Genomic DNA, 1153433 nt, shown 5'->3' on the forward strand with positions numbered 1-1153433 from the left:
AACATAACAATTAGATTTTAGAAATATGAGGTACGTTATTTTGCACAGCTATTTATTGACAAAGCTAAATCCATGCAATGATTGAAGAATAAGCTCTTAAATAAGGGGGCAAGAAAACCCCCTAACAGAGTTTTGCTCATCTGGAAGCATGGTCATTCTTTGATTATCTTGTATATCGCGCTTTGAGTAGCAGGAGAAACGCTATATAAACATAACAAAAACCACTCATTAGTGTGCAATTGTGCTATAATGAATAGTTTAAATCTCTTGTAGAAATACAAAGTCCTTGTAGTCCTTGTAGTCCTTGTAGTCCTTGTAGTCCTTGTTGAAATACAAAGTCCTTGTAGTACTTGTAGAAATACAGTCAAACCTCGGTTTGCGAGTAACCCAGTTTGCGAGTGTTTTGCAAGATGAGCAAAACATTCTCGCAAAACTCATCTCGCAAACTGAGTGTTGACTCGATTTGAGAGCACACACCCCCCCCCGATAACCGGCGTCGCTCCCCCCCTCCCCCCCCCCGCTCGAACAACTTAAACTTACACACACACACACACACCCCCGTCTGGCACTGGCACACAGCTCACAGGACGTGCCGGTGCCGCTAGAAGATCTTCCTGCTTCTGCCGGCCTTAAGCATGCATCTGCGCATGCTCAAGGACTTCTAATTCTCCCTCTCGATGAGATTCTCCCCTCCCATCGGAACCCCGGACAAAGCAGCCTGTTTAGAGTGCTGCCGGCCCTATGTTGCTTAGGGAGTTAAGTAGAGCTTGCAGCGGGGTTCCGATGGGAGGGTGGGAAGGTTGGGGATTCGACTTCGTGGTGGGGGTGGGTGAGGGTGCTGAGGGGGCAGTGCTTGCTCAAGGGTTCTGCTGCACAAGGGATGGGAGGGAGGGAAGGGAAGTTGGGCAAGGGTCCTGCTGCACGAGGGATGGGAGGGAAGGTAAGATAGAAGCTGGGCAAGGGTTCTGTTGCATAAGGGATGGGAGGGAGGGAAGGGAAGCTGGGAAAGGGTCCTGCTGCACGAGGGAGGGTAGGATAGAAGCTGGGCAAGGGTTCTGCTGCACGAGGGATGGGAGGAAGGGTAGGATAGAAGCTGGGCAAGGGTCCTGCTGCGTTAGGGAGGGGAGGAAAAATGCTTCACATGTGGGGGGAGAGAAAGGAAAGAGGAAGAATTGGGGTGAAGGAGAGGAAGGGAGAGATGATCATGTGCATACCCCGAAAATAAGACCTAGTGCCTTTTTTGGGCCTAAAATTAATATAAGACACTGTCTTATTTTCAGGGAAACACTGTATTGAGACATACATTGGGTAAACCATTGCTTGCCCTGGGATTGGTAGCATGGAATGTTGTTACTATTTGGATTTTTGCCAAGTACTTCTGACCTGGATTGGCCACTGTGGAAACAGGATACTGGGCTAGATGAACCATTTTCTGACCCAGTTTGGTTATTCTTATGTTCTTATATTGTCTTCCAAACACTGTAGTTAATGATATGAAAGACTGCCTTGACACACCAGGCTATTGGATATAGATAATTATGCAAAGCAAACATCAGTTTTGCTGAGTGGTGTTACTGAGAAGCTCGGACGCACCACAGACTTTACAAAAAAAAGGAAGTGGGCACTGCACAGCAAAGAGCATTTACGAATAATATCTTGACATTGCAGGACATGCTTTTTCTCTTCCTTTCTGAAACCTAGCTGCCTACAACAATGGTAAGGACAAAGGATTTAGTTATGATACTTATTTAATGAGCAGGATTGTGGGGGTAGGTTTCGGGTATGGTTTGAATGAGGAAATCAGTTGTAACAATTCTCTGGGAAATTTCCTTTCAGAAATATACAGCATAACCAGGGTGATTTTGTTGTCATTTCTCCACCATCTTACCATGGTGGAAAGACGGGTCTCTTCATCACACCTGCTTGAAGGGATTCTGGAAGTTTGTGGACTCCAGCTCAAACTAAATATAGGAAGCCCTATATTTGTAGTGTGTGAAATAAGCAGGAAGTCACTTTTAGTTTTTTAATTTCTAAGAAAAATAAATATCTGTTTGGTTTTATTTTCCTTCAGCAAATGCATGTCGTTACAAAAAATTTTTGGATATGACCTTAGCATTCCAAGCAAGATTAATGAATTCATGTTTGAATCTTCTTGTTTCTCCATTTCTTACTTACTATCAATTTTGAAAATATCTTAAAACCCACTTATTTAAACAATATAGTATACATTATTGATTTCCATATTATCATGTAGTTATAATGTACTTTTTATCTTTTTATCCATACTTAGTTTAGTTTATATTGTGTTTTCCTTATTCATTAGTTTTAATGCTTGTATTAGTTACTTATAATTTTATTATGTATGATGTTATTATTATACTAGTATTTTAGCCCGTTACATTAACGGGTGCTAGAATATATGTCTGTCTGTCTGTCTTTATTTCCGTCTCTCTCTCTCTCTGTCCTGCTGTCTTTCTTTTTGTCTGTCTCTGTCCCTGGCCCCCTTTGTCTGTCTGTCTTTCTGTGTCTCTCCTTGTCCCTGTATCTTTCTTATTTTCTTTCTGTCTCCCTTCCTCCCCCTGGTGGTAGAATATATGTCTGCCTTTCTTTCTGTTTCTCTCCATACCCCTGTCTTTTTCTTTCTGTCTCTGTTCCTCCTGCTGTCTTTCTTTCTGTCTCTTTCCCTCCCTGGCCCCCTTTGTCTGTCTGTCTTTCTGTCTCTCTCCCTGCCCCTGTCCCTGTTTCTTTCTTCCTCTCTCCTTCTCTGTCCAGCAGCCGCAGCATTCCCTCTCCCTCTATTTACCGCGAGAGAAGCCTGCACGGAACTAACAGCCCAAGCCCCCAGCAGTGTAACTTCCCGGCGGCTCCTCTCACGATCGCCGCCTTCTCCGACGCAGGAGCGTCTTTGAGAAGTTTTTAAAAACTTTGGCCCGTCTCCATGCTCGTCCGCGGCGGGCTACAGCTGCCACGGCCTGCAACCACCGACAGCCGCCGTGGCTGACATCCGCCTTGCCGTATTTTTTTTTTTAGTTGAAAGACGTGGCGGTGGCTCCTCTCATGATCCCCACCTGCGTCGAAAGTCCAACGCAGGCGGGGATCGTGAGAGTAGCCACCGCTGCGTCTTTCAAAGAACCGTAAGCCACGCATGCGCACTTCCTATGGGTCGCTACAGCTCACGGAAAACGGACCCACACGATGGGAGTGCGCATGCGCGGCCTAGCGTTTTATTATATTAGATTGTATGCCAAGTACCTACTGTGTAAACCGCTATGAACTGCTGGTTAGGCAGCATATACAAATAAATTATTATTATTATTATTAAAATTCCTATGTTGCAACTCTAGAGTATGAGTTTAAGGAGAAGAGACAGCACAGCATTTAGCTCCTGAGTAACTCAAAACTGCAAACTTGGAACGATGAGCAGTAAAGTCATTCTCTTACTAAATCAGGGGTTCTTAACCATTTGTTTTTGTCCCCATAACTTTTAAATCAATCAGTGAAACCTTTGCACCATCTTCCTAAACCACATGTCCATTAGTGATTACTGACAGCTACAAATGTCACTAAAATTACAGTTGTACACAGCTATACTACCAATAACTGTTCTAATAACTGCCTTCTGTCTGTCTAGAAAGTTTCAATAAATTGCCTTGCACTTCAAGACCCTTCTCTGCACCCCATCTGACCTTCTCCTGAACCCCTTGGTATGTGGGCACCACTAGTTAAGAACCCCTACACTGGAGCATATAGGAGCAGTTTTTTGTAGTTCTTCTTTTAATCACCTGATCTTTGAAATCGTCTAAAAGTAATCATCATAGAATTGTATTAAAGATCCATTTCTTGGAAAAAAAATTGAATTGCAGAATTTTTCTGTGGCTACATTTTTGAATCAGAGTAAGTACAATTTTGTTTTGTTCAGGCAGTTGTAATGAGTGACCTCAAGGGCTGCAAACAGGTCAAGTTTTCAGAATAACCATGGTGAATTTGTATGTACAAGATAGCCCTGCACACAGATCTATCTCACAGAAAGATTTTCATTAAGGATATTCTGAATACCTGACTCATTAGCACCCCTCGGGGACTAGAAACAAATTGTACTGGGTAATGCAACATGCTCAGAAGACAAAAGTTTTGTTCCATTGGAACAAATAAAATGATGTCCCTTAGAGTGAATGAGAAAAACACTGAAATCCTGCTGTAAGGATATTGGGGCTAATTTAAATACTGTAGAAAGAAACATATCTGATATCCTATTAAAATTGAAAAAGAGGGATCAAGATGGCGGCGAAGACGGACGCCTGAACGGGAGTAGCGCTCCGATTCGATAGTGAACAGCGCTGTATATTTTCTCTCCCCTAACGAAATGGGGAAAAGAAAAGGGATCTCTCGCCCTAACCCTCCGGCGCTTGGGACCCCACAGCGTCTGGTTCAAACTACGATAACGACTGCTTTTTCCCGTCCATCTGAAGGAACCCTTCCTACCTCGGGGGTGAGCCCGGATTCATCGGGGGAACTCGGCGCAGGAGCTGCACGGGCGATACTGAGCCCGGAGCAGAGGTCGGTCCCTCCCCAACCCGGAAGTACTCAGATGCAGGGAGACACAGGAGTTCAGCTGCCCGAAGAGGAAGGGCTGTGCTCCAGTGAAGGAGGGACACCAGCACGGGAGATTCAGGAGGAAGGTGCAGGTGGAATATATCAGCTATCTCCCAGCACTATGGAAGGAGAGGTGAGAGGTGCTCCGGGAGAGAATGCCATCTGTTTTGGGGAATTAAAAAGACCGCAGAAAATAGATATGGAGGCGCTCTGGCAGGCCATATCTATCATGGACGCCAACCTTAAGTTGAGTCTTTCTGTTATCAAATCTGACTATGGGACTATTTACTCCAAAGTAGAACAGCAAGGAGTGTCTCTGTCTGATTTAACTAAAAAATTGGAGGAACAAGAAGAAAATTTAAAGGAAATTAAAACTGTACAAATGGAAATGGTTAAAGAAAGATCATTTATTTCCCGTAAGTTGGAGAACTTTGAAAATTCTTTGAGGAAGAACAATTTAAGACTTTTGAATTTTCCTAAATGTCCCGTCATTTCACCTGTTGAGATGGCGAGAAAATATTTTCAAGAGGTTCTTTCCATTCCATTGGAAAATTTACCTCCAATTGTGAGGGCTTATTATCTGACCTTAAAGAAACCTCAAGGAGAATCTACAGCTGTTGAAGATCCGAAAGAAAATTTGGACATGAATTTGTCTTCATTTCTAGAAAGTTCCCTTGAGGTGGTAACTGACAGAACTACTTTGTTGCTGACATTGGCTTTGGAAAGTGATAGGGAATATATTCTTCGTTTGTATTTCCGACATATTAATGATAAGTTTTTGGGCTCTAATGTGAGAATTTTTCCAGATTTGGCTCAGAAAACCCAGAAGCGAAGGAAAGAATTCTTGGCCTTAAGGCCAAGAGTCCTAGCTCTTGGGGCTACTTTTTTGGTTAAATTTCCAGCAAAATGTTATATTACCTATCAGAGTAAGAATTTTCTTTTTTTTGAGCCCAAACAGCTTTTAGATTTTATTGGACCAAAAGAAAGGTTGGAATCTTAGTCCAATGATAAATGACCTACCATCTGGCTGTAGTTAGGGTTACCTAGGCCGTTACTTTAGTAAGAGTTATATTTCTAATTTTGAAAATTTCCTTTCTTGATCTCTAAAATTGTGGACTAAATATTAGTTAATGTTTCCATTACATCTGATTGTATAATTAGGTGATTTCTTTTTTGTTTGTTTTCTTGATTGTTTCCGATCTTTTTCAAGTTATGTATGCTTGATTAAATTTAAAAGGTTATAAATAAAAAAATTAAAAAAAAAAAATAAAATTGAAAAAGAATCATTATAGGGTGATATAATTTAGCATATTAATAAAATGTACAGTGCTTGGTGGGAGATGCCCAAGGACTTACATAGGCATGCTTAATCTCACTTCAGTAAGTATGTCTTATGCAGTTGGAGAATTTCTGGCATGCAATGAGCCACAGTGCAGATTCACTGATCCTCCTGATCCCTGCTCTGATGAAAGGTAGGCCTAAGAGAAGAACCTACCAATAAGAAGATTTCTAAGCGCAATGCTGTTTATCTTCCTCCTCGGTGTTGATTGGTTCACTGTGCTCCAGAAAGCCAATCAGACCTGAGGGATAGGAATTTTGAAGCCCTGTGCTTGGAAGTTTTCAAAGTCAAATTGAAAAACCATTTATTTCAGCTGGCATTTAATTTAGACCTTTTTTATATATATAAATCTTTATTAATTTTCAATTCGAGAACAGTGCTTTAAAATATACATACAATTAACGTTATAGACCTCACTTACAATCAATCAAAGAATACTACAAAATATTTCCCCCCTCCCACCCTAATTCAAGAACAAAAACAAAGTGCTTTAAATTATGCATACAATTAATATCATAAACAGAACTTGCATTCGATTAATGAATACTACAAAACATATTACCCCCCCTCCATGGATGTGCAAATCAAATAGGAAATAAAGGCATAATCCAACTAATCAGAGTTAATAAAATTTGTCATTGGACCCCATGTTAATTCTAATTTAGATCTTGATGGTGGAGCTTGACTAGTGTAGTAAGTGGTGATTTGGTTCTAGCCTGAAATTAAACAACCTAACTCTATTTTTAAAATTTTTGCTATGGATTTTATAAAAAGTTTCTCTTCTATCTTTCTCTTTCTTATTCTTTACTTTTCTACAACTCTATTCTGGAATTTTATGCAAATCGCTTTGTCAGAATTACCTGATGGTGGTATATCAAATTAGAAATAGTATTAACTGTAAGTTCTTTTTAAATGCACAGAAGGGGAAAGGAGGAGTTGAGAAAGAGAAAAAAATATGGAAGAAATTCCTTCTCCAAATCTTTATTAATGGTCCTGGACAATGCATTTTTTTATAGCAAAAAGGATGTCGGTACTCATGCTTCAGGAGTGGGGTGATCACTGAGGGACCCACCTTTTAGTAGCCAGATCCCTGCAACCAGCCACAGAATCCATGAAAATAGGGTTGCCAGATTTTCCAATCGGAAAACCTGGACCCCCCCTAGACCCGCCCCAAGGCCTGCCCAGGTCTGCCCGTCCCCAACCCCAGTTCTGCCCTGGCCCCGCCCCTGCTGCCTGCTCTTAGGTAGGGAGGAAGTTTGCGCATACATGGATGCCATGCGATGACATCACACACATGTGTGTGCATGATGTCATTGCGTGGCATTTACGCATGCGCAGATTTCCTCCCTGCCTGACACGATTTGAGAAGGCTTTTCAAAACCCAGGCAAAGTGCCGGATTTTGAAAAGTCATCCGGACCCCCGGACATATCCTCAAAAGGAAGACGTGTCCAGAGAAATCCGGACATCTGGTAACCCTACATGAAAAGGCGTGCAGAACCTGAGCACTTTTATTAATACTTGGGTCATGGGTCATTTTTTGTCAAGGAATTGAAAAGATACAGGTATTTGAGAATCCTCAAGAAAAGCCAGTGTGTGTGCCTTAGTCATTATCAATATGCATGTTTGTTTCTTCCTCCATCTCTGTTCATGTGAGTATGACTCCCTCTCCATTTGTTTGTACTATTCCTAATATTTATTATTTCTATAGCGCTGCCACTCCAGTCATGGTACATTAGGGTTACCAGATTTTTATCCGGAGAAACCCGGACACAAGGTCTTGCCCCATTCTGTCCCTAGCCACACCCTGCTCCACCTCCAGCCCTGCTCCATTCAGCCCCAATCCCCTGCCTATTCCGCCTCTAGCCCCACCCCCGCAAAGCCTCATCTTTGTTTTCTGACCTCCGGACCACGTCTGGAGGGTCTCCAAGCATGCACAGACATCATCTGTGCATGCTCAGAGGCCCTCCAGACACAGCCGTCAGGTCGGGGCTTTCCAAAACCCGGACAAACTACAGGGTTTTGGAAAGTCCATGTAAGCACCCAGACAGTTCTCTAAAAAGAGGACATGTCTGGGATTTCCCAGATGTCTGGTAACCCTATGGCACAAGGGCTTCTGCCCATCTGTGAAGCTGAAAGCTATGCTGTCGGTAGTTTCACTACCCACAGGGCCTCCCAAGGCAGACAGATTTCAGCAGAGTTGTCAGACCAACTACGTACCACCCATCTGGGCAGCAGCAGGTGGGCAGTGTTGGAGGCAAAGGATCATGTTTGATGCGACAATGGTGACAACATCGAATTTATACTACACAGAAGAAAGGCTTGTCAATCAACTTCTGTATTTTGCCATGAAAACTTTATATCATTATCAAGTTGCTAGGACTTGAGCACGAATCGATGGCACCTAACATAGCGCTACCAGACACACGCAGAGCTGTGCATTAAATGCGTAAGAGACGGTCCCTGCTCAAAAGAGCTTACAATCCAATTATGACAGACACACTGGACAAAAATGGTGAATCAAAATATCTGTCTCTCTCTCTCCACCTAGTTGTCTCTTCCTCCATCTCTGTTCATACGTGTGTGCCCATAGAAGTAAGTTCTGTGGGTGCTAGTGGGTACTGAGCATCCCCAATATTGAGCAAACTCCTTTATTGGATGGCACCCCAATCATTTTGAAATGTGTACGCTTGTCTCTCCCTCCATGTGTGTGTGCTACACCTCCATTGCCTCAGATACAAAATAAATACCCGTGTAATATGTAAGCAACTTTGATGGTAACCACAGAAGGGCGGTATATTGAAATCCTATCCCCTTTCCCTTTGCTTATGTGTTTGGCTGTGTTTATTTCCCTTGTTGTTGTGTTTATCTCCTTAGCTTTGTGGATGTGTTTCTGTCTGCCTCGGTCTTTTTATCTGCATGTGTATCTCTCCTTTTGTGTGTATGTCGACCTCTGACTGTGTACAATGTGTTTCCATGTCTGTCTCTAATTGCTACTCCGGCATAAAAATAGTTTCCCTTTGAAAATGTGGGAAGTGAAGTCCATGGGTACTAAAATATCTGTGGACTTTGTACCGTACCTTTTTTGCTGCTAATATCTAAAAATCCAGCCTATCACTGGAAGGGTGCAAGACCTGAAATATTAATGCGGAGCACTTAGGGCTAAATTCTATAAACGGTAGCTACATTTGGCATCGCTAGGTGCCCTGATCGTGGATGCCTAGCGATGCCTAACTAAAATCCATGCCCAATCCAAATTATGTTAATTAGCTTAATGTGAAAAGAAGTGAAAAGGGGTGAAAGAATAACTGATCACCACTAAGCTAAGTGACTTTCTTCCAATAACATTAGAGAGAAAAATTTACAAGTTTAAAAGATAAAATTGATAAAAATATACAAATACTTCCTTTAGAAGCTTTACATTTTATAAATTATACTTCAATAAAGATTGGACTCATGAAGAGTTTAGCAACCGGCAATAAAATGCCTGGATGCAGTCCGAAAGTCCATACAATCAAAAAATGAACACTGCCTAAGAGACTGAATATATTTAATATAATATGTTCTGCAGGTGAAGAAGTTATTTTTGGGGAGACATGGTACTACTACTTATTTCTATAATGCTGCTAGATCCAGCCCCATCCTGAGAAATTTGAGTTGTGGGTGTGGGACTGTTAACCTGGCTGAGAAGCCAAGCAGTTTTCTTATTGGTAACTATGGGTGCCTAAATGTGACAAGGGCATTCTGTAAGCTGTGGGGCTCATTTTCAAAAAAGATAGATGTCCAAAAGAAAGCACAAACTGGCACTTGGGCGTCTTACTAGTCAAAACATCCAAGTGGGCATTTTCAAAACTGACTTTCTGATGTCTAACGGGACTTCTTACCCGCTGTGCATCCAGAGCAGAAATGGGTGTGTTGGTAGGCATGCCATGGGTGGGTAATGGGTGAGCTTTGGGTGGGCTTAGCCTTGGACATCCTACAGCTATAATTGAACCATTCCCAGGACGTCCTAGACTGAACTTAGACATTTTCAACTAGGCCTGTTTGAGAAGCATCTAAGTGCCAAAAGGGTACCCAAACTGACCAAATGCCCACTGGAGGGATTAAGTAATGAGCCCCACACACTTCCGCAGTGGTAACTGACCCCCTACCACCCTCCAAAAATTTGAATGAAACAGTATATACCTGTCTGTAGAACAGTGGTTCCCAACCCTGTCCTGGAGGACCACCAGGCCAATCGGGTTTTCAGGCTAGCCCTAATGAATATGCATGCAGCAGATTTGCATGCCTGTCACTTCCATTATATGCAAATCTCTCTCATGCATATTCATTAGGGCTAGCCTGAAAACCCGAACGGCCTGGTGATCCTCCAGGGCAGGGTTGGGAACCACTGCTGTAGAAGAGCAGCATTTGGTATGGGAAAGCTTAGTAGAGCATCACACAAGTCCTCGAGAGCGGAGCCAGGTCAGGTTTTCAGGATATCCACAATGAATATGTATGAGATGGATTTGCACGCACTGCCTCCTTGAGATGCAAATCTATCTCATGCTTATTTATTGTGGATATCCTGAAAACCTGACCTGGCTCCGGCTCGTGAGGACTGGAATTGCCTACCACTGGTTTAGGAAGTTAATAAAAACTTATCTCTTTGACAAATTTCTCTGACCCCACTTCAACCTGATGTACTTCCAAAACACTTCCAGATAAACCTATCTAAAAGGGATAACATGGGCAGACTAGATAGACCATTTGGCCTTTATCTGCTGTCATGTTTCTATGTTTCTAACATTACAGTACTTTAAAAAAATTGTTTAAAAAGCATTGAAACATAGTTTTAAGATTTTTCAGAAGACCTGAAGCGAAATACAAGATCTTAGCCATTTTACTAACTGATCTGATACCTTTAACAGAGGGAAAGGAAAGTTTGTACAAATGAATGGTTCTACAACCTGAAAATCTTGAAAAATTTAAGGACAAAGGGGGGAAGGCCTGTGCAGCCGCTGCATGAAGATGATGTTACTGCGGCAGCAGCTTGGACAAATATGCGGCAGCGACCCGTTTTTAGCTCGCCTGTCTCGCTCCTTCTGAAAACGAGACATTTTGGCGTCCCAAAGCTGTGTGTGGAGACAACAGGACAGGTGAGCTAAAAACGGGACAGTCCCATTCAAAATGGGACTTATGCATGTCTCAACTAGATGCTTCTTCCTAGACTGTCTTTACCTGTGTTACACCCCTCTCCCTCCCAACTACCTATAAGAATGAGGCGGCAGTGGCATAGTGAGGGTGAGAGGCACCTGGGGCAGTGGCACCCCTCCCCTACCCTCTTCTCCATCCCCCACCTCCACATGCTCCTTCACCACCCCCTCCTGCTGCGCAACACTTCCCTTCCCCCGTACCTCTCTAACAACCCCCAACATGCTGTCTCGTCAGCATCGACTCTTCCTCAGATGTCACTTCCTAGGCACAGGTACAGGAAGTGACATCAGAGAAGAGCCAACACTGGCATGACAGCAGGTTGGGGGGTGCTGCTCACACCAGGAACGTTATTGTAAACCACATTGAATCCTAGTAGAAACTTGCGGTATAGAAAAAAATGTATGGTAATTCTCTTAGTTTCACTTGACCTCTCCACAGCATTTGATTTGTATTTATTTATTTACTGTATACCCTGCCTTTCCCAAGGTGGGTCACAATAGACTACATACACAAACAGAATCAAACAGCACAACAAATCGAATATGAATAAAACATAATAGAGATAATATAAAGCTTCCTAAAATTACAAGAGGCTACCAGCGCCTTGCATCAAAACACTATAAATCAAGTCCCATACTTCATTTTACAGAAGAGGTATTTCTTCAACGTTTTCTTAAAACTACTCAAACTTGTTTGCTGTCGTAAATATCCCGGAAGCTTATTCCACTTCCGAAGATCCACACACGAAAATATGCTAGCTCTAGACACAGCTAGCCGCAGCTGTTTCACTGTTGGAATATGTAGGTCATCTTGAGTCATCGAGCGCAACATGCACTGTGGTTCATATGGCAGAATGCTATTCATCAAATGTCTCAATGACTTATTGTGTACAGACTTATTTTCTGATCTCCAATCCATTGATTTTTCTGATATACGGTAGATCTTAAAGGGAAGGTATCCTATCTTAAAGAGCATTCCTCCACAGATACCATTCCCCCTCTTTTTCATAGTTTCTTAAGCCCTAAGCATTAAAGATTTTTTTCTATGCAATATTCTATTAATTCTTCTGATTTCACTTCAATCATGCTTTCTTGTATTATCTCATTGGCTCACTGTACCTAAACTAAATTCCAAATCCTTCAAAGATAATTGCCTATTGGAGCAGAGGCTCTCGTAAACCTACATTTACACCACTACTTTTCAACCTGCCAATATCTATTTTAGATGCCTTTTGCTATTTAGAAGTTTTGGTTGATTTTCTCCTTTGATGACAAACAGGTTTCAGGGTGCTTAAAATTAGGATTGTACTCCCTCCTTTGTCTCCATTTGATTAGTAAATTCTTAGACCTTTCTTCATTATACTTTGTGCAGACTTAGTTTTTAAAAAAAAAATCCTTAAAGGCATATTTACGAGGTGCTACCTAAAAGTTCAGGGAATTCAATTGTAAAAAAAAATTGCTTACTGAAACTCCTAGTTTCCACCATCTCCTTCAAAGTAGTCCCCTTAAGAATGTATACAGCGATCCCAGCGTTTTTCCCACGAGTCCATGCATCTATGGAAATCATCTTGGGTGAGAGCCTTGAGGACCTCCTGCGATTCTACCTGGATCTCTTCAATCTTGTTAAAATGGTGCCCTTTCAGTCATATTTTCATTTTGGGGAATAGGAAAAAAATCACAGGGGGAAAGGTCAGGCGAATAGGGAGGGTGCGTAATGACTATAATGTTTCTGGAAGTTAGGAACTGTCGAACAACAAGTGATGTGTGAGCGGGCGCATTGTCATGGTGGAACAACCAATTTTTGTTTTTCCACTTGTCTGGGCATTTGTGCTAAATGCTCTCGCTCAACCACTTCAAAACCTCACAGTATGACTGTCCTACTATCTCACAAACATTGTTGATAGTTTGCCTATGATCTGCAAGGATAGTCTCACAAACTTTTGCTATGTTTTCCGGTGTCGTACTTGTTGACGGTCGTCTGTAACAGTCATCGTCATGGACAGATGTTTGTCCATCCTTGAAGTATTGGCACCTGGCATTATCTCCAAAGGCTTCCTGGAGCATATAATGGGTTTCTGCAGCAGTTTATTTAAGTTTGAAACAAAATTTGATGCAGATTCTTTGCTCAGTAAAATCCATCATATTGAAATCCGCTGATTCACTAAAATTCAACCTTACAAAATTGCACAGAACAAAAACAACGCGACCACTCGGCTGCATGCCCGTTGGCACACCGATTCACAAAGCATATTGCTAGACACCTCTAGCAGCGGGAGGGCATACTATATCCAGTTCGCATGCGCTGTTCACATTCCCCAAACTTTTGGGTAGCACCTCGTATTTGTTAGAGCCTTGTGATTGAAGGTTAGCAGATGCTTCAGCCATCTTTGTCATACTAGAAACAAGAGAATGGTAGTCAAAAGTAACCTGTCTTTTATTGTATTGATGCATTTGTTATTTTATGTGTGTAAGAATTGTAACCCACTTAGTTTTATAAGCGGGATAGAACCTTTTATAATTAATAAATAAATACTACTTGTTACACATGTCTTATCCCTTGGTTGGACTATTGCAATATTATTTATTGTGCTACTCCATTGCATCAACTATGCTATTTACAAATCTTCAGAACTCTGCTGTACTCGGTTTAAAATTTTGAGTATTACACACAAAGCTCTTTCTTTAGATACACAAATTTTTCTTTCATCTCTGACAATTCTGTTCACATCATCGCGTTCACTTCACTGTATTGATGCTCATTGTTAGTCAGTTGGGTGCTAACAACCAACGATGTTAATTGGAGTTAATTGAAACTAATTTGGATTTACATGTTCATCTTTAAAAATGCTATTTTATAATGCTGTGCGACCAAAGGGGGAGATTTTGTATAGACGCCAGTCTCAGCAGCCGCCTAAGAAGTGGCTGAGAATCTTACACCGGCATCCTATACAGAATCGTGTCTACCCTAAGGGACAGACGCTAACCCCTCCTAACTGCCCCGATTCACTAACCTGCGCCCATGTCACAGGCACTGGATGCACTGGGAATGAGGCCTAAAACTCCGGTTGGCCCAGGTGCATAAGGTCCCTGCTAAGGGAGGGGCTTTAGGTATCTGAGTCAATCTAAGCCATAGGTCCCTCCCCAGTGCATCCCAGAATGCACCGGGAAGGGGAGGACCGCCATTTTGGAGTGACGGGTCTGCTGGCTGGAGGGTGTGAGCAAACCCTCTGGCCGGACTTTCAACTAAAAGGTATGGGGTGGCTAGGGGTAGAGTTAGGGGTGCAGGGTGGGGGACCTGCAGCCTTGAGGTTTCAGTTTCACAGAGTATCGGGGTTCAGAGAGGTACAAGCAGGAAGGAGTGGGCATCCCTCCTGCTAGTCTTCAAAATGCGGGGTGGGGTAGGAGGGAGTGGCCATTCCTCCTGCCAGGGGACTTCCTTGCCATGATCAACTCAGTGGCCACATCTATTTGAAATGTAGGCCAGCATTTAGAAAACGTGTGGCCCGATTGAATAGTTAGACCAGGGGTGTCCAACCTGCGGCCCCGTGAAGTATTTTGTGCAGCCCTGGTCAAAGGCAATGCAGTGTTTTCCTCTGCTGCCCCCGGGTGTTTACTGTCTTGCCGGCTCCCTCCTCTGTCTTGCAGCAGTGTTTGCAAGTTTGTGCGGCCCCAGAAACATTTTTTTCGGCCAATGCAGCCCAGAGAAGCCAAAAGGTTGGACCCCTAAGTTAGACAGTGGTAGGACTTCTACTGCCATCTACATTTGGGACGCTGTTTAGAGACTCTGCCCCAAAGTGTCTCGTGTGCCGAAAGTGTCTCATGCACAACCCAAAAGTGATATGGATGGGTCAGAGGTGTTCCAAATATGTAGGCACAGTGTTAAAAAAAAAAATGCCAGGGTTACACACCCAAAATATGCATTGGGATTTACACCAAGTTTTAGCTGGCATAAGTCTTTCTTTATGTCCAAAGTTGAGTGTGGGAAATCCACTCTAAACATAGGGACAACTATGGATGCCTAAGGCTACTTCCAGCGCTAACTACTCCCAAGCTGGCCTTAGGCATCCCTGTGCTCCTCCGTAGCTGTGAGACAGGTGCCTAAGAACTGCTGTTTAAAAAAAAAACATGTGTACCAATTAGTTCGTTAGATGGTGCTAGGACACCTACTGTCACCTAATTCAGGACACCATTTGGAGAATTTGGCCCATAGGCCAAAATTACCTAATAAAAAAATTGTTAGAAATACAAAATCTCTTATGTGGTTAGGCCCCACTGCCGACCATACAAGTATTTTTCACATCACTCCTACAGTATTTGTACCAATTATAAAGAACAATGCCATGCTCCCCATATCACCCTTCCCTCTTATTGCAGAAACGCACCATAATGATGTGTAGTCACTCCTAATATAGATGGATTATGGACAAATATGACTAGCTATCCCAGGGGTGGGCAACTCTGGTCTTCGAGGACCGGAATCCAATCAAGTTTTCAGGATTTCCCCAATGAATATGCATTGAAAGCCGTGCATGCAAATAGATCTCATGCATATTCATTGGGTAAATCCTGAAAACCCTACTGTATTCCATCCCTCAAGGACCAGAGTTGCCCACCCCTGAGCTATCCAGAAAGGCTCTGTATCAAAAGAAAGCCATTGTTGCCATGAGAAAAGGTATGCGTTTTGCTTAAGTACACATGAAAGAATAGAACAGTGGGTGGGTCAGTAGAGTGGGCAGACCTGATGGGCTATGGCGCTTATTTGCCGTCATCTTCTATGTTTCTATGTTACTTTGCTTATACTGTAGATATTTTATTACAAACAATAAATTCATGTACCATTCCGTGACAATGAAAGAGTCCTGGCAATCAAAGAAATATGGTATGCTGTTAGATATGCTTTGAGAATAGAGAAGGTACACTGAAAATGGTCTTGCACTGAAGTAAAGACTGTTTTACTGTATTCAGTAAATAAATGCAGTCATGCCCTTTCCCCAACATGGGTGTACTTTTAACATAGTAACATATTAACATAGTAGATGACAGCAGATAAAGACCCCGAATGGTCCATCCAGTCTGCCCAACCTGATTCAACCTAAACCCTTCAATTTTTTTCTTCTTAGCTATTTCTGGGCAAGAATCCAAAGCTTTACTTTTAGCTATGAGTACAGACCTGTACACAACCGATTCTCTTATCTATGTAGCTTCCAGGATTAATCAGTTTTAGACCTTTTGCATATTCTTTGCATGACCTCCTTATTTGTATATTTTATGGCTGCACAGGTTCCTCATTGTGTTCCACATACTCCGGCTACAGTATTTCATATAGTGTAGCTCTGAAGACTGGCATAATTAGACAAACTCCAGGTCTATTTGTCTTGGAAAAGGAACAGACAGGGAAAAATGCTTGAGAACCTGAATAAACTCATGTAAACCGTTCTGAGCTCTTCTGGAAGAACGGTATAGAAAATTGAATAAATAAACCAAATTTCAGTCTGATAGTAGTGTACAGTATTTACTAATGTTCAGCAATTTTCATATTCAGGTGAATAATAATAATAACAGTTTATTTATATACTGCAAAGCCATGAAGTTTTATGCGGTTTACATAATTTAAAATACATTTAAAGTACAATAAAAGCAAAAAAAAAAAAAAAGATTAGAGAGTAAAAAACCAATAGCTAAAAACCCTAAAAATCTAATAATTACATAGTATAAAATTTTACAAATTAACTACCTAAGTACTTCAAAAATAAATGTTTTTAGATGTTTTCTAAATTCCCCATAAATTTCAGTAAAAAGGAGCAGTTGATCTAAATCATAGCCAAACAACAACAAAAAAAATCCAACAGGTGTCTGCAGTATAGAAACAGCAAGCAAAAACAAAAAAAAATGCAGACAATATGTACAAGATGCAGGCTATTTTTATTTTACCCAATGTTAAATGCGGGTTGTATTAGTTACCGCATTTAACATTGGGTATAATAAACATAGCCTGCATCTTGTACATATTGTCTGCATTCTTTTTGTTTTTGCGATCTAAATCATAGCCCCATGCCTCTAAAGTGCATTCAGCATATAAGTTGCCAATGGTATTTATTTTTTATTGGACTAAATATATTTCTGACTAGCATTCAAGAGCTGCCCTGCATTGATTTTTTTTTTCCCCCAGGTCATATCAAAATGGACAGTTTAATCCAAAGGATGATGTTGCTCAAATACAGTACATAAGCAGCTTATTTCTACTCATTTTGCTATGATCTAGTGAAGGGATTGTAGCTCTGTAAAATAGAGTCAAAAATGTTTCATGAACAATTCATGTTGATCTTTATCGCTATTAGGGGCATTTTCAAAACAATAAGGCGTCCAAAAAAGGGCGTAAATCAGCACTTGGACATCCTAATTCATCAGAATGTCCAAGTGCCAATTTTCGAAACTGTTTTACTGGATGTCTTGAAAGTCTACCCATTGTGCATCCAGAACTACAGGGGGGCATGTTGGAGGCATGTTATGGGCAGGCTCAGACTTGAACATTTTGCAATAATAATCAAACCTTTTCTAAGACATCCTGTACGGAACTTAGATGTGAGCTAGACCTATTTAAAAAGAGTCTAAGTGCCAAAAAGTTACCCAAACGGACCAGATGACCACTGGAGGGATTAAGAAATGACTCCACACACATATACATACTTCTCCAGTGGTCATTGGCCCCTTCCACCCCTCAAAAATCTGAATGAATCAGTACATACTTGTCTCTAGAACAGCAGCACCTGGTATGGGAAATCCTAGTAGAGCATCACACAGGAGTCTTAAGTAGCCTGGTGAGTGGGCTAGTGAGTCATAGAGAAGAGAAGCCAGGCCCATAAGCCACTCTAACCACTAAATTTATGGTGGACAGTGTGAGCCCACCAAAACCACCAAAATCCTACTAAACTGTCACCTGCCACCTGTGGTAGACATGTGGGTATAGTAGGTTTTGGGGAAGTTTTGGAGGGCTTACCATACATTAGAAGGGGGGTTATGGTGAGATGTACTTCTGGTACCCTTTATATGAAGTTCACAGCAGTGCCTTCTAAGGTGCCCTACTGCTCTACTGGTATGGCCAGTCCATTACAATGCTGGCCCCTCCTATGTCCAAATTGTCTGCATTAGGATGTTTAGAACCTGGATGGATTTATGGTTGAAAATGGCAAATGAAGTTGGACATCCTAGGGGTTGGAAGTCCTGGTGGACAAGATGTCTAAGTAGATGATTAAAAAATAAAATAAAATTTGGACATCTTGTGATGATGCCTGTTTTCAAAATGGACATTTCTCTGTCTCCTACAAAGTAGATCTTAGATGTCCTATAAAAAAAATGGCCTTCCTTGCCTTAGCTCTGACCCCTTATCATCAAATATACTGTTTTCTTCACCTGTTATTCAACAGCCCACATCTCAAAAATTTCAGTGCATCCATTATAAGATCTACTGCTTCTAAGGCGCGAGGCGTGATCATTCTCCAGAGTTCAAGAGTGGAAGAATGCCCATAAAAACACCTCGGCCTGCCAAAGCACAACAGAGAGACAGTGTCATCAATATGGTGTCCACACCTTCCTCCCCATTGACTGTCATGCTTCAGGATGCAGTTGTGAAGGAGCTTACCAAAAATCTATCAACAGTGATAGATGATCGACTATCCAACCTGCAGGCTATGGTTGAAGACATCAGAGATAGCCTGGAGAGTCACGGTCAGCAGCTCCAAACTGTGGAACAATGGATTGCTCAGCACAAGGACAGGGTATCAAACATGGAAGTGCAGGTTCGGGCCCTGGAGACTTGCTGCATCAGGTTATATGCCTGGCTTTAAGACCAGGAGAACAGTTGTCACAGAAATAATCTATGCATTGTGGACCTGGCTAAATCAATTAAGGAAAAGGAATTATGATCGGTAGTGGAGAAGTGGATCCTGGAGGCTATAGGCCTCTTAGCAATTGGCACACATGTCTTGGCGGAATGTGTCCACAGGATAGGCCCCTCGACCTGTGATGGCCCGAATCTTAAATTTCGCTGATAAAACCCAATTGATGTCTTTAAATAGGAAAAAGGGTCATTTGGATTACCATGGCGCCAAGGTACTCCTATTTAATGATTATTCTACAGAGGTAGTGGCACATAGGCGAGCACTGGCAACATATTGCTCTGAACTGCAGAACGGGAAATTCGCTTTGTGGTACAGTTCCCTGAGATGGTGCAAATTTTGGCAGACACAGGACTAAAGGTATGTGATACTCTGGAGAATCTCAAACTCTATGTCCAAGGGTTGGCTTGATTGGCCTCATCAGCGTCTCTGACCACCATGGTCCTGTGGAAGCCTTTTGTTTTGCTTGGTCTGTGGTTTTTTGTTTTTTATATTGTTCCGTGGAGGCCTATACTCTTGGACTTGCTCTTTTGTCGGAAATATCTTGGCCTCCTTATGTCCAGCCAGATGGATTTTATATCTGGCAACAGATCAAAAAATAACCCTGACATCTCTGCAATCTCGTCAGAAACACCACTTCTCCATGTTCAACATAACAGTTTACATCACAAACACAAGGGAGGGGGGACAGGGGAGATATGATTCAGATGTTCAAATACTTGAAAGGTATTAACGTAGGACAAAATCTTTTCCAGAGAAAGTTAAATAGTAAAACCAGAGGGCATAATTTGAGGTTGAGAGGTGGTAGACTGAAGAGTAATGTTTGGAAATTCTTCTTTAATGGAGAGGGTGGTTGATGCCTGGAATACAAGGGAGGTGATGAAGAGGAAAATGGTGACAGAGTTCAAACAAACATGGGATAAACAGAGGATTTCTAATCGGAAAATAATGGGTATATATTGAAGGAACTAAGACCAGTACTGAGCAGACTTGCACAGTCTGTGTCCTGTATATGGCCTTTCAGTCGAGGATGGGCTGGGAAGGGCTTCAATGGCTGGGATGGTTTAGAACGGCAGGAGTGAGTTTTGACAGAGATTCCAGTAGATAGAACCTAAGCACCCTACCGGGCAGAGCTCCAAGTTTCTGGCCCAGAAATATCTAAGAAAAAGGACCATTTAAATTATTAATTTATAGAGCTTGTACGGTTGGGCAGACTGGATGGACCATTTGAGTCTTAATCTGCCATCATGAAAATATAAGAAGGAAAAAAGCCATTGCTATCATAAGCACTGTAGTAGTTGCAAGAAATCTTTTCAAGCAACTGCAAAGTTAAATTCACTTGAAATGTGTATTGTAGGCTAGAATCTTGTATATTTTTAGTAACTTATCAGTCCTTCAAGAGCTCTGCTGCTAGGCTGTGGTAAATGTTGCAAGCATTTGTCTACAGAAATGAAACAGAATTAAAGTTTATGATCAATATCTCATGACTAAAAAAACAGATGCAGAGGAAGAAACAGTACGGGAAGGGCTGTGTATCTACAGGAAATAAATAAGAAATGAAAGGGACTAAAAAAAACAAAGGGTGGTGATGCAATCATCATGCCTATAAAATGAAAGAGACAAAGACATATACCGGTACTGCATCTTTCTGAAAAAAAATCTTTTGGCATTTACTGAAACAACTTTTTTTTTTCCATTATTTGTTTAGGGGTAGTAGCATAGGGCAAAGTTCTAGAACATGGTACGGTTTAATATGAGATGGGTATAGAGAGGGCTCATTCAAAAGTAAAGGCTCTAGACTTTGGTGAGACCTCATTTAGAATATTGTGTACAATTCTGGAAGCCGCACCTTCAAAAAGATATAAAAAGGATGGAGTCGGTCCAAAGGAAGGCTACTAAAATATTATGTGGTCTTGATCATAAGGCGTATAAGGATTTCCATCTGTATACATTGGAGGAAAGGCGGGAGAGGGGAGATATGAGAGAGACGTTTAAATACCTACGTAATGTAAATGCGCATGAGTCGAGTCTTTCATTTGAAAGGAAGAAATAGAATGAGAGGGCTTAGGATGAAGTTAAGAGGCGATAGGCTCCAGAGTAATCTAAGGAAATACTTTTTTTTACAGAAAGGGTGGCAGATGTGTGGAACAGTCTCCTGGAAAAAGTGGTGGAGTCTCCTGGAAAAAGTGGTGGAGACAAGAGACTGTGTCTGAATTCAAGAATGTGCATGGGATAGGCACATGGGATCTTAAAGAGAAGAAAAGATAATGGATACTGCGGATGGGCAGACTAGATGGGCCATTTGGCCTTTATCTGTCATCATGTTTCTATGTTTCTAAACATAAAACAGAGGTCAGATTAAAACCCCCTTCCTTCACTTTTCTGCAATGAGTTGTAATTGCCTTCTCCTCTTATTCTCAATTTTCATTCTTGAATATGTGTTTTCATCGCACTTTGTAAGCCGCTGGTGGTGAAAGGTCATATATCAAGAAATAAAGAAACTTGAAACAAACAAATAGTAAGAGAGATATACAGTAAGTACTCACAGACATATATATTACACAATAATTATCATTTTGTAGGGTCCAACTTGAGTTCCAGTATAGGATTTATAGCTTAACTCTTTACACTTTTATGCATTTTTATTTGGTTAGTTGATATACATCAAATTGAAATAAACATTACTAGGGTAAAAAGGTTTGTAGTCAATGGCAAGTAAGGAGAGGAAGGCCGATAGAGTAGGGGAGTCGTGGTGTTGGGCAGTAGGAGGGAGATTACATGCTCCTGTATGTTAAATATTCCTCTGAGGAGGAGGAGCCCATGGACTAGAGCAATTGACTGGAGTCAATGACCAGGTATAGAGTGCACCCTATAATCTCAGGTCCCACATTTTGTATGGCAGCAAACACATCTGCCCTATGACTCCTTTCTTAGGCTTGTATTACATATCTTAGAGGGAAAGTGGGATTTAATACACTACCTTTCTGTGGTTACAATCAAAGTACTTTACTTACAGCAGTGGTCTCAAACTCGCAGCCCAGGGGCCACATGCGGCCTGCCAGGTACTATTTTGAGGCCCTCAGTATGTTTATCATAATCACAAAAGTAAAATAAAACGGTTCCTTGATCACATGTCTGTTTAGCCATAAATGATGACTTAGCCAAAAGGAAAGATTTTATAAACGATAAAATTGTCATTTCTTTAATAAGGAACAAACAAACCAAAACTGCAGATATGTACAACGATGTAGGCAAAATTTATTGTGACAACCAAAGTATATTAAAACCTTTTTACCAAACAAGGGACCCAACACGGTCCGTGTTTCGGACAACCTTCATCAGGGGTCCATGGTAGAAAAAAGGAAAAAACATATGTCACAAAAAATGTTGAAAAATACAATAGAAACAAACAGATGATGTGTCGCGCCGAGAATCACTAAACACCGTAAAAATCGCGCAACACATCATCTGTTTGTTTCTATTGTATTTTTCAACATTTTGTGTGACATATGTTTTTTCCTTTTTTCACCATGGAGCCCTGATGAAGGTTGTCCGAAACACGGACCGTGTTGGGTCCCTTGTTTGGTAAAAAGGTTTTAATATACTTTGGTTGTCACAATAAATTTTGCCTACATCGTTGTACATATCTGCAGTTTTGGTTTGTTTGTTCCTGGTTGGTTTTTTCACTGCAGACAAGGTTGGACCCCTCTTCCTTTTGGTTCTGTTGCTTCATTTCTTTAATAAGACATTAACTATTTTTTTCTGAGGCCCTCCAAGTACCTACAAATCCCAAATATGGCCCTGCAAAGGGTTTGAGTTTGAGACCACTGACTTACAGGTACTTATTTTGTACTTAGTGCAATGGAGGGTTAAGGGAAAAGGAGTGTGACTTGTATACTGCCTTTTTGTACTTATACAATCACACTCAAAGCAGTTTATATTCATGTATTTTAAGCATTTTCCCTATCTGTCCCTGTGGGCAATCTATCTAATATAACTGGGGCAGTGGAGGATTAACTGACTTGTCTAGGATCACAGGGAGCAGCATTGGGGTTTCAACCCCCAACCTCAGGGTACTGAGTCTGTAGCTCTAACCACTATTTATTTATTCAATTTTCTATACCATTCTCCCAAGGGAGCTCAGAACGGTTTACATGAATTTATTCAGGTACTCAAGCATTTTTCCCTGTCTGTCCTGGCGGGCTCACAATCTATCTAATGTACCTGGGGCAATGGGGGAATTAAGTGACTTGCCCAGGGTCACAAGGAGCAGCGTGGATTTGAACTCACAACCTCACGGTGCTGAGGCTGTAGCTTTAACCACTGCGCCACACTCTCCTCACAGGTAGGTTTATGAGACATTTGGATTTCCATGGACATGTCCTCCTTTTTGAAGACATGTCCTGGGGTCCGAATGGCTTTCCAAAACCCAGCACTTTGTCCAGGTGTTGAAAAGCTTCCTGTAAAAATCGGGTCAGGAGGGGGCATATCTGGATGTCCAGATATCATTACATAGTAGAAATAGCACTTAGTCTGTTTCATCTTGGAGCCTAACCTTTGGTGCCCTGTATAGGGCTCTTCAGCTTGGAAAAAATAGACATCTGAAGGGAGATATGATTGAAGTTTACAAAATCCTGAGTGGTGTAGAATGTGTACAAGAGAACTGATTCTTTTACTACAAAAATTACAAAGACTAAGAACATTAGAATAGCCTTACTGGGTCAGACCAATGGTCCATGAAGCCCAATAGCCCATTCTCACAGCGGCCAATCCATTTCCCTAGTACCTGGCCATAACCCAAGGAGTAGCAACATTCCATGTTACCGATCCAGTGCAAGCAGTGGCTAGGGGATATTCGACGAAATTACAGGGAAGTACTTTTTTGTGTGTGTGTTCAATCATTTTTATTGAAGTTTATATATGTCTGTCTGTCTTTATTTCTGTCTCTCTCTCTCTGTCCCGCTGTCTTTCTTTCTGTCTGTCTCTCTCTCCCTGGCCCCCTTTGACTGTCTGTCTTTCTGTGTCTCTTCCTGTCCCTGTGTCTTTCTTCTTTTCTTTCTGTCTCCCTTCCTCCCGCTGGTAGTAGAATATATGCCTGTCTTTCTTTCTGTTTCTCTCCCTACCCCTGTCTTTTTATTTCTGTCTCTCTTCCTCCCGCTGTCTTTCTTTCTATCTCTCTCCCTCCCTGGCCCCCATTGTCTATCTGTCTTTCTGTCTCTCTCCCTGCCCCTGTCCCTGTGTCTTTCTTCCTATCTCCTTCCCTACTTCCCTATCCAGCAGCCGCAGCATTCCCTCTCCCTCCATTTACCGCGAGAGGAGCCTGCACGGACCGAACAGCCCGAGCCCCGACCAGTGTAACTTCCCGGCGGCTCCTCTCACAATCGCCGCCTTCTCCGACGCAGGAGCGGCTCGTGAGAAGAGCCGCTGCAGCGTCTTTGAAGTTAAAAAGAAACTTCGGCCCGGCCTGTAGTTCAGGGGTTTCTCGGGCTGACCGCCACCCGCTGCTGGTGGCTCCATGCTCCGTGCTCACCCGCCGCGGCCTGCAGCACCAACAGCCGCCATGGCCTGCAGTCTCCGGCAGCCACCGCGGCCTGCAGCCGCCGACAGCCGCCGCGGCCTGCAGCCGCCGACAGCCGCCGCGGCCGACATCCGCCTCAGGGGAAGAGAGAAAGAGAGAGAGAGATTCGCGCGCATGCGTACTCCTACCTGCAGTGCCCTACAGCGCATGGAAAACGGGAGCACGCAGGTGGGAGTGCGCATGCGCGGCTTAGGGTTTTATTAGATTAGATTACCCCAATAAGCATAATTGAACTACGATTCTGGTTGCATTGGAGGCTCTGGGCGAGATTGGGGGTCTAGATCCATTTGGGCCACAAGCCCTCTAAGCTGAAGTGCTGCCTGTCACCCCAGATGACCCTGCTGTTGTTCCTGTGTGGAATCTCTGCAACAATGGGAAAGTGAAAAGCTGCACCAAAATCAGCATAGTTTTGTTTTCTTTTTTACACTTGGAGTAATTCCAGATTCAGTGAGTTTGCATGCAATTTGTATGCCAACTTTACATAGTGCAATGGTTTTATTGTGGATTTTTCTACACTAAAAGCTTTACTGCACTTGGGAGTAAGATTAGCATGAAGAAATTAAGAACCCGCTGTGCTAACGGAAGATACAGCTTATTTCATAAGAGCCAGGAAACACCCCTTTAAAAGTAGCAAAACACTTTCCACAGAGATATGAGTACGCACAATGCCAATTTTCTTCATTGCAAGGCCCAAGGGCCAGTGGCAGCCCCCATTGTCGGGGGGAGGGGTGTTTCTGCTACTTTATCTGGCTCAGTACAAAAAGAGGAAAGTGGATGGGGGAAAAGATCCGCATGTTTAAGGAACTAAACATTCCTTAATAGACAAAAGAAACTACATTTGTAAGATTACCAGGCATCCGGATTTCACCGGACATGCCCTCCTTTTCAGAACATGTTCGGGGATCCGGATGGCTTTTCAAAACTCGTCACTGTGTCCAGGTTTTGAAAAGCTTGGAACAAATCACTGTCGGGCAGGAGCGCATCAGCGCATGCGCTCCTACCCGACGAGAATAGGCAGCAGGGGGTGGGACTGAGGCATAACAGGGCGGGGTTGGGTGGAACGGGCCAGGCCTGGGGGGGGCAGGTCTAGGTTTACCAAATGGAAAATCTGGTAGCCCTGTGCATTTGAATACTCCCCAATTAAGTTTGAAGGTGAGCTGGTAGGGATGGATGCTATAGAAACACATTGGTCCGCAGTGTTGTGGCCTTGCATGGAAAAATGCTGGACAGCACTTTTTCAGCTCATTAGACTCCAAAGTGATCCCAACTTATAGACGACTGCACTATGCCCATAAGCGGACTTATCCCCATGAGCAAAAAGCTAGTGTCAGGGGCAAGTTTGGAGGTAGGCCAGCTGAGATACGTTCAGAGATTTTATTTGAAATCTATTATGGAGTCTTTATTCTCCATAATTTGCAAAAGATGCAGGTGAAAGAACCTCGTGGCACCAGACAGTCAGGGCCGGATTTAGATGAAAAGAGGCCCTAGGCTATTCCACTTATGAGGCCCTTTCACCTCCCATTTTTAAGTTTGTAAATTACATGAGATATAATAAAATACATCATTTCTGTGATATATATATCAATATGTTAAATGAAACATGTTGTTATTGGTACTAACCTTTATAAAAAATGTGATACGGATGATAAATAGAAAAAAGTCGAGAACACTTATTTGGACATTTATTCTCAGCACCATATATAGTACTTGTAACAATAACTAATCAAACATAACACACAACATTGCCCCTTCCTATGTCCATAGTGCCCCCAGTGCGTCCTTCCTCACCTCACCCCCCCTCCGATGCCCGCCTGCCTCCCATCCCCCTTCCATTGAACACTCCCCCCATGCCATCCTGCCTGCCTGCCTTCCATTAAACCACCCCACCCCCCCTCCGATGCCAGTCTGGGCCGCCCTGTCCTGATGGATCCATGTTTTGCTTCTCTCCCCGCGGGGCTGGGCTTTGCCCAGCTGTTTCCGGACTGATGTCTTTCCCTCCCCGATCCTCCTCCCAGAGCAAGAAAAGGAGAAGCCGAGTTGGCGCCCCATTGCGGCCGGAGCCGGTTCCGATCCCGAAGCGTAGAATTTCTCCTTATTTTCAGTTCAGTGTTTTAGTGTTCACTGTTTTTAGAATAGTGTAATTTTAATTTTGCTAACAATTTGAATGTAGGCCCCTCTTGATCTTGAGGCCCTAGGCTGAAGCCTAGTTAGCCTATAGGAAAATCCAGCCCTGCAGACAGTGCACCTATTTTTTAACCCTTTATCTGACACTGTCGCTCAGAAGCAACATGCGTCTTCTACGGCTCCTGTGGGAGGTCTGCATCTCCAAACGCCCGTTACGTGGCACCGTTGCTCTCGTTTAGGAGGAGCAGACGTCCGGACGGCTTTTCAAAACCCGGCAATTTGTCCAGGTTTTGAAAAGCTGTGTCGGCTAAGGAGGAAGTCTGCCGGGAAGCTCAGTCAATCTTTTGCTTTCAAGCTTGTAGAGATCTGGAATGAACTTCCCGACTCCATTAGGCTTTTAGATCAGCTGCAATTATTTTGTAAATTCCTGAAAACTTTGTTGTTCTCGCAATTATTAAATGGTTTAACTACAGTCTCAATGAAATGATAATATTATTGTTATTTTTCTTATGCTATTCTTATGTACTTTAGTTTTTAATTAGTTCTTCTTTCTCCTATGTTTTTTGCTAAATACTCTAGTCTTAATTATACGTGACCAAGTCGAGCTCCACTGGGAGATGACCCGGTATATAAACCAAAGATTGGATTAAATGCTCAGCCATTATGCGATGATGTCACGTGCATGCACGTGTGCACATGATGTCATCACATGGCGTCCGCACATGTGCAGACCTTCTTCCTGCCCGACAAGGTAGGCAGCAGGGGGGTTAGGGTGGGCTTAGGGCGGCGATGGACATAAATAAGGCAGGCCTGGGGGCGGGGCTAGGGGGGTCCAGATTTGTCAAAAGGAAAATCTGGCAACCCTACTCTCGTTCAACATCAAGTTACATAAAATAGCTGTTTTCACCATCTGCCAATTAAAGGGTAAAAGGGAAACACCACTGGCAACTACAGTAATCAGTCAATCACAAATTATTGTCCACAGGGCTTATTGGCACCCAAAAGTAGAATTCCTTTATAGAATGGACTCATTTTAAAGCAATCTTATTTTTACCACATGTATTTGAGAGTCATTTTTGCCCTTGCAATCAGTAGAAAAGTTGACTACAGCCATTGATTAAATGGCTCATGTATCACCAGTGTACCCAAGACTGCAACATTATCTTAACAGCAAGTAACTGTGTTTGAAGATGTTTGTGACAGTGCCGAATGGCTTTCTGGCCTGTTTCACGAAATATTCCTGCTAATCTTCACAAAAAGTATCAGAGTACAAACTGTTGAAAGGAGCTTTTCAGTCCAGCATTTTTTGTAAAACGGAATCAGATTTTCTGCAGTGCAGCTCACGCTGCCCTGTTGCACTTTAAAATTAATATCATCTGCTGTGTCTATTTTATTTATTTTTTGGGAAGAATGAGGTCCTTGGGACTCGGAATATAAGCAGGCCCTCCATTTCATGGGCTGTTGTGACATAAAAAAGGTAAGTGAGACTGAACTTTTCATTTGAAAAATGAGAGCCTTATAAGGGGGTATGAACCAATTCTTGCATTTTTTCTGGACATAGGACAAATAGTAGCATGGTTAAATTATCATAGAGGAGATTTATGCAAGACATTATTTACTGCCTTTTCATGAAGAGATTTGCCTAAGGTGGTTACAATACATTGTCCCAGCAGACTCTCAATTTAACAAGTTTCAAGTTTTTCAAGTTTTATTTATATTTGATTAATCGCTTAATTAAAATTGTTTCTAAGCGAATTACAATATATAAAAGTGACATAAAATTAAACATACTACTAAAATAAGAAATAACATATAAGATACTATAAAACTAGCAATTTATACAAAGAATACAATTTAAATAAAAATTAAAAAAAGAGGGAGGATTTACATAGCAAATGTATATAATGGGTTAATTAATTTATACAATGATGAAAAAAGATATTAACATAAAAAAAAAAAAATTTAGGAAAAGAAGCGTGGAAAAGAAGAAGAAAGGGAAAGAGGAAGAGCTCAAAAGTAATTTATAAGTTACCTGGAGTGCTAAATGACTTCCCAGAGACACAAGGAGCAGGTTGGGATCAAACTCACATCCTAAGGGTGCTGAGGCAGCAGCTTTAACCACTAGGCTGCCCCTCCATTCCTTAGGGGGCTATACTGTTAAGATGTGTTATTCTGCCACTAACTCATGCTTTTTTTTTTTTTTTTTAGCACAGATCCCATTTTATGCAATGAGACCTAGTTATTAATAATTGGAGTTAACGATAAAATAACCCATTTTAACTGTAGCCCTTACTGGTAATCCCCCTCCTCCCCCCCCCCCCAGGAGTAGCTCTCTAACTGTAAGGGTGTTAAACAAAAGGAGCAAGTTACTAAAGCAAGTGGTAGAATCTTTATTATTCAATGTTTCTATGAGCAAATTACATGGAATTCTGTCTGCCATGATTTAGTTTAGAGCAGGGCTAGGCCATTCCGGTCCTCGAGAGCCACAGGCAGGTCAGGTTTTCAGGATATCCACAATAAATAAATATTCATGAGATAGATTTGCATCTCAAGGAGGCAGTGCATGCAAATCCATCTTATATATATTCGCTGTGGAAAACCTGACCTGCCTGTGGCTCTCGAGGACCGGAATTGCCTAGCCCTGGTCTAGTACAGAGACACTACTAGGCTCCCTTATGGATACCGTCAGACAACACCTTAGCACAGGGAAAAAAATGCTTCTCATACAACTGGACTTAACTGCGGCATTCGACTTAGTGGATCACAACATCCTTCTACAGATCTTAGACGCAATAGGCATCTCAGATAAAGTATACTCTTGGTTTGAAGGATTCCTAAAACTCAGAACCTACAGTGTAAAATCAAACAAAGAAAAGTCAGAATCCTGGTCAAACCCCTGCGGCGTACCACAAGGATCTCCACTATCCCCCACCCTCTTCAATCTCTACACTGCTTCTCTAGGAACGCATCTGGACAATATGGGCATAACCACCTATAGTTATGCAGATGACATCACCATCCTCATCCCATACGATCATTCTAAACCTAACATGACAGACAAACTTCACCAAACACTTGAAACAGTCTCAACCTGGATGAAAAATCACAAACTTAAACTCAACCAAGACAAAACCAAATTCATCCTTCTCGAAAATGACAAGATCCAAACCACAACCAACTTAGACATAAACGCAATCAAATATCCCATCCAAACCACCATAAAACTACTTGGCATGACCATAGACAGATGCTGCACTATGCAACCGCAAATAAATAAAACAATTCAGAAATCATTCGCAATCATGAGAAATCTGAGACAAGTCCGAAAATTCTTTGAAAGAACACAATTCCAACTTATAGTACAATCCCTAATACTAGGGATACTGGACTACTGCAACATCCTATTCCTTCCTTGCTCTGCAACTACGATTAGACAACTCCAAACAATCCAAAATACAGCTTTAAGACTCATCTACTCATTAAAAAAACATGACCACATCACTGAAGCCTTCATCAACTCACATTGGCTTCCAATCCAAGAAAGAATCCAATTCAAATTCTACTGCATATTATTCAAAACCCTACACGGAGACAGTCCATCATACATGAATAATCGCCTCATCCAAGCACCCACTACAAGACAAAGAAAAACGCACGCCCCATTCATACCCCCCCCAATCAAGGAAGTAAAAAGAACAAAACTACACGACGGCCTCCTAGCCACCCAAGCCGCAAGACTGGACAACCAGATCTCCAACCTCTTGATGACCACCCCAGACTATAGGACGTTCAGAAAAGAAATAAAAACCAAACTTTTCAAGAAATTCCTGAAGCAGCAATAACATCACGACCGTTTAGTAACTCTAAAACTGACATTTGATCTACCCACTACTGCACTAATAATAACAAAAGAACTTCCACTATGACCACCTATTAACTCTTTGACAAACCACCTCACCCTCAACAACCTGCTAAATGTTTATAAGTCCTACAACTTACCTCTCTAGCTAATCATTGTAACTCTGTCTTTTTTAAACTAACCTTTTGTAATCCGCCTTGAACCGCAAGGTAATGGCGGAATAGAAATCCCGAATGTAATGTAATGTAATGTAATGTTTATTCGATACTTGATATACCGTCTATCACCTAGTACCTAGATGGTTTACAGTGCTAAAAGATATTAAAATTAAAACAAAATTTTAAAAAATATATAGATTCACTTCTCCCTCCAAATCCACGGTTTCAGTACCCGCGGATTCGGTTATTCGTGATTTAAAAAAACCAAAAACCCAAAAACATTGCTTCCCGGACCTTCCCTAGACCTTACCTGGTGGTCTAGTGGCGACGCGGGGCAGGATCGATCTTCCTACACTCCTGCCCTGTGCAGAGCCGACATCAAAATGGCTGCCGTGAGTTCCCATTGTAGTCTCAAGACTACGAGAACTTACGGCAGCCATTTTGATGACGGCTCTGCACAGGGCAGGAGCGTAGGAAGATCGATCCTGCCCCGCGTCGCCACTAGACCACCAAGTCAGGTCTAGGGAAGGTCTGGGAGGCAGGAGGGAGGCGGGGCTGGCCCTAAAAGTTATTCACATTTTTTAAATATTTGCGGGCCCTAACCCCCCGCAAATATTGAGAGGGAAGTATATATACAAGTTTAATGAAAAAGACATAACAAACAAAGACAAGCAGATTGAGGGGGAGGTGAGAGCAAAATATATCGAGATAAAAAGTAAATATAAAAGGGTGGTAAATGGGGAGGGGGAAAACCATAAGGGGGGATAGTGCTTCTTAAAAGTGGTTGGTATTCATGATTGTGAAAGGATTAAGGTTAGGGAAGTTGTCCATTCTTAGGTTAGAAATGTGTCTCTAAATAAGAAAGTTTTTAGTTTGGTCTTGAATTTGTCCACTGATTCTTCCAGTCGGATATCCAGCATTCCATAGAGTAGGGGCTCTGATGGAGAATATGCTATTACGCGTAGTATCGTCAAATAGCTCCCTAACAGATAGGATAGTTAACAAATTCTGACTGTTAGATCATAGTGCTCGAGGGGTTGCTGCTTAAAGCCCAGGACACTGCGTGAATGACCACCTAAGGGATGTAGTGAGGGGGAAGAAGCAACCCTGAAGGAGCTGTAGAGAAACCTTCTATAGTACCACGGGGCCTAACAACGGTTTTCTATTATGCCTATTCCCTTCAAGCTACAGGAGTACGTGACAATAATTCTACAGTCTTCCAATGCCCACTTAACCTACAGGTTGAGGCTCCTTAAGAGTTGAATCTCATTTACGCTCTGGGGCCTCCCTGAACTCCTTTAATAGTTCTGGATGTACGTGATTGACCCCATAGCTTTTCTCCACTTGCCTTGCTGCAATGAATACTGAAAACATACTCCACACACAGCTCTAATTTCTCCCCTCATGCTTAAAATCCACATTTCCTGCTTTCATTGGCATGCTGTGTCTCTTTTCTCAACAACTTAGCTGTCCTTTAGTTTGCTTTTTCATAGGCCATCCTCACTGCTTTCCTGATTCAGCTCTAATAGATTCTGTTTGGTTCCTTTTGGGGGGGGGGAATCCTTTTCTTTCTGCTCTTAATTTTTTTAACCACATCTTTAAACAATCGTGTTGCTTTCGATTCTTCTAAATTTAGAACTTTACTTTTAATTTATTTTAATGTCATGGCAAGAAAATCAATAAAATGAGAAAAACATTTTTCATAACTGTCCGACTGAGAAGATTCATAATAAATTGAAGAGATTGTAGAGTGGCCTGATAATGGTAGACTGGATTGTAAACGTATTGCCTGTAATATTTTTATGTTTGTGCATCTCATTATTCTAAATAGATGATACTGCTGCTATCTGGTGGCCACAACTGGTATTACAGCCTCACAGTTTTTCTGGAATTAGAGCTAGATTCTGTATATGGCGCTGAAAGTTTGGTAATCAAAAGAGAAACACGGATCACTTCAAACTATATCCAACCCACAAACTAACTCCGCAGGAAGCATCTCAGTCCCCCAAAGTAACCTGCTCAACTATGTAATCTCTTATGGAATTGCCAAGATAACCTCTTATGTAATCTGCTTTGAAACGCAAGGTAATGGCGGAATAAAAGTCACTAATGTAATAGGATTATTTTAAAAAATTTGCTTGGTGCGTTTCAGCAGCCTCCTGTCTGTGGGCCACCCGCCCGTGGTCCTTGGCCCGTTCGAGAGAGGAGCCGCGGCGGACGGGTGAGCAGGCAAGAGGGAAGATGCTGGCAGGTGTGGCTGTGCCCCCCCCCCCTCCGAATCAGCGGCAGCAGTGAGGTGGCACTCTGGCGGTGAGTGATGGCGAGAGGGGAGTTGGTCCGTGTTCTGGCCTGCCTTCGTGTTCGAAAATCGAATTCGGCACGGAAGCACACCTCACGGCGCCAGGAATCACGAAATTTCAAAAGCGCATGCGCGCTCTAGGGTTTTATTATTATAGATATATATATATGACATCCAAAATTTCTTATAGTCACTGCTCAAGTCACTAAGGAAAGGCGACGCACCAAATAGCAGCATTCCACTAGGCACTCCGAATTGAAAAGACCCATATCTGATGTCAGGAGATAGGCCGAGCAAGCACCCATACCTTAGCAAGATGAACGGCTATGCTTAGCCAGAGATGGGTTTTGGTGGCCTCACACTTTCCACCGCAAATGTAGTACACTTCTCCCTCGTCATTCGCGGGGGATACGGGCAGAGCCGGACCGCGAATGCTGAAAAACCGCGATTATCCGGCTCTGACCCACCCCCATCTCCCTGCCGCCTTCCCGGCCTTACCTGGTGGTCTAGAGGGTTTTCGGGGGAAGAAGCAATCTTCCTACGCTTCTGCCCCGTGCAGATCGCCATCAGGAAATGGCTGTAGGGAGTTCCCAACGTAGTCTCGAGAGACTACGGGAACTCCCAGCAGCCATTTCCTCATGGCGATCTGCACGGGGCAGGAGCGTAGGAAGATCGCTCCTGCCCCGAAAACCCTCTAGACCACCAGGTAAGGCCGGAAAGGCGGCAGGGAGGAAAAAAAGACTGTTTTTTAAATTTTCCCCCTCCCCAGAAAAAAATCGCGATTATATGAAACCGTGAGTGCAGGAACCACGAATGGGGAGGGGGAAGTGTAGTTAGAGTGTCTTATGGGCCTGGGTCCCCCTCTCTATGGCTTCCTAGGCTACTTAAAACACCTGTATGATGCCCTACTATGATTTCCCATACTGGGTGCTGCTGTTCTAGAGACAGGTATGTGCATTTCAGGAATAGATCCAAAACTCATGTAGAGAAAATGACCGTTTTTGAAAAAGCATTTTTGTCAACACAGACAAAACTAAATTCATCCTCCTTAAAAATGGCAAAGTCCCAACCATAACCAATCTAGAAATTAACACAATCAACTATCCCATTCAAACTACTAAGAATGACTATAGACCGATGCTGCACCATGCAACCGCAAATAAATAAAACAATACAGAAATCCTTCGCAGTGATGAGATACCTAAGACAAGTCAGGAAATTCTTCGAAAAACACAATTCCAGCTTATAGTATAATCCCTAATCCTAAATCTACTAGATTACTGCAACATCCTCTACCTCCCCTGCCCTGCTACAATGACTAAACAACTACAAACAATCCAAAATACAGCTCTGAGACTCATCTACTCATTGAGAAAACATGACCATATTACAGAAGCATACATCAACTCACATTGGCTACCAATCCAAGAAAGAATACTATTTAAATTCTACTATATGTTATTTAAAGCCTTAAACGGAGACAGCCCAACCTACCTGAACAACCGCCTCATCCAAACCACCTCAATCAGACGTAGAAACACACACACCCCATTCACACACCCCTCGATCAAAGAAGTAAAACAGAAAAAACTATATGATGGCCTCCTGGCCACTCAAGCAGGTAAACTAGATAACCAAATCTCCAATCTACTGATAACGACACCAGACTACAAGACGTTCAGAAAAGAAATAAAAACTATACTCTTCAAGAAATTCCTGAAACAGCCCTAACTTCAAACTTACAGTCCTTCCCCCCTCCCTCTTCCTGCCACACAGAAACTACATAACCTACTCTTTACCTCTCTAGAAAGGACAAATGTTCTTCCATTGTAACCCTCTGGTTTTTTATCTCTTTTGTAATCCGCCTTGAACCGCAAGGTAATGGCGGAATAGAAATCTCTAATGTAATATAATGTAATATCTTTTATTTTTGGAAATGACCATTTCTAGATGTTTTTGTGCTCAGTGCATCTTTTAGGACAATTTTTTTGGGGGGGAAAAAAACCACATTCAAAAGCAAAATACACACAAACAAGCCATTGGGACATACAAGTAACCAGCATTTTAGCAGAGTGGCCACAGAGACATTTCAATAGAGCACAGGGGCACTCTAGGGGGTACTGCAGTCAACATCACATTAAAACGTCCCAAAAGCACGTCACTATAACCCAGTGGTCTCAAACTCAAATCCTTTGCGGGGCCACATTTTGGATTTGTAGGTACTTGGAGGGCCGCAGAAAAAATAGTTAATGTCTTATTAAAGAAATGACAATTTTGCATGAGGTAAAACTCTTTATAGTTTATAAAACTTTCCTTTAACAGTTAAAAGGAAAGATATATAAACTATAAAGAGTTTTACCTCATGCAAAATTGTCATTTCTTTAATAAGACATTAACTATTTTTTCTGCGGCCCTCCAAGTACTCTATTTTTTTCTGCAGCACTCACATTTAAAGTTCAATATCTTTTCTTTCTCAAAACTGGCACATTTCAATCACTAAATTGAAAATAAAATCATTTTCCTACCTTTGTTTGGTAATTTCATCAGTCTCTGGTTGCACTTTATTCTTCTGACTGTGCATCTAATACTTCTTCCCTTCTTTCAGCCTCCTGTATGCTTCCTCTCCTCCAGACCTCATTCCCTCCCCCAACTTTTTCTTTCTTTCTCTATGTCTGTCTTTCTCTGATTCCGTGCCCCATTTTTTGCTTTGTTTCTGGTTCCCTGTCCCCCTCCTTCTTTCTTTCTTCCTTCCTTCCTCCGTGCCCCATTTTTTTGCTTTTTTTTCTGGCTCCCTGTCCCCACCCCACCTTCTTTTTTTCTTTCTTCCTTCTTCCTGCCCTCCCCCATGCCACCGCCGCCGCGGAATAGGCTGCCGCCGCTGCCACTATCGGGAACAGGCCGAGATCTCCCTGCTTCTCTTCTGCACGGGGCCGACCAACTCTCGCTGCCCGACGTCAATTCTAACATCGGAAAGGACGTTCCGGGCAGCCAGGCAGCGATTGGCTAGCCAGAATGTCCTCTCGACATCAGAATTGACGTCGGGCCGCGAGAGTTGGTCGGCCCCACAGGGAGATCAAAGAACACGATGCCGGCCTGATCCCCGATGGCAGAAATGAGAAGGGAAGGGAAGCAGATTGGGCACCACTTCTCTAGACGAGCCGCGAGCCGCACTCTAGGGAGAACAGTGGACCGCCCCCCCCCCCCCCCCTTGGTATGCCACTGGAGCAGCAGCGTGTCTGGCCGGCTCGTTCGTTCAAAGCTGCGGGTGGTGGCTCCTTGTGAGATCCGTGCCTGTGTCTGAAGCCTCTCTGATGTTGTGACACCAGAGAGGCTTCCGATGCATGAGTGGATAGCGCAAGGAGCCGCCAATCCGCGGCTTTGAACGAATGAGCCGGCTGTTGCTCCAAAAAGAAGAGAATGATCGCCTCCAGACCGCGGGCCACAAATAAAACCTGGAGAGCCACATGCGGCCCACGGGCCACGTGTTTGAGACCGCTGCTATAACCTGTTTACATTGCATGATGAGCCCTCCAAAACCTACTGTACCTACATAAAGATGACATCTGCAGACATAGAGGCTATTGTGGTCTACAGGTAGGAACAGTAAGTTTTGAGTGGGCTTTGGAGGACATACCATACAATATAAGCAGATTATGGTGAGCTGGGACATTTTAATGTGATGTTCACTGCAGTATTCCCTAGAGTGCCCCCCTGCTCTGCTCAGATGTGTCTGTGTGCCTATCTGAAGCTGTCATACAGGCTGGAATGTGCTGTTTCTTTCACATCTTTGGGTGGTGGGAGTAAAGGGGGGGTTATGCCTTAATCCCTCCAGTAGTTATCTAGTTAGTTTGGGCACCTTTTTTGTCCCTTATTCGTTTTTAAAAAAGATCTAGCGAGTGGGCGTCCCTCCTTCAGATTTCGGGGGTGGGTGTCATGGGGTCCTCTTTTGCAGCTGGCTCAGCTGATCATGGCAGGGGTATTTCCCCCCCCCCCCCAATCAGCTCAGCTTTCAGGATTCCCCTGATGAAAAGTAGGCCAGTTCAAGACAGAAAAATCTGCAGGCAAAGTCATGGCAACTGTCTTCTGGGATGATGAAGGACTTTTGCTTCTGGTGTTCATGTCGCACAAGACAACCATAACCAGGGAGAGTTTCACCAACGCAGTGATCGCTTTGCAGGAGTCAATCAAGCAAAAAAGATGAGGAAAACTCATACCAGGCATGCTGCTTCTTCACGACAATGCGCCGGTGCACATGTCACAACAATCATAGGCTGCCATCTGAGAATGTGGGTTTCAGCTGAACCATCCACCCTACAGTCCTGACCTGGCTCCCTCGGATTATTTCCTGTTCTGAGTTTTGAAGAAATCTCTCCTTGGACAGTGGTTTTCAAGTGATGAAGATGTCAAGAAAGCTGTGATATATCCTGGTCTGAAAGTCAAACAGAAGAATTCATTTCAAAGGGGTTGAAGTCATTGCAGGAAAAGTGGAAGAAGTGTATGGAGCTATCAGCTCGCCTTAGGCATCTCTTAGGCATTCTGGAGACGTCCTTATACAGGTGAATGGAGCTTTTATTTTTGGGCTAAAGAGGACTCCAGGTTGATATTAAGGTCAAAATATGTATAATAATGCATTACTTAAGCAAAGCACATGAAAATAAAACAAAAAATTTTTGATAACTCTCTTCTTTCCTCCTGAGATAGATAAATGATTGAACGCCCCTCATAGCTAAACTAACCTCATATAGGGGTCCTTTTACCAAGACACGCTAGCCGATTTAGCGCACGCTAAATACTAACACGTCCATTAAATTCTATGGATGCATTAGCATTTAGCACGCGCTAAATTGGCTAGCACGCCTTAGTAAAAGGACCCCATAATACCATCCTCACTATGCCCAGTTAGCAATCTGGATTTTCAGTGCTGTTATCAGGATCGTGGCTGGCACTGAATATCCAGATCTAACTTTGCTAGCATCAACCAGCATTTAAACAAATGCTCACTGCTACCAGCTAAATTTTGCCCCCTTAGATTTTAGTATATATTAGCAGTTTTGATGGCTTAAGTCTCTTCCTCTTTCTCTTCTTCATTTTGCCTGGGAATATAAAGGGGAAGTAAAATGCACTGTGAAAATATGCTGGTAAAGTAATATTCTGGGTGAAAGGAAGCAGTGTTCCTTTTGAGAAGCTGGATAACCCCAGTTGCACTTCTCTTTCTTCTCTGCTTGTCTAGAATAATCACATGAAACAGAGCAGGCTGGAGATTTCATAACTTACAGTGCAAACTTTCCCATGGCATTGCTGTTGCAAATCAAAATTCATGATCTTAACCATTTTTGTATAGTTCATATTGAATGTCACACAAAAGTTCTATTGGGCAGAAATTTTTAAGAGATCCACAACACAAACAAACCTGATATGCTGTAGAGCAGTGGTCTCAAACTCCCGCAAGGTACTATTTTGAGGCCCTTGGTATTATAAAGAATGATTATTTATGGAAAATGTCCGGCGGTTGCGTCCAGCGGTCGCTGTAACCTCTCGAAAGCACTTTCCTACATCTGTACGCGATTGTGAGGTGGAGTCCAATCGTGTGCAGATGCAGGAAAGCGCTTGCATGAAGTTACAGCAGTGAGGCGGGCAATGTTCCAGAATGTAAGGTAACCATTGGAGGCAGGGCAGCTCCAAGCAGGAACAGGAACACACGTGAGAGCTGAAGACGGTTGTGGACGTGACGGCCGGACACTTAAGGCACAAGTTTTCCATAAAGAATCATCATATATAATAAAACGCTAAGCGCGCATGCGCACTCCTACCTGCGTGTTCTGTGATCCGTATGTCCGTGGCAGGCAGGAGTGCGCATGCACGCTTACAACCACCCCACACTCGCGGAACCCAAGGTAATGTTGTGCACTCTGGCCAACTCACTGACACTCCACGCCCGAACTGGAGGGGGAGGGAAATACCGCTGCTGTTTCACATACCCGATTCACTTAATTCACTGGTCTTCCTTGAATGGTTAAGAGTGGCGGCGGCTCCTCTCACGAGCCCCCAGCGCTGCTTTCAGCTCCTGCTGCATGGGGCCCCCGCTGTTCAGTCTAGGAACCAGTTGGGCCGAGCCAGCCGACAGTACCGGCGGGAGATACAAACTGCAGAAAAAGGAGGCGGGACTGGCGGCCTCACGCACGGCACGCATAGACGGCGCGGGGACCCAGTAAGAGGAGGCCAGCATCAGCGACCCGACTACTGCTGGATAAGAGACCAGGCCTTCTCCACCTGAAGCCCTACGCCCGCTGCTCACACATGCCCCTAAACTCCCACGCAGCCGACCTTGGAATCGCACACAGGAGCCCCACCCCGATTGGCTCCTCTAGGCCGACAATGTACACGGGGCTAAGAAGGCCGGCCGAAGCACCAGATCCGACGCTGCAAAAACGGGGGATCCTCTGCTGCACCAGTAACCCTGCATGCCGCTCCGAGGACCAGCAAGCCAACATAGAGGAAAGCCCCGAGCACCACCCATGGCACCCGACGTTCATAACCGGCCCTGCGTACTACACAGGGAAGTGGAGGGGGAGAGAATTCTGCTGCAGCACAGGGAAGGGGGGGAGAGGGATAGGGGGCCAGGGAGCGAACTTGCTTTGCTTGGGGGGAGGGGTGTGCTTGGGGGCAGGGGAATTTGCTTTGGGGGGAGACAGATTTTAAGCAGTTTAAAGGTGGCCAAGAGGTGCTGTGACCTTATTTTGGGCTGTATAATATGTGAAATACTAAAAAAAAAAACCAATATTAGTCACCCATAAAAGAGTTTTAAAAAATGCAAATCACTAATAATAAAACCCTAAGCGCACATGCACACTCCTACCAGCTTGATCCGTGATCAAACAAAGACAGGCAGGCAGACAGGGGGCCACGGAGAGAGACAGAGAGGCAGCGCACAAGAACGAAAGACAGCGGGCAGGGAGAGAGACAGAAAGAAAGGCAGACAGGGGGCCAAAGAGAGAGAAAGACAGACAGACAAAGGGAGCCAGGGAGAGAGATAGAAAGAAAGAAAGATAGACAGCGGAAAGGAGACAGACAGAAAGAAAGGAAGAAAGACAGGGGCAGGGAGAGAAACAGAAAGAAAGAAAGACAAACAGACATATATTCTAGCACCCATTAATGTAACGGCTTAAACACCACTTCTTTATAATACTGAAGGCCTCAAAATAGTTGGTCCAAAATCTTGTCTCTTGCAGTTGATACTTTGATAGTTTTTCACTTTCTGCATGTTGCACTGCTTTCAGCTGTGTATATCTGAAATATCAGAAGCAGTTAAAGAAAGATTTATAAACTATAACAAGTTTTACCTCATGCAAAGTTGTCTATTTTTTCTGCGGCCCTCCAAGTACCTACAAATCCAAAATGTGGCCCTGTAAAGGGTCTGAGTTTGAGACCGTTGCTGTAGAGTAACACTGTAGCTTAGGTATGAATTTTTTTTTTTACATGCATTAAGGGCTCCTTTTACAAAGTGTGCTAGCGTTTTTAGTGCACGCACATGATTAGTGCACGCTATAGCGTGTGCTAGCCTAAAAACTACCGCCTGCTTAAAAGGAGGCAGTAGTGGCTAGCGTGTACAGCATTTTAGCGTGCGCTAAAACCGCTAGCCTTTGTAAAAGGAGCCCTAAGTCAATTTATTTAAGGCAAAAAAGTTCTAACAAGCATTTTAAAAATGTTTTTTTAATGACTGTGTAAAAAAATTCCAACAATTTGGGGGAAAGCCCAAATGAACTGATATAGGACCAAATATTTTTGTCCTTAGCACAGCCCTATTTTTTTTTTTTTTTTTACATTTATAAATTGTTCAATACATATACAAAAGAAAAAAAGAAACCTCAACAATTACAAGTAGGCTGCATTACTAATCGATACGAAGCTCAGATTAGGCTAAAATTGAGAGCAATATGTATCTAAAATACTCCAACCTTTAGTAAATGAAGATAAATAATTGCATTTTAGTGCTATCATTTCTTCAGATTTTCTGTAGGCAAATAGGGGCAAATTCTGTAAAGGACGTCTGAAAGTTAGGTGTCGTGTAGACGTCCAGTGGGGAAATGCTGAGCGTGATTCTATAATGCATAGACGTATTATAGAGAATCGTGCTCAGCGAGTCTAGATGCATCTAAATAGTTAGACGTCCTTTACAGAATCACCTTTTAGGCGTCACATAGACATCTTTATAAAGTCTATAACGTTATCGTGTTTTAGTATTATGACATCATTAGAATGGCGATTTTATGCTGGTTTTCATTAAAAGTGTAGGCAAGAAATACTGGCACCACTTTTTTAAAATTATTTCTCTTCTGTTACAGCGAGCAGTGGGGAATTTGAACCAACAATGTTAGGGTGCTAATACTAGAGTTCTAACCACTATGCCACATACTCAGCCATTAAACTATGTCAATTCTAAAACTAGGTCTTTTGGGCTTTAGTTGGGTGCAAGTTTGGTGGACACGCCTTAGGCATCTCTTCGGCATTCTGGAGGCATCCTTATATAGGTGAATGGAGCTTTTATTTTTGGGCTAAAGAGGACTCCAGGTTGATATTAAGGTCAAAATATATATAATAATGCATTACTTAAGCAAAGCACATGAAAATATATATATATAGTATACAGTATATTGCATACTAAACTACTATTTTGGGGGTAAAGAGGACTCCTATTTGATAATGATAGAAAAATATGTTTAATAATACATTATTCAAGCATTAAGGGAAAAATGCTTGAGTACCTGAATAATTTGTAATCCACATAGAATTGTAGGATATGCAGAATATAAATGATAAAGAAAGCTCTAAAACTGGCCCAACATCCATGCTCAATCATGCTTCAGTTTCAGCTGAAAATGCCTGATCCCCACCTCTACCACTGCTAAAATGAGTCCTCCTGGGCCACCAGACCAGTCATCCACCCTTCACCACCACCCAAAGGCTCTTCCTGAGCCTACCTTTAAATTTTCTGATGGTCTAGTGGCCTCTTCTGGGTAGAAATGATCCCCATGGGCAGGAGTTACAGGGGATTGCTTCTGCTCTTGCCGGTTCCAATCTCAAAATGGCTGATGGGACCTCCCACGGTAGTCTCACAAGACTACCACATGATGTCATGGGAGCCATTTTGACTAAGGAACTAAAAGAAACAGGAGCAACTAAGGGTTGCTCCTGCCTGGAAGAGGCCACTGGACCACCAGGGCATTTAAAGGTAGGCCTGAGGAGAGCCTCTAAGTAGTGGGAGGCCGATAGGGGTTATGGTAAGGTGGGCCTGGGAGGATCCACTTGGACCTGCTGACTGAGAAGGGTGGGGTGGGAGAATTCCTGTTAGAAAGTCCCAACAAGGATCAAAGTTTTGGCAACAAAAGTTGCCTTCTTCAGGAGATAATTAATAAGCCATCTTGGGCTCGAGCTCTTGAAATCTTGCCTCTTTTTCCATCGAGCCATCAGTATGTGCTGTGCAGCTGCATGTACACATCCTCTCTCTCCCTCGAAGGAAGAACATGTACTTGGAGGCACACATGGTCATGCAAAAAGAGAACTCTTTTCTGTAGCTTCCCTCTCCTTTTTTCTTTCAATGCCACCTTTAATCAGCACAGAAAGTTACAGCAGTATTCTTCATTAACTGTTTGGCCCCTTGGAAGATAGTCATTCCAACACCTTCATGATCCCAAAACACTGTGGGTATGGCCTTTCCTGCTGACTTTTGTGTCTTGAATTTCCTTAGCCTTGGAAAACCTGAGTGCCGCCATTGTATGGACTGTTTTGTCTCAGGATCATAGTGGTTTAACCATGTTTCATCAACAGTAACTAGTCGTTCCAAAACGTTGGCACCAGCTCATTGAAAATGTTGCAAAATCAACTTGGAAGTGTCTACTTGGCGTCGTTTCTCATCAGCATTCAAACATTTGAGCACCTACATGACTGATAGCTTCTGTACACCCAGCTGCTCATGGATTATACACCCAGCACATTCCTTGGATATTTGTGCCTCAGCAATTGTTTTAGCCGATATTCGCCAATCTGCCAAAATCAGGTCATGAACCTTGCTGCATCTTTGGTCTCGAAATCTCCATGCTGAAAATTTGCACACCACTTCTTCACTGTGGAGTGTGATGGGCATTTGTCACTCAGTGTTTGTATCATACATTCATGGATTTCGTTTGGAGTTTTCTTCTGCAGGAATAGGAACTTCATGACGGCTTGGAATTCCACACTTGAAAATTCCACACTTTTCATTGACATGGTTCAATCAATGATCTGAAACAAGGTCAAAATATAGCATTACAATTCTGCAAATTGGCACTTTGCAAAATAAAATAACACTCTTTTCAGCTATAGTGGCAAAATAATGCTCAGAATTTAGGAAGTTGGTTGGGCTGAGAACTTATCAGCACCCCCGCATAAGATGCTTGAGCAACCGAGCATGCGATGGAAGGACGTTTCAGATGGTAGGAATCAGCAGCAGATGAGACTTGTTGCCAAATTAAAGGCAGACACAAATGACATCATTTAACAGTAGTTCATTGAAATCCCAAAGCAGCTTCTGCAGTTTTTTAATTACTGAATTTTTAAGTTTTTACATACTGATACTGGCATTTTATAGATGCTGTTCCATCTTGCTGGCACAGCTTGTTTAAGGCTCGAGCTTTCAGAGAAGGACACAATGACACAGGTTGACCCCATGGACATGGGCTCTGTCCCCATCCCCGCAGGTTCTATCCCCATCCCTGCCCTATCTTCACACCATTCCCATTCCCATGGGTTCTATCCCTGTTCCTATCAAATGGACTCTGTCCCTGCCCCGCCCCCGAGGATAAACATGTGCACTGAGAGATTGGCAGGAATTAAGAATGCTTTTCTAGAATTGTGGTTGCATTAGAAAAAAAAGATAGCGAGTCCAGTCAATCAGAGGTAGCTCCCTTTTTGAACCAGTGGAAGCCTCCCTATTCCCCTTGCTTTATCTAGGTAATTGCTTAGTTGCCTAGGAAATATATTTGTAGCATATAGCCCCAAAAATCACAAAATCACTCTCCTAAAAATGATCCAAACTGCTTATGACTGTAGTGATATCTTCATAGATTGTCAAAAATATGCTCAGAGACATGAAGGCAAAAACAAGGGACGAACCCCAAGAATATCGCCTCACCACCCCATCATTGCATATAATTTAACACACATCAAAAATTCTTTCTTTGCTGCAAACGCAGTCAAACATAAGGATATGCTTATTTAAATGATCATAACAAAGAGACTTATCTTTATTGAGGGTTCTTTTATTTAAAAAAAATTATTTATTCATTTTCAAATTTACAATAAGTGTAACAATATATTCAAACAAATTAACAATAAATATAACACTTAATAATCATCAATGGTACAAATAATATGCTCTTATTTCCCACCCTTTCTTATCATATAATCAATACCTTATACAATATGTAACAATAAATTTACCCTCCCCTCCCCCCCTCACAATCAAACTTGTAAATTTAAGGGAAAAAATAAAATAAAATGTCATCTAATCGGTACAATACTTTGTAAATGGCTCCCACACATGGTTCTTATTTTATAGCACATACATTTTCCAAGCCATAACTAAAGACAAACTATTTGTAGAGAGCTTGCATGAACTGCGAAGTCTTTATGGTGTTATTTCATAGTTTCCCCATTCAGTTGTTTTGTTTTCTAGTTCCTTGTTTTTTATGGTCCTCTCAGATTAAACGTTTCATTGTTCCCCCAGTGGCAAGCTGCCACCGGGGCTTTCGGTCATACATATTTGCAGGATGCACTCTATTTTCTCATTATCAGTCCATTATCCTTTTGCTTAAAAAAAATCAATGCCACTGCAGTGTATAAGTCAGAAGCCCGAACAGACAGGCTTTCACTACAGGATTTTGAATTAAGAAAAATGAAAACAACCTTTCCCAGACTCTTCGTTTTGTCAGCAAAGTCGAAGGATGTGGGAAGCAAAGAAAAACCACCAGTGAAATGAAAACTCCCTATGGATCGAAAATGTGAGTAGAAAGCCATGTTATTAAAAAAAAAAAAAAAGACAGTGTTTTTTGCATGGTCATTGAGAGTAAAACTGGAAAGTATTTGCTAGTCTAGGCAAAATTACTTTTGTTAATTTCGGTTTGAAGATGTCATGGAAGAAATAAGTATAACAGGAGAAGGAGAGTTACCTAGTTGTTACTGTACTTAGCTTGATTGGGAATGTGTTATACAGTAGTGTTTGTAAGACTGCGGGTCATTTGCCAAGCATATGTTTTGGATTAAAGAGCCTTTAAAGCAGTTCCTGAAGGTTCTTCTCAATAAGGAGTCCTGCTATGGGCAACCAAAGGGGCACCTTACTTACGTACCAAGGAGATGATTTTCAAATCATCCACATTGGGACAAAGACCACATATCCTTTTTACTCGTAAGATCTGCGCCAGTTCTAAAAGCAAAAGTACCTTCACTTTGAAACTGACCAAGGGAGGAAAGTTTGCTTGCACCTGCTGTTGCTGCAGGCAGAATTTTGCAGGGAAAATACACGTAAAGATTTGAAAATGCTATCCACACACATTCTTTCTTTCCCCAACCTAAAGCCAGCCCCAGGAATGCCTCCTTTCACTACAGGTACAAGAGCACGTACATGCAGATTAATGCAGGCAAGGAGCTTTGCACTCACATAAAGTGCTTTGAAAATTGTGCTGAAGTAGACCCCGGCATAAGTAATTTGATTTTTTTTGTTTTCATCATTACAGAGAAGACAATATGACTTTGTACATAGACTAAAAACAGGGCAAACTCACAAAGATGTTTTATTTTCCTTTTTTATCAATCATACTGGATAAGAACATATGACTATGAGTTGCCATACCGGGTGAGATCAAAGGTCCATCTAGCCCAGTGTCCTTTTCCAACAGCCTTCAATCCAGGTCAGAAATACTTGGCGAGACCCCGAAAAGTAGAAAGATTCCATTCTGCTTAACCCCAGGGATAAGTAGTGACTTTGCCGGGTTTTGAAAAGCCGTCCGAATGCCCAGACATGCCCTCTAAAAAGAGGACGTCCAAGTAAATCTGAACATCTGGTGACCCTACCACCCAGTTGTTGGGTTTTTTTCCAAGATGGCGACTGGTTAGGCTGTGAGTTGTGGTACCTACTGCTTTTTTTGGGAGGAGGGGTTGTTGTTGTTTTGTATTTGTTTTATTTTCTGGGTTTTTTTTTAATCTTTTCTTTTTTTAACTCTCTAGGTTAATTATTCCTTTTAATTTTATCTGATTCGTTATTCATATTTAATCATTTTTTTTCCTTCTAACTAAAACTCCCTTGCTTGGCCATTAACGGCAGAATTATACCTCTGTCTGCCTGGTGCAGTGCGGTATTTTCTGCAGTAATTCTAAGAAAATTAGAATGTGCAGTGTGCGGTGTGCCAGGGGCTCTTCAGATTGCTGCCGCTTCCACCCTGCTGATGGACGCTCCTCGGCTGCACGGCTTTGGGCCATGTCCTTCATGTTGGGGTGAAGTCTGCTTCAGGCCTTCAGTCACCTTCGAGTCATTGCGGCCCCTGTCTGTCTGGGCCTGAATGGCAACAGCGAGGGATCAGTGCGAGGACAGGAGATCGCTGCTTTTCCCATATGCTAATCACAACATCTAACCCTGCACACATGGATGGGATCTGCTTCGGTGGCCCATTGGCCTGTCCCAGAGCCAGAGGATCAGGTACTGGAGTTGTGGCCAGACCTCAGGTCAGGAAATCATATGGTGCAACTGATATCAGAGAGGCTGTGGAGGAGAGAGCCCGCAGATGCTTGCGCTGCTCCCTTGTGGTCGGTGGATCTTCTATGGCAGGGGTGTCCAATGTCGGTCCTCGAGGGCCGCAATCCAGTCGGGTTTTCAGGATTTCCCCAATGAATATGCATTGAAAGCAGTGCATGCATATAGATCTCATGCATATTCATTGGGGAAATCCTGAAAACCCAACTGGATTGCGGCCCTCGAGGACCAACATTGGACACCCCTGTTCTATGGCCTGCCTCCTCCCTTCTACCTGCAGTCTTTGGCCGTTGGCCCCCTCCTGCAGTTGGGATCCTGAGATCGTTTTCGTGCAGTGATAGATTAACACTGAGGGATCATCTCGGTCATTGTATCCTGCTGTTGCCTTACATAGAACTGAGCCCAATTGGACTTCTATTTTACTTCAGTTTAATTTTCTCTTACATTTTGCTTTTCCTTCCCATTCCATTTTTTTCTTTCTTATATTGAGTTTTTAATATTATTGTCTTCTTTCTATTACATGTATATAGTTCCTACCATCACGTATAGACTGCTCAGCATAGATTGTGATCCTGTCTGGGACAGATAGGGAATATTTATGTGCCTTAATATTATAGTACGGTTTAATCTATCTTTAATGCTAACAATTTTCCTTGATGTATTCTTTTTTGTACATCACCTAGAATTGCAAGGAATTTGCGCGGTTTGAGTTCTGTCAGTACCCTGTGATGTATACCATCTAGTCCAGGTGATTTATCACTTTCTAACTTGTCAATTTCTGGTTCAGGTAGTTTCAAGTTTCAAGTTTATTAGCATTTGATGAATCGCTTATAAAAATATCTAAGCGATTTAAAGTTTAAAAGCCACTAGGTGGTGGTTTCACATACAATCTAGACAAATTAGACAAAAGACAAACAATATAAAGCAGTATAACAGTTGGAACAAAAGAAAGAAAAAAAACGGCCATTATAAATCCATTAATTTTAAGATAAATTAGGATAGGGACTGACATGAATGGGCAGGAAAGGAGGGAAAAGTTACAATATCTTTATCTGTTGAAATTTACATAAAAGGGAAAGCACAATAGGGGACAGAGAGAGTTGTTAAGTTTGATGGTCGTGATAAAACGTAAAAAATTTAAGTGTGTTATGTCACGTATCAAATGCATCTTGAAATAGAAAAGTTTTTAAAAAATTTTTAAACGATAATAGGTCTTTTTCATTTCTTATATAGTTTGGTAGGGAGTTCCATAATGTAGGGGCCATAATGGAAAATATGTCATTTCTTCTAGTGCCGATAATTTTTAGGGAGGGAATAGATAGTAAGTTTGAGAATGATGATCGTAGGGAACGTGCGGAGTTATATGGAATAATCATTTTTGAGATAAATTGCGGTTCATTGAAGGTCAATGTTTTATATACCAAAAGTATAATTTTGAAAGTAATACGGTGGGAAATGGGTAGCCAGTGTGATTTAATCAGTAATGGAGTGATGTGATCATATTTTTTCGCTTTATGGATTAACTTTATTGCAGTATTTTGGATAATCTGAAGTCATTTTTTTTCTTTCTGAGTTATGTTAATAAAGAGAGAATTACAATAATCAATTTTAGATATGATAAGAGAATGGACCAGAATGTTGATTGATTTGGAATCAAGGAAGGTGGAAATAGAACGAATAAGACGTAGTCTGTAAAAGCAAGATTTAACTACTTCACTAATATGATTGTGAAATGATAAGTCTACGTCAATTATTACTCCAAGAATTTTCAGTTTGGATACAGATTCTAGAGGGGTATTGTAAAGTAAAAAACATGGTTTTTGATTTTTGAATGTTCAATGCTAATTTGTTACAACTTAACCAGTTTTTTATTAGTTCTAGTTTTTCATTAATAGCTTTTATTTCTTCATCTTTTTCTGGGTCAAAGGGGTGTGTGAGTTGAATATCGTCTGCATAGGAGAAAGTTGTAAAGCCTAGTGATTGCGAAATGGTTAGAAGAGGTGATAAGAAAATGTTAAATAAGAGAGGTGATAGTATTGATCCTTGAGGCACCCCGTAGGTTGTGGAGTAATTTGAAGAATAGGTGTCATTGAACTTGACTCGGGAAGTACGGTCCGATAAAAAAGAAGTTAACCACTGTAAGACTTGACCGCCTATGCCTAATGATTGCATCCGATTTAATAAAAGTTTGTGATCAATTGTATCGAATACAGCTGATAAATCTAATGAGAAAAGGGCAACGGATTTGTGATGGTCAAGATAATAATGGATATTTGTTACAAGACCGATCATCGAGTATTCTGTGCTATGATGTTTTCGAAAACCCATTTGATTAGGGTGGAGGGCGTTCGAAGATTCAATAAAATCTGAGAGTTGCTCGAAGACTAGTTTTTCGGATAGTTTCATTAGAAAAGGTAGATTAGAGATAGGGCGGTAATTAGAAGTGTCGTCTTGACTAATTTTAAAATTTTTTATTATTGGTGTAACAATTGATGTTTTCCAAGGGATAGGAACAGTTGCAGAAAGAAAACTGTTTTGGATAAGCGAGAGAATAAAAGGACCGAGATAATGAAATAACTTTTTTAGATAAAATGGAGGGATAATTTCTAATGGAGAACCTTTTAAATTAATTGTTTTAAGATGTCTTTCTATTTCTCCTAAGGTTGGTGTTTTGAAGTTAATGCATTTAGCTGTTGGAATACTGTTGTTTGTGTCCTCCGATGCAAGTATAACTGGTGTATTACTGGCGAAGTTTTGTCTAATGGTAGCAATCTTTTGACAGAAATAGTCTGCTATTTCCTGTGCTGTTAGAATTGATTTATGATTAGAGGTTTTAGATTTTGTTTCTGAGTTGATGGATTTTAAAATTTTAAATAGGATCGAAGTATTTTTTGCTTTTTGAATTTTGTTGATATAATATGATTTTTTTGCCTGGGAAATTTTGCTTTTATAAAGAGAAGCATTGTCATTGAATTGTTGAAGATTAAATGGAGTTTTGGAGGAGCGCCATTTCCTTTCTGAGGCGCGAAGTTGTGTTTTTAATAATGATAAGTCTTTGGAGTACCAAGGGTTTTTTAGTTTGCGCATAGATATAGTTTTAGAGATTAAGGGTATTTTAGTGTTTATGATAGATTCAAGGGTTGAGTTCCAGAATTGAAGTTGTTCTTCTATGTTATTAAAATTAGGAAAGGTCGTGGAAGGGCTAAAAAACGGTGAGATGTCTGAAATTTCTAATTTAGAATAGTCTCTATATGAGATTTTTTTTAGCTTCAGAAAAAAGATTTGAAGGTAAAGATTCCGCAAAGTAGAAGTTAAGCGAGATTAGATTATGGTCAGACCATGGAACTGGGAGGATGTTTGGAACTGAGTGAGAAATAGTTTGAGATGTGGGTGTTAGAATCATGTCTAGAATATGTTGGGCTAGGTGAGTAGGTTCTTGAATCACTGTTTGCATATCTAATTCTTTAAGTAGGTTTAAAGTATCCGAGGTATTTGGATTATTAAGATTGTCAAAGTGAATATTGAAGTCTCCCAGTATAATTGGGCAGTGTGAAGTTGAACAGAAGTCGAAAAGCAAGTTATGGAAAGAAGTTAATTTTGAATGATCTATGGGGGGAGGGATATAAAGTAAAAGAAGATCGTTTTTTTGTTTTAAGTTGATTTTGATGTGAAGGAATTCAATTATGGAATTATTTATAGATTGGTCATGTAATTTAATTAGGTTTTTGAGAAAAATTATGGCTAGGCCTCCACCTTTACGGTTATGGCGGTGGTTCCATATGTAGTCGTAATTGGGGGGGCAACAAAAGGAAAGGTAAGCTTCCTCACCTTCCGAGAGCCAGGTTTCGGTGATACAAAGGATGTGTAGATTTTGCTGGAGAATAATATCTTTTAATAGATGATGTTTACTTTTAAGAGATCTTGAGTTAATTAGACCTAGTTTTAGGGTCGAAGAATAAGAGGTGGAAAGTGGTTGCATCGACAAGGATGTTTTTGATATTGAATCATTTGGTTGAAGGGTGGAGATGGGTATAGATAAAAATGTATTTAGTGAGTTTCTTGGGGATCTGTAAGAGGGAGGTCTATGACCTAACTGAACTGGGATATTCTTGTGAGTAGAAGCTATAGTTATGTCACTCCTAGTAAACATGATTTGGAAATGAACTAAAAAGATAAGAATGTAAAAAAGTAGGTAAATCAATCGTGTTATGTTAAACTTAAGTGACATTAAAAGAGTGGTGATAAAATGTATGGTAAGAACGCACTCAGGAGGCAAACGAAGGAGCGAACTAAGGAGCAGGTCCTGCTCCTTTTGCGCGCTCCTTCGGCATGCGCCGCAGAGAGTCCTGTTTTATAGGACATGCGCTGACCTGATTAGGGGAGGAGTCCGGCGGGCCGCCGCTTTGCGGCGGCAGAGGAGAGAAAAGCAAGTTGGCTAAAAAAAGTAAAAGCAGTACAAACAGTAAGTACAAATTAAAACAGGTAAAAAAACTTATTAAAACAATAAGACCAATAAGTAGTGAGCTTGGTGGCTAGGTGAGCAGAGGTACATATTCTTCCATAAAGATCGCTCTGAATTAACTCCCGTCATTAGTAGCAGTATAGAAGCTTCCAATAAACAATCTTTCTTTCTGTTTTGTTTTTTTTACCAGAAATTACATTGCCTCCCAATACAAGCCAGGGTATTATTCAAATTGGGATGTGTTTGTTATAAGATCATGTTTGATTTAGTTCCTTCTTAATTATATGCTCATCTTTCATTTTCTTTACCAACATGATCTTTGCAAAATATTACTAATTTTGTTTTTCCGTCTGTAAAGAAATGCAAGTATAAAAGATATGTAACCAATCTACTTTCCTACCAAGTGGCCAAATGGGAGTCTATAATTCGACCGTTAATTTCACTATCATTATCTTACACGCATTTTACAAAAAATGATTATTGTATGGTTTTAATTGATTGTAAATGTAACAGTTAATGTGCTGATTTTATCTTTTGTAAATCTCATATTACTGTGAGGTATTTACGATTCATAAATAAAGTTTTATATTATGTTTTTATGAAGTTCACAACAGTGCCCTCTAAGGTGCCCCACTACTGTATTGGGATGTCTATGTGGCCAGTCCATTACAATGCTGACCCTTCCCATGTCTAAATGGTGCCTATTTTGATGTTTCTAACTTGAACTTATTTTTGTCAAAAATGGTGAATAAAGTTAGATGTCCTGGCGGTCTAGATGTTTTGGCGTCCAAGAGGTCCAAGTAGGGGGATTTTTAAAAAAATATATTTGGACATCCCATTAGAAAATGGCTGTTTCTCTGCCTCCGACTTTGGATGTTTTGTGGGAAATGTCCAAAGTCGAACTTAGATGTCCTATTGAAAATGGTCCTCCATGTGACTTCATAAAATAGCACCCAAGTAGGCAGCTACTTGTCCTCTTAAATTGGTGCCTTATTACAAAATTATCTTTAGTCTGTCACTGTTTCAGGGCATACTCTCTAGATCAGGGGTGTCAAAGTCCCTCCTCGAGGGCCGCAATCCAGTCAGGTTTTCAGGATTTCCCTAATGAATATGCATGAGATCTATTAGCATACAATGAAAGCAGTGCATGCAAATAGATCTCATGCATATTCATTGGGGAAATCCTAAAAACCCGACTGGATTGCAGCCCTCAAGGAGGGACTTTGATACCCCTAGTCTAGATAATATTGCATCCCCAATGGTCATTACACTACGGAGCGCATAATCAAAATGGAAATACGTCTAAAAACCAGCATAAATCGGCACTTGGATGATCTGTAATACAAGTCGTCCAAGTGTCGATAAGCGAACCGGGTTTTAGACATATCTCAAAACGACTTAGGCCCTTTCAATGCTGCTGTACGCCCAGAGCTAAAAGGGGCATTTTAGAAGGAGTGGTGAGGATAGAATCTGGCGGGACGTGGGCCGGCCTAGACTTAACCAAAAGTGTAACAAGACTGCCTAGACGGAAATTGTGCGTATGTGACTTAGGCCATGTAAAGCCAGGTCTAAGTGCCCAGGTCTCCAAAGTGAGCAGATAACCACTGTAGACACAAAGTACAGACCCCCATACACTCCCCCAGTGATCATTGACCCCCCCCCCCACCTCCATTAAAAATGGAATAAAAAATTTACACATCTGCCTCCAGAACATCAGCAGCTGGCATAGGAAAGCCTAGTAGAGCACCACAGAGGTGGCTTAAGTAGTCTGGGGGGTGGACTAGTGACCCATAGAGAGGAGAACCCAGACCCATAAGCTACTCTAACCACTGCATTCATGGTGAAACATGTGCACCCCCCAAAAAACCCCAAACCCTGCTGTACTGCCATATAGATGCCACCTGCAGCCATAAGGGCTATTGGGGTTGTAAACAGGTGGTTCTAGTAGGTTTTGGGGGTATTTGAGGGGGCTCACCATGACTTATAAGGGAGTTGTGGTGAGATGTTTATGTGGCACCCATTTTGTGAAGTTCGCAGCAGTGCCCTGTAAGGTGCCCTTCTACTATGTTGCCATGTCTGGGTGTCTAGTCCATCACTTTGTTGGTCCCTCCCACATCCAAAAAGTCTTGTTTTAGGCGTTTTTGACTTGGACAATATTTTGGACGAGAATGCAGTATAAAGATAGACGACTTAGCGGTCTGTCCGATCAAACTGCTGGACATATAGACAATTTTTGGAAAAAAAAAATTTTTGACATATTTTTTGAGAATGGACTTTAGACACTGCCGACTCTGAGCGACTAGCAACTTATGCTCAAAACGGACTTAGACGTATCGTTTGATTATGCCTCTCCACGTTTCAATTTTTCCTACCCGATTTACCTGATGAAGCAAATACTGTATACTCTAAGGGCTCCTTTTACTAAGGTACGCTAGCAGTTTTAGCGCACGCTACACGCTAACTCCTCCATAGAGCTTGCGTTAGTATTTTTCATTTAGCGCATGGTTTGCATGCGATAATATTGTGCGCGCGCTAAAAACGCTAGCGCTCCATAATAAAAGGAGCCCTAAGTCTTTAATGAACCAGGGTAGTTATTTCCTACAATAAGTAATTAGAAAAGATATCAATTTTACATGAAGAAATTTTTGATTTTTTAAAATTGTTTCTTAGATGGCATACCTCTCCAAGTTTCCAAGTTTTATTAGTGCTTGATAAATCGCTTATTAAATACCTAAGCGATGTACAATTCAAGTAAAATAGAAATAGAAATACACTGACCTTTAAATTTAAAAAAAAAAAAAAAACAGACTGGGTTAACACACATGAAACAAGAGGGTAGAGGGGGAAAGTTACAATATATTTGTAGAAGAAAATATACGTTAAAGGGAAAAATAACTCAGGGAAGGGAAAAAAGCAAAATTATGGGATATTAAACCTAGCGTTAAAAAAAAAAAATTTGTAAATCTGAGAGTCATATGTTAAAAGCATCCTTGAAAAAATAGGTTTTTAAAGCTCTTTTAAAAGAAATGAGGTCCTTTATGTCTCTAATGTACTGAGGTATAGAGTTCCATAAGGTAGGGGCGATAATTGAAAACATGTCTAGCAGTATGATTTCAGTGAAAAAGAAATCTGTGGCTTTACCTCAGATTAATGAATGCCATAAAGACCTATTGTACAGAAATGGGTCTATCCACAGAAGCCACTCAGTCCATCAAATTTTTCATTAATCTGTTGAATGATGACCACATATTGCAACTTAACAAAGATGGATATTTTTATGGGTCTAGTGATCTACATTAGGCACTAACCAACAGATTGTCTTGATGATGTAGGTTGCCCAAATGTATTATAATACTTTATTTTCTGGTTGGTATTCTAAGCAAAAAGAGCAAACCAGCTACACTGATAGTCTTAAATATCCCAAGGGGTGTACAATCACAAGTGTTTCTTTAAAGCCCTATAAAAGCTTAATAGCAAACTGAGTGAAGGAACTTTTCTAGCTCTGTAGCATTTAGGAGGTAGTAATATTGTCTGTGGTCTTGAGAGCAAAGCTTCTACCAGAGAATCAGAGATTTCCAGGAACACACGACAGCAGGTACATCTGGTGGATGCAAAGCTACACTACATGCTGCCTTTTCTTTAGTAAGCACAGAAATGTGTGAATTGTCTTATACTTTTTTCAGTATTTTTCAAAACAAAAAGGAAGAACCTCTAGTACAAGCAAAAACTGAGCTCTATAACCAGTCAAAAAAAAAAACCAAAACCCCAAATCAATAAACAAGGAAATGTTTCAGTGTTTAATAAGATAGTTTAGCCACGGCACGACACAACAAAATTCACATCTAAAGCCACACAGGAAAGAGAATGTTACAATATCTACTCAACCAATCAGCAGTGTTGCTAGCCTCAAGCCAGGAAACCCTTTTAAGTACAGTATTGTGTGTATAAGCATTGCAAGACTTCTCCTTTCAGCATATCATTTTCTTTCTGCTTGTAGGATGGCAACATTAATGTGAAGTCTCTGATGGCAAAGTTTAACAATGGCAGCATCCCAATTGAGGAGGTTTCGGCTAACAACCGGCCCTTCAAACTACAGGGGAACTCAGCATCACAAGCAAGAACAGCTTTTCAGAAATTCAACCAACCTGTGGATACTACTCCTGCTCCAGGACCTAACGCGCTTCGTAATACTTTATCTCCTAAACCTGCTGTAGGAGCAAAATCTTTGCAAGAGGACAAGGTAGATAACGATCCAAAACTCCCATTCAGGAAACCTAACTCAGCGTTGCACAAGTATGGAGGTTCCATTCGTTCGGCTCAAACAGAACCAGATGGGAAAGCTAGATTCCCCAAATCTTCGGGTTTAAAGCCTACAGAGCAGCAAAAGGAAGACTCAAAGCCACCCTTTTCCAAATCACCTGTACACAAGTCGTTCCTCTCTTCTGTTGCCCAGGAGAATGAAATTAAGCCAGCAGGACCCAAGCCATCATTTCCTGCTGAACAACAGGAGAATGAAGTCAAATCTGAATTCCCAAGGCCATCTGAAGCTAGGGCAGCATTCCTTGCTGCCTCAAGGAAGTCCGATCCACAAACCTCATTCCCCACGAAACCCGGTCTTGAGCAGAAGCCTTCTGTAGCCACTCATGCTCTCAACAATGATGACAACTCCAGTAAAACCTCACCTGTGCCTAAGAGACCTGTGGTGCTACGTGCTACCAAACCAGCTATAAATTCACCAAAACCAACAATGGGAAACTTGGAAAATAACAATGGATCAGATTCTTCAGTGCAAGGTTTTCCTGCTGTAACTTTGAAACCAACCATTCAAAAACCAACCATTCAAAGTGTCCAGAGCCCATTTCTTAACCAGAACACTGAAGAGAACAATGATGTACCAAAACCAAGTGTTGCCAGGAATGTTTTCCAGAATAGAGAAAGTTCTGCTGCTGCTAGTTTTTCTACACCAAAATTTCAGAAACCAAATTTGACATCTCCAGGAGGAGGCTCACAGGAGAAAGAAGAGGGAAAGAAAGATTCTTTAATGCCAAAGCGCAAAACATTACCCCCTCTATCTACAATAGGTCCAGCACCTCAAAAATCTCCCAGACCACCTAATGTCGACCTGGAGAGATTTAAAAAAAATGCAATAGGAGACAGTAAGTCCTCTTTTTCACTTATTTCTTTCAGATAAATTTCTTCATACAGTCATGGTGGAAAATGAAATAATTTGAATTAGACATTGTTTTGGTAGATCTTGTGACTTTGAAAAGCATACACACAATTAATTTGATTAAGGCGTTTCATTTAGTTCTCTATATAAAAATATTTTCAGCTTTTTTTCCTTATCTGTAGGGCATATGTAGTATGATGAAGCAGTTTTGTGGGGATGCAGGGGCCAAGTGGCTATATATAGGAAGAAACTTGCTGAAGAATTTAGGCACCAAGAATGAGCATGAATGACCAAAATACTGGCATATATAGCACATATATATGATTGACATATGCGCATAAATGCCAATATTGTGGCTCCATGCAATTCTACAAAATGGCACCTAAATATGATAGCATATATTTTGAAGGTGGGAGTACGAATGAGTGGAATCTAGGCAGAGCATGGGCAAAGCACACAATTGCATATGCAAATTATAGAACACAATAACACAATAATGTAAATGCTTTTCTTCATAGTGGAGGCACAAGCATTTACATCAACTCTATAGCTGATGCAAGTTGTCATGCTTAAATTATAAACACACATTTTATCTACTATGCTAGCATTCTATAAAAGAAATTACTCACCTATGCTCCAGATGGGCGCCCTCTAGCCATGTAAATATAGATGCCCATTTATAGAATTGCTCTGATAATTTTAGTACCTTTGAGAGATGTCCAAAAAATGGTATAAAGAGGCATTTGGATGTCTTACTGTACAAGGCATCCAAATACTGTAGTCATTTTCAATACCGACTTTCTAAGGGCTAGAGGCACTAAACACGGTCACTAAGATTGTGGGAGTCACTGTTGGACGATTTTTGGGCTAATTGTGGAACAGCAATCAATGTTCCAAGTTTCCATGCATATGATTTCCACAGAGGCTCGCCATAATCCCTTCGGACCAGTCACTCTGAGAGCAACTTGGACACATGCCCAGAGCCAGTTTGGGGAAACTCGAACAGCTGAGTGGCAGGGGAAGCCCCAAAGCAGCCTCCTGCCACTAGGTGTTGGGAAGGGGCCTTAGGCGCCATTTTGAAGTGGCAGGCCTCAGGAGCAGAAGGGGCTGGGCATCCCTTCTGCTGTCACCTAATTTCCAGGTATGGAAGGGGGGTGTAGGGGGGTTCATGGGAGTCCAGGTGGCATCCGGTGGCAAGAGTAGGCATCCCTCCTGCCAATTTTTATTTTTAGAAAGGGGAGCAGAGAGGAGAGGAGTCAGTTCTGAGAGGCCTTGCGGGGGGTGTCAGTACAAGGGAGGGCATCCTGCTGATTTTGGCTGGTGCAGGGGAGATTATGGTGGCAGGAGGGAGTGGGCATCCCCTCCTGCCTCCATTCTGGTTCCAGGAAGGGGTCATCAGGGAGGCCCAGCATCGGGGGGGTGCCAGCATAGCATTTTCTGTATGGACCAGATATTGTGTGTGTGTTACACACATACAAAATCTGTGCCCAAAGAAAAAAATGAAGAAGAAACAGGGTTTTCTGGGTCGGTCCTATCAACCCGATTCTGGCATACAAAGTTAGGGCATCGATCGGATGCCTGGTTTTAATATTAATGACCTCATTTGCATACCAGAATCATAAGAACATAGGAATAGCCTTACTGGGTCAGACCAATAGTCCATCAATCGGAGAATGTAGGACCGCATGGAAAATCACGCAGTGAGCCGTTTAGAGCAGTGTCTCTCAAACATTTTTTAGCTCCAGGACACTAAACGGAGCATATGTTTTTCAAGGCACATTACAACTGAAATTATAAAATTGCAAAACCAACAAAAAATTAAATTTGAGAGTTATTTATTTAAAGTTCTTTAAGCTATATATACGTAATTGTAACAATGGTGAAATGAAAGTAGATAAAATAGAATTGCTAATCAATGCGATGGATGTGCTTGTTTTTGAGTGCAAATGAACTCAAAATGTGGCTTGATAGTCGACCAGCAGACACACATTTCATCATCCACCATCTGCAGTTGTTCTCTACTTTCTGTCAGAGCTGAAAATCCAAGTTTGCAAAGATAAGAAGATCCAAACAGTAGCAAACTGCTTTAGCGACAAATCGTTAGACGATCTGAGGCCATAGTGCATCTAGCCCTAGATGTCTTATAAACATAGAAACATGATGGGAGATAAAGGCCAAATGGCCCATCCAGTCTGCCTATCCACAACATCCACTATCTCCTCCTCTCCCTAAGAGTTCCCAAATGCATATCTCATGCAATCTTGAATTCAGATACAGTCTTCATCTTTACCACCTCACTTGGGAGACTATTCCACACATCCACCACCCATTCTATAAAGAAGTATTTTCTTAAATTATTCATGAGCCTATCACTTCTTAACTTCATCCTATGCCCTCTCTTTCTGAAGTTTTCTTTCATTTGAAAAAGACTCACCTCCTGTACATTAATGCCTTTCTCCCGTCTTTCCTCCAGAAAGTCTGTCCCCATATAATTTATGACAAAGGCCACTAATCAATTTTGTAGCAGCCCTCTGGACTGACTCCATCCTATTTATATCTTTTTGAAGGTGCAGTCTCCAAAATTGTACACAATATTCCAAATGGGGCCTCAACAGAGACTTATACAATAGCATGATCACCTCCCTTTGCCTACTGGTCATTCCTCTCCTTATTGCACCCAAGCATCTTCCTGGCTTTGACCATCACCTTTTCTACCTGTTTTGCCACCCTGAGATCATCAGACACAATCACCCCAAAGTCCCACTCTTCTTCCGTGCACAGAAGTACTTTGCCTCCTATACCATACCATTCTCCTGGATTTTTGCATGACCCTGCATTTTATAGCATTAAATCTTAATTGCCAGTTACCAGACCATTCTTCAAGCTTTGCCAAATCCACCCTATTGTTATCCACGCCCTCTGGAGAGTTTTCCCTGTTACATAGCTTGGTATCATCCACAAAAAGACAAACTTTGCCAGACAGTCCTTCCGCAATATCACTCACAAAAATGTTAAATAGAGCCGGCCCAAGGACAGATCCCTGCATCACTCCACTAACAATATCCTTATCCTCCGAACAAACTCCATTTTCCACTACCCATTGTCTCTTTCCACTTAACCAGCTTTTAATCCAGTCTGTCACTTTAGGGTCCATACCGCATGGCATTCAGTTTATTTATCAATCGCTTATGCAGCACCGTATCAAAAGCTCTGCTAAGGTCCAAGTCTTGCTAGGCTTTTGTCTGTAGTGCATCCAAAGTTCAAAGAGGCATGTTGGAAGCATGTTATGAGAGGTCTTAAGGTGTGGTTAGCACTTGGACATCTTGCAGCCATAATCAAATATTTCCTAAGGCATTCAGGATGCCTTTATAGATGTTCGAAGCTAGACCTGTTTTAAAAGCAAATAAGAGCCAAAAAGGTGCCCAAACTGACTAGACGACTATAGGAGGGATGGAGGCATGATCCCCCCATTCTCCCCCAGTGATCACTGATCCCTCCCACCCACCCCCCAAAGATCTATATGAAACAGTGCCCGTCTCTATAACAGCAGCACATGGTATAGGAAATCTTAATAGAGCAGCAAGCAGGTGTCTGGAATAGCCTGGTAGGCATAGTAGTGAAACTGCACTAAATAATAATAAGTTTGCTAATGATGAATCACAGAAAGGGGTAATCCGGTGTAGTGAACCATAGAGAGGAGGACCTAGATCCATATGCTATTCTAGCCATTACATTTATGGTAGAAAGTGTGAGCCGACCAAAATCTTACTGAATTGACATATAGGTGACACCTGCAGTCATAAGGACTATTGGGGTAGTAGACAGGTAGGTAAACAGGTTTTGGGAGAGTTTTGGAGCGCTCACCATGGATTATGGTGAGATGTATACCTGGCACCCTTTATGTGAAGCTCACAGCAGTGCCCTCTAAGGTGCCCCACTGCTCTGCTGGCATGTCTCTGTGGCCAGTCCATTAAAAATGTTGGCTCCTACTATATGCAAATGGATTTTTACATCTGGACGTCCTATTTTTAAAAAATTGCCAAAAAAGATAGATGTTTTGCTAGGCCAAAAAGTCTAGGAGGTCATTTTCAGGGAAAAAAAAAAAAAAAAAAAGTAGACGTCTTGCTAGCTCAAAATGTCTAACAGATCATTTTCGAACATAAAAAGATAGACATCTTGTGGTTTTGAAAACGGACATTTTCTCTACTGGATTTTTGGACATCTTTTCCAAATCGTCCAAACTCAGACTTAAAAGTCCTACTGAAAATGGCCCTCTGTCTCTTTAAGCAAGCTTCGATAGCTTTTGATTTTGTAGGCAGTATATAAGAAATTAAGTAGATAGACAAACTGATTGATTTAAAAAAATAAAGTTTGGATTGAAGTTACCCGAGTACAAAAAAATGTATAAATATAGCAATGATAGAAAAAAACAATTAGCAATTAGTGAGGGCATGCCTACTCTCCGCTTCCAAACCCATTTCCCCACTCTAAAAAATAAAACCTATTTTTTAGCATGTGGGTAGTATGTATTGATTCCAAAACTACCACGGGATGTCTGAGCGCGTCTTGTGGTAGGGCCTTTTTAATCTGCAGTAAGCACATGTTAGTGCTTATCACAGCTTAGTAAAAGGGCCTCAGGGATTGTCTGGAGGCTGAATTAGACCCAGATATTCCGTGTCAGCTTAACCCGGTAAATGGAACTGAATATCTTGGGACTTTAACAATTGTCAATTTATCAGGGTCTAAACAATATTTAGAGCTCCTTGTACGAAGGCACGTTAGCGGTTTAACGCACGTAATACCGTGCACTAAACCGCCGGAAGCGCTACCCGCTACTGCCTCCTCTTGAGCAGGCGGTAGTTTTTCGGCCAGCGCGTGATGAAAAGTCGCGTGCGTTAAACCCGCTAGCGCGGCTTTGTAAAAGGAGCCCTTAGTGGTGGTAGCCGGATTGGCATTAAGTGGAGTGCTGCGGCAGCCAGAACTGATATTGAATGGCGCTGGACTTCTGCTCACGACCTCCTGGGTACTATACAGTTCTATTTAAACATAGAAATATGATGGCAGATAAAGCAGACTGAATATTGCCACTATCCTCAAGGGGGATGCTGGTGTGGCAGCAATTCTCTGGCAATACCCGTGGTCTCCTCATCGCTGTTTCTAAGCCACGGTCTGCCTAAGTGGAAATAGGAAGTTGTGGCAGAGAGGGATGGACTGCGCTAACTCTCTTGCATTTTAAAAGGTGAGGGGTGCTTTGGACCAGGGTGGGGAAAAGGGAAGGACATCCTGGGAGCAGCTGATTTGAAAAGGAAGGGAGAGATGCTGGATAGGAGGACATTGGTAGGGAGGGAAGGAAGAGGGAAGGAGAGAGAAATGCTGTATAGGAGGGCAGTTGGGAAGAGAAAGGGAAAGAGGGTAGATTCAGGGATGGTGGGAAGGGAGAGATACTGGATGGAAGGGCATTTGGTGGGTGGTAAAATCAGAAGAAAGTGAGGTGAGAAATTGGGGGGCCCTCCTTAATTTCTGCCCTTTCTGCCAGGGCCCTTCCTAACATTAGCCCTGGATATGGTAACAGCAATGGCATACCTGCCATGGTGACCACCCAGGGTGGAGCACCCCCTCTTCTGTCCAGAGCAACTCCCTCCTTCAGGCAATGGGGGTAGGTGCTTGGAGCTTGCATGTAGCCGTCAGCTCGCTGGTGACCTGCCCTGGAACAGGAAATTTATGTTAGAGGGGGCAGGGGCCAAAGTTGCTCACAGCTGTACACATGGGACTGTGGTCCTGTGACCACTTCACCCCCCCCCCCTCCAACCCCAGTGCCTGAACCCAGGGCAGACCACTTCCTCCACCTTGCCCATGGTATGCTAGAGTGTAACACCGTTTAGCATAGCTGAGTTTAAAAAGGGTTTGTATAATTTCCTGGAGGAAAAATCCATGGTCTGCTATTGAGACAGACACGGAGGGAAGCCATTGCTTGCCCTGGAATTGGTAACATGGAATCTTGCTACTATTTGGGTTTCTGCAAGGTACTTATGACCTAGATTGGCCACTGTGGAAACAGGATATACCAGACTAGATGGACCATTGGTCTGACTCAATATGGCTATTCTTATATTCTTAGTATTAGGCATGTTCAGTTTTTCAGATTATGGAGCCTATTAACTAAGTTGCAATAATGCTGAAACACATGTTAAAACTGAATTCAATTTTTAACATGTTAAAATTGCATTATCTTGTCTTATTGGCAACATTTGTGTTGGTGTTGCTGATAAAAACCAAGTAGGTCCAACGTTGCAAAGCAGCTAATTGATATTAATATTAAAATGTAGCAATGCAGATCACATTAAATTTCACAGGCCACATTAATCCTTAGAGAGTCATTGGTTAATTAGATCCAGAGTGGTATCATTAGTATTCTTTGAACATTGGCAGACCCATGTTCTTGGAGATACTACAGGCTTCCCTCATCCGTGCAAATGTTATAGGGCACTAGTGTTGAGTGATGTGCCTCTCCCCTCACCCCACTGCAGAAGCCAGAAAAGAAGCTCTGGCATCTACTAGACCTGCAAAAATATTCACTTCCCCCCTCCCACCTGAGCACATCACAGCTTCTTGCCTAGGCAGAAGGCAGGGCTTTTTCTGAGGGGTTACTCAGGGGCACCTTTTCCACTGCTTCATAAGAACATAAGAAGTTGCCTCCACTGGGTCAGACCAGAGGTCCATCTCGCCCAGCGGTCCGCTCCCGCGGCGGCCCATCAGGTCCGAGACCTGTGGTTTCTGACCACTTCTATAACCTACCTCAGGTTCTGTCCGTACCCCTCAATCCCCTTATCCTCCAGGAACCTATCCAAACCTTCCTTGAACCCCTGTACCGTGTTCTGTCCTATCACATCCTCCGGAAGCGCGTTCCATGTGTCCACCACCCTCTGGGTAAAAAAGAACTTCCTAGCATTTGTTCTAAACCTGTCCCCTTTCAATTTCTCTGAGTGACCCCTAGTGCTTGTGGCTCCCCACAGTTTGAAGAATCTGTCCTTATTCACTTTCTCTATGCCCTTTAGGATTTTGAAGGTTTCTATCATGTCCCCTCTGAGTCTCCTCTTCTCCAGGGAGAACAGCCCCAGCATTTTTAACCTGTCAGCATATGAAAAATTTTCCATACCTCTTATCAGTTCAGTCGTCCTTCTCTGGACTCCCTCGAGTACCGCCATGTCCTTCTTGAGGTACGACGACCAGTACTGGACACAGTACTCCAGGTGTGGGCGCACCATTGCTCGATACAGCGGCATGATGACTTCCTTCGTCCTGGTTGTGATACTCTTTTTGATGATGCCCATAGTTCCCCAGTATTAATAAAAGAGCTCAGGTTCTGCATACTAGGTGCTGCCTTTTCCTCGATTCAGTGGCTGGTTGCAGGGGCCTTGGCAACTGTGGGGTAGGTCCGTCAGTGATCATCCCAGTCCTGAAAAATGTCTTATATTTGAGTACCGCATCTCTTTTTTTTTTTTTTTTTGCTAGAAAACATACACTGTTCTTGCTCCAAGAACCTGGTCCCTGTCCTCAAAATTTTACCCCACCCAAGAGAAAATATGAGTGCCCACTGTTTCTGCTGGAGCCCATGGGGGTCTGAATTTGGGAGGAGCAAAGCTAACTAGAGGGGGACAAGGGAGCCCTATATCAGCAAGCCAGGAAGGCAGAAGAGACTACTGCCCAATTCTTATGTAGCTGAGGGGATAGGGAAAGGGAAGACAGTATTTGGAGCAGAATGGAGGAACTTGTTCTTGCTACAGTAGACTCTTTATTAACTGGAACTCAAGCAACCAGCAAAAAACAACAAAGATGTACTGTAATACTTTAAATACAAATGAAAATAAAATCAATTTCTGGCAGAAATTTAAGTGTAAACTTGGCACGCCACACCTGAGTATGTCCACGTTTGCCTACCACATGTCTGGTAGTTTTGTCTGGAACAGTTTATGGTATGGCATAGCATGGGTTATAATATTTGTTAGGCCTATTTTTAATAGTAATTCTCAAGCAACTAGAAACTACATTTATCCGGCTTTTATCAATCCCCATGGGTGCCAGTTAACTGAGAGTCTACTGTATTTATTTTTTGCAGTGCTGTTTGGTGCTGGGGTGGGTCTTTTGGCGTCTTCAGTGGAGAGAGAGAGGTTGCACGGTACTCAAGTTAGTGCCCCTTTAAGATTCACAAGCTCAGGGCCAGGGCAGGGAATGTACATTGCCGCAGGCATGACAATGCATGTTCTTGGCACAAACACAGGATTCAGTAAACCACAGTATTTCCTGCAGGCTAACAAATCCCTTGGGAAATAACTTGCATCAAAATGGCACAGAAAGGCACTGTTTTACAGAGGGTTTAGTAAACAGGCCACTTGCTATATTTGATGTAGACATGAAATGGAAGGAACCATTTTGAAAATACAGCCCTTTGGGTCAGTTTCTTTTATATATCACATTTTTAGGTTTATTGAGAGCTTCTATACCGCTACTAATGATTGGGGAGTCAATTTAGAGCAGTTTACATGAACTTCTGTAAAGGTGTTACGCTACCTGAGCTTCAGTAGAGATGTTACCATACAGAGTTACAAAGAGTAATGTGGCAGAGTGAAATCCCCGATGGACAAGGCCAAGCAGCCTGTTTAGAGTGCTGCCGGCCTGACACTGCTTCAGTTGAAGGTAGGGCTCGCTCGCGGTCGGCAGGGACGGAAGGATGGAGGGTCTGCAGGGGTTCAGCTGTGCAGTGGGGGTGGGGGGCGGTTATGCTGCATGAGGGATGGGAGGGAGGGAAGGATAGAAGCTGGGCAAGGCTGCACGAGGGATGGGAGGGAGGGAGGAAAGATGCTGCATATGTGGGGGAGAGAAAGGAAAGAGGAAGAATTTTGGTGGAGAGGGAGAGATGATCATGTGCATACCCCGAAAATAAGACCTAGTGCCTTTTTTGGGCCCCAAATTAATATAGGACACTGTCTTATTTTCAGGGAAACATGGTACACATATAATACTAGGTATCATAGTTTAGTAGTTGTGTTGCATATCACCATTGATACATTCAGTCATCTGTGTCAGAATGAGTAATACAGGATGGCATCTAAACTGAAGAGAGAACAGAAACAGAGAGCATTTCTGAGGGGAAGGAAGGGGTTGTTAGTATGGATGGGAAAATTGAATACGTCATATGGTTGTCATGTCATCATTTTCAACATTTCTGGGAAAGAGGATGGGTAAGAACATAAGCATCGCCTCTGCCGAGTCAGACCATAGGTCCATCGTGCCCAGCAGTCCGCTCTTGCAGCGGCCCCCCCAGATCAGTGATCTGCAAATGATCCTCTTCTGAAGACATTTTGACCTGTATAGTACCCCCTCTATCTATATCCCTCAATCACCTTTTCCTTCAGGAACCTGTCCAACCCCTTCTTGAAACCCGAAATCGTACTCTGCTCCACCACCTCCTCTGGAAGTGCATTCCAGGCATCCACCATCCTCTGAGTGAAGAAGAACTTCCTAGCGTTTGTTCTGAATCTGTCTCCTTTCATTTTTCTTGAGTGCCCTCTTGTTCTTGTTTCCCCTGCCAGTCTGAAGAATCTGTCCCTCCCTACCCTCTCTATACCTTTTATGATCTTGTAAGTTTCTATCATGTCCCCTCTAAGTCTCTGTTGGTAAGAGATAATTACACCCCAGGGAATTACCCACACCAAAAATTTTACAAAATTATTCAGTATTTGCTGTGCTGCAGAAGAACTTCTTTCTCTGAGAACACAGCCTCCCTCAGCATCCCCCTCCCCAAAAAATAAAATCATTGTTACCTCATGCTTTCTCTCCCCTGACCCTCTCCCCCCCAAAAAACCATGTTGGCCCAGTGGCCCCTTGTAATTTCCTTACCACTCCCCCAATACTCTCCCTTCTCCCTCTCAACCCGTCCCCTGACACCCCCTAAAAAAATTCTGTGGTGGCCTGTAGCCCCCACCCTACCGACTAACTCCCCCCCAAAAATCTATGGTTCCTCAGTGGCTCCCTTGAATATATATATACCCCTCCCTCTTCAACAAAACCACCTCGGTGGCCTCCTTGCACCCCGTCCCCCCAAAAAATCTACAATGCCCAAGTGTCCATCCTCCCTGACTCCTTCAGACTTTCCATCCTCACCACCCTCCTCTAATGCAGAAACAATGCCTAATCATGCCTGCCTCTGACACCATCATCTTTGAAAATGGTGGCACTCAACCTTAGAATTCTACCCGGTACTGACCTTAGTTTCCAACTACTGGAGTTGCCATTGAAGCTCACTCCACCCTATCCAAATCATCTCATTTGTGAGATTCAGACCATGAAAGTTAGCCCATTCATAGCTTCTGTGTTCATCCCACGCTTTTTTGAACTCCATTACAGGTTTCCTCTCCACCACCTCCCATGGGAGGACATTCTAGGCATCCACCATCCTCTCCGTGAAAAAAAAAATTTCCTAACATTACTCCTAAGTCTACCACCCCTCAATCTCAATTTATGTCCTCTAGTTTTACCAATTTCTCTTCTCTGAAAAAGATTTGGTCATATATTAATACCTTTCAAATATTTAAATGTCTGTATTACAGTATATCACCCCTTTACCTCCTCTCCTCCAGAATGTAAATGTCAAGGTCTTCTAGTCTCTTCTTGTACTTCTTTTGGTGCAAACCCCCTACCATTTTTATTACTTTCCTTTACATTCCCACATAAACAAAACGCACCCAGCAAAGCATTCCACAAACATAGTATAGAACATGGTCCTGCCACATACATAGTATAGAACATGCAGAAGGATTTAACTCTGGAGGAGGTTTTTCTTTCATTTCTCAACCAGCAGGGAATTCCTAGCTGGGCAAAAGGAACCCTTAGATCAGGGGTGCCCAATAGGTTGATCGCGATCGACCGGTAGCTCTCCAAGGCAAAGTGAGTCGATTGCCCAGGACTCACTTTGCCTTGGCGATCTCTCGGGCCGATCAGTTTTCCTCTCCCCAACATCAATTCTGCCGTCGGAGAGGAAGTTCAGGCCAGCCAATCGCTGCCTGGCTGGGCGGAACTTCCTCTCCGACAGCAGAATTGACGTCAAGGAGAGGAATGCTGGTCGGCCCGAAGCAGGGAGAGCTTGGGGTGGCATTGGCGTCGGCTTTGGGGCCTGTTATCCATTGGTGGCAGTTTGAGTCCTGTTCCCCGATGGCAGCGGCAGTGGCAGTGGCTTGGGGAAGGGCAGGGAGAAAGAAAGAAAGGGGCGCAGGCAGGGAGACAGAAGGAAAGAAGAGAAACAGGAAAAAAAGAAAGGGGGCATGAAGAGAGAAAGAAAGAAAGGGCAGGGAGAGAGGAAGAAAAAGTTGGGGGAGGGAATGACGTTTGGAGGAGAGGAAGCATACAGGCTGAAAGAAAGATTGGATGCACAGTCAGAAGATGAAAGTGCAACCAGAGACTCATGAATTTACCAGACAAGGTAGGAAAAATGATTTTATTTTAAATTTAGTGATCAAAATGTGTCTGAATTTATATCTGCTGTCTATATTTTACAATATAGTCTCCTTTTACTAAACCGCAATAGCGTTTGTAGCATAGGGAGCCTATGAGCATCGCGAGAGCGTTGGGCATTCAGCGCAGCTCCCTGTGCTAAAAACTGCTATTGTGGTTTAGTAAAAAGGGAGGGGGGTATTTGTCTATTTTTGTATGGTTGTTACTGAGGTGACAGTGCATAGAGTCATCTGCTTTGACCTCTTTGAAAAACCCTGGAATAGGAATGATAATTAACATTTTCTATGCGTACAGTTTGCATTGTGTTTTTTTTTTTTATTTTATTGTTGGTAGATCATTTTGACTTGGTCATTTTAAAAGTAGCTCGCGAGTCAAAAAAGTGTGGGCACCCCTGCCTTAGATGATAGGTAAAGAAAGGAAAGCGGGTACAGAAAAAAAGAAAAATGGTATAAAATTTTAAGAACTAATTTGGTGTGTTTTATACATATTCTACCACTCATAAGTTAAAGTATATTTTTAAATTAATAAATGAGAAGAAATTCACTTGAAACCATGATTGAAAAGGGAATGTCTAGAAGAGGTGAAAGATGGTAGAGATGATGTAGAGTAGATATATAATAATGAATATCCCATAACTAGATTTTGCTGTGACAGTCTTTCACAGCTAAAATTCAGTTAATTAAAGCAAACTGCTTTATCAGTAGCCTCAGGTGTGTTCTGCTGTTTAGTAAGATTTTAATGGGTTTCCTAAAATTCATTACATTTTTCTCCCCTGGATTTTGGTACAAGCAGCATGCTTAAAAATGAAATTCGTTAAAATTTCTCAAAATGGTAGTGAAACGAACAGGATCCATTTCTTGGTCCCAAAATCGTCCTGCAAACATTTTATCATCTATTACAGACGTCCGGAGGCAATTCCCCTTAGAAAGAAAGATACCAGACAAAGTTCTAAAGGGATAGCCTGTTTTATTATTAGTCTGCATTCATTATATATCTTCAGTGGTATTAGCAGATGACGTAAGTACAGACCATATCTAGTGACAGGATACATAGGCTTCAAAGAAGTAATCAAAAAGGAGCAGGATATGTACTTCATTGTTTAAAGCTAAAAGGTGTAAAAAGCTTCCTTTATCTATCTCAACCGGTACATAGCAGTGGGGGGGTCGAGCCTTCATTGTCTGAGAGCTAACTTCGTTAACATAAATTAAATGACCTCTTCCCAAACCATTAAAAGAGTAAACAAAAACATTCTACATTTGATTACTTCCAGCATGGACAGAGACAGAAAACTTATCCATTAAAATGTGTCCTTTCATAGATAGAGACAGAAAACCTATCCTTTCCTTTCAAACCCCTTTTACATCATGAAAATGACGTCATAAATGCACAGCATGAGCGTGGAGGGAGACATGTCTCTTGAGGAGGGGTTTTAGGGGCTGTAATATGAGTCAAACAGCGCAGGAACAGTCTAAAATTACATAAGCAACAAGAGTGCAGATAATAATAAAGATTATAACAATAAGAAGGTCTTTCACCCACCCCTGCATCCAAATAAAATACAGATCCCAAGGATTAGATAAACCAGAATTACGTTTAAGTTCAGCAGAGAGGTCTTCTAATTTTTTTAATGGCCATAGTAACCTTACCCGTGGGACCTGCATTGTCAGGAATAAAGGTGCAACAGGATAAAGTATTTTTGACACCCAACAAAGCGTTGCTGATTATAATAAATGTAATTAATCCAATCAACATTCTTATTGATAATAATAAGGGACTCAAACCTAGCCTTAACCTGGTCTCGGGCCTTGAATTCATCTGGGACCCCTCTTGAGACCCTTATCTCATCTATGTATAGCTAAAGCGCACTGGCCTATCTACTGGCTGAGTAGTTTAACATGGAGCCGGAGGTCTCCACAGAGCCAGTAAATATCGCCTAAAGCAAAATCTAATGCGGCAACAGTGAAGCATACCTATAATTTCCAAAAAATAATACTAGGCTGTAGTTAAATTTCCAGTATGCCTCGGACAATAGTTTCTGATTAATACATTAACACATTTTAGCTAATCATGATTTAATCAGGACTACTTGAAACCATCTTCCTGCCCTCAGGGTCTATATGCATCCCCATGCCAGAGTCAGATTGATACAATTTCCCATAGGCCTTGAGTGACACCAGCTATGCCAACCAAAATGCTGAACGCCTGCAACAGCTATGCTGACATCTTCCATATTCTTTGAAATGAAAGCAAACTTGTAGTACCCTTAGCCAGCTTGCCTCGCTTATGCCTTGCCAATCTCTAACAATATATCATAGCTGTCCTCCAAGCTATGAAGATGAACAGTTCCCATTATGAGTTCAAACCTCTGTCTTAGGTTGCATAGGTCGTATCTATATCTTACCCGTCGTTGAGCGAATGAACGGTGCATAAGGGATGCAGGAAACTTTCTCAGGAGGCCCAGGCAAAAAGATACAAAGATGTCATAAGAGAGTATATAGGTATGGGATATGGGATAATATTATCTCTGACCCTGGTAATGGTAATGCAATAGGCCATGCAAAATTAAAACCAAATTAGAACCAAATTAGCAAGTGTCAGAGAAGATACTGGAAATTCATGTATAACTGCCTTAAAATTAGAAGGAACCTTGTGAGAAAAGAAATGTACACGTGTTTCACTCTACAGCAAAGGAGAATCATAGCAAAATTTGTAGAATAGTTAAGATAGGGTGAATTAAAACATTAAATACATGGTCTGCAGTGGGCAAATACTCAAAGAAAAGTTCCCAAACTTGAGACATGAGCATCTCGGAGCAAATTTTGTGCAATCTGTTCATTTTCAAAAGTGATAGTATGATTCACTTCTTTGGAGGTTTTCTTAAGTTGTTCAATAAAGTTCAGCAGCTTATGAAATGTCTCATTGCCCATACCAAGAGGTAGTAGATGTACAGCATATGAAATAAAGTCTGGAATTTCCATAAAATAGGTTAAATAGGTGGAATTGTACAGCAAAGCGTTCTTAGGAAAGTGGCTATATCCGATGAACAGGAAACATTGTGTAAAATTCTTTGCAGTCAGGGTACAGGAAGATGAATTACAGTCTCTTTAAACTGGTGAGATGCACGCTTGGGATGAAATGTACACAGGATCTGTGTTCACCCTTGAGATGAAATGATGTCTGTGCATACAGGGAGGGATTTGAAAAGAGTCCTGATATCATTCAGCAGCTGTACTTCAGTGTGATCCAAATAAGAGATAGAAAACGGGAGAGAAACCATGTTGCCTGTACTGAATGGAGAGAGAGAGAGACCAGGTTGCCTGTACTGAATGTGGCAACGTGACAATATTAATACATTTACTTGTTATAGTTATGGCAAAAGAGAGACAATATTCAAGTACTTAAGGTTCTTAATCAGACATTCCAAAAAGATATGTTTTTGTGTGCTGCATATAACTATTATGGCAATTCAGAGAGACCATAATTCTGTACTGAATGTATTTAAAAAATTATGTCAGAAATGTGTACTGAATGGTTCATATCTAGTGAGCACCATAGAATAAACATGTATAGATATAGAATAAAACCTTTTCTTAAAAATATAACCCCTAACTAAGCTACATTTAGCATATGCAAATTATAGGGAAAAAAGAACATTGCGCATTTGGGCTAGTAAAAAGTGGGAAAACAGCTAGCTCTAGAAATGGCCAATATTATGTATCCTGGGGTACCCCTCAAACCAAAACAAGTAGACAAAACACAGACCACATGGCACAGACAAAACACATAGCTCTAGGCTTCAAACTATTCTTCCATCGGTCAAGTGTTCAGAGCTGAACTTATCTCTGGAAATAAACACATTGTTATAGAAAAACAAAACAGAGATGAACAGATTGACAAATAATGCATAGCATAACCATCTCATATTTAGAAAAGCTAATGTCTCTTTGGATCGTCTTTATCTCTGCAGTGACAAAGAGGATCCCTGGAAAACACCAGAAATATCCTAGTGCCAAAACTGGGATTGGCATGCATATATCTGAACCGCTGCTAAGAAAAAGAAAAGAAAAACACATTTTAATTTTGCAACATCCTAATTTCAGCTAAAACAATAGGAAGGAATTTTTTTCCAAATCACAAATGTGCCAGCTGTGGCTTTCCAGATTTTATCTTTAATAGTCCTGTTCATGCGTTCGACAATACCGGAACTCTGTGGGTGATATGGGAGATGAAATTTCCACTCAATGCGGAGTGCGATAGCCAAATCTTTGCATACTCTGGCAGTGAAAGCAGGACCATTATCTGAGTTGATGTGTGTGGGACATCCCCACCTAGGGATGATTTCGCGAAGTAAAATGTTCACCATAGTCTGAGCAGTTTCATTTGTAGTGGGAAAAAACTTCAGGTTATCGGGAGAACATGTCAACAATAACAAGGGCAGCTGGTATACAGGGTTTCCCCTCTTTGCACCAAAGTCCGTCCGAAGGGCGGCTTTGGGCACCGGCCAGATGGGCATTGATTAAGCCAGTGACCAGGGTCTCCGCAATTAAAACATCCAGTACTTCTAGATGGATTATTACCATCTCAATCGGAGACAGGGGCCCGCCCCCCTACGAAACCCATGACCCCCTCTTCCGCGAGGAGCGGACAGGCGTGGTCCCCAGGTAGGTAGCTGGCCCTGATAATGCAGGATTTCCCGAGGCTTAGAGATCTCAAAGCGTAGGAGAGTGTTGTGTAGTGGTTAGTGCTACAGCCTAAGGAACCTGAGGCCTGGGGGTTCAAACCCCGCACTGCTCCTTTTTCCAATCTGAAATTATGCATGAGAACTAGTGGGCCATTCTGAAATCATTTGTAAATCGCTTAGCAAATTAAATTAAGCTATTCAATAAGTTAAAAATAAACTTGAACTTGAATCTCACAAATTTCCATTTTTTTTTTTTTTTTTTTTACTCTATCTGTAGAACTGATTCTGGCCCCTGTATTAATTAAAGTTAATTTATCCTGACCTTCTTTGATAGTATTAACATTGGGGAGGCCGCAAGTGCCAAAAATCAAAGGTGCCACATACCTCAAGCTGAATTCAGAGTCTGACTTCTTTCCCTTATCCTGCGTCTCCAAAAATGAGTCCACAGGAAAGTGATAGGAGTCCGGCAGGGCTGTGAAGGTTTGAGTGACCTTGGTATTTAGATACAGAAAGTCAGGACATCCCTATGCACTAACACTGTTTTTTTTTTCCTGGCTGTCAAATCACTTTTTACTCTTTCCAATTCTATCTGCATTGTATCTCGATCCTGTTGCAATGCATTATATAAAGGCATCAGTAAGAAAGAAAGATAATGCCTCCAAATTATTCAAAATACTGCCATTAAAATCATTTCAACTTAAAAGCTCAAAAATTTGATCATGTCACACCACTTTTGATTAACTCCCATTGGCTTCCCATAGATCATCGATTTACTTATAAAATAATGTTACTGATACATAAAACCATAGCTTCCGGTCTACCTGATTTCATCAACAGGTTATTAATCCCCCACAACCTCCATCGCACATTACGTTCTTATCAAAAACCTGTTATCCATTCCCTCTTTAAGACACATTGGCACCATGCATACTAATATCTTTTCTGTGATACCGTCTGGAACTCAGCACCAAACTATATAAGATAAAGCTCATCACTTGATAAATTTAAAACTAGCTTGAAGGCCTTTCTTTTTAAAGACGCATTTGAAGTATAATAGTCCTTTTAAGGACTGTAATGGGACTTTGCTCCTTGCTTTTCTTATTCATTTAATCTTTTCTACAAAGTGTTAGATTTTATTTTTTTTTTTGTTTCCTCCCTTTTGTTTTGATCCTTCTCTCTTTCTTTTTCATTATAATTAGTTTTGTTTTTTAAATATATGCCTTTCTGACTGTCTGTTTTAATAATTACACAAATGTATTTCTACCCTTTTTCATTTTGTTTCGGTAAGTTCCCCAAACAAACCTGAAACCTACTTACAGGGAGCTCTTCTACGTTTAAAAGTTTTAGAAACCATATTCATTCTGTCTACTGAATATACATTAACATTTTATAACATTTCCAATATTCTTTTATCATTCTTAAAAACTTATTTCAGACAATTTATCTATGTATCAAACAAGCTGCTGAAAAGTTCTCAGCCGGCCTACAAACAGTGCTGAAAACTAGTCAGCCTGCTTGTCACTACAACAAAGGAGAAGGAGGGGCTGCCCTCCCCCTCTTCCCGCCAAAGACTGCCACAGAATCAGAATCAGATCTCCGACTCCAACTCAACCACTTCACCCATACCACACATCCACAACCTGGTTCACTCACATTCAATTCATATTAAGCCCTACAGGGTTCACCACTTTCACCTACCCTATTCAACATTTACATATCCTCTCTAGGACACCCACTGCAAATACCAAACCTGATCTATTACATATATGCAGACGACATCTCCATCCTAATCCCAGTGAATAGCATAACAAATGAAACCTCAAAATACATTACTCATATAATGACCAAAATAGAACATTGGACAAGCAACTTCAAACTGAAACTTAACACAGAAAAAAACAAAAATCTTCCTTGCAAGCCCAACGGATAAAATTGCCAATTCAACACTACATATAAAAGACCATGATTACCCAATTACCAACACAATAAAAATATTGGGAGTCACATTGGGCACACACACCTCACTATGATTGAACACACGAATATAGTGGCAACAAAATGTTTCACGATGTTATGGAGATTAAAGACCATCAAAAAATACTTCGACCCACTATCGTTTAGATTACTAGTGCAGTCACTAGTGCTTTCTACCCTGGACTATTGTAATATCGTTTATTTGGGTATCATTCAGAACTCAGCTGTCCGCTTGATATATGGATTAAAAAAGAATGACCATGTCACCCCCACCACAAACCACTGCACTGGCTGTCAGTCGAGGCAAGAATATTATTCAAGTTCTCCTGCATATGTTTCAAGCTAGTTTGGGGACTAGCTCCTATGTATCTACAAACCCACTTTGCACTCCACAACCCAACAAGACAAACCAGAAACAGCTATCTTTTTTTTGCATACCCAAGCATAACCAATTGTAAATACAAAACCTTTCTGGACAGAACCTAAATGCTCCAAGCAGATAAACAACAACATTGGCTAGACAGTCACATTAATAAAGCCGAACTGACCTACAATGCCTTTAGAAAACTCATAAAAACTACCCTATTCGACAGATACATCACCTAAACAGAACCTCACCAAGTACTCTTTCTTTTCACAATGCTCTCTGAAATCCTAATTCTTGCTGTTTCTGAATCTCTAAACAAACTGTACATTGTAATTTTTTCCCTTTTTTCAGGAAAGCTGCGATTTTTCTTTACAGGTCAGCTCCGAAATTCTTAGCAAACATTATATTTTGTAATTTTGATTCCTAATGGTCTCTGTACTCTGTCCTAATAGTCTCTGTACTAATAATCTCTGTACTACATATTGTAAATTGCTGAATGTTCAGCTCTCTTAAATGTAAACCGCCTAGAAGTCGCAAGATTGTGGCGGTATAGAAGAATAAAGTTATTACCATTATTATTATTATTACTGAAGCGAACAAAGTCTCATCTGTCTAGGAGGTGGAGAATCCTAAGTGCCTTTATGACCCATTAGAAAACAATATCACAATGCAGGAATTTTTTCAATAACAAAAACAATATAACAATGCAGAAATTTTCGCTTACCTTACCTTATAAGCGAGGTACATTAATAATATACAATATAATCTTATACTCTATAAAATCTTATCTAAGCGATAGAAGAGAAAAGCGCATGCAAAGAATGGTACAGATGACAGAATGAGAAGACGTAAATCCACAATAGACTTTCCAAAAGTCTTCACTTAATTTCATTCTTCCCGAAAGAATGGCAGCTGCTTATTTTCGCGGCGGGAATTTACCGAAAACTCCACATTAATATTTGTCCTTGCCAAAAGAACAGTAACCGCGGCGGGTTTATCAAAAACCCTACAATAAATAAAGGGTTGGAACATGACTCCAATACCTGTGAGTATTAAAGAACAGAATTCAAAATTCAGAAATACTCACAAAATATTGGTAATGTCAAGTCCATCGCGGACGTAGTCCCCAAATTGAAACGAACAGGATCCATTTCTTGGTCCCAAAATCGTCCTGCAAACATTCTATCATCTATTACAGACGTCCGGAGGCAATTCCCCTTAGAAAGAAAGATACCAGACAGAGTTCTAAAGGGATAGCCTGTTTTATTATTAGTCTGCATTCATTATATATCTTCAGTGGTATTAGCAGATGACGTAAGTACAGACCATATCTAGTGACAGGATACATAGGCTTCAAAGAAGTAATCAAAAAGGAGCAGGATATGTACTTCATTGTTTAAAGCTAAAAGGTGTAAAAAGCTTCCTTTATCTATCTCAACTGGTACATAGCAGTGGGGGGGTCGAGCCTTCATTGTCTGAGAGCTAACTTCGTTAACATAAATTAAATGACCTCTTCCCAAACCATTAAGAGAGTAAACAAAAACATTCTACATTTGATTACTTCCAGCATGGACAGAGGCAGAAAACTTATCCATTAAAATGTGTCCTTTCATAGACAGAGACAGAAAACCTATCCTTTCCTTTCAGGTAGTGCAAAGACCTTTGTAAGGCTAACAGCAGTTGGTTCAATCGTTAGACAAACTAGGCAGTCACCTAGAGTGGCAACATCTGGGGGCAGCAGAGTAGATGTAGTCAAAGTAAGTTCTGACAGCCACACAAACTCAAAGAGTATCAGCATGCTCTTTATCGGCAAGGATGTTGGGCAGTTTTCAAATAGCATTTGGAAATAGCTGGGTCAATGGCATCTAGAAGTTGCCCTCATGTATACATGTACAATATATACTTAAATAAAAAGAATGATGTCTGTAAGATTGTTCCAGAAGGGATGGTATTGACATGAACTTAATTGATGTAGGCCAGGAACCTAAAAGTTAATCAAGGAGGTTATAAGGCTGAAGACAATGGCGTAGCGAGGGTGAGAGGTGCCCGGGGCGGAGACGCTCCTCTTCCGCCCTCATCACTGCCCCCTGCTCATTCCCCAATCCCCCTGCCACGCACGTGCGCCCCCTTCCCTTCACCGTATCTCATGTTGTTCACCGCCAAAAGTAACAACTTCAACGTGCTCCTCACAACCCCGGCGGCCCTCCCTCTGACATCACATCCTGTGCACGGCACCTGGAAGTGACATCAGCGGGAGAGCTGACGTGATCACCAGGAACACGTTGAAGTTGTTGCTCGCAGCGGTGAACAACTAGAGGTATGGGGAAGGAAGGGGCGTGCGTATGGCGAGGGGAGGAGTGGGAAGAGGCTGAGGGGAAAACAGGAGGAGGGGTGCCAGTGGCCCAACCAACATGGTGCCTGGGGTGGACTGCCCCACTCGCCCCCCCCCTTACTACTCCACTGGCTGAAGGTTTGCCTAGTTCTCCTTTACTAACAACATATCTTTCCCTTCCTGTTGTCCTCTATATGTTTGACTTAGACAATGAACTAGTATAATTAATGCTGTCCTAGTTAATTGTAATTCCTTTCTTATATTTAACAGATAGATTCTACACTGCCTTGCTCTACCGTGGCAGGTAAAAGTGGTATGGTAAATCCAAATTAAATAAATATTTAAACACTGCAGTCAACAATGGATTCAGATGCCAACCTTAAGGTTTAAATCAGCACCAGCTGATACCTGGATATTGGCACAGAATACCTGGGTATAGATCAGCTGCCACTACTGTCCTTACATACCTGGTTACCTAGGTACAAGCAGTGAACATCCGCAGTATCTGGATAACTACTGCTCCATTTTGACTCCAACCTCAAACTGCCACAGCACTATCCAGAGAGTCAAATGTAGGAGCCAACTCTGCTGAGCACATCCAATATTGAGCAAGTTCCTTCTTATGTCCAGGGAGGGCTAATATGAGGTATGCTTAGCAACTTCAATGTTGGCATCTATGGTCCAAGATAATTACATTGCATTACATTATCATTTCTATACCGCATAACCTTCCAGTTCTCTGCAGTTTACACTCAAAGAAGCTGGGCCATTCTCAGGAATTACAATACAACAATTATTTGATACAGATCATCGTTTATAAGAATGTGTTGAATAAGTACGTTTTCAGGAACTTTCTTAAATGTGTATAGGAAGCTGCACTAGCTATTAACTGAGTTAATTCTTTGCCTTTGACTGCTGCCTGAAAAGAGAATAATCTATTAAAGTACCTTTTGTATCGACAATCCTGGACAGAACGAAAGGCAAAGAATGTCGAAATTCATTGGGGGTGTTTTGAAGTGGCCAATACAAAATGTTCTATGAGATAATCAGGGGTTGAGGGCAAACAACACCTTGTAACAGTAATCCAAATTTGAAAAGGACCCTGGCCTCTACTGGCAACCAATGTAGCCTACAATAGAAAGGAGTGACATGGTCTGATTTTTTTCAAGTTAAAAATTAACCTTATTGCTGTATTCTGAATTACTACTTGAAACAAAAAATGGTAAAGGACCTCTTGAATGTAATACACAACACACAGTACTAGGTTCCTTGTGCAATTGGTTTTGAATATGTCACGAGGGAAAGACCTCAGAAGCCTGCACCAAACACAGAATATTCAATTCTTGCGATGGTTTAACTCAGCAGGACAGGTTCTCTATCATCGGTCACAAAACCCTCTACACACCGATTACCAACTTTAATTTCTGGTATATTTATCACTTTTTCTTTATAGAGCGCTCGGTGTGTAAAAATAAAATGCACTTATCTGATTAAAGAATAAGGCCCAATTCTTTAATCAGATAAGTGCATTTTATTTTTACACACCGAGCGCTCTATAAAGAAAAAGTGATAAATATACCAGAAATTAAAGTTGGTAATCGGTGTGTAGAGGGTTTTGTGACCGATGATAGAGAACCTGTCCTGCTGAGTTAAACCATCGCAAGAATTGAATATTCTGTGTTTGGTGCAGGCTTCTGAGGTCTTTCCCTCGTGACATATTCAAAACCAATTGCACAAGGAACCTAGTACTGTGTGTTGTGTATTCTGAATTAGTCACATTCTATAAAGATTTCTCTGAAAATCCAAGTATGGCCCCCATGAGTAGAAGCCTTCCTGGATAAGTGCTACTGAATATTTGGCCCATTTATTTTAAAGCCGCACGCTTTTAGAACTGCTAAAATCCTTCGCTTCAAAAGGGAGCTGAGCAATCGTGAGAACATTCTCCATTCAACATTCATTACCCAGCTTCTTTGCTGGTTTACTTTTCAGTAAAGTACCTTTCCCATTAGAATTTCTATAGCACTTCCTAGCAAAAAGAATACAGCCAACACCGGAAGAGACAAAACGCTGGGGGTTTCTTAAGTCTAATTAGACAGAAATTTGGTCAAAAAGAAATAGTAGCTAGCACTGCAAAAATGAAAATTTTGGGTGCTAAGCTAAGTTCTGCTAATGAACTTTGTGAATTTGAAAAGCTCCCTTAAAATGTACTGGAGCAGCTGCACTTTGCCTTTGCCCCACTGGCTCTCACTCCATCTATCAGTCCTGAACAATAACTGCAGCTGTGGCCATATCTGCTTTGTGGGAAGAACTAGCCACAGCTTTTTTTAGTAACATTCTGGCACTAGGAAAAGGGGGTATGGGCTAACACTGGGGCTGGTGATGGGAGATAAAAACCCAAATGAGAGAAATGAAGAAAAAAAAGGATGGACTATTTGAATAGCAGAGATATTCTGTGTTCTACTTAGCTGAGGGATTCTGTTAACATGTAGACTCTGTTTAGGAATCCATAGCAGGCCAATTTGTTCTCTTTTCCTAACAAGAGGTGTATTAATATTCTAGAATATTCACAATGCCAGCTTTCATAGATAATGTTGCTATAGTTTAAGTTTTTGGACTTGATGCAGGTATGGTACAGTAAGCTTCTAGGTATCCATTTGCTGGGCTTTGCATAACTTCAGAGTCTAGCAGTGAAATTAATTTGTGTTGCTTTTCTGATGCTCTGTACGCATTGTTGGAGAAATCCCATGAGACTACTACTACTATTAATTATTTCTATAGCGCTACCAGAGGTATGTAGTGCTTTACAGAGTCACAAAGAAGACAGTCCCTGCTCAAAAGAGCTTACAATCTAAACAGACAAGATAGATAAACAGGATGTCATGGATACAGTTAAGGGATGGGGGTGGGGTGTCCAATGGCAGGAGGGAGTGGGTATCCCTTCTGCTATTCTTTTTTTTGGTTCGTGGGGATGGTGGCTTAGGGGTGCCTGGCGCAGGGTGGGAGCATGGCACAGGGTGTTCTGTATGGCAGGAGGGAGTGGGCATCCCTCCTGCCTATATGTGGGGAAGGGGAGGGGATTAGTTCGGGGGAGTTGGTGACGCAGCGGGGCCAGGACCAGGTGGGGGCATGGCATAGGGGTATTCAGCTAGGCAGGAGGGAGAAGACATCCCTCCTGCCATTTTCACTGCCGAGGGCAGTGAACACATGTTGCCTTTGGCGGCCCAGGAACTATCTTAGGTGGGAAGCAGTAGCAGAGGGCCGCCAAAGGTGGAGTGTTCACTCACGCTGCCAGCTGCTTGAAGGATGAAAGAGCGGCTGCCTTACCAGATCCTGTGAAAGGGAGGAAAGCAGGGGGGTTGGGTTGTTGGGGGGAGGGGGGACAGTAGAGAAATGCTGGACTGAGGGGATGGAAAGGGAGAAAAGAAAGATGCCAGACCTCTGAGGCAGGGACAGGAAGGGGAGGACAGAAATGCCAGACTATGGTAGGCAATAGGAGGAGAGAAGAGGAGATACCAGATCACAAAAAGAGAGAAAACAGACAACAATGGTAGAAAAAATGATTTTATTTTCAACTTAATGATTGAAATATGTTGGTTTTGAGAATTTACATCTGCTGTCTATGCATTTGTTTCTGTTTCTTTGGTGTTGTACTACATGCATGCAGAGTCTGGCATTAAAGTTTTGTTTGTGAATATTAGAACTTTTAATTTGTATTCCTGTATTTGCTTAGGGTTGATCTGTGTTCTGCATGTGTGATCAAGGCCAGATATTCTGGTAGGAATGAATAACGAGAAACGTTATTGATGTCAAGGCCCAAAGTAGGAACATATTTGTCGGCTGTCCTTCATCCCTTTTGGACTCAAAATGGCCCTCACTTTATGGAAGCGGGGAGGAGAGAGGGGGCAGAGGCAGGCTTTTTTTTTTTTTTTTTTGCCAACTGCGGCGATAGCTCTGACGCTCATAGGATTTATATGAGCTTCAAAGCTGTTACGTTGTGGCCTGTGCTAAAAAAAAACGCACTATGATTTTGTAAAATAAAAAAGGGGGAGGGGTAGTTTGTGATTACCTATTCCATACTGGGTGTTTTCTGTGCTGTGTGTACGAAAGACATGGTTCTCTGTTAGCATCGACTGTGCAGGATCAATCTGTACTAGTCTGGCTTGTTTAGTTTTACAATGGGTGTATTGATGTTCTACTGCTCACTGCAGTATGTAAGATGCTTTTCCTAGGTACACTTTTGTTGTGCGATGAGTGGATTGTTACTAAAAATCAGGTTTTTCATACAGATGAGGGGGGGGTCAAAAAGTGATGGGCCCTGGGTGTCACATATGCTAGGTACGTCACTGGGACCTGTCCACCAACAGGTCTGCACCAGTCAGCTATTTCGGGTCGGTAGGAGCGATCGCGATTTTGAGTGGGATTTTAGGGCATCGATCAGTGAGCTAGTTTGCATGGGATTTTAATATTAATGGAGTGATTTGCATGGCTGGATTGGTGAATGAGTGATCACTCAGAGAAACACACAGCCAGCAGTTTTGGGCATTGGGTCGGGAAATCCTGGTCAAACCGGTTTAGTTGTCACAAATTAAAAGTTCTAATATCCACAAACAAAACTCTAATGCCAGACTCTGCATGCATGTAGTACAACACCAAAGAAACAGAAACAAATGCATAGACAGCAGATGTAAATTCTCAAAACCAACATATTTCAATCATTAAGTTGAAAATAAAATCATTTTTTCTACCATTGTTGTCTGTTAGACAATCGGTAAATTTAGTGCATCCCCTAGTATGTTTGAAAAGACATGGTAAAGTATGTCTTGCTAGGGTGACAGGGACTGTATGAGGGGGAGGTGTCTTTTGGAAGAATGTATCTTTTGGGACAAACAGACAGACAAGCCTCCCCAATATGAGGGTTCTATTGCTTAAACACAATGAAGGGCATTTTCGATAGGATGTCTAAGAAATCCAGTAGGGAAATGTCCATTTTCAAAACAGCCAGATGTCTTATCTTTTATTTTTGAAAATGACCTATGTAGATGTTTTGGTCCTTAGTACATCTATCCTTTTTAGCCATTTTTAAAAATAAAAACGTCCACATGAAAAACACACAAAACAAGTTTTGCAGACGTACCCAACTACCCCATCAGCTGATCCGGTTTCGAGGATTCCTGCCAGCTCAGGTGATAGGGATTCCCCCTGCTAGGATCAGCTGAACTGGCAGGGAGATTCCTCTCTCTCTCCCTCCCTCCCAAGCACAAATGTCCTCCAGTGCACCTCCAAACTAACCAAATAAAAAAATAGCTGCCGAGCCCTATATCCCTCCACACAACATTCCCACAATATTCCTGGACCCCCAATATCCCTGGACACCCCCAATATCCCTGGATACCCCAAAATCCCTCCCACATCCCTCAACATTCCTCGACCCCCCTGACATCCTTGGACCCCCCCCCCATCATCCCCCACATCCCCCAACATTCCTGGACCTCCCCCCTCCCGATTATGTGATCATGATTTTGAGTTAATCAGGATCTTAGGCCCCTCCCACTGCATCCCAGGATGCAGTGGGAGGGGAAGGCCCATCATTCTGAGCATGTGACCCTATAGGCAGGAGGGAGAGGGCTTCCCTCTTCCGATTTGTCATCTGAAGATATGGGGGTATTGGGGGATGTCAGGGGTCCAGGAATGTTGGGGGATGTGGGGGATGTTGGAGGGGTCTGGGGATGAGGGGGGATTTTGGGGGGATCGGGGATGGCAGGGAGAGGGTGTCCAGGAATGTTGAGGGATGTCAGGGATCCAGGGATGTTGGGCGATGTTGGGGGAGGGGTGTAGGGCTCAGCAGCTCTTTTTTTATTTGGTTAGTTTGGAGGTGTACTAGAGGGGATCAGTACCTGGGATGGAGGGAGGGTGAAAGGAATCTCCCTGCCAGTTTATTTGATTCTGGCAGGGGGAATCCCCATCAGCTGAGCTTCTCGTTTATATAACCCCACAGCTTTCACATCCCCCATCTTATTTTACCCTGTTCCCCAATCTCTCAGCTCCTCTGTTATGCAACTTTTCAAAACCTGGCATTTTGTCTGGGTTTTGAAAAGCTTCCGACAAATTGCCGTCGGGCAGGATGGCAAGCAGCCGGGTGGGACTGGGCCATAATGGAGGGAGGGGGGATGAGTGGAACTGGACGGGCCTGTGTGGCAGGTCTAGGGGGTCATGATTTTTCATTTGGAAAATCTGGTAACCCTAGACCTGTGACACAGGCCCGCCCAGTTCCACTTATCCCCCCTCCCCCCATTATGCCCCAGTCCCACCCGGCTGTATCCCAAGTGACACAGAGGGAGGAAGAGATAGCTCAATGTGAGGCATTCTACTTCTGCTCCTCTTACCAACGCATAGCCAGCCCTTCAACTTTGTGACTGATGTAGATTTGATTTGATGTATTAACATTTTTACAACCCATCGCATAACTATTGTATTAAAGCAGTTTACAATACAACATGACAAAAAATGTATTGTAAAATAAGCCCATCATTGAAACTCTAATAAGCCCACACACATTAAATTAAACAGACAAGCAATTCAAGGGCTTATTTCCAAAACTGGGCTTCTTATGAATAGTCATGACTGCCCACATTTTTGGCAAAAAAATGAGTTATAGTTTTGTATGGCAGTCTACCAGTGTAATTAATTGTTGAGATCAAAAGCGTGTTTGTCACTCACCTACAGCCAAGTTAAACTACCTCTTCTGGGAAATGAAAAATATTTGTTTAGATGAAAAATTAATTTTTCTCTGATGCAACTAAAATGGACTTAACAGGTTTTGGAAAATAAGCCGTTCAATTAATAAAATTATTTTTCCAAATTAAAAGTGAAATAAATCCCATCTGAAACATCACATTAAGATAGCTTAATTCATATAAATCCCACATCAATTAAAATGCTACACGAAGAGCCAGGTTTTTTATTTTTTCATATTCAATTTACTATACCGTTCTCCCAGGGGAGCTCAGAACAGTTTACATGAATTTATTCAGGTACTCATTTTTCCCCGTCTGTCCTGGGGTGCTCACAATCTATCTAATGTACCTGGGACAATGGGGGGATTAAGTGATGTGCTCAGGGTCACAAAGAGCAGCATGGATTTGAACCCACAACCTTGGGATAATGAGGCTGTAGCTTTAAGCACTGCCACAAGGTAGTTGCCAATACCACATGGATCAGAGGGCAGAGCATTGCATAGGAGTGGGCCTTCAGTATAGACCACCCTGCTTCTAAAAGTCAGCAATCATGGTCAATGCTGGCAGCTGAAGTCAAGGTTCCTGGGAATAGCACAAAGAGCATTCTTGACCAAATTATTTGATAGATAAGGAGCACCCACCTATAATGCCTTATGCACAGAGTTTAGCACAGAGTTTAAACTAAATCTGCCAATACAACTGTGCATGTGTAAGTAACATAGTAAATGACGGCAGACAAAGACTCAAATGGTCCATCCAGTCTGCCCAACCATATCTTCTATTTAAATTACTGATTTAATTTAAATTGTTCTTTTTCCTTGATATTTCTGGGCCAGAAACCCAGAGCTCTGCCCAATACTGTGCTTAGGTTCCATCTACTGAAGTCTCCATCAAAGCTCACTCCAGGCCATCTAAACCATCCCAGCTATCGAAGCCCTCCCCAGCCCATCCGAATGGCCATATAAGGGATACAGACCATACAAGTCTGCCCAGTACTGGCCTTAGTTCTTCAATATATACTATTATTTTCTGATTAGGGATCCTCTGTGTTCATCCCATACGTTTTTTTAACTCTGTCACCGTTTTCCTCTCCATCACTTCCCTTGGGAGTGCACTCCAGGCATCAACCACCCTTTCCATAAAGAAGAATTTCCTAACATTACTCTTGAGTCTACCAAATTTCTTCTCCCCACTGATTAACCTAATTGTCATATTTTGTATGGGTTGTATCCTTTTAAGACTATTTTTTGACAATCAGTGAATTACAATAGAAGAGGGAGCCTGTAACAGCCGCATGGACCACTATAAGACAAATTAGCAGGCATAAGTCTGGCAAAATCATTCAAAGATAATAAAACCAATAATATATCACAGCACCAGTTTGTGATGATAATAAATTCTTTTTACACTAAAGTCTTAGCCTCACAGTCTCATCACAATAGGACTAATCAACAATAGATTATCCTTGGAAATCCATTTGGGATCTGAGTAGGGTTAGCAAATTTTTGGGAACAAAAATCGGGCCCATGGCTCTGCACCAGGCCTGCCCCGTTTCCCCCGGCCCTGCCCACTCTGCCTGAGTCACACCCCATTCTGCCCCAGCCCCGCCCCTCAATCTGTTTGCTCATTGAGATGGCATCTGCACATGCACTGATGATGTCACCACGCTGCATCCACACATGCGTAGATGTTGTCCCAACATCGTTCGTTGCTAGAAGCTTTTCAAAACCCAAAGTACCAGGTTTTGAAAAGCCACCCTGACACCTGAACATATCCTCGAAAAGGAGGACATGTCCGGGGAAACCCGGACGTCTAGTAACCCTAGATCTGAGCATTTTGCTGTCCAATCTGAGTGAGAGCCCTCCAACTGCATTGCTGCCAGGGAGGGGGGGACAATACTGTGTTATCAATGACTAGAGACAGGCAGGTTCCCTGGAGTCCTGCAGATCTTGCCTGTCCCTCACTATTGAAAATGTGGTAGTGAAACAATGCCACCCACTGTCGGGACTGTAAATGGAGGACTCCTGCTCAGCTTAGAGCAGTGGTCTCAAACTAGTGGCCCGGGGGCTACATGTGGCCCGCCAGGTACTATTTTGAGGCCCTCGGTATGTTTATCATAATCACAAAAGTAAAATAAAACCAATTCTTGATCATATATCTCTTTAGCTATAAATTACAATATTATTGTTAAGACTTAGCCAAAAGGAAAAATTTATAAACTATAAAGAGTTTTACCTCATGTAAAATTGTCATTTCTTTAATAAGACATTAACTATTTTTTTCTGAGGCCCTCCAAGTACCTACAAATCCAAAATATGGCCCTGCAAAGGGTTTGAGTTTGAGACCACTGGCTTAGAGGGAACAGTGCTGCTGAGTTCTGATATTAAACAAGACTGTACTCATGTAGCCAGTCCTCAAGTACTGTTAAATTGAAGCATACCTTCAGCTCATCACCTTCCATAAAGAATAACAGTTGGACATCATCTGCAAATCTTCAGAGCCACAATTCTCCAGAACCTTTGCTAATGGCAAGAGATAGGGATCAAACAAAATAGGTTGTAAAGGGGAACTTTGGGGTACTCCCCTTTTAAAATGTTAAAAGTAAACATAGAAACATAGAAAGATGACGGCAGAAAAGGGCTATAGCCCATCAAGTCTGCCCACTCAACTGTCCCACCCCATTAAGTCAGAGTGCTGCTCGACCCACGTAGAGATCCCACGTGGATGTCCCATTTATTCTTAAAGTCGAGCACGCTAGTGGCCTTGATCACCTGCACCGGTAGTTTGTTCCAGTGATCCACCACCCTTTCTGTAAAGAAATACTTCCTGGTGTCACCACCAAATCTCCCTCCTTTGAGTTTGAGCGGGTGCCCCCTTGTGACTGAAGGTCCCTTAGGAAAGAATATGTCGTTTTCCACCACGACACGACCCGTGACGTACTTAAATGTCTCAATCATGTCACCCCTCTCCCTGCGCTCCTCTAGAGAGTAGAGCTGCAACTTGCCCAGTCTTTCCTCGTATGAGAGACCCTTAAGTCCGGAGACCATCCTAGTGGCCATTCGCTGGACTGACTCAACTCGAAGTACATTTTTACGGTAATGTGGCCTCCAGAATTGCACACAGTACTCCAGATGAGGTCTCACCATGGCTCTGTACAGTGGCATTATGACTTCAGGTTTACGGCTGACGAAGTTTCTATTGATACATCCCATCATCCGCCTTGCTTTGGATGAAGCCTTCTCTACCTATTTGGCAGCCTTCATGTCTGCACTGATGATTACTCCTAAGTCCCGTTCTTCTGAGGTCATAGCTAGTGTTTCTCCATTCAAGGTGTATGTTCTGCATGGATTTCTGCTGCCGAGATGCATCACCTTACACTTCTTTGCGTTGAAGCCCAGCTGCCATGTTGAGGACCAGTTTTCCAACTTGATCAGATCCTGCGCCATACCATACAATATACTTTCACCTACTATATTACACAGTTTGGCGGCGTCGGCAAACAGCGCTATTTTTCCCTGAAGCCCTCGGGTCAAGTCCCTTATGAATATGTTAAAAAGGGATGGTCCCAGGACTGAGCCCTGCGGCACTCCGCTAGTCACCTCTGATGTCTCAGAGAGGGTGCCATTGACCACCACTCTCTGAAGTCTTCCACTTAGCCAGTCGTTGACCCATGCAGTTAGTTTCTCACCTAACCCCATCGATTTCATCTTGTTTAATAGTCTACGGTGTGGGACACTGTCAAAAGCCTTACTGAAATCCAAGTATACCATGTCCAGAGACTCTCCCGAGTCTAGCTTTCCTGTCACCCAATCAAAGAAGCTGATGAGATTGGACTGGCATGACCTGCCCCTAGTGAATCCATGTTGACAGGGATCCCTCAGATTCCCCTCATCCAATATCGTGTCTAATTTCCCTTTAAGTAGAGTTTCCATGAGTTTACACACTATTGATGTGAGACTTACTGGTCTGTAATTCGCAGCCTCCACTCTGCAACCCTTTTTGTGCAGAGGAACAACATTGGCAGTTTTCCAGTCCAGGGGGACCCTCCCCGTACTTAGGGAGAGATTGAAGAGCATGGCTAACGGTTCCGCCAAAACATCGCATAGCTCTCTGAGCACTCTTGGGTGCAGATTGTCCGGTCCCATGGCTTTGTTCACCTTGAGTCTTGACAGTTCTCTGTAAACATCAGCTGGTGTGAACTCAAACTCCTGAAATGGGTCATCCATGCTTTGCTTTGCATCCAGCCGAGGCCCGTGCCCTGGTGCCTCGCAGGTAAAGACTGAACAGAAGTAATCATTCAGTAGTTTGGCTTTATCGGAGTCAGTTTCCACATAATTCCCGTCTGGCGTTCTAAGGCGTACTATCCCGTTTGTGTTCTTTTTCCTGTCGCTAACGTATCTGAAGAAGGATTTGTCCCCTTTCTTGATGTTCTTTGCTAGAGTTTCTTCCATACGAAGTTTGGCCTCCCTGACTGCTGTTTTGACCGCTGCAGACTTTGTCCTGTATTCAATGTTTGCTTCTTTTTCCCCCATGCGTTTGTATGATAGAAATGCGTTTGTATGATAGATAAGGAGTGATTCCAAAAGCCATCTTGTTTTCTCCCAGATAGATTGGAAGAAGACCTTATAGTGCAGTGGTTCCTAAACCTTTCCTAGGGAACCCCAGAGAGCTTTTTAGGATATCTGCAATGAATATTCATGAGTTCAATTTACATGCAATGCAGGCAGTGCATGCAAATCTAACTCATGAAAATTCATTGTGGATATCCTGAAAACATGACAGGCTGGGGTACCCCCAGGATAGTTTTGGGAGCCACTGCTATAACCTGTAACAGTATTAGTAATAATCATGCTGAACAGTGTTAAACGCAGCCATTAAATCTATGGGCATCATAACTATAGCCTTGGTCAACCCGAACCTGTATGTGTCCTAGTTAAGTTTGTCTGTTCTCTATTAATGATTTTGCAGCTGCAGATTTTGAGACTAGGGACTAGATTCACTAACCTGCCTGATCGTGACCGAACTGTGTCCGATCTGGGCAGGTCCGATGGATTCAGAAACCAGTAATATTCTAATGGGGGCAATTGGAGGAACGCCCTCATCCGTCAACACGGATCGCTAGTGTGCGATCTGATGCATGCGCAGACCATCTGCCTTCCCTGTAGATGGTCTACGCATGCGTTCTTGTTTGTTTGTGCTGTGGTTTTTTTTTTGGGGGGGGGGGGTTGGGAGGCGGAAGCTCGGCTAAAACTCACTGGCCCTGACTCTTTGCCGCCTTCCCTGCAGTGTGAGCCCGCGTGTTTAAAGCGGGGCTGCACTGCGTAGGAACACAGCACTTTCTAGTGATAAGTGCTCTTGCATTCATTTTTTTTGCCAGAAACATGTGGTGATGGAAATATTAGCATACATCCAGCAAATTTTTTTTTTAAAAGCCTTAAAAATATGCTGTACTCATCTAGGCATAGAACACGGAAACAGAAAAGTCCCACATTAAGACACGCTAAGCACAGATTTCAGTAGTAGAGACTATTATAAAGATCAAAATGACAGAACAGATACATAAATACAAGCATAAATAAATTCAAGCTGAATATCCACTAATTAAATTGCACCACCAAAATGATATTCATACATTTAACCAAAACCAGGGACTAATTAGATGTGGTTCCCTATAGAATATGGAGAAAAGACCTCAGTTTCTTCCAAGGATATTTGACACTTGTAAAAACTCTAAGGCCAGGATTCACTAACCTGCCAGATCGGGCCCGATTTGGGCCCGATCCTGGCAGGTCCGATCAATTCAGAACCCAAAAATATGCAGATAGGGGCGATCGGAGGAATGTCCCCATCTGCCTGCATGGATTGCGCATGCGCAGACCATAGGAGCAGCGATCTTTTATTTATTTTTTTTACTTTTTTGTACTTACGGCAGGTCTTCAGGGAGACTGAACCAAACGCTGCCACCGCCACTGACCCCAACCCGCGTGGCTCCCAGAAAGCTAGTCCCGCTCTTGCCAGCTGCTGCCCTCACTAATAATAAAAAGATAAATGGAGCCCGTGGTTTTAACCTGCTTAGAGCCCGCGGGTTAAAACTATGGGCTTGCACTGCGGGGAAGGGTGGGAGAGTCCAGGCAGGCAGGAAATCATGGCAGTTCGGGGCAGGCAGCAGTTTGGGCAGGCAGGAGAAGAGCATCGGAGAGACGAGCAGCAGGAGATAAGAAGCAGGGCAGCATTCGGGGCAAGCAGGCAGGAGAGATTGCAGGGCAGAGAGCAGGATTTCCAGTCAGAAAGACATTTTCGACTAGTCCCCAGCAGTCGCTTCTTCAGGTGATCGGCCAGCCCAGTCGGATCAGAAATTTGGTGTAGTGAATTGAGTCACATGCATGCATTTCACCTCATTTGCATGCACGGATTCAAAGCAGATCACAGGAGAGGTAAGTGAATCAGGCCGGATGGAAATTTGATAGTAAAGGGGTCGCAAACCGATCTGTACACGATCGGTTTGCTTTGTGAATCTAGTCCTATGATTGCTAAAAAGCTATCATAGGAAAAAACATCCTTGGTCTACAAAAACTCCATTTCAATACTTCAAATTCATCAGTCCATTTTTTAAAACTTAATAGTATTGATATAAATATATTTAAAGCATAGGAAACCAGAACTTATCTTTTAGAAACTCTCTTTCCACTAGTATCGGTAAAAAATCACAGCAGTTTTAGATTCATATTCTCCCAGTGTTGTTATAGCTGGAGCACACGGGAGAAGTAGTTTAAATACAGAATTCCTGAGAAGGCCCTGTTTCATATAGTTGCTGTATCAGGGGAAATTCATAAAGAAAAAAAGCTTCCTTGAAGACAATTTGTGAAGCGCTTCCTTGAAGATAATTTGTGAAGCGGTAGCTCTTTTTCGTTGTACCTATGTCCAGATCGTTTATAAAGATGTTGAAGAGCACAGATCCGAGCACTGAACCCTGCAGCACCCCACTGGTGATGCTCTTCCAGTCCTAGTATTGTCTATTTACCCTCACTCTCTGTTTCTTATGCTCCAGCCAGTTTTTAATACACGTGAGTATTTCACCCTCGATTCCATGGCTCGCAATTTTCCAAACTAGTCGTTCATGCGGAACCTTGTCAAATGCCTTCTGAAAGTCCAGAAATAGATTTAAAAGAAACCAGAGAAAATATTTCATCACTCACTGTGTAATTCATTGCTGAAGAATGTGGTGAAAGCGGTTAGCTTAACAGGGTTTAAAAAGGGTTTGGATAATGTCCTAAAAGAGAATTTCATAAGCTATTATTAAGATGGCATGGGGAAATCCATTGCTTATTTCCAGGAGAAGCAGCATAAAATCTGTTTCACTCCATGAGATCTTGCCAGGTAGGTTGGCCACTTTTGGAAACAGGATACTGAGCTTGATGGACCTTCAATCTGTCCTAGTATGGCAACTCTTATGTTCTTATGTTTGTAAAAAAGGCCCCTAAGTTCATTAGTGGATATTGCATCTCAATTCTAAGAGACTTTTGATACAATAATAATTATCCTAAAATTTTCATGCTTGCAAACCTGTATAATAAAGCTACCATCTAGTGTGCCAGGTGCTTGTGGGTCACATTTATTTATTCATTTGCTAAACCTCTTCTCTGATCCTTAGAACAAAAACCACGCAAAGCAGCATACAGAATCATTTTTTTTTAATGTTCAGAGTGGTGCATGGCTTAGATAACAGATATTTAGCAGACAGATAAATGGCTTGCATCTGCAAAAAACATAAGGTAGTATTCTTCGGAACTGCTGCAGTTTCTGGGCTAGATGTGGGTGAACAACACTAAAATCTAGCAACAACCACAAGCCAAACATCACAGGTTAGCTTCTGCACTCATAGTTTCATTTTGTACACATTTACAGCAGGCTCTCAGGAAATTACCATTTTTATTTTGTTCTACTGTAGCATAGGGGCTTTTACTGTGAGGAGCATTTATAATTTGCAAATCTGTAATGGGCAGAACTTGTCTATTTGTACACCCAATAGTTGTGTGTGTGTATATTTTAACACTCTCTAAGACCCAAGTCCCTGTATCACCTCAAACGTTTTCCAGTCAGTTTTATGTAACAGTTCTTGAAGGCTGACAAAACACGCTACCCATTCACAGGCTATTGACATTTTTCATAGCAAAGGCCCTGAAGTCCTGCTTTGAGGTGGTTAGTAGAGCAGTAGGCACAAATAGGATTATATAGTAACTTAGAAAATTATGGCAGATAAGGATGTGTGGGCTCTCCAGTCTGCTCAGTAAGGTGGTCAGGATTATAACTTCTGCTCTGTGCAGGATATTCTCTCTCCGCCATTCCTTTGTTTACGGTTGTAAAGGCCACTCTGGATGCACTGAAGTAGGTGACATGGTAATGTACAACAAAACGAAATCAAATTTAGGATAAAAGATATAAACATGCTGAATATCATAGCTAACCAGCTATGTTTTCACTGGCTCCATATATCCAGAAAATCCATGTCAGAGTCCACATATGGCCTGACACTGACATTCTGGGAATAATGTCAGTGGCAGTCAGCAAAACGATGATCACTGTCAGTTGAATATCAGGCCCTAAGCGCCAGTGATAGCTCATGTGAGGAAAGATGCCATAAAAAATTTTTTGGGGGGAGGGGGGAGTACCTTAGAGAATCAACTCTCTCAAGTATCTCCTCTGCTCTTGTGTCCTTCCAGAGTAACAGGAAAATCATTAGGAAAAGCTGCCAGCCAATTTTTTAGGACCTTGAACCATACTTCCATGGGAAATGTGAGTAAACTTACACACAAAAGAAATACAATTTTATTAAAATATAGCTACTATCGCCCTAATTCTATATATGACACTCAAAATTACACATGCAAATATGGGCACACACCCAATTTATGCCCACAATTTAATTGATAAATGAGTCAATTAGTGTTGATAATTGGGTGCTAGTAATCAATTATTGGCGCTAATTGGTATTAATTAAAATTTGTACACACATTTTTAGGCACAAGGTTCCGTGCATGAATTTTACACACTGACCTGAAATGGGCATGCGGCCTTGGGAGGGGCATGGGTGGATAAGGGGCGCTACTGGAATTTGCGTGCAGTTTTACTGAATAAGAAAGATCCGCACCTAATTTAGGTTTCAGTTGGTGTAAATCTTCTTGCCTATAATTGGGTGCAAATCCCAGTGCCAAACATTATTCTGTAAACAGCGCCCAACTCCAAGTGCCGTTTATAGAACAGTGCTTAGCACTAATTTTTATTGGCGGTCATATTTGGGGGCCATTTATAGATTTGGAAAGGGATTGGGACTTGTATACAGCCTTTTTTGTAGTTTCACAACCACACCAAAGTAGTTTACATACAGGTACAGTACTCCTCCGAAATTCACGGGGGTTCCGTTCCAGGAACCCCCCACGAATTTTGAAAAACTGCGAATACAGTTGATCAAAGGCAGGAGAGGGCAGCTGAGGCACCGGCGGGTGCTTGAATTGTACTTACGAAGCTGGGCACATTTTCGACCGCCTCTTCCTGGTACTAAAGTCATGGTTATACCAACCAGGAGCTGCTTTGATTTGCTAGATAGCATGTCAAAGCAGCTCCTGATTGGTGTAACCATGATTTTAGTACCAGGAAGAGGCGGTCGGAAAATACCGCAAATTACTGAGGCCACGATTTGCGAACTGTTTTCCTTACCTGTTTTTTTCTATCTTTAACATATATTGTAACTTTTACCCCTCCTTTTCCTTATGTATCATGTTTTGTATTTTTTCTGTCAATAATGTGTTCAGTCTTATTTAGTATATTATTCCCCTTTTTTATTGTAATTTTAATAACATGTACATCGCTTAGAATGTAGATTAAGCGATTAATCAAATTTTTAATAAACTTGAAACTTGAAACTATACTTCAAATATTGTCCCTTTCTGTCCCGGTGGGCTCACAATCTCTCTAATGTACCTGAGGCAGTGGAAGATTAAACGACTTGCCCAGGGTCACAGGGAGCAGCATAGGATTTGGGGGAGGTTTTTTGTTCAATAATTTTTATTGGTGTTTAAAGAAAAGTCATACATATGTAATCACAATACAATACAGTACAATTCAACATAGGTCATATGTATGAAAACAAAAACCCCACTAAACAAACAACATGAATATCAAATTAGCAGCATAGGATTTGAACACACAACCTCAGGGTACTGAGGCTGTAGCTCTAACCACTACGCCACACTAAGTACATCTAAGTACAAAGTGAAATGTCAGGCATATTTTGACTAGGTAACCCTGTAACTCTTAATAGTTTGGTTGCCTTCAGTGTATGAAAAGCTTATGAGCTACCAGAGAGCTTAGCTATTTATGTGGGAGGCAGAAGGAGAGTAAAATTGTAAGTGTTCATTTGGATACAGAAAGCACTTGTTTTGTCAAATTTCCTTTTCTTCTTTCTCTAGTGGCTATGCAGCCCATACTGTAATTCTAGCTGCATTTGAAGAGAACACTTTACAGTCAGGCCATTCAGTGCTGATTTCCTACCAGGTCACTTCTGATTGCTGACCAGGAAGCTATCTTGAACCCTCTTCCTTATGGAGAAAGTGGAGCACCTGCTGTTAGCATTGAACTATTGGTCAATTTTAGAAAATAACTAATGAGGATAGTCCTGCCTAAATTAGATTGTAAGCTCTTCCGAACATGGATTGTCTATTGTATGTTAAAATGTACAGCACTGCATACGCCTTTTCAGCGCTATAGAAATAATAAGTAGTAGTAGTAGATAGATAGATAGATAGATAAATGCCTTTGAAAATCACTCAATCCAAAGCTTTAGCATACGAGGTCCTCATTATACAACTCCTATTTGCTAATGGTATATGCACAAACCAGCACTTAAATGTTTATCCTGCATAGAAATTGAAGTCTCCATTTTACAAAGACGGGATATGCATGTGTCAAATGCAAGAGCATCTAAATGGCAAAGGGAGTGTCTTGGGTGGGACAAGGGCGTGGCACATTCATAGACATTTATTCCCCATTAAATAATCCATTTGGAAAACTTTCTTCAAACTTGAGTTATGTAAAAGCATAGTTAGGGGATTCGTCTGTAACCATTTAGGGCTCCAGTATTAATTAGACTCTCTTTTTTTAAGGAGATCTTACTTTTTTTTTCATTTCAGTTATTATGTTTCTGTATATTCTATGGGTAACTTCCTCCTTGAAGTGGGCTATATTCCTCAGATTCTTTTGGATCATATGTATGGATATTGTTGATATAATGGAGGTTAATTGTTTTATCTATTATGAAAATTAAAGAAGAGGAGGACTAACCCCCTAATTCAGTTAAATTGTGTACTAATAAATCATTTAGAATTTATACGTGTAAATTTAGGGGTGCATCAAAAAGGGGGCACAGGAATGGGCGGATCAGGGGTGTTCCTTTAAATTATGCACGTAATTATAGAATGTGGGTATCCATGCTTAACTTTAGGCGTGGGCACTGGTGCCACATTTTTGTCAGTGCAAATGGCCACACTTCAAGTTAAGCACAGTTCCCAGATGTAAGTGCTATTCTCCAGTAGCTAGAACCTGAGCAAACTACCGGGCAGGGCTCTAGGTTTCTGGGCTCTAGGCCCACAAATATCTAAGAAAAAGGCCCATTTAAATTAAATGATTTATTTATGGAGCATGTATAGTTGGGCACATTCAGGTCTTTATCTGCCATCATTTACTATGTTACTATGTAACTTTAAGAACAGCAATTTTTTGGGCACCATTTTTTTTAGGCCCCATCTATACAGTGGCATACTGGAGGAGGTTGATGCCCAGGAAGGTGGCACCTGGCATCGATGCGCCATGCGCACCCCTACTCTTCCCTGCTGATTGTACACCCACTCCACTCTTCCCCGCCACTTGGGCGCCCCCATCTACCTCTTGAAATGTTCACTGGCTTGAGCAGCATCTTCTACCTGCTGCTCGCGCTGGCCTCGGCTCCCTTCTGACGCCACATCCTAGTCCCACGTGAACAGCAAATGGAAAATGTTGCTTGCGCCGGCAAACATTTAAAGAGGTACATGGGGTAGAGAGGAGGAGAGGTGCCAGCGCCCCCCGCGAAGATGACACCCAGACCAGTCCGCCCCCTCCTTTACTACACCACTGTATATATATTTATTTATTTTTAGTATTTATTTCCCACTTATAACCTATGTGGTTTACATTTAGGTACTCAAAGCATTTTTCCCTGCCTGTCCCAGTGGGCTCACATTCTACCTAATGTACCTGGGGCAATGGGGGATTAAGTGACTTGCCCAGGGTCACAAGAAGCAGCATGGGATTTAAACCCACAGCCTCAGGGTAATAATAATAATAACTTTATTTTTGTATACCGCAATACCACAAAACAGTTCAGAGCGGTTTACAGGAGAAGAGAACTGTACATATGCAATGAAGGTACAGAGAATTAGTTATCAAGTGTATGGTATAAACCAGTGGCAATTACAAAATGATCCAATAGCTGTTGCAAGGGGGCTGCAGAAAGGGGAAAGGAAAAATAACCGGGGAAGAGGGGGAGGAAGGGGAGGGAGGGAGGCGAGGTTGAGATTAGTAGTTTGGTTGGGAGGGTGGGAGTTAGAGGAATTTATCAAAGAGGTATGATTTGAGAGATTTCCTGAAGGATAGATAAGTTGGGGCAAGAGAGATGAGGGTGGTCAAGCAGTGATTCCATTTGCCAGCTTGGAAAGAGAGGGTTTTGTCGAAGAATCTTTTGTAGATGCATCCTTTTGGAGAGGGGTAGGCAAACAGGTGGGCATTGCGTGTACGGTTAGAGCCTGGGAAGACGAAGTGGCGTGACAGGTATATCGGGGCTGAGCCAGTTAGGGTTTTGAAGCAGAGGCAGGCGAATTTGAAGATGACCCTTGCTTCAAACGGTAGCCAATGAAGTTTTCTGTAGAAAGGGCTAATATGTGAGGTTGTAGCTCTAACCACTGCACCACACACTTCCTTCTAAATTTGTATACCTAAAGGGTCATGGGTCATGGATTTGGTATTCTATCTTTTAGAATGAGTTCATTTATGATTTGGTAAACAGCTGCTATTGAGCATGCTCTCCTCTTAATCCCCCAGTAATGTTTGTCCTCCCCCCCCCCCCCCTTCCTACCAAATGCCGAACTGGCAAGAAAAACTGGTAAGGAAATAGTACTAGGATACTAACTGGTTATGTTTCTAAGGATGCAAAGAAAACCAGTTATGTTCCAACTTTGAATTCAGAGATATTTTTTTCTATGTTTATAAAGGTGTTTATGTTGATTGAAATCTTTATATGCCACATTATAGCCCAAAAGGATCAAAGCGGTTTACAACATAACTTAATCGAATTTATAAAGGAACTCCATTCAAAATAGGAAAGAGAAAGAAAGAAAATTAACATTTCTAATATATAATACCCTATTACAACTGAAATTAATAATTATTACAAATAAATAATATAAAATTATGTAAATACAGAGTAACACAAACATACAAATTGATGCAGCTGCAGTCCCATTTCTCTTGTATTTAAGGACAGGCTCCTCATCAGTAGTGCTAGAAAACTAGTGAAACATGAGCCCCACTGACCTGCACATCTCATTTTCTACTTCTATAATAGGGCTGTGCGTTAAAGTGCAATTTTTGTCTGCCTCCAGCTTTCAACAAACTCTTCTCAATCTAAAAACAGACCCAGTGGGATGGGAAACCTAGATCAGTATCCCTCATCTAATTTTACAAGATGAGGAAGCTGAGCCGACAGCAATTCTTTTGCAAAACCGTGTGCCCAAAATAGGAAGTAGGCTGTTTGCAGCAACAGCTCCAGTGCACGCTTCTTCACGGCTGCACCTCAAGCACTTCTGTGAAGTAAAGAAAGTGTGGACTGGAAAGCAAGCCGAACTCTCAAATTTTACCTTCATTCAACAATTTCAGATAGGCATAATAACGGCTTAAAATACATGATGAAGCCAGTATATTAGAAAAATAGATACAAAAATGAAGGCAGATAAAGACCATAATGCCTATCTAGCCTGCCTAACCATACCATCTACTTAGTGGCGTAGCGAAGGTAAGAGGTGCCTGGGGTGTCAGGTCAAAAGCGCGCCGGGACAAAGGCGCATGCAGACAATTGAGCACAGCGCAGAGGCGCGCGCCGCAAAAAATTACTGTTTTTAGGGCTCCGACGGGGGAGTGTGGGGGGGAACCCCCCCCACTTTACTTAATAGAGATTGTGCCGTGTTGTGGGGGGTTTGGGGGGTTGTAACCCCCCACATTTTACTGAAAACTTCACTTTTTCCCTGTTTTTAGGGAAAAAGTTAAGTTTACAGTAAAATGTGGAGGGTTACAACCTCCCAAACCCCCCACAACGCCGGCGCTATCTCTATTAAGTAAACTGGGGGGGCTCCCCAACAAAATCCCCCGTCGGAGCCCCTAAAAACTGTAATTTTCTTCGGCGCGCACCTCCGTCTTGCACTCAGTTGTCGGCGCGTGCCTTTGTCTTTCGCGGGGTTGTCTATGAACCGGTGCCTGGGGCGGTGGCGCCCCTCCCCCGCCCTCGTCTCCAACCCCCTCCTTCCCCAATCCCACCTGCCACACTAAACTAAACTAAAACTTTAGCTTTATATATCGGGTCATCAACCAGAGGAAGCTCGACTCGGTTAACAATAATTTTAAAATATATTGAAAGAAAACAGCAAAAATTACAAGAAACTTAATTTTCGAAGTTGTTTAGCGAATAAAAAAAAGTTTGTAAAGATTTACGGAAGAATAGAAAAGGGCTAGGGCTTCTCAAAGTTAAAGGGAGTTTGTTCCACAATTGTGAAAATTTTTAAAGCCAAAGAAAGGCTAAAGTTCTTGACTCCTTTAATTCCATTTCTAGATGGAAGAGAAAGTTTGAATTGTTGAGCGCCTCTAGCATGGGAAAATCTATAAATGTTCCATAGCAGAGGGAAAAGAGGAGTGAAAATACCATGTAAGATTTTGAAGGTAATGCATGCATATCTAAATTGAATCCTGAGAAACCGGGAGCCAATGAAAGCTCAACAGCAAAGGAGTCACATGGTCAAATTTGCTTTTTCCAAAAATCAGCTTCATAGCGGTACTCTGAATCAACTGTAATCTTTGGAAACAGGTCTTTGTAACACCAAGATAAATAGCATTACAATAATCTAGCCCCCTTCCTTTCCCCCGTACCTCCAGTTGAAGTTGTTGCTCACGGCGGTCAGCAATGTGCTCCTCATAACCCCATCGACTCTCTTGATGTCACTTCTTATGCGTGGCACCTAGAAGTGACGTCAACGGGAGAGCTGACGGGGTCACGAAGAGCACATTGTTGACTGCCGCAAGCAACAACTTCAACTGGAGGTATGGGGGAAGGGGGAGCACGCATGTGGAGGGGAGGAAAGGGAAGAGGCGGGGGAGGCGGAGAGAAGGAAGGGTGTCGGTGCCCCCACCAACATGGTGCCCTGGGTAGACCTCCCCCTCACCCTCCCTTACTACGCCACTGCAACTACTGTCCCCCTCCTCTTCCTTAGAGACCCAGCATACTTGTCCCAAGCTTTTCTGAATTCAAATACACTTTGGGGGACTTTCTATAAGAGGCGCATGAATGTAGGCACCTAAAATTGTACACCTAATTTAACTTGTAAATTGGCTTCAATTCTGAATTTTACACTCATGATTGAAAAAAATAAAAATTAATTTGGTGATGGGTACCTATCTTCTTAGGCGTGATTCTACAAAAGACAGGCACCCATCACATGGCGCCTAGCAGCACCTAATGCCAAAGTAGAAACGTTTAGGGGTGGAGAAGGACTTAGACACCACTAGGCGCAATTCTCTAAAGGACTTAGGCACCTATAATGTAGGCCTCTAAAAGCATGGCCTACATTATAGGTGCATAAGTCTTACGTTAGGCGCCAGTAGTTACGATTCTGTAATGGGCGCCTATATTATAGGTGCCTATCATTTTAGACACCATTTACAGAATTTCCCCTTTTTTGGACCATTCCAAGCATTCACCACCCTTTCCATGAAAAAGTATTTTCTGAATCTTGTATCCCCTTTCATCTTCATCCTCATCCTATGCTCCCTCCTTCCAGAGTTTCCCTTCAATTGAGACTCGCCTCATGTGCATTTATGCCACCTAAGTATTTAAATGTCTCTATCGTATCTCCCCTTTCCTACCTGTCCTCCAAAGTATACATATTGAGATCTTTAATTCTGTCTTCATATGCTTTATGACGAAGACCACCAACTATTTTAGACGTCGGAGAGAGCACCAATGCTGACAAAGGCTGCAACCTCAAGCCGGGGAAGTAAAAAAGGTATGGGGGAAGGCAAGGGGTACGCGTGCGCAGCAAGGAAAGGAGCGAGGGGGGGAATACCCTGCACCCCTCTTACTACGCCACTGATGCATCCTGCTGGAGTGAAACCTAGTCACATTGGACACCATTTCTAAGTTGAATAAACGTTGTTTGAATTACCTCTGGTTCTCCAAATTCTTGGTACTGTTCTCTTTAGGTTGTGATGCTTACATTATAGCACATTATAGGAGGGGGTGGGGGCGTGGTCTACCCTGGGCGTGGTCTTCCTAAGGGCGTGGCACCCTTCCTCCTCTTTGCCTTCCCCTCCCCCACTCCTCTCCTCTCCTTGCCTCACATGCGCACTCCTTGCCTTCCCCCCCATACCTTTTCTCATTTCCCCAGTACGAGGTTGCTGCCCGCGTCAGCATCAGCGCTCCCTCTAATGTCACTTCCGGGACCCACACCTCGGAAGTGATGTCAAAGGGTGAGCAGACACTGATGTGGGCATGCTGCTCATGCCAGAGAAGTTAAAAAGGTACGATGAAAGGTAAGGGAGCAGGCGCACAGCGGGGGCATAGAAGAGACTGAGGAAGGCGGAGGAGGGCTGCCACTGACCTGGCCACCACTCAACCTTACTATGCCACTGAGCAGAGTTGTCCAACATTGGTCCTGAAGGGCTGCAATCCAGTCAGGTTTTCAGGATTTCCGCAATGAATTTGCATGAGATCTATTTGCAGGCACTGCTTCCATTGTGTGCAAATAGATCTCATGCATATTCATTTGGGAAATCCTGACAACTTGACCTGATCTAGACACCCATGGCTCAGAGCATGCACAGGCTGGGAGATCAGTCTAAGGTAAGAAGATGAAAACTGCCCAAATATTACTGCCCCTTCATACATACTTATTTTCCCAGTATATCAAGTTTTTAATACTCAGAAACATAATAATAATAAACATACTGTTGATGTTTCCAATAGTTGGCATTCTGGGAAATTGGAAGAATCAAACCTACATGATTATGATAGACAGTCCTGATGAAATTAGGGAACTGAGCCACCTCATGGAAATGCCTTTTCGGTAGAGCAGCACTGAATGTAATCAAGCATGACATCCAGAAAACAGAAAAAGAACTACTGTAAGTGATGTCCTCCCATCCGCTGGAATTGGTGAGGGTGGCCTATAACTATGCATGTCATCACAGACCCGAGACAGACTCTTCGGCAAGCCCACCTCCTCCAAATTCTCCAATGAGAGACTCAGTGTATGAGGTAGACCTTAGCTGTTACAAGCAAAACACCATTTTCTTTCTAAGTTCAGGACGTCAGAGGAGGGGCAGGACTGCGGCAGAGAGAAGGCAGCTCGGAAGACCTGAAGGCAGCTTGCAAAGATCGCTAGCACTAGCAATCTTATCCAGGCTGCTGAAATTAGGTAAATTGATGCCGGGAGGCCATGGGGAACATGCAGGCCTTCCAGGGAGGGGGGTGCAGTCCTTCGGGAGGGGTTGTACAGGCCTTCAGGGGGATAGGTAGGCCTTGGGTGCCGGCCTTCAGGGGGGACAGGCAGACCTTCAGGGGGGACAGGCAGGCCTTCAGGGGTGGGGTGTAGGCCTTCAAGGGGGGATAGACCTTCAGGGGGGGACAAACATTCAGGGGAATGGGCCCTGGTGTAGAAGTACACGGAGGGAGGGAGGGAGCGAAGGAAGGGGGGATTCAAAGAGACATGCATATGCTGGACTTTGGGGGTAAAAAATAATGGGTCTAAAAATAGAGGAGAGGGAGAGAGATGATGGGTAATGGGATTTAGGGAGGGAAGGAACAGAAAGGGAGAGAAGTTGGACACAAGGGATGGTGTGGAGGGGGGATAGAGATACTGGATAGGAGGGTAGTTGGGAAAAGAAAGTGAGAGATGGTGGACCCTTGGGTGGTGGACCCTGGGATGGTGGGGAAGGAGGGAGAGATGCTGGATGAAAGGGTAGTTGAGAAAAGATGGATCTGTGGATGGAGATGAAAAAAAGGAAAGATACCAGACTTCTGGGGGAGGGAAGGGAAATGGAAGGGGAGGACAGAGATGGCAGATGGGTGGTTAACAAGAAGAAAGAAGGAGACCCTGGCAAGCAAATTATCAGAAGACAACCAGAGCCTGGGACCAACAAGATTTGAATAATGACCAGACAACAAACTAGAAAAACTCATTTTATTTTCTCTTTTGTGATTACAATATGTCAGATTTGAAAGGTGTATCCTGCCAGAGCTGGTGTTAGACCGCAAATGTGAGCTAGGATTTAACAGAAAGAGGAAAAGTCTTTTTTGCTTGTTTACACCACAGCGCCAGTGTGGTTAGGAGAAGGCAAAGGGGGCAAAATAAATCCTCCAGGATGTTTAAAAAAAAACAGGAAAATTGAATCATATTGAAAAATCGATTCAATAGGCTGAATCGAATCGAATCGAAATTTTTTTCCTGAATCGGGCAGCACTAGTGTGAGCCACCTATTTTATACAAAGTAACCCCCCAATTCTGTATATGGTGCATTTAAGTTATGCGCACAGTCTATTTGCACACACAATGAAATTGATTGGCCTAATTGGTATTGATAATTAACAATTAACACCTCATAACTGATGCTAATTGGCAATAATTAAAAGTTACGCACAAAATATGGAAAGCGCAATTCTATAAAAAAAAAGTATGTTCCAGTTCTAGTGTGTGAATTTGAAAAGGGAGCATGGTCATGGGAGGGACATAGGCAAATCATGGGCATTTGTTATAGCATACGCCTGATTCACACACAGCTTAGGCACAGACATTTAGGCTTGCTTTTAGCTGGCCTAAATGGGTGTGTCTAAAAGTTACGTAATGCCATGGTTACTTAGCATGATTCTATAAAATGTATGCATACCTTGGAGAATCGCATTAAGCGCCATTCTAGTCAGTGTCGATTTTATGGGCGCTATATATATAGAATCAGATCCTAAGCACTCATACACTAATCCGGTGCTAATCAGTGCACAGTAATGCCTGCATAATTAGCACAGAAATGTTCACTCTGACCCCCTAGACATCCCCCTCAGCCAAAACATAAAAACATTTTATAGTGCTTGGGTAGTGCATGCACCTTTTAAACTTACACAGGATGCCCCAGTGTGCCCCACAGTAAGCTCTTGTAATTTGCATTAAGCATGCATTAGTGCTTACCACAGCTTAATAAAAGGGCCCCTATGTCAAAAAAATACATGACTCAGGTATACACTTTATAATGAGGCAGGTTTTAAGTGGAGCCTCAAAATGGCCAGGTACTGCTGACCTCACTGAATTAGGTTGGCAATTGTCTGAGGCTCCCATTCAGTTAACCCCTACTTCTGTAAACTTAGGGATATCAGCCAGACTCTGTAGTTCTTTGAACAGCTTTATTTAATAACTTGAAGTAAAGAATAAACTCACACAGTTTGATGATTTCATGACAGTTCAAAGGTATGGAAAATTTGAGCTACAAAGAACGCCTCGGAAAACTAGGACTGTTCACCCTTGAAAAGAGAAGAATGCGAGGGGATATGATAGAGACTTTTAAAATATTAAAAGGGTTTGACAAAATAGACCAGGAGACAGCATTACTCACTTTTTCAGACGTGATACGGACAAGGGGTCATAGACTGAAACTGAGGGGCAGCAGGTCCAGGAAAAATGTCAGGAAGTTCTGTTTCACACAGAGAGTGGTGGACGCTTGGAATGCGCTCCCGGAGAAGGTTGTGACGGAGACTACCATTCTGGGTTTCAAGCGCAAGTTGGATGCACACCTTCTTGCAAATCACATCGAGGGATACGGGAAATCAGGGTCTCCAACATGGAGCACCTAGCTTGGCCTCCGCGTGTGCGGGTCGCTGGACTAGATAGACCTAGGGTCTGATCCAGTGAAGTCGCTTCTTATGTTCTTATGTTCTTAATCTACTAGCACGCTCTTTCCAAGGGGAAGCTGGGAGTGTGTCCACATACCTTGTGGGGAATAAACTGTGCTCCAGACTTAGTTACTGAACCTAAGCTGTATTAGGCTATCAGAAATAAAGGATGAAAATCTGGTGAGAGGACAATGTTAGTCCCAAGTTTCATTACAGCCATGTGGTCTTACAAAATAGTAACTGTTCTCTCCCAGACTGAAGAAGAAGGTGGGCTCCAGCAAACTGCAGTCACATCCTCTGCAAGTAGCTAAGTACTCTGGGAGATTGAGTCCATAAAGCACAATTTGTTTACACATCTTAGAATACTCTATACTTATCTTATACAAGAAACTGAGAAACTGCCCATATGAAATGGGGCAGATTTAATTTTGACTTCACTTATATATACACATTACTGCACCAACATTTTGGGTGATTTTTTTCATGGTTTTCTACATTTATTTTGCAGGTCTCAACAAAGGACTTCTAAACAAACAAACACCACCCCCTACACTGCACTCGACAGTGCTACCTCCACCTCCACCTCAAGGATCACATCCATCAGTGCAAACACCACTGCCTCCTCTTCCAGCTGTGCATTTACCTACACATCCACCAGTTCCGAGCCTGCCTCCTCGAAACATCAAACCGCCAAGTGAATCTATGTAAGTAAACTGGACTTATTGCTGAACTTGCGCTGGGTTTTACTAAACTGCAGAAGAGCTTCTTACCATAGGCCGGCAAGGAATTGAATGAGTGTTGGAGCATTTACTTTGCCAGCCCACAGTAAGAAGCTCTTCCACAGTTTAGTAAAAGGAGCCCTTTGGAAACTGCTGTCTTCAGCTCTCATAAAACTAACAAAACATCTTCTCATGCTACTCATTTTTCACAGCTTTTTTTCTCTGCTGCCACACCCTGAGGCTCATGGAATTATTTATAGGAAATAAAAGATTCTGCACAACAGGCAAAACACAGGAGTGGATTGAGCCAGAGGAGGAGGATAAGAGGATTGTAGCATAGTAGAAGAAAATAAAGATCGAAGCAAAAGGAAAGGAAACGAAGACAAAAAATTACCAGGACTTAAATTGCATATATACTAATGCAAGGAGCCTAAGGAACAAATTGGGGGAACTAGAAGTCATGGCCAAAAATGAGAACTTAGATATCATTGGGGTCTCCGAAACATGGTGTAATGAAGAAAACAAATGGACATAGTACTGCCGGGGTATAAACTCTATTGTGAGGACAGGTCAGGGCAGAAAGGAGGAGGAATAGCTCTATACATAAAAGAAAGCATACACTCGACCAGCAGCGACAACCAACAAATTGGAATCGCTAAGGGTTAAAATACTGGGAAGGAAAAGATCCGGGATAAAGATGGGCCTGTACTATCGTCCACCTGGGCAAAACAAAACTACCGATGAAGAAATGGAAGCCGAGATGAAATGGGAATGCAAAAACGGTAACACGAACATTATGGGAGACTTCAACTATCCCCGGATAGACTGGAGTCTTGGAAACTCAAAATGCGCTAGGGAGACCGGATTCCTGGATTGCTTCATGGATTAGCTTGTCAGAGAACCGACGAGAGGAAATGCCACTCTGGATCCAATCCTTAATGGGCTAAGAGGATCTGCAAAGGACGTAGAAGTAGTGGGACCATTGGGAAACAGCGATCATAACATGATCAAGTTCAAAGTTGAAGTAGGAATACCGAAGGGAAAGAAAACCACAGCGACAACGTTTAACTTCAAGAAAGGGAACTATGACGCAATGAGAGTAATGGTAAAGAAGAAACTCAGGAACGACACAAATAAATGGCAGACTGTAGAGCAAGCCTGGTCTCTATTCAAGGACACGGTGAGCGAGGTGCAAAATCGGTATATCCCCAGATTCAGGAAAGGGTGCAAAAAGAGTCGAACAAAAGACCCAGCGTGGATAGCTAAAGAAGTGAAGAAAGTGATGGGGGATAAGAAGAATTCATTCAAGAAATGGAAAAAGGGCAAAACCGAGGAGAACTGGAAAGAACACAGGAAGTATCAAAAAGAATGTCACCTCGTGGTTAGAAAAGCAAAAAGAGAATATGAAGAGAGGCTAGCCAGGGAAGCACGAAATTTCAAATTGTTCTTCAGATATGTTAAACGGAAGCAGCCGACTAGGGAGGAGGTGGGACCGCTGGATGACGGTGATAGGAAGGGGGTGATGAAGGAGGAGAAAGAAGAGGGCGGAAAGACTAAACATGTTTTTTTCGTCAGTATTTACAAAAGAAGACACATCCAACATACCGGAACCTGAACAAATCTTCAAAGGAGACCAAGCAGAAAAATTAACATCCATTGAAGGACGTACACAAGCAGATAAAAAAATTAAAAACTGACAAATCACCGGGCCCGGACGGAATCCACCCTAGGGTATTGAAAGAACTAAAGGAGGAAATAGCGGAACTACTACAGCAGGTTTGTAATCTATCTCTGAAAACAGGCGTGATCCCGGAGGATTGGAAGATAGCCAATGTTACGCCCATCTTTAAAAAGGGATCGAGAGGTGACCCGGGGAACTACAGACCGGTAAGTCTGATCTCGGTTCCAGGGAAAATGGCGGAAGCGCTGATAAAAGATAGCATTGAGCAGCATCTAGAGAGTCTTAAACTTATGAAAACAAGCCAACATGGCTTCTGCAAGGGAAGATCATGCCTGACGAACTTATTGCACTTCTTTGAAGGAATTAACAAACAGATGGACAAAGGGGACCCCATAGACATTGTATACTTAGAATTCCAAAAAGCCTTCGACAAGGTACCCCATGAACGCCTACTTCAGAAACTAAAGAACCATGGGGTGGAAGGAGACATACACAGATGGATCAGGAATTGGTTGGCAGGCAGGAAGCAGAGGGTATAAGTGAAGGGCCACTACTCGGACTGGAGGGAGGTCACGAGTGGTGTTCCGCAGGGGTCGGTGCTTGGACTGATGCTATTCAATGTATTTATAAATGATCTAGAAATGGAGACAAAGAGTGAAGTAATAAAATTTGCAGATGACACCAAACTATTTAATGGGGCTAGAACTAAAGAGGACTGTGAAGATTTACAAAGGGACTTGAACAGACTAGGGGAGTTGGCGACGAGATGGCAGATGAAGTTCAATGTAGAGAAATATAAAGTCATACACGTAGGAAACAGAAACCTGAGGTACAGCTACACGATGGGAGGGCTGTTATTGAGTGAGAGTTCCCAAGAAAGGCACTTGGGGGTAATAGTGGACATGACAATGAAGCCGTCAGCACAATGCGCAGCGGCTGCTAAGAAAGCGAATAGAATGCTAGGAATAATCAAGAAGGGTATTACAAGCAGAACGAAAGAAGTTATCCTGCCGTTGTATCGTGCGATGGTGCATCTGCATCTGGAGTACTGTGTCCAATATTGGTCGCCGTACCTAAAGAAGGATATGGCAATACTCGAGAGGGTTCAGAAGAGAGCGACACGTTTGATAAAAGGTATGGAAAACCTTTCATACGCACGCTGAAAGATTGGAGAGACTAGGGCTCTTTTTGCTGGAGAAGCGGAGACTTAGAGGGGATATGATAGAGACTTACAAGATCACGAAGGGCATAGAGAAAGTGGAGAGGGACAGATTCTTCAAACTTTCAACAACTACAAGAACGAGAGGGCATTCAGAAAAATTGAAAGGGGACAGATTCAGAACCAATGCTAGGAAGTTCTTCTTCACCCAACGGGTGGTGGACACCTAGAACGCGCTTCCAGAGGGAGTGATAGGACAAGGTACGGTATTGGAGTTCAAGAAGGGATTGGACAATTTTCTGAAGGAAAAGGGGATAGAAGGGGATAGAGGGCTACTACACAGGTCCTAGACCTGATGGGCCGCCGCATGAGCGGACTGCTGGGCATGATGGACCTCAGGTCTGAGCAAGCAGAGGCACTGCTTATGTTCTTATGTACATTACCCTCACCTCCTGCAGGCTGTCAGTCAGGAAGAGGGGAAGGAAAGGAGTAAGGAGAATTGTGTAGAATACAATACAATGCATCAACCTTAATATTTTCTATGTTTATATTTGTGGTATATCAATTAAATTGAACCAATAAGAAGATTATCAGGAAAGGAATGGAAAACAAACATGAAAATGTTATAATGCCCTTGTATTGCTCTATACTACGGCCGCAACTTGAATGCCATGTGCAGTTCTGATCACTGTATTTCAAAAAAGATATAGAGAAATTAGAAAAAGTTCAGAGAAGGGCAACGAAAATGATAAAAGGTTTAGGACAACTTCCTTATGAGGAAAGGCTAAATCAGCTAGGACTCTTCAGCTTGGAGAAGAGACGGCTCAGGGGTGATATGATAGAGGTCTATAAAATAATGAGTAGAGTGGAAAGGATAGATGTGAAATGCTTGTTCACATTTTCAAAAAATACTAGGACTAGGGACCATCGGTGCCTCTGTTTCTAATCATGTAAGACAGGATTTATATTCAATCATACAGATTCTAAAGGTCCTGGATGACATCTGATCACATAAATCACCCCCTTAGAATCACAAGTAGTAGAAACCAGAAGTCTTATTTCACTGTTATCCCATGGGTTCAAAAAAAGAAGTACACTCAGTCATAATTGGGCAAACATTGCACCAACCATTCTAGTCTATTGCTTTGAATAATGTGAATGGAGTGTTAGGTTGTTTTCTATAATATTGCTGCATTTTGCCTCTGTCTAGATTCTGTTTTCCTTCTGTGTTTCATCTGCCTCTATTTTGATTTTACTTCTCTTCAAAAAAATTAATAAAAAAAATTAAGAAGTTTTTCCCTAGTTTCTATAAAACCCACCAGTTCTTATATATATATATATATATATATATATATATATATATATATATATAACATTTCATCCTCATATTCCTTACATATCTTCCTTTCTTCATGCTTTGGGCTAGATTTACTAAAAGGTGCTACCACATTAGCACATCCTAGCATACATAAATGTTCTTTACTTACCACTTATTTTGTGTAATACCACCTATGTATGTTCTCTGGCATCATGGTTGTTGCAGGTTTCTGGGTCTGCTGTGTCTTGTCAGGTAGAACCAACGTTTCAACCATCTTGCTGTGGCTTTCTTCAGTGTATGCTGTGAGGTCTGCAGTTTGTCTTTATATAGTAGGTCCTCAAACCCGATTGGTTGGGGTTTGAGGTGAATGATGCAAGAATGTTTGTTGGTCACTAATTTGAAATTTGGTGGGAAAGCCATTGCCCTTCACCGCCTCATCCCCAGGCTCTTCTGGGTCCCCACCAGTTCTGGATACCACCAATCCCTCTGGGTGCCAGCCTCTTGGCTCCAGCTGATCCCTCAAATTCCTCTGCTAGTCGCCACCGGTCTCTCACACCAATTCATCAGTCTTTCTACCAGCCACCAGCCTCTGCTGGCTTGGGCTTGGGCTCTCTCCTGGCCCGATCTTTGTAGGGGGGGGTGGATTCTTTTTTTTTTTTTTTTAAATTTCTTTATTCATTTTAAAACTTTCAACAAGTAATTCATTATACAATCATATACATTATAATAATACTTATTAATCATACATTTACTGAAATCAAACTATAATTTTGCCCTCCCATCCTTCTTCCAATATAATCATATAATTTTATACATATAAAATCCTTAGGCCTTAGGCCAAAAGGGGACTTAGACGTGTTTTTTTTTTTAATATGCCCCTCCACATGTCTTCAACGAGTTCAAAATGCAGCAAATCCAGTTACTAAAGAACCTGTAGAACCATGACCCAGTCTCCCCAGCTCTGATGTCAGCCCACTGATTACCCATAACCAAGCGTTGCATTTTCAAGGGCCTAGTGCTAGCATACAAATCTTTCTATAACATGGTGCTCAGCTACTTCTCACACAAACTTCCACCCTACACCCCCTAGAAATACTCCCCCCAGGCCATGCCCTTCAGCTCCAAACTGCCTGAAAAAGATCTTACTCCCACTTCCTACCAAACCTTTGGAATAATCTACCTCCACACATCAGATCCCTACAGGGCCTTCTAAACTTCAGGAAAGCTATAAAAACCTACCTTTTTGCCTAACAATTCTGATAGACTGTACGTCATGGAAGCTAAGTGTTTCAGTCACAACTGTCATGTTTTCCAAACCCAGTTCAACTCCTAGGAACATTTGTGTTAGATTGTAAAACAAGATAGATTGTACTACCAGACAGATTTGTTCTATTGATCTTGTTCTATTGATCACTCTCTCCTCAAAAATGGATTTCCTGTCCTATTAACCCTCTTTCTTCCTCCCCTCTTAAAGTCAATCAATTTGTACCTTTGCTTAATCTTTGTAAACTGCATAGAACTTCACGGTATTGCGGTATATAAGCTGTTGTTATTATTATTATTATTATTATTTGCAGTCTGATGGTTGTGCACTCCTGAAAGGGAACCCTATGTACTATTACTGTAACCCTCTAAGTGTTAACTGTAATCCTATGTAATGTGATATTGTAATACTGCGACCGTCAACTTGTAACCCGTTCTGTGCTCTCTGGGGAGGACTGGATATAAATCGAAATAAATATAATGTTACGTTTATATCAGATTCTCTACTAATAATGCACATTAACATTGCTAGTACATTTTAGTAAATCTAGGGGCCCTTTTACTAAGCTGTGGTAAGCACAAACTCGTGGATAAAATCCACTACCATGAGATGCACTCAGGCGCCCCAAGATAGTTTTTAGATCATTGCACACTTCCCATTCATTTTTTAGCGCTGAGATGTGTTTGGGGGCGGAGAGTGTTTGGAGGCATGGCCAGCACTAATTGCACACTAATTGCACACTGTTAGCGCTGAGATGTGTTTGGGGGCGGAGAGTGTTTGGAGGCATGGCCAGCACTAATTGGGAGGAGAATGGGCGGAGAGTGTTTGGAGGCATGGCCAGCACTAATTGGGAGAAGAATGGGCGGATCATTGATGTTCCTAAAATTTATGCACACTGTTAGCGCTGAGATGTGTTTGGGGGCGGAGAGTGTTTGGAGGCATGGCCAGCACTAATTGGTTAGCGCAGCTTTATCATTTTGCACTAACCTCCAAATTCTGTATATGGCGCCTTAGGCTGTATGCGCAAATTGATGCATACAGCCAATTTGTGCACACAACTTAATTGTTTAACAAGCCTGATCGGCATTGATAATTGGAAATTAACACCCCCGTAATTGAAGCCAATTGGCACTAATTAGAAGTTATGCACACAGCTTGGTAGGTGCATTCTATGAAGTGCTGCATGTCAGTTCTAGTGTGTGGATCTGAAAAGGGGGTGTGGACAGGGGAGGAGAATGGGCGGATCATTGGTGTTCCTAAAATTTATGCGTACTGTTATAGAATATACCCGATGCATACGCAAGTTAGGTACAGGTATTTAGGTCTGGTAACCAGTGCAATTCACGTAGTGCAGGAGTTCGTCTGTCAAATCGTTTTAGCCTACAAATTAGTCTGGCTGCCATATTTTTTGCAAGAGCTGATTTCTCTACTGGTTTCTTTATGATGCCCTCATATACCCCACCCCACCTCTTTTATAAAACTACAGAATTGTTTTTTAGTGCAGGCTGGTGCGCTGAATGCTCTGAGCATTTAGCGCTCCAGCCTGCGCTAAAAACCACTTCTGTGATTTTGAAAAAAAAGGGGGGGGGGGATAGTGAATTGCAGTAGTCAATTAGAGGCAACAATATAGCTTGAATTCTTGTGCTACAGCTAATGTGGTCTAAAGATGCTTTAATACTTTGTAACTTATGAAAATCCATCCTAACAAGGAAATGTACCTGATTCATCATAATTATTCCCGAGTCTAGTATAACACCTAATACTTTGGATTTATGTTCAGTTTGGAGAGGACCTCATAATCACCAAACCAGATGATTTTTGCTTTTTGCTTATTTAGTTTAAGAAAATCACCTTTCAATGTTTCATTTCAATTTACAGGGCTCCAGATGGTGAAAATTATGACGACGTTGAATTTAATTCATCTCTGGAAGGTAATATAATTGTCATATTCAGTGAATGCCATTTATTATGAATTGCACTGATGAAACTAAAATTCAAATTGTTGACTAGAAGTGATCTGCTGTGAGTCTCTCCTGCTGAATCTAAATTTCAAGTAACATACAATGCAGCCTGCTGTAACCAAAATGGGGTTTTTTTGGGGGGTGGGGGGATTTTGCTCACTCCTTTTTAAATAATAGCTAGAGATGAGTTACATTCAGGTAATCTAGGTATTTCCAATCTAAATCTAATCTAATCTAATTCTTAGTCTTATATACCGAATCATCTCCTAAAAATAGGAGCTTGATTCGGTTTACATCATTATTATTATTATTTATGATTTATCAAATGACTAAGCATTGTTCAAAATGTGGCAATCTGTCTCATTTTCAGCCTGAAAATAACTGATCATGTTAGCCCTTATTATAAAAAATTACATTGGCTACCTGTGGAAGCCAGGATTATCTTTAAGTTTGCTTGTCTTTGTTTCAAAACTTTAGCAGGTTCAGCTCCAATCTATCTCTCCTATCATTTTGATTTTGCTGGTATTATCAGTCGCACACATAGTGCCCATCTGTTCTCCTTTCCATCTCTGAAGGGCTGTATCTATAAGAGGTTCCTAGATAAGACATTAGCATTTCAAGCAGGCAAATGGAATAAATGCCTAAGTGAGTTTATCTCAAATGCATTTTCTTACCAAACCTTTAGAAAAACAGTAAAAACTTATCTCTTTGACAAATTTGTATGATTCAATATTCTTGTCGATGTATCTTTGAATTGTTTTTCTGTAACATCGCTGTCTGTACGCAGTCTCTTTTTTGGGCAGCTAAAATTTAATGCTAAGAAATGCAAGCTGATGCATTTGGGCTGCAAAAAACAGAGGGAACGGTACAGTTTAGAGGGTGAAGAACTTATGTGCACGACGGAAAAGCGGGACTTGGGCGTGATTGTATGTGATGATCTTAAGGTGGTCAAACAGGTTGAAAAGGTGACAGCAAAATCTAGAAGGATGCTAGGTTGCATAGGGAGAGATGTGGCCAGTAGGAAAAAGGAAGTATTGATGCCCCTATATAAGACTCTGGTAAGACCTCATTTAGAATATTGTGTACAATTCTGGAGGCTACACCTTCATAAAGATATAAAAAGGATGGAGTCGGTCCAGAGGAAGGCTACTAAATTGGTGCGTGGTCTTTATGATAAGGCGTATGAGACAGGCTTAAAGATCTCAATCTGTATACTTTGGAGGAAAGGCAGGAGAGGAGAGATATGATAAAGTTGTTTAAATACCTACGTAATGTAAATGTGCATGAGTCAAGTCTCTTTCATTTGAAAGGAAACTCTGCAATGAGAGGGCATAGGATGAAATTAAGAGGTGATAGGCTCCGGAGTAATCTGAGGAAATACTATTTTACGGAAAGGGTGGTAGATGCGTGGAACAATCTCCCAGAAGAGGTGGTGGAAACAGAGACTGTGTCTGAATTCAAGAGGGCCTGGGATTGGCTCGTGGGATCTCTCGGATCTTATTTCAAATTTACTGCTTTTAGACTATTGGTTCAATCGTTATTACTACGTCTTCTCGATTACTGTAATATTATCTATCTGACCGTCACTAAGAAAGAATTAGCAAGACTTATACTAATACAGAATACAATAGTCAGAATGATTTATGGCCTGAGGAAATATGAACATGTCACTCCCTTGTACTGTGAATTGCATCGGTTGTCTATGGAAGCTCGGGTGTGGTTTAAGTTAGGCTGTTCCTGTTATAAGGCTGTTTATGGTATAGATCCTTTTTATCTGGTCAACAGATTTTCCTTGGCTTCATACAAACACAGTAGAAAAACTCATCCTTTGTTTAATTTTCCATCTGTCCAGGGTAGTAGGAGTAAGAAATTTCTTAATCATACTTTGGAATCTCAAGCAGCTCTTCATGACAAAGAATTTCGAACACTACTGCTCACAACCTGTTCTTACAGACATTTTAGAAGACAATTGAAGACCTACCTTTTTTCTAAGCACTTGACTGACTAACTAGCCATCTTATTTTATGTAATATGCTTACTTTTATAATCTTTTGTAAACCGCGTTGAACTTCTGGTTACGCAAGCACAATGTTATGTTATGTTATGTAAAGAGATAATGGTTACTGCGGATGGGCAGAATAGATGGGCCATTTGGCCTTTATCTGCCATCGTGTTTCTATGTTTCTTTTTCTATATTCATATACATTTTAAAACAGTATTTGTTGTGACCTCTAAAAACACACGTATAAAGATATACACAATAGATATTATACTTTATAGCTGCTATTCATATGTCAAGTTTCAAGTTCAAGTTTATTAAGATTTGTTATCTACGCAATATCATATATATCAATGCGTATAACAATTTGTTAAAAAAAAGGGGGAGGACAAGACAAGACATTGGATACAAATTATATACGTTCTGAAACAAACTGGTACAAAAGGCAAGAGGGATGAACTACAATCTTTAAAGAAAGAAAAGAAACATTTAGGGAAAAACACATGTGGTGGGAGCACATAAAAAAAAAAAAAGAATAATTTAGCAACCTGCTCGAAAGATTGATGGCGATCTACTCGTAAGATTGATAAAGGTCTAAAGGTTTAGTAATTGGTGAGTTTTGCTGTCTATGTTTTGAATGCGTCCTTATACAGAAAGCTTTTTAAGAAGCGCTTGAATTTTTCTAAGGAAGGTTCATTACGCAGATATAGTGGTAAATTGTTCCAAAGCTGTGGTGCTATGACCGAGAAAATGGTAGATCTCCTGGTCCCTATTATTTTTAAAGAAGGAATAGTTAATAAATGTTGTTGTGTTGATCTAAGTGCCCTAAGTGGAGAATATAGTTTCAAAAAACGATCCAGGATACCTTTATCCATATATCAACTGAATATGGCCGTTAAATGGATAAAGTCAAGCCTTACCCCTATGACAACTTCTCAAAGGGATAAATTGTGTCCAAGTATCAACTTATATAGATACAATTTATGAATTTAGGAGGTAATTCTATAAGATGGCACCTCTGTTTAGGTAATCTGAAGCCATGGGGTGACAGCCTATTCCGTAGTGGCATCTAGACACTCAGATGCTATTATAGAATGCCATTGTAACCAGGTATTTGGCAACCTAAAATCTTGGTGCATGCAGTTTATTTATTTAAAATATTTATAATCTGCTTAATGCCCAAAAAGCTCACAATAAACATGCATAATATCAAAAGACATCACATATCGTTCAATAATATAAAACATTAAAACAAAATTTAAAAAATTCGAACTAGCTTTCTCTTCAAGAATGAATTCCATCTCACAGAGTAAAATATGACCTTCTTACATCAACGGAAAGCTTGAGCAAAGAAATGTGTTTTTTAGCACTTTTCTGAACTTCAATACATCTCCACAAAATCTCAAAATTCCTGATATTTCATTCCATAAGACTGGGCCCACAATAGAAAAACAAGATTTCATTGTGTTAACATAACTCACTTCCTCCCTTTTACTCACATCTAATAGTGAGCAATTTTCAGACCTCAATGATCTTGTCAGCCTATACAATTCCAAACATTTTAACAAATAATCAGGTAAAGTGGCGTAAATCCCCTGCCAAACATATTTCAGAATACATCAGCAATAGGCCTCTGTCCAGTGTTCCCGCTAAGCTGCGCTGGGGTGCGCTGGCGCACAAAATATTACCTCGCAGCGCACAAGTTTCTCGTCACAGCGCACACAGTGTAGAGCACAGTTCTTCAACCGCCGGTCCGCAAACAAAATCTTGCCGGTCCGCGAAGGATTCGGTCCCCGCCACAACGAAAGGCCGGCGTCAGCTGACTTGCAACTTCCTGTTGCAGTCGCTGTGCCGGGACTCCTGCCTTCGCCGGGACTCCTGCCTTCCACCGCGTTTGCCTCCTGCCTTGTCTCCGCACCTCCAGACCAGCAGCGGCAGCTGTGTATGCTTTTAACTTCGGCACAGAGCTGCCCCTAATCAATAGTTTAGCGCGGTTTCATAAGGCAGCCTCGGGGCCTTTGCTAGGCCGGCCCACATCGCATCATCGAAGCGGGCCGGCTATCAAAGGCCCCAAGGCTGCCTCATGAAACCGCGCTAAACTATTGATTAGGGGCAGCTCTGTGCCGAAGTTAAAAGCATACACAGCTGCCGCTGCTGGTCTGAACTCTTGGGCCGCTGAAGGAGGGCAAAAAGCAGCTGTCCTGGAGGTTTCCCTTCCTCTCGCCTTTACAGGTTCCTTTTTTCCACCTTTTTTTTTTTCCTTCAAACGGCAACGGGCCCCAGCATCGACATCAATCAAGTAAGTTCCACTGTCAATCAAGCGGTTCTGCTCGGCCAAAGCTTCCCCTGTGACATGAGCCACCCTCAGGGGAAAGAAAGTGACCCACAAAGGTGAGGGGAAGGGGGGCAGATGATGGAAGTTGGGGGGGGGAGAGAGAGAGAGAGATAGAAGGGGCAGATGATGGAATGGAGGAGATGAGAGAGAGAGAGAAGGGGACAGATGATGGAAGTGAGAAGAAGGGAGAGAGAGCAGAAGGCAGATGGATGTCAGTTGAGAAGGGAGAGCAGATGCTGAATGGAAGTGGGGAAAGAACACATACTGGATGGAAGGAGGAGATAAATAAAGGGGGAAGAAAATAGTAAGATAATGGAGGGGTGAGGGAAAGGGGTGACTGACAAGCTGTGTGTAGACACAGTGAAAAGAGGGAAACGGGACTAAATAGTAAGAAAGAATTTAATTTAGATGGAGGCAGAAAATAGAGAAGGAAGACCAGAGAAGAAAAGGGAAGAGAGAGCAGAGAATGATCAGATCTGAGTGGAGGAAATGAGAAGAGAGATATGCTAAAAACCACAGGGGGGAGGGAAGGATAGAGATGCAGTTATTTTGAAGCTACACTGTTAAGTTAATATGCTGTTGGTAGAGTTGCAGTGGCATCCTAAACATATTTCTGGCAAGCCAACTGTATATGGTGACATTATTAGAAGATGACTGTGTGAAACTTTAGGGAACTTGGATGCCAATCAGTTTTTGGAAGCCAAAGGAAAACATACATTTTTTGTATGCTATACTGTATGTTTGGCTCGTTTCTACTTCAGTTTTGTTCTTGCCTTTTCGTTTTGTCTTCCTTCCACCATCTCTTATCTGCCTTCCTTATCATCCTTTTCAATGTGATTTGGCAGCTCCTGTCAATCATAGGCTGGCTGTGCAAGATTGCTAATTCTAGATGCCTGGGTGACCTAATGCCTGTGCATGTGATTTTCTGTTTTTGTGTTTAAAACATTTTGCTGAAAGCACAACAGTGCAAAAGAGTAAAACAGATTTTATGCTGTTTATTCTAGGAATAAGCAGTGGGCTTTCCTAAGTCCATCTTAATAATGTCATGCAGATTTTTTAAGGAAATTATCCAAATCTTTTTTTAATTACATGTTGAATGAAAAATATTTTCCCAGGTTTGTTTTAAATCTACTACTTAAAAGCTTTATTGCATGCCCCTTTACTCCTAGTATATATTTATTTTTATTTTTTATTTTTTAGTATATATATATTTATCTTTTGGCATGGCCCATCAGTTATAGCATTTGCTACATGATGGGCCATGCCAAAAGATAAATGTAGCATTTGCTACATGAATTGATTTTTTGTCACGTATGGTTAAGGGGCTGGAGGAGTTGCCGTACAGCGAAAGATTAGAGAAACTGGGCCTCTTCTCCCTTGAGCAGAGGAGATTGAGAGGGGACATGATAGAAACATTCAAGGTACTGAAGGGAATAGACTTAGTAGCTAAGGCAGGGAGAACGAGAGGGCACTCTCTAAAGTTGAAAGGGGATAGATTCCATACAAACGTAAGGAAGTTCTGTGGTAGAAAGCAACATATTTATTTGGCTCATAACTTGCTGGCGCCCGATATTTTTAGCTCACAGTGAAAAAAGTTTGCTCACAACACCCGCCCGCTTAGAGGGAACACTGGTTACCAGATGTCCGGGGGTCCGAACAGCTTTTTAAAACCAGGCACTTTCGGCTAGATTCACTATCCCCCGAGTCTGTCTCCGATCCATTCCCGATTGCATGCAGGCCGACAAATTCGCAAAAGGCTAGCATGCAAATGGGGACGATATCTGACATGCCGTCCACCCACAGCCAGGATCGCTAGAGAGCGATCCTGGAGCATGCGCAGACCCTGACAGTAGTGACAGGTGAAGCGGCCTCCTGTCACTGTTCTCGGGGCTTCTGCCGGCTTTTTTTATTTAATGTAGCCAGAGAGCCTGTCTCGACGGGCGAAAGCTAACACGGGGCTGGGAGCCCTAAATGCCCGGGGGTAGGCAAGTTAGGGGAATCGAATTAAGAAGGCAGAGCAGAGGTGAAGTTGGATCGCGTTTAGAGAGGAGCGCGATTGGTGGTTGCTAAGGGGCGTGGCTGGAGGAAGTTTCAAAAGCCGGGACCTTGGAGGACTTCTTTTTCTGAGTCCTCCAGGGCGGCTTTTTTGGCGGTTGTGGTGCGCAGGTGCTGGGACTTTGTCGGCGGTTGTGAGCTGTTTTCTGTACTTTTTTCGGCGGCGGTATGGAGCCCAGCGGTAGGCAGAGTGACAGCGCTGAAGGAGACGTCGCGGAGATTTCGCTGCTCGCTGGTGATTCCTTTTCGGAAGACGCGACGCAGCAGGTGGGTCGGGGCATAGGGGAGGAGAGAATTCGGCCCGTGCGCAGGTCTAAGACCGCCGCGTTGTCAGCTATGGCCATTGCAGGTCTCGGGGGGACTCGGGGGAGTGTTGGGTTAGCGGGTGTACCTGGGAACAAAGTGGGGCTTCAGGCTGTTGCGTCGAGTGGCCCGGGTGGGGCTGTTTCGGCCGGCCGCAGCTCGTCAGTGTCGTGTGTGGGCGGGGCTTCTGTAACGGCTTTTTTGCCTGGGGCTACTAGTGCGGCCCCTGTGGCGTTGGAAATGAGCGGGAGGGTGGCCGAGGATGCTGCTGCTGCTTCTTCGGCACACATAGGGAGTGAAGGGGGTTTGGGATCGCTCCGTGACGGGGTGGCTGCTCCTATGCATCGGGGTATGGGGGTTTTGGATTCCTGTGGGTCTCCTCATGTTTTTGGTGTAGGCAGGGGGATGGATTGTTTCAGCCAGGGGTCCGTTCCGGTTGGAGGTGCATCGACGTCTTGGGCAGGTGTTTTTCCTGGGAGTTGGGGTCCTGGTTGGGGTTCTCCGTCCTGGGGTCCAGGGTCTTCTGTTAGTGGAGTGGGACCTTCGGTATCACAGTGGGGGGGGAGCTCTGTTGGCCCTATGGCTATGGGAATTTTGCCAAGTTGTAGTTATGGTACTGGTTGGGGTGTCCCTTTGGGCATGGGTGGAAGTATTTTGCCTGGTCCTGCCTCCTTGTTTTCTTGGTCTCCACAGATGCCTGCATTTCTTCCTGGTGGTCGAGAGTCTGGTGTTTCGGATGTGGGAGCTGCGAGGGCACCTGAGCGGCCAGGAGGTTCCGGTTCGGAGCGCAGTTCGGCGTTCGGTGGTGAAGTAGCTGCTGGCGGAGGCGCTACGGGATCTTCTCATCTCTCGTCTTCCTTGCCAGGGGTTGCTGTTCGGGGCGTCTCGGCTTCTGGACCTGTTTCTTCTAGTGGGAATGCTGTCCGCGGCATATCATCTGGTGGAGTCGTGGATCAAGGATCTTCTTCACAGGGTAATGTGGCGCCTGCTCAGGTTGCTCTTGTGGGTAAAGCTCGCGGTAAAAAGAGTAAGCGTAGCCGGCGGCGGGGCGAGTCGTCTTCGTCGTCGTCAGCGTCTTCCTCGTCGTCTTCGTCTGTTTCCTCGTCCTCGTCTAAAGGGCAGGCAGGCAGGGTTGAGCCTTCGGCGGGTGGTGAGGTCGGGGGTTCTTCGGGAGGGGTGCGTGGGGTTCCGGCATTAGTGGCCTTGTCAGAGCTGTGGGAACGGGTGCCTCGTTCTTTGCGTCGTAAAATCCGACGGCGGTCCTGCGTGGATATTTTTCGTTTGATGGAGGGCAGGGCTCACAGACGGGGTACTAAAAAATCCAAAAAAGATCGGAAGGAGGTGAAACCTTTCCCTATAGCGCGGTCAATCCTTAATTGGGTGCGGGCTTTCTTGAGGCTGGCCAGCGTTTGGGGGCGAGCCAACCCGCAGGATTACGGTTTATTGCTGTCTTATGCAGATTCTATTTTAGATTCGTATCAGAGGTTTGGCGGTTGGGCCTGGTTAAATTATGACGAGGCTTTTCGTGACAAAATGGAGGAGAACAGGTTTATGTCTTGGGGTACCCAGGATGTGAATTTGTGGCTTACTCACATGGCGTCTAAGTCTCTGTCCCATCAGGTTAGTAAGGCGGCACCCGGCCCTGCAGGTGGCGGGCGGCCTTTTCGAGGGGGAGTCGGTGGAGGTTCCGCTGCTGGGTCCGACGTCTGTTGGAAATTTAATAAGTCCAGCTGCCCTTTCACCGACTGTAAATTTAGACATGCTTGCTCGGTCTGTGGTCAGGCGCATACAGCCCTCAAGTGCCCCAAGCGCAGTGGCGGTGTTGCAGGTGGGGCAGGGAAGTGAGTTTTCTGGTGAGTTGCCGACACCTGTACGAATTGAGGCAATGCATCCTTGGCTTCTGAGGTATAGGCCGCGGGAGGCGGCTGCCTTGTTGGAAGCGGGCTTTACTTCTGGTTTTGTTATACCTTTTCAGGGTTCTTTGGTTAGGGGGCGGGTTCAGAACGCTTCTTCGGTTTCACAGTTGCGGAACATAGTGCGAAACAAGTTATTGGGGGAATTGCGGTTGGGGCGTATTGCCGGTCCTTTTCGGGAGCCTCCTTTTCCACAGATGATTATTTCACCTTTGGCGGTGATTCCTAAAAAGGTTCCAGGGCAGTTTCGGCTCATTCATAACTTGTCTCGACCTTTGGGTCATTCTGTTAATGAGGGCATTCCGCGAGATATGTGTTCTGTCAGGTATGCATCCTTTGACTGTGCACTGCGCCTTATCGTGGAGGCGGGACGGGGCGCATTGTTGGCCAAAGTGGATATTGAATCGGCGTTTCGATTGTTGCCGATTCATCCTCAGTCCTTTCCGTTATTGGGTTTTCGATTTGAAGGTTTTTTCTTTTATGATCGTTGTTTGCCGATGGGATGTTCCATTTCGTGTGCGTATTTTGAAAAGTTCAGTTCGTTCTTGCATTGGGTCTTAGTGCAGAGAGCGGGGTTCGCTTCAGTGGTACATTACTTGGATGACTTCTTATTTGTTGGTGCCGGCGGCAGTATGGTGTGCGAGAGTTTAAAGAGGGTTTTTGAAGAAATGTCCGCCGAGTTTGGTGTTCCGTTAGCGGGGGTCAAGTCAGAGGGTCCTGTTACCTCTTTAGTGTTTTTGGGGATTGAGCTTGATACGGACGTCATGGTTACTCGTCTTCCGGAGCTGAAAGTGCGACAGTTGGTGGGGCTCATTGAGCGGGTGATAGGGGCTCCTAAATCGACTTTGCATACAGTGCAGTCCTTGTTGGGTTCCCTTAATTTCGCTTGTAGAGTGTTGCCTATGGGACGTGCTTTTTCGCGGAGACTCGCTGCGGCCACTTCGGGGGTGCGGGATCGTAGACATTTTGTGCGTCTTTCAGCGGGAGTACGAGCCGACCTTCGTATGTGGGCGCGTTTTTTACAGGATTTCAATGGGACGGTGCCTATGCAGGCACCTGCGGTGTCTAGCTTGGATCTGGAGTTGTTTTCTGATGCCGCAGGCGGTGTGGGTTTTGGTCTATATTGTCGCGGTGCCTGGTGTGCTGAAAGGTGGCCTGACGTCTGGGTCAGTTCGGGTATTACCAGAAATATTACATTATTGGAGTTGTTCCCCCTTGTTGTGGCTTGTGAGATGTGGGCGGATGTGTTGCGCAATAGGCAGGTGGTCTTTTGGTGCGATAATTTAGGAGTAGTGGCGGTAGTTAATAAGCAAGCGGCGCGTTGTCTGTCTGTAAATGCGTTGATGCGAGAGCTCGTTTTGCGGTGTTTGCGGTTGAATTTGTATATACGGGCGCGTCACGTTCCAGGTTTGCAGAATGGAATTGCTGATGCCTTGTCTCGTTTCAATTTCTTGCAGTTTCGCCAGTTGGCCCCGGATGCGCAGGAGGAAGGTTCGCAGATGCCAGCTCATTTATGGAACCTGGTCAGGAAGGAATCTGGGAACTGCTCCGCTTGTCCGTAGCGGATTCTACGTGGTCGCATTATTCTGTGGGCTTTCGATTGGTGGCGACCTTTTTGGCAGAGCGTGGTTGGTGCCCTGGTGATGTGGCCGAATCCTTGTTGGCGGATTTCGTGCTGTCGTCTTTTCGGGTGCATACCTCCCGGGGTGTGGTGCGTAGTCGATTAGCGGGATTCTCCTTCTTTTGCAGAGCTTTAGGTTGGGCTTGTCCGGTGTCTGGATTCTTGGTACAGCGATTGCTTAGAGCTATGGGGCGTGTTCGTCCTGCCCCTCGGGATACGCGGTTGCCTATCACTCATGAGTTACTCCTTCGGTTGTTGGCTGCGTTGGTAGAAGTGGCGAGTTCGCCTTACGAAGTCTGCTTGTTTCAGGCAGCTTTCGCCATCGCGTTTTTTGGGGCGTTGCGGGTGAGCGAGTTGTTGGTCGGTCCTTTGGCTCGCTTAGCGTCGCTTGGCTTGTTGATACAGCATGTTCGACTACAGCCTTCTTTGGTGCGATTGTTTATTGCGAGCTCAAAGACGGATCAGAGCGCTCGGGGGCACTGGGTAGTTTTACATTCAGTAGCAGCTTGTTGTTCCTGTCCGGTTACCCGGTTGCGAGAGTTTCTGGGGATGCGTCCGGTGGGGGGTTCCGCATTGTTTGTGCATGCGCAGGGTGCTCCGCTTACGCGTTATCAATTTCAGGCGGTTTTGCGCTTGGCTTTGGTTCGTTGTGGGGAGAACCCGGCTGCCTACGGGACGCATTCCTTTCGGATTGGAGCGGCTACGAGTGCGAGCATGGCGGGTATGTCAGGGGAGGGCATACAGAGGTTGGGGCGTTGGGCTTCTGATGCATTTCGGGGGTACATTCGTCGGGCGGGGTCTTCCAGGGAGTTAAATTCGGGGCGGGGAGCTTTGTGAGGTCCTGGGTGTGGCGTTATGGCTTTAACATGTTACCGCCCTATGTTGTTCTCCTTGGGTTGTCTTTGTTGTTGGTTAGTAGTTCTTGTTTGTCTTGCAGGTTCCTGTGGGCGTTCTTACTCCTTGTGGATCGTTGGTCACTCCTTTATACACTGGGCATCGGAGAGAGCAGCTATCCGTCCTGGTGGTCGCCATTTGGGACTGAGTCAGCAGGGACTGCGTGTATCTTGGTGGGGTCAACGTGGGATGCGATGGAGTCACTTGCTGCTGTTGCTTGAGCGCCTTCGTTCACGTCCTCGTCATCCTGATTTACTGTTGTTGCACCTTGGGGGGAACGATGTGGATGCATGTTCCGGAAAGGACTTAGTGAATATTATCAAGGATGACCTCAGGATTGTATTGGATTGGTTTCCTGGGGTTTTATTGATTTGGTCTGATATTGTGCCCCGACCTCGTTGTTTAGCGTCTCGGCGTTGGACCCGGGGGTTGTCCAAATTGAATAGACAAGTGGGTAAGTGGGTTGTTAGTCAAGGGGGACTGCAAATATTGCATGAGTGGGTGGATGTATCTTGTGCGGGTTTGTTTCACAAGGATGGGGTTCATTTGTCGGCGGTGGGGTGGGATCTTCTCCTCGATGATTTTGCGTCGGTTTGTGAGAGGGTCCTTGCCTTACGTTGACAGCCGCAGTTCACTTTATTGGGGGGGGGGGGGCCTGTATGTTTACAGTCCTGTGGCGGGTCTCCCGAGCTACTGGGTGCTGGGGCTCATCCGGCGATGAGCGGTGGGCCGGCGGGGAGCCGTGCCCGGGGGTCTACTGAATCAGTTAATGGGGCATGGGGTCATGCCACCCCTCAGACTCTTGCTGTTCATGGCGGGGTCGGGGGAAACTTGGTTGATGGTTACACCAGATAGCTCGGGAGGAGCTGCTGATTTGATAGATGAATGTTAATGATTTTGGATGTTAATTTATGCAAATTATTTCCGGTTTTGTTAATAAATTGAGCTGCGGCTATTTATACCAAATATATGTGTGGTCTATCAGTTATTTAGGGGAAAGGCGGGGTAGGGTGTTTGGGGGTAGTAGGAGCTATCCAGATCCCGCTGTTAATATATATATATATTTTTTTTTTAATCGGGCAGACAGTTTGCATGTATTACACATGCAAAATAACTGCTTGGTTAAAAAAAAATAAAAAAGCCCCCCCCCCCCCCGAAGTGCTTACTCCTTCCCCAAACCCCTAAAAAATGCCCCCTGTGCCAATGCACCCCCAGCGCTGATGCCCCACAAAAGGCAGGAGGGATGCCAACTTCCTCCTGCCATGAAACAACTGCACCCCCGACTGGCCCACATTGCCACCCCCCCCCCCGACCGGCCCACTGCACCCCCAACCAGCCCGACCCACTCCTTTTTGAGCCTGACCCAGCCCAGCCCAGCCCAACACCTCCCCTGTACCTAAAAGTTGGGAGCAGGAGGAACCACAAAATCCTCCTGCTTCTTCTCCTCCTGCATGATGCACTGTGAATGTGGGCCTTAGGCCCCGCTCTGGTGCATCATGGGAGGGGCCTGGGGCACCTGAGCTAATCAGGGACTTCCTTAGGGCTGAGCCTGTCAAAAAACCTGCAGACCTGTCAGTAACTAGGTAAGTTGGGGGAGGGTACATACTTATATCCTAGAGCAGTAAGAAACCACCCTGAGGAGGCAAGTCGCACTCACACTACCAAGTCTAAGGTAAGTACCAATAATTCAGGGAGAAATATCACTGATAATTTAGGAGCCACACTAGCTCGTAAAGGAATCTCTTCACAGATATGGAGGGCTATGTATGTTAATGCACACAGCTTGGGCAATAAAATTCTAGCATTAGAGACTGAGATAACAAACGCTGATCTTGACGTGATAGCGATATCCGAAACCTGGTTCACGGAATCGCATGGGTGGGATATGGTTATACCAGGGTACAACCTACTTCGTTGCGACCGAGAGGGTAAATTGGGAGGAGGAGTAGCGCTATACACTAAGGAAAGCATCAAAACCACCAGAATCACAGATGTTAGATACACCAGGGAATCCCTCTGGGTGAACCTGGCCAGAGGGAATGAAAAATGCCTATACCTTGGGGTGATATATAGACCTCCCAGGCAACAGGAGGACAAAGACATGGAATTAATCGAGGACATAGAGAACATCACACTGCGCGGGGACACAGTAATGCTAGGAGACTTCAACATGCCAGATGCAGATTGGAACACACTCTCCGCGACTACGGGTAGCAGCAAAAGAATATTAACCTCCATAAAGGGTGCACGTCTCAAGCAATTGGTATTGGAGCCCACCAGGGACCAGGCGTTACTAGACCTAGTTCTCACCAACGGAGATAGCGTCACGGAAGTCTCAGTAGGAGACACACTGGCCTCCAGCGACCATAATATGGTATGGCTCAACCTCAAGAAAGGTTTCCCTAAGACAAACACAGCAACAAGGGTTCTCAACTTTAGAGGCACAGACTTCAACCGCATGGGAGATTTTGTCCATCAGGAGCTACATAAACAAGCAATATCTGACAATGTGGAGGATATGTGGTCGTCTCTGAAGTCCATCCTACACGAAGCAACAGACCGATACATAAAGACAGTAAGTAAACGCAGGAGAAACAAAAGACCCCAATGGTTCAGTAAAGAAATTTCAGACCTAGTTAAACAGAAAAAAGACGCATTTATCACCTACAAACATTTAGGCAGAGATGGGGCGAAAGAGGACTATCTAGACAGATCTAAAGCTGTCAAAACAGCAGTCAGAGAAGCCAAACTCCGAATGGAGGAAGAGCTAGCACGGAAAATTAAGAAAGGGGATAAATCTTTCTTCAGCTATATTAGTGACAGGAAAAGAAACAAAGATGGGATAGTACGCCTGAAGCAATCGGACGGTAACTTTGCGGAATCAGATTCTGAGAAGGCAGAACTACTAAACAAATACTTCTGTTCAGTGTTCACCCGCGAAGCGCCGGGAGCTGGTCCACAGCTGCAGACGGGAGATAACCAGAAAGACCCGTTTCAAGATTTCGAATTTACGCCCAGTAGCGTCTATGACGAACTATCAAGACTCAAGGTAAACAAAGCCATGGGACCGGATAACCTACACCCCAGAATGCTCAGGGAGTTAAGGGAAGTCCTGGCAGAACCATTATCTGTTCTTTTCAATCTTTCCCTAAGCACAGGAAGGGTCCCCTTGGACTGGAAAACCGCCAACGTAATCCCACTCCACAAAAAGGGCTGCAGGACAGAGACAGCAAACTACAGACCAGTGAGTCTCACGTCTATAGTGTGTAAACTCATGGAAACACTGATCAAACAGAATCTTGACACAATCCTAGACGAAGAAAAACTGCGTGATCCACACCAACACGGGTTCACCCAGGGCAGATCCTGCCAATCTAATCTGATTAGCTTTTTTGACTGGGTTACTAGACAACTGGACGCCGGAGAGTCACTGGACGTGGTATATTTGGACTTCAGTAAAGCATTTGATAGCGTCCCTCATCGAAGATTACTGAACAAGCTGAAATCGATAGGATTAGGAGACACTCTAACTACATGGGTTGGGGATTGGCTGAGCGGTAGACTTCAGAAGGTGGTGGTGAACGGTACCCCATCCGAAGCATCGGACGTGATCAGTGGAGTGCCGCAGGGCTCGGTCCTGGGCCCGATTCTATTTAACTTATTCATAAGAGATATGACGCAAGGACTTAGAGGAAGGGTATCACTGTTCGCCGATGACACCAAACTTTGCAACATAGTAGGCAAAAGCTTATTACCTGATAATATGACACACGACCTACTGTTGCTGGAACAATGGTCAACTACTTGGCAGCTAGGCTTCAATGCTAAAAAATGCAAGATAATGCACCTGGGTAAGAGAAACCCGCGTAGAACTTATGTACTAAATGGTGAGACCTTGGTTAGGACCACGGCGGAACGCGACCTAGGGGTGATCATTAGTGAGGACATGAAGGTTGCCAATCAAGTGGAGAAGGCTTCCTCCAGGGCAAGACAAATGATGGGGTGTATCCGCAGAGGTTTCGTCAGCAGGAGACCTGAAGTTATGATGCCGTTGTACAGAGCCATGGTGAGGCCTCACTTGGAGTACTGTGTTCAGTTTTGGAGACCACACTACCGAAAGGACGTGCTGAGGATCGAGTCGGTTCAGCGAACGGCCACCAGGATGGTCTTGGGGCTCAAGGATCTCACGTATGAAGAAAGATTAAAAAAATTGCGGCTGTACTCACTTGAGGAAAGAAGAGAATGGGGAGATATGATTGAAACATATAAGTACATCATGGGACACATCAAGTCAAAAGATGATATCTTCTGGCTCATGGGACCCTCGACCACCAGAGGGCATCCGCTGAAAATCAGGGGAAGGAAGTTTCATGGCGACTCCAGGAAGTACTTCTTCACCGAAAGAGTAGTGGATCATTGGAACAGACTCCCACTCCAGGTGATAAAGGCCAGCAGCGTGACGGATTTTAAGAGAAAATGGGATACTCACGTGGGATCTTTAAGGGAATAAATTCAGGGGAGGGGATACTTGGAATGGGCAGACTTGGTGGGCTATAGCCCTTTTCTGCTGCTTTTTTCTATGTTTCTATGTTTCTAACTCAATTACTGACAGGTCTGCAGCAGTCGGGTTTGCCAATAGTAAAACTCATTTCAAAATAGCCAAGCAATTGTTAGTGAATCAATCACTTGGCTATTTTGCATGGGGTTTTACTAATTTGCATGGGAGGATTGGGATCGGATCGCTACAGGCGTCAGTGAATCGGGTTGGAGAGAAATCGGGTCGCAAAGGGCTTGCAAACTGATTGGTATAGATCGGTTTGCTTAGTGAATCTAGCCCTTTGTCCGTGTTTTGAAAAACCTCCTCTCAATCTCGTCGGGCAGGAGGCAATCCGCGCACGCGCAGATGCCACTGGATGACGTCACACGCACGTGCACATGCACACGATGTCTTCACATGGTATCCGCACATGTGCGGATTGCCTCCTGCCCGACCAAAGCAGGCAGTGGGGGCGGAGCTAGGGCAGGACTGGAGAGGAGATGGGCGGGTCTAGGGTGTTCAGATTTTACGATCATAAAATCTGGCAACCCTACTCTCAAGTTCCATCTCCCACTACATACAACTTCTCCCTCCCCAAATTAATCTCACTCTGCAGTTCCTTGCATTAAAGATTAACAGCCAAGCATTTAACCAATCATCTAGTATTTTTCTTTTTTTTTAACTTTGTTTAGTTTTTAATGCCAACAAAAAGTGCAATACATTTTACATACAAATAATAATAATCAAATAAGCACTTATAAACAATCAGAATCTATACAAAAGATAAAAATTCTCTCCCCCATCCATCATTACCATCAGGAATAATACCAAAACAAAAGATATACCCCCCTCCTGCTCCCCCCCCCCCCTCCCGGATGTGTGGGTGCAATACAATGGAAAATAAAGATAAAGGGCAACTATAACAAATCTACAAAAGACGTCAGTGGACCCCAAACCAATTTGAATATCTTATTATGCCCTAGCAAGTCATCTAGTATTTCTTTAATCATCTCTCTTTTATCCGCTCCCTCAGAGGTGTCTAGTCTGTTGCATATCTTTGTATTATCAACCAAAAGATACATTTCCTTGTAGCTCTTCAACAGTACTGCTAACAAAGATATTGAGCAGAACTAGCCCCAGGATCAATTGCTGAGGCACTCCATTGCTTGCCTGTCTTTCACCAAGAAAATTCCTTTTACCGCTGCCCTGTTTGCTGTCAGTCAACTGATTCCGAATCCAGTTCATTGCCATGGGACCTACCTCCAGGCTTTCAAGTTTACTCATGGGCCTTCTATGCAAGACAATGTCTTGAGGATTTGGGGGGTCAGTGTGTGTCTCCCTTCTCTGATACAACCTTATAATTTTCCAATATAAGGGCATTTTATAAAAGCATCACCATTTGGAGAAGCGGGCATTTCTATGACACAGGTCATCTTCCAGAAGATACTAAACCCCATCTATTCCTTGGTTTTTATATCTTCTGTGGAAACGGGGGCAGTTTCTCTAGATGCTGTATAGTGGAGGAGGCTCTTCTAAGTGAGGTTGATTCAGTCTTTTGAGGTTTTATTGCAGATAGCAGGAGAGAGCATAAACTCTAAGCTTCTCGATGGTCTGCCTTCGGGCTAGAGCACCACAGTTATTGCATGCAATTATTTAGTTTGATATAGAGCACTGTATAACTTGATTACCATTTAATTAATTCATATTTGTTATATATTCTAAGAAAGCTATATTTGAGCAGCAGTTTCTGAGATGGATGGATAAGGAGTAGGGGAAAAAGGATTTTAAGCAGAAACGATAGACCCAGACTACACCATCAGAGTGCAATCTGAAGATCCTTATTTAAAAAGCCAAGCAGTGAAACAATGAGCCAGATGTTTTCAAAAATTATACACAAATTTCAGATTTCTAGCTGTTTTGGTTTATGCTTTCTTATACAATACATAAATATATTGCTAAACAGCAAGTATCAAGCAGATGAAAGCAATGAAAGACTTTTTTTTTCAATATATAATTATCCAGAAAGAGAATTAAGCAATAATATTGAAGTTCCAAAAAGCTCAGTATCCTGTTTCCAACAGTGGCTAATCTAGGTCCCAAGTACCTAGCTAGATCCCAAGTAATAAAACAGATTTTATGCTGCTTGTCCTAAGAATAAACAGTGAATTTCCCCAAGCCATCTCAATTATGGCCTATGGACTTACCTTTTAGGAATTTATCCAAACCTTTTTTTTTTTTTTTAACCCTGCTAAGCTAACTGATTTCACCACAAAGAACGTATTAGTTGTAATAGTTCTAGTTAAAAAATGTACTTATCATACGGTTCATGCGAGTCATTGCTTCATTAATCTTAGGAGTCAATTGAATTGTATGCAATCTCAGGGCAACATTTCTACATATTTAGGCTTCAGGTCTCAGGACCAGCAGAAGTGGGTATCTGGGAGCATGGGACAGAGTAGTGCAGCCACCGGCATGCTAGATGTGCAGGGAACCAAGTAAGGGATCTAGGACTCAAGCAATCCATGATAATTAACCATTTTACCACCAACAGCTCATCTCTTTTTTGAACTTATAACTGTTCCTTGTAGGGAAATCAAAATGATGTGGGGATCTGTGCTAAAAACAGAATGAGGAACCTTAGAGAGTAGAGGAGTGGCAGCCTAGTGGTTACAGAAGCAGGCTATGAATCTGAGAGACAAAGGTTTGAATCTTACTGACACTCCTTGAGCCTTGAGGAAATCACTTAACCCTTCATTGCCATGGGTACAAACTTAGGCCGCATAAGGGTTTTTTTTTTATCGCCGGCTGCTGTGGTAAAAGCTTCAATGCTCATAGGAATTCTATGAGCGTCAGAGCTTTTACTGCTGCGGCCGGCTCTAAAAAAAAACCCCACCCCTAACGCGGCCTGATAAAAGGGGACCTTCGATTGTGAGCTCTCTGTGTTACCTGAATGTAACCTATCTTAAACTGCCACTTGAGCATTATGAGCTAAATTCTGCCAAATTATTTGGCAAAATGCCAAACACTATACAATATATCACATAAATACATAAGAATCTTGTTATTCATTGTCCTTTTTACAAAAGACCTATTTACTAACAATCCAATTCACATAAATCAATCATAATTTTGAGTCCACTAGGTTCTGCTCACAGTCCTAGGATTATCTGTCGATTGGTCATTTACTATATATTGATGTCCTGACAATTTCCATAGATTCTCTTCAGGTCTGTTCATGTTTCTCATCCTCCATCCTCTGTTCAAGACCCTGGTTTTTCTTTCCTGGATCTTCTTCTCTGCAACATCATTGTCTATTGCTCCTCCTCAATCTTTTCTCTCTATTTTCTTTTTTAATTGTTTCATGTCTTGCTCTCTTTCTCTTTTGTTTCTTCCTGTATCATTTTTCTCATTTGTTTCCTTTCCTTTCCTTCCTTTCTCATTTGTTTCCTTTCCTTCCATTCTTTTTTCTTCCTCTCTCTCCTCTGTGACCTCTCTCTTCTGCAACCTCTCTTTTCTTGTGCCATTTTTTTTCTTGCTTTCTGGCTTTCCTTGCTTCTTTCTTCTTTCTTGTTTCTTGCTTTGCTTCTTTGCTCTGTCTTTCTTTCTTCTATCCATTTTGCTCTCTCCCTACTTATCTTGGTTCCCTTGCCCTTCTCCTTTTGTTCCTTCCTCCTTACGGTTAAGTTAAAAATATCTTGACAATCATCAGAACAGAATAAGCAGAAAGTACTTCTCTCACATGTAATTGCTGCTATTTCTACAACCTAACACAGCTTAAAACAGCTAAAAGGTTATGGGAAATGCAAACAAAACTGCACAGGCAAAAGAAGCACTTCCTGCTTCTCTTCTTCTAGGGACATTGTGCTACACTGCCGGGGCTGCATTAGTGCTATTTTTAGAATGACCATTGGGTCCCTCATTCTAGTAGCCTGCCTGGAACAAGGGACTCATTCAAGCCCCCACAATAAGCCCGCAATACACCATTGTAAAGAGAGGTATAAACTGAAAAAAAACTGGTTTGAATGTGGGTACAAGAAGGGGTATAAGAATCTGGAAAAATAAATGAGAGCCCATAATTACTACAGCTGCATTAGCAATAAAATTAATAAATATTTCAACAGTAATGTTATTTAAAATATAATATGAATTATTTTATTAATAATAATAATATTAATAATAACTTTATTCTTGTATACCGCATTACCATGGAAGTTCTATGCGGTTAACAGAAGAAGAGACTGTACATTTACAGCGATGTTACAATTTCGTTAATATTAGATTTACATTTTGGATGATATATATTCGGTCAAGTTACCTTTACATTTTTGACAGTAACTATCCTGTGAAGTTATTTTGGCAGCTAGGTTATATGTTCAGAGCTGTTACAATTGCTATACAATTGCTATAGTTAGATACAGCAGTGTTAACTAAAAAAAAAAACCAAAACACCCTAATATGATCCTTTTCTGTATATTTACCTTAGGAAATCAAGCTCATGGAAGTCTGGATGAGGTAAGATTTTCTAGTTAAAGTCTGTTATTTTAGTCACACCTTAGCAATGTATTTCAGAGGCTCCTATTTAATAAACCACATTAGCCACCAGATTCTGTATAGGTTGCCCAAAGTTGTGCATGCAATTTTGGTCACAGATTGCTGATCTGTACTTCAACTAATTGACTAATTAGGTGATACTAGGGTTACCATATGGCTAGCGTTACCTGATTTTCCATCTGGTAAAAGAGGACACATGACCTTGCCCTGTTCCACCCTGGGACCGCCCTATTTTGCCCCTGGGTCTGCCCCATTCCTCCTCCAGCCCTGCCCCATTCACCCCCCCCCCCAAAAAAAAAAACAAAAAACCCCAGCCCCACACAAACTTCATCTCTTTGGGCCACTTTATTCAGACACTTTATTTTATTCAGGTTTTGAAAAACTGGTGAGATCGAGGTTACAATACTACTTTATTCTAAAGTTTAAAAAGTCATTTTTTCTACCTTTTGTCATTTCTACTTTAATCATCTCCTTCACTGTCTTTCCATCTAGCATCTGTCCTCCGTCTCCCTTCTATGCAGAATCTGCCCTCTCACTGCCCCTTCCATCCAGTGTCTGCCCTCTCCCCCTTCAATAAGGCATCTTCCCTATATGTCCCTTCCATAACTGTATACCCTGTGCCCCTTTTCTTCTTTGTACATGATATATTTCAGCTTTGCCCTCCTCTCTATTTTTCTCTCATTTTGCTTCCACCTCCTCCCCATGCTCTGGCATCTCACTCTTCTCCTTTCCTTCCTTCTTTCATACCCCACTCCACAGTCTGGCATCTGAATCTCCTTCCCTTCCCTCCCCCATACCCTGGCATCTCTCTCCTCTCTTCCCTTCCATCTCTCCTTTCCCCTCCATGCTCTGGTATTTCCCTTCATCCCTCCTTTCTTAATAGTCTGGCATCTATGTCTCTGTCCCTTCCCTCCACCCCATGCCCTGGTATGCCTTCTTCCCCCTCCATGGTCTGACATCTCCTTTCCTTCGTCATTTCGCTCCCTCCCTTCCTTCTCCATGGTCTGGCATCTGTTTCCTCTCCTCTCCCGTCCTGGTCTTCCTTCTCCCTCTCCTCAATTAGATGCAGCATTTCACTCCTCCCCCCCTTCCCTCCTTCTCTTTATCACCTCTCCAGTCAGCAGCGCAATGTTCAGAACTCGCTACTTTTGGCAGCATTGGGTCTTCCTCTCTGCTGAGTCCCACCTACTTCCTGTTTCTGCGAAGGCAGGACCCGGCAGAGAGAAAGGCCCAGTGCCAGCAGAGCAGTGAATCCTGAATGCAGCCGCTGCTGGAAGAAGTTCCCGGAGTTGGAAAATCATGCTGGTCTGCACTCAGGGCAGACCCCCCCCCCCCCCCTCCTTGGTACACCACTGGATTTAGGTACATAGTATAGAACACTTGAATCTGCAAGCCTAACTGACAGTAGTTGGGCATGAGCATTTATACAAGTATTTTGCTGACACAAGTGCTCATGCCCAAAGTTAGGCACAAAATCATGTACTAAACTGGTATTCTATCACAACAGTTCCATGCAGAACTGCCTTTATAGAATTCATGTGCAGCACATATCATCTCGGTGCCTAACTTTGTACAACCTTTACTGAATCTCCTCCTAGCTGTTTAACAAGAGAATTACTGTGGGCTGACAGCATATATCCAAGATACCAGAAAAACAAATATAATACAGTATGAAATCCATTTTAAAAAAAACCAAGTAGCGATGATAGGGCCCTATAGAATCTCAGAAGACAGACGAGAAACCATAACCCAAGAAATAAGGTAAATTTTGCAGATAGGGATGATTGAGATTCTAAAAATAACATTATTCCTCCATTGTTCTCGTCCTAAAGCAGAGTTTGGTTTTATATTTATTTCTGGAAGATATATAAAGTAATAACATTTGACACAAACCTCGTGTTATAAGTAGATTTGCTAATCTAAAGGCTGTGAAGAGTGCATTTGGAGAGCAATTCTACAACCAGGTGCATCCATTTAAATATTCCAAAGATGCATGATGGGAGCCTATTCTATGACAACACCTTGGCGCCCAGGTTTTGTTACACAATATAGGCATAACCTAGTATCAACATGTCTAACCAATATCTGGCATAACTATGGACATCTAAATGCAGCAGGGAGGCATACCTTACTATATTCTGTATGTTATACGCAGAGATGGGAGCTCCACCCAAGGCTTACTCATGCTCCACTGCATTTGTATACTATGCAAATTAGGCACACTATTATAGGATAGTGCTTAGCTATCCTGTTGGCACTTTTATGGGTAAGTGTACACTTATATGTTTAAGTATAGGTACGTTGCACATTTACCCCTATAAGGCATCTAGATTATAGAATTGCTCTATTTATGTCATCTCAAAAAATAACTAAAGGATCTGGCAAGCATCGTCAGGTATCAATTCCAAATAATAAATTGCCTTTTTATCCCAACTGGCTTTTTTTTAGTTCACCTTGTTGTTATGTGCCCTACATGGGGCCTCGTTCCTCCTTTCAAAGATATAGGACAGCTTCTTGAAAGTCCATATAGAATAGGTCAATATCTAGTTCGATCACATTCTAGTTTGTATTCTTGAACTGACCATCTAGTTAAAACAAACTCAGGAGTTCCTATCTACCTCTACATGAGCATCTTTTACAGCAAATTCTAAATGTTTCCTGTGAAAGGAGCTCTAATACCCATGGGTATTTATTGGGAAGAGGCCAGGTTAAACCCCAAACAGCAAAAGTAATTATGCAGTCATCATTTTTTGGTATATATATGTAACCCTAGTCTCATACAGTCTCGGTGTATCAGCTAGTTCTCTGGATCAGGTACCACCGACCAGGGCATACAAAAAAATATATATGTCTCTGAGCTGGGCGTAGGCCAGGGCCAGATTCACTCCAGTAGGCCAAAGGATAACTTTCCCCGGAGTTCAATCATTCCTCACTTAAACAAAATAATTCAAGCAGAGGCTGATGTGCAATTGATAATTTCAACTTTACTGGAATCTTGATTGGTTTGTCATAGATGAGCTGCATATGCATGCAAATCATCTATAAACTGATAATTTTGTATCTGCTGTATTTCTTTACAGCTGATGCACTGACTTTTGATTAGTTATTATCCTTGCAGTAAAGTTTGCATATCAACTGAATAAAGCAAAATGTCTGGAAACATTTCTTTATCCTACTGAGAGATCTTGAAGCCTAACAACATGGAGCTGAATGTGGTAAATGCACGCCACAGAGAGCTGGAGTGATGAAAAAGGCTAGTCCTCTATTGGTCCAGATCCACAGATGCCATATCTCAATTATCCAGATCTTAAATAAAGAAACAAAATCCTTTCTAGGCCTACTACTGCTGGTATCAATGGTTCATCCCAAATTAACGTGATCGTGTCGGCATCATTCCCCCCCCACCCCCCCAACGTGACTAAAGCTAAGGGTCTCTTCTATTAAACTGCACTAGCAGTTTCTAGCATGGGGAGCAGCGTGGGCCATTCAGCACATCTCTCTGCGCTAAAAACTGCTAGCGCAGTTTAATAGAAGAGGGGCAAGTCTTTTTAAGCTTTTTTGATACAAAGTTTCAAACAACTATGGCAACTGTGCGTGCGGTGAATGTTTAAGTATTTGTCTGCACTCTGAATGCACTTTAAAGCACTCTATATAAAAAAATATATATAATTATTTAAATAATAAGAAAAAAACAGAACTAGTGAAGAGACACGGTGGAAGACCACTCAAAACCCACTTGGTCCTATGAGTGTCACCTCTGAAGTTCCAAGATACTCATTTATATTTGATATTTCATGAAATCTATAATTGTATCTGCATAAGCTATATAGATTGCTATATTATAAATTGTAGCTTATCTGGAAGTGAAGTGAGAGATCTGTGCCTCAAGTGTCATCCCAAATTAAACCATTCAAGATTAACCAGTAATTAATTTGGTATAAAAGCAGTTGCTCACCCCTAACAGATATTTTTCATAGACCGCAGGATTGATAATGCACCCAAATGTATGACATCTGATAACATTAGGATGGAACTGCTCTCCCACAGCTCCGAACTTGCTTGGCTCTTCCCGTGTGCAGTGAGCATGAACTGTGCATGCACAGGAAGTGCCGGTGGCCGAAAAGCACAATGTGGACTTCCTCACTGCTGAGGCAGCACAGAAGAGGCTTGGGCAGTGAACCTGTTTAGCTAGCAGGGCTTGGGTGCACCTTAATACCAATTTAGAAGAGCATTAAAGCACACCTAATAGTAGTGCAAAGCCATTTTGGCGTGCCAAAACATAAGCATGACAGATTTTACCAGATCAATGGCAGACATATGCTGGTATGCCTAAATGTGCCTTGCAATGCATACATCTGATACTGTTCTTTAAAGTACATGCCTATTCTGTGCCCACTGTTACAACCCATTTGCTGCTAAGCTTACACACCAATTTTTGTAGAATAGTGCCTAGGACGTACACACGGAACTGCCAGTTTCTGAGGTTATTCACATGCATAAGTGTGCTTATTCTATAAATTAATGTGTATAATTGGTGTCTATAACTAGGTGCCCTATAGAGAATGACACTTTTAGACTTTAGTGCAGCCTGCATTGTCAACAGAGTTAGATCATAGAGAGAGACTGGCCATTACTTACTATTCTGAAGTTTTAAGATTTAATCCAATAATAATGCACGGCAAAAATATAAACAGAAGACTATGTAGCTGCAGATGGTGTTCACTGAGGCATTCTTTAATAATAATAACTTTATTCTTCTATGTAAACCGCCACAGTCAAAAGACTTCTAGGCAGTTTACATCGAAGAAGGCTGGACAATCAGCAAATTACAGAATGCAAGAAGTGGGGGTACAGCTTATTACATAAGAAATAGATAAAAGGACAGCATATTACACCGAGATTGACAGAGGGAAAATATAACTTAATAAGAGGGGAGGTTTCAGTCTAGAAGATGAATTTGTCAAATAGTACGGTTTTAATTGCTTTCCAGAATGTGCCGTAGGTCAGCCTGATTCCATTAATGTAATTTCCCAGCCAGGACTGCTGTTTACTTGCTTGGAACATGAAGGACCTGTCCAAAAAGGATTTGTATTTGCAGCCATTGTCACTGCAGTAGCTCTTATATGATGAGACTTCACTTTGGAGCTCAGCAGAGCATCTGCTTGTTCATAACAGAATTAGATACAAGAAGTCAGCCAGTTTGCTAAAATTCTGTTTCGTTATCAGTGCTGGGAACTGGAGGTTGCTTGCTAGGTTTTTCAGAAGAAGGAACCAGTTCTGTAGATGCCAGTAGGGTCCTATAAGAATGATCAGGGTCGGTGTTGGACAAGCTGGGACCCAGGAAATAAATTAAGGAGAGCCTCCACTAATGCCTCTCTGCTCTGCCCCCTCCCCCAATTTCCCCACCAAATGTCCTCCCATCTAGCATCTCTTCATAATTCCTTCCCTCCCTCCCTCCCGCCCCACCACCCGCAGGTCCACTAAATGCCTTCCCATCCAGCATCCCTCCCTTCATTTTAAAATCAGCTGCTCCATAGGGCTCCCATGGGCCAGAATGTCCTTCCCTTTTTCCTACCCAGTTCTGTAGTTCCTCTTACCTGTAAAAATGCAAGGAGGTCATTGGTGAAGCAGCGATTCTCTAACAGTGACTTGGCCTGCTCGGCACTGTTCCTCTGCCACGATCCACCCAAGCACAAATAGGAAGTTGTGTCTGAGGGGGGCAAACCACGGAAAAAGAACAGCACCGAGGAGGCCACAGGCAGTGCTAGAGAATCAGTGCCACGCCGGTGACCTCTAAGCATTTTTACTGGTGAGGGGAGCTTCAGAACTGGTTGGGGAGAAGGGAAGGACATCCCGGTCCATGGCCCTTCCCCCCCCCCCCCCCCCAGAGTTGTAGGGTCCAGGGCAGCAGCCCTGCTTGACCCTTCCCCACCTAATACTGGCCCTGAGAATGATGGTGCCTTAGCTTTACTGGAATGTTATGAGAGGAACTGGAAGGGAAACATAGAGGAATGACTGAGTCCATGAAATTGTCAGATCATCAAGAGCTAGGCAAGGGAGGTAAGAAGAATGAAACATTAGAGAGGAATTTTTGCATTTTTTTCACTGGGAAATAGGCCAGTCTGAGGCATTCTCTCTTGAAAGAGAGAACTCTGAAGAGTTGCATCCATGAACCATTTGTGAGACTGAAACACTTTGCTGAGTTTATCAGCTAACTGATTTTGTGGCCTAGACATGCATGAAAACTAAAATCTGTCTTTTATGTGCTCACTAAACCAGTTCCAGCCGGATTAGCGTACCTGTATTGTAGCGGCAGATTATCAAAATGGCGTACTGAGGTCTTTTCCAAGTTTTCTAGCAGTCTCAGATACTGCCATGCAAATGTAGTACGACGAGGTCATTAATATTAAAATGAACACTCCGAGCGCCGAGTGATTCTCTAACCTCGTTGTGCCACATTTGCGGTCAAAATTTACCAACAGGTCTGAGCTGAGTGCCTGAAGTCATAGGGTCAGTACACAGAGAAGTTGATAGCTTCGTAATGGCAGATTCTGAACTAGTCTGTGCTCTTTTTAGAGGACTGTCTGAGCACCCGGAGGGATTTCCAAAACCCTGCAGTTTGTCCGGGTTTGGAAGCCCCGAGCTCGGAGGCCGCGTCTGGAAGCTTTTGCGCATGCGAAGCCATCATCGTAATGACATCATATACATTCTGGGGGCAGAATGGGGCGGGGCCAAGCCCCTCCTTTTTTTTCAGAGAGGAAATCTGGCAACCCTAGTCTGTGCCAAAGTAGCTTACCTTCTATGCAAAAGAGTTCTTCTTGTGCGGTATCTGCAAATCAGCACTGACTGGCACTGCTATCTGGCTAGCCTCGATATTCAGACCACTAACCAGGTATCTAACTAGATTAAGTTTGTTATCCAGTTAGCTATCTAGTTAGTGGTCTGAATAACAGTCCTAACCACACCCACCCTTAAAACCTCTTACTCTTAACAACACTTTTACCTATCAAATGCTTTACCTATCAAATGCTATCTAAAACCCATAATTTCACCACATTCTTACCTCCTAAAGACCTCCACTTCCCTTTGGTAACTCTTTATCCAATGTTTATTACCTTAAAAAATTCTATGTCATCGCTTATTCTACTCCTTTTAATTTGTATGTAATTCCTGTTTTTTAGTTGGAATGTAATCCGCCTTGAACCGCAAGGTAATGGCGGAATAGAAATCACTAATGTAATGTAATGTAATGTAATGTAATAACATCCAGCTAAGGCTAAATGCCGCACATAGTTTACCCTGGCACTGTCCAAATGGTGCCAAAGCACTCCGAGGGAATAGTCATCGGCACTGTCTAGTTATTTTTGTTGAATTTAACACTAGCTGGTGATTATCCAGTTAGCACTTGCAAACCGGTTAAGTACTGGATGACAAAATTCTATGATAACCTGATAGGCTGTAAGGCTAGCAATGTTCTCTTTTAAGTTCAATCACAAAGCTGATCAGGAGAATGTGAGTATTTGTATTTACTTTCTCCTTCTGAGAAATAGCACTTGTCAGGACAAATACTTAAACTCAGAGCTTGGGGTCAAGACACTTGTGCCTTTTGTAAAATAAATAGAGATAGACCTGAAATGCTAAAAGTATGAAGCTGTCTGCAAGCCCCCAGTGAGTGACAGATCAGAGGTCTGCTGAGTTACGGCACAAAAACCCAGAAGAGAACAGGAAGTAGGAGCAAAAGGGAAGTCAAAAACAGAGAGGCTGGCTTCTTAGAATTTCAGTTACATTTTTATCTCATATATATTTCTATTTTTCATTTGTGATTAGTTATGTATTTGGTGAGAGTGTGCAAAAGAAAAAGCCAGTGGTTGGCTGCAGGACCTCACACATATGTGGCACACTCACACGCAGGTTGCAGGTAAAAGTCAAAACACTTTGGAGCTCATAATCGAAAGAGAAAAACGTCCAAAAACCGGCCTAAGTCGGCACTTGGACGAACATTTAGAACATAAGCAATGCCTCTGCTGGGTCAGGCCTGAGGTCCATCTTGCCCAGCAGTCTGCTCACGCGGCTGCCCAACAGGTCCAGGACCTGTGCAGTTAACCTCTATTTATACCCTTCTATTCCCTTTTCCAGCAGGAAATTGTCCAATCCTTTCTTAAATCCCAGTACCGTACTCTGCCTTATAACGTCCTCTGGAAGCGCATTCCAGGTGTCCACCACACGTTGGGTAAAGAAGAACTTCCTGGCATTTGTATTGAATCTGTCCCCTTTCAACTTTTCCGAATGCCCTCTTGTTCTTTTATTTTTTGAAAGTTTGAAGAATCTGTCCCTCTTTACTCTCTCTATGCCCCTCATGATCTTATAAGTCTCTATCATATCCCCTCTACGTCTCCTCTTCTCCAGGGAAAAGATACCCAGTTTCTCCAATCTTTCAGAATATGAAAGTTTTTCCATCCCTTTTATCAAACGTGTCGCTCTTCTCGGAACCCTCTTGAGTAACGCCATATCTTTCTTAAGGTACGGCGACCAAAACTGGACGCAGTATTCCAGGACGCACCATCGCCCGAAACAGTAGGATAACTTCTTTCGTCCTGGTTGTAATACCCTTCTTGATTATACCTAGCATTCTATTCGCTCTCTTAGCGGCCGCTGCGCACTGTGCCGTCGGCTTCATTGACGTGTCCACCATTACCCCCAAGTCCCTCTCTTGGGTACTCTCATTCAATAGCATCCCTCCCATCGTATAGTTGTACCTCAGGTTTCTGCTTCCCACATGCAATACTTTACATTTCTCAACATTGAACTTCATTTGCCATTTTGTCGCCCATTCCCCTAGTTTGTTCAAGTCTCTTTGCAATTCCTCATAGTCTCTTTAGTCCGAGCTCCCCTAAATAGTTTGGTGTTGTCTGCAAATTTTATTATCTCACACTTCATCCCTGTTTCTAGATCATTTATGAATATATTAAATAGCAGCGGCCCGAGCACCGAGCCCTGCGGAACACCACTCGTGACCCTCCTCCAGTCTGAGTAGTGGCCCTTCACCCCTACCCTCTGTTTCCTACCCGCCAACCAGTTTCTGATCCATCTGTGTACGTCTCCGTCCACCCCATGGTTTCCCAAATACATCCAAGTGCCGATAATAAAACTGGGTTTTGGACTTATTTCTAGATGACCTAGGTCTTCATAGTGCCGCTGAATGACCAAAGCTAAACAGGGCGTTTCAGGAGGAGTGTCGAGGCGGGAGTTGGGCAGGACGTGGGCTGGCTTAGACTTAGTCGTACAGCATGTATAACCGAAAGTTATACAGCCCATGATCGATGGAACTTGGACGTTGTGACTTAGACCATGTAAAACATGGTCTAAGTCACAAAAACTCACCTAAAGTCACCAGATAAGCACTGAAAACATATAAAACAGACCCCCACACACACTACCCCAGTGATCCCCGACCCCCCCCCCCCCCATTACAAATATTAATCACACCTTTAAAATTCAGCCTCCAGATCATCATCACCTGGCCACCTGGTTGTCCAGCACAGAGGCGGCTGAAGTCGTCTTGGGGATGGGTTAGGGACCCATAGAGAGGAGGACCCATGCCCATAAACTCCTGAAATCACTGCATTGATATTGAAACGTGCACTGCCCTATACACCCACAAAACCCTTTTTTACTGGCATATAAGAGGCTCCTGCAGCCATAAGGGCTATTGGGGCGGTAGATAAGTGGGTCTAGGAGATTCTGGAGGTGGTTTGGGGGTCTCACCATGATCTATAAGGGAGCTGTAGGGAGGAGAAGCCATGGCACCCTTTTTGTGAAGTTCACAGCAGTCCCCTGTAAGGTATCCCACTATTTAGGTGGCATATTTATGGTGCTGTCTTTCCCTGGAAGTTAATGTGATTGCGGGATGGTAGAATTGCTTTATAGGTCTTTAGTGATTTTTCTAATGTTTTCTATTACTTCACAATATAGTACTGGATTTTGGATTAGAATTTAGCTCTTGTCTTTTTCAATCGGGGCAGCAGAAAACCTAAGAACATAAAATATTTTCTTTATATGGGTCAAATAAACAAATATCTGTCCCCACACCTAAGCTCTTTAATTGCTGATGCTTTATTGAGCAAAATATTGGTAGGTCCCAAGAAACAAACAGGCAATCAGTCCACAATGGCCAGAATGTCAAAATATATAAAGCAGACTGGAGAAAAACATATGCAATCCCACAAAATCCAAACGTTTTATTTAAGGGACCTGACTTGGCCAAGTTTTCCCTGAAGGCTGCCTCAGGGGCTTGAAGTACTAAAAAACAAGACTATTTTAAATACCACATAAAACAAAGGTAAATAAACAATACTAAAAATATGCATAATAACAAAAAAATATTGCGTGTATCCATTAAACCATATACATATATACTGTATGTGCCATGCAACCAATAGCATGAATAGAAATGTTTGTAATAACTCATACATAATAATTATACATAATAGATGTCATTTTTTGATTCAAGGTATCAAAAGTTTTTAATGATCTTGCTGTTTTGATGCAGTTTAGCAGTTTTTAGATTTAGGGCTTCTTTTACTAAGCCACGTTAGGGCATTAACGCTCGGAATAGTGCGTGCTAAATTGCCGCACGTGCTAGATGCTAATACCAGCATTGAGCTGGCATTAGTTCTAGCCATGTAGCACGGGTTTAGCATGCGCTAAAATGCTGCGTGCGCTAAAAACGCTAACGCAGCTTAGTAAAAGGAGCCCTTCGTTACTATTACATCTAGTTTGCTCTCATTAATAAAGAGGTTTTTTTTTGGAAGATTCCTTTTTTAGAACATATTATGAAACCCTCAAAAAAGTGGAGGCTTTTTTTGTTCGGTCATGTGACTTAGAATGGATTTATAAGCACCTGTGTCCAACAGCTCTGTTGATCAGTAGCTACCGGAAGCTTATGAGGGACAGCATTTGTAATGTAATGTAATGTAATTTATTTCTTATATACCGCTACATCCGTTAGGTTCTAAGCGGTTTACAGAAAATATACATTAAGATTAGAAATAAGAAAGGTACTTGAAAAATTCCCTTACTGTCCCGAAGGCTCACAATCTAACTAAAGTACCTGGAGGGTAATAGAGAAGTGAAAAGTAGAGTTAGAGGAAAAATAAAAAATAAAATAAACATTTTAACAAGACAGCATTGATCTAAATACTTTGGAAGGTAGAAGAGAGGAGAGAAAGGAATAGAAGCAGAAGGGGGAGCCGTTGAACAGTAGAATTCTGGAGAAATTTAAATGATAGAAATAGAACAAAACAAAGACAAAAGGCAAAACAATAGATAAGATTAAAGATAAATCATAAGCTGGAAAGAAAAATAAAATAAAACTTTGTCTTCAATCCACGGTTTCAGCGTCAGTGATGAAGTGGAGCAAGTAAGTTTAGGAGGAGCGATTGACATTTCCAGAAAGAGCTTCTTCAGGGAAGAGACTTGGCAGACAGTCCCAGGATGCCTATGTCTCCTCCCCTGCGATGTTCTCCCATCCATGCATTCCCTCCCAGACACACTGCCCGTGCCCCAGCCGCTCCAAGGAGGCTGCCCCAGATGAGGCCCACGGTGAATGCAGGATTCTCTCCTCATTTCTTCCTTTTTTTAAACAAGCTTTGCTTTTCTATTAGATTCATTTTTAATTATATTGCTATTAAAATTAGTTTGTTCTTATTAGTAAAAAAAAAAAAAAAAATCTTGGAATACCTTTAAAAGGTGAAGAAAATTACTTTTTATGTGACTGTAGTCATGTGGCCTAGAATAGATTTATAAGCACTTATGCTTAACAGCTCTAATAATTTTGAGCATGAGGGGGAATGCAACAGTGAGTATAGCTACTGTCCTTTTATAAATAACTGTGTTGGATTCCAAACCAAGATAGCGATCTTACCTGATGCTGTATGAGCATCCTCCTTATACCTGGCATTCTATCGCTGTTATTTCTTTGCAATGCCGAAGCAGCAGGATAAGGCTACAGCTAGAGCCCCACAGCATTCAACACCCTCCGTGGTTCGTCCAAAGGATGTCATTACAAGAAGGACTGGAGGTGCAGAAGGGTCGGTGAGAGGCCTGCTGGAGTTACCAGGGCAGAGTGGAGACTCAGAACTCCTTGGGCTAGACATCACCATGAGCCCCAACCATACAGCCACAGGATTCCAGGTTGTCTGTGTCACTGCCAGGAAGTGTAGTAGATGCAGACTGAGGCCCAAGTTCAGCAACCATCAGCTTCAGAGCCCCTGAAGTTGGAGGACACTCTGAGGTCGTCTCTGTGCAAGTTTCACCTTTGGAAAGCAGCGAGGAGTGTTTCTGGGCGTGAAGTGGAAGAGTTATTGCCTATATCGATGCTACCTTTACACCTGCCAAATTTTCTAACTATTAAGCCATCTGAGGTAATCCTGAATAATTTATGGAGTTTAATTGCAAACCTTGGTAAGTTTTTGTGTCCTCAAATCCAGTCCTTGGACAATACAGTTAAAGTTTGTGAACAAACATTGAAGGATACTAAGGGGTCCTTTTATCAAGCTGCGGTAGGGGTTTAACGCGCGTAATACCGCGTGTTAAACCGCCTGCCGTGCTAGACGCTAATGCCTGCATCGAGCAGGTGTTAGTTTTTTAGCTGGCCCCGGGGGTTAGCGCGTGGTGAAATGTCCGACGCGCTAACCCCGCTAGCGCGGCTTGATAAAAGGAGCCCTAAGTTTGAAATTGATTCTCTAAATGTACGGGTTAATAAAGTTGAGAGTGGATTGATAGATATACTCAAAAGCGTTGGCGGAAGTTGTTACTGCTGAAACCAGGGATTACTTCAGATTAGGGTGTTTTTTTTAACTTGAGATATCCTTGCAAGTTTATAGTTTGCTATCAATCCTTGAAATATGTTTGACTACAGTTGACACTTATAATATGGAGAGAAATATATAAAAAATCCTGTGATAATGTGTTTAGACAATACCTTCTATGATCACAGTTGTATTTATAATTATAATTATATGTCGTGAAAGTCTCAGACCCAAAACCCGTGACTGGTGTTATCACCAAGATGGGGTTCATTTAGGGGACCATCATAGATTTTCACTGTCCCCTCAGCCATCCAACTAAAAATTATATAAATACCGAAATAAACAAACAAATTGAACTAAACTTATCTGTGAATAGGATGGTCTGATGTCGGTAATGAGCCTCAACGGTGATTGAATAATTCTAGTGCTTGTGATTTGTTAAAAACAATTGTTGTAATTCCTTCATGTTATATGCTTGTCCCAGGTACAAAAGGGACAAGCATATAACATGAAGGAATTACAACAATTGTTTTTAACAAATCACAAGCACTAGAATTATTCAATCACCGTTGAGGCTCATTACCGACATCAGACCATCCTATTCACAGATAAGTTTAGTTCAATTTGTTTGTTTATTTCGGTATTTATATAATTTTTAGTTGGATGGCTGAGGGGACAGTGAAAATCTATGATGGTCCCCTAAATGAACCCCATCTTGGTGATAACACCAGTCACGGGTTTTGGGTCTGAGACTTTCACGACATATAATTATAATTATAAATACAACTGTGATCATAGAAGGTATTGACTACAGTTGACTACATTTCTAGCCACTAAACGGATAGAGGAGATTAGAGCTCTTGTATAGCTGCACCCCAAGGAAGTTGGGTTATTTTCCATTTCTATATTTCCATTTTTATTGTTTATTCTCCACATTGAGGTTATCTTAAATCTAATTTGTGGACTTGAGTGATATCTCAAGTGATATTTTAGTTCTTTTTGTAATAATTATGACAGCTCTTTTTTCTGAGAATTTCTACTTTTCTGTACAAGTTAGTTGCTTGGTTAAATATTATAATACTATAAAAAACATTTTTAAATACCCAAACTATCCCTCCCTTTTATGAAGCCACGTTAGGCTTTTCTATTGCCAGCTCCAATGTTCATAGACTTTCTGTGAGCATCGGAGCTAATACCGCCACAGCCAGCGATAAAAAAGCCTAATGAACTTCATAAAAGGGGGCCTATGTTCCTTTTTTTAACAAAATTGTTGCCCTTAATTTGATAGACAAATGCTAGTCTATGATATTGTCTCATGATATTTTTTACTGCTACTTTTTAGTTTTGCCAGTTCTGGTGTAAGCTGTTTTATACACCAATCTGGGTATGTAAGATTTCAGCATGTTTTTATCCACATCACCCCACTTGGGCACAATATTTATCATTTGTATGAGTTTTAATGAAGAACACACTGTTACAAAAATAATGTTTGAGAATATTTATTCATATATGTGTTAGATATGCATGTGTTATAATATTTAATGACACCTATTATGTACGATTTATTATGTATTAGTTATTACAAACATTTTTATACATGCTGTTGGTTGCATGGCACATATATGAGTATAAGGTTTAATGGATGCATGCAATATTTTTTTATGTTTATTGTGCGTGTTTTTACTATTATTTATTTACCTTTGTTTTATGCAGTATTTATAATAGTCTTGTTTTATAGTACTTCAAGCCCCTGAGGCAGCCTTCGGGTGAAACTTGGCCAAGTCGAGCACGGTTTTCTAATCCCTCTGCTTCTGTTGCTCAGATAATATATTGGTAAGGCCATGGTTTTGGTGGCCCACCCCATTCTGCTGAATGCAAATTATATTCACCTACAGTAGGTATTTTTCTGTCCCTGGAGGACTTAAAATCAAAGTTTGAACCTGAGGCAATGAAGGGTTAAGTGACTTGTCCAAGACCTCAAGTAGCAGTTAGAATGCTGGCTTTCCTGGCTCATATTCTAAACATGTTTGATAACAGCGATAAACTAAAGGTCGACAGATCTGAAGCCTAATGGCCATTTGACAACTTCCAAAAAATTGATAGCTAAATCACATTATGGTTTTCAGTAACCACAAAATTTCTGTTATACACAGTGGTGTAGAGAGAGTGAATAACGGCTGCCCCCCCCCCCCACTCTTTCCTGACTACCCCTGCCCCAGTTGCGCTCCCCCCTTCCCTCCCCCTATGCCTCTTTAATTTTCCCGGCATGAGCAGCATCACAAACTTGCTGCCCTTGTCGTGTCGGCTGTCCCTGTGACGTCACTTCCTAGGTGTGGGACCCAGAAGTGATGTCAGAGAAAACTGACACCAACACGGGCAGCAAGTTCATGATGCTGTTCACACCAAGAAAATTAAAGAGGTAAGAGGGAAGGGGTGAGTGGCCGGGGGGGGTCAGAAAGGAACAGGGGGGTTGAAAGGAGGATGGGTGCCGTGCCGCCACCAAGACAGCGCTCAGGATGGACTACCTCCCCCTTACCATGCTACTGATTACACAGTGCTACTGAGCACCACTGTTCACATGGCCAATAGGAAAATGCTAGATAGTCAAAGGGATGGGATGGGACTTGATATACCACTTTTTCTGTGTAGTTACATAATCAAAGTGATTTACATATTTTAGACATGTACTTATTTTGTACCTGGGGCAATGAAGTGTGAAGTGACTTGCCCAGAGTCACCAGGAGCTACATTGGAATAGGACTCACAACCTCAAGGTGCTTGGTGAGGCAGCTGCTCTAATCACTCGGCCACTCCTCCACCTGCATTTATTTCCAGAATAGCTCAAATATTGTGCTATATGATATGTTATATTATTTTGGTGAATTATTGTGATTTATTTGGGTATATAATTAAGAACATAAGAATAGCCTTACTGGGTCAGACCAATGGTCCATCAAGCCCAGTAGCCCGTTCTCACAGTGGCTAATCCAGGCCCCTAGTACCTGGCCAAAACCCAAGGAGTAGCAATATTCCATGCTACTGATCCAGGGCAAACAGTGGCTTCCCCCATGTCTTTCTTGATAACAGACTATGGACTTTTCCTCCAAGAAATTGTCCAAATCTTTCATAAAACCAGCTACGCTATCCTCTCATATCACAACTTCTGCAATGCATTCCAGAGCTTAACTATTCTCTGAGTGAAAAAAAATTTCCTCCTATTGGTTTTAAAAGTATTTCCCTGTAACGTCATCGAGTGTCCCCTAGTCTTTGTAATTTTTGACGGAGTGAAAATTCAATCCACTTGTACCCATTCTACTCCACTCAGGATTTTGTAGACTTCAATCATATCTCCCCTCAGGCATCTCTTTTCCAAGCTGAAGAGTCCTACCCTTTATAGTCTTTCCTCATACGAAAGGAGTTCCATCCCCTTTATCATCTTGGTTGCTTTTCTTTGAATCTTTTCTAGTGCCGCTATATCTTTCTTGAGATAAGGAGACCAGAATTGAACACGATACTCCAGATGAGGTCACACCATGGAGCAATACAGAGGCATTATAACAATGTATTCAGTGTGCATATTTCCATCAGTTACAGAAGTACTAGGATTGGGAGCGGGGAGGCGACAACTGGTGAAATTACATCAGAAAAATAGAATGAAAGAGTCTTTCCCTGTTGTGTTTGAAAGTGCTCCCAATATCCTTTTACTGCTGATGAAGGTGTCACCCCCAGTCAAAGGATATATACTTGCCTCGTCATGTTCCACCCCATTTTAGCATCCCCAAACATCTGAGTCACAGAAACCTATGAATGTGCAACTTGGAACAGTTTGAAATGTATAATTAGAAGCAGTTAGCTTAGCCTGGCTGTGTGTTTTAACAAAAGCTCAAATAACGATGGGCCTGGTTTTTGTTTGTTCTTTTTGTGTTTGTCCAACCCAGTTCTAAGGGTCAAATGCTCTAAAATTACCATTAAAATCCTGTGAGTCACTGTGGTGCTGGTTAGAGTATGACACAAGGAAAAAATTTGTCTCCGTCCCAGTGAACTTTCTCTACGTCCTTGCTCCAACCTCACAAACTCTCTGATCCCATCCACAAAGGATGGAATAGTTATGATTTTATATTGAAATCATTTTATTATAAAAAGAAATAATAGTCTGTACATCTCCCCTCACAATATCCCTCTACTCTCAGGAAAACTACCGTATTTTCGCGGATATAACGCGCGCGTTATACGTGATTTTACGTACCGCGCATACCCCTCGCGCGTTATATGCCTGAGCGCGGTATACAAAAGTTTTTAAACATAGTTCCCACCCCGCCCGACGCCCGATTCACCCCCCCAGCAGGACCGCTCGCACCCCCACCCCGAACGACCGCTCGCACGCGCTCCCACCCGCACCCGCATCCACGATCGGAGCAAGAGGGAGCCCAAGCCCTCTTGCCCGGCCGACTCCCCGACGTCCGATACATCCCCCCCCCCGGCAGGACCACTCGCACCCTCACCCCGAAGGACCGCCGACTCCCCAACAATATCGGGCCAGGAGGGAGCCCAAACCCTCCTGGCCACGGCGACCCCCTAACCCCACCCCGCACTACATTACGGGCAGGAGGGATCCCAGGCCCTCCTGCCCTCGACCCAAACCCCCCTCCCTCCAACGACCGCCCCCCCCCCAAGAACCTCCGCCCGTCCCCCAGCCGACCCGCGACCCCCCTGGCCGACCCCCACGACACCCCCACCCGCCTTCCCCGTACCTTTGTGTACTTGGGCCAGAAGGGAGCCCAAACCCTCCTGGCCACGGCGACCCCCTAACCCCACCCCGCACTACATTACGGGCAGGAGGGATCCCAGGCCCTCCTGCCCTCGACGCAAACCCCCCTCCCCCCCAGCCGACCCGCGACCCCCCTGGCCGACCCCCACGACCCCCCCCACCCCCCTTCCCCGTACCCCCAGGTGGGACCTAAGGCTCCAGGGCCTATTCTGATTGGCCCACGCACCTTAGGCCCCACCAGTAGGCGGAGCTTTAGGACGGATGGGCCAATCCGGCCTCATTCCTTCGTTGGCTGCCTGCCGGACAGGCGGGTTTGGCTCCCGTCTGTCCGGCCCACTTCCAAAGGTACGGGGAAGGGGGGTGGGGGGGTCGTGGGGGTCGGCCAGGGGGGTCGCGGGTCGGCTGGGGGGGAGGGGGGTTTGCGTCGAGGGCAGGAGGGCCTGGGATCCCTCCTGCCCGTAATGTAGTGCGGGGTGGGGTTGGGGGGTCGCCGTGGCCAGGAGGGTTTGGGCTCCCTTCTGGCCCAACTACACAAAGGTACGGGGAAGGCGGGTGGGGGTGTCGTGGGGGTCGGCCAGGGGGGTCGCGGGTCGGCTGGGGGACGGGCGGAGGTTCTTGGGGGGGGCGGTCGTTGGGGGGAGGGGGTTTGCGTCGAGGGCAGGAGGGCCTGGGATCCCTCCTGCCCGTAATGTAGTGCGGGGTGGGGTTAGGGGGTCGCCGTGGCCAGGAGGGTTTGGGCTCCCTCCTGGCCCGATATTGTTGGGGAGTCGGCGGTCCTTCGGGGTGAGGGTGCGAGTGGTCCTGCCGGGGGGGGGGATGTATCGGACGTCGGGGGGGGCATCAGGCTTTCAGGATGGGGACAGACCTTCAAGGGGGGACAGGACTTCAAGGGAGGACAGTGCACGGAAGTCAGGGGGGGTGAACGGAGAGTCGGGACAGCGCACGGAAAGTCAGGGCGGGCGAAAGGAGAGTCGGGCAGCATGCGCGTTATATGCCTGAGCGCGGTATAGAAAAGTTTTTGTACATATCATCGTGATTTCTGCGCGCTATACCCCTGTGCGCGTTTTACAATGGTGCGCGTTATATCCGCGAAAATACGGTAAATGCTACATAGAAAATTCATCCTAACAGAATATCTCCGTCACACACAGAACACAAATACCATATACATAATAGCTGATCAAAAATGATAAACATAAACCAAAATCCCAAGAAGCCACATCTTCCATTTAGTACATCACCAAAGAAATAGAAAGATACATTTCCTCCTATACTGTTCAAAATATAAAGATCACACATGCTAGGGATGGTATTAGGCAAAGGAGTGAAATTAGGGCAACTGCCCCCTGGCTAGAGAAAGCAATGATCGTGGCAGGAGAGATGGCTCATCTCCCCTGCCGCGATCCACCCTCACCCCCCCCCCAGACAACATTGGGGCAAGAGGGAGCCCAAGCCCTCCTGCCCCGTGGCACCCCCGAACTCCCCGACACTATCAGGGCAGGAGGGAGCCCAAGTCCTCCTGCCCCGGGAACCCCCGAACTCCCCAACACTATCAGGGCAGGAGGGAGCCCAAGCCCTCCTGCCCTGGGCACCCCTGAACTCCCCAACAGGATCGGGGTAGGAGGGAGCCCAAGCCCTCCTGCCCCGCAATCCTCAACCCCCCCCGGGCCAAATCCATTGGGACCAGGAGGGAGCCCAAGCCCCCCTGTCCCGCAACCCCCTCTAACCCCCACCCCCCACTAAAATATGGGCCAATGTGTTTAAGGTCCCACCCACAGAAGTAGCCTAAGGCTCCTGGGCCTATTCTGGCTGGCCCAGGCACTTCAGGCCCCACCTGTGGGTGGGGTTTGAGCCGCCTGGGCCAATCCGGCCCCATTCCTACACTGGCTAGCCTGCCGGATGGGTGGGCTTGGCACCCATCCGTACGGCCAACATTTTTTGAGGTACGGTGAAGGGGGGTGGGAGTGGGGGAGTCACAGGTTAGCGGGGGGCCAATCGGGGGTTTGGGGGGGCGGTCGTTGGGGGGTTGCATCAAGGGCAGGAGGGCCTGGGATCCCTCCTGCCCATATTTTAGTGGGGGGTGGGGGTTAATGGGGGTCGCGGGCCAGGAGGACTTGGGCTCCCTCCTGGCCCCAATGGATTCGGCCTGGGGGGAGTTTGGGGATCGCAGGGCAGGAGGGCTTGGGCTCCCTCCTGCCCCGATCCTGTCGGGGAGTTTGGGGGTGCCCGGGGCAGGAGGGCTTGGGCTCCCTCCTACTCCGATCCTGTCGGGGAGTTCGGGGGTGCCCGGGGCAGGAGGTCTTGGGCTCCCTCCTGCCCCAATAGTGTTGGGGAGTACAGGGGTGCCCGGGGCAAGAGGGCTTGGGCTCCCTCCTACCCCGATAGTGTCGGGGAGGTCGTGGTGCCGCGGGGCAAGAGGGCAGACACCGGTTACAGAATCCAGCTTTTAGGCGAAGGACTGGCTCCTCCTTTGCCTAAAAGCCCTTGTTTTGGATGTTTGGGGCTTAGGTTTTTTTTCAGTTGATTATATGGTATAAGTTTAGACGTAGTGGTGGTTTGGGCGTTTAAATAGCTGAACGTAGAGGCAGGCCATTATTTTTAAAAACCTCCTTTTGGACGTTTTTTTTGATAATGGTCATTTTCCCTGCTTCTACTTTCAACGTTTAAGGCCTTAGGCCATAAGGAGATTTAGACATTTTTTTTATTATGCCCCTCCATGTATTTATTTCAAAATTAATAAAGAATTAATAAAAAAATTTTTAAAAAAGAACAGAATAGGAACAAAAAACAGATTCAATTTTTACATAAGGTCAATTGCTCAAAGAAATGCATCTACAAATAGTTGTGTTTTTATCATTTTCCTAAATGAGTTCCTGTCTCTACATTTTCGAATTTGACCAACAAGGCTATTCCACAACTTAACTCCTGCACATGTGAAAGTCATGGCATTTGTTTCCACACTTTTCGGATTAGTCTTCGTTTTCAGCAATGCTGAACTTTCGGAGCGCAATGATCTGAATGGTTGATACCCGGATATCAAACTCTTAAAAAATTCAGGGATCGTACCATATAAAAATTGATGACATAACATAATTGTTTTGTATTGAATGCTAAATACAACTGGCAGCCATTGCAGTTGTCGGAGATATGGAGTAATATGCTCATATCTTGATGTTCCAGTTATCAATCTAGTTGCGGCATTCTGAACCACCTGCAGTGCCCTGCACCTGGTCTTAGTTATTCCCAGGTACAAGACATTGCAGTAGTCTAGCCGTGGCAAAATCATTGCTTGTACACCAGCACAAAAGTCAGATGGTGGCAGCATTGGTTTTAAACGATATAATAAATGTATCTGTGCAAAACATACTTGCACTGTTTTTACCACTTGACAACCCATTGTAATTGTTGGCATATTCATTTTTGTGTGTTTTAGGAGCTTTTAATTTGATCCATATAATCCTGTAACCTTTATGTAATAAGTTATTATTAGTTTGTTGTTTCTTTATAGTCTGTGTGATCAAATTATATATTTTTGTCTCAGTTTTATTATTTATGTCAATTTTATAAGATAAAGTCCTTAACAAATCACTCCTATACAGTAAAAAAAAAAAAAAAAAATTACTCAATTGATGATGTCAATAATGATTCTTCAAGAGCTCATTCTTCTAACATACTCTTTTGTATTCACCGAAGTCCCTCAGATTACCACACTTGCATTATATGTTTGGCAAATCTTGTGTGGTGGTTCTCCTCACCGGAACTATTTAAATAGGTGTAATTAATTGTTTGTGTCAAAATTTCTTAAAGTGCCTGTGCTTATATCTAATAGATTTTTCTTTCAATTAATAAATATATATATATATATATATGAACTTAGCTTTTTTATTAATTTGATTGATTTTTGAACAATTGCTGCGACCCTGATGAAGAATGAAAAGCGTCTGTGGGGAATGAGACAGCAATTGTTCAAAAATCAATCAAATTAATCAAAAAGCTAAATTCATATATATATATATATTTATTCATTGAAAGAAAAATCTATTAGATATAAGTACAGGCACTTTAAGAAATTTTGACACAAACAATTAATTACATCGATTTAAATAGTTCCGGTGAAGAGAACCACCACACAAGATTTGCCAAACATATAGTGCAAGTGTGATAATCTGAGGGACTTCAGTGAATACAAAAGAATATGTTAGAAGAATGAGCTCTTGAAGAATCATTATTGATATTTATGTATTAGACATAGGTGCCAGAATTGTTCTTGATAGTCAATTGATGATGGGCATAAATATAAACAAATCATTTATCATGTGTTGTATTCTTGATATATTGCCTTTCAGAATCAAGTAAAGCAATTTACAATCCAAATGATATAACATTCTAGAATAAATATAATATCATCTAATAATTCCACAAAAGAAAAGTTGGGTCAGAAATCAAACAAAACCTAAATTGGCCAAACCTAAACTGGCCATATAAGGAAGCATGGCATCCTTTCATGCAATTCAACATATTCGCTCCCTCCTTGCTCTATTCTTGATAGCACACTTGTATCTCATAGATTGCCTACTCTCCTCTATGTAAGTCTCTCCTTTGTCTCCTTTGTCTCCTCTGGTTTTCTTTTTTAGTAGTTTTGTAAACCCCCACCTACATAACTTCCAAGTCCGTATATCCCCAACTGCCCCCTCCGCTCTGAAGCAGAGAGACGACTATACATCCCCCCCCCACCCAGGGCATATCTTTCCAGATGGAAACTGCACGCAACGCTCCTACAGCCACTTTCTTCCTCGACACTGGAACCAGCTACCTGCACAGATGAGATCATTGAACTCACTGATGGCTTTCCAAAGAACAGTGAAGACCTTCCTCATCAGCTGAAAATGACACTAGCAGAAAGACTCCTCTAAATATCCTTCCTTCTATGTGCGCCTTGTTTTGCAACCAGTCATGTCCTTAAATCTATTTGTGAATGTCCTATTGTAACCTGTTCTGATCTTCTGGGAGGACGGGATAAAAATTGAAATAAATAAATAAACTACCTAAAAGTCCATTTGGGTCATAGGTGGTATCTCAAATGTCTCAAATAAATTTTTTAAATCTCCTAGTTATAGTACCGCAAGGTTTTTGCTAGAGACACCATTTTGAGAGGCAGTGCCAGCAAGGGCAGAAGTGACTGAGGTACAGCTGGGAATGGCAATGGCCCTTTGGAGAGCTGGGCTCATGTGTTGGGGTAGGCCATATGATAAGAGGGTTGTGATCAGTTTAGAATTATAGAACTTATGTAGTAATTAGCTGCTTTGTATGCATTTGTATGTTTTGCATCTCATTACTATATAGACCACTGTATTACAATAATTTAAGTTGTATTCGTACCTTTTAATATGCATTAAGGAGCAAATAATGCAACTTAGAGCTCCAGCAGAACTTGATTTTGCTCTCCCACCCACCCAACCCAACTCCATCTCACACACACACATAGTTTTGTGTCTGGAAAGCTACCCCCTGGGTGGCTTAGAGTTACTTTAACACATGCTGGGATTTTGATACTGCATGGACCTAAAATTTGAGTTTCCTCCTGTGTAACTTCTATAGAAATGCTGCTTGAGTCAAACATAGCACAGCTTCTGAGAAATTAAGAAATCAGATTCTAAGAGAGTAACAACTTCTATTTTTTTGTTGTAGAATGAAGAGAGTGATCAAGAAATGTATGAAGACATCAGGTACATATTGTTCTTTACACTTTTTTTGTTTTATTTACATTATTTATTTAGATCATTTGATATACTGGTACTGTCCTTCTAAATAAAAAAACAGAGGGCTAGATGCACAAAACACAGTCGCTAACACCATGCAGGTCAGTGTGGGCTGATTTTTTGGCCGATTTTGAAACAACGACCGATGTTTGAATGCAAATGATTTGCGTGGAGGTTCGTCATAACCCTGTCTGATCAATCGCTGTGAAAGCGACTTTGACACATGCACAGAGACGGTTTAGGGAAGCCTTAATAGCTGAGCGGCAGGGGAAGCCCCAAAGCAGCCTCCTGCCACTCAGCTGTTCGGGGGCTTTTTTCTTTTTTTTTTTTTTAATGGCACAGATGTGTGTGTGTGTTACACACCCACAATATCTGCCCCATTAAAAAAATACAGTCGCCCCCCCTCCCTGAAGACAGTCCCCCCCGAAGACCCTCGGTACCAAAATAGAGGCAGGAGGAATGCCCGTTCCCTCCTGCCATCAAGACCCCCCCTCCCAAGCCAGCCAAACCACTCCTTCACACTTCAATAAAAATCGGCAGGAGGAATTCTGTCTCCCTCCTGCCACCGTGAAATCCCCTGCCAAACTGAACCCCCCAGAACCCCGTGAACCAATCCCTCCATTCCCTTCCCCACTTTACCAAACATCAGCAGGAGAGATGCCCACTCACTCCTGCCACCGGATGCCTTCCAACCCTCCCCCCCAGCCACACCCCAACACTCCCTGAATCTCCCCTATACCTCAAATATGGATGATAGCAGGAGGGATGCCCAATACCTCCTGCTTGCTGGTCCGCCACTCCAAAATAACGGGCCTTCCTCTTCCTGATGCATCCTGGGATGCATGGAGAGGGGCCTAAGGCCCTGATTGGTTCAGTCAAGCCAATCAGTGCTTTTGACTTTTCCCTCTGTATCCCAAGATACACAGGGAGGAGCCTAAGGCCCCAATTGGCTCAGATGCCTAAAACCCCTCCTCGTGCATCCTAGGATGCACCAGGAAGAGGACGGCCCACCATTTTGGAGTGGTGGGCCTGCGAGCAGGAGAGACTGGGCATCCCTCCTGCTGTCATCCAGATTTGAGGTACAGGGGAATTACAGGGGTTGTGGGGGGGTTATTCAGTGGGGTCTGGAGGGCATCCGGTGGCAGGAGGGAGCAGGCATCACTCCTGCCAATGTTTGGTAAAGTGGGGAAGGGGAGGAGAGGGGTCGGTTCAGGGGGCTTGAGGTGACAGGCATCCCTCCTGCTGATTTTTATTGAAGTGTCAGGTGCATTCCAAAAAGTTGGGTATAAAGTTATAGAATACTGGCTCAGTGCACCTAACTTGGGCACCAACACTGGCAGCGGGTTTCAGCAGGCATACGTCTGGCACCCAAAGTTAGGGAGTGGAAGTTGGCTTTATTCTTTTGTATTCACTGAAGTCCCTCAGATTACCACACAAAGGTTGATTTTTTTCAGTGCTGATTTTTTGAGCGCCATTTATAGAATTCCCCCTTTGCTGTCTATCTTTAGTTGCCAAGTTATAGAATTGCCTTTATAGGCTTTTAATATTGGAAATAGTAGTTTCTGATACTGCTAAATGTATGAAATTCCCAAAGTGGGATTGGAAACTCATCCCTGCTAGAATCAATTACATATAGCAAATAACTTTTTAAATAAAAGGCTAATTATAAAAACTAAAATGTAGAATATGCCAGCTGATAACCAACATATGGTCCGTTCAGTCTTCCCACTTTCGCCTCCTATTTAGTGTTATGACATTTTTTCGCTTATGCCGAGGTCTGACTAATTGGGCAGTTTCTAGCTTCCTTTCAACTTCCCTTTTTTTTGTAAAGAGGGACCATGTCTGCCAGTGTGCAATCCTTAAATAGACACTGATTTCAAAATCCCAACTTCCTATGGCGTTTTCAGTTTCTGACATCATGTTGGTGTGTCTCTTAATTTAATCTTATCTACCAGTCTTGTGGTAGATAAGCCACCATACAGGCATCATAAATCTAAAGGTCTTTCCTTCTGTGCATGCACCGCTTTGGAAAATTAAGCCTCCCCAAAACCTGGTGAACTACTGTGTTTCCCTGAAAATAAGACCTGCCCCCAAAATAAGCCCTAGTTGAAATGTTGGATTCGTAGACTAGCAGCGCTTCCCCCCCCCCTCCCCTCTGTGCACCCTCCCCCTGCCGACCCTTCCATCTCTACCTCCCCACGCCAACCGCAAGACCGACATACCATTACCTTCTTCCATACAGTAGCATCGCGGCAGCAATCTAAATGCTCTGCGTCATGCCTTCTTCCGCCAGGGCATTTTTCTGCCACATTACTGATGATGTCATCAGCAACACGGCACAGCAACGCTCCAGTGGTAGAAGGACCGAAGCAGTCCATTTAGATTGCTGCCTCAACGCTGCCATTTGGACGAAGGTAATGGTATGTCGGTCTCGCAGTCGGCATGGTGAGGGAGAGATGGAAGGGGAGGGAGAGCTGGAAAGTGAAGGAATGAGATCTGAATGAATGTAAATGATGGTTGTGGAGGTGGGCAAGAGTGGAAGATAGAAAATCTCTGGCTATTCAAGATGTGAATAGATGAAAACAGGACTGTAGGGTGAGAGAAAGGAAGAAAAACAATGATAAGGGGATAAGGTGTGGATTTCCCTATGTCTCTTTTTATACTTTAATAAAATAAGTTCAGTATAAAAATCATAACTAGTCAAGGCTTGTGCAGATGGGATCTGACAGTTTGCAGGGCAGGGATGGCGACTGAGCTCAAGGGGACGGGCAGGGATGGGGATTGAGCTTGCGGGAACGGGGCAGGGACGGGGATGAGCTCACGGGGACAGGGTGGGAACGGTGATACATTTTTCCCCTGTGTCATTCTCTAATTTCTATCTAAGATCCCCAAGAAAAGAGCAAGAAATAAGGAGAGAAAAAGAAGAAAAGAAACGGCAAGAGCTGGAGAAAAAAGAACAGAGAGAGAAAGAAAAAAAAGAGCAAGAAATACGAAAGCGATTCAAGGTAAGGAGTCTTTGTAATAAGATACAGTAGTATTGCTTTCCTATATTCTCCAATACTGTAAAACTTTATAAATCATAGGTGAGAAAGGATGATGTAGTGAGGGCGAGAGGCAGCCCTCCCCCACTCTCATCTCTGCCCCCCCACTCCTTCCCTGATCCCCCCTGCCGCACACGCATCCCCCTTCCCTTCCACCTCTAGTTGTTCACCACCGTAAGCAACAAGAACTTCAATGTACTCCTCGCGACCCCTTCGTCTCTCCCGCTGATATCACTTCCTATGCACGGCACCTGGAAGTGACATCAGTGGGAGAGATGACGCAGTCACGAGAAGCACGTTAAAGTTGTTGCTCATGGTGGTAAACAACTAGAGGGAAGGGGGAAGGGAAGAGGGGCATGTGCGTGGTGAGAGGAGGAATGGGAAGGGATGGAGAGGAGGAGGGGTGCCGGCGCCCTTACCAATATGGCACCCGGGGGGGGGGGGACTGTGCGCCCCCACTATGCCACTACTTGTGGTTAGAGCTATGAAATTGTGAATTCCAATCCTGTGACCTCACTGAATCTGAGCGACCTTAGGCAAGCCAGCTTACCTGCGTCTGTGTGGGCCACTCATCTAGACTAGTGGGTTTCACTAATTTATAGTTTGGGCGCCACTTTTGATTTAAATGAGCTGATAGTATTTAGGAGGGACCAGGGCCAGGCAGACTTCTATGGTCTGGTCACCTTTTGGGAAAGGTCTTTAACTACCAACATTTACTATGGCTCTCTTTTACAAAGGTGCGCTAAGCGTTTTAGTGCGTGTTTAGCGCGCGCTAAATCACCGCATGCGCTAACCGCTAACGTGTCCATAGAATAACATGCATACGTTAGCGTTTAGTGCGTGATTAACGTGCACTATTTATCGCATGCTAAAAAACATAGCACACCTTAGTAAAACTTGTCTTCTAATCTAGAAGTACATAGCAGGGGTAGTAATACATATGCTGCATGCATTCTGCTCCAAAGCTTTTCTTCTGACCCATTCTGCCTATGTAGAAGCAGAAAGTTACATCAGAGGGAGCAGGTTGGGTCAAAGAGAAAACTTCAGAGCAGGCTGCAGACAGCATATGTATCATTACTGCTGCCAAGGGCATCAAACTCTAATTATATTAATGTTCATCTCTTTTAAGGTTTGTTTTTATGTAAAGCTTTGCTAGCATTTTTTAGCTATGAGTTTTAAGACTTTATTGAATGTATATTTTATGATGTTTTAAGATTATGTATGGTGGTAAACAGTATAGAAAAATTTTAAATAAATAAATAAATATTAGTTCTAGATAGGGTTACCAGATTTTCCGGAAGGAAAATTCGGACCCATGGCCACACCCCCAGGCCCTCCCATTTCCGTCCTGTTCCACTCCCAAGCCCCACCCCCAGACAGGATTCACGCATGTGCAGACGGAACGCAGTGATGTCACGCGCGCATGCATGTCACATCACCGTGTTGCATCCACGCGTGTGCGGATGCCCCTTCCCGATGCGATTTTGATGGGAAGCTTTTTTCCAAAACAAAGCGCTGGGTTTTGAAAAGCTGTCCGGATCCCTGGACATGTCCTTGAAAAGGAGGACAGGTCCGTGGAAATCTGGACATCTGGTAACCCTAGTTCTAGATAACTAGAGTAAAACTACAGTTCTCCATATTCAAAGTTCCCTAAGCTCAACTGTCATACTGTCACATGACTGCCAACGAGGTATTTAGGAATTTCCTTCCTCTTCAGTTGGTAAAATAGAATCTCTGGTGTACTGAGCAGTGTAAGTGTGCATTTCCTCCATGGGATGTAATGGTACACCGTTGAAATGCACAATCCCGCTCCACCATTTGTGCGCAGGACAAATGTGTGCTGCCACTTCCGCTGGTTTGAGGCCTTTCCGTTTGCATTCTGAGTGGGAGGGGGAGCACCCCCACTACACTTAAAAGTCCTCACGCTCCCGTTGGGGGGAACCCCCCCCCCCGCCCCCAGTACATTGAAACTCCCGTTCTCCTTCCCGTTTTCGGTCTTCGGGAAGTTTTCAGTGTAGTGGGGGGTTCACACACACACACACCCCCAGCGGGAGTGCGAGGAGTTGTAAGTGAAGTGGGGGGGTTCCCCCCACACTCCTCCTCAGAGCGGAAAGGAGAAGGACTGAAAGCGGCGGAAGCGGCAGCGCACAGTTGTCCTGCATGCAAATGTCAGAGCGGTATTGTCGGCACGCCAATGTCAGCGAGCTTTTGATGGGTCACCGATCTAATCCTTCATTTTTTACTTGCATAAGGATTTATTCTTTACTGTTGCACCAGGGAGGGGCCTAAGGCCCATCATTGTAGACAGCGACATCAGAGTAGGATGGACTGAGCACCCGTCCTGCTCCCAATTTAAAAGGTACAGGATGGGGGAGGGAGGGAGTGGGGGGAGGGCATCCCTCCTGACATTTATTTCTGGGGGCGAGAGTAAGGTCCTTCATGGCAGGAGGGAGTAGGCATCCATCCTGCCATTGTGCAGGGGGGGTGTTCAATCATGATGGCAGAAGAGAGTGGGCATCCCTCCTGCCATTTGTTTTTGGTTCGGGGGGAGGGCAGCGTTTGTCTGGGGTTGTTGGGGAGGGCCGTCGACAGTGGTGTGGAATTTTTTTCTTTTTTTTTTATGGGGCAGATATTTTGCATGCAAAATATCTGTGCCATTGAAAAAAAAAGAAAAAAAAACCCAGGCAGACCTGTCGGTAACACAGTTACCTATTAATTATAGCAATAAAGGGTTAAAGGATATTTAACAACCACTCTATCTTACAATATTCGGCTTAATAAACACCATCCAATTTATAGTTCTAAGCTGAATATTGTAAGATAAAGTGGTTGTTAAATATCCTTTAACCCTTTATTGCTATAATTAATTGATATGTGGGTTGGATTTTGTTTAGAAAGATCCGGTTTTCTGTATGGTAACACAGTTATCAACAGGTCTACAGCAATCGGTTTTTGCGATCGCTAAAACCCGATGCAAAATTGACAAGCAATCTTAGTGCATCAATTGCTTGGCTATTTTGCATGGGGTTTTGGCTAATTTGCATGGCCAGATTGGAAAATGGGCGATTGAGGGGAAAAACACACAGTGGGCTGTTTTTGTGCATCGGGTCATCACAACAGGCTTAGCGACGATCGCTGACTGTAGTGCATCCCCCCAGTTAGACTCCTGCAGTGTAGGCCAGTAAAACGCTGGCCCACATTGCAGGCATCTACGTTTTTTCTTAGGCGTTGTTAGCCGTGATTCTACTAATGGCACCTAAGCGTGATTGACACTCGGTCGGTGTTCATTTTTGTAAATGCTGCTGATTTAGGCGCCATTTACAGAATCCGGCCCTAACAGTCCACATGCCAGGTTAGCTGTTACACACATCAGCATGCTAAATGGGAGAATGCATTAATTTCCATATTAAACAGCCAACAAAGTTTAGCAAACAGTCTCTTGCACTGAGTTTATTACAGTCTGGCATTCAGTGATAAATGAAAGTTGTAAAATGAGTAGCTGAGGAAAATCTGTGTTGTGGTGTTGAGCCCAAACTACAGAAGGCACAAAAATGAAAGCAGGCTGTTTGTCCTTGTGTCGATACACTGAGACAAAAAGGAGGTAATTCTGAGTAGATGCAATTATTCTAGACATTTATATATGCATGTGAGCACATATATACTTAAATAGCAATAATCTGGCTGTGTACTGTCCTTAAGTATGTATAGGGTTGCCAGATTGCCTCTTTGAAAAAAAGAGGCTGCCTGGCCCCACCCTGTTCCGCCCCCAATCCCGCCCCATTCCGCCTCCAGCTCCACTCCGTTCCTCCCCCAACCCCACCCCCCACCAACCTTCCAGAGCTCGAAGGTCTCATTTGGAAGCCTTCAAGCATGCATGGATATCGATGCAATGTCACAGGCATGCGCGCGTAGGTATGATGTCATCATGGTAATGGCTGTGCATGCGCAAAGGCTTCCAGATGTGGCGGTCCAAGCTCAGGATTTCCAAAACCCGGAAAAACTGCCGAGTTTTGGAAATCCCTCCAGGCGCCCGGACTCTCCTCTAAAGAGAGGACATGTCCGGGCCTTCCCTACCAGTGCCTAACTTAAGTTGAAAACTCCGTTTAAAATTGATTGAGTAAATGTTTTCCCTTTAATTATATATGTTGAAAGATGGGGGAGGGGGAGGGGGAGGGGGAGGGGTGGTTTTTGGTCTTTGTATAATTATAAGAAATGTTTAAAAAGAATTTAGTGTTGGCTTTTATGTGATTTTAAAAATTGTTATGGAATGGGGGGAGGGGGAGATAAGTTTTATGATGGATTATTGAAGAATATTAAGTGTTGTATTTAAATTAAAATGTTATGATTTGATGTCACACTTATTATAAGATTTAAAAATGAATAAAAATTGATTAAAAAAAAAATTGATAAAAAGTGTTTTTAAAAAAAAATTGTAGATGCCGGAATCACGCCTGCAGAGGCATTTTATGACACCTAATGCCACTGTAGGCATGACTAATGCCAGAAGGGGCATCATAAAGTGTCTCTGAAGGCGCGATTCACGTTAAAGATAGGCCTTGAAAACCCTCACCTACATTTCCGGCGCTTACCTTTCCCAAAGGTGCGAGTCTAAAAACATTGCCATCGCGTGATTGACATGCAATCGGCAACTATTTTTAAGGCAGTCGTCAACTGTATATAGAATACGGGCCTAAGTGTGTATCTCCCCAATCTAGCCATGAGCATTTATACCAGCTCTGTGGTCCTTTATACCAGCTGTGTTTGGTCCTTTTGCTCTATACCCGTTCTCCTACATAAAAGTTTTATCAAGGCCTTGATAAAACTTTTCAGTGAAACATGTTGGCAAAGTTATCCCTGAAAGGAAGGCCACACATAAGCTAAATAACTTTATTAAGAATAAAACACTAAGTTACATATTTATCTATTTAAGTAATTTTGATAATAAATATAGGATCCTGTGAAGAAACAACACTTAAAGCCTGGGACAATGAAACAATGAAGTCCGAGGTGATGTTTCTGAGATTCATATGAAGAAATCAATATAGGAGAACGGGTATGGAGCAAAAGGATATCACTCTATTGATTATGTTTTTGGTTTATTGGATGTTCTTACTATAAGTTTGAATTTAAAAACTCAGTTCTGAAGTAGAAATGCATTTAAAACATAAACCTATAAATACCCAGTTAACACTAGTATTTCTATAAAGGAAAGTAGGCACCTACTTTCCATTACAGAATAGGCTCCAAATAAATACCTAAATGCAGAATTACCCTAAACATTACAAATCTATCTATTGCTGTTTCATAAAACCAGAAACACATTTATAGGTATCTTTAAAAATGTTTATGTAGTTTCATCATCTAAATCTCCCTGAAAACTAACTAGATCTTCTGATAACTTCTCTTACTTGCTCCATGTAGTTGGTGGGCCCTATTGAAGTTGTTCATCAGGCAAGGGCCTGCGTAGACTACAAGGGTGGAAAAAATGAACTGAATGTGAAACAAGGAGACCAGATTGAAATCATTCGCATTACAGATAATCCTGAAGGAAAATGGTTGGGGAGAGTGAAAGACTCGTGTAAGACCTTTTTTCCTACCTTTTTAGATTTGTTGTTTGAATTTGAGTTCTATTTTACCTTTCAAAAATCATTGCAAAGCACTTTACAAATATAGCTCCCCCCCCCCCTCTTTTAACAAGCCATGTTAGGGGTTTTTTTTATCGCCAGCCGCTGCAGTAAAAGATCCAACGCTCACAGAAATTCTAATGCGTGAATCTGAAAAGGTGGCTTGGCCAATGGGCAGATTGTAAGCATTCCTAAAAGTTAGGAGCAGTGTTATAGGATATACCCGATGTGCACACAAGTTAAAGCGCAGGTATTTAGGCCTGGTTTTCCTTGGCCTAAATGTATGCACCTCAAAGTTATGTTGCGCACTGGCGCTTAGTGCAATTATATAAAAGGTACGCGCACCTTGTAAAATTGCACTAAGTACTGTTCCAGTCAGCACCAATTTTTTGATGCTGTATATATGTAGAATCGGACCCTATTGGTGAAATCCTAGAAATGGTGCCCAAATTTAGGTGCCGATAGTCTTTCTACTGGTGCCTAAGTTATTTAATAAGCACTGTTTAAAACAGCAAAAAACCACACCATTAAAGTGCCTGCCAGCACCTAAAACATACACACTGGAATTGCGCCTACATAGATGCTTTAGGCCGTCGAATGCCACTATGGGTGTGGCTAATGCCAGAAGTGGCATCAGGCAACCTAAAGTGCCTTTGTAGGCATGATTCATGACAAAAATAGGTGCCGGAAAGGTAGGCCCGGAAAACCCTGGCCCTACATTTCCGGCGCCTTTCACAGAGACACAGTTCTCTATAGGGCGCCGTCGCGTGATTGACAGGTGACCGGCGGCCGCTTTGTAGGTAGTCGCTGATATCGGCGCCCTTTAGAGAATTCGGGCCTATGTATGTACATGCAAATTTTTGATGCTATACAGTATATACGTAGAATCAGGCCCTATGCGTGTGCATGTAAACTCTGCCCATGGTTTTGCCCAGAATGGCACAGAAAATTGGGTGCCAAAAAAAATTGGTGCTGAATTGTATTCTTTAAATGTGCTCTGGGATGAGCACTCTTTATAGAATAGTGCACAGCTTTGAGATCACGCTCAACTTTGTGGTGCAAGGATTTACACCAAAGGAAGCCGGATGTAAATCCTGGCAAGCTAGTTTGCTATGAATCTGCATTATTATATAACATTGTGTGCTTCTTAAGGGAACACCCCTGACCTGCCCATTTCCCATCCTACTACCACTTATCACTTATATAGCACTGAAAGGCATACGCAGCGCTGTACATTTTGACATTTATAGACAGTCCCTGCTCAGAAGAGCTTACAATCTAACTTGGACAAACAGAACCAACATATAGGGGTGGGGATGCAGAACCCAAGGTGAAAGGAGTTAGTTGTTGAAAGCACTCTCAAAGAAGTGGGCTTTTAACTGGGCCTTGTACACTACCAGAGACAAAGCCCACCGTAGGGATTCGGGCAGCAAGCATTCGGCGCAGCAAGGCAGAAAGGAGTTGACAGTTGAAGAGAAGGGCACAGATTGGAGGAACTTACAAGCTGAACGGAGCTCACGGGGGGATCGTAGGGGGAGATAAGTAAAGAGAGATAGTGAGGGGCAGCTGAGTGAGTGCATTTGTAGGTCAGCAAGAAGAGTTTGAATTGTAGTCTGAAACGGATGGTAAGCCAATGAAGTGATTTTAGGAGAGGGGTAATGTGGGTACACTTCCCCCTCTGTATTCGCAAATTCCGTATCTACGGATTCGCTTATTCATGGTTTTAAACCAAAAAAATGCATTTTCATTTTTCAGGCTATTTTAAGCCCTGTAAGCCCCCCCCCCCTCCCCCTTAGGCCTTACCTGGTGATCTAGCAGGTTTTCGGTCCAGGAGCGATCTTCCCACGCTCCTGCCCCGTGCAGATCACTCACAGGAAATGGCTGCTCGAGCTCCCGTTGTCTCTTGAGACTACAACGGGAGCTCAAGGCAGCCATTTCCTGTGAGCAATCTGCATGGGGCAGGAGCGTGGGAAGATCGCTCCTGCCCCGAAAACCCGCTAGACCACCAGGTAAGGCTTAAGGGGGGGGCTTACAGTGTTTAAAATAGCTGGGGGGAAGCAGGGGTTAGGAGTAGAATCGGCCCAAATATTATTGCAGATTTTTAATATTCACGGGCCGGCTCTGCCCCTAACCACCCCGAATACGGAGGGGGATGTGTATAGCGGCTCTCCCGGAATATAAGTCGTGCAGCTGGATGAATTAGAGGGGAGCGAGATGGCTAAGTGGAAGGCCTGAGAGTAGGGAGTTGGAGTAATCTAAGCATGAGGTGATGTCTAACAAAGCTTCAAAATACATTTCAAGGCAGTTCTACCTATGGCAGCAAAATCAGCAATGTCCACGACCATTATGTGTGTGGTAATCAGTAGAGTCTGTCAGCAGAGCAATCTTCTGTCTGCTTTTAAGTGAAAAAATAGTTGATGACAAGGTTTCTGCTTTTACAGATGGCTATATTAAAACAACCCTGGTAGAGATTGACTATGATTCTCTGAGAGACAAAAAGTCTACATCAAAACAAGAAGAAAACGACCAAGAAGTTTATGATGATGTTGGTGAACAGGACAGTATCAACAGGTAAGTCAGATTTGTGCTGAAAATGTCCGGAGGCTGCAAATGAAAGTTTGACCAATTCAATCTCTAAAGGGTCTTTCTCCTAAAGGGTGCTAAGTTACTGCAAGTAGCATGCCTTAACAGCAAAAATTAAAATGTGCTACGTGCAAAGACTATGTGGTAATTTTTGCACTAAACAGTTAAAAAATACAGTCTAAAGATAAGTGCAACTTAAAATAATATTTAATATTGAAAATTGATGAATTATAAGAAGTACATTGTGTGCAGGGCTGATGACGAGATAAAGCTCAGAGCAACGAGAATAATCGAGCTCTGAGTTTCACTGCTGAAGCCTGAAAAGCATTAGAGATCTGAAGATGTAAGCAATCCTAGGTATGTTTTAAGGTGTATGATTGTAGACTTAGGATACAAAATATTGGTGCAGTTATTACCTGATAACTTAAAACTTAGGCACCTGTACTATAGGCCGGGGTTTTAAAGGCCTGCATTATAGGTGCCTAAGGGCTAGATTTACTAACCTGCCCGAATCGTTACAATCCATTTCCGATTCGGGCAGGTCCGACTGATTCACAAATCAGTCTTATTCAAATGGGGGTGATCGGAGGAACGCCCCCATTTGCGAGCAGGGATCACAAATGTGCGATCCCTGCTCATGCGCAGACCCTGACAGTAGTGACTGGAGAAGCAGCCTCCTGTCACTGCTGTCAGGGCTCTGCCCTGATCTCTCTTGCCTGCCCTGCTCTGCCCCGATCTTTCTTGCCTGCTCTCTGGACTCTCCTGATCTCTGCTGCCATTCCCCACAGTGCAAGCCCATGGTTTTAAAGCGGGCCTGCGCTGTGGGGAACAGCAGCAGAGAGCAGGAGAGTCCGGCGAGCAGGCAGGAGAGATCGGGACAGAGTAGGGCAAGCAGGAGAGCCTACACTAGCCCCACCCACCAGCTTGACCCACCAGCCCTGCCCAACCCCCCCAATCAAGCATGGCCGGCCTATCGGCTCCACCACCTCACCCACGACCGGCCCACCCCAGGTCAGCCCAGGCAGTCGGGCCTGGCCCACCTGCCCTGCGTACTTGTTAAACAGTTGGGAGCAGGAGGGGTGCCCGGAATCTCCTGCTCCTAGACCAATCTTCGGAAGCAGGAGGAAAGTCCTCCTGCTCCTGCTTTCCCAGCCACCGCTGCACAATAGCGGTCTTAGGCCCTACCCTGGCACATCATCTGATGCACGGGGAGGAGCCTAAGGCACTGATTGGCTGAGATGTCTTGGGCTCCTCCCTGGGAAAAGCCCGAGGCGCCTCAGCCAATCAGTGCCTTAGGCCCCTCCCCATGCTACAGATGATGCGCCAGGGCGGGGCCTAAGGCTGCTATTGTGCAGCAGCAGCTGGGGGAGTAGGAGCAGGAGGACTTTTCTCCTGCTCCCGAAGATTGGCCTAGGAGCAGGAGAGTCTGGGCACCCCTCCTGCTCCCAGCTGTTTTAAAGGTACGGAGAGGGAGATGGGTGCAGAGGATCGCTGGGGAGGTTAGTGAATACTGTAGTGCAGGAGGGAAATCTGGTCGCAAAGGTGTCACAAACCGATCAGTATACGATCGGTTTGCTTTGTGAATCTGGGCCTAATTAAGTTAGGTACCTAACTTTAAGCACCTCATAGAATTTCTCCCTTAGGGCCTCCTATTGAGGAGGTGCTAATTAAACCTGTGCTTACTGCAAAAGTGACAATTACTGCATGGTCAGAACAGTGTGATAACTGTAGTATGTAGTCCACACCTATTCTCTGCCCATGAATCACCTAGTTCCCACCCCCTAACCTAACATGCAATAAATATACGAGTTAGTACATGCACACCTCCATTCAACCATGGTAATAGTTGGTGCATCTTTGCAGAAATGGTTAACACACTCCAGTGGCGTAGCAAAACAGCCAATTTGGGGTGGGCCTGAGCTCAAAGTGGGTAGGCACAAAATTTTCTCTAAGCTTTCACACTCCCCCCACTCTCCAAAGGCAACCAGAACTCCCTTTTACCAAGCTTGGCAGACAGCAGAAACGTCCATGAGCCACCACTGCCAACACCCCACACACGCTTAGTTATTAGTGGTTCAAGCATGTTACCTGGTAGAAGAGAGTTCTGCCCACCTTTGGAAAAAGTCCTTATCTGGTGATGCTTGGGGACCCTCACTGGCTACATCAAGGGTCAGGGCCGGTCATAGACACGGTAGGGCCCAGGTTAGAAAATAAAAGAGGGGGCCCACTGGATCTCTTCTCCTCCCTGTCTCCACTCTGATCTCTTCACCTGCTATTACAATCACACTGACATATCCTCACCAAATACAGAACAAGGGATCCCAAATTAGAAATAAAAGTACATAGCCAAAAATTGAGTTGAGAATTCCAAGAAGTTAAACAGCATATACTGCAACAGTGGAGAAATGAAAAAGGAAATGCATTTCCTTTTCAAGTGAACACAATACAAAGACATCTGCTGTGTACATTTTAAAAAGCTAAAAAATACCTGGTGGTTACCTATTAATTAAATCAAATATAACTGGACAATATTCTGGGGGAAGAGAAAGCTATTCAGGAAGGATGGACTCCACCTCAGCATAGACGGAAAGAGGCTACTTGCAAGCAACATCAAGAGAGAAATTGAGAAGTTTTTAAACTAGGAAGAAGGGGAAAGCCGACAGTCGACCGAGAGTCGATAGTTCGGGAACCGGTATTCCAGGGGATACCGTGCAGGAAAATAGCGGGGAAGACTCACAGGATCATAGGCAAGACAGATCGACAGAATCCTGACAGATCGACAAGGACACAAGAGGGAAGGAAATGTAAGAAAGTAACAGGCCGCAAACTCAAGTGTATGTACACGAACGCAAGGAGCCTAAGGAATAAGATGGGGGAATTGGAAGCTATGGCACAAAAAGATAACCTTGACATCATCGGCATCACGGAAACATATTGGAACGAGGAAAACGTCTGGGACACTGTGCTACCGGGATACAAGCTATACCGCAGAGACAGAGTGGGTCAAAAAGGTGGGGGTATTGCCCTATACGTCAAAGAGGGAATTGAGTCTACTGGAGAGAACACGCCGGAAACGAAAAATAAGGTAAAGTCTGTATGGGTCAAAATTCCAGGAACGAATGGAACAGAAACGATGATCGGCATCTACTACCGACCCCCAGGGCAATCCAAAGAAATTAATGGAGAAATGACGGATGAGATTAAACGCAACTGCAAGGGAGGCAATGTAGTTATCATGGGTGACTTCAATTATCCGGGGATAGTCTGGAACCTAGGCATCTCCGGCTGCGGTAGGGAGACCATGTTCCTGGATGCTGTAGGCGATTGCTTCTTGGAACAACTTGTCAAGGAAAATACGAGAGGAAATGCGATTCTGGACTTAATTCTAAATGGACTACGAGGACCGGCGCAAGGAATAGAAGTAGAAGGGATGCTGGGAAGCAGTGATCACAATATGATCCGCTTCTACCTGGACATGGGGGCAAAACATCAATCCAGAATGAGGGCCACAGCACTGAACTTCCGAAAAGGGAATTACGAAAGGATGAGACTCATTGTGGGGAAAAAGATTAAGAAGAGGATAAGCACTGTAAAAATGCTAGAGCAAGCATGGTCCCTTTTTAAGGACACAGTCACTGAGGTGCAAAATCTATATATACCGCGTATCAACAAGGGATCTAAGAGGAAAAAGAACAAGGAACCTGTGTGGCTCACTGTAGAGGTGAAGGAAGCGATCAGGGAAAAGAAGATTTCGTGTAAGGAATGGAAAAGTCAGAAATGGCCGAAAACTGGAAAAAGCACAAACAGCATCAAAGCAGGTGCCATAAGGCGGTAAGAGGGGCCAAAAGAGACTACGAGGAAAAAATATTCAAGGAGGCAAAAAACCTCAAACCATTCTTTCGATATATCAAGGGTAAACGACCCGCGAAGGAAGCGGTGGGGCCATTGGATGACCATGGAATGAAGGGAGTGCTAAAGGAAGACAAAGCCATCGCCGACAAACTGAACACATTTTTTGCGTTTGTATTTACTGAAGAGGATATACACAACATACCGGAAGCCAATAGGCTTTATGCGGGAAACGAAGATGGGAAACTGACAGGATTGACGGTCACTCTAGAAGAGGTATGCATGCAGATTGATAGGCTTAAAAATGATAAATCGCTGGGACCAGATGGCATCCATCCAATGGTAATCAAGGAACTGAAAGGGGGCTATAGTTGAACTGCTTCAACTAATAGCCAGTCTATTGATCAAATTGGGAAAGATTCTGGAAGACTGGAAAGTGGCGAATGTTATACCGATCTTCAAGAAAGGGGAGATCCGGGAAACTACAGACTGGTGAGTCTGACCTCGGTACCCGGAAAGATGGTGAGGTGCTGATAAAAGACTGCATCATTGATCACCTTGACGGACAAAATATGATGAGGACTGGCCAGCATGGCTTCAGCAAGGGAAGATCTTGCTTGACGAACTTGCTGCACTTCTTTGAGGGAGTAAACAGGCAGATAGACAAGGATGACACGGTCAACATTGTATATTTGGATTTTCAGAAAGTGTTTGACAAGGTTCCTCATGAACGACTACTTCGGAAAATTGCAAGCCATGGAATCGAGGGTGAAATACTCACGTAGATTAAAAACTGGCTGGAGGGTAGGAAACAGAAAGTGGGAGTGAATGGACAATACTTGGACTGGAAAAACGTCACAAGTGGAGTGCCTCAGGGTTCAGTGCTTGGACCCATGCTCTTCAAGATATTTATAAATGACCTGGAAATTGGTACGACGAGTGAGGTGATTAAATTTGCAGATGATACGAAGTTATTCAGAATAGTGAAGACGCAGGGGGATTGCGAAGACCTGCAACGTGACATAAACACGCTCGAGAAATGGGCCACGTCATGGCAAATGAGGTTCAACATGAATAAGTGTAAGGTGATGCATGTCGGTAACAAAAATCTTATACACGCCTACAGGGTGTCTGGTGCGGTACTTGGAGAGGCCTCCCAGAAAAGAGACTTAGGAATACTGGTCGACAAGTTGATGAAGCCGTCCGTGCAATGTGCGGCGGCGGCGAAAAGAGCGAACAGAATGCTAGAAATGATTAAGAAGTGGATCACGAACAGATCATAGAAGGTTATCATGCCGTTGTACCGGGCCTTGGTACGCCCTCACCTGGAATATTGCATTCAGCACTGGTCGCCATACATGAAGAAGGAGACGGTATTACTCGAAAGGGTCCAGAGAAGAGCGACTAAAATGGTTAAGGGACTGGAGGAGTTGCCATACAGTGAGAGACTACTTAATTACCTAGCAGCTCATTTCAGAACACAGACCCGACAGAAAAATGTACTTATCTTGAGAAAATGCACTGGTTCTTTAAAGTGCTGTCTTGGAAAGTGCATTCATGCTGTAAACTGCTTTAATTCATTTTCAGCTTGTGTAGCTTAAAGTGCTTAGCTCCTGCTCTAAATAACCAAGGCCGCTGCTTATTACTTTCAGTCATCCAACGCGGCCTGCATTTCGCGGGATACAAAACATCCCCGCTGCGTCAGGGAAAAGCCTCCCTAGCAACGCTTCTCTGGGCTGTAAACATACTCCTGCCGGTTCTGAAATGAGCTGCTAGGTTATTAAGTAGTCAATTGATTGAGTTTAGTATGAATTAAAAGATTTAAATTAGATGAATTTTTATGTAGTTTTAAAAAAGAAGTAATGAATTAAAGAAATAAATTTTTAATTGAGTTTCAAGGTAGGGAGGATAGGTTCAAGCCAGTGATGTAAGCAGGAGTAAGGGAACAGATGTGTATGTCTCTGTGAGAAAATCCGGAATGGATGAAACTCCATGATCTGAGGCTTGTTCCCTTATATTTATAAAAACACCTTCATTGTCATTTTGGTTATTGGTGGTTTTTATATTTGATTTCATTTTAAAAAGCTAACATATTTCAGTTAATAAATAAAACTAAATTGTCTTTTTTTTGTACCATTGTCTGGACATTTTATTTTTTCATTATGCTGGTTCCAGTTTCTCTTTTCTGCTTTTCATACTCTCCACTAATTCTTCTTCAAGCGGCTGCTGTCCATTTGTCTTTTCTCCTCTCTCCTGTCTTGTTCCATTCCCTCACTACACCTGCCTCTAACATATTGGTCTTTCCTCTCTTTTTCTTTACTTCTCTGTTCACTCATTTTTATCTTTCTTATCCTTTTTCTATATGCTTTTCAGCTACCTATCAAATTCTGCCTCTTATTCTCACCTATTAGCTTTCCTATTTCCAATCTCACTCCTTTCCCAGCTTTCCATTCCCTTTCATATTTAACCTACTTTTACCCCTTGTAATCACTATCCTCTTATTCCTTGCACCCCCCTCCCCCTCTCCCAAGCCTTTGTCTCATGGTTCCACCATTCCCAGCATTTTCTCCCTCTACCCTTCTAAGTCAGCTTCTTCTTCCTCTTTCTCCCTGATAACCTGATAGCTCTCTGTTCCTTACACTCCATCCCTCAGCATATTTATGTCCCTTTTATTTTCCCTTCTGCCCCTTCCTCCATGGTCCAGCATTTCTCCTTCTCTCTTCACTCTCTTCCATTGTCCAGCATTTCTTCTACCTCTGGATCCAACATTTCTGTCTTTCTCCCCTCCCCCTCCCCCTTTTTCACATTTCATCTAGGTGCCCTGTTGTGAAATTATGTCAAAGAAAAGTAGTCATGGTAGGAATAAATTTTGCAGTGAGCTTTAGGCTTTCCACAATAATTTCATTTTTTTCTGTTTTTCCTCCAGCAGGACGGATGGTGGAAATGGAAGTGGAAGTGGAAGTGGAAGTAAGTCATATATTTGGTAAAATTCTGTGATACTCTGGAGTAGGGATCTTAGATTTCACTTTTTAAATTATTTTATGAAAGCAAAATGCTTTGATGTTCACAATGATTTGCCCAAGTAACTTCATCCTATGCCCTCTCCTTCCAGCGTTTTCCTTAATTTAATAAAGATCCATCTATTGTACATTAATGCCATGGAGATATTTAAACGTCTCTATCATATCCCCTCTCTCCCATCTTTTATACCCTGGACATAACTGAAACAGGTCTAAATAAAAATGTCCTTTTTAGAGTTGGATGTTTCTTCCCATTCAATTATCACTATTGGATGTCCTTATTTTGAGCCCTTCCTAGTCCTGTTCAAAACATGACTACAACACACACCCTTGCTATTTGAATAAACTGCAATGTAGGACATCCAGATTCTGCCATTCCAAAATTGTAATTTGGATGTTTTTTTGACAGATGGACCTTTTTGTTGTTGTTGTTGTTATTGTTATTTTGAGATGTTCTTGTGCTTTGAAAATGAGCCCTGTAGACCCCAATGTTTGTTAAATGCAAGCAAGAGCATCAGAAATCTCACTTTCCCCACCTTTTGCAAAACCAAGGAAGTGGTTTTTAGCGCAGGCCAGCACACTGCATGCTCTGCGTTGCTCCCGATGATCGTAGGAATTCTATGAGCGTCGGAAACAGCGTAGAGAATTCAGTATGCCAGCCTGCACCAAAACCCATTTTCGCTGTTTTGTAAAAGGGATAGGGGTTTACCTAAGGATACTTAGACCACAGGGGTGGGGGTAGTAAGGATACTTAGACCACAGCTCAATAACTAGCATCCTAAGTCTGAACATAAATATATCATACCACAAAAAAAAACCTTCACAAATATTTCTACAAATAAATTTATTTTTCAAAACTCAAAAAAATTCCAAAGTAAAAATCAAGAAATATGATATGTGAAGTTCTGTTATAGTTAGAATTTTGCCTTGGAATTACTTCACTCCCCTTTTGTTTAAGAGTGATGAATATATTTCAACTGTTATTTTTTTTTTTCGTAGCCTTTTTTCCACCTCCTCCAGGTGATGATGACATCTACGACGGCATTGAAGACAGCATTAGGTAGGCATGTACTACATTTAAGTTATTTTACTATTTCATAACCATCATTGGAAGTAGTAACATTTTATATATACAGATCTGCCTCTAAACATTTTATATTCTCTTTAAGAATTTTAGGGGTCCTTCTTTTATAAAGCCGCGGTAGCGGCTGTGCTGTGGTAATCGCTCCGACGTCCATAGGGATTTAATGGTCATCAGAGCATTTGCCACATGGCAGCCACTACCATGGTCTCAAAGCAGGTATGCAATAGTTTGAGAATAACATGGTTTTTACTGCTTTCTAAAAAGCAGCCCATTGTATACGTATTGGCTGCATGACTCATAATGCGCATTAATTCTTTAGCAAATGCTAATCAGATAACGCACCTAATTAAAAGGAATCTTTAATAAATATTATTTAAAAAATATGAGGAAGAGGGTGGAACTAAATCAATGAAGAAAGCCTTATAAGTCATTAGATTCAAGGAGTAAGACAAAAAGATTGACAATAAGAGGAACGCCAAGACATTGCAAATTCAGCTTCATCAGGATGTTTGGTATATGTACAGAAGTATGAGCATTGCATTTTGGATCCCTCAGCCACCTTCCCCCCACCCCCAAACCCAAAAAATGGCAGGAGGGATGCCCACTCCCTCCTGCTACTGTATACCCCACCCCCACCCCCTGAACCCAAAACAAATGGCACGAAGGATGCTCACTCCCTCCTGCCACAGGATGCTTCCCCCAAACCCAAAAAATGGCAGAAGGGATGCCCACTCCCTCCTGCCACTAGATGCACACACCCCCAAACCTCCCCCGTACCTTATAAAAATGTCAGAAGCAGTAAGCCTGCTCTTAGGCTCCTGCTTCTGTGTCCGCCCGTCTAAATGATGGGCCTTCCCCTCCTCGGTGCATCATGTGGTACACGGGGCGGGGCCAAAGGCCCTGATTGACTCAGATACCTAAGGCTCCTCCCAAGAGATGGGACCTTAGACATCTGAGTCAATCAGTATCCAGGATACTGAGGGAGGAAACTAAAGCCCTGATTGGTCAAACCAGTAGGCATGATTCTGTAAACAGCACCTAACTTTGATTGGCATGCCATTTTCCTAGGCTCCTACCAAGTTAGGCACTGTTAATAAAATCAGGTCCAAAATGCCTCTTTTATAGCCACAATGGAAATGGGCTTTGCACTGGGAAAGATCTGTATTAAGATGCGCTAAGCCCATTTACTTAGCACAGCTTAGTACAAAGACCCCTGAGATCCTAACATAAAGATCACATCCTTTGACTGATATAAATGTCAGGAGAAATGGCCACGGATGCAGTTTTTATTCAAATATTAGTTAGAATCACTGGCATATAAAATGCTTCCCTGGAAGCCAAGGAAAATAGTGAAACCAAATATTTAAAAAAAGTAAACATGGCAACCAAATGACCGCTAATTTGTTGAATCCTCTTTTTAGAATAGCTTTATTTCATGAACTATTGCCTAAGAATAGCAGTTGTGGAGGTAACATCATGTGATTTGGCAGCTCCTATCAAAGGAGGTTAATAAACAAGAGACTATAATTTCATGACAAATTTCATTGCCCAGTTCCATTACCTCTTAATAAGCAGATGCCTACAATGGATTTCACGTCTGGAGAATATCAGATTGAAAAGATGTTTCAAGTTTATTTAGACAGTATACATAAAGCTAAAAGCAATTTAAAACATTCTAAGTCTTTTCAGTCAAGGCATGACTTTGAATGCCAGGACCAAACTTGCACTTCCAATGGCAAGAGCACCACTGCTAGTGGCCTTGTATCCACTCTGGCCTAGATTCACTGAACTCACCAATCTGGATCGTTGTTAGTCGATTCGTGGCCGAGTTTTGCCGAGTGACCGATTCACCACAGATTCAGCATACAAATGATCTGATTGGACGCACACCCACAAACGATCTCATGGATCGCTGTAGAGCGATCAAGATGCATGTGCAGATTATCCTTGTTGGTTGTAGATGCCATTTGTGCATGCGCTTGCTCTTCACACAAGCGAGCTCAAAATAAAGGGAGACGGGTGGCTGCAGTTTACTTGTTGGCCTTATGAGTGGATATTTTAAAAGGAATCATTTCAATTTGTACAGCCAGATTATGGAACAGCACGCTTTGTGCAGCCAGATTATGGAACAAGAACACGTTTTGATTATGGAACAGAACACGCTTTAAACCCACAGGTTAAAACCACGGGCTCGCATTGCGCTTTTTACAGAATAAAAAGGGAGTTTGTATACATATGTACAGTTTTATTTTTTATTTTATTTTGATGGTTGTTTTGTAACCTTGATACTGGGATTTTAGGGCGGCAGAGAGCAGGAGAGTCAGCAAGGACAGTAAGCGACTGATCCTCAGCAGTCGCTTCATTTCGGATTGGCAAACCCAATCGGTGTTTCTTCTTCTGCTTAGTGAATCGATGGCTTCCTACTTATGCATGCCATTTCCCCTCATTTGCATGGGCGGATCGGATTGGGTGGGAGATTGATTGGGCAGACGGTTAGTGAATCGGGTCGGAAAACGATCGCAAACTGATCGGGACACGATCGGTGAGTTTAGTGAATCTAGCCCTCTCTTAGCAGCTGCTCTTTGATTTAAAACAATGATATCCTACTTAGCTGGCATTTCTCATACGACATTGTTGACTTTGGATTTCTCACCTTCCGGGTTGGTTAAACCCCTACTGAAACACTGTTATCAAGTAAATACTTGAGTACAAGGAAATATTATTGAACATTTAATGAGCCTCATCTATGCAGAAAGTCTTCTTTTATTGCTCTAGAGATATATTTTCAGTTCCGATACAAACCTTCATTTTGTTTCAACAAAATATAGTTGTTAAGGGAAAATAATCTTTGTGAGACATTTTCTACTTATACAATTGGATAATACCAATAATTATTTATAAAGCACTGTAAGATACAACGGGTATAATCACACTGAGAAATTTCAGGAGGATAATGTGTGCCTACTATGAGTGATTTTAACATGTCATCTAAACACACCAACATGACTCTTTTATTATGACAGCAGTCCTTTCTGAAATAAATGAGCATCTACGGCAGTGGTCTCAAACTCAAATCCTTTGCAGGGCCACATTTTGGTTTTGTAAGTACTTGGAGGGCCTCAGAAAAAATAGTTAATGTCTTATTAAAGAAATGAGTTAAAACTCTTTATAGTTTATAAATCTTTCCTTTTGGCTAAGTCTTAATAATAATAATATTATCATTTATAGCTAAAAAGACACATGATCAAGAAACTGTTTTATTTTACTTTTGTGATTATGGTAAACATACCGAGAGCCTCAAAATAGTACCTGGCGGGCCGCATGTGGCCCCCGGGCCGCAAGTTTGAGACCACTGATCTACGGTGACATCCTTATGAACAAGGATTCATTGTTAATACACACTAATGAATGAAAGGCATAAAATATCATCTTCACACCCTACCTGGTTACCCCAACTCAAAACAGGAATACCTGATCTTGTGGAGATCTCCAAGCCCTGCCAGCTGAAGGCTCCTCTGAAGGTGCCCAGAATGCCCTGCTTCCAAGTTTCAAAATACCGTAATTGGCCAGGTATTTCTGCACAACCAACATGCGCAAAAACTGTGGGGTGCTGATAGCTGCACATAAATGCTGCCACCAACTTCCAAGCTTAGAAACAGGGAGTTCTGGGCACCTTCAGAGAAGGTCTTCAACTTGTGGAGCTTTGGAAGTCCCTCCAGCTACCACAAGGGTACACCACTGCAGGGTGGTGGGTCTGCTTACCCAGGCTCACCTGTAGCTGTGAAAGATTGACTGGTCCATTATCTCTATTAAATTCTGGAAGATCAAACCAATCAGGTTTCAGTTGTGTGACCCATTCTATATTCTCATTATTCTATGCCTACTCCAAAGTTCTGTACAACAGGAGGAAGAGAAACCAAGCACGTGGGCCTGGGGGCTTTTCAAGATGATAACAGGAAAAGATGACAAAAAGAAAACTGTAGAGGACAAAAGAGTTCAGGAGGATGAGGAAGAAGATATTGCAGATTCCTTGTAAGATTCTGTCGTCAAACTAGAGCATATTCATGCTAATATGGCTTATATAAATCAGTACTAACAAATTAGCCCAATCAGCTAACATCATAACCATCATAACCAAACAATCTCCAGTTGAGCTCGGCAATAATCAAATGTATTTTTGCATTACTTCTTTTCAGCTCTGCTGCATTTTCTCCATAAATTTGCTTAACTAAAGTACTCCACAGTAACTCCTAATCATCTATCTTTCTGCTAAAAATTATTTTAGAGATTATGGGGCTCATAATCGAATGAGAAAAATGTCCAAAAACCGGCCTAAGTTGGCACTTGGACGAACATTTCTCAAAAACGTCCAAGCGCCAAAAATAAAAATGGGTTTTGGATGTATTTCTAAACGACCTAGGCCTTCATAGTGCCACTCAACGTCCAAAGATAAATGGGGCATTTTGGGAGGCATGTCGAGGGCGGGAGTTGGACGGGAAGTGGGCTGGCTTAGACTTAGTCGTACAGCATGTATAACCGAGCCCAGGATTGACGGAATTTGGACGTTGTGACTTAGACCATGTAAAACATGGCCTAAGTCACAAAAACCCACCTAAATTCACCTAAAGCCTAGTCGTTCAGCCCAGAGGCAGCTTAACATAGAAACATAGAAGATGATGGCAGAAAAGGGCTACAGCCCATCAAGTCTGCCCACTCTGCTTACCCACCCCCTGTCTATGCCCTAATGACCCAATTTCCTTATCTTGACTCTCGTAGGGATCCCACATGGGTATCCCATTTATTCTTAAAGTCTGGCACGCTATCTGCCTCGATCACCTGCACTGGAAGCTTGTTCCAATGATCAACCACTCTCTCTGTGAAGAAATACTTTCTGGCGTCGCCATGAAATTTTCCGCCCCTGAGTTTGAGCGGGTGCCCTCTTGTGGCCGAGGGTCCCTTGAGAAAGAAAATTTCATCTTCCACTTCGACACGTCCTGTGAGGTACTTAAATGTTTTGATCATGTCTCCCCTCTCCCTACATTCCTCGAGAGTGTAGAGCTGCAATTTGTTCAGTCTCTCTTCGTACGAGAGACCCTTGAGCCCCGAGATCATCCTGGTGGCCGTCCGCTGAACCGATTCAATTCTGCGCACATCTTTACTGTAATGTGGCCTCCAGAATTGCACACAGTACTCCAGATGAGGTCTCACCATGGCCCTGTACAACGGCATTATGACTTCAGGCTTTCGGCTGACGAAACTTCTATTGATACAACCCAATATCTGCCTTGCCTTTGATGAAGCCTTCTCCACTTGATTGGCAGTTTTCATGTCTGCACTGATGATTACTCCTAAATCTTGTTCTGCTGAAGTCCTAGTTAAAGTTTCTCCGTTCAAGAAGTACGTCCTGCATGGATTTCCGCTTCCGAGGTGCATGACCTTACATTTCTTAGCATTGAAGCCTAGCTGCCAGGTTGAGGACCAACTTTCCAATGTAAGCAGGTCCTGCGCCATATAATTCTGTAAACTGCATTCACTTACTATATTACATAGTTTGGCGTCATCATCGAATAGTGTTATTTTACCTTGAAGCCCTTGAGTCAGATCCCCTATGAATATGTTGAAAAGGAGTGGACCCAGGACCGAGCCCTGCGGCACTCCACTGGTCACCTCCAATGTTTTAGAGAGGGTACCATTAACCACCACCCTCTGAAGTCTGCCACTCAGCCAATCATTGACCCATGCAGTTAGTGTCTCTCCTAACCCCATCGATTCCATCTTGCTTAGCAGCCTGCAGTGTGGGACACTGTCAAAAGCTTTACTGAAGTCCAGGTACACGATGTCCAAAGACTCTCCCAAGTCCAACTTTCTTGTTACCCAGTCAAAGAAGCTGATGAGATTGGATTGGCAGGACCTACCCTTGATGAATCCATGCTGACTGGGATCTCGAAGATTCCCTTCATTCAAGATCGTGTCCAATTTGCTTTTAATTAGTGTTTCCATGAGTTTGCACACTATTGATGTGAGACTCACCGGTCTATAATTCACAGCCTCTGCCCTGCAACTCTTTTTATGCAGAGGAACGACATTGGCTAATTTCCAGTCCAGGGGAACTTTCCCCTTACTTAGGGAGAGATTGAATAGCTCAGCCAACGGTTTCGCCAGGACATCGCTCAATTCTCTGAGCACTCTTGGGTGCAAATTGTCTGGTCCATGGTTTTGTTCACCTTGAGTCTTGCCAGTTCACTGTAAACTTCACCTGGTGTGAACTCAAAATTCTGAAACGGGTCTTCTGTGCTTCAACTGCGGACCATGTCCCGGTGCCTCACAGGTGGAGACTGAGTAGAAGTATTCATTCAGTAGTTCGGCTTTATCGGAATCTGCTTCCACGTAACTTCCGTCCTGTCTTCTAAGGCGTACTATCCCGCCTGTGTTCCTTTTTCTGTCACTAATATACCTGAAGAAGGATTTGTTCCCCTTTTTAATGTTTTTTGCCAGAATTTCTTCCACTCGAAGTTTTGCCTCCCTAACTGCCATTTTGACCGCTGTAGACCTGGTCCTATATTCTACCTTTGCCTCTCTTTTCTCCGTGCGCTTATAGGAGAGAAACGCTTTTTTCTTCTCCTTAATGAGGTGCGAGATCTCCGCGGTGAACCATTGGGGTTTATTGTTTCTTTGTCGTTTATTTACTGATTTTATGAAGCGGCTAGTTGCTTCATTTATGGTTGATTTCAGTGTTAACCACTTAGCTTCTACATCATTGGTCTCCGCTTAGTCCTGCAGCGTCCGATGGACGAAATCTCCCATGCGTGCGAAGTCTGTGCCCCGGAAATTGAGTACCTTTGTTTTCGTGTTTGATCTAGGGAAGCCTTTCCTAAGGTTGAACCATACTACGTTGTGGTCGCTGGAGGCTAGCGTATCTCCTACTGAGACCTCTGAGACACTTTCCCCGTTGGTGAGTACCAGGTCGAGGATCGCCTGGGCCCTAGTGGGCTCCGTTACCATTTGTTTGAGACGTGCTCCCTTTATGGAGGTTAAGAGCCTCCTGCTACCGCTGGTTGTCGCTGAAAATGAGTTCCAGTCTGCATCAGGCATATTGAAGTCCCCTAGCAGTACAGCTTCTCCTCGTAGAGTGATATTATCTATGTCTTCAATTAATTCTGTGTCCTTGTCTTCCAGTTGTCTTGGGGGTCTGTATACCACACCTAGATACAGGCATTTTTCTCTGCCTCTTGCCAGGTTTACCCAGAGAGACTCCCCGGTATACTTAACATCTGTGATCCTGGTGGTTTTGATGTCCTCTTTAATGTATAGAGCTACCCCCCCCTCCTAACCTGCCCTCTCTGTCCTGATGAAGTAGATTGTAGCCCGGTATAACCATATCCCACCCATGTGAGTCCATGAACCAAGTTTCAGATATTGCCACCACATCTAGATCGGCATTCCTTATTTCAGCCTCCAATTCTAGAATTTTGTTACCTAAACTGTGTGCATTGACATACATGGCCCTCCATATCTTGTGTTTGCTAAGTCCCTGTGAGGCGTATCCTACCCGAGTCGGTGTGACTCCTAAAGAACTGTTTGCAATGTGGGTACTTACCTTGGACATGGAAGCGGAGTTTCGACTCACCTCATCAGGATAATTCTTTTCTGCACTAATATGTGAATGGGTACCCTCCCCCGACTTACCTAGTTTAAAGCCCTGTGAAGCAGGCGGGCTAGTCGGTGTCCGAAGACGTTCTTACCCCTACTGGTCAGATGGAGTCCGTCTGGTCCTTGAAGTCCTTGTAGCGCTTCCCCATGGTTTAGGAATCCGAAGTTCATATCCCGTCACCATCCCTGTAGCCACTCGTTCGTCCTCAGGATACGTTCATCTCTGGCTCTTCCCTTGCCTCTAACTGGGAGGATCGATTAGAAAACCACCTGCGCTCCTGTCCGCTTCAGCCTCTCACCAGTGATCCAAAGTCTCTGGTGATGGTCTCCGGTGTGTTCCTGGCAGTGTCGTTGGTTCCTGGCATCTTGGGGGTGGGTTAGGGACCCATAGAGGAGAGGACCCATGCCCATAAGCACCTGTAATCACTGCATTGATACTTAAACATGTGCACTCCCCTATACACCCCCAAAACCCTTTTTTACTGGCATATAAGTGGCTCCTGCAGCCATAAGGGCTATTGGGGTGGTAGATAAGTGGTAGATAAGTGGGTGGTAGATAAGGGGATTCTGGAGGTGGTTTGGGGGGTTTACCATGACCTATAACGGAGCTGTAGGGAGGAGAAGCCATGGCACCCTTTTTGTGAAGTTCACAGCAGTGCCCTGTAAGGTACCCCACTATTTATGTGGCATGTCTGTGTATTCAATCCATCACTTTGCAGACCCCTCTCACGTCCAACAGGGCTTGTTCTAGGCGTGTTGGACTTGTACAGAAAGTTGGATGGAAATGTGGTATAAAGATGGACGATTTAGCGGCTTGGATGATCAGATCGGCAGGACATATAATTTAGACGATTTTCGAAAGTAAAAAAAAGTTGGAGGACTCTTTTGAAAATGTGTCTTAGGCTCTTTTTAACTTTGGACGACTTGCGAGATGGACATAAACGGACTTAGACGTCCCTTTCGATTATGCCCCTCCACGCTACTAAATATCTATAAATGTGTAAAATAAGGAAAAGTTAGGGGGAGGGAGTTCACCAGAAAAAGAATTTTCCACAATTTATAGCACTGATATCTGCCTTTTAACTCAGAGTTTCTCAACTTCTTCAAGTCTAATAAATATCAACCAAGTACCCCCACCCAAGCTCCGCCATAGACCCACCCAGGCTCTACCCCAGACCACCCAAGCTCCATCCCTGACCCCACCCCCATAATAATAATACTAATTATAATGCAATTTATTCCATACATTTTTCATATATACACAATGTAATCTTATTACTACATAATGGTAACCACAAAATAAAAAAAAACCAACACAAAGCACATTGTACACAGAGAAAATGTTAATAATCCTTTATATTCTTTTTTTTCCAAAGAGGTCAAGGCAGATGACTTTAAAATATGCAATGTCACCTCAACTCTAGAAAAATAAACAAATATAGTACAAAATATAGACAGCAGATATAAATTCTCAAAACTGACACATATCATTCACTAAATTGAAAATAAAATCATTTTTCCTACCTTTGTTGTCTGGAGATTTCATGAGTCTCTGGTTGCACTTCCTTCTGACTGTGCATCCAATATTTCTTTCTTTCCGTCTCCTGCATGCTTTCTCTCCTCACTCTCTGGACCTCACTCCCTTCACCCAACCAACATTTCTCTCTGTCCCTTCATGAGTCCAGCTTTTCTTCCTCTCTCCTTCACCCCCATTGGCAATATGTCTCCCTCTCTCTCTCTCACTGTCCTTCTCTCATTCCCTCCTTTGCTGCAAAGGGAGTGGGGAAAGAGAGAGATCCAGGGTGCATCTCTCTTACTCCCTCTACTGCCACAACCAACATTTCTCTCTCTCTCATCCCCCGGATCATGTGAAATATTTTTCACCACTGCCCGCCAGCCCCATTCCCATTTCTCCTTCTATCACCCCTCTCCAGCACAATGTCCAATATTCCTTCCCCTTGCATCTCCTTCAATCTGTCCCTCTGTTCCCTCTCCACCACCATATCTAACATTTCTCCCTCCCACCCCATTTTTCTACCTTCTGTTATATCTATCCTCTTATCTGTTTCCTTGCCTCCCTCTCCTCCTCCTTAGGGTTCTACCATTCTCAGCATCTTCCTTCCTCCACCCTTAAAGCTCAGCATCTCCTCCCCACCCTCATAGCCTGATATCGCCTTATCTCTTCCCTGCTGCACTCTCCTATGACCCAGCATTTCTCCCACTCTCTTCCCTCACTCCCACTTCCAGGCATCTCTCCATCACTTCATTCTGCTCCTGGATCCAACATCTCCCTCTTTCTCCCCTTCCACCTCCTGTGTATCTCTCTCTCCCTCTCATCTACCCCATGCCCAACACCTCTCTCTCTCCCTTCCTTGTACCCTGTGTCAAATCACTCTATTCCCCTCTATGCACCATCTCTCCTTTCCTCTCCTCCATTATTTGCAGTTTCATCTTCTTCCCTCACCATGCATGTCTTCCTCTACTCCCCCATCTTTTCTTTTTCTCACCCTCCCCTCTCCTCCCTCAGTGCCACCAGATTTTCTACCTCTTACCTCCTCCTGTGCCATCAAATATCCTTCCTCTCCTTCCCTGTACTCCAAGACTTACTTCTTTGGGTCGCGATATTGACAGTGACTCTCACATGCTGCCTGCCACTAACCTGGAAGCCTCTCATCTACCGCGGAGAGATTTCTGAGTCATCAATAGGCAGCGTGTGGAAATTGCTGCCCATACCACAATGTGATTTGATGCTAAATCAGCCCCCTCCCCCATGAAACCATAACTTATGGGCCTCTGATCTACAGCAGTAGCGGTAAACAGGCTGCTTGACGGTCTGCCTGCCAGGGCTTCTCTCTTTCGTATCATCAGTGATGTCATCAGTGACGCAGGAGAGGGAAGGTCCCAGTGGGCAGGCCAGGAGCAGCCTGTTTACTGCTGTTGCTGTAGATCGGAGGCCCATAAGTTATGGTCTCACGGGGGATGGGGCTGATTTAGCATCAAATCACATTGTGGTATGGGCAGCAATTTCCACACGCTGCCTATTGCTGACTCAGAAAGAATGGATTTGAATTGATTCACCAAAGTGAATTGGTGAATCGATTCAAATGAATTGGGCAGCACTACTGTGTACCCCCAACAAGCATCTCACATACCCCTAAGGGTATGCGTACCACATGTTGAGCAACACTGCTCTAACTCACTTGAGGGTCTAATCAGAGAGCAGCTCCTAGATAGGAAAATAGTTTTCTCTGATTTTACACTACAGTGGGTCAGAGGAAAATTGCTAAATTGAATGATAACACATGGTAAGTAAAATACTTTCCTCTTTTTATCACCATTTTACTCCCTTTCATATAAGCCCCAGATGGAATGCCTGGGGCTAAGAGGACAGTCAAGAATTTCTTTTTGAGCTTACGTGTCAACATAGCAGCAATAACTATTATCCTCCTCTAGAATGTTAAGGGTCCCTTTTACTAAGCTGCGGTAAGTGCTAGCATGTGCTTACCACAGAACATGCTGAGGTGTCTTGTAAAATCCCAATGAGTGCATATAAACCACATGCCCAAAAAACCCTATATTTTTCTCAGAGGGGACAGGTCTAAGGCAAAGAGTGCGCGTGATAGCATGAATCATTTAGCGCAGTCACTTTACCACATAAGATTAGCACATGAGCCCATACCATCTATAAAATGTGTGTGTGTGGTGGGGGGGATAAGGGCTCATACACTAGTTGTTGTTAATGGGCATGCACTAACAACAAAATGCATTGGGGGCGGGAAGCCCCATCATTTGCAGCATACGGCCCTGTAGGCAGGAGGGAGTAAGCTTCCCTCCTGCCATTTGCTCTTCTGAAGGTACGGGGGGGGGGGGGTTCTGAGGATGTGGGAGTGGGGTGCAGGAATGTTGGGAGGATATCAGGGGGCAGAGATGTCAGGGGATGTCGGGGGAAATACGGGATGTCGAGGATGTCAGGGGGACTGCTCTGTGGCTCAGCCAGGGGGAATCCCCATCAGCTGAGCCATCAGGAATCCCTGAAACAGGCTCAGCTGATGGGAATTCCTTCTTCCGCGATCAGACAAGGTAGTTAGTGGGTACGTCTACAAAACTTGCTTTGTACGTTTTTCATGTGGACGTTTTTATTTTTGAAAATGGGCAAAAAAGGTAGACATCCTAAGGACCAAAACTTATACCTAGCTCATTTTCAAAAATAAAAGATAGATGTTTGGCAGCTTTGAAAATGGACATTTTTCCTGCTGGGTTTGTGGACGTTTTGCACAAAATGTCCAGCCTCAGACTTAGGCACACTTTTGATTATGCCCTTCCACGTATTCAATTCATAAATCCATTTTTGTTCTTGCTGCCTTAAATAATGCTGTCAATCTCCTCTTCTTATTGATTGCTCACATTACTCCAAGATCACACATTTTAAAGATGCAAATTCATGCTGTATTGTATGCAATGTCCAACTAGAGGTTCCTCTAGTCTCCCAGTATTCAGACATGACCAGTGTTCAACCAGATGAATTTTAAAAGACCTTGAAGTATGACTCACATATAACATAGGACAAGAGCACCAGATCACATAAATAACTCCCCTAGATGGGCAAGTTGTAAAAGTCCACAAATGTTACTACTTGCGTGTTTTAAGATGTTCAAACTCATGTAACTCCATGATGTGAGGACACTTCACACAGTGCCCGCACCTATAATGACCATTTACTGGTTTCTCCACCCGCAGTATATTAAGGCTAAGCACCCATTTATAAAATTGCCCTGATCATCTTTCATATGTCATTGTCTATGTCTCCGTGTTTTTATAAACCATTTAGGAATTAGTTTTAGTTAAAAATCTTCATAACATAACACTTATTATGAGATCTTGGACTCTGCTTGCTCTGTTAAGATTTTTATAATCCATAACCTTTTAAACTTTAATATTTACTAGAAGCTCTATGTACTCTTCAGTAAACTAACAATTAATACATATCATAATTTACAACTGATTTAATGATTGTTTATAACAGAACATAATTCATTCAGCTCATTAGCTTAACTAAAACAATAATTGACATTGCTTATAGACATGCATCTCATCTAACTTTCAAATATATATTCTTTTCAGCACTCATCTTTCGCATGCAGGTAAGTTGGCATCAACTAATAATATTGAAATTATTGCATACATCTTCATAGCATAATTTTTTACAACCACAATTAAACAAGTTTATATTGTATAAAGGCAATTCTAGAACATGGGCTCTTATAATTAAGCACCTAGAGAGCAGATGGTAGAAGCCTATGCTAAAAGGATACCAGACGCCTATTTTCTTGTACAGAATACTAACATAACCAGGTATAAACATGTGCATGCGCTTAGGCACGAGCACTTATACCAGTCATAGAGCTGATGTTGTTAGCACCTAAGTGCTGTAAATATCCATGCAGCTTTCAGTATTCTGTACATTATGCATGTAAGTTTGAGCAATGTCCAAGATTGGACCATGTGTGCATCCCCCTCCCCTTTGCAAAAAAATATTTCTGTGTAAGATAAGCAAGTATTTGTAAAATAACGCTTAGGCAGATTTGGGGCAGTTAGGCTTATATGTACATACACATATAGAAGTAAATCTCATTTCTCTGGAGACAAGCAGGGGATATGCAGCCACACTTGATGGTGAAGTCCTCTGACTGAGCATGTGTGTCGGTGCTCTCCCCCAGCTACAGTAAGCTTTTGGCTTACTGGGCATGTGCAGAGATTCCTGCCTTCCAAAGCTCCTCCCCTTGTCTGTCAGTTTTTTTCTTTCACCGGGCTCCTCACAGATCACAGCTCTCCCCTCTCCTTGCCTCTTCAGCTGCCCCCCCCCAAAAAAAAATAAAGGGAAACCTGACTCAAAGATCATTATTCATTTCATAGCTTAATAATAAAAAAGGATACTTCTGAAAGTGTCACCAAATTTTTCTGTCTATTCAGACTACGAAAAAAAAAAGAAAGAAAAAGAGAACGCTGATAAATTTTTTTCTAAACAACCAACTCCTTGCCGTTTTAACCTGGTGGTCACTAGGACCATGAAGACTCTTTTCTTTACGGATGGAAGGCGGCTTCTTCACAGTAGTGCTTCGCACCAACAGAGACAGGAAATCCCCGAGGCAGCAATCATTGCCACTTATTCCTCCCCCTCGGGGCCCAGGTTAGGTACCGCTGGGGGAAGAAAGCACACCAATGCCGCAGCCGTTAGAGAAAACAAGAATGGCACCCACGGCCAGCACTAAGGAAAAAGCAGCCAGTGCTAGAGGCATGTAAAATACCTCCGTCACCAGTTCCCATAAAGACAGTACGCGGCTCCCAGAAACAGTCCACGATTGCTGCATCTCCGATGGTAAAGTCAGAGAGGTCTCCCGTGGGCACTGCTCATGCTTCGCAGTCTTCTCCTGCCACAAAACAGGACTCTACAGGTAACTTTATGAATTCTTCTGAGTAACTTAGGTCAAAAAAGCCAGTTTCCCCAGCCCAACTTTCTGAGGACATGGTACCTCCTAAGTAGGGTTGACCCACTAGCTCCGCCCCCCAGACCCACTTAGTTATGCTCATCCCCACCCTAATCCCGTCCCCAAGCCTGCCCTATCCCCGCCCCCGCTGCCTGCTCTTGTCAGTCTGCGCATGTGCAGCCTCTACGTGATGACATCACACACACGCGTGACATCACACACACGTGTGCATACGCAGACTTCCTCCCTGCCCGACACAGCTTTTCAAAACCCGGACAAAGTGCCTCAAGAAGTTTTCTATGCCTCAGTTACTGCCAACATGTTCTACATAGGCACAAAATTTAATGCATACAGTACTTAATTTTCTCTCGCTTTTACAGAATTTTATGAGGGATAATGCTGCTTTATCACACCAAACTCCTTCCTCTCCTTCCACCTCAGTGGAAATTCAACAGTGCCCTGACTGTGTTAAGCAGTGTACTTCGCCTGTCATTCTGTGCCCAGAATCTTTTTCATATCCACCAGATATTGTTCACGAGCCTAATTAGCTTTAAAGGGGGGGAATCCAGAGGACGATGTGTGGAAACCAGCCGAGCGCTCACAGACGCTAGAGAGAGCCATATTTGGCATGGGTCTTTAAAAAGGTACAACGGGGTGGGGGTGGCGTGGTTTATTTAAAAAAGTATCTTCACTGCATAAGACGCACCGACATTTCCACCCACTTTTGAGTGGAAAAAAAGTGTGTCTTATGAAGTGAAAAATACGGTAAGTTAGGCATCTTAAGGTTGGACATCCTGACATCTAGGATGTCCAAGTAGACGATTTTTTGGGGGAAAATTGGTACAGTGGTTTTGAAAATGAGGGGGTTTCTCTGCCCCAACTTTTGACGCCTTGCAGGAAATGTCTAAAGTCGGATTTGGATGCACTATCAAAAATGGCCCTCTATGAGTTTGTCTCGGGCAGACTGGAAGGTCCGTACAGGTCTTTATCTGCCATCATCTACTATGGGCTCCTTTTACAAAGGTGAGCTAGCGGTTTTAGCACACGCTAAAATGCCACGTGCGCTAGCCGCCACCGCCTCCTTTTAAGCAGGTGGTAGTTTTTCGGCTAGTGCACGCTAATCTTGTGCATGCGCTAAAAACGCTAGCTCACCTTCGTAAAAGGAGCCCTATGTTATTATAAGTTGCATGTATATCATTGGTTCTTATGTGCACAAACACACACACACATCAGCTGTTTGGCTGGTAAAATTGCTGGCACACTGCTTACCACAATTTAGTAAACATGTCCTAAGTTTAGCCATCACTGAACAAATTATATCATCTTTATGTTCTACTTTTCTTTTAAATCTCTTATTCCAGATGCTGAGGAAGTTTATGATGATGTGGAAGATTTCCCTCCTCCACCCAAAAATATCAGGTAAATCTAAAGTAAAGTTAACTCCTGTTAAATTAGAGTGTACTACATAGCAAAAATCTCCTTCCAAATTTAGCAGCACAGTCCCTAGTGCTGCCCGATTCACGATTCGAATCGATTCACCAATTCGAATCAGGTGAATCGATTCAATTTAAAAAAAAATCGGCCTCCCAATTCAATGGCCGACCCTTCCCCCATGCCTTCCTAAAGCAGGAGTTGCAGCGCTGCCTCTTGCTGGCTGTCCGCTGCTGCTCCTGCTTGAGGGGGACGAGTCAGTCAGAAAGGCCTCCCCCAGCTTGCCTGCTCTTGCAGCCACTCAGCTTCCCCGCTCTTGCCTCCCCCAGCTTCCCCGCTCTTACCTCCTTACCGCTAATAGGGCAGCTTGAAGGCTCACTGGTGTTATAGCGATCCCTGCAGCTGCCCGTGGTCCTCAGCGGCACGTTCTTCCTGCTACATCCTGCCCCTGCTCTGACGTCAGGGGCAGGATCGCAGCAGAGAGAACCGCTGAGGACCACGGGCAGCTGCAGGGATCGCTATAACACCAGTGAGCCTGCAAGCTGCCCTATTAGCGGTATGGAGGTAAGAGCTGGGAAAGTGCAGGCTGCGGGGGGAGCAGGCATTCATTCGCAGCAGAGAGGAGGAAAAGAGTGCTTGCTGCGGGGGGGGGAGCAGGCCTTGGTGGGGGGAGTTGGCATTTGCGGCAGAGAGGAGGAAAAGAGTGCTTGCGGCGGGGGAAGCAGGTGTTCGAGGGGGGTTCCCACGAGGTCTTCGTGGTGGGGAGCAGACCTTCAGGGCAGGGAGGCAGGCCTGTGCAGAGGGAGAAGGAGGAAGGAGTAAGAGAGGGGAGGGAAGATGCCAGACCTGGTGTGAAGTGAAGGGAAGAAAGAGACCAAACCAAAAAGAGGGGAAGAAAGGAAAGGAGAGGTGCTGGACTAATGGGGAGAGAGGGAGAGAGAAATGCAAGACCACAAGAGGAAGGGTACAAGAGGGACAGAAACTGTTCCAAAGTAGGTGGGCAGGGTGCAGGATGGCAGGAGAGATAGTAGGAGAAAGCCTGTACCTGGGGAAGGGGATACAGGAGGTAAGGAAGAGAGAAAGAAGAAGCTGGATATGGGGAGAGATAAGATACTGGGCATGGAGGGAGCATAGGAGAGGAGAATAGGGACACAAGAGAGATGCTGGTTGAAAGAGTAGATGAGAAAAGGAGAGATGGTGAATCTGTGGATGGTGGGGTCCATCGCTGCAGCTGCGGGGGGATGGAAATGAAAAAAAAAGGAAAGATGCCAGACCTCCAGGGGAGGAAAGGGAAACAGAAGGGGAGGACAGAAATGGAAGATGGATGGTTAGCACGAAGAAAGAAGGAGAGCCTGATCAGAAGACAACCAGACCAACATGGGACCATCAAGATTTGAAAAATGACCAGACAACAAAAGGTAGGAAAAATAATTTTATTTTCTGTTTTGTGATTACAATATGTCAGATTTGAAATGTGTATCCTTCCAGAGCTGGTGTTGGACCGTAAACGTGAGCTAGGATTTAATAGAGAGAGGAAAAGTATTTTTTGTTTGTTTATTTTGTTTACACCACAGGACCAGTGTGGGTGGGAGAGGGCAAAGGGGGTGAAGAGGCTATAAAATAAACCCACCAGGATGTTTGGAAAAAAAACCAACCAATTGGGCAGGAAAATCAAATCGAATCGAAAAATCGATTCAATAGGCTGAATCGAATCGAAATTTTTTTTCCCTGAATCGGGCAGCACTAACAGTCCCAGACTGATTTTAACGGTGTTCAAATAATACAACCTTTTTTCATGTTTGTTTCCTCAAAATGCATTTCACTGGTTCAAAATAAAAAAACCTCTGGATATATACAAATAATATATAGGAATGTGATATCAATATAGACACAGACAGAATTGTACATATTTTGTTTACTGTTCACAATGTTATTAAACATAAGTGTACAAAGCTGATAAGCCACAGTTGTACCCCTTTTTATCTTTCTTAAGTCCTTTTTCTAGCTCGTATTTACTTTTCTTGACACGTATCATTTCAATGATATAAAATGAAGTGTGTCAAAAAAAGTTGTGGAATAACATAAGTTTCATGGCTCCATATCATTCTCTTTTTGGTTGAGCTGAGAACATTTCAGCAGCCTCTCATGTGTATGTATATATATTCCACATCTGCTTGTCCCCTTCACTGTCTATTAAGATATTGTAATGAATATAGTGTTAACATTATAAGTGGTATATTATTCTATTAGCCGTTCTGTTATTTAAATATTTTACTGTTATAATTGTTTATTGCCTATGTCCAGATTATACTAGCTGTAAATCACCTTGGGTGTGTTTCTTCAAAAAGATAGTAAGTAAATAAATTTTAAAAACTTAAGGGCTCCTTTTACTAAACAGCGCTAGAAGTTTTTAGCGTTGGCCGGCAAGGTAAATACTCCGACACTCATAGAATTCCTATGAGCGTTGGAGCATTTACCTCGCCGTCCCACACTAAAAACCTCTAGCACCATTTAGGGTTCCTTTTACTAAGCTGCGCTAGCGATTTTAGCGTGCACTTAGCACGCACTACAATGCCGCATACACTAGACGCTAACGCCTCCATTGAGCTGACATTAATTTTTCCATGTAGCATGGGGATTAGCGCATGCTAATCTGCAGCACGCACTAAAAACGCTAGCACAGCTTAGTAAAAGGAGTCCTTAGTAAAACCCAGCATAAAACATTAGTTAGATGTAATACGAAAACATCTGTGTATTTTACCCATTGCATTTCATATGTTTCAGACAATATTTAAATGATTCCATTTCTATTAATGGGCAATTCTATAACTGGGCACCTGCATTTACACAGCCCTTGTAAGCATAAATTTACAGATAACAAGCATTTTCACAGGTAAGAGTACTTAAGTGCTACAAAGTGAATAAGCACTATTCTGTAACAGAGTGCATAAAAATCATAGTGCGTAACACAAGGGGGTTACATAAGAACATAAGTACGAATAGCCATACTGGGTCATACTGATGGTCCATCTAACCCAGCATCCTGCTTCCACTTAGGAAGTAGTATATAATAATAAAATAAATAAATACGCATTAATGGCTTTGAAAATGTTCCTAAAAGGAAGGAAAAATCTCCACGAACAAACTAGGTAAACCAAAGAAGGAGTGGGGAAGGGACTAAACACATCAACCTTAAGGAACAAATACTATTTTATTATAAGCAAAAATGACATAAAATCATATCATATGTATAAAACCAAGCATTATAAAAAGTCCAAGTCTTGTCCACAAAATTCACAAGACTTGAACTTTTTATAAGGTGTGCTTTGAAAATGATCCTTACAATGCAGATTTTCCCCCTATTAGAAGTAATTGTATACATTTCAAAATTAACTGAAATAAAAGGACTAGAAAAGGGGATAGATAGTAAGACCAGCAAATTCAAGTTGACCTAGATTACCAGCTGCAGGTTTTTCTCAGCTGCAGTCCATAATGATCCCCTTTGCAGATCATGCAGATTGATACTGTCAAAGAATAGTGAGAAGAGCTCTGTGGCAGATTAGGGAGTTTCCATACCACAAAAACCAACTTCTCTGTAGATTATACGGCAAGGGTATTTTCCTGGCTTCAAACACCTGAGGCAAGATCAGTAACCTTTTAGAAATAACAAAAGGCTTTTAAACCTTTTTGGTTAAGATTTTGAAACTATTGCATGACATTTTCTTTTTTTTTTTTTTTTTTTTAAATCTTTATTCATTTTAAAAACTTTCAATAAGTGAAAACAGTATAAAAAACATTTTACACTTTAAACATCACTTAATATTTTTACAAGATTCAAACAGATCAATACCCCTTCCCCCACCCAACCCAACCATTATCATTAAAGTATCTATTAAATTGTCATAATTTATAAAAATGCACTATACATGTTATAACCATAATTAAGTATTTATAAACATTCAGAAACTGTTTATCAATCCCTAAAAATACCCTCCCTCCCTCCCAATATCCTCATGAAAGATAAAAATTAATTTAAAAACTATATTCCACCCTCCCTCCCGGATGTGCAATTAATATGTCAACAAAAATCAAAACTATAATAATTCTACAAAAGACATCAAGGGTCCCCATATTAATTTAAATTTTTTTTATATTACCTGACAAATCAGCATTCATTTTCTCATATTTATATATTAAATATAAATTTGCCCACCAGAATGCAAAGTTAAGACGGTCCCAATTTTTCCAGTTGTGTGTAATCAATTGTACAGTTGTACTTGTCATAATTAAGAAGAGTCATCTTTTATATTTGACTAAGGGATCTTTTACATGCAACACAGTACCACAAATCACTACTTCATAAGTCAAAGGGATCGCAGATTCTAAAATATTATTATGTCCCCAAATTGACTTCCAAAAAATCAGTATCTTAGGGCAATAAAACAGTAAATGATCCAATGTTCCTATGTCTAGATGACTGTGCCAGCATCTATTAGACCTAGAATTATCTAACTTGTTCAATCTAACTGGGGTCCAAAAAGAACAATGTAGCAAAAGAAAAAGAACAAGTTTGTTTCATAGATGCTGACACTATACACCCCATCCTCCAAAACCAAATATGTGGCCATCGAGATGCAGAAATATACTGCTTAATCTCAATGCTCCAAATGTCTCTAAGAGCGTTTTGGGGATTCTTAATCACAAGTTCAGATGTTAATTTATACCACCTGGCAGCTTGATGTCCTAGCATGTCTGTCTGACAACAGAGGAACTACAAGCTATAGTAATTTTTCAAATTACGCCAATCAGGGAACCCTTTCTGAATAGCCTGCTTCAGTTGCAACCATTTATAAAATTGAAATTTTGAAATACCAAAAGATTGTTGCAACCGTGAAAAATCAAGCAATTTACCATTTAAAATAACATCCTCTAATGTTCTTATACCTGCCTGCATCCACTCTTTCCAGGCAATTTTAGACCCGCTTATTTGTATCTTGGAGTTCAGCCATAGGGATTGACACAAAGACTGTTCTATAGGAATTTCAGTTAACTTATTGTATATCTCAGGGTCTTCCAAGTATCCAAAATAATATTATTATCCTTAGCATAACTAGGTAGCTTAATGTCCAATACATGAGGCAGAAGCATTGGGGACATAATTTTCCATTCCAAAATTAATCAATCTGGATAATGTTCCATGAAGTCAGGCAGGATCCAGTACATACCCTGACGCAGAATATAGGCCTGATGATACTTAAAGAAATTTGGAAAATTTACCCCCCCCCCTCCACAATTGGTTTTTGTAGAGATACTAAAGCAATTCTAGCAGTTTTGCCCATCCAAACAAAGTTGATAAGAATACTATTCAATTTCTTATAAAAAGACCCCTGAAAATAAATTGGTAACATTCCCATTTGGTAACAAACCACAGGCAAAATCATCATCTTAACTGTTTGTACTCTCCCCCACCAAGACAAATGTAGCGGGTTCCATTGCTCACACATTTCTGTAACCTTTAGCAATAAAAAATTTTCATTTACTTTCATTGTCTCTTCCAGTGTCTTATAAATCCATATACCTAAATATTTTATATCCTCTTCTTTCTAAAGAAAGGGGAACTGATCAAACAATCTTTTTTGACAATGTACATTAAGCGGAAGGATTTCTGATTTACTCCAATTTATTTTATATCCTGGAAAATTTTCCAAACCTTTCGATCAAGTCCAGTAAATGTGGAATAGTAGATTAAGGATTCCTCAAATGAAGCAAAATATCATCTGCATATGCAGAAACTTTGTATTCCCGACCAGCATAAGGAATACTTTGAATCTCCTCTGCTTGTTGAATAGCCAAAAGTAAGGGTTCCAGTACAATATCAAACAACAGAGGAGATAAGGGACATCCTCATCTAACTCCCTTCTCTAAACAAAAACTATCTGATAAAGTATTATTTATTTACAATCTGGCCGAAGGGCAGCTATACAAAGCTTTAATCATTTGAATAAATCCAGAACCCACCCCAAACCAATCCATTGCTTGGTACATAAAGGTCCATTCTACACAATCAAATGCCTTTTCTGCATCCAAAGATACAGAGAAGGCCGGATCTTCCATGGATTTTGTTAAGGTCAACATATGAAGAGCCAAATTAAATAATCAAATTAAATGTTGCAGTACATTTTTTATTCACTAACATAACCACCCCCGCTTTCTTTCCCACAGCAGGAGAATAAAAACAGTGTTTGACCCAACCTTCTTCTAGCTTTATAGATTCTATAGTGGACAAATGGGTCTCTTGAATATAATAAATATCTGCATTTTGTTTTTTAAGAAAATTAAGTGTTTTTCCCTTTTTATAAGGTCATATACATTCTTAAAATTTAGTTAAAAATTATTTAATAACTAAAAAAACATATTAATCATATTACATCCAGAGCCCTCCCTTCCCCAATCCCCCCCTTTCCCTCCCCCCTCCCATTTAAATAAAATGAATACTTGAAAGCACTCATTAAGACCAGCAATTAACAGCTCCCCCAGGCCAATACCTTTAACTTATATAAAAACACCAAAATTAAAAAATTATGAATTTATAAAGTTAAAACTAAGCCCAAATAATTCATTAATTCAATTGAAGATTAATTCAAATTAAGCTATTGAAATAAAATAAATAAGCCATTAAATATCTGATAACATCAAGAATCTTCTGAATCTTAAGTAAAACAAACTTAATGATATGCAAATTGTACAAACAATCCATTTGAAATAAAGTTACCCCAAATTCTGATAATAGTCTACTGTATCACATTCATGAAATCTGCAATTCTCCGTTATCTGTCCCAACCTATCCAACCTTCAATTTATATTTATCTATACCATCTCCTCATTTCTTCTCATATCTTTATCACACACACACCTTCTTCAAATAAAATTAAAATAAGATAACATAACAGCATTAGTCAATAACTTTAAAATGAAGAGAACCTTAACCTATTACATATATATATCTCAGCAGATTGAATAGTAAGAAGAATATAATTCCCCTATTTAAAATAAGAATAAATAAATAATATGCTCAGATACTAATTAATTATTTATCCATTTCTAATTAATCATTAATGATTAATTTTATATAATTTTAATAATATAATAATTAATATTAAATTAATCTTTTTAAATTATTTATAATTAATTATGTATTCTCTATTGTATAACTTAACATCTGATCATACTGAATGAACAGCTTCAATCCCTAACATGAAATTCCCTAAGACGTTTTTAGAGCGTGCTATCAGATCATAAAAGAAAATTATTTTAACATTAACATTACATAACTAGCACCATTTGATAAGTCCGCTGTAAGATGAAAAAAAGGAACTTTTAAACCGTCGTCTAAAGAAACCAATTTCTCTATTTTTCTTTTTCATTCAGCCATGCCATTTCTCATAGGAAATAAACACAAGTATGAAAAACAAGTATCTTCCGATAGATTCACACAGTTTAAAATCAGATTTAATAAATTTGTAATAATTGCTGCCAGTTCATGTGAAAGAAAATTACTTCACGAGTAGATTTGACAAAACTGTAGAATTGCATAACCGGCATATCTTCTTGAACCCGCACCTTGAACACTTCTTTCTTCCTTTTCCGTTCAAACAGTTCCGTTCAGTCAGCAGTGGCGTTCCTCACAGGAAGTAAAATGTAGGCGTGTCAAACAAGTATCATCGAATGACCATAAACCTGACCACTTTTCTAAGCCAATCACATTCAAATCAGACTGAAGGTAATCATTTTACACAATCGCAGAAGATTGTAATTAATCTCAATGGTATATTTTCCCCTGTTCCCAACCATCAGATGATGTTGTTGCCGGAAGTATAAACAGGATGAGACAAGAAAGAACTAACCAATCAGATGACAGTAGGTTGAAGTTTTAGAATTCACTCAGCTGTTAATTGATAAACTGTCAATTTTAACCCTTTCCTTTCCATGAGACTTTGTCTGGCAAATCTTCCATATACTATTGGCAATAAATTGTTTGATATTTAGAACAAAGAGATCCATATCCTGCAAACCACGATTTCTGGCATTCTATAATCAGTCAATTGTTAATTCATTTCCTTTAATCCTCCGTGCCTGGCTTCCTATTTATTCACTCAACATATTAAATCCATTTGAAGAATGTCAGGTTTAAAAGTCACTTTTAGTCTTTGTTGTAGCAATAAAACATTTCCTCAAGTTACTCATATATTCATACTAGAAGAAAATCCGTTCACCACCATTCTAAATTCATATTAAAATAAATAATCATCCTTTCCTTATGCCATTAGCACCACTTGCTGCGAGATATATTCCTTTAATTTATTTGGGTCATCAAATTGTGATGTTCTGTTTTGATATGTAACCGTATAACAGCGAGATAAAAAAGTCCATACTGAGCCCCTAGCTGCTTTAATTGGGGCCGTAGCTGCAAAAATTGTTTTCTTATGTTTGCGGTTTCATTAGCGAAATCAGGCACCAGTAAAATTTTTGTATCTTTATAATTTAAGTTTTTATTTTGCTTGGCAAATTGAAGAATTTCTTATGCTTGCTGGAACCTCAAAACGCAAAATATTAATGGCCTGGGGCCAGTAAAACCATTGGTCTGTTTTACTGGAATTCTATGGGCTCTTTCTACTTCAAACGGAAATTTAGAAGATAGAGGTATCAACTTAGGAATAAGCATTTCTATGAAAGCCACCTGATCTTTTCCTTCTGAATTCTCAGGGAGCCCTAAGAGCCTCACATTTCTTCTTCGTGCCCTGTTCTCCAAATTTTCCAGTTGGACCGACAAATCCAGCGTTATCTTATGTTTTTTTCTGACATTGAGATGCAGTTGATTCTGCCCTCTCCACTCGGTTTTCCAATTTATCTAATCTAGCGTTAGTTCCTTCAATCTTATTAGATAAATTTCGCCACTTCTTCTATTACTGTTGCTAGTTTCTCAGCATTTCCCTGCAATAGTTGTCTAATACATCGCAGTTCCTCCCTCATATCCAGCTTATCGGGAGAATCATTGGGCAGAGGAATCAGGGACAGAGTCAGCGGTTCTTGTTTGCTTCTCTTTGATTTACCTCCAGAAAACACTGTTTCCAGGTTAATTTGCATAGATGTCACCATAATAGTGATTTATGTTCAGTTTGAACAAAAAGTTTTAACTTTATCCTTCAGAAAATAATGAATTATTGCCCGGAGGGACGGAGCTGCTCAATTTCTCGTCCATCCACCAGCGCTCTCAAGCCACGCCCCCTGCATGACATTTTCTGAAGTGTCTTCATAGGAATTTTGGACTCTGATGTGATTGATTAATTGATTTGGGTTTATTTATAGGGATGAGCTATCATTTCAAATAAGCATCTAATCTGCCAGTAATAGTTTGCCCTCTTCTTAAACAGTCTGTCATTAACCCAACTCTTAGCCTTCTCATAAGATCTTCAGAAGTGCTCCTTATGGGTTTTGTTTGCCTTTTCCACAAGATATATGGCACTAACTTTGTCATAGAAACATGATGGCAGATAAAGGCCGTGGCCTATCCAGTCTGCCCATCTGCAGTATCCACTATCTCCTCCTCTCCCTAAGACAGTGATTCTTACCCTTTTTTGGAGTCACGGACCCCTTTAAGAACCTGATCAAAGCTATGGATCCCCTTCCCCAGTAATATTCACATAAACACAACTTTGCATGCAATGAATATAATGTACTTTATTTATCGAGATTTGATTGTCTCATACATATATGACATACACAAAGTATTATTAAACTTTAAAGTAAATAATCTAAAAAAAACACTAATTTTTAATGCAAAAATTAATGGCTACTCATTATAATTATGAAATACAATCTTCTTGTGCAAATTAAAATAGATGTACTACTACTACTACTACTACATCTACTCTCTTGTTATCTTGAGAAAAATCAATAGTATTGGGCTGTATAGTGATAATGAATGTTAATTTTTATCTGACCCTCACGAACCCCCTGAAACCCATCTATGGACTCCAAGTTAAGAACCCCTGCCCTAAGAGATCCCACATGCCTCTCCCATGATTTCTTTAATTCAGACACAGTCTTTAAGTCTCTACTACCTCTGCTAGGTGACTTTGCCATGCATCTAGCACCCTTTCTGTAAAAAAAAGTATTTCCTTAGATTACTCCTGAGTCTATCACCTCGTAACTTCATCCTATACCTTCTCATTCTGGAGCTTCATTTCACATGAAAGAGACGTGCCTCAGGCACATTTATGCCACATAGGAATTTAAATGTCTCTCTAGAACAATAATAATAATAACAATCTCTAAATCAATCACAAAAAATACAATGTTATTAGCCAAGTGGTGGAAATGCCCACTGAAAAACCATTTCATTAAAATGGAGAAAAAGCCTCAACTTAATTTTATATGCAGAAGGCAACCCAATGAGTTTGTGATTGATTTAAATGTCTCTATCATATCTCCCCTCTCCCACTTTTCCTCCAAAGTATATATATTGAAATCTTTAATTCTGTCCCCATACGCCTTATGACCACATACCTGCCTGCCTGCCTCGAACACGCCTGCCTTCCAGCCCCAACTCTCCCACCCTTCCCCGCACTGCAAGCCCATGGTTTTAACCCGATTTTCTTAGAAGAGAATCATTGAAGCGGCAGCTCGAGTATATAGTAATTTTCCCTGATGCAGCAATTAATCGCGAAACAGGGCCTGTCGGGAGTTCTATGAATTTTTCCTCCCGTGCATTTAAAGTGACACCGGCATTGGGAGAACAGTGTGGACTGCTCAGATTTGGATCACGCTTAGAGGACAGAGAACCGTTGAAGATAAGTTTTTTCCTACCTCTATGATTTCTTTAAAAGATTGATTTACTATATGAGACTTTGAATAACAATAATATAAGGAGTTTTTGTGGACCAAGGATGTTTTTCCTATTCAGCTGTATAGCTGAGCACAGCTAGCATAGAGTTTTTTCAGGTGAAAATTATCCCTGGAAGAAACTGAGGTCTTTTCTCCGTTTGTGGTAGGAAATTATCTCTATATACCTCTAAGGCAGTGAGTTTTTGTTGGAATATATTTGTGTGGTGAAGTAAAGTATTTTTGTATTCCACTTGTATTTATTATATTGTTTGTCAAATAATTGTGCTGTACATACTTATATATATGAAAAACGACTGAACATGATACAAAACATGTGATTAAAACATGAAGTTATGCATTGATTCTTATTGAGAAACATATTTAAACTGTTATGAATTTGAAAAATTGTTAAATATATTTTTTAAAAGTTTTGAAATATATAAAAAAAAGATAAGATGCCAACTACCGCCAATTTGACTTAAGATTTGCCTACCAGAAATAATAAATTAATTTAGCAATAAATGACAACTTCCATGACCTAATGTAAAAGCCAACTAAATAAGAGAAACATAAATATAGATATGTGTATTATTGTGTAAATTAAACACAAAATTATTCGTATGGTATAGAACAGGGGTAGGCAATTCCGATCCTCGAGAGCCAGAGTTAGGTCAGGTTTTCAGGATATCCACAATGAATATGTATGAGATGGATTTGCATGCACTGCCTCCTTGAGATGCAAATCTATCTCATGCATATTTATTGTGGACTAGCTGATGCCCCGGCGTTGCATGGGTATTTAATTATAGCAATAACACTGTAAATGGATTCAAATAAAGATACTTTATAGTGGTGAATGAAATTATTTTTTTACAGCTTAATAAAAAGTACAATATTCAAATTATAATGTGAAATATTTGACAAAATGAATACAATACAACTAACGCAAAACGTGATTATAAACAACATTTTTAGTTTCACCTCCTGGAGCAAGAACATATAAATTCTTGGGTGAACCCACCCTTGAGCAAGCAACATAGAGTTGTGGGCCGCGAGACCCCCAGAACATATCACCCCAGGTAGTGAGGGATCTGCATACCAAGTTTTGTTCAAATCGGTCAAGCCGTTTTTGAATTACTGTGAGAATGGCATCTTTTTACATTATTTCCATTGACATGAATGGGTGAAATCTGATTTTCTGTTTGTAGCTCCGCCCACGTGTGCAGGTGGGCCGTGAGACCCCCAGTACATATCACCCCAGGTAGTGAGGGATCTGCATACCAAGTTTCGTTCAAATCGGTCAAGCCGTTTTTGAATTACAGTGAGAATGGCAGCTTTTTACATTTTATCCATTGACATGAATGGGTGAAATTAGATTTTCTGTTTGTAGCTCCGCCCACGTGTGCAGGTGGGCCACGAGACCCCCAGAACATATCACCCCAGGTAGTGAGGGATCTGCATACCAAGTTTCGTTCAAATCGGTCAAGCCGTTTTTGAATTACTGTGAGAATGGCAGCTTTTTACATTTTTTCCATTGACATGAATGGGTGAAATCTGATTTTCTGTTTGTAGCTCCGCCCACGTGTGCAGGTGGGCCGCGAGACCCCCAGAACATTTCACCCCAGGTAGTGAGGGATCTGCATACCAAGTTTCGTTCAAATCGGTCAAGCCGTTTTTGAATTACTATGAGAATGGCAGCTTTTTACATTTTTTCCATTGACATGAATGGGTGAAATCTGATTTTCTGTTTGTAGCTCCGCCCACGTGTGCAGGTGGGCCGTGAGACCCCCAGAACATATCATCCCAGGTAGTGAGGGATCTGCATACCAAGTTTCGTTCAAATCGGTCAAGCCGTTTTTGAATTACTGTGAGAATGGCAGCTTTTTACATTTTTTCCATTGACATGAATGGGTGAAATCTGATTTTATGTTTGTAGCTCCGCCCACGTGTGCAGGTGGGCCGTGAGACCCCCAGAACATATCATCCCAGGTAGTGAGGGATCTGCATACCAAGTTTCGTTCAAATCAGTCAAGCCGTTTTTGTGTGATTGCGGCACATACACACACACATACACACATACATACCTCCGATTTTATATATATAGATATCCTGAAAACCTGACCTGGCTCCGGCTCTCGAGGACCAGAATTGCCTACCCCTGGTATAGAACATACACTGTCTGTAAATTATTGAATGTCCAGATGTTAATCAATTACCTCAAATAAACAAATATATATAGAAGAAACATACCTTAAGCTTTTCTTTAGAACCTATTAGACAGCCCTCTAATATCTTGAAATGCAGACAGATTACTGAATAAATCCTGGGAATTGTGAATCCAGAGATCGCTTTCACTGTGCTTTATGTACTGATTTCTAACAGCAATTAGCAAGCAGGTAAAATGCTCATTAGCTGCGTGCTGCAGCCTGGAGTAGCTTTTTGCATCAGCCTCCCTGTGAATCTTCATAAAAGCATGTACTAATGAATGAACAATAAATAAAAACTGCTATGTTATTTTGTGATACTTCCTAATATTTTCTTCTCATTTTAAGTGGGACTACAGAACTATACAATTATATTTATGTACGAGGGACCGCTGAAAAGTTCTCAGCCCGACCAACATTGTTGGGGTAGTCTCCAACAAGGGCTGTACACTTATTCTGGCGATTTTCCACTTTTTCATTCTGTATTTTTCCGACAGATTAAAAAAAGTAAAAAAACACTAGACTCAGGGGGTCTGGGCTGATCTAGGGCTATACACTTAGGGGGTCTTTTACTAAGGCACGCTAGCCGATTTAGCGTTCGCTAAATGCTAACACATCCATTATATTCTATGGATGCGTTAGCATTAGCGCATGCTAAATTGGCTAGCGTATCTTAGTAAAAGACCCCCTGAGTGTATAGCCCTAGATCAGGGATCTCAAAGTCCCTTCTTGAGGGCCGCAATCCAGTCGGGTTGTCAGGATTTCCCCAATGAATATGCATTGAAAGCAGTGCATGCACATAGATCTCGTGCATATTCATTGGGGAAATCCTGAAAACCCGACTGGATTGCGGCCCTCAAGGAGGGACTTTGAGACCCCTGCCCTAGATGGAGACTGCCCCAGTTTTGTTGGTTGGGCTGAGAATTTTTCAGCAACCCCTCATATGTATAAATGCTCATAACATGCAAGAAAAAAATTAGCCCTAGTTAAATTGGCCAGCAGGTGTCACCACTGTATAACAAATAACAGTGTTCTTATGTTAAGACAAATGCAAACTAGAGGTCTGCACGGGAACGGGGATCGCGGGGATCCCGCGGGTCCCGCGGGGATCCCGCGGGTTCCCCCCCTGGCCCACGGGACTCCCACGGGGACGCCCCCTGGCCCACGGGACTCCCACGGGGATGCCCCCCTGACCCACGGGACTCCCACGGGGACGCCCCCTTGCCCACGGGACTCCCACGGGGATGAAAACAACCTACCTAAATTCTGGCGATGCAAGCATGCAGCTTACAAGTCTGGCCGGCGTCGCGTCGGGAAATAGCCATGTTGAGCAGTGAGCTCAGCACGTACACAGATGAAAGCCTTGCTTGCTGATTGGTCCGGTGGCCCCGCCCCACCGTGCCGCCGGACCAATCAGCAAGCAAGGCTTTCATCTGTGTACGTGCTGAGCTCACTGCTCAGCATGGCTATTTCCCGACGCGGGCATTAGGCTGTTTTTTGTCATTTCGGGTGGGGGATGGCAGCGGCAGCAGCAGCCTGAAAAAGAAATCATCCTGGCCGGGTTCGGTGTCATGCTCCGGAGCTTCTACAGCCTTCCTATCTCCCTCTCCCTTCTACCTGCGGCTCTCTTCGGCAACTCAGCAGCAGCTTCTGACGTCGGGGCCTACCCTCTGCGAGTCCCGCTTGTTTCAACTTCCTTTTTCCACAAAGGTGGGACTCGTAGAGGGAAGGCCTCGATGTCGGCAGCTTGTCTTGATCACCGCTGCTGACGAGTTGCTGAAGAGAGCCGCGGAGCAGGGGGGTGTTGCCAGGTGCAGGTAGAAGGGAGAGGGCCAGATGCAGGACTCGTGGGTGAGGGAGGAGAAGAGAGAGGGGAGAGAAACAAAAGGAAATATTTCATACTGGGCTGGGCCGGAGTGGAGAGAGGGTGGAAAGATTCTGGCTACAGGGTGCATTAACAAAGGAAAAGGGGGGAAAGCTGAAAATGGAGATAGTGACACAAAGAAGAGAAAGGGTAAGCAGGACCTTCTGAATAAGGATAGAGATACAGAGGGGACATGAAGAGGAGGTGAAATAGAGACATAGAAGTAATGCTGAAAAAGTGTGTGTGTGTGGGGGGGGGGAGATAAAGACATTGAAAGGGCAAATGGTGAATATGGGGTAAAGACAAGGACAGAGACAAATGAAGATTCTGAAAAAGTGGTGAGATACGGATATAGGTGAGATGGACACAAAGAAGGGTGATGCTGGAAAATAGGTGGAATGGTAATTCTGACAGACACAGAAGGGAAATGCTGGATCAAGGAGAGATGGGGCTCAGGCTGGATGGAATGAGGAGAAATGCCTTGTTGGCCCGGAACTTCCTCTCCTACGTCAGAATTGACGTCAGGGAGCGGAATGCTGGTCAGCGCGACGCTTCTGCAGGGAAAGCTTGGGACGGCGGTGGCTTAGGGGCTATTCTCCGATGGCTGTGGCAGCAAACCGAGTGGCTTGGGGGAGGGCACGGAGAAAGAAAGAAAGGGGGCAGACAGAGAGACAGAAAGAAGGGGGAACAGGGAGACAGAAAGAAAAAGTTGGGGGAGAGAATGAGGTCTGGAGGAGAGGAAACATACAGGAGGCTGAAAGAAAGGAAGAAAGATTGGATGCACAGTCAGAAGAAGAAAGTGCAACCAGAGACTCATGAAATCACCAAACAGCAAAGGTAGGAAAAATGATTTTATTTTCAATTTAGTGATCAAAATGTGTCTGTTTTGAGAATTTATATCTGCTGTCTATATTTTGCACTATGGCTCCCTTTTACTAAACCGCAATATTGTTTTTTAGCGCAGGGAGCCTATGAGCATTGAGAGCAGCGCGAGGCATTCAGCGTAACTCCCTGTGCTAAAACCTACTATTGTGGTTTAGTAAAAAGGGAGGGGGTGTATTTGTCTATTTTTGTATTTTGTTACCGAGGTGACATTGCATAGAGTCATCTGCCTTGGGAAATGTATATGGCAGATATCTTTATTTTGTGTTCAAAAGAAAAGGAAATGCATTTCTGGTTTTATTTCTACAGTGTTGAAGTACTTGTTGGCCCTTGCTGTGACTGGTGGGGATCCCCAAGCACCGCCAGCAGAGGACCTCCTCTAGAGATGGTCAGAACTCCCCTCCACCAAGCGCAGCAGTCGCTGGCAGCATCCATGAGCCACTGAGGTGCCAGCATCTGTGACTCAGGGACGCTACTGCTGCCTGCCAAGCTTGGCAAAAGGGACCCCAGGCCAACTGCAAAGGAAGTCCTCAGCTGACAGTTTGTGGGTTCTCATCAGCTGAGTATTTATATTTTATATTTACATTAGAGGTTCTGGTAGAAACCCATTTACAAAGTATGTATTCTTCCCAATTAATATTTCCAAATTAATAGTCTCTTTGCTTATTTGTAAATGGGTCTCTACCAGAGCCTTTAATTCAGTAGCATAATTAAATAAAATAACTATTTCTGAAGTTTATAGGGAAGGATGGTGACGGAGGGGATTCCTCGCGGGGACGGGTGGGGACGGAGGGGATTCCTCGCGGGGACGGGTGGGGACGGAGGGGATTCCTCGCGGGGACGGGTGGGGACGGAGGGATTCCTCACGGGGACGGGTGGGGACGGAGGGATTCCTCACGGGGACGGGTGGGGATGGGTGGGATTTTGGCGGGGACGGGTGGGGACGGGTGGGATTTCTGTCCCCGCGCAACTCTCTAATGCAAACTTAAGTTTGTTGAAATGTCTTATAAACCCAAACTAGGTGGATGAAGCTACCTGTTTTAATTTTTATTTTTAATCTGGTACTGCAGTTTAGGTATAAACATGAAATCTTTTTCTCTTGGACGTGGAAAAGGAGAAGAGAAAGACGTTAAGAAGTTTAAAAAGATAGAAAAAGAAGAAAAAGATTTCAGGAAAAGGTTTAAGGTAAATCATTATCTCCAACCATATTGCGAAGCATAAAACAAGTCACAAATCCTTTCAAATCCTGTGCCCAGTCAGACATTGAGACTGCTGTTGGCATCACTAGGGGGGGCTGGCTTTCAATTCTTGTACCCAATCATATAATGGAAATTGCAGTGGGGGATGGTTTTCAACTGTCCAATCAGACATCAGGACTGCTACCAACATCACTGTGGAGGCTGGCTCAGCGAATATAGGGGAAGAAAGTTATTCGTGAAATTATGATATTCATGAGAGGGCTGTGCACTTAACCCCTGTGAATATGGAGTGAGCCCTGTAGTCCAAGGCCTCCTACCTTCCAAAAGATCCACTCTCTGTAAGCCCCCACCTCCTGAAGACTCCCTTAGACCCCCATGGGCCTACCTAAGTTGGTCCAAAAGAATGAGGTAGGAGTGATCCCTAGTTGCACCTTGTAGCTCTGTTTTCCAGATCTTGCCCATGAACCCTAGCAGTTGTCTCATAGTACTAATGCTAGGGTTCAAGATGCTATATATGGGCAAAAGGCTCCCTTCCCATATTAAAAATAAAAAATTGACACTGTGACAAAAGATATTGGGGGGTATTTTTAGCAAACGATTTTCTAGCACGTTTCATTGGAAATACGCTCATTAAAATTAACAAACATCTAAATCTGAGAATCTCGTACAGCTTGAGGGCCCTCTTGCCTTCTCCCACACCCCCACCCCCAACCTCAACACCCAATTGACTCTGGGTCTTTTTGGGGGTATAATAATATAGGCCTTTATTCATAACTACACAGTGAGGATAACACATCCAAGAATGTGCCCTGATTCTGACCACTAGGGTTTGCTATCGAGCAAAGACCAAAATATATTTATTTGGTTTTGTTTCAGAAATGCCATTAAAAAATTTGGAAATTACAAATATGCTAACCTATAAACAGTCATATTTTATTATCTTGCAATGCATTTATGTTCTTTCTTCCCACAGTATGATGGAGAAGTTAGAGTTCTTTATTCTGCTCAAGTTAACACATTGTTAACTGCAAAAAAATGGGGTGCAAAAGATTTACCACTGAAACCAGGAGAATCCCTCGAAGTCATACAAGATACAGATGATACTAAGGTGTTATGCAGGAATGATGAAGGAAAATGTAAGTACTGGTACAGAATATATTTATCTGCTATCTCTTTTTATGAGTAATGTGGAAGGAAATTCTATACACAAAAGAAGAAAAGAGGCTGTGGAATCTAATGATCTTGACAAGTCAAATAAAAATGAAATAAAATAATCTCCACTTCATGAATGACTGACGTATGATGTAATTCAGATCCAACACGGTCCGTGTTTCGGCTAGAAGCCTTCTTCAGGGGACCAGATCGGTATTCACTCAGTGGTATGAACGATATATAACAAATGTGGATAAAACCTTGTCCATGTTTGGCTTTGCTTCTCACGGACAAGGTTTTATCCACATTTTATCCATATATATCGTTCATACCATTGAGTGAATACTAACCTAGTCCCCTGAAGAAGGCTTCTAGCCAAAACACAGACCGTGTTGGGTCCGTATTATATTATACGTCAGTCATTCATGAAGTGAAGACTATTTTATTTCATTTTTATTTGACTTGTCAAGATCATTGGATTCCACAGCCTCTTTTCTTCTTTTGTGTTTGGACTTCCAATTTGTGACTGTGAAACATTTGGGCCTTTTTTTGTTTGTTCTTGAAGGAAATTCTATAACAGTGCACCTACTGAAGATGCTTTCTTTACAGATACAGTGCAAGTGGCTGAAAACCATGCATACATTTTAGATGTCAGCACTTAATACCAGCTCTGTGCCTAGTGATGTGCAAGAACAGGCTTGTCCAATCTTTTTCAATTGGAGGGCCACCTTTTTTATTTTATACCATTCAGAGGGTGTATTATGCCACATGTTTTGTCAAATAGTGTCATGTGTGTTGTCCCCTCCCCAGCTTTCACCCAGTCTTGCTCTCACTCATGTAACCTCACCACCACCACCACAAGCCTTCACCCAGTCTCTCTAGCTCATGTAACACCCCTTCTCCCAAGCCGTCACCCAGTTTCTTTTACCTCACTTGGCTTCAGATGCAGAAGAAACAGGATTCCTGCTTTATAACCACAACTTGACTCTCACAAGCTTGAGCCACATGGTGCCATAAGTTCAGCTTGGTCTCATGATTTCAAGTCTCGCAATACTTGAAACCAAGAGTTCAACCTGAACTTCTGTCACAGCGCAGCTTCTGCATTTCAAAACCAATTCATGGCGGGAAAGCAGAAGTCCCACTGTAAGCACCATAAGAACTGCCAAGCTTCCAAAGGCCAGAAAAAAGCACTTGTTGGGCCGGAATGTGCCTAAATTACTACTACCACTACTATCCATTCAGTCGTGTCCAACCCTTGGATACTCTGTAGGCCACTCCTCGCCATGCTTCCCTATTTTCCACGGCTTCTTTCAATTGCTTGATGTTCATTCCCGTGTCATTCTTGATGGTATCCAGTCCCTGCTTCCTTTTACCACTGATCATTCCGAGTAACACCTCCTTTCCTAGTGAACTCGCCCTCATCACATGTCCAAAATAGGTCAGTTTCTGGTCATCTTGCCTTCCAGGGACAACTCTGAGTTTATATGATCAAGAACACCTTTGTTTTTTAGAACAAAATGGTACAAACAGAAAAATAAGGAATATCAACAGGATAAATGTGTAAAACCAATGTCCAATGTCCATAGATAAGAGAGAAGAGAAAAAAGATTAGGAGACAGGCAAAAAACAAGAATAGCAATACATTAGGTGAACGACCATACAAGGTAAAACTAATAAAAACTTTTTGAACTTAAAAAAGAACACCTTTGTTGGTTATCTATAATTTACACATTTGTGCATTCTGCCCATGCACTACTAACCAACAAAATTAATGCCATTAAATCTTGGTACTTACTTTTACACTAGTCAATAGTCTGCAAAAAGTCTCTTATGTAAGTGTCCATTCTCATAGACAAACTGCCATTTACACGCCTACAGGCAGTTCCTATAAAAATTATCCCTATAAAGCACAGTACAAATAAAGCATATATTTATTTTCAGACAATTCAATCAACATTTGCAGCAAAATCATTATGGACCCTATTATTATTTAGATATTTTTTTAATTATTTCAACTTTGGGGACATATTGATGCATACAGTAAATCGATCTTCATTAGACTAACATGCATGCATCACACTAAGATATATAAACTAATCATTCCTTCCTTTGCTGGCAGCTTTCTGTCAACAAACCCTCCACACCTCTTCCCAGCTGAGCCCCAGTGGTGGGTGGGGTGGAGTTTGAGGTCAGCTATAAGCATTACAATAAACCTAACATACAGCTGACCATCACAAAGGAAGTTACTTTCCTCTCAAAGTTTTGTTCACCTGCAAAACATTGCTATGATGGCAATGTTCAGTACTTGCATTCCATATAGCCAGCTTTATATTATTATAGAAAAAAATTGAGAAACATACCATTTTATTGACATACAAATTTAACTGTACATGTGCTATGAATAGTACTATAGTTCTCTGTTAAGCATGAGAGAACACAACACCAAAGAAGGAAAGATATTACAGTACTAGTTAAATAGTAAATTAATAGGCTTATGCAAGTGCGACCTCACCTGGAGTATTGTGTCAATTCTGGTCTCCTTATCTCAAGAAAGATGTAGCGGCACTAGAAAAGGTTCAAAGAAGAATGACCAAGATGATAAAGGGGATAGAACTCCTCTCGTATGAGGAAAGACTAAAAAGGTTAAGGGAGATATGATTGAAGTCTACAAAATCCTGAGTGGAGTAGAACAGGTACAAGTGGATCGATTTTTCACTCCATCAAAAATTACAAAGACTAGGAGACACTCCACCATGTTTCCCCGAAAATAAACCCTAGCATGGTTTTCAGGGTAGGTCCCAATATAAGCCCTACCCCAAAAATAAGCCCTAATTGGATCAATCCCCGAAACCCTTCCTGAATGTCCCCAATACTCCCCAATTCGCCAGCAACAGCGCTTTCTCCCCGCTCTCATGAGCAGCATCTTTCCTCCCCTCTCATCCATCCCCTTGCACAGCATCTTTGCATTTCTCCTTCCCATCCCGCACATCAGAACCCCGCTGACCCTCCCACCATGAGGCCAATATACCTCCATTTCAAAAAGTGGTAGTGGCAGCCTTCCTCACTGGGGCCTTTTCTGTGTTGCCATGCCACTGATGACATCATCAGTGATGCGGCAGAAGGAAGGCCCCGGCGGGTAAAGCCATGCAGCAGCCTGTTCAGGTATATCGGCCTCATGGAGGGAGGGTCATCAGGGTTCTGCTGCATGGGGGTATGGGATGGAAAGATGCTGCGCAGGGGATGGGTTGGCGGGGTCATTGGGGTTCTGCTGCACGAGGGGAATGGCTTCGTATTATCTGTTCCCCAAAGAGCTCAAGACTTTTTTTTATTTCAGAAATGTTATGACATCTGAAATTCAGTTTGTTTAAGGATGATCTGTAATTTGTTTATTTGTTAACCATTTAAAGCTCTATTATATAGGGAAGATGTGGCATACAAGAACAATGTTTAGATTAGATTAGATCTAATGCAACATAATGAAATTGCTTTCGGGGTTCTGCTGCACAGGAGGATGGAAGGAGGGATAGAAAGTTGCTGCACAAGGGGATGGGTGAGAGATGATCATTGTATACACAAAAAAAAGACATCCCCAAAAATAAGACCTAGTACATTTTTTAGACCCAAAATTAATATGAGAGTGTCTTATTTGGGGGGAAAACATGGTATGTTTAAAACCAATATGAGGAAATATTTTTTCACTCTGAGAATAGTTGAGCTCTGGAACGCATTGCCAGAGGTTGTGGTATGAGTGGATAGCATAGCTGGTTTTAAGAAGGGTTTGGACAATTTCCTGGCGGAAAAGTCCATAATCTGTTATTGAGAGACATAGGGGAAGCCACTGCTTGCCCTGGATCGCTAGCATGGAATGTTGCTACTCCTTGGGTTTTGGCCAGGTGCTAGTGACCTGGATTGGCCACCGTGAGAATGGGCTACTGGGCATTATGGACCATTGGTCTAACCTAGTAAGGCTATTCTTATGTTCTTTCTAAATTTATTGCATGAGATACAAAGGCAATGTGATGCTAATTAGGACCACAGAAATGTTCCTAATGTAATGCTTACTGCAGCAACAGTAACTTTGTTACCACAGGAAATCACCACCCTCTCTGCTAACTGGCCCAGAGTGAAAGCACTGGTTAATGTGGGGAGAAAGATACCATGCAGCTACAGAGCTAGCCAGAGGAAACCTACATGCATTCAGCCTTCCCCTTTCTTCTCTATATCTCTCTCCAGAACACTCCATCCCCTTTGATTCTCCTTTTAACACCAATCATGATTTGCCTCTTTGGAAATGCATGTTATGAAATTAAAGAAAAACAACATCTGCCATCTCTCTCCTACAAACTCTGGCTAGAAAAAGACATTTTTTAGAGGGTAAAATGTGTGTGGTGGGTGGGGCAAGACATTTTTTAAATATGTTAGTGATAGGAGGGTATACAAAGGTAGCATTATGAGACTCAAAGGTGAAGGAGAGAAATATGTAGAAGCTGATGAAGATAAGGCTGAATTGCTTAACAAATAGTTCTGTTCTGTATTCACAACTGAAGCACCAGGAGCAGGACCACAGAAGACAAGCATAAATAGGTATATGGGGTGTGGTAGACCCTGAGTGATTTTCAGAGGATGGTGTTCATGAGAAGCTAACTAAACTAAAGGTGGACAAAGCAATGGAGCCAGATGGCTTTCATCCTAGGGTACTGAAGGAACTTAGGGAAGTTCTGGTGGCTCCACTGGTTGACTTTCTCAATGCTTCTCTAGAGTCAGGAGTGGGACTGGAGCAGGGAGGATGTGGTCCCTCTCCACTACAGGCTGTTAAGTCTAAATTAATGGAAACACTTTTAAAACAGAGAATAGTGAAGTTTCTGGAATCCAGTGGATTATAGGACCCGAGGCAACATGGATTCACTAGAAGCAGGAACAGTGGCATAGTAAGGAGGGGGAGGGGCAGACTGCCCCGGGTGCCATCTTGGTGGAGGCGCCAGCACCTCTCCTCCTATCCTCCCCCCTGCTCCTTTCCACTCCTCCCTGCCACATGCCTGCCTTCAATTCCCCCATCCCCACCATACCTCTAGTTCTTCGGGGCATGAGCAGCAGCTCTAACCTGCTCCTCACGCTGGCCTCAGCACTCCCCTTTGACGTCACTTCCAGGTCTCTCGACTAGGTAGTGATGTCAGAAGGAGAGCCGACGTTGGCGCAGGCAGCAAGTTAGAGATGTTGCTTATACTGGGGAAGCTAAAAATGGGGACCCCGCATAGGGGGGGGGGAGGCAGAGAAGAGGGTGATGGGGGCATCACCGCCCTGGGTGCCTCCCACCCTAGCTAAGCCACTGGTCAGGAACTAGTTGAGTGGAAAGTGACAGAGCGTAGTGGTCAATAGAGATTGCTCTGAGGAAAGGAACGTTACCAGTGGCCAAGGTAACACCAATTTTTTAAAAGGGTTTTAGAGGTGATCTGGGGAATGTGTTTGAATATCTATGGCCAGACAGTTTATGTGTGAATAATCACGAGATTTCTGTTAAAGAAGAAATTATTGGGTGTTAATTTGTATGCAAAATTCACAATGGGAGGGCAAGTGGCAAAGGTAGTGAAAGCAGCATATTTTGTATTGAGAATGTTATGCCAATTAAAATCTGTGTGGTCTGGATGGGATTTTCAACAGATATTGCAAAGTATGATAGCGTCAAAGTTGGACTGCTGCAATGCCCTGTACATGGGCATTACCAGTACTCAAATGTGGACATTGTATAGATAGTACAGAATTCTGCTGCATGAGTACTGATGGGGATGTTTACATTTGAGCACATTTCATCGGCCTTAAAAAGGCTTCATTGGTTACCAATGCAATTTCGTATAAGATACAAAGTAATTGTGTTGCTGCACCATTGGATATATGGAAAATTTTCTTTGGTACTATAGTATTGTTTTGCATTTGTATCAGCCAGGACGTTCATTGCAGTCTGAAAATGGAATGTAGTTGGATGTGAAAAGCCAAAATATGGTACATTATGCTAGTACAGCACAATCTACTTTTTCAGTGACTGGTCCAGACTTTACCAGGCCATATAAGAGCATGTAGTATTGTCATGATATTCAAGAAATTGTTAAAAACCTTTTCTTTGTGCAAGCAGTCTGCTGCAGTAAAGGGGTTAAACTCTGGTCAAGACAAAGTTTTTAATATACTAAGAGAAGAGTTAGTGACTGTTTTCATTGAATTATGTAGCCTGTTGAAGATTGTATTTGTATTGTTTTAATGTCATTGTGAATCCCCTAGTTATTAGGCGGGTAATAAATATTTGAAATAAATAATTAAAATAGACTGTGTTGGGCAAAATGATAGAGACTATTATAAAAAACAAAATGACAGAACATATATACAGTGGTGCCTCGCATAACGGACGCCTCGTACAGCGAACGCTGCGCATAACGAACTTTTTGTCTTGCTCCCTATAACGAACTTCGTTTCACACAACGAAGTCGCCCGAGGGGCCCGGGGGGGGGGCAGAACTACTCTCGCCGAAGCCGGGAACAGCAGCACCCTCCTGTCTGAATGCAGTGTTCCATCATCTCCCTCCACCTTACCTTAGATGCCGAGTTTTCCGGCTTTCTTTTTCGGCCAGCCACACACTTTCAAAGAGCAGCACATGCGCGCATGCTCTGTTGTTCAATCTTCTCCTCTGACGCAACCGGAAACCGGAAGTTGCAGGAGAAGAGAACATTGATCAACTTCAGCAGCTGCGCGTGCACAGCTTTTTGAAAGCGTGCGGCTGGGTGAAAAAGAAAGCTGGCAAACTCTGCATATAAGGTGAGGTGGAGGGAGGGAAATGTAGGGCTGCAGAACGAATTATTTTGTTTTACATGTATTCTTATGGGAAAACAGGGCTGCAGAACGAATTATTTTGTTTTACATGTATTCTTATGGGAAAACGCGTTTCACACAACGAACGTTTCACATAACAAACTTGCTCCTGGAACGGATTAAGTTTGTTGTGTGAGGCACCACTGTATTAGCTTGGATTAATGAGACAAAGACAACATGGATTTAGGCAAGGAAAATCTTGCCTCAATCTTCTATATTTCTTTGAAGGGGTGAATGAACATGTGGATAAAGGTGAGCCGGTTGATATTGTGTATTTGGATTTTCAAAACACATTTGAAAAATTACCTCATGAAAGACTTCTGAGGAAATTAGAAAGTCGTGAGATAGGAGGTAATGTCCTATTATGGATTAAGAACTGGTTGAAGGATAGAAAACAGAAAGCAAGTTTAAATGGTCAATATTCTCAATGGAGAAGGGTCAATAGTGGAGTTATAACAATCAAATAAATCAGATTTGGATGCTCTGCAGGAATAATCAAACTTTTAACAAACATCTAGGGCACCATTTAGATGTTTGGGACTAAACCTGTTTTAAAAATGAATAAGGGTTAAAAATGTGCCCGAACAACCAAATGACCACTGGAGGGATGAAGGGATGAAGGCATGGCTCCCCTTTACTCTCCTAGTGACCCCTCCCACCACCCAATGATGTGGGAAACCCTGGACATATCTTTTTTTTAGAGGACTGTCCAGCTGGGATTTTTAAAGTGGGGGAGTCTGTTCAGGTTTAGCTGACCCGCAAGCCCACCCAGTTTTACACGTCCAGAAAGACCCAAAGGGTCCATCCAGTCTGCTCAAACATACACTCTCTATAATTTAATGGTTTAATTTAAATTGTTCTTTTTCTTACATATTTGTGGACCAGAAACCCAGAGCTCTGCCCAGTACTGTGCATCTTCTGGAGTCTCCGTCAAAGCTCACTCCAGCTCATCTAAACCATCCCAGCCCATCCTCAACTGAATGGCCATATATGTGACACAGACCGTACAACTCTGCCCAGTACTGGCCTTAGTTCTTCAATATATATCATTATTTTCTAATAAGAGATCCTCTGGCCCGGATTCTGCAAAGTGTGTCCCGATTTTAGGCAGCTGTAGGCATCCTACAACTGTCTAATCAGCTAATCGGGATGCATGTTTTTTAAAAAATGCTCCCCAGGCAGGCCGCCTATATTGAAGGTGCCTCCGGGAGCCTAGGGAGGCACGCAAGACCGCCTAAGCTCGCCTAAGGGTCTTAGGCGAACCTAGGCGGCCCTACGCGTCTCCCTAGTAGAGGAAGAGACACAATATAGGCCAGCAAAATGCTGGCCTACATTGTAAGTAGACACAGCCACTAAACTTATCGCGGTAAGGGATCTCCCTACTGCAATAAGTATAGCGGCCACGGCCGCCTATCCGATTGCCAGCAGGAGGGTGCCTAACCCCTCCTGCCGGAACGCCGCCCCCCCCCCCCCCGACACAACCGATCGCTGGCAGAAGGGTGCCCAATCCCTCCTGCCGGAAGATGCTCCCCTGACACTACCGATCGCCAGCAGGAGGGTGCCCAATCCCTCCTGCCGGAAGATGCTCCCCCCAACACTACCGATTGCCGGCAGGAGGGTGCCCAATCCCTCCGCGCTAACACCCAATGATGACCACCCCTAACCTCCCCCCCAACTAACCTCCCCCCAAACTAACCTCTAATTGTTGGCCTGACGAACAGGTCTTGCTACCCTCCAGCCGGCAGGCCCGCCTCGTCGAAATGAGGCGGGCCCGCCCCTTTCTGACCCATCCCACAAAGCCTATGGCCTGATTGGCCCAGGCTCTAGAAGCCTGGACCAATCAGGCCTTAGGCATAGTGGGTCCACCCATCCCCACTAAGCCTAAGGCATCCACCACCCTCTCCGTAAAGAAGAATTTCCTTACATTGCTCTTGAGTCTCCCACAACTCAACCTCAGATTATGCCCTCTGGTTTTACCATTTTCCTTTCTCTGGAAAATATTTTGTTCTGTTAATACCTTTCAAGTATTTGAACATCTGAATCATATCGCCCCTGTCCCTCCTTTCCTCTAGGGTATACATATGTACGGCTTCCAGTCTCTTCTCATACATCTTTTGGTGCAAACCTCCTACCATTTTTGTCGCTCTTCTCTGGACTGCTTCAAGTCTTCATATGTCCTTTGCCAGATACGGTCTCCAAAACTGAACACAATACTCCAAGTGGGGCCTCACCAACGACCTGTAAAGGGGCATCAACACCTTCTTTCTTTTACTGGCTACCCCTCTTTCTATACAGCCTAGCATCCTTCTGACAACAGCCACTGCCTTGTCAGACTGTTTCTTTGCCTTTAGATCTTCGGACACTATCTTCCCAAGTTCCCTCTCCCCATATGTAATGTAATGTAATTTATTTCTTATATACCACTACATCCGTTAGGTTCTAAGCGGTTTGAAGAAAATATACATTAAGATTATAAATGAGAAGTAAGAAGGTACTTAAAAAATTCCCTTACTGTCACACTTACTTACACTTACTTACTTACACTCAGCCTCTCACCTCCCAGCACATACGGCTTCTTCCGATTTCTAATCCCCAAATGCATTACTCCTAAATTTCTGCACTTCAAAGTGGCTTTGCTTTAGTATTTTATAACAGCTTAAGTGTACCCATAAACTGTTATGGAATTGGGACTGTGCACCTCACCATTTCACCTACATCTTTATGCCATTTATAAAATTACCCCGTTAGTTTAAAGCTAAACTAAATTGATAGCGGTAGCTCTGATTGCTTTATGGTGTGCCCCAGAGTACTTGGCACGAATATTGAGACGATACATTCCAAACCAAAATTTACGATCAGAATTGACAATGAAGTTGATTGAGGAAAGAAACCAGGATGTACATTATTAAAAAAAAAAAAAAAAAAACCCCAGCAATGCTGCTGTATCTGTGCCATGGCCAAGACTTTGGAACTCAATGAGAGGCACATTGAGAAGGTGATGGGTCAAAAGCACGCGAGGACAAAGGCGCGCCGACAACCAAGTGCAGACAACTGAGCGCAGGGCTTAATCGCGATGAAGAAAACCCGTATTTTAAAGGGCTCTGACGGGGGTGTGGGGGGGAACCCCCCTACTCTACTTAATAGGGATCGCGCTGCCTCATGTTGCCATGTTGGGGGGGGGGTGTAACCCCCCCACATTATACTGGAAACTTAACTTTTTCCCTAAAAAACAGGGAAAAAGTTAAGTTTCCAGTATAATGAGGGGGGGGTTACAACCCCCCACACCCCCCACAACGCCAGCGCGATCTCTATTAAGTAAAGTGGAGGGGTTCCCCACCAACACCCCCCGTCAGAGCCCTTTAAAATACGGTTTTTCTTCGGCGCGATGAAGTCCTGCGCTCAGTTGTCCGCGCTCGGTTGTCGGCGCGCCTTTGTCCTCGAGCGCTTTAGACTTTGAACCCATTGAGAATATGTGTAAATTTCAAAACGTTTAAAAAATGACTAAAGATGTGCCTGTTTGTGAGAGCCTTCCCTTGATGGTTTTAAATTGATAGATGATGGAGTATTCCTATAGGTATTGACATCAGATGATGAATTTTATGACATGATCTTATTGTTGATCTTTGATAAATTTGTAGTCTGTTGTATTTATGTATGTAACCTTTGTTACCCGCTTAGGATTTAAGCGGGATAGAACTTTTTTAAATAAATCAATAAAACATATACAGTGCTTAATATCTGTAATAATTTAAACCCCCCCCCCCCTCTTTTATCAAGCTGTGCTAGAGGTTTTAACGTAGGCTGGCGAGGTAAGTGCTCTGACCTCATAGGAATTTTATGAGCGTCAGAGCATTTACCGCACCAGCTCATGCTAAAAACTTCCAGTGCAGCTTGATAAAAGGGTCCCTGAAACACTAGTGCTGGTGTTAAAAATTATTATGGTCACTACTGCTGCCTGAGGAACATGTTCTACCGCTTCTCACAGTAGCTACAAAATATTATGTTTTTCAGATATTACAATATAATAATGCCTTTATTATATTCTCCATACCAATTTCAAATCCTGTTTATTTTTATGTCAATTTATGGTACATAATTTTGCAAGCTGTGGAACTCATTCTACTCCATAAAAATATGTTTGAATGCTAATAAATTGTTTTAACATTTTACAGATGGCTATGTCTTAAGAAGCAACTTGATGGGGAAGTAAGTATAATCTTATGTAGAGAGAAAAGAAAAATAGTTCATGATTTTGTGGCCATCTTTATGTACACATAAACACAATTTTGCAAATGGAGGAAGGAGAAATTGCTTGCCTAGGAAGGAAGTAGGTGGAGGGATCAGTTTGCAAAGGGGCAAAGGGAAGAACAACAGCATTAGTAGATGAATACGCTTAGAGCAGTTCCAGTTTCTTTGATGGAACTTAGGGTTTGAGGCTGGTAGGATTAGGCATGAGAAGAAAGGGCTAGAGAGAAAGTGGTGGGGTCAGGCCCAGAAGCAGGAAGGGTGAGAACACAGTATTGGGAGGGAAAAGTACAGAATTCTGTGATGGAGGAAGGGAGGGGACAGAGGGAAGAAAGCTGAGAGGGGGATAGAGTAAAAGAGAGAGAGAGGTTTTGTATGTAAATGTGTCTGAGGGACAGTGTATTTTGTGAGAAAAAGTCTGTTGGTGAGGGAATGAAAACAGTCATGTCCGAGAAAACCCAGTCATGTCCTCTTTTTAGAGTACTGTCCGGTTGCCCAGAGGGATTTCCAAAACTTGGCAGTTTGTCCAGGTTTTGGAAGGCTTCAACTTGGGGCCACGTCTGGAGGGCCTCTGCACATGCGTGCATGAGCATGATGTCATCACATCGATGTCCATGCATGTACAGAAGCCCTCCAGATGCGGCCCCGAGCTTGGAGAAGGAGACGTGAGGTTCATATTCATATAGGAGTGGAGCTGGGGCGGTCCAGGTGTCAGCTTTCAAAAAATGTTTAACACATCATTTAAGCACCTGGGCTTTCAGCAGACAATTCACTCAAACTTATGGATGCTAAAATTTAAGCATCTATCTAAGGCCAAATTCTATAAATGACGTCCCTATTGTAGGCGGCCAACTACTGCCTAACTAACCATTTGGAATGCAAGTTGATTTTTTTTTTTTTAAAAAAACCTTCCGAGGCAGGCTGCCTATATTGTAGGCGCCTCTGGGAGCCTAGGGAGTCGCGTAACCCCGCTTAAGCTCGCTTAAGGCTATGTGTGGGCGTGCCTTGGCCCAGAAGTAGCTTTAGGAGGGCCTATGAGGCCGTACATGCCTCCCTAGGCCTGCGGTAGATGCGTACAATTTAGATCAGCAAAATGCTGGCCTACTTTGTAAGTAGACGCAGCCGCTGAGCTTATCGCAGGGGGGGATGCCCATGATGTTCGGGGGTTGGGGGGTTCCAACAGGAGGAACTGGGTATCCCTTCTGCCAGTGATGTATGGGGGGTGGGGTGGGGTGTGTGTTCTGGCAGGAGGGACTGGGCATCCTTCCTGCTGGTAGTCTTCGGGGGGGGGACAGGTTGCCGCTAAACTTATCACAGCAGGGAGATCCCTTACTGTGATAAGCTCAGCAGCAACCCAATTCTTAACCGGTGCCTGTGACATGGACGCCGGTTAGAGAATCAGGTTATTAGGCGGGGGACGTGATTCTTAAAAAACGTTTAAGTGGCTTCTGAGACTGGGCATCCTATACAGAATCCAGCCCCTGATGTAGGCCTGCAATTCATTTACCTAGGTTTAGGCACATAAGAGCCCTAATTACTGCATTTTTCCTATAGACTCAAAATGGAGGAAAACCTCTAGTTGATTCCATATTAACTCTTCCTTCTTAGTATCTCACATCCCGCCTAAACTAGGTGCTTACAATCTTTGAAAATTAATCTTTACAGCTTTAAAATTTGTTTTCAGTATAGAAACATACACAGTATTTTTTTGGCCTTCCCTGCTCCTCCATCTTTGATCTGCCCTTCCCAGGTGATATGATTGGGTAGCTCCATGAAGTCTATTCGCTAGGCTGGGGATACTAGCTTCAAGGAAACTTCTTGGAGCTGCTTGTTAGATTGCAGGTTCTGTCACAGTATTTATTAATTTAAAAATTTTATATACACTGCACATATGAGGAAACATTCAATACAGTGAAAAAGAAAATCCAATAAAATCCTAAAAGTTACATTCCATCAAACAAACAGTAATGACGTAAAGACAGCTGTATGTCTTCAAGGATGGCCCAGTCACTAGGTGAACTAATTGTTTGCTAAGGATGGCAGCAGTTTGGGAGTGCAGTATCGTAGTTCCTCCCTTTTCCCTTCCTTCTGATGCCACTGCCCTCCTTGAAGTGCTGAAGATACAAGAGGATTCAGCACGTGCACAGGTCCTTGAAGCATGGGTCCATGCTCAAGAACCATTGCATCCCACTCTACTCACTATCTGAAAAGAAGTCCTGCATCAGAAGGGGTAGACTGGGACACTGCAGCACTTGAGTACAGGCCTATGTTTCAAGGCCTAGCACAGTCACCAAATCCTTTGGCATCAGAAGGAAGGTAGCAGCAGCAGAGGCAGGCCTGGTAGGTGTAAGGAAAGAGGGGAGATGCTGGATATGGGAGAGAGAGGATGGAAAGGAGAGATACTGAACTGTGGGGGAAAGGAAAAGGTATATGTTTGAGGAAGTAAGAAGGGAAGAAGCTAGACTACAGGAGGTGGGGTTTAAGTGGGAAGTGCATGGCTGAAGGTTTGTCGAAGGCATTACAGGGATGGTTTAAGGGTATCTATGTTTCCATCCACCCCAGACCTGAGAATACCACCTCCAAGGTATAGCCATATCTAATTATTCCCTGAAGGTGATGAATTTATTATCAGATCCCCTGCATCAGTATACTGTAAGCTGATCCATAGGGCCAAGTCTATAATGCATTCTACTAAAATCTGTTTATTGTCATGTATTTGTGTTGACTAGCTTGTAATCTCTGTTGAATAGGGACTGATTTTCATGTATCTACTAGAGCTTTAAAAATTATAAGCAGTAGTACTTGCCATTCTGAAAATCTATACATTTATCTAATTCAGTTTTCTTTGAATTATATAGTAGACTTTTAATTAATTATACCAGATTGATAAATGAAGTACTTGGAAACAATCATAGACTCAGAAACATCTGCATTGATTTTTCTTTCACAGTTCCTTATGCAACTAGCTCCAACTCTTTTGTCCACTCTTAAGCGCAAGAATTTAATAATATACACCAATGAATTGCTAAATAAATGTTTCTCTTTTTTCTCCAATTACAGAGATGGAGATATTTATGATGATATTGGTGATGGTATGTAACACATTTTACACTACATTATAGCAGTCGATTAATTATAGTTAAGGTGCTTTAGGGTAAAACCAAGTATTTTCTCTAATTTTATTCTAAAATATAACCACAAATTTTATGATTTTTTTTCAGGATGCATCTACGATAATGACTAAATGTTCTTTGTGTGATTTACAAACAGCCTTAGTGAGTAGACAAGTTCAACTCGAAGTGCTTTAACTGGAACATTACCAAGATATAGTATGAACAGAAGATGAATGGATACACATTAATAAGCCACTAGCTTTTCAATTTTCTCTTTGTGTCAAGGAGAGTTGAGGAGGTAATTATGTCCACTGTATAAAATATTAATCTGTTTACCCATTCTTTGTTCTGATTCACATATAGTCATTGGTACCAAAGTGAGTGAGCCAAAAATCTATATACCACATAGGAACCAGCTCTGTGGATGCAGTAGGTGCTGAGAGCCCTAAATATTGAACAAGTTCCTTTACTATGTCCAGGGAGGGGCAATGTGTACTGTGTGTGGCACCTCAGTCATTTTGAAATGTTGGTGCCTTTGACCATGGTCATGAAAGGACAAGCTCACTAACCTGGCTGTGGAATTCTAAGTTCCATAGCTTCAGTGAGCAGCTATTTCTGTTCACACCTGGGACGGAAAGATCAGCACAGATTCTAATTGGTGATCTTCAATATCCAACAATCATAAGGGCTAAGAAGAATCTAACTGTGTTGTACGCCCTTCTAAGGGTGGAGAAAAGTCTCAAATGCTACCTCCCCAGCATTTCATTGGTTTATTGATGACTATGAGAAAAAGAAAGACATCATGGTTGAGTTCAGTTCTCATCGTTTACCCAGCCTAAGGTGATCCCTCTGCCTACGACCGTCAATGCCACTACCCTGAGAATTACTGTACATTTCAATATGTTGTAATGAGAAACTATGATCCTCCTTTATATGTATTGCATGATCTTCATGTGTAGCCATTAGATTTTTGTCAAATTTATTAAATATATATTAACACAACTTCTGTGGTTTTTTTCTCTTTAAACTTTACTGTAATCTATGAAGGAAGTACTGTGGTTGCTATGTTAGGATACATAAATATTAAAAGTCAACAAACCAAGTTGTAGATGAGACCATTTTTACAATTTTATTTATATCCAAGCATTTTGCAATTATGAGGAAGTTAGCATTCATTGCAAGCAGGCAAAAATATTATAAGTGAGGGAAAAAAGGATGAACAATTACTGTGACAATATTCAGTTCTTGTTAAGTTCACAACTACAAAAGATAAAGGGAGACCACAGAAAAGGTGAACACAAGTATAGCATCAAAACAATAAAAATAATACCTACTGCATACCTAAATGTTTGTTTTCTAATTCATTCTCCACGGATAGCTACCCGGTAGCTATCCGTGGAGAATGTATTTTTTCTTGTATTTCTACTGATTACTTGTATTTGAGCTTTTGGTATTTCTGTTGTTCCTGTTACCCTGTTGTACCCTTTCTAATAAAAATGATTACAAGTAAGTAAAACATTTGTTTTCTGTTCCATTGTATTTGTACCCTACCTTATGAAACCCAATGGTTCACCCAAAACAGATTACAACAAAAGTTAACAATACATTTCATAAGCCAAGCCAAAGTACCGTATTTTTCACTCCATAAGACACACCTGACCATTAGACGCACCCTAAATTCAGAGGAGGAAAACAAGAAAAAAACATTCTAAAACAAATTCTCCCTGTCAGGCTCTGCACCCAATCCTACACTCCTTGCCAGGCTCTGTACCCTATCCCACTGCCCTGTCCTGTAATCTGCCCCCCAGTACCTTTTTTAATCCCCCCTCTCTTTTTTATTGTACAACATTTTTTATTGGTTTCCAAAATAAATTACAAACAGGGCATAGCCCAAAACAGAAACAAGTCCCAAACAAAACTGGAACAATAATCAAGAATACCACAGCATAAATCCCCACCCCCTCCTAGAGCAGGGAGCAACCTCCAGTATGTATAACAATGAAACAAAAATTAAAAACAACTTTTTTTAACCACTGTCCCTTTTTAAAACACCCTTGTCCCATCACTTAGCGAAGATATAAATTTTTAACACCCACTCCCCCGGTCGGGCCTTTTAAAAACACACCCAGTGCCTTTTATAACCCTCATCCCTTTTTAAAACACCCCCCACCCAGTCCCGTCCCTCTTCAAATCTGCCCCATTGCCTTGTGGTCCAGCGGTGCATCGGCCAGCAGGCACGAGCCCTCCGCCCGGCTGCCTGGGCCCGTGCCACCTCTTCCATCCTGTTCTGCACCTCCTTAAGCCTCTCCCATTGCCTGGTGGTCCAACAGTGTCAGCGCTGCATGGGAGAGGCTTAAGGAGGTGCGGAACAGGACGAGAAGAGGTGGCGTGGGCATAGGCAGGCGGGCGGAGGGCTCGCACCTGCCAGCCGATGCACTGCTGGACCACCAGGCAATGGGGGAGATTTGAAGAGGGGGGGTGTTTTAAAAAGGGACGAGGGTTAAAAAAGGTACTGGGGTGTTTTTAAAAGGCCCAACCGGAGGGGGGTATTAAAGATTTATATCTTCGCTGCATAAGACGCATCAACATTTCCACCCACTTTTGGGTGGAAAAAAGTGCCTCTTATGGAGCGAAAAATATGGAAAGTCACTATTCAAACATCAGCAAAAGCATAGTTCTCATTAATGTCTGACATTAATCAAAGTCCTATTTTAATCCTGCACGTGGATTTTAATTATCTACTTTATCTGTCCTGCCAACTTAGGATACCTCAGCTAATTACATAGACAGAAGAGGCTAGGATTCCACATGTTCAATACTGGCATATAAAAAGTATATGTAAAGCTAGAATAGATACATTGCAGTCATCAACTATTTAAATTCCTCAGCATATAACAGTAAAGTTGTTTAAAGTAGAGATCAGCAAATTAAAAATCCTTCCTAATTCTCCTTTAGGCATAGTCTTTCTTACTAGATTTTATCATTCCTACACCTCCATCCTCCTTGGGGCACTGTCCCAAAAGGAATCTCCTATGTTAGTCTCTCATTCTCTTTCAACAGATAAGCTAGGCTCGCTGACCCTCTACTCAGAGTCCTGGCATGTTCCTTCTCCTGGAATGCAGCTTTTGGGTTCTGTGGGAAGGCTGCTCCATTGGTTAAGGCTTGATCATGTTTTCTGTTCCTCCTCTTTTTCCTCGTAGAACTAGGGGGTGGAAATCTGGATCCTCATTCCAGCTCCCTCCTTCCACAAATGCAGCAGCTCTGAAGTCCCTGATGCTTGTTTTTCTCATTCCATTCTGCAAATACTCTGGCTCACATAGCCAGAGACCTTCCCTCTTTGTAGCAGCTAGAACTTGGTGAGGTAGAAGCCAAGCTTCAGATATTTTCACATGTGGGTAATGTTATCCACGGAACCCAGCACAGACCGTCTAAAGTGAATTGTCACTTTAGGAATTTTAAAAGACTGCCTGTACCGCACATGCACAGGTGTCTTCCCACCCACTGCCAGCTCTCAGGACCATCAGTTCAGTAACAAAAGCTAAGAAACTGAGAAGGGGTCGTGGGCAAGTTGTGAGAATATCTGCCTGCCAGTCAAAGAAGCCGCTGAACGTTGAACAGGAATGCCAAAGCATGCTCCCGCTCATTGCCACTCAGGGGCAGAAGAAACCAGCCACGAAGACCGGGCTAACAGCGGAGCAGGAGCGAGGAAAGCTCGCTCTTGCCCGCTGCACCGCTTGGCCACCAGGCCAGAAGAGATAGGAGAACGGGGCTGGGTACAGAGTCTGACAGGGGGAGGGGGCTAGGTGCAGTGCATAAAAGGGGGGAGAGAAGGGGTCTAGGGGCAGTGCCTGAAGGAGGGGAAGGGTCTGGGTGCAGAGTCTGGCAGGAGGGGGTGGCGGGGTGCAGAGTCTGGCAGGAGAGGGGTGGCTGGGTGCAGAGTCTGGCAAGAGGAGGGGGTGGCTTGGTGCAGAGTCTGACGGGGTGGGGGTGGCTGGGTACAGAGTCTGGCAGAAGGAGGGGGTGGCTGGGTGCAGAGTCTGATGGGGGTGTGTGGCTGGGTGCAGAGCCTGACAGGGAGAGGCTAGGTGCAGGGGATAGGGAGTTGGGAAGGCAGGGAGGACAGATGCTCAGGGGGTTGGGAAGAAAGATACTGCACATTCAGGGAGAGGGTTGGGAAGGACAAATGCACGGGGAGGGGGAGTAGGAAAGGAGGAAAAGAGAGATGCTGCACAGGTGGAGAAGTGGAAAGGGAGAGAAAGAGATGCTGCCGTGGGGGAGGTAAAAGGAACAGAGAGTTGTTGGACATAGGTGTGTGGCATGAAATGGAAAGAGCAATGATGTATATGGGGAAAGGAAGAAAGAGGGAGAATTGTTGGACATGATAGTGGTGGAGAGGAGGGAGGAGAGATACCCAAAGAAGGGAGAGATGTCAGACCACTGGAATGGGAAAGAGAGAGAGAGAGATGCCAGACCACAGAATGGAAGAAAAAAAGGGTAGAGAGAGATGCCAGACCACATAAAGAAGAAGAGAGAGATGTTAGACTTCAGAAAGAGGGAGGGAAGGAGTGAGAGATGCCAGACCATGGAAGGAGAGAGATTCCAGACTATGGAAAGGAGAGGAGAAAGATGCCAGACCATATGAGGGGGAAGGGGGGAGACAGAGACGTTTGACCATGGGAGAGGGATGAGATGGTGCATAGGGATGGAAGGGAAGGTGAGACAGAGGGAGGAGATGGTGAACAGCAATGGGTGTGACAGGGAAGAGATAAGAAGAAATGCTTCTTATGGATATATGAGAGTAGGGGAGAAGAAGGAGGAGATGGTACACATGGATAGATGGGAAGGGAAGACATGGAAAAGTAGATTTTGAGAAGAAAGCAGAAAAATGGAAGAAAGTTAAATGTTAAAAGTTAATGCTAAAGATGGATCTAAAGAACAAAACACAAACGACCCTCCTCTCATCAATACTGGGCAAGTTTCTCAAATAATATCATATAACATTTAAAGGCTTTTAAATATTTAAATGTGCTCATAAGCTCTTCAGCAAGGTGCCACAGCAGCAGTACAACGTCGCTGGAAAGGTGCTTGAATTTTAATCATAACACATTGCATGGAGCAAGGATTCTTGCTTCTACTGGAGTGGCAAATGTTATGGCTCTACAAAAGCTGTTTAACAGTAGACCACTTATCTGAAAAGGTTAGTTCACGGCTCCAACACAGTCTGTGTTTCGCTACGCTACATCAGGAAGCCGGAAGGATAAGCTTTTTATATTGATTTTATTTGCAGTGTGCAGTGCCTGAGTCCTTTGGTCTACACACTTGATGTTGAAAAAAGATGTCTTTTTTCAAAATCAAGTGTGTAGACCAGTGGTCGGCAAATTGCGGCTCTTTAGCCACTTGAGTGTGGCTCACGGCTCAGTCAGAACTCGGCGGCGGCCTGTTCCCCAATGGCGGCAGTGGCAGCCTATAGGTACTTGTTCAGGAAACAAACAAAAACAAGGAATACACATTTCCCAGTCATATTGAGAGTAACTTTTATAAAGAGGAGCTTTATTTTAAGTCAACTTTATATAAATACAAATAGTTGCCTACGTGTGTTTATACTAGTGCAGGGAGGGAAGGAGAAAAAAAGAAAGGGGGGGACAGGGAGACAGAAAGAAAGAAGGGAGACAGACAGAAAGAAAGAAAGGGGGCACAAAGAGAGAGAAAGACATACAGAAAGGAAGAAAGGGGGCATGGAGAAAGAAAGAAAGAAAGAAATGGGACATGGAGAAAGAAAGAAATGGGGCACAGAGAGACAGAAATACAGACATACAGAAAGAAAGGGGGCATGGAGAGAGAAAGAAAGAAGGGGCAGGGTGAAAGAAAGAAAAAGTTGGGGGAGGGAATGAGGCCTGGAGGACAGGACGCATACAGGAGGGGAAGAAATATTGGATGCACAGTCAGAAGAAAGTGCAACCAGAGACTCATGAAATCACAAGACAACAAAGGTAGGAAAAATGATTTTATTTTCAATTTAGTGATCAAAATGTGTCCGTTTTGAGAATTCTATCTGCTGTCTATATTTTGTACTATGGCCCCCTTTTACTAAACTGCAATAGCGGTTTTTAGCGCAGGGAGCCTATGAGCATCAAGAGCAGCGCAGGGCATTCAGCGCAGCTCTCTGCGCTAAAAACCGTTATCACGGTTTAGTAAAAAGGGAGGGGGTATATTTGTCTATTTTTGTATAGTTGTTACTGAGGTGACATTGCATAAAGTCATCTGCCTTGACCTCTTTGAAAACCCGCGGAATATAAATGATAATTAACATTTTCTCTGCATACAGTGTGCTTTGTGTTTTTTAAAATTTAATTGTTGGTAGATCATTTTGACTTGGCCACGAAGGTAAGGGGGAGGGAGGGAGGGGAGCTGCTGAAAGACATCTAGTAATCCTTGCAGGCTTGACAGTGCAGGGAATTATTTTTGTAAAATCATGTTTTGTTATGTGACTGGCATTATTTAGACTTTAATTTCTATGAATGAATAGAATGGAAATGATATAAAATTGCTTGCTTGTTTTTATGTGCATGCACTGAAGGGAAGTGGAGAGAGAGTGGGCTGAGAATGCTGAAGGGAAATGGGGAAGAGAGAGTGGGGAGAATTTATAAATTGACAATTGTACAGAATATTGTTTCTTTTTATACTTTAATGTAATAAGTTCAGCATAAAACTATTCGAGGCTTGTGTGGATGGGATCAGATGGTTTGCGGGGATGGGGCAGGGATGGAGACAAATTTTTTCCCCATGTCATTCTCTAGGCTCTGCTACGAATCGATTTCGACTAAGTGCATGCGAGCGGGGTGTCATTCGGGTTGACGTAGCCATCGTAGCACAAGCAGACATGGGGTATGGCTCTCTAAAAAAAATCTTAATCGTTGTACTGCTGATTTTGTCTCTTTTGACTGAGTTTGCCTACCACTGGTGTAGACCATAGGACTCAGGCTCTGCACACTGCAAATCAGTCAGTACTTCACGTGGGAATCCAACCTGACAGAATATTTTCACTAATTCTGGGCAATTACTGTAGTAGAATTGCATTCACAGAACACAGTGAGAGTACCTCATCAAATATAAATAAGGAACCACAAATTAGAAATGTTAGACAAACAGAGAAAGGAAAACCACAAGAAGCTGGACTCTACATACTTACTATAAAAATAGATTCAAACATATTTCCTCTTGTGCTGAGCACAATAGAAAGACTTCCGAGATGCACATTTTAGTTCAGTCTGCTGGTCATCAGTTTCATGGCATGTCCTCTTGGTTTTATGTTCTTTGATAGATTAAACAATTGTTCCCTATTTTTTTTTATTTTATTATTATTATTCTTTATTTATATTTTGAACATATTATCAAGAATAAACTTCTTGTACAGAATATGATTGAGTCAGCATAATATAAAACAAATGAAGTAACAACTATATGACAAAATTACTATTTACTCATCAAAATTAAAGTCCCAAAATTGAGATCCAAGATGTTCCTGAGTGAGAAACTATTAAAAGAAAAAGAATAAATTCAAATTGCAATTAGGCGGTCAGATGAGAATGGACCAAGAGTAAATTTATACATTGTTCCCTATTTTAATTGTTCTATCTCACTCATGAATTGATAAACATCATATCCCTTCTCAATCATATTTTCTAGAAGCTGAAGAGACCTAATCTGTGTAGCCTCTCTTCACAAAGGAGGTGTCCTATCTTCCTTTTCATTTCTTGAACCTTTTCTAAATTGGCACCATGTATAAGTGGCTTGGGCTAAGTTTTTCCACTACAACTGTAACCTCTTTCCTGCCTACTTCCTCACTGCCTCTGAGTCTGAAAAAGCAATAATGGCACCAGTGGTGTACCTAGCATATGTGACACCCGGGGCCCATCATTTTTTGACACCCCCTCCCCATCTAAATGAAAAACATGATTTTTAGTAACAATCCATACCTCACACAGGAGTGTACCTAGGAAAAGGCAGCATCTTACATACTGCAGTGAGCAGTACAACATCAATACATCCATTGTAAAACTAAACAAGCCAGACTAGTACAGATCAATCCTACACAATCAATCCTAACAGAAAACCATGTCTTTCGAACACACAGAACACAGAAAACACCTTCACCTAGTATGGAATATGTCATCACAAACTAACACCTCCCCCTTTTACAAAACTGTAGTGTGGATTTTAGCTACAGTGGTAACAGCTCTGACGCTCATAGAATTCTGAGCATCAGAGCTGCTACCACCATGGCTGGTGCTAAAAAACGCTCCACAGTTTTGTAAAAGTGGGGGATAAAATAGAAATACATAGACAAAGGTTAAATTGAACCAGCAAGAAGCTGGACTCTGCATACAATGCAACATCACAGAAACAGTGACACATGTCTCCTAAAGCAATAAATAGATAGAAAATTTTTTTCTACCTTTGTCTTCTCTGGTTTCTGCTTTCCTCATCTTCTTGTTACTCTCATCCTTCCATCCATTGTCTGCCATCTCTCTGCCCCTATATGGCATCTTCTCTCTTTCTATGCCCCTTCCAGAAACTGTATGCCTCTCCCTTCCATCTCTCCTTTCACCCCCATTGGTCTGGAATCTCTCTCCTCTCCTTCCCTCTCCCATACCTCTCTTCTACAATCCCTTTCTTCCCTCATTTTCCTTTTCAATTTATTTTCTGCATCCATCTATATTACGTTCTTACTACCCTCTCATCAATTTCCTTTTTTACTGTCTACCTACAGCTCGCCACTTCTTTCCCTCACCCCCTCCAGTATTTCCCTAACTCAATCCTTTTCCCCCATCACATGCCCTCCTTTTATTTATCTCCTCCTTCCATCATGTGCCCTATTTCTCTACCCCTTCCATCTAGTACCTTCTCCTCTCTCTGTCCACTTCCATCTTCTGCTCCCCTCTTTCTCTCCTCCCATTTCCTTCCTGCATTTGCTCCCTTATCTCTCCCATCTGCACTTCCATCCAGCATAGGCTCCCCATCTACACTGCCCTTTCTCTCTCCATCCACCCCTCTTCAATCAGCATCTGCCCCCTTTCTTTCCCTCCAATCCAATTCCATCCAGTATCCTTCCCCCTTATGTCTCTCTCCCCTTTCCCTGTACATCAATTCCATCAGCAACACCCTTTCATTCCACCCTGCCCCCTTTCTCTCCCTGCACCACTCTTTCATTCCAGCAGTCCTGCTCCTTTCTCAAGAAGACTGTAGCTGCCGGCTGCTGGTCCACCTCACTCTGACATACTAGCTCTGGAGCAGAGTCGGCAGCCGCGTGCTGGAAGGTCCCGTGATGACTCCAGGCTTTGCTCCGGAAGAAGTAAGTTATGGCGGAGGGGGTTGGCCTGGCAGACGCAGGGAGTTGTGGCAAGGACCCTCGATGACTGCGTCTACCCACCCCCTCCGACATAACATACTTCTTCCGGAGCAAAGCCAGCAGACGAGTCATCGGGGGACCTTCCTGCACTTCAGCACAGCTGCCAACTCTGCTCTAGAGCAGTGTTTTTCAACCTTTTTACACCCGTGGACCAGAAGAAATAAAATAATTATTTTGTAGACCAGCAAACTACTAAGACTGCAATTAAAAAAACACATTTCCGCCCCGTCTCCGCAAGCTCAGTCCCCGCAAACCATCTGATCCCATCCGCATAAGTCTCAGTTATGATTTTATATTGAACATATTTTATTAAAGTATAAAAAGAAACAATATTCTGTACAATTGTCATTTTATAAATATAAATATACAGAGCAAGAACCAAGAAAACCCCTGTCTCCCCTCCCCTTCACATATATCCCCTCTACTATCAAGAAAACCGAACAAGCCAAATTATAATAGAATGCTACACAGAAATATCATGCTAACAGAATACTGCAGTCACACATGACAGGAATAGTGTTAGGGGAATGTCCCCTGGTCCGAGAAAGCCCTAAGCCAGCTGGAAGCTAAAGAAGCACTGCCTGGGCTTTGCAGTCCCCAGTTATGTCTCTAGCATGATACATATTTCAAATCTGATATATTCTAATGACAAAATAGAAATAAAATGATTTTTTTTTCTACCTTTTGTTGTGTCTGGTTTTTGCTTTTATCTTCTTTTCACTCTTTTCCTTCCAGCGTCTGCCCTGACTCTTCAATCCAGCATCTGCCCGTTCCATCCACTGTCTGCCCCATCCAGAAACTGTGTGGCTCCCCCTGCCATCTCTCCTCTAGACACCCCCCCTTTGGTCTGGCATCTATCATCTTCCCTCTGTTCCCTCATGGTCTGGCATCTTTCTCCTTTCATCTCTTTTTCCCTCCCCCCTGTGGTTTTTAGCATCTCTCTCTTCTCATTTCCTCTATTCAGATCTGATATCTCTGTCTCCTTCCCCTTCTCTGGCATCTCTCTCTCCTCTCTCTCTTCCCTTTCCTTCTCTGGTCTTTTCTTTATTTTCTGCGTCCGTCTAAATTAAATTCGTTCTTACTATGCAGTCCTCAAATTCCCTCTTTTCACTATGTCTACCCCTTTCCTTCACCCCTCCACTATCTCACTAACTCTAACTTCTCCCCCCATCCAGCATATGTCCTTTTTCTTTATTTCTCCTTCCATCCAGTATGTGTTCTCTTTCTCCACTTCCATTCAGCATTTGCTCTCCCTTCTCCCCACTTCCATCATCTGCCCCTTCTCTCTCTTTCCCCCCACTTCCATCATTTGCCCTCTTCTCTCTACCCCTTCTCTCCACTTCCATCATCTGCCCCATTTCTCTCTTTCCCCCACTTCCATCATCTGCCCCGTTTCTCTCTTTCCCCCACTTCCATCATCTGCCCTCTTCTCTCTCCCCACTTCCATCATCTGCCCCTTATCCCCACTTCCATCATCTGCCCCTTCTTTCTCTTCCCCCACTTCCATCATTTGCCCTCTTCTCTCTCTCCCTTCTCTCCACTTCCATCATCTGAACCCTTCTCTCTCTTTCCCCCCACTTCCATCATCTGCCCTCTTCTCTCTCCCCACTTCCATCATCTGTCCCCTTCTCTCAATCTTTCCATCCACCACAGGCCTATCTTTCTCCCTTCCTCACCTTTCCGATTTTGGGAACAAGATCGGCAAGGCCCCCCCCCCCTCCACAACGGCACTCAGCAGCATTGGTGCCCCCCCCCCCCCCCCCGCGACAGCACTCAAGTTCAGCCTCCTTCTCCTGGCATCAACAGAACTTCAGATCGGCAACAGGTGCTCAGTCAAAAGCTTCCCCTGACTCAGCTTCCTGTTTCCACCCAGGCAGTTCAGTCAGAGAGAAGCTTTTGACTGAGCACCTGTTGCCGATCTGAAGTTCTGTTGATGCCGGGAGAAGGAGGCCGAACTTGAGTGCTTTCGCAGGGGGGGGGGGGCGCCGATGCGCTGAGTGCCATCGCGGAGGGGTGGGTGCTGATGCCGCTGAGTGCCGTCGCCATTGCAACCCAGGAATTTTCCAGAACTGGCCGGCTGTGCACCCCCCTAAGGCCCCCCACCCACCCCCCTTGGTAACGCCACTGAATGGCACCAAAAACAACCAAAAAGATAAGCAGGACCATTGCCCTGTGCATGCTGCTGTTAGCTAGGCAATGTAGACCAGTAGAGATGTTACAAACACATGCAATCAAAGTCACTTAAAAAACCTACAAAACATACAGAAGTTTTTTTATGTTAACAGTACATTCCAAACATTTTTTTCTCAGATTACATTACATAAAATGCAAAGTGATATAATCTTTATATTTTGTTTTTAAATAAATTATGCCACAAACTTCTAACATTAGATCATTTTCAGTGTGTCTAGTTCAGCTGGACAGTATGAAGAATTCTGGAACATATTTGTATATCTACTCTCATATTGTCTAAATGTGAATGTATGCTGATCTAGAAACCAGTTGCCCAGATGCCTAAGCAAACAGGCTTGATCATATTTCTGAAGATCCAGAATTCCTAAACTGCCATATTTCCATGAACCATTCAAAGAGCAAAACAATGTCTTTGGTTTTCTACCTCCCCAACAGAAGAGTCTTAAATAGAGAAGCAATGTCTGTTTTAAATAGCCAAATAGGTTTGTCAAATAGACCAAAAGGTTGTCCATAAAGGCTGATTTCTTAAATTCCCGGGTACTGATGGTAACTCCCTGTATTTCTGGTAGACTCCTGAGGAAGATATATCATTGTGTCAAAACACTGACAGTGTCAAGTCTTTGCATATTATCAACTTTGCTATAAAAATTGACTTTTAACTTAGACTGGGTCCCTGTTTGGAGGTCATCTTTCAATCCTTTACTTTCTGTGAAACTTTAACATAAAACATAGTAACATAATAAACGATCCATCCAGTCTGCCCATAAGTTATACCCATTAAAAAAATACATGATTACATTAACTTGTCTCTTCTTTGATATTTCTGGGCCGTAGACTGTAAAGTCTGGTATTGTCCTACATTCCAAATGCTGAAGTTGACGTCAAAGCTCACTCCAGCCTATCTAACCATCCCATTGTTTGCAGGATATCTACTGTAAAGTCTGGCCAGTAACATCCTCATGGGGGAAGGATGGGCTGGGGAGGGCTTCAATGGCTGGGAGGGTGTAGATGGACTGGAGTGAGCTTTGATGGAGACTTCAGTAGTTGGAGCCTAAGAACAGTACCGGGCAGAGCTTTAGATTCTTGCCCAGAAATAGCTAAAGAGAAGAAGAAAAAAAAAATACCCAACAAACTTTTAGATTGAATCAGGTTGGGTAGACTAGAAGGACTAGATTATGGTCTTTATCTGCCATCATCTACTATGTTCCAAATTAGTGGAGTTCACATTGATGCCCATCCTACACCGAATCACCATATATTGAACACAGACCATGAAGGTCTGTCCAATACCGGTCTTAGTTCTTTAATTTATATCCTTCATTTTTTAATTAGAGATCCTTTATGTTTATCCCACGCTTTTTTTCTCTACCACTTCCCTCAGAAAGGCATTCCAGGCATCTACCATCCTCTCCCTGTAACCTCAAATTATGTCCTCTAGTTTTACTATTTTTTCTTCTCTGAAAAAGATTTGGTTCTATATTGTCTTTCAAGTATTTAAACATCTGTATCATATGTCACCTGTCCCTCCTCTCCTCCAGAGTATACATATTTAAGCATAACTTTGTTAAATATGCAAGGAAAAACATTTATGAAGGTGGACTGTGAAAAAGCAATCATTTCAAAAACTAATAAACAATCTACAGAGCCAGAACTCAGTTCCATTGTATGTTCCTCAATCGTTCATCCTGCATCTGAAAAAGAACTTTCTGATGATGTGCTCGTGGCAGGAGTTCCAAGCAGGAAACAGGCAGTACATGTCAGTTTTGGCCACACATTATTATTATTATATTCTTGTATACCGCCATACCCAATGAGTTCTAGGCGATTCACATCAATTAATTAGGATCTGATCTGCACACGGATTTACAACATTTTGTCGGGGTTACAAGCAACGAGGAAGGAAATGTTGGAACATTTTAGCAGAAATTTAACAGAGTTACAAGCAGCGACAAGTTGGATTGGCCGGTAAGAAGGAGGGAGAGAGAAACACAGGAGGGGAGAGGGAGGGGAGGAGAGTGGTGGGGGAGGGCGGGAGTTGGATTATTGCGGGGAGAGAGGGTTAAGGGTCCTGTTCGCAGAATAGGTATGTTTTGAGAAGTCTTCTAAAGTCGAGGTAGGTCGAGGCCTCCAGAATCATTTGGGCTAGCCAAGGGTTCAGCTTAGCAGCCTGGAAGGCATAGGTTTTGTCGAGGAATTTTTTGAGCTGACATAATTTTATGGAGGGGAAGGCGAACAGCTGAATTCTGCGGGATTTCTTATTGGTGCGAATCATAGCAAAGTGGGGAGAGAGGTATTTTGGTGCTAAACCAAATACTGTTTTGTAACAGAGGCAGGCGAACTTGAAAAGGACTCTGGATTCGAACGGTAGCCAATGTAGTTGGTGGTAGAAAGGAGTGATGTGTTCCCATTTGTTCAGGCCGAAAATAAGGCGGACGGCTGTGTTTTGAATCAATTTTAGTCTTCTGGTGGTTTTCTTCGTGGAGCTCAGGTAAATGATATTGCAATAATCCAGTATGCTAAGAATAGAGTATTGAACTAGTAGGCGGAATGCGGTGTCATCAAAGTATTTTTTTATGGTGCGAAGTTTCCAGAGCACCGAGAGACTTTTCTTGACAGTGAGATCGGTGTGTAAGTAGCATGAGACAAGCAGAATTCCTTGTCCGAGCTTGATATATATGTATCCACTTCATCGATCACTGAACTTGTTTCATTGGCTCCTGAATAAGTTTCCAAAAAAATTCTGCTACTACTACTTATTTCTATAGCGCTACTAGATGTACACAGTGCTGTACATTAAACATTCAAGAGACAGTCCCTGCTCAGTAGAGCTTACAATCTAATCAGACAGAGAAAAAGAACAAGTAGGGGCTTAGGGAGTTTCTCAGAGATGGAGTGATAACAGGCATGGAGTGGAATACAAGTGAGTAGGAGTAAGGAGTTAAAAGCAACCACGATGAAGTGGGCTTTTAGCCTAGATTTTAATACTGCCAGAGACAGAACTTGATATATATTGTATATCCACTTTGTCGATCACTGAAGTTGTTTCCTGGCTCTTGAATAAGTCTCCAAAAAATGCTACTACTACTACTTATCATTTCTATAGTGCTGCTAGATGTATGCAGCACTGTACATTAAACATTCAAGAGACAGTCTCTGCTCAGTTAGAGCTTGCACTCTAATCAGACAGAGAACAGGACAAGTAGGGGGTTAGGGAGTTTCTCAGAGGGAATGATAAAATAGGCATGGGTGGTTTACAAGCGAGTAGGAGTTAGGAGTTAACAGCAACCTCAAAAAAGTGATCTTTTAGCCTAGATTTTATTCACAAATAATTAGTATGGAGGTTTTTACAGGTACTGTCTTTGTAAAAAGTCTCTTTTTAATCTCCGTGCACTTAGCTTTTCTTCCAGCTTTAATTTCCATTCCTCCTTCTTTCTTGTAAATTTTCACTTGTTCTTCTTAAATTATGCTAAAATAAATAAAAGGAGAGAAAGTATCTCCCTATCAGTGGGTACATTCTCTGATATCTAAGAAACATTTCTAAAAATATGAAAAGCAAACAGAATAAATGGTTTACTACTCTGCTCCATTTTCCTATATTTGCTTCAGTGCAGCTAAATGGGTTAAATAAGAACTGCCTTTCTCTGTTTTGTAGTTGCCAAAAGTGAGGGAGGAGAGACAGATTTGTGATTAACATAGAGATACTCAGGGTTTGCACATGTTGTTTACGAAGACAGAAGATTTAGAACTATTGAAGCAGACAAGACGACAAGACATTTATTTTTTCATTTATTATTATTTATATAACCCCATCTTTATGTTCAAATCATTTTTATTGAGCCAAAACCACACAAGTACAGCAAATACTGAAGAACCAAACACGACTCAGTTTTTGACATTAGAAAGGATACAATCTGAAAAATCCCAAAATATATCTCTCCCCCCTCCATTCCCCCCACCTCCCGAGTCCCAAGTCCAGAAAAGTAAACCCACAGAAAGAAACTAAAATGCAATGGCAGCAGAACAATCAATATACAGGAAGTGTAGTCAACAATTCAAAATCCACCTCCGTGTTAAGGGAGTCATAGAATTCCAGTAAGGCTCCCAGGCCGCCTGGAAATGAGAGCCCTTGTGAGAGGACAAGTCTGTAATGTTTTGGCGTTCCCAAGCTAATAAATAAATCAACTGTGTTCGCCACAGAGTATAAGACAGTGCGTCCACGTCCAGCCACTTGATCAGGATACATTTCAACGCAATCAGAATAGACCATTTAAGAAAGGTACATGAACCCTTCTGCCTGGGATGATGTGACGGTATGGAACCAAAAGGTATCACTGGAGAACGCCGAATAGTTATTTTCCAAATATTTCCAATGAAAATAAAAATACCATCTCAAAAACCTGCAATAGTTGGGCAAGTCCAAAACATATGCCCCAAATGTGCATCTGGCTGACCACATTTAGGACAATCTGCTGTAGGGCGGAACCTGGAAAGGTAAGCTCTTCTACAAGAGATATACAGCCAGCCAGATGAAAACTCAATTTGTAATACAATTCCCAGAAATACATTTATTTTATGAAAGAAGGCAAACCTTTAATAGCTTGCAACATAATCTCATCTTGCAATACCACGTGAAGGTCATGAGACCAAAAGGTCTGCAATTTAACATGGTCAAATTAAAAGGTTTCATCCTTCAAATGTCTGAAGCAGACAAGATGACATAGACAAAGGTCTATTCATTTATTTTTTCATTTATTAGTATTTATATACCCCCCAACTTTATATACTGGTGACTTACAACAAACATACAGATATACAAATAAAATATGTTCCCTAAGATTGTCTAGAAAAAACTAAAGTTGGAAAAGCTGTGCGAATTGAAGTTTTTCCCATGAATTTGATTGTGCTTGATCAGAAAATAATTTTTAAAATATGTTTAAAGCCCATCCTGGAGTCACTCAAAACCACTGATTACATAAAGTTCTGTTTTTCTTTAAATGTGGTATTATTTTTGCTTAATGGAGCAACTTTCTTGGTATTATAGCTATAACTTTTATGTTTTCACACTCAGCAATGATACATTGATAAAATGACATTTTATGCAAAAAATCTAGCAGTATTTTATTATATCAACTCTCAATATCAGCACTATATGGAGTAAAATAATAGAAATTTAACATACAGTGGAACCTTGGTTTACAAGCATAATTTGTTCCAGAAGCATGCTCGTAAACCAAAGTGCTCGTATATCAAAGTGAGTTTCCCCATAGGAAGTAAGGGAAACTCGCTTGATTGGTTCCCCCCCCCCCCGAGGCCACTGGCGTGCTTCCATCCCCCCCCCTGAGAACCAGCATCACCCCCCCCCCCCACTCACAAAAGCTCCCCCCTTCCGTGAACTGGCATCACCTACCCGCCCAAACACAAGCCCTTACCCCGATTTGGCACCGGCACCCAGCATCAACCCTTAGGAAGTGCCGGTGCCTGAAGATCCTGCCTCTTGCTTGGGCTGGGCTGGGCCTTGAGCATCTGCGCATGCTCAAGGCCTTATGGCTCCCGCTCTCAGGGGGGGAGGGGGTGCTCGCAAATCGAGTCAACACTCAGTTTGCGAGGCACGATTTGCTCGTGTTTTGCTCATCTTGCAAAACACTCGCAAACCGCGTTACTCACAAACCGAGGTTTGACTGTACTTTGCTAATAGCTAGACACTGTAACCGGCACTAGAGCCTAGCCACGTGACTCCACAGTGTCCCTAGTGGTTACAGTTAGAAAAACTGCACCAGTGTGTGACCCAGTATGGAGTCACCTGCAGACACTGCATTAATAAGTAAAACAAGCAAAAACCCGAACCAATGCACATAGCTTCAGGTTCAGTTCTCCAAAAGAAAATTTAATTGTCAGAATGGCGAAAAACAAAGTAACTTTCAAAACAATACAAAAGAAAAACTCCTACAGGGAAAACTCTGGTAAAAGTTCAGGACTTTCTCCTCACCAAAGTCAATAATGTTCCTTGTGGCTTTTACTCTCCACAGTAGTGCTGCCCGATTCACAATTCGAATCAGTTTACCGATTCACTTCGGGTGAATCGATTCGAATCGGTTTAAAACAATAAAAAAAAACCCGGCTTCCCGATTCGCTTGATCCTCCCCCCTCACCCCCCAAAACAGGAGCGGCAGTTGGCGCATCTGCTTTAGAGGGCGAGGGGGGAGGGTCAGTCAGGAAGTGTTGCTGTCGACTTCCCCCCCCCGTCGTCCGGCTTCCGGCTTCCACCCCCTGGTCTTCCGCTTCCCCCCCCCTGGCCTCCCCGCACTGTTTACCTTCCAGGAACAGCCTGCAAACAAGATCGTTAGCACCGCGATCTTGTTTGCAGGCTGTTCCTGGAAGGTAAACAGTGCGGGGAGGCCAGGGGGGAAGACGGACCCCAGTGGGAGGCCAGGGGGAACACACAGGCCTTCCGGGGGGGAGTGAGCAGTCCTTCGGGGTGGGACAGGCAGGCAGGCCTTCAGGAGGGACAGGCAGGCAGGCCTTCAAAGGGGGGGACAGGTCTTCAAGGGGGGGGGACAGGCCTTTAGGGGGACAGGCAGGCCTTCAGGGGTGGGATAGGCCTTCAAGGGGGGGATCGGCCTTCAAGGGGGGGGAGGCAGGCCTTCAAGGGGGACAGTCAGACCTTCAGGGGTGGAATAGGCCTTCAAAGGGGGGAGGCAGGCCTTCAGGGGGTCAGGCAGGCCTTCAAGGGTGGGATGCAGACCTTTAAGGGGGGACAAGCCTTCAAGGGGGAAACAGGCCTTCAGGGATGGTGGCACAAGCCTTTAGGGGTGGAGTGCAGGCCTTCGGGGGGGGGACAGACCTTCAAGGGGGGACAGACCTTAAGGGGAGGGGGGCCCTGATATAGAAGTACATGGAGGGAGGGAAGGGGGTTCAAAGAGATGTGCATATGCCGGACTTTGGGGAGGAAGAAATGGGTCTGACAATAGAGGAGAGGGATAGAGATGATGGACAATGGGATTTAGGGAGGGAAGGAACAGAAAGGGAAAGAAGTTGGACGCAAGGGATGGTGTGGAGGGGGGGATAGAGATACTGGATAGGAGGGTAGTTGGGAAAAGAAAGGGAGAGATGGTGGACCCTGGGGTGGTGGGGAAGGAAGGAGAGATGCTGGATGAAAGGGTAGTTAAGAAAAGGTGGATCTGTGGAGGGAGACAAAAAAAGGAAAGATGCCAGACCTCCTGGGGAGAGAAGAGAAACGGAAGGGGAGGCCAGAGATGGAAGATTGTTAGCAGGGAGAAAGAAGAAAGAAGGAGACCCTGGTAAGCAAGTTATCAGAAGTCAACCAGAGCCTGAGACCAACAAAATTTGAATAATGACCAGACAACAAAAGGTAGAAAATCTAATTTTATTTTCTGTTTTGTAATTACAATATGTCAGATTTGAAATGTGTATCCTGCCAGAGCTGGTGTTAGACCGCAAACGTGAGCTAGGATTTAACAGAGAGAGGAAAAGTCTTTTTTGTTTGTTTATTTTGATTACACCACAGCACCAGTGTGGTTAGGAGAAGGCAAAGGGGGTGAAGAGGCTGTAAAATAAACCCACCAGGAAGTTTGAAAAAAACCAACAACACCCAATTGGAAAATCGATTCAATAGGCTGAATCGAATCGAATCAAAATTTTTTTTCCTGAATTGGGCAGCACTACTCCACAGAGCTTCTTATAACAAGTCTTCCAAAGCCTGCTCCTTAGCAGATTGCAAAAGATTTCAGTTCTCTGCTTTGCTGCACCAAACACTCAAACAGTTTTTAAATAGCAAAGCCTCCAGCATTTCTTTTAACACTGCTGGGAATAGGGAAGTGCCTCAAGTTTGCCTTCCACAAGCACACAACAGCTTTCAAAAAACCCGCCCAGTTGTTGGCAAACTTCTCCCCACAAAACACTCCCAGCTTCTTAAACAAAATGAGCAGAGAATCAAAACAGTGCAGTGCAAAAAAACTCACAGTCCAAACAGTCAATGTAACTGGCTGACTAAATCAAACACTCAACCCAAAATAGCAAACAAAAACAAAACTCACAGTTTGCTCAGGCTTTGAAAAGGGTTGCCAAGCCTACTTCCATCGTTGCACCTGCAATACACACACTGGCTTGTGTGGCTGCTAATGGTGGTGTGAATCCAGCCTCTTCCACACCCGGGTCTAATGCATTACCCTAGCTTGAGGCCGCACTGCTCTACCTGGGAAGAGGCCCATGACTTCCCTCTCACCTTCTTTCCCAAGAGCAAACTACTGGCCTTTCATGAGGAGGAGCCACGCCCTGCTCTAACTGAGCCTGCTCTCACCCTGGCTTCTCTCCGGTTCCCCGGTGGCCATTAAGGAAATCACATGGACCAAGGCAGGTATGGAGCCTGGCTGGTCACAACACATACACTTTGGTGTAGTCATCAACTAACAGCATTCCAAACACTCAAGCATTCAATGTCTTCTTGAGATAGTCAGGATAAAGCCTGTGATGCAAGGAGTTGAATAGCATTGCAAGCTTTATCCTATCTCATGAAGAGGTAAGGAGTGAAAGTGTGCACAATGTTTGGAGATGGGAGAAGGGGGAGAGATGGTGGCCCTTGGCAGGTAGAAGGGTACACCAGTTACCTAGGAATGGGGCCTATCAGCTGTCACAGCCTCCCACTTGCTATTGTACCCTTAAGCCACATGCTCTGCTATGCTGCCACTCAGGATAGATCCCGCCTCTAGCCCATGGAGGCCAACAGGCATGTGTAAGGTGACCATACGTCCCGTTTTCAACGGGACAGTCCTGTTATGGGACCGACCGTCCCGTTGTCCCGAACCACCGCTTCGAGACGCCGAAATGTCCCGTTTTCAGGGACAGCGTCCTGAAGCTGTGCGCGGGGACAACGGACCGGCAATCGCTTCCCCTCCTGCGTTAAAGCCTGCCTCCCTCCTTCCCTCCCTACAGCTCCAAAATGGTCAGGGGAGCCTGCCAGGTCTGAAATCACCCTCCCTATTATCAGGGCCAGCATTAGGGGATAGCAAGGGGGCCCTGCGATCCAGGCAGCTCACTTAGCTGCCATCAGCCCTACCTTCGGCTGTGCCGGTAATACTAAACTGTACGGTAAAACCAAAGAGAGAAGCCGCGGGACTTTCCCACTTGCCTGCATTGCTCGAAGTTCTGCCACTCTTGATCCCACCTCCCTCTGAAGTTACTTCCTGTTTTTGAGGGACGGATCGAGAGCGGCAGAACTTCGAGCAATGCAGGCAAGTGGGAAAGTCCCGCAGCTTCTCTCTTTGGTTTTACTGTGCAGTTTAGCATTACCGGCGCAGCCGAAGGCAGGGTTGATGGCAGCTAAGAATCGCCTCCAGTCTCGCAGCAGCACTAGAACACTTGCCTCTAAATTAAGCTAAGGGCTGATTCCCTGTGGATAAAGAGGGGAAGTACTGGAATGGGATGTGGAAAGATGGTGGGTTGGCTGGCTCAGGAAAGGGGAGAAAGCTGCTAAATCAGATAAGGAAGAAAAAAAGGAACACAGGAAGATGCTGGACATGAAGGTTGTAGGGTGAAGGAAAAAACCAGACATGAGGAGTAGGAAGGCAGGTGGGAGATGCTGGACACAAAAGGAGAGAGAAGGAAAGGGGAGAGGAACGAGAGATGTTAAGTCCATGGGAGGGAGGGAAAGGAAAGGAGATACCAGACCATGGAGGGGGAGGGAGAGATGCCAGAGCATGGGGGGAGAGAGAGGAAACAAATGCCAGACCAGAGGGAAAGGAAGGAGATAGATGCCAGGGCATGGGGGAGGGGAGGGAAGGAGATAGAGACGTCAGACCATAGGGTGGAGTGGGAAGGAAGTAAGGAAAGGAGAAGAGAGAGATTCCAAAGCATAGGGAGACAGAAAAATGGAGAGGGGGAAGCTGAAATGAATCATGTACAAAGGAGACAGTTTATAGAAGGAGCATAGAAAGAGGGAAGATACCATATGGAAGAGAGAGAGGGCGGGCACTGGATGGAGAGGGCAGAGAATGGAAGGGGCAAGACAGAGGGTGAACAGTAGATGGAAGGGGTATAGAGAGGGGGACAGACACTGAATGGAAGTGTGGAAGAGATAAGGGACAGATGCTGAATGGAAGTGTAAGGGAGAGGCGGGACAGACGCTGAATGGAAGTGTGGGGGAAAGGAGGGACAGATGAGGAATGGAAGTGTGGGGAGAGGAGGGACAGACACTGAATGGAAGTGTGGGGAGAGGAGGGACAGACACTGAATGGAAGTGTGAGGGAGAGGGGGCAGACTGAATGGAAGTAGGGGAGAGGGGGAGCAGACACTGGAAGGAAGTGGGGAGGAGAAAAAAAAAAGGGAACATGCTGGATTGAGGGAAGAGGATAGAGTTAGATACTGGAAGGGGTGAGGGAAAGAGGTGGCAAGCTATAGGTAGACACAATGAAAGAGGGAAATTGAGGACTGAATAGTAAGAAAGAATTAAAACATAGACAGAAAATAAATTGAGAAGGAAGAACAGGAGGAAGGGAGCAGAGAGAGAGATGCCTGAGCAGGGGGGAAGGGGAGGAGACAGATTCCAGACCTGGGAGGAGGAAAAGAGGAAGGAGACAGATACCAGATCTGAGAGGAGAAAAGGAGGAGAGAGATAAGCTAAAATCTGCTGGGAGGGAGGGAGGAAGGTGAGAAAGAGGCAGAGAAAGTGTGTGGGGGGGGATGTAAGCAGATTAGAAAGACTAGAGAGAGAAAGGCCTGGACCACATGGGAAAGACAGGAAGCAGATGCAGGACTATGGGAATTTCAGACAGAGGGGGAGAGACCCTGGGGAAGAACAGGGAGATTTAAGATCATAACAGAGGAGGGAGAGAGAAAGATACCTGGAACAAAGGTACAAATGAGAACTGACACTGGATCTGGGGAGGGTAAGAGGGAAAAGAGAGAGAAACCTGGACCCAAAGGGGATGGGGCTGGATTGTGAAAGAAATGTTGGATGCGAAAGAAAGAAATATTGGATGCACAGTCAGAAGGAAGTGCAACCAGAGACTCATGAAATCACCAGACAACAAAGGTAGGAAAAATTATTTTATTTTAAATTTAGTGATCAAAATGTGTCCGTTTTGAGAATGTATATCTGCTGTCTATATTTTGCACTATATTTGTCTGTTTTTCTATAGTTACTGAGGTGACATTGAATATTTTAAATTCATCTGCCTTGACATCTTTGAAAAAAATCCGAAACTCGTAAATGATAATTAACATTTTCTCTGCATAGTGTGCTTTGTGTTTTTTTTTTTTTAAATGTTATGTTTACCATTATGAATTAATAAGATATTGTGTGTACATGAAAAATGAATGGCAAAAATTGGGGGCGGGGCTAGTGCGGGTCTAAGGTGGGATTGGGGGAGGGTCTGAATATGAATAGATGTCCCGTTTTGATGAAAAAAATAAATGGTCATGTTAGGCATGTGTGATATGCCTGTACTTCTTGCACCAGCATCTCAATCTCTGGGTCAGAGAAGCTGTCCTGGCTGGGAACCTGGACCTGCCTTTTGGGGTCATCTCCAATGAAGCCTAAAAAGGGCATTTATCCTTTTCTGGATGTCTCAGCTATAAGTATTTGGACTTTCAGGAGAAGGACATCTCGGGTTTCAATTATAGGGAAAAATGTTTGAGTACCAAGCCATTCTGAGCTCCCCTGGGAGAACAGTGTAGAAAACTGAATAAGATTTTATATGTTCATTATTGTTTTTGTGTCTTAGTATATACCCCCAATGCAGCCAGAAGGCAAAACGTGGCCACCTCAGATTTTGTTTAACAAAGCGCAACTTTGTTTTCCACCTGTATAAATGTTTGCAGATCATCGCCTCTCCTGTGTGTATTTTGCTTGTTTATGAGGCAGTATAGCTTACTTTCCTTGAAAAAATGTCTTTGGCTTTACTGGCCCAGGGGCCACATGCGGCCTGCCAGGTACTATTTTGAGGCCCTCGGTATGTTTATCATAATCACAAAAGTAAAATAAAGGTTTATTGATCATATATCTCTTTAGCTATAAATTACAATATCATTATTAAGACTTAGCGAAAAGGAAAGATTTATAAACTATAAAGAGTTTTACCTCATGCAAAATTGTCATTTCTTTAATAAGACATTAACTATTTTTTCTGAGGCCCTCCAAGTACCTACAAATCCAAAATGTGGCCCTGCAAAGTCCCTTCTTCTACGAAACTGCGCTAGAATGCACTGCTCCCGATGCTCATAGAATTCCTATGAGTGTCAGGAGCAGCGCAGGTCATTCAGCGTGGCTCTCTGCGCTAGAAATTGTTAACGCAGTTTCGTAGAAGAGGGGGAATGGTCTTTGGATCTTAGCTCTGATTTCAAAGCTTTTTAATATCTTTTGAGGAGCGACCTTTAACCCCAGAAGCAACACTCACAGATTGTTCACACTTTTTCATTGAGAAAGGACAAGTGCTTCCTGAGCAGTGGTGTAGTAAGGGGGGAGGGGGGATGGGATGGAACACCCTGGGCACCATCTTCGTGGGGGGGGGGGGGGCACAAGTGCATCATTGGTTTTCCGAGGTATCAGACCTTTGCTGGAGGTATGCTGTGATATGAAAGGTACCATGAGCCATATATGGTGGTCCTGTCTTAAGGCCAAAGCTTACTGGTCTTACATTCATTTTCAAATCAAGTGGATTACTGGACTGACAATCCCCTCGGATCCCAGAATTTTTCTACTTAATAAACCTATTCCTGGCCTGTGTAAAAATCAGATCTTATTGATTCGGCAGTTGCTTCACATGATGCAGCAATACCAGGTACCAACACCCTGGGAACCATCCTCCCTCGCTATGGCACTGTGCCTGTGTATTTGAATGCTGCCTGAATTGTGAGTATTCTGGTTGATTTTTTTAAACTCTTTTTAAAGCAATGTTCATTGATTTTTGTACTGCATTAGTTAACAAGTGCTGTTTTAATTTGGACATTCAATTAATGGAGCATCGCTACCAAGGTTTCTGGAATGAGACTATGATGGCCGACTACTGCTGGATGTTCTGCTGTGACAATCCAGACACAACTCGTAAAAAGAAATCATACTCTAAGCATTTTTGAAGAAATACTGGTTGCTAAGTGACACAGTCCAATATAATTATGCTATGCTGTGTGCTTATTTAACTTTAGACTGAAGATACTGCAACATTTCTTTAAGTTGATGCTGCAATTCTTAAAACCCTATATGCTAAAACGCTATAAACTATCATTAGTCATAACTTTAAAAGTTTATGTGACTGAAAAAAAACTAATAATAGATCTGAAATCAGCGTGAAAAACTGATTTAGAAAAATGTGCTTTGTTGTCAGATGATTCTGAAAAAAAATTTTTGCTGCCTTGTTTTTAGAAATTGTAACCATTGAAAATCCCCCCCAAGAAAAAAAAAGCGAGAGACTCTGCCTACTAGCAGGAGCTAAATTACCAGAGAATCATTAAATATAGAAAATAAGCTATTAGAACAAGCCCTAAAGATCTCACTGTACTACACAATGCAAGTTACAAATCCCAGATTTTCTCCCATTTTTCCAGTTTGTATATCCAGAACAAGTGTTTTTTCCAGTTAGATATTGCTGGGATGCCTGACGACTTCCAAGCTATGGCCAATGTAAAATTAGCCGTGTGAAGCAACTGCCAAATCAATAAGATCTGATTTTTACACAGACCAGGAATAGGTTTATTAAGAAGAAAAATTCTGGGATTCCAGGGGATTGTCAGTCAAGTAATCCACTTGATTTGAAAATGAATGTAAGACCAGTAAGCTTTGGCCTTCAGACAGGACCACTATATATGGCTCATGGTACCTTTCATACCACAGCATACCTCCAGCAAAAGTCCGATACCTCAGAAAGCTAATGATGCAGTTGTTCTGACATCAGATACCACTGATACATCATTTTAAAATTATTCTCCTTAACATTACAAACAGAAATTTCCCAACTAACTTTTTCAATGATTTGATATGTTCTATGGAGCAAGAGGAAATGCAATTCTAGACTTAATTCTAAATGGACTGCGAGGACCGGCATAAGGTGTAGAAGTAGAAAGGACGCTGAGAAGCAGTGATCACAACATAATCCGCTTCGACCTGGACACAGGGGAGAAACATCGATCCAGAACAACGGCCACAGTGCTAAACTTCCGAAAAGGGAATTACAAAGGGATGAGACTAATGGTGGTGAAGAAGATTGAGAAGAGGATAAGCACTGTGAAAACACTAGAGCAAGCTTGATCCCTTTTTAAGGCACAAAATCTATATATACCGCGTATCATAAAAGGATCCAAGAGGAAAAAGAACAAAGAACCGGCGTGGCTCACTGTAGAGGTGAAGGAAGCGATCATAAACAAGAAAACTTAGTTTAAGGAATGGAAAAGGTCAAAAACGGACAAAAACTGGAATAAGCACAAACAACATCAACGCAGGTGCCATAAGGTGGTAAAAGGGGCCAAAAGAGACTACAATGAAAAAATAGCCAAGGAGGCAAAAAACTTCAAGCCGTTCTTTCAATATATTAAGGAGAAACGACCCGCGAAGGAAGTGGTGGGACTGTTGGATGACCATGGAATAAAGGGAGTGCTAAAGGAGGACAAAGAAATCACAGACAAACTGAACACATTTTTTGCGTCTGTATTTACCGAAGAGGTTATACACATCATACTGGAACCCATCAGACTATATGCTGGAAATGAACACGGGAAACTGACAGAGTTGATGGTCAATATAGAAGAGGTATGCAAGCAGATTGATAGGCTTAAGAGTGATAAATCCCCAGGACCGGATGGCATCCATCCGAGTTTCATCAAGGAACTGAAAGGGACTATAGCTAAACTGCTTCAACTGATAGCCAATCTGTCGATCAAATCAGGAAAGATTCCGGACGACTGGAAGGTGGCGAATGTTACGCCAATCTTCAAAAAAGGTTTGAGGGGAGATCCAGGAAACTACAGACCAGTAAATCTGACCTCAGTACATCATTGATCACCTTGATGGACAAGGTTTAATGAGGACCAGCCAGCACGGTTTCAGCAAAGGCAGATCTTGCCTGACAAACTTGCTGCACTTCTTCGAGGTAGTAAACAGGTGGATAGACAAGGGCGACCTGGTCGATATTGTATATCTGGATTTTCAGAAGGCGTTCGACAAGGTTCCACATGAACGGCTACTTTGTAAAATTGCAAGTCATGGAATCGAGGGTGAAATACTCACATGGATTAAAAACTGGCTGGAGCATAGGAAACAGAGAGTGGGGGTAAATGGACAATACTCTGACTGGAAGAGTGTCACCAGCAGGGTGCCGCAGGGCTCGGTGCTTGGACCCGTGCTCTTCAACATCTTTATAAACGATCTGGACATTGGTATGACAAGTGAGGCGATTAAATTTGCGGATGATACAAAGTTATTCAGAGTAGTGAGGATACAGGGGGATTGCGAAGATCTACAAAGTGACATAATAAAGCTCGAGAAATGGGCATCGACATGGCAAATAAGGTTCAACATGGATAAGTGCAAAGTGATGCATGTCTGTAACAAAAATCTCATGCACGAATACAGGATGTCCAGGGCGGTACTTGGAGAGATCTCCTAGGAAAGAGACTTGGGAGTTCTGAGCGACAAGTCGATGAAGCCGTCTGCACAATGTGCTGCGGCGGCAAAAAGGGCGAACAGAATGCTAGGAATGATAAAGAAGGGGATCACGAACAGATCAAAGAAGGTTATCATGCCGCTGTACCGGGCCATGGTGCACCCTCACCTGGAGTACTGCGTCTAGCACAGGTCACTGTATATGAAGGACACGGTACTGCTCGAAAGGGTCCAGAGAAGAGCAACTAAAATGGTTAAGGGGCTGGAGGAGTTGCCGTACAGTGAGAGATTGGAGAAACTGGGCCTCTTCTCACTTGAAAAGAGGAGACTGAGAGGAGACATGATCGAAACATACAAAATACTGAAGTGAATAGACTTAGTAGATAAAGACAGACTGTTCACACTCTCCAAGGTAGGGAGAACGAGAGGGCACTCTCTAAAGTTGAAAGGGGATAGATTCCATACAAACGTAAGGAAGTTCTTCTTTACCCAGAGAGTAGTGGAGAGCTGGAACGCTGTTCCAGAGTCTGTTGTAGGAGAAAACACCCTCCAGGGTTTCAAGACTAAGCTGGACAAGTTTCTGCTAAACTGGGACATCCGCAGATGAGACTGGACTCATTTAGAGCACTGGTCTTTGACCTGGGGACCACCGCGTGAGCGGACTGCCGGGCAGGATGGCCTACTGGTCTGACCCAGCAGCGGCAATTCTTATGTTCTTATTTGTGGATCCCTGCTATGAATCACATTTTCAATTAGAACATGTTTCGTTTAAGTTTCAGTTATTAAAGACACAGTTATGTTTGTACCCCTTGTTTTACTTTTTTTTAAACTTAAAAAAGCATGAACAGCAGACATCAGGTCAAGGTAGTTCTTCTCCTTGTTTGTTCTAGGCACTTTTTTAAAATTCCTTTACATATCAATCACTATTCTTTTGATTAGAATGGCCTGGAGGGATAAGTGCTGCTAATTTACTTATTTTTTTTTTTTTTTTACTTTAAAACCATGGAATTTATCTGGTAGGCACCAGTATGTTTCAGTCTTCCTCTTCCATCTGTTGCAAAAACATTCCAAAAACTCTGTAGGCTGATCACACTTGTGCAACTGTTTTGAATACCCACACACTGGATGACAAGGCTAGAGCTCAAGATCAGAGGGAAGGCAATCAGCTGTTGCAGAAAGCAGACAGTGTGCCTGGGTTGTTCAGATTTATGAAACTGTCATACTTGTTCCTACTTAGGGAACTGCAGCAGTGGTTTGCACTACTAGAGAAAGACACGGGGACTAATTTTTCCCCGTCTTCGTGGGAACTCATTTTCCCGTCCCATCCCCGCGCATTTTTTTCCTGCCCTTGCCCCATTCCTGCAAGCTCTGAAATCATCTGCACATGCCTCAAACACTTTAAAATCATAAGTGTTCGAGGCTTGTGCAGTTATGGTAGAGTTTACAGGAATGGGGCAGGGACAATGACATAACTCATGTCATTCACTAGTTTGCACTAATAGGGGTGAAATAAATAATTAACTGTTATAAAAAAAGACCCCAATCTCCTATGAATATATTCTTTTATCTATAGTTTCTCTAGGTGAATCGGATTTGCAAGTTTGCTTATTTTTCAGGTTGTTTTTTTTTGGTGGGGGGAGGGGAAGGGAGAGGAACAGTGGGTAATTGGAAATGCTGCAGTCCCCCATAGCAATTTTTTTTTATGGAAGATAAAATGTGAACAGTTGCAGAGAATTATGTGAGGAGACTTGTAGGATGAGTTTTGTTAACATTTCCTGAATAAAGAAACAGGCTACTTACAGGTGAAGTGCCCTTCCCCCCCTTCCCCCGAGAATGTCTCCGCTGCAGGGCAGGAGGTGGGAGATTCTGTGGGGAGTCACTGAGTGGGTATGTGGGTGGATAGAGATGAGTTGAAGGACTCTGACCTGATTGTGAGGGGAAAAGAGAAAATAAAATGGAGGTTAGACATAATCACCTGCCAGAGCCCACAGTACTAAGGGAGACTACTGGGTGTATTGTCAGCCTGTGGGGTGAGCGTTCGAGTGTTAACAGAGCAAACAGAAGACTGTTACAGCTTGGCAGAGAAGAAAGGGTGGTCCTGGGCTGAAGAGAGAAAGTGAGACCCAGAGTGGTAATTCAGGAGGACCCTTCACCCGAAGGTTGATATCAGGAAGGGACAGAGACTGTTAGTGTGGATATCCACCTCCGTGGGATAAACAAAAAGCGAGTGACTTCACCCTCAGCCTGGGGGTGCAACCCGGAGCAGCTCACCATGGGAATTAAAGAACTGGTTGAAGAGGCTGGGATACACAATGAATGCATGAAGGATTTGGCTGGATTATAACAGCTTTTATCAATTTCTGTATTTTGACCTCAAGATGTAAATAGTTACCAGATGGAATTTACAATCAGAGAATCAAGTAAAGTTTGAGTTATCAATTGCACCATTTCATTTGGGTGACAGACTGGTGGGAGTAATTCAACCCAGAAGATGCCATCCTCCAGCCTACCAGGATTTGTCCTGGCCCTGACCTTTGCCCAGTTTGAACTTTGACTTTCTTTTTGCTAGCCTTGGTCATGAGTGCCTGACCCAAAGAGTTAGCTGGTGCCCCAAGACTGAGTGTGAGATCAGAATTACATACAGAAATTGGAATTTAAATTAGAAACACCAAACAGCTAGGCATAAACTGAATGCCTGTAGCTTATAATCTCTCAGCAAATAGTATTTGGTTGCAGGAGGGCTAATGCACTATGCAAACGAAGCAGTAAACATAGAAAATGATAGCAATAAAGGCCACGTGGCCCCTTCCTCCACCTAAGAGATCCCATATGCCTGTCCCATGCTTTCTTGAATTCAAATACAGTCCTTGTATTGACTACCTTCCTGTATCCTCGCCGTCCGCTGTATTTGTGTGTCCCTGATGCTGAGACACTTGCCAAACAGCTGCTGCTCCCTGGAGAGAGGCATTGCCATTTCTCTTACTGAGAACTGTACATGAGAACAAGCTCAGAGAAACTAGAATTTACTGCCATGGAACCAGCTGAGAACACATCAGATAGCCTTCTCCCTGAATATTCACACACCATTGTATGCTTTAGCATAATCAAATCTTATAGCATTCGGTATTTGGACCCCTGAGGAAGGCATCCATAGCCGAAACATGGACCATGTTGGATCCGCACCACAATCCATTGATGTGTGTTTTACATTATCTGCACCATTTGGAGTATTTGTGAAGAACGATTACAATAAACCTTGACATCAAATACCTCACAACTACAGTTTTGTTTTTGGCTTTGGCCTTCCATGTATTGTCACCGTGCGTCACCAGGCTGGACCACACCCCAAAATGGAGGTAGCCGAAAGAGCCCAGAGCACACAAGCGGTTAATCAGTTCCCATTGGAGTGGTAGATCAAATGATGAAAACACCTGATTAATTCCAAACTTAAACAGCTTTATTTCTTCCAGGACTCAAATATTTCAACAGTTCAAAATAAACATTGCTGGAATTCTCTACTTCAAAACAACAAACAATAATTCAATGCCGTTGCCCAAAAGTTCACTTTGCAAACAGGCCTTTATAACTTCTCAGTGTTCAACTCATACTTCACAAGATTCAAAAGAAAACATGACTTAAAAATGCTTTTCAATATGGCCTCCCTTAGGCAAGTATTCTTGTAGTTCTGCTCCCCTGGACAACAAAATAAATGTCTCTCACACAGAACTACCATTTTCTGGCTCAAAACATTTCAAACATTTTCAAAATCAAATTCTCTGGCAGTGTCAGGCTGGATTTGCCTCTGAGCTTTTTTGACAGCAGAGCTCAGGGCAGAAAGGGACCTCATCCCATAGAGACCACTGGTTGTGGTCCCAATAGGGTCCACAATCCAGCAAAAGAAAAACCAATATTAAAAAACTCACTGCCAGGGCTGCGCAGCACTCCAGACACATTAAAGCCTTCAAACTTTTCAGTAAACTTTCACTTTAATGTTCCCTGAGGCAGCCAGCCCCTATCTCAGCAGCACCTTAACCAACAGTTCTAGCCTCTGGGCTTGCTTGTTCACAAACAAGGAAAAAAACCTCTCAGCAAAACTTCAGTTTCAATCCATTTCAGTTTCCATGATATAAAGGTCATTCCCAGAATCTCCCTCATAACAGCCCATGGCTTCTTCTGAGTCTAAACTCTCTCTATTCTCAGAAGTTTCATAAAGCTCATCATTTAGCATTTCAAAATCATTATGAGTAGATCTGTGTTTGGCTGAGGCAAGTTGCTTCTGGTTCTAGGAACTGGTCTGCTGGCCCTTATAAGCCTCCTGATAACAAGCTGCAGGTATGGCTTGTTTCTGGCTAAACTGGTGCCTAGAATGTTCCTGGTGTTGTTCTAAACTGGATCCCCCATGAATATTGTGAGTTGCCCCATAAACATTCCCCCTAGGAACAATATTCCCAGCACTATTGGTTCCACCTGCCTCTTGTTCCCCATTCCATAACCTAGGTGAAAACAAATGGGTATTTTGCTGCTCATGTCTAAACTTTCCCTGGCTGGTTCTGGGTTGAGGTGTAGGTAGTGTATTTTCATTTTGGGTCTGTATTTTCCCTTACCTAGCACTTGGCACAGGTGTTTTCCTACTACCCTTCTCAGTTATAAGGTCCACTCTGTGACAGTATCCACCACTCTTTCAGTGAAGTATTTATTTTAGATTACATTACTTGAGTCTATCTCCCATCAACTTCATTTTATGCTCTCTCTTTCCAGAGCTTCTTTTCAGTTGAAAGAGAGCTGCCTCCTGTGCATTTATGCCACAGAGATATTTAAAGAGTAAGACAGGCTGTAAAATAAAATAAGGAAGGTTTTAGAAACCTGGAGTAACTAAAATTTTTCTAATGAACAATTTGCTGAATCAGAAATTATTTCAACAAGGATTCATACTTTAACTGAAAATCACTTTACTTTTAGAGACTTCTATGGGATCAGTTAACACATTGCTGAACTGTGAGAATGACGAGATGTGGATGGGCATTTTTAAAAGAATGTCCAAGTCAGAATTGAGATGTCCTGCTCATAACACCCAATAAAAAGTTCCATTTCACAGCCATTTTTAAACAGAAAAAATGTAGGGATTTACTGTTCAAAAATTCTTGAGAAGGATGTTCTTGTACTGAAAAAGTCCAAAATGAAACATCCGAAATATGAATGTAAAAAAGCAGACACAAAAAAGTCTGTGGCCCACAGATGTCCCTTCAGAGCAGAGGGGCAGCCTAGTGATCAGTGCAATTGACTTCAAATAACAGGACCCAGGTAAAAACCCCACCTCAATTCCAAAAAATCTCTTATTACAGCATGTTTTTGCTGAAGGAAATGAAAACCAGCATAATCTTCGTGTATTCTTGCTAGGATTAAAGAATTCAAAGTGGGAAGAGAGGTAGGTTAGAGACAATCCAAATAAAACTTTTAAACAAATATAACCGAATTTGAACAGAATTCTAGTTTCGAATGGTAACCAATGAAGTTTTAAATAATAAGGACTTACGTGATCATGTTTTTTAAGGCCACAATCAGATGAACTGCAGTATTCTGTATTATTCTACTAAGGGTCTTTTTCAGTGGCGTACCTAGCATATGTGACACCCGGGACCCATCATTTTTGACACTCCCCCCCCATCTGTACAAAAAACATGATTTTTAGTAACAAGCCACACGTCACACATGAGTACCTAGGAAAAGGCAACATCTTACATACTGCAGTGAGCAATACAACATCAATACACCCATTGTAAAACTAAACAAGCCAGACTAGTACAGATCAATCCTACACCGTCAATACTAACAGAAAACCATGTCTTTCGAACACACAGAAAACACCTTCGCCTAGTATGGAAAATGTAATCACAAACTAACCCCTCCCTCTTTTACAAAACTGTAGTGTGGATTTTAGCCACGGTGGTAACAACTCTGACGCTCATAGAATTCTGAGCATCAGAGCTGCTACCACCACAGCTAGCGCTAAAAAACGCTCCACAGTTTTGTAAAAGGGGGGATATAATAGAAATACATAGACAAAGGTTAAATTGAACCAGTAAGATGCTGGACTCTGCATACAATGCAACACCACAGAAACAGTGACACATGTCTCCTAAAGCAATAAATAAATAGAAAATTTTTTTCTACCTTTGTCTTCTCTAGTTTCTGCTTTCCTCATCTTCTTGTTACTCTCATCCTTCCATCCACTGTCTGCCATCTCTCTGCCCCTATATGGCATCTTCTCTCCTTCTATGCCCCTTCCAGAAACTGTATGCCTCCCCCTTCCATCTCTCCTTTCACCCCCATTGGTCTGGCATCTCTCTCTTCTCTTTCCCTCTCCCACACCTGTCCTCTGCAATCCCTTTCCATTTTTTCCCTCATTTTCCTTTTCAATTTATTTTCTGCATCTGTCTAGATTACATTCTTACTACCCTCTCATCAATGTCCTTTTTTACTGTCTACCTAAAGCTTGCAACCTCTTTCCCTCACCCCTCCAGTGTTTCCCTAACTCAATCCTTTTCTCCCCATCATGTGCCCTCCTTTTATTTATCCCCTCCTTCCATCATGCACTTCCATCCAGCGTCTGCTCCCCTCTTTCTCTCCTCCCATTTCCTTTCTGCATTTGCTCCCTTATCTCTCCCATCTGCACTTCCATCCAGCATAGGCTCCCCACTACCATCCAATGTCTGCCATTTCTCTCTTCATCCACCCCTCTTCAATTAGCATCTGCCCCCTTTCTTTCCCTCCAATATCCTTCCCCCTTATGTCTCTCCCCTTTCTCTGTACATCAATTCCATCAGCACCACCCTTCCATATCACCCTGCCCCCTTTCTTTCCCTCCACCACTCTTCCATTCCAGTAATCCTGCTCCTTTCTATCCCTTCATGCAGCAAGGTCCCACGATGACTGTAGCTGCTGGCTGCCAGTCCACCCCACTCCGACGTACTTGTTCTGGAGCGGACTCGGCAGCCGCATGCTGGAATGTCCCGCGATGACTCGTCTGCTCCGGAAGAAGTAAGTTACGATGGAGGGGGTGGACCCGGCAGACGCAGGAAGTTGTGGCAATGACTTCGTCTGTGGGTCCACCCCCTCCGATGTAACTTACTTCTTCCGGAGCAGAGCCAGCAGACGAGTCATCGTGGGATCTTCCTGCACCTCAGCGCGGCTGCCGACTCTGCTGCAAAGAAAGTAAGTCAGAGGTAACGTGACCATTTATTTTTTTCCATCAAAAGGGGACATCTATTAATTGACTGTGTATCCTTTCTTTCATTTCTTTCTTTCTGCACTCAGGCCCAACAATTGTCCCTTTCTATTCCCTGCCTCCTTCCTTCCCATGTCCATAGTTCTCCCAGTGCCTCCTTCCTGTGTCCTTAGTGCCCCCAGTGCCTCCGTCCTGTGTCCTTAGTGCCCCCAGTGCCTCCTTCTCATGTCCTTAGTGCCCCTGTCCTGTGTCCTTAGTGCCTCCAGTGCCTCCTTCTCATGTCCTTAGTGCCCCTAGTGCCTCAGTCCTGTGTCTATAGTGCCCCCAGTGCCTCTGTTCTGTGTCCATAGTGCCCCCAGTGCCTCCTTCCTGTGTCCTTAGTGCCCCCAGTGTCTCCTTCTTATGTCCCCCCACTGCCTTCCAGATTTTGTCCACCCCAAAGCCAGCCTGCCTGCCTATCTACCTTTCTCCCTCCCTCCCTGCCGCGCTAAAGCCAGCCAGCTTGCCTGCCTACATCCTTCTCTCCCTGCCGCGGAAAAAAAAAAGCGCCTCTCTCCTTCCTTTCCCCCGGTCCGCGCCGCTTTAATCTTACCTACCCGTTGCTGCTGCTAATCGCTGCCGACAATACGTCTTCTTTCCGACGTCAGAATTGACATCGGAAAGAAGACGTATTGTCGGCGACAATTAGCAGCAGCAACGGGGAGGTAAGATTGCAGCGGCGTGGATCGGGGAAAGGAAGGAGAGAGGCACTTTTTTTTTTTCTGCGGCAGGGAGAGAAGGATATAGGCAGGCAATCTGGCTGGCTTTAGCGTGGCAGGGAGGGAGGGAGATAGGTAGGTAGGCTGGCTTTGGGGGTGGACAAAATCTGGAAGGCAGTGGGGGACATAAGAAGGAGACACTGGGGGCACTAAGGACACGGGAAGGAGGCACTGGGGGCACTATGGACACAGGACGGAGGCACTGGGGGCACTATGGACATGAGAAGGAGGCACTGGGGGCACTAAAGACAAAGGACGGGGGCACTGGGGGCACTAAGGACATAGAAAGGAGGCACTGGGGGCATAAGACGCACCTGACCATAAGACGCACCCTAGATTTAGAGGAGGAAAACAAGAAAAAAACCCATACTCCTTGTCAGCACCCTGTCTCCCCTCCCTGCCAGGCTCTGTACCTGTCCCCCCTCTGGTAGTCTAGTGGTAGGCAGGGGCAGGGCACAGGGCAGGCACACCTAGTGGCAGGCAGGCAGGCTGGCCCCATACCCCTCATGTACCCTAAATCATCCCCCCATATCCGCCCAGTACCTTAAATCATCCCACTACGTACCCCAGTACCTTTTTTAATCATACGCCCTGTACTTTTTAAAATCCCTCTTTCCCTCCCTAGATGGCTAACCTGGTATTTTAAACATCTCCCCACCCTCGGTACCTTTTAAAATCCCTCCCTCCCTCCCTCCCTAGATGGCTATCCTGGTATTTTAAACATCCACTCACCCCCTCACCCCCCCGGTACCTTGATGCAATCTTGGCGGTCCAGCGCTGCATCAGCAGCCTCCCCTGCTGGACCGCCGCCCAAGTCCCCATTTGCCGCGACAGTAATAGGCAGGTGTGAGCCCCGAGCGCGCCTGCCTGGTCTCGTGCCGCCCAAATGGTGTCAGCTCGGTCCAGCACTGCATCGGCAGGCTCCCCATCTGCGCCGGAAGTGAAAGCCAGACACAAGTCCTGAGCACGCCTGCCTGGTCCCGCGCCACCGCTCGAATGGTGCTGTCAACTCCCGCGAGTCTCGCGAGAACCAACAGCACCATTTGGGCGGCGGCACAGGACCAGGCAGGCGCGAGCCCCGAGCACGGACCGGGGGAAAGGAAGGGCAGGAGGACCTGGACCTGGCCAGCTGTGCACCACCCAAGCCATGCACCCAGGGCGGACCGCCCCCGGCCCTCCTCCTTGGTACACCACTGGTCTTTTTGTAAGAGCCTAGGTAAACAATATTACAGTAGTCCAATGTAGACAAGATTGATGACTGAACCAGAATCCTAAAAAAGTTTGAGCTAAATAATTTTTTGATGGTACGTAGCTTCCATAGGATTGAAAAGCATTTTTTAACTAAAAGGTTGGTATGAACATTAAGGGGTCCTTATATTAAGATTCCGTAGGGGTTTAACGCGCGGAATACCACGCGTTAAACCACCTGCCGTGCTAGTCACTAACGCCTCCATTGATGAGGCGTTAGTATTTTGGCTTGCTGCAGGGGTTAGCATGTGATGAAATGTCCGACACGCTAACCCCCGTAGCGCACCTTGAGAAAAGGAGCCCTAAATGATAACGAACGATCTAGTGTAGTTATGGAATAATTTTGATCATTCTTCATATACACACACAATATAATTTTATTGTTAAATGTATTTTATTGAGCTCAACAAAGGAAGGAACAGAAATACAACGTAAGACAGAACAAGCTCACAATATTATTATCAGAAAAACAACTCCCCCACACCAGCTCACCCCAACCCCAACCTCAAATCCCGAAAAGGGCCCCAATACCTGGTGCCCCAAAGGCGCAGATCAGTTACAAATAATAGGATATAATCCAACAGAGAAGACAAGCCATAAGAAAGACAAATACCAACCAATCCCTGCCCCCAGTACCCATCCCCCCAACCACCCTCCACCCCTGGTCCTCCTTCAAGTCTATCCCCAGATACCAAACAAAACGAGAGACATAAAGTTCCAGAGAAAGCAACAAGTGTAAGCAGCAACCCCTGGCAATAGAACAAGAAATCAACAGTTCAATAAGCGACTCCGAGCCCTCGGGGTCAAAGTGTTCCAAAAAGGCTCCCAGGTCCGTTGGAATGTGCGCCCAAGCAGGGAAGATAAGTCCTGAACGTCTCTGTGTTCCCACTGCAACAGGGTGATCAGTCGACATCGCCAAAGAGAATAATCTGGACTCTCCACCTCCAGCCATTTAAGCACGATGCACTTTAAGGCTATCGTTATAGCCCACCGGAGGAAAGCAGCAGTTCCCGGTCGACGAGGAGAAAAATGAAGAGGAACTCCAAATAATAGCAAAGGGGAACGTTGGATGCGTATCTGCCAGATCCGTTCCACAAAAGTAAAGATGGCTTCCCATCTTCAAGAAGGGAGCAAGGGGAGACCCGGGAAACTACAGGCCGGTGAGCCTGACCTCAGTCCCAGGAAAGATGATGGAGGCACTGATTAAAGACAGCATCTGTGAGCACATCAAAAAAAATGGGCAGCTAAAACCGAGTCAACATGGCTTCTGTAAAGGTAGGTCATGCCTCACAAACTTATTGTACTTCTTTGAGGGAGTGAACAGCCAGGTGGATAAAGGGGAATCTATAGACATCATTTACCTTGACTTCCAAAAAGCCTTCGACAAGGTGCCACACGAGAGACTGCTTAAAAAGATATGGAACCACGGGGTACAAGGGGAGGTCCACCGATGGATCAAAAACTGGCTGGCAAACAGGAAGCAGAGGGTTGGCGTAAAGGGCCACTACTCAGACTGGAAGGGGGTCACGAGCGGAGTTCCGCAAGGGTCGGTGCTGGGACCGCTCCTGTTCAATATCTACATAAACGACCTAGAGGCGGGAACCAAGTGTGAGGTCATTAAATTTGCAGATGACACCAAACTATACAGCAGGACTCAAACCAGGGAAGACTGCAAAGATCTCCAAAAGGATCTAACGCAGCTGGAAAAGTGGGCCGAAAAATGGAAGATGAGCTTCAACGTGGGGAAATGCAAGGTCATGCACGTGGGGAAAAAAAACCCGATGTTCACATACAAAATGGGGGGAACACCACTAGGGGTCAGTAACCTGGAGAGAGACCTGGGAGTGATGGTAGACGCAACACTGAAGGCATCGGCGCAATGCGCCACAGCCTCTAGGAAAGCAAACAAGTTTCAAGTTTCAAGTTTATTAAAATTTTTGATTAATCGCTTAATCTTGCTTCAAAGCGATGTACATACATAAAAGAAAATATTTAAATTACAATTTTAAAATTAAATTACAATTTTAAAATTAAAAATAAAACATTAATTAATATATATTTAACCATTAAAATAAAAAGAACTATATACGAACTAACAAACATGAGTAAAGAGGAAAAGGGGATGCAGCAGAGGAAACTATGCCAGTAGAAGACCGTGAAGCAGCGTGTTTACTGTGCATGGGACGCTGCTGGAGCTGCGAGGTTTGTCGGCCGTCTAGCGGCGGGAGGGTCGGCTGGGAGGGTCAATGGGGGTTTCTGGTGTTCCGGGTAGGGTCGGCAGAGGGGGGTGGGGAGTCACGGTGTGTTACCTGCCGCCGGTCCTTAGACGTGTGCATGCGTACTCTTACCTGCCACAGCCCGACAGATCAGGGATCAGGGAAACACGCAGTAAGAGTGCGCATGCGCGCTTAGCATTTTATTATATAGAAGATGAAAAATGAATGGAAGAAATTTGGGGTGAGATTGGGGGCAGGGCTAGGGCGGGTTTGGGGCAGGGCTAGGGTGGGATTGGGGCGGGACTGACAATTAATAGATGTCCCGTTTTAATGAAAAAAATAAATGATCACATTACTCATTCCAATCCTCCTCCAGCATGGCTACTTATCTTTTTAAATTTAACCTTTATAAAGGGAAAGGGAATGGGGACTTGTATACTGCCTTTTTGTGGCTTTGGCATTCAAAGCTGATATTCAAAGTGGTGGGCACTGGAGGATTAAGTGACTTGCCCAGGGTCACACGGATTAGCACTTGGGTTTGATCTCACAACCTCTGGGTGCAGAGGCAGCAGACGTTTATTTCCATGCATTATTTTACTGAAAGAGACTGAAGTGTTACTTTGCTTTTTTTTTTTCCTCAGTCTGTACTGGCAGTGAGATGGAAATTACAGTCCTTAATTAATCCCTAAATTTTGAGGCATATTTCTCCCTTTTCAATTCAGAAATCCTGCCCATTACATAAACACACTCATTACAGCAGTTCAGCACTAAACTGGGGATCTGAGATGAATGAAAGAGGAGGCTTTCACTATGTTTTCCACTTAATAACTCTTTGAGAGTCTGGTCTCTCATATGCTCTTAATTGGCATTTGGCACCATTGTAAATCTTGCTGATTTGGATGTTTTCCTCAGATCATCTGGTACACAGAAGCTCTTTCCAACTAGAGAGTGATGTGGGGACAAAGATACATCTCCGTTCCCTCAACATCCCCACAGTTAAATGTATTTTCTTCCCTGTCCCCTCACCGTCCCCGCATTTTTCATCCCTGCCTCCTCACTGTCCCTGCAGTCTTAATTTTCTTCCCCACATCTTCCCGCTCAAAGCAGAAAGATGATTTTATACAATTTTATGAACCTAAGGCATTTCAGACAAACATTTTAAGCCAGATTCTCACCAAATACAGAACAAGTGGTCACAAATTAGAAACAAAAATAAGTACACAAAAACTGAACTGGGAACCCCAAAAAGTTAAACTATGAGAAACACCGGAAAAAAACAGAAATGTATTTCCTTTTCTGTTGAACACAATATAAACCAATACAAACAAAAAAAAAACCCCTAGGAGAAACAAGTAGAGTCAGATAAAACAAGTGGGATGCAGGATTGAACACATCAACCCAACAGATGTGTTCATAAACAGGAACCAACAGATTTTATTCATAAAAACTCAATTCAAAATAAATACATATATAAATACATGGATATAGAGTCCTTTATCTTTGGTGACCTGACTCGATCCGTGTTTCAACCTCCAATCGGAAGCCTGCCTCAGGGGTATGGGAGTCAGTTTGAGAAAATGTGTACACATTGCATAAATATAAACCGAAATAACACGAATCAATACAGCTTCAATGTGAATATCAAAAATAACATAAATAGATACTTAAAACAACTAAAAGGTATCAAATAGACATGAATAAAACCAATATCAGTCAACTAGTAAAATGTAAATCATAAAACAGCATAAATACCATTAAATAATTAAAGCAATAAAAGAAAAAAAAAATCCATACATGAACAATAACTACTTCACTTTGGAAATTTGTCTTCATAAAAGAATAGTGTAGTATTATGTTTTCAAAATATTATGACAAAAATTCTATAAAATTTCTTAACCCTCATGGTTCACACCATCCTTGGTAGTGGAGGGGTTAACCATAACTTAATCAAGCACATGATAAAACCTGTGTCAGTGATGCGAGTGATGATGTCACAAGTGACTGACACTTGTGAAGGACAAGTTGTGTATCTGGTCTCTAGAGAGATGCAGTTGAGGCTAGTATCAATGAGGAGTAGGAGAGAAAATGATTGAACTTAGATATTCAGGGAGAGATAGAGAGTTTGCTTTGCCAGGCTTCTAATGAGAAACAGAATTGGAGTCAATACTGAGGTCTATTAATGAGATGTGTATATGTTCCTTAGAATATTGGGCCAATTTTATACCTGGGAATGACACGGGGGAAAATTTATCACCGTTTCCGCCCCGTTCCGTGAGCTCGTCCCTGTCCCTGCCCAGTTCCCGCGAGTTCAGTCCCCGACCCCTTCCCCCAAACTCGGTCCCCATCCCCACCATGCAAACTGTCATCCCATCTGCACAAGACTCGAATAGTTATGATTTTATACTGAACTTATTTTATTAAAGTATAAAAAGAGTATTCTGTACAATTGTCATTTTATAAACACAAATACTACAGAGCAAGGTCTCTCCTCCCTTTCACAAATATCCCCTCCACTATTGTGAAAAATGAACAAACCAAATTACTACAGAATGCTACACAGAAAAATCAAGCTAACAGAATACTTCAGTCACACATAGCAGGAATAGTGTTAGGGGAGAGCAACTAGGGCAACTGCCCCCTGGTCAGAGAGAGAGCCCTAAGCCAGCTGGAAGCTAAAGAAGCACAGCCTGGGCTTTGCGGCCCCAGTTATGTCTAATACCAGCTCTAGCAGGATACATATTTCAAATCTGAAATATTCTAATCACAAAATATAAAATACATTTATTTTTTTTCTACCTTTTGTTGTCTGGTAATTTTATTCTTCAAATCACATTGGTCTCAGGCTTTGGTTTTGGGTTTCTTCTGTCTTCATTGTGGCATGGCTGGCTCCTGAAGGTATGAAACGTGAGCGCTTAACCCCGCAATTGCCACAGCACTATTGCAGAAGTTGCAGAAGACAGTCCTGGGGACTCGCACATGCGCACTCCTGCCGGCCATGGACATACGGATCAGGGAACATGCAGGTAGGAGTGCGCAAGTGCGCTTAGCATTTTATTATATTAGATGCCCCTGTATTGCTCCATGGTGTGACCTCATCTGGAGTATTGCATTCAATTCTGGTCTCCTTATCTCAAGAAAGATACAGTGGTGCTAGAAAAGGTTCAAAGAAGAGCGACCATGATGGTAAAGGGGATGGAATTCCTATCGTATGAGGAAAGACTAAAAAGGTTAGGGCTCTTCAGCTTGGAAAAGAGACAGCTGAGGGGAGATATGATTGAAGTCTACAAAATCCTGAGTGGAGTAGAACGGATACAAGTGGATTGATTTTTTACTCTGTCAAAAATTACAAATACTAAGATGAAGTTATAGGAAAATACTTTTAAAACCAATAGGAAGAAATCTTCCTCCACTCAGAGAATAGTTAAGCTCTGGAATACATGGCCAGAAGTTGTGGTAAGAGCGGATAGCGTTAGCTGGTTTTAAGAAAGGTTTGGACAAATTCTTAGAGGAAAAGTCCATAGTCTCTTATTAAGAAAGATATGGGGGAAGCCACTGCTTGCCCTGGATTGGTAGCATGGAATATTGCTACTCCTTGGGTTTTGGCCAGGTACTAGGGACCTGGATTGGCCACCGTGAGAACAGCTAAGGCTACTGGGCTTGATGGACCATTGGTCTGACCCAGTAAGGCTATTCTTATGTTCTTATGAGGCTCCTATTGAAAAAGCTTCCTGCCTCATAGCTAAAAAAAGCTTTTCTGTATTCTTGCATTTGTCTTGTCACATTAAGATAAATTCACACTTTCCTTCAGTAAAATAGAACTTGGGAATTTTAAAAGTATAATCTCATCATCAAATTCAGATCCTCTTCAAAGACAAATTAATTAGATTGTGGGCCTGCTAGGACAGATAGAGAAAAGTACTTAGAGTACCTTAATGTAAACCACTTCAGATAGAAGCGATATATAAAAGAAATATACAAATACAAATGATGCCAACAATGTCAATGTTTCTGAATTCTCATTAACTGAGGTTTCAAGTATAGCTGATATATTGAGCTCTTCCATTCTTGCTTCTTGAATCATAGTCCCTGGAGAGTCTTCTGACTTATTTCTTGAGCGGAAAATTTAAGAACGTTAATCAAATACTTCTTAAGTGCATCAGTAAGAGAAATCCCCAGAGACCTTGTAAAGTTCAAAAAGTGAAGGTTTAAACTCCTGTTATAAACTTGCTCAATCTTCTTGTGAATTAGAATTTTGACTTTAATTATAGAAGATGAAGTATCTTGCAAAGTTTTTATATCTCTTCCTTCAGATATGAGATCTGCAGAATATTCCATTTTAGTTCCATCTAAATTTTTAGATAAATTATTAATCTTGCTCACAAGAAATATAATTTCTCTAGTGGATGTCATCACCATCACATTCAACTTCTGGAGAGCTAACCATATGCTCTCCAGTGTCACTGCCACGGGAAACTTACTGCCAGCCTTTTTTGCTGACTGCTCCCCTATCTTCCCAATCACTCCAATGGTGTTTGTTGCAAATTTGCCTCTAAGCTGGGCCTCCAGTCAAGTGAGTTCTGCTCTGCTATAGCAGCTAGGTCCAATGGGCATGGTGGTGGGTTGCACTCCGGAGGGGAGAGTGTAATGTCCAAACCTGAAGCCAAGCCTGAATGTCCAAACTGAAGGAGTCTCATTCCACCTAGGCAATTGTTGGGAAAACTCTGTAATCTTTCATTGGGGCCCTGGCTACACAGCTACAAAGGGGAAGAAGTTCTGGTATTCAGGAGAGCCACTTTAACTGCTTCTTTTTGTTTTGTATGCAGTATCTTAAATGAAGAAATAAGAATAGTAGCAAGAGGTAAGCACAGCTAACAGAGCCAGCTTCATGTTACCATCTTGCTACTCCCACCACTGGAACTGTCTAACTTATTATGTGTTGCTTTGACTAAGAATAAATTCAGAGATTTAAGTTCATGTTAATGCCTTTATTTTTTTCTTGATTTTGATCTTCTTGCCTCTAGGACCACTCCTCCTAAATATTATTGGGCTCTAAGGAACAGATGTATTGTTTCCAATGTAATCTAATTTTAACATATTGAAATGCTTTTCTGAGTTGCTTTTGCAAGTGTATACACTTGTAAATTTATTATAAAAATCAAATATATGTTTTAATAAAATGTAATATCTTACTGTCACTACGAGTATTTATTACCATATTTCCCTATATATAGGCCGCAGCCTATACATTGGTTTTGCAAACCGGTCTAGTGGGTGCAGTCTATACATCATCTCCCTTGCTGGTAAATACCTCGTGGTTGGCTGCCTTCTTCCTTCTTCCAATCACACTGTGCAGGGCAGCAGCAATGTTTGCGATCTCAAGCCTTGCCCCGTGCCCCTTCCTGATTGGCTGACGTCGCAAGAACTGAGGGCAGCCAAACAGGAAGGGGTGCAGGGCGAGGCTTGAGATTGCAGACATCGCTCCTGCCCTGCACAGTATGATTGGAAGAAGGAAGAAGGCAGCCGGCCAAGGGGTATTTACTGGTGAGGGAGATGATGTATAGGCCGCCCCATTGTATAGGCCAGGCCTGCACAACTCAAAAATGATCTGGGGCTGAAACGAAGTCGGAAAATGTAGCGAGGGCCACAGGTAGTGGCCACGGCTCTAGGCACCCTGAAGTGCGCGGATGTTGCTGTGATGACATCACGTGCATGTGTGACATCATCATGTTGACATCCACGCTTATGCAGAGGCCTTCCAGATGGGCCCTGAGATGCCAGTAGGGGGTGTCAGCAGAGAAGAGGGCAGGAGAGAAGAGGCACTGGCAGCAGCTGATTGCCTTCAGCAGTGTTTCTCAACTACTTCAAGCTAAGTACCCCAACCACAGACCTCCCAAGCTCCGACCTAAACCCACCCAAGCTCTGCCCCAGATCCTGCCCCCTTTACTAATTGTAATGTAATTTTTTCCTTTCATTTTTCATATACACACAATACACACTGCAAATATAAATTCTCAAAACTGACATATTTTGATCACTAAATTGAAAATAAAATCATTTTTCCTACCTTTGTTGTCTGGTGATTTAATTAGTTTCTGGTTGGACTTCCTTCTGACCGTGCATTCAACATTTCTTTCATAATCCAGCTCCATCCCTTTTATGTCCAGGTCTCTATCTCTTTTCCCTCTGCTTACCCTCCTCAGATCCAGTGTCAGGTCTCCCTCTCTCTATCTTTCTTGTGCTTACAACCCCCCCCCCCAGCATTTGTTCTCCTTTCTTTCAGGTCTTTCTCTGCTTCTCTCTCTCTCCTGCCTTCCTCCCTGGTCCAGAATCTTTCCACTTCTCTGCAGTCTCTTTCTCTCTCTTCCCTCTATACACCCCCAAGTCCAATATCTGCCCCCCTCTTCTGCCTCCCCTTTGTTTCAGGTTTCTCCCTATCTCTATCTTCCTTCTGCTAACATTTTGAGTCCTCCCATCTTTGATCCAGGTCTTTCTGCCTCTCTCACTCTCTGTCTTCCCCCTCCCCAGGGCCTGGCATCTCTCTCTCCTCAGTTAAGGGTGTTTCCCTTCTCTACCCCCTCTAGTCCAGCATCTGCATGTCTTCCCCCTTCCTTTTGGTTCAAATCTTTCCCACCCCCCTCAAAGTCCTTTTCTGTCCCCGCCCCCGGCGTCTCTGGCAATCCCCACCCTGCCAGGGCCCTTGTGACGGGTGGGGCCTTACCTCCACTGCTTCTCACACCCAGCGAGGTCATCTTCTGCGCTGTGACTGCTGCCGTGCCCGATACAGCTCTCACTCTGCGGCAGAGGGAACGTGTGCAGAGACTGATGGCAGCCTGCTAGGTTCACTCTGCAGGCTTCCGTAATTAGCTTGTTGGTCCTCAATAAGCAGTGGCGGCACATTTAAAGGTGAGACTAGGGGGGAAGAGCAGGAGTGTGGAGTGAGAGCCATATCGGGCCAGGCCACAGTGAGAGCTGTTTCGGGCCGTATGTGGCCCAGGGGCCGTATGTTGTGCAGGGTTGGTATAGGCCGATTTAAGTTTTAAAACTCTTAGATAAGCTGCGGCTAGTAACATGGGGCAGCTTATCTAAGAGTTTTAAAACTTAAATCAGTGTTTCCTGTGGCCTATACATCGGGGTGGCCTGGGGAAATACGTATACCAAATTATGGTAAGGAAAGATTGCTTCTTACCTCGTTAATCTTCTTTCTAGTAGATGTACACTCTATTCCTGAACAATTGGGTAGTCAACCTCTTCTTGTAGCGAGCTTCATTTGCAATATTTTGCTCCTCCTCCCATCCCTCTGGGCTGTCTTACAAATCCTCAGTTCATAACAAAACAGATAGTCAGCCCTGGAGAGGAAACAGAAAAAGGAGGGGTACGGGAACTCTTCCCGAGAAATATGTCTGTCCTGCTCATATCATTAAACATATAACAGATAAACAAACTTAACCATTTGTAATACATAACAAGGTGAAAAATAAACAAGTCACCAACTGGAGCACAACCTGCACTAACAGTGTGGGAGATCTGTATAGATTCTTCAACATGGTAGTCACGGTTGGCCAAAAAATAACAAGATGACCAAATTGATAGGCCTTATTGAAGCAGGAAGCAGGCGAATTTACAGCTGACAGGGCGGGCTTCAGGAATAGAGTGTATGGCTACTAGAAAGATTAACGAGGTAAGAACCTAATATCTCTGAAAGTACCCCCTAAACTCTTCTTGAGTAAACTGTAGTTTGAGAACAGCCTGCTTTGTACCACAATGAGTCAGAGGCAGCACATATACCACGCCGACCCATTTAAAAAGGCCATTGAAAACTATGACTCAGCAATGCCCTTCTCTCTTTTTCAGTATTTTTTTCTTAAAAGAAATATCAGCAGAAGCGGTGCGTTTGTGACCATCTGAGCTGCTTCTGAGAGGTTTTAAATCAACAGAGTGGTAAATGGTATGAGAAAGAACAAGAGTCGCAAAGCTTCAAAAGTGATTTTTTTTTAAATTGGCCCCTTCAAAACCTGCCCCTAACTGCATTAGTTCTCTCAAGATAGCCAGAGAGCAAGCTATGCTCCCTGTTATCTGTCATACACACAATAGCAGCATTGATAAAACAAAGGCAACTGCTTTAGACAAGTGTCCTATTCCAGCCTTACATTCCAGAGCACTACAGAAAATGGAAAATCATCAGATGCCTGTTTCACTCTACCTGAGCAAACCGTTTTGCTGAAAAGGAATCCTTCTCAAAAGGCTCTTCTAGTCCCAGCTGTGCACACTTCAGGGACAGACCACATAGCTGTGGATGGCCAGCTTTGTTCTTCTAAATCCCCACTCCAATGTGATGACACACACTAACCTCACAGGAAAATAGTAGAAGGAAAAGTCTACTCTCTTCTGGAGGCTGAGAAAAAACAGAAAACCACAGCAAGAAAACAACAAACAAATAGCAAAAAAAACAGGTGGAGAAAAAGACACACACTAAACTCAACCATTTGTTGAAACCAGTCTTCCAGCAAACAGAGACATGCAAAGTCTAGGTGCTCCCTCCCTACCCCCAGCCCGTACAGCCTCTCTTTTCCAGCGGTTACTAGTGCCGTGACCACCATCTTGGTGCTATGATTTTTCCTGAATCCCAATTGTGAAGAGGGGTCCTGCTCAATGCAAGTGGCTGACCCAGAAGCCTTCCCTCTGATGTGAAATGCAAACATGTCAGAGGGAAGGTTTCCAGGTCAGCCAGTGGCAGTGTGTAAGAGCCACTGCCAGTGGCCTGTACCTTTTGGGTAGATGGGTCTGAGCCCACACTGGGTGGGCCAGGCCCATCTAGGCCCATCCGTGGCTAAGCCCATGCCTGTGATAAGATGTTCTCTCCACCTCTTCTCTGAAGAGTGGAAAGTCCCCACTGAAGACCTTTTGTTCTTTCCCATGGAACTCAGAGGTTATCTGGCTTGTTAGTGACTAAAGGTTGCAGGTCCATGATTCCTTGCACCTTTCACAAGGACCTTGAAGGTTGTCTGGCTTGTTAGTGGCTAGGTTACCTTGCTCCTCAGTGGCTAGGAACTTGGAGGCCGTCTGGCTTGTTAGCTTCCCAGGCAAGGAGCTCATGATGCAACATCAGTCTCACTTAGATGAGCCATAAGCTGCTCTTGATAAGACAGATCGAAGCACATCATGCCTCTTCTGTGGTGGCGTCTTTTCTAAAACAAACTTTATATTTCTGGGCAAGTCCATTTGGAGTTCCTGAAGAAGAGGCACGCTGCCTCGAAACGGAGCTTTGTAGGACTCTGTCAACAAGTAACGTGCATAAAAAGGGGAAAAAACTCTAACCAGCCTGAAAGTTAAAACGGCTGCCGATTTGTGAAAACAAGCCAAGAAGTAACAGCAGCAGATGAGCATCTAAGATAAGTGCTTGATTCAGCACTCATTGATTGATTAATTCATTCATTTGCAGGAAACAGTGATACAGTGCACATATGAGGGCTGTTCAAAAAGTATCACCTTTATTCATTAAAAATACTTGTATTCAGATACAACAATCTTATACCAATCTTCTTCAAAGTAGTCCCCTTGGGCTTCCACACACTTCTTCCAACGGTTCTGCCACTGTCGGAAGCAGCGCTGGAACGCCTCTTTTGAGATTGCTCGCAACTGGTCCGTCGCATTCTGCGTGATGTCTTCTCTTGACTGAAATCTGGTCCCTTTCAGGGGCATTTTCAGCTTGGGGGAAAAAACAGAAGTCACACGGAGCCGTATCAGGAGAATAGGGAGCCTGAGGAATCACAGGTGTGTTGTATTTGGTCAGGAAATTCCATATCAAATGTGAAGAATGGTCAGGTGCATTATCATGATGAAGCTACCAATTGCCTGCTGCCCACAGGTCCGGCCATTTGCGTCTCACAGCGTTTCGAAGGCGACGCAGAACCTCTTGGTAGTACCCCTTGGTGAATCGACGATCCTGCATCACCAGAGTCCACTTGATCAATGACAATCTCATTTCTGGGTGTTGAGGGCTTACCAGAAAGTGCTTCACTCTCCACTGATGTGCGGCCATCTCTGAAGTGGTTGTACCACTCCTTTATCTGTGTGGTGCCCATTGCTTCATCCCCGAAGGCCTGTTGAATCTTACGGATCGTTTCCACTTGGGAATCCCAAGCTTTACACAAAATTTAATACAATAGCGTTGTTCAATCTTTTCTGTCATTTTGTCTAAAATGAAAATCGGATGGCGCTCACTTACACTTCCTCACTCATCGGTGGTCTGCCGGTGACTGACAGCTTCTGTAGGCAGGAAAAAATTCAAGCATGCACATTAGGGTCGCTTACATACGTGCACCAAACCACACCTCCCTAGCTTTATTTATTTACAAAAGAAAAATTAAGGTCTGACACTTTTTGAACAGCCCTCGTATTTAATTTATTCATGATTTGGGCACATTTGTATTTAATTGCACACAAGGTGTGTCCTATGATGGTGTGTGTCACAAAGCAAAAATAGTTCTGGGCGAAAGTCTTCATTATAAGCATAGAGATTCCATCTTTTAGGTGGTTGGCCAACTGCTTATGACTACAAACTGAGGACATGCCACACATTATTAATATTATCATTTTAAAAAATTTTGTGCACTGTTCCAAATGTTCGTTGCAGATGGTAATGAATATTGTTTGTAAACAGAAAGGAACTTTATGAGCAGCATTATTACTACAGTATCTAGTTCCTTTTTGGGGTTTTTTGATTGAGTGTTCATCTTTTGTTAAGACAAAGGCAGGCCACAGTTCCCTCTGCTTTAAAATATAACCTGTTAAATCAATGCAGGAGGTTTTAAACTCAGTAGTGAAGTTCAATTCAGGGGGGTTTGCCCCTACAGAACATAGATAGGAATATGAGTGGCTCTACCAGGACAGATCAAGGGTCATAAGAACATAAGAATTGCCATACTGGGGCAGACCGAAGGTCCATCAAGCCAACAGTGGCCAAACCAGGCCCCAAGTACCTCAGTGTCTCTCAAACTTTATTTAGCTCTAGCACACTATATGGAGCAAATGTTTTTCGCAACACACTAAATGGAATACATTTTTCGCGGCCCATTGTAATTGAAACTTGCAAAACCAACAAAAAAATTAAATTTGAAAGTTATTTATTTAAAGTTCTTTAAGCTATTTATGGATAAATTGTAACAACGATAAAACCATAGTAGAATTGCTAATTAATGTGATAGATGTGCTTATTTTTGAGTGCAAATTAACTCTAAACGCGGCTCGATAGTCAACAAGCAAACACACATTTCATCATCCACCATCTGCAGTCATTCCCTTTTTTTTCAGCTGCTGTAAGAAGGTAATTTAGATTCGCGGCTACAGGGCAGGGAGGATTGTCGGACCCGGGCTGTTATCGGTCGGTCGGGGAAGTGCCACAAAAGTAAGGGGACCTGGCCCCTGTGCTGCACCCGGGGCGGGGCGGGGCGGACCGCCCCCCTCCCTTGGTAGCCACTCGAACCGCGAGGCTACTCTCCTTCTCCTTACCTGCCCTGCCTGCAGCACAGAGCCAAACGGAAGTCTTCCCGACGTCAGCGCTGACGTCGGAGGGAGGGAGGGCTTTGTTTAAGCTTTGTTTAAGCCCTCCCTCCCCTCCAACGTCAGCGCTGACGTCGGGAAGACTTCCGTTCGGCTCTGTGCTGCAAGCAGAGAAGGTAGGGAGAAGAAGAGCCGCGCGACTGAGTACATGCAGCCCCGCAGGAGCCCCGCGACCCTCGGAGGCGTCCCCATGGGATCCCCGCGACCCTAGGGGGCGTCCCCACGGGATCCCCGTGACCCTAGGGGCGTCCCCACGGGATCCCCGTGACCCGAAGGGGGAACCCGCGGGATTCCCGTCGTCCCCGTTCCCGTGCAGCTCTCTACTCCGGGCCCATTTCCACCCCCCAGTTAGTCCACTCCACTCAACTGGTTCACACACTGAGTGGGTCTTTGGGTGTTGTTTTGGGATCTCTTCCAGTGGTTTATCTCCTTCTGGTCCAAGGAAGGAAACTTTGTTATCCTTAGCATTGACCTACAGAATATGTTTGTAACAGCGCTGCTTGTGTGGCATTAGGCTATGTGATCGAAAGAAAAAAACAGACCTTTGCACATTTTTGCACTATATGGTGGGTGTATGAGGAGATTCACATTTCCTGCACAGCTAAGTCCATGTGAAGTTACCTTGTGCTGTATTTGACATCTAGCAAGGTCTCTGTTTGAAAGGAAAGATCTAAACTTAAAAATGAAGTGGCCAGAAGTTATGGTAAAAGCAGATAGTGTAGCTGGTTTTAAGAAAGATTTGGACAAATTCCTGGAGGAAAAGTCCATAATCTGTTATTAAGACATGGGGAAGTGTCTGCTTGCCCTGGATTGGTAGCATGGAATGTTGCTACTCTTTGGGTTTTGACCAGGTATTAGTGTCCTGGATTGGCTACCATGAGAATGGGCTATTGGGCATGATGGACCATTGGTCTGACCCAGTTAGGCTATTCTTATGTTATGTTCTCATCTGTAGGGGCCTTTGTTTTCACTTCTTATTTTAATGTATTTTTTTTCTGGGAACTTATCAGTGTTTTTTATAATGGGAACAAAAATGGAAGAGAATTAATGTGTGTGGGATGAGGGGGTAACTAATTTCTTCAGCTAAATAATTCAATCCACTTCAAACAGACATAGGAGAACTCACGCACCATTCACACACCCTCCAACCAAAAACGTCAAAAGAAAAAAACTGTTTGACAACCTCCTAGCCATTCGAGCTGCAACACTCGACCCCCAACCCTACAACCAATTGACATCGACCACATACTGCAAAACCTTCAAAAAGAATTAAAAACCCTTCTATTCAAAAAACACATAAAACCGAACTAACACAATCAGAACTGTCCCAAGCATCACCTGCAACTACTCCATATGTACTTCTGATGTCATGACAATTCAGACATAATTTATGTTATGTTATCTTTGGAATATAAGAAAATTTTCACTGCCTGTTTCTATTCTGACCATTTATTCTGTTTCATGGTCATTACAAAAAATATTTTTTTACATAGGGGGGGGGGGTTGTCAAAAAATGATGGGCCCCGGGTGCCACATACCCTAGGTACGCCACTGCCTTTTTTAAACCCTGCTAAGCTAACTGATTCACTACATTCTCTGGCACCAAATTCCTCCTGGCCCAGCATCCTGTTTCCAATAGTGGCCAATTCATGTTAAAAGTCCCAAAAGTAGCACTTAACCCCAGGGATAAAGCAGGGTTTCCCCAGATCTATCTTAATAACAGTTTAAGGACTTTTCCTCCAAGAAATTGTCCAAACCTCTTTGGTTTCTCTTCTCTGTACTTTTATTTATTTATTGAGATTTATTAAATTGCCTTTCATGAAGAGATTCGCCCAAAGCAGTTTACAATACGTTGAATAGAAATCAGTTACCCCTAAGTATTTTCCTTATCTGTCCAGGAAGGCTCACAATCTAACTGTGATACCTGGGACAATGGCGGATTAAGGGGTCCTTTTATCAAGCTGTGCTAGCAGGGTTAGCGCGTCAGACATTTCATTACGCGCTAACCCCCGCGGCTCAATGCAGACGTTAACAGCTAGCGCGGCAGGCGGTTTAACGCGCAGTATTACATGCGTTAAACCCCTACCGCAGCTTGATAAAAGGATCCCTAAGTGATTTGCCCAGAGTCACAACATGCAGGCTGGGATCTTTAACCACTAGGCCACTTCCTTCCCTCCCTTCCTAGTTCCACTATACTTTTACATTTTGTTTAGACCTCTGCACTTGGCCACTGACAGTGGTGGGGAAGATCTGGTCCAGGGTAGTCTATGTAGGCAGTTTTATCTTTTTACAAATAATTCTAAGATTACCTCATAGTGAACATACTTAATGAACTACTAGACAACAAAAAGCAAACTAAGAAAGATACAGTGCAAGAAAAGTGCAATATTCATTTGACATGCAGAAATTTAAGGTATCCAGTTAATGATGTTTGTGGGGGAGGGAGGCAAGCAGAAGGGGTAAGATACCAATATCAAACAGGAAAGAGATCTCAGGGTGTCATATCTGATGGCTTTATGTTTGCAAAAACTGTGTGACAGGGAAGTGGTCACAGCCTGAGTGATTCAAGGGTGCATAAAGAGAAGTAAAACCTTTACAATAAAGGTGACAGAGTTAAGTTAGTTCAGAGAAGAGCTACTAAAATGATATGGAATTTGAATCAAAAGACCTAATAATAATAAGGCTCACAGTTGTGAAAATGAATAATTTAGAGAAGAAAAATGAAGGAAACAACAGAAATATTCTAATTTTTCAAAGTAAAAATCATGCATAAAGCATTTTCTTAAATATGTATGCATGTAATTTTGTAAACTGCATAGTTATTATGAAGTATATAAATTTTTAAATAAATAAATAAATCTAATCTAATCTAATCCTTAGGTTTGTATACCGCATCATCTCCACGTTCGTAGAGCTCGACACGGTTTACAGTAGGAGAAATAGGAAGGAACTACAACATAGGGTTAGAGGTAGAAGTGTGAAGAAAATTTAGAGGATTTGGGATGCCAAGATATAAGAGTTTCCTTAATTCCTAAGTTGGAGGGAGACTTACATTTTTTGAGAAAAGCCAGGTTTTCAGATGTTTGTGGAAAACTTGGAGAGAGCTCAAGTTCCGAAGAGGGGAGGTAAGGTTGTTCCAGAGCTCAATGATTTTGAAGTGGAGGGAGGTCCCTAGCTTTCCTGTGTGGGAAATACCTTTTAGCTAGGGGAAGAATAGTTTTAATTTGTGGGAGGATCTGGTGGTATTAGGGTTTGAGGAATTCCAAGAAAGAGGGATAAAGGGAGGGAGGATACCATATAGGATTTTGAAAGTTAAACAGGCGCATTTATAGTGGACCCTGGCGATTATCGGAAGCCAGTGGAGCTTGGCCAGGAGCGGGGAGACATGGTCAAATTTACTTTTAGCGAAGATGAGCTTGGCCGCGGCATTCTGAATCCGTTGGAGTCTGTGGAGGTTTTTCTTAGTTAGGCTTAAGTAGATAGAGTTGCAATAGTCCAATCTAGAGAGGATGATGGATTGGACAAGGAGGGTAAAATGTTTTTGATGGAAGCAGGATCTAACTTTCCTCAGCATGTGAAGGCTGAAAAGGCATTTTTTTTTACCAAGGATTGGAGGTGATCATTGAAAGACAATGTGGAATTAATAATGATGACCAAGACCTTGCTCGAGAACTCAAGCTGCAGAGAGGAGCCAGAGGGTAGTGGGATGGAGGTGGGTAGGTGATCTAGTTTTGGACCGAGCCAAAGAAGTCTTGTTTTGGACTCATTCAATTTCATTTGCACAGTGTGGGCCCAGGATTGTAGGTTCATTGTAGGATATGTTCTTAGACATGTCGGTGAGGTTCGAATCGGTCTCGAGGAGGACGAGGATGTCGTCTGCATAAGTGTAAATTGTAAATCAAACATATAATCTTAATATGATGAACAAAGTAGATGAACTATAGAATAACAAACAAGATTGACCCTTTAGTCCCACAGAAGAAGCAGAATGGCATTAGGAAATGCAGAATGGCATTAAGAAATGCAGAATGGCATTAGGAAATATTTCTTCATAGACAGCTAGGAAGCAGCCGGCACCCTGTGAGACATTCCTAAAAGGGGTGGGGGGGGGGGTGGTCTGCCCTGGGCATTGTCTTGGTGGGAATGCCGGCACCTCATTTTACTGGCACAAGTAGAATCATGAACTTGCTGCCTGCATTGTGTCAGCTCTCCCTCTGATGTCACTTCCTAGGAGCAAGACCCGGAAGTGATGTCACAGAGAGCCAACACTGATGCGGGCAGCAAGTTCATGATACTACTTGCGCCGGAAAAATTAAAGATGAGGGGAGGGAAGGGAAAAGGGTGCATGAGCATGGCAGGGGGGCAGAGAGGATGCTTCCACCTTCTTGCCCAGCACTGAAGTCAGACTTACCAGTCTGTAATTTCCTGGATCTCTCCTGGAAACCTTTTTAAAAATCAGCATAACATTGGCTACCTTCCAATCTTCAGGTACTACGGACAATTTTAGCAACAGTTAACAGATCACTAACAGCAGGTCAGCAATTTCATGTTCTTTTAGTACCCTGGGATGTATACCATCTGGTCCAGGTGATTTGTCCCTTTTTAACTTTTGGCTTAGTACATCTTCCAGATTCACTGAGATTTCTTTCAGTTCCTCCGCATCATCACCCTTGAAAAACATTTCCAGTTCAAGTAGATCTCTTACATCTTCTTCCATAAAGTCTGAAACAAAGAATTCATTCGGTCTCTCCGCTATGGCCTTATCCTCCCTGAACGCCTCTTTTGCTCCTTTATCATCCAATGGTCCCACAGATTCCCTCACAGGTTTTCTGCTACTGATGTACCTAAAAAATTATGAGTTTTTTGCCTCTTTTGCAAGTTTCTCTTCATATTCTTTCTTAGCTTTCTTTATCAATGCTTTGCATCTAACTTGCCAGTGCTTGTGTCTCTTATTTTCTTCATTCAGATCCTTTTTCCATTCTTTAAAGGATGTTTTTTTGGATCTAATAGCCTCTTTCATTTCACCTTTTAACCATACCAGCTCTTGTTTCCACCTTTGCCTAATACATCTAGGTCTGGGCTTCCACAATGGTATTTTTAAATAACAACTAAAAATAAGAGCCTTACTCTAAATGAGAGGTGTCAAAATAGAAACAGAAAGATGACGGCAGAAAAGGGCTATAGCCCATCAAGTCTGCCCACTCTACTGACCCACCCCATTAAGTCTGAGTACTAATGACCTAGTTCCTTAACTCGACCCTCGTAAGGATCCCACTAGGGCATCCCATTTATTCTTAAAGTCAAAAACCAGACCAGCTCTCTATTCTCCAGATACCTGAAGGGTCTCGGGCTAACTGAACCCCTTGTGCCAAGTGTTTGTTCGGGTGTTACAAACAGAGTGTTACATCAGTAAGTGGGAACTCATGTGAAAGATTTATCCGAGTTCACCAGGGTTCAACACCACCAAATGCACAAACGTGCTTGGCAGACATTACCCACTCATATAATTTTTAAACACTCTGTGGGCTAATCTAAAAATCTATAATTTGTAGTGCAAAATTTTTTTTAAACTGCTTTTTTATTTTTTCTCTTTAAGCTATAAATTAATGCAAAAATTGTTATCAATTGCCCAAAACCCTGGTGTCTATATAATGTGGAGAATTAAATTTAAATAGAATTCAAGTAAATAAATCAACAATTCAACAACGCTTTTAAATGACATTGGTGTAAAGCTCCTGAGAAGTATAAAACCTGGTGAATTTTAAACCCTTAGTAAAATGTCTGAAAAACAGGAACTTATCTACAAACTGCTGTTTTGTTTTTCATGCGGGGTGCCAGCTGATTGTCCTACAGAGCCCCATTCGTGTCCTTCATAAGGGGCAAATTCAGGGGCATCTCCCAAAGCAGTATGGATCAAAAGCTGGTTCTCCGCGGTGCAGTTGCCACACAAGTTCCAACTTACTGATGTAACACTTGGCACAAGGGGTTCAGTTAGCCCGAGACCCTTCAAGTGTCTGTAGAATAGAGAGCTGGTCTGGTTTTTGTAGTATTTTTAAATAACATCCATGCCTAGTTTACAGTCCTAACCTTTGCAACTGATCCTTTTAGCTTATTTTTAACCATTTTCCTCATTTTATTATAGTTGCCCTTTCCAAAATTAAATGCCTCTACGGTAGAATACAGTAGAATACCTGGCCTTAATCACATATGCAGAACACAGATAAACCCTATGCAAATACAGAGCTACAAATTAAAAGTCCTAATATACACAAACAGAACCCTTAGATGCCAGATTCTGCATGCATGCAGTACACCAAAGAAAGAGACAAATGCATTTTTCCTGAATAGTGCAAAATATAGATAACAGATGCAAATTCTCAAAACTGACATTTCAATCACTAAATTGAAAATAAAATCAATTTTCCTACCTTTGTTGTCAAGCGATTTCATTTTTCTAATCATCTTTTCCCAGTCTCTGCTTGCACTTCCTTCTACCTTCCACTCTCTTAACTTTGTGTCCAGGACCTTCTTATCCATTTGCTGTTTTTCACTCCTTCTTCACTTTCTGCCCTGCATCCATCTTCAGCAGTAACTTTTAATATTCAGTTTCTTCAATTGTTCTGCTTCCTTCTCAAATCTACCTAGTTTTTCATGTCTTTCCTTCACATCTATCCAAGTGCACTCTCTTCCCTCTCTCTGCCCTTCCCCTCCCCTCCATCCATGTGTACCATCTCCTCCTTCTTCTCATCTTTTCTTAAACAGCATTTTTTTTCCATCTCTTTTTCCTTCCCCACCCCTTCCATTCCTATGCACCATCTCTTCCCTCTCTATCCAACCCTGTGCATTTCCTCCCTCTCTCTCCCCCTCTGGTAGTCTGACATCTTTTTACTCTCCTTCCCCCAGTCTGGCATCTCTCTCTCCCCTACTTCTCTCCTCCCCCTTTCTGGTCTGACATCTTTCTGTCCTTCTCTTCTTCCTCTCACCAACCTTAGTCTGGAATCTCTCTCTCCTCCTTCCCTGGTCTGGCTTCTCTCTCTCCTTCCCTCCCCCATCTCTTTTCTTCCCTTTCTCCCTTCTTGTGGTCTGGCATCTCTCTCCTTCCCTTCCTTCTTCTTCCCTACCTTGGTCTGGAATCTCTCTCTCTCTCTTCATTCCCTTCCCTGGTCTGGCACCATTCTTCCTTTCACTCCCCCCACTCAGTAGAACATAAGAACATAAGAATTGCCATCTCTGGATCAGACCCTGGGTCCATCAAGTCCGGTGATCCGCACACGTGGAGACCCCACCAGGTGTACCCTGGCATAGTTTTAGTCCCCATATCACTGTATGCTTCTCAAGGGAGATGTGCATCTAATTTACCCTTACCCGTATCACTCTATGCCACTCTTAAGGAGCTGTGCATCTAGTTTACCCTTAAATCCTAGTAGTCCAATATTTCTCTCCTTCCCTTTCTCCCCTCTTGTGGTCTGGTATCTCCTCTTCTCTACTTCCCTTCCTTCCTCCTCCCTACTGAGGTGTGGCATCTCTGTCCTCCCCTGGAGGTCTGGCATCCTTTTTTTCCCCTCCCCATCCCCGCAGTCCAGCATCTCTCTTGTAACCCCCCTCCCTTCATTCCTCCCCTCCACAGGATCCAGTAGTTCCTCACCCTTCTCCTTCCTGGTAGCTGTTCTTGCACTCCTCAGACCACCGGCAGTGTGAGTGGAGTAAACACGCTGCCTTCGGCGGCCCAGAAGCATGCAGGGACAGGAAGCATTAGCAGAGGGAAAGCTTGTGGACCGTCAAAGGCAGCGTGTTTACCTTACATGCCAGAAGAGTCAAAGAGCAGCTGCCAAGAAAGAGAAACATTGGATCCCGGGAGGGGATGGGGGAGGGAATTGAACCTTGGACTGCAGTGTGGGTCACCCAGGTCTCCATGGCTGCCATTTGCTCACAGGTTTTGCAATGAAGACCACTGAAGTATGCCATCAAAACAAAAAGTGTTCCTTCTTCATGCTAAAAGCTATGAGCTATAGTAAGTGCCATTTTGAAAATAAGTGATAAAGTAGAAGCACTGAGTTCGCAATACCATACCATGGGGCATGTTTACTAAATCATGCTAAGTAGCTAGCATAGGTATTAGTGCACAGTAGCTATTAGCATGACCCCATGCTAATGGCCACCTCATCTTAAAACCAGCAAAAGTGGGGCATGGGCAGCTATCAGCACTGATAACTAGCAGACGGTGTTGCATGCTACCTGTCACAACTTATGATAATATGGCTGCTTAATACCACCATGCAACCCCAAGAGGTGGAATCAAGCATGGCTCATGATAGGCACCTTCTCGTATCCCACTCCTTTCCCCAACAGAAATACTTCACTCAATGCTGATAACCTAGCAAAAAACAAACAAACCAGAAAAGGTAAATGCTTAAATCAAAGTCCTGTCTTTGTAAATACAATGTCTATGAAGGAATGCATTCAGGCAACAGAATTTAAAGCAAACAAGGAACTGGTACACTATGCTAATGAAACTGCAAACAAAATCTGTTTAATAGACTTGGTATACCCAAACAAAATATCTCAGGCATGGCATGTCATTAAGGATCACTAGCTCAGTCACTCTCAGTAAAAGAATGCTCTAAATTGGTACATCTTATTGCTGTCGGTCCTTTATTTGTAAGCAAGAAAAGTTCAGCCTGATATGGCTCCATTTTCACACACCTACAAGTCTTCTGTATTTCACTTTTGGGTTTAAACTTAAACATTAGGAACCCCAAAATAGGAGGTCTTGCTGAAAGTCTCTACTTCCTTGTCTTACTCTGGATTGCTATCAGCATTTAATTTTGGCAATGGCTGAATGATTCAAAAGTGCTGTCAGAGATTCCATAATCCAGCTGAATCCCACGTCTGCACTGTTGGCTGCATGCCTTTAACAGCAGCTTCAGAACAGTTCTGGTGTAATACTATCTGCATTCAGAAAGGAACTTGGATCTTTATATGATAACATGCACTGCCCTTGTGTTTACATTTGTGAAAACTACCGTGTTCCTTATTTGAATGCACCAAGTAGAATTTTTTTTAAGCTTTTCCCATTTGCCTGTTAAAGCAGTACTAAATGATGTACCATAAATCTGGTCAATGGGGTTCTTCTAGCAAGATCCATACAGTAATTCATTTTTTCCATTATCATAGTACAGCTAATGATGTATGCAGACACAAGGTTTCAGCAAGTCTAACACTAGCCTGAGTAAGAGTATTATCATAGTGGACCAAACAATAAATGATAGAACAGAGAGTTTAGCATGAATATATTTTAGATGGCCCTCTGAGCATGCAGTGTTTCTTAAAAACAAGTTCTAATTCACTTATATTCTATAACTGGTGCCTTAACTTAGGTGCCCCACTGGCACCTAAAGTCCAAAGTGCCATTTAAAAATGAACTTAAATGAAAATTCAAAGTGCCTAATGGCGCCTAAAAAAATGGCATTGGAATCACACCTCCGGAGACGCCTAACACCACTGTAGGCCTGGCTAACGCTGGTTGTGGCATTAGGCGCCATAAAGCACCTATGTAGGCGTGATTCACGTCAAAGGGAGGCACTAGAAATGTAGGTCTTGAAAACCCTGGCCTACATTTCCTGTGCCTACCTTTGCCGGAGGTGCGATTCTCTAAATGGCACCATCGCATGATTGCCAAGTGATTGGTGGCCGCTTTTAAGACGGCCATCGACAATGGCACCGTTTAGAGAATCTAGACCTTAAGGGCTTATGCACTATCCCAGGAAAATGTTCATGGGTCAGTACATATTGCTACAAAATTTAGGTAGAAGATGCAAATGAATTATTGGTTCATTTAAGTCATTAGCTAAATTTTATGTGCAAATTTTCAGGTATTGCCACAGCCAGGTACTCTATACGTTCTGGGTAGCGGCAATACATGACTTTTAAAGGGGGGGAAATGCCCTTTATGCAGTGGTAATAAAGAATTAAAGGGCCCTCTGGCCTGATTTGGAGATATTCTTCTTCTGCTGGGACCTCAATACCCGGTAGGCTGGAACAGAACCAGTCCTCACCCCAACCCTGCTGTGGGGCTAAAATGTGCTCAAGATCCCCCTGCGGCCCTGCACTTTTAAAAATTCCATGTTTTCCCACTTCTCCCTCAATCCCATCCCTTGCATTATTCTGATACTCCCTGGTACCTCACCAGGGTTGTAGGAGTGGCGATTGGCAGTAGCCATTTCTACTTGCTCGTACCCTAGGAGTTACCTTCTTCAAAGTGGTGCTGCTGACTCCTAGCAGTAAACACATGTATTACTGATAAGAGTCAGGTTACCAAATAAGGAGCTTTAGAGACCAAGGAAAAGAATATTAATAGTGGAACATATACCAAGGAAAAAATAGATAACAGTAACCTCGGCGTTTAAAACTCTAGACATCCTCCTAGACAGAAAGATTTTATCAAAGTAGGACCTATTATCCGAATTGTTTATTATAACATAACATTTTATTTGTATACTGCAATACACTGTGAAATTCGATGTGGTTAACAGGAATTAAGTAGACCATACATGAGAGGTCAGGATACAAGTGCAAATTACATAGGATCATGACAAGGTCAGAGTGCTATTCTAGGTAGTTGATCAGTTGGTAAAACACAAGTCCTTCCAGTAGTTTCACAAAAGGATGGAGGTGATAGGTTGGTAGTTAGCAACAGAAAAAATTGGTTCCTTGTTGTTCTTGGTAATGGGTGTTATCATGATATGCCCTTTGTTCTCTGGGTATGTGCTGTTGTTAGGTATTGTCTAAGTCCAATTGAAAAGTAAGCCCTGAAAAGTTGGGGGAATGAGTCGAATGATTTCAGATGGGCAGGTGTCTAATGGGCATTGCCCCTCATGGACAAACAGGCAATCAAGTGAAAAAAAATTAGAAACAGAACCAGAAAAACAAAGCATATGGGGAAAATGTCTCCAAATATAGTGTACAGTTTCAGTCTCTCAAATTTATTGCTAACACTCACCTTAGTACTTGAATTATGCTAAACAGTGCTTCCTTATAGAGTTCAAAAGATGCAACATTGATAGGCAATTTATCCAGGTGTGCTTGGAAGTTTGTTTTGATCAAGCCTGTAGCACCGAAAATGATGGAAAATATTTTAGTATCTTTCTGCCACATTTGCTTGGTCTCTGACCACATTTCCTGATTCTTGAGGATATTCTCTCTCTCCATGTGATTCACAGAGTAATCACTTGGGACAGACATGCTGTACTTCAGGGTTTTTTCATTAACCATAGTACTGCTACCATGCAGACACAAGGTTTCAACAAGCCCAACACTAGCCTGTTTAAGAGTACTTTCAGTGATAACTCACTATCAACCTCCCTAATCCCTGACCAAGAATTCATGTATCACAGGAAAGAGATCTCTGAACAAGCCCTCAACAAACAAGCGCCAATCAAAAGCAGAAAAAGTCCAGCGACCATCAGAGAAAAAGGTTCAACTCAGAACTACTCACATTAAAAAGAACATGTTGACATGCCGAGAATACCACACATTAGAAAATATTAGGGCTGATTGAAATGTAATGACAATGTCTCTGATTTTCTTTCCAAGTAGTTGTAGCAATGCTGTGCTGGTTCTTGTGAGCTCATACATTGACATTTCTGAACTTGTAGTTGGATTGCTGTAGTCTTCATTGTTGGGTCATGACGACAGAAATAATTTTGTATGTTTCATCATGGCAAATAAGGAAGATGCGTCTGTGAGAGTACGTCAGAGGTGTGTGATTTTTGTGTTAAACTTGGAAAGAGCGGTAATGAAACTCTTGAAATGCTATGGCAAAAATATGGTGGTGAAACAATTAGTCATGCTGCGTATTATCACAGACATGTATTTTTCATCTGTCATGACGAAATGTACGAAGTTCTTCCTCTTGCTGTGACCCAACAATGAAGATTACGTTTAGAAAAATCGATGTATCATCGTCACAAGATCCAAGCATAAAAATCATGAGGAAGAGAAGCCACCAACCAGGAATATGTCATCAAATGAAATCTTTATTGGGTCTGGACTCAACACAGCCAGTGTTTCAGCACCTAAGTGCTGCCAATCCTGCTTTAGGGGGCGAGGGGGGAGGGTCAGTCACCAAATTGGGAGGCCAATTTTTTTTTGTTTTTAAATTGATTCGAATCGATTCACCCGAAGTGAATCAGTGAATCGATTTGAATCGTGAATCGGGCAGCACTAGAATCCAGAAATCATCAATCTATAATGCCAACTATAATAAACTTCTGGCTAAGAAGGAAACTATTCAAGAAATATGTTTGTCAATGATGTTTTAAAGAACATCCCACCAGTGAACTGGTGGAGATCACTTATTAAACACTCGAATTTAAGATTGCTGAAGATTCTTCTGCTGGCTTAGAAAGAATATTCTCATTTTTTGAACTCATTCATCCCAAATTGAGAAATATTTTGGGACCCAATAAAGCAGGAAAGCTTGTTTTCCTTTTTCAGATTAATGAACAAATGTTATTCTTTTCACTCTGATAAAGCCTTGCTCTGAACCTCTTATATCTTCATCTCTCAAAACATCTCACTTGGAAAGTACTCCTATCTTTCACATCTGCATGCTGAGTCAGTGAACTCCAGGCTGGGAGCATCAACTTAGATGCACATCATCTACTCGACCTCCCTGGGCAATTGAGTCCTTTGACACACCTAACCTCAGTCCAATCCGAACACTGCTTTCAAACTTCATTGAGGCATCGATCTTGGACATCATGATGTCGAGCATCTAAGTCAAGGATGCATCCATCTTCCTCTAGAGAGCACAGTTCTTCATTTCAACACTCTTCTTGATGCTCTTCTCGACGTTTCAAAGGGTTAGAAAGAGCTCAGTGTTATACATCCTTCACATTCAGCTGGAGACCATAGCCAATATTTAGCCGGAACCCGCATAAAACCTGGAAGCTAGCACAGACCAAATTAGTCACAGATATTTGATGCTGGAGCCCAGCTTTGATTATCTTGGGGTACCTTTATCTACAGCAGTGGTCTCAAACTCGTGGCCCGGGAGTCCGCCAGCTATTTTGAGGCCCTCGGTATGTTTATTATAATCACAAAAGTAAAATAAAACAGTTTCTTGATCATATGTCTCTTTAGCTATAAATTACAATATTATTATTAAGACAGCCAAAAGGAAAGATTTATAAACTATAAAGAGTTTTACCTCATGCAAAATTGTAATTTCTTTAATAAGATATTAACTAATTTTTCTGCTGCCCTCCAAGTACCTACAAATCTAAAATGTGGCCCTGCAAAGGGTTTGAGTTTGAGACCACTGATCTACAGTGATCAGAATTACAAAACACCTACCACCACAGGCTGAATACTGAACAGCTATGACTCAAATTCACTAGGGTTGCCACCTGATTCCAAGAGGAACTATTTCAGTCATGACTTTATTCCCTCTTATGCACAGACTTATATCTCTAGTTGTCCCACTGAGGGCTCCTTTTACTAAGCTGCGTTAGGGCTTTAACACGCAGAATAGTGCACGCTACAATGCCTTTCACGCTAGACGTTAACGCCAGCATTGAGCTGGCGTTAGTTCTAGCCGCACAGTGCAGGGTTAGCGCGCACTAATCTGCGTGCGCTAATAACGCTAGCACATCTTAGTAAAAGGAGCCCTGAGTTTCTCAAGTCATACATGCTTACATAATTCAATTATTGTAAATATGGTATATCATATATAATTAAAATCAACAACATAAAATTAGTGTTGGATTATATGAGATGGAATCAGGATGCAAACCCAGTAACACTTTTCATCCTTTATTCCAGTGTATCGCAAACTGTGTGCCTCCTGAGATTTCTGATGTGCTGTGACACACTGGTGAGGAGTAGAGTCGACCATGCCGGTTGCCTGCTTACAGGATGTGCCTCTTGTGGCGAGAGGAATGTCCTATAGGAAGTCAGCTGGCGCAGCTGACTCTTCTCCCCGCACCTCCCGGATCCCTGTAACGGCGGGGTTGTGGCCAGATGGGCCTCCGCGCTTGCACGGATGACGTTATGCATGCACGTGATGTCATCAAGTTGACTTTTGTGTGCCGCCGGCCGGAAAAGTTTGCGAGACACTGCTTTATTCACTAGTATCTCAAGGAGAGTTACTCATATACAGTAGGTACATGATGGAATAAACTTCCATTTACATTAAGCAACAGGCAAGGGTGGGGGATTTAAAAAACAAAACAACTATTGAAACCACATTTGTTTTGTTTCGTGAAATATGGAGAATGAGTCTGTATTTGTCTCCCAGACTCATGTTGTGGCTGGTTTCATTGGTGTGTTTAGCGTGGAACAGAATATGTAATAACTCAGGGCTCCTTTTACTAAGCTGTAAATGTCTCCATAGCGCTAGCGTTAGTTTTTCCACATAGTGCAGGGGTTAGCGCGCGCTAAAAACGCTACCACAGCTTAGTAAAAGGAGCCCTCAGTTCTGGCAGGATTTGATGGTTTGATTAGGTATTGTTAAATTTTTTTATATTTTTTTCAGCTGTTTGTAAATAATTCTATTGTGTATGTTGCTTTGCGCTCCGCCTTGATAAAGGCGGAATATAAACACACAAACATCTTTTTAATAATTGGCACTACAGCTCGTACGGAATCTACTAAAAACGCATTTGCTTAAGAATGAATGGAAACAAAACCGACAGGTATCTTACTTTTGTAAACTAGCCAGTGATATCCTTTGCGAGAACGCTGTATCTTCCCTATCAGTTAGGCAAACACACTACTTTACCTCTCACACGGCTACCACCAAAGTACCGTATGACATCACAGGAAATCAATTAAAACCTATCTCTTTGATAAATTTCTCTGATTCCCTGCCTGCCACTTGTATCTCTGATATGCCTCCGGATATGCCTGACTTCTCTCGACTTGCTAAGCTAATCTGAATGTCTTGTATGTAACATCGCTGTCTGTGTACAGTCTCTTCCTCTGTAAACCGCTCTGAACTGCGGTATACAAAAATAAAGTGATTATTATTATTACTACAGAGAGATCAATAGAGTCTAAGAGCTATCACCACACAGTCACTGAGAGCAAACCCCACCCCTTCTACGCACCCGCTTTGAGAAGAGGAGGAGGCCTTAGCAGTCCTCCCGAAGACCTTGCGTAGGCAAAATCTCGCGACGTCTGGTGAGGTTTCCGGTGTTGTGAATGTTCCCGTAAACATGGCGTCCGGCGTCCGCACCCGCTCGTTGAGGCACCTCAGGATACGCGGTAAGCATAAATGAAATTCGCTAATGTGCCCAGGGATGACCGTAGTGGAGCGGTGAAACAGGGAATGTGGGCGATGCCAGTTTATCCAGTGTCCGAAATGAGCTAGGTGACCGGGCGTCGCGGTCCCAAAACGCTCGAACTATGTATGTTATATATATATATTTACGTGTACTTGAGTGCGCGGGCGGACAGCCCCACTAACGACGTCTCTGTTTGTTTCTTCATGACAGGACGGAACGACAGCGGCGAGGAGAATGTGCCGCTCGATCTCACCAGAGGTACGGGGCGGGGGAGAGAGAAGGAGGGAGGGAGGTTGTGAGGGTGGGAAGAGGAGCCCAGCAGCTTGCGACCGCAGTGTTTAGCATTCACGAATTTCCTCCATCCCTTCAGACAGACCAGCAGAACCTGAGACCGGATTGTTACTCTGTCGGTTGAGGGAAGGAGGATTCGGTTCAATGTGTTTGCCTTTCTGCAGATGCTGCTGGTGTTGGTGATGTCCTGTTTTGCCTCTGGGCTGAGTGGCGCTGGTGTATGTTATTGCTGACATTTATATACAAGGTTGATTTCACGAGGCCTTCGTATTGGTTCAGGAGAATATTGTCTTCTTTTTCGTAAAGGGTGTTGATTTGGTAAACGGTACTGTAGTAGAAAGGAAATATTTATTTCATTCGTTTTGAAGCCTGTGCTGTCCAACTCCCGCCCCGTTGCCTCAGGTTTATTTACCTTAGTACAATATATCAATCAAGACTGGGATATACTAGTTCCGTTCAGCTAATGGAAACCGCGTTTATTTGGTGTATAACAAGGTATGCAGAAAAAGTTACTTTGTTCTCAGTGACTGTGCTGCCTTAGAAGTTATTGATCTCTGGAGGTGTAATTGGCTTTGATGTCAATGAACTGTTTGGATTATAATCGGTGTCCATTATTTAATGGAGAGAAACTCGCCAGAAATAGTATTTGTTGGTTGACTGTTTTGGACATTCAGATTATTTTGTGATGGTCAAAAGCTTAATTTTACATAAAGTGGTATTGGCAATCAATACAGAGCTTTCAATATCAGGGATATTGTATCCTTCCAGTGGTTCTTTTAATCAACTTTTTTTTGTGTGTTTTGTATCATTTGTAATCTGGACAACAATTTGGTTGATACTTGCAAATACTGCAGTTCCTTGTGATTGCTTCAGGTACAAAATAAGTACTTGTCTAAAATATATAAACTGCTTTGATTGTAACCACAATGAAAAAAGTGGTATATGAAGTCCCATCCCTTTACCCTTACTCTATTGCAATAATCTGAGCATAGCAACTATTTGAATTACTGTTCTTAGATCTGAAATTGGAAGATCAGAGAAGTTAAAAATGATCAGACAGAAATGAGCTAATTTTCATGATCTATAGCTCAGTCAATAATACTCATAACTCTTCTGAATGGAAAAAGAGAATGGAATTGAAATATCGGCTAGCAAGGAATTTATCAATGGCTTCTGAATTCTAGATCCTTGAACCCACATTTTAGTCTTTTGGGTTAATTTTAAGAAAATTAAAATCCTTTCTGTTCCTGATCCTGACAAAGCATTCATCCAAAGCTAAATGGCTTCATTCAATCCACTTTTTCTGCATACAATGTTATACATCAGATAAACTTGTTTCCAATAGTTGAACAGCATAAACTACTGTATCCTAATCATGATTTCCCCTCACAAATATGAAACAAAAGTAAATAAACCTCAGGCAACTGAGTGGGGGTGCTGGACAGCACAAGTGTAACCACAAGTAAACAGTATTTTCTTTCCATTATAGTGCCCCACCCTTTTAAAAAAAACATTGGGGTCCTTTTACTAAGATGTGCTAGCCGTTTTAATGTGCGCTAAATGCTAACGCATCCATTATATCCTACGGACACGTTCGCATATGTTAGCATTTAGCACACGCTAAGACGCACTAGCGTGCCTTAGTAAAAGGACCACATTGCTTGGACATCATTAGGATAAATATGGTGGAAAAGTCTAATGATTAATGTAATGGGTTGAGAACTGGGTTTAATTCCAGTGGAGCTTCTTACCTTCTATTGCCTTAGGTCCAAAACTTTGATTGTGAGCTCACTAGGAACAGAGGAAGAAGTACCTGTGAGCTCACTAGGAACAAAGAAAGTACCACAAAAAGGTGGTATGTCAAATCCAGGGCTGTGGAGTCGGTAGATAAATCCTTCAACTCCAAATCCAACTCCTCAGTTTCTGGTACCCACTACTCCGACTCCAGGTACCCAAAATTGTCTCCAACTCCTCGACTCCGACTCCACAGCCCTAACAGTTTCTGGTACCTACGACTCTGACTCCAGTACCCAAAATTTTCCAGTACCCGACTCCACAGCTCTGGTCAAATCCATGACCCTTTTACCTGCCTATCTAATTTCAGATCCTCCAGTAGCCTTCCCCCTCTCTCCTATCAGGGATGTTAAACGATCCTCCAGTAGCCTTCCCCCTCTCTCCTATCAGGGATGTTAAACAAGGGGAAAGCCGAGAGTCGATCTGACCTCGACACATCGGACCACAGTATCGAGCAAGGATACTGAAACAGGAAAGGAAGATAGTGGACTAGAGGCAAAATGGACACTTTATGGACATAAACCCAAGGATACAGTACAGGGACCTGAGAGGCAAGTAGAGCTAAAGAGCAAGACAGGGAGGACACAGTCGGAACCAGAGGGCTATCAAAGAAGCGGGCGGAGGACGGGATAGACACACCACAGGAGGCAGCCCGTGAGGAGACCAGCAGGAGCATCAAATCAAGAGTAGACCCAAAAGAAAAGGTAACTAACCGGGACTTAAATTGCCTATATACAAACGCTAGGAGCCTAAGGACTAAAATGGGGGAGCTAGAAGTTATAGCCAGAAATAAGGACCTAGACATAATAGGAATCACAGAGACATGGTGGTCAGAGGACAACAAATGGGATGTGGCCCTGCCAGGGTACAAACTCTACAAAAGGGACAGGGCGCACAAGAAGGGGGGAGGAATAGCACTGTATATAAAGGACTACATTCCTTCATCCAGATCAGAAACAACAATAAGGGCAGACAGTCTGGAGTCACTATGGGTTAAACTAACAGGAGGGGAAGGAGCTGACATCAAATTGGGACTTTACTATCGCCCACCAGGACAGCCAGAAGCAAACGACCTGGACCTGGAGGCCGAACTGAGGCAGGTGTGCAAAAGTGGAAGGGTGGTGGTTATGGGGGATTTCAACTATCCGGGAATAGATTGGGACATTGGGCACTCAAATTGCACAAGAGAAACTAAATTCATAGAGGTGATAAGAGACTGTTTCATGGAGCAGCTGGTCACAGAACCAACGCGAGGGGATGCCACTCTGGACCTAATCCTCAACGGGCTAGAAGGACCCGCAAAGGAAGTGGTGGTACTAGCACCGTTAGGGAACAGCGATCACAACATGATCCAGTACAAATTAAACATGGGAACATCAAAGGTGAAAAGAACCACAACGACAGCACTCAACTTCAGAAAAGGAAACTACAAAGACATGAGGAAAATGGTAGGAAAAAAGCTCAGCAATAACTCAAGGAAGATGAAGACCGTAAAGGAAGCCTGGACACTGCTCAAAGGCACAGTGCTCGAGGCACAAGACCTGTGCGTCCCAAGGTTCAGGAAAGGGTGCAAAAAAAATCGAATTAGAAACCCAGCATGGATAACAACTGCAGTTAATAAGGCGATAAGCGACAAGAAATCATCCTTCAAGAAATGGAAAATGGAACCAACAAAGGAGAACCAGGAAGAGCACAAAAGGCACCAGAAAGAATGCCATCGAGAGGTCAGGAAAGCAAAGAGAGAATATGAGGAAAGACTGGCAGGAGAAGCAAGAAACTTCAAACCCTTCTTCAGGTATGTGAAAGGGAAACAACCAGCCAGAGAGGAAGTTGGACCACTGGACGACGGAGACAGGAAAGGAGCGATAAAGGAGGAAAAAGAGATAGCTGACAGGTTAAACAAATTCTTCTCGTCAGTCTTCACCAGAGAGGACACATCCAATATCCCAGAACCCGAGGTGATTATAAACGGGGAACACGACGAAAAGCTGGTGCAACTAGAGGTAAGCAAAGAGGATGTCCTCAGACAGATAGATAGACTGAAAAGCGATAAATCACCAGGCCCGGATGGCATACACCCAAGGGTACTAAAAGAACTGAGAAACAAAATAGCAGAGACACTTCGCCAAATATGTAACCTCTCCCTAAAAACTGGGGAGATCCCAGAGGACTGGAAAATAGCAAATGTCACGCCCATCTTTAAGAAGGGATCAAGGGGTGACCCGGGAAACTACAGGCCTGTGAGCTTGACCTCGGTTCCGGGAAAGATGATGGAAGCAATGGTAAAGGACACAATCTGCGAACACATAAAAAAAATGGACAACTGAAGGCGAGTCAGCATGGCTTCTGCAAGGGAAGGTCGTGCCTCACAAACTTGCTGTACTTCTTCGAGGGAATAAACAGCCAGATGGATAAGGGGGAATCCATAGACATCATTTACCTTGACTTCCAAAAAGCCTTCGACAAGGTACCTCACGAACGGCTACTAAAAAAGCTGTGGAACCACGGGGTGCAAGGGGATATCTACCGATGGATCAAACACTGGTTAGCAGGCAGGAAACAGAGGGTTGGAGTAAAGGGCCAATACTCAGACTGGCAATGGGTCACGAGCGGAGTTCCACAGGGGTCGGTGCTGGGACCTCTATTGTTCAATATATTTATTGACGATCTGGAGACGGGGACAAAATGTGAGGTTATCAAATTTGCTGATGACACCAAACTATGCAGTAGGGTTAGGAACACGGAAGACTGTGAAAACCTGCAAAGGGACCTAACGAGACTGGAAGACTGGGCAAATAAGTGGCAAATGAGTTTTAACGTAGAGAAATGCAAAGTCATGCATGTAGGGAAAAAGAACCCGATGTTCAGCTACAAAATGGGGGGAACACGGCTAGGGGTGAGTAACCTTGAAAGGGATCTGGGGGTGATGGTTGACACATCACTGAAACCATCGGGGCAATGTGCGACAGCCTCAAAGAAAGCAAACAGAATGCTGGGCATCATCAAAAAGGGTATCATCATGCCGCTGTATCGCGCAATGGTGCGCCCGCACCTGGAGTACTGTGTTCAATACTGGTCGCCGTACCTCAAAAAGGACATGGCGGTACTCGAGGGAGTGCAGAGGAGGGCGACTAAACTGATAAAAGGTATGGAAAATTTCTCTTACGCTGACAGGTTAAAAACGTTGGGGCTGTTCTCTCTGGAGAAGAGGAGACTTAGAGGGGACATGATAGAAACCTTCAAAATCCTAAAGGGCATAGAGAAAGTGAATAAGAACAGATTCTTCAAACTGTGGGGAGCCACAAGCACTAGGGGTCACTCGGAGAAATTGAAAGGGGACAGGTTTAGAACAAATGCTAGGAAGTTCTTTTTTACCCAGAGGGTGGTGGACACATGGAACAAGCTTCCGGAGGAGGTGATAAGCCAGAACTTTGTACAGGGGTTCAAGGAAGGTTTGGATAGGTTCCTGGAGGATAAGGGGATAGAGGGGTACAGATAGAACTTGAGGTAGGTTATAGAAGTTGTCAGTAACCACTTCATAGGTTGCGGACCTGATGGGCCGCCGCGGGAGCGGACCGCTGGGCAGGATGGACCTCTGGTCTGACTCAGTGGAGGCAACTTCTTATGTTCTTAATCTAGGTGACATGCTTTCAGGCAAATAATTATAGCCCTTAAACTAGAGGTCTGCACGGGAACGGGGATTGCGGGAATCCCACGGGTCCCACGAGACCCCTCCCAGTCCCACAGGACTCCCACGGGGACCCCTCCAAGGCTGTTGGGACTCCCACGGGGATGGACCCGGGGTTCATATCCCGAGGCCTACCTAATTTCCGGTCCGGGTCCTGTGCCGAGCTGAGCTCCTGAGTCCTGACGAATCAGCAGCAACAGTCTCTGTCACGTAGGCAGTGATCTCAGCACGTGCTGAGCTCCATGCCTACGTGACAGACTGTTGCTGATTCGTGGGGAGGTGTCTCGTGCAGGCTAGAGCGGGCGGACAGAGTCCTCCCTCCCCCCCCCGGGACAAACCCGAAATGAGCTATCTTCGCTGGTCACACGCAGCGTTCAGGGCCCGGTTCTGCTGCATGAGCCGCAATCTGTGGCTCAGAGCTGAGCGGGGATCGGTGGACGTCGAGGGCTGCTGAGCCGAAGCTGCAAAAACCCAGCGAGGAGCTGCAACTCGCTAGGATCTTGGACTGCAGCAAGCGAGGATGAAAACTACTCTTCTGCTACCAGAACGATCCAGCTTTCTGAAGCCTCATGAGCTTGAATAGTCTGCTCTGTCTATCAAAACTTGCCAATTCTTTCCCTCACTCTGGCTCTCTTATTCCACTTCTTATTTCCTAGTCTGTCACTAATTCTATCATCTTTCTCTCCCATCATTGAGCATTTCCCCCTCTCTCTCTGCTCCCCTTCTATCCAGCATTTGTCCTTTCTCTCTCTTTTCTCTCCAGCATCTTCCCTCTCTTCCATTTCATCCAACATCTTCCCTCTCTCTCTCTTTTTCTCCTTTCCATCCAGCATCTGCCCATCTCTCTCCTGCTTCTGCCCAGCATCTTATCTGTCTCCTCTCTTTCTCCTTTCTGCCCCCTCTGTCACCCCATCCATCATCCACCCTTCTCTCTTCCCCTTCCATCCAGCATCTGCCCATCTTTCTTTTCCCCCTTTTAGCCCAGCATCTGCTTCATTTTTCTTTCACTCCCTTCTATTCGGTGTCTGCCCCATCTTTCTCTTTCCTCCTTTCCATCTGCATCCTCCCCCTCTCCTCCCTTCCATTCAATGTCTTCCTCCCCTCTTCTTTTCTTTACATCCATCATCTGTCTTTTTCTCTCTCCCAAGGCATTCCAGCTTGTCTGTTATCTTTCCCCTTTCATCCAGTGAGATACAGATGATAGGGAAGAGAAAGATGAGAGTGAGAAATGTGGTGGAAAGGGAACAGTGGGACAGATTGAAAGGGATGCAAGAGGGAGGAATGTTGGACATAGTGGTGAAGGGAATGGAGGGAGAGATGTGGCATGAAGTTGGAGAGGAGTGATAGAACAGAAGGAGAAATGTTGAGCATGGGGCTGGCGGGCAGGCATGATAGATGAGAAAGGGATAAATCCTGGACCATGGTAGGAGGAACCAATGGACAGCAACAGAAGAATTTACAGAAAATAGGAAAACAGAAAAAAGAAACTAGGACCAACTTCACGAAAAAATTAGTTTGCAGATAACAAAGGTAAAAAACAGAGTTTGACTAAAATATGTTAGCTTTGGGAAATGTATGTAGCAGATGTCTTTGTACTGTGTTCAAAATAAAGGAAATTCATTTCTGGTTTTATTTCTACAGTGTTGAAGTACTTGCTGACCCTTGCTGTGGCTGGTGGGGATCCCCAAGCACCGCCAGCAGAGGACCTCTAGCAGCAGCCTGCAGAGAAGATCGCTGGGGCTAGCGATCTCAGCAGGCTGCTGTAGGTCTTAGGAGTTGTTTCCTCTGCTGCGGTCCCGCCCATCCTCTAATGTCAGAGGCAGGATCGTGGCAGAGGAAACAGCTCCGAAGACCTATAGCAGCTTGCAGAGATTGCTAGCCCCAGCGATCTGCTCTGCAAGCTGCTGCTAGTAGGTAAATGGTGCGCGGGAGGCCAGGGGGAACACGCAGGCTTTCCATGGGGAGGAGGGGACGCAGGGTGCAGTCCTTTGGGGGTGGGTGGGGTGATACAGGCCTTTGGGGGTGGGGTGTAGGCCTTCCGGGGGGTGCAGGCCTTTGGGGGGTGGTACAGGCCTTCAGGGGTGGGATGCAGCCTTCGGGGGAGGTGCAGGTCTTCAGGGGTGGGATGCAGGGCTTCGGGGGATGTGTGTGCAGACCTTCAGGGGAGGGGGGCCCTGGTGTAGAAGTACACAGAGGGAGGGAGGGAAGGGGGTTCAAAGAGACATGCATATGCCGTATTTGTGGGGGGGAAGAAATATTGGGTTTAAAAACAGAGGAGAGGGAGAGAGATGGTGGACAATGGAATTTAGGGAGGGAAGGAACAGAAATGGAGAGAAATTGGATACAAGGGATGGTGTGGAGGGGGGAATAGAAATACTGGATAGGAGGGTAGTTGGGAAAAGAAAGGGAGCTATGGTGGACCCTGGGGTAGTGGGGAAGGAGGGAGAGATGCTGGATGAAAGGGTAGTTGAGAAAAGGTGGATCTGTGGATGGAGATGAAAAAAAAGGAAAGATGCCCAGACTAGGAGAGGAAAGGGAAACGGAAGGGGAGGACAGAGATAGAAGCTGGATGGTTAGCACGGAGAAAGAAGAAAGGAGACCCTGGCAAGCAAGTTATCAGAAGACAACCAGAGCTGGGGACAAACAAGATTTGAATAATGACCAGACAAAAGGTAGGAAAAATATTTCTTTTTTTTTCTGTTTTGTGATTACAGTATGCCAGATTTGAAATGTGTATCCTGCTATAGCTGGTGTAAGACCGAAAACGTGAGCTAGGATTTAACAGAGAGAGGAAATGTTTTTTGTGTTTGTTTATTTTGTTTACACCACAGTGCCAGTGTGGTTAGGAGAAGGCAAAGAGGGTTAAGAGGCTATAAAATTAACCTACCAGGATGTTTGAAAAAAAACAACACCACCCAATTGGGCAGGAAAATCAAATCGAAAAATCGATTCAATAGGCTGAATCGAATTGAAACTTTTTTTCCTGAATCAGGCAGCAATAGTATGCATAGTCAACTAGTGGAATCTGAAGTCGTTTTTCACTCACTCCTGAGTTTTCAGGAACACATCTCATTCTACATCTAGGATTTCTTCATTCTATCATCTCTATGCAGTACGAAGCCTTTTTGATTCATCATCCATGCAAACGTTTATTCATGCATTTGTTACTACCCACCTTGATTATTGCAATTTTGTGTTAGCTGCTATCATTAATTCTCAGTTTGAGTCACCTTCAAACACTGCTGGCCAGTTATTGTGCTCTGTGGAGAAATTGAACCATCACTCTTTTTGCTCCGTGCGCTACACTGGCTACTTGTGCCTTTTCATGTTAGATTAAAATACTTTGTTTAACTTCTAAGGCTTATCACATGGGTGTCCCTTCTTATTTATCTGATTTCGTGATTCCTTATGCCCCTACTGGTTGTTGCGTGCCAAGGATAGCCATCACCTACAGTGTTCTCCCCAGGGCCTTTCAGCCGGGCGCTCCGCCCAGCTAATTTAGATGAGCGCCCGGCTGTAATCTCGATCGCAATCCTGCTGCTGCTGCTGCCTTCTGCTCAACATTAAAACAAAAAACAACCTTCTCACCGGCTTGGAGATTTACCGGGCTGACTCGGCACAGCCTGAATCGCAGGAGCCTGACTTTTTTTTTTTAAGTTTTTAACACCAGCAAGCGACTTGAACCCATGCTCCGGGGCTCTAACATGCATGCCGCTTCTCTCCGAAACCGGAAGTCACGTCCTGAGGGAGGAAGAGAAGGGAAGTCGACATGCACACGCCCCGGAGCATGGGTTCGCTATAGGAGACAGGTCAGCTTACAACTTGCTCTTGCTTGCTTCGGGCTTTCTTCATTGCCGGATCCTGCCTATTTTCTGTTTCCGAAAGTAGGCAGGACCCGGCAACGAGAAAGGCCCGTAGCAAGCAAGAGCAGCGAGTTGTAAGCTTCCCTCCGTTGCTGACTTATGGAAGTTAGGTCAGCGATGGAAGGAATCTTACAACTTGCCTTAGTCCAGCCCTGCACAACATGCGGCCCAAAAAGGATCTCACTGCCGATATGGCTCTCACTCCGCTCTCCTTTGAAGATCAGCTCAGGAGGCAAGATTTAGCCCGAGATCAGACGAATATTAAAGGGCATTTGAAGGCATCTGAGCAGATTGAGGAGAACATGTCCTGCTTTTCCATGCCTAAAAATACCACCTTGTCTAATGTAATCTCTGATCAGATCCTTAAGAGTGATTCAACTATGTATGCTGGACAGTCTCCTCCAGTAAACAGAGCTTTAAAGCCTGCAACCATACAGAACCAGATGGTCAAAGGGCTCCGAAGTGTAGTATTGCCAAGGGATCTGTCTCACAAGTTTCTGACGCTAGCAGATGTAAGCACAGCACAAGAAATAGAGACTTGTGGCATTCTGTGTAGAAAGCTGATGCATAATGAATTTACTATTACCCATGTAATAGTGCCAAAGCAGTCTGCTGGACCAGACTACAGTACATTGATATGGAGAATGTGGAAGAATTATTCAGTGTTCAACATGATCTCCTCACAGAAGAAAGAAGGAGGGAAAGAGAGAAGCCTAGACCAAAGGGGAAAGACAGGAGGCAGATACTGGAGAGGGGGGGGGGTGAGAGAAGGGAAGGAGATAGAGATATCAGACCATGGGGTGGAGTGGGAAGGAAGGAAGGAAAGGAGAAGAGAGAGATGCCAGAGCATAGGGGTGGAGACAAAAAATGGAGAGGGGTTGAAGCTGAAATAAATCATGTACAAAGGAGAGAAAGGGCACAGGATATAGAGTTTATTGAAGGGACATAGAAAAAAGGAAGATACCACATGGAACAGAGAGAGGGCAGACACTGGATGGAAAAGGCAGAAAGGGTGGACAGTGGATGCAAGGGGCAGAGATAGGGTGGACAGTAGATGGAAGGGGTAGAGAGAGGGTAGAGGCTGGGTGGAAGGGGCAAAGAGAGAGGACAGATGTTGCTTGGAAGGGAGCGAGGACAAATGCTGAATAGAAAGAAGAGAGTGAAGAGAAGATGACTAAAGCAGAAACGACAAAAGGTAGAAAAAAAATATTTTTGTTGCTTTACGTAGAATCAAGTAGTATTGTAACTGTATTGATTAAAATTTATCAATAGGAAATGGAAATAAGGCAATTTTGGGAGGGAATAAACCCCTTTCCTCAGGTCAGGACAGGATACCATAACAGCTGTATACTGTACTGTCTTGAAAGATTTGGCCTCTGAAAGCTAATTGAAAAATGGATTAGTCCAATAAAATGGTATTTTCATATTTCTCATTATTTTATTTCTATTTGTTAATTTGTAAAGTGGTGACTTATGTAGAAGTTTTTTCAAATTTACATCTACTGTCTTTATATTTTGCACAGTATTAGGGGACATGTGTCACTGTTTCTGTGGTGTTGCATTGTATGCCGAGTCTGGTTTCTTGGTTCAGTTTAACTTTTGACTACATATTTCTATTTTTAGTTTGTGATTATTCCATATTGGGCGAGGGTGTATCTGTGTTCTGTGTATATGAAAGGGACATGGCTTTCTGTTAGCATCGACTACAGGATCAATTGACTGTGTAGGATCTGGTTTGTTTAGTTTTACAATGCGTGTGTTGGTGTTCTAGTGCTCACTGCAGTGTTTAAGATGCTGCCTTTTCCTAGATGCACCCTTATTGTGTGACTCATGGATTATTATTAAAAATATATATTTTTATATAGAGGAGGGGGTTGTTAAAAAAATGATTAGCACTGGCTGTCATATATACTAGGTACACCACTGGATTTAATGACTCTATTCTAACTTTACTGTTGACGTAGGTGTTGTCCCCCCCCAACACACAGACACACATTATAAAGAATTAAATTAAAGTTGTATTATCATCAAGTAGCTTTCAAATGACATTATAAGCAAATAAAAATAAAATATTTTTAATACATTGCTAATTATTACCTGCATCTTTACCTATACTGTTTTGCCCTAGCTCTTACTTTGCACTATAGCAAAATAAAAAAGAAGCAGATAAAGATCAATCACACAGGTGCCCTTCAAGGCTCAGTAACACCTCTACATAAATTATGTGGAAGAGGTCTGGAAGTGGGGATAGCATCTATTTCATATTCTCAGTGAGACCTCAGGAAGGAACCTAGTGATCAAAACATTATTAGAGGTGTTGTACAGCCATTTCTTGTATGACTGGATGAGCTATATTTATCTTTTTTTTTTAGTTGTTTAAATTCATGCAGAAATAAATGGTTAGATTGAACCTAATGACTTCATTAAAGCATTTCCCTTTTTTAAACCTCTATACTATTTGAGGGTGAATATCTAATTATTCTTCTAGAATTGGATACTTCTTAAATTTAATAAAAATATTCTGGCACAAGTGTCAAACCTTAAAAAAGGAAGTCATATCGAGCATTGGAAAATAATAATAATTAACTAATAAAAATAGTGTACATTTAATTTTCCTCACTACCAAATTTCCCGGCCCACCCCACCCGGCTACTTTTTCATGCCACCCGGCTGGAAAAAATTTCTGGGGAGAACACTGACCTAGTGATACAGTGGCAGTGCATATTTTGTTTTTTAAAGTTGATTCTTCACATAAAAAGCTTACTTTCTGCCAATGTTAACCTGTGGTTAATAAAGGGCATTATGAGTAACGTGACCATTTATTTTTTTAAATCAAAACGGGACATCTATTAATTATCAGTCCCGCCTGCCCCCAATTTCTTCCTTTCATTTCATCTACACATAATATCTTCTTCATAATGGTAACCATAAAATTAAAAAAAACACAAAGCACACTATATGCAGAGAAAATGTTAATTATCATTTATTTTTTGGGGGGTTTCAAAAATGTCAAGGCAGATGACTTTAAAATATGCAGTGTCACCTCAGTAACTATAGAAAAATAAACAAATATAATGTAAAATATAGACAGCAGATATAAATTCTCAAAACTCACATTTTGATCACTAAATTGAAAATAAAATCATTTTTCCTACCTTTGCTGTTTAGTTTGCGTTTCCTTTTGACTGTGCATCCTTTCTTTCATTTCTGCACTCAGGCACAATAATTGTCCGTTTCTGTCCTTCCCTCCTTCCTTCCTATGTCCTTAGTGCCCCCGGTGCCTCCTTCTCATGTCCTTAGTGCTGCTTCCTATGTCCTTAGTGCCCCCGGTGCCTCCTTCTCATGTCCTTAGTGCTGCTTCCTATGTCCTTAGTGCCCCTAGTGCCTCCTTCCCATGTCCTTAGTGCCCCTTCCTATGTCCTTAGTGCCCCCAGTGCCTCCTTCCTGTGTCCTTAGAGCGCCTTCCTATGTCCCCCTCACTGCCTTCCAGCCTTTGTTCCACCCCCTCCCCTGAAGCTATCCAGCCTTCCTCCCTGCCGTGCTAAAGCCAGCCAGCCTGCCTGCCTCTTTCATTCCAGCGCTGAAGCCTGCCCCCCCTGGACTGACCCCCACTGCTGCTGCCTACCGCCGCTTCAAACCCCCCCCCCCCCCGATCCGCTGCAGCCTGCTGCAACTAAAGCAAAGTAAGGTCCAGGTGCCGACCCACAAACCTTCCTGACGTCAATTCTGACATTGGAGAGGAAGTTGTGGGCCAGCCAGGCAGCGATTGGCTGACCCGGAACTTCCTCTTCGATGTCAGAATTGACGTTGGGAAGAAGGTTTGTGGACCAGTGCCTGGACCTTCTTTCTCTTTAGTTGCGGCTGGAGGTGGTCGGCAGCAGCGGCAGCGGTGGGGGGGGAGGGTATGTAGCAGCAGCAGCGGGGGCCAGTCCGAGAGGGGCAGGCTTTGGCTTTGGTGCTGGAGGGAGGGGAAGCGATCGCCTGTTCCGTTGTCCCCACGGACAGCTTCGGGACGCTGTTCCTGAAAACAGGACATTTTCGGTGTCCCGAAGTTGTGCGTGGGGACAACGGGACAGGGGATCTAAAAAGGGGACAGTCCCGTTCAGAGCGGGACGTATGGTCACCTTAATTATGAGTTAATTGGAGCTCTGCCTTTTTCTTCCTAGTTCCTCAGCTTTGGAGTTAATTGTAGGCAGCTTGCTCTTGCTTTGTTACTTGTGTGTTTATTTGCCTTTTTGCTTTTTTTGTGTGATTGTGATATCTTTACTATTATTTTTATGGCATTATTTTCTACCATTCATAATTGATTTTACTGTTAACCGCTTTGACTTGTTTTGCTTGAAAAAGAGGTGTATCAAGTTCCTGATAAACAATATTGATTCCATTGACTTGTGTAGGTGGGATAAAAACCAATAAACAATGCCTGCCAACTCCAATAGTATTAAGTCTGGTCAGTGTGTAATGAAGTTCCGTTTATTAATAGTTTGATAGTAGATACCAACTGGGTTTCTTTTTCTTAACTGAAACCTGGCTTTTTTATTGGGTCCAACTGTACAAATTTTCAGAATGATCCCTAATTTCAATGAAAACTTGGCACATAGATGTTCTGGTTTGAAAAACTAAGAATATAATAATAATAATAAAAAAATAGGAGACCAACTATCTAAATAAACTCTAGATTATTCAAGTTTAGAAGGACCTCGAGTAGGATTGAGTGTTTCGGGATCTCCAACGCATGTAACCCAGGAAGGAGAAATCACTATGGCTTCCGGGTCATCTCAACCAGATGAAGGGGACGTACTGGGAGCGAATGGAGCTGAACTCGGAAGAGGCACGAATCAGCGTGGGGAGCCACTAGCTGAACAAGATCTTTGCCAGTTACTGGAGTTTAAGCCACTTGCTAAACCGCCAGTGGTGACAATGGATTCTCTATGGTTTGCAATTGACAACCTCCAATCAGTATGTATAAACTTTATCGCACCTTTGTCTCAAATATCCAATAAATTAAAGAATTTAGACACTTTGGTACAGAACCACCAGGAGAAGATAGGAGAAATTCAACAGATTGCTCAAGAGTCTAAAAATACTATTAAACAGCAAGAACTGGATAAAGCTTTTCTCCTCTTGAAAATAGAAAATCTGGAGAATCAAAATAGGTCATTAAATTTGAGAATTTTTAATTTTCCGGTAGCTAAGTATAAATCTGCTAGAAAGACCTTTAGAGACTTTTTGTTAACTACTTTGAAAATTTTGGACACAAATATACCACCTATTCAAAAAGTTTATTTCTTAAATAAAACATTAAAAGAGACTAATACTGCTTCTAAGCAGGATTTATCAGCAATATTGGAGACATCTTGAGGTTGAAAATAGGAAGAGCTACAATGGTAGTTTCATTTGGTTTTCGTCAAGATAAAGAGTTAATTTTAAGATTGTATTATACCATGAAACAGGTGTCCTATGTTGGGTAAAAAAATCTATATATTTCCAGATGTCTCTAAGTGGACTCGAATAAGAAGGAAATAATTTCTTGTATATTGTGAAAAGGTTGTTTCTTTAGTGTAAGTGTTTTATTCTGTACCAAAATAGTAGATATGTTTTCTATGAGTCAGAACAGTTATGTTTTTTTCTTGAAGGGAAGGGGGTGTCTGCTGCATCCTAAGATATCCCATTGTTAATAGTCGGTATATATCAGTGCTCGAAGGTACCTACTTATTTCCTTGAAATATCTGAATAATTTATTTAATTTGTTAGATTTCACTCTTGTCTCTCTCTCCTTATATGAGAACTATAATATAACAGAGAATTGTTTCTTTTGATTTTTTTAAATTTAAAATCCAACTGTTTATCAGGATGTGATTATATATTATTGTTACTAGAGTTTCTATAAAGCATTATTGCTTGTATTATTAAAAATTAAATAAAAAAACCCCTCTAGATTAGTGGTTCCCAAACCTGTCCTGGGGTTTTCAGGATAGCCCTAATGAATATGCATGGAGCAGATTTGCATGCCTATCACTTCCATTCTATGCAAATCTCTCTCGTGCATATTCATTAGGGCTAGCCTGAAAACCCGACTGGCCTGGGGGTCCTCCAGGACAGGTTTGGGAACCACTGCTCTAGATTATTCAATAATAATTGTAACGAACACATAAGAAAAATCTCATCAATCAAGCCCTGCAAAATTTCAACCTCAAAAACATGAAATTCATGTAGTAAGAGGTGTTAAAGTAGAGGCCCTAAAATTTTTGTGCGTGTCGTACGAAACAAATGGGCAACTTCAAGGACCTTTACATAAAGTATTGGTAACATCAGCCTGAAATGTAATCTACATGTACAACTTTTTATACTTAATAAGCTTTTAGAGTTTCAAAAGTCTGGCTAAGTGCTCTTCTAATGCCTCAAAGCCAAAGTTGGCCAAAAACTCAATTCACTAATTTTTGGCTTCATCTTTGGGGTACCATAGATTTGTAACAAATTTAAATGGTTTCTTCTGGCTTGATACACCTGCTCAACTACTGATTGATAATCCATCTGTGAAAATTTCAAGGCCTGCTTTTGTTTATTTGCAAAGATATTGCAAGTCGAACAGAACAGCAAAAATATTAATAACAAATCTTACCCATTTTTTGAAGCCTTGTTATTTCAGTTTTAACACCAGCAATCACTTTGGTTCAAAAAGCATTGGATAGAGCAACTTTTTCTCTATCAGATATCAAATTTTCAGGAGGGTGTTTTTTGTATAGGGAAGAAATTTGCAATTGAATTCAGATAGTCTCAGCAGCGTAACTACCGTATTTTCACCCATATACCGCGCACCCGTGTAAAACGCGCACACGGGTATAGCGCGCGGGGAACACAAATTTATGTAAAAAAAATTTAATATAGCGCGCACACGCGTATACCGCGCATGCTAGAGAGCGAGACCAGAAGGCTTTGAGCATGCGCAAATGCTCAAAGCCTAGTCCAGCCCGGCGCAGGAAGAAGGAGGATCTCTCCCGCACCGCCCAGCCCAGCCCAGCCCAGCTCAGCCCATACCAAAGAGGGAGGATCTTCAGGCACTGGCACTGGCACGTCCTGTGCATTGATGCTGGTGCCGGTGCCCAATCGGGTAAGAGATGTTTTGCGGGGGAGGGGGGGGGTGACGCGAGCGGGGGTGGAGGATGCCGGTTCGCAGGGGGGATGCCGATCGGATTGAAAAAAAAAAAAGTTGTAAAACGCGCTCACACATATAACGCGCACGGTTTGTAAAATCGTGTATAACGTGCGCGTTATATGCGTGAAAATACGGTAACTGTTTAAAAGTATTAATTGTATGTCACTGGAGTGTTCTTCAACTATTCAAGTTGAACTATGAAAGAACTTTACACCACACACAATTTACTGTTTATTGTTTGTTTTAAACTTAATTGTGGCACAGGGCTAAAAATTGCCAGGCACTAAGAATGTTGGTTAGTAGTAAAGGAATTGTGTTAAAAATACTAAATATGCATTTTATAGTTATTAAAATATTGTCAAAACTTGTGTTGGTCCATGGTGGTTTAACCACTGCCAGTCTATTCAAACTGACAACATAACCCCATCGCCAAGAGGTCATGCCCGCCAGCCAGGTAAGTCCAGCCTCGGGTGGTTGGGTTCCCACAAACCTTAAGTGGGTCTCTTTATGGTCCCAAGCCATATTTACACTTTATAGCATAATGTTATGTTATGAATTTTATCTTCAATGAGTTGAATTGTTGATTCTGTAAATGTGTATTGTTCATCAGTTACTGTGCTTGGTGCAGGCAGAATTGCAAAAATGTGGTCTTCAGAAATCCAATAAGTGTCCTTCATAGGTGGCCAATGAAATGAGTGAATTGGTCCATGAGGATGCATAAAATTTATGAGTGTATCATGCTCTTCAATTGATGTCTCACAAATGTTTCCAACCCACTATTTGTTATCATAAACACATGCTATATATTGTCCAGGTTGAAGATTTTCTGTCTTTAGAGAAGCATTAACTGAAGAGTCATCCAGTGAACCAATAGTTGCAATGAATAATGAACAATCATTTGATTCTTGACTCATATGTATCTTATGTATCCCATCAAGGATAAACTGATGATTTTCACGAGTTCCAGCAATTGTAGAGGCAGTCCCAAATATTCTTTCTTGATTGAGTCTAACAGATTCAATTTCTTCTTTTGAAAAAAACAACTTATACAGGTCACTTGATGAAAGAATTTGGTTTTCTTTTGGCCGTTGCAAGCTTGCAGGTGCTGCTAACCTTTTAGCTGTTCCACCAATTCCATCGCAGGGTGACTTACCATGGCTTGTGCCAAAGAAATTCCACTCAGCATGAATACCAAAGTCAGAATAGTGATAGCAGAGATCAACAAAGTTTTTAAAGTTTTTGTATTGTGCAGCAGGGCCATCACTTAAATATCTTATGTACTTAACATTGGCAGAAAGTAAGCTTTTTATGTGAAGAATCAACTTTAAAAAACTAAAAACAAAATATGCACTGCGATTGTATCATGCCTTAAGCTGTCACTAATGATAAAAACACTCATGCTTTGAATTTCACTGTTAAGGTGAAAGTAGATAACAAAAGGGTGCAAAGTGGTTTGGCTGTTTTCCAAATGGAAACCCTGAACAGCATCTTGAACAACAAAGGAATAATTTTCTACAAAATCCATTAGAATAACAAGTTCATCAGGATTTAAATTTTCTTTGACTGTTTTCAAATAATGTGCTTGATGTTTTGAAATGTAATGATGTATTGAAAGATATGTAATCTTTTAAGCAAGCACAGTTGTAAAATCTTAGACTGCCATTTGTTTCACATCTAGAGCTGCATGATCTGTTTGGATCCACTGCTTGAATTCGATCATTTCTTCAGGATCAATATCCTTGTATTCAAGGCTTCAAGTGCACCTTTACCAGGGTACTAATCATACCTGTGGAACATACAATTTTTTGACTCCAAATTACAAACTGTTTTTTCTATTAAATCCTTATAGTCATCCTTGACTATGCTGCTTGCAAGCATCAGCTTAACATTCTAATGTGTAGAACACACACACAAACTGAGTGCATTCCAGATGAACCAACAGTGGCACACCATTTTGGTCTTAATTCACAGAATCTTGAGAAACTCAACTCTGGGCCATTTTTATTGCGATATTCAACATCTTGTTGCGATATTGGTACACCCTGTTGGTACATCTCTTTCAGATTGCTTAGCAGCATCCTCTTTTGCTTTTAAACTTTTCCCCCATCAACTCTGATTGAAATATAGTCCTTTTTCCCAGGACACAGCCTACTGTATTCATCTTCATAAAAGTTGGACACCTTTTTTGTCACATCATCTGAAAGTGATTTGCCTTTCTTTTTACTTGGCATTGCTAGTATGACACTTTCTATTTTAAGCTGTCTTGCTTGTCTAACCATTCTTGTTGAAATGCCGAATTCAGAAGAAGTTTTTTTTCAATAGACCAGCTCTTTGGAGCTAGTGTAAGGATTTGTAATTTTTCTGCACGACTTTACGTCAAGTTTAGTTTTGGGTCATTCCATGTCAAGTGGACCAGGAGCCCACGCTCGACTCCCTTGAAATTCAACCAAATTTTACAGGGGTGTTGTCTAGGGTCTCAAATGAAACTTTGTAAAATTTTTTGGATCTATCTCAATTTGGTCTGGAGCTAAGGGTGGTTGAACAAAAGCAATCGATCCACTCCCATGCCTCGTGTGACCTAAAATGCAAACTTTGCTTAAGCACTGCGGCAGAAGGAAACTACCTAGGAGTGTGAAATTTTGCACTTTGGTACAACACCTTAGGCCATGTTTCTGGGCCAAGTTTGAAATCTTTTGCGAACATGCTTCTATTTCTACAGTTCAGTAAAGTAGGCAAAAAAATTCATGAATGAAAATTTTTGGCAAAGTTTGACTCCATAGTGCTGCTGGTAGGTAAGTCAGCTGAAGGTACAACTTTACCAGCAGACACGTACCATGCTTCCAAAGCCACCATCTCCAGATGGATCTGTTTGGCTATCTCCTCTGCTTACATTGCGGACGATAAGAAGCCCTCACTTTCAGTGCAAGCTCACTCTATCAGAGGCATCTCTTCCTCTTGGGTTGAGTCCTATGGCGATCTAATTGGAGGAGATTTGCAGGACTGTTACAAGGTCCTTTTTGCATACATACTTTTATCAAGTTTTACAGGATCGATGTGGCAGCCAAGCAGGATGCTGCTTTTGGTACCTCTGTTTTGGTAGCAGGCTTATCAGTTCCACCCTGACTACTCTGTTACATCCCACTAGTCCAGGAATAGTGTGGGATTGTACAAGAACGAAGGATTAGGTTCATAGCTTTGCTAATCTTCTTTCTTATAAATCCACGCTCTATTCCTGGAACCCTCCCTATGCTTTGCTGATTTGCCGATTGTCTGCCTTTGCAAGTACTGGTAAGCTGGTTTCGGTTTTCTGACCAGCCTTTCTAAGAATACCATTAGAATGGGTTTAACACTTAGTTTGAGGGGTGGTCCCTAGTTTAGGCACCCCCTTCTGACAGTGCAGGCTGTGTCTCCTTATAGCACTGTTTTTTGTTGTTCTGGCTCCTAAAGTTTCCTGGCATGTTTCAATTGTTGTTGTTTGTTCTAAACTCCATGTTATGAGCAGATTAGACATATTTGTCGGGGAGTGTTCCTGTACCAAGTTTCCTAGTTAATTTACATTTTAAAATACCGATCATCATCATGTATCTGGCCGGTTTACAAGGCTAAAAATGTTAAAATAAATTTAAGAATGGGGGTAAAAAGAAATGGTTGAACATAAAATAGACAAATATGTTGACGTACACAAATTTGAGGGAGAGGGGGGAATGGAAAGTTTATAATTACATTGTTAAATAAAATAAAAATAAATGAGGGGAAGAGGGGGGAGGAAAAAACATCAGGAGAGGGGGGTCGCTTCTTAAAAGCGATTCTTTTTGTAGACTGAAGATGCGAAGGGGTATTGTCAGATGCTATGGTAAGCATTTTGAAATAAGAAAGTTTTTAGTTTAATTTTGAATTTATCAAGAGAGTTTTCTTGGTGAAAGTGAGATGGCATGGCATTCCAAAGGGTTGGTGCTGTAACAGAGAAATTAGTGTTTCTACTGTAATAAAATTCCTTGATTTGGGGGGGACAGTCAATAGGTTCTGGTCAGCTGATCTAAGGGTCCATGGAGATAAATTTATCAAGAAAAGCCGATGAACATGTATCTTTGATTTTAAAAGCAGGCAGTACCCCTCTTTTGCACCTTTGCCCTCTACAGATGTTCTTGGCTGCTTTGTCACCAACTGAATTCCTGGGGGGGCAGTCCTGAGGTAAGTGGGGAGGGACTCAAGACTCTGTGTATGAGGCTTCCTACAAGCTCTGGCGAGTATGGGAAAATAACCCACTAGTTCAGGAATTGAGTGTGGCTTCAAGAAAGAAGATTAATTATTTCTATAGTGCTACCAGACGCATGCAGCACTGCACAGAGTTACAAAGAGTAAGAAAACAGTCCCTGCTTGAAGGAGTTTACAATCTAAATAGGCAAGGCAGACAAACAGGATGTCATGGATACAGTTAAGGGAAATGGTTAATCAGCGGGCTGGGTTGGAGAGCAGAGGAGTAGGGTTAAGGATTGAAAGCTATATCAAAAAGGTGGGTTTTCAGTCTGCTTTTAAACAAGGGAAGGAACTTGACAGACAAACTCGGGTAATTTATTCCAGGCATAGGGGGCAGCTAGATGAAAGGAACAAAGTCTGGAATTGGCAGTGGAGGAGAAGGGTAACGCTAAGACCCTAACCTTTTGTTTCAATTCTGTCAGTACTCCAGGATGTATACCATCCGGTCCAGATGATTTGCTACTCTTCAGTTTGTCAAATTGCCCCTTTACATCTTCCACTGTTACAGAGATTTGTTTGTTTCTCTCATTCATGAACATTGTCTATACCATTTCTGTCACTGGTATCCCCCCCACATCTTCCTTGGTGAAGACTGAAGCAAAGAATTCATATCTCTCTGCTATGGCCTTGTCTTCCTTGAGTGCCCCTTTTACCCCTCGGTCATCTAGCGATCCAACTGTTTCTTTCACGGCTTCTTGCTTTTTAATATACCTAAAAAGTTTTTCTACCATATATGCTTGAATATAAGCCGACCCCAATATAAACCGAGGTAATCCTTTTCCCCCAAAAAAGGAGGAAAAAAGGTTGACTCGAATATAAACTGTGTGTGTGTTTAATATTCAAGTATCCTGCCGTGCCCGGCTCTGCACTTGGCTGCACCCCCTGCCCTGCCAGGTTCTACATCCGTCCCCCCTCCCTCTCTGCCCTTCCAGTCTCTGCATCCAGCTCCCCTCCCTCTCTGCTCTGCCAGGCTCTGCAACCAGCCCCCCTCCCTCTCTGCCCTGCCAGGCTCTGCACACTGTCTCCCCTCCCATCCTGCCTTTCCTGGCTCTGCAAACAGCCCCCTCCTCCCTCTCTGCCCTGCCAAGCTCTTAATACCGTGGTCGCACATGACAGGAATAGTGTTAGGGGAGTTCAACTAGGGCAACTACTCCCTGGTCAGAGAGAGCCCTAAGCCGGCTGGAAGCTGAAGAAGCACTGCCTGGGCTTTGCAGTCCCCAGTTATGTCTAACACCAGCTCTAGCAAGAGATATATTTCAAATCTGATATATTCTAATTACAAAATAGAAATAAAATTATTTTTTTCTACCTTTTTGTTGTCTGGTTTTTGCTTTCATCTTCTTTTCACTCTCTTCCTTCCAGCGTCTGCTCTCTCTGTTTCTTCAATCCAGCATCTGCCCCTTCTATCCACTGTCTGCCCTCTCCCCCTTCCATATGGTATCTGCCTTCTATCTAAGCCCCTCTCTCCTTTCAATCCAGCCTGTGCCCCCTCTCTCCTTTTTGCATGATTCATTCCAGGTTCACTGCTCTCTTCATTTTTATCTCTTCTACACCAGATCTAGCAACTTTGTCCCTCTCCTTATTTCTCTGCTGACCCCCCTATCCTGCATCAATCTCTCTACTTTCTCGTTCCTCTGTCTTTCCCCTTTCCCTCATCTGATCTCTTCATTCCATCCTGCCCCCTTCCCCTCCTCTAATCTCCCTGTCTGCTGTTTCTTTCCTTTTTTTCCTTCTCCCTTCCCTCCTCACCCTATCCAACAGTAACTCCCTTCCCTTCCCTCCCAGCAGCATCTCTCCTTCTCCCTCCCTCCAGGTCCAGTAGCAGCTCTCCCTTTATCTAGCAGCTTCCCAGCCTCCAACAGAGGCTTCCTCCCCTTCCCTCCGCTACCCTCCCAGCGAATCACTTAGACAGCCTTGGATCCTTTGATGGGTTGTGCCGCCTCTGAGGAAAGAGGAAGTTGCATCATCAGAGGCACCTATCCGAGGACCAGCAGTTGAAGAACACTGCTTTAATATACTATATAGCAGGGATCTCAAAGTCCCTTCTTGAGGGCTGCAATCCAGTCAGGTTTTCAGGATTTCCCCAATGAATATGCATTGAAAGCAGTGCATGCACATAGATCTCATTGGGGAAATCCTGAAAACCCGACTGGATTGCGGCCCTCAAGGAGGGACTTTAAAACCCCTGCTATATAGTCTATTTCCCAAAAAAACTTGAAACCATTATAGAACAAATCCAGAAATTCCTAATTCTGATAATCTATTTTGTAACAAAGTATGTTTACCTTGTCAAATGCTGCAGAGACATTAAATTGCAATAACAGTATTTATCCATTGTGAGGGAATCAGGTATTCTCCCTCACGAGTGATGTTATTCTGTCAATGGGCAGCAGAGGGTACTGGCCCATTAGTGGGTAAACTACAGGGAATAGGATGCACTGAGCTCTGTAACTTGGAGCTCAACCCTCATCCAGCAGGTGGCACTGAACTGCATTGACAGGCTACCCTGCTGAGTTATAGAGTGGGCCCCAGGCAGAGAGAGATTCATACCGTGTTTCCCCGAAAATAAGACAGTGACATATATTAATTATAGGCCCAAAAAATACACTAGGTCTTATTTTCAAGATATGTACATGATCATCTCTTCCTTCCTCTTCGTCACCCCAATTCTTCCTCTTTCCTTTCTCTCCCCCACATGTGCAGCATCTTTCCTTCCCTCCCATCCCTCGTGTAGCAGGACCATTGCCCAGCTTCTATCCTACCCTCCTTCCATCCCTCGTGCAGCAGAATCCTTGCTCAGTTTCCCTACCCTCCCTCCCATCCCTCATGCAGCAGGACCATTGCCCAGCTTCCCTTCCCTCCCATCCCTCATGCAGCAAGACCCTTGCCCAGCTTCCCTTCCCTTCCCTCCCTCCCATCCCTCGTGCAGCAGGACCCTTGAGAGAGCACCTGCAATGCAGTCGAATCCCTATCCTTCCCTCCCTCCAATCGGAACCCCGTTGCGAGCCCTACTTACCTCTGTAAGCAGCGTCGGGCCGGCAGAACTCTAAACAGGCTGCTTCAGCCTTGTCAGCCCGTGAACTCTGTCGCATTACTTTAAAGGAGCAGATTTCACAGGCCGGCAAGGCCGAAGCTGCCTGTTGAGGAGAGTGCTGCCGGCCTGATGCTGCTTACGGATGTAAGTAGGGCTCGCAGCGGAGTTCAGATGGGAGGGAGGAAAGGATAGGGTTTCGACTGTATTGCGGGTGCTCGGGGGAGGGGGTGCTCTCTCAAAGATTCTACTGCACAAGGGATGGGAGGGAGGGAAGGGAAACTGCTGGTGAATCCTGGGACTAGGGTTTATTTTTGGGGTAGAGATTATATTAAGACCTACCCCGAGAATCCTGCTAGGGCTTATTTTCGGGGTAGGTCTTACTTTTGGGGAAAAACAGTATACCCAGTCTGGAATTCATTCAGAGGTGTCCTCGTGGGTAGAGAGGTTCCCGTGGGAGAGAAGCCCCAGAGAGAGAGAGAGAGAGAGAGAGAGGTCAGGAAAGAAAGCTCCACAGAGACTAAGAGAGTCTGGCTAGATGAGAAGCCTGGTGTATGTAATGGAGGGTAACAGATTCTGACATCGGGGCAAGACTTGTGGGCCTGATTGCATGCCGCCAGCCTTTCTCTTCCTTTCCTGAGGCGGCGAGCAGCACCAGCAGCAGCTGGCGAGGGGCACTAGGAGCAGCAGCAGCAGAATGCCGGGGTGTGTGGGGGATCACAAGCAGCAGCAGAATGCCAGAGGGAGAGGTGTATTTGCTCCATAAGACACACCCTCTTTTTCACCTCCTTTTTGGAGCGAAAAATATGATATATTAGGAGCATCTTTAAAAATCATGCTTGGGCTTATTTTCGGGGTAACAGAGTATTGCTACTGCCACCATCTGTGTAAATGCTGCTGATCTATCTGCCTTTATAGCAGCCTCTACATTCTGCTTGCATGGATTATAGCAGAGTAAGAAGACTTTTTTGTTCTCTTCAACATGTTAGAGCCTGCTGGGACAGATAGGGCAAAAAAGAGTACCTGATTACTATCCAATGTATTGTAAACTGCTGTACCACAATACCCTCCAATAATTCAGTGAGTTTATTTTCCTCCAAATCCCTATTAAGAAAAACCCCTCCCTCCTCCTTCCCCTTCCCCCCCCCCCAAAATAAAATGACTGCCTTGGAACACACATAGGAATAGCAATCACAATACCTCTCCCCCCAGGCAACTTATATCTTTTCCTTCCCCAATCAAAACTTAAAAGTAATAAACTCATAATTAATTTAGCAGTATGAATTATTTCCTCGTTACCAACCCATATGATAATAAAACCTCTCCTTATCCATTTTAAGAAACTTTTCTAAAAGTCTTATCTAGTTCTCTTCATATTAAGTAAAATGTTAAATATCTCTTTACTAGTCATTAAATATCTTTATATAGATAAAATAAATTCATAAATAAATTCATAAAACATTTATTTTCCCATTAATTTCCTCTCGTCACCATTTCTATATCCTCCCACTCTCTTTTATACATACCTTGAATATTTTCCACCGAACACATCCATAAATTTTATAATTTAACTTTTATTAATGAATAATTAACTCAAGTATTATGTTCTAAGAACAAATTATCTTAAAAAATTAATGAGTCTTAAATTAGCATCCAATAAGTAATAAATATCATCTATATATTTACTGTCAATATAATCTTTTTTATATTAAAAATTAATAATTTTATCATATCAATCATCCTTAACATTTTTCCTAAAAAATCTGAAATTAATCACCTTTAAATGACAATTTTATATACTTTTCTTCTTTAATTTTCATCATTTTATCCTTTTTTCCTTCCCCTGAATTAATACCAAATACATCTAATATAAGTTGATCCTTATACATGTCTATGAAATTAAACCCCCCACATTACCTTTGATATTAACTCCATATTCTCAGTCCATCCATAAACATTAACTAATTTCAATAAAAACATGTCTGTGCACCATATGACAGACAAACCATAACATTTATATCCACATGACCCCAAAACAACTAATATTTCTGTATATATTAATTTCCTTCTCAATAAGTCCAATTCAAATCTTTGTAAAATCTTTTAAAATCATAAGAGAAAGAATTCTTCTCAAGCAATTACTTTTATATTTTCCAAGTTTAGAAGATATTTTCCTTTTCTATTTCTATCAGCTTGAATATAAGTTTTCTTAAGAGACTTTTCCAAGATTCACAGGCTGACAACATTTGAACTTCTTTTGAAAGAATTTTTGATTAAATCAAATTGTCAACGATCTTGAACTTCCTTTTATGTAATGACCATTTCAAAATGAAAAACGTTCTATCTTTCCATTTTACCATCTTAAAAGTCTTGATATAATTGCTTGAATTAAATATTTGTAAAAGTCAATAGTATTTATATTTTTCCAGCGTTCAGATTGTGAATATTTCCTTTTTTTTTTGTCCTCCTGTTAGATTATCAAAATCCATCCTTTCCATCAATTAATATATCCAGAAACTAAGAGATGTTATTATGTCAAGGTTATTAAAATTCATATCCATTTAAGTAGACATTGGCTCAGTATTTGACAAGAAATCTTTTAACTTTTCCGGATCTTCAAAATATAAAGTTTTATTACCACTTGTCACTCTCATTTTTGCTGGATAGTATAAGCCATAAGTGAGCCCTTTTTCTTTCATTTGTGGCCTTAACATAAAGAACTGCTTTCGCGTGTTCCCTGTATTCTTTGCGAAATCTGGCATGAACAAAAGCTTAGAACCCTTATAATTTAAGGCCAATTTTAGTATCTCTAAGGCCTGCTGGAAACATAGTAACCTAAAAATTAAAGGCCTTGGGCTCACTTGGCTTGCTGACCGTTTTATTGGAATCCTGTGAGCTCGTTCTATTTCTAGTGGATTTTTTAAAATTTAACTGTAATAATATCGGCAACAGATTTTCTAAAAATTGGATGGTTATCTCCTCCTTCCAATCCTTCAGCTAATCCAATAATTCTTACGTTCTTTCTCCTTCCCCTGTTCTCATAGTCTTCAAGTTATTTCTTCATTTCTTTAATAGTTTGACCTGTCCTTTTTACATTGCTTCGTATTGAGTTCCACCTGCTCCACTCTATTTTCCAACTGTGACATTCTTTGATTAGCGATTTACATTTGCCTGGTTAAATTCATCACTTCTTCTTTTACCTTAGTAATTTTGCTTGCGTTGTCCTTAAGCATTTGTTTAATGCTCAGTAGTTCCGCCATTACATCTCTCTTGTCTGACACGTCCGTATCTTCTGCTGGGAGAGGCACTTTCAACGGCGTCAACTGATCGTGTTTTACATGCTTCGCCGTCCCTCCTGCCGCAAAAGCCGTTTCTAACTTCGCTTGCCTCGTAGTAGCCATGTTAAACAAATTTTATTACAACTACGGGAAAGAAAAAGCAACAACATGCTTTTCAAATTTCCTGCCTGTTGCCCAGATTAGAGGAGCGCCGGGGTTACGCCTCCATCTTGTGTGCCACCAAGCCACGCCCCTCTGTGATAGCATTTTTAAGTAAAACTAGCCTTTAGGCCTGCATTCTACAATTCAAGGCTCAGAGACCAATGGCGCTTCCCCAAAATCTCTGAGGCGACCCCCCAGTGTGTTTCTACATTTTTTTTTTCTGCTTCTCTGCCTCTGTACCAAGGCTCAAGACAGAAAGGGGGAAGTGAATGGAACCATCATGATGGGGAAGGGTGGAGAGCCACATGCTTGAACAAGGCATTTCTCAATAGATAAGAGAACACATTTGGAATTGATCTCAAACTTGAGAATACCTCCCCCCCCAAATGAAATTTGAAGATAGGCTGGTTGGGACGGATGTCATTGAGACACATTACCGTGTTTCTCTGAAAATAAGACATTCTCCGAAAATAAGCCCTAGCATGATTTTCAGGGTAGGTCTTAATATAAGCCCTACCCCAAATATAAGCCATAGTCCCTGGATTTGCCGGCAGCAGCGCTTCCCTGCCGCCGCACCCATGCCCTGCCCTGCCTCTGCGCGGTGAGTGCGGGTGCTCAAGGGGTCTGCTGCACATGGGATGAGAGTGAGGGAAGGATGGAAGCTGGGCAAGGGTTCTGCTGGACAGGGGGATGGGAGGGAGGATAGAAAGATGCTGCAGAGGAAAGGCACAAGGGGGATGGGTGAGAGGGGAGGAAAGATGCTGCTTGGGTAAGAGAAAGGAAAGAATTGGGGTGAAGGAGAGGTAGGGAGAGATGATCGTGTACATGAAAAAAATAAGCCCTACCCCGAAAATAAGACCTAATGCATTTTTTGGGCCCAAAATTAACATAAGCCACTTTCTTATTTTCGGGAAACATGGTAGTTAGCAGTGTTGTAGCCCCACAAGGGAAGATAATTTGGCAGCTCTCCTTTAGCTCATTAGACTCCAAACTGGCTTTTGCTTAAAAATTGATGAAGACTGTACCGTATTTTCACGTAGATAACGCGCACCCGTGTAAAACGCGCACATGGGTATAGCGCGCGAAAAACACAAATTTATGTACAGAAATTTTTATATACCGCGCACACCCGTATACTGCGCATGCTGCCCGACTCTCCTCTGGAGACCCCGATTCTCTTTTCGCCCGCCCCGACTCTCCTTTCCCCCTTGAAGTCCTGTCCCTACCCTGAAAGCCTGATGCCCCCCCGACGACCGATTCACCCCCCCCCCCCGCAGGACCGCTCGCACCCCCACCCCGAAGGACCGCTCGCATGCACACGCACCCCCACCCTGAAGGACCGCTCGCACCCCCACCCCGAAGGAGCGCTCGCACTCCCACCCAAAGGACCGCTCGCACCCCCCCTCCCCCATGGAGAAGCTGTCTACCTTGTTTCCAGATGCCAGCGAGCCCAGCTGTTTCCTCTGCCGGCGGTCCCGCCCCTTCTCTGAGCCCTGCTGCGCTGCTTCCTCTTCAGGCGGTCCCACCCTTTCTCTGACGTCAGAGAAAGGGCGGGACCGCCTGAAGAGGAAGCAGCGCAGCACAGGGCTCTGAGAAGGGGCAGGACCGCCGGCAGAGGAAGCAGCTGGGCTGGCATCCAGAAACAAGGTAGACAGCTTCTCCATGGGGGAGGAGGGGATGCTGTGGGAGTGCGAGCGGTCCTTCGGGGTGGGAGTGCGAGCGCTCCTTCCGGGTGATGAATCGGGCGTCTGGGGGGGGGGAACTATATAAAAAAAATTTTGTACAACGCGCTCATGCGTATAACGCGCAAGGGTATGCGCGGTTTGTAAAAACCACGTATAACGCGCGCGTTATATGCGAGAAAATACGGTAAGCCCTCCAGGGACAGGGAAAATATAGCATTCTTGAGAGTAATTTGCCTTGAGCTACTATTGTAAAAGCATCAGATACTTTCCAATAAAAAAACAAGCAGAGTTTGTATACACTGAATTTGTCTTCACAAGTAGTCCCTATATACAACCCTGGGGAGTTAATTCTTTCAAGAGTGGGTAATGCCTCAGATTCAGTGAAGTTTTAGTTGAATTCTTCTCTCTACCATATCAGCTGCGTAACCTCTCTAGTGCAAATTCCCTTATTTATACTCTTCCAGTGCATAAAATAATGTATTTGGTTCTCATAGCTAGAAAGTGCGCCAGTGAAGTTTTAGTGTTTATATCACTTGCCTCTTGATTAAGGTTTCTGCCTCATTTGATGATAATTGGCAAGGAAAGAAATTTAACGAGCAGCATTACTGGTGTAGTTGTATTTTTCAAATGGAAGAATATTGTAAGTATATTTACAAAAACAATTCTTATTTTGCAGAACCTTCTGATAACTTAAGGGAAATTCTTCAAAATGTATCCAAGCTGCAAGGTGTTTCCAATATGAGAAAACTAGGCCATCTGAACAATTTTATTAAGGTAAGCATTACAGATATGTGTTGATGAGTATTTAGAAGACCCAGTGGCAAACAGTTTTTTAATTTGTTTTATCCCTGCAAACATATTTCAGGAAATAAAATGTGATCATGTAAGCTGTTAATCAGCAAGTCATGCCTTCATATATTCAAGAGATTTTATGGACTAAGGACCTTTTATTTCAATGAGCGTAATGTAAATACTTCTCAGATTCTAGCCTTGAGAATCAATATGGAAATATAACAGGGTGTAATAAAAAAGATTGAAAAAGAACACAAAAAGCACAGATGACCAGCTCTGGGGACAAATCATACTGAACATTTCCTCATGGGAAATAAATAAATACTATCTTTTAGTACATCAGAGTCAAAGTATGGATGAGAAAATGATTTATTATACTGCCTTTCTGGGTTACAATAAAAGTAGATGCTTATTTTGTACCTGGATCAATGAAGAGTTAAGTGACTTTCCCTGAGTCAAAGGAACTGTAGTGGGAATTGAACTCACTGAGGCAGCTGCTCTAACTAGTAGGCCACTCCTTTGTAGACAGCATACAAGAGACATGCCTGGCTTATCTAGTAAGACTCTAAACAGGGTTGCAGCCATGTTCTTGTACACAACCTAAGTGTATTCCAGGAGTCCATTTTCCTTCCAGACTGATACTCCCTGTTCTCTTCTTGGACTGAGCTTTTATGTTCCTTTTCCAGGGTCCATCCTTGCTTTTGGTCTTCCTAACTATGGCCTTGTTAAGGTGGGCTTGAAATTCTAGGTTGTGAACCTGCTTCTGCAGGGATCATCTCCTAGGAAGGGAAGTCCACATTCTTGTGCTCCCTTCCTGCCCTGTTATAAACCTCATAGTTTAAAGACTAGAGGTTACTGCATTATCTTGGTATTTAGTTTTTTTTGTTCTGGTTATCAATTTGAGAGGCTAATGATATATGACTAAACATGTGACCCAAAATCTGATTTAAGTTGGAGATCACTAAGGTTTTGATGTCTACATCAAACATTTGTTGGCTTCCTCATGGACTTGAATACCTATTTGGAATGGAGTCCTTTTTTATTAAGGTGGTGGAGTTAAGGCAATACCAGCCATCATAACCCATATAAGTTCTATACAGTCAGAGTAACATAGTAAATGACGGCAGATAAAGACCCAAATTGTCCATCCAGTCTGCCCAACCTGATTCAATCTAAAAATTGGTTGACTTTTTTTCTTTTTCTTAGCTATTTCTAGGCAAGAATCCAAACCTCTGCCCAGTACTGTTCTTAGGTTCCATGACGCCTATTAATGACTGATCATTTTGGAAGTGCCATTAAAACTGTATCACAGAGTGTTTGTACTACTGCAGCTCATGCTGAACTTGGTGTTGCACCAATTTTTACCATCTTATCTTTCTTTTCAGGACTAAATGTCGGAGAATTAAGTGTCTATGGCACATGTATTAAATACAAGCCCACTCACTCCCACTGTGCTCACACAGTCCCCCCGACTCTACCCCCCCTAGCAGGATTGATGCCCATTCCCTCCTGCCGTCACCCAACCCCCCTTTACAACTCCCCCATGCCCCCCACTGACCGCTCTGCCCCTCCCTACCTTATTCAGGAAGTCCGGTCTGAGGACGTCTACCCTCCAGCTGACAGGCCTGCCTCTTACAAAATGGCGGACCTTCTCCTTCCTGGTGCATCCTGGGATGTGCCAGGGAGGGGCCTAAGACTCTGATTGGCCCAGATTGCTTAAGGCCTCTCTTATGGGAGGGGCCTGGGGCCTTAGGTATGTGGGCCAATCGGAGCCTTAGGCCCTTTCCCAGATGTACCAGAGAGGGGCCTAAGGTTCTGATTGATCCAAATGCCTAAAGCCGCTCCCTTAGGAGCCTTTGTCCCCTCCCTGGCACATCCCAGGATGCATCGAGAAGGAGAAGGCCCGCCATTTTGTATGAGGCGGACCTGCCAGCCGGAGGGTAGGTGTTCCTCCGGCTGGACTTCCTTAATAAGATAAGGAGTGGTGGGGGGAGGTCTTTGGGGGCATGGGGAGAGTTGTGGTTGGGGGTTGGGTGAAAGTGGGACAGGGGTTAGAGTTGGGATTGTGCAAGCATGGCAGGAGAGAATGGGCATCTCTCGCTGTAGAAGATAGAGTTGGGGAATCATGCGAGTGCAGCAGGAGATTGTGGGCATCTCTCCTGCTGCAGGGGGGGTGTGTGTAGAGTGAGGGGATTGTGTGAGCGGGGCAGAAGTAAGTGGGCATCTCTCCTGCTGTGGAAGTGGGGGAGGTAGAGTTGGGGGATTGTGTGAGTGCAGCGGGAGAAAGTGGGCATCTCTTCCGCTTCCAGGGGTGGTTGTGCTAGCTCGGCGGGAGAGAGTGGGCATCTCTCCTGCCAATCTTTGATTTGTTTTTGTTTAATTTTAATTTGCGTGTGTGTGTTGGGGAGGTGGGGGGCTCCGAGCTGTCAAACCTTTCTTTCCTGAGCTGATCAGGCACTGATCAGAAAGTAAGACTACGACAGCATAGACCTGTCGGCAAATTTTGGATACAAATGTAGCACAACGAGGTTAGGGAATCACTCGATGATGATAGAAAATCACTCAGTGTGCTCATTTTAATATTAATAACCTCATTGTATTATATTTGTGTGGCAGTATCTGAGATTGCTAGAAAAAGCGGAAAAGACCACAGTAAGCCATTTTAATAATCTGCTGCTAAAATAGATTCATGTTAAAATCAACTTTAAGTTTTGAGAATCTGGCCCTAAGTCATTGCTTATTAACGTGACATGTCTAATTGAAGAACTAGAGTCCGTTGTCTTATTAGTTAGACAGAGTTGAGATAGTTTAAAAAAATATTTTAGAGACTTCCATTTTATAATACATTTCTTATACAATCCCACTCTATTCCTGGACAAGTTGGTAGTGAATCCCATCTCGCGAAATCTCTTGTAGTACGCTTCATTTACATATTTTGACCCTCCCTTCTTACCTCAGGACTACCCTCTGACTTCCAGATGTCTTCCTACAAGTGAGATAGTAGGAGCTAATTTTTTCTGCACGTGTTAGAGAAAAATCAAACTTTAGTATTTTCTTGGCTTTGCGTGTTCATGCTGCAGAGGTTCCCTGCAGGGACAGCTCTGGCTGCGAGAGATCACAGACTTTATTGGCAAAGTCTGCTTCCAGGGTTTGACTGCTATGCAGTTCTCCCACCTGGACAGCCTGCATTCACAGATCGGGGCTCAGGAACCGTTCTCTTGGGAGCATTGCTCATGCCATATTCGTCCGCTAGTGGGTTTGAGTACAAGCTGTGTGGTTCCATGCTGGTGTATCCAGGTTTGGGGCCAACTGCATTTCTCCACCCATTCGCATGTGCAGCGTTTCTGGGTGAGGTGGAGGTCTCCGGCCGGAGCGTTGGGCCTGAGAGACAGTCAGAAACAAGTTTAGTATGAAAAGAGACTGGAAGACCTAAATATGTATACTCTGGAAGAGAGGATGGACAAGGGAAAGGCTACCTAGGAGGGAGGGGGTTAGTGCAACCTAGGGGAGTTGGTGTGGGTGGGGAGGAGGGAGAGGGGGGGATGTTCAATGGAGTAGTTGTTTGGCCGAATCTGGGTTATAAGAACCCAAACCTGGACTCCGATTGTCTCGTTTAGTTATATCTGTTAGATATTATATTCTGTAATGGGAAAATGCTGTATCTACTTGCATTGTTCTTTCTATTCTATGTTATAGGGAGGAAGACTTAGGAGCAATGTTAGTAAATTCATCTTCACGGAGAGGGTGGTAGATGCCTGGAATGTCCTCCTGAGGGAAGTGGTGGAGAGGAAAACGGTGATGGAATTAAAAAAAAAAAAGTATGGGATAAAAATGGAGGATCTCTAATTAGAAAACAAAGGATGTAAATTAAAGAACTAAGGCTGGTATTGAACAGACTTGCACGGGCTGTGTCCCATATATGGTGATTCGGTGTAGGCTGGGGTGGGCATCAACATGAACACTAATATGGAACATGAGGATGTTGCTGTCCAGACTTTACGGTACATATCCTGCAAACAACGGGATGGTTGGATAGGCGAGAGTGAGCTTGGATAGCAGCTTCAGCATTTGGAACCTAGGACAATACCAGACTTTACAATCACACATTGGATTGTAAACATACCATGGCTTACTACATACAGAGTACTAAGCCACACAGGTATTCACCTCATTTGTTCATCTCGTTTGATCCTAACAGGTTGGGTCTATTTGTAACCAAACAAACTATTTCCACATAGTTAACGACATGCATTTCCTTTTGCTGGGCTGCAGCTTCAGAGTTGTGTTACAGCACACAAGGTCCGAGCTATGGCAGCATTGGTGGCTTTTTTGTGCTTCATTCACATTGAAGATATTTGCAAAGCAGCTACTTGGTCCTCAATTCACACATGTACATCTCGCTATTGTCTAGAATTCTATTCCAGAAGAGATGATCATTTTGGCCAAGCAATATTTCTTCGTAATGACCTGCTTTCCCACCATCCTGTTCAGTAAGCTAGGGAGCCTCACATGTGAGAATATGCTGCCTGCTTGTCCAAGGACAAAGCACAGTTACTTACCATAACAGATGTTTTCTGGAGACAGCAGGCAGATATTCTCACATTCCTTCCACCTCCCCTGGTTCACTTCTTGGCTTGCTTACGGAACTGAGGAACTGCGAACCAACATTGTGCGGGAAGGTACATGAGCAGTGCGGGCAGTCTCGAACCACTGTCTGTACCAGGCTCTGTGGATGACGTCACCCATATGTGAGAATATCTGCCTGCTATCCCCGGATAACACCTGTTATGATAAGTAACTGTACTTTCTGATGCATGCAGGGGTCTTGGTTCCTTTTGATGCATGTGCTCGCTATTTAAATTTGTGTGTTGAGCAGAACTGTTGTTTTGGAGAATTTTCCCTTTGATGTCTCTACTTCATGTTGACTGTTAGAGCTCTTGGTGCTTGGGTACTAGCTGAAAGTGGTGCTAAAGTACAGGAGAGTCACAGAAAAAATCTGGAGTGGATTCCTTCTGCATATGGCACACAGTCATTTGGGAAACAACCCACTTGTCTAGAACAGATATGGGCAACTCTGGTCCTCGAGGGCTGGAATCCAATCGGGTTTTCAGGATTTCCCCAATGAATATGCATTGAAAGCAGTGCATGCAAATAGATCTCATGCATATTTATTGGGGAAATCCTGAAAATCTGATTGGATTCCGGCCCTCGAGGACCGGAGTTGCCCATGTCTGGCCTAGAATGTCTCACCTATCTACTGGAAAAGATATCAAAGTAAGGACACAATCTCTTTTTATCACAACCTCTGGTACTAGTTATCTACCCAATGTTATTATTTAAAGTTTGTACTGTTTTGCCTCTATTTGAATGTATTTTAAACTGTTCATCGCTTAGAATTCGATTAAACGATCAATCAAGAAAAATATTAAACTTGAAACTAACGTGTTCCAGAGCTTAACTATTCTCTGAGTGAAAAAATATTTACTCCTATTGGTTTTATAAATATTTTCCTGTAACTTCGAGTGTCCCCTAGTCTTAATAATTTTTGACAGAGGAAAAAGTCAATCCACTTTCACCTGTGCTACTCCACTCAGGATTTTGTAGACTTCAATCATATCTCCCCTCAGCCATCTCTTTTCCATGCTGAAGAGCTGTAACCTTTTTAGTCTTTCCTCATACAAGAGAAATTCTACCCCATTTATCATCCTAGTCTCTCCCTCCCTCCCACCTTTCTTTCAAAGTATACATACCGTATTTTATCCCAGGACAAGCAGGCAGCCTATTCTCACATATGGGTGACGTCATCGACGGAGCCCGGATGCGGACGCCTCACAAGAGACTTGCTTGAAGAAACCAGAAGTTTTGAGTCGGCCGCACCGCGCATGCACGAGTGCCTTCCTGACCAGCTTAGGGCACGTCTCTTCAGTTTTCAGTTTTCTGCGGAGCCGAGAAGTCCGTCTTTGACTCTCTGCGTTTAACTTCGTTACTTTGTGCCTTCTCTAAACCGCGATTTGTATTTTTATTCTTCACGAATCGCTGTTCTTTTATTTCTTTTATTTTTAGTTTAAAAAAATAATAATTTTTTTTGTTCTTTCCGTCTGTTTACCAGGGCAGGCCGCACGGCCGCAGCCCAAAGACTTCGATCTTGCGGCGGCTATTTTTCTTCCTATGTCCCGGCCTGCTACGGGCTTTAAGAAGTGTAGCCAGTACCAATGTGATGTAAATACCTAAGTGATGTAAATGCGCATGAGTTGAATCTCTTTCATTTGAAAGGAAGCTCTGGAATGAGAGGGCATAGGATGAAGTTAAGTGATAGGCTCAGGAGTAATCTAAGGAAATACTTATTTTTACAAAAAGGGTGGTAGATGTGTGTGTCTCCCAGAAGAGGTGGTGAGGACAGAGACTGTGTTTGAATTCAAGAAATCCTGGGATAGGCACATGAGATCTCTTAGAGAGAGGAAGAGATAATGGTTACTGCAGATGGGCAGACTGGAAGGGCCATTTGGCCTTTATCTGCCATCGTGTTTCTGTGTGTAACAGATCCCAAAAAGATTAGATTTAAGAGCTCTTTGAAAAACCAAGTAAGAACTTAATTGCCTTATGTTAAGAGGTAAAAGATTCCAAACTTAAGCACACTATCATAGTAAATGACAGTAGATAAAGACCTGAATGGCCCATCCAGTCTGCTTATAAGTCACATGCATTACTATATATACTCGAATATAAACCGATCCGAAAATAAACCGAGGTAACCTTTTCTCCCCCTAAAAAGGAGGAAAAAAGGTTAACTCAAATATAAATTGGGGGAGGGGGGTTTAAATATTCAAATACCCTGCCTGACTCTGCACCCAGCCCCTCTTCCTTCCTGCCCTTCCAGGCTCTTCACCCTGTCCCCCCTTCTTCCTTCTCTGCCCTGTATCCTCTCCCTCCCGATGCCTTGCAGGTCTCCGCCGGGCCTCCCCGTAAGACCTGGTGGGCCAGTGGTGTGCCAAAACAGGAGGGATCTTTCCCACCTTCTGCTTTGGCTGACTCAAAAAACGTTTACCCCGTCTCACAAAGCTTGCCTGGGATCTTGGGCAGTCATTTTTTCACTACGGAGACTGCTGGGCAGGAGCATAAAGGGATTGTTTCTGCCCCATCTCACCGTCACGAGCCATCCCTTTATGCTCCTGCCTGGCAGTCTCTGTAGTGAAAAAATGACTACATGAGATCCCGGTCAAACTTTTTGGTGGGATCTCGCAGTAATTTTATTTTTTCACTAAGGAGACTGCCGGCAAGGGAGCCTAAAGGGATCGCTCCTACCCCTTCTCACCGCTGGACCACAAAGGACCTAAGGTAAACCTGCAGGGGGACTGGAAGGGGAGGGGTGGGCTAGTTGCACAAATTCGCCCGGAGGGAAGGATTGACGACAGCTCTGGCTCTCACGCACCACTGGACCACCAGGTCTGTCCTTAAGTTCTAACTGCTGGAGTTGCCATCAAAGCTCACTCTAGCCCAGTGGTCTCAAACTCAAACCCTTTGCGGGGCCACATTTTGGATTTGTAGGTACTTGGAAGGCCGCAGAAAAAATAGTTAATGTCTTATTAAAGAAATAACAATTTTGCATGAGGTAAAACTCTTTATAGTTTATAAAACTTTCCTTTAACAGTTAAAAGGAAAGATATATAAACTATAAAGAGTTTTACCTCATGCAAAATTGTTATTTCTTTAATAAGACATTAACTATTTTTTCTGCGGCCCTCCAAGTACTCTATTTTTTTCTGCAGCACTCACATTTAAAGTTCAATATCTTTTCTTTCTCAAAACTGGCACATTTCAATCACTAAATTGAAAATAAAATCATTTTCCTACCTTTGGTAATTTCATCAGTCTCTGGTTGCTCTTTATTCTTCTAACTGTGCATCCAATACTTCTTCCCTTCTTTCAGCCTTCTGTATGCTTCCTCTCCTCCAGACCTCATTCCCTCCCCCAACTTTTTCTTTCTTTCTCTGTCTGTCTTTCTCTGATTCCGTGCCCCAGTTTTTGCTTTGTTTCTGGCTCCCTGTCCCCACCCCACCTTCTTTCTTTCTTTCTTTCTTCCTTCCTTCCTGCCCTCCCCCATGCCACCGCCGCCACGGAATAGGCTGCTTCCGGGAACAGGCAGAGATCTCCCTGCTTCTCTTCTGCACCGGCCGACCAAGTCAATTCTAACGTCGGAAAGGACGTTCCGGGCAGCCAGGCAGCGATTGGCTAGCCAGAATGTCCTCTCGACTTCAGAATTGACGTTGGGCCGTGAGAGTTGGTCGGCCCCGCAGGGAAGAGAAGCAGGGAGATCAAAGAACACGGTGCCGGCCTGATCCCCGATGGCAGCAGTGAGAAGGGAAGGGAAGCAGGTTTGGCACCACTATTCTAGACGAGCCACACTCTAGGGAGAACAGTGGACCGCCTCACCTTGGTACGCCACTGGAGCAGCAGCGTGTCTGGCTGGCTCGTTCGTTCAAAGCTGCGGGTGGCGGCTTCTTGCGAGATCCGTGCCTGCGTCTGAAGCCTCTCTGATGTTGTGACATCAGAGAGGCTTCCGATGCAGGAGTGGATAGTGCAAGGAGCTGCCAACCCACGGCTTTGAACGAACGTGCCGGCTGCTGCTCCAAAAGGAAGAGAATTATGTCTCCAGACCGCGGGCCGCAAATAAAACCTGGAGAGCCACATGCGGCCCATGGGCCGCATGTTTGAGACCGCTGCTCTAGCCTATTCAAACCATCTAGTTCAGAGGTGTCCAACCTGCGGCCCGAGGGCCGCATGTGGCCCCGTGAAGTATTTTGTGTGGCCCAGGTCGAGAGCGATTCAGTGTTATCCTTTGCTGTCCCTGGGTGTTTACTGTCTTGCCGGCTCCCTCCTCTGTCTTGCTACAGTGTTTGTGTGGCCCCAGAAACATTTTTTTCGGCCAGTGCGGCCCAGGGAAGCCAAAAGGTTGGACACCCCTGATCTAGTCATTTGTGGGTTACAGACTATAAAAGTCTGCCCAGCATTTTCCTCATGTTTCAAATTACTGGAGTTTCCATTGAATCCCTCCCCAGCCTATCCTAAACCAAGCTGCCTATACAGGATACAGACCATATAAATCTGCCCAGTACCAGCCTTAGTTCTTCATTTTATACCATTCATTTTCTAATTAGAGATTCTCTGTGTTCATCCCAAAAGTATTTTCATCCTAAAAATGTTTTCAACAGAAGGAAAATTTAACTTAAGTCACCAAGCAATTTGTGACGAGGTATATTTTTTCAGAATGTGTAAACTATTGAACAAAACACCGAATATTGACTTACAAACCAAGCAGGCTATTTTGAGATGTTATCCAGTATCTAACTGGTAGCCAGTGTAATCTTCTCAACAGTGGAGAAGCTCTCGTATCTCTTAGTAAGTTTTGATGGAATTCTTGAGATATGCTGTACTGTATTTCATTGAGTCTAATTTTGATGTACCAAGAAGTGGACTGCTGAGATCACTTAGCATGTCAGTTAGCTTTCATTTGTTTATCTAAGCCAGGTATAGCAGATAGGCAAATGAAAGTTAATTGACACACTGTGTACTTCATTCACAAACTTTTTTCTTTCCTGTCTGAGGATGCAACTTTTATAGTGACATCTGACACAAAATTTTATTACATAGTTCAGTGTGTTCTTACATGAACAATGAACAGAATTGTAACTTATTTTCTTGCAGCTTCTATGTAATGTGACTCACAATGAAGAAAAATTTGGTTTTACATATGAAGGCATGATTATATGGTAAGTAAGCACTGATTATTGTGGTCTGCTATCTATCCTTTCCCCTATGATGTGCCCAAAAATTATATTTTATTTATTTAGATTTATTAACCACCTTTTTCTTGAAGAGATTATATTGACTAGTAATCAGGTACTCTTAAATATTTGCCCTATCTGTCCCCGCAGGCTCGCAATCTAATTGTGGTACCTGGGGCAGCGGAGTACTAAGTGACTTGCTCAGAGTCAGAAGGAACCAGGATTGAACTCACAGCCTCAGAGTACTGAGACAGCAACTCTAACCACTAGGCCACCTCCTACAATGATTGGAGATTCCTAAAAATAACTCTGAAAAATGAATGAAAGGAAGGAAATCTAAGTCAATAAAAACAATATTATAGATGAAATGCTCTGCTGCCATGAGTATCATTCTGCAAGTTGGGACTTAGGGTTAGATTCTCAAAACTAAAATCTGCCTTTAAAGTGCTCACTAAACTAGTTCCATCCAGTTTAGCGTGCATGTATTTTAGTGGGGGATTGTAAAAATAGCTTTCTGTGCTGAGTTTTCTAGCAGTCTCCAATGCTGCCATGTAAATGTAATACAATGACATCATTAATATTAAAATGAGCACGCCGAAAGATTCTCTGTAATCACGAGTGATTCCCTAACCTCGTTGTGCCCTATTTGCGGCCAAAACTTGCTGACAGGTCTGAGCTGTTGTTGCCTTACTTTCTGATCATTGCCTGAGTGCTGATTGATTCAGGCACTGACAGGAAAGTAAGGCTTGATGGCTCAGACCTGTCAGAAAATGTTGCCGCCGTCAAGCAACCCACTGACATCCCCCTCCCCGGCAGCAGGAGAGATGCCCACTCCCGCCGCCAAGCAACACCCCCCCCCTTGTTACTTCCCCCCTCGGTAGCAGTAGAGATGCCCACTCTCTCCTGCCGCCAAACAACCCCACCCCCTTATCTTGTTTACAATGGCTGGCTAGAGGAATGCCTATTCCCAGTGGCCATCAGGCCTGCCTTTTCAAAATGGTGAACCTTCCCTTCCCCGGTGCATCATGGGATGCGCCAGGGAGGGGCCTAAGGCTCTGACATAGGTTGCTTAGGCCTTAGGCATCTGGACCAATTGGAGCCTTAGGCCCTTCCCCGGATGCATCAGGGAGGGGCCTAATGCTCTGATTTGCCCAGATGCCTAAGGCCTAAGCAACCTAGGCCAGAGCTTTAGGCCCCTCCCTGGTGCATCTGGAGAGGGGCCTAAGGCCCCTCCCTTAGGGACACTTTAAGCAACATGGGCCATTCAGAGCCTTAGGCCCCTCCCTAGCACATCCCAGGATATGCCGGGGAGGAGAAGGCCCACCATTTTGAAGAGGCGGGCCTGCTGGCCGGAGGGATGTAGGCATCCCTCTGGCCAGCCATTGTAAACAAGTTAAGGGGGAGGGGGCGTAGGCATCATCAAAAGCACGGAGGGTTGTTGGGGGGGAGAGTGTTGCATGGCAGCGGGAGGGAGTGGACATCTCTCCCGCGGGGTTGTTGAGCGTTGCTTGGCGGCCGGGGGGGGAGTGGGTATCTCTGCTGCTGCCGGTGGGGAGGGGGGTTGCTTGACTTCAGTGGCAGGAAGGAGTGAGCATCTCTCCAGCTGACGGGAGGGAGGGAGTGGTTATTAGAGAATGTCACGGGAAAAAAAAAATTTGTGCTCGTCTCCGTCTCGTTCCTGCCAGCTCGGCCCCATCCCTGCAAACTGTCTGATCCCATCTGCACAAGACTCGAATAGTTATGATTTTATATTGAACTTATTTTATTAAAGTATAAAAGAAACAATATTTTGTACAATTTTCATTTTATAAACACAAATAATTCAGAGCAAGGATCAACAAAACCCATGTCCCCCCTCCCCATCACAAATATTCCCTTCACTATCCCAAATTTGTGCCCTTCCCATGTCCCAACGTGCTCCTACCCCCCTCCTTTCTCTCTTTGTCACACATTAATATCCACTCTCTCCTTACTTGTTCCCTTTAGTGCCACAGTCGCTCTCTTCAGGGCTGACCAGCTGGTCATGCCTCCCTCAGCCAAAGTCAACCCAGAAGGCTTCCCTCTGATGTCAGAGCTGACATCAGAGGGAAGCCTTCCATGCCAACCGGGATTCCAGTTCTCACTCAGTCCTCATTCCAGCTGGGCTGCTCCTTCCTGATTTCAGCTGTGTTTGTTTGCAGGGACGCACCACGGGCAGCGGCTCTTGCATTTTGCACGTGGCTGACCCAGAAATGATGGCTTCCAGGTCAGTCACGTGCAGCAAGCAAGAGCCACTGCCTGCGGTGCGTCCCTGAAATCAAGTACAGCTGAAAGCAGGAAGGAGCAGCCTAGCTGGAAGAACTATTGAGTGAGATAACTGGAATCCCCGGCTGACACGGAAGGCTTCCCTCCGAAGTCAGCTCTACATTGGAGGGAGGCCTTCCGAGTTGGCTTCAGCGGAGGAGAGCTTGCAGCAGGAGATCAGGAAAGAGGCCTGTTTAGAAATGGGATCCCTGGCGGTGAACGCATTAGGTGTGAAGGTGGGGGACTATTCGACCTGCAATAGGGAGGGAGGGGGGCTGCTAAACTCTGGGGGGATGCTGACCCGGAGGGGTGGGAGCGAGGCAGATCTTTACTATGGGGTTAAGGCCATTCACTGCTCCATGGGCAGTGAATGGACTTGTCCCCCGTATCCGCGGCAAGCAGTTGATTTTTTTCCCCCTGTTCTGGCAGGTTACCCATGGCTACCTGCGGGTAACAGTCACCGTATCATTCTCTAGTGGGCATCCTTCCTACTAATCTTTGATTTGTGGGGGTTTTTTTGTGCATTTATTCTGCGCATGTGCCAATCACTATCACCAGCGATGTGCACATACAAATTTTGCAAACTGACCACATTTGCATGCGTGTTTTTTTGTAGAATGACTTGCCTAAAATAACGGCTGCAACAGTGGCCCATCAATTTTTACTGCAAAGTTTTGAGAATCTAGCCCTTAGTTCAGATCACTAACAAAAAAGATTGGCAATGGTGAGAGAAGTAGAAGAGGAGGAAGACCTAGTTAATGTTTCATAATAAGGAGGCTTTTGTTTCCTTTGTCATCTTCTCTTCATATTTTTTGTATGTTTCAGGTATTATTGCAAATCATATTCCATCCTGAATGGCCTATTGCAGGGGTAGGCAATTCCGGTCCTCGAGAGCTGGAGCCAGTTCAGGTTTTCAGGATATCCACAATGAATTTGTATGAGATGGATTTTAATGCACTGCCTCCTTGAGATGCAAATCTATCTCGTGCATATTTATTGTAGATATCCTGAAAACCTGACCTGGCTCCGGCTCTCGAGGACCGGCATTGCCTACCCCTGGCCTATTGCATTGTTTTAATACAAATGAGAGAGTAATTTTTCAGGTTAGCACTAAATTCTATAGAATATCTCAGTTTTATTCAGTGATGTCATAGGATTTTCTGTTTTGGGGTGAAAATGGTATTTCCAGTGCAATAGATGAGACATTCTAGACAATAGGGGCTCATAATCAAAAGTTTAAAATGTCCTTGGACAAAGTCAGCACTTGGATGTCCTAATAGCAGGAACTTGAAAGTACTGATAAACAAAAACAACTTTCCTAGAGGGGAACTTAGACGCCGGCAGTTAGACCTGTTTGAGTTATGTCTAAGTTCCAGTTGAGTTGTGTCTTACTCCCCCTCTCCCACCATCCAAACAGCGGACCCCCCAACCCCCCCCCAAAAAAATAGGCTTCCCATCAGCTAATCAAGGCAGAAGGAATACACATCAGCTGAGTCAGTTTCGAGGGATTCTTGGCAGCTCAGCTGATGGGGATTCCCACTTCCAGGATAAGCTGAGCCACGGTGCCCTATACCATCCCTCTGATATCACGACATCCCCCTGATATCCTGTACCTCCCCTGATATGTCCACCCCCCCAACATCCCCTCCAACATTCTTGGGCACCCCCGTCATTGCAGCTGCTGTTTGCTTTTCCAAAGGTACAGGAGGGTTCCGGGGATGTGGGAGGTGGGTCCTAAGTATGTTGGGGGGATGTGGAGGGTATGGAGATGGGGAGGTGCAGGATATCAGGGGGATGTCAGGATGTGTGTGGGGGGATATCAGGGGGATGTCGGGATGTTTGGGATGTCATTGGCATATTGGGGATGTCAGGTGGCTATCAGGGAGAGGGGATGTAGGGCTCCGTGGCTCAACTGATACTAGCAGGGGGAATCCCCATCAGCTGAGCCACCAGGAAACCCACTGAAATTGGCTCAGCTGATGGGGATTCCTTCTGCCGTGATCAGCCAAGGTAGTTGGTAGGTACATCTGGGTCATTCCATGTCAAGTGATCAGATTCTTGGAAAGTGCCCTGCATGACCATCACGGATTTTGATGAAACTTCATATGCAGAGTCCACCATGTCTCAAACGAACTTTGGTAAAGTTTTAGTTTCGCCTGTGGAATATTTGTGGAGATATAGCCATTTGTTTGACCCCATACCACAATGTAATACAGTACGATAATGACATTCTGACAACTTTGAGACACAATATCTCCCGAGCTGTGTTTCCAAAAAAACTGAAACTTAGCTACCCTGCACAACTTTTTGAGCTCTGTTCATTGCTACCAATAACAATTTTTGCCGAGCACTGATTGAATGCCTGAATTACAGTAAACTTGGCCAAAAAAATTAGTGCTCCAAAAAAAGTCAAAGTTTGACATTACTTAGCTCCCACAATAATTGAGTAATAAATGCGAAATTTGGCGCATAATGTCTCAGTACAACGTTGTTTTCAAAAGTACAATTTCAACCTCCAAGCTCTTTCCATTAGTTTACAAATTAAGTGTAAAGTTGCTAATTTGTATAAAAAGGCCAAAAATAGGGTATTTTCAGCCTGCTTTTACAGAAAAATACCTTTTAGAAACTCTTTCAAATCAATCTCATTAGAAAGAGCATATTTCAAACCCCCTAGAAAAGTGGACTTCATTTTTCAACGCAGGTTAACAATGGCTGAAAAAGGGGGACAAAGTTGGAAGATGTTGCCATGGCAACAACCTCTATTTCAACATAGTTCTGTCATTTTTAAAGTTACAGTTTTGTATTGACGTAGTATTACTACTACTCTATTGCGTTGGTCCATGGTGACATTGCCACTACCAGTTCAAGAGTTTGAACTGGCAACCCCATCGCCATAGGGGTCACGCCCGATAGCTGTGCAATACCAGCCACGGGTGGGCCACTTCGTCCAGGTTCCCAAGCCTCGCATTTGGTTTCTTTGTCAAGATTCCAAAGCCTTTTGTTGGTATCTTTCTGGTTCCAAAGCTAATGATTAGGGTGTCTTATCCTAGGTTCCCAAGCCTAAATTGGGTATCTTATATGGTTCCCAAGCCGAAGTGAAGTCCACTTTGATTTTAACTGCCAGCAATCTTTATAACATTCTGTTAAATTTTTGAGCCACTTTCTTCAATGCAGTTTCTGGAAATTGATATTGGCAGCCGGATGATGTAACTGAAGGGGCACAAAGCATGCAGATGAGGTGTTGCTCTGGAACCCAACAAACGTCTTGCCTTTCTGGCCAATAAAACGAATGAGCTGGACCGTGAGAATGCATAAATTTTATCAATGCATCATTTTGTTCAATTGAGACTTCAACAACATTGCCTATCCACCATTGATTATCGTAATTACAGGCAATGTAGCAACCAGGAAAGATTTCGGACACTTTCAAATTTGGAATGGCAGTATCAGAAATTTTGGCAACAAAATTTATTGTGTCATTTGAAACTTTGCTGACACGAACCGAGTTTGAGTCGACTGGTACAAATTGGTGGTGCTCTCTGGTACCGGCTACTGTGCTGCTTTCATGCCATCTTTCTTCTTGAAACTTTTTGCTTTCTTCAATTTCTTCTTTTGGAACATAAATGTATTTAACTCCGTGTATATTTTGATCACAAAAGTTAAATAGATCCTTTGGCGTCAATATTTGATCCGTTGATGGTCTTTGGAGGCTAGCCCGGGCAGCCAGTCGTTTAGTTGTTCCACCAACTCCATCGCAGGGTGATTTTCCGTGGCTAGTTCCAAAAAAATTCCATTCAGCCTCAATGTTGAAATCATTTTTGTGATTGCACAAATTCACAAAGTTCTTGTAGTTTTTATATTGTGCAGCTGAGCCGTCACTGAAGTAGTATATTTTGGTAATGTTTGTTTGAGTTACCAAAAATTCGATCAACTTTTGAATAAACACGTGTACAGATATCGTATCATGTTGCATATGATCAGAAATAATGCAACAGTTTACAACTTGCAATGTGCCCACTTCATTGAGGTAATATGCAACAAAAGGATGTACCGTAGCTTGTGAATTTTCCCAGTGAAAGCCTTGGGCGGCATCCTGTACAACAAATGAGTAATTTTCAGCGAAATCCATCAAAACGATCATTTCCGTTTCTTTTAAGCCTGTCTTCAACATCTTCAAATATTCACTTTGATGTTTTGAAATGAAATGGTGGCTTGTCAATTTCCAAATCTTGCTTGCAAGTCTTTCAATAAAGTTGTCCATGGTTAGTACGCTTATTTCTAATGTTTCACGGTCAGCGTGAATCCATTGCTTAAATTCTATTGATTCTTCTGGATCTAAATCCTTGAATATTTCTTCCAGGTATGCTGTTAGTGCTTCTTCACCAGGGCAGTTTTGACATCGTTGTAGCATACAGTCCTTGACATTTAGGTAGCACACAGTTTTTTCCATAAGAACTTTGCAGTTCTCTTTGACATTGGCGCCTTGTAGCATGAGCTTTACATTTTGATGTATCGTGCAGACACACACGGAGTGTGCACCTGATGCACCAACGGTTACACACCACTTTGGCCTGAGCTCACAGAATTTGGAAAAACCAATTTCAGTTCCGTATTTGTTACAGTACGCCACGTACAGTTCTTTTAAATTACACAACAGCAGCCGCTTTTGCTTTTGTACTTTTAAACCATTGAGGCGGACTGAAATGCAATCTTTTTTGCCAGGACATATTCTGCTGAATTCATCGTCTTCGTAAAAATCTTGAACTCTATTTGCAATTTCTTTTGGAAGGGACTTGCCAATTTTTGCATCAGGTATAGAACAAATGCCTTTCTCTTTCTTTACTTTTTGGGCTGTTCTGACCATGCGCTCTGAAACGCCAAACTTCATTGCTGTTTCCTTTATTGACCAACTTTTTGGGGCCATCGTCAATAATTGAACTTTCATTGACCTGTTGGATATTGCAATTTTCGTTTTCATTTCTTCAATGAGGTCAGTGTAATCTTCACATAACTTGCATTCTACAGACTGACGAGACGGCCCAACTTCTTCAGCTGAAACTCCAGCAGCAGATATAATCTTCTTGGCTATCACATTCTGCACACGTTCAATTTTTCGTATCACATAGCCGGCTTTATCTCTACTAGCCAACCTTCAAATTTTCAATGGAGAGGTTCCTAAAGCAGTCAAGCTTTGATCAACTGCATCGGAGATGCTGATATCAAAATCGTCTGAAGATGAAGATGCTGCAGTAGCTTCACTCATTGAAACGTATTGGGCTTTGCACCTACTGCAAAGTTTCTGACCTGGCTTGATATTTATTTTTGCCACTTTTCTAAAATCATTAGACATGGCAAGATCGACTTTTAACAATCCACTTTGAACAATGTGATTTTTCTTTTCAAATGGATTACAACACGATGTTTGCTTTAATTCGTATTTGTCGAGATACTTTGCTTTGTGGTGGAGGCAGATTTGGTCTTTATCCATCAGTTCAACTTCAGAGCGCCGAGTGATAAGCAATTTTTCATCGGTTGACAAATTATGTAAAAAAATGAGCCCACATTTTTTAGAATAAAATGTGCCGTCATGACACTTTGACAACAATTTTTGCCCAATGGCAGTCTGGTCGTTTGGAGCATCAGAAACACTTCTGCAAATGATCTTCTCATGGATATAAATTTTGAACTCCTTCTGCAAATGATCATCTCATGCATCACAACGTATAATGTTTAAATATTGATTTTGGGTCTCCTGAAGCAGACCACGAAACGGGGCCACGTTGAGACCCGAGACCCCCATAACAAGTGTATCTTTATAAGATAAGTGCATCATCAAAAATCCAATGAGATTTATTATATTTCATATCTCAAAAATTTTTTGAACCTGGACTATGTTTAGAAATTACAAGATTTAAAATTAGCTTTTATTACCTTTACTAGTTCTCAGAGAGTGATTTTTTGAATCAATTATGCAATGACTGGACGGTAAACTCTTACCCCAAGAGAGGGTTGTCACTCTCTCTTCAGAGTTTCACTTTTCTGAGCATATTCTTTATAAATCCTTTCCACTCTCTGTGCACTAGTTTTCAGTACAGTCAGTTCTTATTTTGGCTACTGCAATGGCACAGTCTGGCAGAAAAGGATTATTATTAGTCGATTCGTTGGCATCCATTTTAAACTGAATTAATAATAATGTGGATCTGAAAAAGAAAACAAGTTGTAATTTGTGATCTGCATGCAACAAAATTATCACCTCAATTTCTAGTTAGGAATAATCATTAATTAAGAACACTATAATTGTACCCAAAGCTTGTGTAAAAATAAACAGGGAAAAACAGTGTGAAAAGTGACATAATTGTAAGTTGAAACGTAGGCCGTTGCCATGGTGACATCTCCCAACTTTGTTCCCCTTTTTCGGGCATTGTTAACCTGCGTTGAAAAATGAAGCCCACTTTTCTAGGGGGTTTGAAATATGCTCTTTCTAAAGAGACTGATTTGAAAGAGTTTCTAAAAGGTATTTTTCTGTAAAAGCAGGCTGAAAATACCCTATTTTGGGCCTTTTTACACAAATTAGCAACTTCACACTTAATTTGTAAACTAATGGAAAGAGCTTGGAGGTTGAAATTGTACTTTTGAAAACAACGTTGTACTGAGACATTATGCGCCAAATTTCGCATTTATTACTCAATTATTGTGGGAGCTAAGTAATGTCAAACTTTAACTTTTTTTGAAGCACTAATTTTTTTGGCCAAGTTTACTGTAATTCAGCCATTCACTCAGTGCTCGACAAAAATTATTATTGGTAGCACTGAATAGAGCTCCAAAAGTTGTGCAGGGTAGCTAAGTTTCAGTTTTTTTGGAAACATAGCTCGTGAGATATTGTGTCTCAAAGTTGTCAGAGATTATGCCCCTCTAGGGTTATTTCCCTTTAGCCGCATGCTGCAAAAGGAATCCACTCCGGATTTTTCACTCTGCCTCTATAGTATTTCACAGGGCTCTTTATCTCCCTCTACAGTTCTTTCCTTTTGCATTGCATGCATGCAGATGTGTGTGTTCTGCTCTCCCCATTTTATTTTTAATTTGATGTAATTTCGGCCCCTTTTCGGGAATGTACTTGGAGCAATTTTGAAGCTCTGCCTGCTTGAAAATTCACCGACTTCAGTCTGTAGCTTAGAGAGTTGCGCGGGGACAGAAATCCCACCCATCCCCGCCAGGATCCTCTCCGTCCCCACCCATCCCCGCAAGGAATTACCTCCATCCCCGCCCGTCCCCGCCATGATTCTCTCCGTCCCCACCCGTCCCCGCCAGGATCCTCTCCATCCCCGCCCGTCCCCATAAAAAGCAGCAGTTACTTCTGACAGGATCATCAATTCCACAGTTTCTTTTGTGTTTGCGCTGCTGTTTTCCTTGTGGAATCTCTTTGGTGGAACCCTTTTTTTGTTTTCTGTTCAGGTAATTAACTTATAAACCCCCTCTTTTACTAAAGCTGAAGTTTCCATTATATTATAAGGACGAACCCTGCTTCCAAAGCCTTCCATCCCCGTGGGAGTCCTGTGGGTTAGAGGGGGATTCTCGCGGGATTCCCGCGATCCCCGTTCCCGTGCAGACCTCTACTTTAGCTGACAGGCTGATTCCACTAGGTACCTGTTAGCCAGCCTGCATAGTTTTCTCTGGAGATCAGGGCTGTCCCTGATGTGGTCTCACTTACTGTTAATCAGGGGTTGCGCACAGGCTATTAGGCACCCTTAGGAGGCTCGGTACGGTCTTGCAGGTTGCCGGCTGCGTCGTCGTACCTCCGTCCATACAGGTTTGCATGGGTTGGTCTGAAGGGTGTAGGTTTAGTCGGACATAGAAGTTTGACTGGCAGCCCAAAGATCAGCTTTACTGAACCATTCCCAGCATTGTGGTAGTGAATTTTCACATCCATCTTCTGTGAGAGAACTGAAAGCAGGCTGCAGCACTGATCTGTCAGGTCACAGTGAGTAAGAAGTACACAGGCTGATACCCTGTGAGAGACATCGGGGAAGGTTTGAAAAGTGGGGTTTTGAGTGTTGCTGAAAGTTCCCTTGTGTTGCCCCTCCTGAAAAATCGATACTACTCGAAAGGGTCCAGAGAAGAGCGACTAAGATGGTTAAGAACATAAGAAATGCCTTCACCGAATCAGACCCTTGGTCCATCCAGTCCGGTGACCCGCACATGCGGAGGTCCAACTAGGTGCTTCATAATGAGACCTTGTTTACCTGTATCCCTCAATGTGATTTGCAAGGAGGTATGCATCCAACTTGCCCTTGAATCCTATAATGGAGGTCTCCGTCACAACCTCCTCCGGGAGAGCGTTCCAAGCGTCCACTACTCGCTGTGCGAAACAGAACTTCCTGACATTTGTTCTGGGCCTGTCGCCTCTCAATTTCAGTACATGACCTCTCGTCCGAGTCGCATTTGACAACGTGAATAACAATGCATCTTGCTGGATTTTATCTAGTCCTTTTAGTATTTTAAAAGTCTCTATCATATCTCCACGCATTCTTCTTTTCTCTAGAGTGAACAAGCTTAGTTTTCTGAGGCATTCTTTGTAGCTCAAATTTCCCATACCTTTTACTAGCTTTGTTGAAGCAGGTGACCAAACGCTCAGCTAGCCAGGTTGGGCAGTCTTCACGGTTTTCAGGGCTCGGCATGGCTACTAATTCCGTCTGCCAGTCTGCGGACCATGCACAGCCTCAGAAACATACAGTTTAGCCACCTTAGAGTGTCCTATGCCCTAGGAGCAGGATACCTTTTTAGAATTTTTGAAATTTTTGCACTCAGGACTTTGGATCAAGATGTTCTTCCACTTTGCAGTTCCAATTCGCCTACACGGCATCTCTCAGTAGTGTTACTCTTTTCGACATGTCCTAGATTCACCCTGACACTCTGCTTGCTCTGCCTGACCCTGATCTGGGGGATCCGGATGCAAATTAATTGCTTGCTGACCCCTTATTTACAGGTGCAGCAATTCCCGGGACGAGCCTGTACCTATTTGAGTCTGTGGCTTTGCCAAACTTTCTTTCTGAATTTTTCCAGGAGGTCCTTTGGTCACTTAGCCGGCTCTGTCCACTTCTTCTTCCTATCTTTGTAGTGTGTGCTTGCAGTTTGCTACCTTTCCCTGGCACCGTGTTCTGAATATTGCTAGAGTTATGTCATGCTGGTATTTTCTGGCACAGGAGTGCCAGCAACTTTTGGATCAGTCCAGGGTGGATTTTTTTGGTGACGCAGTTGACATATTACACCTTTCTCCCCAGTGTGGATAGTATAGTATTAGAAGATATGCAGCTGCTTTAGGCATTAAAACTGCTTCGATGAAGCTCAAAAGCACACTCTGGAGAGTGAGGCGGTGGTTATCGCTCCTCAACTTTTTTTGGAGGGACAGGTTATGTGCCGGATGCATTGTATGCCCTTATGCCAATTTGAAAAAGGTGTCGGAGTAATAATAATAATAATAATAATAACTTTTATTTGTATACCGCAATACCACAAGCAGTTCAGAGCAGTTTACAGAGGAAGAGACTGTACGTATACAGTAATGTTACAGAGAACATTGTCAAGTACATTGGTAACAAATTTCAATTACATTAATGAGCCAAAAGAGCCAAGGAGGTTAGGTATAACCGGAAATATGTCAGAGATACAGCAGATAATGCAGTGATATAGCAAGTTAGGAAGGAGTCGGAGAAATTTATCAGAGATAGGTTTTGACTGATTTCCTGAAGGATTGGTAGGAGGGTGCACTTGAAATGAGGGTGATTAGACAATTATTCCATTTGCCAGCTTGGAATGACAGTGTTCTATCAAGGCAAAGAGGAGCTGAGAGAGGGGAGAAAGAAGGAAGGAATCGGAGAAGCAGGGCAGGCAAGAATGAGGGGCAGAGGCGAGAGATAGCTCCGCCCACCCTTCTGACGTCAGCCAAGCACCGATCCGAAGCTCCCCCTTAAAAGGGGAGGAGCCAACGCACTCAGCCATTCGGCGCGCGTCGAAGGCGAGTCACTACACGAGTAGCAGGCAGAGAGAGAGAGAGGACACCAGCAGCAGGCAGAGAGAGAGAGGATACCAGCAGCAGGCAGAGAGAGAGAGAGGACACCAGCAGCAGGCAGAGAGAGAGAGAGGACACCAGCAGCAGGCAGAGAGAGAGAGAGGACACCAGCAGCAGGCAGAGAGAGAGAGAGGACACCAGCAGCAGGCAGAGAGAGAGAGAGGACACCAGCAGCAGGCAGAGAGAGAGAGAGGACACCAGCAGCAGGCAGAGAGAGAGAGAGGACACCAGCAGCAGGCAGAGAGAGAGAGAGGACACCAGCAGCAGGCAGAGAGAGAGAGAGGACACCAGCAGCAGGCAGAGAGAGAGAGAGGACACCAGCAGCAGGCAGAGAGAGAGAGGACACCAGCAGCAGGCAGAGAGAGAGAGAGAGGACACCAGCAGCAGGCAGAGAGAGAGAGAGAGGACACCAGCAGCAGGCAGAGAGAGAGAGAGAGGACACCAGCAGCAGGCAGAGAGAGAGGGGACACCAGCAGCAGGCAGAGAGAGAGAGAGGGGACACCAGCAGCAGGCAGAGAGAGAGAGAGGGGACACCAGCAGCAGGCAGAGAGAGAGAGAGGGGACACCAGCAGCAGGCAGAGAGAGAGAGAGAGAGAGAGGGGACACCAGCAGCAGGCAGAGAGAGAGAGAGAGGGGACACCAGCAGCAGGCAGAGAGAGAGAGAGAGAGAGAGGGGACACCAGCAGCAGGCAGAGAGAGAGAGAGAGAGAGAGGGGACACCAGCAGCAGGCAGAGAGAGAGAGAGGGGACACCAGCAGCAGGCAGAGAGAGAGAGAGAGGGGACACCAGCAGCAGGCAGAGAGAGAGAGAGAGAGAGAGAGGGGACACCAGCAGCAGGCAGAGAGAGAGAAAGAGAGAGGACACCAGCAGCAGGCAGAGAGAGAAAGAGAGAGGACACCAGCAGCAGGCAGAGAGAGAGAGAGAAAGAGAGAAGACACCAGCAGCAGGCAGAGAGAGAGAGAGAAAGAGAGAAGACACCAGCAGCAGGCAGAGAGAGAAAGAGAGAGGACACCAGCAGCAGGCAGAGAGAGAGAAAGAGAGAGGACACCAGCAGCAGGCAGAGAGAGAGGACACCAGCAGAAGACAGAGAGAGAGAGGACACAAAGCAGACACAGAGGGCACTTACATACGTAACATCAACAGGTCACACGTAAACTGTTAACTGTTATCTTAAAGTAGGAACGATAATGGAAGCAGAGGGAAACCAGAAGATGAGCTTTCCAGTGTTCTGCACAGACTGTCATATGTATGACTACCTCCCCTCGGGGAGACAGTCATATGTATGCGGTCGGTGTCAGGAGCTGAAAAGCTTGAAGAAGGAAGTTAAGCGACTAGAGGACAAGATAAAGGAGCTAGAAGGACTTTACACTATGGAGGACCCAATCAGCACAGCTGGAGACTTCATGAATGAGAGACACATTGAGGAGGAGGTCAGGGAACTTGAGAAATTCATTGAGAAAGCCTACAGGAGGAGGGTGGAAGAGAACGAACTCCAGATGGAAGATGAAATTACACTAACACCAACATGGAAGGGAGAACAAGAAGCAGATGACCTCAAAGAAGACGCCCACAGAGGAACACCGCACGAGGGGGAGAAAATGGCAAGTCGATGCCAAGAAGAAGAAGATAGCGTTCTCAGAGATCCTACCGGTACCGAGGGCAGATGTGAAAAGGCAGGAGGAACTACAATCAATAAATGCGTGGATGAGGAGATGGTGTGAGGAAGAAGGATTCCACTTCGTGAGGAACTGGACAATGTTCTGGATCAAGAGCAAGCTCTACAGGAGAGATGGACTGCACCTGAGTTTGGCGGGAACTAGACTTCTAGCAAACAACATCAGGAGAGGAATAGAACAGGCTTTAAACTAAGAAGAAGGGGAAAGCCGACAGTCGACCAAGTGCCGACGATTCGGAAGAAGGTATCCCGTGAAGATACTAAGGGGAAAAAAGGCTGGGAAGAAACAATGGGCAAATTACAGGAGTTGACTAACCCAGAAGAGGAGGTTAGTAGGATTGTAGCACAAGAGAAGAAGCTAAAGATGAAGCGCAGGGAAAGAAAACGAAGACAAGAAAACACCAGGATCTAAATTGCATATATACTAATGCAAGGAGCCTAAGAAACAAAATGGGGGAATTAGAAGCCATGGCCAATGCAGAGGACATAGACATCTTTGGAGTCTCTGAAACATGGTGGAATGAAGACAACAAATGGGATACAGCCTGCCGGGGTACAAGCTCTATCGCCAAGATAAGTCAGGACAGAAAGGAGGTGGAATAGCTTTAAACATAAAAGAAAGCATACAATCGACAAGAATGGACACAGCAGAGGCGATCAACAAGCTGGAATCGCTATGGGTTAAAATACCAGGAAGGAAAGGGCCTGAAATAAAGATGGGCCTATACTATCGTCCACCCGGGCAAACCGGAGATATCGATGAAGAAATGGAAGCCGAGATGAAGCGAGAATGCAAAAGTGGTAACACGGTTATTATGAGAGACTTCAACTACCCCGAGATGGACTGGAGTCTTGGAAGCTCAAAATGCGCTAGGGAGACAGAATTCCTGGAGGCTATACAAGATTGTTTCATGGAGCAGCTTGTTAGAGAACCAACGAGAGGAAATGCCATTCTGGATCTAATCCTAAATGGGTTAAGGGGACCTGCAAAGGAAGTGGAAGTAGTGGGACCGTTGGGAAACAGCGATCATAATATGATCAAGTTCAAGGTTGAAGTAGGAATACCAAAAGGAAAGAGAACCATAGCGACAACTTTCAACTTCAGGAAAGGAAACTGAGGAAATGGTAAGGAAGAAACTTAGGAACACTTCCAAGAAATGGAAAACAGTAGAACATGCCTGGTCTTTTTTCAAGGACACGATGAGTGAGGCGCAAAATTTGTATATCCCCAGATTCAGAAAGGGGCGCAAAAAGAGTCAACAAAAGACCCGGCGTGGATAACTAAAATAGTGAAGGAAGCGATAGGAAATAAGAAAAATTCATTCAAGAAATGGAAAAAGGACAAAACTGAGGGGAACTGGAAAGAGCACAGGAAGTATCAAAAAGAATGTCACCGTGTGGTTCAAAAATACAAAAGAGAGTATGAAGAGAGGCTAGCCAGGGAAACACGAAATTTCAAACCGTTCTTTAGATATGTTAAAGGGAAGCAGCCGGCTAGGGAGGAGGTGGGACAGCTGGACGATGGAGACAGGAAGGGAGTGGTGAAGGAGGAGAAAGAAGTAGCAGAAAGACTTAACGTGTTCTTTTCGTCTGTATTTACAAATGAAGACACATCCAACATACCAGAACCCGAGCAAATCTTCAATGGAGATCAAGCAGAAAAATTAACATCCATGGAAGTGTGCCTTGAAGACATACGCAGGCAGCTAGAAAAATTAAAAACTGACAAATCCCCGGGTCCGGACGGAATCCATCCAAGGGTTCTGAAGGAACCAAAGGAGGAGATAACGGAACTACTGCAGAAAATTTGCAATCTATCACTGAAATCAGGTGTGATCCCGGAGGATTGGAAGATAGCCAAAGTTACGCCCATCTTTAAAAAGGGATCAAGAGGTGACCCGGGAAACTACAGACCAGTGAGTCTGACCTCCATTCCAGGGAAAATGGTGGAAGCACTGATAAAAGACAACATTGATGAACATTTTGAAAGAAACAAACTTCTGATAACCAGCCAACATGGTTTCTGCAAGGGGAGATCGTGCCTAACGAACTTATTGCACTTCTTCGAAGGAATTAACAAATGGATGGACAGAGGAGACCCCATAGACATCATATATCTAGATTTCCAAAAAGCCTTTGATAAGGTGCCCCATGAACGCATACTCCGGAAACTGAAGAATCACGGGGTGGAAGGAGACGTACATAGATGGATCGGAAACTGGTTGGCGGGTAGGAAACAGAGAGTAGGAGTGAAGGGCCGCTACTCGGACTGGAGGAGGGTCACGAGTGGTGTCCCACAGGGCTCGGTGCTTGGGCCGCTGCTATTTAATATATTTATAAATGATCTAGAAACAGGGACGAAGTGTTGAGATAATAAAATTTGCGGATGACACAAAACTATTTAGTGGAGCTCGGACTAAAGAGGACTGCGAAGAATTGCAAAAGGACTTGAACAAACTAGGGGAATGGGCGACGAGATGGCAGATGAAGTTCAACGTTGAGAAATGTAAAGTACTACATGTGGGAAGCAGAAAACCGAGGTACATCTATACGATGGGAGGGATATTACTGAAGGAGAGTACCCAAGAAAGGGACTTGGGGGTAATGGTGGACAGGACAATGAAGCCGACGGCAAAGTGCGCAATGGCCGCAAAGAGAGCGAATAGAATGCTAGGTATAATCAAGAAGGGTATTACTACCAGAACGAAAGAAATTATCCTGCCGTTGTATCGGGCGATGGTGTGTCCGCATCTGGAGTACTGCATCCAATATTGGTCGCCGTACCTTAAGAAGGATATGGCGTTACTCAAGAGGGTTCAGAGGAAAGTGACACATCTGATAAAAGGTATGGAAAACCTTTCATATGCTGAGAGACTGGAGAAACTGGGACTCTTTTCCCTGGAGAAGAGGAGACTTAGAGGGGATATGATAGAGAATTACAAGATCATGAAGGGCATAGAGAGAGTAGAGAGGGACAGATTCTTCAAACTTTCGAAAAATAAGAGAACAAGAGGGCATTCGGAAAAGTTGAAAGGGGACAGATTCAAAACAAATGCTAGGAAGTTTTTCTTTACCCAACGTGTGGTGGACACCTGGAATGCACTTCCGGAAGGCGTAATAGGGCAGAGTACGGTACTGAGGTTCAAGAAAGGATTGGACAAATTCCTGCTGGAAAAAGGGATAGAGGGGTATAGATAGAGGATTACTGCACAGGTCCTGGACCTGTTGGGCTGCCGTGTGAGCGGACTGCTGGGCACGATGGACCTCAGGTCTGACCCAGTGGAGGCATTGCTTATGTTCTTATACACAGCCCTTCAAGGAGGGGAAGGCAAATAGATAGGCACTACGTCTGCGAGTGGTGCCTGGAAACACAAAGTGATGCGACAGGTAAATTGGGGATGAACCCGTTAAGGATTTGAAGCAAAGGCAGGCGAACTTGAAGAGGACCCTTGCCTCCATTGGCAACCAGTGAAGTTTTCTGTAGAACGGGCTTATATGATCTGACTCTTTGAGATCATAAATGAGACGGACGGCGATATTCTGGATGATTCTCAGACGTTTGATGGTTTTCTTGAAGGATCCCAAATATATGATATTGCAGTAATCCAAGGTGCTCAAGATTAGAGGCTGAACCAGCAATCGAAAGGAGGGGAAGTTGAAGTAGTGTTTGATGGTACGGAGTTTTCAGAAGGTGCAAAAGCATTTTTTAACCTGAGCATTGGTATGGTCTTCAAAAGTTAGGCATCGGTCCAGGATGACTCCAAGGATTTTAATGGTGGAATTGATTGGGTAAATTAGCCCGTTAAGGTTCAGAGAGGTATTTGTTAGTTTGTGGTTGGGACTTGTGAGGAAAAGCTTCGTTTTTTCTGGGTTTAATTTTAGTTTGAACTGTGTAGTCCATTGTTCTACCATAGTGAGAACAGAGGAGGTGAGTTGTTCAGTTTCTTGTGTCAGTGAGGTTATGGAGATGATAATTGTAATATCATCTGCATATATGTATGATTTCAAGTTTAAATCGGAAAGCATGTGTCTCAGTGATGCCATGTAGATGTTGAACAGAGAGGGGGAGAAAGGGGAGCCCTGAGGAACTCTGCAGGGGTTGCGCCAGGAATGGGAAAAGCTTCCATCTCTATGTACCTGGTAGGTGCGGTTTTTTTTAGGAAGCCTATGAACCAGGTTAGTACTTGTCCTGAGATGCCTATAGAGTCAAGTCATCTGATCAAAATGTCGTGGTCGACAAGGTCAAAGGCACTGCTTAAGTCAAACTGAAGTACCAGTGCGCTTTTTCCCCAGAGAAAACAGATGGAAGAGGTGGTCGGTTAAAGATGCTAAGACAGTTTCCGTACTGTAGTTTGTGCGAAATCCTGACTGGGAGTCGTGTAGAATGTTGAACTTCTCAAGGTATGTCATGAGGTCAAGATTAACTAGACCTTCTATTAGTTTGAGGAAGAGAGGTATGTTGGCGATGGGTCTGTAGTTGGCGGTCCAAGAGACTGGTTCTTTGGGGTTTTTGATGATTGGAGTCACCAGAATGTGCCCGAGTTCCAGCAGGAAGTAGCCAGTGGTCAGGCAAAGAGAGACCCAGTTGAAAAGTTCAGCTTTGAAAGAGAAGGGGGCTGTTTTCATGATAATCGGTGGACAGTTATCTAGCAGGCAGTTGGATTTAGCATATTTGGAATAGAGCTTGAGGAATCGGTTCCAGTCTGGGTTTTTGAAGTGGTTCCAGATTATGTCAGCACTTGAGCCTTCATTTGCTGGAGCAGGTAGATTGATTGATGGGTCTGTGCTTGTAGCTGTGAGAGACGTTTTCAAATTGTGAATTTTTGTGGCAAAGTAGTCAGCTAGGTTTGCCGCCGAGGGTGGGAGGTCTGAGTGGGAACGTTTATGTAGATCGATATCAAATAAAGAATTGACTATTCTGAAGAGTTCTTTGCTGTTCAATGAAGGAGAATTGATTGTTTTGGATTAATATTTGCAACACTTATCTTTAATCATTTTTGTACTCTATAACTTTTAGTCGCCAAGTGTATCTGTCATTATCTTTTCCTGATTTGCACCATATTCTTTCTAGTTTATGTACTTCTCGTTTTAATGCTATTAGGTCGGCATCATACCAGCTAGCTGATCATCGGTGTCTTTTCTTACGTACTTTCAATGATGCAATGTTGTTTAGAACCTGGTTGCTGAAGTTTTTCCATCCTGTAATGAAATTTGGGTCTAAGTCGGGGATGGCTATTAAGTTATAGTGTGACCAAAATTCTACTGGGTTTAGTTGTCCTCTTGCATAAATGAACCCAAACTGACTTACAATGCATTCCGAAAAGCAATAAAAACCACCCTATTCGACAAATTCATTGACTAAAATAGACCTCCCTTAAACTAAAACAAACCCCCCGTAAACGCTATTCAATCTCCCAGGAAGCTCCAATTTTCATGTATTCTTTACCCATGGAACTTAAATTAGTATGTACCTTGTTTATGTAACTTTTCTATTTTAGGCTCCTTATCATTCGCTGACTGTCCAGCCTTCTTACATGTGAACTGCCTAGAAGTCGCCTGACTATGGCGGTATAGAAAAATAAAGTTATTATTATTATTATTGTCCATATCGTTTTCTCTTTGTGATTGATCTTTGGTTGCCTTTTTGTTTGCATTTTGAGCCAGTGTAATTTAAAATTACATAGAAGGTGGTCTGACCAGGGGGTGTTGAGCCAGTGTAATTTAAAATTACATAGAAGGTGGTCTGACCATGGGGTGTTGGTCCAGACTTCATATTTAAGGCTTATATCGGAGGTCGTAGGGGTGTTGGAAAGAAATGTGATCAAGTCTAAATGGTGACCTTTTCTGTGGGTTTTTCTCGGAGGTGTTTTGGAAAAGCCTAGAGATGTGAGGAAGGAAAGTAGATCTGCAACGTTGGAATTCTCTTCCTGCTCGAGGTATAGATTGACATCACCGGCAAGAAGATTGTAGGCGCCGGCTACCGAGTTTGGGAGGAGGAATTCGTAGAGGTCTTCTTTTGCTAGGTTCCATTTGTTAGGGTGTGTGTAGAATACTGTAACGATCAGATTATCTATACAGTCTTCTTTGGATATTTTGCAGGTGAGAATTTCCAGGTCGTTGGTTAATTTAGAGTCAAGAGTTTGAAATTGGAAGTGATCTCGGAGGATTATTGCTACTCCATCTCTGCCCGCAGAATGCCCGCAGAATGCTTTGTTTCAGACAGTGGGCTGCTGTTTCCACTTCCAAGATTCCTTTGACTTGGCTGCCTTTTCAGGAGTAGTGATTATTTGACTAAGATCTGGACGATCTCATGGATTCTGGGCTGGACCATTTCCCTATGATTCTGCCTGAGAGCAGACCCTGACCTCCTGGGGTTCTGCTCGTTCTAATTTTGTGACTCCCAGTGCTTCTGACGTATATAAGCGCCATGTACAGATGTTTTCTCAGGGTTCCTAATCCTCTATAATAAAACCCTAAGTGCGCATGTGCACTTAGGACGGTGTGATCCCTGCCACCGTGGTCTCTGAGTCCGTGCCGAATTCCATTTTCAAACACGGAGGCAGGGAACACACCGGCGACTCCCCCCTCCAGTCCTCACTCACCAACCGCTGCTGCCACCACTGCTGAGGTTCACGGCTGGCTGTAGCAAACTCGCAGGCCGCTCTGCACCTCAGTAGCACGTTCCCTCTGACGCACGGGATCGCGTTGGAGGGAACGTGCTACTGACGTGCAGAGCAGCCTGCAAGGTTCGCTACAGCCAGCCGCGAACCTCAGCAGGCTGCTTTGAAGAGGAGGGCAGACATGAACGACCAGGAAGTCGGATGCTGGACAGGGGGGGGGAGGTAACAGGAAAGGAGGCCTATTGCTGGACAGGGGGAGCAAGGAAGAGTTGCTACTGGACAAGGGGGCAGATAACAGGAAGGGAGACCTGCTGATGGATAGGGGGGCAGGTAACAGGAAGGGAGGCCTACTGCTGGACATGGGGAGCAAGGAAGGGAGGCCTGCTGATGGATAGGGGGGCAGGTAACAGGAAGGGAGGCCTACTGCTGGACAGGGGGAGCAAGGAAGAGGTGCTTCTGGACAGGGGGGGAGGTAACAGGAAGGGAGGCCTACTGCTGTACAGGGGGAGTAGGGAAGAGGTGCTGCTAGACAGGGGGGGGAGGTAAAAGGAAGGGAGAAGGCCTACTGCTGGACAGGGGGAGCAGGGAAGAGGTGCTGCTGGACACGGGGGAGGTAAAAGGAAGGGAGAAGGGCTACTGCTGGACAGGGGGATCAGGGAAGAGGTGCTGCTGGACACGGGGGAGGTAAAAGGAAGGGAGAAGGGCTACTGCTGCACAGGGGGGAGCAGGCAAGGAAAGAGAGGGACAGACAGACAGAAAGCAGCCAAGGAGAGAGAGAGAGAGAGAAAGAAAGAAAGACAGACACACACACACATTATTCTAGCACCCGTTAATGTAACGGGCTTAAAGACTAGTTATGGTATAATGGCTACAGATGTTCCTAACCTCCCTACTCCAATTCTGTGTCCCCTGCTGAACAGGCACAATGGCATTGGGCCGACAGATGCCCCTCTGCAGATAGGGTGATGGCTCTCGGTGTTTCTTCCGGTGTGGTTGTGCATTGTGTCCTACCAGTTGCTCTTGAATATTATTTGGTCGGGTTACAAACTGGAATCTGTTTGGCCTCTGACAGATTGGTTCATGAACTCTCTTTCAGGCACCTAGACAATGCACTTGGAGTTCAAATCACCTTTCAGCACCTGCTGGATATTCAAGCTATAGAGCCAGTACTGTTTTACCTCTCGGGCTCAGGCAGATACTGAATTTACTTTATTGTGCCAAAGACAGGCTCAAGATTGGAGGCCTATTCTGGATCTTCAGCATGTGAATGTGGCTCTCAAGATTCCTCGATTCTGAATGGAGACCGTACGTTCAGTTATTGCAGCAGTGGTGTCAGGAGAGTTTCTTGCATTTTTGGATCTCAGAAGTATACTTGCATATTTCCATATTTCTGGCCCACTTCAGGTTCTTGTGGTCTCATATTCTGGAACAGCATTAACAGTTCTCAGCACTGCCCTTTGGGCTAATGACAGCGCCCCAGATCTTCACCAAGGTGGTGGTGGTGGTGGCTTAACTGCAGAAGATGGGTCTCCAGGTGCACCCTTACTTGGACAACTAGCTGTTCAGAGCTTCTTCATTAACCAAGGGATACCACATGGTGGAGCAGGTGCGCCAGGTACTGGAAGACCTGGGCTGGATTGTGAACTTCAGGAAAAGCCATCTGCCGCCCATGCAATCGCTGGAATACCTGGGAGTTTTTTTCAACATGGCAGTGGGCCGGGTCTGTCTACCAGAATCCTGCAGGTAGAAACTGTGCCCAGATTTCCTCCCTTCTGGAGCAGCCGGCTCTTTCGGCATGGGATTATCTTCAGGTTCTGGGATCAATGGTTGCCATACTGGTTGTGGTGCCTTGGGCGAGGGCGCACATGCGTCCTCTTCAACATGCTTTGCTCTCTTGCTGGGCTCCGCACAGAGGTGCATTTCAGACCCGTCTACCTTGGGACTCTGGAAGCCTGAGCAAGCGTTGACTGGTGTCTTCTCCCACAATTGCTCCGCTGGGGCATTCCGCCACACTTTGCTCCTGGATCGTGGTGAAGACAGATGCCAGCCTTTGGGGCTGGGGAGCACATTGCAAGCATTTTCCTGTTCAGGGGTGTTGGTCACTCTCTCAGCAAAAGTGATCATTCAACCAGTTGGAGCTCAGAGTCCATCGACTAGCTCTGAGATTACAGAAGACAATAGAGGGCTAAGATGTCCGGGTCTTCTCCGACAATGCGACGGCAGTAGCTTATGTCATTTGCCAGGGAGGAATCAAGAGTACTCCTTTGGCTCAGGAAGCCTGTCTTCTTTTTCTTTGGGCGGAGCATCATCTGCTAGCGCGTACGACAGCGCATGTGGTAGGAGTTGACAACATTTAAGAAGACTTCCTAAGCAAACAGACTCTGGATCCAGTTGAGTGGGTCCTGTTCCCCAGAGGCTTTCTAAGCGATAGTAGGGTGCTGAGGGGTGACCCCGCTTCGACTTCATGGTCAAGGCAAGAAGCAATAAAGAAGATTGCTTCTTCAGTTGAAGATCAGAACCTGGAACCAAGGGGCTTGACGCTCTGGTGCAGCTGTGGTCTCCGGAGATTCTCCTGTATGTTTTTCCTCTTTGGCTGATATATGGCTGAGTCATTCGGAGGATTGCAGTTCATCCGGGCCGTGGCATTCTGGTGGCTCCAGTTTGGCCATGCAGACTGTGGTATGCAGATCTAATGAGGCTCTGCAAGGGTCGCAACCTTCAGTTGAGTGCCTATCCGGACCGTCTCACACAGAGTCCAGTGTCTTTGGAGGATCTGGGTCACGTTGCTCTTATGGCATGGCTCTTGAGCGCACAGGCGTCTGAAATTTAAGAAGTCCTCTATGGTGTCAGTTTATGCTAAGATGTGAAGGCCTTCCAACATTGGTGTGCCCAGGACCAAGTGGACCCTTATTCAGCTCAGATCTTGCTGTTTCTTGCCTTTCTTCAGGCTGTTTTGGATAAAGGCCTCTCTGTGACTTCTCTCATGTCCGACCGCTGGTTAAACACCCTTTCCTGTCCTGGGCCTCTTTGTTAAATTTCTCTGACTGCATCCCACCTTGCTATATCACTGAATTACCAGCTGTATCCCTGACATATTTCCGGTTATAACTATCCTCTCTCGGCTTACTAATGTAATCGAACTTTGTTACCAATGTACTTGACAATATTTTCTGTAACATCGCTGTATATGTACAGTCTCTTCCTCTGTAAACCGCTCTGAACTACTTGTGGTATTGCGGTATACAAATAAAGTTGTTATTATTATTATTAACGGTTTTTTCTAGCCTTCCCAAGGCTCCTTTCCAGCCCCTTTGTGATGCTACCCTTTTGGACTTGATGCTCGAGACTGTTTTTCTGGTTGCCACTTCATCGGTACATTGTGCGTCGAACCTGCATGTTTTGTCCTGTAGGGACCCTTTCCTCTGTATTTCGGAGATGGGGGTTTCCCTTCAGAAGGTTCCTTCCTTCTTGCTGAAGGTAGTTTTGGCTTTCCACATCAACCAGGAAGTGTGTTTACCTGCCTTTCAGCTGACAGGCTCCAAATCACAGGGCTGCCTGTTGAAGAAGTTGGATGTATACCGAGTTGGAGGTCACCAAAGAGTTTCGTCTCTCTGACCATTTGTTTATGCTCACTCAATTCCATTAAGTGAAGCGTTCCTGCTTCCAAGGCCATGATTTCCAGATGGATCCCTAGGGCCATTTCGTCAGCTTACATTCTTGCTGTCTATTGTTTCCGTCAAGGTGCATTCTACCAGAAGAGTGACTGCTTCATCGGCTGAAGCTAGAGCTGTCTCCCCTGAGGAGATTTGCAGAGCGGCAACGTGGTTTTAAAATGTTTTGAGTTCTACCGAGTGGATGTGGCGGCAGGACAGGCCTCCGCCTTTGGGTCCTCAGTTTTAAGGGTCAATGCAGCAAGCCCTAGCTTTTTGGGGGGGACTGCTTTTATACGTCCCTATTATCTAAAATGTCTCACCTATTGCACTGGAAAGGGAGATTATGTACGTTCCCTGGCAAGCTCTCTTCCAGAAGATAGGTAAGACATTCCAGACACTCACTCTGTCTTTACTGTGCCTGCTTACAGTTTTCAGTCTGTTTATGCTTCTCCAAGCTGATTCTTGTATACCTATCAGCCCTTGAGGGCTGGGAAGAATTTGTATATATGTTTCACTTTATTGGGGAGTAGTTTCTGAGCTTTTTTTGAAGCCTGTGTTGGCAGTTAATAGTACTGTTTAGTTACTTTTGAGCAGAACCATTTTCTGTAAGACTGTTGCTACAGGTGCCTCTACTTCATGTGTATTGGGAGGCTCTCCGTGCTTGGGTACTAAATGTAGAGGGAGCTAAACAACCCAGTGAAGTACAACAGGCAGAATGAAAAATCCAGAGTGTATTCCTTCTGCAGCATTCAACTAAAAGGAAATAACCCTATTGTCTAGAACAGAGGTAGGTAATTCTGGTCCTTGAGAGCCACAGGCAGGTCAGGTTTTCGGGATATCCACAATGAATATGCATGAGATGGATTTGCATGCACTGCCTCCTTGAGATGCAAATCTATCTCATATATATACTGATTGTGGATATCCTGAAAACCTGACTTGCTTATGGCTCTCAAGGACCGGAATTGCCTACCCTTGGTCTAGAATGTCTCACTTATGTGCTGGAAAATAGCTTACCAGAGTAAGTACATAATCTCCTTAATTTTTCTCTGATCTTAGATGTGCAACTATTTTCTAAATTTAACTTTTAGGGATATCAACTTCTGAGACACTGTATTATGCTCTGTTAATGCTATGCTATTGCTTTCTTACTCCCTCTTACTCCCTTTTTGCAGTTAAAGATAATTTTAGACTGTAATGTAGGTTTCATAAATTTTAGCTGTGAACTAAGATCCTAGGGAACTGGGTTTGATTCTCACTGCAACTTCTTATGACCCTGGGCAAGTCACTTAACCCTCCATTGCCCCAGAAAAAACCACTTTAGATAGTGAGCCCACTATAGAAAGTGAAAGTATCTGCATATAAAATTAAATTCAGTAAATGGTGCCTAAAATTGGGCACCAAAAATAGTGTGCTGAACACTATTCTGTAAATGGTGCTTCAAGTTGGGCACTGTTTATAGAATTGTGCATAGGCCAGGATCTGCAGTCAGCTGTTGTAAATCTCCATACCTAAATTAAGCATGGATTCCCCAAATTCTATAATAGTGCTTTTTATCTTTAGTGAACGCCCTTGATCTGCCTGTTCCTCCCATATTCACCCCCCTTTTCAGTTGGATGTTAAGAATTTACACGTACATCTCAATAGAATAGTGTTTAGATGTGTGCATAAATCCAAATTGTTGCCAATTAATGCCAATAATCATATCTCAATTATTGGTGCTAAGAAGCGCATTAATTAAATCATACCCAAATTTGGGCACATAATTTTAAGCATCATTTATAGAATTCCCAATACTGTGCACCTGTAATTGCACTATAGAAATAGTAGTAGTAAAACATAGTACAAAACGAACAAAGGTATTGAATGCAAATTTTGACAGTTTATGCAGATCAGGAATTCAGAAATGATAAATATTGTGAAGTATTTTTCTATAATTTTGTAATATAAACCACAAAGTTAAATTCTGGTATACACAGGAGTCTGAGCTATAGCTGTTGATTCTCACTAATTGCAAATATGTAGAAGGGTGTCACTATAAAATCTTGAACTCCTCCCCTTCTGCGGTAGAGAACAGCTCCCTATTCAGTTTTTCTTTATGAAAGCAAACCCAGAAGGTGTGTTCTGATCTGCTCTGCTTCTTTTTGTTCTTTTTGGGTATATTTCCATCTTTTTTTTTTCTAGTTTCTTCGTGGCTTTGATGCTTGGAGGTTCCCTTTGTGGGTTTACTCTGCTTGGGAAAGGACTCGGTCCTGTGTGGGTGGACTGCTGCTCCCAGGCCAAGCTCATGGAGTAACTGTGGAGCTAGCCTGCTTTGTGTCCCTTCAGGAGCTTGGGATTCATTCCCCTGGGAGCTGCTTACCTGCTGATTTAATCAGGGGCTTGAGCTCAGGCTGTGGGACTCCTGAGTAACAACCCTATGGGTATCAGGGAGTCGGCTGCAAAGTTGCTTCCTCCATCGCTGTGTGAGAAATTTCAGGGGTGGGAATCGGTGGTCGAGGTCCATCTGACCGGCAGGCAGAAGATTTTTATTGATCGTCTAGTTCTGACATTATCTGAGGAAGAAATCCTTTCCCTGCAAGCAGGCTGCTACAAGCTGATGGGCACCAGAAATCACAGTGAGTACTCCCATTATTCCCTATGGGAAAATCAGGGGGGGGGGGTGAGGTTGGAAATTTTATTTTTAAGGGTTTCTGTGGTTAGGATTTGGTTCCCCTACCAAAACCCTAGAATCGCTATTTTTTATTTTTGAATTTAGCTCCAATGGCCCAATTTGGCACAGATTTCCTGAGGCAGCCATTTTGGATTTTTAGATTTTTTTTTTCTGCCTCAAAACCACTCATTTTGCTTAGAATTCATCTCTCATGGATGCCTCAGGCCATTCTAGTGCAGGATCATGCGTTTCTTTGTGCAAATGTACTGGTTGAGGAATGCAAACTAAATAACCCAACCCAAGTGGTTTAGCAAAACCAGTACTCATATATTCAGTAATAACCACTTAATATAGAAAATACACTCTGTATCAAACCGAGGCCTCAGATTCAGAGCATACGCGTAGTCCTATCATGGACTGAACGATCAGCGTATTCTCAGCTCCACACTCCAGTCATAGGCCCCACAATTTAACCTTATTTTTTAGGAAAATTTATCAAAAATGTAACACCAATATTATTATTCTTTTTTTCAAAAAAGTGTAGCACTAATACTATGGTAAAAAGTTCAAGCGTTTCCTAAGTGCATCCTAAAAATTCAATATAATCGGGTGAAATACAAAGCGTATTCATTATTTAGCAGGCAGATAAATCACTTATCTCAAGCGGTATTCATTGTAGCTTGAGTGTCCTTCTTCTGTTGCTATGTCTAAGCCTTAGCCTTCGCTTAACTGGGCTGACGCGGCCAGCGTTTCGTGGATATCAATTACGGTCCACTGCGTCAGGGCCACTAACCAAACGGCGTTAAGGCATCTACAACAAAATAGAGAAATCATTATTATAGCAAAGATACAATACTATACAGCACAACCAGATACTCACTGTGTGCTTTTTGAACTGCCAATTTTCTCGATCACTGGTAAAATGGCGACAGCGTTCGTTTTATACAGCTGACATCATACTTAATCACGTGTTCTCCTCACTCTACGTAATCACGCGTTAAAGGGACAGCCTACACAATATCTCAAAGCTACCTCGTGTATTAACAGATATAAAGAAAGACATGACCTTTAATAGAAATGTTGCCATTCTACATTTATATTAAGGCCTTCAGGTTCTAGAGTGCCTAGACGGTTTATCCAGCGCTGTTCGTGCTGGGCTAGATAACGTTTGAAGTCACCCCCTCTATTACTCTGGGTAACAATCTCAATTATGATCCCTTTTAATGAAAAAAAATCCATGGTTTTTTTCAATACAATGACGGGCTAGAGGGGCACCTGTTTTTTGGATTTTAATGTTACTCTTGTGTTCTGTCAGACGGGTGTTAAATTTTCTGGATGTATGCCCTACATACAGAAGATTACAGGGGCATTTTAAAATATAAACCACCCCTTGTGTCTTACAGTTGGAAACATGTCTTAGTTTATACAATTTCATATTTTTAGGGTTCATAAATACATCCGTATTCATCATTATAGTGCACATTTGACATCCTCCGCAGCTCATATGTCCCAAAAAAGCCCTTTCTGTATGTACATTGTGAACGCAAGGGTTAGAGGGGCAAAGAATTTCCTTAAGATTGCGCTTTCTCCGGTAAGCAATTCTTAGATGAAAATCTTGAAACACACCAGAAATTTTAAGAATATCCCATTGTCTTCTAAGTGAACGCACAGTCTGCTGACAGTTATTAGTATAAGTCAAAACACAGGTCACCACTCGTTCATCGATCTGCATAGATTTCCGATTTTTTGGAGTTATAAGATGTTCCCGATGGTTAAAGAGTGCCCTTTTATAAGCTGTGTTCACTATTTTTAGGGGGTACCCACGTTGTAAAAATCTCTTCTTCAGTATTCTAGCTTGCTGTTTGAAATCTTCTGTGGAGGAGCAAATTCTCCTGATCCTTAAAAATTGATAAAATGGGAGACTTTTCTTTAAGGTAGGGGGGTGAGCACTTGAAAAAAGAAGAGCAAAATTACACTCTACAGGTTTAAAATATACTTCAGTGTGAAAACCCCCCTCTTTTATTGTAACCTGAACATCTAAAAAAGAAATCACCTTATTGTGTACTGAATCAGCGAGGAAGAGGGAGCTGGCTCGAAGATAACGCCACATCAATTGCACCGTGGACCAGCAGTTGAAGAACACTGTTTTGGGCCTGATGCATGTGCTGGTCCTGTGGACCGGCACCGGTCGACGGACCAGTGGTTGAAGAACACTGGCCTAGGCAACCTTGGTTCTCCCTTCTACTTCAACTCAGCAGCAGGGAGTCACTACTTCTACCAGTTTTTCCCTCTCTGCATACACAGAATCAGGGGTCTCTACTTCATCCCAACATGCAGTCTCTACACCTGACAGCTTGGTACCTCTCAACCTAACTGCCACTCTACAGGACATTTTAGAGGCTTCTAGGAAGCCTATCACTAGACAATGCTACAACCAGAAATGTACTAGATTTTCTGCTTGGTGCACCATTCATCACAAGGAGCCTCAGTCTACCTCCTTGTCTTCATTTTTTAATTACTTGTTCCATTTGTCTCAATCAGGCCTCAAATCCACATCTATTCGAGTCCATCTCAGTGCAATTGCTGCTTTTCATCAGTCTATCGAAGGGAAACCCCTTTCTGCTCATCCAGTGGTTTCCATAAATATGAATGGTCTTTTCAATGTCAAACCACCTCTCAAACATCCTCCAGTGGTTTGGGATCTCAATGTTGTTCTTGCTCAATTGATGAAGCCTCCTTTTGAACCAATGGCTTTGGCTCATCTTAAATATCTCACTTGGAAAGTAGTTTTTCTCATTGCTCTTACGTCTGCTCGCAGGGTCAGCAAGCTACAAGCTTTAGTTGCAGACCCACCTTTCACAGTATTCCATCATGACAAGGTGATCCTCCGTACTCATCCTAAATTCTTACCTAAAGTGGTTTCAGAATTTCATCTCAATCAATCCATTGTACTTCCAGTGTTTTTTTTTTCCAAAGCCTCATTCTCTCTCTTTTTTGTAATCATTTTTTTTCTTTATCATTATTGAATTTTCAAAATAATCACAAGATAACCTTGTTCAAGAAAATCAGTTGTAAAAAAATACAAGTACAAATTAAATCAGTTCTCAAAGGAAACCAAATTAAACTTTCTTAGACCACAATCAATCCTTGGAGAATTCCTGGAAAATGTGAAGAGAAACAATAATTCTTACAATGACTTGATATAAAAAGAATAGGCTTAGCAGTAAGGTTCCCTGTACAACTTAATTAACACTAGCAGTAGACAACTTCTTCATATCAAGAAATGTGCGCAAGTGTTCAGGTAAAAAATAAGACATATTTAACTGCAAGATACTTAACTAAACATTTGCATGGGTAGGCTAAGAGAAAAGTTGCCCCCAGCGTCACTGTCTCAGTTCTCATTGCCAAGAAAAGTTTACGTCTCTTGTGTTTGTCTTGCGATGTCTGGGTATATCCAGACCCTTTTCCCCAGAAAAGGTGATTGAGAATTACATAAATATAGCCTCAGAAGTGAATTAGCGTCTTGCTCAAACACAAAAGAAACCAATAAAGTGGCTCGCTCTATGGAGTCTGTAAGTAATGATTCAAGAATATCTGTAAGATTTAGTTGCTCCACAGCTGGACCTTCAGGAGCGACTCCTAACTTTTTTTGTAGGAATATAATATATACGATTGACCAGAGAAATTAAGTCAACTGAGTATTTCAATACTTCAACAAGGTATTTTCTTAGCATTTCTATAGGTGACACTCCAATTGAATGAGGAAAGTTGAGAATTTGCACATTTAATCTTATAATTTTCCAATTGTTCTATTTTCTTATTCAAATTAATTTTATCTTTGATCAGTTCTGAAGATAGAGTTTGTAAATCAGTAACCTTAGTCTTAACCTGAGATACTTCCATATTAAATTGGTCTATAGTACCTTGTAGTTTCTCTCCCAAGGCATTAACAGTACTCACGAGTGCTGCTATTTCTTTAGAAGAGCTGGAAACTGTTGTGTTGATCTTCATGAGAGCCTTCCATATGCTCTCCAGTGACACTGCCTCAGATTTCTTTAGTTGGGGAGAAATCTCCGTCGTTTCTCCTGCTTCCAGCTGTTTCCGCGCGGCTACAGTCCTGCTCCCGGGGTCTCCCTCGAGAATATCAAGTTGGGAGTCACATCCGGGTTAGGCACTGGGAACGGCGGTGGAACTGACATCGGAGGGGAAAGAGAAACCTCCCAGTCTGAAGCCCCAGCCTCTCTTCCAGCCGGGGAACCGCCAGACTCTACCCCGATGAAAGGGGAACCTGTCCCGACAAACTCCAGCATGGAGCGCTGTGAGGGAGTGGAAGTTCTTGCCGCAGGAGGATCGGCTCGAACTTCTCCCTTCCTCTTTGAATGTGGCATACTTGGGACAGCTGAAGCAAAATTCACAAGCGCTCCTGCAGATCGAAATCGGAGATGCCAAGGGTAAGCTGCCGCCATCTTGGAATCCTGCCCCAAAGCCTCATTCTCATCCTGGAGAAACAGCTGTTCATATTCTGGACTGTAAGCGTGCTTTGACTTTCTACTTGCAAAGGACTAAGCCACACAGATCTGCACCTCAACTTTTTGTCTCATTTGATCCAAACAAGTTGGGACATCCAATTTTCAAGTGCACCATATCCAACTGGTTAGCTACTTGTATCTCTTTCTGCTATACTCGGGCTGGACTGCATCTACAGAGTCGAGTCACAGCCCATAAAGTCAGAGCCATGGCGGCATCAGTAGCTTTCCTTAGATCTACTCCTGTTGAGGAAATCTGTAAAGCTGCCACTTGGTCTTCGGTTCATAACTTCACCTCTCATTATTGTCTGGTTGCTTTTTCCATACGGGATGGCCATTTCGGCCAGGCATTGTTACAAAATTTATTCTCCTGAATTGGCAATACTCCCACCATCCCATTTTGGTTAGCTTGGAGGTCACCCGCATGTTGAGAATAGGCTGTCTGCTTGTCTTGGGATAAAGCACAGTTACTTACCGTAACAGGTGTTATCCAGGGACAGCAGGCAGCTATTCTCAAACACACCCAGCTCTCCTGGTTGGCTTCTCTGCTAGCTATCTGAACTGAGGAGACGCGCTCTGCGTCGGGTGGGAAGGCACTCGCGCATGCGTGGTGCAGCAGTCACGAACTTTCTAAAGTTCTTCAAGCAAGTCTGCTTGCGAAGCTGTCCGCATCTGGGCTCCGTGGATGACGTCACCCACATGTTGAGAATAGCTGCCTGCTGTCCTTGGATAACACCTGTTACGGTAAGTAACTGCTTTTTTGTCATTCCTGTTAATGTTTATTAACCTGGTTCAATTTAATTGTTGCGGTTTTGCATTTATTAACATGAGCAGATTAGACATATTGGTTGGGAAGTGTCCCCATACCCCTCTCTCTCTCTCTTGTTTTTGATCTCTTCAAATGTTCTTGGCTGCTTTACAATGTCAGGGGTGGGACCGCGACAGAGGGAACATGTTTCGGAGGTCAACGGCACACTGCTTGGTTTGCTCTGTAGGCTGCCATAATTAGCTCAGCGCGGAAGACGACCTTGATCACTGGGTGTGGGAAGCAGCTTGGAGGTAAGGCCCTGCCCATTGCGAAGGCCCCGGCGGGTCGCTTGATCTGGATAGCTGTAATTACCGGTAGATATAAAAAGGGGAATCTGGAGGACACTGAGGGGGAAGCCGAAGAAGACAGCCGGGCGCTCACCGACACTAGGGAGAGCCATATTGGGTGCGGGCATTTGAAAACATACGACGAAGTAGGGGTAGGGTATCTTCGCTGTTTTTCTGCATAAGATGCACTGATATTTCCACCCACTTTTGGGTGGAAAAAAAGTGCTTATGGAGCGAAAAATACGGTACTTAACTGAAAGTTTTCTTGGAACTTGTAGCTCTGTAGTAAGTAATAGTGATTCAGACAGTAATTTAGTTACTGGATCCAGTTTAGGATAGAGTAGCACATTTTTTTTTAAATTGAAATTTGCACTTTATTATCTAACTAACCTCCCCCTCCCTTTTACTAAACTGCAATAGCGGTTATTAGCACAAGGAGCCATGCTGAATGTTCTGTGCTGCTCCCCATGCTCATAGGAACTCTGAGTGTTGGGAGCAGTGCAGAGCATTGAACGCAGCTCCCTGTGGTAACCGCTATTGCGGTTTAGTAAAAGGGGAGGTGGGGGTGGTAAAATTTTAATCTTCTTTTAAGTATTTTAAAGCATTTATTGGGATAAAGTGCATAAATTATGTTATTGCATTTTTAGACTGAGTCATCTCTCTCACTCAGAAAATTAAGCATCTGATTCTACATATCACATTAATTCTAGCAAGGCTATCCTTGATATATTTCTAGTCAAGCATTGGTTATTTGTTTTTCTCTTAGCACCCCCCTCCTGTGAATAAAAGTATTCATCTAGGCCACTCGGCATACCGCAACTATACTACAATTAAAGTAAAGCTTCAATACTTTTATCAGAAGAGAGGGGGGCTATATTCGATAAGCCAGGTATAATACAGACTCCTGTATATATGTAACAGAATGAAAGATTAGATTCTTACCTCGATAATCTTGTTTCTGTTACTATTACTATACAAAGGAGTCCGAACAGCCTACCCTGCCCGGACTTTTGATTCATCTGATTTCTGCCTCGGACATTGCCAGTGTCTGTCTCGGGACCTCTTATACTATATCTAAGATTCAGCTGGGATTTCACTGCAGGAACAGGGGACTCACTTTTCCCTTTCCCTCTGGAGGGGAGGGTCTCTAGCCCCTACTAGTTGCACTTAGCAGGTTGGTTCCTAGTTACTCATGTGCATGATTTATTTATTTATTTTGATTTCTATCCCATCCTCCCAGTAGCTCAGAATGTTAAATTGTTTATTGATCATTGTTCTATTGCCTGAGTTTCAGACTAGAGCAGAATATGTTTGTTGCCGGGGAAGCTCCCTGTGCCCCTCCTTCTCTTTCAGTGGAGTTCGATTGCTTTGGTACCTACTGAAAAAGGAGCTGTTCTCCACTGCAGAAGAGGAGGAGTTCAGGATCGTAGAGACACCCTTCTACAGATATAGCGTGGGAATCAACAGCTATAGTACGAACTCCTGTATATATTAACAGGAACAAGATTATCGAGGTAAGAACATAATCTTTCATAATTGACCATAATAAAGATAGTGTATGTCAGACAGAGCTCATTTAGAAATACAAGGTCCAGTATGAAAAGACAATCTAAACAATAAACTAGGACATATGGTTTGCCTTCATTGTACTTTATAAGTCAATTTAATTTATTTTCTTGTTCAGTTTGCGATTAGCTTTATTAAATGAAGCAAAAGAGGTGCGAGCAGCAGGTCTTCGAGCTCTTCGATATCTTATGCGTGACTCCAGTATTCTGCAGAAGGTGCTAATGCTGAAAGTAGATTATTTAATAGCAAGGTAATTATCCTGAATTAACCATAAGATTTCATATTTCTAAGCATGGAAAAAGAAAATGATACATTTCAATGTGTGTATTTATTGTCTGAGGATAAGCAGGATGAGAACATTCTCACTAATGGGTGATGCCACTGACAGATCCTCAGTGTGGAGAAGACTGTGAAAGTAGCTATATATGCAAGTATGCATTTCCAACCCTCTGCCATTGCAGTGGGACCAGGTTAGTCTTTTGGCTATTTGTGGAGCAGTGAGGATATTTTTTCCTGTGTCCCAACCAAGCTCTTAACATACTTGTGTAGTGGGTTTTTTCTGTGGTTTTTCTGTTCCCATCGCTTTGTTCACCTTCAGTTTTTCAAGTTGCTCATAAACACCCTCCTCTGTGTACGGCGCAGAATCTACTCCATTTTCTCGTGTAACTTTGCTAGACAATCTCGGTCCTTCTCCAGGATTTTCTTCCGTGAACACAGAACAGAAGTATTTGTTAAGCACATTTGCTTTCTCCTCATCACTCTCCACATATTGGTTCCCAGCATCTTTTAGCCTAGCAATTCCATTTTACATCTTCCTCCTTTCACTAATATATCTGAAAAAATTTTTATCTCCCTTTTTTACATTTTTAGCCATTTGTTCTTCCGCCTGTGCCTTCGCCAAACGTATCTCTCTCTTGTCTTCTTTCAGTTTCACCCTGTAGTCCTTTCTGCTCTCCTCTTCTTGGTTTTTTTTATATTTCATGAACGCCAACTCTTTCGCCTTTATTTTCTCAGCCACTAGGTTGGAGAACCATATCGGCTTCCTTTTTCTCTTGTTTTTATTGATTTTCTTCACATAAAGGTCCGTAGCCATTTTTATCGCTCCTTTCAGCTTAGACCACTGTCTTTCCACTTCTCTTATGTCCTCCCATCCTAACAGCTCTTTCTTTCTTCAGGTACTTTCCCATTGCATTAAAGTTTGAAATCTAGGACTTTATCCTAGTATCTACTTTATCTAGTATAGTGCGGCCGTTCTCCACTTTAGCTGTTATATCAAACCAAACCGTTTGATGATTGCTACTTCCCAGGTGAGCACCCACTCGAACATTAGAGATACTCTCTCCATTTGTGAGGACCAGATCCAATTTCGCTTTTTCCCTTGTGGGTTCCGTCAACATTTGTCTGAGCAGAGCCTCTTGAAAGGCATCCACTATCTCCATACTTCTTTCCGATTCCGCAGACGGAACATTCCAGTCCGCATCCGACAGGTCGAAATCTCCCAACAGCAGAACCTCCTCTTTCCTTCCAAACTTTTGGATATCCACAATCAGATCCTTATCAATTTGCTACGATTGAGTCGGAGGTCTGTAGACTACACCCACGTAGATAGAAGTTCCATCTTCTCTTTTCAGAGCGATCCATATCGCTTCTTCCTCTCCCCAGGTCCCTTGCATTTCGGTCGCTTGGATATTGATTTTTACATAGAGAGCTACTCCTCCACCTTTATGACCATCTCTGTCCTTCCTAAAAAGATTATATCCCGGTATGTTTGCATCCCATCCATGTGATTCACTGAACTATGTCTTTGTGATAGCGACAATATCTAGATCTGCCTGTAACATCAGGGCTTGCAGATCATGAACTTTGTTGCTTAGACTGTGAGCATTTGTGGTCATCGCTTTCCAGCTATTTTTCAGCGATAATCTCCTTTTTTGTATGGATTTTTGTTTCGTTTCACTTTCCGTTGCAATACTAAGAAATGAGTTGCTGATATTGCTTATGTTGCAGTCTTTACTACTATCACATCTTTTCTTTTGCCGGAGGTGGTCTCTATAATTGTCCTTCGTACATACACCACCCCCACCTTCTAGTTTAAATGCCTAGAAAAATATTGTCTAAATTTCTCTGCAAGGTTTCTTTTTCCTGCTGTAGTAATATGTAGCCCATCAGTGCAATATAGCTTATCCCAGGACAAGGAGGCAGGTATTCTCACTAGTGGGTGACGTCATCCAACGGAGCCCCGATGCGGACATCTCACAAGCATACTTGCTTGTAGAAACTTTTAGAAGTTTCGAGTTGCCCACACCGCGCATGCACGAGTGCCTTCTCGCCCGATGCACCGGGCGTGTCTCCTCAGTTCTTTCTCTTCCGCGGAGCTGAGAAGTTTGCCTTTGAAACTCTCTGCGTGAAGTTCCTTTTTTGTGCCTTCTGTGCCCACGGGTTTGGGTTTTTTGTGCTCATTCCTGTTGGCTCACGTTACGTTTTGTTGTTTTATTTAAAAAAAAAAAAAAAAAAATTTCGTTCGACCGGGCAGGTCGCGTGGCCGTGGCTCCGCGACTTCGACCTTGCGGCGGAGCTTTTTCGGCCTATGTCCCGGCCTGTTACCGGTTTTAAAAAGTGTCTCAAGTGCTAGCGCGCGATTTCGTTGACGGACCCGCATCGACGCTGTCTTCAGTGTCTCAGGCCTCCACACCTTCCGAAATCGTGCCGGCCTTGCTCCATGTTCACAGCATGTGCGTTTAAGTGTCGCTGTATTTTGTGGGAGTCGCTGTTTGGCATGGAGGCATCCCCGCTACTGCCCTCTTCCCAGAGCTCCACGCCTTCGACTTCCGATTCTACATCTTCGGCCTCGACTCTGCTCAAGCCTGCCTCGTTCGTGCCGGCTTCGACCTCGACGCAGGCTGCGGTGCCTTCCGATGTCTCTTCAGGTCAAATAGCGCAGCCTCCTATCCTTCCAGTGGTGCTTAAGGTGCCCAAGGCCTCCAGATCCAAGCCCCCTGGCGACTGACTGACCGACGTCCGTGCAGGAGGTCCCATTTCTGATGTGGATCCCTTTTTGCCGGCGTCGTTTCATGCCTTGATGGAGAAGCGATTTGTTGAGCTCTTTACCAAAATTGGGCCGACGCTTCTCTCCCAGATCCAGCCTGGGCATGCGGAAGCCTCCCTGCGAGGTTGAGCCGCCTCCGGTGCCTCCTCGGCGCACACTCTCACTGCTGGGAGCAGAGTCTCGGCGAGTGTCTGGTCTGGCTTCGGGGCATGTCTCGCAAGGAGCAGAGTCTTTGCCCATGCCACCTTTTGGAGCCGATACCCTCGATTCATGGCTTGCTTGGTCTGGACCCTTCCTCGGCGATACCGGCCTCGAACCTTGGGGAGCGCCTCGGGGGGCCTCACCTCAGCCTCTGATGCTTCGATCCACGGCTTCCAGTCCCATCTACTCGATGGCTGCCTCGTCTGGGCGTCGCTCGCCTCGTCGCTCGAGGCCTGCTTCTCGACACAGCTCCGGTTGTCGATCGAGGCATTCATCGAGACACACCTCGCCTCGTCGGAAGCAACGAGTTTTCTCCTGAATACTCGCCCCCTCCTCCCATGCCGGAACTTGAAGACTGCGGGGGTTCGTTCTCTCCGTGCCGGTCCTCGGCATCGGCGGACCAGGCCGCCTCATCGTCTTCGAGCCTGCCTCGAGGCCCGGCTCTGGCGGACCAGTTGTCATTCTCGTCCTTCCTGAGGCAGATGGCGGTGGATCTGGATATCACCCTGGATTCGGGTTCCAAATTCTCGAAGGAGTATCTGGAGACGATGCATCTTCCTCAACCTCCTGCCGAGTCTCTGCGCTGCCTCTACACAAGCTTCTGGACCAGACTTTCATGAGGTGCTTCGAGACCCCGTACTCCATCCCGGCGGTTCCGGGGAAGTTGGATGCTCGTTGAAGCTTCTAAAAGTTTCTACAAGCAAGTATGCTTTTGAGATGTCCGTATCGGGGCTCTGTTGGATGACGTCACCCACTAGTGAGAATAGCTGCCTGCTGTCCCTGGATAACAACTGTTACGGTAAGTAACATTGCTTTCTTGTCCTTCCATGTATTTCCCCAGCCTCCTATGTACCTGAAGCCTTCTTGATGACACCAGGCTTTGATCCATCTATTAAAGTCCTCTGTGTTTTTCACTCTTTGCTCTCCCTTTCCATATGCAGGCAGTATTTCAGAAAAAGCTAAAGTCTTTACAAAAGGTTTCAAGCCCTCACCAAGCTCCCGAAAAGCTTTCTGTGCTGCAAGTGTGTAGTTGTTGGCCAGGTCATTTGTTCCCAGATGGATAACAACATCAGTGTTAAAATCCTTAGTTTCTTCCTTAATTATAGTCAGTATTTGCCTGGAATTCCTGGTAGCTGAGGATCCTGGAAGACATTTCACTATTGTGGTCTCCTCGCCCTGTGTTCCAAGGTTAATGCCCTGTGTTCCAAGGTTAATTCTCGCGGCCTTCTTCGAAGAGACCACAGCAACAGCAGCAGCGTCAAGCTAAGGCCCAGCCGCTGGCTCCGGCGAAGCCTGGGCCGTCTTTTTGACAATTCCGGTCTGAGCCTTCGGGTTCCCTTCCTCCTGGAGACTTCTCCTCTCCCCATCGGGGGCCGTCTCCATCATTTCTATACCCAGTGGGAAAGTCTTACCACCGACAGTTGGGTGCTTTCCATCATCCGTGAGGGGTACTCCCTTCACTTCAGTCACGTACCCCCAGACTTTCCTTCGAAAGAGTTTCCTTCTGCCCGGTCTCAGCTGCCTCTCCTTCTGCGGGAAGCTCGGGCCCTTCTTCTCCTTCGGGCGTTCGAGGAGGTTACTCCGGACCAGTGGAATACAGGATTTTATTCCCGGTACTTTCTGGTACCCAAGAAGATGGGGGATCTGCGTCCGATCCTGGATCTCCGTGCTCTGAACAAGTTTCTGGTCAGGGAACAGTTCAGAATGCTTACCCTTCCTACGTTGTACCTCCTCTTGGACGAGGGGGAATGACTTGCTCACTGGACCTCAAAGAGGCGTACACACATATTCCAATACACCCGGCCTCTCGTCGGTATCTGAGATTCCGGGTGGGGGATCTTCATCTCCAGTATTGTGTTCTTCCCTTCGGCCTGGCGGCCTCTCCAAGGGTTTTCACGAAATGTCTAGTGGTGGTAGCTGCGGCCCTGTGTCTCCGCGGCCTGCAGGTGTTTCCCTACCTCGACGACTGGTTGATCAAAGCGTCCTCTCGCCACAAAGTTCTGCGAGCGACAAATCAAACCATCTTGCTCCTTCAGAGTCTCAGCTTCGAGGTGAACTTCCCCAAGTCTCACCTCTGTCCGTCCCAGTCTCTAGAGTTCATTGGAGCAATCCTGGACACGGTCCATTTCCGCTCTTTCTTGCCTCGGCCTCATCAGGAGGCCCTTGTTCGTTTTATGCCGGAGGGTGGCCCATCTGTCCTCGGCCCCGGCTCGGCTCCTGATGGTCCTACTGGGTCACATGGCCTCCACGGTTCACGTGACTCCTTTGCCAGACTTCACCTCCGTATTCCTCAATGGATTCTGGCGTCCCAGTGGAACCAGGATCGAGATCCTGTCTCTCAACTCATTGTCGTGACTCCTTTGTTGAAGAAGTCTCTCCGTTGGTGGATGCCCTCTTCCAATCTTTCCAGAGGTTTTCTGTTTCATGCTCCTCCGCAGAAGGTCCTCATGACGGACTGAGCAAGGGACATCGACGCCTCTTTGAAAGCTTAGGTTTGAAAATAATAACACATGCAAAATGACACCAGCGCAAGGTTTTCAAAATTATAATTAAGATTTATTGAATTATTGTTTCTAATTTTCCATTATGATATCAAAAGAATTAAGCATAATTGCTTAACAGTTGCGCTAATGGGAGATCGTTATAGTTGCCAAATGCTGGCCTTCTCATAACGAGCTCATCTTAATACCTCCGGTCATTCTGTTATATACTTTTGGCTTATTGTGACATCATCAGTATAACAACCAATAAAATAACATGGGCGGTCTTAAAAGTTAGACAAGGAAAAATTCCTCCATGTTTCAAAGTTAGACAGTTTTAGAAAATTACTTTTGATTTCTGAATTAACATTATAACATTATAACATATTCAAGAGAATCTACAATTATTAACAGGGTGCTGAGAAGTTCTCAACCTCTCCCTAAATTACATTACATTACATTAGGGATTTCTATTCCGCCATTACCTTGCGGTTCAAGGCGGATTACAAAAGGTTAATTTAAAAAAACAGAGTTACAATGATTAGCTAGAGAGGTAAGTTGTAGATCTTATAAACATTTAGCGGGTTGTTGAGGGTGAGGTGGTTTGTAAAAGAGTTAATAGGTGGTCATAGTGGAGGTTCTTTTGTTATTATTAGTGCAGTAATGGGTAGATCAAATGTCAGTTTTAGAGTTACTAAGAGGTCGTGATGTTATTGCTGCTTCAGGAATTTCTTGAAAAGTGTGGTTTTTATTTCTTTTCTGAACGTCCTATAGTCTGGGGTGGTCATCAGAAGGTTGGAGATCTGGTTGTCCAGCCTTGCGGCTTGAGTGGCTAGGAGGCCGTCGTGTAGTTTTGTTCTTTTTACTTCCTTGATTGGGGGGGGGTATGAATGGGGAGTGCGTTTTTCTGTGTCTGGTAGTGGGTGCTTGGATGAGGCGATTGTTCAAGTATGATGGGCTGTCTCCGTGTAGGGTTTTAAATAATATGCAGTAGAATTTGAATTAGATTCTTTCTTGGATTGGAAGCCAATGTGAGTTGATGAAGGCTTCAGTGATGTGGTCATGTTTTTTCAATGAGTAGATGAGTCTCAAAGCTGTATTTTGGATTGTTTGGAGTTGTCTAATCGTAGTTGCAGGGCAAGGAAGGAAGAGGATGTTGCAGTAGTCCAATATACCTAGTATTGGGGATTGTACTATAAGTTGGAATTGTGTTCTTTCAAAGAATTTTCGGACTTGTCTCAGATTTCTCATGATTGCGAATGATTTCTGAATTATTTTATTTATTTGCGGTTGCATAGTGCAGCATCTGTCTATGGTCATGCCAAGTAGTTTTATGGTGGTTTGGATGGGATATTTGCTTGCGTATATATCTAAGTTGGTTGTGGTTTGGATCTTGTCATTTTCGAGAAGGATGAATTTGGTTTTGTCTTGGTTGAGTTTAAGTTTGTGATTTTTCATCCAGGTTGTGACTGTTTCAAGTGTTTGGTGAAGTTTGTCTGTCATGGTAGGTTTAGAATGATCGTATGGGATAAGGATGGTGATGTCATCAGCATAACTATAGGTGGTTATGCCCAGATTGTCCAGATGCGTTCCTAGAGAAGCAGTGTAGAGATTGAAGAGGGTAGGGGATAGTGGGGATCCTTGTGGTACGCCGCAGGGGTTTGACCAGGATTCTGACTTTTCTTTGTTTGATTTTACACTGTAGGTTCTGAGTTTTAGGAATCCTTCAAACCAAGAGTATACTTTATCTGAGATGCCTATTGCGTCTAAGATCTGTAGAAGGATGTTGTGATCCACTAAGTCGAATGCTGCAGTTAGGTCCAGTTGTATGAGAAGCATTTTTTTCCCTGTACTAAGGTGTTGTCTGACGGTATCCATAAGGGAGCCTAGTAGTGTCTCTGTACTGAAGTTTGTTCTGAAGCCTGATTGCATGGGGTGGAGTAGGTTGTGGTCATCTATGTAATTGGTGAGGAGTTTGGCTACTAGGCCTTCTATAATTTTGACATATAGCGGAATTGAGGCTATAGGTCTAAAGTTAGATGGGTGGTTTTGTGGTGCTTTTGGGTCTTTTTGGATTGGGGTGATGACGATTTTGCTGAGGTCAGCAGGGAATGTGCCTTCTGTGAGCGTGAATTGAATCCATTGTAGAATTATGGTGCGGAATTTTACACTAGAGGTGGTAAGGAGATATGAGGGGCAATGGTTGAGGTCACAGGAGGCATGGCTGTATTTTTTGTAGAATTTGTTGAATTCTGACCATTGTATGTTGGGGAATTGAGTCCAAATTCTGTCTGCTGCAGTTGCCTCTTTTCCTGAAGGGTGGATTGTGATTGGGTTTTGATGGGATGGGTTAAGGATGAGAGTGGCTCTGGTGTTGGTAATTTTGTTCTTGAAGTGTTCTGCTAAGAGGGTGGGTGATGGTGGAGGGGTGTTCGTGGTGGTTGTGTATGGTTTGGTGTCTGTTAATTCTTTCAGGATTTGGAATATTTTTTTGGAATCTTGGGTTTCCGTGCCTATGAGATTAGTATAGTAGCTTTTCCTCTTATCCCTTAGTAGATTTTTGTATTGTTTGTTGATTTTTTTCCAGTCGGTTTGACAGGTTCAAATTACATAGCCTTAGCCTGGAGGAGGAGGGGCTGGTCTCCCCCTCTCCTCTTAAGCTGACAGTCTCACACACAAAGAGCAGGAGTCTTTGACTTAATTACTCCCAGATGTTGCTTTAGGATTTCTTTAGGTTGCAAAGATATATAAATATGTTTTTTCAACACACATTCTTTTGTTTAATACAGTCACACAAATCACTCCAGGGGCCCCCATTCATTCATAACTCGGCCATTCATACTTAATGCATTTTATATCTTAGTTTAGGACACGTTATCTTCCTAGCCAGTCTACAGCACATGTGGTATTAATTAACACCACGATGCTGAGAACAAAGACCTGGATAAACTGACCACAAAATGGATTCCGTCCTCTGGTTTCTTTTATGATCTGGCACAACAGCAAAGTACATAAAAGAACACTATTCTTTCCCTTATATTCATCTTTAGTGTGTTTTTCTGGCCTTGGCTTCATATTTAGATTTTTATTCACCCTTTTGTTGTACGATTCTATTGGGCGTGTCCCTAACTGACACAGATGTTTGTATCTAACTAGAATTAACCAGAATCATACGAAAAACAGGCGCTTTTGTAGAAAAACTCCACAAAAATACTGCACTTATGTTCTAACATCCATTCCATTACCGTCCCATACACATCACCCCCTGCTGGCCACGAGCCACTACTCCTCAGGACTCGTCGGCCTATGCTTGGGGATCTCATCTGGACGGTCTTCGCACTCAGGGTCTTTGGTCTAGTGCCAACCGCCTTTGTCACATCAATCTGCTGGAACTTCGAGCGATTTTCCTCGCCCTGAAAGCTTTTTGTCACCTGCTTCGCGACTGAGTGGTGCTGGTCCGCACGGACAACCAGGTCGCCATGTATTAAATCAACAAACAAGGGGGCACGGGGTCCCTGTCCCTGTGCCAAGAGGCGATGAGGCTCTGGGATTGGACCATCCGCCGCAACATATTCCTTCGAGCGGTCTACATTGAGGGCCAGCACAATTGTCTGGCGGATAAGTTGAGTCATCTTCTGCAGCCTCACGAGTGGTCCATCCATTCCTTGACCCTGCGTCAGGTGTTTGCTCGTTGGGGGACTCCGGACGTTGATCTGTTCGCATCTCCCCTCAATCACAAGTTGCCCTGCTTCTGCTCCAGGGTTTACACCCCTCTCAGGCTCGAGGCAGATGCTTTTCTGCTGGATTGGACAAACCTGTTTCTGTATGCGTTTCCTTCATTCCCTCTGATTCTGAAGACTCTCGTCAAGCTCAAGCCAACGAGTGCCATGATGATTCTGATAGCTCCTTGGTGGCCCCGACAGCCGTGGTTAATCTAATCTAATCTAATCTAAATCTTGGGTTTATATACCGCATCATCTCCGCAGATGGAGCTCGACACGGTTTACATGGTTAGGGAAGGAACGGAAATCCAGTGGAATTAAATAAGTATGAGAGAAGAGAGGTTGGTGTGAGAGTGCCCGGAGCGGGACGGGGTTACGTTCTGGAGAAGAGCCAGGTCTTCAGATGCTTGCGGAATGGTAGAAGGGGGCTCAAATTGCGGAGAGGGGAGGGGAGACTGTTCCAGAGCTGAGTGATTCTGAAAGGGAGGGAAGAGCCAAGTTTACCAACAAGGGAGATGCCTTTTAAGGAGGGGTAGGATAGTTTTAATTTTTGAGTGGATCTAGTGGAGGTTGAATTTGAGGAATTCCAGGATAGAGGGATGAAAGGAGGAAGGATACCGTGGAGGATCTTGAAGGTTAGGCAGGCACATTTAAAGTAGACCCTGGAAATAACGGGAAGCCAGTGGAGTTTGGATAGGAGCGGTGTGACATGGTCAAATTTACTTTTTGAGAAGATAAGTTTGGCCGCGGTGTTCTGGATTAGTTGGAGTCTGTGGAGGCTTTTCTTTGTTAAGCTTAGGTAAATGGAATTGCAATAATCCAATCTGGAGAGGATAATGGATTGTACGAGGACGGCAAAGTGTTTTTGGTGGAAGCAGGATCTCACTTTCCTCAGCATGTGAAGGCTGCAAAAGCATTTTTTTATCAGGGAGTTGAGGTGGTCGTTGAAGGATAATGATGAATCTATGGTGATGCCCAGAACTTTGCTAGAGAATTCCAGCTGTAGAGAGGAGCCTGTGAGCAGTGGGATGGAAGTGGGTAATTGATCAAGTTTAGGGCCGAGCCAGAGTAGTTTAGTTTTGGACTCGTTCAATTTCATTTGTACAGTGTGAGCCCAGGATTGAAGTTTGGTTATGCAAGAAGAAATGTTAGCTACGAGATTGGTGAGGTTCGCGTCGGTCTCGATGAGGACCAGGATATCGTCGGCATAAGTGTAGAGTGTTTCTAGGGGGGATAGGTGGAGAAGATTCAGGGAGGACATATAAATGTTGAAGAGGATGGGAGATAGGGGGGAGCCTTGTGGGACTCCACAAGTCGGTTTCCATGGGGAGGAAGAGGAACCATGTTTGGTGACGGTGTAAGAGCGAGAGCGTAAGAAGTTCGAGAACCAGTCAAGGACTGTAGAACTAATGCCTATCTCGGAGAGTAGGAAGATTAGAATGTCATGGTGGACAACGTCAAAGGCAGCAGAGAGGTCGAATTGAAGGAGGACGGCAAATTTTTTGTGAGAGTGAAGTTGTTGGATCTTCGAGATTAGGGAGGCCAGGAGGGTTTCGGTACTGAAGTTGGGTCTGAAGCCGTATTGATAGGGTAGGAGGACAGAGAATCTTTCCAGGTAGGCTGAGAGTTGGGAGGAGACGATGGACTCTAGCAATTTGGTTAGGAGCGGAATGTTTGCTATTGGGCGATAATTGGATGGGGAGGAGGGGTCTAGGTCAGCTTTCTTCAGTAGGGGGGTCAGTGCAATGCATCCCATTTCAGGGGAGAAGAGGCCCGATGATAGGGCAGAATTTATGAGTATGGTGAGAGAAGAGATGGCCTGTGTGGGTATTTTCTCAAATAGATAGGATGGGAATGGATCCAAGGTGCAGTTACAGGATTTCAGTTTCAGGCAGAGTTTGAGGACCTGCGAATCGGATACTTGTTTAAAGGTAGACCAGGATCTGTTGACTGGGACGGGGGTGAGGACCTTTGTAGTAGGATCGGGGGAGGCGGGCACCAGAGGATTGTAGGAGACTACGGGAGGGAAGGAGCTTCTCAAGGCGGTGACCTTTTCATTGAAAAAGTTTGCTAGTAGGTCCACTGATGGGGAGGAGGGAAGTATGGAAGGGTTGGTGATGGGAGTTAAGGAGCGCCAGATATTGAACAGCATACTGTTCTGGTTTTTTGAACTGGAGATCTTGTCACCATAGAAATTTTTCCTAGCTCTTTTGAGTGTATTGTTGTAGAGTTTCTCCCTTCTATTGCAACTCAGTTCCAGGGAGCCTCGTCTTCTGTCTGTTTTTCCTTCTCTGCTTACGCAGAGTCGAGGTTCTCTTCTTCATCCCAACCTACATCCTCTGCACTTAACGGCTTGATTCCTCGAGACTTAATGCCCTTGTTCCAGTTCTCCCAGCCTGTGCTGGACGTCCTGGAGGCGTCTCGGAAGGAGTCCACTCGCCAATGTTATCATCAGAAGTGGACGCGCTTTTCTTCCTGGTGTGCTACTCGGCAGCAGGAGCCATGTTCTGCCTTCTTATCTGCTGTCCTGGATTATATGTTACACTTGTCTAGCGTTGGATTCAAGTCCTCTTCGGTTCGAGTCCACCTTAGTGCCATTGCTGCTTTTCACCAGCCGGTTGATGGGAAACCTATCTCTGTTCATCCTGTGGTTTCCCGCTTCATGAAAGGCCTTTTCCACGGTCTTCCGCCCCTTAAACCTCCTCCTGTGGTTTGGAATCTTAACGTGGTCCTTGCTCGCTTGATGAAACCCCCGTTCGAGCCGCTAGCGTGGGCTCACTTGAAGTATCTTACTTGGAAGGTCGTGTTTCTTATTGCTCTCACTTCTGCCCATTGGGTCAGTGAGCTTCCAGCCTTGGTGGCGGACCCACCTTTCACTGTCTTTCATCATGATAAGGTGGTTCTCCGTACACATCGTAAGTTCTTGCCTAAGGTTGTTTCTGAGTTTCACATCAACCAATCCATTGTTCTTCTTGTGTTTTTTCCAAAGCCCTATTATCACCCTGGAGAAGTGGCTCTGCATTCCCTTGACTGTAAGTGTGTGCTGACCTTCTACTTGAAGCGCACCGCTCCTCGTTGTTCTGCTCCCCATCTCCTTCGATCCTAATCACTTGAGTCGCTCTGTTGCTAAGTGGACCATTTCTAACTGGTTGGCTGCTTGTATCTCTCTCTGTTACGCTCAGGCTGGTCTCTCCCTGTCGGGTCGAGTCACAGGCCACAAGGTCAGAGCGATGGCGGCGTCTGTTGCTTTCCTCCGCTTGACTCTGATTGAGGAAATCTGTAAGGCTGCCATTTTTCTCGGTTCATACGTTTACCTCACACTACTGTCTGGATGCTTTCTCTAGGCATGACTGCCATTTTGGCCAGTCCATTTTGCAAAATCTGTTCTCCTAAATTGCCAACTCTCCCTCCATCCCATTCTGGTTAGCTTGGAGGTCTCCCTCATGTAGAGAATATGCTGCCTGCTTGTCCTGGGATAAAGCACAGTTACTTACCGTAACAGGTGTTATCCAGGGACAGCAGGCAGATATTCTTGCAACCCACCCACCTCCCCGTGGTTGGCTTCTTTGCTAGCTATCTGAACTGAGGCCACGCTGAGGAGACGCATGCCCTAGGTCGGGCGGAAGGGGCACTCGCGCATGCGCGGTCCAATCGCAAGCTTGAAGGTCTTCAAGCAAGTCTGCTTGCGAAAACGTCCGCTAGGGGGCTCCGTTGGTGATGTCACCCACATGTAGAGAATATCTGCCTGCTGTCCCTGGATAACACCTGTTACGGTAAGTAACTGTGCTTTATGCACCAATTTCTTCTTAGTTTGCATTCAAAAATCAGCAGAAAGTGCTTACTATCATACTATCCATCCAGATTATTGCAATCAATTTCCAAAAAGTTATTCTGGTAACCTCAACAGATCATAAATATATAAATCGGCAACTTCCTAATTTTTTGACAGTTTGATTACTTATCTGTTGTAAGCTTATAAATCAGCTGTTTGTTGAAAGGAATGCAGTATGTTGTAGAATGCTGTCGCGCTGTAACCGATGCTGTCGGCGTTTCACAGAGTTACAAAATCTTCCACTGTGGCAGTGTAATTCTTTGGCAGCTATTTACTGTTGCATTCCTCTGTAGGCTGAAAAAATAAAAAATAAATACGAGCACTATGGTTAACTCAATTTAGCAGTCTTGGTTCTTATTTCTCTTACTGCTGTTCCCGGTTCATCAGACCTCAGTTAAGAATGGCATCTGAAGGATTTTAAAATGGACTCTAGTCACATGATGTTATCTGATCATGGATCCATGTTACTGTACGTCCCAGATGGATATGAACAAGACTTTTCCTTCATCTTACTGGCTCTTGTGGAGTGCTCATTATCCGTTCTCACTGTCTTCTTTGCTGTTTGGTACCTGTGGCTTTGCGTCCTGTTGAACTTTTGGTGGCCAAAGGATATAAAAAGACTTGAAGCAGTCCAGAAGAAGGTGACAAAATTGATAAGGGGTTTGAACCAAAAGAAGTTTGAGAAGAGACTTGAAGACCTAAATATGTATGCTCCGAAGGAGAGGAATGTCAGGTTTGTTAGTGGCCCTCACAATGTATGGTTGGTGGGGTCACTTGAGAGGCGCCCTTACAAACGCCAGGTCCCAGGTTCAGTTCCCTCACTGAAGATTCACCAGGAAGTAGAATCAAAGAGGCACAGCCAGAGGTGATTGCATAAAGAATATATTATAGAAATAGTCTTACAGAAAAGTAGTATTCATAGGTATTACAACAATTAAGCATTACAATTAAGTAGAGAGCAAAGCAATTTCCCTGCCTTACAGAGTCCAGAAGGAAGCGTGAAGTTCCAGGGAAAGGCAGAGAGAGATAGCTTTTTGTGTGTTGCAGAGAGGAGGCTTTTATAGCTTGGAATCTTATTCTGAATATAGAAACTATTGTATGTCCCAGTATCTTTCTGTTTAGAATTTGTAAACTGTTTGAAACAATGGTTAATTTAATTGCTAAAGTGGGTGTGATACTTGCAGGCATGGTAGATGGGATTAGTCTCTGGCTTCTTTGTCCCATTCAAGCAGCCTATCTTCTTGATCTGTGCACCTGGACCCATTGTCCTAAGCACCCTCTTAATCAGACATTAACACCTTTTAGCTAGTCATGATTCAATCAGGGCTACTTAAAACATATCAATCAGGGCTACTTAAAACAGTCTCCATGCCCTCAGGGTCTATCTGCATTCACATGCCAGAGTCAGATTGATATAATTTCCCATAGGCCTTCGCTGACATAAGTAATGCCAACTGAAAATGCTGAATGTTAGCGATAGCTATGCTGACAAGGAGGGATGGGGGAGATATGATACAGACATTTAAATACTTGAAAGGTATTAATATAGAACCAAATCTATATTTCCAGAGAAGAGAACATGGTAAAACTAAAGGGCATAATTTGAGGTTGCAGGTAGGAAGACTCGGGAGCAATGTTAGTAAATTATTTTTCATAGAGAGGGTGGTAGATGACTAGAATGCCCTCCTGAGGGAAGTGGTGGAGAGGAAAACTGTGATGGAATTCAAAAAAGTGTGAGATATAAACATGAAGGATCTCTAATTAGAAAACAAAGCATGTAAATTAAAGAACTAAGGCGAATACTGGACAGACTTGCACGCTCTGTGTCCCATATGTGGTGATTTGGTGTGGAATGGGCTGGGTAGGGCATCAATGGGAACTCCACTAACTTGGAACATGAGGATGTTACTGGCCAGACTTATGGTAGATATCCTGCAAACAGGATGGTTGGAAAGGCTGGAGAGAGCTTGAAAGGCAAGTTCAGCATTTGGAACCTAGGACAGTACCAGGTGGACTTTACAGTCTATTTTCCAGAAATATTGAAGAAGAGTCAAGTTAATTTATCGTTAATTTTTAATGGATGTAACTAATGGGCAGACTGAATGGACCGTTCAGGTCTTTACCATCATTTACTATGTTACAATGTTGGATCTCCCATCTTCTCCATCTGCTTTTCATCCAGCATTGCTTTATTCCACCGTCTCACTTCGGATGTACCTTGTTTTTCAAACTCTCTTCCCTGTCAGGATCCTCCTTCTCCACCAACAGGCCCTAAGGCAGTGGTTCCCAGTTTGTGAATCAGGATCCCAAGTGGGATCACAGAAATAAAGCTGCTCCTCTCTCTTGATGTCCACTATGTCCTATGCCCAGTAGTAGCAGTTGCCATGTAGTTTGTGAATCGAACATTCACTGGTCCTGACGGGTAGTCTTGTGCTAATTATTGGGACTTACTACTACCACTGCTCCAGCTGCTGTCATACTTTGGAAACTTGGGGGCAAGATGATATGAATGAGAGGGGGTAAGAGAAGTGGGGAATGGGATCTTATATTTTGTTTTCATTATCACTTGTGGTCATTTGAATTTTTAAGTGTAAAACTGGGGTCACATTGGATAAAGGTTTGAGAAACACTTTCCTAAAGCATACTCTGATTTCTCCCTTGGCACTCCCTCCCCCCCCAATAATGAGGTCCCTGTCTTCCCTTTCAGATGAGAGAGTTGCAGAAATTTCACTCATCCATGCCCATCCTGACTGAAATCTAACCCATCCCCACAATTAATCTCCATCCTCACCTGCATCTGCTGGAGTTGATGCTATTATTTACTTGCTTATAGCCCTCTGTTTCCTGCCACCCCCAACAGCCTTCTGTAATTTTTGGGGGTGGAATCCACTATTCAACCAATGAGTATTCCAAACCTCAGTCTGGCGCTCCATCTGCCCCGCTCCTTATGTTCCAATCTTCATTTTGGCACTCTAGTTACAGTACCCCACTCAGTGCATTCAAACCTCATTCTGGAATCACCAGAGATTTGTCTATAGTCCTGCAGGAGTCCCATGACAACTTTTACCTTTCCTGTAGGAATCCTACAGCAACATTTTCTGTGCCCCTTGAGTTCCGTGTAATTCCCACAATCTTCATTCCCATGTAGCTCTATTTCAGAAACTTTCCCATGCAGTCCAGCTGCTTTTCTGGTGGTTTGACTCCTGCATGATTCTTACAGCAGGCTGGGACAGTATAACAGCCCTCTGACACAACTGTTCCTCCTCATAAACTCAGCAAAATTACCTGTGTGCCTTTTCACTGTACTGTTGGTTTCTATCAATGCTATTCTTTGATCTCTTCAACAACTTCAGCAGGAGCACGCAATAGACTGAGCTTGACATGTTTCTTGTTCCCACATTACCTGCCAGCCTTCCATAGGGGTCCAAGGTGGTTTCCTCTTGCCAGGCATTGTGACCTGCCACCTAGTTGTGTGGCTTTATGCAGTTGTACATGTATGTATGTTCTCTTCTTCATCCCAACCTACATAATTGTATAATTCTTTGGGTTTGTATCTTTGTTATGTACTCTTATTTCATTACCCTGCCTTTCCCTTTGTTTTTCTTTTCTGTTTTTTCTGTTAAGTTGTTAATTTTTTTTTTTTTTTTTTGCAAATAATTTTTATTAGCGAATGCAACACAGATTGTACAGAAATCCAACAGTACAAGGACACAAGGTCCAAAAATAGGGAAAATACAAAATCGAACAGGAAAATGAGCTGGCAATCACAGAAAAGAAAACTGGAACAGACTAGCTCTGTACCCTGCAGTCGCAATCTGCAAATTTTTTCAGATAAAGAGCATGAGCAACCCCTCCAGTCATACCACATATGCACAAACTCCAGACACTCCGTACAAACCACAACAAACACTCCACATATACACCCTCCCACGCACACCAACACACACCCCTCACATTGAACTGCACCGAAGGCCCCTAAGCAGGAAAAAAGAGAGAAAGAGAAAAAGAGAGAAGAAAGAGAAAAACTGGAATCAAGAGAGATCCAGCTGTGCCACAGAGTCCCCGGGACACAGCAACAAGGCCGCCTTCCAGAACCCCACATAACAGCGATGGTCAATCCTCCCCCCCGGGGAGTTCGGTGAATTTCAAAGTGGGCAACCTGGGCAATCCGATGTAGCCAATGAGTAAAGGAAGCCACCTGATCAGACACCCAATATTGCAAGAGGAATTTTTTCACTAAGAGGGGAGGGCTAAATAAAGAAATTTCTGCTGAGGAGTCGAAAAACCAGCCTCCTCCAATACTCTCTGGTTGCTCAATAAGAGCATGCCATAGTCACGTGGAATAGAACGGTGCACAATATGCTCCAAAAAAGGGAGAACCTGGAACCACAAATCAGTGGACGGACATTCCAAAAAATGATGGACCAGAGTCCCAGCAGATCGGCGACACCTAGTTCAGACAGCCCCTTCCCAGAGGCCCTTAAGAGCCCCGTGCTTCCTAGAGATATACGCCCTGTGTAATATCTTAAACTGCAACTCCTGGAGATCAGAGGAGCCTCCCATAGTTCTAATATGACCAAACAGTGCAAGGAACGCGCTCCGATCCCCCAGGAAGCCCAGCTCCCTCCGCCACACAGAGACCACTCCGTCAAGAGTACCCGCAGACAAGTTCACCCGCAGCATATGACCCCACGTAGAGAGTTTGTTCTGGGCTGATGGAACCAGAAAGAATAGTGCATCCAGAGGACCACAGAGCCAAGCAGCCCCCCATTTCTGAAGTTGCGTAGTATAATAGTGGCGGACCTGAAGATACACCCAAAAGTGGTTCGGGGGCAGATCCCACCTCTGCTGAATCTGGGCAAAGGGAGGAAATACACCCTCGCCACCCCCATCCCAAACATCTCTCAAGGTCCTACACCCCTGCTGCTCCCACACCTGGAGTTGGGAAGGGCCCATCCCCGGGACAAAAGCAAGATTACCACACAAAGGCAGGAGCGCCGACGCAGCAGGTGTTTTCTGTTGTTGTCGCCTCCACCACCTCCACACTAACCTAATCGGCTGGAGAAGACTCAGTGTCAAGGAACCCCCAGGAACCGCCGATGGCGGCAAATGTAAGAGAGCCAAGAAGGAGTGCGGCGCACACCAGGAAGAGAGCCAACCCCCAGGGGCATACCTATAATGCCCTGTCCAGCCCTCATGGATAAAGCGAAACAGAGCAGCTACGTTGTAATGTCGAACATCCGGAATATTCAAGCCCCCTTCGATCTATCCAGCATCAACTTAGTATAGCTAATGCAAGCCCTCTTGCGTCTCCAAATGAAAGTAGAAATAGTGGAGCGAAAAGTCCTCACATCCCGGGTGGAGAGCCACACAGGGAGAGTCTGTAATGGATACAGGATCTTTGGCAGGAGAACCATTTTGGTGAGAGCTACTCTACCCCACAAGCCCAACGGTAACTCCCGCCAGCGGTCACACTGAGCCACGATTTGCTCAAGAGGGCGACGAACATTATACTGATACATGGGGGACAAGTCAGGGGTCAGATACACTCCGAGATACCGCAACGGCCCATCAACAGGCGGTATAGAAAGAGCGGAGTGCCAGGCCTCATGAGTGGAATCCAAAGGTAACAGCTCGGACTTGGCACAATTAACCCGCAGACCTGAGAAGTTACCAAAAGTTTGAACCACCCCGAGTGCTCTCTCCAGATCGTCTATGGGATTATCAAGATATAGTAGGATTTCATCTGCGAAAAGATTTATCCGACTCTCCCTGTCTCCTATCCGAATTCCCCGAATGGAAGGATCGGTGCGCAGCTTTACCGCTAAAGGTTCGAGGGCTAGCACAAAGAGTAGAGGGGAAAGAGGACATCCCTGCCGGGTACCTCTGCCCAAAGGAAAAGGAGTAGTAAGACCCCTATTTACCAGCAAGCGCGCCTGCGGGTTAAGATATAAACTACGAATCCATTCAGGAAAGCGGCCGACCAATCCATATTGTTGCAGAATCCAGAATAAGTAGTGCCAGAAAATGCTGTCGAAGGCATTTTCCATGTCTAACCCACTATAGCCGATTTACTCCCTGTCCCCCGTCTCGAGTGTAATGCCATCAGGGCCCGAAAAAGATTCATAGAAGAGTACCGGCCCGGAATAAAGCCCACCTGATCTTCATGAATTAATAGAGGGAGGAAGGCATTCAGACGGCGGGCCAGTATCGCAGCCAGTAGTTTAACATCCTGATTAAGCAGAGAGATCGGGCGGTACGATCCCACCTGGGCAGGATCCTTCCCTGGTTTAGGGAGCAAGACCACATGGGCCATATTTCTCAGTCCCAAGCCCTGTCCCAAATGCAGCACATTATAAGCAGCCCCCAACGCCGGAGGAATCAAATCCACCACTATTTTATAGTATTCGGGCCCAAACCCATCAGGGCCTGGTGCTTTCGTGAGTTTCAAAGCTTTAATACCCGCCTGAATTTCCTCCGCCGTGACTGGTGTTTTCAGAAGATCAAGTTGGGCAGCGTTCACTTGAGGCAAAGCTAAATCCTGGAAAAACTCAGTTCGATCTTGTTCGGAGGACTCACGATGGGAATAAAGAGTCTCATAGAATTGCACAAATTGGGACTGAATGTCTTCCGCCCTGGTATAAAGACGACCCCACCATCTTTAATAGACAGAGAGACCAGTTGTTTTCGAGGAGGACGCACGAGGATAGAAACATAGAAACATAGAAAGATGACGGCAGAAAAGGGCCAAGGCCCATCAAGTCTGCCCACTCTATAGACCCTCCCCTTAAGATTAGCCAATGTTTTGCCCTGACCCACGTAGGGATCCCACATGGGCGTCCCATTTATTCTTAAAATCTGGCACGCTGCTGGCCTCGATTACCTGTACTGGAAGCTTGTTCCATTGATCAATCACTCGCTCCGTGAAGAAATACTTTCTGGTGTCGCCGTGAAATTTCCCGCCCTTGAGTTTGAGCGGGTGCCCCCTTGTGGTTGAGGGGCCTCTGAGAAGGAAAATGTTATCTTCCACTTCTATACGTCCGGTGACGTATTTAAACGTCTCAATCATGTCTCCCCTCTCCCTGCGTTCCTCGAGAGTGTAGAGCTGCAAATTGTTTAATCTTGCTTCGTACGAGAGACCTTTAAGCCCTGAGACCATTCTGGTGGCCATCCTTTGGACCGACTCGACCCTCTGCACGTCTTTGCGGTAATGTGGCTTCCAGAATTGCACACAGTATTCCAGATGAGGTCTCACCATGGTCCTGTACAATGGCATTATGATAGCAGGCTTTCTGCTGACGAAACTTCTACGGATGCAACCCAGCATCTGCCTTGCCCTTGAGGAAGCCTTCTCCACCTGATTGGCAGATTTCATGTCTGCACTAATGATTACTCCTAAATCTCGTTCCGCTGAAGTCCTGGTCAAGGTCTCCCCGTTCAAGGTATAAGTTCTGCACGGGTTTCTGCTACCTAGGTGCATGACCTTACACTTCCCAGCATTGAAGCCCAGCTGCCAGGTTGAGGACCAGCATTCCAATGTACACAGGTCCTGCGCCATACTATCTTGTAAATTGCTCTCGCTTACCATATTACATAGTTTGGCGTCGTCGGCGAATAATGTTACTTTACCTTGAAGCCCTTGAGTCAGATCTCCTATGAATATGTTGAAGAGGAGCGGACCCAAGACCGAGCCCTGCGGCACCCCACTGAAAGTACCGTTAACCATCACCCTCTGAAGTCTGCCACTCAGCCAATCATTGACCCATGCCATTAGAGTCTCTCCTAACCCCATCGATTTCATCTTGTTTAACAGTCTGCGGTGTGGGACGCTGTCAAAAGCTTTACTGAAGTCTAGGTATACTATGTCCAGTGAATCTCCTTCGTCCAGTCTTTTTGTTACCCAGTCAAAGAAGCTGATGTGGTTTGATTGGCAGGACCTACCCTTGGTGAATCCATGTTGATCGGGGTCCCTTAGATTCCCTTCGTCCATGACCGTGTCCAATTGGCATTTGATCAGTGTTTTCATGAGTTTGCATACTATCGATGTCAGACTCACCAGTCTGTAATTTGCAGCCTCTGTCCTGCAACCCTTTTTGTGCAGAGGAACAACGTTAGCTGTTTTCCAGTCCAATGGGACTGTCCCTGTACTCAGTGAGAGATTGAAGAGCACGGCTAACGGTTCTGCCAGGACATCACCTATCTCCCTGAGCACTCTGGGGTGCAGATTGTCCGGTCCCATGGCTTTGTCCACCTTGAGTTTTGTTAGCTCAAAGTAAACCTCGCTGGGTGTGAATTTAAAATTCCGAAACGGGTCTTTTGTGTTTGACTGTGGCTTCAATTGAGGGCCGGACCCTGGCGCCTCGCAGGTGAAGACCGAGCAGAAGTATTCATTCAGTAGTTCGGCCTTTTCGGGATCCGATTCTGCGTAATTCCCGTCCGTTTTTCTCAGGCGTACTATCCCGTCTGTGTTTTTTTTCCTGTCACTGATATACCGGAAGAAGGATTTGTCCCCTTTCTTAATGTTGTTTGCTAGAGTTTCTTCCACTTGAAGTTTGGCCTCCCTGACTGCCGTTTTGACCTCTGTGGACTTGATCCTGTGTAGCAGTTGATCTTCGCTTTTCCCCGTGCGTTTGAAGGAAGCAAATGCGTTTTTCTTCTCCCCTCCCCCCCCCCAGCGATGCAAGCGATAACGTTGGAAATAAATATCCCTATTGGCCCCGCTGAGTCAAAAGGACCTCCAACTGGGAACGGACATCCCACAGCCGAAGCTTATCCTCCACAGAAAGAGTAGCGACATGTCGCCGTCTCAGAGTCTGCAACTCCCCAGAAAGCTGTAAAAAGTCAGCATCCTGCCGCCGCTGTGCCCGAGACACATAGGCAATAATGTATCCCCAGAGTACTACCTTAGATGCTTCCCAAAATATCACCGGGTCAACATCAGGTCTGGCATTATGACGACAATACTCCTGCCAGTGTTCCCTGAGGTACCTATGGAACTCCAGATCCTTGTACAGATGGCTCGGGAACCGCCACCCCCGCCGCAGAGTATCATTCGTAAGCCGGACCGACAGAATGGAATGGTCCGATAAGGGAATGGTCCGATAAGGGAACATCCTCAATAGAAACATGCTCTACCTGCTGGAACAGCGAGGGTGACGCCAGAAAGTAATCCAGACGGGCATAAACATCATGAGGGTGGGAGTAGAAAGTGTAAGTGTGCTCAGTAGGATGCAGAATCCGCCACAGATCCAACAAATGCAACTGATCCATCAAAAAATTAACCCCCTTGACTCCATGGTCCCCTGGGCACACCCTCGCCGGTCTACAATCCCCCCCACTAGGAGTTGATAGTCAGAGGACTGAGCTACCTTGGCCAAGAGCCCAGAGAAAAATCGGTGACTATAGACATTAGGGGTGTAGAGATTACAAAACAGCCAATTCTGACCCCAAAGTTCCCCCAAAACTATCACATATCTTCCCTCTTTATCCGAGAGAGTTTTATGGATGTGTATTGGCAACTGTTTATGGAACAGGATTGCTACCCCCCTCTGTCTGGAATTAAAGGAGGAGGAACACACCTCCCTCACCCATTCCCTGCGCAACTTGGCATGCTCAGCACCAGAGAGGTGAGTCTCCTGTAAATAGGCAATATCGATGTGATTTCGCTTGAACCAATTTAACAATTTCTTTCTCTTCACGGGGGAATGAATACCATCTACATTATAAGTAGAGAAGCGGAGGTTAACCAGTATCAAAGGAAGTACGAGAGGACAAGACAGGAAACATGGAAAAAATGAAAAGAGAGAGCCCTCTCAGCTAAGACCCCCCCTTCGCCTCAAACAGGGCCCGGGCAAGATAACTGCAACCCCCCAGTCCTCCAACCCCACCTGGAAACGTGGGCCGCAAGAAAAGATAGAAAGGTGCAGGTCCAACACACAACTCCCCAACCCACCCCCGAAAGTGCAACCAGACATCCCACCAATCACCCCACACACACCCTCCAGACTCACCCCCAATCACACAGCCCCATCCCCCATCCCAAACCCAGAGAATGCTCCCCCAGGACTCCCCCCTAACTCCCACCAAACCCCCAAAAAACAGAACAAGAAAACATAATCCCATAAGGGAAATCAGAACTAAGAGGTCACGGATCTGGGCTACCCACGATCCGATGCTTGCTGTACATAACAAGCTCTAGTACGATATACCATGATACCACAGAGTGGAAAAAGTGGGAATAAGAAGCAGAGGAAAAAATAATGGTACAAATAAACAGTAGAAAACCCCCCACCCCCCCCTCTCTAGTGATACCAGCAAGAATACAACATGCAGTCTCCAGTCTAGAACAGGACCGGGCGGAGGCAGAGAAACTATGTCCACAGCAGGGCTACCTCGCACAGCCGCCACCCCTCCACAATAGAGGCTGAGACCATCACCAGCGGGGTCACCAGAAACCCATCCTCAAATACCAGGAAAATCCATGGCACTGGAGCAATGAGAAGAAGCAGGACCAGTCAGCATCAATCCTGAAAAACAGCCAGTCAGAGAGGAGCGCAGAAGATTAACTAGGGCAACAAGGCACACTCCCCCAGCTCCAAGCGGCAAGCCGTTGCTGATCTCAGGGAGCCGAGTCGCCACTGCCCTCCCCAGATGGACTGGTGGCATTGATGGTGTCCAGGAAACGCTGTGCCTCCCCCTTGGTAAGTAGAGTATGCACCTTGCCTTCTCTCCAGATCCGCAGACAGGCAGGGTAGACCAGAGCAAAGCGTACCCCCTTACGATGCAAAGAGGTGCAGATGGGTGCCATTTCCCGCCACTGAGAAGAAACACGTGCAGAGTAATCATTGAAGAGGAGCAGCTGCTTCCCCTCGTACAGCAGACTGCTGGCCGAGCGATAAGCTTTTAAAAGTTGTTCTTTCTCCCTCCAGTTCACATACCGTGCAATAGCTGCTCTAGGCCTAGGAGAGGACCCTGAGATGAGTCCCAGCCGGTGAGCCCTTTCACACACAAAGGTTGCCGCCGAGGTCTCCAGGTCAAGGTGTTCCGGCAGCTATGACTGAAAGAAGTGGTAAAGATCATCTGCAGTCTTCATCTCTGGGAGCCCCACAACCCTCAGATTATTGCGCCGTTGGCGGTTCTCCGTGTCATCTAGCTTTTCTTGGAGGGCTGCCACCTGAGTTTGCAGGCTATCTATCCGCCGCTGTTCTTGAAGGGCCTCATCCTCCCGGGCGGAGATATGTTCTACCTCCACCAGCCGCTGAGCCTGGGCCTCAAATTTTTCATGGATACCGTCCACCGCCGACTGCAATTTATTGAGGCGGTCCTCCAGGGCGGTTGTGACCAGTCGGGAGATCTCATGGGCTCACTCACCCAACTCCGGCGGTGCAGGTACAGGAGCCGACGCCATTTTGGGCTCCGGCATGCAGGATTTTCTCTTCAGAGATTTTGCTGCTTTAATGGGCATGCCGGGGCTCATCCGGCTCCGCAAACCACCGCCGAGTCTTCCAGCAGAGGTCGGACTGCACAGCCGGCTCAAAAAGATCCCGCGGGAGGGCAGTTTAGGGCGAAATGGCAGATATTGTGGAGATCGGAGCGCGGAGCCCAGCAGCACAAGACTGTTCACCTCAAGCGCATCACATGACCCCCCCTGTTAGTTGTTACATAAGAACATAAGAAACGCCTTCACCGGATCAGACCGAGGTCCATCTAGTCCGGTGATCCGCACACGCGGAGGCCCATTTAGGTGCTCCTTTTTGGAGACCCGGATTTCCCGTATCCCTCAATATGATCTGCAAGAAGGTGTGCATCCAACTTGCGTTTGAAACCCAGCACAGTATTTTCTGCCACCACCTCCTCCGGGAGAGCATTCCAAGCGCCCATCACTCTCTGTGTGAAACAGAACTTCCTGACATCTGTCCTGAACCTGCTGCCATTCAGTTTTAGGCTATGACGTTCCTTCCAGCGTCTGCCCTCTCTGTCTCTTCAATCCAGCATCTTCCCCTTCCATCCACTGTTAGTCCTCTCCTCCTTCCATATGGTATCTGTCTTCTTTCTATGCCCCTCTCCCCTTTTCATCCAGCTTGTACCTCTCTCTCCTTTTTACATGATTCATTCCAGCTTCATTGCTCTCTTCATTTTTATCTCTCCTACACCAGATCTATCATCGTTGTCCCTCTCTGCTTATTTTTCTACTGACCCCTTCCTATCATCAATTTCTCTACTTTCTCATGCCTGTGTCTCCCCTTCCCCTCCTCTAATCTGAGGAGGGGAAGGGGAGACACAGGCAAGCTGAACCCCTGGCTTGCCCAAATGATACTCGAGGCTCCCTCTTACCTTAGCTTCAGAAAACTTCTCAAAACGCACCTTTTCCGTGAACAGACCTTTTAATCCCCCTTGCCCCCTTTTTTCTCCCCTTTCCCTCTCTACCCCGCCCCTTCGGCTGTCCCTTCCCCCCCCTCCCGATTTCATCTCTCTCTCGCTATATCATATCTCACAACCCTCCTCCTGTATCACCGTTTAACCCGACCTAATCCCTTCAAAAAAGTTCCCCCCCCCACCTTCATTGCCTGTATCTTTATCAAAATTTTGTAAATCCGTGTGCTATCACGGACCTTAATTTAATGGATGTAAACCGCCTAGAACTTTACGGGTATGGCGGTATACAAGAATAAAATTATTATTATTATTATTATTATTATTAATCTCTCTGCCAGCTGTTTCCTTCCTTTTTTCATTCTCCCTTCCCTCCTCCTCCTGTCCAGCAGTAACTCTCTTCCCTTCCTCCCCTCCCAGCAGCATCTCTCCTTCTCCCTCTCCAGTAGCAGCTGTCCCTTTTTTCCCTTGCCCAGAAGCTTCCCAGACTCCTTTCCCTCCTCCCCTCCCAGCAGCATCTCTCCTTCTCCTTCCCTCTAGGTCCAGTAGCAGCTGTCCCTTTTTTTCCCTTGCCCAGCAGCTTCCCAGATTCATTTCCCTCCTCCCCTCCCAGCAGAATCACTCCTTCTCCCTCTCCAGTAGCAGCTGTCCCTTTTTTCCCTTGCCCAGCAGCTTCCCAGATTCATTTCCTTCCTCCCCTCCCAGAAACATCTTTCTTTCTCCCTCTCCAGTAACAGCTGTCCCTTTTTTTCCCTTGCCCAACAGCTTCCCAGATTCCTTTCCCTCCTCCCCTCCCAGCAGCATCTCTCCTTCTCCCTCTCCAGTAGCAGCTGTCCATTTTTTCCCTTGCCCAGCAGCTTCCCAGACTCCTTTCCCTCCTCCCCTCCCAGCAGCATCTCTCCTTCTCCCTCCAGTAGCAGCCCTTTTTTTCCCTTGCCCAGCAGCCTCCGACAGTGGCCTTCTCCCCTCCCAGCAGCCCCTCCCACCTCCCAGCGCAGCGACCCAGGAAGGCAGCCCCAGGTCCCCCGCTGGGTCGCGCCGCCTCCGAGGAAAGAGGAAGTTGCATCATCAGAGGCAGCCGCGACTCAGCAAAAGCCCCGAGGCTGCCCCCGTGAATCGCTGCGCTGGGAAGCAAAGGGGAGCCGCAGAGAGGGGAGAAAGCCACCGCCGGAGGCTCCCCAAGATCTCTCCGGCCCAGCGCAGACTAGAGAGTTGCACGGGGACAGAAATCCCACCCGTCCCCACCTGTCCCCGTGCGGAATCCCACCCATCTCCGTGAGGAATCCCTCCGTCCCCACCCGTCCCCGCGAGGAATCCCCTCCGTCCCCGGATGTTAATTTAATATGTTTTGTTCAGTGTCCATCTGTCTTATAACCCCTGTATTATCTGTAAATTGAATGATTTGTTCATCGCTTAGATATTTGAGTAAGCGATTAATCAAATACTTAATAAACTTGAAACTTATTTCTATAATTGGTCTTCTATGCTGAAAGTGTAGAATAATTTTAATGCATGTGAAGATTAGATGACTTACAAGGCATTTTTTGTGGGTACATGGTAGTTCTTGTACAATCCCCCTTTATTCTGGCACCAGTGGGTTATATATCTCTTACCACCAGGCTCTGTAGGAAGCCTCAGATGATTGAAGTCTTAACTCCTCCCTCTGACAGCATTCTCTGGAACATGCCCCTTGGACACCAGTCTCGTCTTCCTACAAGCCAGCCTGTAGGAGCTTATATTTTCTACTCGTGTTTCTTTTGGTAGTTTTCAGTATTTTCTTTCACAGCTTTGCCCTTGTGTTATGGATGTTCCCTGTGGGATTGTCCTTGTGGCAGGAGAGACTGTTGGAGAATGTCTGCTTCTGGGGGGTTCCCTGCTCTGCAGTAAGTTCCCTGGACAGCCTGCAAGTCAGATCGGGGCTCTGCCTGTGATTGAGTCAAGTACTCTCTCAATCCCTCTGCTTTCACAGGGAGGTTCAATGGCATTCACAGATGTGGCAAATCTGTCCGAGCTCTGCGATCAGGACCCGTTTGGATCCCTGGACCTGGCTGACGATCCCACAGTGCACAGGTTTTTTTTGGTTTTTTTTTCAAACCCGCTCGACTTGAGGACTTTATTATGGAATCTCTATAGGAATTAAAGCTGCAATTGGATCAGCCAGTCCAGGCGGAATGCTCTCTCATGAATGATCAGAGGCCACTCACTACCTCCTTTCTTGATAACCCCGATGTGGTCATATCCTGTCAGAGATCTGGGATAACCCAGAGAGTCCTTTGAAATGCGCTTGGGCCATGGTGAGACTTTATCCCATGGCGGTCAGTTTTACCAAGCACTTCCTTTTCCGAAGGTGGATTCAGCTGTGACTCAGGTCACCAAGCATACTTCCCTCCCTACTGACAGTGGGTGGTCCTGAAAGATATTCAAGACAGGCTTGTGGATTTCATCCTTAAACGTCTGTTTGATTCAGCTGTGGCTGGTGTTAAGGCGGTGACAGCCTCGTCCTTCGTTGATCGGGCACGCCAGAATTCTCGATGACCCTGAGATTGTGGTGCTGCGTGATTTGAATTTTCTCATCTCCTGGATGGCTGATATGGCTGATGCATTATATACAAATATAAAAGGCGGTAGTATAAAGATTTTTTAAGGCTAGATATCAGAAAACTTCAGTCCATACAGCCTCAATTATATAGTTCCTTTATTCTTTTGTCTTTTATCTTTTATGACCTCAGTAGTACAAACTGTGAGAAGATTTTCATTCACAGTATAGTATGTACTAAAATCTTCATCGGTCTATCTTATTTATTTACTTTATATATATTTTAATTTATTATTCAAATAAGTTAGAAAAGGTTACTCATCTCTTTATCAGAGCATAGCAGGGGTTCTTCACCGACATAGGCTATGTTTCGCCGCTAGGGCTTTATCAAGGTAATCCCCTGATAAAAAAGAGAGAGAGATAATATGTCATCGTTATTAGTCTAAAAAAGCTATTCAGCAGTTCTTATCAGCAGCTCCTAGGGGTATCGTTTCTAGCCCATATAAAGCAGTTGAAAAAAGTTTACAATTATATCTTAAAAATTGTTAAATACCTTTGTTATGCCGATTCCACACGTACTGCCATCATTGTAGTTTAGTTTAGGCAGAACAATATGGCCGCGGCGTTTTTTATGCAAAATAAAAACGTCATGATCTCATATACACGTACCCAATCAGCTTCCAGAATCAGCCCCGGGTCATTTAAACCAATGTCATCCATTCTACTTCTGCATTCAAACCATTAGGTTTAACAGTATTTAGAGTAAAGATCATTCGTTGTTCCTTGAAATTCAAACGTTCATTATAGTTCCCCCCTTCCCACCCTATATTAACATGATCGATAATTCTCCATTTAAGATCAGTGATTTTATGTTTCTGAATTTGCCAGTGTTGCACAAGAGGTGCTTCGAGGCTCCCGGTATTTATTTTAGATTTATGCTCAGTAAGTCTTATCATTATTTTCCGACTTGTCCTGCCTATATATACCAAGTCGCACGGACATTGAATCGCATAAATCACATGAGTACTAGTGCAGGAGGTATTCATCTTCGATTTAAAGGTTTTATTAGTACCAGGGTGAGTCCATTCCGGGCCTACTAGTGCCTGGGCACACCATTGGCATTGCCCACAGGTTTCCTGAGTAAACTGTTGGTCAATATCAGCAGTTTTATTTTTATCCTCAAATTTATAGAGGGATAAAAATTCCCCTATAGTTTGTCCTCTCTTATATGATACAGTAGGATATTCACCAAAACAAGAATGGAGCTGAGCAACTGACCAGTGTGTTTTAATAGTTTGAAAAAATCTACTGCTGAGGTCAGTAAAAGGAAGCACACATATCATAGTTTCATCTATATCTGTAGCTCTTTTTTCTTGAATCAAAAGAGATCGTTGGGCATACTTAGCACGGAGGTATGCTTTCTTAATAGATTTTTTAGGATAATGTTTTTCATAAAACCTCTGGGACATTATTTTAGCCTGTTTTGTAAATTCTTCATGGTCTGAACAGATCCGTCGAATCCTCAGGAACTGGCTCACAGGTATGTTAAATTTCAGAAAATATGGATGATAGCTTGTAAAATGTAAAAAGTTATTTCGTTCAACATCTTTTCTGTATAGAGTGGTTTAAATGACATTGGTTTAAATGACCCGGGGCTGATTCTGGAAGCTGATTGGGTACGTGTATATGAGATCATGACGTTTTTATTTTGCATAAAAAACGCCGCGGCCATATTGTTCTGCCTAAACTAAACTACAATGATGGCAGTACGTGTGGAATCGGCATAACAAAGGTATTTAACAATTTTTAAGATATAATTGTAAACTTTTTTCAACTGCTTTATATGGGCTAGAAACGATACCCCTAGGAGCTGCTGATAAGAACTGCTGAATAGCTTTTTTAGACTAATAACGATGACATATTATCTCTCTCTCTTTTTTATCAGGGGATTACCTTGATAAAGCCCTAGCGGCGAAACATAGCCTATGTCGGTGAAGAACCCCTGCTATGCTCTGATAAAGAGATGAGTAACCTTTTCTAACTTATTTGAATAATAAATTAAAATATATATAAAGTAAATAAATAAGATAGACCGATGAAGATTTTAGTACATACTATACTGTGAATGAAAATCTTCTCACAGTTTGTACTACTGATGCATTATATGACATATTGAAAGTTTTTGCCAAGCTGGGCGCTTATTTGGTTTCTGCCCGGAGGATGCTGTGGATCAGGCAGTTGTCTGGGGACTCCTCCTTTAAGGCCACCTTGAGCAGGTTTCCTGTTAAGGAATAGCTTCTGTTTGGCCAGGGTCTGGATGAACTTATGGTGGGTGTATAAGATCGCAAACCCAAGGTTTTGCTTGGGAACCTATCCCATCCTTCCATGAGTTTGGAGTGTTCTAATTTTCATCCACTTTGATGTCCTCACCAATACTCTTGGCCTCCCTCCTCAGGGCAGAGGTACCCTTCGTCTTCCAGGCCATATTTTTTGGGGGGTCTGATCATCGGAAATCCTCAAATAGATGTCCAGCAACTTCCCCTAAGAAACAGTTTTGATGCCAGAAGTCTGGCTCCTCTCCCATGCATCGTGGGACGGCTGTCAACCTTCCTGGTAGAATGGGAGACCATCATGTCTGACCGCTGGGTCTTGGAGGTACCCCACTACAGGCTCAAATTGGAGTTTCTCTGCCTTTTCTCTGAGTATTTTCTGGATTCCCCCGCAGGCTGCCCCGAGAAGGTGCTTCGGCACGGTCTACAGACTTTTAGATCTTGTGGCAATTGAGCCTGTGCCAGAGTGCGACTTGGGCTCAAGGAGATGCTCAATATACTTCATCGTTCCAAAGCAAGGCTCCGAAGATTGGAGACTGATCTCAAAGTGGCCAATGTGCCACAGAAGGAGATGGTGCATTCTATCATTGTTTTGTTGGTGCCTGGAGCAGTTTCTGGCCTCCCTGGACCTCACGGCGGCGTCTCTCCATATCCCCATCTTTCCGGTGCACAGGAAGTTTCTGTGGCTTCACGTCCTGGAGCAGCACTTTCAGTTTGCGGCTCTTCCCTTTGAATTGGCGACGGCACCCAGGACTTTCACCAAGGTGATGGTGGTGGTGGCAGTAGCTTATATCCACTCTCTGGGTGTCTTGGTCCATCCGTATCTGAATGACTGGCTGATCAGGGCTCTCTCTCTGGCCGAGGGGATCCAGGCGGGCCAGCAAGTGGTTCTCTTGCTGCAGTATCTAGACTGGGTGATCAACCTTCAGGGGAGTCATTTGGAGTCCACCTTTTGGAGTACCTGGGGGGCCGCTTTCATATGGGGCAGATCAAAGTTTTCCTCCCTGTGTCCCGTCAAGAGAAGATTCGGAAAGTCATTAGAGACCTGGCTACTCAAACCCTGTGGTCTGACAGCATCTCCAGGTCCTGGAGCTCATGGTGGCAATGATCGAAGTAGTTCCATGGGCTAGAGCCAGACTACATCCTCTGCAGGTGGCTCTGTTGTCCTGATTGAAACCGCAGCAGGACCCATTGCTTGCCCTCCTGACCTGGACGGTGGTGGCATGCAGCAGCATGGAGTGGTGGTTGCATCCCTTATTGCTGACCCAGGGGCCTTCCGCACTGAATTTTGGATTGGGTGACTCTTGTCAATGGATGCGAGTCTCTCTGTTCCGGTACAGGGCCGGTGGGCGCCCTCATAATGCAAGTGGTTGATCAGTCGTCTGGAACTGAGGGCAATTCACCTGGCCCTCCTGCATTTCCAGGGTCATCTCCGTCATCGAGCTGTCAGTGTTCTCTGACAATGCCTTGGTGGTGGCTTATGTCAATCATGAGCATGGAGGCCTAGTTCTTTCATTGGGTGGAGAGACATCTTGTAGCCATGTCCGCAGCTCACGTGGCAGGTGTGGGCAACGTTCACCCCAGAGAGTGATCTCTCTCCCAGAGAGCATTCAAGTGCATAGTGCACCGGTGGGGGGCTCCAGTGTTCGATTTCATGGCGATTGTGGCAGACAAGAAGGCCGATTGGTTTTACAGTCATCTTCGGGAGACTGGTTGTGGTGTCCTAGATCTGGTACAGCCCTGGCCCCGGGAGGGTCGTCTTTTCACCTTCCCTCCATGGCCCATGATAAGGCTTCTGTTGAGTTGAGTTTCATAGTTTATTAAAAATTTGATTAAACGCTTAACATAATATTCCAAGCATTGTACATTTGTAGGGCTGGTGATCCTGGTGGTCTCTGATTGGCTGAGGCAGCCGTGGTATGCTGACCTGGTTTGGCTTTGGCGTGGTTGAGAGCTGCGGTTGCCTTTTCACCCTCATTTCCTCTCGTAATGTTGATCACTCTGCAGGACCAAGACCACTTAGGTCTTACAGCATGGCTCTTGAGTGCGCGGCCTTGACAGCCTGGGGCTGTCTTTGAGCCTCTGCAGTGATTACTATGTTGTTTCACAGCAAACGGAAGTTCACAGTAGCGGCCTACACAAAAGCTTGGTGATGCTACCAAGCATGGTGCACCAGCCGACAGGAGGTTCCTTCTTCCCCTTCGGCTCCTTGGGTGCGGGAGTTTATGCAGCATGGCCTGAAAGAGGGCCTTGCAGTGGCTTCACTACGGGTTCAGATTGCAGGTCTGTGCTGCCTGGGCCCTTTCACCTTGAGCTTCATGGTGGTTCATCCGGACGTGGTTCATCTGAGGCCTCCTTTGCGCCTCCCTTTCCCACCATGGACTTTGAATCTGGTTATCTGCTCCATGGCTTGCCCATCTTATGAGCTTTTGGAGCAGGCATCCTTGATGAATCTCATTATTGAGATGGTTTTCCTTGTGGCTGTCACTTCGGCTTGGAGAGTTTCGGAGCTCCAGGCTCTTTCCTGCGTATTATGGATGCTGTGGTGCTCTTGCGTACGGTTCCTTCCTTTCTTCTGAAAGTGCTTTCTGTCTTCCATATGAATCAGGAACTCCGGTTTCCTGTGTTTGTTCCTTTTGATTTGAAGGCCCAGGACTGAGTGCTGCGGTCCCTGGATATGTGCAGGCTTTTGCTGCAGTATTTGCAGGTTGCTCCCGAGTTTCATCTCTCGGACCACCTGTTTGTCTTGGTGGGTCCTGCATGCAAGGGCAGGCTTGCTTCTAAGGCTACCATTTCGAGGTGGATTTGAGTGGCCATTTCTGCGGCTTATGTAGTGGCAGGAAAGAAACCCCCTCTAGGGGTGCGGGCTCACACAACCAAAGGGGTTGCCTCATCCTGGACTGATTCATCAGCAGTGTCGCCGGATGAGAGTTGTAGGACTGCTATGTGGTCCTCCCGGCACACAAGTTCTACAGGATTGATGTGGCTGTCAAACAGGATGCTGCTTTTGGTGCCTTGGTGTTGGCAGCAAGCTCATTAGTCCCACCCTGATGTTTTTGGGACTGCTCTGTTATGTTCCACTGGTCCCGGAATAAAGGGGAATTGTACAAGAATGAAAGATTAGGTTCTTGCCTTTTCTAATCTTCTTTCTTGTAAATCCTCCCTTTATTCTGGGAACCCGCCTATATCTGTCTGATTTCTCTGATTTCTTGCGTAGAGGTGCTGCAGGCTGGATTTAGGTTTCGGACCAGCTTATAAAAGTGCCATCTGACTGGCTCTTGCACTAAATTTGGGTGTGGGGGGGGGTCTCTAGTTCAAGCACCCCCTTCTGACAGTGCAGGCTCTCTCTCCCTATAGCAGTGTTTTGTCGTTCAGGTTTCTAATGTTTCATAACTTGTTTTCTCGTTTTTATTGTTGCTGTTTTGCATATGTTAATATGAGCAGAAGTTCCCTTTTCCCCTCTCTGTCTCTTGTTTATCTTCTATAGATGTTCCTGGCTGCTTTAAAACTGACTGGTGTCCAAGGAGCATGCTCTAGGGTATGCTGTCAGAGGGAGGAGTTAAGACTTCAATCTGATGCTTCCTACAGTGCCTGGCGACAAGGGATGCATAACCCATTGGTCCTAGAATAAAGGGAGGATTTACAAGAAAGAAGATCAGCAAAGGTAAGAACCTAATTTTTCATAGTGAAAGAGGTATGATGTAGAGCTGCTTTGCTGCATAGAATGTGGTTATTTTTTTCAATAAAATTTGATTACTACAAACCATAAAAACACATGCTATATAATACAGTATAATAATACATGTAATCCAAGGAAACAGTGAGCTCCAGGTAATTATGTAGTGCAAACAACCAGTGAGCACATGATGAACCAGTTGAAATTGGGCTATATCCCTCAACATGAAATTTAATATATCACATAAAGCTGAAGAAGACATTTTGTTGGACAGGTCAAAAAGTCCCAACCTAAACCCTGTTGAAATGCTGTAGCATTTGAAGCAAATTGTTCATGCAAAGAAGTTTTCCCATGTCAGCAGAGACAGTTCTGTATGGAAGAGTGGGTCAACATTTTTTAAAAGCATTTAGTTGGAAGTTTTTGCTGCTCAAAGAGGTGCTGCCAGTTAATGAAGGGTTCACATTTTTTTTACCCAAAGTTGCTTAATAATAATGTTGAATAAATAATATAAATAACTCCATTCTGCCAAAAAGGACACATCTTTTGTCTCTCTTCAGGTTTTATATTAAGATTTAATCATAATTTGCTTCTATTTTAGCATAGTTGGGGTCATGCAGATTTTTAAGTAAAAAATGGAGTAACATTGAATAAATGTTTGAGAAACACTTCTCTAAAGCATACTCTGACTTTCTCACACCTCCAACTTTACAAACCTTTATTTATTTTTTTTTAGTACAGTATATCTATATACAGTATAGCCACACTGATGTTACTTATACACACTAAATTCTAGAGCAGTTGTATATTGCTATGTTATTAATAATACTTGGTAAAAAAGTTATAACTCTTATTCCCTATGTTTGTCTCTGTTTTCGGGGTATTGTAATACAATCTGGATTTCACTACTATCTTAACAAGTGATGTGGAACATTTAATATGACTTAGTTATATTATCTGATTTTTTTTAAATGTTTTGTGTTCAGGTGCATTGACATACAGCAGAGTAATGAAGTAGAGAGGACGCAAGCTCTTCGATTGGTTAGAAAGGTATGGTGAGAATACATTTAAACTGTGAGTGTCCTGGTATAATGATTTTATGTTTGTTTGTTTTAGTGAAGTGTTTTACCAGAGATAGAACCTTAATTGCAACAGTCTAAAATATTTAAAGTTACGAGCAGTGCTCAAATTTTCTGTTTGAAACAAGCAAAAAAATCAGTTTGTCTTGTCATAAAGAACAGAAAACAGTGCTTCTGACCTGAATTATATGTTAATTAGGGGCAAATAGGGATGGAGGAGTAATAAACTCTGATCGATTTTCAGAAGGTTGTGTTTGTGAAGAGCTAGCTAAAATAAAGGTAGATAAAGCGATGGGGCCGGATGGTGTACATATGAGGGTGCTGAAGGAACTTAGGGAAGTTCTGGCAGCTCTGCTGACTGACCTTTTCAATGAGTCTCCAGAGTCGGGAGTGGTACCGGAGGACTGGAGAAGGGCAGATGTGGTCCCTATCCACAAAAGTGGAAGTAAGGAAGAAGTAGGGAATTACAAGCCGGTAAGTCTGACTTCTGTGGTAAGCAAATTAATGGAAACACTTTTAAAACAGAGAATGGTCAAGTTTCTGAAATTCTGTGAATTACAGGACCAGAGGCAACATGGATTCACTAGAGATAGGTCTTGTCAGACAAATCTGATCAATATCTTTGACTGGGTGACCAGAGAATTGGATAGAGATGTGCGCTAAATGTGGTGTATTTAGATTTTAGCAAAGCCTTTGACAGTGTTCCACATGGACGTCTAATAAATAAACTCTAATAAATAAACTGAGTGCCCTTGGGATGGGTCCCAAAGTGACGGGTTGGGTCAGGAACTGGTTGAGTGGAAGCAGTGGTGTACCTAGGGTATGTGGCACCCAGGGCCCATCATTTTTTGACACACCCCCCATGTAAAAAAATATTTTTGGTAATAACCATGAAACGGAATAAATGGTCAGAATAGAAACAGGCAGTGAAAATTTTCTTTTATTGGACCTCATATATGTAACCATTATTCCAAACAACTTAAATTATGTCTGAATTGTCATGACATTAGAAGTACATATGGAGTAGTTGCAGGTGATGGTTGGGAGATTTCTGATTGAGTTAGTTCGGTTTTATGTGTTTTTTGAATAGAAGAGTTTTTATTTCTTTTTTGAAGATTTTGTAGTCTGTGGATGAGGTCAATAGGTTGTAGAGTTGGGGGTCGAGTGTTGCAGCTCGAGGGGCTAGGAGGTTGTTGTACAGGTTTTTTTTTTCTTTTGACGTTTTTGGTTGGAAGGTTTGTGAATGGTGTGTGGGTTATCCTATATCTGATTGAGGTAGATTGAACTAGTCGATTGTTCCAATAGGCTGGGCTTCTCCGTTTATTGCTTTAAATAGTAGGCAGGAAAATTTGAAGTGTATTCTCGCTTGCATTAGGAGCCAATGTGAGTCGTGGTATGCCTCTGTGATGTGGTCAAATTTCTTCAGTGAGTAGACCAATCTTAGGGCTGTGTTTTGTATTGTTTGTAGTTGTTTTATCATGGTTGTGGAATCTTGACTGTTTTTCCTCCATTTTCTTTCTAGTTGTCTGCATTGTCTTTTTAGTAGGAGTAGTTCATTGCTCTGGGAGTTGGTAAGTATGAGAGAGAAAGATGAATGTAGGCAAACTTGTTGAAGACAAAAGACTTTTCACAGGGTACATGAGGAATAGGAATAATATTGGAAAGGTGGCAATTTGAACCAGTGGGGTAAGAGTTAGGATTGGGACCAATAGCCCAAGCAGAGGAGAACAAACAAGAGAGAGAGTATGGAGAACAGAATGGAGATGGCTGAATGAAAAGACCAGTAAAAGCCATCGTATTGTTTCAGATCAACTGTGAAAAACATTTTCTACTCTTTGGTATTTGCCAGCTACTTGTGATGCAGACTGCCCAAGGAACTTGGCTTGACATAGCATGGCTTATCTTAAGAACATGTGAGGAAAGTGGATACTGGGAGAGGTGAAAGAAAGAGGAAGATAGGTAAAAAAAAGGAGACATTAGAAGTTTGGGAACCTCTATTCTAGGGATCCTATACTGTTAGTATATCCATTTTTAATGGCTTGGCTTCTGAACACTAAAGAAAACTTATTTAGCTGAAGAAATTAGTTGCCCCCCCCCCCATTTTACACACATTAATTCTCTTCCATTTTTGCTCCCATTATAAAAAAAACACTGATAAGTTCCCAGAAAAAAAATACATTAAAATAAGAAGTGAAAACAAAGGCCCCTACAGATGAGAACATAACATAAGAATAGCCTAACTGGGTCAGACCAATGGTCCATCATACCCAGTAGCCCATTCTCATGGTAGCCAATCCAGGTCACTAATATCTGGTCAAAACCCAAAGAGTAGCAACATTCCATGCTACCGATCCAGGGCAAGCAGATGCTTCCCCCATGTCTTAATAAGACTATGGACTTTTCCTCCAGGAATTTGTCCAAACCTTTCTTGAAACCAGCAACGCTATCTGCTTTTACCATAGCTTCTGGCCACTTCATTTTTAAGCTTAGATCTTTCCTTCCAAACAGAGACCTTGCTAGATGTCAAATACAGAACAAGGTAACTTCACACGGACTTAGCTGTGCAGGAAATGCAAATCTCCTCATACACCCACCATATAGTGCAAAAATGTGCAAAGGTCTGGTTTTTTCTTTCGATCACTACATAGCCTAATGACACACAAGCAGCGCATATTCTGAAGGTCGATGCTAAGGTTAACAAAGTTTCCTTCCTTGGACCACAAGGAGATACTGACAAACCACTGGAAGAGATCCCAAAACAACTACCCAGGCACAACACCCAAAGATCCACTCAATGTTGTGAACCAGTTGAGTGGAGTGGACTAACTGGGGGGTGGAAATAGGCCCGGAGTTTGCTCAGCAGAATTTCCCAGACCACCTCTTCATCTCAACACATTGACACGCTGCCACCACCACCACCACTAGGAATACCTCACCGGGTAGGCCAGCAATGCTTATAAACTTTATAACGTTATAATCTCAGTCAATACTCTGGCATTGGTAAACCATTCATAATACCACAACTATATCTCTCAATGCAGCTCTCTCTTCTTAATAAATTGCTTTAGTCAAACTATCAGGGCTTTATACATGCCATTTGGTCACTACACAATTTTTTGTGTTTGCTTGGTTGCCAAAATTCTTCTCACTGGCTATGGCTTCTTCACTAGCACCTAATCAATATGTTTCACAATTTTTTAGCTTTTTTTAAGTGCTTCATTATATCTCAAACTTATTAAAGTGCTTAATGTCAATAACTTAACCGTTATAAAAACTGGTTAAAACTTATCTTATTATATTCTTTTTCTTGATGATCTTATCTCATCGGGAAAGGGACCTGTTTTGCTGACAGGCTGCTTCAAGAAAAGGTCCCCCCTTCACAACTTATTCTGCACCATCCCGATCCACATAGAAATTTTTTTGAATAAGCAAGCAAACACAAAAAATTGTGTGGTGACCAAATGGCATGTCTGAAGCCCTGATAGTTTGACTAAAGCAACTTATTAAGAAGAGAGAGCGGCATTGAGAGATATAGTTGTGGTATTATAAACTTTATAAAACACATTATTATATTTTCTTATAAAGCACATATTTTAACTGAACTCTCTGACATCCTCAGCCTTGCCATTTACAAAAACAGAAGGAAGAAAAGTTCCCATTTCCTGCTGTCTCATGTCCCCGGCCTATACAATATTTTTCTTCTGCAGACCCTTCAAAAGTCTGACCAGATCCTCGTTTCACTTACATTATAAAGTACTGAGGATGCCATCTCCCATTCCCAGATCCTAAAGTCTAAGACAGTAGCGCAAACTAATGCTGCCCGATTTAGGAAAAAAAAATTCAATTCGATTCGATTCAGCCTATTGAATTGGTTTTTCGATTCGATTTTCCTGCCCAATTGGGTGTTTGTTGTTTATTTTTTTTTTTCAAATATCCTGGTGGATTTATTTTATAGCTTTATCACCCCCTTTGGCTTCTCCTAACCACACTGACGCTGTGGTGTAAACAAAAAATGACTTTTCCTCTCTGTTAAATCCTAGCTCACGTTTGGGGTGTAACACCACCTCTGGCAAGATACACATTTCAAATCTGACATATTGTAATCACAAAACATAAAATAAAATTATTTTTTCTACCTTTTGTTGTCTGGTCAATATTCAAATCTTGTTGGTCCTAGGCTCTGATTGTCTTGCTTGCCAGGGTTTCCTTTTTTCTTCTTTCTCCGTGCTAACCATCCATCTGCCATCTCTGTCCTCCACTTCCGTTTCCCTTCCCTCCCCCGGAGGTCTGGCATCTTTCCTTTTTTTTCATCTCCATCCACAGATTCACTTTTTTTCAGCTACCCTTTCATCCAGCATCTCTCCCTCCTTCCCCACCATCCCAGGGTCCACCATCTCTCCCTTTCTCTTCCCAACTATCCTCCTATCCATTATCTCTATCCCCCCCTCCACACCATCCCTTGTGCCCAACTTCTCTCCCTGTCTGTTCCTTCCCTCCCTAAATCCTATTATCCACCATCTTTCTCCCACTCCTCTATTTTTAGACCCATTATTTCTTCCCCCCAAAGTCCGGCATAGGCACGTATCTTTGAACCCCCCTTCCCTCCCTTCCTCCGTGTACTTCTATACCAGGACCCCCTCCCCTGGAGCTTTGTCCCCCCGAAGGACTGAACCTCACCCTCCGAAGGTCTGTACCCGCCCTGAAGGCCTGCACCCCCCCAGAGGCCTGTACCTCCCCCCAAAGGTCTGTCCCCCCGAAGGCCTGCACCCCACCCCTGAAGGCCTACACCCCATCCCTGAAGGTTTGCACCCTCCCCGAAGGACTGCACCTCCCCCCCTGAAGGTCTGTCCCCCCTGAAGACCTGCATCCCTCCTGAAGACTGCACTTCCCGCCTCTGAAGGCCTGCATCCGCCCTGAAGGCCTGTACCTCCCCCAAAGGTCTGTCCCCCCAAAGGCCTACACCCCATTCCTGAAGGCCTGCACCCCCACCTGAAGGCCTGTCCTCCCTGAACCCCTGAAGGTCCCCCCCTCCGTAGGACTGCCATCCCCCTGAAGGACTGTTCCCCCCCCTCCCCTGGGAAGGCCTGTGTGTTCCCCTCTGGCTTCCTGCGCCTCCCTTTACCCGACTGCAGCAGAAAGCGCAGTCCTTGCAGGTTGCCATAGGCTTCTGGAGTTGTCCCTCTGCCGCGGTCCCGCCCCTTCTCTGACGTCAGAGGCAGGATGGTGGCAGACGGACGACAACTCCGGAGGCCTATGGCAACCTGTAAGGTTTGCTAAAGTACTCGTGATCCTTTCTGCAGGTTGCTTTCTGCTGCAGTCGGGTAAGCGAAGGTCGGGCCATGAGAAGGGAAGTTACCGGGCCATGACTCCAAGGCCGGGAGTACCCCCTTCATGGCTTTCACCCGGGGCGGACCGCCCCCCCTGCCCCCCCTTTGGTACACCACGGAGTGGAAGGCAACAGAGGGTAGTGATCAATGGAGATCGCTCTGAGGAAAGGGATGTTACCAGTGGCCTGTTCTTTTTAACACTTTTATAAACAACATTACTGAAGGGTTTTTGGGTAAGATTTGCATCCTTGTGGATGATACCAAAGTTTGCAATAGAGTAGACATGCCAGATGGTGTAAATAACATGAAGACCTGGCAAAGCTTGAAGAATGGTTTGAAATTTGGCAGCTAAAATTTAATGCCAAGACATACAAGATCATGCATTTGGGCTGCAAAAACCCAAGGGAATGGTACAGTATAGGGGGTGAAGGAATGTGCACTATAGAAGAGCGGGACTTGGGTGTGATTGTATGTAATGATCTTAAGGTTGCCAAACAGGTTGACAAGGTGACTTAAAAAGCTAGAAGGATGCTAGAGTGTATAGGTAGAGGTATGGCCAGTAGAAAAAAGAAGGTACTGATGACTCCGTAGATTCTAGTGAGACCTCATTTAGAATATTGTTTACAATTCTGGAGGCCGCACCTTCAAAAAGATATAAAAAGGATGGAGTCGGTTCAGAGGAAGGCTACTAAAATGGTGTGTGGTCTTCGTGATAAGGCGTATGGAGAAAAGGCGGGAGAGGGGAAATATGTTAGAGACATTTAAATACCTACATAATATAAATGTGCATAAGTCGAGTCTCTTTAATTAGAAAGGAAACTCTGCAATGTGAGGGCATAGGATGAAGTTAAGAGGTGATAGGCTCCGGCGTAGTCTGAGGAAATACTTTTTTATGGAAAGGGTGGTAGAAACAGATACAGTGTTTGAATTCAAGAGGGCCTGAGATAGGCACATGGGATCTCTTGGAGAGAGAAAGAGATAATGGTTGCTGCAGATGGGCAGACGAGATGGGCCATTTGGCCTTCATCTGCCATCATGTTTCTGTGAGAAAGGTTGAGTAACTATAAATGTCACTAGGGTAATATGATTTCTGTGTTAGCTTCAAAGGGTCTGTTTGTAGCAGTCCCATAAAATTCATGTCTATAGAGAGAGGAAAAGTCCAAGGTAACATTCTTTCAGAGAAGAGAGAAAAATTTTCTTCTGGGAGGACAGGAGCTTTAAGTTTGGGGATAAAAGCTAAGTTGAAGGTTCCCTTATATAGACAGTTTAGATCTTAAAAGAACAAACTTTACCTAGCTAGCCTCCATAGAATAAAAGCCTTTTATGGTTCTACAGTTTTTAAGCTTGAACTTTCTGCTAGAGAAAGTCTCTGGCAGACAGAATAGGGTCCGCCTTAGTTTTCATTATTAAAAAAAAGGCAAACTTTAGAACTAGTTGTTAATATAGTATACAACCCTTTCCAATATACTTCTCCCTCCGTATTCGCTGTGGTAGGGGATTAGCAGAACTGTGAATACAGAAAAAGCGCAAATAACTTTTTCATATGTTATTCACTGTTTTCTATTAAAAACCATCGTGAATATGGTGAAACTGCGAATAACATGATGGGAGACCTGGTCTGTTCCTGAAGGAGAGGCAATACACGGTGAAGAAACTGCTGGGAATCTGCGATTTTCTCTGTAAACGCTTGGAATCGGCGATTTCTCTGTGCAAGCTGATGTAATTTGGTGGGAGAAGCCAGCAAGCTAAAAACCGTGAATAATCAAAATCGCAAATGCTAAAACTGCGAATACGGAAGGAGAAGTGTAATTTTTAAAAGTAAAGTATTTTACTAGAAGTATAACCTTAATTATTACAGTCTAAAAGATTTAAAGTTAGGAGCATTGCTCAAACTTTCTGTTTAAAACAAACAAAAAGTCTGTTTCTTATACAATCCCACTCTATTCTTGGAATAGTGGGTTATGCATCCCATGTCTTGAGACACTGCTTGTAGGAAGCCTCATTAACATAATTATTTTGACTCTCCCCTCTTACCTCAGCACTTCCCACTGGACTTTAGTTGCTTTACAAGCGAGACTATAGGAGTTAGTATTTTCTGCTCATGTGTAAATTTTCTTTCTTTTACATGTTTTGTGTCTTCATTCTGCAGAAGTTCCCCGCAGGGACAGCTGGCTGTGGGAGATCACAGCCTTTGAGGTTAAGGTCTGTTTCCCAGGGGTTGGGTTGGCTAACTTGCTGTGCACTTCCTAGACAGCCTGCACCTTCAGATCGGGGCTCAGGAACTATTCCCCTGGGAGCTGGCTCACCCCAGGTTCATCTGCTAGTAGGTTCAAGCTCAGGCTGCTTGGCTCCATGGAGGTGTACCCAGGATTGAAGTTGACTGCATTCCTTTGCCAGGTTGCATCCATGGTGGTTTCTGTTGGTGGCGGAGGTTCCCGGCCATTAGTGTCGGGTCAGAGGAACAGTCAGAGTATCAGTCCAGTTTGCATGCTTGTTGAGACAGAGGACCTCCCTAAAAGCTGTTTCAGCATGGCACAGTGAATATAGGGCTGACAGCTTGTCACAACAATTTTGAGGGGGTCTTAAAATCAGTTTTTGGGCAGTTTGGGCGTTAGTCCTAGTCCCCCCTCTAAAATCCTAAAATTGATGCATTTTGGGGGTTCCTGTGCTTTTCCTGAGCTATTTTCCTTTGAAAATTGTACCTGCGGTGGCTATCTTGGATTTTCCCGATTTGAATTTAAAGTTATTGTTTGCCTCTAAAAGCTTCATTTTTGCAAGAAAACCACTTAGATGGACTCCTGAGGGCACAATACTTCATATTCATGCCTTGTTTGCGCTGGATGGCTCTATGGCATGCAGGCGTGTTCCATGTTTTCTGCGGAGCAGGAGGCGGCCATGGTTCTCTTGACCCTTTTAGGGGGGGGGCCTGATACTCACTCCAGCCGGGACCTGTCCAAAAAGTGAAGTTGGCCCCCAAGGACCATGTGCTTGTGGCTTTGGCGAAATGCAGCCGTGATTCAGTGTTGGAGGGGAAAATGTCCCTTAAGAGTGCTAAACTGAGATCCAAGGAGGCGGTGGATGAGGGGTTTCCTCTGGAATATGTTAATATGCTTTTCCAGGCTGTCATCATGTAACCGGGCCAAGTGGTAACACCTGTCACATATCCACCCCCCAGGTACCTTTATTCTCTTCTGGACATCAAGACAACAGGGTTACATGCACATACAGCTTACATTCCGTTAAAATCCCTGACCAGGTCGTTACAATCCTCCTGGTCATCCTTCAGGTCCTCCATCCTCCAGGTGTTCACTGAGTTTTCTCTACCCTTCATTGGCTCATCAGGTCTTTGGCAGCTTAGTACCGATGCAAGACTTGTAATACCTGGAGGTACGATTTGCCACAGGACAGAGCAAGGTGCTTCTACCCAGCTCGTGCCAGGAGAAGCTTCACTAACTGATCTGTGCTTTCCTAGAGTTTCCGGCTCTGACAGCCTGGCAATATTTGCAGTTGCTGGGGTCCATGGTGGCAACCATAGATGTGGTCCCCTGGGTGAGGGTCCATTTGCGTCCACTACAGGATGCACTTATCTCCCGTTGGAGTCCACAGAGGGATTTGTTGCATGCCCTGCTTCCCTGGACGACAGAGACTTGGAATAGTCTGGCCTGGTGGCTGCGTCCTTCATCTTTATTCCGGGGTCTTCCCATCTGGATCTCAGATTGAGTGATTCTGATGACAGATTCTAGCCTTTTTGGTTGGGGTGCTCTTTGCTCGGACAGCCCGGTCCAGAGCCAGTGGTTGATCAATTGCCTGGAACTTCGGGTGATTCGGCTGACCCTCCTGCACTTTGATTATCTTCTCCGGAACTGGATGGTGCAAGTCTTGAAAAATACCACAGTGGTGGCCTATGTCAATCGTCAGGGAGGCTCCAGGAGCTCATCTCTGCGCAAGGAAGCCCAGTTTCTCTTTCATTGAGTGGAAAACATCTCCGGTGTCACAACCTTCTGGGGGTAAGCCGGCTAAGAAGCCTTCCCATACCCTTTCTGGGACTCAGGTCTTCCCATACTCTTTCTGGGACTCAGGTTAAAAAGGCATTGAGCCAGCTCATGCCGACCTTGAAGAACTCTCTTAGGCGCACGGTCCCGATCTCGGTGAGTGCCTCGACATTAGCCTCCTCATCGCTGGGCCAGAGTGCGGCACCAGTGGTACCGGCTAAAAAGCAAACGGTACCAGTGCTTTCATTGAAGTAAAAAATTGACAGTTTGCTTCTGGAGGAATTGGGTGAGTATTTTCAAATGCTGGTACCGACCCAACTTATGCCCATGTCAACACCAGTTGCCTAAGCTGCATCGTCACCGGCTCTCCTGGTGACAGTTCAGTCTGAGCGAATGGCACCGTCTGCAACTCCCATTGATACTTCACCGGTGCGGAGACTATCGACACAGGAGTCGGCTGACCCCGTCCCTAGGCACAAGTCGTCTTCTACACAGACATCTGTAGAAGCGACTTCGGTGCGGTCTTTGAAGGCTACCATTACACATTGGATCAAAGAAACTATTACGTCTGCAAATCTTCTTCAGGAAAAAGCCTGTTCCGGAATTTCTCAAAGCTCATGCCACTCGGGGTCAGGTGGCGTCTTGGGCTGAGTCTTTGCTAGTGCCTCATGTGGACATTTGTAAGGCTACTGTTTGGTCTTCCTTGCATTCCTTTGTCAGACAATACCGTGTGGACATGCAGGCGCGTGTTGGGATGCAGTGTTCGGTGAGCCTGTTCTGGTGTCGGCCCTTTGAGGGTTCTACCCATGATGGGGACTGCTTTGGTGTGTCCCGCTTGTAAGATACCTATACCGATCTGGAGAGTTGCTAAAAAAGGAGAAATTAGGTTCTTACCTGCTAATTTACTTTATTTTATTTATTTATTTAGCATGTCCTCCCAGACTGGTATAGGACCCCACCCTGTCTATTGTCGTGTTGTTCTTGTGGCTGTTGTACCTGCAGTTTTAATTTTTTCTGTGGGTTCTAGTATTTTTCTAGGGCTGGGAAGAATTGAAGAACAGCAGCTGTGGCTCGGCTGGCATAGCTGGCGAACTGTTGGGACATTTTCCAACAGCATTTGGGTATATTGGTTGTTACTCCTGTTCAGAGTCTAGTTTCAAGTTCTTAGTTCTGCTTGGCTATTCAGAAGATTGATAGGAATAGGGAAAGGCACCTATTATGTACTATTCCACAGTTTTGTTTCAGTCTCCACCTGCTGGTCATGATGAGATGTATACCTGCTTGTAAGATACCTACCTATACCGGTCTGGAGAGGCTAAAAGAAAGTAAATTAGCAGGTAACCTAATTTCTCCTTTATAGTCAGTTTTTCTAATTAGAACAGGAGAACTCTTTATTACATATTCTTACTATATTTAAGATTCAAACACTAAATAAGCATATAATATAATCTTAAGGCTCTCTTTACTAGTTTAATATATTCCTAGTAGCTTAATAGGGAGATGCTGGAGGTCTACTCCCAATATTTCCTGATACCGAAAAAGACTGGAGCCTTCCGCCCAATTCTAGAACTTCATGCTCTCAACAAATACTTGGATAAAGAGAAATTTCATATGGTCTCTCTGGGAACCGTGCTCTGCCCCTATTGGAGAAAGACAATTGGCTTTGCCCTCTCCAACTTAAAGAAGTTTACAGTCACATATCCATACTACCTTCTCATAGGAAATATCTTCATTTTCAAGTTTGATCTCATTACTTTTAGCACAAACTCCTACCCTTCGGCCTAACATCAGCCTTGAGGGTTTCACGAAATGCTTTGTGGTGGAGGCTGCAGCCCTTTGCTTGTGGGGGTTTCACATCTTTTCCTATCTAGACAACTGTCTGATCAAGGCTTCATCATTGATACTAGCTCAGCATACCATCAAATCAACAATTCGTTTGCTGTAACTCCTAGGGTGTAGTGAACAACCAAAAATCACATCTTCTACCAGTCCAGACACTGGGAGTTTATAGGGGCTTTTTACCACAGCAATTCTGGCTGTCTCAGACCTTTTCTCTGATATCATAATTGACGGGGGTGGGGGGGGGGGAGACTTGTGAGCCAGCAGCATGCAATTGCTGCACTCCTGGGGCCCTTCCCTTCCCGGAATTGCGGCAGCAGCTGGGGATAATTAAATGGAGTGGGCGGGTAGCAGTGGCAGACCGGGGGGAGGAGGAATTGGTGGCGAGTCGGCTTGGGGACAGGCAGGCTTCAGCGCTGCTTTGAGGGAGGGAGGAAGAGCCTGGGACAAAGGCTGGAAGGAGGGAGGGAGGAAAGGGGCACTAACTTGGGACATAGGAAGGAGGGATGGAGGAAGGGGCACTGATTTGGGACATAGGAAGGAAGGCGGGAATAGAAAGGGACAATTGTTGGGCCTGTGTGTGTGAGAGATGGTGCACATGGGGAAAGGAAGAGGAAAATTGGGCATAGAGAGGAGTGAGGTAGAGATGCAGGGGGAATAGAAGGATGAGAAGGAGAAATGTTGGATATGGTGGTGTAGAGGGAACAGAGGGATAGATTGAAGGGGATGCAAGGGAGAGGAATGTTGGGCATAGTGATGGAGGGATAGATGTGGCATTGTGTTGGAGAGGAGTGATAGAAGGAGAAATGGACAGTGGTGAAAATTTATCTGGGGGATGAGAGGAAGAAAAGTTGGACTCATGGAGGGACAGAGAGAGATGTTGGTTGGGGAATGGAATGAGGTCTGAAGGAGATGAAACATGCAGGAGGCAGAAAGAAAGAAAGATGGGATGCACAGTCAGAAGGAAGTGCAACCAGAGACTCATGAGATCACCAGACAACAAAGGTAAGAAAATGATTTTATTTTCAATTTAGTGACCAAAATGTGTCAGTTTGGAGAATTTATATCTGCTGTCTATATTTTGCACTATTTTTGTCTAGTTTTCTATAGTTGTTACTGAGGTGACATTGCAGAACCAGAATATAAATGATGATTAACATTTTTTCTGCATACAGTGTGCTTTGGTTTTTTTTTAAAATTTTGTGGTTAGAGCATATGGTATCAGTCATAGCAGCATTTATAACCCACCTGTGGCCGCCATTCTCCTCTGGATGAGATCTGTAAGGCTGTTTACTCTTTGGATAAAGATTCCTGAAGTGAAAGTAAGTTTGGACAATTTGTCCTCTAAGATCTCAGAGGTTTAGAATCCAACTCCATCACTTCTAGGACACCAAATTGTTTTTGTTAAGGGGAATAAAGAGAGAGAGAATTCTCAAATAGCCCATTGCCACCAAAAACATGTTTTGATTTTGCCTGTTTGCATTTGCTTTTTTTTTTTTTTTTAGTTAGAAGAAACCTGTCACTAGGGATTTCCATTTTTGAGGGCTTATATTCTGTATGACCTCACACAAAGCTATTTCTTTTTGGCCTGTACGTTTGCATTTCATAAGAGCATAAGAATTGCCGCTGCTGGGTCAGACCAGTGGTCCATCATGCCCAGCAGTCCGCTCACGCGGCGGCCCTCTGGTCAAAGACCAGCACCCTAACTGAGACTAGCCCTACTAACGCACGTTCTTGTTCAGCAGGAACTTGTCTAATTTTGTCTTGAATCCCCTATAACAGCCTCTGGAAGAGCGTTCCAGCTTTCTACCACTCTCTGGGTGAAGAACTTCCTTACGTTTGTACGTAATCTATCCCCTTTCAACTTTAGAGAGTGCCCTCTTGTTCTCCCTCCCTGTCCTTATCTACTAAGTTTATCCCCTTCAGTACTTTGAATGTTTTGATCATGTCCCCTTTCAATCTTCTCTGTTTGAGGGAGAAGAGGCCCAGTTTCTCTAAACTTTCGCTGTATGGCAGCTCCTCTAGCCCCTTAACCATCTTAGTTACTCTTCTCTGGACCCTTTCGAGTAGTTCCGTGTCCTTCTTCATGTACGGCGACCAGTGCTGGACACAGTACTCCAGGTGAGGGTGCACCATGGCCCGGTACAGCGGCATGATAACCTTCTCTGATCTGTTCATGATCCCCTTCTTTATCATTCCTAGCATTCTGTTTGCTCTTTTTGCCGCTGCCGCACATTGCATGGATGGCTTCATCGACTTGTCAATCAGAACCACAAGCACTAGGAGTCACTCGGAGAAATTGAAAGGGGACAGGTTTAGGACAAATGCTAGGAAATTCTTTTTTACTCAGAGGGTGGTGGATACATGGAATGCGCTTCCAGAGGTTGTGATAGGCCAGAGCACAGTACAGGGGTTCAAGGAAGGTTTAGATAAGTTCCTAAAGGATAAAGGGATTGAGAGGTACAGATAGAAGCAGAGGTATGTTATAAAAAAATGGCCAGGAACCACTTCACAGGTCATGGACCTGATGGGCTGCCGCAGGAGCGGACCGCTGGGCAGGATGGACCTGTGGTCTGACCCAGTGGAGGCAACTTCTTATGTTCTAGAACTCCCAAGTCTCTCCAAGTACCACCCCGGAGAGCAAGATATATTAGTCCTCAAAAATTCCTCTTGCCTCTATAAGGAGTTGGCTTTTCCTTTTCCTTGTCATGATTATATAAAGAACAGAAATGACCCCCCTGTATGATGGTCCTGGGACTGGAATATCCTCATAATGCTCTACAGCTTGCAAAAATTGATCAAGCCTCAGTCTCCGCTAGATTACATCACCCACTTATGAAGATTGATATCCCCTTAATTAGGAAAACATTTGTTACAGGTAAGCAACTTTTGTTTTACTGAGAAGGCTTAACCTGTATATTTAAGTTTGTAGTAATGAAGGCAGTTAAAGCTTTTGTGGATTACATAAAAAGGGTTGTAGGAGCAGTGGAAATAGAGAAATCTCAGTAGGCATAGACAATCGGATGTGTTATGAGGTCCTTATATGCTAGTAGCTATAACCTTACTGTGATATTGAAAATAAAATCTTTTTTTTTTTTTTTTTCTTTTCCAGATGATCACTGTGAATGCTTCTGTATTCCCTAGCTCTATTGCCAACTCCTTAATAGCAGTGGGAAACGATGGCATCCAGGAAAGAGACAGGATGGTTCGAGCTTGCATTGCCATTATTTGTGAACTAGGTTAGAATGTTACCAAAGAATACAGCTACATATAGATAGATAGAGAGAAAAATAACAGCTGAAAAACTGTCAGCTTTATGCAGTCATATGAATATCTCAAAATGTTAATCATAAAGTGATGTGAAAACATTTTTGCCTCCCATCCTGATTCCTCATGTTTTTGCATATATCTCACTCCGCATGGTTTATGATCTTTAAATAAAATGTAATATTAGACAACGGAAACATGAGTATGCACACAACACACTTTTTAATTCTGGTACATTCCTTCCGGATTCTATACTCGAGGTGTTAAGTCCGTAGCTGTGAAACAGTGTTTGAAGAAATCCAACACTTTTCTAACCATGTTCTGCTCCTACTACTGAGAGAGAGAACGAGACAGAGCCACCTACAGTTTCAATTTCTGCAAGCGATCAATGCAGAAGTCTTTCTGATCTGCTCTGCTGCTTTTTCTTATTTTTTGCTATTTCAGGTTCGTTTTAGGTGGCTTTGGTGCCTTGTGACCCCTTGTGGTCTTTTGCCGGAGGAAAGGATCTGTGGAGCCAGACTGCTGGGTGCCATCCTGTTTGGGCTCGGGGTCCATTCCCCTGGGAGTTATCTTGCCTTCTGACCATGTCAGGAGTTAAGCGCATGTGGGTGTGTCCTGAGTAACTGCCCTCAGGGTATCAAGGCATAGGCTGCATTTCCTGCCCCTGATCGTGTGGAGAGGTTCTAAGGGGGTGGATGTCTCATTCGGGGTCCGCCCAACTGACAGTACGAAGATATTAGTCCTTTTGGAGCTTTTCTGAGGCAGATAAATCCTTTCCTTCATTCAACTCCAGTTAAAAGAGCTTACAGGCAAGGCACTTCAGTGACTGTGAGTACACCTCCATTATTTTCTATGGGACAATCAGGGGAGTGGTCTGTAAAAATTATTTTTACAGATTTCTGAGGATAAGGTTCAGGTCTTCCACTTCCCCAGACCCCAAATTGTTAATTTTTACTTTTGGAATTTCTCTTTTTGTCGTTTTTGGCATGAATTCACTGGCGGTGTCTATCTTGGATTTTTATCGATCTTCTTTTCAAAGCTTAAATTCTGCCTGAAAACCTCTCGATTTTGTTCAAAATTGCTAGGGATGGACCCCTCTGTCAGCTATGTATTTGGATTGCGCTGGAGAGCCAGCGTGGGTGCTTTGAGCTTCACTTCCTCTGGATCTTTGAGGGCTGAGGAGCTGGCATGGGTCTGGGATCCAGGTTGAAAACCCACCAAATGCCTGTTTTGGGCTGATGGCGTCAAGCACCTGTGCACCAAGTCGGGGGATTCCTTCCGAACAGCGCCAATGGCTCAGTGAGACCTGGCCGCCGCCCCAGGGTGGGCCCTTTCTCTGGAATTGATTTCAGCTCTTGTGGAGAGCATATTCAACCAACCCAGCTCTTTTGGTGCGGCAGGTGAGCCCATCTCCTGCGGAAAAGGCATTCTGCATTGCTGGATATCCCTTTGCAGGGCTTTATTCTGGTCATCACAGATTCGGATTGCCTTAGCTGGTACATGGATACTATGCCTGCTCTTTCTACTGGCACTGCCACCATCCTGGATGATGCAGATACTCTCAGCGGGTTAGTTCAGTGTGATAATCTCAGAGTCTGGATCTGGATGAGGATCCTTCCATCCGCAGGCTCTTCAAATCTGTTTCTGTTCACCATCTCATCACAGATGCCCTGAAAGAGCTCCATTTGGAATCTCATCCCTGTGCATCGCAGTGCTCGGTTATGAGCCGATATAATGCTCTGACCTCCTTTCTATTGCATCTGGGGTTCATGGGCCCGATTGCAGAGCAATGGGATAAGCTCGAAAGTTCTTTCTAGCTGTCTAAAGCTATGTCTCGGATTTGCCCGTGGCTTCTGAATTTCAACAGCTTTTGGAGTAGCCAAAAGTGGATTCTGCAATGTTGCAGGTTACCAAGCGTGTGGCCCTCCCTAGCGTTGGAAGTGTGAAGCTCAAAGACTTCCAGGATCACAGAGTGATCCTTATATTAAAAAAAAATAAAATTAAAAAAATTAAAGCCTTTTGATGTGGCTTCTTCAGATATCCAGGCTGCTGCGGCAGCCTCCTTTGCGGTACATACATATCACTCAAGATTGCGCCGAGCGCCCAATGCATATGTGACTGCCTGATGGGAGGTGTGGATTATGTAGTGGATGCCCTCTATGTTCTTATATGAGTTCTCAGTAATGTCTTGGCTTATGCAGTGTCAATGCACTGGACTCTTTGGATTTGTCATTGGGCAGGTTATTCTGTCCCTAAGGTAACTCTGCGTAGACTCCCCTTTGAGGGTCAGTGACCTTTTGATATAGGTCTGGATGCCAGTGTGGTAGATCCCTGTCCTTAATCTCTCCCTGAGAACCAGTCTCGGCATGCTTCGTCCTTCCTGCAGTTTTCGCCAGGGACCCTTGGACTCTTCGTCTCAAAGATATTCTCTGGGATACCATCTATTTCTGGACATCCATCCCAGAATGGTGCCTAGAAAGTCGCAATGACTCCAGAAATCTGGTGGCACTCCCTCAAATTGAGGGTCATCTCTCAAGTGGATGCTGGACACCATTTGGGAGGGGCACAAGATTTCTTTCACTTCCCTCCAAAACTGTTTCTGGATTCCACGTCAGGTCGACCGGAGAAGAAGTAAGGTTTGCGCTACCCTGCAGCATCTCTTGTTCATCTGACTGGTGGAGCCAGTCCCAGAGGAAGAATTGAGTTAGGCAGATACTTCTCCTACTTCATTGTGTCATAGAATGGATCAGAGGACTGGTGACCAATTCTGGATCTCAAGTCAGTCAGCTGCTTCTTATGCGTTCTGCAGTTTCAGATGGAAATTGTGCATACGGTCAAAGCTGCCGTTGTTCTGGGGGAATTCTTAGCGTCCTTGAATATTCTGATCTACCTGGATCATCACAGGTGTCTGTGTTTTCATGTTCTTCAGCAGCATTTCCAGTTCGCAATTCTGCCCTTGGGGCTGGCAACTGCTCCACACACCTTCACAAAAGTTATGGTAGTGATAGCGGTCTTCCTTCACAGGATGGGTGTACAGGTCCATCCTTATCTGGATGACTGACTGATTTGGGCTTCATCTTAACAGCAGTGCAAGTGAGCAGTGGAAACAGTAGTGTCTCAGCTGCAGCGCTTAGGCTGGATTGTCATCTTCAAGAAGAGTCAGCTGATGCTGTTGCAGACTTTGGGATGTTTTGGGGTTCACATTACAGAGACTTGTTTTTCTTCCCGAGCCCAGCAGACAGAAGCGTCAGAAGCAGATCTTGAATCTCCTGGTGCTCCCAGTTCTCACAGCCTGACATTTCCTGCAGGTTTTAGGTTCTATGGCATCCTTCCTGGAGACAGTGCATGGGGCTAGAGTGCATATGCACCTCTACAGGAGTCATCCCCTTCAGTTGCCACTCCCTTGGATGGAGCCAGCTTGCAGTAATCAGTGCAATTGGATCCAGGGGGAGGCTCTCTGGCAGGGAAGTCTTTTCTGATTAAGGAATGGACCACTATCATGACTGATACCAGCCGAAAGAGCTGGGGAGCTCAATGCGAAGATTGCTCCATTTGGGAACAGTGGACTCCATCTCAGAAGCGTTGGTCCATCAGTTGTCTGGAACTTCAAGCCATACATTTGGCATTTATGGCTCTATAGAGCACTCTGGAAGGAAATGCAGTGCATGTGTTTTCAGACAACGCCACGATGGTGGCTTATGTGAAACGCCTGAGGGATATAAGAAGCACTCCTTTGGGCCAGGAAGCTCGAATGCTGTTCCGCTTTGCAGAGGTGCATCTTCTGGTCTTTGCTGCAGCACACATGGCCAGGGGTGAAAACGTGCAAGTGGACTTCCTCAGTTGACAGGTCCTGGATCCGAGGAAATGGTCTCTATACCAAAGAGCATTCTGTCTCATAGTGCAGTGCTGGGGCGAGCTACAGATGGACTAGATGGCTTTGGTCAAGAACTCAAAGCCAGGTGTTTCTTAAGTTGAAGAACAGAACCAGGAAGCTTGGGCCTAGACACATTAGTTCAGCCCTGGCTAGCTCACAAGCTTTTTTATGTGCTTCCTCCGTGGCCTTTGGTGACCTTTGGTTGGTTGAGTCATCTTCAGGATAGCGTCAAATCCAGGATTGGTGATCCTAGTAGGTCCAGATGGGCCTTGTGGTGTACAAAGTTAAAAGATGATTTAAGGAAAGGAACTCCAAAACAGAGACAGAAACATAGAAGCATGATGGCAGACAAAGGCCAAATGGCCCATCCAGTCTGCCCATTTGCAGTAACCATTATCTCTTCCTCTCTCTAAGATATCCCATGTGCCTATCCTATGCTTTCTTGAATTAAGAACAGTCTCTGTGTCCATCACCTCTTCCAGGAGACTATTCCAAGCAACTAGCACTCTTTCTGTAAAAAGGTATTTCCTTAGATTACTCCTGAGCCTATCACCTCTTAATTTTATCCTATGCCCTCTCATTCCAGAGCTTCCTTTCAAATGAAAGTCTCAACTCATGTACATTTACACCATGTAGGTATTTAAACACCTCTATCATATCTCCCCTCTCCCTCCAAAGTATACATATTGAGATCTTTGTTTGTCCCCATATGCCTTATGACAGAGGTGTCCAACCTTTTGGCTTCCCTGGGCTGCATTGGTCGAAAATTTTTTTTCTGGAGTTGCACAAATACTAACACTAGCTGAGCAAAAAAAAAAGGTCAAGCAGATCCCAAATTTGCAATCACTAATATAGAAGATGTACATATCTAATAATAAACCTTCATTAAAGGGACACTGTGGAGAAGAACCGAAAAAAGCAGTAATACTTACCCTAACTGAATGATCCTCCACGTGCACCGCTGACAGTGAGAGCAGCCAGAGGCTTCCACATCCCCACTCTGATGGTTCTCTCATTCACTTCTGTTACAGCTATGGTGAGCCTCTTCAGAGGTGAGTCTCATCAGAGCGGGGATGCGCACGTGGAGGATCGTTCAGTCAAGGTAAATATTACTGTAATTTTGGGCCTCCCACTTTGAGCTTAGGCTCCCTAAAAATGAACATCTCCTCTGCTGTAGCTAGTAGGGATCCCCAAGCCTCACCAACTGATGGCCACCTCCTCCTCCTCTAACTTCCCAAGCTCTGCAGCTGGCAGCAATATTGCAGAGCTGCTGCTTTCCCTGTTCCCTGCCCCCCTCCACTTTGGCTTTCATGCATGCATGAAAGCAGTGGCAGCTTGAAGATATTGCCATTGGCTGCAAAGCTTGGAGATTTGGGTTGCCAGACTGGAGGAAGATGTCTTCAGTTGGCAGGGCTTCGGAATCCCCACTAGCTCAAGTATTTATAAATTGGACTCAGGCGGGGAGAAACTTTGATGCCCGTCCACTAATTTTGGGCTCCAGTCCCTCCCCCAATCAGCTGTATATGACTACGCCACTGAATATAAAAATCATTGTGATGCACATATCCCAAAGCTAACATATTCCAGTTAATAAATTCAAAATAAAACAATTTTTTCTACCTTGTCTGGATATTTTGTTTTTCCATCATCAGTCCCAGTTTCTCTTTCTGTTTTTGTCTATCTTCAACTAATTCTCTTGTCCATTTTTTTTCTCCTCTTCTCTCTTATTCCATTTCCTCCTTATGCCTGTCTCCAACGTATTGATTTTTCCCTTACAGCTTTCTTATTTTTTTATTTTCTTTTTTGCCTCTGTCCACTCAAATCTTGCCTTCTTTCTCACTCTTCTTCTTTTTAAATGTTCAGCTACCTCTCAGTTCTCTTCTCTCAGTCCCTAGCTCTCCCATTTCCCATCTCATTCCTTTCCCAGTCTCCTATTTCCTTCTATCTACTCCCCATTACCACATTTCTACCACTGTACTCACTGCTTTTTCACTCATCTTGTCATCTCCCTTTTGACCTCATCCACATGGCTCACCACTTTCAGAATCCCCCTTTCTCTCTCCACTGGTCAGGCTATAACTCCCTGTCCCTTTCTTTCCATCCCCTGCCTAGCATCTTCTTATCCCAGCTCTCTTCCCTCCTGCCCTCCCATGGGTCCATCTCTCCTCCTCTATCCCTATGGTCCAACATTTTGCTTCCCTCTCTTTTCTATTTTTCTTCTTCCCTCCTCCCCTTCATACTGCACAATGAAATGGAGGGAAAAAAAAAGAGATGCATCCCTCTGCCTTTCATCCACAGGCCTAACATTTCTCCCACTCTCCCTTCCATCCCCAGATCCAACTTCTCTCCCTTTCTCTTCCCAGCTGTCCCCATCCGATCTCTCCCCCTGCCTGCCTCCCTCCCTCCCCCAGGTCCACCATTTCTCCCTTTCTCTTCCCAACAGTTCTTCCTTCAAATATCCCTTTCCCTCTTCCTCCACACCACCCCATGTCCAACTTCTCTCCCTTCAGACCATTGCCCACCATCTCTCTCTCTGTCCTCTGAACACATTTTTTGCATCTGTATTTACCGAAGAAGATGTACACAGCATACCGGAACCCATCAGGCTATATGCTGGAAACGAAGACGGAAAGCTGATAGGATTGACGGTCAGTCTAGAGGAGGTATGTAGGCAGATTGATAGGCTTAAAAACGATAAATCCCCGGGACCGGTTGGCATCCATCCGAGGGTCATCAAAGAACTGAAAGGGACCATAGCTGAACTGCTTCAACTAATAGCTAATCTGTCAATCAAATCGGGGAAAGATTCCGGAAGACTGGAAGGTAGCAAATGTTACACCGATCTTCAAGAAAGGTTCGAGGGGAGATCCGGGGAACTACAGACTGGTGAGTCTGACCTCTGTACTGGGAAAGATGGTAGAGTCACTGATAAAGGACAGCATCATTGATCACCTTGACGGAAACGGGCTAATGAGGACCAGTCAGCACGGTTTTAGCAAAGGCAGATCGTGTTTGACAAACTTGCTGCACTTCTTTGAGGGAGTAAACAGACAGATAGACAAGGGCGATCCAATCGACATTGTATATCTGGATTTTCAGAAGTTCGACAAGGTTCTGCATGAACGACTACTTCGGAAAATTGCAAGCCATGGAATTGAGGGTGAAATATTCACGTGAATTAAAAACTGGCTGGAGCATAGGAAACAGAGAATGGGGGTAAATGGACAATAGTTGGACTGGAAGAGCGTCACCAGTGGGGTAACACAGGGCTCGGTGCTTGGACCCGTGCTCTTTAACATCTTTATAAATGATCTGGACATAGGTACGACGAGCGAGGTGATTAAATTTGCGGATGATACGAAGTTATTCAGAGTAGTAAAGATCTGCAACGTGACATAATCAAGCTCGAGGAATGGGCATCGACATGGCAGATGAGGTTCAACTTGGATAAGTGTAAAGTGATGCATGTCGGTAACAAAAATCTCATGCACGAATACAGGATGTCCGGGGCGGTACTTGGAGAGACCTCCCAGGAAAGGGACTTGGGAATTCTGATCGACAAGTCGATGAAGCCGTCCACATAATGTGCGGCGGCAGCAAAAAGGGCAAACAGAATGCTAGGAATGATAAAGAAGGGGATCATGAACAGATCAGAGAAGGTTATCATGCCGCTGTACCGGGCCATGGTACGCCCTCACCTGGAGTACTGCGCCCAGCACTGGTCGCCGTACCTGAAGAAGGACACGGTACTACTCGAAAGGGTCCAGAGAAGAGCAACTAAGATGGTTAAGGGGCTGGAGGAGCTGCCGTACAGTGAAAGATTAAAGAAACTGGGCCTCTTCTCTCTCGAACAGAGGAGATTGAGAGGGGACATGATCGAAACATTCAAGGTACTGAAGGAGATAGACTTAGTAGATAAGGACAGGTTGTTCACCCTCTCCAAGGTAGGGAGAACAAGAGGGCACTCTCTAAAGTTGAAAGGGGATAGATTCCGTACAAACGTAAGGAAGTTCTTCTTCACCCAGAGAGTGGTAGAAAGCTGGAACGCCCTTCCAGAGGCTGTTATAGGGGAAAACACCCTCCAAGGATTCAAGACAAAGTTGAACAAGAACGTGCGCTTGTAGGGCTAGTCTCAGTTAGGGTGCTGGTCTTAGACCAGAGGGCTGCCGCGTGAGCAGACTGCTGGGCATGATGGATCACTAGTCTGACTCAGCAGTGGCAATTCTTATGTTCTTATAAGCTCTCCTCCCACGCCCAATCTGGCACTTCTTTTAATACCCTCCCCCTCTGTACTTAAGCCCCCCCCCCAAAAAAAAAAACAGTCCAGGAGGCTTCCTCAGCCCAGCATGTCCTCCCCCCTTCTCTTCGCGCCCATGCATCTCTACCTCACTCCTCTCCCACCACCATGTCCAATAATTCTCTCTCTCTCTCCCTCCCTCCAGTTCTTTTCTTTCGTCATCTCCCCATGTGCACCATCTCTTTCCCTCTCTAAAACACCCAATTCTCCCTTTTCTATTCCTTCCCTCACCTCAGCATATCTTTCCCTCACTCTCTATGGCTCATGCTCCCCTCAGTCTTTCCCTTCATTCTGTGTCCTAAGTTCATGCCCCTCCCTCCTTCCTTCCATCATTTGTCCTAAGTTTGTGCTCCCTCCATCTCAAGTCCCAAAGCGCCCATCTTCCTCCCTCCCTTCTGTGCCTCCCTCCAATGATTACCTTCAGGCTGGCTCCCTCCTCACTGCTACAGTCATTTTTCTGCTCCAGGCCGCGGGCAGCGGCTCCTATGCACCTCCAATGGCTGATCTGGATGCTTTCTCACTGCTGTTGCGACGTCACAGGGAACACTTCCGGTACAACCGCAGGAGGCGCTTAGGAGCCGCTGCCTGTGGCTTTGAACAGAAAAACACTGCAGCAAGATGGAGGAGGGAGCCGGCCAGAAAGTAAACACCTGGGGGCAGCATGAAATGCCGCATCGCCCTTGAGTGGGGCCGCACGAAATGCCGCATCGCCCTTGAGGGGGACCGCACAAAATGCCTGGCGGGGCTGCATTCGGGTTGGACACCCCTGCCTTATGATGAAGACCAAGCACCATAGTAGCCTTATTCTAGACCAGTGGTCTCAAACTTGCGGCTATTTTGAGGCCCTCGGTATATTTATCATAAATCACAAAAGTAAAATAAAACAGTTTCTTGATCATATGTCTCTTTAGTTATAAATTACAATATTATTATTAAGACTTAGTCAAAAGGAAAGATTTATAAACTATAAAGAGTTTTACCTCATGCAAAATGGTCATTTCTTTAATAAGACATTAACTATTTTTTCTAAGGCCCTCCAAGTACCTACAAACAGGGCTGTGGAGACGGTAGATAAATCCTTAGATTCCGACTCCAACTCCTCAGTTTCTGGTACCCATGACTCTGACTCCAGGTACCAAAAATTGTCTCCAACTCTGACTCCACTGCTCTGGTAAGGCTGTGGAATCAGTAGATAAATCTTTTGATTCCAACTCCTCAGTTTCTCGTACCCACGACTCCTACTCCAACTCCAGGTACCCAAAATGTCTCCGACTCCACAGCCCTGCCTACAAATCCAAAATGTGACCCTGCAAAGGGTTTGAGCTTGAGACCACTGCTCTAGACAAACTCCATCCTCTTTACATCTTTTTGAAGGTGTGGTCTTTAGAATTGTACACAATATTCTAAATGAGGTCTCAACAATGTTATACTGGGGCCTCAATACCTCTTTTTCTACTGGCCATACCTCTTCCTATGCACCCTAGCATCCTTCTAGCTTTCATTGTCACCTTTTCAGCCTGTTTGGCCACCTTAAGATCATCACGTACAATCACACCCAAGTCCCGCTCTTCTGTCATGCACATAAGTTCTTCACCCCTTAAACTGTACTGTTCCTTCAGGTTTTTGCAGTCCAAATGCATGACCTTCCATTTCTTAGCATTAAGTTTAGCTGTCAAATTTCAGACCATTTTTTAAGCTTCGCTAGGTCCTCCTTCGTATTGTTCACCCCATCCAGGGTGTCTACTCTATTGCAGATTTTGGTATCATCCGCAAAGAGGCAAATCTTACCTGATATCCCTTCAGCAATATCACTTATAAACATGTTAAAAAGTAGAGGGGGAGAGGAGTGAACCTTGTGGATTTTGTAAGCAAGATTATGGCTCTTGAAAAATTTGTGGTGTGCAGGACTTGTGTTCAATCATGAGGATGTGCATGTTCTAGTAGTCTTCCCAACATATAGCTTGTTGCAGGGACATTGCAGAACATACACCACATAATTGGTGTTACAAGTAGTGTCGTATTTCAACTTTTATCACTTACTTTTGACCAGGTTCAGAAATTCCTGGACTTAATATAAAGTATCCAAGCACAAGTGACATAATTTCCACATTTGGAGTGACCAATTATTAAAAAATAAATCACTAGTTGCTGGCAACATTTCAGGACTTAAAAGCTTTTTTAAATTGCTGGAATTTGAAAAGACATTACGGTCACGTTGATCTTTAAACATCCCAATTGCGTCTGATAATATTGGTCAAAAATGATAGAACACAGGTTTCGATAGAAGTATTATCATCCTGTCTCTTTTATGATAAAAGAAGTTTACCCACATTTTCTATTTTGATACTAATAATATTCCCTGTTTATCAGCCAGCTTCTCCAATTATGCTTTGCCTCAGATGAGCTGCCACTTTAATTCTAGAAATATGTTCTCCCTTCTGCCTGAGAAAATGTGTTCGAGAGGATGCTACAGAGATTGTGTAGCGTTGAGATGAAAATGATCATGTTTTTGGTGGGATTTTAGAATGTACCGTATTTTTTGCTGCATAAGACACACCTGACCATAAGATGCACCCTAGATTTAGAGGAGAAAAACGAACCCCCCCCCCATTCTGAACCAAATTCTCCCTGCCAGTCTCTGTACCCAACCCCATACTCCTTGTCAGGCTCCGCCATCGCACCATTTTAAAACCAACCTCCCCCCTCCCCCGTGGCAACTTGTTGCAAATAACCTGATGGTCCAGCGTGATCTCTCCCTCACTATCTGTCTCCTCCTATTTCCCAGCCAGCGGCGCGGAGGTCAGGAGCAAAGCTTTCCGTGCTCCCGCTTTGGCCCGTGCTGCTTTCTTTATGGCTGTGCACAGTTCTCGCTGCCATTCAGAAAGCAGCGCGGCCAGCTTTGCTCCTGACCTTCGCGCTGCTGGATGGGAAATAGGAGGAGAAAGATAGCGAGGGAGAGATCACGCTGGACCATCAGGTTATTTGCAACAAGTTGCCGTGGGGGGGGGAGGGTTTGGATTTTAAAAAGGTGTGGTGGGCGTGCAGGGGGGTGTTTAACAAAGGTGCAGTGGGCGGGTGGGGTGTTTTAAAAAGGTGCAGGCGGCGGTGGGCATGCAGGGGGTGTTTAACAAAGGTGCAGCGTGCGTGTGGCAGCGCAGCGGGTGGGGTGTTTTAAAAAGGTGCGGCAGCGGGAGGAGTATTTTTAAACGGTATGGGGGGGTAAATGTTTTTGTAAGTTTGCTACATAAGACGCACCGAGATTTCCACTCAATTTTGGGCAGGAAAAATGTGCATCTTATGGAGCAAAAAATACGATGTGTTAAAAAAATGTTTGTTACTATAGTTGAAAACAGAATATGAATAAAATATACTTGAAATACTGATTTGATTTTTTTTTTTTCCCCCCTTTCTATTGAAATGGTTTGTTGAATGTTTTATTTCTGTTTCAGCACTTCATAATCCAGAGGTAGTAGCTCTTAGAGGTGGCTTCAGTACCATTTTGAAAAATGTGATCGATTGCCAATTAAGCCGAATAAATGAGGCCCTTATAACTACAATTTTGCACCTTCTTAACCATCCAAAGACCAGACAGTATGTGCGAGCTGATGTAGAATTAGAGGTAAGAGATTGCTTTTTGTTTCTTTTTAACTGATTTTGAAACATGGTGGAAAATTTATAACTATCTTATTTACCAGAATTTCAAAATATATAACAAGAAAACATACTTTAAAGATATTGTGATGCTTTCATTAAAGCTTAGTGCACACAAATTCCTTTAGTGGGTGTTAAATGCTAAGAAGCCCATAGATTATGGACTTCTTAGTATTTAGTGTGCACTAATTCCATTTGCACACGTGCTAAGCTTTAGTAAAAGGACCCCATTGTGACTGACTCGTGATCCTCAGGACACATCCTGTACTTGTTTGTACTAGTTGAAAATGAGGGCTAAAATATTTTCTGTAATGCAACATGGCATGAAAAACATTGAAGTAGGTTGGTACTGTTTGTCTCTCAAACTGTGTGCCGCGGCACAGTGGTGTGCCCTGAAGAGATTCTGAGTGTGCCACAAGAGATTCCTGAATTTTACATTATTTAAAAAAATTCCCTTCATAAGTATACACTAGAATAGATGACATGCACGCTGGATACACAAAAATCTGTCAATGTTATGAGCATCTATATGCATAAGGATACAACTGTCCAGATAAGCATCATTCTTTGACGTGATTGATCCTTGAAAACTAATGGCAAGTAATTTTATGGTTTTGCAATTTTATAATTTCAATTATAATGTGCCACAAAAAAACATTTGCTCCGTTTAGTGTGCCGGAGTTAAAAAAGTTTGAGAGACTTTCTCTATACCATTTGAAAGAGGGCAAATATCTAATTATTCACTTCTAGAATTGGATACTTCTTTTAAATCTAATAAAAATATTCTGGCATAACATAAGTGATTGACTCTAGTTAAAAGGTCCTTTAAATTAATGGAAGAAGTAACACTACATTATCTTATGTATAATATTCTTTTCTTATTTTCAAAGTAAGTTGCTCTCTTTGATATGTGAATTGCCTCTCCCTAATGAAGACTGTTAAGAGCCAGTGCATTGTTTAAATTTGGAATTGTATCCTATTATTTGTTTAAAAATTGTGGCAAAGTTTCTTTGAGATGTATATATATAAATGATATAATTAAAGAAAAAAGAATTCTGGCACAAATGTCAAACCTTAAAAAAGGAAGCCATATTGAGCATTAGAAAATAATTAATAACAATTAACTAGTAAAAATAGTACACATTTAATTTTCCACACCACCAAATTTCCCCGTCCCACCCGGCTTCTTTTTCATGTCACCCGGCTGGAAAGAATTTCTGGGGAGAACACTGAAATGACTTGTATTGCAAAGTCAGTATCAGATTAAGCCCCTAACAGTGATATCTAGAGAAGCCATGCTTTTAGATTTTTATGAAACAGAACGTATGTACAGTCAAACCTCGGTTTGCGAGTAACCCTGTTTGCGAGTGTTTTGCAAGATGAGCAAAACACTCAGCAAACTTTTGACTTGCAAACCGAGTGTTGACTCGATTTGCGAGCACCCCCCCCTGATAACCGGCATTGTTTCCCCCCCGCTCGCAAAGGCCCCCTCGCTCCAACCGGCACCCCCGCCAGTACAACTTAAATTTACCCACCTCCCCGTCTAGCACCGGCACGCAGGCACAGCTCGTATGCCTAGAAGATATTCCGGCTTCGGTTCCATAGACAAAGCGCGCCTTTGTCCCGGCGCGCTTTTGACCTGACACCTCCGGTTTCTGCCTGCCTGCCTTGAGCATGCATCTGCGCATGCTCAAGGACTTATAATTCTCCCTCTCGCCGAATTCTCGGCGAGAGGGAGAATAGAAGTCCTTGAGCATGCGCAGATGCATGCTCAAGGCAGGCAGGCAGAAGCCGGAGGTGTCAGGTCAAAAGCGCGCCGGGACAAAGGCGCGCTTTGTCTATGGAACCGAAGCCGGAAGATCTTCTAGGCACACGAGCTGTGCCTGCGTGCCGGTGCTGGTGCTAGACAGGGAGGTGGGTAAATTTAAGTTGTACTGGCGGGGGGCCGGTTCGCGTGGTGGGGGGGGGGTGCCGGTTTGAGCGAGGGGGCCTTTGCGAGCGGGGGGGAGCGATGCTGGTCATCGGGGGTGGGGGGTGGGAACGTATCACAGCGAGTTTCCATTATTTCCTATGGGGAAACTCGCTTTGATAAATGAGCATTTTGGATTACGAGCATGCTCCTGGAACGGATTATGCTCGTAATCCAAGGTACCACTGTATTAGTACTGTGGGTCTCTATTGGAAGTGAATTCCAAGCATTTGCAGTTTGATAAGTTAAATGATTTACAGTGGATCATCTTATATCATCTGTGAGCCAACAGTTTTTAGTTTATGCCTACAGTTTACATACATACTGTTCTAAGTATATGTTTCTTGGGGGATAAGCAGAGATAATATTCTCACAGATAGATGCATTCATTCACGGAACCCAGTACAGACGGATCACAAGTGTACTGCCAATTAAATTTTATGCCACTGCTGGTGCCTTCCTGCCTGACATCAGCTCATGGGACCTGCATAGCTTCATTTTCTGTAGAGATGATAAACTGTGCATTCATTCAGTGTTCTCAGTTTGTTAAATCTTGTCCATTTTTGCTGCCTTTCCTTTGGTTTTTTTTCTTCCAGTTTTTGTCATAATTTCTTGTTTTTATTCAGTTCCTCTTTTTTAGTAGAGCTTCCTTCATTTTTTTTTTTTACTTTCGGTGTTCAGGCCTTCAAGCCACTTTGAGCTCGCTCTTCCTACCGGGAGCATTGAGCTTTCTTGGGGTACAGTTTTACTCGAGCTGTCTGAGCCATTGAGCCCTTTGATTTTGAATCAGTTGTTTTCCTTTCCATGTCCAAGGCAGCTAGTGGCTTTAAGACAGTGTCTCGCAAACTTTCTTGAGCCACGACACACTAAAGGTAGTGACTGCGGCTCAAGGCACCTGGAAGTGTATGGACGTTGCTGTGATGACATCATGCGCACACATGCATGAAGGCCCTTCAGACGGGTCCTGAGACGGCAGTGGAGGGTGCCAGCAGGGAATAGGGCCAGAGAGAAGGAGAGGCGCTAGCACTGGCTGATTGGCTCTAGGATGTGCCTCTCACCGTGAGAGGCGCTTCCTCCTTTCTAGTGTGCTGCAGCATACAGTGTGCAATACACTGCTTTAAAAGGTGCTCTCATTGCAATAGGACTATCTCGGCCACTGGATCCACACAACTGGTGTGTTCAGTGTGTCAGTCCTGAGCATTAGGACATTGTGAGAGAGAAACAAGATGGCGACGAGAGCGGACGCCTGAGTAGGAGGCTCCCTCTCTTGCAGTCGGCAGGCGTTTGCTGAGCGATCTAGCAACTCTCTTACCTCGATATGGGGAAGAGGAAAGGAGCCCTTCGCAGCAATCCTCCAGCGGCGATAGCGGCACCGCGTCTGGTGCAAACTACAATCGAGGGAGCGTTAGCCCGCTCGAGCGAATCTTCGGGGGCTACTTCAGGGGTAAGCCCGAATACGTCGGGCTAACTCAGCCAGCACATTCGGGCGTTGTTGAGCCCGGAGCAGAGGCAGCCACCACCACAACCCGGAAGCAGTGCAGTGTCGGGAGTTCCTGAGGTAACGATGACCCCAGAGAAGGAGGACAGCCAGCTCCAATTCTACCGGGAGCTGAAGAAGCCAGAGAACAGCAGCAGCTTTCCCACCCTGTAGAGGAGGTGAGAGGAGCTTCGGGAGGAAGCAACATCAACTTTGGGGTGTTGGAGAAGCCTAAGTTAATAAATATGGAGGCTTTATGGCAGGCCATATCAGTTATGGACGCTAACCTCAAACTGTCCTTTTCCACTTTAAAAATTGATTATGGGACTATTCACTCTAAAGTGGAGCAACAGGGCTTGGTCCTTAAAGATTTAAGTGAGAAATTAGAAAAACAGGAGTCAAGAATATCCGAAATGAAAACTTTGGATTTGGAATTGGTAAAAGAAAGATAATTTACTGCCAGGAAAATGGAAAGTTTTGAGAACCAACTAAGGAAAAATAATCTGAGACTCCTAAATTTTCCTAAATGTCCCTTAATTTCACCAATGGAGATGGCAAGAAAATATTTTAAGGAAATTTTGCTAATTCCCACAGAAAGTTTGCCACCAATTGTTAGAGCTAATTATCTTCAAGTAAAGAAACCTGTAGAAGTTTCCACTCCTAATGAGATTCAAGGGACAAATAATGACAACATGAACTTAACGACGTTTCTGGAGAACTCTTTAGAGGTTATAACGGAAAGGAAAACCCTGTTAATAACTCTTGCTTTAGAAAGTGATAGAGAATATATACTACGCTTGTTTTTTCATCATATTAATTATCAATTTTTAGGTTCTAATGTTCGAATATTTCCTGATATGTCATTGAGATCTCAGAGGCGTAGGAAGGAATTCTTGGCACTACGGCCAAGAGTCCTAGCCTTGGGAGCAAATTTTATGTTGAAATTTCCTGTAAAATGTTTTGTTTCACATCAGAATAAGAATTACTTATTTTTTGAGCCTAAACAATTGATAGGATTTATAGAATCTAAAGAGCATGTAGTGCCTGTAACTGAAAATGAGTAACCTGCCATGAATGGCTGTAGCACCGCAGAAAAATGCCGCTTTCTAAGTTGGATAAGATTTGTCTTATTTCTTATTTTTATTTTTTCTTAAGTCTCTCTCCAAAAGTTGTGGACTAAATAATTTGAATTATTATTGAGTAACCAAAAACACTGTGTTAAGTGGATTTAGGGTTATAGATTTTTCTTATAATATTCTTTATCCCAGGACAAGCAGGCATGATATTCTCACATGTGGGTGACGTCATCTACGGAGCCCCGATGCGGAAGCATTTTCAAGCAAACTTGATTGAAGATTTAAGTTTGCTCTACTGCTCCACGCATGCGTGCCTTCCTGCTCCACTAGGGGGTGCATCCCCTCGTGGTCTCCAGTTCAAAATTTTCCGCGAGCCTAGAAGACGTGTTTTTCAGGCTCTGCCCCAACTGCCTTCTAGCACCGCGATTTTTTTCTTGTTTTTTCACGATCAAGTCGCTGTGCGCGAATTCCTTACCTTTTTACTTGATTCCTGCTTCGTTTTCAACGACCCGGAGGCTTCCGGGTCCGCGTGGCTAATCGAGCCGCGGCTACTTTCGATTTAATGTCCCGGCCTTTGACCGGCTTTAAAAAGTGCACCCGGTGCGAGCGGCTTCTTTCTCTCACAGACCCGCATCGCCGGTACATCCTTTGCCTGGGGGCGACTCATCCAACCGACTCCTGCCCCCAGTGCGCTATTTTCCAAAACCGGGCCCTCCGCCGTAGAAAAGCCCGCATGGCGGATCTCTTCACCCCGGACCAACTCTCCACCTCGGCCTCGAGGTCGGCCCTGGCCTCGGCCCCGGCCTTGACCTCGGCCCCGGAAACCTCGGCATCGCCTCGAGACTCGACCCCGAAGCCCTCGGGACAACAGAAAGCCTCGGCTCCGGGTAAGTCCCCTCTTCCCTCTTCAGGTTCTGTAACAGCGAAGAAGCCAGCCTCGGGGACAACGGCGACGCATGGCGGAAGCCCCATGCTTACAGCCCCGTCTAAACCCTCCAAGCCTTCGGGCCGTGCCTCCACCACACGGGAATACTCTGATACGAGGTCGCCCCCGGTGGAGCGCACCGAGGCAGGGGACATGCCTTCGATGCTGTCCGTGCCCGTCTTCCAGGACCTACTCCGAGCGATGATCACGTCGGAGCTGTCCGCTGCAATGGCCCAGTTTCAATCGGCCTCGACCTCGAATGTGCCAGACCAGCCTGAGCCTCACACCGAACAACCTCGAGGAAAGGTGCGCAATCCTCGCCGCATCCCATCCTCCTCGGACTCCTCGCCGAGACGCCCGAGACGTTCCCCCTCTGCAGACCGCCGACGGGCAAAACGTCGGGCTAGAACGACAGAAACCTCGAACCGCCGTACCTCCAAGAAGGCCCGAGGTTCACCAACCCTACGAGGCCGTTCTCCCACACCTCGTACAGGACCACTAAGGGTGGCTGAGTTATCACTCTCCAACCCACGCATCCTCCGAACTCCCCCTCGGACGCATTCTCCGAGGGAGTCCGGATCGAGATCACCAATCCGACATCGATCGGTACCCCTAATCCCGGCATCGTCCCCGAGGGGCTCCTCGAGACGCCGAAGATCGACAACCCCGGAACACACTCTCAGTGCTTCCCCAGCCTCGGAGCATGGATCAGAGCATGAACCTCGATACTCGAGGGAAGCCTCCTTATCCTTCTCCACCCGACGAAGGTCCCGTTCCCCGACCCCGCACGGGGCCCCGGGGACATCTCGTCCATCCTTCACTCGCTTTGTCCAAGACATGGGCCAAGCATTGGACTTAGACCTCCAGTCCGACTCCAGATACTCGAAGGAGTACCTGGCGGAGCTGGATATGCCATCATTGCCCAGAGAGTCCCTTCGCTTACCACCTAACCCGGTACTCCAACAGGCCTTCTTCAGGAACCTGGAGACCCCTTACATGGTCACGGCCGTACCCTCCAAAATGGAGGCCAAGTACCGCACAGTACCTTACCCCGGATTCGAGCAACCACAGCTCTCCCACCAATCGCTACTAGTGGAATCCTCCTTGAAAAAGGCTCACCCGTCCCGGGTCTCAGCAGCGGTCCCCCCAGGCCGAGAAGGCCGAACCCTGGACAAGTTCGGCAGGAGACTATACCAAAACGCAATGATGGCCTCTAGGGTGCAAAGCTACACTTTCACCTTCACTTCATACCTCAAACATCTCATTGGACTATTGAGAGCCTTTGAGACTGACCTACCGGCCTCCCGGCAGGGAACGTTCAGCCTGCTTCTAGAGTCCCTCTCCAACCTGCGCCTTCACCTATTCCACGCGGCCTACGATGACTTTGAACTCTCCTCCAGAGAAGCAGCCTTCGCTATCGCCTTGCGCCGATTAGCTTGGCTGCGCCTGGTCGACATGGACCCCAACTTACAGGACCGGTTGGCTAACCTCCCCTGCGTGGGAAAGGAATTGTTCGATGACACTATCGAGGCGGCGACAAAACGCCTCTCCGAACATGAACGCTCATTTGCCTCCCTTGTCCGGCAAAGCCCAAACCGCCAGCGCCCAGGCCATACAGGGCCCCTCCGCGCCGCTACCCACAAAAGTCCACCCCTGCTTTCTTGCGGCCCCCACCCAGACGTCCGCAAGCCCATCACAGGGCCATGCCCAAGTCTCAACCGCCCGCGACCACCAAACCATCCCCGTCCTTTTGACGGGACACGCGGAAGGGGGCGGGCCCCCTCCGCCATAGTCCCATCGGAGGTCGACTCAAAGCCTTTTACCCTCGCTGGGAACAACTCACATCGGACGCATGGGTCCTTGGCGTGATCTCATCAGGGTACTCTCTCAACTTTCGGGCCATTCCCCCGGACAATCCCCCAAGGAATTGCCCTCCCAACCGGACTCAGCTACCTCTACTCCTCTCCGAAGCTCGAGACCTGCTTCGCCTGAAAGCAGTGGAGAAGGTCCCCCCTGACCAACGGGGGAAGGGCTTCTACTCCCGTTACTTCCTGGTACCGAAAAAAACGGGAGACCTACGCCCAATACTAGACTTGAGACGCCTCAACAAATTCCTGGTACGGGAAAAGTTTCGGATGCTCTCACTACCAACACTCTACCCCTTGATCGACGAGGGCGACTGGCTCTGCTCCCTCGATCTCAAGGAGGCGTACACACATGTCCCAGTGCACCCCGCTCACCGCAAGTTTTTGCGTTTCCAAGTAGGGGACTGGCACCTACAATACCGAGTCCTCCCCTTCGGACTAGCATCATCACCTCGGGTCTTCACCAAGTGCCTCGTGGTGGTAGCAGCAACCTTGCGTTCCCAGGGCCTCCAGGTATTCCCCTACCTGGACGACTGGCTAATCAAAGCCCCGTCCAAGGAAGGGGTTATCTCAGCGACCCAACAGACTATTACCTACCTACAAAGTCTGGGGTTTGAAATAAACTTCCCAAAATCTCAACTACGCCCCTCGCAGTCCCTACAGTTCATCGGGGCCACGCTGGACACGGTTCGCCTCCGTTCCTTCCTCCCCCCTCCGCGCCTGGAGGCGTTAGTAAGTCTGAGCCGAAGGATCTCTCGGCTGACCTCAGTATCAGCTCGACAGATGATGACCCTTCTGGGCCACATGGCCTCCACCGTCCATGTCACACCATTCGCCCGCCTCCATCTGAGAATCCCTCAATGGACCCTGGCGTCCCAATGGCGTCAAGACCGGGACCCGATCGACCGCTCCGTGACAGTGACTCCTTCATTGCAACGATCGCTCCGCTGGTGGGCCGACTCTTCAAATCTTTCCAAAGGTTTGCTCTTCCTCACCCCACCCCACAGCAAGGTACTCACCACGGACTCGTCGGAGTACGCTTGGGGAGCCCATCTGGACGGCCTACGCACCCAAGGAATGTGGTCAGCACAAGACCGTCGCTGCCACATCAACGTGCTAGAACTTCGGGCCATCTACCTCGCAGCTGTAGCCTTCCAACATCTGCTCCGCGACCGAGTGGTTCTCATCCGAACCGACAACCAAGTAGCGATGTACTACGTAAACAAACAAGGGGGCACAGGGTCTTGGCCCCTTTGTCGGGAAGCCCTACGCCTCTGGAAATGGGCAATCTCCAACAACACCTTCCTTCGGGCGGTGTACATACAAGGAGAACAAAACTGCCTGGCGGACAGACTCAGCCGCCTCCTCCAGCCACACGAGTGGTCACTACACTCTCAGGCCCTACGAGGAGTGTTCGAACGGTGGGGGACGCCTCAAATAGACCTGTTCGCGTCCCCTCACAATCACAAGCTGCCTCTCTTCTGCTCCCGGATATACTCCCCGGACCGGCTCGAGGCCGACGCCTTCCTCCTCGACTGGGAGGGAAGGTTCCTGTACGCGTTCCCGCCGTTTCCTCTGATACTGCGGACGCTTGTCCACCTGAAAACAGTACAAGCCACCCTGATCCTGATTGCCCCCCGCTGGCCACGCCAGCCGTGGTTTTCCCTGCTACTTCAACTCAGTGTCAGAGATCCACTGCCTCTGCCTCTGTTTCCCTCTCTACTGTCACAGGGTCAGGGTTCACTGTTACATCCCAATCTTCAGTCTCTTCATCTGAATGCTTGGTTTCTCTCCCCATGACTGCTCTCCCCGTGTCTCAATCAGTCAAGGAGATATTGGAGGCCTCCAGAAAAACCTCGACGAGAACCTGCTACTCCCAAAAGTGGACCAGATTCTCAACCTCGTGCTCCTCCCACAGCCAGGACCCGGTGTCGGTCCCCGTGCCTCTGGTCCTTGACTATCTACTTCAACTATCTCATTCCGGCCTAAAGACCAACTCCATTCGAGTACACCTCAGTGCGATTGCGGCCTTTCATCAGCCCCTGGAAGGGAAAGCCCTCTCGCTCCATCCCTTAGTCACTCGCTTCATGAAGGGTCTGCTGAACGTCCACCCCCCTCTCAAACCTCCCCCGGTGGTTTGGGACCTTAACGTGGTTCTGGCTCAACTAATGAAACCTCCATTTGAGCCACTAGACAAATGCCATCCAAAATTCCTCACCTGGAAGGTAATCTTCTTACTCGCGCTCACGTCCGCACGGCGGGTTAGTGAGCTGCAAGCGCTGGTAGCGGACCCACCCTTCACGGTATTCCATCACGACAAGGTGGTACTCCGCACCCATCCAAAGTTCCTACCTAAAGTAGTGTCTGATTTCCATCTCAATCAGTCCATTGTCTTACCTGTGTTTTTCCCCAAGCCCCACTCTCACCCCGGAGAAGTGGCGCTCCACACTCTTGACTGCAAAAGAGCGTTGGCCTTTTACCTCCAACGCACTCAGCCACACCGGAAAGTCCCACAACTGTTTCTGTCCTTCGACCCAAACCGGTTAGGCCACCCAGTTTCCAAACGCACCTTGTCCAACTGGTTGGCCGATTGCATCTCCTTTTGCTACGCTCAGACTGGTCTCGCACTACACGGTCGAGTAACGGGACACAAAGTCCGAGCGATGGCAGCCTCCGTAGCGTTCCTCAGGTCCACACCTATTGAGGAAATCTGCAAGGCTGCCACATGGTCTTCGGTTCATACCTTCACCTCCCACTACTGTCTGGACTCCCTGTCCAGAAGCGATGGCCGGTTCGACCAATCGGTATTGCGAAATCTATTTGCTTAAATTGCCAACTTCCCTCCATCCCTCTTCAGTAAGCTTGGAGGTCACCCACATGTGAGAATATCATGCCTGCTTGTCCTGGGATAAAGCACAGTTACTTACCGTAACAGGTGTTATCCAGGGACAGCAGGCATATATTCTCACAACCCGCCCACCTCCCCGAGGTTGGCTTCTTGGCTAGTTAAGTGAACTGGAGACCACGAGGGGATGCACCCCCTAGTGGAGCAGGAAGGCACGCATGCGTGGAGCAGTAGAGCAAACTTAAATCTTCAATCAAGTTTGCTTGAAAATGCTTCCGCATCGGGGCTCCGTAGATGACGTCACCCACATGTGAGAATATATGCCTGCTGTCCCTGGATAACACCTGTTACGGTAAGTAAATGTGCTTTGTAGTCTGTGTACAAGTATGTTTATTGCTTGTTTGTATTAATAAAATTGAATAAATAAAAAAAAAAAAAAAAAAAAGGACATTGTGCCCCCTGCTCACACATTTAAAAGAGATTACTGAAAGTCCATAATCTTTAGTTTCAGAAGTACTTTAGTTCCGCATCTGCAACATCAAGCATGGATGGTGATTTGGAACCCAACACCCAGCTTACATCGACACCTTGCACCATCTGCATCCATGTCACATTGGGAACATTGTACATCTGAGTCAACACAGTGCAGAGATTCCACTTCTTTCTTGTCGACACCATGTGCTTATCTAATTAAAAAACAAACAGATGATATAAATTAAACCAAGATGATATAAAGATCCAAGGCCGGTATTGGACAAACTTATATCATTTGTGTCCCACTTGTGGTTATTCGGTGTAGGATGGACTGGGAAGGGCATAAGTGGGATCTCCACTAACTTGGAACATGATCCCACTAACTTGGAACATAAGGATGTTACTGGCCAGACTTTACAGTAGATATTCTGCAAACAATGGGATCGTTGGATAGGCTGGAGTGAACTTGGACGGTAACTTCAACAATTGGAACCTAGGACATTAACAGGTGGACTTTAGTCTGTGGCTCAGAAATATCAAAGAATAGACAAATTAACTTAATCATGCATTTCTAATGAGAATAAGTAATGGGCAGACTGGTGGACCATTCAGGTTTTTATCTACCATCATTTACTATGTTTCTATGTTAGTAGAGCTCTCACATAAGAAAGCTAAGAAGTATAAACATCTCTCCCTCTTGGCGACTTCTCAGGCATAATCATCTTCAACTCAAGCCAAGCACTGATGTGTGAATGACCACTTATCCAACTAGATGAGCCATTTGGCCTTTTATCGGCCATCATGTTTCTGTCAGAGAGAGAAAGAGATAATGGTTAATGTGGATGGGCAGACTAGATGGGTCATTTGGCCTTTATCTGCCATCATGTTTGTTTCTATGTTGGTGTCTCTGCAAAGTGGAGCCTTGACCTCAATAAACTTCTGCTCCATACTGTATACTCCCAATCATCTAGAGTTGGATGCCTTTCTGCTGGACTGGAGAAACAAATTCCTGTATATATTTCCTTCAATACTTGTCATTGAGCAAATTGTACTCAAACTTCACCAAGATTGGGGCACCATGATCCTTATCACACCACACTGGCCACATCAGCTATAGCTTTCTCTCCTCCTACAGCTCACTGTTTGGGAATCCATCAGACTTCAGCTGTTTCCAGTATTGCTCACACACACAACAAAGGTGCTCTCCTCCATCCCATTCTACGCTCATTAGCATTCACAGCATGGTATTTCTCTCTGAGCAAGTAAATGCCTTCACCCTGACCACTCTGTTATCAGCTTTCATGGTAGCATCCAGAAAATCCGCCACACAACTGTGTTACTGTCTCAAATGGATTCTCTTCATTGTCTGGTGTGACTTCCACCTTCACATTCTGGACCCCATCACTTGTCCACTTCTGTTTTGGATTACCTTCTTCACCTTTCCATATCTGGCCTAAAGTTTGGGTTCATTTTGTTGCCATCAGTGCATTTCATTCTCCATTAGAAAAGAAACCACTATCTGTACATCTCTTGGTTTCCAGATTCATGAAAGGACTTTACCTCAATGTTATTCTTTCTGCACTTATGAAGTCTCCCTTGGAGCCACTCTCAACTTGCTTACTCAAACATCTTATTTGGAAAGTCGTATTTCTCATAGCCCTTGCATCTGCATGCCAGCTTAGCGAACTCTAAGTACTTGTTTTGGAACCACCAAATTCAAGATTCTACCATGATAGAGTTGTTCTCCGGACTCATCCGGAATTCCTTTCAAAAGTCATCTCTGAAATTCATCTCAATCAGTTCATAGTTCTTCCTGTCTTTTTCTCACCCTGATGATGCAGCTCTTCATACCTTGTAAATGTGCTCTTGCATACTTCTTGGATCACATTAACTCTCATAGAACTTCCTCTCAACTCAATCTGTTTTATTACTTGGGATCTAGCTAGGTACTTGGGACCTAGGTTGGCTTGATGGACCTTTGGTCTATCCCAGTAAAGCAATTCTTATGTTTTTTGTGGCTTTTGACCCTAACAGACTTGGAGTTCCTGTTACAAAGGGAACCATCTCTATTTGTCTAGCGTAGTGTTTTCCAAGTCAATCCTGGAGTACCCCCTTGTCAGTCAGGTTTTCAGGATATTCACAATGAATATGCATAAACTTAATTTTTATGCACTTCCTCCATTATATGCAAATTTCTTTCATGCATATTCATTGTGGATATCCTAAAAATCTGACTGGCAATGGGGTACTCCAGGACCGACTTGAGAAACACTGGTCTAGCAGACTGCATCTCCCATGTTTATAGTTAGGCTGGGCTGATGCTTGAAGGCCATGTTACTGCTCATAATGTACGGACTATGAAGACTTCATAGCCCATTTTCATTCCACTCCTGTCATTGAGGACATCTGCAAATATGCCATTTGGTCCTCAATGCATACCTTCACTTCCCACTATTAGAGCAAAACTCCAGAAAAGACAGTTGGTTTATGCGAGCAGTTCTGTATAATAATTCTTTCTAAGCACCACATTTTTTTCCAGCCCTTTTCAGTTTTGCCATACTCATGTTTGTTCATTGTAACCCTCTTTCTAGAGCAGGGGTGCCCACACTTTTTGGGCTTGTGAGCTACTTTTAAAATGACCAAGTCAAAATGATCTACCAACAATAAAATTAAAAAAAAACACAACGCACACTGTACGCATAGAAAATGTACTATTCCAGGGTTTTTCAAAGAGGTCAAAGCAGATGACTCTATGCACTATCACCTCAGTAACAACCATACAAAAATAGACAAATATACCTCCCTCCCTTTATACTAAACTACGATAGCAGTTTTTAGAGCGCAGGGAACTGCGCTGAATGCCCAGCGCTGCTCTCGACGCTCATAGGCTTCCTGCGCTAAAAAACTCTATTGCGGTTTAGTAAAAGGGGACCTTAGTGTAAAATATATACAGCAGATATAAATTCAGACACATTTTGATCACTAAATTTAAAATAAAATCATTTTTCCTACCTTGTCTGGTGATTTCATGAGTCTCTGGTTGCACTTTCTTCTTCTGACTGTGCATCCAATTTTTCTTCCCTTCTTTTAGCCTGTATGCTTCCTCTCCTCCAGACCTCGTTATCTCCCCCAACTTTTCCTTCCTCTCTCCCTGCCCTTTCTTTCTCTCTGCCTCCCTTTCTTTTTTTTCTGTTTCTCTTCTTTCCTTCTGTCTCCCTGCCTGCCCTTTTTCTTTCTTTCTCCCTGCCCTCCCCCAAGCCACTGCCATCGGGGACCAGGACCCAAACCGCCACCAATAACAGGCCCGAAAGCCGACGCCGCCCCAAGCTCTCCCTGCTTTGGCTGACCAGCATTCCTTTCCCCGACGTCAATTCTGCCGTCGGGGAGAGGAAGGCTGATTGGCCCAAGATCGCGATCGACCTATTGGGGGGAAATGCCGGGTCCTGCCTTCGCGGAAACAGAAAGTAGGCAGGACCCGGCAGCAAGAAGAGCAAATGCTTCACTAACCTGTCTCCCGTCTTAGCCCATAGCGAACACTTGCTTCAGGGCTCTCAACATGTGCATGCCGGCTTCCCTTCTCCCCCTCCCCCACCGGACATATCTTCCGGTTTCGGAGGGAAGAGAAGGGAAGCCGGCACGCACACGTTAGAGCCACGGAGCATAAGTTCGCTACGGGCTGAAATCTCCAAGCCAGTTTTTTTTTTGTTTTTTTTTTATGTTCAGCAGCGGCGGCAGCAGCAGCAGATGACAGCTGGGCGGACCGCCCAGCTAAAAGGCCCTAGAGAGAACACTGGAGAGGAAGGCTGATTGGCCCGGTAGATCAGGACGGCAACACGAGTCTATCACGGAGCCCGGGATGGGCTCCGCGATCGACTCGCGTTGGCTTCCTGAGCTACTGGTCGATCGCGATCGACGTGTTGGGCACCCCTGTTCTAGAGTCATGATCCTGGCAGTGTGAGAGTTTCCTCTGTGAGAATGTTATATCTATTAGTCCTCGGAGAAAGCAAAGTTACTCACCTGTAGCAGGTGTTCTCTGAGGACAGCAGGTATATAATTCTCTCAGCCCGCCCATCTCCCCTAGTTGGCTTTGTAGCCTTGTTACTGAATAGAAGGTTCTGTGAGCTGATGTCGGGCAGAAAAGCACTGGTGTGTGTGTGTTACGGGTAGTGCCTTAAAATTTAAAGCAACATTACATTCAGTGTCTATCCGTACCAGATTCTGTGGATGACATAATCTGTGAGAATATATACCTCCTGTCCTCAGAGAGCACCTGCTACAAGTCAGTAACTTGGCTATATTTCTTAATTAATTTTTTTTTTCACCTATATATTCTTGCCAGAACAAAAGCACAGTTTTTACATATTTAATCTAATGCTTTTGGTCTAAAAGTTCTGAGTAAAAATGCGAATAGAAAATAGTTGAGTAGAAATTTATGCTTATATTTGATATTCTTTTATATATGTTTTCAATTGTATTAATTTCATGCTGAGTTTCCTTTCTGTACAAGTTTTATGCTTGATTATATTGAAAAAATTCAATAAATATTAAAGTTAAAAAAAAAAAGAAAATAGTTTAAAAAATATTCTTGTGAAATGAAATCCGCATTTTAATGACTTGTAATTGTTCATTTTTAAATAGTGCTGTAAAATTCTGTACTTTTTGGTTTGTATGGGGTGTTTTTGGTCACAGTAAAAGTGCAGACTGAATGGGTGTGTAGTCCTGCATTGGTGAAGTGGTATAATATTTAAACATCTCAAATATGGAAAATAAAAAAAAATAGTAAACCAAAATATAAAATGACGGACTTGGAAGAAGTTGAGATGGGATAAAATATATCTTGAAAAGCACACAACTACATATTTTTTTTTCTATTTAGCAAATTTTAGCACCATATACAGATTTCCACTACAGACACAATCCGGACACTGCTGAAGGGCAACTGAAGTAAGTTAGTTTTCCTGAAACTGAAGACCAAAATATAACTGTAGAATTATGCATTTTGAATGGGGGATGCTTTCTTAAAATTATTTTTGTGGGTAAAATCATAAAATTTGTACACATCAAAGAGCATGTTTAAATGTTTGTGTACTTTGAAGGAATTGTAATAGGGATGTGCAGTCAAAACATTTTCGCTTTGTGTCATTTCTGGGAATGTTTTAACTTTGGAGGGAGGGGGTTATTTTGTTATGCAGGCAATATCATTAAGTGTGTACTCTTTCGAAAGAGCATGCAGTATTGATGGCACATTAAAAAAAAAATAACATTTCATGTTTTTTCCTCCTTGTTTTTGTTTACCAATGGCATGCCTTGCTAGGAATAACTTATGTGCTTACTTGCTGCACAAGTTAGTTGGTCTGTTAACCCATATTGTTGCAAAGTCCACGGATGCTTTTTCACGTGGTCTTTGCATCAATTTAAAGTTAATGTAATGAAGAACAAGCAGGTGGAAGTGAGTATTTTCTGTGTGTGTTTTGTCCAATTTAAATATGAATATTTTTACACCCCCCTCCTCCCCCCCGGTAACAGTGTTTATCCCAGGATAAGCAAGCGGCATATTCTCATATGTGGGTAATGTCATCCACGGAGCCCCGGTTCGGACACTTCAAAAGTGCATCACCACTGTAAAATTTTTAGAAAGTTTGTGATAGCCCACACCGCGCATGTGTGAGTGCCTTCCTGCCCAACATAGGCGTGTGGCTCCTCAGTTCTTAGTTTTCTGCGGATCTAAGAAGTCATGTTTTTGAACGTTGTTCGATTTTTGCCTTTGCCTTCCTGCTCACACGTATTTTTTATGAATATTTTTAATACTCATATTTATCTGCGTATATTAAAAAATAAAATTAACAGTTGGGGTTATTTTTTCCTCACTGTTCTTCCCTTGTAGACTTTACCTGTTGAGGTGTCTCTTTTTTACCTCAGCCATTGAATTCAATTTGGCTGAGACAGTTTTTCCATCGATGTCCCAGCTGTTAACTGGTTTTAAAAAGTGTTGCAGGTGCCAATGACAGATTTTCATCACTGTCCCACGTAGTTGATGTTTACAGTGACTTGGCCCAGAACACCGTATCAAATTCTGTGCACAGTGTTCTACCCTGCAAAAACGTACAATTAAGAGTCTAAAGCACCAGCAAGAAAAGTTATTCGGCACCGATATGGACACCAAGACTACACTATGATGAGCCTCCTAAAGAACTCCTTCGATTCCCTTTACATGGTATACTCAAGGAGACACTTCATAAGAACTGGGAGACCCCTCTTACAATTAGTGTGGCTCCCATAAAATTGGACTCTCTTTACAAAATAATTTCTTCTGGTTTTGACAAACAGCAGCTCCAGCATTAGTCCGTGGTAGTAGAATCGATTTTGAAAAAATGTACTCAATCCAGAGTTTACGCCTCAGTGCCCCTGGGGCAAGAGGGGCACACTATAGACAAGTTTGGCCATCGCCTATACCAAAATACCATGTTGGCTAACAGTCATCAACTGCAATTTTTATATTTCTGCTATATCAAGCAGTTGGTTAAGAAATTGTCTTCTTTTGATAGATACATCCCTTCAAAGCAATTACAGGAATTTCATCACATTTCTCACGCCATTTCCCTGGCTTGGAAGTATATGGCGAGATCAGCTTATGATGCCTTCGATTTGTCTTCCAGAGTCTTGGATATTTCAGTGGCAATGAGACATCTAGCATGGCTCAGAGTCTCTGATATGGACATCAACCTCCAGGATATATTGGTTAACATTCCAAGTTTGGATGATGAGCTATTTGGTGACTCTATTGAAAATGCCATCCAAAAGCTTACTGATCATGAAAAACATTGGAATGACTTAGTGAAATCCAAGCCTAAGCCTTCAGCTTCCAAGCCTTTTAAGTCTTCCTATCAAAGGTGCTTTTCTCCTAAACCTGCTGCTACTGCTCAACCACAGCAGAAGAAATGGAAGTAGCAGCGTCTTCAAAAAGCTGAGGCAGCAGCTCTATAGAAGCCTACTCAGTCTTTTTGAAGTGCTTCTAGAGAGCATAGCCCGCTGTTCCTGTATCTCAGCCTCTCCCTCAACCCATTTGAAGGATGGTTTCAACTTTATTACCCTTGCTGGGAACTGGTTACCATAGACCTCTGTGTTCTAAAAGTCAGTCGAGAGGGATACTCTCTTCACTTTATCAATATCCCTCCAGATCATCCTCCAAGAGAATTGTCTTCTCGCCCTCAGCAGACGTCCCTTCTTCTTCAAGAGATAGAATTCTTTCTTCTGAATGCCATCTAGGAGGAACCGGGGTTTTACTCCCAGTATTTTCTTGCTCTGAAGAAGACAGGTCTTCGTCCAATTTTGGACCTCAGGAGTACCAACAAATTTCTAGTGAAGGAAAAGTTTCAGATGTTATATCCCTGGCAATTTGACATCCCCTCTTAGATTGCAATGACTGGCTATGCTTTCTGGATCTGAAAGAAGCCTACACTCACATTCCAGTGCATCTGGCCTCTAGGAAATTCCTCCGATTTCAAGTGACTCACCACCTTTATCAATACAATGTGGTACCCTCAATGGACTCTCACATCTCAGTGGTCTCAAGCACTTGACCAGTCACAGCAGTGGTGGAAGAAATCTTCCAATCTGTCCAGAGGATTTTTGTTCCATACTCCTCTTGATCAGAAAGTTCTGACCACGGACTCGTACACTTAAGCTTGGGGAGCTAATCTGGATGGTTTTAGTAGTTAGGTCACTGGTCTACCCAGGACAGTTTTTGTCATATAAATCTGTTGGCACTCAGAGCGATCTACAATGCTCTCGGAGCTTTTCAGCACATTGTGACCAACACTGTCCTTATCCGAACGGAGAATCAGGTTATGATATATTACATAAACAAACAAGGGGAGGCACAGGTTCTCTCCATCTTTGTCAGGAGGCCCAGAAGATTTGGAACTGGGTCATTGTTTGCAATATATTACTGAAAGCAATATACATTCAAGGTGAACAGAATTCGCTTACAGACAAACTCAGCAGATTTCTTCAACCACACAAGTGGACACTCAATTCTGCAGTTCTGTGTCCTATATTTTCTCAGCAGGGGACTCCTCAGATAGACTTGTTTGCATCCCCCCCATCACAGACTACCCATGTTTTGCTCCTGGCAGTACTCTCCTCACCGTCTGGAAGCAGATATTTTCTATTGGATTCACAAGCTTCTATATGCTTTTCTTCCAATCCCTCTTATTCTCGAAATGCTTGTCAAGCTCAAATGGGAATCAGCCACCATGATCCTTATAGCTCCTCGGTGGCCCAGACAACAATGGTTTTCCCTTCTACGTCAACTCAGTGTGAAGGAACCAACACCTCTTCAAATTTTCCCGTCTCTTCTCACGCAGAATCATGGATCTCTTCTGCACCCCAATCTTGCAACATTGCACCTGACAGCTTGGTATCTCTCAGTCTAATCTTGGGAGACTAATCTTGGGAGCATCCAGAAAACCGTCCACGCAGCAGTGTTACCTGCAGAAATGGACACGGTTTTCTACCTGGTGTGGTGTTCATCATTATGAGGCTACATTCACCTCTGTTGCTTCAGTATTGGACTATCTTCTACATTTATCCAATTCAAAACCACTTCAATTAGAGTTCAACTCTGTGCTATCAGTGCTTTCTATGGGAAACTGCTCATCTTCTTGTGTCCAGATTCATGAAATGACTTTTCAATGTCAAACCACCACTCAAACCATCTCCAGTAGTTTGAGATCTTAATGTGATCCTTACTGCTTTGATGAAGCCTCCTTTTGAACCATTGTCTGCGGCTTATCTCAAGTACCTTACTTGGAAAGTAGTCTTTCTTATCTCTTTTACTTCAGCTCGACGAGTCGGTGAACTTCAAGTACTGGTGGTGGATCCTCCTTTCACAGTGTTTCATCATGACAAGGTGGTGTTTCGCACCCATCCCAAGTTTTTTTTTTTCCAAAGATTGTCATTGAGCAGGGGGGTTGGGAGGGGGGGAGCTTGGCTGCCAAAAGGAATGGACGTGTGATCTGTTGCTCTCCCCTTCCTGCACTATTGAAAGCATTTAAAAGTTAAAATTTATATATACCCTTTCTTAAGATGATTTGTTATTTTAAAACTCGGGAGTATTATTATGGCAGCAAGAAAGCAGACAAAATTGGAGACTGCCTTTGCGTCCACTGGTGGAGGAGCAAAGAGACCCAAACAGGATCCTCCAACTGCATCAAAAGTGCCGCTACCACTAGAGTAGGGAGATACTAGTGATCCGGTCATGGTGGAGTTAAATAAAAAATAAAAAAAATTACAAGACTTGATTCAGGGGAACACAGAAAAGCTCACCTCAATTCAAATGTAGGTTTTCAACCTGTCACAGAAATTATCAATATTCTGCACTAGAAAGGATCAATTTGATCAGAGAGTGTCGGGAATCGAAGATAAATTGATTAAATATGCAGCAGACAGGAAAATAATTGCTCGTCTTGAATAGGACTTAGAAGATGCAAACAACTATAGCAGATGGAATAACATCTGACTGTTAGGTCTCCCAGAGAGAGTTTAGGGTATAAATATAATTCAGTTTCTAGAAAATTTCTTACACAAAAACTTTTATCGATTAAATTTACCTTCCCATTAGAGATAGAGAGGGCATATCGTGTTCGGCTCACAGATTAAGCAATCAGATAGGACCAAGACCGTTGATTGTTAAATTTTTACGATATCAGCAAACGCTACAAATCTTGACTTCAGCTAAGCAAATCAAATACCTTAAATGGCAGGAAAGTAAAATCTTGATTCTTCCTGACTTCGCAAAACATACTACAGCTGTTAGGAAAGAGTTTCTGCTCATGCGCCCGCAGCTCAGACAAATGGGAGCAAAATTTGGGCTGCTTTACCCTGCTATCATGCTATCAGTTAACAATAAAACAATCAACTATGAAGATCCCACGGCATTACAGGATTTTATTGCTAAACAGGATAAGCAAATGGTCCAATAAATGAGCCGGTTCGGAAGTGTACTCCTTGACTTTGTTAGCATTGCGAAGGCTGAATGAGATCAGCTGTTTGGTTTGTTTTAGTGCTGTTAAAATGTGAGAGCCCTCCTTTTGGGTGATTCTGTCGGGCAACAAAAACATAGTTTTTGTGTGATATGCGTACGACAAAATAAGATTGAGTGCTGCAATTGCCATTTCATTACTTCTTAACTGGCAGTTGGTCTTAGAATACATAGAAAGCTGAGTTTTTCTAACTGCCTCGGGCTTGATTCAGCGGGAGTGGACTTTGAACAATAGCAATGACGTATTTTATTTACGGTCTCCAGCGGATCCTGATTGGTGAAATTCACTCAGTTCCAGGATGAGCACAGCACATGGGTTTGACAGTTCTGCAGCATATAAATTCCAGGTTTCCTTGGGCAAGATTGAAAAGATGAATACGGAGTCGAGGAGGAAGTTCCAATAAGAAGATTAAAGCACAAAACATATGTATGAGTGCAAGTAGGAAAAGAAAAGAGGGAAAGTGGATTGTTGGGGGATTATGTTTGAAAGGTTATAAAATAAGAATGCTATAAAAATATACTGATATATACGGTACATATTTGGCTTTGTTCATAATAGTTGTATTTAATTAATGAGAGAGAGGAAAGAAGGAAAAATATTAATTCATCTTCAATCCTTCATTTTACTTGGTATTAGAATGGGGAGGGGGGACTATAGATATAAAGAAAAAAAATAAATATGAAATTGTTTGTGGGCTCCAATGGAATTTATAAAATATATTTCTTTAAATATATATTTTATGGAGGTTGTTCTCCTTTAGGTTTTAAAGATTTTAAAAGTCCAGTTTTGAATGGTAAAAGGCACATCAAAACAAAGGATGTTTTTAGCTATATTTATATGGTTAAGGAGATAATTGGGGAAAGACAGCAAGTAGGATAAGAACAAAACAAAAATCGGTATTCTCAGGTGGTGATAATATTGTTGTTTAATGCTGTAGGGGGAAAATATGCCTGACTATGATTGAGGATAATCCAGGTATCAGTCGATGTCTTTTGCTTTATTTGAGCTGATAATTTTTATTGAATGTTAAAACGTATATTATAATATACTAGCTTTATAGCCCGTTACATTAACGGGTGCTAGAATATATGTGTGTCTGTTTTTATTTTTCTCTCTCTATCTCCTTAGCCGCTTTTTCCTGTCCATTCTCCCTTATTTTTTACCTCCCCTGTGTCCACCACCACCCCTTCACTGCTCCCCTTATCCAGCAGCAGCCCTTCTCCCTTTGTTTTAACTCCCCCTGTCCATCAGCACCTCTTCCTGCTCCCCCTGTCCAGCAGTAAGCCTCCCTTCATTTTTCCCCCGTGTCCATCATCACCTCTTCCTGCTCCCTCTGTCCAGCAGTAGGCCTCCCTTCATTTCCCCCCTGTCCATCAGCACCTCTTTCTGCTCCCCCTATCCAACAATAGGCCTCCATTCCTTTTCCCCCCATCCATCATCACCTCTTCCTGCTCCCTCTGTCCAGCAGTAGGCCTCACTTCATTTCCCCCCCTGTCCATCAGCACCTCTTCCTGCTCCCCCTGTCCAGCAGTAGTCCTTCCTTCATTTCCCCCCTGTCCATCAGCACCTCTTCCTGCTCCCCCAGTCCAGCAGTAGGCCTCCCTTCATTTTTCCCCCCTGTCCATCAGCACCTCTTCCTGTTCCCCCTGTCAAGCAATAAGCCTCCCTTCATTTCCCCCCCCTGTCCATCATCACCTCTTCCTGCTCCCTCTGTCCAGCAATAGGCCTCCCTTCATTTCCCCACCCCCTGTCCATCAGCACCCCTTCCTGCTCCCCCTGTCCACGAGAGTTAGTACAGGGCCAGTGTCTGCCATTTTCCCCAGAGTCCTTGCGCCCCCCCCCTTCCCTTCCCACGGACCTGACTACCTACCCGGCGATTCAAGCAGCGTGTACAGCAGTCTTCACACGCTGCTTTGGGTCCTTCTACTGCCCTGATTTACTCTGGCACGTCCCTGATGACATCATCAGAGACGTGGCAGAGCAAATCAGGGAAGTAGAAGGGCCCGAAGCAGCGTGTGAAGACTGGTGCACACGCTGCTTGAATCGCCAAGGTAGTCGGGTCCGTGGGAAGGGGGTGAGCGGAAAAGGACACGGACTCCTGTGGTCTGTCGCGGAGGGTGGCCAGGCTCCATTTCAGCCGCAGGGAAGGCTCACTGCCCTAACTCCTTACCTGTCCGCAGCCCGGGCCAGGCCTCCCGCGCTTTCTCAGCGGCCCGGCTCACTCGGTTGTTTTTTTTTTGCTCCGCTTCCTGCATTCGCTGCTCTCAGTGACATAATAAGCGCGCATGCGCACTAGAGAGTTGCGCGGGGACAGAAATCCCACCCGTCCCCACCCGTCCCTGTGAGGAATCCCTCCGTCCCCACCCGTCCCCGCGAGGAATCCCTCCGTCCCCACCCGTCCCCGCGAGGAATCCCTCCGTCCCCACCCGTCCCCGCGAGGAATCCCTCCGTCCCCACCCGTCCCCGCGAGGAATCCCCTCCGTCCCCACCCGTCCCCGCAAGGAATCCCCTCCGTCACCACCCTTCCCTATAAACTTCAGAAATAGTTATTTTATTTAATTATGCTACTGAATTAAAGGCTCTGGTAGAGACCCATTTACAAATAAGCAAAGAGACTTTACTAATTTGGAAAAATTAATTGGGAAGAATACATACTTTGTAAATGGGTTTCTACCAGAACCTCTAATGTAAATATAAATACTCAGCTGATGAGAACCCACAAACTGTCAGCTGAGGACTTCCTTTGCAGTTGGCCGTGGGTCCCTTTTGCCAAGCTTGGCAGGCAGCAGTAGCGTCCCTGAGTCACAGATGCTGGCACCTCAGTGGCTCATGGATGCTGCCAGCGACTGCTGCGCTTGGTGGAGGGGAGTTCTGGCCATCTCTAGAGGAGGTCCTCTGCTGGCGGTGCTTGGGGATCCCCACCAGTCACAGCAAGGGTCAACAAGTACTTCAACACTGTAGAAATAAAACCAGAAATGCATTTCCTTTTCTTTTGAACACAATACAAAGACATCTGCCATATACATTTCCCAAAGCTAACATATTTTAGTCAATAAATTCCGTTTTTTACCTTTGTTGTCTGGAAACTTATTTTTCCATAAAGTTGGTCCCAGTTTCTTTTTTCCGCTTTCCCATCTTCTGTAAATTCTTCTGTTGCTGTCCATTGGTTCCCCCTACCATGGTCCAGCATTTATCTCTTTCTCATCTTTCGTGCCTGCCCACCAGCCCCACGCCCAACATTTCTCCTTCTATCACCCCTCTCCAGCATTATGCCACATCTCTCCCTCCATTCCCTTCACTACTGTCCAATATTCCTCCCTCTTACATCCCTTTCAATCTGCCCCATTGTTCCCTTGCCACATTTCTCACTCTCATCTTTTTCTTCCCTATCATATTCTGTACCTTCCTCCCTACTACCAAAAATTCTCCTCTTTCTTCCATTTGCCGTGTGTACACAACCATCTCTCTTTCCCGCTCATTGACACACCCACACCCAATTCTCCCTTTCTATTCCCTCCCCCACCTCAGCATCTCTTTCCCTCCTTTCCTCTCTCCCCAGTTCATGACTTCTGTGTCCAAAAATGCACTCCCTTCCACCACTTCTTTCGAGTCCAGATAACAGCAGGGGTTGGAGGCAGCCTGCAGCAAGCCATATGTAGCCGACCCAGAAGTCTTCCCCCGAAGTCAGAGCTGACATCAGAGGGAAGGCTTTGCATCAGTCTGGCGGCGGCTGAGGTGTCAGGTGGGAAGGGGTAGATACTGGATGTAGGAGGTGAGAGGAGACAGACTGTAGATAGAAATGGGGAGGGATCAGACACACTGGATGAAAGGGGAAAGATAAGACAAACTAGAATGCCTGGGGAGAGAGAAAAAGACAGATGATGGATGGAAAGAAAAGGAGAGGGGAGGAAGACATTGAATGGAAAGGAGGAGAGGGGGAGGATACAGATGAAAGGGAGGAAAGAGAAAGATGGAGCAGACACTGAATAGAAGGGGGGGAAAGAGAAATGAAGCAGATGCTGGGCTGAAAGGGGGGAAAGATGGGCAGTTGCTGGATGGAAGGGGGGGAGAAAGAAGGGTGGATGATGGATGGGATGACAGAGGGGGCAGAAAGGAGGAAGAGAGGAGACAGATCAGATGCTGGGCAGAAGCAGCAGACAGAGGGGCAGATGCTGGATGGAAAGAGGGGGAGGGGTAGATGCTGGATGGCAAGGGACCTCAGGTCAGCATCTGAATGGCCATGCAAGTCTGCATGGGTCCAAATGGTGCCACACACTGCTAGACCCCCTCACCCCCCAGTCTATTGTGCTTTCTAGAAGCCAGTATTGTGGTGCAGCCTGGTCCCTGCTAGGTTTTCTCCCCCTAGAATGGGACAGACTGTGCTTTTGCCGGCAGAGGCAGAGTGGTTAGCCTGCACGATATCGCAAACTAGCCCCCCTCCCCACCCCACCCCACAAATGTCCTCCACCCAGAACAGGATCGAATCTGGGTTCCCAGTAGCTGAGCAGTGAGCCTACCGAGGTATCCCCTACCGAGAATGGAATCAACTCTGCAGTAAGAAGACTTAAAGAAGACTTAGAGCCATAGAGCACGAGACTCCCACGGGGATGAAAACAGCCTACCTAAATTCTGGCGATGCAGGCATGCAGCTTACAAGTCCGGCGTCGCGGCAGGAAATAGCAATGCTGAGCACTGAGCTCAGCACGTACACAGATGAAAGCCTTGCTTGCTGATTGGTCCGGCGGCACGGCGGGGCGGGGCCGCCGGACCAATCAGCAAGCAAGGCTTTCATCTGTGTACGTGCTGAGCTCACTGCTCAGCATGGCTATTTCCTGCCGCGACGCCGGACTTGTAAGCTGCATGCCTGCATCGCCAAAATTTAGGTAGGCTGTTTTCATCCCCGTGGGAGTCCCGTGGGTCAGGGGGGCATCCCCGTGGGAGTCCCGTGGGCCAGGGGGCATCCCCGTGGGAGTCACGTGGGCCAGGGGGGGGAACCCGCGGGATTCCCGCGATCCCCGTTCCCGTGCAGACCTCTAATGCGCACTTGTCTTGCCACATCCCGACAGAAAAGGGACAGGGAACACGCGAGGCAAGTGCGCATGCGCGGCTAGCATTTTATTATTTAAGATTATATTTGTCTGCATTCAGGTCTGGCATTTATGTTAAGCATGTCCTTTCTGTCTTGTTTTTGGAATGTTTTGTTTATTGTTTTCTGCGTATATTAGGAGTATAATTCCAGGTGAAGTTCTGTGTTAGTCTTATAAGGCTATATGCTAAAGGTAGGCTATCAGTTGATGTTTTTATGTTAAAATTAAATGGTTAGTTTAGAGATTTTATAATATTTATCCTTATCTCCATATTGGATATTTGATGTCTTTTAAGATGGGGTGGTCTTTTATTTGTGGTTCAGATATATAAAATTATATTGTTCAAGGGTTATTTTTAAGAGATTCAGGTTTATAAAATGCTGTTTTCATAGTTTTTATTTCATATGGGTGTCTTTTGGGCATTGTGTATGATTGGGATATATCTAGGTAATTATAGTTTTTGGGTATAATGTGGGGCCTTAGGTTAAAAGAGCAGTGGTGAGAATTCATAAGGGTTGGCAAGTTTTGATTTCATTCATTACATACACTTGGTCAAGGGTAGAGTGAAGGAGAAAAGAAGGAACATAGAGAACAAAGAAAAGGAGGGAGAAGAAATTAAACTTAAATTACATTAGGGACTTCTATTCCGCCTATACCTTGCAGTTCAAGGCAGATTACAAAAGAGCTAACTGGACATTTCCAGTGAAGTTACAACAGTTTGGGTTTTTTTTTGGTTACAAGGGAGGAGAGGTACCTGGATTAATTCTGGAAGAACTTGCAAATTGGATATTAAATTGACTGTACGTTACTGTGTGATATAACAAATAGATTACAGTTAAAGTACAAATAAGATTACGTTACATTTCAGGGATCTGAATACTTGGTTGGTGTTTTGGGGAGGAAGAGATTATTTAAGTGGAGGTTTGGGGGTCGAATTTATCTAGGAGGAGGGGGAAGGGTTGGGTTAAGATATCTGGATAAATTTTTTGAAAAGTAGGGTTTTGATTTCTTTTCGAAAAGTTTTGAAGTCGCCCGTTGCCGTCAACAGGTTGGAGATGGAGTGGTTAAGTTTTGCTGCTTGCGTCGCCAGAAGGTTATAAACATCTTTTTGCACTGAGTGCCCTTGAGTAGAGGGTTGGCAAAAGGGTTCAGAGTTCTTTTTTGTCTTGAGATGAGGATCTGGTTTAGGCGGTTGTTTATATAGGTGGGGGTGGAGCCGTTTAATGCTTTGAATAATAGACAGTAGAATTTGAATTGAATTCATGCTTGCATAGGTAGCCAGTGAGAGTCTAGGAAGGCAGTTGTAATATGATCATATTTTCTCAGGGAGTAGATCAGTCTGAGGGCAGTGTTTTGTATAGTCTGAAGTTGTTTTATCATGTTGGCAGGACAAGGTAGATAGAGGGAATTGCAATAGTCCAGTAGACCTAAGACTAGGGATTGGACAATTAGCCTGAATTGTGCTTGGTCGAAGAATTTTCTTATTTTAAGTAGATTTCTCATAATTAAAAAAGCTTTCTGGGATGTTTTATTGATTTGGGACTGCATTGTGCAGCATCTGTCTATCGTTACTCCTAGGAGTTTGAGTTCGGGCTGTATTGAGTATTTGGTGTTTTTAATTTTCAGTTCTGTAATGGTGAGAGTTTTGGCCTTTTCGAACAGAAGGAATTTTGTTTTATCTGAGTTTAGTTTCAGTTTGTGGTCTACCATCCATTTTTCCATTGCATCTAGGGTTATTTCCAGTTTTGCTGTAGTGGTGGGCACTGATGGGTCGAAGGGGAGGAGTATGGTGATGTCGTCTGCGTAGCTGAAGGATGTAACATTTAAGTTATCTAAAGTGGCTCCACGGGAGGAAACAAAGAGGTTGAAGAGCGTAGGTGATAGAGGTGATCCTTGTGGAACTCCGCATGGGTTGGACCATGGTTCTGATTTGATATTATTGGACTTTACCCTGTAGGTTCTTGATTTGAGGAATCCTTGGAACCAATTGTAGACCTTGCCTGAGATCCCAATGGCGTCAAGTATCTGTAGCAGTATGGAGTGGTCGACCAGGTCAAATGCTGCGGAGAGATCAAGTTGGATTAGCATCATCTTTTTGCCTTTGCTAATTTGCTGTCGAGCTGTGTCTAGTAGTGTTACAAGTAGTGTTTCTGTGCTGTGGTTGGTTCGAAATCCTGATTGTGAGGGGTGAAGTAGGTAATGGTCTTCCAGGTAGTTGGTGAGGTATTGTGCAACTAGACCTTCTATTATTTTAACGTACAGTGGTGCCTCACACAACGAACTTAATCCGTTCCAGGAGCAAGTTTGTTATGTGAAACGTTCGTTGTGTGAAACGCGTTTTCCCATAAGAATACATGTAAAACAAAATAATTCGTTCTGCAGCCCTGTTGTCCCATAAGAATACCTGTAAAACAAAATAATTCGTTCTGCAGCCCTACATTTCCCTCCCTCCACCTCACCTCACATGCAGAGCCTGCCAGCCTTTTCCCTCACCCAGCCGCACGATCTGCAGGAGGCTAAGAACTTCGGGAACTGGGTCAGTTCCCACTGCAGCTCCATGTGACTCTAGGCAAATCACCTGACCCTCCAGTTGTCCTAGGTCAGTGGTCGGCAAACCGCGGCTCGCGAGCCGCATGTGGCTCTTTAGCCACTTGAGTGCAGCTCTGCACTTGCCTAGGGCCCGAAACTGTCAGAAGGGTCCCAGGGCTGGCGTAAGAGGGGGGAGCATAGATCTAAGGGGCCCTGCGATCCAAACTTCTTTATTAAACACCTAAATTTTCCTTTTCAGAGGGACCCCGACATGGCAGCTGTTCTCATAAACTGCCGGTAGCTGCCCCGAAGCTTTCCCTTTGCGGCGATCTGCCCTATCGGAAACGGGAAGTTGCAGCAGAGGGAAAACTTCGGGGCAGCCGCAGGCAGTTTGTGAGAATGGCTGCCATGTCGGGGTCCCTCTGAAAAGGAAAATTTTGGCTGGAGAGGGCAGTGATCTCTTGCCTTCCCTACTGCTCCTCCCCCGTACTGTCCAGCTTTCCCTCCCCTGCTGGCCAGAACTCCTCATCTTTCCCCCAAGAAATTCAACAGTTTTCCTTCCTCCCTCTTCGGCTGTACCAGCAGGTTAGTTTGTCTGCACAATATTCACTGCTGCTGTGCATCAGCGGGTCTGGCTCCCGGCACGATCTCAAAAAGCTGTGCACGCGCAGCTGCTGGAGTTGATCAATGTTCTCCTGTCCTGCAACTTCCGGTTTCCGGTTGCGTCAGAGGAGAAGATTGAACAACAGAGCATGCGCGCATGTGCTGCTCCCTGAAAGCGTGTGGCTGGCCGAAAAAGAAAGCCGGAAAACTCGGCATCCGAGGTAAGGTGAGGGTGCTGCTGTTCCCGGCTCACATTAGGAAGCGGCGAGAGTAGTTCCGCCCCCCCCCCGGGCCCCTCGGGCGACTTCGTTGTGTGAAACGAAGTTCGTTATAGGGAGCAAGACAAAAAGTTCGTTATGCGCAGCGTTCGCTGTGCGAGGCGTCCGTTATGCGAGGCACCACTGTATATTGGTATTGAAGCGATTGGTCTGTAGTTGGAGGGGTTATCTATTGGGCCTTTGTGGTCTTTCATAATTGGGGTGATTATGATCTCTCCAAGGTCTTGAGGGAATTGACCTTCTGTTAATGTAGTTTGAATCCATAGCATGAGGTTGGCTCTGAATGTGGTGGAGGAGTTTGATAACAGGTAGGTGGGGCAGTTATTTAGGTCGCAAGAAGCTTGGCTGTATTTTTTGTAGAGTCGATTCATATCCGACCAACTGTGATATCTCTAACCTTTTATTTATATTTATTTTCCAGATAAGGGTAGATATTATCATTTCAAGTCACTCATAATATAGGCCAATATTATCTATATTTATCCTAATTATTTATGTATTTCATGATTTAATAGTGAGAGGTTTCTCTGTATATTAGTCATCAATATTTTACTATAATATTGTTTACTAGTCTTATAGCCCGTTAAATTAACGGGTGCTAGAATATGTGTGTGTGTGTCTGTCTTTATTTTTTTTTCTCTGTCCTTAGCCGCTTTCTGTATTTCTATCTTTCTTTTTTTTCCTTGGCTGTCCACCACCACCCCTTGTCTGCTCCCCCTGTTCATTCTCCCTTCCTTTTACCTCCCCTGTGTCCTCCCACACCCCATCACTGCTCACCTTATCCAACAGCAGCCCTTCTCCCTTTATTTTACCTCACCCCTCTTCCTGCTCCCTCGTCCATCAGCACCTCTTCCTGCTCCCCCTGTCCAGCAATAGGCCTCCCTTCATCCCCCCCTGTCCATCAGCACCTCTTCCTGCTCCCCCTGTTCAGCAATATGCAGTTCAACACCAGAGAAAGAGAAAAAACACTATACACTTTGGAATATAAAAAGAAAGCAGTGCAAATTTACAGTAAAACTGCATTTTCTGTTAATAAAATTAAAAATAAAATTATTTTTTTCTACTTTTATTGTCTGGCCATTTTATTCATATTTATCCCAGTTTCTGCTCTCTTCTCTCAATTTTCTTACCAGGGTTTGCAGTCTATCTGGCTCTTCTCTCATTCCTGTCTTCACTTCCTCTCCTACATTCATCTCAGACTTTAACCTTATCTTTCAGTTTTCCTCTATTTATTTTTCTGCATCTCTATCTGCTTCTATTTCTCCAGTTGTTTGTTTTTTTGGGAGGTTTTTTTTTTGGGTTTTTTTTTTTTTTTTTGCTAACTCCTCCCTTCCAGCATCTTCTCTTTCTCTCTCTTCCCCCTTTATTTTCAGTCTTCTAACCAGTATCTTGTCTTGCTCCCTCCATCCAGCATATCCTCTCCCCTTTGAGTCGCGGGTCAGGCCTGAGATATGAGGCTGGAAGCCGATTCCTCCCGGAAGCAGTCTTGCATGTTGTTTGCCGGCCGCTGAAAGGAGGGGGGAGTGCCACCGCTGCTGCTCCTGTTCCTGTTCAAAGCGGTCTGCTTAGGTTCATGAGCGGCTGTTTTGAATCTCGCAGGCCGCTCTCCATATGGTAGCATGTTCCTTCTGACGCAATCGCGTCAGAGGGAACGTGCTTCATGTGGAGAGCGGCCTGCGAGGTTCGCTACAGCCGGCCGCGAACCTCATCAGGCCGCTTCAAACAGGAGCGGCAGCGGTTGGTGCGGGAGGGGGGAGTCATCGACTTGTTCCGCGCTGTGGAGGCGATCGTTGGCTGGCTGCGGTCCCGGCTTGGAGAGGGCATGGTGTGCTAGCAGGCGGCAGCCGCCGCTCTGCAGGTGGAGAGCAGAGAAGGGCGCGCAGTTGTCTTGCCTCGCGTGAGGCCAGACCGTAAGCCGCGCATGCGCACTTCCTATGGGTCACTACAGCTCACAGAAAACGGGCACATGCTTAGGAAGTGCGCATGTGCTGCTTACCGTTTTATTATATTAGATGGTGGGGATGGATATGAAAGGATACACCATAATAAATGAGGTTCTATGATTCCGGAACTTGGAGGCGAGGAGGATGGCAGTTTGAGTGCAGAGCTCCTCTCCCTGGACAATCTGCCTGCTTTTAATATCAGCAGCAGTGGGAGATCAATTGCTTTTACACCTAAGCAGCAACGGGACCAACCCACCAAAAACCCACAGTCCCGGTCCTGCAAAAATATGAGCTCCACCCTCCCTGCAGTTCGCTAGGAAAATCAACTGCTTTTACACCTAAGCAGCAGCAGGACCAGCCACCACTACCAAGAGCCCTTTGCCCCAATCCAGCCAGGCATGTGAGCTCCTCCCTCTGCAGTCCATTGGAGAGATCAATCTACCTGCTTTTAAATATCAGCAACAGTGGGAAATCAACTGCTTTTACACCTCAGCAGCAGCGGAACTATCCGCAACTACCAAGAGCACACAGACCCGATCCAGCCAAGAGTGTGAGCTCCACCTCCCCCTGCAGTCCACTAGGAAGATCAACTGTTTTTTACACCTAAGCAGCAACAGGACCAGCCACCACTACCGAGAGCCCTTTGCCCTGATCCAGCCAAACAAGTAAGCTCTTCCCCCAGCATTCCGTTGGAAAAATCAATATGCTTGCTTTTAAATATTATCAGAAGTAGGAGATCAACTGCTTTTACACCTAAGCAGCCTATAATAGGAGCCCTCACCCCGATCCAACCAGGCATGTGAGCTCCTCCCCCTATATCCCGTTTAAGAGATCAATCTACCTGCTTTAAATATCAGCAGCAGTAGAAAAACAACTGCTTTTACATACAAGCAGCAGCGAGACCTACCGCAACCACCAAGAGCCCACAGACCCGATCCTGCCAGGAGTGTGAACTCCTCCCCCTGCAGTCCATTGGAGAGATCAATCTGCCTGCTTTTAAATATCAGCAGCAGTGGAGATCAACTGCTTTTACACCTAAGCAGCAACGAGACCAGCCACAACCACCGAGAGCACACAGACCCGATCCTACCAAGAGTGTGAACTCTTCCCCCCATGCAATCCGCTAAGAAGATCGACTGTCGGCTCCGGGCGGCTTTCCCGCAGAGGAGAGAATCCTGCATTCACCGTGGGCCTCATCTGGGGCAGCCTCCTTGGAGCGGCTGGGGCACGGGCAGTGTGTCTGGGAGGGAATGCATGGATGGGAGAACATCGCAGGGGAGGAGACATAGGCATCCTGGGACTGTCTGCCAAGTCTCTTCCCTGAAGAAGCCCTTTCTGGAAACGTCAATCACTCCTCCTAAACTTACTTGCTCCACTTCATCACTGACGCTGAAACCGTGGATTGAAGACAAAGTTTTATTTTATTTTTCTTTCCAGCTTATGATTTATCTTTAATCTTATCTATTGTTTTGCCTTTTGTCTTTGTTTTGTTCTATTTCTATCATTTAAATTTCTCCAGAATTCTACTGTTCAACGGCTCCCCCTTCTGCTTCTATTCCTTTCTCTCCTCTCTTCTACCTTCCAAAGTATTTAGATCAATGCTGTCTTGTTAAAATGTTTATTTTATTTTTATTTTTCCTCTAACTCTACTTTTCACTTCTCTATTACCCTCCAGGTACTTTAGTTAGATTGTGAGCCTTCGGGACAGTAAGGGAATTTTTCAAGTACCTTTCTTATTTCTAATCTTAATGTATATTTTCTGTAAACCGCTTAGAACCTAACGGATGTAGCGGTATATAAGAAATAAATTACATTACATTACATTACGTTATTCTGCTAATCTCAAATATGTATTTCTTTACAATATATATGTACTGGCATGGTCTGATGAAATCTTTGAATGTTGTATAATCTTTTGTAAAAGGTTATATATGGTTTAAGATTTTTGTGATAATTGCTCGATGGAGGTTGGGTAGTCTGATTAAATATATCTATACTTTGAAGGGTTTTTTTAGATGATGATATTAAAAAGTATGTTGTATAATATGTAAGTTTAGTGCGGGGGGAGGGGTGGGGGATCATAGGTCTGCCTATATGTATCCAAGTTGACCTTGAGTAATGTCATTTGGTGGGGGAGGGGCAGGGTCAGGATACATAGATGTGCATGAAATAATTACTCTTCAAATATGGTAGAAAATAGAAATTGGACTTGATCTGGTAGTTTTTCTCTAATTAAAACAAAATGACTTCAAAAATATTTTCTTTAAATGTTAATGGTCTCAATCATCCTATAAAAAGGAAGAAAATACTCACTTTCATGAAACAGCAAAAAGCGGATGTATATTTTCTACAGGAGACACATTTATCAGCAGGAGAATCAATTAAATTGGAAAGAGGCTGGATCAAGCATTGTTTTTTCGCACCAGCGGTAGGGAATAAGGCTGGTGTGGTAATTTTGGTTAATAAAAAGTTCTCTGCCAGTTTTGATAATATTCATGCTGATCCATTGGGGAGGTGGGTATATGACACCATGACTCTAGGTAAGGATTTGTTGAAGCTTTTCAATCTTTATGCCCCAAATTCGAATCAGTTAGATTTCTTTAAAAAAATTCAGCAGATTATTCTTGCTCAGGCTTTTCCAAACTTGATTTTAGCGGGAGATTTCAATGCTGTAGTGGATCCTTATATAGACAAACAACCATTTACCTATATGAAATCTTTGGGAGTAGATGATTTAATGAACACTTGCGATTTAAAGGATATTTGGAGGATTCTTATTCCTACGGACAGGGAGTTTACTTGTTCACAAGTGCATAATTCTTTTTCACGCATAGATTATTTTTTAGTATCAAATCATAATTCCTCAGATTCTAGAAACTAAAATAGATCCTATTGTAATTACGGATCATGCGGGTATATGGATGAGTTTTCAAATTGATAAAGAATATTCTCAGGATCCTGTGTGGAGATTCAATAATTCATTACTTGCAGACACTAATTTTGTAGAAGAAATGGAAACAAAAATTTCGGAATTCTTCCAACTTAATTCATCTGAGGAGTTATCTTTCAAAATTATTTGGGATGCTTTTAAAGCAACTATACAAGGTCAAATTATAGCTTATTCATTTCATATGCGGAAGTCATTGATGGCTGATTTTTCTAAATTGGAAGGGATGATTTCAGTTTTTAAAAGAAAGTTGATCTCTCAATGGCGTCAAGTAACTTTGAAGGCTCTGATGGAAGCCAGATTCAAGTATAATGCCATTAGTAGTCAATTAGCAAGGAAGGATCTTTTCCTCCAGCAAGCAGTGTACTATGGAAACTCTAATAAGGTAGATAGAGTGCTCACAAATTACCTTAAGGCTAAAAAATGCAGGAAAAGATTACGGTGATTAGAGGTAAGGGGGGATTGTTTATACTAATCAATCGGAGATCTTATCCCAATTTCTTATGTATTATAAAAGACTCTACTCCTCTAAGATAGATTCTGAGAATATAGACAAACAGGACATAGCAGGAGAATTTTTGCAATCAGTTCTTGGACCAAAACTTCTGAATCGTATTTATAGAGTGTCTTGATGTACCCATATCTCTGCCTGAGCTCTAAACAGCATTAAAGTCCCTCAAAGTGGGATCAGCTCCAGGTAGTGACAAATTTACAGTGGATTTTCTTAAAATCTTCCAGAATACATTACTACCTCATCTTTTTCAATTGTATAGTGAACAAATGGGGAAAGGTCATATTATGGGAACAATGACAGGCGCTCACAATCATGCTCCCTAAACCAAATAAAGATCCTTTATTTGTAACTAATTATAGGCCGATCTCTTTAATAAATGTTGATGGTAAATTGCTAGTGAAAATGTTAGCACTGAGTCTAACAAAAGCTCTACCTTATATTGTTGGAATGCATCAAACAGGTTTTGTTACTGGGAGATACTCTAGTAATAACAGTAGGTTGGCGTTTCATATGCTAGATTTGGCAACATCTTTAGATGTTCCAACCTTCTCGGTATCACATGATGCGGAGAAGGCTTTTGATCAGGTCGTATGGTTCTTCATGTATAGGGCAATGGATTGATTTAGGATTGGTCCTCGATTTGTTCATATGGTTCAAACTCTTTACAGTCATCTTGCGGCTAGACTACATTAATAAGTATCATGGAACGATTTCCTCTAGAAAGGGGAGTTCTTCAGGGTTGTTCTCTATCTCCTCTGCTTTTTGATATAGTTTTGGAGCCTTTATTGTTAGCAATTCAACAAGCAGAGGAGATACAGGGTATTCCTTATGGTGGACGAACATATAAGGTTTCAGCATACGCAGATGATATTCTACTGCATCTAATTAATCCAGAATCTACAATTCCAGCTCTATTGGACTTGATTGACAATTTTGGTAAATTTTCTGGATATAAAATTAACTGAAATAAATCTGAGGTACTTCCTTTAAATGTTCATTGTATAAAAGGTTTATTCAATGCATTTCCATTTATATGGGGGGAAGATAGAATAAAATATTTGGGCATAATGATTAAACAAAAATTGGAAGAAACTATCTTGATTAATGAGAATTTGTTATTACTTAAGATCAAAGAAATGTGTGAAAGATGGAACCCATTATATCTATCCTGGTGGGGGAGAGTTCAAACAGTCAAAATGATGATTGCACCGGTAATTTGTTATTAAATGAGCATGATCCCAATTTATTTTAAAATATCCTTTTACAAAAAATAAATAGAATTCTTACAAGATTTATTTGGCCGGGAAATACCCCTAGAATATCCTTAGCATCATTGCAAAAACCTCAGAGCATGGGGGGGATTAATTTTCTGAATTTTTATAGGTACCATAAGGCATATCTCTTGTGTCAAGGTATGTATTGGATCCTCCTGGAACTGCTGGACAGTATGCCTGATTGGCTTGTTCTTGAGAAGCATCTGATGCTTCACCTTAAATACTTACTGAGTATTCGACTTCCAAGAATATATAAAAATAAGATTTTTCATACAACTTGGAAAACTTTGAAATTTCTAGACGCTTTATTACCTGTTCCTACGGTGTAAATAAAATCTCAATCTCTATGGTTAAGTTCAAAAATAATGGTGGGGAACTCTAAAATTTTATGGAAATAATGGGTGCAAGCAGAAATTCATTCATTAAATCATGTGATTGTTCAAGATAAGTTTGCCTCCTTGCTCCACTTGCAGCAATCGAACAATCTTTCAACGACCCAAGCTTTTAAAGTGTTGCAATTAAGGCAATCTATACAAAAGGGGATTCCAGAATGGCGTACTCTGGCAAGCCAAGGCAGCTTTCCTTTGCTGTGTTTTCAAGTAGATTTTCAGGGGCATCAAGCTTCTAATTGATATAAAATAATATCTGAATATATACACAAGAAACCTAAAACAAGACTATGATATTTGGAACACTGAAATACACCATAAGATCTCCATAGCACGATGGCCTAGAATATGGACTTAATTGCATAGGGTCTGCTGCTATGAGGCAACCTTGTATTTTCTATTATATAGAATTTTCTGGACCCCGGTGAGGTTGCAAAAATTAGACAGTTCTCGATCCAACAAATGTTGGCATTGTAACTTGGAGCTGGGTACTTTAGATCAGTGGTTCCCAACCCTGTCCTGGAGGAACACCAGGCCAATTGGGTTTTCAGGCTAGCCCTAATGAATATGCATGAAGCAAATTTGCATGCCTATCACTTCCATCATATGCAAATCTCTCTCATGCATATTCATTAGGGCTAGCCTGAAAACCCGATTGGCCTGGTGTTCCTCCAGGACAGGGTTGGGAATCACTGCTTTAGATCATATGCTGTTTCATTACCCATTGGTTCAAATTTTTGGAAAAAAATATATGGAGTAAAATTACTTTAATTCTAGGAGTCAATATACCTTTATCATATGGGACGGTTTTATTTGGTACGTCATTCCTGCCTGAAAATCTGCCTGATGACCAAAAAGATAGGCTTTTTCTTATAATGTCAGGGGTGGGGTTACAATTGATTATGAGCAATTGGAAGAATTGGGAATATTTAAATTTTTCTTTTTGATGGGAGACTCTTTGCCTATATTATAGATATGAAAGAATATTAGCAGAACAAAGAGGTGATTCCCTGAAATTCAAACGAATTTGGAGTCCAATAGACTCTTTCTTCAATAGCCATTAATTAAGATAATCTTTGAGTTAAAGATATATCAATTCCTAGTGAGTTTTTGCTTTTTATGCGCATCTAATGGGGGATACATGCATTCTGCTAAAAAGAGGGTATTCTTTTGAAATAAGTTCAATATAAGTTGTAATTGTGGGATATTGGTAATTGTCATATTTATTGCAAGTGTATAAATACAATCAATTAGCATTAATAATTTTGGTAAGAGGGGAGGGGGTAGTTTTATTGGTATTTCTGTATGGTACATAAGTGCTTTCCAAGAATGCTAAGTGATTAATAATCTGTTACACTTGTTGTAAGATGTTTTTTATACAACCAATAAAAAGTTAAAAATCAAAGATTGTCATTGAATTCCACCTTAATCAATCTATTGTTCAACCCACAGCCCGTGGAGATATTTTGTGCGGCCCAGCTGGGTTCTGCATATAAATTTGCATATCCCTCTCTTTTTTTTTCTTTCCCTACTGGGATAGCCAACTTTTCCATTCCCTGTGCACCATGACTTTACTAAACTTCTTTGCTAGTTTCGCTTTTTTCTAGCATATCTCTTGAGAAGTATTACTTCTCCTTTGCAATCCTTACACTGGCTCTTAATTTTTTCAAGACATACCAGAGTTCTTTCATAGACTTCAAGGGGAGCGTTTTTAACATGTGGCTTTGCCCCAGTCTGCCACTATTTCTTTCTACTTACTTTCTATTCATAGTAATAACTTTCTCTCCTTATGAGGATGGGTTTTTTTTTTTTCTGTTTTCCTATAAAACTATTCTATTCAATAGAAACCATGTTTTCATTTTACTTGGCAAAATTCTCTTTCACTACTTATCTGTGTCTACCTGAGACACAACTGGATTCAACTGCTCTTTTTAGTCTGGTCGTCCATATATGTACATTTACAAGTATCCATTTATTTTTTTCTTCTTGAATCTTTGACGTCTCCCTCGCCTATTCTTGGATTTCCCTGTCACTATGAGGTTGTCTGTTATTTTACAGCCTCCATACATATAGTTTTCCCTGACTTCTTCCTTTTTCCTCTTGTTGAGGAAAAGGCTCTTTTGATTAGTCTTTATTTTCCTTCCCTTGCCTCCACCTACTCATATCAGACAGTATACAGTGGTACCTTGGATTACGAGCATAATCCGTTCCAGGAGCATGCTCGTAATCCAAAATGCTCGTTTATCAAAGCGAGTTTCCCCATAGGAAATAATGGAAACTCGCTTTGATAGGTTCCCCCCCCCCGAGGCCAGCAGCGCTGCTCCCCCCTCACGAGTACCAGCATTGCTCCCCCCGAAGGCCTCCCCGCGAACCGGCACCCTCCCCCCTGCGATCCGGCACCCCCCGCCGCGACCTGTGGTCCCCCCAACCCACCCGAACCCTCTTCTTACTTTGGTGTAGCCTCTGCACCGGCACCAGCATGTCCTGTGCGTTGGTGCCGGTGCTCGAAGATCTGCCTCCTGTGCTGGGCCTTGAGCATGTGCGCATGCTCAAGGCCTGAGAGTTCACGTTCGATGTGAGAGTTCACGTTTGACGTGAACTCTCAGGCCTTGAGCATGCACACATGCTCAAGGCCCAGCAAAGGAGGCAGATCTTCGAGCACCGGCACCAATGCACAGGACATGCTGGTGCCGGTGCGGAGGCTACACCAAAGTAAGAAGAGGGTTTGGGTGGGTTGGGGGGGACCTCAGGTCGTGGCGGGGGGGGTGCCCAATGGCGGAGGGGGGGGTGTGCCGGATCGTGGGGGAGAGGGTGCTGGTTCGCAGGGGGGGGGGGGGCGCTTGCAAATTGAGGCGCGCTCTGTTTCCGAGGCGCCGATTTTGCGAATGTTTTGCTCGTCTTGCAAAACACTCGCAAACCGATGCACTCGTAAACCGAGGTACCACTGTATCTTATTTTCCTGTGAGGCAACAAGTGTTTGTTTCTTTGGAGGCCAACTCTCCCTCCATCCCATTCTGGTTAGCTAGGAGGTCACCCACATGTGAGAATATGCTGCCTGCTTGTCCTGGGATAAAGGACAGTTACTTACCGTATCAGATGTTATCCAGGGACCGCAGGCAGATATTCTCACAACTCATCCACCTCCCCTGGCTGGCTTCTTAGCTTGCTTAACGAACTGAGAAGCCGTGCGCCTATGTTGGGCGGGAAGGCACTTGCACATGTGCAGTTCGGGCTATCTCAAACTTCCTAAAAATTTTAAAGTGGCGATGCCCTTTTGAAGTGTCCATACTGGAGCTCTGTAGATAATGTACCTATATGTGAGAATATCTGCCTGCTGTACCTTGATAACAAGATGAATAATAGCTAAAATATTTCTGTTTTTCAGTTTCTTTCTGTAGTTGTTTTACAATAACTATAATTAAAGCTCTTTTTGTTGTGATAGCATTGTAACTTTTTTAGTATTTTAATAAATGCTCTTCATTAAATGACAGGGAGGACAGAGAAGCACGATTCCTAGCTAGCAAAATGGGAATAGTGGCAGCATTCCGATCATGGGCAGGTATGTTTTCATTCTTAAAAGCGGGTTTGACTTACAAGTGAATGAATCGGTGATAAACTTTTGTTTATTTTTTATCCTCTTTGGTTTTTTTGTGTTAAGATAAATTGAGGTCTGGTATAAAAAGCCAAAATTTATTCATAGGTAATGTTACTGTCAAAGTTGTACATCTGTGAAGAAACAGGTCAAATGCTTCGCTGAAGGAATAGGTGCATTATTGCTGATATCATGGTTTCAAGAGTTAGGAGGTACTGTATATGTAAAGGAGACTTTTGGAATGTGCTGTCATGTCCCCAAAATATCAGGTCCTGAGAGAAATCTCTTCCTCCATCCTTTGCACATCTTGTGACATTGTCCAGAGGCCTAGTTTCTGGTTTTCTATGTTTACATAACTTGACCATTTATTTTTTTCATCAAAATGGGACATCTATTAATTGTCAGTCCTGCCCCCAATCCTGCCCTAGCCCCACCCCCAATTTCCTCCATTCATTTTTCATGTACACATAATATCTTATTCATAATAATAACTATAAAATTAAAAAAACACTCTTTGCCTGTACCTTCTTGCAAGCTCCCCCAACGAGTTCTCTTATGTATCTCAAATTCCTGGTTCCAATACTTAGCTTATATCTTGTTTCAAACATATTTGGGAATATAATGATTGATTATACGTATGTGGAATGCACATCAGCAGTGATGCAAGCACTAAAACATTTCCAGGACCACTTTCCAAAACACAGAACCCAGGAAATCAGAGAAACACTACAGAATGGTCTTGAATATTGCCGCAGGGTACAGCACACTGATGGATCATGGGAAGGGAGCTGGGGTGTTTGCTTTACTTATGGAACATGGTTTGGACTGGAAGCTTTTGCCTGTATGGGGCATATCTACCGAGATGGGGAGGCATGTGAAGAAGTGGTAAAGGCATGTCAATTCATGTTGTCCAAGCAGATGAAGGATGGAGGATGGGGTGAGGACTTTGAATCCTGTGAGCAGAGGCAATATGTCCAGAGCAAAAAATCACAAATACATAACACTTGTTGGGCACTGCTGGGCCTCATGGCTGTCCGATTCTCTAATGTTCATGTGCTGGAAAGAGGAATTCAAGTTCTGATTGACAGGCAACTACCAAATGGAGACTGGCCTCAGGAAAATGTTTCTGGCGTTTTTAACAAGAGTTGTGCAATCAGCTATACTTCCTACCGAAATATCTTCCCTATCTGGGTGCTGGGACGTTTTTCCCATCTTCATCCTGGGAGCCCACTCGCTGGCAAGCTGAAGATCTGACATCGGTGATATGTGGAAATGCCTATAAGACGCTGGTCTTTCAAATTCAACCACCATTCCTCATATCAGACTATTGGACTCATAGATTGAACTATGAGTTTTCATTCCTTATGATTTATCTTTAATCTTATCTATTGTTTTGCCTTTTGTCTTTGTTTTGTTCTATTTCTATCATTTAAATTTCTCCAGAATTCTACTGTTCAACGGTTCCCCTTCTGCTTCTATTCCTTTCTCTTCTCTATTCTACCTTCCAAAGTATTTAGATCAATGCTGTCTTGTTAAAATGTTTATTTTATTTTTATTTTTCCTCTAACTCTACTTTTCACTTCTCTATTACCCTCCAGGTACTTTAGTTAGATTGTGAGCCTTCGGGACAGTAAGGGAATTTTTCAAGTACCTTTCTTATTTCTAATCTTAATGTATATTTTCTGTAAACCGCTTAGAACCTAACGGATGTAGCGGTATATAAGAAATAAATTACATTACAATTACATTACATTTATCTTGTTGTAAACATATGTCTCCTGCTGTTAACACTGCACTCTCTCTCGGCCCAACCCTCATTGTAAACCGCTTAGAACTTAGGGTATAGCAGTATATAAGAAATAAAATTATTATTATTATATGCAGAGAAAATGTTAATTGTCATTTATATTTGGGGGGTTTCAAAGATGTCAAGGCAGATGACTTTAAAATATGCAATGGCACCTCAGTATCTATAGAAAAATAGACAAATATAGTGCAAAATATAGACAACAGATATAAATTCTCAAAACAAACACATTTTGATTACTAAATTGAAAATAAAAAATCATTTTTCCTTCCTTTGCTGTCTGGTTATTTCCTGAGTCTGGTTGCGTTTCCTTCTGACTGTGCATCCTTTCTTTCTTTCTGCACTCAGGCCCAACAATTGTCCCTTTCTATTCCCTCCCTTCTTCCTTCCTATGTCCTTAGTGCCCCAGTGCCTCCTTCCTATGTCCTTAGTGCCCCCCAGTGCCTCCTTCCTATGTCCTTAGTGCCCCTTCCTATGTCCTTAGTGCCCCCCCAGTGCCACCTTCCTATGTCCTTAATGCCCCTTCCCATGTCCTTAGTGCCCCCCGTGCCTCCTTCCTATGTCCTTAGTGCCCCTTCCCATGTCCTGAGTGTCCCCAGTGCCTCCTTCCTATGTCCTTAGTGCCCCCAGATCCAGTCAGTTCTCCTTTGTACTTTTGTTCCAGGTTTCCCTCTCTCTCCCTCCTCTGTTATGATCTTGCCTCTCTCTGCTCTTCCTTAGGGTCTCTCCTCCTCTGTCTGCACCTCCCATAGTCCTGCATCTGACCTCCTGTCTTTCCCCTTTGGTCCAGGCTTTTCTCTCTCGAGTCTTTCTTCTGCTTACAACTCCCCCCCTTTTCTCTGCCTCTTTCTCTCCTTCCTTCCTCCCTCCTTCCTATGTCCCCTTCACTGCCTTCCAGTCTTTGTCCCACCCCCTCCCCCGAAGCCAGCCAGCCTGTCTTCCTCCCTCCCGCTCCTGAAGCCTGGTCTACCACCGATTCAACCCCCCACTCCCCGACCACCACCCGGTCTGCCACTGCTTGCCGCGCAGAAAAGGAAGGTCCTGGTGCCAGCCAATTGCTGCATAGCTGGTCCGGAACTTCCTCTCCAACGTCAGAATTGATGTCAGGAAGAAGGCTTGTGGGTCGTTGCCTACACCTTCCTTTTCTGGGCGGCAAGTAGTAGGGGGGGGTTGAATTGGCGCTGGAAGGAGGGAGGCTGGCTTTGATGCAGAAGGGAGGGAGGGGAAGCGATCACCTGTCCTGTTGTCCCCGGCGCACAGCTTCGAGATGCTGTCTCTGAAAACGGGACATTTTGCATCCCGAAGCTGTGTGTGGGGACAGGGGATCTAAAAACAGGACAGTCCGTTCAAAATGGGACGTATGGCCATCTTATGTATATACCCCAATGTCGCCAGACTGTCCAAAGAAAGTGGCAACAGCCCCAGGAATAAGATGAGAGAGAATGACAGAGCCAGGAATAGCCATTGCTTCCTGAGTCAAGGACTGTTAACACTAGCCAAAAGTGAATCCATTCAGCTTCCTTTGATCTCAAAAATTGCAGGTCTGCCCCGCTTTCATCTCGCATGCTTTGGGAACCATTGTTAAAGGAGGAGAGGAGATGCTTTCTGCTTTTGATGAACATTTGAGGTGTGCATCTGCAGTCACTTTTGGGCAGGTAACGAGGTTTGTTGATTTTTTTCATTGGTTCTACTGCAGCACAACGGACCAATCACAAATGACCTTAGGAACTCTGAGGTCATTTGTGATTGATCCATTGTGCCCCAGCTGAACCAATGAAAATTCACCAATCTCGAGACCAGTCCGACAGAAACACTGCAGCAGCAGGTAAAATTCCAGCACCTGCCACCACTCGCCCTATCAGAAAGTAGCCCTTGGCTTCTTGCTCCTCTGCACTGACATCACATGTGGAATCAGGTCAACAGGGACCCGTGAATTGTCCACTGCAAGATCCAGTGGAGAGGGCATATGACATCACTAGGCTAAAAAGGAGATTGCAGGTCGTGCAAGAAAAGCCTCCTATCACGGAAATAGGTTTTAACATTTTCAGGTATTTGTGTTACGAAAGCAGTATGACAATAACGTCAATCGCTCCTCCTAAACTTACTTGCTCCACTTCATCACTGACGCTGAAACCGTGGATTGAAGACAAAGTTTTATTTTATTTTTCTTTCCAGCTTATGATTTATCTTTAATCTTATCTATTGTTTTGCCTTTTTTCTTTGTTCTATTTCTATCATTTAAATTTCTCCAGAATTCTACTGTTCAACAGCTCCCCCTTCTGCTTCTATTCCTTTCTCTCCTCTCTTCTACCTTCCAAAGTATTTAGATCAATGCTGTCTTGTTAAAATGTTTATTTTATTTTTATTTTTCCTCTAACTCTACTTTTCACTTCTCTATTACCCTCCAGGTACTTTAGTTAGATTGTGAGCCTTCGGGACAGTAAGGGAATTTTTCAAGTACCTTTCTTATTTCTAATCTTAATGTATATTTTTTGTAAACCGCTTAGAACCTAACGGATGTAGCGGTATATAAGAAATAAATTACATTACATTACATTACAATTCTGAATATGTGCACTTTGGTGTAATCATATGCACTGTGATTTTTCCTGTGTGGACATCATTTCAACTTTTTCCCTCCTCCAGAACTCCCAGATCAGCTTGGAATATCCCTCAGGTCTTGCAGTTAGTCTGCCTCAGAGCATCCAACTGTCTGAATATTTAGGCCCTCTTTTATAAAGCTGCTTTAGGGTTTTTTGTTTTTGTTTTTAAATCACCCAGCCACTGCGGTAAAAGTTCCGATGCTTGTAGAATTCCTAGGAGCGTCGGAGCTTTTACCGCAGCACCTGTGATAAAAAATCAAAACAAAAACTCTCTTCCTCTCTATATGTATATATTTCATGTATTTTCCCCCAGAATAGGACACTCCTGCCGCGGACATTCGGGGGTGGAGTGGGGCGGGGCGGGGCTTTGGGGGTTCCTGCAGGAGGGACTGGACTGCCCTCCTGCTACTTGTCTTCATGGGGGGGGGGGATTTCCCTGCAGCGGCTGCTAAGCTGATCGCAGCAGGGAGATTCCCTTGCTGCGATCAGCTCAGCGGCACCTGATTCTCTAACCAGTTCTTGTGACACGGACACAGGTTAGAGAATCATGGTGGTTAGGCAGGCTTACAGACATGATTCTATATAGGACGCCCATGTGCAGTTCTCTAAAGCTACTTAGGCAGCTTCTGAGACTGGGCGTCCTATACAGAATCCGGCACGTTATGTCCAGAAGTTTGAAGAGCTTTTAATTTTGGGAAGGATTTTTACGTTAAGTGCTTGTTTTTATTGTGGTTTTCCTGATTGTTTTGTATTTGAGTTTTGGTTTTTTGTACACCATTATGGTCTATTTGGGATATGTGCAGTGTATAAATAAACAGTTTGTATTTGTATGGCAAATTAGAGGCGTTTCAAGCAGCAATTGTTTGGGCTACTTTGACACAAGTTGGGCTACTTTTTGCCATGAGTTGGGCTGGAAATTGTTTTTGCCATCTGGCAACCCTGCTCAGCATAGGGATCCCTTGAGGTTGGAAATCCTCACTCCCACAAATCAGTGTTTGAGCTTGTCCTATTGATGGAGATAGATTTTTATCCAGGTATCTCAAGTGCCCCAAAATAATTGAAGGATACCTTTCTGTTCTAGATCTTTCAGGATTTACTTTCCTGGGCACTTTAATTTTACTTCCGAATAACAAACTGATTTTGTCCTCTGAATAGCAGGAAGAATTATACATACTCAGATGTGCATCCTGCTCACAATAAATATTTCATATTTGTTGTAGAGAAATACTTCCCTCAAGTACTGTAGGCCTGACTTCTGGTTGATTCATTATAAAATGTCAAGACATCACAGCATTTTGTAGAATCTGTGGATTATGTATTTCCCCATTTGGGCAAAATGCTGCAGTAGCATACTGTATCTGCGAGTTTGGCAGCAGTCACACAGAATTCTACCCTGGTGTTGTAATCATTAGTGTTGCTATTTGCACCAATTTCAGTTGGTCCTTGAAATGTCAATTTAAATTTGGAAGGATTCAGTTCAACTTGACTGAGGGATATCTTGCTGTCTCCCCACCAAAACACACATGAAGTGGTCTCTGGGGCAAAAGTAATTCAGAGTCAGTAGACATTAGCTTGGTCCATGTACATTAGTGGATGAAGATTTGCATTCTCCATTGTATGCACATCTACCCCATGCTTATTAATTTTGGACATGCTGAAAACCAGATTGAATAGGTGTCTTCCATAGTTCATATCATTCCTATAGCACAGCAACATGTTAATTGTGCACAATAGACCTTTAAAATTCTAGTGGATTTGAAAAACTATTCAAAGACTGCAGGAGAGAATCAGTGTCAGTTTCTCAGTTCATCCTTAAAGATGTTCTAACTAGAGATATCTCTGAGCTGGCTTGAGGAGTTTCTTTGCCAGGGCTTCAAACCCAGAACCAACAGTTTCCTTGGATAGAAAGGTTGCACTTTTATCTGTGAGAGCTATGGATAGAACAGAACCCAACCATGCCCTGTTCCGAAGGAAACTGAAAACGCTACTCTTTGATAACTAATATCTAAATGATCTCCACATGTACCTTTGCTGAGTATGATTAGGTCCTTCCTCTCCTTTTCTTCTCCTCTCTCCCCCTTCCCTCCCTCTAGGCCCCTAGACACCCTTGTCCCACTACAGGTTGCCTTGAGCCTGTTTAGGTTTGTGCAACGCACAAATATTAGATTAGATTAGATATTTTGGAAATAGACATCCAGCCATCTTGTACCTGTCTATGTTGAGAAACTGTCAAGATATGGAACTATAAGTATGGATGTGTTTGGCATACCGTGTTACGATTTTATTGACTTTTAAAAGTGACTTTTCAATTTCTTATCCGGTGTTTGTTTACAACTTTTATTTGTACTGCTGTCAGTTCAAGTTGGACCCTCAAAGAAGTTTTTTTTTAGCTGAAACACAGGCCGTTGGGTCCACCCTACATGGGTCTACATTTTATATTGATTGTGGTCATTGTCTACTCATAATTTACGCTGTTTGCAATACATTGGATTTCAGCCCCCTTATTGGGATTTTATTATATGTATTAATAAATTCTTAATCTTTCACCAAAAACATCGAGTCCACAGTTTTTGATTTTTGTTTAAGATATGGGATTGTGCCATCTCTTGCAGCATGAATCTGAACCAAGTAATGCTATATTCATATAGGTGTAAAACCCTCAGGTGGGCTAGATTTGGGAGTAGAAAAGGAGAAGACATCTCTGCATGATAAATTCTGTTTTGGCTATGATGGTTATTTGCCAGCCTTTATCACCTGCATAAACACCTTTTACAGTAGTTGTAGTTATTTGGGTACTATTCAACAAGTGGTGGCCTAACATGATTGATTTAAGTCTACAGTATAATTATTGCATTGGAAAAATATTTGTTTTCTTTGTGATGGACAGTATTTTCTATGCTTTATTTCAGGTATTATCAGCTTATGCAAGCCTGGTAATTCTGGCATCCAGTCTCTTATTGGGGTACTTTGTATACCAAATATGGAAATAAGGGTATGTAAATAATTTTATAAACAAGTATAAAAACTGTTCTCCTATCAAGAGTATATAATGAGTGTGGTCTTCTATAAAACTTTTTATAGGCAATCTGAAATATAGTCAACACACTAGTTCACTTTTCCCAGAAAACTGCTAGATTTTTTTTATACATCCAAAAATATAGCATGTGTAGAAACTTGTTAGTGTGCAAAAATTTAGACATTTCTGGACAAATTCTGTTTCACCGAATCCCTGTTTGAACAGAAGCTGGCACACAGCTATTTTCTGATTGCAATGCACTCCAGTTAAGTTGAAGGCCTCATCCTTGGAGACTGATGTGGACATTGCTAATTGTAATGTTACTTTAAAAGCTCAAAGCAGCATCCACACCACATGCGTGGGAGTCTTGACTTTCGAATTCAGGGCTATTAATATTTTTTCATTCGCGTTGAGGATGTATCTGTAGAGGCTCCTCTCAACCTTGTTTTCTCTTTGTGAATTTTTCAGTGTGTCAGTAGCGGTACTTTTCTTTTGTTTTGGAGTACTTCTCTTGCTTTTTAGTAATTTGTCCAACTTTTTTCTTTTTTTTGCGGCTCACAAGGCCCTCTTAGACCTTGCTTTTTTTTTTTTTTAAGGCGAGTACCTCTTTTTACACCATAGCGTCATTTGATATAGTCATGATTATTTTACTTTCCATGTCATCCAAGATTCCCAGTGGCTTCAAATGCTGTGCTCGGTGCAATCAGATCATCCCCTTCAATGAATTCTTTGTTTCGGTCTTTACGGAAGAAGATTTAAGAGATCTACCTGAACCAGAAATGGTTTTCAAAGGTGATGATGCAGAGGAACTGAAAGAAATCTTGATGAATCTGGAAGATGTACTAAGCCAAATCAACAAGTTAAAAAGTGATAAATTGCCTGGGCCAGATGGTATACATCCCAGGATACTAAAAAAACCTCAAACATTAAATTGCTGACCTGCTGTTAGTGATCTGTAGTACCTGAAGATTGGAGGATGGCAATGTTACGCTGATTTTTTCTAAAGGGTTCCAGGGGAGATCCGAGAAATTACAGACCGGTAAGCCTGACTTCAGTGCCGGGCATAATGGTGGAAACAATTATGAAAAATAAAATTGTGGAATACGTAGGCAAACATGATTTAATGAGATAGTCAGCATGGGTTCAGCCGAGGGAGAGGTATGAATAAACGTGTGGATAAAGGTGAGCTGGTTGATGTAGCATATCTATATTTTTAGAATGCTTTTGACAAAGTTGCTCATGAGAGAGAGGCTCCTGAGAAAATTAAAGAGTCATGGGATAGGTAGCAAAGTTTAATTGTGGATTAGGAATTGGTTATTGGATAGAAAACAGAGGATAGGGTTAAATGGTCATTTTTCTCAGTGGAGGAGGTTAAACCACAGTTCTTCAACCGCCGGTCCGCGGACCGGTGCCGGTCCGCTGAAAATTCCTGCCGGTCCGCGCAGGACTGGCGAGATGAACGCTGTTAAATTTCCTGCCCTGGTGATGTTCGGGGAAATCTTCTGTTCCTCCCAGCCTCGGGCGATCAAGACAGGCTGCTGACGTCAGCCATTCCCTCCGAGTCTCGCCTATGCGGAAACAGGAAGTTGAAACAAAATAGGCGGGACTCAGAGAGGGAAGGTCCCGATGTCGGCAGCCTGTCTTGATCGCTGCCCCGACCGAGTCGCCGAAGAGGGCCGCGGGGAAGCTGCAATTAGAAGGGAGATGGTCAGCGTGTGCGGTGGGGGGCTGCGTGTGGATTGGGGCCATCAGCAGTGTCTGTGCTGAGATTCTGCCCACGTGCAGGATGCGGCGGATAGGGGCCTCCGGCTCGTCTTGGGCGGCAGGGCCTGCGGTGCAAAGCTGTTTTTGCCGGGGGGGGGGGAGGGTCGCGAATGTGCAGGGAGCCTTCAACAGTGGCTGTCTCCTCTCCTAGCAGCTCTGTACTTACCAGGGCAGTGATTCACTTTGGCAACTTCCCCTTCCTCAGAGGCAGCAACGACCCAAGGCTGCCTAAGGAAATCACTGCTGCAGGCAAGTACTGAGAGCTGCTGGAAGGAGAGGAAGCCACTGTTGGAAGCTGCTGGATAAAGGGAGAGCTGCTACTGCACCTGGAGGTAGAAAGAGAGATGCTGCTGGGAGGGGAAGAGGGAAAGGGATGGGAAGAGAGCTACTGTTGGATAGGGAGGAGGAGGGAAGGGAGAAGGAAAAAAGGAAGGAAACAGCTGGCAGGGAGATTAGAGGAGGGAAATGGGAGAGACAGGAATGAGAAAGTAGAGAGAGATTGATGCTGGAAAGGGGGTCAGCAGAGAAATGAGAGAGGGATAAATATGCTAGATCTGGTGTAGGAGAGATAAAAATGAAGAAAGCAGTGAAGCTGGAATGAATGATGTAAAAAGGAGAGAGGAGGCACAGGCTGGATGGAAAGGAGAGAGGGGCATAGAAAGAAGTCATATACATATGGAAGGAGGAGAGGCCAGACAGTGGATGGAACGGGCAGACGCTGGAAGGAAGAGTGGAAAGAAGATGAAAGCAGAGACCACAAAAGGTAGAAAAAAATCATTTTATTTCTATTTTGTCATTACAATATATCAGATTTGAAATATATATCCTGCTAGAGACATAACTGGGGACTGCAAAGCCTAACACTATTCCTATCATGTGTGACTGCAGTATTCTGTTAGCATGATATTTCTGTGTAGCATTCTGTAATAATTTGGCTTGTTCAGTTTTCTTGATAGTAGAGGGGATATATGTGAAGGGGAGGGGAGACAGGGGTTTTGTTGGTCCTTGCTCTGAATATTTATATTTATAAAATGACAATTGTACAGAATATTGTTTCTTTTTATACTTTAATAAAATACGTTCAATATAAAATCATAACTGAGGCTTGTGCAGATGGGATCAGATGGTTTGTGGGGACCGAGCTTGCGGAGACGGGCGAAAATGTGTTTTTTTATTTCGGTCTTAGTAGTTTGCCGGTCCACAAAATAATTCTTTTATTTCTGCCGGTCCACGGGTGTAAAAAGGTTGAAGAACACTGGGTTAAACAGTTGAGTGCTGCAGAGGTCTGTACTGTGACTGGTGCATTTAACTTATTTATAAAGATTTGGAAATTGGAACGACAAGTGAGGTGATTAAATGTGCAGATTTGGATAAAGGCAGATGACGCTAAACTGTAAAATTGCAGGCAGACCTTAGGAAATTGAAATACTAGGCATCCAAGTGGCAGATGAAATTTAATGTGGACAAATGCAAAGTAATGTAATGTAATTTATTTCTTATATACCGCTACATCCGTTAGGTTCTAAGCGGTTTACAGAAAATATACATTAAGATTAGAAATAAGAAAGGTACTTGAAAAATTCCCTTACTGTCCCGAAGGCTCACAATCTAACTAAAGTACCTGGAGGGTAATAGAGAAGTGAAAAGTAGAGTTAGAGGAAAAATAAAAATAAAATAAACATTTTAACAAGACAGCATTGATCTAAATACTTTGGAAGGTAGAAGAGAGGAGAGAAAGGAATAGAAGCAGAAGGGGGAGCTGTTGAACAGTAGAATTCTGGAGAAATTTAAATGATAGAAATAGAACAAAACAAAGGCAAAACAATAGATAAGATTAAAGATAAATCATAAGCTGGAAAGAAAAATAAAATAAAACTTTGTCTTCAATCCACGGTTTCAGCGTCAGTGATGAAGTGGAGCAAGTAAGTTTAGGAGGAGCGATTGACGTTTCCAGAAAGGGCTTCTTCAGGGAAGAGACTTGGCAGACAGTCCCAGGATGCCTATGTCTCCTCCCCTGCAATGTTCTCCCATCCATGCATTCCCTCCCAGACACACTGCCCGTGCCCCAGCCGCTCCAAGGAGGCTGCCCCAAATGAGGCCCACGGTGAATGCAGGATTCTCTCCTCTGCGGGAAAGCCGCCCGGAGCCGACAGTCGATCTTCTTAGCGGATTGCATGGGGGGAAGAGTTCACACTCTTGGTAGGATCGGGTCTGTGTGCTCTCGGTGGTTGTGGCTGGTCTCGTTGCTGCTTAGGTGTAAAAGCAGTTGATCTCCACTGCTGCTGATATTTAAAAGCAGGCAGATTGATCTCTCCAATGGACTGCAGGGGGAGGAGTTCACACTCCTGGCAGGATCGGGTCTGTGGGCTCTTGGTGGTTGCGGTAGGTCTCGCTGCTGCTTGTATGTAAAAGCAGTTGTTTTTCTACTGCTGCTGATATTTAAAGCAGGTAGATTGATCTCTTAAACGGGATATAGGGGGAGGAGCTCACATGCCTGGTTGGATCAGGGCAAGGGCTCCTATTATAGGCTGCTTAGGTGTAAAAGCAGTTGATCTCCTACTTCTGATAATATTTAAAAGCAAGCATATTGATTTTTCCAACGGAATGCTGGGGGAAGAGCTTACTTGTTTGGCTGGATCAGGGCAAAGGGCTCTCGGTAGTGGTGGCTGGTCCTGTTGCTGCTTAGGTGTAAAAAACAGTTGATCTTCCTAGTGGACTGCAGGGGGAGGTGGAGCTCACACTCTTGGCTGGATCGGGTCTGTGTGCTCTTGGTAGTTGCGGATAGTTCCGCTGCTGCTGAGGTGTAAAAGCAGTTGATTTCCCACTGTTGCTGATATTTAAAAGCAGGTAGATTGATCTCTCCAATGGACTGCAGAGGGAGGAGCTCACATGCCTGGCTGGATCGGGGCAGAGGGCTCTTGGTAGTGGTGGCTGGTCCTGCTGCTGCTTAGGTGTAAAAGCAGTTGATTTTCCTAGCGAACTGCAGGGAGGGTGGAGCTCATATTTTTGCAGGACCGGGACTGTGGGTTTTTGGTGGGTTGGTCCCGTTGCTGCTTAGGTGTAAAAGCAATTGATCTCCCACTGCTGCTGATATTTAAAAGTAGGCAGATTGTCCAGGGAGAGGAGCTCTGCACTCAAACTGCCATCCTCCTCGCCTCCAAGTTCCGGAATTTTGATGCACATTTTGAAGAATAACCCAAATCACAATTACCAGATGCTAGTGTTCACTTTGGGGGGTTAGCGCCCAAGAAAAGGATCTGGGTGTCATAGACCAGTGTTTCTCAACTCTGTCCTAGAGTATCCCCTTGCCAGTCAGGTTTTCAGGATATCCACAATGAATATTCAAAAAACTTGATTTGCATACACTGCCTCCATTATATACAAATTTTTTTCATGCATAGTCATTGTGGATATGCTGAAAACCTGACTGGCAAAGGAGTACTACAGGACCGAGTTGAGAAACACTGTCGTAGACAATTCGATGAAACCTTCCACCCTATGTGTGGTGGCGGCCAAAAAAGCAAACAGGATGCTAGGCATTATTAAAAAAGGGATAGTTAATAAGACTAACAATGCTATAATGCCCTTATATAGCTCCATGGTGGTACCTGATCTGGAGTATTGCATTCAAGTCTGGTCTCCTTATCTCAAGAAAGATATAGCTTCTTGACTACCAATACAGAATAAACCCTAGGATTTATCAGTTCTATTCAATAGTTTTGCTAATCTTCAATTGATTAGAAAATACATACCATAAAAAATTATTCAATTTATTAATATGAAATACAGTGGTACCTTGGATTACAAGCGTAATCCGTTCCAGGAGCATGCTTGTAATCCAAAATGCTCATTTATCAAAGCGAGTTTCCCCATAGAAAATAATGGAAACTCGCTTTGATACGTTCCCACCCCCCGATAACCGGCATCGTTCCCTCCTGCTCGCAAAGGCCCCCTAGCTCCAACTGGCATCCCCGCCCGAACAACTTAACTTACCCACCACCCGTCTGGCACCGGCACGCAGGCACAAATCGTGCCGGTGCCTAGAAGATCTTCCACCTTCTGCCTGCCTTGAGCATGCATCTGCGCATGCTCAAGGACTTCTAATTCTCCTTCGGCGAGAGAGAGAATTAGAAGTCCTTGAGGATGCGCAGATGCATGCTCAAGGCAGGCAGAAGGCGGAAGATCTTCTAGTCACCGGCACGATCTGTGCCTGCGTGCCGGTGCCAGACAGGGGGGTGGGTAAGTTTAAGTTGTTCGGGTGGGGGGGGGGGGGTTGGAGCAAGGGGGCCTTTGCGAGCGGGGGGGAGCGATGCCGGTTATCGGGGGGGGGGGGGGTGCTCGCAAATTGAGTCAACACTCGGTTTGCGAGTCAAAAGTTTGCTGAGTGTTTTGCTCGTCTTACAAAACACTCACAAACCGGGTTACTCGCAAACCGAGGTTTGACTGTATAACATTTTTATTATATAATTATTAATATATTCAATATAAATACCTAAATAAACATATACCAATCAACTAATAACATACAGAACCCCCCAATTCATGCAACCAACCTATCATAAAACTTGTATCAGTCCACCTATCAGTAGAAAAATACTTGGTTTCCATGTTGTCACCTAAATCATTGTACTTCCAGCATGTTCTTATTATAATTCTAATTGATTTGTGCTATATGGTTACTTCCACAATCTGTCCAAATTGTGTGCAAAGTTGTCGTTCCCCACAACCTGTCCAAATTTAGACAGTGTGTTCACCAAATAGGTTCCAAGTCACAGGTCCGCCTGTTGAAGAAACTGGATGTATGCAGAGTTCTGTGTTGTTTGGAGGTCACCAATGAGTTTCATCTCTGACCATTTGTTTGTGCTGACTCATTCGGTTAAGCAGGGCTCTCCCGTTTCCAAAGCCACGATTTCCAGATGGATCCATAGGGCCATTTCCTCAGCTTACATTCTTGTTGAGAAACAGTCTTCTGTTTCCGTCAAGGTGCATTCTACCAGAAGTTGGCCTCTTCATGGGTTGAAGATAGAGCTGTCTCCCCTGAGGAGATTTGCAGAGCGGCAACATGATCTTCTCTTCACACGTTTCTCAAGTTCTACTAAGTGGACGTGGTGGCAAGACAGGGCTCCGTCTTGTGTCCTCAGTTTTACCAGTCGGTGTAGCAGGCCCACCCTAGTTTTTTGGGGGACTACTTTTGTACATCCCTATTGTCTATTGCATTGGAAAAGAGTAGATAAGCGAGGCATTGTAAACTCTGTTCTTCCTGCGCCTGTTTACAGTTTTCAGTCTGCTTATGCTTTTTCAAGCTGATTCTTGGATGTCTGCCAGCCCTTGAGGGCTGGGAAGAATTCATATATATGTTTGAATTTATTGAGGTGTAGTTTCTGAGCTCCTTTGAAGCCTGTGTTGGCATTTCTCTTTAATGTTGAGTGAATTCTTCAGTAGAACAGTTGGTTTGAGCCTGTTGCTACAGGTGCCTCTACTTCACGTTGCTCTATGTGCTTTGGTACTAACTGTAGAGGAAGCTAAACAGTCCAGTGAAGTTCTATAGAGGCAGAGTGAAAAATCCGGGGTGGATTCCTTCTGCAGCATGTGGCTAAAGGGAAATAACCCTACTGTCTAGAAATAACCCTATCTACTAGAAAAGATGGTAAGATTAGGTACTTACCATGGTAAGTACCTAATCTCCTTTTATTATTTGGAAGTGCTGAACAGGCTGCGTGAAAAAGTTAGACAAAATCAACCTGAACTTTTCTCCAACAACTCATGGCTCTTGCATCACGGCAATGCACCAGCTCACATGGTACTGTCTATGAGGAGATTTCTAGCCAGAAAACAAATAATTATATTGAAACACCGTCCCTACTCACCTTATCTGTTCCCCAATGACTTTTTTCTTTACCCGAAGATAAAGGCAATATTGAAAGGAAAACATTTTGATGATATTTAGGACTTCAAGGGTAATACGACGACAGCTCTGCTGGACATTCCAGAAAGAGAGTTCCAAAATTGTTTTGAAGGGTGGACTAGGCTTTGATGCATAGTTTCCCATGGGGAGTACTTCGAAGGTGACCTTAGTGATATTCAGCATTGAGGTATGTAGCACTTTTTCTAAGATAAGTTTGTGAGCTTAATTGCCAGACCTCGTATGTAAACTGCTTTGAATGTATAACCACAAAAAAGTAGTATACAAGTCCCATTACCTTTCCCATTGTCCTCTTTCCCCATCATCTCCAGCATTGGCTCTTAGCTGTCTTCAAACATCTCTCTTCCTCTCTAGCTCCTGTGTTTCCCCCATCCTCAGTTCCTTATCCCCAAGACCTAGTTGCAAGGTCATCTCCGATTATCTCTCTCAAGCTTTTTTTTCCCAACGTTTTCACTCCCTGTTCCCCCCTCTCTCTCACCAAACTTTTAATTCCACACCTCCCCTCAGTGCATGCTAGTTCATTCTTTCAGTTTTCCACCAATGTACTTATTCTCTTTGACTTTCTCTCACTTTCTTTTAATCCTTTCATCTTCTCTCCTTGGCTTCACTCTGCTTTGTAGAAGCTGACCTTTATTTGCACCAACAGCTCTTCTTTTTCCTACCCTTATCAGTAGTGGTTTATCTTTCTGCTCATAGCACTGTTTGATTCTTTCTTCTCTTGCAGACTTGTTGAATCATTACTTTTTTTGAGTGACACTTTTACAAAGATCAGGCAACTGCTTTTGATTGTCCAACAGTCTACAGAGCTCTTTTAGATGTTGTGTTATTCACCCTGCACATTGCACTGCAGATCATATGGTTGTTTCAAGTTCTCTTTCATTGGCCTATGTAGCTACATGCCCTCTTTTCTGTATTGGTAAATAGAGAACATGAATTGATTTTGCGGGGTGGAAGATTTAGGAATAATGTCAAGAAATTCTTTTTCATTGAGAGGGTGGCTGATGAGTGGAATGCTCTCATGAGGGATGTGGTGGTGACGAAAATGGTGACAGAATTCAAAAAGGTGTAGAGGATCTCTAATTAGAAAATGAATGGTATAAAACCAAAACTTAAATTGTTGCATGTGTGTTTGATGTGTTGAGTGGTACTTAGATAGTAACTCCAGTTGTGAAGAACCAAGGCCGGTACTAGATAGACTTACATGGTCTGTGTCATGTATATGGCAATTTGGTTTAGGATGGGCTTGAAAGGGCTTCAACAGAAACTCCACATGATGACAGTACAGACTTGTACAGTCTGGGTCCTGCAAATGACAAAATGGTTTGGATAGGCTCAAGTGAACTTCTACGGCAACTCCAGTTTTGCAAGACATTTGAGGTCTTCAGTTTTAGGAAGCCTCTCTCTCTGACTTTTGATGAGTACATCTACCGAGGTCATTTTGAAAAATGTTTTATCTTGCTTGCATGTCTGAAGAGTTTTCTTCTGAGAGATTATAATCCCCTCTTAGGGCATCTTCAACACAGGTATGGAACAGAACAACTCCTGTAGACCTATCCTTCCTACATAAGAACATAAGAATAGCCTTACTGGGTCAGACCAATGGTCTATCAAGCCCAGTAGCCCGTTCTCATGGTGGCCAGTCCAGGTCCCTAGTACCTGGCTAAAACCCAAGGAGTAGCAACATTCCATGCTAGTGATCCAGGGTAAGCAGTGGCTTTTCCCATGTCTTTCTCAATTAAATCTCATTGGCTTCCAATAACCCTTGGAACTACTTATAACATCTTACTAACAGAACGAAAATCTTACATTCTCCAGGATTCATTAATAGGTTAATTATTCCATATTGCTCTCCCAGAACACTCCGATCTAGTAATCCACATCTCCTAAATATCCCTTCTTTACGTCACCTCTTCTATGATACAACTAGAAAAAAGATTTTCTCAGTAACAGCTCCAACTCATTGGAACTCTCTACCTCTATATCTACGGGAAGAGACCCATACTAACAAATTTAAAACATTCTTATTTAAGGATGCTTATGATCTGTAACTCTCCCACTCAAATAACAAAAAAGGAAGAACATATCCCCCCTACTGTACTGACCTTATTTGTACTACTGTCCTATCACAAAATGTATTTCATCCACCTTTCCCATAAGTGTCAATGTATTTTGTCACTTTCTGTCATAATTGTCACCCTAATGATTTTAAAAAAATTATACTCTAGCTCTGTACACCACTTAGACAACTTTTTATAAGCAGTATATCAAATTTTAAATCTTGAAAACTTGAAGCTTAACTATTCTCTTGAGTGAAAACATATTTCCTCCTATTGGTTTTAAAAGTATTTCCCTGTAACTTCGTGTGTTACCTAGTCTTATGTTAAGAAGATGGCTAAAGCTGTTCTTTAGAATTACCTCCTGAGAGTGAACCTGAAGAACCTTTTCTAATCTCCATGAAATACTTGAATGCTCCAAAGAGTTTCAGAACTTGTTCACCCTATTTCAGAAGAGTAAAAAAGAGAATGTGAGAAACTAGACAGTGTGTTTTCTTTTGGTCAGAATGAAAGCTACCTCTATTAATAGGGGAAGAAGGTTGGTTTTGTACGAGGTCATCAGTCTATTCTACATGTTCAAAAAATTTTGTCTGCATTGGCAACTGGTCAAACAACAGCAGTATCAGGATTGTTAGCAAGTTTAGTTGCAGAGAAGGCTTTTGATTGAGTAGAGTGGTCATTTCTTTTTTCTACATTGTCTCATATGGGCTTTTCTGGATGGTTCTTGGACTGTTTGCATGTCTTATATGCTAAACTAAACTAAACCTTAGGTTTGTATATGCTGACCCCCGAGCATCTATTCTCATTAATGGGACTCGATCCTCTTCTTTTATTATTTCAAGAGGCACCCGTCAGGGATGCCCTCTTTCTCCGCTATTGTTTCTTCTTTACTTGGAACCTCTCTTACGTACTTATGTTCAAATAACTGGTCTCTCTGTAATGGGTAATGAATTAAAAGTATTAGCATTTGCAGATGATTTGATGATTATTTTAACTAATACAATAAGTTCTTTATCACATCTGCTTGATGCCTTAAATGAATTTGGATTTCCCTATATAACCTGTATAGCTTGTATAGCCTGCTTATTTAACTTGTACAAACTGCATGTCCAGCATGTCATAGATTGTTATAAACTGCACCTATAGCCTGTTACCGCATGTGAAACCACATGTATAGCCAATATACGCCTGACCCTGTTCTAAGTTCTCCTATAGGACACTATTCAGTTGCTAAGTGCCTGTCCTTGTCCACAGCTTCTTATAGGACACCATCCAGTTGCTAAGTGCTTTCAATGTTAAGGGACGAGCGCAATATTTAAGCCCTCTCCTTTAACTCTATACTAGCTCCATCAAGGTATGCTAAGTCTGTCTAGCCCTCTCTCTACCTAGTTGTCTAGATCCTCTTCTTGCTTAGATACCAAGTTGCCTAGCTTTTCCAAAAAAAAAATAAAAAATATCAAGCTGTACAATACAGCACTAAAAAAAGCAAGAAAGAACTTTAATGGTGACAAAATCTCCAGGTCCAACAATCAAAGCAGTACTCTATTCAACATCTGGCGCTCCCTAACCTCCAAAAGAGACCCCACCTTGCTCCCCTCCTCTCCCTCAGCCGATGTTCTAGCAAAATTCTTCAATGATAAGGTTTCTTCCTTGAGATGCTCTTTCCCTCCTTCAGTCTCTTACAACTCCCTAGTGCCCACCGATTCCACTCCCACCCTAATGGTCTCCAACCCTATCCCAGCTGACAGATCCTGGACCACCTTTGAGCGTGTATCTGAATCCCTGGTCCTCAATCTCTGCCTCAAACTGAAATCCTGTAATTGCTCCTTGGACCCATTCCCCTCTTACTTATACGAGAACATTCCCGCTCAGGCTATTTCTTCTATTACCATTCTCATAAACTCTGCCCTTCAGTCGGGCCATTTCTCCCCAGAAATGGGTCATATCACCTTGACCCCACTACTGAAAAAATCTGACCTTGACCCTTCCATACCATCCAGGTATCACCCAATTGCAAATATCCCTCTCCTAACCAAGATGCCAGAGTCCATCATTTCTTCCCAACTCTCATCATACTTAGAGAGATTCTCTATTCTTTTACCCTATCAATATGGCTTTCGTCCTAACTTCAGCACTGAATCCCTACTGTCTTCCCTGATTTCAAGGGTTCAACAACTTCACTCTCGAAACAAGTTCGCCGTCCTCCTACAATTTGACCTTTCCGCTGCTTTCGACGTTGTTCACCATGATATTCTTGTTTACCATCTCTCTGAGATAGGTATCAACTCCACAGTCCTAGGTTGGTTCTCTAAATTCCTCCGCTCTCGTTCTTACATTGTTAACATGAATGGCACCTCATCCTCCCACTGGAAACCGAATTGTGGAGTCCCGCAAGGCTCTCCACTATCCCCTATCCTTTTCAACATCTATATGTCCTCCCTAAAACTCCTCCACCTATCCCCCCTTGAAACAATTTACACTTATGCAGACGACATCCTCGTCCTCCTCGAGACCGATTCGAACCTCACCGACATGTCTAAGAACATATCCTCTTGTATAATGAACCTACAATCCTGGACCCACACTGTGCAAATGAAATTGAATGAGTCCAAAACAAGACTTCTTTGGCTCGGTCCAAAACTAGATCACCTACCCACCTCCATACCACTACCCTCTGGCTCCTCTCTGCAGCTTGAGTTCTCGAGCAAGGTCTTGGGCATCATCATTGATTCCACATTGTCCTTCAATGACCACCTCCAATCCTTGGTAAAAAAATGCTTTTTCAGCCTTCACATGCTGAGGAAAGTTAGATCCTGCTTCCATCAAAAACATTTTACCCTCCTTGTCCAATCCATCATCCTCTCCAGATTGGACTATTGCAACTCTATCTACTTAAGCCTAACTAAGAAAAACCTCCACAGACTCTAATGGATTCAGAATGCCGCGGCCAAGCTCATCTTCGCTAAAAGTAAATTTGACCATGTCTCCCCACTCCTGGCCAAGCTCCACTGGCTTCCAATAATCACCAGGGTCCACTATAAATGCGCCTGTTTAACTTTCAATATCCCATATGGTATCCTCCCTCCCTTTATCCCTCTTTCTTGGAATTCCTCAAACCCTAATACCACCAGATCCTCCCACAAATTAAAACTATCCTTCCCCTCACTAAAAGGCATTTCCCACACAGGAAAGCTAGGGACCTCCCTCCATTTCAAAATCACTGAGCTCTGGAACAACCTTACCTCCCCTCTTCGGAACTTGAGCTCTCTCCAAGTTTTCCGCAAACATCTGAAAACCTGGCTTTTCTCAAAAAATGTAAGTCTCCCTCCAACTTAGGAATCAAGGAAACTCTTATATCTTGGCATCCCAAGTCCTCTAAATTTTCTTCACACTTCTACCTCTAACCCTCTGTTGTAGTTCCTTCCTATTTCTCCTACTGTAAACCGCGTTGAGCTCTACGAACGTGGAGATGATGCGGTATACAAACCTAAGGATTAGATTAGATTAGATTAGATCTTGGATTTAAGTTAAATTATCAAAAATCAGTAGCTCTACCATTCCATCTAAATTTACCTACTCATTGGCCTAGCACTCTCCAACTCACTTGGTCATCTGAGAGAGTTGTTTATTTGGGGATCACTATTCCACAAGATATTTCTCAACTTCATGATCTCAATATACAACCCTTAATGGATAGAACTAAATCTCTTCTTTTGGCTTGGCGTCATCTTCCTATTTCTTTAATGGGCTGAATTGCTCTCTATAACATATTGGTACTACCTCAGTGGTTATATGTTTTTCAGATGTTGCCTTTATTTCTTTCTAGGAAAATAGAACTTCAATTGGACAAATTAATTCATGGATTTCTTTGGATTGGGGGTCGTTCTCGTCTCCTTCTTAGTATGATGATTTTACCAATTGATAAGAGAGGATTGGATATGTTGTCCTTAAGACGCTTTATAGAGGCATGTCATATACATGATTGGTTCTTATCTACTTCTTATTTCTCATGGACTCTGGTGGAACTTAAGATTTGGAACCTTATCATTTTAGTTATCTTTTACATACTCCTCGAGTGATGGCTGCTGTTCTGGGAAATCCATATTTTTTTTTTTTGCTCCCTTAAGATCCACATGGAGACAAGTCTGCAATCAGTTGGGTATAGATTTTCGCTCTACTCCTTTGTTTCCTATTTGTGCCAGTGTTTCTTTTCATCCTGGTATGACATCAACTAGATTCCAGATAACAAAGAAGGGACCCATTATCTATTTGTATCAGCTTCTTAATGATGATGGTACTTTATCAGATCTCTCTCAATTGCGTACTAATTGTGGTTGGACTAATTTTGATATTTTTTCTTATATGCAACTCAAATATTATATAAATTCATTATCAACTTTAAATTTATTTACTAAGGTGTATGAACTTTTATCAGAATTATATTGGTTGGAATCTTAACTAATAGTACCTTTAAGATACTTCAGACTCTCTCTTATGGATTTTTCTCCATCATTAGATTATACCAGGGTGGCCCAGGCTTGGAATGTAGAGCTAAATATTTCATGCCAAAAAAACTCAGATACCGTGAAAAATCAATGATATTAGAAAAACACTTTCACAAGAAAATGCACAATGTCTAGTGGATGAAGACAGCACAGCTCAGGCTTAGATTTAGTTACAAAATGCAATTGAAAACAGGAGGAAAAAGCCTCAGACTGGGGCCCTCCCACCGCCACAAGAGGTGGTTAAAGGTGGTTAGGCATTAACCTTATTGGCAAAAAAACCTCCATTTCAGTGCAAAGAATAAAAGCCTTATGCAGTGCTGTTTTATGCTTAAAGGATAGAAGAAAACAAACTTTCAACTTAACTTCTTTCTGATTGATCAGTACACCAACGATGGCCAGCGTTTCACAAGTCTGCTGCCTTAGGGTATAACGGACCAGTGCACATATTCCAAAGATTAAAGTAATATCCAACAAGACATACCTTCAAATGGGACGCCAAAACGCATCTCCTGCATCAAAAGATGGCTCCACAATGCTCGCTCTCGATTTAAGAACTCCCGGTGCGATGTCGTCATATTGCTGATATTAATACCCTCCACTCACCCACCAAAGCTTTTCCAACCTTATTTACATCCCCCCTGGATGTGCATATTATCTTATGATTTTTGTGCTTTTAAGAATGATAATATTTACTGATTGATATAAATTGGGGTTCCACATAGAGCAGGGGTGCCCACACTTTTTGGGCTTGCGAGCTACTTTTTAAATGACCAAGTCACAATGATCTACCAACAATAAAATTTTAAAAAAACACAACGCACACTGTACGCATAGAAAATGTTAATCATCATTCCTATTCCAGGGTTTTCAAAGAGGTCAAAGCAGATGACTCTATGCACTATCACTTCAGTAACAACCATACAAAAATAGACAAATATACTCTCTCCCTTTTTACTAAACCACGTTAGCAGTTTTTAGTGCAGGGAGCTGCGCTGAATGCCCAGCGCTGCTCTCGACACTCCTAGTCTCCCTGCGCTAAAAACCTCTATTGCGGTTTAGTAAAAGGGGACCTTAGTGTAAAATATAGACAGCAGATATAAATTCAGACACATTTTGATCACAAAATTTAAAATAAAATCATTTTCCCTACCTTGTCTGGTGATTTCATGAGTCTCTGGTTGCACTTTCTTCTTCTGACTGTGCATACAATCTTTCTTCCCTTCTTTTAGCCTGTATGCTTCCTCTCCTCCACACCTCATTCCTTCCCCCAACTTTTCCTTCCTCTTCCCTGCCCTTTCTTTCTCTCTGCCTCCCTTTCATTTTTTTCTGTTTCTCTTCTTTCCTTCTGTCCCCCTGCCTGCCCTTTTTCTTTCTTTCTCCCTGCCCTCCCCCAAGCCACTGCCACTGCCATTGCCATCGGGGACCAGGACCCAAACGCCACCAATAACAGGCCCCAAGCTCTCCCTGCTTCGGCCAACCAGCATTCCTCTCCCCGACGTCAATTCTGCCATCGGGAAGAGGAAGGCTGATCAGCCCAAGATCGCGATCGACCTATTAGGGGAAATGCTGCCGGGTCCTGCCTTCGCGGAAACAGAAAGTAGGCAGGACCCGGCAGGAAGAAGAACAAATGCTTGTCTCCCGCATTAGCCCATAGCGAACGCTTGCTTCAGGGCTCTCAACATGTGCGCGCCGGCTTCCCTTCTCCCCTCCCCCCCCCGGACATAACTTCCGGTTTCGGAGGGAAGAGAAGAGAAGCCGGCACGCACACGTTAGAGCCCGGAGCATAAGTTCGCTACGGGCTGAAATCTCCAAGCCGGTTTTTTGTTCAGCAGCGGCAGATGACAGCTGGGCGGATCGCCCAGCTAAAAGGACCTAGGGAGAAAGAACACTGGAGAGGAAGGCTGATCGGCCCGTAGATCAGGACGGCAACACGAGTCTATCACAGAGCCCGGGATAGGCTCCGCGATCGACTCGCGTTGCCTTCCTGAGCTACTGGTCGATCGCGATCGACGCGTTGGGCACCCCTGACATAGAGGAACTGAAGTTACAGGTGGAAGAGAAAAGGTGCAGTTGTATTAGACAATTGGGCCTGTAGCAACAAGCTGTCTCTGTACTCGTAGCATGATGAATTGCTTTATAAATTAGATAACCTAGGAAACTGAGGAAGACACAAGAATTTGCACTTTTGAGGCATCCCAGATTGCAAAGACTAGGGGGATATCAGTACCATAGCGCAACAGCTGTGACATCAATTGCTTGAGGGAGAGAAAAACCAGATCCTGGTAGAGTTGGATAAGCACGTAGGTCCCTTGGGAAGCCACTTCATAATAATAATAATAATTTATTGTTTATATACCGCCAAAGCCAAAGTAGTTCGAGGCGGTTTGCAATAAAGAAGAGCTGGACATTCAGCAAAAAAAACAATGAAGTCTTTGAGTACAATAAAGAAGAGCTGGACATTCAGCGAAAAAACAATGAAGTCTTTGAGTACATGAATATTTGTACAGAGTAAGGTTGCATTGTAGCGGTGGGTTTACAATAAGAAGTAGGTCGAGGCGGTTTACAATAAGAAGGGTTGGTCATACAGCGTGGAGTAAGCAGTGAAGACTTTAGGAATCCTTGGTCACAAATCGGTTGAACAGGTTGGTTTTAACTAGTTTTCTGAAGTTGAGGTAGGATGAGGAGCGCTTGATGACGCTGCTTAGCCAGTCGTTCTGCAGACTTGCTTGGAAGGCAACCGTTCTGTCAAGGAATCTTTTGTATCGGCAGGTTTTTAATGTAGGGTGGCTAAACATACGTATTATCCCAGGACAAGCAGGCGGGTATTCTCACTAATGGGTGACGTGATCCAACGGAGCCCCGATGCGGACACCTCACAAACATTTTTGCTTGAAGAAACTCGAAGTTTCGAGTTGCCCGCACCGCGCATACGCGAGTGCCTTCCCGCCCAGACCAGGGCGCGTCTCCTCAGTTCTTACTTTTCCGCGGAGCCGAGAAGTCCGTCTTCAACTCTCTGCATGAAGTTTTTTCACTTGTGTCTTCTAAAGTCCGCAGTTTTGGTTGATTTTGATCTTAATCACTGATTTTCATTGTCCTTTATTGTTTAAAAAAAAAAAAAAAATTTCTTCCATCCGTTCGACCAGGCAGGTCACGTGGCTGCAGCCCCGCGGCTTCGATCTAGCGGCTGAGCTTTTCCGGCCTATGTCCCGGCCTATCACCAGTTTTAAAAAGTGTGCCAAGTGCCAGTGGACGATTTCACTAATGGACCCTCATCGACGCTGTATTCGGTGTCTTGGGCCTCAACACCTCCCGAAATCGTGCCGGTCTTGCTCCACACTCACCGCACGTGCTTTCAAGCGGCAGTGCATCTTGTGGGAGTTGCTGTTCAGCATGGAGTCCTCGACGGAGCAATCCTCATCGAAGGGCCCCTCACCTTCGACATCGTCCGCTGCTCCTCAGCCTTCCACCTCTGCGGCGCCGAGTCTCATCAAGCCTGCATCGTTCGTGCCAGCTCCGACTCCAGCGCCCGCTGTGATGCCTTCCTCGGTCTCTTCAGGTCAGGTAGCACAACAGCCTATCCCACCGGTAGTGCTAAAAGTACCCAAAGCTTCTAAGCCCAAGCACTCTCACACTGCCCCTAAGGAGCGCGAGGCCCATGCAGGTGGTCCCATTGCAGATGCGGATCCATCCTTGCCAGTTTCATTCCAAACTTTGCTAGAGAAGCAATTCATTGAGCTCTTCACCACCATAGGGCCTAAGCTTCTCGCTCAAATCCAGCCTGTGTACGCGGAGGCCTCCCGTGAGGTCGAGCCGCCTCCAGTGCCTCAGCGATACACACACTCTCTACAGGGAGCAGAGTCTCTGCGAGTGTCTGTTCTGGCATCGGTGCATGCATCGCAAGGAGCAGAGTCTTTGCCCATGCCTCCGTTGGAACCGATTCACTCGATACAAGGAGTAGAGTCTTTACGAGTGCCTCCGTTGGAACCGATCCACTCGATGCAAGGAGTAGAGTCTTTGCGAGTGCCTCCGTTGGAGCCGATCCACCCGATGCAGGGGCTCGAGTCACTGTGGGTGCCTCGGGGTGATTCCAGCCATCCACCCCTGCTTCGATCAACGGCCTCCAGCCCCATCCATTATCTGGGGGCCTCAGCGAAGACACACTCGCCTCATCTATCGAGACCCGCGTCCAGACACAGCTCACATCATCGATCGAGGCATTCATCGAGGCACTCGACCAGGCATGCCTCGCCTCATCGAAAACAGACGTTCCTGCAGTATACACCACCAGCTACTTCTCCACCTCCGCTACCAGAGCTCGAGGACTCAATGGGGTCTATCTCACCACCACGATCCCCGTCCTCATTAGATCCAGAGGCCTCAACATCCTCGAGTCCTTCTCGAGGCCCGGCTCTGGCCAACCAGCTATCTTTTTCCTCGTTCCTTCGGCAGATGGCTGCTGATTTGGACATTCAACTGGACACAGGTTCCAAATTTTCAAAAGAGTATCTGGAGACAATGCATCTCCCTCAACCACCTGCTGAATCCCTCAAGCTTCCTCTACACAAGCTCCTGGATCAGACTTTTGTGCGGTGCCTCGAAACACCTTATTCCATCCCCGCTGTGCCGGGCAAATTGGATGCCAGGTACCGCACAGTACACCATAAAGGGTTCGACGGTTCCCAACTCTCCCACCAATCCCTTCTGGTGGAGTCCTCGCTGAAGCGGTCTCACCCCTCCCAGGTCTATGCCACCGTCCCACCTGGTAGGGAGGGCAAGACTATGGACCGGTTCGGCAGGAGAATTTACCAGAACTCCATGATGACCTCCAGAGTTCTGAATTACAACTTCTACTTCATCACCTATTTTGCATTTTTCCTGTCTGTCCTCCAGAAGTTCATGCCCTTTCTGGACCCTGGAGCACAGTTCAAGTACCAAGAGGTTCTGGCTTCACTTTCCCAGCTTCGCTTGCAGATGATGCAGTCCTCCTACGATGCCTTTGAGCTCTCGACTCGGGCTACGGCATGTTCGGTGGCATGCGCCGACTGGCGTGGCTCAGAACCATCGACATGGACCCCAATCTTCACTACAGGCTTGCCAATGTCCCATGCGCTGGTACCGACATCTTCGATGAGTCCATTGAGGCGGCGACCAAGAAGCTCTCGGACCATGAGAAGTCTTTCCAGTCCATCCTCCGTCCGAAGCCCAAGCCTGCTCCTCCTCGTCCATCACGCCCACCCTTGATCTACCAGCGGCGTTACCCACCTAAACAGGCTCCGCCCATCCATTAGCCTGTTAAGAGGCAGCACCCTCAAAAGCAACAATCGAAGCCACAATTGTCTGCTGTCCCTAAGGCCCCTCAGCCCTTTTGACTGTCTCAAGGAGGGCATAACTTCTGTCGTTCTGCAGTTTTCAAGTCTACCGCTGATTGGAGGACGTCTCCATCACTTTTACCATCGATGGACGACGATTACCTCCAACCTCTGGGTCTTCTCCATCGTCAAGGAGGGATACTCTCTTCAATTCCATCAAGTTCCTCCGGAACATCCTCCAAGAGAGTATCCTTCAAACTTGACCCAGACCACCCTTCTTCAGGAAGCTCAGGCCCTATTACAGCTGGGGGCAGTCGAGCCAGTTCCTTTGACCCAACAGAACAAGGGTTTTTACTCCTGGTACTTCCTTGTTCCGAAGAAGACGGGCAATCTGCGCCCCATTTTGGATCTCAGGGCCCTCAACAAGTTTTCTTCCTGGTGTGTTTCCAATCATAAGAAGCCTCAGCGAGCCTCCCTGTCTTCTGTATTGGACTATCTTCTACATCTTTCTCAGTCTGGCCTCAAGTCTACCTCCATATGAGTCCACCTGAGTGCTATCGCAGCTTTCCATCAGCCTCTACAAGGGAAACCTCTCTCTGCTCATCCTGTGGTTTCCAGATTTATGAAAGGACTTTTCCACGTCAATCCTCCTCTCAAACCTCCTCCAGTGGTTTGGGATCTCAACATTGCCCTTTCTCAACTTATGAAACCTCCTTTTGAGCCTCTCAACAGGGCTCCGCTGAAGTTTCTCACTTGGAAAGTGGTTTTTCTGGTTGCCCTCACTTCTGCTCGCAGGGTCAGTGAGCTTCAGGCCTTAGTGGCGGATCCACCTTTCACAGTATTCCATCATGACAAGATGGTCCTTCGCACTCATCCGAAATTCCTGCCTAAAGTGGTCACTGAATTTCATATAAACCAATCCATAGTTCTTCCTGTGTTTTTTCCAAAGCCTCATTCTCATCCTGGAGAATCAGCTTTTCACACTCTGGACTGTAAACGTGCTTTGGCTTTCTACCTGGATCGCACCAAGCCAAACAGAACTGCTCCTCAACTTTTCGTCTCCTTTGATCCGAACAAGTTGGGACGACCTGTATCGAAGCGTACCATCTCCAACTGGATGGCGGCTTGCATCTCTTTCTGCTATGCCCTGGCTGGATTACCCCTTCCCTGTAAAGTCACAGCCCATAGGGTCAGAGCAATGGCGGCCTCTGTAGTCTTCCTCAGATCGACACCGATTGAGGAGATTTGTAAGGCTGCCACTTGGTCCTCGGTTCATACATTCACCTCTCATTATTGTCTGGATACTTTCTCCAGACGGGATGGACAGTTTGGCCAAACAGTATTACAAAATTTATTCTCTTAAGTTGCCAACTCTCCCACCATCCCATTGAGGTTAGCTTGGAGGTCACCCACTAGTGAGAATACCTGCCTGCTTGTCCTGGGATAAAGCAATGTTACTTACCGTAACAGTTGTTATCAAGGGAAAGCAGGCAGCTATTCTCACGTCCCACCCACCTCCCCTGGGTTGGCTTCTCTGCTAGCTACCTGAACTGAGGAGACACGCCTGGACCATCGGGTGGGAAGGCACTGGCGCATGCGCGGTGCGGGCATCTCGAAACTTCTGAAGTTTCTGCAAGCAAGTATGCTTGTGAGAAGTCCGTATCGGGGCTCTGTCGGATGACATCACCCACTAGTGAGAATAGCTGCCTGCTGTCTCTGGATAACAACTGTTACGGTAAGTAACATTGCTTTCTATGTTTAGGCCTGGTGAAGCAGTCTAGTTTAAAGTGGGAGACCAGGTATAGAGGGGCCAAACCGAGAATGGATTTGAAACAGAGGCAGGCGAATTTGAACAATACTCTTGCCTCCAGAGCAACCAGTGGAGTTCTTGGTAGAAGGGGGTTATGTGATCCCATTTCTTTATGCCGAAAATCAGTCACACAGCTGAGTTTTGTATGATTCTGAGTCTTTGAATGGTTTTCTTGAGAGACCCCAGGTAAATGATATTGCAATAGTCGAGTAGGTTTAAAATGGAGGATTGCACCAGTAAGTGGAATGATGTGTCGAAGTACTTTCTGATGGTTCTTAGTTTCCATAGTGTCGCGAAGCCCTTTTTGATTAGTAGCTCTGAGTGCATATTTAAAGTGAGATAGCGGTCCAGTGTCACTCCCAGGATTTTTATGGTATCGACAATGGGGAAGTTCTGACTGTTCAGGGTTATTGTAGTATCTTTGATTTTGTCATTTGGTCTTGCCAGGAAGAATTTGTTTTTTTCAGGGTTGAGTTTCAGTTTGAACTCTGTCATCCATGTTTCGATTTGTTTTAGAATTAGTGCTAGATGATTCTTCGTCTCAGGAGTCAGGCTTGTTAGGGGCAGGACTGTGATGATGTCATCGGTGTAGATATAAAATTTGATTTTTAATTTTTCCAGTAAATTTGCCAGTGGGGCTAAGTAAATGTTGAACAGAGTGGGGGATAGGGAGGAACCCTTTGGCACTCCGCATGGGTTTACCCAGCTGGAGGATTGGATATTATCGCTAAAGACTCGGTACAATCGTTTGGTCAAGAAGGCTTGGAACCATTTTAGTACATTGCCTGAGAGACCAATTGTCTCCAAGCAGTCAATTAGGATGGTGTGATCAACTAAATCAAATGCACTGCTTAGATCAAGTTGAAGGATTAGTGCACTGGAGCCTTGGCTCAGTAGGTTCAAGAGGGAATCCAGTAAAGAGGCAATGACCGTTTCCGTGCTGAACCCAGATCGAAAGCCTGATTGGTTGTCGTGAAGTAGAGATATGCAATTTGCCTGGTACATAGACAAGGAGAAGATTTTTCTGAAATCTAAAACATTTTCTCAACTGATTTTTCAGTTTAGCTCAGTGTGGTTCTATGAAGATTTATCCATTTAAAGTGGTGAGAGATGAGGCTGATTCTTGAAGTCTTGTCTAAGATAAAAATAGCGTTGCTGGACCTTCCCATTCAGTCTGTGCTTTGGAGTAGCAGGGAATCTTTATCAATGCTTTGCATTTAATTTGCCAGTGCTTTTGTTGCTGCATAATTTTTGTTTATTCGGATCTTTTTCTGTTTTTTGAAGGATGTTATTTTGGCTGTAATAGCCTCTCTTACTTCACCTTTTAACCATGCTGGCTGTCTGCTGCTCTTTCCACCTTTGTTAATGCATCTGGTCTGGGCTTCCAAGATAGCATTTTTAAACGACATCCATACCTGATTTAAGCAATCAATCTTTTTAGCTTCTTTATTAGGAAGTCTAATCTGTGATGACTTACTATCTTGCTTGTTCTTGGAGAAAATCAAGTTGGCTGCTGAAAGTGTTCTTCAATTCCCCCTCACCTCTCCTAGGCATTGTCTTCTATTGTACTCTTAAGTCTTAGAGACTTAGAGAGGTCTCATTCAACAGTGAGGAGTAGGAAAGTGCATGCATGTATGGTACTGCTTTTCAGAAGCTTCTGGAGTAATCTAAATTCTCGAAAGTTCTCCACTTGTGCTCCATTGGAGGACATCACTTATGGAAAGCACCTGCTACAGGTAAGTAATGTGTATTTAAAGCAATCCCACTACAAAGACTAGGATCAATTGGGATTTCAGACCAGGTCCTAATTGGTTTCATTCCTATTTCACTGACCGCTCGTCAAAAGTTGTCATGGACATTTCATCCGATACCTTTTTCAGTGATTATGGGATCCCTCAGGGATCCATACTCTCACCACTTCTATTTAATATATTCATGGCATCACTGCTTACTCTTGGACAATCAATCGGCTTCACAATATATGCATATGCAGACGATATACAACTCATCCACCCAATAGACCCAGACAATCCTACTGACATTCAAAATATCAACCAAAAGGTAGAACAGATAAGTAAATGGTTAAATAATAATATTTTGGCACTTAACATTTATAAGACAAAAAACATACTCTTCCCTTATCAGGAAGGCCATTCTTTAACCACCCCAGTCACTCTCTAATCCACACCACTGCAAATAGTGTCGTCCATAAAAATATTAGACATAATTTTTGATAGCACTAACCTACCATCAACAAATCAGCGCCACAGTCCAACAGTGTTTTCATAGACTGTGTATGATCCATTCGCTAACAAGCCTTTTAGAACCCTCGTCTCTCAGTATACTAATACACTCCCTGATTATCGCAAAACTGGACTATTGTAATTCACTATACAAAGAGATCACACAGAAAGAATTAAGGAGACTTCAGATTATACAAAACACAGCAATTAAACTCATAATGAAAGCAAAAAGATTTGATCATGTGACACCATTATTGTTCAAAGCACACTGGCTCCCAATTTCCTACAGAATCCCCTATAAAATATTACTGTTCACTTTTAAGTCTTTAACAACTAACACCCCAGAATTCATTAATAGACTTTTGACCTCCCTACACTCCCCTAAGATGACTTTGGTTGCAATCCCAACATCTATTAGCGATTCCCTCATTATGCCTTATAAATTACGATACTATCCTATCTTCTAGATTCTCTGTAACTGCCCCTTCAGTCTGGAATTCTATCCCAATCCACATAAGAGAGGGAACCCTTACTAGAATGCTTCAAGTCAAAACTGAAGACCTTTCTATTCAAAGATGCCTTTGAAATATGATACTTTATCTCTAACGGACTGTCTCAGGCAGGATTCCCACTCCCTACTGTACTACCCCTAACTGTCTTCCTGTACGTCAAGTTAGTCTCTTGTTTGTCCAACTAAATACAATAGTATGTATGACCCTATTCTTTTATGAAGTCTGTTCACCACTTAGAATTATGATAATCGGTATAACAAATTTTAAATAAATTTGGAAACTTGGTTGATTTGGTATTAATTGACATGCAGTGCTCTTCTACTCCAGAAGCTTCTGAGAAGCAGTACCACACATGCATACACTTTCCTACTCCTCGCTACTAATATTGTTTTTGATATGGACTCAGCATATTTTTGCTTGCACTGTATATAACTTAAAAGTTTTTTAAAAAATTATGTACACTTCCCCCTCCCCATTCGCGGTTTCGGTAATCGTGATTTCACATATTCGCTATTTTTTGGGGAGGGGGGAAAAAAAAAAAACATCGTTAAGTCTTCCCCCCGGCATCCTGGCCTTACATGGTGGTCTAGCGGGCTTTTGGGGCAGGAGCAATCTTCCTATGCTCCTGCCCCGTGCAGATCGCCATTAGGAAATAGCTGTAGGGAGTTCCCGTCGTAGACTCAAGAGACTATGGGAACTCACAGCAGCCATTTCCTAATGGTGATCTGCACGGGGCAGGAGCGTAGGAAGATCGCTCCATCCCCGAAAGCCCGCTAGACCACCAGGTAAGGTCGGGAAGGCGGGAGGGAGGCAGGGGTGGGTCAGAGCCGGATATTCGCGGTCCGGCTCTGCCCCTATCCCCCGCGAATCCGGAGGGAGAAGTGTAGTTTAAAAGATATGCCTATTTACATACTGAGATTTATGTAGAATATGTACATTTGGCCTTATATTGATGTTTTTGGGTTTTTTTCCATTTATTGTTAGCGAGGTCTACTTGAAGTTCTTTACGATGTATTTCGTTTGCCTGTCCCCATTGTGACTGAGAATTTCATAGAAGCATTACTCAGCGTAGGTAAGCATTCATACATGAGTACTCAAATCATTTTTTTTTTTTTTTTTAAATTGTTGGCTTCCCTTTCAGAAAAGCTTGTTTTACTATCTAGGGGATATAATTCTAGACAGATAAATCTTGTTTATGGTTTATATTACCTTTCATGTATCATGAGGAACTTTTTTCAGTTTCTGTAACTTTATGAAAGTTGTGTACTACTTTATAATGCTAGAATCAAATATTTTAGTTCCTTTTTCACAACAATAATGGGGTAATGCTGTAAAGTAGGCATTAGCATTTACACATGAGTTACGCATGTCAGTGTTTAGAATAGTAGTGTGTGTATATGTGCACATATACACATTTACATACCAGATATGCACCTAAGCAGTAATCTGTAGCTATGCACATATCTCCAGTAGTGTGTAGTTGACAACGTATACACATGGATGGGTAATGTAATTGCATGTATATCATACAGAATACTATAAATTATTGCATATCTTTGAAACAGGCACATATTTATCATGCCAACTTTGACTGGCCTGAGTGCTTTTACCTAAGTATATACAGGTCTATTTATCCAGTTAAGCTAGTATTCTGTTTTATCCCAGAATAAGCAGACAGGTATTCTCACTAGTGGGTGACGTCATCCAACGGAGCCCCGATGCGGACATCTCACAAGCATACTTGCTTGTAGAAACTTTTAGAAGTTTCGAGTTGCCCACACCGCGGATGCGCAAGTGCCTTCCCGCCCGATGCACCGGGCGTGTCTCCTCAGTTCTTTCTCTTCCGCGGAGCTGAGAAGTCTGTCTTCAACTCTCTGCGCGAAGTTCCTTCACTTGTGCCTTCTGTGCCCGTGGTTTTGAGTTTTTTGGGCTCATTATTGTTGGCTCACATTGCGTTTTCTTGTTTAAAAAAAAAATAAAAAATTTATTTCGATTGTTCAACCGGGCAGGCCGTGTGGGCGCGGCCCTGTGGCTTCGATCTTGCGGCGGAGTTTTTTCGGCCTATGTCCTGGCCTGTTACCGGTTTTAAAAAGTGTCAAGTGCCAGCGCGCGATTTCGTTGACGGACCCTCATCGATGCTGTCTTCAGTATCTGGGGCCTCAACATTTTCCGAAATCGTGCCGGCCTTGCTCCACACTTAGAGCACGTGCTTTTAAGCGTCGCTGTGTTTTGTGGGAGTCGCTGTTTAGCATGGAGGCATCCCCGGAGCTGCCCTCATCGCAGAGCGCCATGCCTTCGACTTCCGCTTCAACATCTTCGGCCTCGAGTCTGCTCAAGCCTGCCTCGTTCGTGCTGGCTTCGACTCCGATGCCTGCTGCGGTGCCTTCCGCTGTCTCCTCAGGTCAGGTAGCGCAGCCTCCCATTCCTCCAGTGGTGCTCAAGGAGCCCAAGGCTTCTAAGCCCAAGCCCACTGGCGGCTGAGTTAGCGATGTCCGTGCTGGAGGTCCCATTGCTGATGCGGATCCCTCTTTGACGGCTTCGTTCCATGCCATGATGGAGAAGCGATTTGTCAGAGGTTTAAGGGCAGGCTATATGCACCCTGAGTAAGAGCCCTTGGGATATCAGGGTACAGGATGAGTGAAAAAAAATATTTCCACCTATTGGTTTTTAAAGTATTTCCTTGTAACTTCACGTGTCCCTTAGTCTTTGTAATTTTTGAGAGTGAAAAATTGATCCACTTGTACTTATTCTACTCCACTCAGGATTTTGTAGATTGCAATCATATCTCCCCTCAGCTGTCTCTTTTCTAAGCTGAAGAGCCCTAACCTTAGTCTTTCCTCAGTCAAAAGGAGTTCACTTCAGGACTTCTAGGGGATTGTAAACGGTACACGGGGAGGCGGTAAAGAGTTAAAGGAAGGCACTGTCAGCCGGGACAGGAGACGGAAGAGATCCCTCCTGTCCTGGACCACCGCCGGACCATTGGGTCATACGGCAGGCCTGATGGAGGCCTGCAAGGCATCAGGAGGGAGGGAGAGGGTACAAGGCACAGGGAGGGAGGGGGGGACAGGATGCAGAACTTGGGAGGGCAGAGAGGAAAGAGGGCTGGGTGCAGAGCCTAGCAGGGCCGGAAGGGAGAGGAGACGGTGCAGAGCCAGGGAGGGGGGCTGGGTGCAGAGCCGGGCAGGGTACTTGGATATTAACACACACACTCCTACCCCCTCGTTTTTTTTTCGAGTCAACCTTTTTTCCTCCTTTTAGGGGGAAAAGGTTACCTCGGTTTATATTCAGGTCATCTTATATTCGAGTATATACTTTTTATTTATTTTAAAAATTTCTACATTGCCTAAGACCTAAGCGGTTTATAAAGTAAACATACATAATCATATATACACACATAATCAGTAAAATATTATCTACTCCTCCAAGGCTGTCTAACTTATTAAAACTAGCACATGGCTAATAAGATTTCAATAAAACAGATTGTCAAAATCTGAAACATCACTACCTAGTAAAAGGCTTTCATAAACCAATATGTTTTTAGTTGCTTCTTAAAAGGCATCTTGTCTTTACATAGCCTCAAATATCATGGTAAAGCATTCCATTTCAGAGGACCCACCACTGAAATGGCTGTTGCTTGCGTCTTTTTGTAATGAGTTTCACCAAGCACCTCCATTGATTGCCTAATGGCAGATTCTGACCTCAACGTTTTAGAAGGTATGTAGTGTTTCAATACCTGCTTTAAATACCACTGTGTTACCTCATAGATTGCTTGGTGAACAACCATCAAAATTTTGTAATCAGTTCTACATTGAATTGGCAACCAGTGGAGACTTTTCAGTACCGGCATTATATGCTCATTCCATTCCATATGTTTGCTGTTTTTATCTTCTATTTTATTTCTTTCAAACCAAAATATAATTAAATAGGTTTTGGTGTGAGAAGCCTTTCAGCAGTCTTAAAGCTTTTATCTCTGCTGACAGCGTTAATAGTTTTTCAGCCTTCTTTTTACTTCAACATGGTATCGTCTTCTCTTGCTGTTCTGAGTCCAGGGCTAACAAAAAACCCTAAAACAACCCAACAAAAAAAGAAACAACAAACAGAACGTTTTTTCTTATTTCTAAATGTTAGGCCTGGAGTCGAATTTCCAGTAATTTGGACTTTTCTGTGGTACCGATTTCTGTTAGTACCAGTGGACATCGAATAACATCCTTGGCATATTTAGCATTGAATCTTTTGATGCATGGCTCTCATTGATGCCATTGATCTTTGATACAGGCTGTCATTTCTGAAGCGCATCATCGCCTGTTGAGGCAACCACGCTTTGACACCTGTTGCACCTTTGGTACCAGCTTGCAGCTTGTGGTACTGGTGCCTCCTCATACATCGAGATCTTCCCCAGTGCCTTAGACATTTTCAACATCGACTGCTTTCTTGGTATGCAAATCTCTCTCTCATGCATATTCATTGTGGATATCCTGAAAACCTGGCCTGCTAATAGATCTCGAGGACCGGATGTGGGCAGCCCTGTTCTAGACTCCCGCCCAGTTCTTCCTGAACCTGACTTATTATCTCAGTTTGTTTTATGCATTTCCAAGTTGTACTGTGGATAACAGTCAGCCCTTGGAGGCTGGGGTGTATACTGTATCTATATTCCTCTTTTAGGCTAGAGTTGTTTTTGTGCTCCCTTGTGGTTTTGATGGCTGTTTGCGGCTGATATTTTCATGTACTTTTTTCAGCAGAACAGGACAAGCAGACAGCATATTTTCAACAGTGGGTGACGTCACCGACGGAGCCCCGCAGCGGACAGTCTCGAAAGCAGACTTGCTTGAAGATCTTTGTAAGAGCTTCCGAGTGCCTTCCCGCCCGCGTCTCCTGTGAGGAACCTCAGATCAACATTTTCTGCGGAGCCGAGAAGTCCTCTTCTTTTCAGCTCTGCAGCCTTTGTTGCCTTCTCTTCACTGCGGCTTTTTAATATTTTATTATTAAGTCGCTGTGCTTGCATTTTTATTAACGGATTCTTTTGAAAAAAAACAAAAAACTTTTATTTCTGGTTTTTGTTTTCTTCAGGTCAGCGGCCTTTCGGCCTAGGCCTGGCCGTTCACCTCGTTCGATACATCGGACTTTGTTTTTTCTATGTCCCGGCCTCTTACCAGGTTCAAAAAGTGTAGCCAGTGTAACAAGACCATTTCAATCACCGATCGTCATAGTCGGTGTATTGCTTGTTTGGGTCCTGAACATTGCCCCGACGCTTGCGCTGTGCTACACTTCAACCTCGAGTCCTTCGTCGACGCCTTGCCAAGGTTCTCCAACTTTTTGGCACTATGGACCAACCGCCTGAGAAGGTCTCGACCTCAGCTTCGGGGACGGCCTTGACATCTAAGTCCTCGGTGCCAGCTTCTGCCTCCACCAAGGCCTCGACCTCGACATCTTCGGTCTCGAAGGCCTCGACGGCAGCTCCTCTGAAGTCTTCCTCGACGGCTAAGTCTCCTGTCTCTCCTTCAGGTACTTCTAAGAAGCCTCCAGAGTCTCAGGCATCCCAGGCCATATCTACGGTCCTGCCAGCCTCTTCTAGACCTCCAGCTAAGCGTGCCTCCAAGCATCGGGAATACTCATCATCGAGGTCGCCCTCCTTGGAGTGCACTGCTGCACCTTCGAGACCTGATCCCTTCGTCTTGGTGCCTATGCTCGAGGACATGTTAAAAGCCATCCTGACCACTCAGATTTCCTCTGTCATGGCTCAACTCCTTCCGTCCTCGCCCCCTGGTTCCTGCGAGCCAGCCTGAGCAGCAGTCTGAGACTCCTGTAGCAGCACCTCGAGGCAAGCCTTGGAAGTCTCGCCGGTTCTCATCCAGTGACTCGTCAACTCCTCCTCGGACACAGTCTCCTCCACCTCGACCGAGGCATTCGAGGCATCTCGCTTCCAAGCTTCCTCAGGAGACATCTCTACAGCAGAAACCCTCTCCTCCTCTGGATACTGAGTCTTCTATGCCTCGTTTATCAAAGGCTACTGAGACTTCTTCCAAATCTAACCATAAGTCTCGCAAAGCTACTACACCGGCTGCTTCTCCTCGCAGTCCATCGAGGTCGAAGACTCCTTCATCGAGACCGCCTCCAAGGGAGCCTTCCCCTCCTGCCTCGACCCAATCTGTTCCTCGAACCCCAGGTACTTCACCATCAAGGTTTTTGAAGCGCAAACACTCACTGACTCCTCCTCACGCAGGTAGTGCAGCTTCCTCAGTCACTTTGTGCCTGGACTCTGAGCCTCCGTCTCAGTATTCCAAAGAGGCTTTTCCTTCCTATTCAGTAGTCCCTCGGTCTCGCATTCCTTCTCCTGAAGGTGCCTCAATCGCGAAGTCTGCCTCTTTTGCCAGGTTCGTCTTCGACATGGGATAAGCTCTTCAACTGGATCTCCACTCTGATTCCAAGTATACACCTGAATACTTGGCCGACATGGAGTTGCCTCATCCACCCAAGGAGACATTGAGACTTCCTATGACTCCAGTATTGAAGCAAACTTTCTTAAGGAATATGGAAACTCCTTATTCCATTACAGCCATTCCATCCAAGCTGGAATCCAGGTATCGCACAGTACCTTGCAAAGGCTTCGAGAAATCTCAATTGTCCCACCAGTCTTTGGTTGTGGAATCTTCTTTAAAGAAAGCTCATCCATCTAAGCTTTACGCTGTGGTCCCTCCAGGCAGGGAGGGCCGTACCATAGACAAGTTCGAACGCAGATTGTACCAGAATTCCATGATGGCTAACAGAATTCTCAATTATAACTACATTTTCACGGCTTATTTTAATCATTTCCTCAAATTGTTGCCTAAACTCTGCCCGGTTTTTGAAGAACAAAGTCTTTCTGAATTCAAACAAATCATCAGAACTCTGTCTCAACTTCGACTCTTCATGCTACAAGCCACATAACGATGCTTTTGAGCTCTCTTCTAGAGTTTCTGCCTTTGCAGTAGCCATGCGCCGTCTCGCCTGGCTCCGCATTATTGATATGGATCCTAATTTGCAGGACCGTCTAGCGAACTTGCCCTGCCAGGGGAATGAGCTCTTTGATGATTCTATTGAAGCTGCTACAAAATGCCTCTCTGAACATGAGCGCTCTTTTGCTTCCTTGCTTCTACCGAAGCCTAAGACTCCTCCTGCTCAGCCATACAAGCAACCACCACATCATTATCCTCAAAAAACGACACCAGCTTTCTCCAGGCCTCCACAGCAACAACGGCAGCAGAAGGCTCAAACTCCTGCTGTGACTAAACTTGCTCAGTCTTTTTGACATTCCCAGTCTGAGCATACCAACCTCCCTGCATCAAAATTCTCTTCTGCCCATAGGAGGTCGTCTTCATCACTTTCTACCATCGGTGGGAGATGATCACCTGGGTATCCCTGGGAGGGATACTCACTACACTTTCTTCAGGTACCTCCAGATCGCCCTCCAAGAGAGTGTCCTTCAAATTTGTCGCAACTTCCCCTTCTTCAGGAAGCTCAGGCTCTTCTTCGCCTTCGAGCTGTCGAGGAAGTTCCCTTAAATCAACAGGACATGGGCTTTTATTTCCGTTATTTCCTCATTCCAAAGAAGATGGGGGATTTGCGATCCATTCTGGACCTCAGAGCCCTCAGCAAATTTCTAGTCAAAGAGAAGTTTCGGATGGTTTCTTTACCAACTCTGTATTTCCTGATGAATCAGGGAGATTGGCTATGCTCTCTAGATCTCAAAGAGGCTTACACTCATATCCCGATTCATCCAGCCTCTCGCAAGTATTTAAGATTTCGGGTGGGGAATCTTCATCTACAATACAGAGTTCTTTTTTTTTTTTAATATCTTTATTCATTTTTAACTCAAATAACAAGTGCACAAAAATGTATCATAAATAATTCAAATATAGCACTGTAATATCTAACACGTAAAATCTAATAGTATAAAAATCCCCACCCACCCACTGTTCATCAAATTCTCAACCAGAAAACATTATACTATATTATGCAATATATTATAAACATAGCTTTTTAACTTCCACCCCAAATCCCCCTCCCCCTTGAGTGTGCTAGATAAATCTAAAAAAGAAAAGGAAAAGAAAAGAGTTGATGCCTATTCATCACAATACTTTTCCAGTGGCCCCCAAATCTTTGCAAAGTTATTATAATTCCCTTTTTGTAACGCTATTGCTCTTTCCATCTTAAAAATATGGCATAACAAATTCCACCAGAATGTGTAATTAAGATTTTTGTAATTTTTCCAATTATTGGTAATATGTAGAATGGCAACCCATGTCATAATTAATAAAAGTTTGTTGTTATGTGACGATATTTGACTCTTTTTTCCTCATAGCCATTCCAAATAAAACAGTATCATAGGAAAGCGCAACATGGTTTTCCAATAAAGAATTTACTTGAGTCCAGATTGAATTCCAAAATAACTTGATATAGGGACAATAATAAAGTAGATGATCTAGTGTCCCTGGTTACAGATTACAGTGCCAGCATTTATTGGACTTAGAGCTATCTAATTTTTGTAAACGAACAGGGGTCCAAAACGCTCTATGCAACAAAAAGAACCAAGTTTGCCTCATAGATGCCGACACTGTACATCTTATCCTCCAAGGCCAAATTCGTGGCCATTGAGATGCAGAAATCTGATGCTTAATCTCAATTCTCCAAATGTCTCTAAGACCACATTTTGGTTTTTTATTCAAGTATCCAGATAATAATTTATAACACAATGCGGCTTGATGTCCTAGGAAGTCTGCTTGGAAGCATAGGAACTCCAGACTATATTGATTAAGACTTTTCTATTCAGGGAACCCCACCTGAATAGCCTGCTTCAATTGCAACCACTTAAAAATCTTTGTGACTTATTAAGACCAAATCTATGTTGCAATTGTGAAAATTCAAGCAGTTTACCATCTGAAATAACATCATTCAGAGTTCGAATGCCTGCAATAATCCAGTTCTTCCAAATGACTTGACATCCGCCTATTTTAATCTTGGAGTTTATCCATAAGGATTGATTAGTTGATTTATTAATTGGAATAGGTGTTAAATTGCTAATATATCTCAATGATTTCCATGTATCTGTTAAAATTTTGTTCTCCTTATATCTCCTAGGCATATTAATACTTGGTACATGAACTAAATTCAAAGGAAACAAGAGGCGCCATTCTAAATACAACCAATCTGGTGCATTATCTATGAGTTCTGGGAGGATCCAGTACATACCCTAACGTAAAATATAGGCTTGATGGTACCTATAAAAATTTGGAAAATTTACCCCGCCCTCCTCAATTGGCTTTTGCAAGGATACTAAAACAATTCTAGGCATTTTTACCAAGCCAAAGAAATTTCGTAAGAATACCATTAAGCTTTTTATAAAAGGACCCTTGAAAAAAAATTGATATCATACTCATTTGATAACAAACCATAGGCAAAATCATCATTTTAATAGTTTGAACTCTCACCCACCAAGAAAGATGTAAAGGATTCCATTGCTCACATAACTCTGTAACTCTTTTCAATAAAAATTTTTCATTTTCTTTCACTGTGTCATCAATAGTATTTTTAATTTGAATATCTAAATATTTAAATCCGTCCTCTTTCCATTTGAATGGAAAAGAATAAAATAATCCTTTCAAACAATAGACATTTAAAGGTAAAATTTCTGATTTACTCCAATTAATTTTATAACCTGAAAATTTACCAAATGTATCAATCAATTCCAACAAACAAGGAATGGTAGTCTCTGGATTTCTCAAATAAAGCAGAATATCATCTGCATATGCTGAAATCTTATATTCCATATCAGAATAAGGAATACCTAATATCCCCTTTGCTTGTTGAATAGCTAACAATAAGGGTACTAATACAATATCAAATAGCAACAGAGATAAAGGACAACCTTGTCTAACTCCCCTCCGCAACTGAAAACGCTCAGATAACATATTATTAATGTTTAATCTTGCCAACATATTGGGAATATTGATAAAGAGGGGGTATTTATTTTATCTTATAAGAATATTTGATTGTAAGTACAAGTGATTTGTGAAAATTGTTTTATTATTTATAATTCAATTGATGTAAGAATAAAAAATGAATAAAGATTTATTAAAAAAAAAATGTTTAATCTTGCAACAGGGAAGCTATACAATGTTTTAATCATTTGTATAAATCCAGAACCTATACCAAACCAATCTAGAGCTTGATACATAAAACTCCATTCTACCCTATCAAAAGCTTTCTCTGCATCTAAAGAAACAGCAAAAGCCGGATCAGCCAAATTTTTGGATAAATTTAACATATGAACGCTAATCTAGAGTTACTAGAGGAATGTCTTTTAGCTACAAAACCAGTTTGGTGCATATCAATAATATAAGGGAGAGCCTTTGATAATCGTAAAGCCAAAATCTTAGCCAAAAGTTTATCATCCACATTTATTTGAGAAATAGGCCTGTAGTTCGAAACCAAAGTGGGATCTCTATTTGGCTTAGGCAAAACAATTACTAATGATTCAGCCATAGTACCCTTAATACAGTGGTCTCAAACTCAAACCCTTTGCAAGGCCACATTTTGGATTTGTCTGTACTTGGAGGGCCGCAGAAAAAAATAGTTAATGTCTTATTAAAGAAATGACAATTTTGCATGAGGTAAAACTCTTTATAGTTTATAAATCTTTCCTTTTGGCTAAGTCTTAATAATAATATTGTAATTTATAGCTAAAGAGACGTATGATCAAGAAACTGTTTTATTTTACTTTTGTGATTATGATAAACAAACCGAGGGCCTCAAAATAGTAACTGGCGGGCCGCATGTGGCCCCCGGGCCGTGAGTTTGAGACCACTGCCTTAATATAACCATTAATAAGTTGTGACTGATATAAATTTAATAAATGAGGTGAAAGGACATTTTGGAATGATTTATAAAATTCTACCGTAAAACCATCTCCACCTGGAGCGGATCCAACTCTAAGAGATTTCAACACTGTTTCTAACTCTTTTAGAGATATAGGCTCATCTAAACTTCGTTTTATATGCTAAGGAACCTTTGGTCCAATAATTAAATCAAAAAAATTTAATCCATCCTTTTCCCTCTCTATATAAGGCTCAGAAGAATACAGGCCTTTATAAAAATTTAGAAACTGTGTTAATATTTGTCCAATTTGATTATTTATAATTCCTTTATCATTCTTTATTGCATTAATATTATTTCTTCTTTTCTTTGCTTTGAGGTAATTTGCCAATAATCTTCCTGCCTTAATAGAATTTCCACAATACACTGTTTGTTTGGAAAACAAATCTTTCCTTATCATTTTTGAAGCTAATTCATTATATTTACCTTTTGCTTTTAAAAGAGCTTGCAATGTATCTTGTTCCCATTTATCAATTTAGATTCTAATAATTTCTTTTTCTAAGTCTAAAAATTGAATTTTAAGTTGTTTTCTAATATAAGCCGAATATGAGATAATAAAACCTCTCATAGTAGCCTTAAAGGCATCCCATAAATTTTCCATGGATATATCCTCTGAGAAATTGAATTGAAAAAAATTCACTAATTTGTATTTTAAAATCCATCAAGAATTTGTCATCCATAAGCAATACATTATCAAATCTCCATAGAGGTCTACTATTCTCTGGTTGATCTAATTGTAATTCAATCCATATTCCTGCATGATCTGATATAATAATTGGATCAATAGAAGCTTTAATCACATGTTGAACTTTATGAGTTGGAACAAAAATATAATCAATTCTTGAAAAAGACTTATGAACCTGTGAACAAAATGAAAATTCCTGATCATTAAAATGAAGAATACGCCAGATATCTTTAAATCACATGACTGAACCAAATTATCTAACCCTAAAGATTTTATATTTTTACTTGGTTTTTTATCCATTAAAGGATCCATTACAGCATTGAAATCTCCAGCCACTACTAAATTAGAAGTAGTCAGTGGGAGTAACAACCTCTGTAAAGTTTTAAAGAAGTCTTGTTGATTCGAATTAGGGGCATATATATTAAACAACGTTAGGGTATGATTTCCCAAGCTCATATCTATGTGTAACCATCTACCATGTGGATCTGAGTTTACTAACTTAAAATTGACCTTATATTTTTTATTGATGAGAATTGCTACCCCTGCTTTTTTACCTATAGCCGGAGCAAAAAAACATTTCTTCACCCACCCACCTTCCAATTTCTGTGATTCAATCAAATTTAGGTGAGTCTCCTGTATATAATAAACATCCGCATTCTGTTTTTTTAAAAATGACAATACTTTTTTCCTTTTGATCATATGATTAAGGCCATTGATATTAATAGAAAAAAACCTTAAAAGACATCATGATGAATAAACATATAATGAGTAAACAAAATCAAGCAAATAAAAGAAATTTTGAATCATGAACAAAGACATCATCCTCCCTATTTCCAATTCTAAAATCTGAAAAATTCCCATTTTAGCACACTCAGTAATCCCTTATTCCCCCTCCCTCTCTGTAAACCAAAAGATTTAATAATCCTTATCACAACCATACCCAAACAACACAGAAATTCCACCCTCTTCCCTCCCAGTATAATGACTGCCTAAGAACACACATTGGAATAGTAACCTCAAAGCCCCCCCACCCTAGGCAAACTATATTTTACTTACATCTATCTGTTCATTAAAGAATAGATCAAAATGCACTCATCTTTATCAATAAAATAAATAACCTAAACCAATGTTTCATTTCATAAACTCAATTTTACATTCCTAATAAAATTCATAATTAATTGATATACCTGTAAAAAAATTAATAATTAATATCATATCAATACATACTTATTTCATTTCAAAATAATATTTTATATTCCCCATTCTTATCCATATGCATACATTAAAATTATCCATATGCATACATTAAAATTTATTTCCAATATTCCTAATAAATTAAATATACTTTATTACAATATTCTTGATTATATATAATAGAAATGATATATTCACATGACTTTAAAATAATATAAATATATATAAATATAAATATTTACGTAAAGATATTAAATATACCTACAACATTAAATTACCTCCAATAAAACTACTTTCACCCTTAAAATAAAACATCCACACCTTAAATTTAGTACAACCAACATCCATACACCATACATTCCAAACATTTCATCTAAAAATGTACAATTAGATAAAATATATTAATCATTATATAAAATAAACAATCCCCGATGATAATAAATATGCTATATACTATTGTAATTCATAACCAATAATAAAATATTATAAGGTATAATAACTAAAACTCTTCAATTCTATATTATATTTATCAAATCTCTATCTATCACAACAAAATGGAAGCTAGGATTCCTTCTTAACGATCTGAAGTGTCCCAACCTCTTGATCATACCCTGTGCATTCGTATTTAACTCAGACATAGTATTGTTTTTAAACAGAATCCTGTGCTATACATTCACAGTACTATGAAATCTGGATGATCCTGCTTTATTTCCCAGCATTGTAATCCAGACGTTTTCTCACGGTTCCTTTAGCTTCTTCCAAGTCCTGAGACATCAGCACAGGCCCGATCTACTTGAAGACTTTGTTGGAAGCATCCAGAAAGTCCATTCCCTCTTTCACAATGTTGTTCTCTGTAAGCTGAGCTTCAAGTTTCTGTCGGGCTGTCATACACTTACTGAGATCTTTCTGTACTTCTCCACCCCCCTGCAATTTCTTCTGAATCTGCTCAGCCATGCTGCTGAAGCAGGAGCACTTCCACCCAATGCAGCTTCACTTCCTTTTCCTTAAAGACATTTTCCTCCTTTCTTACACAGAAAGGCTTAACCAGGTAACAGCAACAGGACACAGTTCATACTATATTTCTTCTTTTAGTCCTCTTTAACTGAGAGTAAGGCCAAGCATAGGCATCATTGCTACTCCGGATACTACCAGCAGAAAAGCATTCACTGTTCTTGCGCCTATGCAGTACTGTGATCAGTCTTATCCTGTTCACATCTTCCTACTACTCCACTACTGTCTACTTTCACTTTACCAGGATAAACTAGTCTGTCTCTGGAAAAGCTCCTTTCCCAGTATCATCCGAAAGGGGATTTAATTATTTTCTTAGGTTTGCCCTCCTCTCGTCCTGCCTGCTCTGCATCGTTTTTCTTGGCAAATCTTTTGTTACAACCAAGGGTCCTGCTCTGCTCTGCCAGTGAACAATCAGATTTTCTTTTGCAATAAACTTCCACCTCTTGTTTCCTTTGAATTTAGTTCATGTTCCAAGTATTAACATGCCTAGGAGATATAGGGAGAACAAAATTTTAATGGATACTTGGAAAACGTTGAGATATATTAGTAATTTAACACCTATTCCAATTAATAAATCAACTAATCAATCCTTATGGATAAACTCCAAGATTAAAATCGGCGGATACCAAGTCTTCTGGAAGTACTGGATAATAGCAGGCATTCAAACTCTGAATGATTTTATTTCAGATGGTAAACTGCTTGAATTTTCACAACTGCAACATAGATTTGGTCTTAATAAAACACAAAGTTTTAAATGGTTGCAGTTGAAGCAGGCTATTCAGGTCGGGGTTCCCTGAATGGAAGACTCTTAACAATCAATATAGTATGGAGTTCCTATGCTTCCAAGCAGACTTCCTAGGACATCAAGCCGCATTGTGGTATAAATTATTATCTGGATACTTGAATAAATAACCAAAATGTGGTCTTAGAGACATTTGGAGAATTGAGATTAAGCATCAGATTTCTGCATCTCAATGGCCACAAATTTGTTCTTGGAGGATGAGATCTACAGTGTCAGCATCTATGAGGAAAACTTGGTTCTTTTTGTTACATAGAGCGTTTACAAAAATTAGATAGTTCTAAGTCCAATAAATGCTGGCACTGTAATCTGGAACCAGGGACATTAGATCATCTACTTTATTACTGTCCTTATATTAAGATATTTTGGAATTCAATCTGGTCTCAAGTAAACTCTTTATTGGAAAATCATGTTGTGCTTTCCTATGATACTGTTTTATTCGGTATGGCTATGAGAAAGAAGAGTCAAATTTCATCAGAACAACAAACTTTTATTAGTCATAACAGGGGTTGCCATTTAACATATTACCAATAATTGGAAAAATTACAAGAATCTCAATCACACATTCTGGTGGAATTCATTATGCCATATTTTTAAGATGGAAAGAGCAATAGCAGTACAAAAAGGGACATATAATAACTTTGTAAAGATATGGGGGCCATTGGCAAAATATTGTGATGAATAGGCATCAATTCTTTTCTTTTCCTTTTCTTTTCTTTCTTAGCTGTATTCTAGCACACTCAATGGGGGAGGGTGGAGTTGGGGAATAATTTTATAAGATATGTTATAATATTTTCTATAACATGTGTATGTGTCTATTCGGTTGAAAATGTGATGAAGGGTGGGTGGTTGGCTGGAGGTTATTACAATTCTAGATTTTATGTGTTAGATGTTATAGTGCTATATTGGAATTATTTGTATAATGTATTTTTGTGCACTTGTTGTTCAAGTTGAAAATGATTAAAGATTTTTTATAAAAAAAAACCCCCCACAAAAACTTCCACCTATTCCATATCTGCTCTTATGACTAGTCACACTGGTAAGCGACAAGAAAAATCCAGAGATATTTATTTAGCTGCAGATCTCCAACCTAGTATTTTATGTATAAATATGATGTCATTTTTATTGTCCATGACTGCTTTCAAGTATTTTATTGACAGAAGAAGATTTTTAGCATCATAAAATATTTTCGCTAATAGTTATCTAAAACATTCTTCAAAACAATTCTTCAATTGATGCTACTGTACAGCTCAAAATTTAAATCCGTTGTCTCATGTCCATATCCACATACTCAGATAATAAAAATCCTTTTTCCTTTAAAGATCCAAAACAAATATGAATCCAATCTGGTGACAATTAAAAATGCTTTTGTTCCTTCACGACTAATTATTTTCTTTTCCTTTGCTTTCCAATATTATATCTGTTTAATTATTAACAATTCTTTCTTTTAGACATAAATCATTTTATATCCCATATCATGAGTTAATACAGCCCTTAGTTTTTTAAAAGGACATGGGCTCCGATTTTGAGAGAAAATCTTTTAATTTCTCAGGGTCATCAAAAAATAAAGACTTGTCTCCGCTAGAAATTCTCATTTTAGCAGGATAATAAAGACCATACTTGTATCCTTTTTCTTTTAGTTTAGATCTCATTTCAAGGAATTGTTTCCTTATATTTGTTGTGTTTTTGGCGAAATCTGGCAAAAACCATATTTTTGACCCTTTATAATTTAAATTCTTGTCACTTTTCGCTGCATTCAAAATATCTATCGCCTGTTGATATCTTAATAACTTAAAAATTAAAGGTCTCGGTCTCCCTTGATTATCAGACCTTTTAACCGGAATCCGGTGTGCACGCTCTATTTCAATGGGGTGTTTGAAATTCAGCTGTAACAAATAAGGCAACAGATTCTCTAAGAATTGAATCGCTTTACCCTCTTCTAAATTTTCGGCTAAACCAAAAAGTTTAACATTCTTTCTCCTACCGCGATTCTCATAATCCTCAAGCTGATTTTATAACTCTGTGATCCTCAAACTGTCAGTTTTACATCTCCTCTCAGCACGTTCTAAAACTTCCATTTTTTTTTCTAAATCAGTAGTTCTTGTGTTTGATATTTCCATTTGGCGATGAATGTTTACAATTTCTTCTTTCATGTCAGCCATATTATTAGCATTTTCTTGTAACAGTTGTTTAATATATATCAATTCACCCATAACTTCGGCTTTACTTAGTTCTTCCGTTGCGTCTCTCGGAAGAGGAACCTTAGACGGAGTAACTTGATCCTGCTTTTGACGCTTAGCAACCCCTCCGGTTTCATTTTTAGATTGCTGCATACACGCCCTGATCTTACACCGCACTACAACACTTTAAAGCCGAAAAGAGTAAAATATCTATCTTTAAAATAATGAACCGTTGCCCAGGTAAGAGGAGTGTTGCGATCACACTTCCATCTTGTGTGCGCGCTAAGCCACGCCCCTCTACAATACAGAGTTCTTCCATTCTGATTCGCCTCATCCCCCAGAGTCTTCATGAAGTGTCTGGTGGTGGTGGCTGCAGCCCTCCATACCCAGGATTTTCAAGTTTTTCCCTACCTGGACGACTGGCTCATCAAAGCCCCCTCTCAACAAGGGGTTATTGCAGCGACCCAACAGACTATTATGTTCCTCCAAAGTCTGGGGTTCAAAGTCAACTTTCCAAAATCCCAGTTGACCCCATCTCAGTCTCTCCAGTCCATTGGGGCCACTTTAGACACTGTCTAGCTCAGAGCGTTTCTACCTCCACCACGTCGGGATACCCTCATTCGCCTTTGCCATCAAGAGTGCCATCAAGTGTCTTATCTCACATCAATTTCAGCAAAACAAATGATGGTTCTGCTTGGTCACATGGCTTCTACAGTTCACGTGACACCTTTTGCCAGTCTTCACCTTCGCATACCTCAGTGAACTCTGGCATTTCAATGGCAACAAGCTACCGACCTGGAATATTGTGTACAATTCTGGAGGCCACATTACCAAAAAGATGTGCTGAGAGTTGAATTGGTTGAAAGAATGGCCACCAGGATGGTCTCGGGGCTTAGGGATCTCCCGTATGAGGAAAAGCTGAATAAATTGCAGCTGTACTCACTCGAGGAACGTAGATAGAGAGGAGACATGATTGAGACATTTAAATATATCACAGGCTTTATCGAGGTGGAAGATGATATCTTCTTTCTTAAAGGACCCTCGGCCACAAGAGGGTATCCGCTAAAAATCAGAGGAGGGAAATTTCATGGCGACACCGGGAAGTATTTCTTCACCGAAAGGGTGGTTGATCATTGGAACGAACTTCCACTGCAGGTGATTGTGGCCAGTAGTGTGCCAGATTTTAAAAGTAAATGGGATACGCATGTGGGATCTCTAGGGGGTTAAAGTCGAGGGGGTGGTTCATTAGAGTGGGCAGACTTGATGGGCTATGGCCCTTTTCTGCCGTCATTTTCTATGTTTCCTTTGTTGAAGCAGTCTCTCCACTGGTGGATGCTCTCTTCCAATTTTTCCAGAGGTTTGCTGTTCCACAATCTCTCTCATCAGAAGGTTCTCATAACAGATTCTTCAACCTACGCATGGGGTACCCAAGGTCATTGGTCTCCTGCAGACCATCTTTGTCACATCAATCTGTTGGAACTCAGAGCGATTTTCAATGCCCTCAAAGCTTTTCAACACCCTCTTCACGACAAGATAGTCCTTGTCCGGACGGACAACCAAGTCGCTATGTACTATGTCAACAAACAGGGAGGGATGGGATCTCACTCCCTTTGTCAAGAAGCTTTGAAGCTGTGGGATTAGGCAATCCATCACAACATCTTTCTCAGAGCTGTCTACATTCAAGGTCAGCACAACTGTCTGGCGGACAAGTTGAGTCGTCTTTTGCAACCACACGAATGGACACTCAATTCTTCACCTCTACGTCAAGTGTTTGCTCGATGGGGGACTCCTCAAATAGACCTCTTTGCCTCTCCCCTCAACAACAAGCTGCCTCAATTCTGCTCCCGAATATACTCTCCCCAGTGTCTCGAGGCAGATACTTTCCTACTGGATTGGACGGGTCAGTTTTTCTATGCCTTCCCTCCATTCCCTCTGATTCTCAAGACTCTTGTCAAACTCAAGACAGATCATGCCACCATGATTCTGATAGCTCCTCAGTGGCCCAGGCAACCACACCATACTTCTTCAGATATTAGAAGCAATATGGATCTCAGGCGAAGTATACAACTGGTTTCAAGGATTCCTTAAAACAAGAACATACAGAATAAAAACAAAGGATCTTATATCAGAGCCTTGGACCAACCCCTGCGGAGTACCCCAAGGTTCCCCACTGTCACCCATGCTCTTCAATCTTTACATTTCCTCCCTCGGTACCCTGTTAGACAAACTCAAAGTAACTTCATTCAGCTATGCAGACTATATCACCATACTCCTCCCCTTTGACACACAAGACCCCACCAAATCAGACACCCTGGAAAAAACTCTAGAAGCAGTGGAAAAATGGATGACAGAACATAAACTGAAGCTCAACCCAGATAAAACTAAATTTCTACTGCTTGAAAAGGACAAAACCCCTTCTACAACTGAGCTAGAAATAAAAACCACCAAATATCCCCTACAACCCACTCTCAAACTCCTTGGAGTAAAAGTAGACCGAGGTTGCACTCTTCAGGTGCAAATCAACAAAATCACACAAAAAGCTTTCTTCACCATGCGCAACCTTCGCAAAATCAGAAAATTCTTTGAAAAAGAACAATTCAGACTCATAGTTCAATACGTAGTCCTAAGTCTATTGGATTACTGCAATATCCTCTACCTTTCTTGTCTTACCTACCTAATAAAACAACTACAGACCGTGCAGAACACTGCCCTCAGAATGATCTATTCCCTTGGAAAATTTGACCACATCACCAACGCCTTCCTAGACTCACACTGGCTTCCAATACAAGCCCGCATCCAATTCAAACTATACTGTATTTTATTCAAAACCTTAAACGGAACGGCACCCACCCACCTAAACAACCGTCTAAATAGGAACCTCTCAACCAGACAGAGGAGAACCCAATCCCCTTTCTCCTTCCCCCCTTTTAAAGGAACTAAACGCAAAAAGGTGTATGACAACTTACTTGCAACACATGCAGCTAAATTGGACCCCTCCATCACCAACCTACTGACAGCATCAACTGACCTCAAGGCTTTCCGCAAAGAAATCAAGACCCTACTATTCAAGAAATTCACCCAAACGTCCTAATCCCTTCCTTTTCCCCTCTCTTCCCCTCTTAGAATCTACTCATCAAAATTGCTTTAGACCTAAATTGCTTTAGACCTTACGCCTTAATTGTAATTTGTATTTCTCTTCCTGGAAATGTCCAGTTATCGTTCTGATGTAATCCGCTTAGAACTGAAAGGTACAGGCGGAATATAAGCCAGTTATGTAATGTAATGTAATGTAACCATGGTACTCCCTTCTACTTCTACCAGTTTTTCCTTCTCTGTTTACTCAGAGTCAAGGTTCCTTGCTACATCCCATCCTGCAGTCTCTACACTTAACAGCTTGGTACCTTTACACCTAACAGACTCTACAATTTTCTCAGTCTGTACAGGATATTTTGGTAGCTTCCAGAAAGCCGTCCACTAGGCATTGTTACAACCAGAAATGGACTAGATTTTCTGCTTGGTGTTCCACTCACCATATGGAGCCAATGTCTACCTCCTTGGCGTCTGTTTGGGATTATTTACTTCACTTATCACAGTGTGGCCTCCAGTCTACATCTATCCGAGTCCATCTTAGTGCGATTGCTGCTTTTCATCAGCCTCTTGATGGGAAACCCCTTTCTGCACACCCTGTGGTTTCCCGCTTTATGAAAGGACTTTTTAATGTTCATCCACTGCTCAAACCACCTGTAGTGGTCTGGGATCTCAATGTTGTCCTGGCTCAATTGATGAAGCCTCCATTCGAACCAATTGATAAGGCTTATCTCAAGTACCTTACTTGGAAAGTAGTTTTCCTGATTGCCCTCATGTCTGCTCGAAGAGTCAGAGAATTACAAGCTTTGGTTGCGGATCCACCTTTCACAGTTTTCCACCATGACAAAGTGGTCCTCCGCACTCATCTTAAATTCTTACCTAAAGTTGTTTCAGAATTTCACATCAATCAATCTATTGTTCTTCAAGTTTTTTTTTCCAAAGCCCCATTCTCACCCTGGCGAAGTGGAGCTCCATACTTTGGACTGTAAACGTGCCTTGTCTTTCTACTTGCAAAGCACTCAACCTCACAGAACAGCCCCACAACTTTTCATCTCCTTCGATCCAAATAAGTTGGGGCATCCTGTCTCAAAGCGAACCATATCCAACTAGATGGCTGCTTGCATCTCTTTCTGCTATGCTCAGGCTGGTCTCCCTCTGCAAGGTCGAGTCACGGGCCACAGAGTTCAAGCAGTGGCGGCGTCTGTAGCTTTCCTAAGATTAACTCCTATTGAGGAAATCTGCAAGGCTGCCACTTGGTCCTCGGTTCATGCATTCACCTCCATTACTGTCTGGATACTTTCTCCAGAAGGGATGGCCATTTTGGCCAATCTATTTTGCAAAATCTCTTTTCTTAACTTGCCAACTCTCCCTCCATCCCATTATGCTTAGCTTGGAGATCACCCACTGTTGAGAATATGCTGCCTGCTTGTTCTGGGATAAAGCACAGTTATTTACTGTAACAGTTGTTATCCAGGGTCAGCAGGCAGATATTCTCACAACCCACCCTCCTCCCCTGGTTGGCTTCTTAGCTAGGTATCTGAACTGAGGTTCTTCACAGGAGATGTGTGCCCTAACTCGGGCGGGAAGGCACTCGCGTATGCGCAGTGCAGCACTCGGAAGCTCTTACAAAGATCTTCAAGCAAGTCTGCTTTCGAGGCTGTCTGCTGCGGGGCTCCGTTGGTGACGTCACCCACTGTTGAGAATATCTGCCTGCTGTCCCTGGATAACAACTGTTACAGTAAGTAACTGTGCTTTATATGACCTTGCTTGGTCTGGGTGTCTCTACTTCATGTTGATTTGGTGGCCCTTGGTGCTTGGGTACTAACTGTATCTGGAGCTAAAAACCGAACTGAATTCCTTCTGCAGATGGCACATGGCCATGGGGACACAACCCACTGGTCTAGAATGTCTTGTCTATCTACTGGAAAAAAGCTTATCATGAATTTATAATGTGTGTAACTATTGGGTAGACTGGATGGACTGTTCAGGTCTTTATCTGCTGTCATTTACTATGCTACTAGGTAAATTGAAATGAAGAGGAAGTGTTTGTATGCCTAATGAATGAATGAAAAATATTTTTGTTTTATTTTAAAATATTAAAATTGTGAATTAAACATTTTAGTTGGCCATTTACTGTTAATTCACAGCAGCAGATTAGTGTCATTTTAACATCTTTTTATTATATGCTCACAGCATAAAAAAAGATTCTGAATATTGAAATTTTTTTATACAGTATGCATTTTTCTATAATTGTGTTGCCAGATGCAAGTCGGTTTCAAGACTGTTGGAGACTTTCTGATGGGTTTGTAGCTGCTGAAGCCAAGACTCTTCTTCTTCATCGAGCTCGATCAAGGTAAATCTGGAAGATGAATCTGGAAGATGTACTGAGCCAAATCGACAAGTTAAAGAGTGATAAATTGCCAGGACCGGATGATATACATCCCAGGGTACTAAAAGAACTCAAACATGCCGCTAAAATCGTCTGTAGTACCTGAAGGTTGGAGGGTGGCAAATGTTACACTGATATTTAAAAAGGGTTCCAGGGGAAATCCGGGAAATTACAGACCAGTAAGCCTCTCTTCGGTGCCGGGCAAAATGATAGAAATGATTATAAAAAAATATTTGTGGAACACGTAGACAAACATGATTTAATGAGACAGAGTCAGCATGTGTTCAGCTGAGGAAGATCTTGCCTCACAAATTTGCTTGACCTCTTTGAAGGTGTGAATAAACATGTGGATAAAGGTGATCTGGTTGATATAATGTATCTAGATTTTCGGAAAGCTTTTGCTAAAGTTCCTCACGAGAGGCTCCTGAGAAAATTAAAAAGTCATGGGATAGGTGGCAAAGTCCAGTTATCGGATAGAAAACAGAGGGTAGGGTTAAATGATCATTTTTCTCAGTGGAGGAGAGTAAACAGTGGAGTGCCACAGTGGTCTGTACTGGGACCAGTGCTATTTAACTTATTTATAAATGATCTGGAAATTGGAACGACAAGTGAGGTGATTAAATTTGCAGATGATACTAAACTGTTCAAAGTTGTTATAATGTATGCGAATTGTAAAAAAAGAACTGCAGGAAGATCTTATGAAATTGAAAGACAGGGCTTCCAAATGGCAGATGAAATTTAATTTGGAGAAATACAAAGTGATGCACATTGGGAAGAAGAACCTGAATCACAGTTACCGAATGGTAGGGTCAATCTTGGGGGTTAGTGCCCAGAAAAAGATCTGGGTGTCATTGTAGGCAATACGATGAAACCTTCCACCCAATGTGCGACATCAGCCAATAAAGCAAACAGATTGCTAGGAATTATTAAAAAAGGGATGGTTAAGACTAAGAATGTTATAATGTCTTTGTATCACTCCATGGCGCAACCTCACCTCAAGTATTGTGTTCAATTCTGGTTGCCTTATCTCAGGAAAGATATAATGGAACTAGAAAAGGTTCAAAGAAGAGTAACCTAGATGGTAAAGGGAATGAAACTCCTCTTGTATGAGGAAAGACTAAAACGATTAGGACTCTTCAGCTTGGAAAAGAGACAGCTGAGGGGAGATATGATTGAAGTCTACAAAATCCTGAGTGGAGTAGAACGGATATAAGTGGATCGATTTTTTTTTCTGTCAAAAATTGCACTCCGTCAAAAATTACACTCGATGAAGTTACATGGAAATGGTATGATATGGTAAGAGCGGATAGCATAGCTGGTTTTAAGAAAGGTTTGGAAAAGTTCCTGGAGGAACTTTTCCATAGTCTGTTATTGAGAAAGATAAGTGGGAAGCCACATCTTGCCCTGTATTGGTAGCATGGACACCTTGGGTTTTTTCCGGTACTAGCGACCTGGATTGGCCACCGTGAGAACGGGCTACTGGGCTTGATGGACCATTGGTCTGACCCAGTAAGGCTATTTTTATGTTCTTAGTGTAAAGCCATGAGCATGGTCAGATCCTGTCCCATCTCCTGCATCCCATGGTAACTTTTAGCAACAGTGTTATTTCTAGCTGTGAATAGGAGATAAGTCCTTTTGGAACCCCTGAGTTACAGTATATTATAAATCAAGATTTGATTGGATGGTTACCTGCATCACCATTTTTATTTCCCACTGGTGCAAAAAATAGAAACAGAGAAAATTGAAGGCAGATAAAGAGCATGTGGCCTATACAGTTTGACCATCCATACCATCCACTATCCCTTTTTGTCCCTTAGAGATCCTATTCCAAGTTTTCTTGAATTCATCTTCATAAGTGGACAGAAACATTCCTGGTAGCCAATTATTTATGTAACACTACTAGATGCTCACAGCACTGTACATTAAACATGAAAAAGATGGTTCCTGCTCAAAAGAACTTACAATATAATTATGACAGATACACAAGACACAGGGTGGATCAATATATGCTGCTCATGAAGGGAAATATTGTGTTTCCCTGAGAATAAGACAAGATCTTATATTAATTTGTGTTCAAAAAAACTCACTAGGGCTTATTTTCGGGGAATGTCTTATTTTTTTTCATGTACAACAATCATCTCTCCCTTCCTCTCCTCAACCCCAATTCTTCCTCTTTCCTTCTCCCCCCCTATACAGCATCTTCCCTTGCCTCTCACCCATCCCCTTGAACAGCAGCTCTGAGGCTTCCAAAAACAGTGGCAGTGCTTTGAACGGGTTACTTTGCAGCCTTCCCCCCAGGACTGGGCCTTACCTTTGCCGCATCTTTCTATCCCTCCCTCCCATCCCTCTGTGCAGCAGAACCCCATCGACACTCCCACTGCGAGCCTGGCATACCTCCACTCCAAAGCCTCCAAAACAGCGACAGCAACAGCGCTCTGAGTAGGCTGCTTCACGGCCTTCCCTCCAGGGACCTTCCCTCTTCCGCATCACTGATGACATATCAGTGACATGGCAGAGGTAATGCCCCAGCACAGCCCATTCAGAGCCTGCTGCTGTTTTGGAGGCTTCGGAGTGGAGGCATGTCAGTATTAAGGTGGGAGGGTTGGTGGGGTTCTGCTGCACAGAAGGATAGGAGGGAGGGATAGAAAGACGCTGCAGAAGGAAGGCCTGGCCCTGGCTGCAATGCTGCTGTTTTTGAAGGCCTCAGAGCTGCTGCACAAGGGGATGGGTGAGAGGCGAGGAAAGATTCTGCACTTGGGGGGGAGGGGGAGAAAGGAAAGAAGAAGAATTGGGGTGGAGGAAAGAAAGGGAGAGATGATTGGCAAATCGGGCAGCACTAGTGTCAGAGATTGATTTGGAGAGTGTCAGGGTGGCTTTGGAGATTGATCTTAACTAGGGCTTATTTTCGGGGAAAGACGGTACAGAGGGATGAAGAGGTAAGAGAGTGTAGGAGCCAAAGAGGGAATGAGAAATAGTTGGAAGCTTTAGGACCTAAAAGCAATTTCGAAAAAGTGGATTTTGAGCCTGGATTTGAATACCACCAAAGATGGAGCCTGACATACTGATTCAGGCAGGTTGTTTCAGGATTTTTCTTAATTGAAATTTAAGATTATTTTTTGTGTCTACAAGCTTCGTTTTTGCGTCAACAAGCTTTGTTTTTACAAGAAAACCACTCGGATGGAATTTCTAAGGCAGGATACTTCAGATTCATCATGCCTTGTTTGCAGTGGATGGCTGTCTGGCGAGTGGCCTTGTTCCACATGATCTGCGGCGCAGTGGAAGGATTAGGTCACTTGTCCAGGGTCACAAGGAGCAGCATGGGTTTGAACCCACAACCTTAGGGTGCTGAGGCTGTAGTTTTAACCACTGTGCCACTCTCCCTCTTTATCAAAGTGTGAGAAAAGTATTGCCCACAGGATGAGAAAAATTCTCGGAGACTTTAGGTAAAGTAAGGCTGTTAAATTTATTTACTTTTTAGCCAAAAAGGGTGTCCAATCTGCACAAAAATTAGCAAGGTAGGCACACAGAAGTTTACATGATCACACAATATATAGCTAGTTCATTTCTTTATTAGTCCCTCATGCCTGTCTGCTCATTGGACAGAGCAAAGACAGTTCACAACCTATCAGATACTTTCTCTGCCTCTTCCAGTCTCTCCACCCCTAATTACTTCTCCCATTACCATTATTCCCCAGACTCCTGACTCTATTTACCATTGCCCATATTTGGGCACTCACTCCTCCCCTCACATGCTCGCCCCCTCATGTGACATACTTATATCAGCTTCTTTAACAATAGTCCTTATGGTTAGTTCTGCTGACACCTCTAATTCAATGTTCACTTTACAGGCATTGTATTGGGTAACAAAAATTTGTCCCAGGAATGCTCACCCCTCCCATTTTCTGATTCAGCAAATGTTTCTTACTTTTATATGCACACAGGCCTAGATTCACTAACCTGGAGATCCATGTCCAATCTGTGGGCGATTGGAGGCAGGCTGACTGATTCACCAACCACCTTCATGCAAATGGTGGTGATCGGAGGCAAGCCTCATACGACAACACGGATCGCTAGGTAGCGATCCCCAGTCATGCGCAGACCATCTACTTTGCCTGTAAATGGACTGCACATTCTTACCAGAGCTGCCTGAACGTGCGATAGGGTGGGAGAGGGGAGGCGGGTGCCTGCGAGCAGAGCAGGGAGGATTTGAAATGGATGTCCGTGTCTCTCCTGCTCTTTGCCGTCTTCCCTGCAGTGCGAGCCTGCGGGTTTAAAGCAGGGCTGCAGTGTGACATGTTCTGGAACATGCCGTAGTGCAGCCTTGCTTTAAACCCACAGGCTCGCACTGCAGGGAAGGCGGCAGAGAACAGGGAGAAGTTTGGATTTCAGGGCTGCGGGGTGAGAGTAGGGTGGAGATTCGGGGCAGAGAGTGGGGTGGCGGGGCTGAAAGGAGAAGTCGGCAGAGAGCAGGAAAGGTCGTGAGCTTTTTTCTAACCCTTGTCTGTACACTCTGACTTGTTAGTATTTGTATTAATGCTCCACTTGCCAGATTAATCATTTATTGGTCTTAAATTGCTGTTAATCCATCCTTTTGCTATCTTTTGCATTATTTTATTGATTTTTGTTTCAAGAAATATATACTACTGCAGCCCACTTACTAATGCTACATAAGAACATAAGAATTGCCGCTGCTGGGTCAGACCAGTGGTCCATCCTGCCTAGCAGTCCACTTACGCTGCGGCCCCCAGGTCAAAGACCAGTGCTCTAAATGAGTCCAGCCTCACCTGTGTATGTCCCAGTTTAGCAGGAACTTGTCCAGCTTAGTCTTGAAACCCTGGAGGGTGTTTTCCCCTACAACAGACTCTTACTCCCAAGAAAAGAAACCAAATACAGGTGCCTCTCCATATTCACGGGCTTGGCACTCACAACTTTGATTATTCACGGTTTTTCATCTTGCTGACCCACCCCGCCTCCCGGACCTGTCCACTTACTTTTTAAAGTCTGGTGGTATAGCAATGAAGCTGGGCAGGAGCAATCTTCTTACACTCCTGCCCTGTGCTGAGCTGCAAGCAAAATTGGCTGCTGTGAGTTCCCGTGGTCTCTTGAGGCTTCATTGGGAACTCAGGTAGTCATTTTTTTTGTGGCTCAGCACAGGGCAGGAACATAGGAAGATCGTTCCTGCCCCACTTCACTGCTTGACCACAAGACTTTAAAAGTAAGTAAGTGGAGAGGTCCAGGAGGTGGCCCTAAAGTTATTCGCAATTTTTCCTTATTCATGGGCTAGCTTTGTACCTAACCCCAAAAAATATGGAGAGAGGAGTGTACTGAACTTCAAATTGGAAACAAAAAAAGATGACAACAATAATAATAATAACTTTATTTTTCTATACCGCCATAGTCAGGCGACTTCTAGGCGGTTAACATGGTAAGAAGGCTGGACATTCAGCGAATTACAAGAGGTCTTAATGCAATACAATAATTCTGCATACTATACAATACAATGAGTCTGAATACAGTACAATACAATACAATACAATGAGTCTGAATACAGTACAATACAATACAATACAATACAATGAGTCTAAATACAATACAATACAATGAGTCTAAATACAATACAATACAATGAGTCTAAGTACAATACCATTCAATGAGTCTAAATATTTTACAATAAACTAAATGGGAAACTTACGCTCTACTTGGAGTTCTATGGGTTATGAATACCTGAATACTTTAGTATTAACATATTAATTGGAGTTCTATGGGTAGAGAGTACCTAATACGTGGAAGGGAACTTCTTAAGAGAAAGAAAAGTGGTTACAGAGGGGAAGTTCTAGAGAGGAAGGGGACTGTTTTAGTCAATGAATTTGGCGTAAAGGGCGGTTTTGATCGATTTTCGGAATGCACTGTACGTCAGATTGGGTTCATTTATGTAATTTTTCAGCCAAGCTTGCTGTCTGTTCGCTTGGAACTTAAAGGTTCTGTCCAGGAATGATTTATATCTGCAGCCTGTAATTTTTGGGTAAGTAAAGAAGTATTTGTTTCTGGTTGCTCGCGTGGGGTTATGTAGGATGAAGTGAGTTTGCAGGTAAGAAGGTGCTAGTCCCCAGACTTGCCTGAAACAGGTGCACGCAAATTTGAATAATATCCGCGCTTCCATTGGCAGCCAATGCAGCTTTTTATAGTAGGGGCTGATGTGGTCATTTTTTTTCAGTCCGAAAATTAGGCGAACAGCGGTGTTTTGTATTAATCTCAGTTTTTTTATTGTTTTTTGTGGGATGCCCAGGTAGATGATGTTGCAGTAGTCAAGAATGGATAGGATCAGCGCCTGTACCAGCAACCTGAAAGATGTAGGGTAAAAGTATTTTTTTATGGTCCTTAGTTTCCATAGCGTGTAAAAACATTTTTTCACTATCAAGTTCGTGTGGTCAGTCATAGTTAGGTGTGTGTCTAGAGTGATACCGAGTATTTTTATGTTTTTGGATATTGGGTATTCGTGATTGTTTATTTTTATCGAAGTTCTCGTAATTTTGTCGTTAGGACTGGCCAGAAAGACTTTTGTTTTCTCTGCGTTTAGTTTCAATTTGAAATTGGTGGTCCATTTATTGATTTCGGTCATTATGTTTGAGAGGTTGTCTACAATTTCATTTGTGATGTCGTCTAGGGGGATTAGAATGGATATGTCGTCTGCATAAATGTAGTGTATTAAGTTTAGTTTTTGTAGAAGGTGACCTAAGGAGGCTATATAGATATTGAACAGGGTGGGCGATAGGGGGATCCTTGGGGCACGCCTGACGGGTTTTTCCATGGTTTGGAGTAGTTTCCATTGCTGATTACTCGGTAGGATCTGTTTGTTAGGAATTCTTGGAACCATTTCTTTGCCTTACTAGAAATTCCCATTACTTTAAGGCACAGTAGCATGATTTCATGGTCTACCAGGTCGAACGCACTGCTGAGGTCTAATTGTAGAATCAGTGCGCTTTTGCCTTTGCTAAAGAGATCATAGAGGTGGTTCAATAAGGAGGCTAAGACAGTTTCTGTGTTGTATCCTTTCCTGAATCCTGATTGGTGTTCACTAAGGATGTTAAATTTGTCCAGGTAGTTTACTAGTTGAAGGTTGACCAATCCTTCCTGTATCTTTGTGAAAAGTGGAATGCTTGCTATGGGTCTGAAATTGGATGTCAGTGCTGAGGAGGTTTTCTGATCTTTAGGTATTGGAGTGATTAGTATGTGTCCCTTATTGTTGTTTAATGTTCCGCTTGTAAGGGCGGTTGTTAGCCATGCGAAAAGTTCCTTTTTAAATTCTAGAGGGCAACTGTCATGATTTTTGGGGAACATGCGTCAAGTAGACAGTTTGATTTGGTGTACTTGTTGTATAAATTTAGGAACTGATGCCAGTTTGGGTATTCGAGGTGGTTCCATATCATGTCAACTCTGGTGTCTTGGTCGTGGGGTTCGAGGTATTGAAGAGCATTTGTTGTGGTTGCGGGTAGAGTTGCTCTTAGTTCAGTGATTTTGTTTTGAAAGAAGTTGGCAGATGGAGTGGGCTCGTTGTCCTTTTTCAGTATTTGTGTTGTATCGGTTATAGTTTTTACTAGTTTGAACAATTCTTTGCTGTTTATTTTTGAAGTACCAATTTTTTTTGCGTAGTGCTTAGTGCGTTTTTCTTTGATCAGATTTTTGTATATTTTCATTTTTTGTTTCCAGCTTGTCTTGTCTGATTCGTTGTTTGTTTTTAGCCAGATTCTCTCCAATTTTCTTAGTTCCTGTTTGGTGGATAGTAGTTCGCAGTCAAACCATTCATTTGGTGGTCTATTTTTCTTTTTGTATGTTTTGTATGGTGCTATTTGGTCTAGGAGTTCTTTGCTGTAGGTTTCCCATCTTGTAGGGAAATCCTGAATTTCTTTGGTTATGGGATGTAACTCGTAGTGGGTCCAGAATTCGGTTGGGTTGATGGTGCCGCGGCTGGTTATTGTGTTCGTGTTTACGTTTTTGTGTTTTTGTTGTGTGTTCTGTTTTAGCCAGTGTAGGTTGAATTTGCCAATGTAGTGGTCTGACCAGATGCATTTTTCCCAGGGTCCTGGGTAGTATTGTATTTTGGGGGCTGTTGTTTCTTTGTGGGAGAAGGTGATTAAGTCTAGTTTGTGTCCTTTTTCATGGGTTATTTCTGCGTCTGGATTTGGAAAGTCCAGTGACATTAGGAAGTTGGTGATTTCAATTATTTCTGGTGTTGTCTTTTGTTCAAGGTGAGTGTTTATGTCACCCAGAAGCAGGTTGTATGATCCTTTTAGGGTAGATAAGGTAAGGAATTCAGCGAATTCCTCTTTTGCATTTGACCATTTTTTGGGTGGGATATAGAATAAAGTTGTGACCAGTGATTCTTCTAACTGCGCTAGTGATTCTGCAAGATAGTATTTCAAGGTTTTCTGAAGACTTGGAGTCGGTCTTGATATAGTCGTAGTGTTCCTTTAGAATGATTGCTAGTCCTCCTCCTTTTTTCCAGGTTCTTGATAGTGGGATAATTTTGTATCCCTGAGGTAGGATCTCTTTCATGATAGTGTCTGTGTCTGAGATCATCCATGTTTCTGTCAGAAACAGGAGATCAGGTTTTGTTTGTAGTATCCAATCATTTATTATGTGGGCCTTGCTTCTCACTGAGCGGGTATTTAGGTAGTATCCCTTAATGTTTTCGTAATTGTTTGCTGTAGGGGTTTCAGAATATGTTTGCATTTTTATGTTTCTGTTGTCGATCTTGTTCCTGTGTGGTTTGCGGTGTTTGCGGGTGGTGTTTAATACCGTGATTTGCTGAAGATTTTGTTTTGGTTGGCCTTGTAGGAGTTGGAGGGGGTTAGGGGGCTTAGATAGTTCGACTGGTCTGAGCCAGGAGATGGGGTAGGTGTGCGTAGGTTGGGGGGGGTTGTCTTCATTGCCCCAGCATTTAGAGCATAGGAGGTATAGTATCCCTAATAGTAGTTGCTGTTTATTGCAGGTTGCCATGTTGTGAGATGAGATGTGCGGATCGGGTTGAGGAGAGAGGGGGCTATTGCCTGACTGGGTGTGGCAGAAAGGGACGGTCAGCGCTTAACAGAACTGGTAGAGGTAGAGTGAACTGGTTGTGTAGTCAGTGTAAGTTAAGTGTAAGGGACTGAGTTAAGTTGCGAGAGCGGGTTAAGCTTGGGGAGAACTTACGGAGAAAGTAGGGATAGATTATATCCGGGGTAGGGGGATTATCATATGGTATATAGTGGTATCAGGTTAAGTGTAAGGAGAAAGACAGCTGTGACTGGTTATGCAGGTAGTACCCGGTCATGCGAGTAGTGCCAGGTCATGCAGTAACTGACAGTAATTGGTCATGCAATAATTGGTCATTAACCGGACAAGGCATGTAATAAACAGGTTGTTCATGCGGTCGCAGGCTTTTCATGCAGTGGTGGCTATATGCAGTGGTAGGTTACATGCAAAGTACAGTTACATATTATATCTATTATACATGCAATATACAGTTACATATTATATCTATTATACATGCGATAGCAGGCTGTATATGTTGGCTATACTTACTGGACATGCAGTATATGATTGTATATGTATTCTAAACATGCAGATTCTATCTGTAAGGAGTACTTATCGTTAGTTCTGGAGTTGGGCTTTTCGCGCTGGTGCTTTGCGAAGGTGCGTGCAAAGGTGCACGCGCCTTTGCCGTGCGCCTTAGCCGGCGCGCCGAACGGCTGCGCGCCGTTCTCTCAGGCCAGCTAAATTGGTATCGCCGAGGGGGGGCGGAGCAGGCTCACACGCCCGGGTTGCAGGGGGGCGGTATCGCTGAAGGCTCCGTGAAGGAGCCGGCCCCGAATCAAAATTTGCTGCCGATTGCAGCTGTGGGTGGTTGTCGACGGCCAGAGAAGAACCGGCCCAGAGAAAGCTGAGAGCTCTGCCGACTGCAGGCTCAGATCTGGGCGCGCCGTTCTCTCAGGCCAGCTAAATTGGTATCGCCGAGGGGGGGCGGAGCAGGCTCACATGCCCGGGTTGCAGGGGGGCGGTATCGCTGAAGGCTCCGTGAAGGAGCCGGCCCCGAATCAAAATTTGCTGCCGATTGCAGCTGTGGGTGGTTGTCGACGGCCAGAGAAGAACCGGCCCAGAGAAATCTGAGAGCTCTGCCGACTGCAGGCTCAGATCTGGGCGCGCCGTTCTCTCAGGCCAGCTAAATAAGGTCTAATTCATTTTGTGTTATTTGTTTATAGTATATATTTGTAATTTTACTTATTTGTTTATAGGCCAGATCTCATGGATAATTATTTGGCACTGGTGTTATCTGCTTTTATTACTAATGGACTCTTAGAGGTAAGCTCAAATTAGAGAATCTATAAACTTTATTATGATCAGCACTTTTGTTTTGTGTAATACTGTGGCAATTGCAGTATAATTTTGCTGTTTCTTGAAACATTGTATGAGCCAGGAGATCTATTACTTTTGTCTATGAAAATGACTTATGACATACTAGGTGGATGTTCCCTGACCTGCCCTTTCTATATGCTGTTTTGCACCATTTCAGCACCCTGTGGCCTTATTTTTTTTAAGTTCAGTATTTTTATTGATATTTGAATATCGTTACAGCTATATGAAAAACAGTCAACAAATAACAGGAAGATATCATCATAAGATAATTTGTCTATCAGGTTAATGTTATAACATAAACACAGTAGATACATAGATAGATTACGAATTGAAAAAAGGTTACATTTGTTTGTTGTTTAGATAAGTCAATGGGTGACCAAATGCAACTCTGTGAATTAAAAGATAAGAGAAAACATTTTTCCAAAGCATGTTGTTCATATCTTTTATACTAACAAACTGAATTCCACCAGAAGGTGTAGCTCAGTAGTGAAGCAGATTTCCAATTCTGTAAAGCATGTTGTATACCAACTGAAAGCGTATCTATTAATTTCAGTTTACATGTAGAGTGACCAAAATAAGGATGTAATGAGTGTAAAATTACAATAACATAAATGTCAGTAGAGCAAATTGTTATGTCTTTGATAACTACTAGAGAATGACATGGGGAAAAAAATCTGTCTCCGTCACTGCCCCTACCCCAGACCACCGCCCCGTCCCCGCCGTCCCCTTCACCATCTAGTCCCCTTCACCGCCCCATCCCCTTCACTGCCCCATCCCCATAGCATCCATACAATCCTCAGAACTGCAATATTTAGCTTATTCCTTCCTTATAAATCAAAGTTCTGGCTGCTGAACTAGAGAAATAGATGTTCAGATGGCAGGGCTTTGTTTATAAATTATTATCAACACAACTAATATACTACTTTATCCTAAAGCAAAAAAAAAAAGAAAATAAATAAATAGGATTTTTTTTTTCTACCTTTGTTGTCTGGTTTCTGCTTTCCTCATCTTCTCATTCAATTCCTTCCATCCACTGTCTCTCTTCTCTCTGTGTCTTCCATGTGCTCTATTACTGTGCCTCTCCCTTCCCCCCCCCAATTGGTCTGGCACCCATCTTCTTCTCTCCGCTCCCCCCATAGTCAGGCATCTCTGTCTTCCCTGCCAGCATCTTCTCCCCACTCTCTGTTCCCCATTCCCTTTAGCGTCTTCTCCCCCTCTCTGCTCCCCATTTCCCTTCAGCGTCTTCTCCCCACTCTGTCTTCTCCATTTCCCTTCAACGTCTGTTCCTCTCCACCCCACCTCTCCTCCTTTTCTCCCTCCCTGCCCCTTACCTTCATGGCGCTTTCACCCCTCCCCCCTGCAGCGAGAACACCTCTTGGCCGCTTCCGCCATGCACACGACGCACCCCTTCCCGGCCAACAGGCCCCGGTTCGACTAAAAAAACTAAATAGTAAGTCCTCAATTTAAAAGGCAAAAAGAATGTTTCTTGCTTGCAGCGCACAACTGTGCCGACAAACCTCCCTGCCCCTTACCTTCGTGGCCGGCGATTTCTAAATTGCCTTCCTACGAGCAGCCGGAGCGTTGAAGTTGCATGTGGCTGCTGGAAAGGTTGTCTCTGATGCAATTTCCGGTTGCGTCAAGAGAAGACTTTATGGCAGCCACGTGCAGCTTCAAAGCTCTGGCTGCTCGTACGAAGGCAATTTAGAAATCGCCGGCCACGAAGGTAAGGGGCAGGGAGGGAGTAGGGAGATGTTTGGACTGGGCAGCAGCAGCAGCGATCAGTAAGAAGGGAGGGAGCATGATAGGTGACCGCGCGCGTTCCCTCCCTTAACTGCAGAGACGAGGTCATTCACTGCTCCATGGGGTGGTGAATGGCCTTGTCCCCTTAGCCACGATAAACACAGTTTTTTCCCCACCGTTTTTGTGGGTTATCCGCGGGTAACAGCCACCGTGTCATTCTCTAATTACTACTACTGCTACTATTAATTTTTTCTATAGCACTACCAGACTCACTCAGCGCTGTACAGAGTCACAAAGAGTAAGAAAACAGTCCCTGTTCAAAAGATCTTACAATCTAAACAGGCAAGATAGACAAACAAGATGTCATGGATACAGTTAAGGGGAACGATTAATCATTGGCTGGATTGGAAGCCAGAGGAGTAGGATTAAGGATTAAAAGCTACCTTATTTTTTGCTCCATTAGACACATTTTTTCCTCCCAAAAGTGAGTGGAAATAAGGGTGCGTCTTATAGAGCGATTACCCAAAGAGCCCCCCCCCCATTACATTATTTTAATGCTGCCACCCTCCCTTGCTTTCCGGCCAGCTTCCTGCCCCCTCGCGCATACTTTTTAAAAAAAAAAATATTTCTGGTGCCTTCACTCAGTGAGAGCGGCACACTAGGCTGGCTGGCTAGCTGCCTGGTCCCTGCTGCTTCTCCGAGAATGGACGGCAGACGCGGCAGCCTCCTCTTCTGTTCTTTTGCGGCATAATGGCGCACCAGGCTGCCTGCCTGGTCCTGTGCTGCTTTCCGTGAGAACTTAGGAAGAGGAAGGAAAGAGGAGGTTCTGCTGTTGGGAGATTTCAACCTGCCGGATGCGGACTGGAATGTTCCGTCTGCGGAATCGGAAAGAAGTATGGAGATAGTGGATGCCTTTCAAGAGGCTTTGCTCAGACAAATGGTGACGGAACCCACAAGGGAAAAAGCGATATTGGATCTGGTCCTCACTAATGGAGAGAGTATCTCTAATGTTCGAGTGGGTGCTCACCTGGGAAGTAGCGATCATCAAACAGTTTGGTTTGATATAACGGCTAAAGTGGAGAGCGGCCGCACGATACTTAACGTCCTAGATTTCAAACATACCTGAAGAAAGAGCTGTTAGGATGGGAGGACATAAGAGAAGTGGAAAGATAGTGGTCTAAGCTGAAAGGAGCGATAAAAATGGCTAAGGACCTTTATGTGAAGAAAATCAATAAAAACAAGAGAAAAAGGAAGCCGATATGGTTCTCCAACCTAGTGGCTGAGAAAATAAAGGCGAAAGAGTTGGCGTTCATGAAATATAAAAAAAACAAGAAGAGGAGAGCAGAAAGGACTACAGGGTGAAACTGAAAGAAGCCACAGGCGTAAGAACAAATGGCTAAAAATATAAAAAAGGGAGATAAATTTTTTTTCAGATATATTAGTGAAAGGAGGAAGATAAAAAATGGAATTGCTAGGCTAAAAGATGCTGGGAACCAATATGTGGAGAGTGATGAGGAGAAAGCAAATGTGCTAAACAAATACTTCTGTTCTGTGTTCACAGAAGAAAATCCTGGAGAAGGACCAAGATTGTCTGGCAAAGTTACACGAGAAAATGTAGTAGATTCTGCGCCGTACACAGAGGAGGGTGTTTATGAGCAACTTGAAAAACTGAAGTTGAACAAAACGATGGGACCAGACAGGATCCATCCCAGGATACAAAGGGAGCTCAGAGAGGTTCTGGCGAGTCCTATTTCAACAAATCTCTGGAGACGGGAGTGATTCCTGGGGATTGGAGGAGAGCGGATGTGGTCCCTATTCATAAAAGTGATCACAGGGATGAAGCAGGAAACTACAGGCCGGTGAGCCTCACTTCAGTTGTTGGAAAAATAATGGAAGTGTTGCTGAAAGAAAGGATAGTGTACTTCCTCGAATCTAATGGGTTACAGGATCCGAGGCAACATGGCTTTACAAAAGGTAAATCGTGCCAATCGAACCTGATTGAATTTTTTGATTGGGTGACCAGAGAGCTGGATCGAGGACATATGCTAGATGTAATTTACTTGGATTTCAGCAAAGCCTTTGATACAGTTCCTCATAGGAGGCTGTTGAACAAACTTGAAGGGCTGAAGTTGGGACCCAAAGTGGTGAACTGGGTCAGAAACTGGCTGTCGAACAGACGCCAGAGGGTGGTGGTTAATGAAACTCGCTAGGAGGAAGGAAAGGTGAGTAGTGGAGTCCCTCAGGGTTCGGTGCTTGGGCCAATCCTGTTCAATATGTTTATGAGTGACATTGCTGAAGGGTTAGAAGGAAAAGTGTGCCTTTTTGCAAATGATACCAAGATTTGTAACAGAGTAGACACCGAAGAGGGAGTGGAAAATATGAAAAAGGATCTGCAAAAGTTAGAGGAATGGTCTAATGCCTGGCAACTAAAATTCAATGCAAAGAAATGCAAAGTAATGCATTTGGGGATTAATAATAGGAAGGAACCGTATATGCTGGGAGGAGAGAAGCTGATATGCACGGACGGGGAGAGGGACCTTGGGGTGATAGTGTCCGAAGATCTAAAGGCGAAAAAACAGTGTGTCAAGGCAGTGGCTACTAACAGAAGGATGCTGGGCTGTATAAAGAGAGGCGTAGTCAGTAGAAGGAAGAAGGTATTGATGCCCCTGTACAGGTCATTGGTAAATCCCCACTTGGAGTATTGTGTTCAGTTTTGGAGACCGTATCTGGCGAAGGACGTAAGAAGACTTGAGGCGGTCCAGAAGAGGGCGACGAAAATGATAGGAGTCTTGCGCCAGAAGACGTATGAAGAGAGACTGGAAGCCCTGAATATGTATACCCTAGAGCAGTGGTTCCCAATCCTGTCCTGGGGTATCCCCAGCCAGTCAGGTTTTCAAGATATCCCTAATGAATATGCATGAGAGAGATTTGCATATAATGGAAGTGACAGGTATGCAAATCTAATGAATATGCATGAGAGAGATTTGCATATAATCAAAGTGACAGGTATGCAAATCTCTCTCATGCATATTCATTATTGATATCTTGAAAACCTGACTGGCTGGGGATCCCCCAGGACAGGTTTGGGAACCACTGCCTTAAATGAAAGGAGAGACAGGGGAGATATGATTCAGACGTTCAAATACTTGACGGGTATTAACGTAGAACAAAATCTTTTCCAGAAAAAGAAAAATGGTAAAACCAGAGGACATAATTTGAGGTTGAGGGGTGGTAGATTCAGGGGCAATGTTAGGAAATTCTACTTTACGGAGAGGGTAGTGGATGCCTGGAATGCGTTCCCGAGAGAGGTGGTGGAGAGTAAAACTGTGACTGAGTTCAAAGAAGCGTGGGATGAACACAGAGGATTTAGAATCAGAAAATAGTATTAAATATTGAACTAAGGCCAGTACTGGGCAGACTTGCACGGTCTGAGTCTGTATATGGTCGTTTGGTGGAGGATGGGCTGGGGAGGGCTTCAGTGGCTGGGAGGGTGTAGTAAGTCTGGCTGGAGTAAGTCTTAACAGAGATTTTGGCAGTTGGAATCCAAGCACAGTACCGGGTAAAGCTTTGGATTCTTGCCCAGAAATAGCTAAGAAGAAAAAATTAAAAAATTAAAATTGAATCAGGTTGGGCAGACTGATTCTCAATCTGAGAATCTCGGAGAGAGCGAGACCAGAAGGCTTTGAGCATGCGCAAAGCTCAGTCCAGCCCGGCAAAGGGAAGAAGGAGGATCTCCCTCGCCCAGCCCAGCCCAGCCCAGCCCAACGAGGGAGGATCTTCGGGCACTGGCACTGGCACATCCTGTGCATTGGTGCTGGTGCCGGTGCCCAATCGGGTAAGAGATGTTTTGCGGTGCTGGGGGGGATGTAGGATCGTGGGGGAAGGAGGGTGACGCGAGCGGGGGGGGAGGATGCCGGTTCGCAGGGGGGATGCCGGATCGGAATGAGAAAAAAATTTGTACAACGCGCTCACACGTATAACGCGCACGGTTATGCACGGTTTGTAAAATCGTGTATAACGCGCCCGTTATATTCGTGAAAATACGGTACATGACATCTTAGAGAGTTGCATGTTCGAGAGCAGAGATGTTATACTTATCCATTGATGTTGTTTGGTTTTCTATAATGAATATTCTACAAATAAAATTGTTCATCAAACCAAATCTCACTCTTGTCATAATTTCCAAAATAAAAATTTCTTATATTTAAGGACCGGATTATTCCATATAGACATGTCAAATTGGGTATAGATGGAATTGGTAGTGATTTTATCTAGTACATGGCGAGCGGAAAGTTTTTCAAATGATTCCTAAGTTTGTACTCTCTCCCTTTCATCTTTGTCCCAATGCAAAGCCTTTCCCTTCCTGTGCCAACACCAGTGGCGTACCTAGCATATATGACACCCAGGGCCCATCATTTTTTTGACACCCCCCATCTATATTAAAAATATGATTTTTAGTAACAATCCACATATTGCACAACAAGAGTGTATCTGAAACACTGCAGTGAGCACTAGAACACCAATACATACATCAGAACACTAAACAAGCCAGATCCCGCACAGTCAATTGATCCTGTAGTCAATGCCAACTGAAAACTATGTACTTTTCATACACACAGAACAGAGATACACCCTCGCCGAATATAGAATAATCACAAACTAAAAATAGAAATATGTAGACAAAAGTTAAACTGAACCGCCAAGAAACCAGACTCTGCATACAATGCAACACCACAACACCACAAAAACAGTGACTCATGTCTCCTAATACTGTGCAAAATATAAAGACAGTAGATGTAAATTTGAAAACCTGATACATAATAATCACCACCTTACAAATTAACAAGTGATTGGCTGGCCCGGAACATCCTCTCCAACGTCAGAATTTACATCGGGAAGAAGGCTTCTGGGCGTGATTAGCAGCAGGGAGATAAGCAGAGCAGCAGCGGACCGGGGGGGGGGGAGGGAGATGGGTTAAATCGGGCCTGAAGGGAGGCTTTTTTTTTTTTTTTTTTTTTCACGGCAGGGAGGGAAGGAGGTAGGTAGGCAAGCTGGCTGGCTTTGGGGGCGACAGGGAGGTAGGCAGGCAGGCTTCGGGGGGAGAAAGTCTGGAAGACAGTGAGGGGGACATAGGAAGGAGGCACGGGGGTACTAAGGACATAGGAATGGGCACTAAGGACATGGGAAGGAGGCACTGGGGGCACTAAGGACATAGGAATGGACACTAAGGACATGGGAAGGAGGCACTGGGGGCACTAAGGACATGGGAAAGAGGCACTGGGGACACTAAGGACATAGGAATGGACTCTAAGGACATGGGAAGGAGGCAAATGAGGCACTGGGGGCCCTAAGGACATAGGAAGGGGCACTAAGGATATGGAAAAGAGGCACTGGAGTCACTAAGGACATAGGAAGGGAGTCACTAAGGACATAGGAAGGGAGTCACTAAGGACATAGGAAGGGAGTCACTAAGGACATAGGAAGGGAGTCACTAAGGACATAGGAAGGGAGTCACTAAGGACATAGGAAGGGAGTCACTGGTGGCACTAAGGACATGGGAAGGAGGCACTAGGGGCACTAAGGACATGGGAAGGAGGCACTGGGGGTACTAAGGACATGGGAAGGAGGTACTGGGGGGCACTAAGGACATGGGAAGGAAGGAGGGAGGGAACATAAAGAGAGAATTGTTGAGCCTGAGTGCAGAAAGAAAGAAATGAAAGAAAGGATACACAGTCAGAAGGAAATGCAACCAGAGACTCATGAAATCACCAGACAGCAAAGGTAGGAAAAATTATTTTATTTTCAATTTAATGATCAAAATGCGTCAGTTTTGAGAATTTATATCTGCTGTCTATATTTTGCACTATATTTGTCTATTTTTCTATAGTTACTGAGGTGACATTGCATATTTTAAAGTCATCTGCCTTGACATCTTTGAAACCTCCCCAAATATAAATGATAATTAACATTTTCTCTGCGTATAGTGTGCCAAAATGAATGGAAGAAATTGGGGACGGGATTGGGGACAATTAATAGATGTCCCCTTTTGATGAAAAAGATAAATGGTCACGTTGGATATAGTCCTTACGAATGGGTTATATGCTTCACTGCTACCAGCAGGTGGAGACTGAGCACAAACTTGTATATCAGGCTAGAATCTGTCCAGCAACTCAGTCTTCCTCGGTCTCCGTTAAAACAGGTGCTAAGGCTCCCCTCTTAGTACTGTTGGAGTTTTGTTTTGTACTCCTGGGTTCCCCTTTTGTGCCGGATAGAGCTTGGACGGTCCTGTTTGGGGATCCGTCTGACCTCGGGGGGGGTGTTAAACTCGGCAAGTCTCGTGCTGGTTCCCTCTTCCCACATTCTTCCACCTCACCACATTTTTGTAGAGGTGCCTCAGCCGGTAGCCTGGCCCCCTGGTTGGTCAGCCCTCCAGCTTTGAGAGCCATGGAGTCTGTTCTGAGTAAGTGGGGGGGGGGGGGGAGGGAAAAATCCTGAGGTTTTCTGGTCTAAAGGGCTCAATTCCCTTTAAAACTGCCATTTGTATTTTCTCATCTAACCGGCACTTTTATTACAGCTAGGCAGTTTTTTTTTTAGCAAAATGAGCACTTTTAAGGGGAAAAAAATGCTCATTGTGCTCCAGACGCAAGGTACTCGCGGCCGGCCTGTGCAAGCGTTGTGCAGGCCGGAGCGGTGGAGGTGTCTCCCGACAGCCAAGGCACCTTGCCGCGTGTACCTCGCGAAGGATTCCCTTAATGCCGGAGTGGCTGGGGATTCCCTTTTGTGTCGGTCGGTTCCTTGGCCTCAGCGTCGGGAAAGTCCCAGGCTTTTCAAACACGACAGGCTGCAGGAGCTCCGATTTTGGTGGTTTCAGGTCCAATTTTGGCGGGAACCTTCTCCTTCATTTCTGTTACCTGAGGTGACCTTCCCCTAGTTCTGGAAATACAGGGGCAAGGTATGGCAGGGTCCTCTGCTGGGGCAGAGAGTCCATTGGGGCGCCAGGGGTTTTTCCCCATGAATTTATGTTAGCACTTTGTAAAGCTTATGTGCTGGTGGCTGGAGGTTCTGTACCACTTGGGGGGGGGAGGGGGTTGCCCTCGATGTCTTCCCCGGTGCAGCCCTACAGGACGGTTTTGCCACCCTCTACTCTTCTCATCCAAACACCCGAGGGTCTCTTGGGATGAGGATTTTGGCCCAGAGGAGCAAGATGTAATGGATGAGGACTTGGACCCTTGGGGAGATTTCCAGGATCCTCTTGGGGGCTCGGATTCTGCCAGCGAGTGGTTCGAACACCCCCCTGCTGGTGAAGATGCGTCTGTGGTGCGCATTTTTCAGCGGGAAGAGCTTCATGAGCTAATTCTTCAGATTTCCTCAGTTTTTCACTTTGAGGACACCGTGTCGGAGCCCCCGCGTATGGTGGGCCCCTTGCTTAAGGAGATCTGCTCTGCTTCCCACTCTTTTCCTGTGCATCAGGATATTCGGGACATTATGCTCACACAGTGGTAGGTGCTGGATTCTCCCTTTTGTTTTGCGTGCTCCATGGCCTACCTGTATCCCATTCCTGAAGGGGATAAGGACACTCTGAAGTCGCCTGTTGTGGATGCGGTGGTCTCGGACATCTCTAAGAGGCACACCGTGCCTGTTGAGGGTGGTGCGGCCTTGAAGGACCCGGAGGAGCATAAGTTGGAGTCTCTCCTTAAATAGAGTTTTGATGTGACAGCTCTGGTGTTCCAAGAGGCGAAGTGTAGCGGGCTGGTGGCTTGGGCGTGTTTTCGCTGGGCCAAGCATGTCCTTGACTGTAAAATTGAGGATTGGGAATTGCTCAAGCGCGAGGTGGCAAAGATTGAATTGGGTGCTTCTTATTTTCAGATGCCATGTTTGACCTCTTGTGAGCTTCTGCCAAGTCATTGGTGTTTGCAATGGCAGCTTGCCATACCTTATGGCGTTGCACTTGGTCAGCGGACTCAGCGTCCAAAGCTAAGTTGACAAAGTTTCATTTCAAGAGATCTTTCTTGTTTGGTGAGGACCTGGACAGGTTGGTTCAGACTCTCACTGATTCTAAAGTGCCTCGTTTGCCTGAGGATAGGCCTAGGCCACTGGGTAGAAGTAGTGCTGCTCGTGGGCGTGAGCATGATTTCTGCCTTGGTCGAGGGGCTGCCTCTTTTCAGTCCCCTGGGCTCTTTAGAGGCAGGTTCTTCCAGTGCATGCAGTCCTTTTGTGGGGCCCGCCTGGGTGTGGATAGCGCCCCTGCTGGGTCCCCTGTTGCCCTTTCTGTTCAATGACTCCTTGCCGGCGTCTGTCTTGGTTCCGGTGGTAGCCCGGCTGCAGGATTTTTATCCAAAGTGGGCAGATATCATATCCGATCAGTGGGTTCTGGAGGTGATTCAGGACGGTTATGCTCTGGAGTTTGCCCGTTCTTTGCCAGATCATTTTCTTGTTTCTCCCTCGCAAGTGGCATGGAAGTAGCAGGCCTATCGTCAGACCCTTCAAAGATTGTTGGATCTCCACGCGGTGGTTCCAGTTCCCCCATGGGAGTGGAGCACAGGTTGGTACTTGATTTACTTTGTGGTGCCAAAGAAAGAAGAGACCTTTCGGCCCACCCTGGATTTGAAGGGGGTCAACAGGGCTCTTCACATGCCTTCCTTTCGCATGGAAACTCTGCGGTCTGTGATTCTGATGGTTCAGCCGGGAGAGGTTCTGACCTCTAGATGTGACTGAGGCCTACTTGCACATTGCTATTCGGGCCTCCCATCATCGCTTCCTGTGCTTTGCGATCTTGGGGCAATATTATCAGTTCTATGCACTTCCTTTTGGTCTGGCCACAGCTCTGCGGACGTTCACCAAAATGATGGTGGTCATCGTGGTGGCGTTGCGCAGAGAGGGCATTCTAATTCATCCTTACCTGGACGACTGGTTGATTTGAGCGAAGTCGTTACAGGAGAGCACCCGGATCACGGTTCGGGTGGTGGAGTTTTTGCAGTTGCTGCGATGGGTAGTCAACTTTGCCAAGAGCCGGCTGTCTCTCTCTCAGCGCCTGGAGTATCTAGGCGTGCTGCTCGACACTTCCTTGGGGAAGGTCTTCCTTCTTGAGGCCTGGGTAAGCAAATTGCAATCTCAGATTCGTCTGCTTATGGTATCCCGATGTCCTCGGGAGCAGGATTTCCTCCAAGTCTTGGGGTCAATGGCAGCTTCCCTCGATGTAGTGAGGTGGTTGCGGGCCCATATGTGTCCTCTTCAGTATGCTCTTCTTTGGAGGTGGTCGCCTCAGAGGCATAGTCTGGATCACCCAGTTCCGCTTCCGGGCTTAGCTCGGGGCAGTCTTCATTGGTGGCTCCATACCCCCCATCTTGTACAAGGGGTGAGTGGACGGTGCTGCTCACGGATGCTAGTCTCAGTTGGGGAGCTCAGTGTCTAGGTCACTCAGCTCAGGGCACCTGGTCCATGGAGGAGGCTTCTTGGTCAATCAATGTTTTGGAGACCAGAGCCATCCGTCTGGCGTTGCTAGCCTTACAGTCCTTTCTGATGAGCAAGTCAGTCAGGGTTCTGTCGGACAATGCCACGGTGGTGGTCTATGTCAAACATCAGGGGGGCACTGGGGGCACAGGAGGCGATTCTACTCATGGTCTGGGCGGAGTCGCACCTTCAAGACATATCAGCTTCCCACATAGCTGGAGTGGAGAATGTTCAGTTGATAGTGCAGTCTTGGGGTCAGCCCCTCATGGACCTGATGGTCACAAGTGTCAACGCCAACACACCCCGCTTCTTCAGTTGTCGCAGAGACAGTCTGGCCGAGGGCCTGGATGCTCTGGTTCAACCATGGCCAACGGAGGGGCTGTTGTGTGTGTTCCCTCAGTGGCCATTAGTGGGCAGAGTTCTTCTCTGCATAATTCACCATCCGGGTCTCGTGGTTCTGATGGCTCCAGATTGGCCTCGATGACTGTGGTACGTGGATCTGATGAGGCATCTGGTGGCGGATCTTCTTCCTCTGCCTCTCTTCAACAACCTTCTAATTCAGGGTCCCATTCCAATGTTCGATCTGGATCCCTTTTGTTTTACGGCTTGGCTCTTGAAAGGGGTCACCTAGGTAAGAAGGGGTATTCAGATAAAGTGATCTCAACTGTTTTTGGGTCCAGGAGGCTTTCCACCTCTTGGGCTTATGTGAGGGTTTGGTGTCTATTTCAGGAGTGGTGTGATGCGCATGAGTGGTCTCTTTTTGCTTCCCTGCCTAACATCTTAGAGTTCTTGCAGGATGGCCTGGATAAGGGACTGGCTTTGTCTTCTCTCTGGGTTCAGCTTGCGGCCTTGTCAGCTTTTGTGGGTTGTTGAAAGGTCAGCGTTTGACTGCCATTCCTGATGTGATTCGCTTCTTGCGGGCGGCCAAGTTGCTCAAGCTTCCCGTACGACTCTCTGTTCCATCTTGGGATCTGAATCTGGTTCTGTCAGTTCTAGTATGCCCTCCATTTGAACCGTTGGGCGACTGCTCTTAGAAGGACTTTACTCTTAAAGCAGTCTGCTTGGTGTCTATTACTTTAGCTAGATGTGTTTCTGAGCTGTAGGCATTCTCTTGTAGGGCTCACTTTTTGGAGATTTCTAGGCTTGTTCCTTCCTTTCTACCAAAGTGGTTTCTCCTTTTCATGTCAATCAGGCAGTGGTCCTCTCGGTGTTGGGTAGCTGGAAGGACTCTTCTGAGCAGAGATAGCTGCGCAAGTTGGATGTCAATTGGGTCCTTCGCTCTTATGTGCAGAGAACCAGGAAATCAGATCATCTCATTGTTCTTCTAGCGGCTCCTCGTAAGGGTGATGGCGCTTCTAAGGCTACTATTGCACGCTGGATCAAGGAGACTATTGCTTCCGCCCATCTTCTGAAGAAGAAGCCTGTTCCAGAATTTCTTAAGGCTCATTCCATTAGGGGTCAGGCAGCTTCTTGGGCTGAATCTTCTCTGGTGCCTCCAATGAATATTTGCAAGGCTGCAGTTTGGTCTTCTCTGCATTCCTTTGTATGACACTATCGTGTGGATGTTCATGCGAGTTGGGACGCAGTATTCGGTGAACGTGTTCTGGTGTTGGCCCTTCGGGTGTCCCACCCTTAATGGGTACTGCTTTGGTACGTCCCATTTGTAAGGGCTATACCAGTCTACCAAGCGATACAGAAGGAGAAATTGGGATCTTACCTGCTAATTTTCTTTCTGTTAGCTTGTAGATTTGTATAGTCCCCCACCCTGTCTGACTTTGTGCGGTGATTGTGGGTTTTTATTTTCCTCGCGTGCAGATTTTGTTATTTCTAAGGGTTCTAGAATTTTTCTAGGGCTGGGGAGAAGTAAGAACAGTGGCTATGGCTCAGCTGGCTTAGCTGGTGAGCTGTGGGGATGTTTTCTATACCAGGATTAAGTTCTACACATGTTCCAACAGTAGTTTATAAGTATTTGTTGTTTTTTCCACTCCTGTTCGGAGTGTGTTTTACTGTTTTCAGTTGAAGTCTTTCCTAGGTTCTGCTTGGCTATTCGGCAGACTGAGTTGCTGGGCAGATTCTAGCCTGATATACAAGTTTGTGCTCAGTCTCCACCTGCTGGTAGCATTGAGGCATATAACCCATTTGTTAGGACTATACTACAAACTAACAGAAAGAAAATTAGCAGGTGAGAACCTAATTTCTCCATCTAAGTGCAGTTTACTTAACTGGCATTCAAATTATTTAATTTTTCACTGTCACATCTTCATATTACTTAGTAAAAAGTCTTATTTTGAGAGCATAATGGGAAAGTATTGATAATATTTTAAACCATGCAAGAAGTTTTATGCATCATTTTAAGATGAAAAATAAGGAATTTTTTTTTTTCAGTTTTCTACTTCTAATCTTAGGGGAAAAAGGCATTCTCTAAATTTTTCTCTTTACCCCCTTATGAGAATAAAAAAAGACCAGAAGGAGTGATAAAAGCTAGGTAGGATCAAAGAAATAAGGGTGAAAAAATTGGAAGGAAGAGAAAGATGTTAAAAGTTGCTGGAGAAAGTAAGACTGAAACAGAAGACGACTTGAGGAGAAACCCCCCCCATTAAAAGTGGAACTTGATTCCCATCAGGATCCATAGGGATCAGAGAGAGCTTAGTGGTCCTGATATTTATTTGAGAGTTAGAGGCATCACTAAGGTGACCATATGTCCTGTTTTGAACAGGACAGTCCCGTTTTCGGAACCCCTGTCCCATTGTCCCCACACACAGCTTCAAGACGCCAAAATGTCCCGTTTTCAGGGACAGCGTCCCGAAGCTGTGCACAGGGACAACGGGACAGGCGATCGCTTCCTGTCCCTCCCTGCCTCACCAAAAAAAAAAGCCTCCCTCCAGACCCAATTTAAACCTCCCGCCAGGTCTGCCGCCGCTGTTCCTCTGCTTACCTCCCTGGCGCTAATTGCGCTCAGAAGCCTTCTTCCCGATGTCAATTCTGACTTCGGAGAGGATGTTCCGGGCCAATCAGGCAGCTTTGGCTGGCCCGGAACGTCCTCTCCGACGTCGGGAAGAAGGCTTCTGGGCGTGATTAGCGGCAGGGAGGTAAGCAGAGGAGCAGCGGTGGTGGACCGGGAGGAAGTTTAAATCGGGCCTGGAGGTAGGCTTTTTTATTCTGTGGTGGGGGGAGGGGAAGGAGGTAGGTAGGCAGGCAAGCTGGCTGGCTTTTGCGCGGCAGAGAGGTAGGTAGGCAGGCTGGCTGGCTTTGGGGGAGGTAGGCCGGCAGGCTGGCTCTGGGGGAGGTAGGCAGGCAGACTGATTGACTTTGGGGAGGTAGGCAGGCAGACTGATTGACTTTGGGGAGGTAGGCAGGTAGGCTGGCTCTGGGGGAGGTAGGCAGGCAGGCAGGCTAGCTCTGGGGGAGGTAGGCAGGCAGGCAGGCTAGCTCTGGGGGGAGGTAGGCAGGCAGGCTGGCTGGCTCTGGGGGAGGTAGGCAGGCAGGTTTGCTGGCTCTGGGGGAGGTAGGCAGGCAGGCTGGCTTTGGGGAAGGTAGGCAGGCAGGCTGGCTGGCTCTGGGGGAGGTAGGCAGGCAGACTGGTTGACTTTGGGGCGAGGGAGTCAGGCAGGCTGGCTCTGGAGGAGGTAGGCAGGCAGGCTGGCTGGCTCTGGGGGAGGTAGGCTGGCTGACTGGCTCTGGGGGAGGTAGGCAGGCAGGCTCTGGGGGAGGTAGGCAGGCAGTCTGGCTCGCTCTGGGGGAGGTAGGCAGGCAGACTGGCTGACTTTGGGGTGAGGTAGGCAGGCAGGCTGGCTTTGGGGTGAGGCAGGCAGGCTTGCTTTGGGGGAGTTAGGCAGGCAGGCTTTGGGGAGGTAGGCAGGCAGGCTTTTTGGGAGGGGGTGGGACAAAGACTGGAAGGCAGTGAGGGGGACATAGAAAGGAGGGATGAAGGAAGGAAAGAAAGAGGCAGAGAAGGGGGGGGGGGTTGTAAGTAGAAGAAAGACTAGAGAGATAAAGGCCTGGACCAAAGGGGAAAGACAGGAGGCAGAAGCAGGACTTTGGGGGTGCAGACAGAGGGGGGAGAGCCCATGAGGAAGAGCAGAGATAGGTAAGATCATAACAGAGGAGGGAGAGAGAGGAAGACCTGGAACAAAGGTACAAAGGAGAACTCACACTGGATCTGGGGGCATTAAGGACATAGGAAGGAGGCACTGGGGATATTAAGGACATAGGAAGGATGCGCTGGGGACACTAAGGACACAGGAAGGAAGGAGGGAGGGAATAAAAAGGGACAATTGTTGGGCCTGAGTGCAGAAAGAAATGAAAGAAAGGATTCACAGTCAGAAGGAAACGCAACCAGAGACTCATGAAATCATAAGACAGCAAAGGTAGTAAAAATGATTTTATTTTCAATTTAGTGATCAAAATGTGTCAGTTTTGAGAATTTATATCTGTTGTCTATATTTTGCACTATATTTGTCTATTTTTCTATAGTTACTGAGGTAACATCTTTGAAAACCCCCAAATATAAATGATAATTAACATTTTCTCTGCGTATAGGGTGCTTTGTGTTTTTTTAAATTTTATGGTTACCATTATGAACTAATAAGATATTGTGCGTACATGAAAAATGAATGGAAGAAATTGGGGGCAGGGTTAGGGTGAAAATGGGGGTGGGGCTAGGGCGGAATTGGGGGCAGGACTGAATATTAATAGATGTCCCATTTTGATGAAAAAAATAAATGGTCACGTTAGGCATCACTAACAGATTTTATATGGCATTCTTGAGGTTTGAGTAGGACTGGTCAGCAATAATATTAAATGCTTTATATGCCTTCTCTATATAAAACTTATCAAAGTATTGCATAAATTGCATGCTGTATTCAGATAAGAAATTGAAATATATTTTTTTTCCTTAGGGTCTGGTTGAAGTTATAACTAACAGTGATGAAGTGGTGTCTGTTAGGGCAACAATTCTCCTTGGGGAGCTTTTGCACATGGTAAATTTATTTATTTATTCATTCCATTTTTTTAATACCATTCTCACTAGGCAGCTCAGAACAGTTTACATGAATTTATTTAGGTACTCAAGCATTTTTCCTTGTCTGTCTTGGTAGGCTCACATTCTTATCTAATGTACCTTGGGCAATGGGTAAATTAAGTGACTTGCCCAGGGTCACAAGGAGCAGCATGGGTTTGAACCCACAACCTTTAACTACTGACCCACACACTCCCTTTAAACCAGTTTGCTTCAATGACTGCTTAACATTTATTTTAATTTAAGGTTTAGAAATTAGGTTAAATCAAGTTGCTCTTAGTTACAAATGGTCATAATAACATGCACATGTGGGTCATATTAACTTATTGTATGACCTTGTCAAGACTTGTAGGTCACATGATATCACATGTTTTATCTGTTGAGCTGCTGTCATTAAAAAAAATATATAGATAAAGTTTCATTTAAATATTCTTATTTTGAAGTGTCTGCATTTTTTAACAGTTAGCATAGTAGATGATGGCAGATAAAGACCCGAATGGTCCATCCAGTCTGCACAACCTGATTCAATCTCAAAATTTTTTTTTTCTTTTTAGCTATTTCTGGGCAAAAATGCAAAGCAATGCCTGGTACTGTGCTTAGGTTCCAACTACTGAAGTCTCCATCAAAGCTCACTCCAGCCTATCTACACCATCCCAGCCAAATGACGCCCTCCCCAGCCCATCCTCAACCAAATGGCCATATACAGACAGAGACCGTGCAAGTCTGTCCAGTACTGGCCTTAGTTCTTCACTATTTACTATTATTTTCTGATTCTAGGTCCTCTGTGTATATCCCACGCTTTTTTGAACTCCGTCGCCGTTTTACTCTCCACCACCTCTCTCAGGAGTGCATTCCAGGCATCTACCACCCTCTCCGTAAAGAAGGATTTCCTTACATTGCTCGTGAATCTACCACCCCTCAACCTCAAATTATAACCTCTGGTTTTACCATTTTCCAAGTTTCCAAGTTTATTATATAATTTGATTAATCGCCTATCACAGTTTCTAGGCGATGTACAATTTCATAAATAATCAAATATAGGGAACAAATCAGACAAACAATAATCATATCGAATTAAACACAACAAATACAAACATTTCTATATATATTTTAACTTATACATATAAACTCAAAGCAGAGGGAAAATTATTAATGGGTTACAATCAATATAAATTTAATAACGTTTAAGGGAAAAACAATAGGAAGGGCAACAGATAAAATTTATAATGATATATAAAGTAAAAAAAGACCGAATCTTTGAGATTTATTCACTAAAAGCATCTATAAAAAGGAAACTCTTAAGTTTGGACTTGAATTTATCTAAGTGCTTTTCCTCTCTAATAAATAGTGGGAGGTCATTCCAAGATTGAGGAGCTGTTATAGAGAAAATGGTGTGACGCCTCGTATTGATAACTTTCAGTGAGGGAATGGCCAATAAATGTTGATCTTGTGATCTTAACTGTCTTGAAGTAAGATGAGGAATTAAAACTCTAAAAATAAAAGCAGGGGTTTTAAATAATAATGATTTAAAAGTAAGCAGGCATATTTTAAATAAGATACGGTGTGCAACTGGGAGCCAATGTGCCTTTTTAAGTAATGGAGAGACGTGATCGAATTTTTTGGCTTTATAAATAATTTTAACGGAGGCGTTCTGAATAATTTGCAGACGTCTGATTTCTTTTTGTGGTAGACCTTTAAATAGTGCACTACAATAATCAATTTTGGAAATTACTAACGAATGAATTAAAATATTCAGGGATTTTGCACATAAAAATTTGGCCACTGAACGAATTTGGCGTAGTCTGTAGAAAGTAGATTTGACCACATGGCTTATGTGATCATGATAAGTTAGCTTATTATCGAATATCACTCCAAGAATCCTAATATTGTTGCCATCTGCAAAGGAACGCCTTTAATAGAAATGGGAGAAAGAAGTCTTTGGCAATCCTTCCATGGAAAGAGCATAACATTAGTTTTATTGATATTCAAGGCTAGTCTATTGGTATCTAGCCAATGGTAAATTTGATCCAGCTTTCCATTTATTGCTGTTATTTCTTGTAAATTATTGGGATCAACTGTATGTCATCTGCGTATGCAAATACTGAGAATCCAATAGACTGGCAGAGAGGCATAAGGGGAGCAAGAAAAATGTTTAACATTAAAGGCGAAAGTATTGATCCTTGAGGGATGCCATATGGAAATGAAATACTATCTGAAGATAAATTGTTGAAAGAAACATTTGATGAGCGGTTTTCGAAATAAGATTTGAACCAGAGCAAAACCTAGTCTGTCACTCCAATAGATTGAAGCCTGTTTATTAAAAGGGTATGGTCAATTGTGTCAAATGCAGATGAAAGGTCGAGTGAAATTAATAATACAGAAGTATGATGATCCAAATGATACAGAATGGACGTGGTTATACCAATTAAAGAGTGCTCTGTGGAGTGATTTTTGCCTAAATCCAGTCTGATTTGGATGTAAAATATTAGTTTTTTCAATATATTCTGATATTTGATTGAACACAATTTTTTCAGTAACTTTTGCTAAAAAAGGAATGTTAGCAATTGGTCTGTAATTATTTTTTTCCTCAGGGCCTATTTTTTGATATTTTAAGACTGGTCGAATAGTGGATTTTTTCCAAGCTAGGGGCATAATACCCTGTTGTAAGCTCATATTAATCAAGGCAAGTATATGCGGGCCAAATATTGAGAAATATTTCTTAAGGATAAAAGGAGGGATGGATTCTGTAAAGGATCCCTTGGGATTAACTGTTTTGATTATTAATTCAAGATCTTTAAGACTAGGAAGGTTGAAGTTGGAACGTTTAGAGGAAAATGATGAACTGGTTTCTTGATCTGAAACAAGAGTGGTTTGTGATTTTAATGAGAGATTTTTTCTTATGTTATTTTTTCTTATGTTATTTTCCTTTCTCTGGAAAAGATTTTGTTCTAGTTTAATACCTTTCAAGTACTTGAATGTCTGAATCATATCTCCCCTGTCCCTCCTTTCCTCTAGGGCAGTGTATCGCAAACTGTGTGCTGCGGCACACCAGTGTGCCTTCTAAGATTTCTAGTGCGCCGCGACACACTGGCGAGGAGGAGAGTCGTTCACGCTGGCTGCCTGCCTACAGGATGTGCCTCTTGTGGCAAGAGGCATTTCCTGTAGGAAATCAGCCGGTGTGGATGACTCTTCTAGCCGTTATCTCTCCTCTTCTCCCTGCATCTCCCTGATCCGTATAACAGCGGGGTCGTGGCAAGACGGGCCTCCGCACATGTGCGGACGTTGACGTGATGATTTCATGCATGCGTGTGAAGTCATCACATCAACTTCCGGGTGCCTTCTTTCTGGGGCACTGCATTTAGTGTGCCGCCAGCTAGAAAAGTTTGCAGGACACTGCTCTAAGGTATATATATTCAGGGCTTCCAGTCTCTCCTCATATGTCTTTTGGCACATCCTCCTCTGGACCGCTTCAAGTCTTCTTATGTCCTTTGCCAGATACAGTCTCCAAAACTGAACACAATACTCCCAAGTGGGGCCTCACCAACAACCTGTACACGGCATAAACACCTTCTTTCTTCTACTAGTTACACCTCTCTTTATACAGCCCAGCATCCTTCTGGCAGCAGCCACCTCCTTGTCACACTGTTTTTTCGCCTTTAGATCTTCGGACACTATCACCCCAAGGTCCCTCTCCCTATCTGTGCAAATCAGCCTCTCACCTCCTAGTATATACGGTTCCTTCAGATTATTAATCCCCAAATGCATTACTCTGCATTTCTTTACATTGAATTTTAGTTGCCAGATATTAGACCATTCCTTTAACTTTTGTAGATCCTTTTTAATGTTTTCCACTCCCTCCTCGGTGTCTACTCTGTTACAGATCTTGGTATCATCCTCAAAAAGGCAGACCATTCCTTCTAACCCTTCAGCAATGTCACTCACAAACATATTAAACAGGATTGTCCCCAGCACCAATCTCTGAGGGATTTCACTACTCACCTTTCCTTCCTCCAAGCGACATCCATTAACCACCACCCTCTGGCGTCTGTCCGACAACCAGTTTCTAATCCAATTCATCACTTTGGGTACTAACTTTAGCCCTTCAAGTTTGTTCAAGAGCCTCCTATGAGGAACCGTATAAAAGGCTTTGCTGAAATCTAAGTAAATTACATCTAGCATATGTCCTCGATCCATTTCTCTGGTCACCCAGTCAAAAAATTCAATCAGGTTCATTTGGCACGATTTACCTTTAGTTAAAGCCATGTTACCTCGGATCCTGTAACCCATTAGATTTTAGGAAGTTCACTAACCTGAAGTGAGGCTTGCCGGCCTGTAGTTTCCCGCATCATCTCTGTGACCACTTTTGTGAATAGGGACCACATCCGCTCTTCTCCAATCCCTAGGAACGTCTCCCGTATCCAGAAATTTGTTGAACATGTCTTTAATAGGACCCTCCAGAACCTCTCTGAGCTCCCTCAGTATCCTGTGATGGATCCCGTACAGTCCCATTGCTTTGTCTACCTTCAGTTTTTCAAGATGTTCATAAATACTTTCTTCCATGAATGGCGCAGAATCTATTCCATTTTCCCGTGTAACTTTGCCAGACAACTTCAGTCGTTCTCCAGGATTTTCTTCCATGAGTACAGAGCAGAAGTATTTGTTTAGCATGTTTACTTTTTCCTCATCACTCTCCACATATCGGTTCCTAGCATCTTTTAGTTTAGCAATTTCATTTTTCATCTTCCTCCTTTGCGTGCGTTGATTTGGCTATGTGTGCAAATATCAGTTTTAGAAAGCTGTTATTTGCATGTGGAGACCTACACTGTATACAGATTTAAAAGGGTGGATTTGGACAATCTGAACTGTGTGTGCATTTTTCATTCCATAAGAGGTATACACATTTATTTATTCAATTTTCTATACTGTGAGTCTTACGTCTGTCCCCGGCAAGATGATTGAATCACTGATCAAGGATAGCATAGTTCAGCACTTGGACACACACGACTTGATGAAACCCAGTCAACATGGATTCAGGAAAGGGAAATCGTGTCTGACGAATTTACTCCAATTCTTTGAGACCGTGAACAAGCAAATTGATAGTGGAAAGCCGGTGGACATAATATACTTGGACTTCCAGAAAGCATTTGACAAAGTTCCACACGAAAGACTTCTCAGGAAGCTACAAAGCCATGGCATAGAGGGAGATATACAAAGATGGATAGGCAAATGGCTGGAAAACCGAAAGCAGAGAGTGGGCATAAATGGGAAGTTCTCCGACTGGGAGAGAGTGACTAGTGGTGTGCCCCAGGGCTCGGTACTTGGGCCGATCCTTTTTAATATTTATATCAATGACCTGGAAAATGGAACATCCAGTGAGATCATCAAGTTTGCAGACGACACAAAACTCTGCCGGGCAATCAGATCGCAGGAGGACAGTGAGGAACTCCAGAGCGATTTGTGTCGGTTAGAAAAATGGGCGGAGAAATGGCAGATGAAGTTCAACGTGGAGAAATGCAAGGTAATGCATTTAGGCAGTAAAAATAAGGAATACGAGTACAGAATGTCAGGTGCAACTCTGGGGAAAAGTGAACAAGAAAGGGATCTGGGTGTACTGATAGATAGGACCCTGAAGCCGTCGGCACAATGCGCGGCAGCGGCAAATAAGGCAAATAGAATGTTGGGCATGATAAAGAAAGGAATCTCGAGTAGATCGGAGAAAGTTATAATGCCGCTTTATAGGGCAATGGTCAGACCCCACTTGGAATACTGCGTCCAACATTGGTCTCCCTACCTAAAGAAGGATATAAAACTTCTGGAGAGGGTGCAGAGACGAGCAACTAAACTAGTGAAGGGTATGGAGAAACTGGAATATGAGGATCGACTTAAAACACTGGGATTGTTCTCCCTTGAGAAAAGGAGACTGCGTGGGGATATGATCGAGACCTTCAAAATACTGAAAGGAATTGACAAAATAGAGCAGAGAAGATTATTTACAATGTCCAATTTGACACGGACAAGAGGACATGAAATGAAGCTAAGGGGGGGCAAGTTCAGGACTAATGTCAGGAAGTTCTGCTTCACACAGAGAGTGGTTGACATCTGGAATACTCTCCCAGGGGAGATTATTGCGGAATCGACAGTCCTAGGCTTCAAAAGCAAACTAGATGCATATCTCCTTGAGAGAGGCATATAAAGATATGGTTGGCTATAAAATAAGCCAGGTGAATACCTAGCAGGGCCTCCGCGTGTGCGGATCGCCGGACTTGATGGACCGAAGGTCTGATCCGGAGATGGCGCTTCTTATGTTCTCCCAGAGGAGCTCAGAACGGTTTACAAGCATTTTTCCAGGTACTCACGCATTTTTCCCTGTCTGTCCCAGCGGGCTCACAATCTATCTATCACTTGGAGACCAAAAAATCTGCCCTAGCCCTGCATTAGTGTTAGCTTGAAGGGTTAGGTAGGTAGGTATGTGTATATACATACACTGATTGAACTTTCTTCTCCCAATAATATCAGGAACATTTCAGTCCCATCTCCTATAGCATCAAATGTATTTTTACCCTCCCCCCAATCCACTCAACTATATCAGAAAAGCTTTCTGCACTCTCTCTACCCCTCCTCCCTCCCCGGACAATGCATATTAATATCTTCTTGAAGCTTCCCTAGTAATGACCCTCCCCTTGGTTGAACTACAGGTTTCCCTGGTGTATTATGGGGAGCGGGAATATTCCCTAGTTGCTTTTGCTCCTTCTGGCAGTATTCAAAATGGTTGAACGCTAGTTGTAGTCTCCCAGTACTACTGCTAGGAGTCAAGTTGCCAAATAAGGGCAAAATTAAACTCTAAATTTATCAATAAAATTACACTCAGATCAACTTTTTCACTAGAGTAGAGCTTTAATTATTATAATAAAGGTTATTATAATAAATTTAAGGATGTGTGGGGACCTTTATTAAATTATAGTAATGAATAAGTTACACTTTTCCCAATCTTAATACACATGTGGATTTGGGGGGGGGGGATTTCTTGTTTTTCCATTAAGAATATATAGATGATTGTCGTAAGATATTATTTTTATGTGGTATATATTAGTTGTATATGAATTTGGGAGGGGAGTGGGGGTTAAATCTTCTTGGTGTATGATATTGAAAATTTTTCAAGTGATGTATTATATTTGGTTGATATTTACTGTACACTTGATGTAAGTTTAAAAATGAATAAAGAAATTATAAAAAAAAATAAAAAATAAGCCTGCTTATTAATGTTGCTTGAAACCATATCTACTAATTGCATATGGCTGAAGCCATAAAATTAAAGATTTTTTTCATGGCATGTGAAGTAAAATCTTCAATATCCTCCTGCTTCTAGTTTATTTACAATTTATGGGTATGCTTTTTTATGCAATATATCATGTTTTCATAGACCTCTATAAAAGGTTTTCAAGCTTAATAATCCAACATATTATTTATATTTTGTTTTCAGGCAAACACAATCCTTCCTCATTCTCATAACCATCACTTGCACTGTTTACCAACACTAATGAATATGGCAGCATCATTTGATATCCTGAAAGATACAAGACTGTAAGTACCATAGATTTTTTTTTCTAAAGACAGAATTAAATACATATTGATTAACAGGAGTTAAACAGGCATTGCTTAGAATTAGAACATGTGATATGCCATACTGTCTTTGATAGTGCACAATCTGGGTAACAGGTACCTGGTAGGATCCCAAAGAATAGATAAGGGTGACATGCCCAAGACTGCATAGTTAATGTTGGTTCATGAGCTTTTCCTAAAGGAATTTAACCCTTTTTTAAATCCAGGTGTATTAACTGTATAAGAAATGTGTGTGCTGAAAAGGTTCTGGTCCCAATACAGCTTTGCCCAAATTCTGCTGTCTCTGGTACAGATGCATCTGGGGATAATCTCTTTTAGAAACTGTTTGCATATCCAAGAGATATCCATTTATTATGAGTGCTGCATACATATTTATAGCATTTTACATGGGTCAGTTTTTTCAGCATATGACTGTAGGAAAGACCATATTTGGTAACAGGATACATAAAAGCAGCTAGAAAGAAGTAGCAAACATAAGGGTGGGGTTTAGTAGGAAGTTTCCATAAATATGGCATATAATACTATCGTTTGTCTAAGGTCTAGCAATGTTTCTTATCTAAGTCCTGACTCACAAGAAGCAAAATCGCTCAACTAAAGCACAGGATGTGGGGATCAGTACATGAGGAGGAATGACTTTGGCAAAACTAGTCAGCTATAGAATAGAATGTAAAACACAGAACTGAGAACACAAAGAAAATGACCTTGTGGTTTCTTGGCAAATACAAACTGTTTCAGCAGTCTTCATATATAACAAAATCAGGAATAGAATAAACTTACAAGAAGTATATGCCCCTTCATGTGCTACATAAAAATGTTTGTTTTTGATAGGGTGACACTTTGCTATGTTAGCAAGTTAGTTTAAATATACTATAGTTATCTTAGAATATTTTTGAACATAATCTAGTAAACATAAGAACATAAGAATCGCTATACTGGGTCAGTGTAAAGGTTCAAAGAGCTCAGTAATCTGTTTTCAACAGTGCCTAGTCCAGGGGGGCGTGGCTTGGTGGTGCACGAGGATGGACGGGTAGATCAGAGGCTCCACATCTACAGACATTTGTATTTAAAATAACTATAGAAAAAAAAAAATATATTTTTTTTTATAAAAACGAAGGATATAATTAGTTCCGATGGCCTCGGGGAAGCAGAATAAATCTGAAGCCGCGATTTCAAATACCGGCACTGGCAGCGTAAAAAGGTCTAAGCCGGATCCGGCAACGCCATCTAAATGTCAGTTACCCAAGGACAGCGCTAATGATATTGATGTAATGAAAGAGCTTCAGACAATAAAGGAAATTGTTTTAAGTAACGCTAAGAAACTAAATGACATACAAGAAGAAATAGCTACTCTAAACAAACAAGCTGAAATATTGGAAATAAAAACAACTAAACTGGAAGTTCTAATGGACAGTTTTGAAACAGAAAAAAGACAATTTAAAGCAGACAGAGATAAAATCAATATGCTTACAAAAGAGGTGGAAGATTGTCAAAATCGTATGAGGAGGAGTAACTTGAGACTTTTGAGTCTACCGGAAAGGGTGGAGAAAGGGAATCCTATCCAATTCTTACAAAATTTTCTGACGAAAGTACTTCCTCTTAAGTCCCGGTTTCCTATTGAAATTGAGTGGGCACACAGTATTCCAATGAGAAGACCAGATAATTTAAAGAGTCCTCGTCCTCTCATTTTTAAGATGTTGCGCCATCAACAAGCTCTGGAAATTTTGCGCCTTGCTAAGGAAAACTCTAACTTAAAGTGTCAGGATGCAAGAGTGCATATTGTCCCTGATTTTGCCAAAGCAACAGCAGATAAGAGGAAAAGATTCTTGGATATTAGACCGAAGCTGAAAGAAATTGGAGCGAAATATGGTCTCTTGTATCCTGCTATTATGAAAGTTACTATTGATAATAGAACTCTTAGTTTTGATGAATCGGAGAAGCTGGAATAATATTTGAGTCATAGAGAGCAGCCAATGACTATTTAATTATTCAACTTTTGCTTTAATTATTTCAGATTTGGGTAATTTGGTTTTTCCTTTACGGACTGTAGGGTTTTATGAGTTTTACTATAATCTTGAATTGACAGTTTGACATTTTATTTATTTTTTTTTTTTATGTGAAATCATTTTTATTAACCAGCAAAATACAGAAACCGTACAAAAGAATCTAAACTGTTGTTTTTATACAGACTCTAATCCCAAACCCCCCCAGCCCCCCCACCCACCCCACCCGGGCAGCAGCGGTGAAAACAGGGTCCGAGAGAGAAACATAAATAATAGAGAACAAATAGGTTCTTAAACATCCCAGAGCTGTCGTTGAACAAAAGACGTAAAAGTCAAACTAAAAGGGTACCAACATTGACGAAAGAGTCTGCCGGACTTAGCAGACATGTCCACTATATCTCTACGTTCTAGCAACATTTGCTGTAACATTAGTGCTCTCCACTGTTGAATAGTTGGGGCCTGCGGCGAAAGCCACTGTAACAGTACACACTTCCTCCCCAGGTGTATAGTTCTCTTGAGAAAAGCCGCACAGCCCGGTCTTGGAGGATGAAATCGAATCTGTAAGGTAATGAGGAAGCTCGGATGAAGCCTCCAGGTGCAGCCCCAAATCTGAGCCACTGTAGTTATCAATTTTATCCAAAAAGAAGACACCAATGGGCAAGTCCAGAACATATGGCCATAAGATGCCTGAGGTTGTTTACACTTGCCACATCCATGATCCGTGGTAAGTCCCATTATATGCGCTCTCTTGGGAGTGTAGAATGCTCTCAAAAGAAACTTATAATTGCGCTCTTGTTCCACTGATGAGAAGCGCAACGCTTTTCCCAAGCAAAGTCCTCTACGTATCATATCCGCAGCTATGGGCACCTGCAAATCTGCCGACCATTTCCTGGCCAATGCTGAAAAGTCTGTCTCGCCCAAAAGGTCCAGTAACAACCCATGGTATATTTTCAGTGGTATGGGCTCTTGTGCTGTCAGACCCAGAACTTCGTGCAATTTGATGTTAACCTCCTCACATAACACTGCCGGAGTCAATGTTCGCAAATAATGCTGTACTTGTCCGTAAGCAAACCAATCAGCTGCTGGAAGATGAAACTGTGTTTGTAGGTCCGCAAATGGAATAGGAAGCCCCGTGGGAAGCACAGCCTGCGAAATGTAATGAAGCCCCACGGATGTCCAACGGTGAAAGATCCCAGTGTTCATGCCCGGGAGAAATGCTCCGTTGCCAGCAATCGGTAGACAAGATGTCGCTCTAGAGGAGATCTTCAGCAATCTACACAGAGAATTCCAAGCCTTGCGCATTGCAGGTAATAGTGGATGTGAGCGGATCGGGAGTGAGTCAGGCAAGTGGAGAGCATGCAATAAATAGCTAAAATGATATGGTTTAAAGGAAAAGCATTCAATCTCAGGAAAAGAAAAATAAGTGGTATCACAAAACCAATCATGAATATGTCGTAGTTGACATGCAAGGTTGTATCTAGAAACACTCAAAAGGCCCAGTCCTCCTTTCATTCGAGGTAACATCAGCCTGGATAGGGAGATCCTAGCCCGCTTCCCCTGCCATAAATATTTAGAAAGGTGTGAGTTATGTTGAGCTAAATGAGTAGGAGATAACATGACCGGAAGCATCTGTAATATATAAAGCCACTGTGGTAGTATCATCATGTTATAGAGGGCTATGCGTCCAGAAAGAGACAAGGGAAATCTCTTCCAATTAGATAGAGTAGTCTCCGTATGTTGAAGTAAAGGCAGTACATTTACAGCGTATAATCTGTCCAGGCTCTGAGGAATAACCACCCCCAAATAACGTAAGCGTGAAGGTGCCCATTGCAAAGGAAAATCCCCCTGCCAATCCTGACGCACTGCGTCCGAAGTAGGCAGAACCATGGATTTCTGTTTGTTAAGAACTAAACCAGAGTAGAGATGGAATTCATCTAAGAGGTCCAACGCTCGCGCGAGTGATCTTTGTGGATCCCCCAAAGTCAGCAAAAGGTCATCCGCAAATGCTAGGACCCTCAACTGAGTGGAGCCCTCAGGTAGACCCACAATCTCGTCATCTCCCTGAAGAGTACGTAACAGGGGATCCAAATACAACAAGAAGAGTAGGGGAGACAGTGGACATCCCTGTCTAGTACCCCTACCCACTGGAAAACCAAGAGATCGCACCCCATTAACCAGCACCGCGGCAGTGGGATCCGAATAGAGTACACGAATCAAGGCCAAATAGTTATCTGGAAGTCCAATATGCTGTAATACCTGAAATAAATAATGCCAATGAACCTTGTCAAAGGCCTTTGCTGCATCCAATCCAACCAATAGGCCAGGGCATTGCAGCTGCTGCGCCCGAGAGAACGCCATCAACACTCTACGAACATTCAGTACCGAGTGCCGTTCCCGAACAAAACCTACCTGCTCGGGCACTATAATAGTAGGCAACAGAGGCGCCAGCCTATCCGCCAGCACACGAGCCAAGATTTTAATATCAACATTCAATAAAGATATCGGCCGGTAGGATTCAATATCAGTTGACGATTTAGACGGCTTCGGAATCAAGGTTATGAGGGCATCGTTCGCATAGGTAGGAAATGCACCACGAGTTTGAACTGTCTTATAGTAGTTTAGTAAGGGCCCCCCCAGGACGGACGACAAGATCTTATAAAACTCTGGAGAGTAGCCATCCGGTCCCGGGGCCGTGCAAGACTTCAAATTTTTTATCGCCCGCAACACTTCTTGTACTTGCAAAGGTCTATCCAAACGAGCTGCCTGGGCTGATGATAATCTGGGCATCCCCGCGTCCTCTAAGTAATCACACACATCAGGGCCCATGTAAGGACCCGGGGAGGCATAAAAGGCCTCAAAATAGTTTTTAAAGCAATCAGCAATCTCCACCGCCGAGGTCAACAGCCTCCCCGAGTTCTCTCGGATCATAGGAATGTATCTAGATCCCCTCCAGCTTTTGGTGACAGATGCCAACAACTTCCCTGCTTTATTACCATGTTTATAAAACTGAAACTTCCTAAAAAACAACAATTTTTTCGTACGTTCGTGTATAAGGGAGTTTAACTCAGCCAGAACCGTTTTATACATTTCGTTAGCTGTTACCGACGGAGAACTCAGCAAATCACGTTTTAGCTGACGAGACTGACTCTCCAAGTATACTATGCGATGTGCTATGCGTCTGGTCCTGGAGGCAACATATGCGATAATGTCCCCACGAAGCACTGCCTTTGCAGCGTCCCAAAAAAGGACAGGTTGTTCGATATGTTGTGCATTATTAGTGCAGTAAGCATCCCATTTAGTCAATAAAAATTCCCGAAATTGAATGTCCTCATGTAAATATGCGGGAAATCTCCACCCCGCCCCCGCGCCAACAGGACCTCCCATCGCTACATCAAGCCAAATCATATGATGATCTGATATCTCAAGAGGGCCTATAGTTGCCTCCGAGACCCGAGCAAACAACTTCTCAGATATTAACGTGTAATCTATTCGGGAATAGGAACCATGAGCTCTAGATTGGTGTGTATAGTCTCTCTCTGTAGGATGGAGTAATCTCCAAGCATCCACCAATCCCAGGGTTTGACAAAGATAAGGAATACCTTTAGTGCGTTTCACCGACGTCATCCCCACTCCCCCAGAACGATCCACGCCCGGGTCTGCTACCTGGTTCAAATCGCCCACTACAATCAGAGGGCTATCAGTGTCCCGCAGGCAAATATTGACCAAATTTTGAAAAAAAGAATGCTGATATCCATTAGGGCCGTATCCCACCAAAAGCCTAAAAGGCCCCCCCGGACCAACCACCCTCACAAGAAGATAGCGGCCCTGGGTGTCACGCCTCAGAACCTGGACAGAACACTGCAAGCCCTTCCTTATCAAAATGGCTACCCCCGCCCGTTTACCTGCAGAAGAGGCAAAATATAGGTCCCCAACCCAACCTCGATGTAGTTTCTGATGTTCTTGATCCGTTAGTCTAGTCTCTTGTAAGCAAGCTATATCTGCCTTATGATGTTTTAATTGAGACAAAATTTTGGTGCGTTTAGAGGGGGAAGTAATCCCAGACACATTCCAGGAGAGTATACGCAGTGTGCGATCACCCACCAGGGTCCTCCACCCAACTCATCATAGATACTAATGTCCCCAAGAAATAACATCCCGGGGTGCCCAGCCTCACCCCAAGACTCACGCATACGCTCCATTCAAACATCCTCACCAGCCTTAACAGAAAAATCCCCCAACAACCCTGAGAAAGAAACACATACTTCATCAAGAAATTCACCGCTGCCACCCAGGAACCCCCTACCCCCCAATTCCCCCCAACATCCTCAAATGTCTCCCACATGTGGGAGCCAACAGGTCACTTAAGACGCCCCGTCCAGGGCCGCCCCAGCCCACAAAAAATGTATGCCCCTAAGGGCCCTGAAAGCAACATGCCCCTGCAAACAAACTAGCATAGACAGAATTACACAGCAAATCACATATCATACTCAGCGTCCGCCAAGTCAGTCCACTCCCGCATTAGTTGGTCCAAGGAGCTTGATAAAAGCAGCCGCCTCCTCCGAGGATTGAAAAGATTTCCAAGTCCCATTTCGCTGAATCCGCAGTGTGGCTGGATAGATGAATTGGAATCTCTGTTTAGACTCCGATAGTTGAGCACATAGAGGGTAGAAAGGCTTCCTCCTCTCCTGCAAGGCCATAGAAAAGTCCTGACTGATGCGAATAGGTGAGCCATCAAATTTCAAAGCATCCTTCTTGAGTCGATATTGATGTAGTATTTCTACTTTGTGTCTGAAGTTTAAAAGCTTTAAAATAACCACCCTTGGTCTGGTTTCCAGGCCAGGACGAGGGCCCAAACGATGCGCCCTCTCTATACGCAAAGGCCCCGCAGCAGCGGGAAGCGGCAGCTCCTCACCCAGCCATCTCTCCAGCAATTCTGGCAGTGAGCGATCTGGGAGCGTTTCCGGGACACCCATCAGGCGCAGGTTCGAGCGGCGGGAGCGATTCTCCAGGTCATCCAACTTGTCCGCCTGGGCTCGAACCTGCGCCTGTAGCGCTTTAAAATCGGCACTCTGAGTTGTGCCTGTATCTTCCAGGGTGGATACCCGCTGCTCGAGCTCAGTCGTTCGAGTCGCCGCCGCCGCCAGCAGCGTCTCGATATTCGATATTTGCGCTGTGAGTGCCTCTAACTTCGGCCCCAAAACCTGAGCCAGAGCGTCCTTGATGTCGCTCAGCGCCGTGTCAGCTAGATGCGAGACCGCCGCCGCGGGGCTCGCCGCCATGCTCGATTCACCAGGCCGAACCCGCTCCCGTTCCTTTCGCGTCGAGCGCGCCTGCATGAGTTCTCCGGAGCGAGTAAGATATCTGTCCATGCACAATGAGGCACAAGCTGTCGAAATTTCGCCAAAAACGCGATGTAATTGCTAGTGGCTGGCTAAAACTCGGCAGGGCAGCCCCGGAGCGAGCAAGGAAACGTCCTTACACGCTCATGGCATCACGTGACGTTTTCCACAGTTTGACATTTTAAATTCCAACGGTGAAGGAACCTGGTCATCTTTACAGAACGTTCTATATGGATCATTCTTCTGTACACAGTACAGTGTGTTTCATTTGCCTGAGTCATTGCCTACATAGATTAAGTGATCTTTTTTCTTTGGGGATAGCTTTAAAAGTTTGATATGGTTAGTAATATCAAATTGGAAGCGCTTATTCATACAAAATTTGTGGATTTTTTCAAGAAGGACAGTGGTTTTGATTTTGGCATGTTAATGGTTTGCACATATCTTTACAAAAGTCATATTTAAGGTATTTAAGACTGTTTCTCGCATAATAAGTTGCACAGTAAAAAGTTCCTGCTTACTGCACTTCAAATGACATTGTCTTCTTCAGAATTTCTAATTATCTGGGAGCAGGGACTTGAGACTGGCGGCTCCAGAATATCACCTGAAGTGTCTAAACTGCTAGTTTTTGCATGAGAAGAATTGAGGATGCAGTGGTGATTGCAGTTGCAGACTAAACCTGCTAAATAATAATTAAGGTAGTTTTGCTACCATTGCTGCCAGTGAACTGGTTTGGAAGGTTACTGCTCTGTGAAGAGGCTCCAGGCTGTACAGTAAAGTACAATACAGTCCTGTTTCTTTTTAATTAATATATAAGATATATTTATCCCCAGTTAAATGCAATGGCTTCGAAAAGGGTTTTCATGTAAAGATTTAAAGGTTTGTGTTGAGGATGCCAGGCCTTTTAATTAGGGTGTGGATGGGATGTATGTGATACTAAAGGTTATATTATACGAATATTGCCATAAAGGGTACTATGAATAATTTTTTTATGTTTAAGGATTATCTGTGGAAGTGGTCTGATTAGAATTGCTATCTGTTACCTTCACTTCCAGAAAGGATATTGCACTTCATTTATCTAGATGCAAAATTTTCTTTTATGAGCGTATTGCCTCTTCACCTTATTACTTTATCAGGATAAATGAAGATATGGGAAATTTTGCAACTTGATAATGGCTAGCCTCTGAGAATCATTTAAGGTTTGGTTGAAAAAGAATGTTGGTTCTAGTCAAGGTTTTAGGTTGGTTTTTAATATTCATTTCGTAATTGAAATTCTAATTTTTGCAGAAATTATAATTTTTAGCATTTAATTGATAATATGATTTAACTGTTATTTTAAGGATTCCTATGATTGTTTGAGATGATTGATAACAATTCATAATATTTCAGTTGGTATTTATTTAATTGATTTAACACTAAGTAAGAGTGGGCTATTTTAATATTCTTCTGAAATATGTATATTAATCATATTTCTCATTTGAAGGTATTAGATTATTTTCTATATATGTGCAACTTTTTATTTAATATTTCAGATATAACTGTTTTTTACTTGGGGTCTGTGTGGAATTCTCATGTTTTGCTTGATTTTAAATGTGCAGTTCCAAGCTTTTAATGACGTTTTATAGGGTGAGTAAGGGAGGGTTGGGTGGGAATGTATTATTTCTTGCTGGTTCTAGGAGGTGTATTATACTATCAGGAGTTTTAGGAAGAATGGTGTTTATTCATCTAACAATACATAATGTTTTATATCATGATTGGGTGAGTGATATTATAATACTTTCAGATAATGGAGGTTAAACTCTTTTCCCTTAATGTCAATGGTCTCAATCATCCCGTGAAAAGGAAAAAAATGTTAATTTTCTTGAAAAAGCAACAGGCAGATATTTATTGTATCCAGGAGACGCATCTGTCTGCTTTAGAATCTAAGAAGCTCGAAGGTGGTTGGGTTAAACATTGTGTTTTTGCACCTGCTGTAGGAAAGAAGGCAGGTGTAGCCATTTTAGTAAATAGTAATTCTTCAGCTACTTTTCAAATGATAGACTTTGATCCCTTAGGAAGATGGATTATAGTAGAAATGAGAATGGGGAATAATACCTTGACTTTATTTAATATACCGTATTTGCCGGTGTATAAGACGACTTTTCAGTACCTTAAAATCCTCCCCAAAGTCGGGGGTCGTCTTATACGCCGGGTACTGTTTACATGCCCTTACTTTACATTAGAGAGCTGCACGGGGACGCCCCTAGGGTCGCGGGGATCCAGTGGGGACGCCCCCTAGGGTCGCGGGGATCCCATGGGGACGCCTCCGAGGGTCGCGGGGCTCCTGCGGGGCTGGATGCTCAGTCTTCTGGATGTACGCGGCTCTTCTTCTCCCTACCTTCTCTGCTTGCAGCACAGAGCCGAACGGAAGTCTTCCCGACGTCAGCGCTGACGTCGGAGGGGAGGGAGGGCTTAAACAAAGCTTAAATAAAGCCCTCCCTCCCTCCGACGTCAGCGCTGACGTCGGGAAGATTTCCGTTCGGCTCTGTGCTGCAGGCAGGGCAGATAAGGAGAAGGAGAGTAGCCTCGCGGTTCGAGTGGCTACCAAGGGAGAGGGGCGGCCTGCCCCTCCCCGCCCTGGTTGCAGCACAGCCGGCCAGGTTCCCTTACTTTTGTGGCACTTCCCCGACCGACCGATAACAGCCCGGGTCCGACAATCCTCCCTGCCCTGTAGCCGCGAATCTAAATTACCTTCTTACAGCAGCTGTAAGAAGGTAATTTAGATTCGCGGTTAAGGGCAGGGAGGTTTGTCGGACCGGGGCTGTTGTCGGTTGGTCAGGGAAGTGCCACAAAAGTAAGGGGACCTGGCCGGCTGTGCTGCACCCGGGGCGGTAGAGAAGGAGGGGGGGAGAAAGACGCTGAAAGGCCATGGTGAAGACAGGAGGGGGGGGGAAGGACTCTGAAAGCACTTGAAGACAGAGGAGGGAGAAGGAGGCTGAAAGCACATGGGGGAATACAAAGGGGTGGAGAAGGACGCTGAAAGGCCATGGGAAGGGTGGGGGGGGGAGAAGGACACAAAGGAAATGAGGAAGAGAGAGTAGGGAGAAGACGCTGGCAGGGAAGAAGACAGATGCCAGACTATGGGGGGAGCAGAGAGAAGAAGATGGGTGCCAGACCAATTTGGAAGGGGGAAGAAAGGGAGAGGCACAGTAACAGAGCAAATGGAAGATGCAGAAGGAAGAGAGATAGTGGATGGAAGGAATTGAATGAGAACATGAGGAAAGCAGAAACCAGGCAACAAAGGTAGGAAAAAGAATTCTATTTCTTTTTTTTTTTTTTTTTTTTGCTTCAGGATAAAGTAGTATATTAGTTGTGTTGATAAAAATTTATAAACATTAGAGGCTCTGGTAGAAACCCGTTTACAAAGTATGTATTCTTCCCAATTAATATTTTCAAATTAATAAAGTCTTTTTGCTTATTTGTAAATGGGTTTCTACCAGAGCCTTTAATTCAGTAGCATAATTAAATGAAATAACTATTTCTGAAGTTTATGGGGACGGAGGGGATTCCTCGCGGGGACGGGTGGGGATGGAGGGGATTCCTCACGGGGACGGGTGGGTTTCCTCGTGGGGACGGGTGGGACTTTGGCAGGGACGGGTGGGGACGGGTGGGATTTCTGTCCCCGCGCAACTCTCTACTTTACATGCCCTAATATCTCCTTCCTTACCTCCTTACGGTACTAGTAAACCTGCCGGGACATCAGCGGGGCCATGGTGGGACATCAGTGTGACAAGGGTGCCAGCTCCTTCATCCTGCGCAGCGGGAAGCAGCGGCGCTCTGGCCCCACCCCTTTTCTCTTTACTACGTCTCTCGCACATGCGGCCGTGTGTGGAGTCTAGCCCTTAAGGAAGTTGCGGGGGCGAACAGGAGGCTTTTGAAGGCTTTTAAAGGGAAACTGTCATGCCAGCAAACTTGCTAGGGACTTGCCCGGCACTTGCTCTCTCCCTCTATGTGTTATCTTCCTTCTATCATTGACAGTTTCAGTTTGGTTAACAGTTTAGAAAACAAATAGCATGGCAGCTCCCATGGGTTTATTGTTCTATTCAGCTTTAGTGAATTAATTAAAATTGTTGAAATAAATTCTGATGTTCTTTTAAGTTTTATTTGTTGTGCAGAAGGTGTGCGGAAGAAGGGGTAGTCTTATACGGCGAGTATATAACAAACTCTATATTTTAACTGTAAAAGTTGGGGGGTCGTCTTATACGCCCAGTCGTCTTATACGCCGGCAAATACGGTATATGCCCCTAATTCGAACCAAAATGAATATTTTAATAATTTATAACGATTATTACTCCCATTGGCTGCTTCTAATTTAGTTGTAGTTGGAGAATTTAATGCTGTTGTTGGTCCGATTATGGATAAAAAGCCAAGCAAAATTATTAAATCATTAGGACTAGATAATCTGGTACAATCTTGTGACTTAAAAGATATATGGCGTATACTTCATTTTAATGATCAGGAATTTTCTTTTTGCTCGCAAGTTTTATCAGTCTTTATCCCAGGACAAGCAGGCATGATATTCTCACATGTGGGTGACGTCATCTACGGAGCCCCGATGCGGAAGCATTTTCAAGCAAACTTGATTGAAGATTTAAGTTTGCTCTGCTGCTCCACGCATGCGTGCCTTCCTGCTCCACTAGGGGGCGCATCCCCTCGTGGTCTCCAGTTCAAAATTTTCCGCTGAGCCTAGAAGTCGTGTTTTTTCAGGCTCTGCCCCAACTGCCTTCTAGCACCGCGATTTTTCTTGTTTTTCATCGGTTAAGTCGCTGTGCGCTAAATTTTTTCTTCTACAACTTGATTCCTGCTTCATTTGAATGACCCGGAGGCTTCCGGGTCCCCGTGGCCGCGCGGCTGTTCGAGCCGCGGCCACTTTCGATTCTATGTCCCGGCCTTTGACCGGCTTTAAAAAGTGCACCCGGTGCGAGCGGCTTCTTTCCATCACAGACCCGCATCGCCGGTGCATCCTCTGCCTGGGGGCTGCTCATCCAACCGACTCCTGTCCCCAGTGCGCTACTTTCCAGAATCGGGCCCTCCGTCGAAGGAAAGCCCGCATGGCGGATCTTTTTGCCCCAGACCAACCTTCTACCTCGGCCTCGAGGTCGGCCCCGGCCTCGGCCCCGGCCTTGACCTCGGCCCCGAATACCTCGGCATCGCCTCGAGACTCGACCCCGAAGCCCTCGGGACAACAGAAAGCCTCGGCTCCGGGTAAGTCCCCTCTTCAGGTTCTGTACCAGCGAAGAAACCAACCTCGGGGACACCAGCGACGCATGGCGGAAGTCCCATGCTTACAGCCCCGACGAAGCCCTCCAAGCCTTCGGGCCGTGCCTCCACCACACGGGAATACTCTGATACGAGGTCGCCCCCGGTGGAGTGCACCGAGGCAAGGGACATGCCCTCGATGCTGTCCGTGCCCGTCTTCCAGGACCTACTCCGAGCAATGATCTCCTCGGAGCTGTCCGCTGCAATGGCCCATCTACAACCAGCCTCTGCCTCGACCTCGACCCCGCAAGTGCCAGACCAGCCTCAGCCTCGCGTCGAGCCACCTCGGGGAAAGTGCGCAAACTTCGCCGCATCTCATCCTCCTCGGACTCCTCGCCGAGGCACCGAGGCGCTCTCCCTCCATAGACCGCCACAGGGCAAAACGTCGGGCTAAACCAATAGAAACCTCGAACCGCCGTACCTCTAAGAAGGCCCGGAGTTCCCCCACTCTACGAGGCCGTTCACCTACACCTCGTACGGGACCGCTGAAGGTGGCAGAGTTATCACTCTCCAACCCATGCATCCTCCGAACTCCCCCTCGGACCGGGGCTCCGATCCGAGGTTTCGGGTTTTCACCAAGGGAGTCCGGGTCGAGGTCACCGATTCGACACCGATCGGTACCCTGAACCCCGGCATCGTCTCCGAGGGATTCCTCGAGACGTCGGAGATCCACGACCCCGGAACACTGTCACAGTACTTCCCCGGTATCGGAGCTTGGATCGGAGCAGGAACCTCGCTACTCGAGGGAAGCCTTCCCTTCCTTCTCCACCCGACGGAGGTCTCGTTCACCGACCCCCCACGGGGCCTCGGGAACATCCCGACCATCCTTCTCACGCTTTGTCCAGGACATGGGCCACGCCTTGAACTTAGACCTCCAGTCCGACTCCAGATACTCTAAAGAGTACCTAGCGGAACTGGATATGCCATCACTACCCAGAGAGTCCCTTCGCTTACCGCCCAACCCGATACTTCAACAGGCTCTCTTCAGGAACCTAGAGACCCCCTATATGGTCACAGCCGTGCCCTCCAAAATGGAGGCCAAGTACCGTACAGTACCCTTTCCGGGTTTTGAACAACCACAGCTCTCCCACCAGTCGCTGTTAGTAGAATCCTCCTTAAAAAAGGCTCACCCCTCCCGGGTCTCAGCGGCGGTCCCCCCAGGCCGAGAAGGCCGAACCCTAGACAAGTTCGGCAGAAGACTATATCAAAATGCGATGATGGCCTCTAGGGTGCAAAGCTACACTTTCACCTTCACATCCTACCTCAAATACCTCATTGGACTACTGAGAGCCTTTGAGACTGACCTACCGGCCTCCCGCCAAGGAGCCTTTAGCTTACTGTTGGAATCCCTCTCCAACCTACGCCTCCATCTATTCCACGCAGCCTACGATGGCTTCGAACTCTCCTCCAGAGAGGCAGCTTTTGCTATCGCCATGCGACGACTAGCTTGGCTACGCCTGGTCGACATGGACCCCAACTTACAGGACCGGTTGGCTGACCTCCCCTGCGTGGGAAAAGAACTGTTCGATGACATTATCGAGGCGGCTACAAAACGCCTCTCCGAACACGAACGCTCATTTGCCTCCCTCGTCCGACAAAAGCCCAAACCGCCCACGTCCAGGCCGTATAGGGCCCCTCCACGCCGCTACCCACAAAAATCCACTCCTGCCTTCTCGCGGCCTCCACCCAGGCGTCCGCAAGCCCACCACCGGGCCATGCCCAAGTCTCAACCGCCTGCGACTACCAAACCATCCCCGTCCTTTTGACGGGAAACGCGGAAGGGGCGGGCCCCCTCCGCCATAGTCCCAAGCCTCCTTCCCATCGCGGGTCGCCTCAAAGCCTTTTACCCTCGCTGGGAACAAGTCACGTCGGACGCATGGGTCCTTGGCGTGATCTCATCAGGATACTCTCTCAACTTTCGGACCATTCCTCCGGAAAACCCCCCAAGGAATTGCCCTCCCAACCGGACGCAGCTACCCCTACTCCTCTCCGAAGCTCGAGACCTGCTTCGCCTGAGAGCAGTGGAGGAGGTTCCCCCCGACCAATGGGGGAAGGGCTTCTACTCCCGTTACTTCCTGGTACCGAAAAAAACGGGAGACTTACGCCCAATACTAGACTTGAGACGCCTCAACAAATTTCTGATACGAGAAAAATTTCGGATGCTTTCCCTACCGACCCTCTACCCCCTGATCGACGAGGGCGACTGGCTCTGCTCCCTCGATCTGAAGGAGGCATACACACATGTCCCAGTGCACCCCGCTCACCGCAAGTTCTTGCATTTTCAGGTAGGGGACTTGCACCTACAATACCGTGTCCTTCCCTTCGGCCTAGCATCGTCACCTCGGGTCTTCACCAAGTGCCTCGTGGTGGTCGCAGCAACCTTACGCTCCCAGGGCCTCCAGGTATTCCCCTACCTGGACGACTGGCTGATCAAAGCCCCGTCCAGGAAAGCGGTTATCTCAGCGACCCAACAGACTATTACCTACCTACAAAGTCTGGGGTTCGAGATAAACTTCCCAAAATCCCAACTACGCCCCTCCCAGTCCCTACAGTTCATCGGGGCCATGCTGGACACGGTTTGCCTCCGTTCCTTCCTCCCCCCTCCGCGCCTAGAGGCGTTAGTAAGTCTGAGTCGAAGGTTTTCCCTGCTGACCTCGGTATCAGCTCGGCAGATGATGACTCTTCTGGGCCACATGGCCTCCACCGTCCACGTCACACCCTTCGCCCGCCTCCATCTGAGAATTCCTCAATGAACCCTGGCCTCTCAATGGCGTCAAGACCGGGACCCGATCGACCGCCCCGTGACAGTGACGCCTTCTTTGCAACGATCGCTCCGCTGGTGGGCCGACTCTTCAAATCTTTCCAAAGGTTTGCTCTTCCTCACCCCACCCCACAGCAAGATACTCACCACGGACTCGTCGGAGTACGCTTGGGGAGCCCATCTGGACGGCCTACGCACTCAAGGGATGTGGTCAGCAGAAGACCGTCGCTGCCACATCAACGTGCTAGAGCTTCGGGCCATCTACCTCGCAGCTGTAGCTTTTCAACATCTGCTCCACGACCGAGTGGTTCTCATCCGAACCGACAACCAGGTAGCGATGTACTACGTAAACAAACAAGGGGGAACAGGGTCTTGGTCCCTTTGCCGGGAAGCCCTGCGCCTCTGGAAATGGGCAATCTCCAACAACACCTTCCTTCGAGCGGTGTACATACAAGGAGAACAAAACTGTCTGGCGGACAGACTCAGCCGCCTCCTCCAGCCACACGAGTGGTCACTGCACTCTCACATCCTACGACAAGTGTTCGAAAAGTGGGGGACGCCTCAAATAGATCTATTCGCATCCCCCCACAACCACAAGCTGCCTCTCTTCTGCTCCCGGATATACTCCCCGGACCGGCTCGAGGCCGACGCCTTCCTCCTCGACTGGGAGGGAAGGTTCCTATATGCGTTCCCGCCGTTTCCTCTGATACTGCGGATGCTTGTCTACCTGAAAACAGTACAAACCACCCTGATCCTGATTGCTCCTCGCTGGCCACGCCAGCCTTGGTTTTCCCTTCTACTTCAACTCAGTGCCAGAGATCCACTGCCTCTGCCTCTGTTTCCCTCTCTACTATCACAGGGTCAGGGTTCGCTGTTACATCCCAATCTTCAATCTCTTCATCTGAATGCTTGGTTTCTCTCCCCCTGACTGCTCTCCCCGTGTCTCAATCAGTCAAGGAGATATTGGAGGCATCTAAAAAGACCTCGACGAGAACCTGCTACTCCCAAAAGTGGACTAGATTCTCAACCTGGTGCTCCGCCCACAGCCAGGACCCGGTGTCGGCCCCCGTCCCTCTGGTCCTTGACTATTTACTTCAATTATCTCATTCCGGCCTAAAGACCAACTCCATTCGAGTACACCTCAGTGCGATTGCGGCCTTTCATCAGCCCCTGGAAGGGAAAGCCCTCTCGCTCCATCCCTTAGTCTCTCGCTTCATGAAGGGTCTTCTGAATGTCCACCCTCCTCTCAAACCCCCTCCGGTGGTTTGGGACCTCAACGTGGTTCTGGCTCAACTAATGAAACCTCCATTTGAGCCCCTAGACAAATGCCATCCAAAATTCCTAACTTGGAAGGCAATTTTCCTGCTTGCGCTCACGTCCGCTCGGCGGGTTAGTGAGTTACAGGCTCTAGTAGCGGACCCACCCTTCACGGTATTCCATCACGACAAGGTGGTACTCCGCACCCATCCAAAGTTCTTGCCTAAAGTAATGTCTGATTTTCACCTCAATCAGTCCATTGTCTTGCCAGTATTTTTTCCCAAGCCCCACTCTCACCCCAGAGAGGTGGCGCTCCATACTCTTGACTGCAAGAGAGCGTTGGCCTTCTACCTCCAACGCACTCAGTCACACCGGAAAGTCCCACAATTGTTTCTGTCCTTCGACCCAAACCGGTTAGGTCACCCAGTCTCCAAGCGCACCTTGTCCAACTGGTTGGCCGATTGCATCTCCTTCTGCTACGCTCAGGCTGGTCTCACACTGCATGGTCAAGTAACGGGACACAAGGTCCGAGCGATGGCAGCCTCCGTAGCATTCCTCAGGTCCACACCTATTGAGGAAATCTGCAAGGCTACCACGTGGTCTTCGGTTCATACTTTCACCTCCCACTACTGTCTGGACTCACTGTCCAGGAGCGATGGCCGGTTCGGCCAATCGGTCTTGCGAAATCTATTTGCTTAAATTGCCAACTTCCCTCCATCCCCTTTTGGTTAGCTTGGAGGTCACCCACATGTGAGAATATCATGCCTGCTTGTCCTGGGATAAAGCACAGTTACTTACCGTAACAGGTGTTATCCAGGGACAGCAGGCATATATTCTCACAACCCGCCCACCTCCCCGAGGTTGGCTTCTTTGCTAGTTAAGTGAACTGGAGACCACGAGGGGATGCGCCCCCTAGTGGAACAGGAAGGCACGCATGCGTGGAGCAGCAGAGCAAACTTAAATCTTCAATCAAGTTTGCTTGAAAATGCTTCCGCATCGGGGCTCCGTAGATGACGTCACCCACATGTGAGAATATATGCCTGCTGTCCCTGGATAACACCTGTTACGGTAAGTAACTGTGCTTTTTCGAGAATTGATTATGTTTTTGTTTCAAACTCGTTGGTACAACAAGTTACACAAGCTTCCATTGATCCAATCATATTGTCTGATCATGGAGGGGTCTGGATTAAATTTGAGTTTGGTGACAAAGATAGTTCTAGATCAATATGGAGTTTTGAGAATACATTGGTTGTGGATTCTGCTTTTCTTGAATATTTTAAATTAAAGATCTCAGAATTTTTCCAAATAAATACTTCTGAAGATATTAGTATGGAAATTTTGTGGGACGCTTTTAAAGCTACTATGAGAGGTAATATCATTTCATATTCTGCATATAAAAAAAAGCAATTGACTAAACAGTTTTTTAATTTGGAAAAAGAAATCCAATTGTTGGAATCCAAATTAATAGGTAATTGGCAACATTGCAGGCTCTGTTAAAGGCAAAAGGTAAATATAATGAAATCTCTTCAAGATTGGCAAGAAAGGATTTGTTTACACAACAAACTTTGTATTTTGGAAATTCAAATAAGGCGGGAAGATTACTTGCTAATTATCTTAAAGCAAAGAAGAGGAAAACAAAAATAATAGCAATAAAAGATGATAGTGGAATTACACATTCTCAAAATAGGAATATTATAAATCAGTTTCTTCAGTTTTATAAGGAGTTGTATTCTTCTGAGTCTTATGTTGAAAAAGTTCAAAATGGTTTGGAATTTTTAAATCTTATAGAGGGTTCAAAACTTCCTGATCATATAAAACAAAGTTTAAAAAAACCTATATCATTAAAAGAATTAGAAACAGCATTGAAGTCTCTTAGAGTTGGATCCGCTCCAGGTGGGGATGGTTTTACAGTAGAATTTTATAAAGCTTTTCAAAATTTTTTATTACCCCAATTATTAAATTTATATCAGTCTCAACTAAACAAAGGTTGTATTACAGGTACTGTGGAAGAATCTTTGACTATTGTTTTGCCAAAGCCAAATAAAGATCCTACATTGGTATCAAACTACAGGCCTATATCTTTAATTAATGTAGATGGTAAATTATTAGCTAAAATTTTGGCAGTTAGATTGGCTAAAGCTCTCCCTTTCATAATTGATGTACATCAAACTGGGTTCCTTGTGAACAGACATTCTTCTAGTAATACACGATTTGGCCTTTCACACACTAAAATTAACTAAAAACATGAATGAGCTGGCTTTTGCTGTATCTTTAGATGCGGAAAAGGCTTTTGATAGAGTAGAATGGACATTCATGTACTAGGCACTGGATTGGTTTGGTATAGGTCCAGGTTTTATTCAAATGGTTCAAACTTTATATAGCTCCCCTATGGCAAGATTATATATTAATAACAATTTATCTGATCGTTTTCATTTGCATAGGGGAGTTAGACAGGGTTGTCCATTGTCTCCTTTGCTTTTTGACATTGTTTTAGAACCCTTATTTATTGCTATTCAACAGGCAAAGGGGATACAGGGTATCCCTCGTAAGGAGTGGGAATATAAACTCTCTGCATATGCAGATGATATATTATTGTATTTGAGAAAGCCTGGCACATCCATTCCTTGCCTGCTAGAATTGATAGAAAATTTTGGAAAATTCTCAGGGTATAAAATAAATTGGAGCAAATCTGAAATTCTTCCACTAAATGTACACTGTACAAAAAGTATGTTTGATACATTCTTGTTCGTATGGAAAATTGATGGTTTAAAATACTAAGGAATTTGGATCAAAACCACGTTAGAAGATACGGTCAAAGAAAATGAAAAGTTATTACTACAAAAGGTAACAGAATTATGTGAACAGTGGAATCCTTTACATTTGTCTAGGTGGGGGAGAGTTCAAACGGTTAAAATGATGATGTTGCCTGTGGTTTGTTATCAAATGGGAATGATTCCAGTGTTTTTTCATGAATCTTTTTACAAAAAATTGAATTCGTTATTCATTAAATTTATTTGGCAAGGTAAAACTCTCCAAATTGCTTTAGTATCTCTACAAAAGCCAATTAAGGAGGGTGGGGTAAATTTTCCAAACTTTTATAGGTATCATCAGGAGCTCATTGAGTACACTCCTGATTGGTTATATTTGGAATGGCGACTCATGTTTTCATAATATCTTTGTCATGTTCTTAGTATAAAGATGCCCAGATTATATAAGGAAAATAGAATTTTAATGGATACTTGGAAAACCTTGCGATTTGTTCATAACTTAACTGCTATTCCTAACAGCAAGTTAACAAATCAATCCATTTGGCTAAACCCCAGGATTCAAATTGGCGGTTTTAAGATTATCTAGAAGCATTGGATAATTGCAGGTATATGGACTTTAAATGATGTTATTTTAAATGGTAAACTGCTTGATTTTACACAATTGCAACATAAATTTGGGCTCCATAAATCGTAAAGTTTTCGGTAGTTGCAATTGAAGCAGGCCATTCAGGCAGGGTTCCCTGAATGGAAAAATCTTAATACTCAATATAGTTTGGAATTTTCATACTTCCAGGTAGACTTTCTGGGACATTAGGCCGCGCAGTGGTATAAAACTATTAATGATTTGGTTAAAAAGAAACCTAAAAATGGTCTTAAGGATATTTGGAGCATTGAGATTAAGCATCAGATTTCAGCTTCTCAATGGCCACAAATTTGGTCTTGGAGAATGAGACGTACAATGTCTGCATCTATGAGACAAACATGTTTTTTTCTTTTGCATAGAGCATTTTGGACCCCAGTTAGATTACAGAAGCTGAATAGTTCCTTGTCTAATAGATGCTGGCATTGTAATCTTGATATAGGGACTTTGGATCATCTTTTGTTTTATTGTCCCTATATCTTAGCCTTTTGGAATTCCATCTGGGATCAAGTAAATTGTTTACTGGAAAATCATGTAGCACTATCTTATGATATGGTATTATTTGGAACCTCTATGACAAAAAAGAGTCAGATATCTTCATCTAATAATAAACTTTTATTAATCATGACTGGAGTCGCCATTCAACAAATCACTAACAATTGGAAGGATTGCAGTAGACTTAATTTCAATTTTTGGTGGAACTCATTATGTCACATGTTTAAAATGGAAATATCATTAGCTGTACAAAATGGAAACTATAAGACTTTTTTTAAAATCTGGGAACCATTGACTTCTTTTTGTGATGATTGAATACCATTTTTCTTACTTATTATTGAAATACTAGAGAGGGATAGGGTTTTTATTATATTGTTAAATTATATAATTTGGGGGAAATGGGGAGAGATATGGGTTTACATATACAATTTAAGTTTTTCTTGTTAGATTTATAAGTGATGATTTCAATATTATCTATGGATATATTTGTGCACTTCTTAAAAGTTTACATAGAGTAAAGAATGGTAGTATAGGGATGGGGAGGTATGTTAAATGTGTTAATGGGTTTATTATTGATGATTTGAATGGGTGGGGGAGGGGATACTCTTATATGCTTTTAGACAATAATTATTAAGAACGTCAAGTGATTTGTATGAATTTTATGTTTGAATATTGTACACTTGGTATAAGATTTGAAAATGAATAAAGATTTAAAAAAACAAAAACAGTGCCTAGTCCAGGTAACAAGAATCTGGCAGGATCCCAAAAGTTAAAATAAAAAATTTGGTGCTACTTATCTCCGAGGTAAGCAGTAGATATCCCCAAGTCTGCTTTAATGTGTATTTTTTAATTGAAATTTTGAATATATTACAATGCAACACAGGAAGCTTTAAAATCCACATCAAGGAGAAAACGACTTTATTATAAATAATTACATAAGAACATAAGAATAGCCTTTCTGGGTCACGATGACCAATCAGGTCACTAGTACCTGGCCAAAACCCAAGAAGTAGCAATATTCCATGCTACCAATCCAGGACAAGCAGTGGCTTTCCCCATGTCTTTCTCAATAAAAGACTTTGGACTTTTCCTCTAGGAACTTATCCAAACCTTTCTTAAAACCAGCTATGCTATCCGCTCTTACCACAACCTCTAGCAATGCTTTTTTTAGAGCTTAACTATTCTCTGAGTGAAAAATAATTTCCTCCTATTGGTTTTAAAAGTATTTCCCTGTAATTTCAAGTATCCTCTAGTCTTTGTATTTTTGATGGAGTGAAAAATCGATCCACTTATACCCGTTCTACTCCACTCAGGATTTTATAAATTTCATTCATATCTCCCCTCAGCCGTCTCTTTTTCCAAGCTGAAGATCCTTAACAGTTTTAGTCTTTCCTCATATGACAGGAGTTACATCCCCTTTATCATCTTGGTCGCTCTTCTTTTAATTTTTTCTAGTGCCACTATATCTTTCTTGAGATAAGGAGACCAGAACTGAAAGCAATACTCCAGGTGAGGTCGTACCATGAAGTGATACAGGGGCATTATAACATTCTTAGTCTTGTTAACCATCCCTTTTTAAAAATAATTCCTAGCATCTTGTTTGCTTTTTTAGCCGCTGCCGCACATTGGATGGAAGGTTTCATCGTATTGTCTGCGATGATACCCAGATCCTTTTCTTGGGTGCTAATCCCCAAAGTGGACCTTAGCATTTGGTAACTGATTCTTCCCTATGTGCGTCACTTTGCATTTGTCCACATTAAATTTCATCTGCCACTTGGATGCCCAGTCTTCCAATTTCCTAAGGTCCGCCTGCAATTTTTCACAATCCATATTTGTTTTAACAACTTTGAACAGTTGATCACCTCACTCGTTCCAATTTCCAGATCATTTATAAATATGCTAAATAGCACCCGTCCTAGTACAAGATCCCTGTGGCACTCCATTGTTTACTCTCCTCCATTGAGAAAAAATGACTATTTAACTTTACCCTCTGTTTTCGACCCAGTAACCAATTACTAATCCACAACTGAACTTTGACATCTATCCCATGCCACTTTAATTTTCTCAGGAGCCTCTCGTGAAAAACATTTATGAAAAACTTTCTGAAAATGTAGATACACTATATCAACCGACTCACCTTTATCCACATGTTCACACCGTCAAAGAAGTCAAGCAAATTTGTGAGGCAAGATTACAGGTACAAGATACTTTATCTAAAATTCCAAAAACTGAAAAGCTCCAAAACCTGAAATTTGTCATATGAACCAGAAATAGCCAATTTCCCTGACGTGACACATGCTGAAACCAATGCAAGTGCATGTGTTTCTCCAGAGACAAGCAGTGGGAATGCAGGCACACTTGCTGGTGAAGTCCTCTGACTGAGCCTGAGTGCTGGTGCTCTCCCCTTGGTATAGTAAGTTTTTTTTTTTTTTTTTAACTTACTGAGCATGTGCAGACACCTTGTCTTCTGAGCTCCTCCCTCTGCCTAATCAGTTTTTTCTTCCCGAGCTCCTGATAGGTTGCAGCTCTTCCCTCTACTTGCCACCTTTAAAAAAAAAAAAAATAAGAAAAAGTGATAACAACTAATAATAATTCTTCAGCGTCTCCCCTTGGTGGACTTCCAGGATCCTCTCGGAGGGGTGGGGGTGGGGGACAGATGCCATTAGCGGAGGTTTTTCGAAACCACCAGCTGTCGAGGATGCGTCTGTGGAGCACATTTTTCAGTGGGAAGAGCTCTAGTTGCTGCTTATTCAGGCTTCCTCGGTTTTGCATTTTGAGGAGGACGCAAAGGAGCCCCCACGTGTTGTGGACCCCCTGCTTCAGGGGATCTGCTCGGCCTCCCACTGTTTTCCTATGCATCAGGATATTCGGGATATTGTGCTTGCGCAATGGAAGATGCCAGAAATGCCTTTTCATTTTGTGCGGTCTGTGGCCCATCTGTATCCCATCCTGGAGGTGGATAGGGATATCTTGAAGTCGCCAGTGGTGGATGCGGTGGGTTTGGTCCTCGCGCGATGGCATACTATGCTGGTAAAAGGCGGCTCAGCTTTGCGAGACTCTGAAGAGCGTAGATTAATGTGTCTTCTTAAGCAGAGTTTTGGTGTGGCTACCCTGGCAGTCCAGGCGGCGATGTGTGGCGGTCTGGTGGCTCGGACTTGTTTTCAGTGGTCTAAGAGTGTCCTTGACCGGGAGTCTGATGACTGGTCCTTGGTGGATCAGGTGTTTGCTAAGATTGAGATGGGGGTTTCTTGTCTCATGGATATCATGTATGATCTCTTGCATGCTTCAGCCAAGTCCATGGCTCTCGGTGTGGCTGCTCTTCGTATCCTGTGGCTCTGGCTTGATCGGCGGACACGGCGTCTAAGGCTAAGCTTATGAAGTTTCCCTTTAGAGGGTCTTTCTTGTTTGGTGAGGATCTGGACTGTTTCTAAGGTACCCGTCATCCTGTCCATGTTTGTGCACCCTCCCTTTCAGCCCATAGGTTCTTGCTCTTTGAAGGACCTTACTCTGAAGGCGGTCTTCCTGGTGGCCATTACTTCTGCCAGACACATTTCTGAGCTGCAGGCTTTATCTTGTAGGCCTCCCTTTCTGGAGTTTTCTAGGGAGCGCATTGTTCTGCGGCTTGTTTCTTCCTTTCTGCCAAAGGTGGTTTTGCCTTTTCATGTCAACCAGTCCATAGTCCTCCCGGTTTTGTGTAGTCTGGAGGGCTCTTTGGAGCAGAGGCAGTTGCACAAGTTGGATGTCTGTCTGGTCCTTTGATCTTATGTTCAGCGGTCCCAGGAGTTCCAGAAATCGGATCAGCTTTTTATCCTTTTAGCGGGTTCTCGTAATGGTGATGGTGCTTCCAAGGCTACTATTGCATGTTGGATCAAGGAAACTATCGCTTTTGGCATTTTGAATCTTCATCAGAGATGGGGGTTAGTGCCGCAACAACTATGGCAACTATGTGGCTAAACGGCGGTCTGTTTGAAAAGTGAAGTGATTGAACTTATGTAGCATGTGCGGCACAAACCCCGTCCATGATGAAGATTCAAAATGCGTTAGTGTGGGCCTGTGCAGCAACATTTCAAGCTAAGTTCTAGTCAATTATATTTCATGAGAATTAAATGCTGTGAAGATAACATGAAATTTACACATAAAGATATGAAGTAAATTTAATGGAATAAATAAAAATTGAGTCATACATCATGAATTGAGTTAAAGTAGTGGAATCAGTGAGAAGTGCTGCCACATTGTACTAATATATCAGGGTGGCGTTCTGAGAAACCACAAGTGTGATTCAGAGTATGTTCAGCAAGATATAATATATTTTAATTGATATTGTGATAATCTATCTTTGGCAATTTTTTGAGTAACTATTCCCATAGAAATATGATGCCAGAAAAAGGCCAAATGGCCCATCCAGTCTTCCCATCTGCAGTAACCATTATCTCTTCCTCTTTCTAAGAGATCCCACGTGACTATCCCTGGCTTTCTTGAAATCAGACACAGTCTCTGACTCCACCACCTCTTCCACGCATCTACCTCCCTTTCTGTAAACAAGTATTTCCTTAGTTTACTTTGGAGCCTATCACCTTTTAGCTTCATCCTATGCCCTCTCATTCCAGAGTTTCCTTTCAAATGAAAGAGATTCAACTTGTGTGCATTTACATCACATAGGTTTAAACGTCTCTATCATATCTCCTCTCTCCCGCCTTTCCTCAAAAGTATACAGATTGAGATCTTTAAGTCTGTCCCCATAGGCCTTATGATGAACACCACATACCATTTTAGTAGCCTTCCTCTGGACCAGTTCTATCCTTTTTATATCTTTTTGAAGGTGCAGCCTCCAGAATTGTACACAATATTCTAAATGAAGTCTCACCAAAATCTTATACAGGGGCATCAATACCTCCTTTTTCCTACTGGCCATACCTCTCCCTATGCACCCTAGCATCCTTCTAGCTTTCACTGTCACCTTCAACCTGTTTGGCCACTTTAATTTCATCACATACAATCACAACCAAGTCCCGCTCTTCTGTCTTGCACATAAGTTCATCATCCGCTAAACCAGGGGTGTCAAAGTCGGTCTTCGAGGGCCGCAATCCAGTCAGGTTTTCAAGATTTCCACAATGAATATGCATGAGATCTATTTGCATGCACTGCTTTCATTGTATGCTAATAGATCTCATGCATATTCATTAGGGAAATCCTGAAAACCTGACTGGATTGCGGCCCTCGAGGCCTGACTTTGACATCCCTGCCCTAAACTGTACTATCCCTTCAAGTTTTTGAAACCCAAATGCATGACCTTGCATTTTTTAACATTAAATTTTAGCTGCCAAATTTCAGACCATTCTTCAAGCCTCACCAGATGTTTCTTCATGTTATTCACATCATCCTGGTGTCTACTCTATTGCAGATGTTGGTAACATCTGCAAAGAGGCAAATCTTACCCGACAGCCCTTCAGCAATATCGTTTATAAAAAGAATAGACCCAAGAACAAAACCTTGAGGCACACCACTGGTAACATCCCTTTCCTCAGAGCGATCTCCATTGATCACTACCCTCTGTCGCCTTCCACTCAACCAGTTCTTGACCCAGGCTGTCACTTTGGGACCAGTCCCGAGGGTATTCAGTTTATATATTAGATGTCTGTGTGGAGCACTGTCAAAGGCTTTGCTAAAATTTAAACACACCACATCTAGTGCACTCCCTCTATCTAATTCTTCCTTTCCCCATGTGCACCATCTCTTTCCTGCTCACTCACACATTCGGGCCCAACAATTGTCTATTCCCTCCCTCACTCCTTCCTATGTCCCAAGTTAGTGCCCCCTTTCTCCCTCCCTTGTGTAAAATGGCTGCATTTTCTGTTTTTCCTATTAGTGTCCCCTTTCCTATTAATGCCCCCTCCCTTCTTTCTGTGTCCCAACTCCCCCTCACTGCCTTCCAGCCTTTTTCCCACCCCTTTCCTCCCTTCCCTGAAGCCGACCCGCGCCGAAGCCTTTCCTGCCCCCAAGCCGACCCGCCGCCGATTCCTCTTCCCCCTGGTCCGCTGCCACCTCTCACCACCCGCCAGCTCCATTTAATTAACCCCCCCTCTGCAGCAACTCCGGACAGGGAAGGGCCTGGCGTGTACAGCGATTGCACGCTGCCGGCTTACAAGTCTTCCCCCCGATGTCAATTCTGACGCTGGAGAGAAGGTACAGGCCAGCAAAGCAAGCATGTTACCAGAAAGATACCTCTGTATCATTTCATTATGTAAGCTGCAATGATTCCTTGTCAACATTTGCGGGATACAAAAATCAGTATGGTATGGTATCGAGGTAAGAACATAATCTTCCCATCTGGGTTTTAGTGGTTCTCTGTTAGAATATATTTGCTAAATATTGAGGATGACCATTAAACTTAATCTTTATCAGGAGAGCCAGCGCAGCATTAAACTGTTTAAAACGATTCCATGAGATGAAGAAACGAGGCCCTAAACCATACAGCCTCTATTTGGATCACATTGTTGGGAAAGCAATCTCCACACACCAGAAAAGGGATCAACATCTTCGAGTGCAAAAGGACATTTTTATTCTAAAGGTAACCTGTTCTAAATATATATTTCAATAATTATAATTTTTTTAAAAACCACATTTATCTGATATAAAAGTTGCAGAAATAATTATATTGCAGCCTTTTCTTTTGATACTTATGTTTCAGTAACATAGTTGGGATTCATATTGTTCTTGCATGCTAAGTGATATTTCTAGACATTCATTTATAAAATAAAGGAAATGCTGAATTAGTAGATGACGTCTATTCGTCTGTCTGACAGATGTGAGGTCATTTAGGATATCAGTGGGGATTTAATATAGTGAAATGTGGTTTCATAATGTTTTGAGGAAAAAGGACTGTGTTTAATTTATTTGATGCAGGGGATTCAGAGCTGGATGGCACATAAAAATACTGTTTACACTAACAAATTTTGCTTATACAGTCAAACCTCGGTTTGCGAGTAACCCGGTTTGCGAGTGTTTTGTAAGACGAGCAAAACATTCTCGCAAAACTTGTCTGGCAAACCGAGTGTTGACTCGATTTGCGAGCCCCCCCCTGATAACCGGCACCCACCGCCCAAACAACTTAAACTTACACACACACCCCGTCTGGCACCGGCATGCAGCCCACAGGACGTACCGGTGCCGCTAGAAGATCTTCCTGCTTCTGCCAGCCTTGAGCATGCATCTGCGCATGCTCAAGAACTTCTAATTTTCCCTCTTGCCAAGATTCTCGGAGATCTCGGTGAGAGGGAGAATTAGAAGCGGTGGCGTACCTAGGGGGAGTGCAGGGGGGGCGGTCCGCCCCGGGTGCACGCCCCAAGGGGGTGCACAGGAGAGAGCTGAATGGGAACGACGGGAGACCCGCGGGGTTAAATATAACTCGAGCCACGAGGCTCATCTTCTGTTCCTTCCTGCTCTGCCGCGCACACAAAGCCGACCGGAAGTCTTCCCCGATGTCAGCGGGAGAGAGGAAGGGAAGGAAAGAGATGCAGAGGTGGGGGAGGGAATGCGTTTTTGGACACAGAAGGCATGGACTTGGGAGAGAGGAAGGGAAGGAAAGGGATGCAGAGGTGGGGAGGGAATGCGTTTTTGGACACAGAAGGCATGGACTTGGGAGAGAGGAAGGGAAGGAAAGAGATGCAGCGGTGGGGGAGGGAATGTGTTTTTGGACACAGAAGGCATGAACTTGGGAGAGAGGAAGGGAAGGAAAGAGATGCAGAGGTGGGGGAGGGAATGCGTTTTTGGACACAGAAGGCATGAACTTGGGAGAGAGGAAGGGAAGGAAAGAGATGCAGAGGTGGGGGAGGAAATGCGTTTTTGGACACAGAAGGCATGGACTTGGGAGAGAGGAAGGGAAGGAAAGAGATGCAGAGATGGGGGAGGGAATGTGTTTTTGGACACAGAAGGCATGAACTTGAGAGAGAGGAAGGGAGGGAAAGGGATGGTTGTGTACACAGGGAATGGAAGAAAGGAGAATTTTTGGTCATAGGGAGGGAGGTACACACAGTGGCATACCAAGGTGGGGGTGGGGTGGGGGGGCGGTCCACCCCGGATTTATGCCCCAAGGGGGTGCACAGCTTGTCACCCTCCAGTGTTCTTCCTAGGCCGGCAAACTGCGGCTCTTTAGCCACTTGAGTGCCACCGCCGCCATCGGGAACAGGCCGATGCCGAGTTCTCCTTGCTTTTCCCTATGAGGCCGACCAACTCTCGCCGCCCGCGTCAATTCTAACGTCGGAGAGGACGTTCTGGGCCAGCCAATCGCTGCCTGGCTGGCCCAGAACATCCTCTCCAACGTTAGAATTGACGTCGGGTGGCGAGAGTTGGTCTGCCCCACGGGGAAGAGAAGCAGGTTGAACTCGGCGCCGCCCTGTTACTGATGGCGGCAGTGGCAGCCTATTCCCCAGCGGCGGTGGCAGCATTTTCCCAGTTGTGGTGGCATGGGGGAGGGGAGGGCAGGGAGAAAGAAAGAAAGGGGGGTCAGGGAGCTAGAAAGAAAGAAAGGGGGCCGGGTGAAACAAAGAAAAATGGGGCACAGAGAGAGAGAGAGAAAGACAGACATACAGAAAGAAAGGGGGTATGGAGAGAGAGAAAAAGAAAAGTGGGCAGGGTGAAACAAAGAAAAAGTTTGGGGAGGGAATGAGGTCTGGAGGAGAAGAAGCATACAGGAGGCTGAAAGAAGGGAAGAAATATTGGATGCACAGTCAGAAGAATAAAGTGCAACCAGAGATTGATGAAATTACCAAAGGTAGGAAAAATGAATTTATTTTCAATTTAGTGATCAAAATGTGTCCGTTTTGAGAATTTATATATGCTGTCTATATTTTGCACCATGGCCCCCTTTTACTAAACCGCAATAGCGGGGGGCGTGGCTTAGCGCGCACACAAAATGGAAGTGTGATCACGACGCTCCTCCGACCTTTGCACTGGTTATTTACTCAAAAATAAGTTACCTTACTTTTATCTCAGGACAAGCAGGCAGGTATTCTCACTAGTGGGTGATGTCATCCGACAGAGCCCTGATACGGACGTCTCACAAGCATGTCTTTCTTGAAGAAACTCAGAAGTTTCGAGATGCCCGCACCGCGCATGCGCCAGTGCCTTCCCGCCCGATGGACCGGGCGTGTCTCCTCAGTTCTTTTCTTTCCGCGGAGCTGAGAAGTTTTACTTCAGTTCTGCGCTGACTGAATTCCCGTTTTATTGCCTTCTAATTCCGCGATTTTGGATTTCTTTTCCTCTTTTCGTGTGTTTTCTTTCTTTTATTTAAAAAAAAAAAAAAAAAATTTTTTTCTTCCAGCGAATCGGCCGGGTCGGCCACGTGGCTCAGGCCCAGCTCCTTCGATCTAGCGGCGGAGCTTTTTCGGCCTATGTCCCGGCCAATCACCGGTTTTAAAAAGTGTAGCAAGTGCCAGCGCGCGATTTCGCTGATGGACCCGCATCGACGCTGCCTGCAGTGTCTTGGTCCAGAACATTTCCCAAAATCGTGCCGGCCTTGTTCTACTCTAACAGCGCGAGCGTTTAAGCGGTGCTGCCTGTTGTGGGAGTCGATGTTCAAGATGGAAGCTGCTAAAGAACCTTCTGCTTCGACTTCATCGGCCGCTTCGCCTGTCCATGCGAAACCAGCGACTACTCCTGCGACTCCGGGCCTTTTGAAGCCGGCTTCGTTTACCCCGACTTCGGCCACGAGTTCGACGTCGGTGCCTGTCCCCGTCTCCTCGGCTCAGGTACCGCCTTCCACTATTCCACCTGTGGTCATTAAAAGTGCCGAAAGCTGCCAAGCAGAAGCACTCGACCATGAAGGAGCGCGAAGACCGTGCTGGAGGACCCCCTTTCGGTGCGGATCCCTCCATATCGGCTTCGCTGCGGTCCCTGCTGGAAGCTCAGTTTGTCGAGCTCATGCAGACTATGGGGCCCAGATTAATCGCCTCCATCCAGGGTGATCTCCCGGTCCCAGGGGGCAGACAGCCCCTCCCCCTCCTCCTCATCGATCGATCTCGTTGCTTGACGAGGAGGAGCGGCGAAGGGCGGCTGGTCTCTCGAGGCGGGCTTCCTTTAGCGATATGCCTCCTTTAGAGCCCATTACGCCTCCGCGCCATCACTGTGCCATTCCCCCGACTGATGATCGAAGCCCTGGGCATAGTAAATCACAGGAAGAGTTCTTCCGCACTCCATACCAGGCCTGGACTGCAACACGGGAGGCGGCCTCCATTCCGCCCCTTCGCTCTACCGCTTCCAGTCCCATACATTCCCTGGAAGCTTCGGGGGACCATGTGAAGTATAGATGTTCTCGCTCTCCCTCCCGGCACCGGGAGGGGCATCGATCCAGACACTCCTCTCGGCACTCCTCGCGCCACTCGGAGGTTTCGCCACAGAAGAAGCTGCCACGTCTGGGGTACTCCTCAACGGATTTATCTCCCCAGGAGGGGCCGGAGTACGAGGAGCCATCTACCTCTTATTCTCCTTGTCGCTCCCAAGTCTCCCTGGATCCTGAGGCTTCTACTTCCTCCAGCCCGTCTCGGAGGCCGGTACTGGCGGACCAGTTGTCTTTTTCTTCCTTCCTCCGGCAAATGGCGGATGACTTGGATGTGACTTTGGACACTGGGTCTCGGTATTCTAAGGAGTATCTCGACACCATGCACTTGCCTAATCCTCCTGCAGAGTCTCTTCGACTTCCTCTGCATAAATTACTGGATCAAACATTCATGCGATGTTTCGAGACGCCGTACTCCATCCCTGCGGTCCCGAGCAAATTGGATGCAAGATACCGCATTGTTCATCATAAGGGGTTTGAGGGCACTCAACTCTCTCACCAATCCCTGCTGGTCGAGTCCTCTCTCAAGCATTCTCATCCCTCCCAGGTCTATGCCTCTGTACCACCGGAACGAGAGGGGAGAACGATGGATAAGTTCGGTAGGAGAATCTACCAGAATTCTATGATGGCGTCTCGAGTGCTCAATTATAATTTCTTTTTTTCTTCATATTTGGAGTTCTTCTTGCCGGTGCTCCGCAAGTTTACTCCTTACATTGATGCTCAGGCTCGATTCGAGTTCGAGGAAGTGGTAGCCTCCCTTTCCCAGCTACGTCTTCAGCTGATGCAGTCCTCGTACGATGCCTTCGAGCTCTCGGCACGTGCTGCCGCCTGTTCCGTGGCCATGCGTCGATTAGCATGGCTTCGGACAATTGACATGGATCCGAACCTCCAAGACAGACTTGCCAATGTGCCTTGTGCGGGCGCTGATTTATTCGACGAGTCTATCGAAACTGTTACCAAGAAACTTTCGGATCATGAAAAGTCTTTTCAATCTATCCTTCGGCCTAAGCCCAAGCCTCAGCAGTCTCGACCTTCTAGACCGCCTTTGATTTATCAGCGGCGCTACACCCCTCGTCAGATTCCTGCTGCGAGACAACCGACGAAGAGACAGCCTCCCCAGAAGGCTCAGCAGAAACCTCAGCCGCCGGCTGCACCGAAGGCTACTCAGCCTTTTTGACTCTTCCAGAGAGCATAACCGACCTCGTTCTGCATCCCCCTATTTTTCCCATCGGGGGTCGCCTCCATCATTTTTACCATCGATGGGAGGCTATTACCACCGACCTCTGGGTCCTTTCCATCGTAAGAGAAGGATACTCTCTTCATTTCCATCGGGTCCCCCCGGACCACCCTCCAAGAGAGTATCCTTCCAACTTAACGCAGACCGCCCTTCTCCTTCAGGAGGCTCAGGCTTTGCTTCGGCTTCGGGCCGTCGAGCCGGTCCCGGTAGACCAGCACAACCGGGGTTTTTACTCCCGGTACTTCCTCGTCCCGAAGAAGACGGGCGACCTACGACCCAGCCTCCCCAGAAGGCTCAGCAGAAACCTCAGCCGCCGGCTGCACCGAAGGCTACTCAGCCTTTTTGACTCTCTTCCAGAGAGCATAACCGACCTCGTTCTGCATCCCCCTATTTTTCCCATCGGGGGTCGCCTCCATCATTTTTACCATCGATGGGAGGCTATTACCACCGACCTCTGGGTCCTTTCCATCGTAAGAGAAGGATACTCTCTTCATTTCCATCGGGTCCCCCCGGACCACCCTCCAAGAGAGTATCCTTCCAACTTAACACAGACCGCCCTTCTCCTTCAGGAGGCTCAGGCTTTGCTTCGGCTTCGGGCCGTCGAGCCGGTCCCGGTAGACCAGCACAACCGGGGTTTTTACTCCCGGTACTTCCTCGTCCCGAAGAAGACGGGCGACCTACGACCCATCCTGGACCTTCGAGTCCTCAACAAGTTTTTAGTAAAGGAGAGGTTTCGCATGTTGACCCTTGCTTCTCTCTACCCCCTCCTTGAGCGGAACGACTGGTTATGCTCTCTGGATCTCAAGGAGGCCTACACTCACATTCCCATTCATCCGGCCTCCCGCCAATTCCTCAGATTTCGGGTGGGACATCTACATCTGCAGTATCGAGTGCTTCCTTTCGGCCTGTCCTCATCTCCCAGAGTCTTCACGAAGTGTCTGGTGGTGGTGGCCGCTGCACTCCGGAACAGGGGTCTTCAGGTATTTCCCTACCTTGACGACTGGCTCATCAAGGCCCCCTCTGCTCCAGAGGTCATTTCGGCGACCTTGACCACGATCTGCTTCCTGCAGAGCTTGGGCTTCGAGATCAACTTCCCCAAATCCCATCTGCAGCCTACCCAGTCCCTTCCCTTCATCGGGGCGGTACTGGACACCATTCAGCTTCGAGCATTCCTTCCTCCTCAGCGCATGGATGCTCTTCTTCATCTCTGCCAGTCTGTATCTTCTCGCCAGTCCATCTCAGCGAGATACATGATGGTCCTCCTGGGCCACATGGCCTCTACAGATCATGTGACACCCTTTGCCAGGCTCCATCTCAGAATTCCTCAGTGGACCCTAGCTTCTCAATGGACTCAAGTGTCAGACCCGTTGACTCGACACATCATAGTCACTCCTGCTCTTCGGTAGTCTCTACTTTGGTGGATGACCTCTTCGAATCTATCCAGAGGTTTGCTGTTTCACACTCCTTCTCATCAGAAGGTTCTCACAACCGATTCCTCGGCCTATGCCTGGGGGGCTCATCTGGATGGGCTTCGCACTCAGGGATTCTGGACCAGTGCGGACCGCCTCCATCAGATCATTCTTCTGGAGCTCAGAGCAATCTTCTACGCTCTTCAAGCTTTTCAACATCTGCTTCACGACATGGTGGTCCTCATCCGCACAGACAACCAGGTCGCCATGTACTATGTCAACAAGCAGGGGGGCACGGGATCGGCTTCCCTCTGCCAGGAAGCTCTCAGAGTCTGGGATTGGGCAGTTCGCCACAATGCCTTCCTCAAAGCTGTCTACATTCAGGGGAAGGATAATGTCTTGGCAGACAACTTGAGTCGACTCCTCCAGCCTCACGAATGGACTCTCCATTCCAACCCCCTTCATCAGATCGTTGCACAATGGGGGACGCCTCAGACAGACCTCTTTGCGGCTCCCCACAACTTCAAACTGCCTCAGTTTTGCTCCAGGATCTACACTCCTCATCGCCTCGAGGCAGATGCCTTTCTGCTGGATTGGAGGAATCCATTTTTGTATGTGTTTCCTCCATTTCCTCTCATTCAAAAGACTCTGGTCAAATTGAAATCGGACCAAGCCACCATGATTCTCATAGCTCCTCGGTGGCCCAGACAACCTTGGTTCTCCCTTCTGCTTCAACTCAGCAGCAGGACACCAGTCCTTCTTCCAGTGTTTCCTTCTCTGCTTACTCAACATCAAGGATCACTGCTTCATTCCAACCTGCAGTCTCTCCACCTGACAGCTTGGTTCCTCTCAATGTAACTCCTCACCAGTTTTCTCAAACGGTGAGGGATGTCTTAGAGGCTTCCAGGAAGCCTGCTACTCGACAATGCTACTCCCAAAAGTAGACTAGATTCTCTTCCTGGTGTATTTCCAATGCCAAGGAGCCTCAGCGAGCTTCCCTATCCTCTGTGTTGGACTATCTTCTACACCTGTCTCAGTCTGGTCTCAAGTCTACATCTATAAGAGTCCACCTGAGTGCTATTGCGGCTTTCCATCAGCCTCTACAGGGGAAACCTCTTTCTGCTCATCCTGTGGTTTCCAGATTTATGAAAGGACTTTTCCATGTCAATCCTCCTATCAAACCTCCTCCCGTGGTTTGGGATCTCAATGTCGTCCTTTCTCAACTCATGAAGCCTCCGTTTGAACCTCTCAACAGGGCTCCACTTAAGTATCTCACCTGGAAAGTGGTTTTTCTGGTGGCCCTCACGTCTGCTCGCAGGGTCAGTGAGCTTCAGGCCTTGGTGGCGGATCCACCTTTCACAGTATTCCATCATGACAAGGTGGTCCTCCGCACTCATCCGAAATTCCTGTCTAAAGTGGTCTCTGAATTTCATCTCAACCAGTCCATTGTATTTCCAGTATTTTTTCCAAAGCCTCATTCTCATCCTGGAGAATCGGCTCTTCACACTCTGGACTGTAAACGTGCTTTGGCTTTCTACCTGGATCGCACCAAGCCACACAGAACTGCTCCTCAACTTTTCGTCTCCTTTGATCCGAACAAGTTGGGACGACCTGTATCGAAGCGTACCATCTCCAACTGGATGGCGGCTTGTATCTCTTCCTGCTATGCCCAGGCTGGATTATCCCTTCCTTGTAGGGTCACAGCCCATAAGGTCAGAGCAATGGCAGCCTCTGTAGCCTTCCTCAGATCGACACCAATTGAGGAGATTTGTAAGGCTGCCACTTGGTCCTCGGTTCATACCTTCACCTCTCATTATTGTATGGATACTTTCTCCAGACGGGATGGACAGTTTGGCCAAACAGTGTTACAAAATTTATTCTCTTAAGTTGCCAACACTCCCACCATCCCATTGAGGTTAGCTTGGAGGTCACCCACTAGTGAGAATACCTGCCTGCTTGTCCTGGGATAAAGCAATGTTACTTACCGTAACAGTTGTTATCCAGGGACAGCAGGCAGCTATTTTCATGTCCCACCCACCTCCCCTGGGTTGGTTTCTCAGGCTAGCTACCTGAACTGAGGAGACACGCCCGGTCCATCGGGCGGGAAGGCACTGGCGCATGCGCGGTGCGGGCATCTCGAAACTTCTGAGTTTCTTCAAGCAAGACATGCTTGTGAGACGTCCGTATCGGGGCTCTGTCGGATGACATCACCCACTAGTGAGAATAGCTGCCTGCTGTCCCTGGATAACAACTGTTACGGTAAGTAACATTGCTTTTTCAGCTTCAGAGAGGTATAGTGCGGTGCAGGAACATGGCAAGTACACGACAGGCTAAAAACGAAACCAGAGGGGTTGCTAAGCGCCAAAAGCAGGATCAAGTTACCCCCTCTAAGTTTCCTCTTCCTGGACACGCAACGGAAGAACTCAGCAAAGCAGAAGTTATGGGGGAGTTGAGATATATTAAACAACTGTTACGGGACAATGTTAATAATATGGTTGATGTAAAAGAAGAAATTATGAATATTCATCGCCAATTGAAAATAGCAAACACAAGAACAACTGAACTGGAAAAAAAAACCGGAAGCTTTAGAATATGCAGAGAAAAGGTGTAAGAATGACAGTTTGAAGATCACAGAGTTAACACATCAGCTTGAGGATTATGAGAATCGCGGTAGGAGAAAGAATGTGAAACTTTTTGGTTTAGCTGAAAATTTAGAAGGGGATAATGTGATTCAATTTTTAGAGAATCTGTTGCCCAGACTGTTACAGTTGAATTTCAAACACAGGCGGGCTGATAATCAAGGGAGACCAAGACCTTTAATTTTTAAGTTATTAAGATATCAACAGGCGGTTGATATTTTAAAGGCAGCAAAAAGTGACAAGAATTTGAACTATAAAGGGTCAAAAATTAGGTTTTTACCAGATTTTGCCAAAAACACAGCAAACATAAGAAAACAATTCCTTGAAATGAGACCTAACCTAAAAGAAAAAGGATACAAGTATGGTCTTTATTATCCAACTAAAATGAGAATTTCTAGCGGAGATAAGTCTTTATTTTTTAGTGAACCTGAGAAATTAAAAGACTTCCTCTCAAAAGCAGAACCCATGTCCTTTTAGGACACTATGGATATATTAATACTATATGATTAGATTCCTATTTGTACATAGGGTATGATTAAGAGATTGGGATACTGTTAGACCTTTTTAGAAATGCATTGGTTTACATGATGTGATGGCAGAATGAAATTGAATATAATATAAAATTGAATATAGAATTGAATTAATATACCTTATGATATTTTATGGGAAGTATTGGGAAGAAATTTTATTATGTGCATATGGATAAGAATGATAATTTCTAGGAATATAAAATATTATTTTAGAAATGGTAAAAATATATATTGATATTAATGTTATTAACTAATATTTATTTACAAATATATAAATTACTGAAGAATTTTAATAAGAAAGTAAAATTTAGTTCTATTAATATGATATCTATTATTTTGTTTACAGAGGTATCAATTAATTAATATTTTAAAAGAAAGGAAAAATTTAAGTTTTATGACTGTGAAATATTGATTTAGGTTAATATTTTAATTTAATGTGTTAGATGAGTAAAGTTTTTATTTAATTTTTAATGAAAAGATATATGTGGATGAGTGAGGGTTGCCCGGGGTGGGGGGGGAGGAAGACTTGGGGTTAATATTCCAATGTGTGTTCTTAGGCAGTCATTATATTGGGGGGGCTTGGGAGGGAAAAGGGTTGGGTTTCTAAGTTGTTTAGGGATGGTTATGATAAAGATCATTAAATCTTTAGGTTTGCAGAAGGGGTGGGGTATTACAGGGATTAATGAGTGTGCTAGAAGGGGAATGCTTTCAGTTTTTGGAATTGGAAATAGGGAAGTTGATGTCTATGTTTATGATGCAAAATTTTTTATTGATTGCTTGATTTTATTTACTTATTATATGTTTATTCATCATGATGTCTTTTAAAGTTTTCTCCATAAACGTCAATGGCCTTAATCATATGATTAAAAGGAAAAAAGTACTGTCATTTATAAAAAAACAGAATGCGGATGTTTATTACTTGCAGAAGACTCACCTAAATATGATTGAGTCAAAGAAACTAGAAGGTGGGTGGGTGAAGAAATGTTTTTTTGCTCTGGCTACAGGTAAAAAAGCAGGGTAGCAATTCTCATCAATAAAAAATGTATGGACACTTTTAAGTTAGTAAACTCAGATCCACATGGTAGATGGATACACGTAGATATGAGTCTGGGAAATAATACCCTGACATTGTTTAATATATATGCCCCTAATTCGAATCAACAAGACTTCTTTAAAACTATACAGAAATTGTTATTACCACTGGCTACTTCTAATTTAATTGTGGCCGGGGATTTCAATGCTGTGATGGATCCTTTAATGGATAAAAAAAGAGTAAAAATATAAAATCTTTAGGTTTAGATAATCTAGTTCAATCATGTGATTTAAAAGATATTTGGCGTATTCTTCATTTTAATGATCAGGAATTTTCATTTTGTTCGCAGTTCATAAATCTTTTTCAAGAATTGATTATATTTTTATTCCAACTCATAAAGTTCAACATGTGATCAAAGCTTCTATTGATCCAATTATTATATCAGATCATGCAGGAATATGGATTGAATTACAATTAGATCAACCAGAGAATAGTAGACCTCTATGGAGATTTGATAATGCATTGCTTGTGGATGACGAATTTTTGACGGATTTTAAAATACAAATTAATGAATTTTTGCAATTTAATTTATCAGAGGATATATCCATGGAAAATTTATGGGATGCCTTTAAGGCCACTATAAGAGGTTTTATTATTTCATATTCTGCTTTTATTAGGAAGCAAATTAAAAAACAATATTTAGACTTAGAAAAATAAATTAAATTATTAGAATCTAAATTGATAAATAAATGGAAACAAGATACACTGCAAGCTCTTTTAAAGGCAAAAGGTAAATATAATGAATTAGCTTCAAAAATGATAAGGAAGGATTTGTTTTCCAAACAAACAATTTATTATGGAAATTCTAATAAGGCGGGAAGATTATTGACAAATTATCTCAAAGCAAAGAAAAGAAGAAATAATATTAATGCAATAAAAGATGATAAAGGAATTATAAATAATCAGATTGGACAAATATTAAAGCAGTTTCTGAATTTTTATAAAGGCCTGTATTCTTCTGAGCCTTATGTAGAGAGGGAAAAGGAGGGTTTAGATTTTTAAAATTTAATTGTTGGACCAAAAGTTCCTGAGCATATAAAACGAAGTTTAGATGAGCCTATATCTCTAAAAGAGTTAGAAACAGCGGCCATTTCGTCAGCCTACATTATCTGTGGGGAAACAATCCTCTGTTTCTGATAAGGCACATTCATCTAGAAGTGTTGCTTTGTCCTGGGTGGAAGCTAGGGCACCCTCTCCAGAGGAGATTTGTAGAATGGTGACTTGGTCCACTCTACACACATTTGCAAAGTTTTACAGTGTGACGTTGCGGCGAGAGAGGACTCTGTCTTTGGTTCCTCTGTGTTGTAGGCCAGCGCAGTCAGCCTACTCTAGATTTCTGGGACTCCTTTTGTATATCTCACTGTCTAGAACAGTGGTCTCAAACTCAAACCCTTTGCGGGGCCACATTTTGGATTTGTAGGTACTTGGAGGGCCGCAGAAAAAAATAGTTAATGTCTTATTAAAGAAATGACAATTTTGCATGAGGTTAAACTCTTTATAGTTTATAAAACTTTCCTTTAACAGTTAAAAGGAAAGATATATAAACTATAAAGAGTTTTACCTCATGCAAAATTGTCATTTCTTTAATAAGACATTAACTATTTTTTCTGCGGCCCTCCAAGTACTCTATTTTTTCTGCAGCACTCACATTTAAAGTTTAATATCTTTTCTTTCTCAAAACTGGCACATTTCAATCACTAAATTGAAAATAAAATCATTTTCCTACCATTGTTTGGTAATTTCATCAGTCTCTGGTTGCACTTTATTCTTCTGACTGTGCATCCAATATTTCTTCCCTTCTTTCAGCCTCCTGTATGCTTCCTCTCCTCCAGACCTCATTCTCTCCCCCAACTTTTTCTTTCTTTCTCTATGTCTGTCTTTCTCTGATTCTGTGTCCCATTTTTTGCTTTGTTTCTGGCTCCCTTTCCCCCCCCCTTCTTTCTTTCTTCCTTCCTTCCTGCCCTCCCCCATGCCACCGCCGCCAGGGAATAGGCTGCTGCTGCTGCCGCCGCCATCGGGAACAGGCCGAGATCTCCCTGCTTCTGTTCTCCACGGAGCCAATTCTAACATCGGAAAGGACATTCCGGGCAGCCAGGCAGCGATTGGCTAGCCAGAACGTCCTCTCGACTTCAGAATTGACGTCGGGCGGAAGAGAAGCAGGGAGATCAAAGAACACCGTGCAGGCCTGTTCCCCGATGGCAGCGGTGAGAAGGGAAGGGAAGCAGGTTGGGCACCACTGCTCTAGACGAGCCACGAACCGCACTCTAGGGAGAACAGTGGACCGCCCCCCCCCCCTTGGTACGCCACTGGAGCTGCAGCGTGTCTGGCCGGCTCTTCCGTGGATAGCGCAAGGAGCTGCTAACTCGCGGCTTTGAACAGAACGAGCCGGCCAGACACGCTGCTGATCCAAAACGAAGAGAATGATCGCATCCAGACCGCGGGCCGCAAATAAAATTTGGAGAGCCACATGCGGCCCGTGGGCCGTGTGTTTGAGACTGCTGGTCTAGAATGACACATCTCTTGCTCTGAAAAAAGAGATTTATGTCCTTACCTTGATAATATCATTTCCAGTAGATAAGTGTGTCACTCTAGACTCCCACCTGCCCTTCCTTCGCCTGCTTACTGTCTCATTCTGTTTATGCTTCTCCAAGTTGTATCTTGGATTCCAGTGAGCCCTTTGGGCCCTGAAGAATACTGTATAATAATTTTAAGCTTCTACAGGGGTACTACCTGTGCTCCTTTGATGCTTCTGTTGGTTGTTACTTGTTCATAGAGTATTTGTGTTATTATGTTTGAACAGAACAGTTGTTTTGCTTGGGAAATTTCTTGCTTTTGCCATGCAGGGAACCATTTCTGAGGCTCACAGAAATGGGAGTGACCTTGAATACAGTACCTTGCTTTTTGCCAAAGGTTTTTTCAGCATTTCAAATCAACCAGCAAGTTAGGCTTCTAGCCTTTCAACCTATGGGTTCTAAGAAGAAAGACAAAGCTTTAAAGATGCTGGACATCTGCAGAGTGACTAATGAGTTTCGTTTATTAACCTCCCTTCTTGGTTAGGTCCTCTTAATTCCCTCTCTGCAGTCCTTCAGTTTCTCAGTTCTCTTCTCCTTTAATGTAGCTCGTTTACTCTTCTCAGCCATTTTTATGTAAACAGCAGTCACAGTATATAAATAAAGATTTATGTTATGTCTATCACACCATTTCTTTGTCTTAACCAATAAGTCAACTTGAGACAGACCAACCTCCAAGGCCACTATTTCCCAGTGAATTCAGTCAGCAATCTCCTTCACCTACATTGTCTGCAGCAAACAGCTGCTAGTTTTGTTGAAAGTACATTAGACCAGAGGAGTAGCTTGGGCGGAATTGAGGGCGATACCTCTGGTAGAGATATGTAGGTCTGTGACATGGTCTTCCCTACACACCTTCACTAAATTCTATAGAGTGGATGTGGCAGCGCACAAGGATTTCACTTTTGGATCCTCAATACTAAAAGCAGGCTTATCTCTCCAACCTGGAACTTTGGGGACTGCTTAGGTACATCCCTAAGGTTCAGTATACCATTCATATTGCACTGGAAATAGAGATTAGGTTCTTACTTTGATAATATATTTTCCAGTAGATAGGCATAGTATGCTAAACCTCCCACCCATAGCTAAGACTCCATAGCTAAGACTTCTCTGCCAGTCAGACTATGGGTTCAGAATCAGTTTGTAAATAGAATCTCAAGAGATAATTGAGCTCCACTAATATTCATGCTATTGCTTTTATTTGAAATGTTTTACTGTTCATTGGTAATCTTTTATTTATACATTACAATTTCGTTATTGACATAACATTACATGAGTAGATCACAACCTTGGTTTTGGGGAGTTCCCCATGTCTTCCCCTTGTTTTGTCTTTTACTGTAGAGCTCTTGCATGCTTTGGAACGAACTGAATGGGGCAGCAGACTCCTGGGAGAAAGAGGAGGTTTCAAAAGCTATGATTGATATCCTTCTTTTCTATGCTCATGGAAATGGACAAAATACCATAAGGTTCAGCATAACTTTCTTATCTACTGGAAAAGATATTATCAAGGTATGAACCTAATCTCTTTATTGTTACCCACCTAGTATCAATAGGCTATAAATTAAAACGAGGGGACTAAGGAGATTGCTGAATAGGATTTCATATGATTCAACTTTACAATTGTTCTAAACTTTGGTAGAGCTGTTGCCCCTTAGTACTGTTCAATGATTTGTTTGCCTGATGAATCCTACTATCTGGAGAACAATAATTAAAAGCAAGTCAGAGATGACCGACATATCCTTTTTACTCTTGCTAGATTGTTTTTCTTCTTTTTGTACTGCAGGATACAGAGGAGGCCCTTGTGATGAATTTAAAAGATAGCCAGGTACTTCAGCATAAAGAAAACCTTGACTGGAATTGGAGTCTAATTGGTACAATACTCAAGGTAAATGCAGAAAATTGTATTATAGATGGAAAAGTAGAAGGGGGATTTTAAATACATTAGATTGATTGATTGGGATTGTCTGGCATGCACTGGAGCTGTAAAACTATGAATTAAATATCTTTATAAGAGAGTCTGACCTTTTGCTTTATTTTTTTTTTCCTAATCCTTGCTCATAGGAAAATCCAAGTAAAAGAATAAGTTGAAATTGGAATAAATTATTCTTAGAAAGTTTGTGAAAATTAAACAAGATTTTGTAATTCAGATGAACAGTTCACAGTAGTCACATGAGACAAATCAAGCCTCTATTTCAGAATTTTTTAGAAAAGCCTAAAAAACATCTATCGAGTTTCTATGACCCCATTGCTTTTTTCTGCTGGAGACATTGGTCATAAACAAAGAAAAAAAAAAAAGCAGGAACTAGTGCAGGTCAAAATGGTGGAAACCATTATAAAAAATAAAATTTTGGAACACGTAGACAAACATGATTTAATGAGACAAAGTCAGCATGGGTTCAGCCATGGGAGACCTTGCCTTACCAATTTGCTTGACTTCTTTGAAGGTGTGAATAAACATGTGGTTGATGTAGTGTATCTACTGTATTTTTCGCTCCATAAGACGTACCGGACCCTAAGATGCACCCTAGATTTAGAGTAGGAAAACCAGAAAAAAAACATTCTGAACCAAATTGTGTACTAATATATACCAGGCTCTATACCCTGTCTCCCCTTCCCTGCCAGGTGTTCATTTCATTTTTCTTTTTAAAAAAAAAAAAAATTTAGATTTTTATTGGTTTTCAAACAAAGCAATCAACGCAAAGAGTACACCTTCTGTGCTAATACCAGATCTAATGGCAACATAACTCCTTATAGGCATCCAACAACATCTTCATTCCCCTCTAAGAAATACCCCCCTCCCCCCATCTACAGAAAACAGACATCAGAATCATGCAGTCTTCAATATTCTAAATATGCAATTTCTGAGTAATAACGGTGCAGGTTTTCATGGATTGCAAATAATATCCCCTACGTTTGGCCACATACATTTCCATTTTCCCCAGCAAAGCTAATTTCACGTTCCATTCACTCAGAGTGGGAACCAGAGATTGTTTCCAGTAAGCACTGATAAGACATTTAATCGCCGCCAAACCCATATACAATATTCGGGTTTGCTATCTATTCTCACAGATATTAGACATCCCCAGCAAACATGCTTGGGGAGTAACAGGAATAGTAATCCCCAACATTGATGACAAAGACCCCATCACAGCCTGCCAACAAGGGACTAACACCGGGCACTCCCACCAAATATGCATAAAGGTGCCCACAGCTGCATGACACCGCCAGCAAAGTGCCGACGATGAGGGTACATCCTATGAAGTTTCTCTGGGTTATAATACCACCTACTCAATACCTTATAGGTATTCTCCTGTATAAGAGCACAGATGGACGCTCTGCCTACCTCCCCACATATATGCTCCCACTCTTTAGCTGTGAAAGAACAGTGTTGGATCCTCTCCCAATGACTTTGAAAACCAAATTTCGATGTCACCCTGCCCCGTAAGTATTGGTAAATTATAGAGATAGGCCTGGGCACTCTCTGTATAGTCCCCCACAATTGTTCCAGGTGTTCAGCCTCAACGTGAAAAATCGTTTCCATCCTCTAGTAGTTATAAAGTGCTTTACCTGTAGATAAGCCAAATAGTCCCCAGCCCTCACCCCAGGAAGATGTTGTAAGGCCTCAAATGATATCATGGTCCCCGATCTCAGGAAATCTCAAAATTTAACCAGCCCTGCTCGTTCCCACCTCCCAAAGACAGGATTGGTTTTACCCACTCAAAATTGGGGTTCCTCCCTCAAGGATGCTAAAGTAGAAGTTACCCGCCCATTATTACATTCATGTTTAGTCCTAATCCATAACTTGTTCAACCGATTTGCAACCTTAATGTTCCTATTGCCCTATCACTTTACTCCAACCAATTACCACAATCTCTCAATCCCGCTCTGTTCTCTGCCTACATGTATTGATGACTGTACAGTGCGCCTATTCTCGCTGATTGTTCGCTGACTGTTCCAGCCCTTCATATCCCTGTATCCGCATGTTTGTACTCTATAACTTTACTTTGTACCTTTCTTCGCTGATTGTCCAGCTCCTCTTATTGTAAACCGCCTCGAACTACTACAGCTTTGGCGGTATCTATAATAATAAAATGCTAAGCGCGCATGCGCACTCTCACCGCGCACTTCCCTGATAATAATAATAACAGTTTATATACCGCAATACCGTTAAGTTCTATGCGGTTTACAATAGATTAAGCGAGGTACAAATTGATTGAATTTAAGAGGGGGGAAGAGGAGAGTTAATAGGACTGGAAATGCGTTGTTGAGGAGAAAGAGGAGTCCAGATTAATAGGACAAAGGAATCACTATGGAGGAGAAAGAAGATGAGTGGGTCAGTTGTCTAGATACTTTAGGAACAGTTGAGTTTTTAGACGTTTTCTGAATTCCTCATAAGTAGTGGATGAAAGCAGTTGATCTAGGTCTTTACCCCACAATGCTGCTTGATGTGAAAGAAGATGTTCATGGTGTTTTTTCATGGTGATCTGTCGGGATGTGGCTGGCAGAGTGCGCATGCGCGCTTACAAGGATCTTTAGTCCTTCCCGGCAAATGGAGGAGCGAGCGAGGAAGGGGGAGCGGCGAATGGAGAGTTAAAATCCGCTCCTTCTACTGACTGGACAAGTCGCCCCGCCGCGTCTCTTCCCGGGGCTCGGAGGACGCCTCTGAGGATGATTTTCAATTGGGGAGGGGGAGGGGAAGCAGATGATCGGGGCCCGGGCTGCTCGGTCCATGCGTTCGGCTGGCTCTCCCACCAAAGCCCCCCACGGTGGTGGCTCCTCCCGCAAAATGCTACCCTTCCATTCAAAGCCGTACCGGCAGCCCCCTCCCCCCCCCCAAGAGCTGCATCAGTGTTGGAAACCCCTCCAATGTCACAACGTCAGAGACAAGGCTTCCAACACTGGTGTGCCTCCGGAGAGAAGCCGTTGCTGCGGCCCCGAAAAGCAACACAACATTTTCATGGGAGCCAGCCCTTGGAGAAGCCCCGGACACAGGGCAGGATGCAAGAGGAGCCGCCACCGCGAAAATCTCCAGCAAGGGAGCCAACCAGACCGCGAGTGCGGGCCCGCTGTAAGCGGGGATCGGGTGAGGAGCCGCCGCTGACTGCGGCTTTGAAATTTGGCAAGGGAGCTGGCCAGAAAAGAAAATAAATGCTGCTGCCCTGCTGCACAGGGAATGGGGTGGGGGATTTCTAAAATGTAAGGCTGCATGGTGGTTTACAGATAAGGGAGAAGGGTTCCCAATGGACAGTGGGGAAGGTACAGGTAAGTGAGAAGGGCTACTGCTGGACAGGGGGGGAGCAGGAAGTAAAGAAGAAGAGCTACTGCTGGACAGGGAGAGCAGGAAATGGGGAGGATGTGCTGCTAGACAGTGGGAGATAAAAGGAGAAGGGCTACTGCTATATAGGGGGAGCAGGGAATGGGGGGGGGGTGCTGGACAGGGAGGAGGTAAAAGTAAGGGAGAAGGGCTGCTAGCACCCGTTAATGTAAGGGGCTAAACAACTAGAATAAGAATAAAATTATTATTATTATTAAATGACTGTCTTTAGAGCCAAAGCAGTCTTTTTTAGGAAGAGGGGACAGATGGGCAGAGAGCCATCTTGGGTTTGGTTAGAATCAAAAAGGTCACTGATAGAGGTAGAGTAAGGAGAAGTTTGCCGAGTAGCTTACAGTCTGATTTTCAGAGAGACAGGTGAATTAAATGATTGCTTTTAGAGCCAAAGCAGCCTTTTTTTAGGAAGAGGGGACAGACTGACAGACAGATTCCCACGGTGGCTCGACCTCCAAGAAGCAGCAATGACACCAGGAAGACAGCTGCTTCTCCTCATATTGGAGGGTGACTGTCTGCATTCTGGGACAAATGGGAACAGATCTCATTCAACTGCTAGGTTCTGGACATTATCAGGGAGTGGCACAGGATTGAGTTTTCTCGGCCCCTCTGGATCTGTTCATAGACTCTCCTGCTGGACAGCTGAAGAAAGAGGCCAGAGTTAGAATGACAGTGCACCATCTCTTGGCCATTCATGCCATGGAACCTGTTCTGGAGGAAGTATCGAGCTTAGCCAGATACTCTTTATACAGTCATGCCTTGGTAATCGACTGCTTTTAAACTCATCAAATTTGGTACTCAATGCATTTTGACATGAAAATTTTGTCCCAGTATTCAATGTCTGTTTGGTACTTGATATGCAAGCTAGGACTTATCTGTGTTGGTTGCTTGACTTGCTACCCTTTCCAGCCAAAATAAAGGGTCACGTCATAGCTCTTGCCCTGTGCACGCCTCGATTCTTCAGGCGAAGATCTGAGCCTGACAGCAAAGATCTCACGCTCTTGTGCCACCGTGGCCTCAGAGGATTCTCCTGTATGTCTTTCCTCCCTGGCATATAATAATAATAATAACTTTATTTTTCTATACCACCATAGTCAAATGACTTCTAGGCAGTTCACACTGAAGAAGGCTGGCCAATCAGTGAATTACAGAATTCAAGAAGAGAAATGTTACATAAGAAATAGGAGTTACATGAGAAATTAAATCAGGTTTGCAAAGGGGAAATATCATAGTGAGTGAAGGCCATCTGTTGGGGCGATGAATTTGTCAAATAGAACGGTTTTAATTGATTTTCGGAATGCGCTGTAGGTCTGCCTGGCTCTATTTATGTAGTTTCCCAGCCAGTATTGCTGTCTGCTTGCTTGGAACATGAAAGTTCTGTCCAGAAAGGATTTGTATTTGCAGCCTGTGATGTTTCAGTTTCTGGTTGTTTGTGTGGAGTTGTGTAGCGTGAAGTGTGGTAGCAGGTAGGAAGGTGCTAGTCCCCAGACCTGTTTGAAACAGATACATGCAAACTTGAACAGTATTCGTGCCTCCATTGGCAATCAGTGCAATTTTTTGTAGTAGGGGCTAATATGGTCTTTTTTTCCTCAGTCCGAAGATCAAGCGAACTGCAGTGTTTTGCACTATTCTTAATTTTTGCACAGTTTTTTTTTTTTTTTGGGGGGGGAGGGGGGATACCCAGGTACATGATGTTGCAGTAGTCCAGGATAGATAGGATCAGCGACTGCACTAGTAATCTAAAGGATGTTGTGTCGAAGTATTTTTTAATAGTCCTTAGTTTCCACAGCGTGTAAAAGCATTTCTTCACCAGTAAGTTTGTGTGGTCAGCCATGGTTAAGTGTGTATCTAGTGTGATACCCAGTATTTTTATGGTTTTGGAGATTGGGTATTCGTGGTTGTTTACTTTTAACGATGTTCTGGTTATTTTGTCATTGGGGCTTGCCAAAAAGACTTTTGTCTTTTCTGTGTTTAGTTTCAGTTTGAAGTTGGTAGTCCATTTTTCGATTTCTATCATTGTATGTGAGAGGTTATCTGTAATTTCATTTGTGATGTCATTTAAGGGGATTAGGATAGATATATCATCTGCGTATATGTGATGCTTTAAGTTTAATTTTTGTAGTAGATGACCTAAGGATGCGATGTAGATGTTGAACAGTGTGAGTAATAGTGGGGAGCCTTGGGGCACCCCCGATGGGTTTTTCCATGGGTTGGAGTAATTTCCATTGCTGGCTACTCGGTAGGATCTGTTTGTTAGGAATTCTTGGAATCATTTCTTTACCTTTCCCGAGAGCCCCATTGCATCTAGGCAAAGTAGCATGATTTTGTGGTCTACTAGGTCGAACCCACTGCTAAGATCTAGTTGCAGAATCAGAGCGCTTTTGCCTTTGCTGAAAAGATCATAGAGATGGTTTAGTATGGAAGCTATGACTGTTTCTGTGCTGTATCCTTTCCTGAAACCTAATTGGTGTTCACTGAGGATGTTAAATTTGTCTAGGTAGTTTACTAGTTGTAGGTTGACCAATCCTTCCTGTAGTTTTGTGAATAGGGGGATGCTTGCTATGGGTCTGTAGTTGGATGTCAGTGCTGTTGAGGGTTTCTGATCTTTGGGGAGAGGTGTAATCAGTATGTGTCCCATATCCTCGTTCAATGATAGGCCGAGTCATTCAGTGGATAGCGACCCTTCCGGGCTGTATCATTCTGGTGGTTACAGACTGGCCTGGCAGGCCATGGTACACAGATCTGCTGCGTCTTCTCAGAGGTTGCAGCTTCAGTTCTGTGCCCCTCCAGACCTGCTTTCCTGAGAGGTCTCTATGGAGGACTCGGTTTGCTTTGCTCTTACGGAATAGCTTTTGTGTGTTCAGCTTTAGTGTACACAAGCTATTTGGAGGTAGTTCTTGCCACACTTCTCAAGTCCATGCTGTCGATTACTGTGTCTGCCTACACTGGGGTATGGCAGACTTTCCAGCATTGGTGTGGCCAAGAATAGATGGAGCCTTATTCTGTTCAGATTTAGGTGATTCTCCCCTTTTTCCGGATGGTCTAGATGCAGGCCTCACCGCGGCATCCCTTCATATCCAAGTGGCTGTGCTCACTTGTTTCAGAACCCAAGACCATCCTTAATCTTGGGTGACTCTCCCTGCCATTGCCAGATTTCTGCAAGCGACTCTTTGCATTAAACTGCTGATTAAATCACTGTTCGCTTTGTGGGACCTCAACTGGGTGCTGTCTGGCTTTACCATAGCTCCTTTGAGCCTATTCGGGATGCTTCCCTCTTGACCTTCTCTTTCCAGGTTGTCTTTCTGGTCGCTGTTACTTCAACAAGCTATTTCTCTGAACTTAAAGCTCTCTCTTGCAAAGAGCCATTCTGCCGATTCTCGGTGTCTGGTCTTCATTGCGCACGGTTCCTTCTTTCCTGCCAAAGTTGATTTCGGCTTCCATGTTAATCAAGAGGTGCATTTGCCTGTTTTTCAGCTTACTGGTTCCAGGCCACAAGAACACCCTTTGAAGAAACTTGATGTGCACAGCCTGGAGGCTTCCCTGTACTAAGAAATTTCCAGTCATCCTGGGAGATCTCTGCCTGGGAGAAGGGTCAGACATTGGGGTCTGAAGCCAGGAGGACCAGATTTTTAAAAAAGCACTCACCTGGCTGGCCTGCTTTAACACTTGGAGCTTGGGAATAAGTTCCATGGGAATGGTGCTCACCTCTGCAGAGTCAGGCACTTGATTGCAGGCTAATTAGACTCTGGGAGGCTTGGTGCAGGTCGGCTGTGTCATCCCTCCTGAAGAATCGTGTAGAAGTGTGAGGGTTCGAGTGTTTCAGGTTTTGGAACCTCAGTGAAAGGCAGCCCGAAGAGATAAGCTGCTGGTGCCATCCTTACTTGTCTGAGGCAGAAATTCTTTCTCCATTTCCAACTGCAGTGCGAAGCTGATGCAGGCACAGCACAAGGCAGTTCCTGCGAGTACAGCTTATTACTGTCTATGGGAAAATCTGAGTGGGTCAGAAATTGGCAGACCTAAGGTTTACTGGGGTTCTCCTAAGGATCCCTTACCTCTAAATCGATTGTAATGGACTCCTTGGGGTGGTTTTACCCATATTAGAGAATGACACAGGGACAAATTTTCCCCATTGCTGTGGGAACTCATTTTCCTGTTCCATTCCTGCAAGTTCTTTACCTGTCCCTGCACCATTCCTGCAATCTACATCCTCATCTGCACAAGCCTCAAACACTTTAAAATCATAAGTGTTCGAGGCTTATGCGGTTAAGGCAGAGATTATAAGAATGGGGCAGGGACAGCGACAAAACTGACGGGACGGGGAAATTGAGTTCCTGCACGGACAGGGATAAATTTGTCTCCGTGTCATTCTCTAATCCCCATATCATGCCAAGTTTGTGCTTGATGGGTGCCTGAAGAGCATCCGTGTACTGCATTCTTGGGGTAGGCGAGGGTGGGCGGGCGCCTTGGGCTTTACCCCTTCTGTTCCTTCTGTGGGTCATGAGTCACAGAAAGCAAGAAAGCTGGATCTGAAAACACGGTTAGAGCCCCTAAACCACAACTACATGTCACCAGTGAATTGCTGCTGTGTGGGGATGGAGAAGTAGTAGACCCTGATCGATTTACAGAGGGTTGTTTTCATGAGGAGCTAGCTAAAATAAAGGTAGACAAAGCGATGTGGCCGGATAGTGTACATCCGAGAGTGCTGAAGGAACCTAGGGAAGTTCTGGTGGCTCCGCTGACTGACCTTTTCAGTGAGTCTTTAGTGGTACTGAAGGACTGGAAAAGGGTGGATGTGGTCCTTCTACACAAAAGTGAAAGTAAGGAAGTAGTAGGGAACTATAGGCTGGTAAGTCTGACTTCTGTGGTAAGCAAATTAATGAAAATGCTTTTAAAACAAAGAATGGTGAAGTTTCTGGAATCTTGTGAATTACAATACCAGAGGCCACATGGATTCACAAGAGGTAGGTCTTATCAGACAAATCTGATCAATTTCTTTGACTGGGTGACCAAAGAATTGGATAGAGGGAGTGTGCTAGATGTGGTGTATTTAGATTTTAATAAAGCCTTTGACATTGTTCCACACAGACATATAATAAACTGAGTGCCCTCGGCCTGGGTCCCAAAGTGACAGGCTGGGTCAAGAATTAGTTGAATGGAAGGCGATAGAGGATAGTGATCAATGGAGATCGCTCTGAGGAAAGGGATGTTACCAGTGGTATGTCTCAAGGTTCTATTCTTGGGCCTGTTCTTTTTAACATTTTTATAAACGATATTGCTGAAAGGCTGTCGGGTAAGATTTGCCTCTTCATGGGTGATACCAAAATCTGCAATAGAGTAGATACCCTGGATGGTGTGAATAACATGAAGAAGCAACAAAAAAAGAAATCCAACCGAATCTGCAGAAAAAACACCAAAACAGGAAAACCAAACAAAAACTGCAGACAATGTACACGATGCAGGCAAGAATTTATTACTGCATTTTAACTTTGTTACAATAAATTCTTGCCTGCATCGTGTACATTGTCTACAGTTTTTGTTTGGTTTTCCTGTGAATAACATGAAGAAAGACCTGGCGATGCTAAATTTTTATGCTAAGAATGTAATGTAATGTAATTTATTTCTTATATACCGCTACATCCGTTAGGAACAGTACAGTTTAGGGGGTGAAGAACTTATGTGCACGACAGAAGAGTGGGACTTGGGTGTGATTGTATGTCAGGAATCTCAAAGTCCTTCCTTGAGGGCCACAATCCAGTCAGGTTTTCAGGATTTCCCCAATGAATATGTATTGATAGCAGTGCATGCACATAGATCTCATGCATATTCATTGGGGAAATCCTGAAAACCTGACTGGATTGCGGCCCTCGAGGAAGGACTTTGAGACCCCTGTTGTATGTGATGATCTTAAAGTGGCCAAACAGGTTGAGAAGGTGATGGCAAAAACTAGAAGGATGCTAGTGTGCATAGGGAGAGGTATGGCCAGTATGCTACACCATATGCTTGGAACAGACTTCTAGAGTCAGTGCATCAAGCTAGGCTAAAAGCTCACTTTTTTGGGGTTGTTTTTAGTTTCTAGCTCCTATTCATTTGTAAAGTGCTCATGTCTGTTTTAATTGTTCACTCTGTAAGCAAGGCCCTAGCTCCTATTTGTCCTATTTGTTTGTTTTAATTAGATTGTAAAACTCTATCAGCAGGGATTGTCTCCTATGTATTTAATCCATCGTTGTGTATGTCTAGTAACAGTAAAATGAGAAGTAGCAGTGGCAGAAATAAAATGACTTCTTAGCATTTAGGATGTGGAAATCATTAACAAACCTTAGTAAAAGGTGTTCATAGTGAACTCCTAATATTAGTTTATTATTACTTCTGCTTTCTATTGAGCTGAATGCACCGAGTTTTAATCTATGGTAGTTCAAAATATAAATTATTTATTGTTTATTAAATCCTTGAAATGAATCAATGCCTGTATATACATTTGAAGTGTTTTTCTTAGATTGATAAGCTATAATTTTTTTTATCTGTTATTTTTTTCAGTGGCCAAATATAAATCTAAAGAACTGTAAAGATGAACAGTTGCACAGGTATGTAAACCTGAGCCATTCAGAAACTTTTTTGTGGGGGGTGGGGAGGATGTTTAAGTTAATCTTATAAATATTAGTTAATGTTTAAATTAAATTTAGTTTATAAGGAGTACCCTAAGTGGTGATTGAGACACAATTCATATAAATCATGTTCTGTTACATAAACACAGGAATCTGTATATTAGGTGATCAATCCGTGCATGTGAACCTTTGTCAAAAAGATGTCAAATCATTTAGCTGCTCCTCCAACATCAGTTGAGCATAGTTCTGCCTTCAGTTTTTCCTTCTGCAATCAAACTGAGAAGGTGCATTCTGATGTAACGTAGTAGGAGTGGAAAATGTACAGGCCAACTTTCTCAGTGAGCAGACTCTAGATCTGTGGAGTGGTTACTGTCCTAAAGAGTGTTCAGCTTCATTGTCCAGCGATGGACTTTATGGCTTCAGCCAAGAACACAAAGGAGAATCATTTTTACAGATGAAGAGATGAACCGGGAAGCACAGGGTTGGACACATTGGTTCAGTTCTGGCTATAAAAGAGACTTTACTCTCTGTGTTTCCACCATGGCCTGTGGTGGACAGAACATCCACAGAATCACAAATCATCCAGGACTTCTGATCCTGGTAGCCCCAGACTGACCTTGCTAGCCTTGGTATACGGATCTAGTACGTATCTAGTGAGACAGATGTACACGGGATTCTTCAGTCAGGGATCATTTCCCATGGAGAACCCAGAATGATTTTGTCTTATGGCATGACTCTTGAGCGCACAATCTTAACTTGTAAGAGTTACTTGGAGGTAGTTATTTTGACTCTTTGAACAAAAAAGCCATCAAAGTTTGTGGCTTACACTGGAAGGCTTTCCAGCTCTGATGTATCAAAGATCAGGTAGAGTCTTTCAAGGTGCCAATTCCTATGATCCTGGCATTTCTGCAAGCTGGACTAGAAAAAGACCTAGCAGTGGCGTGTCTCAAAGTTCAGGTAGCAGGCCTTGTGTGCTTCCAAACTCAAGGAGGAAAGCTATCTCTGACATTTCATCTGGATGTGACCCAGTTTTTGAAGGGGGCGCTTAGGTTGTGATCTCCGTTGTGCCAGACTTTCCATCCAGGAATCATAATATCATCTAAGCCTCCATATGAGCCTCTCCAACAGGCGGCCCTTCTGGATCTCACGGTGAAGATGGTATTTCTGTTGATAATAGTCTCAGCGAGATGGATCTCTGAATTGCAAGCTCTTTCCTGCAGATAGCCCTTACTCTGGATCATAGAGGCTGGGTTTCCTCTGCCTTTCTACTAAAGGTTGTGACAGCCTTTCATGTCAACCAAGAGGTTCATTTGCCTGCTTTTCTTCCTATTGGTTCACCTAAGCAAGATAATATATTGAAGAGGCTGAATGTATGAAGAGTTTTACTCCACTACCTAGAAAAGGACCAATGATTCTTGACTTTCCAACTATCTTTTTGTTCTAACCAGTTAGTCAAGACGAGGCAGATGGATTTGCATGGCAATTTTGTCAACATACTTTGGCTGTGGCAAACAACCACCTATTTCTCAAAGTTCATTCAACCAGAAGTGTGGCATCTTCATGGGTGCAGTCCTGGGCAGTTCTATCCAAAGAGATCTGTAGAGCAGTTACTTGGTCTACTCTCCATACCTTTACAAGGTTCTACAGACTGGACGTGGCGGCTCAAGAGGACGCCACTTTTGGGTCCTCAGATTTGCAGGCAGTCTCATCCGTCTACCCTAGATGTCTAATACTGCTTTTTTGTACATCACCCTAATGTATAGACTCCTGTGTTTTTGTAACAGAATGAAAGATTAGGTTCTTATCTGGATAATCTTCTTTATGTTAATACATTTAGGAGTCTGTACAGCCCACCCTGTGGATTTTGCAACTTGTCTGCTTTCTGCCTCGGACAACTCTATAGTCCGGAACTGGAGTTATTCTCCTGTCAATTGGTTGACCACGTATGATTAAATTACTAATAAAGTATTGAGTAAAATGGTATGGTGGCTGAGTTTGTTGAGCTTTGGAGCTCATACTAGTTGCACACAGCAGTTCGGTTCATTGATACATCTATGTTGCAAGCTCATGATAATTATTGTGTTTTTTCATGAGTTAAGGAAGTGATGTCACCGCAGGAGGGTGGACACATGATTTATGATCTCCATCAAGAGCAGTGTTGTTGCATTTAAAACCCTTTCTCTGCTTCTTTTTGCTCCTCCTAGTCTATTTAGACTTCCTGACAATATGTTGACAATGAAACATCTTGTGAAATTCAAATATGTTGCTGAAACAGTGAGTGACCATTGAAGGCTGGGAGAGCAGTCGAGCGGTCTTTCTGAAAACATGGCGTTGGGCCAATCCAGCTCTGAAGAGGATAAGGATTTGGCCCGTTCTCTCAGCAATAATGAGGTCACTAAAAAGGATTTTACCCGCTGGTTCCATGCCTTAAAATCTGAAATGAAAAGGATGTCCAGGCTGCTTTGAGAGCAATTTGCCAAGAATTGAGTGAGATTGGCAGGCATGTTGAGCAGGTGAAGGAATGTATGGATTCTGTGGAAGAGCAACAGCACACCTGTCTGACTACTCTTTCTCAACATCAAAAAGACTATACACTGATTTGAATGCTATTGAGCAGGGCTGCCCAATTCCAGTCCTCAAGATCTACTGGCAGGCCAGGTTTTCAGGATGTCCACAATGAACATGCATGAGAGAGATTTGCATATCAAGAAGGCAGTGCAGGCAAATCTCTCTCATGCATATTCATTGTGGATATCCTGAAAACCTGGCCTGCCAGTAGATCTTGTGGACTAGAATTGGGCAGCCCTGCTATTGAGGATCTTGAAAATGCAAAAGCAGTAACACGGTTATTATGGGAGACTTCAACTACCCTGGGATAGACTGGAGTCTTGGAAGATCAAAATGCGCTAGGAAGACAGAATTCCTGGAGGCTACACAAGATTGCTTCTTGGAGCAGCTTGTTAGGGAACCGACGAGAGGAAATGCCACTCTGGATCTAATCCTAAATGGGTTAGAGGGACCTGCAAAGGAAGTAGAAGCAGTGGACCATTGGGAAACAGTGATCATAACATGATCAAGTTCAAGGTTGAGGAAGAAATACCGAAAGGGAAGAGAACCATAGCGACAACTTTAAACTTCAGGAAAGGAAACTACGAAGCAATGAGGGATATGGTAAGGAAAAAACTTAGGAAAACTTCCAAAAAATGGCAAACGGTAGAACATGCCTGGTCTTTTTTCAAGGATAAGGTGAGCAAGGTGCAAAATCTGTATATCCCCAGATTCAGAAACGGGTGCAAAAAGAGTCGAACAAAAGACCCGGCATGGATAACTAAAATAGTGAAGGAAGTGATAGACAATAAAAAAAATTCATTCAAAAAAAGGACAAAACTGAGGGGAACTGGAATGAGCATAGGAAGTATTAAAAAGAATGTCACCGTGTGGTTCAAAAAGCCAAAAGAGAGTATGAAGAGAGACTAGCCAGGGAAGCTCGAAATTTCAAACCATTCTTTAGATATGTTAAAGGGAAGCAGCCGGCTAGGGAAGAGGTAGGGCCGCTGAACGATGGAGAAAGGAAGGGAGTGCTGAAGGAGGAAAAAGAAGTTGCGGAAAGACTGAACACGTTCTTTTCGTCTGTATTTACAAATGAAGACACAACCAGCATACCGGAACCTGAGCAATTCTTCAATGGAGATCAAGCAGAAAAATTAACATCCATGGAAGTGACCCTTGAAGATGTGCGCAGGCAGATAGAAAAACTAAAAACTGACAAATCCCCTGGTCCGGACGGAATCTCCATCCAAGGGTTCTGAAGGAATTAAAGGAGGAGATAGCGGAACTACTGCGGCAAATTTGCAACCTATCCCTGAAAACAGGCGTGATCCCGGAGGATTGGAAGATAGCCAACGTTACACCCATTTTTAAAAAGGGATCAAGAGGTGACCCGGGAAACTACAGACCGGTGAGTCTGACCTCGGTTCCGGGAAAAATGGCGGAAGCACTGATAAAAGAAAGCATCGATGAACATTTTGAAAGAAACAAACTTCTGATAACCAGCCAACATGGTTTCTGCAAGGGGAGATCGTGCCTAACTAACTTATTGCACTTTTTTGAAGGAATTAACAAACGGATGGACAGAGGAGACCCCATAGACATCATATACCTGGATTTCCAAAAAGCCTTTGACAAGGTGCCTCATGAACGTCTACTCCGGAAACTGAAGAACCATGGAGTGGACGGAGACGTAGATGGATCAGAAACTGGTTGGCGGGTAGGAAACAGAGGGTAGGGGTGAAGGGCCACTACTCAGACTGGAGGACGGTCATGAGTGGTGTTCCGCAGGGCTCGGTGCTCGGGCCGCTGCTATTTAATATATTCATAAATGATCTAGAAACACGGACAAAGTGTGAGATAATAAAATTCGCGGACGACGCCAAACTATTTAGTGGAGCTCAGACTAAGGAGGACTGCGAAGAATTGCAGAGGGACTTGAACAAACTAGGGGAATGGGCAACGAGATGGCAGATGAAGTTCAACATTGAAAAATGTAAAGTATTACATGTGGGAAGCAGAAACCCGAGATACAACTATACGATGGGAGGGATGTTGTTGAATGAGAATACCCAAGAAAGGGACTTGGGGGTAATGGTGGACATGACAATGAAGCAGACGGCACAATGCGCAGCAGCCGCTAAGAAGGCAAATAGAATGCTAGGCATAATCAAGAAGGGAATTACAACCAGAACGAAAGAAGTTATTCTGCCGTTGTATCGGGCGATGGTGCGTCCTCATCTGGAGTACTGTGTCCAATATTGGTCGCCGTACCTTAAGAAGGATATGGCGTTGCTCGAAAGGGTTCAGAGGAGAGCGACGCGTCTGATAAAAGGGATGGAAAACCCTTCATACGCTGAGAGATTGGAGAAACTGGGTCTCTTTTCCCTGGAGAAGAGGAGACTTAGAGGGGATATGATAGAGACTTACAAGATCATGAAGGGCATAGAGAGAGTAGAGAAGGACCGATTCTTCCAACTTTCGAAGAATAAAAGAACAAGAGGGCATTTGGAAAAGTTGAAAGGGGACAGATTCAAAACAAATGCCAGGAAGTTCTTCTTTACCCAACATGTGGTGGACACCTGGAATGCGCTTTCAGAGGACATAATAGGGCAGAGCACGGTACTGGGGTTTAAGAAAGGATTGGACAACTTCCTGCTGGAAAATGGAATAGAGGGGTATAGATAGAGGATTACTGCACAGGTCCTGGACCTATTGGGCCACCGTGTGCGCGGACTGCTGGGCACGATGGACCTCGGGTCTGACCCAGCGGAGGCATTGCTTATGTTGTTATGTAGATCCTTCCAAAAACAATTTTCGTTTCAAAGGGGGTCACTGAGTCTGACCAGTATCGGAACTTTGCTCTAGTAAGTAAGATTAGCCAGTCCTTATTGTCCTCAGGTGAATTTCCTGCGGCTGGCAATCCTGTGAAGGCAATTAAGTTGGATAGAGCGTGTTTCTCAACATGCGGTATGTGTACCCTTCGCTTGTTGGGGATACGCGGCTTGGACGGCAATTCCTGCCTGTCCGTAGAGGGATCCCATGTTCCTGCCTGCTGCTGGGGATCCTGCATTCCTGCCCGCCTCCTCATGCTGCTGCAGCCGACAGTTACCACCTTCTTCAAGCCGCATATGCTCCTTCGGTCTTCAGCAGCACTTCTTGCATGGATGGTGCATGCAGCGATTCATACGCTGCATGTAAGTAGCTGACCCAGAAACCTTCTCTCTGACTTCAGAGTTGAAATTGGAGGGAAGGCTTGTGGGTCAGCCACGTGCAGCGTGTGAATCACTGCTTGCGCCATCCCTGCTGCAGACAGAAGGAACGAGTGCAGCTCGAACAGGAACTGGGTCGGCTTGGGTGGGGAAGATGGGCAGGGAGGGATCCCCAGTAGCAGCAGTGGACGGGCAGGAAGGTGGGATCCCCTGAGGCAGCGGCTTCTGCAGACCGGCAGCTACTTACGTGCAGGGAGGGGGAGGGAGCATAAACTCGACACAGATGGAAGGAAGGGGGCATGAACATGGGACACAGAAGAGAGGGAGGAAGGGGTCACTAATTTGGGACAGAGGAGGGAGGGAATAGAAAGGGAGAATTGTTGGACATGAGTGTGTGAGTGAGAGGGAAAGATGGCACATGGGGAAAGGAAGAAAATAAAATTGGTCATAGAGAAGGAGATGCATGGGGAGAGAATAATGAGGGAGAAATGTTGGATATGGTGGTGGAGAGGGAAGAGAGGGACAGATTGAAGGGGAAGGAATGTTGGACATAGTGATGGAGGGAGAGATGTGGCATTGTGCTTGGGAGGGGTGATAGAAGAAGAAATGGGCATGGGGCTAGTGGGCAGTGGTGAAAAATGCTGCACATGATCTGGCAGATGAGAGATGGAGAAATGTTGGATGTGATAATAGAGGGGGTCGGAGAGATGTCTGGATCTCTCAAGACAGATGGACAATGAGAGAGAGGGAGACTTGTTGCCAATAGGGGTGGAGGAGAGAGGAAGAAAAGTTGGACTCATGGAGGGACAGAGAGAGGTTGGTTGGGGAAGGGAATGAGGTCTGGAGGAGAAGAAGCATGCAGGCGACAGAAAGTGTGGGACTCATGGAGAGAGTGAGAGATGGATAAGGAGGGAAGGAGAAATGTCACACTCAGGGGAAGAGGGAGAGGGCAGAGAGTAAAAATTTGAACTCATGGAGGGGAGAGATAGAGATGTTGGATGGGGAGGGAGTGAAGGCTGGAGGAGAGGAAGCATGCAGAAGGTAGAGAGAAAGAGATGTTCGACTGGTGGAAAGGAGGGAGAAATGTTGGATGTAGCAGTAGAGGGAGAGATGTCCCCTTTATCTCTCTCTTTCCTCACTCTTTGCAGCAGGAGAGGGGATGAGAGAGAGAGAGGGAGACATGTTGCCAATGGAGGCAGAGGAGAGAGGAAGAAAAGTTAGACTCATGAACGGACAGAGAGAGAGATATTGGTTGGGGAATGAAATGAGGTCTGGAGGAGAGGAAGCATGCAGGAGGCAGAAAGAAAGAAATATTGGATGAACAGTCAGAAGGAAATGCAACCAGAGTCGCATGAAATCACCAGACAAAGGTAGGAAAAATGATTTTATTTTCAATTTAGTGATCAAAATGTGTCAGTTTTGAGAATTTATATTTGCTGTCTATATTTTGCACTATATTTATCTATTTTTCTAGAGTTGTTACTGAGGTGACATTGCATATTTTAAAGTCATCTGCCTTGATCTCTGAAAAACCCCCATATTTAAATAACATTTTCTCTGCGTACAGTGTGCTTTTTTGTTTTTTAAATTTTGTGGTTGCCATTATGTATTAAGATTATATTGTGTGTATATGAAAAATGGATGGAAGAAATTGCATTAGTTAGTACTATTTTTATGGGGGTGGGGTTTGGGGTGGAGCCTGGGCGGGGGTACTCAATTGATATTTATTAGACTTAGGGGGTACTTGGCTTGAAGAAGTTGAGAAACACTGGGATAGAGTGCATTGGAGTTTGGGCCCTCATGCAGAGTCGAGCCTGAGAGATAAAGCCTGTTTTCATGACTTTTACATTAATGAAACTGTTTTAAAGAAAGCATGTTCACAACCTGATCTGGTGTGGGAGAACTGTACGATTCTTATTTTTCAGGACTTGGCAAAATCTACTTTGCAAAAAAGAAAAGAGATGGCAAGCAGCAAATCATTAGTACCAGTGGCTGTTTCCCTTTGGAATTATTAATAACCTTTTCTGGACTCTCAAAGCGAGTACAGTTTAGTGCCAAGGCTTGGCAGAGAAACTGACTGAAGAAACAAATGGCCTGGCAGAGCCCCAAGATTCAGAAATGCAGGAATTAGAGTTGCCTGAAGAGAAACACTTTGTTTCTTCTCTCTTTGGGGAACCCTGTCAATAGATCTTTTTCTTCAGCTTGGGACTCAGCTTCAAGTGTGCCTGCATCTTCCCTGCTTGTTTCCGGAGAAAGCGCAGTTGCTTACCTGTAACAGGTGTTCTCCATAGACAGCAGGGGGAATGCAGCCACACTTGCCCACCCACCTTCCCCTCTTTACACACATTTTTAGCTTGAAGACAAACTAAGATTCCAACGGGAGGGGCTTCAGAAGCAAGGTGTCCTTAACATGCCCAGTAAGGTAAAAACCTTACTATACCTAGGGGAGAGTACCGGCACTGAGGCTCAGTTGCAGGACTTCACCTTCAAGTGTGGCTGTATTCTCCTGCTGTTGACGGAGAGAATACAGCCACTTGTTACAGGTAAGCAACTGTGCTTTCTGCAGAGCTAAGAAGTTGTGTTTTTGAATGCCCCTTTCCATTTTGCCTTCCCGTTCACACATTATTTCTTCTTGTTTTACTTATTTTTAAGTTTGCTTATTTTTCTTTAAAAAAAAAAAAGCTGGGAAATTTTTCCTCTTTTCTCCTCGCGGGCTTTTTTATTTTTCTCAGCCATTGAGTTTGATTTGACTGTGGCGGTCTTTCTGTCGATGTCCCAGCCGTTAATGGGTTTTAAAAAGTGCTGCAGGTGCCAAAGGCAAATTTCCATCACTGACCCCCCACAGTTGGTGCTTTCAGTGCCTTGGTCCAGAACACCGTGTAAAACAGTGGTTCCTAATGGGGGTGCTACCACTCACTGGTGGACGCTGAGAAGTCTAAGGGGGACATTTTGTGTCCAAGTCATATTGAGGGGATGATGAGAACCAGCCATTGCCCCCTTGAGCAATTGGCGAATCCAATGGCCACTGATGGCAGCATTGTTGTCTTTGTTTTGATTCTTCAACTTTTGACACTTCAACCTTTTGCCGCCACAGCAACGTTCTCACCAAGTCCCATCCGATTGCCCCAAAGCTTCTCCTCTGACGCAAGCCATCAAAGCGGAAACAGGAAGTGTGTCAGAGGAGAGGCTTTAGGGCAGTTGCGCGGGTCTTGGTGAAAACATTGCCATGTCTGGATACCTCAGAAAGAGAAAACTATGAAGAGCGTCTGCTTAGGTGAGGGGAAGGGAGGAAGGTGGCCCAATGAGGGGAAGAGGTTTAGTGGCACTAAAGGGAAGTGGAGGGAGAGGGGGAAGGGTAACAGATGCTGAAGGGAAGTGGGGAGGGGAGAGAGAGAGGGAATTAGATGCTGAAGGGAAGTGGAGAGAGAGGAAGGAGCAAATGCTAGATGGAAGTTTCATCACATCAATCTCAGCTCTCTCACTAATAATATTATATTTTCTTAACATATTTTTTAAACATACTATGAGCAATACATCAATATTGTTATTATCTTCTAATAAAATAATTTTAAAAATTTGTCCTTGCACTATATAGTTTACCCAAGGGGACGCTATCGATTCATTCACTGAAAAAGTGGGCTCCGATTCAAAAAAAGGTTAGGAACCTATGGTGTAGAATCTTGTGCTTGGTGTTCTACCCTGCAGAAACGTTCCATCAAGAGCGTAGAATCTTGTGCTTGGTGTTCTACCCTGCAGAAACGTTCCATCAAGAGCCAGAAACTTCAACAAGAAAAACTGTTTGGCACCGGCATGAATATAGAGAAGACATCACAGGCATCGACACCATCTGGTAAGCCAGCTAAGAATCCGCCGGATTCCCAACAGGTGTCGCAGGTCACCATTGCATCAAGTCCCTTGATGTCGACCAAGAGACGACCTCTTTTGCACCTTGCTTGTCCGACATCGGGGTGTGAATTCTCTTCAAGGTCACCCTCTCCAAGGCAAGGCGCGGCACCAATGGTACTGGTAGAAAAGCCAAAGGTACTGGTGCTTTCCTTCCGTGAAAAGCTCAATTCGCTTTTTCCAAGTGAGTGATATGTTTAAACTCCGTACCCCGACACTGACTCCCTTTGTACCGGCCCAGCCTGAGCATAAGGCCACCAGGTCCTGTGATACCAACACTGGCTTTCCAAAGAGGCATTAATGTTCATGCCCAAGCGTAGACCATTTAATAGCAAGTCCATTTATCCATCGAGGCTCTGCTCCAGTTCATCAAGACATCGTCATTCTTTCTCCTCATCTCAATGCTCCAAGTCCAGTAAACATTGTTCCTCTTCAGGAGCTTTGAAAAGAAAACATCGCTCTTCCTCACGATCTTTGAAGGGTAAAAAAGTGTCACGTCATTCATCATTATCATCATCGGATCAACACTGGACTCGATGTCTGCATCGATCTTCCCGACACACTTCTTCACCAAAGCCCTTTTATGACTCTGACTTAGTCTGATTCAGCTGAGGACTTACCTGAGTCTAAAACGGAGACTTATGACAGTACCTCGGAAAAGTCTCCACAGAAGTCTCCACCAAGGGCTAAATCTCCTACTGAAAGACTTTCTTTCACTAAATTTATTATTGTCCATCCCTTATTAGACAGTTGGGCAAAGAGCTACCAGTCAAGCTAGAAGCTGATTCTGCCTACTTTGCTAAATACTTGGCAGCCTTAGATTATGATGAGCCTCCTAAAGAACTTCTTAGACTGTCTTTGCATGGCATTCTCAAAGAGACTCTTCACAAGAACTGGGAAACGCCCCTAACCATTACAGTGGCTCCCAGGAAATTGGACTCTTTATATAAAATAATTTCTTCTTCGCGTTTTAACAAACCGCAGCTTCAGCACCTAGTGATAAAGTTGACTTTGACAAAAACTACTCCATCGAGAGTCTATGCCTCAGTGCACCAGGGCATGAAGGGCGCACTATGGACAAATTTGGACATCACTGTACCAAAATTCCATGTTGGTGAATAGAGTTCTAAATTACAATTTCTATATTTCCTGTTTTGTAAAGCACCTTGTTAAGAAATTGCCTTCTTTTGACAGATACATTCCTCTACAACATTTGCAGGAATTTCATCATATCTCTCACACCCTTGCCCTAGCTAGAAGATACATGGCAAGATCTTCTTATGATGCGTTTGAATTATCTTCCAGAGCCTCAGCTATATCAGTGGCCATGAGATGTCTTGCATGGACATCAGTCTTTAGGACAGATTAGCAAACATTTCCTGTTTGGGAGATGAGCTGTTTGGTGACTCTTTTGAAAAGCCACACAAAAGCTCATTGATCATGAGAAACATTGGGAAGCCTAAGTCTCCAATTTCTAAATCTTTTCAGCGGCCGCCTTCATATCAAAGGCATTTTTCTTCAAAACCAGCTGCTCCTGCTAGACCGCAGCAGAAAAACCAAAAACAACAGCGCCCTCAGAAATCTCAATCAGCATTTCCTCAAAAGCCTGCTCAGTTTCTAGAGAGCATAGCCGCAGTTCCTCTTTCTCAGCCTCTTCCGCAACCAATTGGAGGTTGGCTCCAATTGTATTATCCCCGTTGGGAACTGATAACCACAAAAGTCATTCGAGAGGGATACTCTCTTCACCTCGTCAATATGCCTCCAGAACATCCTCCAAGAAAGTCTTCTTTTAACCCTCAGCAGACGTCCCTTTTTTGGTAGATAGAATCCCTTCTTCTCAATGCTATAGAAAAGGTTCTACCTGTGCAGAGAAACTGAGGGTTTTACTCCTGGTATTTTCTCATCCCTCAGGGGCCTGAGTAAGTTTCTCGTGAAGAAGTTTTGCATGTTTTCCCTGGCAACTTTATATCCCCTCTTAGATTGCAACGATTGGCTATGCTCTCTAGATCTCATTAATAGGTATGTCAACAGCTATTCATTATCATTTGGACCACCATAAATCAGTTCTTTTAATCTCTCTCAACTTCTCAGCATTTGACATCGTCGATTACAACCTTTTCGATCAACTGGAATTTATAGGTATCACCAATCAGGTTCTGGCTTGGTTTCGCTCCTATTTTACTAATCAATCTTCTTTAGTTTTTCCTTTAACAATACTGTTTCAGAAAAGCTCACCCTAAATTTCGGAATTCCCCAAGGGTCTATCATTTCACTTCTGTTTAACATCTTTCTGGCTCCCTTGATGACTCTGTCAATCTATAGGCTTCAATGCGTTTGCTTATGCAGACGATGAGAACCAATCAGAAATTCAATCTATTAATCAGAAACTCATCCAAATTCATCACTGGCTTGATTCAAATCGGTTGGCGCTTAATGTCAACAAATCCAACGTCTTGCTTTTTCCTTTGATAAGAAGGACTTAAACTCCATCATCCAATTACTTTGGTTGGTTCTACCCTTCAAGCTGTTACTTCCATAAAGATATTAGGGGTCATTTTTGATCATAAACTATCCTTCCATGAGCATATTAGCAGTGTAGTTAAATCCATGTTTTTCAGATTACGACAAATCCACTCAGTTTCCAAATGGTTAGAACCCAAATCTGCTCTGTTTACAGAAATCCCCCTTAAAGAAATTAGGCGCCTGCAACTCAACCAACATGCCTATATCAGACTCAAATGGAAAGCAAAGAAATTCGATCATATTTCACCGCTTCTTAAAAAATCTTATTGGCTCCCGGTGGCACACAGAATATCTTACAAGATATGTTTACTAACTCTTAAATTGATAATCTATAAATCTCCTTCTTTTATTGACAGAGTTTTAATACCCTATGCCCCCACCCAATCACTCAACACTTGCTGGCTGTTCCCTCCCTTAAATCCATTAGTACTTGGAGACAATATATTTTTTCAGTAGTTGCTCTGCAATTGTGGAACTCTCTCCCAATGCACATAAGAGAAAAATGTCTTATTGATAGGTTTAAAAGCAAGTTAAAATGCTTTCTTTTTAAAGATGCTTTTGACTGCTAGCCTTTTAAAGCTAAGATACACCTTTTAATTCCAGCTTTCATCTTAAGTTTTCATCTTTACCCCTCCCTATTGTAATATCGCTTATCATCTCATTTACTATCATTCATTGTATTTCCTCCCCCATTTCCCTTTTGGTCCTGTTTATGTTAAGTGTACTGTCAATGTTTTTATACTGAACCCCTTTATTTGTATTCGTAGTTGTATTATATTTTTTTGTCCATCGCTTTGTATTACAACTAAGCGATTCAGCAAATTTTAAATAAAACTTGGAAATCTCAAAGAGACTTATACTCGCATTCCAGTGAATCTAACCGCCAGGAAAATTCCTAAGATTTCAGGTAGCACAGCCCTATTATCAATGCAAGGTTCTGCCCTTTGGCCTTGCATCCTCTTCCAGAGTATTCACCAAGTGTCTGGTTGTAGTGGCAGGGGCTTTGCAGTCTTAGTGTCTCCATGTGTTCACCTATCTAGACAATTGGCTGATCAAAGATCCAACTTCACAAGGGGTGTTTGCAGCGACTCACTTAACAGCTGTTCATGGTGGTGCACAATATGATATATTAAAAGAAAGGAACTCCATTAAAAAGAGAAAAGACCTGTCTTAAATAGAAATATCATTTTACATTGCTGTTTTTTCAGATTAATTCCCTGGATCTAACCCGAAGAGGATAAATACAATCAATCAAAAAATATGGTCATTCTGAGGAAAAGCTTGCCCAATTGCTAGATTTAAAAAATCTGGACGGAGTCGCAGTCAGTGCCTCCCACAGAGATTTGTCCAAAAGCTACTTAGGCCTAGATTAACTAACCTTCTCGATCCTGTCCGATCTGTGGGCGATCTGTGGCAGGCCAACTTTTCCACAACGCGTCCTCATGCAAATGGTGATGATTAGAGGCAGGCCCCCCCCCCCACCGACTGCATGGATCGCTGGAGAGTGATCCTGATGCATGCGCAGACCTATATGTGGTCTGCGCATGCTCTCCGTGCAAGGAAGAGCTGGAAACTTCTTTTACTACAGAGCTGGAAACTTCACGAGCCCATGGTTTTAACCCACAATTTAAAGTGGGGCTGCACTGCGGCGTGTTCTGCAACTTAACAGAACACACCGTAGTGCAGTCCCTCTTTAAACCCCCAGGTTAGAACCATGGAGTCAGAGTGGCAAGAGCAGGAGAGTCGGGGCAGAGAGCAGGGTTTTTGCAGAAGCAACTGGTTCTCAGCAGTCGCTTCTTTTTGATCGGCCAGCCCAGTCGATGTTCCTGAATTTTGTTTAGTGAATCGAGGCCCTTCCTACTTTGCATGTTGTTTCCCCTCATTTGCATGCGAAGATTGGATCGGAGATTGATCGGCCATGAGGTTAGCGAATTGGGTCGAAGGAAAATCGGGTCGGTACACGATCGCAAACACGATCGGTGGGCTTAGTGAATCTAGCCCTGATTCTACTCTGCATACCTTTTCAAAATTTTACAGAGTGGATGTGGTGGCTAGGGAGGATGCCACTTTTGGGTCCTTGGTCTTGTGGGCATGCTCTTCTGTCCCACTCTAGATGTCAGCCATTGCTTTGTATGGAATCAAGAGTAGATGTAACTGAAAGAAAGATTAGGTTCTTATCTGGATAATTCTTCTAATTATCTGTCTTGTAATCTCACTGGGTATGCCCAGACCAATGCTTTTGTAATCTGTCTAGAACCGAAAGGTATTGGCGGAATAGAAGACACTAATGTATGTAATGTAATCTTTCAGTTAATCTATGGATTCCGTATGGCCTGCCCTGTCTTTTCTGTATCACCTGATTTTTTTTTTGCCTCATATTTTTCTATGTTCCAGTTCTGGAATTCTTCTCCTGTCTGCCAGACAGGGCTACACGCCTAGACACTCGGGATGAGTATGTTTATTCCTCAGTCTCTTGCTTCTTTATTGTTAATGCCAGTTGCACATAGCAGGCTATTTCTCTATACTTGTGTTTAATTTCTTCTGATGCTTTTTTCTAATTCGTGTTTTCTGAGTTACAGAGCAGACTAGCATTCCTTGTTGTTTACGGGGAGTTTCTCCATTCCCTTCCTCTTTTGTTCTAGTGGAGCTCAATTGCTTTGGGACTTGACTAAGGCTCTGCCTCCTATAGGGGAGGTGCTCAAATCTGTAAGTATTCTTTCTCTGCAAGTCCAGTTTGCGGGAAGAGATAATCACTACACATACAGAATCTGGAGTAGATTAACTGAAAGAAGATTATCCAGGTGAAAACCTAATCTCTCATTTGTCAATGTTTGCTTCACCATGGCTGGGTAGGAACTGCCCTCTAACGTGCACATGTGTAGACCTTGCCTATGCATTTCACTGTGTTGATTCCAGTGCAAATTCCTTATGCAGCCACACCAAGAATCATAGAGCTCAGCATGCTGATACTGCTTCCCTGCCACCATCCTGGCTCTCTGTCCTTCCACATATTTTTCATTTTAGAATATTTTTCCCTTTTTCATTTTTTTGTTAATTTTTTTTAGCTTTAATATGCTTTTGGAGCTTTTGTTGACTTAACAGTTGCAAACCTTACTGCGTTTTATATACTTGTCTTTATATGCTGCCTTTTTACTTTTCCAAGTTATTTAAATTTACTTGAATTGCTATTTTATTCCATTTAGACAATTGAATCATTATCCTTGGACAAGCAGGCAGCATATTCTCACACGTGGGTGATGTCATCCATGGAGCCCAGTATGGACAGTGCTAAAAGTGTACTGTCAATTTAAACTTTTTAAGAAGCTTCGAGATTACCCGCATCACACATGCACATGTGCCTTCCCGCCCTACTTTGGCTCATGGTTCCTCAGTTCTTCATTATCTGCGGAGTGAAGAAGTTGGTTTTTGGACTCTGTCCAAATTGAGTTGCCTTCCCTGTTGATGTACATTTTTGCCTTTCAGCTTGATTTTCTTAAGTTTTTTTCTTCATTTCTTTTACATAAAATCCCCCCCCTCCCAAAAAAAACCTGTTAATTTCTTCGTTCTTTTTTGTTTCCTGTTAGGCCTTTGGGCCTTTTTCTCTCCAATTTTTCTCATTGGTTTTCCTTCTCGGGGTGCAACCATTGCGTTTCTTGACTTTGCTGCTGAGATTTTTCCTCATATGTTGAGACCTTCTAGTGGGTTAAAAATGTGCTGTCATTGCCAGTGCCCCATCTCCGTCACTGACATGCACATCTGGTACATTCAGTGTTTGGGACCGGAGCATTGAGTAGACACGTGCATCCGCTGTTCTACTTTACAAAAACTCTATTTTAAGGCTCGATGCATACAGCAGAAAAAGCTGTTTGGACCGGCCAGGACCTCTGGTGACAAAGCTTGATTGATTCCATCAGTACCAACGCCTCCCTCGACATCAGACGTCGTTCCTACATTGGGTATAACTGCTAAGAAGTTGTCTTCTTCACAGCAAGCATTGCAGGCATCTTCCTCATAGAGTCCCTCAATGCATGCCAAGTGTTGATGTTATCATTGATCTCCTTATTTGCAGGCTGTGTCTCCTTTAGGGTGTGCTTTCTCATCTAGGCCACCCACCCCATATCACCCTGCAGCACCGATAGTACCGGCTGTTGAGCCAATGGTACCGGTGGTCTTTGCAGGATGGAGCTCGGTGACCTCTTTAAGCTGCATCCAGCACCGATCCTTGCATTGACTCCCTTGGTTTCAACCCAGCCTGAGCATAGCACATTGAGGCCCAAAGGTACCTAATCCAGCTCTCCATAGAAGCGATGGACGTCAAAATCCCGCAGTACTGATGCTCACTCCTCTACATCCAAGTGAGCATCACACTGTACCGATTCACATTCACCTCGATGTAAATCAAGACCTAGACATTCTCAATTTCGATATTCATTGGCATCTTCATCAGACCGGTACCAACGTCATTAAAGGACCTCTTCTCGATGCTTTCAGTCATCATACTCTTCAGACTAGGAAGCATCCTTCTCCTTCCTATAGAGAATTCCCTGGAGTTGCAGACATTGATTCTGTTCTTTCTGTACAAAACACTGATCCTGATCTTGATCCTATATTATCTGTTCCAGAGTCGTATGGCATCCCATCAAATCCATCTCCTCTACTGCCACAACACAGATCTCCTCCAGAAGGACTTTCACTAAATTATCAGGCAAATGGGGAAAGCTTTGCCTGTTAAACTGGAGTCAGACATTGAGCTCAGAGCAGAGCTCCTTGAGGCGTTAGACTTTGATGAATCTCCTAAAGAGCTTCTCAAATTGCCTCTTCACAATCTACTTAAGGAAGCTCTGTTTAAGAATTGGGAGACTCCTCTCGCCCTTCCCATATCTCCAAGAAAAATTGACACTGTATAGAATACAATCTTGTCCAGGCTTTGATAAGCCACAATTGACTCATCAGTCTTTACTGGTTGAATCCACTCTTAAAAAATCCTCCAGCACAAAAGTATATACTACTGCACTGCCAGGATGTGAAGGCCGCACCAGGGATAAGTTTGGGTGCTGCCTCTTCTAGAACTCTGTTGACCAGCAGAGTTCTCAGCTAAAACTTCTAGATGTCATTTTTGAACAATATAGCTCATCTGTTTTCCCAGAGTTCCAGGAGACTACTCATAGCCTACTCCAGATCAGAAAGTTTATTGTAAGATCAGCTTTCGATGCATTTAATGTGACATCCAGAGCATTGGCTCTGTCTATTGCTATGAGATCTCTTGCATGGCTGTGAGTCTCTGACATGGACATTAACATTCAAGATCGTCTAGTAAATATTCCCTTTCTAACATAAGAACATAAGAATAGCCTTACCGGGTCAGACCAGTGGTCCATCAAGCCCAGTAGCCCGTGCTCACGGTAGTCAATCCAGGTCACTAGTACCTTAGTAAAGAACTCTTTGGGGGTCAAAGTCAAGGATGCCAACCAAAGACTTTTGCAACTGGAACACCTTAACAGACTCTAAGGCTAAGGAAGTCTTCCCAGCAACCTACTTCCTCTAAGAGGCGTTATCCATCCTCCTCATCCTCTTCCAAACCCCCACCACAGAAAAAGCAGAAATTGCAGAAGCCTTAAAATTCAGTTCCTCAAAACCAGCTCAGTCTTTTTGACATGCTTCTAGAGAGCATAGCCACAATACCCCCATCTCAGCCTTCTCCCCAACTCATCGGAGGCCAACTTCTTTTATATCATCATTGCTGGACTCTCATTACCACAGACACCTGTATTCTCAAAGTCATACAGGAGGGTTACTCTCTTCATTTTATCACCATTCCTTCAGACAACCCTCCAAGAGAGTCCTCTTGCATATCTCAACAGACGTCCTTCTTCAGGAAATCAAATTTCTTCTTCAACTAATTGCTATAGAGTTGGTACCCCCTTCCCAGAAAAATCAGGGGTTCTACTCCAGGTATTTTCTAATTCCAAAGAAGACAGGAGGTCTTCGTCCCATTCTCAATCTCTGAACTCTCAACAAATATTTAGTCAATTGGTTGTGCTCTCTAGACCTCTGAGGCCTATTCACACATTCCCATCCATCCGGACCACAGAAAGTGTCTTCCTTTTCGTGTAGGTCACCATCTTCAATACAAAGTTCTACCATTTGGCCTCGCTTCATCTCCAAGAGTATTCACAAAATGTCTAGTGTTGTTAGCAGCAGCCCTGCGCTCCCACAGGTTTCAATTGTTTCCTTATCTAGATGATTGGTTGGTAAAAGCTACATCACCTCAAGTAGTACACTAAGCTACACAAGGGACCATAGCTTTTCTCCAGCATCTAGAATTCGAAGTACATTTTCCAGTCTCATCTTCAACCCACTCAAGTTGTTGGAGTTTATAGGAGCCGTGCTCACCATAACTTTTCTGTGAGCTTTCCAACCCCAACAAAGACATAACACCTTGCTTCAGCTTTGCACTCATGTGTCCTCTCTACAAAATATCTCAGCAAGAATCATGATGCGTCTCATGGGTCACATGGCATCCACAGTTCATGTTACTCTCTTCATTCAACTTCATCTCAGATCAGCTCAATGGATCCTAGCATCTCGGTGGTCTCAGGCCAAGAATTCCTTATCCCAACAGATCAGTGTCTCCTCGTCTCTTCATCAATCTCGTCAGTGGTGGTTAAATCCGGCAAATCTCTCCAGAGGTTTGCTATTTCACATCCCTCCACATCAGAAAGTACTCACAATGGACACCTCAACATATGCATGGGGAGCTCACCTGGTCGGCCTCCAAAAGCAGGGACTCTAAAATATACCTCATATCAACCTGTTAGAATTGCGGGCAATTCAAAATGCCCTATAAAATATTTCAGGATCGTCTCGCCAAACAAGTCCTCCTTGTTTGAACAGACAATCAAGTGGCCATGTACTACATAAACAATAGGCAACAACAGGAGGAACAGGCTCTCTTTCTCTGTCAAGAAGCTGAGCACATTTGGAACTGAGCAATTCCTCAAAACATATGTTTCTCAAAGCCATATATGTCCAAGGCAAAGAGAATGCCCTAGCCAACAAGCTCAGTGGATTTCTTTAGCTGCATGAGTGGACTCTTAACTCCAAAGTCTTATGCCACATCATCTCGATTTCGGGAACTCCTCAGATAGACCTGTTTGTGTTTCTCCTCAACCACAAGTTACCTCTCTTCTGTTCCAGATAGTACTATCTCATCATATGGAAGCAGGTGCCTTTCTTCTGGATTGGTCAAACAAGTTCCTGTATGCATTTCCACCAGTCCCTTTGGTTCTGAAGACATTAGTCAAACTCAAACAAGAGTCAACCACCATGATCCTAATATCTCCTTTGGTGGCCCTGACAGCCTTGTTTTTCCCTTCTAATTCAACCGAGTGTCAAGGATCCAATTCCATTACAGATCTTTCCATCTCTACTCAGTCAAGGTTCTCTTTTACCTCCCAATCTGAAATCTCTGCACCTAACAGCTTGGTACCTCTCAACCTGATTTCAGCAGATTGTAATGTTTATGACTCAGAACAAGCCATCATAGCTGTTTCCAGAAAGCCTTCTACTCAGCAATGCTGTGGACTCAAATAGACACGCTTCATTTCATGGTGTAATCTCCATCAACTCATTATCCTTCCACATCTCCTCTTTCTTCAATATTGGACTACCTTCTCCATTTATCCAACTGTGGACTTAAAACCACTTTGGCTAGAGTTCACCTTGGTGCTATTAGTGCTTACTATGCTTCTTTCATTAATAAATCATTAGCTATTCATCCATTTATTTCCCAATTTATGAAAGGATTTTTGAACTCAAAACCTCCACTAAAACCATCTCCAGTTATCTGGGATCTCAATGGCGTCCTCACCAGTAATGAAGCCGCCATTTGAACCATTGGCAACTACTCATCTTAAGTTTCTCACTTGTAAAGTGGTCTTCCTGATCTGTGTCACTTCTGCTCATCGAGTGAGTGAACTGTAGGCACTAGTTTCTGATCCACCATTTATAGTATTTCATCATGATAAAGTTGTTCTCAGAATTCATCCTAAATTCCTTCCCAAAGTTGTTATGGCATTTCACCTGAATCAATCGATTGTGATTCCAAACCCTCATTCTTGTCCTGGAGAAACAGCTCTTCACACATTGGACAGTAAATGTGCCTTGGCTTACTACATACAGAGAACTAAGGCACATAGGTTTTCACTTCAACTGTTCATCTCTTTTGATCCTAACAGGTAGAGTCTACCTGTAACCAAATGAACTATTTCCACATAGTTAGCGGCCTGCATTTCCTTTTGTTATGCTCAGGCTGAGCTGCAGCTTGAGGGTTGTGTTACAGCACATAAGGTCCGAGCTATGGCAGCATCAGTGGCTTTTTTGCATTCCACTCCCATTGAAGATATTTGCAGAGTAGCTACTTAGTCCTCAATTTACACATTTACATCTCACTGCTGTCTAAAATCATGTTCCAGATGAGATGGTCATTTCGGCCAATCAGTTTTACAGAATTTATTTTCTTCCTTAATGGCCAACCCTCCCATTCAATAAGCTAGGATGTCCCACACATGAGAGTATGCTGCCTGCTTGTCCAAGGATAAAGCACAGTTACTTATCGTAACAGGTTTTATCTGGGGACAGCAGGTAGTTATTCTCACATCCCTCCCACTTCCCTTGGTTTGCTAACGGAACTGTGAGCTGACGTAGGGCAGGAAGGCACTCGCGCAGTGTGGGCAGTCTCGAAGTTTCTTAAAGTTTAAAGTGTCAGTACACTTTTAGCACTGTCCATAGCAGTGTACGTGGATGACGTTACCCACATGTGAGAATACAGTGGAATCTTGGTTTATGAGCATAGTTCGTTCCAGAAGCATGCTAGTAAACCAAGTTACTCGTATATCAAAGCGAGTTTCCCCATAGGAATGAATGGAAACTCGCTTTGATTCGTTCTACCTCTTCCTCCCCCCCCCCAAGGCTACTGGCGCTGCTCCATCACCCCATCCCCCCACTCTAACCGGCATCACAACCCCCCCCACGCGAACGCCCCCCCCCACCGCGAGAACCGCATCACACTCCGATGGTGGAAGTGGCATCCGCCCGCCTGCCCTCCCAAACATGCTCCTTTTTACCCCATCTGCTGCTTGTGCGAGTGAAAGAAAGCTCCCGCTTCTTGCCTGGGCTGGGCCTTGAGCATCTGCGCATGCACAAGGCCTTCTGGCTCTCATTCTCTTGGAGAGAACGAGATCTCGGAGAGAATGAGATCTAGAAGGCCTTGAGCATGCGCAGATGCTCAAGGCCCAGCCCAGGCAAGAGACGGGAGCTTTCTTTCATTCGCACAAGCAGCAGATGGGGTAAGGAGCATGTTTGGGAGGGAGGACGGGTGGATGCCGCTTTCAACACGGGGGTGCGATGCGGTTCTTGAGGGGGGGGAGTTTGCGATGCCGGTTCAGTGGGTGCGATGCCGGTTAGAGCGGGGGGGAGGTGCTCGTGTATCGGAACATGCTCGGTTTGCGAGACAAAAGTTTGCTAAGTGTTTTGCTCATCTTGAAAAACACTCGCAAACCGAAGTTCCACTGTATCTGCTTGCTGTCCCCGGATAACACCTGTTATGGTAAGTAGCTATGTTGTATTAACAAATTTGTACTGAACTGCTCTAGTTGTTAACTTATCTGTGGAATAAGAAGTAGCTGAATTATTTCATCTCGATTAGGTTTGTTCGACGGCTGCTTTATTTTTACAAGCCTAGTAGCAAGCTGTATGCCAACCTGGATCTGGATTACACCAAGTCCAAACAACTTACTGTGGTGGGATGCCAATTCATAGAATTCCTGCTTGAATCAGAAGAGGTAAGAAAATATGTTTTCAGAACACATTTAAGAGAAAAAGCTTGTGTCCTCTGCTTAAGAAACATAATAACAAATATTGTCAGGGTTAATTTTTCACTGACAAAGCAGAAGTGAGTCTGACCCATCGGGTGGAATCATCCGATTGCACTAAATAGAACAAGCTTTCTCGTAGTTCAGAATGTGTGCCCTTCCCATGGATAAGTCTCCTCAGTCATTTCAGTTTTGTTTGTTCTGCTCTGCTGAACAAAGAAAAAGAATTTCAATACTTTCATGCTTTATTTTCCTTTTATTACTACAGGGAATGTCACATACTGACTGGGTTTTGGTCATGCCCTCAGTGTGGGATTAAAATCTAGAACTTTGTTATCCATTCAAAGTGTTTGATATTTCTGAATTCAGAACATAATTGGGCTCACTTCAAAGTCATGGCAAAATTTTTTTGCAAACACTTTAAGGACCATCCAGACCTTTGAGATATTTTGTTTGCCCTTTTTTATTATAATTTGTTATTTTTAATATTTTCTCTTTTCCTATCAAACCTTATTAAGGCTATTTACAAAGTTGAAATGCAGTCAAGCAAATTTATGTAAATAAAATAAATACTGGGAGGGAAAGAAAACACTCCTGCTGGCATAGAAGGAAGAAAGAAGAGTATCATCTGTTCATAGTTTGGCTGATTCCAGTAAATCTTTCTTTTCAGGCATTACCTCTATTTCTGCACAGTGATCGAATCCAGCTACAAAGGAATAGTGCTATAAATCCACCAAAATGTTGCAAACCACCCTAGAGGCTTACAGGCCTAAAGCACAGTCTTTAGCTCTTGTATAGGGCAACCTTGAATATTCTATCTAAAGCTTTAAAGATGTGCATGCACTTCAGTGCAGATGTTAGATGTCTAGAGTGCTGCCTCTAAATACAAACTGCACAACCTTCTCTTGAACTATTTGTGCCATTAGAGGCTTTGGCTAGACAGTAGCACTGACCTTCACATGGCTCCATCAGCACAGACACTTCAGATCTCAGTGCAGATATTAACAGGTAATAGCTGCCTTTGCACAAGGGTTGCTGCTCATTGACAGCGTATGTGGTGGTTTGCTCTGATTACCAACATCTCCTGTGAAACCTTCAGCAGCCCAGCTTTTACTGGCCTTTGCTCCATTCCTTGTCAGAGTATTTTTAAACATAGAAACATAACAGCAGATAAGGGCCAATTGGCCCATCTAGTTTGCCCCTTCTCAGCATCCATTATCTCTTCCTCTCCCTAAGAGACCCCATGTGCCTGTCCCATTCTTTCTTAACTTGAGCACAACCACATTTGTTTCTGTATAAGATGTTTGATGAATTTTTCCAGGGTAGCTAAATATCTACCATCTATTCAATGTTGGCAAGTAAGAAATAACACCCTCTCTTGCATAAAGAAATACTTATTCATTCCAAGGTTTGATAGTTTCTACTTCAGACTCTGAACCACAAAGAGAGCATGTTGTACCTCGTTCACTGTTTGAAGCTTTGTTAAAGCAACCTAGAGGATTGCTTAGATCCAAAATTTGTTTCTACAGAATCATATTTAAAAGAAGTCAAAGATTGATCTCCTGTGCAGCATTTACTTAAGAAGATTCTCTTCCTTTTACAGCAGGAGACAAAACCTTGTTCATATGTAATTGGTCTCTGAAAGTTCATAGAAGCACCAAAGGCCACTGTAATAATTCTAATTTGTGCACTCTTGCAGGAGCAAAACCTTCATATATGGCAGTCCTTATTAATGACTTAGATTGCATCCTAAAAGATGGAATGAAATATAAAGTTCAATAAGCACTTGGTTTCAATAATGTCCAACTTTATTGTTCATCATTGATTCAATAAGGAAGAAAGTGAGACAATTCAGTTGTCTAATATTACTGTGCTAAAGGTCACAAACTGCTGGATTCCAGGAAGCAATGCTATCTGCCTGAATTGCAGCTCATCAACCTCATAAGGTTTTATATGTGCATACTGTTTTCCTAAAATGAGCAAGGTGTCTCATCTTCCCATCTCCTCAGTCGCTGAGTCAATGCTGATAAGCCTATAATATAACTGATATATCTTCCAGGATCTCAGCTTCTGCTGCCTAGTGTCACGTATAAGTTGCACACTTGTGGCTTTCTTTGAGAATGTTCACACAAGGTTTAGAGATGCATCATATATAGAAGATTCCTTTTTTTGGAGATAATGGAAACCATGTATACCATGAAGGAATACTGTTCAGTCATAAAATACATTTTTACTATGTTCCAACAGTAATCATATTCTAAATGAATGAGCACACTCCATTAAGGTAGAAGTTTTTTTGTTAATTTTTTTAAGTTCAAATCTCTCTCTATTAAAGCTTTTCAAAATACAAACAAAATCAAACACAAATAAGAAACAAAAAGACCAAAGGCATCAGAGTTGGTTGCAAATAATATCAAAGCTGGTTCACATAATTATCTTGCTCAGTTATTCTTTGAAGAAGGAAAGCTTTGTCATTTTTTATGCAGCATCCCGTCATATTTATGATATATAAACAGTGTTATACCAGTATTGCACCGTTATATGTGAATTATCTTTCCAGTGTGTTAAAATAGGTTTCAGTATTGTAGAAATTTTGTTCCTTTCACTGTGCCACCACAGCAAGCTCACACCTGACCTTTGTTAATCTTCATTAATGAAAAAGAGATCAAATTAAGCAGCCTCACATGTGCAACCAAAGCAGTCCTCTAAAGTGAAAATCATTTCAGCTTTCATCGTAGTTAGGGAACATAGTCATAGGCAAAACAACTGTTCCACAACTAATCTAAGGTTTGTGGATCACACTAAGCCTATAAAGGATCAAGGTGATTTAAAATTATACAAGAGCTGTGATAGCGGATTGCAATGAAGAAGAGAGCTTACAAACAAGAACCCATACAGCAAGGGGCGCTTACAAAGGAGATATTGCGGGAATCAGCAAAGATTGACATGAGGATTATGCAGGACATTCGATTTGATAAGTTTATGGCAGTATTAAGAACATAAGAACTGCCATCTCCGGATCAGACCCATGGTCCATCGAGTCCGGCGATCCGCACACGCGGAGGCCCAGTCAGGTATACACCTGATGTAGTTTTAGTCACCCATATCCCTCTATGCCTCTCGTAAGGAGATGTGGATCTAATTTGCCTTTGAATCCTAGCACAGTGGATTCCTTAATAACCTCCTTTGGGAGAGCATTCCAGGCGTCCACCACTCACTGCGTGAAGCAGAACTTCCTGACATTTGTCATGGACTTGTCCCCCCTTAGCTTCAAACCATGTCCTCTTGTCCGTGTCACGTTGGACAATGTAAATAATTTGTTTTTGTGCTCTATTTTATCGATGTCTTTCAGTATTTTGAACGTCTCTATCATGTCCCCTCGCAGCCTCCTCTTCTCAAGGGAGAACAGTCCCAGTTTCTTGAGTCGTTCCTCATATTCCAAGTTCTCCATACCTCTTATTAGCTTCGTTGCTCGTCTCTGCACCCTCTCCAGCAGTTTTATATCCTTCTTTAGGTTGGGAGACCAATGTTGGACACAGTATTCCAAGTGTGGTCTGACCATTGCTCTATAAAGCGGCATTATGACTTTCTCCGATCTACTCGTGATTCCTTTCTTTATCATGCCTAACATTCTGTTTGCTTTCTTTGCCGCTGCCGCGCATTGTGCCGACGGCTTCAGGGTCCTATCTATCAGTACACCCAGGTCCTTTTCTTGTTCGCTCTTACCCAGAGTTGCGCCTGACATTCTATACTCGTGTTCCTTATTCTTACTACCTAAATGCATTACTTTGCATTTCTCCACGTTGAACTTCATCTGCCATTGCTCTGCCCATTTCTCTAACTGATACAAGTCGCTCTGGAGTTCCTCGCTATCCTCCTGCGATCTGATTGCCCGGCATAGCTTTGTGTCGTCTGCAAACTTAATGATCTCACTGGATATTCCGTCTTCCAGGTCATTGATATAAATATTAAATAGGATCGGCCCAAGTACCGAGCCCTGGGGCACACCACTAGTCACTTTCTCCCAGTCTGAGAACTTCCCATTTATGCCCACTCTCTGCTTCCTGTTTTCCAGCCATTTGCCTATCCACCTTTGTATATCTCCCTCTATTCCATGGCTTTGTAGTTTCCTGAGCAGTCTTTCATGTGGAACTTTGTCGAATGCTTTCTGGAAGTCCAAATATATTATGTCCACCGGCATTCCACTATCAATTTGCTTGTTCACGATCTCAAAAAATTGAAGTAAATTCGTTAAACATGATTTCCCTTTCCTGAACCCATATTGACTGGGTTTCAGCAAGTCGTGTGTATCTAAGTGCCGGACTATGCTATCCTTGATCAGTGCTTCAACCATCTTTCCAGGGACAGACGTAAGGCTCACAGGTCTGTAGTTGCCCGGTTCTCCTCTCGATCCTCTTTTGAAAATTTGCGTGACGTTCGCTATCTTCCAGTCATCTGGTATCTGTCCAGTTCTGATTGTCAGATTGGTGAGTTTTTGCAATAACTCTCCGATTTCAACCTTCAATTCCTTTAAGACTCTCGGGTGAATTTCATCCAGTCCAGGGGATTTGTCACTTTTAAGTTTGTCGATCTGGTAGTATATCTGGTCTAACTCCACTTCAACTGTGGTGAGGCTGTCTTCTATTACTCCACTAAACATTTTCACTGCTTCTGGTATTTTTGCGGTATCATCCTCCGTAAAGACGGACGCAAAGAAGGAATTTAGTTTGTCCGCAATTTGTTTATCTTCCTTAATGTACCCTTTTCTTCCCTGGTCATCCAGAGGTCCCACCGCCTCTTTTGTGGGTTTTTTCCCTTTCACGTATCTAAAGAAGGGCTTGAAGTTTTTGGCCTCTTGCGCTATTTTTTCCTCATAGTCCTTTTTGGCATCCCTCACCGCCTTGTGACATTTCTTCTGATCATCTTTATGTTTTTTTCCATGCTTCGGTTGTTTTCATGTGTTTCCATTTTTTGAAAGAGTCCTTCTTTTCTTTTATGGCTTCCCTCACCTGTCTGATAAGCCATGCCGGTTCTCCCTTACCTTTTGTTCTCCCTTCTTTGGAGATCCTCGGAATGTGTAGATTTTGTGCTTCTGTGATAGTATTTTTCAGTAGGGACCATGCCTGGTCTACTGTTTCAAGTTTGTCCACCTTTTTCTTGAGTCGTTGTTTCACCATGGCTCTCATGCGATCGTATTTGCCCTTTTTAAAGTTAAAGGTTTTGGTTAAGGTTTTGGCACTATTTCTATTCCCGATGTCAAGCTTGGTAGTTCTGGGAAATCTTGTAAGGATCATCCTGCTGATAGGTGGCTTTTGTAGAGAAATGTTTTCTGTTTTCTTCTGAAACTCAAGTAGTTTGGTTCTAATCTAGTGTCTTTGGGACGGCTGTTCTAGTTTTTTATTGCGATGTAGGTGAACAATTAGTTGAATATTCGTTTGTATCTGACACTTTTTGGTGAGGGGAGGATCATCTTGGAGGTATTGAAGATTCTAGCAGATGTGAACTGGGGCTCGAAGAAGAGATGAATTATTGCATCTGCTGAGTTTTTGACATATCTAGTACAATATGCAGGTCATTTTGAAGTAGATTCTGGGTGCTTTGGGTAGCCGTTATAGCTTGTGAAGGTGGTCAGATATTGCATCATATTTTCTTAAGCAGAAAATAAGTCTGACTGTGGTGTTTTGTATTGGCTGCAACCTGTGTAGTTCTGCAATGCATATAGTGAATTGCAACAGTCCAGTTGTGAGAGGATGAGCATTTGTACCATAGTGAAGTGGTTCTCATAGAATAAGGGCCTGATCAGTCAGTCTTTTCATGCAGTAGTGTTTTCTTTCTAAGATTGGAAATTTGGGGCAAGTAAGTGAGAGTGGAGTCTAGGATGACACCAAGTACTTTTGAGGTTTCTTGTATTTGAAAGTTGATGCCTGAGGGCACATTTATTCATTGGGAAATGGTTATTTGTGGTGTGTGAAACCAGAGCAGCTAGGTTTTGGCTCTTTAGTTTGAGTTTGTTGCTGGTGGCTCAATTGGAGATTTTTCTTATGCAGCTTTCAATTTTTTTCTGAGATATTGATGGAAGCGGGGTCTAGCTGTATGAGGAGGAAGATGTTGTCTGTGTATGATAGTGTTCATCTTTTTCGAAGCCACTGTTTCCCAGAGATCTCATGTAGAGGTTGAAGAGGATTGGTGAGTCTCACTTCAGTTGTTGGAAAAATAATGGAAGTGTTGCTGAAAGAAAGGATAGTGTGCTTCCTTGAATCTAATGGGTTACAGACCCGAGGCAACATGGCTTTACAAAAGGTAAATCGTGCCAAACGAACCTGATTGAATTTTTTGATTGGGTGACCAGAGAGCTGGATCGAGGACATATGCTAGATGTAATTTACTTGGATTTCAGCAAAGCCTTTGATACAGTTCCTCATAGGAGGCTGTTGAACAAACTTGAAGGGCTGAAGTTAGGACCCAAAGTAGTGAACTGGGTCAGAAACTGAGGGTGGTGAACTGGGACAGACGCCAGAGGGTGGTGGGTAATGGAAGTCGCTCAAAGGAAGGAAAGGTGAGTAGTGGAGTCCCTCAGGGTTCGTTGCTGGGGCCAATCCTGTTCAATATATTTGTGAGTGATATTGCTGAAGGGTTAGAAGGAAAAGTGTGCCTTTTTGCAGATGATACCAAGATTTGTAACAGAGTAGACACCGAAGAGGGAGTAGAAAATATGAAAAAGGATCTGCAAAATTTAGAGGAATGGTCTAATGCCTGGCAACTAAAATTCAATGCAAAGAAATGCAGAGTAATGCATGTGGGGATTAATAATAGGAAGGGACCGTATATGCTGGGAGGAGAGAAGCTGATATGCACGGATGGGGAGAGGGACCTTGGGGTGATAGTGTCCGAAGATCTAAAGGCGAAAAAACAGTGTGACAAGGCAGTGGCTGCTGTCAGAAGGATGCTGGGCTGTATAAAGAGAGGCGTAGTCAGTAGAAGGAAGAAGGTGTTGATGCCCCTGTACAGGTCATTGGTAAGGCCCCACTTGGAGTATTGTGTTCAGTTTTGGAGACCGTATCTGGTGAAGGACGTAAGAAGAGGCGGTCCAGAGGAGGGCGACAAAAATGATAGGAGGCTTGTGCCAGAAGACGTATGAGGAGAGACTGGAAGCCCTGAATATGTATACCCTAGAGGAAAGGAGAGACAGGGGAGATATGATTCAGACGTTCAAATACTTGAAGGGTATTAACGTAGAACAAAATCTTTTCCAGAGAAAGGAAAATGGTAAAACCAGAGGACATAATTTGAGGTTGAGGGGTGGTAGATCCAGGGGCAATGTTAGAAAATTCTACTTTACGGAGAGGGTATTAGATGCCTGGAATGCGCTCCCGAGAGAGGTGGTGGAGAGTAAAACTGTGACTGAGTTAAAAGAAGCGTGGGATGAACACAGAGGATTTAGAATCAGAAAATAATCCTATAACGCTAGCCGCGCATGCGCACTCAGACCTGCGTGATCTGTAATTCCCGATCCGTAGGTCCGTGGCCAGAGTGCGTATGCGGCGGCCAGATCGTGAAAGCACAGCAGAGCCGGCAACTACCCCCTCCCGCCCTCACTCACTGCCAAAACCACCACCTCCTTCTTCTCGCCGGCTCACCCGCGTTTAAATGGAGAAAAAAGCGCTGCACCGCTGTTTTCCTTCTGATTTGGTTTCCTTGCTGACTCGGACTGCTGCTTCTTCACGTCATCACCAGTGTTGCTGTCACTATCACTGTCCTGCCCTTTTTCCATCTGTTCTCCGGAACTGCCACACGTGCCATAAACTGCCACAGGCTCCACCACTGTACTCATCGCAGAAGCAGCATTGAGAGAAAAGCGCTGCACCGCGCTACCACTGGCTTTGCCGTCTTCTGTCCACTGCGGCCAACCCTAGTGGAAACAGGAAGTAGTCAGAGAGGGTGGGCCGCAGTGGACAGAAGACGGCAAAGCCAGCGGTAGCGCGGTGCACCGCTTTTCTCTCAGTGACGTGAAGAAGCAGCAGTCCAAGTCAGCAAGGAAACCAAATCAGAAGGAAAACAAAGCCCGTGCTGAGGGGGCCACTTCAGAAAACAAACAAAAACAGCATGATGAAAGTTGAGAAGCTAACAGGAGAGGAAGCTACGAATGAGACAGAGAGGAAGGAGCCCTGTGCAGATGTTTCTGCCCCAGTGAATGGCGAATTTGCAGCCCAGCAGAATGAGAATGGTGAAGACAAGAACTGGGAAGAAGACCACAGTTTGGGTAGTGTAAAGCAAGAGGTGCCGACTGAATATACACACAATGACACACACATTGATGCTAAGATGGAAAAGTTAGGCAGTGACAGAGAGAGAGACAGATAGAAAGAAAGACAGAAAGCTGCCAAGGAGAGAGAGAAAAAAAGAAAGACAGACAGACAGTGGCCAAGGAGAGTGAGAGAGAGAGACAGAAAGAAAAACAGACAGACAGTGGCCAAGGAGAGATAGAGAAAGAAAGATAGAAGGCGACCAAGAATAGAGACAGAAAGAAAGACAGTGGCCAATGAGAGAGAGAGACAGAAAGAAAAAAAGACAGACAGGTAGTGGCCAAGGAGAGAGAGAGAAAGAAAGAAAGACAGACAGACACATCTATTCTAGCACCCGTTAATGTAACGGGCTTAAAAACTAGTATTAAATATTGAACTAAGGCCAGTACTGGGCAGACTTACACGGTCTGTGTCTGTGTATGGCTGTTTAGTGGAGGATGGGCTAGGGAGGGCTTCAATGGCTGGGAGGGTGTAGATGGGCTGGAGTAAGTCTTAACAGAGATTTCGGCAGTTGGAACCCAAGCACAGTACCGGGTAAAGCTTTGGATTCTTGCCCAGAAATAGCTAAGAAGAAAAAATAAAAAAATTTAAATTGAATCAGGTTGGGCAGACTGGATGGACCATTCGGGTCTTTATCTGCTGTCATCTACTATGTTACTATGTTACTATGTTAGGGGAGCCTTGAAGGAACCCTGCAGAATGATTTCTAGGTTTTGGAGTATCTCTTGTTTTTCCAGACTATTTACTTATTCATTTATTTAGCCCGTCCTCCCAAAAGAGGACGGGTTAAATAAAGATGGCTACATATTCTCTGTTTCTTAGGAATGTATGGAGACATCAGAGCACTTGGCCTCCTTTGCCAATCTCACTGAGTCTTGATAGGAGAAGGTCATGATCTACAGAGTCAAATGCAGCAGGGTTTCTTCTTTCTTGCTGAAGTTGATTTTGGCTTCCTTGTTAATCAGGAGGTGTGTTTGCCTGTTTTTCAGCCTAATGGTTCCAGGTCACATGATTGCCTATTGAAGAACCTTGATGTGTGAAGGGCTCTTCTTCACTACCTGAATGTCACTAATAACTTTCGTGTCTCTAACCTTCTGTTTATGTTGACTCATTTTGTTGAATGGGGTGCTCCCGCTTCAAAGGCCACCATTTCCAGAGGGATTTATAGGGCCATTTCGTCAGCTTATCTTCTGGCCGGGACTCAGTCTCCTGTCTCCATTAAGGTACATTCTTCTAGATCTATGGCTTCGTCATGGGCTGATGTTCATGCGGTCTCCATTGCGGAAATTTGCATTGCAGCAATGTGGTCCTCTTTGCACAAGTTTTTCCAAGTATTACAGAGTGGATGTGGTGGCGAGACAGGACTCTGCCTTCGGGTCCTCGGTTTCCGGGTCGGTGCAGTTAGCCCGCCCTGGCATTTAGAAATTGCTTCGATACGTCCCACTTGTCTAGAATGTCTCCCCTATTGCACTGGAAAAATAGATTATCCCAGACAAGCAGGCAGCCTATTCTCACATGTGGGTGACGTCATCCAAGGAGCCTGGATGTGGACAGCCTCGCAAGCAAACTTGCTTGTAGAAAACTCAGAAGTTTTGAGTCTGCCACACCGCGCATGCGTGTCTCCTCAGTTCTCAATTTTTGGCGGACCCAAGAAGTCCGTCTCTGATGCTATGCACTGAACTTAGTTTGCTTCGTGCCTTCTCTCACCGCGGCTCTTGTTTTATTTTACTTATTATCATGTTGCTGTGCTTTTCTTTCGGTCTTTGTTTAAAAAAAAATTAACTTTTTTCATCAAGTGACTGGTGGGTCTGTCGCACATCCTCAGCCTTCGGGCTTCGACTTTGCGTCGGCTATCTTTCCTTCTATGTCCTGAACAATCACGGGCTTCAAGAAGTGTAGCCAGTGCCAGCGTACGATCTCTCTCACTGACCCATACCACTGGTGTCTTCAGTGTCTGGGGCCTGACCATTGCCCGGAGTCATGCGTTCGCTGTGCTACTCTTCAACCTCGAGCCCTCAAACGTCATCGAGTTCAAGTGGAAAAGATTTTCGGTATGGAAACCTCTGCTGCGCCCTCGACCTCCGATTTGGTCAGGCCTGCTACGGGGTGTCCGCCTGTCTTCACGACTTCAACCTCGACTCTCATCAGACCTTCCTTGTTTGGACCTCAAGTTTTCAAGTTTCAAGTTTTATTAGGATTTTATATACCGCCTATCAAGGTTATCTAGGCGGTTCTAGAATCAGGTACTCAAGCATTTTCCCTATCTGTCCCGGTGGGCTCACAATCTATCTAACGTACCTGGGGCTATGGAGGATTAAGTGATTTGCCCAGGATCACAAGGAGCAGCGTGGGGTTTGAACTCACAACCCCAGGGTGCTGAGGCTGTAGCTTCAACCACTGCGCCACACACACCTCGAGTAAATCTGTCAAGTCTTCTCCTGAGCTTCCCTCGGGTCAGATACCTCAGCAGACAGTTCCAGCGGTGGTCTTCAAGTTACCCAAGCATCATTCTTCCAAGTCAAAGCATTCTTCATTTTCGACCTCGGAGTCTTTAGCCTCAGCAAGTGGTCCAGTTTCAGACTTGGATCCACAATTGCAGGCTACTATCCAGACCATTTTAGAGCGGGAATTTGTTCAGTTACTGACCAAATATAGGCCTGCCTCGACTCTGCTTCCTGCAGTCCAGCCTGGGCACTCACAAGAGGTTGAGTCCTTGCCTATGCCTCGATCTGAATCTACACACTCTATGCAAGGAGTCGAGTTTTTGCGAGTGTTTCGTCTGGAATCCTCACACTCCATAGAAGGAGCAGAGTCTTTGGAAGTGCTTTGAGATTCCTCGATTCAAACCACAGAGTCTATGGGACTTCATCTACAACTTCTAGCCCTATATCCTCATTTAAGGCATTGCCCGTTTCGAGGCAGAGGACAAAGTCTTCTCGACCTCATACGAGACCTGCTTCCAAGCAGCACTCTCACCGCCGGTCGAGGCCCTCATTGAAGCATTCATCAAGGCTCAGGTCTTCCTCCAGAGAGAAGCCTTCCTCGTCCAGGGCTTCCAGTTCTTCGAGGCCTTCAACTCCTCGAGACAAGACACCAGTAGCAGAACCTGAGGGCTCAGCTGATTCCAGTGCCTCGCCCCAGTCTGTTTATTTGCTGGGATATCAATACTCCAGGGAGGCCTCACCTTCATTTTCCACTCGAGGCGCCTCGAGGTCATCGAGTCCCTTTTGAGGCCATGCTCCAGCAGATCATTTGTCCTTTTCATCCTTCCTCCGTCAAATGGTTGAGGACCTGGATCTTAAATTGGACTCTGGTACGAATTACTCTAAGGAGTATTTAGAGGAAATGAGTTTGCCTTGGCCTCCTGCGGAGTCTCTCAAACTTCCTCTGAACAGACTTCTTTCTCAGACTTTCAAAAGAAACCTAGAGACTCCTTTTGCCATTCCTGCTGTTCCAGGCAAGCTGGAATCGAGGTATAAAACTGAACATTACAAGGGCTTTGAGAACTCCCAACTATCTCATCAGTCCCTTCTTGTGGAATCTTCCTTAAAGAGGAGTCATCTTTCCAGGGTCTATGCTACCGTACCTCCTAACAGAGGGCAGGACCTTGGGCAAGTTTGGCCGTCGTCTTTATCAAAATTCGATGATGGCCTCCAGGATTTTGAATTATAATTTTATCTTTACTACTTATTTCAGGTATTTTATTGATATACTCCCTGATTTTTCTAAAGACCTTGGTCAATACAGGCTTTTAGAGTTCCAGCAAGTCATTGCTACCTTGGCGCAACTCAGGTTGCACCTTCTTCAGTCCTCTTATAATGCCTTTGAACTTTCCTCGAGGGTCACTGCTTTCTCAGTAGCGATGCGCCGCTTTTCCTGGCTTCGCATCATTGATATGGATCCCAACATTCAGGATTGTCTGGCCAATATCCCTTGTGAGGGCAATGATCTCTTTGATGAATCCATAGAGGCCGCCACCAAGAAGTTGTCTGAGCATGAAAAATCCTTTGCTTCCTTCATCAGATCAAAACCTAAGCCAGCTCCTTCTAAACCTTCTCGCCCTCTTCCATCCTATCAGAGGCATTATCCTCCGAGGGCAGCTCCTTACATTCGAGCACCCCTCAAGAAACAACAACAGCAGAAGCAACAGAAACTTTAGCCTTCTGCTATACCCATGGCTTTTCAACCTTTTTGACTGTCTCAAACAGAGCATAACCTCCATCGTTCTGCCTCTTTCCATAGGAGGTCGTCTCCATCATTTTTACCATCAATGGGAGACCATTACATCTGACCTCTGGGTGCTGTCAATCAGGGAAGGATACTCTCTTCATTTCTCTCAAATTTCACCAGAGCTTCCTCCAAGAGAGTATCCTTCCAATCCATCCCAGACCCCCCTTCTTCTTGGAACAGCAGAGCAGGGGGTTTTACTCATGTTTTTTCCTAGTTCTGAAGAAGACGGGCGATCTACGGCCTACATTGGATCTCAGGGCCCTCAACAAATTTTTGGTCAAAGAAAAGTTTCACATATTGTCCCTGGCATCCTTATATCCCCTTCTAAGAACATAAGCAATGCCTCTGCTGGATCAGACCTGAGGTCCATCGTGCCCAGCAGTCCGCTCACGCAGCGGCCCAACAGGTCCAGGACCTGTGCAGTAATCCTCTATTTATACACCTCTATCCCCTTTTCCAGCAGGAAATTGTCCAATCCTTTCTTGAACCCCAGTACTCTGCCCTATTATGCTCTCTGGAAGCGCATTCCAGGTGTCCACCACACGTTGGGTAAAGAAGAACTTCCTAGCATTCATTTTGAATCTGTCCCCTTTCAACTTTTCTGAATGCACTCTTGTTCTTTTATTATTCAAAAGTTTGAAGAATCTGTCCCTCTCTACTCTCTCTATGCCCTTCATGATCTTGTAAGTCTCTATCATATCCCCTCTAAGTCTCCTCCTCTCCAGGGAAAAGAGACCCAGTTTCTTCAATCTCTCAGCGTATGAAAGGTTTTCTATCCCCTTTATCAGACGTGTCGCTCTCCTCTGAACCCTCTCGAGTAACGCCATGTCTTTCTTAAGGTATGGCGACCAATATTGGACGCAGTATTCCAGATGCGGACGCACCATCGCCCGATACAATGGCAGGATAACTTCTTTCGTTCTGGTTGTAATACCCTTCTTGATTATGCCATTTGGCCTTTATCTGTCATCATGCTTCTATGTCTTCATTGCCATGGGTGTCTCTACTTTACTTTTATAAGGTGGCTCTCAGTGCTTGGGTACTAATTGTAGGTGGACCTAAAGAGCACACTGAAGTAGAGTAGAGTCACAGAGAAAAAAAATCCGGATTGGATTTCTTCTGCATATGGCATGTGACCATTGGGATACTACCCACTTGTCTAGAATGTCTCCCCTATATTCTGGAAAAGAGCTTACCATGGTAAGTACATAATCTCTTTATCAAAATATACGGTAAACTCAAATTTCAATGGAGATCGCTCTAAGGAAAGCAATATTACCAGTGGTCTGCCTCAAGGATTGGTTCTTGGGCCTGTTTTTTAAAACCTTTTTTAAGCAATATTACTGATGGGCTAATTGGTAAGATTTGCCTATTTACAGATAATACCAAAATCTGCAATTGAGTAGACACCCCTGATGGTGTAGAAAGCATGAGGATGGACCTAGTGAAGTTTGAGAAATATTCTGAAATTTGGTAGTAAAAATTTAATGTTAAGAAATGCAGGGTCATGCATTTGGGCAACAAAAACCCAGTGGAGCCTTACAGTTTAGGGGGTGAAGAGCTTTTGTGCATGAAAGTGGAGCTTGGATGTGCTGATTTTAAGATGGCCAAACAAGGTTGAAAAGACAGTGGCAAAAGCTAGAAGGATGCTTTGGTGCATTGTGAGCAAAATGGCCAACAGGGTAAAGGAAATATTGATGCCCTCATATAAGATTCTAGCGAAATCTCATTTAGAATATTGTGTACAATTCTGGAGACTGTACTTTTCAATGAAATATAAACAGAATGGAGTCGGTCCAGAGGAAGGCAACTAAAATGGTTGGTGTTCTTCATAAGATGTATGGGGAAAGGTAGGAGAGGGGAGATACGATAGAGCCGTTTAAATACCTATGTGGCATAAATACATATGAGGCATGTCTCTTTCAATTAAAGGGAGACTCCAGAATGAGAGGATATAGAATGAAGTTGAGGTGATAGATTCAGGAGTAAACTAAGGAATACGTTTTTTACAGAAAGAATAGTCGATGTGTGGAACAGCCTCCCAGTAGAGGTGGTGAAGACACAGACTGTGTCTGAATTCAAGAAAGTGTGAGACAGGCACATGGGATCTCTTAGAGAGAGGAGGAGATAGTGGATGCTGTGGATGGGCAGACTGGATTGGCCTTTTTGGCCTTTATCTGCCATCATATTTCTGTTTCTAAAGTTAATAACTGTAACAACTTATCAAATGTAACATTTGGAAGGCAGTACACTAATAAAATCGTAAATCCAAAACTACTTTAAGAGGTCACTAATAACACTCAAAAGGCGTTAAATCTACTACGTTTTCAATAAAAACGTAAACAAAGTTAAAAAAAAAAAATTCCTAATCCACCCCCTTTCTTCTTAAAACCTCTCAACTTCACCAAAGCAGAAAAATTAACAGGACAAATTTGAGATGGATAAATACAGTCACCCTCCTTCAGCCATGTTTCTGTCATACAAAGTACATCTAAGTGTTGTTCCAGTATCCATTCTCTTAATAAAAACTTTTTCTTCCCCACAGCTCTCATATTAATAATCATTCCCATTTTAAATGGTGTTGTAACAAACTTACAGCTCACCTTCCCGCATCCGACTCCCTGCCTTCTCGTGCTCCCCCTTCCCTCCTCTCTCTCCTTTTTTCACTCTCCTGTCTCTTCTTGGAATGCCTTTGTCCTGTAATTTTTTGTGAATGTCAATTGTAACCCATTCTGAGCTCCCGGAAGAATAGAATAGAAATCAAATTAAATAAATAAACATCTCAACCTTGGCTCAATTACTCACGCTTCTCATCATATCTCTTTGTAATCATCACTGGAATCTAATATAATAAAATGGTAAGACGCGCATGCGCACTTCCTAAGTGTGTGCCGGTTTTCCGTGAGCTGTATCGACACATAGGAAGTGCGCATGCGCGGCTTACGATTCTTTGAAAGACGCGGCGGTGGCTACTTTCACGATCCCCGCCTGCGTCGGACTTCCGACGCAGGTGGGGATCATGAGAGGAGCCACCGCCGCGTCTTTCAACTAAAAAAAAACAAAAAACAAGGCGGATGTCGGCCCGATGGCTGGAGTTCACCGCTGAGTCCGGTGAGGAGTGCTTCCCTCAACAGGAATCGTCGAGTCTAATTCAAATACTCCCGGCAGGTCGGGAGGGGGCGGAGCAGGCTCGCACGCCTGGCGGGGACCGGACAGGAACTAGACTTCCTGCAGGAGCCAGCCTGATGGCTGGATCTCACCGGACTGGACAGGGGGAGCAGGTAAGGGGGTGCTGCAGTACAGGAGGAGCAGGGAAGAGGTGATTCTGAACAGGGGGGGAGGTAACAGGAAGGGAGGCCTACTGCTGGATAGGGGAAGCAGGGAAGAGGTGCTGCTAGATGGGGGGGGAGGTAAAAGGAAGGGAGAAGGGCTCCTGCAAAGGAGAAGAGCTACTGCTGGATATGGGGAGCTGGAAATGGGGTGATGCTGAACAGGGGGAGATAAAAGGAGAAGGGCTACTGCTATATAGGGGGAGCAGGGAATGGGTGGGGGTGCTGCTGGACAGGGAGGAGGTAAAAGTAAGGGAGAAGGGCTGCTAGCACCCGTTAATGTAACGTGCTAAACAACTAGTATTGTATAATTCTCTCCATTACCACTACCTAGCACAAACCTACTAACCTAGTCCTGCACTAGGTTGCTGCACAAAGGAGCATGCTGAGTGGCGGCACATTGCTAAGGCACAGCTTGAAATACAAGCAGTGTCTGACATTACCACTAGATGGAGCAAAGCTACCATGCCCAACACAGAACTCAGGGAGATGTCAGTCCATACTGGCAGGTGACTTTAGGCATAGAACCCACAATGGTACAGCGGCAGATGATTTTTTCTAGCACAGTGTCTCAGATGGTAAGCTGTGAAACCACTCAAACTGACTACTTCCCAGTCTTGATTTAAAATACAAGCAGCATCTGTTGTCACCTCTGGGCCGAGCAAAGTTCCCACGCCTAGCATGGAATTCGGGGAGATTTCAGTCCTCATTGGCAGATGACTTTAATCATGGAACCCACAATGGTATACCGACAGATTGTTTTTTCCAGTACAGTGTCTCAGATAGTAAAAAGTAAAACCAATAGTCAAAGAGTTTATACCTATTGATAAAGTAGTACTAGACAAAATATTTTGGATAACATTTGATTTTGGTCTCCCCCCCCCACCAACTTTCTGTTTGGGGTTGCATGCTTTCAGACCCAGACTGACCTAAAAGAATGATACGGTGATCCCCTCTGGCTTGTTACCAAAGTTGTCGTCCTTCTTAATCACCCCTTGCAGCAGCCCTGTCAGCTGGCTGCCTTTATTGGAAATGGATATATATAAAGGAGTTGTAAGTGTCTTTAGTAAATTGGAACCACAATCAAATGCAATCAACAGCACAATTTAAGCTGAGCTGGAATAACTGTACTTTTATAGATTTGAAACACAATATATAAAAATATATAAATTTTATTTTTTTTCCTGTTGGTTAGGATGGACAAAGTTATCTGGAAGACCTAGTGAAAGATATTGTGCAATGGCTCAATTCCTCTTCTGGAATGAAATCTGAGCGCAGCCTTCAGAACAATGGGTTACTGAACACACTTAGTCAACACTACTTCCTGTTTATTGGCACACTTTCCTGCCATCCTCATGGAGTCAAAATGCTTGAAAAATGCAATGTATTTCAGTGGTGAGTATGTAGAAAAATGTCCAAATTAGTTTGTACAAAAAAAGTAGTTGAGTTATACTTTCTAGCCAGATCAACAATATTTGTTACTTCTGACAAACCTTTTTATACCCAGCTTCTGACTTTATTTTCATATTACAAGAATTACATTTAAGAACTTTCTGTTTTGTATAACGTGGTGGGGATGGTGGGGCGGATATTAGGGCAGATAAGGCATGAACAGAATGCCCAGGATACTGATCTTGCTTCAAATGTTGCCTATTTGGTTATCAAAGAAAGTATTAAGGTGGTTGCAGGAGAAGATGTCCAATTTTATATAGGGGAGAAAGCTCTTTCAAAGTGTTAAAGGAGAGTAGAGATTAACTTTTATCAGATTAAAGCATCTATTGGAGCAGAAGCTGAGAGAGGGTAAACCAGAAATTCAATAAAGAAAACAGGGTATACAGAGAAACAGTAGTTGTGGATTTCAATGGAGATGTGAACTCGGTCAAAAAAGATTTAATGAATGTATAGGAGGAAGTACGTAATATATGGTAGTCCTATGAGGAGAATGTGAGTAATTTCCTCTCTGATCACAATTTGCTATGAGCTAATGTTTAAATTAGGGAGAGAGAGAGAGACTTTTTTGACAGCGAGAAAGTAGAGGGACTGTTGACAGGTGAATGAGGATGATTGAGCAATGTCATTCAAGGAAGTAAAAGAAAAATTCAGCTATTAGTACGAGTCTTTTTGATTGTGATGCAGGTACAAAATTTTATGAGGACAAGTTTCAAGTTTATTAGTTACTTGATATACCATCTATCCAGAATATCTAAATCAGGGGTGTCCAGCCTTTTGGCTTCCCGGGGCCGCATTGGCCAAAAAAAATGTTTCTGGGGCCGCACAAATGCTGCAGCAAAACAGAGGAGGGAGCCGGCAAGAAGGTAAACACCCGGGGGCAGCAGAGGAAAACACTGTATCGCCCTTGACTGGGCCGCACAAAATATTTCACGGGGCCGCATGCGGCCCTCGGACCGCAGGTTGGACACCCCTGATCTAAATGGTTTACAATGCAGTTAATCCGATATAATAATTCCCTTAGTGCGCATGTGCACTTCAATTTTCGTGGCTCCGTGCATCTGTAGCTCCATGGCCGGCAGAATGTTAAAGGATGTGGTGCGTGCGCACATTCGGGGCTGACATCGGGGAGACAGGGAGGAGGCGGCGGCGGTGACAAAGCTACGGAGCTAGGTGAGGGAAGGCCACAACCACTGCTGCTCCCTGGTCGCACGGCCTTCTCCTCTGCCTCCACTCTCCCCTCTGGGTCAGAGCACCGTTGCAGCTTGCAGGAGCCGCACTTTCTGCCCGCCCGGCAGCGAACCAACACCTCTTACCTCTGAATTTGTTCGTTGGGCAGGTCGAGGATGAGCATTTGTTTATTTGCGCTGGAGACAGACACAGACAGCAGCCAAGGAGAGAGAGAAAGAGACAGAAAGACAGACAGACACAGACAGCTGCCAAGAAAAGAGAGAGAGAGAGAGAGAAAGAAAGAGACAGAAAGACACATAGACAGTGGCCAAGGAGAGAGAGAGAGACAGAAAGAAAGACAGACACATCTGTTCTAGCACCCGTTTATGTATAAAAGTTGTATATTAAGAAAAAGGAGAGATAGCACAGACAAAATGAAATTGACATGATACAAGGGGAAAGTGGGGTAAGGGGAATAATAATTTTATTGAGATGAAAAAAATACAAAAGAGGGAAGGGAAGGGGGAATCACGATAGGAAGGGGTGAAATCCTTTGGAAAGATTAGTCATACTCAACTAAAACTTTCAATGTCATGTACTATAAGCATCTTTGAATAGGAATGTCTTGAGTTTGGATTTAAATTTTTCCAAGGAGGATACTAATCTGAGGTCAAGGGGTATAGCACTCCAAAGTGGAAGGGGCCATGGCTGAAAAGATTTTCTTTATGGGTAGTATCGTAGACAATTTTGCAAATTGAGGGTATTGCTAATAGGTTCTGAGTATTTGATCTCAATGTCCTCGATGGGATATAAAGGGTAAGGAATTTATCGATAAATGCTGGGGTATTTACAACCCTAGTTTTAAATGTGAGAAAAAGTAATTTGTAAGTTATATGGTGTGGAATTGGCAACCAATAGAAACATTAAACATGATGGCAGATAAAGGCCAAATGGCCCATCCAGTCTGCCCATCCACAGTAACCATTATCTCTTTCTCTCTCTGGAGACTTAAATTAAAGGAATATAAAAACTTGATTAAAGAAAAACGTTCAAAATGCTATGCGCAGAAAATAGGTACATCTAAAATCAATAGCCGAGATTTGTTCAAACTGGTTAACACTTTAACCGATATTGAATTGGTATTAAGACCAAATACGGAATGTCTTCCGCCTCCTGAAACTCTAGGGGAGTTTTTAAATAAAAAAAATTTGCGATCTTAGAGTAACTCTACAGTCACCTACTTGCCACTATGTAGCCCCTCAACTTAGTCACCTGGAAGATGGTAAAAGGGTAGATATGTTCTAGAATCATTTCCAGTTCCCGGACTGGCAACAATTTACAAAACTGTTTAATGAATATGTTAAATCAAATTGCTTATTGGATTCCTGTCCCTCGACCATCATGAAAAATGCTCCATTTACTTTCAAAGCGGATTTATTTAAATGGGCCATTTTTTCATTAACAAATGGATTGTTTCCTGAAGAACTGGGTCAAATTTTGATTATCGCTTTCCTAAAGGATAAGAAGGTATCAATTGCCACTAAATCTAATTACAGACCTATCGCAAGTATTGCTCTGTTTACCAAATTGCTGGAAAGACTGGTTTACTTAAAATTAGTAAGCTATCTGGAAAAATTTAATATTCTTCATGAATATCAGTCAGGTTTTAGACGAGGCTTCAGTACTGAGACTGTTCTTGCCTCACTGATCAATCATCTCTACTGTCTATTTAGTAAAGGCACAAGTGCCTTAATTCTCCAGCTAGATCTTAGCAGTGCCTTTGATCTAGTAGATCATGAGATCCTGTTTAGATGTTTGGAATCAATGGGACTCTCTGGAAAGGTTTGGAGTTGGTTTCAAGGTTTTTTTGAAAAAAAAAAATCTTACCAAGTGGTTAGCGATGGCATTTATTCTCATTCCTGGAGCAACCCATGTGGTGTGCCCCAAGGCTTTCCTTTGTCACCTACTTTGTTTAACATCTATATCTCTCACTTGGAAACTTATTGCAGAATTTAAACTTGAAATGCCATATTTATTCTGACGATATCACCATTTTGATCCCTCTTAATACTTTCACTGCTGAAATTATAAATCAGATATCGTCCATAGTGATCCAGATTGAACAGTGTGCTATAAATTTCAAGCTGAAACTCAATTCTGAAAAGACTAATTTTTTCCTAGCCAGTCCCAATGATAAAATCTCAGATACGTCTCTTCATCTCAATGGACATGATTACCCGATTACTCCCATCAAAATTCTGGGTGTCACATTAGATCATCATTTAACTCTGGTTGAGCATACTGATTTACTGGTGAAATGCTTTTTTGTTCTGTGGAAATTATGGACCATTAAAAAGTATTTTGACCCCATATCATTTAGATTACTGGTACAGTCACTAATTCTGTCCATCTTGGATTATTGTAATATCATCTACTTGGGCTCTTATAAGAAAATCCTAAGTAGATTGAGGATAATCCAAAACATAGCTGTCCGATTGATCTTTGGTTAAAAACCCCCAAAAACATACCGAAAAACAAACGATCATGTCAGCCCGTATTACCTTCTATTGCACTGGTTGCCTGTAGTAGCAAGAGTATTATTCAAGTTTGCCTGTATTTGTTTTAAATTGATCACGGGATTGTTTCCAATCTATCTTTTCCCTCACTTTGAGTTATATAGGCCGGTGAGGGAAACCAGAAGATTTCAATTATTTACCTACCATACAGTAAAAGCTTGCCAATATAAGACTTTCCTAGACAGGACACTGGTGTTTCAAGCAGGCAAATTGCAATCTTGGTTAGGCGAATGTATCTATCATGCTATGTCACTTTTTTTGACAAATTTATTACCTAACTTAGGAGTTTTTAAGATTGTAACTAGTATATTTTATGTGATTGTATTCTCGCTGATTGTACAGCTTCTCTTGGTGAAAACCACCTAGAACTACTAGTGATGGCGGTATAGAAGAATAAAGTTATTATTGTTATTGTCCCATGTGCCTATCCCATGCCTTCTTGAATTCAGACACAGTCTCTGTCTCTACCACTTCTTCTGGGAGACTATTCCATGCATCTACCATCCTTTCTGTAAAAAAGTATTTCCTTTAATTATTCCGGAGTCTATCACCTCTTAACTTCATCCTATGCCCTCTCATTCCAGAGATTCCTTTCATTTGAAAGAGACTCAACTCATGCGCATTTACACCATGTAGGTATTTAAATGTCTCTCAAGAACAAAAATAGTAATAACAAAATATAATTCAAAATACTAGAACAAATGTTATTTGCCAAGTGGTGGAAGTGCCCACAGAAAACCATTTATTCAAAAGTGGAGAAAAAGCCTCAACCATCAATAATATGCAGACAGCAACCCAGTGAGTTTTTAAGTCATTCTTATTCTGTATCACGGGCAAAATACTCCACTCATCTCAAAATATCATTTTCAAAAACAGGGAAACATCCCACCATTGTGCACAGGTAAAATGAAATAGAATAAGAGACTAAAAATTGCACTTAACTTCACAGATGATACATGACTCCAACCAGTGACATGATGTTCTTATTAAATCACACACAGCATTGAAGCGAAGATAAATGGCTGTACTTCCAACAAGGTTCTTGTTTCACCAACCCGTGGCTGCATCAGGGAAAATTCCAAGACAGGCTCCCGTTCTTTCCTGCTCCGTCCACTACTAGTGTCAAAATGGCTCCCAAATTAAAACTCCACGTTACCTGACGTCACTTCCACAGGAAACTATGCAAAAACAAAACCAAAATTAATAGAAAGCACACTATTCTTTTTTCTGATTAAAGCCTTAGGCCAGATAGACAAATATACCCCCTCCCTTTTTACTAAACCATGATAGCAGTTTTTAGCACAGGGAGCTGCACTGAATACCCCTTGCTGCTCTTGACGCTCATAGGCTCCCTACGCTAAAAACCGCTATTGCCATAGTGCAAAATATAGACAGCAGATATAAATTCTCCAAAAACGGACACATTTTGATCACTATTTTGAAAATAAAATCATTTTCCTACCTTTGGTGATTTCATGAGTCTCTGGCTGCACTTTCTTCTTCTGACTGTGCATCCAGTATTTCTTCCCTTCTTTCAGCTTCCTGTATGCTTCCTCTCGTCCATACCTCATTCCCTCCCCCAACTTTTTCTTCCTCTCTCCCTGACCCCTCCCCTTTCTTTCTCCCTGCCTCCTTCTTTCATTCTGTCTCCCTTTCTTTCTTTCTCTCTCCATGCCCTCTTTCTTTCTCCCTGCCCTCCCCCAAGCCACTGCCACCCCCATCGGGGAACAGGCCCCCAAGCCACCGCCACCCCAAGCTCTCCCTGCAGATTAGAAGCGTCGGACTGACCAGCATTCCTCTCCCCAACGTCAATTCTGACGTCAGAGAGGAAGTTCCGGGCCAGCCAGGCAGCGCTTGGCTGGCCCAGAACTTCCTCTCGACGGCAGAATTGACATCGGGGAGAGGAAGGCTGATCGGCCCGGTAGATTACAAAGGCAATGTAAGTCTATCATGGAATCTGAGATGGGCTCCGCGTTGCCTTCGTGATCCACTGGTCAATCACGATCGACATATTGGGCACCCCTGCTCTAAAGTATCAAAATTCCTTACAATATTCCGGATTATTTTTCTATAGTAAATATCCTTCGGACTCAGCCCCACCATTCCACCACTAATATTAGTTTGTAGCGTGAAGAATTATGTGAACCTTCATCATCGGCTATATATTAATTTATTTTTCATTTTTTCTTTGTTTAAATACCATTAAATATTCTTTCATAAGTTAAATTCTTATTGTATTAAAGATTAAAACTTTCAGACCTTTTTCAGCCATTTATATTAACAGCTGATATGACCCGGGATAGATTGACCTGACATGTTCCACACTAGTGTGCTTTTTCAAGGGTCCCCCGTGGCCGGTACTGTCATCCAACTTGCAAACATTTTAGCAAGCAAGCAATCAAGCTAAATTGTTTGTAAGTCTGATGTCAGTACCCAGGGCCGCCATCAGAAATTTCTGGGCCCCTTACTGAGCAATCCTATTGGGCCCCCCACGCACCCCTTCCTCCCCCCCAGCCCCCCCCCTTTCTTCCATGGGCCGAATACACACATACTTTTCTCTGTCGCTGCACTCTTTGACGAAAAGATTTGTAAGCCTGCAACCACGTCAAGGTAGACTCTTTCAGCAGGGCCCTAACCTAATCTAAACTAAACTAATCTATACCTATCTATTCTAAACTAACATATGTCTAATACTGAACTAATAACAAATTAACAAACATCTGCATAATAAATAACTAATAAATAATAGTGCTAGTAGCTATAATTCACTTTTGAATGTAAAATCTCAGTTAAGGATTTCTTTTGACCTTTGTAGACCAGAAGTAGATCACAATTGCACAATATTTTTTGTAACAAGTATTAAATGTGTTTTTATAAATACTGTAAGCTTAATAAATATATCAGAAAAAACTACACATCTGAGCGCATATCTAAACATACACATCTGAGCGCATATCTAAACATACACATCTGAGCGCATATCTGAACATACACATCTGATTATATGTGAGCGCATATCTAAACATACACATCTGAGCGCATATCTGAACATACACATCTGTATGATCCCATCCTCCTCAGCTTGCCTATAGCTGCATCATGCATGTTAAAAATGTACGATATGTTGAAACGTGCACCTTCCTTCCTTCCCATCCATCCATCCTCAGCCTGTCCTTACACATCCACAGCTGCATGTTAATGATGATGTATATGTTATGATGATAAATAAGTGCATATGAGCACATCATTAACATGCAGCTATGGATGAATATATAATGATGTTATGAGTGTGCACCTCTTCCTTCCCATCCTCCTCAACATGTCACATACAGCATGTTACATTACACAGACTTTGTGTAATGTAACATACTGTATGTGACATGCTAAGAATTCCGTGAGGAATCCCCTCCGTCCCCGCGAGGAATCCCTCCGTCCCCGCGAAGAATCCCTCCGTCCCCGCCCGTCCCTATAAACTACAGAAATAGTTATTTCATTTAATTATGCTACTGAATTAAAGGCTCTGGTAGAAACCCATTTAAAAATAAGCAAAAAGACTTTATTAATTTGGAAATATTAATTGGGAAGAATACATACTTTGTAAACGGGTTTCTACCAGAGCCTCTAATGTTTATAAATTTTTATCAACACAACTAATATACTACTTTATCCTGAAGCAAAAAAAAAAAAAAAAAATAATTTTTTTCCTACCTTTGTTGCCTGGTTTCTGCTTTCTTCATGTTCTCATTTAATTCCTTCCATCCAGTGTCTCTCTTCTTTCTGCGTCTTCCATTTGCTCTGTTACTGTGCCTCTCCCTTTCTCCCCCCTCCCAAATTGGTCTGGCACCCATCTTCTTCCCTCCGCTCCCCCCATAGTCTGCCATCTCTGTCTTCTTCCCTGCCAGTGTCTTCTTCCCTCTCTCTCTTCCCCATTTCCTTTCATCGTCCTTCTCCCCCCTCTGTCTTCCCCATTTGCTTTCAGTGTCCTCCCCCCTGTCTTCCCCATGTTCTTTCAGCGTCCTTCTCCCCCTTCTGTCTTCCCCATGTGCTTTCAGCGTCCTTCTCCGCCCCTTTGTCTTCCCCATGCCCTTTCAGTGTCCTTCTCCCCCATCTTCCCATGTCCTTTCAGCGTCCTTCTCCACCCCTTTGTCTTCCCCATGCTCTTTCAGCGTTCTTCTCCCCCCACCTTCCCATGTCCTTTCAACGTCCTTCTCCACCTATTTGTCTTCCCCAGTGCTTTCAGCGGCCTTCTCCCCCCTCAGTTTTACCCATTTCTCTAAATCGTCTTTTCTTCTCCACTCCACCTTTCCTCCCTTTCTTCCTCCCTGTCCCTTACCTTTGTGGCGCTTCCCCACCCGACCGACAACAGAACAGGCCCGGTCGGACAAACCTCCCTGCCCTGTAGCCGCAAATCTAAATTACCTTCTTACAGCAGCTGGAGTATTGAAGCTGCTGTAAGAAGATAATTTAGATTCGCTGCTACAGGGCAGGGAGGTTTGTCGGCCGGGCCTGTTGTCGGTCGGTCGGTCGGGAGATGCGCCACAAGGCTAAGGGGACCTGACCGGCTGTGCACACTCCCCCCTGCCCCCCCAGGCCCCATGGCTGCACCCGGGGCGTACCGCTCCCTCCCCCCCTTTCGGTGCACGACTGCCTTTTCCCTACCTGCCCTGCCGCAAGCAGCCGACCGGAAGTCTTCCCGATGTCAGCGCTGACGTCGGAGGAAGGGAGTTCTTTGCTTAAGCCCTCCCTCCGACGTTGGCGCTGACATCGGGAAGACTTCCGTTCGGCTGTGTGCTGCAGCAGGTAAGGAGAAGGAGAGGAGACTATGCTTGCGACCCTGGGGGAGCCCGGGCCCCCTGTCAGCTCCGGGCCCCTGAATGCAGGACTGGTAGTACTGCCCTGATGGCGGCCCTGTCAGTACCTCCTAAAACTGTACCATTCCTTCAGGTTTTTGCAGCCCAAATGCATGACCTTGCATTTCTTAGCATTAAATTTTAGCTGCTAAATTTTAGATCATTTTTCAAGCTTTGCTAGGTCTTTCTTCATGTCTATTGCCAATTTTGGTATCATCCGCAAAGAGGCAAATCTTACCTGACAGCCCTTCAGCAGTATCGGCTATAAAAATGTTTAAAAGAACAGGCCCAAGAACAGAACCTTGAGGCACACCACTGGTAACATCCCTTTCCTCAGAGCGATTCCTCAAAGCGATCTCCATTGATCTCACTATCCTCTGTCGTCTTCCACCTAACCAGCTCCTGACCCAGCCTGTCACTTTGGGGCCCATCCCAAGAGCACTCAGTTTATTAGCCATCTGTGTGATATACTGTCAAAGGCTTTGCTAAAATCTAAATACACAACATCTAGTGCACTCTCTCTATCCAATTCTCTGGTCACTCAGTCAAATAAATTGTTCAGATTTGTCTGACAAGACCTACCTCTAGTGAATCCATGTTGTCTCTGGTCTTGTAATCCACTGGATTCCAGAAACTTCACCATTATCTGTTTTAAAAGTATTTCCATTAATTTGCTTACCACAGAAGTCAGACTTACTGGCCTGTAATTCCCTACTTCTTCCTTACTTCCACTTTTGTGTAAAGGGACCACATCTGCATCATGGAGTAAGGGAGTTAACATGGTTAAATTTTTTAGCTTTGTAGACGAGTTTAATAGCTGTGTTTTGGATAATTTGGAGCCGGCGTATTTCCTTCCTGTGTTATACTTTGGTATAACGAATTACATTAATCAAGGTGAGAGATTACCAGAGAGTGAATTAGAATGTTAAGGGAAGGGGGATCAAAGAGAGAAGATATTGAATGTATTAGATTTAATTTGTAAAAGCATTTCTGAATGACTGCACTTATCTGTTCATGGAAAGTAAGTTTTTTTTAAATTAAAGATGACTCCCAGTAGTTTCACCTTTGTGTCCATTTGTATTGGGGTTGAATACAGATATGCATGGTTAGATCGTCCTTATCTGTGCAAGGAAACAAAATGCCTTTTATTTTTGAAATGTTTAATACAAGCATGTTTTGATTAAGCTACAAGCTGATCTGTGTGAGTTTACGGTTAATTTCTTGAATTTCATCTATAGGGGTAAGGCTCAATGGATGTAGAAACTGAATGTCGTATGTGTATGCGAAGGCAGTGAAACCTATGGTTTGAGTGAGAGTCAATTGGGGGGAGGGGGAAGCTAAAAATAGATTAAAGGGTATTGGAGAGAGGATAGAGCCCTGAGGAATTCCATATTTTTTCATGAACGTTTTGGACACAGTGTTCTGAGATTTCACTTCTTCGGCGTGAGCATGGACAGTGCCAGTACTTTGCAACCTTCGATGGCAAAAGTGTTGGCTTTGCAGGACATTCTGGCATCAGGGAAGCCACCTAAGAGGCCATCTGCTTCCCATCAAACATCACAGGTCTCTACAGCATCAACTCAGTCGATGCAGAGCAAACAACAACGCCACCGCTTCATAGCTTCATAGGTTGTCTCACTTTCAAGGTGTGCTTCCTCGCTGAGGTCACCCACACCAAGGCAACCTGCTGCACCATTGGTACTGGCTGTTCATCCTTCAGTACTGGTGCCTTTGTTTCAGGAGCAACTTGATAATTTACTCCAGAGGTAGTTTGGTAGTGTGTTTCAGCTGTTGCCTATGACACAATCCACTCCTTCGGTACCGGCCCAGCTTGAGCATAGTGCTACAAAGCCTAATGGTACCAGTGTCAGCTATACAGTGGAGCATCTTGGGAGTCCTCATCCGGGAAGATATGAAAGCTGCTAATCAGGTAGAGAAAGCTTCAGCAAAGGCCAGACAAATGCTGGGTTGCATCAGAAGGAACTTTATCAATCGAAAGCCGGAAGTCATACTACCGTTATACAGATCCATGGTGAGTCCTCACCTGGAGTACTGTGTCCAATTTTGGAGGCCACATTATCAAAAGGATGTGAAGAGAATGTAGTCGATACAAAGAATGGCCACAAGGATGGTCTCAGGATTTAAAGACATCCCATATGAAGAACGCCTGATCAGAATGCGCTTATATTCTCTCGAGTGCAGAGAAAGGGGGGACATGATAGAAACATTTAAATACATCATGGGTCACATCAAAGTGGAGGAGGAAATCTTTTTTTCTAAAAGGTCCCACGGCGACAAGAGGGCATCACTAAAACTTAAGGGAGGACGATTTCAAGGTGATACCAGGAAATACTTCTTCACCGAATGGGTGATTGATCGATGGAAGGATCTTCCCCGCCAGGTGGTCGAGGCCATTAGCGTGCTCGACTTCAAGAGTCAATGGGACAAACAGGTGGGAGTACTACAGAGTTATGCTCAAACGATAGATACTCCAGAGAAGAAGTAGGCAGACTAGTTGGGAGGGAGGGTTCTTGAGTGGGCAGACTTATTGGGCCGTCAGCCCTTTTCTGCCATCATATTCTATATTTCTATCTCTTGTGAGGCATCGTCACTCCTCTTCTTGACTACTTTCAACTTCCAGTCATTGCAGATCTTCTCATTGATGATCATCTTCGAAGCATGGATCTTTTACTTCGAAACATTGTTGATTCTCTTTGAGGCATTCATTGCATCGATCTCAAGCACTGAAACAAAAAAGGTACAAGCATCAATCCTTGTCCTCTTCTTCAGGGGATCAGTACCAGAGACATTGAAAGCTTTTTCATTTGCATTGTTCTCAATGCACTCCATCTCCAAGTCTTCTATCTATATGACTCAGATTTGCACTCTATCTCAGACTGTTCTCCTACTTTGTCTGCTTCTAAGTCTTGCAATCTTTCCTCATAACAGTCTCCACAGAACTCACTTTATTTCACTAGACATATCAGGCAGTTAGGTAAAGCTCTGCCTGTTAAACTGAAAACTGACACTGTTCATAGTGCAGCGGCAGCGGGAAACTGATGAGGTTGACGGTCAGTCTCTAGAAGAGGTATGCAGGCAGATTAATAGGCTTAAAAAGATAAATCTCCGGGATCGGATGGCATCCATCTGAGGGTAATCAAGGAACTGAAAGGGGCTATAGCTGAACTGCTTCAACTAATAGCCAATCTGTCGATCAAATCGGGAAGGATTCCGGAAGACTGGAAGGTGGCAAATGTTATATTCCTTCACACCACCTTGCACGATACCAACAGATAGTATCTACTCTGAAACACACTAGCAATATATAGCAAGGTCAGCCTATGATGCTTTCGAAATGTCATCTAGAGCATCGGCTATGTCTGTGGCTATGAGATGCTTGGCTTGGGTAACAGTCTCTAATATGGATGCTAATCTTCAGGATCAGTTAGCTAATATCCCTTGTTTGGGAAATGAGCTGTTTGGGGATACCATTGAAGCAGCTACACATAAGTTAACGCTGCATGAAACCAATTGGGATTTTATGGTCAAATCAAAGGCAAAGCCTTCCACTCCTCAGAAAAAGCAGAAACAGCAATGCTCTCAAAAGCCTAAATCAGTAGCTCCTCAAAAGCTTACTCAGTCTTTTGATGCACTTCTCGAGAATATAGCTGCTGTTCCTCTATCTCAGCCTCTTCCTCAACCAATCGGAGGTCGTCTGCAAATTTATTACCAGCATTGGACCCTGATCACAACGGATTCCTGGGTTCTCAAAGTAATCAAGGATGGTTACTCTCTTTGTTTTCTTACCATACCTCCAAATCATCCTCCAAGAGAGTCTTCTTCCAGTCCTCAGCAGAAGTCCTTCTTCAAGAAGTCCTTCTTCTGCTTCAACTAAATACTATAAAGAAGAATCAGGGCTTTTACTCAAGGTATTTTCTCATTCTGAAGAAAATGGGAGGTCTACGACTGATCCTCGACCTCCAACATCTCAACAAATCCCTAGTAAAAGAAAAGTTTTGAATGTTGTCTCTAGGAACTCTGTATGCCCTCTTAAAGCAAAATTATTGGCTATGCTCTCTAGATCTCAAAGAGGCTTATACTCGTATTCCAGTTCATCCAGCTCATAGAAAATTTCTGTGATTTCTAATTGCCCGTCAACATTTTCAATACAAGGTTTTACCTTTGGCCTAGCCTAGGGGTCAGGAACCTTTTTGGCTGAGAGAGCCATAAACAACATATTTTAAAATGTAATTCCGTGAGAGCCACACACTATGTTTAAAACTAAATACAAGTAAATGTGTGCATTTTATGTAAGACCAACACTTTTAAAGTACAATAAGTCTCTGAATTCTTTTTAATAACGTTGTTATACTGTTGCTAACCAAAGATGAATAAAGTAGTTCTTACCATTAATGCGACTTCTGGTGCTGCATGGTTTTGCTGATGGCTTTGTAGTCTGGTTGATAGGTGGTGAGGTTAAGTTTCATGCAGGCGTTGAGACTTCCATCCGTTAAACGTGATCGTAGGTTGGTCTTAATGTTCTTTAGATGTGAGAAAGACTGCTCACATGCATACGTAGAGCCAAACATTGTCAGTACAGCAATACTCACACGCTGCAGTGTGTGGTATGTGATGGGAAGCGCATTCCAAGTTTTGACAAACAACTGGTCTGCAGGTTGAAGTTTTTTCATTTCTCCCCACTTGTGTTTGCTCGCCAACTCTGCTTGCTGTCGAGCAAGTCTTTCCAAATCTTCATTCAGTGACTTGAACTTATTCACCCACATTCTTAGGCCTTCAGGTTAGCAGCTTGGAGCTCAAAATCTCTGACGGAGACACCGGGGATGTAACTCAGGTTGGCACTGTCCACTGTCCACTCATGTGGATGGGTGATGAACTTAAAAAGACAAGTGTGCTCATGTAATTCTCCAAAGCGCACTTTGAATGACTGTAGGAGATTAGATGTGAAGCCCGCTAGCTGCTGAAGATCAAGATGTTGAGCAGGGTCACTTGTTGTGCAAGCATCTTTAAACTCTCTGAGTTTTTCAAAGTGTAGTAAACGACCTGTTTCAATGTCGGCGATGAAAAGTTCTAGCTTGTTTTCAAATGCAAACACTGCTTGTTGAAGGGATAAGACTTTATTTCCAACGCCTTGCATTTTCACATTGAGCTGGTTCAGATATTCAGTCATGTCCACAATATAGTAGAACTTCAGGAGCCACTCAGTGTTAGCTAACTCAGGATGCGCGACGTTTTTCATTTCAATAAAAATTCGGATTTCGCTCAGACAAGCCGCAAAATGGCTGAGCACCTTCCCTCTTGACAACCAACGCACATTGCTATGCAGAAGCAGACCAGAATAATTATTCCCAACTTCATCCAGCAGTATTTTAAACTGGCGATCATTTAAAGCTCGGGCAACAATAAAGTTGACCAGCGACATCACCTCACCAAGCTGCTCGCCACACATCTGAGCAGAAAGCGCCTCCTGATGTAGGATGCAGTGAAAACTTAGGATGGGTCTCTTTTTATGTTCACGAAGAAACGCTACGAATCCTCTGTTTTTTCCCACCATGTACGGAGCACCATCAGTACACACCGAAATAAGTTTATCCATTGGTGAAGATTTTGTTCTTTAGCGAGCTCAGTGAAAGACTTGAATAAATCCTCCCCTCTTGTTGTCCCTTTCATAGGCAAAACAGCAAGACTTTCCTCACGTAGTGTGTCACCGACAGCATACCTTGCAATCACGCTGAACTGGGATAAATGGCTTACTTCTGTTCACTCATCCAAAGTGAGAGAAAAGAATGGTGCTGCATTTATGTACTTCACTTGTGTTGCCTCAATTTGATTTGCCATCATGATGGTACGATCGTGAACAGTTCTTGCCGACAGAGGCATGTCTTTTATTCATTTGATTATCTTGTCTTTATCTGAAAAGTCGTCAAAAAGTTCATTGGCAACACCAAGCATGAATGTTTTGGCATACTCCCCATCTGTGAATGGCTTTCTGTTTCTCACAATTGCTAAAGCACCAGCAAAGCTAGCCGAATTCCAGTTGCTGCTGACTAGCTTGCACTCTGCACAATAGCTCTTGACATGCTTTCTTCCTGCTGTCCCCTGCAGTATATTTCGATGCAAATGTAGTATGGCGTGTGTTGAAGTGCCGCTTTGTATTTGACCGTTTCATTGATGCAATTTTATCATTGCATATTAGACACACTGCAGAACCTGCTCTCTCCACAAAGGCGAATTCCTCTGTCTATTTCTGCTGAAAAGTACGATACTCCTCATCTTTTTTTCTTTTAGCTATCTTCTTCAATAAAAGGGTTTCTGCAATTAGCTAGCTGACTGAGGTAAGGAGGATACCACCCCCAGGTAGTGGTCTATGGGGCAGGGCAGAGGTAATGAAGGCTGTGGAGCAAGGTAGGTGGGTCCCAAGGATGCCAGATGCGATGCAGAGGAGGGTGTAGCCTGCGCTCGGCGGAAAGAAGACGTGTTCTTCTTTCCCAGCATGCATCAATCAAGCCCCAGCCAAGGATCTTTCCCATGCATTCATATAGTCACAGAGGGACACTGGGGAGATTGGGGGGGGGGGGGTTCTGGAGCAATAACAACTTGTCCTCTTCACTGTTATAGCTTGCTGTGGTCCAGGCTAGAATCTGCAGCTGGGGGAGGTGCCACACTCTGCAGAGCGTCAGAAGATGGCCACCGCTGTCCCCGTCCTGGCTCAGATCTGATCCGGCTCTGTGTCGGCGGCTCCCACTTCCGGATGAACGGCAGAATGTCCCCGATGGTCTGGGTAGGTCTGCTCGGATGTCCTCTACTGCAGTGCACGTCTTGGAGAAGATTTTTCTCCATTGCAGCAGAGGAGCTCGTAGTGTGTGCGGCTGCTCTCCTTGGCTCCGCCCCCGGAAGTCAGTTTCACATTGGCAGCGAGCCAGATGCAGCCATCAAAAAAGCCACAGGTTCCTGACCCCTGGCCTAGCCTCTTCTTCAGGAATATTCACCAAGTGCCTAGTGGTTGTTACAGTAGCATTAAGTGATCAAGGGTTTTGAGTTTTCCCCTATCTTGATGATTGGTTCATAAGACATTTTTCCCCAAGAGTACATTTGGCAACTCAATCAACAATTCTGTATCTCCAACATTTAGGGTTTGAGATTAGTTTTCCCAAATCTCAACTTCAACATTCATAAACTCTATAGTTCATAGCAGCCCTACTCGACACCATACAACTCAAGGCATTTCTACCACAGCAAAGACAGGACAACCTTATTTCTTCTGGGTCATTAAGATTAATTGGATGAATTAGTTGAATATCGTTTGTGTATGCAAACATCGTAAAGCCAATGGATTGGCCTAGGGTTAAGAGTGGTGCCATGAAAATGTTGAAAAGCAGAGGGAATAAAATGGAACCTTGAGGTCAGTCTAGAAGAGGTATGCAGACAGGCTTAAAAATGATAAATCCTAGGGACCGGACGGCATCTACCCAAGGGTAATTAAGGAACTGAAAGGGGTTATAGCTGAACTGCTTCAACTAATAGCCAATCTGTTGATCAAATCAGGAAAGATTCCGGAAGGCTGGAAAGTGGCAAATGTTACGCCGATCTTCAAGAAAGGTTCGAGGGGAGATCTGGGAAACTACAGACCAGTGAGTCTGACTTCGATACTGGGAAAGATGGTAGAGGTGCTGATAAAGGACCGCATCATCGATCACCTTGATGGATACAAACTGATGAGGACCAGCCAGCACGGCTTCTGCAAAGGAAGATCTTGCTTGACAAACTTACTGCACTTCTTCAAGGGAGTAAATAGGCAGGTACTATGGCAGAATCTTTGACTATAGTTTTGCCGAAGCCAAATAAAGATCCTTTATTGGTTTCAAACTACAGGCCAATATCTTTGATAAATGTTGATGGAAAACTGTTGGCTAAGTTATTGGCCCTGCGTTTGGCTAAGGCTCTCCCTTACATTATAGATATGCATCAAACTGGATTTGTTGCTCATAGACATTCTTCACATAACACTAGATTGGCTCTTCATATGTTGACATTGACAAAATCCATGGAAGATCCTGCCTTCTCTGTATCTTTGGATGCGGAAAAGGCATTTGATCGTGTAGAATGGACTTTTATGTACCCTTCTTTGCTCATCCTGTGGTTTCCAGATTCATTAAAGGACTTTTTAATGTGAAACCACCCCTTAAGCCACCTCCAGAGGGTCTGGGATCTCAATGTGGTTCTTGCTAGATTGATGTAGCCTCCATATGAACTAATGTCTATGGCTCATCTCAAATACCTTATGTGGAAAGTTATTTTTCTCATCTCGCTCACTTCAAGCATTAGTGGCAGATCCACCATTTACAGTGTTCCACCATGACAAGGTTGTGCTTCGCATTCATCCAAAGTTCTTACCAAAGGTCATTACTGAATTTCATCTCAATCAATTGATTGTGCTTCCAGTATTTTTTCCTAAACCTCATTCTCATCCAGGAGAAACGACTCTTCACACTCTGAATTGCAAGCGGGCTTTGGCCTTGGCTTCTTACTTGGCTTACTGAACTGAGGTGACCGCACACCTACATCAGGTGGGAAGGCACTCGCGCATGCACTGTGCGGGCTATTGCGAACTTTCTAAATTTCTTAACGTAGCGATGCACTTTTAAAGTGTCCGTACCAGGGCTCCGTGGATGATGTCATCCACCTGTGGGAATATCTGGCTGCTGTCGCTGAATAACACCTGTTAACATAAGTAACTGTGCTGTATTTGACATCACTGTATATTGCATATGTTTTCTGAATATCAGCCTCATTCCATTCCATTTCTTACATAAATGCTGTTCAGAAAAAATATTTCTGTAGAAGTTATTTTCAAACCTAGTCAAAATACAATAGCAGCACAAAAGCTGTTCAGAAATAAAAGCTAAAAATAATCAAGTAAGAGGTAATGTTTTATGCCTAGTTTCCAAAGTTGGTGCTGTGTTTCTGTATGTTTCCCTAGTAGCTTTGTTTCTGGCGTCCTCTAGCCATCAATTTTCAGGTCAAGAGGACTCTGGCAGGGATATATATTTTGTGACCCATGTGTAAGTGCAAACTTCAAGAGCATCCTGAAAAATAGTTGTTGTTTTTTTTAGTTTTGATAGATCTTCTATCATGCTTCATGAGTTTATCATTTGGTATAACTCTTGAGAAACTATTGGTAATAAATAATCCTAAGTGTATTGTTCCTTAAATAATTTTTGTATTCATTTGCAGTCTTCTTAATCTTTGTTCCTTGAAAAACCAAGATCATTTGCTTAAGTTGACTGTATCCAGTTTAGACTACAGTAGAGATGGGTTAGCCAGAGTTATCTTATCCAAAATCCTCACTGCAGCTACTGATGTAAGTATAACTAACAAAGTAAAATGTGATGTTATGTTCAATCTTATATCCTTCCAAATCTTCATCGAGTTCTAGGCAGATTATGGGCAACATATTGTTACATATAATTTTGTATAGAGTTAAATATGTACAAAGAATTATACATGCTGTATAATGTTATCAAATTGTTATCAAATTATACATACATAAATAACAGTTGATCGTTAACATTGTCTTTGTTTTGGGTGACTTGTATTATTAGGAATTGGAACTTGTAAATTTGCATGTGCCCATCGCTGGTGATAGCAACAAACTAAACTAAAACTTAATATTATAGACCGGGTCTTCAACCAAAAAGGTGCTCGACTCAGTTTACAATAATGTAAGTATAGTACATAAATATAGAAGAAAAATGTAATCTAGAATGGCACATGGCGATGGGCACATGCACATAAAAAAATGCTGTCAAGAAAAAAAAACACCCCAAAACACAACAGTGGGAGAGATGTTCAGTGTCTCCTGCTGTCAACCAACAACCCCACCCCCTGCAGCAGGAGAGATGCCCACACTTCCGCTGCCCTAAAATTCTGACTGCGACCCCCCTCTGCAGCAGGAGAGATGCCAATACTCTCCCGCTGCCCTAAAATCCCTGGCACGACCCAACACTCCCCCTCCCCCTGCAGCGAGAGAGATGACCACATTCTCTTGTTCCCCTAAAACCCCCACTGCGACCTAATTCCCTCCTTCAGTAGGAGAGATGCTCACTCTCTCATACTGGCAAGTGATGCCCTTCCCCGTCTCTGCCGCCTTCTCCCTCCGGGAGTTGAAGCTGGAGGCTGGGCAGCCTGTTTCTGCGGAATTTTCCCTTGGGAGTGATCTGAGGCCACAGTCTGCTTCCTTTCCTGGTCATCTTGATATTGTTAAGATTCTCACATTTTTGGGAGACACCGGAGGTCTTCTTGAAATGCGCCAAGGCCATGTCTTGGCTCTATCCAATGGCGGCCGCTTTTAACCAGCGCTTTGTATCCTCAAAGTTGGATTCCTCAGTGGCACAGGTCACTAAATGCACTTCTTTTCCCAGTGATTGGGGGGAGGGGGCGTCCTGAAAGATGTTCAGGACCATAGAGTGAATTTCATCCTCAAGCGCCTTTTTTTGTCTATGCGATGACAACCTCTTCCTTTGTGACTAGGGCTTGCTAGTCCAAGCTATGCCATGATCCTGACACTATCGTGACCCGGAATCTCGACCTTCTGGTTTCGGGAGTGGATTACATGGTGGATGCCCTGTATGACATGCTGAAGGTCTTTTGTAAGCTTTCAACGTATTCTATTTCAGTACATGCTTCGAATCCAGCGGTGGTCCGGCAAGTCGTCCTTGAAGGCAACTTTGAGCAAGTTGCCTTTTCAGGGGAAACTTCTGTTTAGCAAAGGTCTGGATGATCTTGTGGCCAGCGTACAGGACCACAGGCCCAAGTCTTTGCCTGTTAATAGGCCCCGGCCCTCCAGGGGTTCAGGATGCCCTAATTTTTGTCCCTTCAGGTATTTCTGTCAGCCTTTTCTGGACAGCACTCTACTCCAGCTTCCAGGCCTAGTTCAGAGGCTCCTGTCATCGGCCACCCACAGGGAGCCGTTCTAGGGCACCCGCTTAGAAGCAAACCTAACGCCAGGCCTGTGGCCATCCTCCTGTAGATCAGGGGGTGGCTCTTGGCTTTTCTAGCAGAATGACAGGTCATCATTTCAGACCATCGGGTCCTGGATTTTCTCGGGAATGGCTACAAGCTGGACTTCCATTATCCCCTGGCAGATTCTTTCCTGGTTTTTCCGACAGGACAACCAGAACAGGCTGCTCGGGTGGATGTTATGGTCTACAGCAGGGGTGCCCAAACTTTTTGGGCTTGCAAGCTATTTATAAAATGACTAAGTCAAAATGATCTACCAACAATAAAATTTTTTAAAAAACACAAAGCACACTGAAAGGCAAAGAAAATATGAATTATCATTCATATTCTGGGTTTTTTTCAAAGAGATCAAGGCAGATGACTCTATGCAATGTCACCTCAGTAACAACCATACAAAAATAGACAAATATACCTCCTCCCTTTTTACTAAACTGCAATAGCAGTTTTTAGCGCAGAGAGCTGCGCTGAATGCTCCACGCTACTCTCAATGCTCATAGGCTCCCTGTGCTAAAAACCGCTATTGCGGTTTAGTAAAAGGGAGCCATAGTGCAAAATATAGACTGCAGATATAAATTCTCAAAACGGACACATTTTGATCACTAAATTGAAAATAAAATCATTTTTAACATTTTTGTAAGCAGTGTTGCTGAAGGGCTGTCAGGTAAGATTTGCCTCTTTGTGGATGATATAAATCTGCACTAGGGTGTAGACACCTCTGATGATGAGAAAGGACCTAGCAAAGTTTAAAGAATAGTCTGAAATTTGACAGCTAAGATCTAATGCTAAGAAATATAAGATCATGCATTTGGTACAGTTTAGGGGGTGAAGACCTTTTGTGCACGAAAGAGGAGCAGGACTTGGGAGTGATAGTATGTGATGATCTTACAGTGGCCAAACAGGTCGAAAAGGTTATGGTGAAAGCTAGAAGGATGCTAAGGTGCATAGGGAGAGGTATGGCCAGTACGAAAAAGGAGGTATTGATGCTCCCGTAGGAGCTTCTGGTGAGACCTCATTTAGAATACTGTATACAATTCTGGAGTCCACAGGATGGATTCGGTCCAGAGGAAGGCTACTAAAATGGTCTGGTCTTCGTCATAAAGCATATGGGGACATACTTAAAGATCTCAATATGTATACTTTGGAAGAAAAACGGGAAAGGAGATGTTTAAATACCTACATGACATAAATGCGCTTGAAAGGAAACTTCAGAAGGAGAGGGCAAAGGATGAAGTTAAAAAGTGATAGGCTCAGGAGTAATCTAAGAAAATACATGTTTACAGAAAAGGGTGGTAGATGAATAGAATAGGCTCCCGGTAGAGCTGGTGGAGACAAAAACTGTGTCTGAATCTAAGAAAAACGGGATAGATACATGGAATCTCTTATGGAAAGGAGGAGATAATGGATGCTGTAGATGAACAGACTGGATGGGCCATTTGGCCTTTATCTGCCATCATATTTCTGTGTTTCTTCCAGCTCAATGCGACAGAACAAGTTCCTCTGCAAGAGAGGGGGCTGAGGGTTCTATTCTAGGTATTTTCTAATATAAAAAAAGACCAGAGGCTTCCGTCCAATTCTGGACCTCTAATGTCTGAACAGATACTTGGTGATCTCATTGGAAACCCTACTGCCACTCTCTAGATCTCGAAAGAAGTATACACCCATATTCCCATTCTACCTGCTCATAGGAAAAGCCTCCGCTTACGCATAAGAGTGCACCATTTCTAGTACAAGGTGCTTCCATTTGGCCTGACATCAGCACCCAGAATTTTCACAAAATGCCTAGCTGTGGTAGCAGTGTTTCTCCGCAAGTATAGCTTTCATATATTTCCATACTTGGATGACTGGTGATCAAAGCCTTCACACCTCTGCAGACTCAAGAAGCCAGGGATACAATGAATCACCTAGAGCTCCTAGGTTTTGCAGTCAGCCACCAGAAGTCACATCTGGAACCCACACAGACTCTAGAGTCCATTGGAGCATGTTTGAATACATTCACACTCATGCATTCCTACCATAACAGAGACTCAATGCTCTAATTCAACTTTGCCAGAATGTCTCCTCACTACATTTCAGCATGCCAAATGCTCAGGGCACTCGAGCACGTGGCATCTACAGTACATATCACTCCCTTTGCCCGTCTCCATCTCAGTGATCCTCAATGGGCTCTTTTCAACCCAGTGGTCTCAAGCCATGGGCCTTCTCTCTCAGCAGATCAGTGTGACATCACTAGTAGTGGCTAACACCTGCCATTCTTTCCAAGTAACTTTTGTTCCAAGTGCCACCTCATCAAAAGATTCTAACACTCGATGCTTCCATGATCGGATGAGGAGTGCACATTGATGGTCTCCATACCAATGGAATCTGGAATCCTAAGGAGAAAACTCTTTACATAAATCTGGTCAAGCATCGAGTGATCCATGATAATCTGTTCACATTCCAGGATCGTTTCCTCAATCAAGTAGTACTTGTCCACACGGACAACCAAGTAGCCATGTACTATGTGAACAAACAGGGAGGAATGGGATCTGCCTTGAAGCAATACAGATCTGGTTTTGGGTGATACATTCTTGCAAGCAGTTTACCTGGCAGGAAAACAAAATGTATTGGTAGACAAATTGAGCAGAATCCTTGAACCTGTTGAGTGGTCACTCAACTCCAAAGTTCTTTGTCAACCACAAACTTCTACTCTACTGTTCTAGACTGTCTACTTCCAATCGTCTGGAGTCAGAGGCCTTTCTCCTCGACTGGCAGAACCAATTTTTCTATGCATTTCTGCCAGTTCTTCTAATCAGGAAACCTTTGCTCCAACTTCGACAGGATCAGGCCATCATGATTATAATAGCTCCACAGTGGCCTTGTCATCCTTGATTCCCTCTCCTCCTATAACTCAGCAAAATACAGCAATTAAGCTTATAAAAGGCCATAAATATGAAAATGTTACACCATTACTCAAATCAGCACACTGATTATATCTCTCACCTAAATCTTATTAGTGTTCAAAATTCGCTCTATAAACACTCCATTATTTCTCAACAAATTCTTAACATCTTATGCCCTCTTTCGAACTCTGAGATCTCTTAACCAAAACTGCCTAATAGTCCCTACATTCAGAGAGATATTTTTAGATTCCATACATAATTCCTTTTTTTTCTGTGCAGGGTCCCGAATTATGGAATCTACTTCCCAGTCATCTTGGGCTTCAAACATCTTTAAATATTTTAAAGAAAGATCTTAAGACTTTTCTATTTACAGATGCCTTTTCATAGACATCTAACTTTAATCTCCATCATTTAGACCGTTCCAATATAAACTTTTAGACCGTCCCTTACTCTTGTGTGTTATCCTTGCCCAAGCTTTACTATCATAAATTGTAGTTCCTCCCAAAGGAGCCCAGAACAGGTTACAGGAGTACATTCACAGTAAAAAGCGGAACAAACATTCATGAGAATACAGAGATAGGCGGACGCAGGGGATTTGGCTTACAGCATTATAATATAGGTGTAACGTATAGACTAAAAGTACAGACTTGGAGGACATAGGACACAGCGTTTACAGTATAGATGTAACATACAGACTTAGATACAGATGTGGTTTGAATTGCAGCATTTTCTGTATAGATAGGCATAACAGAGGTAAAATGTTTTCTTTCCAGGTGGTAGTGATTCGTGGTGGCATATGAGTTTTAGTGAGATTCCATTTGGTGTCTTAGTTGGTGCCTTTAGAATCCATCTGTCAGGGGTGCAGGTGCAGTTTGTTAGGGAGCTGGGTTTGTAAAAAAGAAGGTTTTCACAGCTTTCCTAAAGTTCCATAGACTGTCCAATGCTCTAATGGATGGGGGGGGGGGGGATAGTGTGCCATAGGCTGGGTAAGTAATGAGAATAAGAGTGTGTTCTCTCTATAAGAGCATTTATCTGTATTATATATTTTATTTAATTTTATTTGTATCTATATTAATTTTATTGTAAGCCGCTATGTTGTATTACAATTTGCGGGATATCAGAAATTAATAAACTTGAAACAGCAGGGAACCAATCTCACTGCAGATCTATCCAACCTTGCCAACTCAGAACAAGGGTTCTCTGATCCATCCAAATCTACATTTGTTAGTTCTCACAGCATGGTATCTTTCTTCCAACAATTAGATACCTCAACACTTTCTGCACTGGGGTCTGCCATTAGTGAAGCTTCTACTGTTTCAAGTGAACTCTCATCACAGTCTGGTGTGATCACCACTTGCTGGATCTAGCCAGATGCCCATTACAGTAGGTGCTTGAATATCTCCTGCATCCTTTCAACTCTTGTCTTAAGACTACTTCAGTCAGAGTTCACCTCAGTGTTATCAATTTTTCCCATTCGCCAGTAGACTTGAAGCTATTGTTCGTTCATCCTCTAGTTTCTAAATTCATGAAAGGACTTTTTCATACTAAGCCACCTCTCGGATCTCCTCCAGTGGCATGGAACCTTAATATGGTACAGTCTGCTTTTATGCCAGGCCAGTGGAACTGGAGCAGCCAGGAAATCCCAGATAACCCTCCGGAGTTGCTCTTGGTTCCATCTCGTGTGAAAGCGCACCCCCAGCGACTTATTGAAATTCGATCACCCGGCTCAAGCAGAGAAGTAGTTGAATGGCTGGGTGAACTACCTGACACCCCTCGGGCGCCGATGGGGTTCGTAGCATCCAGTTGGCCAGCTATGGGAGAGCCAAAACTCCCAGGGTACGCAGATGTGCCACCACTACCATCACTATGGTGAAGGTACAGGACACTGTCGCCATCCCAAAGGATAGAGATGCAAACTGGAATGCTACCGCAGAATGATGAACCTCAGGTATTTTCTGTTGACAGGGAAAAATAAAGAGGAATATGGAGATATGCCTTCAACAGATCCAAGGAGGCCAGCAGTTCTCCAGAGCCACAGAGGTGATCACCAAATGTACAATCTCCAGCCAGAAGCGGGGCACTCTTAGGGCCATATTAACCACCTTGAGAGCCAAGATTGGCCTCCAATCGTCTGAGCCACTCTAAAAGATGAAGAATATAGAGTATCTGCCGAAGCTCGAGTCTCGCTTTGGAATGGGCCCCATGGTCACATTGGTCAGGAAACTGCAAATTATGGCCTCCCGTCTAGCCCCATTCTCTGAAATTCCTTTGAGGGAATCCAGAAAAGAATCCACTAAGGAACAAAGAAATCCTAGCCTCTAGTCAACCCAGAGGACCTCCAGAACACAGTCCGAGGGATGGCCTGCTATTCTACCAGGAAGGCCGAGAACCCCCCTGATACAGAAAAGGGTAGGTACAGGTCTGTCTGGTATCCAGAGTGCTGCATTGCGAGTGCCACTAGATGGCTCCCAGTGGACAGCTGATGCCAAAAACCTCCGAACTATAGTCCAGAAGACTGGAAGGAAGCCTGGCCAGAAGAGGCCCCAGATAATCAATGGGACTATCAGAAGGCCCGATATAGAAAGCTGCCCCAAACCCCATGAGACTCTGGACCTGTGGACAGGCAAAGACCTGCTCATCAGCCATGAGGTCATCCAGACCATTGCCAAACAGAAGATGTCCCTGGAAAGGCAACTTGCTCAAAGTTGCCTTTCAGGATGAAGTGTCAGACCACAGTCTGATCCACAGCATCCTACACGCCAAAAAGGCAGAAAGCGTAGAGAAGACTAACAGAATATCCTGGTCAGGTGCCAAATAGGCCTTCCTCGAAACCAGAAACTCAAGGTCCCTGAGCACCAGAGTGTCAGGATCATGGCAGAGCCAAAAATGGCACGCCTGGACTTTAAAGGTGGAGGCCACCGCTGCCTTAATTCCAGCAGCCACTGAATCAAGCAGGCACTGGGGAAGGAAATCCACACTGTGGTCTTGAACCTCCTGTAGCACCACTCCCTCCACCCCCACCCCCGCCGGCACTGGGGAGAGAAAAACGTGTGGTAATTTGTGCCACCGAGGAATCCACCTTTGGGAAAGCATGACGCTGGTTAAAAGTGTCTGCCATAGTGCGGAGCCGAAACATGGCCCCAGCACATGCTACAGGGCCTTCAAGTGCCTTCCAAATGTCCGTGAAAATCTGAACTTTGAGAGATCTTCATGGTGCAAGACCATAACATTCTACTAGGAGAGGTGCTTGTAGTGTTTAGAACGGTTGGAGAGGTTAAGTTGAAGGAAATTGCTGGGGGTAAGGGATGTGAATATGAAGAGAAGAAAAGCTTGGGGAAATAGGTTAATGGAACATATGTGTTGGAGGATTGAGATGGGGGAAATGGAGTGAGTATGGGGATATGTATTAGGGAGATTTAGCTTTAAAAGGGTCATTTACTAACAGTATGTGCCGCCTACAAGTAAGTAGTACCGGTTTCCCCGAAAATAAGACACTGACATTAATTTTGGGCCCCAAAAACACACCAGGTCTTATTTTTGGGGTAGGTCTTATTTTTTTCATGTACAATTATCATCTTTCCCTTCCTCTCCTCCACCCCAATTTTTCCTCTTTCCTTTCTCTTCCCCACATGTGCAGCATCTTTCCTCCCCTCTTACCTATCCCCTTGTGCCCTCCCTCTGCGGCATCTTTCTATCTTTCCCTCCCTCCCTCTCATCCCTTGTGCAGCAGAACCTTTGCACATCTTCAATACTTCCCTTCCTCCTAGCACCCCCCATGCAGCATCTTTCTGTCCCCCCTCGTGCAGCCAAACCCATACAGACCCTTCCTTAAGGGGCGTTCCTCTGCTGATTGCTGATGTCATCAGCAACGCAGCACATGGAATGCCCCGGTAGGAGAAGGCCATGAAACAGCCTGATTAGATTGCTGCCAATGCTGTCGTTTGCAAGGTATATCAGTCTCGCGGTCGGTGGTGTACTGATGGGAGGGAGAGATGGAAGTGTCAGCGGGTGTTCGGCTGTGCAGGGGAGGGGGGGGAAGAGCTGCTGCCGGTGACTAAGGCTTATTTTTGGGGTAGGGCTTATATTAAGACCTACCCCGAAAATCATGCTAGGGCTTGTTTTCATGGTAGGTCTTATTTTCGGGGAAACACGGTATCATGCACTATATAGCCAAGATACACTATTTCTTAGTATGTCAGTTTGACAGTCTTGAAAAATGTATGCTTCTATTTAGAAGCAGTAGTGAATTTGGCAGATAACGAAGATAATGCATAAAGTAACTCTTAGACACAGTAATGGGCTTTAGTCACCAACTTAAACTCTTAACAGACCAAAAGTAATCCAAAGGGTAAATTAGAATGAGATGTGTCATTAACATGTGTGGGGTTTTGGGTTGGTTTTTTTTATTTTTTTTAAGAGAATAGTTTCTGCAACAGATATTTGAAATAATCTGAAGCTAAATTTTGTGCTGAATAGCCAGATGTCAGAGAAACAGTCAAACTCAGTGTTATATTCCACTTAGAGGACTATTAATTGTCAGAGATCACAAACTCTAGGTCTGCCCCCAATTCAACCCCCATACCCTAGATAAATAGAACTAGCTTAGCTAATTTGGGAGGATAATGCTGTTCATATGTTCATTATAATTCAAAATAATGAATATAATTGGTTTTTTAAAGTTTATTTCTTTCCTCTGTTTTGTTAACTAAATCCTTAATTTCTCAGAGTTGCAGGTTGTATGCAACAAAACACTTGAGGGTATTACTAAGGGCTAATGTGGAATTCTTCAGTAACTGGGGTATTGAATTACTTGTGACCCAACTACATGATAAAAACAAAACCATCTCTTCTGAAGCTCTTGACATCTTGGATGAAGCTTGTGAAGATAAGGTAAAGGCACCATTTCTGAATCATAGAAACAGCAAGCTCATAATGAGAAATGGATTAGTAGCATGGAATGCTACTACTATTTGGGTTTTTGCCAGGGATACTGGGCTGGATGGGCCATTGGTCTTACCCATGTGCATTATATAAATATACTGTATTGCAGTTCTAAAAAAAACTTTCATACGGTACTTCTAAAATTCATAGAAGACATTGGATTGTTCAGAAAGAAGTTTGACTTAATAGACTTAGCAAATGATCTAAATATTTACTATAATGTCTCAAATATGCCTGTGGTAGGATGTATTTGCTAATGTGATTTATTAATCTGTTGAATTAAAGGATTTAATAGGGAGGCGTGATCTGGTGGATATATCAATGAGCTGGAAACCAGGGTTTAAATCTTAAGTTTCCTACTGACATTCCTTATGTCCTTGGGTAAGTCAAGGGCATTTTCAATATGATGTCTAAATCTGATTGTGGATGTTTTGGGGGGGAAGGTCCAAAAATCCAGTAGAGGAAGTGTCATTTTCAAACCAGAAAAACATCAAACTTTATGTTTAGAAAATGGCAATTGCTAGACATTTTTGAGTTCAGTGTGTGTATCTTTTAGGATCATTAAAAAAAAAAGGAGTCCAAGAGAAAAATGCACAAAAACAAGCCATAAAGATGTATGAGGGTCAGCATTCTTAATAGACTGGCCACACAAACATTCCAGGAAAGCAGGGGGACAACCTAGGGGGCACTGCAGTGGACTCCACATAAAAGGTCCTAGGTATAAATCTAATAATTAACCCCTTTGTATAAGGAGCCTTCAGAAACCCACCTAAATCCTTCTATACTCAACTGTTCACCACAAAATAGCCCATATGCCTACAGGTGTTGCCTATATGTAAGTAGAGTAGCTTGCTGCTCTGGACTGACCATAACATCGGAAGCTGTCATACAGGCTGGTATGTCATTTTTGGGAGTGGGAGTGGGGTCTGAACACTGGTGAGTAAGGAGGGGGGGACTGGTTTCAAGCCTTAATTTCTCAAGTTATCATCTGGTCAGTTGGGGCACCTTTTTGGGACTTCTTCATTATTGAAACAGGTCTTGACCCAGATGTCCATTTTTTGTCCTAGACATTTTCTACAGTAGAAAATAAAAACATGACAACAGATAAAGGCCTTATGTTCCATCCAGTTCTGCCCATCTGCAGCATCCACTATCTCCTTCTCTCCCAAAGAGATCCCACATGCCTGTCCCACATTTTCTTGAATTCAGTCACAGCCATTGTCTCCACCACCTCGAGACTATTCTACGTATCTACCACCCTTTCTGTAAATAAAGTATTTCCTTAGATTACTCCTGAACCTATCCCCACTCTACTTCATCCTATGTCCTCTTATTCCAGGGCTTCCTTTCAAATGAAAGCGATTCACCTCATGCGCATTTATGCTATGTAGGTATTTAAATGTCTCTACCGTAACTCCTCTCTTCCCTCCTGCCTTTTCTCCAAAGTATACATAATTGAGATCTTTAAGTCTGTCCCCATATGCCTATGACAAAGACCTCTGACCATTTTAGTAGCCTACCTCTTGACTGATTCCATTCTTTTTATATCCTTTTAAAGGAGCGATCTCCAGAATTGTACACAAAATTCTAATTGAGGTCTCACAAGAGTCTTATACAGAGGTATCAATACCTCCTTTTTCCTACTGGCCATACCTCTCCTTTTGTATTTTGTCATCCTTCTAGCTTTCGCTATCACCTTTTTAACCTGTTTGGCCACCTGTAGATAATCACATACTATCATTTTCAAGTCCTGCTCCTATTTCGTGCATAAAAGTTCTTCACCCCCTAAACTGTACCGTTCTTTTGGGTTTTTCCAGCCGAAATGCATGACCTTGCATTTCTTAGCTGCCAAATTTCAGACCACTCATCAAACTTTGGTTGGTCATTCCTCATGTTGTCCTCATGCCATCATAGGTGTCTACAAAAAGGTAAAACTTACCTGATATTCCTTCATCAATATCACAAAAAAATTAAAATGAACAAGCCCAAGAACTGAACCTTGAGACACATCACTAGTAACTTCCCTTTCCTTAGAGCAATCTCCATTGACCACTACCCTCTGTCACCTTCGACTCAACCAGTTTTTGACCTAGTCCATCACTTTGTGGGCCATACAGCGGGCATTCAGTTTATTTATTAGATGCCTGTGTGGAACACTCTCAAAAACTTTTCTAAAATCTAAATACACCAATCTAGTGCACTTTATCTATCCAATTCTCTAGTAACCCAGTTAAAAGAAATTGATCAGATTTGTGCTTCTATCTATGTTGCATCTGGTCTTGTATCCACTGGATTCCAGAAACTTCATTTTTTAAAAGCTTCATGTTTTAAAAGCATTTCCATTATTTTACTTACCACAGAAGTCACTGGACTTTAGTTCCCTACTTCTTCCTTCTTCTTTTGTGTAGAGGGACAACATCCACCCTTCTCCATTCCTCTGGTATCATTCCTGACTCTAGAGAAGCATTGAAATGATCTGCCAATGGAGCCACCAGAACTTCCATAAGTTCCTTTAGCATCCTCAGATGTACACCATCTGGCCTCATGATTTTGTCCACCTTTACTTTAGCTAGATCCTCACAAACACAATACTCTGAAAATCGATCAGGGTCTAACACATCTCCATCCCTATTTGCATTTGTCTTCTGTGGTCCTGCTCCTGACATTTCAGCTATGAACACAGAGCAGAAATATTTGTTAAGCAATTCAGCCTTATCTTTATCTTCTTCTACATATTTCTCCCTTCACATTTCAGTCTTACAATAACACTTTTTTTACTTATCATTAGTATATCCAAAGTATATCTTAAAAAAAATCATCCCCCCGTTTTACCATGTCTGCTATTTTTTCGTCCATTGCATCTTTGCTTTTCTGACTACTCAACCAGCTTTTCCAGATAATTTTGCCTGTCTTCCTCTTTCTGCGATCTTTTGTAGTTTATAAAAGCTAACCTTTTTCCTTACCTTCTCAGCTACTGCTTTTGAGAATCAAACCAGCCATCTCTTCCTCTTACTTTATTTCCTTACAAAATGGTTTGTTGCTCTTACAATAGCCCCTTTCAGTTTTGCCCACTGCTTTCCTGCTTCTTTCAAATGTTCTTTGACATAATTCCCCCATATGAACAAAGTTAGTTTTTTAAAGTCTTGAACCTTTGCTTTTGAATGAGCCCTCTCTATACCTATCTTAATATTAAACCGTACCATGCAGTGATCATTGGATGCCAGATGATCACCCACTGTAAGATCAGAAACACTTTCCCTGTTTGTAAGCACTAAGTCCAGTATGACCCCATCCCGTGTGGGTTCCTTTACCAACTGCTGGAACAATTCTCCTTGTAGAGAATCCAGAATCTCCCTACTTCTAGAAGACCCCGCAATAGGGATATCCCAATCAACATCTGGCATGTTAAAATGACCTATTAGTAATACTTCCCCTACTTCCCCTTTTACAGTTGTATTCTGAATGTCTACTATTAAATCTTTGTCTGTGAAGGAGGCCTGTATAACACACTAATATATATACATTTTCCATTCCCTTTTTCCAGATTGACCCACTTCCTCTTCCTTATGCAGATTCTGCAATTGTGTGGCTTTATAAGTAATCGTTAACATATAATGCCACTCACCCTCCTTTTCTTTCTACCATGTCTTTCCTGAACAGATTATATCCTGGTATCACTATGTCCCAATCATGGTTCTCCGTGAACCACATCACTGTGATTGTCACTAAATCTAGTTCAGCCTCTTCCATCACAGCCTCTAGATCTAGAACCTTGTTTCCCATACTTCAAACATTAGTATACACTGCTTTCCAGATATTGCCTCCCTTTCCCTTTTGTGTAGAGGTATTTAGTGATTTACTTACACGAGAGCTTATACTCACCTGGGAGCTTTGATCACCCTGCCCCAACAATTCTAGTTTAAAGCCTTCTTCAGTAGGTTAGCCAGTCTGCTGCTGAAGACACCTCTTCTTTGATAGATGCACACCGTCCCTGCTGAACAGCCCTTGGAAAATATCCCATGGTCCAGGAAGCCAAAACACTCTCAATGACACCATCCATGCAGCCATACATTCATCTCCAGGATGCAAGCTTCTCTGCCTTGGCCTTTACCCTCAATAGGGAGGATCAATGAGAATACCACCTGTGTACCTGACTGCTTCAACTTCTCTCCCAGAGCCACAAAGTCACTTTAGATAACATTTGGAAGGATACCTAGCAGTATCATTAGTGCCAGAATGAGTGAACAGCATCTATTAGAAGTCATTAGGCTTGATGAGTCTCAACAAGCTCTCTGTAACATCTTGGATTTTGGCACCAGGCAGACAGCATACCTCCCGAGACATCATATCTGGTCTGCAGATGGACGCCTATGTACCCCTCAGAAAGGGAATCACCAACCACAACTACCTTACGCCTCCTAATGGTCACAGATTCAGCAACTTTGGGGATTTCAAGCTTTGGAACTTTCTGTCCCTAGAATGCTATCATCTCCTCCACTTCATGAGGCAGGTGGAATCACAACATCAGTCCTGCACAGTCCTATAATCAGTCCAGTTATCCTTCTTCTGCACAGTCTCTCTTTCTCCATTGCTGGATATCTTTGATGCCTCATGAAGCATTTCATAGATGTACCTCTCATTCTTAGACTTGCCACCTCCTCTCTCAGTTCCTTTACTTCCTTCATGAGAGATTCAAGCTGAAGATAGCTTGCACATGGAATCATTCCTTCTGCTTGGGTAACATTTTTTGTTTGCACAGAGACAGGAACTGTAACATGAGCAATAGCTTTGATGACACAATGTGGAGGCATACTGTGGTTGCAAGAGTACTCGTACCTTTTCCTAAGTTTGAATGCCAGCCGGTAAAATATTTCCATGGAGTTTTTCTTCTCTTTAGCAGATCCTCACTCAGCACTCCTTCAATTCAGAAAAATGTCATAAATCATAAGCCTGCCCAAAAAGATTTAGATGCATTGCAAAGAAAACCATCTAAAAATGGGTTTTGAAACTAGTGATTTGGACATTTTGCCAAGAAAGATGTCAGTCTGCTGCTTTGTGACACTTTTTGGATAACATCAGGTACCCACTTAGCTTTAAATCTATTTAGACCTGATTCTATAAACGGCACCTAGGTTAGGCCCTTCTAGGCACCCTAATCACAGATGCCTAGCGACAGCTAACTTAGTTCCACATGCAAGTTAATTGTTTTTAATTGGTTTAAATGGCATGGTAATTGACAATATGATTAAAAACTGATCAAAAGTACATTATTTTAATTATCAATTCAGTTTGTGTGCAAATATCCGTGTAGCACCTACTGACATTTGATACCTATCTGAAGAGTAAGCACAGTTAGGGGTGGAAAATAGGTGTGTTTGACTTAGATGTCACAAGGCACTGGTTAATTAGACTAAGAAAACCCTGGTCTAATATACCGGCGCTTACCATAATGACACCTAGGCATGCCTAGGCGCCATTAGGTGTGAGTCTATAAAGGATGCCTAGTGGTTGATTATGAACTGCACAGAGAGGTGCCTACAAGTTAGGTGTCATTTATAGCAGTGGTTCTTAAACCTGTCCTGAGGGACCTCCAGCCAGTCGGGTTTTCAAGATATCACTAATGAATATGCATGAGGCAGATTTGTATATAATAAAGGTGACCAGCATGCAAATCTGCCTCATGCATATTCATTAGAAATATCTTGAAAACCCAACTGGCTGGGTGTCCTCCAAGACAGGTTTAAGAACCACTGATGTATACAATCAGGATGTTAGAAGGGACATGGATTTATCAAAATAAAAAATTGAAAACTTTTTGAAATAGGAATCTCACATAATAAATTGCTGGTTTGTTTTTTCTAGGCCAATCTTCATGCCCTTATTCAGATGAAACCAGCCCTTTCCCATCTTGGAGACAAAGGTTTACTGCTTTTGCTTAGGTAAATAATAATGTTTTGTTTTTACTAACTGTACGTTGTATTCTTTCAGAAAAATGTTTTATTCTCCTTCTTAGATTACTCTTATCAAGAGATTTGTATCAGTGACGAACTATTTACATTTGCTTTTGCTCTAGAGTTTTATAAAATTAAGGGCATCAGATAGTATAAAAATTTACTGGAAATAAAAATATTATTACAAAACATGCTACCAAGGCAGTGGAGTAGGAGAAGCATTTTTGTGTGGAGTCAAAATCAGTAAAATTGTACCAACTTCGACTCCAGCTTCAACATTAAAATTATAATGTATGGTATAATCTTTGCCCTGAATCTAAAATTATATATACCAGAGTAAAAAAATTCAAATTCTAATGTCTGTACTATTTGGAAATCAGAGTTCAATAGTAGAAAAATAGAGGAGTCAAGTCTGAGTTGAATGTATGATGTATTGCCTTGGTTGAAGTAGCATTTGCTGCTCCACATATCAGTTTTTTTCTACATATTGATCAACATAGGACTCTTAGGGATCCCTGAAGAGGACATTTTGTCAAAACGCGGACTGTGTTGGGTCCTGCGCCACTAGCGGACTAGGTCCTTTGATTTGTATGTGGATTTTTATTATACATGTGGATTATTTTATTGTATATTTGGAACTTGAATTTTTATTGCATATTTGGAACTTTGTTTCCCTCATTAAAGTCCATCTCAGGATCATCGTCTCTCCACAGTGTTTTTTTGGTTTCTCTTCTGATGTACTGACTCCACAGCCCTGCATCTCATTAAGTTGTTTCTGATTCAAAAAAATATGCTTCATAAACATATCGATTTTAATCCAATGTATACCTAACTATTGCCCCCCCCAGTCCACACCTCTCTCACTTCCCCCCCCCCAATAGGGGGGCCCGAGCAGAAACAAAATTCTTCGTGAACTTTTTTCCTCCAGCTCTGCGATCCTTATCACCTTGCAGATGCTGATTTGTGGTTTTACAACGCTATACATCTTCAGGATGGCGACCTTGTAGATAGTCTTATGCAGAAAGTTGGCAAGGGTGACCTTCCAGCACCCCAGCTTTGCCTGGTTCCCATAACTTGCTCTTGGTACCAGGCTCCTACGTTTTCTACTCCCCCTTCATCCTGCAGGGGTTGTTGCTTGTTATAAATGTTTTATGGCTTTTCAGGGTGCTTTGCATATGTCATACAGCGCTGATAACGGCTCAGCAGGGAATGGAGACAAGAACTTTGTAGCAAAGGCCAGCTGGGTTAGCATTTCAAAGGATGCATGTGTTCACACTCGGCAAGGTACAGGCTGTTCCATCTGGTTAGCTTGTAAAGGAAAGCTGGTTTAGGCTGTGAGAAAATATGTTAAAAATGTCTGTAGTGTCCAGCATACACAAGTGAGGCCAGTATGTCCAAATTATCCATCTCAACAGGTGTTATCCAGGGACAGCAGGCAGATATTCTCACAATCCTCCTCTCTCCTCCTAGTTGTGAGCAGTCAGGTGGGAAAGCACAGGCGGTCTTGAGACTTAACAAAATTTTTAAAGTGACAGTACACCTTAACACTATCTGTACCGGGCTCCGTGGATGACGTTGTCCACATGTGGGAGAATATCTGCCTGCTTTCCTTGGATAACATCAGTTACAGATAAGTAACTATACTTTTCAAAGTAGTAAGATGTTTTGCTGTGATGATAATTTATTGAATGTTTCCTTCCTTTTACAGATTTTTGTCCATTCCAAAAGGGTTTTCATATCTAAATGAAAGAGGTTATATAACAAAGCAGATGGAAAAATGGCAAAAGGTAATATTCTTTTTTATATATATATTTTATACATTTGAATTGATGTTGTTGTAGTTTTTCCTTTTCCAAAGAAAAAATACACATTTCTGTCTCTATATATCTATAGTAGAGCTTCTTTTATTCAAAGACCCATTTATCAAGAAAGTTTCATTACAGTAGAATCTTGATTAACTGGTACTCAAGCAACCGGCACTCTCACCCAACTGTAAAAAAAAAAAAAAAAAAAAAAAGTCTTCCCTGAAGCCTCCGAAGTGGCAACGGTCCTGTGCTATGAACCCCCCCCCCCCTTCCTCCATCCCCGAAGCAGCAGTGGTCCTGAGTTGCGATCCCCCCCCTCCAGCCCCAAAGCAGCAGTCTTGAGCCGCAAAATCCCCTTCCCTCCCTCCAGCCCTGAAGTACCAGAGGTGGCAGTGATCCTGAGCTGCAAAACTCCCCCTTCTGTGTCGCCTGCTGTACCGGTATAGTTCAATCTTCACAGATGGGTTATATCTCATTGTGACCAGCAGGTGGAGACTGAGACCAAAACTTGAATATTAGGAGAGGCTCCCCCCTACCAACCCAGTCTCCAGCAGTGTGGTAAGACTAATTTGGTTCCCCCTGATAGGCCTGTTGAAATTTGTTTTAGGACTCTTGGGTCCCCTTTAGTGCTAGACGGAGCTTGGACGAGTCCTGTTTGGGGATCCGTCTGACCTCGTGGGTGTTAAATCCAGCGGGTCTCGAGCAGGGTCCCTCCCCCCACTTCCTCCAACTCCCCATATTTTTGTAGAGGTGCCTCAGCTGACAGTCTGGCCACTGATACCGTTCAGGCCTCCTGCTTAGAGAGCCAGTGGAGTCTGTTCTGAGAAAAAAAAAATCCTGAGGTTGTGCCGGTCTAAAGGGCTCATTTCCCTTTAAAATTTCTGTTTTTGCTGTGTTTTTTTCAACTAACTGGCATTTTTTGCAGCTAGGGCAGTTTTCAGCACAATGAGCACTTTGCAAGGGAAAAAATGCTCATCGTGCTTCAGATGTGAGGCACTCGTGGTCGGCCTGTGCAAGCGTTGTACAGACCGTGGCAGTGGGGGATCCTCATCGGCATCGGGTGCCGGCAGCCAGGGAACCCCGCCCACACAGGAGGTTCCCCAGCCGCCTTCAGGGTAAAAAGAATTCCCTTACCATCGGAGCGGCTGGGGATTCCCTTTCTGCCGTGGCAGGCTCGTCAGCCTTAGCAGCAGGAAATGACCAGGCTTTTCAGACGCTGCAGGCCTTTGAAGCCCCGTTTTTGGCAGTTTCTGCCCTGATTTTGGTGGGAAACACCTCCATCATTTCTGTATCGTCAGATGACCTTCCCCATGTATTGGAGAAATAGGGGCAAGGTGGTGCTGGGTCCTCTGCTGTGGCAGGGAGTCCCTTGAGTCCACTGGGGTTTTTTTCCCCCTGAATTTATGTTGGCACTTTGCAAGGCTTATGTGCTGGCGGCTGGAGGTTCAGTTTCCAATCTGGTGGTTTCAGGGGGGGGTGGGGGGGTTGCTCTCGACGTCGTCTTCAGTTCGGCCCCAGACAGCATTGGTTTTGCCCCCTCTTTCCTCCAAGCGGCCTCATGTCTCTTGGGATGAGGATTTTTGTCATGACGAGCAGGATGTGGTGGATGAGGACCTGGACCTTTGGGGGAGCTCTCCAGGATCCTCTTAGGTGGTTGGATTCCACCAGCGGTGGATTTGAGCGTCCGCCTGCTGGCGAGAATGTGTCCATGGTGCGCATTTTTCAGCGGGACAAACTTCACAAGCTAATTCTTCAGATCTCCTCTGCTTTAAAATTTGAGGATACCCTATTGGAGCCCCCGCATACGGTGTACCCCTTGCTCAGGGTGATCCGCTCTGGTTCCCGTTCTTTGCCTATGCATCAGGATATTTGGGATATTATGCTCACACAGTGGCAAGTGCCAGAGGCACCGTTTCGCTTTACACGTTCAATGGCCCGCCTATACCTCATCCCAGAAGGGGATCAGGACTCTCTGAAATCACCGGTGGTGGACAGCGGTGATCTCAGCCATCTCGAAGCGGCATACTGTGCCTGTGGAGGGCGGTTCTGCCTTGAGTGACCCTGAGGGAATGTAAGTTAGAGTCTGTCCTCAAACAGAGTTTTGATGTGACAGCTCTGGCGGTCCAGCTGGCGATGTATGACGGGCTGGTTGCTCAAGCGTGTTTTCGCTGAGCCGAGCATGTCCTTGACTGCGAGTCTAATAATTCGGACTTAGTATAGCAGGAAGTTGCCAAAATTGAAATGGGTTCTTATCTCTCAGATGCCATGTATGACCTCTTGTGAGCGGTCAAATCTATGGCTTTTGGAGTGGATTCGAGCATGGTCGGCGAATGCGGCATCCAAAGCTAAGCTGACGAAATTCCCCTTTCTTGTTTGGTGAGGATCTGGACAAGTTGGTTAAGACCTTAACGGACTCTAAAGTGCCTCGTTTGCCTGAAGATAGAGCTAGGCCGCTGACATGAGGTGGTACTGCTCACGGGCATGATTTCTGCTGTCTTCGCCTTGGGCGAGGGGCCTCTTCTTTTCAGACCCCTGGGCTTTCAAGATGCCGGTATTTCCAGCACATGCAGTCCTTTCAAGGGGCCCACCAAGGTGCTGGCACCTGCTCTAATTTCGGTAGGCGCCTGGCTGCACAATTTTTATCCAAAGCGGGCAGAGATCACGTCCGATCAGTGGGTACCGAAGGTGATTCAGGATGGTTACGCTCTGGAGTTTGCCCGTTCATCTCCAGATCATTTTCTTGCTTCTCCCTGTCAGGCAGCGTGGAAGAAGCAGGCTTTTTGCCAGACCCTTCAAACATTGCTAGATCTCAAAGTTGTAGTCCTAGTATCCCTCCCAGGAGTGGTACTCAGGCAGGTACTCGATTTACTTTGTGGTGCCAAAAAAGAAGGGACTTTTCGACCCATCTTAGATTTGAAAGGGGTCACAGGGCTCTCCAAGTTCCATCCTTCCGAATGGAAACTGCAGTCTATGATTCTGGTGGTTCAGCCAGGGAAGGCCTGATATTCCTGATGGAGGCCTACCTGCATATTCCAATTCGGGTCTCCCATCATCACTTTCTGTGTTTTGTAATCTTAGGGCAGAACTATCAGTACTGTATGCTTCCCTTTGGTCTGGCCACGGCTCCGCGGACGTTCACCAAGGTTATGGTGGTCGTCGTGGAGGTGTTGCACAAAGAGGGCAATCTGGTTCATCCCTACCTGGAAGACTGATTGGTTTGAGCAAAGTCATTGCAGGAGGGCACCCGGGTCACAGCTCGGGTGGTGAAGTTTCTGCAATCGCTGGGATGGGTTGTCAACCTTTCCAAGAGCCGGTTGGCCCCCTCTCAGCACCTGGAGAACCTAGGAGCTCTGTTCGACACCTCCTTGGGGAAGGTGTTCCTCCCAGAGGCCCGGGTAAGCAAATTGCAATCTCAGATTCGCTTGCTTTTCTGCTGTCATCTTTCTATGTTTCTATGTTGTCATGGATAGAGTCTTGGGCAGTTCCTGCTGCAGAGATTTGTAGAGCAGCTACTTGGTCTACTCTGCATACTTTTCCCTGATTTTCCAAAATGGATGTGGTGGCTCGAGAGGGTGCCACCTTTGAATCTTCGGACTTGCAGGCAGGCTCATCTTTCCCACTCTAGATGTCAGCCATTGCTTTGGTACGTCACCATACATACGGACTCTGGAGGAGTTGTAACAGAATGTCTGATTAGGTTCTTACCTGGATAATCTTCTTTCTGTTAATCTCCTCCAGAGTACGTAAGGCCCACCCTCAATATATGTTTTGTCTGCTTTTTTGCCTTGGATGTTTCTAGATTCCAGGCTTGGAGTTCTTCTCCTGTCAGCCAGATGGCTAGGCACAAAGAGATCCTGTATAAATGAGTGTGTTCCTCAGCCTCTGGCTTTCTTAATGTTGGTGTCGGTTGCACACAACAAGATTTTTTTAAATCTATGGTTGTTTTTAATTGCTATGCAGTCTTGTTCTAATTCTTATTTTCTAAGCTACAGATCATAACATAGCTGTATTATGTATGTGGGAATTTCCCCATGTCCCTCTTCCTTTGTGTTCTGTTCCAGTGGAGCTTGATTGCCTTGGACTTAACTGGGAGGGACACTGTGCTCCACCTCTAAATGGAAAGTGCTCAAAGCTGTAAGCTTGCTTCTGCAAGTCCAGTTTGTGGAGGAGATTAATAGAAAGAAGATTATCCAGGTAAGACCCTAATCTTACATTAAAGATCCTCACTCTGAGGTTGACAAAATGAATCTAGAGACCTTCATTACAAGAACAGAAATCAAAAATGCATTACATTCCTTTAAGGCAAATAATACCTCAGGCATGGATGGTTTTACAACTGAATTATTTTGAAGTTTTCAGTTGAGCTTATTCCTAAATTGAGTTGTTTTTCTTTATGAGGATAATATGAGAGGTACTATTGTGGAACCTATTAACTGTAGTTCTTCCTAAAGTGAGGCTTAAACTTTAGTTCTTTCTAAACTGGGGCGAAATTATAAACTTTTGGCCTATCACTTTAATATTGATGTTAACATTTATTCCAGAATCTTAGCAGGTCATATTTCTAAACTGATGGAACAATTAGTTTCTTCAGAACAATTGGGTTTATTTCTAACAGGCATTCCTCCAATAGTATCAGGTTATGCCTTCAACTTCTACAGATGGCTAAAACTCTAGGCCTTTTCAGTTACATAAGAACATAAGAAGTTGCCTCCGCTGGGTCAGACCAGAGGTCCATCTCGCCCAGCAGTCCGTTCCCGCGGCAGCCCATCAGGTCCATGACCTGTATAGTTATCCTTGTCTAAAACCCTTTCATTCCCTTTATCTTCTATCTATACCCTTTCATAATCTTATCCCTACCTCTTTCTGTATCCCTCAATTCCCGTGTCCTTCAGGAATTTATCCAATCCTTCTTTGCAACCCCGTAGTGTATTCTGTCCTATCACATCCTCCGGAAGCGCATTCCAGGTGCCCACCACCCTCTGGGTGAAAAAGAATTTCCTAGCATTGGTTCTAAACCTGTCCCCTTTCAGCTTCTCTGAGTGCCCCCTTGTTCTTGTGGTTCCTAATAGGCTGAAGAATCTGTCCCTATCTACCTTCTCTATGCCTTTCAAGATCTTGAAAGTCTCTATCATGTCTTCCCTGAGTCTCCGCTTCTCCAGGGAGAAGAGCCCCAGCCTTTCCAACCTGTCTGCGTATGAAAGGTTTTCCATACCTTTAATCATTTTTGTCGCTCTTCTCTGAACCCTCTCAAGTATCACCATGTCCTTCTTAAGGTACGGTGACCAATATTGGATACAGTACTCCAGGTACGGGCGCACCATCGCACGATACAGTGGCATGATGACTTCCTTCGTCCTGGTTATAATACCCTTCTTAATAATACCCAACATTCTGTTTGCTTTCTTCGAGACTGCTGCGCATTGTGCCATTGACTTCATTGTTGTATCCACCAGCACACCCAAGTCTTTTTCAAGGTTACTTTCCCCTAGTACTAATCCCCCCCATTTTGTAGCTGAACATCGGGTTCTTTTTCCCTATATGCATGATTTAGATTGCTTTTCATTGGAGTTCTGAAATGTCAGATAATTCTAACAAAAGATTTATTTGTTTATTTTGATTTATATCCCATCCTCCCAGAAAGCTCAGGATGGGTTACATGAAGACATACATTGTTTCATCAGACAGGCAGAAGATCAATCTACAAACAGACAGGAGGGGTACATCATTAGCGTACTGGATGCATGCAAGGGACAATTTGCAAGGGTTTGGATTATGTGTGGCGTACCAGGTCTAGGTCGTCAGAAGAGGAAGGCTTTCACTGCTTTCCTGAAGATTATTATGGGATCTAGTGATCTGATCTGCGTGGGCAACTGGTTCCATAGCTTGGGGAGAAAGTTATTGTAGGAACGCTTATATGCTGTTTCCAATTGGAGGGATCTTCCAGGGGGAATGCAGAGCTGTTTCGCAGTATGTACAGCGCTGCATACGCCTTTCAGTTCTATAGAAATGATTAATAGTAGTAGTTTTGGAATAGAGAAAATGGCTAGGCACATGGGGTGCAGTTTGGTGGATATGTAGCTAGGTGCCATGTGGTGGAAGGTTTTATGTCCTTTGAAAGGACAGCTGAGTGTAACATAGGCAAGACGGGATCGTGGTTGTCAAAGTTCTTTAGGAGGCGGATTGCTGTGTTTTTTACCTGCTGTAGACAATTCGGATTTTTTGCTGTGAGATCGTTAAATATTGAATTGCAGTAGTCCATACACGAGAGTGCATAGGAATAGAGGAGCTGAATGAAGTCCAGTTCAGTGAGGTAAGGTCAGATCTTTTGTAGGTGTCGAAGATAATAGAATGAGGTGGAAACCACCTGGGAGATGTGAGTGGAGAATGATAAGTGACTATCCAGAATTACGCCAAGGCTGCGGACCTGGTCCTTCACGGTCAGAGTTGTTGATTCCCTTGACATTGATGGGCGAGTGAAGTGTGAGTTCTTCATCCTGATCCAGAGGAGTTTGGTTTTAGATGCATTGAGTTGGAGTTTGGTGTGAGCCATCCAATTCTTCATATCAGTGAGGCAGTTATGTAGGTTGGTGAGTTGAAAGGCCCAGTCTCTTCCTAGCAGAAGTAGTTGGATGTCATCTGCGTATGAGTGGATTTTGATTTTGTATTTATGGGCAATGTCAATAACAGGCTTGATTTACAGGTTGAAAAGGAGCCAGGATAGTAAAGCCCCTTGGGGGACTCTGTATTTTATGGGCTTACAGTGTTCTCCCCAGAAATTTTTTCCAGCCGGGTGGGGTGGGACGGGGAAATTTGGTGGTGGGGAAAATTAAATGTGTACTATTTTTATTAGTTTATCATTAATTATTTTCCAAACTTTTTTAAGGTTCAACACTTGTGCCAGAATATTTTTATTCAATTTAAAAAATATCCAATTCAGGATCCTGCAATCCTAACAAAAATTTTAAATAACAATTGTTATGACATAAACCAAGCACCACAAGTATTGTCGCTGTCAGGAAGAAAAGTGAAAATAATGAAAAAAAAATATGGACACCTAATGAAGAAAAAGAAAAAAATATTCCTCGTCATCAACAGCAGATGAATCCAGAAACTAGTAGGATTACATCCATCAAGTTTCAGCTTTGAAGGTACACCTGGGCCCTCCCAGCATCCCTTCTCAAGTTAACACCTGGAAACCTCCCAGGTCCCTTACTCTACTAGATGTGCCTTCTGGACTACAGGGATTCCTCACATCTCCTGGATTCTACGGTGGATTTTGAAAGATATTTCTGTGGCTTAGGCCTCAGAGGAGAAATGTTCCTGTGGCTTAGGCCTCAGTGGAGGAGAAATGTTCCTGTGGCTTTAGGCCTCAGTGAAAGAGAAATGTTCCTGTGGCTTTAGGCCTCAGTGAAAGAGAAATATTCCTGTGGCTTTAGGCCTCAGTGGAAGAGAAATGTTTCTGTGTCTTTAGGCCTCAGTGGAGGAGAAATGTTCCTGTGGCTTTAGGCCTCAGTGGGGGAGAAAGGTTCCTGCGGCTTTAGGCCTCAGGGGAGAAAGGTTCCTGCGGCTCAGGCCTCAGTTGAGCTGCGGGATGGGGGTTGTACAGTGCCATTTTGGGGGGCAACACCTGGCTCTCAGGTCCTTTCCCCCCTCCCCCCTTGAAGAACCTGGCTACCTAAGTTCCATAAGCTCACTTGTTCTGTGGGCACGGGGCTACAGAAGTCACCATTCTCTTTGAAGAGGTGCTGGTGGGAGGAGTTTGTTACTACTTTGTTGCGTAGGACAGCCGAGGCTGCTTCAGCCGTAGTCGCGCACGGCCGGAAACAGGCCCTGAGGGCGGTCGGCCAAGGCCCTTCCCTCCCGCCACAAAAGAGGGGGGTGTCACTGCAGTTGCCGGTGCCACCGCTGTCAGTCTTTCTCCTCTTGGAGGAGGGATACCGCCTCTGGCAGTGATTCCTTTGCCCTCACTATTCAGCAGGCCCTAGTTGAGGTTGGCCTGGCTGGGGCACCATTTCACTGGCAGCCTAGTGTACCTTGTTTAATCCCGGCCGGCTGACAGCTTGGGCTAGGCTAGTTGTGGGCTAGCTGCAGCTCTTTCTCTCTGGATCAGAGTTTTTTTCTTTCCACTCCTTCTGGGTCATTAATGTAGAGGAGTGGGCTAAAAGTTGGATCAGATATCTCAGTATCTGATGTTGTTGCTGTATCTATTTGGGGGCTCTGGGAAAGGCACTTGTCACTTCGGGGCCCAGGTAGTTTTGTTATATTGCTTCTCCTCTGGCATTCTTCTTGACTTTGGTCAACAGTTTGCCTCCTGAGGGAGCTGTATAGATATGTGCTTCAGAGGCCTTCAGTTAGAGGAGGAGTCTTCCCTTGTCCCGTTTCCAGGCTTTATGCCCTAGACCCTTGCGAGGAAAAGGTCTGGTCTCCGGTGGTGCTCATGGGTTTTGACATCAGCTAAGGACCATTGCCAGGCATGATGGTTCCATTCCACAGGAGGATATTTGGGGCCTGTCAGATATGATGGGAGGCTGCTTTGCACTCATTCTATTCGTGGGATGTAGCTGTGTTTTCCACAGCATGGTGCTCTCAGGCAAGGATGGCTCCTTTTCACATAGGCTAGGGAGGGTAGCCTCTGTATGATCGAGGGTAACATACTCTCTGGAATGTAGAATCTCCTTGGACACGTGCTACAGGGCAGGATTTGGGGGCGAGGGATTTCCCGTTCGCTTCTTTATTTCTCTCCCTACGTTTGGACTGCTTTGATACATCTCACTAGTCTCTGGATTCATCTGCTATGACTAAAGGAAAGAAAATTATCAGGTAAGGACATAATTTTACCTCCAAAGCCAACTTGCATATGCAAAAGGTGTCTTCAGTTAAATATTTATTCTTCTTTTTTTCCTAGAGGCCCAGTTGTCTGCAGCTTTCCCATAATCAAAGTCCTCAGGATCTGGGCCCTCCAAGGAGATCAGCATGAGATTATTTAGTGTGCTTTGATTCATGCGATTTCTCAAACATGACTTGATCCTTTTAAGGGCAGAAAACCCCTTTCACATTCAGCTGTGCTCACTGGGATCACTAGACCAATATGAGCTAGTTTGGCTAAATTTGGAAACGACTCTTTGAGCTCTTTTGTTGTTGCCATTTTTAGTAAAATTTGTTTTGGATTGAAGTCTTTGTATGATTGACTTCTGATCATTTTTGATGCAACTGTCTATTCTTGCCTGCTACTTTCATATTTTAAAATTGGAGGGCTACCATTTTTGGAGTAATGAGCAAAAAGAATTTCAGCAGACTCACTTGAATCGTGAGTTTCTGCATTGAAAACTTTTGAAAAGCTGGAAATAATTGGCATGTCAGGGAATCTTGCATCTAGGTGCTTGACAACTGTCTCTAGGTATTTATCATATATTGCAATTTTGAATGCAATTACATCACTCTGTGTATAGACAATGCGGAGATCTGACCATTCTTCTGCCAGACAAAGATGAAGGCTTTGAAAATATCTCCCAGGAGTGTCTTTCAACTGCATGTGGCGAGCAAAATTGGCTCAATTTCAGCAAGATTGACATCTTGCCTTTGCCAAGCCTTAGATAAGTTGGACAACAAAGGTAATACATCTGAAAGCATCATCAGAGAGGAAACAAAATTGTACGTTTTAATACATCTGCTTAATCCTTCAGCTGTAATATCATTTCGTTCAGTAGCTTCTCTTTCCAGCACAGCTATGACACTCATCATGCACTGTCGTAGTTACTGTACTGCAGAGGCATGAGACAGCCATCTAGTGTCACTGGCCATTTTCAGCTTAATCTGGGGAATGTTCAGAATATTTTGCATTTCTGTTAAACCAGCCATCCTAACTGAAGAATTTTGGAAGAACTAGAACAGCTGCCTTAAGATGTCATTCAGTTTTGTTAAATAAGGTATGGCAGCTGCTGCTTGGGCACTTGCAAGGGCCAATCGATGGTTTACACCAGGGGTGTCCAATGTCGGTCCTCGAGGGCCGCAGTCCAGTCGGGTTTTCAGGATTTCCCTAATGAATATGCATTGAAAGCAGTGCATGCACATAGATCTCATGCATATTCATTGGGGAAATCCTGAAAACCCGACTGGACTGCGGCCCTCGAGGACCGACATTGGACACCCCTGGTTTACACAGTGGCAGTTGACCAAGAGTCCAGATGTTTTATCTTTAAGCAGTTTTGCCACACCTTTCTGTTTCCCAATCATAACAGCTGCTCCATCTGACCCTAGTCCAACAAGATTAGCAGTTTTCAAGCCTAGTATTTCCATAGTCTCACTCAGAATGTTGGTTATAGTCTCCACTTTGCCATCACTCATATTGCGGGTTGATACAAAACTAATTTTGACCTGTTTAGTGACCTGGCAAACATTTAATGTAAATAATTAATTGTTTTACAACTGAGATGTCTATGGTTTCATCACACAGAATACTGAAAAAAATTTTCAGTGTCCACATTTTTCAGTATGTTAGACTTTATTTCTGATGCTAAGACATCCAGCTATTCTTGCATTATTCTTTCTGAGGTGTAATGTGCATTTTTACCAACATTGAGATCTAAAAAGGAACAACCCATTTCTTTACAGTGTTCCAACAGCTTTTCAAATAGCGTTGTATGTGGTAACTCATTTTTTGCCAACCAATACATGGATCTTAAAGCTCCCACAAAGGCATCTCTCTGTAAGTTATTTGACATAGATACAGATCTTTCAATTTGACCAATTCCAGTTTGCTCTAGTACATGCTTTCCTAAAAGATCAGAAGAAGACTCAATGTGTGTGTTACTTTTTTCATGGTCCAGCAAGCTTTCTTTTTGAATTCTTGTGCATGGCACATTTACCCAAGGTAACTCCCTCCTTGGGAGGTGTTTGTTTGAATATTTCATGCACAATGAGCACTACATACCATTTTCTTTGACCATTAGCCAATCAAACTCTTTAAACCATTGTTTGTTTATGCCGGATAAGCGGTGCTTAGATTTATCAATTGGCAGAGTGTGTGCTGAAAAGATTTCCCCTGATGGACCAGCCTCTGCAATGTCTTTGTCTGAAATTGCCACATCAGCAGTTGACGCTGCACCTTCATTGGTTTGTGTCATCTCTTTTCTGAAATAACTGAGCAGTGTTGTTTTCTGAACACTTTTTTTACTCATGTTGGTAAAATGAAAAGTACCTATGAATAAGACTTGAGTGGTAACGTGGGAGCCTATTGGTTATTCAGTGCACACTTACACTACGGCAGGGCAAGATATGAACAAAAAAAGGAATGGCAGATATGTCACTTTAACAGGAACCAGTGAGTGCTACAAGGATTTTTATTTTTTGCTCGTCTGGGCTTAACCTACCCCAAACACTCTGTGATGAAAGAAGAGGGAAAGGCACAGCCAAGTTTGGCCCTGGACTCTTTTTTTTCCCCCTTTCTGGAGGACCTACTGCTATTAAATATTTCTATAGCGTTCTCAGATGTACGCAGCGCTGCAGAGTCACAAAGAGGGAAAAGCACAGCCAAGTCTGGCCCTGGACTCTTTTTTTTCCCCTTTCTGGAGGACCTACTGCCATTAAATATTTCTATAGCGCTCTCAGATGTACGCAGCGCTGCAGTCACAAAGAGGGAAAAGCACAGCCAAGTCTGGCCCTGGACTCTTTTTTTCCCCTTTCTGGAGGATCTACTGCTATTAAATATTTCTATAGGTCTACCAGACAACGCAGGCTGCACAGAGTTAAAAGTAAGAAAATAGTCTCTGCTCCAAAGAGCTTACAACTTTTTTCTCTCCAAAAATGTAATATTAAATTTTTCTATAGCTCTACCAGAGAACGCAGGCTGCACAGAGTTAAAAGTAAGAAAATAGTCTCTGCTTGAAAGAGCTTACAACTTTTTTTCTCTCCAAAAATATCCTGTTGAAAGCACAGAGGGAAGTTAGAACCATCGACCTAAACCGCCCAAAACTTTCTGCCTGGTCACTCAGCACCAGCGGGAAACAAAAGTTTGGTCGTTGAAGGGGTGGACATTTGGAGGGTGGGCGAAAATGTTTTAATAGGTCGATGTTAAAACACTATGCAAATTACCCTCCCCTGCTCACGGTGAAGGAGTAGGGGCAGGGAAGGGGTAATTTGCATAGCGTGCTAAGGCGTTGGACCAATCGAAATACAACCCCTTGGTGCGCTATGCAAATTACCCCTTCCCCGCCCATACTCCACCATGAGCAGTGGCGTGATTCGTGGAAAATCCTTTGGTCGCTAATGCTGGTTCTTCTGTTCATGCTCAGTTAGACCTGATCTGAGTGGAAGAACAGGCATTATCCGAAGTTTGCATGCTGAATTAAATGCTGCTGAAGTTGTGGTTTAGGCAGGAAAGGTATGTTCACCTTCAAGTATGGAGTGCAGGCAAACTGGAAGAAGCAGGCGCTTGACAGTTCATGCGCGAACCACCGCCGAGTCGCGAGTCCGATGTCAGATCCCGGAACCGGTCCGGCGCGGTCTCTGCAGCTGCAAAATGGCAGTCGGGCGCTCACTTAAAGTAGCTGGGCGATAAGCCCGGCTGGAACACGCTAGGGAGAACATTGGGCTTAGGTTGTGACTTGTTGGAGCCGATTAGTACGGTCTGCGTTCTCTGGTGTAGAAAGGAGAAGAACCAGCAGAATGCAGAATCCATGACTCCTAAGTGGTTAAGGAGGAGTTGGTGATAAGTGGTGTCAAAGTATGACAAGTAGTGCTTCATTTTCTTTGTCAAGCAGGGACCAGCAGTCATCAGTGTTGTCCATTAAGGCTGTCTCTGTGCTGTGGAAAGCTCAGAAGCCAGATTGGAAAGTGGAGAGGGCTCCCTGTTGATCATGAAGGATTTAAGTTGGTGTAGTACTACTTTCTCCAGTAATTTAGAGACAAATGGCAAGTTGGAGACTGGTCTATAGCTACACGGGTCATTTGCATCGAGGCGGGACATCTTAAGGATAGGTTTGATGACGGCAGATTTCCAGATGATTGGCACCTTTCCGGTCATTAGAGAGGTGTTGATGAGTGGGAGGATTGATTCTATAAATGTGTCTTTGCCAGTTAGTAGGCATGAATGGGCATGGATCAAGGATTGATTTGGACGGTCGTAGTAGATTCATAGTCTCTGAGAGGTCCTCATGCATAACAGCATAAAGTTGAGTTACGGAGCCATGTGGTGGGTACCTGGCTGGGCAAAGGTGGTTGACAAGGCAAGGTATCCTGTGGGATATTGAGTCAAGGTTGCTATGTATATTGTTGATTTTTGTTTGAAAGAAGGCAGAGAGTACTTTCCCATCAAGGTTAGTTGGGCTGTTGTGCTTGTTCCCTTGGGAGACCAAGAAGAGGTGGTTCGTCAGTGTGAATAGGCATCTGTATTTGTTTGGATCTTTTTGCAGGAATCCCAAATAGCTTTTTTTGCGTCATGGATGGCAGATTTTGAAGTTGGTTTATAAGCTTTACCAGTGGGCATTTGCATTTGAACCATTCCTCTCGGCCCTCGTTAGGTTTCTCTTTTGAGATTTGAGTTCATCTGTAAACCAGGGAGAAAATAATTTGCAGGAGGTTTTTCTTGTTGATTTGGACTGGGCTAATCTTTCTTAGAGAGATTTTATCCCATTGTGTCAGGTTGAGGCTGTCGAGTTGATAGAGTGGATGTCCTGGTTACTTGTTTTGTTTAGATTGTGTATGCCGGTGGAGAAATATTGTGGGTTGACTTAGTTTGGGTTGCGTGTTTTCCATACCAAATGGAGAACACTGTGAGGGGTGGGCTTGGCTATGGTTGGGAGGTGGAAAGAGATTGGGTGGTGGTCTGATCATGGGACGGCTGTGATGTTGGGGACAAAATGGAGTGTGTCTGCATAGAGATCACTATGTATGATGATCAGATTGAGGATATTGCCTGCTGAGTGTGTGGTGGCAGAGATGGTCTGGTGGAATCCTAGGTCAGCCAGGATTGTCAAGAAGTCAGCAGCCAAGCCCAAGGAGCTGAGGTAGTCTAGGAGGTTGAAGTCATCTAGGATGGTTACTTGTTTGTAGGAGATGAATAGCTTGTTCATGATGGCAAAGAGATCTTCAGTGTTCTTAAGGGGGAGTGTGGTGCAAATGTGGCTTTTCTGTTGCCTACAGTGACGATGAAGCTGGAGTTCAGGTTTGGGTTTGGCTGGCAGAGAGAGAGAGGCCTGTAGGGGAGTTGCCGTGGTCTAATCTGGTAGGAGATGGTATACTCCTACAGCTTAGGTTGAGAGGTGTAGAAACTGGAGAGTTGAATAGCATATGAGTACACTTAGTTGAAGGGTCCTGCTCAAAGGTAGAGGTGCGGGAAGTACAAAGGGATACAATGGAAGCAATCAGGACTCACTTAGCGTTGAAACCGGAGGCTAGTCGCAGATTTGGGTGGTGGTCTCTGCTGGGGGCTCTGGAGGGTCTTTGATGGAGGGATTAGGAATTGCTCAGGTGTGGGCTCCAGGCTTGGACCCCTTGGCCCATACGAAGGGCCACACTTGCATTTCCTTTTAAGTACAGTAATCCTAAATAGTCTTTTCCTTGGAAGCAATGCATGAGTCTTGCCTCTGATGTTTGATTATGTCTGTGAGAGTTTATTCATGTTTTTATCAATATGACATCTTATTTCACATTTTGTAGGCTGAATAATAGAGGGGAAGCCTGAGTATACCTTTGTGCTGAATGGTTTTCCTATGTTGATAACTGAGGTCCTTTGATATGTACTGTCATAGTTGCAGCATGGTATATTGCAGGGATTTCTACCATTTCCTTCTTTAAATATAATCAGATGTTTCAGAACTGACAAGAAAGAGCTCAGCAGAGACCTAGATTTCATAATGTGATAATTATTCTAACATACTGTTCTTCAATGGAAGGTCCAGGTCCAGTGACAGTCCCTGGCAAGCTCTGTGGTGACTCCTACTACCGTTCTGAGGGTTTTTTTCCTGCCTCTCTGCCCATGCTTGAAGTTTGTGGCATGGAGCGTTTCTTAACCATCTAAAAGAATGTATTTGGAAATGCATACCTCTATTGAAAAAATGTATACCTCTATTGAAAAAAATTGAAGGATGCTGATGGACACATGCTGGTCAGCAGTGTTGCTACCCCATATGGTAAGATAAATTGGTGGTTCTTCAGCTCATTAGAATCCAAAGTGGCCTTGACTTAAAAATTAGTGAAGATCACTGCTCAAACATATCATACCTACTTCCAAATGTTTCTATTTCACACTGTCATTAGAATGCATTTTATGATTCACTTTTATTTTCTGCTAAATGTTACCATTTATTCTGTTTGAACTTGAGGAAGGGAACGGCAGCTACAGAAGGTAGTCAAGACATATTAGCTGATATAAAGATATCCTGTATTTTTTTTTTGTTTGACTTATTTCCATATATGATAGTTTTCCTAGATCAATCAATGCTACTTAAAATGCAGAATTATAATTTTAACTAATGCGTAGCAAATCATAGCTATGCACCCACATTTTTTAACAGTGCAGGTATCCACAGTAGGCTTATAGTTAACACTGCCTAACTGTCTGTTTCTTGTATTTGAATGTGTAGAAAATATGGCTCAAGTCTTGTGGTGGTAAGTCAAATTGAGCATTAGGGTGCTACTTTTCTTCTATGGGCATTGTATTTTGATTTTCTTTTTAGGAATACAATATGAAGTATGTTGACCTGATTGAAGAGCAACTTAATGAAGCCCTTACAACTTACCGTAAACCTATCGATGGTGATAACTATGTTCGTCGGAGCAACCAAAGGTATCTGACAAATAAGCATTAGAGTAATGAAACAAAGCCTATATATGACATACTTAATAACTCCATTTTCCAGTGCAATAGGTGAGACATTCTAGACCAGGGATCTCAAAGTCCCTCCTTGAGGGCCTCAATCCAGTCAGGTTTTCAGGATTTCCCCAATGAATATTCATTGAAAGCAGTGCATGCACATAGATCTCATGCATATTCATTGTGGAAATCCTGAAAACCCGACTGGATTGCGGCCCTCAAGGAGGGACTTTGAGACCCCTGTTCTAGACCATAGGGTTATTTCCCTTTACCTGCATGGATTGCAGAAGAGAACCATTTAAGGTTTTCCACTTTGCCTCTAGAGTACTTCATAGTTTATTAGAATTTGACTAAACGCTAAACATAAAATTCAAAGCATTGTACATTAAAATAATACATGACAATTAAAAAAGGGGAAATTAACTTTAAAAAATCAAACTTCACAGGCCAGCTTAGCTCCTCCCACCAGTCTTTCTCTTCTGTATGCATAGCTGCAGGTTAGTTTTGCTCTTCCACATTTATTATTTTTAGTTCGATGTAGTTTCATTCACTTTGTGGTTCTTTCACATTTCAAGCAATTTTACAACCTGCCTGCTTAAGAATTCACAGACTTCGGTCAGGCTGACAGGCTGATCCCTTCGGGGTACCTGTTAGCCAGTCTGCTAGTCTTCCTTGGAGCTCAGGGCTGTCCCTGACCTGGTCTCGCTCCCTTTTAAGCGGGGAGACAAGCGCAGACCGTTCAGCACGCTTAGGGGGCTCAGCGGTGGTCACTAAAAGGATGCAGAAGATGAAAGAGTGAGGCAAACTGGAAACAACCACAGCAACCGCATACCTCACTTATTCGGGTTCAATTACAGGATGGCAAGAGGGCCTTCAAAGCCATTTACATCAATACACAAAGTATGTGTGAATGTCCAGCTTTGGCTCATCTGATTGCCTCCTTTTTAAATACAGCTTGTTTGCTTACTGCTGTGATTCTTTCTGTTATTTTTCAAAAATAAAAACTAAACAACAGCACATGTTTCTTTTTTACTTATCCTTTTAATGCAGTATCTCTAGCATGCCCCAACGGGACCCATTTCACCCAAAAGGGCTTTTTCAAAAGTTCATAGAGGAGCTCTTTTTCAGCGTCCTGCCTCATATCTTTCCGATTTTGGGATAGCCAGTCCTCATTAGCGTCGCATCCAGATGTTGCTCTTTTTTTGAAAGGGGCTCTTCGGGTCCAGCCACCCGTTAAGAATTCATTCCCAGCCTAGGACCTTAATGTGTTGTTGTCGAGCCTTGCTAAAGCTCTTTTTGAGCCTTTTCGCGATGCTTCGCTTCTGGATCTTACAATCAAGACTGTTTTTCTGGTCGCCATCACTTCTGCCCATAGGGTGTTCGAGCTGCAGGCACTGACTTGTAGAGACCCTTTTCTCCGAATTTCAGAGATGGGAATTTTGCGCCGGACTATTCCTTCGCTTTTGGCTAAGGTGGTTTCAGCATTCCATGTCAATCAGGAGGTGTGTTTTCCTGTTTTTCAGCCAACAGGTTCCAAACATCAGGATCGTCTCCTGAAAAGGTTGGACATATGCAGAGTTCTTCTGCGTTACCTGGAGGTCACTAACGATTTTTGCCTTTCTGACCATCAGTTTGTGCTAACACGATCGATTCGACGAGGTACTCTCACTTCTAAGGCCACGATCTCCAGGTGGATCCATAGGGCCATTTTCTCCACTTAAATTCTGCAGGAAAACAATCTCCTGTTTCTGTTACTGCGCATTCTACTAGGAGTATGGCTTCCTCATGGGCTGAAGCGCGATCTGTTTCTCCTGAGGAGATTTGCAGGGTGGTGATGTGGTCATCTCTTCACACATTTGCCAAGTTTTACAGAGTGGATGTAGCTGCGAGATGGGACTCGGCTTTTGGGTCCTCGGTCTTGAAGGCCGGCACAGCAAGCCCTCCCTGACTCTCTGGGTGACTGCTTTTGTATGCCCCTATGGTCTAGAACACAGTTCTTCAACCGCCGGTCCGCAAAAAAATCTTGCCAGTCCGCAAAGGATTCAGGACCCCGCCGCAGCAAAAGGTGCCGGCGTCAGCTGACGTGCAACTTCCTGTTGCCGTCGCTATGCCGGCACTCCTGCCTGCCACCACTGACTTCTCCGCACCCCCAGAAAAGCAGCGGCAGGTCTGTGTGCTTTTAACTTCGGCACACAGCTGCCCCTAGGCAATATTTTAGCGCGGTTTCATGAGGCAGCCTCGGGGCCTTTGGTAGGCCGGCCCACATCGCATCATCGAAGCGGGCCGGCCTACCAAAGGCCCCGAGGCTGCCTCATGAAACCGCGCTAAAATACTGCTTAGGGGCAGCTGTGTGCTGAAGTTAAAAGCACACAGAGCTGCTGCTAGCATACAGGGAACATTTGCTGGAGAGGGAAGGAGGGAAGGGAGAAGGGGTACTCCTGGACAAGGTAGGGGAACAGGCTACTGCTGACAGGGGAGAAGGGAAAGGGAAGGGATGAGAATTACTGTTGGATAAGGGGAGGAGGAAAGGGAGAAGGGTACTCCTGGACAAGGGAGGGGAAGGGGCTACTGCTGATAGGGGAGAAGGGGAAGGGAAAGGGAAGAGAGTTACTGTTGGATAAGGGGAGGAAGAAAGGGAGAAGGTACTGCTGGAACATTGGAAGGAAACAGCTGGCAGGGAGATTAGAGGAGGGGAAGGAGTCAGGATGGAATGGAGAGATCAAATGAGGGAAAGGGGAGAGACAGAGGAATGACAAGGTAGAGAGAGATTGATGCTGGGAAGGGGGGTCAGATGAAAAATAAGGAAAGAGGGACAAAGATGCTAGATCTGGTGTAGGAGAGAGGGGCATAGAAAGAACGCAGATACCATATGGGAGGGAGAGGGGTAGGGGTAGAGGGCAGACAGTGGATGGAAGAGGCAGATGCTGGATTGAAGAGACAGAGGGCAGACGCTGGATGGAAGAGTGAAAAGACGATGAAAGCAGAAACCAGAGACGACAAAAGGTAGAAAAAAATAATTTTATTTCTATCTTGTGATTAGAATATATCAGATTTAAAATATGTATCCTGCTAGAGCTGATGTTAGACATAACTGGGGAGTGCAAAGCCCAGGCAGTGCGTCTTTAGCGTCCAGCTGGCTTAGGGCTTTCTCTGACCAGGAGGCAGTTGCCCTAGTTGCACTCCCCCTAACACCATTCCTGCCATGTGTGACTGCGGTATTCTGTTAGCATGATATTTGTGTAGCATTCTGTAATAATTTGGCTTATTCAGTTTTCTTGATAGTAGAGGGGATATATGTGAAGGGGAGGGGAGACGGGGGTTTTGTTGATCCTTGCCCTGTATTATTTATATTTATAAAATGACAATTGTACAGAATATTGTTTCTTTTTATACTTTAATAAAATATGTTCAGTATAAAATCATAACTATTTGAGGCTTGTGCGGATGGGATCAGATGGTTAACGGGACCGAGCTCGCGAGGACAAGGCGGCAATAGGGTTTTTAAAAATTTCAGTCTTATTAGTTTGCTGGTCCACGAAATAATTATTTTATTTCCGCCAGTCCATAGGTGTAAAAAGATTGAAGAACACTGGTCTAGACGGTCTCACCTATTGCACTGGAAAAGGAGATTATTTACTTACCCTGGTAAGATCTTTTCCAGCAGATAGGTGAGACCTTCTAGACTCCCCGCCCTGTCCTTGCTATGCCTGTTTTCGGATTTCACTTTTTAGACTTCATTGCCATATTTCTGTCTCCTTCGCTGTTACTAACTTTTTTTTGTGGAGACCGGTTAGCCCTTAGAGGTTGGGAATTAGTTGTAAATATGTTCATCCTGTTCTGGGAGTAGTTCCTAAGCTCCTCTGAAGCCTATGTTGACAGTTACAGGTGCCTGAGCTCCTTTGAAGCTTATGTTGGTGGTTACGGGTGCTGTTTAGTTGTTTTGAGCAGAAAAATATTTAGCCTGTCGTTACAAGTACCTTTGCTTCAAAGCTGTATGTGTCCTTTCATGCTTGGGTACTGACTGATGGGAGGAGCTAAGCTAGCCCGTGAAGTACTCTAGAGCTGGAGTGGAAAACCTGGAATGATTCTTTTCTGCAAACCGCTGTTCAAACCTTGCCATATACAGGCAGGCAATTGCCGGGGCCACAGTGGCACCCATGGCCACACCCTTTCTCTGTAAATAATACTGATCAGCAAAAATGAAATAATTGCACTTAACAACTAGTTCAGTAAATTCTTTCAACAAATTTTTTTGCCCACCAGACAACTCCATGGAATCAATCAATTCACACAATAAATCAATGGCCTGTTGCTGGGGGATATTTGTGTATAGTGCATTAACGTCAAGTGTAACCAGTATTTAACCAGTATTATAGGGCCATTAATATTAACTTTCCAGAATCTTGATCAGATGACTAGAATCCTCAATGAAAGAGGAAATCTGATTAACTAAATCTTGAAGATAAAAATCTAGATAATGGGACAAAGATTGAAACAGAGATCCATTACTAGATATAATAGGCTGCCCAGGAGGAGAGCAAAGACGCTTGTGAATTTTTGGAGCAAAGTAAATAAATGGCACTTTTGGATGTTCAACCATAAGATAACGATATTCTTTCAAATAAATAACTTGATTTGCTTTGGCTTCATTATATTGCTGAAGCTGAGAAGCAACTCAATGATTGTGAATATTATCAGAATTTGGGTACATGTGACCCCACTAGTGAATTTTGGAATAGGGTGAATAGTTGTTTAGTATGAAACAATGTTATAATATGTTTTAAAGGTTTTGATGGTGCGATATTATTATTTATAAGCATAAGAAGCAGTGTGAAACATAGCTCTTATTTGGGTATTTTGTTTATGTATTAAGTAGAGCTATTAAAAAGTCTGAAAAATCCCAGTGGGTTAATTAACAATGAATATGCATGAGAGAGATTTGCCTGCACTGCCTTCTTGGTATGCAGATTTCTCTCATGCATGTTCATTGTGGATATCCTGAAAACCTGGCCTGCCAGTAGATCTCAAGGACCAGAATTGGGCAACCCTGGTCTAGAATATCTCACTTATCTACTGAAAAAGATCTTATCAGGGTAAGTACATAATCTCCTTTTGGTCAAAAATGTTATTGTCTCTACATAACAAACATAAAAGCAAATTGTTCCTTTCCAGTGTTTCCATGAGTCCGTTGCAGGAGATGTTGATTACTGTTTTCAGCACATCCCCTCTGCTGCACCCCAGTCAGTTATTTATTTTGCAAGTGAGCCTGCAGAAGCAACTTTTATCTGCTCGGTATTCTTTTTTGTTTTATACGAGGGAATTTGTGTTCCAGTACAGCTCTGGTGACTGCCTAGCCTTCATAAGAGGAGCATACTTTTGTATGCAGCTAACAGGTGGATCCTTCAGGGACTTGTTCAGCTGGCCTGCTTGAACAGTAGAGTGAGGTTTTCCATACTTTTGCTCACTCCTTGACTTGATCAGGCGTGCTAGGGCAGGCTGTATGAACACCCATCGTGTTTATTCAGATCACACATTGTGTCAGCTGCATTTTTTTCCTACCTCCTTGCGGTGTTTGGATCCTAGTCCTGGGGTTAGAGGCTCAGTTTGGCAGTGGCCTGACTGGCAGTTGAAGTATCAGAAGAGGCAGCTTCCTGATGGGCAGAGATTCTCTCTGCTTTCCAGCTACCCTTAGAGGAGCTGAGGCAGGCTGCAGCACTTTTTTCCAGCGTCTCTCTGTAAGTATGGCTGTCGCAGCTCACAGGGGAATTCGGGGGGGGAAGGGTCCTGAATTTGTTGTTTTTATTGCTGTAATATGTTGTACCTTTGTTCCCCATCCCTAAAATTGCTGGTTTTGGCTATCCTCTTTTGGAGTTACAGCTGGTTTTCAGTGGGAAATCCTGGCAAGTGGCCATCTTGGATTTTTCCTGATTTGAATCCTAAGTTTGCAAACTTCCTTAAAAAGCCTTGTTTTTTATTCTAACCCCCAGGGATGGAGACCTCAGGCTCCAATATCATGAATTCATGTGAGGTTTGCTCCGTTTGGGCTCCAGAAGAGTGCTCTTGTGCTAAATATTCTGCAGCACAAGATGGGGGAGGCGGAAACCTCGGGTTCAGCCTCTGATCATCTCATTAAAGATGCCAATAGGTCATTGGGACAGTTGGGGACAAATTTAGCCTTTCAGAATCCCAGAGTGTGGTGCCAGCACCTAGTAAGCGTGCTAATTGTCCTAAATCAAAAAGAAAGTGCTCTAACCCTCCTCTTGAAGGGGGTTCTCGGTCCTCTAATCCCTTTATACCTAACTTTGTGAACGTGCTCTGGCAAGTGTATGTCAGCAGTACTAGTGTGCCTTCTGGGTCAACTAGTGAGTGACCAGCTGCGCAGCCATCCTGTGATCCTGCATACATTCCTCTAAGATGACCTGCAACTCCCCACTCCAACAGTTGGTCAGATGGGGTCACTGAGGAGGATGATCTGGATGCTTTACTTCTTTCTAGAGTAAAGCCTCAGTCAAAAACGATGCAGTCCTTGCTGAGATGGATCAGGGAGTAAGTGCTGCTGCAGACCAGGGCACAGACTCCTCTGTTCACAAGCTGTTAAAGCCTGCTGCCCTGATAGACCTTCTAATTGAGTCTCTGAAGGAGTTCAAAATTGATTCTCCTCAGCCTACTACCCAATGTTCTCTGCTTAATGAGATCCACTCTCAGCCTGTCACCTTTCCATGGCATCTGGATATGAAAGTTCTGAGTACTGGGAGAACCGTGAAGGCCCAAAAAAATCTTCTATACAGGAATGAGAAAGAAAATCAAATCCAACTCCTATAATTTTCTCACTTGTATTCAAGCAATGATTTACTTATGCCACAATTTAATTGAAAGTTTCATGCACATCACATCTGAATGAAGGGCGAGCCTCAGAACCCCGTGCATAATAATGTCAATTATTGCACTAGAAAGGGAAAAGATCTTCACCGGCTCTTGACCCCCTTCCTACCTACAGCAGACACAGTAAATGTTTCAAAATGGTGTCAAAAAAGTCAAAACTACTTAGCTTTTAGGTAGAATGTTCAATAGTATTGAAAATGTGTTTTGTCTTTGCCAGTCCTAGCCGACGGAAGTTAGGCTTGCTGCCGTTTCGCTAGACAAGCTGCGTCAGGGCTCCGGACAGCATCTGGAAAAAGATCAACAAATAAGTTAGCAGCAAAAAGACTAAACAATGGTGTTGCAGCTTACAGCAGCGTACTGATTCACATTCAGATGTGATGTGCATGAAACTTTCAATGAAATTGTGGCATAAGTAAATCATTGCTTGAATACAAGTGAGAAAGTTATAGGAGTTAGAACCGTGAAGGCCCCCATTAAAGTGGCAAAATCAACGTCCAAGCTATATCTTATGGACCAGAAGTTCCAGCAGATGTTTTGTATGCCTAAAGGGAATTTCCAAGTACCTATCTTATTTGTTTTTATTTATTGTATCTTTTAATGCATTTATTTTTGTAAACCGCTTAGAAACCTCACGGTTATTAGCGGTATATAAGAATTAAATTAAATTAAAAGTAGACTCCTTGGTGGCTCAGGTGACAAAGCGCAAGTCCCTACCCAACGAGAGGGACATGGTGCTCAAAGATCAACAGGATCGCAGGCTGGACATGTTTCTCAAAAGGCAATTTGAGGCCTTGATTCTGGCAGTTAAGGCTCTGCGGCATCCTCCCTTGCTGCTTGAGCATGCCATTCTAAGTTACGTGATCTTGGAGGGGTAATTTCAGAGCCACCGTCCCAGCTGTTGCTGGTAGGACCGGACTATGTGGCTGATAGTCTGTATGACCTGCTTCAGGTAGTTGGCAAAGTCTCTGCTTATTCTATGTCTGTTTGCCAGATTTTTTGAATCAGACATGGGGCTGGAGCTCCACGTCCAAAGCCACTCTCAGTGGGCTTCCTTTCAGGGCAATATGCTTTTTGGCCAGGGATTGGATGATCCAATGGCTAGTGTCCAGGATTGCTGTCCAAAATCACTTCTGGACTGCAGGCCTTTGGTTGCGAAAGGGCAAACCTGTTGGTCCTTTCAAAGCTCACCCCATTCGCGCCTGTTCTTCTCTGGATCCTTATCCCAGAGATCCTTTCAGAGCTCAAGGCAGATATTCACCAGGAAAAGAAAGTCCCAGGGCTCCACCTCTTGTCCAGGTGGGCAGCCAAAGAAATCCCAATGACACCAGGCTCCCAGCCCCTCCGTGCAAGATCAGAGGCAGGCTTTGGGACAGACCATTGGGTGCTAGAGGTTATCAGGGGCGGCTACAAGTTGGAATTTGCCCATCCTCTTTCTGCCTAGTTCGTGGACTCCCCTGCGTGTCCAGGCGACCCTCAACAGATTGCTCGATATTCAGGTGATCGAGCGGGATCCAGATGCAGACTCGGGCTCTGGCAGATGCTCCATATATTTCATTGTGCCCAAGAAAGGCTCCAAGGATTAGAGGTTGATCCTGGACCTCAAGTACATCAACACAGCTCTCAAAGTTCCTCGTTTTCGTATCAAGATGCTTTAGTCAGTCATTGCCTCAGTATAGGTATGGGAGTTCCTGACAGCTTTGGACATCACAGAGGCGTATCTACACATGTCCTGAAACAGCATTTTAAGGTCACGGCTCTGCCCTTCAGTCTTGCCACAACTCCATGGACCTTCATCAGGGTGATGGTAGTGGTGACAGCCCACCTCCACAAAATGGGCTGGCTTATCCACCCTTACTTGAATGACTGGCTCAAAAGAGCCTCCTTGAGGGAGGAAGTGGAGAGAATGGTGCAGGCCGTAATGGCAACACTTCAGAGTCTGGGCTGAATTGCCAACTTGAAAAAGAGCCAATTGCAGCCAGTTCTGTCACTGGAGTAACTGGGTGTCCATTTTGATATAGCCAAAGAACGAGTGTTTTTTCCAGAGGTATGCAAATAGACACTTTGGAGCCAAATTTCAGCTCTCTTGGCACAGCAGACTCCATCGGCCTGGGACTATATTTAAATTCTGGGTTCAATGGTTGTCACGATAGAAGTGGTGCCTTCAGTGAGAGTGCATATGCATCCTCTTCAACACTCCCTTCTGTCTTACTGGTCCCCGCAGAGGGACTCTCTGCATGCCCTTCTTCTTTGGACAACAGCTGCCTGCTGGAGCATGGCCTGGTGGCTACATCCAGGCTACACTGTGGAGGGAGTGGAAAACATGAAAAAGGATCTTCAAAACTTAGAGGAATGATCTAATATCTGGCAACTAAAATTCAATGTAAAGAAATGCAGAGTAATGCATTTGGGGATTAATAATCCGAAGGAACTATATGTGCTGGGAGGTGAGAGACTAATATGCGAGGATGGGTAGAGGGACTTTGGAGTGATAGTGTCTGAAGATCTAAAGGCAAAAAAACAGTTTGACAAGGTGGTGGCTGCTGCCAGAAGGATGCTGAGTTGTATAAAGAGAGGCGTAACCAGTAGAAAAAAGAAGGTGTTGATGCCCCTGTACAGGTCTTTGGTGAGGCCCCACTGTGTTCAGTTTTGGAGACTGTTATCTGGTGAAGGACATAAGAAGACTTGAAGCGGTCCAGAGGAAGGCAACAAAAATGGTGGGAGGTGTGCGCCAGAAGATGTATGAGGAGAGACTGGAAGCCCTCAATATGTATACCCTAGAGCAGTGGTCTCAAACATGCGGCCCGCCAGGTACTATTTTGAGGCCCTCAGTATGTTTATCATAATCAGAAAAGTAAAATAAAACAGTTTCTTGATCATGTGTCTTTTTAGCTATAAATGACAATATTATTATTAAGACTTAGCCAAAAGGAAAGATTTATAACCTATAAAGAGTTTTACCTCATGCAAAATTGTCATTTCTTTAATAAGACATTAACTATTTTTTTCTAAGGCCCTCCAAGTACCGACAAATCCAAAATGTGGCCCTGCAAAGGGTTTGAGTTTGAGACCACTGCCCTAGAGGGAAGGAGGGACAGGGGAGATATGATTCAGAAAGGTATTAGTGTAGAACAAAATCTTTTCCAAAGAAAGGAAAATGGTAAAACCAGAGGGCATAATTTGAGGCTGAGGGGTGGGGAACTCAAGAGCAATGTAAGGAAATTCTTTTTTACAGAGAGAGTAATGGATGCCTGCAATGCGCACCTGATAGAGGTGGTGGAGAGGAAAATGGTGACAGAGTTCAAAAAAGCGTGGGATGAACACAGAGAATCTAGAATCAGAAAATAATAGTAAATATCAAAGAACTAAGGCCAGTACTAGGCAGACTTGTACGGTCTGTGTCTGTATATGGCCATTTGGGGTTGAGGATGGGCTGGGATGGTGTAGATGGGCTAGAGTGAGCTTTGACGGAGACTTCAGTAGTTGGAACTTAAGTACAGTACCGGGCAGAGCTTTGGATTCTTGCCCAGAAATAGCTAAGAAGAAAAAATAAATTTTTAATTGAATCAGGTTGGGCAGACTGGATGGACCATTCGGGTCTTTATCTGCCGTCATCTACTATGTTTAGCCTATTGGGCTGGGGAGCGCATTGTGAGGACCCTCCAGTTCAGGGACATTGATCGCCATCTCTGCACTGTTGGTCCATCAACAGGCTGGAGCTCTGAGCCATGCACCTAGCACTGAAGCAGTTTCGGCCCTGGCTGATGAACAAGGCAGTCAGAATGTTTTTGGACAATGCCACAGCACTTGGAGTGTCGGGCTCCAGAAGGAAACAAAAGCCCTCCTCCGTTGGGCGGAAGCTCATCTTCTAGCCATTTCGGAGGCTTACGTTGCCAGAGTGAGAAAAGTACAGGCGGACTTTATCGGCATGCAGTGCTCTCCTCAGGCATTTCAGACCATGGTCAACCGCTGGGGCAGACCTACATATAACCTCATGTTGACGGCAAAAAACAAGAAAGCAGTCCACGTCTTCAACCACAGATATTGCCCAGAAGTGCAGGGATCAATGCCCTGGTAAAGCCTTTGCCTGCGGGCGAACTTCTCTATGCTTTCCCTCCCTGGCCCATTATAGACAGAGTCCTGAGAAGAGTAGCCAGGCATCCAGGGTGGGTAGTCCTGGTAGATACGGACTGGCCCCAGCACCCATGATACACAGACCTGGTGCATCTTAAGGACAGTCCTCCTCTAAGGCTTCAGCTGCTCAGGGGACTTCTCTCCCAGGATTCGATCGTGCTGCAAGATCCAGAACACATTAGTCTTACGGCAAGGCTCTTGAGCCGTAGGGGCTGTTCAGATTTGGTGTTATGTATGCTTCTGAGGGCCAAGAAACATGCCATGTTCGCTGCATACACCAAGGCGTGGGATTCCTTCCAACTCTGGTGTCACAAGGAGAATCTGGGCCTTGCCATGGCTTCAGTGTCGGCAGTGTTGTCTTTTCTTCAAGAAGACTTAGACATGGGGCTGGCAATTTCTTCTCTAAAGGTTCAAGTGGCTGTAGTTTCCGGTTTCAGAGCTAAAGTTGCAAGGTTTTCCCTTTCTTTGTACCCAGATATTATCAGATTCTTTAAGGGTGCCCTGAAGCTTAGGCCTCTGGTTTTCCAATCTTATTCTTCCTGTAACCTTAACACTGTACTGAAGGGGCTCTTGTGACCCTCATTCAAGCCCTTACAGGAGACCACACTCATGAACCTGACTATCAAGATGGTTTTTCTGGTGGCCATTATTTCTATTAGATATGTCTCAGAATTGCATGCCTTGTCCTGCAGGGATCCCTCATGGAAGCGGGAGTTTCCTTGTAGACTGTCCCCTCTTTCTTGCCAAAGGTGATCTCAGCATTCCATATCAACCAGGCGGTTAGGCTTCTGACTTTCCAGCCCTCTTGGAGTCCAGAAAGAAAGATAAAGTTTTGAGGGTGCTGGATGTCTGCAGGACTATCTTGCGATACCTGGAAGTCACAAATGATTTTTGCGTCTCAGACCATCTCTTCGTTCTGACAAATCCAGCGAAGAAGGGGAGGCCAGCTTCCAAAGCTACCATCTGAAGAAGGATTAGGTTAGCTATTTCGTTCTCCTACATTGTCTGCGCAAAGCAGTCTCCTTTCGCTCTTCGAGCACATTCGACTAGAGGGATTGGTTGCTTCATCTTGAGCTGAGTCCAGAACCATTCTGCCGGATGAGATTTGTCACGTGGTGACTTGTTCATCTCTTCACACCTTAACCAAATTTTATAGGGAGGACTCTTCATTTGGTATCTCAGTTTTGTAGGCAGGCATATCTTTCCCAACCGGGGTTTCGGGGACTGTTTAGGTACATCCCTTGGTTCAGCATACCATACCTATAGCACTGGAAAACCAGATTAGGTTCTTTCCTTGATAATATCTTTTCTAGTAGATAGGGATGGTATGCTGAACCCTCCGCCTATCATTGTCAATGCAGCTGCCTAGACCATTTGCTGCCTGAAGGCTGCATCTTTGAACTTTCTGCCAGCTGTCATAAATTGGAAGAAATTGTATATTGAATATATATAGTTTCTTAGGGGGTTTCCCCTGGGTTCTACAATTCATTATGGCTTATTGTTCCTAAAGAATTGTTAAGTTTGTACCTTTTCTCTCAGTGGCATGTCTGTGAGCTTCATGTTCTATTTTGTGAGCAGATCAAAGTCTTATTGGGGGAGGGGGAGTGTGTCTCTGTTCTCCATCTCCTGTTCTCTTCTGTAGGGTTGTTACTGGCTTTGAAACTAATTGACTGGGGGCAGCAGAGAACAAGGAGAAGGAGGAGGTGCTGAAAACAGTGATAAGTATCTCCTACAGACTCACGGGAGCAGATGGAAGACCCTTGGTTCAGCATATCATCTCTATCTACTGTAAAAGGTATTATCAAGATAAGAACCTAATCTCTTTATTTTTGCATTGTCCTTTAAAGAGTGACTCCTGAAGGTAAATTGTTGCCCTAGTGAAACAAATTGTCCAAATGACTTCTACTGTGTAAACTGAAATTTTTTATTGTCTTATTTGTGTTTTTGAGCCAGAATGCAGCGGCCACATGTCTACCTGCCAGTACACCTTTATGGCCAGCTAGTGCACCATAAAACTGGCTGCCATTTGTTGGAAGTTCAGGTGAGAGAATTTGAAAGACATATTCATATGCTACTGTCCAAATATAGGTAAAAAAATATAACTTAAAAGTGTTCTCTAATGAATTAATGTATAAGATAGAGTCCTCAGTAATTATTAATAAAGTCACCAGACCATGGCTTTATACCTTCATTCATCTCAGGATGCAAGCTTCTCTGCTTTGGCCTTTACCCTTGAGAGGAAGGATTGATCAGAGCATTACCTGTGCACCTATCTGTATTTCTATCTCCCCCAGCCACTTTTGGTGGGATACAGAGTTGTATAATTTATTTCTAACATAGATGAGCAGCATTAGGTTATAGTCTATAGCAGTGATGGCTAACCTTTTTGAGCCCGAGTGCCCAAACTGCCGCACAAAACCAAAGAATTTCTTCAAAGTGCCAGCACGTCAATTAAACCTTAATAACAAGATTTTAGTATCTAAAAACTCTTTATAAAGTTGCCTGAACTATGTAACATCATTTTTAAAGGTTGGAATCTTTGTATTGTCAGAGAATCAATTTGATTCACAATCCTTTGGTTTTCATTTCAATTTATTGGCAATTTATAATGTTTTAATGATTTCATTCAATTTAATGAATTTAGGAAAAATATGATTCAGTTACACAATATATTTTAAATGTATTATTCACATAACATGTCAAATGTATCCTGAGTAAAAAAAAAAAGATAAACTTCTTAAAACTGTTAACTGTGTCAAGACTCGGTGTGTATTCCCAAAGAGTCTATACATGTTTTTTTGTAAAATTTACAATCAAATTAGAAAATAGTTAAATCATTACATTTCTAATAATATGATGTAAAGAAAACAAAAGAGCTTTCAATTAAACCAACCGTTTTTATTGGAAATTCCAGATTGGAATACAACAGGGCCATGTAAAGTCCCTTTTTTAAATAACATCTTTAAATAATATTTAAATAACTTAGAAAGTGTCTTAACTGCAAACTGAAAACACTGCTTCATGTAAACATATGCATTGGGCATGCTCTAAAAAAAATTAATGAGATTTTTGTTGTTGCATGCATGCTGATAACTTGTCAATCCTTGGCTCATAGTGCATTAATTTCAGAGCAACACATGCAGCACTCATGTCATCCGTTAATCTGTTTCTAGCATCAGATTTTATATGATTCAAAGCCGAAAACAGCTGCTCACAAGCATAGGATGACCCAAACAAAGTAAGAAGAGCAATCCCAAGTGCTTTCATGGACTTAAAATTGTCTGGCAGAGAATTCCACGCTTTTAGGATTTCATTTTCAGAACTGCTAGCAGTGATTTCATTTGTCACCCTTTCACACTCAATACGTTCAAGAGCCGCACGCAGGTCATTGAATTTACTTTTCCAGATAGAGCTTTCTTGAAATTCCAGTAGCTCCATTTCCAAATTTTGAATATCCAACCACTGTAAGCAGGAAAGATCAAGATCTTCAAATGTGGACTTTTCTGGGGAAGTTATAAATGAAAGGGTTGTCTCCATCTTACGGAACTGAGAAAATCTTTTACTAAAATTCTCCTTTGCTTCGGCTACAATGGTGGAATATGCTTTGTGGATTTCCTGGTGTTTTTTATGACTGTCCACAAATGTTGTAGAATTATCCAAATGTATTTTTAGGTTGGGAAAATATTTTAGCTGTCCACTCTCAAGGTCTTTTTCAAAAACATGCAATTTTCTCTCAAAAGCTTTGATGTCACTAAACATGCTTTCTGCTGTTTTTCCCATGCCTTGTAATTTTTTGTTTAGTACATTAAAGTGGTTAGTAAAATCTGTAAAGAACATGAGATTGGTAAGCCAGGCCATGTTGGTGAGTTGAGGATAGTCTTCCCCCTTTTCGTTCATAAATAGCCTAACTTCTTCCAAGCAGGCCACAAATCTCTCTAACACTCGTCCTCTGCTCAGCCACCGGACATTATTGTACATCAGTAAAGTGTTATATTGTGCCTGAACCTCATCAAGAAGGGCTTGAAATTGTCGAAAATTAAGAGCACGCGCCATGATGAAGTTCACCATTTTTGTTACATCTTTGAGGACATCGTCAAGTTTTTTGCTGCTTTCTTTGGCGCAGAGAGCCTCTTGATGTATTATGCAGTGAAATTGAATCAGTGGCTGTTTTGCTTCCTTAGCAAAGAAATGAATGAATTCTGATGTTGTCCCCACCATGCTAGGTGCTCCATCGCTAGTAACTGAAACTACTTTTTCTGGACTTATGTCTAGTGATGAAAAAGCCTCCATCACAGCATTGTGGATATCTATCCCTTGTGTTCTTCCAGGCAAAGACAGCAGTTTTACCAGTTCTTCTCTCATGATGTCACCAGTAGCATAACGCAAAATGAGCGCTAGTCTTGCATGGTTAGTAATATCTGTACTTTCATCCAAGCACATGGAGTAGAAGGGTGCTTTTTGTAAGTCACAAGTAAGCTGTTGACTAACATCAGCAGCCATTCGCAGAACCCTATCTTTTGCAGTATTTCTGCTTAGCGGCATCTCAGAGATGCGCTGCACAATTTTATCCTTGTTTTGGAAATCATGGAAGAGTGAATTACTCCCAGCCAAAATTGCCTTTTTGATAAAATCTCCATCAGAGAGGGGCTTACCATGTTTTGCCATGCACAGTGAAATTTGAAAGCTGGCAACTGTAAGATGATTAGTTTTTGAAAGATAGTTGCTAAAACTAAGAGACTGGGAGTGATATTTCTTTAATTTTCCTACAAGGAGCTCTTTTCTTTGAGCTAAACCAAGTTCAGCAACACTGTTATGGTTGGTCTCAAAGTGACGTTTGACACTTGATGTGCGAGACACAACACTTTCATTACACATAATACACAATGCTTTACCACTGCGTTCAATCACTCCATATGTACTCTGTCCAGGCCTCTTGGAATGGTCTTCCACTTTCTGTTTTTGCTTTTTTTGCTGTACTCATTTTTTTTGTTCAAGACTTCAAGTCTACAAAAAGATAAAATTTGTATAATAAAAAAAATCTAATGAAGTGCTGTATACAAATCCGTCCCCATAAAAAAATATGTGATTGGGGAATTTTACTAATTGTAGACATCCGTTTTGGTCAAAAAATATACTGTCCGGGTGAAAACCGGACTTGTGCAACCTGAGTGTATGGGAAAAGGACTTTTATTTTTCATTATTGGAGCCTTTGTTATTTTATTATGATGTTTACAAAAGCACTGTGAAGGGCCACATATACACTTTACTGTTTTTTGCTATATTGAGTTTTCTATAAGGTACAGCGCAGAGGATTAGTGTGTTGGTTGTTCACAGAGAGCCCAGCCCTCCTCTCAGCTTACTGAACTTCTCTATGCAATCATCATAAGCAGCTTTTTTATTTCCTCGAATTTAGCATGTCCCCCATGGAAGATACAGAGGTTTTTACAGAGGAGCACATTATTAGACACATTAACTTCCCCCCATATCCTCACCTCTCTAGCATGGGAGCACTGTTCCTGATTACAGATGTCACATGTGGAGTTACACTACAGCCTCACTGAGTTCCTGTGACAGACTCAGTGTGAAGCTTCTCTTCCTCCCCCCACTTCCCCCTCACACACTGCCTGGCTCATAGGATACTAAGGGGAAGGCAGGCAGGCTAAACATCCACTCACAGGACTGCAGACAGCACAGGAGGATGGGCCGCGGCCCACCGGGATAATGCCCGGTCCTCCCAATGGCCAGTCCGGCCCTGTTGCCAGGTGAGCTGCAAAGCAGACACCGGCACACTCGCCTCCCGCCGCGCCGCATATCTTAATTGCGGACTAGAGAGTTGCGCGGGGACAGAAATCCCACCCGTCCCCTGCCAAAGTCTCACTCGTCCCCACCCGTCCCCGTGAGGAATCCCTCCATCCCCACCCGTCCCCGTAAGGAATGTCCTCCGTCCCCGCCCGTCCCCGTGAGGAATCCCCTCCGTCTCCGCCCGTCCCTATAAACTTCAGAAATAGTTATTTCATTTAATTATGCTACTGAATTAAAGGCTCTGGTAGAAACCCATTTACAAATAAGCAAAAAGACTTTATTAATTTGTAAATATTAATTGGGAAGAATACACACTTTGTAAACAGGTTTCTACCAGAGCCTCTTTTGTTTATAAATTTTTATCAACACAACTAATATACTACTTTATCCTGAAGCAAAAAAAAAAGAAAAAAAGAAATAGAATTCTTTTCCTACCTTTGTTGCCTGGTTTCTGCTTTCCTCATGTTCTCATTCAGTTCCTTCCATCCACTGTCTCTCTTCCTTCTGCGTTTTCCATTTGCTCTGTTACTGTGCCTCTCCCTTTATCTCCCCTTCCAAATTGGTCTGGCACCCATCTTCTTCCCTCCGCTCCCCCAATAGTCTGGCATCTCTGTCTTCTTCCCTGCCAGCGTCTTCTCCCCACTCTCTCTTCCCCATTTCCTTTCAGCGTCCTTCTCCCCCCCCCATCTTCCCCATGTCCTGTCAGCGTCCTTCTCCCCCCTCTGTCTTCCCCATGGCCTTTCAGCATCCTTCACCCCCCCGTCTTCCCCATGGCCTTTCAGCGTCCTTCTCCACCCCACCCCCCATCTTCCCCATGTCCTTTCAGCGTCCTTCTCCACCCCTTTGTCTTCCCCAGTGCTTTCAGCGTCCTTCTCCCCCCTCCTTCTCTCCCACCCTGGGTGCAGCACAGCCGGCCAGGTCCCCTTACTTTTGTGGCGCTTCCGTGACCGACAGACCGACAACAGCCCCGGTCTGACAAACCTCCCTGCCCTTAACCGCGAATCTAAATTTCCTTCTTGCAGCTGCTGTAAGAAGGTAATTTAGATTTGCGGTTAAGGGCAGGGAGGTTTGTCGGACCAGGGCTGTTGTCGGTCGGTCGGGTTAGCTCCACAAAAGTAAGGGGACCTGGCCAGCTGTGCTGCACACGGGGCAGGGCGCCCCCCTCCCTTTGTAGCCACTCGAGCCGCGAGGCTACTCCTCCCTACCTGCTCTGCTTGCAGCACAGAGCCGAACGGAAGTCTTCCCAACGTCAGCGCAGACGTCGGAGGGAGGGAGGGCTTTGTTTACCGATGTCAGCGCTGATGTCGGGAAGACTTCTGTTCGGCTCTGTGCTGCAAGCAGAGCAGGTAGGGAGAAAAGCCGCACGACTTAGTATATCCAGCCCCGCAGGAACCCCGCGACCCTCAGAGGCGTCCCCGCGACCCGCGCAGCTCTCTATTGCGGACCTTCCCGCGTGCCAGCTGCAAGGCCTTCGCGTGCCACAGCTGGCATGCGTGCCATAGGTTCGCCATCGCTGGTCTATAGGCTTGATGAGTCTCGGTTTGCTCTCTGTAACCTCTCAAATCTTGGCACAAGACAAGGGGCATAACCCCCAGGACATCATGTCTGGTTGACAGATAGATGCTTCTATACCCTTCATAAAGGAATCACCAACCACTACTACCCTAAACCACTACTACCCTTTGCCTCCTTAGTGGTCACTGATCTGGCAACTTTGGGAGGAGTGGGGGGTTGAACATTGATTCTTCCTGTCCTGGGATGATCTCATCACCCTTACTTCCCAGGCTGCATACCAATTCCTCAGTTTGAGAGAAGGTACAGTCAAGTTATCAGTTTTAAAGCATCTGGCGTTATGTATCCAGTTTTTCTCTTTTAGCACAGTTGCTGCTAATTTTCTGCTGAAGATCGTTGATGCTTCAAGAAGCATTTGTCAGATGTATTTCTTGTTCTTGTACAATCCCACTTTATTTTGGGACCATGGGTTATTTCTGTCTACCTGCTAGAAAATTGTAGGAAGCCTCAAACTTCACAGACTTAAACCCCTCCCCCTCTTACCTCATCCCTGTCCCTGTCAGCATTAGTTTGCCTTTCTACAAGCCAGGCTATAGGAGCTTGTCTTTTCTACTTGTGTTTTATTTTGTGTGATTTCAGTCTTTGCGTTTTGTGGTTTTCTCCCTTGTGCTGTGGAGGTTCCTGCGGGGACAGCTCTGACTGTGGGAGATCGCAGACCTTTGGTAAAATCTGCTTCTGGAGGGGTTCCCTGATTGTCATTAAACCCCTTAGGCAGCTTGCACATCGGATTGGGGCTCAGGGACCGTTCCCTTGGGAGCTTGTTCATCCCAGGTTTGTCTGTTAGTGGGTTGAGCACAGGCTGCGTGATTCCATGGAGGCATGCCCAGGATCTGAGCTAGATGTGTCACTTCACCAGGCGTCTGCACGGCATGTCCAAGGGTGGCGGAGGTACCCGCTCATGGAGGTCTGGCCGGCAGTGCAGTCAGAAAACTCAGAATTCAGCTTTCCAGCTATTTGAGGCAGAGGATCTCCATGTGAGTTGTTTCAGCTCTGTCTGCAGTGTTTTCTAGTCAGCACATGGTTTTGTGAGTAGACAGCTGACAGTGATTTTTTTTGGGGGGGGTCTTAAAAAGGGATTTTGGGGTGGTTTCCCTGCATGCCCTAACCACCCACCCCTAAAATCACAATTTTTGAGGGTTCTCTGTAGTTTTCCCGGGCTATTTTTAGTCAAAATAGGCACCCTCAGTGGCCATCTTGGATTTTTCCTGATTTGATTTTAAGATACACCGTCAGTAGCTCGCAGGGCATTGGCCTGCCAACAATCTTGCCCCGACATTTGCGCGCAGCAAGTGCATGCATGAAGGGAGGGGAATTGTTGGCGTGCCAATGTAAGTATAGTGAGGTTTTGCGGGAAAGATTGCGGCGGCATTGAGCACCCCCACAGATGGAAAAATCTCCATAGCGCGCGACTTCTAAGTTTAGTGGGGGGGGTTCTCCACACACACCACCCCACACCTACCCTGAAGCAGAGCACGAGTGAAGTCCCACACACACACCCTGAGAACTGAAAAATGAAGAAAAACGGCGGTGTACACTTGTCTTCTATGTGAATGTCGAGGCGGGTTTGTCGGCGCGCCATTCTCCGGCATGCTTTTGATGGGTCACCGATTTTAAAGTTAGTTTTTATAGTTGCCAGCTTTGTTTTTGAAAGAAAACCACATAGTGGACCTCCCTAGGGTAAGACATCATGGATTCATGCCTCATTTGCGGTGGAGGGCTGTCGGATGTGCAGCCATATTCCACGTTCACTGCGGCCCGTGAGGCTTTCCCTGATTCGTTGCCTTAAAACTCCAAAGAGGGTCTTCTAGCGCTTTCTGCCCCAATTCCTGCAAAAATAGCATCTGGGCCCTAGGGAGTGTGCAGGCAACACTAAGGAGAAACGCAAGCGCATCTCAGGAGTTAAACCTCGTAAATCCTGCAAATGTGCTCTGGATTCAGGCTATTTTATCTCTTACCAAACTTATTAATTCTGCCTTATCTGGTCTTTTTTCTGCAGAGATGGGTCACAATGTTCTGTCCCCACTATTGAAGAAAGCTGACTTGGATCCATCCTCACGGTCTAGCTATCAACCTATAGCGAATATTCCTCTACTGACCAAAATGTTAAAGTCCATTATATCCGTTCAGCTTTCATCATATTTAAAGAGATTTTCCATTCTTTTATCTTGCCAACATGAATTCAGACCTAATCTCAGTACTGAATCTCTACTGATCTCACTAATTTCTAAGGTTCAGCAATTGCAAGCGCACAATAAGTTTGCAATTTTGTTACAATTCGATCTATCGGCGGCCTTCAACATCATTCACCATGTTATTTTGATTTACCAACTTTCTGAGATAGGTATTGATTTCACAGTCTTAGACTGGTTTTCAAAATTCTTACGATCTCGCTCATATACTGTTAATATGAATGGCACCATGTCATCCTCTTGGAAGCCTTTATGCGGAGTCCCACAGGGAATCACCTTTATCACCTATTCTTTTCAACATCTACATGACTACTTTGAAGCTTTTCCGTTTATCCCCCTGCGAAACACTATTTACGTATGCAGATGACATTTGTTCTCCTTGAGATAGACTCGAACCTCACTAACCTCATTGGGAATATATTAGAACGTATAACGAAACTTCAGTCTTGGGCCCTTACTGTACAAATGAAACTGAATGAGTTCAAAACAAAGTTACTTTGGCATGGCCCAAAATTAGAGCAGCTACCTTCGTCCATTCTGTTGCCTTCAGGATCTTCACTGCAGATTGAATTCTCAAGTAAAGTTCTGGGTTTCATTATATATTCAACACTTTCATTCAACAACCATCTTAATTCTCTGGTAAAAAAAAATGTTTTTTTTAGTCTCCATATGTTGAAAAAAGTGAGATCCTGTTTCCATCAACAACACTTTGTTGTTCTTGTTCAATCAATCATCCTTTCGAGGCTGGATTATTATAATTCGGTTTATTTAAGCTTGACCAAGAAAAGCTTCAACTGATCCAGAATACTGCTGCTAGGCTGATCTTTGCAAAAAGTAAATTTGATCACGTCTCTCCGCTCCTGCAAAAACTTCCAATATTTTCCAGGGTGTATTTTAAAGGTGCCTGCTTAACATTTAAGATTTTACATGGCATCCTTCCTCTTTTAATTTCCCTGTCCTGGAATTCTGTAAGATCTGACATTACCAGATCCACTCAAAAATTTAAATTGTCCTTTCCTAAGTTGAAAGGTTATACCTACATTGGCAAATTAGGGAAGTCTCTACTTTTCAAAATTACTGAGCTGTGGAATAATTTTCCTATTCATCTGCACGATCTGGGCTCTTTCTAACCATTTCGAAAACATCTGAAAACTTGGCTATTTTCAAAGTTGTAAATTCCGCATACTATTCCAAATCCATATTGTATCTGTTCTCCTTTCTAATGTCTTGTAAACCGTACCGAGCTCTACTGTTATAGAGAAGATGCGGTATATAAGCCTAAGGTTTACTTTAGTTTAGTTTAAATCCTCCAAACAATCCAAAAGTGGTACGCAGGGGTCTGATCCTGCTACAGAGGATGAGTTTTCCCTGGATTTTGTTAATATGCTTTATCAGGCATACTTGATTAAACAGTCTCTGCTTCCGTGCCGGTCACAGGGACCTCTGCTTCAGTGGACCAAGATCTTTTGTCTTACCTCCCCTTGAGGGTGCCTGGAGGTAAACCGGTAGTGCCTGTGGTTGCTCCAGATATACTTTCCACACCTCAGCTTTTGCGTGAGGGAACTGCAGCAGCTGCAGACGTGGCAGATCTGGTGTATCTACAGGATCCAGATCAGTTCAGCGCCCCTGATTTGGGGGAGGATCCCACTGTGCGCAGATTTTTCAAGCATGCACATCTTGTGGATTTGATCTCTGAATTAAAGCTACTGTCTGAGCAGCCTGTCGTTGCAGAATGTTCCCTCATGAGTGACAAGGGGCCACAATCCACCTCTTTTTCTGATCATCCTGACATCGTTCGGATTCTTAAGGACATCTGGGAGACTCCTGAGGGTCCCTTGAAATTTTCTCACGCCGTGGCTGGCGTTATCACATGATAGATGCCTTTAACAAGCGCTTTGCTTCCCCGAAGGTGAATTCCTCGGTGGTGCAGATCACCAAGCGCACTTCTCTCCCCAGTGATAGGAAAATGGGAGTGGATTATATGGCTGCCTTGTATGACATCTTGAAAGTTTTTGCTAAGCTTTCTGTCTATTCTGCTTCAGGATGCTCTGGATGTGGCAGTGGTCTGGATATTCTTTTTCTAAAGTGACCTTTAAGGGACAGCTGCTGTTCGGCCTGGGTCTGGATGACCTTATGGCCAGTGTGCAGGACCACAGTCCCAAGTTGCTGCCTGTGACTAGATCCCACCCTTCCAGGGGTTAGGGGCATCCTAATTTTCATTCTTTCAAGCGCTCTCGACTGTACTCGGGCCCTTCAATGGGCCAGCATTCCTCTTCATCTGTCAGACCATGCTTCGGCGGTTCTCGACATCAGCTGTCCACGGGGAATCATCCGATGGCTCCTGCAAAGAAGCAATTCTGACACCAGGCCGGTGTCTTCCCTAACCCCCCCCCCCCCCCCCCAGCACATGAGGGGGCAGTTGTTGGCTTTTCTGGCGAAATGGCAGGCCATTACCTCCGACTGCTGGGTCTTGGAGGTTCTCAGAGTTGGCTGCAAACTGGAGTTTCTCTGTCCTCTGACTGAGTATTTTCTGGATTCCATGGTGGGCCACCTCAAGAAGGCGGTTTGGGTGCACGCCACAGTCCGCAGATTACTAGATATTGCAGCCTTAGAACCTATTCTAGAGTGAAACTTGTGCTCTGGGAGATACTCGATATACTTCATCATTCCAAAGAAAGGCTCTGATAATTGGAGACCAATTTTGGACCTTAAGGCGGTCAATACGGTGCTAAAAGTGCCTCACCCACACAGAGACGGTGCGCTCAGTGATAGCATCAGTGGTGCCAGGGAAGTTCCTAGCATCTCTGGATCTGACGGAGGCATACCTTCACATTCTCAGTTTTCCAGACTACTGGAATTATCTGAAATTCCACGTCTTGCGGGAAACATATCCAGTTTGTGGTGATGCCTTTTGGGTTGGTGATGGCACCCAGGACCTTCACCATGGTGGTGATGGTGGCCTATCTTCGCACCCTAGGTGTCCTGGTACACACATAGCTGGATGACTGGTTGATCGCAGTCCAAGGGATGTTAAGCCGTTCAGCAGGTGGTACAGTTGCTTCAGCACCTAGGCTGGGTCATCAGTTTCTAGAAGAGTCACTTCGAGCCAACACAGGATTTGGAATACTTAGGAGTTTGATTTCACACGGGACAGAACAAAGTGCTCTTGCTTTTGTCCCATCAGGCGATGCGCTGTCAAGTTATCAGGGACCTTCAAGCCACTCCGGTCCCAATGGCATTGCAGTATCTACAGATTCTGGGGACCATGGTGGCAATGATCGATGTGGTCCCTTGGGCAAGAGCCCGTCTGCGTCTGCTGCAGGATACTCTGCTTTTTCACTGGAATCCCCAACGAAATCTGTTACATGCACCCCTGCCTTGGACAACTGTGGAATGCAACAGTCTTGCATGGTGGTTGCGACCCCTCTCGCTATCCAGGTGCCTTCCCTTCCAGATCTCGGATTGGTTGATTCTGTCTACGGATGTGAGATTTAAAGGCTGGGGAGCGTGTGTATGACTGTCCCTATTCAGGGCCAGTGGGCTCCCTCAGGTTGATTAATTGCCTGGAGCTTCGAGCGATTCTGCTGGCTCTTCTCTACTTTAAGGGTCATCTCCATCATCGAGCAGTCCACTTATTCTCAGACAATGTTACGCCGATCTTCAAAAATGGTTCGAGGAGAAACCCGGGAAACTACAGACCGGTGAGTCTGACCTCGGTACTGGGAAAGATGGTAGAGGCGCTGATAAAGGACCACATCGTTGACCACCTTGACGGACACAATCTGATGAGGACCAGCCAGCATGGTTTCAGCAAAGGCAGATCTTGTTTGACAAACTTGCTGCATTTCTTCGAGGGAGTAAACAGGCAGATAGACAAGGATGACCCGGTTGACATTGTATATCTGGACTTTCAGAAGGCCTTCGACAAGGTTCCGCATTAATTACTTTGAAAAATTGCGAGCCATGGAATCGAGGGTGAAATACTCATGTGAATTAAAACTGGCTGGAGCATAGGAAACAGAGAGTGGGGGTAAATCAGGGATCTCAAAGTCCCTCCTTGAGGGCCGCAATCCAGTCGGGTTTTCAGGATTTCCCCAATGAATATGCATTGAAAGCAGTGCATGCACATAGATCTCATGCATATTCATTGGGGAAATCCTGAAAACCCGACTGGATTGCGGCCCTCAAGGAGGGACTTTGAGATCCCTGGGATAAATGGACAATACTCGGACTGGAAAAGCGTCACCAATGGGGTGCCTTAGAGCTCGGTGCTTGGACCCGTGCTCTTCACCATCTTTATAAACGATCTGGATATAGTTACGATGAGCGAGGTGATTAAATTTGCAGACGATACAAAGTTATTCAGAGTAGTGAAGATGCAGGGTGATTGAGAAGATCTGCAACGTGACATAATCAGGCTCGAAGAATGGGCATAGACATGGCAGATGAAGTTCAATGTGGACAAGTGTAAAGTGATGCATGTCGGTAACAAAAATCTCATGCACGAATATAGGGTGTCCGGGGCGGTACTTGGAGAGACCTCCCAGGAAAGGGACTTAGGAGTTCTGATCAACAAGTCGATAAAGCTGTCGGCGAAAAGGGCAAACAGAATGCTAGAAATGATAAAGAAGGGGATCACGAACAGATCGGAGAAGATTATCATGCCTTTCTACAGGGCTATGATGCGCCTTCACCTGGAGTACTGCATCCAGCACTGGTCGCCATACATGAAGAAGGTCACATTACTACTCGAAAGGCTCCAGAGAAGAGCGACTAAGATGGTTAAGGGATTGTTGGAGCTGCCATACAGCGAAAGATTAGAGAAACTGGGCCTCTTCTCCCTCGAACAGAGGAGATTGAGAGGGGACATCATCGAAACATTCAAGGTACTGAAGGGGATAGACTTAGTAGATAAGGACAGGTTGTTCACCCTATCCAAGGTGGGGAGAACGAGAGAGCACTCTCTAAAGTTGAAAGGGGATAGATTCCGTTCAAACATAAGGAAGTTCTTCTTTACCCGGAGAGTGGTGGAAAACTGGAACGCTCTTCCAGAGTCTGTCATAGGTGAAAACACCCTCCAGGGATTCAAGACAAAGTTAGATATGTTCCTGCTGAACAAGGACGTACGCTGATAGGGATAGTCTCAGTCAGGGCGCTGGTCTTTGACCAGAGGGCCGCCGCGTGAGCGGACTGCTGGGTATGATGGACCACTGGTCTGACCCAGCAGTGGCAATTCTTATGTTCTTCCCCCTTGGACTTGATGCTCAAGACAGTTTTTCTGGTCGCAGTTACTTCAGTGCCAGGCTCTTTCTTGTCAAGAGCCCTTCCTGAGGATCTCAAATACTGGGATTTCCTTGTGCACAGTCCCTTCCTTTCTGCCCAAGATGATTTCAATTTTGCATATTAATTGGGAAATTTGTTTGCCTATTTTTCACCCTTTTGGCTCAAAGACGTAGGATTGCATCTTGAGAAAATTGGACGTAGGCAGAGTTATTCTGTGCTATATGGAGGTCTAGAGTTTCTTCTCTCTTACCATCTGTTTGTGCTGATTCATTCTTCCAAGTGGGGCACTCCCATTTCCTCAGCCACTATTTCCAGATGGATCCGTAGGGCCATTTTGTCAGCCTGCATTCTTTCTGGGAAACAGTCTCCTGTCTCTGTTAAGGTGCATTCAACCAGAAGTATAGCTTTTTCGTGTGCCGAAGCTAGAGCGGTCTCCCTAGAGGAGATTTACAGGGCAGCGACATAGTCCACTCTGCACAGGTTTGCTAAATTTTACTAAGTTGATGTAACGGCAAGACAGGACTCTGCCTTCGGGCCCTCAGTCTTGAAGGCCGGCACAATCAGCCTGCCCAAACTCTTTGGGACTACTTTTGTACATCCCACTTGTCTAGAATTTCTCACTTATTGCACTGGAAAAAGAGATTATGTCTTGATTATATCTTTTCCAGTAGATAGGTGAGACTTTTTAGACTCCCGCCTTGTTATTCCTGCACTTACCTACTGTCTCATTCTGTTTGTGCTTCTCCAAGTTTGATTCTTGGATGCCAGTCAACTCTTTGGGCTTTGAAGAATACTGTATTCTCTCCGTATCCACAGGGGTTAGGTGCAGAGCTAGACCGCGAAGTGTGAAAAAAACGCGAATAACTTTTTGGCCGGCTCTGACCCACCCCCGTCTCCCTCCTGCATCCCTGGAACCTTACCTGGTGGTCTAGCGATAAAGCGGGGCAAGAGCGATCTTCCTATGCTCCTGCCCTGTGCAGAGCATAGGAAGATCGCTCTTGCCCCGCTTCACCGCTAGACCACCAGGTAAGGTTCCGGGGAGGCTCAGATGGCTAAAAAATAGCCCAAAAAGGAAATTGTTTCTTTAAAAACATCTCAAATAACCGAATCCTGCGGATACTGAAACTGTGGATTCGGAGGGAGAAGTGTATACGTTCAAATTGTATACCGGGATAGTTCCTGAGCTCATTTGATGCTTCTATTGGCTGTTTTAAAATTTGATGTTCTCAGGTTACTTTATTTAAGCAGAACAGTTGATACTTGGGAAAGTTCCCATTGTTGTCCCTACTTCACATACTATCCTTGGAGCTCTTTGTGCTTGGGTACTAACTGTAGAGGGTGTTTAAGCTCCCAATGAGAGTTGCAGAAAAAATCCGGAGTGGATTCATTCTGCATATGGCATGTGACCATTGGGAGATAACCCCCTTTTCTAAAATGTGTCACCTATTCTGTGGAAAAGATATTATCAAGGTAAGGATATAATCTCTTTTTAATAGAGCCAAGAAGCATGGACTTTGAACTGAAGGATCTAGCAAGGACTGCTTGAAACAATTTTTTTTTTGTATTTCTAGAGCATTGTTCCAGATCTGAGCTATACTGTTCGTTCTCCAATGTTAGACAAATGGGAAGGGATAAAACAGCTGAAAGCAGCACTATGGGCCTTGGTAAGAAATATGCATATTATATTGTGGCTTCAATAGGTTGTCATTTTGTTATAAGTATTACAAAATTGTGAAGGAAATAACTAATTTGATTTTCAATTTTATCAACATGTTTTTTTTTTAGGCCAAAGGTATAAAGGAAACTACTTGTCATGCATGCTTGTACAAATGAAACAATATTACGGAGAGTGTGGCACAGTAGTTAAAGCTACAGCCACAGTACCCTGAGGTTGTAGATTCAAACCCATGCTGCTCCTTGTGACTTTGGGCAACTTAGTTAATCCCACCATTGCTCCAGATATATTAGATAGCTTGTGAGCCCATTGGAACAGACAGGGAAAAAGTAAATTCTTGTAAACCGTTCTGAACTCCCCTAGAACAGTATAGAAAATTGAATGAATAAATAAATAAATTATGGATCATCTTTTAAATACCTTTGCATTCTGAAAAAGGACCTTTTTTCCTGTTGATGCATGATAATGGATCACTACATGTATAGTTCATAAAACCACATGAGGTTCAGTCTTCATGGCAAAGGTTGTTGGACCAATGATTTTATTTTTTACCTGGGTGGAGCTTGAGCATTAATGGCATCTTTGGGATCTCAGGTATGATGGTGCTGTAATATTTTTCTATGTGTACACGGAGGGCTAGATTCTCAAAAAGCCACATAAAAAATTGATGGGCTGCTGTTGCAGCTATTATAGTACCGATTTTAAAAAAGCGAGTCATTCTCCAAAAAATGCTCATGCAAATGAGGTTGGCGGAGAGTAACGAAAATTCACTAAGTTTGCAGGAGGCCATCTCTGATGATAGCTATGGCACATGCACAGAATAAACGCAAAAAAAAAAACAAAAAATCGAGCCGCAAGGACAGTAGGAGAGATGCACACTATTCTCGCCGCCAACTAATACACTTCTCCCGGCAGCAGGAGAGATGCCCAATCTCTCTCACTGCCCTGCAACATTACAACCCCCATCCCCGCAGCAGTAGAGATGCCCAACCTCTCCCACCATCAAGAAACACCCCCCACCTTCAAAACCCTTTGGCAGTGGGAGATATGCCCATGCTCTCCCGCCGCCATGCAACACCATCCCCTCTCCCCACAGCGGGAGAGATGGCCAATCTCTTCCACTGCCGAGAACCCCCCCAATCCCCCTCAGCAGTGGGAGAGATGCCCACTCTCCTACCGCCACACAACACCCCCTCCCATGCCTCTGATGACCCCTGTCCTCTCCCCCCTTACCTTGGTTAGATGACTGGCTGGAGGGATGCCTACTCCATCTAGCCAGCTGGTTCGCCTCTTCAAAATGGTGGGCCTTCTCCCTGGTGCATCTGGGATGCACCAGATAGGGGCCTGAGGCTCTGATTGGCCCAGGTTGTTTTAAGGCCCCTCCTATGTGTGGGGCCAAATGTGTCTAGGCCAATCAGAGCCTTAGGCCCCTCCCCAGGTACACTAGGGCAGAGCCTAAGACTCTGTCCTAGACACATAAGGCTCCACGGATAGGAGGGGCCTTAACATGGGCCAATCAGCCTCAGGCTCCTACCCTGGGCATCCAGGGAGGGTCCTAAGACTCTGATTGGCCCAGGTTGTTTAAGTCCTCTCCTAGGATGCACCAGGGAGGGGAATGCCCACCATTTTGAAAGGCGGGCTAGCTGGCCGGAGGGAGTAGGCATCCCTCCAACCAGCCATCTAACCCAAGGTAAATGTGTATCTCCTCCAGAAGAACTTTCATCAAATTCATCAGACAGAAGGGTAAAGCTTTACTAGTTTAACTGGAGTCTAACAGTGAACCCAGAGGATAGCTTCCTGAAGCTTTAGATTATGATGAACCTCCTAAAGAGCTCCTTAATTTGCCTCTACATAAATTCTTTAAAGGGGTTCTTTTTAAGAACTGGGAGACCCCTCTCACTCTTCCTATTGCTCCAAGGAAGATAGACACTTTATATAGAATTCAATCCTGTCCTGGCTTTGATAAGCCACAACTATCTCATCAGACTTTACTGGTGGAATCTACTTTTAAAAAATCTTTCAGCATCAGAGCATATGTTATCCCAGGACAAGCAGGCAGCATATTCTTGACTGATGGGTGACGGCACCGACGGAGCCCCGGTACGGACAATTTTAGAGTGATTGCACTCTAAGAACTTAGAACGTTCTAGTTAGGCCGCACCGCGCGTGCGCGAGTGCCTTCCCGCCCGACGAAGGCGCGCGGTCCCCAGTTTCTTAGTTTCCGCGGAGCTAAGAAGATGCGTGTTTCCAACGGCTGTTGGAAATTTTTTTCATTGTTACTCGCCTTCCCGCGCGCGCGTTCTTTTTCTTCGAGAATTGTTCTCTTTCTTATTTTATTTAGTTTGTGTTCAAAAAAAAAAAAAAAAATCACTTTTTTTCGATTTTTTTCGGTCGGCCCCGGCAGGGCCTGTTGGCACCATCGAAGCCTCAGGCTTCGATTTTGCTACGGCCGTTTTTCCCTTCATGCCCCCTTCACCGGGTTTTAAAAAGTGTCAGCGGTGTGCGCGCCCTATATCATTATCCGACCCGCACAAGTGGTGCCTGCAGTGTCTGGGTCCGGACCATAGGGCAGAAACTTGCACCCGCTGTAGTTCTCTTCAAAAGAGAACTTTAAAAATCGGCAAATACAGCAGCGGATCCTTTTCGGTACCGCTATGGAAGTTCCACCGGTATCGACTCCTGCAACTTCCTCCAAGTCGACACCGGTAGTGTCGACACTGCAAGATCCATCGCCGGTGTCGCACCCCGTAGGTAAGCCGGCTAAGAAGCCTTCCCCTACTGTTCTCGGGCCGCCAGTCGAGCATGCAGTGAGCCAAGTCCTGCAGACTGCGCGCCGGCCCCGAAAGCGCTCCACTTCCATTGAAGTTACTGCCTCTTCATCGGCATCGACTTCGCCTGAGTGTCGAGCTGCACCGCAGGTACCGAGCAAGAAAAAAGCGGTACCGGTGCCATCGGGACCGACTCTGGATGAGCGTATTGCCTCCATCCTACAGGTCCAACTTAAGGAGCAACTGCAACAATTGCTCCCGGCTCTACTGACTCCGAACCTTCCAGTGTCGGTACCTACTGAGCCTTCGGTGCCGATTGTCGATCAGCCTCTTTTAATCGGCATCGACATTATCGGCACCGCAAAAATCTATATCTATGCCTGTTCTGTCCGTAGAGCCGAAGTCTCTTCGGCGTACTGCTTACTCGGCTTCTGATCCGATACCGTTCTCTGACACCCGTACCGCTGTGCAGTCACCAGGTACGGTATCCACACGTTCAGGGAAATCGGTACGCAAGACCAAGCATACCGAATCCTCCACTCCCCTTTCTCAGGGCCATCTTCAATCGGTACGGGACCCTGACTTGTGGGATGACTCTGACAATCTCCTCGGTACCGAGGAAGATTATTCGTCTGATGAGGATGATCCATCGGTGCAGGATCCTGCTAGTAAGCCAGAGCACTCCTCCTTCACCAAGTTCCTAAAGGAGATGTCAGACACCCTTTCAATTCCTCTAGAGTCTGACTCTAAAAAATCCAAGGCATTTCTCGATGCTTTGGATTTTGACCAACCTCCCAAAGAGTTTTTGAAGTTACCCCTCCATGACATCTTAAGGGAAACTTTTTACAAAAATTTGGAAACTCCTCTAACAATTCCAGGAGCCCCTAGGAAACTGGAATCACTTTATAAAGTGATTCCTATTCCAGGGTTTGACAAACACCAACTTCCCCATGAGTCTCTGCTGGTGGAGTCGACCCTGAAGAAATCTACGGGAGCTAGTGTATATGCCTCTGTCACTCCTGGCAGAGAGGGCAAGGCCATGGATAAATTTGGGAAACGTCTTTACCAAAATGCGATGTTGGCCAACTGTTCAGGTAATTACGCGTTTCACTTCTCTTTTTACCTGAAACATCTCATCCAACAGGTGGCCTCTTTTCAAAAGTATATTCTGGACCGTAAACTTCCTGCATTTCAACAATGCACCTCCAGCCTTTTGCAACTCAGGAAGTTTATGGTCCATTCAATTTATGATACTTTTGAACTGACATCACGGGCCACTGCTATGTCTGTAGCGATGAGATGGTTTGCATGGCTCCGAGTCTCAGACCTGGATGTAAACCACCAGGACCGGCTTGCCAATGCGCCCTGCCTAGGGGATGAGCTATTTGCGGAGTCCATGGATACCACCACACAAAAGCTTTCTGCCCATGAAACACGGTGGGACACCTTGTTGAAAAATAAGAAGAAGCCTCCTCCTCCTCGTCCATTTAGACAACAACCATCGTATCAGAGGAGGTTTTCTGCTCGGCCGGTTCAGCCTCATCCTCCTCAACCTCGGAGGCAACGCCAACAGCACCAACAGGCTCGTCAGCAACAGCCGCCTACCGTAAAGTCTGCCCCTCAAACTAAGCCGACGCAGCCCTTTTGACTCCCTTCTCCAGGGCATTGCCAGTCTTCCTCCCTCCTGTCCTCTTCCACAGCCCATAGGAGGTCGACTTCACGTTTTTCACTCTCGATGGGAAGTAATCACCACCGACCAGTGGGTGCTCTTGATCATAGCCCACGGCTACTCCCTAAACTTCCAGACTCCTCCGCCGTTAGGCCTACCAAAAGAGTCTGCTTCCAACAAGTCTCAGTCCCTCCTTCTCGCTCAAGAGGTTCAATCCCTCCTTCTTCTCAACGCCATCGAAGAAGTTCCTCAAGATCAGCGAGGCCAGGGATTTTACTCCCGGTACTTTCTAGTACCCAAAAAGACCGGAGACCTCAGACCAATATTAGATCTCAGAGATCTCAACAAATGTTTGGTCAAGGAGAAGTTCAAAATGCTATTTCTTGCCACCCTATACCCTCTTCTCTCTCAGGGCGACTGGCTATGCTCCCTCGATCTCAAGGAGGCGTACACACACATTCCTATCCATCTGACGTCCAGGCAATATCTACCCTTTCTCATCAACCAACATCATTATCAGTACAAGGTGTTACCCTTCGGCCTGGCCTCCTCTCCCAGGGTGTTCACCAAATGTCTGATTGTGGTTGCGGCCTATCTCCGCTCTCACAACTTTCAAGTCTTCCCTTATCTGGACGACTGGCTGATCAAGGCTCATTCTCCTCAAGCGGTTCAGCTTGCCACCAATCAGACCATTCACTTCCTTCGACTGTTGGGGTTCGAGATCAATCTACCCAAGTCGCACCTCATTCCAACTCAGCGACTTCAATTCATTGGAGCCATTCTGGACACTATTCGGATGAGGGCGTTTCTTCCACCAAACCGCCTTCACACCATCCTTTATCTCTGTCAGCAGGTGTTTCAGCAAACTTCCATCTCTGCAAATCACATGATGGTGCTCTTGGGACACATGGCCTCCACAGTACATGTCACACCCTTCGCACGTCTCCACCTGCGTACTCCTCAATGGACCTTAGCGACCCAGTGGTCCCAAGCGAAGGATCCTTGTTCACAACACATATCTGTGACCTCGTCTCTTCGACAGTCGCTTCTTTGGTGGTTGACATCCTCAAATCTATCCAGAGGTCTACTGTTCCATATACCTCCTCATCAACTAGTCATCACCATGGATTCCTCCCCCTATGCCTGGGGAGCTCACTTGAATGAGTTCCAAACTCAGGGGTTTTGGACTACCCAGGAAAAGAAACACCACATCAATTTCCTGGAACTCCGAGCGATGTTTTATGCCCTCAAGGCATTTCAACATCTTCTCTTCCCTCAGGTACTACTCATTTGCACAGACAATCAAGTTGCAATGTACTACATCAACAAACAGGGAGGGACGGGCTCCCGCCTGTTGTGTCAGGAAGCCCAAAGGATTTGGTCTTGGGCGACAGCTCGTCACTTATTCCTGAAGGCTGTCTACATTAGAGAATGACACGGGGAGCGATCCCCGCAGGGAGCTGCGGCATGGCTGCGGTTTGGCTGCGGGTTATGGAGACTCCAAAGCCAAATCGCCGCAGACACGGGGACAAAAGTTTTCACCGCCCGCAAAAACGGTGAAAAGATTTGTCCCCACAGGCCAATGTACCCCCTTCTAGGAACCGCTATTTACCTGTGTTTCACCGTGTTCGTGACCGGGTGTTTGATGTCTCCGCCATGTTGTCTGTCTCCTCCAACTCTCGATCCAACTTGCACGTTGCCGCATTGACTCCGCCCCCCAATATACTGGCTCCTCATTTGTCAGATCAACCCTTCCTGCCAATAGAACCCGCCCCCCCCCCGACGATCGCCGGCAGGAAGGTGCTCAGCCCTTCATGCCGACAGAACCAGCCCTCCCCAACGATCGCGGCAGGAGGGTACCCATCCCCTCCTGCCTACCCCAACAGCCCCCCCCGACGATCGCAGCAGGAGGATATCCAACCCCTCCTGCCAGCTCCCCAACAGCCCCCCTATGATCACTGGTAGGAGGGTGCCCAACCCCTCCTGCCGGCCCCCCCAACGGCCCCCTATATCGCCAATAGGAGGGTGCCCAACCCCTCCTGCCGGACCCTCCCCCAACAAACCCCGCCATCCCGAAACACCACCCTTAGTCTTACTTTCCAAGTTGGACCGGACAGCTCCTCGCTCGTCTGGCCAGCAGGCCTGCCTCCGTCCAAATGAGGCGGGCCCGCCCCTCCCCTCCCCTGCCTAACCCACAGGATCCTAGGGCCTGATTGGCCCAAGCACCTAAGGCCCCTCCTATAGCGGGAGTGGCTTTAGGTGCCTAGACCAATCAGGCCCTAGGATCCTGTGGGTTGGGCAGGGTAGGGGCGGGCCCGCCTCATTTGGACGGAGGCAAGCCTGCTGGCCATACGTGTGAGGAGCCGTCCGGTCCAACTTGGAAAGTAAGACTAAGGGGGTTCCGGGGTGGGAGGGTTCGTTGGGGGGGGGTCCAGCAGGAGGGGTTGGGTACCCTCTTGCCGGCGATCTTAGGGGAGGCCATTGGGAGGACCGGCAGGAGGGGTTGGGTACCCTTCTGCTGCGATTGTCGGGAGGGCCGTTGGGGGGGGTCTACAGGAGGGGTTGGGTGCCCTCCTGCCGTGATCGCTGGGGGGAGGGGAGACTTGCAGCCGTAGCTGCGGTCACTATGCTAATCACGGCAGGGAGATCTTTGCCGCGATTAGGTACAGCGGCCGCGTCTACTTACCATGTAGGCTAACATTGTAAGCATTAAAAGTACATGTCGTGTTTGTTTTTGTATAGTTATTAACGAATATTTAACTAAGTTTTAAAGTTTTAAAGAATGTTTCCTTTATACGTAAATAAAGAAAAGTATTTAAAATCGTACCCGTTTGAGGCTTTTATGTATGCAGCGGTGACGGTGACGGGGCGGTGAATGGGGTTGCAGTGGCGGTGACGGGGCGGTGAATGGGGTGGCAGTGGCGGTGACGGGGCGGTGAAGGGAATGGTGGTGACGGGGCGGTGCAGAGGATGGTGAGACGGGGACGGGGCGGTGACGGGGACCAATTTTTTCACCGTGTCATTCTCTAGTCTACATTCAAGGGGAACAGAACTCCTTAGCAGACAATCTCTGCAGAATTCTTCAACCTCACGAATGGTCTCTCGATCCCATGACTCTTCAGTCCATTTTCGCTCAATGGGGCACTCCTCAAGTGGACCTTTTTGCAGCTCCCCACAACCATCAACTGCCCCTGTTTTGCTCCAGACTCTACTCTCCTCACCGTCTGGCGCCCGATGCATTTCTCCTGGATTGGACCAGTCTCTTCCTATATGCATTTCCCCCTCTACCACTCCTGCTGCGGACATTGTTCAAGCTCAAGAGGGAATGGGCCAAGATTCTCATCGCTCCACGGTGGCCCAGGCAACATTGGTTCTCCCTTCTACTTCAACTCAGTTCTAGGGAACCCATACCTCTTCCACTGTTTCCTTCTCTGCTTACTCAGCATCAACAGTCCCTTCTGCATCCCAACCTGCAGTCTCTGCACCTGACAGCTTGGTTTCTCTCGGGCTGACTTCGGCTCATTCACTCCTTTCTCAGCCTGTCCATTCTATCATTGATGCTTCCAGGAAACCGGCCACTCTTCAGTGTTATCAACAGAAGTGGTCTCGGTTTTCTTCCTGGTGCCTCTTACATCACCATAATCCCATGTCTCTAGCAGTGGGACTGGTGTTGGACTATCTTCTTTCATTATCTGACTCTGGTCTTAAATCTACTTCTATCAGAGTTCACCTTAGTGCAATTGCTGCTTTTCATGAGCCGGTCCATGGAAAACCCCTCTCAGCTCATCCTTTGGTTTCTAGGTTCATGAGGGGCCTTTTCAATGTGAAACCACCTCTTAGGCCCCCTCCGGTAGTCTGGGATCTCAATGTGGTTCTTTCTGCTTTAATGAAGCCTCCTTTCGAACCTTTGGCCACAGCGCATTTCAAATTTCTTACTTGGAAAGTGGTCTTCCTTATAGCTCTCACTTCTGCCAGGAGGGTCAGTGAGCTGCATGCACTAATGGCTGATCTACCTTTCACTGTTTTTCACCATGATAAGGTGGTCCTCCGTACACATCCAAAATGTCTCCCTAAGGTTGTGTCTGACTTTCATCTTAACCAATCCATTGTCCTACCTGTATTTTTTCCAAAGCCTCATTCTAATCCAAGTGAACAGGCTTTGTATACCTTGGATTGTAAACGTGCTCTGGCTTACTATCTTGAACGCACCAAACCTCACAGATCATCTCCTCAACTGTTTTTGTCCTTTGATCCTAACAAGTTGGGTCATCCTGTATCTAAACGCACCCTGTTCAATTGGCTTGCTGCTTGCGTTTCATTCTGTTATGCTCAGTCGGGCCTGACACTGGAAGGTTCTGTCACAGGCCACAAGATTAGAGCTATGGCAGCGTTTTTAGCTTTCCTCCGTTCCACTTCTATTGAGGAAATCTGCAAGGCTGCTACTTGGTCCTCAGTTCATACTTTTACATCTCACTATTGTCTGGATGCATTCTCCAGACGGGATGGACACTTCGGCCAATCTGTTTTACAAAATTTGTTTTCCTAATGGCCAACCTTCCCTCCGTCCCTCTTTTTGTTAGCTTGGAGGTCACCCATCAGTCAAGAATATGCTGCCTGCTTGTCATGGGATAAAGCACAGTTACTTACCGTAACAGGTGTTATCCAGGGACAGCAGGCAGATATTCTTGCGTCCCTCCCACCTCCCCGGGTTGGCTTCTTAGCTGGCTTATCCTAACTGGGGACCGCGCGCCTTCGTCGGGCGGGAAGGCACTCGCGCACGCGCGGTGCGGCCTAACTAAAACTTTCTAAGTTCTTAGAGTGCAATCACTCTAAAATTGTCCGTACCGGGGCTCCGTCGGTGCCATCACCCATCAGTCAAGAATATCTGCCTGCTGTCCCTGGATAACACCTGTTACTGTAAGTAACTATGCTCTACTGCTCCACCAGGACATGAAGGCTGCACTTGGACAAGTTTGGGCGCCACCTTTTCCAAAATTTCATGTAAGCTAATAGAGTTATTAGTTACAAATTTCATATGTCTTTTTACCTTAACATATTAAGAAATTGGCTGATTCTCAACAATATATTCAACTGACTGACTTTCTGAATTCCAAGAGACTACTCATAGCCTCCTACAAACCAGAAAGTTTAAAGCATGAACAGCTTTTGATGCCTTTGAACTTACATCCAGAGCATCAGCTATGTCTATTGCTATGCGATGTCTTGCATGGTTACGAGTCTTTGACACGGACATTAACGTTCAGGATCATTTAGCAAACATTCCTTGTCTTGATGAAGAGCTCTTGGGACAAGGTGGAAGATGCCACCCTAAGACTTAAACGGCATGAACAAACCTAAAACACCTTTACTGGATCCAAGAATAAGACTCAGCTATCTAACTCTTTTCAGAGACCTGCTTCCTCTTCCTACAAGAGGTGTTATCCAACAACCTCAATCCTCTTCGAAGCCCCCACCACAGAAGAGGCAAAAGTCGCAAAAGCCTCAAAAAACTCAAGACTTCTGCTACTCAAAAACCAGCTCATTCTTTTTGACATGCTTCTAGAGAGCATAGCTGCAATAACCCCCTCTCAGCCACCTCCCCAACCCGTCGGAGTCTGACTTCTCTTATATCATCAATGCTGGACTCTCATTACCACAGACACCTTGATCCTCAAAGTCATTCAGTAGGCTTACTCTCTTCATTTCAACACCATTCCACCAAACAACCCTGCAGACTTCCCTTCTTCTTCTTCAGGAAATCGAAGCGCTGCTTCAATTAAAAGTCATAGAAGTAGTACCCCTTTCCCAGAAAAATCAGGAGATTCTATTCCAGATATTTCCTAATTCCAAAGAAGACAGGATGTCTTCATCCCATTCTCTACCTCCAAGCCCTCAACAAATATTTGGTCAAGGAGAAGTTTTGCATACTATCCCTGGGTACTCACTTCTAGAACAAAACGATTGGCTGTGCTCTCTAGACCTCAAAGAGTCCTACATGCACATATCCATACACCCAGAAAGTTTATTCGCTTTTGTGTACATCATTATTTCCAGTATAAAGTTCTGCCATGCTTCATCTCCAAGAGTATTCACAAATTGCCTGGTGGTAGTAGCAGCAACCCTCCGTACCCAAGGATTTCAAGTGTTTCCGTATCTAGACAATTGGTTGATAAAGGTTGCATCCCCTCAAGCAGTGCATTCAGCAACTGAAGCGACCATAGCTTTTCTCCAACTCCTAGGTTCGAAATCAACTTTCTAAAGTCTCAACTTCAGCCCTCTCAAGTGTTGGGATTCATATGAGTCGTGCTCAACACAGCTTATAAGGACTTTCCTACCCCAACAAAGATAAAACACCTTGCTTCACCTTTGCAATCATGTATCCACTCTGCAAAACATCTCAGCAAGACAAATGATGTGTCTCTTGGGACACATGGCATCCACAGTTCATGTCACTCCCTTTGCTCGACTTCATCTCAGATCATCTCAGTAGATTCAAGCCACAGATTCCATCGCCTAACGAATCAGTTACCTCGCCTCTTTGTCAATCTATACAGTGGTGATTGAATCTGACAAATCTCTCCTCCACATCGCAAAATACTTATGACAGATGCATCCATGCATGCTGGGGAGCTCACCTAAACAGTCTCAGGACTCAGGGTGGGTGGTCTGCTCGTGAAAAAGCATTCCACATCAACCTGCTAGAGTTGCATGCAATTCACAATGCTCTGAAAATGTTTCAAGATTGTCTCTCAAATCATTTCCTTCTTGTTCGCTCAGACAATCAAGTAGCCATTTACTACATCAACAAGAAGGGAGCAACAAGTTATCTTCCTCTGTGTGAAGAAGCTGAACATATTTTTCAAAGTCATATATGTACAAGGGAAACGGAATGCTTTAGCCGACAAACTCAGCAGATTTCTTCAGCCCCACGAGTGGACTCTCAACTCCAAAGTTTTACGTCATGTCTTCTCACTATGGGGGATGCCTCAGATAAACCTGTTTGTATCTCTCCACAATCACAAGTTGTCTCAATTCTGCTCCAGTCTGGAGGCAGATTCTTTTCTTCAGGATTGGTCACACAAGTTCCTGTATTCATTTCTGCCATTCCCTCTAGTTCTGAAGACATTAGTCAAATTCAAACAAGGGTCAGCAACCATGATCCTAATAGCTCCTTGGTGTCCCAAACAGCCTTGGTTTCCCCTTATACTTCAATTGAGTGTCAAGGATCCAATTCCATTAGAAACATAGAAACATGATGGCAGATAAAGACCAACTGACCCATTTAGTCTGCCCATCTGCAGTAACCATTATCTCTTTCTCTCTCCGAGAGAACCCACATGCCTATCGCAGACCCTTTTGGATTCAGACACAGTCTCTGTCTCTACTACCTCGTCTGGGAGACTGTTCCATGCAACTACCACCCCTTCTATAAAAAAGTATTTCCTAGGATGAGATCCAAGATGGCAGCAGCTTATCTTCAGCGTCTCTGAGGTCAATCTACAGCAGGAGCAATTTGTTTTGCCTTTGAATTTTGCTTCACTCGTGGTGATTATGCCACATTCTAAGTGTAAGAGTTTGTCGGAGTTGGTTCCTCTACCATCGATGAAGTGTCTGGCAGTTCCCCAGCTGAAAGAGAGGCTAGGGCTTTAGACCACCGCTGCCCCCAGCGTCCAATGCAGCTGAGCCAGATGAGTTTCACGATATGTTACCTTCGAGGGAGATCCTGGCAGCAGGGGCTGTAGCCGCGCAAGTACAGCTGGAGGGAGAAGAAATCATGGAGATTTCCCCTCAATTAGGAAAACCTGCAGCGTTGTCATTGGAGAGCATTTGGAAGGCTCTCATGAAGATCAACACTACAGTTTCCAACTCTTCTAAAAAAAATAGTGGCGCTTGTGAGTATTGCTAACACTATGGGGGAAAAACTACAAGGTACTACAGATCATTTTAATATGGAAATAACTCAGGTTAAGTCTACAGTTTCTGACTTACAGACCCTATCTTCAGAGTTGGTTAAAGACAAAGTTAACCTGAACTGGAAAACTATAATAGAAGATTAAATATGCATATGCTTAATTTTCCTCAATCAATTGGAGTGCCATCTATAGAAATGTTAAAAAAATACTTTATTGAAATTTTGAAATACTCACCTGACTTAATTCCTCCATTTAACCGATTATACTACATACCTTCAAAAAAGCAGATAAGTGCCACTCCTGATGAAGGAGCAGCTGTGGAACAACTAAATCTTACAGAAATGCTTGAATCATCACTTACAGATTCCACAGAGCGAGCTACTCTATTAGTTTCCTTTGTGTTTGAGCAATACGCTAATTAACTTTTGAGATTATATTTTCGAAATTCTTAATTACCATTTCTGGGGAAAAGGATTTGGGTATACCCAGATGTCACAAGACAAACACAAGAGCGGTGTAAACTTTTCTTGGCAATGAGAACTGAGGCAGTGATGCTGAGTGCAACTTTTTTGCTAGCCTATCCCTGTAAATGTTTAGCTAAATACCTTGGAATTATATATGTTTTTCTTCTACCTGAACACTTGCGGTCATTTCTTGATATGAAGAAGTTGTCTACTCTTAGGGCCTGTTTTACAAAGCCGTACTAGCGGCAACGGTCCCAAAGCCCATAAAGATTTAAAGGGCTTCGGGGCCGTTGCCATGCGGCAGCTGCTTGTGCAGCTTCGTAAAACAGGGGGTTAGTGTTTAATTGACGTTAGTTAAAGGGACCCTTATACCTGATTACCTATTATGTTATTATTATTGTTTCTCTTTGCAATTTTCAGGATCTCTCCAAGATTGTTTGTGGTCTAAGAAGGTTTAATTGTTTTCCTCGAGAGTTGAATTAATTTTGTATATTTTACTGCTGTTTTTCTTAAGCAAGGTTATCTTGTGTTTAATTTGAAAATTCAATCAAGATAAAGATTTTTTTTTAAAAAGTATTTCCTTAGATTACTCCGGAGCCTATCACCTCTTAACTTCATCCTATGCCCTCTCATTGCAGAGTTTCCTTTCAAATGAAAGAGACTCGACTCAAATGGATTTATATTACATAGGTATTTAAACGTCTCCCGCCTTTCCTCCGTAGTATACAGCTTGAGATCTTTAACTCTGTCCCCATACGCCTTGTGATGAAGACCACATACCATTTTAGTAGCCTTCCTCTGGACTGACTCCATCCTTTTTATATCATTTTGAAGGTGTGGCCTCCAGAATTGTACACAATATTCTAAATGAGGTCTCACCAAAGTCTTATACAGGGACATCAATACCTCCTTCTTTCTACTGGCCATACCTCTCCCTGTACACCCTAGCATCCTTCTAGCTTTTGCCGTCAACTTTTCAACCTGTTTGGCCACCTTAAGATCATCGCATACAATCACACCCTAGTCCCGCTCTTCTGTCATTTACATAATGTCTTCACCCTCTAAACTGTTCTGTTCCCTCGTGTTTTTGCAGCCCAAATGCATGACCTTGCATTTCTTAGCATTAAATTTTAGCTACCAAATTTCAGACCATTCTTCAAGCTTCGCCAGGTCTTTCTTCATGTTATTCACACCATCCGGGATGTCTACTCTATTGCAGATTTCGTATTACTGTCGGGTACATTTCCTGAGGATTTGGGTCAGATTTTGATCATACCGATTGTAAAAAAATCCCAAGGAATCTATTAAATTTGTAAAGCTGATGGAAGGTTTGGTAAACCAGGATTTAGTAACGTACCTGGATAAATTCAGCATACTACATGATAACCAGTCTGTTTTTCGTTCCGGGTGTAGCACGTAAACAGTTATTGCTTCATTGCTAGATTCCCTCCTTAAATTATTTAGCCAGGGTACAAGTGCGCTAGTCCTGCAGTTAGATTTGAGTAGTGCCTTCGATTTAGTCGATTGTGTTATCCTAATTGACTGTTTGTTTGGAGGCAATTGGACTCTCCAGTAATGTGTTAAAATGGTTTCAAGGTTTCTTGACTAAACGATCGTACCGAGTCTATAGCGATAATAAACAATCCTCCAGCTGGGTAAACACATGCGGAGTCCCCCCCCCCCCGTATCCCCTACACTGTTTAACATTTACCTATCTTCATTGGGGAATCTATTGCAAAGTTTAAAAATCAAATTTTATATCTATGCCGATGACATCACCATAGTTCTTCCCCTAACAAGCCTGACTTCTGAGACGAAGAATCATCTGGCATCAACTTTAAAGCAAATTGAATCATGGATGGCTGAATTCAAACTGAAGCTCAACTCAGAAAAAAACCTAATTCTTTCTGGCGAGTCTGAATGACAAAATCAAAGATACTTCAATTTCCTTGAACGGTCAGAACTTTCCTATTGTCGATTCCATAAAAATTCTGGGAGTGACGCTGTGGTGTAAACAAACAAACAAAGACTTTTCCTCTGTTAAATCCTAGCTCATTCCAGAGTTTCAGTTTCAGCCAAAAACAAATATACACTTGTACAAAATTGAAGAAGGACTAAATCAAGATGTCAGGTTAGTTTCAGTGCCAAAACCAAAATTCAATTGGCCTCTAATTCTGGGTCACTTAGGTGCATGCACAAAAGCCTGGTTAACTCACCTCCTAAGGTTAGCTCTGTGTGAGATCCTTTTTTCCTAGGAAAAAAAAAGCACTGCCCATTTAGATCTGGTCCCTTCACAAAGGATAATAAAGACAACCACTGGGAGAGGACGCAAAAATAGCCTTGAATGAACTCTTTATGCTTTACAAAAAAAACACAAGAGATAAAAAAGGGAGTGGGGAGGAAGCCACCACACAGCCAGGTGTTGCAAACAAGCTACAAAATAAAGCACAGATGAAAGTTCAAGAATAAAAATTCCAAAGATTAGCTAGGACCAGGACAGGCAAAGCCCCCCTCGCCCTTCTTCCTACCTGCTCTGGTTTATTTTGGTCGTGGGGGTTTTTTTGAGCTGGAGAACAGACCATGTCACTCACTGCTATTCCTGCAGCTGCCAAACATCAACAGACAGAAAGGGAGACAAGCATGTGGGGCCCTCATAGGGTCAGAAGGATGTGTGTGTCCGTATTCCCCATGGACGGGCCCTTCTCCCCTCTGCCCCTTCAGCTTTATTACCCCTTAGAGTTGACCCGCTTTTGTTGTTTTTTTATTTGGTTTTCTTTTGCTGTCACCAAGTTCCCAGGAAAGGGGAGGGAGTTAAGTGCAGAGCTGCCATAAAGTCTGGTCTCGGTTGGAATGCAGGCCAGTGAGTGCAGGAGAGAGAGAGGGAGGTACAACAGAGCTCGTTAGGCAGCTTTCCGCCTCAGGGGAGGGAGAAAAGCAGAGGCTGCAAGGCATAGGAAGGGTTAACCCCAGGGACGTACAGAGGTGTGTGCAGAGACAGAGAGCCGTGAACCAGGGAGGGAGGATGAGCAGTGGGAGACTAAAGGATGCCGGGGATCGCCCTCTGAGATGCAGCTATTGTGTCCCTCCTTTCTCTCTGGCTGCTCATACAGGAGGCAGACAGAAAGAAATGTCCGCTAGTAGGGCTGGCTCTAACTTTAGCTAGTGGTGGGGTAAGGAAGGAATTTATCCAGAGTCCTTGGCCGGTCCATGTATGCACAGTTTGTAGAGATGCTGCGTCATTCTAATTTGGAAGCCTATGTCTTGCCTAAGCGCTGCAGCACTTCCGAATCGGCCAGGTCGATTTTTTTAAAAAGCAAATCGATTCGAATCAATTCACCCAAAGTGAATCGGTGAATCGGGCAGCACTACTACTTACATGTACTCAATGTCCCTACATTGTGATTATTACTCTGACTTTCTCCCTTTCTCTGATTACCTCTTTAACCTACCTACATGTATTTGACGACTTTCATTGTAATTATTTCACTGATTATCCATCTCTTCTTATTTTAAACTGTCTCAAACTACTATGGCTTTGGTGGTATATAAGAATAAAACTATTATTATCATCCGCAAAGAGGCAAATCTTACCTGACAACCCGTCAGCAATATCGTTTTTAAAATTGTTAAAAAGAACAGGCCCAAGAGCAGAACCTTAAGGCACACCACTGGCATCCTTTTCCTCAGAGCTATCTCCATTGATCACTACTCTGTCGCCTTCCACTCAACCAGTTCTTGACCCAGCCAGTCACTTTGGGACTCATCCCGAGGGTACTCAGTTTATTAGGCATCTGTGTGGAACACTGTCAAAGGCTTTGCTAAAATCTAAATGCACCACATCTACCGCATATCCTCTATCCAATTCTCTGGTCACCCAGTCAAAGAAATTGATCAGATTTGTCTGACAAGACCTACCTCTAGTGAATCCATGTTGCCTCCAGTCCTGTAATCCACAGGATTCCAGAAACTTGACCATTCTCAATTCTAAAAGTGTTTTCATTAATTTGCTTACCACAGAAGTCAGACTTATCGGCCTGTAATTCCCTACATCTTCCTTACTTCCACTTTTGTGGAGAGGGATCACATCCGCCCTTCTCCAGTCCTCCGGTACCACTCCCGACTCTAGAAACTCGTTGAAAAGGTCAGTCAGCGGAGCTACCAGAACTTCACTAAGTGTCAGCTATTTTTTCTTCCATTTTCATCTTTGTTTTCCCGTCTATACGATCAGCCTCTCTTATTTCCAGATATTTTTGCCTGTCTTCCTCTTTCTGTGATCTTTTGTAATTTATGAAAGCTAACCTCTTATTCCTTACCTTCTCAGCTACTACTTTTGAGAACCAAAGTGCCTTCTTTTCCTCTTACTTTTACTTACTCGCCTCACAAACTCCCATCTGAACAAAGGGCCGTATTCCAGTTGGGTTTTCAGGATTTCCCCAATGAATATGCATGAGATCTATTTGCATGTTCTGCTTTCAATGCATATTCATTGGAATACGGCTCTCGAGGACCGGAGTTCCCTACCCCTGGTCTAGAACCTTTGCTTTTGAATGAGCCTTCTCTATACCAATCTTAATATTAAATCTTACCATGCAGTGATCACTGGATGCCAAATGATCATCCACTGTAACATCAGAAACATTTTCCCTGTTTGTAAGCACTAAGTCCAGTATGACCCCATCCCGTGTGGGATCCATTACCAACTGCTGGAACAGTTCTCCTTGTAGAGAATCCAGAATCTCCCTACTTCTAGAAGACCCCGCAATAGGGATACCCCAATCAACGTCCAGCATGTTAAAATCACCTATTAGCAAGACTTCCCTGAAGTTTTTTAGATATACAGTGGTACCTCGGTTTATGAGTGCACCGGTTTGCGAGTGTTTTGCAAGACGAGCAAAACATTCGCAAAATCAGCACCTCGATTTGCGAGCACCTCCCCCCATGAACTGGCACCCTCCCCCCCGTGATCCGGCACCCCCCCCCCCGCTGCCATCGGGCACCCCCCACTGCCATTGGGCACCCCCCCGCCGTGACCTGAAGTCCCCCCAACCCACCCGAATCCTCTTCTTACTTTGCTGTAGCCTCCGCAGTGGCACCGGCACCAGCATGTCCTGTGCGTTGGTGCCGGTGCCTGAAGATCTGCCTCCTGTGCTGGGCTTTGAGCATGTGCGCATGCTCAAGGCCTGAGAGTTCACGTTTGACGTGAGAGTTCACGTTCGACGTGAACTCTCAGGCATTGAGCATGCGCACATGCGGAGGCTACAGCAAAGTAAGAAGAGGGTTCGGGTGGGTTGTGGGGGGACCTCAGGTCGCGGCGGGGGGGTGCCCAATGGTGGTGGGGGGGGTGCCGGATCGCGGGGGGCTTTCGGGGGGAGCAATGCCGGTTCTCGTGGGGGGGGGAGCAGTGCTGCTGGCCTCGGTGGGGGGAGGATGGGGTTGGGAACCTATCAAAGCGAGTTTCCATTATTTCCTATAGGGAAACTCGCTTTGATAAACGAGCATTTTGGATTACGAGCATGCTCCTGGAACGGACTATGCTCGTAATTCAAGGTACCACTGTATTCTGAATGTCTACTATTAAATCTCTATCTACTTCTTCTGTCTGTGAAGGAGGCCTATATATCACACAAATTTAAATATATTCACCATTCCCTCTTTCCAAATTGATCTGCAATGCCTCTTCTTTGCCCTGCAGATCCTGCAATTGTGTGGCTTTAATATGATCTTTAACATATAACGCTGCTGCTCCTCCTTTTCTTTCTAACCTGTCTTTCCTTAACAGATTATAGCTCGGTATAACTACATCCCAGTCATGATTCTCTGTGAACCATGTCTCTGTGATTGTCAATATATCCAACTCCTCTTCTTCCATCACAGCTTCTAGATCCAGAATCTTGTTTCCCATACTTCGAGCATTAGTTCATACTGCTTTCCAGACATTGCCCCTTTTCCTATCCGTGTAGAGCAGGGGTGCCCAATACGTCGATCGGGAAGGCAACGCAAATCGATTGCAGAGTCCATCCCGGGCTCCGTGATAGACTCGTGTTGCCGTCCCGATTGACTGGCCGATCAGCCTTCCTCTCCCTGATGTCCCCCACCGCCGCTCCAAGCTCTCCCTGCAGAAGCCTCACTGACCAGTATTCCACTCCCTGTCAGTTCTGATACCTAGGCTCTTTCCGTTTTTACCATGCACCTCTATTTCGCGGGGCCGCAGGACTCCATCACGGGCGTCGCCATGTCTGTTGTCGCCACCGCCGCTGCTGCACCCACATGAACAAATGGTGTGCGCGGGCCGCCAGGGCGGGCTGCGGGCTCACGCACCAACCAGCTGCAACCAGACTCTGTCACGTGCCTGTGGGGATGATGGCACCGTGCGCGGCCATTGGCGAAAGTCCCATCAACTGTAAAATAGTACTTCACTTGGAAACGAAGGCTTTAAAAACAATAAAGGCAATAATCCATGACTTCATCAGTTTTTCACAGAAGACAACAGCGAAGCACTTCCTTTTATCAGGCAAAACTACCAATCCATAGAGCTGCAGAGGTGTTAACAACTTGGTCTCCAGATTTGCTGAGGATTTCCTATAAAAGACTACCTGGAGCAATTAAGAGCCTTATTTGACCAATATGCTATTTCATTCCCTATTTGACCATACGTAAGATTGCGTTTTTTAGTTATAGATGCAAAAATTCTTATTTTGTGATGCGTATTCTATTTTGAATGATATGTAGGATTTTTAATTGAGAATGCAGTTCTGGGCCAAGGAGCAACTCCCAATTGTATTATCCCACCAGCTTTCCTGAATTTATTGTAGTTCTTCCCTTTTTCCCTCCTGTTCATGTCTGTCAGATTTGTTTTTAATGTACAACAATTATTATTAAATTGTAAGCCACCTAGAATGGTTCCCAATGGGTGTGGTAGTAAATAAATGATAAACTTGAAGAAAAAAGAAAGAAAGAAAGAAAGAAGAGAAACAGAAAGAAAGAAAGGGGGCATAGAGAGAGAGAGAAAGAAAGAAAGGGAGACAGAAGAAAGAAGGGGGCAGGGAGAAAGAAAAAAAAATTTGGGGAGAGGATGAGGTCTGGAGGAGAGGAAGCATACAGGAGGCTGAAAAAAGGGAAGAAATATTGGTTGCACAGTCAGAAGAATAAAATGCAACCAGAGACTGATGAAATTACCAGACAATAAAGGTAGGAAAAATGATTTTATTTTCAATTTAGTGATCAAAATGTGTCTGTTTTGAGAATTTATATCTGCTGTCTATATTTTGCACTATGGCCCCCTTTTACTAAACCGCAATAGTGGTTTTTAGCGCAGGGAGCCTATGAGCATCAAGAGCAGCGCAGGGCATTCAGCGCAGCTCCATGTGCTAAAAACCGCTATCGCGGTTTAGTAAAAAGGGAGGGGGTATATTTGTCTATTTTTGTATGGTTGTTACTAAGATGACAGTGCATAGAGTCATCTGCCTTGACCTCTTTGAAAAAAAACCCGGAATATAAATGATAATTAACATTTTCTCTGCGTACAGTGTACTTTGTGTTTTTTAAAATTTTATTGTTGGTAGATCATTTTGACTTGGTCATTTTAAAAGTAGCTCGCAAGCCCAAAAAGTGTGGGCACCCCTGATGTAGAGGTATTCAGTGATTTACTTACCTAAGGGTTTATACTCACCCGGGAACTTTTATCACCCTACCCCATCACTTCTAATTTAAAGACATCTTCAGTAGATTATTTTTATATTTTATTATTTTATAGTAGTTTTATTTTATTTTTGATTTTTTATCTTTCATTATTTCTATTTCTTTGATTTTTGATCTTGGAAATGTATTATGTTGTTATTACATATTTTTAATTTATCAGATACTTTAGCTAGATTGTGAGTCTTCGGGACAGATAGAGTATCATATTTTCACGCATATAATGTGCGCGTTATACACGATTTTACAAACCGAGTATAACCATGCGCATTATATGCGTGAGTGCGTTGTACAAATTTTTTTTTACATAGTTTCCCCCCCTCGACGTCCGATTCATCACCCCGAAGGACCGCTCGCACCCCCCCCCAGCCTTCCCCCCCCTCATGGAGACGCTGCCTACCGTTGTTTCCCGATGCCAGTGAGCCCTGCTGCTTCCTCTGCTGGTTGTCCCGCCCCTTCTCTGAGCCCTGCGCTGCGCTGCTTCCTCTGCCGGCAGTCCCGCCCTTTCTCTGACTTCAGACAAGGGGCGGGACCGCAGCAGAGGAAGCAGCGCAGGGCTCAGAGAAGAGGCGGGACCGCCAGCAGAGGAAGCAGCAGGGCTCACTGGCATCGGGAAACAACGGTAGGCAGCTTCTCCGTGCGGAGGGGGAAGGCTGGGGGGGTGCGAGCGGTCCTTCTGGGTGATGAATCGGAAGTCGGGGGGGGCATCAGGCTTTCAGGGTGGGGACAGAACTTCAAGGGGGGATAAGACTTCAAGGGGCAGGGCTGGAAAGTGAGAGTCGGGATGAGAGGAGACTCGGGGCAGGACTGGAAAGTGAGAGTCGGGACCAGAGGAGACTCGGGGCAGGGCTGGAAAGTGAGAGTCGGGACCAGAGGAGACTCGGGGCAAGGCTGGAAAGTGAGAGTCGGGACCAGAGGAGACTCGGGGCAGGGCTGGAAAGTGAGAGTCGGGACCAGAGGAGACTCGGGGCAGGGCTGGAAAGTGAGAGTCGGGACCAGAGGAGACTCGGGGCATGGCTGGAAAGGAGACTCGGGGCAGGGCTGGAAAGGAGAGTCAGGGCGGCGACAGGAGAGTCGGGGCGGCAAGCAGCATGCGCGGTATACGCGTGTGCGCACTATATAAAAATTTTTTTACACATATTTCGGTTTCCCGCGCGCTATACCCGTGTGCGCATTTTACACGGGTGCGCGTTATATGCGTGAAAATACGGTAGTTTTTCTCAATTACCTAATTTAATTTTAGTTTGATACTTTGTAAACTGCTTAGGTCAGTAAAATGCAGGAGCGGTATATCAAATCTTAAATAAACATAAATATTAGCCAGCCTGCTGACGAAGACACTTCTTCCCTTCTTTGATAGATGCACACTATCCCTTTCCAGCAGTTCTTGGAAGATCATCCCAAGGTCCAGGAAGCCAAAACTCTCAACATCATCCACGTAGCCACGCATTCATCTCCTATGCAGATCTTTCTATCTCTACTCACCCACCATCAAGGATCTCTGTTACATTCTAATCTGCAATCTCTGTACCTAACAGCTTGGTACTTCTTGACCTGACTTTAACAGATTTCAATCTTTCTGAACCAGTACAAGCCATTATATCTGCTTCCAGAAAGCCTTCTGCTCAGCAGTGTTATTGACTTAAATGGACATGCTTCACTTAGTGGTGTAATCTCCATCACCTTGATCCTTCTACATCTTCTATTCCTTCATTATTGGACTATGTTCTCCATTTGTCCAACTCTGGCCTTAAGACCACTTCGGTCAGAGTTCACCTTGGTGCTGTTAGTGCTTACAATGCTCTGACTACTTATCCACTTGTTTCCCAGTTTATGAAAGGACTCTTGAATTCAAAACCCCCAATAAAACTGCCTCCAGTTGTCTGGGATCTCAGTCTGGTTCTCACCAGTCTAATGAAGCCACCATTTGAACCATTGCCATCTGCTCATTTTAAGTTTTTAACTTGGAAAGTGGTGGTCTTGATCTCTGTCACTTCTGTTGTTGAGTGAGTGAACTTCAAGCACTTGTTTGCGAGCCACCGATTACAGTGTTTCATCATTAGAAGGTGGTTTCCAGAACTCATCCTAAATTCCTTCCCAAGATAGTCACAGAATTTCATCCGAATCAATCACTTGTGCTTCCTGTCTTCTTTCCAAAGCCTCATTCTCACCCTGGAGAAACTGCTCTTCATACATTATACTGCAAGCGTGCCTTGGCTTAGTATTTAGAAAGATCTAAGCCACACAGGACTTCACCTCAACTGTTCATCTCTTTTTACCCTAATAAGTTGGGCCTACTTTTAACCAAGAGAACTATTTCCACATGGTTAGCGGCCTGCATTTCCTTATGCTATGCTGCAGCTCGAGGGACGTTGTTACAGCACACAAAGTCCAAGCTATGGCAGTATCAGTGGCTTTTTTGTGTTCTACACCGTTTGAAGATATTTGCAAAGTGGCTACTTGGTTTTCATTTCATACATTTACATCTTACTGCTGTCTAGAATCCTATTCCAGGGAAGATGGTCATTTTGGCCAAGCAGTTTTATAGAATTTATTTTCTTCCTAGTAGCCAACTCGCCCACCAAGCCATTCAGTAAGCAAGGGAGTCCACACTAAACCACCTATGAAGTCCCCACCTTTAGCCTGGGATCTTAATGTGGTAACAACCACAGCACAGCAATCCTCACTCGACAGGATCAAAAATAGGATGGCAAAAGGGCTCACAAAGCTATTTGCAGCAATACACGAACCAGGTGTAAATGTTTGGCTTGGCTCATATCATTGCCTCCTTTATCAAATGTAGCTTATTTATTTACTTCTGTATTATTTTTTCAGAAATTAAAACTAATTGACAGCACAATTTCTTTTTATTTATCGTTTTTAATATAGTGTCTCTAGCATGCCCCGATGGGACCCGTTTCGCCCACAAGGGGTTTCTCAAGGGTTCATAGAGGAGCTTTTTTCCAACGTCATTCCTCATTTGGGACTAGAGTCTGACTGCTTCTCAGCTGTTCGGGCCTTTTTTCTTTCTTTAAATGACACAGATGTACATGTGTTATACATGCACAATATCTGCCCCATTAAAAAAAAAGGCAAGGTGAGCCCCCTGACAACCCCCAGAAGAAAAATAGAGGTAGGAGGGGTGCCCACTCCCTCCTGCTGCAACCCCCCTTCCCATGGGCCAAGACCCCTTCCTCCCCTTCTGCACCCCACATCCTTAGAAAAAATCAGCAGGAGGGATACCCACTCCCTCCTGCTTCCGCCTCCCCAGAGTGTCGCTGCTATTTGGGTTTGTGACCTAACTTAGCCCCTGTTGGAAACAGATTGACCATTGGTTCAGCCCAATATGTTGATATGTTTTGTAATGAATTGTGTTTGTTTTAGCCTGTTGTTCATTTTTATTATGTATGTTTTATATTGTAACATACAGAATTGTTGGATGTTTGCGAGTAATACATTTTTGAATAAATAAATACATTCTTATGTTCTTATATATTTCTGAAACAAACACAAACCAAGAGAAACACACCCATAAGCATGAGTTTATATGCAAGTTTCTCAGTCATTCAGTCTTTCTTTCACATACAAAGCCGGTGCCTTGCCCAAAGATCTCTCTACACCCTTGTCTCTTTCCCCTGTCAAACACACAATTGACCCCATTTTCTTCCATTTGCACATAAATGCACCAACACAAGTCTCTCTTATGCACAAACATATTTTTGACATTTCAGTTCAATATTTTTAAAAAAATGTCTGAAACATAGCATATAAGAGGCTTTCCTGATGAATGTTTACATTTTTATTGCAGGGAAATATTGGATCATCTAATTGGGGTCTTAACTTGCTTCAGGAGGAAAATGTGATTCCAGATATAATGGCACTTGCACAGCACTGTGAGGTTCTGTCTATCAGAGGGTATGCATCAATACTTTGTGTGTGTATATGCATTTATTTATTTCATCAAAAGCAAACTAATCTGAAGAATTGCTGTAGCGGTCAAATCATTCTGGTTTTTATAAAGTGTTCAATGCTGAATTACACTCAGGCTCTATACCTTATATTAAAAGATCCACTATATATAGTGTATAATCATGAATAAGTTAATCAGTCCTTTGGATATCCAAATAATTGTTTGTGCTAAAGACTGTTCAGATTCGCATACCTCAGTGCCCAAATGAAATCAATGTGATATCTAGAGCAGAGGTTGCTGACTGGGACCATCATAACCACAGTATAGTCTCATAAAGTGCATCATGTATAACTTTTAAAACCCAGATAAAAAGGTGTACTTATCTGGAAACGATGTAACATTTCTCTGATGAATATCCTCTGCTGTAGAAGTGACCAAAATAAACCAAAAACACCTCAAAATCAACAGTACACACCCCGAAGGTGCCTAAACCCGGTTTATTTTGGTCACTTCTACAGTAGAGGATATTCATCAGAGAAATGTTGCATCGTTCCCAGATAAGTACATCTTTTTATCTGGGTTTTAAAAGTTATACATGATGCACTTTATGGGACTATACTGTGGTTATGATGGGCCTAGTCAGCAACCTCTGCTCTAGATATTACATTAATTTCATTTGAGCACTGAAGTATGCAGATCTGAACACAGTCTTTAGCACATACAATTATTTGGTTATGCAAAGGATTGATTAATTTATTCATGATTATGCACTTTATATAGTGGATTTTTTAATATAAGGTATAGAGCCTGAGTGTAATAAAGCATTGAACTAATATAAAATCTCAGTAAATTTTTATTACTATACTCCATATAGTTTATAATTGCAAGTTTTATAAAATGTGCAAGAGATAGTTGAGCAACAATAGCTAATTTTGAAAGAGATGCTGAATAAATGCTTAGCCAATAGAAAATTCTGCTTCTAGCAGAAGCCAGAAACTTTTTACTTTGCAAATGTATTTGATAGAGGGAGCCTCACTGATTGGAATCAAGTTAAGAATTTTTATTTATGGATAATAAACCTTTATTCTGTTGCAAAGATATAGGATTCTGTACTATAGCTGTTGCTTCCCAGTAGTCACAAATTTTGCAAAAGGATGTCGCTCAAAACTCTGAACTCTTGATTCTAGAACTTTGCAGCGCACGAAGATGGCTGGGTAGAGGATTAGCTCTGTTGTGACAGGCAAATTTTATTAAGATTTTGGCAGTTAAAATTAAAGAAAAGTGAAGGAAAAGAGAGAATTGAAGTAAGAAATGGCTTCGGGTAAAACTAGTAAAAGTAATCCGGTGAATTCAGGAGCAGGAAGTAAAAAAAGAACAAAAATTGATTCGGTTTCCCCGACAGCGGTCCCTTTGCCTCAGGAAGAAATTGATAACAGTGATTTGATGAATGAACTTCAGAAAATTAAAGAAATAGTAAGTGATAACGCTAAAAATATAAAAGATGTGAAGAAGGAAATAGAGAGTCTGACAAATAGAATGCAGGCAGTTGACTTCAAAATTGAGCAGTTAGAAAAGCATGCTGAGAAATCTGAGGCAGAGATGCTGGTGTGTAAAAAAGATCACAGAGAAATAGAGGCGTTGAAAAAGGATTTTGAAGACTTATCAAATCGTGAAAGAAGAAATAATTTGCGTCTGATTGGGATACCTGAGGGGATTGAGCAGAATGATCCTATTCAATTTGTGACTAATTTTATCCCAAAGATCTTGCCATTTAAAAGTTCTTTTCCTTTGGAGATAGAAAGAGCACATCGGATACCGATGAAAAGATCAAATAGTCAGAAGGGTCCCCGTCCAATAATCTTTAAGCTGCTAAGACATCAGCAGGTGATAGAGATTATAAAGCTGGCTAAAACAAATAAGGATCTTAAATGCCAGGATTCTAAGATCTTTATAGTACCTGACTTTGCAAAAGCTACTGCCTACAGAAGAAAACAGCTTTTGGATTTAAGACCTAAACTGAGAGCAATGGGAGCAAGATATGGATTGATATACCCTGCTATTATGAGGGTAACTTATGAGAATAAAACTTATAATTTTGAAGAAGCAGGCAAATTACAGGAATTTCTAGATCAATATAATTTGCCTATGGTTTCATGAAAGTATTTAGAAAATGTAATAAATAATATACTTAGATTATTTTTGGTTTATATTTTTGAGTGAAAATTGAAAGATATTTTATAAAGAAGGAAAAAGTGAAAAAAAAAAAAAAATAGAAAAGGAGAAAAATATTTTCTAGAAAATTGTTGAGGTTAGATTAAGGGGGGATCAACATTTCAAACAAGATTTAAAGAATAGAAATGAAAATTTTAAAGAGACAATAAGAAAAGAAGAAAAGAGGATTTTGACAAGGTAATAAGAGGGATGGAGCATATAGGAAGTGAAAAAAATATGAGGAACAATTATAAGATTTGGATGGTTTCTTAATGTGAGTTTATAATTTGCATTTGAGCGTGACAGATAATAATATGAGGACACAAAAATGCTGCATTGGAGAAATGTGGGAACTTAGAATATAATAAGATGAAAAATACAAAAGACTACTGATGTAAAGAGAAGATGTGAAGATAGACTGATGGAAATGACTTGAGCATTATTTAGATTTACAATTTGCATCTGAAATTGACTGAGATATAAGGATGATGTTGCAAAAATACTTTATTGGAGAAAGATGAAATAGCAATCTGCAAGAAGATGGAATAAGAGACTGAAACAGCAGGATGAAGATGTACAAGTGTTACAGTTGTGCAGAATGGAGAATAGACTGTAATAGATTGAAGATGCAATGAAAATTAATGAGAGTTTTAAAAAATATGAGGTCTGCTTGGTTGAAATGTTTGATCCTTCTTTTGATGTAAGGTTAAAAAAAAAAAAAAAAATGAATATTATAGGATGGAGTGATGTATGTTCCATTGAAGTTGTGAGAAACTTAGGTTAGACAAAAAATAAATAAATAAATAAATAAAATAATACTATTAATCTTGGGGGGGTATATATTGTAAGAAATGGTTTCCGAAATATTGGGTATATACTTTTATAAATATATTAGAGGTATAGGATGGAAGATTGTTTGGAAATTTGAATGAGAGGGGAAGTATATAATAAAGAATTATAGTAAATATAGGTATTTAGGGTATTGAAGAATGGATTGACTGCAGGATAATTTAGTGTTGGTTGTTTGAAAGATTAGAGAAAGAAAAATGAGTATGTTATTGCCTGTGGGGAGTTTATTTTTGCTCAGTAATATGTGCGTTTCGAAGTTTGCATTTGTGTTAGGGGAGGGGAGGGTGGGGGATGGGAATAGGGGGGATGGAGAAAGAGGGGAGGGGGGGAGACTCATATATTGGTTTAAGGAAAAAGAAAAAATGTATATTTTATGTTTGAGTGGATTATATATGTATTTTATATTTTATTTGTAAAATGGGTTTTAAAATTTTTTCTTTGAATGTAAATGGCCTTAATCACCCTATAAAAAGGAAAAAGGTATTGGAATATATTAAACAACAAAATATAGATATATGTTTCTTGCAAGAGACACATTTGTCTGGAACAGAGTCTATGAAGCTGACAGATAAGTGGATAAAACAATGTTTATTTGCACCAGCGATAAAAAAGAAGGCAGGAGTAGCAATATTGATTAATAAAAAATGTTCAGCAACATTTAATATGGTAAAGGCAGATCCTCAAGGAAGGTGGGTACTTGTTGACATGAGCATGGGCAGTAATACAATGGCGTTACTAAATATATATGCACCTAATTCGAATCAAAGTGAATTCTTTAAATCTCTACAACAATTAGTTTTACCACTGGCTACTACTAATTTTGTGGTGGCTGGGGATTTCAATGCTGTTATAGATCCAATAATGGATAAAAAGCCTAGTAGAATTATGAAATCAATGGGATTAGAAAATTTGATACAAGCATGTAATTTGAAAGATATATGGCGTATTCTTCATTTTAATGATCGGGAATTTACATTTTGTTCACATGTTCATCAATCATTTTCAAGAATTGATTATATTTTTGTTTCAGATCAGATGGTACAGCAAGTTGTAAAAGCTGACATAGAACCAATAGTAATATCTGATCATGGTGGTGTGTGGATAGAAGTTAACTTATTAGATCAAGATAATTCCAAACCTGTATGGAGGTTTGATAATACTTTGCTTGCTGATTCTAAATTTTGCACTGAATTTCAGATAAAAATGAATGAATATTTCAGACTTAATGACCTAGAGGAAATGTCGATTGGAATATTATGGGATGCTTTCAAAGCAACTATGAGAGGACAAATTATATCATATTCTGCGTATAAAAAGAAACAGATAAGAAAGCAATTTGCAAATTTGGAAAAAGAAATTAAAAATTTGGAATTAAAATTGGTTAATAAATGGGAACAAGAGACATTTCAATTATTGTTAAAAAAAAAATGTGAATATAATGAAATTTCCTCTGGATTAGTAAGGAAAGATATTTTTGCTCAGCAAACGATGTATTATGGTAGTGCAAATAAGGCTGGAAGATTATTGGCAAATTATTTAAAAGCAAAGAAAAGAAAGGAGAAAATAAGCATAATTAAGGATGAATTAGGACATTCTCATTCTCAAATTGGAAATATATTAAAACAATTTTTAAAATATTATAAGTCACTGTATTCTTCTGAGTCTTATTTAGATAAAGAGAAAGATGGGTTGGATTTTTTGAGTTTAGTTAAAGGACCTAAGGTTCCTGATCATATAAAAGGAAGTTTAGATAAACCTATATCATTAAAAGAATTACAAATGGCATTGAAATCCCTTAGAGTTGGGACCGCTCCAGGTGGAGATGGATTTACAGTGGAGTTTTATAAAGAATTTCAAATTTCCCTTTTACCATATTTATTAAAACTATATCAGGACCAACTGAATAAAGGTTGTATATCAGGCACTATGGCAGAATCTTTAACTATTGTTTTGCCAAAGCCAAATAAAGATCCAACATTGGTGTCAAATTACAGGCCTATATCTTTAATAAATGTAGATGGTAAAATATTAGCTAAGATTTTAGCATTAAGATTGGCTAAAGCTCTTCCGCATATAATAGGAATAAATCAAACTGGATTTGTTGCTCAAAGACACTCTTCAAATAATACTAGACTGGCATTTCAGATGTATTATTTAACAAGACAAATTAATGATCCGGCTTTTTCAGTATCACTAGATGCTGAGAAGGCTTTTGATCGTGTAGAATGGAATTTCATGTATCAAGCTATGGAATGGTTTGGTATTGGATCTGGATTTATACAAATGATTCAAGCACTGTATAGCTCCCCAACTGCTCGTTTATACATAAATAATAATTTTTCAGATGCTTTTAAATTGCAGAGGGGAGTTAGACAGGGTTGTCCATTATCTCCTTTGCTCTTTGATATAGTTCTTGAACCCTTGTTGTTAGCTATTCAACAGGCAAAGGACATAGAGGGTATTCCATGTGCTGGAGTGGAATATAAAGTATCCGCTTATGCAGATGATATATTGCTTCATTTGAGGAATCCGGAAACAACAATTCCATGTCTACTGGAGATAATAGATACATTTGGAAAATTCTCAGGATACAAAATAAATTGGAATAAATCAGAAATTTTACCTTTAAATGTGCATTGTACAAAAGGTATACTTGATTCTTTCCCTTTTATTTGGAAAGAGGATGGTATAAAATACTTAGGTATTTGGTTGAATAAAACACTCGAAGAGACAATGAAAATAAACGAAAAATTTTTATTACAAAAAGTAACAGAGTTATGTGAGCAATGGAATCCTTTACATTTGTCATGGTGGGGAAGAGTTCAAACTGTTAAAATGATGATTTTGCCTGTAGTTTGCTATCAATTGGGAATGATACCAGTGTTTTTTCAGGGGTCTTTTTATAAAAAATTAAATAGTATTCTGGTTAAATTTATTTGGCTGGGTAAAATTGCAAGAGTGGCTCTAGTGTCTTTGCAAAGACCAATTGAGGAGGGTGGGGTAAATTTTCCCAATTTTTATAGGTATCATCAGGCCTATATCATGCGCCAAGGTATGTATTGGGTCCTCCCAGAGCTTTTGGAACAATTACCAGAGTGGTTAAGGGTGGAGAGATCACTTATTTTTCCACTTAGTCTTGATCTTCTGCTTGGTATAAAAGTGCCTAGAATACGTAAAGACAATAAAGTATTAATGGATACTTGGAAAACATTACGATTTGTAGATAAATTAACTAGTGATTCTATTTTAAAATCGAAACAGCAGACTATTTGGGTAAACTCCAAGATACAAATAGGCGGGTTTAAGGTTGTCTGGAAGGATTGGATTAAAGCAGGTATAAGATCCTTAACGGAAGTAATTGATAATGGTAAGCTGCTTGATTTTTCACAATTGCAACATAAATATGGTCTGAATAAAAAACAAAGTTATAAGTGGTTGCAATTGAAGCAGGCTATTCAGGTGGGGTTCCCTGAATGGAAATCTTTAAATGATCATTACAGCTTAGAATTCTTATGTTTCCAGGCAGATTTTCTGGGACACCAGGCCGCAAAGTGGTATAAAATGATATCTAATTATTTGAATAAGAAACCAAAAAATGGATTAAGAGATATTTGGAGCATTGAGATTAAGCATCAAATTAATGCATCTCAATGGCCACGTATTTGGTCTTGGAGAATTAAAGGTACGATGTCGGCATCTATTAGGCAAACATGGTTCTTTTTGTTGCATAGAGCATTCTGGACCCCTACTAGATTACAAAAATTAGATTGCTCTAAGTCTAATAGATGCTGGCATTGTAAAATTGAAATTGGAACTTTAGACCATCTTTTATTTTATTGTCCATGTATTCAGGCATTTTGGATATCAATATGGGATCAAGTTAATATATTGATGGAAAATCATGTAGCATTATCCTACGACACAGTGATTTTTGGAATGTGTATGAGGGCCAAAAGTCAGATATCTGCAGCAAACAACAAATTATTGATGATTCTTACTGGAGTGGGAATTCAACAAATAACGACTAATTGGAAAGACTGTTCTAGATTGAATTGTAGTTTTTGATGGAACTCAGTTTGTCATTTATATAAGATGGAAAGATTTCTTGCCGTACAGAGGGGATATTTTAAAAGGTTTAAGGAGGTGTGGAGGCCATTAATTGAATATTGTAATGATTAAGGGTTATTCTTTTTCCTTAGGGGATAATTTGTAAAAATGGGGGGGAGGGAGAGTCTAAATATGTATATGTTTGGATAAAATATTTTGTTGATAGGGGAGGGGATGGGAGGTGGGTGGAGGAAATTAAAACATGTGTAATAATATTGCTTAAGAATGTCAAGTGAGTGATGTGAATTACTTGTAATAATATTGTACACTTGTTGAAAGAAATAAAAAGGAATAAAGATGAAAAAAAAACCCCAAAAAACTCTGAACTCTTCAGCAGTGGAAAACAGCTCCATCTTCAGTATTTCCTTTTACAAGTGAACTCAGAAGGTACATTCTGATTTTCTCTGCTTTCTTTCCTTATATTCGGGTATTTTTGTCTTCAGTTTTCTAATTTCCTGCATGGCTTCAGTGCTCAGAGGTCCCCTTCTTGGGCTTACTCTGCCAGGGAAAGGACACAGTCCTGTGTGGGTGGACTTCTGCTCACAGGCCAGTCTCGCGCTGAGTACCTATGGAGCCAGCCTGCTTTGTGTCCCTGCAGGAACTCGGGGTCAGTTCACCTGGGAGCGTGCTCGCCTTCTGATTTATCAGAGGCTTGAATTCAGGCTTTGGGGACCTTGTGTAACAACCCTCTGGGTATCAGGTAGGCAGCTGTGAATTTTCTCCTCTTGATGTGTCATGTGGATTTTCAGGGGTAAGAGTGGTCGGGGTCCATATGTCCGGCTGCCAGATGATCTCCAGCGGTGGACTTAGTCCTGGCACTTTCTGAGACAGAAATCCTTTCCCTGCAGGCAGGCTGCTGCAAGCTGGCAGGCAACAGAAGTCACAGTGAGAACTCACATTATTCCCTAAGGGGAAAATAGGGGGGAGAAAAGAATCTGAAAAAGCCAGATTTGAGGGTTTCTGGGGTTAGAGTCAGGTTGTCCCACCTCCAAAACCCTTTTTCAACATTTTTTGTCTTAATTGGTTGTATTTGCTTCATGTTTTTCTGGTGGCGGTCATCTTGGATTTTTAGCTTCTTTTTTAAAAAAAATTTCCAGTGCTTTTTATTCTGCCTTAAATCTCCTCATTTGGCAAGGGATCATCTGCAATGGATTCCCCAGGACAATCTACTTCTATGTAATTTTTGTACAGATTTGCTGGATGAAGAGTGGCTGTGTTCCTCCTGGCATGGGAGAAAGGGGCGGAAGCTTCAGGCTCAGCCTTTCTTGAGTCCTCCATGCTGCTAGCGTCCTAAAAAGCCCGATCTTCATTGAAGAAATCCTGTCCAAAGGCTGCATGTAGCAAGGGAGTGAAATGCAAACATGGAAGCGGAGGAAGTGGTACCTCCCCAGTCAAGGGTCCTGCAGGGGTCCTTGGGGCTTCTGGTACAAAGATTCTCAGATTTTGTCAGTCTCCTGTGGACAGCCAGGAAGTGCTGCATTTCCTCTGAGCGCACCAGCTCAGCTATATGGGGCTTCATATCCCAAGCAGGCCTCTCTACCTCAGAACATGCCAGCTCCTAGTGTCCCTTTGGAGCAGAACTGGGAGGACTTGAAGACCCTTTTCGTGCCTTTATTATCTCAAGTCTCCGCTGCATCCTTGGATGATTTGGGGGTCTCTTTCAGGGTCAGGAGGTGGGGAACGCTGTGAATCACGTTGATCCCTTAGTGTGCCGTCTTTTCAGATATCTTCCATTTCCCATGTTATTTCTGATATGTTGAAGCTGTATCCCCAACAGCCCTCACCTCTCAGTGTTCCATTATGGTTTGCCCTAATGCACAGACTACCTTTTTTCCAGCTCATCCAGAGACCATCACCTCCTTAGCCATTTACCAATAGGAGTTGCCTCAAGGATGTCTGAATTTGACCAAAGTTATGTCTAGGCTTAGAATCAACTTGTGGGTGGACCCTCCCCCCCCCCCCCCACGACCAATGCCAGCCTGACAGGCTATGGAGGCCACTTTTGCAGTCCTCTTCAGAGCATGTGGACTCGGAGAGTAAGTGGTCAATAAACCATCTGGAACTGAGAGGCATTCATTTAGCCCCGAAGAAGCATAGGGAAGGCAGTCAGGGTCTTTTCAAACAATGCCACAGCAGTAGCTTATGTAAACAGACAAAGAGGTGCCAGAAGCACTCCTCTGCACTTGGAGGCACCAGATGATGTTCCAGTGGCAGGAGTAGAGAACGTCCAGGTCGACTTTCTCAGCAAGCAGACTCTGGATTCAGGGGTGTAGTCTCTGTCCCTCATTGTGCAGCACTGGGGAAGACAAGAAATGGATCTCATGGCCACAGCCAAGAATGCGAAGGCAGATCGCTTTTATAGTTGAAGAGCCAAGCCAGGAAGAGCAGAGCTGAATGCCCTCACTCAGCCCTGGCCTATTGAGTTCTTACTCTGTGCTTCCACTGTGGGCCAGATCATCTACAGAGTCATGAGCCACCAGGGGTGGGTGATCCTGGTAGCTCCGGACTGGCTCCGTCAACCTTGGTATGCGTATATGGTATGCCTCTGACGAGGCAGGTCTCTCAGGCTGCCGGTTCATCTCAGCCTACTCAGCCTGGGCGTAATTCCTATGGAAAATCCAGACTGCTTTGGTCTTATAGCATGGCTCTTGAGCCCACAACCCTAACCTTTAAGGGTTACTTGTAGGTTGTTATTGCAACTCAACTTACATGAATACCTGGAAGCCTTTCCAGTTTGGTCCACCCAACAGATGGAGCCTGAGAGGACCCCTATCCTGATGATTCTGGCATTCCTGCAAGGACTAGTACAAGTAGCCAGCCTCTCGTGCATTTAGGGCTTGGAGAGGATTGCAGTCACTGGTGTCTCACCCAGATATCACTCATTTTTTGAGGGGGCACTCAGATTGCGTGTGACATTCCCCCCCCCCCCCCCCCCCCCCCTCAGCATATGCTATTTCTGTCTTGGGACCTTAACGTTCTGAAGGGTCTCTCTTGGGCTCCATATAAGCTTTTGCCAGAAGCATCCCTCTTGGATCTTATAGTCAAGCCCATGTTTTTGGTTGGCATAGTCTCAGTGAGGCGGTTACAGGCTCTCTTCTGTAGAAAACTGTTTCTCAAGTTTACGGAGTCTAGTGTTTCTCTTTGTTACGGTCCCTTTGTTTCTGTTTTCCATGTCAATCAAGAAATTTTCTTACCTGCATTTCACACTACCAGCTCAGCGAAGCAAGACAGGATTTTACAGAAGCTGGATTTGTGGAGTCCTACTCCACTACCTAGAGAGGACTAAGATTCTCGCCTCTCCAACCACCTTTTTGTGCTGACCAGACAGTTGAGATTGGGCAAGCCAGCTTCTAAAGCTTTGATTGCTAGATGGATTCAAGTGGCAATTTTTTCTTCCTACATTGCCTATGATAAACAGCCTTTTATCTCCATCACAGCTCATTCGACTAGAGGCAGGTCTGCTTCCTAGGCCTGATTCTCCTGATGAAATCTGTACAGCAGCTACCTGGTCTACTGTCCATACCTTTCCAAGATTCTAGAGTGGATGTGATGGCTCAAGAAGATGCCACTTTTGGGTCCTTGGTACTGCGGGCAGGCTCATCTGTCCCTCTCTAGATGTCTGCCACTGCTTTGGTACATCTACAGTACAGACTCCCATGTCTTTGCAACAGAATGGAAGATTAGGTTCTTACCTTGTTGATTTTTCTGTTATAAAACATGGGATTCTGTACAGCTCACCCTGTACAGAGTTTTGATTCACTTGATTTCTGTCTTGGATGTTGCCAGTGTCCATCATGGGACCTCTTCTTCTTTATCTAAGATTTAGCAAAGACCAAACTACAGGAATCATGAGGGCACCTATTCCCTTTCTTTTTTTGGGAGTTGGGGGGGAGAGCGGTTATGACTCCTACTAGTTGCACTTAGCAGGATTTTTCCCTAGCTACTCATGTGCTTAATTTATTGTTCGGTGTTGAGTTTTACTTGTTGTTTATCATTGCTCTTTTATCATAAGTTACAGAACTGAACAGAGTCTGATTTGTCGCTGGAGAACTTCCCCATGCCTCTCCTCTTTTGTTCTGTTTCAGAGGAGTTTGATTGGTTTGGTGGTACAAACTGAAGAGGGAGCTGTTCTCCACTGCTGAAGGGGAGGAGTTCAGAGTTTTGAGTGACACCCTTCTGCTAAGTTTGCGACTACTGGGAAGCAACAACTACAGTACAGAATCCTATGTCTTATAACAGAAAAAGGATTAACAAGGTGAGAGCCTAATCTTCCATTGTGTTTTGCATTAAATCCCTTTGGGACCATTTTGTTAATTTGTGTTTAAAAAAATTGTAGTTACTGCATATTAATGGTCAGAATTAATATGCAGTAACCACAAAGCCTCTGCTATAGTTTTTAGAAGAAAGCTTTGCATGTTAACTGCATTGCAGATGCACTTAAAATCTACCTAATTAGGTGTTTACTGCTCTAAGTTATCGTCTGCATCAAGTTAATCATTAAATACATAAATCATTAAATACATATCATACATTAAATACATGGGCGAAACAAAAATTAAAGGCAATTGTTAAATGCTGCAATAACCGGAGAAGAGCTAGTGAATGTAGTACATTCTGTTAGATAGTTCATCCACGCACAATGCAGCACTTGGCCTTTAGTCGTGTGGCAGTCAAAAGGTCAGAAACATGGACGCTCCTTTGCTAGATTGCACCATCAATGAACAATGTGCAGTAGTGCGCTTTCTTTGGGCAGAGGGAGTGAAACCTGTGGAAATTCACCATCAGATATTGACTCATTATGGACATAGCACCATGAATCAACAATCCCCACCGCAATAGACTTACTACACAAAACATTAGAAACAGTAACACAATGGATGAAAGACCACAAACTAAAGCTAAACCCTGACAAAACAAAAATCCTACTCCTAGAAATCTCCAAAGCCCCAACCATAATAAACTTAGAAGTAAACTCAATCTCGATGGAGAGGAGTTAAGATGACGGACAGTGCCTGACGGCGTTTCTTACCGCTCCAGAAACTTTCTTTCATGGTGGCTTATGATGTTAGTTTCTGTTTTGTTTCTGAGGGAGATATATATATATTTTTTCTATAATGCCACATTCAAAAAAGGAAGGGAGCTGTAAAGGGTGCAGTTTTGACCCCACTTGCATCCTCGCTGATTCAGACACATTACCTCAATTTCTTGAGTGACAGTCTACCGCCAGTCCCCAGCTGGAAATGCAGAGGTTGGGTTCTGCGCTGGAGTCTACAATGGGAGTGCTTGAATCCTTGGAACATGAGATTTCACTCTCCCCTCCTGCCATGATCACTCCATTGTGCCCAGCAGAAGCGAGGAGCTCGGAGACTAGCCCTGGGAGGCATGGAAAGAAAACCCCGGAGCTGGTGCTGGGAGGAGCTTCGCTCCCGACGCTGCTGCAGAGTGATTTGAACATCAAAGACTAAGGAGCTCCAAATCTGGAGTCTGCAGTAATGTTGGAGACACTGCTGGTAGCGATAAGGAAGCTTGGAGTGATGGTAGGGAAAACAGCACAAGATGTAGATATGCAGGTCAAGACGGTTGATACTTTTTCATTGAACTTAGACAAGGTTCAGTGTAATGTAATTTGTAATGTAATTTATTTCTTATATACCGCTAAACTCCGTTAGGATTCTAAGCGGTTTACAGAAAATAGACAATAGTATGCATTAAAATTATAAGTAATATAGGTTTACAGAGAAAATATACATTAAAGCACATGTGTCAAACACAAGGCCCGCGGGCCAAATCCGGCCCGCCAGGCCTTGCAATGTGGCCCGCACCGCGCTGTCATCACTGCACGCCGCTGCGTTCCATCACAATGACGCGCGGTGACATAGGAGGCTTGTGATCTCGCCAGCCGTACTTGCTATCTATCTCCCCCCATCGACCGCCCCCCCCCCCAAGAACCTCCGACCGCCCCCCCAGCCGACCCTCGACCCCCCTGGCCGACCCCCACGACAAACCCACCCCCCCTTCCCCGTACCTTTCTGTAGTTGGCCGGACAGACGGGAGCCAAACCTGCCTGTCCGGCAGGCAGCCAACGACGGAATGAGGCCGGATTGGTCCATCCGTCTCAAAGCTCTGCCTACTGGTGGGGCCTAAGGCGCCTGGGCCAATCAGAATAGACCCGGGAGCCTTAGGTCCCACCAGTAGGCGGAGCTTTGAGACGGATGGGCCAATCCGGCCTCATTCCGTCGTTGGCTGCCTGCCGGACAGGCGGGTTTGGCTCCGGTCTGTCCGGCCAACTACAGAAAGGTACGGGGAAGGGGGGTGGGGGTCGGCCAGGGGGGTCGGAGGTTCTTGGGGGGGGCGGTCGATGGGGGAAGGGGGGTTTGCGTCAAGGGCAGGAGGGCCTGGGATCCCTCCTGCCCGTAATGTAGTGCGGGGTGGGGGTAGGGGGTCGCCGTGGTCAGGAGGGTTTGGGCTCCCTCCTGGCCCGAACAACTAGCGGGGGGGGGGGTCGAAAGGGCCAGGAGGACTTGGGCTCCCTCCTGGCCCGATATTGTCGGGGAGTTGGGGAATCGGCGGGGCAAGAGGGCTTGGGCTCCTTTTTGCCCCGATCGTGTCGGGGAGTCGGGGGGGCAAGAGGGCTTGAGCTCCCTCTTGCCCCGATCGTGTTGGGAGTCGGGGAGTCGGCGGTCCTTCGGGGTGGGGGTGCAGGTGCGTGCGAGCGGTCCTGCTTGGGGTGAATCGGACGTCGGGGAGGGGAAACTATGTAAAAAAAATACACAGCAGAAGCTGCCAGTTCCTGGCATAAAGTGTAGGCATAAAAATCGCAACAGAATCTGCTATCTGTACCCAGCCAGGCATTTATTGACTGACTTTTTCATTCTAACGCAGATTTCCAATAAACTACATCTTTTACTGCCAATATTGATCCCAAAATGTCCAGGAAAAGAAAAGTTGACGGTGAAGGCAGACAATTTAATGACAAATGGGAAAATGAATACATGTTTGTGCTTAGTGAGGGCAAACCAGTGTGTATATTGTGTTATGAGACAGTGTCGGTGATGAAAGAGTACAATATACGTCGTCATTTTGACACCAAACATAATGTTAAGTATGGCAAATATACTTTGGAAGAAAAGCATAAAATTGTTAAAGAACTAAAAGGCAAACTACAATCACAGCAGCAAATGTTTACAAAGGCTACAGCGAAAAATGATGCTGCAGTGAAAGCAAGCTTTATAGTGGCTGAAGAAATTGCCCGTACTTCAAGGTGTTTTTCAGTGGGTGCCTTTTTGAAGCAATGCATGCTAAAAGTGTGTGAGAAAGTATGCCCAGACCAGATACAGAGTTTTCAAACTGTCAGTTTGTCAAGAAACACCATTGCAGACAGAGTTCAAGAACTCTCAGGAAATCTATCATCACAGCTGGCCGAACAGGCATGCAGTTATCTCGCTTTTTCACTTGCTATCGATGAAAGCACAGACAACACTGATACAGCGCAGCTGTCCATCTTTATACGTGCTACGAAGACCGACCTCTCTGTCACTGAGGAACTTTTGGATGTAGCTGCCATGCATGGGACGACGACTGGTAGAGATATATTTGAGGCTGTGGAGAAATCTATAAATAATTTTAAATTACCCTGGGAAAAGTTGGTGGGGCTAACTACCGATGGCGCACCTTCAATGTGCGGAGAAAAGAAAGGCTTGGTTGGACTAATGAAGGAAAGAATGCAAAAAAGTCACTGCCACACACCCTTGATTACTTATCATTGCATTATCCACCAAGAGGCTATGTGTGGAAAAGTTCTGGACATGAATGACATAATGACCACAGTCATTAAAACTATTAACTTTATAAGGGCACGTGGCCTGAATCATCGCCAGTTCCAGCAGTTTTTACAGGAGGTGGGTGCAGAGCATGGAGACGTGCCATACCACACAGAAGTAAGATGGCTGAGCAAGAGCGCAGTCCTCAAAAGATTTTTTGAGCTCAGAGAACAAATTGCTCTTTTCATGGAAAGTAAAGGAAAGCCCTTGCCTGAACTGTCGGATCCCGCCTGGCTATGTGATTTTGCTATGATGTGTGACATATGCGAGCATCTCGCCCAACTGAATCTGAAGCTGCAGAGACGCAAACAAGTCATCACGAAGATGTCTGACATGATCACAGCATTCCAGCGTAAACTTCAACTATGGAAGTCCCAACTGGAACAGGACAATCTTGCCCACTTTCCCGTTTGTTTGAGTAGCTCAACCACTATTTCTGGTACTTTTCCTTGCAGTCGGCTGGCTACCAAAGTTAGCCGTTTACTAAGTGAATTTGAGCGGCGCTTCTCTGACTTTAGAACACAGCACTCAGGCTTTGACATCTTTGCCAATCCTTTTTTAGTTGATGTCAACAATGTGCCCCATCACCTTCAGATGGAAATAATCGAGCTTCAGTCTGATAGTGGCCTGAAATCAAGGTTTCAGGATGTTGAAATTGAGGACTTCTACCCTCTACTGCCCCCTGACTCAATGCCAGAGCTCCGACTTCATGCTGCCCGTATTCTATCCATGTTCGGGAGCACCTATCTTTGTGAACAGATGTTTTCAATAATGAATCTGAACAAAAACAAGCACAGATCACGCATTACCGATGACAACCTCCATGCTGTTTTGCGGGTTGCTACAGCCCAAGAAATAAAACCGAAGATTGACTCATTGATACGGGGAAAACGGTGTCAGACATCTAACCAGAAAACAAAACAATGAGCATTTTAGGTACATTCCAATATTACTGTTTTGCTTGATACCAATATTACTGTTTTGCTTGATAGCATGTGAGTTGGTTAACAGCACTGTTAAGGAAAAGATTGTTCCACTCATTTTAAATTCACATTTCTGGTTAACATTGTCAGTTTATGACTGTTCAGTAAACCATTCAGCCCGCGATTTAGGCTGGATTTTAGATTTTGGCCCCTTCTCTGATTGAGTTCGACACCCCTGCATTAAAGGATACAATAAAAATAAGATGAATAAATAAAGAATAGGTACTTAGAACTTCCCTTACTGTCCCGAAGGCTCACAATCTAACTGAAGTACCTGGAAAATTAACAAATTAGTTGAGTAATAAAAGTAAGAAATAGAAATAGAAGAAAAAAAAAAAAAGTAGGAGTAGGCAAAAGACAGGAGCAGGCGAACGGCTCAACTGTTGCAGTTCAGGAGGGTTCCCGGCTGCTTCTGGGGGGCGGAGCTCGCTCACACACCAAGCCCTGGAGGAAGAGAGGTGGCCTGGGAGCTCTGGAGATGTCAGTTGCGGTGCGAGCAGGCAAAAGGCAGGAGTAGGCGAACGGCTCAACTGCCGCAGATCAGGAGTGTTCCCGGCAAGGTTCAAGAGGAATGCTTTGAGAAAATTCAAACTGTTTCCATCAAAAAATCAATCTGAGCAGTGGTAAAGGATCAGAAATCCATTCTATGGAAAATTGAACAAATTGAAAACTTTAATAGACGCTTGAACCTTAGAATACTAAATTGTCTTAAAATTCAGGGTATGTCTCCACTGGTAGTCTTCAAAAAATTTCTATTGAATAATTTGAAAATTCCCTTGGACCATATGCCGCCTATTAATAAAGCTTATTTCTTGCCAGTTAATAAAATTAAAAAGACTGAAATAGGAGACCTCCCAGGTATAGAGGAAGGAATGACTGATCCAAGGACAAACAAGTAATGATTTACAAAAATATAACTGCTATCCTGGAAGATTCTTTGTCTGATGTTAAAGAAAGAGTGACTCATTGTTAACTTTGTGTTTGAGCAAGATTTATCAGCTGTTATGAGATTGTACTTTAAATATGGTATAACCTTTTTTTGTGGTCAGGGGGTATGGATTTACACTGATGTGACAAGATCTACTCAGGAGAGGCGTAAGCAATTTCTTGTTATGAGAGAAGAAACAAGGAGAATAGGAGCTACCTTCTTACTAGCGGATCATTGCAAATGCCTTGTTAAATATTTGAATTTGAGATACGTGTTCTTTCTTCCCGAACATTTGAAGTCCTTTTTAGATCTTAAAAAGCTATCTACTGGAGCTACATGAAGTATATGAATAATATCAGCCGGTGTGTCTGTTAAAGCCATATAGGTTTTCTTTTGTTTCTTTTTTGACTCCCTCTATTTTCTATCTCCTCTCCCTTGCAATTTATATTGAGGTCTAAAGAAATGTCTTTTTCTTTAATTGATTTTTTGGCTATTATTGGAATTGACACTATTTCTGGTTCAAGTGTTCAACTTGTGAGAGTTTTGTTGAAATTAATTTTAAAAAAAGAAGTAAAATCAATCTTATACCCCTTACAACCCCACCTAAAATTTCTAGGGGTGATGCTAGACAGGCTGTACCATGCAACTACAAATCAACAAAACAGTCCAGAAAGCCTTCACAGTCATGCAAAACCTAAGACACATCCGAAAATACTTTGATAAAACACAATTCAGACAACTTTTCCAGGCCCTAATATTAGAACTCCTAGATTACTGCAACCTCCTATATCTACCTTGCCACGCCACCACAATAAAACAACTACAAACAGTGCAAAACAGCTCTCAGACTGATCTACTCACTGAAGAAGCATGACCACATCACCACTGCCTACTAGACACTCACTGGCTCTCAGTACAAGCACAAATACTTTTCAGATTCTACTGCATTCTTTACAAAACCCTAAATGGCAATGGACCAGCCTACTTAATCGCCTAATTTTGAACAACTCATCCAGACCAAGGAGAACACAGACACTCTTCAATCACCCCCAATAAAAGGCATACAGTGAAAGAAAATGCACGACGGGCTACTCATCACACAAGCAGCGAAACTAGACAACCACCTCACCGATTTACTGACCTTGGCACCAAACTACAAAACCTTCAGAAGAGAAATCAAAACCATGTTTAGGAAATTTATCAAGACAAGCTCGTAATATAACTGGTTACCTCAGTCTATCTCCAGATCCTAAACGTTCCAACCAAATAGCTATCTTGTAATCTTCTGGATATAATCAGAATTTCCTCTTATTGTAATCCGCCTATAACTACAACGTATTGGCAGATTAGAAGATACTAATGTAATGTAAAAGGGTTATGAGTGGGTAAAAAGGTTTAAAGCGGGAAGAACAGGTGTAACCAATGAAGGTCATTCTGGTTGCCCATCAACATCTTGCACACAAGAGCATATTGACAGGGTGGATGCCTTGATTATGTCTCAATTGGCTGCAAATTTGGATATTGGCCATAATGCATGATGGCTTTGGATACTGGAAAGTCTGCACACGATAGGTTCCCATACAGCTTACTGATCTGCACAAGCAACAGCTTGTGAAGGTTGCGACCCAGTTCCTGAGACAGTATGAAGAAGATCCAAGTTTTGTGGAGAAAATTGTTATTGATGATGAGACATGGGTGCATCACTGCAACCCGGAGAGCAAAAGGCAAAGCATGATGAAGTAAAGGATGGAGTGTTCACCTTGCTTTGTGAACAGCTGAAAAACTTCTCTGCAGGAATGCAGAGGATACTTGAATGATACAACAAATTTGTCGTCTTGCATGGGACTATGTGGAAAAGTGATATGTTCAATTGCTCACAGTTACTTCTATTAAAGCCACTAAATGCATTTTGCCTTTACTTTTTGATTTATCCTCATACAAGGTGCAATCCATACCCATTCTTTGTTCCATTCCATACTAGTCAGTTGATGCAAGAATTAGCACATGTGCTTTAGGTATCCAATCTAAGTGGGTAATTGAGGGTCTTAACAAGTGATAATTGGTATTTAGGTGTCCAAAGGACGTAGACGCCACTTTATAGACGCAGCCACAATTTCATGGACGCCCATGTTTAAAACTTGCACCTAACTCAATAGGTGTGGGCGTGGTTTGAGCAATGACTCAATTTGGGCGTCCTTCGATTCATTTACAAAACACTGAACAGCCTAGAGCGTCCATATCATGCCTATATTGTAGGCAAATAAAAACCAGGTCTACTTTGGAGCTTAGTTTGGGCTTCAAATAGATCTGAGTTCTATGGACAGAACTTAGGCACACTTAGGACGTTCTTAATGCGATCTGCTAAATACCTCTCCTGGATTTATTTTTGCTTTATTAAGCCCTGTGATACGATAGCTTAGCAGAGATCCCTAAGCTGTCATATCACAGGGCAGTCAGAGACACCTGCCTGGAAGCTGCTTTAGCTCAATAGTAAAAGCTCTGTGCTCATCTTCCAGAGGTCATGGGTTTGAATCCCAACCAGCCCCCCCTGCACATATTTTAATTGTGGCATTCTACCTTGCAGGTGCATCTTGATGATCTCGCAATGAGGTCACCATTGTGCAGCTGCAAATCTCTATTTGCAATGAAGTAGAAGCCATGTTAAGGTCTGTATCTGTGTTTTTAACCTTTTACAAATGAAGTTATGTATGCAATCTATTTTGTCATGTGCTTTATTTGCTGAATCCACCTGTTTCAAGAATGACCTCATTGGACCAATCTTCATCTGCTGTGCTTCAGTTACTGGATATTTTCCTCTAATTAGCAAATAGCATTACTGTTTGCCCAGAAAAAAGGGGGAGAGTGTGGCACAGTGCTTAAAAGCTATAGCCTCAGCACCCTGGGGTTGTGAGTTCAAACAGATCAACTCAGGAAAATGGTCAGCTAAACACTACTTACTACTCCAAATCAGAGCCCCATATGGATACAAACACCCCCTCTGCAACACCACCAGGCTTAAATCATACACACCAACCAATCACACAACATAGAGCAACAGGGAAACAAGAGAAAAAAGAAAGAAAGGTGGAGAAAAAGCCTAGGTTCAGCTTCATCTGGCAAAAAACTCCACCCTTCAAAGCAAACCCTGCACTCACACCAAAAATCTAAAGAAGATGTAGAAAAAAGCACTATGGTCACCTGCAGAGTGATGTTAAATAACACGCCGGGACACATAGCCCATAGTTGTGATAAAATGAGTAAATGAGCACTGTAGCAATACAGTCCAGGATCTTGTGTCAAAAACAGAAAAAAAGTCAACCACTTAGCTGCTTCGGCATCCAGGACATTGCTCAGTCCAACCTTCACCTCCTGGGTCCTGCAGCCACTAAACCCGACGGGGAACCCTCCGTTTCGCGCTGGTCGCTGCGTCAGGGGTCTTAATTGCACTGTTTCTCTAATACACATTCCAGACCCACCATGCTGTTCTGGCTCTCACATCACTTCAAAAATCACTACTGGCTGCTTTCTTTCTTTTTTCTCTTGTTTCCCTGTTGCTCTATGTTGTGTGATTGTTGGTGTGTATGATTTAAGCCTGGTGGTGTTGCATAGGGGGATGTTTGTATCCATATGGGGTTCTGATTTGGAGTAGTAAATAGTTGTGAGTTCAAACCCACACTGCACTTTATGACCCTGGGCAAGTCACTTAATCCCCCCCATTGCCCCAGGTACACTAGATAGATTGTGAGCCGCTGGGACAGACAGGAAAAAAATGCCTGAGTACCTGAATAAACTCATGTAAACCGTACTGAGCTCTCCTGGGAAAATGGTATAGAAAATTAAATGAATAAAGCAAAAATAAAAACCCAGAGAGCTATTTAGCAGATCGCATTAAGGACATCCAAACTGTGCCTAAATTCCGTCCTTAGAACTCAGGTCTATCTGAAGCCTAAATTATGCTCAAAAGTAGACTTCCTTACAATGCCTTTAAGACCTAGTTTTAAAATTGCTATGCAACTTGCTAGCTCACTTTGTAGCACACTGGTTAAACCTACAGCCTTCTACCTTAATGTTGCTGATTCGAATCCCAGTCACTCTGTCTGATGAAAAAGAAATAAATAAAAGCATTAAACAGATCCAAATCCCAGTATTACAATTATAATGAAAAACAGCACAAAATCATCATTCTAATAACATAATATTAAAATATTATAACATTAAGGACATTGTTTGGACGTCTAAATCTCACCTAAAACCTGATTCTCTAAAGGACACCAAAAAAGTTAGACTTCTAAATAGTGCTGAACTCCACTGAGCGCGATTCTACAAAGGACACCTAACTTAAACGCCTAAACGGCGCCTAACTTTAGACGCGTTTTGCAGAATCAGGGCCTAAATGTTCAGCTGCTGTATTAACTGTTAGCATGCCCTGCTTTCCTCGTTAACTGCTCATTGTACTTTAGTAAAAAGGGCCCTATAACTTCAATATAAGTATGTAAGAAATAGTTTGTTTAAAAGTAATCTGATTTTGTACTGAAGTGTATCTGATTGTTAAGAAATAGTTTTCTCAGAGGATAAGCAGGAGTTAGATTCTTACATTTGGGTGATATCATTCATGGAACCCGGCACAGACATTTGAGAAGAGTACTCTCACTTTAAAACTTTGATTGGTAATACCATGCTGTGCTATTGTCTTTTTGCTGACATCGGCTCACAGGACCTGCAATTTTTAGTTTTCTGAAGAGCTGAGAAGCTGTGTTTGAATTCTCTCTAGGTGCATTAATCTTTGATCTTTCTATGCCTTCCTGTTTATTTTTTCCTTCAGTTTTTGCTATATTTTGCTTGCTTTCTTTTACCTTTCTTTTTTTTTTTTTCAAAAAATGCCATTTTTTCCCACTTCAAGTTTTTCAGACTTTCGGGCTCTTTTCTCTCTGACCCCACACCGGGAGCATACACTCTTTTTCAATATCATATCTATTCGACCTCCCTGGGCCATTGAGCCCTTTGACTTCATGTTGACGGTTTTTTCATTGATGTCCAAGGCTCCTCTAAGCTTTAAACTGTACTGTATACTTGATGTCAAAGGACCATTCTGTTACTTCCCTTCCAGATTCCATATGCTAGGTGTTCAGTCCTAACCCACAGTCCTGATGTTGCAGAAATTCACATCTTTTCTGAACACATGCTCCACCCCCCTAGGCTGAGAATCGAAGACAGCCTTAGTTTCAATTTCTGCAAGCAGAAACCTATTGTTGCTCTGCGTCTGCTTCTGTTTCTTATTTTTTTCTCTTAAAGTTCATTTTTTGATGGCTTTAGTGCCTTGAGACCCCTCCCCGGTGGTTCCCTGTTAGAGAAAAGGATGCAATCCTGCGAAGCCAGACTGCATCTTCACAGAGAAGCTCTGGTGGATCTGTGGAGCCAGTCTCTTCAAGTGCCCAGGGTCCTTTCCCGTGGAAGTCTGCTGGCCGGTGACTCTGTCACAGGTTTCTAGTGCAGGCTGTGTGTGTCTGGACAGAATCCCACCCAGGTTCAAGGCACAGGTTGTCTTTCCCGCCCCCAACAGCATGGCAGTTGATCCATGGGGCAGAGGTTGCAGTCTGAAGATCTTTATTCCTGTGCATTTGGAGCTGTTTCTGAGGCAGAAAGTCACTTTTCTCCAGTCAGCTGCTTTAAAAATGCTGATAGACAAAGTTCAAGTTTATTAAATTTTGATTTTACGCAATATCCAATATTTCAATGCGTATTACATAATTGTAAAAATCAGGGATGTCAAATACAAATACAAATAAGACTATTATACAAACTAATCATTATATTCTATTATTACAAACTGAAACAAGTAGGTAAAAGGGAGAAATATTATTTATACAATTTTAAAATTAATTAAAAAATAATTTACAAAAAATTTAATTAAAAAAAAACATTTAAGGTTTGTACATAAGGGTAGGGTCAATTTAGAAAAAAGTATGAAGACAATTAATTGATAGAAAGAGCTTCAGTTATTTTAAAATGATTCATGGAAACAGGTATTGTTAGGGATAATTAATCTGTTTAAAAGTAGATAGTTGTAATATAAAGAATAAATAAAGATCCAGATTAGTATTAATGATCTTTGAATGAAGGGAAAAAAGAGGATTAAGATTAAAATTAAAAATAAAAAAAAACACTTATAGTTTCCATGTTGATGTCCTACTCATTTGATTCTTTAAAGAATAAGAACTGTGTTTATTAAAATTATCTATCTAGACAAAGGCAGTACAGAGACTGAGAGTACCTTCATTATTCCCTATGGGAACTTCAGGGGTGGCTTGTGGATCAATTTAAACATCGTTTTTCAGTTTCTGTGGGTAGTTTTCAGGTCAGTGTATAACCTAAAACTAATCACCCCAGCAGTATATAAAAATATAGTAGAAAGCAAACCTAAATACTGCTAATAACCAGCAATACACATCAGTGTTGTTAGCCCAACAAAATTGAAGGACTATGGCCTCAGAATCGGAGCCTACGCACAGCAGTGTCAATCACAAACTGAGGAAGATCTGCGTAGTGAAATCGCTCCTGCTCCAATCATTGGCCAACACGCATCAATTTTTTTAGGAAATTTTTCAAAAGCATTTAAATGAAGCTATAAATACAACCTCTACAGGGGCTAACACTGATGTGTATTGCTGGTTATTAGCAGTATTTAGGTTTGCTTTCTACTATAGTTTTCAGGTCACCCATCTCCCCAGACCCCAAATCACTATTTTGTATTTTCCAGATTTTGCTTAATTTTGCCATTCTTGGCGTGAATTCGTGACGGCGACTATTTGGGTTGCAAAAACCTGAGGGAACAGTATAGTTTAAGGAGTGAAGAACTTATGTGCAAAACAGAATGGCGGGATTTAGGTGTGATTGTATGTGATGATCTTAAGGTGGTCAAGCAGATTGAAAAGGTGACGGCGAAAGCTAGAAGGATGCTAGGGTGCATAAGGAGAGGTATGGCCAGTAGGGAAAAGGAAGTATTGATGCCCCTGTATAAGACTTCGGTGAGATCTGAATTAGAATATCATGTACAATTCTGGAGGCCACACCTTCAAAAAGATATAAGAAGGATGGAGTCTGTCCATAGGAAGGCTACTAAAATGTTGCGTGGTCTTCGTCATAAGACGTATGGGGACAGATTTAAAGATCTCAATCTGTATACTTTGGGGGAAAGGCGGGAGAGGGGGAGATACGATAGAGACATTTAAATACCTATGTGATGTAAATGCACATGAATCAAGTCTCTTTCATTTGAACAGAAGCTCTGGAATGAGGGGGCCTAGGATGAAGTTAAAAGGTAATAGGCTCCGGAGTAATCTAAGGAAAGTTTTTTTTTACAGAAAGGGTGGTAGATGTGTGGAACAGTCTCCTGGTAGAGATGGTGGAGGCATAGACTGTCTGATTTCAAAAAAGTTTGAGATAGACACGTGGGATCTCTTGGAGAGAGAAAGAGATAATGGTTACTGTGGATGAACAGACTGGATGGGCCATTTGGCCTTTATTTGTCATCATGCTTTTGTGTTTCTATCTTGGATTTTAAAAACAATCTTTTTTCTGACTTTGATTTTTGCCTCAAAACCCCCTCAATTTGACCCAAAATCAATTGGGATGGACTCCCCAGCCCCTAATCTATTGAATGTGGACATTGATTACACCGGATCAGCAGTTACGTACCGCTTGCCATAGCATGCCAGGGGAGGGGACGAGAGCTTCGAACTTCGCCTCCTCCATGACCGCTTGGGCTGAGAGCCCACCTGTGTCTTTGCCTTCCGAAGAAAATCTTACCCAGCAGCTGTTCTGGAGTCTGGCGCAGTACGCCTGCGTTCCAAGTCTGGGGACTCTCTTGACATGATACATGTACCTCAACAGAGCCCTGTCATGGTTGCGAAGTGGGCCTTTTCACTGGATTTTATTCAGCTCCTCTGAACGTTGTATCCTCAAACACCATTCATTTGACATAGCTGGTGGGTGCGTCAGGGCTTTTTCGGTCTATGGTGGCTGTGGTTAAACTTCCACTTCAGTAGCTCTCTTGTCTGGCCATGTCAAACCTCAATTGCAGATGTTGCCATGCAGATTTTGTTTCTTCTGTCTCCGGCCACTGTATTTAATTTAGATCCTGCTGATGCCTTTGCTGAGACTGGTCTTGATCGCCCTGCTTTTTGGCAGGTTTGCACAGCCTGTGGTAGATTCTGCTATGGTGCAGGTTTTCCAGTGCACAGTCCTCCCTAGTGATGGGGAGTGAAGCTTCAGGACTCTCAGGACCGCAGGAGGCTATTATGTTACAAAATAGTTTTTTTCTAGCATCTTCAGGTAGCCGAGTGGTGGTGGCCACTTCCTTTATGGCGCATGCCTGTCATGCCAGCCTGCATAGTGCTGCCTCTGTGGAAATGCATGCCTGACTTCCGCTGGTGCTGGTGCTGGTTGGTGTGGCTGCAGTGCTGGGCAACCTTTATATCTCATTTGAGTTCTTTGTACATTTTCTGCTGGTACAGAGTCTGAGCACCAAACTCTTTGGACTGTCTTTGGATGAGGATGCTGCTTTGAGGATCCCCTTCAGCAGCCCTACATTGCTCCCTGTGAACCAGTTTCGCTGGACATCGGGAGGGGATAGTCGTTCTCTTCATACCTCCTGCTGGTGTCATCAGAGATACTCAGGTTTTTCCTCCTAGAGTCATTCCCAGGCGAGCGTGAAAATTAAACGCTGCAGTAATCAGTCCACAGCCATGACGCAGCTTGAAAGCGAAATGACAGCCAGCTTAATGTCGATGAAGGGACTGGCAGAGACGGCAGGAGCGATAATCATCTGCACTGAAACATCTAACATTCAACTCTCAACAATTTACCCTGCCCTGAAGCTAAAGTTAAGTCTTTTGATTCTTTAAGCATTGTAAACTGTTTAAGACCTGAGTCTATGCAGGCAGGAGGGGGAGTATGAGCCAGTGAGTTTATTTTTCTATCTAGTGCTTTGTTAAAGCTTTACTACGCACGGGGATCTGAGGCTCTTTCCCTTTAACTAAAACTAAGACAATTAAACAAGCCAAGAGGTTTTTTGCTGCAGAACAACACTCCCGATTGATTCTGATAAGGCATTATTTATTTCTAAAGTTTGTGAGAAGGGTATTTTGTGAGATTATTTTGTTGTTTGTCATTCCTGTATATTTTTTGGTGCAGCAATCATATTACCCCAATAGTTCCAATTCCAGACGTCCTCAAGTTCCTGTGCAGTGGATACGCTTCACACAAAAGAAAAAAGGAAAGCACTGATGTCACCCACAGGCTATCTTCTACCGTTTTGTCAGAAGTGGACTCAACTTTTGTCAAACTTTTGTTAGTCCTCCTTTGCCTGCCTCCAGCTTGGTTTCTGGACTCCGGCAAGTTGACAGCAACAGATTCCAGGATCTGCGATACTCTGCAGTGCCTCTTAGTCTTTGGGATGCTGGACCCTGTTCCAGTCCACGAATGGGAGCTTAGGTGAATACTCCTTTTACTTCCTCGTGCCAGAAAGGCTCAGAGAATTGGAGACATATTCTGGTTCTACAGTTGGTCACCCACTTCTTAGGAATTCCCTTTTTCCGAATGGACAACAGAGTACACGGTGTTAGCTGCAGTCTCCAGGAGAGTTTCCAGTGTCTTTGGATCTCCCAGAGGTTTACCTCCATATTTCATTCTGCCCAGAGCATCGCAGGTTTCTGTGTTTTCATGTTCTGCAACTGCATTTCCAGTTCGCAGCTCTGCCCCTTGGCCTTGCGACGGCTCCTGCACTTTCATCGAAATGATTGTAGTTGAAATGGCTTTCCGCCATCAGGGGATCTACTTCCACTGTTCCCGGGACAGCAAAGGCATGGGGGGGAGAGGTGGGGGGGGACGATAGTGTGTGCTGCAAGCGTTGGCAAGTTCAGGAAGAGATGCTTGACATCCTCCAAGTCCCTGGAGTTTCTGGGGCTTCTCTTCATCTCCAGACAGGGTTGTTTGTTTCTTCTCAGGGCAAGTAGACAGAACCTTCGTCAATAGAAAGAATTCTCTTGGACTGTCCAACTCTCTTGGCCAGTTTTATCTACAGGTTCTGGGTCTCAGGCCTCCTTGGAGGCAATCCCATGGGTCAGAGCACCCATGCACCCTTGATGGGAGTCCCTTCTGTCTTAGGGATCTCCACTAAGTTTTTCCACCTTCGGAGGCTGTTCTGGACGGAACCAGCTAGCAGCAATTTGAGCTGGTGGCTTCACGGGGTGGCTCTTAGCCAGGGCTAGCATTTTTTTTTTTTTTTTTTTTTTTTTAATTTCAGGGTGGATAACTCTTCACACGGATGCCAGCCTCCTGGGTTGCAAGCTCATTCTGGGGTCCGCTCCATTCAGGGGTAATGGACTCCTGGTCTGCAATGTTGGTTGACTTATAGTCTGGAGCTTCAGGAAATTCAGATGGCGCTACTCACTCTCCAGCCCCTTCAGAAAGACCAGCAGTGTAAGTTTCTTTGACGCCATGACAGTGGCATATGTACTTCACGAGGTAGCTCTAGTGCTCTCTCTCTTGGACCAGAAAGCTCAGTGGCATTCTTCTGGATGGAAGAGCTTCTTCTATCTTTCTTGGAGGCCCATGGGGCCGGAATCAACAATGTTCATGCAGTCTTCCTTGGCCAATAGTTCCTGATCTCAGGAGCATGGTTCTTCACAGGAGCGTTTTGTCTGTTCTTACAAGAACTGGGGTTTTCCCCATAGGGTCTGGTTGGCTTCAGCAGAGATCTTGAAGGCCAGGCACCTTTTTGGTCGACGAACAGCAAGGAAGCTAGAGCTGGATGCTTTGGTTTGGCCCTGACTGGCTCACGAGTTACATAGAAACATGACGGCAGATAAAGGCCAATTGGCCCATCTAGTCTGCCCATCCACACTAACCATTATCTCTTTTCTCTCTCTGAGAGATCCCACGTGCCTATCCCAAACTTTTTTGAAATCAGGCACAGTCTATGCCTCCACCAGGGGACTGTTCCACGCATTTACCACCCTTTCTGTATAAAAAAGTATTTCCTTAGATTACTCTTGAGCCTATTATCTCTTAACTTCAGCTTATGCCCTCTCATTCCAGAGCTTCTTTTCAAATGAAAGAGACTTGACTCGTGCGCATTTACATCACATAGGTATTTAAACGTCTCTATCATATCTCCTCTCTCCCGCCTTTCCTCCAAAGTATACAGATTGAGATCTTTAAGTGTTCCCATACTCAAGTTTCAAGTTTATTTAAAAATTTATTATACTGCCTAATCAGGCTTCTAGGCTGTATGCATTAATCAATTAAAGCAATCAAGTTAATAAACGTATTTGGGGGAATAATTAATCTAATCTTCCATTTGTGAGTCGCACATACCTATACAGGCTCAAGGCGACAGATCAAAGAGGAAGGGGAAAGAATGAGGGGAAGAGGACATGGAGAGATAAGTGGAGGGACTTAGATGTAAGGGATGCAATACAGAAACTGAGATAGTTAGTTGTCAAAAAGGTGAGTCTTCAGGTTTTTTCTGAATGTAGTGCAGTAGGCCATTCCAGATTTTTACACCCAGGTAGGTTAACAGAGAGTGGAAAACTCATTTGTAGTGGAGGTGTTTTGTGGATGGCAGGTTTAGTTGGACTCTGTTAAGGATTCTTTTTTATGTCAACCAAACATTAGAGAATAATTGGACGAGAGGGGCTGCTGAGCTTCCGTATAGGATCTGGTATAGGATACATGACGATTTGAAGATTATTCGGAATGATATTGGGAGCCAGTGTAGTTGCCTGATGAAGGTTGTAATTTGTAGATTGTCTAACGGCTGTGTTCTGGATAAGAGTGATGTTGATGCCAAGGTAGGTGAAGTTGCAATAGTCCAGTTGGGGTAGGACCATCATCTGAACAATCAGAGCAAAGTGTTGTGGGTGGAAGTATGATCTTGTGAGTCGCAGTTTACGCATAATATAGATGGTCTTTTTCTGCAGGTTAGATATTTGTGATTCCATTGTGAGAGTGTCGTCTAAGACACAGTTCTTCAACCGCCGGTCCGCGGACCGGTGTCAGTCCGCAGAAAATTCCTGCCGGTCCACGCAGGGCCGGCAAGATCGACGCCGTTAAATTTCCTGCCCCGGTGGTGTTCGCAGAAATCTTCTGTTCCTCCCAGCCTCGGGCGATCAAGACAGGCTGCCGACGTCGAGCATTCCCTCTGTGAGTCTCGCCTATGCGGAAACAGGAAGTTGAAACAAAATAGGCAGGACTCAGAGAGGAAAGATCCCGACGTCGGCAGCCTGTCTTGATCGCTGCCCCTGCCGAGTCGCCGAAGAGGGCTGCGGGGAAAGTGTAGGTAGAAAGGAGATGGTCAGCGTGCGCGGGGAGGGGAGGGATCAGCGTGTGGATTGGGGCCATCAGCAGCGTATGTGCTGAGAGTTTGCCCAATTGCAGGATGCAGCGGGTAGGGGCCTCCGGCTCGTCTTGGGTGGCAGGGCCTGCGGTGCAAAGCTGTTTTTGCCGGCTTGGGGGGGGGGGGTCGCAAATGTGCATGGAGCCTTCAACAGTGGCTGTCTCCTCTCCTAGCAGCTCTGTATTTACCAGGGCAGTGATTCACTTCGGCAACTTCCCCTTTCCTCAGAGGCGGCAACGGACCCAAGGCTGCCTAAGGAAATCACTGCTGCAGGCAAGTACTGACAGCTGCTGGAAGGATAGGGAGGCGGGGAAGCTGCTGGATAAAGGGAGAGCTGCTACTGCACCTGGAGGGAGGTAGAAGGAGAGATGCTGCTGGGAGGGGAAGAGGGAAAGGGATGGGAAGAGAGCTACTGTTGGATTAGGGGGAGAAGGAAAAAAGTAAGGAAACAGCTGGCAGGGAGATTACAGGAGGGTAAAGGGGGTCAGGGTGGAATTGAGAGATCAGATGAGAGAAAGGGGAGAGAGAGAAATGAGAAAGTAGAGAGAGATTGATGCTGGAAAGGGGGTCAGCAGAGAAATGAGAAAGGGATAAAGATGCTAGGTCTGGTGTAGGAGAGATAAAAATGAAGAAAGCAGTGAAGCTGGAATGAATGATGTAAAAAGGAGAGAGGAGGCACAGGCTGGATGGAAAGGGGAGAGGGGCATAGAAAGAAGTCAGATACATATGGAAGGGGGAGAGGGCAGACAGTGGATGGAACGGGCAGACGCTGGAAGAAAAAGAGTGAAAAGAAGATGAAAGCAGAGACCACAAAAGGTAGAAAAAAATCATTTTATTTCTATTTTGTCATTACAATATATCAAATTTGAAATATATATCCTGTTAGAGACATAACTGGGGACTGCAAAGCCTAACACTATTCCTGTCATGTGTTGATTGCAGTATTCTGTTAGCATGATATTTCTGTGTAGCATTCTGTAATAATTTGGCTTGTTCAGTTTTCTTGATAGTAGAGGGGATATATGTGAAGAGGAGGGGAGACAGGGGTTTTGTTGGTCCTTGCTCTGAATATTTATATTTATAAAATGACAATTGTACAGAATATTGTTTCTTTTTATACTTTAATAAAATACGTTCAATATAAAATCATAACTGAGGTTTGTGCAGATGGGATCAGATGGTTTGTGGACCCGAGCTTAGCAACTGTTTGATTTTAGTGATTAAAGTAATGAGGAAGAGCTCGGTGCTGTGCTGTTTTCGGAAGCCATATTGGGATGTATAAAGGCAGGAGTGTTCCTCTATGTATGAGGCTAGCTGCTTGCTGACATGGGACTCGAGGATTTTAGTGAGGATCGGAATGCCAGAAATTGATCTGTTTTTGGATGTTATGGAGAGGTGTGCTTGGGCTGTTTTTGGTATAGGAGTTAAGGCTATTTTACCCATTTCTTTGGGTAGGTACCCTTGGTTCAAAGAACTATTTAGCAGGTTAGTGAGCCAGTTAATGATATGATGCAGAGCTGCTGAAAGAAGGTATAGAGGACAGTTGTCAAGGGGACTGCTTCTTAAGGCTAGTTTTGATATTAGCCTATTGGTATCGGGGAAGGAGAAGTTGGTGAATGAAGACCAGATCTGAAAAACTTGTACAAATGGAAAAGAAGGATCGAATTACAATATTATAGAAGATACACACTGAAGGAAAGAACAAGAGTTGGGGGAAAGACCAAAAGAAGGGAAGTTGAATTGTTCTTAGGAGGACAGTTGCTATTAAACAGCATCTTTAAAATTGAAGTTGCTACTTAAAGGGGCCTTTAAACAAGAAGGTTTTTAATTTAGATTTAAACTGGTTTAAATTTGTTTCCTCTCTTATGTAATTGGGTATAGAGTTCCAGAGCTAAGGTGCAGTAACCGAAAAAATATTTAAGCACATGGTGTTAATAGTGCTGTCCGATTCACGATTCAAATCGGTTCACCGATCCACTTCGGGTGAATCGATTCGAATCAATTGAAAACCAAAAAAAAAATCGGCTTCCCGATTCGGCTGACCCTCGCCCCCTAAAGTAGGAGTGGTAGCACTGCTCTTGCTGGCCGGCCACTGCCGCACCTGCTTTAGAGGACGAGGGGGAAGGTCAGTTGGGAAGTGCTGGCGTCTGGCTTCCCCCCTGGTGTCCAGCTTCCTCTTTAGCCTCCCGCTGGCATTCGATCCCCCCCCCCCCCGGCCTCCCGCTGGCATCAAGTTCCACCCCCCAGGCCTCCCACGCACCGTTTACCTAATATGAGCAGCCTACAGAGATCGCGGTGCTAGCGATCTTTGCAAACTGCTTCGGAGCTGTTTCCTCCGCCGCGAATCTGCCTCTGATTCAGAGGAGGGGCGGGACCGTGGCAGAGGAAACAGCTCCAAAGCAATTTGCAAAGATCGCTAGCACCGCGATCTCTGCAGGCTGCTCATATTAGGTAAACGGTGCGCGGGAGGCCAGGGCGAACACGCAGGCCTTCCGGAGGGGGGGGGGAAGGTGAGCTGTCCTTTGGGGTGGGAATGGGCAGGCCTTCAGGGGGGATAGGCAGGCAGGCCTTCGGGGGGGATGTAGGCCTTCAGGGATGGTGGCACAGGCCTTCAGGGGGGACAGGCAGGCCTTTAAGGGGGGAGACCAGGCCTTTAAGGGGGGACCAGGCCTTTAATGGGGGGGAGTAGGCCTTCAAGGGGGAGACAGGCCTTCAGGGATAGTGGCACAGGCCTTCAGGAGTGGGGTGCAGGCCTTCAGGGGGGATAGACTTTCAGGGGAAGGGGGCCCTGGTGTAGAAGTACACGGAGGGAAGGGGGGTTTCAGAGAGACGTGCATATGTTGGACTTGGGGGGAAGAAATAATGGGTCTAAAAACAGGAGAGGGAGAGAGATGTTGGACAATGGAATTTAGCAAGGGAAGTAACAGAAAGGGAGAGAAGTTGGACACAATGGATGTGTGGAGTGGGGGGAGAGAGATACTTGATAGGAGGGTAGTTGGGAAAAGAAAGGGAGAGATGGTGGACGCATGCTGGATGAAAGGGTAGTTGAGAAAAGATGGATCTATGGATGGAGACGAAAAAAAGGAAAGATGCCAGACCTCTGGGGGAGGGAAGGGAAACGGAAGGGGAGGACAGAGATGGCAGTTGGATGGTTAGCACAGAGAAAGAAAAAAGGAGACCCTGGCAAGCAAGTTATCGGAAGACAACCAGAACCTGGGACCAACAAGATTTGAATAATGACCAGACAACAAAAGGTAGAAAAATAATTTTATTTTCTGTTTTGTGATTACAATATGCCAGATTTGAAAAGTGTATCCTGCCAGAGCTGGTGTTAGACCGCAAACGTGAGCTAGGATTTAACAGAGAGAGGAAAAATCTTTTTTGTTTGTTTATTTTGTATACACCATAGCGCCAGTGTGGTTAGGAGAAGGCAAAAGGGGGTGAAGAGGCTATAAAATAAGCCCACCAGGATGTTTGAAAAAAACACCCAATTGGGCAGGAAAATCGAATCGAATTGAAAAATCTATTCAAAAGGCTGAATAGAATAGAATTAAAAAATTTTTTTACTGAATCGGACAGCACTAGGTGTTAATATTTTTTAAACAGGGGATATTGAGAAGATGTTGTAAAGCAGAGCGGAGTGATCTCAGGGGAGTATAGGGTATAAAAAGTCTATTTATGAATTCCAGTTAATTACTAATTCTAGTTTTGAATGTAAGTAGAATAATTTTATAAGTGATTCTAGTAGCCTTCCTCTGGACTGACTCCATCCTTTTTATATCTTTTTGAAGGTGCAGCCTCCAGAATTGTACACAATATTATTAATGAGGTCTCACCAGAGTCTTATACAGAGGCATCAATACTTCCTTTTTCCTACTGGCTATACATCTCCCTATGCAACCTAGCATCCTTCTAGCTTTCGCTGTCACCTTTTCAATCTGTTTGACCACCTTAAGATCATCATATACAATCACACCCAGGTCCCATTCTTCTGTTGTGCACATAAGTTGTGTACATAAGTTCTTCACCCCCTCAGGTTTATGCAACCCAAATGCATGACCTTGCATTTCTTTGCATTAAATTTTAGCTGCCAAATTTCAGACCATTCTTGAAACTTCTTTCTTCATGTTATTCGCACCATCCAGGGTGTCTACTCTATTGCAGATGTTGGTATCATCCACAAAGAGTCAAATCTTATCTGACAACCCTTCCGCAATATTATTTATAAAAATGTTAAAAACATCCTTTTCCTCAGAGTGATCTCCATTGATCACTACCCTCTGTTGCCTTCCACTCAACCAGTTCCTGACCCAGCCCGTCACTTTGGGACCCATCCCAAGGGCACTCAGTTTATTTATTAGACATCTGTGTGAAACACTATCAAAGGCTTTGATAAAATCTAAATGCACCACATTTAGCGCACATCCTCAATCCAATTTTCTGGTCACCCAGTCAAAGAAATTGATCAGATTTGTCTGACAAGAATTGAATCCATGTTGCCTCCGGTCTTGTAATCCACAGGATTCCAGAAACTTGACCATTCTCAGTTCTAAAAGTGTTTCCATTAATTTGCTTACCACAGAATTCAGACTTATTGGCCTGTAATTCCCTACTTCTTCCTTACTTCCACTTTTGTGACGAGGGACCACATCTGCCCTTCTCCAGTCCTCCGGTACCAATCCCAACGCTAGAGACTCATTGAAAAGGTCAGGCAGTGGAGCTACCAGAACTTCCCTAAATTTCTTCAGCACCCTCGGATGTACACCATCTGACCCCATCGCTTTTTCTACCTTTATTTTAGCTAGCTCCTCACGAACACAACCCTCTGAAAATCGATCAGGGTCTATTACTCCTCTATCCGTATTCACATTTGCCTTCTGCGGTACCACTCCCGGTGCTTCAGCCATGAACACAGAACAGAAATATTTAAGCAATTCGGCCTTTTCGTTTTCAGCTTCTGCATATTCCTCCCCTTCACCTTTGAGTCTCACAATGCTACTTTTGTACTTTTTCCTATCACTAATATATCTAAAAATGTCTTGTCTCCCCATTTTACTGTGTCAGCTATTTTTTTCTTCCATTTGCATTTTTGCTTTCCTGACTACAAGACCAGCCTCTCTTAACTTTTCCAGTTATTTTTGCCTGTCTTCCTCTTTCTGCGATATTTTGTAGTTTATGAAAGCTAACCTCTTGTTCCTTACCTTCTCAGCTACTACTTTTGAGAACCAAAGTGGCCTTCTTTTCCTCTTACTTTTACTTACTTGCCTCACAATTGCTCCTTTCAGTTTTGCTCACCGCATTTCCATTCCTTCCAGAATTTCCCATCCAGATAACAATTCCTTGATGTAATCCCCCATCCAAAGTTACTTTTTAAAAGTCTAGAGCCTTTGTTATTGAATGAGCACTCTCTATACCCATCTTAATATTTAAACCATACCATGCAGTAATCACTGAATGACAGGTGATCCATCCCGTGTGGGTTCCATTACCAACTGCTGGAACAGTTCTCCTTGTAGAGAATGTAGAATCTCCCTACTTCTAGAACACCCCACAATAGGGATACCCCAGTCAACATCAGGCATGTTAAAATCACCTATTAGCAAGACTTCCCCTTTTTTAGATATACAGTCAAACCTCAGTTTGCAAGTGTTTTGCAAGACGAGCAAAACCTCTACACATTCTCACAAATCGTGACTCACGAACCGAGCGATGACTCATTTGCGAGCACACACCCCCTGAACTGGCATCCCCCTTTGTCCCCCCTCCGCTGGAAGCGGCATCCCCCACCCGCCCAAACAAGCCCCTTACCCTCTATGGCACCGGCACGCAGCACCAACTCACAGGGCATGCCGGTGCCAGTGAACGAAGATCCCGCCTCTTGCTTGGGCCGGGCCTTTAGCATCTGCACATGCTCAAGGTCTTCTGGCTCTCATTCTCTCGGAGGGTGGCCTCGTGGGTGGGGAGAGGTGGAACCAATCAAGCGAGTTTCCCTTACTTCCTATGGGGAAACTTGCTTTGATATACGAGCAATTTGGTTTACCAGCATGCTTCTGGAACGAATTATGCTCGTAAATCAAGGTTCCATTGTATTCTGAATGTCTACTATTAAATCTCTATCTACTTCCTCCGTCTGTGAAGGAGGCCTGTATGTCACACCAATGTAAATATATTCACCATTCCCTCTTTCCAAATTGATCCACAATGCCTCTTCCTTGCCCTGCAATTGTGTGGCTTTAATATGATCTTTAACATATAACGCTTCTCCCCCTCCTTTTCTTCCTACCCTGTCTTTCCTGAACAGATTATAGCACGGTATAACTACATCCCAGTCATGGTTCTCCGTGAACCACGTCTCCGTGATCGCCACTACCCCTCTTCTTCCATCACAGCTTCTAAACTAAACTAAACTAAACCTTAAGTTTATATACCGCATCCTCTCCACGGAAGTGAAGCTCGGCACAGTTTACAAGAACTTAAAATATAAGGAGAGAAAGGAAAAGGTTTACATGAGCTTATATATAGAATGGAAGAGTAAGGGGGAAAATAGAATTACATGTTAGAGAAGAGCCAAGTTTTCAGTTGCTTGCGGAATAGTTGGAGAGAGCCCAGGTTCCGCAACGGGATAGTAAGGTCGTTCCAGAGACCTGTGATTTTGAAGAGAAGAGATTTTCCCAGTTTACCTGCATAGAGAATACCGCGTAGAGAGGGGAAGGATAGTTTATATCTTTGGGCGGGTCTGGTGGAGTCAGGACTCGAGGAGTTAAAGGATAGTGGGATTAGGGGAGGAAGGATGCCGTGAATGATCTTAAAAGCCAGGCAGGAGCATTTGAAATGGATTCTGGAAATCACTGGGAGCCAGTGAAGATTGGACAGGAGTGGGGAGACATTGTCAGTTTTGCAAAGATCAACTTGGCTGCAGTATTCTGGATAAGCTGGAGTCTTTGAAGACTTTTTTTGTTAGGCATAAGTAAATTGCATTGCAGTAGTCAAGTTTGGAGAGGATGATGGATTGGACGAGGACGGCGAAATGACCATAACATACTTCACCCCACGCAATCTGGCTCCAGATCCAACTTCAGCACAGAGACATTACTAGGCTCCCTCATTGACACAGCCAGACAACACCTCAGCACAGGAAAAAAAAATGCTTCTCATACAACTGGACCTGACCGCAGCATTTGACCTAGTAGACCATAACATCCTACTGCAAATTTTGGATGCAATAGGTATCTCAGATAATGTCTGGCTGTGTCAGTGAGGGAGCCTAGTAATGTCTCTGTGCTGAAGTTGGATCTGAAGCCAGATTGCATGGGTTGAAGTATGTTATGGTCTTCTAGATAGTTGGTGAGGAGTTTGGCTACTAGCCCTTCTGTCAGTTTGACATATAGAGGTATTGAGGCAATGGGTCTGTAATTGGATGGTTGGTCTGTTGGTCCTTTTGGATCTTTTTGGATTGGGGTGATGATGATTTTGCTGGGGTCAGTTGGGAAAAGGCCGTCTGTGAGCATGGTTTGTATCCATTGCAGAAGTAAAGTACGGAATTTTGTGTTGGAGGTTGTAAGGAGATATGATGGGCAGTGGTTGAGTTCACAAGATGCATGGCTGTACTTTTTTGTAGAGTTTATTGAGTTCAGACCATTATATGTTGGGAAATTGAGACCATGCTCTGTCTGCTGCAGTTGATTCTTTTTCTGTGGTATGAATTGTGATTTTGTTTAGGTGAGATGGGGTACAATTGAGGGTGGCTCTGGCATTTGTAATTTTGTTCTTGAAGTGTTCTGCTAAGAGGGTGGCTGAGGGGGTTGGGGTATTGTTAGTGGTCATGTAGGGTTTGGTGTCTGTTAGATTTTTTAATATTTGGAATAGTTTTTTGGTATCTTGGGTTTCTGTGCCTATTAGATTGGTGTAGTGTGTTTTTCTCTTGTCTTTTAGTAGTAGTTTGTATTGTTTGTTAATTTTTTTCCAGGCATTTTTTGTGTGATCTAGGTTAGTTTTTCTCCATTTTCTTTCTAGTCGTCTGCATTGTCTTTTAAGTAGGAGTAGTTCATTGTCAAACCATTGGTCTGATCTTCTGCTGGTTCTAGTTTTGGTTTGTAGTGGGGCTAGTACATCAAGAATGTTGGTGGTCAGATTGTTCCACTGTGAGATGAAGTCCTTGGGGTCGCAGTCCTGGATTGTTTCATCTATTTTTGTCCAGAATTTGGAGGGCTCAATGTGTTTGCAAGAGGTGTAAGTTATTTTTTTGGATTTAGATGTGGTTTCGTTCTTGGTCCAGTTGATGTTGAAGGTGTATGTGTAGTGGTCTGACCAGAGGGATGGGGACCAGGTTCCATTAGGTGTTTGAATTTCTGGGGTGGATGGTTGATGGGTCATGAAGGTTGCGATGTCAAGTTGGTGTCCTTTCTCATGAGAGGTTTGTGGGTTTAGGATTTGGAAGGATAAGGCATTGAGAAATGATAGACAGTTTTCTGCTGGTTTGGATGCTTGGTCTTCAAGGTGTAGGTTTAGATCTCCTAGGATAAGTCCTTAATTAAGATTGCTAGTCATCCTCCTCTTTTTTTTCTCTCTGCAGGTCACTGTTATTTTGTATCCCTGAGGGCATACTTCTGTTGTTCTAGGATCTGCGTCTGAGGTTAACCAGGTTTCTGTGAGGAAAAGACAGTCTAGGTTTTCAGTTTTTATCCAGTTTTTTATGTGTTCTGTTTTAGGTCCTAAGGCTCTGATGTTTAAGTAGGCACATGTTAGGGTGGTGATATCTGTTTCAAAATTGTGAGTCGTTTTAGGGTAGATGAGTGTTTTAGGAGGAGGTTGAGGTTTGGTCTTGGGAAGTGTTGATCTTCTTCTCCAGGCTAAGATGATTATATTTTGTACGCTGGTTTGGTGGTTTGAGCTTCTAGCTATTGGGGTTCTCCTGTTATGGTGTTGGATTTTGTTTGCAATGGAGCTTGTGGATGTGGTAGGTAAGTTGTTTACTACTGCTTTCCAACTGGTAATGATATCAGTAGGGTGGCCAGGGTGTGTGTTTATGGGATTAGCTTCATTTTGGTGGGGGGAGGGGGTAATGGGGGACGAGTGGTTGGCTGTGAGAAAGTTGTTCTTGTGTTGTACCTGGATGGATAGGATTAAAAATTTCTTTAGTGTAGGTGCTGTAGAGAGACTGGATAGGGTGGGAGGATTTGTTGGGAATGAAAACTATGGTTGAGAGTAACAGTTGAGCAAAAATCCAACAGTGCAGCGTCAAGGGGGAGGGGCGGAGCTCGCTTTCACGCCCTGAGTGCCTTCTGCACTGCTCCCGCTCTGCTTCTGCTCCCGGTCCAAGTCGGGAGGTGGAGAGTAGGAATTGAAGCAGTTAAGCAAACCCAACGGTGCAGCGTCGAGGGGGAGAGGCGGAGCTCGCTCCAATGCCCTGAGTTCCTTCTGCACTGCTCCCGCTCTGCTTCTGCTTCTGCTTCTGCTCCCAGTCCAAGTCAGGAGGTGGAGAGTAGGAATTGAAGCAGTTAAGCAAAATCTGACGGTGCAGTGTTGAGGGGGAGGGGCAGAGCTCGCTCCCACGCCCTGAGTGGCTTCTGCACTGCTCCCGCTCTGCTTCTGCTGCTGCTCCCGGTCCCTTTTCCCTATTCGTGTAGAGGTTTTCAGTTATTTACTTACCTGAGGCTTTATACTCACCTGGGAGCTTTGATCACCCTGCCCCATCACTTCTAGTTTAAAGGCCTCTTCAGTATATTAGCGAGCCTGCCGGTAAAGAGACTTCTTCCCTTCTTTGATAGATGCACAGCATCCCTGCTCAGCAGCTCTTGGAAAATCATTCCATGGTCCAGGAAGCCAAAACGTTCTCGACGACACCATACATGTAGCCAAGCATTCATCTCTAGAATGCGAGCTTCTCTGCTCTCAACAGGGAGGATGAACGAGAATACCACCTGTGCACCTAACTGCTTCACCTTCTCTCTCAGATCCACAAAGTCACTTTTGACACGTTCGCAGGAGTACCTGGCAGTATCCTTAGTGCCAATGTGGATGAACAGCATCGGACAGTAGTCATCAGGCTTGATGAGTTTCGGCAAGCTCTACGTAACATCTTGGATTTTGGCACCAGGTAAACAGCATACCTCTCATGACATCATCTCTTGTCTGCAGATGGACGCTTCTGTACCCGTCCTGTATGATGTTCCCTCCATGGCATCTGGTTGGTTGGGTCTTCCCCTGGACAGCGACGCATCCCTGCGTAGTGTCTCTAGTAGCTCCAGGTTGGCCTCGCTGCCTGTGGTATGTGGTTCTAGTACGTATTTAGTGGGCTCTGGCTCCCTTTTCTTTGATATCTTCTCAGGGACCGGTGTCCATGAAGAACCCTCAGCATTTTGGTCTTACGGCATGACTCTTGAGCTCTTAGCCTTGATGATGAGCGGTTATTTGGATGTAGTTTTCTTAACTCTCTTGCACTCAAATTTTCCTCTACTTGGCTACATGTATGGGGACACAGTTTTGTTAGGTGACTTCAACATGCCTGATGTGGATTGGGACACGCTTTCCTTTGCTTCCGGCAGCAGCAAGAGGCTATTAAACTCTATGAAGGGAGCAAGACTCAGGCAACTGGTGTTGGAACCAACAAGGGATCAGGCAATACTGGACCTGATATTTACCAATGGAGAAAGTGTCACAGAGGTCTCGGTGGGTGACACATTGGCCTCCAGTGACCACAACATGGTATGGTTCAATCTCAGGAAAGGTTTCACTAAATCTACCACACTGACCAAGGTCCTCAAATTCAAGGACACAAACTTCAAAGAAATAGGAGACTTTGTTCACCAGGCGCTAAAAAGCCAAGCAGAAACCGATAACGTGGAAGAAATGTGGTCGACTTTGAAAGCCACCATACAAGAAGCAACAAACCGCTATGTTAAATCAGTAAGTAAACAGCGAAGAAACAATAAGCCACAGTGGTTCTCTGCGGAGATTTCAGACCTCATCAAGGAGAAGAAAAAAGCATTCATCTCTTACAAACAATCAGGGAAACAGGACTCTAGGGAAGTCTATCTGGCCAAGTCAAAAGCCGTCAAAACAGCAGTTAGGGAGGCCAAATTCCGCATGGAGGAGTCTCTAGCGAAGAACATCCAGAAAGGAGATAAATCCTTCTTCAGGTATATCAGTGACAGAAATAAGAACTCAGGCGAGATAGTACATCTTAGGAAACCAGACGGAGACTATGTAGAAGCGGACTCGGAAAAAGCCCAACTGTTAAATGAATACTTCTGCTCAGTCTTAACTTGCGAGGTGCCAGATCTCGGCCCTCAGCTACAGACAAGGGTTGACGCAGATGACCCATTTAGTAATTTTGAGTTTACACCCAGCGGTGTCTACTGCGAGCTGTCAAAGCTTAAGGTTAACAAGGCAATGGGGCATGACAACCTACACCCCAGGGTGCTCAGGGAGTTGTGTGATGTCTTGGCGGAACCGCTATCCGCGCTCTTCAATCTCTCCCTTAGTACGGGTAACGTCCCGTTGGACTGGAAGACGGCTAACGTCATTCCACTCCACAAGAAAGGCTCCAAGATGGAGACAGCAAACTACAGACCGGTAAGTCTCACATCAATAGTGTGCAAACTAATGGAAACTCTAATCAAATGCCAATTGGATACGATCCTGAACGAGGAGAATCTACGGGATCCCCGTCAACATGGATTTACTAAGGGGAGATCCTGCCAATCCAACCTGATCAGCTTGTTTGACTGGGTGATGAGAAAGTTTCAAGTTTCAAGAAAGCTGGATGTTGGGGAGTCCCTGGACATCGTGTACCTGGACTTCAGCAAAGCGTACCACACCGCAGGTTGCTGAGCAAGATGAGTTCTATAGGATTGGGCGACACATTGACGAAATGGGTTGGGAAATGGCTTGGAAGTAGGCTTCAGAGGGTAGTGGTGAACGGCACCCCCTCCAAAATGACGGAGGTAATCAGTGGAGTGCCGCAGGGCTCAGTCCTGGGCCCGATCCTATTCAACATCTTTATAAGAGACTTGGCAGAAGGGCTGCGAGGTAAAATAACATTATTCGCCGATGACGCCAAACTAAGCAATGTAGTGGGCAAAAGCACAACAGACATAAATTCAATGTCCGACAACATGATGCACGACCTACTCCTACTGGAGCGCTGGTCTAGGTCCTGGCAACTCAGCTTCAATGCCAAAAAATGCAAAGTCATGCACCTGGGCAGCCAAAATCCATGCAAGACCTACACCCTTAATGGCGAGATCCTAACAAGAACTGAAGCAGAACGAGACTTAGGGGTGATCGTCAGTGTGAACATGAAAACTGCCAATCAAGTGGAGCAAGCTTCATCCAAGGCAAGGCAAATCATAGATTGCATACGCAGGAGTTTCGTCAGCCGTAAGCCTAAAGTCATTATGCCATTGTATAGATCAATGGTGAGGCCCCACCTGGAATACTGTGTGCAATTCTGGAGGCCGCATTACCGTAAGGATGTGCTGAGACTGGAGTCAGTCCAGAGAATGGCCACCCGGATGGTCTCGGGACTCAAGGATCTCCCGTACGAGGAACGGCTGGATAAGTTGCAGCTGTACTCACTTGAGGAACGCAGAGAGAGGGGTGACATGATCGAGACATTCAAGTATCTCACGGGCCGCATCGAGGTGGAAGAAGATATCTTCTTTTTCAAGGGTCCCGCGGCAACAAGGGGGCAACCGTGGAAAATCAGGGGCGGGAAACTGCACAGGGACACCAGAAAATTCTTTTTCACTGAAAGGGTGGTTGATCGCTGGAATAGTCTTCCACTTCAGGTTATTGAGGCCAGCAGCGTGCCTGATTTTAAGGCCAAATGGGATCGACACGTGGGATCTATTCACAGAGAAAGGTAGGGGAAGGTCATTAGGGTGGGCAGACTAGATGGGCCGTGGCCCTTATCTGCCGTCTATTTCTATGTTTCTATGTTTACTATGGCTTCTTCTGCCAGATCCTGGTAGGCTTTCTCACAGTGGATTGCTAGGAATCGGGTGGAGCCTGAGAAGGCTCCCAGTTAGGTAGTCCTGGCTTTCCTTCTGGAGGGTTTAGACAGAAGTCTGGCAATGACCTCCCTGAAAGTTCAGGTTGCAGGCTTTGCGTGTTTTCGAGCACACTGAGGCGCTTGGTCGCTTACTACTCTAAAGTTTTAAGTTTAATAAAATTTGATTAAATCGCTTATCTGGAATTAATAAGCGAATAACAATCCAATAGTAATACAATTAAAACATGAAGTAAACACTTACAAATAACAGGGGGACATAAACCATTACATTAGGTCAGAAAGGAGAGAAATGCAATATTTGTGTGAAAGGAGACAAATAAGGTGAGTACAGCAGGAATGGTGGAGAGAGAGAAGAGAGAAAAAGAGGAATAGCACTATATGTGAAAAACTATAATGAAGTAGCTAAAATGGATAAAATGCAGGGGTCCTAGAGAAAGGAGGCAGCTGAAGAAGTTTTGCAATTTTAAGCATCCTTAAAAAGAAAACATTTAAGGCTGCTTTTGAAATTATCTATATTTTTATCTTCTCTTAAATATAATGGGAGGGCATTCCAAGTCTGAGGGGCAATGACCAAAAAAAATATTTTGCCTGTGTGTACCTATAATCTTTAATTATGATACTGTCAGAAGATGTTGGTCCATAGAGCAAAGTGTACGTGTTGGTGGTGTACGGAATTAGCAGATTATATATGTATTGAGGCTTCTTCAAAAATTGGGTTTTGAATGTTAATACAGTGGTACCTTGTATTACGAGCATAATCCGTTCCAGGAGCATGCTCGTAATCCAAAATGCTCGTTCATCAAAGCGAGTTTCCCCATAGGAAATAATGGAAACTCGCTTTGATACGTCCCCCCCCCCCAAGGCCAGGGCGCTGCTCCTCCCCCCCCGCTCGCAAAGTCCCCCCCTGCGTGATCCGGCACCCCCCCCCCCGTGAGAACAGGCACCCCCCCCCGCCCGACCAACTTTAATTCACCCCCTCCCCCGTCTGGCACTGGCACGAGAACCGCTCCCCCCGCTCGCAAAGGCCCCCCCATTGCTCGAATCGGCACCCCTCCCCCCCAGCGAGAACAGGAACCCCCCGCCCGACCAACTTTTTCTAACCCCCCCTTTGGCACCGACACACAGCCCACAAGTGCCGGTGCCGCTTGAAGATCTTCTTCCTTGTCTCTGCCAGCTTTGAGCATGCATCTGCGCATGCTCAAGCCCTTCTAATTCTCCCTCTCGCCAAAGGGGGGGTGAATTAAAGTTGGTCAGGCGGGAGGTTCCTGTTCTCGCGGAGGGGGGGTGCCAATTCGAGTGGGGGGGGCAGCGATGCCGGTTATCGGGGGGTGCTCGTAAATCAAGTCAACACTCGGTTTGCGAGACACGTTTTGCGAGAATGTTTTGCTCGTCTTGCAAAACACTCGCAAACCGAGGTTTGACTGGTAGTATGATTTTGAAGGAAGCCAATGTGATTTTTGTAACGTGATCATACTTCTTAGCATTTGATATAAGTTTGATGACTGTGTTTTGAACAATCTGAAGCCTTTTTTTTCCTTATGGATTATGCCGATGAATAAAGAATTGCAGTAATCCAGTTTCAATATAATTAATGAGTGAATTAGGATATTTAACGATTTAGGTTCCAAGAATTTAGCTACAGATCTAAAAACACAATTTTACTACTCCACTGATGTGTTCGTGGAATGACAACTGCTGATCTAAGATAACACCTAGTATTTCTTTTAAGAGAGTGGAGTGAAATTTAATTGTTGTTGTCATTGTGATTCCTTGTTTCCAGGGAAACAGCATTGTTTTGGTTTTGGAGACATTAAGTCTATTCTCTACTTAGTGCCTATTCTCTACTTAAAATGCCAACTTTCCTCCAACCCTTTCGGTTTCACTATGCCTCATGATAGTTATTAATAACCCTCTTTTCAGAGTTATGATCCTAGCAACTTAGAAGTCCCTGATGTGAGAATATGATGCTTGCTTGTCTTCAGAGAAAGCAGTTACTCACCTATAGCAAGTGTTCTCTGAGGACAACAGGCATATATTTTCACAACCTGCCCACCTCCCCAGTTAGCTTCTTAGCTATCTTACTGAACTGCAGATCCTGTGAGCTGATGTTGGGCAAGAAGGTACTAGCACACGTGCAGTATGGGCGATCTTAATCTTTTTAAAGTGATAGTACACTTTTTGACTTTGTGCCAGGTTCCACTTATGACATCACCCAGATGTGAGAATTTATGCCTGCTGTCTTTGGAGAACACCTGCTACAGGTGGGTAGCTTTGCTTTGTAGCTAGCTAAGAAAGCTCTTGTGCATGCTTAGAGGTTACTCACACACTGCTATATCTGCCTCTTCTTCAGAAGGAGGACATCCTATCACATCTCTGTTGCCGACAAAGAAACCAAATGGGGAGTGGGACTGTACATGTCAACCTTGGAAATAACAACCTTTATTAATGTAGATTCAAATAAACACAGACGAACTTACTACCCCGCTGCGGAACCAGGGCTCCCTCCAATTATTCCGCAAGCAGCTGAAAACCTGGCTTTTCACTAAAATGTAATTCTATCCCCCCTTACTCTTCTCTTCTAAATATAAGTTCATGTAAACCTTTTTTTTCCTTCTCTTCCTATATTTTAAGTTCTTGTAAACCGTGCCGAGCTCCACATCCGTGGAGATGATGCGGTATATAAACTTAAGGTTTAGTTTAGCACATATAAATACATATATACAAGGATAAAATGTCCTTGACCTTTGGGGACTTGACACAGTCCGTGTTTCGGCCTCCAATCGGAGGTCTGCCTCAGGGATGATGAAGTTGGTCTACTAAATATTGGTGTAGTACTCCAAGCTTGTGTCTTGTGCGCCTACACATGCGATGCTGGAGTGAAAACTTTGAAAAATAGACTATGTGGGGGTGCTCAAAGAAGCTTGTAAAATGGAAATGTATTATATGTTGTTGTTACATATTTTTAGTTTACCAGGTACTTTAGCTAGATTGTGAGCCTTCGGGACAGATAGGGTCATTTTTCTTAAGTACCTAATTTCATTTTAGTTTGATACATTGTCAACCACTTAGGTCAGTAAAATGCAGGAGCAGTATATCAAATCTTAAATAAACATATATTATAAATTGATTATTTTTCTTTTGTAACTTGAAATCATTACTTTAGAAGTAGAGTACAAATTCCTTTTAAGATTTTAAATATACCGTAAATAAACATTTATGTATGTGTTAAATGGTTTTGTCTCTTAAAAATTGTTACTATTATTGCAGAACTTGTATCTATGTGCTTGGTCTACTAGCCAAAACAAAACAAGGTTGTGATATATTAAAGCAACACAATTGGGATGCAGTGAGGCATAGTCGCAGACATCTTTGGCCAGTTGTATCTGAGGACATGGAACAGCTTTGCAGTGAACTCTCTTCTATACCAAGCACTCTTAGTTTGAATTCTGAGTCTACCAGCTCCCGACATAATAGTGAAAGTGAATCCATACCACCAAGTAAGTAAACTTTTTGGAAAAGAATGGTGGCAGCTTCACTTGTCATCTTTTGCCAGTATAAAAATATATAATAAGGCCCCTTTTTTACCATTGTCATTCTGCTAATAAATTTTGCGGGAAGCTGCATGGAATTCTGCAGCTGAAAGTTTTACATATGTTATGCTACAGATTTGAAGTTTATCTGCATTTTATGTAACTGAAAACTTATTGCACATGGAAAAAAAATGGTAACATTACCATATATACTCAAATATAAATTGATCTGAATATAAACCGAGGTGACCATTTCCCCCCAAAAGGAAGAAAAATGGTTGACTCAAATATAAATTGATATTAGAAATTTGGGTAGAAAAAATATTGAGAGAAGTTACGACAAATATTCTATTAGTCTCAGAAAAAAACCTTGCCTCTTTTTACTCTGATTAGCAAACATTTTGCAAGCCATGAAATAAATTCCTCCCAAATGGCCCGCAACATTGCCCTGAATTTATGGGACTAAAGCAAATCAGGAGGATTTCCAAAAAGGAAATATTTGGACTGCCACAGAGCTTCAACAGAAAGGGAAAAGGTTATTTCCTTGCACTGCAGACAAAGGCTCCTCTGGGGACACAATTGAGCAACTACTTGCCTAAGATCAAAGACAGTCAGAGGAACATCCAAAGGAAGAAATCCCTCCAACCAACCTGAGATAATCTACACAGATTTCTTAGTGATTGGGAGAAAGGGGTAAGCAGAATCTGGAGACCAGAGTAGTTCTGATACCAGTAAGCTCAGGAAGAAGTTCAAGCCAAGCAGGGTTCTGAAAGGGTTGTTTATTCAAAAAGCACAAAATAACAACATACAGTTGGGTTGGGTTATACTACCGTCCCCCAGGACAAAATGAACAGACAGATGAAATATTTTCAGAGATTAGGAAAGTTAGAGAAACGGGCAACACTATGATAATGGGTGATTTCAATTACCAAATTAATAGGGAAGAGTATGTAAAATCAGCAAGTAACAAAGCTCATTCTCTATAAACAAATATATCTTTAGAACCCCCTACAATTCCACTCAGTACTGCCAAATAATCATTCGCAGATATACATCACCGCAATCATACACCACACACTAAATTCAAAGCAGAAACAGAGGGAAAAGGAGCACAAGAGAACCAGAAGAGAAAAAGCAAGTGGAGAAAAAGCCTCAGTTCAGCTTCATGGGCTCAAAAAACTCCACTTTCTCTCATATGGGCTCTGTTTTTATGAATCAAAATGTTCACTGAATCAAGTATCAGCGGTAGCCACTTCCCAGTTGGAGATTGAAATATCCAAAAGTCTTGTTAAATTGTTGTGTGTATTACTTGCTGCCCCATTCTCTGTCTTATGTATTATGTTTACTTTTTTGGACTTGGTGTTGGGAACTCTGGACTTGGGGGTGTTGGGGGGGGGGGTGTTTTCATCCAAACTTGTTTGGAGTCCTATTTCTCTGGCTGAGTTTTATCATCTATGTTCTATTGCTGGTTCTAATAAAAATCATTTGGCTATAAAACTAGGGCTACTCTTTTGATGACTTGTTTAAGTGAATTAGATAAAAATTTACTCATGAAATTATATTTTAATAACAAAACAACCAAATTCTGTGGTAACAATGTATTGATATTTCCTGATGTTGCTAGAGCTACCCAAATGCAAAGGAAGAAATTTTGTCAGTTAAAATCTAGGGTTTTAACTCTAGCATGTACCTTTTTTTTCTAAAATTTCCCAAAAAAGCAAACAGGAAGGCTGGGAATTAAGTGTATAATCAAAATACAAGAGAAGGAATGTATTTTTTGGGATCCCACAGAGATTCAGAAATTTTTAAGTTTTCTTGAACAAGGGAAAAATAATGTAAAATAGCTTTGAACTGATTTTTTTTAAAGGAATCCAAGAATAAGAAGAGAAGCACTAGAAATGAGGTAGCCTAGGGGAAGATTTTTATTTTATTAATTTGGATAATTTCTATTTTCATTTATAGTTGAATCTTCTCTCAAGTTTAATATGTCTTATCCTTTACTGTACTTGAAGAATTGTGTGAAAAATTTTGATAAATAAAGGAAAAACAAAAAAAGCTAAAAGGATCAGTTGCAAAGGTTAGGACTTTAAACCAGGCATGGATGTTATTTAAAAATACCATCATGGAAGCCCAGACCAGATGTATTTCACGTATCGGCAAAGGTGGAAAGAAGAGAAAACGTGGTTAAAAGGTGAAGTGAAAGAGGCTATTAGAGCCAAAAAAACATCCATTAAAGAATGGAAAAAGGATCCAAATGAAGAAAATAAGAAGAAACGCAAGCACTGGCAAGTTACATGCAAAGCATTGATAAAGACAGCTAAGAAAGAATATGAAGAGAAACTTGCAAAAGCAGCAAAAACTCATAACAATTTTTTAAGGTATATCAGAAGCAGAAAACCTTTGAGGGAATCTGTGGGACCGTTGAATGACCAGGAGCGAAAGGGGTGCTCAAGGATGATAAGGCCATAGCGGAAAGACTGAATGAATTCTTTGCTTCGGTCTTTATGCAAGAAGATGCAAGAGATCTACCTAAAACGGTAATGGTTTTCAAGGGTGATGATGCGGAGGAACTGAAAGAAATCTCAGTGAATCTGGAAGATGTACTGAGCCAAATCGACAAGTTAAAAAGTGATAAATCGCCAGGACCAGATGGTATACTTCCCAGGGTACTAAAAGAACTCAAACATGAAATTGCTGACCTGCTGTTATTGATCTGTAACCTGTTGCTAAAATCATCTGTTGTAATATATGGCCAATGTTGCACCGATTTTTTTTTTTTTTTTTAAAGGACTCCAGGGGAGATCTGGGAAATTACAGACTGATAAGCCTCACTTCGGTGCTGAGCAAAATGGTAGAAATGAGTGTAAAAAATAAAATTGTGGAACACGTAGACCAGGGGTGCCCACACTTTTTGGGCTTGCGAGCTACTTTTAAAATGACCAAGTCAAAATGATCTACCAACAATAAAATTTTAAAAAAATACAACGCACACTGTACGCATAGAAAATGTTAATTATCATTCCTATTCCAGGGTTTTTCAAAGAGGTCAAAGCGGATGACTCTATGCACTATCACCTCAGTAACAACCATACAAAAATAGACACATATACCCCCCTCCCTTTTTACTAAACCACGATAGCAGTTTTTAGAGCGCAGGGAGCTGTGCTGAATGCCCAGCGCTGCTCTCGACACTCATAGGCTCCCTGCGCTAAAAAACTCTATTGCGGTTTAGTAAAAGGGGACCTTAGTGTAAAATATAGACAGCAGATATAAATTGAGACACATTTCGATCACTAAATTTAAAATAAAATCATTTTTCCTACCTTGTCTGGTGATTTCATGAGTCTCTGGTTGCACTTTCTTCTTCTGACTGTGCATCCAGTCTTTCTTCCCTTCTTTCAGCCTGTATGCTTCCTCTCCTCCACACCTCATTCCCTCCCCCAACTTTTCCTTCCTCTCTCCCTGCCCTTTCTTTCTCTCTGCCTCCCTTTCCTTTTTTTCTGTTTCTCTTCTTTCCTTTGTCTCCCTGCCTGCCCTTTTTCTTTCTTTCTTTCTCCCTGCCCTCCCCCAAGACACTGCCACTGCCATCGGGGACCCAAACTGCCATCGGGGACCAGGACCCAAACCGCCACCAATAACAGGCCCGAAAGCTGACGCCAATAACACGCCCAAAAGCCGACGCCGCCCCAACCTCTCTCTGCTTCGGCCGACCAGCATCGCAAGGAACTGTTGGGGGAAATGCTGCCGGGTCCTGCCTTCGCGGAAACAGAAAGTAGGCAGGACCCGGCAGCAAGAAGAGGAAATGCTTCACTGACCTGTCTCCCGCCTTAGCCCGTAGCGAACGCTTGCTTCAGGGCTCTTAACATGTGCGTGCAGGCTTCCCTTCTCCCCCCCTCCCCCTCCCCGGGCATAACTTCCGGTTTCGGAGGGAAGAGAAGAGAAGCCTGCACGCACACGTTAGAGCCCGGAGCATAAGTTCGCTAGGGGCTGAAATCGTAGATCAGGACGGCAACACGAGTGCGATCGACTCGAGTTGCCTTCCTGAGCTACTGGTCGATCGCGATCGACGCGTTGGGCACCCCTGACGTAGACAAACATGATTTAATGAGATGGAGTCAGCATGGGTTCAGCCAAGGGAGATCTTGCCTCACAAATTTGCTTGACTTCTTTGAAGGTGTGAATAAACATGTGGATAAAGGTGAGCCAGTTAATATAGTGTATCTAGATTTTCAGAAAGCTTTCGATAAAGTTCCTCACGAGAGGCTCCTGAGAAAATTAATCATAGGATAGGTGGCAAAATTCAGTTATGGATTAGGAATTGGTTATTGGATATAAAACAGAGAGTAGGGTTAAATGGTAATTTTTCTCAATGGAGGAGAGTAAACGGTTTAGTGCCGCAGGGGTTTGTACTGGGACCAGTGCTATTTAACTTATTTATAAATGATCTGGAAATTGGAATGACGAGTGAGGTGATTAAATTTGCAGATGACACTAAACTGTTCAAAGTGGTTAAAACACATACGGATTGTGAAAAATTGCAGGCGGACCTTAGGAAATTGGAAGACTGGGCATCCAAGTGACAGATGAAATTTAATGTGGACAAATGCTCTTCAACATATTCAACATATTCAACATATCTGGCGAAAGACGTAAGAAGACTTGAGGCGGTCCAGAGGAGGGCGACGAAAATGATAGGAGGCTTGCGCCAGAAGACGTATGAGGAGAGACTGGAAGCCCTGAATATGTATACCCTAGAGGAAAGGAGAGACAGGGGAGATATGATTCAGACGTTCAAATACTTAAAGGGTATTAACGTAGAACAAAATCTTTTCCAGAGAAAGGAAAATGGTAAAACCAGAGGACATAATTTGAGGTTGAGGGGTGGTAGATTCAGGGGCAATGTTAGGAAATTCTACTTTACGGAGAGGGTGGTGGATGCCTGGAATGCGCTCCCGAGAGAGGTGGTGGAGAGTAAAACTGTGACTGAGTTCAAAGAAGCGTGGGATGAACACAGAAGATTTAGAATCAGAAAATAATATTAAAGATTGAACTAGGCCAGTTACTGGGCAGACTTGTACGGTCTGTGTCTGTGCATGGCCGTTTGGAGGAGGATGGGCAGGGGAGGGCTTCAATGGCTGGGAGGGTGTAGATGGGCTGGAGTAAGTCTTAACAGAGATTTCGGCAGTTGGAACCCAAGCACAGTACCTGGAAAAGCTTTGGATTCTCGCCCAGAAATAGCTAAGAAGAAAAAAAAAATTTTTTAAATTGAATCAGGTTGGGCAGACTGGATGGACCATTCGGGTCTTTATCTGCCGTCATCTACTATGTTACTATGTTAAACGACCTGGAAATTGGTACGACGAGCGAAGTGATTAAATTTGCGGATGATACAAAGTTATTCAGAGTGGTGAAGACACAGAAGTATTGCGAAGAGCTGTAATGTGACCTAAACACGCTTAAGAAATGGTCCGCGACATGGCAAATGAGGTTTAATGTGGATAAGTGTAAGGTGACAAAAATCTTATACACGAATACAGAATGTCTGGTGCGGAACTCAGAGAGACCCCCCCAGGAAACAGACCTGGGAGTACTGGTCGACAAGTCGATGAAGCCGTCCGTGCAATGTGTGGCGGCAACAAAAAGGGCGAACAGAATGTTAGGAATGATTAAGAAGGGAATCACAAGCAGATCGGAGAAGGTTATCATGCCGCTGTACCGGGCCATGATATGCCCCCCACCTGGAATACTGCATCCAGCACTGGTCGCCGTACATGAAGAAGGACACGATACTACTCGAAAGGGTCCAGAGAAGAGCGACTAAAATGGTTAAGGGGCTGGAGGAGTTGCCATACAGTGAGAGATTAGAGAAACTGGGCCTCTTCTCCCTTGAAAAGAGGAAGCTGAGAGGGGACATGATCGAAACATTCAAGATAATGAAGGGAATAGACTTAGTAGATATAAACAGGTTGTTCACCCTCTCCAAGGTAGAGAGAATGAGAGGGCACTCTCTAAAGTTAAAAGGAGATAGATTCTGTACAAACGTAAGGAAGTAGTTCTTCACCCAGAGAGTGGTGGAAAACTGGAACGCTATTCCGGAGGCTTTTATAGGGGAAAACACCCTCCAAGGATTCAAGATAAAGTTAGACAAGTTCCTGCTGAACCAGAACATATGCAGGTAAAGCTAGTCTCGGGGCACTGGTCTTTGACCTAAGGGCCGCCACATGAGCGGTCTGCTGGGCACAATGGACCACTGGTTTGACCTAGCAGCGGCAATTCTTATGTGATGCACATTGGGAAGAATAACCTGAATCACAGTTACCGAATGCTAGGGTTCAACTTGGGGGTTAGCGCCCAAGAAAAGGAACTGGGTATCATTGTAGACAATACGATGAAACCTTCCACCCAATGTTCGGCGGCGGCCAAAATAGCAAATAGGATGCTGGGAATCATTAAAAAAAGGGGTGGTTAACAAGACTAAGAATGTTATAATACCTCTGTATTGCTCCATGGTGCAACCTTATTTGGAGTATTGTGTTCAATTCTGGTCTCCTTATCTCAAGAAAGATATAGTGGCGCTAGAAAAGGTTCAAAGAAGAGCAACCAAGATGGTAAAGGGGATGGAACTCCTCTCGTATGAGGAAAGACTAAAACGGTTAGGGCTCTTCAGCTTGGAAAAGAGACTGCTGAAGGGAGATATGATTGAAGTCTACAAAATCCTGAGTGGAGTAGAACGGGTACAAGTGGATCGATTTTTCACTCCGTCAAAAATTACAAAGACTAGGTGACACTCGATGTTATAGGGAAGTGCTCTTAAAACCAATAGGAGGAAAAAAAATTTCACTCGGAGAATAGTTAAGCTCTGGAACATGTTGCCAGAGGATGTAGTAAGAGTGGATAGCGTAGCTGGTTTTAAGAAAGGTTTGGAAAAGTTCCTGGAGGAAAAGTCCATAGTCTGTTATTGAGAAAGACAAGGAGGAAGCCACTGCTTGCCCTATATTGGTAACATGGAATATTGCTACACTTTGGGTTTTGGCCAGTGTTGCAACCTGAGCTCCTGATACTCGCAGCGGGCCCGTTCACAGCGACTGATACTACTCCCAGCACGTCCCCTCCAACTAGAGAATCCTTCAGGCTCCCTAGGCACCAGCCTAGGGTGAAAACATCAGGTAAATGTCCACAGTAAAAGCAGGCAAGGAAAATTACATACACCCAGGAAGGTCAAAAAAAGATAAACTTATTCCTGACTACGTCAAATTCGTTCAGTTTCTAAATTCTTATACCCCAAGTCACTTAATACACTAATTCATTCCCTGGTGATTTCAAAAATTGACTATTTCAACGCGCTATTTAAAGGAATTGCCCAAAAAGAAATCCGACGTTTACAGATCGTTCAAAATGCTTCAATTAAACTCATAAGGAAAGCTAAAACATTTGACCATGTAACACCTCTACTTAAGGAAACGCTTTGGTTTCCAGTTGCACACCGCATAACATAAATTAAGTCTATTGACTTTCAAATCTCTTCTCTATAAAACTCCCCCCTTTATTCATAGACTATTGATTCCCTATACATCAACAAGACTACTCAGGTCTTCTGACCAACATCTTTTAATAGTTCCCTCACTTAAAACCATAAATACACGGCGGCAATTTATTTTCTCCTTCACAGCACTCCAAACATGGAATTTACTCCCAATTCATGTACGGGAAGAACATAATTTAGATAAGATTTAAGAGCAAGTTAAAATGCTTTCTTTTTAAAGATGCATTTGACAACTAGTAAATTAGGTTAGGTATATCAACTAGAAAATCAGATTAGGTGCATCAACTGAACCTTAGTTCTTAATTTCTTTGAAGCTCACCGTTTTCCCCCTTCCTATTGTTTTTTCCCTTACTCGTCTTACTTACTATCATTAACTTGTATTTCTTTACCTATTTTTTCCTTTTGTACCATATGTTTTGACAAGTCAGTCGTATTTACCTGGTTGGTTTCCCCTTGATAATTGTAATTCATTATTTTACTCCTTTGTACATCGCTTAGAATTTTGAATAAGCGATTAATCAAATCCATAATAAACTTAAACTTGAACCCTGAGTCAGGTTGCTCTGATGTTATCAGTATGCTGTAATATTTTCCAACTACACAAGAGAAAAATCTCCCCTCTCCACAAAGAAACAAGAGGGTAAGGGGGAGAGAGAGCCCGAACAACGTGCAACCACAACTCAAGATCTTAATAATATTATGGTAGTGGAAGGGAGCCCTCAGTCACACAGCCTGTAATGGGAACACAGCCCTAATGCACCAGCTGTCACAAGTGTACACCCACGTGGGTGTTATCTGTGAAACATCCCTGGGCAACCTTCGTGTAAATTTTAGTGATAAACCAATACACACAAAATTGTGTTAAAGTGAAAAAGAAAATAAATAATGCACACACAAAGAACTTGCATTATTTATTTTCTTTTTCACTTTAACACAATTTTGTGTGCATTGGTTTATCACTAAAATTTACACGAAGGTTGCCCATGGATGTTTAACAGATAACACCCACGTGGGTGTACACTTGTGACAGCTGGTGCATTAGGGCTGTGTTCCCATTGCATGCTGTGTGACTGAGGGCTCCCTTCCACTACCATAATATTATTAAGATCTTGAGTTGTGGTTGCACGTTCGTGCTATCTCTCCCCCTTACCCTCTTGTTTCTTAAGGGAGTGGGGAGATTTTTCTCTTGTGTAGTTTCTTGTTTTTTCTCCCCCATTTTTGGGTTTGTTGGATGTAATATTTTCCAACACATTCATTCAGAAACCAAAACATACAATGCTGGGCCAGCCTGGCCACACTGGCTGCACAGACATTAAAATGGTTTCTTATTTCAAAAATCAAAAGGAAAAACAAACACAAACCAGAATTGTGGCTGGACTTTAGTCTCTGCAATTCAGTCCTCATCACCAGCCTTAAAAGGGTAAAGATAAGTTCAGCAATACTCTCTTCCTATGAAGGAGCAGTAGAGAAAAGTACTCAAGGTTCTTGTGGCATGAAAATAACACTTAAAAAACAAACAAAAAAAAAACACAAAAAGTAAATTGTCAAAATTGGAACTCTGACACAGACTGACTGCAGCTAGGGAACTTATACTAAATGGAGCTCCTCCATGGCTGACGTTCCCTGCAGTAGCTTATCACCAGATAGTTAGCCTCCAGCTGTGTATAGAGGAGCGTAAGCAAAAGGCTCCGTAGTTTGCAAATGTTCAAGCAGTTTAAGGCAGCAAACAGTGTGAAAGAATTCTTCAGAGCCTAGCTCTGGAAAGTGTAGGCAATTCTGCTCACAAAATAAACTCAGTCCTAAAGTTTTCACAAAAACAAGAATCAAAAATATCATAACACTTCCAACCTTTCAGCTTGTGTCCATGGCTTCCAATCTCTCATTAGGCATACCAATATCCATGGGTTCCCAGCTTTCCAACTGTCTCACTGGGCTCAGACACCTCTGACATATCCACCATATCAGTCTCGTACCAGCTCGTCAGCAGTCAGCTGGGGAGCTGAGTTGTGCTGCCTCTCAGGCTCATGCTCCCAGCCTTTCTGCTCCTCCCCCTCTCTGGGTCTCAGCTGCCTCATTTTAACTGGCTCCAAGCCACCCTTCCCTGCTTTGAAGAGGGGGAAGGGAGAAAGCTCCCTCTGCAGCTGTGACTGCTCATGTGACAGCTTTTTGCTGGTTCTCTGCCTTTCTGGGAGATGTAGTTTCCTGGCTCCTGAGGTCTTATGAGATCTAACAGCAGGCTTGGAAGAGTCACCTGCGGCTGGCCTGAACTCTCCCTGGCAGTCACTGTCTGTCTTGTTAATATCGGTGCAAGGGAGGTCAGCGCTATCATACTCAGCAGAGCCAACCTGGTCAGCTCTCCTGCATAGGGGTTTACTGCTCTTCCTAGTTAATCCTGTGATGAAGCTAGGAGGAGAGCTAGATTTGTCACACCAGGTACTAGTGATCTGGATTGGCCACCATGAGAATGGGCTACTGGACTTGATGGACCATTGATCTGACCCAGTAAGGCTATTTTTATGTTCTTATTCGTCATAAATACAAAAAAGCGATTTTTGATAAGCAGATTGCTGCAGCTTCCTAAAGATCTAAGGAGTTGTTCATGATTGTGAATTCTTTGATTACCCCAAGAGTGAACAAAAATAAGTTTTCTACTTGTGATCAATTTGCAGATTATTTTTACTTGAGGCAAAAATGTCGTGGAAATTTTACCTTCTTCACAGGTAGGACTGGCTTCTGAGGTTGCCGTTGAAGTTTGTACTAAATTTGTACTGATTGGTATTGTGAATATAGTACAGGCTATTGAGACGGTTGGTTCATCTAACTGTGTGACAATAGTGTTGAAGGCCTTGAAATATGAAATAGCTCCATCATTAGAGTATATTATTTCCAGATCTTTGACCTTTGGATATGTCCCTGATTAAAACAAGCTGTTTGTCCCCAAGGTGGAGTGTTTTCATCCTATTTCCAACCTGATGTTTATGTCCAAAGTCTTAGAAAAAGTTGTTTTGCAGGAACTGGAAGATTTTGTGACTTCACAAGATTGTTTCAGTTATGTCCCTTCCGGATTCCATATGCTAGGTGTTCAGTCCCAACCCTTGAACTCTGTAATGCCCTCTCAAGGAAAGTAGTGGAGAGGAAAATGGTGATGGAATTCAAAAAAGTGTAGGATAAACATAAAGGATCTCTAATTAGAAAACAAAGGATGTAAATTAATGAACTAAATCCGGTACTGGACAGACTTGCATGGTCTGTGTCCCATATATGGTGGTTAGGTATAGAATGGGCTGGGGAGAGCATCAATTGGAGCTCCACTAACTTGGAACATGAGGATGTTACTGGCCAGACTTATGGTAGATATCCTGCAAACAGGATGGTTGGATAGGCTGGAGAGAGCTGGGATGGCAAGTGCAGCATTTGGAACCTAGGACAATACCAGGTGGACTTTACAGTCCATGACCTAGAAATATCAAAGAAGAGAAAAGTTAATTTAATCATTAATTTTTAATGGATATAACTAATGGGCAGACTGGATGGACCATTCAGATCTTTATCTGCTGTCATTTACTATGTTACTGTCTGGGAGTTGCAGAAATCCAAACACTTTTCTGAGCACATGCTATACCCCCCCTTAGCCTGAGTGCGAGAAAACATATCCAGTTACAATTTCTACAAGCAATCTGTTCAGAAGTCTTTTGCAGTTCTGCTTCTTTTTCTTGTTTTTTTCGCTTAAAAGTTTGTTTCTTGGTAGCTTCAGTGCCTTGAGACCCCTTCTCGATGGTCCCCTGTTAGAGGAAAGGATGCAGTCCCATGGTGCTGGACTGCTGCTTCACAGAGAAACTCTGGTGGATCTGTGGAGCCAGCCTGCCATGTGCCACCTTTACTGAACTTGAGTCCTTCCCCTGGACGTTTGCTAGCCCGCTGACCTTGTCACAGGTTTTTAGCGCAGGCTGTATGCGTCTGGAGTGAAACCCACCCGGGTTTCAAGGTGCGGGCTTCATTTTCCATCCCTGACCACATGGTAAGGATCCATGGGGGCAGAGGTCATAGTCTGTGTCCAGCCGGCTGGCAGTTCGAAGATCTTCAACTCTGGTCATTTGGAGAAGTTTCTGAGGCAGAAAATCCTTTCTCTCCATTCAACTGCTGTTAAAGTTGCTGACAGGCAAAGCACTGCAGAACTGTGAGTAACCCTCCATTATTTCCTATAGGAGGAACTTAGTGGATGGCTTGCTGAACGCTTTTAAAGTCGCTCTTCACAGTTTCTGAGGGTAGGGTTCAAGGTCTTTCACCTTCCCAGATGCCAAATTGCTATTTTTTAATTTTCAGGCTTTGTTTATTTTTGCTGTTTTTGGTGTGAATTCAATGTCGGCGGCCATCTTGGATTTTCATCGATCTTTTTTCAAAGTTTTATTTCTACCTCAATACCCCTCGATTTGCTTAAAAATCATTTGGGATAGACTCCCCAACCCATAATCTATTAAATATGTGCATTGATTGTGCCTGATTGGCACCAGATCAGCGATTGTGTATCATGTGCCGTAGTGTGCTGGGGAGAGGGACGGGAGCTTTGGACTTCATTTCCTCCGGGTACTCTAGGGCTGGGGAGCTGGCCTTGGTCCATGTCTTCGGAAAATATTCTCGCCCAGAGGCTGTTCTGTAGTCTGGCTCAAAACGCCTAAGTTCTGAGTCTGGGGACTTTTTGGTGCAGTGCTTGTTCCTCAGCAGTACCCTGCCATGTTGCAGGGTGTGACTTTTCACCGGATTTTATTAGGCTTCTCTGGAAAGTGTATTCTTCAAACCTCGCTCATTTAATGGAGCTGGCGGGCGCATTGGGTCTTTCTTAGCCTGTGGTGCTGGTAGCAGAAGTTCCAATTCAGGAGCCCTCTCGTCCAACAGTGGCAGACCTCAATTGCAGTTGTGACCCTTCAGATATTATCGTGTGGCTTTCAGATATTATGCTTATTTTGTCTCCTGACACTGTTTCTATATTGGATCCGGCTGATACCCTTGTCAGTACCAATCACCTCGGCCGCCCTGAGAGTTCAGATTTGGGTGCTGATCCTTCTATCTGCAGACCTTTTAAGCATGGTTCTGTCCACCCTTATATTGCTGATGTTCTTAAAGAGCTCAAATTGGATTCTCCACCTTTCACCTTTTTCCATCTCATCCACAGCTCCCTTGGTCTAGCTACAGAACAATGGGATACCACAGAAAGCTCTTTCCGACCTTCTAATGCTATGTCTAATCTTTTTACCCTGACTCCTGATTTTCAGAAGGTTTATGAACAGCCTAAGGTGGATTCCACCGTGGTGCAGGTTATCCAGTGCACAGCCCTCCTTAGGAATGGGGAGTGCTGCTTCAGGAACTTTCAGGATCGCAGGGTGGACATTGTGTTGAAAAGCCTTTTGAAGTGTCATATTTAGGTATCAAAGCGGTAGCGGTCGCTTCCTTTACAGCATAAGAATGCCTTGCCAGACTGCACAGCGCATCCTCTGTGGAGGTGCATGCCTGTCCTCTGCTGGGATGGATGGTGTGGCTTATGTGGCAGACGCCTTTTCTGCTCTCTTCGCATTCTTAATAAAGTTTCTGCCTATGCAGTGTCTGCACGTCGGACTCTTTGGATCCATCATTAGGTTGGGAACACTGCCTCAAAGTCCACTTTCTTCCTTTCAAGGGCCAGCTTATTTTTGGTCTAGGTCTAGATGACCTTGTCACCAATGTGGCCGAGCACCGCCTTTAGTCTCTCCCTGTAAACAAGTTTTGCTGGCCATCGGGAGGGGATTGTAGTAATGTCATTCCTCCTGCAGGTGTATTCCCCGGGCTGCCGCACTCATTACAATGGTTCTGATTCCAGGCATCCTCAGGTTCTCGTGCAGCGGCTGTGCCATACAAGCCCTAATTACGCCAGGGGTCAGGCGGGGATTCCTCATATCGGAGGCCAACTTCTCAGTTTTATCAGGAGTGGACTCGAGTTTCATCGGATCAATGGGTGCTGGCCATCCTTCGGGAGGGGCACAAGTTAGACCTCTTTTGCCTGCCTCTGGATTTGTTTCTGGACTCCGGCAGGTCAGCTGAAAAATGAGTCCAGAGTCTGCGATACTCTGCAATCCTTTAGACATTGGAGTGATGGAACTCGTTCCAGAACATGAATCAGGCTTAGGCAGATACTCCTTATACTTCATCGTGGCACAGAAAGACTCGGAGAATTGGAGACCCATTCTGAATCTACGTTGGTCAACTGCTTCTTGTGGATTCCTCATTTCCGCATGGATACAGTGTGCACAATGCTAGCTGCTGTCTCTCCAGGAGAGCTTATGGTGTCCTTGGATCTCAAAAAGGCTTACCTCCATATTTTAATCTACCCAGAGCATTGCAGATTTCTGCTTTTTCCATGTTCTGCAACAGCATTTTCAGTTTGCAGCTCTGCCCTTTGGCCTTGCGACGGCACCCCACACTTTCACCAAGATGATGGTAGTTGTGGCGTCCTTTCTCCACCAGCAGGGGTCCAGGTCCATCCTTTCTTGGACAACTGGTTGATCCGGGCTCCATCTTATCAGGAGTGTGAAAGTGTGGTGGAGATGGTTGTGCTTCTGATGCAGGCGTTTGCAACTTGAAGAAGAGCCATTTGACACCCTCACAGTCTTTGGAATATCTGGGCCTTCGCTTTGACAGACAGGGTCGGTTGTTTCTTCCCAAGGCACACTGACAGAAACTTCAATAATAAATCAGAGATCTCCTGGACCATTCAACTACCATGGCCCAGCATTAACTGCAGGTTCTGAGGTCAATGGCAGCCTCCTAGCCTGTCTGATCACCTTTTTTACTCTGGCTGCTGCGCCTTACCATGGTCAGCCGGTGTCCAAGTCTTCAGTCGCTCGATGGATTCAAATGACCAGATCCTGTGAGCAGTATTCCCTTCTGTGAGTATGCTTTGCTAAAGGCTGTCTCATGTGGGTGCTCGTTGCAAGCAGCAGGTTAGTTCTACATGGTTCCTCAATGTTTGGCTGGATTGACTTTGTGCATGTTTTTCTTGTTTCATGTTTTGCAGAGCAGACCAGTTCAGACTTTTGTGTTGCTGGGGATCTTCCCCCCATACCCCCTTGTCATGTATTTGTTCCGGAATGTTGCTTGGCTTTTGGGACTCAACTGGATATGTTTTCTAGCTCTCAGGCTAAGGGGGTGGAGCATGTGCTTAGAAAAGTGTTTGGATTTCTGTAACTCCCGGATTGTGGGTTGGGATTGAACACAGAGAGGGGCATAATCAAAACTTACGTTTAAGTCCAATTTGGGCATTTGGTGCTAAATACCCAAAGTCGGCAATGGGAAAATGCCCATTTTCAAAAAATACATCTAGAATTTTTTTTACCTGAAAATAGTCTTATCTGGATATCCAGGCTATTGTTCATCCAGACCGCCTATGTTTATACCACATTTTCAACCAAAATTTTGTCCAAGGCCTAAACGCCCAGAACCAAGGCCATTTGACATGGGAGGGGCCAATCTTGTAATGGACTGGCCTCCTAGACATGGCAACAGAGTCCATATCATGAATCTGGCTTCCACTGATGAAGAAGTGCATATTGAAAAGGAGGCATGTGAGTCCAAGCCCACCGGACCATCTCCAAGGAGGCTGCTATGGGAACCCAAAACTGGCAGAAAGTCTTGTGCCAGCAGACATCAGCAATCCATCAGAGAGCGAATCTGCATCTGCAATTTTCACACTCTGGCCTCTGGAAAGAAAACTCTCTCCAAGCTGGTGTCGAAAAGCACGCTGAGATACTCCTAGCGATGAGACGGAGTCAACTGACTTTTGGCCAGGTAGACCACCCAGTTCAGGGACTGAAGAAATTCTTAAGCCTTAACCCAGGAACTCTCCTGCAACGACTTTGCTCAAATCAACTAATTGTCCAGATAGGGGTGCACCAGAATGCCCTCCTTGTGCAAGGCAGCTGCCACCACAACCATAATCTTGGTGAAGAGGCATGGCGCCATAGCAAGACCAAAGGGAAGTGCACAAAACTGATAATGCTCTCCCAAAATTGCAAAGTGAAGGAATCGTTGATGAGAGGCCCGAATGGGATCAGGCAGATAGGCCTCCTTCAGGTCGAAAGAAGTCGGAAATTCCCCAGGCTGGATAGCTAGAGTTACAGATTTCAGGGTTTCCATGCAAAAAGACGGAACCCAGAGAGCTCTGTTGACACCTCTGAGATCCAAAATGGGCTGAAAAGACCTCTCTTTCTTGGGCACCATGAAGTAAATGGAGTGCCTGCTGGTGCAAATCTCCTGAGGCACTGGGACTACCACTTTGAGGTCCAGCAGCCTGAGCAGTGTCTGCCGAAAAGCCCTTCTCATCCAACTTGCTTGAAAAGGAGAGGAAAGGAAACAATCTGGCAAAGGTCATGAAAACTCCAGAGCATAACCGTCCCGAATCACCTCCAGGACCCACTGATCTGTTGTGATCTCAGCCTATTCCCGGTAAAACTCCCACAAACGGGCTCCAACTGGAACCGGGGGGGGAAGGACCCGCAATGAGTCATTGAGCTGGACGGGCAATGGAGGACCAGGAGCTCTACTGCCACCTGCAGTTTTTCCCTTTTGCACGCGAGCCAGAAGGAGCTCCTGTTGAAGTAGGAGAATCACAGAAAAACTCCGGAATGGGTTTCTTCTGCATAAGTCCCGCGGCCATGAGAGGATAACCCGCTTGCCCAGAATGACACACCTATCTACTGGAAAATATATTATCAAGGTAAGGACATAATCTCTTTTATCTTATTCTGTTATCCTCAGACCATAATTTATTTTCTGATTACTTATGAAGAAATCGTTGATGACCTTTATTTTGTGTTTGCTGAAAAGAGAGAACATCTAAATCCAATAGAGAAAGAAACTCTTTAGTTAATTTATCTTCTATCATATCTAAATGTAGATTCAAATCTCTGAGAAAGTGACATTATCCTGCAACATCAAACTAGTCAGAATAGCACTAAAATCCTCCTTACCCCTTTTCCATTTCCCTAATGGATTATAACAGACAACACAATTTAATTTAGCTCCTCACAAACATAATCCTCTGAAAATCAGTCAAGATTTACCATACCTCTATCACTATTTGCTATTTGCATTTGTCTTCTGCATACTCCTAGCGCTTCAGCTGTGAGCACAGAACAGAAATATGTGTTAAAACAATTTGGCCTTATCTTTATCACCTTCTACATATTTCTCCCCTTCACTTTTGAGTCTCACCATGCCATGTGACAGTGCCTCAACAGACAGACCTTGGAGCTGGGCAAATGGGCATTATCCTTATCAGCGTTTCAAACCATTGTGCAGCGCTGGGATCGGCCTCACTTTGACCTAATTACAATGGTGAAGAAGTCAAAAGCAGACTGATTCTTCAGTCGAAGATCCGACCCCAGAAATGAGGGCTTAGATACTCTAGTTCAGTTGTGGCTGCAGGGAATTCTGCTGTATGTTTTTCCTCCCTGGCCCATGATAGGTCAGATCCTTCGGACTGCAGCTCATCAGGAAAGTGTCATTCTGGTGGCTTCAGACTGGCCTCTTAGGCTGTGGTATGCGGATCTAATGCGTCTTCACATAGGTCGCGGCCTTTGGTTGCTTGCCCCTCCAGGACCTTTCTCAGGGTCCTGTCTGCATGGAGAATCTGGATCGCTTGCTCTTACGACATGGCTATTGAGCACAAAGTGTTAGAGCACAAAGGATATTCTGATGTATTAATTTCTACTCTTCTGAAGTCTAAGAAGTCGACTACTGTGTCTGCCTATGCTAAGGTGTGGAAGACTTTTTCCAACATTGTTGCGACCAGGAAAGAGTGGATACGTATTCTGTTCCTGTTTCAGTGGTGCTGGCCTTTCTCCAGGTGAGCCCTGATAAGGGCCTCACCGTGGTTTTCCTTCGGGTTCAAGTAGCTGGGCTCTTTTGTTTCAGAGCCTGGAACTGTAGTACTTTGCTTGCATCTCACCCTGATGTGGCCAGATTTCTGAAAGGTGCTCTTCGCATTGGACCACCTATCAAATCTCCATTCCCTTCATGGGATCTTAACTTAGTTTTATCTGGCCTTACCTAGACTCCATTTGAGCCTCTGAAATATGATTCCCTCTTGGACATGACACTGAGTTTTTGTGGTCACCATTTCCTCAGTGAGACATGTCTAGGAGCTCCAGGCTTTATCTTGTAGACAGCCTTTCCTGAGGATCTCAGAGTCTGGGATCTCTCTCCACACAGTTCCAAGTTTCCAAGTTTATTAAAAAATTGATTAAATGCCTATCAAATACTAAGTGTTTTACAATGATAAAAATAAGGGAGAAGACAAAATTAAAAAGAAGAAAGATTGAAAATTACAAAAACGTGGACAAACACAGAATGAAACATGCAGCAAATGAGAAGGAGAACTACAATGAGTACAGGAAAGAGAACATAAATGGAAAACAACAGTAGTGCAGTCCTGTCCTTGTGTCTGCCTACTGTCTCATTCTGCTTATCCTTCTCCAAGTTTGATTCTTGGATGCCAGTCAGCCTCATTTGGGCCTTGAAGAATTCTGTATATACACTTCTCCCTCCGGATTTGCGGGGAATAGGGGCAGAGCCGGACCGTGAATGGCGAAAAACCGCGAATATCCGGCTCTGATCAACCCCCACCTCCCTCCTGCCTTCCCGGCCTTTCCTGGTGGTCTAGCAGGCTTTCAGGGCAGGAGCGATCTTCCTACGCTCCTGCCCTGTGCAGATCGCCATTAGGCAATGGCTGCTGTGAATTCCCATAGTTTCTCGAGACTATGACGGGAACTCCCTACAGCTATTTCCTAATGGCGATCTGACGGGGCAGGAGCGTAGGAAGATCGCTCCTGCCCTGAAAGCCCGCTAGACCACCAGGTAAGGCCAAGATGCCAAGGGGGAAGACTTAACGATGTTTGTTTGTTTTTTCTTTTTTCCCCCTCCCCAAAAAATCGCAAATATTTGAAATTGCGATTATCGAAACCGCGAATGGGGAGGGGGAAGTGTATGTTCAAGGTGCATGCTGGGGTACTTCATGAGCTCCTTTGATACTTTTATTGGCTTGATGTTTGTTATTCTAATGTTTCTTTTTTGAGCAGAACAGTTGATTCTGTCAATGGAGCTCTTTTTGCTTGGGTACTAACTATAGGTGGCAATAGAGCTCCCAGTGAAGTGAAGGAGAGTCAGAGTAAAAATCTGGAGTGGATTCCTTCTGCAGATGGCTTGCAGCCATTGGGAGATAACCCATATGTCTAGAACTACTCATCTATCTACTGGAAAAGATACTATCAAGGTAAGGATATAATCTCTTTATCTTGTCATATGGAAGAAGATCCCTTAATACAGGATCATCCTGTATTTGCAATAAGGTCTTAGTTACCAAAAATAAATTTGGTTCTTGAATTAACTAGTTCCTAATCAAAGTAGCTTTATTTTTCAAAGATCCAGCATTAATACAAAGGCAAATAATGGGAGAAAAGAATTAGCAGAACTATGCTTTACCTTTTATATCCTAAAATTATTAATCACTCAGTTTATCAGCTCTCTTTTAAATCATTTTCTGGGGCTTATTGCCAATTAAAATCTCAATCTGTTTAGGGACAGAACTAAAACATCTTGAATAATCCTTAATATACATAGAAATCTATTCCTTGCCTTAAAACAGTTTCATTGGTAGCAAATCTCTGGAGACGGGAGTGGTTCCCAGTGATTGGAGGAGAGCGGATGTGGTTCCTATTCACAAAGTGGTCACAGGGATGAAGTGGGAAACTACAGGCCGGTGAGCCTCACTTCGGTTGTTGGAAAAATAATGGAAGTGTTGCTGAAAGAAAGGATAGTGTACTTCCTTGAATCTAATGGGTTACAGGATCCGAGGCAACATGGCTTTACAAAAGGTAAATCGTGCCAAACGAACCTGATTGAATTTTTTGATTGGGTGAACGGAGAGCTGGATCGAGGACATATCCTAGATGTAATTTACTTAGATTTCAGCAAAGCCTTTGATACGGTTCCTCATAGGAGGCTCTTGAACAAACTTGATGGGCTGAAGTTAGAACCCAAAGTAGTGAACTGGGTTAGAAACTGGCTGTCGTACAGATAGGGTGGTGGTTAATGGAAGTCGCTCGGAGGAAGGAAAGGTGAGTAGTGGAGTCCCTCAGGGTTCGGTGCTGGGGCCGATCCTGTTCAATATGTTTGTGAGTGACATTGGTGAAGGGTTAGAAGGAAAAGTTTGCCTATTTGCAGAAGATACCAAGATTTGTAACAGAGTAGACACCGAAGAGGGAGTGGAAACTATGAAAAAGGATCTGCAAAAGTTAGAGGAATGATATAATGCCTGGCAACTAAAATTCAATGCAGAGTAATGCATTTGGGGATTAATAATCAGAAGGAACCATATATGCTGGGAGGTGAGAAGTTGATATGCACAGACGGGGAGAGAGACCTTGGGGTGATAATGTCCGAAGATCTAAAGGTGAAAAAACAGTGTGACAAGGCGGTGGCTGCTGCCAGAAGGATGCTGGGCTATATAAAGAGAGGCTTAGCCAGTAGAAGAAAGAAGATTTGATGCCCTGTACAGGTCGTTGGTGAGGCCCCACTTGAAGTATTGTGTTCAGTTTTGAAGACCGTATCTAGCTAAGGACGTAAGAAGACTTGAAGTGGTCCAGAGGAGGGCGATGAAAATGATAGGAAGCTTGCTCCAGAAGACATATGTGGAAAGACTGGAAGCCCTGAATATGTATACCCGGCCTAGAGGGAAGGAGGGACAGGGGAGATATGATTCAGATGTTCAAATACTTGAAGGGTATTAACGTTGAACAAAATCTTTTCCAGAGAAAGGAAAATGGTAAATCCAGAAGACATAATTTGAGGTTGAGGGGTGGTAGATTCAAGAGCAATGGTAGGAAATTCTACTTTACGGAGAGGGTGGTAGATGCCTGGAATGCGTTCCCGAGAGTGGTGGTGGAGAGGAAAACGGTGACAGAGTTCAAAGAAGCGTGGGTTGAACACAGCGGATCTAGAATCAGAAAATAATATTTAAATATTGAACTAAGGCCAGTGCTGGGCAGACTTTCACGGTCTGTGTCTGTGTATGGCCATTTGGGGGAGGATGGGCTGGAGAGGGCTTCAGTGGCTGGGAGGATGTAGATGGGCTGGAGTAGGTTTTGACAGAGATTTCGGCAGTTGGAACCCAAGCACAGTACCGGGTAGAGCTTTGGATTCTTGTCCAGAAATAGCTAAGAAGAAAAAAATTTAAATTGAATCAGGTTGGGCAGACTGGATGGACCATTCAGGTCTTTATCTGCCATCATCTACTATGTTACTAATAATGGGCATAGGTTTATTCAGTAAGATTCCTTCTAATAGATAACCAAGCAGCATTACCAATATTCTTAAAACCAACCACATGCTCGCCATGTTTCTCATTCATCTAGACAACATTTATATCAATAAATTAAAATCACCAACTGATTAAAAACTACCTAAAATTAAAATAGCATCGCAACATTCATTATATCATTACAAACTTCAGACATTCACACTTAACCCATACTTGGTCCACATGGAGGGTTCTTTGGTGGGAACAAGCCCACCTGTTAGTCAGTCATCTTATAGAGCTAGAAGGAGTCCAGATACTTTCCCTCATCCCTTGAAGGGATTTTCTTGGGGCTGAAGTTATATGCTTATATAAGTTATTTGAAAGTTACTTGTATGATAAGTTACTTTTTTCATTGCTTTGTCATTGAAGATAATAATGATATGCTGCACAATACCCTTATAGGGTGAAGCACACAGGACCTTTTTTTTGTTTGTTTCTATATGCTGGTTGATGGATATAACCCACAGGTTCTGGACTGGTCTGATGGGACTAAAATTTGCAGGTGAGACATAATTTCTGTAAAAGTTACATGTGGGACCTGCCCATATGTGTACCCTCTTGCAGTTGTTGCTATGCTTTATAGATTACTGCTTAGAACCTAATCAGCATTTACATGCATGAATGTTGCATTCATGCATGGGAGTGCAAGTATTCTATAATCTTAGCATGCAAATAGTGCTTATATTTAGAAACTAAGTCGTCGTGAAGCCAAGGGTGGGCCTAAACCTCACCCAGTTGCTGCAAACCTATATTGTGACAGGCAGGGATCCCCAAGCCCTGCCAGCTGATAACTCGCAGCATCCTTCCCACTGCTTACCTTTTAAATGCCATTTTTTCGCCAGCCGTGAGCAGCAAATGATGTACACTGCTTATGATTGAGTCACAGCCTTCCCTTTGATGTAAGCCAACCTTTGCAGAATCAGGAAGTAGTAGCATACATTATCACTGCTTGCTGCCAGCAAAAAAGTGGCATCACTAAAATTATAGAATTGCAGGGTGTCTAGTTTGTAGAGGTTATATAACCTTTACAAACTATATTCTTAAAATGAAAGAAAGAAAGTCTGTTTTGATGTCTGGAAGCATTGTCATGAAGAAAGATAAGATATATCTTTTCTTTTTTTTCAGGTATGTTTATTATAGAGGATGAGAGGTATGGTAGCAGCTCTCCTGGCCCCTTTTCCTTCCTTGAAGAAGCAGAACAAATGTTTTATAACAAACCCATAAAAGACAAGGATCGCAGCCCTTTTACTCTTTTAACCTCTACTAAATTTGTAAAGAACAGTATCTTCAATTCACTTACTCTGTCCAGTAAGAAGCTTCGTAGTAGCAATGATCTCAAAGGAGGCAAACTACCATCTGACAGCAGGTTAAGTTTAAGGAGGAATTATGAGCCCTATAATGATACAAATATGAGTCCAGTAGACACACTTTCCTCGGTTCCCAAGATTCCAAAAATCCATACTCTTCAATTAGAAACATCCTTTGTGGGGATCAAGCATGCCATCGATACAGGTAGCACTCCCAGTATTGGAGAAAATGATCTGAAGTTGTCAAAAAACTTGGGGACTGAAAGTCATAGGGAAAATACAAGCAGAGACAAGCTGATTGGAGATGTTTCAACAAACACTCACTTCAAATGTCGTAGCCTAAGTTTCAATACCGACACCACAACAAGTGGTATAAGTTCAATGAGCTCAAGTCCATCAAGGGAGACTGTGAATCTGGACACTACAAATCTGGACACTGACTGTGGGAGTTTAAGTACTGTGGTAAGTACTAGAACAGTAAAGATGAGCCACTCTTCAGTACCACAGTCCAACCACTTACCTCTTTCAAAGTCAAGCTCTATGTCCTTGGTACCTCCAGGGATGTCTCATACGCTTCCACGAAGAGCTCAGTCCCTGAAAGCACCTTCTGTTGCTGCACTTAAAAGCCTAACTGATTATAACTTTAGCTATACAAGTTCTCGAGATGCTCTTGGCTATGCTACACTGAAAAGATTGCAGCAGCAACGGATGCATCCTTCATTATCGCACTCCGAAGCTTTGGCATCTCCAGCTAAGGATGTGCTTTTTACTGACACTATCACCATGAAAACTGGTAGCTTGGATTCCAGACTAACACCAAGCAGGTATGAAGTCTAAATATTATTTATTCAAAGCCAATTCTGCAAGTCAGCATTTAAAGTTTACAACTATTTAAAACTGTAATGTTTAGAGGACATTGAAAATTGTGATTTTTAAAATAAGCATCTTCATATTGGATATTCTTGTTTTATTTAATTAGTACAAAATATACTCTCATCTTTGAAATACATTTTGTACTGTATGTGGTGAAATTATCATACATTGTAATATGTCATAGCCCTACCTGGCTGCTTTCAATAGTGAACAACTAAAATAAAAATATTACATTATATTAGTGACTTTTATTCCGCCATTACCTTGAGGTTCAAGGCAAATTACATAAGAGCTTGTCTGGACAATTCCAGAAGAGTTACATAGTTGAACGAGTTACATAATTGCGGAGTTAGTTTATCTTGATTGATTTCTGGAATAGCAGGGTTTTTATTTCTTTTCTGAAAGTTATGTAGTCTGATGTCGTGATCAGTAGCCACTGTTTCAAGTGTTCTATGTAGTTTGTCTGTCATGGAATGTGTTGGTTGATCAAAAGGGAGGAGGATGGTGATGTCGTCTGCATAGCTATAAGAAGTTAAGCCTAATTTGTCTAGGCAGGTGCCTAGGGATGCAATGTAGAGATTGAAAAGTGTTGGGGATAATGGTGACCCTTGGGGTACGCCGCAGAGGTTGGGCCATGGTTCTGATTTTACTTTGTTTGTCTTTACTCTGTAGGTCCTGGTTTGTAGGAATCCTTGAAACCAAGTGTGCACCTTTTCTGTGATTCCTATTGTTTCTAGTATTTGTAGTAAAATGTCTACCAGGTCAAATGCTGCGGTGAGATCTAGTTGTATAACCAGCATTTTTTTGCCTGTGCTGAGGTGTTATCTAACTGTCCAGGAGGGATCCAAGTAGTGTCTCTGTGCTGTAGTTGATTCTGAAACCAGACTGTGTAGGGTGGAGTAAGTTATGGTTTTCTAGGTAGCTCGTGAGGTGTTTGGCTATGAGGCCTTCCATTAGCTTGACATATAATGGTAGTGAGGCTATGGGTCTGTAGTTGGAAGGTAGATCTGTTGCTACTTTTGGGTCTTTTATGATTGGGGTGATGATGGTTTCACTGAGGTCTTGTGGGAAAAGGCCTTCTGTGAGCAAGGATTGAATCCATTGTAAGAGGAGAGTGCGGAATTTTGTTCTGAAGGCTTTTAGGTGGTTACACATGAGATGATTTTTTAGAGTTCAAACTAAAAAGAATAAAGTATGATACTCTACATCATAACTCACCTTGACCATATAGTAATGTTCAGTATGACCCTTGTGTAAAATATCTACCGATACTTCCTCAATCTTCTTTAGTTCTTCAGTAAATTCCGTAGTTACTAGGTGGCTTCCCTACTACTACTTGTTGTTATTGGAAAATGTTAATTGAATTAGAGTATAACCCTGTAAGCCATTTTTTGTAAGGAGCTGATAAGAAATGCAGCATATAAAATTTAAAATGAAATAAAAATATGACAATGTAGTAGTTTAACATTTCAAACTCTCCGATAGCTATGTATCTATTCTTATATGGTCTTAAGCCTTGTTGGTAAAATGAACTACTTTACTACTTTCTTAACATTTTAACACTTTTCATCCAAACATGAAAATGCTATAACAGTGATTTAATTGTTGCATTTGTCTGAGGGCATAATTTGCATGAAAAATGACTGAAGAGATCCAAGCTCCAGCTGGGGGTGGAGAGAGAGAGGGAGATGAAAAAGATGGAGTTAAAGCTAGAGCAAGGACTTGACATACCTCCTAGGCTATGAATGATCTGATAAAGGCAAGATACATTATAGTCGAAAGAAAAGTGCTGGAAAGCATGGTTTTCTAGTGCAATAGTTGTGTCATTCTGGATGAGCAGGTAATATTCAAGTGCTCGTGAGCCATGCAGAAGAAATCTACCATATATACTCAAATTTAAATTGGGATTTTTGGGCCAATTTTTGGGGGCCCCGGTTTATATTTGGGTCAGCACCCAGCGCCCACCCAATCCCCTCCCAGACTTATTGCAGGCCTCCGCTGAGCCGCCAGTCTCTGCACCCTATCGCTTTCCTTCCCTGTCCATCGTACCTCCTTTTCTTCTGGAATCCCTGGTGGTCTAGAGGTATAGTGGGCAGGTGCAAGCTTTCCGCGCTCCTGCCCCGCTGCTAACCTGGTCGGTCGCTGCCATGAGTTCCAGCTTCACAGGAACCATTCAGGAAGGTGCTGAGCGCCCAGCAGCAGCGCCAAAGTGTACTTCTGCTTGGTATCGTTCAGCAGCTGAAATAAGAACTCGTAGCAGCGACCAACCAGGTTGCAGGCAAGGGCAAGGAAAGCTTGTTCTTGCCTGCTACACCTATGGCCCACCAGGGTTTCAAATGGCAGAGGAGGGAGGGGGACAGGGTGGCGAGGGAGGGAAGGGGGCTGGATGCAGTACCTGACAGGAAGGCAGCTGGGTGCAGAGCCTGACAGAGGAGGGAGGAAGGGGGCTGAGTGCAGAGCCTGGTAGGGAAGGAGCTGGGTGCAGAGCCTGACAGAGGAGGGAGGAAGGGGCTGAGTGCAGAGTCTGGCAGGGAAGGAGCTGGGTGCAGAGCCAGATGGGATGGAGGGTAGGGGCTGGTTGCAGAGCCTAATAGGGGAGGGAAGGGGCGCAAGGTGATTCTGGCAGGGCACTTGAATATTAAGCTGCCCGACTTATATTCGAGTCAACCATTTTTTTTTTTTTTCTCCTTTTGGGGAGAAAAATGGGGTCTCAACTTATATTGATTGACTTATATTCGAGTATATTTGGTACTCCAGTTTTTTAATCCCTCCTCCTTCACCAGAGGACTTTGCTGCCAGGGTTGTGGAGTCGGTAGATAAATGTTCCGATTCCTCAGTTTTTTGTACTTCTGACTCCGACTCCGCATGAAACAAGATCTTTATCCGCGTAAAAAGATGTTGTACATACTTAAGCAGAGCTGTGAAGTCGGAGTCGGTGCATTGTTTGGCAACTCCGACTCTGACTCCAGGTATCCGAAATTTACTCCGACTCCGACTCCACAGCTCTGTTTGCTGCCCCCTTCAGTTTTTTGTTGTGCACGTGAGCCGGAAAGAATGTTTCTGATCTGATCTCCTTTTGGGGGGGGGGGGGTTTCTTCATCTTTTTCAGGGGGTTTGTTTTGCTTGATTTCGATGTTAAGATCTCCCCTAGTCGAGGGTCCAGCTCTGGAGGAGAAGCAGGCTGAGGTCTGCAGCTGACAGGCTGATCCTTTGTGGTACCTGTCGCCAGCCTGCAGAAGCCTTTTTAGAGCTTGGGGTCCATATCCCTTATAGCATTGCTCACCTACTGCATTGCAGGGGCTTGAGTGCAGCTACCTTTGGAGCTGAGGCAGGCTGCAGCATAGTACCAGCACAGGTCACAGTGAGTAAGGCTGTTATAGCCTATGAGGAAAATCAGGCAGGGGCGGAGGAGATGTCTGTAAATGTTATTTTTAAAGGTTTCTGCCTATTCGCTGATATTCCCCCACCTCTAAAATCCTAAAAACACTAGGGGTTTTTGTTGTTATTTTATTTAAGCATTTTGGTGCCAAAACACTGCCATGGTGCCATCTTGGATTTCCCGATATTTTTTTTCTTTTTAAGTTCTCTAGAAGCTCCAAATCACCTCACTTTGCCCCAAAACTGGCAAGGGTGGAGTCCTCAGGTTCTTTTAACACTAATTCATACCAGGTTTGCATTGAATGGGCGCTCAAAGACCAGCCTTGCGCCACATGCCATGCAGCACGTGAATTGGAACAGAAGTGGCCAGCTTAGCCTCCCCTTTGCTATCTAGGGCTGAGGAATGGGCAGGGAGCCCATTGGTTGGGGTGAGATTATTTCAGGAGCCCCGGAATGGCAGTCCTAGACACAGGGTCACAGAGGATGTGGAACCCAAGAGGTGCAAGCTGGAGTCCTATAAAGGAGACTCCGCGCTGCCTAATACGGGATTTTCTCCAGAATTTGTCAATCTGGGGTGGAGAGCCTTTCATGTGGGCCGAAATCCACAGGAAGAGTTTGGAAGCACACCAGGAGGTGCTTGAAGGTATTGGGACCCCCAGGGCGTATCTGCCTCAAATTCAGAGGCTAGCCATGTTCCAGTGGGCCTTTCTGAGGGATTCTAAGAGGATGAAATATCTATTGCTATGCCTTCAAAGAGCAAGTCCTCCCTGTTGGGAGCTGCAGGATCACAGGCTGGTGTGTGTGCGCCAGGCAGCCCCCATGATCAGCCAACTGTTCAGACCTTCAGCTCTGTTCAGTATTATTACTGACTAGTTTTTTAGCCTGTTACATTAACGGGTGCTAGAATAGATGTGTAGACTTAGGCATTTCTTTCTTTCTTTCTCCCTGCACCCTGCCTGTCTTTTTTTCTTTCTGTCTCTCTCCCCCTGTCTTCCCTTCTGACTTCCTTTTACCTCCCCCCTGTCCAGCAGCACCCCATCCCTGTTCCCCCTGTCCAGCAGTAGCCCTTCTCCCTTATCTGCTCACTGTCCAGCATCCGCTAGGCCAGGCAGCCTTGGGGCTTTTGCTAGGCCAGCCCGCCTCGCATTATCGAAGTGGGCTGGCCTAGCAAATGCTCCGCAGCTGCTGCCGCTGCTGGTCCAGGGGTAAGAAGGAGATCGGGGCAGGAACGTTTCTGGGGAAACCGTCGCACACATCGCAAACCACCGAAGGCTCCTATTGTGCACGCGGCGACACGGAGCCATGGATCATGGCCGCACAGAGTTTCAACTGCACATGCATGCTAAGGGTTTTATTATAGGAGATTCTTTGTGGAAGTTAATTTTGGTCTCCCAGCAGGTTCCCTGCTCAGAAATGTGCAGAATAAGAGCCCAGTCTTATGCAGTTTCCTAGCATCCTGGTAGATTTGTATTGGTCCCTGAACACTGGGATATTCCTGCAGGGTCCCTCGCTATAATGTGCTTTTTATGCATTTATAAGCATTTTTATTGTGACTTGTATATGTTTGTTGATTATTTGTTTTTGTTTGCACAAACCTACATGCTCACAGACTGATGTAAAATACTAAAGAAGCCTAGCAATTGTTTTCTTATATGAATGATTAAATTAGATTAAATTATTTTTTACATTCATTATAATTCTATATAAGTGCCTTTCATTAAAAGTAGAATTCTGATTCCTTTTTTGTTTCATTCATGATAGGTTCATGAAAGCTTTAAGTTATGCTTCTCTAGATAAAGAAGATTTATTAAGTCCAATCAATCAGAACACACTGCAGCGCTCTTCCTCTGTTCGATCCATGGTATCCAATGCTACATACGGTAGCTCAGATGATTATATAGGCCTTGCTCTCCCTGTGGATATCAATGAAATATTCCAGGTGAGTATTCAGTGTTTTCTCTTGGTTGCCTCCTTAGTTTTGATTATTTTTAAATTGGTTAAAAAAAGAATGAAAAAATGTATAACTACTAAGCACTTTTTCAAATGTTTCAGCATTATTCATAAGGTCATTTTTGATAGTTCATCAAGTTTCTAATTTATTTGAATGTATTGACTAGGAAAGCTATATTAAATCAAGAATTCAAGTTTATCTAAAGAGTGACAAACTAGATTAAAAGTTAATACTATTACAGAATAACAATTGTACAAATGGATTATCAAAACATGTACAAACAGGTTTCATTATTGGATTGTCATCTGCAATACGTTTGAAGCTACTACACTAGTTATGCAGTAAAAATAAGTGTATTGTTTTCATTTTCATATTCTTTCCTAATACAGAATAGTGGTACAGCCGTATACCTAAAAGCCCAGTGACTAGTGAAAATACAATTTGTGCTTTTTCCATTTGTTAACATGCTTTTAAAACTAGTGTGGAAAGTTGATTTATATACTTCTGTGTGATAGGTATATCAGATGAATTTTATTCCTAGTGTACCATATTCTTTAGACAGCGAAGAAGGCCTAAATTTTTTTAATCTTTTAATTACTCGCAGTTCTTTTGCATGCTTGAAAACTGTTTCTCCGAGAACAAGCATGTATATATTTTCACATGTGAGTGACGTCATCCACAGAACCCGGCATGGGCAGTCATAAAATGTCCTGTCATTTTAAACTTTAAGGACCGTTTGTACCACGCACATGATGATGCCTTCCCACCTGACTTTGGCTTGCAGGACCTGCAGTTTTTAGGTTTCCATGGAGCTGAGAAGCTGTGTTCTCAGAGTTCAGTGCATCAATCTTTGCCTCTTTTGAATGTCGTCCCATTATTTTTTCCTTCAGTTTTTGTCATCATTTTTCTTTCAGTTTCTTTCCTTCTAGTCAAGTTTTTCCAACCTTAAAATCTGTTCGATATAAGAGATTTCATGAACAAATGTTTACTTTTCAGGCAGGGAAAATGAATGCTTGGTTGAGCTCTCTTATTTCCTTAGCTGAATCTTATTACTCTTTTAGGAAGGTATTAAAAAGTAAATTATTTGAAAAAATGTGAAACTTGATGAACTTTTTAACTGTTTGTATACCTCACTGAATGTATAGTGTTCATTCTTATGTAAATTTAATGGGTTTTTCAATTGTCTGTATGTATCACTGAATGTTCAGTGTTCTTTTATGTAAAACGCTCAGAACTTATCGCAGGGTGGTATATAAGAATAAAATGTATTATTATTATTGTTTATTATTATTTTTTTATTTTTAATTTTGGGCTAGAAGTGATGGGGCAGGATGATCAAAGCCCCCAAGTAAGTAAGTCACTGAATATTTCTACACGGATGGGAAAAGAGGGCAATGTCTGGAAATCAATATATACTAAAGCTCAAAGTATGGGAAACAAGATTCTGGATCTAGAAGCTGTGATGGAAGAAGATGAGTTGAATATAGTGGTGATTACGGATACATGGTTCATGGAAAACCATGACTGGGATGTAGTTATACTGGGCTATAATCTGTTCAGGAAAGACCGGGTAGAAAGAAAAGGAAGGGGAGTAGCATTATATGTTAAAGATCATATTAAAAAGCACACAATTGCAACATCTGCAGGGCAAGGAAGAGGCACTGTGAATCAATTTGGAAAGAGGGAATGGTAAATATATTTACATTTGTGTGATTATACAGGCCTCCTTCACGGAAGAAGTGGACGGAGATTTAATAGAATATCTCTAAAAAAGTGGAAGTTTTACTAATAGGTGATTTTAACATGTCGGATGTTGATTGGGCTATCCCTATTGCAGGGTCTTCTAGAAGTAGGGAGGTTCTGGATTCTCTACAAGGAGAACTGTTCCAGCAGTCAGTAATGGAACCCAAGCGGGATGGGGTCATACTAGACTTACTGCTTGCATATAGGGAAAGTGTTTCTGATGTTACAGTGATCATCTGTCATCCAGTGATCACTGCATAGTACGGTTTAATATTAAGACGGGTATAGAGAAGGCGCATTCAAAAGTAAAGATTCTAGACTTTAAAAACACTAACTTTGTTTGGATGGGGGTTTACATCAAGGAATTGTTGTCTGGAAGGAGTAGAAATGCAGTGGCCAAAATTGAAAGGAGTTATTATAAGGGTGACAAACCTTTTGTGAAGCAAATAAGTAAAAAAAACTCTCTCAGAAATCAAAATATGGATGTCTGCAAACAATTGCCAACTAAATGCCACAAAAACTGAATTCTTTTGGGTTCACAAAACATTGTGCCTACAACCGCCCCTCTCTCCTCTGGGAATCAACTTCCATAACTACCAAAGAACAAGTCTGCAGCCTAGGGGTACTTCTCAACTCCAACTTATGGCTTACTGACCATTTCTTACAAGTGGTCTCATCTTCATTCTACTATCTGTGACAACTACGGACAATAAGAAACTATTTCTCTGAACCGGACTTTACACAACTTCTCTATGCCTTTGTCCTCTCCCGTATGAACTACTGAAACACATTATTCAATGGACTGACAGCAAAAAATATAAAGCGTCTCCGAAATGTACAAAATGCAGCAGTCAGACTACTGAAAAAACTTCGCACCCACAATTCAGTATACCAAGAGCTAGTGGCAGCCCCACTGGCTACCTTTAGCCAAACACTGCATCTTCAAAGGCTTAGTACTTGCGTTCAAGTTCTTACACAACATGGTGCCCAGCTACACATCGGCTAAATTCCCACATTATGTCCCAAACAAACTCCTCTGCTCCCATGAGGAAACACATTTTCAAATACCCCCTGGTCGGAGCCTCCAACTAGAAAATTCCAGATGAAGGTCATACTCTCCCTTCTTACCAAAGTACTGGAGTAAGCTGCCTCCTAACATCAGATCCCTTGATGGACTTTTGAACTTAATAAAAGCCTACCTCTTTACCTGACTCATTAGGACAAGCTAGCATTCAGACTGTTACTCCCAAACCACTGTATTCTTAATAGATGCTCAACTGACTGTCTCCCTCCCTGTGCACGCTTCAGGCTCCAAGTGTCTGCTAATCTAGAACAATTGAACTAGACACATCCCACTGTACCCAATTGTCTTAGTCTTCTGTTCCTTATTAATTGTTATGTGCCTTGTTAACTGTTATGTATGTTACGCTGTAACCCATTCTGGGCTCCTTTGGGAGGATGGGATATAAATCAAATTAAACAAATAAATAAAGCCAAATTAATGGAAATGCTTTTAAAACAGAGAATGGTGACGTTTCTGGAATCCGGTGGATTACAGGACAGGAGGCAACATGGATTCACTAGAGGTAGGTCTTGTCAGACATATCTGATCAATTTCTTTGACTGGATGACCAGAGAATTGGATAGAGGAAGTACGCTAGATGTGGTGTATTTAAATTTTAGCAAAGCCTTTGACAATGTTCCACACAGACATCTAATAAATAAATTGAGTGCTCTCGGGATGGGCCCCAAAGTGATGGGCTGGGTCAGGAACTGGTTGAGTGGGAGACAACAGAGTAGTGGTCAATGGAGATCGCTCTGAGGAAAAGGATATTAACAGTGGTGTGCCTCAAGGATCTGTTCTTGGGCCTGTTCATTTTAACATTTTTATAAGCTGTCAATTTGCCTCTTTGTAGATGATACCAAAATCTGCAATAAAGTAGACACCCATAGTGGTGTGAATAACATGAAGAAAGACCTAGCGAAGCTTGAAGAATGGTCTGAAATTGGCAACTAAAATTTAATGTTAAGAAATGCAAGGTCATGTATTTGGGCTGCAAAAACTCAAAGGATTGGTACAGTTTAAGGCAGGGGTGGGCAACTCCAGTCCTCGAGGGGCGGAATTCAGTTGAGTTTTCAGGATTTCCCCAATGAATATGCCATTTGGCCTTTATCTCCCATCATGTTTCTAAGTTTTCTATGACTAACCACTTGATCCTATCATTCTGAACTCTGAAAGATATAAAATATAAGACAGCAAATCTTTCCGTTATCAAATAACAAAAGTGTGGAACTCACTTCGCATCAAAATTCACAATCACCTTATACACACTGTTAAGCAAAAACTTAAAAACATGTTTTGCTTTGTTTTTTTTAAGAATTCCTGACCAGGGACTCAAAGAAGCACAAACTAAAAATCCAAGACACTTGGAATAAAGACTGTTAATAATCAGGGTAATACATCAAATTAGCAGTTATCTGCTTGTACTAGTGCTGCCCGATTCACGATTTGAATCAGTTCACCAATTCACTTCGGGTGAATCAATTCGAATCGATTTAAAACAAAAAAATCAGCTTCCCGATTCGGCTGATCCTCCATCCTCGCCCCCTAAAGCAGGAGCGGTACTGCTGCTCTTGCTGGCCGGCTGCTACCGCACCTGCTTTAGAGGGCGAGGGGGAGGGTCAGTCGGGAAGTGCTGCTGTTCGGCTTCCCCCCTGGCATCCGGTTCCCCTTCCCCCCAGCCTCCCCGCACCGTTTACCTTTGAGGAGCAGCCTGCAGACAAAATCACGGTGCTAGCGATCTTTGCACTGCTTCAGAACTGTTTCCTTCACCGCAATCCTGCCTCTGACATCAGAGGAGGGACAGGACCGCGGTAGAAGAAATAGCTCCGAAATAGTGCAAAGATCGTGCTAGCACCTTCGTGGGGGGAGGTGAGCAGACCTTTGGGGTGGGGGGTGGGACAGGCCTTCAGGGGGAACAGACAGGCAGGCCTTCAGGGGGGACAGGCAGGCAAGCCTTCAGGGGTGGGATGCAGGCCTTTAAGGGGAGGACAAGCTTTCAAGGGGGGGGACAAGCCTTCAAGGGGGGGGGGGAGGCAGGCCTTCAAGGGGGGGGAGACAGGCCTTCAAGGGGGGGATGCAGGCCTTTAAGGGTGGGATGCAGGCCTTTAAGGGTGGGATGCAGGCCTTCAGGGATGGTGGCCCAGGCCTTCAGGGGGGACAGACCTTCAGGGGAGGGGGTCCCTGGTGTAGAAGTACACAGAGAGAGGGAGGGAAGGGGGGGTTCAAAGAGACATGCATATGCCGGACTTTGGGGGGGGAAGAAATAATGGGTCTAAAAATAGAGGAGAGGGAGAGAGATGCTGGACAATGGGATTTAGGGACATAAGAACATAAGAAGTTGCCTCCACCGGGATCAGACCAGAGGTCCATCGCACCCAGCGGTCCGCACCCGCGGCGGCCCATCAGGTCCATGACCTGTCAAGTGTTCCCTGCCCTAAAAAAAACCTATCCTTACTTCTATCTGTATCCCTCAATCCCCTTTTCCTTCAAGAATTTATCCAAACCTTCTTTGAATCCCTGTAGTGTCTTCTGCCCCACCACTACCTCCGGGAGTGCGTTCCATGTGTCCACCACTCTCTGGGTGAAGAAGAACTTCCTGGCATTGGTTCTAAACCTATCCCCTTTCAGTTTCTCCGAGTGCCCCCTTGTACTTGTTGTTCCCCACAGTCTGAAGAATCTGTCCCTGTCTACCTTATCTATGCCTTTCAGGATCTTGAAAGTTTGTATCATGTCTCCTCTAAGTCTCCTCTTTTCCAGGGAGAACAGCCCCAGCTGTTCTAGCCTGTCGGCATATGAAAGGTTTTCCATACCTCTTACCATTTTCGTCGCTCTTCTCTGGACCCCCTCAAGCAATGCCATGTCCTTCTTGAGGTACGGCGACCAATACTGGACACAGTACTCCAAATGCGGGCGCACCATTGCACGGTACAGTGGCATGATGACTTCCTTTGTCCTGGTCGTGATACCCTTCTTGATGATACCCAGCATTCTGTTTGCTTTCTTTGAGGCTGTCGCGCATTGTGCTGATGCTTTCATTGTTGTATCCACCAGCACACCCAGGTCTCTTTCAAGGGTACTCACATCTAGCAATGTTCCCCCCATTGTATAGCTGAACATCGGGTTCTTTTTCCCAACATGCATGACCTTGCATTTCTCTATATTAAAACGCATCTGCCACTTTTTGGCCCACTCTTCCAGCTTCGTTAGGTCCCTTTGCAGGTTTTCACAGTCTTCCGTGGTTCTAACCCTGCTGCAGAGTTTGGTGTCATCTGCAAATTTGATAACCTCACATTTCGTCCCTGTCTCCAGATCGTCTATAAATATATTGAACAGGAGCGGTCCCAACACCGACCCCTGTGGAACTCCGCTCGTGACCCGTTGCCAATCTGAGTATTGGCCCTTCACTCCAACCCTCTGTTTTCTGCCCGCCAACCAGTGTTTAATCCATCGGTATACATCCCCCTCCACTCCGTGGTTCCATAGCTTCCTAAGCAGTCGTTCGTGGGGTACCTTGTCGAAAGCTTTTTGGAAGTCGAGGTAAATTATGTCTATGGGTTCCCCTTTGTCTATCTGGCTGTTTATTCCCTCAAAGAAATGTAGTAAGTTTGTGAGGCAAGACCTTCCCTTGCAGAAGCCATGTTGGCTCTCCCTCAGCTGCCCATTTTTTTCCATGTGCTCGCAGATGCTGTCCTTAATAAGTGCTTCCATCATCTTACCCGGAACCGAAGTCAAGCTCACCGGCCTGTAGTTTCCCGGGTCTCCTCTTGATCCTTTCTTAAAGATAGGCGTGACATTTGCTATTTTCCAGTCCTCCGGGATCTCCCCAGTTTTCAATGATAGATTACATATTTGCTGGAGTGTTTCCGCTATTTCCTTTCTCAGTTCTTTTAGTACCCTTGGGTGGATTCCATCCGGGCCCGGTGATTTGTCGCTTTTTAATCTATCTATCTGTCGTAGGACGTCCTCATGGCTTACTTCTATTTGCTCCAGCTTTTCATCTAGATCCCCACTTATAATCTCCTCAGGTTCTGGTACATTGGATGTGTCCTCGCTCGTGAAGACCGACGAGAAAAACTTGTTTAACCTGTCTGCTACCTCTTTTTCCTCTCTTACCACTCCCTTTCTGGTTCCATCATCCAATGGTCCCACTTCCTCCCTTGCCGGTTGCCTCCCCTTCACGTACCTAAAGAACGGTTTGAAGTTTCTCGCCTCCCCAGCCAGGGAGGGAAGGAACAGAAAGGGAGAGAAGTTGGACACAAGGGATGGTGTGGGGGGATAGAGATACTGGATAGGAGGGTAGTTGGGAAGAGAAAGGGAGAGATGGTGGACTTTGGGGTGGTGGGGAAGGAGGGAGAGATGCTGGTTGAAAGGGTAGTTGAGAAAAGGTGAATCTGTGGATGGAGACGAAAAAAAGGAAAGATGCCAGACCTCCGGGGGATAGAAGGGAAACGAAAAGGGAGGATAGATGGATGGTTAGCACGGAGAAAGAAGGAGACCCTGGCAAGCAAGTTATCAGAAGACAACCAGAGCCTGGAACCAACAAGATTTGAATATTGACCAGACAACAAAAGATAGAAAAAATAATTTTCTGTTTTATGATTACAATATGTCAGATTTGAAAAGAGTATCCTGCCAGAGCTGGTGTTAGACCGCAAACGTGAGCTAGGATTTAACAGAGAGAGGAAAAGTCCTTTTTGTTTCTTTATTTTGTTTACACCACAGCACCAGTGTGGTTAGGAGAAGCCAAAGGGGGTGAAGAAGCTATAAAATAAACCCACCAGGATGTTTGAAAAAAACACCCAATTCGGCAGGAAAATCGAATTGAATCAAAAAACCAATTCAATAGGCTGGATCGAATCAAATTTTTTTTTTCCTGAATTGGGCAGCACTAGCTTGTACAAGTGGATAACTTTATGTAATATGTATAACTCTCTGTAACATGTTTATCCTGATACAGAACTCTATGTGATATTGTGCTACTTGTAACCGGCCTGGAACTCTGATCTATAAGGATTCAGCTGGATATAAGATTTGAACATAACAAAATGTTATGATTGATATAAACACAAGAAAATGAATCTTACAATCAGACAAAACAACAATTCAAAAAGTGATTGAAAGTGCTCAGTAAATGATATAAACCACCAACAGGTAATGGTTAAATCTAAAACTCAGTCCAAGAAAACACACAGTCCAAGGAAGATGGACTTTAGATGTCTTGAACTGTGTGTTTTCTAGGACTGAGTGCTTTTTTTCATGGTGTTTCACTTTTTTTTTTTTTTAGGGGGGGGTTGGTTTAAGTTTGTGGACTGAAGAAGTGGTAATGGACTGCGCTCACCCTCAGTTGATCAAAACAACACACCGCCTGTCCAATTGTTTGAGGAATGCCTCCGGATCAACTTTCTGAGATAAGTTTTTCTTTTCTCAATTTTTTTTGAATTGCAGGCTGGTAGGGGGTGGTTCTACGATGTTTTACATTTAACCATTACTTGTTGGTGGTTTATATCATTAACTGCAGGGGTGCACAACTTCATCCCTTGCTAGGCCAGGTTTTCAGGATTTCCCAAATGAATATGCATGAGATCAATATGTATACAATGGAAGCTGTGTAGGTAAATAGATCTCATGCAAATTCACTGGGGAAATCCTGAAAACCCAACGATTCAGCCCTCGAGGGCTGGAGTTGTGGACCCCTGATTTACTGAGCACTTTCAATCACCTTTTGAATTGTTGTTTTATCTGATTGTGAGATTCATTTTCTTGTGTTTGTGTATTACATTGAGTGAATCTATAGTAAAAAAAAAAATTTAATTTTTTTCCCCGATTGCTTTTTGTGGAATTTGTATGATTGATATAAATCATTTGACCTATTTAGTCTATGCCTGTCCACACTAACAGCTTGTCTATCCAGTCCCGCTCCTTTCACTCACATCTATGCTTGTCCCATGTTTTCTTAAATTCACATACTGTTCTTGTGTCTACCACCTATGGTTGTTTAGCTACTTCATTTTCTGTAAAACATTTCCTTAGATTATTTATGAATTTACCCTTTTCATCTTCATTCTGTGATCCCTTTATCCAGAGCTTTATTTTTGTTAAAAGGGCCTGATTTTTCTGTGTATATATGTTGGAGGTCTTTAACTGCTTCTATCATAGTTTTTCCTTTCCATTCTTTCTTCCAGGATATACTAATTTAGAACCTTATGTCTGGAGGCATACACCAGATAAGAAAGTGACTTCACTTTTTTCATTCATAGCCATTAAAGGAATCGTAATTTTGAGGTCTTCGTACTAAGCATTTTTATCTTAGGCTTAAAAATGAAGGGGTGGGGAGACCATTAAGTACATCAACCTCTTTGAGAGCACAATCAGGCAATATTTTGATACTTTTGTACCGTAATTTGTAATGTTTAGACATCATCTTAATGTTAGTAGCTGTTCCTTATGATGCTTAAAGAACATTGTCAGTCTGTAGCTATTGTAAAGATGGCAAGGTTCCCTTCCCTAACCCCAACTTTTAATTGAGGTAAGCATGCGTGTCCCACTTCCTAATGCACACTGGTGTTTGGCAAGCTGGAAAACAAATGAATAATAGGGATATTCTGTAAATAGCCTCATCTTTTTCTAGCTATAGCTTCTTTAGCACTGGGTGCCCCTTATCCTCTATTTAGCACATACTGCCTCTTAGCCTCTATTTCTCTCAATATTTTTGTTTTATTGTCTTTCCCTTAGACTGCAGTGCTAAAGAGAAACACCTTTTTAACCTAAGAAGATGGTTGGAAGGCTAAATTTATCCTACTTACGAAAAAGTATATTCAGAATTGCCAAGGAAAAGTAATCTTGATCTTTGCATACAGAATAATCTACCCCACAGAAAAGAGGATACCTATTCTCCCAATTTAAAGTACATAAGTCGAATAAAAATACTTGCAATGTTTGTATGTTTATATTCCCATCTACAAAAGCTTGTCACTATAAAAGATTCTTAGATAAGACTTTCGCTTTTCAATTAGGAAAAATGAATTCCTGGTTAAGTCCTCTGATTTTTCAAACGCAATCATATCAGGCCTTTAGAAAGTTACTGAAAACTTATTTGTTTGATAAATTTATGTTATGATTATTCTCTTGACTTGTTTACATGTATGCTTCACTGATTGTACAGTCCTTCTTGATTGTTAACTGGCTGGAACTTATGGTTGGGCAGTATACAAGAATAAAGCTTATTATTATTATTGAGTCACAGACTGACCTCAAACCTTTTCAGAACAACCCTAAGTGATGTGACTTGATTTTTGTGAAATATGTAATTAAAATGGATTATTTTTTGATATGTTGTGTGTCAATGAAAGAGAACGTTTTTTTCCTTGGAAGAGTATGCCATAAACATAAACATGTATGTGTTTATAGGTAAAGGAAATCCCTTATTTCCAAAAGACAGTTCCCCAAAGTGGAGGCCACACAACTAAAGTTTTTGGACCTGAAACAGCAGGTAAAATGTTCTTTTAAGATTTTTATTTTAAGCATGGTTTATATGAGTCATATAATGGAAAAATGCATTAAGGGAAATTTAATCTGAGCTAATGGAACAAAATATTGACCTGAGTTTGGAGTTATCACCCCCCAAAAAAGATCTAGAAATTGTTGTGAACAATATGTTTGGGGGGGGGGGGGGTTCCAGGCAACATTAATTTAACTGTGGAATCTCTTGCTGGAGGATGTGGTAAAGATGAGTAAAATAGTGAGATTCCAAAGAGATTTCGATAAGTTCTCGGACAAAAAGTCCTTAAAAAATTATTAGCCTGGCAGACTTAACGCATCTCTGGAAATGAGATATGAGAAGTAATCTACTTTATCCCAGGACAAGCAGGCAGCATATTCTCAACAGTGATGTCATCCACAGAGCCCCAATGCGGACAGCCTTGCAAGCAGACTTGTTTGAAGAACTTTAGAAAGTTTACGACTGCCACACCGCACTTGTGTGAGTGCATTCCCACCTAACGTAGGGCACGCGTCTCCTCAGTTCTAAGTTTTCCGCAGAGCTGAGAAGCCCTCGTTTCAAGGCTCTGCGCGAGAGTTAGTTCTACTCATGCCTTCTCTCACTGCGGCTCGTGTTTTTCTTTGCAGGGTCGCTGTGTTTATTTGCATGTTTCATTTCAATTTTTTTAAAAAGTTTTGTTTTTTTTGATCATGTCATGGTGGGGCCTACTCCGCGGCCTCAGCCTGCAGGCTTCGATTTTGCTGCGGCTGTGTTCCATTCCATGTCCCGGCTGGTCACAGGTTCAAGAAGTGTAGCCAGTGTCAACATGTGATCTCCATCACTGACCCACACAAGTGGTGTGTACAGTGTTTAGGATCTGATCACCTTCCGGAGTTGTGCACCTACTGTGCTACACTTCAAAATCGAGCCCTTGAACATCGTCGAGTTCAGACTGAAAAAATATTCGGGGGAATGGATCGGCCTTTACCTAAGACCTTGACCCTGATTCTGGGCCCCGACCTCAACTCCAACATAGTAGTCTATGGGGCCAAAATCTTTGACCTTGATCAAACCTTCCTCGATGGGGAAGTCTTCGTCTTCGGGGAAATCAGTTAAATCTTCCCCTGAGGCGTCGTTATCCTCGGTGTCTCCATCAGGTAAGATAGCTAAGCCAACCCCTTCAGACATGCCACCCTTAGAACCGGTGAGTCCAAGGTTATCCAGAAAACGTGTCTCAAAATCGAGGCAACACTCTTCCTTGAGGTCGTCTTCCTTGGAGTCCATAGCCACACCAATAGTACCAGATCCAGTGGTCTCAGTGCCAGCTTTGCAGAGTATGTTGGAAGTTATTCTGCATCAGGAGTTTGGTAACATGCTTGCCAAATTAACTCCTGCCTCAACCCTGCTTCCTGCAGTCCAGCCTGAGCACTCAGCAGTAAAGAAGGAGTCGAGTCCTTGAGAGTGCCTCCAGCAAAAATAACACACACTATACAAAGAGTCGAGTCCTTGAGAGTGCCTTGAGATCAATCTTCACACTCTATGCAAGGAGTTGAGTCTTTGTGAGTGCCTCAAGATACATCTGTACAAGGAGCTGAATCCTTATCAGTGTCTCGACTTCGATCTCCAACTTCTAGTCCTACCTCTATGCATAAGGCATTGCCTTCTTTGAGGCGCAGGGCGAGGACTTCTCGATATTCATCAAGGCTGGATTTGAGTTCTCCGAGGCACAGCTCATCTCCACACCATTTCTCGAGACATTCATTGAGGCCCAGGTCTTCTTGAGACAGACCTCGTTTCTCGAGGCATCCAGCTTCCTTGTCGAGAAAATCTACTGCAGAACCACAGCATTTTCGTAAGTCGAGTTCTTCTCCTGCGAGGTTTTCTTCACCAGCTAGTTCTTCCAAATGGAAACACTCCGCTTCTCCGGCTCACTCCAGAAGCGGTCTTTCCTTGGCTTCTTTGCCTATGGATTCAGACCTCAGGTATCAATATTCCAGAGAGGCTTCACCTTCTTTCTCGGCTATGAGAGGTACTTCGAGGAGCTCTCGTTCACCTTCGCCTCAACAGAGCCACCCCGTTTCTTCATCGGTGTCCTTTACCAAATTTCTATGCCAAATGAGTAAAGATCTTAACATCACTTTGGAGTCTGATTTAAAATACTCTAAGGAGTATTTGGAAGAACTGGGTATACCTAATCCTCCTAGGGATTCATTAAAACTACCCATGAATGACATTCTCACTCAAACTGTCAAAAGAAATCTTCATACACCATATTCTGTTCCTGCTGTGCTAGCAAAACTGGAATCTCAATATAAAATGATCCACTGTAAGGGATTTGAAAAGTTTCAACTATCCGATCAATCTCGTCTCATGGAGTTTTTGTTGAAAAGAACTAATCTGGCCAAGGGTCTATGCCATAGTCCCACCTGACTGAGAAGGAAGGACCATGGACAAGTTTGGCCGTCAGCTGTATCAAAATTCTATGATGACAAATAGAATTTTAAACTACAACTTTGTCTTTACATCATATCTCAAATTTTGGGTCAGTGCTATGCCAAATTTCTTCAAGTACCTCCCAGAACATCACCTGTCAGAGTTCAGCATATGCATTCCACTCTAGGTCAACTTTGCATGCATATGGTCCAGGCTGCATATGACACTTTTGAGATGTACTCCAGGGTCACTGCTTTCTTGGTGGCAATGCGCCATCTAGCCTGGCTCTGCACCATAGATATGGACCCGAATCTACAAGATCGACTGGCCAATATCCCATGCCAGGGCAATGAGTTGTTTGATGACTCTATTGAGGCAGCTACAAAGCGCTTATCTGAGCATGAGAAGTCGTTTGCCTCCATCATCAGGCCAAAGCCGAAGCTTTCTACCGCTAAGGGTTATAGGCCTCCTCCATCTTACCAGAGGCATTATCTTCAGAAAGCAGCACCTTATTCAAGGCTGCTTCCTAAGAAGCAGCAGCAACGGCAGCGTAAACCTCAGACTTCTGCTTCACCCAAGGTTTCTCAGTCTTTTTGACCATCTAACACAGAGCATAACCTCAATCGTTCTGCTTCTGTCCTCTCTTTTTCCCATAGGGAGTCGTCTCCATCATTTCAATCAAAGATGTGAACTCATTACATCCAACCTCTGGGTCCTCACAATCATCAGGGAAGGTTACTCTCGTCACTTCCTTCAGATTCCACCAGATCTTCCGCCAAGAGAGTATCCTTCCAATACATCCCAGATCACCCTTCTTCTTCAGCAAGCTCAAGCTTTGCTTTGTCTCCATGCCATCAAGGAGGTTCCTCTGGAACAGCAGAGCACGGTGTTTTACTCCCGTTACTTCCTTGACCCGAGGAAGACGGGGGATCTGTGACCTATCCTGGATCTCGGAGCTCTCAACAAATTTCTTGTCCGAAAAATTTCAGATACTGTCTCTAGCATCCTTGTATCCACTTCTAGATCACAACGATTAGTTATGCTCTCTGGATCTCAAAGAGGCTTACACTCATATTCCCATTCATCTAGCCTCTCGCAAGTTCCTTAGATTTAGGGTGGGAAATCATCATTTTCGGCCTGGCATCATCTCCCAGGGTTTTCACCAAGTGCCTAGTAGTAGTGGTGGCAGCAGTTCTGCGCAGCCATGGTCTCCAGGCCTTCCCCTACTTGGACGACTGGTTCATCAAAGATGCAACATCTCAGGTGTTTATTGTAGTGACCCAATGGACTATTTGGTTCCTCCAACATTTGTGTTTCAAAATAAACTTTCCAAAATCCCAGCTACAGCCCTCTCAAAACCTACAGTTCATTGGAGCTGTACTAGACACTGTACAACTCAGAGCATTCCTTCTGCAACAACATCAGGATACTCTCATTCACCTTTGCCTCAAAGTGTCATCCCTCACTTCATTTTCATCAAGACACATGATGGTTCTCCTAGGTCACATGGCCTCTACGGTTCACGTGACTCTTTTTGCCAGACTTCACCTCAGAATTCCTCAGTGGACCCTGGCATCTCAGTGAGCGCAGGCTTCCGATCCACTCTCTCAGCACATTACAGTGACTCCTTCGTTGAGACAGTCTCTCCACTGGTGGATGTTCTCCTCCAATCTCTCCAGAGGTTTGCTGTCTCAAACACCCCCTTATTAGAAGATCCTCACAATAGATTCCTCAACCTACACTTGGGGGGCTCATCTCGATGGTCTCCATACTTAAGGGCATTGGTCCAGCACAGATTGTCGGAGACACATCAATCAGTTGGAATTAAGAAGCAACGAGCCCTTTCCTTTTGTTTTTTCCTTATTTGTCTTTCGTTCCTATCCAAATTGTATTTCTAACCCTTGTTCCTATCCAAATCATTCCTATTCAAATTGTATTTCCTTTTGTCTCCAGTCTGTCTCATTTATCCCTTTTTAATATGCCAATTATTAATTGATGTTTCTTTGTAATTTGGGTTGTTTTTTTTTTTTAATTATTAATGGTATTGTTAATGGCATTTTTATTATGTTCATGCTCTTTTTTTATATATATTGTAAACTCGCTTAGAAATTAGATAAGCGATTAAATTAAATTTTAATAAAAGCTTGGAACTCAGAGCGATTTTCAACGCTCTCAAAGCTTTTCAACATTTTCTTCACTTTCTTCATAGTCCTCATTTGTACAGACAATCAAGTCACCATGTACTATGTCAACAAGCAGGGAGGAACAGGATCCCTCCCTCTTTGTCAGGAAGCTCAAAAAGTTTGGAATTGGGCAATTCTTCACAATGTCTTCCTGAAAGCAGTCTACATTCAAGGAGAGAAAAACTGTCTGGCAGACAAATTGAGTCGTTGTCTACAACCTCACGAATGGACACTCAATTCCTCGCCTCTCCACCACATTTTTTCTCAGTGGGGAACTCCTTAAATAGATCTCTTTGCGTCTCCCCACAACAACAAAGATGCCTCAGTTTTGCTCCAGGATCTATTCTGAACGCCTGGAGGCAGATGCATTTCTTCTGGAATGGACCAGCAAATTCCTGTATGCATTTCTTCTGTATGCAAATTCCTGTATGCAATTCTCAAGACACTTGTCAAACTCAAACACAAACATGCCACCATGATTCTCATAGCTCCTCGGTGGCCCAGACAACCTTTGGTTGTCCCTTATACTTCAACTTAGCAGCAGGGAGCCACTCCTTCTATCAGTTTTTCTGTCTCTGCTTACACAGAGTCAGGGGTTTCTGCTTCATCCCAACCTGCAGAGTCTACATCTGACAGCTTGGTACCTCTCAACGTAACTGCCACTCTACAGTTCTCTCAATCTGTCATGGACATTTTAGAGGATTCCAGGAAGCCTACTACTAGGCAATGTTACAACCAGAAATGGACTAGGTTTTCTGCTTGGTACATCATTTATCACAAGGACACTCAATCTACCTCCTTGTCTTCAGTTTTGGATTACCTGTTACATTTATCTCAGTCAGGCCTCAAATCAACATCCATTCGGGTCCATCTTAGTGCAATTGCTGCTTTCCATCAGCCTATAGAAGGCAAACCCTTCTTTGCTCATCCTGTGGTTTCCAGATTTATGAAAGGACTTTTCAATGTCAAGCCACCTCTCAAACCGCCTCCAGTAATTTGAGATCTCAATGTTGTTCTTGCTCAGTTGATGAAGCCTCCATTTGAACCAATGTCTATGGCTCATCTGAAATATCTCACTTGGAAAGTGATCTTCCTTATTGCTCTCACATCTGCTCACAGAGTTAGTGAGGTACAAGCTTTAGTAGCGGACCCACCTTTCACAGTATTTCATCATGACAATGTGGTCCTCCGTACTCATCCTAAATTCTTACCAAAAGTTGTTTCAGAATTTCATCTCAATCAATCCATTGTACTTCCAGTGTTTTTTCCAAAGCCTCATTCTCCTGTAGAAACAGCTTTTCATACTCTGGACTGTAAGCGTGCTTTGGCCTTCTACTTACAAAGGACTAAACCACATAAATCTTCTACTCAACTTTTTGTCTCCTTCGATCCAAATAAGTTGGGACATCCAGTTTCCAAGCGCACCATCTTCAACTGGTTGGCTGCTTGCATCTTTTTCTGCTATGCTCAGGCTGGACTGCATCTACAGGGTTGAGTCACTAAACTAAACTAAACCTTAGGTTTGTATACCGCTCCATCTCCGCAAGCGCAGAGCTCGGCACAGCTCATAAAGTTAGAGCCTAGCAGCATCTGTAGCTTTCCTTAGATCTACTCCTTTTGAGGAAATCTGCAAAGCTGCCACTTGGTCCTCGGTTCATACTTTCACCTCTCATTATTGTCTGGATTCTTTTTCCAGATGGGATAGCCACTTTGGCCAGGCTGTATTACAAAATGTATTCTCCTAAATTGCCAACACTCCCACCATCCCATTCTGGTTAGCTTGGAGGTCACCCATATGTTGAGAATATGCTGCCTGCTTGTCCTGGGATAAAGCACAGTTACTTACCGTAACAGGTGTTATCTAGAGACAGCAGGCAGATATTCTCACAACGCACCCACCTCCCCTGGTTGGCTTCTTAGCTAGCTTTCTGAACTGAGGAGACGCGGGAAGGCACTCGCACATGTGCGGTGCGGAAGTCGTGAACTTTCTAAAGTTCTAAAAGCAAGTCTGCTTGCGAGGCTGTCCACATCGGGGCTCCGTGGATGATGTCACCTATATGTTGAGAATATCTGCCTGCTGTTCCTGGATAACACCTGTTACGGTAAATAACTGTGCTTTTTGGGATCTCCCTGGACCCAGACTTAAACCTGTTTGAAATAGAATGCTGGGCTAAATGGACTTTAGTCTGGATGACTTCCCTTATATTTTTATGTTCTTAAAGCATTTATTCTCTTCATAGAGTCATCATTTAGAAAGCCTGCTTTAAAACAGTATTTCCCAACATGCAGCACACACAAGACATCTCCATGGGGTATGCACTGCACTGCCAGGAGCATTTTGGCATTTCTCCCTCCCTCCTTTTTTGCAGGCCAAAGTCAAGATTTCAGGGAGGGAGATGCCTGGCATCGCTGTGCTGTCTCTCCCCCCTGCACATTTCCCTGCCACATTCATCCTCCACTGTAGTCCTCTGCCACATGGCATCAAGCAGCATCGGTTTACCTTCTGACATTACTTCCTGGTCCCGTGACCAGGAAGTAACATCGGAAGGAGAGCCAAGGCTGGCTCAAGAAGCAAGTAGAAGATGCTGTTCGCTGTGGCCAAGTTTTGAAGAGGGGAGAGGACATAGAGGAGAGACAGATGCTGCTGGACCTGGGGGTAAAAGTAGGGATAGGGAGAGGTGCTTGTGGATGTGGGTGGTAGGAGAGAGAGGGGTGCTGCTGGACATGGGTGGTGGAGGAGGGAGAGGTGATGCTGGACTTGGGTGGCGAAGGAGGGAGAGGGAGAGGTGAAGCTGGAACTGGTGGTGGACGAGGGAGAGGTGCTGCTGGACTTGGATGGCGAAGGAGGAAGAGGTGCTGCTGGACCTGGTGGTGGAGGAGTGAGAGGTGAAACTGGAACTAGTGGCGGAGGAGGGAGTGGTGCTGCTGGACCTGGGTGGCGGAGGAGGAAGAGGGAAAGGATGCTTCTGGACCTGGGTGGAGGGAGAGGGAGATGTGCTACTGGACTTTGGGGGACAGTGGAGAAGAAGAGAGAAAGAGAGCATGGATCAGGGGAAGGGGAGGAACACTGGACTCAGGGAGGTAGAGATGTAGATCGCAGGAGAAAAGCAAGGAATAGAGAGGGAAACAAGCAAACCACATGTGGTGTGGGCAGAAAAGAATAGAGAAGTGATGCACCAAGAGGCATCCACCAAAATAATGAAATAGGTCATTGATATGCACACTTAATCTCTCTCTCTCCCTGCCAATTTTGGGGCACAGATCATAGAAGTCTTCTTATCACCAGTTTTTTTTCCCAGTGTTTGGGAAGTAGAACTGGTGCTGGGCAGGCTTCTATGGTCTGTTCCCCAAAATTAGCAAGGAAAGTTAGATATATGTATACTTAATCTCTTATATCACATTCAAAGTATGCACCATGATTACAGGTGCTGTGGGGGGAAGGGGTAGAAGCATAAAGTTGATTATTGGCAAATAAATTATGGTGGGGTAGAGAAAACATTTTTAGAGTTGAACGCGACTGTATTGTGGTATTACATTCCAAAATTACATTATAACTGCCCATATGAAGTTGGTAAGGCAAGTTGCCAACTGCCTTGTTTATGATGCCAGTGTTTAATCATGAATGAGTGGAATCTGCATTACCAGATACAACTTTGGACACCTTGTTGGACAAACTGGATTAACCATACAGATTTTTATATGTTGGCATTTACTATGTTACTACATCAACAATCACAATGTAAGACTTTGCCACTATTCATATTTCTAAAAGTTTTACTCTCGAAGACAAACAGCCCAGTCCCCCAACACAGCAGCTGCAAGCTTATTGCCAGATGCAACGACCAAGAAAACACAAGTAGCAGCTAGCATCTGACAATTCAGATGCTGAATCATATTTTTGACTACCTGCCAGTTGGGGACAGACTAATATATTTCAAGGAGGCATAGCAGGGCATCAGTACAGTTTAATGTGTTTTCAATATAATATCTAGAGCAGTGTTTCCCAACTTGGTCCTGGAGTACCCTTGCCAGTCAGATTTTCAGGATATTCACAATGAATATGCATGAAAGAAATTTGCAGATAATGGAGGCAGTGTATGCAAATGAAGCCTATGCATAGAGGGGCATAATCAAAACATATGTCTAAGTCAGATTTTGGCGTATGGCGCTAAATGCCCAAAGTCGGCAGTGGGAAAATGCTCATTTTTGAAAGATACGTCAAGAATAATTTATTTTTTGAAAATCATCTATCTGGACATAGAGGCTATTATTCGTCCAGACCACCGGGGACATCTATGTTTATACCACATTTTCGACCAAAATTTTGCCAAGTCCCAAATGCCCAGAACAAGACCATTTGCTCATAAGAGGGGCCAATCTTGTAATAGACTGGCCACCCAGACATGGCAACAGAGCAGTGAGGCACCTTAGAGGGCACTGCTGTGAACTTCACAAAAAGGGTGCCAGATAAACATCTCACCAGAACTCCCTTATAGGTTATGATGAGCTGCCCCAAACCCACTATGCCCACCTGTCTACAACCCCAGTAGCCCTTATGGCTACAGGTGGCACCTATATGGCAGTAGAATAGAGTTTGGGGGGGTTTTGATGAGCGCACATATTCCATCATAAATGTAGCAAGAGTGGTTTATAGGTCTGGGCCCTCCTCTCCTCTCTCCTCCTCACTCCACAGGCTATTTAAGACGCCTGTATGCAGCTCTACTAGGCTTTTCTATACCAGGTGCTGATGTTCTGGAGACAGATATCTAATTTTTTATTCTGATATTTGTGGGGATGGGAGGGAGTCAGTGAGCACTGGGGGAGTTTGTGGTGGTCTTTACTTTGTCTCTGCAGTGGTTATCTGGTAACTTTGGATACCTTTTTGGCACTTATATCTGTTTTTACATTGTCTAACTCACAAAAATGTCTAACTCACAACATATAAGTTTCATCTAAGATGTCTAGTAAAACATTTGATTATCCCTGCAGGATGACTAAGTCTAGGTCAGCCCCCATCCTGCCCACATACTGCCCTAACCAGATATGCCCCTTTCAGTTCTGGGCACACTGCGGTATTCAGAGGCATAAAAAGTCCATCAACATGTCCAGAAAGTTAGTTTGATTATTGGTGCTTGGATGACCTGTCTTTTAGGTCATCCAAGTGCTGATTTCGGTGGGTTTTAGACCTGATTTGCGTTTTGATGGATTTCCTGAAAACCTGACTGACAAGGGGGGGGGGGTACTCCAAGACTGAATTGAAAAAGACTAATCTAGAACATCTTCAGAAATCCATCTCAGCAGTAAATAGTATAACGAGTATTGCCCACCATCTTTCTTTGTTATCAGAAAAAATTGGCATGCGCCTACAGACAAATGTGATTGAACATGCTCCCCACCCAAAGAAGTAATACCTTCTAGTTATGATTTTTCATCATTCCAAAAAAATCAGGTGACCTGAGATCCATCCTCAGCTTGCTCAACGTCATCCTCCCCTTTAAAAAAAGAGAAAATCAAGACAGATTCCTTAGCCACAATACTACTTCTACAGGACAAAAATGATTGGTTTGCCTCCCACATTCCCAGTCTTCTAGCCACTGGAAATTTCCAATTTTCACCTTCCTAAATCAGTGATTCTAATACAAAGTTCGTAATTTCCAGTTCTCAGTACCCACGGTATTATTTAAATGCCTTGAAATTATAACAGCTTTTATCTGTGAAGATGTCACTGTGTATACTCATATTTAGACAATTGGCTCCTTTCTGCTACGTCACAACAAGGCTAGACCTTGAAAGAAACATTCCAATTCTGCAATCATTAGGCTTTCTGTTGAACAGGGAGAAATCTACTGTATGTTGACTCCCTCAGAGATGTTGTACTTCATAGGAGCATACATCAACTCCACAACAGAAGACCATTCATACTAAATCATCTCTTTTCCTTTTAATCCATTCAACGTTCTGCTGCATAACTTAAATTCTGCCAGTGTTGCTGTTCTCACATTATCCCTCTCCTGAAGTAACTTCATTGGCGCCCTATTAATTTCCACATACAGTTCAAACTCCTCTTATTGACCTACAAGTGCATTCACTCTGCAGCTCCTCAGTATCTCTCCTCATACTCCTCCCTGGGAACTTCATTCATCGGGTAAGTCTCTCTTATCTATACCTTCTCATCTACCGCCAACTCCACACTCCGTCCCTTCTATCTTGTTGCACCGTATGCCTGGAACAGATTGCCTAAGTCAGTATATCAAACTCCGTCTCTGGCAGTACTCAAATCTAGGCTAAAAACCCAATTCTTCAAGGCTTCTTTTAACGCCTACCTCCCACTCACTTGTAAAGTATCCATATCTGTTTTAGCATTCCCTCTCTGAGAAATCCCCTAACCTCTGTTTGTTCCATTTTTCTGCTTTAATTAGATTGTAAGCTCTATTGAGCAGGGATTGTCTCTTACATGTTTAATGTACAGCCCTGCATATGTCTAGCAGCGCTATAGAAATGTTAAGTAGTAATAGGAAAAAAACGTGTTGACAAACTAAGCAGACTCCTTCACCACCTTGCGTCAGATTTTCTTCAATGGGGGTACCTCCAACATAGATCTCTTTGCTTCCCCCCACAACAAGCTTCCACTCTTCTACTCCAGACTTTATGCTCTCAGTTGTCTGGAGTCACATGCTTTTCTGCTGGACTGGGGAAGCAAATACCTCTCATCAGGAAAACTGTACTCAAATTTCACCAAGATCGTGGTACCATGATCCTAATCACACCCCGCTGGCCACGTCAGCCTTGGTTCCCATTCCTCCTGCAGTTTGCTATTTAAGAAACCTTCAGACTCCAACTATTTCCAACATTTCTTACACAGAACAAGGTCTCTTTTTTTCTCCTACGTTCATTAACACTTACAGCTTAGTATCTCTCTCCAAGCATGGGAATAATGTCACCCTGTCTGCTCCAGTATCAGCTATCATTGAATCATCTAGAAGATCGCCACACAACGGTGTTACAGTTTAAGATGGACTCGCTTTACTGTCTGATGTAACCTCCGCTCCCTGGACCCCATCACTTGTCCACTTCCTTCAGTTCTCGAATACATAAGAATAGCCTTTCTAGGTCAGACCACTGGTCCATTAAGCACAGTAGCCTGTCCTCATTGTGACCAATCCAGGTCACTAGTACCCAGCCAAAACCCAAATAGTAGGAACATTCTATTCTACCGATCCAGGGCAAGCAGTGGCTTCTCCCATGTCTTTCTCAACAACAGTCTATGGACTTTTCCTCAAGGAAATTGTCCAAACCTTTCTTATATCCAGCTATGCTATCCGCTCTTACCACAACCTCTGGCAATGCATTCCAGAGCTTAACTATTCTTTGAGTGAAAAAAATAGTTCCTCCTATTAGTTTTAAAAGTATTTCCCTGTAACTTCGAGTATCTCCTAGTCTTTGTAATTTTTGACGGAGTGAAAAATCAATCCACTTGTACTCCACTCAGAATTTTGTAGACTTCAATCATATCTCCCCTCAGGCATCTCTTTTCCAAGCTGAAGAGTCCTAACCTTTTTAGTCTTTCATCATACGAGAGGAATTCCATCCCCTTTATCATCTTGGTCGCTCTGTGAACCTTTTCTAGTGCTGCTATATCTTTCTTGAGATAAGGAGACCAGAATTGAACACAATACTCTATGGAGCGATACAGAGGCATTATAGCATTATTAGTCTTGTTAACCATCCTTTTTATAATAAGTCCTAGCATCTTGTTTGCTTTTTTGGCTACCGCTGCATATTGGGCAGAAGGTTTCATTGAATTGTCTACAATGACAATCGGATCCTTTTCTTGGACATTAACCCCCAAGGTGGACTCTAGCATCCGGTAACTATGATTTGGGTTATTCTTGCCAATGTGCATCCAGTAAGAACATAAGAATTTGCCACTGCTGGATCAGACCAGTGGTCCATCGTACCTAGCAGTCCGCTCTCACGGTGGCCCCCAGGTCAAAGACCAATGCCCTGAGACCAGCCCTACCTGCATACGCTCCAGTTCAACAGGAACTTGTCTAAATTTGTCTTAAATCCCCCGGAGGGTGTTTTCCCCTATAACAGCCTCCGGAAGAGCGTTCCAGATTTCTACTACTCTCTGGGTGAAGAAGAACTTCCTTATGAGGGGCATAGAGAGGGTGGATAGGGACAGATTCTTCAGGCTGAAAGGGACAACAGGTACGAGGGGGCATTTGGAGAAACTGAAGGGAGATAGGTTCAAAACAAATGCAAGGAAGTTTTTTTTTCACCCAAAGGGTCGTGGACACCTGGAATGCGCTACCGGAGGAAGTGATCAGGCAGAGTACGGTACAGGGATTCAAACAGGGATTGGACGGATTCCTGAGGGATAAAGGGATCGTGGGATACTGAGAGAGGTGCTGGGATGTAACACAGGTATAGAAAGCTAACCAGGTAATAAGTATAGAAACCCAACCAGGTCGTGCATGTGCAAGACTGGAGGGTTAGGACTTCGATGGGAAGATAGGACTCAATGGGAAACCAAGGTGGCAAGGGGGCCCCTTCTAGTGATTCAGACAGGTTGTGACCTGTTTGGGCCGCCGCGAGAGCGGACTGCTGGGCAGGATGGACCTATGGTCTGACCCGGCGGAGGCACTGCTTATGTTCTTACGTTTGTACAGAATCTATCCCCTTTTAACTTTAGAGAGTGCCCTCTCGTTCTCTCTACCTTGGAGAGGGTGAACAACCTGTCTTTATCTACTAAGTCTATTCCCTTCATTATCTTGAATATTTCGATCATGTTCCCTCTCAGTCTCCTCTTTTCAAGGGAGAAGAGGCCCAGTTTCTCTCACTGTACGGCAACTCCTCCAACGCCTTTACCATTTTAGTCGCTCTTCTCTGGACCCTTTTGAGTAGTACCGTATCCTTCTTCATATACGGCGACCAATGCTGGACGCAGTATTCCAGGTGAGGGCATACCATGGCCCGGTACAGCGGCATGATAACCTTCTCGGATTTGTTCGTGATCCCCTTCTTAATCATTCCTAGCACGCTGTTTGCCCTTTTCGTCACCACCACACCACACTGCAGACTGTGATTTGGGTTGTTATTCCCAATGTGCATCACTCAGTTTGAGTTCATCTCAATGCCATCAGTGCATTTCATTCTCCATTAGAAAAGAAACCACTATCTGTACATCTCTTGCAGTGGCGTACCAAAGGGGGGGGTCCATCTCGGGTGTAGCCCATAAAAGGCTACTCTGCCCTGGGTGTAGTCCATAAGGAGAGCTGGCATTGTGAACTTCTTCCGTCAGTTTTCACAACTCACTGCTCTTGCCATCTTCGAGCCTTCCTTTCTGCCAGGTCCTGCCCTTGTGAAAACAGAACGTAGGCGGGACCCAGCAGAGAGGAAGGCCCGAAGCTGGCAAGAGCAGCAAGTTGTAAAGAATGTGCTGCCGACCAGGAGGAGGGGGAGAGAAATTCTGCACCCAAATGGGGGGGAGGAAGATGGAAGACCAGGGAAGGGAGAGGAGAGGAAAGAGAGATGCCAGACTATGGAGGGGAAGGCAGAGGGAGATATGTCAGGGTATGGGGAGGGAAGGGAAGAAGACAAATGCTAGACTAGGGGGAAAGGAGGGAGGGAAAAGCAGAGGAGATGCCGGAGCATGGAGGGGGAAGGGAGGAGTGAGAGATAGAAAGAGGAGAGAGATGCCAGGGCATGGTGGGAGTGAAGGGAAGGAGACAGAGATACCAGACCATGGAGTGGGGGGGAAGGAAGGAAAGGAGAAGGGAGATGCCAGAGCATATGGGACAGGAGAGAGACAGAGAGTGAAGAATGGAGAGGGGGTAAAGCTGAAACGAATAATGTACAAAGGCGAGAAGGGGAACAAGATAGAAAGTTTATGGAAAGGATATTGAAAGAGGGAAGATACTATATGGAAAAGGGAGAGGGAAGACAGTGGATGGAAGGGGCAGAGAGAGAGAAGGCGGACTGTAGATGGAAGGGGCATAAATAGAGGGCAGATGCTGCATAGAAAGAGTAGAAAATGCAGACCCTGGATGAAAAGAAGAAAACGAGAAGATGATTAAAGCAGAAATGATAAAAGGTAGAAAAAATATTTTTTTGTTGCTTTAGAATATTGTAGCGTAGCTGTATTGAGGAAATTAGAAAGTCATGGGATAGGAGGTAATGTCCTTTTATGGATTAAGAACTGGTTGAAAGACAGAAAACAGGGAGTGGGTTTAAATGGTCAATATTCTCAATGGAGAAGTGTAAATAGTGGGGTTCCCCAGAGGTCTGTACTGGGACAGCTGCTTTTTTAACATATTTATCAATGATCTAGAGATGGGAATAACTAATGAAATAATTAAATTTACTTATGACACAAAGTTATTAAATCGCAAGAGGACCTTGTGAGACTGAAAGACTGGGTTTCAAAATGGCAGATGACGTTTAATGTGAGCAAGTGCAAATTGATGCATATGGGAAAGAGGAACCCAAACTATAGCTATGTGATGCTGGGTTCTGTGTTAGGAGTCACACTGCCTAGGAAAAAGATCTAGGTATCATTGTTGAGGATATGTTGAAACCCTCACCTCAGTGTACGGCAGTGTCTGCTAAGAAAGCAAATAGAATGTTAGGAATTATCAGGAAAGGAAAAGAATGGAAAACAAAGATGAAAATGTTATAATGCCCTTGTATCGCTCTATGGTACAGCTGCACCTCGAATACTGTGTGCAGTTTTGGCTGCCTTATCTCAAAAAAGATATAGCGGAATTAGAAAAGGTACAGAGGAGGGCGACAAAAATGATTAAAGGGATGGGATGACTTCTCTATGAGGAGAGGCTAAAGTGGCTAGGGCTTTTCAGTTTGGAAAAGAGACGATTCAGGGGTGATATGATAGAGGTCTATAAAATAATGAGTGGAAAGGGTACATGTGAATTGCTTGTTCACTTTTTCCAAAAATACTAGGACTAGGGGACATGTGATGAATCTAAGTAGTAGATTTAAAACAAACTGAAGAAAATATTTCTTCACACAACGTGTAATTAAACTCTGGAATTTGTTGCCGGAGAATGTGGTGCAATAAGGTAGCTTAGCAGGTTTTAAAAAAGGTTTGGATAATTTCCTAAAAGAGAAGTTTATAGGCCATTATTGAGATGGCTTGAGGATATCCACTGCTTATTCCTAGGATAAGCAGCATAGAATCTGTTTCGCTATGTCTGATCTAGCTAGGTACTTGGGACCTGGGTTGGCTACTTTTGGAAACAGGATACTGGGCTTGATAGACCTTCAATCTGTCCCAATATGGCAATTCTTATGTTCTTATAAACATTTATAAATAGAAAATGGAAATAAGGTAATCTTTTTATTGGACTAATTTTATTAGGTGTTTGTTTTTTTACTAACTTTTGGAGACCAAAACTCCCTTCCTCAGTTCAGGACAGGATATCATAACAGCAGTATATTGTACTAGCCTAAAGAAGGAGGTTTTGGCCTCTGAAAGCTAATTGAAAATGGATTAGTCTAATAAATGGTATTTTCTTATTTTCCTCGCCTATGCATCTGGGAAGGGGCCTAAGGCTCTGATTGGTCTAGACGCATAAGACCCCTCCTATGGGACCAGTCAGAGCCTCAGGCCCCTCCCTGGTGCATCCCAGAATGCCCGCCATTTTGAAGAGGCAGGCCTGCTGTCCAGAGGGAGTAGGCATCCCTCTAGCCAGTCATCTAAAGTAAGGTAAGGGGGAAAGGGTAGGGGTCATCGGAGACAAGGGGGGGGGTTGCATGGCAGCGTGATGATCCAGCAGTCCCATGGATTCCTTCACAAGTTTTCTGCTTCTGATGTATCTGAAAAAGTTGTTGCTATGAACATAAGAACATAAGCAGTGCCTCCGCCGGGTCAGACCATAGGTCCATCCTGCCCGGCAGTCCGCTCCCGCGGCGGCCCAAACTGGTCACGACCTGTCTGTATCACCAGAAGAGGCTCCCTTGCCACCTTGGTTTCTCATTTAAGTCCTGTCTTCCTATCGAAGTCCTAACCTTCCGGTCTTGCACATGCACGACCTGGTTTGGTTTCTATACTCATTACTTGGTTAGCTTTCTATACTTGTGTTACATCCCAGCTCCTCTCTCAGTATCCCACGATCCCTTTATCCCTCAGGAATCCGTCCAATCCCTGTTTGAATCCCTGTACCGTACTCTGCCTGATCACTTCCTCCGGTAGCGCATTCCAAGTGTCCACGACCCTTTGGGTGAAAAAAAACTTCCTTGCATTTGTTTTGAACCTATCTCCCTTCAGTTTCTCCGAATGCCCCCTCGTATTCGCTGTCCCTTTCAGTCTGAAGAATCTGTCCCTATCCACCCTCTCTATGCCCCTCATGATCTTGAAGGTCTCTATCATATCTCCCCTGAGCCTCCTCTTCTCCAGAGAGAAGAGCCCCAGCCTAACCAACCTCTCGGCGTATGGGCAGTGTTCCAGCCCTTTTACCATTTTCGTTGCTCTCCTTTGGACTCTCTCAAGTACCGCCATGTCCTTCTTGAGGTGCGGCGACCAATACTGAACGCAGTATTCCAGATGTGGACGCACCATCGCTCGATACAATGGCATGATGACTTCCCGTGTTCTGGTTGTTATGCCCTTCTTTATGATGCCCAGCATCCTGTTGGCTTTTTTCGAGGCTGCTGCGCACTGTGCAGATGGCTTCAGTGATGCATCCACCAGCACACCCAAGTCTCTCTCAAGTCTGCTGTCTCCCAACAACACCCCCCCCCAATTTGTAGTTGAACAACGGGTTCTTTTTCCCTATATGCATGACCTTGCATTTGTCCACGTTAAAGCGCATTTGCCATTTGTTTGCCCAGTCTTCAAGCTTGTCCAGGTCCCTTTGTAGGTCCTCACACTCCTCCCTGGTCTTAACTCTGCCGCACAGTTTGGTATCGTCTGCAAATTTTATAACCTCGCACTTTGCCTCCTTTTCCAGGTCATTGATAAATATGTTAAAGAGTAACGGCCCCAGCACCGACCCCTGTGGCACACCGCTTGTGACTCCCCGCCAGTCAGAATATTGACCCTTTACTCCGACCCTCTGCAGTCTACCCGACAACCAGTGCTTGATCCATCTGTGCACATCCCCTCCCACCCCATGGTTCCACAGCTTCTTAAGCAGCCTTTCATGTGGCACCTTGTTGAAAGCCTTTTGAAAATCGAGGTAAATGATGTCTATGGGTTCCCCATTGTCCACCCGACTGCTTATTCCCTCAAAGAAGTACAGAAGGTTCGTTAGGCACGACCTTCCCTTACAGAATCCGTGCTGGCTTGTTCTCAGTAGGCCATTCCTCTCGATGTGCTCGCAAATGCCGTCATAGCTTCCACCATCTTCCCTATAATTGAAGTCAGGCTCACCGGCCTGTAGTTCCCGGGGTCACCCCTCGATCCCTTCTTGAAGATAGGTGTGACATTCGCCAATTTCCAGTCCTCTGGTACCTCACCAGTTTTCAAGGATAGGTTGCAAACCTGCTGGATTGTGCCCGCTATTTCTTGTCTTAGTTCCTTCAGAACCCTTGGGTGTATCCCGTCCGGGCCCGGTGATTTGCCGCATTTCAGCCTGTCTATCTGTTTGAGGACATCCTACTTACCTCTATATGTTCCAATTTTTCAGCCTGTTCCCCACTGAGCTCCTCTGAGTCCGGTATATTAGATGTGTCTTCGCTCGTGAAAACCGACGAGAAGAACAAGCAGTTTTTGTCTCTTTGGTAAGTTTCTCTTCATGCTCTTTTTTAGTTATCTTTATCAATCCTCTGCATCTAACTTGCCAGTGCTTATGTCTCTTATTTTCTTCATTTGGATCCTTTTTCCATTCTTTAAAGGTCTTTTTTTTTTTTGGCTCTAATAGCCTCTTTCACATCACTCATTAAACATACAGGCTCCCGTTTTCACTTCTTTCCACCTTTGTTAATATTTGGAATACATTTGGTCTGGGTTTCCACAATGGTATTTTTAAATAACATTCATACCTGATTTAAAAGTCCTAACCTTTATAGCCAATCATTTTAGCTTCTTTTTAACCATTCCCATTTTATTGTAATTCCCCTTTTGAATATTAAATGCTGCTACAGTAGATTTCTTTAATGATATCACTTCAGATATAAGCTCAGATTTGATCATGTTAATGATAACTGTTTCCCAGTGGACCCAATACAGTTATCTCTCGTATATGTCCTGCATTCCACTAAGGACCATATCTAAAATAGCTTCCTCTCTTGTTGGTTCCTGGACCAGTTGCTCCAAGAAGCAATTATTTTTTACATATAGGAATTTTTCTTCCCTAGAATTATCTATATTAGCATAGGATCACTTGACCCAGTATAACAATCAATCCAACAAAAATAATTAAAATAAAACATGCAACCAATCCAATCAAAGAGATAACTCGATCTAAAAAATTATGGAGAAAAAAGCCTCAGTGTCAACACGAATATAGTCTAATATAAATACAGACCAACTCATACTCTATCTTAGGCAAAAAAACAAAACAAACCCTCACACCTTTACAACATATGTTTGCATTTATCAAATTAAAGCAAATAGTTATAACCCCCAGGACAATTTCTGCTACATCCTATATAATAAAAGGCTAACTCGCGCATGTGCACTCCTATTTGTGTGTTCCGTGCGCTGTAGGTCTGTGGTCGCAGGAGTGCGCATGCGTGAGTCCCCAGCCTTCTTCCCAGCACCTACCTTGGCTGTCAGCAGCGGCGCCTCATCTCCTGTGGGGACCTCATGTGTGCTGTGTCCGTCCGTGGCCGCGGCTTGAGGCGTATGCGCAAGTTAGGTGCATCGGGCGACAGGAGCAGCACTGGCGGCGGATGACGGGGCTCATGGTCCTGCCGCCACTGCCGCTCCTGTTCACAGCGGCCTGCACATCGCTGACTCCCCCCCTTCCTGCAACAACCACTACTGCTCCTGTTCAAAGCGGCCTGCTGAGGTTCACGGCCGGCTGTAACGAATCTCGCAGGCCGCTCTCCACATGGTAACACGATCCCTCTGACGCAATCGCGTCAGAGGGAACAAGCTACTGAGGTGGATAGCGGCCTGTGAGGTTCGCTACAGCTGGCCGCGAACCTCAGCAGGCCGCTTTGAACAGGAGCGCCAGCGGTGGCAGGAACCATGGATGGAGGGAGGGAAAGAGGAAAAAGAAGGGCCATGGAGCAGGCAGGAAAGGGGGCTGTTTTGGTGGGAGGGTTGTGCTGAGTGCAGACAGCAATCATGGGGGGGGGAAACAGAAAGGGGCCATGGAGCAGGTAGGCATTGCAGAACAGGGGGAGAGGGAAAGGGGGCTGCTTTGGGGGGAGAGGTGTGCTGGGGGCAGACAGCAATCAGGTTGGGGAGGAACAGGAGGGGGACATGGAGCAGGTAGGCATTGCAGAACAGGGGGAGAGGGAAAGGGGGCTGCTTTGGCAAGCAGGGGGGACAGGGAGACAGAAAGACGGACAGACAGGGGACCAGGGAGAGACACAGACACAAAGAATGACAGAAGACAGCATCCAAGGAGAGAGAGACAAATAAAAAAAAACAGACATACAGACATCTACTCTGGGCGGCGGGAGGAAGGCAGTGCGGAGCGCTGCTGGCAGTGACTGCCGGGAGGAGAGCTTCGAGCCGCAGAAGACTGTCCCCAAAGCCCCTGTGGAGAGTCGGCCCAACCTCTCCTTCCTCACCGACGCCGAAGAAGCTGCAGCTGGGGCAGTCGGGGCCTCCCCCGCCGCACCAAATACACCTAGGCCCTGCTCCCTCTCACGCTCTGAGCACTCACGATTGGCTGAAGGGTGTCGTGCAGGTGCTGCAGATACAGGGGGCTGCTTTTGTTGGAGAGGTGTGCTGGGGGGCAGACAACTTTGCTCGGAGGGGGGGAGACAGAAGGGGGCCATGGAAAGACAGGGAGAGGGAAAGGGGGCTACTTTGGGGGGAAAGGTGTGCTGGAGGGCAGACAGCTTTGCTCTGGGGGGGGGGGGCGGGGGAATGACACAAGGACACAGACACGAAGAATAACACACAAGAGGCCAGAGAGACAGACAGAAAGGAAGACAGACAGCCAGCGTCCAAGGAGAGACAGCCAGCGTCCAAGGAGAGACAGCCAGCGTCCAAGGAGAGACAGCCAGCGTCCAAGGAGAGACAGCCAGTGTCCAAGGAGAGAGAAACAAATAAACATAGACAGACAGACAGTGGCCAAGGGGAGAGAGAGAAAGAAAGAAAGACAGACACACACATGTATTCTAGCACCCGTTAATGTAACGGGCTTAAAGACTAGTAATACAATAAAATTAATAATCCAGTCAAGAGTACAATAATAATTATTACCAGTGTCACCATACAAAATAGAATAAGCCCACCTAAAATGTCTTAAGACATACTTGAGAGAGATTTATAGCCCACAGAAACTATAGACTTCAACAAAAATCTGTAAAGGTATGTATGCCTGGTTCAAAAGGAAAGAAGGTATATAATGTTGGGTAAAATGAAACAAAAACAATTTGCCTATTTTAAAATCCTGTGTTTTAGGGTGGTATACAGCCTGCATTTCTGTTTAAAATCCTGTGTTTTGGGGTAGCCACTGATTTGGTATAGAGCTTGCATTTTTGTTTAAAATCCTGTGTTTTGGGATAGCCACTGATTTGGTATAGAGCTTGCATTTTTGTTTAAAATCCTGTGTTTTAGGGTAGCCACTGATTTGGTATAGAGCCTGCATTTTTGTTTAAAATCCTGTGTTTTAGGGTAGCTACTGATCTGGTATAGAGCCTGTATTTCTGACTTATTAGTTTTCAGCCATTGTTTTCTGCTGATTAGGTGTAGAAGGGAGGGGCTCTGATTTATTACTAAAGTTAACTGCATTATCTTTGGGACAGTGCTGTGAACAAGGCTGCCCTGTGAACTTCTAGAAGGGATCCAGAGGCGACCCGGGGAATTATAGACCAGTCAGCTTAACCTCAGTTCCGGGGAAGATGGCCGAATCATTAATCAAGGACAGTATCAATGAGCATATAGAAAAAAATAAGCTGATGAAAACAAGCCAGCATGGTTTCTATACTGCAAGATCTTGTCAAATGAACCTGCTGCACTTCTTCGAGGGGATAAGCGAACATTTGGACAAAGGTGACCCCATAGACATAGTATATCTGGACTTCCAGAAAGCCTTCAACAAGGTACCTCACGAGTGCCTACTAAGGAAACTGTGGAACTACGGGGTGGAAGGGGACATACACAGATGGATCAGAAACTGGCTGGCGAACAGGAAACAGAGGGTTGGAGTAAAGGGACACTATTCTGACTGGAAAGGGGTCACGAGTGGGGTCCCACAAGGGTCAGTGCTGGGACCACTGCTATTCAATATATTTATCAATGACCTGGAAACAGGGACAAAGTGCGAAGTTATAAAATTCACAGATGACACAAAACTCTCCGGTAAGATTAGATCTGTAGAGGAATGTAAAGAACTTCAAAGGGACCTAAACAAACTGAGTGAGTGGGCAAATAAATGGCAGATGAGCTTCAATGTAGAGAAATGTAAAGTTATGCACATAGGGAAAGGGAACCCGATGTACAACTATGCGATGGGAGGGATGGTACTGGGGGAAGGTGACCTAGAAAAGGACTTGGGGGTTTTGGTGGATAGAACAATGAAACCGGCGGCACAGTGCGCAGCGGCCTCAAAAAAAGCGAACAGAATGTTGGGCATTATCAAAAAAGGTATCACTACCACAACCAAGGAAGTTATCCTCCCGCTGTATAGGGCGATGGTGTGACCGCATCTGGAGTACTGCGTTCAGTACTGGTCGCCGTACCTTAAGAAGGATATGGCGATACTCGAGAGGGTCCAGAGAAGAGCATGGACATGGAAAACCTCTCATATGCTGAGAGGCTGGAGAAGCTGGGGCTCTTCTCCCTGGAAAAGCAGACACTCAGAGGGGATATGAAAGAAACTTATAAGATCATGAAGGGTATAGTGAAGGTGGAGAGGGACAGATTCTTCAGACTGGCGGGGGCAACAAAAAATTGAAGGGAGATAGGTTCAGAACAAATGCTAGGAAGTTCTTCACACAGAGGGTGGTGGACACCTGGAATGCGCTTCCAGAGGAGGTGGTAGAGCAGAGTATGATTTTGGGGGTTCAAAAAGGGATTGGACGAGTTCCTGAAGGTAAAGGGGATCCACGGGTACAATTAGAGGGTTACTATACAGTACAAAAGGCTGTAGAGTAATAGAGTAGTAGAGTAATAGATCACTGCAGGTCATTGACCTGGGGGGCCGCCGCGGGAATGGACTGCTGGGCATGATGGACCTATGGTCTGACTCGGCAGAGGCAATGCTCATGTGCTTATGTGCTCTTTTCATTGTTTTTCAGCATTATATCTGCTTAATTTCTCTTCTTACTCAAAAAACACAAAAAAATAAACCTTCTATTTCCTCTGTTAAATCTTATTTCCTCTTTCCCTTCATAGGAATAAGGGTAAGACTTATAGTCCCATCCACCCCAGGGACCACTTTTCATATATAGAGATCCAAATAATCAGGACTACTAAAATCAAGTTATTTCACAACCAATCAAGATGACCTTTATTCTATGCAATCACTGTGGTGCTTTAATTCCAAGACACACTATTTGGAGGTTTAAGGCTTGCCCCATCTGTCTTCAACTTGCTAGTATTAAGGAGGAGCTCTGCAAACTTAAACAGGAATTGAATACAATTAAAGCAGCTTCCATCGCTCCACAAAATCATACCAACTTACCACCTCTACCTCAAAGAATAAAACAGCCCAGGAATAAATGGGTCACAGTAGGCTCAGGAAGACTGCGACATGTAACACAGAAACATCCACCTTCATTAATATTATCTCTACAGAATTCCTTCGCTCCACTAGTGTACTACGATACTCAAGAAAAAAGAAGGGAGGTGGGACTGGAACCAATGAAGGTAACTCAAGAGAACAAGCGCACCCTAAGCACAAATAAAAAGCCAAAAACAGAAAACTATTACTGTTGGAGGATTCCATCATCAGAGGCATTAACCTTGGAACACAAGGCGAGGAGACTAAAATACTGAAATGTCTTCCAGGATCCTCAGCTACCAGGAGTTCCAGGCAAATACAGGCTATAATTAAGGAAGAAACTAAGGATTTTAACACTGATGTGGTTATCCATCTGGGAACAAATGACCTGGCCAACAACTCCACACTTGCAGCACAGAAAGCTTTTCAAGAGCTTGGTGAGGGCTTGAAACCTTTTGTAAAGATTTAGTTTTTTCTGAAATACTGCCTGCATATGGAAAGGGAGAGCAAAGAGTGAAAAACACAGAGGACTTTAATAGATGGCTCAAAGCCTGGTGTCATCAAGAAGGCTTCAGGTACTTAGGAGGATGGGGAAATACATGGAAGAACAAGAAGCTATATTGCACTTATGGGCTACATATCACTACAGCAGGATAAAGAAACCTTGCAGAGAAATTTAGACAATATGTTTCAAGGCATTTAAACTAGAAGGTGGGGGGTGGTGTATGTATGAAGGATAATTATAAAGACCACCCCCGGCAAAAGTGATAGTAGTAAAGATTGCAACATAAACAATATCAGCAACTCATTTCTTAGTATTGCAACGGAAAGTGAAACGAAACAAAAATCTATAAGAAAAAGGAGATTGCCACTGAAAAATAGCTGGAAAGCGATGACCACAAATGCTCGCAATCTAAGTAACAAAGTTCATGATTTGCAAGCCCTGATGTTAGAGGCAGATCTAGATATTGTCGCTATCACAGAGACATGGTTCAGTGAATCACATGGATGGGATGCAAACATACCAGGATATAATCTTTTTAGGAAGGACAGAGATGGTCAAAAAGGTGGAGGAGTAGCTCTCTATGTAAAGATCAATATCCAAGCGACCGAAATGCAAGGGACCTGGGGAGAGGAAGAAGCGATATGGATCGCTCTGAAAAGAGAAGATGGAACTTTTATCTACGTGGGTGTAGCCTACAGACCTCTGACTCAATCGCAGAAAATTGATAAGGATCTGATTGTGGCTTCCTTTTTCTCTTGTTTTTATTGATTTTCTTCACATAAAGGTCCGTAGCCATTTTTATCACTCCTTTCAGCTTAGACCACTGTCTTTCCACATCTCTTATGTCCTCCCATCCTAACAGCTCTTTCTTCAGGTACTCTTTCTTCAGGAAGGAAAGAGGAGGTGGTGCTGTTGGGAGATTTCAACCTGCCGGATGCGGACTGGAATGTTCCGTCTGCGGAATTGGAAAGAAGTAGGGAGATTGTGGATGCCTTTCAAGAGGCTCTGCTCAGACAAATGGTGACGGAACCCATGAGGGAAAAAGCAATATTGGATCTGGTCCTCACAAATAGAGAGAGTATCTCTAATGTTCGAGTGGGTGCTCACCTGGGAAGTAGCGATCATCAAACGGTTTGGTTTGATATAACGGCTAAAGTGGAGCGTGGCCACACGATACTTAAAGTCCTAGATTTCAAAGTACAGACTTTAATGCAATGGGAGAGTACCTGAAGAAAGAGCTGTTAGGATGGGAGGACATAAGAGATGTGGAAAGACAGTGGTCTAAGCTGAAAGGAGCGATAAAAATGGCTACGGACCTTTTATGTGAAGAAAATCAATAAAAACAAGAGAAAAAGGAAGCCGATATGGTTTTCCAAACTAGAGGCGGAGCAAATAAAGGCAAAAGAGTTGGCATTCGTGAAATATAAAAAAACCAAGAAGAGGAGTGCAGAAAGGACCACAGGGTGAAATTGAAAGAAGCCAAGAGAGAGATATGTCTGGCGAAAGCACAGGCGGAAGAACAAATAGCTAAAAATGTAAAAAAGGGAGACAAAAATTTTTTCAGATATATTAGTGAAAGGAGGAAGATGAAAAATGGAATTGCTAAACTAAAAGATGCTGGGAACCGATATGTGGAGAGTGATGAGGAAAAAGCAAATGTGCTAAACAAATACTTCTGTTCTTGTTCACAGAAGAAAATCCTGGAGAAGGACCGAGATTGTCTGGCAAATTTACACAAGAAAACGGAGTAGATTCTGCGCCATTCATGGAGGAGAGTGTTTATGAGCAACTTGAAAAACTGAAGTGGACAAAGCAATGGGACTTAACGGGATCCATCCCAGGATACTATGGGAGCTCAGAGATGTTCTGTCGAGTCCTATTAAAGACTTGTTCAACAAATCTCTGGAGACAGGAGTGTTTCCTGGGGATTAGAGGAGAGCGGATGTGGTCCCTATTCACAAAAGTGGTCACAGTGATGAAGCAGGAAACTACAGGCCGGTGAGCCTCACTTCAGTTGTTGGAAAAATAATGGAAGTGTTGCTGAAAGAAAGGATAGTGTACTTCCTTGAATCTAATGGGTTACAGGATCTGAGGCAACATGGCTTTACAAAAGGTAAATCATGCCCAACGAACCTGATTTAATTTTTTGATTGGGTGACCAGAGAGCTGGATCGAGGACATATGCTAGATGTAATTTACTTAGATTTCAGCAAAGCCTTTGATACAGTTCCTCATAGGAGGCTGTTGAACAAACTTGAAGGGCTGAAGTTAGGACCCAAAGTAGTGAACTGGGTTAGAAATTGGCTGTCGGACAGACGCCAGAGGGTGGTGGTTAATGGAAGTCGCTAGGAGGAAGGAAAGGTGAGTAGTGGAGTCCCTCAGGGTTTGGTTCTGGGGCCGATCCTGTTCAATATGTTTGTGAGTGACATTGCTGAAGGGTTAAAAGGAAAAGTGTGCCTTTTTGCAGATGATACCAAGATTTGTAACAGAGTAGACACCGAAGAGGGAGTGGAAAATATGAAAAAGTATCTGCAAAAGTTAGAGGAATGGTCTAATGCCTGGCAACTAAAATTCAATGCAAAGAAATGCAGAGTAATGCATTTGGGGATTAATAATCTGAAGGAAACGTATATGCTGGGAGGTGAGAAGCTGATATGCATGCACCTTGGGGTGATAGTGTCCGAAGATCTAAAGGTGAAAAAACAGTGTGACAAGGCAGTGGTTGCTGCCAGAAGGATTCTGGGCTGTATAAATAGAGGCGTAGCCAGTAGAAGGGAAAAGGTGTTGATGCCCCTGTACAGGTCATTGGTAAGGCCCCACTTGGAGTATTGTATTCTGTTTTGGAGACCGTATCTGGCGAAGGACGTAAGAAGACTTGAGGCGGTCCAGAGGAGGGCGACGAAAATGATAGGAGGTTTGCGCCAGAAGACGTATGAGGAGAGACTGGAAGCCCTGAATATGTATACCCTAGAGGAAAGGAGGGACAGGGGAGATATGATTCAGACGTTCAAATACTTGAAGGGTATTAACGTAGAACAAAATCTTTTCCAGAGAAAGGAAAATGCTAAAACCAGAGGACATAATTTGAGGTTGAGGGGTGGTAGATTCAAAGGCAATGTTAGGAAATTCTACTTTACGGAGAGGGTGGTGGATGCCTGGAATGCGCTCCCGAGAGAGGTGGTGGAGAGTAAAACTGTGACTGAGTTCAAAGAAGCGTGTGATGAACACAGAGGATCTAGAATCAGGAAATAATATTAAATATTGAACTAAGGCCAGTACTGGGCAGACTTGCACGGTCTTTGTCTGTGTATGGCCGTTTGGTGGGGGATGGGCTGGGGAGGGCTTCAATGGTTGGGAGGTGTAGATGGGCTGGAGTAGGTTTTAACGAAGATTTCAGCAGTTGGAACCCAAGCACAGTGCCGGGTGGAGCTTTGGATTCTTGCCCAGAAATAGCTAGGAAAGAAGGTTGAGGAATTTGAATTGAGTCGGGTTGGGCAGACTGGATGGACCATTCGGGTCTTTATCTGCTGTCATCTACTATGTTAAGAGAACAGGATATCAACTGGTCATTGTCCATTATTTCAGTGACCAATTTTTTAATTTGTGCTTTTCTTCCATATTTTCTGAAAACTGCCCAATATGTGAGAAGTGGTAGGATGCTTCTGATCTCTGTTCTTTAATTTTTTTTTTTAAATATCCACAGGTATTTCATCTGGTACTGGAGGCCTTGGGAGAAATCCTTTTCAGACATTGCGGCAGCAGATCAGCCTTACTGAGATAATGAACTCTAGTCAGTCAGATGCTTCAAAGTTTCTGGAAAACATGGAAGATACAGGGCTGCAAGAACATACGGATGATAACTGTCTTTATTGTGTTTGTGTTCACATATTAAACTGCCATCACAATAAGCTGCTTAATTCTACTTATAGCCATACAGGTAACTAATATTATTCAAGTGTTTATTTTTAATGCATGCTACATAAAAAATGTATGAGCATACTTTGGACCTCTTTTAACATAAACAAAAGAGGAGTACATTAGTACAAATTTGAAATTTGGGAGCATTCCAATTATCCCAGGACAAGCAGGCAGCATATTCTTGACTGATGGGTGACGGCACCGACGGAGCCCCGGTACGGACAATTTTAGAGTGATTGCACTCTAAGAACTTGGAAAGTTCTCGTAGACCGCACCGCATACGCGCGAGTGCCTTCCCGCCCGACAGAGGCGCGCGGTCCCCAGTTTCTTAGTTTCCGCAGAGCTAAGAAGACGCGTTTCCTCAACGGCCGTTGAAGAAATTTTTTTGATCTTCCCGCTTGCGTAAACCTTTTTGAAATAAAGTTTACTTTATTTCTTTTCTTTTTCTTTCTTTAAAAAAAAAAAAAAACACTAACTTAGTTTTTTTCTTTCCATTTTTCGTTCACCCCGGCGGGGCCTGTTGCCACAATCGAAGCCTCGGCCTTCGATTTGGCAGAGGCTGTCTTTACTTTCATGCCCCCTCAGCCCGGGTTTAAAAAGTGCCAGCGGTGCGCTCGACCAATTTCACTGACAGACCCGCATAACTGGTGTCTGCAGTGTCTTGGTCCCGACCATCGAGCGTCCACTTGCACCCGCTGTGCAACTTTAAAAAAGAGAACACTTAAAAACCGCCAAATCCAGCAGCGGTTACTCTTCGGCGCCGAGATGTCCGATTCCGCCACACCGGCGCCGACATCGGTTCCATCTCAGTCGGCACCGACTTCATCGACACCGCGCGGGCGTCGCATCCAGCAGGTAAGCCGGCTAAGAAGCCTTCTCCGCTGGAGCGTCCTCCGGTCTCCACTGCAGTGAGTCCAATCCTGCCAACCTCGAGGCGCCCACAGAAGCGCTCCGCTCCGATTGAAGTTAGCCCCTCGACATCGGGTTCTTCTTCGGAGTGTCGAGCAGCACCCAAGGTACCGCAGAAGAAGAAAGTGGTACCGGTGCCTTCGCTGGACGAGCGTATTGCCGCCGTTCTGCAGGTACAGCTGAAAGAGCAACTTCAACAGCTACTTCCTGCTCTTTTACCCCAGAACCTTCCAGTTCCGGTCCTGTCGGAGCCACCGGTACCGATGGTGGAGCGCCCCCTTTTATCGGCATCCAACTTGTCGGTACCTGTTCTTACCACCTCATCGACTTCGATGCCGATTTTAGCTCCAGAACCTAAATCTCAACACCAGGCGGTACAAACCTCGGTACCAGCACAACAGGTCGCATCGCCTGGTACCGTATCCATGAGATCGGGCAAGTCCACCCATAAAACCCGACACCTGGAACCCTCCACACCAGAGTCTCGACACCATGGCTCTCAGGTTAGGGATCCTGATTTATGGGGTGATTCTGAAGAGCCCTTTCTGTCCGAAGGTGAATGCTCTTCTGATGAGGAGGAACGCCTTGTTACAGATCCCTCTTCTCACCTGGATTCCACATCATTTCCCTCTTTCTTAAAAGAGATGTGTGAATCTTTGTCTATTCCCTTGGAGGCTGAGTCAAAGAAATCTAAAGCATTTCTTGATGCATTGGACTTTGACCAGCCTCCAAGGGAATTTCTTAAACTTCCTCTTCATGATATTTTAAGAGAAACGTTTTATAAAAACCTAGAGACTCCCCTGACTGTCCCAGGAGCCCCTCGTAAACTGGACTCATTATACAGGGTAATTCCTATTCCTGGGTTTGATAAACCTCAGCTCCCGCATGAATCTCTTTTGGTAGAGTCCACTTTAAAGAAATCAGCGGGAGCTAATGTGTATGCCTCAGTCCGTCCTGGCAGAGAAGGAAAGTCAATGGACAAATTTGGCAAATGTTTATATCAAAACGCCATGCTAGCCAACAGATCAGGAAACTATGCTTTTCATTTCTCATTTTATTTAAAGCATTTAATCCAAAAAATATCTACTTTTGAGAAATATCTTCCTGATCGCAAAAAATCTACTTTTCATGCCTGTGCTTCCTCTCTTCTCCAGTTGAGGAAGTTTCTAGTAAGATCAATTTATGATACCTTCGAATTGACTTCTAGAGCCACAGCTATGTCAGTGGCTATGCGCAGGTTGGCATGGCTCAGGGTCTCAGAACTAGAGGTAAACCACCAAGACCGTCTAGCAAATGCTCCTTGCTTAGGGGATGAGCTGTTTGGAGATTCCATGGATTCCACAACACAAAAGCTATTGGCACATGAGACACGTTGGGATACTCTCCTAAAGAATAAAAAGAAGACTCCCTCTACTAGGCCTTTTCGACAACAATCGGCCTACCAATGCCGCTATGCTGCTCGCCCCTTACCTCAAGCTCCCCAACAACCTAGACGTCAGCGACAACAACAACGTCAACCTCCGAGACCAACGCAACAGAAACCTCCTCCACCTCAAAAGTCTACCCAGCCCTTTTGACGTGTTTCTCCAGAGCATAGCCAATATCCCACCATCTGCCCATCTTCCTCAACCTATAGGAGGGCGCCTGACCTATTATCTCAGCCGTTGGGAGATCATTACATCCGATCAATGGGTCCTCAACATCATCCGCCACGGCTACTCTCTCAATTTCCAGACTTGTCCCACTCAGTCTGCCAAAAGAGTCTGCTTTGAACACTCCTCAAACCTCTCTCCTTATTCAAGAGGTTCAATCCCTTCTTCTTCTGAACGCCATAGAGGAAGTTCCTCTAGACCAGAAGGGACAGGGATTTTACTCCCGTTACTTTTTAGTTCCAAAGAAAACGGGAGATCTCAGGCCCATATTAGATCTTCGAGATCTCAACAAATGCTTGGTCAAGGAGAAATTCAAGATGCTTTCTTTAGCAACTCTTTATCCTCTTCTCAATCAGGGCGAATGGCTATGCTCCCTCGACCTCAAGGAGGCATACACTCATATACCCATCCATCTAGCCTCCAGACAGTATCTCCGCTTCATGATCAACCACTGTCATTACCAGTACAAAGTTCTCCCCTTCGGTCTTGCTTCATCTCCAAGAGTGTTCACCAAATGTCTGATTGTGGTAGCTGCTTTCCTTCGTTCCCATCATCTTCAGGTTTTTCCTTACCTGGACGATTGGTTGATAAAGGCCAATTCTCCTCAAACAGTGCTCCTGGCCACCAATCAAACCATCTTGTTCTTACAGTTTCTGGGGTTCGAGATCAATTTTCCCAAATCTCATCTCATCCCCACTCAGAGACTTCAATTCATTGGAGCGGTGCTGGACACAGTCCTCATGAGAGCATTCCTGCCGTCCAACCGTCTTCACATTCTTCAATTTCTGTGTCAGCAGGTTCTTCCTCAAAGTTCCATCTCTGCCAAGCAAATGATGATACTATTGGGACACATGGCTTCAATAGTTCATGTCACCCCTCTGGCACGTCTTCACCTGCGCACGCCTCAATGGACCCTAGCTACCCAGTGGTCCCAAGCGACGGATCCTTGCTCACGACACATATCTGTGACATCATCTCTTCGTCAATCTCTACAATGGTGGTTGATATCCTCAAATCTCTCCAGAGGTCTTCTATTCCATCTACCTCCTCATCAACTGGTCATCACCACCGACGCTTCCCCTTATGCATGGGGAGCTCATTTGAACGAATTCCAAACTCAAGGAATTTGGACAGCACAGGAAATGAAGCATCACATCAATTTTCTGGAACTCAGAGCGATGTTTTATGCTCTCAAGGCCTTCCAACATCTTCTCTTTCCTCAAGTCCTCCTGTTGTGCACTAGAGAATGACACGGGGAGCGATCCCCGCAGGCAGCTGCGGCGTGGCTGCGGGTTATGGAGACTCCAAAGCCAAATCACCGCAGACACGGGGACAAAAGTTTTCACTGCCTGCAAAAACGGTGAAAAGATTTGTCCCCGCAGGCCAATGTACCCCCTTCTAGGAACCGCTATTTACCTGTGTTTCACCGTGTTCGTGACCGGGTGTTCGATGTCTCCGCCATGTTGTCTGTCTCCTCCAACTCTCGACCCAACTTGCACGTTGCCGCATTGACTCCGCCCCCCAATATCCTGGCTCCTCATTTGTCAGATCAACCCTTCCTGCCAATAGAACCCGCCCCCCCCCCCGACGATCGCCGGCAGGAAGGTGCTCAGCCCTTCATGCCGACAGAACCAGCCCTCCCCAACGATCGCGGCAGGAGGGTACCCATCCCCTCCTGCCTACCCCAACAGCCCCCCCAGACGATCGCAGCAGGAGGATATCCAACCCCTCCTGCCAGCTCCCCAACAGCCCCCCTATGATCACTGGTAGGAGGGTGCCCAACCCCTCCTGCCGGCCCCCCCAACGGCCCCCTATATCGCCAATAGGAGGGTGCCCAACCCCTCCTGCTGGACCCCCCCCAACGAACCCTCCCACCCCGGAACCCCCTTAGTCTTACTTTCCAAGTTGGACCGGACGGCTCCTCACACGTATGGCCAGCAGGCTTGCCTCCGTCCAAATGAGACGGGCCCGCCCCTCCCCTCCCCTGCCTAACCCACAGGATCCTAGGGCCTGATTGGCCCAAGCACCTAAGGCCCCTCCTATAGCGGGAGTGGCTTTAGGTGCCTAGACCAATCAGGCCCTAGGATCCTGTGGGTTGGGCAGGGTAGGGGCGGGCCCGCCTCATTTGGACGGAGGCAAGCCTGCTGGCCATACGTGTGAGGAGCCGTCCGGTCCAACTTGGAAAGTAAGACTAAGGGGGTTCCGGGGTGGGAGGGTTCATTGGGGGGGGTCCAGCAGGAGGGGTTGGGTACCCTCCTATTGGCGATATAGGGGGCCGTTGGGGGGGCCGGCAGGAGGGGTTGGGCACCCTCCTACCAGTGATCATAGGGGGGCTGTTGGGGAGCTGGCAGGAGGGGTTGGATATCCTCCTGCTGCGATCGTCGGGGGGGGGCTCCAGCAGGAGGGGTTGGGTACCCTCCTGCCGGCGATCTTAGGGGAGGCCATTGGGAGGACCGGCAGGAGGGGTTGGGTACCCTTCTGCTGCGATTGTCGGGAGGGCCGTTGGGGGGGTCTACAGGAGGGGTTGGGTGCCCTCCTGCCGTGATCGCTGGGGGAGGGGAGACTTGCAGCCGTAGCCGCGGTCACTATGCTAATCACGGCAGGGAGATCTTTGCCGCGATTAGGTACAGCGGCCGCGTCTACTTACCATGTAGGCTAACATTGTAAGCATTAAAAGTACATGTCGTGTTTGTTTTTGTATAGTTATTAACTAATATTTAACTAAGTTTTAAAGTTTTAAAGAATGTTTCCTTTATACGTAAATAAAGAAAAGTATTTAAAATCGTACCCGTTTGAGGCTTTTATATATGCAGCGGTGACGGTGACGGGGCAGTGAATGGGGTTGCAGTGGCGGTGACGGGGCGGTGAATGGGGTGGCAGTGGCGGTGACGGGGCGGTGAAGGGAATGGCGGTGACGGGGCGGTGCAGAGGATGGTGAGACGGGGACGGGGCGGTGACGGGGACCAATTTTTTCACCGTGTCATTCTCTATTGTGCACAGACAATCAAGTTGCCATGTACTACATCAACAAACAGGGTGGGACAGGCTCTCGTCTCTTGTGCCAGGAAGCCCAAAAGATCTGGTCTTGGGCCACAGCACACCACTTATTTCTAAAAGCGATCTACATTCAGGAAGAACAGAATTCTCTAGTGGACAAGCTGAGCAGAATTCTCCAACCTCATGAGTGGACACTCGATCCTTTAATTCTACAGTCCATCTTCGCTCAGTGGGGCACTCCTCAGATAGACCTTTTTGCAGCTCCTCACAATCACCAGCTGCCCCTCTTCTGCTCAAGACTATACTCTCCCCACCGTCTAGCAGCAGATGCATTTCTCCTCGATTGGTCAAATCTGTTCCTATACGCTTTCCCTCCTCTGCCTCTCATGTTGAGAACATTGTTCAAGCTCAAGAGGGAGGGAGCCACCATGATTCTGATTGCTCCACAGTGGCCCAGACAACATTGGTTCTCCCTTCTACTTCAACTCAGTTCCAGGGAACCTTTTCTTCTTCCTCTGTATCCTTCTCTGCTTACGCAACATCAGGAGACCCTTCTGCATCCCAACCTCCAATCTCTGCACCTGACAGCTTGGTATCTCTCGGGATAACTTCACATGATTCTCTCCTATCTCAGCCTGTTCGTTCGATTCTGGATGCTTCCAGAAAACCTGCCACTCTGCAATGTTACCATCAAAAGTGGACAAGGTTCTCTTCTTGGTGTCTTCGTCATCATCATGATCCCACGTCCCTTGCAGTAGAGACTTTGTTGGATTATCTGCTTTCTCTGTCTGACTCTGGCCTTAAATCTACCTCCATCAGAGTCCATCTCAGCGCTATTGCGGCTTTTCATGAGCCAGTCCATGGGAAACTCCTTTCAGCTCATCCCCTGGTGTCCAGGTTCATGCGAGGTCTTTTCAATGTGAAACCACCTCTTAAAGCACCTCCTGTTATCTGGGATCTCAATGTGGTTCTCTCCGCTTTGATGAAGCCTCCATTTGAACCTTTAGCTACTGCCACTTTCAAGTTTCTCACTTGGAAGGTACTTTTCCTTATAGCTCTCACCTCTGCCAGGAGGGTCAGTGAGCTCCATGCTCTAGTTTCTGACCCACCTTTCACAGTCTTTCATCATGATAAGGTGGTTCTACGTACACATCCAAAGTTTCTCCCTAAGGTTGTTTCTGAGTTCCATCTCAACCAATCGATTGTACTGCCTGTTTTCTTTCCGAAACCTCATTCTCATTCTGGAGAACAGGCTCTTCATACTTTGGACTGTAAACGGGCCTTAGCTTACTATTTAGACCGTACTAAGCCCCACAGATCTTCACCCCAACTTTTTTTGTCCTTTGACCCGAATAAATTGGGACGTCCTGTTTCTAAACGTACGCTATCTAATTGGCTCGCAGCGTGCATTTCATTCTGTTATGCTCAGTCCGGACAGACACTGGAAGGTTCCGTCACAGCCCATAGAGTTAGAGCTATGGCAGCATCTGTAGCTTTCCTTCGTTCCACTCCCATTGAGGAAATCTGCAAGGCTGCCACTTGGTCCTCAGTTCATACTTTTACATCTCATTATTGTCTGGATGCATTCTCCAGACGGGATGGTCACTTCGGCCAATCTGTTTTGCAAAATTTGTTTTCCTAATGGCCAACCTTCCCACCATCCCTCTTTTTGTTAGCTTGGAGGTCACCCATCAGTCAAGAATATGCTGCCTGCTTGTCCTGGGATAAAGCACAGTTACTTACCGTAACAGGTGTTATCCAGGGACAGCAGGCAGATATTCTTGCATCCCTCCCTCCTCCCCGGGTTGGCTTCTTAGCTGGCTTATCCTAACTGGGGACCGCGCGCCTCTGTCGGGCGGGAAGGCACTCGCGCGTGCGCGGTGCGGTCTACGAGAACTTTCCAAGTTCTTAGAGTGCAATCACTCTAAAATTGTCCGTACCGGGGCTCCGTCGGTGCCGTCACCCATCAGTCAAGAATATCTGCCTGCTGTCCCTGGATAACACCTGTTACGGTAAGTAACTGTGCTTTATGGCATGAAGCTAGGACTGGAGTCTTGACAATAGGTTCTACTGCCCCTGGTTTCACTCTTGTTTTAATTTAATCTCTTTTTAATCTATATCCAATTGACAGGTCGAATACCTGAAAAAGAAAACATAAAACCTAATTATTTTTTCCAGAAAACTTATATGCAGATTAGAAAATGACACAGGGACAATTTTTTCCATATCCCCGCAAGTTTTGGCACTGTCCCTGTCAGTGCCCCATTCCTATAAGCTCTGTCTTAACCACACAAGCCTCAAACACTTAATTTTAAAATGTTTGAGGCTTGTGCAGATGAGGACAGAGCTTGCAGGAATGGGACAGGGACAGGGACAGGAAAAGAACTCAACAGGGTAGGATGGATAAATGAGTTCCCATTCTCTAATGCAGATTACTGCTGCTAGATTAATGTTTAGAAAAAGCAAGTTTAGTAGTTAGCTCCACTTAAGATCAATAACTATTAGATAATCATCTGTTGTACCAAGTAGTTGATATGAGCTGATTTCCCAAGCTCCTTTTCTTACTGCTTATGAGGGGGGGAAACTAATTTATCCAGGCTGCCTCAGCTTATTGTTAAGGTTCTGCTATGGGTGAATATTTTTTTAAGTGGTCTGCCTTCCCTGAGGCAAATTTCAAAACAGTGGCCATCCTTGGAGGCAGACAGCTGTATTTAAGAGTATTTATGTTGATGAGAAGCAGCAGCATTGGTTAAGAGAAATGATCATTCTAGTTATAAGAATTCTATTCTACATTTTTTTAAACATAAGTTAAAAAATTAATTTGAAAAACTTTCTTCATTATTTATGGTATAACATCACAAGAGTACTAGAGACTATTTGCATGCCTGGAAATTTTTGTTTATTGTGACAATACTAATTTTTCATGGAAAGTTTAAGCCCCCCACCTCCACCCATGACAGAAAAGAAACAACATTGATGTTGTTTAGTTAGTTTTAGATCCCGTCCTACCAGAAAGCTCAGAATAGGTTACAAGTAAACATACAAAGCATTAAACAGGTGGGAAGGAGTATGGTTACATGCTGGGGAAGTAACAGAGTATATTCTGGGTTAACAATTCTGGGGCAAGGGAGACTGGATTGCACGCTGGGAGAGTAACAGAACATCTTAGGGTATCAATTCTGCTGCAAGTGATTAAGTCCTTCATCGGTCTGATGTCATAGTTTATGTTCTGTAGTGACAGCCGTGGGCTATTGTGGATGAAAGAGTGCTTTTTTCTTTAGTCCACATCAGCAGGTGGTAGGGCTGTTGTTAAGAGTGTTGGAAGGTTTTAACTGTTTTCCTGAAGTCCATCATTTATCCAATACTCTAACATGTATGGGTAAAAGGTTCCACAGTTTTGGTAGGAAGTGTGTGAAGAATCATTTGCGAGCCATTTCAAGGAATAAGAAACAACCTGGAGGTTTGTTAAGTCATTTTTCATCCTTAGAACGAAGAGGCCATCAGGGTATGTATGGAGTTAGTTTCATTGATATAAAGTCATAGAAACATAGAAATAGACGGCAGATAAGGGCCACGGCCCATCTAGTCTGCCCACCCCAATGACCTTCCCCTATCTTTCTCTGTGAATAGATCCCACGTGTCTATCCCATTTGGCCTTAAAATCAGGCACGCTGCTGGCCTCAATAACCTGAAGTGGAAGACTATTCCAGCGATCAACCACCCTTTCAGTGAAAAAGAATTTCCTGGTGTCCCTGTGCAGTTTCCCGCCCATGATTTTCCACGGTTGCCCCCTTGTTGCCGCAGGACCCTTGAAAAAGAAGATATCTTCTTCCACCTCGATGCGGCCCGTGAGATACTTGAATGTCTCGATCATGTCACCCCTCTCTCTGCGTTCCTCGAGTGAGTACAGCTACAACTTATCCAGCCGTTCCTCGTACGGGAGATCCTTGAGTCCCGAGACCATCCAGGTGGCCATTCTCTGGACCGACTCCAGTCTCAGCACATCCTTACGATAATGCGACCTCCAGAATTGCACACAGTATTCCAGGTGGGGCCTCACCATGGATCTATACAATGACATAATGACTTCAGGCTTACGGCTGACGAAACTTCTGCGTATGCAACCTATGATTTGCCTTGCCTTGGAGGAAGCTTGCTCCACTTGATTGGCAGTCTTCATGTTCTCACTGATGATCACCCCTAAGTCTCGTTCTGCTTCAGTTCTTGTTAGGATCTCGCCATTAAGGGTGTAAGTCTTGCATGGATTTTGGCTGCCCAGGTGCATGACTTTGCATTTTTTGGCATTGAAGCTGAGTTGCCAGGACCTAGACCAGCGCTCCAGTAGGAGTAGGTCGTGCATCATGTTGTCGGACATTGAATTTATGTCTGTTGTGCTATTGCCCACTACATTGCTTAGTTTGGCATCATCGGCGAATAATGTTATTTTACCTCACAGCCCTTCTGCCAAGTCTCTTATAAAGATGTTGAATAGGATCGGGCCCAGGACCGAGCCCTGCGGCACTCCACAGATTACCTCCGTCATTTCGGAGGGGGTGCCGTTCACCACTACCCTCTGAAGCCTACCTCCAAGCCAGTTCCCAACTCATTTCGTCAATGTGTCGCCCAATCCTATAGAACTCATCTTGCTCAGCAACCTGCGGTGAGGTACGCTATCGAATGCTTTGCTAAAGTCCAGGTATACGATGTCCAGGGACTCCCCAACATCTAGCTTCCTCGTCACCCAGTCAAAGAAGCTGATCAGGTTGGATTGGCAGGATCTTCCTTTAGTAAATCCATGTTGACGGGGATCCTGTAGGTTCTCCTCGTTCAGGATCGTATCCAATTGGCGTTTGATTAGAGTTTCCATTAGTTTGCACACTATTGATGTGAGACTCACCGGTCTGTAGTTTGCTGTCTCCACCTTGGAGCCTTTCTTGTGGAGTGGAATGACGTTAGCCGTCTTCCAGTTAAACGAGACGTTACCCATACTAAGGGAGAGATTGAAGAGCGCGGATAGCAGTTCCGCCAAGACATCACACCCTGGGGTGTAGGTTGTCAGGCCCCATTGCCTTGTTAACCTTAAGCTTTGACAGCTCACAGTAGATACCGCTGGGTGTAAACTCAAAATTACTAAACGGGTCATCTGCGTCAACCCTTGTCTGTAGCTGAGGGCCGAGTCCTGGCGCCTCGCGGGTGAAGACTGAGCAGAAGTATTCATTTAACAGTTGGGCTTTTTCCAAGTCCGCTTCTACATAGTCTCCGTCTGGTTTCCTAAGACGTACTATCCCGCCTGAGTTCTTATTTCTGTCACTGATATACCTGAAGAAGGATTTATCTCCTTTCTGGATGTTCTTCGCTAGAGACTCCTCCATGCGGAATTTGGCCTCCCTAACTGCTGTTTTGACGGCTTTTGACTTGGCCAGATAGACTTCCCTAGAGTCCTGTTTCTCTGATTGTTTGTAAGAGATGAATGCTTTTTTCTTCTCCTTGATGAGGTCCGAAATCTCTGCAGAGAACCACTATGGCTTATTGTTCCTTCGCCGTTTACTTACTGATTTAACATAGCGGTTTGTTGCTTCTTGTATGGTGGCTTTCAAAGTCGACCACATTTCTTCCACGTTATCAGTTTCTGCTTGGCTTTGTAGCGCCTGGTGAACGAAGTCTCCCATTTCTTTTTAGTTTGTGTCCTTGAATTTGAGGACCTTGGTCAGTGTAGTAGATTTAGTGAAACCTTTCCTGAGATTGAACCATACCATGTTGTGGTCACTGGAGGCCAATGTGTCGCACACCGAGACCTCTGTGACACTTTCTCCATTGGTAAGTAACAGGTCCAGTATTGCCTGATCCCTTGTTGGTTCCAACACCAGTTGCCTGAGTCTTGCTCCCTTCATAGAGTTTAATAGCCTCCTGCTGCTGCCGGAAGCAGAGGAAAGCGTGTCCCAATCCACATCAGGCATGTTGAAGTCACCTAACAATACTGTGTCCCCACGCAAGGTGATATTCTCTATATCTCTGATTAATTCCATATCTAGGTCATCCTGTTGTCTTGGGGGGTCTTTATAGTACGCCAAGATACAGGCATTTGTCCTTCCCTCTGGCCAAATTTACCCAAAGGGATTCCCCAGTGTAGTGGACATCTGTGATTCTGGTGACCTTAATTTCATCTTTAGTATATAATGCTACACCTCTTCCCATTTTGCCCTCCTTGTCCCGACGAAGCAAGTTGTAACCCGGTATGACCATGTCCCACCCATGGGAGTCCGTGAGCCAGGTCTCAGATATCGCCACCACATCCAAGTCGGCATTCCTCATTTCTGTTTCTAATTCCAGGATCTTGTTTCCCAGACTGTGGGCGTTTACATACACAGCCCTCCATGTTGTATGTTTGTTACGTCTCAGTGGGGATGTTCCTGCTTGAGTTACTTGGACACCTTTAGCATTATTCGCATGTTTTGTACTTTCCCTAGACCCAGAGTTACAATATGCACCTATCCCGGACTCCCCAGACCCAGAACTACAGTGTGTTCCTATCCCAGACTCGGAAATGTGTGTGCCCTGTGGGGGTATTCCCGCTTGGGCTACTTGAACTCCTTTAGTACAATTTGCAATGTGTGTTCTCTCGCTGGACCCAGAATTACAATGTGTACTCCCTCTAGACCCAGAATTACAATGTGTACTCCCCCTAGACCCAGAATTACAATGTGTACTCCCCTTAGACCCAGAATATTACAATGTGACCCAGAATTGTAATGTGAGCCAACCCCAGACTCAAAAGTGTGTCTACTCTCCCCTGACCCAGATCGGTGTTTACTTACCTTAGTCTCAAAAAAGTATTGACAGCTTAGCTCGCCAGGTAGGTTGTTTGTGCCCGTACCCTCCCCCAACTTACCTAGTTTAAAGCCCTGTGTAGTAGTCGGACTAGACGGTGTCCAAGGATGTTCTTCCCTCTTCTGGTCAGGTGTAACCCGTCTGGTCCCTGTAGTCCTTGCAATGCCTCTCCATGGTGCAAGAACCCAAAGTTCATCTCCTTGCACCATCCCTGCAGCCAGTCGTTTGCCCTCTTGATGCGATCCTCCCTGCACTGCCCTTGCTCCTTACTGGGAGGATCGAAGAGAAGACCACCTGCACATCCATCCTCCTCAGCTTCTCACCCAGGGCTCTGAAGTCTTCAGGTATGCTCTCCAGGGTGCTCCTGGCGGTGTCGTTGGTTCCGACGTGGATGAGAATCATGGGGAAGTGGTCACGGGGCTTGATGAGTCTGTCCAGGCAAGCGGTTACATCCCGGATCCTGGCCCCTGGCAAACACAGACCTTTCTTGATTGCAGGTCTGATCTAGAAATTGGACCCTCGGTGCCCCTCAGCAGCGAATCCCCGATGACCACCACTCTGCGCTTCTTAGGGGTGGGCCGATCTGTTGACTACGGAACTGGAACCATCTGCTGAACAACTTCCTGTTCCTCGTTGTCAGGACCTTCCTATAGCAGCTGGTATCTGTTCCTCAGGGTGATTTGTGGTGTCGATGTAGAGCCGCCCTGTATGTGAGAGAAAGAGACAGTCCAACACCCTCTGGTAGAAAGCTTTATGGGCTAGCACAAGGCCCTTGAAAATTCCACGTTTGCTTATGCTTAGCCAATGTGCTGAGTATAGGGCAAGAGAGATGTGTTCATGGATGTTGCGGTTCTTTAGGAGGCGGATTGTAATGTAATGTAATTTATTTCTTATATACCGCTACATCCGTTAGGTTCTAAGCGGTTTACAGAAAATATACATTAAGATTAGAAATAAGAAAGGTACTTGAAAAATTCCCTTACTGTCCCGAAGGCTCACAATCTAATTAAAGTACCTGGAGGGTAATAGAGAAGTGAAAAGTAGAGTTAGAGGAAAAATAAAAATAAAATAAACATTTTAACAAGACAGCATTGATCTAAATACTTTGGAAGGTAGAAGAGAGGAGAGAAAGGAATAGAAGCAGAAGGGGGAGCCGTTGAACAGTAGAATTCTGGAGAAATTTAAATGATAGAAATAGAACAAAACAAAGACAAAAGGCAAAACAATAGATAAGATTAAAGATAAATCATAAGCTGGAAAGAAAAATAAAATAAAACTTTGTCTTCAATCCACGGTTTCAGCGTCAGTGATGAAGTGGAGCAAGTAAGTTTAGGAGGAGCGATTGACGTTTCCAGAAAGGGCTTCTTCAGGGAAGAGACTTGGCAGACAGTCCCAGGATGCCTATGTCTCCTCCCCTGCGATGTTCTCCCATCCATGCATTCCCTCCCAGACACACTGCCCGTGCCCCAGCCGCTCCAAGGAGGCTGCCCCAGATGAGGCCCACGGTGAATGCAGGATTCTCTCCTCTGTGGGAAAGCCGCCCGGAGCCGACAGTCGATCTTCTTAGCGGATTGCATGGGGGGAAGATTGCTGCATTTAGGACTCTTTGTAGTTTGTGTAGGTGTTTTACTGTTAGGTCGTTGAATAGTATGTTGCAGTAATCTATGCGTGATAGGACAAAGGCATAGAGGAGTTGTGCGAAATCTGGTTCCAAGAGGAAAGGTCGGATTTTCTGAAGCTGACAGAGATAGTAGAATGAGGTGGAGCTGACTTGCGATATGTGGCTGGCGAGTGATAAGTTGGAGTCAAGTATTATTCCCAAATTTTGAACTTGATCTTTGGCAGTTAGTATAGTATAGTATTTTTCTTTCTGATCCAGAGGAGTTCCATCTTGGAGGCATTTAGTTGAAGTTTGTTTTGCATCATCCAATTTTTTATTTCTGTGAAGCAGTTTTGAAGGATTGTGATTTGGAAGGCACGGTTTCAGCCTAGAGGGAGATATGGCTGGATGTCCTCAGCATATGAGTGGATGTTGATTTGAAATTTATGGCCAATTACTGACTTGATGTAAAGGTTGAAAAATAGAGGGGATAATAGGATGCCTTGTGGAATGCCATATTTAATTGGTTTTGGTTCAGATGTGTCAGATCCGTGTAGTATGCTTTTTGAGTTCTCTGGTTCAGGAATGAGGAGGTGGATTGTCAGATTCCTAATTCAACAAGTCTGGCTAGAAGGAATGAGTGAACAATGATGTCAAATTCCGCACTTAGGTCCAGCAGAACAAAGAGAAAATAATTTCCCTTGTCCATTTGGTTCCAGCATTCATCGATGAGATATCAGTCACGACCGTTCTAGTGCTGTGGAATTTCCTGAAGCCTGACTGGTAGATGGAGAGGAGTTTGTGCCAGTCTGTGAAGCTTTTCAGTTGTGTTAGTACTGGTTTTTCCCAGTATCTTGGATATGAATGATAAATTGGAGACTGGTCTTTAGTTACTGAGTTTGTTGGGATCAATGATGGGCTTTTTTTAGGATAGGTCTGATGACGGCAGATTTCCAACTTTTGGGTACTATTCCAGTTGTCAGAGAGGAATTGCTTAGAGGTAGGATTGATTCTATGTATACATCAGAAATTTAGAGCAAGAGATTGGGCAGACATGGATCGAGGATTGAGTTTGATGGACATAGTGTTTTAATTATCTTTCCTTTCTCCTCGTGCGTGATTGTATCAAAGTTAGATAGGCTTTTCGGAGGTGAGTCTTTGTTGGGGTGAGAATGGGTAGCAGCGGTTGGAGACTGTTTGTGTTACTAAGTTCAGGATTTTGTGGATATAGTCAATCTTTTCTTGGAAGTAGGTGGAGAGAGTTTCACTGTCAAGGTTGGTGTGGGTACTTGGCTACCTTAGGAGGCTGTAAGAAGTTTGTTAGTGCAAAGAGGCTTCTTGATCTGTTAGGGGCCTTGTGTAGTAGCTGTGTGTAGTAAGCAGTTTTTGCCTCATGAGTGGCGGATTTGTAAGTGACCGATAGTTGTTTCCAGTGGGCTTTATTTTCTTTGTCTTTGTGCCAACTCCTTTCTGCTCTACTTAGTTCTCTTTTTTGCGAACTGAGGTAATCGGTGAACCAAGGAGAGTTCCACCATTAATTCTGATAACTTTCCATTGGTTTAATTAAATGTTCTTGTTACAGAGCAGAAAAGACTTACTCAGTGAGTTCCCCATGCCCCCCTCCTCCTTTTTTAGGGGTTATCCATTGCTTTGGTATTAACTGAGGAACTGAGGCACTGCCCAAGAACATAAAAAGGCAGAGTTGAAAAATGTAGATGATTCCTTCTGCAATCCTCACAGTTGGGGTAAGGAAGCCACTTGTACCACTTGTCAAACCTACTGTACCCTTATACTGAAATATAGATTATCGAGGTAAGAACCCAATCTTTCCTTGTTTTATAGAGCTTGCAAGCTAAGTGGGTACCTGGGTGTTTGGAAATAGTGATTATCCCAAGGTTGCAGAGGATATTAGTTGCAGAAACCAGGATTTGAATCCTAGCTTTACGGAAGAAGATGTACGAGATCGACCAGAACTGGAAATGGTATTCAAGGCTGATGATGTGGAAAAACTGAAAGAAATCTCTGTGAATCTGGAAGATGTTCTGGCTTCTTCAGCCGCTGAGCGGCAGCAAACAGGAGCATGCTTTGGCGCTGAGCTGCTTCTTGACTGGCTCCGCGAAGGGGGCTTTGTGCAGAGCTGACAGGGGAGGGGATACTGTATATGCGCATATGTATTTTTTTCTCAAAAATTGGTTTAAAAAAGGGGTGCTTCTTATACACCGGTGCATCCTGTATGCCAACAAATACGGTATATCATAAAATTCCAGAAAAGTATTAACAACCGCAAGGAGGTATTACCAGAAAAAGGCATTAACAAATAGTTGTGTTTTCAACATTTTCTTGAAATTAATCCTCCCAGCACAAAATCGCAGAATACCTGGCAAGGCATTCCAGAGTTTAGCATCTGCTACAGACATCATTGTTACCCCAATCCTAACATGAGTAATTGACATTTTACCCTCTATACTCAATTTCATACTATTTTCTGATCTTAGATACTTTCTAGATTGGTAGATTTCAAAGAACTCCTGTAATACCTAAGGAGAAACATGATACAGAATCTGATGTATGGTTGAGAGAACCTTAAAATGTACTCTTTGCTGCATGGGTAACCAATGCACTTGTTTCATCACTGGAGTTATATGTGGCGTTCTTGAAACCCCAGTAATCAATCTTGCACCAGAGTTAATTAACATCTGCAATGCCTTCATCTTCCCTTTTCCAACTCCCAGATATAGTGAATTACAATAATCCACCCTACTCAGGATTAATGCCCCATCCGAATCGTTTTCAATATTTTTTTCCATAGTCACACAACTATCCAAACATACTCCCAATAGTCATCCACCTCGCAATCGTTTCCATATATCTTTGCAAACACAATTCAGCACAATTCTAGAAACAGTTTGTCCACTCCTCACTTGCAAGGCTCTTTCTTTTAAATAAGATGTAAGCCACTGCAGACTGGAAAACACAAGAGAGTCAAATCCACAGAAACACTCAGACACAAAGAATGGATAAGTTCAAAAAAGACTGGTGAACTCTAAGTATTACAGAAGATCCTTTATTTCTTTAATACAACATACATCGACTCGATATGCGCATGTTTCGGCCCAAATGGCCTACCTCAGGAGTCTTTCAAGTCTGTGTGTAAATCAGAACAAATATCTAATGACCAATTAAGCATCAATAGTACGCGCTGCAAAAACACCACCACTTGCAAACTGCATATGGCCTAACCTCCTTGCATTCTCTGCTCTTTCCTGATTGCACGGAAGTTTTTTCACCATGAATAGGTTGCATATGTAAGCACACCTCTATATCACTTGATTGGCAATTCAACAACTTATTTGCCTTTATTTTTGGGTTCCTTGAAAAAGATTGTCAAAACATGGCCCACGTCGGGACCTGTTCACACCCTAAAAGCTAAGTTATATGCATTTTATGAATGATAAAAATTTTTTTGAATAATCACCACATAGATACTCTTTATTGTTTGTCACTATTCCATACACAGTGATTGAGTGGTAGGTTTGGCTATAGGTGCTTCATCTCTTGGTCAGATTACACAATTCTGAGTGTATGTGAACTACTATTTTCATGATATTTGAAATATGTGAATATATATATAGAGATATATTCTTTTCTTTTTAAATTGACTCTATTTGATCTCTAGTTTTTGTGCAATACTGTATTGGACAGCTTCTCTATCCTTGTTCTGGGACTTTTATCAGTCGCCAAATCTTGGACCCGAGAGAGTGGTCGCTCATGCAGAGAGCATTCCACCTCATTGTAAGTCACTGGGGCAGGCCCTTGATGGCTTCGGCTAAGAACTCCAAAGTCAAGCGTTGGGTTTTTTTTGGGGGGGGTTTCAGTCGAAGAAAAGAGTCATGAAGTTTGTCTCGAAGCGTTAGTTCAGCCCTGGCTGATTCAGGAGTTTCTATACATCTTTCCGCCCTGGCCTATTGTGAGTCAGGTTGTTCGCAGGATTGCAACTCATCCGGGCCTAGTGATTCTAGTGGCCCTGGACTGGCCTTGCCGTCCATGGCCTCGCCTTCAGTGAGACAAGAAGCTCAGGCACCTTTGTCTTCGCAGCCTTCTAAGTCAGGAACCGGTTCATATGGAGAAACCCTAGCGCTTTGGCCTTACCACATGGATCTTGAGCACAAGGCCTAGACTCAAAGAGGCTACTCTGACTTCGTCATTGCCACTCTTGAAGTCCAAGAAGTTGTCTACAGTGGCGGCTTATGCCATGGCTTGGAAATCTTTCCAGCAGTATTGTGCCAAAGACCAGGTTGAGACTTTGCAAGCTCCCATTCTGATGGTCTTAGCCTTTTTGCAGACTGGTGTTGATGAGGTCTAGCGATAGCTTCCCTCAGGGTACAAGTGGCAGGCCTTTCCTACTTCCGAGCGCAAATTGCCTCTTCTTCGCTTAACGTCTCATCCTGATGTGACCAGATTCCTCAGGGGGGCACTTCGTTTACTTCCTCCTCTACGTCTGCTCTTTCCTAATTTGAATCTCAACTTTGTGCTGAAGGAACTGACTTAAGAACTTCCCTTTGATCCACTCAAGGAGGCGTCTATTCTGGACCTTACAGTCAAGACAGAGAATCCTTTCTTCGGATCACGGAGAAAACAGTCACTTATTTATAGCAAGTGTTCTCAGGTGAAGCAGGATAAATAGTCTTACTTCCCACCTCCCCTTGAGTTGTTTTTTATAAGCTATTTCAAAGACTGGGCTGATCCCACTTTGACAGTGGCAGGTGGGAAAGCACACAAGTGTGGTGAATCATTATGAAAGGCTTCTAGAAAATATCTGGAGGGTGTTCCCACACTGGGTTCTTTGGATGATGTCACACAATAGTTATGAATATTCATAGAGTGGGCTGCAGGGGGGAAGTGGGTTTTATTTGCAAGACATGCAGTAGTAAATGATTGAAAGTGTGAACCAGATACACATGTTGAAGAAAATTATAGTATCTGTAGTATTTGTTTTGATAATGTGTCACTTTGATTTCCTTATTTTCAGATTTTCCAGACATTCCATATTCTGACTGGTGTATGCAGATGCTCCACAGTCACTTAGAAGTAGTTTCTCATTCCTCAAAATATTCTGGAATTTCAGGATGCAGTGATACAGTATCTCAAGGTTCAGCAAATAGTACAAAAAGCGCAGACCTGATTTTAGGTATGTTGGTAATATCTGAAGTGCTTTCTTGTGAGTGCTACTTTTTAAATTGGACCTTTACAGTTAAATAAGCAGAGCATTTATTTTTGGCCTGGTAGTTTCCGCCTCCTTTTTCATACTTGTTCAGTCAGAACTAGTTCTGGAATGTGGTGCCATGAGCTTTGATTTGCAGTCACCCTGGAAATTTTTCCTATTTTATATGCCAGAATGTAACCCTTGAAAACATATCTTATCTGGACAATCCCAGACCATGAGCTAGTCGTAATTCTTTTCCTATTTTCCAAAACTAAAATATTCAGCTAATTTGCCTAGCTAATTTGGCAACTATTTCTCTCCCCTGAAAGTTCAACATGTCCTCTTTTAGCAGTAGTCTTAAAACTAATGGCCTCTTTTACAAAGCTGCGCAGCAACAGCCCCGAAGCCCTTTAAATCTCTATGGGCTTTGGGGCCAGCAGCACAGCGCAGCCGCTAGCATGACTTTGTAAAAGAGGACGTAAATGCTGCATGTATTTAGAGAATGACACGGGGACAAACTTTGTCTCTATTCCTGTGAGCTCGGTTCCCATCCCATTGCCACGAGTTCAGTCCCCACCCCAACCCCGCAAACTGTCTGATCCCATCTGCACAGGCCTTGAATAGTTATGATTTTATATTGAAATTATTTTGTTAAAGTATAAAAAGAAACAATATTCTATACATTTGTCATTTCATAAATCACAATTAATACAGAGCAAGGATCAACAAAACCTGTTTTCCCTCCCCTACCCCTCACAAATATCTCCTTCACTATTTAGAAAAATGAACAAGACAAATTACTGCAGAATGCTACATAGAAAAATCAAGGTAACAGAATACTGCAGTCACACATGGCAGGAATATTTATTTATTATTTAAAATTATTTATAACCCGCCTATCCACAAATCTAGGCAGGGAACAGAATAACATACAAAATACGCTAAAAACTATAAACACATACAAATCAGCAAGACAAACACAATGTAAAAAAGAACAGAGTAACTCAAGCATTCACAAGGCCCAAGCACTCAAACAGCAAAGTTTTCACCCCTTTTCTAAAATGCAAAAGCAAATTAGATTGGCGCAAAGACAGAGGTAGGGCATTCCACAGCATCTGGTTCTGGACAGAAAGCATCGACTTGCGGTTCCCTGCAAGTCTCACCACTGCTATGCTATGCATGTTCAGAATAGTGTTAGGGGAGTGCAACTAGAGCAACTGCCCCCTGGCCAGAGAGCCCTAAGCCAGTTGGAAGATGAAGCATGGCCTGGGCTTTGTGTTCCCCATTTATGTCTAACATCAACTCTAGCAGGATACATATTTCACATCTGATCTCAAAATAGAAAATAAAATTATTTTTCTACCTTTTGTGGTCTGGTCATTTTATTCAAATCATATTGGTCTCAGGCTCTGGTGTCTGTTTCCTTCTGTCTACTCTTAATTTACGCGCCAGGGTCTCCTGACTATTTGTAATCTCTTCTTTCCCATACTCACCATCCATCTTCCAACTTTGTGTATTTTTCCCCATGTACAGCATCTCCCTTCTCTGTCTTCTATACGTCCCTTTCTAGTATTTTCCCGGTGCCCATCTCCCTGCCTTCATTATCAACACTATTCTATGTCCCTGTTCATTGTCAGTCCATATGCTCCCCTACCCACCCAAGTCCAACATCTCTCTTCTGCTTTCTTATTCTCCCTCATATCTAGCCATCTTTCCCTCTGTGGCCATATGCCCTCCTATGTTGAGCATTGCCCAACTACTCCTATGCAGCATTCCTCTTTGTGCCCCTGTCCCTATGCTCCCAACCGTGCCCACCATCTTGTTTCGTATATCTCCCTGTGTCCAGTTTCTCCTCTCTTACACCCTTACACCAATGTGTCTCTTGCCCTTTCTTTCCTCCCTCCCTCCACGCATCCACTGTGTTAAATGTTTCACTCTCTTCATTCCCTTGGTTCAGCATCTCTTTCCCTTCCCTTCTCTCTCCTCCTCCCTGCAGGTCCAGCACCTCTCTCCCTTCCCTCAGCACTTCTCCCATGGATTGAACTCCTAGCTTACTCTTCCTTCCAGCCCTACCTGCGGACCAGTACCTTGGTCCCTTCCCTCAACACTCCCCAAGAATCCAGCACCTCTCTCCCTTCCATTTAGCTCCATTCCCATGGGCCCAACATCTCTTTCCCTTCCCTCTAGCTCCAGCTCTGGGCTGCAAGTCTGGTACATCTTCCTTCCTTCCAGCTCTGAGCTGCTAGTCCGGTACTTCTTCCCTCCAGCTCTGAGCTGTGGGTCCAGTACCTCTCCCTCTCTCCAGCTGCAGGTCTGGCATCTCTCCCTTCAGCCCTAGTTCTCTCTCCACATAGATCCAGCAGCCCCGCCATGGGTCCAGCATTGCTCCCCCCAGCCGACCCCCCCGATCCAGCACAGTCCTTCCAGCAAGCACCTTCCATCCCTTCCCCCCTCCCCTGCAAGTACTGCGATAGCAATGGGAACATCCCCCCCCCAAAGGCTGAGCTTCGTCTCCCTTGCTCCAAGGCCTTCCTTCATGAATCTGGAAGTTACATCAAGGAGAGGCTCATCATCAGAAGGAAGGCATTGGAACAGGCCTCTGAAGATTTTTCATCTTGGCGCGGCTGGCTCCTTCGGATAACGTAGACACAAGGGAAGCTGGGGAAATGCTGACTCGTGGGGAGGGGGTGGTGTTACCGCTATCGCAGTACCTGAGTCTGACCTTATGTTCCACCATTTTCATTATAATCCACATAAATTATTCTTCAAACTCCTCCAAATGTTCTACTCAGGCCTATGTATTCTTAATATGATAAAGTGTATTCTCCACCTGTGTAAGTTGTCTTGATTGTCTACTTGAATGAGTTGCCTACTTCAGCTAAGTAGCATGGCTAGGTTTCAAGCTGTATAGGAAGAAAGGAGTGGCCTAGTGGTTAGAGCTGCTGCCTCAGCACCCTGAGGTTGTGAGTAGAGAGTTGCGTGGGGACAGAAATCCCACCCGTCCCCAGGAGGCATCCCCTCCGACCCCATAAACTTCAGGAATAGTTATTTGATTTAATTATGCTACTGAATTCACAATTATATTTTCATACATATTTCTATCATTCCTCCACAATGTATTTTCCTTTGACCCATATCAACCCTCTTACCCCCCCCCCACACCCCTCCCCTTCCCCCCTTCTGTTAACATTGTATGGAAGTAATTAATCAAATTATAATAAATTATGATATTTACATACATATTTCTGTCATTCCTTCAATATACATTTATATATGACCTATTCCATCTTACCCCTGCACCTCCCCCAGTTCTCTTTGTGGATTCGTTTAAGTAAACATATCTTTTGAAAATTGTTGATACACAATAAAAAAGATAGGGTTTGGGATTTTTTTTAACCTATGAAGTTATCTAGGCTGAGAGTGAAGAAACACTGCTATGGACAAGGTTCTGAGGCTTTTTCCTCCTTTTCACAAAAGGCTACTATTTTTATTTTTTGTCACACTTTGCGTGAACATTTTGTATTTAAAAAAAACTATTGCTCATCCCTGGCAGTGAGTTATGTATGATACATCTAATTTGCTGTTGGGGGATCTGCTAGGTATTTTTTTTTTACCTAGATAGGCCAGTGTCCATGATAGGTTGCTGAGCTCATTGCATCTTAGTCCGAGTCAGAATGGCTTTTCTTATGATACAGAGCATCTTATGCCTAGGAATGGATGGTTTAGGAGAGGGCACAATGAGTCACAGCCTCTTATGAGTGGAACTGCATGAACTAGGGTTACCATGTGACTACAAAAAAGAGGACGTATTGAGAGTGACATCGGGCTATACTTCCTCTGCATTCTTTCTCCTACCTGCTCTGCCGCAGCACACAGCCGACCAGAAGTCTTCCCCGATGTCAACGCTGATGTCGGAGGGAGGGAGGGCTTTGCTTAAGTTAATGCTTAAGTTAATGCTTAAGCAAATGCTTAAGTTAATGCTTAAGCAAATGCTTAAGTTAATGCTTAAGCAAAGCCCTCCCTCCCTCCGACGTCAGCGCTGATATCAGGGAAGACTTCCGGTCGGCTGTGTGCTGCGGCAGAGCAGGTAGGAGAAAGAAGATGAGCCTCACGGCTCGAGTTGCTTCAACCCCGCAGGATCCCCGCGACCCTAGGAGGTGTCCCCACGGGATCCCCGCATCCCTAGGGGCGTCCCACGGGATACCCGTGACCCGAAGGGGGAACCCGCGGGTCCCGCAGGATTCCCGTCGTCCCCGTTCCCGTGCAGCTCTCTAGTTGTGAGTTCGATCCCAGCCCTGCTCCCCATGATTCTATGCATGTCACTTAACCCTGCATTGCCCCAGGTACAGTTAGATTGTGAATCTGCTTGGACAGATAGGGAAAATACTTACAATGCCTGATTACTATTTAATGTATTGTAAACTGCGTTGGGTGAATCTCTTCATGAAAAGGTAGTAAGTAAATCCCAATAAATAAATAAGTGCTTTTCTAATGCACAGGTGAAGTAGGAAGTAATCCTGTAGCCAAGACCTGCCTAGCAGGGGATGCAATATCCTCTTGCACTGAGAATGTAGTTCCAGGCCCATTAGATCCAGTAATAACTACATTTAAAATGGTAGTGCTCAATGAAGTACAGGAAGTGGAACAGGCTCCTGTAAAATATAAACGCAACTTAAGTAAGGTAGAATGGGAGGCTTTACAAAAGTTGAGAGCAGAATGGTCTGTAGTGATTAGACGAGCGCCATGTTGTGCAGGAACTTGTATGCTAGTACCAAGCCCTGAGCTGACAAGCTGAGTCGATAGTCCTTTAGGGCAGAGACGTTTATCTCCAAGAAGTAGTAAAGCAATTATCTGACAGTAATTTTTATTTACCTCTCATTGAAGATCCATCAGAAGAGATTTTTTGCACAAGTCAAAATTTCCATCTAGTCTCAGAGAGTGATCTGTTATAAACATCGCAATGACTGGAAGGTGAACTCTTTTCTACACAAGGTGGCTTTTTAGCCTTCCTTTTTCGAGTTTCATATCTGAGCGGAGTATATATGATTTGACCACTCTCTGTAGACAGTACTCTATAATTTGGAGTCAGTCTATTCGTATACATAAAATTCATAAACGGCTGATAGATCTACCGGGGAGACCTATAGTGTCAGCTGGTAATTCTCTGCTCGAGAGGTCATGCAAGTTTATTGACTGGCACTTGCAATTTGGGCTGCAAGAAGTTAAATAATTTCTTTACTGAAGGACACTACCCACTTTATTTATTTAAAATATTTATAGCCCACGTATCCAGCAATACTAAGTGGATTTTAAAATCAATCTTTTTTTCTAACTTTAAATTCTGCCTCAAAAACTCCTCAGTTTGACTCAGAATCGATTGGGATGGACTCCCCAGCCCTTAATCTATTGGATTTGGACATTGATTGCACGGATAAGCGAATATGAAATGCATGCCATAGCATGCCAGGGAGAGGGGGGCGGGAGCTTCAAACTTTGCCTCCTCCATGGGAGCCGGCCTAGGTCTGTGCCTTCTGAAGAAAATCTCATCCAGGTGCTGTTCTGGAGGCTGGCACAATTTGCCTGCATTCCAAGTCTGGGGTCTCTCTTGACACGTCACATGTACCTCAACAGTGCCCTGCCATGGTTGCAGAGTGGGTCTTATCACCGGATTTTACTTGGCTCCTCTGAATGGCGTTTCCTCAGACCCTGTTCATTTAACACAGCCGGTGGGCACATTGGGGCTTTTTCGTTCTAAGGTGTTTGTGGCAAAGCTTCCTTTTGGGAGCTCTCTTGTCTGGCCATGCCAGATTTCAATTGCAGTAGTTGCCATGAAGATTTTCTGTTTCTTGTGTCTCCTGCCACTGTATTTAATTTGGATCCAGCTGCTGCCTTTGCTGAGACGGGACTCCTCGGCCTCCCTGAGCATCTGGATTTGGAGGTTCTGATCCTTCTTCACAGTTTCAATGGGCTTCTGTCCACCTCTTTATGGCCAATGTTCTCAAAGAGCTCCATTTGGGTTTTTCACTTTCCAGGCTTCAGTCCGGGTCTGTTCTCCTGTGCCTTTTCCATTCTGTCCACAAATCCGGACAGCGTTTTCCAATCTGCTACAGCTATGTCTCCACTTTATCTCCTGAATCCTGCTCTTTGGCAGGTCTGAACAACCTGAGGTAGATTCTGTCTTGGCACAGGTTTCCAGTGCGCAGCCCTCTCTAGTGCTGGGGAGTGACATTTCAGGTCTCTCAGGATTGCAGGAGGCTGTTATGATAAAAAATATTATTTTCTAGCATCCTCAGGAAGCTGAGTGGTAGTGGCCACTTCATTTCTGGCACGTGCCTGTCATTCTGGCCTGCGCAATGCATCCTCTGGTGGTGCATGCCTGTTCTCCGCTGGTGCGGGTTAATGTGGCTATGGTGCCGAGTGTCCTATATGATCTCTTTTGAGTCTTAGTATATGTTCTGATGTTGCAGTCTCTGAGCACCGGTCTCTTTGAACCTGTCAGACACTGGCTTGAGGTTCTCCCTCAGTGACCGTCCTCTCAAGAGCCGGATTCTTATCGCTATAGGTCAGGATGCTCTTCTCAAGTATGGTGCTCACCGCCCTACGTTGCTCCCTGTAATCCAGTTTTGCTGGGTGTCTGGAGGGGATTGTACTTCTCTTCGTTTCTCCCGCAGGTGTAGTCAGGGATATTCAGATTTTTCCTCCTAAAGACATTCACAGGGCTATGCATCCATTACCAACGTTCCTATTCCAGGCATTCCAAGGTTCCTGTGCAGTGGCTATGCCACACACACACACACAAAAGCACCAATGTCACCTGGAGTGGATGTGATTTCCACACAGGGGGGGCACTCGTTGACTTTCTTCTACTGTTTTGTCAGAGTGGATTCGACTTTCATCGGACACGTGTTAATCCTGCTTTTTCCTGCCTCCGGCTTGGTTTCTGGACTCTAGCAAGTCGCCGGCAACAGAGCCCAGGGTCTACAATATTCTACAGCACCTCTTAGTCTTTGGGATGCTTGAACCTTTTCTAGTACCACGAATGAGGGCTTAGGTGGATGCTCCTTATATTTCCTCATGCCATAAGGGCTCTGTAATTTAGAGACATATTCTGGTTCTAGGGTCGGTCACCCATTTCTTATTAATTCCTCTTTTCTGAGAGGTCAATAGAGTACACTGTGTGAGCTGCTGTCTTCAGAGGAGTTTCTAGTGTCCTTGGATCTCCTAAATTTCAATCTCCCCAGAGCATTGCAGGTTTCTGAATTTCCATGTTCTGCATCAGCATTTCCAGTTCGCAGCTCTGCCCCTTGACCTCGCAATGGCTCCCATACTTTCATCCCTGTGATTGTAGTTGAGGCAGCTTTCTGCCAGCAGGGGTTCCATGTCCACCCTTCTTGGGACAGCAGGTGCTCCGGGCTCCGTCTTGGGTGTACAAAGACGTGGTAGGGACAGTAGTGTCTCTGCTTCAGGCGTGGGCAAGTTCAGGAAGAGACACGGGGTGTCTTCCTAGTCTCTGGATTCTCTAAGGCTTCTCTTTGGTAGACAGAACCTTGGTCAGCAGATTAGAATTCTCTTGGATTATCCTGCTCTCTTGGCCTGGGTTTATCTGCAGTTTCTGGGGCTCAGGTTAGCCGCCCGGGAGGCGATCCCCTGGGCCAGAGTGACAATGTGCCCTTGACAGAGTGCCTCTTCTCTTGATGATCGCCACTGAGTTTTTCCACCTTTAGAGGCCACTCTTCTGGATGGAGCCAAATAGCAGCAATTTGAGATGGTGGCTTTAGGGTGGCTCTCAGCTAAGGTTGGCTTCTTCGGATTTCCGAATGGATAACTCTTAGCACGAATGCTGTTGGGTTGTGGGCTCATTGTGGGGCCCAATCCATTCAGGTGTTTTCCTCCATACTCTACATTCCTTCTTGGTGTCGGCTTTCCAAGTCAATCAGGAAATTAGTTTGCCTGTGTTTCATATGACAGGTTCGAAGCGCGAAGATCGGATTTTCCGCAAATTAGATGTCCGAAAGATCTTGATCCTTTATTTAGAAAAGGTAACTGAATTCTGGGCTATCCGATCACTTTTTTGTTCTCACTGCTGCGCTTCACCGTGGTAGGCTGGCATCCAACTCCTTGATTGCTTGATGGATTTGAAGGGCCATTTCTGTGACTTACATTGCCCACATCTCGCAGCCGCCGATTTTGCTTACCGCATTCTTGACATGAAGGGTGGCAGCGTTGTGGGCGGTATCCCATGTGACTCATCCTGATGAAATTTGCAGGACAGCTCTTGGTCCTCTCTTCATACTTGTACCCAGTTTTACCGAATGGATGTGGCAGTGCATTCTGCTGCAGTTTTCGGGACCTCGGTTTTATGGGCAGGCTCTTCTGTCCCTCCCTAGCTTCCGTGGCTTTGGTTCTTCATCCAACATATGGAATCCAGAAGGGAAGTTAGTCCTTGGAGGATTCCATGAGACCCACCCTTTTTGTATTAATTCAGTTGTTTGGGGTAGCCTGCTCTTTTTTGCCTTGGTTATTCTCATTGGAGGCTTGAAGATTTTCCAGCCAGTTGCCAGATCCTGTGGGGAATTTCTGTGAGCACGTTCATTGCCGAAGGCCTTTCTTGGGGCACTCGTTGCACACAGCAGGTAAGTTTTACATTGTTCATCAATGTTTTTTCTGAGTTGCTTTTGTGCCTGTTATTACTTGTTGATATTTTGCAGAGCATACTGGTTTGTGATTTACTTGTGTTGATGGGGATTCTCCCCTATATCCCCTTTGTCCTGGATTTACAGATATGTGCTTGGCTTTGAGACTGAACTGTTTCTGCCACTAGCATGCGTTCTGAAAAGATGTGAATTCTGCAACACCCAGACTGCGGGTTGGGATTGAACTCCTAGCGTATGGAATCCTCCAGGGACTAACAGAAGATTATCGAAAGTATAAGCCTAATCTTCCATTACATTCTTAGAGACGATGTTGCCTCCTTGTACATGTCAGTTCCATAGGAAGAAGCACTTAGGATATTACAGTGCAGCTTAGATCAGTGCCGTAGGCTGCATGTGGTGCCTGCTGAATTTTTGGTGAACCTAGCAAAGATTGCCATGACTAGGAATTACTTTCTGTTTGAAAGTAACTTCTATCAACAGTGTTCAGGGGTAGTGATAGGGATATTCTTTGCCCCCAAGGTAGGCAACCTGATCATGGAATTCTTTGAGGAATAATGGATTTATAAGTACATAGATTTTCAACAGATGATCTTCTGGGTCAGGTTTATTGATGACATTTTTGGTTTATGGAAAGGTTTTGAGGACGATCTTAAGGGCTTTGAGTCCTATGTAATTTAGTGTTGTTCAAATATTTGATTTGAGTTACATTATGATGCCAACAGAATAACTTTTTTGGATGTCCTGGTGAGTAGACTGAGAACCATATTTGAGACTTCTGTATATTCTAAGACAGGGGTAGGGAACTCCGGTCCTCGAGAGCTGTATTCCAGTCGGGTTTTCAGGATTTCCCCAATGAATATGCATTGAAAGCAGTGCATGCAAATAGATCTCATGCATATTCATTGGGGAAATCCTGAAAACCCAACTGGAATACGGCTTCAACACACACTTTGACCATCCTATTGTCATTACACAACTCTCCGAAATTGGCATCCAAGGTGTTGCACTATGCTGGTTCACTTCCTTCCTGACTAATAGATCTCAAAGCTTACTACTTGACTCTACCCTATAGCCCATAAACACCAAATCCGGATTCATTCCTGTGCAGACTATATCCAACTATATTTTCCACTGGGTGATCACTGTAATTTCCAGATCACAAAACTCCTTAACTGCCTCTTGGAAATCAAAAACTGGATGTCCAGTAAGAAATTGCAACTAAACACCTCTAAAACAGAACTCCTTTGAATCAGCAAAGAACACTGTACCTACACCCAGCCCTCTCTTCTCTGGGAATCTATACTATAACTGCAAAGGACCAAGTGTGCAGCCTAGGGATACTTCTTAACTCTAACTTATCTCTTTCCAACCACATCTCTCATGTGGTCTCATCTAAATTCTACTATCTTTGGCAACTCTGGGGAATAAGAAACTACTTCTCCAAACCTGACTTTACCCAACTTCTCTATGCTTTCGTCCTCTCTCGCATGGACTACTGCAGCACACTATTCAACAGACCGACAGCAAAAAGGCTACATACAACATCTCCAACATATACAAAATACAGCAATTAGACTGCTCAAGAACCTTAACGCCCATGACCCTATCCCCAATACCTATCATCAGTCCACTGGCTACCTTTTTTTTAAATTCAATTTTTTTCTATACCGTTCTCCCAGGAGAGCTCAGAACGGTTTACATGGGATTATTCAGGTACTCAAGCATTTTTCCCTGTCTGTCCTGATGGGCTCACAATCTATCTAATGTACCTGGAGCCGTGAGAGGATTAAGTGACTTGCCCAGGGTCACAAGGAGCAGCATGGGTTTGAACCCACAACCCCAGGGTGCTGAGGCTGTAACTTTAACCACTGCGCCACACTCTCCCCTCATGCTGTATCTTTAAGGGTTTGGTACTAGCGTACATGTCCTTGCACAATATGGCACCCAGCTACATTTCAGCTAAGCTTCCCCCATATGTCCAGAGCAAGTCGCTCCGCTCCCAGGAGGAAACATGGCTGCAAATACTCCCTGGTCATTCTCTCCAATTCCAGAGCTCCAGATGCCTGTCCTATTCCCATTTCTTGCCAAGCTACTGGAATCAACTGCCTCTACACCTCAGATCCCTTGAATGACTTCTGAACTTCAGGAAAGCAGTAAAATCCTACCTCTTCACCTAATTCCCTTGCCTATTATCTGTACGGTAAAATGTCTTGCACTCCCAGCTCCTTCTGCTCCTCAGCATCATTAATTAGACTGCAGGACATCAAAACCCCCACTTTACCTCCTCCAGTTGGAATGACCCCCCCCCCTGGTCTACCCCTCCCAAACAAATGTATATTAAATGCATGTGGATCTAGATCACTCAATATATGTTATTTTAGTATAAACAAACCGCCTTGACTAATTTTTATATATGTTAACCCATTCTGAGCTTGTTGGAGAGGACAGGATGTAAAACAAACTAAATAAATAAAGATACATATACAGCAAAATTGAGACACTGTGGTTTTGAAATTGAGATATTTTGTGTATACGTTGAGTTCTGTTTGTTGGAAGTTCTAAGGAAATGCCCATAAATCATTATTAGCCAAGGAGACTTGAATAGCCACTGCTTATCTCTGGCTGTGAGGAGTTAATTTACTGTTTAGGATCCTGGCCTGCATTTGCCACTATTGGAGAAAGAATACTGGGATCAATGGACCTTTTGTCTGACCCATTATGGCAAATCTTATAGTTTCCGAGAGCGCTGCCAGTAGGGCAGTCATTCAGTTCACTCTTGGAGGTATGATTTCATAGGTGAAAATGGATCTCTGGGAACAACTGTGGAAATTTAAGCTGTGATTACACTATTTTATCCTTTACAAAGTAAACAGCTGCATGTGTCCTTAATTTTTTTTTTCATTGAAATTTTTACAGTGTAGTACAATCTGAAACTTCATTGTCTGATCTGAAATATATTGTTGGTTTTTAAGGTGGGAAAACAATCCCAGAAGATATGCCAGTATGCCGTATATTGCTTCGAAAAGAAATCTTACGACTGGTCATAAATTTGAGTAGCTCAGTTGGAACAAAAGGCCATGAAACTGGTCTCCTGACGTAAGTTCCTGTTCTTTAATTTATATTGACAGCCTTTGTTGCTGGAGGTGAGATTTATTTTGTGTACCTTGTTATGGAACATGTGAGGTTTTAAACTCTAGTACATTCAAGAATAAAACGTTTCTTTTAATAAAGACAAAATTTGTATACCACAAATCTATAATTCTTAGCAGTTTATAAAAAAAACACACATAAAATATATTAACATTAATACATAACCTTCCTAAAATATGAATCAATGATTTGGTTTTTGTATATTAATTATATCTAAACATTTTCACATCACTGGAAATGCCTGAGAGAATAAATATGTTTTTAAGAATTTTCTAAAGTCATTCAAAGATTCAGTCAATCTTAGGGATCCTTTTACTTTAACGCACGGAATTGCCATGCGCACTAGACCTTAATGCCAGCATTGAGCTGGCGTTAGTTCTAGAAGCGTAGCACATGGTAATTTCCTGCGTGCTCTAAAAATGCTAGCGCACCTTAGTAAAAGGAGCCCTTAAACTCATTCTATAGCTGAGGTCCCACAACCATAAAGATTGAATCTCTATATATCTCAAGTCTTATTTGCTTGAAATCTGGGACATTGAGTAACACCTAATTACCTGAACAAAAAGACCATCCTGGAACATGAATTTTTAAGGTTACAGCCAAACAAAAGAGTTGTTGTTCATGAAGGATTTTATTTATTTATGTATTTATTTATATACCACTTATAGCCTAAGTGGTTTACATTCAGGTACTCAAACATTTTCCCTGTCTGTCCCGGTGTGCTCACAATCTGGGGCAATGGGGGAATTAAATGACTTTCCCAGGGTCACAAGGAGCAGTGTGGGTTTGAACTCGCAACCTCAGGGTGCTGAGGCTGTAGTTCTAACATCTGTGTCACACAGATCTTAAATTGAATATGCCAGAAGAAACTTGTAGGTCCTTTTCTACTTAACACACTTCTTTACAGTTATCTCTACAATTAACTCACATAATCATCTTATAGCAAGATAGCAATTTTATTTTATTTTTGATTTTCAGAATTAAGGAAAAGTTTCCACAGGCATTTGATGATATATGTCTGTATTCAGAGGTTTCCTACTTGCTAGCACATTGCACATTTCGACTACCATCACGGAGGTTTATACAGGAGCTGTTCCAAGATGTACAGTTTTTATTAGTAAGTAGTTTTTTTAGCATATCAGAGTTTTTTAAAATTTGTTGTACCCTCAGAATTTTGAGGTCTGTAGAAATACAGGTATTAATTGGTAAGTAGACCTTTTAATACATAGAAAAAACTTCAATAATAGTTTGGCTTCATGCTCCATTCTAGTGGCATGGTGAGCTATTCTGTTTGAAGATTATAATTGCATAGCTCTATAATTACATCTAAAATATTTTGTGTTCACTTTTTCATTTATTGTGGAAAGATCCATTTTTTTTTTCTTTAAATATAACCATGTCATGCTGCTGGGTCATTTGATCTGTCCTGCTTATTTGAAGTTTTTCCCAAACTCTAGAATTTTATCTGCATTCACGTACAGCAGGGGTGTCAAAGTCCCTCCTCGAGGGCTGCAATCCAGTCAGGTTTTCAGGATTTCCCCAATGAATATGCATAAGATCTATTAGCATACAATGAAAGCAGTGCATGCAAATAGATCTCATGCATATTCATTGGGGAAATCCTGAAAACCCAACTGAATTGCGGCCCTTGAGGAGGGACTTTGACACCCCTGACTTACAGAGATGTAAAAGTCAAAGGGGGGGGGGGAACAAATGCTTCTCAAGGACAAGCAGATATAATATTCTTACATGTGGGTGATGTCATCCACAGAACCTGGCATGCACAGTCAAGAAATACACATTTGCTTTAAATCTTATAGGACCTCCCGTACCACGTGCATGCTGGTACCTTCCTGCCCAACGTCAGCTCACAGAACCTGCAGTTCTTTGTTTTCCACAGAGCTGAGAAGCTGGGGTTTTCAAGTTCTTTTTAACGGTCAAAATTTTCCAATTTTTGTGCCTTCCCTTCAGAATTTTCTTTAGTTTTGTCATTATTGTTGTCTTTTAGGTTCTGTTGCATTTTGTCGAGTTCAATTTTTTAAAACTTTTCGAATCTTCGGGCCCCTTTCAGCCCATTTTTGATCCGAGAGCATCAACTTATTTTTGGCTTGAGTTCTACTCAAGCTCCCTAAGCCATTGAGCCTTTTGACTTTGCTTTGGCGATTTTTCCATCAATGTCCAAGGCACCTAGTGGCTTCAAAATTATGCACTTTATGACATCAGAGAAAGGGCGGGACCGCCAGAAGAGGAAGCAGCGCAGGCGCAGGGCTCACAGAAGGACCGGGACCGCCAAGAGGAAGCAGCAGGACACCGGTAGGAGCGTCTACATGATGGGGGGGGGTCGGGAGGCTGTGGGGGTGCGAGCGGTCCTTCAGGGTGGGGGTGCGGGTGGGAGTGCGTGCGAGCGGTCCTTCGGGGTCGCGGTGCGGGTGCGTGCGAGCGGTCCTTCGGGGTGGGGGTGCGAGCGGTCCTGCGGGGGGGTGAATCGGACATCGGGGGGGGGGGGGGACTATGTAAAAAAAAATTTGTACAACGCGCTCACGCGTATAACGCGCAATGTTATGCACGGTTTGTAAAATTGTGTATAACGCGCGCAAATACAGTAGTCCTTTCTGCTCTCCTCTTCTTGGTTTTTTTTAATATTTCACGAACGCCAACTCTTTCGCCTTTATTTTTTCAGCCACTAAGTTGGAGAACCATATCGGCTTCCTTTTTTTAATGTCATTCACCAGGCTAAAGCTTGCAAGACTGCTGCCATTTTAATAAAAATCTTTTAAAAATACTTTTCTGATACTCGTATGTTGTATGAACTTCTGTTTACGGTAATTTATATAATCTTTAAGATTTTTTAACCTTTATTTTTTACTTTTTATTTCTTGAATTCAGCTATTTTTTTCCATTTATGTGTTGAAGCAGAGCATTGTGAGACCAAAGAACTGGGCATCCATTCAGTTCTCTCACCATCTGGATCATTGCAGATAGTGGAAGCCCAGCTATTCCTACACGCTGACTCATGACCCTTTGCTAGGCCAAGCCCCGCCTCCAAGGAAATAGGAAGCTGCATAGAGGAGATGGGGCGCAGCCTAGCCAAAGGCCAAGAGTCTGCGTATAGGACTAGCTGGGCTTCCACTATCTACAGCGATCCAGGATGATGAGAGAACTGAATGAGAGCTGTGTTGCCAGCTTGGGGGGCAGAAGGAAGGAGGGTCGGGGGATAGAAAGGGGTGTTGCTGGCTCTGGAGATAGAAGAGGGATGGATGCTAGTCCCAGTGATGGGGGGAAATGAGATAGAAGGGTGCTTCTGAATTGGGAGAGATGTTGTGCTGCTGACCCTGAGCACAGGAGAGGGAGGGGAACTGCTGACTCTGTGAGCAGGATGAGAGGGAGAGGTGCTGCTGGAACTAAGAGGGGAGGTGAGAGGGAAAGGTACTGTTGGAACAGGAGAGGGAAGGATGCTGCTGGCCCTGGGTGGGAGCAAGAGGAGTGCTGCTAGAACTAGAGAGAAGAGTGAGGAATGCTGCTGGACCTGGGGAGCAGAATGGGCGGTGCTGCTGGATCTGGGTGAGGAGAGCTGAGAAGAAAAGGTGCTGCTGGGCTGAAGGAGGGAAAGGGAAATGTGCTTATGGATCTAGGGGGAGAAAGAGGGAGATGTGCTGCTAGATCTGAGAGATGGAGAAAAAAGGTGCTGCTGAACTGTAGGGGAGAGGGAGACTGGATCGAGGGGCAATGGAGAAGGAAAGAAAGACTGGATCAGGGTAAGAGAAAGGGAGAACCACTGGATTGCAGTAGAGAGCAAGGAATAGAGATGGAAAGATAGCCCGGGGGGGGGGGGGGAAGAAGGGGCACAGAGAAGATTCTGGTCTTGGGGGAGCATAAAGACAATATTTACTGATCACAGAGTGAGAGATAGACTGAGGGCAGATTCTGAATATGGGGAGAAAAGGAACAAGGACACAGAGGAGATAAGCTGGACAGGACAGATAGGAACACAGAAGAAAGATGTTAAGTAGGCATGAAGAAAGAAGACATATCAAATGGTCAGGAGACCATCCAATGTCAGGAACACCCCCCCCCCCAGAAAAGCTGAAGAAAGACACTGGAATGGAAAATAAAATGCTCAAACACTAAGCTGCTGCTGCTGTTGCCAGTCCGGGAAAGTGCTGTTGCCACTGGTTGGAGGTAGAAAGGGGGAAGGAGAGCTAGAGCTGGTTGGGGGGAAAGGGAATGCTTTTGCTGGTTGGGGGTGGGATAGAGAGGTGTCACACTGGACTGGAAATGGAGGATGATGAAGGGGAGCTGCTGATGTTAGGGGTGAAAGGAAAAGGGTGAGCTAGAGCTGGTTGGGGGAAGGGGGCACTGCTTCTGCTGGTCAGGGAAGAGAGTTGCCACACTGGACTGGAAATGAAGGATGGTGATGGGGGAGCTGCTGCTGGACAGGGGCAAAGAAAGAGTGAGCTGCTGCTAGACCTGGAGGGGTTGAAGTAAACTTTTGTATACTTATGGAAAGGGTTCAGAGTTTTATGTCCTGTTCAAGTAGGTGGTAACGGAAGGAAGGGGGGGGATTTGTTCAGAGATGTTTGTGGGTTGCATAGAAAAAAAACTACACTGGCACTTGTATGGTAATCTTGGTTGTTTTGAATTTTAAAATGAAAGAAAAAAGAATTCAAGTGGAAATAAAGAAGTACAATATATAAGAAAACAGGTAAATAGGGGTGGGGCAGGGCAAGGAGCCCAGTGTACTTGTGTGCCTGGGGACCCTCGAAGAATTAATCCTGCCCCGAGTGAAGGAGCTACGTGTGATCTTGTACTGCACTTAATAGCTCATTTTTATCTACAATTTGAATGCTATGGACAATCAGTGAGATCGGTTAGTGGTGTTCTTCAATTTGCTAGTATTCCCATATTAATAATCCTAACAATGTTTTGCTTTTAGAAGAATGTGATATATTCAGTGTTATATGCACTCAGATTATATAAAGTATAAAAATTTTATATTGATTTCGGTCATATAGTATACTATCTTAATTGGTAATTTTTAGATTTTCAAATAATTGATAATGACTTTTGGAGAAGACTGTTGAAAACCATTAGTAAAGCTGAGGGAAAAATCTTTGAATCTAAATTTTTTTTAAAATGAAAAAGCGGGCTTATTTCTTAAAAATTATGTGGCTCGGATTGAGTTTATCTAAATGGAAGAAATATGTTTTACTATGATATTTTTGTTTATACCAGTGACTAATCTTTGTAGCCTATTAAAACATAACAAATTTCTAGACTGCATAGCCTTAAGTTCAGTGTTCTAGCAAATTTAATCATTAATGTTCATTGTGTCCAGATGCATGAAGAAGCAGAAGTTGTTCTAGCAACACTGGCAATGAAACCAAACATTGACACGTCAACTGAATCCTGACCTCTGTTTCAAAGGATAAAAATGCTGAAATGTCTCAGACAACTTTTGATTGACTGGACAGCAGAGAGAGAAGCACCTCCCGCCAGACTCTTCTACCAGTTACTGGTGTCTGCACAGTGAACTGTTCTTCATTTAGCTCGCTGGGGTACTGTTAATGGATCATCACAAATAGACTAATATTAATTGCCCATGTATGCCAGAGCCAAGCACTGATACCTATGTGAGATTTTTTTTTTTCAATATAATGAACATTATAAGGAAAAATATAGGACAATTTGCAGAAATGCCCTGGGATGGGCTGTGTCGTCGTTTTTTTAAGTTCTGTTCCGGATAATAGAACAATGGATTGTTTGAATTCTTTGACACCAAGAGTCAGTATTCCCTAAAATGTCCTGTTTCGGAGAAGTGGGACGTGTAGATCAAGGGCACTATAGGGTTGACATGGCTTTTCTGTTTTTCTTTAATGTTTTTAACACTAATTTGAGGGAGGGGGCTTTAACCTCAGCCTGGAACACAAGCTCAGTGACCTAGAATTTTCTGCTAAATTATTTTAATGCTTAAACAGATATCAGAGGGGTTTTCTTTACAATAGTTTATTTGCACTCTCGCCAATATTGCAGTTAAATATGGTAATATTTTATCTGAACCAGTAAAGGTTTTTCACTACAGTTTCTGATGACGATATAGCTTTGGGTTCAACCTCTGTTGAAATTTACTGTATAGTGTACATATGACTTTTGAGAGGATTCTGATTTTTTTTTTTTATATCGCTTGTAAGCGATTATTTAATATGTTTGACATTGTGGAAGAGAAAAATAGGCTATCGCCATAAAAGTTCTCACCATTTCATAAAGGAATTTTATATTCCATGGGAAATGACAATCTTACTTTCTAAAATAAAAACATGTGATTTCAGCTTTGATATAATTTTATGATCTTGATCAACTACAGGATATTAAAAATTGTAGTGAAAAGCCTTAATCACCAAATTTTGATCAGCAGTTCTTTATTTTTTATACCAGTATTCCTTGCAAAATCGTTAGCACAGATACAGCACAGTGAATGGTGTTATAACTACCTTCATGAAAAGAAAGCACCACACTATTAGTAACATTTCTGAATTAATGAGGGCAATTTTTAAAATTTTGTATGTATTGAAAGGATGTTTGAAAGACTTTACAGGGATAAAAATACAAATATATGCAAATCTGTATATAACGTAGCATGGTCACCTTAAATAGAATGCTTGTAATTTGAGAGAATAATCCTATTGTTTGATATGTATTCACATAATTTGTAAATTATCCAGCTGGTCTGTGTTAGAATACATTTTTATTCATTCACCTTGACCTTTATTGTTAATGCAAACAATACATTAGATTCTTGAACTGAAGTTGGATCAAGTCAGTCCTGAAATAGAAGAAATGTGGTTATGGTCAATGTTTGTTTTGAGATTGTAGACAGTACTGTGAATCAGACAAAGCAATTCAAAATGTTCATGGAACAAACCCCATTTGATTGTGTAGCTTGTGAACATAACATAGTGCTGTAGCCAGCAACAGTCATACTGTGTTACATAGAACCGGCAGCAGCTTGAGATAACTGCTATGAGTTAGGGAAGAAAGAGAATCATTTGTGGGGGTGAGGGTAGGAGACAGGGGTATTTCTACTTAAAAGAAAAAAATAATGGAAGTGCCCCATGTTTATGAAGTAGGGCCTGCCCTCCTATGTATGGCATGGGTAGGAAGTACTGTTGCTTATATTTTGGTGAAAACAAAACAAACAAAAAAATGACCTTCAAATAATTCCATAACTAAAGTTAAAATACTGATGATTTTGATTAGATTCTGTGTTCTCTGACAGCAAAATAATAGTTTTTTTGTACCAGTTGGGAATGTGAAGCACTGCAAGTGTGGATTGCTTAATGATTGAACTATTTTGCATGATTGTGAAGTATCTTTGAGGCACTGCACAGCATCTTCTGTCAGCTGTTGCTCCTATTAAAGCATTGCACCTAGGATGCCTATTGCTTTTTGCTACTGTGTGAATATCTCAAGGAACAAAGCAGCTGGAAACTGCTTTAACGCCTTTGTAATCAGTGCTCGGAACTCTTGTCATTTTTTCATTTTTTAATAGAACCCATAAGTACTTCTTAAAATACATAATCAAGGCATAAATATCTACCACTATTTCACTTTTTACTTTTTGGTCTGCAGGAGACAAGCTGCTTATCTGAAAAACCAAAATAGCAGACCTATTTGACCAAATGGTGATAGAGATTCCAAAGTACATCACATAGTATCTCCATTGTGTGTAACATCCCTCTTTTAGTAGTTTCAAACACTACCTCAGGATGGTATCTGAGTCATAAATATTACCATTTAAGAGCCTACAACTTTTACTCTATATTCCAGCAGCAGAGCAGCATATAGAAAAATAACCTAACAAGATTTCAAAAACTAAAGCTATGATTCCTGTCAGTATATGTTGAACTAATTTCAAATCTGAAAGGTTTGGTTTTTTTCCATATATTTTAACCTTTATTTTTATACACCTCACCTAAATGGATTAGTAGAGATAATAGCAGATATAATATACTGTACAAATAGGAGTTCAATATTTTGTGCATTAAATATAAATGAGTATGCAACACAAAAAGTATATAGAGTCATAGGTCCTGGGTAGAAAATCATGAAATTCAGATGATTTTAGAGGACTTCACAAAAACTTCCCCTTATCATTTCTGACACAAGAGCAGCCACTATACTCACTGAATTACCCTAATCCATTGTACTGAGCAGACACCAAATACTTTTCAGAATCATTTTTGCTTAAGAGGGTTTTTCAGTACGGTACTTGGGTCACAGGCAGCCAGTTTAGTTTTCAGAATATGAGCAATGAACATGCATGAGAGATTTTTATTCATGTTCATTGTAGATATCTGGAAAACCAGACTAACTGGATGTGTCCCAAAGACTGGATTGTGAACCACTCTTTTAAGGCAAATACAAGGTAAACTTGATGTCATGTTTTCCTTTTATTCTCTTTTCATTGCACCAATGAAATTAAAACAATCACAGTAGAATACCGTGTTTCCCCGAAAATAAGCCCTACCCCCAAAATAAGCCCTAGTTCCAGGATTTGCCGGCAGCTATACAACCCACCTTCCCTCCCACCCACGCAGCCAAACCCCTGCTGACCCCCCGTCCTTCTTGCCGAACGCGAGCGAGCCCTACCTTCAACCGAAGCAGCGTTGGGCCAGCAGCACTCTAAATAGGCTGCTTGGCCTTGTCCGTTGGGGATGCGGCAGAGTGAAATCCCCAACGGACAAGACCAAGCAGCCTGTTTAGAGTGCTGCCGGCCCGACGCTGCTTCGGTTGAAGGTAGGGCTCGCTCGCAGTCGGGGAGGTAAGGATGGAGGGTCAGCAGGTGTTCGGCTGCGTGGTGGGGATGGGGGGAGTGCTCAAGGGTTCTGCTGCACAAGGGATGGGAGGGAGGGAAGGATAGAAGCTGGGCAAGGGTTATGCTGCATGAGGGAGGGAAGGATAGAAGATGGGAAAACTTCTGCACAGGGGGAGGGGAGGAAAGATGCTGCACATGTGGGGGAGAGAAAGGAAAGAGGAAGAATTGGGGTGAAGGAGAGGAAGGGAGAGATGGTCATGTGCATAACCCGAAAATAAGACAGAGTTTTATATTCATTTGGGGCCCAAAAAAGGCACTAGGTCTTATTTTCGGGGAAATATGGTTTGTCTTCACATAGCTGAGTGTGCTGAAAAGCATCGCTAGATTTGAAATGTTTTAAAATCAAAAACATAAATCGTTAGCACTCAAAGTTTCTTTCCTTTGTAATTTAGATGGTCTTATGGTTAAGTAAGCTAACCCATTTTTCATAGCTAAGGTTATCCATGTAATCAAGAAGGATAGCCTATTAAGTCACATGCAAAAATCTGTGACATTCATTGGCTTTTAGCTTAGTCTTCTTGTCCTTAGGTAAATATTGATGTCTTGATGCACTAGCTCCAAAACGCCACAAAATTAAGGGCTAGCCCACTTGTCTATTTATAATTAAGACCGTCTATTTATAGTTAAAATCAATTGGTATGGCTAGTGGTTATAAAAACACAAAAATATGTTGCACTTGTTCAGTATGAGTTTTGATATATTTCCTTTCTGCGCATATTTTGTTGTTTTCAAATGTTGACAACTAGAATGTTTGTTTATTTTTTCATAGGTGGAATACAAACCTGTTTTATTCAATCTTTCAATTTGGCAATTAGTTTATTTTGTTCCCCCTATTGAAGCAATTCTTGGTTTTCTTTTTTTTTTTTTGGTCCACACTTTTACGACGTGCATTTTAATTTGGAAAGAGTAGAAATAGTGCATATTTTATTACAATGACTTGTTTTACAAAGCTCCCATTCCTGCTCTACTGCATTCATACTTTGGGGGTATTTCAAGCCCCAGAAGTTAAGGGACAGGGCTTTGGCTAAAAATAGAGTGCAACTCTCCACCACAGCAGTATGCTTCTGGTCTACTTAATATGCACTTTAATTTACACACATCTGAATTTTCATAACATAACCTAGTATATCTACAGGGGGTTCTCATGTTATACATAATTCAAATATTTTAAACAAAATAGGCAAGGAAAACAAGGCATTTTTAATAGCAATCACAAATGGGTTGTATGTGAAAAAGTTTTCTGGTGTTGAGCACCTTTAGCTTAAACAAGGGGAGAAAAAGTGGCATGTTTCCATTTGTGGCAACTTAACAAATTTGTTTTTAGTAATAGAAATAGATAAGTATATGCAAAATGTTAAAATGGCAATAGGTCTAAGACATTTTAGCATTTTTAGGGAAAAATAAGTGTGAATTTTTTAAATGGTCTATAAAACCCATCAAGAAACAAAAATATTTATTTGAACTATGGAATGATTTGTTTTTAAATTAATCTGCCCATTGTGTGCCTCAAAATAAAATGTTGCACTCATGCTAAAGAACCTCAAAATTCTTAAAAATGTTTCTCTCACAGTTTATCACAAAGGCTGTTGTGAAAAGTCAGCATTCTTTGAATTAACCAAGCTTAATGTCTCAACTTTATTAGCTGGTACTCATTTGTCTTAACATTTCTGTGATAAAACATTAAATTTATGGCAGTATAATAAGACCTGCCTAGAATCTCCTAATAATATAAGAGATTTGTACGAGTACTTTCATTACAAATAATAGTTTTCATGCATACTAGGCATTTTCTTGAGACTGTTTAGGTAATCTTAACAATAGAGGGCCAGGGTGTATACAAACTGCACATGTTGCACTCTCAAATACACCTTTTTTGGCTTGTGAAATGCAATTTATGCCAAAAATATAGATGACAGTTTTGTCACTGAACATGGTAACATAGCAAAAAGCAGGGTGTAAACCTAAGTGGTCTTAGCTGAAAGCAAAAAAGTCTTCAATTATCCCTCATGCAGCAGTGTAACAAATTTTTGCATTACAAAAGCAAATAGATTTTGACCACTTCATAGAATTTCACAAATACCCTATTTTTTTCTATTATTTTTCTTTAGTAATAAGCTGCTATGTATGGAGGTTGTTGTGTTTGGAGGTCACTGAACAGATATTGAAATCTGATTTTTATTGTATATTTGTAACATAGAAAGAATATTTATATTTTCTGTAAGAATATTTCATTGAGCTGTGTATAATTTAAACATAGGCTTGGCCCAAGGCTTTTGCCCACCCTGTATTATTTTTGTTTTGTTTTTTTGTATAGTGTGTATAGTTAATGTCTATGGGCATTACAAGCCATCTGAAGTATAATCTTATGAAAGGGATATATTGTTAATAAAATGTACTTAAACTTCCAAATATGGTATTGTGATTTCTTCCATAAAGATTTGTGACTGGAGGATATAGATGCTTAAATATCTTTTTACTAAGGTGCATTAATGATTAGCATGATATCACAAGTACCGGACACTCCTTCCTATTAAAAGGGCAATAGGACTGAGAGGTAACTGTTCTTTCCTTTTAGCATCTGACCTGTTGTAGAGTCTTACCCTCCTCACTACCTGCACCTTCTAACTTTGCTGCTGGAACACCATCTGAGTGCAGTGTGACTTTAAGTTCTGTCCATAGTGGCATCATAAGTACTGGACACTCCTTTCTCTTAAAAGCGCAACAGGATTAGACGTGCCACTTTTAGTGTGCCCCTTTCTGTGCCTCTAATCATCTTAAGTTGTGCTTTAATTGAGTCATGAATTGGTGCTACTTAGTCCTTCCTGCCTTTCTAGGCCTTATGGGGCTCATAATCGAAAGAGAAAAATGTCCAAAAACCGGCCTAAGTCGGCACTTGGACAATCATAAACTAAAAACGTCCAAGTGCCGATAATAAAAACGGGTTTAGGACGTATTTCTAAACGAGCTAGGCCTCCATAGTGCCACTGAACGACCATCGTTAAAAGGGGCGGTTCAGGAGGAGTGTCGAGGGCGGGAGTTGGGCGGGACGTGGGCCAGCTTAGACTTAGTCGTACAGCATGTATAACCGAAAGTTATACAGCCCAGGATCGACGGAATTTGGACGTTGTGACTTGGACCATTTAAAACATGGTCTAAGTCACAAAAACCCACCTAAAGTCACCAAATAAGCACTGCAAACACATAATACAGACCCCCACACACTACCCCAGTGATCTCCGATCCACCCCACTCCCATAAAAATATTAATCACGACTTGAAAATTGTGCCTCCAGAACATCATCACCTGGCAGCCTGGCATAGGAAAGCCTAGTCGTCCAGCACAGAGGCGGCTTAAGCCATCTTGGGGGTGGGTTAGGGACTCATGGAGAGGAGGGCCCATGCCCATAAGCCCCTGTAATCATTGCATTGATACTTAAACGTGCACTCCTCTATACACCCCCAAACCCTTTTTTACTGGCATATAAGTGGCTCCTGCAGCCATAAGGGCTATTAGTGTGGTAGATAAGTGGGTCTAGGGGATTCTGGAGGTGGTTTGAGGGGGCTCACCATGACCTATAAGGGAGCTGTAGTGAGAAGACATGGCACCCTTTTTGTGAAGTTCAAAGCATTGCACTGTAAGGTACCCCACTATTTAGGTGCCATGTCTGGGTGATCACTCCATCACTTTGCAGACCCCTCCCACTTCCAACAGGGCTTGTTCTAGGCGTTTTTGACTTGGACAAAAAGTTGGATGAAAATGTGGTATAAAGATGGATGATTTAGTGGCTTGGACGATCAGATCAGCAGGACGTATAGTTGTACGATTTTCAAAACATAAAAAAATTTTGGACATATTTTTCAAAACTGTGTCCTAGGCTGTTTTTTACTTTGAATGACTAGTGGCTCTGACAAAAAAGGACTTAGATGTTCCTTTCAATTATGCCCCTCCACAGATATAGGTAAAGAGGGTTCTGCACTGACAATTTTAATCCCAGTCTAGCACAGCAGTTTTTTTGTAAGTTTAAGTCTAGGGAAATTTTTCCATATCTAGGATAAATCTTTTTATATAAATATTTTTACTGCTGTAATTGTCTGTTGCTTATGTTTGACTTATTCTTGCTGTACACTGCCTTGAATGAATTCCTTCAAAAAAGTGGTAAATAAATTACCACACAGCCCTATGGAAAGGCTGCACCTCGAATACTGTGCAGTTCTGGTCACCATATCTCAAAAAAGATATAGCAGAATTAGGGATGGGATGACTTCCCTATGACGAAAGGCTCAAGCAGTTAGGGCTCTTCAGCTTGGAGAAGACATGAGAAGAGATGATAGAGGTCTATAAAATAAGTGGAGTGGAAAGGGTAGATGTGAATTGCTTGTTCACTCTTCCAAAAAATACTAGGACTAGGAGGACATGCGATGAAGCTACTAAGTAATAGATTTAAAACAAATAGGAGAAAATATTTCTTCATACAACATGTAATTCTGGAATTCGTTGCCGGAGAATGTAGTAAAATCATCTTAGCGGGGTTTAATAAAGGTTTGGTTAATTTCCTAAAAGAGAATTCTATAGGCCATTGTTGAGATGGCTTGGGGAAATCCACTGCTTATTCCTAGAATAAGCAGCATAAAATCTGTTTTACTACTTGGGATCTAGCTAGGTACTTGTGACCTGGGTTGTCCTCTATTGGAAACAGGATACTGGGTTTTGATGGACCATCGATCTGTCCCAGTATAGCAATTCTTATGTTCTTATGTTTATCTTGTGTTTCTTTTATAATTAGAGTGTAAGCTCCTTGAGCAGGGACCGTCTCTTCTGTGTTTAATGTATAGCGCTGCGTGCATCCAGTAGCGCTATAGAAAGAATAGTTGCCCAAATACCCAATTTATATGTAACATTGGGATAAATTCAGCATAATAAATGCATTAATTTATCCCTTCTGTTCCTAACTTTTTCTGTTTCCAAATCTCCTGTCTATCATAGGTGCTCAGCCAATGATGGAGTTGGTTCCTGCATAATGTTCCCATTTTTTTAAAGCAACCCTAGATCTTACTCTGTTGTCCTTGTACCCTGGTATGGTATGGTTATCTTCCTTCCACTAGATTTCAGATATGCCTATTATATCTATCTTTTCATTTAGTGCAATATATTCTAACTTTCCCATCTTGTTTCTTAGGTTTCTGGCATTTGCATACAGACATTTCAAACAATTTCATATCTACTTACAATTTGCTCAGCAGTTGGTATAGATAATTTGCAATCTTTAAAATCAGCCTGCTCTGAATGTAAGGAAATCTGGTCTCCTGCGGCCTGTATCTCACCATCAGGATGCTCTGCACCCCTGACTCATGGATCTCAAGGCACCGCCTAATACACCATACAGCCTCTCACCAAAACCTGTATGCCACCGCAAGCATTACTCGATCTACTACCAAACTTACAAATCACCCCAAACAAAATCAAACTGTACTATATTCTAAAAACCAACCTCATTCCCAGTAAAACTTATCTGTGACACCCACTGGATGAAAAACCCACCATACTTCAACAATGCACACACCTGCAAAGCAAAAGCTATTTTACCTTTGTTAGGATATGTCCATACGGAAAATGCTGTAAATTTAAGATACCCTATGTCCACTAAGTCTGTAGTTTCACGTCTGTATGTTATGACTATACTGTGAAACAGGGGTGCCTAAAAGATCGATCGCAAAGGCAACGCGAGTCAATTGTGGAGCCCATCCCGGGCTCCACAATAGACTCTCATTGCCTTTGCATTCTCTTCTCCCTGGTTCCCCGATGCCAGGCGCATACAAGCACCAGGCCCACAGCCTTCCCCCCCCCCCCCCGAAGTGATGTCAGAGAGGAAGTTCTAGCCCAGCCAATCGCTCTCTGACGTCAGAATTGACGGCCCGGGGGGGGGGGGGAGGCTGTGGGCCCAGCGCTTGTATGCACCTGGCCTTGTGTCGGGGAAGTAGGGAGAAATCGGCACCAGTGGCTTGGGGGAGGGTGGGTGAGAGAAAGACAGAAAGAGAAGGGGTAGGGAGAGAAAGAAACAGGGCAGGGAGAAAGAAAGGGGAGGGGGGAAATTTTGGGTTGGATAGTATTGCCTTATATTGAGTACCAGTATGACCAGTAGTACCAGTTTTTGGGGTGGGGTTTGGCTATCTGGTGTATTTGCCATTGTGAAAATTCAATAAAACTTGTTAAAATAAGAAAGAGGCATGTTTACAGCCCCTTGGATTTGGACAGGGCCTTTGTTGCTCCCTACCACTTCCATTCTATTCTGTAGGCTCCTAGAAATTTTTTACCCCCGAACCTTAAATTCAGCTGGTTAGTCTCACCTTTGAGTGAGGCGTGGCAGTTCTTAGTGTTGCATCTGGGTGGTAACCCACAGACTTCGACTTTGTTGCCTTTTAGAGGCAATGTGGCTTTCCTGCCGGTGCAGAATAGGGTCTTTCAATATTGGGAGGAGGCAGGGATCAGTCTTCTTCAACATCTCAACACCCCATCTGGCTTTCTGATTATTTATGCAGAATTTTCTAGGTGTGTCAACACCAGATGGGGGGGATAGTTATGCCCTTTGTCAACTTAAGCATTATTGTCTTATGTTAGATAAAACTGCCTTGAGCGTTTCTTTGGGGAATAAACTATGGCATTTCTTTGATTTGCTTTCGCTGGGGAATATGTCCATATCAGCTACCCATAAGGCTCTCTCAGATTTGGGACCTGGCAGGAATTTTTCGCACCTGCCATCGTTGGTATGGTGATTTGGGGGGTTGTGTCTATTTGGGATGTTAAGGTTAGTGTTAAGCATGTTCCCTGTGACGTCTGACACCTCCGAGAATGTGCCTTACGGTTCTTCATAGGGCATATATTACACCATCCAAGTTTCACAGAATGGGGATTGCAGTTGCCCCTGTGTCAAATGCAGCCTGGAGGAGGCTACTTTTTTCCACACCTTTTGGCTTTGCCCGGTCATGCAGTCTTTTTGGAAGCGAGTTGGGGCTTATGTGCACAAGGTGTTGAGTCAGACCCTGGCGTTGTCTCTGGAGGTGATTCTTTTGGGGTTGTTATATGCTTGTGGGATTCAGGGCTGAGGTTCTAAATTTTTGGTCTGAAAGTTATGCATCCTGGGTCAGAAAGCTATTTTGCAACATTGGGCCTCAGGATTCCCCTTCCTACTGGGGATGGAGGTTGGCTGTGCATGAATTAATGGAATGGGAGGTCCGGGATGCTAAAGGTACTTAATAACAAAATATTTTTTCGCTGTTTGGGACCCTTATCTTAACACCTTATCACTTCAAATGCGTTGTCAAACCTTGAATCAGCTCTGAATCAGTGTTTGCTGTAATGGAGGGGATCTGGGGGTGCTATGGGATGAGGCTGAGTATGGGATATGATGGTAGGGGTGAGGACTGGTGGCTAATGGGGGGGACTGGCTTCTCTTCTGGGACTGCACACACACTGTTATAGATGAATAGAACAGTTCACGTTCTATAATGTGCTGGAAGGTATGGGGGGTTTTGTGTGTGTGTGTCCTTTAATGATTTGTATCTCTGTATTGGTTGCCAATGTAACTTATTTTCTTGTGGGGGGAATTATGGTTGGAATTCTCCAGGGCTCATAAGAGTCCAAGGCCCTGGTCTGGGTGATATGGCTACTAGCTGTGTACTGGTGTAGGGGATTGTCTATAAAACTGGATGATGATTGTGTCCTTATACTGACATTGATGCTCCGCTTTTACTGGATGATGTTCTGTATGTTTCTGCTTGTTTTCTTGAATCAATAAAAAAATTGTTTGACATAAAAATAGTTAAGCTCTGGACCTCATTACCAGAGGATGCTGTAATAGTGGTTAGTGTAGCTGGGTTTGAAAAAGGTTTCATGGAGGAAAGGGTCATAATCTGCTATTGAGACAGACATAGGGAGTAGGCATCCCTCTTTCCAGAGATGTTGGAGGGGGAGGGGTGCCGGCAAGAGGGAGTGGGCATCCCTCCTGCTGGCCGACTTGGGGTGGGGTTTGGGGGTTCCCTGCCGCTGCAACTCAGTTGATCGCGGAAGGGAGATTCCCTTGCCATGATCAGCAGCAATGCAGCTTTCTAAATGGCCTCTGTGACATGGATGCTGGTTAAAGAATCAGAGTGGTTAGGCGTCTGTTAGGACAGACGCGATTCTGTATAGGATGCCCATGTGCAATTCTCAAAAGCGGCTTAGGCAGCTGATAAGATCCGGCATCCTATACAGAATCATTCCCTCAATGTATAGCCCTCGATGGAGACTGCCCCAACTTTGTTGATTGTGTTGAGAACTTTTCAGTGTCCCCCTTGTAATGGGCTTGGTGGACAATTGGTCTGATCCAGGATGGTTAATCTTATATTCTTATTTTGTTTGTGCATGTTGAAATATCCATTGTGAAACCTAAATTATAAAACTTAGACCATCAACAAATTCAAAGATTTATAAATTGCATTATGTGGTAGGAAATCACAATTAACAAGTAAAGCTAGATCAGTCAAAAAGTAGATCTATAATGTGACTGAAACATTCTTTTTCACATTAGTGTTAATCAAGAATCATTGGTTAAAAAGATATGTCTTTTAATGCCATATATGTATGCTTAATTGTATATTCTATCAAATTCATTTGGTCTGTTTTACATAAGGGTATAAAATATATCCATATAAGAAAAACAATGCTATTAAACATATTGATATGTTAAAATACATGTATATACAGTTCCAGCTAGTCTTGTGTAGGCTGGTTATTTCAATTACACTGGAGAGAAGTCATTTTGGCTTTTTTTTTTTTTTGTACTGTCCTCTGTACCATCGTAGGGTTCAGTACTATTGTACTAGCCCTTCTCTTCTGCTCAACATTAAGACACTTAGGGGCACATTCTGTAAAGGATGCCTAAAGTTAGGCATCTATAAGGTAGATGCCCAGCAACTTAGGCATCCAAATAGATTGAATAATAAGCACAAGTAACTATTTTAACAAGCAAGTTAGATGTCCAAAGGCTGTGCACAGAGAATAGGTATCTAGAATTTCATAGATGCACACTGGAAAAAGCCACGCCTACTGGGACAGGCATGGGCATGGTTTTAATATGGATGTCCATTTACAGAATCATATGGCATTCAGTGTTCTACTTTTGGGCATGTGTTGGGTATAAGTTAAGCATGCCAGAGGCATCCACATATAGGTGTATGGATCTTCTGTTTTTTGGGGGTAAAGAGTACTCCTCTTTGATAATAACAGAAAAAGATGTTTAATAATGCATTACTCAAAGCATATGAACAAAATATATTGTATACTAAACCTCATTCCCAAAGTTTAAGAAGAGAAACCCTACTCACAGTGGCTGTGGCCCTGAGCAAGTGGACATGTTTGATGCACAATCTTGACATCATTGTGACATCATCAATATGAACCTAGATGACAGATTGTCACTAAAAAAAATAGGAGTATGTGCTGGGGTAGCTGCCCAGCCTGGGAGTTTGAACTCACAACCTTGGGAAGTGCCTTGGAAGAAGTGCCTTTAACCATTGAGCCACGTCAGCTTTTTTCCCTGTGAATCTCCTGCTGCTACATCACCCCAACACCTTCAGGCCATCCCAAACCACAACATAAATATTCAGAAAGAGCCTTGGTGGTTTCAAATCTACTGCAAACCCTCCTGGTACTTTCACATCCTTTTGGTCTCGTAAGAGAGGACTTTGGCATTTACATTTACACTTTGTCATTTCTAGGGTCCAGAGCTGATGTGGTTTAGTGGTTAAAGGCACTTCTTCCATCTTCCCAAAATGGTGGGTTCAAAGTAGCTGAATGTAAAAACCACTTGGGATATAAGTGGTATATAAATAATTAAAAGATAGATAAAAATAAAATAGTTGTGCTCCTTGGGGAGGAAGAGCCTTGCCAGCAGCCTGGATTCCCCCTTTGTAAAATTGGGCTGCCTCCTAAATGCCATTTTACTGCATATAATTTTAATATTTAAAAAATAGCTTAAAATCATTGTTCTAATGATGTCATAACACTAAAGAGCGATAACATCATAGAAGCCTAAAAGGTGATTCTATAAAGCACGCATAAAACACCACTTGATTTTATAAAGGACATCTAATAATATAGGTGCACTTAAATTTGCTGAATGAGATACTCTATTCTGCATTTGTACATAATAGAATCGCACTGAGCATTGTCATGCTAGACGTCTAAATGATGCCTAACTTTTAGGTGTCATTTATAGAATTTGCCACTAAATTTTCACATCTAAATATGCACATAAAAGAAAGACACACAGCTAGAGACAGGATACATTTACAAGTATTCAGTCATAGAAATATGTCATTATGAGAAATTCAGCAGTATAAGGCTATCTGAAGTCTCGGTGATGTTGCCAGTTTCAGCTGTATTAATTTTTTCACTGATAGCAATGCTCTGTGTAAGCCAGCAAATAGGAAAAAAGATCTGTCTGCCTAGTAGACAGTCCTTTAAATTCATCTTGGCAGTGACTTTTATCTGAAGAAAGGCACTAGATTTTTCCTGAGGGAAAGAACTGCACATAACAGTGTGAAAGCTCCTAGAATCAGTGGGAAGGGTCTGGTGGAAGCAGTGCCCCCCTTCCCGATTATACAAGGATAAATCAAAAAGTAAGCGCAAAATACATTTAACAGCTTTAATTAAAGTAACTGAGCAATTGAATATATCACTTTTCCACATAGTCCCCATGCAAGATGACGCAGTTGTTGTATCGTTCGAACTAGCGTCTGCATTTCTGTAGAGAAGACTTTTTTGAGTGCTCCTGAAGCCAGGTAAGCACCACTTCCTTTACTTAATCATACTTTGTTGTCTTTTGCCCTTTGGATCGCAGTGATACACCCCATGTCTCATCGCCAGTGACAATTCTAGAATACTCGGATCTTCTTCATGCTGTCTCAAGAACTGGGTTGCAACCTCCACATGTTGTTGCTTGTGCAGATCAGCAAACTATTTGGGAACCCATTGTGTGCAGATTTTCCTGTATCCCAAGTCAACATGCATTATGGCAAATGCAGATCCATAGCTGATATTCAAATTTGCAACCAATTGAGACACCGTTATCTGTCAGTTTTCTTTCATCAAGGAATCTGCCCTGTCAATGTACTCTTGTGTACACGATGTTGATGGTTGACCAGACCAACCTTCATCATTTACACTTGTTTTGCCCGCTTTAAACCTTTCTACTCAGTCATAAAACATTTGTTGATTCATGGTGCTATGTCCATACTGTCAATATCTGATGGTGAAGTTCTACAGGTTTCACTCCCTCTGCCCAAAGAAAGCACACTACTACACATTATCTTTGATAGTGTAATAGAGCATCCATGTCTCTTACCTTGTTGCTACTACACAACTAGAGGCCAAGTGCTGTACTATCCAACAGGCAATGTATGAGTATATTCGGAGATTTTAATAAGGCATCTGCAGAGGCCTTTTCTTGAAAACTATTTATTTTTAATAATAATGAAGAGTTTTTTACATTTAAAATTTGTTGTATTGGTTCTAAATTGTGCAGGGTATAAGTTCTTTAATTTATAAGTTTCATTTCACTAACTCTGTTCATCGCATAATTTAACAATTTGCCTTTAATTTTTGATTTGCCCTTGTATTGTATATTATAGCCCCATGCCAAAAACTGTCTTAGGTCACATCTCCTGCCTCTGACCCAAAGCTCTAAGAAAGACCTTTCTTGCCAAGCCTTGTAGTAGAAACCCAGAGTGAAGTGAGCCTTGCTATATCGTCACAGATTAACAGCTAAAAGACATTTGCATAAATGAAAGTTATAGAAAAGACTATGGACAAGTTTCAGAAGGTAGAGGTATGGGGAACCTCTTCATGTTGTCCAGAGGAAGAAGATGTCATCTGGGGCACCATGTACCTAAGTTTGATGGGTGACCAGACTGACCTTCATTGGTTACACTTGTTTTTCCCACTTTAAACCTTTTTACCCACTCATAAACCTTTTGTTGATTCATGGGGCTAATCATCCAAAGTGTCATGTGTAAACAGCAGCACACAAATGGATCCGATTACATCTTTCAGAAAAGTTACTAAGTCTACCATCCAACAGCATTGATAACATGTCATAAGAAATGTGCATTTGTCACCATCACCAACATTCAAACAAGAGACTTGGTGTGGATTATATAGCACTGGAGTGGAGTGAAGTAGAAGTGTGATACATTGCTTGTTCACACTGCTGGGTTTCCCAGTCCTGGCCCTTAATTTATAAATACGAGTGTATACATAAAGTTCCTACTACTCTAGACTTATACTGGGCAGCCATCTAGGTGTATCAACAAGGGGGTTACAGGAACAGTTCAGAGTACCATTTGTCCCATGAGCATCAGTGATTCACTCTCACAGTACCATTTTGATATCTTTAGCAATCCAAGCCATCAGCATTTCCATTACTTTGCTGTTTGGAAGAACTTTTCAAAGGTTCAACATTTAGGAGTCTTCATTCTCAATGTACCATTTTGATATCTTTAGCAATCCAAACCATCAGTATTTCCATTACTTTGCTGTTTGGAAGAACTCTTCAAATGTTCAACATTTAGGAGTCTATCAACCTAATCTGGAAGTAGGAAGGCAGTTGAATTAGTAGATCTTGGACTGACACTGACTTCTTCAGTAGAAATGTTGTCTTCAGATATAACTGTTGAAAGAAGCCCCATGCTAAAGTTTGTTTGTGCTTTGTAACCCAAGCATTCCACTGTACTGGCACTAATAGGTACATCATTTATCTTATACTCATTTGGTACTGCCATTTGTGATCTGTATGCTGAGCTGGATTCTTCAGTTGGTAAAGCAGTAGAAGAGTTTTTTTTCAATAATTCTAAATATGGGTATTGCTTATATAGCGACTTATTTTGCAGATTAGTATCGATAATTCCAAGGCCCAGTAAAGAGCTAGATCCAAATACCATTTGAGAGCAATAGGTGAGGTTTTCAAAACTGGTAAAAGGATTTGGGTTAGGGAAAGCCATCCCCTTTTCATTTTGAAAGAAGTCAATCCAAGTACACTGGGTACCCAAAGTTTGGTCCTCAAGATTACAAAACTCATGAGTAGCATGGCCATTGCCCTCATTTCCGCTTACTGGCATCCCCTGTTTACACAGCTGTAGTTTATTTTCTTTAGAGATGTTCACCAGTTCAACAGTACAAGTGATGCAGTTTCTTACTTTCAGTATTGACTGTTCCGAATTAACCTGCAAATCAACCAAAACAATTATTATAATCAAAATATCTTATTGTTTAAAAATATTTTATCTATATATAATAATTCTTTTAGCTTAAATTGACACCTGAAAACAAAACTGTTGTATGTGCACTTGATGGGAAACAAGAAAAATGAGAAGTGAATTTAATGGCTTATCAAACTTACAGATAACATAGTAGTAAAGAACCAAAATAACACAGCTGCTAAGTGATAGCCATAAACATGCTCTAAAAGTGTACTGAAATATGTTTCATGCCATACAAAAATTTCACCTATGACACTTTTGCTTTGAGGTGACAAAATGTAGCTTTGCATTTTTCATTCCTATCAAAGAGGTCTATCGTAAAGCTTGAAAAATGTTCTGCAAGATTTGCTAGCCCAGAGAACATTCATGAGATTGAAGAACCTGACCTGATGTAATAAATAATGCATATTAACACATGCAAATATACAGTGGTAGGTAGTTATAAATAACTGTGTAGTGTAGTGTAGTGGTTAGAGCTATGGCCTCAGTATGCTACCTGAGGTTGTGGGTTCAAATCCTGTGCTGCATCTTGTGACCCTGGGCAAGTCACTTAATCCTCCACTGCCCCAGGTACATTAGACTGTGAGCCTACTAGGATAGATAGGGAAAATGCTTGAGTAGCTGATTGTAAACTGCTTAGGTTATAAGCAGTATATAAATACTAAATAGTAAAATAAATAAATAAATATAGTCCTAAGTTCCTGCAATAGCAGCAGTACATTACAGACAGAGAAAATGTGTTTCTAAAATCACAGCCTCTTCTGGTAAGGGATTGTAGCAGAAGCATAACTATGGGTGCACCTGGGTAAGCAGGGGCCTGTCCACCCAGTAGCACTATACCTTTGTCAAAGCCAACATTGGTCAGAGACAAACTGGGGCCCATGGTCCAATATATTCCTCCCTCCCCCACAGTCCAGCGTATCCCAATTTCTTGTGTGTCTTTGTTATAGGGGTCACAGGCAGAAGCAGCGATTCATGCACATACTGCTGTATGGTGAATCCCAGACATTTCCCTTTGCTGTGTCCAGCCCATGCACAAATAGGAAGTTGCGCCAGAGGGAAGTCTCTATGGTTCATCAAGTAGCAGCGTATGTGAATCGTTGCCACTGCCCCCTACAAAGACATGTTCTCAGGTAGACCCTGAGGGAGGGGGGTATTTTGCAAGAGAGATGGAAATTCAAGATGGTGGGGGATCAGTAGAATAGAATGATAGAAAGATACTGGACAACAGAGGGATCGATACAGAATGTTGGATATGGGAGCAGTCGGGCTGTGGGGTGGGCCTGGGGGTTGAGAGAGTGGAGATGCTGGATTACATGGGTGGAGGGAGTAAGAGAGAAGAAAGAAGATGCTGGGAATGGCAGCACTATAGTAACATAGAAACATGATGCCAGATAAAGGTCAAATGGCCCACCTAGTCCAAAGTAACCATCATCTCTTTCTCTCTCCGAGAGATCCCACATGCCTATCCCAGGCCGTTTTAAATTCAGACACAGTGTCTGTCTCCACCACCTCTTTTGGGAGACTGTTCCATGCATCTACCACCCTTTCTGTAAAAAAGTATTTCCTTAGATTACTCCGGAGCCTATCACCTCTTAACTTAATTTCCAGTATCACTTTGACAATGGTTTCTGATTACTCTAACTATCTGTGCTAGAACAAGCACCTGGGTTTACTGTATATCTTAAGCTGTCCATTTTAAGCACCAGACATTAACACATCTTAGCTGTCTTTAGCACCTCTTCGTTGTACCAAGGTCCTTTGTTACCTTTAAGCACTGATGTAATTTAGGCTGTCTGGGGCAATCTGAGGCTGTTTGCACTGACATATCCTAAGGTCAGACATAAATGATATGATCTCCCATAGGCCTCTGCTGACATTGGTAAGGCCAGCAAGTTAAGGCTGGGCTGACAACACCTTTTCAGCGCTATAGAAATAATAAATAGTAGTAGTAGTAATAAATTATTTTAGAAGTGTCAACGCTTCTTAGATTCATTCTGGAGGTCCTCCAAGGTCAGCCGCAAAGAAGAAGAGATAGTGGAAGGAACCTATGGTTGAACAGATGCCAGCGTTGATGTTGATGGAGGAGGCGCTTGTGCTGGTAATGAGTCTATAGACATGGTAAAGGTAGACCCAAAGAGTTTCTCAAATTGGATATGACGAGTCTTAAGAACCCTTTTTTGTATGCGACCACAGAGATTGCAAGAAATGTCCAATGCTCAGGACCAAGACACTGCACACACTAGTTGCAAAGGGCTGAGTTTGAAATAGTCCTGTTCCATCGAGAACACTTCTTGAATCCACTGGGTGTCGGGGACATTGATGTAAAGACTGCTGATGCTAAATCAAAGGATTCAATCGTAGGGGAGGTCGACTAGAATAATATCTGAAAAGGAGTTGATGTTCCCAGTCCCAGAGGTGGAAAACTGCCTGAAGGCCAGAAAAAAGAAAAATCAAGGAAACTAAAAGAAAAGTATATCAAATGTAATAAAACGAAAAATTATGAAGAAAAAAAACGGTACAGGGAGGCACATAAAGTGAAAAAATTTACCATACACATGAGTGTTTGAAAAACACAAATTCTTCACTCTGCAGAAAATGAAGAACATTAAGTCCTGTGAATCAACCTTGAGTGGGATGGCACACATGCACGCACTGAAAGAGCAATGCTAAAGTTTTAAAGTGACAGTACACTTTGGTGCATGTCCATGCCGGGCTCTGTGGACAACATTGTCCTTATATGAGAATATACTGCCTGTTTGTCCTTAGAGAACAACAATTTATATCCCAAGGACTTGTACACCAAAAATTTAAAAATTATGCACTGATAATTCAGAATTAAACTAAAATTATGCAAAAAATAATTTTATTTTTCACATAGTAGATTACTGGTTTAAATATGTTTATTATTTCAAAAAAAGAAAAAAAAATACAGATACAAAACATGCAAGGTACTGCAGAGTATAAATAACATCAACAAATCCCACTTATAAACCTAGTCAACACAGAGACACCCAACTATGCAAGAAGCCTATGTTCTTATGACCTCTTGCTGCATATCCAACATTCATTCCCTCCCTTCCCATATCCAACGTATTCCCTCCCCTAACAGCACACAGTAGGTTAATGGCAACAACTAGATGCAGGTACTTTTATGCCAATTATAAGACTGCATAATTAGTAGATGATTTATTACATTGTGAATGGATGTGGCAAGTGGACTCTGTTCAAGTGAGTGCGGGCTTAACTGCAGATTTTTAAGTAGGAGACTATTATGCTTGGTCTAAGGCTATGTAGAAGTGGGTAGAATAAATTTTGGATAGGAGGGTTTAGTGTGGTGTTTGTAAATGGTTGGGTGGATGAGTAAGTATGTGACCAGATGTGGATGTTTTTTGTTTTTTTTCAGGCAACCTCTTGATTTCCTCCTCATCCTCCTCTCCTGCCATATGCTTCCCTTTTTCCTTCCACTATCTTGCCAACTTTGCAGCTGGCCCTTATTGGCCATTCTTCCCCACCTTCCTCTTCTTCACTATCAAATGTCCCTTTCTTATCTGGAAAAACATTTCTTTCACCACCACCTTCAAATCCTCAAGCATCTCCCTTCCCCAAATTTACATGCCCCTGTTTGCCCATCTGTGAACCCTGTTTTCCCCCTCAACCCCCCTTCCTTCCATATCAGGTACTCCTTTAACCCATAGGGCCTTCTCATTCTCTAATCAGCTTCACTTTCTACTCCATCAGGCCCCCCTCCTCCCAAGGCATTTCCAGACGTCCCTATAATTGGGTTACCTGCACCCTTCCATTCAGGCTTGCCATGCAGACTACCCCAGCTCCTTTTTAGCACACGTTACCACAGAAGGCAATCCTCCATATCAACACCCCCTCCTTTGAGTTTTGGCTGTACAAACCCAATGCTGCTTCCCCATCATCTTCCTCCAGGTCTCCAACTGACTCTGCTTACACAGTTAAGCTTCATTCCTCCTCTTCCAAACAGCAGGCGCATACAATGCCAGTCATGTCTGCATGTTCCCTCTGCCTACCAGCCCTCCATATGGTGTCATATTGTCTTTCTCTCTTGGGCCCTGCTGCCAGCTACTTACATTATGCTGAATTATACACTTATATACACGCACATTAGTTATGTGGAAAATTATGTGCAAGCATAACCACATAATTCACTGGGGTGTAATAATGAATCCATCCAAATCTGAATGTGTCACTTGGAAGTTTATCCATGCAATATTCGATTGTGACACTTACATGTTTACCACTGTTGAATATTACTTAACATAATATACTATAACGTATACTTTTATTTTATGATGCTCATCCCATTAAACATTTCACTCTATATACCTCTATATAGATGTGTGTTTTTAGACTTTTTTATAGCCACTTTGCCACTTAACATAGCAGTACTTAATGTTTATAAATGCTCTAGCCTGAGCTGTGGAGCGATATGTTTTCTGTGTTGCTTATCTATACCATTTTTTTCTTCGTAACCCATTCACCTTTAATTCATTTAGTGACAGAATACTGCTCTTGTTTGGATCAGGAATTTCAGGGAAGCATGTATCCTTCAGCCTAGAGAAAAAAAAAAAGTAATATAAGCTAGTTTTAAATGGAAAAAACAAATTACAAACATTACAGTCAAGATGTTAAAGGGTCAAGTGTGATGGATTTGATATACCACTTTTCTGTTTGCATATATTGTACTTTCTCTGCCTTATTCAGATTCTGTCATTTTTTTTTTTAATTATATTTTTATTATTTTCAACTTAAATTTCAAGTATTACACTTGTACAGAAAGCAAGAATAGAATAGATATCAAATACAATAGTAATATAATTCCTAAGTTAACAAATATACTATTTATGCTCAAGTCCACAAATTCAGATCCAAGAATTAAAGAAAATTGGCGAAATTATAAAGAAAAACAGTAATAATAACAAGAAACTGAGAGCTATAGCATTGAGATGGGGTCACAATTTCCAAATTATAGGGCTCAAAGATTGTTAACATTCAGATGAGACATAGCCACGAAATTGGTCAGTTGTGATGGTTCAAAAAACACATATTTAAGAGTACGGTAATATACATTTACACGGGTGTCTCAAATGAAAAGTTGCCCCCAAAGATAAAACCCCAGGTTTCAAAAGAAGAAATTCACGGCGGCGCCTTTGCGTTTCCCGTGCCAAATCTGGGAACATTTGTATTTTATAACCAAAAAAGCTTTTTTGTCTGTTTTTAAAGTAAAGTTTTAACAACCATGTTTTATCAATTGGCAAAGCTAAAGTAATAATCATAGTGGCTGGTGATGCTAAATCCTTCTCAGATGTTTCTAAAATCTGTGAAATGTTTAAGGGTTCTTGATCTGAAGATTTTACTTTTGGTTGTTGATTTTGTTCTTTATCAGGCAAATAATAAACCCTTGAAAATGGTGGTAATGAATCTTCGGGTATCTCTAAATTCTCCACTAGATATCTCTTAAGCATATCTCTAGGTGTTACTAACTCGAGGCTTGGAAAATTAATTAACCTTAAATTATTGCTACGTGAGTTGTTCTCAAGCATTTCAATGTTCTTCCTTAGGTTAATATTGTCTATAACTAGGGTTTCTTGAATTTGTTTCAATGATACAATTTATTTTTCTATTTTTTGAATAGATGAGTTAGAAGTATTTGTTTCTTCTCTTAAGATTCTCTCATTTTTTATTGTGTTTTACCAAGGAAATATTGCATAATTCCCACTGCAAACACACACACGGCATGTAAATCAGGCAGGTTGATCAGTTTGATGGTTATACACAGAAAAGTGTATCAATATCTCTGAAGATACAATTGGTTCAAGGACATATGCTAGATGAAATTTACTTAGATTTCAGCAAAGCCTTTGACATGGTTCCTCATAGGAGGCTCTTTAACAAACTTGACAGACTGAAGTTAGGACCCAAAGTAATGAACTGGATTATAAACTGTTCTGCAGAAACTGTTTGATGGACAGATGCCAGAGGCTGGTTGGTAATGGAATTTGCTTGAAGGAAGGAAAGATGAGTAGTGGAGTCCCTCAAGGATCGGTGCTGGGACTGATCCTGTTCAATATGTTTGTGAGCGACATTGCTGAAGGGTTAGAAGGAAAGGTTTGCCCTTTTGTGGATGATACCAAGATTTGTAACAGAACAGACACCAAGGAGGGAATGGAAAACATGAAAAAGGATCTGTAAAAGTTAGAGGAATGGTCTAATGTCTGGCACCTAAATTCAATGCAAAGTAGTACAGAGTAATGCATTTGGGGATTAGAAATCAGAAGAAGTCTTATGTGCTGGGAGGCGAGAGGCTGATATGCACAGTTGGGGTGAGGGACCTTGGGGTGATAAGTGTCCGAAAATCTAAAGGCAAAGAAACTGATAAGGCGGTGGCTGTTGCCAAAAGGATGCTAGGCTGCATAGAGAGAGGTGTAACCAGTAGAAAAAAGATGGTGTTGATTCCCCTGTACAGGTAGTTGGTGAGGCCCCACTTGGAGTATTGTATTAAATTTTGGAAACCATATCTGGCAAAGGATATAAGAATCCTTGAAGTGGTCCAGAGAAAGGTGACGAAAATGGTAGGAGGTTTGCACCAAAATATGTATGAAGAGAGACTGGCAGCCCTGAATATGTATACCCCAGAGGAAAGGAGGAACAGGGGAGATATGATTCAGATGTTCAAATACTCGAAAGGTATAAACAGAACAAAATCTTTTCTTGAGAAAGGAAAATGGTAAAACCAGAGGGCATAATTTGAGCTTGAGGGGTGATAGACTCAAGAGTAATGTTAGGAAATTCTTCTTTACAAAGAGGGTAGTTGATGCCTGGAATGCGCTCCCAAGGGAGGTAATGGAGAGGAAAATAGTGACAGTTCAAAAAAGCATGGGATGAACACAGAGGATCTGTAATCAGAAAATAATGGGTATATAATGTAGAACTAAGGCCAGTATTGGGCAGACTTTGCATGGTCTTTTTCCCGTATATGGCCATTCAGTTGAGGATGGGCTGGGAAGGGCTTCGACGGCTGGGTTGGTGTAGATGGGCTAGCGTGAGCTTTGCCAGAGACTTCAGAAGATCAAACCTAAGCACAGTACTGGGCAGAGCTCTGGGTTTCTGGTCCAGAAATATATAAGAAAAAGGACAATTTAAATTAAAACATTACTTTATAGACGGTGTACTAGAGAATGACACGGTGGCGGTTTACCCGCGGCCACCGCATTTTAGCCGCGGTGAACGGACACGTATCAGAACTTTAGTAAGTGTCCTTAGGCATATGTTGTTTAAAGATGCAAAGGTAGGCCCTGTTTATCTTTCCCTTCTTTGAAGATGGTATAAGGACATCTATGTTTGTCTTTCTTTCTTTGACATGAATGTTTAAACAGAGTTGTAGTGAAGTGAATTCAATTGTTTTGTTAAGCCGTATTTACAGACAGCTTTAGTTAAGAAGCTCTGCTGGTCAAGGCTTTTTCTTACCTTTTGGACTTCAATCTCTAGATAGGAAAAATGCTGATGTGTTTAAAGTTTCATGTGACCTGTATCCATATATGGTTTGTATTTACGTCACATGCCATCACATGCTGACAAACCTGATTCGTATAAAAGATGTGAAACTCATAGTAAAAGACGGACATATTTGAAAGATGGTTTCTGGTCTTTAAGATGTGTCCCCAGGTACCTGACTTACATATGACAGAGACAGAGAAAGTATGGGGCAGGAATTGGGACCTGAATCCTTTTCAGTTGGGGGCTTGTCCGCGATGGGCAGATGATATCACCGGTATTTTGTGAGTATTTCTGAATTTTTTCTGTTCTTTAATACTCACTGGGTAGTGGTGACCTGTACCCACCCTTTATTTTAAGTTCAAGCTTTGGGTTCTATTATGGAGTTTTTTTGGGAAAAATCTCGGGGTACTTTCGGTAAGCGCCCCTCATGAATATATAAGCAGCTGCCATTCTTTCGGGAAGAATGAAATTATTTATAGAACCCCCCTGCCCACTCTGTCATTTGTAAGGTTAAAAACTTTTATAGAGTATAAGATTTTATTGTCTCTTATTACTGTACCTCGCTTATAAGGTAAGATAAGCGAATATTTTGCATTGTTATATTGGGTTTTGTAATGAGTCATAAAGGCACTTACTCCTAGACAAATGAGACTTGTACGGCTGTGTGTGTGTATGACATTTTTCCTTCAGCTCCCATCTTTCTGTGTCACCAATGTTTACTACTGAGGTAGGACATGCTGTTATGTGGAATGAATTGAATGCGCTGTTTGAATCAGTCTAAGATCTTTCCCTTGTAGTTAAAAAAAGAAAAAGAAAAAATTCCGTTTTAGAGGTTTTCTTTCTTGTGCAGAGCAAAGCTAATCTGTTCTTTGCTTTCATTATCAGGGTCTGTGCATGAATGTTTTTGTCCCTTCCCCCAGACTTCTCTGTTTGGGCTTCCACTGACCCCCTATAGTGCTTCTTTGAAGTTACTCATTCTTGGTTTTATAAAGCAGTAAGGTGAGATTCCACTGCTTGTCTCTTGACTTTTCTCCGGCATTATCAAAACCACCATCTCTTCTTATAATACGCCCATCGCTCTTGTTGCCAAAGCTGATGGCATTCCCTGTTTCGTCCTAGATTTTCGGGCTGTTAATGTTTTGGTAATTCTCATTGCCCTTATGTTTCTTCCACCATTCCACCGGCAGCCAATGATTTTTTTCTGTCATTGTCCTAAAGAATGTTTTATTTTTAGTCCCTTTGGTGAGGCTGCCTTCACCTTTAAGCAACAGTATACCTAGTGTGGAATGTCCTTCAGGCTATTCTACAAAGTCATGCACTGCCCCTCATGGTCCTATTCTCATTTTGTACAACTTTTTGTGTTCCATAATTCTAGAGACCTGTCCGATTGATAGTTTGTACCTTTTATAATGATTGTCTGTGTGTGGTCACAAGGTGTCATGAAATAAACTGCACTGGTGTACATCTGAAGTGAAATACCTGGGTTTTGTCCTGTCTCATGGTCAGAGGAAAATCTGCACTTTCTGCATTGCTGCTATTCTGGATCTGCCCCTCCCAGTTACCAAGAAAGACATGCTTACTTTTCTTGCTATGATTGGTCACTGCCGCCAATGGATCTCTGCTTGTTCCTTCTATGACCAGATTTTGAGACAGACCCTGGTTTCTGAAATGACTGCTCTTATCAGATGGACTTATGAAATGTTGGACATTTAAGATGTGCTTTGGTTTCTAGCTCAAGTCTGGGTTTTCCTGCTTATGCCCACATGTTTTATCTCTTTGTTTGGGACTATTGTAACACCATGAAGGGAGAACATGGCGGTAAATTACGCTCTGTTGCCTTTTTTTATAGTCACTCCTGTTCAAGTTCCCTGGCTGCTTGTGCTATGGTGGTAGAGATGGTTACTTTTCTGATCCTAGGTCACCCCATTACCCTTCATACTTTTCACGATGTCCAAGCCCTTCTTTTAAATAGGCTTCTGGGTCTCAAGGGTGAACAGGATTCTCTTCCTCTCTTTTTTCACAGCTTCCTCTGAATTTGATGCCTGGCATTTGGCAGGTGCCCAAAGCCGCCCTTTTGGACGGACTTTGGTGCAAAGAGGGGAGACCCTGGATACCAGCTGCTAGCTCTCCCTTATTCATTGCCCAATATCATGGTATTGGTTATCGTAGTGCTCGCTCGACATTTTAACTTCTTGCTAGTGATATTTTCATTCTTGACCTTTTGTTCCTTGATACAGAGATATATAGAGGGGAGACCCTGGATACCAGCTGCTAGCTCTCCCTTATTCATTGCCCAATATCATGGTATTGGTTATCGTAGTGCTCGCTCGACATTTTAACTTCTTGCTAGTGATATTTTCATTCTTGACCTTTTGTTCCTTGATACAGAGATATATAGCTCAATAATTACAGCTGGCACGGTTGTGAATTGAAAATAAATTGGAAAATACAATTCCTTTCTATTGTTTTAGCTGAAATTAGGATGTTGCTAATTTAAAATGTTTTTTCCGGATTTATACATAGCCATCCCAGATCAGTTTTGGCACAGATATTTCTAATGTTTTCCATGGGTCCTCTTTATCACTGCAGAGATAGAGACGCTCCAAAGAGACATTAGCTTTATGCCTTTTTTCAAATATGAGATGGTTATGATATACATTATTTGTTGTTTTGGTTTTTTTATATCAATGTGTTTATTTGCAGAGTTAAATTCAGCCCTGCACACTTGACAGATGGAGAAATAGCTCCACGTTTAAAAACTTTATGTTTTGTCTGTGTCATGTCTACTTGTTTTAGTTTAGTGGGTACTCCAGGATACATAATATTGGCCATTTTTAGAGCTCTTTTTCCACTTCTTACTAGCCTAACTGCGCAATGTTCTTTTACTTATAGCTTTTATATTCTGAATATAGTTTAGTTAAGGGTTATATGTTTAAGAAAAAAGTTTTACTTTATGCAGCGTTTATTTCGTGGTGTTCCCTACATATGATCCATTCAATATACATTTCTGAATACATTCAGTACATCAGTATGGTCTCTCTGAAGTGCATAATAGTTATATGAAGCACGAAAAAACATATCCTTTTGGCTTGTTCAATTAAGAACCTTAAGTAACTGAGTATTGTCTCTCTTTTGCCATGGCTATGCTAAGTGAATGAATTGGTATTGTTGCATGTTGCCACATTCAGTACAGGCAACATGGTTTCTCTTGTTTTCTATCTCTTATTTGGATCACATTGGAGTACAGCTGCTGAATGATATTTGGAATGCTTTCCAAGCATTTCTTTTCAAGTATCTCTTTCTGTATGCACAGACATCTGGCAGCTCTCCCTTTGAGGTTCTCACGGGATGACCTTTCCCCGCCCCATGGGTAGATTTTCCCTTGATACAGGAGGAATACGTCTAAAAGCTAATTGAAATATTAGGGCTTGTTCAAAGAAACGTGTCTTGCACTTCTCCTTTCTCTCCACAGATTCCTACCCATTTTTTCCAGCCTGGTGATTATCCAGCAGCTTTCCAAGGATCGGAAGCAGACGGATTTCCCCTTTGGCCTTCCCACTACTGTGATCGCTGTGCCCAGGCCCGCTGCACTCACTGAGGAGTTTCCTGTTTGGATCCACGCAAGTCGCTTGAAGAGGGTTAACCTAAAACCCCAGAAGCAAGTCTTCCCTGCGCAGATTTCACCTCCTCCAGTGGAACAACATGATGATCTCATTGCAGCATTCTACCAACTTTATCATTCTCTTACTGGCACCGCTGCTGCTAGTTTTTCTCCCTGTATGGATCATTTCTAACTGGGTCTACAGGGATGATGTGTTCTGGGTTCACGACACTTTCTGCCCATACCCATCTGTAAATGACACTCCTGCTGTAAACAGCACCCCCGACACCTCTTTGCGAACACGACGTCAAGCTGGACTACTCCCTCGCAAAGGCTGTCCTACTCCCTCGCAAAGGCTGTCCTTTAATTGGAATCCAGAAAAGACCGATGCTACCCTTTGGTATAATTCCAGCAGTGTGCAAGTTGCCACCTTCTCCTTTGAGTATTGTGACATTGTGGACTGTTCATCAATTGATATCCCAAGGCTGTGCCATTGGTCCTCAGAGATTCCTAAAACTAAGGACATATATATATATATGTTACTAACTCACGTTGGGGGGATAAGTGTGCATTCTGGGGAGTGGTAGGGTGGAATATTAATACTGACTGGGCTTATAAACTAGAAAATACCCTGAAAAACAGTGGACCAAAATGGTAAATCACTGCTTACTTGTATGACTCTTCATAAGGTTGGACACTGTTATAGGAAAAGTGTTCCTGTACAAATTATTAAGCTTTCTCTTACTATTGACAACCCTAGACCTACTGATGAAGGTATGTACATTATGAACATGTGGTTTAAGGGTGGGTCTAGCTATCATCAGTTTTCTTATGGGATCTATCTACCTCCACTCATCTCCCGCCATCTTGTGGGGGCCCCAAAAAATACTAACCCACTGGCCCCTACATTCAATAAACTTACTGACATGATGGCTATTGCCAATCCCACTTTTGAAGATATTGTGGCTGTTGAGGTAGGGTTTTCAGAACGTAACCTTTGGTTAGAATGGATGAAATTCACTGCTGATCAACATAATAAGAGTAATTGTTACATATGTGCTCAAGCTAGACCCCATCTAGGAACCGAACCTCTGGACCTCCCTCCTGGTATCCAACCATGCCTTTTTGGGTTATTTACCTATCCCCTTTGTGCACTGCAGTGTTCTAAATACCCTTTGTTGCCAGGACAGCAAAAGCTTGATATTGCCGTTACCATCTATAAGGGCAATTACACATGTCATGTTTCTAATCTGACACAGGGTAGTTTTGTAGGTAATTTACCCCCAGGTTATTGTTCTGTCTTGGCTCATAGGTATGCCCCATTGTTGCTACATCAGATTTGATATTTACTGGCTTTATGGAGACTTTTGGCTCCCTGTTAAGCTACCCAGCCAGTAGATAGGCCAGTGCACTTTAGTTAAGGTTACCATGCTCCTACATATCTTTCTGAAAGGCATCCTTCCTATTCACATGGTTTTTCCTTTTATTTGTCTTGATATAAATCTGATCACATGTATACATAGATGCTATAGGGGTCCCAAGAGCTCAGGTTAAGGCTGGGTTTGAGTTCCTTATTCCCTTTATTACTATTAATAAGAATGTTGATCGGATTAGTTAAAATTATTATAATCAGCAACGCTTTGTGAACTATTCTAGGAACGCCTTGCAAAGTATTACTGATCAATTAGGCTCCACTTCTCAGATGGTTCTCAAAATCATATGGCCCTAGATATGATTCTAGCTGAGAATTCTGTTAAATTCTCCTCAGTATTTTATGCTGTTGTACTTTTCTTTCTGACAATATAGGTCCTACTATGGACATTCAGAAATTAGCAGACCTCTTTGCTGAGTTCAAATGTAACTCTGATTTATCTAATTTTTGGGATCAGCACTTTAGTTGAATGCATAATCTCTTATTATTTGCACTCTTGTCTTGACTGCTCATGTACTGTGTTATTCGTATTACAGCTCCTAAAAAGACCCCTCCTTGAGAGACATACCTAGAGTATCACTCCCTTCCAGCTCATGCTGTGTATTTGTGACGTCATTTACATGACGTAAGAGGGGAATTGAACGGACACGTATCAGAACTTTAGTAAGTGTCCTTAGGCATATGTTGTTTAAAGATGCAAAGGTAGGCCCTGTTTATCTTTCCCTTCTTTGAAGATGGTATAAGGACATCTATGTTTGTCTTTCTTTCTTTGACATGAATGTTTAAACAGAGTTGTAGTGAAGTGAATTCAATTGTTTTGTTAAGCCGTATTTACAGACAGCTTTAGTTAAGAAGCTCTGCTGGTCAAGGCTTTTTCTTACCTTTTGGACTTCAATCTCTAGATAGGAAAAATGCTGATGTGTTTAAAGTTTCATGTGACCTGTATCCATATATGGTTTGTATTTACGTCACATGCCATCACATGCTGACAAACCTGATTCGTATAAAAGATGTGAAACTCATAGTAAAAGACGGACATATTTGAAAGATGGTTTCTGGTCTTTAAGATGTGTCCCCAGGTACCTGACTTACATATGACAGAGACAGAGAAAGTATGGGGCAGGAATTGGGACCTGAATCCTTTTCACGCGGGTCACCCGCCGAAAACGGGGAAGAAAACTAGCAGTCGCTGCGGCGACGGGGACAAGGCCATTCACCGCCCGCGGGGCGGTGAATGGGTCTTGTCCCCGCAGTGAGGCATGAAGGATCGCGCGGTCCCCGCAGCTCACACCCGCCTGCCCAATCGATTCTAGTGTTTAGCCAGCTCTCTCCCTTCTCCTCACCTTAGTTTGTAGATTTTCTTTTTCGGCGACCCGCACGCTATCAAAGAGCCGCTGCTGCTCAGTTTCGATCTTCTGCTCTAACGCAACCGGAAACAGGAAGTTGCAGCAGAGCAGAAGATTGAACACTGAGCAGCCGCGCGTGTGCGGCTCTTTGGGAAAGCGTGCAGGTCGCTGAAAAAGAAAGCCTGCAAATTAAGGTGAGGAGAAGGGAGAGAGCTGGCTAAACACTAGGATCGATTGGGCAGGCGGGTGGGGGCTGCGAGGACCGTGCGATCACCCGTGTTCCCGGCTCAGTCTGTAAGGGGGGAGTGAAAGGGAAAAGGATTCTGGGCCAAGGGGATGAAAACGGAAAGAAAAACCCACAGCAGGAAAGAAAGGGAAGGACAGGCAGGTGAGCCAGATGCTAGAAGCAGGGGGGGGGGGAAGAAAGAGGGAAAAAAGCTAGATGGGGTTGAAAAGAAGAGACACACTGGTATGGAAGAGGAAGATAGGGGAAATCTGGACACAGGAAGGTAACAGAAAGAGGGGAAATTATGTGCATGGGGCATAGGGACAGAGACAAAAAGGGGACATGCCATGGGGATGGTATATGGACACAGGGGGGGGCAATGGCAGATACATAGGGGAGATATTAGAAATGGGGAAAATAGGAGCACAGAAGCGAGATGGTTTGTGGGGATGGGACAGGGATCGATCTCGCAGGCTCCAGTGGCTTGCACAAATTACATTGTAAGTGCCATGAAAATAAGAGGGAGGAAGGTAGATAGATAGGCCACGCGAGAGGAGCTGAAGGGTAGTAGAAAGGAACAGATGGTAAAGGAGGGAGGGAAGGGTGGTGGTGGAAAGGAATAGGACAGACATTGAAGGAGGGTGGAGAGGAACAGACCCTGAAGGGAAATGTGGAAGACAGAATGGGAAGAAGACAGATGCCAGACTATGAGGGAGCGGAGGGAAGAAGATGGGTGCTAGACCAATTTGGGGGGGTGAAGGGAGAGGCACAGTAACAGCAAATGGAAGACGCAGAGAGAAGACACACAGTGGATGGAAGGAATTCAATGAGAAGATGTGGAAAGCAGAAACCAGACAACAAAGGTAATATTTAACTAAGTTTTAAAGAATGTTTCCTTTATACGTAAATAAAGAAAAGTATATAAAATCGTACCCGTTTGAGGCTTTTATGTATGCAGCGGTGACGGTGACGGGGCGGTGAATGGGGTTGCAGTGGCGGTGACGGGGCGGTGAATGGGGTGGCAGTGGCGGTGACGGGGCGGTGAATGGGGTTGCAGTGGCGGTGACGGGGCGGTGAATGGGGTGGCAGTGGCGGTGACGGGGCGGTGAAGGGAATGGCGGTGACGGGGCGGTGCAGAGGATGGTGAGACGGGGACAGGGCGGTGACGGGGACCAATTTTTTCACTGTGTCATTCTCTACGGTGTACGGTTGGGTAGACTGGATGGACCATTCAGGTCTTTTTCTGCCGTCATTTACTATGTTACAATCCAACTGTGAGCAACCACACTATTCAGTGCATATGCCTCAAATACTAATATGCTTTGTGTGAGCACATTTCTAAGTCAACCAATCCAACTACCTGATACGTGCGAGAAAGATATATGCTGATGTCTGTCTGGATTACAAACCAGCAAATTGTTGGCAATTCAATGAATTTCATCCTCCGATTGTTATGTGGTTATAATCCCAATGTTAAGTATGCACCAACTAATTTGGGCTTTACCTCAGCAAAGACTGATTGATGTTTGTGGTTATTTAACATACTGTTTAGAGGAAGTGCTCATGTGCATACCTTTTGCATATACTTGTTCTACTCAGATGTTTATCCTAAAACTATATTTTATTAGAAACTGCTATTAATTTTAATATGTGGTTTTCAAACTTATGATCTTTATTTTTGGATTTTTTATAAAACCAAGTTAACATTACCTGTAGCAGGCGTTCTTCATGGCTAGCAGGATACAAGTCCTCATAGCATGGTTGACACCACCAAGCATGGGACAGTTTCTTCAGCTTAGTAATTACGTACTTGAAGATTTTGAGTTTATTCACCATGTATGTGTGACACTTTTAGCATGTTGCTGCCGCGAGGAACCATCTCAAACTATTTCTTTAGCTTGAGTCAAATACAACTCCTTGTAAATGGGGGCATACATGAGGGGATATGCATCCTGCTGTCCACACAGAGCACCTAATACAAACAATTAACTAACTTGATTTTCTCTGATGACAAGCAGGATAGCAAATCATGACAGCATGGTATTCCCTAGTTACAGGCCACCTTCAACAGAAAAAGTGGGAAAATTAATATCAAGGTAGATACTAACATATCTTTGGTAGAACCTAGACTTTCTCATATATTTTCCTTCCCCATCTCCTTTAAAAAAAAGTCTGGAACAGGAAAGAAATAGGCCTGGGGGGGGATAGAATTAGTTTCTAAGCCCCACACTTCCATGTTTCAGTTTTGAAAATTTCCTCCACAGAGGTTAACTGTAAGTGGGCTACCAATGCTATCATAATTTTCACATTACCCTTAAGAATCAAGCCAGGCTGGGCATGAGCAAAACAAAGGCAGCTTACTAGCCTATTAGACAGTGTGTATTGATAGTAACTCCCATTCTTTTAAGGTAAAAAAAAAAAAAAAGTTGGATCAGCTTTTTAAGGGTTTTAGTCTGCTCCAAATTGAAGGCCAAGGCTCTTGCAATCCATTATGTATGTTTTGCAATTTAACCTTTAAGAATATAAGTTTTGCAATACTGAGACAGACCAAAAGTCCATCAAGCCCAGTATCCTGTTTCCAACAGTGGCCAACCCAAATTACAAGTACCTGATGAGATCCCAAGGAGAAAACAGATTTTATTTTGCTTATCCAAGGAATAAGCAGTGAATTTCCCTAAGCCATCTTAATAATGGCTTATGGACTTCTTTTAGAAAATTATCAACCCCTTTTTATACCCTGCTAGGCTAACCACTTTCACTATAATCTCTGGCAATGAATTCCAGAGTTTAATTACACATTGAGTGAAGAAATATTTTCTCTGGTTTGTTTTAAATCTGCTACTTAGTAGTTTTATTGCATGCCTCTTAGTCCTAGTATTTTTGGAAAGAGTAAACAAGTGATTCACATCTATTCATTCCACTCCATTCAGATATCTTTGATGGTGTATGGCATATGAAAAATATACTGAAAGGACAATAGATTGATTAGGAAGAAACTTAGGATGTGTGTGGAGAATTATACTATTAAAGAATTTAGTGGATCAGTTTCTAGAACCTGGAGCTCACTTACTTTGCACACTGAAGTTACTGCCCCCAAGTACAAGACCTTACATGTCAGGTACTTCAGTTCAGAGGTATGAAGTGACTCAATAGCTGGGTTAATACCAAATTGAGATCCCAAGACATTATAGGAGGTTTGATGGAATATTTCAATAGAAGCAAGCCCCCACATAAATAGTGCAATTGGCATTTATCACCAACATGTAGAAGAAAAAGACTAAGATGTACTTTAACATAGATGGTTCTAAACCTGGTTCAGATAAATATAGAAAGTATACAAGCAGTTTTTTGTGTGGGACAGGAAAAAAGGGGTTTGGGACCTTTCTGTCATACCAGACAGCAAACCTCTTCCATTTAAAACTATAGAACTGCCTAATGGAATATCTCATTAAAGCCAGTAACACTGGGGAAGCATTGGCAGTCAAGTTCAAAGAGGCTAACATTACTCTCTCAACATCCAAGCTGTGAGGAGGACAAGGTACTCAATGCTGGGATGTAATTGAATTCCCCAAGCTTGCATAATCTGTGACAGGAAATTCCTCAGTTTTTTCAATTTTCTTACAGAAAGTTCCAGAAGAAAAGGGAATTACACTGGTCTGAGCCAATGTGGAGCAATGAGAAAAATGGTTCCCCTATCCCATGTGAATTCCAGAAGAGTTCTTGCTATGAATGGTATTGGAGGATATGTGTACAGAAGACCCTCCCACTAATCTAGGAAAAAGGTATCCAAGGCTAGTTTATCATGCATGGCTATTCTGGGACATAACTTTTGAAAAAAATCTATTGAGGAATGTTCCAATCTTGAAATTTCCTCCAAGTCACCTTCTCATCCAAGAACTGCTAATGTGGTTGTTGCATACAACTTAGCTTTTCTGCCAGAACTGTCCTTCCTTGCTAGGTAAATAGCCATGAGAAAGAGCCCAGAGACCCACAACCTGAGAGACTACCAATGCAAGAGATATAAACCTGTTCTTCCCTACTTGTTGATGTATCAAAATCATAGCATGATTATCTGTATCAGTGTAATTTTGTAAGCCAACAAATCTTTGAAAGCCTTTAGAGCAATCCAAACTGCTCCCAGTTCCTTGAAATTTATCTGCTGAAGTCTCTTTTAGGATGACCATAATCCAGAATATATAACCCATCTGATTGGCACCCCAGCCCAGTTTGGACACCTTTGTCAGTGTTTGATATTGTAGGATTTAGGAGAAGATGCCTTTTTCCACTTTGAATTGTATGATCAACCAGGCCAGAAAGTCCTGGAGGGGTTGTGTAACAGATGTAACATCCTGTAATCTGTGAGGGCAAGGTCCATTGAGTTTGCCTTATATTGAAGTTTGCCAATGGTGTAACTTGCACTGTTGAAGCTATATGACCCAAAATCCTCAACATGTTCCATGCCGATATATCTCGACTCCTTTTGATTTCTGTCACTATGGACAGATGATTGTACACTGATACTTCTTCTTCTTCTCAAGAAATACCCTTTTACTAGTCAAACATTCACATGAGAAAATATGCGTATAGATACGCAGTACTGGCAGTGCATTTCCCTTTCATTTCTGAATGAGCATGCTGTCTGGGCTGCTGCCTGGGCCAACCCCGCCTTCAGAATGACTGCATCAGTTCTTGCGGGACTCACGAGAACTGACTGCAGCCAGTTTCCTATTGCCAACAGAGTGACCTCTGGAAGAGGGAAAGGAATTAATATAACCCTGGCCACATACATCATCTCTTTTCCCTACAATACAATATCCAGTTTGAAAAGCACATAAGTGATGTTTTATACTGTTTTGTTATCTTCTTCTAAAATTTCAGACTATTTTGCTAACTTTGCAGGAAGAAATGAAGCAGAGGGGATTTAGATACACCATCAATTTATTAAAAGCTACTTACCACATTCTTTTCCAATAGCAGACCAGGAAGAGAATCAGTAACAATAATGGACAAATAATCACAGGAAGAAGTATATCAAGGATTACTTTCTGCCCTGTGGAAAGATGGAATTATTTTAGTTCTACAACAAGAACTCTGGAATAAATGATCCTAGACATAAAGGATATCTGAAGTGCAAAACTTCATTTACAAAATGTCATTTAATATAAAACTTGTATCAATATTCACACCATATGCTTATTATACACTGGTTATACCCTGTAAATCAGGGATCTCAAAGTCCCTCCTTGAGGGCCGCAATCCAGTCGGGTTTTCAGGATTTCCCCAATGAATATGCATTGAAAGCAGTGCATGCACATAGGATCTCATGCATATTCATTGGGGAAATCCTGAAAACCCGACTGGATTGCTCAAAGACAGAAGCAGTAAACTACAGGCCAGTGAGTCTCACATCAATAGTAAGCAAACTAATGGAAACTCTAATCAAACACCAATTGGATACGATCCTGAATGAGGAGAACCTACGGGATCCCCGTCAACATGGATTTACTAAAGGAAGATCCTGCCAATCCAACCTGATCAGCTTCTTTGACTGGGTGACGAGGAAGCTAGATGTTGGGGAGTCCCTGGACATCGTATACCTGGACTTTAGCAAAGCATTCGATAGCGTACCTCACCGCAGGTTGCTAAGCAAGATGAGTTCTATAGGATTGGGCGACACATTGACGAAATGGGTTGGGAACTGGCTTGAAGGTAGGCTTCAAAGGGTAATGGTGAACGGCACCCCTTCTGAAATGACGGAGGTGATCAGTGGAGTGCCCCAGGGCTCGGTCCTGGGCCCGATACTATTCAATATCTTTATAAGGGACTTGGCAGAAGGGCTCCGTGGTAAAATAACATTATTCGCCGATGACGCCAAACTAAGCAATGTAGTGGGCAAAAGCACAATGGATAAAAATTTGATGCCTGACAATATGATGCACGATCTACTCTTACTGGAGAGCTGGTCTAAGACATGGCAACTCAGCTTCAATGCCAAAAAATGCAAAGTTATGCACCTGGGTAGCCAGAATCCATGCAGGACTTATACCCTTAATGTCGAGATCCTAACAAGGATGGTAGCAGAACGAGACTTAGGGGTGATCGTCAGTGAGGACATGAAGCCTGCCAATCAAGTGGAGCAAGCTTCATCCAAGGCAAGACAAATCATAGGTTGCATACGCAGGGGTTTCGTCAGCCGTAAGCCTGAGGTCATTATGCCATTGTTTAGATCCATGGTGAGGCCCCACCTGGAATACTGTGTGCAATTCTGGAGGCCGCGTTATTGCAAGGATGTGCTGAGACTGGAGACTGGATGTGCTGAGATGGTCTCGGGACTCAAGGATCTCCCATACGAAGAACGGTTAGATAAATTACAGCTATACTCGCTCGAGGAGTGCAGAGAGAGGGGAGACATGATCGAGACGTTCAAGTATCTCACAGGCCACATCGTGGCGGAGGAGGATATCTTCTTTTTCAAGGGTCCCACGGCAACAAGAGGGCATCCGTGGAAAATCAGAGGCCGGAAACTGCGCAGTGACACCAGGAAATTCTTTTTCACTGAAAGGCTGGTTGATCGCTGGAATGGTCTTCCACTTCAGGTGATTGAGGCCAGCAGCGTGCCTGATTTTAAGGCCAAATGGGATCGACACGTGGGAACTATTCACAGGGTAAAGGTAGGGGAGGGTCATTAAGGTGGGCAGACTGGATGGGCCTTGGCCCTTATCTGCTGTCTATTTCTATGAAACAAAATGACTGACAAGAACCATTGGAAGGAGCAAGCATCAAAATGTACTGATCTGGCGACTGCCGTCTCTGCAATAAATGTATAGCTTAACAGTTTACCAGGCTACACTAAAATGGTTTAAATATTTTTCTAATCTAAACTTTCATCTTGTTCACAATGGGGTCCTTTTACTAAGGTACGCTATCCATTTTAGCATGTGCTAAATATTAGCGCGCGCCTTAGTAAAAGGACCCCAATAAGAATTACTAGAAGCAAAACAATAATACATGAATTAAGATGAACATTTTAAGTGTCTGAAAAAGAAAAGCTTTCAGATATTTACAAAAATAAATTGACAAGATCTATATGATCTTAGATTGATTGGTAATTCATTCCAAATAGGAATGACAAAGAACAAGAAAATAAATTCTTAGACTGAATATCCTTAATAGAAGGATACATCAAAGAATAAGCATGAGTAGATCTACGATTAATAATAATAATAATAACTTTATTTTGTATACCGCCATACCCAGGGAGTTCTAGGCGGTTCACATCAATTAATTAAGATTACAAACAATGAAGTCATTGGAGTTAACAGTTTAGGAATGTACAGGTCATTGAAGTTGACAGGAATATACAAGAGTGGTCAATATGAAGGTAATATTTATTTACAGGAAAATACAGGTCATTGAGGTTAACAGGTTAGGAGAATACAATAAGAAGGAGTAGGTGGAGATTCACGTGCATTGAAGGGAATTGAAGTAGAAGAGGGTGAGTTAGGGGTTCTGTCCGTGGAATAAGTGTATTTTAAGTTTTTTTCTGAAGCCAAGGTAGGTGGGGGCGTCGAGCACAATTTGGGCTAGCCATGGGTTCAGTTTAGCCACCTGGAAGAAGAAGGAACTTTTGAAATGACATAGTTTTAGGGGGGGGGGAAGGCGAATAGATGAATTCTGAGGGAGTTTTTATTGTTGTAATTTAGATTGAAGTGTGGGTTGAGGTAGCTTGGGGATGTACCAAATACTGTTTTGTAGCAGAGGCATGCGAACTTGAATAGGACTCTGGATTCGAATGGTAACCAGTGCAGTTTATGGTAGAAGGGGGGTGATGTGTTCCCATTTGTTTAAGCCGAATATAAGGCGGACAGCGGTGTTCTGAATCAGTTTTAGTCTCCTGGAGGTTTTCTTCATGGAGCTCAAATAAATGATGTTGCAGTAATCCAGGATGCTGAGAATGGAGGATTGTACTAACAGGCAAAATGAGTTGTCGTCGAAGTATTTTTTTATGGTGCGGAGTTTCCAGAGCACCGAGAAGCTTTTCCTGACAGTAAGATCAGTGTGTTTCTCAAGGGATAACTGTTTATCTAAGGTGACTCCCAGTATTTTTAAGGTTTGTTCTAGGGGAAAAACCGATCCATTCACTTGTATTGTGGTATCTTTGATTTTGTCGTTGGGGGTGGCTAGGAAGAATTTAGTTTTGTCAAAGTTTAATTTTAATCTAAAGGATAACATCCAGAGTTCTATCTGACTGAGTAAGCTTGATAGAGTTAAGCAGCTGTGGTGTGAAACAGGTTAGCGGGATGACTATTGTGCATAGATGAAAAATTTGAGCTTGAAGCTTTGCAGGAGGTTTGCCAAGGAGACGAGATAGACATTAAACAGGGTGGGGGACAGGGGGGAGCCCTGGAGAACCCCACAGGAGTTGTCCCAGCTGTAGGAGAATGAGTCGTTCTTGAAGACTCTGTATGATCTGTTTCTTAGGAACCCGTGGAACCAGTTGAGAACTTGGCCCGAGATGCCGATGTGTGCAAGGCAGTCTAAGAGAATAGGGTGGTCGACTAGGTCGAAAGCACTGTTCAGGTCGAGTTGCAAGATCAGGGCGCTGGAGCTCTGGCTGAAGAGTGAGTGCAGGTGATCGAGTAGGGAGGCTATGACGGTTTCGGTGCTGTGGCCAGAACGAAAGCCTGATTGGTTGTCGTGTAAGATATTGAATTTTTCCAGATATGTAGTGAGTTCGGCATTTACCACCCCTTCTGCTATTTTGGTGACTAGCAGGATGCTAGCGATAGGTCTGTAATTATACGGGGCTTTGGGTGGTTCTTTTGTATTTTTTATAATAAGAGTTATCATGATGTGGCCTTGCTCTACTGGGAAATTTCCTGAGGATAGTAAAAAGTTGACCCATGCCAACACATTGGCTTTGAAGTGGATTGGGGCAGTTTTCATGACATTTGGGGGGCAAATGTCCAGTCTGCAGTAGGAGTTATTATATTTATTGTAGTATTTGCTAAAGGTTTGACAGTCTTAGGCCCGTTCTGGTCCCTATGTCAGATTTGGATATGTCTGTGTCATGGAGAATTGGGGATTGGGCGGGGCAATTATTGATGATCTTAATTTTTGTATCTTGGAATTGAAGAAATCAGCTAGGGTGTTAGCAGTTAATGTGGATTCTTCCTGGATATCAGTAAGTGTCTCGAGGTTGTAGAGGTCGTTGACCAGATTGAAAAGGTTTCTACTGTTAATTGTAACGTTTCCAATTTTTTGGGCGTAGAAATTTTTACGTTTTTCCTTTGTGAAGTTTTTGTAGTTTTTTAGTTTTGATCTCCAAGCAACTCTGCTCTTGAGTACCAGATTTTGTCCATAGTCTTTCTGATTTTCTTAGGTCCCTCTTTAACAGTAGTAGCTCTGAGTCAAACCATCCCTCTAGATTTATAGTTCTAATTCTGGCATTGGTTATCGCAGTGCTCGCTCGACATTTCAACTTTCTTGCCAGTGATTTTTTCATTCTTGACTTTTTGCTCCCTGATACTTTTCGCTCCCTGATACAGACATATATAGCTCGATAGCTACAGCTGGCATGTTTGTGAATTGAAAACAATTTGAAAAAACAATTCCTTTCTATTGTTTTAGCTGAAATTAGGATGTTGCCAATTTAAAATGTTTTTTCTTTTTCTTAGCAAGTAGTTTGGATATACATAGCCATCCCAGATCAGTTTTGGCACAGAGATATTTCTAATGTTTTCCAAGGATCCTCTTTATCACTGCAGAGATAGAGACGCTCCAAAGAGACATTAGCTTTATGCCGTTTTCCGAATATGAGATGGTTATGATATACATTATTTGTATTACTTATGTGTTCATTTTTATTTTGGTTTTCTATAACAATGTTTGTTTGCATTGTTAAATTCAGCCCTGCACACTTGACAGATGGAAAAATAGCTTCACGCCTAAAACTTTGTGTTTTGTCTGTGCCATGTCTACTTGTTTTAGCTTAGTGGGTACCCCAGGATACATAACATTGGCCATTTCTAGAGCTCTTTTCCCACTTTTTACTAGCCTAACTCCGCAATGTTCTTTTTACTTATAGCTTTCATATTCTAAATGTAGCTTAGTTAGGGGTTATATGTTTAAGAAAAAGTTTTACTCTATACAGTGTTTATTTCGTGGTGCTCCCTACATATGATCCATTCAGTATACATTTCTGAATACATTCAGTACATCAGTATGGTCTCTCTGAAGTGCCATAATAGTTATATGCAGCACGAAAAAAACATATCTTTTTGGAATGTTCGATTAAGAACCTTAAGTAACTGAATATTGTCTCTCTTTTGCCAAAACTATACCAAGTAAATGTATTAATATTGTCACATGTTGCCACATTCATTACATTACATTACATTAGTGATTTCTATTCCGCTTGTGCCTTGCGGTTCTAAGCGGATTACAAGTTAGAAGACTGGACATTTCCAGTAGCATTGCAGTACATATAATCAAGAATGCGTTAAGTTACAATTGTTGTTCTGGACTTTTCCAGGATAAATTGGTAGTAGATAGTAGATAGTGATAGGTTGTTTAGACGAATAGAGATAATATTGTCCGGATTCTGTTGTTTAGACGAGTAGAGATAATACTGTCCGGATTCGGGTGTTGCTGGTGGTGGTGTTTGGGTAGTCATGAGAGCATTTTCTAATACTTTTGTGAGGTTATGATGATGGGAAGTGTTTTTTGAAGAGATGAGTTTCTCTCTCATTTTCTATCTCTTATTTGGATTACACTAGAGTACAGCTGCTGAATGATATTTGGACTCTTTTTAAGCCGGTGTATCTCTCCCTGTATGCACAGACATCATTTCATCCCAAGTGTGCATCTCACCAGTTTAGGGAGACTGTCAGTTCCTGCTGGACTGATTCATCTTCCTGCACCACTGGCTACTCTCCCTTTGAGATTCTCATGGGACGACCTTTCCCCGCCCCATGGGTAGACAAACCCTCAATAGTTGAGAGTAGTGATCTTCCCTTGATACAGGAGGAATATGTCCGAAAGCTCATTGAAATATTAGGCCATGTTGAAAGAAACGTGTCTTGCACTTCTTTCTCTCCACAGATTCCTACCCATTTTTTCCAGCCTGGTGACGAAGTCATCATCCAGAAGCTTTTCAAGGATCAGAAGCAGACGGATTTCCCCTTTTGGCCTTCCCACTACTGTGATCGCTGTGACCAGGACCGCTGTACTCACTGAGGAGTCTCCTGTTTGGATCCACGCAAGTCGCTTGAAGAGGGTTACCCTAAAACCCCAGAAGCAAGCCGTCTCTGCGCAGATTTCACCTCCTCCAGTGGAACAACATGATGATCTCATCGCAGCATTCTACCAACTTTATCATTCTCACTGGCAACGCTGCTGCTAGTTTTTCTTCCTGTATGGATCATTTCCAACTGTGTCTACAGGGATGATGTGTCCTGGGTCCACGACACTTTCTGCCCTTACCCATCTGTAAATGACACCCCAACAATGTACTCATCTGTAAACAGCACCTCTTTGCGAACATGACGTCAAGTTGGACTTCCTCCCAAGGGTTGCCCTTGAATTGGAATCCAGAAAGACAGACAGTATACTACCCTTTGGTATAATTCCAGCAGTGTGCACGTGGTCACCTTCACTTTTGAGTATTGTGACATTGTGGACTGTTCATCAATTGATGTCTCATGGCTGTGCCATTGGTCCTTGGAGATTCCTAAAACTAAAGACATATATATATATGTGTTACTGACTCACGTTGGGGGGGATAAGTGTGCATCCTGGGGAGCGGTAGGGTGGAATACTGGCACTGACTGGGCTTATAAATCAGAAAGTGCTCTAAAAAAAATGGACCAAAATGATAAATCACTACTTACTCGTATGACCCTTCGTAAGGTTGGAAACTGTTATAGGAAAAGTGTTCCTGCACAAATTATTAAGCTTTCTCTTACTATTGACAACCCTAGACCTACTGATGAAGGTATGTATGTTATGGACATGTGGTTTAAGGGTGGGTCTAGCTATCCAACCCATCAGTTTTTCTTACGGGATCTATCTACCTCCTTTAATTTTACCGATCCCCTTTGTGCGCTGTGGCGTTCTAAATACCCTTTGCTGCCTGGACAGAAAAAGCTTGACATTGCCGTTATCATCTATAAGGGTAATTACACATGTCATGTTTCTAATTTGACACAGGGTAGTTTTGTAGGCAATTTACCCCCAGGCTATTGTTCTGTCTTGGATCATAGGTATGCCCCATTGTTGTAGCATCAGATTTTCACCCTAGGTGATATTTACTGGCTCTAAGGAGACTTTTGGCTCCGTGTTAAGCTACCCAGCCAGTGGATAGGCCAGTGTGCTTTAGCTAAGGTTATCATGCCCCTGCATATTCTTTCTGAAAGGCACCCTTCCTATTCACATGGTTTTTCCTCTTCTCTGTCTCGACATAAACGTGATCTCCTTGGTAGTTTTGATCCGCATGTATATATAGATGCTATAGGGGTCCCAAAAGGGGTCTCAGATGAATTTAAGGCCCGAGACCAGGTTAAGGCTGGGTTTGAGTCCCTTATTCCCCTTATTACTATCAATAAGAATGTTGATTGGATTAATTATATTTATTATAATCAGCAACGCTTTGTGAACTACTCTAGAAACACCTTGCAAGGTATTGCTGATCAATTAGGCCCCACTTCTCAGATGGCTTTTCAAAAATCGCATGGCCCTGGATATGATTCTAGCTGAGAAGGGGGGTGTCTGTAAAATTCTTCCCAGTACTTTATCATGTTGCACTTTTATTCCTGACAATACAGGTCCTACAGGAAAAGTTACTATGGCCATTCAGAAATTAGAGGACCTCTCTGCTGAGCTCAAACATAACTTTGGTTTATCTAATCCTTGGGATCAGTACTTTAGTTGGATGCAGGGCTGGGTAAAAGATCTTCTTATTGTTTTAATCTCTATTATTATCTGCATTCTTGTCTCTTATGTAATTTTTCGACTGCTCATGCACTGTGTTATTCGTATTACAGCTCCTAAAACCCCTCTTCAGAGACATATCTAGAGTATCTCTCCCTCCAAGCTCATGCTGTGCATTTATGATGTCATTTTCATGACGTAAGGGGATTGAAGGGATACTTTTCATGTGTCTTGTAGTTTTTCTTTCAACTGTGTTTGAAGCTGTAAAAACCAGACCCTGTTTGTTTTTCTTTCTCTTGCTGATATACTTCAAGGCCATTTTATGTTTGAGAGATGTGTTTTCTTATCCTATCTTTGCAGCTGAATTAGTAAGAAGTTTTAGATAAGGAAATTCTTTGCTAAGCAGAGCCCCCTTTAAACTTTGGCCTTTAGATAGTAAGATGCTTGTTATTTCTTTAAAGTTTCATGTGATCTGTGTCCATATATGGTTTGTATTTACGTCATATGCTGACGACAGCATCTGACTTACCAATGACAGAGTGTGTGAGGCAGTAATTGGGACCTAATCCCTTTCACTGTGCACGGTTCTAAATCCATGTTGTGAACTATGAAATCCATCTGTCAGGGTAAGTAGTTCATTAGTTGTATATTAATGCAGAATTCAAGAATTTTTATTTAAATGCCTTTCTTTTAGTCAAGAAAGTAATTCTCAACACATGGACTATGGAGGAGGGTCCAGCTTCCCCTGTGTGGGAACACCATATGAGGGAGTTGGTAATATTTGAAATTGCAACCTATAAAAGCATCAAGCAGAGAGATGGCAAACGCTATATAGAAATATGGCAGTAATACCAGGGTCTATCTTCTAGTGCAGTCTAAATGTGGACATTTGGGAGCCTATGAATTATTCTCGACTCAAACCTATCACTCTCTAAACACATCTCACAAGTAGTCTCTTCATCCTTCTACTACCTCCGCTAGCTCCAAAAGACAATAAACTATTTCATGGAACAAGACTTCACCCAACTACTCTATGCCTTTGTTCTTATACACTGTGGGACAAGGATCCTAGCTAGGCCAAATGGCTTTGCTGAATCCTAGTCCTGAGTTTAAAATAAGGATAGTGGAACACAGGTTTCTTATTGTATCCCAGAAATTGTACACAAAAGGTTCAGGTTGTTCAAACAAAACCACTTTAATGAAATATCCAAAAGTTTCAAACAACAAAAATATGTCAGGATTTTGGCACGAGTGGAAAACAAACTTTCAAGAATTTCCTTCACTCTTCTTAAGGAAGCAAATAAGTCCCGCTCCAGCACAAACCGTGCTTTCAGAGTTAGTCCTGGCTATCAATACAAAAATCTTTAATTTAGTTTTCTGGCCATACTCATGGCTTAACAAAACAGTCCCAGCACCAAGCACCACTTTCTTGAAAAATGTTCTCTCTGGCTCTGGCTCTGACTGTGTCCCTGTTGGGTAGAGCCCAAATCCCCAACAGGTTGGGAGAAGAGGAGCCTGTTCACCACAGGTGTTGCCACCCTCCCCAATAGACAAGCTCTGGTGTAACTTTTGCAGCTCCCAGCACAAGTCAGAGCAGTGCACAAACTGCTCCAAACCATAAATTCAAAAGTTCAAGAAAAACTTCTGGGCTTAATAGCCTACTCACACTCCATTAAGTGTTCCTCCCAGTTAGGCAGGTCATAGTCCACCTGGCATTCCATATCTTGTTCCTCAGGCTGGACTTCTGGTTCTTCCATTTCCCAATCTTCAGGGAAACTTTCTTGTGCTGGTCATGGTTCAATTGGAAGAACTGGCTTCCTTCCCAGCTTCTCCTCAGCTTCCTGTCCCAGCTGCCTCTCCTCTCTAGCTGACGAGGAAAGCTCTATAAAAGGGAGCCTCGGCAACAAGCCACGCCCCCTCCTAGCAGGTTTAGCCAAATTCTTAAAGGGCCCTGTCCTTTCAATAACAGCCTGAGCTTTGGATGCTCTTAAAGGGACAGGCACCTTCCTAAAGCTTTTCACAGGATTTTCACCTCGCTCAGGATGTTTCCTAGACCTGGTCACTGGGTTTTTACTGGGGCTTACAGGGACTTTTCCCTTGGATTCAGCAGGACTAGTCAGATCCCTGTCACAACGCCTGGATTACTGCAACACTTTATTCAACGGTGTTACAGCAAAAAAATACTAAACAACTACAGCAAGTTCAAACTTCAGCAATAAAGACTATTGAAAAACCTACAAGCCCATGGCCCAATCTCTCTAGCACTGATATCGGCCCACTGGGCTGCCAAACCTAACCAAACCAAATGCTGCATTTTCAAAGGCCTAGTATTGGCATATTAAATCCCTCTACAATATGACACCCAAATACTTAGACAAACTTCCTCTCTACACCCCAAAAAGCACGCTACACTCCACAGATGAAATACACCTACATACACCATCAAGCCACTCCCTCCAACTCCAGACAGCCTGGAATTATCCCTTTACCACTTCTTACCAAACCTCTAGAACAGCCTACCTCCTCATATCAGAACCCTTAAAGGACTTCTTAACAAAATCTGTAAAAACCTACCTTTTTACCTAGTCATTCCCTCAACCCTTCACATTCACCAGCATCAGTTAGTAATCCTATATGAAGATATATTGCAAAACCCTATATTATAACATTGGGAATGTAAACTGTAACCCACTCTGAGCTCTTTGGGGAGGACGGGATATAAATCTAAATAAATAAATAAATGCTTCCTTTATAGATATACTCATATGAAAACACTTGATTAGTGGGACTATCTTGTGTGTTATTACACTGCACTTTTTTTTATTTCAGTACTATTTCTTGTACAGTATGTATGCGGGTGAATGAATGGATGCATGGGTTATGTGGGTTGTTTGCTGAGGCTGGTTAATGAGGTCAGATTTTGGTTCAGAGGAGAGAAGCGGCTTATTTAATGAATAGAGCAGTGGTTCCCAAACCTGTCCTGGGGGACCCCCAGCCAGTCAGGTTTCCCAGATATCCCTAATGAATATGCATGAGAGAGATTTGCATACCTGTCACTTCCATTATATGCAAATCTCTCTCATGCATATTCATTAGGGATATCTGGGAAACCTGACTGGCTGGGGGTCCCCCAGGACAGGTTTGGGAACCACTGGAATAGAGGATGTCCTGGGATAAAGAAAATGACAGAGACAGACACCATCTGTCTAGACTAGAATTGCCTTGTTAAGAAGGATGTTACACTGGTGTTTTTATTTTACTGTGTGAAAAAAAAAATATTCAGGAGTGTGCTGGCATGATGCCTGAATGAATGAAACTGGCAGTTATTACTTACTATTGTTTATGTATTTGATTCATGGTTTTTCTTCCATCTATGTGAACATTTCAAAATTTTTTTTTAAAAAACCCTATTTGTCAAGCATACGCTTTTGTGAGCCAAGACAAAAGACAGAGGCAATTTATATCCTGCATAATTAATGGGCCTTGCACCAACAGCCATTTCTGAACCCTCAGAGAATCTGATCAAATCTCTGTAACAAGGTCTTCTAGGCCAATCTGTAGCTATTAACTCTATTAGACCTGAATGTCTTTCTATCCTTTTCACCACCCTGCTTATCAGAGGCCAAGGGGGAATAAAATATAGTAGACCTGACAGATGACAAGGCTGAACAAAGGCCTGCTGATTTGTCCCAGGCCTTGAGAAATTTAAAACAAAGCAATAAATAATTTTTTTTTAATTACACTTTTAAAATTCTTACCTCCTCCCTATTGTACTTACCTTACAATGCTTATTGTAGTTCTCCCCACGTCCCTTATGTATAAGTCTGTAATGTTTGTATGTAATGTTTGCAGAACAAGACTACAGCAGAACGAGACTTGGGAGTGATCATCAGTGCAGATATGAAGACTGCTACTCAAGTGGAGAAGGCTTCATCTAAGGCACGGCAGATGATGGGTTGTATCAAGAGAAGTTTCGTCAACAGGAAGCCTGAGGTCATGATGCCATTATACAGAGCCATGGTGAGACCTCATCTGGAATACTGTGTGCAATTTTGGAGGCCACATTACCGTAAAGATGTGCTCAGAATTGAGTCGGTTCAGCGGATGGCCACCAGGATGGTCTCGGGGCTAAAGGGTCTCTCGTACGAAGAGAGACTGAACAAATTGCAGCTCTATACTCTCAAGGAGCGTAGGGAGAGGGGAGACATGATTGAGACATTTAAGTACATCACGGGACAGGTCGAGGTGGAAGATGATATCTTTCTTCTCAAAGGACCCTCGAACACAAGAGGACATCCGCTCAAACTCAGGGGAGGGAAGTTTCGTGGAGACGTCAGGAAGTACTTCTTCACGGAACGAGTGATAGAGCATTGGAACAAGCTTCCAGTACAGGTGATCGAGGCCCGCAGTATCCCAGACTTCAAGAATAAATGGGATACCTATGTGGGATCACTGCGGGAGTCATACCAATAAATAGGGTCGCTAGGATATAGACTTAATAGAGCAGGTCAGTAGAGTTAAGGGGGCCAGTAGACTTAAAAGGGGGTCAATGGTATGGGCTGTAGGTGTTCCCTCTAAGCTGAGCAGGTGTCCTCCAGCTGCATTGCTACCACTAGGGGGTGGAATATTTTCAGTCGCTAAGGACAGGTATGTTCCCTGGAGTCCTGCAGAACTTGCCTGTCCCTCACAATTGAAAAATGTGACAGTAAAACAGCACCCTCTATTGGTGAGACTGTGGGTGGAGGACTCCTGCTCAGCTTAGAGGGAACCGCGGGCCTATGTTTGTTATAGTTAGTAACTGAGACCCCGTTTTTAATTGTAAATCACTTTGAATTTATGATATTGTGATACATCAAAATTTTAATAAAACTTGAAACTTCTCCTTCTTACAACTGAAAAAGAGAGGAACCTTTACATTCTGAGCTGTTGCCACCATATCCATGATCAGAGATCCTCATTTCTGCACAACCACTGCAAAGGCTTCCTCTGAGAGACTCCACTCTTTGGGATCTAAGAGGTTCTGGCTGAGATAATCTTCCTGGATATTTTGAATCTCATCTGCATAAGTTGCTGAGATGTCCATAAAGCACAGTTACTTACCGTAACAGGTGTTATCCAGGGACAGCAGGCAGATATTCTTTACGCATGGGTGACGTCACCGACGGAGCCCACGGTACGGACCTTTTTACTAGAAAGTTCTAGTTGGCCGCACCGCGCGTGCGCGAGTGCCTTCCCGCCCGACGGAGGAGAGCGTGGTCCCCAGTTAGTATAAGCCAGCTAAGAAGCCAACCCGGGGAGGAGGGTGGGACGTAAGAATATCTGCCTGCTGTCCCTGGATAACACCTGTTACGGTAAGTAACTGTGCTTTATCCCAGGACAAGCAGGCAGCATATTCTTTACGCATGGGTGACCTCCAAGCTAACAAAGAGGGAGGAGGGATGGTTGGCCATTAGGAAAATAAATTCTGAAGTACAGATTGGCCGAAGTGCCCATCCCGTCTGGAGAAAGCATCCAGACAGTAGTGAGTAGTGAATGTGTGAACTGAGGACCAGGTGGCCGCCTTGCAGATTTCCTCAATGGGTGTGGAACGGAGGAAAGCAACAGAAGCGGCCATAGCTCTTACCCTGTGGGCCGTGACAGCACCGTCTAGTGACAGACCGGCCCGAGCGTAACAGAACGCGATGCAAGCTGCAAGCCAGTTGGATAGCGTCCGTTTAGAGACCGGTCGACCCAAACGATTCGGGTCGAAGGTCAGGAAGAGCTGAGGGGACAAGCGGTGAGCCCTTGTACGATCAAGATAGTAAGCCAGGACACGCTTGCAGTCAAGACTGTGCAATGCCTGTTCTCTGGGATGTGAATGAGGTTTCGGGAAGAAAACAGGCAACACAATGGACTGGTTGAGGTGAAAAGCTGAGACCACCTTTGGAAGGAATTTTGGATGGGTGCGCAGAACCACCTTGTCATGGTGAAAAATAGTGAACGGTGGATCGGCAACCAGTGCATGAAGCTCACTAACCCTCCTGGCAGAGGTGATGGCAATGAGGAAAAGAACCTTCCATGTCAGAAATTTGAGCGAAGTTGTGGCAAGTGGCTCAAAGGGAGGTTTCATGAGGGCAGATAAAACCACATTCAGGTCCCAGACGACCGGAGGAGGCTTCAGAGGTGGTTTGATGTTGAAGAGGCCCCTCATGAATCGGGAAACCAGAGGGTGAGCCGTGAGAGGTTTTCCAAAGACAGGCTCATGAAACGCCGTGATGGCACTGAGATGGACTCTGATAGAGGTAGACTTGAGGCCTGCGTTGGACAGGGAGAGCAAGTAGTCCAGAACAGTTTCCACCGCTAAAGAGGTGGGATTGTGATGATGACGGAGGCACCAAGAGGAGAACCTGGTCCACTTCTGATGGTAACATTGGAGGGTGGCCGGTTTCCTGGAGGCGTCCAAAATGAGACGGACAGGCTGGGACAGATTTCCTGAAGAGGTCAGCCCGAGAGAAACCAAGCTGTCAGGTGGAGCGAAGACAGATTGGGATGTAGTAGAGACTGATGTTGCTGTGTAAGTAGAGTAGGAAACACAGGTAGAGGAATGGGATCCCTGGAGCTGAGTTGATGCAGGAGGGAGAACCAGTGTTGACGAGGCCACCGGGGAGCTATGAGGATCATGGTGGCTCCGTCCCTGCGGAGTTTGGATAAAGTCCGCAACATCAGAGGTAGAGGAGGAAAGGCATAGAGGAACCGATCCGTCCAGTCGAGAAGGAATGCATCCGGGGCCAGACGATGAGGAGAGAAGAGTCTGGAGCAGTACTGGGGCAGCTGATGGTTGTGAGGAGCTGCGAATAGGTCCACCTGCGGAGTGCCCCAGCGAGCAAAGATGGAGTGGAGCGTGGGAGGATCCAAAGTCCACTCGTGAGGTTGAAGGATGCGGCTGAGATTGTCGGCCAGGGAGTTCTGTTCGCCCTGGATGTAGACAGCCTTGAGGAAGAGACTGCGGGCCGTGGCCCAGGTCCAAATGCGAAGAGCCTCCTGACAAAGGAGGCGAGATCCGGTGCCGCCCTGTTTGTTGATGTAGTACATGGCAACTTGGTTGTCCGTGCACAGGAGCAGAACCTGAGGGCAAAGAAGGTGCTGGAAGGCCTTGAGAGCATAGAACATGGCTCGTAGTTCCAGGAAATTGATGTGATGAAGACGCTCCTGCGGGGTCCAAAGACCTTGGGTGCGTAGGTCTCCCAGGTGAGCTCCCCATGCATAAGGGGAGGCATCCGTGGTGATGGTCATGGAATGCGGGGGCAGATGAAAAAGAAGGCCCCTGGAAAGATTTGAGGAGTTCAACCACCATTGTAGAGATTGCTGAAGAGACGATGTCACAGAGATGGGATGAGAAAGAAGATTCGAGGTCTGCGACCATTGGTTGGCCAGAGTCCATTGAGGTGTCCTGAGGTGGAGTCGTGCCAGGGGAAGCACATGCACCGTCGAGGCCATGTGGCCCAGGAGGACCATCATCTGTCTGGCAGAAATGGAGTGATGAAGGAGCACCTGACGACACAGGCGGAGCAGGTTCCGCTGACGGTCGGAGGGGAGAAACGCCCTCATTAGTGTGGTGTCGAGAACTGCTCCAATGAACTGAAGGCGCTGTGTGGGAAGCAGATGCGACTTGGGGTAGTTGATCTCGAACCCCAGGAGGTGGAGGAGAGAGATGGTATGATGAGTGGCTTGTAGCACAAGTGGAGACGTAGGTGCTTTCACCAACCAATCGTCCAAGTAGGGAAACACCTGGAGGTTGTGAGACCTGAGGAAGGCCGCCGCCACAATGAGGCATTTGGTGAACACCCTGGGTGATGAAGCGAGGCCAAATGGTAGCACTTTGTACTGATAATGGCGATGGTGCACCTGGAATCTTAGGTAGCGACGTGAAGCTGGATTGATTGGTATGTGAGTGTAGGCCTCTTTGAGGTCCAGGGAACATAGCCAGTCGTTCTGAGAGAGATGAGGGTAAAGCGTGGCAAGGGAGAGCATTCTGAACTTCTCCTTGACAAGACATTTGTTGAGGTCCCTGAGATCGAGAATGGGACGTAGGTCTCCTGTCTTTTTTGGAACCAGAAAGTAACGGGAGTAGAATCCCCGGCCCCTTTGTTCCAGAGGTACTTCTTCGATGGCATTGAGGAGAAGGAGGGATTGGACCTCCCTCAGGAGGAGGGGGGTTTGAGTTGAAAGAGAAGCAGACTCTACGGGAGGATTGTCTGGTGGAAGAGTCTGGAAGTTGAGAGAGTAGCCGTGGCGGATGATGTTGAGGACCCACTGGTCTGATGTGATGACCTCCCAACGGCTGAGAAAAATGTGGAGCCTGCCTCCGATTGGTTGAGGGAGAGGCAATGAGGGTGGAAGACTGGCTAAGCCCTGGAGAGAGGAGTCAAAAGGGCTGAGAAGGTTTGGCAGGAGGAAGAGGCTTGGCAGGCTGATTAGACTGTGCACGAGCCTGGTTGTGTTGGTGTTGGCGAGCCCGCCTAGGTTGCTGTGAAGGTGGGTTAAGCGGCCTAGCGGAGAATCTGCGCTGGTATGAAGACTGTGGTTTGTAAGGCCGAGCAGGAGGGGCCTTCTTCTTTGGTTTAATGAGAGTATCCCATCTGGTCTCATGGGCGGAGAGTTTTTGTGTGGTGGTATCCAGAGACTCTCCGAACAATTCGTCTCCCATACATGGGGCGTTGGCTAGTCGGTCCTGATGGTTGACATCCAGATCAGAGACCCTGAGCCAGGCCAGTCGGCGCATGGCCACAGCGATGGCAGATGCACGAGAGGTGAGCTCAAAGGAATCATAGATGGAGCGCACCATAAATTTTCTAAGTTGAAGCAGGCTGGAGATGTGCTGCTGGAATAGTGGAACCTTGTGCTCCGGCATGTACTTTTGCATGGCGGAGAGTTGCATTACCAGATGTTTCAGGTAGAATGAAAAGTGGAAAGAGTAATTGTTTGCTCTGTTGGCAAGCATGGCATTCTGGTAGAGCCGCTTGCCAAACTTGTCCATAGTTTTGCCCTCCCTGCCAGGAGGGGTAGAGGCATATACACTGGAGCCTTGAGTCTTTTTTAAAGTGGACTCAACCAGGAGAGATTCATGGGGCAGCTGGGGTTTATCAAATCCCGGGATTGGAATAACCCTGTAAAGGTTATCCAGTTTACGGGGTGCCCCAGGGACAGTTAATGGATTTTCCCAATTTTTATAAAAAGTTTCCCGTAGGATGTCATGCACGGGTAACTTCAGGAACTCCTTAGGAGGTTGATCGAAATCTAATGCCTCCAGGAAAGCTTGTGACTTCTTGGAGTCAGATTCCAGAGGCAAAGATAAGGCCCCCGATAATTCCCTGAGGAATTTTGAAAAAGAAGATTGCTCAGGTTTAGATGTGGTATCGGGGGCCGAGGGCTCTTCGTCCGACGACGATGCATCCTCCTCGGTACCGAGGGGAGATTCTTCCCAGAGGTCCGGGTCTCTGACATCGGTGTGTGCGTGCCGAGAGACTGGAGTGGAAGGCTCGGTATGATGAGCTTTAGACCGAGACTTGCCTGAGCGTACCGAGACGGTACCGGGGGATGAAGACCTGTGTCTGTCTCGGTCCCGGGAAGAACGGTGCCGGTCAGGTTCGCGGGAAGACCGGTGTTCCGCTCGGTCCCGAGGAGGATCGGATGTCGTCAGAGCGACGGCCTCGGTATGGGCATGGATATGCGGTGCCGAGAGAATGGGCATGGAGGGGTCCATAGGTACCGATGGCGTGGATACCGGTTGGACGGTGTGGGGCTCGGGCCGGTCTGGTACCGAAAGCAGCGGTGCCAGGATAGAGGGCAAGAGCTGTTTAAGTTGCTGTTGGAGTTGTTCCTGCAACTTATCCTGGAGGATGGCCGCAATGCGGTCATCCAGGGGTGGCACCGGAACCACTTTTTTCTGCTTTGGTTCCATGGGTGCCGCTCTACGCTCCGGCGATGAGGAGGCCGATGACGAGGCACTCACCGATATCGGAGCGGAGCGCTTTTTAGTTCGGCGTGGAGCCAAAAGAGCCGGTGTCGCCACCGAGGTGGGAGGGCGCTCAAGGGTGGAAGGCTTCTTAGCCGGCTTACCTGGCGCCGGTGGCGCCGATGTAATGTCAGGCGGTGTCGAGGTGGTCGGTGCCGACTTCGATGGTGCCGCAGTTGAAGAAGTCGAGTCCATAGTCGGGCCGGTGCCGAACAGCAGACTTTGCTGGATTTGGCGATTCTTCAAAGTGCGTTTTTTAAGAGTGGCACAGCGGGTGCACGAGTCCGCCCGATGCTCCGGTCCCAAGCACTGTAAACACCAATTGTGTGGGTCAGTGAGGGAGATCGGGCGTGCACACCGCTGGCACTTCTTAAAACCGGGCTGCGGGGGCATGAATGGAAACACGGCCTCCGCAAAATCAAACCCCGAGGCCTGGATCGTGACAACAGGCCCCGCCGGGGCAAGGACAAAAAACGAAACAAAAAGAAATATATTTTTTTTTTTTTTTTGGAAATGAAAGAAAAAAGAACCCGAAGGTAAATAAAACGAAAAAAGAACGCGAGCGGGAAGGCAAAAAGAGGATTTCAATCGGAGTTGAAAAACGCACGTCTTCTTCGCTCCGCGGAAACGAAGAAACTGGGGACCACGCTCTCCTCCGTCGGGCGGGAAGGCACTCGCGCACGCGCGGTGCGGCCAACTAGAACTTTCTAGTAAAAAGGTCCGTACCGTGGGCTCCGTCGGTGACGTCACCCATGCGTAAAGAATATGCTGCCTGCTTGTCCTGGGATAAAATGTGCTTCTACCCAGACAATTAACAGAGAAACCTCTTCTGCTTTTTGTTCTTCCTTGTTTGTTGACATACGATACTGCTATATCATTTTCTAAGAAGATGGGTATTGCCTTGTGCTGGACCAAGGGAAGAAAGTCCAAACGTCCAGATGAATTGCTAATGCTTCTAATCAACTGATTGACCATTGGGCTTCCAAAAGCCAACCATCAGCCTTGTGTCCAATTGCCAAAGCAATGAGTACCCTAGTCAGTCAGACTTGCATCCACTGTTATCAAAATTCAATCTGGAGGATTCAAGCTTTATCTTTTGAGCAGTTGTCTGTCTGCATCCAACATTCTAGACTCTTTTGTATGGACAAGAGAAAGGAAGTTTTGCATCTAGTACCTGAAAATGAGGAGACCATCAAGAGAAAGAAGGAAGTTCTATAAAGGTCTCATGTACATTCTATCCCCAATGGACTAATTCCAAAGTTGCTGCTATTGAATTCAAGACTTTTAAGAAAGAGAAAGGTGGTTGTGAATCTGGTTCTGTAGCTTCAGCACTCTCTCCTTTAGAACACAACACAACACAACACAAGAACACAAGCAGTGCATCCGCCGGGTCAGACCACAGGTCCATCCTGCCCAGCAGTCCGCTCCCGCGGCGGCCCAAACAGGTCACGACCTGTCTGAATCACCAGAAGGGGCCCCTTGCCACCTTGGTTTCCTATTGGGTCCTATCTTCCCATCGAAGTCCTAACCCTCCGGTCTTGCACATGCACGACCTGGTTGGGTTTCTATACTTATTACCTGGTTAGCTTTCTCAGTATCCCACGATCCCTTTATCCCTCAGGAATCCGTCCAGTCCCTGTTTGAATCCTTATACCGTACTCTGCCTGATCACTTCCTCCGGTAGCGCATTCCAAGTGTCCATGACCCTTTGGGTGACAAAAAACTTCCTTGCATTTATTTTGAACCTATCTCCCTTCAGTTTCTTCGAATGCCCTCTCGTACCTGTTGTCCCCTTCAGCCTGAAGAATCTGTCCCTATCCACCCTCTCTATGCCCCTCATGATCTTGAAGGTCTCTATCATATCTCCCCTGAGCCTCCTTTTTTCCAGAGAGAAGAGCCCCAGCCTATCCAACCTCTCAGCATATGGGCAGCGTTCCAGCCCTCTTACCAGTTTTGTTGCTCTCCTTTGGACTCTCTCAAGTACTGCCATGTCCTTCTTGAGGTATGGCGACCAATATTGAATGCAGTATTCCAGATGTGGACGCACCATTGCTCGATACAATGGCATGATGACTTCCCGCGTCCTGGTTGTTATGCCCCTCTTTATGATGCCCAGCATCCTGTTGGCTTTTTTCGAGGCTGCTGCGCACTGTGCAGATGGCTTCAGTGATGCATCCACCAGCACACCCAAGTCTCTCTCAAGACTGCTGTCTCCCAACAATGCCCCCCCCCCAATTTGTAACTTTTTCCCTATATGCATGACCTTGCATTTTTCCACGTTAAAGCGCATTTGCCATTTGTTTGCCCAGTCTTCCAGCTTGTCTAGGTCCCTTTGCAGGTCCTCACACTCCTCCCTGGACCTAACTCTGCCGCACAGTTTGGTATCGTCTGCAAATTTTATAACCTCGCACTTTGCCTCCTTTTCCAGGTCATTGATAAATATGTTGAAGAGTAACGGCCCCAGCACCGATCCCTGTGGCACACCGCTCGTGACTCCCCACCAGTCAGAATATTGGCCCTTTACTCCGACCCTCTGCAGTCTACCCGACAACCAGTGCTCGATCCATCTGTGCACATCCCCTCCCACCCCGTGGTTCCACAGCTTCCTAAGCAGCCTTTCATGTGGTACCTTGTCGAAAGCCTTTTGAAAATCGAGGTAAATGATGTCTATGGGTTCCCCATTGTCCACCCGACTGCTTATTCCCTCAAAGAAGTACATGAGGTTCGTTAAGCATGACCTTCCCTTGCAGAATACGTGCTGGCTTGTTCTCAGTAGGCCATTTCTCTCGATGTGCTCGCAAATGCCGTCCTTGATCATAGCTTCCACCATCTTCCCTATAATTGAAGTCAGGCTCACCGGCCTGTAGTTCCCGGGGTCACCCCTTGATCCCTTCTTGAAGATAGGTGTGACATTCGCCAATTTCCAGTCCTCTGGTACCTCTCCAGTTTTCAAGGATAGGTTGCAAACATACTGGATTGTGCCCGCTATTTCTTGTCTTAGTTCCTTCAGAACCCTTGGGTGGATCCCGTCCGGGCCCGGTGATTTGCCGCATTTTAACCTGTCTATCTGTTTGAGGACATCCTCCTTACTTACCTCTATGTGCTCCAATTTTTCAGCCTGTTCCCCACTCATGAGCTCCTCTGAGTCCGGTATATTAGATGTGTCTTCTCTCGTGAAGACCGACGAGAAGAACGTGTTCAACCTCTCAGCTACCTCTTTATCCTCCTTAATCACTCCCTTCCTATCCCCATCATCCAACGGCCCCACCTCCTCTCTCGCTGGCCGCTTCCCCTTTACGTAACTGAAGAATGCCTTGAAGTTTTTCGCCTCCCTGGCCAGCCCCTCTTCGTATTTCCCTTTTGCTTTTCTAACCTCTCGGTGGCATTCCTTTTGGCATTTCCTGTGCGCCTGATGATTTTCCTCCGTTGGGTCCTTTTTCCATCTCCGGAAGGATACTTTTTTGTCATTTATTGCCCTCTTTACTTCTGTTGAGATCCAAACCGGGTCCTTTGACCGCTTGTTCTTGCAGCCTTTCCTGAAACTGGGGACGTACATTCTTTGTGCTTCCTGCAGGGTGTCCCTGAATAGGGTCCAGGCGCTTCCTACAGTCTCCATCCTAAAGATGTTTCTGAGCTTCCTCTGGATTTTCTTCTTTGTGGATATTTTGGGGTCAATTCCTTTTGTTTTTTGCTCTGAGCTTCCTCCCCACCATTTCCCTCATAGCAATATAGTTCCCTTTCCTGAAGTTGAGCACAGTTGTTGCGGTCCTCCTTACTATGGGTGTCCCCCTTTCTAATTTGAATCTGATCGCATTGTGGTCACTGTTGCCTAGTGGTCCTCCCACTTCTACCCCTCTTGCAGGCCCCCCTAATCCGTTTAGGATGAGGTCAAGAGTAGCACTCCCTCGCGTCGGTTCCCTGACTAGTTGCTCCATGAAGCAGTCCCTCACAGCTTCTACAAATCCTGTTTCCCTAGTGCAGTTGGAGTGACCCGTACTCCAGTCTATCCCCGGGTAGTTGAAGTCCCCCATCACTGTTACACTTCCAGTCCTGCACTCCTGTCTCAGTTCAGCTTCCAAGTCATGTCCGACTCCTTCCAGCGTACCAGGTGGGCGATAGTACAGCCCCAGTTTTATGCCTGCACCCTTGTTTCCCGGCAATTTGACCCATAGCAATTCCAGCCCTTCTGCCTTCGTTGCCATATCCATCCCGACCGAGTAGATAGAGTCCTTTATATATAGTGCTATGCCTCCCCCCTTCTTGTGGGTCCTGTCCCTCCTGTAGAGCTTGTACCCTGGCAGCGCCACATCCCATTGATTCTCCTCTGTCCACTATGTTTCTGTAATTCCAATTATATCCAGGTCTTCCCCCTTGGCCACGACCTCTAGTTCGCCCATCTTGGCCATGAGGCTTCTTGCATTTGCGTATAAGCACCGCAGGTCCCAGAAGAAACACTTTTTCCTGGCAAATGTTGAACTTGGCTCCTAAGTAAATCATCACCTGTCCTGGAGACTTATTTTTAGATAAACTGATTATCCATCCTAAGTCCTGCAATAGCTACATTACTTGTACAGCGGCAATCTCATCCTCCTGGTAAGACTGCTCTTATTAGCCAGCCACCTAAATAAGGCAAATTGAACAATTGGTTAAGTACAAAATTGAGCAATTGGTTGAGTACAATAATTTCCCAGACTCGGTCTTATTACACCTTTTGGAAATCTATGAAAACGTATCTTTTTGAAAAATTTGTGAATTAAATGTCACTTATACTCTGTATTCTTTAAGAATGTATTGTCACTGAACTGTTCAGTCTCTTTTGAATGTGAACCGCCTAGAACTAAATGGTATGGCGGTATACAAGAATAAAGTTTATTATTAAAATACCTTCTTTGCACAAAGCAACCACAACCACTACCGTAACCTTGGAGGTAGTCCCAGGAGCTGTAGCCAGGCCAAAAGAAGGGAATGAAAAAGTTGGAAATGGTGACCCAAGACTGCAAATCATAGAATGCACTGATGAGTATATCTGATAGGGCTATGAAAGTATGACTCTGAAGTCTAGATAAGTGAGAAACTCTTGACTTAACAGTACAATAACTGTTCTGAGTATCTTTGATAAATCGTTTGTCTTGAGATATGCATTACTCAAAAGAATCCCTATTTCATTGGGCTATAAAATAAATTGAATAATGTCCAGTCTTCAGTTGGAACTGGTAATACCTCTCTATTACTAATCATTTCTATAGCATTACTCGATATGTGTGGCACTGTACACATTTCTGTGATCCATCAAACACCGTGCTATTTTCAACAAGATGCGAACTATAAACCAGGCAGATCTTTGCGATCTGAAAATAAAAATGTATTAACCTCAAGGAAGCAAGGTTACTATGTAGACACCAGAGCAATGACATTCTGCATAGTAACCTTGTTAAGGTGTGGAATGCTTTGGTGGGTCAGTTGTGACAATTTATTGATCGGCTTCAATTCAAGAAACAGCTAAAAACCCAATTGTTTGTCACCGCATTCTTATGATTTAACAGTTCTTTGGAAAAGAAAAGATAGTTCTTCCCTGTTGATTTTAAGATTTTAGTTTGGCATAATTATTATGTTTGTTTTAACACATGTGAACCATTTAGTTCTTAAGCAGTATAGAAAAATTTTAAATACGGGTACTTTCTCTGCCCCTTCTAGACTTACAAACTAATTTTTTTGTGCCTGGGGAAATGGAGGGTTAAGTGACTTGCCCAGAGTCACAAGGAGCTGCAGTGGGACTTGAACCCAGTTCCCCAGGATCTCAGTCTGCTGAACTAAGCATTAGTCTACTCCTCCACACCTAACCAAACTAAGCCTAACCAAAATCATGGCTAGCTGTAAAGCAGCTGTCTTGATTCAAGAACAAGAAGATTTCAGAAATGCGTCAGGAAAGGAAAGAATGAATTCTAAGGCATCTTCAAGAACCCAAGCTATTCAGGTAAAACAACTTTAAACCCAAGCTTTTCTGGTAAAACAACTTTAAATAACCTCCTACCACCAGCACCAAAAGACAGACTCACAAACTGAAAGATTTAAAGGCACCAACAGTTCCTGCTGAAAAGACTCTGCCCTCTCTTCAACATTCTCAAAAAGGCTGCCCTCAGGCAGCCTTCAAAAAAGTAAATCCAGTATGCTGAATACCACTCAATCTGCCTAGCCTCAACATCTAGAACAGGGGTGCCCAACGCGTCGATCGCGATCGACCAGTAGCTCAGGAAGGCAACTCGAGTCGATCGCACTCGTGTTGCCGTCCTGATCTACCGGCCGATCATCCTTCCTCTCCAGTGTTCTCCCTAGGGCCTTTTAGCTGGGCGGTTCGCCCAGCTGTCATCTGCCGCTGCTGAACATTAAACCCCCCCCAAAAAAAAAAACCGGCTTGGAAATTTCAGCCCCTAGCGAACTTATGCTCCAGGCTCTAACGTGTGCGTGCAGGCTTCTCTTCTCTTCCCTCCGAAACCGGAAGTTATGTCCGGGGGGGGGGGGGGAGAGAAGGGAAGCCTGCACGCACATGTTGAGAGCCCTGAAGCAAGCGTTCGCTACGGGCTAATGCGGGAGACAGGTTAGTGAAGCATTTGTTCTTCTTCCTGCCGGGTCCTGCCTACTTTCTGTTTCCGCGAAGGCAGCATTTCCCCCAATAGGTTGATCACGATCTTGGGCTGATCAGCCTTCCTCTTCCCGACGGCAGAATTGACGTCGGGGAGAGGAATGCTGGTTGGCCGAAGCAGGGAGAGCTTGGGGCCTGTTATTGGTGGCGTTTGGGTCCTGGTCCCCGATGGTAATGGCAGTGGCAGTGGCTTGGGGGAGGGCAGGGAGAAAGAAGGAAAGAAGAGAAACAGAAAAAAAAGAAAGGGAGGCAGAGAGAAAGAAAGGGCAGGGAAGAGGAAGGAAAAGTTGGGGGGAAGGAATGAGGTCTGGAGGAGAAGAAGCATACAGGCTAAAAGAAGGGAAGAAAGATTGTATGCACAGTCAGAAGAAGAAAGTGCAACCAGAGACTCATGAAATCACCAGACAAGGTAGGGAAAATGATTTTATTTTAAATTTAGTGATCAAAATGTGTCTGAATTTATATCTGCTGTCTATATTTTACACTAAGGTCCCTTTTTACTAAACCGCAATAGAGGTTTTTAGCGCAGGGAGCCTATGAGTGTCGAGAGCAGCGCTGGGCATTCAGCGCAGCTCCCTGCGCTAAAAACTGCTATCGTGGTTTAGTAAAAAGAGAGGGGGTATATTTGTCTATTTTTGTATGTTTGTTACTGAGGTGATAGTGCTTAGAGTCATCTGCTTTGACCTCTTTGAAAAACCCTGGAATAGGAATGATGATTAACATTTTCTATGCATACAGTGTGCTTTGTGGTTTTTTTTTATTTTATTGTTGGTAGATCATTTTGACTTGGTCATTTAAAAAGTAGCTCGCAAGCCCAAAAAGTGTGGGCACCCCTGATCTAGAATCTCAGAAACAGCTACAGTAGAGTAAGCATGTCAAACTCGTGGCATAGGGCCGCATGTGACCCACAACAAACATTTTTGCGGCCCAGCCAAAGTAATCCAATAAGTCATAACTTGTGTCGTGAAAATTCTCCCGCAATCCATTGGTGCAGCACAGTTGCCTATCTAACCCAGTCGAAAACAACGATACAATATACGAGTATAACCAGTTGCTTATTCTTATTACCTACTATGATGTGGATACCTTTGGTACGAGAGACAAGTTCACGCCTCTAGTCATAATGCACTGTTACCCCCCACTAATACAAGCAGTGAATCAGATGATAATATTAATACCTACCACGCCATTAGATTTGCTTGGTGCGCCTAACAAGAAATATTTCACCTTTGGAGTACAATAAAAATACGAGTATAAGTTTATTTCCGTTACACTTATTAATTTGTGCAATTATTCTGTCTCTGATAAATTAATATTTAAGAAAAGATATTGATTTGTATTGAAATGTTTTATTTTTTTGTGTTAACAATTATTCATTTATTTCAGGATTTTGTATTCAGTATGTCTTTATCGAAACTAAGGGCTCCTTTTACTAAGCTGCGGTACAGTTTTTAGCGCATGCAGAATATTAGCACGCGCTATCCCTGTGCTACAGGGCTAGAACCAACGCCAGCTCAATGGTGGCGTTAGCATCTAGCGCGCGTGGCAATGTAGCGTGCGCTAAAACCGCTAGCGCAGCTTAGAAAAAGGAGCCCTAAGTGATAGTAAAACCAAACGAAAAATTGCTGATGAACATCAAAATTTCCAAGAAAAGTAGGAATTCGAGTATTTTTACTGTGAAGTAAAAGATAAAATAATTTGCTTGATATGTAATAATGCTCTTAGTGTGTCAAAGTTATATAACATTAAACATTACTATGAATAGCATAAATCAAAATATGACAATTACGAAGGATTAATGAGACAAGAAAAGTTGAAAGAGCTCAAGTTGGAACTGAAAAAAATGACAGTTCATGTTTACTAAAGTATCGAAAGAAAGTGAAGCAGCGGTGCATGCAAGCTACGCCTTGTCGGAGTTCATAGCTAAAGTCAGTCAAAACCTTTTACCAAAGGTGATTTAATCAATTAATGTCTAATTAAAGCTGCAGAAATTATTTTGAGGAACTGGAAAAACTGGGATTGGTTAAATTATACTTTTTGGTGGGAATCTCTTTGCCATACTTTTAAAATGGAATGCATGATGGCCATACAACAGGGACATTATAGGAAATTTATGGATGTTTGGGAGCCACTGACAAATTTCTGTAAGGAGTGATTGTTGATTTTACCCTTTGATCATGCACGTTCTGGGTGGGTGGGTGGGGAGATACTTTTAATTTGAGTGCAACTGTTAGATATGTAGAAAGGGGGGACAATATATGTATTTGTTATAAAATATAATTTGATAGAATTTTAAGTGCTGTTAAAGTGTAAAATGTCTATATATCATGTTGCACTTACTTTTGGCTTTAAAAAGATTAAAAAAAAAAAAAAAAAGCTGCTGAAATTGTTTGTCCTGCTTGAAGTACAGTTGCAGAAAGAATTACTGATTTGGCCTGCAATTTAAGTGATCAGTTGAAAGCAAAATCTTCTAGTGTGATGACAGTACAGACATTGGGGAAGTAGCTTAATTAGCGGGGTTTCTTCATGCTTGTGACACAAATTTCAACATTTTTTTAGGAATTATTGGAACTAGTATTACAGCAGGACAAGATATATTTAATTGTGTTTATGAACTTCTATAAAAATACAATTTACGTCTTTCAAAACTAACTTCTGTAGCTACAGATGGAGCTCCTTCAGTGGCTGGAAAAACCAACGGTTTTGTGGCATTAATGAGAAAAAAACCAAAGTGAAACTTGTGGCGGATCCAACATTCATCATATGCATTGCATTCTACATCAAGAAGTATTATGCACAAAGGTAATGGAAAATGTGTTGACATTTGTCAAAAAACATATCAATTTCATAAGATCAAGGCTTAAATCAGCGACAATTCTCTGCTTTAAGTGAATGAGAAAGCAAATATTCCGGTTTGTCCTACTTTACTGAGGTATGTTGGCTATCCTGCCCAAGGTCCTTAAACAATTCTGGGACTTGAAAGAAGAAATATGTCAGTTTTTAATAACTAAAAATCAAGACACAAGGTTGTTTTCTGATCCAGTATGGTTACAAGATTTATCCTACATCCTTCAAAAAAACAAAAATTTACTTGAGATGAGTTGCTGGTAGTAACGATTAGCAAAAGCACAGAACACACCCACATATTTAAAAAAACACAAAACCCCAAAGCAAATTGAAGATTGCAGAAGGAGAGATGCCCATTCTCCTTTACTTGCACAACCTCCGGACACCCACCCCTGGCAGCAGGAGAGATGCCCACTCATTTCCGCCACGCTCGCACAACCTCCAGACAGCCACCCCTGGCATCGGAAGAGATGCCTACTCTCTCCCACCACGCTCCCACAACCTCCAGACACCCACCCTGACAGCCGGAGAGATGCCCACTCTCTCCCACCGCACTCACACAATCCCTGACTGTACCATACACCCCCAATCCCCCGCAGTGGGAGGAATGCCCACTCCCTCCCGCCATCGCCCAACCCCTCAACAACTCCCTCCTTGTGCCCCTGACAACCCCACCCCCGCCCTTCCCTATCTTAGCTGTCTGGGCCAATCAGAGCCTTAGGCCCCTCCCCTTACGTCTTACAATAAATTTTTTAAAAGTATATACAGTATATTAAAACAGGGAATTTAAATTAAAAAAAAAAAAAGCATCATTGCAGGAATGCACAAAAAAAAAGAAACAAATGACCAGAGACAGAAATTGGGGGAAGAGGGAAAAATACAATATTTACAAAAGAAAAAGGCCTTACAAAAAGGGAGGGGGGTGGGGGTTAAAACAAATGTTCTGTGCTGATAGAGATTAAATCATCTTAGATTGTATATGCATCCTTAAACAGAAAGGTTTTTAGATTCAACTTTTGGTCATTTGCCTAGGGGACATTGGGTGCTGTGTAGGAAGATGAGTTTATTGGCCAAGAAATGTATTCTTCAATATTGGACAGTCCCTGACCCTCTGAAGTTTTGGCATTGGCAGAACCAGGTAAATCAATTGGCCATCTGGGAGGCAAGAGATGCTGGAGGGGCTAAGAAGCGAAAGATGTTGTTTTTGCATATCTGGGAGCCATATCTGCAAGCCTTACATCCCAAAGGTCGTAGTGTGGTCTTAAGATGGGTGTCCTAATTTGGGCTCTCATTTAGATGAAATGAGATTGTATTGGTGTGTCCTGGTGAGGTGGGGTAGAGAATACTATTGTAAGGGGGGGGACTTGGTTGAGGGGAGGTGGGGTATATTGATAGGTTCGAACATATAGTCATGTATAGAATAAGTCGGATTTGGTGGGGAGGGAGGTTGAATGGCATTCTTTAAATTCATAATAGTCCAGCTGTTACGTTTTATTTATATATGCTTCTTATTTATTTTATTTGATGCATTATTGTTATACTATGCACCTTGGGGTGCCCTTATGTTGTATTTGAAGTTGTCTGCATCAATACAAATTGTTTGAACCTAGATTCAACTTATATAGTGGAAAGGCTGTTTCTTGTCTAAGATGGCTTGGAAGAGCATTCCATTAATGATGGAGCAGCAACAGAAAAAATGGTTTTGCATGTGAGGGAGCCAGGAAGTGGTGTACAAATGCAGTGAAGCAATTCGAAAGCGACTAGTACATACTAAGATGAAGAATCTTTCCTGTATGTGCTCCATCAGTGACATCACTCGTGCTGTCAGGACTGGTGACAGGTCAAAAGCGCGCGACGACTACCCAGCGCAGACAACTGAGCACAAGGTGGAAGCGCGCCGAAGAAAAACAGTATTTTAAACGGCTCCGACGGGGGTGTGTGGGGGGGAACCCCCCCACTTTACTTAACAGAGATCGTGCCGGCGTTGTGGGGGGTTGTAACCCCCCTCTATACTGAAAACTTCACTTTTTCCCTAAAAAAGAGGGAAAAAGTTAAGTTTCCAGTAAATGAGGGGGGTTACAACCCCCCAAACCCCCCACAACGCCGGCGTGATCTCTATTAAGTAAAGTGGGGTGGGGGTTCCCCACCAACACCCCCCATCGTAGCTCCTTAAAATACTGTTTTTCTTCGGCGCGCTTCTACCTTGCGCTCAGTTGTCTGCGCTGGGTTGTCGGCACACCTTTGTCGTCGCGCGCTTTTGTCTATGAACCTCATGCTTGATCTCAGAACAATGTTTCACCCTCTAATCCAATCATGACTAATTAGAACCATTAATCCATTTAGGAACTGGCCCCCTAAACGAATGATTTGATATATAAGCCTGTATATATTTTTCTACATTTTGAGACAAACAATAATACAGTAATAAAGAAAGCAAGTCAGGACCAGCTCTATGGCTCAGGCTGTAGTGTATGTTCAGATTCTCCTTATACCAGGGTTAGTCAGACCTGAATGCACCACGGAAGCTGTGTGTTTAAGCTTTGGAGAAAGGAATCTTTTTGGTCTCTGAAAGTCAAGCAGAAATGAGAAACGCACCCTCCCAACTCTCAAGCTAGCACCACAAATAGCTTTCTGGTTATGCCATCTAGGGAGAAAGAGTGGCAAAATTCACAGAGAAAAATAAAATCCAACAAAACAACCCCCCCCAAAGGAAAAATACTTGAATTGCTGAAAATACCCACCCCTATTTAAAAAAAAAAACTACAAAACAGGCAAACTGGTGATATGAAGAACTATATAACAAAATTCAGTTGCTATAACTGATCAAGAACACTACGATTTCTCTGTACATGAAATATTCACTTTCCAAACCTTACAGTTATATAAAGTAACTGCTTTTGTAGAGAAGTCAATGACACTTTCTCCACCAGTAGTAAGTGCTCCTACTGAGAACGCGTATTTTGTATTTGGCTTCAGCTTGTCCACTGTATATGACTTTACTTCTGGGTTTCCAATGGTAAATTTACATACCACAGAACCATCTAAAATGAAAACAAAACCATTAGTGTAAACTTGTACTTGACAAGAACAAGCTGCTGTATACAAAAAATACTTTTAAAATACGTCACACATTAAAAACAAATGTAAAAAGCTGACAGTAATCTTATGGTTTATTTTTTTTTTATTTTATGTTCAAATGTTGTGATTCTCTCTAGGCATTTTCTGTGCTAAAGCAGCTAATAGGTTAGATCAGGGATCTCAAAGTCCCTCCTTGAGGGCCGCAATCCAGTCGGGTTTTCAGGATTTCCCCAATGAATATGCATTTAAAGCAGTGCATGCACATAGATCTCATGCATATTCATTGGGGAAATCCTGAAAATCCGACTGGACTGTGGTCCTCAAGGAGGGACTTTGAGACCCCTGGGTTAGATGAATGGATTGATAGATAGGACCTTTATACACATCACTTAGAGAAAAGCATGGGGAGATTAAAGGCAGAATTGTTGAGGCTGTATTAGATGTTTATATTTTCAGCATCCCACTATCTAACATACACAGTGGCCTCTTCTCTGCCCCTCCCCCTACACACTCCTTCCCCCCTCCTGTCACGCATGTGTACCACTTCCCTTCCGCCGTACTTCTATAATGTTCCTGGCGCGAGCACCTGCATAGGCTCTCCCTATGACATCAATTCCTAGGCGCGGGTCCAGGAAGTGACCTCAGAAGAGCTGACAGTGGCCCGACAGCAGGTTAGGAGTTGCTGCTCGCTTGCTAGGAACATTACAGAGAAGGGAAGAGGCACATGCGTGTGACAGTGGGGATGTGGGAAAGGAGCAGGATGGGGGGATGGAGAAGATGGATGCCACGCCCCTATAAAGATGGCACCCTGGGTGGACTGCTACTCCCCACACCCTCTTTACTACGATACTGAACATACATTTAAATAAACATAAAAATAAGCTCAAACCTGCAAGCTTTTTGTCATAAGCACAAGAGAAAAAAGAAAATCTTAAAGTCTGATTGATTTATCTACAATATTCTTTCACAGGGTATTGATAAATCTCTGACAAATCTGAAGGCTTTAAAGACTTATTAACCTCACATATTTATTAAAAGTAAAGAATTCCAAAGCACTGGTGTCAAACAAAATAGAGCAGAATGTCTAGTACAATGATTCTTAAGCTTTGAGACACGATCCCTTTAAGAATCTGATGAAAGCTATGGACCCCTTTCCCTGAAATATTCACATAAACACAACTTTGCATGCAATGAATATAATGTACTTTTATTTATCAAGATTTGATTATCTCATACATGGCATACACAAAGTATTATTAAACTTTAAAGTAAATAATCTAAAAAAAAAACAACACAAAAAAACAACCACTCATTTTTATGCAAAAAGTAATGGCCACTCATAATTATGAAATACAATCTTCTTGTGCAAATTAAAACTGATCAATACTCTATGTTTTCTACTACCATTACTACTGCTACTAACATAAGAACTAGAGAATGACACGGGGAGCGATCCCCGCAGCGAACCGCTGCGTGGCTGCGGTTTGGCTGCGGGTTATGGTGACCTCATTAGCAAATCGCCGCAGACGCGGGGACAAATCCTTTCACCGCCCGCAAAAACGGTGAATAGATTTGTCCCCGCAGGCCAATGTCCCCCCTTCTAGGAACCGCTATTTACCTGTGTTTCACCGTGTTCGTGACCGGGTGTTAGATGTCTCCGCCATGTTGTCTGTCTCCTCCAACTTTCGATCCAACTCGCACGTTGCCGCATTTACTCTCGATCCAACTTGCATTTGTCAGATCAACCCTTCCTGCCAATAGAACCCGCCCCCCCCCCCCCCCCCCCGACGATCGCCGGCAGGAAGGTGCTCAGCCCTTCATGCCGACAGAACCAGCCCTCCCCAACGATCGCGGCAGGAGGATATCCAACCCCTCCTGCCAGCTCCCCAACAGCCCCCTATATCGCCAATAGGAGGGTGCCCAACCCCTCCTGCCGGACCCTCCCCCAACAAACCCCGCCATCCCGAAACACCACCCTTAGTCTTACTTTCCAAGTTGGACCGGACAGCTCCTCGCTCGTCTGGCCAGCAGGCCTGCCTCCGTCCAAATGAGGCGGGCCCGCCCCTCCCCTCCCCTGCCTAACCCACAGGATCCTAGGGCCTGATTGGCCCAAGCACCTAAGGCCCCTCCTATAGCGGGAGTGGCTTTAGGTGCCTAGACCAATCAGGCCCTAGGATCCTGTGGGTTGGGCAGGGTAGGGGCGGGCCCGCCTCATTTGGACGGAGGCAAGCCTGCTGGCCATACGTGTGAGGAGCCGTCCGGTCCAACTTGGAAAGTAAGACTAAGGGGGTTCCGGGGTGGGAGGGTTCGTTGGGGGGGGGGGTCCAGCAGGAGGGGTTGGGTACCCTCCTGCCGGCGATCTTAGGGGAGGCCATTGGGAGGACCGGCAGGAGGGGTTGGGTACCCTTCTGCTGCGATTGTTGGGAGGGCCGTTGGGGGGGTCTACAGGAATACACAGTCTAGTACCCGAACTCGCAATCTGGGCAACTGCAACTGGGCAACCTGATCCCGAAATCTGAGCAACTGCCTGCTGCCGTCGCGTATGCTGGGACTCCTGCCTTCGTGTATCTGCCGGATACGCGAAGGCAGAAGTCCCGGCATACGCGACGGCAGCAGGCAGTTGCAAATCAGCTGACGCTGGCGCAATCTTGCACACTGGGAAAGAAGAGAATCTCCGGCGTCAGCTAACTAGCAACCCCCCATCGTATGGGACACCTGCCTTCGCATATCTGCCGGATACACGAAGACAGGAGTCCCAGCAAAAGATGCAGCTGCAGGAAGTTGCTAGTCAGCTGACGCTGATGCCGGAGCTTCTCTTCCTGCCCAGTGTACACCAGGTACTGCTGGACAAGGGGAGGAGGGGAAGAAGGAAGGGAGAAAGGATACTGTTGGACAGGAGGGAAGGGGTACTGCTGGACAATGGGAACAGGGAAGGGAGAAGGGGTACTGCTGGACAAGGGGGAAGTAAAAGGAAGGGAGAAGAGGTACTGCTGAACCTGGCAGAAAAGGAGGGAAAGGAAAGGTGCTACACACTGGAGGGGAAGGTGAGATGGTGCATGGGGAGAGAGCATGTTGGGTTGTGGGGTGCGAAGGAGGGATACCACTGAGGGAAGAGGCAAGGACAGAGAGAGAAAGTGTACAGGAGGCAGAAAGTGTTGGACTCATGGAGAGGGCAAGATGGATGGGGAGGACAGAAAGGAGGGAAGGAGAAATGTTACACTGGGGAAGGGGGAGAGCGCAGAGAGTGAAAAGTTGGACTCATGGAGGGAGAGAGAGAGATGCTTGGTTGAGGGAAGGAGGATCAGAGGAGAAGCATACAGGAGGGGTTGGGTGCCCTCCTGTCGTGATCGCTGGGGGAAGGGGAGACTTGCAGCCGTAGCCGCGGTCACTATGCTAATCACGGCAGGGAGATCTTTGCCACGATTAGGTACAGCGGCCGCGTCTACTTACCATGTAGGCTAACATTGTAAGCATTAAAAGTACATGTCGTGTTTGTTTTTGTTTAGTTATTAACTAATATTTAACTAAGTTTTAAAGTTTTAAAGAATGTTTCCTTTATATGTAAATAAAGAAAAGTATATAAAATCGTACCCGTTTGAGGCTTTTATGTATGCAGCGGTGACGGGGCGGTGAATGGGGTTGCAGTGGCGGTGACGGGGCGGTGAATGGGGTGGCAGGGGCGGTGACGGGGCGGTGAAGGGAATGGCGGTGACGGGGCGGTGCAGAGGATGGTGAGACGGGGACGGGGCGGTGACGGGGACCAATTTTTTCACCGTGTCATTCTCTAATAAGAACATAAGAATAGCCTTACTGGATCAGATCAATTGTCCATCAAGCCCAGTAGCCCGTTCTCATGGTGGCCAATCCAGGTCACTAGTACCTGGCAAAACCCAAAGAGTACCAACATCTCATGCTACCAATCCAGGGCAAGCAGTGGCTTCCCCTGTCTTTCTCAATAATAGACTATGGACATTTCCTCCAGGAAATTGTCCAAACCTTTCTTAAGATTCAGAGAGCTACACGGTGTTTTGAAACAGCATAACATTGACAGCGTTATGCTCTGGAGATTTTTGTGTTAGATTTCCTGACGAAGATGGCGAAACGTAGTCCACTAGGTAACCACAACCCTTTAAAATATTCTAGAGATAAGTCTTTTAACTTATTATAAATCAAATAAGAAGTGTTGAATTTACAACATATTCAAATATTTAAAGCAGCGTCGAAAATCATTTAAGCTTTCAATCATTGACACATATGCAGGGATTAGGTGATGGGTTTTCCTATAGGGCTTGTCCCTGGGAGGGCTACACTCTTCTGAACATATGTAAGATTGAAAACTATTTTTGGTGCGATTAACAGTTACATTGAATTACTTGAACACATGTTATAATTGACATTTCATGTGTTTCATCTAACCTCTTTGCCCTGTTTAAGATTCATTGACTTGGTCTCCAAACCTTTCTTAAATCCAGCTATGCTATCCGCTCTTACCACAACATCTGGCAATGCATTCCAGAGCTTAACTATTCTCTGAGTGAAAAAATATTTCCTCCTATTGGTTTTTTTAAATATTTCCCTGTAACTTCATCGAGTGTCCCCTAGTCTTGGTAATTTTTGATGGAGTGAAAAATCGATCCACTTGTACTTATTCTACTCCACTCAGGATTTTGTAGACTTCAATCATATCTCCCCCTGACGTCTCTTTACCAAGCTGAAGAGCCCTAGCCTTTTTAGTCTTTCTTCATACAAGAGGAGTTCCATCCCCTTTATCATCTTGGTCACTCTTCTTTGAACCTTTTCTAGTTCCGCTATATCTTTCTTGAGATAAGGAGATCAGAATTGAACACAATACTCCATGTTGTTTACCTGACAACTCCAGAGTCTCAGCTCCCTTCAGACTGCACACATCATGAAGGACTTTCACATAGATATGGTAGGCACTGATAAAACCAGGCTGGGAATCATCAGTAGGATAGCTATCCCAAGTCAGAGAGAGTGCATTGGGTTTAATCTTGACAATTTTCACAGTAGGTTTCATTATTGGAGCTAAGAAATAAACAAAAAAATATGAATTTTAGTCATTTTCTGTAGAAAAAAGAAAGAGGGCAATTAAGTGCCATTTGTAGCCTATTTTATAAAGATCCATAAGTGCCTACAGGACTCAACAAATTGTATTTATTTCTTAAATTTCTAGACCGCCTATGACTAAGCGGTAAACAAATGAAACATTCATAAAAGTTCAAAGACAGTACAATTACAAAATACTTTCAATTACAGTGCAATCACGTAATATCTTAATCCACTAAAAATAATGTCAAAAAAACTGGAGGAAATTATATGTTGTCAATCTTCAATAAGTATAGTGCAATAATCGTAGTTCAAGCTTCTTATTAAATATACCTACTAACAAAATTTCAGAGAAAAGCCTCCACATGCAGTTGTGTCTTAAAATTTTTCTAAACAGTAAACGGTCATAACAGGTCCTCAGAATGCCAGGGAGGGAATTCCATAATTTTACTCCCGCCACGGACACACTTTCCTTTCTAGATTTAGCATACCGAACAGTTTTCTCCTTCATAGAGATCAATCTCATAGTACATAGTCAATCTAGCTTTTCTCAGGATCTAGGACCCAACCCCCAAAATCATGGAGCTAAACAACTAGAATTTTTTTTTTGCCCTTTGATAAATTGTCCAATCAGATGCTCAAGGTGCTATGTAGCAAACGTTTTATTACAGTAGCAGGGAAGAAGTGGATAAAAAACTAACGGTATCCTTATCACCCACTTACCTGCAGCCTATATGACAATACAGAGAGGCTTTAGGATGCAGCTGCTGGGGAAATGGGGGAGCAGCCAAAGATGCAGCTGTAAGGCATTGGTGAGGGGTGCACCCACTGACTGCTAAAGCTGCAGCTACTAGGTGTGGGAGGGGTGAACTCCCCACCCACACACCTGCCCGCATAATCTACAGTACAGTGGTACCTCAGTTTACGAGTGCACCGGTTTGCAAGTGTTTTGCAAGACGAGCAAAACATTCGCAAAATCGTTGCCTCGGAAACCGAGCTTGCCTCGATTTGCGAGAGGCGCCCCCCACGATCCGGCATCCCCCCACTCGCGTCGCACCCCCCCCACCACGATCTGAAATCCCCCAGCACCCACCCGAACACGCTGCTTACCCCCATCTGGCCACCGGCACCAACGCACAGGACATTTTAGCCAACATGGCTATTTGGTGCCTGAGGTTTGTCAAGCTATCTACACTTATATGTCTTTATAACAAATCTGCATAAATCATGCCTAAAATGTTGTGGACATTTTAATAGCTAGAAGGGTAGCTGTCAGAGTACAGAGCCTGTTTCCAAACAGAAAGTGCACAGTTTGCCCTAAACACAGACAGGACCCAGGGTAGATCGGAAGATTTGACTTATTCATGTGCAGCATTTCAGGAATCCCCAAGAGCATAGCCATCAGTTTTCTGGAATGGTGAAGAGTTCAGATGAGGCTTGGTTTCCTTGCTAGAACCAAAGAGAGGCTTGAAGGGGAAGAGGGGTACTTAAATGGACCTTGGGGAAAAAGCCTTCAGACAGTAGTAGAGCAGCAGTCTGCTGCTTTAAAACATAAAATGCACGTGCAAGTAAATAAGAGTAATTAATATATAAACAATCATAAATATGACAAAAAAAATTTGTGAAGATATAGTTAAGACCTCATGTGTAATACAGAATGTTTTGTAGCATACCTAATTCTTTAATATACCCTGTTTTCTTCTCCAGTAGATGAGCTCCATCAACCTTAGATGTGTAGACCTGGAAACTATATCTCACTCCAGGCTGAAAAGCAGCTATATAATAAGACAAGTTGCAAAAGAAGAAGTCAGTAGTGTAATATCAACACGCATTCCAATATACTAAGACTTACCTGCAAAATTTGATAAGGGCTATAGCTGAAGTCGTATTATAACTTATGCCTCATAATCAAACATTGTAAGCAAAGTATTCTAAATGTTTCATCAGTGGATGAACAAATTGTCCCTTATCCTATATAGCAGTGTTCTTCAACCTTTTTACACCCGTGGACCGGCAGAAAAAAAAGAATTATTTTGTGGACTGGCACACTACTAGGACTAAAATTTAAAAACCCTGTTTCCGCCCCATATCCACGAGCTCGGTCCCCACAAATCATCTGAACCCATCCACACAAGCCTCAGTTATGATTTTAAATTGAATGTATTTTATTAAAGTATAAAAAGAAACAATATTCTGTACAATTGTCATTTTATAAATACAAATAATTCAGAGCAAGAATCAACAAAACCCCTGTCTCCCCTCCCCTTCACATATATCCCCTCTAGTATCAAGAAAACTGAACAAGCCAAATTATTACAGAATGCTACACAGAAATATCATGCTAACAGAATACTGCAGTCACACATGACAGGAATAGTTTTAGGGGAGTGCAACTAGGTCAGAGAGCGCCCTAAGCCAGCTGGAAGCTAAAGAAGCACTTCCTTGGTTTTGCAGTCCCCATTTATGTCTAACACCAGCTCTAGCAGGATATATATTTCAAATCTGTTATATTCTAATCACAAAATAGAAATAAAATTATTTTTTTCTACCTTTTGTCATCTCTGGTTTCTGCTTTCAATCTTCTTTTCACTCTCTTCCTTCCAGCATCTGCCCTCTCTGTCTCTTCAATCCAGCATCTGCCCCTTCCATCCACTGTCTGTCCTCTCCCCCTTCCATATGGTATCTGTCTTCTTTCTATGTCCCTCTCCCCTTTCCATCCAGCTTGTACCCCTCTCTCCTTTTTACATGATTCATTCCAGCTTCATTGCTCTCATTTTTATCTCTCCTACACCAGATCTATCATCGTTATCCCTCTCTTGCTTATTTTTCTGCTGACCCCTTCCTATCATTAATCTCTCTACTTTCTCATGCCTGTGTCTCCCCTTCCCCTCCTCTAATCTCTCTGCCAGCTTTCCTTCCTTTTTTCCTTCTCCCTTCCCTCCTCCTCCTGTCCAGCAGTAACTCTCTTCCCTTCCTCCCCTCCCAGCAGCATCTCTCCTTCTCCCTCTCCAGTAGCAGCTGTCCCTTTTTTTCCTTGCCCAGCAGCTTCCCAGATTCCTTTCCCTCCTCCCCTCCCAGAAGCATCTCTCCTTCTCCTTCTCCAGTAGCAGCTGTCCCTTTTTTTTCCTGGCCCAGCAGCTTCCCAGATTCCTTTCCCTCCTCCCCTCCCAGAAGCATCTCTCCTTCTCCTTCTCCCTCTCCAGTAGCAGCTGTCCCTTTTTTCCCCTGCCCAGCAGCTTCTGATAGTGGCTTTCTCCCCTCCCAGCAGCTCTTCTTACTTCCCAGCGCAGCGATTCAGGAAGGCAGCCTCGGGTCCTTTGTTGGGTCAGGCCGCCTCTGAGGAAAGAGGAAGTTGCATCATCAGAGGCAGCCGCGACTCAGCAAAAGCCCCGAGGCTACCTTTGTGAATCGCTGCGCTGGGAAGTAAAGGAGAGCTGCAGAGAGGGGAGAAAGCCACTGTCGGAGGCTCCCCAAGATCTCTCCGGCCCAGCGCACGCTTCAGATTTTGATCTTGCCGGCCCTGCGCGGACCGGCAGGAAGTTGAAGTAAGTCAATCTTGCCGGCCCTGCACAGACCGGCAAAAATTTCCTGCAGACCGACACCGGTCCGCGGACCGGCGGTTGAAGAACTGTGCTATATAGTATCGAATGACACATGTAAGAAATGTATTTCAAATCCGCATTTTATTTATCATATTTCAGCCTATGCATTAAGAATATACATAGAAAAAAAAAGCAGTTTGGTTCATTTTCAGATCACTTTTCATTCACTCATTTAATTTGTTATACAGTATTTATTTCCATCACAGTCAAGGGGGAAATTTTTTTGTACTTGCTTTATATCTGCCAATAAGCAGCAGCAGGGACAATATCATCCCAAGACACCAACAGCTATATAAACCACATTACTGTGATAGGGGCCAAGCTTAAGCAATTAAGAGAGGGCATAACAGCAGAAACACTGGAATGAATGCTCCAAGGAGTTCCACTTTTCATTATACAGTTCCAGCTTTCAGGTTACATAGTAACATAGTAGATGACGGCAGATAAAGACCCGAATGGTCCATCTAGTCTGCCCAACCTGATTCAATTAAATTTTTTTTTTTTAATTTTTTCTTCTTCTTATTTCTGAGCAAGAATCCAAAGCTCTACCTGGTACTGTGCTTGGGTTCCAACTGCCAAAATCTCCGTTAAAACCTACTCCAGCTCATCTACACCCTTCCAGCCATTGAAGCCCTCCCCAGCCCATCCTCCCCCAAACGGCCATATACAGACACAGACCATGCAAGTCTGCCCAGTACTGGCCTTAGTTCAATCACAATTTTACTCTCCACCACCTCTCTCGGGAGCGCATTCCAGGCATCCACCACACTCTCTGTAAAGTAGGATTTCCTAACATTGCCTTTGAATCTACCACCCCTCAACTTCAAATTATGTCCTCTGGTTTAACCATTTTCCTTTCTCTGGAAAAGATTTTGTTCTATGTTAATACCCTTCAAGTATTTGAACATCTGAATCATATCTTCCCTGTCTCTCCTTTCCTCTAGGGTATACTGCAAGAATCATATTTACATCCATGGCCTCTTCATCAAGCTCTTGGCCGTCTTTGGCTATGTGGCCTCTCTTTCCACATATGAAACAAGTGAGCGAGGGTTGTTCCCGCAACCAGGTCAGTGGGGTGTGCTGGGTTTGTGTTGATGAAGGTCTCCAACGCTCTCACCCTTTTCTCAGAGCAGTCAGGCTAGAAGGTAGTTCTCTATCGGTGTATAGGTCCCCACAGACGTTCCCACCACCAGCCTTCTGTTCTTTTAAGAACCTCGATCTACTCAGGGTGAGTGGACAACTCCCAACAGCACTAACAGCTCTTATGCAAATCAGCTCTCCTCTCAAGCTCCATGAGCTCTACTGCTCGGGTTCCTTCCGATGACCAGTGACAGGTACTCCACCTTGTCACAGTGGCCAAAGCCAGAAGGATGCCAAGCTGCATAGAGACATAAATTGTTGGTGAAATCCCACTTGGAATACTGTATTCAGGCCACATAGAGACGTTGAACCTCATCTGCCATGTCGCAGCCCATTCTTCGAGCCTGATTATGTCGCGAAGATCTACAACGTGACATAATTAGGCTCGAGGAATTGGCTGCGACATGGCAGATGAGGTTCAACATGGATAAGTGTAAAGTGATGCATGTTGGTAACAAAAATCTCATGCACAAATACAGGATGTCCGGGGCGGTACTTGGAGAGACCTCCCAGGAAAGGGACTTGGGAGTTCTGATCAACAAGTCGATGAAGCCATCCGCACAATGTGTGGCGGCGGCAAAAAGGGCAAACAGAATACTAGGAATAATAAAGAAGGGGATCACAAACAGATCGCTGTACCGGGCCATGGTGCGCCCTCACCTCGAGTACTGCATCCAGCACTGGTCGCCGTACATGAAGGACCCTGTACTACTCGAAAGAGTCCAGAGAAGAGTGACTAAGATGGTTAAGGGTTTGGAGGAGCTGCCGTACAGCGAAAGATTAGAGAAACTGGGCCTCTTCTCCCTCGAACAGAGGAGATTGAGAGGGGACATGATTGAAACATTCAAGGTACTGAAGGGGATAGACTTAGTAGATAAGGACAGGTTGTTCACCCTCTCCAAGGTAGGGAGAACGAGAGGGCACTCTCTAAAGTTGAAATGGGATAGATTTCGTACAAACGTAAGGAAGTTCTTCTTCACCTAGAGAGTGGTAGAAAACTGGAAAGCTCTTCCGAAGTCTGTCATAGGGGAACACACCCTCCAGGGATTCAAGACAAAGTTAGACAAGTTCCTGCTGAACAAGGACGTACACTATTAGGGCTAGTGTCAGTTATGGTGCTGGTCTTTGACCAGAGGGTTGTCACGTGAGCGGACTGCTGGGCATGATGGCATAAGAATTGCTGGGTATGATGGCATAAGAATTGCCACTGGTCTGACCCAGCAGTGACAATTCTTATCTATAATAATAAAATGCTAAGCGCGCATGCGCACTCTTATCCTGTGTTCCCTGAGTCCTGATCTGTTGGAATGTGGCCACAAGAGTGCGTATGCGCACGTGTAAGGATCGGCCAGGTAACAGCTGCGACTCTCTCCCCCCCGCCGCCGACCCTAGGCACACCACTAACACGCCAGATATATCAGTGAAAGGAGGAAGATGAAAAATGGAATTGCTAAACTAAAAGATGCTAGGAACCGATATGTGGAGAGTAATGAAAAAAAGCAAATGCGCTTAACAAATACTTCTGCTCTGTGTTCATGGAAGAAAATCCTGGAGAAGGACCGAGATTGTCTGGCAAAGTTACACGGAAAAATGGAGTAGATTCTGCGCCATTCACGGACGAAAGTGTTTATGAACAACTTGAAAAACTGAAGGTGGACAAAGCAATGGGACTGGACAGGATCCATCCCAGGATATTGAGGGAGCTCAGAGAGGTTCTGGCAGGTCCCTATTAAAAACTTGTTCAACAAATCTCTGGAGAAGGGAGTGGTTCCTGGCAGCGGATTGGATTGGAGGGCAGCGGATATGGTCCCTATTCACAAAAGTAGTCACAGGGATGAAGCAGGAAACTACTGGCCGGTAAGCCTCACTTCGGTTGTTGGAAAAATAATGAAAGTGTTGCTGAAAGAAAGGATAGTGAACTTTCTAGAATCTAATGGGTTACAGGATCCGAGGCAACATGGCTTTACTAAAGGTAAATCATGTCAAAAGAACCTGAATGAATTTTTTGATTGGGTGACCAGAGAGCTGGATCGAGGACACATGCTAGATGTAATTTAATTAGATTTCAGCAAAGCGTTTGACACGGTTCCTCAAAGGAGGCTCTTGAACAAACTTAAAGGAACCAAAGTGGAGAAATGGATTAGAAACTTGATGACGAACAGATGCCAGAGGGTGGTGGTTAATGGAAGTCGCTCGGAGGAATGAAAGGTGAGTGGTGGAATCCCTCAGGGTTCAGTGCTGGGGACAATCCTGTTCAATATGTTTGTGAGTGACATTGCTGAAGGGTTAGAAGGAATGGTCTGCCTTTTTGAGGATGATACCAAGATCTGTAACAGAGTAGATACCGAGGAGGGAGTGTAAAATATGAAAAAGAATCTACAAAAGTTAGAGGAATGGACTAATATCTGGCAACCAGTGTTCCCGCTAAGCTGCGCTGGCGTGCGCTGGCGCACAAAATATTAGGTCGCAGCGCACAAGTTTCTCGTCACAGCGCAGGACCGGCAAGATTGACTCATTTGAACTTCTGCAAGATCAGCATCGGAAGCGTGCGCTGGGCCGGAGAGATCTTGGGGAGCCTCCGACAGTGGCTTTCTCCCCTCTCTGCAGCTCTCCTTTACTTCCCAGCGCAGCGATTCACGAAGGCAGCCTCGGGGCTTTTGCTGAGTCGCGGCTGCCTCTGATGATGCAACTTCCTCTTTCCTCAGAGGCGGCGCGACACAACAAAGGACCCGAGGCTGCCTTCGTGAATCGCTGCGCTGGGAAGTAAGAAGAGCTGCTGGGAGGGGAGAAAACCACTATCAGTCTGGGAAGCTGCTGGGCAGGGGAAAAAAGGGACAGCTGCTACTGGAAAGGGAGAAGGAGAGATGCTTCTGGGAGGGGAGGAGGGAAAGGAATCTGGGAAGCTGCTGGGCCAGGAAAAAAAAGGACAGCTGCTACTGGAGAGGGAGAAGAAGGAGAGATGCTTCTGGGAGGGGAGGAGGGAAAGGAATCTGGGAAGCTGCTGGGCAAGGAAAAAAAGGGACAGCTGCTACTGGATAAGGAGAAGAAGGAGAGATGCTTCTGGGAGGGGAGGAGGGAAAGGAATCTGGGAAGCTGCTGGGCTAGGAAAAAAGGGACAGCTGCTACTGGAGAGGGAGAAGGAGACGGAGAGATGCTTCTGGGAGGGGAGGAGGGAAAGGAATCTGGGAAGCTGCTGGGCCAGGAAAAAAAAGGACAGCTGCTACTGGAGAGGGAGAAGAAGGAGAGATGCTTCTGGGAGGGGAGGAGGGAAAGGAATCTGGGAAGCTGCTGGGCTAGGAAAAAAAGGGACAGCTGCTACTGGAGAGGGAGAAGGAGACGGAGAGATGCTTCTGGGAGGGGAGGAGGGAAAGGAATCTGGGAAGCTGCTGGGCAAGGAAAAAAAAGGGACAGCTGCTACTGGAGAGGGAGACGGAGAGATGCTGCTGGGAGGGGAGGAAGGGAAGAGAGTTACTGCTGGACAGGAGGCTGGGAGAAAGAAAGAAAGGGGGCAGGCAGGGAAACAGAAGGAAAGAAGAGAAACAGAAAAAAAGAAAGAAAGGTCAGGGAGAGAGGAAGAAAAAGTTGGGGGAGGGAATGAGGTGTGGAGGAGAGAAAGCATACAGGCTGATAGAAGGGATAGAAGAAAGATTGGATGCACAGTCAGAAGAAGAAAGTGCAACCAGAAATCACCAGACAAGGTAGGAAAAATGATTTTATTTTAAATTTAGCAAAGTGGAGGCAGTATTACCACAGTTTTCAAAGGAATTTGCCCAAATAACTTAATAGTTAACTGGGTAAATTCCCAGAGATGAAAACTTCCCTTCACTTACTATGCACAGTTCTGAATTTATATCTGCTGTCTATATTTTACAATATGGTCCCCTTTTACTAAACCGCAATAGTGGTTTTTAGCGCAGGGAGCCTATGAGCGTCAAGAGCAGTGCTGGACATTCAGCGCAGCTCCCTGCGCTAAAAACTGCTATTGTGGTTTAATAAAAAGGATGGAGGGTATATTTGTCTATTTTTGTATGCTATAAAAACCAAATACAGAGAGAGACTGAGAGCTGTTGACGAAGAGCTACGTGTGTGTCTTTCTTCCATTCCAGCCAGAATATCAGCTTTGTGTTCAGCCAAACAGGCCCAGGTTTCGCACTGAATAAAGTATTTTATAATTTTTATAATTTTTATTTCATAATAAAGTAATTATAAAATACTTTCTTTGTGTTTATTTGATTCCTATTCAAGAGAATTACTTTATATATAGTCAATATAGGCAGAGAGTTAAATTTTTTAACATTTTCTAATGGTGGTGTGCCTCGTGATTTTTTTCATGAAACAAGTGTGCCTTTGCCCAAAAAAGGTTGAAAAACACTGGTCTAGAAATTGAAAGCATCAAACGTATTGTCTTCTGGACTGTTTTTAATTTACAGTTTACACATATGGATGTAACAGACATAACTACATTTGTTGTAAAACATTTATTAAGATATCATTTCATCCCTACAATTTCTGTGTTCTTAAAAATATTATTTAACGTTATTTAATTTAGCGTGTAGGCCTAAAATTCCTTTGAATACCTCGTCCTCATGTATCAGCAACTTTGACAACATATTTATTTGGCTCATAACTTGCTGGCGCCCGATATTTTTAGCTCACAGTGAAAAAAGTTTGCTCACAACACCCGCCCGCTTAGAGGGAACACTGCTGGCAACTAAAATTCAATGCAAAGAAATGCAGAGTAATGCATTGGGGGATTAATAATCGGAAGGAGCCATATATGCTGGGAGGTGAGAGGCTGATATGCACGGACGGGGAGAGGGACCTTGGGGTGATAGTTTTCTGAAGATCTAAAGCCAAAAAACAGTGTAACAAGGCAGTGGCTGCTGCCAGAAGGATGCTGGGCTGTATAAAGAGAGGCATAACCAGTAGAAGAACAAAGGTGTTGATGCCCCTGTACAAGTCGTTGGTGAGACCCCACTTGGAGTATTTGCATGGTGTTATCTGTTTTCTGGTAGGAATGAATGTTGAGAAGCATACAATGTGCTTTGCTAACCATTATGTTTTGTTAATGAGAGTATATTGTGTGTGTGTATATATGAAAAATGAATGGAAAAAATGGTGTTACAATTAGTACTATTATAGGGGCGGGGTCTGGCCCATGACTTAGCCCATTGCTCTTCAACGCCGGTCCGCTGACCAGTGCCGGTCCACAAAATAATTATTTTATTTCCGTTGGTCCATAGGTGTCAAAAGGTTGAAGAACACTGCTCTAGACCACTTGCATTGTTTCCACATTTAACAAAACTTAGTTGCATCGTTTCTACTTTTAACAAAACTAGTGGAAGGTTTAGTTACTCTGCAGTTGGATTCCTATTTGGATAGATTTTATATTTTGCACTTATCAAAATCAGGTTTCTGCATATATTACAGCACTGAAACAGTAATTGCAGCTATACTGTAAAGACAGAGAGTAGATCTTAGCTGGAGAGAGGTCAGAAAGCTGTTTTATGTTGATCATTGTTTTATGTTGTCCATATTAGAGTCCCTTGGAATAGGAGGAAATGTTATGCGATGGAAGCCTTCTTGTGGGGTGACTCAGGTGTGTCCTCTACTATGTTTAACATATTGATGAGTTCCCTAGGATGTTATTTGAAATTAAAGAGTTATAATGTATTTATGCACCCATATGACATTACTATTGTGGTTCCAATGCAAACATACTCCTGCTGAGACTTCAGTTTGTATTCTGAATTGTATAGGTTATTTAGAAAAATGGGTAAGTCATCATTTTGTAAAACTTAAAGAAATAACTAAATTTCTGATGATAGATCTAACTGACCAGATCTGAAATGATTCCATTCTGCACTGGTGTTCAGCAATCTAACACCCCTCCAACCCCTTTTGTAAAGCTGCATTAGCGTTTTTTATCACCAGCCATAGTGACAGAAATTCTCATAGGAATACAAATTCTATGAGCATTGGAGCTTTTACCGCTGCAGCCATGATTAAAAAAAAAAGCCTAACGCGCCTTCATAAAAGGGTGTGTGTATGTAAATTTGAGTCCCAATTAAAAATTCTGGGTGTTTTTATAAATAGTTTTTGATGCCAGAACCACAAATTTCATCTTTGGTTAAGAAAATGTTCCTTTTCAAGAGGAAGTTGCACAGAATTAGAAGTTGGTTGTTTTTTGGTTTGTTTTTTTTAATGAAATCATCTTTTCAATTGATAATTCAGAGCTTACTGCTCTCTCAGTTCGATTATTATAATTTGTATTATGTAGTGCATCTACACTCCCTCCCCCTTTTACAAAACCATAGTGCAGTTTTTAGCACCGGCCATGGCAATAATAATTCTGGCGCTCAAAGGAATTCTATGAGCGTCGGAGCTGTTACTGCCACGGCTGGCGCTAAAAACTGCACCACAGTTTTGTAAAAGGGTGAGGGGGTGTAGATGCACTACATAATACAAATTGTAAAAAGGGTGGGGGGCTAATTTGTTACTTAAACAGTTACAAATTACACAAAACAGCGCTGCGAGATTAATTTTTTCTGTTCACTAGTCTCATAGAGCTACACTTCTTTTACATTCCCTGCACTAGTTACTAATCAAGGCACATTAAAGTTGCCATTTTTGTATATAGGGGCGTGTATGGGCTAGCACCTTGTTACATAATTCTATCTTTTTTTTGAAACGGGTTTTCGTAGATCTGCCTGAAATATGTTCACTCTTAACCCTCCTAATCCAAGAATGTTCTCATTTAAAATGGTGTTTTATTCTTCATTATCAGATCAGATTGTTCATATTTAGAATTTAGGGCTCCTTTTACAAAGCTGCGCTAGCGGGTTTAACACGCGCGACTTTTCATCACGCGCTAACCCCTGCACTGGCCGAAAAACTACCGCCTGCTCAAGAGGAGGCGGTAGCGGCTAGCGGTTTAGCGCGGCTTTGTAAAAGGAGCCCTTGATTTCTTTAAGAATTTAGTAAAAGAGGGGGTTATTCTGCTAACGCGTAGCACAGTTTTTAGCGCCAGCAGTGGCGGTAAATGCTCTGATGCTCATAGAATTCCGGCGCTAAAACACGTGCTACGCATTAGTAAAAGAGGGGGTAAATCTTATTTTCTATTTCAAAAAATTTTAAAGCATATCTATTTACAAATGATCTTGGTTAATTTAGTAACCCATTTATAATTATTGCTCATATATTTTCCAGTGGTATTTGTATAATTTTAATGTAATCCGCATTGAACTTTGCTGCTGTATATGTCGAATATAAGATAATTTTAGCAAAATACAATACACTACAAAACGATCAAAATACTTAAGGCAGTAAAGAGCAAGGTGACTAAAATGGTATGGAGTCTGTGCAAGAAGACATACATGAAGAGATTTGAAGATCTAAATATATGTATACCCTAGAGAAAAAGAGAGACAGAGTGATACGACATACATACTTGTGGAGGGGCATAATTAAAAAAAACGTTTAAGTCCCCTTTTGGCCTAAGGCCTTAAACATTATACAGTTCCAGCGTTCAGGTTACATAGTAACATAGTAGATGACGGCAGATAAAGACCCGAATGGTCCATCTAGTCTGCCCAACCTGATTCAATTAAATTTTTTTTTTTAATTTTTTCTTCTTATTATTTCTGAGCAAGAATCCAAAGCTCTAAGTTGAAGCAGAGAAAATGTCCATTATAAAAAAAAAAAACGTCCAAAAGGAGGTTTTTTTTAATAATGGCCTGCCTCTACGTTCAGCTGTTTAAACGCCCAGACCACCACTATGTGTAAACATATACCATATAATCAACCTAAAAAAAGCCTAAGCCCCAAACGTCCAAAACAAGGGCTTTTAGGTGAAGGAGGAGCCAGTCCGCCTAAAAGCTGGATTCTGTAACCAGTGTCTGTCAAAAACAACACCGGTTACAGAATCCCCCCCCCCATGACATCGGGGCAAGAGGGTGCCCAAGCCCTCTTGCCCCGCAATCCCCAACCCCCCCCCAAGCCGAATCTGTTGGGGCCACCGGCACAGAGCATCACTGGTGACGGCAAAACTCCCGGCTCCATCCAGACTCTGTTCCTGGATAGTGCCATGGCAGTCAAAGGAGATATTCAGAGGCACTGCCTAGTTCATACCCTCTTAAACACTTAGCTGATTTGACTATGGAGATTAATGGCTTCTACTCTGAATGATGAGTCAAGCAGAATCCTGATACCAGATTTCAAGACTTCCCTCTCCCAAGCCCCTGAACGCAACATGCTCAAACTAAAAGCAACTGGAATTCATGAGCATTCCTTCTTCCTTATGGAAGCTTTCAAAACACACATACAAATATTTCTATAGTTATTAAAAACAACAGTGGGCCGGTTTGATGGCTCAGCTGTTGTGCTATGAGCTGCTAGTATACAGTAGGTGATCTCCAGTTCAATCTATGCAGGGCCCTGGTTCAGCACAGGACCATCACTGCAATGATCCAACTAGGCATATTTAGAGAAGGAAGATTTACATTTTCTGGAGATCAGAGGCTTAATCAGCTAATTCTTGAGGTCAGTTAGCTAGTTAAGACTTTTGAAAATCCACTCCTCTGATGGCTTCTAGACCAGTGTTCTTCAACCTTTTGCCACCTATGGACCGGCGGAAATAAAATAATTATTTTGTGGACCGGCACCGGTCCGCGGACCGACAGTTAAAGAACACTGGGCTAAGTCGTGGGCCAGACCCAGCCCATCTCCACCCAATCTCCACCCCAGACCCTGCCTTCATGATAGTACTAATTGTAACACCATTTTTCCCATTATTTTTTCATATATACACACATACACACACTATAATCGTATTAATAACACATAATGATTAACCACAAAATTAAACTACACAAAGCACACTTTATGCTTCTCAATATTCATTCCTACCAGAACACAGATAACTCCATGCAAATACGGGACCAAAAATTAAAAGTACTAATATATACAAACAAACCCTAAGATGCAAGACTCAGAGAAAAAGAATGCATTTCTTCCTGAACAGATGTAAACCAATCAGTAAATTACAAAATAAAATCATTCTCCCTACAGTTGTCTCCCTCCCTCCATGCTGTGCCTTGCCTTCTGGCCTGCCCCCCGGTGTTATCTTTGAGCCGGCTCCCACTTCCTCAGTGCTTCAGTGCACAAAGCTATGGGCAGCGGCTCCTTGCACGTCCCACGCCTCATCTGGAAGCCTTCCCTCTGACGCTGTGATGTCGAGAGAAGGCTTCCAGTTCAGGCACAGGATGTGCACAGGAGCATCTGCCCGCGGCTTTGTGCACTGCAGCACTGAGGAAGGAGCCAGCCCGAAGACAACGCTGCATCAATCATACCATGGACCAGCAGCTGAAGAGCACTGTCTGGGGCCCAATGTACGTGCCGGCCCTGTGGACCGGCAGGAAATTTCTGTGGACCGGCGGTTGAAGAACACTGTTCTAGACTTTTACCTGATTTTATAATATCACTAAAGGTGGTGTTATGATATTTCTTCCACTGAAAGTCACATTGCTCGGATTTTGGGAAGTTGCACCACTGAACAACGTAGTTACTAACTTCACTCATTTCTGGCTTCCAGGAAACATGAATCCCATCACCGGTACCATTAACTCTTTCTTCATTAATACTTTCAAGATCTAGAAAAAAAATTCCATAGAATTTTAGGCTGCTATTGCTCTGGTTTAACAGCAAGTGTACAGTTATAAATCTACTGAACAATATATATGAATATGCTTTTGTTCAATAGAATGCTTTTGGCTAGGTGCCAGACGATAGACGGTATATCAAGTGTTAAATAAACTTGGAAACTTTGCCTTCTATATGGCTTCCTCGTGTGAAGCAAGGTTAAACAGACTAAGGGCTCCTTTTACGAAGGTGCGCTAGCGTTTTTTGCGTGCGCTACAATGCTGCGTGCGCTAACCCCGTGCTACACGGAAAATACTAACGCCAGCTCTATGGAGGCGTTAGCGTGTAGCGCGCGGGGCAATGTAGCGTGCGCTAAGCACACGCTAAAACCACTTAGCGCACCTTCGTAAAAGGAGCCCTAACTCTTAGCATTATAGTTCATAACACAGAGAGAAAAAATAATAAATGCACACTTCCAAATACAAGGTTTGTAATCTCTTTGGTACTGCAGCATATTATGGGGCTCATTTTCATAAAAGACAAACGTCCAAAAAGCGGCATAAGAGAGAGACGTTTTTCTTGCCAAACCCTTCCAATTTGCTATTTTTGAAACCTATATTCTAGATAGATATCTATGCTGTTCTTCTGCATTTCATCTAAATCTCAAGGGGTATGGTTTGGGTGGGCTAATGGCTTGGATGTTTTTTCTGCCATAATCAAACATTTTTTAATACATCCAGGGCACAAGTTAGACATTTGGGGCTAGACCTGTTTTAATAATAATAAGTGCCAAAAAGGTGCTCAGACTAACCAGATGATCACTGGAGGGATGTCAAACCCCCCCCCCACACACACACACACTGCCCCAGTAGTCACTGACCCCCTCCCACCCCCAAAAGATGTGAATGAAGCAGCATATACATTACTGTATGACAGCTTCAGATGTTATGGCTAATCCCGGCAGAATAGCAAGCAGGTTCCTGGAGCAGCCTGGCAGGCAGAGTAGTCAACCACAGAGATGGGGACTCAGGCCCATATCCCACTCTAACCACTATACTTATGGTGGAATATGTGAGCCTGCAAAATCCACCCAAATCCCAGAAGTGAGGTGGCACCTGCAGGCAAAAGGGTTATTGGGGCAGTGTACGGTTGGGTCCGGTGGGTTTTGGAGGGCTCGCCATACATTATAAAGGGGTTACGGTGAGATGTGCAACTGGGAACTTTTATGTGAAGTTTATTTATTTTAAATTATTTGTAGCCCACTTATCTACAAGTCTAGACGGAGACCAATGTGAACATACACAAACAGCAATTAACAAAGTACAATGGCAATACACATAAAAATCATAAAACATATGAACATCTATACATAATCTTAAAATTACATCTTCAAAAAGACGGTTCAAAGCTGGTGCCACAACAATGCCCTCCACGGTGCCCCACTGCTCTGCTGGGATGTCTGTGTGGCCAGTCTAGTACAAATACTGGCCCTTCCTACATCACAAGAGCTTGTTCTATGCATTTTTTCTTTGGGATGCATTTTTGAAAAACACACAATAGACGTTTTGCAGTTTTGAAAAGAATCATGTTTGCTATTGAATTTTTATGCATCTTCTGCAAAGCATCTAAGCTCAGATTTAGAAGTCACACAGAAAATGCCCCTCCACAGCTGTGATAGTCACCCTTGGGAATAAACCTCAAAAATGGTTCTTACTCTTTTAACATACAAGACCCAAAAAACTTTTTCTTTTTTTTTTTTATTCTTTATTGATTTTCAATTTGAGTATAAAGTGCAATAAATTTTACACACAATTAATATCATGAACAGCACTACATTTGATCAAAGAATAATACAAAATTTATTTCCCCCCTTCCCTCCCTCCCTCCCTGGATGTGTATGCAAATCAAATGGGAAATAAAGGCATTATACAACTAGTCAAGAGTTAACAAAATTTTTAATGGACCCATGTTATTTTAAATAGTTTATTATGACCCAATATTTCTGAATTCATTTTTTCATATCTATAACATAGACATAAGGTTTCCCACTAAAAGGAAAAATTAAGCCTGTCCCAGTTTTTCAAATTTTTGGTAATCATTTGCATGGCAATCCCTGTCATAATGATAAAGAGTCTGCTTTTATATCTATCTAATGGAGGTTTAGCTTTCAACAATGTCTCACAGATGACCACATCGTAGGACAATGGAATCGATGTTTCCAGTATCATGTTAATTTTTCCCCATATTAATTTCCAGAAATTGAGTATCAAGGGACAATAAAACAACAAATGATCCAGTGTCCCTATATCAAGGTGACAGTGCCAGAATCTATTAGACTTTGAACTATCCAACTTTTGCAAACGAACTGGGGTCCAAAAAAATCTATATAACAAAAAGAACCATGTTTGTAAGACCCAGGAATCATGTTCACTTAGTTTACTGCTGACCTCTGCTCTGCTAAGAGAGGATAACCAAGAGATAACTAGAGATAGTGAAATACTGAAGAGTTGGGAGCAGCACCAGCCCCCCCCAGGAGAAATAAAGACAGTGATGAGCTTTTTACTATCTACATCTGCCAGCAGGGAAATGTAATACATGGATCTAAGACAGTTTAGTCCTGCGACAGTTAATCACAGACACTTCAACCCTTGTCACTTAATCCTACATCAATTAACCCCATGTCTGTTTGATTAATTTATTTTCTGCACATATATTGTGATTTATTCCTTAAGTTTTCATATGCATTTTGAAGAAGGCACTCAAACATAATATATATGCAGCATGTTTGTAAATCAGCATATAATATCAGAAATGCAGTACATTACTCCCCCGATATTCACAGGGGTTCCATTCCAGGAACCCCCTTGAATGTTGAAAAATTGTGAATACGGTTTTTAGCGGGAGAGACAGGAGAGGCCTGCCAGAGAGGCAGGAGAGATTAGCCGGAGCGCCGGCAAGTGAAGGAAATCACTCGTGGTATGCTCCGACTGCCTCTTCCTGCACTAAAGTCAGGCCTCACCAATCAGAAGCTGCATGTCAAAGTCGAGGCATACCGCAAATTATTTCCTTCACTCACCGGCGCTCCAGCTGCCCTCTCCTGCCCGGTCATACAATACCACGAATGACCGGGACCACGAATCACCGACCGTGAATTTGCAGGGGAGCAATGTATGCGCCATATAAAAGGCGCAGGTAACCTACACAAACTGTACTTGAACACATAAAAATCTATTGATAAGAGCTGCATCAACTATCAACATGTTCTATATAATGTCTAAGAACACAAATAACCTTAGGTCAGTTAAACCTTTATCCCGTTTAGGACTTCAGCAATGCAGTGCAGACTGTGAGAAAGGTTTCAATCACAGACTTAGTTGCACTACAGTCTTCATCGGTCTAGTTTTATATACAGTGGTGCCTCGCATAAAGAACGCCTCGCACAGCGGACGCTGCACACAACGAACTTCATGTCATGATTCATACAACTAACTTCGTTTCACACAACGAAGTCGCCCGAGCTTCCACGATCGCTGCCGATGTATTGCATCCTTCCGCGCAGGCACTGCAGGCAGTCGTTAGTCACTGCGCTTAAGCACGTATCGCGGCAATCGTTCTTCATTACGAATTAAATCACGCACGCACGCACGTATCACGGCAGTCGTCCTTTTAAGATAAACTCAATATTTTTTATATATCATGGCTTCTAAAAAAAGCAGGAAGGTGATTTCTGTTGAAATGAAACGGGAAATAATTAGAAGGAGTGAATGTGGGGTAAAACAGTGTGACCTCGTCAAAGAGTTTGGCCTCAGCAAGACCACCATTTTCACCATTTTGACAAATTTATCTTTTTTTATGTCATCTTAGCATATTTTATGCTGCAGAACGAATAATTTTTTTTAACATGTATTGTTATGGGAAAACGCGTTTCACATAACGAACTTTTCGCATAACAAACTTGCTCCTGGAACGAATTAAGTTCGTTGTGTGAGGCACCAATGTATATTTTTTTATATTTATTTTCCATTTTTATTTTCCATTTGGTATAAATGTTTCATTCAAAAATCTTTAAGATAAATTAGATTCTCATCTTTTAGTAAAGCATAGCAGGGGTTCTTCACCAACATAGGCTATGTGTCGCCCAGGGGGCTTTATCAAGGTATTTTCCCCTCTGCCTGAGTTTGTTGCCATGAGGTGGACTGTGGTTTTCTGGTTCAGTGTGGCTCTTCCAGGGTCAGCCTCAGAGAGCCAGAGCCACACTGAACCAGAAAACCACAGTCCACCTCATGGCAACAAACTCAGGCAGAGGGGAAGGAGAAATTAGGTTCTTACCTGCTAATTTACTTTCTTTTAGCTTCTCCAGACCAGTAGAGGTTAACTTTACGATTGGGTATATATCTAATCATGACCAGCAGGTGGAGACTGAAAACAAAACTTTGGGACAGTATATCCTAGCCCCTCCTCTCTATTTCCCTCAGTCTGCCGAATAGCCAAGCAGAACCAAGAACTGGAAAACAACAGAGAGAAAAAACAATACTCCGAAAGGAGTAACAAATAACATACCCAAAAATGCTGTTGGAAAATGCAGAGGAGAAATTCCCGAAGGAAGAAGGTCCCCACAGCTCGCCAGCTAAGCCAGCCGAGCCACAGCCGCTGTTCTTCAATTCTCCCCGGCCCTAGAAAAATACTAGAACCCGCAGCAAAAACCAAAAACTGCCCGCGCAACAGCCCCAACAACAACAACAACAGACAGGGTGGGGACCTCTACTGGTCTGGAGAAGCTAAAAGAAAGTAAATTAGCAGGTAAGAACCTAATTTCTCCTTCTTTAGCACTCTCCAGACCAGTAGAGGTTAACTTTACGATTGGGACGTACCAAAGCAGTCCCTCTCACGGGCGGGACCCCCGAAGGGCCGATACCAGAACACGCTCACCGAACACCGCGTCCCGACGCGCCTGAACATCAACCCGATAATGCCGAACAAATGAATGCAAGGAGGACCAAACCGCAGCCTTACAAATATCCACCGGAGGCACGAGCGACGACTCAGCCCAAGAAGCCGCCTGACCCCTAGTGGAATGAGCCTTGAGAAACTCCGGAACCGGCTTCTGACTCAGAAGATAAGCGGAAGCAATCATCTCCTTGATCCAACGCGCAATAGTAGCCTTAGAAGCGCTAGCCCCCCGACGAGGACCCGCCAGAAGCACAAAGAGATGATCGGAGCTCCGAAAATCCCGGGTCCGCTGCACATAAGCATGGAGGACCCGACCGACATCCAACTTGCGCAGCTGTCGTTGCTCAGAAGAACCCTCCCGACTACCCAAGACCGGGAGGACCACCGATTGATTGACATGAAAAGGAGAAACTACCTTCGGCAGAAAGGAAGGAACAGGCCGCAAAACAACCCGCTCCTTCGAAAACTCCAGGAAGGGAGCCCTACAAGAGAAAGCCTGTAGCTCAGACACCCGTCTAGCGGAAGTAATGGCCACCAAAAAGACCGACTTCAGCGTAAGGTCCTTCAACGAACAGCCATCCAACGGCTCGAAAGGAGGGCGCACTAGAACAGAGAGAACCAGATTGAGATCCCAAGAGGGAATCGAGGGCCTTATGGGAGGCCTGATCAACTTGGCCGCCCTAAGAAAGCGAATCACATCAGGAATGGCTGACAAACGCTGACCTGTCACCAGCCCCCGAAAAGCCGACAGGGCCGCCAGATGAACCCGAAGAGAAGACCAGGCCAGGCCCCTATCCAGGCCATCCTGCAAAAACTCCAGAATGTTAGGCAGAGAAGCGCGAAAGGAGACCACTCCCCGCGCTCGGCACCATTCCTCAAAAAGACGCCAAACCCGTACATAAGCCCGAGAGGTAGAAAGCCTCCGGGACCCCAAAAGTGTAGAGATCACCTTGTCGGAATATCCCTTCTTACTCAGGCGGCCCCTTTCAAGAGCCAAGCCGTAAGACAAAAGGGAGACGGGTCGAACATGGGAATGGGACCCTGCGTCAGAAGATCGCACCCGAGAGGCAGAGGAAGAGGATCCGCCACCAGATGCCTCACCAGATCCGCATACCACGGACGACGAGGCCAATCCGGAGCCACCAAGACCACCAGCCCCGGATGGCGAACAATGCGAAGCAGTACTCTGCCCACTAATGGCCAAGGAGGGAACACATACAACAGCCCCTCCGTTGGCCACGGTTGGACCAGAGCATCCAGACCCTCGGCCAGACCGTCCCTGCGACGACTGAAGAAGCGGGGTACTTTGGCGTTGCCACTTGTAGCCATCAGATCCATCAGGGGCTGCCCCCAAGCACGCACTAGCAACTGAAACGCCTCGGCGCCGAGACACCACTCTCCCGGATCCAAGAAGTGACGACTGAGGAAGTCCGCCTGAACGTTTTCTACCCCGGCAATGTGAGAGGCCGAGAGGTCCAGAAGATGCGACTCCGCCCAAACCATGAGCCGAGCCGCCTCCTGCGCCACCAGAGTGCTCTTGGTGCCCCCCTGACGATTGACATAAGCCACCGCCGTGGCATTGTCCGACAGGACTCTGACCGACTTGCCCAACAAAAGGGAGTGGAAAGCCAACAGCGCCAGCCGGACCGCCCTGGTCTCCAACACGTTGATCGACCAGGAGGCCTCCTCCGTGGACCAGGTTCCCTGAGCTGAGTGACCCAGGCACTGGGCCCCCCAACCCAGGAGACTCGCATCCGTAAGGAGCACCGTCCACTGTGGAAGATCCAGACCCACCCCCTGAACCAGGTGAGGGGTCCGGAGCCACCAACGCAGACTGCAGCGCGCCAAGCCTCGCAGGGGAACCGGAACATCCATCCCGTGCCTCTGGGGAGACCACCTCCGGAGCAGAGCATACTGGAGAGGACGCATGTGGGCCCGCGCCCACCTCACCACGTCCAGGGACGCCGCCATCGACCCCAGGACCTGGAGGAAATCTCGCGCCCGAGGACACCGGGACGCCAAAAGCAGGCGAATCTGAGACTGCAATTTGCTCACCCGGGCCTCTGGGAGGAAGACCTTCCCCAAGGAGGTGTCGAACAGCACCCCGAGGTACTCCAGACGCCGAGCCGGAACCAACCGACTCTTGGAAAGGTTGACCACCCAGCCCAGCGACCGGAGAAACTCCACCACCCAAGCCGTAACCCGGGAGCTTTCCTGCAACGACTTGGCCCGAATTAACCAGTCGTCCAGGTAGGGGTGTACCAGGATGCCCTCCGACCGCAAGGCTGCCGCGACGACCACCATCACCTTGGTGAACGTCCGGGGAGCCGTGGCCAGCCCAAAGGGAAGCGCACAGAACTGATAGTGCCGACCCAAGATCGCAAAGCGCAGGAAACGCTGATGAGAGGCCCGAATAGGAACATGCAAGTAGGCCTCCGTCAGATCGAGAGAAGTGAGAAACTCCCCCGGCTGAACCGCCAGAATGACCGACCGCAGCGTTTCCATACGGAAAGAGGGAACCTTGAGAGCCCTGTTGACCCCTTTCAAATCGAGGATGGGCCGAAAAGTCCCCTCCTTCTTGGGCACCACAAAGTAAATGGAGTACCTGCCCGTGCCCCACTCCGGGGGGGGCACTGGAACTACTGCCCTGAGATCTAGCAAGCGCTGAAGGGTCTGGCGAAACGCCAGCGTCTTCCCAGGAGTCTGACATGGAGAAGCGAGGAAAAAATCCGGCAGAGAGCGGGCGAACTCCAGGGCATAACCGTCCCGCACCACCTCCAGGACCCACTGATCGGACGTGATCTCGGCCCATTTGGGAAAAAAAGTCGCGCAGCCGGGCCCCCACCGGAACCAAGGGGGGCGCCGGCAAGGCGTCATTGTGCAGGACGGGAAGCGGGGGAACCGGCGGAGGGATTCCCTGCCCCCCGACGGGCCCCCCGAAAGGGCTGCATGCGCTGGAAGAACCGACCCCGGGAAAACCCCGGAGACTGGAAAGAAGCAGCCCCACGCCCAGGGCGATACTTGCGAAATTCCCGCAAACGCCCCCGGGCCGCACCACCCCGAGACGCCGGGCGGGCACGGTCCTCCGGCAAACGGGGAACTTTCGAGTCCGACAGAGTCTGAATCAACTTATCCAAGTCCTCTCCAAATAAAAACGACCCCCGAAAGGGAAATTTAGTAAGCTTAGCTTTGGACGCAGCATCCGCCGCCCAAGCGCGCAGCCACAACACACGCCTTGCGGCCACGCCAAAAGCCATGGACTTAGCCGAGATCCGCACCAAGTCATACAGAGCATCCGAGAGGAATGAGGCAGCCATCTCAATCTTCGCTACCTCCTGATCCACCAGAGACCAGTCGTCAGACTCTCGATCCAAGACCCGCTCCGCCCACCGAAACACGGCGCGAGCGACCAGTCCCCCACAAATAGCCGCCTGGACCCCAAAGGCAGAGACTTGAAAATTTTGCTTAAGGATGGTCTCCAATTTGCGCTCCTCAGAGTCCCGCAAGGCAGAACCGCCCTCAACAGGCACGGTATGCCGCTTGGAAATAGCCGAGACCACCGCATCCACGACTGGCGAAGCTAACGTAGCCCGATCCCCTTCAGGAATGGGATACAGGCGAGCCATGCTGCGCGCCAGCCGAAACGGCGTCTCCGGCGTTTTCCACTGCTCAAGAATAATATCCCGAATATCCTGATGCATAGGAAAAGAGCGGGAAACGGAACGGATCCCTCGTAACAGAGGGTCCCCCACACGCGGAGTCTCCGGCGGCGCGTCCTCAAAACGCAAAGCCGAAGAAACCTGTTGAATAAGGTCAGGCAGCTCATCTCTCTGAAAAAGGCGCACCACGGACGCCTCGTCACTGGAGAACGGGAAACCCGACAACCCGCCGCCAGCTTCCGTCCCCTCCAGAGGGTCCTGGAATTCCTCAGAAGGGTCCAGGTCCTCCTCCAGACCGACACGTTCCTCCGACCACAAATCCTCGTCCCACGACACCCGCGGACGCTTGGACAAGAGAGGCGGCGGAGGGGACGTCACGTCAGACGAGAGAGGCAAAGCCGCAGGGAGCGCGGAGGAAACCCCACCCCCCGAGACCCCCTGGGCGCAACCGGGACCCCCAGCCGCCTGAAAATAGGCTTTGCATAATGAAAAGAAAAAATCAGGGGAAAAACCCCCCGAGGGTCCCAAGGGACTCCCTGCCACAGCAGGGGACCCAGCAGAAACCTGCCCCTGCTTAGCCAAAACAGGGGGAAGGTCACCTGAGGTGGAAGACAAAATGGAGGGGCCAGACAGAGAAGATGGCGTCTTTCCCGCCAAAACAGCTCCCTCCATAGCCTGCAGCGGCTGAGAGACCTGAATAGTCTCAGCCACTAAAACAGGCAAGCCGGCATCAGCTGTCAAAATATCAGCTGAGAGGGAATCCTCTAAAACCCGACCGTCGGCGGCTCGGGGAATCCCTCCGTGGGCGGACGGAGAAGACCGGGCTTCTCCACCGTTCCCTGCCGACTCGCGAGGCACCATCGGCGGGGAGCTCTGGGCGCCTGCAGCCGCTGCCGACGGAGCTCCTCCACCGCACCGGCCTGAACACCGCTTGCACAGGCCGGCCGCGAGTGCCTCGCGTCTGGAGCACAATGAGCACTTTTTCCCTTTAGAAGTGCTCATTGCTCCATACGCGACCTAGCTGTAAAAAAGTGCCGGTTAGTTGAAAAAATACAGTAAAATACAGTTTTCTTAAAGGGATACAACCCTCCAGACCAGCACTACCTCAGGATTTTTTTTTTTTTTTTTTACAGAACAGACTCCACAGGCTCTCGAAGCAATATGCCTTGCTTGATTTAGGGGGCAAGGCTTACTGCTGAGGCTCCTCTAAAAAAATATGGGGAGGTGGAGGAAGTGGGGGGAGGGACCCCGCTCGTGACCCGCCGGGTTTGACACCCCCGAGGTCGGACGAACCCCCAAACAGAGTCCGTCCAAGCTCCGTCCGGCTAAAAACAGGGACAATAAACCTCTAAACAAATTCCAACAGCCCTACCAAGGGAGATGGGTACAGATCACTCAACACCTGCTGGAGACTGAAAGAAGACTGAGGGAAATAGAGAGGAGGGGCTAGGATATACTGTCCCAAAGTTTTGTTTTCAGTCTCCACCTGCTGGTCATGATTAGATATATACCCAATCGTAAAGTTAACCTCTACTGGTCTGGAGAGTGCTAAAGAAATACCTTGATAAACCCCCCTGGGCGAAACATAGCCTATGTTGGTGAAGAACCCCTGCTATGCTTTACTAAAAGATGAGTATCTAATTTATCTTAAAGATTTTTGAATGAAACATTTATACCAAATGGAAAATAAATATAAAAATATATATATAAAACTAGACTCTAGTGCAACCTTTCTCACAGTCTGCACTGCATTGCTGAGGTCCTAAACGGGATAAAGGTTTAACTGACCTAAGGTTATTTGTGTTCTTTGATTTTGGTGATCTAACCTTAGAAAAATATTTACTATTTGCCTTATACATTTGTATCTATATAATGTCTGACATTATGAATGTGACAAATGTGCCATTGCACGAAGAAACACAAGAATCTCCACCCTTCCAAAATTTCCAACTGCCTTAGCAACACGATCTTTCATTATCTGGTATTTCTTTGTCGATGGATGTATTAATCCACTTACTCCTTGAAGCAGAAGTGCCTTCTGACAACTCATACCTTGCTTGATTCCTTGCAGAAAAGTCCAGATGGTAGGGTGATGACAGTGAAAGAGACTGCAATCCGTGATGCCAACTGCATTAGTTGTTTGTGCATCTCCGTCTGTCTCGTTTTAATTCCATAGGTATGGTCTGAACATTGCAGGCACGTATGCAGCAAAACGGCCATGCAATCGACGCCCTCTGATATACATGTGCTTAAAGAAACTTACAAGTTCATCCATATGGTCATGCTGCGGCATGTTGTCCGCTAGCATCTCGAATGCCTCGGTAACTTCAGTGACAGGAACAAAAGCTAAGGCAGACAAGCAACGGACACTTTCATGAATGTTGTCATTATTTTGATGCTCCGCTTTCATGCCAATTTCGTTCACTTTCCTCAGAACCCTCTGGGTTAAGTGAAAATAACATCCGGTCAATGTTGCTCCAGGATAAACTTCCTGGAACACCACCATAGCTGCCTTTTCAAAATCCACCAAAATCTTCAGGAAAGCACCCAGGATCAAACCTTTAATCGCCTCCAGCATCATGTGATATGACTCTGCACTTTTGTTCGTTATGAGAACAAATAAAGCAGCCAGATTAAGTCCTTCAGCATAATGCCAGCCACACATTGCAACCAAGAATGATGATTCGATTATCGCCATATCCTGAGTTGAATAACACGATGTCGGCAAACATCACTGGTATATTGAAATTGTGGTCTTTAGGAATTTCTGGCAAATCAATTCCACTGTGTGCGGCAACCACCAACTTCTTTTGATGTCTAAGAAGACACAGTAACATAGTAGATGACGGCAGATAAAGACCCAAATGGTCCATCCAGTCTGCCCAACCTGATTCAATCTAAAAATTTGTTGGCTTTTTTCTTTTTCTTAGCTATTTCTGGGCAAGAATCCAAACCTCTGCCCAGTACTATTCTTAGGTTCCATGATGCCTATTAATGACTGATCATTTCAGAAGTGCCATTAAAACTTTATCACCGAGTGTTTGTACTACTGCAACTCGTGCTGAACTTGGTGTTGCACCAATTTCTACCATCTTATCTTTCTTTTCAGGACTAAATGTCGGAGGATTAAGTGTCTATGGCACATGTGTTAAACACAAGGCCCACTGACCGAATCCGGCCCGCCTGGCCTTTTTATGTGGCCTGTGGTAATGCTCCTGAACTTCCTCTTCTCAGAGCCTAGCATGTCCTCCCTCCCGTGCCGGTCTGACGTCGCTGTCATGCTGGAAAGTCTGCCGGCTTCAGCAGCGATTCAGCAATGTTGTTTGTGGCTCCCTCTACTGCCTTCTGTCCGCCGCGGTCCACCTGGGCGGAGACAGGAAGTTGCGCATTATTGGAGACAGACCGCGGCAGGCGAAAAGCGGGAGGAGGACTGTGAGTCTGGTGACAAGTGACATGGTGACATGATTGGTTGTTTTTGGGGATACTTACCTCAAAATGGTGGAAGGACATTGTTAATTGTTGCTTTGATACTTGCACCTTCCCGTCCTTTTGAGTTTCCCTAGCCGAAAAGAGACCTGCTCATTTTTGTTATATTGTACCTCTGGGTTCCCGGATGGGTTTGGCTGGTGGGATTGATGTTCTTTTTGCTTATTTTGTTATATTTGGACACTTTTGCATTCTTGTTGCTGAATTTGTATTTTGACTGGTTGTGACTTTTTTCACTTTCAATAAAAATATATTTAAAAAAAAAAAATGAAGAAGATAGACAAAATCAGAAAGAGAAACTGGGACTAAAAGCAAAATGATCAGACAACAAAAGGTAGAAAAAATAATTTTATTTTCTATTTTGTGATTACAATATGTCAAATTTGAAATGTGTATCCTGCCAGAGGTGGTGTTAGACAGCAGGTGTGAACTAGGACCTAAAAGAGAGGAAAAGTCTTTTATTTATTTTGTAGCTGGCATGGGGTTGGAGAGGTTGTATCCATATACTTCTACTAAGACTAACCCCTCCTTTGCTGGTGCGCAGTGTGGGTTTTGGCGGCGGCGATTGATCCGACGCTCACAGAAGTTCTGTGAACATCGGAGCTGCCACCGGTGCTGGGGCCCACGCTGTGCGTCAGCAAAGCAGGGGGTAAGTATCTTAATAAAAAATCCGGCCCACGACTTAGCCTGTGTTTTAGATTTCAGCCCTTTATGTGATTTGAGTTTGACACCCCTAGTCTATGGGATTAAGTCTAAGACCAAGATCCCTTGAACTGATGGATATAGAGAAAATCTATAACATCAAACCCGCTCTGTGAAACTATGTATAGTGTGCAAGTTTATGTTTTTCTAAAGGCTGAAAGACCTCAAGTGTTCACAGCTGACTGGGCTTTAGAATAATCTTACCCAGGCAACCCAATGTGAACTATCACTGGTCTTTAATTGCCTATTTGATTATTGTCTTTATAATTTTTAAATTTTTCTCTATTTAAATATTTTTTTATATTTCATAATTTATTTATTACTAACATTTATAGTGATAAAATTGTCAGTTCCTTTATCAAAGCTAACATTAACCTCTTATTGCCTTACTCAAGGTTCAAATAACTTAAGTCAGGCAATTATAGAAAATGGAACATATATTTATATAAAAAAAACAAATGAAATTTATAGTAAATTATAGGGTATATGGTGTAATTAAGGAAATATATAATTGAAGATCAATATTAAACAATAAAGTTAAGAACATAAGCAGTGCCTCCGCTGGGTCAGACCCGAGGTCCATCATGCCCAGCAGTCCACTCATGCGGCGGCCCATCAGGTCCAGGACCTGCATAGTATCCTCTATCTGTACCCTTCAATCCCCTTTTCCTTCAGGAAATCATCCCATCCTCTATCTATACCCTTCAATCCCCTTTTCCTTCAGAAAATCATCCAATCCCTTCTTGAAACCCAGTAGCGTACTCTGGCGTATCACACTTTCTGGAAGCGCTTTCCAGGTGTCCACCACCCTTTGGGTGAAGAAGAACTTCCTAGCATTGGTTCTGAATCTGTCCCCCCCTCAATTTTTCCGAGTGCCCTCTCGTTCTTGTAGTTTTTGAGAGTTTGAAAAATCTGTCCCTCTCCACTTTCTCCATGCCCTTCATGATCTTGTAAGTCTCTATCATGTCCCTTCTAAGCCTCCGCTTCTCCAGGAAAAAGAGGCCCAGTTTCTCTAATCTTTCAGCATATGATAGGCTTTCCATATCCTTTATCAGTCGCGTTGCTCTCCTCTGAACCCTCTCGAGTATCGCCATATCCTTAAGATACGGCAACCAATATTGGACGCAGTACTCCAGATGCGGGCGCACCATTGCTTGATATAACGGCAGGATAATGTCTTCCGTTCTGGTTGTAATACCTTTCTTGATTATACCTATTCACCTTCTTAGAGGTCGCTGCGCACTGTGCTGACGGCTTCATTGTTTTGTCCACCAGTACCCCTAAGTCCTTCTCTAGGCTACTTTCACCCATTACCCTCCCCCCCCATCGTATAGTTGTCATAGGGTTTCTGTTTCCTACATGCAAGACTTTACATTTCTCTACATTAAACTTCATCTGCCCACTCTCCCAGTTTGTTCAAGTCCCTTTGTAAATCTTCACAGTCTTCTTTATTCCTAACCCCACTGAAAAGTTTTGTCATCTGCGAATTTTATAACTTCACACTTCAGCCCTGTTTCTAGGTCATTTATGAATATATTGAACAACAGCGGTCCGAGTACTGACCCCTGTGGAACACCACTCGTGATCCTTCTCCAGTCCGAGTAGTGGCCCTTCACCCCTACCCCTTTGCTTCCTACTCGCCAACCAATTTTTGATCCATCTGTGTACATCCCTTCCACCCCATGGTTTTTTAGTTTCCTTAGCAGATGTTCATGGGTACCTTGTCGAAGGCCTTTTGGAAATCTAAGTATATGATGTCTATGGGGGCCCCTTCGTTCATTTGCTTGTTTATTCCCTCGAAGAAGTGCATTAAGTTCGTTAGGCATGATCTTCCCTTGCAGAAACCATGTTGGCTTGTTTTCATCAGTTTATTCCTTTCTAGATGCTCATCGATACTGTCTTTTATGAGAGCTTCTGCCATCTTCCCTGGAACCGAAGTCAGACTTACCGGTCTGTAGTTCCCTAGGTTGCCTCTCGATCCTTTTTTAAAGATGGGAGTAACATTTGCTATCTTTCAATCCTCCGGGATCACCCCTGTTTTCAGGGATAGATTACAAACCTGCTGTAGTATTTCAGCTGTTTCCTCTTTTAGCTCTTTCAATACCCTAGGGTGGATTCCGTCCGGGCCCGGAGATTTGTCAGCTTTTAATCTATCTATGTGCTTGAGCACGTCTTCGAGGCTTACCTCCATGGATGTTAACTTTTCTGCTTGATCTCCTTTAAAGATTTTTTCAGGTTCTGGTACACTGGATGTGTCCTCTCTTGTAAAAACTGACGAAAAGAACGTTTAATCTATCTGACACTTCCTTTTCCTCCTTCACCACTCCCTTCCTATCCCCTTCATCCAGCGGTCCCACCTTCTCCCTTGCCGGTTGCTTCCCTTTAACATATCTGAAGAACGGCTTGAAATTACGCGCTTCCCTGGCTAACCTCTCTTCATAATCTCTTTTCACTCTTCTAACTACACGGTGACATTCTTTTTAATGTTTCCTGTGCTCTTTCCAGTTTTCCCTGGTTTTGTCCTTTTTCCACATCCGGAACGATTTTTTCTTATCTCCTATCGCTTTCTTCACTTTTTTAGTTATCCACGCCGGGTCTTTATTCTGTCCTTTTTGCATCCTTTTCTAAATCTGGGGATATACAGATTTTGCGCTTTGCTCACCATGTCCTTAAATAAGGACCAGGCTTGCTCCACAGTCTGTGATTTCCTTGAACTGTTCCTTAGTTTCTTTCTTACCATTGCCCTCATCACTTCGTAGTTTCCTTTCTTGAAGTTAAAAGTTGTCGCTGTGGTTCTCTTCCCCTTTGATATCCCCACTTCGATTTTGAACTGGATCATATTGTGATCACTGTTTCCTAACGGTCCCACTACTTCCACTTCCTTTGCTGGCCCTCTTAGCCCATTTAGGATCAGGTCCAGAGTGGTATTTCCTCTTGTCGGTTCTCTGACAAGCTGCTCCATGAAGCAGTCTTGTAGTGCCTCCAGGAATCCGATTTCCCTAGCGCATTTTGAGTTTCCAAAACTCCAGTCTATCCCAGGATAATTGAAGTCTCCCATAACAATGGCGTTACCGTTTTTGCATTCCCGCCTCATTTCGGTTTTCATTTCCTCATCATTTGCTTAAATAGAGTGCGTTTGTTTGAATAATTAATTTATCCATTTAGCTGTTCACAAGTGAACGTTCTGGAATAGAGGGTTAATTAAGATCCGTTTCTTTTTCTCATTAGTGATAATGTTTAATGCAGAGAATAGGATAAACTCCTCTACTAATCTCTTGATGAAGCTCTTAATAGAGTGAAACGGAGGTGCTCCGTAGCATACAAGAACATTCAGAGTGAATCCTAAAAGCCTATGTATCAGCTGTAACCAGTTCAACACCGGAGAAGCTAATATCTGTGGCTTCCTACTGCAGCAATTGTCACTATCAAAGCTACAACTTCACAGTACAAGCTAAGTACTGTTTCCGAGTCATTCTGGCCAATCGATTCAGTAAAGCTTGTCCATGGAAATGATCAAATTGTAAACACCTCCCCATTCGTGCACACGTCTCGCTGTAAAATTGATTGACGCGCATGCACACGGTCTCCTTGTTGGTTTTGAAGCACATAACGCATGCGCTAGCTCTTTAGGACTTCACTGCGTAGAAATGGGGCAGGGTTTAATCGCGGACGTCATTGGCGGGCTCCGAATGTGCCTACCGCAAAGCATTGATGTTGTAAAAAAATACAATATAAGAACTGTAGTTTTTACCAACCTCTCCTCGGCATGCTCGTGTTCCAAAAGAAGCAGATAGCATAGCCGAAGAGCACCATCCATTTCTCTCAGGAAAAGAACTGTTAAGTTGCTAGAAGGCATAACAGTTAACAGCAGTTGAATGCGCTGGGATCACGCGCTGTTATATACAGCCTACGAATCCCAGGAGGCTGTGCAGATCTTTCTGCCATAAAGCACAAAGCAACCCATCCATGAGATAAACGTGGTTTTTCTTGCTGCATAGAGCTTTCTGGACCCTGTTCGTTTAAAAAAATTAGATAGCTCTAAATCTGATAAATGCTGGCATTGTCATCTTGAAGCAGGGACTTTAGATCATTTGTTATTCTATTGTCCATATATATTAGAATTCTGGAAATCAATCTGGAATCAAATTAATTCCCTATTAGAAAATCATGTGGCATTATCATATGATACAGTATTATTTGGCATGGAAATGAGGGCAAAGAAACAAATATCCTCTAATAATAACAAATTATTGCTAATTTTAACAGGGGTTGCCATTCAACAGATCACTTACAATTGGAAAAACTGGAATAGACTTAATTACTGTTTTTGGTGGAACTCTGTATGCCATATATATATAAAATGGAAAGGACACTAGCTGTCCAAAAAGGAAATTATAGCAAATTTCAAGATGTGTGGAGGCCATTGACAGACTATTGTAAAGATTAAAAATATTCTTCCCTGAATAAAATTTTAAGACAATAAGGGGGTTGGGGGGAAGGAATATTTGATTATTAATGAAATAAATTATTTACATGTATTGAATGAATGAGGGAGTGGGATAGTATTTTAGAATAAGATGATCAATTGTAAGAATTCAAGTGTATTTGAATGTTCAATTGTTAAATGTCATTATTGTACTTGATCTAAGATTTGAAATGAATAAAGATTTATAAAAAAAAAAAGCACAAAGCAACCAAAGGTGACCCCCGTGATGTCAGATGCTCACGACAAACTAGATGGAAGGAAGGGGGGAGGGATAACTGGCCCTTAAAAGTTATCTTTGATTTTTTTTAAATTTGGTATTGATATATGAAATATACAATGCGCAAGGAGAGCACAGGGTTAATCGACGATTTTCTCACCATGCGCATTATAAATCCGAGATTCACTCCCACGCTCACCATGCGCATTCCAAAAATCTCAAAACAACGCTTATGTACATGAAAGTTTACATATATTTAAAGTTTAGATATATTTTCAATTTTTTACAGGGTACATATATATTTTTTAATGGGGTTCTTAACATGCATGAGGCAGTTGCTAGGCAGGAATAGTCGGCGAGGATGTAAAGCGACTGGTCCTCAGCATTTGAAACTTTTTGGAATGGAAAGGCCAGTCGGTTTGGACGAAATGGTTTCATGAATCGATGCCTTAAGAAATTTACATGCCATTTTACTCATTTGCATGCTCAGATCGGATCGGGTATGGATGGGGTCTGGAGGAAGGTTAGTGAATTGAGCTGTAGTCGGAAAGTGAACGCAAACCGAGCGGTACATGATCAGTTTGCTTAGTGAATCTAGCCCCATGTGCCTTACTTAAGTAACTTAATTAATTTTATTCAATCAACTATTCTAAAGGGATTGTAATTGTGAGTAAGGCAATAAGAGGTTAATGTTAGCTTTGATAAAGGAACTGACAATTTTATCACTATAAATGTTAGTAATAAATAAATTATGAAATATAAAAAAAAATATTTAAATAGAGAAAATTCAAAAATTATGAAGACAATAATCAAATAGGCAATTAAAGACCAATGATAGTTCACATTGGGTTGCCTGGGCAAGATTATTCTAAAGCCCAGTCAGCTATGAACACTTGAGGTCTATCACTTGAGATTTTCTCTATATCCATCAGTTCAAGGGATCTTGGTCTTAGATTTTAAATAAAGAGGATTAGTGTGTCTATGGGATTAAGTGACAAGGGTTGAAGTGTCTGTGATTAAGTGTGATAGGATTAACTGTCTAAATACTGTAAAACACTTGTCTGGACTAGTTTGGCATGGATGATAAAGAATAAAATCATTCTACTGAAATAATCTTAGTTATCATATAACCTACAGCAGATCTTTGTGCTGACAATTAAGTCACTATAGAAACAGACAGTGATATTAGATGAGGTCTGAAACCTACTTATTATCATAGATTTTATTTGATCTGTGCCATAATCTTCACTTTGTTGCAACCAAGTATATAGTGTGCTTATTCCAAGCTTTCACAAATTCTATTAATATTTCTCCGTCATCTCCAGTAAGATACTCTTCCATGCATCAATGACCCTTTCAGTGAAGAAGTATTTCCTTACATTATTTCTGAGTCTACTCATTTTGAGCATCTTTTCATGGTCCTAAAAATCGTACATCCAGAGGTGAGCTGATAAACAGGCCGACTTAGTCCTAGTTTTGCTCCCGCTGCAGACATGGGGTTATATTTCTGATAGTTCTATTACTTTACCTCAGAAAATCACAATTATGCAATGGGGCAAAAACAGGACTGAAGCAGTCTGTGTAGTCAACATCCTCAGATGACCCCTTATTCAAGAAGTTCTTTTACCACTGAGTTCCTATAACAGAAGTTATCTGCACAAGCTGCTAAGTAATTTTGGCAACTAAAATACAGTTTGCACACAAAAGTTTCAAAAGCTAGTTTTTAAAACATAATGCCTCACCATTCTTTTGAAGTTTGCCAACTCTGATTTCCGAAGAAGGTGAAGTGCCAGCTATATTTCTTGCTGTGACTCTGATTACGTACGGTTGTCCATCAATAGATATTTCTGTATTGTTCATAGAAGCGGATGCTGTCAAGTGTTGATACATATTGGTGTCATCTAGTTTTCCCCATGTTATATGATATGAGATAATTTCTCCATTTGCTTCATTTTCTGATAAAGGCTAAGGGAAAAAAAAGAATTATTCAAGATGGTTTCACATGTTAATAACTGATGTTAAACTAAGAAATTATTTAGGCAATTTAGTTTTCCAGATTATCTAAGTTGAGAGAACAAAGTGGCACATATTTCATAAAAACACTAAACAACACTGGAAAAACCTCTTTTATCAAAGCAGTATTCTCCCCAGGGCCTCCAGCTAATTTAGATGACCGCCCGGCGAATCCTTCTGCTGCCGCCGATGCTCCTTCCCGAGCTGACTCTATGCCGAAAATTTTGTTTGTCGCCTGCCTTTTTTTTTTTTTTTTGCCAGCATGCTTTTACTTGCTTCGGGCCTTCCTCATTGCCGGGTCCTGCCTATTTTCTGTTTCCGTGAAGGCAGGACCCGGCAGCGAAGAAGGCCCAAAGCAAGTAAAAGCAGTAAGTTCTAAGCTTCCCTCCTGGCAGTGGCGTACCAAGGGGGGGGCGGAGGGGGCGGTCTGCCCCGGGTGCCAGCCCTGAGGGGGTGCTCCCGGCCTTGCCGTTCAGTCCCCCCCACCCCCTAAGAATCGCTCGCCCCACTGACCTTCCTGCACCACCTATGAAGCAGCCCGCAGCAGGATCGCGACGTCAGCGATCTCTGAGCTGCTTGGCCGCTGCTTCCTGCGCCGCAATCCCGCCCCTACTCTGACGTCAGGGGAGGGGCGGGACCGCGGCGCAGGAAGCAGCGCCTAACAGCGCAGGTATCGCTGATGTCACGATCCTGCTGCGGCTGCTTCATAGGTGGTGCGGGGAGGCCAGGGGGGCGAGCGGTCCTTCGAGGTGGGTCGGGGCATCAGGCCTTCAGGGTGGGGCGGGCGGGCAGGCAGGCAGGATTTCAAGGGGGAGGGAGGTGACAGGCAGGCAGGCAGGCCTTCAAGGGGGGAGGCAGGCCTTCAAGGGGGGGCACAGGCCTTCGGGGGGTGTGCAGACCTTCAAGGGGTGCAGGCCTTCAAGGGGGAGGGACAGGCCTTCAAGGTGGGGCAGGCAGGTCTTCAAGGGGGGGCAGGCAGGCCTTCAAGGGGGAGGCAGGCCTACAAGGGGGTGGGACAGGCCTACAAGGGGGTGGGATAGGCCTTCAAGGGGGGTACAGGCCTTCGGGGGGGGGTGCAGGCCTTCAGGGGGGGTGCAGGCCTTCGGGGGGGTGCAGGCCTTCAAGGGGGGGGATAGGCCTACAAGGGGGGGGACAGGCCTTCAAGGGGGGGGACAGGCCTTCAAAGGGGGTGCAGGCCTTCGGGTGGGTGCAGACCTTCAAGGGGGTGCAGGCCTTCAAGGGGGGGACAGGCAGGCAGGCCTTCAAGGGGGGACAGGCCTTCAAGGGGGGTGCAGGCCTTCGGGGGGGGTGCAGGCCTTCAAGGGGGGGACAGGCCTACAAGGGGGGGACAGGCCTACAAGGGGGGGGGACAGGCCTTCAAGGGGGGACAGGCCTTTGGGGGGACTCTGGTTTAGAAGTACACGGAGGGAAGGGGGTGTTCAAAGAGACGTGCATATGCCAAACTTTGGGGGGGGAAGAAATAATGGGTCTGAAAATAGAGGAGAGGGAGAGAGATGATGGATCATGGGATTTAGGGAGGGAAGGAACAGAAAGGGAGAGAAATTGTACACAAGGGATAGTGTGGAGGAGGGTTAGAGATACTGGATAGTAATTGGGAAAAGAAAGGGAGAGATGGTGGACTCTGGGGTGGTGGGGAAGGAGGGAGAGATGCCGGATGAAAGGGTAGTTAAGAAAAGGTGGATCTGTGGAGGGAGATGAAAAAAAGGAAAGATACCAGACTTCCTGGGGAGGGAAGGGAAATGGAAAGGGAGAACAGAGTTGGCAGATGGATGGTTAGCATGCAGAAAGAAGAAAGAAGGAGACCCTGGCAAGCAAGTTATCAGAAGAAAACCAGAGCCTTGGACCAACAAGATTTGAAATATAACCAGACAACAAAAGGTAGAAAAAATTAATTTTATTTTCTGTTTTGTGATTATAATATGTCAGATTTGAAATGTGTATCCTGCCAGAGCTGGTGTTGGACTGCAAACGTGAGCTAGGATTTAACAGAGAGAGGAAAAGTCCTTTTTGTTTCTTTATTTTATTTACACCACAGCGCCAGTGTGATTAGGAGAAGCCAAAGGGGGTGAAAAAGCTATAAAACCCACCAGGAGTTTTGAAAAAAATCACCCAACTGGGCAGGAAAATCGAATTGAAAAACCAATTCAATAGGCTGAATCGAATCAAAATTTTTTTTCCTGAATCTGGCAGCATTAGTTTGCGCTACTGTCTTAGACTTTAGGACCTGGGATTGGGGAGAGATGGCATCCTCAGTACTTTATAATGCAAGTGAAACGAGGATTTGGTCAGACTTTTGAAGGGTCTGCAGAAAAAAAATATTGTATAGGCCGGGGACATGAGACAGCAGGAAATGGGAACTTTTCTTCCTTCTATTTTTTGTGAATGGAAAGGCTGAGGATGTCAGAGAGTTCAGTTAAAATATGTGCTTTATAAGAAAATATAATAATGTGTTTTATAACGTTTATAGCATAGCTGGCCTACCCAGTGAGGTGTTCCTAGTGGTGGTGGTGGCAGCGTGTCAATGTGTTGAGAGGAAGAGGTGGTCTGGGAAATTCTGCTGAGCAAACTCCGGGCCCATTTCCACCCCCTAGTTAGTCCACTCCACTCAACTGGTTCACACACTGAGTGGGTCTTTGGGTGTTGTTTTGGGATGTCTTCCAGTGGTTTATCAGTATCTCCTTCTGGTCCAAGGAAGGAAACTTTGTTATCCTTAGCATTGACCTACAGAATATGTTTGTAACAGCGCTGCTTGTGTGGCATTAGGCTATGTAGTGATCGAAAGAAAAAAACAGACCTTTGCACATTTTTGCACTATATGGTGGGTGTATGAGGAGATTCACATTTCCTGCACAGCTAAGTCCATGTGAAGTTACCTTGTGCTGTATTTGACATCTAGCAAGGTCTCTGTTTGAAAGGAAAGATCTAAACTTAAAAATGAAGTGGCCAGAAGTTATGGTAAAAGCAGACAGTGTAGCTGGTTTTAAGAAAGATTTGGACAAATTCCTGGAGGAAAAGTCCATAATCTGTTATTAAGACATGGGGGAAGTGTCTGCTTGCCCTGGATCGGTAGCATGGAATGTTGCTACTTTTTGGGTTTTGACCAGGTATTAGTGTCCTGGATTGGCTACCATGAGAATGGGGCTACTGGGCATGATGGACCATTGGTCTGACCCAGTTAGGCTATTCTTATGTTATGTTCTCATCTGTAGGGGCCTTTGTTTTCACTTTTTATTTTAATGTATTTTTTTTCTGGGAACTTATCAATGTTTTTTTTATAATGGAAGAGAATTAATGTGTGTGGGATGAGGGGGTAACTAATTTCTTCAGCTAAATAATTCAATCCACCTCAGACATAGGAGAACTCACGCACCATTCACACACCCTCCAATCAAAAACGTCAAAAGAAAAAAATTGTTCGACAACCTCCTAGCCATTCGAGCTGCAACACTCGACCCCCAACTCTACAACCAATTGGCATCGACCACAGACTGCAAAACCTTCAAAAAGAAATAAAAACCCTTCTATTCAAAAAACACATAAAAACGAACTAACACAATCAGAACTGTCCCAAGCATCACCTGCAACTACTCCATATGTACTTCTGATGTCATGACAATTCAGATATAATTTATGTTATGTTGTGTTTGGAATATAAGAAAATTTTCACTGCCTGTTTCTATTCTGACCATTTATTCCGTTTCATGGTCATTACAAAAAATATTTTTTTACATGGGGGGGTGTCAAAAAATGATGGGCCCCGGGTGCCACATACCCTAGGTACGCCACTGCCTCCTGGGCTCTATCGTGTGCGTGCTGACTTCCCTTCTCTTCCCTCCCCCCATAGGATGCAACTTCCGGTTTCGGAGAGAAGAGAAGGGAAGCCGGCACGCACACAATAGAGCCCCGGAGGGAAGCTTAGAACTTACTGCTTTTACTTGCTTCGGGCCTTCCTCGCTGCTGGTCCTGCCTTCGCAGAAACAGAAAGTAGGCAGGACCCGGCAACGAGGAAGGCCCGAAGCAAGTAAAAGCAGCAAATTGTAAGATTCCCTCTGTTGCTGACCTATGATAGATAGGTCAGCAATGGAGGGAAGCTTACAACTTGCTTAGCGAATCTACCGATGGGTTTATGAATTGAGAGGGATGGGAAGAGAAATGCTGCTGCTGCACCAAATAGGGGAGGGGAGGGGGAAGAGAAATATTCTGCTGCTGCACCCATTTTGGGGGGAAGAGAAATGTTGCTGCTGTACCCAATTTTTTAGGAGGGAGGGGGAAGAGAAAAGCTGTAGCACCAAATTGGGGGAGGGAGAGAAAGGCTGCTGCAGCACCCAATTGGGGAGGGGGGAGAGGAAGAGAAGTGCTGCTGCAGAACTCAATTGGGGATGGGGAGGGGAAGAAAAGTGCTGCAGCAGCACCCAATTGGGGAGAGAGAGGGGAGAAGGAAGACCGGGGAAGGGAGAGGAGAGGCAAGAGACGCCAAGACCATGGGAGGGAGGGAGGGAAAGGAAAGGACCTACCAGACCATGGAGGGGGGAGAGATGTCAGCGTATATGGGGGGAGGGGGAGGAGGGAGATGCCAGGGCATGGGGGGAGAGAAGGGAAGGAGATAGAGATGCCAGACCATGGGGTGGAGTGGGAAGGAAGGAAAGGAGAAGAGAGAAATGCCAGAGCATAGGGGAGGGGGTGAAGCTGAAATGAATCATGTACAAATGAGAGAAAGAGCACAGGATATACAGTTTATTAAAGGGACATAGAAAGAGGGAAGATGCCATATGGAACAGAGAAAGGGCGGACACTGGATGGAAAGGGCAGAGAGGGTGGACAGTGGATGCAAGGGACAGAGAGAGGGTAGACAGTAGATGGAAGGGGTAGAGAGAGAGAGGGCAGAGGCTGGGTGGAAGGGGCAAAGAGAGGACAGATGTTGCATGAAAGGGAGCGAGGACAAACGCTGAATAGAAAGAGAGAGAAGAGAAGATGATTAAAGCAGAAATGACAAAAGGTAGAAAAAAATTTTTTGGTTGCTTTACATAGAATTTAGTATTGTAACTATTAATTAAAGTTTATAAATAGGAAATTGAAATAAGGCAGTTTTTTGGGGACTAAACCCCTTTCCTCAGGTCAGGACAGGATACCATAACAGCAGGGGTGCAGATCGCAAAGGCAATGCAAGTCGATTGTATCACCTTTGCAATCTTTTTCTTCCTGCCTCCCCGAGCCAGGCCAGGCGCATACAAGTGCCAGACTCACAAGACTTCACCTCCAATGTCAATTCTGACATTGGAGAGGTAGTTCTAGGCCAGACAATTGCTGCCTGGTGGCCTTGAACTTCTTCTCCGACGTTAGAATTGATGTCAGAGGTGAAGTCTTATGAATCCGGCGCTTGTACATGCCTGGTCTAGCTCAGGGAAGCAGCAGGGAGAAATTGGCATGGTGGATTAGGGGGTAGGGAAAGAATCAGGGAAGTGGAGAAATTGGCGCGATGGCTTGGGAGGGCAGGGGGAGAGAGAGAGAAAGAAAGGCACAAATAAAGAGGATGCAGGAGGAGAGAGAGAAACAGGCAGTCAGGGGGGAGCGAGAAAGAAAGAGAGACAGAAAGAAAAGGGAAGTGGCAGAAAGAAAGAAATATTGGATTTACAGTCAGAAGAAGGAAGTGCAACCTGAGACTCATGACAAAAAGGTAGGAAAAATGATATTATTTTCAATTTAGTGATCAAAATGTGTCCGTTTTGAGAATTTATATCTGCTGTCTATATTTTGCACTATGGCCCCCTTTTATTAAACCGCAATAGCAGGGAGCCTATGAGCATCTTGAGCAGTGCAGGGCATTCAGCGCATATCCCTGTGCTAAAAACCGCTATTGTTGTTTAGTAAAAATGGAGCGGGTATATTTGTCTATTTTTGTATAGTTGTTCCTGAGGTGACATTGCATAAAGTCATCTGCCTTGACCTCTTTGAAAACCCGCGGAATATAAATGATAATTAACATTTTCTCTGTGTACAGTGTGCTTTGTGTTTTTTAAAATTTTATTGTTGGTAGATCATTTTGACTTGGTCATTTTAAAAGTAGCTCGCAAGCCCAAAAAGTGTGGGCACTCCTGCTGTACAGCCATTCTTGTATGACTGGATGAGCTATATTTATCTTTTTTTTTTTAGTTGTTTAAATTCATGCAAAAATAAATGACTAGATTGAACCTAATAACTTCATTAAAGCCTTTTCCCTTTTTTTAAACCTCTATACCATTTGAAAGAGGGCAAATAACTAATTATTCCCTTCTAGCATTGGATGCTTCTTAAATTTAGTAAAAATATTCTGGCACAAGTGTCAAACCTTAAAAAAGGAAGTCATAATGAGCATTGGAAATAATAATAATTAACTAATAAAAATAGTACACATTTAGGGCTCCTTTTACTAAGTTGCGAAAATGGTTTTAGCTGCGCTTAGCGCGCGCAAAATTACCATGCGCACTAGACGCTAATGCCAGCATTGAGCTGGCGTTAGTTTTCCCGCGTAGTGCAGGAGTTTGCGTGTGCTAAAAATGTTAGCGCACCTTAGTAAAAGAGGGGGGTAATTTTCTCCACCACCAAATTTCCCCATCCCGCCCCACCCGGCTACTTTTTCATGCCACCCGGCTGTAAAAAATTTCTGGGGAGAACACTGCAAAGAAATACAAAGTATCAAAAAATGGTTCGGCTGCAGACAAAAGCTTTGTTGTTTGTAGCTGTCAGACTCAAATTGTAGCCACTTAAATGTAGCAATTAAAGTAATACAGTGGTGCCTCACACAACGAACTTAATTCGTTCCAGGAGCAAGTTTGTTATGCGAAAAGTTCGTTATGTGAAACGCGTTTTCCCATAACAATACATGTTAAAAAAAATAATTCGTTCTGCAGCATAAAATATGCTAAGATGACATAAAAAAAGATAAATTTGTCAAAATGGTGAAAATGGTGGTCTTGCTGAGGCCAAACTCTTTGACGAGGTCACACTGTTTTACCCCACATTCACTCCTTCTAATTATTTCCCGTTTCATTTCAACAGAAATCACCTTCCTGCTTTTTTTAGAAGCCATGATATATAAAAAATATTGAGTTTATCTTAAAAGGACGACTGTATACAGTGAGAGAGGGCAGTTAAGCGCAGTGACTAACGACTGCCTGCAGTGCCTGCGCGGAAGGATGCAATACATCGGCAGCTTGGGCGACTTCGTTGTGTGAAACGAAGTTCGTTGTGTGAAACGAAGTTCGTTGTGTGAATCAAGACATGAAGTTCGTTGTGTGCAGCGTTCGTTGTGCGAGGCGTTCGTTATGCGAGGCACCACTGTACTTTATGGTGACATCTAAAGTTTAGAGGAAGAAAAGATCTCAAGAGCTCAGTGAAGCAGCCCTTTAAAGCATAACAGCATTCATTTACTGCTCACATATAAAGAGCCATCATTTGTCATAAAAAATCTCCTCTAATTTACTTATTAGTATTAATACACAAATTTGAATCATATATTTAATTTTTTCAAATCTTTTTCTCAAACCTTTTTCTTTTCTTCTAATCCTATTGGTTGTTATGTGTACATTAAATGTCCACTTATTTTACCCACAAGTACAAAGTTCACACTATAAATATGACTGAAATTGCCCAGACAATAATTCCACACAAGCTGAATATCAAAAATATTATAAAACACCTAAAAAGATATTCATATTCTCAATCCCCTTACCAGAGGCTTCAATTAAGTAGGTTTCTCAATTATACGGAGAAAAGACCTCAGTGTTCCAAGAGGAAAAAAGGCACATTGGCTCCCAGTTGCACACCGTATCTTATTTAAAATATGCCTGCTTACTTTTAAATCATTATTATTTAAAACCCCTGCTTTTATTTTTAGAGTTTTAATTCCTCATCTTACTTCAAGACAGTTAAGATCACAAGATCAACAATTATTGGCCATTCCCTCACTGAAAGCTATCAATACGAGGCGTCGCACCATTTTCTCAATAACAGCTCCCCAATCTTGGAATGACCTCCCACTATTTATTAGAGAGGAAAAACACTTAGATAAATTCAAGTCCAAACTTAAGAGTTTCCTTTTTATAGATGCTTTTAGTGAATAAATCTCAAAGACTCGGTCTCTTTTTACTTTCTACTTTATATATTATTATAAATTTTATCTGTTGCCCTTCCTATTGTTTTTTCCTTAAACGTTATTAAATTAATATTGATTGTAACCCATTAATAATTTTCCCTCTGCTTTGAGATTATATGTATAAGTTAAACTATGTATAGAAATGTTTGTATTTGTTATTTTTAATTCGATATGATTATTGTTTGTCTGATTTGTTCCCCATATTTGATTATTTATGTAATTGTACATCGCCTAGAAATTGTGATAGGCGATTAATCAAATTGTATAATAAACTTGGAAACTTGGAACTTCTATGGCAATTACAAAATTGTCATAGGAAACACATCCTTGGTCTATCTTGGCCTTGATCTTGGTCTTTTCTCCGTATAATTGAGAAACCTGCTTAATTGAAGCCTCTGGTAAGGGGATTGAGCATATGAATATCTTTTTAGGTGTTTTGAAATTGCCCAGAGCCATATAAGAAACTCCACTTAGCTTGATGTTAATCAGGGAGAATCCGATGATGAAAACCCATTTGGTAAAATAATGATGTAATACCGTATGCTCTATGGAGCTTCTCCATTTCACTGTAATGGAACTGCTTCCTCAGGAGCACAACATCTGCTCATAAATAGCCAGAATTTCAGCTTGCCAATGGCAGGCCAAAATTGTACTGCTTCAAAATCAGTTATGCAGGGAGGGCCAGGTTTCTCTCTGAGAGCATAACTGATTTTGGAGCCGTAAAATTTTGGCCCATCCTTGGCAAGCAGAAACTACCATACTATATTTAATCTTAAAAGGGGGTCCCAATAAAATAAGGAAATAAATGAGAAAAATCACTAGGAATGGCTGCAAGGGTTAAAAATGTATATGCAGCTTGCATGCATCTTCTTGGAAGTCCAGACTAACAGGCTCATAATAAAAAAAACATAGACATCCAAAAAGCATCCTAAATCAGCACTTGGGACATCCTAATCACCAGGACATCCAAGTGTCAATAATTGAAACTGTCTTTCTGTACATCTAGCGAGGTGTTCCAGCCTCTGTATGTCCAGAACACGAGATGGGTGTGGTGGAGGTGTGCTATAGCTGGACTTTGGGCGTTCTCAAGAGTAGGTTAGACATGGACGTTTTGCAATGATAAAAATTTTGCAGGACATCCTGGATGGAACTTAAACGTTTGGAACAAGACCTGTTTTAGAAGGGTCTAAGTGCCACAAAGGTACTGCATGCTCACTGACCCCCTTCCACCACACAAAAATGAGAACAAAAAGGTACATACCTCTCTCTAAAACAGCAGCAACTGGTATAGGGAAGCCTAGTAGAGCTGCACATAGGTATCTTAAGTAGCCTGGTGAATAGGCAAATGAACCATAGAGGACCCAGGCCCATAAGCCACTCTAACCACATTTATGGTAGAACATGTGAACCCACCCAAACTCAAAGATTAGAGAAACTGGGCCTTTTCTCCCTCAAATAGAGGAGATTGAGAGGGGACATGATCGAAATGTTCAAGGTACTGAAGGGAATAGACTTAGTAGATAAGGACAGGTTGTTCACCCTCTCCAAGGTAGGGAGAACGAGAGGGCACTCTCTAAAATTGATAGGAGATAGATTCCATACAAACGTAAGGAAGTTCTTCTTCACCCAGAGAGTGACAGAAAACTGGAACACTCTTCCAGAGTCTGTCATAAGGGAAAACACCCTCCAGGGATTCAAAACAAAGTCAGACAAGTTCATAATAAACAAGGACATATGCTAGTAGGATTAGTCTCTGTTAGGGTGCTGGTCTTTGACCAGAGGGCCGCCGCATTAGCAGACTGCTGGGCATGATGGACCACTGGGCTGACCCAGCAGCGGCAATTTTTATGTTCTTATACTAACCATATAGGTGCCACCTGCAGCAATATTGGGATGATACACAAAACAGCATAGTAGGTTTTGGGGTGGGGGCTCACCCTAAATTATAAGGGGGTTATGGTGAGATATGTAGCTGGCATCCTTTATGTGAAGTTCACAGCAGTGCCCTCTAAGGCAGGGGTGTCAAAGTCCCTCCTCGAGGGCCGTAATCCAGTCGGGTTTTCAGGATTTCCCCAATGAATATGCATTGAAAGCAGTGCATGCACATAGATCTCATACATATTCATTGGGGAAATCCTGAAAACCTGACTGGATTCCGGCCCTCGAGGACCGACTTTGACACCTGTGCTCTAAGGTGTTCCATTGCTCTGTTGGGATGTTTATGTGGCTAGTCCATTGCTATGCTGGCCCCACCCACGTCCAAATGGTCAGGATTAGGATGTTTTCAACCTGGATGTTTTTCTGATCAAAAATGGGGTATAAAGTTAGATGTTCTAGTAGCCAAATCCCTCCACGAAAGCTTAGCCACTGTCAGAGAGATCAAATACCATCTCCATAATCCCCCTTCTCCCTGGTTCACCGATTACTTAAGAACCAAAAAAATAAAGCTGAGAGAAAATGGTACAAAACCAAACAATAAGACAAGATGGAAAGATCTGCATAAAATATACAAACAGGTCAACCTCGAAGCAACTCCCCCCCTAAAAAAACCCCAAAAAACCATACTGCTCCCAACAACTACTAAAGTCCCCCAACAGATTAAGAAACCTATTTACATTGACAAAGAGGTTATTCACATCATCCCAAGGAAATAATCAACCCCTTAACACCGACCTGGACAACGAAACACTCCCTTTTTCACAAATAAATTGGCCAAATACTCTCCAATTTCGACTCCACTGCATAGCAACACCATACCTCTATAACACCTCCCCCACCTCAACCAAGTACCAAAAATTGTGGCAGAAACCCTAATCTGCTTCGATACTATCTCTCACGAAGACGTCAATGAAACAGTAGGCACAATCTGACCCTCCAACTCCATTCTGGATACCTGCCCATCCCATCTCTTAATGTCACTCAAAGACTCCTTTGCAAGGTCAATTCTTCCACTCATCAATGCTTCATTAGAAACAGGATTAGTGCCAGAAAGCTGGAAATCAGCAATCAGGCCAATCCTAAAGAAAAGGACCTTCGACTGAAGAACACCCAGCAACTTCAGGCCTGTCTCCAACCTACCCTTCATATCTAAGATACTGGAAAAAGCAACACTAACACAGCTGCAAACATTTATTGACAAACAGGAGGCTCTCTCTACCTTCCAGTCAGGCTTCAGGAAATTCCACAGCACTAAAACTGTCCTACTTTCACATCATAGATGACTGCTGGCAATTACTGGACAAAGGAAATGACATCCTGCTGGTTCTGTTTGACCTCAGTGCAGCCTTCAACACCATCGACCATTCTCTCCTCCTCGTCTCGCAAAAATAGGTATCCATGACGCAGCATTACACTGAGATGTATTTTTTTTTTAAGACTGCAGAATGTGAAAGATGTATAAAGATGTGAAGACTTTACAATACACTTTATCTGACAGTGCGCAACACACTTTAGCTTTCACAATCACATGTGCAGAATGGCAGTAGCTCACCTTCCAATATATGATCACAGTACGGTTTTCAGCATGCTGCTTTACCTCTCTCCAGATGTCGAGTTCCACTGTAGGAGCTGTATTAATAATATAAAATAGTAACATTTAGGGCCTGAGTCCAGAACAGGATGCTTATGTGAGAATTCTGAAAAGGCATCTATTTTAAGCTTATTTTATAAAAGCTCTCATCTGAGGTACAAAATACTGTTCCTCAATAGGGAGTAAAATGTGTCACCCCATAAAACAATGTTCTTCCAAATTACTATTAATTGTTGATTGGATTTTCAGACAGTAACCAGATCATACTCCTTTAGGTCAGGCACTATATTCCTCATTGAGACATATTTCTGTTCTCAATTCTCAACTTATATATATAGATAGATAGATAGATAGATATTTATCCTTCCCAACTCTGAAAGGAGTAAAATACAAATCATCACACCACAACTCTTTTGACTATCAAACTTTAAAAAATTTGGAACTCACTTCCCATAAAGACTTGTACAACCTCCAACTACACCCAATTCTGGAAAAACCTGAAAACATGGTTCTTCCAAGAAACTATATAAAAAAAATTTAGTCTAACCAAACTTACACTGTATGTCCAAACCTAAACAACAAATGCTGCTAATCAACCTGCAACCTTTAGAAACCCATGCTATAATATAAGAAGAGCCTTTACTACTAACAACCTGTAAGTCCTTAGACATCCATAATTTAATGTAGGAACCATTCATCTATCATACACCACAAGTCACTACTACATAACATAGAAATTCACTCTGGATTCCACTGGGGCATGTGATACAGTGGTTAGAGCTATAGTCTCAGCACCCTGAGATTGTGGGTTCACACCCACACTACTCCTTGTGACCCTGGGCAAGTCACTTAATCCACCATTACTCCAGGTACATTAGATAGAGTGAGCCCACCAGGACAAATATGGAAAAATGCTTGAGTACCTGAAGGTAAAACACTTAGGCACATACCGGTACTTGTCTCTCATACTAATAACTGTTGGTCCTCTTATGTGACGACCCTACCATTCCTAGATTGTGTTTCTCTACTTGATGCTAGACAGATTCTTCAGCTACGGGTGGGCCTGGGCCCATTCCTTTTTATCTCAGATCCACCCAGTAGCCAGATGCACCAATTATGTAGAAATCATGAATTATGATCACCAATTATGAAGAAATCTGAGCTCCCCTAATCATTTAAAACACAGTTGCTTACAATGCTGCCGCTAACGCCAGCACAATGCACATGCTCAAATCATGCATGAAAAAAGGAGCATGTACCTGGTGCCAGCTTCAGTGAAGGAACTTTGAGCTATTGACAGCCATGCTTTAGTCGATTGGGGCAGTTCTAGATTTCTACAACTGTTGAGGCTTGGAGATCCCTACCAGTTATGGTATCATAAATTTTAAACTGCAAAGAGACAGGATGGATAAAGGAGTGGGATGCTTATAGTGCCCACCCATGTTCATTGTTGGCTCACCCAGAATTTTGGTTCTAACTATACCACTGCTGCTCATGGCTTTGTGAAGAGAAATGTGGCTGGGAGAAGGCAGCCAGCCAGAGAAGGTAAACACTTGCAGGAGGGAGGGAAGAATTTGGGATGCAGAATGGAGGGAAGGAAGACGAGGGGCGTGTTGGGACACAGAAGGGAGGAAGAGGGTTGCATTTGGACAGGGAGGAAGAGAGGGTCCAATTGGCATAGGAAAAGAAAGGCAGGACCCCGGTTTGTAAGAACAAGTCTGACATAAGTCAGATCTTTTTAACCTGGGGACTGCCTGTAGTTCTATGAGTCACAACTTCTAATGATGACTCCAAGAATTCAGTCAAGAACAGACTGATCTTTATTCCAAACAAAAGCTGAATCAGAGCTTGAGGGAAGGTTCAAATATTGAGCCTTTACAACTGGAGGTAGGGATATCCACAGATGATACCAATGGTGAGTTGAGAAAATTTAAAACCACAATGAGTTTCTGCGAATTTGATTTTCCAAGTATTTTTTTTTATATTCTTTATTCATTTTTAAAACTTCAATTGTGCACAAAAGATGATGCATTTACATAAATTAATATCATTACAGCACAATATACTTAATAGAATAAAGACAAAACTTATTTTTTCCCACCCATTTTCAATTTACAAACATCTCATAAAATACTTGTAACCAACCCTTCTATATTTCTTAACAAATGCCAAACATATCCCCCTCCCCCCTCCATGGATGTGCATGTTTTCCCCAAATTATACAAATAAATCAATCTTTACAATAGTTAGTTAATAGTTCCCAAACTTCCATAAATTTTTTTATAATAACCCTTCTGAATGGCCATAAATTTTTCCATTTTAAAGATATAACATAGGGTTTCCCATCAGAATGAATAATTTAATCTATCCCAGTTTTTCCAATTCTTTAAAATAAGCTGCATGGCAACTCCCATCATTATAAACAAAAGTTTGTTATTTTTTGCTGAAATTTGACTTTTTGCCCTCATAGATGTTCCAAATAAAATGGTATCATACGATAGTGCCACTGGATTTTCTAATAAATTATTAACCTGATCTCAAATCGATCTCCAGAATTTTAGTATCAAAGGACAATAGTATAGTAAATGATCTAACGTCCCAACTTCCAGATGACAATGCTAACATCTATTAGATTTAAAACTATCTACTCTATGCAAACGAACTGGGGGTCCAAAATACTCTATGTAATAAGAAAAACCATGTTTGTCTCATAGATGCAGACATTGTACATCTCATCCTCCAAGACCAAATTCGTGGCCATTGAGACGCAGTAATTTGATGCTTTATCTCAATGCTCCAAATGTCACACAGACCAGTTTTTGGTTTCTTATTCAAAAATCCAGATATTAATTTATACCACTGAGCGACCTGTTGACCCAGGAAGGACCAGTTTTTGGTTTCTTATTCAAAAATCCAGATATTAATTTATACCACTGAGCGACCTGTTGACCCAGGAAGTCTACCTGAAAACATAAGACTGGCAAGCTATTTTGAACCTCCAAATTTTTCCATTCAGAGAACCCTTCCTGAATGGCCTGCTTCAACTGCAATCATCTATAATTTTGTGTTTCATTAAGACCAAATTTGTGTTGCAATTGTGAAAAATCAAGCAGCTTACCTGTTGGCTTTTTAGCACAGCGTGCACACCGCTCTGTTAGCTCCTCCCTCCTCCCAGCCAGCCCGGACTTTTGCTTCTCAGTTAGCTATCAAGCAACTATGGGTTCCAGATGAAGGGACGTTGAACGTCCGAAACCGAGCTTGGTTAAACCCGCTTCCAGGGGTGTCTGGATGAACGTGTCACCCCATATTTTTCAGCAAGATCTATGGACATAATTTTCCAACTAAGTGTAGGGTTATTGGGGGAATTGGCTGGGGGGTTCTCAGAGTGGTTCTGATGATTGACTTCTCCTGTGTGATTATTAGTTTTCACTGTGGTATTTTCACTATTTTGTTTAGCACACGTGATGTATCCTATGATGGTGTACAGGCAGAGGTTTGTTCACCTTTGCTTTGTAGTGTAAAGTGCTGGAGATTTTCTCCCTTCGCTGACCTCTCACGCTGAGGATATCCCTTCTCGTTAACAAATTTTGTAACTTTAGTAATTCATGTTTTGTGTTATTTCTCTCAGGTTTGTCGACTCTCAATTAACCACTCTCAGAACTCTTGACTTTTACTACCTTTTGGTCTGTGTCAGGGTTGCAAGAGACATCCAGTAGGTGGCTATCAATGGTAAGTTTGAGAATGTCTCTTGAACCCCTGAGGCAGACTGTGACAAAAATTGGACTCAATACCTAGTAAAAGATTGTTTTACTGACTAATAAATATTTATTCACTCATTTTATCTCTGGTTGATGTGTACAGTTCCATCCCCACTTCTTCACTATTTGTTAGTTCTACGTGAGGGGGGGGTCCTTGTTTTTGTTGCGTATTTGATGTAAGAATTGCCATAATTATTTAAGATTCTATAGGTATGCTGAAATGTGTTTGCCTCTCCATGAATTGTACTTACCAATCTCCCTTGTTCTGATGGACAAAATTTCACTCCAGTTGCTCCACTTCCAAAAATGATCAGCAGCACCGCAGCGCACTCTCAAGGAATAGTTTGTATATGGCTGTAATTGGTTTATGTCAAAATTGTACCGTGACATGGAAGGCAGACCTTTTACTGATACATTGTGCTGTAAAATTAAAGCAAAGGTGGACAGTTCATTTAACTTTTATGGTCATTCAACTACTGAAGACCGCTGTGCAAGGGGCCGCTGAAAAGTTTTCAGCCCAATCAAAACAAGAATGATATAGAGCCATAAAACTTACACACTTTTTTTTTTACATTTTTCATTTCATTTCATGTTAAAACGAGGCATTCTCAGGCTTGCACTTAGGTTGGGGGAACAAGCAGGGCATATATATTATTTGCATTTTCAGATGTACACTTGGGGAGTACGACTATAACAGAGCTGTTAGCATTTATATGCTGATTACACGCATGTTTGGAATAATGGCAAAGAGAAAGAGGAGTCCAACAGGTCTGCAGTGCTTGTCGAACAGTCAAAACATAAAGAAAACTGCAGAACAAATGTACTTGATGCAGGAACTTTATTGAGTCAATCAAAACGTCGCTTTTTTTTTATCAGTGATCACCCCTACGTAATAAGTCGCACAGGAACCAGGATTCTCTTGCACGTTGTTGCGCTCCACTTTGTTCCTTCTAAAGGATACCTTTGGACCCCTGAGGAAGATGTTTTAATCGAAACACGGACTGTGTTGGGTCCCAGCTTCTCTAGGACAAAGGTGGATTTTTTTTTTAAATTTAAAAAAAGCAATTGATCGACTCAATAAAGTTCCTGCATCAAGTACATCTGCTCTGCAGTTTTCTTTTTTGGTTTCAGATGCATGGAACTGCCAGAATTCCACCGAAGTGCTATTCTGTAAATATGAATTTATGCATTGGTCAGAGGTGTATACAGTACATGGGTGGAAACTGGGCAGGAGACACACTTATGCATGCAACTGATTGACTATTCTAAGTTACATGTGTATCTGTGGTATTTAGAAGCCAAGAATATCAACTCTGTAGCTGTTGTAAGTACTCATACCCAACTTTTAAGCATGTGTTTAGTTACACTAGTAGTCTATAAATCAAAGTAGGCACGCACGCTCCTTTATGAAGGGGTGCTGAAAAGTTCTCAGCCCAACCAACCAACTTCCTAAATTATTGGAGCCCATTAACTAATTATTTTAAGTGCCAATCTGGGATCTGCACCTAAATTTGGGTGATATCTATAGAATTTGGGGCTTGCTGTATAATGCGGTGACAGCATGTTTCCTCAGGTGTCTGAAGTTATACTCAGTCATATGCCTGAATCCTTAACATATCTAAGCAGTATATTCTATAACCAGAGATATGATGCAATGCATTTATATGAGTCCACCTGCCACTATCTCAGAGAAGATATTCAATTATGGGTCCTGTCACTAGGGCATATGGGGATCAACCCTGTCCTGAATATACTATTAAGATATCTTCTGTTGTTTCTTTGCACCTGGGGACCTTACAGTTTACAGTTCATTTTGTTCCTCTGTTCAATTCTCCTAACCAGCATTTCTGTCCCTGCAGGTTAAATATCACTTTTCACATACATAAACCAACACGAAGGATGTTTTCCAGGGTGTAGAAAGTATACATGCAAATGGTTGCGCATCAAAGGCTAAGATCTCTACACATCACACTTACGAAAGCCACAAAACTGTATACTTTTAAAAGCTGGACTCCTGTCAAATTTGGGTTAAAGCAGTGTATACTTTTTTTCTTTCTGCTGCCTTGCTATTTCCATCCTCCCCCCCCCCCCTTCTACTCACATTACCCGGAGCATCTTTTCTGCTTCAGGGCTACAATAGCACAACCCAACTGATCCCTATTTGGACCACTCTCTAATTCAAAGGTGGGCAACCACAGACTTTGAAGTCTGCAGTTCAGTTGGATTTTCAAGATTTGGTTAACGCAGCAGACTGCGATCCCGGGGAACTGGGTTCAATTTCCACTGCAGCTCCTTGTGACCTTGGGCAAGTCACTTAATCCTCCATTGCTCCAGGTACAAAAACTTAGATTGTGAGCCCACAAGGGACAGAGAAAGTACCTCTATATAATGTGTACAGCACTGCATACCTCCAGTAGCACTATAGAAATGATTAGTAGTAGTGATCTTGAATAGTAGTTTATATGGTAAATAGAATGCACTAAATAAATGCTTTTCATACAAAACTTTAGCAGAAATTTAAATCTGTAAATTTGGGATGATAAGCTCCTTAGGAATCAGTGTCTCTTTGCAGATGTCTCTTTGGCATCAGCTGTCACTTCAAATTTGATGCAAAGTCAAACATGTTGAAAAAGCACAGGGCTTTTAGTTTCAGTTCTCATTACCTGAGCTCGATGTGTACAGAGGCTATTTTGCTTGGAGATAAAATATAATCTTTTGTTATTTAAATTATTATGCATATTCTGGCTTGGATACTATGCGGGTGAAGAATTTCTAGGCGGTCTTCGACATGATAAAGATGCAGCATTTTAATCAATCTTGTGGCATGCAGAAGCAGATTCTATGAGAAAGGAACCCTGAAGCGATTGCTTTCAAGTACAAGTACTGGTTAAGATGATAGTGTTAGCAGGGAAATTACATTACAATGAAATTAAATTTATACATTAGAAAATAATGTGAGAAATGTATTACTCTTTATTTTAATTTATTAGAGCATATAGTTCTTGCATTCAGTGAAATAAATATGCTTTTTTATTCTGGATTGCGCATCAGGCTAGTATAATGTCTGCAGTGTAGACCAGTGTCAGGACTGCTTTGCCCTATTTAATAAGAATCTATATCATGCTTGTCCTTAACCAGTTTTATAAATAAACACAAAACAGCAAACATCTTAAATCTATTTTATCTTGCTACTTGTGCACAGTTTGGGTAAGCATAAAAAGCTGGTAATTGTGGTACAGTATTTTATTTAACTACATCTGCATTGACTTGGGAACCTAAGCGTGCCAGACCTGTTGGGAAGTCCTTGTTAAACTAGCTCTCCCAATTGTCAACCTCTGTTTGGAATTCCTGGGACTGGTGAGTTTAGCAGAGGGATGTCGACTACAAGCTCTGACAGTCCCCAGTGGTCCTAATTGGTTCACATTGGTAAGGCCCCACTTGGAGTATTGTGTTCAGTTTTGGAGACCATATCTGGCGAAAGACGTAAGAAGACTTGAGGCGGTCCAGAGGAGAGCGACGAAAATGATAGGAGGCTTGCGCCAGAAGACGTATGAGGAGAGACTGGAAGCCCTGAATATGTATACCCTAGAGGAAAGGAGAGACAGGGGAAATATGATTCAGATGTTCAAATACTTGAAGGGTATTAACGTAGAACAAAATCTTTTCCAGAGAAAGGAAAATGATAAAACCAGAGGACATAATTTGAGGTTGAGGGGTGGTAGATTCAGGGGCAATGTTAGGAAATTCTACATTACGGAGAGGGTAGTGGATGTCTGGAATGCGCTCCCGAGAGAGGTGGTGGAGAGTAAAACTGTGACTGAGTTCAAAGAAGCGTGGGATGAACACAGAAGATTTAGAATCAGAAAATAATATTAAATATTGAACTAGGCCAGTACTGGGCAGACTTGCACGGTCTGTGTCTGTGTATGGCCGTTTGGTGGAGGAGGGAGGGTGGCTGGGGAGGGCTTCAATGGCTGGGAGGGTGTAGATGGGCTGAAGTAAGTCTTAACAGAGATTTCGGCAGTTGGAACCCAAGCCCAGTACAGGGTAAAGCTTTGGATTCTTGCCCAGAAATAGCTAAGAAGAAAAAAAAAAAAAATAAAAAAAAAAATTTAAATTGAATCAGGTTGGGCAGACTGGATGAACCATTCGGGTCTTTATCTGCCATCATCTACTATGTTACTATGTTACTATATTCATATAATAATAATAACTTTATTTTTGTATACCGCCATACCCCGAAGAGTTCTAGGCGGTTCACATTAGTTAGACAGAGATTACAAGTGGTTACATATCAAATTGATCATAGAGTTGCAAACAGCAAGGAGAGAAGTAGGGGGGAGAGTTTTGTTTTCAGCCAAATCCATTCATATAACCAGTCTTTAGTTTTGTTTTCAGCCAAAACTAGGCAATGAGTTTTGACTGCAGTTTTGTTTTCAGCTGAAAGTGTTTAGACAGTTTCTGTAGCAACTTCAGCTGAACCTGGGGAAAAAAAATCCCAATTTTGATCTGCTGTACATCTATGATTCTGACATAAGAACATAAGAAGTTGCCTCCACTGGGTCAGACCGAGGTCCATCCTGCCCAGCGGTCCGCTCCCGCGGCGGCCCATCAGGTCCGCGACCTGTGAAGTGGTTACTGACCAATTCAATAACCTACCTCAAGTTCTATCTGTATCCCTCTATCCCCTTATCCTCCAGGAACCTATCCAAACCTTTCTTGAACCCCTGTACAGAGTTCTGGCTTATCACCTCCTCTGGAAGCTTGTTCCATGTGTCCACCACCCTCTGGGTAAAAAAGAACTTCCTAGCATTTGTTCTAAACCTGTCCCCTTTCAATTTCTCCGAGTGACCCCTAGTGCTTGTGGCTCCCCACAGTTTGAAGAATCTGTTCTTATTCACTTTCTCTATGCCCTTTAGGATTTTGAAAGTTTCTATCATGTCCCCTCTAAGTCTCCTCTTCTCCAGGGAGAACAGCCCCAGCTTTTTTAACCTGTCAGCGTATGAGAAATTTTCCATACCTTTTATCAGTTTAGTCGCCCTCCTCTGCACTCCCTCGAGTACCGCCATATCCTTTTTGAGGTACGGCGACCAGTATTGAATACAGTACTCCAGGTGCGGGCGCACCATTGCGCGATACAGCGGCATGATGACTTCCTTTGTCCTGACTGCTGAAGAAAACCAGCAGGTAAGAAACACTATTCATCATCTCCTGTTGCCTACTGCAAAGCTACAGCTATCTTGTAGTTGATGCTAACCCTTGCTCTGGGAGCCACTTATAGCATATTATAGAGCCTCCTCACCTCTATGTTTAGGAACTTGACCTCTCCCTACCGGGATGTGATATTTGTAATCTCTGATGCTGCTAATTGTAATCAGTGCTGCAGATCCTATAATCATATGGAATCCAGGACTGGCCTAAAGCCTCCTTCCTGGAACTAGGTAACTTTGCAGATTTACAACTAGAGGACAATGCATTGGGGTTGGGAAAAGACAGACATCTGAGGGCAATGGTGACTCTTCTTTCTGCAAAATTCTACACAAGGCAAAATTGTACCCTGTCCCCCATGGAATTAATATATCCAAAAGGGCTTCCCCAACCACCTAAATACCATAGCACTATGCATACGCTAATTTTGCCTGTGCCTTAATGCTGCCCCAGCAATGACACCTGCCTCTGGCCTCGTAGGTGATGACCACCTTAGTACAGTGAAGATAGTATACATGGGATATACATAGACCAAAAGGGATAGAAGGTTGTTTGGCAGACAAACATTCATGTGACGAACTGATCTGTGATGGCCATAAACACAATGAATAGGTATCTCACCAACTCCTTAGTGTAGATGACACCCATAGATACATGTATACAGGATTATTTTGATATGTGGTACTGCTGAGAAAAAAAGGGGGAAGGACAAGAAACTACCAAGAACTCCATAAATAACCACGGATAGCCCTACTGACATAGGAACAATTAAAGAGAATATATACAGCTGCAAGTCCTATCCAGCATACAGCCTGCTGAGGTATGGTGAATCAGACAGGTGGTGGAACACCTGGGATTAAGTGCAGAAAATGCACCCTTAAAAGGCCCAATACAATGTGAATGATAGCAGTATCTCCCTGCAGGTGTGTAGGTTACTAATGACAAGAGATTTTCAGTGTCTGAGAGCCAACAGTACAAGAGGGTCTGAGTAACATCAATGAAAGTTTTGGGATCATCAAAATGGAACTCCAGACTATGAACCAGATCTTGGCCTCCCTGCTCTCCCAACTGGTGACATCCTGATGTTGTGGGTTCAAATCCCATGCTGCTTCTTGTGACCCTGGGAAGCCACTCAATCCTCCATTGCCCCAGGTATGTTAGATAGATTGTGAGCCCACCGGGACAGATAGGGAAAATGCTTGAGTAAACCGCTTTGATAGGCAGTATATAAATACCTAAAATAAATAATAATAATAATAGTGCAGGATCAGTTAGCAAACAGGATTTAAATTAATATGACTGGTCTAAATCGTCCATAGTTCAGTAACATTATTTCTTCCCACCATCTCTATGGATATGTCAGAGAGATGAAAAGTAGTTGCCAGTCATTCAAGAAGTTGGAATCAAGCTTAAATTCTGATTATTATTGTTGCTATAGCTTCAGTAGTATTATTCTTACCAATATCACGTCCCCATTTTTGACTTTAACCACTTCTGTCTGGCAGCAAAGCCTGAGAACGGAGTAATCTGATCTCAAGGTCCAGGATAAAATAGCATTTGTGGCACTCGGATGGTTAGCTGAGAGGTCAGTGGGAGTCCTTGGACAAACTAGGGAATAGAAAAAGGAAAGTTCACATCTCAGAAAGCTTTGTGGATTCCAACAAATAAGAAAATGTCTGACATAATTGTCCATAATGAAGTAACTCTAAATGATTGCATGTTCTGTATAATGTGTTTCATTTGCAGTCTATAAAGCAATAATATATTCTGCACACTATAAGTCAAAATATATAATACAGAATGAAAGAACATTGGAATGCATTGTTGTATTTATGAAATGCCCTTCAAACAAATATTAAAATGGGAGCTTCTCTTTGAAAATTTTAGAAGCTGTTTTATCAAACTGCGGTAAAAAGTAGCCTTAGTGCAGTGGTTCCCAACTCTGTCCTGGAGAACCACTAAGCCATTTGGGTTTTCAGGCTAGCCCTAATAAATATGCATGAGAGAGTTTTGCATATAATGGAAGTGACAGGCATGCAAATCTGCTCAATGCATATTCATTAGGGCTATCCTGAAAACCCCGATTGGCCTGGTGGTCCTCCAGGACAGGGTTGGGAACCACTGCCTTAGTGCATGCACTTAAGGCCAGTTTTTCCTACATGGATAAAATGGACACTTTTCTATTTTGTGAATTAATGATCACGCGCTAAATTTCCCATTAGTGCATAAGCACTTACGGACACCTATTTTGTAGGTGGTAAGGGGATAACATGTTGAAAACACATACTTATGAGCATACAGCAATGTAGCTGTGCTAACTAATTATCATAAAATACACCTACTTTCTACCCCAACCTGCTCCAGTGCTAAGAATTAAAATTTAGTTTTTAGCATAAGGAAACATGCGCTGATGCCAAAATTACTGCAGGTAAAGTATTTTAAGCTGGAGCTTAGTAAAAGGACCCCTGTGTATGTATGTATCACATTAGTCCTGACAGGGGGGCTGGTGCAGCGAAGAACAGAAACCCGGCGGTGGGACCAGTGAAGAAGGATCCAGGTGGTGGGGACCCAAGAGGCCAGGGAGTGAGAGACTGGCGGTGGCCCTGCAAGAGGTAGCTGAAAGATCTGGCAGAGTCCAAGGCAGAGGGAGTCAGGCAGCTGATCGGTGGTGGGACCAGCAGGGCTGGTGGTAACAAGCTGAGAGACTGGTGATGGCACCCCAGATGAAGCTGCCTAAGAGGCCCTGGGAGCACTGGCCAAGATTTAAGAAGTGTCCGGCGGAGGGACCGGCTGTGATGGTGGCAACCGGCAAATGACACTGGAAGCTGCCAAAGACCTGGAGGGAGGACTCAGAAGAGACCTGGAGAGACAAAGTCCAGGAAGGACCTGGGAGAATGAGGAGTCCAGGGAGTACCTCGGGGAATTACCAGGAGGGTTGGTAAGGCTCCTGGTCATGGATTTTAACAGATTGTATGCTGTATGTTTTGTTTTTATAGAGAACAAAGATGCCTGGGGGTGGATATGTGATAGATTTAACTGTCACATACCTGTGACTGGATATATATTTATAACACACATATAACAAAGTTGCTTGCCTGTAAGAAGTGTTTTCTATAGACCAGAGCTTCTCAAATTATGGGTGGTGACCTGATCAGGCACTATATACTGTAGAATGTTATTATTTTGCCCTTAAATGAACAAAGTGGAACACTATGAAGTCCAAAGCGTGTGATTGTTTTGCTAGCTAAAGCTCATTTTCTGCAATTACTTTTTGAACTGTGTTCTAAACATGAGTTGATATCAACATCACCAGCGAATTTGTAAGGCATGTTTTACTTCTCCTCATGAAGGCATACCAGTCGAAACACGTCCGTGTCGAGAAAAAGAGACTGCTCTGAACTGAGTCTCTTCTCCAAGAGAGCAGCTTGTTATTATTTGGACTGTTTTATGCTTTATTAAAGACTAGTCTTTAAGCCCGTTATATTAACGGGTTCTAGAATATGTCTATCTGTCTGTCTTTCTTTCTGTCTCTCTCCCTCTTGCTGTCTGTCTTTCTATCTGTCTCTCTCCCTGCCCCCTATGAAAATGCACAAATAATATCGTAATGCCCGGCATTGCCAGAGAGACTTCATACACAGACAATATTGTAAATTAGTTTTGTGTCGTTACATTTCTCTTTTAAGTGATTGTCTTTATAGCAAAAAGAAATAAATGGAAAGAGAAAAGAGATCAATACAAAAAAATCCCTATACTCTGCATACTTCCACTTCTATTAAGGTTCCTAAAGTATTTATAGCATACTATATTTCATAAAAGGCAAGTGAAATGTCTTAAAGACATTAAGCTCCACTACAGTTTCCAGTGAACACTGCACGAAAGCTTAGCTTGCAGTCTGACTCCAGCTGCAGCAACTGTTTAATTTTATGAAATTCGTCTATGAAACGCTTGCAGTTATATAAAAATTGCACTTAGCGCTGCTTATATAGGGACATATTCGTTAAAGGATAAACATAATCCATCCATTAGGGAACTGCTCCAGATAGGCTTCACTCCCCCCCCCCCCCTCAAAGAGCGCAAAGAAAGTTGAAGCACACACGTGCCATGGAATGGGAGAGGAGGGAAAAGGAAAATCAACTAATAGCGAGAGGAGTATTGATGAGATACAGAGCGAGCCTGGTCCCCTCACAAATCAAGTGGCGCCATAAATCAGAAGAGCTGGCTTTATTGGGTGTATTTGTAAAGCATTCTGATTGCCTCCCAGCTTCTCCATCCCTCTTCAAATAGTGTTGGAGCTATTAGTCACAGAAGGTCAGGTAGCAGTACATCCAGCATACCCAGTTTAATTAAAAAAAGCTTTTGAAATGCAAGGCCATCATTTTGCTGTAGTGTTAAGGAATGCCATCAAAACCAACGGCTTGGAGGCGTACCGGAAAGCGCAGCAGCAAAGGCTCCGTCCACAGCCGGCGAAGTCGTACGTCAGGTGAAGAGCGCTCTGCGCTTGCACTTTGGCCGGTAGTGCCGAGGCGGGCAGGAAGGAGGAGACTGACGGTTGAAGCTCGGGAAGGTGATGGCAGGACTCCACGTTCGCTCCCTCCACTGCCTGTGGCAAATATTTGTTTATTACAGAGGAAAAGTGTGTGCTGGTTTTGTCTTGTAGCAATTCTAAAAGATACTTTTATTAGAGCAGCCAAGGACATGACGATCAACTCGGAGACGCTGGGGCCCGATGCCTTGCGTGCTTTCGCCGCTCCCGCCGGCTTCTTAGCCCTTTTCAGCGTCTGTCCTCCGCCAACAGCCCTCCTCCCGGCAGCCGCCACTCCGCGCGTCCTGGAGTCCTGGTGACATAGTAAGCACGCATGCGCACTCTTGCAGGCACAGCACGACAGAACAGGGATCAGGGAAGCTTCGGACTTCATAGTGTTCCACTTTGTTTGTTCGTTTACCAACATCCTGTGGAACCTTTTTGCTCCTTTTGTTTGTCTAATTGTATTACCCTTGCGAGAAGTCACATACTTTCAGCTGCTGCGCAAACTGTGGTCACAACTGCAGAAAGATTGTTGAGCAGTGCTGAAAATAGCAAACAAACAAGTACACATACGGGTGATGTCATTGCAAAAGCACCAGGATGAAAGCAGCTCTCCCATAGCTCAGAACTAATAGATGGCCATTTGTGTACCTTATTTATTTCATTTTCTATCCCGTTGTCCCCAAAGAGCGCAGAACGGGTTACATGTTAAACATACATAATATCAGTACAAGATTACAATGCAAGTTTCCATCCTAGTTGGCACATATTAGGTGTAGCTATCCTTACAGACTGGTTCGGTTACCAATATACAATTCTTTGTAGTCCATGGATCAAGGGCAGGGGGGTCAGATGAAGAGGTAAGTTTTTATAGCTTTTCTGAAGTTGAGGAGACCTTCAAGAGATCTGATCTGTGATGGCAGTCGAGTCCAGTGGCTCGGTATGAAGTGGGAGTAGGACCGTATAGTCTCCTCAGTCCATTCCATGCAGAAATGGTGCAACTCTGGAGCAGGAGGGAATGATTGTGTGCCTCATTGTGTGGAAAACATATTTTTATGTGATGTCAGAAGGGAGCCGAGGCCAGCGCGAGCAGCAGGTGGAATATGCTGCTCGCACCAGTGGACATTTCAAGAGGTACACGGAGGGGTGGGAGCTCTCAAGCGGAGAGGAAAAGTTGGGGGGGGGGGGGGTAAAGCCAAGCGCTACCACCCCAGGTGCCAAACTCCCTAGCTACATCACTGCCGGGGCTTGTGTCAAAGCTCTCCGAAGCCCATGCTAAACTGAATTGCCATATACAGGACACAGTTTGTGCAAGTCTGTCTGGTACTGGCCTTAGTTCTTCAATTTATACCATTCATATTCTAATTAGAGTTCCTCTGTGTTCATCCCACGCTTTTTTGAATTCTGTCACTTTATTCTTCTCCACCACTTCCCTTGGGAGGGCATTGCAGGTATCCATGAAAAATAATTTCCTAACACTACTCAAGTCTACCATTCCATAACCTGAAATTAAGCCCTCTAGTTTTACCAATTTCCCTTCTCTGGAAAAGAATTGGTTCTATATTAATATAGACATCTAAATATATGAAAGGTATCACATCACCCCTCTAAGAGTATACATATTCTTCTTGTACATCTTTTGGCACAAACTCCCCACCATTTTCATCACCTTCCTCTGGACCACTTCAAGTCTTCTTATATCTTTAGCCAGATAATGGCCTCCAAAACTGAACACAATACTCCAAGTGGGGCCTCACCAAATGGGGCATCAACATCTCCTTTCTTCTGCCGGTTATACCTCTCTATATATAGACTAGCATTCTTCTAGCTACAGCCATCGCCTTGTCACACTGTTTGGTCACCTTCAGATCTTCAGACATTATCACTCCAAAGACCCTCTCCCTGTCCATGCATATTAGCCTCTCACCTCTCAGCACATACATCTCCCTCAGATTTGTTCTCCTCAAATGCATCATCTTGCAAATATTTGCACCACATTTTAGTTGTCAGACATTAGGCCTTTACTATGCCGCATTTAAAGAGGCTACCACCCTACAGCATATCAAGATGTGACTATTATGCTATATATAATGATGATGCCACTATACAGTATCCATAGATGCTACCACCATGCAGCATAAAACAATACTACTGTATTATGTAGTTTCTAAGGATGCCGCCTACCAGCAGGCAGTAAAAGCATACTACCAAGATGCAGTATGACATTCAAAGCAGACTATGGACATCCTAATCATTGGGATGTCCCAATCGTCCTGACATCCTAATCGTCAGGGCGTCCAAGTGCCGATAATCAAAACTGCTTTCTAAGTGTCTTGCAAGGTGCCTCAGCCTCTTTGCGTCCAGAGCCCGAGATGGGCATGGTAGAGGCATGTTATGGGCAGGCTTTGGGCATGTATAAGGGTGGGTTACACTTGGACATCCTGCAGTGATTATCAAACGTTTTACAAGACATATTGGATGAAAATTAGTCATTCAGAGCTAGACCTGTTTTAGAAGTGTCTAAGTGCCGCAAAGGTACCCAAACTGACAGATGACCACTGCGTGCATCAAAGATAAGACACCCCCACACCCCCAGTGCTCACTGACCCCCTTTCACCACATAAAATGAGAACAAAAAGGTACATACCTGACTCTAGAACAATAGCATCTGGTATGGGAAAGCCTAATAGAGCAGCACACAGTTATCTCAAGCAGCCCTGTGGATGGGCTGGTGAACCATAGAGAGGAGAACCCAGCTCATAAGGCACTCTAACCAAAAATCTATGGTATTAAGTATAAGCCCATCAAACCCCACTATACTATAGGTGCCACCTGTAGCCCTAAAGGTTATTGGGGTGATAGACAGGTGGGTATAATAGGTATTGGGGGGGACTCACCATAAATTTTAATGGGGTTATGGTGAGATATACATCTGACATCCTTTATGTGAAGTTCACAGCAGTGTCCACTAAGGTGCTCCACTGCTCTGTTGGGATGTGTATTTGGCCAATCCATTACTATGCTGGCCCCTTCCACGTCCAAATGGTCTGGATTATAACATTTTGAACATGGATGTTTTTGTATTCGAAAATGGCCAAACAAGTTAGATGTCCTTAGGTGCCAAGCTGTCCAAATAGGTCATTTTCAAAAATGGATGTTTCCCCGATAGTACATCTAAATCAAAAATGCCCCTCCACAAGGCTTAGGCATCAAGAAATCTAGAAAAATGCTGTGCTTGGGCCTACCATCAAATTGATATAGTAGCACACTATGGAGCCCAAAAACATAGCTGCTACTATACCCCACATGAAGTAGAAGCCTCTGAACAGCCGTTAAGGAGGCTGTCCCCATACAGCATAAAGGAAGGCGCCAGAACACAGCCTGTAAGATGGCTGACCCTATGTATGAGGAAGCTGGAATATTACAACAATACTGAATAGGCAGCCCATATGGATGATACCCATGCAGGATATCTGCAAGTTATAAGCCCATACAGCACAACATAGTCCCATAGCACTAACTAAAGACAGATACAAATCAGAACATCTAAATAGAAAGTGACATGGGGACAAATTTGCCCCCGTCCCCACAGGAACCAATTTTCCCGCTCCTGCCCCATGAGTTTTGTCGCTATCCCTGTCCCATTCCTGTAAGTTCCTCCTTAACCGCACAATCCTCGAACACTTATGATTTTAAAGTGTTTGATGCTTGTGCAGATGAGAACGGAACTTGCAGGGATGGTGCAGAGACAGGAAAAGAACTCACTGGGAAGGATTGGGAAAAAATTTGTCCCCGTGTCATTCTCTACATCTACATCTCTGCTTAGGAGCTCAGCCAGAAGTCCAAAGAATGTTACTACTAATCGAAATTGGACTAAACAGGACAAAAGACTCTAGGAGATGGAACAGTAGCATTTGCACAACACAAAAGGGCTTAGCATAATTGTCAAATTTAAGAGAGAATTAGTAAACGTAGCTGAGCACTGCAGAAGTTGTGCGGGTGAGCCATCTTGCTGAGCTGCCAGTGCCATAACTGGAATGGATTGGCTCTGTAAGAGATTTTTTTTTTTTTTTACATTAGAAGCAAAAGCGCTAAGCTTACTTAGGCTGAGAAATAATCTAGTACCACATAAAATTAGCAAAATTATGTTCATCACAGACTGGGAAGCAACCAACTATGCAGCCAAAAACAAAACCACCAATACTCTGATGCAGTTGTTGGTGGGGAAAAAAACCCAGCTCTCTTAATAACATACACCCAGGAGGAGAAAAAGAAATTGCCAATCTGTAAACAAAAATATACCAGAAAAGGCAGAAACATAAAATAAGCCTAATGAACACCTTGTACTCACAGAGGACAAGGTGCTCAGCCAACATAGCTTCTTGTCTAGTCATGAACCAGCAATTAAGAACTCAAAATATACTGAAATACAGCTGTGGAAGCTAAGTCCACCAGCAAGCATGAAAAAATAGCAACTTGCCTTAATTAAGTAAAACTAGAAGCAGGAAGAGTAAATATATACTTGCTGTTCAGAAGGCTGTTACACATAGAAGTTCCAATAAACTTTGCCTCGATTCACACTCCAGAAAAAATCTCACAGGTCAGGAATTAGAGCTGGAGTGGGTGGGGAGAAAGACCCACCACCATCAGGGGCCTCCCATGCTGGGGGATGAGGAACCATAACCACTAGATGTCATCCAAACTCAGTGAGAAAGTTCACTATAACCTGAGCAAAGATTACCAGTATAACTTCTTGTTCGACTATCTCCTGGAATTAACCAGTCAGGAGCCACTAGACAAGCGTCAAGAAGGAGAGGCATGACCCAACCATCCACTTGGAGACAGAGAAAAATTTTGAACATTCCAGGCTGCATGACACCCTTATAGGGCGAATCTCTTAGGATTTCTTTTCTTTCTCCATCTGCTCATTGATAAGACATAATCCAGAGTGGACTGGTTTGATATGGATGAAAAGGAAAGCACCAATGATTGGACAGTAACAATTAATTATTGGTGTTAATTGACAAAAATTTGAATTTAAGCATGCATCTTGTTAAGCGCTAGTCGATAGAGATGCACATGTAAATCTTGTAGTGTGCAACTGGAAAGGTGGAGCAGCATGGGTGGGTCAGGGGTGTTCATTAAAGATGCGCGCTCTATTATAGAATTTGGAGGATCCGCACCTAATTTACACATGGAGATTTACAGCAGGTTTCAGTTGGTACAAATCCCCATGCCTGAAGTTTGGCACAGATCCTGGTGCTACTTCTACTACTACTATTATTATTATCGCTACCAGATGTATACAGCAATGTCACAAAGAAGGGGTGTTACATGCTATTCTATAAATGGCCCTGCCTCAGAGCACCTTTCACTAGGGTTACCAGACGTCTGAATTTCCCTGGACATGTACTCCTTTTCGAGGACATGTCCGGGGATCCGGATGGTTTTTCAAAACCCAGCACATTGTCTGGGTTTTAAAAAAGCTTCCTCGAACTCGTGTCGGGCAGGAGAGTATCCGCGCAAGTGCGGATGCCACTCGATGATGCGTGTGACATCATCACATCGCATCTGCGCATGCCCTCCTACCCGATGAGAGCAGGGGGTGGGATTGGGGGGGAGAAGGACTGGGTGGAACTGGGCGGGCCTAGGAGTAAAATCTGCTAACCCTACTGTCAGTTTTGTTAGTGCCCCCCCCAATATTAGGTGGTAGGGGTTAAGTGCGAGGCGTACTGACAAACGCCTGGTCCCAGGTTCAGTTCCCTCACTGAAGTTTCACCAGGAAGTAGAATCAAATAATAGGCACAGCCAGAGGTGGTTGCATAAAGAATATATTATAGAAATAGTCTTAAGCATTACAATAAAGCATTACAATTAAGTAGAGAGCAAAGCAGTTTCCCTGCCTTACAGAGTCCAGAAACAAAGAGACAGAGAGTCAGAAGTTCTAGGAAGAGCCAGAGAGAGAGAGAGAGAGAGAGAGAGAGCCAAGACCCCTCTCCTCCAGAGATAGAAAGATAGATTGATAGATAGATTGATTGATAGATTGATAGAGCAGAGAGGAGGCTTTTATACCTTGGCTGAATATAGAAACTTGCATGTCCCAGTATCTTTCTGTTTAGAATTTGTAAACTGTTTGAAACAATGGTTAATTTAATTGCTAAGGAGGGTGTGATACTTGCAGGCATGCTAGATGGGATTAGTCTCTGGCTTCTTTGTTCTTGATCTGTGCACCTGGACCCATTGTCCTAAGCACCCTCTTAATCAGACATTAACACCTTTTAGCTAGTCATGATTCAATCAGGGATACTTGAAACATATCAATCAGGGATACTTAAAAGAGTTTCCCTGCCCTCAGGGTCTATCTGCATTCCCATGCCAGAGTCAGATTGATATAATTTCCCATAGGCCTTCGCTGACATAAGTAATGCCAACTAAAAATGCTGAATGGTAGCGATAGCTATGCTGACACCTACCTTTTACAGAATAGTATTCAGCGTTCATGTTTTTCAAATTAAACATGAAAAATAATAGGATAGATTTAACAGACTGAATGGAAAAAATAGCCCAATTTTTATGAAATATGGACAAACGATACTATATGATTCTCAAAAATGATGCAGTGATCTCCTGCAAACTGTATTGCTCTGAAATGTCTAATTCACAACACTTTTGTTTCTTTAAACACAATTTCTTATGTCCTGAACAAACACTGACATGTCAGACAGGAAAACAGAATGCAGCCATACCTTTATGAGTCACATCCAAAACAATAGCAGCAGTTCTTTCCCCCAAGGCATTCCAAGCAGTCAGGGTAAAGTTGTATAGCCGTCGGTCTTTGTCAATAGGCCATGCACACATGTTCCTGAAACAAGCTATCATCTGTTGGGAAAACCTTTAAAAAAATTTTTTTTAATGTAGTACCGGTATTTCATTTAATATGTTTATTACTAAACCAACAGATACTGAGGGGCGTTTCTTGGCTCATTCCATCTGGAAGAACTACCATAGTGGGACAGACCAAAGGTCCACCAAGTCAGAATCTTGTTTTCAACAGTGACTAAAGCAGCTCACTATTGGCAGGATTCCAAAGAATAGATACATTCCATGCTGCTTACACTCAGAATATGTTTGTATGTAATTTTACACACATCCAGGGAGGGTGGTAGGGGGGGTGATATGTAATTATATTATTACAGTGGTACCTCGGTTTGCGAGTGTTTTGCAAGACGAGCAAAACATTTGCAAAATTGGCACCTCGGAAACCGAGCGTGCCTCAATTTACAAGCGCCCCCCCGCGATCCGGCACCCTCCACTCGCGTAGCACCCCCTCCCCGCCGTGATCCGGCATCAAAAAGGCACGCACCCACCCACCCGATCACATTCCTTACCCCCCATTTGGCACTGGCACCGCACCAACGCCCAGGACATGCCGGTGCCGGTGCCCAAAGATCTGCCTCCTTCTTCGCGCTGGGCCTTGATCATCTGCGCATGCTCAAGGCCTTCGGGTTCCCGTTCTCTCCGAGATTCTCGGAGATCCATGAATCTCAGAGGGAACGGGAACCTGAAGGCCTTGAGCATGCGCAGATGCTCAAGGCCCAGCGCGAAGGAGGCAGATCTTCGGGCACCGGCACGTCCTGTGCGTTGGTGCGGTGCCAGTGCCAAATGGGGGGTAAGGAATGTGATCGGGTGGGTGGGTGTGTGCCTTTTTGATGCAGGATCACAGCGGGGAGGGGGTGCGACGCGAGCAGAGGGTGCCGGATCGCAGGGGAGAGGGTGCCGGATCGCAGGGGGGGCGCCAAGAGCGGGGGGGTGGCGGATCACGTGGGGGGGGCCTTCATAAGCGGGGGGAGCAATGCCGGTTCTTGGTGGGGGATAGAGCAGTGCCGCTGGCCTTGGGGGATGGGGGTGGGTGGGAACGAATCAAGCGAGTTTCCCTTAGTTCCTAAAGGGAAACTCGCTTTGATATTCAAGTATTTTGGTTTACGAGCATGCTTCTGGAACGAATTATGCTTGTAAACCAAGGTACCACTGTATTTGGTAGATATAAGTGCTGACTATTGTATCATTTGTTTATATGTTCTATTGCACTTTATGTTTGTTTTTGAAACTAATAAAGATTTATATATAAAAAAAAGAGAATATGTTTGTATTTAGGGCTCCTTTTACTAAGCTGTGTTAGCGTTTTTAGCGCACACAGCATTTTAGCGCACGCTAAACCCGCGCTACATGGCTAGAACTAACGCCAGCTCAATGCTGGCATTAGCGTCTAGCGCACGTGGCAATTTAGCACGTGCTATTCTGCGCGTTAATGTCCTAACGCTGCTTAGTAAAAGGAGCTCTTAATATAGCCAGGGATAAGCAGTAACTTTCTCTAAGTTTACCTGATAAATAATGGTTTACAGGTTTTTCCTGTAGAAACTTGATGGAAACTTTTTACAACCCAGCTGCACTTAGTACTTTTACCACATTTTCCTGCAACATATTCCAAACCTTAATTGTGCATTGAGTGAAAAAAAATATTTTCTCCAATTTGTTTTAAATATGCTACTTAATAACTTCATGAAGTATTCCTGTCTTTGTACTTTTTCGAAGATTATGCAACCAATTCATGTCTACCCGTTCCACTTTACACATGATTTTATAAACTTATCATACCTTCCTTTAGCTGTCTTTACTCCAAACTAGAATCCTTCCTTTTCAGCCTTTCCACATGGGAGGACTATCTCATCCCTTTTATCATTTTGGTAATCATTCTCTTTACCTTTTCTAGTTCTGCTATAGATGCATTCTTTTGACATGTGATGGCCACAATCGAACACAATATTCAAGATGCAGTCACACCACGGAGCAAGATACTACTACTTATTACTTCTATTGCATTGGATCCATACCATTAAATTAGTGCTTCTCAACCCTCTCTTGGAAGCACATCTAGCTAGTCAGTTTTCCAGGATTCCCACAATCAATATGCTTCAAATAAATCTGTATATATGGGAGACCAACTCTGTACAAATTAGTCCCCCTCACTTCATTGAAATAATCCTGAAAAGTTGACCAGCCTTCTAGTAAAATGTAGTAGTAGTAATATTAAACCATGTCTACCTAGGGTATATGTTCAGTAATTTTGTTATTTGGAATGGTTTCTACTATTGTGTCTGGGACTGATGTCGGTGGATCGCTCCTAGAACCTTTTTCAAAAATTGGCATTGCATTGGTCATAGATGATTTAAAACATTTGGGGCTCCTTTTACAAAGCCGCGTTAGCGGTTTAACGCGCATAATAGCGTGCTAATTTGCCGGCCGCACTAGCCGCTACTGCCTCCTCTTGAGCAGGCAGTAATTTTTCGGCTAGCGAGGGGTTAGCGCATGCTAAAAAGGTACATGTGATAAAGCCGCTAATGTGGCTTCATAAAAGGAGCCCTTACTATAATAGTGGATCTCTGACCTTCCCTTAAAGAATCCAAGATAGCTGGTCTAGATCTCATGGGGTTCCATTGGTTTCCAACTGAATTTTTGGAAGAGTTAAAGATTCTATTACTGGTGTTCAAGGTTTTGAATAATTTACTATCAGTAGTGACTCCCACCAGTATGTATATTTACCAACCAGTCAGAGTATTAAGGTCAGCCAAGAAGGCATTGTAAGAGGTTGGAAGAATACCGGGCCTCAATGTTTCAAACTGCAGGACCTAAATTGTGAAAACATTCAGCAAATACAGGCATTTAATTTAGAGAATTAAAAACTTATTTAGGCAAGCTTGCGGGGCAGCTTGAAGTTATTTTAGCCTAAAAGAAATGATCATTTTTACTACCTCATTCAAAACCTAGGACTTATTAGAGATTTTGTCTGTTATTTTATATTATGTGTGTATTAACTGTGATCCGTCAAGGATTTTAGATTGCACGGAATATAAATGTTATACATCAATCAATCTCTCATGTGCCTTGCCTGTCTTGAACAAATTGTAAGCTCCACAGAACAGGAACTGTCTTTTATGTGTATGTGTACACCTCTTCATACATCTAGTAGTGTTAAAGAAAAGACAATATTGTAGTATTAGCAGTGATAGGTCAGATTTTATTTTTTGAATTCTTTCAGTACTCTGAAGCAGTGGCATATCGAGGAAAGGGGTAGTGCCCGGAGCCCTCCCCCTAAACCTCTTCAAGTCTACGCAGGCCCTGACCCTTCCTCTGACATCACTTCCTGAGGTGAAGACTTGAAGTACAGGGGTGGGGAGAGAAGAGTGCATTTAAGAGACACCCCCCCCCCACTCCCGCCCTGGGCACCATGCTCCCTTATTACATCACTGCTCTGAAGTAGACATCTTTCAATCCAGGTGATTTGCTACACTTATGCTTGTCACATTTGCCCTATTACATCTTCCAAGTTCACCACGATATGTCTCAGTTCCTTCAAATGCCATATTTAGGAAGGGTATTTCCCAATATCCACCTCAATAAAGACCAACACAAGCAATTCATTACATCTCAATCATCTAATGATTCACCCAGCTCCCATGCTGACTTCTTGCTTTAAATTTACCTGAAAGATTTGTAAGTTTTTTCCCCCCTATAAATAAGCACATTTTCAAATTTCCTTTTTGTGTGTCTTGTCAATGCTTTGCTTCTACTTTGCCGGTACTTATGCTTTTTCCTATTTTGTTTTCCATTTTTTGGAGAGAGATATAAATAGCTATTTCCACATTTTATTTTAACCACATGGGCAGCTGTTTGGCCTTCTTCTTGCTTAGTTTAAGGCAAGGAAAACATCTGATCAGGGCTTCACAGACAGTATTCTTAAATAATGTCCACAACAAACTCTTACTTTTACAGCTGCTCATTTTAGTTGTTTTTTACTTTCCTCATATTAGCATGGAGGGGCATAATCAAAAGGGACGTCTAAGTCCGTTTTCGTCTTAAGTCACAAGTCATCCAAAGTGAAAAACAGCCTAGGACACATTTTCGAAAAATACGTCCAAAATTTTTTTTCTTTTGAAAATCATCTAACTATATGTCCTGCCAATCTGATCGTCCAAGTTGCTAAATTGTCTATCTTTATACCACATTTTCGTCCAAGTCAAAAACGCCTAGAACAAGCCCTGTTGGATGTGGGAGGGGTCTGCAAAGTGATGGACTGAACACCCAGACATGGCACCTAAATAGTGGGGTACCTTACAGGGCATTGCTGTGAACTTCACAAAAAAGGTGCCATGTCTTCTCCTCACTACAGCTCCCTTATAGGTCACGGTGAGCCCCCCAAACCACCTCCAGAAACCCCTAGACCCACTTATCTACCACCCCAATAGCCCTTATGGCTGCAGGAGCCACTTATATGTCAGTATAAAAGGGTTTTGAGGGTGTATAGGGGAGTGCACATGTTTAAGTATCAATGCAGTGATTACAGGGGCTTATGGGCATTTGTCCTCCTCTCCATGAGTCCCTAACCCACCCTCAAGAAAGCTTAAGCCGCCTCTATGCTGGACGACTAGGTTTTCCTATGCCAGGCTGCCAGGTGATGATGGTCTGGAAGCTGAATTTTAAAGGTGTAATTAATATTTTTATGGGGGTGGGGGGGGTCGGTGATCAATGGGGTAGTGTGTGGGGGTCTGTTTTATATGTTTGCAGTGCTGATCTGATGACTTTAAGTGGGTTTTTGTGTTTTACATGGTCTAAGTCACAACGTCTAAGTTCCGTCGATCCTTAGTTATACATGCTGTACGACTAAGTCTAAGCCGGCCCATGTCCCGCCCAACTCCCACCCTCGACACTCCTCCCGAAATGCCCCGTTTAGCTTTGGTTGTTCAGCAGCACTATGAAGACCTAGGTCGTTTAGAAATACGTCTAAAACCCGTTTTTATTATCGGCACTTGGACATATTTGGGAAATGTTCGTCCAAGTGCCGACTTAGGCCGGTTTTTGGACGTTTTTCTCTTTCAATTATGAGCCCCATAGTCTCCCTTTTGAAAGTTATATGCTAGCATAGTAGCCTTCTTCAGTGTCCTCCCTTTAGCTATCAAGTCAAATTTGATCCTGTTATGATCACTATTCACAACTAGTCTCATTATTATTTCCTCTTGCACCAAATTCTGCATTCCATTAAGAGCTTAGTAGACAATAGCCCCCTGCCCAACTCTCTGGTTCCTAGACTAGCTGCTCCATGATGCAGTTATTTATTTTATTTAATTTTCTCTCTCTAGCATGCCCTGATGTACAGTGAAGTAAAGTCTCCCGCTCTTCGATTTTCTCTATTACATACATCACACTGAATGGTTCCTGATCTTTATGTCAAATCTTTCCACGGTTTATAACCATGTGAAAATACAGAACATTGAATTGGTAACAATTTTAGAGAATACAGTAATGTCTTGTCATCCACACCACTCCTTCCCAAAGATAATTTATAGGCCTAGATTCTCATAGCAGTGACCGCTGATGTTATTTCAGCCATTAAGGTTGAGTTAATAGAGGGAGTTGGCCCATCCAGTCTGCCCATCCACAGTAACCATTATCTCTTCCTCTCACTAAGAGATCCCAAGTGCCTAACCCAGGCTGTCTTGAATTCAGACACAGTCTCTGTCTCCACCACCACCTCCAGGAGACTGTTCCATGCATCTACCACCCTTTCTGTAAAAATGTATTTCTTTAGATTACTCCTGAGGCTATCACCTCTTAACTTCATCCTATGCTTTCTCATTCCAGAGCTTCCTTTCAAATGAAAGAGACTCGACTCATACATATTTATATCATGTAGGTATTTAACGACTATCGTATCTCCCCTCTCCTGCCTTTCCTCCAAAGTATACAGATTGAGATCTTTAAGTCTGTCCCCATACGCCTTATAATAATAATAATAACTTTATTTTTCTATACCGCCAACACCCAAAAAGTTCTAGGCGGTTCACAGAGTAAGAAAGACTGGACATTCTAGTGATAATACAAAGCAATCAGAAAGGAATATAATATTTCAATAATGAAACAATACGTTAAGGAACTATAACATAGTCATCAATCAAGAACAAATTTTTTGAACAAATAGGTCTTAACCGATTTTCTAAAAGTGCAATAAGATGCTTGATAAGCCAAAGATCGATCAAAATACTTTTTGTAACGGCAATTTTTAGGATTAGGAAAAGTGAATAGACCAGAACATTGAGAAGATCTAGCCGAACAGTACAGTTCAAAATCAGAGAAGAGATATAATGGAGCTAATCCAAATAACATCTTATAGCAAAGACAAGAGAATTTAAAAAGTACTTTGGCTTCCATTGGCAACCAGTGCAGTTGACGGTAGTAAGGGGTGACATGTTCCTGTTTTTTTAATCTGAAAATTAAACGAATCGCTGTATTTTGGATTAATCTTAATCTTCCTATAATGGTTTTATAGGCTCCCAGATAGATTATATTGCAGTAGTCAAGAATGTATAAGATTAATGCTCGGACTAATTACCTAAAATATGTAGGGTCAAAATAGTTTTTGATGGAATGCAATTTCCATAATGCAAAGAAACATTTCTTGACAAGCATATTGGTATGTTCCCCCAAAGTTAAATGGCGGTCAAGTATGACTCCTAAAAATTTTTTAGAGTCGAGACTATTGGATATTCTTGTCCTCTTATATAAAGAGTTTTATCCACGATTTTATCATTGGGACTAGCCAAGAAAAATCTTTTTTTTCAGTGTTTAATTTCAACTTAAATTCAATAGTCCATTGTTCAATCTGATTTAGAATAAAAGTGATCTGGTTTTTTATTTCAGTGGTAAAAGAAATAACTGGTATCAATATTGTGACGTCATCGGCACAAATATAAAAAATTATATTTAAGCTTTGTAAAAGATTGGCCAAGGAAGCAACATAGATGTTAAACAAAGTGGGTGATAATGGTGAACCTTGAGGTACCCCACAAGGGTTACTCCACGAATTGGAATACTGACCATTGCTAAAAACTTGATACGATCTTTTTCACAAAAAAAACCCTGAAACCAATATCGAACTTTCCCAGAAATTCCCATAGCATCCAAACAACCCAAAACAATCTCATGATCCACCAAGTCAAAAGCGTTACTAAGATCAAATTGAAAAATTAGTGTGCTAGTGCCTTGGCTGAATAGAGAATGATTATGATCAATCAGAGAGGCTACAACCATTTCTGTACCACGCACGATTTTAGTAGCCTTCCTCTGGACTGACTCCATCCTTTTTATATCGTTTTGAAAGTGCAGCCTCCAGAATTGTATACAATATTCTAAATGAGGTCTCACCAGTCTTATACAGAGGCATCAATACCTCTTTTTCCTACTGGCCATACGTCTCCCTATGCAACCTAGCATCCTTCTAGCTTTTGCTGTCACTTTTTCAACCCTTCTGGCCACCTTAAGATCATCACATAAAATCACACCCAAGTCCCGCTCTTCCGTCGTGCACATAAGTTCTTCACCCCCTCTGGTTTTTCCAGCCCAAATGCATGACCTTCCATTCCTTAGCATAAAATTTTAGCTGCCAAATTTCAGGCCATTCTTCAAACTTCACCAGGTCTTCTTCATGTTATTCACACCATCCGACGTGTCTACTCTATTGCAGATTTTGGTATCATTTGCAAAGAGGCAAATCTTACCCAACAACCCTTCAGCAATATCATTTATAAAAATGTTAAAAAGAACAGGTCCAATAGTCGAACCTTGAGCGATCAGAACCTTGAGCATCTCCATTGATCACTACCCTCTGTCATCTTCCACTCAACCAGTTACTGACCCAGCCTGTCACTTTGGGACCCATTCCAAGGGCACTCAGTTTATTTATTAGACATCTGTGTGGAACACTGTCAAGGCATTGCTAAAATCTAAATACACCACATCTATCGCACATCCTCTATCCAATTCTCTGGTCAATCAGTCAAAGAAATTGATCACATTTGTCTGACAAGACCTACCTTTAGTGAATCCATGTTGTCTCCAATCCTGTAATCCACAGGATTTCAAAAACTTGACCATTCTCTGTTTTAAAAGTGTTTCCATTAATTTGCTTACCACAGAAGTCAGACTTACTGGCCTGTAATTCCCTACTGCTTCCTTACTTCCACTTTTGTGGAGAGGGACCACATCCGCCCTTCTCCAGTCCTCCAGACTCTAGAGACTCATTGAAAAGGTCAGTCAATGGAGCTACCAGAACTTCCCTAAGTTCCTTCAGCACCCTCGGATGTATACCATCCGGCCCCATTGCTTTGTCTACCTTTATTTTAGCTAGCTCCTCATGAACACAATCCTCTAAAAATCGATCAGGGTCTATTACTCCTCCATCCCTATTCACGTTTGTCTTCTGCGGTCCCGCTCCCGGCGCTTCAACCGTGAATACAGAACAGAAATATTTGTTAAGCAATTCAGCCTTTTCTTTATCGGCTTCTATATATTCCTCCCCTTCACTTTTGAGTCTCATAATGACACTTTTGCACTTCTTCCTATCACTAATATATTTTAAAAATGTCTTGTCTCCCCGTTTTACCATGTCAGCTATTTTTTCTTCCACTTGCATCTTTGTTTTCTTGACTATACGACCAGTTCTTGGCCATGTGGCTTTGAACTCAGAAGCTGGGTTTTGGGTTTGTTTTGCCCTTCCATGTACATGTGTGGTAAATTGAGAATAAGGTGTTTATGTTTATTAAAACCTTTATATACCACATAATAGCCAAAAAGGATCCAAGTGGTTTGCAATATATAATTCAAAACAATTTTGAAAAGAACTCTATTCAAAAATAGAAAAGGAAAGAAAAGAAGAAAAGGTGTTTATTTTTTTAATACATAACAATTCTATACCAATCAAATTATCAATAATAAAAAATAAAAATAAAAAATTTTATTAAATAAATAGCTGGATGTGGTGGAGAGGAAAACAGTGACAAAGTTCATAAAAGCGTGGGATGAACACAGACAGCGGTTCTCGAATCAGAAAAAATTAGTGCCAGTACTGGGTAGACTTGCACGGTCTATATCTGTATATGGCCGTTTGGTTGAGGATGGGCTGGGGAGGGCTTCGATGACTGGAGTGAGCTTTGATGGAGATTTTAGTAGATGGAACCTAAGCATAGAACCAGGCAGAGCTTTAGGTTCTGGCCCAACAATAACTAAGAAGAAGGAAAATTTAAATTAAGTCAGTAATTTAAAGAGTGGGCAGGGTTGGGCAGACTTGATGGACCATTCGGGTCTTTATCTGCTGTCATCTACTATGTTACTATGAAGAGAACTGATGTAGGTGCTTCTTTACTTTCACTCAACATTAGGGTCCCTCAAAGCTGACAAGGAAGATGTTGAATTCTGTCAAGTCTTTGGTGTGAAGTCCGATGCAGACTGGTCCAATGGGGTTCTATTGGTGTTCAATGTCAAGGCAGGGGGCGACTTCCTTGATGCTGATGTACACCCCAGTATCCAATGTAGCTCCTCCAGCTGTGGGGACTGATGCCTCCAAAGACAACATCAATTAGAATCACTAAAATGTTTCTTATATAGGGCCTCTCTTTTTTTTTTTTAAATTATGCTTCTACATTTTTAAGCACAGAACACCTTTAGAAGTCTCATGGTCAGGGCCTAGGCACAACAGACACAGTTATGAGGACCAGTTCCAGAGATTACTCTGTTGCACCTTAGTTTTCTGAGATATCAAAGGAAAAACACCAGATGCAAAATCAAACAGCTCAATTGTATTAAAAGAAAAACAAAAAAGTCTCTGCAAAAAAGAGAAAAACTATCCTGGACACCTGGAATGCGCTTCCAGAGGACGTTATAAGGCAGAGTACGGTACTGGGGTTCAAGAAAGGATTGGACAAATTCCTACTGGAAATGGGGATAGAGGGGTATAGATAGAAGATTACTGCACAGGTCCTGGACCTGTTGGGCCGCCGCGTGAGCAGACTGCTGGGCACGATGGACCTCGGGTCTGACCCAGCAGAGGCATTTCTTATGTTCTTATGTTATCCCGGCCAGTGCTTGAGTCTAAACAACCCTCAGGAGCCATAAAAATAAGGAAACTTGAACTTGCCTAAAACAAAAATAAAAAAAAATTCATCAATTAAAAGGAGTAAAGAAAACACTGAGAAAAATAAATGAAGAAAAAGCCTCAAACCACAAGGGAAGGCACTCTGAAAAACAGAAAAATAACACCGAGGAGAGCTCATGGAACACAACCTCTCTGCTCCATGGTCCTGCACATTCGCACTGGGCAGGAAGGCATTCATACATGTGTGGTGCAATACTGTTAAAGGCTTCTTAAAAATACAGAACTACGTCTCTGATGGATGACACCACCCTTATTGGGAGATACAGAAAGCCATTTTCGATATGACACCCAAATCAGATTTTGTACATTTTACAAAAAAAAAAACCAAAAACAACAAAAATGTCCAAAAATTCAGTGCCAAACATGTCCATTTTTGAATCAGCAAAATGCCTATCAATTTAGTTTGAAAATCACCCTATTTTAGATGTTTTTGGCTCAGTGTGGATGAGATGTCAATAATTCAGCCTGCCCTAGTCCCACATGTCACATGCCTCCAACACACCCTCTTAAGATTTAGTTGACCTGTGAAGAAAATCATTTTAAAAACGAGTTTCACCAAAAATAGCGATTTGAATGTCTTTGCAAAAAAAAACCCAAAAGTCCCTCTGTTACTTGTGCTATTTTTTAGATATTTTTCTGTTTCATTTTATTCATCTTTTTCAGGATACAAACTAAATCAAGATAAAACGGAAACTCTTCCTTTATCATTATGCCAACTCAGATATGATCAAACCCTATAACTTGACATGGGTCTCGGAAAAACTGAAATATCTTGGCGTTGAACTTACTAAATCCCTCCAGGAAATTATAGATATTAATATGCAAAAAATCCTCCAAATAGTTAAAAAATTAATCCAATCTTGGCATCCTCTCTATCTTTCCTGGTGGGGTCACTTAGAAACAATTAAGATGATGTTCATGCCCAAGATAAACTATATTTTACTCATGATCCCTTATCTTTTTCCTCCTACATTTTATTAAAAAAATAGACTCCCTTTTATCTTCCTTTTTATGGAAAAATAAGCAAATAGCCCTAAAAAAACTATTGGTTTGCAGAACAGGAGAATTATTCATCGATATGGTTTGAAATTGAAAAACAAGTTATATTACCGCTCAAACCACATGCTTATCAAACTGCCCCATTCTCTGTCTGGTAATCTCTTAATTCAAACAACAATTAAATGTCTGTTGGAATTTGACACACATTTAGAGTCTCCTTATACCAAATCAATATTTACCGCTCTATGGTTTAATTCTAATATCCTCATCAATAAGAAACCATTCCTCTGGAAAGAATGGATAGGCAAAGGTGTTTTCTTACTCGCTGATTTACTAGACTCGAGTAATAAATTGCTTCCATTCAAAACTATTCAAACTAAGGGCTCCTTTTACGAAGCCGCAGTAACGGCTTTATTGCACACAACTTTTTAGCGCACACTAACCCCCGCGCTAGCTGAAAAACTACCGCCTGCTCAAGAAGAGGCAGTAGCGGCTAGCACGGCCAGCAAATTAGCGCGCACTATTACGCGCATTAAACCGCTAACGCGGCTTCGTAAAAGGAGCCCTAAGTATGCTCTCCTATGTTCCGCCTACTTTAAATGGCTGCAACTACATCATTGTCTAACTAACACATCCTTTCTTGAAGCTGCCCTCTCTTATCCCCCCCACTCTCCATAAATTAGCTACGGAGTTGTTGAAAACAGGACATGTTGCTTCCCACATCTATAAAACCTATACTACCTGGAACACTGTACCTATTGCTGCACTTAAAGATGTTTGGGAAAGAGACTGTGGACATCAGTTGGATGACCAAGCCTGGACACTCCTTTGGTCTAAATCATTACGATCTCTATCATTGGCAAGCACGCTACAATCTATGTATTTTTTATATCACAAAGCGCTATGGACCCCTCACAAACTAAAAACTGCTGGCCTCTTGCCTTCCAATATTTGCTGGAACTATGAGACCCAACCAGGTTCATTAATTCATATGATGTTCGATTGTTCCTTGGTTTATTTCTTTCAGTTAGATTGCAATTTCATTATCAATATATTTCAGTTAGATTGCAATATCATTATCAATAGTGATATTTAACTCTACACATTAGCTTGATTGATTCAGATAAGAAACTCTTTGACATATTATTAATAATTGCACAGAAAGTGATTCTTTCCAATTGGAAATCCTCGATCTCACTCCATGTCCAGCACTGGTAGAATCTAGTATTGCAACATCACAAATTTGAATTAACGTTAGCAGAACGTAGAGGTCACCTAAGATCCACGAATAAATGTTGGTCTCTTTTGTATACTTATTTACAAACTACTATTATATAATTATGCCCAATCCGTACTTATTATAATTGTCCTTATTATAATTGTCTAGATATTGAGATCTTACCTATAGTGTGTTGAAAGTCTTTATTGAAATTTATTGAAATATTGGATACTACTGTAATTGCAATGTGCCTATGTATACTTTATTTCCTTTTTGTTCTTGTTCACTTCATATGAAAAATTAATAAACTTTCATGGAAAAAAAAGAAAGATATTTTTTCTGTTTCAAAAATGAGCCCCACAATGTTCTGCTTCTCCGCAGAGAACGCATGTACCCATATATGTTTGCTTTTATGCATGTATATGCATACTTGTCTATTTTCATTGCTATGCAAAGACCTCTAGGGTTCTGCAAAGATCATCGGGGAAAAAAAAACAACTGAGGTGGAAAAATATGAGATGGTAGTACAAGCAAGAGACTTGGGGCCCCTTTTATCAAACTGTGGTAGAGTTGGAGCATTTACCTCACTGGGCTGTGGTAAAAAGCTCAACCGCAGTTTGGTAAAAGGGGCCCTTAGTTTTGAGTACAGCAGGAAGGAACTGTTAGACAGTCTGCATTTATATAAAACACAAACTGTAGACCAGGGTGGTAAAGTACACCATTTTTGTATAAACTTGTTTTAACTTTGTAATTGCCTTGGTACTTTCCTTATAAAAAATGGCCAAGCAAAGTAATTAAACCAAATAAAGGTCAGGGTTGATGTCTTCTTTTAAGCTGATCAATTACATAACATATACAGTGGTACCTTGGAAACTCGCTTTGATATGTTGCCCCCCCCCCCCGAGGCCAGCAGCGCTGCTCTCCCCCCCTCTGCGCAAACTGGCACCCCCCCGCGCGAACGCCCCTCTCCACCCGAACAACTTAAACTTACCCTGGCATCGTCTGGCACCGGCACACAGGCACAGATCATGCCGGTGCCTAGAAGATCTTCCAGCTTCTGCCTGCCTTGAGCATGCATCTGCGCATGCTCAAGGACTTCTAATTCTCCCTCTTGCCGAGATTCTCGTCGGTGCCAGACCGGGGGGGGGGAGTTTAAGTTGTTCAGGCTTGGGAACCGGTTCGCGTGGGGGGGTGTGCCGGTTGGAGCGGGGGGGAGCGATGCCGGTTATCGGGGGGGTGCTCACAAATCGAGTCAACACTCGGTTTGCGAGTCAAAAGTTTGCTGAGTGTTTTGCTCATCTTGCAAAACACTCGCAAACCGGGTTACTCGCAAACCGAGGTTTGACTGTACTATATATCAAAACTGAATTTGCATACAGGATTATAATAACTCAATCTACTTAATAATCCCTGCAAAATAAATCAAATTAGAATGTAAAATGCTCAGTATCTTGTCTCCTGCATTTGAGTCGCACAGAAAACATCAAGGGACCATGTTAGCACTGTTACTATATCACGTTAGACATTTATAAATCTGTATAATTATGGGTATTAAAATACGCAACCGAAGTAACAGCACTTTATATTTATTAAAATCTTTATATACCGCATATACAACCAAAAAGGATCAAAGTGGTTTACAATATAACTCAATTCAAATTATGAAAAGAACTCCATTTAAATATCTGTTCCCAATGCTGAGGCCCCGACTTAATATATAAAGTGGCTCAGCAGGATAACAATTGCCCACATGGTGACTGCTTGTGAGCAATATGCTCCACCTTCATGACTACTCGTGAAGATAAAAAAATCATCAACAATATACTAATCAACGGTCTCTCCTCTACCCAGACCTGAGTTTCACTGGTAGGCTTCTTCAGGAGTAACAGCAACTTAAGCTATATTACTAAAAAAATAAAATATGAAAAACCTTCAGTGTACTTAATATGTTCGCTTTGAGGATATGTGCTTTCAAAGAGAACATAATCAAGCACACTAAAGATTTTTCATGCTTTATTTTATTATGTCTAACGTGAGATAGTAACCGTACTATAATGGTCCCTTGATGTTTTCTGTGAGACTCAATTGCAGGAAACAAGGTACTGAGCACATTACACACTAATTTGATTTATTTTTCTGGGATTATTAAGTACGATTGAGTTATTATAATCCTATATGCCAATTTAGTTTTGATACAATTTTTTCATATGTGTTTTTATTGCATATTCTCTTTAATTTATTTGGTACATATACCATATATACACACACTTTCATTTTTTATATTCTGTTTTATAAACAGTGGCTCAAACATAACTATATACCGATATCAATACACAGAAGTCTGCACTAGTTCCAACTAAAAAGCACTTGCCATTCATACAGCCTGTATGTCGTTGAACGAATCCCAGAAAGATTTGAAGGTTCCCCTGAGAACCAAGAGCAAATTAAAATCTTTAAGTCCTGAGTTTCGCAGGAAACATTTGTGGGCTTCTTTGGTGGCTCTGTAGAGGGAACACATAACAGCATTATCAACAGATGTAATGCGTATTTTTTTGTATACAGTTTTATCAAAAGAACTATGTAGAGGGATACCAAAATAGTGAAGTATTTTCTGAGCTCAATTAAGTTGTTTCTACAAGGGAACAAGTATGATCACAAAAAAGTAGATGAGCATCCTTCTATAAAGTGCAAAAAGATATTTATTCAGAGAACAGGGACCTTAGATTTGTGTTGCATCTGAAGGTAAAAATATTTTGCACCAAAGAATGGGTTAATATAATGCAACCTGCAGAAAATTCTACAATCCTTCTCTTCAGCCACCTTTATTTTACCTCTGCATTTGTGTGCTAATAGCTAGAGGATTTATGCCAAGAATTTTAATGCAGTTCCCATTTATACTGTTTATCACAAAGCTGTGAAAGGAGAAATTAGATTCTTACCTGCTAATTTACTTTCTTTTAGCCTCTCCAGACTGGCATAGGTTAATCTTACAAGCAGGTTATATCTCATCATGGCCAACAGGTGGAGACTGAGACAAAACTTTGGAACTGTACATATCATGTGACCCCCCCCCCATCCCTAATTACTTCAGTCTGCCAAATAGCCAAGCAGAACTAAGAACTAAATATAGAAAACAAGCAGGACTCCGAACAGGAGTATCAAGAAATTAAAACAGGAACCCTGTTGGAAAATGCAAATAGCAAAGGTCCCCACAGCTCGCCAGCTACACCAGCCAAGCCACAGCCGCTATTCTTAATTTCCCCGGCCCTTGAAAAAAACTAGAACTTGCAGAAAAACCAAAATCTGCATGCGCAACACCCACAAGAACAACATGACAAAATACAGGGTGGGGTCCTATGCTGGTCTGGAGAGGCTAAAAGAAAGTAGATTACCTAATTCCTCCTTCTTTAGCAATTCTCCAGACTGGCATAGGTTAATCTTACAAGGAGGACGTACCAAAGCAGTCCCCATCATGGGTGGGACCCCCGAAGGGCCGACACCAGAACACGCTCACCGAACACCGTGTCCCAACGCGCCTGAATGTCCACAAAGTAGTGTCTGACATAGGAATGCAAGGAAGATCAAACAGCAACGTTACAAATATCCACTGGAGGCACCAGCAAAGACTCAGCCCAAGAAGCGGCCTGACCCCGAGTGGAATGAGCCTTGAGAAATTCTGGAAAAGACTTTTTTGTTTTTTAAGAAGGTAAGCGGAAGCACTAGTCTCCTTGATCCAGTACGCAATGGTAACCTTGGAAGCAGCTTCTCCCTTACGAGGACCCGCTAGAAGGACAAAAAGATGAATTGATTTTCTGATCTCCAGGGTCCTCCACACGTAGGCATGAAGGACCCAACCAATATCCAATTTACACAACTGTTTCTGCTCAGAAGAATCCTCTCGACTACCGACTGAGTGACATGAAAAGGAGAAACTACCTTTGGCAGAAAGGAAGGAACAGGCCTTAACACGACCTGCTCCCTAGAAAACTCCAGGAAGGTAGACCTACAAGAGAGCCTGCAGCTCCGAAACATGACTAGCAGAAGTAATAGCCACCAAGAATACCACCTTAAGAGTAAGGTCCTTCAACGAGCAGGCATCAAGAGGCTCAAACAGGAGGTGCACAAGCCTGGACAGAAGCAGATTCAAATCCCAAGAGGGAACAGACAGTCGCACAGGATTGAGCAACTTGGTCGCCCACAAGAAGCGAATGACATCAGGAATGGCAGTCAGATGCTGACCCTGTAATAATCCACAAAAGGCTGACAGGGCCGCAAGTTGTACCCAGAGAGAAGATGAAGCCAGGCCCCTGTCCAGGTCATCCTGAAAGAACTCTAAGATGTTAGGCAGGGAAGCACGAGAAGAGACCACTCCTTGCGCCGTACACCAATCCTCAAATATACGCCAAACCTGCACATAAGCCCAAGAAGTGGAAAGTCTGCAGGATCCCAAGAGAGTGAAGATCACTTTATCTGAATACCCCTTCTTACCTAGGCATTCCCTTTCAAGAGCCAAGCCATAAGACAAAAAAGGGAGCCAGATCGAACAGGAGAATGGGGCTGTGAGTCAGAAGATTGGGCAAAAGAGGCAGAGGAAGAGGATCAGACACCAGATGCCACACCAGATCCACATACTACGGACGTCGGGGCCCATCTGCAGCCACCAGAACCACTAGGCACAGGTGACGAACAATGCAGAGTAGAACTCTGCCCACTAATGGCCACAGAGGAAACACATACAACAGACCTTCCGTTGGCCATGGTTGAACCAGAGCATCCAGGCCCTCAGCCTGACCATCTCTGCAATGACTGGAGCAGGCTGTTTTGGCATTGACACTCATGAGGGGCTGACCCCAAGACTGCACTATTAGCTGAAAGTGGCTTAGATACCACTCTCCGGGATCTAGATCGTGATGACTCAAAGTTCGCTTGCACATTCTCCATGCTTGCTATGTGGGAGGCCCATATGTCCTGAAGATGAGACTGCCCAGATCATGAGCAGAGCCACCTCCTGCGCCACCAAAGTGCTCTTGGTGCCCCCCTGATGATTGATATAGGCCACTGCCATGGCATTGTCTGAAACAACCCTGACTTGCCCATCAGAAAGGACCAGAAGGCTAACAGCGCTACACAGATGGCTCTGGTCTCTAGAACACTGATCGACCAGGACGCCTCCACCATGGACCAGATGCCCTGAGCTAAGTGACCTAGACACTGAGCTCCCCAACCGAGGAGACTGGCATCCGTGAGAAGCATTGGCCACTGAGGCTGATCCAGACTCGTCCCTTGAACAAGATGGGAGGGCTGGAGCAACCAATGAAGATTGCAGAGCGCCAAGCCCCTCAGTGGAACAGGGAGATCCAGATTGTGCCTCTGGGGTGACTACCTCTGAAGCAGAGCATACTGGAGAGGATGCATGTGGGCCCAAGCCCACCTCATTTTGTCTAGGGAAGCCACCATCTACCCCAAGACTTGGAGGAAATCCTGCACCCGAGGACTTCGGGACGCCATAAGCAGGTGAATCTGAGATTGCAGTTTGCTTACCCGGGCCTCTGGGAGGAAAACCTTCCCCAAGGAGGTGTCGAACAGAATCCCAAAGTACTCCAGGCGCTGAGATGGTTGACCACCCATCCCAGCGACTGCAGAAACTCCACCACCTGAGCCATAATCTGGGTGCTCTACTGAGACGACTGCCAGAATCAACCAGTTGTCCAGGTAGGGATGCACCAGAATTCCCTCTGTCCGCAAGGCCGCCGCAATGACCACCATAACCTTGGTGAAAGTCCGTGGAGCCATGGCCAGACCCAAAGGAAGCGCACAGAACTGATAGTGTTGACCCAAGATTGCAAAGTGAAGGAAGCACTGATGGGAGGCCCGAATTGGAACATGCAAGTAGGCCTCCAACAGGGCGAGAGAGGTTAAATAATCCCCCGGCTGAACCGCAAGAATCACAGATCGCAGTGTTTCCCTGCAAAAAACGGAACTCTGAGAGCCCCATTGACCCCCTTCAAAACTAAGATGGGCCCAAAGGACTCCTGTAATTTGGGCACCATAAAATAAATCGAGTACCTGACGGTGCCACATTCTTGAGGGGGAACCAGAACAGCTTAGAGATCTAGCAATCTTTGAAGAATCTGGCGAAAAACCTGCTTCTTCCACACTGCCTGACAAGGAGAAGCTAGAAAATGATCTGGCAGGGAGTGGACCAACTGCAGAGCAGAAACCGTGCCAAATTACCTCCAGCCTAGCACCCACTGGAACCAGAGGGAGCGCGGGCACAGAGTCATTGGGTAGGACAGACAGCGGGGGAACCGGCGGAGGGATTCCCAACCCCCTGACGGGCTCCCTGACAGGACTGCATTCGCTTACAGAAACGACCCTAGGCAAAATCAGAGGTTGGGTAGGGAGCAGTCCCAGGGTGGTACATGCAGAAATCTTGCAGATGCCCCCGAACAGTGCCACCTCGAATAGCTTGGCAAGCACAGTCTTCAGGCAGGCGGGGTACTTTAGACTCTGTCAGAGTTTTAACTAACTTGTCCAAAACCCTTGAAAAAGAAAATTTATTGAGTTTAGTGTTGGACACTGTATCTGTAGACCAAGCCCGAAGCCAGAAGGTCCGACGCACAGCCATGGATTTGGCAGACGTCCACAAGAAATTACAGAGGACGTCTGAGAGGAAAGAGGCAGCCATCTCAATCTTCGCAACCTCCTGACCATCAGACTCACTGTTGAGGACCCGCTCAGCCCACCGAAACACGGCCCGAGCCACCAGTCTCACAGAAATAGCTGCCTGGACCCCCCCAAGGCAGACATATCAAAATTCAGTTTAAGAATGGTCTCCAACTTACGCTCCTCAGAATCCCGTAAGACAGAACTTCCCTCAACTGGGACAGGATACAAACAAGCCAAGGAGCGCGCAAACTGAAAAAACACCTCCAGCAAAGTCCACTGTGCCAGGATAATATCCAGAAAAACCAGATGTATCAGACAAGAGTGGGAAGCAGAGAGATCCCCCAATGAAGAGGGTCCGCAACACTCAGGGTCTCAGGTGGCGTCTCCTCAAAGCGCAACACCGAGGAGATCTGCTGAATCAGATCTGAGAGCTTGTTTCTCTGAAAAAGGCACACCATGAACGCCTCCTCGTTGGTAGATGGAAAAAAAACTAAGTCATCGGTACCAGCGGTCGTCCCCTCGAGAGGATCCTGGAGGCCTCCCCAGGGGTCCATGTCCTCATGCATTAGATAAAACTCTCCTCAGACAACAAATCCTTGTCCGAGGCCATACGCGGGCACCTGGATGAGGGAGGAGGTGGGGGGGAAACAAAAAGAATTAAGGGGTCCAAACAGCAGGGGGCGTGGAGGGAACAAACCCCCACCCCACCTCATCCCCCAAGACCCCTGGGACACAAGCAGGTCCCCCAGCCACCAAAATATGCTTTACACAAAGCAAAAAGAAAATGAGGGGGAAAAGCCCCCTGGCAGCCCTATAGGACTTCCTGCCCCAGCAGGGGACCCAGCTGAAACCTGTCCCTGTTATGTCAAAAAGGGAAAAGGCACCTGAGGCTAAATACAAGATGGAGGGGCTACCTGAGGAAAAATGGCAAAAAAACATGCCAAAAATAACCTCTCCAGGGCCTGTAGTGGCTGAGAAGCACCCCTTCAGACCGGCACTACCTCAGGATTTTTTTTTTCACAGAACAGACTCCACTTGGCTCTCTAAACAGTATCATAAGAATAATGAAATAGAGAAATGGTTTCCTTTTTAGATAAATTTATCTACTCATCTATTTCGTCTTCAATCTTCTTATAGTGATTGAAGAAGAAATAGGTGAGTAGATAAATTTATCTAAAATGGAAACCATTTCTCTATTTCATCATTCTTATGATAAGGGAAATTTGTCATTGACATTGTGAGAGTGTCTCTAAACAGTATGCCTTACCACCAGGGGGTAAGGCTTACTGTTGAGGCACCTCTAGAAAAATATTAGGGAGGTGGAGGAAAGGGGGGACAGCTCCGCCGGGTTTGACATCCCCGAGGTCGGACCGACCCCCCAAACAGGGCCCACCCAAGCTCAGTCCAGCAACAAAAAGGGACAAAGTCCTAAACAAATTCCAACAGCCCTACCAAGGGAGATGGGTACAGCTCACCACACTTGCTAGAGACTGAGAGAAGACTGAAGTAATTAGGGAGCAGTCACATGATATATACTATACAGTTCCAAAGTTTTGTCTCAGTCTCTACCTGCTGGTCATGATGAGATATAACCTGCTTGTAAGATTAACCTATGCCGGTCTGGAGAGTTGCTAAAGAAACCTGGCTGTTTAGAGACAGTATTGGTTCATCTTGATTATGCTGTTATTTTTAGACAGACTGCTAGAATATATTGCTAAGATCATGACTTTTGATGAAAAGAGATTCTTGTCGTAGTCAAATTATTATACATTGAGCTGTAAGAAAGTGTACCGTATTTTCACGCAAATAACGCGCACCCGTGTAAAACGCGCACATGGGTATAGCGCGCAGAAATCACGATGATATGTACAAAAACTTTTGTATACCGCGCTCACGGGTATACCGCGCATGATGCCCGACGCTCCTTTCGCCCGCCCTGACTTTCCATGCGCTGTCCCGACTCTCCGTTCACCCCCCCTGACTTCCGTGCACTGCCCTGACTTTCCGTGCACTGTCCCGACTCTCCGTTCACCCCCCCTGACTTCCGTGCACTGCCCTGACTTTCCGTGCGCTGTCCCGACTCTCACATGGTCGGGTTGGGCCCATGTGCCTCAGGCCGCGCCCCCAGGTGGGACCTAAGGCTCCAGGGCCTATTCTGATTGGCCCACGCGCCTTAGGCCCCACCAGTAGGCGGAGCTTTAGGACGGATGGGCCAATCCGGCCTCATTCCTTCGTTGGCTGCCTGCCGGACAGGCGGGTTTGGCTCCCGTCTGTCCGGCCAACTACCAAAGGTACGGGGAAGGGGGGTGGGGGGTCGCCAGGGGGGTCGCGGGTCGGCTGGGGGGGCGGTCGGAGGTTCTTGGGGGGGGGCGGTCGTTGGGGGGAGGGGTGTTTGCGTCGAGGGCAGGAGGGCCTGGGATCTCTCCTGCCCGTAATGTAGTGCGGGGTGGGGTTAGGGGGTCGCCGTGGCCAGGAGGGTTTGGGCTCCCTTCTGGCCCGATATTGTCGGGAAGTCGGCGGTCCTTCGGGGTGGGGGTGCGAGTGGTCCTGCCGGGGGGGATGTATCGGACGTCGGGGAGTCGGCCGGGCAAGAGGGCTTGGGCTCCCTCTTGCTCCGATCGTGGATGCGGGTGCGGGTGGGAGCGCGTGCGAGCGGTCGTTCGGGGTGGGGGTGCGAGTGGTCCTGCCGGGGGGGGATGTATCGGACGTCGGGGAGTCGGCCGGGCAAGAGGGCTTGGGCTCCCTCTTGCTCCGATCGTGGGTGCGGGTGGGAGCGCGTGCGAGCGGTCGTTCGGGGTGGGGGTGCGAGTGGTCCTGCCGGGGGGGGGATGTATCGGACGTCGGGGAGTCGGCCGGGCAAGAGGGCTTGGGCTCCCTCTTGCTCCGATCGTGGATGCGGGTGCGGGTGGGAGCGCGTGCGAGCGGTCGTTCGTGGTGGGGGTGCGAGCGGTCCTGCTGGGGGGGTGAATCGGGCGTCGGGCGGGGTGGGAACTATGTTTAAAAACTTTTGTATACCGCGCTCACGCATATAACGCGCGAGGGGTATGCGCGGTAGGTAAAAACGCGTATAACGCGCGCGTTATATGCGTGAAAATACGGTATATTGCAAACTGATTTTATATCCATCAGGATCAATCTTTGATAGGTCTGTAAAGGTGAATCTGGAATCCCAGGAGGAAGCTATGATGAATCTTTTTTTGGTAACAAATCTGCTGAACTTATATCAGACTGAGAAGAAAAGCTGAATTCTAAATTTCTTGACAAAATTTAAACAGATTGACTTGAGTTTGAAAAGCAGGCTCTTCACCAGGACTCTGACCTGTGTCATAATCAATGTGAAATCTGAAAACTCTGCTGTGGTACATCTCTCTCTCCCCTTGGTTTCCAAGAGTCCTTTCTTTCCATACCATAGCTTTTACACCTTATTGAGATTTTAAATAATGGGGGATTTTCCTAACTTTATTTTTTTTAACAGAATTTGAATCTTTACACAATAAAATTCTTGCTGTAGAAATTAAGATAATAATCATATAGAAACTTAGATAACAAAAGGAAATGTGCTTATCCATTTTAGTCTCCAACTTAAGTGTCCTTTCAAGAAATAAAGCAAAGATATTTACATGTAGCAGATGTTCTCTAAGGACAGTAAGCATATATTCTCACATGTGGGACTCCCAAGATACCAGGATCATAACTCTAGACAAGGATAATGGATAGAAATTATAAGCCTGGCAAAACCCAGAGGGCTGGAGGGAAAGATATGGATTGAGGACCAAGTAGCTGCTTTGTAAATGTCCTTAATAGATGCAGAACGGAAATGAGCGACTGAGGCAACCATAGCTCAGATATCGTGGGACTTGTAGAGTCAACACTGCCTATGTAAATGTGAAGGAGAAATACAGTCTGCTACCCAAGTGGAAATGGCTCTCTTGTTAACAGGAGCACCAAGTCTGTTAGGGTCAAAAAGCTGGGAGGATCCTCTAGGAGGGTTTGTCCAATCCAGGAAGTATACCAGAGCATGTTTAAGGTCCAAGGTGTGAAGAGCTGCCTTTCCAGGATGTGTATGCGGCTTTGGAAAGGAAAAAAACAGTCAGAACTATGGATTGAGGTGGAATTCAGACTTTAAACTTCTGGAGAGCAGATATGGCATTAAGATCCCAAACTTCAGGTGGAGGCTTGATAGGTGGTTTAATGTAAAATAGACTTTTCATGAAATGGTCTACTAAGGGGCGAACAGAGAGAGGTTTTTTTTTATCCAAGGGAAAATGAAAAGCAATGATAACACTGAGATGTATGCAAACTAAAGTGGTTTTTAGACCAGAGTTAGAGAGGTGGAGAAGGTAATCTAGTATGGATGGCAGTGGACTGTTGACAGGTACCGGAGAATGCAAAATATAACAGGAAGAAAATCTCTTTCTCCATTTCAAGTAGAAACTGCACTTAGTGGAAGAGTTTTCTAGACGCTTCAATGACCACAGATGTGGCTAAGAGGGAGGAAACATTTACTTGCTTGGTAAAAGAAACCACACTGTTAGTAATAATGAGCAGGGGTCAGGAAGAAGAAGGGATCCCTCATTCTGCATCAGTAGTGTTGGGAATGGCTTCAACTTGCATGGTTTCTTGGTTGAGAGCTCCATGGAATTTGTCTTGGTGGATCTTTTTGTTTTGCTTTGGACAAAACTGTGATCCAACAAGCTATATTTTTCTGGATTCAGGACTAGATGGTGGTCAGTGAACCAAACAGCAATATGTCCGAGACAAGTTGGTAGAAGAAAGAGCTCAATATTGTAATCATCACTACAGTGTATTAGCAAGGAGCAACTACCTTATCTGCCATCAATGTAAAAATTAAGGTTTGACAAATTAAATGTTCAAATAAGAATCTTTGTGAAGAGGTAAAAGTATTTAAAAAATAAAGAAAGAGAATGTTAAGGAAACCTCATGACTGAAATTAAGGAAGATGCCCCTATCTCGCCTGACCTTATTACCTTATTCACAAAAAAGTCCAATGCCTTGCAGTGCATCAGAAAAATGAACTTCTAGTCCTTACTAGCCCTTTTTAGCTCTAGCTAGAAAACATCTTGTCCTTAGCACTATACTTTAAAACCTCTCACATTTGTGATGGAATGCAAGGTGCCTGCCCAGTAAAAAGGAAACACTTTTTTTTAGTGGGATAAATGCTCTATAACAGTGGTTCCCAACCCTGTCCTGGAGGATCACCAACCAGTCAGGTTTTCAAGATAACCCTAATGAATATGCATGGGGCAGGTTTGCATGCCCATCACCTCCATTATATGCAAATCTCTCTCTGCTTATTTATTAAGGCTATCCTGAAAACCCGACTGGCTGGTGGTCCTCCAGGACAGGGTTGGGAACCACTGCTCTAGAACAAGAGATAAGGTTTCAAGGAATTAAACTCAAGAGCAACTGTAGAAAACATTTCATCACAAAACTGAATGGCTTCCCAGTAGGGAGCAAAATAGTACTGGAATCCAAGAATGCATGGAATAAGCACAGAGGATCTTCAGTGGTGAAGCAGTAAAAGAAAACTGAGGTCTATAGCATTGCAACAGAAATTTGGTCCTTTAAATGGGACCTCTCATCTGCTGTTACATTCTGTATTTCAATGATGCAGTCCTTGAATCAAAGCTGCTTCACAGATGTAATGAACAGTCTGACTCATTTTACTATGTTAAAGAAAATCCAAATATAGGCACTGTAATGTTGATATATTAACCTCTTGTTCCTTCTAATGCATCATAGACCTGTTGTTGGTTTTTTAATCATATACCACTCATCCTGTACATGGCGTGTTTGTGGGCTTCAGCCCTATTTTATTTGCAACTATTATTACTAATCTACTACTACTACTATTAATTATTCCTATAGCGCTACCAGACGCACACAGCGCTGTACAGAGTCACAAAGAGTAAGAAAACAGTTCCTGCTCGAAAGAGCTTACAATCTAAACAGGCAAGACAGACAAACAGGATATCATGGATACAGTTAAGGGGAACGGTTAATCAGCTGGCTGGGTTGGAGGGCAGTGAGGAGTACAGGACAATCAAGCCATTGTGATATCACTGATGAGGTTGGCTCTTATTGGTGGAATGAGGCATTATGACATCAGAGGAGTAGGGTTAAGGATTGAAAGCTATATCAAAAAGGTGGGCTTTCAGTCTCCTTTTAAACAAGGGAAGGGGCTTGACGAACAAACTCGGGTAATTTATTCCAGGCATAGGGGGGCAGCTAGATGAAAGGAACGAAGTCTGGAATTGGCAGTGGAGGAGAAGGGTAACATTAAGAGTGACTTATCTAAGAAATGAAGCTCTCTGGGAGGTATATAAGGAGAGAGAAGCGAGGAGAGATATTGAGGGGCAGCAGAATGAACACACTTGTAAGTCAGAAATAAGATCTTGAAATGTATACGATGGCAGATAGGGAGCCAGTGAAGAGTTTTCTCCTTTCCACTAATATCACAACTCTGTATAAAATGCTTATGCTTACTGAATAGCTATAATGTTAACAAGAGTACTTCATTCATAATGTAAATAAGCAAAGAGTGATCAATAAATGGTACTCACTGCTCACAAAAAGAACAGTCCCACGGTGTTTTCCTCCAGACAAGCCGCAAAAAACATTTGTCCCATATGCACTTGAAAGTGATACATCACTCACTGTAATTTTAACACTTCTGCTACTTATATAAGTCATTGGATAAGAAGAGCCCTTATATTCGATAGACAGAATGCTTTGGTTTTTGCCTGCTATGCAGCAGAAAGTGACATTAGAGCCTGTTTTCACTATTTTGTCTTTGGGAAAGATGATTGGTTCTTCACTGTCCATTGAGTCTAGTCCTAAAAAGACAGATTAGTACAATACAGTGAATGTCTGACACATGTGGTCTAGTGCTTAGCATATCAAGATTTTAAAATTGGCATCAAACCATAGTCTCTGGATGATTAAAAGCTAAGCATTTTTCTTTGTTTCTATGTCAAAGTATTACATTCATGTCTTTTTAAATACGAATTACATGTCTTCTGCTGTTGAAAAACAAATAATTGCTAGACTGAAAAGATTAAGTTTAGCTTATAAAACACCCTTATTGTGGGACCAGTAGCATAAAAGTAGAGAAAATCTATCAACCAGGGCAGAAATAGCATCAAATCTTCTATAACATGTACAATGGCATACTTAATCCTACTTTCTTATCTGTGCAAATTCTTACATGTTTAGCAAAGCACGCTTCAAATGTCTGTTGCTATAAGTATGCTCTTTCATTAATCAAGTCTGCCCAACCTTGATTTCCACTATCCCCTCCTCTCCCTTAGAGATCCTACGTACTAAGCTGTCTTGAATTCAGATACCCTTTTTTGGGGAAATTCTGTATAGAACGTCGGTTTCTGCAGCCGCCTAAGAAGTAGCTGAGAATCACACACTGGCGCCCTATACAGAATCGCTTCTGCCCTAAGGGACAGATGCCTAACCCCGCCTAACCACCCCGATTCTCTAACCGGTGCCCATGTCATAGGCGCCAGTTAGAGAATCACGTTGCCGCTGAGCTGATTGAAGCAAGGGAATCTCCCAGCTGCAATCAACTGAGTGGCAGAGGCAGGAGGGATGCCCAATTCCTCCTGTCTCCACCCAATGCATTTTGGGATTACATTACAGGATGGTGTTGGGGGCTCAAGGATCTCACGTATGAAGAAAGATTAAAAAAATTGCAGCTGTACTCACTTGAGGAAAGAAGAGAACGGGGAGATATGATTGAAACATATAAGTACATCATGGGACGCATCGAGTCAGAAGATGATATCTTCTGGCTCATGGGACCCTCGACCACCAGAGGGCATCCGCTGAAAATCAGGCTGGCGACTCCAGGAAGTACTTCTTCACTGAAAGAGTAGTGGATCATTGGAACAGACTCCCACTCCAGGTGATAAAGGCCAGCAGCGTGACGGATTTTAAGAGAAAATGGGATACTCACGTGGGATCTTTAAGGGAATAAATTCAGGGGAGGGGATACTTGGAATGGGCAGACTTGGTGGGCTATAGCCCTTTTCTGCTGCTTGTTTCTATGTTTCTACATTACATTAGTGTTTTCTATCCCGCCACTACCTTTCAATTCTAGGCGGTTTACAAAGTTGATAGATAGAGTGAGCTTACATGCACTGAAGACTAGTATGAGCGATGGGTTTTGAGGGAGGGTTTATAAGATTTTTGTTAGCTCATTTGACAAATTTTTTGAAAAGCATGCAATTTTATGGGCCTAAAGCATTGCAAATAAACATTTTAAGAATAGAGAGTATGTGTGTGTGGGGGGGGGGGGAGTGAGTTCTAACTCATTTTGATTGAAAGAACATCAATAAAAGTACAACTTGTGATGCATGCTAGGTTCTGCATTGCACACAGAAAACCAAAGATCAACTCAATACTAGTGATATTTCAGGCCATCACTCCCAAAAATTTTAGTTCTTATTCAGTTCACAAAATTACAAGAAATAAAGCAAGAAATTAATTTTTTTTTTTTTTATTGTGAGCAAAACAGACTTAATTGCAAACTTATCAAGTACAGCCCTCTGAAAATCACACACAAATTACTTAGGGTCTCTTTTACAAAGCTATGGAAGTGATGCTGCCACTGTAAACGCAATGAAGCCCGTAGGAAGTGAAGGGTTTGGGTACACTGGGCATGGCCCAAGACTCTGATTGGCCAGATATCAAAGGCCACGCCCATGGCCTTTGGTATCTGGCCAGAGTCTTAGGCCCCTCCCTGGTGCATCCCAGGATGCACTAGAAAGGGGAAGGCATGCCATTGTGAAGCAGCGGGCCTGGTGGCTGGAAGGAGTAGGCATTCCTCTGGCCCACCTTACTACAAAAGGTACAGTGGTGGTGGTGGTGGTGGAGGGGGGTTTGGGTGGAGTTTCAGGTCTGAGGGGGTGCCAGGGTGGCGGGTTTGAGTCTGGGGGGAGGGTCAATTGGGTAGATCATGGGTTCGTGGGGCTGCTGGCAGAAGGGAGTGGGCATCCCTCCTGCCTATCGCAGTTTAGGGGGGGTCCTGGGTTCCAGCAGGAGGAATTGAGCATCCATCCTGCTGGGGACAGTGTCGGGTGGGGGTTTGAGATTGGTAGCAGGAGGAATTGGGCATCCCTCGTGCCAGGGACAATGTCGGGGGGTTTGGAGGTGGTGGCAGAATGGAGTGAGTATCGCTCCTGCCGGCTGACTTACAGTGGGGTTTGAGGGTTCCCTGCCGCAGCTGCTGAGCTGATCACAGCAGTGATCAGCTCAGCGGCCACATCTATTTGAAATGTAGGCCAGCATTTTAATGGCCTACATTTTCGACATCTGTTGCAGCTCTAGGGAAATGCCTAGGGCCACATAAACTTGCCCAAGGCCACTTCTGGATGAAAAATGGCACAGCCTTGGGTGAGCTTAGGTGTTCCTATGTGTCTCCCTAGACCCACAAAAATGCACAATGTAGGCCACTTGCCTCAGGTAGATTTTTTCTAAAAACGTGCATCCCAATTGTCCCTTTGTCTTCACCACCTCCACCGGGAGGCCATTTCAAGTATTCACCACCCTTTCCATAAAAAAGTATTCTCTGAGGTTACTTCTGAATCTATTCCTTTTCACCTTCATCCTATGCCCCTTCATTCCAGAACTTCCTCTGAATTGAAAGAGACTTGCCTCATGCGCAATTATGCCGCATAAGTATTTAAACATCTCTATGATATCTTTCCTATCTCCCCTTTCCTCAAAAGTATACATATTGCGATCTTTAAGTCTGTCTCCATATGCCTTATGCTGAAGACCACCGACCATTTTAGTAGCCTTCCTCTACTTCTTACCTCTATTTGGACGTTGAGTCTTTTTCCTGCAACCATGCTAAAGGTTTTTCTATCTATACTTTCAATTTATAATCCTGGTGTTGCTTCCATTCATTTCAGCCTGTAAACTACTTTGGTGCCTATAACATCTAAAAATCTATTAAACATATTTGCAAAATATGTCTCAGATAATGGTCAAGTTGGCAATATAAAAATCGCATCTAAGGGTTTTTTTTCCACTTTAATTTGTATTTTGTTCCTTAGTGCTGTATATACTAGAATAATAGCACTGGTCAACACTTATTTTGGTGCCTCAAATGTTAAGACCTGTTTCTGGGTATATTTGACCTGCTGATTCCAAAAATGGCACCAGTTTTTGCCTATCAGCTCTAGTTTTTGAGATACAGAACATGTGCCATATACCACTCTTCCCTCTGCTCGCCCATTAAAAAATCAGGATATTTTAATGTAGTGTTTAAATTAATATCTTTTAAGCATGAAGGAAACATATTAAATATTAAAAGAAAAGTGTACAACATGAAAATCTACTTATTTCATACCAAAAGCACAAGTTTATGATACAAACTTTCCAGTCATTCGACACACAAGAAGCTCCTTTTGTAAGACTTCTGAGAGTGGGATCTGCCAGGACAATCCCGCATTAGATTTCAACAATAGTCTGCCATCATGTGTGTATCCCATCTTCCTGGCTGGCTTCCATTGTTTTTATGTCTTGGTGAAATCTTTCACTTTGCTCTTCGCTTAAATCACCAAGGTTCTCTGGAAAGCGATTTAAGTGACTGTGCAGATAATGGACTTTAACACTCATGTTACAGCCAAGCCTGTTGAAATGAAAGAGCATATCCTCTACTAATTGTGTGTAGTTGTCAGCTTTCTTGTTGCCAAGAAAGTCTTTCACAAGAACAAATGAAGACCAGGCACATGATTTGATTTCAATCATTGATGCTATGAAATGTGGGTCATTTATAAGTTGTCTGATCTGTAAACCATCAAAAATTCCTGCCTTCAGTTTTTCCATGGTAAGTACAGGTAACATATGTGCCATGTATTAAATGCACGAACCATCTTTATTCAAAGCCTTTACAAATTGTTTCATCAGGCCTAGCTTTACATGTAGTGGTGGCAGTATGATTCGATCTCGTGCTACCAACCACCATATATTCCCAAGGAGGCCAAATTTTTTTTGCCCAATGTTCATGTTTGGCTCTACAGAAGATATCTTTTAAATAGTGGTAAAAAAATTAATAAATTCAACCATATCTAAGAAACTAGAGCTGATGTGATCTATCCATTGCAATTTTCTGAAGTAGCTCCCCAAATAGTTCCAGGAACAGGTCAAAAAGCCCAAAGCACCAAGAACATTTTTTTGTGTTGGCCTGTGTAGTTTTTGAAAGCTGCTTAGCCACCCCCATCATTACAAATTAAAGTTAAATGCAGGTTGTAGTACAAGTTTCAAGTTTATTAGGTTTTTATATACCGCCTATCAAGGTTATCAAGCGGTTTTACAATCAGGTATTTGAGTATTTTTCCCTCTCTGTCCTGGTGGGCTCATAATCTATCTAACGTACCTGGGGCTATGGAGGACTGAGTGACTTGTCCAGGGTCACAAGGAGCACCGCGGGGGTTTTGAAAGCTGCTTAGCCACCCCCATCATTACAAATTAAAGTTAAATGCACTACAGCATTAACTGTAAAACACCTTCAGCCCCATATTCAAAAAACATTTGTCTACATAGTCGCAGTCATTGTATGGCAAGTGTTGGCATTATCCAGACGGTGATATTTTAATAGTGCTGAGGCATAACAAGGACAGACTGAAATGTGTCTTTATATCAGATGGTCAACAAAATAAAGCAGCTATTTGGATAACTATATAAATATGGTTGATCTCATTGAGAACTGCACAACTTTCCAGATAGTGACTCAATATTGCCACTATCCATATTGCTAGTGCTAGTTGTCACTGACTCTCGAACATATGTTCAATGCCACCACTTCTGCAGATAGCTGTGCTGAATATACATGGACAATTTAAACACCAACTAGCAGGTAAAACAAACGTGGACCACAGCATTTCAGTACTGACCTGTTTATTTTCAACTAGTGTTTCTAGAATACTGTTGAAAATAGGACACTGTGAAAAAGGACACATGAAAATATTGCTAACCTAAAAGAGTCTTCCAAGAGGTCCACTCACTCCAGACTTTATTTGTAGGAAACCTGGGATCATCTACTGCACTCCTGATTCTGACTGAGTGGGATGTACACTGCAGAGGAAGATCTGAATGCCAATTCCATCTCAGACCTTTATCCGACTTTGAAAGCATTGTGCTGTAGTTGCCCTACAAAATAGTATGATAGTAATTTCAGTACAAGACTCAGTATGTTCCTTGAATGATTAAAAAAAAAGTACACTGTGCAGTAGATTATTCTTATGTGAAGAGACAGATTTAGCAACATTAGGACAGAGTGCATTACAGTTCATACCGTATGTCATATGCAAATCCCCTCAGTACTGAATCTTGTTTTATTAAAAAATCTATGAGGGTGAATGAAGACTTTGCTTGGAATATGCCACCATGCCATCACTTATATTTAAACACTATGGGCTCATTTTCAAAAAAGAGAGACGTCCAAAATACAGCATAAACCAGCACTTGGGACATCTTGTCTGACTAGTCAAAATATCCAAGTGGGCATTCTCAAAACAGACTTTCTAGACGTCTTTCTGGTCACTTTCTCTCCAGTGCATTTAAATCTTAACGGTGTGTTTTGGGCGTGTTTAGGGTGGGCTTAAGATTTAGACGTTCTGCAGGATTAACAAAACGTCCGGGGCAAGATTTAGATGTATGGAGCTATACCTGTTTTAAAAACGAATAAGAATCATAAAGGTGCCCAAACTAACCAGATGACCACTGGAGAGATTAAGGCTTGACCCCCCCTTTACTCCTCCAGTGGCCACCAACCCCCTCCCACTACCCAAAATATGTGAAAAAACCCAGTACTTTCCAACCTGTCTTACAGATTCACATGACTCATATACATCTCCACAGCAGAGCAGAGGGGCACTCTAAGGGTTACTGCAATGAACGTTACATTAAAAGTCCCAGGTTGGAGGAAGTGACATCACCAAGAAGATGGCAGCCTAAAACTGAGGCTCTGTCTTATACTCCAAGCAGCCTCAATGCCCCTCATGTCGGCGGTGGCTTGTCATCTTTTTATTGGGTGCCGGTGACGGCTGAACCCTCTGGGCTTCCTGGGGGCCGAGTGTCTAAAAAAAGGGTTTGAAGATGGATTGCTATTGAAGGCAAACAGGCAACAGATCAAAGGCTCACTGGTGTGCATGTGGATCCTGAGTTTACATTTCTCCTGCCTGCGTGAGGTGAAAGAAAGGCGGACCTCATGTAGAAGGCGCTGGATAAGCATGGTGAAGGTTTCCGGGGGTTAAAGCAACTTGGTATGTGGCAAGCTGGGCAGTGAGTGGTGGGAGAAGGGACAGTTGAAAAAGAACACACTGCAGAAAGCACAGTTACTTACCGTAACAGTTATTATCCAAGGCAGCAGGCAGATATTCTCAACAGTGGATGACGTCACCAACGGAGCCCCGCAGTGGACAGCCTCACAAGCAGACTTGCTTGAAGATCTTTTGTAAAAGCTTACGAGTGCTGCACTGCGCATGCGCGAGTGCCTTCCCACCCGAGTCAGGGCGCGCGTCTCCTGTGAGGTACCTCAGTTCAGATAACTAGCTAAGAAGCCAATCAGGGGAGGAGGGGTTGTGAGAATATCTGCCTGCTGTCCCTGGATAACAACTGTTACGGTAAGTAACTGTGCTTTATCCCAGGACAAGCAGGCAGCCTATTCTCAACAGTGAGTGACCTCTAAGCTAAGCATAGTAGGATGGAGGGAGAGTTGGCAAGTTAAGAAAAAGGATTTTGTAAAACAAAATGGCCAAAATGGCCATCCCTTCTGGAGAAAGTATCCAGACAGTAATGAGAGGTGAATGTATGAACCGAGGACCAAGGGCAGCCTTGCAGATTTCCTCAATAGGAGTTGATCTGAGGAAAGCTATTGCTCGAACTCTGTAGCCGCCATTGCTCGAACTCTGTGGCCCATGATTCGACCCTGAAGAGGGAGACCAGCCTGAGCATAGCAGAAAGAGATGCAAGCCCCAACTTATTTGGATCAAAGGAGATGAAAAGTTGTGGGGCTGTTCTGTGAGGTTGAGTGAGTTGCAAGTAGAAAGCCAAGGCATATTTACAGTCCAAAGTATGGAGCGCCACTTCTCCAGGGTGAGAATGAGGCTTTGGAAAAAATACTGGAAGACCAATAGATTGATTAATGTGAAATTCTGAGACAACTTTAGGCAAGAATTTTGGATGAGTACGAAGGACCACTTTGTCATGGTGGAAGATTGTGAAAGGTGGATCCGCAACCAAGGCTTGTAACTCACTGACTCTTCGAGCAGACGTGAGGGCAATCAGGAACACCACTTTCCAAGTAAGATACTTGAGATGAGCCTTATCAATTGGTTCAAATGGAGGCTTCATCAATTGAGCCAGGACAACATTGAGATCCCAGACCACTGGAGATGGTTTGAGTGGTAGATTTACATTAAAAAGTCCTTTCATGAAGCGGGAAACCACAGGGTGTGCAGACAGAGGTTTCAAATCAAGAGGCTGATGAAAAGCAGCAATCGCACTGAGATGGACTCGGATAGACGTAGACTGGAGTCCAGATTGTGATAAGTGAAGTAAATAATCCAAAACCGAAGCCAAGGATGTAGACATTGGCTCCATTTGGCGAGTAGAACATCAAGTAGAAAAATCTAGTCCATTTCTGGCCATAACACTGCCTAGTGGACGGCTTTCTGGAAGCTACCAAAATGTCCTGTACAGATTGAGAAAAATGTAGAGTCAGTTAGGTTGAAAGGTACCAAGCTGTTAAGTGTAGAGACTGCAGATTGAAATGAAGTAAGGATCCTTGACTCTGAGTAAGCAGAGAGGGAAAAACTGGTAGAAGTAGAGGCTCCCTGGTGCTGAGTTGAAGTAGAAGAGAGCACCACGGTTGTCTGGGCCACCGAGGAGCTATCAGAATCATGGTGGCATGTTCTGTCTTGAGTTTGACAAGAGTCTTGAGAATCAGAGGGAATGGAGGGAAGGCATAGAGAAACTGACCCGTCCAGTACAGGAGGAAATCATCTGCCTCGAAACACTGGGGAGAGTAAATCAGGGAGCAGAACTGAGGCAGTTTGTTGTTGAGGGGAGACGCAAAGAGGTCTATCTGAGGGGTTCCCCCATTGAGCAAACACGTGATGGAGAGGCGAGGAATTGAGTGTCCATTCGTGAGGTTGCAGAAGACAACTCAATTTATCCACCAGACAGTTGTGCTGACCTTGAATGTATACAGCTCTGAGAAAGATGTTCTGATGGATTGCCCAATCCCACAGCTTCAGAGCTTCTTGACAAAGGGAGTGAGATCCCGTACCTCCCTCTTTGTTGACATAGTACATGGCGACTTGGTTGTCCGTCCGGACAAGGACTACGTTGTCGTGAAGAAGGTGTTGAAAGGCTTTGAAAGCATTGAAAATCGCTCTGAGTTCCAACAGATTGATGTGACAAAGACGGTCCACGGCTAAGTGGTTTCTTCTTTTTCATCTGCCTCTTTTGCAATATTCTGGACCGTAGTGCTACAGTGCTCACTTGCCCACAATATCACGATTTGGGGCGGTGTGCCCCGGCGTGCTGTTTGATATCACTCTGCAGGCTATCACAGTGCTTTTTTCTACATTTTTTGTTCATATGCAGGAGTGTTTATTTTGAAGAAGTGGAGTTTTTTGCCAAATGAGGTAGAACTGAGGCTTTTTCTCCACTTCTTTCTTCTTTTTTTCCTGCTGCTCTATGTTGTGCTGTGTGGATGATTTATTTACGTGATTAAGGCCTTTTAGTGTTGCAGAGTGTGTATCTATTTCCGTGTAGGGTTCTGATTTGAGTGGAACATATGGGGATAAATTCCCCCATTAAGCATTCAAAAATTTTACAACACTTACAGCGTCATAAGGTGGATGTGGCCTTATCTCCAGGAGACTCATTTGTCTGATCTTGAACATATGAAATTGAAGCAATGGTGAGTGGGGGAGTGTGTTGCAGCTTCTGCATTGGGGAAACAAAGGGGAGTAACGATTCTGTTCCGTAAGGGTATCCTAGATAACTTACAAATTTTGGCTAGAGATGGGAAGGGCAGATATGTGCTTTGTCGAGGGGTGATCACGCAGCAGGACATGGTATTTTGCTGTGCCTATGCTCCTAATGAAAATGATTTGGCATTTTATGCTAAATTGACCAGTTTGTTGTTGCCCTATGCCCAGGTCTCCCTGATTGTAGGGGGAGACTTTAATGCTGTTTGTGATTCTAGTTTGGATTGCACGGGACCGGGGGGTGCCCTATGTCGAGCAAGGGAAAGGGAACTCCAAAAATTTAGTGATAACCTGGAATTAATCGACTCCTGGAGGGTATTACATGGCACTGAGAGGTATTATACTCATATGTCCCGGGCACACGGTACGCAGTCTCGCATAGATTATATTTGGGTGACGGAACAGGTGTTTCGAAAGCTGAAGCAGGCTGAGATAGTTCCTTATACAATTTCTGATCATGCCTGGGGAAGTGGCGTGGGTATTTCCGCTTGCATTGTATAAAGATTCGAACTATAGGGAACGGTTGTTGAAAACATGGAATGAATACAAACAACATATGCTCATGCGGAAGGGGACCCCATCTTATTTTGGGAAGCGGTGAAGGCGGTGTTGAGGGGGGATACCCTTAGTTATAGTAGTCATCTTAAGAAAGCTAGAGATAGGGAAATTCTGCGTTTAGAGAAGGATGTTGCTAAGGCCCGGAGGCGGTATGGCCAGTCTGGTGATCTCATGCACAAACAAGTGGCCCTTAATTCTCTACTACATCAGCGGGCGAGTAAATCTTTTGCTTATTATAAGTACCAGCTTTATAGATACGGGAATAAGGGGGGGGGGAAGCTACTGGCTTGACTGGTTTCTACCAGGACGGGTCCACGTAGGGTTCAGGCTCTGAGGAATGAGCAGGGGAAGAGAGTTACAACTGACCCGGAGATCAGAGATATATTTTTTCACTATTTTAAGAATCTTTATGCCTCCCCGTCGGAGGCGGGTGTAACGGCGGGGCCCTATCTGGATGGAATAGCGTTGCCTCGTATCTCTTAGACATACAGGGAGCGTTTGAAAGCACCAATAACACCAGAGGAAGTGTATTGGGCAATAGGGAATAGTCCTTTGTTGAAGGCGTCGGGCGAGGATGGCATGCGCATTGAATTTTATAAGCTCTTAGGTGAGGAGATCATTCAGCCACTTGCTCAGATGTTTACTGTCATGGTTGGTGCAGAGGCTTTACCGGAGGGTATGAACACGGCACGCATCTTGCTGTTGCCTAAACCGCATAAAGACCCTGAACAAGCAGGTTCCTATCGACCTATTTCCTTATTGAATACGGAGGTTAAATTGTTAGCGAAAATCATGGCAAAATGGATGGCTGCTGTGCTTCCCTCCCTTATACACGAAGCTCAGGTGGGATTTATGAAAGGACGAACTATAGCTAAAAATGTAAGAAAATTGTTGCTGTCTTTGGAACAGCGGGTGGCGAGCAATTTCTCATCTGTGCTGGTTAGTTTTGATGCCGAAAAGGCGTTTGACAGGCGAGGTGGGATTTTCTTTATGATACTTTAGCGGCCTATGGTTTTGATGGTTTTTTTTTGTATCGGCGGTGTGAACATTGTATGCTTTTCCACAGGCTAGAATAGTGTTGAAAGATTTCGAAATGGACAGGTTCCTGATTTCTAGGGGGACGAGACAGGGTTGCCCCTTATCGCCGTCGTTGTTTGTGCTTACATTGGACCCCCTAATTCGGGATATTTATGCTAGCAATTAGTCAAAGATAGGATAAGTGGCTCAGGTGGGGGGAAAGGGTGGTTTGACATTTTTGGGGTTCATAAGAGTACAGGGCTTTGGAGTACCTTTCTACCCTCATTAATCTCACTTGCCCTATGTAGAGAAGGAAGGTGAGGGAGTTTGGTTGATGTTACTCTTTTATTGTATATGCTTGTTCTATTATTGTATATGATGTATTATTATTTGTACTGTGCACCTTTGGGGTGTGCTGGTGTTGTATTTGCTGTGTTTGCATCAATAAAAATTGTTTGAATCTAAAAGTCCCAGGTCAGATGTCACTATAGCTTGCTTATATGGTGAGCTATCCAAAACCTACTGTACCTACATAAAATGACACCTGCAGGCATAAGGGCTACTGTTGTGGTGTTCAGGTTGGTACAGTAAGTTTTGGGTGGGTTTTGGAGGGCTCACCATACAATATAAGCAGGTTATAATGATGTGTACCTTGGACTTTTTATGTGACATTCATTACAGTACCTCTTAGAGTGCCCCTCTGCTGTGCTCAGCTGTCTATGAACAGTTTGCTATGAATGCTGGCTGCTTGAATGTCCGAGAAGCTTGCTTTTGTGCATTTTTCATGTGGATGTCTTTGGCCCAAAAAGACAGACGTACCAGTACTAAGGGCTAAAACATCTACATAAGTCATTTAAAAAAAAAAAAAAAAAAAAGATAGATGTCTTGTGGTTTTGAAAATGAACCTTATCTCTACTGGATTTCTGTACGTCTTTCTCAAAATGTCCAAACTCAGACTTAGATGTCCTATTGAAAATGCCTCTCCATGTAGGAAATTCTGCAAAGGCTGCCTAAAGTTAGGCAGTGGTAGGCGTCTGAAGCTTGCCTACTGGCGCCTAACTTAATTTTTTAAAATCAGCATTAAGTAGTGCGATAATTGAATGCACCATTAAAAGTCTATTACAAAACAATTAACATAGAAAACAAGGTGTTAATTATCTTCCGCAACCAGCACCTACATCTCTGACACATAGCAATGCCTAGTGACACCTAATGTGGAAGCAGGCATAGTTAGGGGCAATGCCAGAATTTGGCTTCACTAGGCGTCACTATGTACGATTCTCTGATGCACCTGGGCACCAGAAATGTAGGCTCTTGGCCTACATTTCCAGTGCCAAGAGTCTATGGTAGCTGTGATTCTGGAAATGGTGCCTATCTGTGATTGACATGCGGCAGGTGCCCATTTTATAGGCACTTGCCGCAGCAGGCACCACTTCCAGAGTTAGCCCTATGGTTTTAAATGTCCATACACGTGTGATTTGGTGCTGCCACTGGCTTTGAGACTCTTGTTGAATGTTGGATAACGTCACTTTGAGAAATTCAGGGGTTTTCCCTCACTGAAACTGCAGTTATACACCTGAGCAGCAGGGAGCATTAGACAATCTGTAGGAACTACCTGTACAAGAAAGCACTGAGCTTTGCAGCTCAGTGCTGAAACCCATTAAGGAAATAATGCAGCTCTGCTGAGTCAGAAGTGGTAGGACTCAGGCAGGGAGAAAGATATCTGCCTAGCTCAGAATCATTCAGAGAGGTCCCTGAGAGAGAGATCCCCAAGGGAGAGAGAGACTTCCACCTTTCCTAGCTGTAGGCTGAGAGAGAGCCTTGGAAAGGACTAAAGTGTATAAGAATATCCAGGGGTGACTGGTCTCTGCTTGGCTATGGTAAGCCAACCTCATATACTGAATATATTATGGAACTCAGTGTTGGGACAGAATAAAGTCCTGCGACAAATAAAGACTGAAGTGTGAAACTGAATTAATGCTCTATGAATTATGACATTGTTTTGCCTTCCCTGAGCCTGTGAAGAAACAGGCTCAGGTCTGGAAAATAATAAAAGTTTTGTTCCACCTTTTAAAGTGGTTTGTGTGAATGTCCTGCTTATCCTCATAGAAATATATTTTAACACAATCTTTTAGTAGGCCATCTTGGGGAAACCTCTGGGAGTGTTCATGCAGCCTTGCTTTATCTGGGGCCCCTCTCCCAGAAGGTATGTTCTTCTAATTCCTTAATCTTTTAGTAGGGCTATCTTGGTGTTTGGAATCCTTCCTCAGATGGAAGTCTGCTGCTGGTTATTTCATATTTGTAGATGTTCTGGGATTCAAGTTCCCTTGTTGCTTCTTCAGACTGAACTTCTTTCTCACTGTTCTTCTCCTTCTCCTATAAAGGTAGTGGCAATGTTCTGTTCCCGGTTCAGGTTCTACCAGGAATGATTGCAACAGTTGAAGAGCTTCACTTCTTTTACAACATGTCTGCTCTTTCCATTTGCACTGAATGGGCTAGCCAGTCAAAAGCTCACCTTACATTAACAGTGCAGTAGACAGGAGGCTTAATCAAAAGACAAATCCCCACCCCCCAAAAAAACCCTCTAGACTTTTTATTTATCTCCCGGCTTATATATGGCAGCCAACATTTACTAAACTATATACTTATCAAAATATCAAACATAAGTCATCCAAATGCTGACTGTATGTCTAACATAAGGAGGAAAAAACGACCTCAAATTCCTTAAATAGGCAATTAAATCAATATATGCCTGATATAAATCCAAGATATATACCCAATTAAATTGGCTAGGGAGTCAATTAGTATCAATTGGCACTAAATCAGAATCAATTTAAAATTAGGCATACATTTTGCTTTGTGCTATTCTATAACGATCTATGCCAAAATCCTAGATGTGCAACCCGAAAAAGGGGTGGCGGGGTGGCTATGAGAAGTGCATGGGCAGGCTGGGAGCATCCTAAAATCTGTGCATAGTGTTATAGAATACCAAGGATGTGGGCCCAAATTGGATGCCGGGAATTACACTCAAATGTGGGCAACAAAATCAGCACTCAATGCTATTCGATAGTGAATGTTCATCTCTGGGTGCCCATTATAGGCTAGTGTTGAGCGTTGATTTTTTTTCAGTGCCAATTTTTGAGTGTCATTTACTGAATCTAGCTTTATGTGTCCCAGTTTTCCCAACAAATGGCGACTCCTATTACTGTTTACTGCTATCAATCCTTTTTCCAAAATAATTATGGTAAGAAAAGAGTCAACCACAATATACTGGTGAAGCCTCTAGAGGTTTCTGCACTCCTAAGTAGGGCAGAGCTTTACTCAGCCTCTTTCCTAGAACCTCACCCAAGTATATAAATTTCATGATTTGCCTGAACCCAATAATCCCCAGTACAAGGGACTTACATATGCTTCTGGCTTTCCTCATGGTTGAGGGTTTTTTTTTTTTATTTGTTTTATATCTTGCATTCCCCCTTGCAAATCATTCTGACTCACTAATGAGTATGTAGCAACCTACAATTTTGGAACCGCTGGAATGAGTAAACAGAAACTGAAACAGCTTCAAACAACAAACCGGACAGTAAATTTATTTATCGTGCTTTTACAACTATACTGTTACCAAAACTGACACATGGTTTCTGAAATGAAAATTATGAATTACAAAATTATAACTATTATACACACAAATAGCCCTGAACAAATGTAAACCGTACTAGTTTTATGATTTGCATTGATACAGATAATTTCCAAAATTTACAAGGAGCACTTACCATCCATATAATGTTCCTCTCTTCAGTCTGACTGACTTGAATCTGAAACAGCATTTTTAATTCAGATTCATAACCCCAGTCAGTTACATTCCACTCCAGAAACAAATGTTCTTGAAAAGAATCATTAGAGACCTTAAGATTCAAAGGTGGCACTACAACAGGTTCTAGAAAAAAACAATTTAAAATCTTACTTGTTATATAACAGAAAAGCCAGAACTAGCCTATAATTTTAGCCATTTATTCTCTACTTACCATTACTGTGATACAATAGGCTGATAACAGTTCGTTCATACCGTGTTTCCCCAAAAATAAGACACTGTCTAATGCCAGCATTGAGCTGGTGTTAGTTTGTGGCGCGTAGCGCAAGTTAGTGCGCGCAGCAATGCAGCGCATGCTAAAAATGCTAGCGCACCTTAATAAAAGGAGCCCTTAAAGATCTCAATCTGTATACTTTGGAGGAAAGGCGGGAGATATGATAGAGAGCTTAGGCCAAGAAATAAGCCAGAACCAAGTAAAATTAACAAAATTATGCTCACCAAAGACTGGGAGGCAACCTGTTGCTCTGTTGAACAGAAAACTACCAGTACTTTGAGGTAGCTGTCAGCAGGTAAAATAAAAGCAGTTCTCCTGATAAACACTCAGGAAGCAAAAAATAAACTGCCAAGCTGAAGCATAAAAATACTGGAAAATGCAGAAACAGCATAAAATAAGAATAATGAGCATGTTGTATTCACAGAGGACAAGGAGCTCAGTGCAAGGTAGCTTCTTGTCATATACCATTAATTAGAAACTCAAAATACACTGAAATTACAGCCTTGGAAGCTTAATGTCCACCAGAAAGCAAGAAAAAAGAATGAAAAAATAGAGACATAGCTGAAGTAAAATTAGAAGCAGAAGAGTAAATACAAACTGCTTTTCAAAAGACTGGCCACACAGACGTTCCAATAAATTCTGCCTCAAGTCATATTCCACAAAGCACCTTACAGGTCAGGAGAGGAGGTACCTGGCAACACCAGGTGTCACTTAAGCTAGGGGATGAGGGACCTGCATTCACCAGGTGTTATCCAAGTTCAATGTGAAAGTTCAGACTATAACATGAGCAAAGATGATCAGCATAATCGCAGGAATGTGCAGTGCCGACGTCACCGGCAAGGTCACATGGATCCCCAAACTATTGGGAGATGAGAAGAAACGAATAGTGGCAATTATGGAGAAACAGCTAGAGGAAGCCAGAGAGCTTTTTGAACAGATGGGCCTGGAAATCTAAGAGATCCCTGCTCAGAATCGAGGAATGTACAGTAACAGGATTAGGCATTACCAGCATTACCAACTGGAAGCTAATTTTAAAAGGTCACAGATCGCCTACAGTTATGAGGTTCAGAATGAACTGCTGGGGGATGATGAGAACTCCTCAGAGAATCAGGTTGTGTACGGCCATTCCTCTTAGTATTTAGTCCATTCTTTGAAGAAATACGTACCGAGCATCTGTTTGCAATCTAAATCTGCTATGAGATTGTTGCAACACGGAGAGAAGTCAACTATATGATTCTCTGTGATCTCTGTTGCCAGTCCACATTTGTGGAATGCATTACCAGGAGCCCTTAGACTGTGAAGCAACTTGGTAAGAAAACGTTAAAGACTCATTTATTTGTTAAAACCTTTTTGTCATCTCACCCCCTCCTTTTACAAAACCATGAAAGTGGCTTTTAGCACAGGCCGGCGCACTGAATGCTCTGCTTTACTTCCGACACTCATAAGAACTCTATGAGTGTTGGGAGAAGTGCAGAGAATTCAGTGCGCCAGCCAGCATTAAAAACTACTTTCACGATTTTGTAAAAGGGGGGGTTAATTTGTTTACAGCTGGCACCTGATATAATGTGTTTAGGACAGGGGTGTCAAAGTCCTTCCTTGAGGGCCGCAATCCAGTCGGGTTTTCAGGATTTCCCCAATGAATATGCATGAGATCTATTAGCATACAATGAAAGCAGTGCATGCAAATAGATCTCATGCATATTCATTGGGGAAATCCTGAAAACCCAACTGGATTGCGGCCCTCGAGGAGGGACTTTGACACCCTTGGTTTATATCTGTGATATTTTACTGTCATATTTTGATTGAGTATGTTGCTGTTGCGATCCAAATAGGTTTTTAAGCATAGGTTTCTTGCTCCTTTGTGCGCTCCTTCAAAGGACTAAGGCAGGGAATTTATCTGTTTTTGTTTTTTAGTTAGGAATTGAAAATGGGTTATATTCCTAGTGAGGCTTGAAGAATGGGCTGAAATTTGGCAGCTAAAATTTAATGCTAAGAAATGCAAAGTCATGCATTTGGGTTGCAGGGAACAGTACAGATTAGGGGGTGAAGATGTGCACGACGGAAGAACGGGACTTGGGTGTGATTGTATGTGATGATCTTAAGGTGGCCAAACAGGTTGAAAAGATGACAGCGAAAGCTAGAAGTATGCTAGGTTGCATAGGGAGAGTAGGAAAAAGGAGGTATTGAAGCCTCTGCATAAGACTCTGGTGAGACCTCATTTAGAATACTGTGTACAATTCTGGAGGCCGCGCCTTCAAAAAGATATCAAAAGGATGGAGTCGGTCCAGAGGAAGGCTACTAAAATGGTGTGTGGGGACAGATTTAAAGATGAAGGGAGAAGGGGTACTGCTGGACATAGGGAGAAGGAAAGGTGCTTCTGGACAAGGGGGAGGGCAAGGGAAGGGAGAAGAGGTGCTGCTGGATCTGGCAGGAGGGGAAGGGAAAGGAGCTGCTGGACTTGAAGAAGGGGAAGGAAAGGTGCTACATGCGGGGGGGGGAAGGTGAGATTGTGCATGGGGAGAGAGCATATTAGTTGTGAGTGGGAATGGGGGAGGGAAGGAAGGAAAATTGTTGCAGGATGAGTGAGAGTGATGATAGAGGAAGAAATTTAAAAAAAAAAAACACGGCTTCAGGAAGGGGAAATCATGTTTGACAAATTTACTTCAATTTTTTGAGAAGGTGAACAAACAAACTGATAGCGGAGACCCAGTGGACATAATTTACTTGGACTTCCAGAAAGCGTTCGACAAGGTCCCGCACGCAAGGCTTATGAGGAAACTACTAAGTCATGGAATACAAGGAGACGTACTCAGATGGATCGGCAAGTGGCTAGAAAGCAGAATGCAGAGGGTAAGCGTAAATGGGAAATTCTCGGACTGGGCAAAGGTAACTAGCGGCGTGCCCCAGGGCTTGGTTCTTGGGCCCATCTTGTTCAATATTTTTATAAATGACCTGGAAGAGGATACAACAAGCAATATAATCAAGTTTGCAGATGACACAAAACTATGTCGGGCAGTTGGCTCTCAAAGGAGATCTCCAGAAGGATCTGAACCAGCTGGAGAAATGGGCAGAAAAGTGGCAGATGAATTTTAACATAGACAAATGCAAGGTCATGCATCTGGGTAGGAAAAATAAGGAACATGAATATAGAATGTTAGGTGTAACCTTGGGCAAATGCGAGCAAGAAAGGGACTTGGGGGTACTGATAGACAGGACCCTGAAGCCATCGGCTCAATGCGCAGCGGCGGCAAAGAAAGCAAATAGGATGCTGGGCATGATAAAGAAGGGCATCACGAGTAGATCCGAGGACGTCATAATGCCGCTTTATAGAGCAATGATCAGACCACACTTGGAATACTGTGTCCAACACTGGTCTCCATACCTTAAGAAAGATATAGCCCTGCTGGAGAAGGTGCAGAAGCGAGCCACGAAACTAGTCAAAGGTATGGAAAAATTGAGCTACAAAGAACGCCTCGGAAAACTGGGACTGTTCACCCTTGAAAAGAGGAGACTGCGAGGGGATATGATAGAGACTTTTAAAATATTAAAAGGATTTGACAAAATAGACCAAGAAACATCAATGTACACTTTTTCAGATGTGACATGGACAAGAGGTCATAGACTGAAACTGAGGGGCAGCAAGTCCAGGACAAATGTTAGGAAGTTCTGTTTCGCACAGAGAGTGGTGGACGCTTGGAATGCTCTCCCAGAGGAGGTTGTGGCGGAGACTACCATTCTGGGATTCAAGCGCAAGTTGGATGTACACTTTCTTGCAAATCACATCGAGGGATACGGGAAATAAGGGTCTCCAACAGGGAGCACCTAGCTTGGCCTCCGCATGTGCGGGTCGCCGGATTAGATGGACCAAGGGTCTGATCCGGTGAAGGCGTTTCTTATGTTATGTTCTTATGTTATCTCAATCTGTATACTTTGGAGGAAAGGCGGGAGAGGAGAGATATGATAGAGGCGTTTAAATACCTATGTGATGTAAATGCACGAGTCAAATCTCTTTCATTTGATAGGAAACACTGCAATGAGAGGGCATAGGATGAAGTTAAGAGGTGATAAGCTCCGGTGTAATCTGAGGAAATACTTTTTTACGGAAAGGGTGGTAGATGCGTGGAAAAGTCTTCCGGAAAGAGGTGGTGGAAACAGACTATGTCTGAATTCAAGAGGGCCTGGGATAGGCACGTGGGATCTCTCAGAGAGAGAAAGAGATAATGATTACTGTGGATGGGCAGTCTAGATGGGCCATTTGGCCTTTATCTGCCGTCATGTTTGTATGTATTGGGCAAGGTCTTTATAGGACATTAAGTAAGAAAAAACAGTTGCCAAGAGAGCAATCGTATTTGAGAATGATTGATACAAGAATGGATTTTATTCCATCTAATGAACAATTGTTGAATGTGTATATGATTAATGCTCAGTCTGTGGGGAATAAGGTGGAGATTATTGAAAGTCTACTTATGGATGATCATCCAGACATGTTGGCCCCAATTCTGTAAACTGCACCTAACTTTAAGTGTGCTTTAGGCGTCTGATTTAAGTGGCTAATGAGCAATTTAAGGGTCTTAACAAGCGTTAATTGGGACTTAGATGGAGTTAGGCGTCCTGTAGGCATCCTTTGAACACAGAGGCGAGATAGGCGCAGATTTAGGGAATAGTCACATCTAGGTTTGTAGGCGTGGATGTAACGTGGGCATGGTTAAGGAAATGCACCACATAGACGCTAGTTAGGCGGCAGAGGGTGTCTAAACATCATGGAAAATGTAGGCGAAGGAATAGCTGGTCTAAGTGCACTTTTTGCTTCATTTCAATGCAGTTTTAGCTTTCTTAGTCGGAGACTTCCTATAGACGCAAGTTAGGCGTGCTTTCAGCTTCCGTAATGATATTTCCTATAGTGAGTTTGAATATGGTTTTTTACACCACCTTTGGCTTTCCTGCTTAAAAAGAACCCCCCTTTTTTTCTCAACAAACAGTGCTGCAATCAGCTCTTTCTTGAAAGCAAAGAAAGAACATGAAAAACATATCATTATTGCACACATTACTTCATTTCTCAGTGCTTAAAAAGAGAAAAAACAGATACAGACTTTAACATGCATTTCCCCTCATTGCAAAATGGAGCTCTTCAGCTTCACAAAGCTGACCTCATTGTGAGATCATCAGGCTGCATCTTCAAGGTAGTATGCCACAATTAAAATATGCGCTGGGTGTTGAACTCTGTATGATCAGCACAGGACTTTAACCCATAGAGCTACATCAACTTCTACTCAGGTGGATCTCAGTGCCCTTTCATATCATAGTTGATTGACCTGCCTATGTATCATCTGATTAGGAATGATATCACAATCACCACAAAGAAAGCATTTCTGGCTCACCAGGTTAATGTGCCTTGTCCATCTTCTCAAGCACCCTGGTTCAAATCCCACCTTCACTCATTTTAACAACTTCCTAACAGCTTCCTATTAGCTGTCATAAGAGGGTCTAGATGGTGGACTTTGCCGTTTTTATCAGCACATTTCCCTTCTCAGGCAAACTGTCATGGGAGGAAACTTCTCCTCTGACAAAAAGATGCCATTTGTGGCTCACCAAGTTAATGTGCCTTGTTGCACCTTATCCATCTTCTGAAGCTCCCCAGTTCAAATCCCACCCTCACCTTCACTCATTTTAACAGCTCTCATAAGTGGTGGACTTTGCTGTTTTTCATCAGCATTCTGCAGTTTGCAGGCGCAGGTACATCAGATACATTCATCTTCTCTCTGCTACAAACCATTGTGGTAGGAATGGATTTCCTTCTATGCAATATCCACACAGGGCAACAGATAGAAGAGTTTACTAAAACTTCAGAGGGCTTGGACAGGTATTGAATGAAGGTACATGTTTTTGAGATGTACCCTAGAGACATTCCTGTTGGTATATTCAACTTGGCTGGTTGTAGTTTCATGCTGCAGGACTGTGTGTAAGGGTGGGGGAGGGGGTTTAGGATGAGAGAGAACAGGCTGCTTTAGACATCTGAGAATTGCTGCACATCATTTTAAAGATCAGCTCAAATATGTTTAAGCAAAGGAATGGCCAAAGAGTTTGAAGATTTTCTGGTAGAAAAATGAATATCAAATATTTGCTAACTGCACTCAAGACTTGAACCCCTGACGTATGGAAGATAAAAGCAGCGCCTTAAGGCATAGAGCTATAGAGGGAACTTTGTTTAGAATTTGGTAACAGAGCCTCTACAGACTAAGCAGATGACAATGGCTTCTAGTAAAAGCTTTGAGAAGGGAAGGAATCGATTAAAAGTCAGGACAGGTGTGTTTGCCCAAATCACACCTAAAGCACGCCCAATCAGATTTGAAAGTTTTCTAGTGAGAAGTCCAAACAGTGCCTATGACGTCAGACACTACTTAGGCATGCTTAGTATAAGAAGGTCTAGAGCAGTGTTTTCTCTTTTAGGACATCTATTCTGTGTTAATGCTTATTTCTGAGACTTTACTTTTCTTGATTATCTTTTAACCTTTTCATTCCTATATCTGCCACAACTCTCCATTTCATAGGACCATTAGCAGCTATAGTAATTTGCAATTTTGATGTTTGTCTAACCTTTTTCATCTTTCCAGGAACAAATCTAGGTGAGAATGATATATTGCTAGCTACTTAGGTGTCTTTATTGGATAAAAGCTCAGGCAGAACTGATTTTTTCTTTTGGACACCCATTCTGTGTTACTACTTATGGTTATTCTCCATTAACTTTATCTTCCCCTGATATCTGCCACAATTCTCTCCATTCCACAGGGTCATTAGCAGGTCTGAGAATTAGTGATGATAATAATTGGTTCCAGGAGTGTTGACTGAAAAAAAAAACTCATGCTGTTTGAAACATTGGTGCCAGCAAAATGGATATGCAAGTTACATGAATATGTGGAACCTATAGCAGTGCTTTTCCTCATAGAGCTAAAGGTAAATCTTTTTAGAGTCATAATTATTAGGTATCCTTATTATATAAAAAAGGAACAGTGTTTTTTTTGCTTCTGTTCATTCTAGCTGTCATTCTGAGACTATGCTGCATTTTATTTTTGCCACATGTGTCTTGACCTTTTCCCCCTTTTCACCTGATTTCTGGTTCCCAGAGTGGCTAATGACTCCCCTTGTGTTTCCCAGAGGCCAGAGCAGGTCTTTTCAAACTGGGTTCAGCACAACAGCTCGCACCTCGACAAAGCTCAAATATTAAAACAGACAGAATAGGTGAGAATGAAGCACTGAAACTTTTGTTTGCCCTTGTGATGAATTATCTACATTTTCACAATACTAACATATTTTACACGTTTTTTCCTTCAGAAGTGTGTAGTTATATAAGATTTTCTGAGAAAACAGTCAATTGGTGAGTTTTTTACAAAGGACTACGAATGCGTGCATAGGATAACATGCACGTGTTAAGTTTTACCGCACGCTGAGACGGCACTGTTTAGACACCGATTAGGCACCGTTAGCGTGTGGTAAAGGTTAACGCATGCATGTTATCCTATGCACGCGTTAGTAGTTAGCGCATGTGTGGATTTAGCGCACCTTTGTAAAAAAACAGCCTAAAACTCACCAATCAATTCTTAATTTGTCTCAATCTATCTTCCCTTTTCTTCAGCCTGCCTTCTCCTACCAGGAGCAGATTCTGGGACCTTACCAATTCTACCACAGTAACAACTTGGACCTATGAGTGCCTTACTCTGCATACCTGTCATCCATCTCATCGAACTGCAGTTGCCTGATATTACATTTGCATGCTGCTTTCCTGGACTATGCAATAAAAATCTTATACCATTTTTCACCTTGTGCTTATTTATATTGCGTAGCAGCCAGGCATTAGTGTTTCCTTAATAAGCACCACTTCAGCTACTTGGTCACATTGACATTTGTCTTATCTAGTGTTCCATGAGGCCTAGGCTGTAAAGGGGGGATGGGGGTGGCAAACAGGTATGCCTCCTGCCTCACAGCCTGCAACTAGCATAATATTTGAGAACATGAGATTAGATGAGAGATAGAGAGGATGAACCAGGTGCCTTAACTTGGTGGCTTCACTTCAGTTAGTTTCCTACCCTGACAGCTTGAGATATGCATTTTTTGGGTGCCCAAACGACACCTAAATGGAACAGTTTAATCCAATTAGAATTGCTGTGATTTTATGGCTGATTCTGTAGCACAGCGGTTAGAATGAAGGTTGGGGTGTGAGCCTGGTCTGTGTTTGACTCCCTTATGCCCTTCAGCTGACAAAATACTAATTTTAATAAAAATGACAAGCTACAGACCAATCACATCTAATTTCCATCTCAAACAGCACAATCTATTCCAAAAGTTGAGTTTGCATTTGATACAAAACAGCAGTATTTGAATCCATGTCACATTTATTAAACCCAACTTGAGATTCTGGCTTTTGGGACAATGAAAGCAGTGCTTTAAGCCATTGAGCTACCAGTCTTTTGTCTCAGCTAACTGTGAGATGATAGCTAAGCAGAATTTACCTTAGCAGATCACTAAGCTATGATATGACAGGGGAGTCATAGAAACTGAAGTAGAAGGTGCTGTAGCTCAATGAGTAAAAGTGCTGTACTGATCTTCCAGAGGTTGTGAGTTCAACTCCCGGCCTTTTACTTGTGCAGGTGTACTTTGATGATGTCACAATGAGGTCATCATTGTGCAGCTGCATACCTCCATTTGCAATGAACTAGAAGCCACATTCAGGTCTGTTCTGTGTTTTATTCTGTTTTTAAGCTTGGCCAATTGAAGTTATGGGCTTTCTGTTTGCTTTGAAGAATGAGCTGATTGTAGCAATGTTTCATGAGAAAGAAAGTGTTATTTAGAGCAAGGAATCGCTTCTAAAAACCTCTCTCAAATAACGTCTGTGGGATGCCCAGAGAAAGCTGATTGGATGACCTAAATAGCATGTATCTAGAGCTTAAACCACATCTATTTGAAGCCTATACGGAACTCAAAGTCCTATGCTTTACACTTCTTATAGGAGCTAATGATACCATTGTTATACAAGTTTCTGTGTAGCACAGGAGTTAAGCTTCCCCCCTTCCATGCTGATGTTCCCAGATCACCTCCCACTGAAACTAATATAGTATAAATATCCTTTTAAGCATGGTATACTGTGTTTTTATTATCATTTTAATGATGGTAAACTTTGGGTTAATTATGATAAAGTTTACAGTCCTGAAATAATGATAACAAATCAGAAAAATCCACCTTTTTATGTATAACATCATAGGGACGTCTTTCTGGCATCTATATGGGGTTTTTGGAAACGCGTGCCTGATACATGCCTAAGATACGCTTAGTGCATTAAAGACATCTAAGATACGCTGATTTACACTTACGCCACAAGGACGCCTAAAGTTAGGCGCAGTTTACAGAATCGAGGCCGTTATGTATTGCTAGATTTAGATGAAATATAAGATTTTAAAATAAATAAATAAAATAACCCCTTGTTCAACTAACATCCAGAATTAACCGGGTCAGGAGCTACCCGACAAGCACTAAAGGAGCTGCATGATCCATCCACCATCTACTTGGAGCCTGAGAAAAATACTGAACATTCCAGACTACACAATACCCATACGTAAAAGGGCCTCTTGGGACTATTTTTTCTCTGTTTCCATCTACTAGTGGATGGACATGACCCATTCATTCTGTACTGGTTTAGTATGGATGAAAAGGAATGAGCATTTTTTGCAATATGGGCTTCCAGAGAAATAACTGAATTGGTTTGGCCAGTTCCTATTCCCCATACACAGTCCTATATGGAGAAAATATATTTATATTTGTCCTATCTCATCTCAAAATATAACCTGATATAGAGCATTTTCCTGGAATCCTTACCTTGACTTTGGGACACTCTGGACTCCAGTACCAGCAGGAGAACTGTTTGAAGTATCATTAACAGATCCATTAATTTGTATCCGATTTTTCCTAAAAGCAAACTAAAAAGGAACAAGCATTACTTGCCATGCTAGAAAATAAGTGCCAAACCTCATGGAGTTCTCTCTGTTTATTTAGAACCACCAGCATAACTACCAGGTCTAAAAATATGCAAGAAGAAAAAAAAGCAAGGTAGGCAAGATACAACACAGCAAAATTACCCTCTGTTATAGTAGGGTTTAGTCATAAGAGATGGTTTGAATTAAACTCATCTAATTTGACATGAACTTGGAACAGAGCATCTTTAGAGGAGGGGGGGAAAAGAGTAGTCCATGTTACAAAATTTATTTAAAAAAAAACAAACAAACATCTATGCTGCATCTCAGAACAAAGAGCCTAAGCAGTGAAGCTTTAAAATAGTCAAAATATGTTCATGTTTATTAAAATCTGATATACCAAGTCTGACATGCAGATCATAGCAGTTCTTTCACAATACAATAAAAACAAATATTAGGAAATTTAAAAGAAACACCAATATATTAAAGGATAAATGATACTCATACTTTAAGAAGTGTACAATTAACCACATCTAAGCAACATCAATGTGATATCTGTGAGTGACACAGGTAAGCCATCTCAGTCAAGATAATGAAGGGAATAGACCACAGGTGTCGAAGTCGATCCTCGAGGGCCGCAATCCAGTCGGGTTTTCAGAATTTCCCCAATGAATATGCATTGAAAGCAGTGCATGCACATAATCTCATGCATATTCATTGGGTAAATCTTGAAAACCCGACTGGATTGCGGCCCTCGAGGACCGACTTCGACACCCCTGAGATAAAGACAGGTTGTTCACCCTCTCTAAGGTAGAGAGAACGAGAGGGCATTCTCTAAAGTTAAAAGGAGATAGATTCCGTACAAATGTAAGGAAGTTCTTCTTCACCCAGAAAGTGGTAGAAATCTGGAACGCTCTTCCAGAGGCTGTTATAGGGGAAAGCATCCTCCAGAGATTCAGACAAGGTTGGACAAGTTCCTGCTGAATCGGAACGTACGCAGGTAAGGCTAGACTCAATCAGGGCACTGGTCTTTGACCTAAGGACCGCCGCATGAGCAGACTGCTGGGCATGATGGACCACTGGTCTGACCCAGTAGCGGCAATTCTTATGTTTTTATTGACCCCCAAATGGGTTTTTAGAAGAGCTTTGAATTTACAAAATAAGGTTCTGATCTTATTTCCAGAAGAAGGCTGTCCCATAACTTAGGAGATGCTAGGAGTTATTAGAAAAGGGATGGTAAACAAGACTAAGAATGTTATAATGCCTCTGTATTGCTCAATGGTGCAACCTCACCTTGAGTATTGCATTCAGTTCAGGTCTCCTTATCTCAAAAAATATATAGTGGCACTAGAAAAGGTTCAAAGAAGAGCGACCAAGATGATAAAGGAGATGGAACTCCTCTCGTATGAGGAAAGACTAGAGAGGTTAGAGCTCTTCAGTTTGGAAAAGAGATGGCTGAGGGGAGATATGTTTGAAGTCTACAAAATCCTGAGTGATGTAGAATGGGTACAAGTGGATCAATTTTTTACTGTATCAAGATTTACAAAAACTAGGATGACACTTGATGAAGTTACAGAGTAATACTTTTAAAACCAATAGGAGTAATACTTTTTAAATCAATAGGAGAATAGTTAAGCGCTGGAATTCACTTTGCCAGAGGATGAGGTAAGAGCAGTTAATGGAGCTGGTTTTTAAAAAGATTAGGACAAGGTCCATGAGGAAAAGTCCATAGTCTGCTGTTGAGATGGACATGGGAGAAGCCACTGCTTGCCCTGGATCGGTGGCATGGAACGCTGCTACTATTTGGGTTTTTGTAATTGTTTATTTAAAGTGAAGTACAACAGATAAATAGGTACTTGTGACTTGGATTGGTCTCTCTGAAGACAGGATACTGGGTTAGATGGACCATGGGTCTTATTAAAAAAAAGGCAGACTTCCTGGTTGATTCATAAAGTTAGGGAAGGGAATACAAGTTGGTTGGCATATACTTGGTGCCCAAAGTAACATTCACACAAACTTCCCCCATATAACATTAATTTTTGACCCACACTTTATGGGGTTATTTTATAAAAAGGCACCTACTTGAAAAGCCCAAAAAGCTGCTGAAATTTGAATGACTAGCCTTGTAGTGAGTATAATCCTCTACAACAGGGGTTGCCCAAAAGGTCGATCGACCAGTAGAATGCAAGTCGGTTATGGAGCACATCCTGGGCTTCACAATAGATTCACTTTGCCTTCTCCCTGCTTCCCCGATGCGCAAAAGCCAGGCCCATGCAGCCACTACACAAGCGTTTCCCACCCCCACCTCCCCGACATCAATTCTGACGTCGAAGAGGAAGTTCCGGGCCAGCCAATCGCTGCCTGGCTGGTCCAGAACTTCCACTCTTGACGTCAGAATTGATGTCGGGAGAGGGGGGAACGCTTGTGTAGTGGCTGCACGGGCCAGGCTTTTGCGCATTGGGGAAACAGGGAGAAATCGTCATTATCGGCGGCAGTGACAGTGGCGGCTTAGGGGGCACAGAGAGAGAGAAAGAAAGACGGTGGCTTGTGGGGGGGGGACAGGGAGAGAGAAAGAAAGACACAGAGCTTCATGCTTCCTGGAATTAAACAGGCTGTTGTTCCTCCATTGACCAACTAACACTGCTACCTTCTCTGGAGAGACACAAGAGAGAAAGAAAATGTGGGGGGGGGGGGCAGAGAAAGAAAGAAGGGGGCAGAGAGAAAGAAAGAGGAGGAGGACAGGGAGAGAGGAAGAAAAAGTTGAGGGAGGGACTGGAATGTGACAGGTGGCAGGCAGGGAGAGAGGAAGAAAAATTTGGACTTATGGAAGGACAGAGAGAGATGCTGGTTGGAATGAGGTCTGGAGGAGAGGAAGCATGCAGGAGGAAGAAAGAAAGATTGGATGCACAGTCAGAATGAAGTGCAACCAGAGACTCATGAAATCAACAGACAAAAAGGTAGGAAAAATGATTTTATTTTCAATTTAGTGATCAAAATGTGTCTGTTTTGAGAATTTATATCTGCTGTCTATATTTTGCACTATGGCCCCCTTTTACTAAACCATGAGCTGAGCCTTTTTGATCATTGGGTCGGCAAATTTGGTCGGTTGCTAAACCAGTCTGGTACACAATTGGCACATTTAGGGCTCCTTTTACGAAGCCGCATTAGCAGCTTTATCGCATGCGACTTTTTATCAAAATGATCTACCAACAATAAAATTTTAAAAAACACAAAGCACACTGTACGCAGAGAAAATGTTAATTATAATTTATATTCAGGGGTTTTTTTCAACGAGGTCAAGGCAGATGACTTTAAAATATGCCATGTCACCTCAGTAACTATACAAAAATAGACAAATATACCCCATACCCCTTTACTAAACCACGATAGTGTTTTTTAACGCAGGGAGCCTATGAGCGTCAGGAGCAGCGCGGGACATTCAGCGCAGCTCCCTGCATTAAAAAATGCTATTGCAGTTTAGTAAAAGGGTAGGGGGTATATTTGTCTATTTTTGTATAATTGTTACTGAGGTGACATGGCATATTTTAAAGTCATCTGCCTTGACCTTGTTGAAAAAAAACCCTGAATATAAATTATAATTAACATTTTCTCTGCGTACAGTGTGCTTTGTGTTTTTTAAAATTTTATTGTTGGTAGATCATTTTGACTTGGTCATTTTAAAAGTAGCTCGCAAGCCAAAAAAGTGTGGGCACCCCTGCTCTACATAATCAATGTGCACTGCTATTTTGAAAGGATATGAAAGTTGTGCAAATGCGCCAATCGTGTACCAGACTGGTTTAGCAACCGACCAAATTTGCCGACCCGATGATCAAAAAGGCTCGGCTCATGGTTTTCTGTGCATTTGTATATTCTCTAACTCTGGCACGCAGATGACCTCATTACTACCATGTTTCCCCAAAAATAAGACCTACCCTAAAAATAAGCCCTAGCATGATTTTCAGGGTAGGTCTTACAATAAGCCCTACCCCCGAAAATAAGCCCTAGTTGCCAGCCGCTGACCCATCTCTCCCTTCCATCTGAACCGCAAGACAGGAATACCTTATAACAGCGTCGGCAGCAATCTACAAAGGCTGCTTCACGGCCTTCTATCTCCTGGGCATTCTTTTGCCGCATCACTAATGTCATTAGCAATGCGGCAGAGGAATGCCCAGAAGATAGAAGGCCGTGAAGCAGCCTGGGTAGATTGCTGCTGACGTTGTTATAAGGTATTCCTGTCTCGCGGTTCGGATGGGAGGGAGAGGTGGGTCGGCGGGGGTGGGGGAGATAGAAAGATACTACACAGGAGGATGGGAGGAAGGGAGGGATAGAAGCTGCAAGGGTTCTGCTGCACAGAGGGATGGGAGGGAGGGAGATAATGCACCAGGGGATGTCTTCACAAATACGGTAACCCTAGTCCAGCTGCCAGGAAACAAACAGTCAAGACAAGGCCGCTCTCCTGGACTTAAGTTTTTATAGTTTTCCTCCACAGGGGTTTCTCCTCCTACAGCAGTTGATGTATGTTTCTTTGCTATTTTATTATGTATGGAAATTTGTAAGCTGCCTTGGATAAAGGTGGATTAAAAATGTTTAAAATAAATAAACAGAAGGATCAACCCTGAGTTGTAGAAATTGCAAAACTTTCATATTTCTAATTCAGCCATTTCTAGGTTACATAGGAGAGAGGCACACACATAGGCGTTAGTATGATTCTGTCAGGAAAGAGCAGAGGCTAAAAACAAACAGAACAGAAACATTGTTTAAAAATACTTCCTTGCAGAAAAGTGCAAACACTTGGCTGTTTGCATACAGATATCTTGAAACTTTAAAATGCATGTAGACTCCATCCAACTTTCTACCACTGAACTTTCCAAAATAATCCTAGCTGTAATTTACATTCTCTTGTGCTGAAGAAAACCTCACTCCCACACACAGAGACTTACCCAACCCTAAACAGCAAGACCGGGTGCAGGGGAATCTTTTGCAGAAAATTCTCAAATTCTTCTCAGTTTAATGCAATTTGTAATCCCTTCAAGGTAGGGGGTGTTACCAAAACAGATAAAATATTAGCAAACATGTATAAATGGAGTTAGTACCGTCTTCCAGCTCAGAATCGTGGACACTGTGTATGTGAACATGTGTCAATGACTTTTATTGCCACTGTCAATTGCTCGGTACCCTGTCAGACAAACTCAAAGTAACTTCATTCAGCTATGCGGACAATATCACCATACTCCTCCCCTTTGACACACAAGACCCCACCAAATCAGGCATCCTGGAAAAAACTCTAGAAGCAGTGGAAAAATGGATGACAGAACACAAACTGAAGCTCAACCCAGATAAAACTAAATTTCTACTGCTTGAAAAGGACAAAACCCCTTCTATAACTGAGCTAGAAACAAAAACCACCAAATATCCCTTACAACCCGCTCTCAAACTCCTTGGAGTAACAGTAGACAGAGGTTGCACTCTTCAGGTGCAAATCAACAAAATCACACATTCTTCACCATGCGCAACCTTCGCAAAATCAGAAAATTATTTGAAAAAGAACAATTCAGACTCATAGTCCAATATCTAGTCCTAAGTCTATTGGATTATTGCAATATCCTCTACCTTTCCTGTCCCACCTACCTAATAAAACAACTACAGACCGTGCAGAACACTGCCCTCAGAATGATCTATTCCCTTGGAAAATTTGACCACATCACCAACGCCTTCCTAGACTCACACTGGCTTCCAATACAAGCCCGCATCCAATTCAAACTATACTGCATGTTATTCAAAACATTAAACGGAACGGCACCCGCCCACCTAAACAACCGTCTAAATAGGAACCTCTCAACCAGACAGAGGAGAACCCAATCCCCTTTCTCCTACCCCCCTTTTAAAGGAACTAAACGCAAAAAGATGTATGACAACTTACTAGCAACACATGCAGCTAAATTGGATCCCACCATCACCAACCTACTGACAGCTTCAACTGACCTCAAGGCTTTCCGCAAAGAAATCTAGACCCTACTCTTCAAGAAATTCACCCAAACGTCCTAATCCCTCCCTCCCTTTTCCCCTCTTACCCCCTCTTAGAATCATCTCATCAAAATTGCTTTAGACCTTATGCCTTCAATTGTATTCCTTTTACTGGAAAAGTCCAGCTATCTTTTTTGTTGTACTAGGTCCAACTTCTTTAATTGTATTTCTCTTCCTGGAAATGTCCAGATATCTTTCTGATGTAATCCGCTTAGAACTGCAAGGTACAGGCGGAATATAAGCCAGTAATGTAATGTAATGTAATGTAATTTAGTGGTGCAAATCTGCTTGTAACTTTTGCCTGATGTACAAATTTAGGGTCCCTTTTACCAAAGTTTAGTGCACACCAATTCCATTAGCATGTGTAAATGCTAAGAAGCTCATTTTATAACTATGAGCTTAAGAACATAAGAATTGCCATACTGGGACAGACCGAAGGTTCCATCAAGCCCAGTATCCTGTTTCCAACAGTGGCCAAACCCAGGTCACAGGTACTTAGCAAGATCCCAAGGAGTAAAACAGATCTTATGCTGCTTATCTTAGGAATAAGCAGCGTACTTCCCCAAGCAATCTCAATCGTGGTCTATGGACCTCTATTTTACACCCTCCTTTACAAAGCCGAACTAGCGTTTTTAGAACCAGCCAACACGATAACAGCTCCAATGCTCATAGAATTCCTAAGAGCATCCAAGCTGTTACAGACGTGGCCGGCACTAAAAACGCTAGCGCGGCTTTGTAAAGAAGAGGATTAAGCAATTATCCAAATCTTTTTTAAACCCTGCTATGCTGATTTCATCACATTCTCCAGCAACAAACTCCAGTTTGTTTTAAATCTACAACTTAGTAATAGTACCTTCATTGTATGGCCTCTAGTCCTAGTATTTTTGGAAACAGTAAACAAGTGATTCACATCTACAGAGATTTCGGCAGTTAGAACCCAAGCACAGTACCGGGTAAAGCTTTGGATTCTTGCCCAGAAATAGCTAAGAAGAAAAAATTTAAAAAAAAAAAATTTAAATTGAATCAGCTTGGGCAGACTGGATGGACCATTCGGGTCTTTATCTGCCGTCATCTACTATGTTACTATGTTACCCTTTCCACTCCTCTCAGTATCTTATAGACTTCTATCATAGCTCTCCTGCGATGTCTCTTCTCCAAGCTGAAGAGTCCTAGCCACTTTAGCCTTTCCTCATGGGGAAGTCGGCCCATCCCTTTTATAATTTTCTATTTTTGCTATATCTTCTATATCTTTTTTGAGATAAGGCGACCAGAATTGCACACAGCATTTGAGATGCCATAGAGCGATAAGGCACTATGACATTTTCATCTTTGTTTTCCATTCCTTTCCTGATAATTTCTAACATTCTATTTGCTTTCTTAGCTGCCGCCGCACACTGAGCTGAGGGTTTCAATGTATCCTGACACCTACCGTATTTTCACGCAAATAACGCGCACCCGTATAAAACGCGCACACGGGTATAGCGCGCAGAAATCACGATGATATGTACAAAAACTTTGGTATACCGCGCTCACGGGTATACCGCGCATGCTGCCCGACGCTCCTTTCGCCCGCCCTGACTTTCCGACTCTCCGTTCACCCCCCCTGACTTCCGTGCACTGTCCCCCCTTGAAGGTCTGTCCCCATCCTGAAAGCCTGATGCCCCCCCCCGACGTCCGATACATCCCTCCCCCCGAAGGACCGCCGACTCCCCAACAATATCGGGCCAGGAGGGAGCCCAAATCCTCCTGGCCACGGCGACCCCCTAACCCCACCCCGCACTACATTACGGGCAGGAGGGATCCCAGGCCCTCCTGCCCTCGACGCAAACCCCCCTCCCCCCAACGACTGCCCCCCCCCAAGAACCTCCGACCGCCCCCCAAGCCGACCCGCGACCCCCCCTGGCGACCCCCACGACCCCCCCACCCCCCTTCCCCGTACCTTTGGTAGTTGGGCCAGAAGGGAGCCCAAACCCTCCTGGCCACGGCGACCCCCTAACCCCACCCCGCACTACATTACGGGCAGGAGGGATCCCAGGCCCTCCTGCCCTCGATGCAAACCCCCCTCCCCCCCAACGACCGCCCCCCCCAAGAACCTCCGACCGCTCCCCCAGCCGACCCGCGACCCCCCTGGCGACCCCCACGACCTCCCCACCCCCCTTCCCCGTACCTTTGGTAGTTGGCCGGACAGACGGGAGCCAAACCCGCCTGTCCGGCAGGCAGCCAACGAAGGAATGAGGCCGGATTGGCCCATCCATCCTAAAGCTCCGCCTACTGGTGGGGCCTAAGGCGCGTGGGCCAATCAGAATAGGCCCTGGAGCCTTAGGTCCCACCTGGGGGCGCGGCTTGAGGCACATGGTCGGGTTGGGCCCATGTGCCTCAGGCCGCGCCCCCAGGTGGGACCTAAGGCTCCAGGGCCTATTCTGATTGGCCCACGCGCCTTAGGCCCCACCAGTAGGCGGAGCTTTAGGATGGATGGGCCAATCCGGCCTCATTCCTTCGTTGGCTGCCTGCCGGACAGGCGGGTTTGGCTCCCGTCTGTCCGGCCAACTACCAAAGGTACGGGGAAGGGGGGTGGGGGGGTCGTGGGGGTCGCCAGGGGGATCGCGGGTCGGCTGGGGGCGGTCGGAGGTTCTTGGGGGGGGCGGTCGTTGGGGGGGAGGGGGGTTTGCGTCGAGGGCAGGAGGGCCTGGGATCCCTCCTGCCCGTAATGTGGTGCGGGGTGGGGTTAGGGGGTCGCCGTGGCCAGGAGGGTTTGGGCTCCCTTCTGGCCCGATATTGTCGGGAAGTCGGCGGTCCTTCGGGGTGGGGGTGCGAGTGGTCCTGCCGGGGGGGGGGGATGTATCGGACGTCGGGGAGTCGGCCGGGCAAGAGGGCTTGGGCTCCCTCTTGCTCCGATCGTGGATGCGGGTGCGGGTGGGAGCGCGTGCGAGCGGTCGTTCGGGGTGGGGGTGCGAGTGGTCCTGCCGGGGGGGGGATGTATCGGACGTCGGGGAGTCGGCCGGGCAAGAGGGCTTGGGCTCCCTCTTGCTCCGATCGTGGATGCGGGTGCGGGTGGGAGCGCGTGCGAGCGGTCGTTCGGGGTGGGGGTGCGAGTGGTCCTGCCGGGGGGGGGGATGTATCGGACGTCGGGGAGTCGGCCGGGCAAGAGGGCTTGGGCTCCCTCTTGCTCCGATCGTGGATGCGGGTGGGAGCGCGTGCGAGCGGTCGTTCGGGGTGGGGGTGCGAGCGGTCCTGCTGGGGGGGGTGAATCGGGCGTCGGGCGGGGTGGGAACTATGTTTTAAAACTTTTGTATACCGCGCTCACGCATATAACGCGCGAGGGGTATGCGCGGTAGGTAAAAACGCGTATAACGCGCGCGTTATATGCGTGAAAATACGGTAGATCCTTTTCCTGGGTGTTGATGCGTAACGTGGAACCTTGTATCACATAGCTATAGTTCGGGTTCCTCTTTCCCACATGCATCACTTTGCACTTACTCACATTAAAACATCATCTGCCATTTTGATGTCCAGTCTCCCAAGGTCCTTTTTGCAATTTTTCACAATCCTCTTGTGATTTAACAATTTTGAATGTTTTTGTATTATTAGCAAATCCCCCCCCCCACACACACACACTTTTAGAATTCCTATGAGCGTCAGAGCACTTACCTCCCCAGCCTGAACTAAAAACCTCAAATGCAGCTTGATAAAAGGGGCACTTAATTATCTCACTAGTAATTCCCATCTCTAGATCACCGATAAATATATTAAAAAGCAATGGTCCCAGCATAGTTCATTGGAGAACCCCACTATTTACCCTTCTCCATTAAAAATATTGACCATTTAAACCTGCTCTCTGTTTTCTGTCTTTCAACAAGTTCCCAATCCATAAAATGGCATTACCTTCTACCCATGACTTTCTAATTTCCTCAGAATCTTTCATGAGGTACTTTGTCAAATGCCTTTTGAAAATCCAAATACACCTTTATCAACATATTCATTCACCCCTTCAAAGAAATGCAGTAGATTGGTGATGCAAGATTTCCCTCGACTAAATTCATGTTGGCTTTCTCTCATTACCGTATTTTCGCGGATATAACGCGCACCTGTGTAAAACGCGCACAGGGGTATAGCGCGCAGAAATCACGATGATATGTACCAAAACTTTTCTATACCGCGCTCAGGCATATAACGCGCATGATGCCCGACGCTACTTTCGCCCGCCCTGACTTTCCGTGCGCTGTCCCGACTCTCCGTTCACCCCCCCTGACTTCCGTGCACTGTCCCCCCTTGAAGTCCTGTCCCCCCTTGAAGGTCTGTCCCCATCCTGAAAGCCTGATGCCCCCCCCGACGTCCGATACATCCCCCCCCCCCCGGCAGGACCACTCGCACCCTCACCCCGAAGGACCGCCGACTCCCCAACAATATCGGGCCAGGAGGGAGCCCAAACCCTCCTGGCCACGGCGACCCCCTAACCCCACCCCGCACTACATTACGGGCAGGAGGGATCCCAGGCCCTCCTGCCCTCGACGCAAACCCCCTCCCCCCAACGACCGCCCCCCCCCAAGAACCTCCGCCCGTCCCCCAACCGACCCGCGACCCCCCTGGCCGACCCCCACGACACCCCCACCCGCCTTCCCCGTACCTTTGTGTAGTTGGGCCAGAAGGGAGCCCAAACCCTCCTGGCCACGGCGACCCCCTAACCCCACCCCGCACTACATTACGGGCAGGAGGGATCCCAGGCCCTCCTGCCCTCGACGCAAACCCCCCCCCCCCCCCAACGACCGCCCCCCCCCAAGAACCTCCGCCCGTCCCCCAGCCGACCCGCGACCCCCCTGGCCGACCCCCACGACCCCCCCCCCCCCCTTCCCCGTACCTTTGGAAGTTGGCCGGACAGACGGGAGCCAAACCCGCCTGTCCGGCAGGCAGCCAACGAAGGAATGAGGCCGGATTGGCCCATCCGTCCTAAAGCTCCGCCTACTGGTGGGGCCTAAGGCGCGTGGGCCGATCAAAATAGGCCCTGGAGCCTTAGGTCCCACCTGGGGGCGCGGCCTGAGGCACATGGGCCAAACCCGACCATGTGTCTCAGGCCGCGCCCCCAGGTGGGACCTAAGGCTCCAGGGCCTATTCTGATTGGCCCACGCGCCTTAGGCCCCACCAGTAGGCGGAGCTTTAGGACGGATGGGCCAATCCGGCCTCATTCCTTCGTTGGCTGCCTGCCGGACAGGCGGGTTTGGCTCCCGTCTGTCCGGCCAACTTCCAAAGGTACGGGGAAGGGGGGTGGGGGGGTCGTGGGGGTCGGCCAGAGGGGTCGCGGGTCGGCTGGGGGGGCGGTCGGAGGTTCTTGGGGGGGGGCGGTCGTTGGAGGGAGGGGGTTTGCGTCGAGGGCAGGAGGGCCTGGGATCCCTCCTGCCCGTAATGTAGTGCGGGGTGGGGGTAGGGGGTCGCCGTGGCCAGGAGGGTTTGGGCTCCCTCCTGGCCCGATATTGTCGGGAAGTCGGCGGTCCTTCGGGGGGGGGGGATGTATCGGACGTCGGGGAGTCGGCCGGGCAAGAGGGCTTGGGCTCCCTCTTGCTCCGATCGTGGATGCGGGTGCGGGTGGGAGCGCGTGCGAGCGGTCGTTCGGGGTGGGGGTGCGAGCGGTCCTGCTGGGGGGGGTGAATCGGGCGTCGGGCGGGGTGGGAACTATGTTTAAAAACTTTTCTATACCGCGCTCAGGCATATAACGCGCGAGGGGTATGCGCGGTAGGTAAAATCGCGTATAACGCGCGCGTTATATCCGCGAAAATACGGTAATCCATGCTCATGTATATGATCCAGGGCTGTGGAGTCAGTAGATAAATCCTTTGACTCCAACTCCTCAGTTTCTGGTATCCATGATTCCGACTCCTCTGTATTTAATATGCTAATGTATTTGCCACGTTGATTGAACGAAGGCAACATACATGCCATTTAACCACAGACCTACTAGTTAGGAAGCTGATGCTCTACTCTATTGGCCAATTTAAACAAAAGACAAATAAATGAAAACAATAATGTTTATTGTTTTTATCAAGTGGCTATAAAGTAGTAGCATAGCATGCATAAAAATCAGGAACAGGAACGTTACCAGTTTAAAAATATGAACCATGTTCTTTGGTAGTTTTAAAACAAAAACAAAGCTTAACTACATGAACAAAAACAAAAGCTGGAAAACCTAAAACAGTTTATATATTAAACTTGGAATATAGTTGTAGAGTAGAATAGCTGTTAAATGCAATCCAAAACTAACTCAATGTAGTTTTGTTCTAAGAAACAGAATTGGTTCTGCCAGATCCTCTTTCATAGGAGCTTTTAAATCTGACTTGATTATTTTTAGAGCTGAAAATAGTCTTTCAACACTGAACTTCACACTAGTAGAAATACAACTATGCACTGGGCTTTGGACTAGATTCACAAAGCAAACCGATCGTGTATTGATCGGTTTGCAACCCCTCCAGCCTAATTCACTTACCTCTCTGCTGACCATCCTCCGATCTGCGCATGCAAATGAGGGAAGGGACATTCAAAAGTAGGGAAGGCAGCGATTCACAACACAATCAATCCGATCCGACTGGGCTGACCGATCAACTGAAAAAGCGACTGCTGGGGACCAGTCGAAAACGTCTTTCCGACAGGAAGCCCTGTTCTCTGCCCTGCAATCTGTCCTGCCTGCTTCTCCCTGAATGCCGCCCTGTTCTACCCCGATCTTCCCCCTGAATGCTACCCTGCTCTACCCCGATCTTCCCCCTGATTGCCGCCCTGCTCTGCCCCAATCTTCCCCCCGAATGCCACCCTGCTCTGCCCCGATCTTCCCCTGAATCTCTCCTGCCCTTCCCCGGCCTGCAAGCCCGTGGTTTTAATCCGTGGGTTTAAAATGGGTTAAAATCATGGGTTCACAGAGCTAAAAACAAAGAAAAAAAAATTAAATTTTTTAAAATACGGTCCCGGCTCAAACGGACATTCACTGACCATCTACAGATGGTCTGCACATGCGCACGGATCGCACAACAGCGATCCGTGCAGGCAGATGGGGGCGTTCCTCCGATCACCCTCATCTGCTTATTGGGGCTTCGAGAATTCGTCGGACCTGCCTGTATTGGGCCCGATCGGGCAGGTTAGTGAATCTGGCCCTTTATTCTTGCACTAGAGAAGTACTTAACACATTGTTAGCGGGAAACGAGTAAACATGTTTTTCGCATACTATCACTAGAGAGCGGGAGCCAACAAAACTCGGTTTCTACAAATTAGCGCTGGGGTGCGGCAAACGTGTAAACACGGCTATTCGGCAAATTAAAAATTATGCATTATCTATAGTTAGACATGAGGAAGTGAAGAGATACCTGACATTTTGTGGAATTAGGGTTGGGAGATCAACATCGTAAATAACATAGCGGTAAATTCAGTTGTCTTTCCTTAAATTTCTTCAGTATAAAAGAGTAGCTTTTAAAAACTTTTAAATTAATCTTGAATGTTGTAATTGTTTATAACAAAATAATTTAAAAATGTGTTCAAATTATAATAAAGAATTTAATATAAGAAAAGAAACTGAAAGTTTATTTAAAAATAAGCAATGGTTCAGAAGTTACAGCTATTTTATGCGAAATGTAATTTCCTGTGCAACATTTTTAAAATTTGCCTGCTTTTCGGCATAGATCGGCGAAAAATGCCCGCAAACAATGTGTTAATTATGACTATTGTTTGTGAAATGGGACATTTGAATTTGCTGTATTTTTTTTTTATTATAATTTAAATTTATCAGGAGACGGAGTTGATACTTTTTATTGACTCCAACTCCAGGTACCCAAAATTGTCTCCGATTCCTCGACTCCGACTCCACAGCACTGATATGTTCTGTCATTTTGTTTTTTATAATAGTCTTCGCGGGGGAACGGGTTCCCTGCTGCGGAGGCTAAACTGATCACGGCAGGGAGATTCCCTTGCTCAGGAGCAACCCGATTCTCTAACCAGCACTTATGATAGACACCAGTTAGAGAATTGTTGTGTTAGGTGATTCTATACAGGTCACCCATGTGCGAATCTTAAAGCCGCTTAGGCGGCTTTTGAGACTGGGTGTTCTATACAGAATCTGGCCCTTAGACCTGGTTTTACATCATCTAAGTCAGGGGTGCCCACACTTTTTTGACTCGCGAGCTACTTTTAAAATGACCAAGTCAAAATGATCTACCAACAATAAAATAAAAAAAAAAACACAACGCACACTGTACGCATAGAATTGTTAATTATCATTCCTATTCCGGGGTTTTTTCAAAGAGGTCAAAGCAGATGACTCTATGCACTGTCACCTCAGTAACAACCATACAAAAATAGACAAATACCCACTCCCTCCCTTTTTACCAAACCACAATAGCATTTTTTAGCGCAGGGAGCTGCGCTGAATGTCCAGCGCTGCTCTCGACGTTCATAGGCTCCCTGCGCTAAAATTCACTATTGCGGTTTAGTAAAAGGGGACCATATTGTAAAATTTAGACAGCAGATATAAATTCAGACACATTTTGATCACTAAATTTAAAATAAAATAATTTTTCCTACCTTGTCTGGTGAATTCATGAATCTCTGGTTGCACTTTCTTCTTCTGACTGTGCATCCAATCTTTCTTTCAGCCTGTATGCTTCCTCTCCTCCAAACCTCATTCCCTCCACCAACTTTTTCTTCCTCTCTCCCTGACCTTTCTTTCTTTCTCTCATCATGCCCCCTTTATTTTTTTCCTGTTTCTCTTCTTTCCTTCTGTCTCCCTGCCTGCGCCCCTTTCTTTCTTTCTCCCTGCCCTTCCCCAAGCCACTGCCACTGCCGCTGCCATTGGGGAACAGGACCCAAACGCCACCAATGGCCACAAACACGCCCCGAAGCAGACGCCGACGCCGCCCCATGCTCTCTCTGCTTCGGGCCGATCAATCTTCCTCTCCCCAACGTCAATTCTGCCGTCAGAGAGGAAGTTCCGCCCAGCCAGGCAGCGATTGGCTGGCCCGAACTTCCTCTCCGACGGCAGAATTGACGTCGGGGAGAGGAAGATTGATCGGCCCGATAGATCACCAAGGCAAAGGGAGTCCTGGATGATCGACTCACTTTGCCTTGGCGAGCTACCGGTCGATCGCGATCGACCTATTGGGCACCCCTGATCTAAGTCATAACATATAAGTTCCGTCCAGGTAGCCTCGTAAAACTTTCAATTATCCCTGCAGTAAGACTAAGTATAAGTCGGCCCATATCCCGCTCTCACCATTCCTTCAAAAACGCTCCTTTCTGCTCTGGGCATACAGCGGGATTCAGAGGCCTAAAAAGCCTCTGGATTCATCTAAAAACCCATTTCGATTATCGTCACTTGGGCGACCTGTCTTTTAGGCATATTTTTGTTTTGATTATGAGCCCCTATGTGAACAGCATTGCATAGGCCTTCCAGTGCTATAGAAATGATAAATAGTAGTAGTAGTGGAACACTGAAGAAATAGTATTATATTTTATAAGGGTTGTTTATAAGATGTCAAGTGTATTTGAAAGTGAAATTGATATTTGTATTGATTGTACTTGATTTAAGATATGAAATGAATAAAGTATTAAAAAAAAAAACAAAGAAACAGTAGTGTATTCCTCCTACTGAACAAAAAACAAAGACATGCACACATTTTCACAGCTCTCCAAAAAATGAAAACATTTTTTGGTAGCTTTGCTGTCTGATCATTTTATTTTTCTAATAGAGTAGGTTCTGGTCTTTCTTTACCACTTCCTCTTGTTGGCTTTCTTAAGTCCTTTTCCATTTTCTGTTTCTTCACTCTCCCTTTTTCCTTTCCTCCCCTACATCTCTCTGACAGTGGTTCTTCTGTTTCATTTTCTTCATTTCTCTCATCTGCCTTTTTATCTATTTGAAATCAAGATTTCACTCTTCATTCTTCTCCTCCCGTCTCTCTTTTCACCTTTCTACCTACTTAACCCTTTCCACTTACTGGTACTACTCTTTATTTCCTCAATCCTCATTCACCATCTCTGCTTAATTCCTTCCACAGTTTGGGTTTTGGGGTTGTTGTTTTTTTAAGTTTTTGCCTTCTTCAATACTAAGGGCTCCTTTTATCAAGCTGCTGTAGACAGTTAACGCGTGGAATACCGCAAATTCAACCGCCTGCCGCGCTAGTCGCTAACGCCTCCATTGATGAGGTGTTAGTTTTTGGGCGTGCCACAGGGGTTAGCGCGTGATGAAATGTCCGACACGCTAACCCCCATAGCGCACCTTGATAAAAGGAGCCCTAAGTAACAAGATATATTAAGGTACAGCTCCTGTCCCCAGAGGATTCACAATCTAATTTTGTACCCAAGGCAATGGAGGGTTAGAAGACTTGCCCAAGAACACATGTATTAATAGGGGTTTTGAACCTGGTTTTCCTGGTTCTCAGCCCACTGCTAAATTATTAGGTTGCTCCTCTATTCATGTCTTTTACCCATTTTCTGGTTCTCCCTTTCTATTCTCTGCCTTTCATCATCCCTAGTTCCTTTTTTTTTTTGCTCACTCACTCACTCTACAGCAGGGGTGCATACACTTTTTGGGCTTGCGAGCTACTTTTAAAATGACCAAGTCAACGATCTACCAACAATAAAAAAAATTTTAAAACACAAAGAACAGTGTATGCAGAGAAAATGTTAATTATCATTTATATTCTGGGGGTTTTTGAAAGAGGTCAAGGCAGATGACTCTATGCAATGTCACCTCAGTAACAACTATACAAAAATAGACAAATATGCCCCCTCACATTTTACTAAACCGAGATAGCAGTTTTTAGCGCAGGGAGTTGCACTGAATGCCCTGCGCTGCTCTCGACGCTCATAGGCTCCCTGCGCTATAAACCGCTATTGCGGTTTAGTAAAAGGGAGCCATAGTGCAAAATATAGACAGCAGATATAAATTCTCAAAATGAACACATTTTGATCATTAAATTGAAAATAAAATCATTTTTCCTACTATTGTCGACTGGTGATTTCATGAGTCTCTGGTTGCACTTTCTTCTTCTGACTGTGCATCCAATATTTCTTCCCTTCTTTCAGCCTCCTGTATGCTTACTCTCCTCCAGACCTAATTCTCTCCCCTAAATTTTTCTTTCTTTCTTTCTGTCTCCCTTTCTTTCTCTCTCTCTCCATGCCCCCTTTCTTTCTGACTCCCTTCTTTCTTTGTCTCCTTGCCCCCCCCTTCTTTCTATCTCCCTGCCTGCCCCCTTTCTTTCTTTTTCCCTGCCCACCCCCAAGCCACTAGGTTTGCCGCTACCATCGGGGAACAGGCCCTAAAGCCACTAGGTTTGCCGCCACCACCATCGGGGAACAGGTCCCCAAGCCTCCGCCGCCCCAAGCTCTCCCTGTAGAAGCAGCGCACTGACCAGCATTCCGCTCCCCGACATTAATTCTGACGTTGGAGAGGAGTTTTGGGCCAGCCAGACAGGGATTGGGGAGTGGAATGCTGGTCAGTCCAACGCTTCTGGAGGGATGGTTGTGGGGGACGTCGGGGAGGGGAAGGCTGATCACCAGTAGATTGGGACAGCAACACAAGTATCACGGAGCCCGGGATGGGCTCCACGATCGATTTGCATTGCCTTCCCGATCTACCGGTCGATCGCGATCAACATATTGGGCACCCCTGCTCTACAGTATGCTTCCAGTCCCTTTCTTACATCTTCCCTCATATCCAGGCTTCTATGCCCTCTTTCTACCTACCCTATTTCTACCCTCTTTCACCTCCTTCAAAGACCTAATACCTCTCACCCTCTCCATAGCCTTCTGTCCCTGTCAACTACCTCCCGACCTTTTACCCTTTTATCTTCTTGCATTCAGTCTCACAGCCCTACTCATGTGCCTTGGTTATCTTGCAGGTCTATGTTCAAATCTAGATAGATTACACAAGATTCAAAACGTAGCTGTACATCTGATCTTTAATTTGAGAAAGTCAGATCACGTTACTCCCTATTATAGAGAGCTGCATCAGTTGCCTTTTGAGGCCAGGGTATTATTTAAATCTGGGACTTTATGTTATAAAGCCTTACACGGTCAAGCTCCCAGTTATTTTCTGGATCAATTTGCGCTCTTTAAAGTAGAACGTCCACTGCGGATTACCTCGATGTTTGTATTTCCTTCAGTGCATGGCTGTCTATAGAAGAGATTTTTACATCGAACGATTGCATTCCAAGCAGCCAGTCAGGACTCCAAGTTACATACCTTGTTTGCTTCCTCAGGCTCCTATCTGCACTTCCGAAAACTATTGAAAACATCTTCATTTGTAAGATTTGGGGGAAATTAATGATTAAGTCACAAATTCTGTTTTGTACAGTTTCTCGCTTATGTAAACCGCATCGATCTGGAAGGTTTTGCGATCTATAAATGTACCGTAATATAATGCTCTATGTCTTAGTCCCCACTCTTTCACTCCAACTAATCCATGAGTCTTCACTCATGTCCCACCCAATTCGAGTCTTCGCTGACACTTCCAATACCCAGCCAGTCTTAAGAGTGCCTTCTTCTGGCTAGAGAATGACACGGTGAAAAAATTGGTCCCCGTCACCGCCCCGTCCCCGTCTCACCATCCTCTGCACCGCCCCGTCACCGCCATTCCCTTCACCGCCCCGTCACCGCCACTGCCACCCCATTCACCGCCCTGTCACCGCCACTGCAACCCCATTCACCGCCCCGTCACCGTCACCGCTGCATATATAAAAGCCTCAAACGGGTACGATTTTAAATACTTTTCTTTATTTACGTATAAAGGAAACATTCTTTAAAACTTTAAAACTTAGTTAAATATTAGTTAATAACTATACAAAAACAAACACGACATGTACTTTTAATGCTTACAATGTTAGCCTACATGGTAAGTAGACGCGGCCGCTGTACCTAATCGCGGCAAATCGTGTACCTAATCGTGTACCAAATCGTGTACCTAATCGCGGTCACTATGCTAATCGTGATTAGCATAGTGACCGCGGCTACGGCTGCAAGTCTCCCCTCCCCCCAGCGATCACGGCAGGAGGGCACCCAACCCCTCCTGTAGACCCCCCCAACGGCCCTCCCGACAATCGCAGCAGAAGGGTACCCAACCCCTCCTGCCGGTCCTCCCAATGGCCTCCCCTAAGATCGCCGGCAGGAGGGTACCCAACCCCTCCTGCTGGACCCCCCCCCCAACGAACCCTCCCACCCCGGAACCCCCTTAGTCTTACTTTCCAAGTTGGACCGGACGGCTCCGCACACGTATGGCCAGCAGGCTTGCCTCCGTCCAAATGAGGCGGGCCCGCCCCTACCCTGCCCAACCCACAGGATCCTAGGGCCTGATTGGTCTAGGCACCTAAAGCCACTCCCGCTATAGGAGGGGCCTTAGGTGCTTGGGCCAATCAGGCCCTAGGATCCTGTGGGTTAGGCAGGGGAGGGGAGGGGCGGGCCCGCCTCATTTGGACGGAGGCAGGCCTGCTGGCCAGACGAGCGAGGAGCTGTCCGGTCCAACTTGGAAAGTAAGACTAAGGGTGGTGTTTCGGGATGGCGGGGTTTGTTGGGGGAGGGTCCGGCAGGAGGGGTTGGGCACCCTCCTATTGGCGATATAGGGGGCCGTTGGGGGGGCCGGCAGGAGGGGTTGGGCACCCTCCTACCAGTGATCATAGGGGGGCTGTTGGGGAGCTGGCAGGAGGGGTTGGATATCCTCCTGCTGCGATCGTCGGGAGGGCCGTTGGGGGGGGTTGGGGTAGGCAGGAGGGGATGGGTACCCTCCTGCCGCGATCGTTGGGGAGGGCTGGTTCTGTCGGCATGAAGGGCTGAGCACCTTCCTGCCGGCGATCGTCGGGGGGGGGGCGGGTTCTATTGGCAGGAAGGGTTGATCTGACAAATGAGGAGCCAGTATATTGGGGGGCGGAGTCAATGCGGCAACGTGCAGGTGAAACACAGGTAAATAGCGGTTCCTAGAAGGGGGGACATTGGCCTGCGGGGACAAATCTATTCACCGTTTTTGCGTGCGGTGAAAGGATTTGTCCCCGCGTCTGCGGCGATTTGCTAATGAGGTCACCATAACCCGCAGCCAAACCGCAGCCACGCAGCGGTTCGCTGCGGGGATCGCTCCCCGTGTCATTCTCTACTTCTGGCCTCCTATTAAAACCTCAGAATCTCCACTTAAATCCAAGTCCCTGTTTTCCCACATCACTATTACCAGCTCTCCTGCCTTTTTCTCCCTTTCCCCAGCTCTCACTTGTCTACTTCTTTCTCCAATATTCATAGGCCCTGTTATTTCTTCCTCCTTACGCCACTATTTATCCTTATGCTGCTCCCTCTCCACCTTCCCCTGCACATCCTAGTTTCTTCTTCCCTACCACACAATACTCTTCTTCCTCTCCCTTCTCCCACCCTCCCCTCAGCATTTGCCAGCATCAGCTCCCTTTCAGTCACTGCCTCTCCCCACTTCAGTTACTCCTTTGCGCCATGGTATGAGCTTGTTCCTTCATTCTTGCTACTGTGCAGTTCTTCACAGCACTGCAACAAGTTTTAAACAAGAGTACATGCACATCCTCCATTTCTCAAAGAAACAGTGTCTGTTTTCATGTTTAAAATATGAAAAAACTGCAGAAAAATGACACGCTCCAGGCACTATGAAGTAATCAGTCAGAAAGGCAGGTTTTTGGTGCTCTAAAGCTTGAGCACTTAAGCCAGTGTCTCACTGGCTTGCCCCTTAAGAAAAACTTGTGCAGATGATATTCACAAATTTTATACCTTTTCAGACATCACTGACAACAGCCTTTAAGACCTTGCGCTTTTGTCTTTCAGCTGCAAGTAATTAAATAAGTGGGATTAAATTGAAAACACAACCCAGACAAATCGGAATTAGTCTGGATGAATAAAAGGGATATTCCAACACAGGGAAACCCCCAATTTGTAGGAAATCAATTACATCCAGATGGCACATAATCTGAGCAGTATCTCGGACTGAAACTGACGCTTGGGAGCTAGCAGACATGTTTCATTAACCATTGCTGACACCACTTTTCATTTTTTTTTATATAAGAACAACATTTTAGCCAGTAGTATTATCCCAACTAGGATTACTGTAACTAACTGGGCTTTAAGAAAATAACTCATCTTCATCTAGTGCAGAATACTGTGGCCAAAATCAGTCACAGGCTTAAGAGTCGGGAATTATGCCTTGGTTTGGATTTTACATTAGTTATCAATTTCTGCTCACCTCTTAAGGTATATTGTGCACACAGTTCTAGAGGAAATATCTCTATAAAGATATGGACAGACGTGCAGAGAAGTGTTTTCAAGCAGTTCCCTTTGCTTCATTATACCACTTTTAAAGACTTTCAAAATACCACAGAAGTATAAATACACACAAGGGAAGCATTTTTCAGTTGAGGCTTAACACCTGGTTCAATGATTTCCTTTCGTATCACAAGGATATATTGAGAAATAACATGAGAAAAATAAATTTCTTCACAGAAAGTATGGTAGATACAGTGGTGCCTCACACAACGAACTTAATTCGTTCCAGGAGCAAGTTTGTTATGCGAAAAGTTCGTTATGTGAAACGCGTTTTCCCATAACAATACATGTTAAAAAAAATAATTCGTTCTGTAGCATAAAATATGCTAAGATGACATAAAAAAAGATAAATTTTTGGTTATTATTTTTATTTAGATACATCTAAAAACATAATTGTTTTTTAAAACAACACACATTTTTTAAATTTAAAGACAGACTAAGTAGAGTCTAATTTTACAGTGAGAGGGCAGAGTCTCAGCGGCAAAAACTGGGACTTAACTGTTCATTTTTTTTTTTTCTACCGTGTTTCCCCGATGATAAGGCAGGGCCATCAAATAAGACAGCCCCCCCTTTTTAGAAAAAAATGTAAAATAAGGCACCCCCCCGCAAATAAGCCACCCACCGATACCTGCGCTTACCTGAATCGGGTGGTACGGTGGGTGACTCCGTGTGGTCCCTGGCACCCCCGACACGATCGGGGCAAGAGGGAGCTCAAGCCCTCTTGCCCCCCCGACTCCCCGACACGATCGGGGCAAGAGGGAGCTCAAGCCCTCTTGCCCCCCCGACTCCCCGACACGATCGGGGCAAAAGGGAGCCCAAGCCCTCTTGCCCCGCCGATTCCCCAACTCCCCGACAATATCGGGCCAGGAGGGAGCCCAAGTCCTCCTGGCCACGGCGACCCCCTAACCCCACCCTGCACTACATTACGGGCAGGAGGGATCCCAGGCCCTCCTGCCCTCGACGCAAACCCCCCTTCCCCCCAACGACCGCCCCCCCCCCCAAGAACCTCCGACCGCCCCCCCAGCCGACCCGCGACCCCCCTGGCCGACCCCCACGACACCCCCAACCCCCTTCCCCGTACCTTTCTGTAGTTGGCCGGACAGACGGGAGCCAAACCCGCCTGTCCGGCAGGCAGCCATCGACGGAATGAGGCCGGATTGGCCCATCCGTCCCAAAGCTCCGCCTACTGGTGGGGCCTAAGGCGCCTGGGCCAATCAGAATAGGCCCGGGAGCCTTAGGTCCCTCCTGGGGGCAGGGCCTGAGGCACATGGTCGGGTTGGGCCCATGTGCCTCAGGCCCCGCCCCCAGGAGGGACCTAAGGCTCCCGGGCCTATTCTGATTGGCCCAGGCGCCTTAGGCCCCACCAGTAGGCGGAGCTTTGGGACGGATGGGCCAATTCGGCCTCATTCCGTCGTTGGCTGCCTGCCGGACAGGCGGGTTTGGCTCCCGTCTGTCCGGCCAACTACAGAAAGGTACGGGGAAGGGGGTTGGGGGTGGCGTGGGGGTCGGCCAGGGGGGTCGCGGGACGGCTGGGGGGGCGGCCGGAGGTTCTGGGGGGGGGGCGGTCGTTGGGGGGAGGGGGGGTTTGCGTCGAGGGCAGGAGGGCCTGGGATCCCTCCTGCCCGTAATGTAGTGCAGGGTGGGGTTAGGGGGTCGCCGTGGCCAGGAGGACTTGGGCTCCCTCCTGGCCCGATATTGTGTGGGGAGTTGGGGAATCGGCGGGGCAAGAGGGCTTGGGCTCCTTTTTGCCCCGATCGTGTCGGGGAGTCGGGGGGGCAAGAGGGAACCAGGCGGAGAGAGGGCAGTTAAGCGCAGTGCCTGCGCGGAAGGATGCAGCTCGGGCGACTTCGTTGTGTGAAACGAAGTTCGTTGTACGGATCAAGACATAAAGTTCGTTGTGCGCAGCGTTCGCTGTGCGAGGCGTCCATTATGCGAGGCACCACTGTACATGGAAATTCCTAGTAAAAGTGGCAGATACCAAAATAATTTAATCAAAGAAAGTAGAGTATCTTTAAAAAGCCTGAGACTGAATGGGCTGTAAGGTAATCAATCAGGAATGCTCAGACAAGATGAAACTTGTGACAATAAACAGAACAAACTGACTATACATGTTCTTATAGAAACAGAAAATACAGTACAGAGTTTCTTTAAGCTCAAAAATTCTGTCACTGTTTTGTTGCTACCACTTCTATTGGTAGATTATAGGCTCGCACCAGTAACAACATTTCAGACTGCTATTACTATTTAGATCGCTATAATCATTTATTTTGTAGGTTTACAGACAGGCAGACTGTGTGAAGGCTGTGGAGAAATATGAGAAAGACAGACTGGGTGAAGGATGAGAATGAGACACACACCCACACTAGGTGAAGGCCAGGGGCAGCCCTATAATGAGGCCAACTGAGGCAGTGGCCACATGCGGCACTCTTGAGGGAGCGCCACCTTGCTGCGCTCTCTCTGCCTCTCCCATTCCCGGCATCTAATCCTTTCACCCTTCTCCCCCCAATCGGCATTCTTTACATTCTACCTTCCCCCTGCAATGGGAGAGATGCCCATTCTCTCCCACTGTATCACAACACCCCCCCCCCTGCCTCTGACACCTCACCCCATACCTTTAATTAAATGGCTGACCGGAGGGATGCCTATTCCCTCCAGTCAGAGGGCCTGTCTCTTCCAAAATGGCCCTTCCCCTCCTTAGTGCATCCTGGGGCTCTAATTGGCCCAGGTCGTCTAAGGCCACTCCCTTAGGAAGGGCCTTAAAAAACTTGGGTCAATCAGAGCCTCAGGCCCCTCCCTGGAAGCACCAGGAAGGGGCCTAAGGCTCCGATTGGCCAGGATGCCCCATAGGAGGCCAATCAGATCCCCAGGATGCACCGGACAGGGAAAGGCCCATTTTAGAAGATGTGGGCCGGCTGGCCAGAGGGAGTAGGCATCCCTCTGGTCAGCTATCTAATTAAAGTTATGGGGGTGAGGGGTTGGAAGCGGGGGAGGGGGGTGTTGTGATGTAGCAGGAGAGAATGGGCATCTCTCCCACTGCTGGAGGTGGGGGGTTCGCTTGGCAGCAGGGGGGTCACTTCTCAAAATGGCTTTTCTAGCAGTCTCTGTCACTGCCATGCCGGAGTTTTAAACAGTGTTTTCACTGTACCGGCACCCATGGACCAGTCACTAATTTTTGTCGCCAAAAGCTGACGCCACTTTTGGAGAATGGCTCGGCTATTTTAAAGAATCCACCGGAGTGCTCATTTTAATGTTGAAGAGCCTATTTGCATGTCAGTGTCAGAGACTGCTAGAAACCTTGCTAAAAACAGAGATAAGCCGTTTTGATAATCCGCCACTATAATGCTTATAAGCTAAACCATCGGAAAACAGTTTAGCGATGGCATTAAACTTTTGAGAATCTGGGCCTCAGTTTGTAAAACAAGACCTTCCTCTGCATGGCTATTGATAGGCTGGGCAAAACAAAATGGGGACCTCCGTTTCATAGAAAGCTTCATAAGGGGAATGCTGCCCAAAGGATAAGATGTAGACATGTGTTTTAACCTGCTTACTAGCACACAATTTTCATACTTTTTTCAAGATGAGCATGTGAAAATTGTGTGCTAGTAAACAGTTTAAAAATTCACATCGACATCTTATACTTTAGATCCGTGATTCCCAACCCTGTCCTGGAGGAACCCCAGGCCAATCGGGTTTTCAGGCTAGCCCTAATGAATATGCATGAGAGAGATTTGCATATAATGGAAGTGATAGGCATGCAAATTTGCTTCATGCATATTCATTAGGGCTAGCCTGAAAACCCAATTGGCCTGGTGTTCCTCCAGGACAGGGTTGGGAACCACTGCTTTAGATAGAATTTCCCTGATGAAAATATACTTATTTTGTTGGTAATTAATAAGACATTTACAGGGAAACCTCAACTGAAAGGAAGCTCCCAAAGAAATAACCTTAGATCTATATTGAATAAATTCCTTCCTTCGGATCTGAGTCCATCGTGAGACATCAGGAAAAATATAAATTTTTTCACCCAGATAGAAAATCTGTTTCAAATTAAAGTATAATTTCAAAATCATGTCCTTATCTTGGAGAAAGACAAAAGATACTATCAAAGTAGCGCGACCCAGAATTTCAATTTCAGATGATTCCAGTAGCTCAGATATTTCTAACTGTGCTTGTTCTTCCTCTTCTTTCTTTTCCACCATAGTTCTTTTAAGGAAATAAGTATATTTTCTTTGACCCAGAACAGTTGCGTTTTTTCTTAGAAGGGAAAGGGATTTTCGATGCTCCTTAGGAAGTACAGGTTTATTCATGTCTGTTAATATTAGCCGAGGTTAACTGCTCTATTCTTTAAACATTTGTATTTGTTCCCCCTTTTTCCTGGAAGGGATTATTTACTTACTTTGTTCTCCCAGTTGTGGACTATATATTAAGTTTGTAAAAAGTTTGTGTTTCAATGATATTGATGGAATTTTTTCTAATTTTCTTCTCAAAGTTAATTCTTTGTCTGCAATTAATTGATAATAAATAAAAAAAAATAAAAAAAAAAAAAGAATTTCCCTGATGAAGCTTTCTGTGAAAGAAAAGTTCCCATAGGGATTGTCTTTAAGATACTGTAAGTGCTGTCTTTTATTGGAAATTTAAGGCTTTTTTTTTTTTTTTTTTTGCATTAATATATTTTTTGATGAAAATTGGAATATATTTGGGAGTTTTTTGACTGATGATTGATTTTGTGAGAACTCTGCAGTGTCTCTCTCTCCTTAGCTCATAAAAAATACAGCGGCACTAGAAAAGGTTTAAAGAAAAGCGACCAAGATGATAAAGGGGATGGAACTCCTCTCTATGAGGAAAGACTAAGATGGTTAGGGCTCTTCAGCTTGGGAAAAAAAAGACAGCTGAGAGAAAATATGATTGAAGTCTACAAAATCCTGAGTGGAGTAGAACAGGTACAAGTGGATCGATTTTTCACTCCATCAAAAATTACAAAGACTAGGGGACACTGGATGAAGTTACAGAGAAATACTTTTAAAACCAATAGGAGGAAATATTTTGTCACTCAGAGAATAGTTAAGCTCTGGAACGCATTGCCAGAGGTTGTGGTAAGAGCAGATAGCGCAGCTGATTTTAAGAAAAGTTTGGACAATTTCCTGGAGAAAAAGTCCGTAGTCTGTTACTGAGAAAGACATGGGGGAAGCCACTGTTTGCCCTGGATCAGTAGCATGGAATGTTGGGTTTTGGCCAGGTACTAAGGACCTGGATTGGCCACCGTGAGAACGGGCTACTGGGCTTGATAGACTTTTCTTCTGAACCAATAAGGCTATTCTTATGTGCTGATATAAATATAGTATAATAGCCCCACTGAGGTCTTCTGAAATTATATAGTGTTTGCACAGAATCTCACTATTTATTTGTTTTGTTTTAGTCATTTTTGATGTGGTAGTGGGCGTTATATCCTTTTCATTTTGAGCATTGGTAGGCAGGGGACAATGGGATAGCCATGCAGATGATAACTCAAAATTGGAAAAATTACGATCGCCTGAATTTTCCTTTTTTGGTGGGTGAACCTATGCTCTAGTTATAGGTATGAAAAAATGAATGCTGAAATGCTGGGGCATAGTAACGTATTTAAACTGGTTTGGGGCCCCGTTAGCATCTTATATTACTTTTTTGTCTTTAATTCTGTGCCATCTCCTTGCACATCCAGGGTGGGAAGAAGGGAGGGGGGTGGGATTATGTTATTGTATTATTTTAAATAAGTGTAGATATTGAAAGAGTATATACGTAGTGATTAATCAATGAGTGGGTGGGATAAAATGATTGATTTTGAATATCTGTAAGTTGAATGTGCTTTTCTTGACTTGTTATATGTTCTTATACCTGTGTATTGCACTGTTAATATTAAAAAATTAATAAAGATTTATTAAAAATAAAAAGTTTCAAAAGGGATAGTCAAGAACCTTCTGCTACTGGCCCCAACCTATACCTTGCTCCTTCTTCCCCCTAAGATAGCTGCATGCACTTTCTCTACCATCTGAAGCTCTCCCTTCACCTCTTCTAGAGGCTTCCTGCAGCAATGATCTTTTGCCTCCCTGCACCCAAAGGACCACCAGTCTGCTCTGTCATTAGGCTCCTTGAAGGCTGCAGGTACCACAAATTAAGGATGGTCCCTCTTTCCCTAACCAGCTGTCGTTTGTCAGACGAGGCCAGGAGACAGCATATTTTAGAGGGAAGGCATGGTGGGATCGCAATGTATAAGGAGTGAACATTAGACAACTGCCCCGGTGCCAACTTACCTAAATCACTTGAAGGAAGGCTTGCCACCGTACTACGACCAGTCTTACACATTCCGGGAAATCCTTCCGTTCATCCCGTTCTCCGTCAACATTTCTCACACATTAGAATAATTTACGTTTGCCTGCGAAGCAGTAAGAGAAGAAAATACCAGACACTGCATAAAACCACCCCTGCTCCCCTTCACCCCCGGGAGCGCGGAATGCAAACTTCCTCCCCGCAGCTGCTCCAGCAGGCGCTCACTCCCACCGACTTCTCAGGAAGGGGGGGAAAAGCCCAGTCGCAGCCGGGAATATTTCTCAAGAAAAGTTTGGGAAAGCAGTAAGGAAGAAACAACTGAAGGTCTCCGGCAGCCCCTGCACGCGCCATCCCCTCGTATCGCGAGCCCCTCTCCAGTACCCCATCCACTCAGGGGGGGAGGGGGGGGCACCCTTGGCCCCCACGAGGCGCTGAAAGATGGCGGCCTTCCCTTCTGTCCCTGTACTCACCATGTCCATTCCAGGGAAGCGCTTCCCTCCTTCTCTCCTCCTTTTGGATAGGCCTCCTTTTTCCCGGGTTGCATTCCAGTGCCGAGGGGGCGGCTGTAGTTCCTGGAACTGGCACTGAGTCACGGAGGGACTCGTTAGCTCGCGCCTTCAGCCAAGAGAAATAAGAGGCAGTGGGAGCGAGGAGCAGTAGCAGCCCTAGTGGATTTCTTCCTGCTCAAGAGCTGCAATTTTGGGAATTTGCTGGCGAAAGTCAAACGTTGCGGAGGCGTAGCGAGGAGAGACACCGCACCCCAGGGCGCTGTCTGAAAAGACTCTCCCCAGAGCGCGCGGTCGGGAATTGGAGAGAAGCGCGGGGACTTCGGGGCTCCTGCGGGCGCGGAAGGCGCGAGGAAGGAGTTCAACGGGTTCCCTTTTCAGTTCTGACTAGAAAGCGAGGGTGAGGCCAGGACCTATCGAAGCTATACGCCCTTTCATCTTAAAAACTCGGATTCATCTGTCATTGGGGGTCGGCCTGAGCCAAAGGGGGGGGGGAGGGGTGGAGAGTCAGGACCAGGAAAGGGATGACCAAAACAAAGGGGGGGGGGGGTGGCATTCTGGACTAGTGGGTGAGAAGGGAAATGAGAGTGGAGATGCTGGACCACAGGGAAGGGGGAGAAAGGAAAATATGGTAATCAGGGACAGGGAGAAAGGAAACCTGGATTATAGTGGAAGGGGCAGGAAGCAGAGTGCTAGCTAGACCATGGAGAGTGAGGTAGGAAAGGGGTGATGCTAATCCGCACAGGCCCAGTGTTTTAAGATTTGTGCTGCCTGATTGAAGTAATGTGGTAAATGAGCGGTTGAGATGTAATTCATAGATTGAGATGGTGTAATCTTATGATTTTTGCTGATGTATGGGATCTTTATGTTGTGCAAATCCTGAAATATGTATGCAATACTGTGAGCCGCCTTGGATAAAGGCGGTTTAAAAATGTTTTTAAATAAATAAGAGCATTGGACGCCCTTGGTGAAACTTCAGCATAACGCCAACCCTCCCACCCCCTCTATTAATTTTCAGGCCCCTGATCTGCCCATTCCAGTTCTCTCCTCCATGATTTTAACAGTTTAAGAGAGAAACAGAGGATTGCAGGAGTGGGGGGGGACTGATAGGAATATTATTTATGCTGCAGATTTTTTTTTAATACTACTAATTCAATGCCATACATCATTTCTGTCAACAGTGTGCAAATTCACATTCAAAGTAAAAGGTTGAAGAAGAAAAGAGGACTAAGTAGTGACTACAAACAAAATGAACAAAGGTCTCTGGAGTCCACCGTAGTTCTAGTGTCCAAGACTAGCCGTATTTTGCCATCGTTCACCTGCATCAGGGGTCAAAAATTATTTCTTCTTTGGGACTTTTAATGACATTGTGTATTTTATCATCGATAAAGGTAACTGTTGGTGGAGTTCAAAATCTTGCTTGCCTTTTCTCTTGTTTGTTGGTAAAAAAATTATTTAACATACGAAATTACAATTAGGAAAACTTAAATATAGGTGCATAATCAAATACACTTAAAACATGCACATTATATACTTTAAAACAGGGATCTCAAAGTCCCTCCTCGAGGGCCGCCGCAAACCAGTCGGGTTTTCAGGATTTCCCCCATGAATATGCATTGAAAGCAGTGTATGCACATAGATCTCATGCAGATTCATGGGGGAAATCCTGAAAACCCGACTGGATTGCGGCCCTCAAGGAGGGACTTTGAGACCCCTGCTTTAAAAGGAAGTGGAGACAAAAGAAAGCAAATGTAGGAGAGACTGGAGAGAGAGAGAGAGAGAGAGAGAGAGTTTATGTTTATTGAAAACTTCTATATTTTGCCTTCTGACTTTTTTCATTACACATCCGGGGCGGGAGAAGGGGAGGGGAGGGAAAGATACTGGAAAAATGGAAATGAAATATTGTTATTATAGTAATAAAGTTGTTTAGTATTATCAATTATTGTTAGTAGGGGGATATAGTTATATTTCTATATACTATTTATATGAAATGGTGTATTTTCTGTAAGAACTTGATACTTTTAACCAAATGTATTACACTGTTGTAATTTAATAAAATAATAAAATATTTTTTAAAAAAGAAAGCTTCTAAATATCTACTAATGACTGGTGAGTCAATTCAGAGCAGTTTACTTGAGCTTCTGTAAAGGTGTTACAATACAGGGTTGGTGTTTTCTGAGATGGTTTTCAATACAAACACATTTATATCATAGTCGATCATCCTACCTATATACACATATACTAGTATCGTGTACTAGAAGCATGTCAAACTTGCGGCCCACTACAAACATCTTTGCGGCCCAGCCAATGTAATTCAATAAGTAATAACTAGAGTTGCGAAATTTGTCCCACAATCCATTGGCACCGAGCAGTCGCCTATCTAAGCCAGTCAAAAACAACGATACAACGTACGAGTATAACCAGTTGCTTATTCTTATGAAGTACTCCGATGGGTACGCCTTTGGTACCCCTGACCCTTTTCTCTCTCTCCCAACCAACAATTTCCCCTCCCCCCCAAGGGCCTTGCTGGACACTGGGTCCAGCGGTGGGATCTTGGGGGCAGGAGCATGGCCCTTTCAGGGGTACTTCCAGCTTAACCCTAAAATGCCCTTACCCCCCTTCACTCTACCATATTTAAGGTAGGACCCCTCCCTAACCTACCAAGGTACCTGGTGGTCCAGCAGGGGGTTTTGAGATAGGAGCACGGCCCTTTCACTCCTGCCTCCTCAAGGCTGCCTTCTAAGATGGTTGCTGGGACCTTTCCCTAGTGCTTGCAGAACTTCCAGTAATACCGCGACAGGTTGTGGCAGCCATTTTAGAAGGTATGGGAGGCAGAAGAGCCACAGGTTGCCGACCCTGCTCTTTTCTCTCACTCCCTACACCTTTCCTTAAAAAATCCTTACTGGGTTTTACTTCCATTTAAAGCAATGGCAGTAAAGTCTGGATGTCGCAATCCGTCCTCCTTTTTCTGAAGCACATCTGAGGTGGAGCTTGGTAACCCTAGGGCAGTGGTCTTCACTAATTTTTAAGTGAGGGCTGTTTTGAGTCTAAAAGGGCTCAAGGAAAGGCAAAAAATATCTTCCTAAGTGGGGCTATTTTTCCAATAACATTTCTCAACCTCATTCTTACCAGAACACCTGGCCTTGGTCACACATACAGAACACAGATGACCCTTATGCAAATACAGGACCACAAACTAAAATTACCAATATACATAAACAAAACCCTAAGATGCCAGTATATGCAGTACAACACCAGAGATTCTATATGCAGTACAACACCAGAGAAATAGAAAGAAATCAATTTCTTCCTGAACAATGCAAAATATAGACAGCAGATGTAAATTCTCAAAATTGACACATTTCAATCACTAAATTGAAAAGAAAATCATTTCCTAACCTTTGTTGTCTGGTGATTTTATTTTTCCAATTGTCTTTTCCCAGTTTCTGGTTGCACTTCCTTCTGTCTGTGTTCTTAGCTGTGTTTCCAGGGCCTTCTTATCCATTTGCTGTTTTTCTCTCCTTCACTTTCTGCCCTACATCAATTTTTCAATGTAAAATCTACTCAATATTAGCACAAGTAAATAGTCTCAAGGTATGCTTCAAAATTCCCTTCAACAGAGTCCTATTTTACATCCATTTTTTTGTCATTAACTTTTAACATGCAACTTTTTTCCATTTTTCTGCTTTCCTCTCAAATTCTACTTTTTCATGTCTTTCCTTCCCAACTATCTATATGTACCATCTCCTCCCTCTTTCTTCTCCCCTATTCCCATCTATCCATAAACAACATTTCTTCCCTTCCATCCCTGTGCACCATCTCCTTCCTCTCTCCCCTTCCATTCCTGTGCACCATCTCTTCCCTCTCTTCCCTTTGCTTCTATCCGTGTACACCATCTCCTCCCTCTCTCTCCCCCTCACATGGTCTGTCATTTCTGTCTTCCCCTTTCCCTTCTATGGACTGGCATCTTTCTTCTCTCCTTCCCACAGTCTGGCATCTCTCCTTACCTCCCCTTCTGCCCATGGTCCAACATCTCTCTCCTTTCCTTCTCCCCTTCACGTGGTCTAGTATCTCCTCTCCTCACAGTCTGGCATCTCTCTTCCCTCATTCCTTTCCCTCTTTTCCCTGCTGTGGTCTGCCATCTCTCTGTCCTCACCCCCTACCCAGTCTGGATTCTCTTTTTCCCCCCAGTCTCGCAACCCTCCTTTTTCCCTGGTCTCACATCTCCTTCCCTCCCTCCTCCTAAGTGGTTCAACATCTCTCTCTCCTTCTTTTCCCCCTTCCCTTGGTCCGGTGTATCTCTCCTCTTCTTCTTGCAGTCTGGCATATCTCTTCCCCCCCCCCCTCCTTCCCTTCCAGTGGTCTGACATCGTCCCACCTTTCAAGTTTAATAAAGTTTTGATTAATCGCTTAATCATAATTCTAAGCGATGTACATAACACTAAAATTACAAAATTTAGGGAACAGTACAACACATAACAAGAACTGAGTCTTGCAAAACTAATGACAAACTTGACAAACCCATAAACACAGGGAAGAGGGGAAAAGAACTACAAGTTATTTGATAGTAAGTAAGACATTCAAGGGAAATACATGAGGGGAGGAGAAGTCAATATACTTCAGTGAAGCTATACAGTAGAGTTGAAATCAAACCAGTGAACTGGCTTGCTAGTTATCAAAGGTGTCCTTAAAAAGGAAGCTTTTTAATTTGCTCTTAAATTTTTCCAAGTTGCGTTCTTCCCTCATATAGATAGGGAGCGAATTCCATGTTTGTGGGGCTGTGATAGAAAAAATAAATTGCCATCTTGTATTAATAATTTTAAGAGAAGGAATCGTTAGTAAGTACTGTTCATTTGATCTCAATGTTCTATTTGAAGTGTAGGGAATTAGTAATTTATGAATGAAAGCAGGAGTTTTATAAATTAAGGATTTGAATGTAAGCAAACATAATTTATATGTTATCCAGTAAGCTACCGGAAGCCAGTGTGCTTTCTTAAGGAGATCAAACTTCCTGGCTTTTGATATAAGTTTAATAGAGGCATTTTGAATAATCTGTAAACGTTTGATTTCATTTTGAGCAATTCCTTTAAATAGGGCGTTGCAGTAATCAATTTTAGAAATCACCAAAGAATGGATTAAAATGTTAAGTGATTTTGAGCAAAGAAATTGTGAAACTGAACGAATTTGGCGAAGTCTGAAAAAAGTTGATTTAATAATGCTACTGATGTGGTCGTGGTAGATTAATTTATAATCAAAAATAACCCCTAGAATCTTAATGTTGCTTACTGACTATAAGGTAGAACCCATGATGGAAATGGGAAAATTAATTTAGAGCTATCTTTCCAAGGAAAAAGCATCACATTTGATTTGTTAACATTAAGCGCTAATCTATTAGTGTCCAGCCATTGGTGAATTTGTTCAAGTTTCTTATTAATTGTTATTGTATCCAGAGGATTGTTGGTATCTAGTGGATGTAAAAGTTGAATGTCATCCGCATAGGCAAATACATTAAAACCAATGGATTGGCACAGGGTCATCAATGGAGCAAGAAAGATATTAAACAAAAGAGGGGAGAGAATGGACCCCTGGGGGACACCATGCGTTGTTGAAGAACTTTCAGACATTGAGTTGTTAAAGGACACAATAGAGGTGCGATCTGTAAAATATGATATAAACCAAGAAAGGACCTAATCTGTGATGCCGATAGATTGAAGTCTGTCTAACAAAAGCTGATGATCAATCGTATCAAAAGCAGCTGAAAGATCAATAGAAATTAGGAGAACCGATTGATGATGATCCCAAAAATATTGTATGGAAGTGGTCATGCCAATCAGCAAGTGTTCAGTAGAATGATGCTGTCTAAAGCCTGTTTGATTTGGATGTAAGATGTTGTTTTTTTCAATGAATTCTGATATTTGATTAAATACCACCTTCTCAGTCAGCTTTGCTAGGAAGGGAATATTTGCTATTGGTCTGTAGTTTGATTTATCCTCAAGGCTAATTTTTTGGTCTTTGATAATAGGACGGATAATTGTTTCCTTCCAGGCCTTTGGCATGATGCTTTGTTGGAGGCTTTCATTGACTAGAGTAAGGATGACAGGACCAAAAATTTTAAAGTAGTGTTTAAGAATAAAGGGAGGGATTGGATCTGCTTGGGAACCCTTGATATTAATACCCTGTTTCCCCGAATATATGACACTGTCCTATATTTTTAAAAACTCCAAAATATGCACAAGGTCTTATTTTCAGGGGGATGTCTTATTTTTCCATGAAGAAGAATACAATACACATTTATTGCTGAAAAAAAGACATTTATTACCTGTATATGGTACAGGTCATCACAAACCAGAAAAGCTGTATCACAAACCAGAAAAAACTGTATCACAAACCAGAAAAACATTTAAGGCCCTGATTCTCCAAAAGTGCGTCCCGATTTTAGGCAGCTGTAGACGTCCTACAGCTGTCTAATCAGCCAATCGGGATGCACATTTAAAAAAAAAAAAATGCTCCCCAGGCAGGCCGCCCGGGAGAGGCATCCTATACTAAACGCCGATTCTGTAACCGGCGTCTTTAGAGAATCGGGTTAAATTAGACGCGGCCGCTATACTTATGGCAGCAAGGGATCTCCCTGCTGCAATATGTATAGCGGCCGTGGTTGTTGCGGCCGCCTGTCCCATCACCGACAGGAGAATGCCTAACTCCTCCTGTCGGAACCCCGAGCCCCCTCCCCCCCAAACTCATAATCGCCGACAGGAGGATGCCCAACTCCTCCTGTCGGAACCCCGGAACCCCCTCCCCCCCAAACTCGTAATCGCCAACAGGAGGATGCCCAACTCCTCCTGCCGGAAAGCCCAACGACCCCCCGCCCCAACTAATCTCCCTCCCCCAACTAACCTTTCAATGTTGGTCAGCTGGACGGGTCTTGCTGCCGTCCAGCCGACGGGTCTGCCTCGTGGAAATGAGACGGCACGCCCCTTCCCGGCCCATCCCCGCTAAATCTAAGGCCTGATTGGCCCAGGCTAGGCACCTTGGCCAATCAGGCCTTAGGATTAGTGGGGATGGGCGGACCCGCTATGCCTAAGGCCTGATTGGTCCAGGCTTCTACAGCCTGGGCCAATCAGGCCTTAGATTTAGCGGGGATGGGCCGGGAAGGGGCGTGCCGTCTCATTTCCACGAGGCAGACCCATCGGCTGGACGGCAGCAAGACCCGTCCAGCTGACCAACTTTGAAAGGTTAGTTGGGGGAGGGAGATTAGTTGGGGCGGGGGGTCGTTGGGCTTTCCGGCAGGAGGAGTTGGGCATCCTCCTGTCGGCGATTACGAGTTTGGGGGGGAGGGGGTTCCGGGGTTCCGACAGGAGGAGTTGGGCATCCTCCTGTCAGCAATTACGAGTTTGGGGTGGGTCCGGGGTTCCGACAGGAGGAGTTGGGCATCCTCCTGTCGGCGATTATGAGTTTGGGGGGGAGGGGGGTCCGGGGTTCCGACAGGAGGAGTTGGGCATCCTCCTGTCGGCGATTACGAGTTTGGGGGGGAGGGGGCTCGGGGTTCCGACAGGAGGAGTTAGGCATTCTCCTGTCGGTGATGGGACAGGCGGCCGCAACAACCACGGCCGCTATACATATTGCAGCAGGGAGATCCCTTGCTGCCATAAGTATAGCGGCCGCGTCTAATTTAACCCGATTCTCTAAAGACGCTGGTTACAGAATCGGCGTTTAGTATAGGACGCCTCTCCCGGGCGGCCTGCCTGGGGAGCATTTTTTTTTTAAAAACATGCATCCCGATTGGCTGATTAGACAGCTGTAGGACGTCTACAGCTGCCTAAAATCGGGACGCACTTTTGGAGAATCAGGGCCTCGGTGTACAGAGGCTGTTCCTGGGCTTGTTTTCCTGGACAGCGGAAGCAGGAAGTTATGTGACCACGCATACGGTACTGTACCAGTACTCTGGATCGCCAAGACATGCTTGCCAAATAGTGCCTTATTTTCGGGGGGGGGGGGGCCTTATATTTCCCAGGTGGGGAAAAAAAGGGGGGTGTCTTACTAAAGGAGGAGGTCCTATAATGGGGGAAACACGGTAGTTTTAATGAGGGATTCAATTTCCATAAGATTTGGTATGTTGAATCCTAGCTCAATTTGTTCATGATCTGTTATTGTATGATGATTTGTAGCAAAAGTATTCCTGATCTTATTTACTTTATCAATAAAGTAGGTTGCAAGTTCCTGGGCAGTGGGCAAGGTGTTGGTTGTTTGATTTTGTCTCTTGCTAGTTGATGTAACTGATTGTAATATGGCGTAAAGTGCAGAGGAGTTTTTAGCTTTCAAAATTTGGCCAGAGTAAAATTTCAATTTTGCCTGATTTATTTTTGATTTATATAATCTTGAGTGTTCTTTGAATAATTCGATATTGGCTTGTGTTTTTTCCTTTCTCCACTTATGTTCTAATGATTGAAGCTGCTTTTTAATAAGAGTAAGTTCTGCTGTAAACCATTGATTCAAAGATTTCTGTGCAGAAATGGATTTAAATTGCGTTGGGGCTAGTTCCTCTAATAATAAGCTTGTTAATATATTCCATTGAGTTAGAAAATCGCCAAGAGAAACAGGATTTGAATCAGGAAAATCTAGTTTAAGGACTAAAGAAATTGAATCAAGAGAGAGGTTACTGAAGTCTCTGAACTTAATCATCTGATGTGCTATACAAGTTTTAATATGGAAGGTTGTATGTGTTATAGAGATTAGGTAGTGATCTGACCAAGGAACAGGCAAACAACAATTTACTGAGTAATTGGTAGTTGTTGAGGCGGGAATTAGAACCATATCTATTGTATGTCCTGCTTGATGCGTTGGAACTGTAAGTAAGGGACATAGATCCAGGTGATTAATATGAGATAAAATTACTTTGGTGTAAATATTGTTAGGATCATCCAAATGAATGTTAAAGTCTCCCAGAATCAAAGGGTTCCTTGAGTCATCTCTCCTCCCCCCAGTGTAACATTTCTCCCTCCCTTTCTCCTTTCTGCCCCCTGCAGTCCAACATCTCTCCCTCCTTTTTGGCTCCCCTCCCAGTCTAACATTTCTCCCTTCTTTTCTGCCACCTGTCCAACATTTCTTTCTTCCTCCTGCATGCTTCCTCTCCTCCAGTCCTCATTCTCTCCCCCAATGAATATCACTCCCTTTCCCTCCATGAGTCCAAGTTTTCATTCTGCCCTTTCTCCCTTCCCCTGAGTGTAACATTTATCTTTCCCTCCTTTCTGCCCTCCCCATCCAACCTCCCTCTCTGTGAGTCCATGTTCAGCCTCCTGCATGCTTTCTCTCTCCTCGCCCCCTTCCCTCATTCCTGCTTCCCCAGTCCATCTCTCCCTCTGTCTCCTTGCACGTTCTTATTGCCCTAGCTCTTCTTTATCCACGCCCTGCGATCTACCTTAATTTGTGATCCAAAGAAGGTTGCCGGTGGCAGCCAATCACATATGCTACCCTGTTGCCGGCACCAGCATCTTCTCTCTATTGTGGTCCTGCCTCTAAGGACATGGAAGTTACATAAGAGAGGGCAGGCTGCAGTACAGAGAAGGTGCAAGTGCTGGTGGGAGGGCAGTGTATGTGAATGACTACTGCTGGCCACATCCTTTGGGCCACAAATAAATGTCCAGCATCATCTGTCAATTTGGGGGGGGAGGCATGGCCTCACAGCTGAAAAGCTTCCCATCTACTACCCACCAAAACTGTTCTGATCCTAGCAAGAACTCCGGCTGAGCATTCTACTTGCAACCCACCTGAATGTTGCATTCCGCCTCCGCCTGGAAGCTGCCCAGAGCCTATCATACTCCCAGAACATACCCAAACTTTGGAACCAGCTCTCCCCTGCCACCAGAGCAATAGACAGCCTTTTACCCTTCCGAAAAGTCATGAAGACAATCCTATTTTCATCCCAGCACACACCAACCTTAAGGCCCTAGCCACCCATTCACACCGAATCAGCGATCCATGAAGCCACCTGGAACACACTATAGAAACCACCTATGATCTTCCAGGTCAAGTCTTGTCCTGGTTGGCAAGGCCATTGGTGACATTTAGGGCACCAGCCACCTACGGACTCACTGTCTAGTGTTTGCCTATTGCAAAATGTCCCTTACACCACTGTGTATGTAATCTGCCATGGGCAGTGTGTGGCACAGTGGTTAGAGCAACAGCCTCAGCACCCTGAAGTTGTGGGTTCAAATCCCTCACTGCTTCTTGTGACCCTGGGCAAGTCACTTAATTCCAACATTGCCCCAGGTACACCAGATAGAGTTTGAGCCCACCAAGACAGGTAAGGAAATAAGATAAGGTACCTGAATGTAAAACCACTTGGGATATAATTGGTATATAAATAAAGTAAATACTATGTATGTGTTCTTGTAACCCATTCTGGGCTCCTGGTGAGGACAGGATATAAAACTAACTAAATATTACAGCTTTGTAAACGAGGCCCTACTGTATAATAGGAAAAAAATCTTAAAACTTGGCTCATAGTTTTACTGGTTTATAGATCCTGGTTAAATTCTTTATATTAGTCCCATTCTATCACAAAAGACTGACTGTTTAACTTTTATTGTATTAATTTAATCCTTAGGTCCCTTCCTGTAGAGGAACCATAGGCTGTTTGGGAAGCTACTTCCCCTTTTATATAGCAAACAATAGAACAGTGAGGTTATAGAGAAGCAGCACACCTTAGTTCTGCTATAAGGTATTTTCCTAATCTTTTTTTATTTTGACCCAGCTGGTTCTTCTACTTTGGGTTTACTGTATGATTTTTCTTCATCTTAATAGGTTTCATATGTCTTAATTAATTAATTAATTAAATTTGTTTTTTATCCCATCCTCCCCAAAGAATTCAGGATGGGTTACAGGTTAATATACATAGTAACATAGTAGATGACGGCAGATAAAGACCCAAATGGTCCATCTAGTCTGTCCAACCTGATTCAATCTAAAAATTTGTTGGTTTTTTATTCTTCTTCTTAGCTATTTCTGGGCAAGAATCCAAAGCTCTGCCCGGTACTGTTCTTAGGTTCCAACTACTGAAGTCTCCGTCAAAGCTCACTCCAATCCATCTACACTCTCCCAGCCATTGAAGCCCTCCTCAGCCCATCCTCCCCCAAACGGTCATCCACAGACACAGATCGTGCAAGTCTGCCCAGTACTGACCTTAGTTTTTCAATATTTACTATTATTTTCTGATTCTAGATCCTCTGTAATATACAATTAATAAGTTATAATTTGCTATAGTTACAGTACAAGTTTTTTTTCCTGGTACAAGTTTACAGTTAAAATTTGTCAAAGTTACAGTGCAAGATATTTCAATATAGGTTTTTATCCTAACTCAACACAAACTGAGGATCTTGTATCAATATACATTTCATTGTAATCTATCAATCGTGGGTAGGGAAGTTAGGTGAACAGGGTTTCTTTTAATGCTTTCCTAAAGTTGAGGAGTCCTTCAAGGGAACTAGTCTGCGGGGCCAGTTGATTCCAGTGGGTTGTTATGAATCAGTTTGCAGTTGAAAGACACAACTAGGGGGCATTTTGAGTCGTATTTTATCCTGGGAACTGAGGGACCTATTTGGCACGTACTGAGGAGGCTTGGTCATCACGCAGCCCGGTGCCATGTCATGCAAGGATTTGAACGTTAGCATCAGGCCCTTGAAGACACAATGTTTGGCTACAGGCAGCTAGTGAGCCGACGATAGAGCCTGGGAGACGGGGTCACGGGGATGGAGGATTTTAGAAGTCTAATTGCCGCGTTTTGTACATGCTGGAGACGTCGTACGTTTTTCACCCTGAGACCATTGAATAATGTGTTACAGTAGTCCATGCTGATTAATTGGACTTTGGGAAATACCATTTTGAAGCACATGTTTTTTCAACATATCTGTGAGAGTCTGCCTGAGGTTTTTAAACCTCATGTGGCTTTTGAAGGCTCTCAGTCTCATCATTTCTGAACAATACAAACAAAAATGTAATTAATACCGAAATCTTAAAATTAAGACAACAGACTCTGAATGTGCCTCTGAGTTACATTACATTAGAGATTTCTATTCCGCCATTGCCTTGTGATTCAAGGCGGATTACAAAAGAATTACAAAAAAACGTATTACAAGAAGATATCTGGTAATTTCTAAAGGAGATAAAGAGTAGATGAGGTTGCTTTGGGGAATCGGGAAGGTATTGGGAAGTAGTATAGGGAAGTGGGAAGGAGCTAGCGGTATTAAGTCGTTTGCAGGAATTTCTTGAAAAGTAGCGTCTTTAGTTTTTTTCTGAATGTCTGGGATCATAATTAGTAGATTGGAGATTTGGTTGTCGAGTTGTGCTGCTTGTGTGGCTAGACGCCAACATATAGTTTTTTCCGTTTGACTTCTTTGATTGGAGGGTGCATGAATGGAGTGTGGGTTTTCCTGTCTCTAGTTGATGTAGTTTGGATGAGGCAGTTGTTCAGGTAGGTTGGGCTGTCGCCGTTTATGAGTTCTGGTTTATTTGCTGAGTGATTAACTGATCTAATCTAATCTAATCTAATCTTTCTTCTTATATACTGCATCGTCCCTATTAACTGTGGAGCTTGACACGTTTTACAATAAGGTTAGATTAGCTATTTAGAACTAATCTGATTATACATTGAACAGAAAGGTCTTTAACTGCTTTTGAAACACTTTCTTAAGTATAGCAGTAGACGGTTCCGCAGAGCAGAAAAAAAGAAACGGGATAGAATGAGAAACAAAACCCTTTGACTGAATACCTTTAACTGATGTGCAAAGACTTCAGAGTTGTCTCGTTACCCAGTTTCAAGTGTGAGACTTTTTAGCCAGCCTTGATTTTGAACTTACAGTATATCCCATTGCAGAGTGGTATTTGTAATCTCTGATTCAACCCCTTGGTATTGGTGTTGCAGGCCTCATAATGCTTCAGACAGGGGTTCTCAGAACTGACCTAAAATCTTGCTAATTGTAATTGGCAATGAAGAAGCCTGATATATTATTTATTTATTTATTAGGATTTATTTACTGCCTTTTTGAAGAAATTCACACAAGCTGGTGTACCTTCATCAAGTACCCTAATGGCTGGAAACTCAATGTCTATTTGCACTTATGCAAAATATTTATACCTCAATATTCATAGAAACATGATGGCAGATAAAGCCAAATAACCCATCCAGTCTGCCCATCTATAGTAACCATTATCTCTTCCTCTGTCTAAGAGATCCCATGTGCCTATCCAGGCTGTCTTGAATTCAGACACGGTCTCTGTCTCACCACCTCTTCCAGGAGACTGTTCCATATATCCACCACCCTTTCTGTAAAAAAGCATTTCCTTAGATTACTCCTGAGCCTATCACCTCTTAACTTCATCCTATGCCCTCTCATTCCAGAGAGTCCTATCAAATGAAAGATTCGACTTGTGCATTTACATCACATGGGTATTTAAATGCCTCTATCATATCTCCCCTCTCCCACCTTTCCTCCAAAGTATACAGATTGAGATATTTTAGTCTGTCCCCATACGCCTTAAGAGAAAGACCATGCACCATTTTAATAGCCTTCCTCTGGACTAACTCCATCCTTTTTATATCTTTTTGAAGGTGTGGCCTCTAGAATTGTACACAATATTCTAATTGAGGTCTCACCAGAGTCTTATACAGGGGCATCAAAACCTCCTTTTTCTTGCTGGCAATACCTCTCCCTATGCACCCTAACAACCTTCTAGCTTTTGCCATCATCTTTTCAACCTTTTTGGCCACCTTCAGATCATCACATACAATCACACCCAAGTCCCACTCTTCTGTCATGCACATAAATTCTTCACCCCCTAAACTGTACTGTTCCCTTGGGTTTTTGCAGCCCAAATGCATGACCTTGCAGTTCTTAGCATTAGATATTAACTGCCAAATTTCAGAACATTCTTCAAGCTTCATCAGGACTTTCTTCATGTTATTTACACCATCCTGGGTGTCTACTCTATTGCAGATTTTGGTATCATCTGCAAAGAGGCAAACCTTACCTGACAGCCCTTCAGCAATATTGTTTATAAAAATGTTAAAAAGAACAGGCCCAAGAACAGAACCTTGAGGCACACCACTGGTAACATATCTTTTCTCAGAGCGATCTCCATTGATCATTACCCTCTGTCGCTTTCCACTCAACCAGTTCTTGACCTAGCCCGTCACTTTGGGACCCATCCCAAGGGCACTCAGTTTATTTATTAGATATCTGTGTGGAACACTGTAAAACAATACAAGCAGAGTATGACTGCATTTACCTGCTTGATGGATGTCTACTTTTGAAACATTTAGAATAGAATCTGGAGACATAGAAATACTGCACTTGAAAATGGCTCAACTTAAGTCTAGTTTCAGTATCTGATTACTAGTAAGACTTTAGAAAATAGTGCCAAGGACCTACAAGAATGGGCAAGCATCAGATCTTTATTAAAGGACCCAACATGGGTCGTGTTTTGATGTAATGCCTGCATCAGAAGTCTATCAAAATGAACAGAAAATAATATATATACATATAGAAAACTCTCACATCAATAAAAAAAAAATAAAGAATAAAATCAAGAAGACATAAATTGATAAAATTAATAATCATGCATTTAATGACACTCCAAAGTGTAGACTCCCTCTTTTCTGTTGCTAGTAAGACTGTAGACTTGTTTGTTTTACTCACAAGCATGGAGTTTGCTTTCTCACATCATCGAGTGCTTTTACTACGTTTCTGCAACAGTGTCCCCTGAGGAAAGCGTTGTTTATACACCAAAACTAGGATCCTTGTTGGGACCATACTTTTGAATAAAGACTATTGGGTGGTTGAATAGATGCCTCCCTTGCCTTTCTGTCATACTAGTAAGACTTTAGGACAGGACTTTGGAGAGATTAGATTAGAAAACAGATAATACCGAGTCAAAAATGATGGTTTGCTCCTATCCAATATAATATGGGTCCAAGTGTACAGCAAAACAAGGATGAGCCAACAATTATATGGATAATGCTGTTATTCTGCCCCTGTCTGGATAACGGACAAATGTAGTGTCATTTTAGGTAGATCACAGAAGTAAAAATTGAGGCATACAGCTCAGTCCATCTCAAATTCCACCAGCACTTTAGAACAGAATCTGCTAACTTACAGGCTATTTTAAAATATAGAGAAACGGATGTTTATTTGATTTTTTTTTTAACCTGTCCTCAGAATGGGTTACAAATCAGGTAATCAGAATTTTACCTATCTGTCCCTGTGGTCTCACAGTCTATCTAATGTGCCTGAGGCAGTGGAGGATTAAGTGACTTGCCCAAGGTCACAGGGAGCAGCACAGGGTTTGAGCCCAAAACCTGAGGGTGCTGAGGCTCTAATTACTACACCACAGCATAAGCATTCATTTTAGGAAAATATACATACATAATGATTTTTGTGATTTTAGAAGCATAACTGGTTATTATCTTGATGCTTTAAAAGTGACAGGTTCCCTTTGCCAGTTTGGCATTTGAGGGGGTGGGATGGGGAGATGGGAGTCACTAGGATATTAAGGGGGAAACCCCTCTATATCCCTCCAGTGGAGTGCTGCTCAGTAGCAACTGTTTCTCATATCCTAAACATACTTGGTAGCAAGTGTAACTCTCAACTTCCATCTTTTAGGATGTAGGCCAGGGGTGTCCAATGTCGGTCCTCGAGGGCCGCAATCCAGTCGGGTTTTCAGGATTTCCCCAATGAATATGCATGAGATCTATTAGTATACAATGAAAGCAGTGCATGCAAATATACCTCATGTATATTCATTGGGGAAATCCTGAAAATCCGACTGGATTGCGGCCCTCGAGGACCGACATTGGACACCCCTGGCCTACATCCTAAAAGATGGAAGTTGAGAGTTACACTTGCTACCAAGTATGTTTAGGATATGAGAAACAGTTGCTACTGAGCAGCACTCCACTGGAGGGATATAGAGGGGTTTCCCCCTTAATATCCTAGTGACTCCCATCTCCCCATCCCACCCCCTCAAATGCCAAACTGGCAAAGGGAACCTGTCACCTCCTGCCTCAGACATTCAGGGGTGGGGGGGGGGCTTTGGGGGTTCCAGCAGGAGGAAGTGGGCATTCTCTAATTGGTGCCTGTGACATAGATGCCAGTTAGAGAATCAGTATATCTATATAGGATGCCCGTGTGCAATTATCAAAAGCTGCTTAGGCGGCTGCTGAGACCAGGCGTCCTATACAAAATACAGCCCTAAATGTCTAAGAACTTGCTACATCTGTGCCCTTGCCATAACATGCCCAGACATGCCCCCTTATCATTTGTATGGAGTTGTGTTTGAGACATGCATATTCTGGCTTTATAAGATAAGGATTTAGATATTTATGTGTGATAAATGATTAAGTGCTGATTTATGTACATCTGAAACATGAATGTGTCTTGTATAATGAAAACAGTGGGCTTAAATTAAATGGATAGTGTTAGCACAGTGACCTCACTATCCATATATTCAATGTTGCTACCTATATGGATAGCAGGAGAGTATGCATATTAATTTAAGCACTGGCACTTAAATTAATATGGTCACCATGCCAGCTGAAAATACTTTATGTGTTTTCTTTTTAATGAGATAATATGATGCCTTCATTCAAAGTAGCTGACAGTATTTATGCATAAACAGTCTGTCTATTCACTATTCTCTGGCTCCCTCTAGTGGTACTAGTATAAATAGCAATGCACACTGTATCATTAAAAGAACAGACTATCCAAAAGTTGTAATGATGATTTATAAAAACAGTATTAGGAAAGCTAAATTTCAATACTATGTCAAGCAGATTGATATTAAAGTTTTGAATGCAAGAGGTCTTTTTCCAAACTTGTCCAAGCAAACATTATCTTCCAGTCTCCTGCATACTGCATATTGTGAAATGAAAACTGTTAACTGTTATAGTTTAGCAATGTTTTCTCCAGAATAAAATTACTAACCTGTGGAATACCTTGCAGTTGTCGACCCTTTATCAATTTCAACAGATCAGTTCCGACCAACTTTTGAACTTCCTTTGACTAATGATATCCAACATTTATTGTGGCACTTTTCTACGTCCCATTGCTACTTAGATGTTTGTTCATCATATTTATTGGAATCAGTGCCAGATGAGTTTGTGAACTAGCTTTCTACAATGATATCAGACTCTCTGCAACATGGCAAGTTTCCAAGTTCGCTTGGTGGAATTATATTAACACCTATTTTGAAAGGCATTGCCCAAAATATTGATGATCTAGCCAATTTTCGACCAATGGCAAGAATTTCTATTTTTGTTAAAATTATGGAAAGTTTGGTGGCTGACCAATTATCTGCATATTTGGACAAGTACAATATTTTAACTGTTATTCAACTGATCTTTAGGAAGGGATTCAGTGTGGAGACCTTACTAGGAGCCTTTGTAAAAGGACCCCCTAGTTCTTCAACTTTTGCAATGTTTTCTTCAGTGAGAATTGATCAGGTCCTGCCACTTCCTAGCTGGCATTTAGGGCCTCTTCTGTTAAACTGCGCTAGCAGTTTTCTAGTGCGGGGAGCCGTGCTAAATGGCCCACACTACTCCCGACGCTTATAGAGTTCCTATGAGCGTCGGGAGCAGCATGGGCCATTCTGCGCGGCGCTTTGCGCTAAAACCTGCTAGCACAGTTTAATAGAAGAGGGGGCTAGTTAAGCTTGTTTCTCATGATTTCTTCAAACTTACCCTCTTCCATCCCTTTTCTAGAAACTCTTGGACCAGTCTATGAGAGCCATAACTTTTCTTCAGATATACATTTTTAATAAGGACCAAATCCTCCTGACTGAAAACCATGTAACTTTATGTTTAAAGCAAAATGGCATCTGCATGTATCATGATAATTATTATGTGGCAGAAACATCATTTAGATGAGTTGGCTGGCATGGGTGTAGGCTTACTGCATATTTATATCCCAGATTTTATTGAAATTGGTCACGTTTTCACAGAATGATGCAGAAAACAAGCTATGTATATATACTTTTTGAGAGCAAAACCAAAGTGGAATTGTCCAATCAGAATGGTGCACAAAAAAAGTGTCTTTCAACTCATCTGATAGATCCAAATGCCTTTATTCATCCAAAGTTGTGCAAATTCATACAGTGACTCAATGACTCGACATGTACATGTTTCGGCCTAACCGGCCTGCATCAGGAGTCTATAAATTATATATATAAACATGAACAAATCAATAGGCATATAGATCATAAAAACATAAAGACAATATTAGAATACCGCAAAGACTAAATTCATAAACGTTAATAAAAAACATCATATTATAACCAACCTATGTGTAAAAATATATAGTGCATATAGTATATCCATCATTGCTCTGTCCTCAAAAGTACATAAATAAAAAATCACAATAATTCATAGAGAAAATAGCTCATTAAACCAAATAAATTTAAATTAATCAATAATAGACAATCACAAAAATCATTTAATGAGCAATTGATAAATGCTCCAAAAAATAATATGAATGGACAATGTATACATTAAAACCAATAAGATAAAGTGTGTGGGACACTAAAAAAATAATAATTTATAGAGATTCCTTTAAGCAATGATATAAAAACATATCTACAATACTGAATTCATCCATGGAATCTATGAAACCAAATGCTTAAAACACATAAAAAACTTTATCTAGTAAATAGATATTACTTTAAAGCATTGATGAGGAAATAAATCAACAATGCTTAGTTAATTGAAAAGACTTAAGGTAGCAATCAGTGTATAAGCCCATTGGCCAATATTAATACAATATATTTTTTGAAACACAGTGTAGTTAAAACTGCAGTTACTTTATGACACAACATATTACCCACCTAAAATTAAATGAACTCAAATTATGGGCCTTTATAACAATGAAAATATTCTCTTTAATAAACTGAGAGTGCCTCTCAGACTTGGCAACACTCAGATCTGTGTTTGGGAGCCTAATGAATATGTATATGCATATATTTACAGAACTGTGCTCCTCCTCCACTGGTATCCCACTGTTAGTCAATGGATCTAAAGGATCTAGCTTAGGACCTCTTTTACAAAGGCACGCTAAGCGTTTTAGTGCGGATTTGGTGTGTGCTAAATCAACACGTGCACTAACCACTAACACATCCATTGGATAACATGCACGCGTTAGCGTTTAGACTGTATTTAGCGCGCGTTAATATTTAGTGTGCGCTAAAAAGCTTAGAGCACAATTGTATAAGGGGCGGGTTAGTCCCTTGGTTCTCTGATCTCCTTCCATGGTTTTCAGTATCATCTTTACACTGATGACTCCCAGATCTACTGTATATACGCAAATATAAACTGAGATTTATAGGCCCAAAAATGGGGATCTTGGTTTATATTTGGGTCAACGCTGACCCGCCCTCCTCCAAAACCTGTTGCAGGCCTCTGCCGGGCCTGCTGTAAGACGTGATGGTCCAACAGTAGGCTGGGACAGGAGCAATCCCTCCCATCTCCTGCTCCGTCCAACTTGAAAAACTTTTATCTCCCTATCGCTCCCCCATCCCCAAACCCCAAACCTTTTAAATCTCTGGTGGTCCAGCAGTTTTTCAGGACAGGAGGATCCCTCCCAATTCCTATCCTGGCCAACTCTCAGAACTCTTACTTCCTTCCTGTCTCCCCCGCGTACCTTTTGAATCCCTGGTGGTCCAGTGGTGAACCACGGCAGGAGTGACCTTTTCATGCAGAGCTACTAGTTGATTGGCCGCATAGATGTTAGAACCCATTTATAGATTTACCCTCTAAATACACATAAGTTTACCTGAACTAATTAGAGGCATTCCTGAGAGTGGGGTTGGAATGGAGTTAGTATCCAGTCACATAGTTTATATACTATACTTGAATGCTCAAAGAACAAATCAGGAAATTTTGTGTGCAGGTGTAAATAACAGCATGTATTTTTCATGGGGTGATTTTCAAAGGGAAAATATGCATACACATAAAAATATTTATATACGATTCTCTCTATTTGAATTGTTATATAGCTGGACATCTAAAGGAATCCTGGATGTAACATAGTAACATAGTAGATGACGGCAGATAAAGATCCGAATGGTCCATCCAGTCTGCCCAACCTGATTCAATTTAAATTTTTTTAATTTTTTCTTCTTAGCTATTTCTGGGCAAGAATCCAAAGCTCTGACCGGTACTGTGCTTGGGTTCCAACTGCCGAAATCTTCATCAAAACCTACTCCAGGGCTTCAAGTTTCTCCTCATACGTCTTCTGGCGCAAGCCTCCTATCATTTTCGTCGTCCTCCTCTGGACCGCTTCAAGTCTTCTTACATCCTTTGCCAGATACGGTCTCCAAAACTGAACACAATACTCCAAGTGGGGCCTCACCAATGATCTGTACAGGGTGTCACACCCACGCTCTCTGAGAACACCGTGAGCCGTCGGGTAGTGACATGAAGCTTGTTACTGGCGTGGTCCCTTTAGAATTAGGGTCACCTTTCAAGTTGGTAGTCGCTGGCAAATGCCCAACTAAGCTTATTCTCCAAGGGTTTTGGAAAAAAAATCACACTTTGTCAGAATGTCAGAATGGCCTTGGTGAAAACATAAGCTTTTATTCGGCCACCGGCTGTGGAATTACTGTGTCGCTCCAGGTTTTCCTGGTAGCATGAACATCATACAAAAACAACAGAAAAAGTTCATTTCTCTCTTAGTCACCCAGTAATCAGCTCTGGACTGGGTTGGTAAACCACAAACAGTCATTAATATTCCATGAGGCTAGGAGGTGAAACAGTTAGCACAAATAACTCTCCATTGTAGCTTTACAGGAGAGACATTCCTATTCATGATTGAAAAATATACTGTGCTGTCTTCCAGTGCTCTTACACTCTCCAGCTGGGCTGGACTTTCTCCCTAGTCCCGAGCAGGCTTTTCCCTGAGAGGGTTAATTTCCTTATCCCTACGAGGCAGGCAGAATAATTGAATTAGTTAGTTGCTAAGGCACTATCTTTACAGCTGGACACTTTCACTGAGTGTGAAAGTCAGGAAATTCTGGGCTTTAAACTAGCCATCATTACACCCTGGCGTTTGGTTCAGCTGTGAACATAACCTGAAGAGGAGATTACTGTAGCCTTTCCAAACTCCAGCAAAACAGCATGTGAAATTGCAGTACAGGATTATTTCCCTAGTAACTCCCACAGTCATTAGTTCACAGAGCAAGCAGAGAAATACAGCCAAGACAAAACCTCTGTTCACAGACCTTTCCCAGGATATTCAGCTCTCCATTTCCTCTGAACAGCTTTCCTGTATAGCCCCACTTTCTTCCCATACCATGGGCTCTGGGGAAAGGAATTCAGTGGCCAAATTACCAGCCTGTTCCTCAGTCATTTCCCAGTCAGTGCTGAGGAACTGCTCAGCCCTGTCCTGCCTCTGCTCTACTGCCAAGCCTCGTTCTGCTCCTCCTCCTTCCTCCCTCTGCTCTCTAACGAGCCTGGCTTTAAGCTGAGGGGAAGAACCACTCCCCCTTGGCTTTGGATGGGGGAAGGGAATTCCTTCCTCAGCCCATGCCGTTTCTCTGAGGGGAAACTGCTTGTGAGCTTTCTGCCTTACAGGCAAAGGAAAATAGCAAGGCAGCTTCTTCCTGCCTGGCTTTGGGACTGCTTCAGGTAAGTCTAAGCCTTCCTGTTCTATTTCCATTTCATTGTCACTCACCAGGTAGTCAGCTAATTTATTGTCCTGGGCACTGACCTGGTCAGCCCTTCTGCACTGGGGTTTATATACTTTCCTTAATTTCCCTGTGGCAAACCTTGGGAAAGACGTCCGTTTGTCACAAGGGGCATCAACACCTTCGTCCTTTTACTGGCTACGCCTCTCTTTATACAGCCCAGCATCCTTCTGGCAGCAGCCACCGCCTTGTCACACTGTTTTTTTGCCTTTAGATCTTCGGACATTATCATCCCAAGGTCCCTCTCCCCGTCCGTGCATATCAGCTTCTCACCTCCCAGCATATACGGTTCCTTCCGATTATTAATCCCCAAATGCATTACTCTGCATTTCTTTGCATTGAATTTTAGTTGCCAGGCATTAGACCATTCCTCTAACTTTTGCAGATCCTTTTTCATATTTTACACTCCCTCTTCAGTGTCTATACTCTGTTACAAATCTTTGTATCATCTGCAAAAAGGCAAACTTTTCCTTCTAACCCTTCAGCAATGTCACTCACAAACATATTGAACAGGATCGGCCCCAGCACCGAACCCTGATGGACTCCACTAATCACCTTTCCTTTCTCCGAGCGACTTCCATTAACCATCACCCTCTGGCATCTATCCAACAACCAGTTTCTAACCCAGTTCACCACTTTGGGTCCTAACTTCAGCACTACAAGTTTGTTCAAGCGCCTCTTATGAGGAACCATATCAAAGGCTTTGCTGAAATCTAAGTAAATTACATCTAGCATATGTCCTCGATCCTCATATGTCACCCAATCAAAAAATTCAATCAGGTTCATTTGGCACGATTTACCTTTTGTAAAGCCATGTTGCCTCGGATCCTGTAACCCATTAGATTCAAGGAAGTACACTATCCTTTCTTTCAGAAACACTTCCATTATTTTTCCAACAACCAAAGTGAGGCTCAGTGGCCTGTAGTTTCCCGCTTCATCTCTGTGGTTCAAGAAGACTGGGAGGAGGAGCCTAGCCCAGGGAAGAATTTGGCTGAATACATGCTCAATGTGCAGGAAAGGCTGGAGAAAGCAAGTGAGGCAATCAGGCTCTTCTTAGAAAGGGCTCAGATGGGGCAACCTGAGTCTATAACCAGAAGATCATGCAGAGCACCTTCCAGCTGAGGAACAGGGTCTTAGTCCTTCTGCCTTTATCTTCCTGTGGGTCAGTCTCAGTCCCATCTCCCAGTCCCACAGACTTGCATTTTTCCTTATCTTTTTTTTTTTTTTGCAGACTTCTCAACCATATCTGTCCTGTTTTTATAAATAAACTTGTCCATAAAGCAGTGGAAACCCAAGGAAGAGTCAATTATGTTGGACAACTTTGCAGACTTTTGCTGAATGGGTTAGTTGTGAGGGAAGACTGAGGAGCTTAGGAAAAATACAGCCTCCTGTCTCACTATATCATTTGACACCTGTGGGGGGTCATCATTATATGTTGCCTTGGCACAAATGAAAAATGGTGAAGAATTCTGAAGGGCATCTGTATTTCAGAAAGATCTCCATGGAATTGTTTGTTTAGGTGAAGGCGAAGATGCCAACACGATTTGTAAAAGCTTTTTGACTATCACCCCAGTTTTTTTTCAACCAGTGTGTTCTAGTCATTGGTTTGTCCCATGAAGAAGGCACCCAAGGATGCTGAAACTGGGATCCTAGTTGGGACCTTAAAATCTTCAGTTCTGTGACTTTGATATTAAAACATTTTAATAAACAGCCCCGTTGGATGAATTTTTGGACATCTCGCTTGCCTTTTTGTTTTGCTTGAGGTAAAAGAAGGCCATAGGAGAAGTTTATAATAATAATAATAATAATTTTATTTTTTATACCGCAATACTACAAACAGTTCAGAGCAGTTTACAGAGGAAGAGACTGTATACATACAGCGATATTACAAAAAACTTTCAAAATTACATTAGCATGGTAAGGTTATGCTGCTCCTGATATTTCTTCTTTAGCTGTTAAGCAGTGAAGATCCTTCCAGTTTTATTTCTTGATAACCTAAGTTCATATAGATCCCAGGAGAAGTTTTTCCAAGTGGAAAGAGACAGACAGATATTAGGGGTTTTTTTCAGGACCACAAGATGATCCTTTTTAAATTTTCCCATCTAGACTTATGAGAATGTGTTGCAAACTTTTCATAGCCATGCTTGAAGAAACTCTCCTATCTGATCAATGACTCAACTCTAAACAGCAAGACACCTAATACTTACATGCTTCCCCTCATTGGCCATTTCTGTACTCCGTACTTAAGATATGCAGATTTCAAACTGTACCAGTACTAGGAGATTTTACTGGAAACAACCAAGAAAAAGTATTTTTCCATTCAAAGAACACTGGTGTGGGAATTTATTGGCAGAGGATATGATCAAAGTATCTAACAGCTGAGTTTTAAAGGGATTGGGTGAATTCCTAGAGGAGAAGATGCTCATAAATAAACAATCATTAGCCAAGTAGACCTCAGAATACTGACTATCATCCCTGGGAAAGAACTACAAAACAAATGGGTCTGTTCTTTGGGATCTGCTAGGTATTTCCTAGTGCCCTGAATTGGCCATATCAGAGACAGGATGCTTGGCTTGATGAGCCTTTGGTCAGAGACTGCATGGCATTTCTTATATTTCAGGTTTTGGCAGTCTGCCTGTTCAAAGCATAACTCTTTTGGGGAAAGGCGTTGTTTTAATCTTTTCCTTCCTGTTCTGTCCTTGACTTTCTCTGATATGGCTAGAAAATGTTCAGAGAGAGAAACTACAACATCCTGAGTGGGATAATTAATCTTATAATCGTAGATTCCATACTTCTCCTGATAGGATTGTTATTTGTAGTAAAGTTAAACAGAGATAACTTTACCTGTCTCCTGCTATAAATCATAACTTTCTGAAGGCAGATGGTCAGGTACTAGGGACCTAGATTGGCCACCATGAGAACGGGCTACTGGGCTTGATGGCTATTTTTATGTTCTTATACTCTTATCATGGGAAATGTTTCTTATCAGTTCCATGTGCTTTAGTATGCTATTTTCCATACCATTAGAACTTAATTATACTTGAATTAACATTTCCAGGCACCCATGCCCAAAAGACCCCATCTTAAAATATTTCTGTGATGTTCTTATGTTGTTTTTGATATTGTTTGCATCAATAAAAATTATTTGAATCTAAAATATTTCTGTCAACAATATAATACATTGTGAGGATAACCTTTGCTCATCAATAGAAAAAATGAACCAATAAGATAGGCTTCCAAACCTGTCTTTAGGACCTCATATAGCCAGATGGATTTCAGGATATTCATAATGCAAGAGATAAATTTTCAAATATTGGAGATTCAGTATATTAAAATTTCTATCTTGAAAATTTGTTATAGATACTCTGAAAATATGACTGGCTGTGAGGGTCACCAAGAGGATTTGGAAATTCCAGCAGGAAAAAATATCTTAGCCTTTACTGTAGAGCTGTGTTTTATTCTACTTATTTTCTTTTCATTCTGATGATATACAATAAAAATTAATTTATAAGAAATACAATTACACTAAATATTTTGTCCAGTACCTTGGTCTACATTTCAATTCCTAAGCATACAATTAAAACGTTCTCAACTTACCTCTCTAGTAATGATTGTGAATCTTCCTTTTTGCGGGAGCTTTTAGATGTGTCCATGCCTGTCTCGGCACTTATACTATGTTATTTGCTCACTTCTCCTTGCTTTCTGTATACACCTCTGCAGAAAAACTGTTTCTTAGTAAATGTCTAATTTTGGGGAAGAAATGTATTTTAACTTGTTGGCTTTCTTCTGAATCAATCTCCTTTTGGTACTGGAGAAAAAGACTACATGAGCTGATGGGCTGGGAAGCTCGCTTGGCGTATTCCTCTCAATGCCGGAGCAGAGACTTTGTTAACAACTGGACCCCTTATTTGAACATTTTATCTTCTGAGAGTCGTAGCCGTATATTGAACCGCCTTCAATTGTATTCTGCCCTACTTGTCTGATCTCTGACCTCAGTCTGTGCTTTGTTTCTGTTTTGGGGGAGGATTTAGGGGGTTCCGGGGGTCAGGGGGGGTCTTGACTTGGGGAACAGAGAAGGGAGGGTATGTTGTCTGGCAGTCGCTGTGGAGGATATAAGAGTTCAGTCCTCCATGGTACATAGTTCTATTGTAAAATCTCTATTGCATTTTTGTCTTTATTATGGTTGTATCTGTTTAATAAAAAAAGATTTAAACATAAAAACTGGAATGCAAGAATTTAAAGGGCAGAAGAATTTAAACAACTTATCTTTCAAGTGTTCATATGTACAGCCCTAAAATAGAGCACTGGGGGTCACAAAGGAGTAAGAGGAGGAGATCTGTTTGCAGCTAAGAGAGAGTGAGAGTAGTAAAGAACTAGGCATAACCTATGCTCAAAAGAGGAAAGAGGCTACTAAAAAAATTAGGCTCCCTTTTATCTCGGATCGCTGCGGTAAAAGCTCCAACATTCTATGAGCGTCAGAGCTTTTACCGCAGCGGCCTTTGATTTAAAAAAAAAAATCCTAATACACTCCCTCCTGTACTAACGCATAGCATGAGTTTTAGCACCGGCAACCGCGGTAACTGCTCCGATGCTCATAGAATTGGAGCAGTTGCTGCCGCTACTGGCGCTAAAACCCACGCTACGCATTAGTAAAAGAGGGGGGACAGTTTGCTAAAAGGGGGGAGGGGAGCCTTAGAAATTAAGGCACATTACTGAGAAATAGCAATCTTTATCGCTGTCTAGTCTGCAAGGAGGCGTGAAAGGTGTATGAATTTGAGATAGAGAGCAAGGTTCAGCGGAGACCAAAATTTACCAATCCATTGAAACTTTTTTGAGATCTTTTGTAACTATTTTATCTTTTTTGTTATGGACTAATTGCCTCATTGGTCTCCTGTTCCTTCTAATATATATTTGCACTGTATAAGAGAGCCTAATAAATGAGACATTTATTATAATTAAGAACAATCTCCCAGCCATGCTATTGCTTTTGAATTTACTGTGCCTACTTAGTTTAAGCCTGCCATTAGGGGATCCTTTAATAGTCTGTGCGTATTGGGAGAGGTTTATTGAGCAATTTGATGTGTTTTAGCCACAGACCGTAACCTGACTTGTTTGTGCACCAGCCTCTGGGGTATCTCTCAGCCCCACTGATCTGAGAGGTTCACTACAGCAGCACATAAATACTCTGCCCCATCACATAATAGCTTCAGTGTATCTGAGAGGTACCACAAACAAAATAGTTTACAGTAAATGAGATTATCAGTGCTGGGAAAAGGTCTTCTGAATGTCAATTCAACTTGAGACAAGCTATAGGAGCAAAATCCAGTGGGGGTGTTTTATAAATGTGCAAGGCCAATACTTAAAAGCTTCAAGGGCAACTAAGAATTATATATTGACATAGCACAGTTCAAAAAATTAGAACATTTGAGAGCTAAGTCTGGTTATTCTTGTCACGGTGAACTGGCCAATATGAACTGAAAAGTAGGTTGATGTAGGCAATATGTTTATCGGTACTCCTGCTCTGGGGGAGGGGGTTAGCACTAGAGACTAAAGAGAATCCAAAAGTGGTTACATAAAATTACATTTAGGGCTCGTTTTATGAAGGTGCGCTAGCACACGCACAAAATTACTGCACGCTATAGCGCGTGGTAACCAAAAATCTACCGCCTCCTAAAAAGGAGGCGGTAGTGGCTAGCATGCTCGGGAATTTAATGCGCGCTATTGCGCGCGTTATGGCCCTAGCGCACCTTTGTAAAAAAAGCTCTTAATGTAAATCTGATCAAAATTATGGAGTTGATAATCAAAGCAATTTGAACAGTCAGAAATGGTTCCTGGCCATTTATATTTAAATTTGTTTATTAATGAATATCAATCATATGAGGATAAATAAAAAAGTAAAGGTAAAATACATTTAACGGGCTTTAATAGAAGTAATTGTGAGCAATTTAACATCACTTTTCTACTTAGTCCCCATGCATGATGACGCATTTGTTGTATCGTTTAACTAGCTTCTATATTCCTGCAGAGAAGAAGTTTTTTGGCTTTTCCTGAAGCCAGGTGAGCACCGCTTTCTTTACTTCATCATGCTTTGTATTTTGCCCTCCAGGTGGCAGTGATGCACCCATGTCTCTTCGCCGGTGACAATTCTCTCCAAAATACTCGGATCTTCTTCATACTGTTTCAGGAACTGAGTTGCAATCTCCACACACTGTTGTTTGTGCAGATCAGTAAGCTGTTTGGGAGCCCATTGTGCGCAGATTTTCCTGTATCCCAAGTCATCATGCATCATGGCAAATGCAGATCCACAGCTGATATTCAAATCTGCAGTCAATTGAGACACCATTATCCGTCGGTCTTTTCTGATCAAGGCATCCAGCCTGTCAATGTGCTAGAAAGCACACTCCTGCATGTTGTTCTTCGATCGTGCAATCTTGCAATGGAGCATCCATGTTTCTGACCTTATGACTGCCACAAGACTAAAAACCGAGTGTTGACCTGTGTGAAGATGAACTATTCAACAGACAATGCACAAATATATATGTTGCATTTCGCTAGCTCTGTTTCGGTTATCGAATAATTTAACAATTGCCTTCAATTTTTGATTCTCCTTCTCGTAATTTGATTGAACATTAATGTTTCTAAATGATCTGCTTCCTTAATTTCAGAAAAGGCAGTAACTTTGCGTTATAATTCTGGCATTGAGATATTCTCTAACCAGAAATTTGGGCCTGATCTGGTGCTGAAGTGCCTGCAAAACAAATATAAAAAGTATAACTGGCCTCAAGAAGTATCCACTGCATCAAAATGAGCACATTTATTTTAGATCACATAAATTTTTAAAAAGGTACATTCGTCAGTTTAGATTGTATTAGGTGCCATTGACTCGTTTTTGAGTCCTAGTGACTTGATGAATTACAGATCTAAAAAGAAATCAGTTTTGTGCTAGTCTGGTAACGTCCTACAGCATCAACCCCATGGTTGTTTTCAACATGTCCAACTTTGTGGATTTTAGAATAAGCCTTCAAAATGTAATTCTGTCACCCTCTGTAGAGAATGAGGCTAATAATATAGCACTTGTTTTGATATTATCCTGGGACTCTTGGAGAAAGAGTAGTTGTGGATGAAGGCTCATGGCACAGAATCCCAGCTCTGTTTTTGACCAAGAAAGGAGCAATGAGCAAGCCAAAATACTGGTTTACAAGTTGTGCTGATTTCATCCATATGGTGATTGACTCTCCATTCACTACACACCTGGACTAGCTTGCTAGGCAGCATTTCTGTCAAGCTATGGAGAGAATTTGCAGTTCTACACCACATAATGCCAATCTATGTATAACTCTGAAGGATGGATTTTGGAAAGGTGGTAGCGATACAGAAGTCAAAAGGAGAAGTTGCAAATGTGATGTGATTCTCTGAAAGAGTCCCAGATGTGACATCATTCAACATAAACAGTGAGCACATTAATCTTGGTTAAGGGTACGTATTGCACTAATGTTTAGCACAGGAGTGTCCAACCTCATTCCTCGAGAGCCCCAATCTAGTCGGGTTTTCAGGATTTCTCCAAAGAATATGCATGAGATTTGCTTTAGCTGTCTCCATTGTATGCAGTTAGATCTCATGCATATTCATTGTGGGAATCCTGAAAGCCTGACTTGGTGTGGGCCGTGGTTGTTCACCCCTGGTTTAGCTCATGTACTAAATCCCCTGCCATAAATGTCACTGCATACCACTGGCTGACGGCGGGGCTGTGGAGTCAGAAGCAAGTTTTGGGTTTCTGGAGTTCGAGTCTGTGAAAATGTGCCGACTCCAACTCCGACTCCTAATAGATTTAAATTGTATGTCATGCAAATATTATAATACATTTCCTATTTCACAAATAATTTGATTAACCCATTTTTTCAGGATATATTTTACTTCTGGAATATATTTTGATATGTTCTTTGACAAAATGTAATATATTTTATGATATCTATATTAATGAAAGTGGCACCTAGCGAATGACACAGGGACAAAATTTGTCTCCATCCCTGCCCTGTCCCTGCGAATTCTGTCCCTGTCCCCACCCCATCCCTGCAAACTCTATCTGATTCCATCTGCACAAGCCTTGAATAGGTGTGATTTTATATTGAAATCATTTTACTAAAGTATAAAAAGAAACAATATTCTGTACAACTGTCATTTTATAAATCACAAATAAAGAACAAGGATCAACAAAACCCCTGTCTCCCCCCTCTCAAATATCCCCTCCACTATCGAGACAACTGAACAAGCCAAATTACTACAAAATGCTGCATAGAAAAATCATGCTCAGGAGTCTAACTAAGATGGCGTCCTGAAGGAGCTTGCCAGAACGCCATCAAGTCTTTTTTCCTTACCGATGGTGAAACGGAAATCTTTCCCTCTGAACCTGGGTCACAACCTCAGCTAATAGGCCCGATGGACTCTTTTGTCGAGCAAGGGCTTAAAGAAGTTCTGGAAGAGAAGACCTCGGCTCGGATGGAGAGCATGCCGGAGAGCTCTCTAACCTCTCTCAAGGCGGCCAGCCTCTCACCGGAAGAGTGGAGAACGCCGGTGTGGCCACTTCCCCAACTAGTGCTGCAGAGCACAGGGAGCGAGGGGAGCTTAGCAGCAGCCTCCGAGGTCTGCGAAGAGGAGTTAGAAGAATTGGCAGTGCGGAGGATATCAGCTGCTTCTTTAACACAACTACCACCGTGTGTTACCTTGGAATTGGCAGAAGGTACTCAGGAACCCACGACGGATATTTTGCCTTCAGGTACTGTGAAAACTAAAGATTTGGACTTTAAAGTTGTAATACCTCCATTGCAGAAGCACCTAGTTATAGACTTAAATTCTATATGGGAAGCTATTTCAACATTACAATCATCTCTGGGATCTCAATTGCAAGTGTTAGGAATTGCATTGTTCAGGAATGCTATCTGAGGCAGGAGCATTGCAACATAGAATGGATAAATTAGAGAATATAGCAATGGAACAGGGAAAAAAACTGAAAACTTTGGAAGCACAAAACCAGCTCCTGATGAAAGAAAATGGTAACATAAATTTTAAATTGGAAATATTGGAAAATATAACAAGAAAACAGAATTTAAGATTGATTAATTTTCCTAAATCATCTACCATTTCAGCCTTGGATATGTTTAAAACAGTGGTCTCAAACTCGTGGCCCAGAGGCCACATGCGGCCCGCCAGGTACTATTTTGAGGCCCTCGGTATGTTTACCATAATCACAAAAGTAAAATAAAACTGTTTCTTGATCATATGTCTCTTTAGATATAAATGATAATATTATTATTAAGACTTAGCCAAAAGGAAAGATTTATAAACTATAAAAAGTTTTACCTCATGCAGAATTGTCATTTCTTTAATAAGACATTAACTATTTTTTTCTGAGGCCCTCCAAGTACCTACAAATCCAAAATGTGGCCCTGCAAAGGGGTTGAGTTGGAGACCACTGGTTTAAAAGGTATCTTCTGGAGATTCTGAAAGACCCACAGAACTCTTTTCCACCTATTACAAAGATTTATTATATTTCCTTGGGAAAGAAGAAAACTTGGGAAGAGCAACAGGAACCAGCAATAGATTTAATGGACTTAACAAATTTACTAGAGTCATTAGGATTAGACCAATTAACTGCAGCTACACTTTTTGTGCAGTTAGCACTTGACTCAGATAGAGATTGATTTCTAAAGATGTTTTTTAAACATAAAGATTTTTTTGAATCAAAAAAATTAGAATGTATTCAGGCATGTCTAGAATAACACACAAAAAAAAGAGAAAACAGTTTTTGTTTTTGAGACCCTAGGTTTTAAAATTGGGAGCTACTTTTGTATTAAGATATCCATGTAAATGTTTGGTTAATTATAAAGGAGCTAGATATATATATTTTTTTTCATTCATCACAGTTATCTAGATTTATTGTAGAGAAAGGTGTGGTGATAGCAAGTACCCCTACCAATAGACATGAATAAGCTCGTAGTTAATATTTTAGGCCTACTTCAGGATGTCCATCCTCAATTATGGTGGACTAACAAACAGTTAACTTATGTTTAGATTTACCGATTATATTTCCTTTTTATTTATATTACTTTGTGAACTGTTGATTTCAAGATGATTTCTGCTATTATAGAAAATATATGAAATTTAATAAAGAATTATTGAAACTGGCAAAAAATAAAATAAAATCATGCTAACAGAATAGCTCAGTCACACACACAGAATACAAATGCCAAATCCACAATAGCTGACCAAAAATGATAAACATAAATTAAACCAAAATCTCAAGAAAACACACCTTGCATGTAGTAAAACATTTGAATAAATAAAGTTTTGTTGATCTTTGTTCTTTATTTGTGATTTATAAAATGACAATTGTACAGAATATTGTTTCTTTTTATATTCTGTCTCCTCTCCTGCACTTCTTTGAGGGAGTAAACATATAGACAAAGGTGACCCAGTCGAATACCAGGAATAAGTTAATCACCAGCATTTAATTTAAGCCAGTCACTGCACCAACTGAAATTTGTCCACAATAATTTTTTTGTATGAAATAGGTTCCCTTCCAGAAACTGCAGAAAATTAAAACCTTTGATGGAAGATGCTTTGTTTCAAAATTGTGCAACTAAACGATATTGTAGAGCTGGGCACATTTTGTGCCTTAATGTTGCCTTTTCCTTAAAGTATTAACAAGCCTACTCTAATTGAGAGGGGTCACAATACTCAAGTTAATAAGAAAAGACCTGCTCTCTGTTCTTGAAACACTAAGGATCGAGGGCTCTTTGAACTGGTTTAAATAGTTATAATTCTAAAAAGTCAATAAATAAAGGGTGTTAAATCAGTTCATGGGAGCTTTGTGTAAAAGTTTATCAAAAGTTCACCAGGGTTTATCACCGCATTTAGCACCCAAGAGTGCCAGGCAGGAATCACCCACAAACATCATGTAGAGCAGTGTTCTTCAACCACCGGTCCATGGACCAGTGATGGTCCACAGAAATTTCCTGCCGGTCCACAGGGCCAGCACGTGCATCAGGCCCAAAACAGTGTTCTTCAACTGCTGGTCCATGGTGCGATTGATGCGGCGTTATCTTCGAGCCAGCTCCCTCTTCCTAACTGTTTCAGTGCACAAAGCCACGGGCAGTGGTTCCTATGGGCATCCTGAGCCTGAACCGGAAGCCTTCTCTCTGATGTTGCAACATCAGAGGGAAGGCTTCCAGAAGAGGCACAGGACGTGCAAGGTGCAATTAGTACTATTATGGGGCGGGGTCTGGGGTGGAGATTGGGTAGAGATGGGCGGGGTCTGGCCCACGACTTAGCCCAGTGTTCTTCAATCGCCGGTCCACAGTATAATTCTTTTATTTCTGCCGGTTCATAGGTGTAAAAAGGTTGAAAAGCACTGATGTAGAGCACCCTGTGACTAATAAAATTTATATTTTTAAATTATTAATTTAATGTTTAAAACATGCAAAAAAGCCCAAAATACCCAGTGCCACAATAATCTGGTTCAAGAAATCAAAAACACTAAAAAGTGTCGAATCATTTGAAGATCATTCCTAAAGTGCCAAATAACGGTATATCAGTCTTCCAACAATCAAATAAGGCTACTAAAAAAAGGAACTTATCTCAATCAAAAAACCGCTGACGTCCATATAAGAGTCTGTTTCCAGGGAGTGCTAGCTGATCGCCCTACAGTGCCCATTTCGTGTCCTTCATCAGGGACAAACTCAGGGGCATCTCCCACTGCAAGTTGAATTGAGTGCTGGTTCTCTTCAGCGCGACTTGACTGCAAATGAAAACGAGAGTACTTAAATATTCAAGAGAGCTCTGCGGCCCCACACTCCAGCTGATCCAAGTTTTAACTAATAAGAGAAGTTCTTGTGTGTAGCAAGACACACATCCCAGCCAATGAAATATCCAAGAGATAAAAGGGGAGGAGGAACAATACCAACCCCCTATTGGAATGGGAGTAACTCTGCCTCCCACTTCTCTCAAAGAGGAAGATAGTCATACCGCTCCTCCAATGAACCTGAAGAGAAGTGGGAGTTAACATCATATGAGTGGAGCACATCATCACTCACTCTGGATTAAAAAGTGAATGCTATCATAACATTCTGTACTATCTATGAGGAAATAAATATGCATCATCTGTTGATATTACCAGCTACATGCCACTCTACTGCCTCATTCATTCCATGAGGAAAATAAGATTGTAAACTGAAAATCCAGTATTGTTCCCTAGCAAGCAAAAAAGTTTTCTTGTTCCCCTGAAATGTATTGGCAATTTGTTCAATGATTGTCCTTAGCATGTCAGAAAATAGATGACCTGTTTCAATTGTGTGACTCACCGTAGGAGCGTTTTGTCTTAAGTGCTTCATGCAGCTTCTGTGTTTGGTGATCCGTACCCGGATGGCACGGGTCATGCTGCCAACATACAAGAAACTACAAGCACATTGTATGATATATACAATGTACTATTACTTCACAATTTGTATATATGTTTAGTTTTGAGATGTAGAGGAAAAAAGGGGGTCCAACCTTGTCTGCAGTGAAAAAACCAACCAGGAACAAACAAACCAAAACTGCAGATATGTACAACGATGTAGGCAAAATTTATTGTGACAACCAAAGTATATTTAAAAACCTTTTTACCAAACAAGGGACCCAACACGGTCCGTGTTTCGGACAACCTTCATCAGGGGTCCATGGTAGAAAAGGGAAAAAAACATATGTCACAAAAAATTATAATAAAAAATACAGTAAAAACAAACTGGGTGTTAGGCTGAGGATGTGAACCGCCTAGAACTCTTTGGGTATGGCGGGATATAAGAACCTAATAATAATAATACTGCTGTGTGCTCTTGGAACTGGTCTCCTCTCTCCACTGAACCAACCCACACTGGAACAGAGGAGACATGTTTTTTTCCCTTTTCTACCATGGACCCCTGATGAAGGTTGTCCGAAACACGGACCGTGTTGGATCCCTTGTTTGGTAAAAAGGTTTTTAAATATACTTTGGTTGTCACAATAAATTTTGCCCACATTGTTGTACATAGCTGCAGTTTTGATTTGTTTGTTCCTAGTTTTGGGATGTACCCACTGATTTCCCTCCAGTGCTTGTTTGCATGCTAAACAATGGCCGCAAGCCATATGACCAGATATGCTCTGATTCTCGTCCCTCCCCTCTTGGAAATTGGCTCTCACCAGTCTATTCGCCAGGTTTTTCCCACTGGGATATGCTATACAAGGGTGTTCTTGGAACATGCCATGCAGTTGTAAGACGTGCCAGTGCTTATGGATGCTCGATACAATTTTTGGTGCTTGGATGGAATATGAGAGCACACAAACTTGTTTTGAAGAGTCATTTCTTGCAGGTTCCGCAAGAAGTATCTCCCTATTGGCATATTTTGCTCTAAGAAATGCTTTATGGATGATCTCTCTGGGGTACCCCCTTTCCAGTAATTTCTTGGAAAGACATTCCGCCTTCTTGTAAAAATCCTCAATGGAGGTGCAAATTCTCTGAATTCGCAGGAACTGCCCTATGGGTAAGGCCTTTCTGAGATTATGGGGATGACAACTGGAGTATTTCAGATAATTGTTTCTCTCTGTAGCTTTGTGATGGACTCTAGTATGTATGTAGTTCACTCTCATTCTTCACAACTTCTGTGTCCAAAAAAGTCACTTTATTCTCATTAATGGTGGCGGTAAATTGTATGTGTGTATCCATGGTATTGAGCCATGAGAGGAAAGTTTGTAAATCAGCAGAAGGACCTGTCCAAATCATGAACACGTCATCAATAAACCTGTTTTTTTGGATTGAGATAAGTTCCATTTTTCAGTAGCCTTATTTGATTGTTGGAAGACTGATATACCATTATTTGGCACTGTAGGAAAGATCTTCAAATGATTCGACACTTTTTAGTGTTTTTGATTTCTTGAACCAGATTATTGTGGCACTGGGTGTTTTGGGCTATTTTGCATGTTTTAAACATTAAATTAGTAATTTTAAAAAATATATCTTTCATTAGTCACAGGGTGCTCTACATGATGTTTGTGGGTGATTTCTGCCTGGCACTCTTGGGTGCTAACTGGGGTGATAAACCCTGCTGAACTTTTGATAAATTTTTACACAAAGTTCCCATGAACTGATTTAACACCCTTTATTGACTTTTTAGAATTATAACTACTTAAACCAGTTCAAAGAGCCCTCAATCCTTACAGTGTTTCGAGAACAGAGAGCAGGTCTTTTCTTATTAACTTGCCTTTTCCTTAAATACAGCCTTTTCCTTAAATACAGCCTTTTTCTTAAATACAGTTGGTTCCTGCAAATTTGTGAGTACAACTTTTATGAATGAAAGTCTATAGGTGGCGCGTGTGATGGCTCTGCTGCTCACACCCCTATCTCAGCAACAGCAGCAGCTGTTCTCTGAGCTGTCACTGGCAGAGCATGGCTGCACTTCTTCTGTGCTGAGGCCAAAAGGCATAAGCACTTGAGGTAAACCTGCTATTTTTCTTTCAGTTAATTTCATGCTTTTTGTGTTGGCTGTTAGATGGATATTTTATTTTCTATTAAGAGCAAAAGGATGTATGTTTGCCGGAAAGCAGCAGCTAGTGCAATGTGACGGCACTGATAGCGGTTGTTTGCAGTCTGTTGCTAAGCTGTCAGGTTTCATGTGAGATTTTCAGGTTATTTTGAAGGTGTTAGATTCTCAGGTTATTTGGAACTGGTAAGCAACAAGTTGCAAGGAATTTAAAAGGTGAGAGCTGTATGCACGGCTTGTTGTCTACTGGTTATTAGAAGGAAGCTTCTGTGTGGTTTTAAATGACTTGGCTGCGGTGTAGGCAAACATAGCAATGCTGAATATCCATTCACTAGAGCTCAGTAAATACCATTTGTCTGTGCTAATACAGACCAGCCCCAGCATATCAAACACTGTGAAGGCCTAATTTAATTTCAATGGCAAGCTTTATCTGTTTAAAGAAATCAATGATTTGACGTGGTCTGTGTTCATGATGAAGGTTTGATAGGTATGTTTGATAAAAACAATCTGGCCAATATTCAAATGAATCTGCTTTATTATGGAATCTTAGTAGTTATCAACGTGGGCTACTGAAAAGATTTGTTATTTTGCTAATAACTTGTGCTATTTTTGCACAGGTCCCATTTTATGCAATGAGATGTAGAGGGGCATAATAAAAAAAAAGTCTAAGTCCCCATTTGGCCTAAGTCCCTAGACGCAGAAAGCAGTCAGTAGGGAAATGTCCATTCTCAAAAAAAAAAAAAAAAAGTCCAAAATGAGGTTGTTTTTTTAAAAATAAGAATGGCCTACCTCTATGTTGAGCAGTTTAATTGCCTAGACCACCACTACACCTATTATTATCACACATTCCCGACCATAAAATCGGCCAAGTCCCAAACGCCCAAAACAAGACCTTGTAGGCGAAGGAGGGGCCAGTCCTTAGCCTAAAAGCAGGATTCTATAACCGGCATCTGTCATAAACAAAGTTGGTTACAGAATCCTGGAACTGTCCCTCCGATCACAGCAGGAGAGATGCCTAATCTCTCGTGCCACGATCCCTATTAACCTCCCCGGCAGGAGAGATACCCAATCTCTCCTGCCAGACACAAAGTACCCCCCCCCGCCCCGAACCTCCGCGATAACCAGCAGTAGGGAGCCCAAGTCTCCTGCCACTCCTCCAAAAACACGCCTTTTCGATCTAGAGGCAGGGTAAAGGCCTAAGCTGGTTTTAGATATGTCTAAAACCAGCTTTGATTATCGGTACATGGATGATCTATCTTTTTAATCGTCCAGATACCGACTTTTTGAACATTTTTGATTATGAGCACCTTAGTTACTAATAACTGGATTTAATAGTGTAACAACACGTCTTATTGGTAGCCCATGTCAGTGGCCTAGTAAGAGGGTGGGCAGTCCACCCCTTTCGTCATCTTGGTGAGGGAGCAGGCACCTGTCCTCCTCAATGCCCCCCACTACTGCTTCCCTTCCCCCATACCTCAGTAACGGTCCTGTCGCGAGCAGCAACCCCCAACCTGCTGTCATATCAGTGTCGTCTCTTCCTGTGACATCACTTCCTGGACCACTGTGTTTACAGTTTTCTCTTAGATGTGAGCGTCCCGTATTGCTTCATTTTGGATTTGTTTATCTGAAAAAGTATAATCTTTCTTTGTGAAGCCTGAAGTGTCCTCTGATGCAGGCATTTGTGTTCCCCGAAACATAGTACTATGTCAGGTCCTTATTAGAAACATAAAAACATTATGGCAGATAAAGGCCAAATGGCCCATCTAGTCTGCCCATCCGCAGTAACCATTATCTCTTTCTCTCTCCGAGAGATCCCACATGCCTATCCCAGGCCCTTTTGAATTCAAACAGTCTCTTTCTCAACCACCTCTTCTGGGAGACTGTTCCATGCATCTACCACCCTTTCTGTAAAAAAGTATTTCCTAAGATTACTCCTGAGTCTATCACCTCTTAACTTTATCCTATGCCCTCTCATTGCAGAGTTTCCTTTCAAATTAAAGAGACTCAACTCATGTGCATTTACATTACATAGGTATTTAAATGTCTCTATCATATCTCCCCGTCTCCCACCTTTCCTCCAAAGTATACAGATTGAGATCGTTAAGTCTGTCCTCATATGCCTATGATGAAAACCACATACTATTTTAGTAGCCTTCCTCTGGACCGACTCCATCCTTGTTATATCTTTTTGAAGGTGCAGCCTCCAGAATTGTACACAATATTCTAAATGAGTTATCACCAAAGTCTTATACAGGGGCATCAATACCTCCTTTTTCCTACTATCCATACCTCTCCCTATGCAACCTAACATCCTTCTAGCTTTCGCTGTCACCTTTTAAACCTGTTTGGTCACCTTAAGTTCATCAAAATACAATTATACCCAAGTCCCGCTCTTCTGTCATGCACATAAGCTCTTTACTCCCTAATCTGTACTATTCCTTCGGGTTTTTGCAGCCCAAATGCATGACCTTGCATTTTTTAGCATTAAATTTTAGCTGCCAAATTTCAGACCATTCTTCAAGCTTCGCCAGGTCTTTCTTCATGAAATTCACACCATCCAGTGTGTCTACTCTATTGCAGATTTTGGTATCATCCACAAAGAGGCAAATCATACCCGACAACTCTTCAGCAATATCATTTATAAGAATGTTAAAAAGAACAGGCCCAAGAACAGAACCTTGAGGCACACCCTTTCTTCAGAGCGATCTCCATTGATCACTACCCTCTGTCGCCTTCCACTCAACCAGTTCTTGACCCAGCCTGTCACTTTGGGACCCATCCTGAGAGCACTCAGTTTATTTATTAGACGTGTGTGGAACACTGTCAAAGGCTTTGCTAAAATCTAAATACACCACATCTAGTGCACATCCTCTATCCAATTCTCTGGTCACCCAGTCAAAGAAATTGGTCAGATTTGTCTGACAAGACCTACCTCTAGTGAATCCATGTTGCCTCCGGTCCTGTAATCCACAGGATTCCAGAAACTTGACCATTCTCTGTTTTAAAAGTGTTTCCATTAATTTGCTTACCACAAAAGTCAGACTTACCGGCCTGTAATTCCCTACTTTTTCCTTACTTCCACTATCACTGTACATCCTTGATTGAAATAAAAAAGACTTGACTTTATCTTCCTGGCTCTGCTAGATTGCTCATGGTCCATTCCCACTGTCTTCTTTGTTGCTTTATAAAATTACACCAGGAAAACAATTACACACATTTCTGCCTGCTCTGAATCAGGTGTAACTTTGGACATGTATGTTTATAAGAATCCTGCTTATGTATGTACTTTATAATATACAAATACTAATCATGTCCGTTCTTTGCTCTGGGGAATGTCTACATGAATATGGCATAAATATCGGCACAGTTTTCCTAATCCTACTTTTTTGTGTGTGCGCATGGAAGTAATTTTATAAACACTTACTGGAGTATGTAAAATGTTGTTCTATATGCTTAAATTGCTTATAAAAATACCCCCCAAATATAATAAAAAACCTTGTTAGAGTCTTGGGATTAAAGTTAGCAAATGAAAGGAGATGGGATTTGTTATACTGCCTGTCTGTGATTACAATCAATCACTTCCACTGGGGGCCAAACAAATTAATAGGGCTGGCCGAATAGCGATTACATGTCAAAATCGCCAGTCTCCATCTCAAAAGGCTAATATTTTTTCTTTGGTTGATCATAAATATCGCTGCATAGAAAGTTTAAACTCAAAGGAGCCTCAGAAGCGGTCTGTTTCCCGTGAATAATCACCCAATAGATTTTAAGCTGTACATGCAGAGATATTTATGATTAACCAAAGAAAAAAAATAACTTGATATGTATAACATCATATTAAGAACATAAGAATTGCCGCTGCGGGGTCAGACCAGTGGTCTATCATGCCCAGCAGTCCGCTCATGCGGCAACCCTAACTGAGACTAGCCCTATCAGCATATGTCCTTGTTCAGCAGGAACTTGTCTAACTTTGCCTTGAATCTCTGGAGGGTGTTTTCCCCTATGACAGACTCCGGAAGAGTGTTCCAGTTTTCTACCACACTCCGGAATCTATCCCCTTTCAACTTTAGAGAGTGCCTTCTCGTTCTTCCTACCTTGGAGAGGGTGAACAACCTGTCCTTATCTACTAAGTCTATCCCCTTCAGTACCTTGAATGCTTCGATCATGCCCCCTCTCAATCTCCTCTGTTTGAGGGAGAAGAGGCCCAGTTTCTCTAATCTTTCGCTGTACGGCAGCTCCTCCAACCCCTTAACCATCTTAGTCACTCTTTTCTGGACCCTTTCGAGTAGTACTGTGTCCTTCTTCATGTACGGCGACCAGTGCTGGACACAGCACTCCAGGTGAGGGTGCACCATGGCCTGGTACAGCGGCATGATAACCTTCCCCGATTTGTTCATGATCCCCTTCTTAATCATTCCTAGCATTCTGTTCGCCCTTTTCGCTGCCACCGCACATTGCGTGGACGGCTTCATCAATTTGTCAATCAGAACTCCCAAGTCCCTTTCCTGGGAGGTCTCTCCAATTACCTATTGAGATGGTGACTGGCAATTTTGATATGTGATTACAATCAAAGCATTTTCATATTATATCTAGGTACTCATTTTGTACCTGAGGCAGTGGAGGGTTAAGTGTCTTGCCCAGAATCACAAGGAGCTACAGTGAGAACTGAACTTGGGCTCCAGGTTCTCAGCCTGCTGCACTATCATTAGGCCACTCCTATGACAGCAATCATAAGAAAAAAAACCAAACTTGCTTTATTACAGGATCTTATTTTAGTGTTGAAACATTTTATTAATTTTCAATAAACAAAACATCAAATAATGAACATGACATTACAAAGTACAACATCCCCCCCACATCCACCCACCTCTCCCATCCCTCCCCAATCACCTCACACCCTAAGGTTGCGTCCCAGCTCCTTCAAGCCTACCATAACAAAAGGCTTGGAGATCTGTGTTCTGATAATTCCCGAACTCATACTCTACAACAACACAGACGCATCCCAGGAGTTACCCCTCCTCCCACCACAAAACCCCCTTAGGGTCAGAAGCAATCCCCTCCCCCCTTCTCCAAACTAACACCCCCAAGCCAAAATAAGCCCAACCAAGAGAGAACATGGTTCCCAAAACTAACTACAGTACGATCACTCTTGCACCCACCACACCCCCATCCAAAAACCCACCCCAAGCTCAATCCCCCATGCACAAAACGCACCGGTCGCAGACTAAAGCACTTGCAGGGTATTCAAAATAAGACTACGGCCTTTAGGATGTAACTGATGCAAATATGGGCCCCAAATTTGCAAATATCGCTGACCCCCTTTCCGGGATCCCCTCACTTCCCAGCAGGCCAATTGAAGTGCATCCGCCCGCCAATGCCAATACCCCGAGGGCTCACTCAGAGTCCAATATTTCATAATACATTTTCGAGCCACCAACCCTAGCTTGCAACATAACAATCGATGTACCCCTCCCATAGCCCCAAACGCAGCAGGTAAATCTAGCACCAATTGCTCCGGGGTGCCGGTCAAGGCAAGGTGAAGCCCATGCCGCATAAACTGGAGAATTTCCCGCCAGAACGATTGAATAAGACTACATCCCCAAAACATATGCCCAAAGGTCCTCACCTCCTTCCCGCATT

At 43.6% G+C, this 1153433-nt stretch overlaps 4 protein-coding genes across 19 annotated transcripts; 3 read left to right on the forward strand and 1 right to left on the reverse strand.

The window, feature by feature from the left end:
- Nucleotides 1–1592: 1592 nt before the first annotated feature.
- FYB1 (FYN binding protein 1) lies at nucleotides 1593–224606 on the forward strand. Of its 11 annotated transcripts, none has more exons than XM_033932415.1 (19): nucleotides 1593–1716; nucleotides 55278–56436; nucleotides 104782–104977; nucleotides 112293–112345; nucleotides 132516–132544; nucleotides 155849–155886; nucleotides 158804–158924; nucleotides 164382–164538; nucleotides 167026–167155; nucleotides 173943–173983; nucleotides 175036–175096; nucleotides 179012–179152; nucleotides 187892–187911; nucleotides 190617–190674; nucleotides 207591–207705; nucleotides 208693–208855; nucleotides 219899–219932; nucleotides 223032–223063; nucleotides 223193–224605. In XM_033932415.1, exons 1-19 carry the CDS (start codon nucleotides 1714–1716, stop codon nucleotides 223213–223215), a joined length of 2574 nt encoding a protein of 857 aa, XP_033788306.1. In that variant the 5' UTR covers nucleotides 1593–1713; the 3' UTR covers nucleotides 223216–224605. The 11 variants fall into 11 exon arrangements, with proteins under 11 accessions (XP_033788306.1, XP_033788323.1, XP_033788314.1 ...); XM_033932432.1 differs by having other exon boundaries at nucleotides 173943–173977; XM_033932423.1 differs by having other exon boundaries at nucleotides 173946–173983.
- LOC117354663 (elastin-like) lies at nucleotides 118254–124476 on the forward strand. 2 transcript variants are annotated; one of them, XM_033932522.1, is made up of 3 exons: nucleotides 118254–120040; nucleotides 122438–122691; nucleotides 123539–124476. In XM_033932522.1, the coding sequence occupies exons 1-3, from the start codon at nucleotides 118933–118935 to the stop codon at nucleotides 123641–123643; spliced, it is 1467 nt and encodes a 488-aa protein (XP_033788413.1). In that variant the 5' UTR covers nucleotides 118254–118932; the 3' UTR covers nucleotides 123644–124476. The 2 variants fall into 2 exon arrangements, with proteins under 2 accessions (XP_033788413.1, XP_033788404.1); XM_033932513.1 differs by lacking the exon at nucleotides 122438–122691.
- Nucleotides 224607–288260: 63654 nt separating the features above from the next.
- On the forward strand, nucleotides 288261–895559 carry RICTOR (RPTOR independent companion of MTOR complex 2). 5 transcript variants are annotated; one of them, XM_033932533.1, is made up of 38 exons: nucleotides 288263–288566; nucleotides 288797–288844; nucleotides 318468–318565; nucleotides 328286–328350; nucleotides 362621–362752; nucleotides 397681–397744; nucleotides 412044–412170; nucleotides 423819–423988; nucleotides 439528–439595; nucleotides 463750–463817; nucleotides 471170–471252; nucleotides 496381–496468; nucleotides 517523–517613; nucleotides 527921–527987; nucleotides 544130–544210; nucleotides 551729–551829; nucleotides 578826–578991; nucleotides 594015–594116; nucleotides 604092–604138; nucleotides 626051–626186; nucleotides 643274–643473; nucleotides 661376–661502; nucleotides 670765–670929; nucleotides 676843–676919; nucleotides 678640–678718; nucleotides 694411–694520; nucleotides 707514–707601; nucleotides 721978–722070; nucleotides 746399–746505; nucleotides 792078–792307; nucleotides 814393–815398; nucleotides 820587–820764; nucleotides 830990–831071; nucleotides 858696–858929; nucleotides 877926–878084; nucleotides 889726–889849; nucleotides 890882–891020; nucleotides 895239–895559. In XM_033932533.1, the coding sequence occupies exons 1-38, from the start codon at nucleotides 288518–288520 to the stop codon at nucleotides 895311–895313; spliced, it is 5124 nt and encodes a 1707-aa protein (XP_033788424.1). In that variant the 5' UTR covers nucleotides 288263–288517; the 3' UTR covers nucleotides 895314–895559. The 5 variants fall into 5 exon arrangements, with proteins under 5 accessions (XP_033788459.1, XP_033788434.1, XP_033788424.1 ...); XM_033932559.1 differs by lacking the exon at nucleotides 288263–288566 and adding an exon at nucleotides 288618–288709; XM_033932568.1 differs by lacking the exon at nucleotides 670765–670929 and having other exon boundaries at nucleotides 288261–288566.
- A 12016-nt stretch (nucleotides 895560–907575) lies between these two features.
- Nucleotides 907576–1111627, reverse strand: OSMR (oncostatin M receptor). The gene is made up of 19 exons (XM_033932579.1): nucleotides 1111486–1111627; nucleotides 1111000–1111121; nucleotides 1083312–1083412; nucleotides 1073136–1073299; nucleotides 1063765–1063939; nucleotides 1058335–1058607; nucleotides 1047453–1047582; nucleotides 1032569–1032714; nucleotides 1022757–1022905; nucleotides 1016341–1016509; nucleotides 1012293–1012369; nucleotides 1000380–1000602; nucleotides 980963–981148; nucleotides 968430–968531; nucleotides 966556–966735; nucleotides 961488–961652; nucleotides 931157–931250; nucleotides 916580–916652; nucleotides 907576–912032 (listed from the first exon to the last, which is right to left on the reverse strand). The coding sequence occupies exons 3-19, from the start codon at nucleotides 1083379–1083381 to the stop codon at nucleotides 911394–911396; spliced, it is 3015 nt and encodes a 1004-aa protein (XP_033788470.1). The 5' UTR covers nucleotides 1083382–1083412; nucleotides 1111000–1111121; nucleotides 1111486–1111627; the 3' UTR covers nucleotides 907576–911393.
- Nucleotides 1111628–1153433: the final 41806 nt, after the last annotated feature.

Source organism: Geotrypetes seraphini, chromosome 1 (genome assembly GCF_902459505.1).
Source record: "Geotrypetes seraphini chromosome 1, aGeoSer1.1, whole genome shotgun sequence".
Lineage (NCBI taxonomy): Eukaryota > Metazoa > Chordata > Amphibia > Gymnophiona > Dermophiidae > Geotrypetes > Geotrypetes seraphini.

Bases quoted from the DNA above. Each gene is read 5' to 3' on its own strand.
- FYB1 (XM_033932415.1), top strand. The intron at 155,887-158,803 runs GTACATATTGTT...TTTCTATCTAAG, and splicing joins GAAATGTATGAAGACATCAG to ATCCCCAAGAAAAGAGCAAG. The intron at 158,925-164,381 runs GTAAGGAGTCTT...TGCTCCATGTAG, and splicing joins AAATACGAAAGCGATTCAAG to TTGGTGGGCCCTATTGAAGT.
- LOC117354663 (XM_033932513.1), top strand. From the start codon at position 118,933: ATGGAGCCCAGCGGTAGGCAGAGTGACAGCGCTGAAGGAGACGTCGCG. The intron at 120,041-123,538 runs GTAATGTGGCGC...TTTGTCTTGCAG, and splicing joins TCAAGGATCTTCTTCACAGG to GTTCCTGTGGGCGTTCTTAC.
- RICTOR (XM_033932533.1), top strand. From the start codon at position 288,518: ATGGCGTCCGGCGTCCGCACCCGCTCGTTGAGGCACCTCAGGATACGC. The intron at 517,614-527,920 runs GTAAATCTGGAA...ATTTGTTTATAG, and splicing joins CTTCATCGAGCTCGATCAAG to GCCAGATCTCATGGATAATT. The intron at 792,308-814,392 runs GTAAGTAAACTT...CTTTTTTTTCAG, and splicing joins AAGTGAATCCATACCACCAA to GTATGTTTATTATAGAGGAT.
- OSMR (XM_033932579.1), bottom strand. From the start codon at position 1,083,381: ATGGATCTGTTAATGATACTTCAAACAGTTCTCCTGCTGGTACTGGAG. The intron at 1,032,715-1,047,452 runs GCAAGTGCTTTT...ATTTTTTTAAAG, and splicing joins ACATACAGGCTGTATGAATG to GTTTTCCCAACAGATGATAG. The intron at 1,012,370-1,016,340 runs GTAAGTACAATT...TTATTAATACAG, and splicing joins CATCAGAACAAGGGAGATTG to CTCCTACAGTGGAACTCGAC.